Below are 1153433 nucleotides of genomic sequence, written 5' to 3'. Positions count from 1 at the left end.
ACTCCACAGCACCATAATGGCTACACTGAAAACTGGGAAGTTTGGTATCAAACTTCTCAGCACAATAAATGCACACTGATGCCAGTGTACATTTTATTGTAAAATACACCCCAGAGGGCACCTTAGAGGTGCCCCCTGAAACCTTAACCAACTACCTGTGTAGGCTGACTGGTTTTAGCAGCCTGCCACACTCGAGACATGTTGCTGGCCACATGGGGAGAGTGCCTTTGTCACTCTGTGGCTAGTAACAAAGCCTGCACTGGGTGGAGATGCTTATCACCTCCCCCTTGCAGGAGCTGTAACACCTGGCGGTGAGCCTCAAAGGCTCACCCCCTTTGTTACAGCACCACAGGGCATTCCAGCTAGTGGAGTTGCCCGCCCCCTCCGGCCACGGCCCCACTTTTGGCGGCAAGGCCGGAGGAGATAATGAGAAAAACAAGGAGGAGTCACTGGCCAGTCAGGACAGCCCCTAAGGCAACCTGAGCTGAAGTGACTCTGACTTTTAGGAATCCTCCATCTTGCAGATGGAGGATCCCCCCAATAGGGATAGGAATGTGATCCCCTCCCCTTGGGAGGAGGCACAAAGAGGGTGTAGCCACCCTCAGGGCTAGTAGCCATTGGCTACTGCCCTCCCTGACCTAAACACACCCCTAAGTTCTGTATTCAGGGACTCCCCTGAACCTAGGAACTCAGATTCCTGCAACCTAAGAAGAAGAGGACTGCTGAGCTGAAAAACTCTGCAGAGAAGACAGAGACACCAACTGCCTTGGCCCCAGCCCTACCGGCCTGTCTCCCCCCTTCGGAAGAAAACTGCTCCAGCGACGCTTTCCCCAGGACCAGCGACCTCTGAATCCTCAGAGGACTGTCCTCCTCTAAAAGGACCAAGAAACTCCTGAGAACAGTGGCCCTGTTCACCCAAGACTGCAACTTTGTTTCCAAAGAAGCAACTTAAAGACAACTGCATTTCCCGCCAGAAGCGTGAGACTTGCAACTCTGCACCCGACGCCCCCGGCTCGACTTGTGGAGAAACAACACCCCAGGGAGGACTCCCCGGCGACTCCGAGACTGTGAGTAACCAAAGTTGCCCCCCCTCAGCCCCCACAGCGACGCCTGCAGAGGGAATCCCGAGGCTCCCCCTGACCGAGACTGCCTGACTCTCAGATCCCGACGCCTGGAAAAGACCCTGCGCCCGCAGCCCCCAGGACCTAAAGGATCGGAACTCCAGTGCAGGAGTGACCCCCAGGAGGCCCTCTCCCTTGCCCAGGTGGTGGCTACCCCGAGGAGCCCCCCTCTTGCCTGCCTGCATCGCTGAAGAGACCCCTTGGTCTCCCATTGATTCCAATTGAAAACCCGACGTGTGTTTGCACACTGCACCCGGCCGCCCCCGTGTTGCTGAGGGTGTACTTTTTGTGCTAACTTGTGTCCCCCCCGGTGCCCTACAAAACCCCCCTGGTCTGCCCTCCGAAGACACGGGTACTTACCTGCTGGCAGACTGGAACCGGGGCACCCCCTTCTCCATTGAAGCCTATGTGTTTTGGGCACCACTTTGAACTCTGCACCTGACCGGCCCTGAGCTGCTGGTGTGGTAACTTTGGGGTTGCTCTGAACCCCCAACGGTGGGCTACCTTGGACCCAAACTTGAACCCCGTAGGTGGTTTACTTACCTGCAAGAACTAACAATTACTTACCTCCCCTAGGAACTGTGAAAATTGCACTGTCTAGTTTTAAAATAGCTATATGTGTTTTATTTGAAAAGTATATATGCTATTGTGATTATTCAAAGTTCCTAAAGTACTTACCTGCAATACCTTTCATGCAAAGTATTACATGTAGAATTTGAACCTGTGGTTCTTAAAATAAACTAAGAAAATATATTTTTCTATGCAAAAACCTATTGGCCTGGAATTGTCTCTGAGTATGTGTTCCTCATTTATTGCCTGTGTGTATGTACAACAAATGCTTAACACTACTCCTTTGATAAACCTACTTCTCGACCACACTACCACAAAATAGAGCATTAGAATTATCTCTTTTTGCCACTATCTTACCTCTAAGGGGAACCCTTGGACTCTGTGCATACTATTCCTTACTTTGAAATAGTGCATACAGAGCCAACTTCCTACTGAGGATCTCACTGCAAATGTCATATTTTGTCTTAATCAAGTGTCTCAAATTAAACATCCTTCTTCCCTATGCAAAAACATTCCACTACTAACATGATTTTGAGTGTGATGACGTCCATTCAGTTATTATTTCTAATTGGTTTGTTTTCCTGAGCCACATGTTTTGGTCAGACTGTGTCCTGTATTTTATGAAGGATTAACCATTATTAGCTGTCATGTATGCTGGGTCAGTCCTTGCTGTAGTGTATGGTGTGCTGGCAGTGCCTTCTTTGGTGTATTGCTTCCATAGGCGCGGAAAGTAGGGGCCCCGGTGGTGTTGAAACATCCTCAAAATAACTATGCCAGAGTCTAGAAGGTGAATGAATGCCTTTAGATTTTGCTTCTATCTTTGCTGTGTTTCAAAGACAGGTGTTAAATGTCAGGCAATATCTTCTGGCACATAGCTGTTTATTCTTTTAACAGGGAGACTTACTTCCTTTGGCTGCAAAGTGAGATGATTTTGTAAAATAATGTATGTGTCAAACTTGCAGGGTTACAGGGAGTGTGATCGGAAAGGCTGTACAACGTCAGTGTTTTCTAGCAGACAATAACATTTAAATTCCTGTAAATGAACTGTACAAATGTTTTCAGCATATATCAGCAGTTCAGAAACACAAATGAAGCACATTTCTTTTGCAGTTCTGAAACGTGATGGAAATAAAGATTTTAACAGGTCTAAAACAAATCAGGACATTTATTTCAGGAAAGGCAATATTCATACATTATTCTTTGTGTGCTGTTTAGCAATATAATTATATGTCTGTCAAAATGTAGTGGCTATTTCATTGTGCTGTCTATAAATTGATACTCTGCTTCCATACCATGTTTTAGTAATATATCTGTGACAGTGTTCTCCAAAAAGCACCACCAGCCACATACTCCACCCTTCCCACTCTCTGCTGAATAGCCGTCACTCATTTCTGACACTTGTTCTTTCTTCGATTTTTCTCAATCCTTAAGACTTCAAACATTGATGGCAGCAACTTACTCAAAACTGTTCCAGCACCACTGCTTGCTTCAGTACCGGACTATGAGTGCATGGTGTATGCAAAACAGAAGTGCATAGAGGGGGTTCTGTGGATCTCTTAGTACTAGAATACCATGGCGTACTGCAAGTCGTGACAGGCGTGATGTAAAAAAAGCTAATTTGATGTTCCGAAGCTTAGAGTCCAGCTTGAAGGGTACCAGTAAGAGCTCTATGGATGTCTCTCCAGTGGCATAATGGTGAACGCTGGGGGTGAAGTCATACGTGGTCTGTTAGGGTTTCATTACTTGTGTAGGATTTTTGTAAAGCCCTACTAACCAGTCTCCGTAGGCTACAGAGGTGGGGTAGTGATGAACAAAAGGCTCTTTACCAGAGATGGATGGATGGATGGATGTTTCAGTTCTGGCACAACAGTCCAAAATGCAGACCAGGTCGCAAGACCTTGATCTAGCTAAGAGCAAACACAAGGAGGCGAACAAAGAATATTGAGTGGATTAAATAAAAGAAGGTGTCACATCTTCACCATAGTTTTATATATGCTACAGTGTGCCTTCAAAGGTTACTTGCACCATTTATACGTCATCAAGTCTTGTATATGGACATTGCTTTCCGCAATGCAAGAACATCAACAAGGTGCAGATACATGGCAAAAATATATTGTCACTGTGTATATGTGACACCGTAAAGCTACGCTACATCACCCTGTCACAAAGCTCACATACACATGCCCCTTTGTTGGTATACCCAACACTTTGCCTGTGGTTGGTTCACCCCGAAGAATACAGCTTCTTATGTGGCTGCCTCTTTATTATGATGGCCAGCTCCTCCCAATGTAACACTTTTCACTTTTCCATACGATACATGTGACAGTAAGATGTTCTGAGTCTGTCTTCGCAGAGAAGTATTCGGTTTGCTAGTAATCATGGGTATCCATTTTGAACTGTTTTTCTGTGAACAATGCACTATAAATAGTAGATTTGAAAATAAAGTAACACTTATATAGAACTCACAAAACTCCACACATATTTGTTCAAGGAAGACATGCAGCCTTTCAAGATTCGACATTAGGGTAAAATTGGTGGTACTCTCGTGGTCTCCGCATGTTAACGTGAACAAAATATGCAAATAAAGCACCATAATAACATATTATAACTTGAAGGACAGTGCCTTTCTTATGACATACACATGCGCAGACACAGCTGCTGATCTCATGAATAAAAGCTAGACCTCCACCTGCTCTTCCTTTTAAAATGAAATGACGAAAATTCTCACGGTCATTAGGGTGGATTTTTCTTGATCTGACTCTAGGTGGCAGCGTTGCCTTAGAATTTTCAAAAAATGTTTATTTTTGGCTTACGAGCTAAACATGTTTTCATGTTTGAAATGCGTAAGTAACAAGCGATGGCAAAGCCACTTGGTATGTTTTTAAAGTGCAAACGCATGTAAACATAGACATTCGCAAATTCTGTTAACATTCTGTATGTACGAGTGTTATCACATTAAGGCCTGCCCTAGAAACGTTGACATTGCTGGCATGTGTGACACACTGATTTACAAAAATACGTTTTTCACACTAGCCAGTTTATGATGAGTCTTGACTGACAGAGAGAATAGGTACGTCAATGAGGAGACACTTATCGCACACTATTGTGTTGATGTAGAACCAACATTGGCTTTTCTGAACTACAACTTGTCTTATTTCACATCCTTTACCGAGTGCAGATGACGTTGTCCCATTCATGCATAGAGATTGAAATGTAACTAGTAGTCACTGATGTTCAGTAGCTACTGCTATTGATAGAGTTGTGAGTGCATTTCAATTTGGAACTTCATTGTCTACATGTTGCAGTGTATTGGGGCAGTTATGTGGCAGGAGACAAGAGCCCAGATATACAGAAATGTGACAATTTACAGTGCAGCACTGTACTGCGTCACAGTGAAAGGACCGTGTAGGAAATATCTGACACCATACAGCATAGTCCTGACTTTTCAAGCAGCACTGGCACACTGTGGGCTGTGTAGCACCTAGACACGCACAATTGCAACATGGGGACTGAGTGGCTGCAATTCTTGTTAGATTTACTTTATACATGAGGGGCCACCTTCATGCACCATATGAACCCTTGCAGGCCTGATTGTCTATGTCTGTGTGCCACAGACTGCATCGCACACAGGTGACTTGAGTGTCTTGGATGGATCAAGTAATTTACCCGTGGGACACATGACCTGGGGAGGGCAATTGATTGTATAGATTTCACAGTTTACCTAGTGTGGGATACACGACATGGCTCTTGAACCATGAGAGTTACATGAGGACACACAGACAACAGTCATGGAAGTCCTTCCTTGTACACATTGATGCATCACAGCATTTTTACTAGTTTTGAATTGCTCAGGTTCTTCCCACTGTTAATAGGCACACAGAGGGGGGCATATTTACCAGGAATTGGCTCAGGGCAGTGGCGCAAATCTTTCTGCTGTGCTGCCCTACGCCAATTAGAAAGGGTAGAAATGCACAGTATTTAAAATATGCAGGGCATTTCTGTCCTTTCTCCCTGCCCTGGGCTGCAAAGTGCTGCCTAGCGCCAATGCAGGCACCCTTAGACCATGGTGCAAGGGTGTCTGCATTGTTGGCAGGAATGTTTTTGTGCAAGAACGGACAACTTGCTGCACAAAATAAATCCAGGGAGGCTTTTTCCTCTACCTGTGCTGCAGAATGCAGCAAACATAGAAAGAGGCAACAGTGAGGAGAAATTATGATAATGATGAGATGATGATAATGGGGAGGCTTACAGTTTTGCCCCATTCCTGGGTTTACAGATTTTTTGAACATCTGTATATTTGTCAAAACTCGTGTGTTGTGTGTGGAAACACCCACCGCAACTCCCATGGTACACCTCCCTGACGGATTGTAAGGCAAAGCAGCAACTTGAGCAGCGTTGCCTTACACCATATCTATGAGGCCATGAAAACACACAAAAAGTGGCTTTGCGTTGCCTTGTAGATATGGGTCTGCACTAAGCTCTGCTGGTGCGTCACAGAAAGTAAGGCACAGGTGGCACATGGGGCTTCTAATTATGCCTCAAAGTGACTTAGCAAGTCTTAGCATGTGTGACTTGAGGGTTTCCATTGCACATATTCCACTATGTATGCTTTCAGTGTGAGCCCTTGCCCAACATATGCACTGTCTCAGGTAGGAAACACAGAGATGGCTATTTTGTCATACAGTATTTACTGTTCTTGTCTTGTACTTCAGATGTACTTACCAACCAGTAGACCATCCCCATATCTCACATTCTGGAAGCATTGATGATGGAGTGTCTGAAGAGTGCCTTAAGATGTAGACATCATGAGCACTCCCAGGGTACTGTGCCAGCACATTGATGAACATCCCCAGATGGTCCACTATACCCTGTATATTTATTGAGTAGGTGTGCTTCCTATTGCAGTACAGGTGTGATGTTGCAGCAGGAGGCACCAGATGCACATGTGTGCAATGCATTGCCCCCAAGACATGTGGGAAGGCAGCTATGTCATAGAAGCCTTGCATGTTCAGTTGTTGCTTCTGTGTCTTGGGAAACATGGTGTACAGCTGATGATGGAATCCAGCACGGAGGGTAGGAATGAGGAAAATGATGACTGTGAGATTCCTGCCACTCTGGATGTGGTGGTCTGGAATGACCCAGATGCCTGCTTTAGGAAGGCTGCCATCAGCTTGACCTGCAGAGGGATGTTGGCTCACCTCTGTGATGCTGTCTGCAGCCTTGGTGCAATCAGGTTCAGGAGCTGGATGATCGACTGCCTCCTGAGCCTGTAGTCAGTGATGACGACCTCCTCCTCCTCCCTGAGGACAATGAGGGTAGGTCAGTGAGGGTAGTCCTTTGGTGGTATACCTGCTCCCTTCTCCTGCGCTGCTTATGTGGTGGTGATGGAGGCGGTCTTCTCGCAACTCCTAACTACAGTACCTCCATGGTGTAGTTGAGCTTGCCAAAGTGTTTTGAGTATGTTCTATTTATAAATCTGTTTATATATCAGTGCCAATGCCTCATTTCTTACACTTGCGTTGCTGATGCACAGGAATTTTAACACATTTCAGACTCTGCGCACTGCTTGCCAATGATACATCGCTTCTCAATATACTAAAAAATAACAATGTGTCTGGTCTGCGTTGCTTTTTACGAAGGAATGCCTACCTTGCAAATACTTTACGTTGTGTAATGCAGCCGGTACAGGTGTAGGGAAATCCTGATGCAGGCCACCCAAAAGTGACACATTGGCCCTAATGGGCCGCTTTGCTAATATGGAGCACAGGATGTGCTGCTGCTAAAAAACATGGGTCTAAAACACCCACCAACCCTATTCTAACTTGGCATTGTGAGACATTTAACAATTCCAATTCCACAGAGGACTGAGACCCACTCTGCAACACCACAGCCAAGCCACCTATCTCTTCCCTGCTGAATGAGAAAGGTGAACTCCAAAAGCCACAGAATCCTTGTGCTAAGCAGTGGTCTCCACCAAAGGGTGGAGGTGCTCCCACATGAAATGATGTAGCAGTGATGAGTGATGCAACAAGCAACAGTCTCCACTCAGTGATGCTACAGCATCCTATGCTCCATCTACAGAGCTCCTGCCACTGAAGGAAGCTCTCTGTGTGAGGTGGGTCCCACTAACCTAGACTGCCAGACTGATGACACGTTTGCTGGCCTATGTCGGTGGTGCTGCACCCATACCTGTGATGGTGCAGTCTGAGCTGGATGGGGTTCTTCTTGCTGATGCCTTCTCCTCCACTCCTCCTGCTGTTCTGGGGTTCAATAACTGTAAATCTGGTTTCCTTTACCAATGCAAGTACAGCTCAAATGGTGATCAGCAGCAGAGAGTTTCTCAGTTCATGCTTCTCTGTCACAGATCACCATGCTCTCTGCTACAGTCAGCTTCCATATGTTGGGACATTTGTTGTTTCTGACCTCACCTTCTGTGCTACTCACAAAAGCTCCCAGGTTCCAAGGGAAGCAGTGTGCCATGTGCATGATGGGGTTTGGAGATGTACTCCTTTGGTTCATAATTTTCACATGCAAGCACATCATAAACAAGTGAAATGACATCCCTCACAATGACTGACACTTAAAAACGGAATTGCTGACTTGTGGGCTGACCCAAAATGTGATGGGCACTCCCGGTAAAACAATGGCTAAAGGGGGTTGAGCCATTGCCGCACTCAATATATGCTTTTCTGGTGGACAGATAAAATATGTGAATGTCAAATGGCACTTCCTATAAACAAATGACCCAAGACAACTGGCTCAAGGTAACTCTCTCTGTATTTTTGTTTATAGCATTCGTTCTGACAAAACACCTAAAGTAGTTTTTTTGTGCCAAACCTAAAAAAGGCCTTTATATTTGTTGCTCAATAGGATTTGCAAGGAATGGCATGCCACAATGAGAATTAAGTAATCAACAGTTCGTAGGAGGGGATCAGGTGCTACGTATACAAATTTTTAAAAAAAGCATTTGCAAAGCAAAGGGTCTCGCATTTCTCCGAGTTAGAGCTATTAGCAGTTGTAAACTCCCAACCTGACTTTTCTTGCCTCATTAAATGGAAAAAACAAGCGCGATCGCGTGGTAAAAAATGGAAATGGAAACGGTCTTGCGTTTGCTTGAGCTCGAGCAATTAGCATTGTAAACTCCTAACCGGACCTTTCTTGCCACATAAATTGAAAATGAAAATAAAACAGTTTCACATAACTAACTGGACTTTTCTTGCCATATAAGCTGAAAAATAAAAGTTTCACATAAGCCAGCTGGTGGCCGCCATCAGTGCAAAGCAGACACACAAACGGAAATAACAGTTCACTTTTAGTGAAACCTATCGGCAAAAGGGCAATTATTTAAGTAACCGGCAAAAGTGCAATTAACTATGTAACAGGGTCGATGTCATGCAAAGCGCTCGACTTCTGCCAAGTGAGATCGCCCTGCGAAAAAAGAGAAAAAGTAGTCCACAAACCGGAAGGAAAACACTGAGCCTCGTATGTTTTCAGTACTTGGTCGCTGGGCTCGAGGAGGGCTAACCACCGGAAAAGGCATGGCGTATGCATGCCTTCCACTAATGAAAGCAAACAGATTTTAAAAGGCAAGCCTACGAACCAATGACAGACACTGACATGACTCCGAGCCCTTTTCTAACTACTACAGCATCTCGCAAGCGATACACAGGCGCTAAGGCATGCTATCGCAGGCTCGACCCTAAAAATAGTAGCCAGGTCTGCAGTTCTTTACCCTTGGATTTCAAGAAGGAAACATCATATATTCTGCCATGGAAAGCCTTAACTCCCCCACTGTTAGAGTTTCAACCAGGTCTCTACTTATTCTAGCCAGTTATGAATGAGTGAATCAGTGATCCCTAAATCAGCTATTAATTTGTCTTTAAATACCCACGAAGTGCACCCAGTTTGGAGAGCTAGAGGAAGCCAGGCATATGACTAAAGAATTATTTGCCCAGGGTCATCCACTTTTCTGAACTGTGAATCTGGTACCGAAATCCCAGTGCTGTCTTCCAAAGGGCTGCAAGCAGCCACTAGGTACATCTATAGGTGTAAGTTGATTTTGAAGCCTGCATTAAGCTATCTGCAGTACGAAGCAACATTTCTACTTCATAACAATAATCAAGCATGCACGTCTTCATAAACTGAGCAACAACTCCTGTTTTCAGGGATGTAAAGGTACCAATCCCCTTTAATACTGCCTCTACAAATAATTTGGCATGGATTATTTTAGTGGAAATCTCTTGCTCCATTTCACTAATCATTATATCTCTACCGTTCTCTCGTCCTTGCTTCTTTACCTACTCATCCATTTGCCTACTTCCATAATCGTTATACAATCCTCTAACCTTGCTCTACCTCAACTATCACTCAAGTCTCTCTCCTTACTTCTCCTCACTTTGTCTATCTCACCGCTTTCTCTATACTTCTCTCTACATTAACCTACACAGCCCTGTATCTACTTCACCTCTCTAAGCTCTACTGCCTCCACCTCACCTCAGTCTAACTCGCCTCTCTTTCAAAGCATCTCTCCATGCCTCACTTCTCTACCTATTTCTCCTGAACTTGTCTTTCACTCTCTGACACTATATTACGTCTATTTCATCTCTCCCTCGCTGTGCTCTCTCTAGACCTCACTGCTGTTTCCATCTCACCCCGTACCTCTCTCTGCTTCTCCCCTTCCCCTCTTTATATACCCTACAGTACCTTATCATTCTCTACATCACCTCTCTCCCCATCATCTCTCTCCACATCATCGCTCTGCCTCATTTCACTTAATCTCATCTCTTTCTTTCTAATCACTCAGTTCACCTTACCACTCATTCACTACATCACCTCTCCACCCTCTTCTCTCTTTCTCACTCTTTCGCCTCTACCTCGCCTCGTTCATTAGCTTATTCCTTTCTTGCTGTCATTCTCTCTACCTCTTTTTCTCCTGTCACATTCTCTGCCTCTTTTTCTCTATCATATCTCTTTTTCTCTATTTCCCTCCTGCTGTATTTTAACTAACCCTTTCTACCTCACCTCTCCCTCATATCTCTCTACCGTGCCGGTCTCTATAAAGCACTCTCTCTCTTCCACTGTAGCACCCTCCTTCTTTCTCAAATAAACATCTTTCTCTCAAGGCGGAGGAAGGGGAAAAGGGGAAAACTATTGGATTTGGCCTGAAGAATGGCGGACATCCTCTGAGGAGTGCTTTGATTTTCACTGTTGCAGTGAAGACGCTAGTTCTGAAGGGAAAGTTCTTGATGATCATGAATGACTTGCAAGTAAAGCTACAATTGTGTTGTGTGTAAATGTCATTTTTTATTATAACGCACTAGTCCTCTAGCCATCTACCACGCCACCCTTCCCCTATTTTACTAAAGTGGGAGAAATAGACTGTCTGAATACTGAATTTCACATAAATTATTTTACGAGACAAAATATCTAGATCCATCTGCAAAAAGAAATGGCTTTAATAATACTTGTTCATGATTTCTTTAGTACTATTTACGTGGTAAGCCCCCATTTCTGAATGTTTAAGGTATAATTCAATATTGTGCAGCATCCTTTGTGGTGTCTGTTTAAAGTTGTACTGAACAGGAGGTCCCAAAAGAAGTCTTGCCCCTGGCCACCAAAATCCTTAAGGTAGCACTCCCACTCTCTCTCCCTCACAACTCAAACCTCACCTTCTCCCTCTTTACCACTGCATTCGCCTCACATGTCTTAACCACACCTCCGTTTCTCTAAACTTCACTTTTATTTCTTTCAATCCTACTGCACTACTTTTCCATACCCCTCACTAGGCTCTTTACCTGACCTGTCTTTCTATACCTCCTCTAATTTAGCCTCACTCTCTATACATCACTGCGGTCTCTCTACCTTGCATCTCTTTATACGTCTCTCTCTATGTTACCTCACTATGTTTTTTTATCTCTAGCACTCAATCCCTCTTCTTCTCTCCAACTCGCCTCTCTTTCTACCGGAGCTCCTGGTCTACCTCACCCTTTGCTGTATACCATCCTTCTCCTTCTTTGCAAGTTTCCTTCTAAATGTAGCTAGCTCTCTCTATCGCTAAACTTCACTCAAAAACTTTATTTATCGAGCTAGCACTCTTTTTCTACCTACCTCTTAATTTCTTCTTTCAACTTCTCTAGCTTTCATTCTGGTTAGCTCATGTTTCTCTCGTTACCAAATCAGCGGCGGCTTGTACCCTTTGAAAGTGGTGGGGCAAGTGAAGTGCCCAACCACTTCCCAAAAAAAAAACACACAAAAAAAACACCCACTCCCTCGAAAACCCAAAAGTAAAACACCACTCCTTCCAAAAGCCTGAACCATAACACCAAATACAACATAAAGACAACCACTACACTTACATGTATCCCACATACATGCACTACACGCATGCATTAAACTTTTCAAATAAATAAAATAAACTTTTCTTACCCACAGGCTGTCTGTCCTCCTCCGTGTTCTTCTTCTCTCTGATAGAGGAAGAGCTCCCCTAACCAATCCAGACGCTGCGCTCATGCTGTTAACTAGCATGAGAGCTGTGCCTCAATTGGATGGAGCAGCCTGGCTGGATGCTCCTACAGGCCCTAGAGGCCTGTGTTTGGTCTCCATCCAGCTGTCTTAAGACAGCTGTGTGGAGAGCTTCAAAGTGCGCTTATCACTTTGGCAGGTGCAAAACAGCCAGCCAAAGTGACAGGTGCACTTTGGAGTGTCCAGTAAAGGCACTGCCCTATCCCTTTGCTGCCGGCAGAGAGACAGGCAAAAAATAAAATAGCAATAAAACCTTTTCATTGCCACTTTATTTTTTACTGCGCTGCTCGCAGCGGGCAGAGGGTGACGCTCCCCCACCCTCGAGAAGAAACCACCTCTGTACCAAATACCTCTATCTGGCCTATCACATGTCCTCATCTCTATCTCTATCTCCTATTTCTCTATATTCCACCTCTTACTACACCATTCATGTTATCCCTTAGTCCTTCAAATGCGAGGTCACTGCTGAGCCAGACAAGTGGACACATAGAAAGAGGAGAGAAGGGACTAAGCGGTGGGAGGAGCATTAAAGAGAAAATTATCCGATTTCATGGAATGGAATTATGAAAATACTCCACATATTGTTTTGATTTTCTCTCTCTACAAGTGGGAATGCCATATGGGATGGGGAGTTTATTTGTGAATAACAAAGTCTAGCAATTAAAACTACAATTCAAGCGCTATGTGCAGGGGGGTCTCACTGCAAATGTCATATTTTGTCTTAATAGTGTCTGAAATTAAACATCCTTCTTCCCTATGAAAAAACTTTCCACTATTAACATGATTTTGAGTGTGAGGACGTCCATTCAGTTATTATTTCTATTTTTTTGTTGTTTTCCTGAGCCACATGTTTTGGTCAGACTGTGTCCTGTATTTTATGAAGGATTAACCATTATTAGCTGTCATGTATGCTGGGTCAGTCCTTGCTGTAGTGTATGGTGTGTTGGCAGTGCCTTCTTTGGTGTATTGCTTCCATAGGCGCGGAAAGTAGGGGCCCCGGTGGTGTTGAAACATCCCCAAAATAACTATGCCAGAGTCCAGAAGGTGAATGAATGCCTTTAGATTTTGCTTCTATCTTTGCTGTGTTTCAAAGACAGGTGTTAAATGTCAGGCAATATCTTCTGGCACATAGCTGTTTATCCGTTTAACATGGAGACCGGCTTACTTCCTTTGGCTGCAAAGTGAGATGATTCTGTGAAATAAAGTATTTGTCAAACTTGCTGGGTTACAGGGAGTGTGATCGGAAAGGCTGTACAACGTCAGTTTTTTCTAGCAGACAATAACATTTACTTTCCTGTAAATGAACTGTACAAATGTTTTCAGCATATATCAGCAGTTCAGAAACACAAATGAAGCACATTTCTTTTGCAATTCTGAAACGTGATGGGAACAAAGATTTTAACAGGTCTAAAACAAATCAAGACATTTATTTCGGGAAAGGCAATATTCATACATTGTTCTTTGTGTGCTGTTTAGCAATATAATTATATGCCTGTCACAATGTAGTGGCTATTTCATTGTGCTGTCTATAAATTGATACTCTGCTTCCATACCATGTTTTAGTAATATATCTGTGACAGTGTTCTCCAAAAAGCACCACCAGCCTCACACTACGCCCTTCCCACTCTCTGCTGAATAGCCGTCACTCATTTCTGACACTTGTTCTTTCTTCGATTTTTCTCAATCCTTAAGACTTCAAACATTGATGGCAGCAACTTACTCAAAACTGTTCCAGCACCACTGCTTGCTTCAGTACCGGACTATGAGTGCATGGTGTATGCAAAACAGAAGTGCATAGAGGGGGTTCTGTGGATCTCTTAGTACTAGAATACCATGGCGTACTGCAAGTCGTGACAGGCGTGATGTAAAAAAAGCTAATTTGATGTTCCGAAGCTTAGAGTCCAGCTTGAAGGGTACCAGTAAGAGCTCTATGGATGTCTCTCCAGTGGCATAATGGTGAACGCTGGGGGTGAAGTCATACGTGGTCTGTTAGGGTTTCATTACTTGTGTAGGATTTTTGTAAAGCTCTACTAACCAGTCTCCCTAGGCTACAGAGGTGGGGTAGTGATGAACAAAAGGCTCTTTACCAGAGATGGATGGATGGATGTTTCAGTTCTGGCACAACAGTCCAAAATGCAGACCAGGTCGCAAGACCTTGATCTAGCTAAGAGCAAACACAAGGAGGCGAACAAAGAATATTGAGTGGATTAAATAAAAGAAGGTGTCGCATCTTCACCATAGTTTTATATATGCTATAGTGTGACTTCAAAGGTTACTTGCACCATTTATACGTCATCAAGTCTTGTATATGGACATTGCTTCCCGCACTGCAAGAACATCAACAAGGTGCAGATACATGGCAAAAATATATTGTCACTATGTATATGTGACACCGTAAAGCTACGCTACATCACCCTGTCACAAAGCTCACATACACATGCCCCTTTGTTGGTATACCCAACACTTTGCCTGTGGTTGGTTCACCCCGAAGAATACAGCTTCTTATGTGGCTGCCTCTTTATTATAATGGCCAGCTGCTCCCAATGTAACACTTTTCAGGGACGTGACCATACGATACATGTGACAGTAAGATGTTCTGAGTCTGTCTTCGCAGAGAAGTATTCGGTTCGCTACTAATCATGGGTATCCATTTTGGACTGTTTTTCGGTGAACAATGCACTGTAAATAGTAGATTTGAAAATAAGTTAACACATATAGAACTCACAAAAATCACACTTTTATTGGTTCAATGAACACATGCAGCCTTTCAAAATTCGACTTTCTTAAGGTACAAATGGCGGTATTGTGGTCTACGCATCTTAACTTGATAAAAGTATGCAAATAAAGCACTAAAATAAACATATTATAACATTATGAAATAACTTGAAGGACAGTGCCTTTGTTATGACCTACACATACGCTGACATAGCTGCAGATCACATGAATAAAAGCTACACCCCCGCCTGCTCTGTTTATAAAACGAAATGACGAAAATCCTCACGGTCATTATGGTGAGTTTTTCTTCATCTGACTGTAGGTGGCAGCGTTGCCTTAGAATTAACACAAAAAAAAATCTTTATTTTTGGTTTACGAGCTAAATATGTTTTTATGTTTGAATTGCTTAAGTAACAAGCTCTGGCAAAGTCACTCCGCATGGTTGTAAAGTGCCAACGCATGTAAACATAGACATTCGCAAGACTGTCTCCTCCGTAAGAGCTTAACAGCACATCTCTAAATATGTATTCCTTCCATTTAATATGTGTTCAAATGGAGGCCCTTGGCAGATTCCATCTTGTATAAACAACATTTACCAATTAAATATAAAAACAGTAAAGAAGATTAAAACATACGAAGAAGGTGTTCCAGATGCATTGAGCTGTTTAATAACACAATAGCAAGTGGTGTAATCTCAAAGATAATGGAGAAGATAAGATACCAATCAGAATGGCACAACTTGATAGCAAAGCAAAAACACAAGATCCAGAGAATTAGAAAAAGGAAAAAGTAGTGCAAAAATTATAATGTGCAAACAGCACCAAAAGTATACCCTTGATTCTGAGGGTTTACTGTTATATGCTAAAAATTGCAAACCTTTTTCGTTTTGTTTGGCACACTAACTGGTTTGCAACCTTATCTCCATTTTGCATTGTGATTGTTGTACTAATCAGCTGTATCGCAACATTCACAGAGGTTGCAAAAAAGTGTGGCTCATTAAATGTATGAGGCAAGAGCCCTTTTGCAATGAAACTGTGGATACTTTCAAAAATAAAAGTTGGCACTCAGGTAACTGCACTCGGTGGAGCATGCAGCTCTCTCTTTGACACAAAGTGATGATGTCCCTCATAGGCAACTTCCACTTTATAAATCTGTTACCACCACTTTTGAGCTCTTGGGGCCTAATTTAGGGTTTGATGGACAGTACCCATCAGCTAGGATAGCGGAAAACATGACCTCTTGAAGTAAGGCTCACACGATATTTGGGTTAATTTCTTGATTTATTTGAACACGAAGATCAGATGATAAGTCTTCTCACAAAGGGGTACAGAGCAGTATCTGTTATTGTGGAACACGGAACACCATGACATCACTGAAATGATGTCAAGATATTCCGTGCCTCTGATAGACAGACATTCACAACACAATGCGATCACCACACCTCTGCTATCCCGAAATTTTACCACCTGCCAAATTTAGAGATGACTGCAGGCTCAGTGGCCATCTCTATACACTGAAAGAAACCGCTGCCACAGAGGTTCCTCTCAATGTACCAGAAGTTAAATGGACGATCACAGTCAGTTTTGATGGCCATTCATCTAACTTTTTAAAAGTTTTTGTTTTTTTGAAACAACCAACCAAAACCGGACTTTCTTTCCAAAAAAAAAAAAAGGAATAATCCCCCCCACACCCGGGGAGTTTTTTTTTTACAGGGTGTTGGGGGTCATTCATTTTTTTTCTGTCCCTCACTGCCAGTTTTTCCCTGGCAGTGACACAGAAGAAAAAAAAGACTTTACGCCATCCAACCTAAATAGGGCAAGCGGTGTAAAGTTTCCTTCAACTGAGTCAACGGGGGCTCTGACAACAGAAAACTTAAGGTCCACCCACCTCGTGTGTCTGCATAGATGAATCATTTGTGGCCGCATACTCATCGCAGTTTATACTTTGGATAGCAACTCGCAAAAGGCGGCGGTACACCCATTTCATACAGCCTTTTCTTTTGGTATGGACTGCAAAAGAAATCTTGTGTGTCAGAAATGTTTTTCCATCTTATATTGTGGCTTTAGTATATTGCAACATTCTGTTTTGCGGTCTCAAAAAGTGTGTGGTTTCTCAAATTGAAGGCTTTGAGATCAAAATCAGTTACATATATCTGCCTCCCATTTCTTAATCATTTTTTGCAAAAGAGTGAGATTGTATTACTTCAGGGATGCTCAAATTATGGGTCAGGTGCAAATGAGACCCACCAGACCTTTACATATGGCCCCTAGGGGAAAGCAATATTGAGCTGCTGTTTATTTGACCAATAACTGGCATTCAAAAAGATGTTAAACAAATGGACAAGCATTTACTTACTCCTTATCAGAAGTAAAGGAAAATAATCACAGAAGGTTCCAAAACCACTTAACTTTAGGAACACCTTCATACCTCCATGTTTCAAAATATTGTTCAACAAACAAGTTAAATTTATAATGTCTCTTCATTTTTTTTTTTTTTAAGAAGCAGTTCTCAAACGTGGAAATGTTTTACCTCAGTACATCAGATTATATCCCTGTTCTAAGTGGCATATATTAGAAGTGATAGCTTTCAAACACGAAATTAGACATTTTCATGCCACCGTCCATCTCTGACTACAACGCCACAGGTGAAAAAGAAACAAGGCAGTTTCATGTGAACCCACTGTGTGGCCTACGTTATAATAGACAACATTATAGTCTATTAAATTAAAGAGAAGAAATTGTTGGGCAGAGCTCATCATGAAGTCGTGTATTTAAAGATGAAATAAAACAACGGCCCCTACAATCACACAATTTGGTCATGCGGGGAAATCAGGATTGATCCAAGGTTTTCTGGTTTTACATTATGCAATTCAGTCACTTTGTTGGTATCTCTAGCCCAGTCTCGTTTTAGATGAAAAGTTCATGCTTTGTCTTTAATTTGTGGCAGAGGTTTCAGCATTGGTGGTAGACAGGAGGCAATTGAGGGGTCAGCTTTTTTGAGGCTCGAAGATCCAGGAGAACCTCGGGCTGAGACAGAACCAGGCACCTGGGTCTGACCTTGGCTTGAGCTTTCACAAAATGGCAATTAAGGGAACAGAAGCACAGTGCAGTACTCTTTGTTTCAAGGGTCATGCATTTTCACTACATCATATTTTAGTGCGTAGGGTATGAGACTGGGTGTTCTCTTAAGAACAAAATGTTTGTTGGGTTAACGGCCTGTTTTCTTATCACATACTTCCACAGTTTCGTTTGACAAAAGGTCTTCCTATCCCTATTAAAAAGAAGCATAGAAATGTGTTATATAAAGCATAAAGTGATGCCCAGGAGCACAACATTTATAAAAAGGGGGAGGCCAGGATTTCTATAAACCATGCCTTTTGGCTCCATAGTTTCCATGTTGCTCATTACACAACTGGAGATTGAGTGGTTCCAATGGTACAATTCAGGAACTACTCCTGCCAAGGAAATGCCACTGTGTTTTGGAATCTGCCCAAACCTTTAATACAGAGTTCACAAATAGCATTTTTGGAAAGTGGTAAAGCCAGGGCTAAACATCAAGTCTACCAATGCCATGGCTAAAACGGTCCCTTTGCACCACATCTAGCAGTGGAGGCTGGCTGTTTTAAATTGCAAACCTTGTTGGGGATCTTTGTCAAGGATTTATATAGCACTCCCTACCTCAACTGAGCCTGTTTCTTAGCATGCCTACCTTTCTTTGCCCCAATACCCACAAAAGGAGTATCATCCGCCCCATGGTCTTTTGGAGCAATGGATGTAGAAGCGTAAGACCAGTTTTTGGAGTCTCTCCTTTTTCATGGCTAAGGCTAAGTAAAGAACGAAGGGAGGGTGATGGATTGTCCAATGTGAAAAGGAGTCAAGAGTATTGGCAAAAAGACTGCCCTAGTCCTCAGCACTAACATGCCTAGGAAAAAGGTAGTGTGTTGCATCTCCCAAAAGAGAATCTGGAGCTTATTCATGAGACAAGCTGAAGTCACCACAATGAGGAAGACAGTTTAAAATGTCAGAATAAACAACAAGCAGCCGTGCATTCACTTGAAGGTGTGTACATGAGCAACATCAGGACCAAATCAAGATCCCACTGTGGCATCACAGGTGATTTAAGCAAGGATGGTTGGCCCGGAAAATGCAGAAAGACCAATAGAATTAACTGCCAGACCTTGCTGGGTGGAAGACAAAAAAAGCAATAGAACACCTGAGAGTTTGGCTTATATGAGGTTTGTTTACAGACTCCACACCTGGCTACAAATGTGTTCTATCACCTGATGTAACCAGACTTTGTAGAGGTTCACTTGGCAGCAGAGAGAACATCCACAACCTCAGGTGGTAGATCAAACACAGTCAACTGTTGCTACTCAATCTCAATTCATGGTGCTGAATAGGGAAACAACATCTCCCTTTCAGCCACCAGTGTTTACCTCTTGTTGCATTGAAATGATTGCAAATTACTAAGGGTTTCTGGCAGTAGTAGCATTTCGGAATGACTGTGAAATTGTCACAAGTTATGGTTTGATCAACTCTGTTGACACATGTTTTGTCTTAGATCTAGTCAACAGGAGTCTTATGCCAGATCCTGGACCTTCTGTAGCCATCACTGCCATAGGCTCTTCATACATGTTCCCAAATACTAATCTTTCAATTATTTGCTCTTTAATGGATTAGAACAGGATTCTCCCATAAGTCGCTCTTGTGCTACCCCTAGCTCTCCAACTACCGATAAGTAGCTTTCCTTTGTGCAGCCCACACTACTAAAGTAGAAGGTATTGATTAGTTGAATTAATAAATGTGAACCAAACTTCAAGACGACAGTCTGTGTTTTTTCTGAAACTTATTAGCTGCTGTTTGGAGAAAAATGACTGCATTTTAAAAATATATTTAAAGCTGATATTCCAGTGATATATCATGAGGCACTGGGAAGACCTATTCCCAATATCATTAAATTTGTTCTTGGGACATTGCAACTATGGCATTTAGTTATTAATTATCAAGGTGCATTCCACATTAACAAAGTCTTCTAAACATTAATGCTTTTTAACCATGCCTGATTAACTGAGGTGATCACTCTAATATTGCAAATAGTAATCTTGTCTGATGTTGTCACTATTCCAACATTCATAATATGACTAAATCAGGATGATTTTCATTTATCATAAGTAGCTCTCATTGGAGTAAAGGCTGGAGACCCCTAGGCTAGGGAATTAGAGTAGCTCTTTCACGTCAGCAAGTGCCTACACTACTACTTTGGAAGTGAAATATGGCCCTTGATCTGAGAGCACTCCTGTTATTGCTAATAAACACAACAGGTCTTTTGTGACTGTTCAAGCCACTGCCTGGCAGTGAAGCCATGACATATGAAGTTCATAGTTATTTACTGGCGGGAGTCAACCAAGGTAATTGTCTTCAATTATTTTAAAGGGTTTATTTGCTTTTGTGAGAGGCTTTTGTCGCGGCCATGCAAACACTTAAGGTTTTGTTTCTTAAGTATCTTACACTGCAATGCCTATAACCAGGCTGCTTTCTGCATTAGTGGCTACAAATTACACACATGTAATTTGTTCCGAAAGACAGACTCGTGTATGCTGAAACTGTTCCTTCAAAAGCTGCCCTAATTAAATCAAGTTGAGCGGATTCATTTGGAATAACATGACTACCTACTCCAGGGACTGTAACCTTTTTTGAGCCAGCTTGTCCCAGGAAGTTAACATAATTCGCAAGAAAGCTTGGGGCTGCTCTGTTTTATTTTGTGTTTATGTATATTTGATGTTATTTCTGAGTTGATTTTAGACTGTAACCAAATTATTGCTGCTATTTGTGTATCTGGACTGCAAATTCATAGCCTCGTCAGTAGCAGAATTGTCCTTTGTGTGGAATGCCTCAAGTTAGTGTGTCATCATTGAGTCTGCCTAGAAGTTAACTGTAAATTGAGACCAATCACCCATCAGAAATAACTTCTGGGAGTCCTTGAAGTCTAAAGATACTGTCCAAAACATCTGAGCAAGTTAATTTGCCATGGAAAGCTGTTTGGACTCCATGGAATATCATAATTTTGAAAAGTAAACTATGAAAAACCATACATGGTAGCGGATTCTTGGGAAGGTGGTAAGTATACAATGAATTATAATGGAGAAACAAATCAAGGCTGTGATGGCGTACTGAGGTGCTGGAATAATCCTGCCAGTTTCTTGCAAAAAGGCCTGGCCTTTGAACAAATGTTATACTGTACTAAAGTATCTAATGAGTCCCTCCTTCTTGGCCACAAAATTGTCTACTGGTTAACTCAAGGATTTGTCATTGACCAGGATGCCTCCCGTGGGTAAATCATGACACCATTTTAGTAACTGTTTTTAGAAGTTTTTAGTAAAAAAAAAACACAAAGCTTCTCTGTACAACAGGTCTCTCTTACGTGTTGAATGGACCCTTAAATAAATCCATGATTTGTAAAGAATGACAAGGTGCTGAAATGTGGGCACAGTAAGGTTAAGTTATTTGGCCAGCATCACAAGCTGTTGAGCTGATGGCGAGACTCGAACCTGGCTCCCCCATCTACTAAGTCTGCAGCTCAGGCTGTTATGCCACACCCTCTTGATTCAACCAGTTAGGGGTCATCCAAGGATGCTGAAGTGTAAGCGCTTTTGACAAAATAGTTTTTTCTGTCCTAGAGTGTTGGCCACATTGCAAGGGAGTGGTGTCCCTGTCTTCTTCTCTTGGTTGTCGGTCAGTGTTTCTGTTTACAAACACTATTATCAAGACAAAAAGTAATTTCAAACTGAAAGTAGGAGAATAAGAGCAGCCCCTTGGCATGAAGAGCATTGGCGCACTTCAGGTTTGAGAGACAGTGGAGGTTCTTGTGGTTTATCCATACCTTAACTTTGTGATAATTTCATTCTAAGTGATCCCTCCAATGTGCAAAGGCTTCTTTTAAGCTAAGACCTCCTTGTCATTAGTTCTTTTCTGGACTAGAGCAGGACCATGAGTAATAAACCACAGGATATAAGACCTCCCTGTTGGGATTTCTTTGTGATAATACTGCCTCTATGGCAAAGGAAGAGGCATCCGTTTCTACAGTAAAAGGAATATTCATAACCAGGTATTGAAGGATGGGTGCTGTTGTGAGGTTTTCTTTGGCTAAACAAAGAGGCTTTCTTGTTCATCTCCCTGGTGACTTACTGTTTCCTTCTGTGGGAAATTGGGTTACTGGTTATGGGGGAGGGGTCTGTGAGCTCTTCTCAGGCAATAAACTAAATTCTTGTCAGGGTAAACCATAAAAAGTCACTAAATTGACCTGTGCTTAAACCTCTGGTAGCTTGGCGCAAAAGCAGTCAGGCGTAAGGTAGAGGCAATGTGTATTTATACAGTACTTAAACAGCAATAAAGTGAAAACACAACACAAAAAAACAACACAAAATTAGAAAAATAGAGTACATTTTAATTAACTATTCAACACCAACACAACAAAAATCCAATCAGTAGAACCAGGGTTATGAATTGTTAAAGTTTCATCCAAAAAATAATGCTTAAAAGAACAAAGTGCCAACCATGGACATCTAGTCGTGCAATACCGGGACAAAGCCGAAAGTTAATGCCGACCGCAATCAAGTGTGGGTCAGATAGACGAACTGGATTAGGCCTGGTCGCCACTTACCATCGGACTTAGAAGAATTTTTGAAAAAAGTATTTGAGAAGAGAAACTTTAGCATGGTAAGGCAGGAGAATAGTTTGGAAGTAGAAAATCCCCACTGGAACAAAGCTGCAGGCTGTAGCCGACGAGGGCTTCACAAGACCAGATACCACTTCTGCAAGGAGCTGCTGAACAGGATTTGCTGCTGTGGTGAACAACATAGGAGTTTCCACAAAGCCAGGCCAGCCAGCGATGCACCTTGGGCAGATCAGCGAGCGGGTAGGTCCCGATCTCTTCACTGTTCTCAAGACACTTTTGGCTGAAAATGTTCTAAGTCCCACGTTTTTGATATGGGCACCTTTAGCACCGCTTCCAATAGCCCAGGGCTGGAGGGACAGCACTTGAAGGGTCAGGACTGACTCAGGCTGGGTACAGATGTGGGTTAAAGATGGTTGGATCCTTTTCGGTTCCTGAAGCTCACATCACGGAGTCACTCAGTTAGTTCTAAAATCAAGCAGACAAGTAGGTCTCTGTAATGTCTGAGCACAACCATTATACCTTCTGGCTGTGCAATCTTGTGGAAAGGAGACGAAAATCCCAGAAGCCGATTCTCTATGCTATCCAGATCTCTGCAAACACGGGAGAATCAGAAGCTCGCCCTCAAGGTGATGACAGCATCCAGGGGAAAGGGGAAGTAGAGAAAAAAAAATACAAAAATTACATCCAGGGCTTCTCCCGGGTAAATGCATTAATCCAGGTCACTAGTGATGACTTCAAGATTTGGTCATCAGCTGACTATAAAACAACTATAATAGGTTTTACTGCCTGATCTGTTTAATCCCTGAAATACTCTGTATAATAATTGTGTGTACACCTTACATAATACCTACACTTTCCTGAGGGTCTGAAAAGGTTGGATAAAAAAAAAAAAAAGAAAAACAATAATATTGTGTGATCCTAAGAAAGAACAATAAAGTTACATTAGCTTAAAGGCTGCATACAGTTTTCCTAGAAACATCCTACCTTGAGTTATTGTGACCCAAGCACGCCAAGGGGAATGTAGTCAGTGGTGAAAATACTTCTTCATAGGAGACTCCTTACATTACCCTTAAAGGAGTACGCATTTTCTCGATGTGTCTAAATTAACACAATTACCAATTGTGACATTCACTGTAATCAAGTCTCTTAAACTTGAAAATTACATATGTCCCATTTTGTCATTTTGCAGTCCCTTGCTTCCTTAAAGTACGACATCCAACTGTGAACGGATTATTTAAAGCCTCCGAGACCTTGAGGAATAGTGGGGAGTTAATATCCAGAGTTATTTAAATACATGCATCTTACCAACTTGAAAGAAAGTCAACTGTTGGTAAATGGTTTACTTTTGTATCTCAACAGGTGTGTGAAGAACAAACAACTGCAACAATACTATCGCTTTCTAAATTTTCATGACAGGCTGGGCTATTTCCTGAAAGGGGCTTTTTGCCAAATCCATATCTAAATGCAGCCAGGCAGACTGTCAAGCTTCTACCAAAGGCATGGATTTGTAAAGCCCCCTCTATCCTCCAGATGTGTCTGATGGCCAGTGATGAAAGAATATGAGGAAAGCAGAGAGAGACATCAGCGCCCGTGCTTGTCACAGGTCAAAGTTGCTCGTTTGTTCATAAATCTGTATTCAGCTATTAAAACATAATCATAAAAGTATAAAACAACCATCAATAAATGTTTTTAAAAACCGCAAATATGTATTTCATAATGGCGTGACATTCAAGTACAAGATCAATAAGAATATTAAAAATCTTTAGCTACATAAATGATATATAACGGCATAACATCACAGTGAAAATTTATTAAAGAACCTTTACAATCTTTAACTTCATGGATACATTATAAGTTAAAAACAGCTTATGCCAAAAGATTTACTGCATTACTCCAAGAGCATGACTTTTTTTTTAAACTAGAAGTATTACTTAAAACCATAGCATCTGCGCACAAAATCATTAACGCTAAAAAAAATACACTTTTAGTTATGAGCATATTGTTCTGGAAAATTAACTGTATTCCGCCAGAATAAGACACATTTCAAGAATGCCCCAACAGCAAAAGAAACTACTGGTTCAGATACATACGAAGATAAAAAAAGCGCGCCGCAAGATCTAAGAATGAGCACCAAGAGTCTGCGGCAAAAAGGTGTATTAACATATACAGAACAAGGTAACGTGCTCTAGCTTTTGGAGGGAAAAACGTCACAGGGGCAGGCTGCGTAGAAGTTATATCGAAGTGGTCATCAGCCAAAAAATGAGGTGGTTTCTCATTGACCCTAAATGGAATTTCATTAATAGTGCTCTCTCCCTTGGATTCCTCATGGGTGAGAGATAAGGCTCAGGTCTGTCACTTGTTTTGACAGCCAGGTAAGCCGTCAGTGTGAATTTACCCAGGGCCTCCCTCTCTCTGGCATCTGCGGCACAGTAACATACAGCTCCCTAATCTTGGCCTGCTCTGCCTTGCTCAGGAATTGGGGAGAAGTATACAGCTCAGGTCTATCCAGTGAGTCAGCAATTCGCCTTATACGAGTTAAACCATGGGATCTTATGGCCATATTCACAATGTAAACAATCCAAGATCACATCACTGTTAAGGGAAGTATGCTCATTAATCCATACCATCATTCATAGGAGCGTAGGTGCATAGAGACAATAGGGGTGCCAGAGGGGAATTTTAGCTCTCTTCTGCAGAAACGATTCCCCTCCCGCTGCAGACTAGCACAATCTCGATACCCATATGCCAGTCCTATATGTAGGGACCGGAAGGCACTTCATTTTATTTACTTTTAACAGGGGCAGGATAGGTTTACTATCAAATATGAAGGCTAAATAGAGTGCCCCTTTCTTAGCTATTGTGTACTTCCCAAAGATGAGATTAAGGCTTAAACATTGTTCCAAGGTCCCCATGCCTTCTCCTAAGCCATATTGCACCGGACAGAAGAAACTATTCTCCTACACCTAAGCCTCAATCCAGTTTAAAATAACCTGCCCCACACTCTTAACTGTGGATCCAACAGTGATCAGGGCCGATAGCTCAATATGGCCTAAAAAAAAAAAAAACACAATCGATGGGCACTCCGCCCGGGGCCTTATTAGTTGGCCTGGCCATGATTGCACTAATAACTTCTGGGTTCTCAAAAGAGCTTTTAAAGGAAAACTGAGGGAGCTCCTCCATAGGCATCGCCACAGGAGTGGGTGCTGATGAACAAATCTGTTTAAAGTGAGCCACCCATTTTTAGGTCGAGCGTTAGCGTTAGACGTGTTGTATACTTTTAGTGTACTTATACTGTGGTACAAAGCTATTTGATTTGTTAGTTGCAGTGTCCTTCAAAAGTCCTTGCTTGCTAGAGGTCAGATCGGTCTCTTTGTCTTGCCTTTTTTCTCTTTGGGAGCAGCACAAACTACTGTCTAATTATGCTATGTCCTGTTTATCTCTTCTGAATGGGACTTTTTCTTCCAGTATTGGCCTGTTTGTCTTACACTGTGGGTGTATAATCAGCCCCTTCTCCCCACCAGCTCCCTCTGTAAACATAAACCAACAGCAGTGGGGGGCTTTTCCAGGGCCAGCTCGCTCTCGCTCTCTTCCTCTTGTTATTTTCAGTCTGTGTGGCAAGAAAAGTCCCGTCAGTAATTTACAACTCTAAGAGCTCTAACTCAAGCAAACAAGAGACCATTGCATTTCAAATGGTTGTTTTCTCTTCTTTACAGAAACATCCACAGCATTCTCTCATCTAAACATTATATGGAGACATTGCTAAGTTGATTTGACTCTTTTTGCATCTTTAATTACTGCCAAGTCTCTCCTTTGCCTTTCCTGTTTGGTGCTTGCATCATGCGCGTCTCCAGCTCACTCGGGCAACCCGCGTCAGCTTCTATTTACATTCTTTGAAAGAATAAATTGGAACTAAATAGCGAGCGAGAAATTATGCACCTTGGGAAACAAGAAAACATACCGTATGCGGCGTGTTTTTACGAGGCCAACGGTGCATTATGCACGATCACGGGGACAGGAGGTTTGGGTGGGGGAAAGGTCTTTGCTCTGTAGCTGCTCGGTTGTGTTCCAGGACCCAGGGCCCAGCCAATGCCCGAGTGTGTGAGCCATCTCTAGGCCCGAGGTGGCAGCTGTGACTAGCTGGGTGTTACACTACTGCAGGCTGGGGCTTAGCTTTTCTTGTCTCACTGCCAAAGTACACAACCCTGGCTGCCCGAAGCACAAGGGAGTGGCGCATTATTATACCTCAGTCTATTTATCGTGTTGATAACTACTCGACAGCGTGCTCAGGTGGAGGCAGCAGGGGAGGAGGTCAGATGATGTCTATATTAACGCAGACAGACAAAGCCTGGCAGAAGTGGCGGGGTTATTTGTTTCTGTCCAGCTGCACCGGAGTATCCGGCTCTATCTTGCAGATACACGGATGTAAGATACAAGGAGGCAGTAGTGTAATGTAGCTCAAAGGGTTTGTCCTTGCTGCAGCAATCTAAAAACTTTCTGAACAGTTTCGAATCTCAAAGGAACATCCTCCAGAGTTCTTAAAATGACCACTCTCGTGTCTTAGATATTCAGCCAATTGTGTTTTCTTTTTTTTCATCTTGCAATGCGAGAAATACAGTGCTTCCAGTTTTTATGGGCGAGGCAAAGCGCTACGTCCCATGCTGTAATCTCTCTTTGGGCTTCAAACCACACCCATGTCACATCAGTCACATTCATTGGTTCGTGGTCTTGCCTTTTAAAATCCGCTTGTTCTTCCATGCAGTTACTGATATATGGAATTAATTCACATGGCTTCATTGAAAGTTGCGTGACTAACATGGATGCACATTTCTATACTCATACATACATGTTCTCACCTATTCATAGAGAAGTTTATGTGAGTACCCATATACCAAAAAGAACAGATGATGGACAGAATGTGGAACAATTCAAACATTCACCCCAGTCACAGATCTGAGTTTAATCCATCGTTTTTTTTAGGGTCGAGTTCAAAGCGCTCCGTCCCTAATGTAATCTCTCTGTGGGCTTTTAACCGCACTCATGTCACGCCCATTACTTTCATTGGTTCGTGGGCTTGTCTTAAAATTCCCTTAATCTCATTAGTGAAAGGAATGCATATGTTATGCCTTTTCCGGTGTTTAGCCCGCCTCATGCACTCCAGCTAACTACTGAAATCATACGAGGCTTCGTGTTTCCGACATGTCTTCTGGACTACTTTTTCTGTTCATTTCCTATGCAGTGCAATCTTGCTGGGCAGTAGTCAAGCGCTTTGCATAACATCGACCCTGTTACATGGATAATTACACTTTTGCCAATACATTTCACTGAGAGCGAACTTCTTTTTCCTTGTGTGTGTCTCTTCACGCTGGTGCTCATGGCGGCCGTGACTCTGTGAATCACCTCGCTTTTAACTTTTCAGTTTCAATTTATGTGGCAAAAAAAATCTGGTCAGGAGTTTACAAAGCTAATAGCTCCAACTCAAGCAAATGCGAGACCCATTGCATTGCAAATGCTTGTTCTGGGTTGATATTGGACCTAAGGCCGTCAGGCAAATGAAGGAAGGCCTGTTTGCCATTAATGATCTCCCAAAACGCCCTTGTTTCCTAAACTCTGCATGAAGAGACTGGAGGCTCCCATATTTCCTCCTTTAGCTCAAATTTCCCTTCTTTTATATCTTTTTATAATCTATCCTTGCAACCTTAATTTCTTGCTAATCTCAGGGCCTAGCATACAAAATTTGACAAAGCCTACGATTGGTGACTCTACATTCTTTGTTAAACCGACCCAATTTGCATGGCATTCTCGTTCCTGGAAGATTTACCATGATTACTCTGGCTGAGTTAGTAAGGTTCGAGAACGCCTCTAAGATGTCAGAGGTTGGGGAATCTCTGGCTAAAAGATAACTGACTAATATGGGCAGATTTTGTGCTATTAACAAGCATGTCAGGGTGGGGATATCAATTGCCCTCCACTTTAGCCTTAAACTCTTGTTCTTCTGAGAAAGGCCAGTAATCCCTGGTCTGGAAATGGCAAATAAGTAGGATACAGTAGGATTATGATGACTGTTACTGTTCTGTAATCGCCTCCCTCCCAAGATACCAGATTCCTAGATATAAAACCTAGTTAACTGTGGTGCCTCGGCCTCCTCCAACAAAGGTATATGGCTGGTTGAGGGGGTCTCACACAATCTCTATCACACTGGAAGACCCGCATTACACAGGGCCTTATACAACTTCAAACCCCTCAGGTCGGTTGATGACGTATGTGTGGGCAGTTCATGTAGCAAGAAAGGATCACTCACTGTGGTGGTACTATCAAATTTGGCATTAAAATCCCTGTGCAGAACAACAAATTAAAATCATCATGAAGGATAGAAGATCTAGCATTTATAATTGACATCACCTGAAACACGCCTGTGTCTGTCAGACCACTTCATACACTGAATTGTAGAAATTGATTAAGAAAGTACAACCCACACAGCCTTGATCCCAGTGTGCCTTGAAACTAATGGGACTATTTTAAGGGGCTCCAAGGTCCATACTAATATAGCCAAACCTCCTCATTGTCTCTGCAATTAAGAGGCCATGGCAGCTATGGTAAAGCTCTCAAATCCTTCCCATATAATCTCCTCAAGAGCCCAGGTTTCTTGGAACAGAACAATATCTGTAAAAAAAAAAAAAAAGTCAAACCACTTGGGATCCTACTGCTTATCCCTAACTCCAGTCACATTCCAATTGACCATCTTAACAAGTACTTGCACCACACTGAATTAGGCAGCCAGCCAACCCTGGATTGCTTAAGTTAATTACAATACAATCCCCCTGTAAAGTTTGGGCTAAGGGCCAATCCACCTCACCCTCCTCTCAAACAAGATGTTGTTATACTACTTCATGTTAAAATCAAAATAAGTCAGCCAATGGCTTACTTTGTTTTTAAGATGAAGAGTGGATTCCTCCCTGTGGGGGTTTAAGTATGGAATACAGGCCAGGGTGGCAACATAGGGGAAACAATCTGCAGGGAGGTTCAAGCAAGACTGATTTGTGAAAGGCTGGGCCTGATGGTCAATGTCCTGGGCCTGTAAACCATTGGTAACCATATACCCCTCCATCCCTTCATACCCCCATCCCCCCTCCCCCTAAGCGGGGCACTGACACCCTCCAAGGCTACATGTGTTTGCAAAAAGGTGGGCAGCATATTGGTGGCAATCGTATCTCAAAAGGATGGATGTGGGCCTGGGGTAGGTACAGAGTTTGGGGCCATCAACCTTTCTATACTGGGAAAGGGTGGTTGGGCAGGAGCTGGAGGAGCTGTTAAAGTTGCATGGGGTTTAGATAGAAGAAAAACAGAATCTTTCAGGCTGCATAGACTATCCACCAACAGAGTAACACATGCAATCCCAATAGATTTGAATTTCTCAATCCCAGTCAGTATTAAGGACTTCACTAGAAGCACCAATTACTGGTGATGAAGATAAGCTGGGCTGTAAAGGGGTGGGCACACAGTTCCTGTTGGTCTTCCTTTGAGCTCTGTATACCCTGGATGCACTTCTCTGGATACCCTGGATAAGTTTGCGCATCCTTTTGGTCGAGAGCCCACAGGCACTTGCATTAATGAGACAAGTTATTAAGGGGGCAGGATAAACTGGGCCAGAAGGAGAATTGGCCTCTATTAGTAAACACAAAAAAGTAAAAGACCTAGAAAACAGTTTAAAAATAGTTTAGGACTCACCAAGCGCTGGGGTTGTATTCAGGGACCAAGAGGGGTGGTCTAGCCCAGCCTCTTCTAGTCGTTGATAGGCATAGACGGTCCTGCTCTTGACCTGATATTCAACCTGGTGCGTCAAGGGTGTATCCCGCATTCACAATGCACTTTAAAAACTCTCGCCAGCCTCCTGTGCCTGTGGTGGATTTTGGGGCCAGTGGCCCTCCCTGCCAGCTCCTGGCAGACAGCAGACTGCAGCAAGACAAGCTTGCAGGGAGCACAATGCGCTTTAAAGCGCTTGCTGCCTTCCTGGCCCAGTCCCGTGTCCGTGGTGGATTCTGGGGCAGTGGTCCCCATGTTAGCTCCTAGCACACAACATGAAGACAAGCCAGTGGGAGGCACAATGTGCCTTAAAGGGCTTCCTGAGATCCTGGCCCGTCTGCTCGGTCTGTGGTGGATTCTGGGGCTGTGTTGCCCCGTCAGATCCTGGCATATAACAGCAAGACAAGCCTGCGGGGGGGGGGACAATGCACTCACCTGTCTCTTGGCCCCGCTCCCCCTCTAAAGCACTCACCTGTCTCTTGGCCCTGCTCCCAGGGCCTATGGTGGATTCTGGTGTTCCCCATGTCAGCTCCCAGCACACAGCAGAAAGACAAACCCAGAGGAAGTGCAATGCAATAAAAGCGCTTGGTGGCCTTCTGGCCCTGCCTCCTGGGCCTGTAGTGGATTCTGGGGGCTGTGGTCCCCTGTCAGCTCTCTGCAGCAAGACAAGCCCACGCCCTCTGGAAGCACATTGTGCTTTGAAGCACTTGTCAACCTCCTGGGTCTGTGTTGGATTTGTGGGCTCTGGTCCCCTCGTCAGCTCCCATCACACAGCAGACTGCAGCAAGACAAGCCTGCAGGAAGCACAATATGCTTTGAAGTGCATGGCGGCCTCCTGGCCCCACCTCCACTACCACTCCTCTACCACTGTGTCTGTGGTAGATTTTGGGGGCTCTGGTCCCCCTGTCAGCACCCAGCACACAGCAGATTCAGCAAGACAATCTGAGTTGCTCAAACTGTCTGGATTCTGGGTCAGCTCTCTAATATGGCAAGCCTCTGTTGCGTGTATAGGATACCAGTAGGTAGACACAGCATTCGCTCTAGCAACATGAAGATGATTTATTTGAGTGTAAGAAAAGAAAAAAAGTTGAAAAAGAGGCATTTAATATTACAGCATGTACACCAGATTCCCAAGTAAAAAAACATACTGAATCTTGAAAAACTATATACACACACACACTAACCAAAAGAAAAAGCAGTGCACGTAATAAGACTCAGTACCAACTAAAAAAGTCATATTAAAGTATCAGAAACTGTTACAAATTTGAAAACTAAAATGTGTAACTAGAAGGGCCCTAGAAAAAAGAAACTTAAAGACCAACTTCAAAAAGTAAAATAGTACTACCCAGTAGATGTCTGTCTGTGACATGTAGTGCTGGAGATTCACATTCTTTGCATAAGTCCGCCATCTAGTAATGGGCTTGGAGTGTTGCATGTTGTTTTTTTTCTAAGAATCTTTTCGAGACATGAGATCGAGTGACTCCTCCTCTCGGTGATAGTGAGCATGGACATTGAGTCCTTTGTTAGATTGTTTTGCCAAAGGCGGATATATATATATATATATTCACCACTTTGTTCCTCCAGAAAAAGAAACGCCTCAGTCACGCAATGTCGCCTTCAAAAATAATTTATTTAGGCAAGAGAAACACCCGTCCAGCGCGTTTCGGGAGTCCAAGCTCCCTTGTTCAATGGCAGTGAACGCATCAGGCGGGTGTTTATCTTGCCTAAATCATTTTTGAAGGAGACATCGCGTGACTGAGGCGTTTCTTTTTCTGGAGGAGCAAAGTGGTGAATAATACGGGGGTTCACGACCCCGCTTCAGTCTGCAGTGCCCAAAAAAAAAAAGAGATGGCCATGCAATGTATATACATATTTACAATACTACAACAACTACAGGCTTCCGGGGAGGAGGGAAGGCGCATGTCAATCTACAGCACTACATGACACGAACAGATGTCTACTGGGTAAGTAACATTTTCCATTCAATGGCATGCGTGGCTGTAGACACACACACTTTGCATAGACAAATAAGCTGTGGCTAGCCTGTAAGACTTAGAGTAGCTTGGAAAAGTATCCTGAGGACTGCTTGACCAACATTTGCCTGTTGGCGAGCTAAAACATCTATACAATAGTGTTTAGTAAATGTGTGTGGTGTAAACCAGGTAGCAGCCTTGCAAATTTCTGCTACTGAAATGTTTCTCCAAAAGGCCATAGAAGCACCTTTTGTCTGGTAGAGTATGCTTTAGGAGTTGTTGGTAATTGTCTTTTAGCTTTGAGACAACAAGTTTGAATACACTTGACTGTCCATCTAGCTAATCCATTCTTTGAAATGGGATTACCTCTGTGAGACTCTACAAAACGTTGTTTTGATTTTCTAAAATGTTTTCTCCTGTTAACCCCTACTGTGCCGCGGACAAGGTGATCTCGTCCTGCTATGGGCCCCAGGGCCCTCTTTTTTTTAATATGTACACATAAGGGCCGCTCCCCAGGGGGGCAAATAATTTTATGGCTGTTTCTGCCTCCCCTCGGGGCAGATCGGCCCAAAATTATTAGGCCGATCTGCCCCAAGGGGGTGCAGAAATCCACTAGACACCAGGAAAAATGTTCTTTATTTATTTTTTTATGTTTGGGGAGCGACCCCTTGGTCAAGGGTCACTCCAGGGGGGGCAAATTATTAGTAGGCCAAAGGCAAAAACCACTAGACACCAGGGAATATATATTTTTGTGGGCTATTTGAAGTAAGGGGAGCAGCCTCTTGGGCAAGGGCTGTTCCTCAGGGAGGGGGGGAAATTATTACTAGGCCATTTCTGCCCCGCTTAGGGCAGATCAGCCTAATACTATTAGGCCGATCTGCCCCCAGGGGGGGGGGGGGGGCAGAAATCCACTAGACACCAGGGATAAAAAAATGTATTGTTATTTTTTTATGTTTGGGGAGCGACCCCTTGGGCAAGATTCGCTCCGGGGGGGGGGGGGGGAATCATTATTAGGCCATTTCTGCACCCCCTGGGTACAGATCGGCCTTGCGATCTGCCCACGGGGGGGGCAGAAAACCACTAGGCACCAGGGATAAAAAAAATTTTTTTACTTTTCTTTTTTTATGTTTGGGGAGCGACCCCTTAGGCAAAGGTCGCTCCTGGGGGTGCAAATTATTATTAGGCCATTTCTGCCCCCCCCCCCCGGGGCAGAAACCACAAGACACCAGGGAATTGTTTTTTTTTTTATGCTAACACATAAGGGGAGCGGCCCCTTTGGCAAGGGCCACTCCCCGGGGGGGGGGCAAAATATTTTTAGGTCTTTTCTGCCCCCCCCAGAGGCAGATAGGCCTAATATAATTAGGCAGATCTGCCCCCGGGGGAAAGAAACCTCTAGACACCAGGGATATATATTTTTTTGTATTTACTTTATGTTGTTATGTAAGGGGAGCGATCCCTCCCCTGGGGGGCAAACTGTATTTAGGCCATTTCTGCCCCCCTTTTTATCGGGAGATTTGGGGGAACGCTGGGTGGAAGAAAATTTGTGGCTCCTCTCAGATTCCAGAACTTTCTGTCACCGAAATGGGAGGAAAAGTGTTTTTTTTTTAGCCACATTTTCAGGTTTGCAAACGATTCTGGGTAACAGAACCTGGTGAGGCCCGACAAGTCACCCCGTCTTTGATTCCCCTAGGTCTCTAGTTTTCAAAAATGCACAGGTTTGGTAGGTTTCCCTAGGTGGTGGCTGAGCTAGAGGCCAAAATCCACAGGAAAGCATTTTGCAAAAAACACCTCTGTTTTCTTTGAGAAAATGTGATGTGTCCACTTTGTGTTTTGGGGCATTTCCCTTTGCGGACACTAGGCCTATCCACACAAGTGAGGTACCATTTTTATCCGGAGACTTGGGGGAACATAGAATAGCAAAACAAGTATTATTGCCCCTTGTCTTTCTCTACATTTTCTCCTTCCAAATATAAGACAGTGTAAAAAAGATGTCTACTTGAGAAAAGCCCTGTAATTCACATGATAGTATGGGCACCCCGGAATTCAGAGATGTGCAAATAACCACAGCTCCTCAACACCTTATCTTGTGCCCATTTTGGAAATACAAAGGTTTTCTTGATACCTATTTTTGACTCTTTATATTTCAGCAAATGAATTGCTGTATACCCGGTATAGAATGAAAACCCACTGCAAGTTGCAGCTCATTTATTGGCTCTGGGTACCTACGGTTCTTGATGAACCTACAAGCCGTATATATCCCCGCAACCAGAAGAGTCCAGCGGACGGAACAGTTTATTGCTTTCAAAAATCTGACATTGCAGAAAAAAGTTACAGAGTAAAACGTAGAGACAAATGGCTGTTTTTTCACCTCAATTTCAATATTTTTTTTATTTCAGTTGTTATTTTCTACGGGAAACCCTTGTAGGATCTACACAAATTACCCATTGCTGAATTCAGAATGTTGTCTACTTTTCAGAAATGTTTAGGTTTCTGGGATCCAGCATTGGTTTCACACCTATTTTTGTCACTGACTGGAAGGAGGCTGAAAGCACACAAAAAATCATAAAAATTGGGTATGTCCCAGTAAAATGCCAAAATTGTGTTGAAAAATTGGGTTTTCTGATTCAAGTCTGCCTGTTCCTGAAAGTTGGGAAGCTGGTGATTTTAGCACTGCAAACCCTTTGTTTATGCCATTTTCAGGGAAAAAACCACAAGCCTTCCTCTGCAGCCCTTTTTTCCTGTTTAAAAAAAAAAAAGAGGAATTTTCACTGTATTTTGGCTAATTTCTTGGCCTCCTTCAGGGGAATCCACAGAGTCTGGGTACCTCTAGAATCCAAGGGATGTTGGAAAAAAAGGTCACATATTTGGCGTGGGTAGCTTATGTGGACAAAACGTTATGAGGGCCTAAGCGAGAACTATTCCAAATAGACAAAAAAAGGCCTGGCACAGGAGGGGGAAAAGGCCTGGCAGCGAAGGGGTTAATGTAATACCTAAGAGCTTGTTTAACAAATAGTATGTGCAGAGCTCATTCAGCAACAGAGTCTGGCTGTGGGAAAAAAAACAGGTAGCTCAACGGACTGATTAATGTGAAATAGGGAAACTACTTTAGGGTTTGACCTAAGAACTATTCAATCTTTATGTACTTGAAAAAAATGTTTCTCTAAAGTGAACGCTTGTGTTTCACTTACACATCTTAATGAAGTTATGGTTACTAAAAAGGCAACTTTCCATGAAAGAAATTGTAAAGAACAGGAATGCATGGGTTCAAATGGTGGACCCATCAGTCTAGTATGGACAATGTTAAGGTTCCATACTGGAGCTGGGGGAACCCTGGGTGGAATAACTCTTAAGTCCTTCCATAAATGCCTTAATAACAGGAATTCTTAACAAAGAAATATGTTGTCTGTTTTGGAGGTAAGCAGCTATAGCTGCTAAATGAAGTCTAATAGACGATTATGCTAAATTTGCCTTTTGTAAATGTAGCAAATAAACAATGTCTTGTACTGACGCTTTGAGAGGATCAATGTGTTTAGGTTGACAGTAATATATAAACGTTTCTATTTTGCAGCATAACACTGTTTCGTTTAGGTTTACGTGCCTCTTTAGGAATGTTCATACATTCAGAGGGAAGTTGTAAATATCCAAACTCAATGATGTCAGGAGCCATATTGCAAGATTGAGTGTTTTGGGGTCTGGATGTCTGATTTTAGCTCTCTTTTGAGTCAAAAGGTCTGGTCTGTTGGGAGGTTTCTGATGGGGAACCACAGACAGATTCAATAGTGTTGTGTACCAAGGTTAATGTGCCAATGAGGGAGATACAAGTATCATGGTGAGTGATGTTTGTTTCAATCTGTGAACCAGAAATGCAATGGGTTGGAGAAGCGGAAAAGCGTAAGCAAATATCCCAGGCCAATTCATCCATAGAGCATTGTCCTTGGACTGAAGGTGTGGGTATCTGGGGGAGAAGTTTTGGCATTTTGAGTTTTCTATGGTGGCAAAGCAATCTATTGGGGTTCCCTACAGGCGAAAGTATTGGAGAAGTATTTGTGGGTGAATTTCCCATTTGTGGACTTGTTGCTGCATCCTGCTTTAATCTATCCACAAACTGATTGTCCATTCCTGTAATATATTCTGCCAGTAACTGAATGTGATTGTGAATCACCCACTTCCAAACTGTCTGAGCTACAAGGGACAACTGAGAGGAGTGTGCCCCCCCCCGTTTCTGCAGATAAAACATAGTTGTCATGTTGCCTATACGGACTAGAACCGATTTGTGTGAGATTTGTGTCAGGAATGCTTTGAAGGCTAGCAAGATTGCTAGCAACTCTAAATAGTTGATGTGATAAGTCTGTTGAATGGGATCCCATTCCCTTGTATTGTATGGTTGTTTAGGTGAGCTCCCCAACCCATCTGTGATGCATCTGTTGTGAGTGCGATCTGAGCACAGGGTCTTGAAAGGACCGGCCTTTTTAAAGGTTGGTGGGATTCCACCAATGTGGCGAGTCCGGAGGTCCAACAACACTTGATCCTAAAGATGACTCTGTAACTGAGACACTGACAAGACAGGCACTTCTGTAGTGGGGCACGTGTAGTCTTGCATTAGGAACAATGGCAATGCATGAAGCCATCATTTCCAATAGCTGCATCACTAGTTTCACTGTGTAAGCATGATTCTTCTGTTATTGAGCCAGGAGATTTTGAAAAGTCTGAATTCTTGTGGGTTTGGATATGCCAATCCTGAGTGAGTATTGAGAATTTCTCCCAGATAAGGCTGTATTTGTGAGGGAGGAAGGTGGGATTTGAGGTAGTTTATTGTAAATCTTAAAGTGTGTAGAAGATTTACTGTTTACTGAGTCCGCTGCTGGCATTTCTGGACGGTATTGGCTTTTAAGAGCCAGTCTTCCAGGTATGGGAAAATGTGAATGTGTTGCCTTCTGAGAAATGCAGCTACTAAAGCCAAGCATATACCCGGAATACCCGGGGCGCGGTTGTTACCCCGAATGGTAGAACTTTGAATTGAAAATGTTTTCCCGAAATGACAAATTGTAGATACTTGCAGTGTGCTGGATGTATGGGAAAGTGGAAATGAGCATCTTTGAGATCTAATGCCGTCATGAAATCTCCTTGCTGTAATAGGGGAATAACATCTTGCAGAGAGACCATATGGAAATGCTCTGAAAGTATGTATAGGTTGAGAGGCCTGAGATCGAGAACTGGTCTTAAGGAACCATCTTCCTTTAGTATAAGGAAGTATAGTGAATATACTACTAACCCTTGTTGAGATAGGGGTACTGGTTCTATAGCCCCTTTCAGAAGGGACTGTACCTCTTCTTTTAAGAGAATGAGATGGTAGTGTGAGAGCTTGTGAAAACGAGGAGGCATATTTGGTGGAGTGGAAATTAGTTCTAGACATTAACCATGTTGGATAATTGATAGAACCCATTGGTCTGTGGTGATATTGGACCATTGGTGATACAAAATGTTCAATCTTTCTTCCACTGGAGTTGTATGTGCTGTGGGAATCTGTAAAAAGTCACTGATTTGTATTACAGGGAGAGCCTCTAGAGGTGGACACTATACATCTCCTTCTGTTATTTGAGCCTCTATAAGATCCTCTGAAGGAACCCCTGTTAGAAAATGTGTTTTCTTTATTTTTTGAGATGGAGGGCTCGGTGGATGATGTTTTGAAACCACCCCTAAATTGTGGCCTACGAGAATTACTCATGGTTGGTATAGTTAATAAAGCCCCATGACTCTAGTTGTTTGAGTCTTTCTGTCATTTTTCAATAGTGGTATCTACCTCTGGGCCAAATAAATGCTCTTTGCTAAAATGCATGTTTGGCATTGCCTGTTGTATCGCTGGTCTGAATCCTGAACACCTCAACCAGGCATGTCTCTATAGGAGAACACTAGTATTCACACCAAGTGCTGCTGTGTCAGCTGCATCAGTGGCACATCAGATAGATAGATAGATAGATAGATAGATAGATAGATAGATAGATAGATAGATAGATAGATAGATAGATAGATAGATAGATAGATAGATAGATATAGTTATCAGGGAGGCTGACAAAGGGGGCAATGTTGTCATCATGAACAGGAGTGACTACATTACAGAAATAGACAGACAACTCAATGACACCCAGGCTTACTCCATACTGCCGTATAACCCTCTTTCTAACATTACCAACATGATTAGAAAGAAATTGACTTTTTGGAAAAATCACTGTCTCCTGACTGATTTAGAACATAGATTTTTGTATACTGAGGCGCCCCGGGCCCCCTGCATATACATTCTACCCAAAGTCCATAAGCCAGGGGGTTTCCCCCCTGGCAGACCCATCATCTCAGGGATTGGTTCACCCACGGAACACATCTCTGAGTACATTGACTCCTTTCTCCAACCCTTGGTACACAACCTGCCGTCATACATACAGGACACCCGCGATTTGCTTTGCCAATTGGAAGACATCGAGTGGTCAGAAGAACATATGTTTGTCTGCCTTGACGTTAGCTCTCTCTACATGTCCATTCCCCTGGAAAGGGGACTTGAAATGCTCCAACTTACGCTCAGTGCCCGAGATGCTACATTATATGATCATACACGCATGCGTCTTGACCTCACACGGTTAGTACTAGAGAACAATGTATTCTTACACAACGGCAGATGGTTTCGACAGTGTCAGGGTGTAGCCATGGGAGCTAAGTTCTCCCCTTCATATGCCAATCTTTACATGGGTCAATTTGAGAAAATACACCTATGGTCCAACTGTCCAACACACCTCACCGAACACATCATGTATTGGGGTAGATACATTGATAATATTCTTGCTATCTGGACTGGTAACATCTCAGACCTCGGTATACTTATTGAACATCTCAACACGAACGATTTCAACTTAGTTTTCACCCACAAAGCAAACACTACCAACATTGAGTTTCTGGATCTACTCTTATACATCACCGACAACAAGATCATGTCGAGACTCTACAGGAAACGCACTGCCTGCAATTCTGTTCTACATGCACATAGCGCCCACCCCCTTTCACAGATCAGAGCCATCCCATACGGGGAAATGGTTAGAATTCGACGTAACTGTACTGACACTGATGTTTTTAAACAGGAGCTTAAGAACCTGACTTACCGCTTCCAAACTAGAGGGTATACCAACAAACTCATCTCGGGAGCCAGCAAACGCATATTGAACATGAACCAACATGAGTTACTGATCAAAAGACGCAAAGAACCAGTGGCTAAGGGCCATTCCAATAGCAGACCGGTCTCCTTCATCACCCAATACAGCCCTGCGAGTAAGGCCGTGCTCCGCATTCTCAAAAAACACTGGCATTTGTTGATGTTGGACACATGCCTTAAGGACTCAGTTGGCAGGTCACCTACCATAGTACACAGCAGAGGTCGGACCCTTAGGAATATTCTGTGCCCTAGCTTTCTCTGTTCCTCCCCCCAGACATCCTCTTTTGGGTGGATTCCTGAGAAACCAAATGGTTTTTACAAATGTGGCTGTTGCATATCCTGCCAATTAGCCCTTAACAAAACCATTTCCTTTTCCTACAGCACCGCGACCACGCACCACATTAAGACTTTCATGAATTGCAACACAAAGTTCACTGTCTACTGTCTGATATGTGTATGTGGTCTGATCTACGTTGGTAGTTCTATACGCCCCCTAAAGGAACGCATTCAGGAACATGTCAGAGCCATCAGAAATGTTAACACTAACTATCCTCTGGCTGTTCATTTCAACACCCTACACGGGGAACAAGATCTCCTGAACATCAGGTTCCATGGCATTACTCAGGTCCCCAACTCACCGAGATGGGGGGACAGAACCAGAGACCTACGCAGATGCGAGTCCAAATGGATCATTAAACTTCGCGCAGTTGATCTAGGACTGAACACGGATCGTGAACTACATTTTTTTCTCACATGAATGGTCTTTTCCTTTGTTTATAACTATATACCCGTTTCAATTTGTTCCTGACTCTCACAGTGTTATGTTCTACTATATATCCCACTATGTACTTATGTCTATACAAAACTTTCTAACTATTGCACCTAATTATTGTACTTCATGGTCGCTGCTCTTACACGTTTCATTTACCGTCACGTTTGTACATTACACCTATACACATCATTGTGATTGTTGTACCTTATCCCTGCACTACATGGCATCGGTTCTTATATGTTTTTTCGATCATCCAGGGATTTATTATTACTTTCTCCTTACTTTATTGGACACCATTGTGATTGTGATTGACATCATTGTGATTGTTGTACCTATATATCCCACTATGTACTTATGTCTATACAAAACTTTCTAACTATTGCACCTAATTATTGTACTTCATGGTCGCTGCTCTTACACGTTTCATTTACAATCGCAATTGTACATTACACCTATACACATCATTGTTATTGTTGTACCTTATCCCTGCACTACATGGCATCGGTTCTTATGTTTTTTCGATCATCCAGGGATTTATTATTACTTTCTCCTTACTTTATTGGACACCATTGTGATTGTGATTGACATCATTGTGATTGTTGTACCTTATTCCTGCACTACATGGCATCGGTTCTTATATGTTTTATCGATCATCCAGGGATTTATTATTACTTTCTCCTTACTTTATTGGACACCTCTACATTGTCACTCTTCCCTATCTTCAATCAGCTTTGATACAGGTCACATACATACTCTCCAGTGTCTAACAACTTTGATTGGTCTTACTATATGTGTTCATGTTACTTTCTCTCCTCATCTCCATCTTGCCCTTCCTTCACATCCCTTTCTACCTTCTAGGGCTTTTACTTCTTCTTCCTTACCTTCGTTTTAGGCTCCCATCCGATATCCATAAATATTATAGGCGTTACTGCATCCCCAAATACATGTCTTTAATTTTTGTTCTTATTATCTTCTCTATTACATTGCAATTTCTCGTATTCACACCCAAGATGGCCGCTGCATTTGCCATTTCAGCCGAGTCCCTCTTATAGTTCTGCTGCACTGCTACTTCCTACTTAATTAGCAAGCGTTTTATCTCGCGGATCATTACATGACCTCGCGTTCACTCTGAGCTCACCGCCATTCTGCTTCCCGGTAAGTAACTAACTCGGGTCTTTTTCAACTGACCCGGCAGCTTTAACTTCGCCGTTTCTTTTCTTTGCACGACTTCTCTAATGTCCACACATTGAGCCTCGCGCTGACATACACCGCATAAGCGCGTACCTCTCTTTATCACTTCGTTCCAATTCCTGCCATTTCCGTTTTTGGATCCTCTGACCACGTCCCTGCGGTTTATTATTTAACTACGATGTAATTTGGCTAAACGCTCTCCAACTTCCAACAGCCACACGGGCTGTTTCTAGTTTTCATACACGGTTCATTCTCGAGCAACGTACCTAACCAAACATTATCATATGCTTCACTTCTGCTTTTAATAACGGGTGTGTACGTCACTATAAGCACACTAGCTCATTGCTTGATTTTCAATACCCGACCGCACGGGCACTTTACTGTTGTCATATGTCCACGATGGTTCCCTCATGTCTACAGTCCTCTTGAACCGCACCCATGATAGCTTTTCGCTTTCATCTCATCTTCCGTTTTTTACCATCTCCATGTTTTAATATTCCGGTGCCGACTACTCTGCCTGCTTTAATTTTTAATACCCGACCGCACGGGCACCTTACTCTTGTTATATGTCCACGATTGGTACCCTTATGTCTACAGTCCTCTTGAACCGCACCCATGATAGCTTTTCGCTTTCATCTCATCTTCCGTTTTTTACCATCTCCATTGTTTAATATTCCGGTGCCGACTACTCTGCCTGCTTTTATACTCACTTTTTACATTTTTTCACCCTGTTAGGACCCCCTCAATGCCTTGTCCAAATAAGACTCACCATTAGTCCTGTCTCTTATTTCTTAACCCCTGACTGGCTCACATTTTATCTCAATCACGTTTTTTTCTCACTCCCCGCATCCAGGCTAAAACCCGTTCTTATTTCATTTATTCGTGGCATTATCATAGGTTATGGTGACAGGCTTATCAGGGCCTCCTCTATCTGCAGTATCATACAAGCTCCCCACCTGCGCAGCCATACTAATTACAGCTTTATGACTATACTAAGGTATGTGTTTACTGACCCATTTCTTCTTTCTCATGCACTTTACTTTTTACCTTCATACTACCTTCTCTCTATTTTTCTACGCTTACTTTCTAATTGTCCTCCTACACATTATTACCTATCCCCTCCCCCAATTCTATGCTCTTTTCTTTATTTGTCTCATGTTACTCACTTTTTCTACAGCCCACTCAATCAATCATTGAGCAACTTCTCTACCAAGTACTATCATCACCCATATTGGCTAACTGCCCCAGGTATGAGTGACGCATGTCTGCCCTCCGGGGCCCCCCACCCGCGCTATTTCTCCGCTTTCTCATTTTTACGCTTAACGTATCTCCCCTCTCTTTTTGTTGTTTTTCACTCACCTCCTCTTCCTGATATCTCTTAGTCCTGCACTACTTTACCACTTGCATACCAATTGTTAGATAACACTGTTTCTCTCTACATAGTTCTTTAGATTTAAGCTTTCCAATACTGTTTTTTGTCGACGTTATTCACATAACCACGGTGATTGACTGTGTATTTCCATGCCTTTTAAGCTTTGGTCCCAAACACCACTCACCTCTGTAGCCATGCTCACTAATTGCTCTCTTTCACTAGATTTTACCACTGGTCTCCGGTTTGTGGGTTCCACAACGTACACACAAAACACACATATATATCCAATGTTTGCTGTCCTTACTGTATTACAGCCTTGATGAAGTCACCTGTGTGACGAAACACGTGTTGGCTGTATCTCCATGATGACTCAATGATTTCTAACACTTACAAATAAAGATACCATCTGCAAACAGGATTTGAGACTCGCTTCAACTTCATACTTCTCCCAACTCATTACGACACCAGGATTACCTATTCTCGTTTTACTGTTGGACATTACTCTCTGTGTGCTGTGGCCATCTTGTCGCACATCTGATAGAGTTATTTGAGATGACCTGTCCTTCCGCGACTATCCCCTGTCCTCTATTTTGGTGTTCTTGCAGAAGATACTGAGGTAACACTTCCATTTCGATTTGCAACTCTTTTGCCTGCTATGTCGTTTTTACTCTCCTTACCGGAGGAGTAGCATCCCCTGTAGACCGGCTATTAGCACGCTTTCGTGACGCACTTATCGCTATAGAATCTGGTGGTAATTGGGTTTTTATAAACATTGGATCCACGGGTGCAGCTTTATATATGTTTTATCTACCCTTGGTGTAATGATTCTTTCCCTAGCATGTTCTTTGAATATGTCAGTGGCATGTCTGAGCATATCTGGCAGCATGGGTAGAAACGGATACTCTTTAGGAGTGTTAGAGTATTGAAGACGAAATCTTCTTCTATTGGGTCAGTATGCATCTGCACATTATGGTATGCTGCTGCCCTTGCAATAACATGATTATATGCAGTCATTGCCTCAGGGGGGGAAGGCCTTGCTGGGTAAAAGTCAGGGTCATTAGGGAGAATAGGTTCTGGATTACATAGATCCCATGGGTCTACATCTTGTGGAACATCACCCAAGTAATCTCTATGAGGTGATGATGATGACCCATGTAGAGAGAAGAAAATTGGTTACTTACCTGTAACTTTAGTTCTCCAGTATTGGATCTTTCATAGATTCACATGCTTGAATCATTCCCTGTCGTAGAGAGGGGGGTCCCCGGTACCTTTAATTAAGTAGTACTACCATAGGTTTAAATCTAAAGGCCCTTAGGCCTCTCAGTCTAGCACTCTATCAGAGTCATTTTAAGAAAAAGGACCAAACATAAGAACCCACCAATCAGGTGACCCCACCCTCTAGAACCTTCCTGAGAGAAGCTCCAGTTCCTCAGATTTTCTAAGCACAACTGCAAAGAGGATATAATAGAGATAAGAGAGGTGAAGGTGAGCTTCTCCAGGGAGGCGGACAGGTTGCATGTGAATCTATGAAAGATTCCAATACTGGAGAATTAAAGTTACAGGTAACTAATTTTCGTACTCCAGTATTGGAACTTTCATAGATTCACATGCATGAATCAGAGTAGTAGGCATTATTGATGCACAGTGTATAACACATATCTGTGTTCAATACATATATTCATGGCATGTCTAAATAAACATATACATAACTTAAAATTCTAAAGATTAAAGATTACAGTTTTATGAGAATTTAACATGCATTTCGACTCCCCCCTTTTTTTTATAGGCAATGTGCATACCTGAATTTAGGATGTTGGGATGAGAGATGTAGCTCACCTTTACTGAAAAAGATTTCTGAGGACTGCCTGGCCCACCGCTACTTCTCCTTGAGATAATGCATCCAAGCAGTAATGTCTGGTAAAAGTATGGCAGCTTTTCCAAGTTGCTGCCCTACAAATGTCTTTGAGTGGTACACCTGAAAACTGTGCTGCTGATGAGGATACTGCACGCACTGAATGTGCAGGAACAGAGGTTTGTAGTGGCTTGCCCGCTGCTTGATATAAAAAAAAAAATTTAAAAAAAAGATTGCTGAAGAAATCCATCTTGCGATGCTCTGTTTGGAGAGAGGTTGATCCCGCCTGGGTGTGCTGAAAGCCACAAATAGTTGGCTGGTTTTGGGAAATGCTTTGGTCCTGTCCAGAGAGAATTTAATGCATCTTTTAATGTCTAAAGAGTGTAGAGCCTTCTCCGCTGCAGCTGTAGGATTTGGAAAGAATGCCTTAAAAACTAAGGGCTCATTTAAATGAAAGTCTGAGGGGACTTTTGGTATGCAATGTAGGTTTGTGCGCAAGATTATTCTATCTTGTTTAATCTGTAAAAATGGGTTTTGTATAGAAAGTGCTTTTATCTCACTAACTCACCTACCCGATGTTAGAGCAATAAGGAGAGCTACTTTCCAGGAAAGGAACTTCGTAGAAGCTCTATGGATTGGTTCAATTGATTGCTTCATGAGTTGTGCAAGAACAATGTTTAGATTCCAGGAGGAAGGAGGAGGTCTGAAGGGAGGAAAAACTCTGAAAAGCCCTTTTAGAAATTGTTTGTTCAATCTGGAGGTGAAGAATCTGACCGTCTATAAGACCGCCAGGTGAACCTTTATGGAGGAATGCGCAAGACCGCAGTGGGCCAAATGTAGAAAATAAGGCAATATTTGTTCCAGTGATGAGGAAATAGGATCAATCTGTTGTTGGCACCACAAACAAAATCACTTCCATTTACATGAATAAGTCTTGTTGGTGCTAATTGCTCTGGCTTTTGACTGTATAGCTCTGCACTCCTGCGGCATGTTTAGGAGTGCGAACTCAAGGTGCTCAGGAGCCATTGTGACAACTGCACTGATTGAGGATTCAGATGCATGACTTGTAGGTTGCTCATTGTTAGCAGATGTGGAGATAGTCTCAGTGGGATGCGAGACTTCACTGATAAGAGAAGAAGCTCAGCGAACCAATGCTGGTGAGACCAGTATGGTGCTACGAGTATCAGCGTGCATAGTTCCCTCTTCATTTTGGTTAGGACTCTCGGGATCAAGGTAACGGGTGGAAAAGTGTAGGCAAAGATTCCTGACCATACTATGGATCCCATCTGGTGATACCAGCTTGAGTAGTATTAGCATTTGATGTTTGACCGGCTGGCAAAGAGGTGGAGTTTGGGTGATCCCCACTGGGAAAATAAGTGGTTGACAGTGGACAGTTCCCATTCATGACAGACTGATTTTAGTCTGCTGAGCGAGTCTGCTAACTTGTTCTGGACACCTGGAAGGTAAATTGCTGTTAGGAGTATTCCATGCTGTACAGCCCAGTTCCATATCTCCGGAGCTTCCTTGGAGAGAGGAAGGGACTTTGTGCCTCCCTGTTTGTTGATGTAATGCATCTTAGTGGTATTGTATGCCCAGCTATCTTTGGGAGGAAAGCCTGCAAGGCTGGGCGTTTAGCTATAGAAGATTGCTGTGCATTGTTTTAAATGATGGTGGCAATTTGCCACTTATCTGCAGGTCCTGCAAAACCACTCCCCAACCCTCCAGAGAGGCATCTGTGGTAATTATCCATGGGGCTGGGCGATGAAGAAAAGATAAACCGATGGAAAGATGATGTTTCTGAGACCACCATAACAGAGCCTTGGTGATGGCTGGAGTGATTTTGGTGTGATCTTCGAAGCTTCCTGAGACCTGGAGCCATCACAGAATGAGCTGTTCTTGGAGGGGATTCATGTTGAGTCTGCAGAAAGGAACTAGAGGTATACAAGAACACATCATGCCCAATAACGATTTGTAAAGGCATACTGAAATGGATTGTTTTATTTGCACTGACTTTGCCAGAGATAGCAGTTTTTGTTAGTTTTCCACAGTGGGGCAGGCCATGCTGGATTGAGTATCCGGGTTCGCCCCTAGAAAAGTTATTGTGCATGATGGATGTTGCTTGGATTTTCTCCCAGTTTATAGTTAGACCTAAGCTGTTGCATAAGGCAATGCACTTTCTTGTTGACCTGTGTGCTGCTGAGAAGGTGTCTGCTTTTATCTCCTGAGAAAGGCTGAAACAGGAGCTAGGCACTTCGTGAATAGCCTGAGAGCTGATTTTAGACAGAATGGAAGGACCCAAAATTGAAAGTGGTTTCCAGCTACCATGAATCTTAGGTACGGACTGTGGGCTGGATAAATTGGGATGTGGAAATATGCATCCTTCAGTTCTAGGGTAGATATAAAGTCTCCCTGGTTCAACTGAAGAAGGAAGTCCTGCAGAGTTATCATGCAGAACAATTGTTTTTTCAATAGGTGTTTAATTCTCTGAGACCGAGGATCGGTCTCCAGTCTTTCTATTTTTTGCAAATGATGAAGAATCTAGAGTAAAATCCTTTCCCTTGCTGTGACAGTGGCACCTTTTCTATAACGCTCTTGAGGAGCATTTTGTTGGTCTCTCTCTTGAGTTGTTGTAGATACTTTGGGGAAGTTTTGCAAGGAGGATTGAGAGGAGGTATTTGGACAAACTCCAGTGTGTGTCCACACTTTACCAGTTGTAAGACCCACTGTACCGAAGTTATGGTTTGCCATTGCTGGAGAAATTGTGAGATGTTTCTGCCCAGATTTAGGGGTAGGTGTTTGGGGTAGCTGGAGCCCTGGATACATCATGCTCTGCGAGCAGAGTCTTTAGTTGGCTGGGGTGAACGTCCCCGGTAGACCTACTGTAAGCCACTTGCGGACGTTGTCTTTGGGAGTATTGCTGTCAAAGTTGTTGGGAGGTGGATGCGAACGACATATCTAAACTGCTGTTATGCCTCCCCTAAATTAAGGTATTCCACATCCTCTCGTGGCTCGAAAGGAAAACTTACGAAATTGGAATGTTCCCAAAGATTTTGCTGTCTCAATGTCAGATTTTATCGACTGAAATGCCACGTTAGTATGTTTGCCAAAAAGCGCTTGACCATCAAATGGAAGATCTAGTATTTTATTCTGTATTTCCAGACGAAATGATGTGGCCTTCAGCCAACCTTGCCTTCTGAGGATAGCAGCCCCTGCAAGCTGACAAAACGCAGTAGTGGCTATGTCCACCGCACAATCTATTATCTCTGCCAATGTGTGTTCTTCCTCAGGTAATGTCTTTTTAGCCTCTGCCTTAATGTCCTCCGGCAATTGATCAAGATATGGGGCGATGTCAGCCCATAATTGTCTGTCATATTTGGCTAACACAACCAGGGAGTTAGCCGCTCTTATAGTTAGATTAGACATTGAGGACAACTGTTCCCAATATTGTCCAATCATCTACCCCCTTTGTCCGGAGGTGCGGAAATTGGCATAGAAGGATTTTAGAAACTTCTCTGGCCTGCTTCTGTTACCACCGAATCTGGGTGAGGGTGACCAGTGAAGCATTCTAGGGCATCTTCAGGTGCTTTATACTTTTTGTCCAGGCGTGAAAGCACTGCTGTGACTGTCGCTGGGTTTTGCATGACCTTCAAACCTTCCTCACATATGTAACTGACTAGTGGCCTGGAGAGTACTGACTTTTGGAATGGCTCCTTAAAGTCAAACAGAAAACAATCAGTTTGCTTGAATGGCATTGGAAGTGGAAAACGCTTAGCAGCCTTTTCCACAAGATTGTGGAAGCCTCCGATGTCCCCTGGAAGTGAATCTACCTTTGAAGGTGAATGAGAAGGTGTAGCTGGAATAATATACTCATCCCACTCAGACTGGTTGTCGAGGAGCTCACCTTCCTCTTGTTCTCCTTCCGTATATCTCAGTCTCATGTGGGAGGGTCATATTCGGTGTGGCCACATTCGTCAGCAGTAGAGTGGTCGGTCTCTGACACGGGATGGCTACATGAGAAACTAGAGTTGATGGTGGCGGAGGTTCCACCTCTTCTGTAGCAGGAAAGCACCTACTATGTTCGGTAACATCGCTCTCAGGTCAGATATTAAAATGTTTGGCACATACAAACCCTCTTGATATGCTTGATCACCTGCGTAGTATTGTGGGTTATAAGCTTCGCCGTTCTCATCATCGTCGTCCTGCTACTTTACATTCAACTGTGAGGGACTATGCGCTGACCCTCATCATCTGATTTCTCATCACCCCCCAGGAGATGGACTGGTATTAAAGGGGTTATCTTACTAGAATTATGCTACGATGTAATTTTAGTTTTTTCTGACTTTTGCGCACTTTTTCCCCTCATTGACGGTGTCGTAGACGTCTATGTTGATGGCGTGACAGGAGCAGTCGTCGATGCTACCTTCATTGCTGCGGATTTTGAAGATATCTTAACCGTCTACGGTTTTGTGGTGGAAGCTACCGTTGACTGGATCGTCGATGAAGATGATAATGAGGAAACCATGGATACCATCGTAGACGATGACGACGTGTAGGTCTTTTCCAACGATGTTGTCGACGTCCTCGACAACTGTTGGTGAGTCGTCAACGACGTTGTCGTCAGAGGGGCCATCTACTGTATTAATACAGAAACCATCATCGGCGGTGGTACAGGCCGCTGCAGTCATCGACGAGGATGTCATCGACTGTGGGGTTTTGGCAAGTGATCTGTAAACAGTAGGAGCAGAGAAAGGTCTTTTAAACAGTTCAGCTGGCTTAGAAGGACACATAGAAGATTCATTTTTAGCCCTTTCAGCACTGCTGAAATGTCCTCTATCCCCTTTTGTGGAGAATTTGTGAGATGATGAAGAGCTGCGGGCTTTGTAAAACCCTGAGGCAGTCCTTTTATAGGCCTTTCTTGGCTGTTCCGAGGAAGACCTTGAGGGAGGAGATCGTGCTCTTTTAAATGATCTCCTGGAAGATGTGGAGGAATCATTGCTCTCAGAATCAGAGACTGCGTTATCTCTAGATTTAAGTTTTTGCAGCCATATCAATAAACTGCCCTCTCTATCCTTCAGGGTTTTAGAGGAGAAGGTGCAACATACCTTGCAGTCTTTGGCAGAGTGGTCTGGGTAAAAGCAGTATAAGCAGTTCTGGTGAGGGTCTTCAGAGTGTAATCTCTTTTTCCACACGTCTTGCAGGATCTGAACAAATACCTTCTTTTTCTTGTCAGACATAGTGTAGGCCTTACCAGCAATCAGTCAGAATTAGTGGTGAAGAGTATAACCTTCTGGTTATTCCAAAATTTGAGAAGAGCAGAGCTCTGAAAAGACTCCCTAGAAAACATGTGGTAGAAAATCTGAAGAGAAGCCTAAGGGCCTTTAGGTTTAAACCTATGGTAGTACTACTTAAAGGTACTGGGGACTCCCCTCTCAATGACGGTAAATGATTCAAGCATGTGAATCTGTTAAAGTTCCAATACTAGAGTAAGTGTGGTTGTGTAAAAGATGTAGGTGATTATGGTGGTGAGAGGGAAGTACAGGAAAGTGAGGTGGAGAATGTGGGGGTTGGTCTGAAGCCGTGTCTTTTCCTTTGGAGACTTTGTTAGAAGGAGGCACAGGGCCTGATTACAACCTTTGCGGATGGGACACCCGCCACAAGCGTGACAAACATCCTGTCAGCCTTATTACAAGTTCCATTATATTCTATGGAACTTGTAAAACAGCGGGCGGGATATCTGTCATGTTTGTGATGGCGTATCCCATCCAGCAAGGTCCTAATCAGGCCTAATCAGGCCCACAGTGTCTAATGTTTCTTGGAAAGTAAGTCTCCTTTTAATCGGAACAGAAGAAGCAATTATTTTTACTGTTCCCTTCTGTAAATTAATTTTGCGCTGTCTAGCGTCAATGACTTCCAAAATATGCTCCACAGAAGTCTCTCCAGTAGAAAATGTAGAGACTTTGCCAAGCATAATTTTCAATTCTGAAATTTTCGGTACTGAAGTCTTTTTTCGAGCCGAAAGAGTTGATGCAGACGGCTGTTTTTTCGACGCTGAAGTGGTCAATTCGAAAGCTCCACTCGATCCCGATGTAGATTGGGATGGCATGGTGTGAGAAACTGGGGCTGATTGCAGAGGCCCCCTAACTTTTTGCCCCCATTTTCCACTTTATGCTGGTGTTTTCCTGACTCTGATGGTGCCCTGGGTACTGCTAACCAGTCCCAGGGCCTGTGCTCTGTGTAAAATGGATATGCAAATTAGGCTAATTATAATTGGCTAAGTTAACCTACCTATAAGTCCCTAGTATATGGTAGGGCATGTAGGTTTAGGGACCACGGCATAGGTGGTGCACACCTAGGTGCATTGCTGAGGTGCCCAGTGTCATTTTAAAAGCAAGCCTGCCTTGCTGGCTGCTTTTAAATTAAAGTTATATGCAAATTCGACTTTGGAATTAAAGGTACTTCCAAAGTCTTAAACTACCTTATTTTTACATATAAGTCACCCCTAAGGTGTGCCCTATGTGCCCCTAGGGCTGGGTGCCATGTAACTATAAGCAGGGACTTTATAAAAATAGATTTATAAGCCCTGGTGAGGTAAAAACAGCCAAATTCGTTTTTCCCTCATTGAAGTAAATGGCCTTCATAGGCTAGAATGGGCAGACTTTATTTTAAATTTTAAAGTCTCCTTAAATGTTACATACCAAGAATTTGGTATCAAATTGATTGTTATAATAAATCCCACAACTTCCAGTTGTTGGATTTAATATAACTAGTGCAGGTAAAAAGTTTAGACTTTACCTAAAAAGTTGCCAATTTCAGCTCTGCATTGTTTTTGCTCCTGTGCTCTGATTGGCCAGCCTGCAGCAGCTTCTGCCAGGCTACTTTAATGAGGTGTGAAGTGGCCTGACTTCACACAAAGGAATGTGCTTGGGGGAGAGAATCTCCCCTCAGCAGATGGGGAAGCAGGAAGGGGGAGGGCTGCCAAACTGGTCTTCAAAGGCAGAGAAGGACATCTGGAGCACCCAGCAACACCCCCACATCCTGCAACCCCAGACAGCTAGGTGCCCCCTTGATTAGATTAGGAGAGGGCAGGAGAGGGGTGTGTTTATGATTTTTAGTCACACCAGTGGGTGGGCTCAGCCAGATCTCTCCTCCAAAAATCAGATTCATCCATTTTGGATTTTTAGAGACTATTGCCTTCTGGGATGGATTTTTGCCACACTTCCCAGGAAGTGGTCATCACAGGGGGACGACCCTGTCCCTGATTGGAGGACCAGGGCCCCCCTGCTTTTCACCCAGGAGCAAGGATAAAACTGGCAGACCTGCACCCACGCCTCAGATCCCCTCCAGAATTCAACCAGAAAGGAACTAAAGAAGAAGAAGGACTGCCCTGCTGGACCCCTGGCCTGCACCTGGACCCTGCACTCAGAAGGACTGCACCAGCTGCACACTTGGGCTTCACCACAAGAAGGACTTTGCCTGGCTTCAACTGGTTCAAGGAGGGACTCCCTGTTTGCTACAGGTGAAAAATTGCTAACCAGAGTCCCCTGCACCAACTCCTGAAAAAGTGACCAGCTGACCACTGCCCAGTGGCCAAAAAGGAGTTTGCGCCAGGTGTACTCTGGGAGTTGAAGTCCGCACTTCCCAAGGACCATCACAGAACTTCTGGACCCTTGGGGTGAGCTGTGGACCCCAAAAGAACCTTAAAAGAACATCTGGGTGAAGCCCCAGAAGTTTGGAAAAGATTGGAGAAATTTTAGAAAAAAGCTCCATAAAGTGACCGACTCGACGCGGAAATTCTAGCCGGCTTGCCTCAACCGCGACCCGGCCTGACTTCGTGGTTCGTCCCGGTCAAGAAAAACATCCGTAAAAGAGACTAAGTCCGAACGTAAAAAGTTGACCGGGACCTTCCAGCCATCGTATCCGAGAAGGGCTCCACGGACGTCGGATCAAGATCCAGGTTTACCCCGGTCGAAGGATTTTCATCTCGAAAAACCGACTAAGTCCGAAGGTAGAAATCACCACCGAGGAAACCGACTTCGCGTATCCGGACAAGGGCTCCAGGAGGTCGGATCCAACTGGCAGGTTCGTCCCGGTGAAGAAAAACTTCAAAATAAAGACTAAGTCAGAAGGTAACTTTTTAACCGAGGCTTCCCGCGACCTGTATCCGAGCAGGGCTCCATCGCGGTCGGCCTGAAAGTTTGACTTTGTCCCGGTCCTGGTGCAACCAGATGACCCGATTGGCGCTTTTTGTTTCTAAGCGCTAGAAAATAATAATACTTTAAAAATTCATATCTCCGGTTCCCCTGAACCGATTTTAATCGTTTTTGTGTCATTTTAAAGATAAAAATATAAGCCATTTTTATAAATTGGTTTTGGATTTTTAAACTGTTTCCTGTGTTTTATTTAATTACTGTTTTGTGATATTTGAATGCTTTACACTTTGTCTCCTAAGTTAAGCCTTGACGCTCGATGCTAAGCTACCAAGGGTAGAGCTGGGATTAATTTACTGAGACCTAACTGTACTTTTGTGGAGGTTTGTGGCTTGTTGCTAGGTGTAGGTACCTACCTGCCCTATCAATAACCCATTTTCCAACACATGGAATCTTTGGTCATTGCTGAAGGCTTATGGGTCTTTATGAATTTCGGTGCAAAACCGGCAGGTGGGGCATACACATGTATTTTTCGGATCCTACCATGGCCCAAAGGTAGTGGAGGACCAATGACCAATTTGGAAGTCTCTTTAAGGGCCTTTGAGTGGTGAGATGGGCCTGGTGTACTCACGTACTGCGCTGATGGAATCAACTGGCTTTCGTTATCAGAATCTTGGACCAACTCTGAGTTTCAGATTGAAAGGAGTGCCTGACTTTTTCTTGTGCGTGTTCTTCTCCGAATATGGCAGGAGTGTTGTCCGTTGTTTTTGATGCTATTTCTAACGGACATGCTCTTTGATCCCGGAGGGTCTTTTTGGATTGAAAAGCCCTACTGGCATAGCAGGTCTCTTCCTTATGTTCCGGAGACGAGCACAAATTACACATCAAGTGTTGATCGGTGTATGACCTGGTGTGTAGGACAGAATCTAAACTGAGTATGTTCCATTAGCCTAGCACTTTGACAACAGTTGTTGAAGTAGGCCCAAGAAGAGCATGGACGCCCCAAAGGGCGTTAAATCGACCCCAAAGGTGAAAATCGGATCAATTAATTATAGTGTGGAATACGTGATCAAAAACTATACGATCGTTGATAGAATGATCGAAAGTAAAGTTGAAAGAGACAGAACCGAGATCCACAGGCGCAAGAGGAAACACACCCAAACCTGACAGCAGAGAAAAAAAAAATCTAACAAAGGACTCGATGCCCATGCGCACTATCACTGAGAGGAGGAGTCACTCAATCTTCTGACTCGCAAAGATTCTTCGAGGAAAAACAACTCGCACCACTCCGACACTAGATGGCAGACTTATGCAGGGCATGCATATCTACAGCCACACATGCCATTAAACACATATTTTCTTATTGGCAAAAGAAAAATGGGACAAGCAATATCCATGTATGACAGGTAAAAATAAAGCCAATTAGTAACAAAAGAACCCTAACTTTAACAAGTTACTTTTCAAAAAACCACATTTCCACACACCCAATTCAAAATTCAATCATATACATAAGGGCTATGTTAGAAGGTAAACAGTGTGAACCAAAATGAAAATCCAAAATTGTTTTGACAAAAAAATAAATCAGATTTCAATACATCTGTACATGTAAAAAAAGGTACAAAACATCTGCTCACCATCTTACTTGTACAAAAACAGATTAGAAAATGACGAGTAGCAAACCAGCCATTAAAAAAAACAGAACACTATTGAAACATGAAACCAATACAGAATTTTTAAAGTATATAAACTCTTAAATTTCATACTTTGAAACGTAACAAACTAAACTAGCAAATATCATATCAAACAAAATAAAACAGGAAAGAAATACAGAATACTACTACTTATTTTATAAACACATAGAAATAGTTAGGAAAGCAACAGTGATGTCATCAGTGATGCCTCTGTGGATGTTGTATGTGATATCTTCAGTGATGTTATCAGTAACGTAATGTGTGATCTGTAGCGCATGGCAGGCACAAGTAATTATATGCAATGGGAACAATAAATGGTGAATTTCAGGGCTTTTGAACCTGAACCATTACTGCTCTTTTAACTATGTTTTTTTTAAATTAATTTCCAGGGTTCTTTTCGGTTATAACATTACTGAAACTCCATAACTACTTTTCTATCTAGGTCTAAAATGGATGATATGAGAAAAAGCACACTCAACCATCTGATTCCATTATTTTTAATAGTGAATAGTTCATGAACTGGGTTTGGACACCATCTGCAAACTATTGATACAATGGCTCTAAAGCTTTAACCCATCTTAAGTCCACCTGACACATGTCTGTAAAGCTGAAAACGTCTTAATAGCTTTACACCAAACTAAGCAAAGGTCATTTCTTGATTGAATTGATACTTTCAAATCAAGTTTGGTGTACTTGCATTTAGCTGTTGTTTCTTATAAAAGACGCAAAGACTCCTACAGGGAACAGAAGGCAAGGAAGGGGAAGAGAAGTTAAGGCAACAGGAAAGGATAAAGGAAAGGGACAATGACAGAATTGAGTGTTCCAAGGCATCAGAACGACTACAGGATAATGCACAGCATGTGTATCAGCAGCTACACATGCCATCGAACATATATATATATATATATATATATATATATATATATATATATATATAATTATATATAACTATGGCATGTCTACCACATAGGAAGGGACGAGTGCACTTGTTAGTAGGAGAAATATGTCTGAACATGCATACGTAAATGGAGGCTGCAGCAAATGTAGAAGAACCTTATACACAAATCCATCAATGTTTCTTTGAAAGTAAATTGTATCAAACAAGAAATATTGAAACAAAGGTGTTCAATTATGCTTCATATTAGACTTAAATGTCAACAGCCCCTCTCATCATCAGATTGGCAGCAACCCACAGGTAAATGAAACAGCATTGGAAATTAAATAAAATATGCAATTATGGAAGAGTAATAACCAACTATTCTACTAGTGATAGCTTGGGGCAGAGATAAAGCATGTAAAGTGGTTCTATGCTAATTTACAAGGAGTAGGTCAGAGTTTAATTATGTTTTGTTTTTTGCTACTCAGACATAAGACTTGGCCAAACTTGTGCCCCAAAACCTAATCACCAGGAATTAATTTCAACTCCTTTCACTCCTTTCAACTCCTTTTACACTTAAAAAAAAAAAAAACTCTGAAAGCTATCAGTTACACAAAAACGATGATCAGCGGAGTATAAGCCACCCACTCGTGTAGAATATAATATATGTGTGCGCAAAGTTTACATGCACACCAAGAGCACACCAGATTCTGGGGTGCAAACTAATGAATTTCAACTTTAGCTTGTAGTTCTATGTAAACAGAATGAAATGTTGCACATCAGATAAGTCAAAACTGCATGGCATTTGCAATAAGTAGGAATTTATTTAAATAAATGCAAAACATTCACTGATCTCATTGTTGTTCCGAAGATTGTAAAAGGAGTATGTGCCAGGTTAGGAACACAGTAAATGACAATTTTTAATAATGTTGGTATACCACACATGTGGTTTCTTCATAAACAGTGTTGCTATTGCATGTATGCGGGTAATTCACCCAACTTCAAGACATCTGTGATTCCATCTGCACAGTGGTCCAAGTAATGATGCCAGCAGGACACAGAGCAAACACATATACTTCTGATGGCATGACCAGGTTTTTTTTGCCAAACTGCACATAGGGAAACTTTCTGTTTCCTTCACGATATTTTCTGGCTATCTCGTGCAAACATCATTAGTACACTGTGAAAAACAGAGAAGATGGGTGTTAACTTTAAATGTGTTTCGCTATTTAACATCGAGGCTTCAGATTAAATTGTGCAACGATACAAGGAGCAAGCAAAACATAGCTGGGCATTCAGTTTGGTCAGATATCAATACAGCGCTGAGTTTGCATTCAAGGTATTCTTACTATCGGGATTCATATTTTTATACACTAATCCAGATTGTGAGGGAGGGTACATGTTCCTAGTGTTACGTCTGCTAACGCAATATCTGGATGTGAAATAATCTCAGCTGACTTAAATATCAATAAAATTGCAACAGTATGTCCCTTTTAACACGGTTGAGCAACGTGTCTGCCACCATGCAGACGTGCAAAATGGGTGTTAAGGTGTGATAATGTGAGGGCTTTGTTGTACCTTAACCAGGTGTAAATATCTTGTTAGATGCGTTAGTGCACGAAGATAGGAATAAAAATATGTCTTCAGTGAGAAAAGAGCCACAAAAGGAGGATGTTTGACATTTTCCTTCAGCCAATCAAAATCCAGCTCTTGAAGTCACCAATTACGGAATAGGTGGTGCAAACTCTGCAATGGTATGGTGTTTATCTGAAAGCCATCGCTACTGATCTTCTTGAGTAAACACATTAAGGACATCACAGCCGCAATTCTAATCATACCTCAGGTCTTTGACTTTCCAGCACCCCTTCTGCTTTGATCCCAAGTGTTTGGATAATAGTTTCCAGGGGAACATGATCTCCAGGAGAATCCTGTATGAAATGGAGCAGTACCTTTTCTCCACCTACAGAACGAGAATGGATACAGTTAGGTACAGTTATTAGGTACAAATAACTTTTGCACCAGGAGCAAGATACACTAATCCCCATCTGAAAAACAAATTATTCTCTTTTTTTCTATACTTGTGTTTTGACCTCAAAAGAAGATCCATCTGCCTGCGGATTTGAACGATACACATGAATTTCTGAAAATAGACAACCACAGCTACATCAGTAAATTGCCCTTCAAAAAAAGAGGGTGTTTGCAAGCCTGTTTAAGGATACAATGTAGGTTCATGTTGTAAAAACGCTGTTTAAGTGTTGTGGTGTATTCTTTCCAAAATCACAAAGTAATAGGAGATTTTCTCAACCACACTAATAAACTCTCAACAGGTCTTAATTTGTTCAATGGAGTAGAAAGCAAAGCCAGCAACCTTACATTCCTGCAAAGCAAAACGCAATCTACAAAAAACAGCAAGCGGCCTATCGAAGGTCAATGAACCAGTCAAAAACTGGGAATTGCTGGAAGGAGTGTTTCACAGGAAGAGAGCTACTGGTAGCAGTCAGTCAAACAGCAACACTCCATTTTATATCCACAACACAAGACTTACATTGAACATCATCTCTCACACTAACGTAGATAAATTAAAAGGTTTTTATTGGTTAATTAAGGTATGTATACTAAAATTGAAAAGCATGTATTCAAGATGAAAATGTAATGTGTCTATTTTCTGAACTTTCCCAGGCGCTGATGTTTGGAGTAAAATGGTGAAAACTGCTAATATATTCAAAGGTGATATATTAGTGATAAATCATCTGGCGCTGGGGAGACTTATTTCTCATATTACCTTGGTGCTGGGGAGATTGGAGCTGTAGATCTTAGGTATTACCCATGTAGAGGCATTTTAAGTAGATAAAAAACCTTTCAGACTTTTCTGCTAGCAAGCTTGAGCTTGCCTGATGCACTGAGCTAATCACGGCTGACAATCTTGCATAAGGTGGAAACAAATTTAATCACGTCCGGTCTGTTCCCTATTCCACATGGAGTATTAATAGGTTGGGATGGTTTTTGCTGAACATAAGTAGCTTTTACTACAGGAGAGTTTGGAGACCCCTGGTTCGTCACATTCCATATCTCACTTTTGTATTTGCAAGTCATGTGAAATTGAGTTTTTCTTTTCTTCTTACAGTGCTACATCAGAATGCGAGGGAAAAATGTAGCAATAAGCAGCATTTCAAACTGAGCTGAATGTATGAGGTAGACATGAATTGTACTAACAATCATGGAATGTGTGACTGCCAAATAAATGTGAAAATAAATCGATATTCTATCCAAAAACTGATTACCAGACATCTGGAAGCAGAAAGAGGTAGGAAAAATATAACATACCATTGTGAACAAATCGACATTTAAAATATTTTTAAATGGTATTATGATTTCTTTTGATAAAATATGTGTTTCTTTATGAATTAAACATTGCGTGAGATCAAAAACAGTTGTGTATGAGACTGCCTTAGTTTCTGAGGCCGAGCAGCTGGACATCATGAAGGCGAGAACTTTATAGCACTGGTTCCCAGCTACTCACGAGGGTGTGGGGCTGTGGAATGGGAATAAAGAAGTGTTCTGTTTAACCCACAGAGTCTTTTTCGGAGGTGGCATCCCAAAATCCACTGGAAGCGTATTCTCTTTAGGCGGTGCACCCAAAGAGTGGAGGACTGCACCATGCACTGCCACACAAGTAGTGTATGCTATACTTGGTCCACAAGTCCCAAAACAAGCTAAAACAAATAATCAATCCTTACTTGCGGCGAAACACATGGCAAAGTGTGAAAGTGTGTTTAGGGAAGCGGTGTCCAGCACTGCTAAACAAGGACAAGATCCAAGCTTGATGGGTATCCTGAACAGCTGCCTTTGTTCTGACCCTAATGGACCAATGTGGACACCCAAAATATAGATTACACTGAAGTTATGATTAGGCAGACAAATGAGCATCACTGAAGGACGGCGATGTGCAGTTTCCTTTTGTATTTGGCAAACTAATGAGGAAAGAAATGTCTGTTATGTATATACTATAGGTGAAGCAAGCCGTGTAGGAAGCTGGCTCTGTATATACTATATCAAAATGAGATTTAGTGAGCACAGAGTCCAGGGGTTCCCCAGGGGCTTAACAGAGGCTAAAGTAGATAATACTAATGCGCTCTTTTGTGGTAGACTGGTCGAGCATTTAGGCTTATCAGAGAGTAATGCAAAGCATTAGTTGTCCACACACAGACAATTGGCGAAGCACACAATCAATGACTTAACTCCAGACCAATGGTTTTTATACAAAAAAATATTTTTTTCTTAATTTATTTTTAAAACCTCAAGATTCAAGTTGCAGGTAGGTATTTCAATAGATTTGTATTTTACACATGTATCAACAGTACTTTGTTTGAAATCGATAAGTTATACCATTTTCTAAATATTGGCAATAATCGGTTTTAAAACTTGACTGCAATTTTCAGAAACAGTTCCTGGGGGGAAGAAAAGTTAGATCAGATTACAGGTGAGTACAACACTTGCAGGTCCAGTCTCCGGGGGTTACGAAGTCCACGGGTTGGGGTTCAAGTTAAACCCACCACCAGCAACACGGGCCGGCCTGGTGCAGAGGTCAAAGTGTAGGTAAAATTAACATGGGCTCCTATGGAGATGGGGGCACTCCGTTTACAGTTCTGCAGGCAGGTAAGTACCCGCGTCTTAGGAAGGCAGACCTGGGGGGTTCAGAGGAGCTCTGGCGGGCCACAAGTAGGCACTTAATATACACCCTCAGCAGCGCTGGGGCTGCTGGGTGAAGGGTGCAAACAAGGTGTTGGGTGTCCAATGATTCTCTATGAGGGGACCGGGGGGTCACTCAGAGGCTTCAGGTGAGGTCCAGGAGGTCATCTCGGGCAAATCACAGGCTGGACAGGAAGGATGGTCACCTGTTTAACGTTGCTGCCCCAGGGGTCAGTTTGTCCAAGACCTGGGGGCTGCGGGTGCAAAGGGTCTTCAGGTGTTGGAAATCTTCGTCCGGAGCTTTCACGGTCAGGGTGTCCTCGGGATTCCCTCTGCAAGCATTGTCGTGGAGGGGTGGAGAGGTCAACCCAGGGTGAGCCCTTGCTCAGAATCGCCTGGGGATTCTCTCTAGCTAGTTGGACCACCTGGACACTGGCCGTGGGTGTTAGGTGCAGAGTGGTTAGGACTCACGCATTTGGAGTAAGGTTGGAGTCTTTAGTTGTTGTTTCTTCATAAACAGGGCCGCTGTCCACTGGCGTTCTTGGTCCTTTTGGGTGCAGGGAAATCCTCTGGAGCTTGGCAGAGGTTGCTGCTCCCGCTGGATGTGTCGCTGTTCTTTTGCAGGTTCTTTGAAGCAGGAGACAGGCCTGTAGGGCTGGGGCCAAAGCAGTTGTTGTCTTCCTTCTTCTCTGCTGGGGTTTCAGGTTAGCAGTCCTCCTTTCTTGTCAGGTCGCGAAGAAGCTGGTGAGCTGGGTTCAGGGAAGCCCTTAAACACAAGATTTAGGGGCGATATAGGGGTCAGAGGGCAGTAGCCAACGGCTACTGTCCATGAGGTTGGCTATACCCTTCCTGTGTTCACTCCCTTTGGGAAGGGGGGCACATTCGTAACCCTATTGGTCCCTGTCCTCCAAACAAAGATGGAGGATTCTGCAGGGAGGGGGTCACTTCAGCTCTGGACACCTTAGGGGTGGTCCCGGCTAAAGTGGTCACTCCTCCTTGTTTTCCCTAATTTTCCCAACGGACTTGCCGCCAAAAGGGTGGGGGGAGGGGGCAACTCCACTAGTTGGGGTGCCCTGGGGGCACTGTAACAAGAGGCTTGAGCCTGTGAGGCTCACCGCCAGGTGTTACAGTTCCTGCAGGGGGAGGTTTGAAGCACCTCCACCCATGACAGGTTGTGTGTCTGACCATCGACAGCACAAAGGCTCTTACCCCATGTGGTCTGAAACTTGTCTGAAAGTGGCAGGCTGGCACAGATCGGTCAGTCCTGCACTAGCAGTTTGGCTAACATACAAAGGGCATCTCTAAGATGCCCTCTGGGTGCATTTTTCAATAAATCCCACACTGGCATCAGTTTGGGTTTATTATGGTGAGAAGCTTGATATCGAACTTCCCAGTATTCAGTGAAGCCATTATGGAGCTGTGGAGTTCGTAAATACACAGTCCCAGACCATATACTCAATATGGCTACACTGTACTTACAATGTCTAAGAATGGACTTACACACTGTAGGGAATATTGCTCATGCAGCTATGCCCTCACCTGTGGTATAGTGCACCCTGCCTTAGAGCTGTAAGGCCTGCTAGCGGGGTGTCTTACCTATGCCACAGGCAGTGCTTTGTGGGCATGTCGAATTTGCCTTTTTTCTCCTCACCGGCACACACAAGCTGCAATTGCAGTGTACATGTGCTAGGTGAAGGGTCCCCTAGGGTGGCATAATACATGCTGCAGCCCTTGGGGACCTTCCTTGGCCACAGTGCCCTTGGCACCATGGGTACCTTTTACAAGGGACTCAACTGTGTGCCAGGGGTAGGCCAGTTGTGGAAACAAAGGTACAGATTTTGTGAAAGAACACTGGTGCTGGGGCCTGGTTAACAGGGTCCTAGCACACCTTCAGTCAAGTCAGCATCAATATCAGGCGAAACTGCAACAAGGGCCAGTTTTCTACAAGCAAAGACCCCTTTTCTTCCATTTCCTGTTCAACATTAGATATGTGTTTCTGGAGCAAGGGTCCTGATTGCATTCAAGGACCCAAGTATCAAACATTATCAGGCACTAGAGGGGGAAACTAAAAAAAAGGACCATCAGCTCATCAAACCTACCTTCCAACTGGCTTTTATGCATAAGGCTTTGGCTCTATCCCTTCCAACTGTATTACATGGTGCTTTAACTGGCACCATATTTGCACCATAAGTGAGACACAGGCTTTGGTACCTGAAAAAAAGTACGCATTCAGAGAAGGACTACTTTTTCTCTTTAGTGTGTCTGCTGTTTATTTATTTTCTCTGTCATAGGCATTTCTTTTATTTGTTTTTTTCAGTTCTGAAGCACAGCCCTCACTCAATAAATAAATTCATCAACTTCTTTCAAATAAACTCTCAAATTATATTTTGTGACTATTTGTTCTTAATGTTAGCATTCATTGGATTTCATTTTGGTAAAATAGTTGCTCCAAATATTGTACCTTATGACTGCTGTGAGAGCTGATTCATGAGAGAATGACTGCTAGCCCTACAGCTGAATATACCATCTTAACCATAAGCCTTGGTCGACAGCTTCAAGGGTTTTACCTAGTCTTTGTGAATAAGAGCATTGAATCAAAAATACACTAAGGGCCTCATTACGACACTGGAGGTCTAATGATCAGCCACGTTGGCTGCAACCTCCCCTTCGGAAATTCGGCGTACGGGCTTTTCCGTCCGCCGAAGTCCAATTCAAACTTTAATATGGAATTGTTACCTTTCATATTTCTTTTACTGATAAAGTTGCTCTAAACATTAAGGGCCTCATTATGAGTTTGGCAACGGCGGAGGTCGCCTGCCAAACTCTTCCTGCCATCAGGCCTCCTGTGCAGCCTGGACCCCGCCGGCCCTATTAGGAGTTCACCACAGGGCCTTAACATTGCAGCCGGCTCCTGGAGCCGGCTGCAATGTGGCGGTGCGAGTAGCAGCACCCGTCGAGCATTCCACTGCCCATGTTGCGGGAAGTGGAATGCGCGACGGGGCTGTGCATGTGCCCCCCCACTCGAGTCCTGCATTCCGCCAGCCTTTCCATGGTGGATGGGGACTCATCCCCAGAGCAGCGCTGCCCTGGCGGATTACAACCGCCGCATCCGCCAGGCTGCAGGCAGCCTGACAGTGTCAACAGTTGGACCTTGGTGACTCCGCTACGGTCAAAATGTTGCAGTCGGACCACCACTTTGGCAGTGACCCTGGTGGCCCTAAATACTGTATTATTGATTTCCATGGTTTCACAGTCTGTGCAAAACTAAAGAAACCTGAGATTCCGAAGTGTTGGAAGAGTGTATCTGAACTGAAGCTTCACTCCACATGTGATCTATGTGCTTATTTAAGCAAAAAGACGGAATCACAAGTGTTCAGAATAATGATTCGTTTTTTTACCTGTAGATGCAGTTTTGCGGCTTGCAGTATTTTCTGAATTTACATGATGTGCATTATTCCGCCATCTAGTGGTTGGGACCTGAATTTTCCAAATTCTTACGTCTTCTTTATTCCTTTCATTATTTTTGCTTGTTGTTGTTGTTGGGGGTTGATTGATCTTCCCACTTGGTTCTTCCTGTGATGCTGTATCTCCTCCGGAAGCTCCCACCTTTTGTCCCAATCTTCAGATTCTTTTTTTTCTTCTTTATCTTCTTAGTGGAGGTGGGTGGACCACTTGTGAATCCAGAAAATCTTCAAGCTGCAAAACTACACCTGTAGGTAAGAAATACTGCGTTTTGCAGCATGAATCTTTTATGGATTCACATGCTGTGCATAGATTATGTAGCAGTATGTTCGATTTGTAGTGGTTAGGCTGAAGATGGCCTTATATTTGTAAAAATATGTTTAATACCTTTTGACCCACCTGAGCTTCATTACTCATTTGAACGTCTATGCAGTAGTGTTTTGTGATAGTGCATGTGGATGATTATGTGGCTGCCATACAAATATCCTGTAATGGTGTTTTTGCTAGAAAGGCAATGGTTACTCCTTTCTTCCTCACTTGTATGCCCTGAGGTTTGAGCTCAATTTTGCCCCAGTATTTGTGTGACCTATTTGAATAGTTTCAGAGATCCATCTGGCCATACTCCCTCTAGGTACTGGTTTTCCCCATGTTGTTTTCTGCAAAGGAGATAAAAAACTGATATGTCTTCTTGCATGGTTCTGTTCTTTCTATGTAGTACAGTATTGTGCACCTAGCTTACGGTGCATGTCAGGCTCTCTCGGCATGATCTTTCCGGTTTTGGAAAAAACTTAGCATTTGAATAGTTTAGTTCATATGAAATTGTGAAACTATTTTGGTAAAAACTGTGGATCCGTTCTTATGACAAATCTGTCCTTGTGAATTTGCATGTATGGTTCCTGGATTGTGAGAGCTTGTATATCACTCACTCTCTGGAGTGAGGTCATGGCTACCAGAAATGCTGTCTTTAGTGCGAGCATGGTTTGTGAGACTTTGTGATGGTACCTTCTTTGGTGGTGCAATTCTTTAGGCTCCCTTTAGGAATCATTTTATTAATGGTGCTGTTAAAAAACGTCTCTCTAGGCGGCCGCTTGTGTAAGCAACTACTGCTGTTAAATGTATCTTTAAAGATGCATATGTTAATTTGCAGTCTTTCAAATGTGTTAAGTATTTTAGCACTGTTGATCATCTTGCATTTTTTCTTAATAACACTCTTTTAAGGCACCATAAGGAGTAGCTTTTCCATTTAGAGAAGTAGCCCTTTCTTTTTGTTAGCTTTCTTGCGTATCTATGTACTACCATAACCTTTTCTTGTAGTTTTATGTGTCTAAATTCCATGTCCTCAGGAGCCAGGCTGGTAAGCTCAGAGCTTCTGATTCCCTGTGACAAACTTTCCCTTGCTCTATAGATAACTGGGTGTTGGCAGTTTTTAAGTGTTCCCTTCTGCCATCTGCATTAGCTCTGAAAAGCAGGTATGTCTTGTCACCTGGGGGGGCAATTAGGATTGGCGTCATTTTGCTTCTTTTGTATTTGTTGATAACCCTGTGTAAAAGTGGTATTGAGGCAAAAGTGTAAACATCAGTTTATCGACAGGGCATTCCCCAGGGACAGGTGGGGAGGTTGTTTGAAGGCAAAGCTTTTGCATTTTGCTTTCTCTAGTGTTGCAAACAGATCTATTGTTAGAGTTATCCACTTCCAAGTACTTTCTGATTTAGTTCCCATTCGTGTGAGCAAAACACCTGTCTGCTGAGCTTGTCCGCCGGAAGGTGGATCGCTGTTAATGTGATCTTCCTTTGTATAGCACAATTCCAGAGTTTGTGGGCTAGCTTTGACAACTGAAGGGATTGTGTCCCCCCCGTTTGTTGGTGTAAAACATTCTTGTAGTGTTGAATCAATACGGTTTTCCCTAATAACTGCTTCTAAAAGGTTTTTAAGGTTAGGTACACAGTTTTTAGTTTTAGGATGTTGATGTGTTGTATCGCATCCATTTCTTTCCAAACTCCTCTGACTTTCAGTGGGTTCATATGTGCTCCCCACCCCATATGTCAGGCATTTGTTGTAATTGTTACTGATGGAGTTGGTTACTGAAATTTCAAGACTTGAGTTATATTTGAGCTGTTCCACTGTTCTATTTCCTCCTGTAGTTTTTGTGTGACAACCACTTGATTTGCCCAACTTGCTGTTGCTTGTGACCACTGGTTTTGTACCCATTGGTTTTGTACCCATCCCAACTCCCTGTTGCTTTTGACCATTAGTTTTGTACCCATTCCTGAACAGGTCTCACATGCAGGTTTGCATAAGGGGTACGAGGAATGCATGATGCCAGTCTTCCTGCAAATCTCCCCACCATCCTCACTGTCAGAACTTGGCCCCTCTGGTAAAGTTGAGTCTCCACAATCAATGATTGTGAGGTCTTCTCACTGGGAAACACCTTTCCCTGAATCAAGTTTATTCTTGCTCCAATAAATATATTTTCCTGCTCTGGTTGTGGGGGATGATTTCTCTATGTTTATTGAGAATCATAGTGAGAATAAGGTTTCTATTACCTTCTGTAATGTCTTTGCGTTATTTGTAAGAATCTGCTCTTACTAGCCAGTCGTCTAGTTAAACATGTATCCCTTGCCTCCTGAGATGTGCTGCTGCTAGATAGTTCAAGAACACTCTTGGGGCTGATGGTATCCCAAATGCCAGTACTGAGAACTGGTAATGAATCTTGTTTAATAAAAGCACAGGAAACCTTTGTGTTGCACACTCATTGGAATGTGCAAGTAGGCATTCTTTAAGTCCATTGTTACCATGTAATCTCCTATTTGTAATTGAAGGATTAACTTAGCAATGTTGTCATTTTGAATTTTCGAGTCTTTATGAACTAGTTTATGAACCTGAGGTCTAAAGTTAGTCCTAGAAAGTTGTCTACTTTGGGAATTAGGTAATGAGTGGAGTAGTTTTCTTTGTTCACCTCTTGTTTTGGAACCCTCTTTATTGCTTTTTTTCACCCAGAAACTCTTCCATCTCCTTGAGGGGACATGTTTTTTCTTTGAAACCTTTTCCACAAAAAGGCTGTGTTGTTGAGATTGCCAACCTTGTTGGGTCGAAGCTGTTTGGCTGGTTCCCTGAAAGCCTTGATATGAAGATCTCATCTGGAAACGTCTCCCTGTGGGCCTGCATAGTGGTGCAGTTTCCCTGTGAACTCCTCCCCGAAACTGTAATGCTCCCATCAATTTCTCAGTTTCATTGTCCTTCTTTAACTGGTTAAGTTTGTTGTAAACCGTACCTCCAAACAACTGTTCACCGTTGAATGGGGTGCTGAAGATGCTGGCCTGTACCCCAAGATTCTTAACCATGAGTGCCTTCTAAGTGTTATTACCATGTTGGCTAGATGTTCCCCACATCGAAAGCAGACTTTAAACATGTATAGGTGATGTTTTGCCATGATCTACTAAATGTGGCGCCCTTTACAGTAATCTTCTGGGAGATGCTTCATTAGCTCCCTGATTTCTTGCCAATACTGATGTGCATGGCGATTCTGTAAAGTATTCGAATTTGCGATACACTTGAATTTCCTCCAAATTATCTAAAATCCTTTTGCTTTCTTTTTCGTGGGGGTGGCCCTACCTCTGATGGAACATTGGCCCTTTTCCTTGCAGTTGACACAATGAGGGACTCTGGAGGAACTGTTCCTTTGATATCAGCTGGATCCTTTGATGAATGTTTGTACTTTTTATCGGCCCTTTGAGTCACAGTTCGACAAGTGGCAGGCTCCTTAAAGGCTTCTCTTCCCTGGTCCAAGACATTAGGGAGCATGACTAGAAACTGGATCCTGGCTTGCGTCAGCATTAGGGTTTCCAGAAGAAAATATGATTGAGGTTTTCTCCTTCAAGTTGTACCCAATGCTTTTCTGCTGTGTGCTGAATAGTCTGGTTATACATGCTTATATCATCTGGGTGCGAGGGGTAACTGTCCACCCCTTCTTCTGGGAAGACTGTATCCAGATTCTGTCACTGCTCCACATACTCAGCTTCTGATCCCTGATATGTTTGTCAGCTGTTCATCTTCTTTCTCATAGAAAAGGTCTTCTGCCTCCTCTTGGGGCTCTGAAGTAAGGGGAGGTTTAATTTCCTCAACCCCTTTCTCCCTGTGCGCTTTAGGAGTCAGAGTCTTCTGGGGCATGTGGAAACCTTTTAGGCATTCACCAAATCTCTTTTTTCCTGGATGAGAGCGGCCATTTCCGACTAAAGGCACCTTCTCCTCCGCTCCATCCCCACCACCTTTTCTCCAGAGTCAAGACTTGGCACCCTCCTCTTCAGCTTCATAGAGCCCTTCAAAGACGTCTTGGTCGTCGAGCTTCATTGTTCTGCTCAGAGCCTCTCTGTTTTACACTGAAGTGTCTTTTCCTCAACTGTCTTTTAAAGTCTTGGATTTGTCAATTCCTCCTGCGGACTCTCCTTCGAGGGATCTGAGGGGCTCTTTTTGTCAGGGTGTTGCTCTGGTTGGCAAGCTGGTCAATGCTTAGACTCCCTTCTACGTCCTTGAGTCCGATTTACATGATTCAGGCTGTTCTGTTTTCTTTGATTTCTTGGTTGCCTGACTTTTGAAGTCGACGATCTTAAGTTCTATGTTCAAAGTCTCTCCCTGTGCTTCCTCAGCAACATTGTCCCACTCTTCACTGGAGAGGCCAAGGTCCCTCAGGGATGGTGTTGTCTGCTGGCCCTGCATGATGTAATGGGCCTGCCTCTCTCTCTCTTTTTTTCTTTTTCTCTCTCTCTCTCTCTCTCTCTCTCTCACACACACCCTTAGCGTCTTCCACAAAAAGATTGAGCAGGCGTTGCAGTTCTCACTTTTGGTGGCCGACAGGAAGACAGAGGTTCCAGACCAGGGTGCTTGTACTTCTGTGAGAACTTATGGTGGCAGTTCTCGCAAAACTGGAAGGGTGTCTTCTCCATTTAGGCTCTTCAGGGAGCCCCCTGAAGGCCATTCTCAATAGACTTTAACAAATCTTCTCTGTTCTCTGAATGATTTACCGGTACCTCTTCGTCGGAGATGGTAACGGCTCCGGTGAACTTTGGCGATTCCTTAGAATTTCTTTCCAAAAACATCTTCCGTGTGTTGGAACTCCTTCAGCAGGCTTCCAGACCCAACAGCGGTGAAAAAAGAATCGTAAGATGGCGACAAAATGAGGGTGCTTCTGGAGGAGGAGATACAGGGGGTTATTACAACTTTGGAGGAGGTGTTAATCCATCCCAAAAGTGACGGTAAAGTGACGGATATACCACCAGCCGTATTACGAGTCCATTGTATCCTATGGAACTCGTAATACGGCTGGTGGTATATCCGTCACTTGTCACTTTTGGGACGGATTAACACCTCCTCCAAAGTTGTAATAACCCCCACAGTGTCACAGGAAGCACCAAATGGGCAGATGTGTTGACGCCCATAGCAACTGAACAGCCACCAAATGACAAGTAATTTTGCTCAACATAAAATCCTGATAGAGCAATCAGACATTCAGCACACCAGCAGCCACACCACCATGAGACTGGAGATGAAGATGTGCAAAAAAGATAAAGGGAACCAGCTACCAATCCAATCGCACGTTGGCCATGTCTTTGCCAGGGACCCTGTACAGCCCTCTATTGCCTTTCATCTGGGTTGATGCTGTAAAATTATAACATATATACATAGTAATACAAATAGGCCATTCTTGAACTAATAACTCAGATGCTTGAAAGCGAATGCTTCTCTTACATTAAGAGAAGTCGATTTTAATAAATAAATACAGGAACTTAATAAGCTATAGAAGCAATATCCGTCAGATAATCAAAAAGATCGGGAAGCGCCTCTGCTTTTGGTTCTAATAGCTGTGAAAATAAAAGCTTTTCTAATCTTAGTAACTATAAAAAAAAATAACAGGTGTCTAGGTTTGAGGAGCCTATTGAGCCTTGGGATCTAGCCAAAATACCCGCTTAAATAAGTCCCATACTTCTGAATTGGGAATAAAAACAGGTATTCATTTTGGGAACCAATTCAGTGTATGTTGCCCCACATATTTAACAAAGCAGTATTAAGTAATCCAGTTCTACCGATTTCATCAATTACTTTCAGATGAATACATTGGTTTAAAAAAAAAAAAATTACCTTTACTGACTATTAACATCCCACCGCTCTGCAGGAGGTCCCCCAGAAAGTTGCCCTGGATACCATCTGCATTTGCCTGTATGCACAAAAAAATTGCAAAATTATTCAACTCGAGTATGCTGTCAGAGTATGATATATAGCTACAGGTTAGGCAGGTGAAATGTACAGTATCATACCCTAGTACTAAGGAACACATTCATAGCGTGGCTAGAGTTAGAAGTTTGCTTTTTCAAAATAATTTCAATTATAGTTTTAGAAAGACTCGGGAAGGCAAATAAAAACATTTTGCAGCTGTCAGTGCCTCAACAAGTATTCGCAAAGCGAATACATCAGACTGTAACGTGCTAACTTGTTCAAACAGAACCATGCTTAAATCCACAAACTATTTGTGCTGTGTCTCTGTGCAAGCCCCCTCTTTTTGGACTACCTATTTCCGTGCCCTATTTTACATTCTGCAAGCATACTATGCTGCTTGGTACCTGTACCACAAGATCAGGAAATTAAAAAAAAAAAAACTAAAAATCAAAACGGGACTTTCATATTAGGTGTAAAATGTGTGCATCAGTTTGACATTACATTCGACTGGGACCACATTGCTCAGTAAAATCACCCCCAGCGTGACATCAAAAGAATGGACAACCTTAAGGAGAAAAAAATGAAACTTACATGGAAAATTCCATTTAGGCACTAAATATCATTTGGATCATTATCAGCAGTAAAGAGTAAAAACCTTCTTGAAGCACAAATAACATTTAGGAGCAAAAACATATTTAGGTTAAAAAAAAAATCACACAGGTACAATCGAGAGTAGCTGCAAAACAATCGCCTCTACTGCAACATCAGGAACGCAAACACGCTTCTAGGTGCACGAACACAGGTGCAACATTAGAGAAGACTACAAGAGTGTGATACATTTAGGTTCAAAATCATTTAACGCGAGAAAATGCTGCAGTAATGGCACAGTGGTATCACATTTAATGATGTAAATCATCCTTTACGTGGAAGGGGTATGGAAACGGTTTTAGGTGCACAAATCACATTTAGGAACAAAATCGATTTTGGTGCATACCCATATTTAGAAGCAAGACTAATTCGAAAAGCTTTTAACCCTATTTCAGAAATGGTCTCCGTTATCTCTCTCCTGGTGGGGCCTCTTTGACATCATCAAAGTGCTTCCAGGTACATATGAAAGAAACTCTGTATCAGATGCAGAATTTCATGCATATTTCTGGGATGGTCATGTGACAATCCCAGCAGGCTCCTATTCCTCGGGTACCGAGTTTTCCATAGTACAGACCTCCACACAGGGAGAAAAGGATCCCTGGTGCAAACACACTTTTTGGGGTTTTTCTTTCCCTTCATGAGAAAAATATTTTCGTAGTTGGTAAGATTCCTTTTCCTGCACACTCTCACCAAATATAGGGATGATACATTCCTTTTATAATCCTGAAATTGGGAATACGCCAGCTCTGGGCAGGAGTAAACTGCTGACATTTTTCAGGTTGGAAACAAGAAGTTCCATTTCCTATGGTAATTTGCTTGTCGACAGCAAACAAAGGGCCAGAACTCAAGTGTTCAGGTTGGAAACAGGGACATTTAAAATCAACTTGATGTCTGGTAAAAGGGAAAATAAGATGTGCAACTAAACAAGCAATTTTAGTGACAAAAGTAATTTCGAATAAGACAGCTGCAGACTAATTTAGGACAGATGGGGCCAGTTATTGTGAAATGGGCGGGAGTTAACTACAAAGCAAAAAAATGAAGGAAGAGAGTAGGGCCACAGGCAGAAAGAAAGACAGATCTCTGAATGCAAGGATAGCAGAAGGACAGGAGCATGACGGGAAAGCATAGATGTGAGGGGAGCTTGAAAAGACACTAATGGATATGGAGATTGACAAAGGTGGGCAAAGGCAGTAACTGAGTCAGTCAGGAAACCACAACCCTCAGCTCTGTCTCACTGTGTTGTACCCTCAACACACAAGCAAGCAAACCAATGCAAGGGCAACTTCGTAAACCACCAAGTGGTCTGCAACATAGCAAATAACTAATCTGCTCTGCTCAACTAGGACTGGCTATGTTGCTGTTCACATTAGTCAAAGAGTGCTGTGGCAAAAGTTCTTTACCTGGCTTGGAAAAGGTGTCATCTTGTCCCTAAACGTTTTTGCTAGATAACACCAAATTTTTCCACCAGTGAATTCCACAATCATGCAGTCCGCTCGTGGCGCACACTGTTAATACATTTCTGTCAGTAGGTGGTAGCCAAAATGAATCTCTTTTCTAAACCGAGGTGACCACTGCCCCCTCAACCCAAGCTACGAAGTGAGTTGGGATAGTGGCAGCAACTCTGTATTCCAAGGACAAGAGACTTTTTACTTCCATCCCAGTGGAGAAATTGCCTATTGAGTTGTATTTTAGTGTTTGCGCTGTTCAGATATCAGGAAACCTTTACCCTCCTTATACGTGGGAAATGTATGAAGGTTGTGTATGTGATCTATGAATGACCTGGTTAATATTAGGGTCCGTATGGCTCAGTGTACATGCCGTACAAGATGGTGGCTTTGAGGTGTGGAGACTGGCTATGTCCATGTACAGCACATCAGCTTCCACGTGCTTCTTTACAGGGCCTCGTTCTCCAAAACATCTTCTGTTTGATGCAAGGCGGGAGAGCTTAGCTTTTTTCTCGAGTGTAGGCTTCTCCATACCTGAGCAAAACCTGCCAACATCCTGCATGATGTGTGTTTGCCAATTTCAAAGAGAACTGCAACAGGGGCAGATTGAACTGGAGTATAATCCGCAAATCTCCTAACACAAATTCACAATGGTCTGGCCTGTGTGCAAAGCTGAATTTATTACTAATGATTTTATTGGTTATGGGTTAAGAATTTGCATAGAAAAAGCTAACAAAGAAAATAAAGTGAGTTTTCGAAAATGTGCCTACTTGAGTGACCGTCAAAAATAAGTAATGCTTTTGTTAAATGCATATTACTATTAGTTGAACTGCACACGTAAAGAAAATTGTAGTGATATGTCATAATAATGATTATATGCTATGCATTTGCCTTAATTCATAGCACTTAGGTTAATGAGGTTTGGGCCTGGTCTGAACAGCCTCATATTAAGTTGCACGGATTAATAAAATAGTGGGAAATGTACGGTTGAGATTAAATGCCGCTATTGTTCACTGTGTTGACCAAATGTTTAGCAGATGTCTTTAACTTTCTCATGAGAACTGCCTTCTAGAATGCCTTGTATTAAATATTGCAACTTTATAGAGTTTAATGCGCGAGACAGTGATTTTCCCAGGAACCAACAATGGATGCATTGACTGGAGTACGAATCGCAACAAGAAGGTTACCCGACGAGTCTGGCGATGGAAGCAGGAGAAGAGGAGCCAATCATCAACATGTGAAAGACAGTTTAGTTATACCTAGATTTGGGTTTCTATTTCTATTGGATTAACTGTAAACGTACGATTTTCTGTCCAATGACAGAGTGGGAAGTTCTTTAGGAAATTCTAACGTAGCCCGACTGCACAGAGGAGAGGGATGCTTCTTTCTATTTTGATTTTCCCCATAGTGGTTTTGTTTGAGGAGCTGAATAAGTTCCTGATAACTTCATTTGTAACTTTGACTTTATTGCTTAAGTTGCGAATGTTGAATTTTGATCCCTTCCTAAATGGTTCAGATAGTTTATAGAGTCACCATCTCCGAACCATTCCCTTTCACTGCCCGTTGCTGAAGCCGCCCGAACAGATGTCCAACTGATGAAGAGAATCGCAGCTCGCTGATCCCTATTGAGGAGAGGTATAACAAAATGTTACTGTCCTTGTTGTAGGTTTTGGTCTTTGTTTCTAGGTTCCAACTGCTATTTTGATAGAGCCATAGTTAGATGTTTTTTTCCAAATTAACTTGAACTAAAATTGTTTTGCATGAAGCCCAAACATGCTATTCTAATCGGAATGTTAGTTAGGGAGTTCTGGAAAGGTTACCAATTTGCAAGTAACAAAGAACTGATGTTGTTCACCTGTTGAATTTAGATGTATGCTATTTCTATTGTGCAGTTATTCTTGCTATTAATTTGTACTGTGACTTTTGAATGCTTAATTGTTAATGCTTTAGTTAAAATGAGATTCTTTAGAATATTTGGTCAACCGGTGTTATTCATGTATGTTTATCATTTGGTGTTGAGACTAATTTACGTGACTTTAGCATTGTTAATATAGGGAAATAAACTTAAAAACGTTTCCATAAAGGTGTGGTTATTCATGGCTAAATGGGTCATGGTCCGTGAAGATTATTGACCCCAGATGAAATGGTTGTTTATTGGTTATGTCCGAAGGCTTGACGTTGAAAGGCGTAGCTTCTAGTGGAATCACTAGAAGCGTAGTAAAAAGGTCAGTTGAACCTATGACGTGTCCCTTATAAATTAAAACACCAAATAAGGTCAGACGCGGTCACAGTTCTTGGTAGCAGAGGATGGTTTGTCTCTTTGTGAGGCCACTAGCGATGGTTGGTTAGTCCCACTAGCGTTGGATAGTTCGTTTCCTTAAGAGGCCACCATAACGACCTTTTTCTCTTCAGCTCATGGTAACAAAATCGAATGGTGCGTCTCCTTAAGAGACCACTATGATGTCCCACAGATAAAGGCTATAATTTTGCAGACTTGTAATAAAAGTGTAAGATTATGACTCCCTAAGAACCTACCATGACTTTTCCAAAACCTTGGAGCATGCCAAAGTTTGTTTGAAGATGGTCTCGGGGTTTCTATGACAGTGTGAATGGAATACGTTTTGCACTTGCACAGCTTAAGCAAATCAAAGGTGAATTGTGATATTTGAGAGTGTTTAGGGAGTTTGCGGACTCCAGATGAAGTTGTCTAGAGAGTTTGCATACTCCAACGTGTGAGAGTAGGGAAGTCGTCGAACTTCACATGTGTGTGGCACTTTGTGCTAAAAAATTGCCCACATGGTTGTTGGTATACGGACCCTGCGTGGTCTAAGACTCCGCAGTATTAAATATGTATGAGGCACTTGGCTTACAAAATAATTTGTCTGTTTAATAGGTCGATTGGGCGAGGCTGAAAAACTCAAGAGTGCGTGTTGAAGGAGTGATAGTTTTTTTACTGAGATTTGGTGAGTCCTACGTGCACCTAGAGGATCCAATGATAAATTGAGTGTACAATTTGCTGGTCGAATTTTGCTTGCGAGTCAGGTAAACTGAGATAGAAGGAGTATCTGTCAGAGCGATTGTGTTACCTACCTGTAGCAAACAGACAAGTTGTGTGTTGATTTTATTTAGTGCTCGCCATATTCGCAATTGGTTTTGCGCTGATCTGAGTTTAGGAGGGCAAGCCGAAAGGCTTTGTCAGCCGCTGTACGTGTGAGTGTGACGTCATTTAAGCCCCGCTGCGATAGGTCAGTTAGTGTGAAAAGCCGCAAACTGATTGGTGGACAACTGTGAAGCGTAATTGGTTGAGAAGGTAGGCAAAAAGGTTTTTAGGATTGAAATTCTCTTCCTGATTCGATTAAAAGTAGCGTAAATTACAGAAATTATGTTTTTCAAAGCTTTAAAGAGTGCTCTAAGGGGAGATGCGTGCATTCAAAGTAGAATAGGAGAAATTACACCACCAGAAGGTACACCCCTGCTTATATTGTATTTGAGGAACAAGGTGCTGAAACAGTGGTGCAAGGAAACAGAGAGAGATGTGAGCTTAGCATTCCCTGCCCATGGAACATTTAAATGTGAGCATTTTAAAGTACTGTATGATCTGAAACATCCTCTGAGACCTTTTGAAGCATTAGCTATTTGGGAACTAGTGGCCAGACAGCAACAACAGCTCAAATTTGAGAGAGAAGAATGAGAAAAGCTGAGAAAACTATAACAGAGGCTAAATAGGATAGTGAGCAAACATTCTGGAGAACTGAGACTTTACAAGGAATTAAGTTGTTTCCAGCAATTACACAAGAGAACGGGAACAAGGCTAAAAAGAGTAATAAGAACAGGGATTCCTATCCTTCGGATGACAGAGAGCAAAAATCCACCTAGTCTAGGAAGTCTTTAACGTCTGATGAAGATTCAGATAATGATGAGTTTATTTTGCAGTTGCTGAGAAATCGTCCTGCACCTTAGGCAGCAAATGAGAGGTTCAAGCACTAGTGTAGACTCTACAGCTCTGGTACCAATTGAATCTACACAGAGCCAGGTACAAGTTAACCATGGTGTTCCAGCTACTTATGCGATTCAATGGCCTATGCTGCAGATTGAGATACCCAGAATTTATCCAAATGTACCTATTATAGATAATGCAACAAACTTAGTAGTGCTGATAGAACAAGCTGCCCACATGAGGGGTTTATCGAAAGCCGACTTTGATACAGATGTCTACCCAAAATTTGATGTCCCTAATGCCGACACAGACGTTGCCGAGATACACCCCCATAACAGGATCACAGTCAGAAATGTCTGGCTTGACAAGTCAGAATATAGGAATAATGTACCTCAGAGATCCAAATTCCCGCTCAAGTCCAGATGCAGTTTCAGTACCAGTTAACTTAGGTCCTGTCATACCATGGTTTGCCCAGGAAAATAATAAAAGGAGTGAACAGAAAATCCTTAATCCAAGAGGGGAAAGGGAGCAATTCACAGAGAACGCAAGAATGATGACTACCATGAGACCGACATTTGATGGTACAGGTCCATTAATTGATTTGAGTTACCCTAGAACCCCACCGAATAATTTGTTAAGACAGGAATTAGGCTCTAACCCAGTTGCAACAACACCAGAGACCACAAGTTTAATATTACAACAAGTGCCCGGTGCAAGCAATAACAGCATTTCATTACAAAGGTTGACAGCTCAGCAGTTAACCGAATGGTTGGAGAAGTTCAGTAGCACCCAAGGAGATTCCAGCAGAGGAAGTGCATTGAATTTGACCAGGCTTAGACTAGAGGTAGAATAATAATTGCAGGAACGATGGGGTTGGACAGAATTGACTTGTTCCGTAAAAACGAGCTACGTTATTTGTGCAAACTGATTACCAACAAAGCAGGAATGGTACATCAGAAATTAGCAGACCTAGCAGAAAAATATGACGTTGAAATTGAGAAAAACAAACATTTAAAGAGGCGTTCCAGATTAGAGTTTGACTCAAAGGACTTTGTACTATTTCCCTAATTTGAATTTTCATTCCCGGTACTCAAATGTTCTCAGAGCATTCAAACATGGGAAGCATTAGATAAGTGGGAAGGCAGATGGGTTAAGAAAAGACCAGAAGAAAAGGGATTCTGCAAATCTTACTGTGAATGTGCAGCAGGTTGAGGATCCAGTGAAATATTACCAATGAAAGAGATTCCGGGAGGGAATCTTGTCCATGTCCCTTGGAGCAGAAGTGACATTTTGTACTTTACAAATGATTATCCCAAGTTGAGAGAAAAGCCAGTGGAGTTGTACCAGCAAACAGATAGGTTTGTGAAGCTCACAAAATACCTGTGGAAGGATTTGAACACCCTGTTAGAAATCGTGGTTCCAGCAGACTTATGGGTTGAGTGCAAAAGAAGCATAGATTGGCCAACAAGAGAACCTCAGAGAGATCCAGCAACAGGTGCACAGTCTCCTTATGCAAGGAAATATTACTATAAGGTATTCGAATTTCTGAAAATGAGAAATTTTGCCCAAGAAAATTGACTTGCAGAGAATAGACAGGACAGCTCCGTAAGGGAAGGAGTCAATACATGCATACTATGAGAGATTGTTGCAGGCATTTAAACATTACAGTGGCACAGAAACGAATGAGCCGAAAGACATGATTTATTTTGTGTTCAGATTTGTTGAAGAAGTGAAACCCGAAATTAGCCAGATGACAAAGTCATTTGATTTGTTGGCAAGCAAAACTGATTGATGAAGTATTGCAGTATGCAAAGTACTGTAGTGATGAGATCGAGTTGAAACAGAGAAACTTGAAAGAAAAGGCGATGGTGATGCAGATTAAAGCAGCTCTAAGAGGAATGCAGGGAAGTTTTCCACAGCAACAGGAGGGAAACAGGTTGTTTCAGAATCAAGCAAGAGGTAGAGGTCGTGGTGGAACTGGAAATGTGAACCATGGTCTGGATTTGAATACTGTAGTTGTTCAGAATAATGAGCGGGGAATGAAAAGAATGTTACCACATCATGCTTGCGGAGGCCTCGGACATTGGAAACGGAAGTGTCCAATGCTAGTGCAGGAAGGTGTTCAACAGACAAACTAAATCAATTATTTTCCCAATATGAGAGAACTGAGAATGAGAGGTCAAAACCCAAATTACCAAAGTAATATGAATCAGGTACAAGGTTTTCAGCCTATGCAACAGATGCAAATGCCACGTTTGCAGATGCCCCAGTTGCAGAAAATTCAACCTCAAGTTCAAATGGTAACTAGGCAGCAAATTCAAATACCTCAAGCCCCAAATGAGCAGCAACAGGTGATGCTTCCTCAGCAGGTCACTGGTCAAAGGATTAACCAAAGTAATAACCCAATACACCAATACCCATGACATAGTGAGGATGAAGCAAATGATGATTAGGTGAGTAAGAGTTCAGATGAGGAGGAATATGTGTTAGCAGCTTCATTAGAAGTAGATCAGAAAGGTCCACACGTGCAGAATTTGTAAACCAATGTGTTTTAAAAGAAGTGTTGAGAAGCCCATGTAATTCACCAATAATGGGATTGCGAAAGCCATGTGGGAAATTTCAGATTGTTCAGGATTTTAGGAAAGTAAATGATATGATTAAGTGTTGTCCCGTGGTGCCAAATCCAGCAGTGATATTGTTTCAGGTCCCATACGATGCTGAATGATTCACCGTAGTGGACCTGTCACAAGCATTCTTTTCTATACCTCTTCATAGGGATAGCCAATTTCTTTTCTGTTTTACATTTTTGGATTGAGTCCACTGTTGGTGCAGAATTCCCCAAGGGTTCTCAGAATCACTGTCCATTTTCAATCAGATCCTGAAAAAGAACCTGGAGTCATTGGAAATGCCTTTCCAATCAACATTATTCCAGTACATTGAAGATTTGCTAGTTGCTTCAAAGACAAGAGAAGCATGCAAGTATGATACTATTGCTTTGTTCAATCATTTGGGTAAAAATGGACATCAAGGCCCTCATTATGAGATTGGCGGTAAATGCTGCTTACCGCCGTGGTGGCGGATATCCTTTCTCCATATTATCACACACACACACACACACACACACACACCAAGCCGACAGAATAATGCCACATACACAAATCCGCCAGCCCAAAGGTCAGTGCTGAAGGGCGGTATCAACACCCATACCGTTAAGCCAACGAAACAACGCCCACCACATTATGACCCATGAATCACCACGGCAGCCATTCAGTGGCGGTAAACCATTGGCGGTACACACCGACGCGCTAAGAACGGACACCCAAATACAAAACAACACTACATTGGCCAAAATCGAAATCACACACCACACCCATCCACAGCACCATAAAACACACACCCACATTACCCAAAACCCTTTATAAACATCAATTATTGCCACCAGACTGAAACAAAGACCACTGAGACAACTACACACACACACACACACACCAAACACCCACACATCTGTCAAGCACCCCACATCCCACACCCCACTACATTACTCAACATCCTCCCACCAACACACACCACACAACATCCATGTCCCCACTAAGGCACATCCGTTTCACTGATGAGGCGTTGCAGGTCATTGTGGAGGAAATAGTCAGGGTAGAGCCACAGCTGTTTGGAGCACAGGTACAGCAAATATCCATTGCCAGGAAGATGGAGCTATGGCGGAGAATTGTGGACAGGGTGAATGCTGTGGGACAGCATCCAAGAACAAGGGACGACATCAGGAAGAGGTGGAATGACCTACGGGGGAAGGCATGTTCCATGGCAGCAAGGAACCAGCTCGCCATCTAGGGGACTGGCGTTGGACCCCCAACAGCATGTGTGGAGCAAGTCTTGGCAATACTGCATCCTGAGGGACTCACTGGAGTTGCCGGAGGACTGGACACTGGTGAGTCAAGATTTACTACTTATCACCCCCCATACCTTCATGCCATCACAATCCCTCAGCCTCACTCCCATCACTCCACTACATCCCACACACTGCACTTACACATATGATTAACCCCAATGCCTAGCCCTGTATGCTATACCAATGCATGGACAGCCCTCCCAGCCCAGCATGGACACCCATCACAAAAGCATGCACAGCATGGAGAACTAACAAGCACACAATACATCACCATACACAAACAAAGGCAGCAGGGCAACAGCAACAAAAGAGGGGACGCCAGGGATGTATAATTTGTCACAGACATGAGACATAAGACATCACTTACATCCCCACAGGTGCACCAGCCAATCACAGCTGACAGGAGGTGCCACGTCTAACCAACAGAAGATGCCGCCAGTGATGACAGTAACTCTGGATTTCAGGATCTGGATGAACTACCTGGCCCATTAGGGTCCACTGGTCAGTCGGAAACCCCAGCCCACTCACTGTCCACCACAGAGCCTCCCCTATCAGTATCCAACACCACAGCACTCAGCCAACGTCCCCACACCCCTGTCCCCAGGACACATCAATTAACAGTGTGGCCACCTGTACAGGGACCTGTTGGAAATGGCCCTTTTTGCAGGGTTATCCCCAAACATTTTGCCTTCTTCCTCCTATTTTTTCAGGTCTGTTTTTGCTGGTTTAGTGTCTCTGCACACTTTACCAGTGCTAATCAGTGCTAAAGTGCAAGTGCTCCCGGAAGAAATTGTAGTGTTGATTGGATTATCCATGATTGGCATATTTAATTTACTGGTAAGTCCCTAGTAAAAGTGCACTAGAGGTACCCAGGGCCTGTAAATCAAATGCTACTAGTGGGCCTGCAGCACTGGTTCAGCCACACACATTAATGGCTCTGTAACCATGGTTCAGACCTGCCACTGCAGTGTGCGTGTACAGTTTTAAACTGCCAATTCGACTTGGCAAGTGTACCCGATTGCCAGGCCTAAAACTTCCCTTTTTATTCATGTAAGGCACCCCTAATATAGTCCATACGTAGCCCCATGGGCAGGGTGCAGTGTATGTTTAAGGTAGGACATGTACTGGTGTGTTTTACATGTCCTAACAGTGAAATACTGCCAAATTCGTTTTTCACTGTTGTAATACCTATCTCTCTCATAGGTTAACATGGGGGCTGCCTTTAAATAACTTTAAAACGCAGATTCCCTTTGGGAGCAGTTAGAAATATGGAGATAAGGGTCTCTGAACTCACAATTTAAAAATACATCTTTTAGTGAAGTTCTTTTTTAGATAGTTAGTTTTAAAATAAAAATACCACTTTTATAAAGTATGCATTTTCTTGCTTAATCCATTCTGTGATTCTGCCTGTTTGCGGATTCCCTGTCTGGGTCAGTTTGTCAGTTGGGCTGTTCACACCTCTCCTCTAGACAGTGACAAAAAGGGGGCAGGGGTGTAGCCTGCATATCCTGATGAGCCATCTGTGCTGAAAGGGAGGGAAGGAGTGGTCACTCACACTTGAAAGGAATGTGGCTGCCCTCACACAATGCAGTGTCCGACCCCCTGTTGTGTGTCTGGGGCCTGGCCTGGACAAAGAAGGATCTTGAAAACATTTGAGACTTAGCTTTGAAGTTTGCCAACTGCAAAGGTAGAAACAGGTATAAGAAGAAGACCCAAAATCCCAGATTTTTAGAATCTTTCTGGAATCAAGAGGAACCTCTGCCAAGGAGAAGAGCTGGAGGAGGAGTACTGACCCTTTGCTGTGCTGCTTTGCTGGACTGGCCGACAGGTGCTGCTTCTGCCTGAAAGGAGTGCAAAGGAGGAACGTTGCTGTGTTTCCTGTTTGAGAAAGTTCTCCAAGGGCTTGGAGTAGAGCTTGCCTCCTGTTGGAAGTCTTAGGGACACCAAAGACTTCAGTTTTCTCGACTTGCAGCACTGGGAACTGTGTGTTTTGTGCTGTTCAAGAAGAGAAACCACTGCAATGCCACCAACGACACCGCTGGCCTGCACCGTGACCTGCCGACGCTGCACGGAGTCACATTGCCCTGCTTCGTACTGCAACCCTGGTCTCACCGATGCCATCATCGGATGACTTCAACGAGCCGCTGCTCGCACCGCGACCTGTGGGCCCTGCACTCCGGCATCGCCTGCTCACACCGCAGCCTGGGCATCCCAGACGAGGCTGCTCCTGCTCACACCGGCGCCGCTGCCTATACTGTGGCCTGAGGACACCGCTCGTGAGGAGCGCTAAGCACCATCCTGTACCGCTGACTTGGGCCTACCGACGACAGTGCTTCCACAACGAAAACGCCGCTGCCTGCACCGTGACCTGTGGACACCACACATTGCACCGCCCGCTTCACACCACAGCCTTAGTCTCACCGATGCCGCTGGACGGAGTCATTGAGCCGCTGCCTGCACCATGACCTGTGGGCATCACACGTCACATCGTCCCACTTCGCACCGCAGTCCCAATGCCATCACCGCCAGCACAACTGACTTCATCAGCCCAGAGTTCGATCCGTAAGGCATGTGACTTCCAGGGCCCGACTACTCATGCACCGATTCCGCAACCGACAACACGACATCAGCGACACTGGTCTCCAGAGCTCACTGTGAGGATCATGATGCCCTGCAATTCCAAAGGTACTGTTTTGCAGGTCTTGCAGGGATTAGCTGGCCCGCAACACCGCGGCTTGCCTGAACTGTTGATTTTGTTGATCACGACACCGTGATAGCCCTAGGTGGAGCTATTGACTTCAAGGAACTGTATTATTCAGTAAATCTTGCAAAACTCACATCTTTAACACTGTATGTTTGATTTATATAGATTTGGTCTCGTTTTACACAGATAAATATTGGCTATTTTCCTAAAACTGGTGTGGTGTCCTTTTGTAGTGTTTTCACTTATTACTGTGTGTTATGTGCAAATGCTTTACACATGCTCTGGGATAAGCCTGACTGCTCGTGCCAAGCTAACAAAGGGGTGAGCAGGGGTTATCTGAGCGGGTATCTCCCTTATCTTGACTAGAGTGAGGGTCCCTACTTGGACAGGGTTCAAACCGACTGCCAACTAGAGACCCCATTTCGAACAGGACCCCAGTCCACACTTCACCCACAAGACAATCAGGGTCCTGGGGTCAGTGGCAGAGGGCACACCGTTCAGGGGACAGAGGCACAGTGCTATAGGGACACTGGGAGGACAGCTGTGCACCAGTGGGAGGACAGGCCTAGGGAACCGACTCTCCAGGAGGCACTCACTAATGTCCTGGGGGCTTACCAACAATCCCGGGACAGGACGGGCCAGATCTTTACCAACATGCAGGAGAACAAGCAGCTGCAGGAGGAACACCATCAGGAGATCAGGGAGGATTTGCAGGCCCTCAACACCACCATGATCTCCACAGCAGGGGTGCTGGCTGACATGGCCAACATCATGAGGTAATGGACAGCACACCAGCGGGCCCCTGCCACTAGCCAGCCTCCTGACAAGCCTTCCACTTCCACTGCAGGTGGTGGGCAGGAGGCTATACCACAGGACCCACAGACCACCAGCACCCCTCCCCTTGCAGAAGGTGAACCACCCTGCAAACGTTCCCTGCGACCCAGACAGAAGCCAGAGACACTTTCCAAGACCAAGACCACCGCCAGGAAATAAGACCCTCCTGAATGTCCCCCTTGTGTCCCACCCTGTCACCTTGTCCACTTTGAACTACCTTTGCTCCCCTTCCTATGGCCGTTGGACACTGGACCTGTGCTACAAACAGAATGGAACCATACCCTGGACTTTCCTCTACAATCGCCCCCATTCCATTGCACTTATCTGTCAATTATTTGCACTACAGTAAACAACCTTGAACACAACTTGACTGATAGTGTTTAATGTGATGAAAATGTGCATTTATGGAAACAGTCACATCACGTGCAAATGAGCTGAAAACTGTGATAGCATACAATTAATGACCAGTTGCTGTCTGTATTCATCACATCGGTACAATAATATCAGCCAACATCTGCAAAATGAGAAGCCATTGGTGACAGTATGTAGATATGCAAAGGAAGTGAATGCCATCCTGCTACAGCCACACAGATAAAACAATAGTCAGAGGAATGATCAGTTCCACTGTTGCACCTGTGTGTCATTGGAAGTATTGACGTATAACTGATGTCCTGTTGTCCTCATCCTCTGCCTCCTCATCCTCACTGTCCTCAGGGTCCTCTGCTGCCACAGGGGCATTTCCAATCTCCTCCTCCTGCAGATAAGGCACATGTCGTCTGAGGGCCAGGTTGTGCAACATGCAGCATGCCACTACTATCTGGCAGACCTTCTCGGGTGAGTAGCACAGGGATCCACCTGTCAGATGCAGGCATCTGAACCTGGCCTTCAGGAGGCCAAAGGTCCTTTCAATAATTCTCCTGGTTCGCCCATGTGCATCATTGTAACAATTCTCATCCCCTGTCCTGGCATTCCTCAAAGGGGGCAGGAGCCACAATAGGTTTAGGTAGCCTGAGTCACCTGCAAGTACTGAGGGACAAACATTAGCCTTACACAATGGTATGGGGTTAACACCAGAAGGCATACACTGAAATACATTGGGTGGGGACTCAGGCTTGCCTATTAGACATACTCTGTGGCTCTGTAGTAGTGCCATCAGCTGTGGGATGCTGCTATTCCTCAAAACAAAGGCGTCATGAACTGACCCAGAATACTTGGCAGTGACGTGGGAGATGTACTGGTCTGCCAGGCACACCATTTTCAGATTGAGTGAGTGGAAAATCTTCAGATTCCTGAACACCTGTTCTTTTGGGGGGGTGGGGGAGACGCAATGTGTGTTCTGTCAATCGCCCCAACAATATTTGGTAAATGTCCCATTGCACAGAATCCTGCCTTCACAGTGGCCAAATCTTCCAATTGAGGGAAAGCATTGTAGCTGTACAAGTGTTTGACCAAGGCAGACAGAACCCTTGCCAGCACGATTGAGAACACTGGCTGCGACATTCCTGCTGCCAGGCCCACTGTCACTTAGAAAGAACCAGTTGCCAGGAAATGGAGCACTGATTGGACTTGCACAAGAGGGGGGATCCCAGTGGGATGACTGATAGCTAATATCAGATCAGGCTCCAATTGGGCACACAGCTCTGTGATTGTGGCCCTGTCCAGCCTATAGGTGAGTATTATGTGCCTGTCCTCTAGTGTAGCCAAGTCCACAAAAGGTCTGTACACAGGGGCTTGTCTTCTCCTCCTCCTATTCATCCGCAGTGACAGGTATCTAATGGACGCAAGAGTGAGAAGTCTGTCACAATTTGAACAATGGACCCACCACCTCACTGTACATAGAGCAATAATGAGATGGGATAGTGTGAATGCCAGTGTACATGCAATCATCAGCAATGACGGAGTTATGGATATGGACCGCCTGTCCTGTATCTAGGGACAGGTGGAAGTGAGGTAACTCTGCCGACGTTGGGCATCGTGGCGGAAGGCGGTCTTGCACCACCGTGCAATTCCTCATTGGCTAATATGGGGCTCTATGGAATACAGTGGCCAGTGGGGATCAGCGGGGCAGTGTACATTTTCTATCTAAATCATCACTTTATTCCCAACTTTCCACAGGACAACACCTACACTGTGTGTGCTGTTGTGACCTGTGTCTGGAACCAACCATGGCCTGTGTGACCAGGGAAAGGGCCCCTGCCTTCACTTAGGAGGAGTTGGAGCGTTTGGTGGAAGCGGCCCTACCCAAGTAAGGACCACTGTATGGGCCTCCAGAACAACAGGTGAGTACACCTTGGGCACGATACATGTGCCAAGGTTGCATGGAGATGTGTGTGCAAGCATTGTGTCATTTGGGGGGTGGGGGGGCAGTATGTCTGTTGGGAGAGCACGGGCACAGGGTAATGTGTGTGCCAATGGAGATGGAAATGGGATTTATGGGCCATATGTGTGACAGGCTGGATTGTATGTGTAATGGTGTCCTTCAATCTGTATTACCTCTGCAGGTCAGCGCACATCAGAAGAAGGGATTGTGGCATGCCATCGCTAAGGACATGCAGACCCTGGGGGTCTACAGCAGACGGAGCACCCACTGTCGGAAAAAGTGGGAGGACCTGAGACGCTGGGCACGGAAGACTGAGGAGGCCCACCTGAGGATGGCCTCCCAACGAGGAAGGGTTGCCCGTCGGAACCTGACCCCCCTGCTGGCCCGCATGCCGGCAATGGCCTACCCAGATTGGATGGGCGCTTGAGGGCATCACAGCAGCCTCAAGGTAGTGAGTACAGTGGGCTTAACTACAATCATTGGTAGGTGGCATGGGATCCGGGTGGTGGTTGTGAGTCAGTGGGTGCCCCTTAATGCCAAGTCACACATTGCAGCGTGACCTAGCTCTAGGATAATGGGTGTATAGCAAATTCAGGAAACCTAGCTAGGTTATATTCCATGTCAGGCAGGGCTTAGCGGGTCCCGGATGGGCTGCAGTTGGCGGTGTTTGGCCGTCATCTTGCTGTTGCACCTAGCCAATTTATTGCCAGTGTAGTGCATAGTGCTCAATCCTGAACCCTGTGTGTGTGATGGTAATGTGTATGCCAACTGTGGTGTTGGTGCGGTAATTGACCCAGTGTTCCCTTTCTCTCTCTCCCCCTCTTTTTTATCTGTCATCCTGCCCATGTGTGCATTAGCATCATCTGGCAGAGGAGCAGGGGCACCAGCGACTGAGGGAGCTGCATCCCACAGGACCCAGGAGGCAGAGTCCACAGATGCCGAGGAGCACCTTGGCGGAGACAGGAGTTTACAACACTGACTCTGATTCCTTCTCCGATGGGAGCTCCCTGGTGGTGGCGGACACCTCTGGGACCACCCCAGTTCCAGGTACAGCTGCCACCCCACGTACCAGCACTGCCATTCCAGTAGCCCCTCACAGAGTTCACTGTGCCCGCTCACCCAGGAGGGTGGGCATCTCCTTTGCCCCAGGCACCTCAGGCCCTGCCCTAGGGAGCCCTGCTGCCCTGAGTGAGGAGGCTATTGACCTCCTGAGAACCATCTCTGAAGGACAGTCAACCATAGTGGATGCCATCGCAGATGCAGCAATGCAATACATTCCTGGAGGGCATCCACGGTGCATTGGCGGCCCAACAGAGATTGTTCCAGGCACTGGTTTCCTCTCTGATGGCAGCCATTGTTCCGGTTCCTACCGTCCCCCATCCAACTACCACTTCCCAGTCCCAGTCTCCTAAACCCCATCCCATCCCATGCACACATACAGTGCTAAGTGGGTGTAACTCACTGTCGTCGGCAGCGTTGGCGTTCCAGGTGGAGCATGGCATAGAAAAACATCGGGAAGACCTGCAGTTCTGGTTCCATGGCGGCGTTGATCTTCTCTGTCTCTAATGGTGAGTCTTTGGTCTTCTGTGTTTCCGCTGGGCTTTTGATGGCGTTGGTACCGCCCCAGGAAATCATGGCAGTGTGCTGTGTCATAATATGTGGGCAGTACCTTGTCTTCTGCTTGGCTGTTGATGGCTACCGCTGTGATCAGTGGTGTTAACACCCTGGCGGTTGGTGAGGTACATTGGCTGTCTATGGGAGTTATCACCCCTATGGTCATAATTTGGTGGTAATTACCACCAGCCTGTTTACTGTATTACCGCCACTTTATCACTCACCGCCAATGTCATAATGACCACCAAATTGTCCTGAGCAAAATTACAGTACTTTCAGAAAGCAGTGAAGTATATGGATCACCTAACAGACAGGAACTAGGAAAATTTAAAGAGAAAGGGTCACAGCTATATTGCAGATGAATCCCCCAGCACCACAGAGAGATGTCAGGATGTTTCTGGGAATGGTGAGTTATTGTCCTCAGTGGATTCCAAACTTTTCAGTTATTTCAAAGCCATTGCAGGAGTTGACTCACAAAGAAGTTGCTGATCCTTTAGTGTTGAGCCAAGCCTGAAGGAAAGCCTTTACGGAGTGGAGAGAAAGCCTGTGCAAAGCCCCAGCTTTGGGAATGCCTGATTACACAAAACCCTTCATGTTGTTTTGTCATGAGCGTGATGCATGTTCTTTGTCTGTTTTGACTCAAGTCCATGGTGGTGTAAACCGCCCAGTAGCATTTTTTCCAGCTACTCTGGACCCAGTTGCAGCAGCTTTACCTGGCCGTTTATGTACAGTTGCTGCAGTTGGACAGAGCCTCACTCAGAGGGAGAGCATTGTGATGGGACATCCTTTAACTGTTATGGTCCCTCACTCCACTGAGGTTTTACTTACCAGAACCAAGACCCACCACTTGACTAACGCTAGACTGACACGATATGAGACCATTATTTCAGGGTCGCCAAATGTATCGCTGAAAAGGTGTACAGTGCTTAACCTAGCAATTTTACTTCCAAAAGAGAATATTGAGCTTGACAAATTGAAAGATGTTGAACATGACTATCTGGAGGTTACTGATTTGTGCACAAAACAGAGATTGGATATTCGGGATACTCAACTGGAAGAAAATTACCACATTGTTTTTGTTGATGGTTCCTGTTTAAGAGCTAACATAGGAACTTTGAGAGCAGGATATGCTGTATGCACAATTTCTGGTATACTCAAGGCGTCCTGGCTCGAGGAGTGTATTCAGCACAAGTGGCTGAATCTGTAGCCTTCACGAAAGCACGCCATGTCTCTGCTCAGCTTAAAGTCACTTTTTATACAGACAGCCAGTATGGATTTGGAATGCTCCACAAGTTTGGCCAGCTATGGTCACAGAGAGGTTTCCTGACCTCTTTGGGTTCACCAGTTAGAAATGGTGACACAATTCATAATTTGTTACAAGCTTTACAAATACCCAAAAGAATTTCTGTGGTGGAATGCAGTGCACACCTGAAATCACAAGATTTTGTGTCAATGGATATGTGGATCAAGTTGCAAGGTTTTGCGCATTGAACTGTATATCGTTCAAAGCTCAATAGGAATTGTAACCTGAGGAAGATAATTATGCCGTTTATACTCTAAATGTGATTGACACTTGGGAAGAATTGAAAGCGATCCAAGATAAGGTTGACAAGGATGAAAAGAAAATTTGGTTGAAATTGAAATGTGCTCAGCTTGAGGGCGATGATTGGGTGTTGGAGAGGGACAAGTGGTTTGACCAAACAATTTATTGACTCAAATGGCTAGATAATATCATGGTCAGGTACATGTTGGAAGGGATGCCATGATTTGCACATTTAAGCAGTTTTGGTTTAATCCAAAGTTTAGACAGGGTGCCGAAGAAATTTACCATTGTTGTATCATCTGTCAGCAAATGAACGTGGGAAAAGGGACTGTGGTAAACATGAGCCACATTGGAAGAGTGGGAGGTCCATTTAGCAGCATGCAGATGGATTTCATTGAGATGCCTGTGTGTGTAGGATTGAGATATGTGTTGGTGATTGTATCTTTAGCCACAGGATTAAAGCTTATCCCACACGAAAAAATGACAGCCTTACAGTAGCAAAGTTACTACTTGGGGAACTGATAACTTGTTTTGGTTTTCCGGTCTCTTTAGAATCAGATAGAGGAAGTCACTTCAACAATGAAGTAATTAAATTACTATGTTCAGCTTTAAACATTGAGCAGAAGTCGCATAGTAGCTATTTGGCCTGAAGCCTCAAGACTTATTGAGCAAATGAATGGGTCCTTGAAATCAAGAATTGCAAAGATGTGTGCGTCCACGAACCTGAAATGGCCAGACTGTCAGGAATAAGGCTGTGCGTGGTCCAGGTCCCGCCCGAAACTCGGCTGCGCGTATTTGCGGAACTTCATGCGCACCACTTGTCATCCCTTCCTGTTCTAAAAGTGGTCATCACCATCGCCTGCCCTGCGGTAAAGCTCATGTGGTTGCAGGTTCAGGACATCAGTGGACAAGATGCACTTATCAGTGCTATTTTATGAAGGGACTACAGTGCTCAGGTTTTTAGAGGCAACGGTCATCTTGGGGTGTGGCAGGCCTATAAAGCCCAGCCACACCCAAGCACCTTGCTCACTACTTTGAAGACTTTGATGCAGTCAGACCTCGTGGAGGTTCCTCTGAAGAAGAGCAGATTTCCTGCATGGCAGATTGACAGCAAGTCGGAGTATCCTTGTTTCCATAGTGAATTCAGATACGAGTAGGTCATACTCGTAGCGGTAAGGTCTTGATGAGCCCAATCTTGAAGGAAGTGGTTACTTCCAAAAGTACAGCGCTCCTTAGCACAACGAGCAAAGCGCTTCAGGATCACAGGAGTAAAGGGCCCCTTAGCACAACGAGCAAACCGCTTCAGGCCACACGTGTAAAGCGCCCTTGGCACGATAATCAAAGCGTTTCAGTCCACATGAGTAAAGCGATATGGGCACGAGTATCAAAACGCTTCAGGCCACATGAGTAAAGCGCCCCTTGGCATAACGAGCGTAGCGCTTCAGACAAAGCAAGTAAAAGCGCTCTCTGGTATAATGAAAAAGGCGCTTCATGTATGATGATCAAAGCGCTTCATGAATAACAAGTAAGGCGCTTATGCCCAATAAACCAAAACGCTTCAAGTTCAATGAGTAAACTTTCAGGCCTAGGTAGTAAATGTGAAAACGTTTCAGAGATAAGCAAATTATAGTTTCATTGTTTTTGGGGAAAACATAATATGTGAGATACATATTTAAGTCTTTGAGAATGTCTAGGCTTAGATCAAAAGTTTATCTTATGAATGCATAAATGTTACATGATTGATATTTAGAGTCTGACCAAAGTCCAAAGCTCTTGCCACCTCTAGGTTTAGAGGTTGCAGTTTGTTCTTGTTCCATGATTCAAAGAAGGGGCTACGCCCAATTCACAAAGGGTCTCAATCTGATATCAAGGGGACGCCTTTATTCAAGAGTCTATTGATGAGTTCTGCTCTTATGAATGAATGTATGCATATTTGTTCTAACCGTTTCTTTTCAGATCTCTCTTCCTGCAGTTCCCTACCCTAATTCCCTTCCCCCACTTGGCTTCATCATAACTCTGTGCTATAATAGCCTCCTGAGTTGGTGACGCCAGGGGGTGGGCCTTTTTTTCAGCAGCGTGCAGATCCCGAGGAAAGGGCACTGTGACACAGACACACTGCTGTTGGTTCTGATGAGTATGAAAACACACCTGACAGGAAAACTGGATTGTCGACGCACAAAATCCTCATAGGTAGAGCAATGAGTTCCTGCAAATGTGCTAGTGAACATACCAGATGATATGGTGCTAGATTACTGCAAAGGTTTGGCTGATGTGGTTCGCGCTCTCTCTCATATCAGGTGGAAGCCACCACACTGCAACCATCTCAAGATCAAAACCACAACCTGAGAGTGGGAGATTGGCTTGTGATCAGAAAACACGTGAAAAAGACTTGCTTGGAGCACAGGTGGAAAGGGCCATACCAAGTGGTATTGGTAATTACTACAGCTGTGAAGTGCACTGGAGTTTCAAACTGGATTCATATCAGCCATGCTCAGAAAGTACCCTGTCCTTTGGATAATGAAGAAGAGTTGTTGAGAGTACCAACAACTTCTAGACAAACTCCAGAAACAGAGAGGGAAACGTGACAAACAGAGACTGAATCTGAGCAGATTGAAAACAGAGTAAACACTCCTGTGAAAGACGAAGTGGAAGATCTACAGGAGAGTGACAGAAAACCAACCTCAACTGAGACAGCAGGAGAGTCTAGTCAGAGGATGGCTCTCCCAGAAGCAGTCGGTCTTCGAATACAAACAGAGCAAACGACAGACCCCGAGGTGGAAGGAGTTGAGGCGGATCAAAGCCAAAACCTTCTGACTCCTCCTGAACTAGTTGCAGGTACATCAAGAGAAACTCCTTCAGAACTAAGAGAAGTTACAAGTCCAGCATTAAAAAGAGCATTCACAAAATGTCCACTGAAAGGAGATAAGTGGCCGAAATCACAAGCCAAGAGGAAAGAGGCAATTACGGTGACAAAAATTGAAGAAGAAATTAGACACAACAAGAAGAGAAGACTTGAGTGATGGAGAGTTAAATAGAGATCGAAGATTGAAAAGAAAGAATCACAAGTAGAAGGTACTCGGGTCCTGAATGGGCATATGCAACAAGTGAATGGCAGAGTGAATTTTTGTCATGATTGAGAAATTTCAGGTCAATACTTTGGCATGTGAAGAGATCAATGAACTGATCTTTGCGAAACTAAGAAACTATTGAAAGTAACCGGAAGAGACTTTAAATCACCTGATTTGACAAGCTGCTAAACTGATTTTGACCAATTGCAGATTTTTGACAAGTTACCTAATTTTGACAAGGCCCTGGAAGAAAGACTGAAAGCGGTAAATAAGGGCTAAAGATGATTGAAGATTTTGGTTTTGTTTTGCTGCAGTTATATTTTTTTCTCTTCTACTTTCTGATTCGTTACAGATCCTGAGTAACCACAACCAACAGGTTAGGTAGAATAGGTGCTGTAATTACATAGGTATTAGTTTAGTGATTAAGTGCATGATACTGTGTTTGGTGCTGATTGTATTTCTTGTCAAAATTGTATCGAACCATAATTCTGCTTTAGAGACAACTACTACATTCACAGAAGTAGACAAGTTCAGAATAGATGAGAAGTATTTGCACGTAGACAGCTCTAATGTTTTCTGTTGCATATTGCGCGAGTATGTTGAGACGATGAATGCGAGAGATTAGGTCTGTACGCAGATGCCTGTGTCAGTGGAGGAAGGAGTTACTTACCATAGTTTGCTCCTTACTTATGGAATAAGTTGTAGTCATTTACTAACAAGATTCTATAACCAGGAGTACATTCAGTACTTCTATTCAAATCACGGCAAAGTGTTTTCGTTTGTCCCTATAATTAATATCCGAGTAGAGTAACTAACTAAGGAAAATACAATAGAATTAGTAAGAGGATTCTTTGAACCTACATTAACCTTTGGCACAGCGTACGCCCACAGAAACTATCTCACATGATTGCTTACCCCTAAAGAAAAGAGTTTCTTAAATCAGACTGACAACAGGAGAAAGGCAATAAAGGAGAAGTTAGAGAAGGGCTAAGAAAAAACTACATTTAGAAATGATCACGCATTTAGTGATAAAGACACAAGTGAAATTAGCTTTAGATGCACAGCACACAGGGAAGCTTTGTATATATAGGCCTAAATCTAGAGCTGACACATTATTTGTAAGAACTAGTGAATGTAGACGTGTTTTTGTTTCAGAGTAAATGGACAAGACACAGCAGTTCCGGGAGTTTATTACATTGTGGACCAAATGCGTATTACCGTCTTCTAAAAGGATGGGATGGCACGTGTTACTTGGGGATAGTTTTCTCAAGGATTTATCAACTTGAGAACCTGAATAAAGTACCTACAATAACTGAATTACATAATGATGGACAAAAGCGAGAATCTTACTCTGGCATAGTTGGAGACATATTTGGAGCAATAACCCCTTCACTGGGAGTTATTCTGAATTCTTTGAAAACCAGAAAGTTGTCTACTATGGTGGTTAACATGCTGATATTTTTTTCAGGAGCCATGATCCTAATACAGACAGAAAAGGCTGCAGTAAGATCTATGAATCTTCAGAACCACCTTTCATTAGACATCCTTTTAGCAAACAAGGGCAGAGTTTGTAAAATGTTAAACTTGCAACACTGATGCTCATATATACCTAACAATAGTAAAGAAATTAGAAGCCTTATTAACAATTTGACTAATGATACCGCTGATTTGAAAGAGCTAAAGGAACCAGGAGTTTTGGGAAAATGCTGGCAGTGGTTTTGCTTCTGTGGGAAATTGGCTGTGCAACCTAGGGAAAGGGATCATTTTGAAAATATTACAAGTAATATTGATCACTTGTGTAATTGAGAATTTATAAATTGTATCATGTGATAAAAAGGAAGAAATTGAAAAATGATCAGAAGAGGGAATTGATTAAAATGAAAAAATACTTTAGAGAAAATTCGAAAAGGGAAAGCCGAAATATAAGTTACAAAGAAAGCAAATTTTAGGTGAACAAAAATTAGTATGGAATGATGTAAGGTGTGATGACATACTAAGTCATCAGAAGGGGAGATTGTGAAAGGTGAATTTATTAATAATGATTTTATTTGTTATGGGTTAAGAATTTGCATTAAAAAAAGCTAACAAAGAAAAAGATGTGCGTTTTGAAAAACATGCCCACTTGAGTGACCGCCATAAAATACGTAATGCTTTTGTTAATGCATATTATTATTAGTTAAAGTACACGCATAAAGAAAATTGTAGTAATATGTCATAATAATGATTATATGCTATGTATTTGCTTAACTTTATAGGCCTTAAATTAGTGAGGTTTGGGCCTAATCTGCACAGCCTCATATTATGTTGCATTGATTAATAAAATAGTGGGAAATGCACGGATGAGATTAAATGCCTCTATTGTTCAAACTGTGTTGACCAAACGTTTAGTAGAAGTCTTTAACTTTCTCAGGAAAACTGCCTGCTAGAATGTATTGTATTAAATATTGCAACTTTGTAGAGTTTAATGAGTGTGACAGCGATGTTCTCAGGCACCAACAATGGATGCACTGACTGGAGTACGAATCGCAACAAGATTACCTGACGAGTCTGACGATGGGAGCAGGAGAAGAGGAGCCAATCATCGACATGTGAAAGATAGTTTAGTTATATCTAGACTTGGGTTTTTATTTCTATTGGTTTAACTGTAAACGTCTGATTTTCTGACCAATAACAGAGTGGGAAGTTCTTTAGGAAATTCTAACTTAGCCCGACTGCACAGAGAAGAGGGATGCTTCTTTATATTTTGATTTTCCCCGTAGTGGTTCCGTTTGAGGAGCTGAATAAGTTCCTGATAACTTCATTTGTAACTAACTTTATTGCTTAAGTTGCTAATGCTGAATGTTGATCCCTTATGGATTGCTTCCTAAATAGTTGAGATAATTTAGAGTCCCAGTCCCTGAACCGTTCACTGTCCGTTGCTGAAGCTGACCGAACTGATGTGCAACTGACAAGAAGAATCGCAGCTTGCTGATCCCTATTGAGGAGAGGTATAACAAAATGTTATTGTCCTTGATGCTGGTTTTGTTCTTTGTTTCTAGGTACCAGATGCTATTTTGATAGAGCCATAGCTAGATATTTTTCCAAATTAACTTTAACTAAAATGGTTTTGCATGAAGCCCAAACATGCTATTCTAGTCAGGGAGTCCAGGAAATGTAAACAATTTGCAAGTAACAAAGAATTGATGTTGTTCACCTATTGAATTTAGATGTATGCTATTTCTATTGTGCAGTTATTCTTACTATTAATTTGTACTGTTACTCTTGAATGCGCAATTGTTAATGCTTTGGTTAAACTAAGATTCTTTAGAAGATTTGGTCAACCAGTCTTATTCATGTATGTTTATCATTTGGTGTTGAGACTAATTTACATGACTTTAGCATTGTTAATATAGGGAAATAAACTTTCTAACTTTTCCATAAATGTGTGGTTATTCATGGACAAATGGGTCATGGTGTGTGAAGATTATTGACTCCAGATGAAATGGTTGTTTATTGGTTATGTTGGAACGATTGACGTTGAAAGGCGGAGCTTCTAGTGGAATCATTCCAAGCGTAGTCAAAAGGTCAGATGCACTCACACCTCTGACTCTTGGCTTCAAAGTCCGCAAAGACAGTAAAACAAATCCCAGCCCCACTGTAGAGTGCCCATGTGGAGCTTCTTATTATCAGAAGGACCATAATACAGATCACCTTCACATCAGTTGCACTGGTGATAGGAGGCCATCTTAGTCCAGAATCATTCAATCATCTGTCAAGGCCATATGTTCCTTCTGATATAGGTGGTTAAGTGCTAGACCTAAGTCCTTATTCCCAATGGAAACTATTACAGTAATTCACTGCAGTAGGTTACCCTGGGCCTGTTGGCAGCTCTGCCAAAGGAAAACCTTGAGTGTGATTGGTAGAGCACCAAGCTGGACGCCTCTAGATACCACTAGGACACCATAGTGGAAACAGGTTCACTACTACAGCTTTTCTTCAGAAAGATCAAAAACAGTTGGTTCCCAAAATGGCTTGAAGGAATCCATGTCCTGACCGGACACTGGTGACCAGTCCCCATGATCACCACTGAATTCATCACCAGATCTTTGAAGAAATAACTAACTTCCTTGGGGTGAGATCCCGATTGTTCAGGTGGCAGGTATTTAGGTAATGGATTTTTTTTCCTGATACACATTTTATTTTTATTGTGTACCTGGAAACTCGACAGCTGCAGCTGAAGTAGTGAAGTGTTGTACCTAAGGTTGAACCAGTGACAGATTTGGAGCAGGAGTCCCCACATCTGTCCTATGCCCAAACCTGAATGTCTTATGCAAAGAGGGTCTTGTAAATGACTAGAGTTCCAGCAACATTTTAAAAGCCCGGACTCAACGTGAACAGTGGGTCAAAACTATAGAAAATCTAGCACTTGGCACACAGGAGGCAATAGAAGAAGAAGGAAAAAGAAAGAGGAAGAAGGAGTGCTATGAGGAAGAGGAGGAAGGATAAGGAGGAATAGAAAGAAGATGAAGAGGAGGAAAAGGAGGAGGAATAGGCAAAGGAGTGTAAATATTGTAGGGGTATGCTGTCTGAGGCCCGATATTGGAAGATGTGTGTGACTTAATTTTAGACTAATGTCCTTTCCAATTAGTTTCTAACATATAAGTTATGACTGAGGTTGAAGGTTAAATATAAAAAATACATAAAAATGAATGCAAAAGGAAAACTACTGCTATCAACTTTTTGAGAAAAAGGTTGGCCTTGTGAAACTGCAGTCTCAAAACTGAGAATGAAAAATACACTGATGTTTACCCTTCTCCAAAGGTTTCTTGGGGACCATATACACCAAAAGCCGACGGGAAGCGTCAGGCTTGCTTGACACTTATGAAAGCACAGGGGTGTTTCAGAAAGCGCTTCAGACCTATGGCTTTTTAGCCACATTCTATTAAAAGTGCACCTTATCATTTATCACACTTTTTTTTTTTTTAATGATTTGGAGGAACCTTCCCGAACTCTTAGCTCTTCAGGGTGAGTTTTATACCCCAGCTCTTCCAAAGTTCAGCATTTTGCACTGCAGCCACGCTCTCCTTTGTTAACAATGGAATCAAATACACACAGTATTTTCTAATGAAATATGACCAATCAAGTTCCAAAGGTTTGAAGTTGTGTCCTTCACATACCTTGGTAACTACTTCACGAACTTTCTTCCCCAAAGCGGCAGGAACAACATTCAGGGCATTGTATCTAAAACAGAAGAAACATTAACTTAGGGCACATTCTGATAATGGAGTAGTCATCATGCAAGATTCAGTGTTGTTGCCCAATGACAGGCCATTTACAGTCTTAATCTTCTCCATACATGTAATTACGTCATACTGAAAATTTGTAAAAGCATGAGAATTTATTCTGTCACGGATTGGTGCGTATTAAAACAGTCAATTTACCTTATGATAACCCTGCAGAAACTAAGATTGCCCACTGGGCACACGCACCAACTGCAGAGAAGATTATGGTACCTGCAGGTCACAGTCTCCAGTCATGCATGGTTGATACAAGCCTTCCGCTGAGAGATGAATAAACATTTTCAAATACAAATGGAGTCGCCTTTCAAAATCTATAGCTTTAGACTTCGATCACACATGAGCCATACAATCCTGAAAACTGCACTAGCCCAGAGAATCAGAATTCAGAGTGGTAGGCATCACACTCTATGTGATATGCCCCATTCGCACAGTGGCTGTATTTACGAGGTTTGGTAAATACCCCCGGCCCTACATCCTATGTGTGAATGTACAGATTGTGTTTAAAAAAAAATAAAAAAAATAAAAAAGTCATTAGGTTAAACAGCCCTACAAATTACAGCTGTAGCTTTGGCTCGGCTCAATGGGCCTCATTCCATCAGCCGTAGAAAAGGATGAAAATCTGAGCGGGCTACCAGAATATGTGAACATGCAGTCTTCGAGTTGCTCTCAAGATTCCACTTTGCGCTTATTTGCCCACTGGCTTACTTGTAACCGATGTATGTGTTGGCTAGGTGTATCAACTGGTAAAATAGTTCAGGGGATTAAAACATCCCCTGCAAAGATCTGCGTCTTTCCAGAATGACTCACTATCGAAAGGAGAGAAATGCTACCAGTGGGTGAGTAGGTCCTGAAAAGATTCTACGTATGATCTTTTGTGAAACACAGATCTCGGCAAGATAAACCACAGGACTATTTTACTAGGATGGAAATTTGTAACATGCATAGTATGCCCAGATTACAGAGATATCTGTGTCAGCACCCACCCTGAACCATCTGACGATGAGGGAAATTGTAACGAGCAGGTTACACACAGGCAGACAGGCGTGCAGAAACAGACACAAACTCACCCACGTACAACATACAAATTATTAACCCAACACTGACACCTGAACTAAGCAAGTTCCATACAAATAATGCAGTAGTGATCATAAGAGCACTATATATTAACCGAACTGGAAAGTGTGTGTTAGACATTGATATTTGCTGCGGTTTGCTTAATCTGACATTTTAATGGGATTAAAACTTGGAAGAATCTCAGTGCATGGTGGAAGTTCAGTGGATATCTCAGTGGTGGTAAAGTGTCGAGTGGTGCAGTTCAGAGTAGAGGTGCAGAGCGACCACCGTGTATGCATGCCAGAACTGGGATGCAAGTCAACAGGCAGGTAATTATGGAAGTGCTCTATGCAAGCCTTGTTTAAGTCTATAAGGTGAGATACAGGATTCCTGTTCAATATACAGGTGCATCAGGAGAATGATGTATGCCAAATCAAAGGGGTAATACAGGAGCTTTGTGGGGGTCTTTACACCGAGATGTCCTTCTACTGGGATTCCTGTGTGTAGAGAGGTGATACAGAAGATCTGTCAATATCTCTGTACCGATCATATCAATATTTGTATTTTCACCTTATAGCTGCATTTTTTTACTTTTAGGATGGATTGGTCATCGGATAACAGCAAGCAAGTGAAGTTTATTATCCACTGTGACACAGCACGACGGGCATATGAACGGCATTGACTCCATGGGACCTACAAGGACTCATGCAAGCACAGATATGATGTACAGATCTGGCTGCTTCTGCTGGTCAGCCCTCAAGATTCTCTCTGCTTAACAGTTTGCAGCAAGTCCATATTTATTTACCTGTTTAATGTTCACAAATGCCAGGGGCCCAGCTTCTAGGCGCAGCACATAAATCAGTTTCTTATGGTAGCAAGCTGAAACACTGATAATAGTAAATACGCCCCTGTGTCAGTCTATTTAATGACTGCAGCTACCAACAGCAATCGGCTCTTCAGGCATCTCAGTCAGGCGTTGAAACCGGCCCGGATAAACACCATGGTCCACTAGCTTTAGAAGTCCTGTATACTTCTGGCTCAGAGTGCAGATTTCACCATTGATACACGTACTGCTGGTCTTTTATAGTGTAAAGCTTTAGTATGTGAAGGGTAGATTTTTATCAAAATCGTGCACTTCAATAGTGCTGTAAATTATGAACTCAGAAGTACTAATTTCTTGAATCTCTGAAGAATGAAAAGCTGAGCTAGGTACAATATTTGAATAGGTCACCTTTAGTTGCCCTCAGATTTCCACAATAAGGAATATTTGTCCACTGGCCTTTCTGTTACTGCTGCATCTATTGACCAGATGTATTAACAGGTAAGGTATCTCAGTGGGATAAGGGTCTCTCTATAAAAAAATAAAAAAAAATGTGAGGAGGTAGGGGGGCATGCTTCTACATCAATAGAGTTGGACTGTACGGAGCATGATTTGGGGTTCCTAAATGTTCAAACATTTTGATATCCAACTTCCAAGTCACATTGGTTTCTTTTTAAATGCTATAGCCTTGTTTTTGTGTGCAACATTTAAAGTGCCCGAAAATTAAATAGCATTTCTGTCCAGCAGCGATGTTTCTGTGCCTTGCAACACCTTCGTTGGATGCTTATAGTGTAATGTAACCTCTTTGAATTGCATTTATAAACTAGAATCAGTGACGGTGATTGTATACAGATTGGTAGGTATATGTAATTTGCACCGTAAAGCCCAACTTTGATATTGTATTTCTAAATCATGTTAAGAAGTTATAAAATGTTGTTGTTCCATAAAAATACAAGAAGTTAGTTGAGCTGCTTAGGCAATGCTTGCTTAGGTCAATCGATTTTAACGTACAGATGAACTCTCTAGACACACAAATTGCAGTTTACACCTTTGGTTTTAGCCAAGAAAGGGTTAATCACATTCATTAAGAATGTCTGGACCCTATCATTCTTGCAGGGAGAAACCCCATCCTTACTGACTCCAACCCCAGTATGTGGACCCATCCTCTGGCCGGCCGCACTGCAGAGAATTCCTGCCATGGACGCAAAGAAGCATAGGATGTAAAGAGTGGTGGCCGAAAATATGACCTTCCTCCCCCATGGTTTAAACTACATCAGAAACGAGATTTGAGAGGTACGGAAGCAACGTTTATTGGTCAGAGTACATTTAGTTTGGGGCAGTTTAGAGTGTGTCTTTCATGCTTGGGGTCATATTGGGGATACATGTGTTCATTTTCTATGTAGTGAATTGTTGGGTGCCACTGAGTTTAATTACAACCTGGGACCTTAACTTACGTCCAGAGGAGCAGATGCACAGATTCCACCAAAGTTGCATCAATCTGCTCCCTGCATTAGTTCCTCGATTAATGGGATCTTTCTTCTGCTTTTCCCTGCTTGCCAGCAGTGTGACACTGGCATGGCTGTAGGTTATGGAAGGGCTTGATAGATTTGAGATGGACCAGGACTCTGAAACTGCAGTTAAACTCTCGTGAGGCTTCAGTTTAATGTTGTGCTTTTATCGCAGCGCCCTAGTTGTGAACAGACTCCAACACCACACTAACGAGTCACAGTTTATATAGCAATGCAATGGATTTCATCCCAGCTGCACAGTTGTGCCCATGTGTATATAAAGAATTTGGTGAGGTCATTTAGAAAAAATCTTGGTATGCTGCTGCCCTCTAATGGATGCTTTTGATAAAACGCTACTTTTAATTCTGAATGATTGCATTCTGGCCATTCGGAACCGATAAATTATGTGTTTTTCATCCTAGAGACTCTTCGTTGTTATTTTTGACACTTTTGTCTTAACCTTACAGGTATTTTATAGTCATCACCTTTGAGCTACACTCTTCCCTTTTCTCTGAATCCTTTGTGCCTGCATGTTATAAAGTGTGTTTGTAAACCAGACTGATTTATTACATTCTTTTGACTGTACTGTTTTTGATGCAACATAATCGAACCGATCCATTCTTGTGTTCTCCCCTCAAAAAAACTGTTAAAACTAAACCCTGGACCTCCGCCCACTTACTGAAGAGCTGGTTAAATGTATTTCCAACAGATCTTTGGTTTGCCTCAGGAGTTTCCCTGACTAGAGTGATGTGAGAGTTTGTCTTAGCGTTTTTGGTCGACTCTATGAGAAATCAGTCTGTCGGGTGGATGTCTAAGAATATGGTGGTGCCAGCAACATCATACATCTGCTGATGGATGTTAATGATTGAGGAGGTATTCAGATTAATCATGAGAAAGAGCTCAAACAGTCTGCCAGGTATGTTGAAATGTGGAGGTGCGTCTGTAATGAATAACACCAGAAAAATGCCTCCTCCCGTGCATGTGTGCATGACCCAGTCATATCCTATGGGGCATTTAAGGGTTATAATCAGTGCTTTATTTGTAACAGAATAAGTGCCGGGGCCGAACGCTTGCCCAGAAGCCCATGGCTGGAGCCATCAAACGTCTGGATGTCGTATACCAAGGCTGCATTGATTCCACCTCATGCCTCTTTCATCTACCACCAGACACTTCCCCCCCCCCGCCCCTTTATCCCATTCCTTCAGGGTTTTATTTTCATCCCATCTTTTCTTTGTCACTATTTTTCCATATTTCCCTTCCTAATTCCTTCCCTCTTTTGTAATTTCTCTCTCTTGCTAGGGGTCAAAGTCTGATGAAGGGGGGAAAAAAAAAAAAAGTTCCAGTCCCCACAAATTGTCGCCAGTGGGTGCCACCAGCAACTACCTGCTTAAGTGAAGTACTGGTTATGACCACTTTTATTAAGGGAAACAAATAAGCCCCGTAAAATAGAAAGAATGTTCACCATTGCCAAATAATAAAAGATGTCAAATGGATGTTATGTTCACGTATACTCTTCTCATACGGTTCATCAACTTTTCATGGCCTGTATAGAGCCTGATATACATTCACAGAGATTTATACACCTGTTAGAAATGGGGTCTTTGGTTGACAGTCAGGTTACCCCCTGTTCAAGCAAGGACCCTCACTCTAGTCAAGGTAAAAGAGAGTCACCCTCAGCTAACCCCTGCTTACCCCCTTGGTAGCTTGGCAGAGCAGTAGGCTTAACTTCAGAGTGGTATGTGTAAAGTATTTGTACCAACACACACAGTAACTTAATGAAAACACTACAAAATGACAACAACAGCTTAGAAAAATAGGAAATATTTACCTAAACAAAACAAGACTAAAACGACAAACATCCGACATACACAAGTCAAGTTATGAATTTTTAAAGATTAAACTAAAAAATAGCACTTAGAAACACAAAATGCTTCGATGAGGTGTTAACACAGCGTCGTGAAGGAGTCGTTCCAAACAATCCGACACCAGCGGCGCCGGACACAGAGTCGCATAGACCCCCAGATACAGTACCTTTGGTGAAGAGTTAAAACAACCCGAAGCGCGAAGTCAGGGATTGCAGCGTCTGTGCAAAACGTTGAATCCACGCACTTCGAGCGGAGTCAGTCATGGTGTGGTGCCGCGACTTCCACGGAGTCGCGGACTTCGGCGGAGCTGCAGCGATGTCGGGCCTGCGAAGGCCGTCGCGTTCCAGCGAAGATCACAGAGTCGGTTGCAGGCGGCATCACCGGATTCAGCAGCGGCATCGGTCCAAAGTCATCCGAAGTCGATTTCCTTGAATTTCCACCAGCTTTACTTTCAAGGGCCCAGGGACTGGATAGGGCACTACTTGTCAGGGCAGGGGTCTCTCCAGAGACTCCAGGTGCTGGCAGAGAGTAGTCTTTGCTCTTCTCTGAGACTTCAAACAGGAGGGCAAGCTCTAAATCAAGCCCTTGGAGATTTCTTCTCAAGATGGAAGGCACACAAAGTCCAGTCTTTGCCCTCTTACTCTGGCAGAAGCAGCAACTGCAGGATAGCTCCACAAAGCACAGTCATGGGCAGGGCAGCTCTTCATCCTCAGCTCTTCTCCAGGCAGAGGTTCCTCTTGTTTCCAGAATTGTTCTAAAGTCTCTGGTTTTGGGTGCCCTTCTTATACCCAATTTCTCCTTTGAAGTAGGCCTACTTCAAAGTAATGTCTCTTTTGAATGTGAAATCCTGCCTTGCCTAGGCCAGGCCCCAGACACTCACCAGGGGGTCGGAGACTGCATTGTGTGAGGACAGGCACAGCCCTTTCAGTTGTAAGTGACCACTCCTCCCCTCCCTCCTAGCACAGATGGCTCATCAGGAAATGCAGACTACACCCCAGCTCCCTTTGTGTCACTGTCTAGTGTGAGGTGCAACCAGCCCAACTGTCAAACTGACCCAGATAGAGAATCCACAAACAGGCAGAGTCACAGAAATGGTATAAGCAAGAAAATGCTCACTTTCTAAAAGTGGCATTTTCAAACACACAATCTTAAAATCAACTTTACTAAAAGATGTATTTTTAAATTGTGAGCTCAGAGACCCCAAACTCCACATGTCCATCCGCTCACAAAGGGAATCTACACTTTAATCAGATTTAAAGGTAGCCCCCATATTAACCTATGAGAGGGACAGGCCTTGCAACAGTGAAAAACGAATTTAGCAATATTTCACTATCAGGACATATAAAACACATCACTATATGTCCTAACTTAACCATATACTGCACCCTGCCCTTGGGTCTCCCTAGGGCCTACCTTAGGGGTGTCTGACATGTAAGAAAGGGTAAGGTTTGTAAGTGGGTACACTTGCCAAATTGAATTTACAGTTAAAAGCTGCACACACAGACACCGCAGTGGCAGGTCTGAGACATGATTACAGAGCTACTTATGTGGGTGGCACAACCAGTGCTGCAGGCCCACTAGTAGCATTTGATTTACAGGCCCTGGCCACCTCTAGTGCACTGTACTAGGGACTTACTAGTAAATCAAATATGACAATCATGGATAAACCAATCAACAATACAATTTACACAGAGAGCATATGCACTTTAGTACTGGTTAGCAGTGGTAAAGTGCTCAGAGTTCAAAAGCCAACAGCAACCGGTCAGGAAACAATAGAAGGCAGGAGGCAAAAAGATTGGGGATGACCCTGCATAAGCAAAAAAGTCCAACACCATTAAAAAAAAAAAAAAAAAAAACTATATTTTGGAGGCTACATGCAATTGGGACATTTAGGGGCATTTATCATAAAGGTGGGTCTTGATTTTTAACCCTCGTCAAAGGTTCTGTTGATCCTGTACATTCATTATGTGCCATGCCAATACCAAAACTCTTGCCCCGAGGTTACACAGACGCTGAATCACACAAACTTCCTGGCATTACAATCACATAGTTCAAAGAGCACAACTGTAACACTGTATTTATCAGAACTCAAAATAGGAGGCCCTTTTGTGCCCTATCGATAAAACTAATAATGGTTTTGGGCCTAGTTCACTAACTATTTTCCTATTTATGTAAGTTTCAGGTGCAAATGATAATTTTTTAATCACGATTCTGTGAATACAATTATCTAATCAAAAGCTGAATTTAGGATGGTAGAAAACACACTAACATGGTCAATTTTCGACCACTGTAAACACAGAGATGTGGCAGCTAGTTGATTGTTACAAGGTAAGAGATTTGTTCTAAAGCAGCCGCAAGTATTTAAGTCAGGGAGTATTACAAACATTTTTAAGTAGTTTCTCACTCCAGAAACACACAGATACTGTTGTGAAAATCCATAGAAGGTGCCTTTTCTAAATAGGAAATATGTTACATCTTTTACTCATGAGAAATTTCCCACGTAGCACAAAAATGCACACAAACAAAATCTGGCTGGAAGTGGTTAACTTTTGTTGATTTTGAGGCACAGTTTGGATTCTTCAATAACAACAACAACCTACTCCCCCTACCCCCCCCCCCGATTTTTTTTTTTATTGCAAGCATAATGGAGGGCAGCACAGGTTTTTAAAAAAAATTCAATCTGGTCTTCGTGATCTTGGTAATTAAGTTATAAGAAAGATTGCCACAACTCAGCAACTTTGCAATCCCGGTTTTAAAGGATCTAAGCCATGTTACCTAACACGCCTCAGAACTTAAACCAGCACAATCGAGTGAAAGTGTGAATAAGGGGAGATAGAGATATAATATTTAGCATGCGAAAAATGTTATTCCAAAACAACAGTTAAGCATCCCGAGGCTCTGGAACAGAAGCAAATAAAATGATTTTCACATTGGCAGAGATCTGTTATCCGCCCACATCCTGTGACAACGTATCACACACTTCAAGCACAAGACTGCACGCTCCATGTTCTGCCGCTGCATCAAAGGCATTTTGTTGTTGCCTTCTGCGTAAGAATTTCATAATCAGTAACACTTTGACCCATTCCACCCCATTCTGCTCCAGAAATGTTGACGCCCTGTGATTGGCACATTCAACTTCCTGATGCAATGTTTTGCAACTTTGCTAGTTACATATTGCACATCATTGGCTTTTATGCTACATTCTAAACATTTATTGCCGCCCTAAAGCCTGTCAATGCTGCAGCTTTTCAAAGGAACCGATTGTCATACTCTATAAACTGCTGACCTTTTGAAGCCCAGGTCTTTGTAGCACTGCTTTTTCTCATCAATGTAGATATCTGAAATAAAACAGAATAAGGCAAGGTCAATGCCAAAGTCATTCCCCGGTGTTTCATGTCTGTAACATGCGGCTGTCAGACTTTGGATACTTTTATAATGTAATTCAACTAGGGTGTATGTTTGGAAAGGTCGCTTTACAACAGTGTTTCGATTATCCACTACATGAACATTATCAATCATACAGCGGAGCGGAGTTAGGAGTTTACCTGTGTCCACCACCTCTAACAAAAAAATAATAATAATAAATAAATTAAAAAAAATAAAGAAGACTGCAACATTTTTCTGAAGACATTTCCCTCTAATACACAACAATTTTATTGAAAATTAAGGTTTCCATACTTTGCTAAATGTATAAAGGGTTAAATTGCTCGTTAGCCCCTTCAAGCATTGTATGCGCTGTTTGGTTATCTGAAGTCATCATAACGTGGGATTAAAAGCGAAGAGATGTTATCAATTAATCTCTGTGCATCACTGCACTTTCCTAGTACAGGTGCAATTATCAGACCGCAGAAGGGCTGGGAGAAGACTCTAACGTTGGAACCTTTCTCGTCAGCGACAGACATTATGCAGCTGCACAGGGAAACCGAGGGCTGGAGCAGAGTACTCCAGAATACTGTGATCATAACAGGTCCTGCTGTGGGGTGTAAAGAACCACCATCTACCAAGTGGTGATCAAGCACATCTTTACCGATTATGGTGGCAAGATCATCGTTTTGCAAGATGGTCACCCCAGTAGCAAAGACTGAAGTCCTGCTACGGTCTACAACACAAAGCAGGACACAGAGCAAAAACATGCAAGGGGGGTTGGTTTTAGGGAGCAGTATTAGTCACATACCACACACATCAGCTCAAACATCCCCTGGGTGGAAAGCGGATGCAATGCTGATCATGCTTCACAAATCACAACCAAACAACCTGGGGTGGTCTGCAGTTGCTGAAATGCCTGCAACATGAGCAGGGCAGAGGGTTCGTGCAAAGGGCAAACAAAGGTCAAATGAAGGCCTTACCAGATTGCATAACAGCCATTTGATTATTTAAACTCTTGGTAGAATAAAAACCATTTTCGGAATAATGAGTGTGTATTTAGAGACGGCTAAAGAGAGCAGCACGTCACACAACAATCGCATGTAAACGTACAGAATGGAAATATGAAACTCAATAAATCACAATACAAAACATGGTAAAAATTATCTCGTTACACATTATAATGTTCACGGACTGCAAGAGCTTTGCTCATGGTTATGTGCAGACTACAAAAGTCCCTTGCTGCCCTTAATCAGTGGTTTCACCACAGAATTGCGCTAAGAAATCAGATCATTGGAATGTTGGGATCTCTAGTGACAACAATGGAGTGCTCCAGACTTCTAATGGCCAGAAGAAGCCCGGAGCTGCAACACTCCAATGTTGGTCACAGCTGTTGCTGTGAACTAAGGCCTCATGTAGCCCAAAATGATTTTAATCCCCGCTGAGGCCCTTGTTTTAACTATTAGAACATTCTGCCCTCTAGTGGCACAATGTTATAATAGCCATATAGCCCCCCCATAGCTGGGCTATACCGGCATTAAAGTCCCGCTCCCTTGTTAAAGGCCCTTAGCTAACACTGGAGTGGGTCTTTAATGGCAGGTGCAGCCAGCTTTAGTAGGCTATAATAGCTGAATGGCTTCAGCAAGAAAGACCCATTTATTTGCTTTAGTTAGCCTAAAAACTGAGATTAATAGAATAATCAAAATGTAAACATGCCATCCAATGCAGAGGAAAAAAATGTTTCTCTTTACTCAAACCTACATCCTTAACAATCAACACAATTTGAATTCAAGAAGGTTGCTTGTGTGATGATGTCTGCTTGTGCTTTGTGACAATATTTAATGTTTGCCCCCTGAGGTCAATCGATTGGACAGTGGTGGAGTCCTCCAGAGGGTGAGGCGCACTATTTATTGTGATTTTGTTAACATGCTTAAATGGCCTGTTTGCGCATGAGTAAAATACTAATAAATGGTGAAAGGACGATCCCCTTTTCAAAGGAACATTGAAGCAGCTGCAGAGGTATCTATGTATTCCGGTTTCATTACCTCCTTTGAAATAATTTCCATCTAGGAATTCTTTCAACCCAACCTCTTCTGGCCCAATGCCGATCAGGAGGACATTGTGACTGTCAAAGCTTTCCTTCAGCTTACTGATCTCGCTTGCTGTCCAGCGACAAATCTGACAGCCAAACCTCCGCAAAAAAAACAGCACACTCGGTTGGTTCTGCCACAGGGTCTTCAACTCCACTGTCTGGAACATGAATAGAGGAAAGGTGTACCCATCAGTTTAGAGCTAGTACGACAACTACTTGTATATCACAGAGCACTACACGCTTCACCTTCTCCAGCAGCTCTATTACAACACATGCAACAGCAATCAGCTACAGCTTGATAAACTACACTGTACTAGTATTCATACAGCCCTTTTCATACCCCTTAAGTGGTTAATATGCAGTTAATAACAGGCAGCTCACAGCAGTTTGGCAACTCTTCCATAAAAACATCCCCTTAGCTCAAAGATGCATTACAGAGCAAAGGACCAAACTGATACATCAAAATATTTATCACTGGTGTCAAATTGGAAAAATATACATGCATTTGGTACAGGCATATAACAGAGGACTCTACTGTAAGCCAAATCTGAGCTTGAACAGTCACACTAAACACACCCATTCTCACAATGAGTATGTCTGGTCTGACCTTTGGCTTACTGAACTGCCCCACTCTGAACAAGCCGCTGATAGGAGGAGGTTTTTGAACAAGGTGATAAGCATTGATTTGCTAATGTACACAAATGACAAGTGCATGCCCAGAACACAGACTATTACCAACGAGGCTAACTTCACTATGTCATCCAGTTTTTGTCCTGGCTCAAACATTATACGGTAGAACATATGTGAACAGGCATTGTGGCAGTTATATTTTTTTGTTGGAGGTGGCGCCACTGCGTTTATTGCGCTTTTTCGGAATCACATACAGCATGGGTAGTTTAACAGGATGTACAAACAGCCTGCCAGAGGTAAGAGGGATTTACAGACGCAGGCAGTCCTGTTGAAAATAGTATGGTAACTATTTTATGTAGGAGCATTTTCAGCAATGCTTTGGGTACTGGACACAGAAGCAGGATTGGAAACAAGTATTGACAAAGCCAATAGGTCTCGCCTCTGGGGCTTTTGTCAATGCAGCACAGCATGACAAAAAGTATTTTTTTAAAAACAAAAAAAACATCTGTGGTGGTATCTTTCAGGCATGCGCATCCCTACAAAATTATACGAGCACCATTTTTGTTTTTTTTAAATTTACCAATCCGAGATGGATTGGTAAATAAAAACAATTTAAAACGAAGTAGCACAAAAACAGTTCTTATAGATGAAGGGGCTGACAGCAATTTGTGACTTATCTTCACTCTGCCCCCCCACCACCAAAAATAAATACATTGGGCATGGGTGCAATGGAGGCGCAGGTGGGGGAAAGAAACAGATAGTAGGTGGGAAACACATGCATGAGAATGTAACAGCACACCGGAAGGCAGAGAGTTTGACGAGGGAAACACATTAGATATATCTTATAACACAAGGCAGACAAGGAAAGTGCATGGGGTTGGTATTCGGCAAAGTGGGGGAAAAACAAGCAGAGGAAAGCTGGAAACACGTGCACTCTCATGCAGTGCTTAAGCAAAAAGTAGTTCCGTGAAAGTAAGCAGATGAAAGATGAAAAAGAGGCTATTCTCCATAGGAGGGAAGACCACAAACGATGGGCAAGCTTGGATAAGGAACGTTGTTGAATAAGAGACAAGCAAATCAGACTGACAGTAAAGCCAAATAATGGTAAGTAATGTGTGGGCTGTAGGCTCCTGTAAGTTATTGGTAAGCCCACAACAGGTCTTTCACAAACAGACAGCTTGCAAGTCTGGGAGGCTTGGCATAAAGAAGTGGAATTCAAAGAGTGCTAATTGTAGAACAGTAGTGGTGATGAAAAAGGTGGTTGGTGTGGAAACATCGCCAATGTGTGGTCCAGAGGAGCATTACATATTATTTTACATTTTTTTGCAAGCATATGCAATAGAAATGAAAAGTTAAAAAAAAAGAAAACCACACACTACAAATATTGCCATCTAAAAGGTCGCAGGTGAAGGTCAGCTAAGAAAAATATGTGAATAGAGCACTCCTTTTCAGGCGGCTGTGTATATGTGATTCGAAAACATGGTATTGCTCACAGTACAAGAAAGCCAATTGATGAAGTGGACTGAACTACTGACTTATACTGTATGCTGCAGTGGGGAGAGGCAAAATGTAAATTACACTCAAATGGACACATTTTTAAAGAGGGCTTCCGAAAAAAGAAATCTATTTCTGTATCTATGTTTGTATTTTTAATACGAATTTTTCTAAAGAGGAGGCTGGCAAGACAGCTAAAGGCATCTCTGGGCCAAAAATGAAAAGAGCTTTATGGAGTAGACATGTTGGGTAGTTGATGGGACAAGAAGATAAGAGAAGGGAGTGTTCTAAAAGGTCGTAGGTCAATGGGAAAAAAATGAGGATATAATGAGATTATCGAGGAAAATTAGTGTGAAGGCAGACTAAGAAGTTTAATGGGGAAAAATACAAGAACCAGAGATAACAGTGTGCCAGAGAAGGGAAATTAAGGGTGATGCCAGGACATGCTTTAGCTGACTCCCAGGGACATAGGAGCCATCTTGGGATGACTGGAACTGATTTGATGAAACATAGGTAACAAGACAGGGTGTTTGGGCGCATGGACCACGCCATTGTCACCTGGCAACAGCGATTGCACCTGCTGGGGCCAGGGGAGCCTAGACTGTGCCCCATAATTTAACTTACTACAGTCACCGTGCCAGTGGCTCTAACACTTGAGAGGAGGCCCCTCTCTAGGTCACTGTGGGTCTCTCCTAGAGGGGGGGGGGGCGCCCTGGCTGATGAGGTGCTCAGAGTGTTGGAGTGTCCAAGTGCCCCACACCCTAACAAAGGGCAGAAAGGGGTATTGCAAAAGCTGAGCAACTAAGGATCTGCTTAGTGCTTCAATACTGTGACTGCACTATATGAGGCTCAGCACACTACAGTGGCCATATGCAGGGTAGGGCGAATGACCCTCCCCCCTGGTGTCTTTTGCCCCCATCTGGGGATTCTCCACTTTCACCAGCTAGTTTTCAATAACATTGGGGGGGGCTCCTATTGTGCATGACGCCTCAGTGCCCCCACCATTAAGGACCTACATTGAGCATCAGGCCTGCCCTGAATAGCAGCCTATGGAGAGACCGAAAGACACTACTGGAGGTGCCGAGGACACACCATGACGAACACGCAGCCTAGGGAGTGGTGGGAGATCTCAGTCTCCTATTCCCCACTCCTGGAGACGGTCGTCATTCTCCCTGTCACAGCACCATCAGCCTCCTCGGAAGCCAGAGAGGAGCTTGGACAGCTCGTGCTCGCCATGCCTGGAATGTGTTGGGAGGGAGTGGTGGGTCCTGCCATTGTGATGAACTGGGACTGATGGGGAATTTCTCTCTTAACTCTCAACTGCAGCGGGCGACGGCCACCTTACCTTGGACATTATTTGGCACACCTCCTAACCTCTAACCGACCAGGCGCATAGCCTCACCATGGCTGGAACACACGCCAGAGAGAAACAAGTGTGGTGGACCCCGCACCGCTGTGACTACTTATACCACCCTCATGGAAGGCCCTAGGATGAGGGCCAGAGAAGAGGCGGCTTCACTATTCTCAGGCACCCATCACACAGCGGTGAATCTCCTCTCCCCCTTCCTCAGGAGTCTACTACCCAATCATTACCATCTGAACACTAGCCAGCACTTCCCCACCAGTAATGGGATGGAAAGGAGCAGGGAGAGATCAATTGCGGGGATGCCCAGAGCTCAAGCCCACTGAACAAGTAACAACGATGGAAGACACCCCGTATCCTTGACAGATGCTAAATTAGACAAAGTCCTAACGGCCATAGCTGGCACCCAACAAGATTTGCGCAACAGTCTTGACACAGTGGAAGTCAGGCTGCTACGTAACAACCACAGAAATCTCACTGCCCGTTTCACGCAAAGAGAATGCATGCTGGATGAAATCCTGCCCACAGTGTCTGACTTGGAAGATCAGGTGCGGTCTCTTATGGCCAAGGTCCATGAACTAGAGAGCAGAGTGGAGGATTCTGAGGGGTGATCCCACCACAACAACCTGTGAATTGTTGGATTTCCCGAAGGAGCAGAAAGTTCAGACCCAGTGTCCTTTTTTGAACAATGGTTGGCGCAAGTAGTGGCACCTGTGAAACTATCAGCTCATTACCTTGTGGAGCAAGCCTACCAACTGCCGGTGCGGCAATTACTTGTTTGGGCAGTCAACGTTTTTACAGCTTCCCTGGGAAGGGATATGGGGTTTCTGTTTTGTAAATTTGAAAGATCATACAGGATGACATGATCCAGGTCTGAGCTTACCCTGTCCCCTACACTAATACCTCAGAGTGAGAAACCCACCAAACTCCCCGCACACCTCATAATTTTGAAATGTAGGGCGTCATGGCTAGACTTCGAATAATAACAGAAAATGTTGCCGGCATGGGGGAAACGTGCAAGCGACATGCTATACAATTATACATTAGACTGTGTGATGCCTAGATAGCATTCCTCCAATAAACGAACAGGAGAGGAGGACACCGTTTGCAGAAGCGCAGGTGCGGTCAGTGCTATTGCACTATATATTCAGGCTTCACCTGTTGAGCACATATGGGATTGACCTGCTGTCTCCTTTCGTTGCTTAGCCACAGAAATTGATCCTGAAGGATGTTCCGTCCTAGTTTAGGGACAATTAGATGGTTAACCCCCCACCTCCTTCTGGGCAGCATCTATGCACCAAATGTAGCACAACAAGCCTTTCTGCCAGCTTTTCAGTCACCCTTACCAGATGGCACATAAGCCTTGGATTACAGGGGGGTACGTCAGTTGTGTCTTAAACCCACACTTAGATTGTTCATTTCATCCTCTTCCAGCCTCTCCCGTAGTTGCAGCTGGCCTTACCTAATGGCTCACACTGGTTCCTGCTGGACAGCTCGTGCACCCTCAACCCTGTCGTAAGAGAATATTCTTACTGTTCACCCCCATATGATCTACACATGTGTGTAGTCATTGGACCGTCCACTCACAAGTCTTCAATATGGAATACTTAGGAAAGACATTCTCAGATCACAACCTGCTTAAACTACACCTAGAATGGGGCACACCCCATCCTCCTATCACCACATGGTGAATACAGCCAATCATGTTGGAGGACAGAGTATCTCACGGCAAGACCTGTGAGGCATTATCCCACTACGTAACAGAGAACTGGGGCACACCTATCACCAGACCAGTGGAATGTGAAGCACTAAAGGCAGTGCTTCGTGGACAGTGCATCAATGCGGTTGTGGGTGCAAGGGCCGAACTCCATAAAGACTTAGGGGGTCATTCCGACCCTGGCGGCCAGCGGTTTACTGGCGGTGTCCCGCCAGCAAGTATGACCGTGGCGCAAAAGCCACGGCCATACCGCCGGCCCCTCCATTTTCCCGCCAGGTTTCCGCCTGGCGGGCATAATCCCCAGGGCAGCGGTGCAAGCACTGCTGCCCTGGGGATTAGGAGTCCCCGACCGCCAGCCTGTCCGTGGCGGTAGACACCGCCATGGAAAGGCTGGCAGTAAGGGGACGCACGGGGCCCCTGGGGGCCCCTGCACTTGGCATGGGAAGTGCAGGGGCCCCCAGGCGTAGCCCCGTCGCGCATTTCACTGCCCGAATTTCAGGCAGTGAAATGTGCGACGGGTGCTACTGCACCCGCTGCACATCAACATTGCCGCCGGCTCTATTACGAGCCGGCGGCAATGTTGATGTGCCATTTCCGCTGGGCCAGCGGACGGTAACGCTGTTACCGTCCGCTGGCCCAGCGGAAATGTCGGAATAGGGAGGCATGAATACCGCCGGCAATGGCGGTATTCTGTCTCCCCCAGCCTCGGCGGTCTGGAAGAAAGACCGCCGAGGTCGGAATGACCACCTTAGTCTGGATAGAGAAATCACTAGATATCCTAGAAGTGGAAGTGTGCAGAGACCCTGTCACCCAACAATCTTTAGTGACAGCCAAAGAGTGTCATGCCCAATTGATTAAGCAACTAAGATGCCTGGACTCTAGGCCCCATCAGCCAAAAATGCACACAGAGGGAGACAAGTCCGGACGCCATTTGGCATAGTTGCTGCGTATTACGACATAGATTGTTCCAATCACCATGATTTGGTAGTCACCGTCTTCCCTGGTAACTAGTTAAGCAGACACACATGCAGTACTTATTCCCCATTACCAGAATTTTTATGATCCTACCTGTAAGTCGCGAGGCCCACATCCAAGACTTCTTTGACAAAATCACTCTGCAGACTAGCAACCTTATAGCCGAGGAGGATCTCAACACACATATTATAGAGCAAAAGATTAGAGGGGCCGTCCAATATTTTGGCACATGTAAGACGCCTGGACGGCCTTCCAGTTGAGTTTTTAACACCTAGGAGTATCTCCTGGTTCCTAAGATTCTTGAACTATATCAGAGTGCCTTAACAGAAGGTCGACTTCTCCCTACCCTTAATGAATCCTTTATCATTTCCCCTCTTACAGCCTAACAAGGGCCCCATAGAGGTTATGTCACCCACTGTCCATACTGGTGTCTGACTATAAATACTTAGTGAGATCATCGCAAGGCACCTACTCAAATGCCTTCCCCTCTATGGTCCACCGGGACCAAAATGGCTTTATCCCATGTAGATCCACAACTCTTAATATACGCAGACTCCATAGATTAATGGAACTAGCACTGGTCTAGTGGCCATATGTGGCTTGTTTAGTATTAGACCTGGAAAAGGCGTTCAATACTGTAGACTTGGAGTTCATATTTGTGACATCATCATCTATGGGCATCACATGTAGGCTCCAGCGCCTCATTAGACTCTTCTACACAGACACCACGGCCCGTGTGAAGATTGCACAGTGCATCCAAGACCTTATAACCGTAAATAGAGGAACATGTCAGGGATGTCCTTTATCGCCGCTCCTCTTTGCTCTGACGATGGGACCCCTAGCGCAGTGGCTCAGACAACAAGGACAGGCATTGGGCATACCAGTCGTTGATTACATTCATATCCTTTCCCCTCTATGCAGATGATGTACTCATCTATAACTGAGACCTACGAAATGGGATAACTGAAGTCAGAGACTTCCTGATAACGTTTCGGGCTGCATAGGGTTTGGGGGTGAAATAGGCTAAGCCACATCTGTTCCAACGTCGCTCAGATTACTTACCACAGCACTTGATGGTGGACATGTATCTTCTCCACTGGGAACTGCACACATTCAGATACTGAGGCATACAGATTTATCACACAACACAAGACCGAATAGATGGCAATCTTAGTAGGGACAATGCCTCCTTCAGCCCTCAAATGGCGTTCTGGAGCACACTGCCACTCACTGTTCAAGGTAGAGTGCCTCTATCTAATTTGATGATGCTCCTGCACCTGCTATATTTTTCCACTGCACATAACTCGCAGTACACGCCAAGCCCTGCATGGTATGTGAGGGTGCTTCCCCTGGAATAAGAGTAGGCACTGTGTCGCATTACACAAGTTGCAGCTTCCAGTGGGAAAAGGAGGCCTTGGAGCCCCCAACTTTAAACACTATCACTTAGAGAAGCAATTACAATGGCCTTCTTGCTGTTTAGCGAGACGAACTGGGATTGCCTACGGCTACCGTGTACAGCGCATGGTGCGTGAGGTTTTCCTAAGACAAGGAAGAGTCCCCCTTGAGTCCAACAACCTCCTGCAAGTAGCGCACAACAGTTTTTGCAGGACTCTGCGCTCAATGCTGGCCCTACCACAATACACACCAGAGATCTGCATTAGTTCCATACAACCCTTCTGGGACCGGTTAGAAGGGAGAGACTAGCAACATGGGAAGCTACAGTGTTGGACAACCTAGGCACCCTGTTCCAAAACGGCGTACTAATTCCATTTGCACAGTTGCAGACAGATAGCAAGTTGCCCGCTGGTCATTTCCTGTCACATAGCAGGTTAGTAGTCGAAATGCAACGACTGACAGTCAACACCAAGTTGAAGTCACATTCCTTGAGTACACACACTCCACAAATAAGGTGGCGCCCGCCACCTGATCACCTGTCTCACCCAGTCTTAGGCATACACACCACAAGATCCCTTGCTGTCAAGTAGATGGAAATGGGAACATCACATAGGCCGAGAATTGACGGAAAAATATAGGATAGGACTTAGGCATATCTACGCAATCTCTCTTGTAATGCCAACCTCCAATACATCCAACACAATATCCTACAAAGGGCCTATCTCGGCCCGGCATCTTTGCACAGGGCCTTTGGATCTGCCTAAAGCTGCCCCAGACATCATGCGCCAGAAGCAGACATAGCCCACATGTTCTGGAGCTGTCCAGTGGCAGCATCATTGTGGCAGGAAGTCATGGAAGCATTGCCTGAAACCACAGTACGCACAGATATATGTCCCATAGAGGGCAGAGTCCTAGGCTTGTTCCGGCGTAAAAGGCTGGGAGCAGTACAAACTGTTTTATCGATATGGAGCTGCTCATAGTCCGAAGGTCCATTGCTATGTACTGGAAGGCCAACACTACCAGGATTAAAACACTGGTGCGCAGCGAAATTTAAGTGGGGTAGGGCTGAATCTGTGGCCCTTTGTAAGGAGGAGACCCGAGGCCTGCGCAGGGTACCTATAGCAGCAGAATGGGACACTCCGCTATACGAGCTGCAAGAATTCAAAGAGGACTTTCCTGATTATGGGAACCCACTGACAGGGAACCAGCCAGTAGAGTACTAAGAAAATCTGCAGATTCCACTAGCCCACCTTCCCCTTAAGGGCAGCTCTCACTTGCTGTGGATACTATATATGGGTAGTTTTAGATGGCACTGCACCCCTGGTCTTAACTAGGTTTACAGAAAGGGAGGTTTACTCTAAGGACTGACAAACGAATATACTGCTTATTAATTACTTATGTCTGAACATGTGTCTGTTTTGACCTAAATGTTCTCATCGTTTATTTAATTGTTTATAACCTGGGATCAAGTAAACCTGTCGGAGTAAGCATGTTGTCATACAGCGGCAGGGCCCATAGCGAGAACACATACCATGTTTTTGTAACCTAGATATGCATGCTTATGACTTGCCGTTAAAAAAATAAATAAAAAAAAGTATAGAAGCAGGTTTGACAACAAAGCAATTAGCACAGCGTGTCAGACTGATATACAGGCGTGAGTGTAACTTTGACAGAAGTTCTTAGCAAAAATATCCCTATAAATTCCATGTACTGTCTATTCTCAATGATATTGATTATTCTATGCATTCCTTTACTCTTATTCTGGTTGTTCACCACAAAAATCTTTCCAGAGATCTGAGCAACTCTGTTCTCTTAATCCTGACCTGAGTTTATCAAATAAATATCCACGGTGGAAATTAAATGACTATCTGCAGTCCTTGTTATACCTCACCTGGGTGCTACTTATGAATAGATCAACCTAGGCACTGTTCTAGGTTATTTGTAAATTACAAAACGGAAGAACTCTATTATTATCACTTCTACTACTACTAGAGCAACCTTAAACTCTGCCAACTACCGTGTGTACAGGTGGATGGGGCAAGTAAGTAAATGGGGCAAAACAGAGCAAGGAGGAGCCTCCGAGCACCACAGGTAATTGAGAGGAGGTAATAAATGGAAAAAAAGTTGAAAACAAGCCATGAGAGATGAGGAGGAGTGGGGAAGCAACAAATGAGCTGGGGGTAGGGGAAACATGGAGCGTGCTGGGGCTTCCTGATGTAAAAGAGAAACAGCACCTGGAGAAGAGAGCGGGAAAATGAATGCACTCCCATGGAGTAATGAAAAGAGAAAAAAACAATAATTCCATGAATGTAAGTTGTAAAAGGATAAGAGTGATCCAATCAAAAGAATGGAGTTGGAAAGGAAATATCCTCTACATGGTAATGGATATGCACCCCCGTCCTGAGTGCCCAACTGTCTAGATGGTGATTTTGTTGTCATAGGCAAACATGGATCATGCGTGTGCGCCATGACATAGGCCTGTCTTACGGGCACTCAAAGCGCTCCCCTCATGGTGATGGGAGGCAGCTGCCTTCACCAGGAGTCAAGCAGCACAAGCGCGGAGGTGGCAGCATACTGTGTAGTGATCAGTAGGAGCAAACAGGTTCCTTTAAACCTGTGTTACTGGACTGAGAACTAAAGACTCACTCTCTTTTCAAAGGTTCTGCTGCTGGGTGCTTAACTCACCCTTGGCCTACATCAGATTGGTGTAAATTGCTACGCAGCTCAGCTCAGAAGGGGTGTAGCTCCACTGCATGTATGTGTGCCTGGGGAGGGTGCCATTCAAGGATAATGCAGTTGTGAGAAGTTTGGGTGTATGGTATATACATTATAGAGGCTTATGTGCCAATAGGTGGTACAGTACCTGAAGGATGTGCATGCCAGATAAGTGCATGTGCTGGGTGTGTATGTACCTTTTAGTGGTACAGGAAGGATACAGAGTGTGCATGTTAGATGCACATGCTAAATGTATGTGTATCTGTGAGTGGTACAGTACATAAAGGATAAAGTGCTGGGAAGTGGATGCATGCTGGATGTATGCATACCTGTGGATGGTACAATACATAGAGGGCTCTGGGTCTATTTTGGAAGACCCAGGCATGAATGGTGAAACATGGAGTGGAGGAAGAGGGATGCCCCAGACAGATGTATTGATTGCTGGATTCCTGTAAGCTGGTTGGGACATACTCTGGGGAGAGGAGGACCAGGCCTCCTCTATACTCTCAAAGGGTGCTCTTTGATTAAGTCAAAGGTCACAAGGAAGGATCCTGCCACATCTCAGGAAAGAGATGGGGCTAAAACGAGAATAATAAAGAGAAGTGCTAGGAGCCCTCGGCTAATTGACCTTTTGATGCACATATCACTTTGGCGGACATCCAGGTGTGAACTCTAGTCACCCCCCCACCCCATGGCCTGTATTGTGGGACTATCAGCTTCGGAGACGTCCCCCTGCTCTGACAGGCTGCTTTTAAAGTGAAAGATGGGACAGAGAAGTAGATGAGCAAAATGAGCAGAATCCCAACATAAAATTTCAAAGACTCAGACCACTAAATCACATTTGGTGTCTGGAAATGGATTATAAGAAGAGGGTGTTGAGACTTCAAAAACTGTTACCTGCCAAGCAGCCAGACAGGCTGTTTGAGGAGCAGAAGCTCTGCAAGACTTCTGCCTGTGACCAGGACTGTGGGCCAAATCCTGCTAGACTCACTACTGGGTGAGGGGACATCGCAGAGGGAATCCAAGACTACCTGTCCTGGAGCGCTGAGCATCAGCGCTAGCCTGGTTGCCAAGACCAGTGTGGCCTGTGAGGAAGACAATATTGGTAGGGAGAAAGGTCCAGGTGTTGAGTAGACTACCTGCTCAAGGTGTGAGGAAACAGCTGCAGCACTGATCGGGCCGTTGCCCCTGTACTGGACTTAGCGACCCCGTATGCGAGAAGAGGGCTGCAGTGAAGACAACCGAGCAAAAGACTGGTGTGTAATAAGGGCTGAAGCCTTGCACAGTAACGGTGTGGTGACCCCGTATGCCAGGAGGGGCCGCCGTGGTAAAGACTGCCGTGCTCTAAGGACCAAAGCCTGCATGGTAATTTTGCGGCAACCCCAAATGCCAGGAGCGGACGCAGTGGTAAAGACAGCCATGTTGTGAAAGCCAAAGCCTTTTTGGCAGCTGTGCAGCAACCCTGTATACCAAGCGAGAGGCTGACGGAAATACTTGTGCAGTGTTGATTGGGCCAGAGCCCACAGACTGCAAGTGCTGGTGAACTATAGGTCACTGGGAGCAACAAGGACTGCGACTGGTGCAACCCTGTTGAGCAAGTGAGGACACCATGGAAGCATTGTCACTCAAGTTTAGGATTGAGAATCGGGCACTAAGAATCATCGATCGCCACCTCCCGCCACCCCACTAAAAGGGAGTGTGGAGAGACTGCAGGAGGAGTGCAGGAAACCTCCAATCGCTGCTGGAGCACTATTGCAAGGGATAGAGAGCCTGCACCTGCCAAGTGCAACTGCTGAATCTGACTGCATTCGATTCACCTGATTGGGATCGAAGCCTTTGCAAGCTCCCACAGACAGGCTGCACTCCAGGGCTCAGAATGCTTCACTTCTACCGGAGCAGAGAAGACGTGTTTCATGTCATTCAGCCGGGGGGGGAACTCCCTGCTGAGAGTGATGCGCTGTTAGGACACTTTAATTGAACTTTAGAGTCAGATTGGACTCTTGAGACACGGACTACTAGTAGGGCATCCCCTAGATGCTGTCAACAGAAAATGGGGAATAACCACTATCGTTAACACAAGGAGGGTGTGAGACAGGGAACTGGCACTGAAACACTATTGCCCAGACTTCAAGGGGAATTGTGTAATTGGTTAACATAATCATAGTATGTGGAAAAATAAATCGGATTCCACCAGATTGGTTACATTCAATATAATAAAAAAACAATGTTTAATTGTAATAATTACAATATAAGCGTTAAAATAATGATAAAACTGCACTGTATTCCTCATATATTGATACAGATTATATGCATAATTTTCACTGTTCACTTATTTCATGTGCCTTTATTAAGTCAGATATTATGGGCCTCAATACGAGTTTGGTGGTCTGACAGTAAGACAGCTGTGGTGGCAGCCGCCAAAAGACCGCCAAGTTGACAGTCATACGATCGCCGTATTAGGAGTCATACTATGAACCCCGCCAAAAACCAGCCAAATTTCAGAAACCACGAGGACCCAGGAGGACTGAAAAGAGGCGGTTCCACCACCAGCCCGGTAAATATCTTCCCATCATATTACAATCTACAAATCACGACAATGGTTCTTCCATGGCGGAAAACCATTGGTGGGGCGAACCGCAGCGGTTTCAACTCACTTCAGTTAGAACACAACACCACATTGGATAGTTTGCATACCCCACAGCTGACACATCCACGCACCCGGTACACTGCACTATAAAACACACTACTACACAAACCACAATCCTTTGCATCCAGAACGTCATTCACATACACCAAGAAGTCAAAAAAGATAGATTTTGCTCTTTTACACCATAGGCACACATACACATTTCACTCAGCACAACATTCACAATACACACATCACTAGGACCCACAATCTGCTACAACCGTCACCTACTCACATCACAGCATCTACACATCACCATTTACAAATACTGCACCCTTTCACTTACAACACCCCACACACCGTCTCCACAACCACTACATGTCCCTACAAAAACAACCACATTTCACTGATGACGAGTTGAGGGTCATTGTGGATGAAATTGTAAGGGTAGAGCCACACCTGTTTGGAGCACATGTCCAACAAACATCTATTGCCAGGAAAATGAAGTTGTGGCAAAAAATAGTCGCCGAGTCAATTCTTTAGGCAGTCATCCATGCACAAAGGAGGACATCAAAAAGAGGTTGAACGACTTAATGGGGAAGGTGTGTTCCATGGCATCCAGGCAACAGCTAGCCGTACTGAAGACTGGCGGTGGACTCCCGCGTCATCCCCCTACTTTCACATCATGGGAGGACAAGGTCTTGAACATCTTGCATCCTGAGAGGCCTGACAGGAATACTTGGGGGAGTGGAGTCTGGTAAGTATTTCCAACATTCATGTCATACAATTCTCCTGTCGTGCATGCTCCCTCACCACCTAAACCCACCCCAATTAACATTCACCCACTACACCTCTGTCCAAATTATCTAATGCCTATCTCTGGCATGCCACATCTACACTGAACTCATCTGGCCTCAACGCCCTTGGAAATGGCATGTGAACTACTGGCTAATCATATCACTCCAACTCCCAGAATGCACTATCCATCACTGTGGAAACCTGGAATGAACACAAAATATCACATCATGCATGTTTAACTAATTTACTATCTACACCATCTTGATTGTTCTTGTGTGGAACAGTGCATGGCAATGACAGCAACGCTATGGCTCATTCACACATGCATCCCAGGCAAAACACAACTATAGCTGTGTGCCCAGTAATAATGGCCACAGATTAAAGATACCAACGTAGAAATATACTCACCTGGGTTGGAAAGCCAGATGGCTGAGTCGATGCACATGTAGTACATCTAGATACAGGTCAATGTCCCTTGCTTACTCACATACTGTGTTCCTACAGGGACACCATTGTGCATTATACAGCTCTTATTTGTGCCATCTAGCATGCATGGCTGTTCACTAGGTAACAGAGGTAACAGTCATACCTATAATCAGACAACATAAGATGTCATCAGCAGTACAATCAGTACCAACCTAGTCTACTCTTTACATGGGGTATGGAAATCAAGTCAAAGAGTTGTATGTACAACTAAGGTAAGCTGTGCAGCAGCTGTCAATGTCATTGCAGGGAAATCATGTTAAGGCACTGTCTGCATCTCACACAAATGCAACAATATACCCATTTTAACCTGAACTCTGCGTCTCCCGCCCTCCACATGTAACCTTGCCATTGCCACCATGGAGAGGATACCATAGACTGTCACTTTCCTCTGGATGACGGCCCCAGTGAGGACAACACCCTTGGATGTCTGTACACTGACAAACAACCTGGCCCATCTGGTCAGTCAATGACTCTCAGCCTCACCCTGCCCACATAACTTCTCCCAGACCTGGTGCATCAACATCACAAGCAACCATTCGCCCTCAAACCTGTGTCCCAAAGACAGTATCATCTATTGTGTGCCCCAGAGTAAAGGGACCTGAGTCTAACCTTGACACCCCTGACAATGATGGACCTACAACCACTGGGAGTGGGCACACTGTGCCAAGGGCACAGGTACGTGGCGTAGGGTGTGTGGGAGGGATGCTGTGGGCCAGAAGATGGGGACATAAAAGGGACACAACTGACCAGGAAACCCTCTCCCAAGTCTTGGGAACCTAACAAAGTTCCCAAGGCATGATGGGCCAAGTCATCACCATGTTGGGGGAAATCCAAACACTGCAGAGGGACCACCACCAAGAAGTCATGGTGCAGTGTCAGGCACAAAATGCCCACCTGGCCTGCAGGGCTGCTAAGGAACATAAATACCACCCGAGTGGGTTTTGCACCCAACATCTGGCCCCTTCCACTAGCAATGAAACATCTGCCTCTTCCACATCTTCGGCGGCTGTTAGTGGAATGGAGGCTCTGCGAGGGGAAGGGCATGCCTCAAACACCCCTCCCTCTGTAGCTGAAGACCGCCCACTCCCTATACCCCCCCCGCAAACATGGACGTCCAGCCAGACATCAACCAGAAGCAGATACCAAGAACAAACCCACTGCCAGGAAGTGAACCACTCCCGATTTGTTCCCCTTGTGCGCCACAGGGACACCCTGTTGACCAACACTACATGGGTGCCATCTGTGGCTCCAACCACATATAGAATGTTTCCCATTCCATAAAAGTCTGCATTCATATAAGCCAAATCCCCTCTTTGGGGAAACCGGATGTAGCTGTTGAGATGTTTCAACAAGGCACACACTACATCCTTCAAAACCAGACTGAACATGGGCGGAGACCTCCCTGCAGTTTTAGCCACTGTATTCTGAAAGAAGATAGTGGCAAGCAAGTGTATCACTGACAAGACTTGAATGATGAGAGGTATGCTATAGGGATTGTGAACGGCAGGCATCAGATCTGGCTCCAACTGTTTACAAAGATCCAGGATAGTATGAGGATTCAAACAATATGTCTGAATATAATGGCTTTCCTCCATGGTGTGCAGTTCTACTAGTGGACGGTACACTGGTTGTCGTCTTCCTCTCCTCATGGCAAGGTATCTATGTGAAAACATGTAAACATAGTATGTGACATGCAGCATGCACACATCAAGTACAGTTAATTAAATTACTCACACAACAGCTGTCGAGGATGGCTACTACCTCTGACATATACAGTAGAGCACATAGCTATGCATCCGATGAGACCCTCCTTGGTGCAGAGTCTCCAAAACATCAAGGCAGTACTTACAGATGTACAGCACAATATGGGGTATAGTTAATTACACATGCATAAAATGTGCTCAAAACGGCAGCTGTCTGACATACTGTACTGGACATGTGGAAGTGACCTAAGTCCACCGGCAGAAGTAGTCATGGCGGTAGACGGTCACAGCCACGGTGTTAATTGCCTTTGGAACACATTTCTGCCTTTGGTGGACTTGGGCCAATGGCGATGTCCGCCGGCAGTGACAGTCATCTATGTGGCGGGCGTGACCACCATCTTCTGCAGTATTGCTCACGTGACTCCTGACACTGCTGCCAGCTAGACCTCCATGACCTGAGCTGCTGTGTACTGCCTCTGGGAGCTACCATGCCATGTCCTGCAGTTGATAGGGCCCCTGCTTTAACCCCTGATGAGCTGGAGAAGCTAGCAGATGAGGTCCTACCCCTGTATGAACAGCTATATGGTGCACCAGAAGAGCAGGTGAGTCCAATGTCATACCAATGTGTGATAGGTGTGGTGATTCAAGGTGTACTGTTAATCCAAACTAGTGAAGGTGTTGATCCATGCAGATGGTATTTTGTGAAGGAGTGTGAGCTGAGAGGATGGGAATGTGTGCCTACTTGCTGTTACCGATATGTTCTGTCCACTACTATTGGTATGGTGCATCTGGACATGACTTTCTCCTTTTGTCTGCATCATCCATGCAGGTCAACGCCCATCAGAAGAAGGGAATCTGGCGTGCCACCGCCAAGCAAGTGCAGACACTGGGGGTCCACAGCCGGCAGAGCACCCACTGTAGAGAGCAGAGGGAGGACCCGAGACGCTGTGCCTGGAAGACCGCAGAGGCACAGCTGGTGATGTCCTCCTAACGAGGAATGGCTGCCTTTCGGACCTTGATACACCCCCCCCCCCCCAGGGCTTCATTTTGGCAGTGGCCTACCCTGAGATGGATGGGCGTTTGAAGGCAGCACAGCAGTCACAAGTGGATAAGTAATTACATAACTCATGTACTTTCCTCTGATACTTTAGTGTATGCTGACTAAGTAATGCAGCTGTGACGATGTAGGTGCTACAGGTATGTTGACAACTGGGAATACATAGTAGTCCAGTTGCCAATGTACAGACACAGATGTGGCCATTGTATTGTGCATGGAGACATGTTGATCACCTGTGTCTAGCAAGTTGTATGACTGCATGTGGAGATGCACATGACTGAGTCTTATGTGCAACTCTACTTCGCCATATATATTTCTTACCTGCAGGGTCATCCTTCCCATCTAATGTCTCCAAGTCCATTCATCCAAATGGTGAGTTATATACCTCCAGGGTGTCCAACCACTCCTATTTGACTGGATCTGCTCTATGTGCAACATTGGGTTTAACAGATGAGTTACTGGGACAAGTAATACTGTGTCCTGAAATAGTTGGACACTTCATGTGAGGCTGTCATCCAAATTAGGCTTCTGTTATGCCCAACTTAGTACTGTCCCTTTGATGTTTGAGGGGGTGTCCCCATGGTCATGTTATATTCATACCTTGGGAAATTTGAATGTTCGATAAGTGTGGACATCCTACAATGTGGAACTCACGTTGTATATAGGACCTTCACATTTCATGATATTACATTGACATGTATACAAATAACTTGTATCCCATTGTGTTGGTTGTAGAGAAGGCAAGTGGCTAGGCTGATTAACCCTTACTGACCATGCCAGACAGGCCAATGCCATACCTATATGAGTGTTACATATGCTATTTGCTGCTTACACCATGTGTCAATTGATACTTCGTGGTTGATTATATATTGTTGCCCTGTTTTTCCCCAGACTCACCTTAGCTGATATGAGGCAGTTTGGACAATAATGGTTATGGGTCAGCTCATTTCTGCCTGACTTAATGGCGTAGCAGATATTCTATATCACATACACAAGTTGGTGTTGTAGGATATGTTGTCAGTTAAGTAGCTTTCCTCCAGGTGTTTGTGACATTCATGGGTACATTGGTAATCAGTGGTGTAAGTGATAAGTCTGGACTTAGGTAGTGTGAATCACGTCAGGACAGTTCATAGTGATGTAGGTGTTCTTATGTTGTCATGTGCAGGCTTCTATTCTGCATGTCTGGTGGAATGGTATGACCCCCTTCAAGCACTTTGTATGGTGTCTATAGTTTTGATGGTGTAACTATGCTCCCTGTGGATGTCTGTAGAGGCATCTTCTGTGCTAGGTTGCCCCAAATGCATTATTTAGAGTAGTTTCCTGTGTGACAATGTATCTGATTAGTGGGTTCTGAAAGTCCTAATGAATCTTTTACTAGTATTTAGATGGGTGTTTCCCAGACATGTAACCTATATTTGTGATGCCCACTGTATGGGAATGCCATATGTAGTCTATAGATCAGATAATTTTGCTGTTGTGTAAGTTATGTATAGAAGGATCAGTTAGGCATGTGATTGGAAGGCAAGATGCTGTGTTGTTTGTGAACTGAGATGACTTACCTTTCATGGAACATGACTTGGTGATGGACTGGGTAGATGTGGAGTCAGAGTAGGCATGATACTGTGTTCTCAATCACCTGTATTTCCTTAGACTAATGTGATGTTGGACAGTGATGAGCTGTAGGAGGATACATGTTTAGGTTAAGCCAATCCATCATGTGCATGATGCTTTAGAATAACAGGTGGTTTGATAGGATGGTCAAGTAGTGGTCAGATGGTTGGCTTATGTTGTGGGGGAGACTGTTGGCAAATTAGAAAATTGGAAGTATCTTCTTGTGACAAGATGTAGGCTCTGAGTTTTTTTTTTTTTTAACTGGGACTGTCCTAGCAAGAGATGTATAGCTACTGTTTGTGCATGTTGTAATGTTTGCGTGTGTAAAGAATGTGATGACCCTCTCTCTCCGTTTGTGTGCATCAGCAGGCAAAGGAGATGGGGCACAGGAGAGTGGGAAAACCCAGAGTGCTGAGACCACCGACAGCAAGGGACCCAGAGGCACGGAGGGCTAGGGGGGTGCCACGTGGGAGACAGGATCCAGTTCATCTTCCTTGGAATCCTCCTCCAGTTGACACTCCCTGGCGGTGGCGGACTCATCTGAGACCACCCCAGCACCATCTTTGTCTGCCACCCTCCTTTCCAACATTGCCCGCCCTGTAGCTTCCCACCCAGTTGGCAGGTCCCGCTCACTGTCTCCTTTGCCACAGGCACCTCTGTCAGTCCTGCTGCCTTCAGTGAGGAGGCTATTGACCTCCTGAGGTCCATCTCTGTGGGTCAGTCGACCATCGTGAATGCCATCCATGGACTTGCAACTCAAGTACAACAGAGAAATGCGTTCCTGGAGGGCATTCACAGTGCACTAGCTGGCCTCCAGAGATCCTTTCAGGCTCTGGCCTCCACACTGACAGCAGCCAGTCACCCTCTGTCTTCCGTCCCCCCTCCACCTTCCTCTACCCAATCCCAAACCCCTCTTCCCTGACCCAGCCAAAGCACACAGACAGACAAGCATACATCCACCTCAACATCCAAGGGTAGCTCAGACAAACACAAGCACCACAAGACACACCACAGGCATGCATACAAGCAACACCCACTAGCAGACACAGCAACAGACACAACTTGCCCTGACACCCCCACCACCACAAACAGTACACCAGGCATACCTGCAGACACCACACCAACATTCACAGATCCAACCACAACACCTACCATACCCAAAGACAGCACGATAGCAGACCCTCACACATCCACCCCAGTCACCACATCTGCAGACACCACAACCACGGACATGCCTACATGTAACACATTCACCATACCTGCAATCACCACCCCAACAGACACTCACCCACCCACCACGGCAACTCCCAGCACCTCCATCCCCCACCTCCTCCCAAGACACAAACGCTCACACACACCCACCCAACAGCCACCCAATCTCCACAAGCATACCTCACATAAACATGCAACCAAGACATCAACACCAACACCTCAGACAACTACTCCCTCTCCCTCCACACCCAAACCCTTTCGCCATGACTGTTCCTGTGTGTCTAAAAAAGCTTTCCTTTTGGAGTTTGCCCTTTTCCCTACTCCTCTCCCACCCCTTGATACCCCCAGGATGTTCTGTGTCTCTCCCAAAGTCGTCCCTTTCATCTCCAAGGTCTCCCCTGCAAGTACGCATGCCCCTCCCCTGCCACGAAGTCTACCCACCCCAAGAGTACCCAACCCTCCCTTAAGTCTAGACCTAAACCACCCCCTCCCAAGCCCAAACCCAAAGATCCCCCTCCCAATCCAAAGCCCAAACCCCCTGCCCCCCCCCCAATCCCAGAGGTGCCTGCCCCCTTGATGCCCCTACCGTTGGAGGTTACATGGCAGTCAGGAGTCAATTGGGGGCACCCCCATGTGCATTGTGTGCATGTTGCACACTGTATTTTTAGACTGGCCTTAAACTTTGGATTTTTTTAGATTACTCACTTAATACAAATGTTGGGCCAACCAATTGTTGTTGGTTTCGAAGTCACAACTTTGTCCTGCATATCTTTTCTTGGGGCAGATTCGTTCCTGGCTGACATGGTTTCTGTGTGAGAGTATTTGTGTGTCAATGGTGGTTGGCCTACTGGGTTTTTCTGGGCAGCATGTGAGGTGGTGTGCAGTGAATTTCTTCCCCAGTGATGGGTGTGTGTATGTTGGGGACATGTAGTTCTGATGGTTTTGAGTGGTGTTTGTGTTGATATGTGTTTGTTGCAGTGTTGTGTGCCTTTGTGTGCGTGGACTGTGTGCCTGAGCATTTGGTAAATGGTATGTGAGATACGTTGTGACGTGTGTTTGCAGGTTTATTGAATGCTGCGTTGTATGGTTGTATGATTGTGTATGTTTGTTCCCTGTTGGTGGTACTCTGTGTTGTATGTGTGATTTGTCAATGGGTAGTGTCTATTGTGAGTGCTTGCCAATGGTTTGCTGGTTAAGTGGTTGTAGTGTCATTTGGTTGTTTTGTGTGTTACGTGTGACTGTGCCAGTGCTGTGTTTGTGGGGTAGGTGTGTTTTTGATGTGTGTGTAAGATGGCCGTAGTGTGTGTAATGTGTATGTGCGGGTGTGTATGTGGCCCTCTGTGGGTGTGCTTGTCAGTGTGAGCTTACGTGTGTGTCGCCCTCGCCACCTGTTCCTGATTGGTGTGTTGTGTGTTCGTAGGTACTTTGATATTTTACAACAGTGACAGGTAAGTGTGTGTAATCACGGTTGCTGTCGTCGCAGATTCCGAAGTCGTTGGGCAAGCAGGAGCAGCAGGAAGACATGTAGTTCAGATTCCATGGTGGCTCTGGATGAGTATGGCTTCCTGAAGGTGAGCGTCTACTTTTATACAGTTGGTTTCCCCTAGGGTTTACATGGTGGTGCACCCGCAACGGAAACCTTGGCGGTGTAAAGTATCATAATCTGTCTGGCAGAGACACGGTCTCCTCAGTCCTGCAGGTGGCTACCGTCATCCTTGGAGGCCTGACTGCAGTGGCAGTGCTGGCGGTGGTTTGGCTGTACTTGTTGTGAATACCGCCATGCTCATAATTTGGCGGTCTTTTCGGCCAGCCTGTTGGCAGTATGACCGTCAAACTCCTAATGACCCCGTATGTCTTGAGATGCCTTTTTTGTTTTTGCTGTGGAGAGGCTAATAAGCTTATGTGGCCCGACAAATGGGTTTGTCCAGCTTTGAATCAGACTAACAGCTCTCATAACAATATCTTTGTCTTTGCGAATTAAGTAGGTATGAGAAACATCCGATCTGTTGTTACATACCATTTCCTCTATCTGACTCACAAAGGTGCTTCTGTGTTCAGCCATCACATAACATCTTTTCACAGCACCCACCTTGAGGTTGAACCTTGTCGTACCAACCGGAGTATGTATGTCTTTGTTGACTGTTACCTCTATCACTCGATCAACCATAATTCATCCAAACGGATTTACATCTAATAGTTGAACTGAAAAGCATTGATGAAGTTGTGGTGTAACTCTGGATGTTTCACTAACAGTAATATATTTTCAGCATAGTATACAGGAAGATATCTAGCGTAGTTCATCTGGTAATACGCAAAACACCATGGGATCATAGAGCGTATGGCAGTAATATGTAAAAGACAATTTCCTTCTCTAGCAGCACGCAGCAGAGCCAGCAAGACATGTTCAACAATATCCACATACAACATCCAAAATGTAGAGAGATCTCCATTGTCATGACGAAGATGTTTGAGGAATACATCCCAAAGCTGTATTACTCCGGCAAAGGTACAATTCTGCAAAAGTCTGTCTAATCTCTGTTGGCACAGGTCTTTTGCAAAGTCATTAACATCCTCAGTGAAGGAGTAGACTACCTGAATGTTCTCTTTGTAATCCTTTTCCACCCAGGGGATAAATTCCAACCAAGCCAAACTCAATATAGCTTCATACACGCACTTATGTACTCAAACTGCACGACTATACATACCACCTTCTAGTACTGATGATATTGATTCTTCTGCTATCATGTCTGCTTCAATGCAAATGTTGCAAAGGCCAGCGTCTTGAAAGCATTTTCCACGAATGGACATGACATTGCAAATGGTGTAAAAGGTGCCCATTCACATTTATTCTGTTGTACGTTCCTTTATGCTTCCACATGATTTCAGTTGCTTTTCTTAGAGATGGTGATCCATGACCACTACAATTTTCGTCAAGTGCAGTGATTCCCTTATCAGCTTGGACAGTGTTAAAATTTCAGAAACATTTGTCAACTCAGTTATAGGAGCATTAATGGTGAGCAAGTACCCAATGGAACCCTGAAATACACAAACTAGGGCTTTAGTACGGATGTTAAATCCTGTCCAACTTGATATTATCTGCGTGAGGCTCACGTCTTGTCTTATAAAACCCCAGATTATGTTCTTATTTTGTAGAACCTTCTATTAGGCAACACATTCTGACAGGACTTCGGTACTTCTCATCAATGGCTGAGGCCCAACTCGTTCATCAGAAACATATATGAACAATTCTTCAGTATTTGTGGTGGTCAATGTTCTTTGCTTTTGTTTCTCAATGCTTGGGAGAGGAGCTTTAAAAGATTGTGTTCCAAACAACTTGAGCTTCACAGCTGTACCGTTGACTCGATGAGTTGTCCCCTTACCAGTAAGAGTCTCTTCCAGCCTATCAATGTTATCCCATGCTAAGTTAGTCAAGACATGAGGCTGAATGTCGGCTGGAAGAACAATTTGCTCATTTAAAGGTAGTAGCAAGTTTCAGAAGACACAAGGTGTTATCATTTTCTTCCACTTGTGAGTATGAAATCCCCTGACCGCGTCTGTTTAGAGTGCAAATGATTTCGACATTGCCTGTCAGCATTTTTATGGCATATGGGAGCAACAATTGCTTGGGGGTTACTGCTGGCCATTTGTGACTGCATATATAATGTCCTGAATCAATGCTTGCATAAGTAGGGTGATCCTTTTGGACAGCTTTGTTTTCTGGATCTCCAGTCAAAAGTCCCAATAGGAACCGCTTAAGGCAATCAAGCACTGTAAAAGAATCTTTATCACTTCTGACGGGTGGTATGGCCATGGTGTTGATGTCAAGTTTGTTTTAATCACTGTTCTTACCTGCAATGTCTGATTAATGATCCTGTTCATATCTGTTGACTAAACTGTTAAAAATTATAATTCACTTTTTAAACTCTGGTTTTCTCTAACAACGTCCTGTAGCATGACACTATCAGGTTGAGCCAATAATTTTCCTTGGTTTCTGGAAACATGTGGAGGCTGTCACCGAACTCGGAATGCAATTTTCTTCTAATATGCTTCTTGGTTGATTCGTCTATTCCCTGTATTCCTCAGCATGTCATGAGAATTTCAAGCCTTTCAGTGAGTCGTCACACGTATTACATCTTTGTTAGGAATAATCACAGTTCTAATGTTTGAACTAGTTCATCATATGCTTCACCTCCCATTTTTGTAGTGATCACTGGTTTGAATGCTTGAAGCAGGATCTTCCTCCTTTTCTTTAGCCCTTGTATAGTTCCTATAACAAGATGCATAATGGGCTTCTGCAGCCACTATGCCCCTACTAAGATCTTTGAATCACAAGTAATGGTTGCACACTCTCGAGGCCTGTTGTCAACAATAAGCTCTGTGGCTTTAATGTCGCACGTGTTGATGTTCCCTTGTAGCATTTTATCTTTCCACAAATTATACATTCTTCTGCATACACGTTTGACTTTAATGATGTTCTTCTGTTTAAACGTCTACTCACGCACTCTTTCATTCCAGCGTCATCACGGACACTCGCTTCAGCTTTTTGCTTAATAGTCTGTAAATCTCTCTTCATAGTGAACAGGCTCCTGCACTTCCTGTGGAAAATACTTGGGGAACCATGTTTCTTCCCACATTTCTCGCAATGTCTAACAGTGGAATGTGATTCCTTAGTTGAGCTGCCTCTAACAAAGTTTTCCGTGATGAATACTTCTGCAGGCTTGTCAGCATAATTCCATGTTGGACATTTGACCATAAATGAATTATACACTGGGGATCAGAGGGACAGGGTGTGCTTGTTTCAGTCTTCTCAGGATGCTGCACAGTCATTCCCCATTAACTCTGGAAAAATAAATTAATTAAAATATGTATACATTCTACTTGGTGCCCTTAACATAATCCTACTTACTACTATAATTATTAAATTATATAATCACATTTACTGTAATTGTAACTTTTAATAATGAAATTCACAGTAATAAAAATTATGAAAACATTTCCATTCACATCAAGGTATCTTGGGAGTAGAGTGGTAACTCACAAAAAGGCAAAGAGTTATGACTTGCCATCACTTACTTTCCATCTCTAGGCGTCCATATTTTGCCAATAAGTCATATTAGAACCCATACCCCCCAAGTGGTACTGATAACATGGTTGGGTCAATGCCTGTATGACACTTTTCCCTTTTGCTCCACAGCACGTTTAAATAAATGTGCTCTGTGTAAACAGGGAACATTTGCCCTATTACAGTGAATACCCTGCCCCCTTGGCATCCGCAAATCCGTCCTGTGCTGAGGCAGTACACTGAAGTGAAAAATAGAGTGGCTGCTTCAAAGCTACTCTGTTCCACAGTGCAGGTGGCACCTGCCTGCAAGGGGAGGTCTGTGGTGTGCATGGGACCCCCCCCTTTGCTCCCTCCAGAGGGCTGTCATTAGGGGGTGCACCAACAGCACAATACCTCTTTGTGGCATACTGTAGGGCTGGTCAACAAGCACCTAAACATGCCAGTTTGCAAAACCCAATAACTACACATACCAACATACTCTTTAGTGTTGTTGAAGCTTTAATCTGAAAACTTACCTGGCTCACTTGTGTTCTCCTGCGCATTACTTGGCACCGTTCCTCGGGAGGCAGTCTCTACGAGTGCTCTCCCAAGGGGGCTCATTTTTCCTCACTCTGCTCTCTGGTCTGCGCAGCTTGGCCGATTGTGGTGAGAGAGCAATTATTTTCTGCCCCACTTCCTGATTGACGTGTGAACCGCCATTTTGGGCAGTTAGCACCCCAGTTGTTTTTCTTTCATTGGGAAGCACTTATTTAGGCTGATGCGAATGCACTACTGGCAAAAGCAAGTCTGTCTGCAACCACAGCGCCATGCGCCGGAACCCCTGGCTGTTTGCACCAGAAGCCACCCATGGTTAACTTACTCATGTGCACAATTCTCAAGCCTAAGAAATCATGGTAAGATGTTAAGCCGCTCTCCTGTTTACATCAATGGGCTCTGTCAGAAAAGGGGACTGGCCTGCACATCATGCGGGCTAGCAACCACACCTGCTCTCCACTCATCTGGCGCACCTAACAAACCTCATATTAAACTTGAGTGGGGTCTGAAGGAGGAGAGTAGCTCCAAAGAAGAGAGGTTTATGGGCTCCTGATTAACACAAGGTCATTAAAAACAGAATAGCATTTCCTGAATTTGTAGTGGCACACAACCCTGTGCCCTAGTTACAGAGACAAAGGCTTGTGACTCTTCTGGTCTGACTTTGTGGATGCTATTACCCTGGAGTATACGATACTCAGACATGACAGATAAAATAGACTAGGGGAGATCTTGCAATTACCGATAAAGGAACCACTGCTTTATGGAACCTCTTCAGAGTACGATTCCTGTAAAGCTTTACCTTTCACATTGACAATCCAGCACACAAAATCCCTCCCTGGCATCCTATTATACAGACCGTCAGGTCCTATATTGGTCTTCATGTTAGAAGTTGCCCAATTGATTGAACCATATTTAGAGAAAGCTAATTTCACGCTCTTAGAGGAGTTTAATTTTCATAGAGAGAATTACACATCCAAAGAGTCTGTGTCATTTATTGACAGAATATCTTGTTTCGGTCTCTCCCAACTGGCCGATGCTCCTGCACATAGCACATGGCATATACTGAATGGAATACTTTCCAATGGCTAACAGCTGCAATTTCGTGAAATGCTACCTCTTAGTTTGTCAGACCACTATGCAGTTGCTTTCACACTCTCCTAGAAGCCTAGGTATGAGGACTCGAGCAAGGCCAAAAACAGAGTGGTCAAGGGAGATTGGAAGGGTCTATCTGAAGACTTTACCCACTGCCCTCAGAATTAGCAATAGGACTGACCCTGAGGATGTTGGCCTGGCTGCAGTGGAGTTCTCATCCTGGCTCAGCTCTGCCTTGGACTTGGTTGACCCTTTTAAGGCAATTCAGAGAGCTGCCAACAGCCCCATGGTCCCCCTGACCGGCTCAGACAAGTATGTTGACAGCAAGACTGAGTCTGGAGAAAGAATTATGATTCCCACAAAGAAAATGCATATAGAGCCTTAATTAAGGACTATAAACTGGCAATCAGAGAGGAGAAAATAAGTTTTTGGACTGACAAATTAGCACCACCAACTCCACCAGAGAATTATTCAAAGATCACCTAAAGATCCTATTACTGTCGATGGGTCCCAGGAGTTCTGCAATAAATTAGCGTACCACTTTCAATTGAAGATAGCCACCATTTATTAAGAATTTAATTATTTTGAACATAACACGCAGAATTCTGAAAACTCTGATTCACAGGCGAACTTAAACCTTAGAGAAGGTAGAGGTGGAACTGTAGAGAATGAAGTGAGCCTTTCTTCCTTCACACAAATATTGGAAGATCAAACAAACAGAGCTCCACATTCTCAACGTTGTCAGGGTCCCCTTTTGATCCTCGCCCACTTACAGTTATTCAGCTAGTAGCCAGCACAATCGCTGCCCCTTTGACTTCAATCATGAACGGGGCCATTGCCACAGGATGCTACCCATGCTTGTGGAAAGAAGCAGCAGTTAGACCCTTGTTACTAAAAATAAAAAAATAATGGATTTTTTAAAAAAGAATTTGGATTCAAAAACTATCATCTTAGCCTTACATCTTTGCTCCCGACTCCTGTGAAAAATCTAGAAAAACACTTGAATGTCCAGATCATGTCCTTTATTGAGGAACAGGAACTATTGGACACTTCTCAATTTGGATTCAGGAACTGCCATGGCACAGAAACCACTTTGGTTTCAGCAGTGAATAGCATTAGGAAGTTAGTTGGTTCGGGTCAGGCTGCAGCACTAATCTATTGGATCTGTCTGCAGCCTTTGATACCATCTAACGACCCTTTACACACGTAGGTATCAAAGACTCAGCCTTGAAACTTTTTTAATCTTTCCTAACTGAGGTCTCTCAAATCATAACCTATAATCAATTTAAATCGAGCTATTTAGCTCTGCCATGTGGGGTGCCTCAGGGATCCTCCATAAGCCCAACATGTTTTAATTTATATGGATCCCTGCAGGCCAAACTGATTTGGTCTTTCGGCTTTAGGTTCTCTCATTTGCAGATGACACACAGATAATTGTCACAGATGACACACATTCTATATCTGTCAACTTTAACAAATGCTTGTAGGTGGTAGCCAATTGGATGAGGGCAAATTCTCTGAAATTAAATGCAGACAAATTGGGAGTCATCATTTTTGGAGGCCAACTGGCTATCTGGAATAATAACTGGTGGCCAGATATGCTGGGAACCCTACCTGTAACAACAATTCGTCAAGAATTGTGTGTATTCTTGTGGACTAAAACCTTGTGTTTTATTTGCACACACATTGAACCATAACTACATTCTTTAACAGCATTAGGATGCTCCGCAAATGCTTCCCCTACATCCTGGTACCAGTGCGCAAATCATCTGTTTTCCCTCCGTCTTTCTCATGACTTGAATATTGTAATGCACTTTACTTAATAGATAAGATAACTTTGACCAAGCTGCAAACTGTACTGAATGCAGCAGTGAGACTGATACTAGGTATCCCCAAATTTCAGTCAGTCCCAACGGAACTGATTGAGCTTCACTGGATCCCAGTAAGGAAAAGCATCATGTTAAAGGCCCTGAGCATTGAACACAAGGACTTACATAACTCAAGGCCTAAAGCTGTTACAGCAACGTTTCACTGGTATGTGACAATCAGATCTCTTTGCTTAGCTGCTCATAACCTGGTGAAGGTCCCCAAATTTTGGAAAACGAGATGGGGAGGTAGATCTTTGTTGGTGGCCACTGCTCAGCTATGGAATACCCTCCTGTGTCACCTTACGAGCCTGAAAAGTCACATGGCCTTTACGAAAGCCCTTAAAACCTGCTCCTTCTCTCTATAAGCATCATGGCCAAACTGGGGCACTGGGGTGATAGTCTGTCCCTGTCATCCTGTCTAGCACTGGCCTTAGTGCCTTGACGCCTTCGGGTCCTCAAGTGCTTTTATAAATTTTATTTCAAGTATTCATGTTAACATTGCTTCTAAAAGACAACATGGATACCTTGTGTTTTGAATAGATGAGCATGTCATTATATATATATATATATATATATATATTTTAACTTTCTATAATTCATAATTAATCACAACACGTCTCTGGGCCATCAACCCTGCCCCTACCTATTATTACACAACTGTAAAAAAAGAAAAAAGGGGGATTTTGCCTAACCATTTGTTAGATGATTGTTAGAAACAGGGTCTCCAGTTGGCAGTCGCTTTGCACCCTGTCCAAGTAGGGACCCTCACTCTAGTCAGGATAAGGCAGATACCCACTCAGATAACCCCTGCTCACCCCCTTGGTAGCTTGGCACAAGCAGTCAGGCTTATCTCAGAAGCAATGTGTAAAGCATTTGCACATAAACAGTAACACAGTGAAAACACTACTAAAGGACACCACACCAGTTTTAGAAAAAAAAAACAATGTTTATCTATTTAAAACAAGACCAAATATGATAAAAATCCAACATACAGTAACAAAAATATGAATTCTGCAAGATTTACTAAAAAATACAGTTCCTTGAAGTCAATAGCTCCACCTGGGGTTATCAAGGCGTCGTGATCAACAAAACCAACAGTTCAGGCCAGTCGCGGCGTTGCGGGCCAGCTACAGTGTCGGGAAGACCCGCAAACAGTACCTTGGAATTGTAGGGTGTTGTGATCCTCGCGGTGAGCTCCGGAGAGCGGCTTCGCTGAAGTCGCGGTGTCGGTTCCAGAGTCGGTGCAGGAGTCGTCGGGCTCTTGAAGTCACACGCATTGCAGATCGAACTCCAGAGCGCTGGCGTCAGGGCTGCAGTGCGAAGTGGGACGATGCGATATGTGGTGCCCACAGGTCACGGTGCAGGCAGAGGCTCAGTGGCAGCGGCGGTGAGAAGCGGGGCAACATGCGGTGTCCACAGGACACAGTGCAGACAGCGGCGTTGTTGTTGCGGAAGAGCTGTCGTCGATAGGCCCAAGCCAGCAGTGCGGGACGGGACGGTGCTTCATGACCCTCACAAGCGGTGTCCACAGGCCACGGTGCAGGCAGGGATGCCCGGTGACGATACTGGAATTGATGGTGCTGGCGTCGGTAGACCGGGGCTGTGGTGCAGGACGGTGCTCCGTTCTCCTCATGAGCGGTGTCCCCAAGAAACGGTGCAGATGCCGGTGTCAGCAGGAGTGACATCATCAGGGATGCCCTGGCTGCGGTGTGAGCAGGCGATGCTGGAGTGCGGGTACTACAGGTCGCGCTGCAAGCAGTGGCTCAGTGAAGTCGTCCGATGATGGCTTCGGTGAGACCAGGGTTGCGGTGCAAAGCAGGGTAGTGGTCCTCCATGCGGCGTCGGCGGGTCACGGTGCAGGTCAGCAGCATCGTTGGCAGCATTGCAGTGGTTTCTCCTCTTGAACAGCACAAAACACACATTTCCCAGTGCTGCAGGTCGAGGATACTGAAGTCTTTGGTGTCCCTGAGACTTCCGTCAGGAGGCAAGCTCTACTCCAAGCCCTTGGAGAACTTTCTCAAGCAGGACACACAGAAAAGTTCACCCTTTGCACTCTTTTCAGGCAGAAGCAGCAACTGCAAGCCAGTCCAGCAAAGCTATGCAGCAAAGGAACAGTACTCCTCCTCCAGCTCTTCTCCTGGGCAGAGGCTCCTCTTGATTCCAGAAAGAATCTAAAAAGTCTGGGGTTTTGGGACTTCTTATACCACTTTCTGCCTTTGAAGTTGGCAAACTTCAAAGCAAAGTCTCAAATGTTTGCAAGATCCCTCCTTGTCCAGGCCAGGCCCCAGACACACCACCAGGGGTTGGAGACTGTACTGTGTGAGGGCAGGCACAGTACTTTCAGATGTGAAGGACCACTCCTCCCTCCCCTCTAGCTCAGATGGCTCATCAGGATATGCAGGCTAAACGCCCACCCCCTTGTGTCACTGTCTAGAGGGGCGCAAAACAGCTCAACTGTCAAACTGACCCAGACAGACAATCCACAAACAGGCTGAGTCACAGAATGATTTAAGCAAGAAAATGTCTACTTTCTAGAAGTATCATTTTCAAACAGACAATTTAAAAAACAACTTCACTAAAAGATGTATTTTTAAATTGCGATCTTAGAGACCCTGAACTCCACATTTTTATCTGCTCTCAAAGGGAATCTGCGCTTTAAGGATATTTAAAGGCATCCCCCATGTTAAACTATGAGCCTTGCACAGTATAAACCGATTTGGCAGTATTTCAGTGTTAGGACATCTAAAACATACTAGTATATGTCCTACCTTAAACATACACTGCACCCTGCCCATGGGGCTACCGATGGCCTACCCTATGGGTGCCTGACATGTAGTAAAAGGGAAGGTTTTAGACCTGGCGAGTGGGTACACTTGCCAAGTCGAATTGGCAGTTTAAAACTGCACACACAGACACTGCAGTGGCAGGTCTGAGCCATGTTTACAGGGCTACTAATGTGGGTGGTACAACCAGTAATGCAGGCCCACTAGTAGCATTTGATTTACAGGTCTTGGGCACCTCTATTGCACTTTACTAGAGACTTACCAGTAAATCAAATATGCCAATCATTGGTAAACCAATCAACAGTACAATTTAAACAGAAAGCATATACACTTTAGCACTATTTTAGCAGTGGTAAAGTGCCCAGAGTCCTAAAGCCAAAAAAAAATTGGTCAGAAAAGCTAGGAGGAAGGAGGCAACAAGACTGGGGATGACCCTGCAAAAAAGGCCAGGTGCAACAATGATGAGGAATGACCTATCAACAACATTTTACCAAGCTTCTAAAATAATTGTCCAAGAATCATGTACTCTAAACTGAAGCTTCAATCTCTAGTTAATAGTAAATGAAAGTGGAAACACAGGGCTAGATGTATGAGCATTTTTGAGGCTGCAAAAAGGTACGATTCGCAAAATCAGGTCTTTGCGTCTGCAAACAATTTTTTGGGGGTGTACAAAGCCCAAATTGCCATTTGGTAACTTGTTACCTTATAGCAATTTGGGTTTGAGGTAATTTGATGGGGCATGTCAAGGATGTTCCTTTCCAATACCAAATCTGAATGGTATGTACGAATGTTTTCTGACTGAAATAGATGCAACACATTCACAATTTACCACCAACTGAAAGTTGGTGGTCACCCATTCGCAAATGGGAAGGGGTCCCCAAGGGACCTTATCCCCTTTGTGAATGGTTAGGAAGATATTTTTAAGAGCAGGCAGTGGTCCCACGGACTACTGCCTACTCTTAAAAATGAAACTTCAAAGTTTCATTTTCTTCTTTTTAAACGCATCTCATTTACAGCCACAAGTACATTTTGAGAGCCACGCCTTTTCCTAGCACTGGTGCCATTAGTTTTTACAGCATTTCCAGGTAGTAGGGCTTTGTAATTGCTATAGATATTTCCAAAAGGTGCACCGGAATGGTTTTGCAAATGCCTTAATGCTGACGCACCATGTAATATTACAGGTCTGGAGTCACTGGTAGAGCCTAATGGTAGTTCGAGTCATTGGATCTTTCATATAATCCAAGTGAAAACAGAGGGGCAAAAGCAAGAGGGTAGACATCCGAGGACAGACACAGTGGTGGAAGTCAGACCAGTATAAAGGTGCACTGTGAACGTTCTGTAGGCATCTCAGTAGTAGGATGGTGGTAGATAGACAGGCAAAAAAGCGTAACATTATGAAAAAGCTGTTGGTGCCCTAATGGCTGAGATACAACTGCACACTACGTAGCTACAAAGAGATACCTCATGAGGGTTTCATACATGCCAATAGACCCGATTCAGGTGGGAGACTCCAGATTTTTTAAGCCAAAAACGGCTTTATTTTGGAGGTCTCCTGCCTGAAATTGCCTCTGCGTCAATAGAAGTCAACGTGGGAGCTACATTCTCTCGATTATTTGCTTTAAATCTCCTACTTTCCTCTTCTAAAATGTTGGCATGTATCGAGTTTGGTGGCTGTTTTAGTACTTGGAGCCACTGTATGTCAGAACTCAGGATAGAGGTAATTGAGGGAGCTATGTATTACATTTCAGAACTGACGTAAGTGTCAAAGGCAGACCAGGCTAGAGATGAGAATAATGATCAGTGGATGGCTCAACAACTGGACTGTGGCCCGTGAAAGGTCACTACAGGGGATTGTGAGAGGGCTTTGGATGTCAACTGTGACACGCGAATACTGAATTTCAGATGGTGGTACACTGCGAGAGCTCTGTGAATCTCACTACTGAGACAGTGGTGCGCACAATGAACTCTTTATGACTTCTGAGTGAGATATAGCCATAATGGAGAAGCATGGTGGCACATATGACGGTAGAAAGTTAAACACAATAATATTAATAAACGTTATATAGAAAACAAACCGTAAGAAAAAACTCGTTTTCTTCATACACTACTTGAAAACATTTATTGACGCAGTATAGTATAATACACTGCAACATGTATTGATTTGCCAGTTTTCCTACCTTGGTTCATTTTGAACTCCACGTTTGTGCATACAAAGGGTTCCCGCTGAAGCTCACCGAAGAGTTGGTGGACTATCAAAACATTGCATTGCATTGCAAATTATTACTTTCACGGAATTTGTTCAGAACCATGCATATACCTGAGAAGAAGAGTCCGCCCTTCGCGACCTACTCCAGCATTTGAACTCTGTGTTATTCATTTTGCCCTAGAAGTCAATGGTTTTCTGGCGGTAGCCATTTTAGGTGTAGGTAAATTCCTCCCGACCAGTACACGGTAAAAAGCGTCAAGCAAACAAGCCACGCATTTGAGGGGAAACTGTTGTGCGCGCACTAGCTTCGAAAACTGAAACGGCGGTCGCGTATTGTTGTGCCTGCTGCTGTGCGCTCTAAATAACCGGGATAGACTCACCTCTGTGGTCACCGCGTTTTTCACTAGGTTTGCCCCCACTCGTGCCAGGTCCACTGAACTCATTTTTCAGTTCTCTGCTGTCTGGTTAGCCCTTCTTTTTCCTTTAAGCGTAATATTCAGCAACCCCCTGAATGCGGGAGGTATAGCGCAAGCGCCGCCTTCCTCATAACTATGTATATTTTTGTGACCAATTGGGCTGCAGTGCTGGTGTGCTTGGGTATTTTATGCTGAATGGTTCCGCAATGGGCGTTGACTTGTTGTGTAAGTGAAAACACGGTGTTACATAAAGCTCCAGGAAGTGGCAGAGTGACATGTGAGGGTCGCTTCGGAGCAGATCACACTCCTTAGTCGTTAATACTAAACACTGTGTCCTATTCTGAGTTTCCAACTTTAAAACGAAAACACATCAGTATTCAACACACCGAATTCTACATTTTGTACTTTTTATGGATATATTTCCCATGATACACTTCAGCGGGTTTGACCTGCTGGAAATTATCAAGGTAAAACATTAAAACATCAAGGGTGTGATTATTACCACACAACTCATAATTCTGAACTCTCTTTAAGCTCTTGCTTGCACATGCATCATAATTTTGCCCTTAAATTGTAATGAGAGTCTTTTGGGGAGGAATTTGAACAACTACTGTAAAACTGACCAAATCCATTAGACGACTGACGCTAAGGCGGGCTGGCCCTAAATATGTAAATGCAGCCCTTTCCCTTTGGCAATAAACTATTTGCATTAATCAGTCTGTCCCTGGAGATGAGAATAAGGTGATGTACAAAGCACAGAATAAAGACAACACATTCACGAACCCCAGGTTAACTTGCGACATCTTTAACCACTCAGGACATTGGCTATTTGAGGTATAGATAACTGGGATATTGTTAAAGAACTTGTAGGGCTATTGTCATCTATCATTCGCACCTCTTCTGCCTTGCTTTTGGGTTTGGTGAGTTCTTCCTCACCATGGGTTAGGTCAGACTCCAAGGAGGGATGCCCCCAATAAGTTTGCTCCAGGAGCGCAGGAGATCTTTGCTGCAGCCAGATATCATTATCTGTATCCTTTTGGGAGACCAGGATAGTGAGTTTAGTTGGACAGACACCAGCAGCCACGCCCTAGTCACAAAAGAGCAAGCAATAAGGTGGAAGAGCACATAATGAGACGTATAGAGGCATGGTATGGTGACTGTCCTGCTACTGCTGGAACCACCAGTTTAGCTGAAGAACGATGCCATATATGTACTAAAGATTCTTTCTCACCTACAACTTCCTAATTCTAGTAGTCAAAAGGAAGTTTGGGGAGTCTCCTCCTTACTCTTCCATGCCGCCAAAGACCAGACTGCTTTTTTCCACAGTACACTGTACGGACAGCATGAATAAACAAACAATTGCCACAGAGGTGTAATGAAAGGCATTGACACCATTTTGATGCCCAGAAGTACAGATTTCACAACGTTCAGCCAGTTACCCGAATGTTGGCCTAGAGCATCATAATGCAACAGTGTTGCAGCACTTCTCCAGGTTCTGGCCGTGAAGCGGAGAGGAGGGGGTGTTTATCAGCACCCTGTTGACTTTGCAGGCCAGAGGAATTATGGGTTTTGCTGATATGGTTTGGTCAGGGTGAGGGCTACCTAGTTTTGTGCCTCCTCCCAACTCTCCCTCCCTAGCACTAACCCATCTGGGCTGGTGTAGGAAGCTATATATCAAATATAAAAATTAAATCAATCGTGAAAAGAGTCTAAGGGTTCCCTTACTAGTGAACCGGGGCTTGCTCCGGCAGTCCCAAGGTGCTCTATTTGGGGTTATGTGGTCGAGCAGCCTTAGGCTTATCAGAGAGGCGTGTTAGACATCTGCAAATACACACACAGTCAATAAATGAGACACTCAACTCAAAAAAGAGATCCACACCAATTTACAAAAATAACAAGTTTCTTTATATATGTTTTTTTGCACCAGAATGAATACAATCAGATAAGTACATTTTGCAAGAAAAATCTGTACAGATTTGTAAAGTCGACAGTACGATTTCTGAAAAGCTCCAATGTTATCCTATGGAGAGAAAAACAAGTACTACATTTAAATATTGTAGAGCGACTTACAAGACCAATCTCCTGGACTTATGGTAATTATTGGGCAAGGGTCAAGACCACACTAGAAGGTCACACTGAGTGACACTGGGGTGGCTGGGTACAGAAGTGTTGTAGGGCATTGGGTGCCCAATATTAGTCAATGGGGATCGGTCCGGTTGAAAAGAGGCTGAAGGTCTGGACAGGGGATCCAATCGGGAAGAACCAAAGCTGGGTTCCAGTCTTGAGATGCTCGGGGGGGGCACCTCAGATCCTCTTCTCCATGGGCGACAGGTCCAGAGGTGCTTAGAGGTGTTGGGTTTTCTCCACGGGAGCACTGGGGGTTGAGTGGCCTGTGGGCAGAGGCTGCAGGTGGTGTTAATGAGTCCACAGTGGGCAAGTCCAAGGTGGGCTTTGTCTCTGGAGGGCTGGGGGGACCACATTGGCACTGATGGTCTGCTTCAAATCGGGCTAGGCGGCACAGGTGCAGTGGCGTTTTCCGGTGTCAGGCTTTCCTAGGTCCAAAGTCCTTGTCGTTGTCCTGGGGTGTCTGTGGGATGCAGGGAAGCAGCTCTGCTGCTCCAAGGGAGTTCCTGGATCTTTGCTGAAGGCAGGCAGGCCTCCCAGGCTTTTGGATGCATAGCAGCTTGCAGAGCGAGTCGACTTTAGAGAAGATTGGCAGGATCAGCAGAGGCGGGGCCAAGTCAGGTGCTTCTTCCTCTGGCTTTGCTTTTATGGCTCTTGGGTGTCCTTCTCCTTCATAGGTCAGTAGGAATCTGATTTCCTGGTGCAAGGGGCTCCCCTAAATATTTAATTTAGAGGTGTTTCGGGGAGTGTAGGGTAGTAGCCAATGGGCTACTAACCCCTGGGGTCACTACACGCCCTATATGACCACTTCCTGTGGAAAGTGGGCATAAGCCTGTCCCAGAGTTCCTAATTTTGCCAACACCAAGATGGCAGATATCTAAATGTTGTAACCACATCAGGCAGATCATCCTAGGGGTGGGACTGACCTGAGGGCTGGGCACACCTCTCTGAATACTGAATTTCCCACCTGTCCTGGTGCCAAATGGGCCCTGGGACTAGGAGAGTCAGCACCTCTCCTTTGAGTGAATCTAGATCTGGATTCCAAGGGCAGCGGGCTTCTTTGAAGCCCCCTACCTTGGAATGCAGATTTACAGGTCATCCTGTGGAGTGGGGTGTGTGATCACCTCTTCCAGAGCAGGCTTCATGACCGCCCAAGAACAAAGGCTCTCACCCTTGGGGGACAGACTCATGTCTGGTGGTAGCAGGCTGGCTAAAACTGGTAACTCCGCACACAGGTAGATAGTAAGTTTTCAGGGGGCAACTCTAATGTGCCTTCTGGGTGCATGTATTAATAAATCCATCACTGGCATCAGTGAGGGTTTATTAATAAAAGATGTTTGATACCATCCCTATTTTCAGTGAAGCCATCATGTAGCTAGGGAACTTGTATTGACCAGTGTCCAGCACATGTACTTGAAATGGCTTTCCTGTTCACTCACTATATCTAAGAATCGACAAAGACACAGCAGGGAAATTTCTGCTCATGCAGATACATCCTCACATGCAATGTGATGCACCCAGCCTTAGGGCTGTAGGGCCCGCTGTAGGGGTGGCTTCCATATAAAGCATGCAGTGTTTAGGGGACATGGCACATAGCTGTGTGCCATGTTGTGTTTTCACTTTTAGATGCACTAAGACATGCAGCCTGCAAAGGCAACCTGCATGTGCTAGGTGAGGAGGCCCTGAGGGTGGCACAATGCATGCTGCAGCCTTTGGAGGGACCCTCTTTGGTACCCATGTTTTAGGTACCCAGGGGGACCAAATGTATTACCAAATTGCAAGGTTTTAAGGCAAGAGATCTGGCACTTGGGACCTGGTTAGCAGGAACCCAGTGTAGTTTTGGTCAAAATTGCATCAAATACCAGGAAAAAAGTGGGGTGACCATGTCAAAAATGGGCATTTTTCTACAGCTGGTGTTTGTTTTACTGCGCCTCACTGTCCAATCCTTGGTCCTATTTACTGTGCATGGGTACACTCTCTGACATCAGATACATTTGGAGGCTACAGCTATAAAAGTTTCAGACATAGAAAGGTTCAAGGGACAAAATGTGCTCTTTCTTTCAAGCTTCTAGGCCAGGCTGCAAAGGAGGCATCAGGTTTTTGCTAAGACTCTCAAAGAAAGATAATGGACTTCCTCAGGACTGGGTCAAGTGTAACACCTGTTTGCCGACGCCTAAAATAGTTTTGACCTACACCTAATCGACCTTTGATTCTTACAACCTCGAACCCTCCTGATGTTAACAGTTTTTTTCTATCTTTATACTTTTCTGTTGCTGCAGGTTTTGTTCCTTGCTTAGCCACAATTATGTTGCTCGTAACTACTATTGTGGAATGCCTTCTTATAGCGTCAGATGTCACTAGTTTAATTGGCATATGCTGTTGTGCTCCTCATTTTTTCATTCTGGTCGACCCAGTATGTTTTCCTGTTCAAAGGACCAATGTGATGAGTCCTCAGACAGGTACCCTATGTGATTTTTACGTTACTGCCAGAGGAAAATCTGAGGAATGCTTGGAAACAGTAAAGAGGAGTGTGGGGGTGTGTGCGTACCCCAGCTTGAAGTAATCCCTGAATGTATGTAGCCCAAGGTCTCTAGGGTATTTCACAGGGTTAGTGATAGTCAAGGCCTCGGTAAACACAGAGCATAGGAGGTACAGTGGGGATGTGCACTCATTTGATGCACCTCCAGGCAACTGTAGTATGACAGAAGGGGCCACAGATGTTTGTACAGCTCTTTTATAATACCAGTAGCACAGGCACACATATCACCATAAAAAGGCATTCCCTCTTTTGCATGTGGGTGTGGCCCCAGGCAAATGAGACAAACACTGGCTCCCTGTGCCCACGCCATATTATTGAAGTGTGCAAAGAGGCAATCAGGTGGGACACTGACTGCACCACACAAAGGTGGTACAGAGTCAGTGTGCACAGAGGGCAGCCCTCTTAAGGGGGTTAAGGCAGTGCTCTGGACCCCTTAGATATTCCCCTGCAGAAGAGTGCATTCATTCACTGCACCCAGCTGCAGGGGTATTTTTGCCCCCACTTTTAAATTGCAGCAGAAGATGCCTGTACAGTGAAAGACAGAGGAAATGCTTTGGGCAGACCCTCTGTCTTTCACTAGTGCGCTGCCCCCAGGGCTAGTGCAAGTTCATGGCTGCCCTGAGAGCGGGACTTTGAACGTAATAGGGTGCAGTGTCCCTTTTTGCACCCGAAACACCTACAAATACGTGCACCGGGCACAAAAAAGGGACCTTGCATCCATTACATAATATGGGCCTTACTATCTTCGCTATTTTTTAATTCCCCCTACACTGTTCTCTCTATCGCACCATGCCCCTAATCAGCCACCGTAAGCTGGAATTTTGAGTCTGGTTTTGAATCACATTTACTTCAATGAGGCAGTACGCTTTTTTTGTGTGTACCTTCGCTAGCTTAAGCCAGTTCTAGCTGATTGCCCTTTGGCCTGGAAGAAGGGACACCACAACAAAGAACATACACCAAGTGCAAGGCTATTGCAAATCTCCTTTACAAGAAAATAGGAATGACTACACACCCTCTGTATTCTATGTCCAGATCTGCCAAGCAAGCAGAAGCACAGCAAAAGCATCTAACTGTTTGGAGGTTGACTGGGCCTCATAAATAACTTCTTGAAAATTATAGGATAATTGCCATCACCAAATAAACCTCAGTGACTGCTTCTTTTGGGAAGGTGGTTTCTGTCGAGATGAACGACACAGAGGTACTGTTTGGTACTCCAAATATTTTGGGACAAATTTGAATCCCAGTGTCTAACTGGCTTGGATCCAACTGCCACTATTTCTGAATAAAATAGGTCCAATGAGCCAAGTCAGGAATCCTTCTCTTGCGAAAGGGGTTCTGTTCACCAGTCTGGAGAAGACAAGCAGCTAGAAATGTGTCTGTCTTCCTTGAAGGAGAAATTAACATAATGAAAGACAATGGAAAATGACCCACTGTTGCTAAGACTTGAAAAAAGAGCATTGTAGATGGGCACACAAAGAATATGTCTTATTTAGCACAGTGCTAAAAACCCAACTGTTACACGTGATCTCGAAAGGACTTTTGTCCGGAAGGAGTTGCCCTAGATCAGAGACCTGTTCCTGTAGCCAAGCCCGACCAAAAGATCCTGCCCAGCGAAAAGCAGAGCTCTCCACCACCTCTCACTGCCTATGTGAGAGAAGATGAACACCAGTGTTTTATCGGGTCAAGAGCGGACCAAGAAAAGAGTTAAAGTTCCTAGAAGGTTGACATCTGCCCAGCACACAGCCTGCGCCCAAGATTCGCATGCTACTCCCTGTGACCGGTCCTTTTCCCTTTGTTGTTAATTCACAAATCATGACCTCCATCTCTAGTGACTGGTGGCGATGAACTAGAAAGTGACAAATACGCCACTGCATTGCTCGCACATATCCCACTAAGGTGATGCTGATCGGCCTATGTACCTGAACCATCCGTCCTGACGTTCCACCTGTCAGCACACCACGCTGTAGCCAGACTCACCTTCTGTTGGATCCTGGCACAGTGATCACCCAGTAACATTACACAAAATGCGTCGCAATGCAAAACACATTCATGCGTGTGTGATAGAAGTAAATCTCTTAAATTGTGATGTACCTTCAGCCATAATGCACAGGCCAGAACTGTGCTAAGACTGCATCACGAGTAATTCTGTCGCTACCATCCCAATTCATGCTAACCTTGTTTTCTGGCTCCGGCCTTGTATGTATAATGTAATATTAAGAGTGACAGTTATGTTAATATTCAGCTTTACAAAACTATAAAGTATTGGTTGGCAGTTGCATTTGTATAACACTTCATACATCTGACAAGGCAGCACAGCTGCATCTGCTGACAGGTAGCGAGGAGGTCCTCTGGAGTGCTTTTGATGTCAGTGTGTGTCTTTTTCGTGGCCAGTATGGTTAATGTTTCGAGGTTGAGCAGGACGACCAGAGCTGTTCCCTTATAATAGTTTGACACTGGGCGCTGACATTAATTAAGGCAAAAAAGAAGTGAAAGGTAGGATGCTTTTACAGTGGATAGATGTGTGTGTAAGTACAGTGTTAGTAATTTGGTGTAATGCATGTTTGGCAGAGAGTGCTAGTCCATGTCACAGCAAGCATGGGATACCTATAATCTTTGAAGAGGTCAGTTACATATTTTAAACAATATTGAATTTGAGCATAGAAAAGTGCACAGAAGTGAAGGGGTTTAGCCCTGGGAGGTGATATTTACCATTAACTGTAGAATATGGTCGTAGGACACACACGATATGTGATTGGCCAAACCCGTGAGAATGGACATTATACCACCAGCCATCGTATGTGTTCTAAGACTTCGCCCAAGAGCAGCAGGAAAAATTGCAAATGGATGGGCATTGTATAGCCAGCCACAATATATGCTCTGATTAGTCAATCATGGAGCGACAGAAGACTAATTATACAGTAAATCAAAGTCCACCCAGTATGTAGGGAGTAACTTAACATAATGGTCATTATAATCCAGAAAAAACGGGTGCAATATATGCTGCGACGCTTCCAGCCAGAAACAGCAGGAATCAACCCACAGGGATGTGTTAAACAACTAGCAATGGATGCCTCAGGAGTGTACCAAAGAGCAGCAGGCTGGAGGTCATAGAAATGGTAATTATTTACACAGCTGTAACAAATAAGGTAAGGAGTCCTCCCAGGGGTGACAAGGAGGTACCCAAAGGAATGTGTATTATACAACCAGGTGTGAACTATATTGTGAGGAGTCAAAAGAGTAATGTGGAGGCATTATACAACAACTCCATAGGAATGGGCATCATCCAACAAGCCATATTGTATGCTACTGAAGGGCATTTTACAACTAACAATTATATGTGCTCAGAGGAATAGGCAGTGCAGCGCAAGGGAGAACCTATACTTTCTGCTAGGATTCCTCTTCCAAATTATATGATGCACAAGACAGGTTCACATTAAGCACAGTAACGTGCTGCCAAGACAGCAGTATATTGTGTCTTGGTCTAGTGCTAGAAAAGTATTAGATTGCAGTTTTCAATTTTCTTATATGGTGCCAATAAAGACTATAATACTCTTGAAAATTTACTCTCCCCTCAAGCAATAATGATTCACTCTGTGCCTGCATTCCAGCCAGAACTGTTGACGACTTTTGAAAGTATTGATATCGTCGAACCTGGCAATCCCATACCAGCCCTCTCTCTGCACCAGGCGAAGCTTTTTTCCTGAGGTCTTCCGAGGGTTCTCATTTCATAATTTTATGGACCAGCGTCATGATTTGTTTTCAGTTTTGAATCCAGCCTAAAACGTTAACACCCTAGACTAGTGGCAAACCATCTTTCGGGCCTTTAAAGTAAATGCTTACATGCACTAAAATATGTGTAAAATTGAAACTCTGGCTCTTAGATTAACCAAAGGCGATGCTTGAAGCGTTTCCTTAACAGACTGTGCAGAGGTTTTGTGACATCGTGCTCTGCCACGTCAGGTATAGTGTGGATTTTAGATGCCTCCTGGGAACACTACTTGTTGAAAACCAGAGTGCACTTTACACATGTTGTATTTTAATAGTTTCTGATCTATTTGTTTTGTTCTATTAGTTTGAGATGTAGATTTTCGTATTAAACATGGCCAGGGATGTCTGGTTCTATGGGCAGCTTGAAATGTATGCATGTGATCTTTTCTGGGAGAGCTGGCTAGAGATGAATTCTTCCAATGTCACTGTGATCAGGACTGTGGCATTTGTCTTTTCACTGTCACCTGTCCACACCTCCATTTTTAAAGTCCAAGGATTGAGTATGAAGTCTCTAATGAATCCAGGCCTCACAGGGGGATCTGGAGTGAATTTTCATTTGGGATATTCAAAAGCAACCATCTTCTTGAGGCATGTCCATATCTAGTTTCGATCCTCCTCTTACCATTCAGCATTGTCTGCACTTGCAATTGTTTTCAAATGTATCTGGAAGGACGTCATGAAGGAGGGTGCATCAACATACTGCTTTTTTTCTAGGCTTGTCAAATAAAATGCAGACGTTGTCAATGCTTGGCTTTGCATCCTCTGGAATATTTCCACTTACATTGTACATTCTCATTGTAATGAGACCTGCCTCCTTCTGCTGCTTTAGCAATTCCACACAGGAAACCCACGACAAGCCACTCACATCCACTCTCTCATGCATACTGGTTAACGATAAGCTGATATGGATCTTTGCACATGTCTCTGCTTATGGAGGGTTATGGTGCCAAGCCACTAAAGGTTAGGAAACTGGGGGAAAAATAGCAGCCTGACCATACCTGCCATAGAGCCCAGACAATATACGCAACATATACGCAACATGCATCCTATAGACTTTACATAATGATTCTGGTACTGCTCAGCAGTAGGTTACTGACCATGGCATAAGGATGTATGGTAATCAGAGGTGTACTCAGCTATTGTTAAATGTCCACCATTATAGTGCTCCTTTCGCCTAGGTAGTCAACGTCTGAATGTGGGTGCCCCATGCAGAGGAGATCACTATCTTATACAGCAAGAATTACACTGACGATGATGCCAGTGAATTGAATAACCAGAGAAAACCACCCTTTCTGCTGTTATTTTGAGCAGTCTTACTGGTGTGCATGGCGGATACATCCGCACACCACACATTATTGCCCAGTGATTATGTTCCCCATCCAACAGAAAGTGTCAAGCAGGTTGTAAAATACAACGGGTTTTTTACTGCCTTCAAGAGACTTCATTATATCCAAATGCTGCCTAGCTGTAAAATGTATCACCCACTTTAATGCTGGTAAGTATTTTACTCGCGCAGGATCCAGGAGTTGATGAAGGCATGGAGATGTGTTCAGTATAGAGTATGCTGTCGAAAGGGCCCACCAGCAGACTCGATTTTCTGAGTGAGCTCATCCTTTGTCTAACATGTGCAAAGATTATCAACACTTACTCCTTGTATAGCTTGCTCTCTGTGGCTGCCCATAGTTTATGGGTAACTTCCAGTTGTTCATCTAGTTGTGCCAGAAATGCAAATTACAAGTGCAGAAAAAATTATATGAATGCAGTGGAGAGCAGAGTAGTCCAACAAGAGTGTCTCCTGCTGCATTCAAAGTTGTAGACTAGAGGAATCTCTACCACCTTTATCGATATAACAAGGTTCCAAGTATGGAAAATATAAGATCACTAATGTTACTTTATATTTCAGTGCTCTTCGCAAGAATGGCAAACACACTAAGGAAACTACTCACGGTAACAGAACTTTATTGAAATACAAGGTAAAAACAAATGAGAAATATAATTTTGTACAGCTAAGGATAAAGAAGGCCACAAAATATCAGTGTCAGTAATAAACTGGAATATGTTAAAGCCTTCTCATATTTGAGCATCCTAACAAATTAAAGCTTCTCATGCATAAAAGGGGCATAGACAACACTTTACCTTAGCACTGAACAGTCTAAAGAATGAAGAAACTTGCCTGAATCATGGTACCCAACCCAGCCCTTCAGTTCGAGAAGGTCATAAATGCGAAAATGGGTACAGCAACCACATGCATTGTAGAAGTATGGCTCTTAGAAACAACAAAATTACAGATGAAAAAACGTTTAAGAGAGAAACTTTGTTGGAATCACGAGGAATGTTTAATGCTGCAATGAAGACTGGCAATGTCTTCACACCCAGACCAAAGGAAGTCACTGTGGCCTATGTAATAAGACCGCCCACCTCGTCCACCAACAGGTGGATAAAACTTGGGAGGGAGTCCTTCAGCTAAGGTTAAAATCAACAACATTCAAATTGGAGCAGCGTAAAAGGAACATTATAACAGACAAAGCCAATAGATCAATAGCCAATAGCTAATAGGTCTGGCCTTTGAGACCAATTAGCTTTGCCGAGTGCTTGTAGCCACACTGCACAGAACCTCCGATGCTGTGTAGCATGGCTGAAGAGTGAAAAAAACATTTTGACACGGGTGTCTGATAGTATCATATGCATACGCAACCACCTTTTATTTTCAATTACTGATCTGAGTTGGATCAGTAAATAGCAAGAAAATGAAACGTGCAAAATAATCTCTTTTTTGTAATGCGGGTGGGGATGAGAGGAAGCCAAGAGGTGTGGAAGCAACACAGAGTAGGGTAGGGAGCACCCAAAAGCAACACAGGGGAGGACGGGGATGCAGAAGCAACACAGGGAGGGGACAAAAAGAACACAAGGGTACTTGGTGGGGGAAGCAATGAGGAGAAGCAAACAATTGGTGGAATCACGGAGAGTTGAGAAAAACAGATGTGCGCCAGCGCAACACTGAGTGCTGGGGGAGAGAATTCCAAGGAGACTGCTCATACCCACACACACTCACATGGTGTGCTCAACACAAAAGAAACAAGCATTTACAATGCAACGGGTCTCGCGTTTGCTCATGTTAGAGCTGATCGCGTTACAAACTCCTAACCCGACTTTTCATCTATTGGGCAAAAGTGCATTTATGTACATAACCCGAAAACGTTTAATTAACTATGTAAAGCGCTCGACTTCTGCCAAGCGAGATCACGCTCGTAAATTAAAGAAAAAGAAGTCCACGAGCCCGATGGAAAACAGCGAGCCTCGCATGTTTTCTGTACTTGGTCGCTGCGCTCGAGGAGTGCTAGCCACCAGAAAAAGAATGAATTATGCCTGCCTTGACTAATGAAACCAAGCAGATTTTATTAGGCAAGCCCACGAACCAATAAAAAACACTGACGTGAAGTTGATAGGGCTCCGAGCCCTTTTCTAAATACAAAAGAGTCTCGCTGCAATATGCATGCGCGAGCGCATGCAACGCAGGCTCGACCCTAAAAAAATGTTCTTGAAAAGTAAGCAGTGGAAGCCGCAAAGGCAACCGAAGAGAAGAAGGAATAAACCACAGCAGAGACAAATACAAGATTGTCAAGCTGGGACACAAATAAGAAGCAGACACATGAGAGTAACCAGGACAGCCAACCAATGGTAAGCAATTGAGGGCCTTCAAGCCATGTATAGTCTTGATGAGCCATGTGTCTCACAACAGACAGTGCATGTGCTGTCTAGAAGGCTTCCACCTAAGAAATCCTGCAAAAATCATAGTTTTTAGAGTCAAGCCTGTAAGCACACAAATTGTCATCATTCTGTAAACACAATGCATGCTCATCTTACATACCACCAAGAAGGGCTGGAAATGGACAGGGAGATTTAGCGAGCACAATGAAATAATGTCAGTACTGAAGCGCCATTTGTATAACACTTCCTTGCTCGTTGAGAGGCCTACAGTGCAGTCTTTTCATGTAATGACTGACTTGTTATGGAAATAAAACAAACGGAGGCAAAGAACTGCAAGAGTTGAAAAAGTATTAAAACAAATGGGAAAGGCAAAGGGAGTCTTTGTGACACCCTTATGCTAAGTTTATTGCGGTATAATAAAATAAGCATTGGCATAGCAAGTATGTTTCACGTTTTTGGACCTTATAAGTGTTTAGACATGCAGCACATTACTCGCTACAAATCAATGAATTTGCAGCATATTCTGCATAGTAACAACTCAATAGGTCGGTAATCAATGCACTAACCTAAGATGGCTGATTTGTTCGGCCATTATCTCCCTTTGTTATCTGTATGATCACTGCCCGTACACAACAATATTGACACAGAAGACACACGTTAGACTGACCCCTCTACCCCATACTGTATGCTGTAGTGGGCAGAAGACAGGACAGCTCGTGATACCAACAGGTCTTAGAACATTCTGAACAAAAGCTGTACTCAGGGTGAGTTGTACACATGTCGACTGAAGGTTGGGATACTATAATACAGACTGGATGGCACACTTTTGTTGATATAGTGAGTGTGGCGCTGTGCTCTAGTTTACCAGAAATCGTAATTTGTGCCCACCTGGAGAAGTCAAAACAGAAGTAAAGTAGGCCTGTAGGGAGCACCCAGCCAGTGCATATTTGTCTAGTGAAGCTGAAAGTGATTCATATGGGTAGTCTAGAGAAGGACTGTCTTTCCCTTGCAGAGACTACAGACTTGTTTGTTACGCGCAGTATTGTATGGTTGAGCGTGACTCAAAACATTCTGAGTCTTGAAAGTAAAGCGACCATAGTTTGAGCAACAATGCTCAGCACATCTGCAATGAAGGAACAGGGCCTGAAGTAATCCACGCAGCGCAGCTAGCTGAGCAAGGAAACGAGTGCATAAGCTTCCTATTCACAGCTATTTTCTCTTTCCGCAACTTGTGAAAGGAATTGGCTGTTGGAGTCTCAACCTTTACAGAACGGTGCCCCTGGGAATCTGTTTCTTTTCAGGAGTATACTGCTCTTGAGCCTCTCGTTTATTTACGGCTGCTTAAAGTGCCATGTGTGCTCCCTGCACATAGATGCCCCAGCTGGCTAAGCTTGCCGATAGTCTGGTATTTTCTGTGTGCATGTGTGCCCAATATCCAGATTACGACTTTGAATTAATGTAGGTCACACGCTTGCTTGATATTGTGAACAGACGATGACAGAGTTGCAAAGTAACATGGAAAGTCCAACGGACTGCAAGTATAGAGTGAAAGTAATTGGACTGACTACTTGTGTATTGCAGCGCTGTCTCTCAAAATCTCTTTTCAAGCCTGGTGCTAAAATGTATGTTTTGTTAATTGGCTAAGGATTTTGTGTCCTTGAGAGCCAAAATCATTTTGGCTGAATGAATATATATATATGAATATGAATATATATATATATATATATATATATATATATATATATATAAAATACCACAACGTAATAGTGAGTGCAACAATTTCATGAAGCTTTGGGTATTGTAGAGAGCCGCACTAGCCTGCCAGCACTCATCCGCATCACCCTGGGTCAGTACCGCACTGATGCAGGCTGCATGCCAGCTCCCTTCGGTGCCAAGGCTGATCTTTAGAGTTGGGAAAAAAGCACTGGGGTAACTCGCCTGATCCCATTAGGAGTTGGATCCTGAGGATCAAAGGTAGCGGACGGGTTTGTTATTTTTTGGTTTTCTTGACGTCACCACTTCCGTCTCTCCTAGGAAGTCGAGGCTGGTTCACAAGCAGCTTCTGTGGCTTTTCAGGCAATAGGGAAAAGGTGATTTTAAGATCTCACAAGCAGGATTAGCGATGGCTTGTACAAGGAGAAGCAGCAGGACGGGGGAGGCGCCATCCCAGGTGAGAGGTTTGCCAGCCTCCGGGCAACTCCAGGAAGCTTATAGCTGAAAATAAAGATACATTTGTAATAGTGCCTGATTGCAAATAACAAAAATATGGGCACCAAAGCTCACCAAGCACCCACAGTGCAACACGAGCAGGACAAAAATAATAAAATAATCCCCCAAACCAACAGATCAACAAGCAAGGCATTAAGATACAGTACTTGGCCAGTGCTCCGTGGAAGGAAGCAAAAGACAAAAAAAAGGAGGGAGTAATAGGAAGGAAGCAAGGATTTTCAAAGGACACTATCACAGACAAATGAAAAGCAATGGGCGAACGAGAAGCCCAAAAAACAGTTGCTAAGAAACTGAGCAAGCACTGTCTAGGCTTGACTTTAAAAAAGGAAATCAGAATACTCTGCACAGATGGGAATAGATGTTTGCTTGAAACATGGGGCCATTTTATATTTTACCACAAGTGCTGGGATATACTTAAAAGAGTAAACCATTGCATTTACTTAAATTCTCTGTTGTAGCAAAACACACACAACCCCCTCTATCTGACCCCAGGCAAGAAGTTGAAGGCAGGGGCTTGGAACAGGAAAGGTGCCTCAAATGCTGTTCTGCACACACAGCTAACAAGAATACTGGAAAGGCACGTATGGCAGCTAAAGTGTAGGAAGCTGGTCCCGTGTGTGGTGGACACCTATGGTGTTACACCTTATACTGGTTCCAGGCAAACCTCAATTATATAGTGTTACAGTGTCAAGACAGCCAGGGCTTTCTAGGGTAGCTGTGGTGAGCAGCCAAGACTTATCTACAAGGTATGTGAAGCGCTCACAATACCACAGTAGCTCATCACAAATGTAAGGAACCACACAGTGTTGCAAACATAAAGGTACTTTATTATAGGCTCGCCACACTAGACTACCATTGGTATATCTCCCATTGGAGGTATGAACACACAATATATACACACAGGTAAGTACTCAGGAAAAGCATATATTACCAAGAGGCGTATGGGGGGGCAAACTATCTACTAAAACAATGATATGCAAACAGGTGTCCCCCACCAAAATGTATGGAGTAGTTAGACAGGCGCTGGGGAACAATGGAATCCCCAAAAGGTAAATACCTAGAAGATCCCCAGCGGCCGGATACAGAGAGGTAAGTTACCCAGTTTTCCATTGGCTAACAGGGGGATGTTGCAGTTGGAGAATGCAGAAGCAGGTCCAGACCAGTGGAACCCATGGGTGGATTCCAGGTAAAGAGGACATGCAAAAGAAGGAGACAGAGTCCAGTCCACGCAGGAGAGTCCAAGTGGGGCAGTCACCAATAGCCCCCCTTCTGTAGCTGAAGACCCGGATCGACGGTGATGAATGAAGTCCAGCTGCGGGGACAGGAGTTGCACAGGAGTACCTAAAGTCACATACAAGCTGTCTCTCGATGGTCGCTGGATTGCAGATGGGTCAGTGGTCAGAATGGCCACCAACAAGCACAAGCAAATGCAAGAGGAGCTGTTGGACGTTTTGCAGAGCTGTGGAGGACCAGCAAGGTCCTGGGGACTCGACCCTTGTAGAGGAAGTCCGGGCTGACCCTCAGAAGGCAGGAGAGCCAGCAGAAGCAGTTGGAGTCCCCACAACCAACCCATTGGCAGCAGGCACAGTAAGTTGCAGTGAGGCCCAGTCAGCACACTTGAAGAGGACTCCCACATCGCTGGAGCAGCAGAGAGTAGACTGTCCTTGTACAGATAGAGTGCTGGGGGCCGGGGCTACTTGGAGCCTGAAGATCCAAGGAGCAGGAGTCAAAAAGCCATGGTTGATGCAACAGTCATGGTGTACAGGGATTCTGGCCTACACAGTCAGATGCTCCCAGAGGCCTCTGCCCATCTAGGTTCCAAGAGGGCAGAACCAAGGGGCCACCTGTAGGAGCTCTGGGCACCATCCTAGGGGTGAAGCTGGACAGGGGAGTTGACACTCACCTTTCCTTTGTGCATTCACGCCAGAGCAGAGACCAATGGTCCTTGGACTGGTGCAAACCGGATTATGAAACAAGGGCATCAAATGTGCCCTTCAAAGCAGCCCAGTGGTGTGGGGAGGCTACCCCTCCCCAGCCCAGTAACACCTATTTCCAAAGGAGAGGAGGTTGCACCCCTCTCCTACAGGAAATCCTTTGTTCTGATGTCCCCTGCTCAAGCTGGTCAAGTAATAGGAGGGCAGAATTGTGTCTGGGGGGGGCTGCAGCAGCGCGGGCTGCCCGCAGACCCTGGAAAACTGGTAGGAACAGAACTGGGGTATCCTCTAAGGAACCCCCCAGGGTGCATGGAATCATGCCACCGATACTGGAATCAGTTTGGGGTAGGATTCCAACATGTTTGATACCAAACATGCCCAGGTTCAGAGTTACCGCTGTGTAGCTGGACCATAGGTAGTGACCAGTGGCCAGTACATAGCTAAAATGGCTTCCCCACACTTACAAAGTCTAGGGAATTGGAACTGAAGTTCATAGGGGCACTTTTGTTCATGAAGGGGTGCCTACGCACACAGGGACCTGCACCCTGCCCTTTGGGCTGAAAGGGCCTACCATAGGGGTGACTTATAGTGACCTGGTGTAGTGACCAGCAGTGAAAGGGTGCATGCTCCATTTCACAAAGGCTGAAAATGGCAGGCCTTCAGACACAGTTTGCATGGGCTCCCAAGGGTGGCATAATACACCCTAGCCCTGGGTAACTAAGTACAATCTACCAGGGACTTAACGGGGTACACTGGTATGCCAATTGTGGGGTGTAAAAAGTACCAAGACAACCAAATTTAGAGGACACAGCACAATCACTGGGGTCCTGATTAACAGGATCCTAATGAAAACAGTCCAAGCACACTGTCATCAGGAAAAAGTGGGGGGTAACAATGCCAGAAGGAGGGGACTTTCCTACACAACCCCTCCCAAATGAAGGACAATAAGACTAACCTTTCCCAGTCGAGTCTTTATTGTCTAAGTGGAAATATCTGGAGAGTCTATCTGCATTGGGGTGGTTGCTCCCAGGTCTATCTTCCACTGAATAGTCCATTCCCTGTAAGGAGCTGTCCCACCTTAATGGTTTTGGATTTTCACCTTTCATTTGCTTAGGCCAGTGGTTCCCAAACATTTCAGCCTGCGGCTCCCTTGACTTATTGGCCATTGGCCGTGGCTCCCAGTTATGTCACTTTTTTTTTTTAACGGGTGAGGGAATGTAAGCCAGGCACCTGGAGCACTTCCATTTTTCTCCCTGAAAAAAATTGGGATGAAGCCGGTAAAGGGCTTCTGCAACAGGTGTGTCTTCCATAACTCCCCCACATGGCATTCCCACATGGGTTACTCGGGGCCAGAAACGCACATTACAAAAATCTAACAAGTTTGATTTATTTGAACTGTGATTCTTTATTTTTCATACTACCGTACAGCTTCATTCTAAACGTAACGTCTTTAGAATGGAACCGTATGGTAGTATGAAAGAGAAAGAATCGCAATGCAAATAAATCAAACTTTTTAGGTTTTCGCAGTGTTAGGATGTAAATGGAAAAACCCATAATGTTTGGTTTGTTTCCACTGCAAGTCTTTCTCTTTCATACTACAGTGCAGCTATGTTAGCTGTACAGTAGTATGAAAGAGAAATACTCACAGTGGAAGCAGTGCATAATTTGAGACCATGGTTTCCAGTGGAGGGCACCAGCACTTATTTTTGAGGGCCAACACTTAGTTTTCTGCATCAGGCATTTACTGCGATCAAAAGACACATATGGGAAAGAAGACGGAAGAGGATGGAGGGAAGAGCTCCACATTGGGAGAAATCTGAAAGCTGCAATAGTGTCCTGAAGGGGCAGCGAGAGGCTGTAAATGGATTGAAGAGGCCCAAGATGGTTTAGGATAACGCTCCTTCAGTATTCTGTGCTTGTACATTTAATTGCAGCACCCGCATATTTCAGAGGAGAACTTTCAGCACTGGCCTATTTTTATTTACAAATTAGGCACTGACTTCATGGGTTTTACAATTTACAACATAAAATTGCACAAACCTAACAAGTTTGATTGATTTTCACTGTAATTCCTTCTTTTTTCATTCTAAGTAACGTATGGCTATGTTCTAAACATAACATGGCTTTAGAATGGAGCCGTGCAGTAGTATGAAAGAGAAAGAATCTCAGTGAAAATAAACCAAACTTGTTAGAGTTTTGTAATGTTACGATGTAAATTGTAAAACCCATCAAGTTTGATTTGTTTACATTGCGAGTCTTGCTTTCACACAGTAAAAGCATTTCCAATGTTCCCATTGTGTGCACGGCACCCCTGGCGAGTTCTGATGGCGCACCGGTGTGCCGCGGCACACACTTTGGGAAACAATGGCGTAGGCCATAGGAGGGGATTGTGATCTGTCTGGACAAGGCACTGAGATCCAAACAGGTATGGCGTCAGCTTCTTCAAGTCCCAGACCCAGTGCTTAATTAATTTGTGCTTGTTGTTTCCAGTGCAGAGCACCGGCACTTATTTTTGAGGGCCGGTGCTTATTTTTCTGCCTCAAGCATTTACTGCGAGGAAGAGACACAACGGAGGGAGAGAAAAACGAAAAAGCATCACAATGGGAGAAAGTAGAAAGCTGCAAGCGTGAGCTGAAGGGGCAGGGAGTGGCTGTTAATGGACCAAAGAGGCCCAAGATGGCTTCAGGATTACTCTGCCTCAGGATCCAGTGTTCCCATATTTAATTGCAGCAGCCGTGTGTTTAAGAGGAGGGCTTTGGACACCAGCACTTTTTTATTTACAAATTAGGCACTGCCCAGACCACAGCAAAGGCCACCCTCTCAATGGCTGACAAACACTTTTCTCTGGGGGTCAACCTTCTACTCATAAAAGCAATAGTTGATCCTGGCCCTCTTCATTAGGGTGGGAAAGTACTATCCCTATTCCTACCAATTGTCTGGACAATGAATTGTTTTGAGTAGTCAAGGCTTCTGAGAATGGGAGCAGAGCACATGGCCTGCTGTAGGCCTTCAAAGGCTTTTTGGCAGTTAGCTGTCCATAAGACCTTTTTCAGTATCCTTTAGGATATGAGGTAATTCAAGGGGGCTACTATAGAGCCATATCCTTTTATGAACCTCCTTTAATAGCCAATCAGGCCTAGGAAGGCTCCGACTTGGGTTTGAGTGGCAGGGGCAACCCAATACATTATAGTTTGGATTTTGCCCTGTGGTGGCTGACTTTGGCATCCACCTACCAGGTGGCCCAAATAAACCACTTTTCCCTGCCCTATCTGACATTTGGACGCCTTGATAGTGAGGCCTGCCTTTTCTAAGGCTAAGGCCCCTAGTAGACTTCAAAGGTGGACCAGATAATCCTCCCAGGTGGAGCAAAAGACAGCTATAGCATCTAGATATGCTGCACTGAAGCTTTTTCCAGGCCCTGGGAAACTTTGTTCCCCAACTTTTTAAATGTTGCAGATGCATTTTTCAACCCAAAGGGCATCACTGTGAAGTGATAATGCCCACTAGGTGTAGAGAATGCTGTTTTGGGTTCTGCAGCATCAGAAAACTTGATCTGGCAATATCCTGCAGTCAAGTCAAATGTGCTGAGATACTTGGCTGCAGCCAGAGTATCCATCAGTTCATCAGCCCTATGGATAGGTTGGGCATCATTCCTAGTGACTGCACTGAGGCCGCTGTAATCAACACAAAACCTCATTTCTATTTTTCTATTTTTGAAGTGAGGCTTGGGTACTAAGACTACAGGGCTAGCCCAGGAGCTGTCTGAAGGCACAATGACTCCTAACTCTAGCATCTTTTGCACTTCTGCTTTGATGCATTCCTTGACACGGTGGTGCTGCCTATAAATTTAACCTTTTACAGGCAGTTTGTCACCTGTGTCAATATCATGTTCACGCCAGGTGGTATGACTAGGGGTCAAAGAATATAGTTCTGAGAACTGACTGAGGAGATTTTTACAGTTAGCTTGTTGCTGATCAGAGACAACATCAGCAAGCACTGCTCCCTCCACTGAACCATCAACTGGGTTGTGAGAGAAGAGGTCATGAGAGAGTCACTCTTCTTCCTGACCTTCATCAGGGGCCATGAGCAAAGTCATGTCAGCCCTATCATAATAAGACTTTAGGCGGTTCACATGAAGCACCCTGTGGGGGCTTCTTGGAGTGTCTATGTCAACCAAATAGGTGACCTCACCTTTCTTCTCCACAATAGTGTGTGGGCCACTCTACTTGTCTTGGAGTACCCTGGGAGCCACAGGCTCTAAGACCCACATTTTCTGTCCTGGCTGATAAACAGTCAGTACAGCCTTTTGGTAATGCCACTGCTCTTGCAGTTCTTGGCTGATATCAAGGCTTTTGGTCGCACACATCATGTACTCTGCCATTCTAGATCTTAGACAGAGCACGGGGCTTGAGAGGTTCCTCCCACCCTCTCTTGCAAGAGCAAGTGGACCCCTAACTGGATGTCCAAGCAGAAGCTCAAATGGACTGTAGCCCACTGCCTTCTGAGGAACTTCTCTGTAGGCAAAGCAATAGGTCATCCCATCTCCTTCTTAGTTTTTCAAAGAGTCCCATGATCATGCCTTTTTAAGGTTTTGTTGAACCTTTCAACCAAACCATTTCCTTGTGGATGGTAAGGAGTGGTGAATTTATATGTTACACCACAGTCCTTCCATATTGCTTTCAGGTACGCAGATATGAAGTTTGCATCTCTGTCTGACACACCCTTCTTAGGAAAATCCACCCTGGAGAAGATTCCCAGGAAAGCCTTGGCCACTGCAGGGGCTGTAATGGTCCTAAGAGGAATTGCCCCTGGGTACCTGGTGGCATGGTCCACCACCACCAGTATAAATATGTTGCTAGATGCAGTTGGAGGGTCTAGGGGACCAACACTTTCTATCCCCACCCTCTCAAAGGGTATCCAAACCACTGGGAGTGGAATTAAAGGAGCCTTTGGGGTGCCACCTGTCTTACCACTGGCTTGACAGGTGACACAGGAGCAGCAAAACTTCTTTGTGTCTTCAGACATTTGGGGCCAATGGAAATGTGGGACAAATCTGTCCCAAGTCTTGCTTTGCCCCAAATGGCCTGCAAGGAGAATATAATGTGCAAGTCTCAATAGGAACTCCCTAAACTTCTGAGGGATGACCAACCTCCTGGTGGCACCAGGCGTGGTGTCCCTTGTTTCAGAGTAAATTAGGATATTGACACATTAGACTTTATGGGTCCTACTGATTTCCCCTGCCTCCAGCGCAGCAGCTCTCTGTCTCAGGCTCTCAAAAGAAGGACAGGACTTCTGTTCTAGGCTAGGTTCCTCCCTGGTGGGTCCTTCTGCACCGAAGAGCCCAGCTGTATCAGCTTTCAGCTCCTCTGGTGTAGGTTCCACACAAGAGGCAGATTCCTCTCCCCGAAGAGTGGGATCCTCACCTGAATTCTGGACGGGGGCAATTTCTTACCCTGCCTGCCTCTCTTTTTGGGAATCTCCTGGGCCATTTTCCAGGTTCCAGGGTTCCTTGCTCTCCCTGTTTTGTGGCCTGTGCTTTAGTCAGTGCAAAAAAGTGGCCAGGAATACCCAATATTGCTGCATGGGGTTCCAACTCCACTTCAGCTCAGTAAACACTCCACAGGCAGGCCAGAGGATACCACAACCTTCTTAGGGCCAGTCCCCCCACCCCAGCTAAGGTCAACAACAGCCATGGAGTGGCACTTAGTGTTCTTGTGAGTGTCAGTGACTTGGTACATGTGTCCAAGTAGGTGTTGTTCAGGGGACACTAGTTTTTCAGTCCCTCACCATTGTGGCACTGGCACCTGTATCCCTGTAGGCCTCAGCCTCAACACCATAAATAAGGGGATGCTGCCTGTACTTACCCATATTAAGGTGACAAGCAGCTAGGGTGGCAAGGCCAGAACCACCCTCAAACACCAAAAACTGTCTCAGTGGCCTCCCTGACTAACCCAAAGCCCACTGCAGTTCCCAGGTGGACCCAGCTACACCCTTGTACTGACTACTACTACCAGTGATATTGCTAGGTGCACATGGGGTAGAAGTGGTAGTAGCAGGCTTAGTGTTCTTTTTAGGACAGGTGCTGTAATCTGCTCGTTGGCCTTTTTATCTACACAACTAGCACCAAGGTTTCTTATTGTGGGATGAGGAAGAAGAGTACTTAGACCCAACCCCAGAAGAGTTTTGTGGGCCTGGTGAAGATGCCTTCTTTTTATCTTTGGATTTGTCAACACCTTTCTCCTGATTCTTGGAAGAATCTTTCTTCTTCTAGTCACCCCCAGTGTGTGTTTTCTTATCCACTCTGGTGCAAACCCATTTGTCTGCAATCTTTCCCAATTCTTGGGGATAGGTCAGATCTGAGTCCACCAGAATGCAGTTTGTCAGAATAGCAGTTGTTAAGAATGTGCTCCATCATGATATAGAAGAATATACAAGCCCTGATAGTCAATGCAAATTACTTCCATGTAACCAGCCTTCCAGAGCCTTGACAGAGCTGTCAACAAAAACTACCCAGACTTGGGAGGGCTCCATCTGTATCTCCCTAAACGTGATTCTATATTACTCTGTGGTCAACCGTAATCCATCAATGAGAGCTTCCTTAAGCACGTGATAACTGTCTGCATGTTCCTCTCTAACAGTTAGGAGTTTGCCCCTCCCCTTGTCAGCAAAGGAAAGCGACAAGACGGCTGCCCACTGCCTTTGAGGGACCTTCTGAACTCTACAGGCCCTCTTCAAGCAGAGGTAGGCAGAGAGAAGCTGACATGCGACAGAGCAACACCGAATGCTGCAGAAGAGAAGTACACGAAAGAGATAGCTCAAAACGCACTCTACGTTCTTGAGGAACCCCAATATGTCCCGCCACAGACTGCCTTGGCACTGTCTTGTAGGTGTCAACCTAAAAATAGGCAAATACTCACAACAATGAGATAGGTTCTACCACTATATAACCAAGCAACCATCACATACAAGGGCATATTTAAATCAGGGGACTGGCCACAACATTAATGAGGAACTCTACTGTCAGCAATGAAATGATGCAGTACCAAACATGTTACTCTAAGGGATGTCTGAAAAGATTATGGCTAAATATGTTGGATGCATGCAGATTGACCAAACAGAGATCTGTGACCCATTTGTTACTGAAATTCTCAAAAATCCGAATCCATAGAACTTTAGTTTATTTCAAGTATGCTTATTTTGTCCATAAAAATACAAAACTGAAAACTGTAGAAAAAATGTTTAATACAAAATTAAGAATGGCAACTGTATATCCAGTACAATTTTATAAAAGTGAAACACATATATATTCCTATGCCCAGTTTTTTATAAAAAAGGGGGGAATCCTGATACCATTTATAGTGTCAATTTTAGAAACAATTAATAGAAGAGAGAGGAGAAACATATTCAGACCTTTCCCAGTTTTACACAGAACAATGCCCTGCCCTGAACACTGCCTGGCAAACAGCAACATGGTGAACAAGAATTCATGCAAGACTTCTCATCTGTAAATGGTACACACTTGAGTAAGTTCTACTTTTCTGAGAAACTCGGTGCACAAATGAGAGATTTCCCACAGATCTGCATGGCATAGAGCCCCCTTTATCCTTGACAACTTAAGAATTACTCCCTCCTGCCATTGCTCTCTGATTTTTTGTCAACTTATTTTTTGACCTATAGTTATTTGTTCAAATTCAGTTTGTAAACTCATTTTGTTTTTCAATTACCAGGTTTCCCGGGCTTGCACAATGTATAAGGTGATAATTTCACTTGGGCTGAGATTAATTTACCAATCCAGATGTTCCTAACGTGGTGAAAGAACATCTTTATCACCTGTAAATTAGTTATCTGTACAGAGAGCATGTTTGCACTTCATTGAGATTTAAAGCAATATGTGTCACTAAGACTACCTTCCTTTTTAAAAAGCAGATCATTCCCAGTAAACTTAAAGAATACCATGATCAACCTAGTTCGGCATGCTAAATCAAACTCATTAACCAAATAGAAAACTTCAACCATGGCAAAACTGCAATCTATGATGGATGCAAGGTTTTTCTGTAGCTGAGCAAACTCACCCAGTTGGTCACCTAAATTGGTAGTAATAAGTATACAATAGCCATTGTAAATTTAGAGGATACAAACCTTTATCTGTCAAGACTCTACTGCAAGGTCTAAGAAGGTTCCATGTGGTATTGTCCACGGGTCATTTACTCCTATCATGCTTAGAAATTATCACACAGAAATCCCAACTAATTAATACTAGACAATTTATCTAGTTAGAGACAAAGGACTCACGCTTAGAAATTAAACAAACTGTCACAAGATCTACGGGTTGAGTACCTTAATAAAGTACTAGACTCACTAGGTCTCCATTTTACTTTTTCTCTGAAAGTTGAGCAAGCTATGAATTTTAGGTAGAGGTTTTTCCATCAAAAGAACAGCATTAAGTCAGGGTGGTGAGAGCCTAATACACTAAATCAGATCCTACGAAATTCAGAATTTCTGCCTGTGGTCACAGGTTCCAATTCTCATGGTTTCAACACCCCTTCCATCTTTCAAGGTAGATAAATGAGTACCCTTGAGCTGTGTAACAAATATTTGTTAACTGTCAATTGTGCAGAGTACAAATGCGATCTACAAATACTCCTGTTAGATTTTTTTTCATTCTGTAATGCAGCAGTGCTGAGGTTAATCCAATCTGTAATTTCAAGATGCATGAAAAGTTGTAGAGATACACATGCAGATAGGCTTGCAGTCGGATGTTCATCAAGCTTTATTTATTCTGGTAAGTGCAACTTCCCAGTAAAGCAGCATCCATCTGTCATCACCAATTCCCAACTCCAACTGCCACCCAGTCCCTCACCAGAGAATTCTAATATAATCCAGATTCCCTTTGTTACCTGTCCAGGATTCTGTTGTTATGGTAGCATAACATACAACACATTCTCTCCTTTATACATCAACACAAAAGAAAAGTAAATAAACAAAACGTAAGATGAAAAACCTAAATTAAACTTAAATTCACAACATTAACAACTACAAATATTTCCAACAAATTTTTGCCTGTACAAAATGTTGTACAACACTTGTTCTATAAATTACTCTGAACATAATCGTTTAGCAATTTTGGTGGTTTCCTAGATCTCTTATTTTCACTAGACATCTTTTCTCCAGAATTCATAACATCAGCATTTATCACACCCTCCTTAACTACTTCACTTTCAGGGCTTAGATTGTTATTTATAATTTCCTCAACATTGTCCCCTGAAACTACTTCAACATCTCCACCATTATTCTCTGACAAGGAACATGGGGACACTACACTAGGAGTAGGAATACTAACATCCAGTCTATTTTGTTATGTATTTATTACACTATTGCCATTTCCTAAATTAACATCATCATCAATAGGATATTGATAATTAATATGCAATTCACTATGCATATCTTTCCACATCTCAGAGGGACCAGGTGCAATTCTGTTGAGATTCCACTTATTACCATTTCTCAACCCAACAGAGCTTTTTAAAACTTCGATCACTTCTTCAGGTTCATAAAATTTACTTTCACCTTTGGTCACATAACCAGGTTTTCTGACTTGAACCTAGTCACCAGCTTTTAGATTTATATATTTGGTACTATTTTTGAGTGACAATAAAATTAGCTCTTTTCTTGACTACAATTAATCCTTTCTCTTGCACTATCTATTGACCAATCTTCAGCTCCAGTGTGAAAAAGCCAACCTGGATTGTATCTAGTCATAGCGTTTCCTCCTCTCATCTTTATAAAAGGAGATACACCTGTAATCTCATTACAGGTAACCCTATATGACCACACAGATTTGCCTAGTTGTGTAATCCAATCTTTGTTACTTGCAATTGCCAACTGAATAACTCCTTTGATTACACGGTTGAATCTTTCCACCATTCCGTTCCTACTAGGATTGTATAATAAAGTTGTTTTATGTTGTATACCTACCCTATCAAAGTATAGTTTTGCTTTGTTGGACACAAATTGCACTCCATTATCACTCAATATAGTGGTAGAGATACCTTCTGGAATAAATGTCTGGTCTAGAAATTCTAATAGAGTTAGTATCAGCTTGATCTACAACCTTAATAACAGGCCATCTAGAAAATGGGTCAATGAAAACGAATATTTATTTTTGAGGTAAACCTACGGGACCGATAATATCAATAGCTATAGATTCCCATGGATTCTGAGGTCTGGATCCAATGTACATTGTAGGTCTGAGAGTTTGAAGTGATCTGTCAGCTTGTACACATTCAGTACATGATCTAACAAATCTTTCCACCTGAAGGTCAATACCAGGTCACCAAAATATTATTTTACTGCAGACTTAGTTCTAGTGATTACGAAAGGTCCTTCATGTGCCAGAGTGATGACCATAGTACACAAACCAATAGGAAAAATTACTTTTTCACCTATCAGAAGCATACCGTTGTCTACAGTAAGCTCCGACTGGATTTCCCAGTATGGTTTAATGATTTGTTCCAACTAATTTTTATTTGGCCAACGACCTAACACATAGTTCGAAACTTTTTGCAATGTCAAGTCTTTTTTGTATACAAGATTGCACTCATCCATTTTTACCAAAGGTGTACCAATAACATGTACTAGAGTTACCTGAAACTCATTCCATAATTCATCCTCAGACTCTTCAATGTCTGTGGGCATCCTTGAGAGGAAGTCAGCTATAACATTTTCCTTCCCAGGCACATATGTTATTTTGTAATCAAAATCTTGCATTTGCATAGATAATCTTGCAATTCTTGCAGAAACCTTGATAGTACCTTCTGTTGTCAAGATTTTTACAAGTGTTTTTTGATCACATGGTAATAAACAAGGATTACTCCATACAAAAGCCCTAAAGTGCCTTAACGCCCAAGCACACGCTAACGTCTCCCGTGCAATAGTAGGATATTTGTCTTCTGAAGGAGAAAGGGATCTAGATGCATAAGCAATTAAATACTCTTTCCCAATTTTTGTCAACCTGATAAGTACAACACCTAAGCCCTTACTGCTAGCATCAGTAGTAATAATGCTCTCAGCAGAAGGATTGAAACTTGTTAAAGAAAAGATATCTGCAAAAGCTCTTTTAATATAGCAGAAACCCCTCTCACATTGTAGTGACCATTCAAATTTGTTTTTATTTTTTTAACAATTGGTGAATATGAAATGTTTTTTTTCTGAGAATTTAGGAATAAATTTAGCACAATATTTTGCCATACCCATGAAAGAACGAACATAGTCTTAATTAGTAGGAGTAGAAGCATCAACCACACCTCTAATCAATGAGGGTTTCAGCTTAATTAAATTCTCATTAATTACATGTCCCAGGTAATTTACTTCTTTTTCAGCAAACATGCACTTTGAGAATTCTACAGTCAGGCCTCTAGATTCTAAAATTTGTAGCACCTTCCAAAATGTATCATCATGGTCTGTCTTGGTCTTACCAAATACTAAAATGTCGTCTTGAAAAAACTTTAAGCCACTAAGTTTCAAAAACAATTCAAACATCAACTGTTGGAAAACACCTACTGCTGACGCTAATCCACACGCTATTTGTTTGAACTGGAAACAACCATCAGGAGTAACAAACGCTGTGTATTCTTAGATTCACTTGGCAAAGGAATCTGATGGTAAGCAGAAGAAAGATCAATGGTGGAAAACCATTTGGTACTGTCAGGGGATGCAGCCATTTCATTGATTTTAGAAAGCAGAAACTGATCCACCATAATGTTATTATTAAGATGACGCAAATCCACACATAATCTGATCCTGCCATTTTTCCTCATGGTTACTACTAATGGAGATACCTAATCGAAAGCTTCCACTGGTTCAATAACACCAGAAGTAACCAGTTTATTCAATTCTTTTGAATCTTCGTCACAAACCATAAATGGTCCATTCTTGACTTTATGAATTTTAGGAGAAGTATTTTCTTTCAATAAAATTCTATGTTCTAATCCTCTGAGTTTCCCTAGTTTTTCACTAAACATTTGAGGGAATTTAGTTAAAACTTTGTTGCCAAGGATAGTCTCATCATCAATAACCAGCAGTTGCTCCTATTAGGATCAAGCACCATGTGTAGCTTCACTTCATCAAACCATCCAAGTACGGGGGGACCTATTTATGTTACACATAGTTTTGAGCTCACTGATCTGTGTTTAAATCTAAAGTTCAACCATCTAAATCCTACCATATCTATTCGTTCACCACTATATCCTTCTGGATTGATATCAGTGGGAATTAAATGTTCACCAGTCTTATGTACAAATTCAGTTTTCTATATCTCTTCATTAATAATAGTGTAAGGTGAACCGGAATTGGCAAAAATAGTTAAAGCTACACCACCAACAGTCATACGACACTCCGGTTTCAGTTTAGAACATTCACCTCTTACATTCAAGACCAAATTGTTGCACAAACTAGTCACTTTCTCAACATCTTCACTATCACTAATAGTAGATTTATTATTATCATCAGCATCACAAACATATTTGATAGTTATTTTTCTTGCACACTTTTGCATAGTGACCTATAATGTCGCAGTTGCTGCATTTTTGTTTAGCCGCGGGACAGTTTTCGCTAGAGGCTGTATGTTTCTTGTTATCACACTTAAGTTGCTGTCTCATTTTTTCCTTATCTTTTTTGTTGAATATGTCATAAGATAGTTTATTTCTCAGCTTGCAAATGGTATCTACATCTTTAGATTCTTTTTTTTTTTTAATGCCACAGCACACCTGCTAGAAATCTCAGCTTTGCGCACTATAGCTAAGACATCTTTGAGAGTAGAATCACCATTAACCTATAACCGTTCTTGGATTGCAGGCTTACAAGTGTGCATAACCATTTGGTCTATTATAAGCTCATCCTGTAAAACACCGAACATGCAGTCCATTGCCAATTTCTTTAAATCAGCAACGTAATCATCCATAGATTCATCTTTTTCCTGTTTACGTTGGAAAAATGTGAATCTAGTTATACCCATACAAACTTTAGGTTCAAAATATATACCTAGATCATGAATTGCAGCATCAAAAACATTGACATCACCCATAACTGTAACTTTAGTAATGTGAGAATACGTTTTCAATCCTTGTGGACCAAGCAAGTGCAATAAAATTATTTTCATTTGTTCTGGAGACATTTTCCTAAGTTCATCCACAGCTTAAATATTGTTAAGAAAATATTCTTTCCATTCCTCCCATCTTAACGTTGTTGAAGTGCCAGAAGGCCAAAAAACCTGAGTAGAGCTGGGGCTAAAATGTTTAGTAATCATATTCTTATCCTACATATATAAATAATGGTGGAATTGTTCAGTGTCCAGTCTTCACCAGTAATGGAGTAGTCCATTGTCTTTACTTCACCACTAGTTTGGACCAAAATTGAAAAGTGGCAATATGCATGAATCATTTTGTGTAAAGTACTTTATGTGTGCTGAAACTGCAGAATTTAACTTCAGAATGTATGAAAATTGAATAAATGTTCACACACTTCACAATATACGAAATAGACGTATAGAAAATTCTTGACTTAAGTAAATAAGTAAACTCCCACTAATGATGAGAAGGAGCAATATTCTATTTGTAGCCGGTTAATTTAATTTAAAACCTCATAGCGCGATTCCAGTCCAAATCGTAAGTATTTTGTTGTTTCCCTCCGATTTCCTTTACGGTAGTGTAATCCAAGATGTCTGCGTGTAAGGTCACGCAACATGCCTAGCGCGACCTTACGTGAAGCCAGAAGCAAACCAGACGAAGAAGGCGAGTGAGGCATACGTGGTAGCCACACACAGTACTTGTGGTTAGCACGCACTGGTGACCTTCAATACTTTAAGAATCGCGTGCACAACCGCCGGTGATCAACGGCAGATGATGCATTTAAAAGATACATTATAGCGAGTAAAACAGGAAAGTACACTACTTAGATTTCCAGTAGAAAAAATTATTACCCTACGTACGCTATATGTGCTGCTTCTCAGTTGTGCAGATTTTTCTTCAAAATCTTCCAAATTCCTGAATACGATCCGCTCGTCGCCACTCTGCAAAGATACACACGTAGATAGGCTTGTAGTCGAATGTTCTTCATCAAGCTTTATTTTTTCTGGTCAGTACAATTTCCCAGTAAAGAAGCACCCGTCTGTCACCACCAATTCCCAACTCCAACTGCCACCCAGTCCCTTACCAGAGAATTCTAATCTAACCTAGATTCCCTTTGTTACCTGTCCCTGATTCTGTTGTTATGGTAACATAACATAAAACAAAAGTGAATAGGCCTGCCAATGCAAGGCTAATATATGACTGATTCTGCCCCGCTTAAACTATTGCAACCATCCATGTCAGAATACAGGGAAGACATTCTTTCCAGTTCCCCCCCTTTCACAACTTTCAAATATTTATAGTTTTCCAGTATTCACTGTGGCAAACATGATAAAGCCATTAGTTGCATGGGTTATTGTTTCATACCTGACTATTACAGGGTTGAGTACAGGCACAAACTCAAATCAGTAAAGGAGCATAAAATATCACAAATTATTTTTACCAATAAAATATAGGGTATTTTGTGCATTTTGGGTGCAACATATGTAAACCTCAAAAGAAGGTGTACTAAACCAGATGGTCATTGTGACAAGACCAAAGTCCTTTTGTCCCACAGGGCAATCAACTCAAATAGAAGAGATGAACTGACCCAGCCAAGGATACTAAAGAGTATCCCAAACTCTGAAGGGAGGATATGGGGAGAGGAGCCCAATTTGGCAGAGGTAAACTCAGAGGGGCACAAAACAATAAAGGTGAGAGTGCAGAGGGAGCATTAATGGCTTATGTGGGTGCTGGAACCATTGTGGGTGTGGGCCATGACTGGGATTAGATGATTTAGTTAGTTTTACTTTATATCACCTAACACATTACAGATTACTCCTGTGTGGTCCTAGTGTGTCTGGTAGGTATGTCAAGGGACCAAAGGCAAGTCCTAACAAAACATCAAAACCTCTATGGGCCAGAGTTACATTTCAACACAGTACACACATAATAGTCCTCAACCATTTTCCTTCATTGGGGCAGACCCTCCACAAATCATCTTGCTGCTTCTACCCAAGCAATCTCCAACACCCTGTCACTCACAATCATTTTCAGATGAGTGAGGGGCTGGACTGCTCCTATGTTACCACATTGACATGTGCTTGCATTTCCAGCCATCCTCTCAAGTTTGTGAATTATAAGATTTGGCTGCCTTGGTGAAGAGCCCACAATACCAATGCTACACCAGTGTCATCAACACTCATGCTGATTCTGGTTAGAATCGGACTACCCACAGTGTCTGTCCTTTCTGATTTCAATGATGTCATGCAAAATACATCAGCTTCATCCTCAACTTCAACAATGTTGCTGCCAGATTCCAATGGAGCCGGTTTACAAATTGTTTGTACTTTGCCCTCAAGAACGCCAGTGACATAATTTTCATCTATAATTTTGACATCCTCATTTTTAAGAGGCTTGTGGGAACGTCAACATCAGTATCATCTGGAGGAAATTAATGAATCTAGACCGATTTCTAAAAATGTTTGTTTTTTTAACAATACTCATAACAAAGAATTTGTAATAATTCTTAACCCCTACGGTGCCCTGGACGAGGTGATCTCGTCCAGGGCACCGGTTCCCGGGTGCCTTGGACGAGATCACCTCGTCCTGCACCCAGGAGCTGGGGGGAGCGCTAGCGCTCCCCCCATGTGCTAGCCACCCCCCCCAAGGCAGGGATGGAAGGGGAAGCCCTTCCCCTTCCAACCCCGACCCCCCCACCCCCCTGTGATGTCAGCGCTCATCACGCGCTGACAATCACAAAGGGCCTCCTCCCATCGCGCTGGAAGCTCAGCTCAGCTTCCAGCGCGATCTAAAGAGAAATGCAAAGCATTTCTCTTTCAATCACGTGGGGGAGGCACAGAGAGGCTTCAAAGGGAAGGAAAGGAATTCCTTTCCCTTTGAAGTCTCTCTGAGTGTTTCAAAAGCCGGATTGCTTGCAATCCGGCTTTTGAAATGCCCACTAGACACCAGGGATTTTCTTTTTTTTAATGAAACTGACATAAGGGAGCGACCCCTTGGGCAAGGGTCGCTCCCAAGGGGAACATTTTTTTGGAAGGCCTTTTCTGCCCCACCCTGGGGGCAGATCGGCCTAATATTAGGCCGATCTGCCCCCATGGGGGGCAGAAACCTCTAGGCACCAGGGATCATTTTTATTTTTGTTTTGTTTTTTTGGGAGGTGGGGAGCGACCCCTTAGGCAAGGGTCGATCCCCTAGGGGGCAAATTATATTTAGGCCATTTCTGCCACCCTTGTGGGCAGAGTGGCCTATTTTTATGAGGCCAATCTACCCCAAGGGGGACAGAAACCACTAGACACCAGGGAGTTTTTGTTTTTTTACGTGAATTTCACGCAAGGGGAGCGACCCCTTAGGCAAGGGTCGCTCCCCTGGGGGGAAAATTTATTTTAGGCCATTTCTGCCCCCCTGGGGGGCAGATCAGCCTATTTTGATTAGGCCGATCTGCCCCCAAGGGGGGCAGAAACCACTAGGCACCGGGGATTTTTTGTTTTTTTTTGTTTTACAGATGGGGAGCGACCCCTTGGACAAGGGTCGCTCCCCTGGAGGGGAAAATTTTATTTAGGTCATTTCTGCCCCCTTTGGGGGCAGATCAGCCGATTTTTGCTACGCCAATCTGCCCCCAAGGGGGGCAGAAACCACTAGGCACCGGGGATTTTTTTTTTTTTGCGCCAATGTCACGCAGGGGGAGCTACCCCGTAGGCAAGGGTCGCTCCCGGGGGTGGGGGGGGGGGCACATTTATTTTAGGCCATTTCTGCCCCCAAGGGGGGCAGAAACCTCTAGACGCCAGGGCAAATTTGTTTTGTGTTTTTTTAGAGATGGGGAGCGACCCATTAGGCAAGGGTCGCTCCCCTGGGGGGCAATTTGTATTTAGACCATTTAGATTGGCCAATTTTAGGTCAATCTGCCCCCAAGGGGGCAGAAACCACTAGGCACTGGGGATTATTTTTTTGGCGCCAATGTCACGCAGGGGGAGCAACCCCATAGGCAAGGGCAGCTCCCGGGGGCGGTTTGGGGGGGCAAATTTAATTTAGGCCATTTCTGCTCTGCCTGGGGGCAGATCGGCCTATTGTTATTAGGCCGATCTGCCTTTGGTGGGGGGGGGGGGAACCTCTAGGCGCCAGGGCAAATCTTTTTTTTTAGAGATGGGGAGCGACCCATTAGGCAAGGGTCGCTCCCCTGGGGGCAAATTGTATTTAGACCATTTCTGCCCCCTTGGGGGCAGATTGGCCGATTTTCGTTCAATCTGCCTGTTATGTTGTCATGGTGCTGGTCGGGTTCAGTATGGAATGTGTGCGGTGGAGCGGTGGTTGAATTGGGTGCAGTTCGATGTGACTGGCATCAAGGAAGGAGACGGTCTTGTTCAACTTGAATAAATCTTATGGATTACCTCAAACGGTGTGTCAGTCTCGTTACCACACTTTTTGGCGACGAAGGTGGGATGTGATCCAGTCACATCCGTGACGTGCTGACACCAGAACAAGACGCGCTCCGAGTCGCGGTCAGCTGACGGTGTGAATCGGAGCTTGATGAGCGCCGAACTTGATGAGAGAACTTTGTTGAAGCCGTGGTTGATGAGGCCGATGATCTGTGCCATGATTGAACTTGTGAGGAGACCTTTCGAGATTCGGGTGAGGTCTCTGGGTTCTTATTTTTCTTTTGGAGAGAGCGGTTTGTGGTTGAGAGCGCAGTCAATGTTTTTTTTTAACTTCTGACGACAGTCACGCAGCAACGCTCATCCACAACACCCTGTGTACAGTAACCTCGTGTGAATTCTTCCTTGGAAAAGCTTCTGTATTGTTTTTTTTTTCTGCCATGAGAACCTCTTGTTAGAGGAAAGTACTTTAACAGCTATACTTCAGTGGAAACTGAAAGTGGACTATAAAACAACTACTGTTACTGTACTGCAGCTGTATTTGCAACTTCACTACAGTTATTTGTAATATGTCTATGGCTTCCCCTATCAATTTACCACCTGCTCTATTAGATATGCATGGACAACTAACCATTCAATGGGAGGAGTGGATAGATTTATTTGACAATTATTTATTGGCGTTGGATGGACAAAACTTTTCACCTTTGAGAAAAAAAGCTTTATTATTAAGTACTATTGGCAAGGAAGCTCATCACATATTTAAGTACTTACCTGAAATTTGCGATGATGATGGTCAACCTTTACAGAATGTTTTTGAGGAAGCGAAATTACGCTTGGTGAAGAGATTTTCTGAAGAAGAGAACATCGTCATGTCACGATACAAATTTTACACCAGACCACAAAGAGAAGGAGAGTCACTAGATTATTTTATTTCACGCATACGAGAACTTTCAGTGAAGTGCAAGTTTGGTGCAATGACGGATGAACTGATTCGAGACCATCTTATAGTTCATTGTCGGAGCAAAGAAACTCAGGAGCGGTTATGGGCGGCGAAAAACTCATCTCTTAAGGACGCAATTAGCATAGCCAAAATTGTTGAAGAATCGGAACAATGCATGAAGGAAATTAGTAAAAAGGAAATTTCCTTGGGGGAGGGGGGATGTAGCACTTGTTTCAAAGAAAAATTTGGCTTCTAAGAATGGCAGCTTAGTTAGTAAACAATCTGTGTACGAGGGTAAACTAGGCAAATCAAAAGGATGCTCTAGGTGTGGGAGTTCTTCTCACAACAATGATGCCAAGTTGGGTTATGCACTAAACAAAGAGTGCAGAAAGTGTGGTCGCAAAGGGCATTTTGCACGCATGTGCAAAGATATGTATAGAATGCGTGTGGCTATGATTGAATCAGTCGCAGAGGAGAATGGATTGGAGGATCGGGTACTCCTTGTGAACTCTGACGGAACGAATGTACAATGAGAAGTGAGACCGAGGGGTATCTTTTCTATTTTAGGCAGAAGTGTAGAGTTGATGGTAGATTCAGGCTCATTGTATACTATTGTACCAAAGTCAATGTGGGTTGAAAATTGGTCTGAGTTGCCGTTGTTACCCAAAGATATCAACCCTAGAGGGTATCAGGGAGCAAAGATCAACGTTTTAGGATATTTTGTCTCACCCATTCTCTTTAAGTCAAGAAGCATTGAAGGGAAAGTATATGTAGCTGATAGCGGTCCTCCCATATTGGGTTGCGCTCATCAATATGACTTACATATTGTCATTGATCCTCATTCTGTGGAGAAGGTGTTGATGGTGAGTGATGCCAGTCTAGATAAAATTTTAAGTGATGCAAAAAACGTTTTTAGTGAAAGGTTGGGCGAGTTGAAAGGTTATGTACACAAAATAATTTTGCAAAAAGGAGCCGTACCTGTGAAGCACAACGTTAGAAGGGTGCCTGTAGTAGTTAGGAGTTAAGTGAAGAAAATGCTAGATGACATGATAAAAGAGGGTATCATCGAACCGTTAGAGGTGTCTTCCTGGATTTCTCCAGTTGTTATAACCAAGAAGTGCGATGGAAAACTTAGTTTCTGTGTGGATTTGAGAAGTGTGAACCAATTTGTGGTGACTGATGTGTTTCCTTTACCTAATATAAATGAACTTCTGTTATTGCTTAAGGGAGGTAAATTCTTCTCTAAATTAGATCTCAAGAGTGCATACCATCAGATTAGGTTGCATGAAGACTCCAGGCAGTTTACAGCATTCATAACTATGGAAGGCACTTTCCAATTCACTAGAATGCCTTTTGGACTGTCTTCAGCTGCCAGTGTTTTCCAATGAGCAATGTCACATATCTTTAGAGGGGTACGAAACTTAGGGGGTTATTCTAACTTTGGAGGAGGTGTTAATCCGTCCCAAAAGTGACGGAAAAGTGACGGATTTACCACCAGCCGTATTACGAGTCCATTATATCCTATGGAACTCGTAATACGGCTGGTGGTATATCCGTCACTTTACCGTCACTTTTGGGACGGATTAACACTCTTCCAAAGTTAGAATAACCCCCTTAGTGTTTTTTCAGGATGACATCCTGAGTTTTGGTCAAACAGAAACTGAACACAATTTGGTCCTCAAGGATGTGTTGTGCATACTCAGAAAAGCAGGGTTAACACTGAGGAAAGATAAATGTACATTTTTGGCTGAGGAAATTGAATATTTGGGCCACACAATTTCTGGCGAAGGGGTTAAACCAAAAGAAGAGTTGTTAAAGGCTATTAAGTCTGTACCTGTTCCACGTGACAAAGAACAATTGCGTTCTTTTATGGGACTTATTGAATACTACAGCAAATTTGTCGAACATTTTGCAATGAAGACAGAGTGCCTGCGGAAACTGTTACGTAAAGGAGTTCGTTTTAATTGGGAACTTGAGCAACAGGAAGCGTTTGATACGGTGAAACAAGAGATTTGTAATGCAGGGATATTGACACCGTTTGACACACTTCACAAGACAATTTTAACTGTAGATGCCAGTGCTTGTGGTGTAGGAGCAATGTTGTTGCAAGTGGTGCGGAAGAAGGAAGTGACTGTATCTTTTGCTTCTCGCTCCCTAACAGAGAGTGAATGTAACTTTTCGGTGATTGAGCGTGAGGCGCTAGCTGCTACTTGGTCTGTAGAGCATTTTAGAACCTTTTTATGGGGCATAATATTCACATTGAGATCTGATCACAAACCTCTACTAAAAATCTTCAAAAGGGCTCTGCCAGGTTAGCTAGACTAGCCTCCAAGTTGCAGGAGTATAAATTTGTGATTGAACACATTCCAGGTTGTAGAAATTCCCAAGTGGACTGTTTATCTAGATTACCGTTGGAATGTGAAACTGTCAACGACAAACATATGGTTTGTGGAGATGAGGAAGGTGCAGTAGCTTGGTTGTCTGATGTGGTAGTCTGTGGGGCTGGTACCTTTGGGGTTGGGAGCGCTGTATGGAGAAGGATACTATATTGAGTGAAGTTGTACGTATGGTTTTAAAGGGGAAAAAGAGAGAGTGCAGTCAGTATAGCAGTGTGACCCTATGTGAAATTAATCGACGAATTGACATTAACCAATGGAAAGCTTTTAATGAGGAATGACAAATTTGTACCTCCAGAAGGTATCAGAAGGAAGATTTTCGCATTAGCTCATGAGGGTCATCTGGGGCAGACTTTGACAAAAAAAAGAGTTAGAGAGAATTTTTGGTGGCCTGGTATGGATGATTTGATTTCTCAATGGGTGGAGGATTGTGAAGTATGCAAAGAAAGCAAAAAGAGATTAAAAACTGGAGCCACGAGTGTGTGTGGACACATAGAAGATCCAGGTTCAACATGGAGTACTGTTTGCTTAGATTTCATTGGCCCTATTCAGGGTATAAGGAACAATTTTCAAAATGCTTTAGTGATGGTTGATGTTCATTCAAGATGGATCATAGTCAAATTCCTGCGTGATATCACAACGAGAAGTACCACTGATACCTTAAACAGTGTTTTTCTTGAAGAGGGTCTTCCACGTATTTTGATAACTGACAGTGGGACCCAACTTACATCAAGAGAGATGAGGGAGTTTCTAGGACAGTCAGGGAATTATTCATCACCGCACTGATTTATACAATTCTCGTGCCAATGGTATGGTTGAGAGAATAAATCGTTTGGTGAAAGGTATCATTCTTATGGCCATTCAAAGTGAGAAAGAGGTAACGAAAATGGTGGAGGATATGGTGTGGGCTCATTGCACCACCATTAACAAAGCAACAGGTTGTTCTCCGTTTGAAATGATGAGAGGCAGGAAACCAGGTTCGAAATTAACTCCTGCTTGGATGTTGTATAATAACCCCAAGACTGTTGAAACTAGGAATGAAATGGAGAAAAAAAGTGATATAGTCGAAGGGGATTGGGTTAAAATCAAACAAGGGAAGTTATCTGGTGGTCTTTCGAAATTTATAGGTCCATTTAAAGTCAGTCAAGCATGTAAAGATTATGTGGTGGTAGAGAATGGGGACAAATGGAATAGACGGAGAGTAGCATTACATCAAAAAGGGTGTGATAGAGATGTAAAACTGATGCGTGATGTGTCGAGTGGCAACAATTTTATGATGATGAGTGATGAAGAATTGGGCTGTACGTCCAAGAGTAGAGTTCCTGATGACCATTCTGGAAGCAATCTTTCTCAAAGATGTGATAGTAATCCTGGTGATTGCACTCCAGAGTTGAACATGTACTATCGAAGTCAAAGGGCTCGTAAACCACCTCGTTACTTGGAAGACTATGTTCAACTCAAATGAACCCATTGTTATACTACTCATGTTAATGTTGTGTACACTTTTCTGTGCATTGGTTTTGTTTTAGCAAATTTGTTTCAGTTTTGTTAGTTTTTTAGAAAGGAGGGAGATGTGTTATGTTGTCATGGTGCTGGTCGGGTTCGGGATGGAATGTGTGCGGGTGGAGCAGTGGTTGAATCAGGGGCAGTTGGATGTGACTGGCAACAAGGAAGGAGACGGTCTTGTTCAACTTGAATAAATCTTATGGATTACCTCAAACGGTGTGTCAGTCTCGTTACCACACTGCCCCCTTGGGGGCAGAAACCACTAGGCACCGGGGATTTTTTTTTTGCGCCAATGTCACTCAAGGGGAGCGACTCCGTAGGCAAGGGTCGCTCCTGGGGAGGGGTTGGAGGGCAAATTTACTTTAGGCCATTTCTGCCCCCCCTGGGGCCGGCTGAGCAAGAGGCCAAAATCCACAGGTAGGCACTTTGCAAAAAACACCCCTGTTTACTGTGAAAAAATGTGATGTGTCCATGTTGTGTTTTGGGCCATTTCCTTTCGTGGGCGCTAGGCCTACCAACACAAGTGAGGTACCATTTTTATAGGAAGACTTGGGGGAACGCTGGGTGGAAGGAAATTTCTGGCTCCTCTCACATTCCACAACTTTCTGTCACCGAAATGAGTGGAAAACATGTTTTTTTAGCCAAATTTTGAGGTTTGCAAAGGATTCTGGGTAACAGAACCTGGTCAGAGCCCCACAAGTCACCCCATCTTGGATTCCCCTAGGTCTCTAGTTTTAAAAGATGCACAGGTTTGGTAGGTTTCCCTAGGTGCCGGCTGAGCTAGAGGCCAAAATAGACAGGTAGGCACTTTGCAAAAACACCTCTGTTTTCTTTAAAAAAATATGATGTGTCCACGTTGTGTTTTGGGGCATTTCCTGTCACGGGTGCTAGGCCTACCCACACAAGTGAGGTATCATTTTTATCGGGAGACTTGGGGGAACACTGGGTGGAAGGAAATTTGTGGCTCCTCTCAGATTCCAGAACTTTCTGTCACCGAAATGTGAAGAAAATGTGTTTTTTTAGCCAACGTTTGAGGTTTGCAAAGGATTCTGGGTAACAGAACCTGGTCAGAGCCCCACAAGTCACCCCATCTTGGATTCCCCTAGGTCTCTAGTTTTAAAAAATGCACAGGTTTGGTAGGTTTCCCTAGGTGCCGGCTGGGCTAGAGGCCAAAATCTACAGGTAGGCACTTTGCAAAAAACACCTCTGTTTTCTTTCAAAAAATGTGATGTGTCCGCGTTGTGTTTTAGGGCATTTCCTGTCACGGGCGCTAGGCCTACCCACACAAGTGAGGTAAAATTTTTATCGGGAGACTTGGGGGAACGCTGGGTGGAAGGAAATTTGTGGCTCCTCTCAGATTCCAGAACTTTCTGTCACCGAAATGGAAGGAAAACTTGTTTTTTTGTCCAAATTTTGAGGTTTGCAAAGGATTCTGGGTAACAAAACCTGGTAAGAGCCCCACAAGTCACCCCATCTTGGATTGCCCTAGGTCTCTAGTTTTCAACAATGCACAGGTTTGGTAGGTTTCCATAGGTGCCAGGTGAGCTAGAGGCCAAAATCTAGAGGTAGGCACTTTGCAAAAAACACCTCTGTTTTCTTTAAAAAAAATTGATGTGTCCAGGTTGTGTTTTGGGGCATTTCCTGTCGCGGACGCTAGGCCTACCCACACAAGTGAGGTATCATTTTTATCGGGACACTTGGGGGAACATAGAATAGCAAAACAAGTGTTATTGCCCCTTGTCTTTCCCTACATCTTTTCCTTCCAAATATAAGAGAGTGTGTAAAAAAGACGTCTATTTGAGACATGCCCTGTAATTCACATGCTAGTATGGTCACTCCGGAATTCAGAGATGTGCAAATAACCACTGCTCCTCAACACCTTATCTTGTGCCCATTTTGGAAATACAAAGGTTTTCTTGATAGCTATTTTTAACTGTTTATATTTCAGCAAATGAATTGCTGTATACCGGGTATAGAATGAAAACGCACTGCAGGGTGCAGCTCATTTATTGGCTCTGGGTACCTAGGTTTCTTGATGAACCTACAAGCCCTATATATCCCCGCAACCAGAAGAGTTCAGCAGACGTAACGGTATATTGCTTTCAAAATTCTGACATTGTAGGAAAAAGTTACAGAGTAAAACGTAGAGAAAAAATGTTGTTTTTTTACCTCAATTTCAATATTTTTCTTTTTCAGTTGTTATTTTCTGTAGGAAACCCTTGTAGGATCTACACAAATGACCCCTTGCTGAATTCAGAATTTAGTCTACTTTTCAGAAATGTTTAGGTTTCTGGGATCCAGCATTGGTTTCATGCCCATTTCTGTCACTGACTGGAAGGAGGCTGAAAGCACAAAAAATCGTAAAAATGGGGTATGTCCCAGTAAAATGCCAAATTTGTGTTGAAAAATTGGGTTTTCTGATTCAAGTCTGCCTGTTCCTGAAAGCTGGGAAGCTGGTGATTTTAGCACCGCAAACCCTTTGTTGATGCCATTTTCAGGATAAAAAACAGAAGCCTTCTTCTGTAGCCACTTTTCCCATTTTTTAAAAAAAAACTAAATTTTCACTGTATTTTGGCTAATTTCTTGGCCTCCTTCAGGGGAACCCACAAAGTCTGGGTACCTCTAGAATCCCTAGGATGTTGGAAAAAAAGGACGCAAATTTGGCTTGGCTAGCTTATGTGGACAAAAAGTTATGATGGGCCTGAGCGCGAACTGCCCCAAATAGCCAAAAAAAGGCCTGGCACAGGAGGGGGAAAAGGCCTGGCAGCGAAGGGGTTAAAACTGAATGCATCCGAAAGGAACAAACTGAGTCTTTTGATTATTTTTACATTGATTTTTTATGTTTTAATATTCATTATGTATCTAGTCGCAATAGTTAAAAAATATATTTAACAGCCTTGTTTCTTTCATTTATCTTTGTGAATCCATACATATACAGATGTATAGATTCATAGCGTATACCTTATTACCATTTCAGGCATGTTATAATGATCATGCACTTTCATTTCCAGGTATCCCTCTCAAGTTAAATATTATGTTTGTTTAGATAATTATAAATGAACATTTATGGATGTTGTTATTCATTACAATTTGATAATTAAGTCTGCCTGAATAAATACATCTTTTTCCTTATGGACTGTATTTAAAAAAAAAAAATATTAAGATTTCATAAAAGCTGATAACTTCTCAATAAGTATTTTTAAACAACAGGCAATATTTCACAGGAAGTATGTGAAACGGTGCTAGGGTCTTTCTGGCAATTGCTTATTCTGAATATGTTCAACAATGTTCTGACACAATACATAAACTAGGAACCAAATTTAATAAGATAGAGAGGAACGTTGTACCGGAGACTCAAAACAACAGGGCCATACAGAATGTATTTACCTTTCTTCACTGAAGGCTATAGGGAGGTGTAACTAGTCTTCACCTGGCAGGCTTATCTGCCTGCCTGCTGAAGCAGACAAAAATATCAGTCTCTTTTACTTTGCATAACACTGATCCTATTTTGCAGAAGAGGTATAAAGAGGTGAACCACCTCTGATACTCAAAGTAGGCCACTTTCCTGTGCAAAGTTTAGCCTAGTTAGCTTAAAGTAAAAAGGGATGGGAGTATCAATATAAATAAGCATTATGATGACATCACAATTTTACAATATTTTTTATTGTTCACTCTCCTGATAAGAATCAATGCTAACCTTCTGCTTGTTTTATAATAAGTACTATTCACATTGTATGCACTAGGATAGCAGTTTTATTTTAATAAATTAAATCTTGAAAATATATTCTGTTTCCTAGTGTTCATGGGTGTGCCTTTCCATGATAAAAGTGAGTTTGGGTTCCACTAACTATGCCTGTGATAACTCACAAGATTGATTGTTACATAGAACAAATCTCAATCTAGTAATGCTCATTGGGGTGTAGGCAGTTGTAGCCCATCTGCCTTTCTGTCTCAGGCTAGTACATTGGCAAAGTCACTGACGCCAGGGGGTCTAGAAACCATACTACTGGCCTGTGTACTGGGAAAAAATCCAGAAAATGTATCAACTTTACTACAGCCACAAAATAAACTATTAGGGTGAGCACTAGAAGCTCCAACTCCAAGAGCTATACTTCAACTATGATTTGGGTGACAACTTTCCAAAAGGGGGTTAGAGTTTATAACAAATGCCGTGAGATGACATGGTTATACTTTATCCCTGAATGGCCACAATGGGACAAAAAGAGTGAAAGTGTATTTTGAGGGTGTGAAAGGTAAAACTCCCTACACATATAGGGCCAGATGTAGGAAGAAAACATTTTGCGAGGTGCAAATTGCGAGTACTAGCGACTCGCAATTTGCACCTCGCAAAATGTTATGCAGAAAGGTGTCTCAGACACCTTCTGCGACTCGCTATGGGGTCGCAAAGACCCACCTCATGAATATTCATGAGGTGGGTCGCAGTTTGCGACCCCATAGCGAGTCTAGGCACTCACGGGGATGGTGGCCTGCTGGAGACAGCAGACCACCATGTCCGTGATTGCTTTTCAATAAAGCAGTTTTTTTTTCTCTCTGCAGTCCGTTTTCCTTAAAGGAAAACGAGCTGCGAAACGAAAAATTACCGAAACCTTTTAGTTTCGTTTTTTGTTCAGAAATTTTTTTTTTTTTTTGCATTCACAGAGGGGAAGGGGTCCCACGGGGACCCCTTCCCGTTTGCAAATGAGTTACCATCCACTTCAAGTGGATGGTAACTGCGAATTGATTTGCGACCGCTTTCGCGGTCACAAATCAACTCTACATCGCGATGCGGTCGCAAATAGGAAGGGAACACCACTTCCTCTTTGCGAGTCGGAATCACATTTTGTGAGTCTGTATCGACTCGCAAAATGTGATTCTGCATCGCGTAAGGGCTTTTGCGCCTCGCAAACGGCGTTTTTCGCCGTTTGCGAGGCGCAAAAGCCTTCCTACATCTAGCCCATAATCACAACTAGGGAGGTGGCGAGGGAGGCAGCCAGGACCTGCTTCCATGCTACTCAACATCATCTATGCGAGGTGGGTGATAGGGCTGGGAAACTTCTCGCTTGGTTGGACAGGAGGAAGGCAAGGTACTGATGGGTTCCAGAAATCTTAAATGTGATGGGAAGCACCTGCAGGATAGATTGGGTGGCCTTGGTGTTTGCAGACTACTATACCCGCATTTATGCCTTGGCTAACAGGGCACACATGAGAGCTCCTAGCAGATAGCCAAATGCCACGCCTGTCGCAGTCAGACAGGGAATTGATGGGACGCAATCTGACAGAGGAGGAGGTGGCGGAAGCCATCGGCGTACTCAAATCAGGTAAAGCTGTCGGTCCCAATGAACTCCCCATAGAACTGTACAAACTTGCAGCCCCTGAACTGGCACCCTGCCTCCTGTGCATGTTCCTGGAAAGCCAAGAGGCTGGTGTGCTGCCAAGAGATCAAAGAGTGGCCACTACAGCGGTGATCCACAGGAACGGCAAGCCACCAGAGGAGTGTGCCTCATACAGCCCCATTTTGTTACTGAACGCAGAAGTTAAAATAATAGCAAAACTTTGGGCTTCATGCTTGATTCAAGTGATTATACCACCGGTTCATCTAGATCAATCCAGCTTCATGCCAGGCCGGAGCACATCGCTTAAACTACATCGTTTGCATGGTGTGGCGGGATGAGCAGACTGTATCCGGAAAGATGCAATCATACTGTACCTGGATGCGTGTATGGCTTTCAACACAGTAGAGTGACCCTTTATTTACGTAGTGTTGGAAAAACTTGGATTTGGTCCTCGTTTCCTGTCCTGAATCCGACTCTGATCCGCTTGCCCAAGTGGCATTGAATTGGGGCACGTCTGCCCTCTTTTCACTGCGACAGGGCACAAGACAGGACTATCATCTTCCCCTCATAATCTTTGCCCTGGTGCTGGAGCCATTGGCGGCCTGGGTGAGAAATAATGTTCTGATTAGAGGAGTGAGAAGGACAGCAGAATGGGAAGATACAATCTGCCTCTACGGGAACTATATTCTGCTGTATGTTGCTGACCTCACCGATTCCCGTGAAAGAATCATGTACATGTTCACAATATACCGAAGGTACTCAGGCTATACTATCAATTAGCATAAATAACTAGTATATGTACTCAACAGTGGGACTCCAGTGATTTCGACTGATTGCAAGGCCCAAATCAGATACTTGGGAACTTTTATCACGTGTGATCCGTGGGTTTTTATACACCCATATTCTAAAACCACCATTGGACAGGCTGAGCGTGGATGTCTGACACTGGAGGGCCCTGCCTCTGTCTCTTTTGGGGATGTCAGCCATCTTCAAGATGATCGCCCGCCCTGATTCTTGTATGTGCTCTATAACACACCATATACTGTTCCTGCGACCTACTTCCAGACCGTAGATAGTGAAGAAAGCAGCCTTCTCTGGGACAAGGATCCCCACGTGCTGCTCTGCAAAAACTGACTCAGCATTAGCTTAAGGGTTGTATAGCCCTTTCTCACATAAAAAAGTACTATTGGTTGGCACAACTAACTGTAGTTTAACCACTGGGTCCGGAACCAGCATACAGTATGGACAGGAACAATATGAGATCTGGTGGCTATCTTAGAGCCATTTATGGAGGTCCTGGGTTGCGCTTACACTTAGTCCTACTGGTTATATAGTGGCTCTCTGGCATACTGCACTTCACGACAAGGAGGAGAGGGTAGATCACACAGGCCACCCCCCTGTGGGATACAGCACGGTTAGGCACCCTGGCTACACACACAAGGCTTGATAAAGGGTACTTGATAGGTCTGTCAAGGGTGGGTGATTTGTGGAGCTGGGGGGACATTCTTCCTTTCACAGAGCTACAAGAGGAGTACCAGTTGCACCCCACTGAGACCTTCAGATATTTAATGATTAGAAACTCCCTTCAGAAGGCAATTCTAAGGGGGGACGGATCTCCCAGTCCTCTCCACTTGAGGATCGGCTATTAGATGAGTACATGCAGAGAAAGGCAATCTTGTTCGCCTACCACAAATGAATTAATAATTCCCCTAATCCCCTATCCAGGCTGTTGAAGCATTAGAAGTTGAGATTTTTAGTAAGGGAAGTGGCCGGAAGCCCTGGCCTCCCCCTAGGGAGCTGGCCATATGCTCCAGATTTTGATTGGTGCAACTGAAAATACTTCATCGCAACTACTATGCATGTACTACCCTGGTTAAAATGGGAAAATTGGATCAGGCTTTGTGTCCTCAGGGGTGTGGACAGGAAGGCTTGTTCTCTCATGCTGTGGAATTGCTCTGCGCTTCAACATTATTGGGGGAGGGTACTGACATGACTCAATTAAGTCCTGGGAAGTGATCTGGCATTGCCGGCTAAATGGTGGCTTCTCACTGCGTGGGCGGAAACATATCATAGTCATATGGACAGACTGATTCACCTAGGGATTGATGGTGGTCAAGCGGAATATAGCTTGCATGTGGAGATCCGAACTGAGCCCGAGTTTGGGGGAATGTAAAAAACAGACACGGACTGGTGCATGCTGGTTGAAAGGGTGGTATATGCAGGAAGGGGGTGCCCAAATCAATGGACTAAAATAGGGGGTAATGGAATGTGTATAGGGGAAACTTCTGTGAACCTCTGGACAGCACTGCTGACGATGGCTTGTAATAGAGCAGTTGATTCAACCACCAAACTGGGGAATGCTGATACAAAGATCCAATGTCGTAATGTAGCTGTCCTCAGGGTATTTGCCAATTGCTGCTGCTGTTTTTCCTTTATTGATTTGCAATGTCTAATGTCACCGCAGTTAATTTTGTTTAACTGTCAATAAAAAGAATTAAAATATATATAATGGGTCACTTCTAGCTTTCTGCAGCTCTGTTAATCGTTTGTGTCTGGTGCCCTTCGTCGATCCACACCCCTTCTCTGGCCTTACACTTTCTGGCTGTCCGTTTCGCCAGTAAGACTCCTCCTGGTTCCGGCCGATTACACCACAGATAACATTTTTAGTGTCAATATTCTAAAGCAGGAAACATTTATCGGCACATAATCTTTAACATTTTTGAAAATAAAAAGTAAAAGCTGAAATTCATCACCGATCCAGTGCATGTTTTTGCTCTCTCATGCATGCTTGAGCTTTCAGCTTAGTAACGGCCTCTTCATGCCAACATTCAATAAACGGACCTAAGCAATAGTAGTGTCTGTGTGCCCTGGAGTGTTTTACAGTAAAAAACAGAATCAACAGAAGAAATTACATACTGTACAAGGTAGGAATAAACTAGTCGGAGTATGAGAAACAGAATGACTGCTGCAGAGACGTTTGTGTATGTGTGGAGTGACTATTAGAGAGAACGAATGAGAAGTAGTGTGAAAGCAGGCATGCATATGTGTCAAAGAGAGCGGGTATGAGACATACAGAGACACAGTAAGTGACCCGAAGTAATCCTCTTTCCCAGTAATTCGTGGCAGGTAATAAGTGGCAAAGTAAATAATAAGCAGGAATCCCGTGGCCCAGAGATTGGTTGCAGACTTAGGGGGTCATTCTGACCCCGGCGGTCACGGACCGCCGGGGCCAGGGTCGGAGGGAGCACCGCCAACAGGCTGGCGGTGCTCCTCAGGACATTCTGACCGCGGCGGTTCAGCCGCGGTCAGAACAGGGAAACCAGCGGTTTCCCGCCGGTTTTCCGCTGTCCTGCAGAATCCTCCATGCGCCGTCATGGGGATTCTGACACCCCATACCGCCATCCTGTTCCTGGCGGTTCTCCCGCCAGGAACAGGATGGCGGTATGGGGTGTCGTGGGGCCCCTGGGGGCCCCTGCAGTGCCCATGCCAATGGCATGGGCACTGCAGGGGCCCCCGTAAGAGGGCCCCACTTTGTATTTCAGTGTCTGCTGAGCAGACACTGAAATACGCAACGGGTGCCACTGCACCCGTCGCACATCCTCCACTCCGCCGGCTCCATTCGGAGCCGGCATCCTCATGGAGGGTTGTTTCCCACTGGGCTGGCGGGCGGCCTTTTGGCGGTCGCCCGCCAGCCCAGTGGGAAACCCAGAATCACCGCGGCGGTCTCCTGACCGCGGAGCGGTGTTCTGGAGGGGGGAACTCTGGCGGGCGGCCTCCGCCGCCCGCCAGAGTTAGAATCACCCCCTTAATCCTATCCACTAACTGATGTGGAAAAGTCCTGCAATATGGCAACTGGCAACCTTTATATTGTCCAGTTATGGACAAAAAGGAATGATGTGCCTTTTTGACTCGTAGGCAGGCATCGCATGACCCAGTATGCATACATACAGTATGTGACCAGTAACTGATGGCAGCATTATCTGCAATAGTACTTAATATTCAGCCATTTAATGGCATATCAACAGGTAGCGCAGACCTTCCATGTCACCTATTATACGGTTAAGTAACTGACGAACAGTGCATTTAAAACCTATGGACAGGTATTCAAGTGGAAAAGCTCAGAAACTGTTTTGCTTGGCATTTAGGTAAAGAGAAAGCCCACATACATCTTTATTTAGATATTCTCATATACACAGTAAACATTTGTTTCATAATGCTTTCACAAGCAAATGATGTGACTGTGTTGTTTTCCCACGCATTTCTCTGATGTGCATACAGGACACAGAGTAAATATAATTGTGTTATTTCATGCCATTCTGTGCCAATAAATGCTGTGGCATTTCAGATTAACAAGTTCTTTTCCAGTTGCTTAAATATGTGTGTTTGAGTGGTGTGCAGTTCTTTATATGTGAGAAAAGTAGAATGCTGAATGCTGCCGACTGGTGCATCACATTGTGGTGCATAGGAGTCATTTTCTGAGTGCTGTGCTTACTATTAACCCATTCTCTGCCAGGCCTTTTCCCCCTCAGGTGGCAGGCGTTTTTTTGGCTATTTGGGGCAGTTCGCAATTGGGCCCTCATAACTTTTTGTCCACATAAGCTACACATGCAAAATTTGCATCCTTTTCCCCAACATCCTAGGGATTTTAGAGGTACCCAGAGTTTGTGGGTTCCCCTGAAGGACACCAAGAAATTAGTCAAAATACAGCAAAAATTTTGTTTAAAAAATAAAAAAGGGAAAAAAGGGCTTCAGAAGAAGGCTTGTCGTTTTCAACAAAGGGTTTGTGGTGCTAAAATCATCATCTTCCCAGCTTTCAGGAACAGGCAGACTTGAAACACAATTTTGGCATTTGACTTGGACATACCCCATTTTTACTATTTTTTGTGCTTTTAGCCTCCTTCCAGTTAGTGACAGAAATGGGTGTGAAACCAATGCTGGATCCCGGACATCTAAACATTTCTAAAAAGTAGACAAAAATGTGAATTCAGCAAGGGGTCATTTGTGTAGATCCTACAAGGTTTCCTACAGAAAATAACAGCTGAAATAAAAAAATATTGAAATTTAAGTGAAAAAAACTAGCCATATTTCTCCATGTTTTACTCTTTTTGCTGCAATATCAGATTTTCAAAAGTAATATACTGTTACATCTGCTGGACTCTTCTGGTTGCAGGGATAATGAGGACTTGTAGGTTCATAAATAACTCTAGATACCCAGACCCAATAAAGGAGCTGCACCTTGCAATGGGTTTTATACAGGGTATACAGCAATTCATTAGGTGAAATATAAATAGGTATCAAGGAAACTTTGTATTGCCAAAATGGGCACAAGAAGGTGTTGAGAAGCAGTGGTTATTTGCAAATCTCTGAATTCCAGGGCCCCCATACTAGCATGTGAATTACAGGGCATTTCTCAAATAGACATCTTTTTTTATACACTGTCTTACATTTGGAAGGAAAAAATGTAGAGAAAGACAAGGGTCAATAACACTTGTTCTTCTATTCTGTGTTCCCCCAAGTTTCCCGATAAAAATGTAGGCCCAGTGCCCACAACAGGAAACGCACATCACATTTTTACACTGAAATCTGACATGTTTTTTTGGAAAGCGCCTAGCTGTGGATTTTGGCATTTAGCTCAGCCGGAACCTAGGGAAACCTAGCAAGACTTGTGGGGCTCTCACCAGGTTCTGTTACCCAGAATCCTTTGCAAACCTCAAAATCTGGCAAAAAAAAACACTTTTTCCTCACATTTCAGCGATGGAAAGTTCTGGAATCTGAGAGGAGCCACAAATTTCCTTCCACCAAGCATTCCCCCAAGTCTCCCAATAAAAATTTGTACCTCACATGTGTGGGTAGGCTTAGTGCCCATGACAAGAAATGACCCCAAAACACAACATGGACACATCACATTTTCCCAAAGAAACCAGACCTGTTTTTTGCAAAGTGCCTAGCTGTGGATTTTGGCATCTAGCTCAGCCGCTACCTAGTGCATTTTTGTAAACTAGACACCTAGGGGAATCCAAGATGGGGTGACTTGTGGAGCTCTCACCAGGTTCTGTTACCCAGAATCCTTTACAAACCTCAAAATTTGGCAAAAAACAAAAAAAAACACTTTTTCCTCACATTTAGGTGAAGGAAAGTTCTGGAATATGAGAGGAACCATAAATTTCCTTCCACCCAGCATTCCCCTAAGTCGCCCAATAAAAATGGTACTTCACTTGTGTGGGTAGGCTTAGTGCCTGCAACAGGAAATGCCCAAAACACAACGTGGCACATCAAATTTTCCCAAAGAAAACAGACCTGTTTTTTTGCAAAGTGCCTAGCTGTGGATTTTGGCATCTAGCTCAGCCTGCACCTAGGAAAACCTACCAAACCTGTGCATTTGTTAAAAACTAGACACCTACAGGATTCCAAGATGAGCTCTCACCAGGTTCTGTTAACCAGAATCCTTTGCAGACTTCAAAATTTGGCAAACAACACCTTTTCTTTACATTTCAGTGACAGAAAGTTCTGGAATCTAAGAGGAGCCACAAATTTCCTCCCACCCAGCATTCCCCCAGGTATCCTGATAAAAATGGTACCTCACTTGCGAGGGTAGGACTAGTGCCAGCAACAGGAAATGCCCCAAAACACTACGTGAACACATCAAAATCAAAAAGTACCTGTTTTTGCGAGGGGGGGCACTTGCGTTTTTGGCCCTGGGCTCAGGAGCCTTCTAGGGAAACCTACTAAACCCAAACATTTCTGAAAAGCAGACACCCAAGGGAGTCCAGTGAGGTGTGACTTGCATTGATCCCCCAGTGTTTTCTAACCCCGAATCCTCAGCAAACCTCAAATTTAGCTAAAAAAAAAAAAAAATCACATTTTTCCCACATTTCTGTGTGGGATCACCGCACCAGCACAAATTTCCTACAACTCAATGTTTCCCTCAGTATCCTGGTAAAAATTATACCTTACTTGTGTGGGTGGGCCAAGTGCCTGTGACAGGGAAGAGCCAAAAACATGTCGAAAATGAGGGGGAACCAAAGCGGCTCCAAAAGGGCAGTTTGAAAAAAACAAAACATTTTTAGGCTGACAAGTGGGGCAGAATTTTTATCTGTATAGATGCAACAATGCTGGGTGGCAAGAATCTGGTGGATTCCTGCAGATTCCGGAAGGTTCCATCACAAAAATGTGGGAAAAATGTGTGATGTAAAGCAAAGTTGAAGGTTTGCAGGGCATTGTGGGTAAGAAAATGGTGCGGGGTGCATGTGAAGCACACCACCCTTGACTCACCCAGATGTTTAGTTTTCAGATGTGTCTAGATCTCGAAGATTTGTCTAGATGGCAGAGTCCCAAAGTATAAAAAGTGCAGACCGCTCCATTCCAATCGAGACAATTCTGAGAGTTAGACAATCTCTCATGGTCCAAATGTAAAACCAAAACCCAAAATAATCAAATGTCCTCTTGCTTCCCATTGGATAAGACGTTACATTGTGCGGGGGAGAGCTGAAAGATTGCTACCCCCTTCAGTTGGGATGGGGGCATAACCATGCCCATACTGGTTGGTAGCCACCACCCCACTATTTTTTATTCATTTTTTAATTCCCTGGCATCTAGTAGGCTTTCTGCCCCTCTGGGGAGTAGATCGGGGGTAATTAACCCATCTGCCAACCGGTGGGCAGAACAACGTTGTCCCCAATTATTTGGGGTGGGGGTATGAAAACAATACTTCCCTGGTCTCTGGTGTGCTTTCTGCACCCCTTGGGGGCAGATGGGCCTTACAAAAATAGGCCGATTGGGGGCAGAAATGGCCTAAAATAAATTTGTCCCCCCAGGGAGCGACCCTTGCGTGAAATTGTGCAAAAAAAAAAGTCCCTGGTGTCTAGTGGTTTCTGCCCCCCCTGGGGTGCGACCCTTGCCAAAGGGGTCGCTCCCCTTATGCCAATTTAAAAAAAAATCCCTGGTGTCTAGTGGCTTCTGCCCCCCCTTAAACGTTCTATTGCTGCACATGAGGAAGAATAATTACTGGGATCACTGATCGTGATCCCCAAGTGAGTTTCTCAAGAAGAAAAGGTGACGATCCAGTCATTTTGGGCCCTTCGCGACTGCAAACTGACCTCTATCTGGCATAAATGACCTCTTGTGACGATCGCCAACATAAAGCTCCAGTGGGACCTGCTCTTTTCGCTGACAGTGACCCTCCACAATGACTGGCAAGCGGACCTTCACGCTACAGAAAGGACTGTCTGCGGCACTCAATTCGCTCCTCACACTGACAACCTCCTTGCAACGCCCTCTGACCTGAAAGGTACTCTTCACGCCGTACTTGAGAAGGTAACTTTTCAGCAGGACTAACCTGGTCCCTGTATTCAAGCCGCACTCAACTACAGTCAGCTTGAACTTGTGACTTTCCCTCAGTCCAGTACAACCAGATAACCATGAGCGGCGTCTAGTGCTTATTGGCGCTTTTTTCATGAGAAAATGTAAAAGCTTGTATCGTCAGTTCTACCTATTGGATTTTGATTGTTTTGGTGTAATTTTATGTACTTTGTTTTTTTAAATTGGCTTGTGATTGTTTTGTGTTTTCACTTTATTACTGCAATTGTGCAGCAGAAATACTTACACATTGCCTCTTTAAGCCCGATCACTTTATACCAAGCTATCAAAGGGGCAAGCATAGGTTAATGTAGGATTTTTTGTGGGTCACCCTGGCAATGACTGTGGTGGATGCCTGAGTGGCGCTTTCATCCCTGTCAACTTTCAACCCAATTTCTTACAGGGGTGTTCCATGCGCTCCCCAAAATATTCCTTAGGACACCCTGCTGCACCATCTTTTCAGTCACTGGGATAATCCTTTCCTCAGCTTCACAATATAGTCTATACCGTGGTAAGCATGGGTATACTGTTTCCAGTTTTAATGTAACATGCTCTGGCTTAGCACTTTTAATAAGCCCAAAGTCTTTACCCGTCCAATACTAAACCTCCCTTTTCAGTCTGCCTTAATTCTGGAGGTTTGTCTTCGGTTGTGAAAACTGGAAAAGCCTTGACCCTCGCTAACTTTGATTTAAATCTAAATTCAGCATCTGGGTCATTTTCCTGAACTGTACAATCAGTGTACAATAAATTACACAATTCAATTTCCAAGGTAAATCTCAACCTAGCAGGTTCACAGGTCTTGTTTCAATCATCAGAAGTTCACTGGAAACGAAGTTGAAATTAGATGAACTATTTTTTTTTTTTTTGCAATGCCTATAGCTTGGATTTCTCTTCCATAGAGGGGTACCTCAGGAACTTCCACTGGTCTAATTGTGATTGGGTGGCACCAGTATCAACTAGGAAGGGCACTGGATGGCCATTAACTGTGCCTTCCATGCGTGGTCCCCTGTGGGCTAACTCAAGAACATCACATAGTATTCAGTCCTCTGACCCCTTCAGGCCACATCACTGTATCTGACTAGGTTCCTGTGGTAACCCTAGGGAAGCTGCAATTTTTGGAAATAATTACTAATCCCTGATGGTCTCAGAAGCTGTTGTGTCAAATTCGCTTGCACCTATACATTCTATAGAAATTGTACTGCAATGTTCTGTTAATATGGCAGTTAAAATGGTACTAAAGCTGCCTTGTCTTTTGCACGTCTGTTGGGTTGAGATCTGTGACACCTCCATTTCTGTGACGCTGTCATTACCCAACACTGTGATATTTGAGTCATTACAGGTACCATTCTGAGTCTTACTGACAGGCTGCTGCAACTGCATAGTCGACCTATATTATTTTTTCCTACCAGTGGCACACTCCAGGCCTCATTGTCCCATTGTTACCATCATTGAAGTCTGCACTTTTACCTTGATCCCTGCCTATACCCTTGAAGGGCCAGGAGCTTCAATGCCCTCCTTGCTGAAAACTCAGTTTGTGCCACGAGCAACTTTTCCTTCATCAATTTCTTTAATAACTCAAAATGTTCACTTCAATATTTTGCCTAAGCCAAAAATCTCAACAATGGACTTTGCTTGCTTACACATCACACTCCGTTTAAGTTGTGTGCTCATCTCTGCTTTCTTTGATTCACTTTTTCACTGGATTGTGTGATCTACATATTTAATGCTTCAAACTGCGCAGACCTTGGTTGAGGTTTCATATCAAACAAGTAATGTCTCAGAAAAGCTATATTTTCTAATCAAATTTACTTTTTTCAGGAAACTGTAACCTTTTATCACTCTCGGTGGCCTTGTTTCATTGTTTCAACCACAAACATGAATGCATTCCAACATTAATAGGCATTTCATAGACTAGGCTTCCCAGCAGTGGAGATTGTTGGGCGGCAACTTCTCAAACGTATCAGACTTCAAATCCATTGTTAAAATCACACATTCAAAACAAAATTCAAACAAATACAAAACAATGCAATGCAAATACAATACATACCAAGTACAATTAACTCTGTGATCACCAGGAAACTTGAAGGAAAATCAACTTATCACAAGTACATTACTGCTTAGAAGTGCTACAAAATCACACCAAGAGCTGTGCCTCGAACAGTGACACCCTACTCCGGATAGAAAACAGATTTATCTTTGAAAAAATCAACTACTACAACAATCACACTTCACATTAGTGCAATCTCACACCTTGATCGTTAAGGAATCCATAACATCTAAAAAATCTGGCATGCCACACCTTAATCCTTCGGAGACAACATACCTGACTTTGCAAGTTCACAAAAAAACAAAAATCACACAGGAAGCGTCAATACATAAACAATGACTTCAATTATACCAACATCAATAAGACAAAATTATCACTGTGCTAGACTAACACGTCTATCTCCAACAACAAAAGCACCTCATACTCACTCACCTGTCCAAAACTGGATCGAACCTCCAAACACTGCTTCACGGGACAGTCCATATGGCCTGCAGAATTCTCAAATTTGAGGTCCAAATTATTCTATTAACCACCACATTCTCTACCATAAACTGGCAATGCTTCTATTCTACCAAGAAGGGTAAACTAAGAGAATCAGTGGGAGGCAAACTAGGCTCAGAGACTCTGCTGTGAGGAATTCTACCAAAGGTACTCAAGCTGGGCCTGATTTAGATCTTAGCGGTAACGGTCCAGCAGTTGACTTTTCAACTGAAAATTTTTCTTCCACCGTGGCGGTCCGCCCGCCGTATTTTGATGTTGGCGGTCCCAAGTCTGCACTTGAACCGCGGTCTCTACCAAGAACTACCGCCCGCGTCAACGGTTGGAGAGGGAAAAGTGGATGGCAGCACTATCCCAGACACATCTTCTACCATGCAGATTTGGATGTGACTTACCGCCACGCCAAAAATGGCAGTATGACCTCTTGGGGGGTTAGAAGGGGGGGGGGGGAGAGAGGGGAAGGCTTGAAGTAAAACTCACCTTTTTTCCACCTTCCCCCATCTTTGACCTGACAAGACTAGAATCCACCTGCCATCACTGCCACCATCGACCCACAAAGAAAACACAACCCCCAGTTGCTGGACTCGAAGCTAAAGACGCCACATTGTCAGGGTACATTGGGGGACACTGCACGGGAGGTCAGGACAACTGCAGGCATTTACATGTCACAGTAATTTATTTTAATTACCATGACATGTATGTGTAGGGTACACAATGGTGTCACACATGGCTGGGGACAACACGCATATTGCACACATACCCAACTGTCATTGTGGTGTCATCATTCATTGTAAACTGAAGATGGAGCATACAAACTACAGTCAAGATAACCATAAAAAGTTATGAAAATGACCGAAAAAGATTAGAATCCGCAACAACCTCAGATGACCAGGAAGGGTAGGGGCATGTGAATCTACAGAACTACATGCCACAAACAGATGTTCACAGGGCAACATTTTCTGTGTGTGGCATGTGTAGCTGTAGATGTGTAGACTGCTGTACATCAACTATAAAGAAGTCCTCGTAAAAGCAGTGGCTTATCCAGAGGATTTTGCAGAGAACTGGGAAAGTGTATGTAGGACAGCCTAGCCAACTCTAGTTCAATGTCTGTCCAGAAACTCCACACAGTAATGTTTAGTAAAGGTACGTGGGGTGGACCAGATACAGATGTCAGCTAATGCTATGTTTCCCAAGAAAGCCATGGAAGCTGCTCGCTTACAGGTGGAATGAGGTCTAGGAGGGGTAGGAAGGGTTCTTTTAGCTATAGCATAACACATCTGTACACATTTGACAAACCAATGTGCCAGACCTGCTATGGAAAGAGCACATCCGTTCTGAGGTTTGGAGTATGACACAGACAATTGTTGTGTCTTACGAAATGGTTTTGTTCAATCAATGTGGTACGTGAGTGCTATTCTGACATCAAAAGTATGAAGACCACATTCTGCTACAGATGCTGGCTGAAGAAAGAAGACTCGTAGTTCAATCATTTAGGATGGAAACAGAGGAGCATCTTAGGAAGAAACTTGGGATTGGATCTAAAAACCACTTTATCTTGGTGCACCTGGAAAAAGGGCTCTTCTAGGATAAGAGCTTGTGTCTCATCGATTCTTCTTAAAGAAGTCATTGCCACAAGGAGGCCATCTTCCAAGACAGGTATTGCAATGGGCAAGAGTGAAGGGGTTCAAAGGGAGGACTGATGAGCCTAGTGAGAACAATGTTTAAGTTTCAAACTGGAGCAGTAGGTGTCCTGGATGGAATAACTCTCAAGGCCTTCCATGAATGATTTATTAACAGGCATTCTAAACTAGGAAACATGTTGTCTGTTTTGTATGTAGGCTGCCACAGCAACCAAGTGTACCCAGATCAAGGTACAGGTCTGATTTCTGCTAGTGCAAAAGGTAACAAAAAATATCCAGTACCCATTCTGTGGGGTGATTAGTGTGTTTTGGGAGACAGTAGTGTATAAAATGTTTCCATTTGGCTGCGTCTCAGGACATTGTGGTAGGTCTGCATGCTTCTTTAAGAATAGACATACAAGCTTCTGGTAGGTTGAGGTAGCCATATTCTAAGCCCTCAGGAGCCAAATTGCAAGACTGACTACTTGAGGTTTGGGATGCCTGATAGTGCCTTGGTTTTGTGGGAGAAGGTCCGGCCTGTTAGGGAGCCTCTTATGTGGGATTAGGGAGAGTTCTAGGAGACTGAAGTACCATGGCTGTCGGGCTTAGGTTGGCGTCACTAGACTGAGCCTGAGGGACATCTGTCTGAGTCTCCTTACTACGAACAGTGGGAGTGGGAGGTGCCAAAAAATGTTGGCAAATATCCCTGACCAATTTATCCATATTGCATTGCCCATGGACTGTTGGTTTGATAGCCTGGCGGTGAAGCTCAGGAATTTTACATTTTCTGTGGTGGGGAACAGATCTGTTTGTGGGAACTCCCACCTCTGAACACAGGAGTACGACCTGAGGATGAAGTTCCCATTTGTGTACTTATTGATGCTTTCTACTGAGCAGATCCACTTTATCGTTGCCCACCCCCAGAATAAGCTGTATGAGTAGGTTTATCTTGTGATGAATTGCCCACCGTCAGATGATCTGGGCTACACTGGACAGTGTGCCCCCTGCTTCTTCAGAAAGAACATGGCAGTTGTGCTGTCTGTGCATACTAAAAAGGTCTTGTCCTGAATGATGGGGTAAAAAGTGTGGAAAGCAGGCTGGATTACCAGCTGCTCCCGGTGATCGATGGAAGACATTGCTGGGCAGGTTGACCACCTGACCCTGAATAGTAAGATGTTTGACATGAGCTCCCCAACCGGTGAGTGAGGCGTCCGTTGTGATGGTCTTGTGCGAAGTGGGTTAAGGAAGGGCTGCCCCCTGCAACAAATTGTTTCACCACTGCAGAGAGCGATGTGTGCGGCCCCAAACCAACACTAGATCTTCTAGATGACTGTCTGCTTGAGACTGTAATATCAATATAAGTGCACTGTTCCACAAGAGAGAGAGACAAGAGAACTAATTGAGTTTATAAGTGGCGAGTCTATACTGAGTGTTTTAGGAGGGCCCTCAAGCACCCACTTGGGGGACAGGTATCATCATCGGGCTTACTCCTCGCCAGACTGGTGCTGCAATGCCTGGCGGGCCACCCAGCATTCTGGGTGGCACTCAACCATTGTTAAATTGCTAACAACAAGGGTCTGGGAAAGAGACTGAGTAAGAAACGGAGAGTATAGAGAAAGAGACAAAACTCTTAAAATTAGCTCTGAACCTTAGCCATTATTTTAATGTGATAGAAATTAGATCCAGGCCAAGATTAAAAACGAGAATATAAGAGCGTTACTGGAAATAATGTACCGTTACACTCTATACTTAGGGAAGGTAGTTCACCTAATCCTACATGGTCAACATGTTTCGCGTCTATGGTTGGTCACTAAGTGATCCGGTGACGCTTCTTCAGGACCCACGAAAAAAACTTTGTTATTAAACTACTTCTCCTATATGTCAACAATCAATCAAGTGCACGCAAAGTCACTTACAGGGTAGAAGACAAAATATGTCTAAGTCAGTTGGTCAGTACAGTCGCCCTGCATAGAATCAAAAAGACACAAAACAGTTAGTGCCAGTGGTCAACACAGAAAAACAATGGAAAACAATTATAGTGACAACCACCCTTGGTCAGTGTATAATGAATAGAGATGAAAAGGTTTTTCGATGCTTACCATCCCATATTAGAGATTGGGCTCCCTAGGTCTGCGCTAGCATCAACCAAGGAGATCGAACTAGATAAAAATAATAATGATATGTAATAATATAGCACCGCAAAATAGTACATGGTGACGTGACATCGGAAAAGTCTGAGTATTTCCATCTGGATTGTATCACTGAATTCAATATTAGACACACTTGTGCACAAAGATGTATATATATATATATATATATATATATATATACATATATATATATATATATATATATAGTGTTTGTTAAAAAACAGTTATATGGAAAGGAGTGTGTTATAATGAACTCAATGGCAATGTCTCTGACATTAAAAAGTGTTACTGCCATTTGACTCCACAGTCAACTCGGAAGTAGATTACCTTGTAAGTATTTATAGGTCATATTGCAAAAAAACACACAACAAACACAGACCTATTTCATCTTGGCCCGTAATGACCTGTTATGAAAATAATGTGTGCTAATGTGCACTAGAGGAACTGGTACGTATTGCACATATCCATTCATTATTCTAAGTGGAAAACATGGTATACAACAAGGTATATTGCCGGATCTTAATGTGTCATGGCGGTCACCCGGTTAAAGTAGAGACACCATGGAAGCAATGAAACAAATAACTGGAAAGTTAAAGAGTCTCAACAAACGGGGACGCAGCAAACACCCTCCGTGACCCCTCGCTTACTTTGTTTGTTCCTCGGTGTATCAGGAAAACCTGCCCCGTGCCACGCGCCTGTAGACGACGTGCCGGTGCGGCGGGAGGTTATTTAAACAGGCGCTGTATAGCGCGTACATACCGGAACAAACCAGCTGGTTGTTCCGGGTACTGGAAATAGAGAGAGGACTAAAATCTCAGCAGCCATCTTGAGTTATCAAGGAACATCGAATAGTTGTCAGGTGGTACTGTTCCTGTCCAGGCAAAGAAAGGGGGGGTCGCTATGGAGGCCATCTTATGTTAGAAAATAGTGACATAAACCATTTAATGGTGCTAAAATAGCAAAATAACCGGAGGCACCCTTTCTTTTTATTAAAAAAACGATTCAACAAAAAAAAAGTGTTTCCTTATCATAATGAAAAGAAATGAATCATCAATGCTGGAGAAAATATTTCCTGATCTGTTAGAATCTCCTAACTGATTGTTTAAAGATGCATAACAATTCAGTTTAGAAAAAGGGGCAAGTAACTGGTCAATGTCAGTCTGTCAAAGTTGTACATAATGTAACTGGGATATAATAACCCTTACTCTTTCAATAATTTAAGATGTTAAAAGATTCCAAGGTATGTCATCATTCAGTCCTTCTTTGTGGGTTTTCAATCGAAAAACCCATCTCTATTCGGTCTTAAATAAATAGTTTGGGTTGTTACTGTCATATCTGGGTACTTGTAGTACTATCCACCACATATCGTCAGGGCCGTGTTTTGCATCTAAAAAATGTGAGTTGAGCTTCGTGGTGATGCGGGAGCATCTAATATTGCTCCGATGTTCGTTAATACGTAATTTTACTGGACGGGTAGTCATTCCGATGTATTTTAAGTTGCAAGGACAGGAAATTAGGTAGATACACTGACGTGTATTACAATTAGTATGCTTGTTCAAGTGCCAAGTCCCGAAATGGTTAAGGTCGATGCTGTCTATGCGTTTGGTGAGGGGACAGACACTACAAGAGCCACATGGGTAATGACCCGTAACTGGAGGTAAATTCCACAAAGTAGTTTGTTTCTGTGTATCGTTGGGCATACGAGGGCGAGTGTGGACAAGTAGGTCTCGTATATTAGTTGATCTTTTAAAAGCAAAAAGAGGTTTAGGAATTACCGTTCCACCACTCTGCAGTATGTTCCATCGTTTATTGATTAATTTTTTGATGGTATTAGACAATGGAGTAAAAGTAGAGACACATGTCAGACGTGTTTCTGGTTCTTTAGGTGTTGAAGTTAACAGAGCATCCCTATGATAGTTGCGAGCTCTCTTATAAGCTGGGTTAATGATCTTGTTCGGATAATGTCGGTCCTGTAATTTTTGTTCCAAATCACAGGATTGGATATCAAAGGTTTGGGTAGTGCTACAATTCCGTCGTAACCTCAAGAATTGCCCAAATGACAGATTGTCCCGCAATGCTTTTGGATGATGACTATCATACACAAGTAAACTGTTGCGATCAGTACTCTTATGGAAGGTAGTGGTGGTAAGTATGCCATTATCAATTTTGATCACGAGGTCCAAGAATGATACTTGTGTGAGGGACGAGTGGGCAGTGAATCTCAGGAAAGGGTCCAGAGAATTGATCCAAATAGTAAATTCGTCAATTTCATCATAAGGACCATTCCAGATAATGAGAATGTTGTCGATGTACCTCTTCCATAAAGAAATCTTATTATGGAATGGATTGGATGTTTGTAATATAAAGAGTTTCTCAAAGTTATACATATACAAACATGCCAGACTAGGGGCAAACGTGCTTCCCATTGAGGTCCCTTGAATCTGGTGAAATAGGGAATCTTCAAATTGGAAGAAATTATTTTTCATTGCTAAAGTAGCACATTGCATAATAAAGTGGACTGGGGTAGAGGATGCCCATGCACTGGCAAGTAGGGCGGATTCGACTACTTGTAAGGTAGAGTCCTGTGGAATGTTCGTATATAAAGCTTCCACATCAAGTGTGATGAGGGCTATTGCTTTATTAGATAAGTTGATGTTCTCAATCAGGTTAAGAACATGTGTAGTATCCTTCAAGAAAGTGCTTGATTCTTTTACCAGTGGTTGAAGGAAGAAGTCACAAAATACGGAGAGGGGCTCTAAAACAGACCCAATGCCTGATTCAATGGGTCGCCCAGGAGGTGGGAGAGTCCCTTTGTGTATCTTCGGCAGACAATAAAAGTATGGAGTCCTAGGGTGTGTAGTGTCTAGGAACTCAGCCTCCTTGGGGGAGATCCATGTGTTATTCCTAGCCTCTTCTATCATACTTCTGATTGTTTTCTGTAGATCTGTAGTGGGGTCATGAGTAAAAGGGGCATAGTGAATTCTGTCGCTTAAAAGTCGTAGGCACTCCTGTCTATAATCTGCGGTGTTCATAATCACAATCGCTCCTCCCTTGTCAGCTGGTTTGATAATAATTGATTGATCAGAGGCTAGATCTTTCAGAGCCTTATCTCTATGGAAGGTAAATTCATGAATGGTCTGCTGGGGCAGATGGTGTCCAAATCTGCCATGACAGCTTTTTCGAAAGTCAACACCTCAACAGGGAGGGAATGTGTGGGGGGAATGAAAGTCGATGGTTTTCTAAGGCCCGTATCATTGTTTCCAGAAAAAAACGGCCTATCTAAGAAGAAAAAATGAAGGCATATTTTCCTGAAAAATTGTGCAAGTTCGCAGTTAAGGCGAAAGGGGTCTTCAGATGGAGTAGGGACAAAACCCAAGCCCTTGTACAGGGCTGAAGATTCATGAATAGAAAGGTTTCTATTGGAAAGATTAACCACTAAGCTCTCGGTGGAGGAGGGGTTTTGCCCTGACTTTGGGTAACCATTTGAGGTTCCTCTCTGTTCCAATGGACCCGTCTGCCTCTGCCTCTCCTTCTTCCTCTTCCTCTGCCCTGGCCGCGGCCTAAAAAAGGTACATAGGGCAGCATGGGGCGAGGTTGGAAGAAGGGATAAGGTGGTTGCCAATAAAGAGGTTGGTTAGGGGGGTATGGTGGTTGGTTATACATGGGTGGGTGGTGGTATGTGGGTGGTTGCATCCCGTCGTCAGTGCTCCATCCATCGGATGAAGAACTGTTGCTATAATTGCGAGTTTTCCTATTTGAAGTTATAGAGTCATCAGATGAACGAGAATGCGTATCTGTATCGTAGTCCTCCTTAATATAAGGGTAGACTTTCTCACGATCGAATCTCCTGATGTCTTTTTGTAATTTTATTATCTTCTGCTGAGTTAGAAACTCCCTCGTCTCATTCAGTTCTGTATTAATCTCTAGAAGGCCACTTTTAAAAGAAGACAGCGTTATCGTTGTTTTTATGGTGCTTTCAATGCAGGTGATCTGTATCATAATCGATTCGGCCAGCCGCTTTGAAGCATTGACGATTAATACTAGCCAGTCTCTGGTGCATTTCCAAGCGATCTGTGCCCAGTCTTTTCTGAACGCCAGATCGTGTAAAAAAATCCTGGGTATATTGGCGACCAAGAGACCGCTAGGAGCAATGTTTGCTCTCAGATATTCTGTCATTATCGTGCCGTGCATGACAGTTTTAATTAAGTTGCGTTTGAGAGAGGAGAGTTTATCCCAGTCTGCTTGAGACCTCTATGCTGTTCAGCACTCCTGTAACTGGTGCATGTGGAGCCTGGAATGAGGGACTTTAGCTATACAACATGCCATTACGTCTAGCAGATGCATTACAGTTTTGACTGTTATCTGCCGATCAGGCTGAAAAAGAGATGGCAAGTTTTGGAAAGCTTGCACTATGGCTGGGGTAAGCTTTTTCCACCCACACATCCAGGATGGCTCCAAGAAAGGGCTGTACCTGAAGGGGCTTACGGTGAGATTTGGACTGATTGGTGGTGAAACTCAGACTATGCAGGGTGTGAATTGCGGTCTGGGTGTGTTCTAGACAGAGCTGCTGTCTGGCACTCTTGATCAGCCAGTCCTCCAGGTGAGGGAATATGGTGGATGTTGGTGAGCGACCACCATAGCCAGACATTTGGTGAAAACTCTTGGTGCAGTGGTAACCCTGAAGGGAAGTACCTTGAATTGACAATTGTGTCCACTTACCACAAACCTCAGACATCTCCGATGTGCTGGGTGGATGGGTATGAGAAAGCAGGCATGGTTCAGATCCAGGGCAGTCATAAAGTCGCCATTCTGCAAGAGTAGTATAACGTCCTGTAGAGTCACCATATGAAAGTGCTCCAACAGAATGTATTTGTTGAGAGAACTGAAATTGAGGATGGGTCTGAGGGAGCCGTCCTGCTTCGAGATAAGTAAGTAGAGTGAGTATATGTTGAGGCAGACCAGGGTCTATATCACTTTTGTCCAGCTCCCCATGAATAAGGCCAAATGTTTTTCAAACAATCTGTGTTGACGAGGGGGAATGTTTGGTGGTGTTTGCATGAGTTATAGACAATATCCCTCCAGCATAGTACTTACAACCAAATGGTCTGAGGTAATTATTGCCCCAGCAGGGCAGAATCCCAAGTAATCATTGCCTAACAGGTGCTGTGTGATCAGGGGGAAGTTGTAGGGCAACACTGTTTTGGGAGGAGGGTCCCCTTAGGGCAGCACACTTACCTCAACCTCTTTCCGTAATTGCCTCTATAGTAACCTCGCGAGGGGGACTGCTGTATTGCCTTTCTGAAGGTAGAAGAGCTATATGAAGTGGGGGTCTTGGATGTCACACAAAACTGTGTGCGCCCAAAGGAACCCCTGGGAGTCTATGTTTGTAGGCATCCATGGCCTTAGCACTCTATGTCCTTTATGATTTTCCCAAGCACCTCATCTACCTGAGGGCCAAAGAGATGCTGACCATCAAAAGGGACATTGAGTAGGTGCTGTTGCACTTCCGACTTAAAGCCTGAAACACACATCCAGGAATGATGGTGCAGCAGATACTAGTATTAAACGCGCAGGCAGCTATATTTGCGGCATCGAGAGAACAGCGGATGTTAGTGTTAGAGATTATCTTCCCTTCGGCCACTGACTGTTGCCCCTTCTTACAGTACTGCTCTGGGAGGTGCTGTATGAGGTCCACCATTTAGTCCCAGTGTGCACAGACGTACTGGGACAGCAACCCAAATTAATTCAGAATTCGCTAATGGGACACAGACTGCGCTGCCACTCTCTTACGTCTGCATTAATTTTCTTGCTCTACCGGTCAAGAAGGGGTGCATCATCTGTACCCTGAGTCTGAGGCTCTTTCTGGATCTATGAACGACCAAAGGGTCAGAGGTTAATTGGCCACAGATGTATCAAGGGTAATTAGGGGAGGCTATATACTTCCTTTCCACCCTAGAAGTGATTACTCTCGCCTTGAAGGGGTCCTTACACATCTTGGTGGCAGGCATGAGGAAACCCTTAACCATGGGGCAGTATTGAAAGGAGCGTTGGGTAGAGGCAAGAGTTTCCACAAGGAAATCATCCTCTTCTTGCTGCACATGTAGTTCTACACTGTGGAAAGTGGCGGCTTTGTGTAACACCTCATGGTACAAAGTGACATCATCAAGAGGTAACGGCTTAGTAGGGTACTGATCTAAGTCCAGGTCCGCAGGGGGTTCAGTATCAGTCATCCGATTGGTCCAGACCCTATGAGTCATGACGGTGGTCATAAGGGAGACTAGGACTGTCCCTACTCCCTGAATGTGAAGGACCTCTAGGTGAATGCTGGGGCAAACCTAGCTGCAAGACAGAAGACACAGGTGGAGGAGGCGGACGACCAGGAGGCAGGTGAGAGATTATCCTGTCAAGTCTGTTTTGCTTTTTGGAGGCTGGAAGTTGAGGCGGGCTGATGACCTCCTCAAAAGTCAGCTTCCTCTTGTGAGTTGCAGTGTCCTTTATTATGGGTGGAGGCTTTGCCAGAATCAGACTTTTGCCTGGCTTGGTATAAATGTGCTGTTGTCGAGAGTCCGGGTGCTCCTGCAGAAGTTCACCAATCAGAGGGTGCTGAGCTCAGTTTCGGCTGCTGAGCTCAGTTTCGGCTCCCACTGCTTTGAGTCGGATGGTCTCGATGCAGAACTCTACTTCAGCTCTGAATGTTTTGAGGCAGGTTGTCTCGGTTCCAAAGGTTTCGGCTCCAGCCCTGACAAGTTCAAGGGTGGCTGGGGATGTGCCTTTCAGGTCCAGAGCCGAAGCTGCGGTAGAGGCTTGGAGTGGGGCTTTGGCACCCAATGTGGCTTGAGCATTGAGTCAGTCTCAGAATCTCCATGTCAACAATGGCCGGATGGCAGTGGTGCACTGGAGGCCTCATAAGTAACATGGGAGCTAGAACATTGCGCCTCTGTGTGGTGAGTTATGGGAACATCCATACTCACTGCAATCTTCTGAAAATGCTGGGCTGGCGGAGGCTCTTTGGACTCGTCATCTGCCTCAGAACTGACGCTTCCAGCTTAGCAAGCCGCCTCCATTTCAATGCCCAAAGCATCAATCTCTTCGACATCCATCTTCCCTTGTGTCTCTTCCACCTCCTGTCTATGTGACATGGCAGCCGAGGCAATACGACAGGCATGTCAGGTCTAATCAGTTTTTTTGTTGCGAAAAGCAAGGCAGGTCAAACAGGAATTGTCGGCAGATGATCAGAGGTTGCAGACTTCAGGGAGGTCGAATCTTGGCTACTAGGCCAGATGCCTAGACAGAATCAGAACTGAGCCCTATCCATCACAGGACCATTATGTAACAGAGCAGTTAGGAGTCAAGGGTTGTTAGATCGACACATAGTCGAAATATGGGATGGTGTAAAACCAACAAAAATACAGGGCTGTTTGTAGGTACCAACGAGAGGACAGATCCGAGACCTGGTTAGAACACCACGAGGTTATCTAACCAGAGCTGCAAACAACACAACTTAACTAAACAGCAGAGATAAAAGAGTTTACCAGTGGAACAGATGCCCATGTGGAATATCACTAATAGGTGGAGCCACTGGACCCTGTAACTTAGAAAGACTTTCTTCGTAGAAAAACAAGTTGCACATGTTGAAGCACAACACTAGATGATGGATATATGCACAGCATGTGTCTCTATAGCTACAAGTCATGAGCATATAAATATCATTAAATTAGTGCTAAGACTAGGAAAAATAGCACCACTCCTCAATAAAAATGAAATGCTTATGGCACATAAACTGCCTAAAGAAGCATTCTGGAAGCCAAATTAACACAGTAGTGCTCAGTAAGCCAATACCAAAGTGTGCTTGTGAGTGTACCATTAATGTGTGCTTTGCCAAAAAATGTTAGTCTTCTTACAGGGTCTTGAATATGAATAATTTACGAATACAGAACTAAAAATAATTGTGACACATTTAGGGCACAACATTTTGTCAGTATCAGGAACCTACATCAATAACATTGCTTTCGGCACAGACTCTAGTAGCTTTTTAAAATAAACTACACATTAATTTTCTGCTGGCGATCCCATGTGGGTGCTACCAGGATCATTTTGAGAGAAGTTTGTCTGAGTTTGCGCACTAGGAATGGAATGAGTGGGAGAGGCCAAAAAGCGTAAGCAAATGTCCCTGACCAGTTGATCCGTAGGGCACTCCCCTTGGACTGGGGGCGTGGGAACCTGGATGCGAAGTTTTGGCATTTTCAGTTTTCTGCTGTGGCGAATAGGTCTATGTGAGGTGTTCCTCACTTTTGAAAGTACTTTTGAAGGACTACTCGGTAGAGTTCCCATTCGTGGACTAGTTGCTGAGTCCGGCTTAGCCAGTCTGCAAAATCGTTGTCTGTCCCTGGGAGATATTATGCCAGTAGATGAATGTGTGATGATGAGCCCACCTCCAGATAGTTTGTGCTAGCTGTGCACAACTAGAAAGGGCATGTCCCTCTCCTGTTTTTGTAGATAATACATTGCAGTCATGTTATCTGTGCAAATCAAAACAGATTTGTGCATTAAGTGAGGCAGAAAAGCTATGAGGGCTAGAAAGACTGCTTGAAGTTCCAAAACACTGATGTGTATGTCTGGTGGCTAAAGCCCCATGATCCCTGCACTGCGAGGTTGTTGAGATGAGCACCCCATCCAGCTTTCGGACACATCCGAGGTTAGCACTACTTGGGGAACAGGGTGTTGAAAAGGCTATAATTTGAGTAGATTGGTGTAATTCCACCACAGGAGAGCGATTTAAGCAGTGCGATCTACCAACACTAGATCCTGATCTTGCGACCATTGCCAAGATAGACATTGTTATAGGGGCCGCACATGAAGTCTGGCATGAGGGACGATGGCAATGCAGGATGCCATCATGCCTAGGAGTCACATCAGTGTTTTGACTGTGTACATTTGATTGACCTGTATGTGAGAAACTGTTTCCCGAAATTTGTGGACTCGTGCTGGATTGGGGTAAGCAAGCCTCAATTGTGTGCTGAGATGTGCTGCGACTACTACTAGACATTTGATGAATATCCTGGGAGCAGTTGTGACTCCGAAAGGTAGAACTTTGAACTGATAATGTTGTCCTGCCACTACAAATCTTATGTATTTGTGGTGTGCAGGATGAACTGGAATGTAAAAGAGGGCATCCTTTAGATTAAAGAGGTCATGAAGTGACATTTTTGTAGTAATGGAATTACATCTTGAATGGTAACCATGTGAAAATGTTCAGACAGAATGTATTGATTTAGTGGTCTGAGATCGAAAAAAGGCCTGTTTATTTGGAGAATGAGAAAGTAGAGAGAGCACACTTTTGTTCCTTTATATTGTATGGGAACAGTTTCTATTGACTCTTAGCAGTAGATGTTCTACCTCTGCTTTTAAAAGAGAGAGATGTTCTGTTGACAATTTTTGTCTGCAAAGTGGAATGTTTGGGGGTGTTGATGTAAGTTCTAGACAACCATGTTGGATAATGGATAGGACCCATTGGTCTGATGTTATCTCTGTCCATTTTTGGTGGTAAAATTGAAGACGCTCACTACTGGTGTGCAAAGTGGATGGGGAATGTGGAGGTAGTCAATGTTTGGCTGCAGAGGGTGTTGGTGGTTTTTCCTCTGCCCTTAGAGCTGTTTCCTCTATATGTTCCTCTGAAAAACTCTCTGGAGTAGGAGGAAGAAGCTTGATGCTGCTGCGGGCTGTATGATAAGTGGATGTGGTCCCTCTATAGCCACCCCTATACATTGAGGGGCGAAAAAAAGCCTGTTTGGCTGATTTTGTAAATCACCCATGGCTTTAGCTTTGTCGGTGTCTTTTTTCAGTTTCTCAAGGATGGAGTCAACGTTGGACCCAAATAGGTGCTCTGCATCAAAAGGCATATTGGGGACAGCTTGTTGGACTTCTGGGTTGAAACCAGAACATCTTAACCAGGCATGTCTTCTAAGGAGGATTTTGGTATTGACCCCTTGTGTGGCTGTGTCTGCTGCATCAAGTGCACATTTAATTGAATTATTGGCAATTGTCTGATCTTAAGCGACAATTTGTTGTGCATGTTTATGGTGTTCTTCTGGGAGGTGTTGAAAAATATCTTTCATTCTGTCCCAGTGTTCCCTATCATATCCTGCAAGCAGCGCCTGGGAATTAGCAATGCGGCAATGATTGGCCGCTTGTGCAGCAACTCTTTTCCTGCTGCATCAATTTTTTTTACTTTCCTTCTCTGGAGGAGGAAAATCTCCAGTAGCCTGGCTATTTACTCTTTTCCTGGCTGTGGTGGTGACAATAGAGTAAGGAGGAACTTGTGACCAGATATATAGTGGGTCAGATGGAGCAAACTTATTTTTTTATTTACCCGTGGTGTAATTATATGGGAATGCATAGGTTCTTTAAAAATGTGTTCTACGTGACGAAAAATTCCTGGTAACATAGGGAGTAATTGTATGTCCCTGTGTGTTGTGGTGAGGGTATGAAATAGAAAATCTTCTTCTATTGGATCCTTGTGTAACTGCATATTGTGATAGACAGCAAGCAGCTCTAGCTATTACTTGTTGTTACCCAGTGGTGTCCTCTGGAGAGGAGGTGTGGGCAGGATATAGATCTGGGTCTGTATCTATAATAGGATCCGTATCATAAGTATCCCAGGGGTCAAGGTCTTCTGGAACCTCCTCTATATCTTACCTACCATATACAGGTGAACTCTGTGGTGTTTAATGTTTCTCAATTGGAGAATGAGGTGAAGGAGAAAGAGGAGGTGGCGATGAGGGAGATGTAGGCAGAGCTGGGAGAGGTGCCTCTGCTGCAGATGTAGAATCTTTCTCCTTATGTTGCTTTTTAGGAGGAGAAGGTGAGGTGTCAGGATCCTCTTGAAAAGAAAGCTTCTTCTTTACAGGGATGGTGGGAGAAGCCACAATTCTGCCTGTGTCCTTTTCAATGGGAATTCTGCACTGCTTAGCATCCATAGTTTCTAAAATAGGCTCAAATGGAAACAATGGAACTGAAAAATATTCAGACTCAGTTGTTTTCAAAACAGAAATTTTACGCAATTTCGATACCATAGGGCCAGATGGTGTGCTCCTGCTCGGTGCCGAAATTTTCAGTGCTGAAGTTGTAGGCATCAAAGTAGCCAGTCCCAATCTTTTCAGATCCAAAGTTTTGGGTGCTTTTGTTCAGACCGAAGCAATAGAGGTTGATTGTGAAGGCAGAACTACAGTCTTTCTGGATTTCAGAGCCAAACCAGAGGGCAGGGCAGCCGAAGCTATTTTCTGTGAGCTATGATGGCCCAAGGGCAGTGGTGGTCCGGGGATCTATTTATGAGTTTCTTTACTGGTTTTATGGCAGGAGGAGGGGCAGTCTTTTCACTCACGACTTGCGCCAAAGTCAGATTAAAGGTCTGAGTCGAAGTCTTGGACAGAAAATATCCCTTCTTTCTCAAGCTCCCCTTGTGCGTGTTTATTCCCGAAAATATCTGGGGTGTTGTCTTACGTTGAGTGTGCCATTTCCAGCCTGCGGGCTCTTCAGTCCTGAAGTGTTTTCTTGGATCGAAACGATCGACACACGTCGCAGGTGGCTTCGTTGCAGCCTAGGGAAAGGCAAAGGTTACAAAGATGACGGTGATCAGTGTGTGAAAATTTGGCGTGGCACCGAGGACAGATCTAAACGTCGTCCGTTCCATTAGGGTTTCATATCTTTCCAACCACGTGGAGATAGGCCAGGGGCTAGGGGAGGCCTGCCCCAAAGGTATACAGTTTTCACCCGACTCGATTGAGATTATGATGTAGAACACGCAATACATTACAATACCGTTGATGGAAAGTAACGATGGAAAGAGACTTTCGAACCAGTTCGAGTGAAAACGGAGCGAGCAGAAACACGTCCAAACCAAACAGCAGAGAAAAAACAATGTAACAAAGAACTCAATGCCCATGTGCAGTCTCTCCAAGAAGGAGGAGCCACTCGATCCCGTGACTCAAAAACTCTTCTTGAAGAAACAAGCTGCAACACTCCAAGATGACAGGATAATGCACTGCATGTGTATCTACAGTCACACATGCCATCAAACACACACACACACATATATATATATATATATATATATATATATATATATATATATATATATATATGGAAAATGTCACTTACCCAGTGTACATCTGTTAGTGACATGAGACGCTGCAGATTCACATGCTGTGCATTATCCTGCCATCTAGTGTTGGGCTGTTACAAGTTGTTTTTCTTCGAAGAAGTCTTTTCGAGTCACGAGACTGAGGAACTCCTCCCCTTTCGGCTCCATTGCGCATGGGCGTCGACTCCATCTTAGATTGTTTTTCCTGCAGAGGGTGAGGTAGGAGTTGTGTATATAGTAAACGTGCCCATGCAATGGAGTAAGTATGTATGTACATAATGTGTCTAAAAGTGATATATATTTACAAATGTACAAGTTTTATCAACATATAATATATAATTTTCATCAATTTATAACGGCTACAGGCTCCCGGGGAGGCGGGAGGGCGCATATGAATCTGCAGCGTCTCATGCCACGAACAGATGTACACTGGGTAAGTGAAATTTTCCGATGGCATGTGTAGCTGCGATACACATGCTGTGCATAGACTAGTAAGCAGTTATCTCCCCAAAAGCGGTTGTTTAGCCTGTAGGAGTTGAAGTTGTTTGAAATAATGTTCGTAATACTGCCTGTCCTACTGTGGCTTGTTGTGTTGTTAACACATCCACACAGTAATGTTTTGTGAATGTATGAGGTGTAGACCATGTGGCTGCCTTACAGATTTCTGTCATAGGTATATTTCCTAGAAAGGCCATTGTGGCGCCTTTCTTTCTAGTGGAGTGTGCCTTTGGCGTAATAGGCAGGTCTCTCTTTGCTTTAACATAGCAAGTTTGAATACATTTCACTATCCATCTGGCAATGCCTTGTTTGGATATTGGTTTTCCTGCATGAGGTTTTTGGAAGGCTACAAACAATTGTTTTGTCTTGCGAAATTGTTGTGTCCTATCAATGTAATACATTAGTGCCCTTTTGATGTCTAATGTATGTAATGCTCTTTCGGCTACCGAGTCTGGTTGTGGAAAAAAGACTGGGAGTTCCACTGTTTGGTTTAGGTGGAACGGTGATATAACTTTTGGTAAAAATTTGGGATTTGTTCGTAGAACCACTTTATGTTTGTGTATTTGTATAAAGGGATCTTGTATAGTAAGTGCTTGTATTTCACTTACTCTTCTAAGAGATGTGATAGCTATTAGGAAGGCTACTTTCCAGGTTAAGTATTGCATCTCACAAGAGTGCATGGGTTCAAATGGTGGACCCATGAGTCGTGTTAATACAATATTGAGGTTCCATGAGGGAACTGGTGGTGTTCTCGGGTATGATTCTCTTTAGACCCTCCATAAATGCTTTGATGACTGGGATTCTAAAGAGTGATGTTGAATGTGTAATCTGCAGATAGGCAGATATTGCTGTGAGATGTATTTTAATGGAGGAAAAAGCTAGCTTCGATTTTTGTAAGTGTAATAAGTAGCTTACAATGTTATTTGCGGACGCATGTAGTGGTTTAATTTGATTATTATGGCAGTAATAAACAAATCTTTTCCATTTATTTGCGTAACAATGTCTTGTAGTAGGTTTCCTAGCTTGTTTAATGGCCTCCATACATTCTTGTGTAAGGTCTAAATGTCCAAATTCTAAGACTTCAGGAGCCAGATTGCTAGATTGAGCGATGCTGGATTCGGGTGTCTGATCTGTTGTTTGTGTTAAGTTAACAGATCTGGTCTGTTTGGTAGTTTGATAAGAGGTACTACTGACAGATCTAGTAGTGTTGTGTACCATTGTTGGCGAGCCCAAGCTGGTGCTACTAGTATTAGTTTGAGTTTGTTTTGACTCAATTTGTTTACTAGATACGGAAGGAGTGGAAGAGGGGGAAAAGCGTAAGCAAATATCCCTGACCAACTCATCCATAACGCATTGCCCTTGGAGTGAGGGTGTGGATACCTGGACACAAAGTTTTGGCATTTTGCGTTTTCTTTTGTTGCGAATAGGTCTATTTGTGGTGTTCCCCAGCTTCGAAAGTAAGTTTGTAGTATCTGGGGATGAATTTCCCATTTGTGGGTTTGTTGATGATCTCGAATGAGATTGTCGGCTAACTGGTTTTGAATTCCTGGGATGTACTGTGCTATTAGGCGAATGTGATTGTGAAACGCCCAATGCCAAATCTTTTGTGCAAAGAGACACAGCTGTGATGAGTGTGTCCCTCCCTGTTTGTTTAGGTAATACATTGTTGTCATGTTGTCTGTTTTGACAAGAATGTGTTTTTTGGGCTATTAACGGTTGAAATGCTTTCAATGCTAGAAAAATTCCTTTTAGTTCTAGTTGATTTATATGAAGTTGGCTTTGTTGAGCGTCCCATTGTCCCCGTATGCTGTGCTGGTTGAGGTGTGCCCCCCACCCTACCATCGAAGCATCTGTTGTGATCACGGATTGAGGCACAGGGTCTTGGAATGGCCGCCCTTGGTTTAAATTTATAGGATTCCACCATTGAAGCGAGGAGTGTGTTTTGCGGTCTATCAACACTAGATCTTGAAGTTGACCCTGTGCTTGTGTCCATTGTGTTGCTAGGCACTGTTGTAAGGGCCGCATGTGTAGTCTTGCGTTTGGGACAATGGCTATGCATGAAAACATCATGCCTAGAAGTTTCATCACAAACTTCACTTGCTAGTGTTGGTTTGGGTGCATGTTTTGTATTACATTTTGGAATACTTGTACCCTTTGTGGACTTGGAGTGGCAATCCCTTTCTGTGTGTTGATTGTTGCTCCTAAGTATTGTTGCATTTGACACGGTTGTAGATGTGATTTTTGGTAATTTATAGAGAACTCTAGCTTGTGAAGGGTTTCTATGACGTATTTTGTGTGTAGAAGACACTGTTGTTGACTGCTGGTTTTTATTAGCCAATCGTCTAAGTAAGGGAATACATGCATGTGCTGCCTCCTGATATGAGCAGCTACTACCGCAAGGCATTTTGTGAATAGTCTTGGTGCTGTTGTTATCTCGAACAGTAACACTTTGAATTGTTAATGCACGCCTTGGATTACAAACCTTAAGTATTTCCTGTGGGAAGGATGTATGGGTATGTGGAAGTAAGCATCCTTGAGATCTAATGTTGACATGTAGTCCTGTTTGAGCAAGGGACTCACGTCTTGAAGTGTCACCATGTGAAAGTGATCTGATTTGATGTAAAGATTTAGGCCCTGATTCTAAGCTTGGCGGGCGGCAGTAGCCGCCCGCCAAGCGGGAACCGCCAGAAGACTGTACCGCGGTCAAAAGACCGCGGCGGTCATTCTGGGTTTCCCACTGGGCTGGCGGGCGACCGCCGAAAGTCCGCCCGCCAGCCCAGCGGGAAACACCCTTCCCACGAGGAAGCCGGCTCAGAATGGAGCCGGCGGAGTGGGAAGGTGCGACGGGTGCAGTTGCACCCGTCGCGAATTTCAGTGTCTGCAAAGCAGACACTGAAATTCTTTGTGGGGCCCTCTTACGGGGGCCCCTGCAGTGCCCATGCCATTGGCATGGGCACTGCAGGGGCCCCCAGGGGCCCCACGACACCCCATACCGCCATCCTGTTCCTGGCGGGCGAACCGCCAGGAACAGGATGGCGGTATGGGGTGTCAGAATCCCAATGGCGGCGCAGCAAGCTGTGCCGCCATGGCGGATTCCCATGGGCAGCGGAAAGTCGGCGGTACACCGCCGGCTTTCCGCTTCTGGCCGCGGCTGTACCGCCGCGGTCAGAATGCCCTGGGGAGCACCGCCAGCCTGTTGGCGGTGCTACCGCCAACCTCCGCCCTGGCGGTATTTACCACCAGGGTCAGAATGACCCCCTTAGTGTTCTGAGGTCTAAAATGGGTTTCAGTGTTTTGTCCTTTTTTTGGAATTAGGAAATACAGGGAGTAAACACCTGTTCCTTTTTGATGGTTGGGTACTAGTTCTATTGCTTCTTTTTGTAACAATGCTTGGACTTCTATTTGTAACAGATCCAAGTATTGTTTGGACATGTTGTGTGCTCTTGGAGGCACATTTGGTGGTAATTGTCGGAATTCTATGCAATAACCATGTTGGATAATGGCTAGGACCCACGAGTCCGTAGTTATGTCTTGCCAATTTTTGTAATAATCTGTGAGTCTCCCCCCCACAGGTGTTGTGTGTTGGGGGGTTTGTGACGTTGGAGTCACTGTTTAGTTTGTGGGGTTTTTGAACTTTGGAATTTCCCTCTTAGTTTAGGGAACTGTCCACCCCTATATTGTCCCCGAAAACCTCCTCTTTGGTATTGGCTCTGGTATGTGGGTCTGGCCTGTGTATGTGGAAGGTTCTGTGGCTTGGGCCCGAAACCCCCCTCTAAAGTGTGGCTTCCTAAAAGTGCCTCTGCTCTGTGGGGAGTAGAGTGCGCCCATGGCTTTGGCCGTGTCAGTGTCTTTCTTTAGTTTGTCTATAGCTGTATCCACCTCCGGCCCAAACAATTGTTGTCCGTTAAAAGGCATATTCAGCACAGCCTGCTGGATCTCTGGCTTAAATCCGGAGGTGCGTAGCCATGCGTGTCTCCGAATGGTGACTGCCGTGTTTACTGTTCTGGCAGCTGTGTCTGCTGAGTCCTTAGCCGATCTTATTTGGTTGTTGGAGATACTTTGGCCCTCCTCTACAACCTGTTGGGCACGCTTCTGAAACTCTTTGGGACGGTGTCCAATGAAATGTTGCATTTCGTCCCAATGTGCTGTGTCGTATCTTGCCAATAGAGCTTGCGAATTGGCAATTCGCCATTGATTGGCTGCCTGTGCTGCCACCCTTTTACATGCTGCATCGAATTTCTGACTTTCTTTGTCGGGTGGTGGTGCGTCCCCAGAAGTTTGTGAGTTTGCCCTTTTCCGGGCTGCTCCTACTACTACTGAATCAGGAGTTAGTTGTTGCGTAATGTAAACAGGGTCCGTAGGGGGAGGTTTATATTTCTTCTCCACCCTAGGTGTGATGGCTCTGCTCTTCACCGGGTCTTGAAACACCTGTTTGGCGTGTTTTAACATGCCTGGTAACATTGGCAAGCTTTGGTATGGCTATGTGTTGATGACAGGGTATTGAATAAAAAATAATCTTCTATAGGTTCCGAATGTAATGCTGCGTTATGGAAAGTAGCTGCCCTGGAATCCACCTGCATATAAGCAGTACTGTCCTCTGGTGGTGATGGCCTTGCCGGGTAACAGTCCGGACTATTATCAGAGACTGGTGCATCGTACAGATCCCATGCATCTGGATCATCTTGGCTCATCCCTGTGTGCGTTGGTGACTGCATCATTGGGGGGGTTGCTACTGGGGACAGATGTGGTGAGGGCGGTGGCGATGGCTGTGGAGAAAAATGTGGTGGTGTTTTTTATTTAGCCACCTTTGCTTTTGGCTGCATTTCCGTTTCATGGAATGCGAGCTTCCGCTTCATTTTAATTGGGGGAAGAGTTCTTATTTTCCCTGTGTCTTTTTGTATATGGAGCCTCCTCTGTGTATGGTCTGGCTCTCCCATCTCCAGTTCTTGTCCAAACTTGTGGCCTTGTAGTTGTGAGGAAAGGCCCTGTTCGTCAGTATAGGAGCTTTGTTTCAGCTCCGAGACTTGATGTTTCGGCACCGAAACCTTCTCAGCAGTCTTTTTAGGCTCCGAAGAAACCTTTTTTGATTTCGGGGTGCCGATGTCTCGTTGCAGAGTTTGGTCGGGGCCGGTATCTCGGTGCAGAGTATATTCTGAGCCGGTATCTCGACCGGAGTCGGATGTCTTCGGCTGCTGTGTGCCCTTTTTCGGTGCCGATGCTTGGTCACCGTTCTTTCGGGTAAAGCCATGGCCTGTCGGCGGTGGCGTCCTTCATGATTTTCGAGTGAGTTTTGGCCGGGGCTGGTTTACTCACAGTTTGTTGCCTCGTCGGCTGCTCACTCTCGGGCTCGTACATGTCCGAATCTGGGATGGAGAATGTCTCCTCCTCTTCGACGTCGGGGTGTCCAGCCGGTGTCGACGCCATTTGAAGCCTTCGAGCTCTCCGGTCGCGCAGCGTCTTCTTGGACCGAAATGCCCGACAGGCCTCGCACGTATCCTCTTTGTGTTCGGGGGACAAACACAGATTACAGACCAAATGTTGGTCTGTATAAGGATACTTAGCGTGGCATTTGGGGCATAAGCGGAATGGGGTCCGTTCCATGAGCCTTGAAGATGCACGCGGTCGGGCCGACCAGGCCCTGTCGAGGAGTGGAAGCCCCGAAGGGCTGCCGGAGCTCTTCTTTTCTTTGGTGTCGATGTGCTATGTCTAACCCGATACCGATCGCAAACAATACCGACAAATTTTCTGTTTGTTAACTAACTTTTCCAAACCGGAGCGAAGAGGAACACGCCCGAACCCGATGGCGGAAAAAAAAAAAATCTAAGATGGAGTCGACGCCCATGCGCAATGGAGCCGAAAGGGGAGGAGTCCCTCGGTCTCGTGACTCAAAAAGACTTCTTCGAAGAAAAACAACTTGTAACACTACGAGCCCAACACTAGATGGCAGGATAATGCACAGCATGTGTATCTGCAGCTACAAATGCCATTGAACATATATTTTCCATGAATTTACTTCAGGCTGGAAAGATGTACCATAAAATATAACAATATGAGAATACTAGCACTTCTGCCAAAACATGGTGCAGACTTTGTTCGTTTAATGTTACATCTATTAGCCATGGAAAGTGGCAAAAGACCGGCAAGTCAGGTAGTTTGATCTAATGAATCATATTTTTCTGTTTTACAGAGAAAGAAACGTGTCCATGTGTATTTCGTGTGCACATTTAACACTTACACTTAGCAACTACAAAAAATGATGTTATATACATTTCTAATTTCTTAATTAGCTTTCTCGACAGCACTTGCAGCACATATTTCGGTCTGGATTTTTATTTCAGTTCTTAACTATCCCTTGCTGTGCTGTTGTTATGTCCTCACATAGATGTAGCCAGGGGTGTTGTATAAAGGAACGTGACTTAGGAGTGAGCTCATGGAGATGAAAGACACGAGAGGAGAAGACAGCAGTTGCAGTGGCAGCAACCCAGTTATAGCCGTTTCCCTTTTACTGAAAATTCTGGTCTGAATACAGTAATAGAACCTCCACACTTACCTGCATTGTATCCTGCTTTTATCATCTGTATCATGAAGTATATTCATCTTCACATAAGTTACTTTCTCTCTTCCATGTGGGGCACGCTCTATTTCTATTGTACCCGTTGAACATATCCTTTGCTGCCATTGACAGTCAGGGATGAATACCAGTTGGTGGCCCAGAATAGAGAGGCTGTTACTAAGGCGCTGCTGCCCTTTATACAGTAATCTTTCAACATTTTATTATTTTTTATTGCTACTATGAGATAGTAATAGAGGTGGTCTGGCATATAATATTCTTCTGCATGTCTTTAATAGAATCTTAGATTTTTGCAGTGGTAAAGCTTGGAAAATCCCCATTTGAACTTGTAATCAAGGCATATAGGCACTTAAGTTTAAGTTATCGGCAATTATGGGCTTGGGAATAAGGCCCTCACACTACGGCAGGAGCCAAAGTTTTGCCTTTTGCTACTAACAACTACCCCGCTGCCTTATCCTGCCATTCTTATAAAGTACGCTAAACCCGATGAGAGAGTGGAGTAATGCGATGTAACCTATTTCAGTGGCTAGAAAGAACTGGTATTGGAAGAATATATAGGTAATCCTTATCTACCATTTTTCTTGAAGAAAATGGTAACACTATGGCATTAGGCCTAACATACTATGCGAAAGACTGTTTCTACCATGATGCCATACTAATGACAGACTGTGGTCTAACTAGTGTTAATTAAAATATTTTAAATGTTCTGCTATTTAGTAAAAACTGCAGATTAAGTTAAAGCCGCTCTTTCACCTTTCACCAACCTGTTGTATCTTTTATTAAGTGTGTCTCACATTCCACGCAAGAGAAGAGCTCATTAGTGTCTAGCTGAAGTTTCTATTTTGTCAAGTATAATATTTTCCGTTTATTTCACTGAGGAAAAAAGTATTTAAGTAATGCTGAAATGTTTAGATTTTAGCATTTTGTGCCCCCAACAGATCAGGAGGTAGAACAGTGGTCTGTTTAATTTGTTAACTGCAGTTAGAATATTTTTGACGCTTGTCTGTCATTTTGTTTCAAACATGAGTTAGACGTCTATGACCTTTCCAAAGTGTCCGATTTTTCTGTCACCCACTATATCAATGATAGCTTGTAAAACTATTGCAAATTTTAAAAAAATGATAATTGTTAAAGTAGCCAAGGCATCATCAATAAATAGTATAACGGAGCACAATCAGTTTGCTGAACATCTAAAACAAAACTACTTTAGAGAGAGTAGTAGAAGAGGAAATAACGTTAAAAGAATCCACCACCCTGAAAATGTTTTAACATTTCTATGCTAATACATGCTTTCTTTACTTTCTAGATACAAGAGAAGTGAAAGTAACCTTCATGGGAAAAAGGATTTAACTACATTTTACAATAGGTGAGAAAGAAAGTGACTATAAACATGATGCGTTTCCATTTCTAAATTTCTTTCACTGTTATTTATTGATATTCCTTTTCTACCAAGTTATTTGTAATGGTGTATTTAGAGGTGCAAACATTTTTCGATCCGAGCGTTGTCCCGAACATAATTTAACTGACAGGAACATTGTTTCACTCTAAACATTACAATTAACGTTCTGCTTATTCCGTGCTTGCAAGTCAAATAAAATGAAACTATGCAAAAAAAAAAAATTGGGACTTGAGAAGGTATCTCTACAATTTAGCATTTTTGGTGGGTAAGCTGGAGTGTCTCAGGAATCATGCACAGGCGTCCAAGGTGGATTTAGTAGGTTACAACAATGTGAATACAATATTTGCCTTGCGTTTGTCTATGTTCCAGGAAGCTACTTCAGGTTTCACTGGTGGGTCTCAGGATGTATTTATCCAAAATCATGTGGTCGAATCCACAATTTAGGATTTTTCTCATGATGATGTTTGTCTTTTAGACCTTATCTTGTGGATTGTACCTAGGGATTGTAACGTGTACATGGCTATAGATGACCGATATGATTATGTTCTTAAGGTAAAGGCATTTAATGTGTACAAGTCGGAGGACGTAACTAGTTTTGACACACATTAATGTGTTCCTTATGTCCTTTATTGTAAATGTAATGTTCAAACTAGCATTCACAAAGCCAATAGACCTCACTGATAAGACCTATTGGCTTTGGCAATGTTTTTAGCCATGCTGTACAGCATGAGCACAGCTACAAAATGACACAGATTTTTCCTTTTAAATTTATCAATTTGAAATGGATTTATGAATGAAATAAATGTGAAAGAGATATTTTGAAAACCTTATGCAACAGCATGTTTTGGTTAAAAAATGTAAATTGATGAGTGGGTTGAGAGTGGTGGGTTGGGGTGAACAGCAGGTGGAGAGAAGCAACATTACAGAGTGAATATAGGGCAGAAAAAGAAACACCGGGTGAAAGAGACCAATGGGGGGGGGGGCGGAGAGTACATTGTTGAGAGAGAGTACACCACAAGTTCAGTAGGGGCGCACACGAGCTAGTGAGAGCAACATAGTTGGGGGGAATCACATGAGGGAGACAACCGAAAAGCATGTGCACTCACAAGGAGTGTTTAAACAAAAAGAAAAAGAGTCGATGCCCATGCACAATATCACTGAGATCAGGAGTCACTCGATCCTGTGACTCAGAATACTTCTTCAAAGAAAAACAACTGGCACCACTCCGGACCCAACATTAGATAACAGGCAGATGTATGCAGAGCATGTGTATTTACAGCCGCAAATGTCATCAAACAAAAGTGTTCACTAAAAGCAAGCAGTGGAAGCACAGAAACTGGAAAATCACTGAGATGGTAAAGAGGTTATGCTCAAGGGGGAGGGCTACACACCAGATGGACAGACTTAACAAGGAGAGCCGTTAAACACAAAGCAAGCCAATAAGAGGGACAATAAAATAAGCTGATGGTAAATAATGAGCAGGGCTTTAAGCAGAAGCAAATGCTTTCGAAGCCAACAATGAGTCTTTGTAACTAGACAGCAGCACTGTATAGTCGGCTCGACCTAAAAAGGAATGCAGGTATGTGGAATTCCTATCTGCCGATGTCCGGGACATAATGTTTGGGATCAAGAGCAACAAGTTTTTATGTTAATTTTTTCCTTGGGACAAGTAGGCCCAACCCCCCGACAGCCCTTTGGCTGCTAGTTAGAGAAGGGAACTGTCTGCAGTTGACATAATATGTGTGTCCATTTGTTAATGCTGTTCAAACTTGTATTTATGGTTCAGTGATGAAAAGCATTCATTATTAGGGTGAGCGCTGTAAATAAATGTTTTAAGGTCACACTGCACTACTGACAATGGGTCCAGAAAAAGAAGAAAAAAAAAAACTGTATACACGGTTGAAAAGTTTAACAACATGAGGCTAAGTATAATGCTCCCAGAATGCTCTCTGATTAGATGCAAATATTTGCTGAAGCTTGTAAGCAAGAGTGATGATTCTTTGCTTTTAAAATAAAATGTTCAGAACAAAAAGTAGGAAAAAAAATTGTTTCGCTACTATGCAATTTTAGGTGCTAATTCTTTGAAACGCCATTTAGTAAAATGCGTTGATGCATGCTAGTATTTCCCCAAAATATTCCTAATTGAAAATTAGTGTAACCAATTTCAACAAGATACTGGGGAGCATGAAAATAAAGAAGCACTGGCAAAGCCAACCGAGCCGACATTTTTTGTGAGTCTTTTGGTTTTGTCAATGCATGTCTTGTTTTGACATGGCTTTTTTAACACTTTATTGTTGTGGGAGCTGCCAGGCCCTCACCATTGTAAAAACACTGTCAAAAAGAAAAAAAGTTTTTGGTCTTAAAAAGCGCACATTGCCACCAGTAGCGTAACAAAGGCCCCACAGCTGCCCTCCAAGGGGCCCCTCAGCACAGCACCTGCCCTGAGTGACTGTTAAGGTAGGGGGGGAGTGGCCTCCGTGTTCTTTGCAGAAGAGCCCCCTCCAATTTTATTATGGCACTGATTGCCACAGTAGTTCCTGGCACTGAACAAAACTACTTGTGTGCCAATATGCCCCTTGTGGAAGAGCAGAATGCGATCCCTCACAGTAAAGCCAGCCGATAGAGAGAGAAATAGAAGTTCAATAAAAACAAAATGTCACAAGAACTTACAGAAGTAGATCAGGAAATCATAATCCTAGAAAATATTTGTGAACTGTATTTTAGCACGAGCAAATATGCATGTTTAGATTTGCTCATGTGAAAATCTACTGAGCGTTTACAAGTTCACTTTCCCTCCAACCAGTTTTACTTCTGCCATTGTCAGGAGTACATTTTCAACCTTTCTCATAATGGGAAACGCAATATTAGAGAAGAGCTAGTGAAAATCATTAAAACATGCAAGTTAGTAGGTTTGTAGACTCAAAGGCATTCCAGCCCTTGAACTTTTGCTTACTGCTTCCTCCAGTCTCAGTATGTAGATGTGCAGAAAGGTGCGCAAAATAAGGAAATTGATATAGTAGGGATTGAAATAGCAAGTATGCATAATCAGAGAGGCTATTATCAGAGGTCTTACATAATATAATGAGATTGCTGCCATAATGTGTTGCCGAACTACATGGCACCAAAGGGACAAGTAGATTTTTTTTATAGGACAAGTAGATTTAAAAAGCAACCTGTCCCGTGGACAAGTAGATATTTTATTAAATCCCACACCCCTGGAATGTATTTAACTGTAACGGTTGGACACAATTCATCAAAGTTACTGTGAAACTATATAGTTAGTCAGTGAGTCAAAATTCCTTTATTCAGCAGAATGGCATTAAAGTACAAAATCATTACACATAGAATTAAAAAACAGAAATATAAAACAATAATGATAGACCTTTATTCACATAACTGATATACATAGCTGAATATAATAGCTAAAATCTTATCTTATCCATAATTGTACCTAAAAGAAACCAGAAATATATATAAGAAGGACCACAGATGTACTACAGATAAAATTGCAGAAAATAGTGTAAAATAAGCAGGGTAAAAACAAGGTTAAAATCTGGTGCTGTTCCAGCTTGAATTAACGACCGCTTCCACCAGTTCGTATAGTCTACTAATAGCAATAGCGGATCTGATAAAATTTAAGACATAATAACAGGTGTGTATAGATGCCAGTTTTTGCACATAAAACAGAGTGTCCTTGTGAGAGTAAACTCGTAATTTACGTAAAAGAGGTAATATAAAAATACGTCTAGGAGCAGAGTAAAGTGAGCAAAATAGAAAAAAGTGAGACGTATTTTGCTTAGAAACAGCATCACAACGACAATTCGGGAGAACTTTTTGCCAGATGCATTGCTTTGGAGAGGCTACTCTGAAATGTATAAAATTTAGTCTAAATAAAACAAGGAGCGAGTAAAATGAGGAGCACGAAAAACAAGTTAAATAAGATTCTATTAAGCTCGTGCTTGAGATCTGGATATAGGGATCAAAGGTTTTTAAAGTCAAAGCCCCATGGAATCTAAGGTTCTCGATGTACTCAAAATATTGTTTTTTAACCAATACCTTTGGATTAGTGGACAGACACTCTGGGTGAGTAAACATATCTTCTAACCTAAGTTCGGAAAAGAGGTTTGCAAAAATGTGAGCCACAGAATTCTATTAGAATTGGCCAGTTGTATACAATTGGTCATGCAGTCTTGAGTCAATCTGGCCACCGGATTTGATCAGATTTTCAATCAGAGCAAGAGTGGGGAAACAGCAATTAGATCCTCAATATGCCGTAGTCCCAGTTCATCATGACAGATAAAGTTTGCTACATTCTTGGGTACCATCAATAATCTGTGCACAAATTTGTTCTCAACATGTTGGAGCGAGTTTGCTTTGGTCTGACCCCACAAACTCGCCCCATAGGTGGCTGCTGGTACACATTTGGAATTATAGAGCATAACAATCTGATGAACTGGTCTGTGGCCTAATTTACAGGCGAAACGAAATATTGTTTCCAGGTTTCTCACCATTTGTTGGGTCTTAATAGTAAGATGGGAATTCCATGACATAGAAGAGCTTACATGCAGACCTAAATAACAAAAATATTTGACTTTATTTATAATGTTCCCTCCCATATTGAAACGTTTAGACCTTGTATTTCGGGGCCTCAAGTCAAAGCATACGACTTCGTAAAATTTACTCTCAAATCCAAATCTTGCATAAAAATTAAAAAAAGGTCCAACAAACTTTGCAGACCATTCGCTATACGGGTAATTAAAACCACAACTACTTAATAATTTGGCAGTTTAAAGTTTAAGGAAGGTAGCAGAGATCAAACAGGCACCTTGATGATCTCTACCAATGACTATTTTTCCAACAAGCTCACCCTCTCTGGAGGCTCTCAGCATAGATGATCCTCAGTCTTTTCACCCTATCCCTTACTCCTCCAATCTTAGCTTCTGACATGCCCTGTAGTATTTCATTCCACCATGTTCAAATAGTGCTTAGTTATTCAAGTGGAGAGACAGTGGCACGGGGTGCTGATCTATTTCTGCTGTACAGGGATTCCAGATTCACTTTCTTCAATTGAGAGCTCATCTTCAGACCACTTAGGTATTTAGGAATGACTTCATGCACTGCTATTGAATCTCCACCTGGTAACAGAAAACAAAACATGAACATATTTCAAAACATATGAAACTAAGAACACTTCACCTCCTCAGTGATGTTAAAACAAGGTGACCACCAATGAATAAACTAGGCCTACATTTCATGGCATAAGGTTAAGTTAGACTTTTTTTTGCAGAAGTGTTAATTACAAGCTGCAACTTGCTTCAGGGTATGCATCAACGAGTTGGCAATAAGTGACCGAACATTATGTTGTTAAAACAGAGTGCAATGTTATAAACTGGCAGAAGGATGGTATGAACGGGACACATCAGGGTTTGAAAATAAGGCAAGGCTGCATGATTGTTTATTTCTTGGTACAGTGTAAAACAAAAAGCATGTAGGTTGTATGTTACTAGAGATGGTGGGTATAAAGGAATCATGTAAGCATTAGAGTAAAAAAGTGGAATTCAGTGGAATAGGGCAGAGTAAAGAAGGGGCAAAGAGAGAACAAGAGATAAAGAAATGTAATGCTTCAATATTAATGTAGCAAAAGCGCCAAAGGTTTCATGAGAAGGTGGGTTGGTATTCTTTTATCTGGTATCTACGATGGAACATAATGAACCACAAATCTTCAGCCATGGACATATAGCTTAACAAATCTTGGTACAGCAAACAACATGGCTTAAGTGGATCAAATAGCATGGCTGTGCCCTCCTCCCCTTCACTTCCCTCCAAGTGTAATGCAGAGGGCTTAGGAGTAAGCAGGAATCCTTAGCATTTATGTGAGTTGGCCTCAACCTTGTTTCATTTTGAAACGTGGAGTGGGAGCATGAGCAGGGTCGCCCCCACAAAGAAAACTATGAAGGAAGGACAGTGAGAAAAAAAAACATATTTTATTAAATGTATTTTTACATTTGTTACCTGAATATAAGGAACTTTATTCAACAAGACATAAAAATAATGGGGGCTTAAATCAACAATGGTGCAAAACAATGGTGCAGACATCGCAGTGAGCAAGGATGCCAGGCAAATTATAGCTGTAAATTAAAACTGTTTTTGAGATGTCGATATTTGACACCAGGGTATGCAAAGAATTAGCAATTTGCTTCCTTAAATTGGTTACACAGTTGCTGATGGTGCTTTTCTTTATCTTAGAATGGTGGCCCTGTAAAAGAGACACTGACATTTTAAGTCCTGAAAATGGCTGTGTCCAGTTCCTGAACTTGGGGCCAACATTAGTTACAATAAGTGTAAATAATATTTAATAAAGTGTGAATGTATTTTTACACACTGACCCTCGCAGCCTTCATTACATACACTACAGGTGCTTAGGCACGGTAACCGCTAATGTCTCTCAAAAAGAGTTTCTAAATGTTCTCCACGTGAAATAAAGGGTTTCTTATTATCTGGACCAGTTCTAAACTTGTATGTCTACCTTGCAGTCATTCTAAGCATCGTCATCATGAGTTGCTTCTCAGTCTTGGTATGTGGGTGATAGCTGAAAGGGAGTCTCCTCATCAGATACTAAGTGTACGATGGTGGTGAGAAGGTTAATGGCGTCTTCGTTTTCTTGGGAACTGAGAAATCTCCAACATCTCCTGAAAGGTTCTCTTCAAATGTGAACCTATGCTATCTGGGAAGGGCTGCTGTCTCCTGCGATGGTAATGATAAGCATATCTGAGCCCGATGGGGAAGATAAAAAAATCTGAGGTTAACTGTGTCCTGGTTCAGTATGCGTTTCAGGGGAGTTAACGGGAGTCATCTTGAAACTGAAACTTCTCTTTAAAAAAAAATAATAACTTGTAAACATCAAAGCCTATCACTAGATGATGAGGTGATGGCAGAGGTGTTCCGAGTATGTGATCTACAGAGACACATAATGTAAATCTAAATTTATAAACAGCGGGATATGAGGAGAAGAGAAGCTTTTGGTTCAAACAACTAGGGGATTACTTAACAAAGAATTGCGCCGCCCTTGCGCCCTGCAATGGGGCACAAGAGCAAAGCAACTCTTAAATTAGATTTATCAAGCCATGCAAGCCCACCTTGCAAGGCCTTGCCTTGCTTGAAATATCCAGAGTAACACAACACAGCGCAAATCACTGTGTTGCGTTAATCTGCCCTGTGAAAGCGTTCCATGGGTGGAGCATGGGTATTCCCACGCATACATCCAAGGATTTTGGAGCATTCCCAGTGTAGGAGGCTGGCTCTCTACATAGTGTACAAAAAGGATGTGCACTGTGCCGAGAGTCCAAGCAAACCCTTCTAGGTTTACAGAGGTAAAAACTAGGCTATCTTAATGCTCTAATTTTTATGGTAGCTTGGTCGAGAAGTTAGGCCAATCCTGGAGAAGTCAAAGCATTTGTTGTACTCACAGTATTAATAAAAGTGGACACACGCAAAGGAATAACTCAAGCCCAATTTACAAAAATACTTCAGATTTCTATAACATTTTTAAGACCAAAATTATCAATATCCAGTAAATTGGCCCTCCTATTTGGGTGTAAGTAGATTCAGGATAAATGCATTGCTTTCAAGGGATTTGGTTTATTTCGTAGAGACTATGGTGGTCATTCCAACCTCGGCGGTAAAAGTCGCTTACCGCCGTTCAGAAGACCGCCATAACACCGCTGCGGCCGCGGTAAACCGCCACGGTCATTCTGACCCACAACAGGCAAACCGCCAAAATACAGACATCCACAAAAGTCCGCCACACCAAAGGGCAGCGAGAAACTGGCGATGACCAAACCTCCACTGCCACGGCAACAGAAATACGCCCACACTATCATGACACACGAATCCACGCGTCAACCGTGGTATTCCATTGGTGGTACACACCGCCGCGCTCGAAATACACACACTCTTACAAAACACTACCACATTGGACAATTCAAAATACACACACCTGATACACATACACACACCACTCCCACACACCCAATACAATATAAAATACACACCCACATCACCCACAAACCTCCACTCCTAGAGATTCATGAACACGCACCGAGAAAAGACATCCGAGCACCCAGACGCCCAATTCACTGTCACCCAGCAATATTTGCACGCACTTCACACAACACAACAATACACATCACCACACTTAGCACCACACAATCCACCCTACACAACACCCACACCACCCCATGGCCCCGCAAAGACACCCCAGGTTCTCAGATGATGAACTCAGGGTCATGGTGGAGGAAATTGTACGAGTAGAGCCACAGCTGTTCGGGACACAGGTGCAGCACACCACCATTGCCAGGAAGATGGAGCTATGGAGCAGAATAGTGGACAGGGTCACCCAAGAAATAGGGACGACATCAGGAAGAGGTGGAACGACCTACGGGGGAAGGTGCGTTCCATGGTATCCAGGCACAACATCGCGGTGCAGCGGACTGGCGGCGGACCCCCATCTCCTCCCCCAGAATTTACAACATGGGAGGAGCAGGTCTTGAACATCCTGCATCCTGAGGGCCTCGCAGGAGTAGCTGGAGGAATGGACTCTGGTAAGTCTCATCTTCACTACTTCATCCCCCCCACCTGCATGCCAACTCATACCCCCACCCTCACCCCCACCCCCATCACACCTACTCCTTGCAAATGTCTCACCATCACAACCCACCCATCCCAACACCTAGCCCTGCATGCGTCCACAAAGCATGGACACCCATCACCAAAGCATGCCCACTGCACATACACATACAACCCCCCCCCCCCCCCAAAACCACCGTCACAACAGCCCCCACAAAGGAATGCCAGCACTGGGGTAAACGGGTACCCACCCATTGCACGCAATGGCACACACAGATGCAATAACCATACTTTTATACCCCTGCAGGACCCGAACGGCAGGTCACCGCGCAGGAGGGTCCACAAATGTCCACTCCACCCCCAGAAGAGGCCCACAGTGAGGACAGCAGCTCTCTCTCCCTGGATCTAGATGACCAGCCCGGTCCATCGGGGACCTCGGGACAGTCGGTTCCCCTCAGACAGCCACAGGCCACAGCAGACCTTCTCCCCTCTGGGAACACCAGCACAGCACCCACCCAGCGGGCCCATACCTCTGTCCCCAGGACACGTCAATCAGCGGTGTGTCCACCACTACAGGGAACCCAGGCTAACCCAACACCCCAACAACAGGGACCTGGGAGCAGTGGTAGTGGGCACACGGTCCAGGGGACAGAAGCCCATGGAAACAGGGGAACTGGGAGGGCTGCTGTGCGACAGGAGGGGGGGGGGGGAAGACAGGCCCAGGGAACCCACTCTCCACGAGGCCCTCTCCTCCATCATGGGAGCATACCACCACTCCCAGGAGACGATGGCGACGGTCCTGGCCAGGTTTCAGGAGATCCAGCTTCTGCAGGAGCAACAGTATATGGGGTTCAGGGAGGAACTAAGAAACATCAGTTCCGCCATGGGTACCATCGTAGTGGCCCTGAATGAGGTAGTCACCACATTGCGGGACACTGTGGCAGCTCAAAGGGCCCCTGACACTAGCATGGACCAAGAACTGCCTACCACCTCCGCCGGCGCTAGTGGACAGGAGGCCCTGACACAAGACCAACAGGCCACCAGAACCCCACCCCCTGCAGAAGGAGAACCAACCCGCAAGCGGGCCCTGAGATCCAGGAAGAAGACAGAGTAAGATGTCAAGACCCCCGCCAGCAAAGGATACCGCCCTGATTGTCATCCCACTGTCCCACATTGTCACCCTGTCCAACCTTAAACTGCCCCTGCTCCACTTCCAACAGGCATTTGGACAATGCACCTGTGATACTGATAGTCTGGACTCTGCCATGGACAATCCTCCACCATTACCCCTCACCGATATGCAACCACCCATCCAATTTAGAGCACTTGAATAAAAACACTCATTGCACAAAACAATCTGGAGTCTGGCTGTGATTTAGAACAAATGTATTAGACATGACCGTGCAAAAATGTTCATTCACATTGTGATGCCAACAAACCGCTGTCACACAGCTGTAGTCCATGGGGAAACAAAGCAGATGTCACGCAGTGGGGCCCACATCTCTGAAAACGGAAGGGAAAGTCACAACACAGTTACCATACACTGGGGGAAAAAGTCAGACAGTAGAGAGGTAGAAGTCTTTAAGTAAATGTAATATGCCGGTGTGTACTCTTACCTGTGTGTCATTGAAAATACTGCTGTATTACTGTGTTCCTGTTTTCTATGTCGTCCTCTTTGGCTTCCTCCTCTTCACTCTCCACAGGCTCCACAGCTGCTACACCACCACCATCTGGACCATCCTCCTGCAGAAAAGGCACCTGGCGTCGCAAAGCCAGGTTGTGAAGCATACAGCAGGCCACGATGATCTGGCACACCTTCTTTGGTGAGTACATTAGGGATCCACCTGTCATATGGAGGCACCTGAACCTGGCCTTCAGGAGGCCAAAGGTTCGCTCGATCACCCTCCTAGTCCGCCCATGGGCCTCATTGTAGCGTTCCTCTGCCCTTGTCCTGGGATTCCTCACTGGGGTCAGTAGCCATGACAGGTTGGGGTAACCAGAGTCCCCTAATAGCCACACCCGGTGCCTCTGGAGTTGACCCATCACATACAGGATGCTGCTATTCCGCAGGATGTAGGCGTCATGCACTGAGCCAGGGAACTTGGCATTAACATGGGAGATGTACTTGTCAGCCAAACACACCATCTGTACATTCATGGAATGATAACTCTTCCGGTTCCTGTACACCTGTTCACTCCTGCTGGGGGGGACCAAAGCAACATGTGTCCCATCAATGGCACCAATGATGTTGGGAATATGTCCAAGGGCAAAGAAGTCTCCTTTCACTGTAACCAAATCCCCCACCTCAGGGAAAATGATGTCGCTCCGCATGTGTTTGAGCAGGGCAGACAACACTCTGGACAACACCTTGGAAAACATGGGCTGGGACATCCCTGATGATATGTCCACTGTTGTTTGAAATGACCCACTTGCTAAGAAATGGAGTACTGACATCACCTGCACTAGAGGGGGGATCTCTGTGGGTTGGCGGATGGGTGACATCAGGTCTGGCTCCAGCTGGGCACATAGTTCCTGTATAGTGGCTCGGTCAAGCCTGTATGTCAGTATGACATGTCGTTCCTCCATTGTCGATAGGTCCACGAGCGGTCTGTACACGGGAAGATTCCTCCATCTCCTTGCATGTCCCAGCGGACGGTGCCTATGAAGGACAACAGCGAGCACAGAGTCAATCAACCCACAGGTACGTAACCACAGCTTGCACATAACACGATTCCCAATGCATTGAAAGGTTTGTATGAGTGTTGATGCAAGGCCTAGGTATGTGTGACGCAGTAGAAATTAAGCCACGTGGGCCCTTGAAATGGCGGCTGCCTGACCTGTGAAGTGCGACAGTGGGATGTGAGGTCAATGCGCTGGCGTGGCACACCGTGGCGGTAGGCGGTCGAAGACCGCGGCGCAAAGCCGCATTGGTTAACATTGAACCCTATGGGTTTCAGGAGCCAATGACGATGTGCGCCGGCAGTCGCGGTACGCACTGCCGCGGTACGCACCGCCGCGGGCGTGACTGCCATTTTCTATCTGCTTAATCACTCGATACCTGATCTTCCACAGGAGAGGACCTACACTGCAAGTGCTGCTGTGACCTCGGTCTGGAAGAGACAATGGCTCATGCGACTGGGGAAAGGGCCCCTGCCTTCCCTGCAGAGGAGTTGGAGAAACTTGTGGATGGGGTCCTCCCCCAGTATGCGCTACTCTACGGTCCTCCAGACCAACAGGTAAGTACACAGGGACCATGCTTAGTGGGCAATGCCTGGGTTGAGTGGGGTGGATGAAAGATGGTGGGGAGGGGAGCGATTGAGGCATGCATCAAACGACAGATGAGAGCATGTGCCACATGGCAAGGGTGGGGGTGGGGGGCCACTCACATCGAGCATGCAGAAGGTGATGACAATTTTTCTCTCCCTGTACATGTCACATAGGTCAGCGCCCACCAAAAAGTCGCTATTTGGCGTGCCATCGCCAAGGACGTCCAGACCCTGGGGGTCCACAACAGACGGGGCACCCACTGCCGGAAGAGATGGGAGGACATCCGACGCTGGAGCAGGAAGACGGCGGAGGCTCAGCTGGGGATGGCCTCCCAACGTAGGAGGGGTGCCAGTCGTACTTTGACCCCCCTGATGTCCCGGATCCTGGCAGTGGCCTACCCCGATTTGGATGGGTGCGTGAGGACATCACAGCAGACACAAGGGGGTGAGTACAAATACATTCTGCTGACTTTGCGCGCAGTGGAGGTGTCTGGGTGGGGGAGGAGGGCTGTGGGTATCCCTAGGCCAGGGCGATTTCTGAAGGCTAGGCCCCTCCGTATGGCATGGCCCTGTGCCCTCGCACCCCACCTCTGTAGGGTGCCAAGTACAGGTATCCATGGCCCTGTGTCATCTATGTGTGCAGTTGTCGTCCATAGGCTTGTAGGCCATGTCCCACGAATTGCGTAGTGGACCACAAGTGCGCGGCCTAGTGCAGGGGGCTTCGGTGTCTGTCCTCTCCGCCAACGGTGTCGCCAATGCATGCACTCAACATGTCTTTATTTCCCCCCCCCCCCCCCCTTTTTTGTGGTCTTCCTGTTCATGTGTGCATTAGCATCATCAGGCGGAGGAGAAGTGGCATCGGAGCACGAGGGAGCTGCATCCCACATGGCCCTGGAGGGCCATGCAACGGAGTCCGAATACACCAGTGGGACCGAGGGCGAGGGGAGCTCCACAGCGGGGACTCGTGCTGCTGTCAGTGACAGCGGCTTGTCCTCTGAAGGGAGCTCCCTTGTGGTGGCGGCAACATCCATGCCCCCCGCAACAACAGGTACAGCCGCCACCCAGCGCACCAGCACCGCCCTCCCAGCAGCCCCTCAGCGTTTGCCCCGTGCCCGCTCACCCAGGAAGGTGGGCATCTCCTTCGCCCCAGGCACCTCAGGCCCTGCCCCTGTCACCCCTGCTGCCCTCAGTGAGGAGGTCATTGACCTCCTGAGGACCATCATTGTGGGGCAGTCTACCCTTTTGAATGACATCCAGGGTGTAGAAAGGGAGGTGCACCAGAGTAATGCATACCTGGAGGGCATTCATTCTGGTCAGGCTGCCCATCAGCGATCGTTCAACGCTCTGGCCTCAGCACTGACGGCAGACATTGTCCATGTCTCTAGCCTCCCCCCTCCAACTTCCTCCACCCAGACCCAATCCCCTGTACCTCTGCCTATCCCAGACACACCATCAGACCAGCCTGCACACACCTCAACACCCAAGGGAAGCTCATCCAGACATAAGCACCACACATCACACAAGCATTCACACAAGCAACATCCACATGCAGGCATACCAACACCCACTGCCTCCACTGTGTCCCCCTCCTCCTCGTCTCCCTCCTCCCTCCCTGTCACGTCTCCACTCACACTTGCATGCACAACATCTTCAGCCACTACGTCCATCACCAGCACACCCACCAGAACACTCCGTACACGTGCAGTCACCACCCCCACTACCATTTACACGTCCCCTGTGTCCTCTCCCAGTGTGTCTGTCACTCCCTCTTCCAAGATACATAAACGCAGGCAGCCACCCACCCAACAGCCATCCACCTCACGACAGCCTCCAGCCCAAGCACCTGCACCCAAAGACACCAGACTTCACACTCCTACAACCACATCCTCTTCCTCCACTCCCATACCCACTACACCTACCCGTCCCTCTCTTTCGAAATTGCTTTTCCTTTCCAAACTTGACCTCTTTCCTACAACTCCCCCACCCCATCCATCTCATAAGACTCCAATCAGCACCTCAGCCACCACAAAACCGGGACCTGTAAAGACTGTTTGCCATGGACTGTGGAGTCCCCCACCCTCAAGGGCATCCAGTTCAGCTAGGAGCCAAGGCACGGCCAGCCCACCCCCGGAAATGCATCCGAAGATTGCCAGTGCCCGGCGCGTGAGACCAAAGACACCAGGGACCAAAATCCCTACATTGCTCCGGCAGGAAGTCGGGTGCCACCTGGCACACCGCCAAAGGTGGGAAAGGGCCACAGGCGTACAGGGAAGGGTGGGAAGGGCAGCACGCCCGACAAGTCCGGCAGCAGGCCAGCTGGCCAGGAGGGCCCCACCAGCCCCATCCCAGGTGTGCAGGAGGACACCCACAGGCCCGGTACTGCAGCCCAGGAGGGCCCACAAGCCACGTCCCAGGTGGGCAGGAGGACACCCACAGGCCGGGTACTGCAGCCCAGGAGGGCCCCGCAAGCCACCAGACAGATGGGCAGGAAGGCCCCGCCAGCCACATGTCAGGTGGCGAGTGACATTCATGCCATGGCCGGATCCGCTGACCTGGACACTCATCTCAAGCACCGCTGACCTGGACACTCATCTCAAGCACCGCTGATCAGGGCCCTTCATCTCAAGCACCGCTGAACAGGGCCCTTCATCTCAAGCACCGCTGAACAGGGCACCGCCGTCTCAAGCACCGCTGAACTGGGCACCGCTGAACTGGGCACCGCTGAACTGGGCACCGCCGTCTCAAGCACCGCTGAACAGGGCACTGCCGTCTCAAGCACCGCTGAACAGGGCCCTTCATCTCAAGCACTGCTGAACAGGGCACCGCCGTCTCAAGCACCGCTGAACAGGGCACCGCCGTCTCAAGCACTGCTGAACAGGGCACCGCCGTCTCAAGCACCGCTGAACTGGGCACTGCCGTCTCAAGCACCGCTGAACAGGGCACCGCCGTCTCAAGCACCGCTGAACAGGGCCCTTCATCTCAAGCACCGCTGAACAGGGCACCGCCGTCTCAAGCACCGCTGAACTGGGCACCGCCGTCTCAAGCACCGCTGAACAGGGCACCGCCGTCTCAAGCACCGCTGAACAGGGCACCGCCGTCTCAAGCACTGCTGAACAGGGCACCGCCGTCTCAAGCACCGCTGAACAGGGCACCGCCGTCTCAAGCACCGCTGAACTGGTCACCGCCGTCTCAAGCACCGCTGAACAGGGCACCGCCGAACTGGGCACTGCCGTCTCAAGCACCGCTGAACAGGGCACCGCCGTCTCAAGCACCGCTGACCTGGGCACCGCCGTCTCAAGCACCGCTGAACAGGGCACCGCCGTCTGAAGCACCGCTGAACAGCGCACCGCCGTCTCAAGCACCGCTGAACAGGGCCCTTCATCTCAAGCACCGCTGAACAGGGCCCTTCATCTCAAGCACTGCTGAACTGGGCACCGCCGTCTCAAGCACCGCTGAACTGGGCACCGCCGTCTCAAGCACCGCTGAACAGGGCACCGCCGTCTCAAGCACCACTGAACTGGGCACCGCCGTCTCAAGCACCGCTGAACAGGGCACCGCCGTCTGAAGCACCGCTGAACAGGGCCCTTCATCTCAAGCACCGCTGAACTGGGCACCGCCGTCTCAAGCACCGCTGAACTGGGCACCGCCGTCTCAAGCACCGCTGAACAGGGCACCGCCGTCTCAAGCACTGCTGAACAGGGCACCGCCGTCTCAAGCACCGCTGAACAGGGCACCGCCGTCTCAAGCACCGCTGAACTGGTCACCGCCGTCTCAAGCACCGCTGAACAGGGCACCGCCGAACTGGGCACTGCCGTCTCAAGCACCGCTGAACAGGGCACCGCCGTCTCAAGCACCGCTGACCTGGGCACCGCCGTCTCAAGCACCGCTGAACAGGGCACCGCCGTCTCAAGCACCGCTGAACAGCGCACCGCCGTCTCAAGCACCGCTGAACAGGGCCCTTCATCTCAAGCACCGCTGAACAGGGCCCTTCATCTCAAGCACTGCTGAACTGGGCACCGCCGTCTCAAGCACCGCTGAACTGGGCACCGCCGTCTCAAGCACCGCTGAACAGGGCACCGCCGTCTCAAGCACCGCTGAACTGGGCACCGCCGTCTCAAGCACCGCTGAACAGGGCACCGCCGTCTGAAGCACCGCTGAACAGGGCCCTTCATCTCAAGCACCGCTGAACTGGGCACCGCCGTCTCAAGCACCGCTGAACTGGGCACCGCCGTCTCAAGCACCGCTGAACTGGGCACCGCCGTCTCAAGCACCGCTGAACAGGGCACCGCCGTCTCAAGCACCGCTGAACAGGGCACCGCCGTCTCAAGCACCGCTGAACAGGGCACCGCCGTCTCAAGCACCGCTGAACAGGGCACCGCCGTCTCAAGCACCGCTAAACAGGGCACCGCCGTCTCAAGCACCGCTGAACAGGGCCCTTCATCTCAAGCACCGCTGAACTGGGCACCGCCGTCTCAAGCACCGCTGAACTGGGCACCGCCGTCTCAAGCACCGCTGAACTGGGCACCGCCGTCTCAAGCACCGCTGAACTGGGCACCGCCGTCTCAAGCACCGCTCCGCTGGGCACCGCCGTCTCAAGAACAGCTGAACAGGGCCCTTCATCTCAAGCACCGCTGAACAGGGCACCGCCGTCTCAAGCACCGCTGAACTGGGCACCGCCGTCTCAAGCACCGCTGAACTGGGCACCGCCGTCTCAAGCACCGCTCCGCTGGGCACCGCCGTCTCAAGAACCGCTGAACTGGGCCCTTCATCTCAAGCACTGCTCCGCTAGGCCCTTCATCTCAAGCACTGCTCCGCTGGGCCCTTCATCTCAAGCACCGCTCCGCTGGGCCCTTCATCTCAAGCACTGCTCCGCTGGGCACCGCCGTCTCAAGCACCGCTCCGCTGGACCCTTCATTTCAAGCACCGATCCGCTGGGCACCGCCGTCTCAAGCACCGCTCCGCTGGGCACCGCCGTCTCAAGCACTGCTCCGCTGGGCCCTGCCGTCTCAAGCACCGCTCCGCTGGGCCCTTCATCTCAAGCAGCGCTCCGCTGGGCACCGCCGTCTCAAGCAAGGCTGAACTGGGCCCTTCATCTCAAGCACTGCTCCGCTGGGCCCTTCATCTCAAGCACTGCTCCGCTGGTCCCTTCATCTCAAGCACTGCTCCGCTGGGCCCTTCATCTCAAGCACTGCTCCGCTGGGCCCTTCATCTCAAGCACCGCTCCGCTGGGCACCGCCGTCTCAAGCACCGCTGAACTGGGCCCTTCATCTCAAGAAACGCTGGCCCATTGGCGGAAGGGGCAGGCCCGCATCTGTGTCGGGCAGGGCTGCACGAAGCACTCTGGGCACTAGTCCCCCTCCAGTACCAGTGGAGACTGTCATCCACTTGAGAGACTGTGGCTTTGCACTCCCCAGGATGGCACAGTGGGCAACCCACCCACTGTATAGACTTGAGAGACTGTGGCTTTGCACTCCCCGGGGTTGAACAGTGGGCAACCCACCCACTGTAGAGACTTGAGAGACTGTGGCTTTGCACTCCCCAGGATTGCACAGTGGGCAACCCACCCACTGTCTGGACTTGTGAGACTGTGGCTTTGCACTCCCCAGGATGGCACAGTGGGCAAACCACCCACTGTAGAGACTTGAGAGACTGTGGCTTTGCACTCCCCAGGATGGCACAGTGGGCAAACCACCCACTGTAGAGACTTGAGAGACTGTGGCTTTGCACTCCCCAGGATGGCACAGTGGCCATGGAGGCCCCTCGTGGATCTGGCGTCATGGACTCATCTGGCTGTGGTGCCCCCCCTTCCCTTCCCCCTGAGGTGCCTGTAGTTTTCCTATCTGATGCCCCTGCAGTGTTCTCTCCGTTGGAGGCAGGTATCCTGTGTGGGCTTTGCCCATGTGTTTTTTGCCCAGTGGCCCACGAACAATGGCTGATACACATATCGGACTGGACAATTTATGTATATAAAGTTATAGATGTGTGATATATTTTATACTCAGTCTTACAATATAATTCTAAATTTATAATCATTTCCTTTTGTCTTTGCATTCTTCCGGGGGTTTGGGGGGGTAACTGTGATGTGTTGCTATGCATTGATGTGTGTGTTGTAGTGGGTGAGGGTGGGTGTGTCGCATATGTGTGTCCCCGTAATTTTTTACCTCCCCTGTGTCGTAGGTGCAGTACTCACCGTTGTCTTCTGCGCCGGCGTTCGTGCTCCTGGTAGAGGAGCAGGAAGACGATGGCTGGTAGGATGTGGAGTTCGGGTTCCATGCTGTCCAGATTCCTTGTGGGGTGTATGGAGGTGAGCGTTTTCTGTTTGAAATGGCTGTTTCCGCCGTGTTTTTATCGGCGGGGCTACCGCCCCGGAAAAGGTGGCGGATTGGTGGGTTGTGATAGGGTGGGCGGTACATTGTCTCCCGCCTGTCTGTTGGCGGTGACCGCCGCACTGTTTGTTTGTCCCGCCGTGGCGGGCGGTGTGTTAAAGTGGCGGTCTCTGTTGGCGGTTTCCGCCAGGGTCGGAATTGCATTTTTTTTTTACCACCAGCCTGTTGGCGGTTTTGCCGCCGCTTTAACACCGACCGCCAGGGTTGGAATGACCCCCTATATGCTTTGGCTCCCTGTTGAGATTCCCTGAGATTTATTCCATGGGGGTCTTTTTCGGTTGCCGTCCTTTAGTTTTGAGCTCTAGATTCCATTCCTCATTGGCAGGCACTATTTTGAAATGAAGCATCTACATGTGTAGTTGACTTGGGATAAAAATGCACTACAGTCACGAACTTAACCAGGTTTGCTGAACTCTTTCCCACTTTGGTGGTTTCTGTACATTTCGGTGTATACTATCAGGAAAGGATTTGGTCTCACCCTTCTTTCCTCTTTTCCATCCGTTTCTGGTGAAGAATGTGTGTAGGCTGGTTATGGCCCTCTTAATGAGATCATAGAGTACTTAAATTTATTATAATTTGTAGGCAGGCTCAGTAAGATGTTATTTCATGTGTTTGCAGGTACCTTAATTGAATTGTGGGGTCAATTATGAGGCATTCCAGAGGAAGGCGATTTAGCCAAAACGAGCGTAGAGGCAATTATCTGTCTAGCCACAAAAGTATACAAGAAATGGAAGCGCAATAATGTATTAAGTCACAACGTTGTATAATCTGAAGTGATAATCACTTGTTTTGACAACTATTGCCCTAAAAATAAGGTGAAGAATGACAAAATGAAGGACTTTATATACAAATAATTATTTGACTGAGGACCTAATGTGATGAAAAAATGTAAATGAACACAACCTAATTTGTGTAAAGATGGATGTTCAGATGTTCCAAAAAAGGTTTTTATTTAGTTTTTTGTTTTTTAATAATAATAGAGATGTGTGTACAATTATGGAATGGTGTGAATGAGTGTGTGAGTTCTGTTTATGGGGTGAATTAGATGATTTTTTCAAACTGTGGTATATGGTATGCATTTTCAGGATAGCTGCAAATTGTATGACTATATATGTATTTGACATTCCAAGGAGATGGTTTTCCCTTGAATTGTGGTAAGATGTAAAAAAGTTATGAGATTATACACTGATGAGATAAAATGCTAAAAGATGGTACTTAATCTCTCTGAGTCATAATTCATTTACAGTTTGTTTATTGAAGCTGAGGATGTATGACATACAAATTGGGAAGGTTACAGGAAGGGGCGTTCTTTGTTTTTGCATACTGTGGTGTTCCCTGCCCCATTAACCTAATTTTAACAGGGAGTTAATCTTTCTACTTCTGCCAGCCCAGGAAAAGAGAGGAATGTGCAGCAAAATGTTAAGTACGGCACAATCCTGCCCTTTCCCTATCACACAGCGTGGCAAGGTGACTAAGTTAAAATGTGAAATCTAAAATGGAGGTACTAAGAGGAACCTATCAAGATTCACCACAACTCTACTCTGCACCACTCTACTCTCTCCACTCTATTCTAGACTACTACACTCCACATAACTGCACTCTACATCATTACACTCAATGCCACTGCACTCTACTAAAAAAAAAAACACAAATGATGGACGGAATGCAGAACCAAACGTTCACCCCCCAGTCACAGATCTGGGTTTAATCCATCAATTCTTTTGCTCCCCATGCCACCCCAGTTTGGACCCAGTCATATGCAAATCAGTCTTGACCCTGCTCCCTATGGGATCAGTCCTGCCCGAACTACCAGGCCAAGTAATCCCTGGACCGGAAACAAGTATCCTGGGACTGGTTTTACCCTTAATCTTACCCTTAATCAGCCAGGCTAGCTTGAATCCAATGGCATAGTGAGCCTGGGACCCTTGTCTGGGCACACCCGGAGCACATACAGCTACAAAAGCAAACAAACACAAATGATGGACGGAATGCAGAACCAATCAAACATTCACCCCCCGTCATAGCTCTTGGTTTAATCCATCAATTCTGTTGCCCACCATGCCACCTCAGTTTGGAACCAGCCATATGCAAATCACTCTTGACCCTGCTCCCCATGTGAACAGTCCAGCTCGAACTGCCAGGCCAAGTCCTCCCTGGACCGGAAACAAGCAACCTGGGACCGGTTTCAGGGTATCACCCTTCATCAGCCAGGTTAGCTCGAATCTGTCCATCACTTGTTCTTTTTTGCATTTGTCGCCCTGAGAGGGAAGGGTATGCTCAGATGTGGGTTCTGTGCTCCCCATGCCACTGGAATCAAGCTAGCCTGGCTGAGAAGGGGTGATACCCCAAAACCGGTCCCAGGATGCTTGTTTTCAGTCCAGGGAAGACCTGGCCTGGCAGTTCGGGCTGGACCGTTCCTATGGGGAACAGGGTCAAGAGGGATTTGCATACGGCTGGGTCCAAACTGGAATGGCATGGGTTGCAAAAAAAAAGATGGATTTAGGCCAAGATCTCTGTACTGGGGGTGAATGTGTGACATTGTTCAGCATTCCTTTCATCACTTGTTCTTACTGCACTCTAGTCTCCACCACTGCTCTATACGCCACTCTACCCTATGCCACTGCGCTCTATACCAAAGCACTCTACACCACTCTACTCAGCAACAGAGCACTCTCTGCCACTATTAACCACTCCACTCTGTCACTCTACTCTACACCACTGCACTCTATGCCATTATACTCTAAGCCACACTATGCCACTCTACTCTGCATCACTGCACTCAACTAAGCACCACTCTAATCTATGCAACTGCATTCTACAACACTACATTGAGGCCACTGCATTCTACTTTACTGCAAATAAAGAATGAATACCAAGCAGTTGACTAATGGTCACCACCAAACAGATGTACAGTGACTTAGCTAGCCAGAGAAGAAAATAAGTTAATTACCTGGAACTATTTCTTTAGGAGCACTCACAGCTGACACTACAATCTGCCTCACTACTGCTTTCTATTCAAGCATGTGAATCTATGATGGTTCCAGTACTGGAGTGAGAAAATAAGTTACTTACCTGTAACTATAGTTCTCCAGTATTGGAATCTTCATAGAATCACATGCTTGGATCATTACCCATCGTCGAGCTGGGAGTCTCCCGGTACCTTTACAAAGTAGTGTTAAGTTACAGCTAAACCTAAAGGCCCTACGCCCTTCAGTTTTGTGTTCTATCAAAGTCATTTTGGAGAGAGTCCACCAATCTAGTGACACCACCTTCTAGAACCCTCCTCAAAGAATCTCCAGTCCCTCAGATTTTTACACGAGTGCTTACCAATTCTAATTAACTGAGAGAGAAAAAAGGAGCTTCTCTGGGGTGGTGGGTGGGTCGCATGTGAATCTATGAAAGATTCCAATACTGGAGAACTATAGTTACAGGTAAGTAACTTATTTTCTCACTCCAGTACTGGAACCATCATAGATTCACATGCTTGAATAGAAAGCAGTAGTGAGGCAGATTGTAGTGTCAGCTGTGAGTGCTCCTAAAGAATATGAACTAGATAGTTTAAGTAAATATATAAGTATACATACGCTAATTCAAAACACAGCTGTTCAGCACTGCTACTAGAAATCATACAGACTATAAACATTTGACTTTACAATGTGCAGAACTAACCTTAGGATGGTGGGAAGTTATTGATAGCTCACCTTTACTGGAAAAGATGTTTTAGGACCACCTAGCCCACCGCTACTTCTCCTTGAGTAGTTGAGTCGCGACAGTAATGTTGCATGAATGTGTGGCAGTTATTCCAGGTAGCTGCAATGCATATGTCGTGGAGCGGTACTCCCGCAAACTGTGCAGCGGATGTTGATATCATTGTGGTAAACTGGACAGAGGTTTGTAATGATTTGCCTGCTGCTTGATGGCAAAAGCCATTGTGTTATGCTTTACTTGGAAAGGGGTTGGCCTTTTCTTGGTGCACCGTAAGCCACGAACAAGTGGTTAGTTTTTCAGAGGGATTTGGTTCTATCAAGGTAGAACTTGATGCACCTTTTCACATCCAGAGAATGAAGCCCCCTCTCCAATGGAGTTGAAGGGCTTGGGAAGATTGACTTCAGGATTAGTGGTTCACTGATAAGGAAGTCCAAAGGAACCTTAGGTATAAATCATGGTTTGGTCGTAGGATTTTTCTGTCTTCTCTAATTTGTAAGAAGGGTTCCTGAATTGTCCGGGCTTGAACCTCACCGACTCAACTAGCTGATGTGTTCCACTAGGAGAGCTACTTTCCATGAAAGACTCTTTAAAGTGGCCCTGTGAATCGGCTCAAATGGTTGTTTCATGAGCTGTACAAGGACTGTGTTGAGATGCCATGAAGGAAGGGGAGGTCTGAATGGTGTAAAGACTCTAAATAGTCCCTTCAGAAATTGTTTGATGAGTCTTGAGGACAACAAGGAAGGTATCCAGATGAACCCTGATGGAGGCATGAGCTAGACCTGAGCGTGCTAGATGTAATCGTAGGGTAATATCAGTTCGGGGGAGGAAGGTATGGGATGTATCTGTTGTTGCTGACACCATAAACAGAACCTCTTCCACTTACAGGACTAAGGGGGTCATTCAGACCTTGGCGGACGGCGGAGGCTGTCCGCCAAGGTACCGCCGACAAATGACCGCACCGCGGTCAAAAGACCGCGGCGGCCATTCAAACATTTCCGCTGGGCCGGCGGGCGCTCTCCAAAAGAGCGCCCGCCGGCCCAGCGGAAATGCCCCTGCAACGAGGACGCCGGCTCAGAATTGAGCCGGCGTAGCTGCAGGGGTGCGACGGGTGCAGTTGCACCCGTCGCGTATTTCAGTGTCTGCAAAGCAGACACTGAAATACTTTGTGGGGCCCTCTTACGGGGGCCCCTGCAGCAGGGGCCCCGCGGCACCCCCTACCGCCATCCTGTTCATGGCGGGTTTCCCATGGGGGTAGGGGGTGTCTGAATCCCCATGGCGGCGGAGCGCGCTCCACCGCCATGGAGGATTCAATGGGGCAGCGGTAAACCGGCGGGAGACCGCCGGTTTACCCTTTCTGACCGCGGCTGAACCGCCGCGGTCAGAATGCCCTTGGGAGCACCGCCAGCCTGTTGGCGGTGCTCCCGTGGTCGGTGACCCTGGCGGTCACCGGCCGCCAGGGTCAGAATGACTCCCTAAGTTTTATTAGTGTTGGAAGCTCTGGCCCTGGAGAGAGTTTACATTCTGGAGCGATGTTTGGATGTGCAAGCTCTTTGTGCTCATGAGCCATGCTGATAAGTGCAGGGATTCCGGTTTCAAAATTTGACCCTTGTTCATGGTCAGGAGATAAGGATAGATCTTCAAGGGGATGTGAGGTTTCACTGATAAAAGGAGAAGCTCTGTATACCAGTGTTGGTGAGGCCACGTTGGAGCTATTAAGATCTGTGTGCAGGGTTAGATTTTCATCTTGGTGAGAACCATTGGTAACAGGGGAATGGGTAGAAAGGCATAAGCATAGATTCCGCACCCTGGCATTGAAAATGCATTTCCCCATGACCTCTGATGGTGAAGCCAGCTTGCGTAGAATCGGCAATTGGTGTTTGAAGGGCTGGCAAAGAGGTCGAGATTGGGTTTCTTCCACTGAGTGAATATGTGGTCTACTATCTGCTGATCCAGCTCCCACTCATGACAGACTGATTTTAATCTGCTTAGAGCGCCCGCTATCTCGTTTTGCTTCCCTGGGATGTGTTCTGCTTGAAGATGCACCCCATGCACTAAGGCTCATTTCCTGATCTCTTGTGCTTCTCGGCAGAAGGGACCTTGTACCCCCTGCTTGTTGAGGTAAGGCACTGTGGAGATACTGTCTGTTCTAATCAAGACCTCTGAGTTGGCAATTCTGGGAAGGAAAGCTTGAAAGGCTATATGAACTGCTTTTAGCTCTAGGAAGTTGATATGTAAACTCCGAAGAGGTGTTTGCTACTTGCCGCTGAACTGTAGGTCTTGTAGGAATTCTCCCCATCCTCCTAGTGAGGCATCAGAGATGGTTGAGGTAGGAAGGAGAGGCCGATTGATAGATTTTCCTTCTCAGTCCATCAAGTCAGAACTCTGACCATGGGTGGAGTAAAATAAAGCTATCTTGCCCCCTATTCTGAAAAGTGAAGGGAAGGGGTAACCAGAGTCTTGGGGAGATCACTGTCGACGAGCCGATTCTTTTCCTTGACGAGCCTGTCATCCCCTAGGGCCAGGTCTGAAGTATTCCACTTGTGAAGGTTGTCTGACTGTACTAGGGACAAAATTGTTGTGAGGTGGATGTGTACGAAGGGTATCTGTACTGTTGATAGCCTCCCCCATATGAAGGCATCACACGTTCTCTGGTACCATGAAAGGAAGACTTTCTGAATTGTAGGGTACCCAGTGATTTGGCTGTCTCTGTATCGGTTTTAACTGCCTGAAGGACTTCATCCACATGTTTCCCAAACAAAGCTTGTCCATCAAAGGGCAGATCTAAGATCTTATTCTGCACCTCCAGGCGAAAGGACGTCCCTTTAACCAGGTCTGCATCCTAAGCACTGTGGCCACAGCATGCTGTCGAAATATGGTGGTAGCAATACCCATTGTGCAGTCGATCATTTCTGCCGATGTCCTTTCTCCTACTTGCAAGACCTTTCTTGCTTCCTGTTTGGTTTCCTCTGGTAGCTGATCAATGTATGGGGCAATGTCAGTGTAGGAAGCTGGCCTGGTGTGTGGTAAGCACCTATGGTGTTATCACCTTATACCAGGTCCAGGTACCCCTATTGGTGAAGTGTAGGCAGTGTCTAGGAAGCCAGAGCTCTCTAGAGGTAGCTGTGGATGAGCAGCCAATATTTATCTAGGAGACATGCAACGCTTATGCAATACCCCTACAGTCACACAGCACTTACACACATGGAAAAAAACACAATGTTACAAAAATAAAGGTACTTTATTATGGTAACACAAATACTAATATACTGCATAGGCAATACTCCACTAGGAGGTGAGTAAACACACTATTATACCACATTAGAAGTCAGTGATTAGCATAGAAATCAATAGCAAACAGTAAAACTATACAAAATTGTGAGGGGGGGCAAACCATATACTAAGTAAGGGTAATGTGAAAGGCAGTTCCACAACCAAGGAGGAGCTGGAGGAACTAGGAACCCCAAAGGGTAAGTACTAGGGTGCCCCCCAGCACCCAGGAGAGAAGAGGTAAGTACCAGGTTTTTCCCCAAACCCACAGGTAACCTTTGGAAAAGGACTGCGCAAGACCCAAGAAAGACTGGATGCAACAAAAGGTGGATCCTGACAGAGGAGGACCTGCAAAGGAAGGGGAACAAGCCCAGTTCGAGTTGGAGTGTCCAGTTGGGGCAAGCGCCACTACCCACCCTTCCGTAGATGCAGGACCAGGTCTACGGTGAAGACAAGGAGTCAGCTGTGCAGCACAGGAGCAGGATAAGAGTTCCAGAAGTGATGCAGATAATGTCCCACGTCGGAAGAAGAGTTGCAGTCAGTCAGTGGTGTAGAAAAACCACCAACAAGTCTTGGCAAAGGTAAGAGTTGCAGATGAAGAGTTGCAGAGCTGCCAGGGACCAAGAAGGTCCAGGGGGACTCAACAAAAGGAGGCGAGTCCCAGGTGACCCTCAGCAGTGAGGAGAGTTGGAAGACGAGGATGCAGTCCCCACAGGCAACTCACAGGCAACAGACATAGGACTCGCAGTGAGGTCCACTCAGCACACATGGAGAGGAGTCCCACCTTGCTGGAGCAGCAGGCAGCAGACTGTGCTTTGCAAGGAAGAGTACTGAAGGCCGGGGCTACACGAAGCCTGAAGATCACTTGGAGGAAGAGCCAACAAGCCTTGGTAGCTGCAAGAGTTGCGGTGCACAGTGGTACTGTCCTGCAAGGAGAGGCAAGGGCTTACCGTCTCTCAAGTTGGACAGCTGGTAGAGAGGACCAAGGGGACTACTCCAGACCTCCACCTCTGATGCAGAATCCACGCAGTTCTGAAGGAGAGAGGATCCACGTGACCGGTCGCCGCTGCAGTTGGTGCCTGCGGATGCAGGAGAGTGTCTCCTTCACTCCAAGGGAGATTACTTCTTGCTTCTTATGCAGTCTAAAGACTCGTCGCCCTCTGTGGATGCACAGCCAGGGAAATGTTGCAATGTCTGGAAGGAGCCGGGGAAACAATGTTGCAAAGCAGAGTCATCGTTAGCGTTGCAGATTTTCGGTTCCTGGAGGGTCCAGTTGCAGTCCCGGTCGCCAGAATATGAAGTAAACGGTGCAGAGGAGTCCTGTTGGAATCTTGAACATCGAATCTGAGGATCTCAAGGACCCACCCAAAAGGGAGACCCTAAATAGCCCAGGAAGGGGGTTTGGTCACCTAGCAGGGTGACCGCCTATCAGGAGGGGGCTGTGACGTCACCTGACTGACCTGGCCCCTCAGATGCTCCCAGGGGCCTCTGAACATCTTGGTTTCAAGAAGGCAGAATCCAGCGGCCACCTGGAGGAGCTCTAGGCACCACCCTTGGGGTGGTGATGGACAGGGGAGGGGTTCAACCCCCTTTCCTTTGTCCAGTTTTGCACCCTCACACACACACACACACACAGCTCTCCTAGTTTTGCGCCCTCTGGGCTAGGAGGGCCTACCATAGGGGTGATTTACAGTGATTTAGTGGAGTGACCTGGTGTGAAAGAGTGCATGCACCTTTTCACGCAGGCTGCAATGGCAGGCCTGCAGACACATTTTGCATTGGCTCCCATGGGTGGCACAATACATGCTGCAGCCCCTGGGGATCCCCTGGTGCCCCAATGCCCTGGGTACCTAAGTATCATATACGAGGGACTTATCAGGGGGCACCAGTATGCCAACTGTGGGGTGTGTGAAGTCCTAGGCAACGAAATTTAGAGGGAGAGAGCACAATCACTGGGGTCCTGGTTAGCAGGATCCTAGTGAAAACAGTCAAAGCATACTGACAGCAGGCAAAAAGCGTGGGTAACCATGCCAAAAAGAGGGTATTATCCTACACCTAGTACCGCTAGAGAGTTAGCCGCCCTGACAGTTAGACTTGACATTGATGAAAAGTGCTTGTCAAAATTGTCTAACCCTCTCCCCTCCGTATCTGGATGCGGTGAAATTAGGGTGGAGGTGTTTTTGGACCTTTTTTGGGCAGCTTGAGCGATAACTGAATCTGGGTGTGGATGGCCAGTTAGGAAGGCTGGAGCATCTTCCGGGGCTTTAAATTTCTTATCAAGGCACGTAAGCACAGTGGTGACTATCACTGAATTTTGCATGACTTTCAAACCTTCGGCCCGAATATGATTAACCATAGGTATGGAGCGCACACTCTTTTGAAATGGTTCTTTAAAGTCATTTAAAAAACAATCTCCTTGTTTGGATGGCATCGGAAGTGCAATTCTTTTGGCAGCTCTTGCTAGTAAATTATGAAAGCCCCCGATATCCTCAGGAGGCGAATCCACTTTAATAGGCAAGGGAGATGATGGAGAGTGAATTACGTAGTCTTATTCCGTATGATCATCCTGTAGTTCACCTTCCTCATGCTCCTCATCTAAGGTGTCTGTGCCAAGGAGCAAAGCTGTTGCTGGTGTATGAACTGTCGTTAGAGGTAAGGATGTAGGCCTATGGAGCACGGTGGTTGGTTGAGGTGCTGGGGTTCAAAGAGGTTTGGTTGGCTGAGGTGCCGCTTCTTTGGTGGGTGGGAATCTCTTTCTGTAATTTCCTAGCATAACCTGTAGTACCTTTCGTCAACCATGATGGATAGCTCTTTACTGTCGACGGCTTAGTGGCCGATGCCAATGTCGTCGGAAATGAGGTAGACTTGGACTGCAAGCAAATAGTTACCGTCCGCTTCGTCAACGATGGAGTTGCGTAGGTCTTGGTTGACAACAATGCTCTCATCAACAGTGGAGTACTCGTGGCGCTGTCATTGACGGTGGTAAAGTCGTTGTCGGGCTCGTCAATAGGGAAGTTGACGTCGCCGGTGGAGTTATCGTAGACAGCTTGTCAACAGGTGGAGCTGAGGAAGGTTTCTTGAAGGTATGTGTTACCTTGACATGTAGTGTAGGAGGCTCACAGGTTGATTTTTTTTAGCGCTTTCAGAAGATGTAGGACGTTCCTTTCTCTCTTTAGATGAGTGAGAGGTGTATCTCTGAGGAGATGTATCAGGGCTGCGGCCGTGGTAAGACCCAGAGGTGGTCTTTTTGTAGGCTTTTTTAGGCTGTTCTGAGGAAGATCTAGTACTTGGTGATCTGTCCCTCTTTTGAGATCTCCTGAAAGATGAGGAGGATTCCTCACTATCAGAGTCCGAAACTGGGTGTTTTCTGGATTTAAGTTTTTGCAACCAAATAAGCAGCCTTCCATCCCTGTCTTTTAAGGTTTTTGTGGAAAATTTACGACATACCTTGCAGTCCTTTGCTAAATGATCCGGGAGAGGCAGTAAATACAATTGTGGTGTGGGTCCATAGAGTGTAATCTCTTTTTACCACAAATTTCACCGGGTCTGAAGAGACTCTTCTTTTCCTTGTCAGACATGATGTCAGCTGTCTGTTAAGGTGCTGTTGTAAATCCTAAAGGTATAACCTTTAGAATAATTGAAAAATGTGAATAATGTCTTCTCAAATTTCAAAAATAGAGAAAAGCTGAGCAGAGCTCAGAGGAGACTCCCTAGCAGTAGAAAATCTGAGGGACTGGCGCTTTTCTCAGGAGGGTTCTAGAGGGTGGTGTCACCTGAATGGCAGACTCTCAACTTTAGTCTTTTTTTCAAAATGACTCTGATAGAACACTAAACTGATGGGCCTAGGGGCTTTAGGTTTAGATCTATCTTAACACTACTTTGTAGTGGGGACTCCCATCTCAATGACGCAGAACGATTCAAGGATGTGAATCTATGAAAGTTCCAATATTGGAGTAAGCGCAAATACACTCTACTGTCATGACATCATACCCCTGGCAATAACTTTGTGGGGAACAATAAAATTACAGCAATCAGAATTTGAAAAGGCCTTGCCACACAAGCAGGCATCAAAGTGTGAAGAAGTGCCAATGGAAGTGTGGGCAATGTGAAGTTTGCGGACAACAAACTGGAAGTGATGGTGGATGAAACAGTAAAGGTGAAACCATGAATTTTCAGATCTGAAGGCCCCTGAACTGTCACTAGTAAATCACATGACATATAGAATATCATCAATGGCGCCCCCGAAGCCAGGATCACCTGTGATGGCCTATGATGTGTCATACTGAATACACTAAGTTTGATGGGGCCACTAAATCGTGCATGAAGCTCGAGTGGGGGGAATACCAAAGCCTCACTTTGTCTTCTCCAAGCAAAAGGTTCTGATTATAATACCAATGAAAACAATGACAGGAGTAGAAAGAGTGGTAGAAACAGGGAAGGAAATGGGCACAGCCATGAAACTGTAGCCATCTCCAGAACATGTTGCTTCGCCATAAACTTGTGTTGCATGCAAACAAATACAGAAGGAATGCAATTGATCAGAGATCTATAAGCTGCCACAGCTATATAGATGGTGTATAGAGAAAGCAAGCAACCAAATGTCCACCATCTGTGCTTGTGACCTTCCAGACATCAGCAAATCTAACAGTAGGCAATGTAATCCCACGTAAGACTCGTAATTGGCAAATCCCAAAACTTTAACAGCAGCAAAGCCCTATGCATATATATCAAAATCACTGGCTGCTGGTCTTGATTCCACATTATCTCTCGTTCTTTCACCACCCTACACTTTGCCTCTGTCTCACTCTTGCAAATTCTTTTCTACCCTGCTTTCTCCTGTTGTCCCAACTTTCCTATTTTCAACTATCTCCTTCTCTCTTCCTCTTCTGCCTTTCTCTCGCTTGATCTGGGGGAACGTCTGATGATGAATAATAAAACAAATATAGTTTTCAATTAAGAGATGAAAATATAATGTAAAGAATTCTATTAAAACAACAAATGGCCTTTTAGCATAGCATAATTATATTTATCTGCTTATTTTTCCAAACATGGGTTTAACAAGCATCCCAAAATTAGATGGGACAGCAAGCTTATCTAGCGGTTTTGAGGTGTAGGAAATAAAGAAGTAATAGTTTCTCATCTGTAACTCCTGTTCTCTTTTAGGGGAATTTTCATGATAAGTCATAAGCACTGAATAGTCCCGCCCCGTGCTGGGACCCAGGCACAGTTCTTTAATATATCTTCTTAAGTGGAGATTTGTGCCTATCTCCATAAAGGCCTGCAAAAACACTTAAGAAAAGATAATGCAGCCTATATATCTATGCTACAATGGCCCAATTCTTAATCATGAAATCAAAAAACGGCCAATACATTACAAATTAGTATAATTTAAGATGTTTTGAAACAGCATAATTCTCCTTCACAACCCCCTTTTTAAGACAGAGGTGAAGGAGAGCAGGGCAAAGTAGCCTCATAGAATGCCATTATATGTCTAAAATAGAGGCTGTGCCTTTAATAACCTAGGGACCACCCATCATGCCCAGCTGGTGGCAGTTGCTTCAGTTCTTTTTGAAGGCCATATGGGACATATAAAGATTGCAAGGATACCTCTGTCCATTCAACCCTCCGTTGCTTATGACTTCTCATGGAATTTCTCAGACAAGAGAACAGGAGATACAGGTAAGAAACTATTTCTGCTCTCGTAGGGGATTTCCATGTAAGGTCATAAGCACTGAATAGAGCAGCAAGTCCATCCCCATATATTGCAGTGGAGGAGACAAAGGATGACTTACAGTTTAAACAGATTTCTGAGGAAAGGCTGCCCTACTTGAGCATCTGCTCTAGCATCAGAGTCTAGGCAGTAGTGTTTGGTGAAAGTATGTACTGATTTCCAGGTAGCTGCTTTGCAAATTTCTGAATCGGGATATTGCATAGTAGAACAGCAGTAGATGCTTTTCCCCCTAGTAGGGTGTGCCTTAGGTTTAGCTGCTAGTGATTTATGAGCTTTTTGGTAGTACAACAAAATACATGAAACTATCTATCTGGAAATGGATTGTTTGGAGGCAGCTAATCCCTTGCGGACTGGACCATAGTTAATAAACAATTGGTCTATCTGGTGGACATCCCTTGTCTTATTAGGATAAAACTTCAGAACCCTCCTAACATCCAGTGAATGGAGAGTTCTTTCTGCTGGAGTAGAGGGATTCTGAAAGAATGTAGCCAATGAGATAGTGTGATTGAAATGGAAGTCTGACACTACTTTAGGAAGGAATTTCGGATCAGTTCTCATAATCACTTTGCTAAAAATGAAAGGCAGTGTATGGTTCATGAGAACATAGTGCTCGTACCTCGCTCACCCGGCAAGATGATGTTATCGCTGCCAGGAAATCTGTTTTCCATGTAAGGTGTTCTAGGGAAGCTTTGTGGGTGGGTTCCAAGGGATCCCGCATAAGGTGAGAAAGCACTATATAGGGAGGCAAGGGACGCTTGAAGGTAGGGAAAACCTTCTTCAAACCCTCTAAGAAATCCTTTTATGACAGGGATTTAGAAAAAAGAGGTTTGTGACGGACATTTCCTGTAGGCAGTAAGAGCTGCCAGATAAACTTTTATGGAAGCGAATTGTACGCCAGATTTAGTCAAGTGAAGAAGGTATGGTAGGAATCACATCCTCCTGGAAAGTAGTCTGGTCCACATTGTTAGAGGAACACTAGATGCAAAATCTCTTTCATTTGAAGGTGTAAGCAGAGCTAGTGGAAGGCTACTTAGCCTCCTCGAGGATCTCCATGCAGTCCTGTGGCAAGTTCAAGTGTCCATACTGCACTAGCTCAGGAACCATGCCGCCAAATTCAAGGAGGAAAGATTGGCGTGTACCATCTGTCCTCCAAATTTCGTTAGTAGGTCTGGCCTGCATGCAGCTTGAGATGTGGATGCTGTGACCGGTGAAGAAGGCCAATTAGGTTCATCTTGGCTTTGGAGTGGAACAGCTTGATCAGGACTGCTGGGATCAGAGGATCGGTATTAATAAATTTGCCTGACCAGTCGATCCACAATGCATTCCCCAGTGTCTCTGGTTGGGAGTACCTGGAGGCGAAGTTCCAGCATTTTCTGTTTCCACTGTGGCAAAGAGGTTGATAGAAGGGGTGTCCCACAAGCGGGAGATTCTTTGAACAACTTCTTCGTGCAAAACCCACTCGAAAGGTTTTTGTTGAGAGCTCTGCTGAGAGTGCCTGCTTAAACATTCTGTACGCCTGAGATGCGAGCTGACGTTACCATCAGGTTCATGGCCAAAAGCCATTTCCAAATTATCCGGGCCCCTAGTGACAAGGCTCTGGACCTGCTACCCCCTTGCTCGTTCAGGTAGTACATGGTGGTTGTATTGTCCGTCTAGTAGGGTGTCGGTGGTGAATGATGGGTTTAAGGCCTTGAGCGCCAAATGAATTGCGAGATGAATTGCGCTAAGTTTGAGGAAACTGATATGGTATGTCATCTCTTTCTGAGACCATGAGCCTTGTATTTGTAGATGATTCATGTGGGCTCCCCATCCGAGCAATGATGCCTCCGTCATAATGGTTTGAGAATGGACCTGTTGGTGAAATGACATCCATTGGAGGAGGTTGCTTGAAGAACACCACCACTTGAGAGACAGCATCAAATATTAGGATAGTGTGATTTTGTCTTCCCAGTTGCCTGTCAGCTGGTCCCACTGGTCCCCTAGGCACTCCTGGAGAGGCTGCATGTGGAGGTGAATATTGGGAGTGAGAAAGATACAAGGGGCCATTGATCCGAGAGATGAAACTGCTCTTGGATGAGACACCCTCCTGGGAGTCTGAGGTTTCTGAAGGATCGATAAGCGTTGTTCCTGCGAAGGTCACACCACTGCGTGAATGGTGTCAATGGAGGCCCCTAAGTAATGCATCTGTACTGGTGCTGACGTGGACTTGAAGGTGACGTGAAGACCCAACCGATGATGAAGCTTGCAAGTCCAATTGAAATGCAGTTGGGCTTCATGAGAAGTGGAGGTCCTTATGAGCCAGTCGCCTGGATAGGGGTAGACGAAGATTCATTGTTTTCTTAGATGGGCTGCCACCACAGCCATGCACCTGGAGAATGTTTTGGGTGATGACTCGAGACCAAATGGTAGTACTCTGTACTGGTAATTATCGTGCCCCACAAGAAATCTGAGAAACTTCCAATGCTTCCTGGTGATGGGAATGTGGAAGTAGGCACCGTGAAGGTCAATGGAGCAAAGCCAATCTCCGTGATGAAGTTCGGCTATATCTAATGTAAAACTAGCATCCTGAACTTCTCTTTCCGAATACACTTGTTGGTGACTTTGTGATTGAAAATGGGTCTGAATTTGTGTTTGTCTTTCTTTGGTACTAGGAAATACCTGTAGTAAGTGCCTGTGCCCCTCCGATTGTGGGGAACGCTTCCACCACCTTCTTTTCTAATAAAATGTTGACTTCTGTCCTGAAATATTCGAGATGGGAAGTGGACGGCTTTGGTGGAATGGGCAGTGGTGGGGTGGTAAACCTGAGAGAGTATCCATTCTTCACAATATTCCAAACCCAAGCGTCTGTTGTGATGCATTGCCACTCTTCAGGATAACTCTTCCTGGATAACGTGGATAACAGAAGAGGGGGAAGGGAGGACTCACGGTTTTGTGGCTGATGTTTGTTTACCACCCTGGGTTGGTTGTTGGGCAGTGACCTCTTGTCTGCTTGCGCTGTGGGTGGTAGGATCTCTGGTGCTGTTGCGGAGATGTACTTGGAAGCCAACAAGGGGTTTGAACTCTGTGAGTAAAACCGACGTTGGCAGGGTCGGAACGATCTGCGCTGTTCCCTGGGTTTCTCTAGACCCACAGCTTTTAATGTGTCCATTTCAGTTTTCATTCTTGCCACCTTATCATCAGCATGGTTGCCAAATAGTGTGGATCCTCAGAATGGCAAAATTTGGATACAGTGTTGCGCTTCCAGTTTTGGAGATGCTAGATGGAGCCAAGCATGCCTCGGCAAGGTGACTCAGTGAAAGTAGCAATGTGCGGCAAGGAGGGAAGAATCCGCAGCTCCACTTATAATCTGATTAGATACAATTGCCCCCTCATGGACGATCTCCAAGAAGTCTTCCTTTTTGTCATTAGGCAGGTGGTCAGCAAACTGTTGGATTGAATTCCAAAGGGCTCAGTCCTACCTGCCTAAGAGGGCCGTAGCACTGGCTGCCTTCATTGAAGTGGCCGCTGTATTACTGAGTCCAATTTTTTACTCTCCTTATCTGGAGGAGAAGAGGATGATGGAGAGGTGGAATGGACTTTTTTGGAAGTCAAAATAACGACAGAGGCATGTGGAGGATCATTGCAAAAATAATGGGTCTTGATCCGGAGGCCGTTTTTTTTTTTTTTTTAAGCCTGGATGGAGCAGGCTTAGCCATTACTGGAGTTAGGAACAAATCCATGGCCGGTTCGAGGATAATGGAGACTGGTGGGAGCAAAGTGTTGGGAAGCTGTACGCTGATGCAGCGTCTCAAAGGTTACCGATGTGGATGGTGTGGGTACCGACATTAGTAAACTGTTTTGCAGCCCCATGGACTAGCACCTCTTGGAAGGAAAGTAATGTCCTCAACCGGAAAGACACGATGCGGTGGTTAGTCTGAAAAGTTGGTGAATCATCTCTTGTAGAGGAAGAGGAATGATCTTTATGCCGTCGATAGGAGCCTGACCTTGTCCTATGGGAAGAACTGTGATGATGATGAGCGCCCCAGTGTGTGAAGTCCATGACGAGAATGGTGGCGTGATCAGGAGCAAGTTCAAGGCCTGGGAGCTGGAGTGCTCGATGTTGACCATGCATGCCGTCTCGACGGCGAGGCAGTGGATGAGGCATGTCTCGACGTGGTATGCTGGTGAAGCACCAATGGCATATAATCCATCGATGTCGACTGAAGTCGCGTTGACGGTGAGTGCCATCGTTTCCTGGACAGTGAACCAGCCCTTGACGGCAAACAAGTTAACGCCGTAACTTGTCTCGACCTCGATCCTCTCTGGCCTCAAAGTCGATATCTTCTCTGGCTTGGAACATGTTTCTCAGACCTTCTACGTCCACTGGAAGCTGAAGTAAGGGCCCGGGTGAAAGAATGACCTTCCCCTCGCTCTGAAGTCCCACTGGTAGGCTGTGTTTGCTGGCGACATCTCTCTTCTCTTCCTTGAAGGCAAATCTTTCTGTTGCACAGCGTGCGCCTGAAAAACTTCCTGCAGATGCCACAGGTGTCAGGAAGATGAGAGGAAGGTAGGCAGATGATACAGACCTCATGAGGGTCTGTTTTGCCTTTTTTCCTGCCACAGCGAGGACACTTATCAAACAATGAAGGAATTTTATTTGACAAAAAAAAAAGCCTCAGTTTTCTGCCAAAAAATAACAGGAAAAGTAAAAAGATTTCAGTAAAGGTATTGTCACCTATTTCTGACAAAACCTCTTTGAGGAAAAAAAACTACAAAAGGTCAAGTTCAAAGCTTAAGTGTCGCGTCAGCAGCAGCTGGAAAAAAAAGAACTGAAGCAACTGCCACCATCTGGGCATGATTGGATACTGGTGGTCCCTAAGTTCTTAAAGGCACACACAGCCTCTATATTGAACATATAATGGCATCCTATAAAGCTACACTGCTCTGATTTCCTGCATCTCTATCATAGTGCGTGAAGGAGATCTTTACTCTTTCAAAACATCTTAAATAATACACATTTTTAATGTATTGGCCATTTTTTGATTTCGTGATAAAGAATTGGGCCATTGTAACCTAGCTATATAGGCTGCATTATCTGTCTTTTTCTTAAGTGTCTTTACAGTCCTTCATGAAGAAAGGCGAAAATCTCCACTTAAGATATATTAAAGAACTGCTCCAGGGTCCCCATACATGGGTGGGACTATTCAGTGCTTATGGCTATATATAGAAATCCCCTACGAGAGAACCACTTATAACACAATGGACTATTTTTTTCTGAAAACATGTTGTCACACAATCTTTCCATTTGTGTGATGTTGTTGAGTAGTGATATGGGGTAAAAGCAGATAACAATAATATTTTAGCATCTGTGGCATGTAGCACATAGCAGGCATCAACAATCATGCAGGATGGACTACTGAGTGAATGTACCAACACAATCCACTCCTAAGGTTAGACTTTATTAGCTGGCATCACTTCATGTTGAAACCAAGTTTGGTTGTAATACCTGATCACCACTGTAAGAAGCTGTGCTTTGAGGCAGCATTAAAGCTGGGGTGTTGCAGGTAGTGGCCGGGTCCTGGGTTTCTTGAACAGGGAGAGGTTTCTGTTGAAAGGGTGGTTCGTTTGCTGTTGTTGTTTTATCATCCTTGTAAAGTAAAATCAAAAGGATACATTAGTTTTACAGACAGACTTTTAAAGGACTCTAACTAAATCCGATCAAACCTGAAGCGGTTTTTTCCAATCTATTCAGAGCAAAGCAAGAGGAGGGATAGTATGTACAGGGGCAATAAACACAAGTTTTTAACCATCTTATTAAAGCAGAGTTATGGATAATCTGTAGGTGCAGAGTACCTCTGCATGTGCATACACCACACTGGGCAATTCCGATGTCTACGCTCCTACGCATTTTCGCTGAGGCTAAAGCTTGCTGTCTCCTGAGACATAAGCAGGCCTAGCATCTTCCCATTTTGTATAGTGGCTGAAGCACTCCACCCTCGGACCAATAAAAAGCAGTAAAGTTCTCATGTTTGGTTTAAACAGTGCAAAGACACCAGCAGAGGGTAATGTTTTATAAGTGATTGGTGGAGGGTGTTTGTGTGAGAGCCTGTTTTAGTGAAAGACACAATGAAGCTCTTGGTATACAGTGATTCTTCTTGGCCTTATCGTAGCACACCTGGCAAAACTGCGTTTCCAACATACTGCAACTTTTCTTTGCATGACGCCGACTACTGCCTCTCATAAGCAGATGCCGGAATGATATATGGATTCTTGACATTTCCTAACCCACCTAAGGAATTATGAGATAGCCATTGAAGCAAATGTGGCCCTTGCATATTGTGGGCACACCTCATTATAATCTTTTAATAATATGGGTCTCTGGGCATTCCGGTCACATTATGGGCATTATCAGGACATCCAGTCATAGTGGTGCCTCTATACAGCATAGTGGATGCCATTTCTGGCATATTTTTTGCATTCTTAGCATTATGGTCAATCTCCCTGGCATCATGTTGGTATCAACGTTAGCATTATTTGAACAGTGTGTTAATCCTTGACATGAGATGACTTTTCCAGGCAGAAAGAAATTACTATGGCCCTGTAAAAAAACTCAGTGAATTGAACTTTCTTGGCAATGTGCAGATGCATAGACGATTTGGAGTTAAGTTGTATCAAGAAATCCTCAGATGTACCCTGCACCTGGAAATAACCAACCTCTCTTCCATCCCTGCTTCAATTACAGTTCTTTGTACAGCTGCAGCTCAGGTGGCAGTATGAGCCTTGGAAATACAGATTATTTCTACAAGTAACACTTTATTCAACTTCACCTCCTCCAAATAAAATTATAAGCCTCTACCTGAGGTGGTAGAAGCTTATAATTTTACACCACCACTTCTTTTCTGTTCCATTTCCAAGACAACATTGGATTGGCACCTTCACTAAGTTGGGATTCTCAAAGAAGAAGATAGCGTGGCACACACTCTATACATGGTCTCTAACCGGGTGGTGTGCCTACATCCTATTATGATCAAATCATTGTTGATAAAAAAATACACCAGTTTCCTCCGGTCGATATTTGGGTCACTCAGATTATGTGCCTCAGCAACCTCTCCTGTGCAGACAGGGCAGCTGCTCTTCTCCTCCAGCTGTCTACAATCCTCCTCCCAGACGCTCTGATGCCGTTAGCACCAGAGATCAGACCTTATTCCTTGTTCACATATACTGCCCTGGTCTACATATACACTGTCTAATAATGGTGACAAAAAATGAATGGTGACAGAAACAGGAAGATTATTTTGAAAACCTAGAAGTGTATCAGAAAATTGGATATTCATAAATGGCCCCAATAGGTGGTAAGGCTAACATAAATAGGGAAGTGTTGGCTCAAACAAATGAAAAGGGATGGATCATTTGGAACTAATTGAATTTATGAAGATGTTCTAGATTTACATGATTGGTAACTTACTCTCTCCACTATAGCAACGGTGTATTTATGTGGTGAAAGTTTAAATAGGTTTGTATATTTTTGCTTTGTATATTTAAGTTATTTCCTTTACTTCCAGTAGCTCATCAGTATTATTCTCATCAATTTATTGCTTACGCTTGTTACCTCAACTGTAAAATAGTAAATAGTTCTGTTTAACAAATATATGTTTAAATAGATATTTGTATGAGGAAAAATGGGTGCAGAGTCAAGAATTCTCGATACTAATGGCAAGTAATAAGATGTAGTCCGAATCTATAAATACGTGAGCTGTGTAAAGAGAGTGGTAAAAATGTCTCAGTAGGTCAGTGCGATAACAAATGACACACTAATCAAATGGAATCCAGTAGTATCATTCTAGTTGTGGATAGAAAGTTTTCCTTTCCCAATATTTACTGGGTTGTGAGACACTGATTATAATGACTATCATCAGTTAATACTGTTTAAAGGTTTCATAGGTCAGCATATGAGCACCTAGGCCAAAAATATGAGACCTAATTGATTCAATCTTTTGTAAATCATATGAAGACATTGCTGCTACACTGCACACTGGCTTCAGCAACTAACAATTAAAATGGTATTTTGCAGAGCTCAGCTACTGGTGGCGAGGGAAGACGAGGGAGAGAGATTCGATGTTCTGGTCTCAGCCTGGACAGATGTTTCTCAAGCTTGAATCTGCAGTGGGAACAGCACACTGTTTTGCTAATATTATCTGTTGTGCCAGGAGAGAGTTGTTACACAATTAATGAATACACAATTGTTTACCCTACCTGACAACCAACTGTTAAGTAAATGTCGATTGTGACGGAGGGCATATCTATCTGTGCTTAAAGTTTGTGTTAGACGTCGCTGTAGCTTTTGTGCACAAGATGTCATTCAGCTGAATAAACTTTGTTCTCTAACAACAATCCTGCTACTGAATTTTATTTAAGAACTTAGCGTTGACAAGCATATCAAAGTAGTCCTACGAAAAGTAATCATAAAGCGGGTTACATGGAAATTCCAAGAGGTCGTGGCTTCAAAGGTCTTAATTGTCTAAATGAGGTTTACTATAAGAAAAAAGAAGTGCCATAACCAATGGGCCTGGCTTTAACGAGCTAAGCACACAACAGGCATGCACATGTGCTATGTGCATACCTTACTATATCGTAGCTAGGCTCCAACCTTCCTCTCAGTCCCTGTCGATCTTTAGTGATGGCTTTCCGCGTGTTTTTTTAATTCTTCCGTCCTGAGGATTGCCCATGCAGTTTTACACACTTTTTTCACTCCGGCCCAAATGAAATAGGTTTAGAAGTTTTACAAACATGCACCTACTGAATATCAGTGTACATAGTGTCCAATGTGAATACTGATATTTTTGTACTCTTGCAAAGACAATAATTCCCTCTAAGGAACGGAAGCGAAAAAAACGGTTAGAACTGTGGGATGACCTCAGTTTCTACAATGATAGCACTAAAGAGTAACATTTTGATGATCAACCTTATTTGATTTACCAGTGGGAAGGAAAGAATGGGGTTCCAGAAACTGGCTTCATCACAAAGAACGGTTGTCCACTTCAACTGTGTTATACCCTGCCAAAGAGGCAACCTGCTGATTACCTTAGAGCTCACTCCAACAGAGCGAGAGCACCACCACCATTCCAGCTCATAAATTTTGGGTTTGGTATATGCAAAGCAGTCATATGTCATCTCTCCATTCATTCTCCAGGCACTACTGCTTCATGTGCAAGTCTAGAGGAAGGTTCTTTTTGACCATTTGCGCCTGCAGGACTTCCTCATAAAGTTCAGTCCTCAGACCCACCTATTTGACAGGGGCACTGCTCTGGTGCTGATTCATAAGTGGAGGAACCTATGGTTAGAAGCTTCCATCAGAGGAACAGGGTGCTACCCACTGATAACACTTTCTGGTGGATACTCCAAACCCACATTTTTAACCACCTGCACATCTCCCCATTCCGTGGAGTGAACGCTTGGGAGTAAAAAGCTAAGTGTTTGCACACTGCCAGGTGTGCGCATAATAGGAGACAACTGATGGTAGTGGGAGGGAGCACAAGAAGGCAGATGGAGCCACCTGTCGGCACACTGGAGTTATTTCCGGAGTTTCCCAGGTCCAGTCAGGCAACTCGGGAGATTTACAAGATGATAAATGTGCAGTTAGACGTATCCACCAGAAAATAAAGTTTAGAATTTGTGGGGATATTAGAGAGTTGATGTGATAGACAGGGAGATTCAGAGGCACACCTGGTTAAGCTTAGTTGCCAGTGGCGCACAACGTATTTAAAGCCCTGCCCATTACATTTGTAGATGATTGGTTTAGCTAAGTAATGAGGACTGGGCTAGCTACGCTGTTTGACTTTGGGAGTCTGTGGACATTAGAAAGGCTTGGCCTGCAAACTCTGCTCAAAATCAATACCTTCCTGGAAAGGGACAGTTTGCGTAAGGTTTGCTCATTCAAAACAACAATATCAAATGTTCTATTTCACAGTAAACCAAATTATTACAAGCAAAATATTTCTGAGCACACATTAAAAAACTAGGGCCATATGTACGAACACATTTTAACATTGACACAGAATGGGAAAAACCCTTTGCTACATCTGCCCCCTAGCCCCTCTGTAGGAGAATAAGAAAAATAATATTGAAAATCATATATATGAATGGCCATAGAAACATAGGAAAAACGTACAAGGAAAAAGGTGATCACAATACAGAAATTAATATTATTGACATAAATACATATGTTTATATACAAAAGACTAATGAGTACCGTCTTTATAGAGGATGCTGGATATAACGATTCTCATAATAATTCACAGCTTTACCTAAGAAAAGATACAAATATCTCTAGTCTGAGTGCAAGGGAGTAGCCAGAAATAATATAATACCCACACTTTAACCCACATCCCAAATGCCGTCCTCTCCGAGTGTAACGGTGTAATTAATTGCTTGTAGTAACTCATTTACTATGAATTATAAAATTATACATTCGTTTTGAATGAGTCCTCAGTGAACTATTGTTCTTTATACTCACCTTGGTAAATATGTAGCCACCATTATTTCAGTGAACTGTTACTTTCCCAGTCTAGGTTACTGTGCCATGATCAGCATGCAGCCTAAAGAACTTTTTGCGTCACCTGTATAGTCTATGCGCAGTTATATGGCACCTGTGCACCGAAAATGCTCTCTCATTTTAAATACCTTTTTATCGATTTCAAGAATATACTACGTGTGTAGCCTAATTTTACATACCTCTGTGAAATGCAGTTTCTATCTGGGTGCTGCCCAAGGGGTTTCTAAGCAGCTGTTCCCACACCAAGATGGAATACGGTATTAAGAAGGAGTAATAACCATAACTAAATAGGAGTGACAGAGAACCACTGAATCAGCGTCAGCGCGCCCTTCTGAACAATCAGACACAAATCTCTGATGTCATGGCATCTAGTCAGGCGGATGGTGGCAAAGACAAGATTGCGGAAAACACAGAGGTGGTCATGGGAGATTTTTACCCATGCAGACCCAAGTGAATTTGTGTGCCAAACAGGCAAAAGGAAGAGTGTTGTAGGAAACAGGAAGCTGAAAAAGAACCTTGTCATGAGTCCCCCTTGAACGCCGCAGGCTATAGGCTGCTGTCTCTGTCTGCTACCTAAGGCATGGGGAGCGCATGTGCATCAGAGTCTCAAAGGGAAGATGCATGAGGATGCAAATGCCAACAGAGCAAGAAGAATGGAGTCTACTCCTGGGTCGCAGTTTATCTTCACTCGGTCACACACATTTGCGAGCTGTGGTGCTGAGTTTACTTCACGTGGGGGTGAAAGTGGGACCTCTGAGCACATGTACTGCAGCACCAATGGTCGAAGCCCACAGGCAGTATCCAGACAACATGGTACTTATGGTGAAATGTCCCCTTTGTGTCCCTTCCTCGCCCTTAGGATCTTCTGATACACTCATTCTCACCCATCTATCTACAAAGCATCTGCTGACTAATGATTTCTCACACGTCAAGTGAAAGTTCAGCAGTCAGGAACTTGTGGTTTGGTTCTTGGTTAGGTGTCACTGGATATTTTTAACTTCTCTTTCACTGCTTTCCCACATGCAAGCACCTACTGTCCCTTGCACCTGCGCAGTTACATTACAAATTAGTTACTAGTGCAGGTATCACAAACTGCATTTCATACTTAGGGTCTCATTATTAACTGCCCAGAGCAGTATCCCTGGCAGGGACACCTCTATAGGCTACTTCAAGTGCCTAGGTATTTACTGGACACAGTGCCTCCAAGTGTGGAAATACGGGACCCGGTTTCATGGGGAACTACCCAAGCTTCTCTACTTCTTTTTTGAATAATTTATGCATCATTCTACTCTTGACTGGACATTATTTAAAATTCCTGCATAGTGGAATCTGTCTGTATCCGCTAGACAACTAGACAACATGATAAATCAGAACCTAAAATATTTTCAGGTGCGGAAAGGAGGTGGGATTGGTTTACTTTGTGAGTGATACCGAAGTGGAAATCGACAGTAACATGGAGGGAACAAATCACAGCATAATCTTCATGGAATCTTTCCTTTCAGCCTGGCAGTGCAAATTCGATGGCGAGTGCAAGCTAATCCGAGAGGCATTTTGATATATTCGGTAGTGTACATACATAGCATGAGGACTATGGTCCACTGCCTGCTGAAGTTGTGAAGTAAGCTGGTTTTACTGTGACTGGAGTGGAGCACTCATCATTTCGTTCACAGTGGTAAAGATTAAACGGTCTGGCATCAAAGAGAAGTACCAGAAGATGTATGGATAGCAGGAAGTGATGCCGCTACCACAAGCTGTTTGTTCGGGCATTATCTAGAAGAAGCGAGGGATATAAAGGAAAGCAAGTATGGATGTAACTGAACTGAGATTGGACAATCTCCTCAGTTTACTCAGTTACACGACAGGGATACAATTATAACCTGCTATTATTTTCAAGAGGATATAGCAGTTATCACAGTTTATAGGAAATAATTCCTAGAACTTGAGCAGTCCAGGAAATGTGGTCAAAGAATTTTGGTGGCGTGGTCACGAGGAAGGATAAAGGGAAGAACAGAAAAAAAGTGTTGGCTAACAATACGGCAAGACCTAAAACAACCGGACGAGACACAAGTCCATCTGAGCAACGGGCACCGATGTTTAATTTAGTGTTTACAGTCATGTTTCTTTGAGCGTTTCAGATATTAGAGGTAGCAGGTGAAAGGAATTTTTACCTTTATCAGGGGATATGAGAATGACAGGGACACACCATTCGACAGAGGTGAGGAAAAGTAAAAGAGACCTTAAAAGCATGCCCGCTGATAATGTAACATGCTCACTGAGTGCACTAGTGAGGTATGTGGCGGAAAGGAAAGAAGGCGAGAGAAATTCTTTTCCGGCATGAAGGGATTGACACGGTGCAGATCGATGGAGTATTCAGGAAATGTATGCACGCCAATGTAAAAGACTGTAAATATACAGGACCCATTCATTTAAACTCTGGGCAGCAATAGAAGGCCACAGGGTGGGGAGGAACGGGTTATGAATTAAGGAGAAGGCAGTCTGAACTATATGCAAGTTAAAGGTCACTAAATGGATGGGATACCTTATAGCAATGAAACTATTGATTCCGTTTTGCGTTATAATAGTCAGCAAATAAACAGAAAAACATTAAAGGCATGGATGTATGGCTACCGCGTAGTGAAGTGATCCCGAGTGCATGCAAGTAAAAACAAATATAGACGCTAGCCAGGATTATTCTGACAAATACTTGTAAATAAGTACGAGTCAGGGCAGGTGGACATAAATGGGCCAAGTGTAACTCATGATACTGGAATTAGGCAGAGAAGGATCAAAGCCAGTACTTAGACTGAAACATGTATTGTAAAATGTACTAGTACATGTAACAAATAAAGAGGCAGTTAGTGGAAGTGTAGAACACTTGGTGGGGAATGAGAAATGGAGGTAGCGTTTGTTGATGCTCCAATTACGAAAAGCTACTGGAAATCCTGCAGCCGTCAGTCAAGCCGATCTCTAACAACACTTGGTCAAACTTAGTAATGCGCCTTCCTGGTTTTTCAGCCAACTCCTAACACTGTCGTTCCTAAATCCAGTGGGCGTTCCTTCTCCTATCATGGACAAGAGATAATGATGGTAGAAAACGATTCCAGGAGCCTTACAGGTGACAGAACAGTCATTACAAATTACAGTTCACTAGATTTGCATGAGATGTCAGATCTCAATACAACATAGGGATTTTAAAACAATGTTCTGCTAACAAAAAAAAACTCCACAGGAAAAACATTTTTTATACTAGCAGCCACCACTATGCACCAATACCCAGTTAACAATTTAGTATATGTCGGAAGATCAGATGTGAGCAAATTATTCAAACAGAAAACATGTTCAACTGGTCAACCGAAAATCAGGTCTGTCTTTGACAAATGCTATCCTCAAGTCAACTTTAGTTACCAAGGTGGGAAATGTGAGTATTGAGGACAATAAACTCGCAATTTGATTAGCAGACAGTTTAGCATGCTACCAGAGGACTGGGAGGAATGGTGGTGGAGGATGGGAGTTGAGTGGTATGAAGAGAGATGAAACATGGCCAAGAAGAAAATTGAGAACGTGCCTCTGATAAGAGGAGAGATAACATGGTGCCTGAAGGATAAGCTAGCACCGTAAAGTGAGAGTGTGGTAGAAGAAACAACATACAAATAGGAGGAAACACCACATGTAGAAGGGTAAATAACAATGCTGCAGAAGAAGAAATTACATAAAAAAGAAGATTAATCCTTGGGGTATGAGAAGGAGCGATCACATGGTGAAATGTCCAGAGATCTCACTGGGTTGCAGGACACATCACAGTGTAGGAGAAGGAGGAAAGATCAGAGGGGAACAGGAGAGACCATCCCACAGAGAAACAAGCATTGGCAAATGTTTTTAGCCATGTTGTTCACCAATGTAGATGCTGTTCAGCATGGCTAAAAGTTAGTGGCATAGAGGAGAATGGTGTGGAGTGTTGTAGAGTTGAATGGCAAAGAGTGGAGTACAGTGTTGTAGAATGGAATGGCATAGTGTGTCATGTATTGGAGTGGCATAGTGTGGAGCCACGTAGAGTGGCATACACTTAAGAGGCACAGAGTAGAGTGGACTGGGGTAGAGTGCAATGGCATAGTGTTGCAGAGTAAAGTGGAATATAGTGCAGGAGCATTGAATTCAGTGTCATACAATGCAGCATCACAGAATGCAGTGGCGTAGATGAAAGAGGTGCATAGTAGAGTGCAGTGGTGCAGCACAAAGTAGTGAAGAGTGGGTGGTGAAGAGTGGGGTGGCGTAGATTTGCAAAGAGTAGAGTGGCGTATAGCAGAGTGGCGCCGAGCGGCATGGAGTGATGCAGAGTGCAGTGGTGCAGAGTAGAGAGTCACGTGACATACAGTGCAGTGGCAAGAGTGGTGTAGGGTACAGTGCCTAAGTGCAGAGGCGTAGAGTGGAGCAGTGCAGAGTACAGTGGTGTAGAGTTCAGTGGTGGGGAGGGCAGTGTTGCAGAGTAGAGTGTCAGAGTGCAGTGGAGTAGAGTGGCGCAGAGAGCAGTGTTGCAGAGTAGAGTGTTGTGGGGTAGAGTGCAGTGACAGAGTACAGTTGTGTAGAGTACATTGGCGTAAAGTACAGTGGTGTAGAGTGCAGTGGCATAAAGTTGAGTGGCACAGAGTGGCATCCAGTGGTGCAGCGTGGAGTGGTAAAGAGTGGGTGGTGCAGATTTGCACAGAGTAGAGTGGCATAGAGTAGAGTGGCGCAGAGCAGAGTGGCATAGAGTGGTGCAGAGTGGAGTGGTGTGTAGTAGAGTGAAGCGGAGTGCAGTGGTGCAGAGAAGGGTCGAGTGAGATACAGTGCAGTGGCATAGAGTGGCGCAGAGTACAGTATAGTGCCTAACAGTGCAGAGGAGTAGAGTGGCCGCTCTCTTTGCGCCCGGAGGCGAATATTACCGGTCTTTTGTCCCACTGCCACTTGTGAGGGGGCCGGGGGCTGCAGACTACACCTCCCTGACTCCTTTGCGGCAGGAAGCCGCCCTTGCCGCTCTCTTCGCACCTGGAAGTGCTTATTACCGGACTTTTGCTCTGCTGCGCGGGATGCTTTGTGAGGGGGCCGGGGGCTTCAGACTACACCTCCCTGACTCCTTTGCCGCAGGAAGCCGCCCTTGCCGCTCTCTTCGTGCCAGGAGGTGCTTATTACCAGATTTTTGCCCCGTTGCGTGGGCGCGCCCAGGCCAAGAGCGGGCCTGCTGCGCCCGCCAGAGCCCGGAGGAGACTGGGCTGGGCCACCCCTCTAACATTTAATAGTATCAAAGAGAGAAAAGCGTTGTCTAAACTGCCACTCTATTGACCAACATTAATGTTCTACCACCCAATGTAATAAGTTTGTACTGTATTGATTTTTTTGGTTCTACTGATCAGCGTGTAAACAGGGGGCTGGTGTGGAATAAGTGTGTCAAAGGAACATAAACTAGGTATTTCAGTGTAGGACTGAAATCCAGAGAAGGGCAAGAGGAAGTAATCAAATGCAAAAAAACACACACCCTCATAAAGATCATACATCAATATTGAAGTATGTCTCAGGTGCAATGGGGACTATTGATAAGCAGCTCACAAATGTAGAAGAAAGGCTACTATCACGAGGGAGCCCTATAGAGGCTTCATCCTTGCATAATAATCCCTCTAGCTTAGACCCTGATTCCATACGCCAGCCTAAGATAATAGAGAGTAGGAATCAGGAAGAAATCCTAAACGGCTACATTCAATATGCAAATGAGCCCATACTAGAGGTGGATGATTTCCCCCCTCCACCTAAACGTATACGGAAGCCTTGAGTACCCCAAAGGGGAAGTGCTTCAAGCCCTTTGATAGCCGAACCTCGTAAAAAGGGTGACATAAGCATTCAACCTATTGGAGAGTCGCAAACTAAAACCGTTACAAAGAAACTCCCCAGAAGATAACTGAAACTACAGCAAAAACATATGAAAATATTCTAGACACAATTAAAGCCCTAGAACTCACAGTCAAAACATAATTTGCTATCTTTCTAAATCATCTAATTTAAGTGGAGAGCAATGTGGCGTCTATCCTTGACTTAATGAAGACACGATTGGTTGATCCAATCTCTATAACCCTTCAACCTAAGGGTACAACCCATTCAAATTTACACCTAGTAACGGAACTACAACCACCGCCAATTACATCTTTACCCAAGCAGCCTCCCACAGAGTCCTGCACACATGCAGGTCGCACCTGTAGTGTACACCAAACTATGACGGTGCATACAGGCACAAGTGGCTCTGAGATCTATAACACGTCCCACTCCCCCCTTGGACATTCCACTTCTCCCGAGTGATATTTTACAACTGCCCCCGCAGTGACCCCCTATGTAGTGGTCCTTGCAAATGTTCCTACTATACCCGGCGAGAACCTGGAAACATGGATGGCGTTAAGAAACAAATCCTTAAATTGGATAGGATCTCGAATGGAACCTGGCATGATTGGCACCCTATATGAAGATATAAAGATGGTTAGGAGAGTCAAATGGGTAGGTAGGAGCCAGAAATCATTAATGGGAGATTGTGTGGTACTTTCACTTAAATCTCCAAAATTGGTAGAAAGAATCTTATGGGGATTAGGTTCTCAACAAACATCGAACCATGGTATTTCATTACTTCCATTTGGCTATTTCTATCAAGGTAATAAGGGCCAGGACCAACCTAAAAAGGGACCCTTTCTTTATGGGAGAGAATTGAGTGCAACAATATTGTTCCCATTAGTAACAGATTCCAAGCCCTTCCGCCTCTGGAAGAACTGGACTGACTGTTGGATGATCTGTCCGGTGGTAGCGGGGGGGCCATCTCTGTGGAACCTCAACCTGATCCACCAAACAACAATAATGATTAGGGTGGCAGTAATAGGGAAGTAATTGCGGGAATCATTAATGAACAGTACAATACCAGATCTGGAGTGCGTGATAGAGGCGATCTTGTTGACCCGATCACGCACTCATCCTCCCCTCTTAATGAGGTAGATCTTGCTGCCCCTGATCGATGCGATCCAGGGGCTGCATAACCAGCCCTCAATCTTTTGTTTTGGAATGTGGCAAGCCTTCGCAGCAAGATCGAAAATACTGAATGGTTAGGTTTTATTGGACCATTTTCCTGTCTGTGTCTCCAAGAAACCTGGTGTGCGGATCCCATACATATAAATGGATATAGGACATTCCATACTCCTGCGATCCCTTCCATGCATGGCAGGTCGAAAGGGGGGCTTTGCACTTATATTTCAGATAAGCTACTTGAGTAGCCTAACTTCAAATGCTTTTTATCAGGTGATTATGTGCAAACTATAACATTTATTACAGTTATACATTTTTACAATAACGCCCCTTTGGGTAAAATCCCAAATATAATTAGACAATTGCAGGATGATTTGGGACTAGTGTGTAACTCCACCAGGAGAGAGACCTAGATTTTATGGGGAGGTGTTTTTAACACACATTTATGCACACAATCGGCTTAGAAAGCTTGTGGCCTATATGTAGGGAGTAACGAGGCCCAAGTTCATTTTACCCACAACCATTATGGTAGCATACTGAATGACACCATGTTCAAGTTTGACTTATCATTTTCAAACAAAACTTGTGGTAGTAATTTGCATTTTAAACCTACTTTTAATGGCAGATGCGCAAATCCAACAATTGACATTTAACATCTAATAATTTCTCTCACAGCGTATCCAATCATTAGATCTATGATATTAAACTTAGTGATCACTATCCTCAAAGTATACATCTTGCTTTGCCTTGAGATAAAAAGCAGCACAGGGGAACCATGGATAATCTTAGTATTATAAAATTGGGCTCCAGAAATGGGTACTCTCTACACTGGTCCCAGATTGAACCAAAAGGCTTTATGAAGCAGCTGCTTAGTGACCACGTTAAAGACTTTGAGATTTGCCTTGATGATAATAAATACCCACAAGAATGTATCAGAGCTTTTACAGCAATCACATGTGGTATTAATAAGTCACTTGGTGCTAATGTGAAAACATCAGACTCCAGAAAAAAAGGATGGTTTGGCTCTGAATTTACATAGGCTCATAAAATCTCAAGAAGGCCCTACGCAATTAAAAAAGAAGTAAAAATGAGATTTCCATACTTAGACAGGAGTATAAGAAGGCCGTAAAAAAAATAGGAAAAAACTTATAAAAGAAGAGGCTTGGAACACCCTGTACGAAGCAGGCCTTCAAAATAATGTTGTTATATTCTGGAAGATAGTAAATTCCCAGCTGCTGGGAGAAAAAGAATCTCCCATCATGGAAATAGCTATTATGGAAGAGGAATGGATTGCCCATTTCTCCGAAAAATACTACTAAAAAAAAGTGACTCTGGATGCAGATGTCTATAAAGGCGAGTTGTTGACTATTACCCCACCGTTCAGTATAAATGAGGTACTCAAAGCCATTAACTCAAGCAAGAGTGGGAAAGCACCGGGCCCAGACAGAGTCCCAGTGGACATATACCAGTCCAATATTGTTCTTTGGGGCACTTTATTGATACAGGTTCTTAGAGCATGTTGTTCCACAGGTTTTATCTCAACCTGGGCAGAGTCCATTATAGAACCAATATTTAAAAAAGGCGACTGTCAAAACCCTACTTGTTATAGACCAATCTTGCGCCTCGACACTCTTGCAAAGATAGCTGGTGGTTTCATTTTGAATAGATTACAAAAGTGGGCTGAAACGAATAATATCCTATCGGACTTGCAATATGGCTTTTGCTCAGGGATAGGAACGGTGGAACAGGCTCTAAATCTAGATATTTTGATTGGTAAATACACTAAGGCAAAGAAAGGAAACCTCTATATGGCTTTTGTAGATTTACAGTAAACTATGCAACTGGGGGTAGATGAAACAATAGTCCACTTTATAAGGGAGTCATACTCCGGAAGTAGAGCAAAGGTACAGTTTGGAGCGCATGGGGATTGCACAAGCTCATTTCACATAAATCAAGGAGTACGACAAGGCTGCGTATTAGCGCCTTTCCTTTTTTCATTATATATAAATAAACTTGAGTCAGTGTTAGTCAATGAATGTAAGGATTTACCTCAAATTGGTCACCGACCAATACCAGCTCTTGTGGATGCTGATGATGCCGTTCTGATGGCGCGAACCCCACTAGCTTTGCAGCTTCTTTTGGCAACTTTTGCCAATTACATGGAAGAACTAGGCCTTAAAGTTAATTGCTCTAAATCATGTGATGAAATGTGGCATTAAGACTATTGAAAATTGCCACATCACAATGAAGGGTGAGAAAGTAGATACTACATCAACATTCTCGTACCTAGGAATCCTGTTTGACAATAAAGGTACCTGGTCCCAATGTATCAGTTCTAGGAAATTACAATTTATTAAAACCAATATGGCCATAAAAAAAAATTCTAAACGAGTAGGGAGGACCACTCCAAAAGACATGCTGACAATTTATAGTGCTAAATGTGTCTCTGTCGCAATGTATGGGGCTGGCTAATGGGGACATATAAAGTGCAATGCATTGCAGATAGCGGAAAATGTTTTTATAAATCACTTTTAATTGTCCCTAAATCCACTTCATCATCTGTGTCTCATTCAGAACTGGGGGTTACGCATATTGCTGACTTAATAAGGATACAACCAGTATTGTTATGGCACAAAGTCTGGTCTTCAGAATATGTGAGTCTGAACAAGACGATTATAAAAGATTGTCAAACCTTAAATCATTCATTGCAAATTCCTTGGCTGGAGTACATTAAGAACTTTTTTACAGACTTGGGCCATCCGGACCATTATGTTACACCAGACATAATGGGAACACTGAACAGGAAAGAACTTAAAATGGTATGCCTTACCCATTTGGTTGATTTAAGGTGGGCAATAGAAGCACAAAAATCAAGTGTTATGAGGAATCAACTGATGCAGATGACGGATGGCATGGAACTATATTTACAGCACGTTTTGAATACTAGGCATCGTTTTGTTCTCACTCGCTTAAGACTAGAGACATTCCATTGATTAGATAGTTTTCCTTTAATGAATGATTGGAGTGCTGTACTGGAGAACTGTCCCTGCGATTCAGTCTTGACACAAAGTACAATACAAACAGTCTTATCTGATTCAGTCTTGACACAAAGTACAATACAAACAGTCTTATCTGTTCAGACTTGCATATTCTGAAGACCAGACTTTGTGCCATAACAATACTGGTTGTATCCTTATTAAGTCAGTCTTATTTTGTAAATTGTATACTAGCCAGAGAAAAACATTTTTAATACCATTTTTAAAATCTTTACAAATACGTTAGTGTCGTCCGGCCTTTTTGTACCTACAAACCCTTTCATCACTCAAAATTTGTAATGGTATTGCAGTTTATTTATGCGCAATATTGAAGGCCAGAAAGGGCTTTTAGACATTTTTTTAATGTGTTGCCATGTTTTTTATTACCATTAATTGATGTATACTACTTTTAGATTTTAACAAATTAGCTATGTTAATTTCTTTTTATTTGTTTAAATGTGCTTTTATGGTTGCTGATAACAACCGAATAAAGTATTTTCTACAACACCACACTTCAAAAATAACAAAAAAATGTGCTTCATATGTGTTCATAATTCTGATGTATGCTGCAATACTTACATAGTTCACTTAAATGCTGTAATGTGCTAGAAAAAAAGACTTTCCTATCCCCAGTATCCAGCAAAATTGTCACATAAATCCTATCGCTTTGAAGTCAGAGAAAGAAAAGTAAACAAGTCCCTTGGAAGATAGCGCCTGAAAATTGACCCGGTCAATAAAAACAAGATTTAAAGGCCTGTTAACAGAAAGCAAGTTCATGGAAGAATACAGAAAATACTGTTTAGGCAACGGGAGGGACACAGTGAACCTGGTGACCCTGAAACAAATAAAGGCAGCAAATTGAAAGCCAGAAAGTGTGAATTACAAACCACAAGCCAATGGTAATCAACGAGCGGAACGCATTCATAGGACAACTCTCTGAAAGTTCCCAAGATGTCTTTAGCAAACTAGATAGCTGCTCTGACTGGTAGACTGTGACCTAAAAAGGGCAGGGTGGCAGAAGGATAAATTATGTGCCAACAAGAGATGAATTCCTAGGCTGGAAGGAGGAAAGCTCACTGGTTGGCTGAAGAATCAACTGTAGGGTAGAAGGCGAAGAGATCTCATCGGGGAAAAAGTGATCTCAATGAAACAGAAGAAGCAGAGAGCATATGGTGACTGGAGAAAGGATTACACAGTGGCAGGAGGAGAGATTAGAGGATGGCATGAGTAGTGCACACAGTAACAGAGGAACAGATTGCAGGATGCAGAGCGTAGTGGAGGAAATTACCCATTGGAAAGAGGATCTACACTGTAGGAGTGTGCTGCTAAAACACTGGGGCTCACTGTGTGGAAGAGAGGATATTTTAAACCCCTTTGAGTATGAATTTGGCAACAAAAAGAACTCATGTCCCACCCTCCTAAAGACCCTGGTCACAGAATGTCCTCTTCACAGGCTCAAGCATTGCAGAACTCTAGAAAAAGGGATTAATGGTGACTTCCAGTAAACAATATATTTAGAAATTAAAAGTTGTTTATCTGGATATGCAGCTAAAGGGGTGAGATAGTGGGTATAAAGATGAGGAGGAGGAAAGTGCTAATTCCTCAACCCTATGTGCCAAAGCATTGAATTGTGAATATGAACACCGAAGGTCACAATGTTAGCTTCACTGACACAACAAATGGTAACTTGTGACAGCACAGCAATGTTAAATGGCACATGATGGATAAATGGTGAATTCTGAAAACAGATAGCCTTCGCAACAAGTGAAATACACATTTCTTTCACTTTCTTCCCCTTTTAGAAAGCAGAGGTAAGTGGATCACTGACATAATATCGGAAACACAGATATCATGTTGGCAGAATATTGTGTCAAAAATATCAGCTTCCAAAATATCGAGAATATAAGTGCAAATAGGCAAGTATAGATTTACTATTCTTAACTCCACATCTATGTACCTTGAATATATATATATATATATATATATATATATATATATATATATATATATATATATATATATATATATATATATATAGTAAAACTTTGCTTACCTGTAAAAACTTTCCTTCGTGACATTTTTGCCCTTGATATTCTTGACACAATGGTGGTCATTATGACCTTGGCGGTCCTGCCCCACCACACCTGCGGTCAGACCGCTGACAGCGTGGCGGTGCTGGACCGTCAAATTATGACCGAGCTAGTGAACTGGCATCGCAGCCAGTTCACCACCTGTACTTCCAGGCCGAAGGTTGACCCCCTTCGACCCGGTGGTCTATTTAATACTGCCCGCTGTATTTTGAGTATTCTTACTGCCAGGGATTCCGAGGCGACAGCCCCGCCACGTAATCCTTGGCAGTAAGGATACTGGCAACAGGAATAATCATTCCTATTGCCACAACAGGACTCCCCAGCCCCCCCCATGTAGAAGCCACCCACCCCGACCCCATCAGAAGCCCCCAACCAGCGACACACCCCTCCCCCATCCACGCACGCACCATACTTACATACATACACGCACACATACACGCACACATCCACGCTCACTCATTCACACACACATGCACACACTTCTACGACCCCTACCACTCCCCTGCATACAGGCATTCACACAGCACACAGACACTTACAGACACTTGCACACACGCAAACAAACACACACAACAGCCCCCACCCCCTCCATTCACGCACCCCCCCATTCATGCACACACACTCAACAGCCCCCCCCTGATATATCCCCCCGCCCCATCAGAAGATCACCTTACCTGGTGGTCGTCCGAGAGGGAACGGGGTCCATAGAGCTTGCCTTGCCGCCAGCGCCCCGCCAACACAACACCGCCACGCTGTTTACAATGTTGTAATATGGAGGGCGGTGTTGTGGTGACGTGGCAGTGGCGGCGGAGCAAGCTCCACTAGACCGTCAACTGCCAGTATGACTGCTGGTGGCTTCCCCACTAAACAGTGGCGGAGAGAAGCCAGCAGCCATAATATGGCAGTTTGAAGACCGCCAACACGGACGGTCACATGGGGGCGGTGACTTCGGCGGTCTAAGGAATAGACCGCCAAATTCATAAAGAGGGCCAATATTTCATCCATACAATATGTTTTCTTCAATATTTTGTCTGCACACCAAGTAAACTCACTGAAAGATGTGTCACATTGCATTCGGAAATTTTTACAGCTGTACAATGAACTTGACAAAAAAAATAAAACACATTCAAAATAATCTTAAATTTGCAGCACTTGGTTAGTGTTGTTGAAACCAGAGGTAAGAGGAGCACATAAGTTTCTCAGACAGGTTGATCTTCACAGCAAATACAGTTAAGAGTTTATTCCATCTGTCGCGCAGCTGCGAGTGGCACAAGCCGAACATTCGGCTCGGGCCGCAGCACGCGGTCCTCAGACGCGCCGCGCACCCAGTCTGCTGTGTGCTTTAAGAGGCACCAAATTGGGCATGGGGCCTCGTTCTTTTGCTGTGCACCGCGTTTTTAGGCATGTCTGACCCCCACTCACCTGATCTTTTCCTCTCTTTTCTTTTCTTCTTTTCTTTGGCCATCTGGTTATGCCTTCCTTTATGTTTTTTCCCCCTTCCCATGTTACCTTTCTCTTCCCAGCATTCCTGGTTGCCTATTCCCTATGGTTCCTAGTCCATTCTGTTCTATGTACTTTTCCCTATCTAAGATGGTGTCCTTTTACTTCCTGTAGGTCGTTTCCTGTTTGTTGGTATTTAAGGGCTGTGGTTCTTTCTCTCCTTGCGCTGCAACACTTTCTGTTTGGATGGTGTCTTCGCTCCTGCTTCCTTGTATTCCTGTGCTGGTTCTCGTCAGTTCAGAATACGTTTTCCTGTATTTGCTCTTGCTGATATCTCTACTTTTTTGTTCCTGTTTTAGGAACATATCTTTGTGGAGTTTTTTTTCCCCTTTTCAGGTTTTTTTTACCGCTGGCGCTACTTCTGAGGGACACTGCCTGCTCTTGGCGTACCCATTGCCTGCAGCACTGTGGCTACCAGAAAGAGTTGCCCCTACTTGGGCCAAGGCCAAACATTCAAAAACAGGATCCACGCCACTCGCTCTGCGGCCTCCAGGGTAAAGCAGCACGTAAGTCGTGACACCATCTGAACGGTAATGATTTCCAAAGCAAGTGGCCAACTGCTGCTAGGGAGTAAACTTTAAAAATGTTTGCATATAACTATCATGCACATATATTTCGCTCTTTTAACGTGTGGCATCTGGGCTTTATGACTATCCTGCAAATGTGGATGCAAAATGTGCAAACACTAATAACTATTTGTGCTGGCTGTGAAAAACGGCAGGTGTTGAAATTGCTCCAGATTTAGCTTTTGACACCTCGGAATGGGGGGTTATGTGCAAATTAAAGAGCAAATGCCAAAGGAAAAAAAACGCGAACTCACTTTTTTATTTCCCTCCTTTCTGCGCTCTGTAGGAAAAGAGGGACAATATTTAGACAATGCAATACTAAGTGCACATTTCATTGACTCACAAACAAGCAATTATACTATAATATTACAATATTACAAAACAGCTATCCAAAAAAGTACACTACCAGCACAAAGGCCGATAGTCTTTTAAAGTGGCGCCTAAGACACCGCAGGTGCTGGATCTTGTATAGTCTACTGCTACCTTATATGGCAACTTAGGGACTGCCCATTGTTTACCATCGCTTGGTCTCATTCTTACCCTCATTTGCTTGCTTCTTAATCATCAGCTTCTGTAGGCTTTCTTCCTCTTCATGTGTTTGCCCCTCCCCTGGAGACAGGATGCATTACTAAAGTCCTTCCACTGCTCGATTATTCAGGTGATAGTTTTTTGTTGTTTTTTTGTTTAAGCACTGTACAAGAGTGCTTGTGTTCAGCTAATCTCCTCATGTAGTTCTCCCCTTCAGTGTTCCTCTCCCAGTTCCATCTTTGTCCATGTGCTTGTCTCAACACTCCATCCAACCCAATTTTGTCCATGTGTTTGCACCAGCCTCTCCTGAACACCCTTGTTTGTCTGCTTGCCCCCAGCTCCTCCTGACAAAGCTCCGCTTGCTTGCCACAGCCCCTCCCAAACACCCTCTGTTGCCTCTGTAGTTGCCCAAGCCCCTCCCACCCACTCTCTGTTGTCTATGTGGTGGAACCAGCCCCTCCCACCCACAGTCTGTTGCCTGTTTGTCTGCCCCAATCCTTAAACCCACCCTCCATTTTCTTTGTGGTGATCTCTGCCCCTCCCAACAACTTTCTGTTTCCCTTGTGCTTGCCTCAGCCTGACCTGCTCATCCTCTGTTTTTCATGATACCCATCATTCTCTCTTGCTTGTCTTTCTGCCCCCCCCCCTTTTGTGTTGCCTCAGGGAAGCACACAGCTAAAATAAAGTAAAAAAAGAAAAAAATCCCTCTGATGCGGACAGCGCTATGCGCTTTACACAAATTTAATAAACATATAAGCACTGGCCACGTCACAGCAATTTTTGTAATTACTTTTAGCAATGCTGCACATCATCCTTGCTGTTTTACAGCAGGGCTACAAAACATGTCAAAGCCAAAGCGAGACCTATTGGCTTTCCCAATGCCTATTTATCAAACCCAGCTATGTCAATGGTCAAACGTTTGAATAGATCATTAAAAAGTATATTGTGGTTCAACATGGAACAAGATGTGAATTAGCATAGTCTGCAGAACAACTCCTCCTCCCAAAACTCCCTGAAAATATAATTCTAATAAGTACTTTATCTACTTCAGCCACAAAACATGTGGCTCTAGGTACCCTTTGTAGTCTCCCACAGACAACACTTACAATTTCGCAAAAGACTTAGATGGAAGTCCAAATGTTGCCAAATGCAGCTAAAATGAAAACCTCGTCTCTCTTTGTATAATAGGTTAAGATCCAATATACTATACAAAATACTACAGCAGTTTGAGGAACATTTCTCATCCGTAATGCTACTCTACAAATAAGCAGAGTGATCCATACTTAATTTTCACTTCTATACCCTCTGAGAGTAGAGAAAGTACTTTTTTACATTCTCTTCAGATAAGAAACCTGTTTGTTAAGTTGTATAAATTAGGGCACTCTTGGAAACCATTGTCCACAATGAAAAATGTTCTAGCTATCACGTTTAGAATTTTCAATTCTATTAAGTACACGGAGGTGAGGATTATGCTTCTCTTTCTATGCTTTTAATAAAACAGCAGCCAATAAAAAAGCACTTCAACAAAAAACTACAAATCCCATAAACCCACCATAGCGCCATAACGACCATAAAGCCCAACCCTATAAAACCTTCCTGACATGAAGACTCTTCCTCTTTCTTTGCACAAAGTCAGATACACAGCAATAATGCCGAAAAAGTCACAAAAGAACCTGGAGTCCAGAAAGGAAGAACAACCAACTTCCGAACCAGAAGGACGAAATCCCATCAACAACTTGGGAGGAGAAGAAGATCTTCCATGGGGTCCGAACAATGGACTTTGACTCATTTACCCTCTTGACCTAGGAAAAAGAAAATATATAACGAGCCATAAACATTGCCTCATATATGTCATCGTAAAAATAATATTCAACACACAATTTGTTTTTTTCATGTGCAAAATAATAACAGGGTGGGAAATTTCAATAAACCATTTGTTTCATATCATAACAAAATTATGAAAACAAAGTATAACATATCAGAAACATCATAACCATGGGCGGGATAATTCTCGCCTCCGTGTCCTTAATAGAATTCAAAATTCTAAACGCGATAGCTAGAAAATGTTTCATTCTATGTCAGGACCGGAGGCTCAGATTATGCTAGTTCAAAGTCCTGTCAATACCACAGAAGACACATCCAAAATAGGCTTATAGTAAAACCTTTTGAACGTGCAATCAGATGACCAATCTGCTGCGTTCAAAATATCTTCCAAACGAGAACCAAGGGCAAAGGATTTGGATGCCTTAGCACCTCTAACGGAGGGAGCTCCAAACCTGGAAGTGTCTATGCCCGCTTCAGACAAAATCCATCTCACCCATCAAGTCAGAGTAGCCGAAGAAACCGGTCTAAATGGCTTTTGGAGAGACATAAGCAGTTGACCCAACATGTCAGTTCGAAATGCTAATGTACTTACCTCATAATCCTTTAGGCGTTGAACAACACAAAGTTTGTGATTATCCGGAAAAGCTGGATAGGACTCCAACCTGGTATTACACTTAGTCCTTCCACTTACGACAAAAGAAACACCTTCAGGAGAGAACCGTCTCCCTGATAGATGCAAAGCTTTAACGTCGGAAACACATTTACAAGAAATGAGACAAAGATGGATAGTAAGTTTAGCAGAGAGTTGCTTTCTGGAGAGGTATTTATTAGAAGGCCAAGAGTCTAGAAACCGAAGAATAATGTTAACATCCCAGAGCTCTGAATACTTGGGGAGAGGGGGATTCAACATCCTAATGATTTGAATACGTTTACAAACCACGGGTAACTGGCCCACAGGTCTACCCTCAATAAAGACATGACCGGCAGAAATGGCTGAACGAAAATTGTTAATGGAATTATATGTCATCCCGGAAGCGGCTAAAGAAGCCAGAAAATTCAGGATCAAAGTACAATCCACATTAAAGGGATCTGAACCCCGTGAAGAACACTTGCACACCATCGCCTCCAAGCGGAGGTACAACGTTTGTGAGTGTTGGGGGCCCAGGATTGATTGATGAATTCCTGAGCTTCGTTCGAAAGGCCTGGGAGGTTCCAGTTTTGCCTGAAAGACGCCAGGCTAAAAAAGACAACTGACCTGACAGGATCAAGGGGTGAGGAGACCCCAACGGATCTAGAAGGAGGTTCCATTTATTTGCGTAGCAATGTCTTGTGGTAGGTTTCCTAGCCTGTTTGATGACCTCCATACATTCTTGTGTAAGGTCTAGATGTCCAAATTCTAAGACTTCAGGAGCCAGATCGCAAGATTGAGCGATGCTGGATTCGGGTGTCTGATCTGTTGTCTGTGTTGAGTTAACAGATCTGGTCTGTTTGGTAGCTTGATATGAGGCACCACTGACAGATCTAGTAGTGTTGTATACCATGGTTGGCGTGCCCAAGTTGGTGCTACTAGTATTAGTTTGAGTTTGTTTTGACTCAATTTGTTTACTAGATACGGAAGAAGTGGGAGAGGGGGAAAAGCGTAAGCAAATATCCCTGACCAACTCATCCATAACGCATTGCCCTTGGAGTGAGGGTGTGGGTACCTGGATGCGAAGTTTTGGCATTTTGCGTTTTCTTTTGTTGCGAATAGGTCTATTTGCGGTGTTCCCCAGTTTTGGAAGTAGGTCTGTAGTATCTGGGGATGAATTTCCCATTTGTGGATCTGTTGGTGATCTCAACTGAGATTGTCGGCTAACTGGTTCTGAATTCCTAGTATGTATTGTGCTATTAGGCGAATGTGATTGTGAATCGCCCAATGCCAAATCTTTTGTGCTAAGAGACACAACTGTGATGAGTGTGTCCCTCCCTGTTTGTTTAGGTAATACATCGTTGGCATATTGTCTGTTTTGACAAGAATGTGTTTGAGGGCTATTAGTGGTTGAAATGCTTTTAATGCTAGAAACACTGCTAGTAGTTCTAGGTGATTTATATGAAGTTGTTTTTGCTGAGTGTCCCATTGTCCCTTGATGCTGTATTGGTTGAGGTGTGCTCCCCACCCTACCATGGAAGCATCTGTTGTGATCACGTATTGAGGCACTGGGTCTTGGAAGGGCCGCCCTTGGTTTAAATTTATATGATTTCACCATTGAAGCGAGGTGTTTGTTTGGCGGTCTATCAACACTAGATCCTGAAGTTGACCCTGTGCTTGTGTCCATTGTGTCGCTAGGCACTGTTGTAAGGGCTGCATGTGTAATCTTGCGTTTGGGACAATGGCTATGCATGAAGACATCATGCCTAGAAGTTTCATCACTAATTTTACTTGATATTGTTGGCTTGGGTGCATGCTTTGTATAACGTTTTGAAATGCTTGTACCCTTTGTGGACTTGGAGTGGCAATCCCTTTTTTGTGTTGATTGTCGCTCCTAAGTATTGTTGTATTTGACACAGTTGTAAGTGTGATTTTAGGTAGTTTATTGAGAACCCTAGTTTGTGAAGGGTTTCTATGACGTATTTTGTGTGTTGAAGACACTGTTTTTGAGTGTTGGTTTTTATTAACCAATCGTCTAGATACGGGAATTCGTGTATGTGCTGTTTTCTGATATGTGCTGCTACTACTGCAAGGCATTTTGTAAATACCCTTGGTGCTGTTGTTATCCCGAATGGTAACACTTTGAGTTGGTAATGTACTCCTTGGATTACAAACCTTAAGTATTTCGTGTGTGAAGGATGTATGGGTATATGGAAGTACGCATCCTTGAGATCTAATGTTGACATGTAGTCTTGTTGTTTGAGCGGATTACGTCTTGAAGTGTCACCATGTGAAAGTGATCTGATTTGATGTAAAGATTTAGTGTTCTGAGATCTAAGATGGGTCTCAGAGTTTTGTCCTTTTTGGGTATTAGAAAATACAGGGAATAAACACCTGTTCCTTTCTATTGTGTCTTTTTGTAACAACGCTTGGACTTCTAGTTGTAATAGATCCAAGTGCTGTTTGGACATGTTGTGTGTTCTTGGAGGCACATTTGGTGGTGATTGTAGGAATTCTATGCAATAACCATGTTGGATAATGGCTAGGACCCACAAGTCTGTTGTTATTTCCTACCAATTTTGGTAATAATCTGTGAGTCTCCCCCCCCACTGGTGTTATGTGTTGGGGATTTGTGACACTGAAGTCACTGTTTAGTTTGAGGGGTCTTTGGTGCTTTGGAACTTTCCTCTAGTTTTAGGGAACTGTCCACCTCTGTATTGTCCTCGAAACCCTCCTCTTTGATACTGGCCCTGGTATGTGGGTCTGGTTTGTGAGGTTGAGGGTTCTGTGCTTTGGGCCCGAAACCCCCTCTAAATTGTGTCTTCCTAAATGTGCCTCTGCTCTGTGGGGAGTACAGCGCGCCCATGGCCTTGGCCGTATCAGTGTCCTTCTTCAGCTTCTCTATAGCTGTGTCCACCTCCGGCCCAAACAGCTGCTGTCCATTAAAAGGCATATTAAGCATAGCCTGTTGGATCTCTGGCTTAAACCCCGAGGTGCATAACCATGCGTGTCTCCGAATAGTGACCGCTGTATTCACAGTTCTTGAGGGTGTGTCCGCTGCGTCCATTGCCGATCGTATCTGGTTGTTCGAGATACTTTGGCCCTCTTCCACCACTTGTTGTGCACGCTTTTGGAACTCCTTGGGCAGATGTTCTATAAAGTGTTGCATTTCATCCCAATGAGCTCTGTCATATCTTGACAATAAAGCCTGGGAATTGGCAATGCGCCATTGATTGGCCGCTTGTGCTGCAACTCTTTTCCCCGTTGCATCAAACTTTCGACTTTCTTTGTCGGGTGGTGGTGCATCTCCAGAGGTGTGTGAATTAGCCCTTTTACGTGCTGCGCCTACTACTACTGAGTCAGGTGTCAGTTGTTGCGTGATGTACACAGGGTCTATAGGGGAGGCTTGTACTTTTTCTCCACCCTAGGTGTGATGGCTCTGCCTTTGACGGGCTCTTGAAATACTTGTTTCGCGTGTTTCAACATCCCTGGTAACATTGGAAGACTTTGGTACTGACTGTGTGTCGACAACAAAGTATTCAATAAAAAGTCATCCTCAATGGGTTCAGCGTGCAGTGCCACATTGTGAAAAGCCGCTGCTCTGGACACCACTTGCGTGTAGGCAGTACTGTCTTCAGGTGGTGATGGCCTTGCTGGGTAGCAGTCTGGACTATTGTCTGATACTGGCGCATCATATAGATCCCATGCATCTGGGTCATCCTGGCTCATCCCTGTGTGCGTTGGAGATTGCATCATGGGGGGGTTGCAATTGGTGACAGTTGCGGTGAGTGGTGTGGTGATGGTTGTGGCAAAGAGCAAGGTGGAGTTACTGCTTTTGCCACTTTTGCTTTTGGTTGTTTTTCTGTGTCTTGGAAAGCAAGTTTCCTTTTCATCCTTATAGGAGGGAGAGTTCTTATTTACCCTGTTTCCTTTTGAATATGGAGCCTTCTTTGTGTATAATCTGGCTCCCCCGCTTCTAGCTCTTGTCCAAATTTATGGCCTTGTAGTTGTGCTGAAAGGCCTTGTTCTTCGGAGTAGGAGCTTGTTTTCGGCTCCGAAGCTGGGTGTTTCGGTACCAAAACTTTTTCTACAGTCTTTTTCGGCTCCAAAGCCACTTTTTTCGGTTTCGGGGTGCCGATCTCTCGGTGCCGACTTAGCTCGGAGCCGGTATCTCGATGTCGAGTTTGGTCGGAGCCAGGTTCTCGGTGTCGAGTATACTCTGTGCCGGGATCTCGACCGGAGTCGGATGACTTCGACACGTGTGTGCCTTTTTTCGGTGCCGATGTATGGTCACCGATTTTACGGGTTAAGCCATGGCCTGCCGGCGGTGGCGTCCCCTGGGCCTTCATGATTTTGGCGTGAGTTTTGGCCGGGGCTGGTTTACTCACGGTTTTCGGCGTCTGCTCCGTTTCGGGCTCGTCCGAGTCAGCAATGGAGAAAGTCTCCTCTTCTTCGACGTCATGGTGTCCTGACGGCGCCAATGCCATTTGAAGCCTTCGTGCTCTCCGGTCCCGTAGCGTTTTCTTCGACCGAAATGCCCGAAAGGCCTCGCAAGTATCCTCTTTGTGTTCGGGGGACAAACACAAATTACAGACCAGATAATGATCTGTGTAAGGATACTTGTTGTGGCATTTGGGGCAGAAGCGGAATGGGGTCCGTTCCATGAGCCTTGAAGACGCACGCGGTCGGGCCGACAAGGCCCCGCCGGGGGATAGAAGCCCCAAAGGGCTACCGGAGCTCTTCTTTAATTCGGTGTCGATCTGCGTTAACTAATCCGATACCGAACGCAAACAATACCGTAAAATTTTCTGAGATTTAACTAACTTTCCGAACCGAAACATGGAGCGAAGAGGAACACGTCCGAACCCGATGGCGGAAAGAAAACAATCTAAGATGGAGTCGACGCCCATGCGCAATGGAGCCGAAATGGGAGGAGTCCCTCGATCTTGTGACTCGAAAAGACTTCTTCGAAGAAAAACAACTTGTAACACTCCGAGCCCAAAACTAGATGGCGGGATATGCACAGCATGTGTATCTGCAGCTACACATGCCATCGAACATATATATATATATGAAAGAATGTAGGATAAGGAAAATGTCACTTACCCAGTGTACATCTGTTCGTGGCATGTTCCGCTGCAGATTCACATGCTGTGCACTGTTCCTGCCATCTAGTGTTAGGCTCGGAGTGTTACAAGTTGTTTTTCTTCAAAGAAGTCTTTTCGAGTCACGGGACCGAGTGACTCCTCCCTTTCGGCTCCATTGCGCATGGGCATCGACTCCATCTTAGATTGTTTTCCCGCATAGGGTGAGGTAGGAGTGGTAGAATGAGAATAGTAAAGATGTCCATGCAATGGAATAGATATGTATGTACATAGTTTGTGCTAAAGGAATCTTTATTTACATATATACAATTTCTAATTGCAACTTAAACGGCTACAGGCTCCCGGGGAGGTGGGAGGGTGCATGTGAATCTGCAGCGGAACATGCCACAAACAGATGTACACTGGGTAAGTGACATTTTCCGTTCGATGGCATGTGTAGCTGCAGATACACATGCTGTGCATAGACTACAAAGCAGTAATCCTACCAAAAGCGGTGGCCAGCCTGTAGGAGTTGAAGTTGTTTGAAATAATGTTCTTAGTACAGCCTGTACTACTGTGGCTTGTTGTGTTGCTAACACATCTACACAGTAGTGTTTGGTAAACGTATGAGGTGTAGACCAGGTGGCTGCCTTACAAATCTCTGTCATTGGTATGTTACCTAGAAAGGCCATTGTTGCTCCTTTCTTCCTAGTGGAGTGTGCCTTTGGTGTAATGAGTAGCTCTCTTTTAGCTTTTAGGTAACAAGTTTGTATGCATTTGACTATCCATCTGGCTATGCCCGTGTTTGGATATAGGGTTACCAGCATGGGGTTTTTGGAAAGCGACGAACAATTGCTCAGTTTTCCGAAATGGTTTTGTTCTGTCTATATAGTACATTAGTGCTCTTTTTATGTCTAATGTGTGCAGTGCTCTTTCTGCTACTGAGTCTGGCTGTGGGAAGAAGACTGGGAGCTCCACAGTTTGGTTTAAATGAAGCGGTGAGATGACTTTTGGCAGACATTTTGGATATGTGCGGAAAACTATTTTATGTTTGTGTACTTGTATAAAGGGTTCTTCGATAGTGAACGCTTGTATTTCACTAACTCTTCGTAGTGAAGTGATGGCTACTAGAAATGCTACCTTCCACGTTAAGAATTGGATTTGACAAGAATGCATGGGTTCAAAAGGTGGACCCATGAGTCGTGTAAGTACAATATTAAGGTTCCACAAGGGTACTGGGGGGGGGGGGGGGTTCTTGGCAGTATGATCCTTTTTAGTCCTCCCATAAAAGATTTAATAACTGGTATTCTAAATAGTGATTTGTGTGTTTAATCTGCAAGTAAGCAGAGATTGCAGTGAGATGAATTTCGATGGAAGAAAAAGCGAGATTTGCTTTTTGTAGGTGTAGTAAATAACCCACAATGTCTTGTATGGAGGCATCTAATGGTGTGATTTTGTTTGCATGGCAGCAGAAAACAAACCTTTTCAATTTATTAGCATAGCAATGCCTGGTGGTAGGTTTTCTTGCCTGTTTAATGACTTCCATACACTCATTTGGAAGATTTAGACAGCCAAACTCTAAGACTTCAGGAGCCAGATTGCTAGGTTGAGCGTTGCTTGATTGGGGTGCCTGATCTGTTGTTTGTGTTGTGTTAACAGATCTGGTCTGTTTGGGAGTTTGATGTGAGGTACTACAGAGAGGTCCAACAGTGTGATGTACCACGGTTGGCATGCCCACGTTGGTGCTATGAGTATTAGTTTGAGTTTGTTTTGACTCAGTTTGTTGACTAGAAAAGGAATGAGTGGGATAGGGGGAAAAGCATAAGCAAATATCCCTGACTAATTGATCCATAGAGCATTGCCCTTGGACTGAGGGTGTGAGTACCTGGACATGAAGTTTTGGCATTTTGCGTTTTGTTTTGTGGCGAACAGATCTATGTCTGGTGTCCCCCACTAGTGAAAGTATTCTTGTAGTATCTGGGGATGTATTTCCCACTCGTGAGTTTGCTGGTGATCTCGACTGAGATTGTCCGCTAATTGATTGTGAATGCCTGGAATATATTGCGCTATTAGGCGAATGTTGTTGTGAATTGCCCAATGCCAAATCTTTTGTGCTAGGAGGCATAGTTGTGATGAGTGTGTTCCTCCTTGTTTGTTTAGGTAGTAAATTGTTGTTATATTGTCTGTTTTGACGAGAATGTTTTTGTGAGCTAGAAGAGGTTGAAATGCTTTTAGTGCTAGGAAGACTGCCAGCAGCTCTAAATGATTTATGTGTAGTTGTTTCTGTTGACTGTCCCATTGTCCTTGTATATTGTGATTGTTGAGGTGTGCTCCTCACCCAATCATTGATGCATGTGTTGTGAGAATGGCGTGATGCACAGGGTCTTGAAAAGGCCGCCATCTGTTTAAATTCACAGGGTTCCACCATTGAAGCGAATAGTGTGTTTGGGGGTCTATCAACACTAGATCTAGGAGTTGACCCTGTGCTTGCGTCCATTGTTTTGCAAGGCACTGCTGTAAGGGCCACATGTGTAGCCGCGCGGGACAATTGCGATGCATGATGCCATCATGCCTAGGAGTTTCATGACAAATCTGACTGTGTAGTGCTGATTTGGTTGTATCTTTGGAACCATGGTTTGGAATGACTGTACCCTTTGTGGGCTTGGAGTGGCAATGTTGAGTGTTGCTCCCAAGTATTGTTGTAGTTGGGATGGTTGCAAGTGTGATTTTTGGTTATTTATAGAGAACCCTAGTGTGTGTAGGGTATATATTACGTATTGTGTGTGATTTTGACACTGCTGTTGAGTGTTGGCTTTTATTAGCCAATCGTCGAGATATGGGAATACGTGCATGTGTTGTCTCCTTATGTGGGTCGCTACTACTGCGAGGCATTTTGTAAATACTCTGGGGGCTGTTGTTATCCCGAAGGGTAATACTTTGAATTGGTAATGTTTTCCCTGTATGACAAACCTGAGGTATTTTCTGTGAGATGGATGGATGGGTATTTGAAAATACGCATCTTTTCAATCCAGTGTTCACATGTATTCTCCCTGTTTTAGTAAGGGGACTACATCTTGTAGTGTGACCATGTGAAAGTGTTCTTATTTGATGAATAGGTTGAGAGTCCTGAGATCTAAAATTGGTCTTAGTGTTTTGTCCTTTTTGGGAATAAGGAAATATAGGGAATAAGCCTCTGTTCCTTTTTGTTGGTGAGGTACTAGTTCTATGGCTTGGTTTGTTAATAGTGCCTGCACCTCTGTTTGTAACATTTCTAAATGTTGCGCTGTTAGTTTTTGCGATCTTGGGGGAATATCTGGAGGAAAATGTGTGAATTCTATACAGTAACCATGTTGGATAATTGATAGGACCCATGTGTCCGTGGTTATGTCTGATCAATGTTTGTGGTAAAATCTCAGTCTTTCTCCCACAGGTGATGTGTGTTGGGGGAGGTTGACGGGCAAGTCAATGCTTGTTATTAGTGGCCTGCTTAGTGGGCTGAAAGTTTCTCCTTGACCTTGGGAATCGTCCCCTGAAGGACCCGCGAAACCCCCCTCTCTGATATTGGGCTTGGTAGGTGGGTTTTGTCTGACAGGTGGATGCTTCTGAAGGCTGTTGTCTGAAACCCCCCCTATATTGCGGTTTCCTGAATGTCCCTCTATATTGGGACGAGTAGAGTACGCCCATGGCTTTGGCCGTATCAGTGTCCTTCATTTTCTCGATGGCTGTGTCCAATTGTGGTCCAAACAGTTGTTGTTGATTGAATGGCATGTTAAGTACTGCCTGTTGTATTTAAATCAAAAAGGTGGTGCACCGCATAGAAAGCAGATATTTGGATATAGTAAACACACAGTCCAAAAGTCCAGTGATGAAGATGAGGCAAAGCTTCCTTTTATTATAGATCAATTCCAATACTTGATATCCATATAGCAGTCTTATTGCATCATAATGTACAGAAGATCGACAGCCAACGCGTTTCGCCCATCAATATAGGGCTTCTTCATGGCTGTAACGTTAACATAAAATACAAATATATAGGTATATAGAATAAGATGAAAAATGCCAAAAGAGAACTTCTTAGCATAAGTGCGACGTTGATGAATATATACTGCATAATTACATGACCAAAGCTTGTTGCAAAACATACAAACATAAATGAAAGACCATAATTATACCCAGATAGTATCAAGACCAAATAGGAGGTAAGTGAGTAAAAACACACCGGCAAGGGTGCACACTGGGTAAGGGACATTTTCCATATATATGTTCGATGGCATGTGTAGCTGCAGATACACATGCTGTGCACTGTTCCTGCCATCTAGTTTTGGGCTCAGAGTGTTACAAGTTGTTTTTCTTAGAAGAAGTCTTTTCGAGTCACGGGACCGAGTGACTCCTCCCTTTCGACTCCATTGCGCATGGGCATTGACTCCATCTTAGATTGTTTTCTTTCCGTCATCAGGTTCAGACGTGTTCCTCTTCGCTCTGTTATTCGAATCGGGAAAAGGCTAAAACTCACCGAAAAGCCTCGGTATTGTTTGCGATCGGGAAACATCTTGCATCTACATCGACGAGACACAGCTTCAGTGGTCCTTCGGGGCTTCCGCGCCCAGACGGGGCCTGGTCGGCCCGACCACAGACGACGTCGAAGCCTAATGGACCGGACCCCTTTCCGTTTCTGGTGGGAGGGCGCATGTGAATCTGCAGCGTCTCATGCCACGAACAGATGTACACTGGGTAAGTGACATTTTCCGTTTGGTGGCATGTGTAGCTGCAGATACACATGCTGTGTATAGACTAATAAGCAGTAATCTCCCGAAGAAACGGTGGCTTAGCCTGTAGGAGTTGAAGTTGTTTGAAATAATGTTCGTAATACAGCCTGTCCTACTGTGGCTTGTTGTGTTGTTAACACATCTACACAGTAATGTTTTGTGAATGTATGAGGCGTAGACCATGTGGCTGCCTTACAAATTTCTGTCATAGGTATATTTCCTAGAAAAGCCATTGTGGCGCCTTTTTTCCTAGTGGAATGTGTTCTTGGTGTAATAGGTAGATCTCTTTTTGCTTTAATATCGCAAGTTTGAATACATTTCACTATCCATCTGGCAAGGCCTTGCTTGGATATAGGATTTCCTGCATGAGGTTTTTGGAAGGCTACAAACAATTGTTTTGTTTTGCAAAACTGATTTGTTCTGTCAATGTAATACATTAGAGCTCTTTTTTTATGTCTAATGTATGTAAGGCTCTTTCGGCTACTGAGTCTGGTTGTGGAAAGAAGACTGGGAGTTCCACTGTTTGGTTTAGGTGGAATGGTGATATAACCTTTGGTAAGAATTTGGGATTTGTACGGAGAACCACTTTATGTTTATGTATTTGTATAAAGGGTTCTTGTATAGTGAATGCTTGTATCTCACTTACTCTTCTAAGAGATGTGATAGCTATTAGGAAGGCTACCTTCCAAGTTAAGTATTGCATTTCACAAGAGTGCATGGGTTCAAATGGTGGTCCCATGAGTCGTGTTAATACAATATTAAGGTTCCACGAAGGTACTGGTGGTGTTCTCGGGGGTATGATTCTCTTTAATCCCTCCATAAATGCTTCGATAACTGGGATTCTAAAAAGCGATGTTGAATGTGTAATCTGCAGATAGGCAGATATTGCTGTGAGATGTATTTTATTAGAAGAGAATGCTAGTTTAGACTTTTGTAAGTGTAATAAGTAACTTACAATGTTCTTTGCGGAAGCATGTATTTGATTATTGTGGCAGTAGTTTGCATAACAATGTCTTGTAGTAGGTTTCCTAGCTTGTTTAATGACCTCCATACATTCTTGTTTAAGGTCTAAGTGTCCAAATTCTAAGACTTCAGGAGCCAGATTGCTAGATTGAGCGATGCTGGATTCGGGTGTCTGATCTGTTTGGGTTGAGTTAACAGATCTGGCCTGTTTGGTAATTTGACGTGAGGTACTAGTGATAGGTCCAGCAGTGTTGTGTACCACGGTTGGCGAGCCCAAGTTGGTGCTATGAGTATTAGTTTGAGTCTGTTTTGACTCAGTTTGTTTACCAGATAAGGAATGAGTGGGAGAGGGGGAAAAGCGTAAGCAAATATCCCTGACCAACTGATCCAAAACGCATTGCCCTTGGACTGAGGGTGTGGGAACCTGGACGCGAAGTTTTGGCATTTTGCGTTTTCTTTTGTTGCGAATAGGTCTATTTTTGGTGTTCCCCAGCATAGAAAGTTATATTGTAGGATCTGGGGATGAATTTCCCATTCGTGTGTTTGTTGGTGATCTCGACTGAGATTGTCGGCTAACTGGTTTTGAATGCCTGGGATGTATTGTGCTATTAGGCGAATGTGATTGTGAATTGCCCAATGCCAAATTTTCTGTGCTAAGAGACACAGTTGTGACGAGTGTGTCCCTCCTTGTTTGTTGAGGTAATACATTGTCGTCATGTTGTCGGTTTTGACAAGAATGTGTTTGTGGGCTATCAGTGGTTTAAATGCTTTCAATGCTAGAAACACTGCCAACAGTTCTAAATGATTTTTGTGCAATTGTTTTTGTTGATTTTCCCATTGTCCCTGTATACTGTGCTGGTTGAGGTGTGCTCCCCACCCCATCATGGAAGCATCTGATGTGATCACGTATTGAGGCACTGGCTCTTGGAATGGCCGCCCTTGGTTGAAATTTATAGGGTTCCACCATTGAAGCGAGAAGTGTGTCTGGCGGTCTACGAACACTAGATCTTGGAGTTGACCCTGTGCTTGTGTCCATTGTTTTGCTAGGCACTGTTGTAAGGGCCGCGTGTGTAATCTTGCGTTTGGGACAATGGCTATGCATGAAGGCATCATGCCTAGGAGTTTCATTACAAACCTCACTTGGTGGTTTTGGTTTGGCTGCATGTTTAATGCTATATTTTGGAACGCTTGTACCCTTTGCGGACTTGGAGTGGCAATCACTTTTTGTGTGTTGAGTGTTGCTCCCAAGTATTGTTGTATCTGGGATGGTTGTAGATGTGATTTTTGGTAATTTATAGAAAACCCTAGTTTGTGTAGAGTTTCTATAACGTATTGCGTGTGTAGAAGACACTGTTGCTGAGTGCTGGTTTTTATTAACCAATCGTCTAAGTATGGGAATACGTGCATGTGCTGTCTCCTTATATGAGCGGCTACTACTGCAAGGCATTTTGTGAATACTCTTGGGGCTGTTGTTATCCCGAACGGTAACACCTTGAATTGATAATGCACGCCGTGGATTACAAACCTTAAGTATATCCTGTGCGAAGGATGTATGGGTATGTGGAAATATGCATCCTTGAGATCTAACGTTGACATGTAGTCCTGTTTTTTGAGCAAGGAAATCACGTCTTGAAGTGTTACCATGTGGAAGTGCTCTGATTTGATGTAGAGATTCAGCATTCTGAGGTCTAATATGGGTCTCAATGTTTTGTCTTTCTTTGGAATTAGGAAATATAGTGAGTAAACACCTGTTCCTTTTTGATGGTTGGGTACTAATTCTATTGCTTGTTTTTGTAACAATGCTGGACTTCTAGTTGTAACAGGTCTAAGTGTTGTTTGGACATATTGTGTGCTCTTGGGGGCACATCTGGTGGGAAATTTATGAGGTGGGTCTGGTTTGTGAGGTGGAAGGCTCTGGTGTTTGTGTATGAAACCCCCCTCTAAATTGTGGCTTTCTAAATGTGCCTCTGCTTTGTGGGGAGTAGAGCGCGCCCATGGCTTTGTCTGTGTCTGTGTCCTTCTTTAATTTCTCAATTGCCGTGTCCACCTCCGGCCCAAACAATTGTTCCTGGTTAAAAGGCATGTTTAACACAGCTTGCTGGATTTCCAGTTTAAATCCTGAGCTCTGTAACCATGCATGCCTGCGAATGGTTACCGCAGTATTGACTGTCCGTGCTGCTGTGTCTGCCGAGTCCAATGCGGACCTTATCTGGTTGTTGGAAATTGCTTGTCCTTCTTCAACAACCTGTTGGGCACGTTTCTGGTGTTCCTTGGGCAAGTGCTGTATAATGTGTTGCATCTCGTCCCAGTGTGCCCTGTCGTAGCGAGCAAGTAGAGCTTGCGAGTTGGCGATACACCATTGATTGGCTGCCTGTGCTGCCACTCGTTTGCCCGCAGCATCGAACTCCCTACTCTCTTTGTCAGGCGGAGGTGCGTCTCCTGATGATTGAGAGTTTGCCCTCTTCCTTGCTGCTCCCACAACCACCGAATCTGCTGTCAGTTGCTGTGTTATAAACACAGGGTCCGTAGGGGGAGGTTTGTATTTTTTCTCCACCCTAGGCATGATAGCCCTTCCTTTCACTGGTTCTTGGAAGACCTGCTTTGCGTGCTTGAGCATGCCTGGGAGCATTGGCAAACTTTGGTAGGAACTGTGGGTGGATGCCAAGGTGTTAAATAGTAAATCGTCCTCTATTGGCTATGAATGCATTGCTACATTGTGGAATGTAGCTGCCCTTGATAGTACCTGTGTGTATGCAGTACTGTCCTCTGGAGGTGACGGCTTTACTGGGTAACAATCTGGACTGTTGTCAGAGACCGGTGCATCATATAAGTCCCATGCATTCGGGTCATCCCCGTATGTGTAGGTGACTGCATTGGGGGTGTTGTTACCGGGGACAGCTGTGGTGAATGTAGTGGAGAAGGCTGTGGCAAAAACCTTGGTGGTGGTGTTTTGTCTTTTGCCACTTTAGCCCTTGGGTGCATTTTTGACTCCTGAAATGCCAGCTTTCTTTTGAGTTTAAGTGGAGGAAGAGTTTGAATTTTTCCAGTCTCTTTCTGGATATGCAGCCTCCTTTGGGTATGGTCTGGTTCCCCCATACTTATTTCCTGCTCAAATCTATGTTCATGCATTTGGCTGGAAAGTCCTTGCTCTTCCGTGTAAGAGCCTAATTTCGGCTCTGAGGCTGCTTTTTTCGGTACTGAAGGTTTCGAAAGAGTGTTTTTCGGTTCAGAGGTAACTCTTTTCACCTTCAGTGTATCGAACTCTCGGTGCCGAGATCGTTCGAAGCCTGAATCTCGACCGGAGTCGGATGTCTTCAGCAGCTGTGGGGCCTTTTTTCGGTGCCGATGGTTGGTCACCGTGTTTTCGATGGGTTAAGCCATGGCCTGCTGGCGGTGGCATCCCCTTGGCCTTTACGATCTTGGAGTGAGTCTTGGACGGGACTGTTTTACTCACAGTTTTCTGCGTTGTCGTCGGTAGCTCACTTTCGGAATCTTCTGAGTCCGTTCCTTGTATGGAGATTTTTTCCTCCTCTTCGACGTCGATCTGTTCTCTTGGTGTCGACGCCATTTGTAGTCTTCTGGCTCTTCGATCGCGTAGGGTCTTTTTTCGATCGAAATGCCCAACAGGCCTCGCAAGTATCCTCCCTGTGTTCCGGTGATAGACACAGATTACAGACCAAGTGTTGGTCCGTATAAGGATACTTCGCGTGGCACTCCGGACAGAAGCGGAAGGGGGTCCGGTCCATTAGTTTCGAAGATGGATGCGGTCGGGCCGACCAGGCCCCGCTAAAGAGTGGAAGCCCCGAAGGGCCGCCGGAGCGATTCTACTATCGGTGTCAATATACTAATACTAATCCGGTACCGAGCGCGAACAATACAGTTGAATTTTCGATAATTAGCTAACTTTCCTGATTCGAAATACGGAGCGAAGAGGAACACGTCCGAACCTGATGGCAGAAAGAAAACAATCTAAGATGGAGTCGACACCCATGCGCAATGGAGCCGAAAGGGAGGAGAACCTCGGTCTCGTGACCCAAAAAGACTTCTTCAAAGAAAAACAACCTGTAACACTCCGAGCCCAACACTAGATGGCAGGATAATGCACAGCATGTGTATCTGCAGCTACACATGCCATCGAACATATATATAGATATAAAATGCCGAACACCACTAAGATCAAAGAGGGTCCAAGGGGGAGTTGTAAAATATAACCCCAAATGCAGCAGAAATGGGAGGAGAGAGTGGAGGGAACACTCAACAGCTCTAGGCAAAGCCTCTAAGAATTTTACAACCCTGGGAGAACCTCAGACCAGCAGGGCGTTCAAGGGGAGCACAAGGAACAAGGCCCGTAATCAATGGAAGGCCCACGGTGTTCAGACCTCCAGAACACACAAGGGTATAGGGGTGCTGAAGGCCAATGAAGAGAGCGAGCCGGGAAATCCCTTAGAAGAGGGAAAGACACGTCGTCCGGCTCGCACGCACCGAGGCACGGACCCAGAGATAAATATAGGACTGTGCGGCAAGGCCGCGCAGTCCAGGCTCCCCAGCAAGAACCGCTCCAGTCAAAGCGGTGGCAAGCCGCCGGTGAATATGAAACCAGAAATAACCTCAAATATACAAACAAATAAATGTTAGAAAATCGTAATTGACAATACGTGTGAGACGCGCATATAAAAGAACAAAATCAACAATTTTAACAACGCAGATAATCGTGCTAAGAAGTATACACTTAACTGGCTGCAGAGCAGCAAAGAAAGAGGAAGAGTCTTCCTGTCAGGAAGGTTTTATAGGGTTGGACTCTATGGTCGTTATGGTGCTATGGTGGGTTCATGGGATTTGTAGTTTTTTGTTGTAGTGCTTTTTTATTGGCTGCTGTTTTATTAAAAGCATAAAAAGAGAAGCATAATCTGAGCCTCCGGTCCTGACATAGAATCACCAATTTTAATGATACACTTTTCAGCTCTGCATAACTGCTCCTTTCTTTCTTCATAGCTTTTACTTAGGCGCATATTGAGCCATTATAAGCAGTGCCAGAACTCACTTCACAATGGTTTGCCTCGTTTTTAAAAGTAGAGCTCAATGTTTATAATTACCTGTGGGTCCCTTCAAGGATATGGACTCTGTTCGCTATTAATCGTTATATCAGACAACTAGTTTTCCTGTTACACTCTGCATCCAAATGTTAACAGATAAACAACTATAAAAATTCACAGCCCTGATGCTCTAATTCCTGTACACCTTAAACCATATTTGCAAACCAGCATACACCAAAAATGTGTACCCAAAGAATACAATCATGTTGGACAAAGGAAGTACACACAACAAAGGGGACAAAAACGACTCTTGGGGGGACAACACATAATATGAACACAAGCTGATGTAAAAACAATCTTATTACTATGCAATACATATGAAAACAAGACAACACAATACACAGTAGCGAAATAATAAGGTGCAATTTAGGAATAACGGAAACGTATGCAAGAAATACCTATGGATTACAAAGTAACTTAAAAATAATTGATTATGAACTACAAAATAAAATAAATTAGCAATTAAAAGAGCGTTGTGCAACTATTAAATATGTTCAACAAATAGAAATTGCTGCTAAATTAAAACATTAGTCATGGGTATAATTATGAATGGCTATCCACTTACAGTGGCGCTCCCACTCCTCCCGACGCTAAATTAAATCGTCTTTCATATGTTGAGTTGAGAAATAAATGGCTCTGGAAACTGCCTGGTGCGATGCACGTTAATAAAAAAATTTGAGTCGGCCCAGTAAGCGGCTGATTGGTGACATTATGAAGTGCACAATATTAGACCTCTCTCATGTTTCTTAGTCTATTTGAGTTACTATAAGAGCATGTTTTTTCAGTGTTACCTTAACAATTACATGCAGACTTACTGCTTCAACAAGAGAGTGATTTATTTTGCTTCCAGGAAGCCATCTTCATCACCTCCCAGTGAAGGACGGAAGACAGAAGGGTTTCTTGCCTTTACCCCCACGTATGGAAATTTAGTTCAAACTGATACCACTGAGTGTACCTCTACCTGCCTCCTTTTTTGCGCTCCGTGCTTTAGCATATGTTAGTAAATACAGGGAGTGCAGAATTATTAGGCAAATGAGTATTTTGACCACATCATCCTCTTTATGCATGTTGTCTTCCTCCAAGCTGTATAGGCTCGAAAGCCTACTACCAATTAAGCATATTAGGTGATGTGCATCTCTGTAATGAGAAGGGGTGTGGTCTAATGACATCAACACCCTATATCAGGTGTGCATAATTATTAGGCAACTTCCTTTCCTTTGGCAAAATGGGTCAAAAGAAGGACTTGACAGGCTCAGAAAAGTCAAAAATAGTGAGATATCTTGCAGAGGGATGCAGCACTCTTAAAATTGCAAAGCTTATGAAGCGTGATCATCGAACAATCAAGCTTTACATTCAAAATAGTCAACAGGGTCGCAAGAAGCGTGTGGAAAAACCAAGGCGCAAAATAACTGCCCATGAACAGAGAAAAGGCAAGCGTGCAGCTGCCACGATGCCACTTGCCACCAGTTTGGCCATATTTCAGAGCTGCAACATCACTGGAGTGCCCAAAAGCACAAGGTGTGCAATACTCAGAGACATGGCCAAGGTAAGAAAGGCTGAAAGACGACCACCACTGAACAAGACACACAAGCTGAAACGTCAAGACTGGGCCAAGAAATATCTCAAGACTGATTTTTCTAAGGTTTTATGGACTGATGAAATGAGAGTGAGTCTTGATGGGCCAGATGGATGGGCCCGTGGCTGGATTGGTAAAGGGCAGAGAGCTCCAGTCCGACTCAGACGCCAGCAAGGTGGAGGTGGAGTACTGGTTTGGGCTGGTATCATCAAAGATGAGCTTGTGGGGCCTTTTCGGGTTGAGGATGGAGTCAAGCTCAACTCCCAGTCCTACTGCCAGTTCCTGGAAGACACCTTCTTCAAGCAGTGGTACAGGAAGAAGTCTGCATCCTTCAAGAAAAACATGATTTTCATGCAGGACAATGCTCCATCACACGCGTCCAAGTACTCCACAGCATGGCTGGCAAGAAAGGGTATAAAAGAACGAAATCTAATGACATGGCCTCCTTGTTCACCTGATCTGAACCCCATTGAGAACCTGTGGTCCATCATCAAATGTGAGATTTACAAGGAGGGAAAACAGTACACCTCTCTGAACAGTGTCTGGGAGGCTGTGGTTGCTGCTGCACGCAATGTTGATGGTGAACAGATCAAAACACTGACAGAATCCATGGATGGCAGGCTTTTGAGTGTCCTTGCAAAGAAAGGTGGCTATATTGGTCACTGATTTGTTTTTGTTTTGTTTTTGAATGTCAGAAATGTATATTTGTGAATGTTGAGATGTTATATTGGTTTCACTGGTAATAATAAATAATTGAAATGGGTATATATATTTTTTTGTTAAGTTGCCTAATAATTATGCACAGTAATAGTCACCTGCACACACAGATATCCCCCTAACATAGCTAAAACTAAAAACAAACTAAAAACTACTTCCAAATATATTCAGCTTTGATATTAATGAGTTTTTTGGGTTCATTGAGAACATGGTTGTTGTTCAATAATAAAATTAATCCTCAAAAATACAACTTGCCTAATAATTCTGCACTCCCTGTAGTTATAAAGATCACAGTAACTACTTCTGTTAAATATATAACAAGACAACAATAGGTTAACTCTTTGCTAAACCGCGTTTTCGTTTCACTACCTAATTAGAGGTACAATCAGATTTTTAAATATGTACATATGCAAAGGTTTAAGTCTTACTGTGTGTTGAATTTGATTTGCTACATTTTATACGTAGTGCACAGGAAATATAATATCATTTGTTGAACAAGTACAATGTGCTACGGAGAACTGATGTTCACATATGCTTGGAAATAAGACCACTGATTAAATTGCCATCAGTGAAGTACGTACAAATATTGTTACTCACCCCAAATAATAGTGATAAACACTACAGCAATTACAAATGCGACAACAAAAGGCGCTACAATGACTGGTCTTATACGAATAGGTTGACCGCACTCTGCGTCTTTCAAATGTGTGCCCGGTTCTTTTTCTGTCCGACCCAGATCACGACAACTGCAAACACAACCAAACATAATTACCACATTAATCATAATCATTTGCAAGAGATTTGGCAAGCTATTTTTTGTTAAGCTGACTCACAATATCAATAAGATTAAACAACTTAGCGGCAATAACAGTGTCCTCAATTGTAGTAAAATAAAGCAGATTTCTGGCCTGGTGCACATTGCATTTCATTTCAGGAGGCAATATTCGCTTGACTGAACAGCAAGCTTTTTGTCTGTTATCTGAGATGAGGTGAGTTAACGTCGTCTACAATAAAATACGTTACACAGGAGTCTCCAGCAGTTACAGTTGCAAACCCCGAGCTCTTCCTAGTGCACTATTCGCTTGGATGCGCGCTCCCATCAACTGTACAACTTTTTCATTGTGTAGGTTGATTCTGCCAAGTAAGCTGCCATCGCTCAGGGAACATCCGAGTGTCTTCTCTTCACAGGACGGGGGAAATGGTTGTTCTTTTGGCATCCACTCCTAGCCAGAGAGGCCCAGGCATCCCTCGGGCTCCTCACACTCAAGGCTCTGTCGCTGCCCTGACTTCAGACAGTTTCCTACATGAACGTCTCCCTGCCAGGGAACAGTTTACAGGACCCCTAAACCTTCGGAATCCCTGAAAGTGCAGATTAGTGCCCTGTGGTTCACTGCTCATGGGAGCTACAAGAGGCTCTGGTGGCACCTGATTCTTAGTGTTTGGGGAGCCTTGGTGTACCCCAGGGTGATACCTAAAGCCCCGTCCATCTAAATTGAAGTCTAGATGCCCTTTGTAAGTGTAAGCCTTCACTAGCAGTGTCTATAAGTTATGCTAGTCGTGCTCCCAAACCTCAGTGGTGTACCTTATAGAACACACAGGCCCAGCATCTGTTTAGCAAACTAGCTGACTAGTTCCAGAGAGGTTTGTGGTACACCTTGAGCCTCATGTGCTTTGAGTTGCTACTCATGTGTGCCTGCTGGCACCACTGAAGTCATCATACCCCACCGTCACACAATGTGGGAGAACATCCTTCAGGGCACTGTCCCTTTGCCTTGAACGTACCAATGACAAGGTTGATGTGTAGGAAACAAGACAAAATGCTTTAGTTCATTCTAGAATGTATCTATACAATAATAAGGGGCATATTACCCTATTTGATGACTAGCAACACTTTCATTCAACTGACTTTGGTACCCGTCTTTTTTCTTATGTAAGTTTTGTAGAGCGTGGAAGGAGTTCCACAACAACCAAGGACAAAAGGGGGTCCTACAAAGATCTCAACCCTTTTCCCTCCATTCACAGCTGATTATATTGGTTTTCTTTCTGCCCTGCAGAGTATTATTTTTATTGAGGTGGGGCATGATCATTCATTTTGAGTGGCAGTGTCTATATTCGTAAGAATTTTCAAATATGAGTCTTTAATTAACCATTTCATACCATAGTGGTAGTGAGGGCACTTTTCTTTGCTTGCTGTCTTGCAGGCACTCCCTAAGCTTCAAAAACCACAGAGCTTTAAGCATGTTAGTACTGTTTCTGAACATTATATATTGCTAAGCTAATGGCCTTAGTTTCAGTACTGTATTGTGTGATTGATGGTGCCTTTTCATTATTAAACGCTTTGCACAAATATTTACATTAATCTGAACCATGCACATTTATATGGGTGTGGTATTCATGTTAAAGTTGACCGAGTTGATGTAGGCCTCATTTAAAATTGCTCGTGTTACTTGCAGAGGTCTCCTGCAGCATCATACCCTAACTGCTTTGACTGCACCAAACAACTTGGTTTGAGTAGGTCTATCTCTTAAACGTCGGCTCATTGTACGTTTAGTTTATGTTGAGTGTTGAAATTTATATTGTGCAGCATTGTGTTTTGGGTATTTTCCATTTTAAATGAATTATTTAGAATATTTATTCTCTTTGTATGACTACATTTATAATTTACTGTTGTTTGGCTTATTGTGTTGTATTGTTTCCAGATACACTCACAGTCTGTCTCTTAAATTAAGCTGTGGGCTGCTTGTCCAGCCTGCCTAGGGCCCTTAAATGATCTACACTTTACTTTGAGGACTGAGTACCTTGAGTACTTATTACTAGTGAATCCTCAACGTTCACACATTTACAGAGCTCAATGGTCACTCTAATTACCCACTCTGGTAGCCTGACCCAATACTGGTGGCTAATGGTGCAAGCTGAGTTGAAGTCTCTGAAAACTCTCTTCGGATAACAAAGTTCAGTAAAACGGACCAGGTAAAATAAATAGAGACAGTATATGTGAGAAGTATGAATGAGGATGCAGCAAAAGAACAGTTCCATATGTGGCAGCTAAGGTTCACCAGGAACAAAGCTTCTCTATTAGATATTTTTTTAAGTGCCAGGCTGCACATAAAGGAAGTTCCCTTAACAGGACTGAAGTGTTGGTCTTTCTATTGTGGTTACTCAGGCCATACACCCAGGTTTGTTAGATCCTACAGCCCTGTAACTCCTTTAAGCCCAGTACATACTAGAATCACTGATTAGATCAAGCACCAGATAAATAAATTGGAGATTGTCATCTAGTGGTTTGAGAAACATAGAACCTCTTAGCCCAGAATTCAGGACAGAATGAATTGGGAAATGCCAACAACTCAGACACAACGTGCAGGCATTGTGAGGCCTCACGGGGTACTAACTCAACTTTGTGGAGAACTACAGTTCTATAGTTGCTCCCCATGCCATGCGGACATGTAAGAAGCAGCTAAAAAAACTAAACTGGACGGGGAATTGTCAGCAGGCATTTAACCAACGTAAAATGCTCTGTGTGAGGGGTCAGTGTTGAAGGCCCCAAAATTCAGTGTCATTTATCATATGACTAATGCTTTCGGTACAAGATTGGTGCAGTCCTTTCCCAATACAGTAAGAAGGGATATCAACACCCAGTGGCTTTCATTAGTCATCGCTTACTCCCCAGGCAGCTGAAATAGAATGGCATTAAAAGGGAAAGCTTTACAATCATCTGGGCATTGAAAAGGTGCAGTCCCTACGTGTTCAGCAGACTCTTCGGATTTAAGATTTTTCGAAAACCTACCAAATAGCTGATGGTAGTGCCATTAGATATTCTCAAGCCACTCTGGTGGACCTCTTCCCTGAATGAATTGGATTTCACCAATGAGAAAATAATTAATATACTTTCAATTAAGTTAACCTGATTAAATGAATAGATCTCCCAGAGAGGTTAGTACTGTTCTGCGTCATTTAATCTGGAAGTAGTGTCAGAAAGAACTAACCTTTGTTCTCTGGATCCAACAGGAGTGATGCACACTTCCACTTCATCACATCCATTAATAACTACACAAAGTATATATTGTTGGATAAATAGCAGAAGTAAGGAAAGGGGAACGGGTAAGAGAGAAAACAGAAACACTGGTGATCACCACTCTGCCTGGATGTCTAAGTGCAAGCAGGAGTTCTTTAATATTCTTCCTTGAAATTTTGCATCTAACACCAACAGTGAAACGATATACATTAGCGATCTCAGGGTAACTAACTCTATCCTTGGCATGAAACTACATTTCTTGAAACTGAAATTTAAGAGATTACTGAAATGCTCAACAACTTCCTTCTCTATTGGCGAGATAACTAGCTTTAAGTTTAGAAGTATAAGCCTACTGATACTAGTTCGCTTAATCTCTGACTTGTCTGTGTGCAACTGAAAAACGATGAAGAATCATTAACATTCTGTATTCCTACTCTTACTCACACCATTCTGCCTTAAATGGCCATTACATGTACAGGGAGTGCAGAATTATTAGGCAAATGAGTATTTTGACCACATCATCCTCTTTATGCATGTTGTCTTACTCCAAGCTGTATAGGCTTGAAAGCCTACTACCAATTAAGCATATTAGGTGATGTGCATCTCTGTAATGAGAAGGGTTGTGGTCTAATGACATCAACACCCTATATCAGGTGTGCATAATTATTAGGCAACTTCCTTTCCTTTGGCAAAATGGGTCAAAAGAATGACTTGACAGGCTCAGAAAAGTCAAAAATAGTGAGATATCTTGCAGAGGGATGCAGCACTCTTAAAATTGCAAAGCTTCTGAAGCGTGATCATCGAACAATCAAGCGTTGCATTCAAAATAGTCAACAGGGTCGCAAGAAGCGTGTGGAAAAACCAAGGCGGAAAATAACTGCCCATGAACTGAGAAAAGTCAAGCGTGCAGCTGCCACGATGCCACTTGCCACCAGTTTGGCCATATTTCAGAGCTGCAACATCACTGGAGTGCCCAAAAGCACAAGGTGTGCAATACTCAGAGACATGGCCAAGGTAAGAAAGGCTGAAAGACGACCACCACTGAACAAGACACACAAGCTGAAACGTCAAGACTGGGCCAAGAAATATCTCAAGACTGATTTTTCTAAGGTTTTATGGACTGATGAAATGAGAGTGAGTCTTGATGGGCCAGATGGATGGGCCCGTGGCTGGATTGGTAAAGGGCAGAGAGCTCCAGTCCGACTCAGACGCCAGCAAGGTGGAGGTGGAGTACTAGTTTGGGCTGGTATCATCAAAGATGACCTTGTGGGGCCTTTTCGGGTTGAGGATGGAGTCAAGCTCAACTCCCAGTCCTACTGCCAGTTCCTGGAAGACACCTTCTTCAAGCAGTGGTACAGGAAGAAGTCTGCATCCTTCAAGAAAAACATGATTTTCATGCAGGACAATGCTCCATCACACGCGTCCAAGTACTCCACAGCGTGGCTGGCAAGAAAGGGTATAAAAGAAGGAAATCAAATGACATGGCCTCCTTGTTCACCTGATCTGAACCCCATTGAGAACCTGTGGTCCATCATCAAATGTGAGATTTACAAGGAGGGAAAACAGTACACCTCTCTGAACAGTGTCTGGGAGGCTGTGGTTGCTGCTGCACGCAATGTTGATGGTGAACAGATCAAAACACTGACAGAATCCATGGATGGCAGGCTTTTGAGTGTCCTTGCAAAGAAAGGTGGCTATATTGGTCACTGATTTGTTTTTGTTTTGTTTTTGAATGTCAGAAATGTATATTTGTGAATGTTGAGATGTTATATTGGTTTCACTGGTAATAATAAATAATTGAAATGGGTATATATTTGTTTTTTGTTAAGTTGCCTAATAATTATGCACAGTAATAGTCACCTGCACACACAGATATCCCCCTAACATAGCTAAAACTAAAAACAAACTAAAAACTACTTCCAAAAATATTCAGCTTTGATATTAATGAGTTTTTTGGGTTCATTGAGAACATGGTTGTTGTTCAATAATAAAATTAATCCTCAAAAATACAACTTGCCTAATAATTCTGCACTCCCTGTATAAATATCAATGATACTTCATACAGATTATTTCTCCTCTTTCAGAAAATAATTTAGTTAAAAATAAACATATTTGATTCCCGAAATCTTTAAGAGCTAAAGTCTACATTTCGTAATATTTCAGCTTGTTTTTCAACTCACTTTCTATCCAGATTACTTCTCGGAAACAGAATTGTTCTCCAGCAACCTTTCAAGGACATAGTTGTCCTTCCAACACAAATCTTGAATCTGAAAAGCAAGGGGTCTGGTTGCAAAGAGATTGTAGCACGAATTCTTAGCATAACTATTGTAAAACACGAGTACATGTATAAGCCATTGTACTAAATAGTCACCAAGATCTCTAAACTTCGTGAGAGTTAATAGATTCAGAATATGAAAGTGCCGTCCCTTAGTTGGGCAAAGTGTCTTCTCCGCAGGTACAAAGCCTTTCAACAGGCTAATCCAAAACTTTGTAAATACTGCCAGCCTTACTACGTTCTCAACAAACGCATTGTGGGCGACTTTCAAGTCTGATGCCTTCACCCATGGTAAACCCTGTCTCCACCTCTGCTTCCAGACTAGAACCGCCACCCTTAAATCCGTCATCTCACTGGCAGAGCTCCTACTCCTTACATAAAATTCACACACCAAAATGGGGCCTGAAAACTGAATGTGGGTTCCCAAGTTCATTCACGAGGGCCAAACCCATCCAATCTTGCAAATAATGCATTTGTTTTCTGACAATTCTTGCATCTACAATTGTATGCACCGTATTCACTTTCAGCATTCACCCGAATCTGCACAGGATTTGAAACAAAATGTGTTTTTGCAGAACATGGTTTTAATGAAAGATACATGAAATATCAGATGAATAGTCAGACGAGAGAATTTCAACTTTACAGCAAATGGATTCAAAATTTCTTCAACAGGAAATGGATCCACAAATTTGGGATTGAATGCACTGCTTGCTTGCCTCATTCGGTGCGACACACAGATTAGCAGATGGGAATGAGACACCCACCACAAAAATCGTATCTCGTTATACGCTGATGCTGTCCTCCTGTATATTTCAAATTCTCAGACCAGCGGCCCTCTTAGTCTTCAAACTCTACAATTATTTGCCGAGGCCTCTGGTGTGCATATTAATTTCATTAAATCATTCCTACAGCCGTTATTGTCCTGCTGTTTTGTGGAGTGGCAGACCACTATCCCCATCAGCCGATTAATTTTTCGATATCTAGGCTTTCAAGTGGCGCTGCACCTTGAACTGACCTGGTCACTTATTACTCCCCTGACTCACCGAGTCAAAACAGACCTTAAAGATGGCAGTCTTTCCCATTGAATGTCCTGGGCAGGATAGCCCTTTATAAAATGATGATATTGTCTAAGTTCTTATATCTTTCAAAATATCCCCCTTGATGCTACTCCGCCACCTGTTTCGTGAACTAGACTTCATGGCTGCTGCCTTTCTGTGGCACAACTCTAGGGTGCACTTGGCCTATGCTAAGTGTGAACGTGCCCCATATGATGGTGGCCTTGGCATGACAAGCCTACATTCTACTTTCTGGCGACTCAGATTCTAGTAATAAATCACTGGCTTAATGGGGGTTGGTCTGACACGGCCTATAGAGTTGAAATCCCTATGATGGTGTTCCCTCGAATAATGGATATGCTGTATGGTAGCACAGTCTTGACTACTGTGCTGGAGGTGAACAGGATGGTTATTCTGGCTTGGAGGGCAGCACTGCGTCACACAGGATGGTGCACAACGCTCACCCAGCAAATACCATTGTGGCAGGGCAGATTGCTGGGGGAGGTGGCAGAGTTGGAGAGCTCTGGTCGATGGGACACTTTCAGCATTAAACAGCTGGTCAACGTCTGGTGTGCTACGCAAATGCACTCCCTTCCAAGATCTTCAGGACATATACACACTGTCAACAACCCAGTACCACAAATACTTACAGCTGCACCATGTTCTGAATCACATGTCACAGGGCACGTCCCTCCAGGAGTTCAGCCCTCTCGAGATAAAGGCAATGCCATGTGCTCTTCGGAAAGGGGAGTTTCTCAGATCTACTGCATGCTTATCATTAATCCCCCTGACACAATGCATTGCCTTAGACTTAAATGGGAGGACTGGCTGGAGAGACGCAGAGATGACACCCAGAACTATTACAATATCATCCAAACTTTGATTAATACAAATCTATAACTTCCACTTGTCACGTAGACTCTCATTATCCTAATGAGACTACTGGATTTTGAGCAGCAGTTTCATTTAAAAATATCATTTGAACAGGTACCAGGCATGCTCTAAATAAAGCTTCCTTCCCCCTTATTTGCCAATGTCTAGTTTCCCGCACACTTTTTAAGTCAATCAACTTCAGCCAATATTCATAGCCTTCTATAGTCAACTGGGAAACAAAGGAATCCGAATATATAAACTTCGTATTTGTCAATAATATGCATATGTTTTCCATAGGTGGCAATTTAAAATAATACGACTCAGCATTTTTAACATTGTGCCCACAAAAATATGTAAACTTTTCAGAATACGTTTTGGAACTCCCTTGTGGTGGAGTCGGACAATGTTCCCATGGTGTATAATTAAAAACAGTTTTTGGACTGCTTGCTCTGTGTGTATGAAATGGTGCCCATAATAATTATAGCAAAACATATCACCATAATTTTCTTTAGATTGATAAACATCTTCGTTTTCAAATACAGCAATAATACTGCAATTCAGTCATCATAGAATCAACTGTTTTCACATCCCAATCACCAGAAACAGTTCCAGGTATTATTATATAATTCATTGAAAGTTTGAACACATATAGTATTTGAATGACCACCGTCGGGCCGCATATATCGAATGTTACTTTATTCCAAACAATCCCATCAGGAATTGGTATAGTAGAAATATTCACAAAGGATAAGTCTCTGCAGACCTTATGTGAAGAAAAATGTGGTTTTAGGACCTCATCCACCAGCTCAACTGTTGATGTTTCAGGAAGAAAATGACCATGTATTAACAAAAAAGAAAGTGATAACAAACCCAATACAAAGCAGGAAAGCTAGTATAGTCAAGAAAAGCCACAGGTAGTTCCATGGAAGAATAAAGTAAGCTACTTTAAGCCAGTTCATTAGCTTACGTGTTCGACAGTTCAGGTGTTGAAGAGGTGAATGAGTCTCAGACGTCATCATTGATGTCGGCAAAATATCCAGAAGCAGTTCGTGCAAAACTGGAGCTGTGATAGTTGGAGTTTCTCGCGGTGGCACAGAGTAAATAGCACCATCCGTCTGTGTTGAAGCTGTATCAAATCGATCAACTATTTCTGTATTATTTGTCGTTAGTGGAACCAATGCAAGATCATTTTCCACCCTCCCCAAGCTCGGAGAGGTGTCACTGTTGCTGCTGACAACTTGTAAAGGAACTTCTTGACTAGCAGTGAGAGTGATTCAGGAACTACTGGTTGTTCCTCTTGGTCTGTTGTGCAGGACTGGCCTCATGGTGTAGTTTGACATTGCCGATGTAGACAGTGATTTTCTTTGGCACCTGCCAACAGCGGTAGAATGACAGTTCTAGTACCGTGTATTCCCAAGACTGGGACTGGTGCACGATAAGAAGGACCAAATTCCTTTTTCACAGCAACCTTTTCACGTACTAGATCCCCAAATTTAGGAATTCAGCCTGTAGGCGTTACAGGTACATCCTTAATTCCTATGGAGGCAGCACTGGCAGAAGAGTTGTCATCACGGAACTGTTGCAATTCCTGTAAGACAGTGACACGTTCATTTATGTCAAAAGGTGTTTCTGTCACCTCCACGCCAGGACCATCAAAATCTGGAACATACATTTAAGTTCCAAACAGGCATTCATATGAAGTACGACCCCGAGGGACCTTCTAGGCAGATTGTTAAGTGCTCTCTGGATTCCATACAGGTGATTAAGCCAACTACGACCCGTACCTAAGACTCTGGCTGTTAAAGATTGCTTTAAATCACGGTTTAATCGCTCCATGACACTATTTCCCTCTGGATGAAATGGAGACGAGTACTGGAGTTGGACCCTCAACGAAGCCATGGCATCCCTGAATGCCCTTGAGGCAAAAGTAGGGCCCTGGTCCGAGTGGAAAGTCGCAACCGCATATGTACCGATAAAGACTCGCAAATCTTTAATAACAGTTCGAGCGTCAACCAAGCATTGTGGCCACACCCTTTGAAATCTGGAGCAAGAGTCAGCTGTGGCTAGGATATACTTGTATGCATTATCTGGTGTTAGGGGACCACAATGGTCCAAGTACACACATTGTAAAGGTTTATTTGAAATCAGGAGGGGTGTCTGCGGCGGGCGCTTTGCAGTGGAAACTTTAATTTGTTGGCAGATGTCACAACAAAGGACATACAGTTTGGCCTCCTTGTAGAAGCCTGGCCACCAATAGCGGGCTTGTAATATTGATATTGTGCCACCACACCAGCATGAGCAGATGCTACCCCTTCATGCGCTGCCTTAATCAATTCTGGTCTTACATCTTTGTTGGGAATATCTTGCACCCCTACACCTGGTATCTTAACTTCAGCGTTCTATATTCGGTAGGAATATTTGTCAGGAAATGCTTATGGATAGGTCGTACCATCAGCCATAGCTTTTACGGCAGCCCATATGTCTGTGTCCGGTTTCATACTTAAATGAGTTACTGCAGCAACAGGAGCCGTAGCTACTTAATCAATCAATCAAACATTTGTAAAGCGCACTACTCACCCGCTAGGGTCTCAGGGCGCTGCTGACTTTGCGGCTTCATCAGCCAGTGTATTCCCAGCAATGTGTATTCCAACACGCTGGTGTCCAAGTGTATCTACAACATGGACATTTGGTAGCATTTCTTTCAGATCCCCTACTTTCCCCCACAGAAGTCTGTGTTTAATGGTGTTGCCGTTAGATTCTCTGAACCCATTCTGGCACCAATAATGCAGGTATTCATTGAAGGACTGGACACAATAGTACGAAATACAAACAATCAGTGTGTGCTGTGCAGGATCCATATGTTCCAGTGCCATCACCAGAGCTTTCAGCTCTGCTAGTTGTGCTGTGCAATCCCCTAGGGTTTGCATAAACGTATGGAGAGGTAAGAATTTATTATCCTCCATATAGCCGCTTACGACTGCGCAAGCAGCAGAGTATTGATGCTTTGTGCCAATTTGTGCAGAGCCATCGGTGTACGTGACTCTATGATATTGTTCAATGGGCAATGTATTTGCTGGAACTGGGCACTCTAGTTAGTACTGCAAAAATTCTTGAGTTTGTAATTTTGGGTAAAAAATGTAGTCTATATCAGTGGCTGTCAAAGACATGGCCCATTGTATCCAACGTGGATGTAATGCTTTAGCGTTAGGAACGCTGGCTTTTGTAACAGCCTCTAGGGCTGGGATTGGAGAAACGACAATAATGTGTTTGCCCTGCGCTAGAGGTCATTCTTTAATGACAGCCATCTGAACAGCTGTGAGAATTTTCTTAGTGGGAGCAAAGCGTTGTTCTGCTACTGAGTGCAAGTGTGATTTGTAAGCAATCAGAACGGTCTAACCCTCATTAAAGGTTACATAGGTGAAACCAATGGCCCCAGCAATTACTCTGATGACCAAATGTGTTTTGTTGTCCCTCGTGTGTAGGTGCTGTGCTGCAAGCATATCTGTCTGCAGTTCTCTAAGTATGCATGTGTGTTTGACTGTCCAAAATTTACTTGAAAAGTCTGGACGTATTAAGTCATATAAAGGTTTTATGTGTGATGCATAATCAGGAATGTAAGTACTGCCAAAATTTAGGAAAGCCAATAGAGATTGGAGTGTTTTAATCGTATTTTGAGGTTGCAGTTGTGCGCATTTTTCTAAGAATTGTGGCGCAAGGCTCCTTCCTTCACTTGATAGCTCATATCCCAGAAACAGGAGGCAGAGGAAGGCTATTTTAGTTTTTTTAAAGTTGAATTTGTAGCCAAATTCAGCAAATCCCACAACAATGAGGGCTACCCGTCTTAAATGTTGTAGTATTTCATCATCCGTAAAATAGATATAATCTACATAGGAAAATGCTTCAGGGTCAATGTTGTGCAAAATTTGTCACCTGAGCTGCGAACAGTCCCGGACTGTTCTTGTACCCCTGAGGTAAACTACAGAATTTTTTCTGGGAGCCTACTGGCTGAAACTTGTTAAGTCTCTATTCTCAGGCGCTATATTCTGGCAGAAAAAACCATTGGAAATATCCAATGTTGTTTTATATTTTTTGCGCACTATGTTGTTCATTAGTGCCGTGCTATGTGAATTTTGTATAGCATATGTGCATGTATGAATGTAAGTGTCTGTAATCTAAGACTATTCTGTATGAATGGTCCAGTTTAGCTACTGGGAATAAAGGATTATTCATAGGGAGACGCAGGTTTCAATTACGGTCTGGTACTCTAGTTGTGTGAGGATTTCTCTCATGGGTGCTTTTGCATCATGTTTTATTGGATAATGAGGTTGGGGTTGAGGTTGAGTTTTAAGAGGAATTACGTGGTAGGGGGATTCTTTGTCCCATCCTACATGGTCGCGCTATAATGCGGGTGCCTGCGCCAATGCCCAATTAATGGCGTAGCATTCAGCGAGTTCCTCCGGAACAAGGGGCGAGAAAGAATGTTTAATAACATCGTTCCCATATGGGCAGGTACGGACAAATTCAGGTGGCCAATCTTGTTTGCTTTTATTGTGCGTTCAATGTCTCCGAACTGCACCGTGTTTTTGTACACCCTATCGGGCATGGAGACACGCATGTCCGCAGTTTCCACTTGTAGAAAGTCATCAGTTGCTTTCACCTCCAGATGCTCTAGAAGACTCTGGTGAACTATTGTGACCTCTGCCGCGCTGTCTAGCAGTGCTAGTGCCCACTTCCTGTTCTTCAAGAGGACCTTCTTCTTGAGTGGCATGTCGTACTGCGACTGCTGACACCTTTTTCTTTTTAAATTGGGGTTTTTGTTGGGGAGGTTTCTCTTCCTTTTTAACAGAAACCTCTGATGAGCGTTGTGATTCCTGTCTCGGTTTCACGTTCTTTGCGCTGATCACCCACCTCTCTCACTGAGCTTTTCCGATGAGTCCTGGAAGAAACGAGATTGGCATGTATCAGTATATTGATATCTATCAGGCGTTTTTATATTATCTCTATTTCTGAGATTATATCTATTCTGTGGGGTCTCATACGTGGAGATTCTCCCCTTTCTTTTTTAGGAGTTTGTTGTTTTTTATCCCAGCCTTTCTTGTTACCCTCAGGAGCTTGCTTAGAAAAATCTTTATTAGATTTGTCCTGAAATTGTGGTGTAGTTGGTCTGGCCCCTAGACTATCTCAACCAATACTGGAATAGGCCTCTGCGATAATCTTTTGCAGCTTGCGTTCTTGATCCTGTTGAGGAACATCCCGAAGCCGCATGTGCACTGCAAGTGCGACCGCTTCCCCTTTAAGGTTACTTAAAATAATTGAGGATACCGTGGCAAAGTTGTCCATTAATTGCATCCCCAAGTCCAGGGCCGGGGCAGCCCCGTATTCATCTTGAATTTGTTTCAACACTTCCGGCAAATTGGCAAGTGTCGGTATACCGTGTGCGGTAGTATAGAGCGCAGCAAACACCGTGCCCCATGTATTACAATTATCAACTGTAGGGACCATCCCAAATGGCAAGAACATCGTTAAAATTCTATATTTATCCTGAGGTCCCACATTGGGAAATACTGCTTCCAGCACTTTTATTTTTTGAGCTAGCCAAAACCGAATTTCTTCTCGTTTGGTGGGTACTTTACCCATGATCGAATGTACAGTTGCAGGGTTAATGCCTGGCGTTACTGCATGTGGTTGTTCTGGAGCAGCACGTGCTGGATTTGTATTCAATGTTTGCATTACAAACTGTACTAATCGTCTGTATGTCGCTGACAATTCAGTATATAAGTGGCGAACCTCAGCTACTGCTAAAGTTGCTACTGTAGGGTGAGGTGTATAAGTGGCCAATAAAGGCCTGGTAGGACCATCATTACTTAGAGGACCTAACCTAACTGGTAATATTGTGTGGGGTAGGGCGCCATCAAGCCAATTATTATGTTCTTGATAAGATAAAGGTATTTCTAAATATGCATATGCCCTGTATTGTCCAGGTACGTTTGCAAGTGTATAGTGATGAAATGTATTTGTGTTCCCATCAACTGCTGGAAATGTGACCCAAGAATAAAAAAGTTCTGTTCTATAAGCTGCATGGGCGTCCACCACAAATGTGACTGGACCCCCCCTGGGCCGTTTGCTAATAAATGTGCAGTCAGAGGTTGCCTCATATTGACTGCTATTGCTACCTGTTGCGGATTCGCCCATAATAGATAGTAAATAAGTTCAGAGAAGGCACGCCACATAGGGAATTTCCTTTTAGAGTTCAAGCTTGGAAAACCTCCAGCATCAGATAGGATTCCCTACTTAGCTGAGGAGGAAATCCTCAACACCACGGACGTCTCCTTATAAAGAGTAAGGAGGTGTCTTTGTATACCATGAGACGGAGATACTCAGGAGGACCTGAAAATTAGTACCTGACCAAACGTTGGCAACACCATGTCACATAGGCTCTCATTATTCTAATGAGACTACTGGATATTGAGCGGCAGGATCACCCGCCTGTGGGAGACTAAGTCTGACCCACTGCAGGTGACACCTGTCACTCCAATCTGGGTTTTGCTCCGGCTAACTAGCAGTGCCTCATCTCGACCCAAGGCCAGGGATGACTGGGCAGCCGAGCGCATGACATAATTGGTTTCTCAGGGAAGCCGTGGTCACTCAGGTCTCATCCGTTTCTCTCAGTTACATTAGTCTTATATATACAATGACAAAAAGAGGCAGTATATGTTTCAATAATGATTTTAATGAAGCGACTGCATCTTAGATAGCAAAGCGTGAGCTGCAATAACCAGTACGACACAGCATGACAGTATTAAAATTGTGACAAGGAGAGTGAAGCATAAGAATAACGCTACCATACTGTCAATACAGTCAATAGACTAATTCCTACCTAGGCTATAATAGAGCACAGCGTGTTAAGCTCTAATTCTGCCCTTCAGGTTCCCCTGGGAAGACATCATCCCCCATACCTAAGCAAAGGCCTGCAGTCTGCATTAGCATCTGTAGCGAAGCATTCAGGAATCAGCATACAGTTGTGGTTCTCTGGCTGGAATCTCCCTCTAACGTGTAAGGGACAGGGAAGTGTTTTTATAATAAAACAGCTGGTGTTCTGAGAAAAATGTCCCTATGTAAGGATGTGTGCTTTCTACGAATGTCGGAGACTAAACCTATCCATGTTCATCAGCAACCCATCTTGCTGCAGCCTTGGAGGAAGCACAGAGTGAGCAAGAATGTCTTGTTTGAGAACAGAGTGCTGGCCTAGGCAAAAACAGTTAGATAGATAGAAAATAAAACAAGACAGTAAAAGTGGCTATTGTAACAATAATAAAATGAGCCGAATAAACATATCTAGGTGCACAGCGGCAGGCCTAGTATGCTAAAATAACCTGTATGGAGCTGTAACTAAAATGGCTATACAACACTCTGTGCTTGTCTTAACCTGAACCATATATTCAAGGCAGGTCTCCTTACCCGTCCTAAATGCCTTTGATGCTCTCATGAACCTGCACACTTTTTCCACATGGTCTGGTCCTGCTCTGTCATACAGCAGTATTGGGAAACTGTAATTGCATAACTTTGGATGGTCTTGGGCTGGGAGGTGGACCTGTCCCCCTTCTTACTTCTGCTGGGGGTACTCAAGGATGAGGGTAGTATGTGGGTGGATCGGATTCTGTTGGGGCGGCAGTTGTGGTGAAGAAAAAATAGATCACATCCCACTGGAAAAGTTCTGAGTCCCCTATGAAAGCTTGGTGGTGTATTGGGGTGGACTTGTGTGCCCTGCAAGAGAAGCCAGTGTATGAGGCTTGGGGATGTCTGGCTAAACATGGTAGAATATGGAACAAATGGTGGGAGACGCTGATGTGACCCAGTGTTATTATATTTATTATAGCGCTGTAGGGTTGGAGGTCAGGACCCACCCTTGGTGCATTACTAAATATCGCATTGTCTGTATGCCAGAGTGCTACTGACTGTGACATAAATGTGACTGAGTTAGGAAGTTGGTTCTCTACAGTTTCAAGAACGTATCACTTTTAAGTATCAAATGCACTTTGTTTAGAATTTATAGGTGAAACAGTTTACATGTAAGTAATTGTGATAGGGTTTAGCCAAGGAGGACACAGTGCTCTAGGTTTCTAATATAGAGACAGTCCAGTCAGGGAGGTGATACAAAGCCAATAATCTATTTATGCTGTTATTTTAGAACATAAATGTCTAGGATCCGTCCCATTTATAGTCCTTTCCTTGTTTTCGTGCTTTCCCAATTTATGTGTCTTTTCTTCTCCAGGGTCTTCTGGTGCTCTCAGCAACCACTGACACACAGGCTCCGGGAGTAAGAAGAAAAAAGGATGTACTCCGGTAAGTGTCCCTTCTTTATATAATTCGTGTTATGCATGCAAAGAGGGAGTTTTTTTGTTTTTTTGTTGAGTGGTTCTTTATGTGCCACCAGAATTACTATATTGTTACCCTGTTTGTGTTCTATTTCTTAAGCCATGCCATGCCACCTTCACCCCAAAGGAGCCCCCAAGTGAATAAGGAGGTATCCCCGTGGGTTAGTATGCATTAGGTTACAATGAACCTCCTTACCTAATCAGGTGTGCCCTTGAAACTCAACACCTTCCCTCCTCCAATCCCCACCCTCCTTAACACCGGAGCTATTAGACCGCACAAGCGCTCCCGTGCCTGAAAAAGCCACGTCCATCCTGGGACGCGGCGGGCCCCTTCATGCCTCCCACATTTCTCTGCCTCGGTTTGCTTCTCTCCTTCCGCTTTGCTGTTTCTTGCGCTCGTCTCTTTCCATCGCACCTGCTTCTGGAGTCTTTCCCTCATCGCCTCCGTCATGCTGGTATCTTTCTTTGCCGTCCTGTCTTCCTCCCGATCTGTTTGTGTCGACATCCTCTCCGCCCTCTTCTTCCTCGTCAGTCAGCTACTTTCCTCCTTCAACGTTGGCACGCTCCTTGATGTGTACCGATGTGATTCCCTCGTTCGTCCCCCTGGGGGACTGGAGGGATGGCTCGGGGATCTTCTGCCTGTTTCTGTCCTGCACCTGAGGTGGCTCCCTGTCACAGTAATACTTTCCAGTTTTAAAAGTGGACAGTTGGTGCAATTTCTCATAGAAAGCAATGCAGTCCTAGAGGGAGGAAAAGTAACAACAGTTTGCAGGTAAGTACTCAACTTACAATCCCAGTCTCCGGGGGTTAAGGTGTCCACAGGGTAAAGTTTAGGAAGACACTACGGGTGCACCACCAGCAACACGGGCCGGTGTTGGGCCTGCAATCCCGGATATGCCCCAGTAAAAAACTTCTGAGTTGATCATTTGCCTTTGCAGGGACCAATGCTTGTGTACAGAGACCAATGCTTGTTGAAACTAATGCTTGTTGGAGACCAATGCTTGTTTGGGAACCCGTGTTGCACAAGCCTCCAGCATCCCTATGACTCAGACTGGGTGTGGCTCCCTATGACTCTGACTGGGTGTGGCTCCCTGTGACTCTGACTGGGTGTGGCTCCCTATGACTCTGACTGGGTGTGGCTCCCTATGACTCTGACTGGGTGTGGCTGGATGCAGCATGTATTTAAACCACTCCTGCCTGAGTGAATTGTTTGCTATAAAGGTCACTGGCTGCCGAAAAGGAATCTCTGCTCCTCAGCTTTTGATCTTCACGTTCTGTTCAGCATCTTGGAGGCCACTTTTGGAATAAGACGAGGCGCTGCATGCGATTTAAGAACATTTATTGCTAAAAGTTAATACTTGCTGACTTGGAACTTGATAAGCGAATATTCCAGAGTGGAAAGCGCCTAAAAGGGCACATCTTTGAGTTTTAAGGTCATTGCGATGTTCGCCGCTTGTCATGCTATAACACTTATTGTAGTTGCTTGCATTATACCACAGAAAGGAGTTTCTATTGAACATTTATTATGAAAACGATATACTGTGAATAGTTTATTATTGCTGAGTTTAATGTGGCATTACTAGTGTTAGCGATACAATGTACTTTAAATACAGTTCTCAATGAGTTCAAAGTGGCATTCCCATTAATTCAAATAGTTGCTGGTGACGTGGAACATTGTCTTTGGCGCTTAAACAAAGTTGAAGCTTATCTTTGCCATGCTCAAAATGACGCTGTGATGTAACAGTGATAAGCCGGTAATTCATGAAGTTGAGCGCTTTTGATTAATTTTATGTTTTCATAGTAATGCAACGTGTACCGTAATCCTTGATATTAACCCTATGTTTTCAGTGTGATTTAAACACTGAGTTGCGTTCTTCCCAATACTAGCACAGTACGATGATTAACCCATAAACATCTGGAGAATCTAACTCCCTGAGAGTTAGTTCTTATTATTGTTGCCTATGTAAATGTCTATGAGTCGGGTGAGTCAGAATCTTGGGAAATCTCAAGGTGAAACATGCAAAATATCTACTGAATGTCAAGGAACGAGGTAGGCTTAATTGAGGTGATGATGAACTAATCTGGTATCACAGTGGGAGTAGTTATAGACAATATAGGAGGTTCAAAGCTCTTATTTAATTACAGGTAATCCACATTGGTTCCGAAAACTCCTAGAGAGAGGGAGAGCCATCAAAAGTAGGAAAAGGGACCGCAACAGGTACATCTAGCTTGCACATCATAGTTTAACAGTAGAGTATACAAGGGTTATGAGATATTAGTTATTTGACTGATGTGTAATTTATCATAGGATAGACCAACTCTTCAGGAACCATCACTAGGCTTCCGGATCCAGCCCTGCAACTCCAGTGTCTCTCTTTTTCTTATCCATCCGCGTTTCCCCCAGGGCGTTGCAGTGGCGATCATGTGTATTTAAGTGGTAGGCGCGCAACGTTTAAGTGGTATTTGGAACAAGCAGCTTGGTCAACATTGTGTCTCTGTGGGAGAAACCGGTTAGTGCTTGACAGTCGGCTGGCTGCAGAGGACAACGTTGGTGTTGGGCGCCCAATGGAATCCTATGGAGACAGTGGGTACTTAGAAGAAAACAGCATGCAGGTAAGTACCCGTGACTTGAGAGCACAGATGTGGGAGGTTTAGATCAGCACTGGGCAGGGTAGGGGGGACACCCACAGGTCAGCTTCAAACACACACCTTCAGTGGCACAGGAGCGGCTGGGTGCAAACACAACATCGGGCACCCAATGCTTTTCAATGAGGGAAACCCTGGAGGGTCACAAAGATGCTGCAGACTTGGTCCAGGGAGTCGACTGAAGAAAGCCAACTGCTGGACAGTTAAGTAGAGAAGCCACTGGACGTTGCTGGACCATTGGTTGGGTTCCCCAAGGACAGGGGGCTGCGTGTTTAGCGGTACCTTTAGGCATTGGAAAATCTTCACCGGATCCAGTCACGGTCAGGGGGGGTCCCTTCTGGATTCAGGCTGCAGGCATGTTGTGTTGGTCAGGAGGGATCAACTCAGGATGGACTCGGGGTTGGAATTGCACCTGGGTACTCTCTCTGGTCTGATGGACCACTTGGACTTGGGCCATCGGCGTCGGGTGCAGAGTGGGCAGGACTTGCGGATGCGGAGTGGTCCTTCCTGGAAGTTTTTGTGCACAGGGCCACTGTCCTCAGGAGATCTTGGTCCTTGGGTAGGCAGGCAGTCCTCTGGGGATTTGTAGAGGTCACTGGTCCTGCAGGATGAGTCATCTTCCTGTAGCAGGGGTCTTGAAGCTGCAGACAGGCCGGTAGTGCTTGGGCCAAGTCAGTTGCTGTCTGGAGTCTTCTTCTGCTGGTGCAGCTCTTCAGTCCTTCTTTTCAGGTCACCAGGAATCTGAATCACAAGGTTCAGGGGTGCCCATTAATAGTAGATTTAGGGGCGTTACAGGGGTAATAGCTATTGTCCCCGTGGTGCCCTTGGGTAGGGCGTAGATTCCTAACCCTATTAGCTAACATCCTCCAAAACCAGATGGAGGATTCTGCCTGGAGGGGTTCAACTCAGCTCTAGGCACCCTAGGGGGGGTCCTAGCTGGGGTGGGCACACCTTCTGGTGTTTACTAATTTTGCCACCAGACCTGCCACTAAAAGTGAGGCTTGGTCTGGAGGGCTGGCCTCTCCACTAGCTGGAGTGTCCTGGAGCAGTGTACCACGAGGCAGAAACCTTTGAGGCGCACCGCCAAGTGTTGCAGCTCCTGCAGGAGGAGGGGAGTACACATCCACCCAGAGCAGGCTTTGTCCCTGACCCCAGATAGCACAAAGACACTGACCCCATGGAATCAAAAACTTGTCTGTTAGTGGCAGGTTGGTGCAGACCGGTCAGCCTTACACTAGAGGGTTGGGGGAAATACAAGGGGCATCTCAAAGATGCCCTCTGTGGGCATTTTCAGTACATCCAACAATAGCATCAGTGCGGGTTTATTGTGCTGAGAAGTTTGATACCAAAATTCCCAGTCACCAGTGAAGCCATCATGGAGCTGTTGTTCGTAATGACAAACTCTCAGCCCATGTCCTCAATATGGCCAAACAGCACTTACAATGTCTAAGAGTGGACTTTGACACTGTAGGGGCATATTGGTCATGCAGCTATGCCCTCACCTGTGGTGTAGTGCACCCTGCCTTAGTGCTGTAAGGCCTGCTTGAGGGGTGACTTACCTATGCCACAGGCAGTGGTTTGTGGGCATGGCACCCTGAGAGGAATGCCATGTCAACTTTACCTTTTTTCCAGACCAACACACACACTTTGCAATAGCAGTGTGCATGTGTTTGGTGAGGGATCCCTTAGGGTGGCACAATACTTGCTGCAGCCTTTAGGGACACTCCCAGGTCACAGGGCCCTTGGTACCACTGGTACCTTTTACAAGGGACTTAGCTGTTTGCCAGGGGTGTGCCAACTGTGCAAGCAATGGTACAGTTTAGGGAAAGAGCACAGGTGTTGTGGCCTGGTTAGCAGGATCCCAGCATACATTCAGTCAAGTCAGCATCAAATATCAGGCAAAAAGTGGGGGGTAATCATGCTAAAAGGCGCACTTTCCTACAACTCTGACATATTGTATTGTCATAAAATCAATAAACTTGTAAAAAAAAAAAAATCTTACAGGATTTCAATCTATGTCCCATGTTACTCCAGCAAATTCCAACTCTAATCTACGGATGACGTCTATGTCTATTTTATTGACTGCCGGCAGCCCTACAGCGCAAGGCTCTTTTATGAGAACTGTAAGGATTTGAGTGTACTATGTCATATGGCTGTGAGGCCTTACCATGCAGTACACTATCTAATACCGTGTTGGTCCAGTAATGAAAATGTCACTTACCCAGTGTACATCTGTTCGTGGCATCAGTCGCTGAAGATTCACATGTTGTGCATAGCCCGCCATCGGGTGTTGGGTCGGAGTGTTACAAGTTGTTTTTCTTCGAAGTAGTCTTTCGAGTCACGGGACCGAGGGACTCCTCCTCTTTGTCTCCATTGCGCATGAGCGTCGACTCCATCTTCGATTATTTTCCCCGCAGAGGGTGAGGTAGGAGTTGTTTGTTAGTAATAGTGCCCATTCAATGGAGTGAATAAGTATGTACCTATTTAAGATCTAATATATTTACAAATGTACAAAGTTGAAGCTAACTTCCAAACGGCTACAGGCTCCCGGTGGGTGGGCACATGTGAATCTTCAGCGACTGATGCCACGAACAGATGTACACTGGGTAAGTGACATTTTCAGTTCGATGGCATCTGTCGCTGTAGATACACATGTTGTGCATAGACTAGTAAGCAGTTATCTCCCCAAAAGCGGTGGCTCAGCCTGTAGGAGTGGAAGTAGTCTGAAATAAGGTTCTTAGTACGGCTTGACCTACTGTGGCTTGTTGTGCTGATAGCACGTCTACACAGTAGTGCTTGGTAAATGTGTGAGGCGTAGACCATGTGGCTGCCTTACATATTTCGTGCATTGGAATATTCCCTAGGAAGGCCATGGTAGCGCCTTTCTTTCTGGTTGAGTGTGCCCTTGGTGTAATGGGCAGTTGTCTTTTTGCTTTAAGGTAGCAGATTTGGATGCACTTAACTATCCATCTGGCTATACCCTGTTTCGATATTGGGTTTCCTGCGTGAGATTTTTGAAATGCAATAAACAGTTGTTTAGTTTTTCTGATGTTTTTAGTTCTGTCGATGTAGTACATTAGTGCTCTTTTGACGTCTAATGTATGTAGTGCCCTTTCAGCTATGGAATCTGGCTGTGGGAAGAACACTGGCAGCTCTACCGTTTGATTTAGGTGGAACGGTGAAATAACCTTTGGCAAAAATTTAGGATTGGTCCTTAGGACTACTTTATTTTTGTGTAGTTGGATAAAGGGTTCTTGTATTGTAAACGCCTGAATTTCACTTACTCTTCTTAGAGATGTGATGGCGATGAGAAATGCAACTTTCCAGGTTAGGATTGTATTTCGCAAGAGTGCATAGGTTCAAAGGGTGGACCCATGAGTCTTGTTAAGACGATGTTGAGGTTCCATGAAGGAACGGGTGGTGTCCTTGGTGGTATAATTCTTTTGAGGCCTTCCATAAACGCTTTAATGACAGGTATCCTAAATAGTGAGGTTGAATGGGTAATCTGCAGGTATGCAGATATTGCTGCTAGGTGTATTTTAATGGAAGAGAAGGCCAGGTTCGATTTTTGTAAGTGTAGTAAGTAACCCACTACATCCTTTGGAGATGCGTGTAATGGTTGAATTTGATTATGATGGCAGTAGCAAACAAACCTTTTCCATTTGCTTGCATAGCAGTGTCTAGTGGATGGTCTTCTAGCTTGCTTTATGACTTCCATACATTCTTGTGTGAGGTTTAAGTGTCCGAATTCTAGGATTTCAGGAGCCAGATTGCTAGATTCAGCGATGCTGGGTTTGGATGCCTGATCTGTTGTTTGTGTTGTGTTAACAGATCTGGCCTGTTGGGCAACTTGACGTGGGGTACCACTGATAGGTCTAGCAGTGTTGTGTACCATGGTTGCCTTGCCCATGTTGGTGCTATCAGTATGAGTTTGAGTTTGTTTTGACTCAATTTGTTTACTAGATATGGAAGGAGAGGGAGAGGGGGAAAAGCGTACGCAAATATCCCTGACCAGTTCATCCATAGGGCATTGCCTTGAGACTGCCTGTGTGGGTATCTGGATGCGAAGTTTTGGCATTTTGCGTTCTCCTTTGTTGCAAATAAGTCTATTTGAGGTGTTCCCCAACGTTTGAAGTAAGTGTTTAGAATTTGGGGGTGAATTTCCCACTCGTGGACCTGTTGGTGATCTCGAGAGAGATTGTCTGCAAGTTGATTCTGGATCCCTGGAATAAACTGTGCTATTAGGCGAATGTGGTTGTGAATTGCCCATTGCCATATTTTTTGTGCCAGAAGGCACAGCTGTGTCGAGCGTGTGTCCCCCTGCTTGTTTAGATAATACATTGTTGTCATGTTGTCCGTTTTGACAAGAATGTATTTGTGAGTTATGATTGGTTGAAATGCTTTTAACGCTTGGAAAACTGCTAGTAGTTCGAGGTGATTTATATGCAGCTTTCTTTGATGTACGTCCCATTGTTCTTGTATGCTGTGTTGATTGAGGTGTGCTCCCCACCCTGTCATGGAAGCATCTGTTGTTATCACGTATTGTGGCACTGGGTCTTGGAAAGGCCGCCCTTTGTTTAAATTTATATTGTTCCACCGTAGAAGCGAGAGGTATGTTAGGCGGTCTATCAACACCAGATCTAGAAGCTGACCCTGTGCTTGTGACCATTGTGATGCTAGGCACTGTTGTAAGGGCCGCATGTGCAACCTTGCGTTTGGGACAATGGCTATGCATGAGGACATCATGCCTAGGAGTTGTAATATCATCTTCGCCTGTATTCTTTGTGTTGGATACATGCGTTGTATAATCTTTTGGAAATTTTGAACCCTTTGTGGACTTGGAGTGGCTATTCCCCTTGTTGTATCTATTGTCGCTCCTAGGTATTGTTGTACCTTGCACGGCAGAATGTGTGATTTCGCATAGTTGATGGTGAAACCGAGTTTGTAGAGGGTTTGTATGACCTGATCTGTGTGGTGTGAGCACCTTGTCAGTGAGTCGGTCTTGATTAGCCAGTCGTCTAGATACGGGAATACGTGTATTTGCTGCCTTCTGATGTGTGCAGCCACTACTGCTAGGCACTTTGTGAAGACTCTTGGTGCAGTTGTTAAACCGAACGGCAATACTTTGAATTGGTAATGTATTCCTTTGAATACGAACCTTAGGTATTTCCTGTGCGACGGATGTATTGGTATGTGGAAATACGCGTCTTTGAGATCTAAGGTTGTCATGTAATCTTGTTGCTTTAGCAATGGTAACACTTCCTGTAGCGTGACCATGTGAAAGTGTTCTGATTTGATGTATGTGTTTAGTGTTCTGAGGTCTAGGATTGGTCTCAGTGTTTTGTCCTTCTTTGGTATTAGAAAGTACAGTGAGTAAACCCCTGTATTTGTTTGTGTATCTGGTACCAGTTCTATTGCGTTCTTTTGCAGTAATGCTTGAACTTCTATTTCTAGGAGGTCCGAATGTTGTTTTGATATATTTTGTGTTTTTGGTGGTATGTTTGGAGGGATTTGTAGAAATTCTATGCAATAACCATGTTGGATAATTGCTAAGACCCAAGTGTCTGTTGTTATTTTCTCCCACTCTTGGTAATACTGACTTATTCTTGCCCCCACTGGTGTTGTGTGGAGGGGATGAGTGACGTGTGAGTCACTGTTTGTTTGTAGGTGTTTTGGGGCCTTGAAATTTTCCCCTGCTTCTAGGGAATTGTCCCCCTCTGTATTGGCCCCGAAAGCCTCCCCTTTGGTACTGTCCCTGGTAGGTGGACGGTGTTGACTGTGAGGTACTGGGTTGTGTGGATTGACCCCGAAACCCCCCTCTAAAGGTTGTCTTGCGAAAGGTGTTGAAAGTGCCTCTGCTCTGCGGGGAGTAGAGCGCGCCCATGGCTTTTGCAGTGTCAGTGTCCTTTTTTAGCTTCTCAATTGCCGTGTCCACTTCAGGTCCGAACAATTGTTGCTCATTGAATGGCATATTGAGCACTGCCTGCTGTATCTCTGGTTTAAAACCAGATGTTCGTAGCCACGCGTGCCTTCGGATGGTTACTGCCGTGTTAACTGTTCTTGCTGCTGTGTCCGCTGCGTCCATAGAGGAGCGTATCTGGTTATTGGAGATGTTTTGGCCCTCCTCAACCACTTGTTTCGCCCTCTTTTGTAATTCTGTGGGTAGATGCTCAATGAGGTGTTGCATCTCATCCCAGTGGGCTCTGTCATATCGCGCTAGGAGCGCCTGAGAGTTTGCGATGCGCCACTGGTTTGCAGCCTGTACGGAGACCCTTTTACCGGCTGCATCGAACTTTCGGCTCTCCTTATCTGGGGGTGGTGCATCGCCCGATGTGTGGGAGTTTGCTCTCTTGCGAGCCGCCCCTACCACAACCGAATCTGGTGGCAGTTGTGAGGTGATGAAAGCTGGGTCTGTGGGAGGTGCTTTATATTTTTTTTCCACCCTCTGTGTTATTGCCCTACTTTTGACAGGCTCTTTGAATATGTCCTTTGCGTGCCTTAGCATTCCTGGGAGCATAGGCAGGCTTTGGTAGGTGCTATGTGTGGAAGAGAGGGTGTTGAAGAGGAAGTCATCTTCGACAGGCTCCGAGTGTAGAGACACGTTGTGGAACTCTGCTGCTCTAGCCACCACTTGTAAATATGCTGTGCTGTCTTCTGGTGGTGAGGGCTTTGTAGGATACGCCTCAGGACTGTTGTCCGACACTGGGGCGTCGTATAAGTCCCAAGCATCTTGGTCCTGGTCACCTTGGCTTAAGGTGGTGTGTGCTGGTGAATGTGACGGAGTCTGTGGCGGTGAAATGTGAGCCACAGGTGGAGGAGAGGGTGGCGGAGTTACCTTCTTCACCAGTTTTGTTTGTGGTGTTTGTTCTTCATGGAATTCCAGTCTCCTCTTCCTCCTAATAGGGGGAAGGGTGCTTATTTTCCCTGTTCCACTCTGTATAAAAATCCTTTTTTGAGTGTGGTCCACCTCGGTGGATTGTAATTCCTCCTCGAATCTATGCTTTCGCATTTGAGAGGACAGTGATTGTTCCTCTGAATAGGAACCGGTAGTTGGCTCGGTTGCGGGTCGTTTTGGCACCGAAACCATGTCCACGCTCTTTTTCGGCTCCGAGGCGACTTTCCTCTTTTTCGGAGTCGAACCCTCTCGGCGTCGATCCTCCTCGGTGCCGCTGTCTCTGCGTCGAGCAGCTTCGGCTCCGCTATCTCGGCGTCGATCTTTGCCGGCAGCACTATCTCGGTCCCGAGATGGCTGGGTGCCTGTGTCTCGACCCGAGTCGGACGATCTCGGCACTATTTCGGCCTTCTTCGGTGCCGACGGTCGGTCACCGAGTTTATGGGTTGAGCCATGGCCTGATGGCAGTGGCATCCCCTGGGCCTTGTCAGTTTTCTTATGTGCTATCTTCGACGTCTTACTCACTGTTTCATGGTCGTCGAATTCGTCCGAGTCCGATTCATGGATCGAGAAGGCTTCTACTTCTTCTTGTTCCTCGAAATCTCGGTGTCCTGTCGGCGTGGACGCCATTTGCAGTCTTCTAGCTCGGCGGTCACGGAGCGTTTTTCGGGACCGGAACGCACGACAGGCCTCACAGGTTTCTTCCCTGTGCTCGGGCGACAGGCACAGGTTACAGACCGAATGTTGGTCTGTATATGGGTATTTGTTGTGGCATTTAGGACAGAAACGGAACGGGGTCCGTTCCATCAGTGTCGATGTCACACGCGGTCGGGCCGACCAGGCCCCGACGGGGGATCGAAAACTACCCCGAAGGGCAACGGAGATGTTATCGTATCGATGCGATGTCGATGCTATCTAACCCGATCCCGAACGCAACAATACCGACGTAATTTTCCGATTTTGAGCTAACTTTCCGTTCCGAAACCCGGAGCGAAAGGAACACGTCCGAACCCGATGGCGGAAAGAAAACAATCGAAGATGGAGTCGACGCCCATGCGCAATGGAGACAAAGAGGAGGAGTCCCTCGGTCCCGTGACTCGAAAGACTTCTTCGAAGAAAAACAACTTGTAACACTCCGACCCAACACCAGATGGCGGGCTATGCACAACATGTGTATCTACAGCGACAGATGCCATCGAACGGTATGTTTATTAACACCTAAACCTCAACCCTGGGTAGCTGTGGCTGTGAGCAGTAAGGCTTAGCAATGGAATAATGTGTAAAGCATTTAAAAGCCCCAAACAAGGAAATAAAGGAACGAAACACGAAAAAATAAAAAGACACAAATTTATAAAAATAGATTATATTTTTATTACATTTTAGAGATGATGATTAATAAAATCTACTGAAGGGTTCCAGAGATACAGATTTTAGAAAAAATTACCACTTTTAAATGCAACCGCGAACAAGCATTGGTCAACAAAAACTTTGGAAAGTTTTGAAAAGTTTGACAGTTAGTTTGACTACTCTGGCCTGAGTTGGGTGACCAATTCATAAAAGACAGAAGTATAGGGGCCCAGAGTGGACACTTAGGACAGTTACCTTGCCACCTGAGCGCTTTTGAAGCATGATCCAAACTTTACGGGACAACCGCCATAGACGACAATGGAGTGAACCTGATGCTGAGGGATGGAGGCAAAACATGTTAAAAAAATACTCCGGTTGTGGTGCGGTCGAAGCAGGTGTCTTTGTGGGGCCTCCTCGATCCACAGATAAAGTGGGGTGAACTTGGCCACAGAGATTGGGATCCCTCAAAGGCCTCTAAGCTGCAGAAGCAAGCCAGCAGATGCTGGGCTTGAGGTCAGTCTGCAACGTGGTTGGGGCGAAATCCTTAGCTGGGGGCTAGTGTTCCTTGGGTGCGACAAACCTGACTTGGATAGTACTCCCGGGTCAGGCTGACTTGGGTGCAACTTTTGGCTATCCCGGATTTGTCATCACGGGCGCCGGTGACTGGTAGCTTGAAACCTCTGCGGGGGCTACCAACTTGGTGATTTGGGCTACTTCAGCGCTTGTTTCACTGGAGCTAGTTCGGAGATCAGCCAACTGTTCCTTGGAGTCACTGCTGTTGTTGGATGTCAGAAATCAACCTGCTTTGGCAGTGTAAAGGAGGCCCCAACTAGGTGCTGTAGCGATGCCTCCTCTTGACAAAAGTGTGACTTCAGAGGAGGCGTTCCCCCACACTGATCCACAAAGCCTGTAGTTTAGTATAGCTCAGGTTGACATCCAATGAGACGGTTGACTAGTAGGAAAAAGTTATCCTTTTTCGCATGGTACAAATGCATAGCATAGCTAGGGAGTCCGAATAACCTGACAAAAACTTTTGACTATTCTTGGCATTTCTACAGGTCGAAACATGTTGGTAACTGCAGGATTATAAATGGTCTGATGAATTATTGTATCTCATCTATGGGCCATTCTGTCTGCTTTTAATCGATACGAGGGGTACTCAATAAATAGGGCAATTCTGTGGGTATACCCCTAGGGATTTTTCATTTTAAATTCTTATAACATGATCTGGACTATTGTATTTGTCCTTTAAGAAGATGGGCAAGAACTCCCGGATCCACAGACAACGGATAAGTCCGCTGGGCGAGAAGTCATCGATGATGAAATATGCTACAATACATTGTGGGTCAGATGACTGCTCATATATCTTTTTATGGCCATTGTGCCATTGTTTCCCTTCATTGGAAAGACAGAGAGAACTGTGGGTTTGTGAACTCAAGTATCTGTGGTGTGGAGAATCAACTTTTCCCTGAGCCAGGATCTGTGGGCACAGTCCAAACTTTGCTAGCCCCATGTGCAGCAGGTGCAGTAGTTCCGAGCGTGCAGACTCTCTATGTGCATGTGCAAGGGCAGCTGGTCAGTCGCTCTTTGGTCTTCTCTCCGATGCCAGGGTGATATAAGGGTCAGAGTGCGAGGGGTGCCATAAATATCCCAGGAAAGTACTTTGAGGGGACCACGTGGTCACTAGCCAAGGGGCTACTGGGTCGCCTCCCACCTAGTGACAAAGTTCCTGTGATGTATGGCACCTTGCTATCCTAGAGTGCCATAATCTTGCCCCTTTTAAGATAGCACAACCCTTCCTCGTAGTTAGGAGTTTGGGGTAGCCCACCTTAGAGTTGTGGCTATCAGAGGGCTACATGCCCATGGTAGAACTGGTCTGGGGGTAAATTTTCCCTCCTTGATCCTGTCCCCACTTCGACTGCAGGAACAAAAGGCATCCTGCTCAGGGGTGTTGACACTACTTCCCTCACAAAGGTGGCCTTTGAAGCTTACCTTTTGGGCTAGCACCTTGAGTGGCCATTATGGCAGAGAAGATGACACCACTCCCCCGACAACTGCCTTTGTTCCTGTGCTGTGGAATCATCACACGTCTCCACTGTCTCTGTGCTTTGGCCTTTGTGGGGCCACTGGCCTAGCTGGAGCACAGAGTGGTAACTTTCTAAAAGTTGCTTGCTTATCAGAACGGGTTTAATGCCATGGTTAATTTGATACCTTATATGACCCAATTTGGTAGTCCCATTCAGAAGTTAGCCATGTTGGGATGCCAGCCAGTAACCCTTCATTAGCCAATGGCACTACTAACTTTATTCAGAGCAAAACGACAATTTGGAAGTGTTGCTGTTAAGACATATCAAAAGGAAAATGTTACTTACCCAGTAGACATCTAATGCTAGTAGTGCTCTAGATTCACATGCTTTGCATTAGTCCGCCATTTAGTGTTGCAAGTTGTTTTTGTTTGAAGAATCTTTTCGAGTCACAAGATCGAGTGACTCTTCCTCTCTGTGATAATGCGGATGGGCATCGAGTCCTTAGTTGGATTTTTTTCCCCACTGGCGGGTGAGGTAAGGATTTTACATAGAGAGTAAGAAAAAGAGATGTTCATGCAGTGTCTACACATATATACAATATTTATATAAGAATGCCACTACAACAACCACAGGCTTCCGGGGAGGAAGGAGGGTGCATGTAAATCGACAGCACTACATGAAATGAACAGATGTTTACTGGGTAAGTAACATTTTCCGTTCGATGGAATGTGTGGCTGTAGATACACATGCTTTGCAAAGATTGTAATATAACAAGAAATTTTGAGGCCCCAAGGGGGAAGTATAACCCTTACCCTCCACAGTAAGAATTATTTCTTTTATCAACAAAGTTGATCTAAAACATGTTCCTTTTATTTAGATAATATTTCACACAATACAATCATTAGTCAGTCTATTCAGGTGCTCCTATAGTGACGGCGCAGTGAACGTGAATAATGTGCCAAGTGCTATATACAATATGTACAAACAATGTGGTTAAAAAGTAAGGCGAACTTCAAAACGGACTGCTTCAATCCAGGTGTCCAGGAGCCACCTATTTCATCATACATTAACCCACAGTAAGTTGTGTTGACGTTTCAACCCCAGAAACAGAACCAATCATAAAGGGATCATCATCAGGACAGAAATCATATTTTCAGGTAGCACCCTAAAAATACAAGATGTTTCAACTTAAATATAGCTTTCTTTTCATTGCGTCCTACTTGCCGTGAGTATGTAGCCCCAAAACCAAATGCGTGTCCACTTATATTGCAAAATATCAATATCCAATTCACCTGGATGCTGATGTTCCGCTTCACATCCCAAATCAATTATCATTCTTTTACAGAGTAAATCATGCAAAACATTTCATCCTCAGGGACAGACGCCTCGAGTTGTAGGTTTACGTGCCTCTCTAAGAGTTTCCATACATTCTGAGAGGAGATTCAAATAATCAAACTCTATGACTTCAGGAGCCATATCACAAGATTAAATGTTTTGGGGTCTGGATGTCTGATTTGACCTTGCCTTTGCGTGAGAAGGTCCGGTCTGTTGGGGAGTTTCTCCTGAGGAACTACAGACAGATGTGGGAGCTAAAAGGATCAAGGTGAGAGGTGGAAAAGCATAAGCAAATATCCCTGACCAATTCATCCATAGAGCATTGCCTTTGGACTGAGGGTGTGGGTATCTGGATGTGAAGTTTTGGCATTTTGAATTTTCTACGGTGGCGAAGAGGTCTATTTGTGGTGTTCCCTACCACTGAAAGTATGGGTGAAGTACTTACGGATGACGTTCCCATTGGTGTACTTGCTGCTGCATTCTGCTGAGGTGGTCTGCAAACTGGTTGTCCATTCCTGGAAGATATTCTGCCAGTAAATGAATTTGGTGATGAATTACCCATTTCCAATATGTCTGAGCAAGAAGGGACAATTGGGAAGAGAATGTGTCGCCCTATTTCTATTGATAATACATGGCTGTCATGTTGTCTGTACAGACTAGAACCACTTAGTGGTAGAAAGGCTTTGAGTGCTAGAAATACTGGCTATAACTCCAAGTAGTTGACACAAGATGTTTATTGAATGAGATCCCATATACCTTGTATTGTGAGGTTGTTGAAGTGAGCTTCCCAACCGGTTTGTGATGCATCGTTAGTCAGAGTGACTTGATGCACAGGGTCTTGAAAAGGCCGCCCCTTGGAAAGGTTGATGGGATTCCACCATTGCAGAGAGTGGTGAGTCTGGTGGTCCAACAACACTAGATCTTCGAGATGGCCTTGTGACTGGGACCACTGACGAGATAAGACAATGCTGTAACGGACGCATGTGTAGTCGGGCAAGGGGAACGATGGCAATGCAGAACGCCATCATCTCTAGTAACTGCATTACTGTTCTCACTGTGTAAGTGTGGTTTTGTTGTAGTTGAGAAAGAAGAATTTGGAAAGCTTGAATTTGAGCTGGGATTGGATATGCCAACGTTGATTAAGCATTGATAAGTGCCCTCAGATAGGGTTGTATTTGTAAAAGTTGGAGGAGGGATTTGAGAAAGCTGAGTGTGAATCCCAAGGTGTGGACAAGGCCTACTGTGTGCTAAGTGTGACGCTGACATTGTTGGAAGGTACTGGCTTTGGTGACCCATTCGTCCAAGTAGGGCAAGACATGAATGTGTTGTCTCGCGAGGAATGCCGCAACTACCGCTAGACATTTTGTGAATACCCTGGGAGCAGTGGTTACCCCGAATGGTAAAACCTTGAATTAATAATGTTTTCCTGCAATGACAAATCTGAGGTATTTGCAGTGTGCTGGATGAATGGGAATGTGAAAGTATGTGCCCTTCAGATCTAAAGCTGTCATGAAGTCACCTTGCTGTAATAGGGGAATGACATCTTGGAGAGTAACCATATGTAAATGCTCTGAGAGAATGTATAGATTGAGTGGTCTGAGTGACTGAGTGTCTCATGTAACACCCAGTTACATGAGACAAGTATCTTTTGCTAGCGAACATCATGCCTCGGGAGGGGACAAAATGGCGCGTGAATCCCAAGCAGCCACAACCCCTGCTTATTAACCCTGTGCTCTTGGAACGTAAACGGACTAAGCAGCAAGGTGGAAGAGGAAGATTTCATCAACCATCTGTCAAAATACAACACTGTGCTGTTGCAGGAAACATGGTTGGAGCAGCCGACTTCAATCACAGGCTTTAAGGAATAACACCTGGCTGCCAAGAAACTAACAAAGGCAGGCAGAGCAGCAGGTGGAATGTCAACATATGTTGGATCACATGTATTATGGCAACATGCTCCGGTGACTTGGCCCTTTCACGGGCTCAATGTGTTAAATTTACAGCCTTTACTACCTCACATTTAGACCATGAGCCCCGCCTCTTACTGTGCAATGTCTATATACAGTTGAACAAAAAAGGCAAAGCGGGGAAACTTGAAGTCTTATATTAACTAGTTAAATCATTACAACACGTTTCCCCACGCAAGGTTGGTCCTACTGGGGGACTTCAACATGAACCTATTAGAAAGCAACATCAATTATAATCAATCTTCACTGTTGAGTGCAGACAACAAAATTCCCCCAGTAATAACATAATTCCACAGAAACGACAGGCTTGGGAAAGAATATGTCATGGCTTTGGAACTCAGGGGTCTGTACACACTTAATGGCTGTCTCCCTCAAGACCAACCAGCAGCCTTTACCAGAGTTATGAACAAGTCCTCTTCCACCCTGGATTATACTTTTGTTGATTTGGAGTTACATCCAAAGATCACTCACTACAGTATCCTCGTCAGAGTAGAGAGTGACCACTTTGGCCAACACATCAAACTGCTGTTAAATCCTCCCAAAGCGTCTCATGCAAACGATTTGTTGATCACCCCAATTGCCTATAACCTAAGGCGTTTGACATGGAAAGGAGTAGAAAGCAAGTCCTTCATTTGTTTTATGCTCAACTTTGTACAACAGTATCACCCCTTATATGATTCCCATTTGATACACTTCTCGGAGACCTTAACTACGAAACTCCAGAGTCGCTTTGCAGCAACCAGGGCAAAAAAACGTAAAACCACTAAGGGAGGGGCACATGGTTTACCAATGCCCTTCGGCTGGAAAAAAAGAAAACTAAACAAGGCCGTCAGAAAGTTCCGTTAGCATGTTCCAACTGCCGGCTACGATTTCAGACAACAAATCATTGCCCTAAGACAACAATATAAGAACAACATTTGGTCTGCTAAGCGGTCTTACCAGACCCAAGTTTGGTTGAAGCTTTTCCGCATACTCAAAACGAAAAATTGCCACAGCTTTTTGGCTGAAATTAACTTCCTTGCAAACGGGAGAATCAGCCATCATAATGCAGGATTTATGGAAGCAGAACGGTCAACTTTCATTATGGCAGCATTCTCAGGGGCCAGGAATTAAGAAACACGCCGCCGCCCCGCCCAGAGTGGAAGGCACTTATTCAACTTGCCAATTTCAATCCCCTTCGGAAACACATTGGCTGCCTAAAGCACAACTGCAGTTAACGCTTAAGAAGTTGTGATCTGACGGGGCTACCGGTCCAAGCGATCTCCCTAACCGTTTACTCAAGAAAGCCCAACCCTTCTGGGCATCGATCCTTACTCCACTGTTCAATCAGGCTTTTACTGCCAATGTTATACCACCATCATGAAGAGGCAGCATTTTGCATCTCATACATCCACACATAAAGCTGGTTCGAGATCAGACCCAACAAACTATCGTTTAATTGCCCTGATAGACGTGGAAGCCAAGATCTTTGCCTCTAATCTACTATTGGTCTTGAAAGCGTGAACTTCTGCCTCCACCATCATCCCAAAAACACAGATGGGTTTTAGGGCAGGAATGAATACCTCGATCAATCTTTTAGCGTTCTCACTTCTTGCTGAAAAAGCCAGGACGAAACATGTCACTTAAAAGCCGCCTTTGATAAGGTGCAGCGCCAGAAACTATGGTAAAAATCTGACATCTACACACAGATACTTGGGTTCAGGTTAAAATTGGAAATGGTGACAGAATCACCCAGAAGATCCCTACGTACAATGGACTAAAACAGGGGTGTGTGCTCGCTCTGGCCCTATTTAACATGTATATGGCAGATTTCGACTCCAGATTGGCAGAAGTGGCAAGCGACCCCCCCAAAACTAGCAAACGAACATGTGCATGTTCTACAATACGCAGATGACATTGTGCTCTTCAGTCAGACACAGTTCCGTCTCCAGTGTTTAGTTACCAAACTGGGGGAATACCTGACTACGTGGGGTCTTGAGCTAAATCGTAACAAGGCCAAAGGTATCTGCTTTTCGGCCACACACAACACCAGTCTCATCAAGTACAAATGGGTGGCTGCTGGCAAACACATAGCGCTGGTCAAATATTATAAATATCTTGGCGTAACGCTGGACGCATCTTTAACTTACAACGAACATTTATTGCAAATACGAGGGGTGGCTCACAAACAACGTTTTGCTTTCTCACAGTTACAAAAAAAGCTGGGCAGTACATCGCAGAGTTATCTTTTGCAGGATATCAGAGCAAAATGTCTTCCATTCCTAACCTACGGATTGGAGCTACTTAAAGGGTGTGACACCCCTCTTTTTAACTGCCTACGGTCAGTCTTTTTCAAACACATTTTCCATCTACCAAAGCATTCACCTCAAGCTCAGATGAGGTTGGAATTTGGATTGTTCCATCAAGTTCCGATCCATTGGGGGTAATAATAAAAATGTGCTGAAAATTAAGAGCTGCTCCAGCTGACACGTTGGCCGCCCTATGTTGGAAGGGAATGGAGTTGCAACCTGATGATAGCTCATGCTGGTCATCTGTACTCAGGCAAGCCTTGACTAACTTAAACTTACAGGATGCATGGGACACCAACACCGCCTTCCCTCTGTTAAAAAAAATTCTTAACAAGGCTTCCAAACTTCATTCTTCGACAATTGACAAAGCAGACGTGGCGAGTCAACATCACGGATGCTCAGTCTTGGACGCTTATACTGCCTGGCATCTCCAGCTCTATCTCATGATCCATCTAGCCAGCTCAATCCAATATTCTCTTCTTCAAATCCATATGGATGTTTTCCCATCTAAGGACTTGGTTCCATCGTAGAAGCAAACTTGGCCAGACCTTTCTGGCCATCTTTGCAGCTTGTCGACTGAAAGTATTTTACATTTCTTGTGTGTTTGTCTGGCGGCTTGTCAATGAGTAAGAAATTGTTACATCCCCCACTGAAAGCCCTATGAATTAGAACTTGTCACACAGCTGTGATGGCGCTTTTAGATGGGCACAACATTCAGCTAGCGGCTTGCATGTTAAAAAATTGCTCTCCCAATTGGTTGAGACTTAGGAGGGTTTTCTGGACTTGTTTTGAACAATCATGATTGATTTCTGTTTCCTTTGGCAACTTAGAGAACAGCTAGCTCTGGCCCCTTTACTTCTTTAGGCTTACACCACTAACCAATTGGGTCTTTGTGTCTAAATCTAGAGCTGAATTTCTTGTTATCAAGGTATATTTTAAAATCCAAACAACCTAATCAGTTAATTTTTTTCTATACGTTACAGTGGTTATATTGTGTAGCATGGTGATATTTTAATGTTTTTTTGTAGTGTATACGTAACATGAAATGGTTTTAACTACCTATTCATTAGTAAATTCATTTGTTATTCATATGAGTGGTCTGAGATCTAGAATCAGTCTTAGTGACCCATCGGGCGTGTGAAAGTTTGTGATTGCGTAGGGGAATATTTGGTGGAGCGGAGCTGAGTTCTAGACAGTAACCATGTTGGATAATTGATAGAACCCACTGATCTTTGGTGATATTGTACTATTGTTGATAAAATGCATTATTCTTCCCCCTACTAGGGAAGTGTGGGCCAGTGGAAGGTGGAAGTAGTCCCTGGCGTGTATTAAAGGCAGATGTCTTTCGTCTGCCTTTATTGTTCGCACCTCTGTATGAACCTCTAAAGGAACCTCTATGATGGAAATGGGTGCCTTGCTTAGTTTGTGAGGTAGAGGCTCATTAGATGAGGGCTTAAAGCCTTCCCTGAATTGTGGTTGACAAAAATTACCCCTTTGTGGTGTAGTGAGTAGGGCACCTATAGTCTTTGGTGTTTCTGAATCCTTATTGAGCTTTTCTATAGTGGTGTCCACCTCCTGCCCAAACAAATGTTCTTTGACATAATACATTAAGAACTGCCTGTTGTATTTCAGGCTTGAACCCTGAACATCTGAGTCAAACATGCCTTCTGATAATAATGCTGGTATTAATACCACATGCAACCATTTCAGCTGCATCAGTGGCACACCTAATAGCATTATTTGAAATAGTTTGGCCCTCAGAAACTATTTCTTGTCCCCTCTTGCGATGTTCCTCTGGGAGATACTGGAGAAGGTCTTCCATCTCATCCCAGTAGGCCCTATCGTAGAGTGCTAGAAGTGCTGTGAACTGGTGGGACGCCAATGATTGGCTGCTTGTGCAGCTACTCGTTTTGCTGCCAGATCAAGGCTTTTGCTCTCTTTGTCAGGGGGAGGTGCATCTCCTGTTGATTGACTGTTTGCATATGCTGACAACGATACAATCAGGGGGATATTTGTGACCAAATATATATAGGGTCAATAGGAGCATTGGCAGAAACTGACTTTCTTTATGGGTGGTAGTCAGTGTATCAAAGAGAAAAATCTTCCTCAATTGAGTCATAATGCATTTGTACATTATGATATGCAGCTGCCCGTGCTATGACCTGCTGATATGATGTTGCATCTTCAGGAGGTAAAGAGCGTGCAGGGCATAAATCAGGGTCATTTGGAAGTATGGGATCTGGATCATATAAATCCCATGGGTCTATGTCGTGTGGAATGTCCCCCAAATCATCCCCCTGAGGTAATGATGAACCCTATGGAGAAAACTGTGGCTCAATAATAGGTGAAGGAGATTGTGGAGGTGGTGAAGGAGTTAGAGGAAGCACAGGACAGTATGGTGGAGAAGGCTGTAAGAAATGTTCCTTTTAAATGGGACAGGAGAAGAAGCAATAATTAGTCCTGTTCCTTTTTGAATATGGATCTGGCGCTGATGAGCGTCCATTATTTCGAGGACTGGCTTCACTGGTAAAGCTGCTTCTGATGAAAGACTCGAGTCTCTGGAAGGCAGTATTTTAGGTTCCGAAGCTTTGGGAGCGGATGTAGATGGCTTCTTGCTCAGAGCCGAAGCACTCGGGTTGAACGTTCAACTCGATCCCGGGGCTGAATGTGAAGGTGTTGAGCCAGAGATCGATGCCAAAGACATTTTAGTCTTTACTATTTTCGGTGCCGAGCCCAAAGATGGGGCATTCAAATGTAATTTTCGGATCCGACCATGGCCCGAAAGGCAGTGGTGGACTGACAAACTGTTTGTGGGGCTTCTTTAAAGTCTTTGCATGGGAGGTCGGGCTGATGTACTCACAGGGTGCGCTGAGGTAAGAGGCTGACTTTTGATGTTCGATTGAACATCCCACTCGGAATCTACTATGGAGAAGCCTCTTCGTGTTCGATCTCCTCCTGTGCATGGTCTTCCCCGAAGATATCAAGAGTGTCATCCGGTGTCTTCAACGACATCTTTAATCAATGGGATCATCAGTCGCAGAGTTTTGTTTTGGAGGTGTTGCAGGTTTCTTCTTTATGGTACGGGGACAAACACATGTTACACACCAGGTGTTGATCGGTGTTTGAGAATTTCGAATGGCATCGAGGGCAGAACCAAACTGGAGTGCGTTCCATCAATCCTGCATTTCTTGACACCACGTAGAGTAGTAGGCCCAAGGCGGGCACTGATTCCCCGAAGGGTTTCTAAACGAACCTCGATGTAGAAATTCAGGTTGAGTGCATTAGATAGTGAAAACACGATTGAAATACAATACCGTCGCTGAAAGAAAGATGGAAAAGAAGAGTTCAGAATAGGCCGAGCTGAGGAATACCAGAGTGAGAGGAATACACGTCCAACCCCGACAGCGGAGAGAAAACAATCTAAGGACTCAAAAAGATTCTTTGAACAAAAACAACTTGCAACACTCCGAGCTCAACACTAGATGGCGGACTTATAGAAAGCATGTGTATCTACAGCCACACATGCTATCGAACATATATGTTTTACTTAATAAAATACACCTCCCTGCCATACGGCTCTAAAAGCCTTCCCTAGGGGAGACTTACATATAGTCTTAAGGAATAGAGTGGCTTTGCCATTCGAGTGAATGGCAAAGTCAAACTGGCAGTGAAAACACTGTCCTTCCAGTCTGCAGTGGCGGACTGGGGGCCATTTTTTACTCTGTTACATAAAGGGTGGCACAAACACTGCTGCAGCCCTTGTGGACACTCGGCCTTGCATGCCGTGGGAACACTGGGTACCATATACTAGGGACATATAAGTGAGTCCTTCCCAATTGGGTGTATCCAATTCGACATGCAATTTGTATAGGGTCAGAACACTGGCACTGAGATCTGGTTAGCAGGTCTCAGTGAACTCAGTCGAAAAACCAGCAGCATCAGTCCACAAATGTCGCATGAACATGCAAAAAGAAGCATTTCCTTATAAGAACTATTTTTTAGGGACCTTTTTAGATGTTCTAAAATATTTACATGAGTCTCCCCTTTCTATTCATGTTTCCTTGATGTCATGGTGAAGACCCCCCAAATCAATTCTAGGGAGTTTGAAACATCAACTTTTTAAGCAGACCTACATTGTTTGTTATTCACCTGAAATCTACTATACATTCAGACAGTTTTGAAAATAGCAACATAAATATCTCTACATAACCCCCTTTTTTTTGTTTCTTCATGCTATCTAGTGCACTGTTACTCACTTTGTCACTATTACTGTGCTGTTCATAGGAGCACCTATATTATTCAAAATGTGTTCTCTAATGGTTAGTTTTTGTTCAGGACAGTAAAATCTGTCAAGATAATGTGTGTGTGCGTGTTGTTTGTTAGGCAGGGAAACTCCAGCTTGGTGTATCGTTCAATGGGACTACAGTACTCTCCGTTTTTGCCAGCTATCCAGGTTACCAAGAATAAAAGTTTGCCTCATAATTCAGTGCTATTGTCTTTCCACAAATAATGTTTTCAATGTTAAAGATGCTTGAGTCTTAAATGACCTAGAGTTATACTTCTATAGTCTTTAAAAAAAAATGACAAGAATTTAGACAATATAAACACTACTTCTGTGTATGCTTTCTCTCTACCGTGATATGGCATCTTATATTGGCTAGTTGAATTGGTTCTAGAACGTATGCTACATTTTGTTTTACTCAGACTTAATCTATTTACTAGTACTTTTTTGTTTTCTGAAAACCGTTCATTTAGAAGATGGTTTAACTGCACTACTAAATCTACAAGCCTTGCACAGTTAGTAGGTGAATTAATGTCTTGTGCCAGATTATCCAGATCTTGATGCCTGAGCATCCAGGTCTGGATGATGTGCAAGCAGTTTTTGAGGTATTGGATGTGTGAAAGAGAGGGAACTTTCAAGTTGAGTTGCGTTTCATCTGCATATTGATGAATCTTGGTTATCTTTCAGTAGAGCACCAAGCAGCTCCATGTGTCGGTTGAAGATGACAGGAGATAGTATGGAGTCCTGGGCGACTCCACAGTTGACAGGGATCTTTTGTGACCTGGACATGCCAACATTAACAAACTGCTGTCAGTTGGAATGGTAGGAAAAGAACCAATGAAAGGCACTGCTGGTGAATCCCATTTGAAACTCCAAGGTGCATATGAGGTCAGTCGAGAATGTCAAAGGCAGTTGAGAGGTCCATCAATATCAGGAGGCAGGGGGTCATATTTCTCTGTGGTTAAGAGGGCATCATCTATGATATGTAAGGTAGCGGTTTCCATCCAGCAGAGAGATCTGAAGCCAGACTGGTAGTTACGTAGGAGATGGTTAGCACTGGTGTGGTTCTGAATTTAGACGGCTTTTTTGGCGATCTTAACGATAAATGGTAGATGACTGATGGGCCAGTAGATGGGAGATCATCAGGGTCTAATGTAGGCTGTTTTGGATGTGGCATGTCTCGAGAGATTCTGGGAAGGTGCCTTGAATGAGGGGGGCATTGACAATAGTAAGCATGAGTAAGAGTGCACCTCCAGAGAGAGCTTAGATCAAGGGTGACAAAGAAATCATTTTTAGAAGTGGCTTTGAGGGAATTGAATAAGTCAGCAAGATCTGGGAAAGATAGGGCTTTGAAGGCTAACCACTCTGTAATTCTACAGGAAGGGGTGGGCGTAAGAATTGAAGTAGGCTTGGTTTCAATGTGCTGTTGGATAATCTGTATTTTTTCCACACATGACTATGATGGCATTGCACTTTTCTAAGGAGTGAGGAATAAGCGGGTCTGGGAGGGGGTTGATGTAGTGCTTGATTGTCTTGCATTCTACTTCTGTTAGTGGCTTCACTGATGCATGCTAATCAGAGCTGCTGTGTAAAATAACTCATCTAAAATGAAGATTCACATTTCTTCATAGCGCAAAAATTGTGTATGTGCCTATTACTTATAATGGACATATAAGATGAGCCATTTGATTTCACACAAGTGTCAAACATCTAACAATGCTTCTTTCCTAAAGTTTTTGACCATTTGTCGAGCTTCTCTTTGGAAATCTCATGGCCAAAACATTTTGAAATGTATGCTTTAATAGACACATTTGCCTTAAATGTTTAGAAGAATTTGTGACGGAGTAACTCGTCCACCAACATCTAATTAAGGCCCTAAGTGCTCATGCATGTTTCACACACCGCAATAAGCCCTGGATGATAAGCTAGCAGTTTCAAAATCCGCACCTTTTACGAGATCTACTAAATTATACATCCAATGATGAAAAGTGCTGCAGGCTTAAACACGGGAGCAGCAATGCTGCCCGTCAGATGTGTGTGAATTTGATGTGATGTATTGCAATTTGCACCACTGCCGTAGTACTAATATTCAAACACTTACATGTGTGACGTTCTGACTTATTCAAGCTCAGGTTTTTCATTTGTTGCACTTTCCTGATTGAGATGACAAAAAGGAGCAACTTGCTTTCTAAAGCCCTAATCACAGATCTCAAACTCAGATTAACCTTTGTGACAGTTAAAGAGCGAGAGAAACACTTATGCATTTATCTCCAAATCGTTTTAATTGATGCTTGATTTTTGCACATCTCTTTGTTTAAAAAACACTTACTATATTTTTTAGAATGTGCGATCTCCGAGATGCATTTGTTGTATTCACAAGAAATGTGTTTATTTTACAAATGTTTGAGGCAAATCTGTTTTTGCAGCTAATCTGAAGTTGGGCTAACACATTTTGAATAACTTGGACTTTTAGGTAATATTGCTCTCTCTCAAACTCTCCCTCTCTCTTTCTCTCTAAAATAAGAAATGGGTGCTAACCTAGAACCAGATTGCTATTACTGTGTGCACAGCTATTCCAAGCACAGGGACATAGACCACTGAACTCAGGAGGACTGTTTTGGCAGTAGCCCTCTGATTATTATATTTTCTTTTACTTTGGCTATCTTACATATTTGATTACAAGTACCCCAGCTGTTGTCCCAAAATACGCTACGAACCAGACCATTCTACGTCTCGAGCTCTGCACTCTGAAGAAGCAAAGGTTATTAGCCAAATATTTTTGGTCCCTTTTAATATAAAAAAATATACCCGTTTAATCTCATGAAATGTCATTTTTGTTTTGGTACTTTAATTAAAAGTTGTTTAGGTGAGTACTATGCTCCCATTAGCATCCTCAAAAAAATATCGTGCTGTGTTTGAGCACCGTGTAACTAGTGCTAGGACTACAGCAGCTACCCATAGTTGAGTGTTCTAAATGCAGTGCAACATCACTAAAGGATTAGGGAAAAAGCAATATTTAAACAACTAATTCTGAGCATCTGTTTCACTTTTTAAGCATGGCCAATAACAGCATGAGTCTGTTTACGACAGGAGGCATCTCTTCATCAAGTTACCTGTAACACAGAGCACACATACCTCATCCATTCGACGCAAGAATTTGCCATGCTCCGATTAGAGAAAGTTCCAATGGGACATCTTTCACATACTGTGTTAGTTCTTTCTGTACCTGTGGAAAAAGAGGCGTATTTGAAGTAAGTCTGGATACTTTGATTCATTGAGCACATTGATGTACACAACTCGTAACAAAACAGAAAAAGGAAACTGACGTCAGCAAGCCGGCGAGGACCTCTTATTGCCACAGTGACGTCAGACGGAGTCGCGTGTGGAGCCGCGCAATTGTGACGTCCTCGTCTACGTGGAGAGCTTGGAAGAAAATTTTCCGTTGAATGCTGGCCCACTGGGAGAATTCATAAGGTGAGGAATCCACCAGAAACAAGTATATATGTGCACATGGTGTTCTACTTGTATTTAATTTTGTGTTAATTGTGTCACAAATCTTGTCATCAGTTAATAATGTTGCACTACTATTAACTATCATGTGGGCTTATATCACGGTACGAATATCGCTTTTTTATTTTTCATATCATTGTAACTAATAAGATAACAATGTTTTTGCTATGTATGTTTTTTTGAAATAATTTACTGTTTTTTTTTTTTAACGTGTGTATGCATGTTATTTTGTTAGTTAACTTGGGAGAGGGGTGTAGGATTTGTACTGGGAAAGGGTGTTTTTGTCAATTTCTAAATTTTTGAATGTTCTGCTTTAAAAATGCTTAAAATATTTTTGTGACTTTTTTAGATGTATATATTTGTAATATATTTTTTTAAAAACTTTAAAATATCTGAATTTAAACATTTTATTTTTTTGTAATTGTAGTTTAATGGATTATTCTATATTTAAATTGAATATTATGCATTTTAATTATAATTTTAGATTTGTTTTTTTAAATGTAGTTTAATTATATTGATTTTCAACCGGGATTGTTATGTGGTATGTTTTTAAAAATATTCACATTTAATTACTTTAAATAAGTGTAGTTACATTTAAATGTAAAGAACTTGTTGTTTGTAGGTAATTTTGGAATGTGATTGGTAAGGAAAATGTTACTTACCTTGTAACCATTGGTTTGTGGCATGTAGTGCTGTAGATTCACATGCTCAGCCTACTCTTGCCATCTAGTGTTCTTTCCTCAAAGACGTCTTACAGTCGTGTGAAATACTGTGGCTCACACCCTAGTGGACAATGTACATGGGCACCAATTCCATGTTAGACTGTTTTTTTTGCACAGCTGGTAAGAGTATGTATTGAGTGTGACTGTGTATTGTGCAGTGCCAACCAGTTAACAAGATAAGAGATCTGCACCAAAGACAATCTTCCATGGAGGATGGTTGGCATATCTACAGCACTACATGCTACAAACAAATGCTTACAGGGTAAGCAACATTTTCTGCTTGTAGCATGTATGGCTGTAGATGCACATGCTCTGCATAGACTGTAAAACAGTACCCTTCATAAGCAGTGGTTAGGATGTGGGTGATGCAGACATCTGAAACAGCGTTCTTAAGACAGTCTAGCCAACCAAAGTCCGCTGGCAGGCTAAGATGTCCACACATTAGTGTTTGATAAAAGTGTGAGGGGTTGACCAGGTGGCCACCTTGCATATTTCAGCTAGCGGGATGTTATGTTTGCCCCCTACTTATGGGCCAAGTATTCCCTAAGGGGAACGGGTAGGGCTCTTTTACCTTTGTGACAGCTAATTTGGATGCACTTGACTATCCGTCTAGCTATGCCAGCTTTAGAGATGGGACAGACCTGTGAAAGCCCTTGTGAGGTTTTGCAAAGGCCACAAAGAGCTGGTCAGACTTGTGGAAGATCTTGGTTCTGTCAATATAGTATTTGAGATCACATTCAACGTCTAATGTATGGAAGGTACTCTCTGCTACAGTCTGGCTGAATGAAGACTGGCAATTTTATGGACCAGTTGAGGTGGAAAGGGGATTCTACCTTGGGGAGGAATTTTAGATTAGTTCTTACAACACACCTGTCTCTGTGAACCTAAATCTTGCAGGGTAAGCACCTGCAGTTCACTGATGCATCTGAGAGAAGTTATGGCTATGAGGAAAGCCACTTTCCAAGAAAGAAACTGTAAAGGGCAAGAGTGCAAGGGATCAAACGGAGGACCCATGTGCCTAGGGAGGACTACATTAAGGTTTCATATGGGGTAAGGGTGTGATTTGGGAGGTATGAAGCTATTGACACATCTTGAATATCTTGAGGAGTATAATCCTAGACAAGGAAGAATGTTCACTATTTTGCATGCAGGCCGCAATAGCTTCTATATGTATCTGTAACGAAGTGTAGCAGAGGTCTTGACTTTTGAAGGTGCAAGAGATAACAAATGATATCCAGGACACTACTTTTAAAGGGTAATGGGTCTTGGGAATGCTATAGAGGACAAACCTTTTCCACTTCATGGCATAATTGACCCGGTTGGTAGGTCTGTGGAATTCATATAGGGTAGTCATGCCCTTCTGCAGGAGATAAAGCTAGTAAAACTGTCAGACTTAAGGTGCCAGATTGTCAGGTTGAGCTATCTGAGGTCTGGGCACCTGATCTGGCCCTGGTTCTGTGTGTGAAGGTTTGGCCTGGTTAGCAGCTTAATGGGGGGGGGGGGGGGGGTCATAGATTCATAGATATATAGAGAAGCATCAATTACAAGGAGTCCACGAGGATGAGTGTGAGGGATGTTTGCTGCATTTTCCCTATTATGTATGGAAGGAGTGGAAGAGTAGGAAATCCATGGGCAAAGATCCCTTACCAGTTCATCCATAGTGCACTGCCCATGTACTGTGGTAGTGGGTAACTGGAGGTGAAGCTTTGGCATTTAAGTTTTCCAGGCAGGTGAACATGTCTATATGTGGGATGTTTCAGTGTTGGAAGTAACTGAGTAGGACTTGTGGATATTGTTCTCACTCGCGGACTTGCTGATGCAACGTGCTGAGCAGGTCTGCAAAGTCATTGGCCACTCCCAGAAGCTACTTCGCCAGGAGGCGTCTGTGGTAGCGGATGGCACAGTGCCAGATATTATGTGTTAGTGCACACAGCAGGGTAGAGATTGTGCCGCCTTGTTTCTAGAGATAATACCTGGCGGCCATGTTGTCAGTCCTGATGTGAACAACCTTGCCTCAAAAGGACTGAAAGAAGGTTTTAAGTGCTAGGTGTATGGCCAGCACCTCGAGGTAGTTCATGTGGCCACCATGTTATTTAGGGAGCCATGCTCACAGTATAGTCATATGATCAAGATGGGCATCAGTGGTAATGGACACCCGAGGAACTGGGTCTGAGAAAGGCCTGCTCTGCAAAAGATTATTGATGTTCCACCACTGCAGAGAGGGATGAGTGCTGGCCTTTACCACCACAAGATCTTCTCAGTGACCCTTCGCTTGAGACCACTGCACAGAGGAGCCCGGCATGGGGTACTATGGCGATGCACAAAGCCATCATTTGCGAGAGGAGCATAGAACAGTTCTAACTGTAAGTTGGCGATTTGGCTCACAAAGAGGCTGCAGCTGCTGAAATGCTGAAACAATCTGTTGGTTATAGAAAGCTTTGCCTGTGGCTGCGGTTAGGATGGACCCAAGGAAGGACAGAACCTCTAGGGGTTGAAGGTGGGACTTGGTGGCATTTATTGCAAATCCTAGGCAGTAGAGCAGGCAGACTGCAGCTTGAATGTGGGATAAGCATTGCTGTCTGCCTAAAATGTGCTGCCTAAAATGTAATTCCCCCCCTTAAATGAGCAGCTACCACTGCTAGGCACTTTGTAAACATACCGGAATAGGTAGTTTTGCCACTTACCACAAAGCAACAGTGGCACTGGTGGGCAGGGTAGCTTGGTATATGAAATAATGCATCCTTGAGGTCTAACTCCATCATGTAGTCGTTGTGTAGGAGCAGAAGAATGACCTCCAGGGTTGGAAGTGAATATGTTCTGACAAGATGTATTTGTTGAGGAGCCTGAGGTCCAGGATTGGCCTAAGTGAGCCGTACTTAGGAACGAGGAAGTAAAGAAAGTAGACACCTTTGCCTCAGTGTTGAAGGGCCACTCTCTCTATAATCCCTTTGTGAAGGAAAGGTTGCACCTCTTCCTCTCTGAAGCACTGATGTTCTCTGCTGGGAATGTGCACGGTGTTAAATGTTGGGAGGGGTCACGAAGAGTTCTAGGCAGCAGAGGAGGCAAACCACTACAAAAACCCACTGACGTGATCACCTGCCAATGGAAGAAGAAATCTTTTACTCTCCCTATAGCAGGTGATGTGTGGTTGGGGTGGAGGTGGGGCTAGTCAGTGTTTTGAGGCAGAGGACGCTTTACCTGAGCCGTATCTCTCTTTATCCTGGAAAATTATCCCTGTAGCTACCTCTGGTGCAACCCCTACCTACGTGCTGCAAAATAAAGGATTTCCATTGTCTCTGAAAAGAATGTGGCTGAACGGGGAAGTGGCTGTGGCTCCTCCCCTATGCTGCTGTCTGTGAAAGGAGCCTCTAACATAAAGGTTTGCAGGCACTCATAGATTTTGCATTCCAGTTTTCCTTCTTTAATTTTTCCAGCATTTCCTCAACCTGTAGGCCAAGGAGGTGTTACCCATCGAGCAGGTGGTTGCGGAGATGCTGCTGGATCTCGTTTAAAACCTGAAATGCTGAGCCAGGTGTAGCAATTAAGGAGGGTGCTAGTGTTGATGTCTCAAGAGGCTGTCTCCACGGCATCAAGGGCACAATGAATGGTCTTACCCTTGGACACTATTTACTCCCCCTCTTCCTGAACTCTTCAGGAGGGTAGTACAAGTTCCTGCTTGTCCTCGCACCAGGACCTGTCATAGCAGGAGAGGGGCCTGGCAGAGTTAACTATGTGTTAGAGGGTAACTGCTCCTACGGCCACCCTCTTGCCCACCACATCTATCTTTCTGCACTCCCTACCAGGTGGGAGGGTATCACCTGTAGGCTGAGAAGAGGGACTTTCACAGTGGTATGGACCACCAGGGAATTGGAAGGACCATGGCTCTTGATGTAGACAGGGTTGCAGGGTAAGGGTTTGTATTTCTTCTCCTACTTGGGTGTTACTTCCCTCGCTATTACAGGCTCTTTAAAGAGTGTTTCTACAAGGAAGTCCTCTTTCTCTGGAAGGACATACATGTCTACCTTGTGAAAGGCCACAGCCCAATGGATGAGCTCATCATAGGTCATGATATCGTCAATGGGGAAATGTCCTGAGTGCTTGAAATCTGGGTACCTGATTCAACTGCAGAGCCAATCCTGGGTCAACGGGTGGGTCACAGAGAGCAGTAGGATCAAAGGAGCTGCCTGGATCTCAAAAGATATGTGTGGGTTATGTGCTAATGCAGAGGTGGTGTACTTGAATGTGGTAGTGGGGATGGAGAGGTGGGAGAAGAGGTGGGAGAGGTGTTGGTGGAACATAGTGTGAGGGCTAGTGCCCCATCTCTATATCTCTTCGGTACTGCTTCCAAGAGGGGGCTATAGAAGCAGGATCCTCCTCTAAGTCAAGCCCCCTATTGCGAGGCAGAATATCTGTTGGCTTCAGCGAAGGTTATTTCGCCAAGATTTTCCCAGTGATTGGATGAATGAAGTGGTGCTCCTGCCTGGTGTGGACCTCTTCTTAGAGCCTCTGCAGGATGTGCTGCTCCAAATCCTTTGAGCTGACTGTCAACAGTGCTTATAGGGTCAAAAGGGTATTCAGCATCAATGACATTGATGAGGGCTTCTGTGCCAACGTAAATGGTGCCTTCGGCACCAAAAGTGTGTGGTTGAGGCTGTTCGGCACCTTTTGACCTTGTAGGTCTTAACAACTAAGAAGAGTCGATGTCTTTGGCCAGGCCTTTCTTTGGATCCAAAGCCTTCTCTCTGTGCCGAGCGAGCCTGGAGGCAGCAGTCTTTTATGCAAGAGGTCGGCAACCAACTCCAGTGGAAGCGGAGATCTAGCTTATCAATGGGCCTCTTGTGGGACTTTGAAAGAGTGTCAGAGCTGAGTGTACTTACGTACCTGGGTGTGGTCTTGGTTCAAGGGGTGCTGGTCTTGGGTATTGGCACACAATCCTCTTCCTCATGTCTGGCGGTGCTAGTAGACGTGGACTCTGGACTGGACGTGGCCTGACCTGAGACAATGACAGAGGGCTGGTAGTCCTCTCCTTCGTTAGTACCGGAGGAATCCTGCTGGCAGATGATATTTGGTTCTTGGCGGACAATTGCTGGTGCATTTTGATGTGCACTCAACACCTTTCCCTTTTGTACCTTAAAGTCCTCTTTGAATGGAAGGCGAGGCAGGACTCATAGGTGTTGTCATGGTCTGAAGAAAGAAACAAGTTACAGATGTCGTGATAGTTCAACCACAGGTACCTCACGTGCCAGTAGGGCAGCTTTGGAAGGGTGTCCTTACCATCATGCTTTTATGCTGCACATTCTCCACCGTTGAAGCTCCATCAGTCTTCGAAGGGTGTCAAAGAGAGAGATAGAAGTTGTCAAACGTGGGCTGGTTCTTCCTATTGCTCATGTCGTATTCTAACTATATGGGCCCAGAAAACATGCAATATATGCCAAATCTTGGTGCAACTGGTACACATCTGAACCTGATGGTGGAAAAATACATTCTATCTTGTCGGCACCCATGCACATTGTCCACTAAGGGAGAAGTCACAGTACATCCCATCACTCAAAAGACTTCCTAGAAGAAAAACAGCCTCTAAACATCTAACCTTCCCACCAAAGTCCAACACTTTCTCCAATGTGGCTAGGATTCTTGTGAAAATAATTAATCCACTCTGCCACCCAAAGTCTACAATTTACACTACTGAGGCTAAGTTTGGAGAAGATACTGTAAATACACCCCCCCAAAAGTTCATCATGTCCCCCAGTGTGGTTATGTTTGGAGTGGAAATGGTAAATCTATACCCTCTCACCCGACCCTCAAAGTCAAACACAAAGGGGCCAAGGTTGGAGTGGGAAAAGTAAATTGAATCCCACCCACACAAAAAGTCAAACATTTACTTTAATCTGTCTAAATTTTGAGTGGCAATAATTAACATCCCCCCATCCAAAAGCCAAAGTCCACCATGTTCCACAGTGTGAGTAAGCACCCGCCTTCGTGGCGGCCTCCCTGCTGTACATATCCTAGTAGGAAACAGGCCGAAGCATTGTGTCCGGCTCGTAATCAAGCCGGCAGCAATGCTGTCACTTGCAGGGTGCACCAGCAAGAGCAGTGCAGAGGCCCATGTACTCCCCTGCACCTGTTCTCTGCCAGCCTTTTCATGGCGGTAAAAGGGCCATGAAAAGGCTGGCAGAGAACGAGGCTGTAATCCGCTGCATGCAGCGCTGTCCTGGTGGATTATGATCTCTGCCCGCTGCCAACCCATCAGGATCACTGATCCCAGTGGAGATGTCGGAACCCTGGAGGTCGGACTGCCAGGGTCCTAATGTGGTGGTGGACCGCCACAGCAGCGGGGGTCCTGCCCTACACCTCGAGGTTGATGGACTTAAGGCGGCCAGCCTCATAATGAAGTCCTAAGTTTGGAGTGGGTATAGTAAATTCAACACACTACACCCCAAACCACAACATTTTAGCGACTGTAGCTAAGTTTAGAGTGGGAATAGTAAATGTACCCCCACCCAACAGTGCAAAACAATACCCAGTATAGCTAAGTTTGGGGAGGTGGCTTAGTTTTGCTAGTCTCACTCCAAAGTCCAACAATTTCCCCAGTGTGGCTGGGTTTGGATTGGGAATAGTAGGTCCCACTCCATGAAGTCCTATACTTTTTTCCTGATGTGGCTAAATTTGGAGTGGGAATATTAATTTGAAGTCCTTGAAGCCCTCAGCTTCCCCAATGTGGCTTAGTTTGAAGTGGGACTAGTAAATTGGCCTCCCCTTCCCAAAGTGTAAAGCTTTCCCCAATGTGGCCAAGTTTGGAGTGGGAATATTAAATCCAGCATCCCTAAAGTCAAACACTTTGCCAACTGCAGTTACGTCTGGAGTGAGAATTTTAAATTCCACCTCCACAGAGTCCAACAATATCACCGATGTGGTTACATTTGAAGCTTGAATAGTAAATCCAACCTCCCACACCCACCCCAAAGCCCAACCCTTTTCCCAATGTAGTTAAATGTGGAGTTGTAATAATAAATCCAACACCACTTCACCCTCACAATCCAACACTTTCCCCAAGTGGCTAAGTTTGTAGTGGGAAGAGTGAATCCCACCCTCTAAAGAGTAACCCCTTTCTAATGGCTAGATTTGGAGTGGAAATAGTAAAAATAATTTTCCAACATTATCGTGTATTTGTTGAGTTTGTTAGTTTTAAATTGTAAGTATGGATACTTTACTAAGCAATAAAAGGACGCTTGCATAATATTTTTAACAGATTTCACGTTTTCACATTTATTTTGTCATTTTAAAGTATGTCTATTGCAACAAAGTTTACTGAAAAAATCATCAGTCTTATTTTTGAACAACAATTGTTCAGTTCTTATAATTTTACGAGTATTGTATTTTTCCAATTTAACACATTTCTGAATTGTTCATTTTATATTTTCAATGTTGTATATATAGATATATATGGAAAATGTTACTTACCCAGTAGACAACTGTTCGTGGCATGTAATGCTGGAGATTCACATGCTTTGCATAAGTTCGCTATCTAGTGTTGGGCTCGGAGTGTTACAAGTTGTTTTTCTTCGGAGAAGGTTTTCGAGTCACAGGATCGAGTCACTCCTCCTCTCGGTGACACTGTGCATGGGCATCGGGTCCTTAGTTAGATTACTTCACCATCCTGCAGGAAAACAGAATGTAGAAGTGTATATGTACATATATATAGTAAAGAAATGAGATGTCCATGCAATGTATATACATATTTATAATATATAGTACTACAATGGCCACAGGCTTCATTGGAGGAAGGAGGGCGCATGTGAATCTACAGCATTAAATGCCACGAACAGTAGTCTACTTGGTAAGTAATATTTTCCGTTCTATGGCATGTGTAGCTGTAGATACACATGCTTTGCATAGACTGTAAAACAGTTCCCTCCCAAAATAAGTGGTGGCTACCCTGTAGGAGTTGGAGTAGTTTGAAATAGTGTTTTAAGCACTGCCTGTCCAACATTTGCTTGTTATCGAGATAACACATCCACACAGTAGTGTTTAGTAAATGTGTGTGGTGTAGACTATGTGGCTGCTTTACATATATCTGCTATTGGTATATTTCCTAAAAATGCCATTGATGTTTCTCTCTTCCTCGTGGAATATGCTTTAGGAGTTACTAGTAACTGTATTTTAGCTTTCAGATAGCAAGTTTGAATACACTTTACTATCCATCTGGCTAATCCATGTTTTGAAATAGGATTACCTTTGTGAGGTTGTTGAAAAATCAAAAAGAGTTGCTCAGATTTCCTGAAATGTTTTGTTTTATCTCTATAGTAATGAGAACTCTTAACATCAAGGATGTGAAGACCTCTTTCAGCAACTGAACTTGGAAAGAAGACTGGCAATTCCACTGACTGATATGAAACAGCGAAACCACTTTTGGTAGGAATTTTGGATTTGTCCTAAGAACTATTTTGTTTTTGTAAATTTGAAAGAAAGGTTCTTCTAAAGTAAATGCTTGACTTTCACTAACTCTTCTTAAAGAAGTGATTGCTATTAAGAAGGCTACCTTCCATGATAAAAACTGAAGAGGGCAGGAATGCATGGGTTCAAATGGTGGGCCCATAAGTCTTGTGACTACAATGTTAAGATTCCAGACAGGAGCTGGTGGAGCTCTAAGTGGAATAATCCTTTAAGACCTTCCATAAAAGCCTTTATAACAGGAATCCTAAACAGGGTAGGAAGTATGTTGTCTGTTTTGGAGGTAAGCAGCTTTTGCTGTTAAATGGATTCTAATAGAGGAGTACGCAATATCTGCTTTTTGTAAGTGTAGCAAATAGCAAATAATATCCTGTACTGAAGCTTTAAGTGGGTTCATGTTTTTGGGCTGACAATAGCAGACAAAACGCTTCCATTTAGCTGCAGAACACTGTCTAGTTGTAGGTTTGCCTGCTTCCTTTAGAATATCCATACGTTCAGATAGAAGCTGTAAGTAGCCACATTCTATGATTCAGGAGCCAAATCGCAGGTTGAGTGTACTGGGATTGGGATGCTGGGTTTGACCTTTGTTTGAGTCAACAGATCTGGTCTGTTTGGTAGTGTGTGAGGTGGTACTACAGACAGCTCCAACAGTGTTGTGTACCAATGGAGCTATGAGTATCGTGGTGAGTGAGGTGTGGCTGATCTTCATGATGAGAAATGGAATTAGTGGGAGAGGTGGAAAAGCATAAGCAAATATTACTGACCAATTGATCCACAGAGCATTGCCCTTGAACTGAGGGTGTGGGTACCTGGGTGCGAAGTTTTGGCATTTTGCATTTTCTCTTGTGGTGAAAAGGTCTATGCCTGGGGTTCCCCACATTTGGAAATGTTGTTGAATCACCTGTGTGTGAATCTCCTATTTGTGTACTTGTTGATGCATCCTGCTTAAGAGGTCCACTAGTTTATTGTGTTTTCCTGGAATATACTCTGCCTGTAATTGAATCTGATTGTGAATTGCCCATTTCCAAATTGTCTATGCTAAAAGGGACAACTGAGGTGAGTGTGTTCCCCATCACTGTTTTTGCAGATGATACATTGAGGTCATATTGTCCGTCCTTATTAACACTGTCTTTTGTGTGATTTGTGTCTAAACAGCCTTGAGTGCTAGGAACACTGCTAGTAATTCCAAGTGGTTTATGTGATAGGTTTGTTTGACTGACTCCCATTCCCCTTGTATACTGAGGTTGTTGAGATGAGCACCCCAACCTATCATTGATGCGTCTGTTGTGATTATGGTCTGGGGCACAGGGTCCTGAAAGGGCCTCCCCTTTAATAGGTTGGTGTGATTCCACCATTGCAGAGAGTGATAAGTCTGCTTGTCCAAAAACACTAGATCCTGAAGGTGACCCTGTGCCTGAGACCATTCTTGAGAAAGACAGACACTGTTGTAGTGGTCTCCTGTGCAGCCTTGCATTGAGTATTATTGCTATGCATGAAGCCATCATTCCCAATAGTTTCATCACCAACTTTATTGTATAAGTGTGGTTGTATTGTAGTTGAGATATGAAATTGTGAAATGCTTGAATCCTCACTGGGTTTGGGGATGCTAATCCTGATTAAGTGTTCAGAATTGCTCCGAGATACGGAAGTACCTGTGCTGGCTGCAGGTGAGATTTTTGATAATTGATTGTGAATCCTAGAGTGTGTAGGATGTCTACTGTATATGTTGTTAACAGATTTGAAATGTACTGTCTTTTATGAGCCAGTCGTCCAGATATGGGAAGACATGTATGTGTTGTCTTCTGAGGAATGCTGCAACTACAGCTAGGCATTTGGTGAATAACCTTGGTGCTGTTGTTACCCCGAATGGTTGAACTGGTAGTGCTTTCCTGCTATAACGAATCTTTGATATTTTCAATGTGCTGGATGTATGGGAATGTGGAAATAAGCATCTTTTAGATCTAATGCTGTCATGTAATCCTGTTTCTGTAGTAGGGGAAGGATGTCTTGTAGATTGACCATATGAAAGTGTTCTGAAAGAATGTACTGATTGAGGGGTCTGAGATCTAAGATCGGTCTGAGAGTACCATCTTTCTTTGGTATGAGGAAGTATAGTGAATATACTCCGGACCCCTGTTGGGATATAGGTACCATCTCTAAGACACCTTAGAGTAGTAGTGATTGTACCTCCTGTTTTCATAAATTGAGATGTTCCGGAGTAAGTTTGTGTGAATGAGGGGGAATGTTTGGTGGAGTAGAGATGAATTCTAGACAATAGACTTGCTGAATCATTGATAGAACCCATTGATCTGTAGTAATGTGCCATTGTGGGTAAACATTTTCCAGTCTTTCTCCCATAGGAGATGTATGCTCTGTGGGGATGTGTAGGAAGTCACTGTTTTGTTCAGGTGGAGAAACCTCCTGGAGCGGTTGATTTACCTCTTCCTCTATAATTGTTCCTCTGTAAGAGCCTCTAAAGGAACCTCTGTTGTAGAAGTGTGGCCCTTGTTTTTGTTGAGATGTGTATGGTTCTGTGGTTGATGATTTGAAAGTACCTCTAAACTGTGGCCTACGAAAAGTTCAGCGAGTAGGTGTAGCGTATAACGCACCCATAGCTTTAGCTGTCTTGGAGTCCTTTTTGAGCTTCTCTGTTGTGGTATCAACCTCTGGCCCAAATAAATGTTATTTATTAAAGGGCATATTAAATACTGCTTGTTGTATTTCTAGCTTAAAAGCTGAAGCCATGCATGTCTTCTAATGATGATGCTGGTGTTGACACCCCTTGCTGCTGTATCTGCTGCATCTATAGCAGATCGTATTTGGTTATTGGAAATAGCTTGCCCTTCCGTTACTATTTGTTGTGCCCTTTTTTGATTCTCTGGTGGAAGATACTGCAACAAGTCTTCCATTTGATCCCAATGAGCTCTATCATACCTTGCTAGGAGTGCTTGAGAGTTTGCAATCCTCCAATGGTTAGCAGCTTGAGTTGCCACCGCAGAAGTCTTTTATAAAGTCTTCGGGTGATGGGACGGGGCTGATGTACTCACGTACTGCGCCGGTCAGAGGGATTGGCTGTTGACATTGGAATCTCGATCCGAATCGGAGTCTGCGATGGAGACGGTTACACTCTGTGCTAATTCTTCTTGTGCATGTTCCTCCCCGAAGATGTTTGGCGTGTGCTCTAAAGACTTGGACAACATCTCCATTCAACACGCTCTTTGATCCCTAAGAGCCTTTTTGGATCGAAACGACCGGCAAGTGTCACAGTTTTCTTCTCTGTAATCCAGAGAGAGACAGAGATTGCACATCAAGTGTTGATCGGTGTATGGAAATTTGGCGTGACACAGAGGGCAAAAGCGAAATGGAGTCCATTCCATCAGCCTAACATTGTTTGACTACAACGTGTCAAAGTAGGCCCAAAAAGGGCGAGGTCGCCCTTAAGGGCGTGTAATCGACCCCGATGATTCCAATCGGATTGATTATAAGGTTGGAAAAAGCGAGAAAGAAGAGAGAAGTTCAGATAGTACCGAATAGAGATCTACCGGAGCGAGAGGAAACACATACAAACCAGACGGCGGAATTAAAACAATTTAACAAAGGACTCGATGCCCATGTGCAGTTATCACCGAGTGGAGTCACCACTCGATCCCGTGACTCAAAAACATTCTTCGAAGAAAAACAACTTGTAACACTTTGATCCCAATACTAGATGGCAGACTTATGCAAAGCATGTGAATCTACAGCTACAAATGCCATCAAACATATATATATATATACAGGGAGTGCAGAATTATTAGGCAAGTTGTATTTTTGAGGATTAATTTTATTATTGAACAACAACCATGTTCTCAATGAACCCAAAAAACTCATTAATATCAAAGCTGAATATTTTTGGACGTAGTTTTTAGTTTGTTTTTAGTTTTAGCTATGTTAGGGGGATATCTGTGTGTGCAGGTGACTATTACTGTGCATAATTATTAGGCAACTTAACCAAAAAAAAATATATACCAATTTCAATTATTTATAATTACCAGTGAAACCAATATAACATCTCAACATTCACAAATATACATTTCTGACATTCAAAAACAAAACAAAAAAAATCAGTGACCAATATAGCCACCTTTCTTTGCAAGGACACTCAAAAGCCTGCCATCCATGGATTCTGTCAGTGTTTTGATCTGTTCACCATCAACATTGCGTGCAGCAGCAACCACAGCCTCCCAGACACTGTTCAGAGAGGTGTACTGTTTTCCCTCCTTGTAAATCTCACATTTGATGATGGACCACAGGTTCTCAATGGGGTTCAGATCAGGTGAACAAGGAGGCCATGTCATTAGATTTCCTTCTTTTATACCCTTTCTTGCCAGCCACGCTGTGGAGTACTTGGACGCGTGTGATGGAGCATTGTCCTGCATGAAAATCATGTTTTTCTTGAAGGATGCAGACTTCTTCCTGTACCACTGCTTGAAGAAGGTGTCTTCCAGGAACTGGCAGTAGGACTGGGAGTTGAGCTTGACTCCATCCTCAACCCGAAAAGGCCCCACAAGCTCATCTTTGATGATACCAGCCCAAACCAGTACTCCACCTCCACCTTGCTGGCGTCTGAGTCGGACTGGAGCTCTCTGCCCTTTACCAATCCAGCCACGGGCCCATCCATCTGGCCCATCAAGACTCACTCTCATTTCATCAGTCCATAAAACCTTAGAAAAATCGGTCTTGAGATATTTATTGGCCCAGTCTTGACGTTTCAGCTTGTGTGTCTTGTTCAGTGGTGGTCGTCTTTCAGCCTTTCTTACCTTGGCCATGTCTCTGAGTATTGCACACCTTGTGCTTTTGGGCACTCCAGTGATGTTGCAGCTCTGAAATATGGCCAAACTGGTGGCAAGTGGCATCGTGGCAGCTGCACGCTTGACTTTTCTCAGTTCATGGGCAGTTATTTTGCGCCTTGGTTTTTCCACACGCTTCTTGCGACCCTGTTGACTATTTTGAATGAAACGCTTGATTGTTCGATGATCACGCTTCAGAAGCTTTGCAATTTTAAGAGTGCTGCATCCCTCTGCAAGATATCTCACTATTTTTGACTTTTCTGAGCCTGTCAAGTCCTTCTTTTGAACCATTTTGCCAAAGGAAAGGAAGTTGCCTAATAATTATGCACACCTGATATAGGGTGTTGATGTCATTAGACCACACCCCTTCTCATTACAGAGATGCACATCACCTAATATGCTTAATTGGTAGTAGGCTTTCGAGCCTATACAGCTTGGAGTAAATCAACATGCATAAAGAGGATGATGTGGTCAAAATACTCATTTGCCTAATAATTCTGCACTCCCTGTATATGGAAAATGTCACTTACTCAGTGTACATCTGTTTGTGGCATGTTCCGCTGCAGATTTACATGCTATGCACAGGTCCTGCCATCTAGTGTTGGGCTCGGAGTGTTACAAGTTGTTTTTCTTCTAAGAAGTCTTTGCGAGTCACGGGACTGAGTGACTCCTCCTTTTCGGCTCCATTGCGCATGGGCATCGACTCCATCTTAGATTGTTTTCCCGCAGAGGGTAAGGTAGGAGTGACAGAGTATAAAGAAAGAGATGTCCATGCAATGGAATAAAGATGTATATACATATGTACAAATTTTAAATGTAACTTAAACGGCTATAGGCTCCCGGGGAGGAGGGAGGGCGCATGTGACTCTGCAGCGGAACATGCCACGAACAGATGTGCACTGGGTAAGTGACATTTTCCGTTCAATGGAATGTGTATCTGTAGATACACATGCTATGCATAGACTACAAAGCAGTTCTCCTCCCCTAAGCGACGGTCAGGCTGTAGGAGTTGAAGTTGTTTGAAATAGTGTTCTTAGTACAGCCTGTCCTACTGTGGCCTGTTGTGTTGCTAACACATCTACACAGTAATGCTTGGTAAATATATGAGGTGTTGACCAAGTGGCTGCTTTGCAGATTTCTGTCATTGGTATATTTCCTAGAAATGCCATTGTTGCTCTTTCTTTCCTAGTGGAATGCGCTTTTGGTGTAATTACCAGCTGTCTTTTAGCCTTTAGGTAGCAAGTTTGGATACATTTCACTATCCACCTGGCTATGCCTTGTTTTGATATAGGATTTCCAGTATGGGGTTTTTGGAATGCGACAAACAACTGTTTAGTTTTCCTACATGATTTTGTTCTGGCAATGTAATACATTAAAGCTCTCTTAATATATAATATATGTAGTGCTCTTTCTGCCACTGAGTGTGGTTGTGGGAAGAAGACTGGAAGTTCCACTGTTTGATTTAAATGAAACGGTGATATGACTTTTGATAGAAATTTAGGGTTTGTGCGAAGTACAACCTTATGTTTGTGTACTTGTATAAAGAGTTGTTCAATAGTGAATGCTTGTATTTCACTAACTCTCCGTAATGAAGTGAGTGCCACTAGAAATGCTACTTTCCAAGTTAGGAATTGAATCTGACATGAGTGCATGGGTTCAAAGGGAACCCATGAGTCGTGTGAGTACAATGTTAAGATTCCATGAGGGTACTGGTGGCGTTCTTGGAGGTATGATTCGTTGTAGACCGTCCATGAAAGCTTTGATGACTGGCACCCTAAATAGAGATTTGGTTTGTTTATTTTGCAAATAAGCAGCAATTGCTGTGAGGTGTATCTTGATGGATGAAGAAGCTAAATTTCTTTTTGTAGGTGGAGTAAATAATTTACAATGTCTTGTTTGGTTGTGTCTAACGGTGTTATGTGTTTTGCTTGACAGTAGAAAACAAATCTTTTCCATTTGTTAGCATAACACTGCCTGGTGGTAGGGTTTCTTGCCTGTTTAACCACTTCCATACATTCTGGTGGAAGATTTAGATATCCAAACTCTAAGATTTCAGGAGCCAGATTGACAGATTGAGCATCGCTGGATTGGGGTGTCTGATCTGTTGTTTGTTTTGTGTCAACAGGTCTGGTCTGTTTGGGAGTTTGATGTGTGGTACTACTGACAGGTCTAGCAATGTGATGTTCCATGGTTGACATGCCCATGTTGGTGCTATAAGTATGAGTTTGTTTCGACACAGTTTGTTGACCAAAAATGGAATGAGTGGGAGAGGGGGGAAAAGCGTAAGCAAATATCCCTGACCAGTTGATCCCTAGAGCATTGCCCTTGGATAGAGGGTGTGGGTACCTGGATGCAAAGTTTTGGCATTTTGCATTGTGGTTGGTGGTGAACTAATCTATGTATGGTGTCCCCCACTGACAAAAGTACTTTTGAAGTACTAGAGGGGTGAATTTCCCACTCGTGGGTTTGTTGGTGATCTCGACTGAGGTCGTCTGCCAATTGATTGTGATTTCCTGGAATGTATTGTGCTACCAGGTGTATGTTGTTGTGAATTGCCCAATGCCAAATTTTTTGTGCTAGAAGGCAAAGTTGTGATGAGTGGGTTCCTCCCTGTTTGTTTAGGTAGTACATTGTTGTCATATTGTCTGTTCTGACAAGAATGTGTGAGCAAGAAGAGGCTGAAAGGCTGTTAGTGCTAGGGACACTGCTAGCAGTTCTAAGTGATTTATGTGAAATTGTTTCTGTTTGTTGTCCAGTTGTCCCATTGTCCCTGAATATTGTGATTGTTGAGGTGTGCCCCCCATCCAATCATTGATGCATCAGTTGTGAGAATGGCGCGAGGCACAGGGTCTTGAAAAGGCCGCCCTTTGTTTAAATTTGTGGGATTCCACCACTGAAGCGAAATGTGTGTTTGGCGGTTTATCAACACTAGATCTTGGAGATGACCATGTGCCCCATCATCCCCAACAGTTTCATGACAAAGCGGACAGTGTAGTGTTGGTTTGGCTGAATTTTTGGCAATATGGTGTGGAACGATTGCACTCTTTGTGGGCTTGGGCTTGCAAGCGCTTTTTGGGTGTTTAATGTAGCCCCTAAGTACTGCTGAATTTGTGATGGTTGCAGGTGTCACTTTTGGTAATTTATTGAGAACCCTAGTGTGTGTGTAGGGTGTTTATTACATAACATGTGTGATGTTGGCACTGTTTTTGTGTGTTGGCTTTTATTAGCCAATCGTCGAGATATGGGAATACATGCATTTGTTGTCTCCTTATGTATGCTGCGACTAAGGAAAGGCATTTTGTAAAGACTCTGGGAGCTGTTGTTATCCCGAAGGGTAAATCTTTGAACTGGTAATGTTTTCCTTGTATAAAAAATCTGAGATATTTTCTGTGAGCTGGATAGATGGGAATGTGAAAATACGCATCTTTTAGATCCAGTGTTGCCATAAACTCTTCCTGTTGTAGCAGTGGGACTATATCTTGTAGCGTTACCATGTGAAAGTGTTCTGATCGGATGTAGAGGCTGAGAGTCCTGAGATCTAATATTTGTCTTAATGTTTTGTCCTTTTTGGGAATAAGGAAGTACAGGGAGTAAACCCCTGTTCCTTTTTGATGATGCGGCACAAGTTCTATGGCTTGTTTGATTAATAGTGCCTGTACTTCAGTCTGCAACATTGCAAGATGTTGCGATGAAAGTTTGTGAGCTTTTGGGGGAATGTCTGGAGGAATTTGTGTGAACTCTATGCAGTAACCATGTTGGATAATGGATAGTACCCATGTGTCTGTTGTGATGTTTAACCATTGGTCGTGGAACTTTTGTAGTCTTCCTCCCACAGGGAAAGTGTGGTGACGGAAGGTGGTGGTCAAGTCACTGTTTGTTATTAGTGGCTTGTTTTGAGGATTGGTATTTTCCTCTAGATTTTGGGGAATTGTCCTCTGTAGGATCCCCGAAATCCCCCTCTCTGATATTGTGTCTGGTAGGAGGGCTTGGCTTGTGAGGTGGATGGCTCGGAAGGTTGTGGCCTGAAGCCTCCCCTACATTGAGGCTTTTGAAATGAGCCTCTGTATTGGGATGAATAAAGCGCTCCCATCGCTTTGGCAGTGTCGGCGTCTTTTTCATCTTGTCTATGGCTGTGTCAACCTGTGTGCCAAATAATTGTTGCTGATTAAAAGGCTTGTTGTATTTCAGGTTCAAAACCTGATGACCTGAGCCATGCATGTCGCCTAATGGTAACATCCGTATTTATAGTCCTTGCGGCTGTATCTGCGGAGTCTAGCGCCAGTCTTATTTGATTATTCGTAATGACCTGTCCCTCTTCTACTTTTCCCTGCAGCATTGAATTTCTTGCTTTCTTTATCTGGAGGGAGTGCATCTCCAGAGGACTGTGAGTTAGGCCTTTTCCTTGCTGCGCTGACAACTACTGAATCTGGGGGCAGCTGTTGTGTGATAAAAATGGGGTCCGAGGGTGGTGGCTTGTACTTTTTCTCTACCCTTGGGGTTATAGCCCTTCCTTTAACTGGCTCTTGGAATATTTGCTGCGCATGTTTGAGCATACCGGGGAGCATGGGTAGGCTTTGGTATGTGGCATGAGTTGAGGACAATGTATTGAACAAGAAGTCGTCCTCTAGAGATTCTGTGTGCATGGTCACATTGTGAAAAGCCGCTGCCCTAGCTAGAACCTGTGTACATGAGGTGCTATCCTCAGGTGGCGATGGCTTAGATGGGTAGCACTCTGAACTATTTTCTGAGATTGGGTCATCATAGAGATCCCATGGATCTATGTCATGTTGTGACTGCATAGTGTGTGATGGAGACTGTGCAGTAGGTGTAGCAGGTGGGGAGACAGTTAGTTGAGGAGACTGAGGAGGAGACTGGTGAGGAGAAAACTGGGGAGGCGGAGATTTCCCTCTTGGCACTTTAGCCATTGGCTGATCAGTGTCCAAACATCCATGGAAGGCCAGTTTTCTTTTTATTCTCAGAGGAGGTGCTATGAGGATCTTGCCAGTATCCTTGTGGATTTGTATCCTGGCCTGTTTTTCATCGAAATCCTCCATTTGTTCCAATTCCTCATCAAATCTATGGCTTTCTTTTAGTTGTTTCGAACGTCCATGCTCCTCTGTGTAGCTATGTTTTTTCGGCTCTGAAGCCGTTTTTTTCGGCACCGATGGGCCTGGAGTAGTTGTTGGCCTCGGTTCCGAAAACGACTTTCTGGGTTTCACCTTGATGGGTCGGTGTCGTATGATTTCGGAGCCTGTGCCTCGGCTCAAGTCCGAAGGCTTTGTTACTAGCGTGGCCTTTTTCTGTGCCGAAGATCACTTATTTACTTGGTCACCGCTCACTTTTTTTACAGGTAGAGCCATTGCCTTCCGGCAGTGGCATCCCCGAGGCCTTGTGTTTGGGCTTGGCTTAGGTCCGGACAAGCGTACTCACGTGCTGGCCCGCTGTTAGTGGTCGGTTGATGTCGGACTCTTGTTCGGAATCGGATCCCCGAACGGAGACAGCGGTGTGAATAATCTCCTCCTCTTCTGCGTCAAGGTGTTGGGTGCTTCTGGACGCCATCTCTAACCTTCGCGCTCTTCGGTCTCTTAAAGTCTTTTTCAAACGGAAGGATTTACAGGCTTCGTAGGTATCCTCTCGATGATCCGGAGATAGACACAGGTTACAAACTAGATGTTGATCTGTGTAGGGATACTTGGTGTGGCACCGAGGGCAGAATCTAAACGGGGTCCGGTCCATGAGGCTTCGACAATACTTTTGGTCGGGCCGACCAGGCCCAAGTTGGGCGCGGGTGCCCCGAAGGGCAATCAAAGATGTGTATATGCCGGAGGTGTCGATGCTGGATGAGATGCGATCGAAAACAATACCGACGAATTTAGAGTGTAAGATTTTCCGACTCGAAAAGCAGAGTGAAGAGGAACATGTCCGAACCCGATTGCGGAAAGAAAACAATCTAAGATGGAGTCAATGCCCATGCGCAATGGAGCCGAAAAGGAGGAGTCACTCGGTCCCGTGAATCGAAAAGACTTCTTCGAAGAAAAACAACTTGTAACACTCCAAGCCCAACACTAGATGGCAGGACCTGTGCATAGCATGTGTATCTGCAGCTACACATGCCATCGAACATATATATGTATATATATATATAAATATATGGAAAATTTCACTTACCCAGTGTACATCTGTTTGTGGCATGAGACGCTGCAGATTCACATGCTGTGCATTATCCTGCCATCTAGTGTTGGGCTCGGAGTGTTACAAGTTGTTTTTCTTCGAAGAAGTCTTTTCGAGTCACGAGACCGAGGGACTCCTCCCTTTCGGCTCCATTGCGCATGGGCGGCGGCTCCATCTTAGATTGTTTTCCCTGCAGAGGGTGAGGTAGGAGTTGTGAATATACTAAATGTGCCCATGCAATGGAGTAGGTATGTATGTACATAATGTGTATTAAAATAATATTTATTTACAAATTTACAATTTTCATCCAACTCACAACAGCTACAGGCTCCCGGGGAGCTGGGAGGGCGCATGTGAATCTGCAGCGTCTCATGCCACGAACAGATGTACACTGGGTAAGTGACATTTTTCGTTTGGTGGCATGTGTAGCTGCAGATACAGATGCTGTGTATAGACTAATAAGCAGTAATCTCCCGAAAAAGCGGTGGCTTAGCCTGTAGGAGTTGAAGTTGTCTGAAATAATGTTCTTAATACAGCCTGTCCTACTGTGGCTTGTTGTGTTGTAAACACATCTACACAGTAATGCTTCGTGAATGTATGAGGCGTAGACCAGGTGGCTGCCTTACAAATTTCTGTCATAGGTATATTCCCCAGAAAAGCCATTGTGACGCCTTTTTTCCTAGTGGAATGCGCTCTTGGTGTAATAGGTAGATCTCTTTTTGCTTTAATATAGCAAGTTTGAATACACTTAACTATCTATCTGGCAATGCCTTGTTTGGATATAGGATTACCTGCATGAGGTTTTTGGAAGGCTACGAACAATTGTTTTGTTTTACGAAATTGTTTTGTTCTGTCAATGTAATACATTAGTGCTCTTTTTATGTCTAATGTATGTAAGGCTCTTTCGGCTACTGAGTCTGGTTGTGGAAAGAAGACTGGGAGTTCCACTGTTTGGTTTAGGTGGAATGGTGATATAACTTTTGGTAAAAATGTGGGATTTGTGCGTAGAACCACTTTATGTTTGTGTATTTGTATAAAGGGTTCTTGTATAGTAAATGCTTGTATTTCACATACTCTTCTAAGAGATGTGATAGCTATTAGGAAGGCTACTTTCCAGGTTAAGTATTGCATCTCACAAGAGTGCATGGGTTCAAATGATGGACCCATGAGTCGTGTTAATACAATATTGAGGTTCCATGAGGGAACTGGTGGTGTTCTCGGGATATGATTCTCTTTAGACTCTCCATAAATGCTTTGATGACTGGGATTCTAAAGAGTGATGTTGAATGTGTAATCTGCAGATAGGCAGATGTTGCTGTGAGATGTATTTTAATGGAGGAAAAAGCTAGCTTTGATTTTTGTAAGTGTAATAAGTAGCTTACAATGTTTTTTTGCAAACGCATGTAGTGGTTGAATTTCATTATTATGGCAGTAATAAACAAATCTTTTCCATTTATTTGCGTAACAATGTCTTGTAGTAGGTTTCCAAGCTTGTTTAATGACCTCCATACATTCTTGTGTAAGGTCTAGATGTCCAAATTCTAAGACTTCAGGAGCCAGATTGCTAGACTGAGCGATGCTGGATTCGGGTGTCTGATCTGTTTGGGTTGAGTTAACAGATCTGGTCTGTTTGGTAGTTTGATATGAGGTACTACTGACAGATCTAGTAGTGTTGTGTACCATGGTTGGCGAGCCCAAGTTGGTGCGATTAGTATTAGTTTCAGTTTGTTTTGACTCAATTTGTTTACTAGATACGGAAGGAGTGGGAGAGGGGGAAAAGCGTAATCAAATATCCCTGACCAACTCATCCATAACGCATTGCCCTTTGAGTGAGGGTGTGGATACCTGGACGGAAAGATTTGGCATTTTGTGTTTTCTTTTGTTGCGAATAGGTCTATTTGTGGTGTTCCCCAGCTTCGAAAGAAAGTTTGTAGTATCTGGGGATGAATTTCCCATTCGTGGGTTTGTTGACGATTTCGACTGAGATTGTCGGCTAACTGGTTTTGAATTCCTGGGATGTACTGTGCTATTAGGCGAATGTGATTGTGAATCGCCCAATGCCAAATCTTTTGTGCTAAGAGACACAGCTGTGATGAGTGTGTCCCTGCCTGTTTGTTTAGGTAATACATTGTCGTCATGTTGTCTGTTTTGACAAGAATGTGTTTGTGGGCTATTAACGGTTGAAATGCATTCAATGCTAGAAACACTGCTAGCAGTTCTAGATGATTTATATGAAGTTGGCTTTGTTGAGCGTCCCATTGTCCCTGTATGCTGTGCTGGTTGAGGTGTGCTCCCCACCCTACCATCGAAGCATCTGTTGTAAACACGGATTGAGGCATAGGGTCTTGGAATGTCCGCCCTTGGTTTAAATTTATAGGATTCCACCATTGAAGCGAGGAGTGTGTTTGGCGGTATATCAACACTAGATCTTGAAGTTGACCCTGTGCCTGTGTCCATTGTGTTGCTAGGCACTGTTGTAAGGGCCGCATGTGTAGTCTTGCGTTTGGGACAATGGCTATGCATGAAGACATCATACCTAGAAGTTTCATCACAAACCTCACTTGATAGTGTTGAATTTGGGTGCATGTTTAGTATTACATTTTGGAATGCTTGTACCCTTTGCGGACTTGGAGTGGCAATCCCTTTCTGTGTGTTGATTGTTGCTCCTAAGTATTGTTGTATTTGACACGGTTGTAGATGTGATTTTTGGTAATTTATAGAGAACCCTAGCTTGTGAAGGGTTTCTAGGACGTATTTTGTGTGTAGAAGACACTGTTGTTGAGTGCTGGTTTTTATCAGCCAATCGTCTAAGTAAGGGAATACGTGCATGTGCTGCCTCCTGATATGAGCAGCTACTACCGCAAGGCATTTTGTGAATACTCTTGGTGCTGTTGTTATCCCGAACGGTAACACTTTGAATTGGTAATGCACGCCTTGGATTACAAACCTTAAGTAGTTCCTGTGGGAAGGATGTATGGGTATGTGGAAGTAAGCATCCTTGAGATCTAATGTTGACATGTAGTCTTGTTGTTTGAGCAAGGGAATCACGTTTTGAAGTGTCACCATGTGAAAGTGATCTGATTTGATGTAAAGATTTAGGGGGTCATTCTGACCCTGGCGGTAAAAACCGCCAGGGCCAACGACCGCGGGAGCACCGCCAACAGGCTGGCGGTGCTCCCATGGGCATTCTGACCGCGGCGGTACAGCCGCGGTCAGAAACGGAAAACCGGCGGTGTACCGCCGGTTTTCCGCTGTCCTGGGGAATCCTCCATGGCGGCGCAGCTTGCTGCGTCGCCATGGGGATTCCGACCCCCATTACCGCCATCCTGTTCCTGGCGGTTGTCACCGCCAGCAACAGGATGGCGGTAAGGGGTGTTGTGGGGCCCCTGGGGGCCCCTGCAGTGCGCATGCCACTGGCATGGGCACTGCAGGGGCCCCCTAACAGGGCCCCACTAAGATTTTCAGTGTCTGCCATGCAGACACTGAAAATCGCGACGGGTGCAACTGCACCCGTCGCACCCTTCCCACTCCGCCGGCTCCATTCGGAGCCGGCTTCCTGTGGGAAGGGGTTTCCCGCTGGGCGGGCGGGCGGCCTTCTGGCGGTTGCCCGCCCAGCGGGAAACTCAGAATAACCGCGGCGGTCTTTTGACCGTGCAGCGGTATTCTGGAGGTTCTAGCCAGGCCGGCAGCTTCCGCCGCCGGCCGGGGTCAGAATGACCCCCTTAGTGTTCTGAGGTCTAATATGGGTCTCAGTGTTTTGTCCTTTTTTGAAATTAGGAAATACAGGGAGTAAACACCTGTTCCTTTTTGATGGTTGGGTACTAGTTCTATTGCTTCTTTTTGTAACAATGCTTGGACTTCTATTTGTAACAGATCCAAGTGTTGTTTGGACATGTTGTGTGCTCTTGGAGGCACATTTGGTGGTAATTGTTGGAATTCTATGCAATAACTATGTTGGATAATGGCTAGGACCCACGAGTCCGTAGTTATGTCTTGCCAATTTTGGTAATAATCTGTGAGTCTCCCCCCTACAGGTGTTGTGTATTGGGGGTTTGTGACGTTGGTGTCACTGTTTAGTTTGTGGGGTTTTTGAGCTTTGTAATTTCCCTCTTGGTTTAGGGAAATGTCCACCCTTATATTGTCCCCGAAAACCTCCTCTTTGGTATTGGCTCTGGTATGTGGGTCTGGCCTGTGAAGTGGAAGGTTCTGTGGCTTGGGCCCGAAACCCCCTTCTAAAGTGTGGCTTCCTAAAAGTGCCTCTGCTCTGTGGGGAGTAGAGCACGCCCACGGCTTTGGCCGTGTCAGTGTCTTTCTTTAGTTTGTCTATAGCTGTATCCACCTCCGGCCCAAACAATTGTTGTCTGCTGAAAGGCATATTCAGCACAGCCTGCTGGATCTCTGGCTTAAATCCGGAGGTGCGTAGCCATGCGTGTCTCCGAATGGTGACCGCTGTGTTTACTGTTCTGGCGGCTGTGTCTGCTGAGTCCATAGCTGATCTTATTTGGTTGTTGGAGATACTTTGGCCCTCCTCTACAACCTGTTGGGCACGCTTCTAAAACTCTTTGGGAAGGTGTTCAATAAAATGTTGCATTTCGTCCCAATGTGCCCTGTTGTATCTTGCCAGTAGAGCTTGCGAATTGGCAATTCGCCATTGATTGGCTGCCTGTGCTGCCACCCTTTTGCCTGCTGCATCGAATTTCCGACTTTCTTTGTCGGGTGGTGGTGCGTCCCCAGAAGTTTGTGAGTTTGCCCTTTTCCGGGCTGCTCCTACTACTACTGAATCAGGAGTTAGTTGTTGCGTAATGTAAACAGGGTCCGTAGGGGGAGGTTTATATTTCTTCTCCACCCTAGGTGTGATGCTCTGCTCTTCACCGGGTCTTGAAACACCTGTTTGGCGTGTTTTAACATGCCTGGTAACATTGGCAAGCTTTGGTACTGGCTATGTGTTGATGACAGGGTATTGAATAAAAAATCATCTTCTATAGGTTCCGAATGTAATGCTACGTTATGGAAAGTAGCTGCCCTAGAAACCACCTGCATATAAGCAGTACTGTCCTCTGGTGGTGATGGCCTTGCCGGGTAACAGTCCGGACTATTATCAGAGACTGGTGCATCGTACAGATCCCATGCATCTGGGTCATCTTGGCTCATCCCTGTGTGCGTTGGTGACTGCATCATTGGGGTTGTTGCTATTGGGGACAGATGTGGTGAGGGCGGTGGCAATGGCTGTGGCGAAAAATGTGGTGGTGTTTTTTCTTTAGCCACCTTTGCTTTTGGCTGCATTTCCGTTTCATGGAATGTGAGCTTCCGCTTCATTTTAATTGGGGGAAGAGTTCTTATTTTCCCCGTGTCTTTTTGTATATGGAGCCTCCTTTGTGTATGGTCTATAGTTGTGAGGAAAGGCCCTGTTCCTCCGTATAGGAGCTTTGTTTCGGCTCTGAGGCTGGGTGTTTTGGCACCGAAACCTTCTCAGCAGTCTTTTTAGGCTCCGAAGAAACCTTTTTTGATCTCGCGGTGCCGATCTCTCGGTGCCGAGTTTGGTCAGAGCCGGTATCTCAGTGCCGAGTGTATTCTGAGCCGGTATCTTGACCGGAGTTCGATGTCTTCAGCTGCTGTGTGCCCTTTTTCGGTGCCAATGCTTGGTCACCGTGCTTTCAGGTAAAGCCATGGCCTGTCGGCGGTGGCTTCCCCTGGGCCTTCATGATTTTCGAGTGAGTTTTGGCAGGGGCTGGTTTACTCACGGTTTGTTGCCTCGTCGCTCACTCTCGGGCTCGTCCGAGTCCGAATCTGGGATGGAGAATGTCTCCTCCTATTCGACATCTGGGTGTCCGGCCGGTGTCGACGCCATTTGAAGCCTTCGAGATCTCCGGTCTCGCAGCGTCTTCTTGGACCGAAAGGCCCGACAGGCCTCGCACATATCCTCATTGTGTTCGGGGGACAAACACAGATTACAGACCAAATGTTGGTCTGTATAAGGATACTTAGCATGGCATTTGGGGCAGAAGCGGAATGGGGTCCGTTCCATGAGCCTTGAAGATGCACGCGGTCGGGCCGACCAGGCCCCGTCGAGGAGTGGAAGCCCCGAAGGGCTGCCGGAGCTCTTCTTTTCTTCGGTGTCGATGTGCTATGTCTAACCCGATACCGATCGCAAACAATACCGTCGAATTTTCCGTTTGTTAACTAACTTTTCCGATCCGAAACACGGAGTGAAGAGGAACACGTCCAAACCCGATGGCGGAAAAAAAACAATCTAAGATGGAGTCGACGCCCATGCGCAATGGAGCCGAAAGGGGAGGAGTCCCTCGGTCTCGTGACTCGAAAAGACTTCTTCGACGAAAAACAACTTGTAACACTCCGAGCCCAACACTAGATGGCAGGATAATGCACAGCATGTGTATCTGCAGCTACACATGCCATCGAACATATATATATATATATATACACACACATATATACACACACACATATATGTATACAAATAAATAATACTACAAATGAATTATCTGTCATTCAGTTTTTAGTATTGTAAGACACTTTTAAAACATTTACATACATTTACATCTGTTAAGCATTTTGTAGGCTTTCAGCAAAATATATTGCATCTACTTATTGCATTGTTTTCAATGGTCTGAATGTCTTTTCTTCTATTTATTTATTCCACCATTGCTTTAATTTGCAGTTTGTTTTCGTCATTTTTGGGCACCAGCGATTCTGCAAGTCAGCAGTTCCTCGTTGCTGTTCCACAATAGAGGCAAGTCTAATTGTAATAGATATTCTAATGTTAGTACGTGGGGAGAAGGTGGCAAACTGTTAGTAAGAATAGTATCTGTATGGTAATGTGATTTTAGGTTATAGTTAGGAGAGGGCCTTTTCGTAGTTTTTCGAGTTGGGTGCAGTAGACATGATTTCCTTTTTATTGTAGATGCATTTTTATTTTAAAGGACATGTATTGTACATGTAATTGCCTTTAGGAATTTTGACTTGTGTTTTCTTATTTATGTGAGGCATGTTTGTTTCGAGGGTTGGGTTTTTGTTTTTTTCTTTACAGGTGTTTTTATCAAAATCAAACTTCACATTTTTTAAGGCGTACGTGTTTCATGTTAGCTTTTTTCTTTTCCATTTTTACAAGGAAAAATAATTGGACTTTTTCCCCAAATATTTATTAGATTCTTCTTTGTTTTTTGTGGTTTTCCCAGAACATTTATGTTTTTAATCTTTTTCCGGTTTTTAAAGACTGCATGGGATTTAATATTTTTGCTGAAATGGATGGATTTAATTTTTTATCTTTTTTTGGGGGCACTATTTTGTGAAAATGTGTGATGGATAACGTATGTCTTATGTTGTATAGAGTACTCCAGCTATACAATCATTAATAAGTGCATTTTTATATTATTGATTGTTGTGTGGTATAGGTAATTTGCATCATGTTTGTATATATTTTGCTATATTGTGTAATTATGTGCAGTTAAATTTTGTTATACTATGAAGTGGTTTGATACTTCTGTGCTGTTCATAATTGGAGGTATACTGTCCCCTGCACCACAGTAGTTTGTACAACATGGCGGCCAGCTAGAGAGCCGGTTACATGACTGCTCGGGTATGGGAGGCCTAAAGGAAGATACAGAAGTCTGACTCACAGGTCAGAGTGGCAGACTAACCTGGCATGAAACAGGTCCTGGTTTCAATCGTTATACAGTGAATGAAGGGACAAGTCCTCCTGCTCCCCCTGCGGGCAAACACTTTGCGCTTGCCGGTAACAGAGGATTCTGATGCTGAGCGCTGGCTGCGGGCTGCACTGGAAGTAAGGAAGGGATGTAGAGCAGTAGCACAAATCCCCCTTTGGCGGAATAGTTGTAGTGGTAGCATAGGTACACTGTCTGCACAGTGCACCCTCGCTAGGAGGCAAGATGAGGGCCCTGGAGACCACGCGGCAGCAAGTAAGGTTAATGGATCAAACCTCTCCAGTGTCTCCAAGGCAGCAGAGACTCAAAGAAGAGAAGGTAGGCTCTGGGCAGAGCAATCTGAAGGGGGTGAAGAGCAGACAAAAATAAACAGGTACTTCCTAAGGAGTACAGCTAAAGATCAGGACAAGGCCCTACAGTGTACAAGCAAAGAGGCTAATGAGTCCATTAAAATTAGGGTAAGCAGTGGAGGGGACAAGGGGGCGAGCGTGGCTATCCTGTGTGGTATCCTCCCGCCTTTGAAAAATGTAGACACCTCAAGTGTAAACCCAATCCCCGCTTACTCTAGGCATTCAGAGAAGCAAAGGGGTAGGTGTGCCTTGCAAAAGCATCAGCCAATAAAAAGTAACTCCATACCTGAGGACCTTTTTAAGATCCTGCCCAAAGCCACCACTCCGGGGGAGCTGGAGGGATCCATAGTTACTGGGGAGAAGCAGGAGCTCACTGAACTTAAAAATAAGACATCAAGGCTCTCTTCACAGTATCTTGTGGGCGGGAGTGAAAGTCAACACTCTGCGTCAAAAGTTGTGATGATGTTAATAGGTATCAGGTACTGGCTAATATGGAAGTGAACCGGGGGGAAAGATACCCAGAGGAACATACATAAGAAGCTGGAGAGTTGGGTCAAAGAAGGAGACTGCTCAATACTAATGGAAGGGATAGGGCAGGCCACCCTTAATTTCTTTTAAGATTGAACTGCTCAACAGTTGTCCTGGAAGTCAGTTTGAATGTAGTACATTTTAATTCCTTTTAAGGCTTTTCTCAAAGTCTGCACCTCTCTGTGCAAACTCCCTGTGACAGTATGTTTTCAAGGGCACCTGTTTCATGCTAAGGTTAATGTTCCACTGGCCATCAGCCTTGCAGCCCGAGCCAACCTGATTGGGGGATGTGAAATGCCTTGTTCTCCCGCCTTTATTACCTAGAAGTGGGCAACGTAAAATATCATATGCTTCAGTCCCTCATCTGCTTCTGAACTGACAGGTCAGAGTCCAGGAACAAGTACATTGTGGCATTTTCAAGTGTATTTGGGCCCTGCCTCCATGCAGCCTGCAATAAGACATCTTGATCTTAAAAGCTGATCAGGCTGGCTGCAATAGCTTCTGAGCCACCACCGGTATTACTGAGGGAATAGGTACTCTGTCTTCCCTTTCTCTCAAAAAGAGCTGTGACGGGCCCTTGGGCATGAGAGGTGTTTTGATCCATTAATTTACAAACAGGCCAGTACTTTGTGCCTGTACTCTTTCTGGAATCCCCAATATACGAATATTGCTTCCTCTCATAGGTGAAACATACTTGTGCACAAGACTGCACCTGCCACTGCCATTCACAAATCCTAATTTACAGAATCAGGAGATTTGACAGGCAATCTGCAGAATACAGGTTAGAGCAGCAACCAGAGACACTCACTTTGAGGCAGATCCATTTCCATCTCAAAAATAGTGCCCTCATACAGATGACTGGCATACAAGTGTGATGTTATATGAAGTGTCATTATGTTGGATTGCCTCCAAAATTACTAAGTGCAGGTTTCAGCTCATTATTACAGCCCTCCGACAGTTACTCATTCTAGAGGAGTAACTCCGCGAGGACAGAATGTTGGGGTGAACAAAGACACACAGGCATTTTGGAAATAAAGGATTTAGCATTACCTGCAGTCTTCCTGGCGAAGAGGATAACATTTGGAAAAGTTACTAATGTGCTAATTGCTTGGGTGCTAATCACATGACCGCCATATCAGAAGCGTTCTCTGCCAGTCACTGTTGAAGTGGAGCTCATGCCAAAGCACACAGGACAGGGGAAACCTCTTGTGCTGGCAATCATTTCAGGGCCGGCTGTTGGGCAAACATTTGTTTTACACTACACACCAGTAAAAACATATGAATTATAAACATGGTGGGGTGGCCCGCCCAGGTATCAGCCTGAGCGACCCCCACCCCCCTTCCAAAGGATTGGACTGGAAGGGTTTTAAACCAAATCTGCCCCTTGGGCGTACAAAGCACACTAGGAGGTAGATTGGGAGTTTGCCCCGATTTATGTTTGTTCCCCAATATGCTCCCAGGAGGGTAGAAAGCCTGCTATGCGTTGGGCCAAAAAAGGGTTGAGGCAGCCCACCCAGGCATCTGGTCATGATTCTGAACCCCAAAGGGGCAATACAATTTTTCAGTCCTGTCCCAAACCACATCCCTAAAGCCACAACAGTCTTTCTGCCACCCTGGGGACTAAGCATCCCCATGGCAAGCAAGAGGAAATTTTGATTCTTATTGATATAGATTTTACATGTGGGCAAGCTGAGTGGAGGTAAATTCCAATTTACTCTCACTTGCTATATTGAATAGCTGCATTATTCAGGCACAGGGTCAAAAGGCAACAAGGAAAATCCCTAAAGTCAGACATTATTGAAAACTAGACACCCAGCGGAGTCCAGAGTGGTGATTCTTGCATGGTGGTTTTCTTAACCATGCAAATTCTCAAACTTCCCTCAATGAAATGTGATTTAAATGTGTGATTTTAAAAAAAGTTTGCGCTTTGCAAGGCACCCTGGATAAGAACACATCATGGAATCTACACAAAACACATTGCCCATGACTACCCAGGGTGTCTTGTTTTAAAAAAAAGTCTGTATTTTGTAGGTTTCCACATGTGGGGGCCGTGCCGAGCCCAAATATTGCAGCTAATGCCATCGCTAAATATGGTCATTTTCTGACAGGAAATGTTGATGTCTCCACGTTTCATTTTAGGGGCCTGTGTGGTGCGAGCACTACATCTATCCACACAAATAAAGGTAGCGGTTTATCTGGAGAAATATGGGAATTCTGGATGGTAAGAACTTTTGTGGATCAATGCATATTCCACGACCTTCCATGAAAGAAATATGAGGAACATGCACAATAGTAAGCACAATTTGAGATCTACAGGGCACTGTGGGTAGGAAACCATTGTGGGATCCATGCAAGACACACCACCCAATGGGTAGCATCTTTATTGTGAGAAGTTTGGGAATACAGAATTGTATAACCTTTGTTATTAGTGGTCCTGGCATAACGGTGAAAACCCATGAAATACTGTAGACATTCCTGGCATTAGGGTGGTCATTTGGCCATAGCAGGCAAGTGAGGGTAATATGAGTATCCAAAGTTCAATTTGCCCCAGTGAAGCATATTACCACTTGTTAAAAATATCAAGCTATTGTATGTGAAGAAAATATTTCATTGCAAAACAGATATCAATATGATACTTGAATGATACTTCATGCTCAGTTGGGGAGGCTTACTTTTTAAATTATTACCATGCTACCAGAACCTGTATTACCAATATAGTCCATTTACAATATTTAAAAAAAGCATAAGCCTGTAAAAGCAACAAACATGCTAAAATTACAGTCCTTACATTCTTTCACATTTAACTTTCTTACAGTTTCTTAACTGCTAATTTAGGCAGATTTTGCACCACACCTCAACAAGTATGTTATTGCCATATAATTAAAAAGTGACTTCATATTTACAATGCATTAAAACATTTTCACAAATACATTCTTCTCCCTAATTAACTCCGGACAACAGCACAAACTATGTTGTGGTGACGCAGTTTTATGATGGGAGAGCCTACATTCACCCAGATGACTTTTGCCATCTAAATTCATAAATAGAGAGTTCCTTGACCAGGGAGGACTGAGGCAGAAAGTTGGACTCTTTTATAAAGACTCTGGACTGCCCGCACAAAAAAGCAATTATAAGGGATTGTCCCAGTTTCTGAGAGAGGAAAGGGGTGTGGGGAAAATCTGCATCTGATAATTAGCTTATCACAAGACAGCCCAAGCCCACTAGAACAAAGAAGGAGAGGCAGACCTCTGGAGCTACAGTATGGGTTTACTTTTGGAATTTTAGTGGGAAGGAATCAGGCAGCTGAGTCAGCTAGGAGTCCTCAGAGGTGCTGTTTACAGAGACAACTTGAATTTGTCATCTTGGGTTTTACCAAATGCTGTGCTGGAAGCGTTGGATAGGGGTGGAGGGATGATGTGGCTTCCTAGGATTGGTAAGTGGTGACTGTGTTGCATAGGATCTCATTATTCTAATGAGACTACTGTATTTGAGCGGAAGAATTGCCTGCGGTGTGGGAGACTGAGTCTAACCCACTACAGGTGACACCTGTCGGCCTAATACAGGTTTTTCTCTGGCTAACTAGCAGTGCCTCATCTCTACCCAAGAGCAGGGATGACTGGGCAGCTGAGCACATGACACAATTGACTCCTCAGGGAAATCGTGGTCACTCAGATCGCATCCGTTTCTCTCAGTTACATTAGCCTCACATATACAAGGACAAGCAGAGGCAGTATATGTTTCAATAAGGTTTTAATGAAGCAACTGCATCTTAGACAATAAAGCATGTATTGCAATAAACAGGACGATAAAGCTTGACAGGATTAAAATTGTGACAAGGAGAGTAAGGTATAGAAATAACGCTACCACATTGTCACTAGAGTCAATAGACTAATTCCTACCTGGGCTATATTAGAGCACAGCATGTTAAGCTCTAGTTCTGCCCTTCAGGTTCCCCTGGGAAGACATCATCCCCCATACCAGAGCAAAGGCCTGAAGTCTGCATAAGCAGCTGTAGTAAAGCAATCAGCATACAGTTGTGGTTATCTGGCTGGAATCTCCCTCTAACGTGTATGGGACAGGGAAGTGTTTTTATAATAAAACAGCTGATGTTCTGAGAAAATGTCCCTACCTAAGGATGTGTATGCTTCTGTGAATACCAGACACAAAGCGTTACGATGTTTACGGGCAACCTATTTTACTGCAGCCTTGAGAGAAGCACAGAGTGAAAGAAATGTCTTGTTTAACAACACAGGGCTGGCCTGGGCAAAGAACAGCTAGATAGAGAGAAATAAAATAAGACCACAAACGTGGCTGTTGTTAAAATAATAAACAAAGCTACATAAAATATATCTAGGTTAAAGTGCACAGTGGCAGGCCTAGTGTGCTAAAATAACGTGCATGGAGCTATAACTAAAATGGCTACACAACACCTGGAATCTAGAACTTTCATAATCCTACTTAAAAACTTCTGCCCAAGGGTGAGACAGTTGAAAAGACAGTAGAACTGGAATGCGATGATGGCAAAAGGATACCCAGCTGGGAGGAGAAGCTAACTGATGCCCTGTATGGACTGATGAAGGATATGGACTCCAGCTGCTCCAAGGACTAGGATGGTTCTCTCCAGGGTGAGTGGTGTTGGCTGCCTTATATCCCAAAGGGGCTCTGGGGTGTCCTTTATGATGCCAGGAGGCCATGGGGACTTGGGAGAATGGAAAAGAGGGTGTTGGGTTGGCTGGTTGCTGAGGGGATAAAAAAAAAGATGCTCCACAAGCAGGAGAGGAGCACCAGAAGGCAGACAGAAGAAAGCCTGGTGAAAGAAGCCATTAAAAACCAACTCCAAACCAAAAGTGATGTATGGAGGCCAGGAGCCCGAGTAAAGGGTTCCTGGTAGCTACAGTTTTCCACAAGGAGCAGAATGAGCCCAAGATGGAGAAAATCGGCCAAACTGGATAAGAGTTATGCCACTTCAAAAGTTTGCCTGCTTCAAGGAACCTGAAAACAGAATGTATGATGTTTCGGCGCTATGTCGTTAAAAACCTACTGAGTGGGCGAGAGCCTGGGGCTCAGCACATCTTTATAATAATTAACCCTTCCAGGGAGGGGATGCATGATTAGCCCTCCCTGTTCCAATTTCTGCATGTGGGAGGTCTCCATCTCCACAAGGGCCCATTCAAATATTTGTCTGCTCAAGGCAGGGATGGGTCTCCTGAGCATGTTGCCGTCCCATTCCCCAAGTCCTGGGGGGCAGAAATATCCAGCACCTCAATACTCCTGCTGCCACAGGAACAATGGACAGAGCTGCTCCACGGAGGAACCAAAACACAAAATGTCGACTCCTGAGTGCTGATCGCTTGGAGAAGACGGTGGGCCATGTGGGCCTAGTGGCTCACCGTGGAACCCAATGATTTAGGCAGCAGTGGGTTCCCTGGGTGGGACTGCACACACATTAAATAAAAGAAAGGCGAAAGAAAAGCATGGGTAATGCCGCAGAGCACAGCGGAGCAAGCTGCTCATCTATTATGCATTTTTTGCCAGACTAGGAGAGCCCCACAATGCCTTGAGTAAGCTGGATACAGCCTAATCCCTTTCTTGTAGTGCCCTAATTAGTGCAAGGACATCACCAACGGTTCAGGAGGACTGCTTGTGGAGCTTCAAGAGCACAGCAGGCCCACTTAATGTATTTAAAGAAACTAACCTTAAGCCTCATGAGTCCCAGTGCACATGACCCAGGATAGGTTTATCACTATTTCAAGTACTTCCAGACGTGGAGCTTTTGTCCGGGCTCTGGAGTTCAGAAACCCATTGTGGATGATTATATGGCTTTTGAATTAAAATGCTTTCTTGACAGTATTACCGATAACCACTTTAATGCAAATGCTCATGGTTAATGCATTAAAATATTTTTATTGTCCCCATGAGTTTTAATGGTGATATAATGGTGAATAATAACATGTAGCTATTTAATTAACGTGGTGATACCCTGTCAAAGCGAGTAGTTATGCTTTATGTATACTAACACACCCGTGTAGTGTGATGTTGCACCTGGTATAGGTGGGGGTGTATTGTGATTGTGTGCTTCAGGACTGACCAGGAGAAATGTGATCTGAGGGGTCACCAAAGGTATTTCCATCTACCAGATGTACTTATTTGTATTTTAATGCATAGTATTTAGTAGTGTTTGTAATAAAAGTACATTTCATTTTTAAAAGTAAAGGCACTGGAGAATAATTTATTCAGTGTTGTTGCATGCAAGCGAATTGAAATTAAGAGCCAATACCACCTCTCCTGAGCAGGACTTGTACTGCTCTGTTTCGCTAAACTGAGACTATCAAGTTCTACAATGGGATACTTGTTCTTCATAAACAATTATGGCCATATTGTTCACCATCTATTTCTTCTGGTAAACTATTATTACATGTCAGGTCGGAATTACGACTTAACTAGTAAATCGACCATTAATTGTGGCTAATATGTAGGAGTAAGAGCATCAGAAATATTCATTAGCACTTTATTTTTACTACCCCAGGAAACATTTTTCTTGGCAGAGACATTTTTAACCAGGACACTCATAAAATATGGTGATATGTGTATTTTTCATACTTTATTTGCACATTCATGCCAGCTTTTAGGTGCAATAGGTTTAGGTAAATAAACCAGAGTGAAAAACTATGCACACTCATTGTGACTAGCCACTAAATAAGGACCTTGTGGGCTAAATTCTCCTCCACTCTCCGTCGCAGGTGATGCAAAGCTTCCTGTTCCTACCTTTAAATTGAGTATTGCAACTAATCGCCCAGACTAGTAATGCACTCTATATTAAGGGTGCATATACTCAGATCTTATCTGTAATCTCAGATGCAAAAAGGTTATACTTGATGACAAACTGCTTTTTCACATGGGCTATACTAAAAGGATGGCGGGTTTAAAAAATAATCACAAAACAATCAGACAATAGGTCTCACCTATACAAGAGCAATTGGCTTTGGCAACATGTTTTGCCATGTTGTACAGCAGTGTCGCTGCTGTTCAGCATGGTTAACATAAGTAGAGTTCAGTGTCAGAGAGTGTCGTAGAGTGGAGTAGGGTGGAATAGGGCAGAGTGGATTGAGGTAGTGGGGTGGATTGGAGTAAGGTGGGGTGGATTGGGTTGAGTGGGGTGGAGTGCAGTGGATTGAGTGGAGTGGGGGAGAATGATGTGGGGTGGAATGGAGTAGGGTGGACTGAAATGGGATGAGGTGGACTGGAGTGGGGTGATTTAGATTGGATTGGGGTAGATGGTTGGGACTGGAGCGATATGGGTGGGGTGGATTGGATTGGGGTGGATTGGAGTGGAGTGTGGTGGATTAGAATGGAGTGGGGTGGGGTGGATTGGATTCACTGGATTGGAGTGGGGTGGGTTGGATTGGAGTGGGGTGGATTGGACTGGAGTGGGGTGGATAGGATTGGAGTGGGGTGGGCTTTATGGATTATAGTGTGGTGGATTGGACTGGGATACAGCAGGTGGATTGGAATAATGTTTGTTGGATTAGAGTGAGAGGGGTATATTGGAATGGGGTAAGGTGGGGTGGATTAAAATGGGGTGGGGTAGATTGGACTGGGGTGGGGTGTGTGGGATTTGAGTGAGGTGGAATGCGGTGGGGTGGATTGGAGTGTGGCAGATTGAACAGACTGGACTAGAGTGGGGTAGACTTAACTGGCATGGGGTGCAGTGGACTGGATTGGGGTGGTTTGGAGTGGGGTGGATTGAATTGGAGTGGGGTGAAATGAATTGGATTGGGGTGGATTGGAGTGGGGTAGGCTGGCTGGATTGGAGTGCAGAGGACTGAACTGGGATAGAGTGGAGTGGGGTGAATTGGATTGAAATGGGGATGGTGGGTGGGTTTTGGAGGGGGTGGGTAGGACTGGGGTGAGTAAGATTGGAGTGGGGTGGATTGTGGCGAGGTGGGATATATTAGCATTATTGGGTGGACTGGAGTGGGGTGGATTGGATAGGGGTGTATCTGATTGGATTGGAGTGAGGTATATATAATTGACTGGGGTGGAATGGAATGAGTGGAGTGGATTCGAATGAGCGTGGTGGATCAGGTTCAGGTGGATTGGAGTGTGGTGGGGTAGGGTGGATTGGGGTGGATTAGATTGGGATGGGGTGGGATGGGTTGGGGTGGAGGCGTGAGGTGGATAGGGTGGAGTGGACTGTGGCTGATTAGATTGGAGTGGGTTGGATTGAGTGGAGAAGAATAGACTGGACTGAAGTAAGGTAGATTAAGGTAGTTTGGAGTGGGAGGGATTGGACTGAGTAGGGTGGATTCATGTGGATTGAACTGGCATGGGATGGGCTGGTGTGGGTGGAGTGGAAAGGAGTGAGGTGGATTGGAGTAGGGTGGGATGGAGTGGGATGGAATGGAGAGGGGCGGGATGGACTGGAGTGGGGTGGGATGGATTAGAGTAGAGTAGGGTGGGTTTGATTGGGGGTGGGTTGGATTGGAGTAGGGTGGGTTGCATTAGAGTAGAGTGGGATGGATGGGAGTGGGGTGGAACGGACGGGAGTGGGGTGGACTGGATTGGACTGTAGTGGGATGGATTGGATTGTGGTGAGATGTACTGGATTGGAGTGGGGAAGACTGGACTGTGCTGGATTGGGGTAGACTGGATTGGAGTGGGGTGGACTGGATTGGTGTGGGATGGATTAAAGTGGGGTGAGAGAGACTGTACTGGAGTGGGGCAGATTGTTTTGGATTAGAATAGGTTGTTTGGGATTGGAGTGTGACAGGGTGGAGTGGGGCAAGCTGTTTCGGATTGAAGTGGGGCAACGTATTTTGGATGGAAGTGGGGCAGAGTATTTTGGATTGAAGTGGGGCAGGTTGTTTTGGACTGGAGTGGGGCAGGTTGTTTCGGACTGGAGTGGGGCAGATTGGAGTGGAGAGGATTGTATTAGGGTGGGCGGGAGTGGGGTGGATTGGAGTGGGGTGGACTGGGATGGAGTGGGGTGGACTGGGATGGAGTTGGGTGGAATGGATTGGGATTAGGTGGATTGGATTGGACTGGAGTGGGGCATATAGTTTTGGATTAGAGTAGCGCAGACTGGAGTGGGGAAGATTGCTTTGGATTAAAGTAGGGTAGATTGGAGTGAGGTGGACTGGAGTGTAGCAGACTGTTTGGGATTGGAGTGGGGCAGATTGTTTTGGATTGCAGTGGGGCAGATTGAAGTGGGGTGGATGAGAGTCGGCCATATTGTATCGGATTGGAGTGGGGAGACTGTTTTGGGGTGGTGTCGATTGTTTTAGATTAGAGTAAGTCGAATTGAAGTGGAGCAGATTGGATGGATGGATTGGGTTGTACTGCATGATTACATGTTAATCATTTAATAAATTACACATAAAAAAATAATGTTTCACTGCAATATTTCGAACAAGATAACTGCCATCTTTTGAGAAGAGCACCCACGAGCAAAAACAAAAGAAAACCTGAGTTTCTTACTATTTGCACTAAGCAAGAGACACCGAGTTTCACAAGCTTGTTTGATTTTTGGAAACAGTATAGCCCTCATCTGAGTCAACAGACTTTAGATTTGTGTGCAGTGCAAGAGGGAAACACTGATTTACATGTAAACCAGGAACAATTTGCCACCTTGAGTATGTGGCACAGACAGGGGAGGACAAGAGTGCCCCTGGAACTTTGGATTAGAAAACTATCTGACTTTGTGGAGCGCTGTACTCCTTTTGAAAAACAGCTTTTGACTTGTTATTGGGCTCTAGTAAATACTGAGCAAATGACATTAAATGATGATGTAATTCTGAAACCTGAAATATCAAGAGTCACCAGTGAAATTGAGTGCACCATTTGAATTCTTGACCCCTGAGGATAAAGAGCGTGCTTGTTTGACTAATGATTCATTGAAATGCATGAGTACTAAAAGACAATGGAAAGCAGTGTCATACAATTCAGTTACTGAAAAGTTGTTGTCTACCACAAGAGAAGGAAAAAGTAACCAATATGAAGATTGTACAATATGTGTCAGACTTTAAAGCAAGAGCTGCTTGAGACGTGTCATTTTTACACTGATTCTTGGTTCACTGCCAATGGATTAGCCGTTTGGTTTTCCACATGGCTTGTACATAACTGGTTCAATTCCCTTGCAGTTGTTAAAGAGAAAGATTCAGAGACAGAAGTATCCACCCAGAATTCTAACTTAGTGGGGATGGCTAAGTGGGTGCACCAGAAATGTGGACATCTGGGAGAAAAAGACACTTACAGGTGGGCAGAGATTAGAGAGATGCACATTCCCCTAGATTTGATAAAAACTGTGATTTTGCAATGTCCTATTTGTCAGCACACACAACAGCAATCTGTCCCACAAACAGTCAAAGATCAGTTGGGGAGAGGAAAGGTATCAGGACGGATATGGCAAATTGATCAGGTTTTAGGGGGAGTGATTGCTACAGATTACCAAGGAGAAATCAAAGTTATGCTGATAACTAGAAAATAATCTGATTTATTCATACAGATTGGAGACAGATTTGCCCAACTTGTCATAAGTGCATTGAATGGAGGTTTGGTAAAGAAGGAGTCTGCCCCAGCCCCTCTGACAGTGCAAGGAAAGGGAAGCTGTGGTGCAGCAGATAAATACCTCAGTGCAAAGGTGTAGGTTGAATCCCCAAATGACCCTCCAGAACCTGCAGAAATTATAACAAAGGGCCCCAATAACGTCCTGCTGATTATAAAACAAGGAAAGGAAGAAGAAGGGCACATTTCAGATGAAAAATGTTATTTGCAAGAAAAATCATACTTTTTTCTTTTGCAGATCCTACCACGACTCGCCACTGACCATGGGTGTGCTGTGTGGTCTCCCTTCGGTTGTGTGCGTGTGGGATCGGGGGAGGGACCGCCCCCAACCTGAACCTGACTGATTAAAGTACAAACCCCATGGATCCATTTTGCGCAATTGGCGCCTTCAGTTCAAGTTCTACATGGGATCAATATAAAGTTTGTCAACTTGTTTGATTGCATTCTTCCACTGTAACTAAGCAACCTTGCCAGTTAACTGTCTGTGTTTTTTCGTGTGGAACCCTGACTTTCACTTACATTCCAGCAAACCTTTCAGGTGGACCGTGTACCTTTACATGAGTAGAACTCATGCTACAACAACTTGCTATTTTAGAGACACTGTTCAATCAGTTATTATCCCAATCAGAGTATATAAGTTTCAGTCTTTTCATTGTAGATGTGTCTGATTTGAAAGGTTATGAGATCAATATGTTAATCCACTTCTATTGCTTTACAGTGATTGCTTTTATCATTTAAATCTGATTTGCTTATAATGTTTTTTTGTTGTTGTTGTTTTTTTGTTTTTGTTTGAAATAAGAGGTATGTAAACAAAAGTCTTTAGTCATAGGGTGGAGATGTTATGCCATTAATTGTGTTTGACCAATGACTTTGTGTTTCACCACTGCGCATATTAGTTGCTCAATGTTTACCAGTAGCACATTACATGTTGTATTCAGTTTAGCTGCCTATTGGCTTTAGTGTGGCATTAGACGTTACATTCTGTCTTCAGTTTAGCTGCCTATTGGCTTTAACGTGGAGTTAGACATTGCAGATGAGCTGTGTTTTTCCAAGCTGTGTTTTTTCACATGGTAGACCAAGCTGTGTTTTTCGTATTGAATTCACACCAAACCCTAGCTGATAAGAGAGCATAGATTTTGTGTTTACCTCTTAATCCAGCCTGGGAACGAGTGAAGTTTGGAGACTTGGACACTCTCCAAACTTGTTCGGTTCCCACACTGAGCCAGCATTTTTGCTTTTAACGGTGGCCCTGGGCAGCAGCAAGGGGATATTCTCCAGGACTTCAGTCAGGAGCGGACGTCAGCTGCCTGACCTCCCGTTTGGGTGGAAAATCTCCTTCTCCCAGTTGAACAGGAGTCATCAACTCGCAGTCATGAGAAGGATGACGAGCAGTGATAGGCCCTACGGTGGTGCAATTCAGAATTTTATTCTTTGATTTGAAGTTATGCTATAATATGATCACATGTATTTGCTGTGTACATTACAATTGAGAAGTACTTTGATATATTTTGCTTTCATTGCTGTGACTACTTTTAAACGTGTGCTTTCAACCTACTAATCTCGTCTTTCAGGAACCTTGTGGTGAAGTAATAATACTAATAAATGTCTTCTTTAAACTAAGAAGTGCATTCCAGAGAAGTTTTGTCAGCTCGATCATAAGATAAGAGAAAGAAAGCAAAACAGGCCCTGTTTAAGATGAATCAATCAGTGCTTGGTCACTGAGCCACAGAGAGAAACAGAAATTATGTCAGGTCTGAAGAGGACGAATTACAAGGCTGAAAAGAAGAGTGCTACGCAAGCCAATAAATGGTGCACGACAGGTGGGCTCCAATTCCTTTACTCTACGCAACTGATTCTTTCAAGTGAGACACATGCGCTAGTGCATGCACTCGCAGGCTCGACCCTAAAAAGAATAGCACATAATACCAAAAGTACGTGTTAAGGACTGATAAATGTCAATTATTATTTACATCATGGAAAGCATTCTGAAAATGTGTCTCACTTTCTTCACACACCCATTATGCATGCAATTTATATAAAAACCCAGATTAATGTAATCAAACTTGACTTGCATTTGCGCTGATTCACTGACCTACATATTTAGACCTGTCCAAAAGTTACTTCATTTGAGTGTGTCACTAAAACGATTGAGTTACTAGCCGTAGTGTTTAGATATTTAGGGCTGGAATCCAAGTAAATACAGCAGTGCGATTTTTAAAAAAGTTTATGTGTGCTTGGAGCACTATAATTAAGGCATCTTAAGGAAATTATATGTCAGGGAGAAGGTTTGTGATTTTTCGTTATCAGGAGATGTTTCTGTGCACTCTCACTGAGATGTACGTTAACAAATAGAACAAACCCCTACGTGATTTTTTTCCCCCCAGTCAGGACCGAAGATCTATCTCCCACTTACTTTCAGCACAATATACATGTTTTAAAAAATGTTTTGTGGCCTCAAGGTGCTGATAGCACTCCCAGGATGCATTCTATCTAGTCTGAGTGGCCCCTTCAATTAATACGGGCTTTGGAGCACTTGGTAGGGGTGACGCCTTGAGTGTGATGGGCTCAATGGCCACATCACTTCTTTCATGCTGTAACAGAGGGGTGAAGTCTTACTTCTTCCTACCCTGAAACCGGTCCTAGGATGCTTGTTTCCGGTCCAGGAAGGACCCAGCTTGGCAGTTCGGGCTGGATTGTTCTCTTGAGGAACAGGGTCAAGACTGATTTGCATATGGCTGAGTCCAAACTGGGGTGGCATGGTGAACAAAAAACAATGGATTAAACCCAGATCTTTGTGACTGGGGGTCAATGTTTGCATTGTTAAGCATCCCGTCCATCATCTGGTCTTTTTGCATTTGTCGCCCCAAGTGGGAAGCGTATGCCCAGACGTGGGTCCCGTGCTCACTGCGCCACTGGATTCAAGCTAGCCTAGCTGATGAAGTGTGATACCCTGAAACCGGTACTAGGATGCTTGTTTCCGGTCCAGGGAGGATCTGGCTTGGCAGTTCGGGCTGGACTGTTCCCATGAGGCACAGGGTCAAGACTGATTTGCATATGGCTGGGTCTAAACTGGGCTGGTGTGGTGAGCAAAAAAATGATGGATTAAACCCAGATCTTTGTGACTGGGGGGTGAATGTTTGCATTGTTCAGCATTCCTTCCATCATCTGTTCTTTCTGCATTACTTCTTCCTACGGCTTAAGTGTAGTAATGTACATTCCATTGAAAACTTTGGAGTGTGCGTAGTAGCAAAAGAAGTGTAATTTGTAGATGCTACAGAATCGTTGGGTTTGAGTGATCTCACAGAAGGCTGCTTTGAGATGTGAGAGAGGGTGGGAAGTTTTCTAGAGTTGTGTCTGCTGCTGGATAAGTTCTGATATAGCCCTAGAGCCCACCTCAGCGGGCTATACCAGCCATGCAAGGCCCGCTCCAGTGTTAAACAAGGGAGCTGGAATGTAATTGCCAGTATAGCCCAGCTACGAAGGGCTATAAGGCTATCAGAACATTCGGCCACCTGAGGGCAGAATGCTCTAATAAATAAAACAAAGGCCTTTGGACTAAGCGAACTGGAGAAGGCACCTCTCAAGGGGTGCAATTGCTACGCTACAGCCTGCTGAAGTGAGGCGTCCACTGCTTCACAAAATCCAATGTTGATAGGGTAGACGGAGATGGATTCCTTTTCAATATATTCTCCCACCATTGCAAAGTCTTTTGATGTCTGGTCTCTCTAAAGCGCACCTTGTACGGCTGACACCGTAATATTGGACAGAACCAATGTTTAAGAGCACCTTTCAGGGCTGTTAATGTGGTACTGGCAGAGCCAGTGGATATGGGCCTGTTAAAAAAACGTGCAGCTGGAGAGTCCCCTGGGGCCAATCACCCTATAAAAATAAGACAGGATCACAAAAGAATGCCTGGAACTAGCCCCAAAGCGGCCAACTATTGCACGTGTGCGCAAGGAATAGCACTGCAGAGATACAGACCTGTTTTTCCGACAGGCGTCAGACTGCTTTTTAAGAGGTTACAGATTCTGCGGGGGGTGCCAGCTTCCAAGCGTCCTGGGAATGATGTAACTCGAGGCAGGGAGATGCTCTGCAAGGCAGGTGGAGGAAGAACGTAATTCTATGGCAGGACCAGAGGCTTCAGATTATGCTTTCTCTTTCTTTTACTGACAACACAGCAGCCAATGAAAACAGTAAAACTTTAAACTACATATCCCATGAACACTAAGCCATGCAATCATGGCTCCTCTTTGTCAATACAGTCTTAACACTAGAGTCCATCCTCTTTCTTTGTTGCTGCAGCAGCCAGATAAGTGTTTTTCATACATGTCCTGATTGTTTCCATTTTATAGTATAATTTGCTTAGTTCCAGCGTGCGTGCTCTTTTCACTGTTATCGCGCTGTTGCGTTCTTTATCTTTCGGAGGGACCCCTGATCCCTTGCCAGTGTGGAGAGAGGCAGATGGAGGTTTTCTCCGTGTGTTATTTTTTTTGAGGACACAGTCCTCTTTCTATTTCGCCAGACCCGCATGCACGTTGACCCGAATCGGAAGATTTTTGTTTTCCGATCGGATCAACACGTGTATTCCGACTCAGAGCACTCAGCCTCTTCATATCGCCCGATGGGGCTCTAATAAACGTCAATAGGGCTTGGCCCAGGGAGAAAGTACTCCTTTGTTGTGAATATTAGCAGGTGGCTCCCTCCACAGTATACTGACGGCTAAGCAGCTATACTGCTGCTCTTTTCTTGCTACTCAACTTCACCTGCTCCAGGGTTCTCCCCCCTTGAACTTCTCTATACCTTCCAGCAATATTACCATTGCGTAATACGTCGATGAGGATATCATGAGCTGCAGTAAGTGTCAGTTGAGCACCAATTGGAGGAAAGATTGGTGGAGGCACTTGGACACCATGTGCAAGACTCTGTGAATTGGGCTCTAATCAGGGGCTTAAAGCCATTTACTCAACTCTTGACCAACTTTGGCAGGAGAGAGCTCTTAGGCAAAGGCAGTCAGCAAGCTTTCTCACAAATTTAAGAGCCTTTGGGGGTTTCTGGCCTCCCTTTACAGCGCTCTGGGGGATCTTCCTCAGATTAAATATCGTCTGATGGCAGCTTCAGTGCTGCGTGATCACGAGTATGGAACAAGAATCAGCAAGTACTTGCTCCAAGCCCTCTGAATCTCAAGTTGATTTGCAAGATCAATCTTCTTCTTCTAAATCCGAGTTGGATGACTAACATGCAGACTCTGCCCCACTCAAAAAGAGATGCAAATCTCGTCATGTCACCCCTGACGTAACAGCCCGAGTGGTTGGAATCTCCTCGTCTCCCCTGAGGATATCATTCAGCCACGACCCACGGAGTGGCTCCCTAGTGCTGAAGTGGCCCATTATGTGCAGGATAGGTTGTGCAAAAGTTTTGAAAAAGAAGTGCTCAACACTCTCCGGTCGGAATGCCCCCGACCTTCATTGGTCGGCAGAGTAGCGGATAACCCAGAGTTGGATGCCAGCATGGCGACGTTCCTGAAAAAATTCACCAAAGACCCCAAAAAGGGATTTGACCGTGCTTGGCGCGGTTGTCAAGATAAGTTATTAGATTTGTCAGGGCCTTTGGCAAAAATCTTGGATTTGGCTATCCAATCCAGAGAAACAAATACCCCGCTGGATCCTGAAGTTGTGCTGGAATGGGCGCATCGAGCTATCTGTCTTCTGGGCAACGAGAACTGCGCCATGTCAACCGAACGAAGGCGCTCTTTCCTGATTCGCTTGGACCCCAAACTGGCAGACTTGGCAAGTAACGAAGTGGGATCGTCAGCTAATGGCATGCTTTTTGCCGACAAATTCATCAAGGATTTGGGCAAATATGTTGCAACGTTCACAGCACTGGACAAAGCTCAATTTAATTTTAAAAAGGTTTTTAATAACGCTCTTTTTGCCCGGTCCAGTCCCTTTAGGGGCCGAGCTCCAGCCCGTAGAGTCCAGGCTTCAAGAATTTCCACCCAAAGGGGCAGGGGAGGTGTATACAACTCTGCGACCTTCTACCCCAGTGGTTATCGAGGACATGGCCGTTCCTCCAGAGGGTACCGTGGAGGAGGTTCCTCTCAAAACACCAATCCCTCAGTTAAGGATCATTCCCTTCTCAAAGTAGTTTTGGAGGCAGAATTCAGCAGTTCCTCCTTGCTTGGCAGAATATCACACGGATCCGTGGGTGTTATAAACTGTCCAAGGGTTCCAATTACAGTTCAACGCTTCTCCAATTCAGAAGGTTCCCCCTCCTCTTCATTTTTGCCTCGAAGATCGCGCATTTATCGAGGAAGAGATTTTTTGCGCTCATTCAGAAAGGGGCGTTGGTAGAGACTGTGCCCCATTCTCATGGGTTTGTAAGCACGATTTTCTTGGTACAAAAGAAAGGAGGTGGTTCTCGTCTGGTGTTGTACCTCAAACACTACAATTCATGGGTTGTATACAGCCATTTAAAAATGGAAGGCATACACCTTCTCCGAGATATTGTAAGAAACAACGATTGGATGGTATGCTTGGATCTCACAGATGCGTACCTTTCAGTGCCGATTTTCACTCCCCACAGACATTTCTTCAATTCCAATGGAGGTCCCCTTTGATTTGAGCTAACCGCTCTTTCCTTCGGGCTGTCCTCAGCTCCTTGGTGTTTCACCAAGCTTCTTCGCCCGGTGGTACAATTTCTGAGGGAACGAGGAGTGAGGCTCATCATATACCTCAATGACATCCTAATTATGGCTCAGGACAAGGATACGACCCTTTGTCATCTCAACTGGGCAGTCCAATTGCTACAAGATCTCGGGTTCATCACCAATTCCGAGAAATACAACATGGTGCCAGCACAGACTTCGAGTTCTTAGGTTTTCAGATAGACTCATTAAAAGCCCTGTTACTTTTCCCTCTAAACAGGCTTCGATCAAGAAGGAGTTGAGGAGAGCCCTTGCCTCTCCTACTAGATCATTAAGGACATTGGCACGACTTGTCGGCCTTCTTGCATCTTCAATTCAAGCAATTTTTCCGGGGCCGCTGCATTACAGGGCCCTTCAAAGACTAAAAATTTTACATCTTCAGAAAGATCTACAGTATTCAGAGTTGGTTCCGCTCACAGAGGAAGCAAAGACTGAGATATCTTGGTGGCTCTCCCACCTGAATGCCTGGAATGGCAGAGAGATTTTTACCTCCAGCCCAGATGTAATAATAGAGTCAGATACCAGCCGGTGGGGCTCGTTGCGGCTCAGTGGAGACAGGGGGTCGTTGGTCCCCAGGGGAGTCGAACTACCACATAAATTGTCTGGAACTCGTAGTGGGGCATTTGTAATCAGATCGCTTTCCCCTCGCAAAGTCCAATGTTGCATCCTCCCCCAGATGGACAATGTGTCTGCGGTCAGATATATCAATAGCCTAGGAGGGACCAGATCTCTGCTTTTAGCAGAGATCGCGAAGGACTTTTGGCATTATTGTCTGCAACAGCAAATATCGGTGATAGAGGAATTCATTCCGGGTCGTTCCAATACGACAGCGGATTGGAACTCGCGCTTCCTGCGGGGTGGCAGCGATTGGAAGCTCAAACCACAGATTTTCCATGCTCTTCAACTGCATTGGGGGACTTGTTGAATAGACTTGTTTGCTTCCCGGTTGAACAACCAGGTTCCATGTTATTTCAGCTAGAGGCCGGATCCTCAGTCGACGGGGACGGATGCATTCCTTCAGTCTCGGCTAGGGGATCTGCTATATGCGTTCCCCCCCTTCGCCATGATTCCGTGTGTGCTGGCCCAAGTACTTCGACATCAAGCGGAAGTTATCTTGGTGACTCCGTATTGGAGAGCACAGTCTTGGTTCCCATCTGCAATGGCCCTCTCGTGCGACTTTCCAGTGATGCTGCCAGTGTGCGAGGATCTTCTCAAGAATCCGTTGGGCAACTCGCATCCTCGGATTCTACAGGGACTATTGTCCCTGATGGCTTGGAGACTTTTAGTAGGCGATGGTGAGTGCCTGGAGTTTCGGAATCTACGCTGTTTTTCTTATCCCAGACTTGGGCCCCCTCCACTCATAAAAGATACGAGTAAGCCCGGAGGAAGTGGTTATGTTGGTGCGGTGAAAGGAGTCTGGATCCCGTGGATTATGTCAAAGCCAATTTTCTGTCTGATTTAGCTTCACAAGGTTTGGCTTACAGGACAATTAATAATTACCATTCAGCTCTTTTTCGGCTGGTCATCCCCATATTCAGGGTAGACCGGTGGGGGAACATCCTTTAATTTGTAAGATTCTTAGGGGCATTTGTGTGGTAAAACCCCCTAAACCGAATTATTCATCTTTATGGGATGTAAATAATTGTTCTTCGATTTCTTAGAGGTTGGCCTTCTAATGAGGACCTGTAAACAATTGCCAGAGAAACTTACGATGTTACTATGCTTACTCTGCTGTAGAAGAGTTTCAGATGTCAAAGCTTTGGATTTATCAGGTAGAGTATTTACTCCGGAAGGAGTATCTTTTTCCATTACCAGACGTACTAAGACTTATTCAAGGTGTATTTGATATCCGTCTTTTCCACATAATAAAAAGCTATGTGTTGTTCACTGTATAAAGGCTTATGAGGATTGTACTCGTGAATTCAGACACAATGTTTCTGATCAATTATTAATTTCTTTGCAGAAGCCTTTTCAACCAGTCACTGCAGCAACTTTGGCTCATTGGGTCAAATGGTTATTGGCAGAAGCAGGTATAGATGTAAACATCTTTGGAGCTCATACTGTCAGAGGAGCTATGGCTTCTAAAGCGTTTTCAACAGGAGCTACATTGGAGGATATTATGGCAGCAGCAAACTGGTCAAGTGATTCTACCTTCAAAGTATTTTATCACAAACCTATTGTCGATGTTGTATCTGAAGTAGTGAATAGACTTTAAACTAGCATAATCCGAAGCCTCCGGTCCTGCCATAGAATTAAACAATTTTTCGCTACTGTATCAAGAATTTTAGATCCTATTAAGGACACGGAGGCAAGGATTATCCCACCCTTTATAAGTTTGTGCTATGCATGCTTTGTATGATATAACTGTTGTTTATCAGATAAATCTTAATAGTTGATTAAAGTACCCAACCCTATACATATATGTGTAGATATTAGTTTTTGCTTGTCTCCTTCTGCAGGAACGAATAATAATGCTTCCTGAATTTCTCCGGTTGAGATGTTCGATCAAAATTGAAGTTTATCTGTTCTACGGCTGAGGTCGCCAAACTAAATGGTTTTCGAATGGATGGCACGTTCCAGGAGTATGATGGACGGACCAGTGTTCTGCAAGTTCTATATTGATTCTTAATTGTGTTGTTTATGGCAAAGAAAAAGGATGGACTCTAGTGTTAAGACTATTTAGATCGACAGAGAAGGGCCATGATTGGATGGATTAGTGTTCATGGGATATGTAGTTTAAAGTTTTTACTGTTTTCATTGGCTGCTGTGTTGTCAGTAAAAGAAATAGAAAGCATAATCCTCGCCTCCGCGCCCTTAATAGATTCTAAAATTCTTGACGACATAGCTAGAAACTTTAATCTTCAGAGTTCAAACCCGCTGCCCCGGGAGCACCGAGACGTGAACAATGCATCTATGTGGAACCACTGCCTATGGTGGGCCCGACCCGCTACTGCCTTCTGCAGTCCCCAGGGAATTTGTCTGCGGCAACAGAAGCACTGATATGCAATCCCACGGCGCCACATCAGATAATTAAAGCAATATACAAGGTTGGACAATAATGCCATCAAAGCTTGTCGCAAACACCATAAAAGTGCTCAAAGAAAGGCAATAAAAAAAGGACACTCATCTGATCTGTGCCAGAGCACGAAAGAAAGATGAAGTGCCTAGAGCCGACGTTCCTTGTAAGGAAAAGAGAGACTGTTTATTGGACAAGTTTTGTTTATTTCCTTCCCCAGGGGTGATGGGAAAAGTAGATTGTTGATGTTCTTTGAAGTGCTGGTGGATGAAAATAAAGAAATGTAGAGCACAATACTTGCCCTCTGTGTCCTTAATGCAATTAAAACTGTCCCTTATGAATGCTAGGAAATTTTTCTTCCTCCACCTCAATAATGATTCCACTTCTACAACTGTTCCAGAAGTATGTCTTTAACTTAAATTACGTTAATCACTTGTCTCCAACAGAAACAGAAGTCTGCTAGAGGTTTATTTGTATTCAATTCTGCAGTAGGTTGCCCTTTCTGCCTCCCTCGCAAATTATCCTAAACAGAGTTTTCTGTGGATGTCCGCGTCAGCGCTGATGCCAAAAATGGTCGAGGACTCAGGCACACACTCATGTACTATGGGAATGATTTACTGAAAATCACACTGCATATCATGCATGCACCATAACCCTGAATAGAAACATCTAACACATCTGTTTTAATAAAATACCATTTGTACACATACTCTAATGTTTTACTAGGCTGTTTTTCTTACCGGGAACCTTTACTTTCTCGCCAGCGACACAAACTGTGTGCCTCTCACACAAATCACACTCTTCGGTGGCTGGATTAAGGCAGTAGTATCCTCCCATACAAGAGCACACCGTATTTCTAGTGTAGGTACAGCTACTCTTCACAAGTAACCCACTTCCTGAAAGAGAGAAGTAATGTAACACTGCGTTAGAAAGGAACAATTTACTAGGTGCATTTGATCATACACAAACAGCCTCCCCTCGCTCTGTCCCCTGTGGAAATCCCATATCCCTCAAGCTTCTGAATCGCTAAGAAGGGTAAGTTGAGAGGTACAGCTATACCATTCGAAGGACATCTTGCTTCATAAGATAAGTTAGCAAATTCAACAGGTAGGGTAATTCATTTTCCAAACACTATTATGGACATCTGTGTCAACTCACTTATTATGTGACTTTTTATATGTGGTGGTGGGAAAAATGAAGGCAGATGAGCCACTATCATGGTGCAGCAGCTCCAGTAACATGAGCCCCAAGAGGTCCTTGCTATGTTATTTTTTGTAAATCATTGAATCATTCTGTGATAGCTGGAAAGTGGTTTTAACTTGTTATGGAAATACATAAAAATACACTAGTTTATCGTTTTATCTCGGTGCCTTTAACTGTGTTGTTAGATTGCTCGGTATAATTATACACTATTCCAATGGTGTTCAATGGAGAACTAGATGAGTGGATCTAAGACAAGTTTTCAGAAAATCCTTAGCAATTAAATTTTAATTTAACACATTTAAACTCAACTTGTAAACATTACTTTTATCCTGAAAATCTGTCACAGAACCGGCCCACACTGACCTATGCTAGACATGCCTGCACTAAGCCGAGTCAGAGATCACAATTCCAACCTGGTCAGCCAATCATTTGTTGTGGTATACAGCTGCCTATTGGGTCAAAGTTTTAGCAACATTCAGCACAAATGAGCCTTGGCAGGAAAATATGCCCCAGAAATGCACTTTTAGTATTAGCAAGGGCAAGTAGAAAACAATAAAATCATCTCGGAGATCCACGGCAAGACAAAATAATGACACCCTCTCTCCGCTTGTATAGAAATAAACACAGAAAAGAAGAAAGTGGAACCTAGTTTGGTTGCTCATTGGTGACCCACCAGTTTTTGGGTAATTTCATTGCTGGTCTAAAGCCTTCTTGGTGGTGATGCAAATGGTTTGTTCATCAGGCCAGTCTTCAACTATTGCCGGTCCGCAACTACCTGCAGGTGCAGATACTTGATGGAGTTTCCCCTGCATTCCATCATCATGCTTCCTAGAATGTTACTGAGAGTTCTGTTTGGGGTGTTCTATCTTCTGTCAGTTAGACTCAGGCTGAAGAGGGGAGCACCATGTTGCTAGTTATTGCAATAAACTCTCCTGTAGTGGAAAACCGGCTGCTGTCATTACTACAGTCTGCATTGGAGTACAAAGTCCAGGACACCTTATACAGGACGAATGGTCAGAGGGCTCATAATGGACAGCCTATTTATGATATATTATTTTTTATTAGGAATGTATACACCCAATGATTTCTTGGCGCTTTTTGACAGTTCAGCAATGTCAGAGGATTTTTTTAAAAGCCTGGGGACTAAGGTAAGCAGGTCTCGAAAAATCATAAAAATGTTACTAAACCTGCAGGTAGAGTAACTTGAATAATCTACTAGATCTAACTGTAATGTACTTGACCAGTAAACGGGCCTCTAATTGTGTGATCCTGGGCAAATAATTTAGTTTACAGTCATCTTTTTCTTCTTTCTCATATATGAGTGCAAATTCAAATATTTGAGCTTATCATGTACAAACAAACTTCAGTTGTGTGATTAAATAGACTAAATGCTTTCTCCATGTATAATAAGAAGTTATCCCATATAAAGGGGGTACATGATCCATGACTTGCCCCTTAGTTTACTAACAGCATTGCCATCAGGGCAGGAGTGTTTCTCTGTTTCTGTTTATATACACACTTTTAATGAATATATGACTAGGAATGATGTCCAAAAACCTTCTCACTAACTTGCAGCTTTACTGATAAAAGTACATAGTGTATTAACAATAATCTGTGATAACTGGGTTTCAGAAAACATATATAGTCTTTTTACATCACCAAGTAAAGTGTTCTGATTTGTTTTCATCCTATTAAAATATTTTTTCATCACAGAGAAGTACAAAAAATAGACTGTCGCAACTAATGAAATATATTTTGAAATGTTTGTACAGTTGACTTTGTTATTAAAATGTTTTGTGTTAGGAAACGCCTGGCACTCTACAGCATTTAATTTCACACACTTTGTACAGCAGATTAGAGATTTCACCGTACAAAATCCTTGAACTCTGCAGTCAGAAGGAAAATTAATTGTAAGAAGACAACTTGTTTGACCTCTGTCTCTGAACACGCAGCAAATGTGACCAGATAAGATCAAGAATTAAAGGTATCTTTATTTCTCCTTCACTTTCTGACTAAACAGAACACCTGTTCTTTGTCAACTCCAGAAGGGGAGCAGGTCCTAAAAATAGCTCGACCTGATAAAATATGACTAGCTGTAGCCAGTATGTGACATCATGTGGTCAAACCGCCTTGAAAAATCAAACAGATTTAATAGTAAATCTCTGTTGGGGAAAAGGCATTTCTGATGACAGAAGCAACATACAAACGAGGCCTAGTTCTACTGCAAACATGAAAACGCTAACTTAACGTGCAAGGCGTAGGACCTAGCAAAGAAATGGTTTGACTCTTGACAGTAGCATCCTATTAGACATCATGCCTGCTGAGACTGTTTTAATTTTTCTGTCATTCTGATGCAAACGATTTACATGCTGATTGTACATAATAAATACACCATTATTATACACTGCCCTGAGTGAGTCTGGAGAGGGGAGCCCCGCCATGTTCTTTGCATAGGGACCCCCTCCAGTTTCGTTACGCCACTGATTGCCACATTAGTTCCTTGCACTGAAAAAAACTACTTTGTGTGCCAATATGCTTCTTGCAGAACAGCAAAATGCAATCATTCACAGTAAAACCAGCCAATAGATACAGAGAGAAATAGAATTTTAATAAAAACTAAATGTCTTGGTTAACACCAGACCTAATTAGGTACCCAATTCTTTAAAAAGTCACAAAAGGGCACCCATGCTGTTTTGCTTTACTGCTGACAGTCAAAATACACACAACAAAAAGAGTCAAAAAAAATCCCTGGAATGCGCTTCTTAGTCTAAAAAAGACATTTATTAAATCACTTTGCAAGGCTCGTGAAGGAAGGTCAATACAACCGAAAGTGCACCTTTAAAATGTGCAACAATAAAGTGAGAACATGTACAAAGAATCTTCAAACTATAAATAGCAAATATATACATGCAGAGATACAAATACCTATATTAACATATATATTCATACACAATGCAAAGCAAATAAGTAGTAAAAATTCATCACCATGGGGCCTATCTGGTGCTTCATACTTCCCATGCCAGCAAGTCATTGACCCCGGTTCGACTGCAACGAGAAAGAGAAATCTACCCTCACAGGAAATATATCAGGAATTCGACGTCTCTATCCTGACTGAGGTCTCTGAATCTTCCACTGTCGACCAGGGTCTCCTTTAAAGCTTAAACAAGCCAGGAAGGAGATTTCTAGAAAACTCCTCCCCCGCTCCGCGAATAGTGTTAAAAAATGCTGGCTACTTTAGGTCTGTTTTGAAAGAAACATATTGGAACTGGCCAGTTTCCCAAGGTGTCTCTCACAAAACTAAACCGTTCCCTGCTGTACCATAAACATCATTCTAGTACATCCTTATCTTGCTGACTGACTCCTCCACGTTATGCCCTAGCCCTTTGGTGAGAAAGAACACGCAGACACGCAGAATAGAAAACATGTTGCATAACATGTTTGGTACGGAAAAATACTTGCACCTTTAACGTGGCGGTGAAGCTAAGGCTAAGCTGAATACAAAATGGAGTCTGTAACTTGTGACCGCTAATGTGACGGTGGACAGCTAAGCCAAGTGCAAAGTGGTGCGACACAGAGTCAGAGGTCAAAACACAAAAATCACTGCACTCTGCCCTTTGACCAGTGACTCATATACCCTATAGGTTTAAAATCAACTTTTTTCGGTCTAAACATTGCAAGCAAATTAGGAATACATTGTACACAGCAACAAATTGATATAAGAGCTAATACCACAAAAATTCCACCTAAAACTTTGCGTAATTGTCCAAAATCTGGTAACCACTGAAACAACCAGTCCCACCATACCTGATCCATATCTTGTTTTACCCCTTTCACTAATGTGCGTAGTGTATCAATGTGGGCCTGGATAGATTTAGAGTGGTCTGAAAGATTAAAACAACAAATGCCTTTAAGTTCAGTACAACCACGATTGTGTTTTAGCAACAGATAGTCTATGGCAGCCCTGTTTTGTAATGCAGCTTTTCTAGTACCACGCACATCTAATAAGAATTCAGATAAAGCAATAGAAGTATGGTTAATGTTTTTAACCATTAGACATGCTAACTTATTGATCATTCTGGTATTATATACAGCTAAGCCAGGCACGCCTACAATAGAAAGACTTAAGCTTAGATACTCTGATTGGGATAATAATTGAATATTGTGATTCACATGCTATATGTCTTTGAATTAGTGGCTTGCATGAATTCACAAGAACTTACAGAAGTATACCAGGTAATCGTACTCCTCGAAAAAGTTTGCATGTGTATATTTGTTCGTGCAAAAATCTATTGAGCTTTTACAAGTTCACGTTGACACCAACCACATTTTTCCGGATCCTGGAAGAACGTGTCAGGAGTACATTTCCAACCTTTCTCAGTTTATAGAAAAATTTAGAGAAGAGCTAGTGAATTAAAACATACAAGTTAGAAGGTTTGCAGACTCAAAGGCATTCCATCACTGGAAAGGTAGCAAAATAAGGAAATTGCTATAGTAGGGTTTGAAAGTGCAAGTATTCAATCTCTACTATAGAATTAGCCTTAAAATGACCAGAGAGGGTATTATCAGAGCTCTTACATAATGAGAGTGCTGCCATAATTTGTTGCCGCACTACATGGCATCAAAGGGACAAGTAGATTTGTTTTACAAGACAAATAGATTTAAGAAGCAACCTGTCCCATGGACAAGTAGATATTTTATTAAATTCCACACCAGAAATAAACATGATGTGCACTTCTGTCACAGTGTCCTTTCCTCTGGATCTGCACGTTGCTGAACAGAAGGCCCACCTCCCAGCGTCACCAACTCAGAAAGCTATTATAGCACAGAGTTAAGATGAAGCCAGGCAGGGGGAAGGGAATTAGAGTAGGGAACTGCCGGGAGCCAGATCTGAAAAGAAACGGTTAGATCAAATATGCATATACTCATTCATAACAGTATAGCTCATCAATAGACTCTTGAATAAAGGCGTCTCCGTGATATCAGATTGAGACCCCTTTTGTGAAAATGAGGGCGAAGCCCCTTCTTTGAATCAAACTACAACCTCTGAACTAAGAGATGGCAAGAGCTTTGGACTTTGGTCATACTCTGAATATCAATCCTGTAACAACTATGCATTCATAACATAAATGTTTGATGTCAGCCTAGAAATTTTCAAAGACTTAAATATGTATCTTACAATTCATGCTTTCCAAAAAACAATGAAAACTATAATTTGCTTATTATGCTTATAGATTGCTATATCTCCGAAATGCTTTCACATTTACTATCTAGGCCTGAAAGTTTTACTCATTGAACTTGAAGCGCTTTGGTCGTTGGGCAGAAGCACCTTGTTTTGTTGTTCATGAAGCGCTTTTATTATTATAGATGAAGCGCTTTGTTCATTATTCCAGAAAGCGCTTTTACTTGTCTTGTCTGAAGCGCTACGCTCGTTATGCCAAAAGCGTTTTACTCATGTGCACCGAAGCGCTTTGATTGCCGTGCCAAGGGCGCTTTACTCAAGTTCACTGAAGCGATTTGATTGCCGTGCCAAGGGCGCTTTACTCATGTGGACTGAAGCGCTTTGATTGCCGTGCCAAGGGCGCTTTACTCATGTGGACTGAAGCACTTTGATTGCCGTGCCTGAAATGCTTTGCTCATTGTGCTAAGGGGTGCTTTACTCCTGTGATCCAAAATGCTTTGATCGTCGCGCCGAGGCTGCTTTACCTTTAAAACTGAAAACGCTTTGCTCGTTGTGCTAAGGGGTGCTTTACCTTTGGAAGTAACAACTCCCTTCAAGATTGGGCTCATCAAGAACTTACAGCTACAAGTACGACCTACTTGTATCCGAATTCACCATGAAAGCAAGGATGCTCCGATTTGCTGTCAATCTGCCATGCAGGAAATCCGCTCTTCTTCAGAGGAACCCCCACGAGGTCTGACTGCATCGAAGTCCTCAAAATAGTGAGCAATGTGCATGGGTGTGGCTGGGCTTTATAGGCCTGCCACACCCCAAGATTGTCGCTGCCTCTAAAAATCTGGGAATTGTAGTCCCTTCATAGAATAGCACTGATAAGTGCATCTTCTCCACCAACGTCCTGACCCTGCTGCTACATGAGCTTTACCACAGGGCAGACGACGCTGATGACCAATTTTAGAACAGGAAGGGATGACAAGTGGTGCGAATGAAGCGCCGCAAATACGCGCAGCAGCGTTTCGTTCGGGACCTGTACCGCGCACAGGCTTATTTCTGACAACATTTCTGCAGCAGTTCATGAATGATTGCCAATGCAGCCCGGTATGGTGTAGTTAAGCTAACTGAAGCATGTCTATCTAAATATTTTTTTTTTTTGTTAAAGAGAAAATTAAAACTCATTCCCCTCTGATTTGTATCCCAACAGTGATCGCCCTACTCTACTGCAACATTTCTTTCATCATTCTTGGTTTTGTCAATTTCTTCTCCTGCAAGGCCTTCATGTCATCATAAATGTTGGCTTTCAACTCATTAAGAGCCATTTCTTCTTAAATCATCCACCTTGTTGGCTTTCTTTTACTTGTGTCTACAATTACAGCTTAAATTCCTAATTCAAATTGCTTCTAAAATCTTGAATATACATACAACAATCATTATAATTTGTATTGTTACTACTGATACAATGATCAGTTTCATTAATATAATTTTTACCAAACTTACTAAACAATGAGCTTATCTTCTCCCAAATTCTAATTTTTCTGACTGGATGAGTCGCACTCACAATATTAGTTATCTTATCTATTCTTTAATACTATCATGCTTATCTGAGAAGGAAGTGCAGCACTGATTCCCTACCACACAACGGACGTCTTCTTTCACCAAAAGCATATCTAGAACAAAGCGATTTTGAATTCCTATACTTCTTATCTCAAACATCTCTTGAGTAATCTTACTTAAATAACCTGTTGTGATACTCGCCAAATGCTCCACTGAAGTACACGATTTTCTAATCCTAAAGCCCTTTAAAGCTATTCCTATAGAAAGAATCAAAACACCAAACACATCTAGCACTTAATGACATGCCCTTTTACTATTCATTCTTCCATGACACACTTCCTCACACTATTCAAGTGGTAGTCTCTAGCAACACAAAAGCTAAATAACAAGAATCTGTCCAACCTTGTGAAAGTGTGAAATAATTAGTCTTATTGAAAAAGTAATAAATGCTTTAAAATTGTGAATACTTTCTAACATATAAAACCTCTCTCTTACATTATTATAAGTGCATGCAGTATTCCCTACTACATTCAGATTATAAACATTCACTACGTTGCATTTGCAACACACATTCTGTTATTGCTCATTCCAAGTTGTAAGACTAGGGTGCATTTGTGATTTTTTATTCTCACTCTTCTATTGACCCAAGTTCATTGCTTGTGAACCTTTTGGCACCTTTTCTTACAATATTTTCTTGTTGTAATCTCTGATAAAATTATACTCAACTTCAATCAATCTGCATATGCTCTGCATGCTAGTACTACCAATGTTAGTTCTGTGCAGCTTAAAACGGATCTAAAAAAAACAGCTGTCTCAAGACCTCTAAGGTTTGAAAAATGTGGAGGGAACAAATGATGTTCAACATGACTCTTCTAAATAGTTTTGGTGCATCATCATAGAGTAATACACTGAACAACAAATAAGATAAGGTCAAATGAACACAAGTCACACCCTATGAAAGAATTGGGCAAATGAGTACAAACAATCACAAATGTAAGAATTTTAACCCAGCTCCTCATTAGATTAATTATTATGATCAAATCTGTGATATTTCGTATCCTTCTGATTGTAGGACATTGAGTTATTATTTTGGATTGATAGATATTCAGCAGAAGAATGTATATGCATCAACACCAGTAAATGTGGCCACAATAAGAATTTTAAAACAATATTTGGAAAAGCAAGATTTATTTAAGAAAAGAACAGCACAAGTACAAACAGTAAGTAAAACGTAATCAGAAGTAATCCAAACAATCAAAAGTAGGTTAAAGGTAAATCAAAACGTAACAAAAGATAAACTTCTAAGAAAATCCCAGTTTTTCAAAATTTGGAGCAACAGTTTAATTCTTCATTTTGAAGCTTTTCAGCATTGATCATTTCATATTTCATTTTTCATTTCTTTGAGGGTCCTCCAGGGAAATCAAAGTCTCTTTCTTCCGGAACAAATTGTGGGAGATATGCACATTCAGGGGCTATGTATTTCTTGTTTAGCACCCTTACTCGTGTTGATGGTTCTGATGCAACATCTATAATTGACTTCTAGGATGATGATTCACTAATGTTTAGCTCACTCTCTTTGTTATAATTTTCTTTCACTACTTCAGTTGATTTTTCACTATTTTTCTTCAATCTGCATTTGCTTTGTAACACTCTGCTTCTTTCACTCACAGGTAATTCAGCTTGATTTAAGATTCCATATTCTGTTGCAATTCTTGATCCGCCTGAGGTTTGTAGGACGCTGCCCTGGTGTGTGGTGGACACCTATGGTACTTACACCTTATACCAGGTCCAGGTTTCCCCTCTTAGTGAAGTGTAGAAGCCAGGCTCTCTATAGGTAGCTGTGGATGAGCAGCCAAGGTTTATCTAGGAGGCAAAGCTCATGCAATACCACTGTAGTCACACAGCACTTGCACACATGAAATAATAAACTTAGTTGTACAAAAATAAAGTTACTTTATTTTTGGAACAAATCGCAGAAAATACTAGACAGGTGACTCACCCTTAGGAGGTAAGTAATACACTAAATGTATACACTAGCAATCAGAAACAGGCATAGAAAAGGTTAGAAAACAGTGCAAATTATAATAACAAATAGTGATCCTAGGGGGAACACAAACCATATAGTAAATAAATGGAATGTGAACAAAGTACCCCCACCTAGGTAAGATGTGTAGAGGGGAGCTGGGAGTACTAGAAAACCACAAAGGTAAGTGTTTTTTCCCCAAACCACCCAAAAGGAGGAAAAGGAGAAAAAGAAGACACCCAGAGCAGACTGCAAGAAAACCAGCAGTGGATTCCTGAGGAAAGTAGACCTGTGGAGAGCGGGGACCAAGTCCAAGAGTCACAGTCGAGTCCAGTAGAAGTAGGAGATACTACCCACCCAGCTGTGGATGCAGGAGTTGGTCGACAGTACTGGAAAACAGATCAGCACTGCAGCCCAGAAGCAGGAGAAGAGTACCTGATGGATTCAGTAGATGCCCCACACTGGAAGGAAGATTGCAGATGGGCGTCGGTGCAGGATTTCCACCAACAAGCCTTGGCAAAGGCAACTCGCGGTTATTGGAAAAGGGGTGCTGTTGGGGACCAGCAATACCCAGGAGGACTCAACCCAGGAGGGGGAGTCACAGGGGACCCTCAGCGTTGCAGAGAGTCCACAGGAGCGGAGGCAGCACCCACAGGAGTCCCACAGGACGCAGCACTACAAAAGATGATCCCATGCTGCAGGAGAACCACGCAGGAGGCTGTGCTTTGCAGGATGGAGGGAATCCTTCACTCCAAGGGAGATTCCTCCTTCTTCTTGTGCAGGCGGAAGAGCTGCAGTCTTCAGAGGATGCACGGCGAGGGTACTGTTGCGAAGCTGGCAGGAGCCCTGAAAACAATACTGCTGAAGAGTCCTTTTTTCTTGGAAGCAGCTTGTCAGGTCCTGGAGGTTCCAGTTGCGGTCCCAGGGGCCATAAGCCGAAGCAGAGGTTGCAGAGGAGTCCTGCTGGAATCTTGCAAGCTGAATCGGAGGACCCACCCAAGAGACAGACCCTATATAGACCTGAAATGGGGATTGGTCACCTAACAAGGTAAGAACCTATCAGGAGGGGGCTCGGATGTCACCTGATTAACCTGGCCACTCAGATGCTCCCAGAATTCCCTGCCAACCTTGGAATCAAAATGGCAGAACCCAGGGACCCCCCCAGGGTAGCTCTAGGCACCCACCACCCCGGGGTGGTGATGGACAGGGGAATGGTCACTCCACTTTCCATTGTCCAGTTTCGTGCCAGAGCAGAGACTTGGGGTCGCTGAACCGGTGTGGGCTGGCTTATGCACAAAGGGCACCAAATGTGCTCTTCAAAGCAAACCAGTGGCTTGGGGAGGCTACTTCCAAAGGGAGAGGGTGTTACCTCCCTCTCCCAAAGGAAATCCTTTGTTCTGCCTTCTTGGGCTTCAGCAGATCAAGCAGCAGGAGGGCTGAAATCTGTCTGAGGGGTGGCAGCCGCTGGGCTACCTGTAAAACCCTGTAAGACTGGTGGTAGCAATGGATGGGGTCCTCTTAGGAGCCGCCAGAGTGCATGGAATCATACTTCAAATATTTGCAACAGTATTGGGGTATGATTCCGACATGTTTGATACCAAACATGCCTAGTTTCGGAGCTACCATTATGACGCTGGACAAAGGTAATGACCTGTGTCCAGTACATGGCATCCTCGCACTCCCAAAGTCCAGGAAAATGGATCTGGAGTTTGTGGGGGAACCTCTCACACAGATTCCTGCACCCTGTCCTCTGGGCTGAGAGAGCCTACCACAGGGGTGACTTATAGTGACCTGGTGTAGTAACCTGTAGTGAAAATCGGTGCATGCACCTGTTTCACGCAGGCTGCTATGGCAGGCCTGCAGAACCCTTTGCAGGGGCTCCCTATGGGTGGCAGAATAACTGCTGCAGCCCAGAGGGATCCCCTGGAACCCCAATGCCATGGGTACCATATACTAGGGACTTACATGGGGGGGACCAGTATGCCAATTGTGGGAAGAAAAAGGCACAATTTAGAGGCAAGGGCAAAACTACTGGGGTCCTGGTTAGCAGGAGCCCAGTAGACACAGTCAAACATACTGACGACAAGGAGAGAATGGAGGTAACCATGCCAAGAAAGAGTGTATTTTCCTACAAGATTTATCTGCTTTTTGATTTGCAGAATTCGCAAGTGGTGTTCTTTGATTTGTTTGTTTGCTTTTTAGAGTTATTTTTTCTTCTTCTTCTTCTTCTTGAACTCTGTCTTCCTCATCTGAGTCCATGGAGCAAGCTTGACCTTGCCTTTGTGAGTCTATGCTTAGGACTACCATTTCTTTATCTGCAGCACAAGCTCTTTTTGTGTGAGACAGGTGGATCGAATATGGCAAATCTCCGAACTCCACAGCTGTGTTTCTCGCCAGTATCACTTAGTGTCATCCATTCCAGAGTGGTACAAGGCAGCACTCTTCGCACATGCTTCTTCACCAAAACCCAGTAACCAGGATCCAGGTCATAGTAGGCTTTAGTGCTTGGAGAAGGAACAGCAAGCTTCGCCAGGTGAGGGATATAGCGCACCATATCAGTCAAGGCTTTGCAGTAATCCAAGACCAAATCATCAGAAATATTTAAAATAACACATGATGGAACACCAGGAATTCTCGTGGCTCTTCTCATGATTATTTTGTGTGAACTTCCTACTTGGTGTGCTTCTTATGCTGGGTAGTACCAAAGGAAGAACATTTGGCCATTTATAAGATGTTGAATAATAAATCTTGGCTTGTTTTTTTCTTCATAATGCCATTAAGCTTCTGAACCACTCCTGAAGATGCTGGGTGATAGCTAAAGTGAAACTTTTGTTCAATATTTTAAGCAGTGCACAAAATAGCCATGATTTAATTCTTAAAATGTGTGCCCTATCTGTACCCAGTGCTTTTGGCAATCCAAACCTCGGGATCAACTCCATCAATAGCAATTTGCCAATTAGCAATTCATCATATATTTTTGTTGGATCGGCCTCAATTCATTTTGAGAAAAAAAAAAAAGTCACTTGGATATACCTCAGACTACTACAGAGTAGCATCTGTACATAATCTATCTGTATTGAAAAGACCTGCTGTTTTCTATACTTGGCTCATCTTCACACTGGTTAGTTACCTATATTATTCTGTTGATACACTATACATCTTTGACACAAATTATATACACTATTTAGAAAGGATTGAAACAATGCCCTTTAAAGATGTTCACCAGCCTATCATGTCCCACTTTTGTAATGTCGATGTATCATCAATGTCATGTGCAGTAGCAATGAATATGGCTAGACAAATCTCCCATTAGTAGATCTCCTGATTTAATATTTACCTTGCTTGCATCTTGCCTTTTCCCACTTTTGTTTATCCTCATGTGACGTTACATTCTACATTTTTCTTAACTCATTTATTTGAAATGACTCCGAGATAAATCTATTTACATTTTTGTTTCTGAATCCCCAAGTGTTTGTTCTAGCAATATTGCTAACCTGTGTTCACAATACATGGCAACCTGATCTGAAAAACTTTTTTCCTAATAAAATCATGTCTTCTCCAATTCCGTGTGCAGCACTTTTAACAACTGCTATTTTCTTGGGAAATTTTAATGCATGCAACAAATCAAGAATGCTGGGCCCACTGCGAACTGGGAGGTCAAGCAACCCCGCTGTGACCACAACTTTCCAAAATCAAGCACCACTCCAAAACAGTACTATATGGTAATATAGAGTCCTTAGCAAAATTGAAACTTTCTTTTACAAAAGCTAGGAATTTTGTCATTCTATGTCAGGTCTGGAGGCAAGGAGTATGCTTATTTAAAGCTTACTTACCACCAAATTCCAGTAATATCCAAAGCCCGGACGCCTGAGACCCATTTGCATGAAACAATGCAGAGCAGCATTGCTACCTACGCTGAGAGTTCCTTCCTTGAAAGTATTTTTTTGGTTGCCAGGACAGGAAAAGATTATGCACCTTATTAATGTCCCGAAGAGTTGAGTATCTTGGTTCCGGGGGCAGTGACAATCTTACGCCTCATAAAAGGCGGCACACAAATGGGTGTTCCACCACCAGGGACCCATCCACGGGCACATGTCCTGCTGGTAAGGCTGAATGGAAGGAGTTGATAGAGCGGTACGGCATCCCCTGTTCTGCTAGGCTAGCCAGAAAATTCAGAACATGAACTTTGCACCAACAAGATCTCAACCCCGTTGCACACACAACAACACCATCTCGTCCAAGTCGACTTGTATCGTTTGATGGTGCCCGCTGACCAGGCCTTAGACAGGAGATCCTCAGCCTGTGTCGAATGCCCCTGGCATGACCATCTACCCCTGTAATCCGCCACGCCATCAGGCAGAGGGAACCCTCAAGCACCATCTCCGGCGGAATCTGGTCCAGATTGAGAAGGAGAGTTGGAAATATGGGGAAAGGGATAGGAAAATCCCAAGAAAGTTCCAGAAAAACTGGAAACCGAACTTGAGATCTCCAGATCGGGGTGACCAACACTACTTCCGCTGAACTGGGCAGGCACCAGAGTAATTGTGAACGGGGAAAAAGCATACCCCGTCTCTTGATCCAAAATCCTGCAGGAGTGCATCTGTGGCTGCCGCCAGAGGAATAAGCCTCCAACTGAAGAATTTGGGAAGCTGGTTATCCAATCTAGAGGCTTAAAGGTCCACCGAAAATGGACCCTATTTGTTCTGCAGGCTGGCAAAGATTTCCAGGTTGAGCTTCCAAAGGCTGGAGTCCCAGAAGTGGTGGGATTGCCAATCCACTATCCAGTTCTCCTGACAAGGAAGGTATTCTGCTGTGACTGATATCTGAGGTGCCAGACAGAATCACCAAAAATTGGTTGCTAGGTCCGAGAGGACCTTGGAACCTGTGCCCCTAGGTGATTTATATACCTGACCGATTGAATGATGATGAGTGTAAGGGTGTTGTGAGCGTCAAGATGTGCGTGTCTGTGGGTGCATGCGTGTATGGGGAGGGTAAGTACAGGGATCGGGGTGGGGAGTGAGTACATGTATGTGGGGCTGGGGGGGGTCACTACTGGGAGCGGGGGGTAAAGGGGTTACTGGGGGGTTCGGGAGGTGGGGATGGGGGTTGGAGGGATCTTGGGTAGATGGGAGGGCGGTGGGGGAGTCATCTTCTGGCGACAGGAATGCAAATTACTGTCTCCAGTAGCCTTTCCGCCTGGGATTTCGTGGCGGTGCAACTTATTTGTCTGCGAGCAGTGATGAAAGAGGCACTAAGGACTGAGACGAAAGACTATGGACAGGATGCAGCCTCAGGATTGGCCAGTTGTCCACTGATGGGACTGCATTGTTCGTTGTTAATTTTTACAATTTCTGGTATTTCGTGGGAAATGTGGTTTGTTGGAGATACATTAAATGACTGCTGTAATAAAGTGAAGAAAGCGTAAAGCATAATCCTCGCCTCCGGTTCTGACATAGATTTAAGAACAGACTGACATAAGGTCTGTCTTCTAAAGAAAAGCTCAAGGAACTCTCAGGACAGAGTAGTAAATCTCAAAACAAAGGCCTTGGAGCAAAACATCTGTTAACAATAGGTCTTGCTCATCTCCAAACAGCACGTTTTCTAATGTTTCAGAAACAGAAGGCAGATGTATTAATGGCATAATATTACGTGGAAGGGTTGGAACACAAATGTTTCAGGTATCACAACCAATCAATTAGTTTGTGCAACACCACTAGAAACTCCTACTTCCTGATTAAGGATGCTTCTAAAGTACAGAAATAGAATGATTTGTTGAACTACTAGCAGAGCTTGACTAAGTAGCCTTAACATGGTTACAAGTAACACAGAGCAGAACAGATTAGACATTGACACAAAGAAAATTGTGGAGGCTGTATTTTCCTTGATCTTCTGAAAGAGAGGAAGACACATGCAGATGGAAGTTCTTACACCTAAAATAATAAGGTACTTTTCTGCAGCATTTCATGAACCACCGTCAATGCAGCCTGGTGCAGTCAAGTTATGCTAACTAAGCACACTGAAATTAATCAATATTTTATATCAAATGAAATCTCCCTAACATAAAATGGATATTGCATGATTTCTGTTGGCTTATGATATTATCGACCTTACTAGACTTTAGACGAGCTGCAGACTTAGCATAGGGAGAGCATATGAGGTTCCAAATGCCATAAACAGATTGGTACAATGGTGTAGACAGAGACCACTGCCACTTTGATCCTCTTGGTGTCTAATGACAATGCGAGAAAGGCACAAAGTTCTCCAGCACCCTATTCCTTGCCTTCCTTCTTCCCCTCCTCCAAGTTTACAATCTTACTAGTGTCACCAGTCAAGTATATCTTGTATACCCCCAGCCTCCTGGTCAGGAGTATTGTGGGGGCTGCAATTAGTATTGCAGTCTGTGACCCAGTGATGGTGATAAATACCAGAGCTATGGCCAAAGGCAAGGGTCCAGTGCTGGAAAATTATCACCTGTGATCCTCGCACGCATACTAGAGGAAGCGAAAGTCAAAAGTTAGAAACAAGCTGCTGGAAATAAGCAGAATAAAATAAGGCACCACATTTCTGCAGTGATCTTTGCATCAGCTTACACATCAAAGTCTTTCAGACCTTACCCCTCAGATCAATCAATCAATTATAGCATTTGTAAAGCGTAGCACTATCACCCTTAAGGTTATCTCGGCGCTGAGGGTGCCATGCCTCAGTCGAAAAGTCAAGTCTTGAGTCTCCTTCTGAAGTCTGCCAGGGAGGGAGCTGTTCGGAGATGGAGGAGCAGGCTGTTCCAGGACTTGGCTGCTGTTTAGGAGAAGAAGCGGCATCCGCTGAGGCTCTGATGGGTGCAGGTGGGTGAGCGAGGTTTAACAAGTCGGAGCACTGTTGTTTTGCTGGGACGTAGAACCTCAGTCGATATAGGCGGCCCTAAGTTGATGAGGGCCTTGTATGCGAGTGTGAGGATTCTGAATTGGCATCTCTTCTCAACGGGCAGCCAGTGGAGGTTCCGGAGGTGTGGGGTGATGACTGAGCGTTTGCTGAGGTTGCAGATGAGTCTGGCTGCCGTGTTCTTTAGAGTCTGGACTCCTTTAATTAGCTGGGTGGTCTCTCCAGCGTAGAGAGCGTTGCCATAGTCGAGGCGGCTGGTGACCATAGCATGAATGACTGTCTTTCTGGTGCTGATAGGGGTCCATTTGAAGATTCGGCAGAGCATACAGAGGATGTAGAAGCAGGAGGAGGCGACTGAGTTTACTGGTCGATTCATGGATGGTTGGCAGTTGAGGATGATGCTGAGGTTTTGTGCATGGTCTGATGGAAAGAGCGTTGGTATGAGTTCTGCTTGCCACCAGCTGTGATCCATTACAGAGGTGATCTTCCCGAATATCAGGACTTCTGTTTTGCTGGTGTTTAGTTTGAGGCTGCTGTTTTTTCATTCATGTTGCTACGTTGGACATAGTGCTACGAAAATTGGCTTTGGCGCTGAGGGGGGCTTTGGTGAGGGAGGGGATTAGTTGAGAGTTGTTGGCATAGGAGACTATATTGAGTCTGTAGGATCTGATGATATCTGCAAGGGGGTCATGTAGATGTTGAACAGGGTTGGGCTGTGTAAGGATCCGTGAGGTATGCAGCAGGTGATGTTCTTGGGTGGAGAAGTGAAAAGAGGAAAGCGGATGCTCTACCCACAACATGAGAGGAAAGAGGTGACGCACTTAAGGGTGTTTTGTTGAATGCCTACGTTGGGGAGTCGATTGAGCAGAGTGTGGTTGGAGACCATTTCAAACACGGCAGAGAGATCCAGAAGAATCAGAGCTACTGACTCTCCTCATTCGAGGAGGGTCTGATGTCATCAGTAGTGGCAATCATTGCAGTCTCCGTGGTTGTGAGGTGTCGAGAAGGTGGTTTTGTTCGAGGTAGTCGGTGAGCTGTTGGTTGATGGCTTTCTCAAGCACTTTGGCCTGGAAGCAGAATAGGAAGATCAGTCTGTAGATTTTGAAGTCGCTGGGATCGACAGAGGGTTTATTTAGGAAGTGTCTGACCTTTCCGTGCTTCCATTCATCAGTTCCATGCTAATAGTGTTGGCTCCAAGGTTGAAAAGCCGGTGTGGCAGGAGTCAGTGGGTGCCCTGAAGTGGATGGATGACAGGATGGCTGCGGTGGTCTGTGAGGTAATCTAAGACCAGGAGGTTATCGTGCAGCTAGTGTTCGCTGCTTGAGAGATGTTGTCTAGGCTGGAGGTGGAAGGTTGGGGGTCGAAACTGTTGTACATGGTGGTAATCTTGCTGTGGAAGTAGTCGGAGAGGATGTCACATAGTTCCTGGGATGGGTAGATGGAGGTCTCTGTTATGATTGTGAAGAGTTATTTTGTGTGGCTGGCTGTGGTGTCGATGCAGGCAGTGATTGCAGTTCTTTTTGCTGCCTTGATGTGGTGGTGGTAGTAGTTGAGGGCTGTAGGAAAGTACCATCTTGCCTGGCATGTTACCCCCATTTTTCACTGTATATATGTTGTTTTAGTTGTATGTGTCACTGGGACCCTGGTAACCCAGGGCCCCAGTGCTCATAAGTGTGCCTGAATGTGTTACCTGTGTAGTGACTAACTGTCTCACTGAGGCTCTGCTAATCAGAACCTCAGTGGTTATGCTCTCTCATTTCTTTCCAAATTGTCACTAACAGGCTAGTGACCATTTTTACCAATTTACATTGGCTTACTGGAACACCCTTATAATTCCCTAGTATATGGTACTGAGGTACCCAGGGTATTGGGGTTCCAGGAGATCCCTATGGGCTGCAGCATTTCTTTTGCCACCCATAGGAAGCTCTGACAATTCTTACACAGGCCTGCCACTGCAGCCTGAGTGAAATAACGTCCACGTTATTTCACAGCCATTTTACACTGCACTTAAGTAACTTATAAGTCACCTATATGTCTAACCTTTACCTGGTAAAGGTTAGGTGCAAAGTTACTTAGTGTGAGGGCACCCTGGCACTAGCCAAGGTGCCCCCACATTGTTCAGAGCCAATTCCCTGAACTTTGTGAGTGCGGGGACACCATTACACGCGTGCACTACCTATAGGTCACTACCTATATGTAGCTTCACAATGGTAACTCCGAATATGGCCATGTAACATGTCTATGATCATGGAATTGCCCCCTCTATGCCATCCTGGCATAGTTGGCACAATCCCATGATCCCAGTGGTCTGTAGCACAGACCCTGGTGCTGCCAAACTGCCCTTCCTGGGGTTTCAATGCAGCTGCTGCTGCTGCCAACCCCTCAGACAGGCATCTGCCCTCCTGGGGTCCAGCCAGGCCTGGCCCAGGATGGCAGAACAAAGAACTTCCTCTGAGAGAGGGTGTGACACCCTCTCCCTTTGGAAAATGGTGTGAAGGCAGGGGAGGAGTAGCCTCCCCCAGCCTCTGGAAATGCTTTCTTGGGCACAGATGTGCCCAATTCTGCATAAGCCAGTCTAAACCGGTTCAGGGGACCCCTTAGCCCTGCTCTGGCACGAAACTGGACAAAGGAAAGGGGAGTGACCACTCCCCTGACCTGCACCTCCCCTGGGAGGTGTCCAGAGCTCCTCCAGTGTGCTCCAGACCTCTGCCATCTTGGAAACAGAGGTGCTGCTGGCACACTGGACTGCTCTGAGTGGCCAGTGCCACCAGGTGACGTCAGAGAGTCCTTGTGATAGGCTCCTTCAGGTGTTGCTAGCCTATCCTCTCTCCTAGGTAGCCAAACCCTCTTTTCTGGCTATTTAGGGTCTCTGGGGAAACTTTAGATAGCGAATGCATGAGCTCAGCCGAGTTCCTCTGCATCTCTCTCTTCACCTTCTGATAAGGAATCGACTGCTGACCGCGCTGGAAGCCTGCAAACCTGCAACATAGTAGCAAAGACGACTACTGCAACTCTGTAACGCTGATCCTGCCGCCTTCTCGACTGTTTTCCTGCCTGTGCATGCTGTGGGGGTAGCCTGCCTCCTCTCTGCACCAGAAGCTCCGAAGAAATCTCCCGTGGGTCGACGGAATCTTCCCCCTGCAACCGCAGGCACCAAAAAGCTGCATTACCGGTCCCTTGGGTCTCCTCTCAGCACGACGAGCGAGGTCCCTCGAATCCAGCGACTCTGTCCAAGTGACCCCCACAGTCCAGTGACTCTTCAGTCCAAGTTTGGTGGAGGTAAGTCCTTGCCTCACCTCGCTGGGCTGCATTGCTGGGAACCGCGACTTTGCAGCTACTCCGGCCCCTGTGCACTTCCGGCGGAAATCCTTTGTGCACAGCCAAGCCTGGGTCCACGGCACTCTAACCTGCATTGCACGACTTTCTAAGTTGGTCTCCGGCGACGTGGGACTCCTTTGTGCAACTTCGGCGAACACCGTTTCACGCATCCTCGTAGTGCCTGTTTCTGGCACTTCTCCGGGTGCTACCTGCTTCAGTGAGGGCTCTTTGTCTTGCTCGACGTCCCCTCTCTCTTCAGGTCCAATTTGCGACCTCCTGGTCCCTCCTGGGCCCCAGCAGCGTCCAAAAACGCCAAACGCACGATTTGCGACTAGCAAGGCTTGTTGGCGTCCTTCCGGCGGGAAAACACTTCTGCACGACTCTCCAAGGCGAGAGGGATCCGTCCACCAAAGGGGAAGTCTCTAGCCCTTTTCGTTCCTGCAGAAACCTCAGCTTCTTCTGTCCAGTAGAAGCTTCTTTGCACCCGCAGCTGGCATTTCCTGGGCATCTGCCCATCTCCGACTTGCTTGTGACTTTCGGACTTGGTCCCCTTGTTCCACAGGTACCCTAGATTGGAAATCCACAGTTGTTGCATTGCTGGTTTGTGTCTTTCCTGCATTATTCCTCTAACACGACTACTTTGTCCTTAGGGGAACTTTAGTGCACTTTGCACTCACTTTTCAGGGTCTTGGGGAGGGTTATTTTTCTAACTCTCACTATTTTCTAATAGTCCCAGCGACCCTCTACAAGGTCACATAGGTTTGGGGTCCATTCGTGGTTCGTGTTCCACTTTTGGAGTATATGGTTTGTGTTGCCCCTATCCCTATGTTTCCCCATTGCATCCTATTGTAACTATACATTGTTTGCACTGTTTTCTAAGACTATACTGCATATTTTTGCTATTGTGTATATATATCTTGTGTATATTTCCTATCCTCTCACCGAGGGTACACTCTAAGATACTTTGGCATATTGTCATAAAAATAAAGTACCTTTATTTTTAGTATAACTGTGTATTGTGTTTTCTTATGATATTGTGCATATGACACTAAGTGGTACTGTAGTAGCTTCACACGTCTCCTAGTTCAGCCTAAGCTGCTCTGCTAAGCTACCATTATCTATCAGCCTAAGCTGCTAGACACCCTATACACTAATAAGGGATAACTGGGCCTGGTGCAAGGTGCAAGTACCCCTTGGTACTCACTACAAGCCAGTCCAGCCTCCTACAAGGGCTGCCTTGTAGACCTCTCTGTCGGAGGGGTCCTTGGTCACGTGCCATTGTTTCTCGAGACAGTGGAGGTCGCATTTGGAGTTTCTGAGCTATGGGGTGTACCAGCTCACTGGTTCGGAGTTGTTGTTGGTTTTAGCTGGGTAACTCTGTTGGAGGATTTGGTGATCCAAGTGGTGAAGTTTGGGACTGCCTGGTTGATGCAGAGGTCTGTCGTGGGCTCAGGTTGTGCAGTGCCTAGGGCTTGTGTCAACAGGGTCTCGGTTACCTTGCCCCAGCTTTGGTGGAGGATCCTAAGGTGCTTGGAGGTAGTGTGCTGGAAATTGGAGATAGTAAAGTGGACAATGACGTGGTCGGTCCAGGTGAGTCCAGTTAAGTGGGTGAAACGGATTCTGTTGCGAGAGGTGAAGATGCCGTTGTTTGTGTCCAGCTTTGTGCGTGGGTTTGGTGACCAGTTTGGTGAGGTCGATGTTGCTGAGGTTTTCTATGAGGGATGTGGAATTGGTGTCATTGGGGTCGTTAAGGTGGAAATTGAGATCGCTGAGTAGGACGTAGTGGAAGGAGTCGATGGCAAGGAGGTTGGCGATGGTATTGCAGAAGCCTGACCATGGTCCCGGGGTCTGTATGCGAGGGTGCCTTGCATCATGGCATTGGCATCAGTCTGGAGTTGGAAGGTGAGGTGCTCCATCGATGTTGCTGAGGTTCTCTATGACGGATGTGGAGTTGGTGTCATTGGGGTCGTGAAGGTGGAAATTGAGATCGCTGAGTAGGACGTAGTGGAAGGAGTCGATGGCATCGCAGAAGCCTGGCTGTGGTCCCGGGGTCTGTATGCGAGGGTGCCTCGCATCATGGCATTGGCATCAGTCTGGAGTTGGAAGTTGAGGTGCTCCATGAGAGGCATTGGGTCGTCGTTGGTGATGGTGCATTGGATGGTTTCCTAGAAGATGTTGGCGATGCCCCCACCATGTTTGTTGTGCGGTCTCACTGTATTATCTTGTAGCCATCAGGGGAGACCGTGGCGATGTCAAGGTTTGAGGAGGGTGTTAGACATATTTCGATGATGAAGGCGATGCCCAGGTCATGGGTGGTGATGGTGTCCCAGATTTCCGTGGCGTGTTTGCATAAGGAGCAGGCGTTTAGTAGAATGCACTGGAGTGGTGCTTGGTTGTTTGCAGTCTTCTGTGTGGGCGCAGTATGGGCGTTAGTGTGCGCTGATGGGCCCGCGTTGAGGAGAAACGGCAGTTTAGACAGGTGAAAGGTTCTTTGGTTGAGCGTCGGGAGGCAGTGAAGCAGCTGTTGATGGGGTGTCTGACGTTTAGGGCCTGAAACTACTTGGTGGTGTAGCCGTGGTGGGTGGGAGGACCAGGGGTCCTGGTGCTGGGCGGGGCCATGTGCGGACGGGTGCAGGCGAGCTTGCCTTTGGCGCACCTCCAGCGCATGCGCCTCACACGGTCCCAGTGCAGCCTTCATTATATGTCCTGGGAGGTGTGAGGGGCTGGTGTGGGAGGTGGGAAGGTGGGAGGGCAGGAGCAGCAGTTGCGCGAAGGAGGCATCAGCAGGGGCGTCCACAGTTGCAATCAGACTCAGGAATGCGGTCGGAGCTGTTGCAATCAGGCTTAAGAATGCGGGCGGAGCTGTCGCAATTAAGTTCAGGAATGTGGATTGAGCTGTCAGCAGCAGGTAGGAGGGCTGTGGAGCTGATGGAGAGCTGTGACTGGCCCAATGAGTCAGGCACTTCTTACCGAGACCACACTGCATCCTCCATTATATGTCTTGGGGGGTGAGAGGGGCCGGGGTGGGAGTGGAGAAGGCAGGAGTGGAAGTGGTGAAAAGGAGGTTTTGGCAGGGTTGTCATCAGACACAATCAGGCTCAGGAATGCGGGTGGAGCAGTCGTAATGAGACTCAGGAATGCAGGCATAGCTGTTGCAATCAAGCTTGGGAATGCATGCAGACCTGTCACAATCAGGCTCAGTAGTGCAGGCGGATCTGTCAGCGGCAAGAAGGAGAGCCGTGGAGCGGCTGAGGAGCTGTTACTGGCCCAATGGGTGTCATGAACAATTTCCCCCCTTACTGCAAAGTTCACAAGGTACAATTTTAGTTCAGACATTTCTATCAGAATGGAAATTGGAAGTGTTTGATGTAATTTGGAAGCATACCAAAACGTATCTGACCTTATGTAACTACCAGCCCTGCTTTCAGGTTTTTGTCGGTGCACCAACTCACATGAAACCAGAATTCAGTTTTCTCCTGGAAAGGCAATGTTTGCCATCTCCTATACTGTAATCCACCCTATATCTTTTCTCATACTGTCTTTCTTCCATCCTCTACTCCCACAAGGACTGCTGTGTAACAGGGCAATCCAACATCAAAGGCTGTTTTTCAAACTTTATGCTCAATTCGCAAATACTCTGTGTATATAATTCCACTGTATGGCAAGAAAATATATAAAATCTAATCAAAAGAATCCTACCCTAACAAATAGGTTTTACAAATACAGAAGTTAAGTGATTGATATTCCACAACTATCAACTTACTATTGGGGCAAGTTTTTAGGTGATTCTGGGCCGGCCCGCTAAAAATAGGTGAGCGTCACAAATGTGTGTGTTTGTATTCACATACCCCTTTCCAGGTAGCTTCCACCCTCAAAAGCGAGTACATTTATTTTATTACGAACGGAGACAGTGTATTACCAAGCTGGATATGGTGATTAACACCAAAGTTTATAACTGGGGTTATAAGAATGGGTTTCTCTGTTTTGAAACAGAATTTTCCTTGCATTAAGATTAAAAAGTTCAATGGGAAACCCCACATTTGTTTGACATTTCCACAGGATACAATTTCCGCCTGGCAAGCACAACACATGTGGAAATGTTATGCAGATGATCACTCCTTGAAATCTACAACTGGTCTAAATATTAGTAGTACTCCTGAGATGAGAATTTCATAAAGGTTTGTACAAAACCAAGGAGAAATCCATCACTACCACAATTCTGATTCTTTCTCCAAGCACTTTGTGACTTATGCTGTATTATTCTGAACAAACTGAAACGCAAACATTCCTTACCAGAATCACAGCTTTTACATTTAAAACACTCTGTAAGGCCAGAAGGATGATCCATATATGTTCCTGCAATGCACGGAATGCAGGATGTAGCTCCAGATGTAGTAGTAGTGCAGGGTCTTTGTACTCTGTTGCCTAAAACAAACACAAGGATATTTGTTCCTTAAAACAAACATACTATTTAATTTATATTATGCAAACCATCTTGAATAAATAAAAAATCTACATCTTTCACTTATGTACTGGCTTTAAACTAAATGTGTCATGCGAAAAGTAGTTATACAGTAGTAATTCCAATTCACAAACCCATGAGTGAAAATCCCCACCTCTCATATTTTCTATGCGGAGATCCTCACACCTGTAATTTTACTACTTAGTAATAAATGTGGGACGGACAAGGGGGAGCATCTGGAAAATATAGAATACTTCCTACCAAATTGGAGGAGTTTAGGAAGGAGTAAGGCAGGGTTTACGAAGGGTTAAGGGGTTTAGGGAAGGGCAGACACCCACCCACAAAATAGTAAGCCAATTATTATTCACAAGCACGACTTCTAAAGATACTACAGCCAAAAACAATGCAAAACGGTATTTAATGTACTTCAGTTCAGACCTGGATTGATTACAGCACCACACATGAACAACAACTAGTACTAAAATACCCTCTCATACAAAATAATGGATGCAGAGACTTACAATAGAACCCTACATGAAACATTGTTAAAATGAAATAATTTAGTTCATTTGTAAAAAAAATATATACTTATATTTAATTAATGTCATAACATGATATATAAATAAAAATATATATTTTATAATAACATATTTATTAACCATTTTAGCTTTTAAAAATAAAAGTAACTAATTTCTGAAAATAATTGCATTAATTGAAATTCATTTTCTGCATATTTTGGAATTGTAAATACATAAATAGAAGCATTTTATTTTATGGGAGATGTTTGGAACTAAAAACGTAATTAATATTTTTAGTTTACTATTTATTAATATTTTTATTAATTTATTACTTAACTTAATTCAAAATGAAGTTAATAGGGTTGTAGAAGTTTTCACTGTGATAATCCTGGTTAGGCCATTTTCAGAGGGACTCTGTTGTTTTGTCAACTGTAATTTTGTACATATTTGTAATTTTTTATCGGTATGCATTATAGTTGTTAGCATATACGTGCTTCAGTAGGCCTGCGTTGGTTATGATGTTAAGTCAACGGTGAATGCTACAGACGTTACTGGTGCACTGGGGAAAAGTTACCGTAGATTTCTTAGGCTTGATCCGTTTATTATGAAAGGTTATGGTACATCCAGTAGGCCAGACTTACATATTGTAAAAAAATATTTGTTAAAGGCAATGGGCTGGCATGTTAGATTGTTATTACACTGTGGTCAAATCATGTAGGCAGATATTTTGTTAAATGGAGTATCACACATTATCATAGCAGGCAAGGGTTTTGTTACTGGTGACCTACTCAAACCAACCGCAGGGCTAGATCTGCAATCCTTATTAGACTCGGACGAGCTATTTTATATAGCGTTGAGAAGTGTAATTTTGTACATATTTTATTAATGAAAACCTGATGGTTGACTTGTGGGAAAGCATATGCTTAATGCAGTGGGCCGAGTTCGTTATAAAGACAAGCCAATGATACTGGTGAATCCGCTCATCCAGCCTCAAGGTTGCAGAGCCCCTTCCGAAAGCTACTATATAAGATATCTTAAGTACAGATCAGAGGCTTGATTTTTTTTCAGTATGTAAAAAAATATAAATGTTTATTTATGCCATATAAAAGAGAACCTAAAAGACCGGATCAAAGGTATAACGCAAACTAAAAGACCAATTCCTGTTTCGGAACAATTGCAGTCAGCATGTCGTTTCATCAGGGCAAGAGGTGTCTGGTAGATAAGGATCCAAGTTCATTTGCTGTAAAACCCTAGGAATAAACGTGCAGTTGAGCCACACAGCCCTGCTCATCAAAACTCCCAGGGACATCTCTGAGGTTGCTTTGCCACCATTTTCCGAGGAGGCACCAAGCTGGAGAAATCCATCCTTAACTTGAATTGCGCACTTCTTCAATTAGGCTCTCCAGTATCCTTCACTGTTGCAGTTGGTATACACAATTTGACAGTATGTAAAAATGACTCTACAATATTCTGTTGCAGAAGGAGAGAAAAATTAACGAGAAACGTCTGCATAATGCCCATTGTACAAAAGCTAGCCTTTTGAATAGGGGATACCTGGGAAATGTCCCTCTCTATGGGGGTCATTCTGACCCCGGCGGGCACAGCCTGCCGGGTGGACACCGCCCAAACACCGCACCGCGGTCAAATGACCGCGGCGGTGATCACAACTTTCCCGCTGGGCCGGCGGGCGATCTCAAGCAGATCGCCCGCCGGCCCAGCGGGAATGCCCCAGCAAAGATGAAGCCGGCTCTGAATGGAGCCGGCAGATTTGCTGGGGTGCGACGGGTGCAGTGGCACCCGTCGTGATTTTCAGTGTCTGCCAAGCAGACACTGAAAATCTTTATGGGGCCCTGTTAGGGGCCCCACGACACCCATTCCCGCCAGCCTCTTCCTGGTGGTGTAAACCACCAGGAACAGGCTGGCGGGAAGGGGGTCGGAATCCCCATGGCGGCGCTGCTTGCAGCGCCGCCATGGAGGATTCCTTTGGCCAGGGGAAAACCGCCGGTTTCCCTTTTCTGACCGTGGCTTTACCGCCGCGGTCAGAATTGGCCAGGAAGCACCGCCAGCCTGTTGGCGGTGCTTCCTCCGTCCCCGGCCCTGGCGGTCCATGACCGCCAGGGTCGGAATGACCCCCTATGTCCCAAGACATATGTAAGACCTAAGAATGTTCCAGTGTAAATGAAGAAACACAGATTTTCTCCACTAAATAACTACAGAATTTAGATTGTGTCTTATCGTTAAAAAACAAGAATAAGGACAGAGTGTCACTTATCGCATATTCCAAGCAGTGGTGAAATGTAAACTGATGGGGCCTCCCTGCAGAATACAGTTAGGGGACTCTCTGATTTCCATATCTTTCAAATATTTATAGGCCCTGCGATGAATGGGGCCCCTAAAAGGTTGGGCATTCCTGTTCATAGAGGCCAGCATTACACCCCTACCTTCAAGAAGAACCAGATGCGTCTGAAGAAAGACTAACCTGGCTGAGTTCTTCTCCAGAGGACATAAGGTAGAGTATAATGACAGCCAATCTAGAAGCTCAAGCAGGACCAAAAAATGTTTTCTTAAGATCTCTATCTATCCATCCATCCATCCATCCAGATAGATAGATAGACAGACAGATAGATAGATAGATTGATCTTAGGAAAAGCATTTTAAAATAAAGACAGACAGACAGACAGACAGACAGACAGACAGACAGACAGACAGATAGATAGATAGATAGATAGATAGATAGATAGATAGAAGAAAAAGCATGTCTTGTTGTTAACTTTGGCGCCATTTGACGAAGCTTCACAAAACTTTCCAAAAAAGTAATTCTCATCCACATTAGCTACTCAATGGACATTTTCCGGGAGATCTATCAAGCGGGGGTCGAGAAAAAGGGGGCTCCCAAATCACTTTTTCCACATTCATTTTTCTATAGGAAAACTGACCAGCGATACATCAAAAACTGCGAACCAAACTTACACCTAATCTGGCAGAAAGCAAGGGCTTAGTCCAGAAACCATGCTTTTTGTGATTTGGTGCTAATTCGTCCAGAAGTTTGAGAAATTAAGGCTCAAAAACCTTGCACTTTTCATGCTGTGGAGGATCCGCGGAGCTGACAGATCTTAAGATTAGATGTGATTGGCTGCTACTATTTCAATAAAGGTATGGCAGCAGTCCCTTTAGGACTCCAGGACTCAGTTTCCTGTCCTAAAGAACAAGTTACTTACCTTCGGTAATGCTTTTTCTGGTGGATACACTAGCTACCTGTGGATTCCTCACCTTATGAATTTGTCCTTGCGTCAGCATCCGACGGAAAGTTTTCTTCCTAGCTGTCCACATCGATGAGGACATCATAATGGCACGGCTCCACGTGACTCCGTCTGAGGTCAACGTGCCAATAAGAGGTCCTCGTCGGCATACTGACGTAAGTTTCACCTCATTTTTTACGTGCCTTTGAGGCGAGCAGGTGAGAACCAACTCTTCAAAAACCGTAAAGAAAGATACATATACACACACAATAACATTTTCCATTGAACCCATATATTTACATAGATACATAAAAATACATATATTTATATATATATATATATATATATATATATATATATATATGTATGTATATACACAAACATATCTCCAGATAAGCAAAAATCAACCACTGCAAGATAACTGAAATCAGGCAGGCAACAGGGAGGCGGGAGGGACTGTGAGGAATCCACAGGTAGCTAGTGTATCCACCAGAAAAAGCGTTAAGGAAAGGTAAGTAACTTGTTCTTCTGATGGATACAACTACCTCTGGATTCCTCACCTTATGAATAGAGTCCCAAAGCAGTACCGCACTCGGTGGTGGGTGCCCGCCTGATTACACTAAGAAATCTTGCAATACCGAACGAGCAAAATGACCATCCCTCCTCACTTCAGAGTCCAAACAATAATGTTATACGAAGGTATGGAGGGACACCCAACTTGCCGCTTTGCACTACTAATGGAACTCCTCTCGCTAGGGCCGAGGAAGCAGACTTAGCCCTAGTAGAATGGGCCCTGATACCTTCAGGAGGGACTTTCTTCGCCAGAGAGTAACAAATTTTTATACACAAGATGACCCACCTGGTGAGTGTTCGTTTCTGGACCGCTCTGCCCTTTCGCTGTCCAACATACCCTATGAACAGCTGATCATCCAAGCGAAAGTCTTTAGTCCTCTCCAGGTAGAAACTCAGCACCCTCTTAGGGTCCAGCCTATGGAGCCTCTCTTCATCTTTAGAAGGGTGGGGAGGAGGGTAGAACGAGGGAAAGGTAATAGACTGCCCTATATGAAAAGGAGTGACAACTTTTGTCAGAAAAGCCGCCCTGGTTTTCAGCACCACTTTATCAGGGAAGAACATGGTAAAAGGAGGTTTAACAGAAAGGGCTTGAAGCTCCCCAACCCTCCTAGCAGAAGTGATCGCAATTAAGAAAACAGTCTTTAAGACCAAGTATCTCAACGGACATGAATGCATGGGCTCGAAAGGTGAATCCATCAAAAACGTTAATACCAGATTCAAGTCCCACTGAGGCATGTGAAAGGGCATGGGAGGAAACTTATTCACTAAACCTTTAATAAACCTATTTACAATTGGAGATCTAAACAAAGAAGGTTGGTCCGGAAGGCAAAGAAAAGCCGACAGAGCCGCCAAATAACCTTTAACCGTAGCTACCGTGCAGCCTTACTTTGCTAAACTAAGAGCAAACAAAAGAATATCAGAAAGGTGGGCCTTCAAGGTATCTTTTTGATTCTCCCCACACCAAACCACAAATTTCGCCCACCTGCCGGCATAAATGGATTTAGTGGAGTGTCGCCTGGACGATAGAATAACATCCACTACATCCGGTGGGAGAGAAAACTAACTGAGGTTGCCCCGTTCAATCTCCAGGCATGAAGGTGCAGGCTCTGGAGGTGGGGGTGTAGAACCTGCCCCTGCGACTGTGAGAGGAGGTCAGCCCTGAGCGGGAGACGGAGCGGAGGGCACTGAGAGAGTTGAAGCAGGTCTGTATACCATACCCTTCTCGGCCAGTCCGGTGCCACCAAGAGGACTTGGGCCCGGTCTTGACGAACCTTCCTCAGAACCCGAGGAATCAAGGGTATGGGGGGAAACGCGTAAAGCAACTGGCCGCTCCAGGACATCTGAAACGCATCCCCCAATGCTCCTTGCAACGGATACTGGAGGCTGCAGAACAACGGGCAATGCGCGTTCTCTCGAGTGGCGAATAAATCCACCAGAGGAGTACCCCACATCCTGAAGATGTGGAGGACCAGCTCTGGATGGAGACGCCACTCGTGATCTATCGAGAAGTGACGACTGAGACCGTCCGCACGTACATTCAGAAAACCGGCCAAATAATTCGGTATTAAGCAAATCTGGTGGTCCTGCGCCCAGGGCCAGAGTCGCAGGGCTTCTCTGCAGAGAAGGTAAGACCCTACTCCTCCCTACTTGTTTATATACCACATCGCGGTAGTGTTGTCTGTTAAGATCTGAAATGACCGACCGCAAAGGGAAGGGAGGAAGGCTTTGAGCGCCAAATGTACCGCCCGCAATTCCAACAGATTAATATGCAACATCTGTTCCGCTGGAGACCAATGACCCTTGATCTCCAGGTCCCCCAGATGAGCTCCCCACCCTAGAGTTGAAGCATCCGATATCACTGTGGCCACCAGAGGTGGCAGTGAAAACGGTTTTCCTTGGGAAAGGTTGCCGTCCACTGCCCACCAATGAAGATCCGCTACAGCGTCCTTGGAGATCTTTATTGAACCCCTGAGATCTCTTTTGTGCTGAAACCACTGCCTGTGGAGGCACCACTGAAGAGCCAGCGAGCGTGAGTGACCAACAGAATGCAAGAAGCAAACAGACCTAGCAGGCGTAGGACCTTGAGGACTGGAACTGCCGCTCCAACTTGAAACAATGGAATCAGCGCCTGAATGTCCCGAATCCATTGAGGCGGGGGGTAGGCCCGAAACACTGTTGTGTCCAGCACTGCCCCTATGAACAGGAGGCGTTGAGAGGGCTCCACGGGAGATTTGGGCACATTTACAGAAAAACCCAGATCGAACAACAATTGGGTTGTCATTCGCATATGAGACAACTCAAGCTCTGGAGACTTGGCTTTGATGAACCAATCGTCCAGGTAGAGAAAAACCGCTACTTCCCTCCTTCTGAGATGTGCTGCAACAACCACCATCACCTTCGTAAAAACCCGAGGTGCTGAAGTAAGTCCAAACAGAAGGACCGCAAACTGGTTTTGTTGGGTTCCGACCACAAACCGGAGATACTTCCTGTGCGACTTGATTATCGGAACATGAAAGTACGCATCCTGCAAGTCGACAGACACCATCCAGTCTCCTTTGTTCAACGCAAATAGTACCTGCGCTAGGGTCAGCGTTTTGAATTTTCCTGCTTGAGGAACAAATTCAAAATCCTCAAGTCTAGGATCGGCCTTAAACGACCGTCCACTTTGGGAATCAGGAAATATCTTGAATAACACCCCTGACCCCTTTCCTGCTACGGCACCAACTCTATAGCGCCCTTTGCCAACATGGTTACAACCTCCTGTTGCAACAACAGAAGATGGTCTTCTGAACAAAAGGAGGGATGGGGGGGGGGGGGAGAAGGTGTAGGAAAGTACCATCTTGCCTGGCATGTTACCCCCATATTTCACTGTATATATGTTGTTTTAGTTGTATGTGTCACTGGGACCCTGCCAGCCAAGGTCCCAGTGCTCATAAGTGTGCCCTGTATGTGTTACCTGTGTGATGACTAACTGTCTCACTGAGGCTCTGCTAACCAGAACCTCAGTGGTTATGCTCTCTCATTTCTTTCCAAATTGTCACTAACAGGCTAGTGACCAATTTCACCAATTTACATTGGCATACTGGAACACCCTTATAATTCCCTAGTATATGGTACTGAGGTACCCAGGGTATAGGGGTTCCAGGAGATCCCTATGGGCTGCAGCATTTCTTTTGCCACCCATAGGGAGCTCTGACAATTCTTACACAGGCCTGCCACTGCAGCCTGAGTGAAATAACGTCCACGTTATTTCACAACCATTTACCACTGCACTTAAGTTACTTATAAGTCACCTATATGTCTAACCTTTACCTGGTAAAGGTTGGGTGCTAAGTTACTTAGTGTGTGGGCACCCTGGCACTAGCCAAGGTGCCCCCACATTGTTCAGGGCAAATTCCCCAGACTTTGTGAGTGCGGGGACACCATTACACGCGTGCACTATACATATGTCACGACATACGTATAGCGTCACAATGGTAACTCCGAACATGGCCATGTAACATGTCTAAGATCATGGAATTGTCGCCCCAATGCCATTCTGGCATTGGGGAGACAATTCCATGATCCCCCGAGTCTCTAGCACAGACCCGGGTACTGCCAAACTACCTTTCCCGGGGTTTCACTGCAGCTGCTGCTGCTGCTGCCAACCCCTCAGACAGGTTTCTGCCCTCCTGGGGTCCAGCCAGGCTTGGCCCAGGAAGGCAGAACAAAGGACTTCCTCAGAGAGAGGGTGTTACACCCTCTCCCTTTGGAAAAAGGTGTCAGGGCTGGGGAGGAGTAGCCTCCCCCAGCCTCTGGAAATGCTTTGATGGGCACAGATGGTGCCCATCTCTTCATAAGCCAGTCTACACCGGTTCAGGGATCCCCCAGCCCTGCTCTGGTGTGAAACTGGACAAAGGAAAGGGGAGTGACCACTACCCTGACCTGCACCTCCCCTGGGAGGTGCCCAGAGCTCCTCCAGTGTGCTCCAGACCTCTGCCATCTTGGAAACAGAGGTGCTGCTGGCACACTGGACTGCTCTGAGGGGCCAGGGCCAGCAGGTGACGTCAGAGACTCCTTCTGATAGGCTCTTACCTGTGTTGCTAGCCTATCCTCCTTCCTTAGTAGCCAAACCTCCTCTTCTGGCTATTTAGGGTCTATGCTTTGGGGAATTCTTTAGATAACGAATGCAAGAGCTCATCAGAGTTCCTCTGCATCTCTCTCTTCACCTTCTGCCAAGGAATCGACCGCTGACTGCTCTGGAGCCTGCAAAACTGCAACAAAGTAGCAAAGACGACTACTGTGAGCTTGTATCGGTGATCCGGCCGCCTTCTCGACTGTTTTCCTGGTGGTGCTTGCCGTGGGGGTAGTCTGCCTCCTCTCTGCACTAGAAGCTCCGAAGAAATCTCCCGTGGGTCGACGGAATCTTCCCCCTGCAACCGCAGGCACCAAAAGACTGCATCACCGGTCCTCTGGGTCCCCTATCAGCACGACGAGCGTGGTCCCTGGAACTCCGCAACTCTGTCCAAGTGACTCCCACAGTCCAGTGACTCTTAAGTCCAAGTTTGGTGGAGGTAAGTCCTTGCCTCCCCACGCTAGACTGCATTGCTCCGGCTCCTGTGCACTCTTCCAGGATTTCCTTTGTGCACAGCCAAGCCTGGGTCCCTGACATTCTAACCTGCAGTGCACGACCTCCTGAGTTGTCCTCCGGCGTTGTGGGAACTTCTTTTGTGACTTCGGGTGAGCTCCGGTTCACTCTTCTTCGTAGTGCCTCTTCCGGCACTTCTGCGGGTGCTGCTTGCTTCTGAGTGGGCTCCTTGTCTTGCTGGACGCCCCCTCTGTCTCCTCACGCAACTGGCGACATCCTGGTCCCTCCTGGGCCACAGCAGCATCCAAAAACCCTAACCGCGACCCTTGCAGCTAGCAAGGCTTGTTTGCGGCTTTTCTGCACGGAAACACCTCTGCAAGCTTTTTCACGACTTGGGACATCCATCCTCCAAAGGGGAAGTTCCTAGTCCTCTTCGTTCTTGCAGAATCCACAGCTTCTACCATCCGGTGGCAGCTTCTTTGCACCCACAGCTGGCATTTCCTGGGCATCTGCCCACTCCCGACTTGATCGTGACTCTTGGACTTGGTCCCCTTGTTCCACAGGTACTCTCGTCCGGAAATCCATCGTTGTTGCATTGCTGGTGTTGGTCTTCCTTGCAGAATTCCCGTATCACGACTTCTGTGCTCTCTTGGGAACTTTTCAGGGTCTTGGGGTGGGCTATTTTTCTAACCCTCACTGTTTTCTTACAGTCCCAGCGACCCTTTACAAGTTCACATAGGTTTGGGGTCCATTCGTAGTTCACATTCCACTTCTAGAGTATATGGTTTGTGTTGCCCCTATACCTATGTGCTCTCATTGCAATCTATTGTGACTGTACATCGCTTGCATTGCTTTCTATTGCTATTACTGCATATTTATGGTATTGTGTACATATATCTTGTGTATATTTGCTATCCTCATACTGGGGGTACTCACTGAGATACTTCTGGCATATTGTCATAAAAATAAAGTACCTTTATTTTTAGTATATCTGTGTATTGTATTTTCTTATGATATTGTGCATATGACACCAGTGGTATAGTAGGAGCTTTACACGTCTCCTAGTTCAGCCTAAGCTGCTCTGCTAAGCTACCCTTTTCTATCAGCCTAAGCTGCTAGACACCTCTTCTACACTAATAAGGGATAACTGGACCTGGTGCACAGTGTAAGTACCCCTTGGTACCAATACAAACCAGGCCAGCCTCCTACAGAAGGGAGGAGGGAAATCCTGAAAGGGGACAGCATAACCTTTTTCCACAATTCTTAGCACCCATCAGTCTGTTGTAATCGACTTCCATTTCTGTAGAAAAAGACTCAATCTTCCCCCTACAGGACTGCGACCTCCGAAAGGCAGAGCCACGAGCGAACCCCCGAAACCTGCAAAAAGGTCTATAAGATGTTGTAGCAGAGGTCTGTAAGCCTAAGGACTTAGCTGTTGCCCGACAGTCCTTAAACCGTTCAAGGGCAGAGTCCGCCTTGTCCCCAAACAGCTTTTCCCCATCAAATGGTAGATCCATTAAGGTGGATTGAACATCCGAAGAAAAACCAGAGGACCTTAACCAGGCATGCCTCCCAGTAGCCACAGATGTTCCCATGGCCCTGGCTATCGAATCCGAAGTGTCCAGGCCAGATTGTATAATTTGTTGAGCAGCCGCCAGCGCATCTATAAAAAGGGATCCAAACGACTTATGCATCTCCTGTGGCAGATCCTTTGCCATTTCCTTAGCCGAGTCCATAAGGGCGTGGACGTATCTGCCCAGCACACAGGTAGAATTAGTAGCCTTAAGCGCCATACTGCATGATGAAAAGATCTTCTTTGAAGACTGCTCCATCCTCTTGGACACCCTATCAGTTGGGACTCCAGGGAATGATCCAGGAGCAGACTTCGCGGAACATGACGCCTGGACTACTAAGCTTTCCGGAGTTGGATGTTGTGTTAGAAAAAACGGATCTCCTGGTGCGCCCCTATGTCTCCTCGCCACTGCCCTGTTCACTGCAGGAGTTGTTACTGGCTTCTTCCATAAGTCCAATATAGGTTCAGTTAAAGCCTCATTGAAAGGCAGCAAAGGTCAGCACTGGACGAAGAGGGATGCAGTACCTCTGTGAGGAGGTTAGTTTTCACCTCCGCCACAGACAAAGGCAAGTCCAGGAACTCTGCTGCCTTCCTTACCACTGTATGGAATGAAGCAGCCTCTTCTGTAAATTCCCCCGGAGACGCAATGTCCCACTCCGGGGAAGTATCCAGACCACTTGCAGTGGCTAGACCCTGGAACTCATCCGAAGGCTCAATCTCTCCGTCCTCCACCTGTCTATATTCCTCCTCCTCCAAAAGTTTTAATGCCTTCCTACGAGATCGAAGATGTGTCTCTAGGGCCGGCGTCGATAAAGAGTCCATTGACGCCGACGACTTCGAATCTCGAAAAGGCCCAGGAAGAGATGGATGACTCCTAGTGTCACCTGGCGCCGGCGCCAGCGAAGACCTCCGCAGAGTCGGTTGGCAGGAAGGCGATGGAGCCGGTCTGGAAGGAGACATCATCGGCGTCAGATGGCGCGGTGATTGAGTCGGCTGACGTGATGGTGGATCCACTGTGACAAGTGGTGAACTCCTGCTAGGGGATACCCTCGGCGCCGAACCGCCAGTCTCCGTAGGGCAAAAGGGCAAGAATGGAGCCGCCTTGTACGGCGCCGGAGAGCCCAAATCAAATGGCAATGGCCCAGTGGGACCCGCCGGTGCACCAGCAGGGGCCATGGATTGAAACACGGCATACATTGCATTCAAGAATGCAGCCGGATCCGTCCCTGGAGCCGGGAAAGCCGGGTATTGTTGAGCAGAGGTCTGCTGCACATCAGGCTCCGATGAACGACCTCAAAGACAGATGGCGCTGGTGACAACTCCGGACTCCTGGGCTGAGGCGTCACAGTAGGGCTCATCTCCCATGTCTTCTGGCGTCGAGAAGACCGAGACCTCTACCTCAACCTCGATCGGCTCCGCTCCGACCGGCGCCGAGAGTCATGACGGCGCTGAGAGTCATGATGACGCTGCTTCTTATGCTTCTTGGGTGAAGCATGGGAGGAATCCTTTTTATGGCCCTTCTTCGCTTTTGCTAGGAAAAGCTTTGCCTCACGCTCTTTCAGAGCTTTTGGGTTCATGCTCTGGCACGAAGAGCATCCTTCCACATCACGCTCTGAACTAAGGCACCAAATACAATCCGAATGGGGGGTCGGTCACTGACATCCGACCCCCGCATTCTCTACACGGCTTGAAACCGGACTTTTTTGGAGGCGACATTGTAACCATCAAAAAGCACTACAGTTATCAACGAGCCAGGAAGAAAAACCATTGGCGTCGAAGGCACGGAAAAAAGGAAAACTGACGTCAGTACGCCGACGAGGACCTCTTATTGGCACGTTGACGTCAGACGGAGTCACGTGGAGCCGTGCCATTTTGACGTCCTCGACGTGGACAGCTAGGAAGAAGACTTTCCGTCAGATGCTGAGGCAAGGACGAATTCATAAGGTGAGGAATCCACAGGTAGTTGTATCCATCAGAAAAAATGTTTAAAAAACTGTATAGGGAGAGTAGGGATACCCTGCCCCTTACACCTGGTGGGAGGGGGGGGTCCCAGAAAGACCACCGGTGCTAAAAAAATAAAAAAAATGTTTTCACATTTTACAGCAAATTTGTTGTGGATTCGTGAATTCTCTGTAGTTTTTTTTTTTTAAAGCACAGACTCCCCCCGGAGTGTGCTAAGGTTCGGGGAAGAGGTGCAATCAATTGCATAGGGGAGGGACCATGCAGCCCCTCCCTCCCCAAGCCTCCTTGAGGCCACATGGACCCCATCCCCCTGACTGTATTATACTATATACCAGGGGACCCATGCCCTGGGAAAAGCTCACTGACTGTGTGTCTAGAACCCAATCCGCCAAGACACTATGGTTCTCCTGCCCCCTAGAGCACCACGAGGGAAACCTAATATGATATTACTCGACATGAGCAAAAAGCTGGTCCGGAAGGTGGGAGCACATATGTTTCTTCCTGCCCATGCTCTCATGGACAGGGTAACTTAGAACTGCTCCCGCCCAGCAGGGTTGAAAGAAAAGCTACTTCTGCCAGGTTAGAACAATGCCAGCTCCTCAACACGGGACATGCTGTGGAGGGACAAGAGTGAGCACAGTGGTACCTCAGAATTCAATATTTTTAAAAAAGTTGCAGTCTCCCGAGTAACCCTGTGAATGGGGCTTCTTGCAGGAAGCTGGCTGGGCACCTGCTTCCCCCAGCCTCCCTCTTAAGTGTTGGAAGGATCCTCAAGAGGGCACCTGATGACCCCCAATGAAACTTAAACATGTAGGTGTCCCAGCTGGTCATCAGGACACCTCAAAAATAAATTTAAACAATACATGAATAATAAATGAGCAGCAGAAGCCACTCTATTATTCACTTTCTAAGTAAGAAGCACCACATACTGCCCTGGTAGAGCTTCCCATTTACATTGTTTTAGATCCTGGTGGTGACCTTGGGAACCACCAAGCATTTTCTTAAAGTTTTGGGGAACTGCAAGGAGTGCTGCAACCCTCCAGCAAAATTAAAACAAAAACAGTAAGTTTCCTTGGTCATAAAATCCATGACTGCAGGATAGATCACCATATTTTTAAAGCACTCCCAGCTGGAGCTCTATGCTCTTCAGTTGGTGTGTAGAGTCCCCTGGTGGCTGTTTTTATGGCTGCATTTTAAAGGCTGAAAAAATGGTGAAAGAAAGATTCAAAGATATGTTGATAGTTTTTAATAAAACTTTATTAATTTTTTTAACAATCACTTTTTATTTTTTGGTGTTCTGACCCTTTGACAAAGTCAGTAGATCTACATTGTTTAAAATGACACCCTTTATACTGTAACGTAACAGTTATCCCTGTGTGCCTGAGGGAGTTTGGGAATGAGGCCCTGCTTCCAACCTTATGCTGTGCACGGCAGAAGGCCAGCCCCATGCCTTTGACCCTGTTTGGCACAGGTTTAAGGTTGCATATGGTAATAAAATATTACTTTATTAAAAAAACAAAAAACAAATAAAATAAAACTGAAATCCACTGAAAAAGTGACGTTATAGTTAGGTATGGTAAAAATATCTAATTGTGCACTAAAGAAACATATAAACTTGCTGAAATAAAACAAAGGTTAATGGCATGTTATAATTCTGTCAGTAAAAACATACTATTTTAAACAAACAACACCACTGATATTAACTGTTATTCGTTATCTCAAGTAACTATAATTCCCGCCCACGTCATGCATTGCTCATGACCTCACACATTACATCACTCATGACATGTTCTATGACATCACTGATAAAAATTAATGCAACATCTGAAATGACATCATTGAAGACAGCACTGTGCATGGTGGTAGGCACGTTGTAGCTACTGTAGGGAACGAGTTAAAGTTATGTGAGATAACTATAGGTGATGAATTCCAGTTGTTTTATTAATTAAAAACAGTAGGTTGTTACTCACATTTTTACCCAACTAGAAGGTCCCTTTAACCTCTATTTTTTCAGGGAATATATATATATATATATATATATATATATATATATATATATATATATATATATAGTTAAAAATATGGTGTGGCCTATCATTGTAGAGTATGGTATGATACGTTATGGTATGGCCTGTCAAATAGTATGGTCTGGTATGGTGCAGTATGGTATGGCCTATCATTTTATAGTGTGGTTTGGCCTGCCACTGTGTAGTGTGGCCTGTCGTTGTTTAGTATGGGATGGTATGGCCGGATACTGTATGGTACAGTGTGATATAGTGTTCTCTCACTGTATAGCATGGTATGGTCTGGTATGATATGGTAAGTCATTGTTTGGTATGGTACGGCCTGTCAATGTATGGTACAGTACGGCCTGCCAATGTACTTTATGGTATGGAATGGGCTGTCATTCTATAGTCAGGTACGTTATGGTATTCCTTGTTATTGTAGGGTATGGTATGGCCTGTCAGTGTATAGTATGTTATCGCCTGTCGTCGTATAGTGTGGTATATGCTCTCGTTGTATGGTATGGCCAGTCATTGCACAGTATGGTATGGCTTGTCTTTTTATAGTATGGCTCTGATTGTGATAGTATGGTATGCTACCACCTGTCACTGGATAGGATGGCATGGTATGGCCTGTCATTGTATGGTATGGTAAAGTATGATCTATTATAGTGTAGTATTGTATGTTATTCCCTGTCATTGTATGGTATGGCATGGCCTGTCATTGTATAATATGGCATAGTATGGTCATTGTATAAAATGGTATGGTATGGCTGGTCATTGTATAGTATAGTATGGATGGTATGGTTTGGCCGTCATTGCTATGTTATATGTATTTTATACTATGCTATCACCTGTGAGAGTATCCTGGCACTTCGCAGGATGTGTGAGTCTAGCCCAGGGGAGGTGGGGACTTACTTGAAGAGCCAAGTCTTAAGCTTCTTGTTGAAGTCAAGAACAGAGGAATAAGTTCTGATGTGAAGTGTGAGGTTGTTCCAAGCTTTGGCAGCGATATATGAGAACAATCGACCTTGGGAACTGCGTTTGTGAATGCGTGGAACATGTGCTGGAAAGAATCTGGCAGATCAGAGGTGCCTGGAGAGTTCATGGAAGTTCGTGAATGTTCAGGTAGGTTAGGCCTTTGTAGCTTTGTAGCTTGACCTTATGGTACTTGTGAATGAAGAGCCAGTGGAGCTCCCAAAGGTGTGATGCAGTCTGGCAGCTGTGATCTGGATGCTCTCCAGTTCTCTCTGTGAGTTGCTTAGTGATTCCTGCTCAGAAGGAGTTCCCAAAGTCCAGTCTGCTGGTGATGAGGGTTTGGGTGGCGGTATATCTGGTGTTGTCTGGTAAATTAAGTTATGTGTATTTGTAAATCGCATTATCACCCGCTATGCAGTTCTAGTGCTGAGCAGGTGCGTGTTCCTAGCCCTGCCTATGGTAGGTTGGTTAATTGCTTGTAGTGGAAGAAGGGAGGAGGGGACTGTGGTGTGTATTGGGAGAATGTCCCATGGCTTAGAAGCAATGTAAGAGTCCTCCTGTCCTCCTGATCTGATTCTGATTATGCATGGAATATGTGTGAGTAGGAGTCCTATGGAGTGGGGTGTCTGGTTGGTTGGAAGGAAGGAGATTCAATTATTCAGGAAGGTGAAGGCTAAGGTCTGTAGTGCCTTGAATGTGTATGAGGAGTTTGAAATTGTAGCATTTGTGTATCAGGAGCCAGTGGAGCTTCCTTAGGTGTAGTGTGACAAGACTGCGTGGGAGGTTCAGGATGAGTCTGGCTGCCAGACTTCTGGATTGTTTGTAGTCTTCTAATGGGTTGCTTGGTGATTTCGTGTAGTCAAAATTGCTGGCGACTAGGGCTTGTATTACAATCCCATAATACCCTATGATGATCGATACATGGCGGACGGGATATCCATCACGTTTGTGACAGGGTAACCCGTCTGACAAATTCCAAATCAGGCCCTAAAATTGATGTGGTATCCCTAGAAACGAATCTGCTTCGCGCAGATCATCAGAAGCAGACGGAGCAGGTGGATGACGCAGAGCCCTCATAATGTCCATGCAGCCCTCGCTGCTTGATCTTCAAACTCAACTGAAAGACACAAGAGCAGAGGTAGCCTCCCTCAACAGACTAGCCGAGAGCTGCACGAGATGTAACAACGTCTGCTTTCTGGACTTCCCGAATTCTTTGAAGGTCCAAGCATTGACCTTTTCCTTGAGACTTGTTTGATGTCCATTGAACTGGAGGGCAAGATTCTGAAATTCTTCTCTGTCTGTGCAAGGAGCACATCGAATATCGGAATGAACTCCACCTCCAGGACCTCACCAAAGACCTTTTATTGCCCATCACTCTTTAACTTTAGAGACTGAGAGCCAATATCAAAGCTGTTCAGGACAAAAGGCCCTTGGCGCTTTGAGGATAGCACAGTCACTGCTTACCTGGACTTCACAGTGGAGGTCCAGCAGCACTGCAATTGCTGTGCTGCTGTCAAAAAGCGGAAACTGAAACTGAAGTATACCCTGTTGCATCCTGCGAAACTCAAAGTGCTGGACAGCAAAACCTCACACTTTTTCTCGTCCTCTGAAGACGTATGGATGTGGCTCCATGTTAATAGTATGGTGACCGCTCCTGGCGATGAACCAACAGCAGGAGAATTGCTAACACCCCAATCCTGACGCAGGAGACTGAGGAGGGTTGGCGATCACCCCACTCGGGAGTAGGTGGCCATAGAGCAGGCACAGGAGGTGTTAGAAGCACTACACCATGGTCAGAACCCCTATGATGAAATGCGATCGGACTGAGCCTCAGAAGATGCCTCAGACACTGGAGAACCCAGGGCTTCAACTGCAGGGGCGATTCAGGGCGCAGAACTGACTCTGAGATTGGAGGATTACCTTTTGTGACACTGACAGCGTCTATTGCAGGGAGCACTTGGTTTGGCCTGTCTATGCACTGCAGACTCCGATCTTCTGTATTTGCAGCTGGACGGGGCCAGATGCCCTGATATTCGTAGCCGGTTTCCCGATGGAGAACTCTGACACTTGGGGCAACATGCCTCACTTGGTATACGAACAAGACATGGTTTATTTCACATTTATGTCTTGTGGTTGTAGTGTTTGGATGTGTAATTTTGGTCAGGGACATGGGGTCCTTCTTACCTGGGACAGGATAAGGTTGATATGTTTTGTTTGTTTTAGGTCAGTATGTTGAGTCTCAAGCATTTACTATTGAGCTATAACCCAGATGGGCGCAGGACATCTCATCACGGTTGGGGTGCGCAAAAGAATCCACACATTGCACCGACATGGGGATGGTGTGCTGAACTACAGCGCACCGTCACTATAATTTTACATCATGGGCACGCTGATACACAACTCTGTCCTGCAATATAACTTGGTGACATGGAACGTACGCGGCATAGTAACCCTCACTAAATGAAAGAGTACATGCATACCTCAATCACCGCCACACTCAAACTTCACGCAAATTGGAGGGGACAGGTGTATGGCACAATGGCATTTGCAAATGCATGGGGGGTGTTTTTTGGATAGAGCCCGAGGGTCCCCTTTGTAGCAGAAACATATAGGGTTGATGAGGGGGGTCAATATGTGATTAATGAGGTCCATATACACGGGACGCCACTAACACTATTAGCCATTTAAGCCCCCAACAGTAATCAGATGGCATTCTTCGATATACTTAAACCAACATTATTCAGGGACTCTCATACCCAGAGTATTTAGGGCTGCAACTTTAAGTGTGTGCCGGTTGTAGATCTGGACCCGTTTATCCCCCCCTTAATGGTGCACCTTGCATATTCAATGACACCATTTTCGGGACAGATGGCTTACACAAGTGTATGACACATGGCGGCTGGGCCACCCCCATGACACAGAATTTTAATTATTTTCCCCGGTTCATGGGGTATATACAAGACTAGATCTTTTTCTATGCAACAAACCACTGGGCATGCAGATTGCCAAAACGAAATATCTGGTGTGTAACCTGTCCAATTACTGCTCATAGCTATTGACCCTCCATTGGGGAAGTGGTCGCCCTAATATACTGACCTGGAAGCTTGAGACTGAAGCACTGAGGGACTCCCCCTTTCAGGAACACACTTTTGACATTTACTGCTCAATACTTTGACATCAACAAGGACAACACCTCCTCCACAGCATTAGAGTGGGATGCCCACAGAGTGGTCATAGGAAGGCCACAACATGAGGGGTCCACTGGGTCCTGAACGTTGACCTGCTGATCCTCAAGTGGGAGATGCGACACCTGGAAAGTGAGGTAGCAAGGCAATCCGCTGATGACGAATGGCTTCAACACCTGCAGATGAAGCATGGGGAGACTGAGATGCGACTGGGGAGGCATGACTATAAGTGATGACTTGCTTTCCTCCATGCGGAGGGGGACCAATCAGATAGACTGCTAGCTTGGTTGGTGAAAGTGGACAAGCAACAGCCACCAATAGATGTCATTAGATCAAGTGATGGCACAATTTCTGTTGTCTCTACTCAATTTATGGCAAAGTGCTGGCCAATACGCTCGTTCCCGCAGTCAACACCCTTGTACACAGCGACCAGTCCCGGTTTATAAGTGAACATTGCACCTTCCTAAATATTCATCTGTTACTATGCTTGGTGAAAGCTACCGCAGCAGAGGCTCGAAACAGATTGTGGAATTGTTAGATATTGATAAAGCATTTGATACCTTGGGCTGGGGGTACCTGCTGGCCAGACTGGAAAGCATGGATGTGGGTCCGAGATATCTTGGGTGGATTGCATCCTATACAGGAACTAGACAGCTTGAGTCCGGATGGGCCAGCTGATTTCTGCCAGTTTTGCTATTCAAAGGAATCCAGGAATTGCATGGTATGTTGACGGAACTGATATGGGGCTTGGGAAGGCAACGGGTGGCGCTCTCCATACTACAACTATCACTGACTGAGGGCGGCCTAGGTGACCCCAACTCAAACTATATTATGCAGCTACACAGTTGCAGTGGCAGATGAAATGGCTTGGCATGACCGTTTGCCCTGAAATAGCAGCCATTTGCAAGACCCTTGGATGGACCAAAATATACACATGCCTGTCGGACTCAAGAACCCACTTGCGACAGGAGGCATACCAAATGAAGGTGGCCAGACTTAGCTGGCAAAGATTTGTGCACAACTGGGAGGCCCATTCCCCATACTCCCCTCTAATACCAGTGTGACAACTCCCAGAGCTTCGTGAAGTGGCCTGGGAAGTTTGATATGACAGGCTGGAGGGAGGCGGGAATCAAACATCTAGGGAACTTTTATCATGACGGAGCCCTTATGTCCTTAAAGACCATTATTGATACATATGGAGTGACGGCGGAACAGTTCTTGAGCAATACAACTTGTGATCCTGACCACTTGGGGATCTGACACAGCAGAATTGCCTCAATCTCCGTTAGTGCATACACTTCTTTCATGCCAAGGTGCACAGCATGCTATAATAGTGCTATATACTGCACTGAACTCTACCCTAGTGTGAGAGACTGCAGGGGCTAGAACCAGATGAGCCACAGACCTCCCACAGCGGCTGACGGGCAAACACTCTACCCAAGCGCTCCAAAATGTTAAAAAAAGTGCCCTGAAATCTATGTTTCCACTTTACTCAGTTTAATTATCTCCACCAAACATAGTTAACGCCATGCCAAATTCACCCAATTGTCCCCATGGCATTCCCTGATTGTCCTGGATGGGGCACACACGATGCCATCTTCAACTATATGATCTGGGAATGCATGGTGATTCAAAGGGCCTGGAAATAGGTTACTGGAGTCACCGCAGTAATTACAGATCAAACATTGCTGGCCTCACCCAAATCCTGTTTACTTGGATTCCGACCCAAATCAAAAGGGGATAAGTACTTACATAGACTTAGTGACATTCCCTTTAACCTTTTTAAACAGTAGTGTGGAAGGCACCCACAGTCCCAGATGTTAAATGCTGGCTCGTTACGTTATTAAAACGGGCACAAGCCGAATCTGATGGCCTTGCACTTGTACATTCGAAGGGTGGGGAAGTCAACACACAGAGAGTGTTGGGAGATCTACATTAGTAATCTGGAAAAGAAAAACGATAACCACCTGTACTGAAATTTAGACTTAAAATGCTCTTTCCTAGGGCATCCTAGATCAGCAACAGTGAGGCAGAGGAAGGAGGCCAGACAGTGCACTTTGGGCCACAGCTTGGCATATTCATTTCTTCGTGTGGGGTACGCTTCAATCCAGTGACTAAAGATGCATACAATCACCAACACATATCTCAAACCTCCATACACAGGCATCTCAATCAAATCCATTTGCATTCTGCTGAATGGACCTCCTGCTCTTCCAATGTGGCTTAAGTTAACCACTGTCCCTTTCCCCGCATTTAACTGCTGGCAAATGACACAACAATGGCAAACTACTTCAGCAACTTGTCTAAACTTGGGGTTGAACCAATCAATTTTGAACAGACGAACCATGGCATCCCTCCCAATGATCCAGTGGACATGCCACTTTCTTCGTGTGACTTGCGTGAATCCAGTTTGGGATCCCAGCACACTTCACAGCTGTAGTAGTCGCTAGGACCACTTGATACGGTCTCTTCCAACGAGGCTCCAAACAGGTCTTTCTCACATGCTTTCGGACGACAACCCAGTCTCCAGCTCTCAGGTTCTGCCCTGGGTCATAGATCAGTGGCAGTGTGGTGGCCCCCACCTGCTGAGAAAAAGAGCGGACTACATCAGCCAGACCCTTGCAGTAATCCAACACCATATCATCTGTAATGTTGACAAGTGCATCTGCTGGCACCACTGGTAATCTCATTGCTCTGCCCACGAGGATCTCACGAGGCAACAGTCCTGTCAGGTGTGTTTCTCATTGACATCAACACTAAAGGCAATGCATCGGGCCATTTCAAATTCATAGATGCATGCATTTTTGCAATTCTTGAGTTCAAGGTACCTAGTCCTGATGCTTCAGGGCAGTAACTACAATGGAACTTCTGCTCAATGTTCAATGCTGCACACAATAAGTTAATCACTTTGTTATTGAAGTGACTTCCCCTATCTGATTCTAAAGAGATCAGAAACGCGGTCTCAGTTCCCTAAGCAGCAGTTTCGCTACTGTAAGGCTATAATTTCTTCGTGTGGTGTACGCTTCAATCCAGTGACTAAAGATGCATACAACCACCAACACATATCTCAAACCTCACACACAGGCATCTCAATAAAATCCATTTGCATTCTGCTGAATGGACCTCCAGCTCTTCCAATGTGGCTTAAGTTAACCACTGTCCCTTTCCCCGCATTTAACTGCTGGCAAATGACACAACAATGGCAAACTGCTTCAGCAACTTGTCTAAACTTGGGGCTGAAGCAATCAATTTTGAACAGACGAACCATGGCATCCCATCCCTCCCAATATGTGTCCGACCATGATAGTACCTTGCCATTTGAGAAAACAGGCTATTTGGCAAAACCAATTGACCCCCCTCAGAAACCCACAATTCATCTTGTCTTTGAACAAATTTCAATTTACTCCATGAACGTTTTTCCTCTTTTTCCACATTATTCTGCAAATATTTTAATTCTTCCAAGGTGTCAATTACTTTCAATGCATAACTCGTGCATGTGGCGTCTTTTTCAGGCAACAGTTCCCACTTGTCCTTGAACGGTATACAGTTCAATGCGCAAAATCTTGTGACTTGATACGCATATCCATTTCCCAATGATACATAGTCCTGCAACTTTAGATGTGCACTCCATTTCACCACAGCAATCTTTTCAGGCAATTGAATTGCATGTAACAGCTCTTTTATTCTCTCACCATTTCTCACTGGTGAACCAGAAGCGGTCAGGAAACCTCTCTCCGACCACAATTGACCAAAATCATGAACTATTCTGAATCCATATTGGCTATCTATATAGATAGTAACTCTCAAATAAGCAGAAATATGTCACGCTCTAGTAAGAGCGACCAATTATGCTACCTGGGCAGAATACACTCCTCGAAGCCAGGAAGCTTCCAAGGTACCTGTGATCGTGCTCACAGCATATCCTGCTCTCAGTGTCCCTGTATTGTCTATCAGACAAGAACCATCAGCAAAAATAATTTGGTCATTTTCTTCCAATCGGGTATCTCTAATGTCAGGTCTCGGTTTTGTGCACAACTCAGTTACTTCGAGACAATCATTTTCAACATCTTCCTCTTTTTCAATGTCAACATTTTCACTTGGGCGTAAGGTTGCCGGGTTCAGCACTGTACATCTTTTGAGTGTCAGGTTTGGTGACCCCAAAATACTCGTTTCGTACCTATTCAATCTAGCACCAGTCAAGTATCGTGTTTTCGTCCTTGTCAGTAAAATCTCAATCGAGTGTGGGACCATTACAGTCAGGGGATATCAAATCACCACACCTTCACACTGTGAAAGACTTTGACCAACTGCAGCAACTGCAAGCAAACAACCTGGTAAGGCTGCTGCAAATGGGTCCAAAGTAGCTGAAAAATATGCAACAGGACGATGAGTGCCTCCATGGACCTGTGTCAAGACAGACAATGAACATGCTCATGAAAAAACAGGCTTTGTGTAGTCAGGCATAACCAACGCTGGAACTCTGCACAAACTCTCTCTCAACTCAGTGAACGCTCTCATTTCATCCTGGTCTAGCACTTAGGGATCAGTGACTTTCTTATGAGTCAGTTTCTGCAATGGTCTTGAAATGACTGAAAAATTTGGGATCCACTGGCCACAATAACCCACCATTCCCAGGAACATCCTGACATCTCTATGTGTGGTTGGGGGACTTATCTGCAGTATTGTTGTAATCCTTTCCCTGGATATATTTCTCAACCCTTTCTCAATTTGGTGACCCAAATACTTCACTACTTTCTGACAGTACTGCAATTTCAGTGGAGACACTTTATGGCCATTTTTTCCCAAATGGTTCAACAGGGCAATCGTATCATACTTGCACTCGTCCCTTGTCTTGGAAGCAATCAAAAAGTCATCAATGTACTGCACCAAATTCGATTGGAAAGGCAATTCCAACGACTCCAAATTATTTTTCAAAATCAGGTTGAATAGGGAAGGTGACTCCGTAGACCCCTGAAGAAGTGTACACCAGCAATAGACTCGATCCAGGAATTTTAAACAAAAGAGAAATTGGCTATCCTCATGAAGAGGCACAGAAAAGAGCGCTTGTGACAAATCAATGACCATAAACCACTCTGCATCACATGGAATCTGGAATGGTATCACATGTGGATTGAGAACTATGGGACAACATCTGACCATAATCTCATTTATTTTTCGTAAATCCTGAACAATCCAAACCTTCCCACAGGGCTTCTTCAAACCCATTATCGGTGAATTATATGGACTGCTCAACACTTCTTTCAGAACTCATTGCTTCACAAAATCCTCAATTTTCTGAGCCACTTTCATCAGGACATCTTGTATCATGTTGTACTGTGGAGGTTGAGGGAAAACTGCATTCGGCTTCAAGGCAACCTTGACTGGCTCCACTCCTTTATTCAGACCCACTTCCTTTCCTGTCAAATCCCACACATTCTCTTGTACTGCTCCCTGCAAATCGGAATGGAGCTCTTTCACTGTGAACATCGGGAAAAACTCAGCTTGGACTTCCTCATCATCAATATTTGTCTGAATCTCAATTGCATAATTTGAGCAAGTTATCAAACATTTTGTTTTACACAGCAAGTCTCTTCCCAGTAGGGATACCAGACTTGAATCGCAGACTACACATTTATAAAGTCCCTGAAAATTTACAATCTCAACTTGCACTGGATCTGTGATTGGGTTTGTCAGATATTGGTTTGCTACCCCCACAACCTGAACTGTTTTACCTGAAAAGGGCAAATTCAGGACTTCTGCACTTCTCACTGTAGAGTGTGTAGCTCCTGTGTCAACCAAGAATGAAACTCTGTGACCCATAACCTTTCCCCTCACATAGGGTCCTCTCTGATCTACTTCTAAAGAAGTTGCAAGCACACATGGCTCCTCATCTGAACTGTCACTCGTCCATTCACCATTTATTTCATTATCACTATGTAACGGGAATTGGTGCACTGTGTTACTACTTCTGCCTTGTCTCTGACCTGTGAACTGTTGAGAAAGCATCATCTGTTGCTGCTCCATCGGGGCTTGAGGTATCTGCATTTGCTGTCTAGGTACCATGGGAAGCTGCTGCTGCATCGGCTGCAACTGTGACATTTGTACACTGGGCATTTGCACCTGCTGTATGGGCTGAAAATTCTGCATTTGATTTACATTATTCTGAAAATCTGGATTAGGACCCCTTACTCTCGGTCCTCTCACATTCTGAAATGAATTGATGCCATTACTCTGCTGAACAACACCTTCCTGCACCATCATTGTACACTCCTGCTTCCAATGTCCCACAGCTCTGCAAATGTGACACGGCAATAGCTTCTTCATTCCTTGCACATCATTCTGAACCACTACAGTATTCAAATCCTCAACGACCTCTACCTGTCATCTGGGGCTGAAACATGACATTTTCCTGTTGCTGTGGCATTTCCTGCACAAAATTTCCTTGCACTCCTGACTGAGCTGCTTTAATCTGCATCACCATCGCTTTCTCTTTTAACTTTTTCTGCTTCAACTCAATCTCATCACTACAGTATTTTGCATACTGCAACACCTCATCAATCAGCTTTACTTGCCAGCAAATCAAATAACTCTTAATCATCTGACCAATTTCAGGCTTCAATCCTTCCACAAATCTGAAACAAAATGTAGCATGTCTTTCAGCTCAATTGTTTCTCTAGCACTATATTGCTTGAATGCCAGCAACAATCTTTCATATAACGCATGTATCAACTCCTTTGCCTCCTGCACTGTCCTGTCGATCCTCTGCTAATCAATATTTTTGGGTGAAATCCTCGATTTCAGAAACTCAATCACCTTATAGTAATATTTCATTACCTCAGGAGTCGGTGCGCCTGTATTCTTATCTCTCTCCGGTTCACTTGTTGGCCATTCTACAGTCCTCTTATACTCGACCTATAAGTCAGCTGGAACCACTAGCTCCAGTAATGTGTTCTAGTCCTCCCACAAACCTGTCTGTCTGCTCATACCACTCTACTGGCTTCTCTCTCAATTTTGGATAATCATTCGTAAATGATAGAATGTCACCTCTGCTCGAAAGGACATGAACAAAATTTCTCCCTGGAATTTCCCTCATCGGTAAAATCTTTACTGGATCCTTGTCCTGCTGTACATTCTCAGTAAATTCCAGAGAATCTCTTTTCTTCTTGTCTCTTTTCTTTACCCATCTGCCTTCCCATTTATCTAATGCTCCCCAGACCTGAGCATTCTGCAATAATTCTTTTAGGTATGCCTTCACTCCGGCCAACTTCAGATGTTCAAAATCTTTTGCTTCAAAATCTAATCTGTAACTCCGCTTCAAATGCTTTGCTTTCTCAAACTCTAAGCCATGTTTCTCTGCCAAATCTGCCAACCTATGATGTACCTTGCTAACCTCTCTCGTAATCCTCGGGCACAAGTATCTCAATTCTGCCTCTGTGTAGGATTCTAATCTATTCACCCCATCGGAAGTTCACCCGCTCCCATGCTTAATCAGGCACAATTCAAATTCTCCTCTCCTTTAGAGGCATTTTGTGGGGTATTCAGCTTGTCTAACCATTCAGTCAACTGCTGAGCTGTCAGTCCCTGTAACAAAATGTTACTCGCTTGGACCGGGGGCACCTGCTGTGCCACTGCATTCAGAGTCTGCGGTGTCAATAATTTCAGGCTCTGCACCGCATTTGGTCCAGTCACGGCATATGAAAGTTCAACAAGTGGACTAAGATCTAACAATGATCTCGATCCATCAAAAGTTTGACCCACATAAGAGACTACCTGAACTTGTTCATTATGTCCCCCCTTCATTAGACTCTGGGCCATTGCTCCCTGTTCACTCAACGTCGGTTTCTTCTGTGCAAATAATGGTACCGCTGGACCAAAAGTAATCGGCAGCGATATTGCATCTGGGGCTTCTCTGGCACCTACACTCTGTGGGAGAGTAACTCCCATACTCTGATTCATCACTGGAGTAAAGTCTGACTGTGTCCCTGTCATTGGCGTAAATATCGGCATTACCTGTGGCTGCACTTGGGGCAACAAAATCAGAGTCGGCTCAGTCTGGACCAGTATTGGTCTCGGAGCCACCTACTCCGTTAGCACCACTAAGTTCGAAGTCATCTCTAAAATGGGCACATCAGGATAAATTCTCTGTATCTGTGGTGGCTGCATCTATGTCTGCACTACAGGAGTAGCTGGCACATAAGAACTACTTTGCACTGCATTCCATGTCAAGTTAGCATTAACCTGCACCGGACTCACTGTCCCCGTTACCTGTGTCAGGGCTCATGGATCAGCACTAGTACTCGGCCCACTCTCGTGTACTGTATATGGTGGTGGTCGGTCTCTCAATATATGTGTAACGAAATCTTCATTATCTGATTCCTCCTCCACGGTTGAAGACTTTCTAGCTCCCTTACTTTCGGACGGACTTCTATTTGTCTTCCTAGTCGCTTTCTTTCACTCCTTCTCATCCTCCTGTGTAATAACTGGAAACAACTTAACTCCCTGCAAGGTCTCTGATCTCAATTAACTTTTGCTTCCAATCCCATTTAGCTTCCGCTAAAGTCTTTTCTACCCTTCTCATCCTTCTCTCGAATTTCAACTGCTGTTGCTGCCTAGTTACCAGCTCCCAAACTGCTAATGCCTCAAACTGTGCTGGTCTCGGAAGGGGCTTTGATTCATATAGCGCCATCTGCAATTGCTCCAAAATCCTCAAATTGAACGTCCCATTTTCAGGAAACGGAAAAGTTCCCATTTTTCTCTGTCAACTTGCACCATTGCTTTAACCATTACAATGTAAACCATGTATTCTCTGGCGGTGTAGGCTCCCCTACACTCGCTTTAATGTAAGTATCTCCCCTTAGGTCACTTCTCAACACTTTGAAAAACTTCATCTTTTCTACTGTTGTTTATTCAAAATCGAATCAGGAAATTACTTTTAATCCAAGATTCCTTTTACCCACGTTCTCAACCAATTGCCACTCACGGACTGCTGCCAATCCGTGTGCGACCCTTCTCACTAACCAACCTATCCCAGCGCGGCTCCAATGACGTCACACTCACACGTACTGTGGCTAAGTCTTGCGGAACGTCCTCCTAAACTTCGATCAACACAATACTAATGCAAAATGTTGCGAGCACTAATCAAAAACCAAGAAAAAATCTGGTTTACTACAGGAAAGGTAACACAATCGCTTCAGAAAACTTATGGATTTTCACTGATGGCTCTTTTCGCGCAAGCAGCTATTTCTCTTTCTCAGTCACCCAGATTCGCAAGCAAAATTCGCCCTGCAAATTTTACTCTCAACTGATCAAGGGCGCTGTCCTGGTCATGTAGGACACGCCAAATCTCAGTCGAACTTTCCTCTCGCCCACTTTAACTCACACACTGACTTGTTGACCACGCCCGATCAACCTACTAAACCAGACAAATGACAACATATAACCAAGTGTCTCGTACACTTTTCAATATACTCCGGAGTCTTAGACCACGTAGGGTCCGTACATCAACAACCATGTGAACAATTTTGGAGCACAAATCACCACACACTAGAAGTTTGACGACTTCCTTACTCTCACACTGCGGAGTACGCACACTAAAACTTAATTTGAAGTACGCAAACTCCCTAAAATTCTCACAAACTTCACAATTCACCTGTGATTTGCATAAGCTGTGCAAGCGCAACCTATTTCACTCACACTATCAGTAGAACGCCCAGAACATCCTCAACACCACTAGCAGGATCCAGGATCTGGTAAAGTAATTTCTGGGCTTAAGGGAACATCATTTTCTCTCCAATTATCATTATTAAAAACAAAATCCAAATCTTGATAATACCGCATTTTCGAAAGGACCAACTTCAAACTGCTATCATTACTGGAGGCACCTGGCCATCATTCTCCTACCACAACCGTTAACACCTGTCACTCTGTACCGGACATCTGTGGCAAGCTCTTAAAGAGACAAAATATCAGTCTGCTACCATAACTGTTAGCGTGTCAGACCTTAATAAGTAAACTTACAAGGGGACGCGAATAGGTCGATGAACCTTTTGACTCGTATTAAGAAGTTCTTACCATAGCCCCCGTACATAAATCAATACACAATAATCGATAATCATTAGCAATCAATATAATCAATAGAGTCAGTAAACGTCACGCACCGTGACCTTTCAGCCATGAATAACCACACCTTTTATAAAGTTTATTAACTCTATTTCCCTTATATTAAAAATGCTAAGGTCATGTAGATTAATCTCAAAATCGAATGAAACACATATAAGAACAATACTGGTTGTCCGAAGCGGCGGAAGAAACTCAATCTAATCAAATCTTGAACCACAACACATTCTAGAGCTACAGTGCAAATCCACAGCAGTCAGCTGCGACAAAGTTATAGCATACATAGACATTCAGCAAGGTAATTCATCAATCATTAGTCCCTGTATTTTGTCAGTCATTTGTGAGGGCCCTTAACTAACGTCAAATCAGCATCAGCATGTTGGGCTTCATGCAAAACAATTTAGAAACACGAATTTGGAAAAACAACTAACTATGGTTCTGTCAACACAGCGCAGTTGGCACCTACAAAGAAAAGGCATAAAAAGCATAACAGTCACGTTTCATTACATCTACCTATCCTCGGTATGGGTCAGCAAAGCAGAATCAGTCTTCGTCATCAGTCGATCAGCAAAGCATCAGGCTCTCAGCCCAATGACAGAATGAATCTCGAATCTCTCCTAAGATCTCTTCTTCTCTCAATATCTGAATAAGTCTCTCACAATCTGCATCTCTTCTCTAGTCTGGGAAATTCTCCTCTGTCGCGTTGTTATATCAAAGTCACCTAAACTATTCCCTAATTCCCTATTGGTCAGTTGATCATACTTTTATACTTTATCCAAGAATATTTCTACACCAAATCTATGAATTCTAATATTTCTATATTCACATGCAGTTGACTGGTTCACTTTACGATGTCCTCATCACCCAGCTCATCAGGTAACAATATTGTTGCATCTTCAGCTCCAGTCAGTATCTTCATTGTTCTCGTCCTGGGAAAGTACATCTCACACACATTACACAAAAGTTGTTACACTAGCGGGAACATCATCTCCTGGCAGTTGGTTCTCACGAAAAAAACTTCTGTTAAGCACTTTTAACAAGACAATAGACATTTCACAGTTTAATTCACTCGGTCAGCATTTCTATTAACCGCTAAGAAATACAGCTTCTGCATGAGGCCTGGCAAGACTAGGCCAAGACACTCGCTAAGTTAAGGCCTACAATTGATAAAGCTAGAGCATACTTCATAACCCTTAATATGACATATTACTACATTAATCTAGTGCATATTCAATATTTCATAAGTATTAATCATCAATTAGTACATTTTGTGAACACTGGTGCCCATTCTTCGAGGTCACATTTTCAAATGCATGCATTATTTTTCTACGTTATTCATTTTCTACACAACTCATTATTTAAAGTACGTAAACACTCAATAATAAATTTCTAATTAAAAAACCTGCGCTAGCACGCATGAGATGTTCCTTTCCCCCGAGATCCAGGGGAAGACAGGGATGCTTTTGGGGTCGTCACAGGGGGAGACCTGGGACTGCAAACCACACGCAAGATGCCTGTAGACACTAGTCTATCAGTACCTCTTCTGTATCCTAGAGACACATTCCCGGGGCTGTGGGCTATGAACCCATACATATTATCACCTGCTGTGCTGACATGTCTATGAATGCAGCATTAATGTATGATACCTGTGAATGCATCATATTTAGGTCCCTAGCGGACAGCCTAATTACTAATCCCTTGAGAGCAACGGGATGCTTCCAACCTTTGATGACTCCACTGTTTTTGCTTATGCTTACGTTTATGCTCATGCTGTACGTTTACCATGCACATTTATGCTTGAAACTGGTATCTGGATTGTGGACCTATACCATTTGCATTGTTACTTATAAAAAAAAACAATTTAAAAAAAACCTGTGGAAAAGTAAAACAGAGCAAACATGAACACAGGAATCAAGCGGTAACATAACAGCAGGGAGCAAAACCAAGTTCTTCAAGTAGAAAGGAAAATAGGGTAAGACAGATAGCAGAAGCATTGGAGGGACACTCAAAAAACAGAAAGCCGTACTTGGCCAATGCACCCAGAGACAGGGGAAATACACAGATTAAACCAAACTGAAGCCCTGAAGCGCTATCCAAACGTCAACTAAGAACAACAATGAAGCTAATGAATGCTGAGCAATGGGCGGGGATTAGGCCCTAATATGGAAACATGGAACAGCACATGTACTATCTCAGATTGCACCTTAAAATTTAAGGATTTGGAACGGTATGAATGCAAAGTGGTTTTGGTCTAAGCAAAGCTACGCCGTGAATAGGCCTCAGTAACAATTGTGACCCGGTTTTGTGCTGGGCAAAAATTATTTCTGTACCCAAGTCTTCACAACATATTTTCCAATAAGTATTGAGGAAGAGTGACTGTATTTGAAGTACTTTGTCCATGTCTGTTTTTCAAAGGTTTTTCTTTGGTTAAATGTATAAAATGACTTACATCGATACCTCGAATTTTAAGTATCTTGCAGATTTTCTGGTGATAAGCTTACATTTTATATAGGAATTCTTTTAAGTAAGTGAGACAATTCTTTATAGTTGCTGTTATTCGTGGTCACATGGCATACGAAAATCACAGTCTGAAATATTTTCATCGAGAGCTTTTTATGAAATGTAATTTTTTTCAATCCACGTTTCAAAACCTCAATCTTAAAATCAAACCGTGCTACAAAAATGGATAAAATAAAAGAAACATGCCTTGTTGTAAGCTTTTAAAGTGGCATTCTTCTATTTGTGCCTGCCGCTGGTACATATGAAATGTTATATGAATTCAGAAATTAGTTGCAACTCCACCAGCTTTCTCAACTAAAAATTCATAGATTTGTGTGGAGGACTTCAACTGTATTACTGATGGTAAGCTTGATCGACATCCACCTTGGCAGCATACTAAACCAATGATGACATTCAAGCTGCTCGAGGTCATGCCGCAAATAGGGCTATGTGATGTCGGAGGGAATTACACCTGACGAAGCGGAAGCACACTTGTCGCTCCCTGACCCAAAGTACCTTCAGCAGGCTTGATCATCTTTTACTGTCAACAAACTTGGCTCCCAAAGTACAGGAGTTATCCCATCTGTTATCCTACCTTTCTGACCATGCTTGTTTGAATGGTGAGGTGGTCCCTGGTCGCCATACATGTGGAGGTTCCCCTTGGAGATACTGCAGGACCCTGTGGGCAGAAAAACCCTAGTGACGGAGTAGGAGTCGATGAAGGCAGTTCTGAGGGGACGATGTGTGGGTCTCTCCTGTGTGGTGTGCAGAGCGTTACAGTCGGAGCTCATTCATAAAGAGGGTGTGCTGGGTGAGATTCAGAGGCTCCACCCTGACCACTTAGAGGGTCGCCTGGGGGAGAAGATGTTACAGCGTCAGGTGGCGTCAGTGAGGGTCTGGCTGGAGCACTACACTCTGAAGTCCTATTCTCAGTTGCTATTCAGAGAGGGGGGACAGCTCTGGGCGGCTCTTGGCCTGGATCCTCTGTCAGGAGACACCACAACCTCCTATTTTTCATCTTAGGACACCACAGGGACCGGCTGCCTACACTCAACACGAAACAGTAGAGTCCCTTAAAGAACATATGGAACAGGTATATTCCTGTCCACACCGCCCAGATCCGGAGCACATTGGCAGCTTCCTGGGAGGTATCCCACTCCCGCAGGTGGGAGCGGTGGCGATGCAGATCTCACACCGGAGGTGGTTCCGGACTGCGCTTTCATGCCTTCTGGGGGAGAAGCAACATTGGGGGTGGAGGTGCGGAAGGCTCTACTGCCAAGTTTTATCAGGCATTCACCTTAGAGGTTACACAAAGGCTGTTTTGAGGTGTACCTAGAGGACCAGGATCGAGGTGTTTTGCCCCCATCCATGTGAGAGGGCTTTATTACTAGGGTCTTAAAGACAGGCCCAGCGGCCTCTGATCCATCCACCTATCGCCCGCTCACAATAATCAACACAGACACAAAGGTTCTCTGTAAAGTCCTTGCTCTTCAGTTGGGGTTTTGATTTCCCAGATGGTCCACCCGGACCAGTGCAAGTTTATACTGGGATGTAACATTACTATGAATCTGAAAGGAGTGATGCATGTCATACATTAAGTTGAGGATAGGTGAGAAGAAATGGCGGTGGTCCCTTTTGATATAGCCAAGGCCTTTGATCCTTTGGGTTGCCATTATCCGATGTTTGAATTGGAAGCAATGGGATTCAGCCTGCAGTTTCTGTTGTGGGTGCATCTGATGTATACTGCACCAACGACTAGGGTGAAGGTTGGATGTCTGTGTTTGGAATCTTGGGTGGTGGGCAGGAGCACGCAAGAGGGCTGCCCACGCTCACCCCTATTTTTTGTTTTAGTCCTGGAACCACTGGCCATATAAATTCTGCAGGAAATGTCAGGTTGATCTGGCGTCCCTCTATGCTGACAACAATCTCTTCTGTCTTACTGCTCCACGAGAGTCCTTACCTTTGCTTCTACCATCATCTGCTTCTCTGCCATCACTTCCATTGAGATGGAAAGCTGAACAGTTTCAGTATCTGGAAAACATGGAGGAGTGCAAGGAACAATAAAGGAAGCACTGTAACACTAACAGAATGATGGAAGGTCTGAGCGCCTTGGTCCAATTTTGGAACACCCTTCCACTGTCTCTAATGGGACGAGTGGCCGTGGCAAGGATGGTGTTTATGCCACGATGCCTATACACATTGCAGCACTTGCCCGATACGCTTCCTCGGTCGATCTTTAGGAGATGGAACTCTCTTCTCACAATGCTTATATGGGTGAGAGGCAGAAGTAGAGAAGGCCGTGACTTCCAGTACTTGCCCACACTGGAGGGTGGGCTTGCGGCCCGAACTTGGAGTTATACTATTTGGCCTCCCAGTTGCAGCATGCAGCCCACAGGCTGTCGGGAGCAGAGAACTGGGGGAAAGCAAAGTTTGCGGACGAGACACGTGGCACCACACTGCGACAGCTGCTGCACTCTGGCGGACGGGATTGGACCCAAGTCTTGTACCTCATAAAATACTCAGCACCCTTATGGAAGCCAGCCGTGAAGATGCTGCTTCCTTCACTATAGAGTTTACTTTCATGGATCTACCAGCATTCTGTAATCTTGCAGGGTCAGTAGCTGTCACAGCATGGAGGGGACCCAGATGTGAGACACTCGGCGACCTGAATCCTAGTGAGGACTTTATCACTTTCGAAGCATCCCAAGAGACCTTTTATATAGGGATTGGGAAGTTCTTAACTCACAACATTATAGTTGATAGTCTGGGAAATAGGGCCCACATAACAGACTGTCCCACCCTGCTCACTCCTATTCTGGGGATTGTTGAATTGGGGGGAGCCAGACAACTTGTTTAACATCTGTACAAAGCCATGCTTGATGATAAACCCAGGACCCCCTTTCCAGTCAGGGTTGCATGGGCGGAGGAACTAGGGAAGCCTCTTGAGGATGCACAGTGGAGTAGGTCCTGCTCTATGGTCCAGACGGTGTCCTGTAATGCACAATTTAAGTTGTTCTTTTTAAATTACCTGCATCGTACATATATTACTCCTGCATTGCTGCATAGGATAGACCCCACTAAAACTGTGGGATGCCATCGCTGCCAGGAGCAAGTGGCCTCCTTTTTGCACCTTGCTTGGTACTGCCCACAGGTCAATGCTTTCTGTGACACTGTGGTGTGGCTTGTGGCAGCAGTGTTCGGTACAATGATAAAGTGGGACCTGGTTGTCTGCCTGTTGGAAGATGTTAAGAAGCGTAGAGGAAGGAAAATGGAATTTTAATTCCTGCAATTGCTCCTACTGTTGGCGAAAAGGAGGGTCACAATTACCTGGATGGGGCAAATGAGTCCTAGTGTGGATGGTTGGGGGCGGGACGTTGGTGATTGGGCAGTGGCTAAAGAAGTACTCCTTCAAAAATGCAGACTCTACAATAGGATGGCAGATGATCTCCAGGTATGGGGGGGCGCTACTGACCAAGTTGGAAGGAGGGTCACCAGATGAATCCTCTGAGGATGAGGAGTAGGTTAACCGTGTAATGTGGTAACTGGAGGGGAGAGTCCTGGGATATGTTTACATGTGATTCCTAATACAATGGAGTCTGATCTGTGATAACGCACTACTGCATGTTAATTGTTTGGGGATGGCGGTAATGTTTAGGTCTGTTTCTTTGTATTGCTATGTTAGCTGTGAACAATAAACAATGTCTTTTAAAAAACATCATAGGTTTTATCTTATATATGAGAATCCCCTTGAATTTCTGCAACAATGTTCCAAATCTTTGAAAACCAATGGCACAAATGTAGGGTTGTGTGATTTATTTTCTCACATCCGAAAAGTTCACAACTTTGCAAAAGCAAAGATTATAGATTGCGTAAAATTTGTAAGATTTAGCTGGTGAATTCTACCCCTTAGACATTTTGGATTAGGCTAATTCACCCATAAAAACATTTTGCAATGTTTATTACCTACAAAACATATTTTTGCACCAGCATTGTTTTTTTTTAAATAAAGATAATGTCACTGAGTAGTTGGAAAAGAAAATGCCCAACATAGCACACCCAGGCAAAAGTAGGGGAACTGGTGTGGGCACCAGGAAAAGTGCAGCATGCCCATGGGCCAAGTGTGGATGGAGAAATTCCAATGATGAGATTGGTTGTTTTCGATCAAGTTGTCATCACTGAAGATCCTATGTGGTCAGATCATCTTGTGGTTTTTGAGAGAGACTACTCTTACATAGCAGCTCACAAATCTCATCAGAGACTGTAAATAATCCTCTTAACTATTAAGGTCTTGAACGAATCTACTACCATAGTAGGAAGGCTTAACAGTCATGATAGCAATTTTGTAAACTTTTAGTTAAAGCTTGTTTGACTCTGTCCTGTAGGGCAAGTAGTTCAAGCACCACTGTCATTCCACTGCTGTAGTCTCTTTTGATTCTATAAGAGGCTTTGAGGGACTAATCAGGAATACGCAGGCAGGTTTTGATTTTACTATTCATTCATTTAACATTCTTATACAGCACTCCTGGGTCAAAGCGTAATAGGTTACTTGCTATGTAAGTCATCACACAATACAATATATACGATACAAATGTTCACATTACATTACATCATACAAACCCTAGATAAATAACGAAACACTTAATCAGAATATAATACAGTGTCTCCGAGATCCGCAAGACAACACATAACATTGGCAGAGTTGAAATTTGGTACGTCAATTTAAAGTTTGGTTGACATCAACTTAGGTGTTGGTGCAAGAGAAGAGGAGTGGGTAAAATGCACAGCAATCACTTCTGTTCTGCAAAGTGTAATCACGTGGTAAGCCTAAATATAGAGTGTATTTTTTGTTTTGTTTTTTAAATAGAGATGTTTCAAAATCTGTACACTGCTATCCGACACAGGCCTCTTGTTATCTGCAAACTTCGTAAAGTTGTGCTGCCTCTTAGGAGCGATCCTGTGAGAGATTATCAGACCAGAATACAAACCCTAGAAGTCTAAGGGCCTCATTTAAGGTATGGAGGAAATGGGACATCTGACAAGTCTTGTCTAGCAAAACTTGTGGTTCTCCACTCCATTTAGAGACAGAGGAAACACCATGTTTCCAATAGACATGGGGCCGCCACTCAATGCACATCAGTCCACCCTATTTAGGGCAAATGTTCTGACATATATTTTTCCTGTTCAGAAACTTAGTGAAAGCCTCGTTTCCCTAAACGCAAAACCAACAAAATGTGTTGAAGAGGTTTCTAGATTCAACAAATGTGTTTTGTGTGTGAGAAGAAATAGCCCAGTGGACAAACTAATGTGGATCAGATATACTTTCCATATATGGTCCTATTTAGATCAAGGCACTGATGGTACTACTTTCTAAATATAGTTCTATTGAGATTTGGCAACTGGCACTACTCTCCTAGACATTTAGGATAGTTATTGTGGTAGCTCCACCAAGTGAGGGCCAGATTTTACCAAGAGTAATGGCATTGCTGCTGTTGCTGCTGTTAGTAGAGAAACCTTTCATTACTACCTATACCACTGCAAGGCTCCACTTGCAAAGAAGGTATCTGCATATGAATGCAAAGTGACGTCATGATACGCTCATGCAAATACCGGATTGCTGGTGCTAAACTGTCAGGAGCAGTGTTCAGATGGGTTTCAATATCACTAGGACGATAGTGCTGGGCGGATCAAAACAGTGATCTAAATAGAACCCATAACATTTATATCAGACTTTAGAAAACAATAATTCAACTTCTGTGCAGGAATTTTGCAGCGACACAGATGCCATTGATGCCACAGATGCTTCTAATTCTCACTTGCCACCCTTATTTCACCCATCATCTGTTCACAGTACACTTGTCTCTGAACAAACAAACCACTATACGCATGCACAGATTAGAAAAATTCCACGTACCACTGTCACACATTGGACAGCAATCTCCATCAATGAAGTACTCTCCTGATTCACACAACGGATCTTGTGATTGAGCAACACCTTTCAAGAAGATGACCTTAAAAACAAAATAATTGGGGTTCGTTGTTAAGAAAATATCCTCATTTAAATATATTTTTCTGTTATGCATTGTTACTAACTCCATCATCGTTGAAAAAATCTTTTCAACTTTGGATATTAAATTCATACAGAACATACGTTTTCAAACAGTTGTGTTCAATAGAGTTAAAGGACGTTGAAACAAAACATAAGCTTAAAGTATTCCATATTTGAGTGTGCTGCATATACTTCTAGTTAATACATTATGTACGTAGAACAACTAACCGCAAGCAATACTTTTCAGAACACATTGCAAGGCTCATTCTTACTCTATTAAGCAAACTTGTGCATACTATTTAAAATTACCGTTAATGGTAAAGAAAATCCACCAGTAACAATAAAGTATGTTTTTAATTTGTAGCACATTAAATTATTGACTTCGCTGGGGCTTACTAAACATTGATGCTTCAATAATAACGGAATGGTACTTCCAAGATCCCACAACCTTATTGTTAACCCTTCCAACGATTGTTAGAACTCAATCAAGAGCACAATGTATCGTAGACAAAAAAACATGAAAACCCACATTGTCAGCAAAGTTCAAAACAACATTTTAAAAGATAACAACACGGTGGACAGCACGATTATGGTGTATGTTCTGTGTGTTGCTAACCATAACTGGGAATTTTCAGTTGTTTGGGGTTTTTGAGCAAGAACCATAACTCAGCGTTTTCAGCTAATTCCATTCTTAATGGCATATACTTTCCAACCCCACCATGTACACAGCCTTTGAGGGCTGGCTGCAAGGCCGTGCACCCAGCAGCTGCATGATGGCCAAAGGGGCTTGGCCTTTAAAAGGTTGTCAATCCCTGCTGTACACAAAGGAGGTTACATTTCCGATTAAAGTTGGATAGAGCCTTTGGCTATGCCCTGCACCAGTCCACCATGGGCAGCTGACTCTTGGTGTTTGCCCATGTGGCCAGCCATCCCCTGCTTTGGCTGTGAGCAACAGCTTTTTCACCCCTCTCCCTCACCCCCCTCCTTATTTTATTAGGAACCTAATTTTCCATATTTTCCCATTTATTTTTTGGAGCGAAAAATAATTTGGCTTTATTTTTCTTTTTTTCATTCATTTAAAAGAAAAACATATTTCTGTACATTTTCCTGTTATTTTCGAACGGGAAAATTATGTTTTTTTTTGTGTTTTTCCATATATATATATATATATATATATATATATATATATATATATATATATATATATTTTTTTCCCCCATATTTTTCCACTTATAAATGTTCTGTGATCATTCTAGATTTTAATGAAAAATGCTGCCTTTTTGCAACTCTCAAAATGTCAGCTGCGAAATACCGATTTTCATTAAAATTGGGATTTTATCATTGCAAAACCTTTCTGGTGATTTTTCAAGCTGATGGATGCCTGGGGTCGTGCACATCTCGTGGTGCTGACGCATGGCTGTGGATTTTTTCCACAGCATTAAGTTCCCATTCTTTTTTTTAAATTAAGAACTTCAAGCAGTCTGAAAAAATATAAATCCACTTCATGGGCCAGCCACATTTTCTGAAATGCGATTTTAAGCACCAGAATTATTCAGAAGTCTTAACCCATTAGGACCCACTTGGAAAATGTTTAAAAATACATAAATCTCTAAAACTAAACAGATTTACACCAAACAAAAAAATGGCACACTTTGTTTTGAGTTCTAATTTCACCCTATGTTTGGTGTAAATCTATTCAGAGGTTGAGCAGAAATGGGAAAAATGCTACTTTTTTCCCCCACTGGATGGATCTTCATGAAAATTGGCATGCCAGACTTTAGCTTACTAAATTACGTGACTGCCAAGTATCAGTGTCACTCAATTATATTTTAAATTATGTCACTTGAGATGTCATTTATCATGTGAAGTGACGCAATATGTTAGGTCACAAGCAAGTTATGGTTAGTTTACCAAATCATAAGGGGTGAATTACTGTGTTTTTTATGTTTCTTTTTGCAACCATAAATGCATTTTTCTCCGTATTTTTTCAGAGAATTTAAAAGGTCTTCTTAAACACGTATTGAAAATTAAAGGCTGTAGGGTGTCAAGTTGTTCCTGACACACATTTAAATAACTAAGTCAGCTGTACAAACATTTCAAAATATATTTCAGTAGTTGTGAAAGGCCATTTTTGTACTTCTGTGTGATGGAAAAAATATTTCAATAGGATGAAAACAAATCATAACACTTTACTTAGTGATGTGCTAATGATAAATATGTTTTCTGAAATCCAATTTTCAAAGATTATTGTTAAAGTACTATAAAGCTTTATCAGTAAAGCTGCAAGTTACTAGGAAAGTTTTGCAACATTTCTTGGAAGCTTAATGTCTGTAAATGACAGTGCTCTACACATCATGCTTTAGTAATTCATTTATTATAAGTGAGCATTTAAACAAACTGAGAAACACTCCTGCCCTGATGGCAATGCTATTAGTAAACTAAGAGGCAAGTCATGGATCATGTATACCCTAGATGTGGGCTAGATTCTTATTATACATGCATCAAACGTTTAGTCTATTTAATTTAAAAAAAAGAGGGCTTTTTGAACAGCAGATATGCTGAACTCACATATTTGAAGGTGCACTTGTATGTGAGGATGAAGAAAAAGGTGACTGTAAAATAAAATATTTGTGTAGGATCACACAATTTGAGACCTGTTTACAGGTCAAGTACATTACAGCTAGGTCAAGTAGATTATTCAAGTTACTCCACCTACAGGTCTAGTAACATCTTGATGATTTTTCAAGGCCTGCCCTGCTTTTGGTCTTTAGGCAATTCAGCTTTGAGTGTTTTTTTTATTCTTGAATTCATGAAGAGTGGCAAAATCGAATTTACAATTGTATGCAGATTACCGATTCAGATTTCTCCAAAACCTAATCTTTTCATGCACAACCAGAGACCCTTTTATAACTGTAACTTCTCAACAGCTACTGAATAGATTTACAGAAAGCCAACACCCTTCCCTCACTAAAGTTCTATTTTCATGCTACATTTGGTGTACTTCTATTGTGATGAAGAGCAAATAATCCTATGAGAATTAAAAAGGCAAACCACACTTTTGGATCTCCCCTTTTTCGTGTCCCTCGAATAACAAAACTGCGAGAGACTTGCCAAGAAGAACCCAAAGTGGATGCACTGTTTTTGGAAAGTTTTGTGCAGATTCGTCTCTCAGTCCCAAAGTTCTTACAAAAAGGAAAAATGTATTTTCAATGGAAGTTAGAAGTCTGAGGGACTATTTTTTCACATGTGTCTCCAGTCACGACATAGGGCCTTATTGCCATGATTAGAAACCACTTTGTCATGGGGTTATTTTAGTGCTTTGCATGGGCACATGTATTTTAACTCTGGGCCTGAGGCCTGTGCTATTTCACCAAGTTGCATTTCATTTTATTATTTTAGCAAAAGCTTCATTTTAACGGTGCTGTTTTATTATTTTTATCAGTTGCCCTTTCACTCAGAATGTGTTATTAGATCTTTTGCACAACATTTCATCTTACGCTCAGTCCAAGGCTGTACATGATAATTTACCCAGTATTGCCGGTCCAATAAGGACAATGTCTACCCTACACAGAAAAGACATTTTATCATGTCAAGGCATTTCTTTTTTCAATTTCATATTTTTTTAATTGAAGTTTTAGGTTTACAGAACCGACAGTCGGCATGTAATACAAATATGAAAACATAGATCATATATGGTTACAGGAGCAGTAAAAATATGAAATCGTTACTCAACAAGATAAAGGAATTTTTATTGCTCCACCGAATGGTGGGAACTCAATAAACAGAAGAAGAAAGAGTGAAAGGATAGAAAGTGAAATAAGTAGGAAAGAAGAATTTGGGGGTAAGGGAAGAAAAGGGGCTTGGTGATCTATCTGTATCTCTGTAGTAATCTGTAGGCAAGTCTAAACTGTGCCAGGGAAATTTCATTAGAACAGCAATTTTATTGTAGCATCCATGTTATGAGGTGAGCCTGGGAGGGGGAGAGGTGCTGTCTAAGATGGGTTAACCAGTTCGATGTATTTATCAATTTTTATTCCAAAGGGCCTTGTCACAGAGATCCAGGGGTACTGGGTTGAGAGAATGGAATGTGCACCCCTAATATATCTAAACCACTCCCACCAGGTGTTGTTAGAAGCATTTCCCAGTGACTTCTAGGTGGATAGGATGGTTTTATGGGCAAGTGTAAATAGTATATCGGCTAACAGAAGGTCTTCTCGTCTCACTCGTCTGTATACAGGATGAAAGGTGCTGCATACAGAAAAAGAGAAAGACCTGGGAAGCTTAGTTTGTAGAATATCTTCAGTAGTGTCATGAACTTTGGTCCAAAAATTGCGTAGTAGGGGGCATTTTAATAACATGACGCGAGTCTTAATGAGGTGCGTTGTAGCTCCAACAGTTGTCATTGTCTGAGATGCCTAGCGTTGCAAGTCGGTGTGGGGTAAAGTGTGTTCTGTGCAGGATGTGTAGTTTGGTTTGTGCAAGGTTTGGAGTTATCTTTTTGAAGAACAGGGAGGATCATAACCTCTGCCAGTTAATATTTGAGGGTTTAGGTAGCCCATCTTGAGTCAATGTGAGGGTGATTCTGGCACAGCTAGGGCATAATGGCAGTCATCAGCGGGAGTTGGTGAAATGGGTGCAGGAAAAAGAGAGTGAGGAAAGAAGAGAGAAATAATAACATAACTAAAGTAAATAGTGGGAGCCCACCCGCTCCCCAAACCCACCCCACCCCATCCACCTGTTAACACGTCCCTTTATGATAATTTATTACACATCAGGACTCGTTTTAGGCCAATGAATCTTTTGACCCAGTTGAGAGACACCTTAGGACGAGATAGCTAATCAATATGTCAAACAATACGTCAATAATGTCACCAATATTTATCACAACAATACATTTCACTTTAGTCAAATTCATTAATCAATTCAAGACTCTACCATGACCTTGCCGTCATGAATAACCACACCAGTTTAGTAGAATTTTATGAGTTTTATTCCCTATTGGTTACAATTCTAGAAGCAGATGTGTTAATCTCAAAACCAAGAAACATAATAGCATAGTCACGATATGGCAACTTTGATAAGATTTCAGTAAGGTGAGAATCACAAACATCAACACATAACACAGCGTAAACATAGATCAATTTAGCAGAGTGTCAATAACACGTCAGTTCAACAAAGCATAGATTTGGTCGTTTGTCTATTTGCGTCAGTTTAGTGAACACCTGTCCTAACCGCTAATTAGCACTGGCATGTTGGGCTTCATGCAAAACAATTTAGAACACCAATTTGGAAAACATCTATCTATGGTCTCTGTCAAAAGGTAAGCAGTTGGTACCTAGAAAGAAAAAACATACAGACAAATCACAAACGCATTGTCATAATTACCCTCCAAGGTTTAGGCCAGCGCACAGGTTCAGTCTTCGTCTTCAGGACATCAGTCAAACCGCCATCAGTCAGAACTCAGCTCCGGGGCAAAATGGGGGCACTTCCCTCATAAGGAGGTAAAGTGTAAAATGGGCTATCTAAGGAAAGGATGGTTTAAGTAAAACCAAGTAAGTCACCAAACAGAGTGACAAAGTTTTTGGATAAAATCAATAGCATTCCCTACCTTATTCTAAATGGCTCCCCGTGTCATGGGTTTTTATCCCTTTTTCGTTGTACATTTCTATTGGACCTTAGTTATACCCCACTATCCTTATCCAATTGGAAAATCTATTATGTCATTAATCTTTCACCCCATATTATTTTACAGACATTTCATTGGTCCACATGATTGACGTCTTCAGAGGTAGCACGTGCGGTATGATTTCATCCTTCTGTAATTCTTTGCACATCTTTTGGGCAGTAGTTCCATTGTCTTCACCGGTTTGAATGACCTTGTACATTACATTAATCTACACTGTTGCATTTTGTCTAATATTTCTACAAGCAATGTGCATTTTCATGAGAACGGATCTACTATGGTTACATTCAGCTTCTAGTTTGAAGAAAACAAGGGGTCATGTCCTTTTGCGAGTCAGCACACTGGAAGATAGGAAAAATGAACGAGTTACTTACCTTCGGTAACGACTTTTCTGGTGGATACATTAGCTACCTGTGGATTCCTCACCTCATGAATACTCCCATGGAGCCAGCATTCGACGGAAATCTTCTTACTAGTCTCTGCACGTCGACGAGGACGTCACTGTCGCCCACGCGACGCCGTCTGACGTCATACAGGCAATAAGAGGTCCTCGACGACGTGCGGACGTCAGTACCAATCATTTTTTACGTGCATGAGAACAACCAGGCAATGCAATGAAAGAGCAAGGCAACATCCATTATATTGTAAAAATACACCACATTGTATGAATAACTGTAAATCTTTTTATGTACATATATATATATATAAAACTCTCTCTTTTAAAATATATACACACACCAAGTATATACATAAAGATATATACATATATACATATATATATATAAATATATTATATATACATCTATTGCACCCTCAAAGACCAAGAGGAGCGCACTCAAGGATTACTTGGTAAGACCAGAAAGGCAACGGGGAGGCGGGTGGGACCGTGAGGAATCCACAGGTAGCTAATGTATCCACCAGAAAAGTCGTTACCGAAGGTAAGTAACTCGTTCTTCTGACGGATACAACTACCTGTGGATTCCTCACCTCATGAATAGAGTCCCAAAGCAGTACCACGCCCGGCGGTGGGTGCCTAAATGGTCAAACCAAGAAATCCTGCAGCACTGACCGTGCAAAATGGCCGTCCCTTCTAACCTCAGAATCCAAACAGTAATGTTTTGCAAAAGTGTGAAGGGACGACCAAGTTGCGGCCTTGCAGATGTCGACCACAGGAACACCTCTGGCCAAGGCCGAAGTGGCCGACTTAGCTCTGGTGGAATGAGCTCTAATGCCCTCAGGAGGATCCTTCTTTGCCAAAGAGTAACAGATTTTAATGCAAAGAACAACCCACCTGGATAGTGTTCTCTTGTGGACTGCCTTTCCTCTCCTCTTGCCCACGTATCCAATAAACAGCTGATCCTCCAGCCTGAAATCCTTTGTTCTATCGATAAAGAAGCTCAACGCTCTCTTTGGGTCCAGACGGTGCTGTCTTTCTTCCTCTTTGGAAGGATGAGGCGGAGGATAGAACGTGGACAAAGTAATTGCCTGAGCCAAATGGAAGGGTGAAACAACCTTCGGGAGGAAAGCAGCCTTGGTCCTCAACACCACCTTATCCCCATAAAAAGTTGTATAAGGGGGTTTTACTGATAAGGCCTGCAACTCACTCACTCTCCTTGCTGATGTTATAGCTATCAGGAAGACTGTTTTTAAAACCAAATACCTCAAGGGGCAAGAATGCATAGGTTCAAAAGGGGACCCCATAAGGAAAGTCAGGACTAAGGACAAATCCCATTGCGGCATAACGAATGGCTTTGGAGGATATTGATTTAGAAGACCTTTCAAGAATCTGATAACAATAGGGGATTTAAATAAAGATGGTTGGTCTGGAAGACATAAGAAGGCTGACAAGGCCGATAAATAACCTTTAATGGTAGCCACTGCACAACCTTTCTGCGCCAGAGATAGAGCAAAAGACAAAACGTCCGATAGATGAGCATGCAAAGGATCAATCTGCCTCTCTCCACACCACGCAACAAATTTAGACCACCTATTAGCGTAGATAGATTTAGTGGAGTGTCGCCTGGCCGCTAATATAACATCCACTACCTCAGGCGGGAGAGAGAAGGAACTCAGGTTGCCCCGTTCAATCTCCAGGCATGTAGGTGCAGACTCTGGAGGTTGGGGTGTAGAACCTGCCCCTGCGACTGCGAGAGGAGGTCTGCCCTGAAAGGGAGACGGAGCGGCGGGCACATTGAGAGTTGGAGAAGGTCGGAGTACCACACCCTCCTTGGCCAATCCGGAGCTATTAAGATTACTAGAGCCCGGTCTTGGCGAATCTTCCTCAATACTCGAGGAATCAAGGGTATGGGAGGAAACGCGTAAAGCAACTGGCCGCACCAGGTCATTTGAAACGCGTCCCCCAACGCTTCCTGCATCGGATACTGAAGGCTGCAGAACAACGGACAATACGCGTTCTCTCGAGTGGCGAACAGATCTACCCGAGGAAACCCCCACCTCTGGAAGATTAAACGGACTTGATCTGGATGGAGACGCCACTCGTGGTCTGCCGAGAAGTGGCGACTGAGACTGTCCGCACGCACGTTCAAAACTCCGGCCAGATGGTTTGCTATCAAGCAAATCCGATGGTCCTTTGCCCAGGACCATAGTCGAAGAGCTTCTCTGCAGAGAAGGTACGACCCCACTCCTCCCTGCTTGTTTATGTACCACATCGTGGTAGTATTGTCCGTTAGGACCTGTACCGACTGACCACGAAGGGAAGGGAGGAAGGCCTTGAGAGCCAGACGTACAGCCCGTAATTCTAACAGATTGATGTGAAAAATCTGTTCCTCTGGAGACCAAAGACCTTTGATCTCCAGATCCCCCAGATGAGCTCCCCACCCTAGAGTGGAAGCATCCGTTATGACTGTGGCCACTGGTGGCGACTGCTGGAACGGCTTTCCTTGCGAAAGATTGTTGCTTACAATCCACCACTTCAAATCCACAGCAGCATCTCTGGAGATCTTGACAGTACCCTCTAGATCCCCTCTGTGTTGAGACCACTGCCTTCGGAGGCACCACTGAAGAGCCCTCATGTGCCAGCGAGCATGCGTGACCAACAGAATGCAGGAGGCAAAAAGACCGAGCAGACGAAGGACCTTGAGGACTGGAACTACCGCTCCATTTCGAAACATTGGAACCAAATCCTGAATATCTTGAATCCGCTGAGGCGGAGGAAAGGCCCGACCCAATGTTGTATCCAGTACTGCCCCTATGAACAGGAGGCGCTGAGAGGGCTCTAGGTGAGATTTGGGCTCGTTCACCGAAAAACCCAGGTCGAACAACAACTGGGTTGTTGACTGCAGATGACGCAACACAAGCTCCGGGGACTTGGCTTTGATCAACCAGTCGTCCAAGTAAGGGAATACTGCTATCCCCTTCCTTCTGAGCTCTGCCGCAACCACCGACATCACCTTCGTGAAGACTCGAGGTGCTGAAGTAAGACCAAACGGAAGGACCGCAAACTGATAGTGTTGCGATCCCACCACAAACCGGAGATACTTCCTGTGTGACTTGAGTATCGGGATATGAAAGTAAGCATCCTGCAAGTCGACAGACACCATCCAGTCTTCCATGTTCAACGCCAAAAGCACCTGTGCTAGGGTCAGCATCTTGAACTTTTCCTGCTTGAGGAACCAATTCAAGATCAAACGACCATCCTTCTTGGGAATCAGGAAATACCTTGAGTAAACTCCTTGACCCCTTTCCTGCTCCGGGACCAACTCCACCGCGCCCTTTAAAAGGAGGACTTCTACCTCCTGTTCTAGCAACAGGAGGTGTTCTTGTGAACAATACGAAGGGCGGGGCGGGATGAGGGGCGGAAACTCCCGAAAAGGAAGGGTGTAGCCTTTTCCCACAACACTGAGAACCCAATTGTCCGACGTAACAGTCTCCCATTTGGTGAGAAAATGCTGTAATCTTCCCCCTACAGGAGAGGCGTGAGTTGGAAATGGTGGAAGCCTAAGGCTGCTTCCCCTGCTGCACCCCGCCAGAGGATGAGGAAGAGGCAGAGTGCTGCTGAGAGGCTCCTCTGGTGCGGACCCTACCTCTCCCCCTAAAAGATCTATAGGGATGGGAAGAGGCAGGTTGCTGATATCTTCCCCGAAAGGAAGAGGAGGAAGAGCCACGCCCAAATCCACGAAACCTCCTGAAAAATCTGGAAGAGGCCGTGGAAGAAGGAGCTTGGAGCCCTAACGACTTAGCTGTGGCCCTGCTTTCCTTAAAACGTTCCAAGGCCGAATCAGCCTTAGCCCCAAACAGTTTGTCCCCATCAAACGGGAGATCCAACAATGTGGACTGTACATCAGCCGAAAAGCCCGAGTTACGGAGCCAGGCCTGTCTCCTTGCCACCACAGTTGTGCCCATTGCTCTGGCTACCGAGTCGGTGGTATCCAGTCCCGTCTGGATAATTTGGGTCGCAGCAGCCTGGGCATTTGAGACAAGATCCAAAAGACCCTGGGGAAGCTCTGTAAACGAAGAGGAGATGTCATCCATCAGAGCATGAATATACCTCCCCAGGATACAGGTTGCATTGGTGGCTTTTAACGCCAGACTGCAGGACGAAAAAATCTTCTTCGACTGCGCCTCTAGCTTCTTTGAATCTCTGTCCCCAGGCACCGTCGGAAAAGAACCAGGCGCTGACTTGGACGAACAGGAGGCCTGCACCACCAAGCTCTCCGGCGTAGGGTGCCTGGACAGAAAACCAGGGTCAGTTGGAGCCGCCCGATACCTCCTGGCCGCGGCTCTGTGAACTGCTGGGGAAGATGCCGGCCTCTTCCACACCTCTAAAACCGGATCCAGCAGAGCGTCATTAAAAGGTAACAGAGGCTCCGCCGCGGCTGAGGCCGGATGTAACACCTCTGTCAAAAGGTTTTGTTTCGCCTCCACCACCGGCAAAGGCAGGTCCAAAAAACTAGCTGCCTTCCGTACCACTGCATGAAAGGAAGCAGCCTCCTCAGTATATTCCCCTGGGGACGAAAGGTCCCACTCAGGGGAAGTGTCCAGCCCACTGGCCGACTCCAGTCCACGCAGCCCATCACCCGAGTCCTCTAGCTCTCCTTCCTCTAGGGCTCGTTGGTACTCCTGCTCTTCTAGTACCCGGAGAGCACGTCTCCTTGAATGCAGTCGTTGCTCAATCCGCGGAGTCGACAATGCCTCCGCCGAAGTCGGAGATCGGCGCCGATCTTCCGAAGCCACCGACGCCGCATCCGGCGCCACAGGTAACTTCGGCGCCGACTGAAGAGCAGTTGAAACGGATGGACCCACCGGAGTCACAGGCCGAAATCTCGACGTCGACGGGATGGAAATCCCTGGGGCCAATCCTTCCGAAGCCACCGGAGCGGCCACCGGCGCCGACACTGGCGCCGAGCCCACGTTCCCAAACGGGAGAAAGGGCATAAAGGGTGCCGGCCGAAGAGGCGCAGGATCACCCAAAGAAAAGGCCAAAGGCCCAGCCGGAGCACCCCCTGGAGCCATCTGTTGGAAGATGGCATACATCGCATTCAAGAATGCGGAACTATCGGCTCCAGGGGTGGGAAAAGCCGGATACTGGGGTGCCTGTCTCGGAGGCGACCCCGACGCCGGCCTCGGCGTCTGCGCCGGAGAAAACACTTGAGGCTCCAATACCTCAATCACCGACGCCTGTCCAGGTGAAGTTGGAGACGCCGGAGAAGGCAACGGCGTCGAAGGATGCGGCGTAACCGTGGGGCTGACCTCCCATGTTCTTCGGCGCCGATCCGGAGACCTGGAACGAGCCTCCCTTGAATGACGCCGAGATTCTCTACGGCGCCGGGAGTCTCGATGACGCCGATGTCTTGGAGAAGACTTCTTGTGATGCTTCTCCTTTGACTTGGCCATAAACAGCTTCGCCTCACGTTCTTTAAGAGCCTTTGGATTCATGTGCTGACATGAATCACAAGTCGAGACGTCGTGGTCGGAGCTCAAACACCAAAGGCAATCGGAATGAGGATCCGTCACCGACATCTTGCCTCCACACTCACGACAAGGCTTAAATCCAGACTTTCTCTGCGACATTATTTCCACAGCGAAAGACTACGCAGCAAGATATACACTGTAACCGCAAGAGTAACAGTTGCTCCCTTGAAGATAACCGTTTCGAATGCACGGAAAAAAGGGAACTGACGTCCGCACGTCGTCGAGGACCTCTTATTGCCTGTATGACGTCAGACGGCGTCGCGTGGGCGACAGTGACGTCCTCGTCGACGTGCAGAGACTAGTAAGAAGATTTCCGTTGAATGCTGGCGCCATGGGAGTATTCATGAGGTGAGGAATCCACAGGTAGTTGTATCCATCAGAAAAGTTTAATATGAGAGCCAAGCAGCTAAGCTTCGGCTCATGCTAACTTAAGGCCTACAAGGATTTCAGCCTGAATACAATAACGCAATCATTAATAATTAGTACAAAACCACACTTTAATATCATATTTTATCAATATTAGTCTTTTCTATTAGTTCCCGTCTACAATGGCGGCCACTCCCCGTGGTCATATTTCAGGTACACGTTTAAACAAAATACATCAATACAATTACTTAAGCGGTTTTATCACGCACTAATTCATAAGCATTTCATGTTAATATAGATTATATAAACTACACTCTCTCACCACCTTACCCTCCCCATCCCTTCCTCCCTCCCACATCCGTGTTGAAAAGTACATGGGACTGGGAGAAGGAGACTACATGTTCCCATCACGCTACAGTGTGGACTTAGAAGTGACAATGAGCTGGAGAAGTAGCTGAAGTAAAATACTGTGGGTGCTGCTGAAGGTTGGGTACTAGAATGACCTCAATTTACAGAACAGTTTACAGAAAAACTGTTTGCGAAACCATTTTTACAGAATTTTAAACTCTTCTTATAGTGACGCCAACAGTCTCATTATGATAACATTGGTGGCAGAATCTGTCAACTAAGGAGAGGTGGCATGTGAAATGGTAGAGCGAGCCTAACAAAGAGATTTTCTTGCAACAAATTTTTAAGTCAACAATTAGCAAACATCCTTGTGCACCATCATAGGCTATTGTCTCTTGCAGCACTCCAAATTCACTAGTGGTGAAGATTACTCAAATATTCTGCCCGGGTGTCTTAAAAACAACTGTCTAGGTTTGAATAGTAACAGGATAGAATAGGATTAAGTGGGCCTCAGAGAGTATTTACTATAGGCATAAAGCAGCGAGGTGTTTATGAATACAAGGAATACACTTAGGTAAGTTAACTGATTTTGAAGCGTGTTTGTCATATTCACAATTCTTTAACTCAGTGAGTATCAAACAGTGGCTTAATACATCCATAGTCATAATGACTCACAGCAATTAGGGTCTGTGAGTATTAAGATGTTCATAACATATTACCTCCTATCACATTTCAACCTGCCATATCAGTCCACAGAAGATTCTCGCCCAATCGTGCAGTTTACATTTTGAGCACAAATGTTTCAGGGAGTATCTAATAAGGTCTGAAACGGAGAGGTAAATAGAGAGGATAAAACATTATCAGGGACCTGCTTTGGGTGAATGGGCAGTGTCAATTTCAACTTGTTCGATGTTGTTCAGGAAGTTCGTCAGATTTTCATGATCGTTGAACAGATGTGATGAACCTTTGTAGATGATCTGAAATCTTGCAGTGCCTAAGAATGAAAATGGGATATTTATGTTCCGTAGTCTGGGTCCGAGGGAGAGGAAGCCTTTCCTGGTTTGAACCGTTGATTTTGAATAGTCTGGGGAGATGATGATTCAGTGGCCTTTCTGTGAAATTTGGTTGTGTATGTGGATTAAATCTAGAATTAATTCAACATGTTGGTATCTGAGGAGTTTAAATATTATCATCGGTCTCGATGGCCCAGATGCTTTTGCCTGTTTGGATTGTTGGGTTGGGATGCAGTTCTTTCAAGTTCAAATCTTTTGTTGAAAGAAATATTGGTGTTTCCGTTGGATCCAGTCTTCCAAGAAAGAGGTGCAGGAGCCAAGGTGTTTTTCACAATTCTCAGGGAAGCCAACAAATCTGTTTTCCCATCCTATTTCTGTCTTCCAGTTCGGCGATGGAGCATTGCATCAGGATTGAGGATTTTTGTAGGGAGCTGAGGTATTTTTTGTAGAAAGTGATTTGTCCTCCAGGTCGCTAATGCGTTGTTCAGCTGCTGATAATTTAACCAGTAATTTGTCTGATGTCAGATCTCATTCCAGCCTCTTCTTGTAGCATTATATCCATGCTTACTTTTGTTGTTTGCGCAAGCTGTAGGATGTCTGAGAGTTTATCGAAGGAATCCATAGTATTTTTGAAGTCAGCTTTGTTTTTGACCGGGGATTCTGGATTTGGTGGTTCATGTTTCGTCCTTTTTGTTGTGGATTTCGAGTCCATTTCGGCCATCTTGCTGTTCAGTTAGAGCGCAGAAGAGCTATGAACGGCATGTAAAGAACCAAGGTCGGTACAGGTTGGAGAAACTAAAGTGGGGTATAGGATGTCTGAACATGGTAGTTGTTAGTAGCTTAAGGTTTGAGGTTTAGTCGCAGCTTGTGATCGGTTATAGTAAATCATTCTTGCCTGGAGACTGGAGGATGTCAAGTTGATGGGTAGCAGCTGTGGAGCAAGGAAAAAGCAGAGTCTCACTATTTATGAGGGGGGGGGGGGGGTCAAAGAGTATCAGGATATGCAGAAACAAAGCTTTCCAGTACCTGCAGTTTAATGCAGTTTCTCAACACTGGTTCTCTGCAGTTCTCAATTTGTATATGTATATTAGTGTGAACCAGAACTTATTTTGTCACACATGCACAAATAGGTCATTTTAGATGTTTTAAACATTTGGCTCCTCTCCTTCCAGACAGGGGTTTCATTTATTGGGGTGTACGCTATAGTACTTGGCTGTCTCAGTCTTGTGGGATTTGGGATGTGTTTATTTTTGCTGGTCTGTATTTGAATTGCTTGAGGCACTTGTGGTTAGTACACGGCTAATACAGAGCCATGGAGTCTCAGCCATTATGGAACCCGATTGCCGAGCAGCACCCACGTGCTTCAGAGTTGAGCGGCAAGCCGTCTCGGGTGGTTAAGAGCACAGTAAGCGGCGTGAGTGTCAGACCCAATTTAGTTAGACAGTATGGTACCTTCGCTCCTGTAGTTCAAACAAACTCACTTATAGTTTGTGTATATCTCGTTTATGAGCGGCCTGCGCAGAGGGACATATGGGTTCGGCAGGTTGTGCAAGGCGCGCACATGCATGTTGCGGGTTTACGAAAAATATAAATCCACTTCATGGGCCAGCCACATTTTCTGAAATGCGATTTTAAGCACCAGAATTATTCAGAAGTCTTAACCCATTAGGGCCCACTTGGAAAATGTTTAAAAATACATAAATCTCTAAAACCAAACAGATTTACACCAAACAAAAGATGGCACACTTTGTTTTGAGTTCTAATTTCATCCCATGTTTGGTGTAAATCTATTCAGAGGTTAAGCTGAAATGGGAAAAATGCTACTTTTTCCCACCATTGGATGGATGTTCATGAAAATTGGCATGCCAGGCTTTAGCTTACTACAATTATGTGACTGCCAAGTATCAGTGTCACTCAATTATATTTTCAATGATGTAATTTGAGATGCCATTTATCATGTGAAGTGACGCAATATGTTAGGTCACAAGCAAGTAATGTTTAGTTTACCAAATCATAAGGGGTGAATTACTGTGTTTATGTTTCTTTTTGCAACCATAAATGCATTTTTCTCCGTATTTTTTCAGTGAATTTAAAAGCTCTTCTTAAACACGTATTGAAAATTAAAGGCTGTATGGTGTCAAGTTGTTCCTGACACACAACATTTAAATAACAAAGTCAACTGTACAAACATTTCAAACACTCACTTCATTACTTTGCTCCAATTAGGTGTGTTTTTACCCACTAGTGATCCTGATTAAGATAGTGCCTTCTTGGGTACGGGCTTAGCCTCGCATCGCAGACGGGAGCGGCCATGATGGCAGACTGTGTGCTGGGGAATCTAGGTACGGTGCGTGGCTCCACAGGAGAACATAGGGCAATTTCAAAGGGCCACAGTTTATTTTCTATGTAGTGCAAGGGCCCATCTTCATGTTTTGGATTCAGTAGCAATCCCAGCTCTGTATGTTGGCGGGTTTGTGGCATTAGGGTGACGGAGCTCCAGGCTTATGTGGCCCTTTTCCTCTGCGTCAGACCACGCCCCTTCACGTCAAGGCAGTTCTTAGAACAATACATTTTATTTTAAAACTACAGACTGCCCCTAACCAGATTAGAGGGGAACATTCCAGCTGGCCGGCCTACCAGCCATTCTATGCTGTACCATATCATTGCATTGCTGCTAGACTTGGCCATGTCATTCCAAACACCTGGGAGGACTGCCAGCAGACCAACAGTCAACCCCCTGCTCATTGTCTAGATGCAGGGTGGGTCTTCCTTGCGAGACTAAGTACGGGCAGATTAGGGCTAACATTGCTATTGCTCTGATGTATATTTTTAGTAGTGCAGGTAGGGATTTTAGATTCACTAGTGTAACAAAATGTTGGGAAATTTTATCAGTTTCTAATTTTTCATCACAATGATATCTTTTGTCTTAATATTTGCAATTCATGCCTTATTACATAGAATACAGTTGCTTCAATAAAATATATTGCACCAATCCTGCTTCTCTTTGTGTTCTGCATCTATGAGACTTATGTAACTGAGAGAAAGGGGTAAGATCTGTTCAACCACGACTTCCCTGAGAAGTCAGAGTGTCATGCGTCAGGTTGCCACGAGTCACCTTTACTTCTGGGTTTTTGTGAGATGCTGCTAGCTAGTCGAAAGGGTTAGGTTGACAGCTGCCAGACAGTGTGGGATAAGACTCAGTTCCCAACACGCAGTGGTGCTGCTGCCCAAATCCAGCCGTTTCATCCCTATGACGACAGTCCTACGACAACTTGATGTCACAAGTAAATTGTGACTGTTGAAAGTTCTCTTTTAATGTTGAGGTGACAGTTGCTTACAAGATCTGTCTACCATTGCCTTTGGGCATGTTTCTCTCTGGCCTACTTCACAGAGCTTGTTCTTATTCATAAAGATCAGTATTTAAATGGCTAAAACAAATCAACTGGTAAAAACAATTTAACAATATGCTCATCTGTTTATTTTGGATTTCTTCGTCAGTCTGTGCTGCAGAAACGCAGTGCATACTAACATATATCACTTTGAGGTCAACACAGGGTTTTGGGTGAGGTTAGTTTTTTTGGTGGAGCCTACTAAACAATGGAAACTGGTTGGTTGCATAAGACTTTTTGTGGGATTATCAAGAATTTACAGGATGTTACAGCCAGATTACTCCTTACCATTGGTTGCCTTTATAGTCCCTATCATTTGCTTTCTTCGCTTTCTATGGTTTTCACGGTCTCGGCTTATCATTCTGGTGTTTGTCTATCTCTTTGAGAATAGCCTCTTTACCACCTCTCTGATTGTCTGCCGTCTAGCCTTCAACCGCTCACTTTCAGGGAAACTATTTTTTTCTTTTTGATTGACCACTCCATGAAAGACTGCGAAAGTGCATATTTCTCCTCTCTACCTAATCCTCCCTCAAATGCACACTCACCTATTCCATGTGCTGGGACAGAAAAGTAGTCTGCACGGTTATGGACAGGTAGCCTTGCCCTATGTGCCCAAATGTACTGTTTTCTGGATCCCTAATGCTGATTTTTATTGTCATAGGCAAACACAGATTAAGCCATGACACAGGCCTGTCAACGAACTGCAATCTTGTTGGATCGGGAATGGCACTCAAAGCGCTACGTTCATACTGATGGAAGGCTACTGCCTTCACTAAGAGTTAACCAGCACAAGCACAATGGTGGCAGCATAATGTACAGTAATCAGTAGGAGTGAACTGGTCCTTTTCAACCTGTTTCACTGGAGTGAGGCCTACAGACTCACTCACCTTTTTAAAGATCCACTGCTCTGTGCTTAACTCACCCTTGGTCTACATCAGTTAGATATGAAGTGCTGCGCAGCACAGGGGTGGTGACTGCACTCGATGTATATGTGCCAGGGAAGAGTACAGTACAGGGATAGAGCAGTACTGTACAGTGTATGCATGGAGAGAGAGAGAGAGAGAGAGAGAGAGAGAGAGAGAGAGAGAGAGAGAGAGAGAGAGAGAGAGAGAGAGAGAGAGAGAGAGAGAGAGAGAGAGAGAGAGAGAGAGAGAGAGAGAGAGAGAGAGAGGGAGAGGGAGAGGGAGAGGGAGAGGGAGAGGGAGAGGGAGAGGAGAGGAGAGAGAGAGAGAGAGAGAGAGAGAGAGAGAGCGCGCGCGCCTGGTCACATCTCATGAAGGAGATGAAGCTAATAAGGGAATTATTAAGAGTAGGGCTGGGAGACAGTGACTAACCATTTGAGGCACATATCACTGTAGCTGGCATCCAGGTGTGCACTCTAGTCACTCCTATGGCCTGTGCTGTGGGACTAGCAGCTTCAGAGCCTCTCCTGGTGTCACAGACTGCCTTTCAGGAGGGAGAGGAAAACGGTACTATGTTTGCAGGTAACTTAGCACCCCTGTATACAGGAGGGACTACCGGTACCTAATGAATTGTGAAGTTCGGGGCGCCACCTGGAGAACTGAAATTAGCGACTCATGGGTTGAAACAACCATCAAAATCTGCCCCAGACCTGTCCCGTGGATTGAGGATGCCAAGAGTGCATCACCTCATCGCTGGGACCAGATTGGGAGAACCAGGATCAACCCCACTGCCCTATTGGGCAGCGCTGAACTAAATGTGCTGATGGAAGCAATCGCTGTTAGAGCCGGCTGCACATGCACAGGGTGCTGCCACGCATACTAAGTGCAGTCTGAGTTGATGGAGCAGGACTGGAGCATTACGAGTGCCTGAGGTCTGGGTACCTGCTGAGACACTGAGGGGGTTATTACAACTTTGGAGGAGGCGTTAATCCGTCCCAAAAGTGACGGTAAAGTGACGGATATACCACCAGCCGTATTACGAGTTCCATAGGATATAATGGACTCGTAATACGGCTGGTGGTATATCCGTCACTTTACTGTCACTTTTGGGACGGATTAACACCTCCTCCAAAGTTGTAATAACCCCCACAATGTTTTGTTGCTCCTGAAGCTGGCAAGACTTGTTATGGGACTACCGGGACCAAGGGAACTCACTACTATAGGTCCTGTGGCACCAAAGACACTTTCAACTACTTTCTAAGAGTTGGAGAGGCCTCTTGCGTAAGGCATTACTAGTGAGCATTCTAGGGATGCAGACATCAGTGACTATGGAATAACTTCAACCATATTACGAGGAGTGGGTGGAGCAGGGGTTTGCCGTTGAAACACTAGAGCCCTGACCTAAGAGAGTTTGGGTTATTGCATATGAGTGTCTTAATACTCTTTAGAATGCAGACTTAGAAATAAAATCTGTATTTTTAATATAAAAATAAGTATTTGACTGGCCACTGAATTATTGATTTTACTGTGTGCTCTATGAGTTATGAGTTGTGTTCACTATTCTGTATCTACACTTCCCCTCCGAGAGAGCCTTGGACTACTCGACCATAGCCATCACTGAGAGTCAGGTGCAGATGGCATACTTGGTCCAGTTGCTCAGGATCCATAGTAGGTCAGGCCCAGGGACATCAGGAGTAATCAGCCTCACCCACCCCTGAATGCCCCGTGGCACTCTGAAGAGGGTTTTGACACCATTTTTCTCTCTTGCATAATTCTTCCTCTGCCCCCTCGCACTCAGTGCTGTTCTCACCCTCCTGTGGTTATCCCTCACTACCTGTGTTGTTGTCACTTTTGTGTACTTCTTCCCCGCTACCAGGGCTGCTATCACTTGTGTGCTTTTCAACCACACTTTCTGTGCATCAAGTTTTTCTCTCCTCGTCTTGTTATTCTCTCCATGTGTGCTACTCCTCACCCCCACCAGATATTGCTCTCTCCGTTGTTCTGTTTTTCCAGTCCTTTTCTCCCACCAGATTTCCCATTTGTTCCCCCATGACTTTTGCTGTCCTTTATTATTTATTTACTGAGCCAAGTGGCATCCGCCATCTTGAATCAGTAAATAAAAAATTGAAGCAAACGGAACCCTTGTGTGTTTAAATGTATGCATGCAAATACTTCCTCGCTCATGCACGCGCCTTCACAACCTTTTTTAGGTCTCAGCCAGATACTGCTTGCGTTGTCTCATCGAGACATGTTGTGATTACTTTGTGGGCTTACAGTCCGCCCACTGCTTTTCATTTGTTTCTTGGAATGTCCCTTAAAAAGCCTTGCTTCCAAGTGGTTAATCTTTCTTATTTGTCCCTCCTTTTTGTGGGTTGTTCCCTCCCATAGAGCAGGGCCCCATTACTTGAAGCCTTACACTTGTCTCATTTTAGCAACTGCTTTAGGAACTTAATTTATCTTTGTCTTGGAGCACTTCACACAAGCGCTGTGATCTCACTGCTCTTAGCTTTTCTGTAAACAGGGCTGTAATTGCTGTTCTTATCTCGTCGCATTTGCTGTTCATTCAAAGATCGAGATCAAATGTCAGACACTGTATCCCCAAGGGTGCTAATATTTCTCTGACTTCAAAGTGGGAGATCCCGCCACTGCGCCCCCTCACTCACTGATGCTTGCCCCCTCCTTGCTTGTCATTTATAGACTAGCTTGAACTAGGCCACAACGGCAATCCTCATCAGAAACTGTCCCTGCCTCTGCCAGCCTCTAAAAACCAGATGGAGGAGAGACTGAGCCTCTGAAGCATTGCAATAACCTCATCCCTCTCTTCTTCTTGCTCCAGCCTCGTAATCCCGGCGAGTAAATCTCTGAGTAAAGTTTAGGGTCATTTGAAGTCATAAATCGTGCTACCAGCGAGGGCGAGCCCGTGGGCTTTTTTTTGTAGTGGCTTCTGAAATTTTCAACAATTTTAGCAGTTTGCTTTAGGATGTCTCATCACAAGCAAGATAAACCAGGATCACTGAATGGTAAGATGAACTAAGAAAGTTTTCAATGCGTAACTGTATGCCCCCTTCCTTTTTGCCTCCCCCCATCAGTTTGTCTTTGTGCTTTTATTCAGACCACAGTCACAAAACAGCATACAGGATAAGGGGGTGTGGGAGGGCAATGTTCTCAGCTTCAGTTAGACACATTCCTTTGTTCCACGGTGGAGGTTTCTCCACTCCTCATGTATGTCATTTAGCTCCTAGAGGCTGGGTTGAATGAAGCGTGTGGTTTGTTGCTCCTTGCTTGAACGGGAGTGCTGCTTTCTAGGCTGCAACAATGTGCTCAGTTTTTCTTTTGCCATACTTACACCTCTGAACTTGTATTGCTTTTTTGGTTAGTATCGACAATAAAGCCTGTACGGTGACTTTGGGGCTTTCTTGATGCTAGTAAACACATCCAGGTTGTCAGAGGTTTGCTAGCGATTAACATCTGAGACATACACAAACGTGCGCACAGCCAGACACACAAAACATCCCACCTCTCCCACAGACACTTAAATGGTGGGCTTTGTACTTCTGTCAACTTTCAGAAGGTAGCATCCGGAGATACATTTTGTCATGCCAATCTCAGCACCATATTGATCTGCTGACAGTACTTGTGGATGGTTTCAGAGCGATTTTTTAAACTGTTAAAATAAATAGGGAAACTCAAATCACCACACTCTCAAACAGTGCAACTGAAATCACTTAATCTCCCAGGAGCAGCCTCATTTGCTGTTGGTTACCTGTCCACCTCACGCCCAACGCTAGTTGCCCCTGCTGAACTCCGCTGCACAGATTCCCTCCTCCACCTATTCTCTTTTTCACATTTTTTGTGCAGTTGTATGAGCACCAACACCACCCGAAGGTATTGGAGCGCTTTACATAAGCACTAAATACTTTTTTTATGCAGTTTTATATAGCACTGTTAGACCTGTCAGCTCTTGGCATGGTTTCCTCTGCCTTTTTTCTTCTGTTTTTGATCCTGTGCTGAATTTTGTTTTTGCTGGATTTAGGACTCTGAGCACTTTACCACTGCTGACCAGGGCTAAAGTGCAAGGGCTCCCTGCCTACATGGTATTGGTGACTGGTTTATCCATATCTGATTTACTAGTAAGTCCCTAGTATAGTGCACCCTGTGTGCCCAAGGCCTGTAAATCAAATGCTGCTGGTGGGCCAGCAGCACTGATTGTGCCACCCACAGGAGTAGCCTGGTACATATGTCTCAGACCTGCCACTGAAGCGTCTGTGAAAGCAGTTTTATACTGCCATTACGACCCGGCAACTACATCCACTTGCCAGGCACAAATCCTCCCTTTTAGTATATGTAAGTCCCCCCTATAGTAGGCCCAAGGAAATCACAGTGGCCAGGTGCAGTGTATTTAAAAGGTAGGACATGTACTCGTGTATTTTACATGTCCTGATAGTGAAATGTTTTTTCACCATTGCAAGGACTATCTCTCCAATAGAGTAACATGGGGACGGCCTTGAAATATCTTTTAAGTGTAATTTCCACTGGGAGCAGACAGAGATATGGAGATTGGGGCCTATGAACTCACAATTTATTAATGCATCTTTTAGCAAAGGTGTTTTTTAGATTGTAAGTTTGAAAATGCCACTTTTAGAAAGTGGTTATTTTCTTGCTTAACCATTCTGTGCCTCTGCCTGTCTCTTGAATACACTCTACTACTCCAACTACTACTGTGGACAGTCACACAAAGGGAGGTGAGGTGTGCCCTGCACATTCTGATGGGTCTTCTTGGTCAAGAGTGGTGGGAGGAGCTGACACTTGCACCTGAATGGGGCTCTGCCTGTCCTTACACAAAGCAGTCTCCAACCCCCCCGGAGTGTGTCTGGGCCAGGGCAGGAAAAGCAGGGTCTTGTGCACTACAAAGACTTTTCTTTCAAGTTTGCCTAATTCAAAGACAGAAATGGGTATAGTACTGGGCCTCTGACCCCACAAAGTTAGAACACTTCTGGACTGAGGACATTTTGCCAGTACGAAAAGCCCGATGCTGTAGGAGGGACAGCCACTCTGCCTGTTTCTTTGTTGTGTTGGCCTGTTGCTTGCTTCTTATGTCCTGGGAGTGAAAGGACTGGACTTTGCTTTCTACATCTGGCTTTCCAAGGTTCTCCAAGGGCTTGAACTGACCTTGCCTCCTGTTAAGAAATCTCAGGGGCATCAAACACTTTATCTGCCAGTGCCTGGGCTCTTCTGTTGAGAGTCCTGACTTGCCAAGTGGTCAAGAAGATGGCCCTCCCTAGGTAGCCGTTTTGGATGCTTTGTAACAAGCTATGCTTCTGGCGTGATCAAACTCCTTTAAATATCCTGCCCATCCAGAAATTGTGACTTCTGAAGAGTTGCTGTTGCCCACGTTGCTGTACCTGGCTGCCTCCTAGTCCTGATACTGAGCCACCGACTGCTGCATTGGATAGCTAGCGGGTGGAAGGCGGGGCAGTGACGAGCCGGGCCTGGTGAGGGATCTCGGGAGCTGGAGCGGGTCACCTAAAGAGGACTCTCGAGGAGGGGTGTGCTTACCGCAGACGGCGGAGCACCCGACGCATCGGAGGTGCCTGGCCCTGACGCTTCTGCCTGCTCTCTGAGGTGCAAGCTGAGCTCACTGGGTGGCCCCTCTATAATGTCCGAGCAGAACCGGGGATCAAAGAAGTCTGCTGGAAGCCCAGACTGCCTATTCTATACCCAGTGAGTCATGGACTGTGCAGCTTGCCTCCCATGCCCCCGCTTTGCCGCTAGGCACCTGCTTCACCCACTAATACAGCAGCTCACATGGTGACAGCCCTGCGGCCTATGTCCCGACTGAGTAACAGTGGCATCTTGCCCACCCATTTTTCGAATCAGCTTGCGGATGTGTTGCTGCAGGACAGAAGGTGCCCTCCTCGGTCTAGTGGGCTGATGGGGGGCTGACGGGGGGGGCCGGCAGATGCGCTGCATCACAAACTCTGCACCCGACTGCCTCCCTATGGGCAATAGAGCCGGTGGATGGGGGGCTAGAATACCCTTATTTGAAGGGCGGTGCACTTCCTAGGTGCTGTATTTGAAGCACAAACTTGATTGTTTCAGTTGCACCTTATGAACTTATCGGTGGTCACATATGCTGCTGAACTCCCTCGGCCCCTGAACTATGGTATCACAACTTTAGGGACTCACTGACACCACACATCGGAGAAAAAACAGACATTGTCTCTAGGTTGCATATTGACACTAATAGTATGCCCCCACCAGATGTGGCGGCACGCCTTCCTGGGGACCAATGCAGCATTGTGGCACCTCGGATATCAGAGCTGGGACTCTGAGACCCTGAGACTCTCAGAGATTTCTCCTGCCAAATGGATCATGGTGTTGCTCACCACCATCCCTTCAGTGTCCATTTAATTAGTCACACATCTTCACAACAACCCGCACCTCGTTAGAGGCTGCCCCAGGCTGGAATTTGCAAGGTGCAGTTGGTGAGGGCCTCACTAACCTCACGTTTGGTTCTACCAGAGTAACCACAAGCAGAGCATGACTCGCTCGCGGCACCACAGTGATCCCTAGAACCTCAGCTACCTCCTGAGCACACAAGCGCCCCCTGATTATTCCTGCCGTCACGGTGAAATCAAAATCTGCGAAAACGGCGTGGATGGACATGACCGCCTTTCTTTCATCCCCCCTCCCACCCAGGAAGGGCACCCCCTGATTATTCCTGCCGTCACGGTGAAATCAAAATCTGCGAAAACGGCGTGGATGGACATGACCGCCTTTCTTTCATCCCCCCTCCCACCCAGGAAGGGCACCTTCGGGGTCCTACGGCAATTGAAAACCACTCTCAAAACGCATTCCACGCAATTTGAAATGATGCTGCAGGCAATACTGGAGACCAAGACCTTGCTGGATTCAAGAATCTATACTAAGTCCACGGAAGTCAATCTATCACAAACAGATCACTGCAAACTAGAGGATCGGGTTGATGATGCAGAATCATCACTGACCGGGTTGATGATGCAGAATCATCACAGACCTCCCTTCGCCCCACAGTACCAGACCTTCAAGCCCAAGTGAAATTGCTCGGGGTGCGAGATGGTCGCTCTACACCGCCGCGTTGAACACACTGAGGGCAGTTCCTGGCGCAACAACATCCAATTGCTGGTATTTCCTGAGAAAGCTGAAGGCCCTAATGTAGAGAACTGGCTAATCGAGACAGTGTTAGCTGTGAAGGTCCCAAAATACTGCTCAATATAAAGGGCACATTGGATACCAGGCAGACACCCAGCCCCCTGGGGCACCGCCAAAGCAATGGTTTTTTTAACTTTCGAGATTGCGATTTGGTGCTCCAAACTTTTCAAGCACACAGCCCCATGAAATATGAGAATGCTCTGATCAAGGCCTATCCAGACTTCACGACTGAAGTACAACAACTCTGCAACTCCTACTATAAAGCCAAGTAGTAACTCAGAGAGCTTGATATCAAATATGCTCTCCTATTCCTGGCAAAGCTGAGAGTCATATCCGACGGGACCACTCGTGTACTCCTCGAAAGATGATGTTTGGACCTGGCTACATGCCAAGGGATTGGCGCTGTGGACGATTAAAGCTGCACCCATAGAAGATTGGTTGATTCCACGTAGGCACTGCAGGAAACGTAAACCTGGTGACAAGCACCAACCTACTCGAGATCAAGCAGCCAATGTACAAGCCAGGACGTTACAAGAAGCTTCGCAGCTCAGTGGCAATCCTTTTGCCCCCCTCTCAAAGGACATCCAGTCAAACTCCAACTCAGAGACAGAGGAATCCGATCGATCAGTGGCAGTGTCCCCCGTGGGCCCATAATGACTCCTAGGTCAGCCGACGGCTTTTGACGTTGCTGGCCCTTAGCCGCATTACTGGACAACAATTGTAGGCACCTTAGGCACAGAGGCAGTAGATCAAGTAACTCAATCTCTACTTTAACCACTGAATGGGACGACATTTGTGATGGGCCATGGACACGAACCTACAGGCTTTCTAATTTCCATGCCCCCCCCAAGGCTTTCAAAGTGAACTTATTTTATTGTTTAAATCTTGCTGTTATATTATCGGGTTGGATGGCAATGAACAGGTTTGTCAACTGACCTGGGAGGGAATGCATGCTCTCTTTCAATTTTTGTGGTTATTGTTATATCACATTACTGTTGCTGCATGCACTTATACATGCAAAGGGTGCACCCGCATTGCAGTCTTATTCTAATCCTTGATATAAGGGATAGGCATCATGTCGCCACAATCTATTGTCAAGGAATGGGATCATACCCCTCACTTCTCTGCAATCCCTTTAATCAATGGCTCATATGCCAGATAACAGACTACCACACTATAATCATATCACATGGAACGTGCGGGGTATAGTTGCGACTGTTAAGCGCTATTGGGTGTATGCATATCTCAAGCGCCACCATACACACATTGCTATGATACAAAAATCCTACCTTACGGAGGCTGAATTACGCAAATTGCACACAAAATGGGGATGATAGGTCTACGGTATTGCATCAACGGCATATGCCGACGGGGTACTTGTATGGATTGCCCCAGGGTTGCCTTATGCAGTGGCCAGGAACCTTATAGACCCAGAAGGGTGCTATCTAAATGTAGAGGGGCACTTGGATGGGTCCTCCCTTACACCTGTGGGCCTCTTTGCTCCAAATTCCAATCAGTCTGTGTTCCTTGATACCCTCTCTCCAGCATTATTCACTAAACCTCAAACCCCGCAGCATTTGGGGAGAGATTTCAAATGCATAGTGGACATCGACTTGGACCGCTCCATACCTCCGTTACACTATGCCCCCTGTTTCAAGACATCTCAACACCTTAAAGCATAGTTGGAGCACCAGTATCTCCATGACATATGGCATACACTTCATCCAACTGACCGGGAATTTTCATTTTTCGCACCTGTCCATAACTTACATACACAATTAGATTTAATACTCGCCACGGGCACAATACTCACACTCATCATCCACACCACATATCTAGCTCGCACCCTCTCAGACCACAGCCCCTTGCAGGTAGTGCTGCAATGGCGAAGACTCATTACGACCATTCCCACGTGGCAACTACAGCCCGAAGCTTTGCATGATCCCCCTTTTAAGGCTGACCTGTCTAAATGCATAACCCATTAATTCACACAAAATAAGGGCTCTACTCCAACTAGAGCGACGGAATGGGATGCTCATAAAATGGTTATACGAGGGCAATGTATGACCGCCTAATGGGGTGTCTGCCGTACTCTTACCGCAGAAGTGGAGCCTCTTGAGCGCAACCTGCGCACCTTAGAGCAGGAAGTGTTTGGTTGCCCGGAGAGAGCTACAAATTTCAGGTACAAGCGTAAACAATATAGAAAAGCGGAGGCACGCCTTGGTTGCCGTGATTATTGGCAACATATATCTAGGTTGCACGCAGAAGACGACAGGGCGGGCAGGCTACCAGCTTTGCTGGCTAAAGAAGATAATCAACATACATTGATAGGGGACATAAAATATAGAGACAGCAGAGTACTGACTACACAGAGGGAGATCAATAAAAAATTCTGTGATTATTACCATACGTTCTATGTGGCGCGACCAACCCCTTAATTTGACGGTACACCTGAGTTTCTCCTCTGCCTGGCACTCGTCCGCTTCATTCCCCTTCAACAAGCTGACCTCGATGCCCCAATATAATTAGAAGAGGTCAAACTAGCACTGTCACAGATTGCCCGAAACAAAGCTCCTGGCTCTGATGGATTACCAGCCAAGTACTATGCGGCTTTCTCAACATCTACCGGAGGTGTTCCAAGAGGCTCATTCAGCCAACCGTTTACCAGCTTCGAAGCGAGAAGCGATAATAGTAATATTACACAAGCAGGGTCGCGATCCACTAGATGTTCGCTCATATTGAACCTCGGCTGCAGAATATTGGAGAAAGTCCTCGTCAAAAGACTGCTTCCCCTCATCACCACTCATATACACCTGGATCAGTCGGGCTTTATACCCGAACAACATACATTCCTGAATATCAGGCTCTTTCTACGACTGGTCCAAGAGAAAACAACTGCCACATATGGCAGAGGAGTGGTGTCTCTAGATATTGGAAAGGCGTTTGACATCCTTGCCTGGAACTACTTAATAAGCATGCTGGAATATATGGGGTTTGGTCCCAAATTCGTAAGATGGACATGCACCTTATATGCCAACCCCTCAGCCTGAGTTAAAACTGGACACATGTTCTCAGATAGTTTCCCTATTCAACAAAGCACTCACCAGGGGGAGCCCACTGTCCCTTCTTCTATTTGCACTTGCAATGGAGTCCCTGGCTTCCCACCTCTGCCTCCGAGTGGGGGAATGGGGGATCCGAGACCTGACAACTTATCATATATGCCCTCATTATGACTTTGGCAGTCTTTTTGCAAGACTGCCAAAGCCAGGGTGACAGAAGACGCCCACCATATTATGATTACTGCTGGATGTCTGCCACATTTTAGGCGGAAATCCAGCAGTAGTCGTGCTGGCGGGCGGAGGCGCTGGGGTGGTAACACCACCGGCCCCGCCCCACCAAAAGGAATCCGCCAGCCGTATTACAACCTGTAATACGGCCTGGCGGGGTCCTGATGGCAGTGCGCTGCCGGAGGTGGAAGCTCCTGATCCCGTTCCTTGCCGGACGACCTCCTCCCCAGACCAGGGAAGTCAGGCGTCCGACAGAGGAGGCAGGTGGGAGGTGTTGTGTGTGCATGTGTGAGTGGGTGTTGTCTGCATGTGTGCATGTATGTGTGTATGTGTGGTTGAATGCGTGTATGAATGTAGAAGTGAGTGTGTGTATGAATGTAAGTGTGAATGAATGTTGGAGTGAGTGCGAGTATGGGTGTTGTGGTGAATGTGAGTATGAGTGTTGAGGTGAATGCGTGTATGGATGCATGTGAGTGAATGCATGTATGTCAGTGTTGGTGAATGAGTGTATGCGGGGTGCGTGTGGGTGTGTGTGCATGTATGCGGGGAAGGGTGAGGTGGGTGGGAGGAGGGGGGCCCTGTACCTGGAGCAGGGGTGAGGGGTTGGGGAGGGTATTGTGCTTGTGGGGGGTAGGGGAGGGGGGAGTTGGGGGAGTCGCCTGCCGGTGACAGGGAAGAAATTCCCTGTCATTGGTAGCCTTTCCGCCAGGGTTTTTGTGGCGGTGCTACCGCAACAGAAACCCTGGTGGAAAGGAGGCTCCTAATACCGCCGGCGGTCTTCTGTGAACCTCCAGGTCTGAGATGCTCATCTCCAGCCCAGCAGGTCCGACCGCCCTGGCGGTATGAGTGGAGATGTGGCGGGCTGGCAGAGGCCAACCCGTCACACTCATGTTGTGGCGGACTTCATCGCCAGCCTGTTGGTGGTGATACCGCCACTGTGGCCCTGGCGGTCAGTAGACTGCCAGGGTCATAATAAGGGCCATAGTTTCATTATATGCTGACAACGCATCAGTGTTTCTGCACGAGGTAGAGTCAAAATTACTGGAATTGATTACATTATTGGACGATGTTGGCCTGCTAATCGGCCTCAGGATTAATTGGGGTAAATCTTGTCTGTTTCTACTGACACCCACACCTAAACATAATAGGAGGACAGACCCCAATCTCAAACTTTGGTGGTGTTACGACACATTTAAATACCTTGGGGTACATTTATATCACACGGAGAATGCCCTCCGGGAGGGCAACTTGGACCGAGCTGTGTGCGCTCTTCGGGACTCTCTGCCCTTCTGGCGCTCACTGCTGCTATCACCACTGGGCGGTGTTGCGATATCCAAAACGCTGGTCCTGCCAAGGCTATTCTACCTCTTTGCTGCCCTCCCAGTAGTACCTTCTAAATCTTTCTTTCGAGACCTCGATTGGTTGCTATTGGAATTGGTGTGGGGCGTGGGTAGACGCAGGATTGCCCTATCGATCATACGGTGCAACTTGATGAAGGACTGGGTGCACACACTTCGAATTATATTATGCTGCAGTACAGCTGCTATGGCCTATGAGTTGGCTTTCACAGACTGCCACCGCGGAACAATTAGCAGCTCGGACTGCGGTGGGTGACTAACATTCTCCTGGCTGGCAGATGCAAGATCCACCATCAACACGAGCCTCTCCAGATGCGAACAGCCCGACAGTGCCACATTCGATACCTATATAGAAAGGGCCAGCCCACTTCATACTACCCTCTTATACCAACAGATCAAATACCGGACATGCGCCACCTATTATCACAGCATGATTTCACACTCTGGTGGGAAGTTTCTTCCAAGAGGGCTCATTACTATCAAGACATTAGGATTGAACACAGTGTTAGACCAGGATTGTTCCTCTCATTATGCCATTAAATGCCACCTAGAAGTAACATGGGGGCAGAGGAGAAGGAACCTGCATTAACGGCCGCTTTACTCACAGTCCTTACATGGGGACCGCATGCTGGGCAGTATCCATGTTTTACTCCTCTCTATTAGCTGCACCGCTAACTACCCCAACCCAGGTGGAACAATGTATAGGATCCTCCTTTAATGGCTAAAGCTTGGATGCTTGCGCTCCATCAGGTTTAAGGAGTTTTCTGTAATCCCAATTCAAATACACACAATTTAATTTCATCCACCAAACATACCTATCCCCACATTGAATTGGCCGCATGTTTCCGGACACACACAACACATCCCCGCAATGCACGCTACCCAATGCCGGGTTCTACCATATGGTGTGGGAGTGCCCCCATCACAAAGGATCTGGGATGAGGTCACAGCACTCCCATCCGAACTGGCGAACCACACCTTATTTCCCACTCCTAAATCTTGTTTGCTGGGGATCAGACCCAAGGCCAAAGGCTCCAAACACTTACACAGATTTGTTGATCTTGGAGCGCTTTACATAAGCACCAGTTACCTTTTTTTCTGCAGTTTTATATAGTGCCAACAACACCCAATGGTACTGGAGTGCTTTACATTAGTACCAGGTACTTTACACAAGGTCATATTCATTTTTGTAGGCACGGTGAGATTAAGTTATTTGCCCAAAATCAAGGATGCAAAGCACCAACAAACTGCAGTGCCAAGGCAAGTAGGTCTAAAAGACGAGACCTATTGGCTTTGCCAATGCTTGTCTTTTTTAATGATGCTGCACAGCGTCGGCAAGAAGTCTGATGCTGGAGAGCAGCACCAAAACATATTGATAAAGCCAATATGTCTCTTGGGCAAGACCTACTGGCTTTGCCAAATGCCAATGCTTGTTTTGAATATACCCACACCTTGAGAGCCGGTAAATCGGTGCTTATTTTCGATATTGCAAAGGGTAGCCAGGTTTTGAAAAAATAAAGCGTTCTATCGCCAAGCCAGGCACTTGTGCTGACGAAGAAAATGTCATAAAAGAAAAGCAAATGCTGAAAATTCAGCATCTCTGAGCTGAGCTCTCTTGATTCCCGCAGACTCTTTTACTTTTACTTTCAAGTTAAGTCCTGCACTGAAGTGAGCCCTGCTGCCTGGAAAGTCCCATGCCTGCTGCTTTAAATGTGCTTGTGAATCTCCATTATGTACACAATCCCTTAAATGGAGTAGACAATGATGCTTCATAACATTTCATTTTTTTTCATGACATTTCATTTGTTTAGCCGAGGAATATTTCAGCTAGGTTATGATGATAGGATTGTTGGAGCTTTACTTTTTTTGCTGAACGTCAAAATTGCATTGCTTTGGGTTTAGTCTCTTCGGATTCAAAACGTATGCATTCCTTTCAGTGGAGACACTCTAAAGTTATTCATTGTCCACATAACTGCTAATGGGGAAAATTTTTATTTGTCAAGATACTGGTTGCAATGTGATACAACTCCAGTTTGTTTTTAACTGAAAATCACTCTTTGTATGCTATATATTCTAGGATTTATAAACAATATTCCAAATGTTAAAAGTGAAACCAAAAAGGCACCAATTAAATGTGTTGTGACTAAAAATAGAGCTGCCCGAAGGGGGTTATATAAAACCTTTGGCTACTGTGTCTTGATTGCATAAAGCACTGATTATACAAGCTTAGACTTGCAGTAAGCGAAATGCAGAGAAGAAAAGAAAAATTACTAAGGGTCTGATTTAGAGTTTAGCGACCGGTTACTCCATCACAAACGTGACAGATATCTCATCCAGCGTATTACGATCTCCACAGGCTATAATGAGATCGAAAACAAGCGAACGGGATATCTGTCACGTTTGTGATAGAGAAACCCCCGGCGCCAAACTCTAAATCAGTCCCTAAATACAGAGCAACGGCTGGAATACAAGAGTGGGATTTCTGAAGAACACATTCGGTGCCTGTGCAAAAATAAAGAGCAATTTCAGTGCCAGTATATAGTGGTGCAGGTATGACAGTTTTAAGTCTCCTTTCCCTGTTGTGCATACTCTTTAAATCGCCAACAAATGTGCAGCAGGCTGCTTGGATTTTCAAATAGTGAAGACTCTGTGCCCATTAAATCCTTGGCATCTGTGAAAAGATGGTCATATTCGGGGTGGTTATGTGGTGTACGTGTCATTTACAGCATGTCATGAGTGTGACATCCAGTGACTCATGTTTTCAGGCTGAAGCACTAAGTACGTTGAGACTTGTCTACTTCCACCTATGACAATAAAAGTGAAAGTACATGTCCTGGCCATATGCTTACTTTTGTTAGCTGAAAAAACAGTACTGAAAAAGAAGTTACTTACCTTCGGTAACAAACTATTTGGTAGAGACATATTCTAATTGCATATTCCTTACCTTAGATTTTCCCCCAGTTGTCAGACTGGAACCAGGATTTTTCTTCGAGCACTACACTTGTGCACCGCCAGGTGGCGTAGGTCAACTCCGCATCCACCGCTGGTGTCGTGGTCGCTGTGATGACGGTGCAGATGTATATAAGCACCACCCCGTCGGTGCACTGACGTCAGTTTCTTTTCACCACTTTCCACGCCAGAAGCGCAGAGCCATGAAGAACACTCAGACTGATGCACCAGAACTAGGGCCCTGAAAGGAAGTTCCTGTCCCTAGAAAATAGTTCACAGAGCCGGGAAGATGGGTAGGTCAGTAAGGAATCTGCAACAAGAATATGTCTCTATCAGATAATTACTTACCGAAGGTAAGTAACTTGTTCACCTGATAGAGACTTCCAGTTGCAGATTGAAGCAATACTATCCCCGGAGGCGAGTCTGCGTACCAAAATCATATTAGGAACTCCTGCAGATCCGAATGGCAAAAATAGCCATTCCGGAGGACCCAACTGTCCAGGCAGTAGTGTGTGGTGAACGTGTGCAGGGACGGCCACGTTGCTGCCTGACAGATGCCCAGCACAGGCACTCTGTGTGCTAATGCAGTGGTTGCAGCTGTGCTGTTGCTCTAGTTGAGTGAGCATGCAAACCCTCAGTGGGTTGCTTTTTAGCCAAAGCGTAGCACATTTTGATGTAGAGAACAACCCATCTAGCGATGGGTCTCTTTTGCACTGCCCATCCTTTCTTCGTACCCATATAACTCACAAAGAGTTGAAAGTCCACCTGGAAGTCTTTGGTATAATTGAGGTAGAACCCAAAAGTTCGTTTTGGATCCAGGCGGTGGAGTCTCTCCTCTTCACAAGAAGGATGTGGGGGTGCATACAAAGTAGGCAAGGTGATGGATTGGCCTACAAGAAAGGGGGTGACCACCTTAGGTAGGAAAGAGGTCCTAGTACGAAGCACCACTCTGTCAGGGTAGACAGAGATGAATGATGGCTTTGAAGAAAGAGCTTGTAGCTCACTCACTCTTCGTGCAGGGGTGATGGCCACAAGGAAGGCTGTTTTTAAGGTGAGGCGCCGAAGAGGACAATCACAAAAAGGCTCAAAAGGAGCACACTTGAGGAAAGTAAGTACCAGGTTCAAATCCCACTGGGTCTTTATGAACAGGGTAGGTGGAAATATGTGGGTAAGACCTTTGAGGACTCTCGCAACAATTGGAGATTTAAACAAGGAGGGTTGATCAGAAGTCTGAGGAAGGCAGAGATGACAGACAGAACACTATTAAGGGTGCCCAAAGCATAGCCCTGCTGGACAAGAGACAGAATCAAAAAAAGAAACCTCAGACAGAGGTGCAGAAGGGGGAATCAACAGGTTTGTTGGCACACCAACCCACACATTTATGCCGACAGGTGTATACTGTTTTGGTGGAGGGACTTATGGCTGCCAAGGTAACATCACAGACTTCGGGTGGAAGGTCAAAAGCTGTCAACTGCCGATGTTCAATCTCCACGCAAGAAGGCGGAGACTGAACATGTGCAGGTGGAGAACCCTTCCCTGCTGCTGCAACAGAATGTCCTCCCGAAGAGGCAGTCTGAGTGGAGGATCGATGGCCAAGCTCAGAAGCTTGGGATATCATAATCTGTGCCCTGTCTGGAGCCACAAGAATTATTTGGGCCTGGTCGTTCTCGATCTTCTTGAGAACTCTGGGCAGAAATGGTATTGGTGGAAAGGCGTACAGAAGGCCTGAGTGCCACTCGAGACTAAAAGTGTCGCCGAATGAGTTGCGCCTTGGAAACTCCAACGGGCAAAACAGCGGACATTGCATGTTCTCTGCAGAGGTGAACAGATCTATCCAAGGCTCCCCCCACTGCTGAAAGGGACCTTGGACCACCTCCAGGTGGAGACGCCATTTGTAATTGACCATGCATTGATGGCTGAGTTTGTCTGCTCTGGCGTTTAGAGAGTCTGCCAGATTTTGAACCATCAGGGATATGCCCTGACATTCCAGCCATGTCCAGAGATGTAGGGCCTCTTGGCAAAGGGTCCACAACCCCACCCCGCTGATCTCCGCCACTCCCATGTGGCCATCCCATCCCAGGAGTGACGTATCTGTCACCACTGTCTGATATGGTTGGGGGAAGGGAGAGGGATCTGCCTCTGACCCAATTTGGGTTCATTAGCCACCAGTACAGATCTTGCCCATTTCCCTCTGAGACCTGGATCAAGTCGGAGAGATTAACCTGATGCTGCACCCAGTGGAACTTCAGATCCCACTGCAAAGCCTGCATATGCCACCTCGCATGTGTGACCAGCAGGATGCAGGAGGCCATGAGGCCCAGAAGCCTCAGAGTCATTCTCACCGAATCACAGAATAGAGGCTGAAACATCTGTATCATAGCCTGAATATCCTGGACTCGCCACTCGGGAGGATAGGCCCAAAAGTGCACTGTGTCCAGAACAGCTCCGATGAAAGGGCACGTCTGAGTCAGAGGCAGGTACGACATCAGCAGGTTTATAGTGAACCCCAGCAAATACTGGAGGTTCGCTGTAGTCTGGAGGTGGGAGACGACAGCCTAGCCCAGTCTGCTTTCAACAGCCAATCGTTGAGGTAGGGGAAGACTGAAACCCTTGGCCTGTGCAGATGAACTGCGACCAACGCCATCACTTTCCTGAACACCCGAGGGGCACTGGTAAGGCAGAAGGGGAGCACAATTAAATGAAAGTGCTTGTGACCTACTGCAAACCGCAAGTAACGTCTGTAGGCAGGCAGGACCGGAATATGAAAATAGGCATCCTGAACGTCCAATGCTACCATCCAGACACCAGGGCAGAAAGGACCTGAGCCACAGTGAGCAGAGAGATTGAGGGACCGGAGGTCTAGGGTAAGACGAAGGCCCTTGCCCTTTTTTGGGTACCAGAAAGTAGCAGGAATAACAACCACAAGCTACTTCTGGCACAGGGACCCTCTCTATGGCTCCCTTTTGCCAAGAGAGCTGTAACCTCTTTGCGGAGAAGTGCCAAGTGATCCTCCGTCATTCGATCGTAGGATAGTGGCACGGCAGTAGCGGTAGTTTCTAAGGGGAGTAAGCCCCTTCACAGTGGGGCAGGTAATGGCGAAGAGAATGTGCCAGAAGAGGAAGAAGCCTGAATGATGAAACTCCAGGCGTAGGATGTTGGGTCATGAATTAAGGGTCATTAGGCACAGGACCATGGCGGCGGGCGAATGTCCAGTTGACAGAAGCCCCGGTGCTGGGTTTAGACCACGTTCCCAGCAGGACATCAGTGAGGGATTCATTAAAGGGCAGTAGGGGTTCAGATGTGGAAGCCCCGGGCTGAAGCACCTCAGTCAGGAGGTTAGTCCTGATTGCCACAGAAGGCAGCTCGAGACCCAGGACCTCAGCCACTCTTCACACCATCATCAAGTACAAAGCCCCCTCCTCCGTAGCCACAGTAGGGGGAGAAAGCATGCCGGAGTCAGTGGAGGTGTCCAGTCCACTGACATCACCCAATTCCTGAGCCCAGTTCATTTAAGGGTGTTCAAGCTGGTATTGTAGAGGGTCCATCGACCCCTCCATACTCTCACCATACCCATACCTATAGGCATAAGGGTCAGGGTCCAACCTGGGGAAGGAGGCCCCCGTCGAAGTTGGAATCAACATCGGGCATGGACTTCTGTACTGCGCTGGGGAAGGTCGGAATGGCATGACCTGCTGGGATCTAGTAACGGATCCTGGGGTGCCCTCCGGAGCCAAGGCTGAAGCCACCAGCACAGAACCAGAGGGGGCCCCTGCCGACCCTGTGGGGCCAGACGGCGTCACAGAGAGTCGGTCTGCTCAAATATGGGGCGCATGGCCTCATAAAACTCCCTGAATTAGTCATTGGGGCTGGGTAAAAAATGGGAATGTACCAATGGGATGTACTTTTGTAACAATCATGTCTTCCAGTGCAGAGACTTCTTTTTCATTTCAGTTTCAAGACATGTTATTGAACTTGTAACAAGTGATGAACCGAAATTTCATCAAATGCACGTTTCTGGCCTGTGCATTTATTCTGTGATTGGATAATGAAAAGTCTGATCATCAAGATCAATCAAGAATACATTCAGTGATAATTTAGTGACTATTTAGCTTAGAAATTATTGCAGGAATGTCATAAATCTTCTGACTGATTCCCACCATAATTCTATTATTTTATCTATGTTAATCAATTGCTTTTAGCTTCTTTCTTTTAGTTTTAGGATCTTAAACACTTACAGGACATGTTCCATTTTAGCTATAGTCTCCATTTTAGTTAGCCCGTCCAGCTTGTTCACCTTCAGAAACAGAGTCCATCCTAGGTAATGGAGGTCACCATCTTAGATTATAGAAGCTGCCAACTTGGACAATGGAGTAAATGAACAAGAAGTGGTCCTGTCATATAAAAATCATTGTGAATTACCAGAATCAGTAATTGCACAAATGTAATGTATGTAGTAAATTTGTATAAAAAGAGTGCTATAAACAAATGAATTACATGTGACAGAGAGATTATGGAGAGGAGAGTGGCCCTTATGGTTTTACTTCCTTTCCCCACCACATATATATGTGGAAAGGTTTTCTCAGATCTTATGTACCTACAAAATAAAAAAAGAAATCACTTGGGAAATGTAGAATCTGACCTGAAGACTCAGCTTTCCTAAATAAAACCAAACTTTGAAAAGTTAGTCGCCGAGATGCAGAGACAATCTTCCCATTAATTGTTTTTGATTTTTGCATATTTTGTCTCTATAAAATAATTATATCTTTAGTAATTTTAGTATTTGTTTGGTGTGTACTTGTTTGTATATTTTTTGTGCATTACTGTTTTAATGTTTGAAATTTAAATTGTGCAAATTGCTTGGGGGTCCACCACTTCTGGTAATGATTCAGTGGGGGGCCTTGGGACTCAGAGGTTGGGAGCCATTGGTAATGGTGATTAGTTTTCCATTATGGAATATCTGATTTACTAGCATGTCCCTAGTATAGTGCACCCAGTGTCCCCAGGGCCTGGAAATCAAATGTTACTGGTTGGCCTGCAGCACTGATTGTGCCACGCACATGAGTAGCCCTGTACACATGCCTCAGACCTGCCACTGCAGTGTTTGTGTGGGCAGTTTTAAACTGTTGTTTCGACTTGGCAAGAGCACCCATGTGCCAGACCCAAACCTTCCCTTTTACTACATGTAAGTCACCCCTAAGGTAGGCCCAAAGCAGCCCCATGGGCAGGGTGCAGTGTATTTAAAAAGTAGGACATGAACTGGTGTGTTTTACATGTCATGATAGTGTAACACTGCTAAATGCGTTTTTCACTATTGCAAGTTCTATCTCTCCCACAGGGTAACATGGGGACTGCCTTGAAATATCTTTTAAGTGTAATTTCCTATTGGGAGCAGATAGAGATAATGATTTTGGGGCCTCCTAACTCACAATCTATAACAACATCCTTTGGTGAAGTTGGTTTTTAAATTGTAAGTTTGAAAATGCCACTTTTTGAAAGTGGGCATTTTCTTGCTTAACCATTCTGTGCATTTGCCTCTGGAATACACGTCTGGGTCAGGATAACAGTTGGGCTATTTCCGATTTCACTCTACACACTCACACAAATGGAGCTGAGGTGTGCCCTGCATATCCTGATGGGCCTTCCTGAGCTAGAGTGGTGGGATGAGATGACACTTGCACCTGAATAGGGCTGCATCTGTCTTTACACAAAGCAGTCTACCGCTCCCTGGAGTATGTCTGGGGCCATGGCAGGAAAGGCAGGGTCATGGGCACTAAAAAGACCTTTCTTTTTCGGGGGGTATGCATGTGTATGTGTGCGCACACACCTTACACACTGCTTGTGCCAAGCTACCAAGGGGGTGAGCAGGGGTTATCTTAGCTGTGTGAATCCCTTACCAAGGCTAGAGTGAAGGTCCCTAGTTGGACGGGGCGCACAACACTGCCAACTAGCAAACCCATTTCTACCAGGAGTGAATTATGCAATCTATTTCTGTGCTTACTTAATCTCTGGCAGAATTTATTTTATGCTTTAGGTGGAAGTCATCTTGTGTCTATTAAAGTATGGTGGATACAACTTTGCTTTATTGTGGTTTATACATTTCACAAAGCAGAAATACAGAAAGATGTGGACCTGCAGTAACTGTTCCATGTGGTGTGAGCATTAGTAAAAGTTTGGGCTCTGCTGCTCATATTCATAGTCCATCAGGTGATGAAGCAAGTACTGATTTGTTAATCATGCACTGTGGGTACCTGTGCCTAACTTCAGTTCACTTTGGCCCAGGAGAGGTATAGTTGGAAAATGTTTGATCAACTAAGCATGAATTGAATTGCAAGTGTTTGGTGCTGTCTGTATGCCATAGGTGCACATCAATGTTTTGCCTCAAAGTTAATAATGTCCCCTACGAAAGGAGTAATCGCCCTCCAAAATATGGGGAAATACACCATGTTCTGCAGTTTAATTATCAATATGCTGAGCATCATATTTCAAAAGCTGGCTTTCCTTTAAGAGTGAAATATTTTTACTACAGTTTTCATGGTGCAAGCTACTTACCTACAACCACAGGTCGGTGAGTAATCAATCATTAATGCAATAGAAATCAATTCACCAGGCTTTCCAAACATATAACATCCTAGCTAACTGAGTTACCTCCTCAACCAATATGTTTGCTTTGGTCAACCTTCCTCATCCTCATCCCAGCTTTTCACCACTGACTGCATTCCTTTGTCTGCTCTAGTACATGCCCTATTCAGCCCAAGTGAGAAATGCCTGATGGGATAAGCCCGAGTACCTGAAGTGCATGGGTAAGTTAATTCAAGCCTGAAGTTAGGGAAGCTGTGCTATGGTTGATTTCTCTATACTTAGCAGGTCCCAACCTCTCAGGTTCCCCTTCCCTAATATCTGGTACGCACATTTTTTCTGAGAAGGGGGTGATCACCTGTCTAGCCCCAAACAGTACTTATATGTTGGTTCTGACATCCTTGGCATGGTTTACTACACCTTTTTGCCTTCCATCCTCCTGTTGTTGCTGACCGAACTGGCACCTTTAATTCACTTTTAAGTCCTTAGTAAAGTGGTACTACATGTTCCCAGGGCCTGTAAATGAAATACTACCAGTGGGCTTGTAGTATGGATTGTGCCACCCACTTAAGTAGCCCTTTAAACATGTCTCAAGTCTGCCGCAAGCAATGCCCTGGACAGCCCAGAGGGCAGGGTGCAATGTATTTAAAAGGTTTCACATGTACTTTTAAGTTTTACATGTCCTAGATATGAAAAACTCCAAAAATGTCTATCACTACTGCGAAGCCTACTTCTCCCATGGGATAATATTGGGTTACCTCATTACATTTAATAAGTGATAACTTTCAATGAAATAGAGTTTGGTCTCTAAAGAATTGTAATTTAAAAACTTCTTTAATGATAAAGTTGAAAATTGGTATTTTCTTGTCCCAATGATTTGGTGCCTGTAGCCTGTATCCAGGGTCACATGACTAGGTGTAGCTGACAGTTGTTCTTTGTGTATTACTCCCAGACAGTGAGACAAAGGGGAAATGGGTGTTGTCAGAATGGGCCACCTCTGTCAGGATGAAGGGGTGGAGATGTCACCTACCACACTTGCACATCACAAATATTCTGCCTCAGCACACTCACAAAAGGTTTAACACTAGTCTTTTGTCTTTTGTGCTCCAAGACATGCTGGGGCCTGGGCAGGGATGTAGAGCATTCCAGGCACCTGTGTAGGAGCAAGACTCTAGAAGCTTCTCCCACTTCAAAGTGGGCACGAGGATAAGTAGAGGACCCTCAGACCCAAATCTTAAGTACACTTCTGAACCTGCAGAAGACTAAGAAAAAGGACTGCTGTGATGCCGAAAGAAGGACAGCACTGCTGCCCTGCAACCCTGCTATCCTGCTGCCTGAGTGAGAACGACTGGATCTGTATCCTGAACCCAGGACCCCCAGAGTGACTCTAAGGGCTGGTTGGCTGGCCTGTTGTTCGGAGCCTCAGGGACAGGAAGGCTCTAACCATCTTCATGGCTGCACCTGGACTCTGCCTGCTGTGAGTCCTAACCCCCCCCCCCCCAAGTCATGCCCCTCTAGTCATGGACCCTTAGAAGTGGTGCTAAGGGTGCTTATCCAGCTCAGCCGTGGTCTCTACCAGAACAGACACAATCTGACGCAACTCTTTGCATCGCCTCATTGGAACCAATGCTGCCATGACTCAAGCCTGCATAGCAGCCTTAGCAGCTCATCAGAACTGCGTGGCACAATGCATCCTAGATGCGGACCATGCACCTCCTCTTCAGAACCGATGCAGCACGACGCAGCCTTGATGCAAGCCCTCATTGCAGCCCTCACAGCTGATCAGAATCGCCACTGTGAGTCACATCCTAAAAACTGAACTTGCATCACTCCTTGAAACCACCACTGTGCAGCTCAATGCTCCACAACAAAGAATTAAGATATATTTCCCAATGGGAGTAACTTGGTACCTATATCTGGCCACACTCATCATGGTCGCCCTCAACTTGTGACTTTATCCTGGTCCGGCGAGACTAGATAAGCGCAGTTGGCGCTGTGTGCTGTTAAGCACTATTTTTTACCTAAACCTTTGAAATGCATATCTTGTTTTTTTTAGGGGGATTTTGGTACAAGAATTGAGGTTGCTGCTTGAGTAGGGTTTCACTATCCCCCTCCCTCACAGGGAACCCAATTTCTCAAAGTATGTCATCTGCTGAGAGTGCAGTGAATGTTTGTGTATTAGGTTGCCCAATCAATATGTATACCAGGCAGCTGGGAAAGCTCGCTTGAAACATGCTTTTGCTCACGTTTAGCATGTTCCACCACATCATCATGAGTCTAGGACAGCTCCACATTATGGGGGAAATATACTAAAATGTGCCACAATGCAGCACATCACTCAAAGTCGCTGCACTGCACTGTGTTAAAGTGAGGATAAAATATGGTTCTGTTTTTCTCTCCTCCTGCACTGGTTCACTTTAGGCTACCATGCACAAAGATCAAGGTGCATTACAGTGCAAGATTGTGTGTGGTCTGTCAAGCATAGGTTTTTTTACTAGAAGGTGACCCTTCCAGTAAAACAAATAAAAAAAATATGGTTTAATCCTTTTCACATTTTCTATGTGTGTGTTCTAGCAGGATGATTCTCAACAAACCAGGTCAGGTCTTGCAGAAGACCTCAACCAGTTTGTTGAGAATCAAAGTAAGGACGACAATTTCCTAAAGGCACACATTTCACCACACACTGGAATATATGGTAGGCAGGTGCTCTCCTGAAGCTGCCATCTTCTCAAAAAGAAAAAAGCCAGATATTGAATAAATCTTCAAGGATTGAAGAAATCCTAGAATCAGGAGTCCACCAGTGAAATTGTTCTCAAGTAAACAATGAGGGTCAGCAAGTGAAGGGAATGAAGGGCAATGGCTTTGTTGTGACACCCTCCAACCAGACTGAAGCTTTTGTATAGCAAAATAACAGACAAAAGGAAATTACATTGCATGACAGGAAATATAATGAATAGGGAAAATCAGGAAGGAACCAAGGAAGAAACAGCCATGAAGGAAAAGGAAAAAAGAGAGCACAAACTTGAACTGGACCAGCTGTGGAGTAGGTCTAAAAGGCAGCTGCAAACCCTTAGACAGGTGATTGCCATTTTCGAGCTGAAAGAGCAAGGCGCAGTAGCCAGGAGCCCAGGAGCATGATAGAAGTCATCTCCGGGTGAATGAGACTCTCAGCTCCTAGCTACAGCTTTGTGGGGGGTTTTAAGTCCTGTGAACTGGAGGACCATGCAAGGTACAGTGGGTCTCAAGTGCCCAGGTGGCTGAGATGCCACAATTGCAACAGTGTGCTGCACAATGCAACGCACATGCAAAGCTTGTGAATTGTGGAGAAATTAAAACCTGAAGGTGGCATAACAGGGGGGCGTGGCCAAGGACCCGGAGATGGCGCACGCCTGAACTCTTAGCTCCGGAGGGGCCGGCGAGTAGAAAGTCAAAATCGTGCCTTCCCCGGGCCGAATGAGGTCCAGGCTGCGGGGCGAGACCAGAGGAGGGGGCCGAGCGTGTGTGGGCCTCTGCGGCGACCCCGGGGGTGCCGAATCTGCCCGTCGGGGACTTCGGAGTCCGCGGGTCTGAGCAAGCGGCAGAGGCCGCGGCCTTGCGTGGTGCCGCAAGCCGAGGTGGTGAGTGCGCGGACGGCACAGAACAGCGGGAGGCGCCGAGCAGGCTCTCCGGCGGCGGCGGAGGTGCTGGCGGGGGCCAGAGGGCCCAGGTGAGATCGCGCACAGCTGAGGCGCACGGAGACTGTGCCACTGGATGTGGGCGGCCCCGGAATAACACAGGGGGCAGGAACGGGATCGGGGTCGCGGGCACGGGCGGGGCCGCAGGTTGAGGCGGCCCGGAGGCCTTGCGTGGACCAGAGGAGAGGGCCGAGCGTGTGTGGGCCCCTGCGGCGACCCCGGGGGTGCCGAATCAGCCCGTCGGGGACTTTGGCATCCGCGGGTCTGGGCACGCGGCAGAGGCCGCGGCCTTGCGTGGTGCCGCGAATCGAGGTGGTGAGTGCGCGGACGGCACAGAACAGCGGGAGGCACCAAGCGGGCTCTCCGGCGGCGGCGGAGGTGCTGGCGGGGGCCTAGGGGGCCCAGGTGAGATCGCGCACTGCTGAGGCGCACGGAGACTGAGACACTGGATACGGGCGACCCCAGAAGAACACAGGGGGCAGGCCCGGGATCTGGGCCGCGGCCACGGGCAGGGCTGCAGGTTGAGGCGACCCGGAGGCTGAAGAAAGCGGAGGATGCCGGCGGAGACTACCAGCTGGGGTGGAGATGCCGTTTGGGTTCTGGTGGCCCAGCGGAAGACGCACTCTGACGGGTGGTGAAGTGGTGCTACTCTGGGCCACGGGCGAGGCCCCTAGGAAGGATTGGGAAAGAAGCGAGGCCAAGAGCGAGAGAGTGGCAGTGTGGAACGATTTCGAGGTAGCGACGTGACCCGGGGTCAAACTGCGGGGTCGCTTGACTTGAGGTGGGCCTTTGGGCCCTGGCACACACCGAAGAAGCGGAGAGAACGAGTGATAACGGGACCTGGTGGACCCCTGCAGACACCGGTGAGCTAGATGCAGGGTGGCTGGTTCGACCGAGCCGGGGGTCGGATCGGGGTGGCCCCGGACGGAGGCGGCCCGTGACCCATGGGTGTTGAATGAGTACCCGGGGCTGAGGAACCCAGAAGATAGGATCAAGCAAGCGAGAAAAAAGGGCCGACTGATGAAGATGGCGGATCGCGGATCGCGCCCCCAGGGGCGAGCGAGGGGTGGATTGCCTATAAGGTAGAACCGTGGACTCCCCCGGGCGCATTGGAGTACTGGAGATCCATAAAGGAGTAGGACTGAGCACAGAAGTGTCCCTGGTGCAACAAGGGAGACAAGCGGGAGAAAATTTAGTGCCACGATGAAGAGTGACAGTTGAGAGTCCACGACGGGCTAAAGGACCCGGAGCTGAAACGGATAGCGCTTAAACGTAGAGCGCCTGGGGAGAGGCATTCCGGAGCGGAACAACTGAAACAGCTGGGGCAGCTGTCAGGGGCCCGGGGCGAGGTCCGCTGTTGATCAGATGCCCCCCAAGAGCCGCCACAAGAACAGAACCATGGACACTGCAGCTCAGTCCGGGAGCGGTGACTCGGACCCACAGGGCCACATGCAGATCAAAGTCCAGGATACTTTAGATAAAATACTCGGGGCGATCGAAGACACCAAAACAACGTTGCAACGGGAGATCAGTCAAGTAGCTGTGGAGGTGAGCCTACTGAGAGCGGACCACCATAAACTGGCAGACAGAGTCAAAGAGACAGAAACTGTACTGGCCGAGATAGCACCAAAGCAGAAAGACCCGAGGGCTGAAGTGACCTCCCTGGCTGACAGAGTGGCGCGCCTCGAAAAAAGAGCTGAAGATGCGGAGGGGAGGAACAGAAGGAACAATGTGCGCGTGGTGGGCCTCCCGGAGGGGGCTGAGGGGGAGAACATTGTTGAATTTCTGGAGAAATGGTTCAGTACGGCAGTGGCGCCGGGGCGCTTGACCCCATTCTACACGCTGGAACGAGCACATTGGGTGCCGGCGAGACCCCTTGCTCCGGGGAGACCCCCCCGGGCCGTGATAGCTAAACTCTTACACTACAGAGACAGGGACTCCCTCCTGCAAAGGGCCAGGGAGTCGGGCCCATTTAAAGTCGCAAATGGGGAGGTGACACTGTTCCCGGACTTTACCCTGGAGGTGCAAAAAAAGCGGTCTTCGTTTCTGGCAGTTAAGAGAGCCCTAAGAGAGGAGGGAATCCAGTATTCGCTACTCTACCCAGCCAGATTGAGAGTGATACTGGAAGGGAAGACAACATTCCTCCAATCCCCTGAGGAGGCATGGGAATGGCTTGAGACACGTGGCCCCCAGGCGGGGGGTCCCACTGGAGAGGGCCCGACCGGTGGCAATGCTCGCCGAGCCCTGAAGGGAAGGAAGACCAGAGACCGCAGACGACTGGCGCCCACACAAACACAGAAAGAGAAAGGCAGGAAGGAAGCACTGGAAGCGGCGGCACGCATGGGTGGGGAGGCATCCCCCCAGGAAGGTTCAGGGAATGAAACGGACGACACGTTGGTGTCCTCTGCGGAAGACCTGGAGCATTCGGTCCGAGCCCCAAAGGTGACCCCACAAACAGCTGACGAACTTGGCTAGCCTGGGCCTGCGGAAGGCGCCGGGGACTGGGCATGTCAAGTGTAATGGCGGCCCCTCCGGGCTTGGCCACCCCCCGGACCAGAACCTCGCCTATTCAAAATGGCGAGTACTGCTGATCAAAGGTTGAACAAGTTGCACGGTTGCATAGTTTACTGGGCAGCCTACAGGTTAGGAGGTGCCCTGGGGATGGGGAGTTGGGATACACAGTTACAAGTTAATATGGCAATGTGGGTGGCGGAATTTGATTGCGGCAAAGACATGATGATGTGGGAAAATATCCTCGCGACTGGGGAGAAGGGGGGGTATTGTCACCAGAATGAAATCATGAAATGGCGGACTATAATTTATTGACCTGGAATGTTAGGGGGATGGGCACTCCAGCTAAAAGGCACAAAATACTCTCTTATTTACAGAGAGGGGGGGTACAGGTGGCATTACTACAGGAAACACACCTGGCGTCTGGAGAGGGAGAGAAGCTAAGGCGCAGGTGGAGGGGGCAGGTGTTTGCAACAGAATACTCAGCTTATGCAAGAGGCGCTTTAGTATGGATCAGAGCAGGGGTCCCTTTCATAATGACCTCTTCCAATATAGACCGGGAGGGAAGATTCGTGATATTGGAAGGGAGGCTACAAGGTATCCCGATAGTCTTAAGCTGCATATATGCCCCCAACCAAGACCAGGTCCCCTTTATGATGAGCCTATCGAGACACCTCACACGCCAAAGCGCTGGGGAGCTATTAGTAGGGGGGGACTTCAATGCAGTACTAGACACAAATCTGGACAGGTCCACCCCGCCTCTGCAAGGGGCAGCGACAATCAAAACAGCCAGAAGGCTGAGTGAGTGGCTGGACACGTGGGGGTTGTCGGACGTCTGGCGAATGCACCACCCAACGTCTAGTGAATATTCATACTACTCGGGTCTCCACCGAGTGCATACCAGAATTGACAGAGTAGTCTGCACAGCAGGCCTGATAAGTAATATGACACGCTCAGAATACTTAGCACGCACTTTGTCTGATCATAATCCCTTGTTAATAACAATGAGGATGTCGGAGGATAGACCCCTTATACCATCATGGAGGCTTTCTCCCTCGGCACTTGAGGACCAGGCATACAGAGAGGCCCTACGCGGCCACTTGGCAGAATATATTGAGACGAATAAGGGGTCTACTCCCTCTAGGGCCTTAGAATGGGAGGCGCTTAAGGTAGTGACGAGGGGCTTCTGCCTGGGGCAGTCGGTGGGGGTGAGGCGTACACTTGAAAAAGAATTGAATGACCTGGAGAAGGATATGCACGAGAGGGAGTTGGGACAAGGGAAGACAGCGCAGGAGAATGAAGAATATAACCGAGCTTGTAGGGAACACTCCCGCATTGAAGAGCAACTCTGGTGCCACGATAGGCAAAAATATTTAGCATCCCTACATGCGGAAGAGGGTAGATCGGGGAGACTACTGGCGTGGCTGGCCCGTCCGGGAGGGCAGGGTGAGCCCATCACATGTGTAATAGACGGGGAGGGGTCTCGCAGACTCAGGCCAGGCCCCATAAACGATGCGTTCAGAGAGTATTACTCGCAGTTGTACGGGAAACCCAGCGAACTGCAGATGGAATCTTTCGATAGATACTTACAGCAAATCCCACTACCAACACTGAGCGCAGATGAGAGAGACAGCCTGGGGGGACCAGTAACGATAGAGGAAGTAAATGAAGCGATAGAACAGTTAGCACCCGGAAAGACCCCAGGGACAGACGGTCTCCCCATGGATTTCTATAAAAAATACAAATTGCTGCTAGCCCCCCAATTGACAGGGTTGTACGCGGAGGCGCTGCAATATGGAGAACTACCACACACAATGCGGGAGGCTTTAGTGGTACCGCTCCCCAAGACAAAAGACAGGGAAGCTCCGGTGACGGACTTTAGGCCTTTATCAATGTTAAACAGCGACTTCAAAATACTTAGTAAGATAATGGCTGCCCGGTTGCTCCCTCTCATGACAAAGTTAGTGCACGCTGACCAGAATGGTTTTGTCCCCGGCCGTAGTACCTCCCTGAACCTGAGAAGGGTGTTTACGATCTTGCACATGCCCAGGAATCAGAGACCGCCAGAGGGAGCCTTACTCGCGGTGGATTTCGAGAAGGCCTTCGATTCCATCAGATGGGACTATTTAAGGACTGTGATGCTTAAAATGGGGCTGGGGGAGAATTGGGTAAAATGGGTGGACTTGCTGTACTCATCCCCGTTAGCAAGAGTTAAAACCGGAAGGATGATCTCCAGTGCATACCCAGTATACAGGGGAACTAGGCAGGGCTGCCCCTTGTCCCAGCTACTGTTTGCCCTGGCAATCGAACCCCTGGCATCGCAGCTGCGATGTGAAGGCGTGGGCAAGGGAATTATTTGGGGTCCGTCCGAACATATAGTCTCCCTGTATGCAGATGATATACTTATTTACATGAAGGACGCGTCAAGAGGACTCACGTGGGCATTGGGAATACTGGAAGACTTCGGGGGCCTATCGGGACTCCGACTTAATCGGAGGAAAACATATGTATTCCCCGTGATGTCAGACAGTGCACGCCCAGATGCGTGCCCAGCTGACGTAAATTGGGCCCCGCGGACATTTAAATACTTGGGCATACAAATATTTCACGAATTAAACGATCTTAGGGACGGTAACCTCGGCAGGACGCTTAGATCATTGCGCTCCTCGTGGGGTTTTGGAGATCATTAAAACTAACAATCATTGCCAGAGTGGCGCTCTCAAAAATGGTCATGCTACCACGCCTCCTCTACTATTTTGCTAACTTACCACTACAGATCCCCGCTGCATGGTTCCGAGAGTTGAACGCCTTGCTCAGAGAACTAATATGGGATGAGGGCCGCAGAAGAACTGCGCTCTCGACCATCTGTAGGCCGACGCGGTTGGGAGGCCTGGGCGCCCCAGATTTCGTAGGTTATTACCTGGCATCTCAGTTACAATGGGTGGCCGGCTGGCTAGCGGGTAGGGGGCAGCTGGACCTGGCCACCGCAAACGGTGAAATTGACGTAGCTCAGATTACAGCAAATATGGCGGGCAGGAAGATGGCCCCCATTAGAGGCAACATAATGTACAATGTGGCGATGAGATGCTGGAAACAATGTGAGAGGAGGACTGGAGTGGGGCCACCGTACTCTCCCGCTCTGCCGCTGGCGGCCGTCGCTCTGGACGTGAGAGCGGAGGGGCCAGGGGGACTGGGTTTGGGGCCTTGGACGAGAGCAGGGATAGAGACAGTGGGGGAGCTATTCAGGGAGGGGGTGCTGAGGAGCTTTGCTGATGTAGTAGAGGGGGGGTCCCAATAGGACAGTTTTTACTCTTTGGAAGGCTGGTGCATACCCTGAAGGAGCATTGGACCACGGTCAACGCAGATCCCGCTCCCCACGGGGTGTTGCACCTCCTGCTGACAGAGGGAGAGGAAACTCACCTAATAGCAAAAATATACAGGGCCCAGATAGAGGTAGCAGTGGATCCCCTGCGATCCCTAAGAGAAAAATGGGTGAAGACAATTGGGCGGGACCTGACCGAGTCAGAGTGGACTAGAGCACTTGCTTACCCTGGGGTGATCTCACGCAACACTAGGCTGAGATACATACAATACAACTATCTACACAGAACATACCTTACTCCTCAACGGCTGCACCGCATATACGGGGGGGAGCCCAGGACTTGCCCCAGATGTGGAGACGGGGAACCCGACTTTGATCATATGATGTGGGGATGCACGATGCTCCAGAGGGGATGGAAGGCGATGACGACTAATCTCATGGAGCTGTTCGGGACGGAACTCCGGCCAACCCCCGACATTTGTCTATTGGGCCTCAGAGCTAGTGCCAAATGGAGCAGGGTAGAGAGTCGTTTCCTTGACCTGTCCCTGGCCCTCTACAAAAGGCTGATTACGAAGGGCTGGAAGTCGAATGCACCCCCCTCATTGACAGAATGGAGAGGCGATGTCACAAGATGGTCCAGAGCTGAACTGCAGGTCCTTAAGGCCGAGGAGGCCAGGGGAGTCCGCCAGACACCCATCGCCCCGGAGTGGGAAAACCTAGTGATAAGATGGGACGGCCTAACGAAGGGACCAATGGTACCTGAGGGGATGGGATGAACCAATTGAGAGGGTCACCTGATGTGCTTGTAAGCGAAAGTTCCAGAAAACAGGATGGGAGGAACATCAGGAGCCCCGCTGGCCCGGGCGCAGTGGGAGTGAGTACAGAGGACAGGACGCAATAACTAAAAGAAAGAAGGAGGGTGGGGAATAGTAGATAGGCCGCTCCTACATAGTATGAAACTCTATGTCAACCCCCTCCCCTCTTTGAAGTTAAGCAGTCACACCCACATGAGCCATTAAGCCTATATACAGTTTGTAGTGGAGTTAAGTCTGTTATCAGGTCACCAATATTAAAAGTAACGAGGGGCACTGTAAGTACTGTCTCCATAAAGTCGGATTGATTAAGTGATGTGAGCAATATTACACAAGTATTATTAAACTACTGAATTGAGCAAGTAATTGTGAAACACAATGCAAACAAAGCAAAACAGTGGTGCGGACAACTTAAGAGATGTGTATAATAATGACAAAACGTTACTGTAAAATGACCTACAAATGTAAAACAGCAAACAGTTAAATAAAAATATATTTGAAAAACAAATGAAAAAAAAAAAAAAAAAAAAAAGGTGGCATAACATTTTGGTGCACCTCCCTATCTACAATGGTTAGTAAATGGGGATTTGCATCAAATTCCATGGGTGGTTGTATAGCAATGCCCAGGAACCACCCAAAGAATGCCCCCTTAAAGCAAAGTATTACAAAGTAGCACCTAATGCTACTTTGACCAACTTTCCAATGCAAATGAATGCTTTGCACTCAGTTTGCACTGCAAAAATAACACATATCAAGTGAAAGGTGTTAGTGCATCTGAGTCCAAGTGTAGTTGTGTTCCCTTTACTTCAAATTCTCTCCAGCATGTGTCAAGGCGTCTCAGGTTTCATATGTAGCCAGAATATGATAGCATTACTGAGATGGTTTAGTAATATTCACTCTTTCCTTAATGCTTCCTGATGACTTGTGTGACCTAATGAAGATATTACCCCACTCATTACCCGTGGGCTGATTACTTAAATCTTGTTGGTGAAGCTTTGAAACAATATTTTTATCACTGTGCTTGGTGATGAACCATCTTTCAAAGAGCATGCCTAAAATGGTGGTATCTAAACCGTTCAATTTCCAGAAGATGAAATTCCCTCTTCAGCGTACTGAATGATTTGATCACATCCTCAACAAATAATTAATCTTTCCATGTGATAACCCAACTTTACATTCTACAAGCAAGTCTTCCTTCATTTTTGGGGCAAAATTTAGGTTCCCTACTATCAGGGTCAGCTGGCAATGGAAAGTAATTAATACTCCTTTATGCAGTTGATGGTCCCATGCCATCGGATTGACCCCTGCCTCTGGATAAGGACAAAGTCCCAAGCTGTGGTGCTTTTTGGCATTTTTAGATCAGAGTGCCTGCTATGGACTGGTCAACAAAAACCCTTGCTTCTTGGACTTCCTTCAACTTTACTAAACTATGAACTGAATTTGAATACTTTCTAGTATCTCATAACTATCAGTGGACCGATTATCTTCTTTTAGTGCAAGCCCGTCCTATTCAGTGCTCCCTCTCAGTCCATATCATACTGATAACTTTCTGGATAACACCACACCAGTGGGGTGGCCAATTAGGGGGATTAGTCTAGAACATACTGTATCATTGGGAGGGTCATCAAATTGTCCACGGCAATAAGGCTGAACCATGTCATATCTTCTTTAAGCCACATGTGTGGTTCTATTACCACTGCATTCAGCAGTGATGTATAGTTGGACTGAGCCAATTAAGACAGTGTGGCTATCATACATATCCCCAGGCAGATGAGCCAGTTGCCTGTCAGTGAAATTAGCATAATGCTTTCAACTGACCAACATGATTGAACAGGTTGTTCAATAATCGGACAGTTTATTCCACAAAATAGGCTGAGGAACTCTGAACCCTTATCACTGAATCCTTGTTTCAGAAAAGTGTGTTTTTTGTTAGGTCAGAAGACTCAAATCTGGAGTTAGTGGAGTTTGTGTTGTATCCATATGCAGGAATCTTAAGTTTCCCAGATCAATGCCTGAGTCGCTCACTAAGTAAAAAAAACAATTCTTAGCATTCTGGGACTTGAGTCCCAATATCTTGAAGTATAATGAAAATGTCACTTACCCAGTGTACATCTGTTCGTGGCATCAGTCGCAGTAGATTCGCATGTTCTGCAATAGCTCGCCATCTGGTGTTGGGCCGGAGTGTTACAAGTTGTTTTTCTTCGAAGAAGTCTTTCGAGTCACGGGACCGAGTGACTCCTCCTTTTGTCTCCATTGCGCATGGGCGTCGACTCCATCCTCGATTGTTTTTCCCCGCAGAGGGTGAGGTAGGAGTTGAATTGTAGTAATAGTGCCCATGCAATGGAGTGACTAAGTATGCACTTATTTAAGGTTGAGATGATACATATATAAATAATTGAAGGTAACTTCCAAACTGCTACAGGCTCCCGGGGAGGCGGGTGGGCACATGCGAATCTACTGCGACTGATGCCACGAACAGATGTACACTGGGTAAGTGACATTTTCAGTTCGATGGCATCTGTCGCTGTAGATACGCATGTTCTGCAATAGACTAGTAAGCAGTTATTTCCCCAAAAGCGGTGGATCAGCCTGTAGGAGTGGAAGTAGTCTGAAATAATGTCCTTAATACAGCTTGACCTACTGTGGCTTGTTGTGCGGATAACACGTCTACACAGTAGTGCTTGGTGAATGTGTGAGGCGTAGACCATGTGGCTGCCTTACATATTTCTTGCATTGGGATGTTTCCTAGAAAGGCCATGGTAGCACCTTTCTTTCTGGTTGAGTGTGCCCTTGGTGTAATGGGCAGCTGTCGTTTAGCTTTAAGGTAGCAGATTTGGATGCATTTAACTATCCATCTGGCTATACCTTGTTTTGAAATTGGGTTTCCTGCATGAGGTTTTTGAAATGCAATAAAGAGTTGTTTAGTCTTTCTGATGTTCTTTGTTCTGTCAATGTAATACATTAATGCTCTTTTGACATCTAATGTATGTAGTGCCCTTTCAGCTACGGTATCTGGCTGTGGAAAGAACACCGGAAGTTCCACTGTTTGATTTAGATGGAACGGTGAAATAACCTTTGGCAAAAATTTAGGATTGGTCCTTAGGACGACTTTATTTTTGTGTAGTTGTATAAAAGGTTCCTGTATAGTAAACGCCTGAATCTCGCTTACTCTTCTCAGGGAAGTAATGGCGATGAGAAATGCCACCTTCCAGGTTAGGAACTGTATGTCGCAGGAGTGCATGGGTTCAAAAGGTGGACCCATAAGTCTAGTTAGGACAACATTTAGGTTCCATGAAGGAACAGGTAGTGTTCTTGGTGGTATAATTCTCCTAAGGCCCTCCATGAATGCTTTAATGACTGGTATTTTATATAGGGAAGTTGAATAGGTAGTCTGCAGGTATGCAGATATTGCTGCAAGGTGAATCTTAATGGAAGAGAAAGCTAGGTTAGATTTTTGTAAGTGAAGCAAGTAACCCACTACATGTTCTGGAGTTGTGTGTAATGGTTGTATTTGATTAATATGGCAGTAGCAAACAAACCTCTTCCATTTACTTGCATAGCAGTGCCTGGTGGATGGCCTTCTTGCTTGTTTTATGACTTCCATACATTCTTGGGTAAGTTGTAAGTGCCCGAATTCTAGGATTTCAGGAGCCAGATTGCTAGATTCAGCGATGCTGGATCTGGGTGTCTGATCTTTTGGTTGTGCTGTGTCAACAGATCTGGCCTGTTGGGCAATTTGACGCAGGGTACCACTGATAGGTCTAGCAGCGTTGTGTACCAGGGTTGCCTTGCCCAAGTTGGTGCTATCAATATGAGTTTGAGTTTGCTTTGACTGAGTTTGTTTACCAGGTAAGGAAGGAGAGGGAGAGGAGGAAAAGCGTAAGCAAATATCCCTGACCAGTTCATCCATAGGGCATTGCCTTGGGATTGTTTGTGTGGGTATCTGGATGCGAAGTTTTGGCATTTTGCGTTCTCCCTTGTCGCAAACAAGTGTATCTGAGGTGTTCCCCAGAGTTTGAAATAAGTGTTCAGTATTTGGGGGTGAATTTCCCATTCGTGGACCTGTTGGTGATCTCGAGAGAGATTGTCTGCGAGTTGATTTTGTATCCCTGGTATAAACTGTGCAATTAGGCGAATTTGGTTGTGAATTGCCCAATGCCAAATTTTTTGTGCTAACATGCTTAACTGCGTGGAGTGCGTCCCTCCCTGCTTGTTTAGATAATACATTGTTGTCATGTTGTCTGTTTTGACGAGAATGTATTTGTGAACTATTATTGGTTGGAAAGCTTTTAGTGCTTGAAAAACTGCAAGAAGTTCTAGGTGATTGATATGCAGTTTTGTTTGATGTACGTTCCATTGTCCTTGTATGCTGTGTTGATCGAGGTGTGCTCCCCACCCTGTCATGGAAGCATCTGTTGTTATTACGTATTGTGGCACTGGGTCTTGAAAAGGCCGCCCCTTGTTTAAATTTATGTTGTTCCACCACAGAAGCGAGAGGTAAGTTTGGCGGTCTATTAACACCAGATCTAGAAGGTGACCCTGTGCTTGAGACCACTGTGATGCTAGGCATTGTTGTAAGGGCCTCATGTGCAGTCTTGCGTTTGGGACAATGGCTATGCATGATGACATCATGCCTAGGAGTTGTAATACCATCTTTGCTTGTATGTTTTGTGTTGGATACATGCGTTGTATGATGGTGTTGAAATTTTGAATTCTTTGTGGACTTGGAGTGGCTACTCCTTTTGATGTGTCTATTATGGCTCCCAGGTATTGTTGTACCTTGCGTGGCCGAATCTTGGATTTTGTGAAATTGACGGTGAACCCTAGTTTGAAGAGGGTTTGTATGATATGATTTGTGTGATTTGAGCACTCTATTAACGAATGGGCCTTGATTAGCCAGTCGTCTAGATATGGGAACACATGTATTTGCTGCCTTCTGATGTGTGCAGCGACTACCGCTAGACATTTGGTAAAGACTCTTGGTGCGGTTGTTAATCCGAAAGGCAGTACCTTGAATTGGTAATGTATTCCTTTGAATACAAACCTTAGGTATTTCCTGTGCGATGGGTGAATTGGTATATGGAAATAAGCATCCTTGAGGTCTAAAGTTGCCATGTAGTCGTGCAGCTTTAGCAATGGCAATACTTCTTGTAGTGTGACCATGTGGAAGTGGTCTGATTTGATGAAAGTGTTGACTACTCTGAGGTCTAGGATTGGTCTCAGTGTTTTGTCCTTCTTTGGTATCAGAAAGTACAGTGAGTAAACTCCTGTATTTATTTGTGTGTTTGGCACTAATTCGATTGCATTCTTTTGCAATAGTGCCTGCACTTCTATCTCTAGGAGATTGGAATGGTGTGTTGTTAAATTTTGTGCTTTTGGTGGTATGTTTGGAGGGAACTGTAGAAATTCTATGCAGTAACCATGTTGGATAACTGCTAGAACCCAAGTGTCTGTAGTGATTTTCTCCCATGCTCTGTAATAATGACCTATTCGTCCCCCCACTGGTGTTGTGTGGAGGGGGTGAGTGACATGTGAGTCACTGTTTAGTAGTAGGGGTTTTGGGGCTTTGGAATCTTCCTCTATTTCTAGGGAATTGCCCTCCTCTATATTGTCCCCGAAAACCTCCTCTATACTGTCCTTGGTAACTGGACGGTGTGGCTTGTGAGGTGCTGGCTTGTGTGCTTTGACCCCGAAACCCCCCTCGAAAGGGCGTTTTACGGAATGAGCTGTAATTCCCTCTGCTCTGCGGGGAGTAGAGTGCGCCCATGGCTTTGGCAGTGTCCGTATCTTTTTTGAGTTTCTCAATCGCTGTGTCCACTTCTGGACCGAACAGTTCTTTTTCATTAAAAGGCATATTGAGAACTGCTTGTTGAATCTCTGGTTTAAATCCAGACGTTCGGAGCCATGCATGCCTTCTGATAGTTACAGATGTATTAATTGTCCGTGCAGCTGTATCTGCAGCGTCCATGGAGGAGCGGATCTGGTTGTTGGAGATGGCCTGTCCCTCCTCAACCACTTGTTTTGCCCTATTTTGGAAGTCTTTGGGCAGATGTTCAATGAGATGTTGCATCTCGTCCCAGTGGGCTCTGTCATAGCGCGCAAGTAGTGCCTGGGAGTTCGCGATGCGCCACTGGTTTGCAGCTTGTGCTGCGACTCTTTTACCAGCTGCATCAAACTTGCGGCTTTCTTTATCTGGGGGTGGTGCATCTCCAGATGTGTGAGAGTTGGCCCTTTTCCTAGCTGCTCCTACAACAACAGAGTCTGGTGGCAGCTGTGTTGTGATGAAAGCCGGGTCTGTAGGAGGCGGCTTATACTTTTTTTCCACCCTTGGTGTGATTGCCCTACTTTTGACCGGGTCCTTAAATATGTCTTTTGCGTGCCGGAGCATACCAGGGAGCATAGGCAGGCTTTGGTAGGAGCTGTGGGTGGAGGAGAGTGTGTTGAACAGGAAATCATCCTCGACCTGTTCTGAGTGGAGGCTTACGTTGTGAAATTGTGCTGCTCTAGCCACCACCTGAGAGTACGCGGTGCTGTCTTCTGGTGGAGATGGTTTTGTAGGGTATGCCTCTGGGCTGTTATCTGACACTGGGGCGTCGTATAGGTCCCATGCGTCCTGGTCTTGGTCACCCTGGCTCATGGTGGTGTGAGCTGGGGAGTGTGATGGCGTTTGTGCTGGTGAAACGTTAATCACGGGCGGAGGAGAGGGTGGTGGTGTAACTCTTTTCACCACTTTTGGTTGTGGTGCTTGTTCCGTCTGGAACTCCAACCTTCTCTTTCTCCTAATGGGGGGAAGGGTGCTTATTTTTCCTGTCCCCTGCTGAATGAAGATACGCTTTTGCGTATGGTCCGCATCAGTTGCTTGTAGCTCTTCCTCAAACCTATGCTTCTGCATTTGGGAGGTTAGCGAGTGCTCTTCTGTATAAGAGCCTGAAGCTGGGTCGCTTGCAGTTTGTTTCGGCGTCGAAACTGTGTCTGCGTGTTTTTTCGGCTCCGAGGTGACTTTTTTCCTTTTCGGGGCCGAAACCTCTCGGCGTCGATCTGTTTCGGTGCCGCTGTCTCGGCGTCGAGCCGTGTCCACACCGGCATCTCGGTGTCGAGGCTTGTCTCCAGCACTTTCTCGGTCCCGAGAAGGCTGCGTGCCGGTGTCTCGACCGGAGTCGGACGATCTCGGCACTGTTTGGGCCTTTTTCGGTGCCGACGGTCGGTCACCGATTTTATGGGTTGAGCCATGGCCTGGTGGCAGTGGCGTCCCCTGGGCCTTGTAAATGTTTCTTTGTGTGGTTTTCGACGTCTTACTCACGGTTTGTGTATCGTCGAATCCTTCGGAGTCTGAGTCTTGGATCGAGAAGGTACCTTCCTCTTCCTGTTCCTCGAACTCCCGTCGGGCTGTCGGTGCGGACGCCATTTGAAGTCTTCTGGCTCGACGGTCTCGGAGTGTTTTTCGGGACCGGAACGCACGACAGGCCTCGCAGGTGTCTTCGCTGTGCTCAGGTGACAGGCACAGGTTGCAGACCAAGTGTTGGTCTGTGTAGGGGTATTTATTGTGGCATTTGGGGCAGAAACGGAACGGGGTCCGTTCCATCGGCGTTCTTCAGCACGCGGTCGGGCCGACCAGGCCCCGACGGAGGATCGAAAAATTACCCCGAAGGGCACCGGAGCTCTTCGATCTTCGATGCGGTGTTGAATGTAAGTATGCCGATCCCGAACGCAACAATACCGACGAAAATCTTCCGAAATTAACTATTTTTTCTGTTCCGAAACTCGGAGCGACAGGAACACGTCCGAACCCGATGGCGGAAAAAAAACAATCGAGGATGGAGTCGACGCCCATGCGCAATGGAGACAAAAGGAGGAGTCACTCGGTCCCGTGACTCGAAAGACTTCTTCGAAGAAAAACAACTTGTAACACTCCGGCCCAACACCAGATGGCGAGCTATTGCAGAACATGCGTATCTACAGCGACAGATGCCATCGAACACATGTTTACAAGTCTTAAATTGCAAAGGAAAAAGCCTGAACTGGCTGAGGTACACTTGCAGGAAACTGGGAAACTAGAGAGCTCTGACCCATGCCGCCCACATAGGGTTGTACAGAGCAATGTGGTGCCTTCTGTGGAGCCAGCAAAGATGCTTAAAGCTAGCCTTATATGGGCATGGTACGTATGCAGATTCCTTAAGGTGCTAGCTTTTGAACCATGTCTTGTATCATATTTTGTAGGTGTGCTGTGTACACGTCTTTGAGGTAGCTTGATCAGAATTTGTGATGGCCACCAAAAGACATTTAAGTGGTGGAAATTATGATATTTTTAAAATTGCTGGGCGAGTGACCTGTTCCTTTCTGAAAGACAATAGAGCTCTGGGAATCAAATCTTCCCACTGTGCATTTGATCATGGAAACAGATTTAGTAGGTGCACTGTTTTATGATATCGAAGACGTCTGCAAGACAGTGGACCCAAAGCTGCTCAACCTGCTGATTTTAAGTAGGCCTCAGTGAAATTTAAATCACTGTGATGTAATCCACGCAAATTTGGGAATTTCAGATTTAGCTTGTTTTGTGAAATTCCCTAAATTACGCCTTTGCATCACCTTGTGTACTTATGCATCATTCACGGTATACATTTGATTAGAATGTGCCCTTTGTGATAAAAGTTTATTGTGAATGCATAGGAACAACAGAATGTAAGTGGCTGTTGTTCACATTGCTCGGGTTCTTTTGCACTGTTTACCACGAAATGAAAAAATGTACAAGTACGCATTTGGAGCTACAATACAGTATAAAAGTATGGATTTTGATTTTGCATAATTACTTTCAATTACGAAAAAAATGCTGTAACTTCATGTAATTGCACAAAAGCTTCAGAGTTGGTGGTGCCTGGTGCCACAATCTTTTTTGGCGCTCCCCCATATACCTCCATCTCCACAGATTCCCTCACTACTCACTACCACCTTTCAGTTGTTTCACTCGTCTGTCCACAGCCCCTTTCCCACATGCATTACTTTAGCGCTACGCATACCAATTCTAGGATGTCAGAACACACTTATACAGAGGATATGAATCTTTCATGTGTAAATCATTCTATAGAAAATCTTACATTAAACAATGAGTACCGTTCTGTGGTCTAAATGGTACACAGTCTTTGCTGCAGGCATATTAACACTCTGCACTAGGTTATGATAAGTTAAAACTGACACCAGAGAAAACTTCATCTCTGTCCAGCAGAAACATCATGAACCTGGGTTATCTTGACATTTTTGTTCTGCCTGAAAACTGGTGGATACACAACGAAACAGAAGATGCTTTTAAAACCAAAAGTTATTTCTGAACACAGCGCCTCTCATGAGGTCAGCACCTGAAGCAGCTGCACCTGTCGCATCACCCTATAGCCAGCCCTAGACATTAATCGCAGTTCACTGCAGACAATAGTTCATGCAGTTCAGGAGTCTCCTTACTGTCAAAGGCGAAGTTGTTCCCTTTAGCCTGAGGCGTGGGAGGAGGGAGGATACTGGTTCAGTCTTCTAGTTTAGCAGCCTGAGCAAGGTAACGATTGAGCTACGTAAAACAGTATGTAGATGTATCTGTATTTTATTTGGGTGATAGGTTAATTAAGTTATGATGAGGGCTGATTGTTCATGCTTTTAAATTCATGTCAGCACTTTTTTTCAATATTGCTTACCCAATTGCTAAAAGTAGTTAGCTGTACATCATGGACAAACCTAAACTAACATTTTACTTTGTAAACAATTGGCCCATTTTAATCTTCATGAATTCAGAATTTCTCATTTATACTCATATATTGAATTGTGCTCTATTACCAGTTTAGAATGAAACCGGCTATTCCTCCTGAATTGGTCATTAATCTGCAAATTCCACACACAGTTTTGGCACTACCAGGGCATTCCGAGGACAGATGTCATCAAACCAAACCTGGTGAAATTTAAGCCCGTAGATAACCTTGTAATCGGGAAATTCACCAATGAAGTCTGCAGTGAAGCAGATTTGCTTGGTAATATTCTATCTCACAGGGACAGTCATATAAGGAGTTATATTAATAAAGTCTATCTCAGCAGATCTCTCCATTTCTCACTTTACCTATGCGCTGGACCATCAACTTTACACAAAACGTCTCCAAATGGACAATGCAGTGCGGTAATCAGATGAGTGGACTAGTAACATAAGAAAAATAGTAAAGGGACTTGCAGAGTTGTTTGGAGCTACCAGTTTACTGTAAACCATACAGTGTGTGCCTGTCTCTCACACTCTTTCACCCATCGGACTACTAAGTGCTGCATCCCCTTCAGTGGTCATCATGCACAACATGGAAACACTTTCCAGGAGAGATTTAAACAGAGACACCAAACTTCCAAACACACACCTTCGACAGTGTAGCATGCTACCTATGTACTCAACATAGGGGAAGTAAGAGCTATATAATACATGTGAGAGAGCATAGCTTATATAATCTATATTAACATGAAATGTTTATGAATCAATGTGTGATAATGCTGCATAGAAACTATAATGATAGTCATTTTGCTTAGACTTGCACTTGAATTGTGACCACGGGGACTGGCCACCAATGTATACGTAGACTAATAATAATGACCAAATGTTTACATTATGTTTAAATAAGTTTATACTAATGATTGCGTTATTGAATCTGTGCTAAAATCCTCATAGGCCTTAAGTTAGCATGAGCTGAAGCTTAGCTGCTTGGCTCTCATATTAAATGCATTTTTCTATTTTTCAGTATGCTGACCCTGCGTGTTCTTTTTCTTCAAATTAGAAGACAAATGTAACCAGGTTAGATCCGTTCACACAGCCTTTGCAGAATAAATGTTAAAAGTAAATTGAAACAGTGTAGATTAATGTAATGTACAAGGTCATTCAAACTGGTGAAGACAATGGAACTGCTGACCAAAAGATGTGCAAAGAATTACAGAAGGATGAAATCATACCGGACGTGCCACCTCTGAAGACGTCAATTATGAAGACTAATCAAAGACTTGTAAAATAATATGGGGTAAAGAGTTAGGTTACCTAATGTATTTTCTGATAGGTTAAAGATAATGGGGATTACAGATGACCAATAGAATTTTGGGGGAATGTACTATGGAAAAGGGATAAAAACCCATGTTACGGGGAGTCATTTAGGTGGGTTAGGGAATGCTATTGATTTTATCCAGAAACTCTGTCACTCTGATTGGTGACTTGTTACTTTGCTAAAACCATCCTTGCCCTTAGATTGTTCATTTTTACACTTTACCTCTTTATGAGGGAAGTGCCCTTTTTGCCCCAGAGCTGAATCCTGACTGATGACGATTTGACTGATGTCCTGAGGACGAAGACTGAACCTGTGCGCTGACCTAAACTTTGGAGGGTAATTATGACAATGCAATTGTGATTTGTCTGTTTGCTTTTCCTTTCTAGGTACCAACTGCTTATTTGACAGAGACCTTAGTTAGATGTTTTCCAAATGAGTGTTCTAAATTGTTTTGCATGAAGCCCAACATGCGAATGCTAATCAGTGGTTAGGACAGGTGTTCACCAAAACTGACGCAAATAGACAAACGACCGAGACTATGCTTTGTTGAACTGACACGTTATTGACACTCTGCTAAATTTGATCTATGTTCACGCCGTGTTATGTTCTGATGTTTGTGATTCTCGCTTTAATTAAATCTTATCAAAGTTACCATACTGTGACTATGCTACTATGTTTCTTGGTATTGAGATTAACGTATCTGCTTATAGACTGTAATTAATAGGGAATAAAACTCATAAAATTATACTAATCAAGGTGTGGTTATTCATGGTTGAAAGGTCATGGTAGCGTCTTTGAATTGATTAATGACTTTGACTAAAGTGAAATGCATTATCGTGATAAATATTGATGACATTATTGATGTATTGATTGACATATTGATTAGCTATCTCGTCCTAAGGTGTCACTCAACTGGGTCAAAAGATTAATTGGCCTAAAACGAGTCCTGATGTGTAATAAATTATCATAAAGGGACGCGTTATCACATGCAATGCTGCAATGTGACACAGTCAAGTTGCCGATTATAAATAAAAGATGTCCGAACTCGACTGTTATAAGTTATAACCTAGTTCTGATGTCTGGTCAGGGAGCGTCATTGAAGCAGCTGCTTTGAAGCAACAGAAATGGAACATTGCTTTTCTTTTTATCTGCTCTATCTTAAAAGCTTACAATGACAGGCAGAGAGAATACCTTCATTTTTTTCACTCCTTAAATAGAGAACAGCTAGAATCTTTCTGAAAGTTACTACACATTCCAAGATGCTGCAGCTTTTTTTCTAATATCTGTTTACAACAAATATTTAACAGGTTTTTAATGTATTTCATTTTGCACTAGAGATTGTATTTGTATTCTTCATGGCTGCAAACATACTTGCTCTTGGGTATGAAAGAGCTATGCACCAAGGTTTTAAGCGGTTTGTGGGGAAGGTGATGATGTGACCATGTATTATATGGAATAAAGCACCCCCTGGCTTACATGATAAGGATATTGCAAGTCACTTATTCATTCCATAACCTAATAAAGGAATGTATGGTTATGGAACTCCTCATTGACTGTCAATACCCTTATAAAATACAACAGGGGCTACTTTATTTATTTATTATATAAATACAATCATGACCAGTATGCTTCTATTTCAGTTGTTTAAAAGTCTATTTATTGATATCAGCTTTGGAAAAGTGTGGTCCCATACAAATCTCTGCAGTTTGGTTTAACCTTTAAAGCATATTAAAATATATTTACTTTTGTTTTTAAGTTGACACATCTAAACACTTTATAGAGCACAGAGTGTGCTTTGTAATTGTTAATTGGAATTTGAATTACTAATTGAAACGTGTGAAGTTTCTTTGGAAATCATTATTCAGGTTGTAAGACGCGTTTATAGCTAAATCAAAAGTACATTTTGTGCTCAAAGTTCATGCAGACTCAGAGTTTTTTTTCCAACACAATTTTTGCATGGGGAAAACGTAACGGTCTTCTCACTCATTAGTGATTCTGCGTTCCCCTCCATGGTACTAGGAATAGGGAGGTAATGCTGCACTAGTTAAAAATCAAAAGCCCCTGCTATCGGAATTTCCTCAAGGGATAATATCTCTTGGAATTACCATGGCCCCTGCAGAATAATGCTCTAAGAGAGGTAAGGAAACAATTATTGACAAGGCCAAAAAGTCAGGTCTACTTTTTTTGTTAGTGATTTTTTTTTTAATTGATTGGCAATTTTGAGAGTGCAAGTGTTTTGATGCATACGGAGTAAATGCGTGATTAAGTCAATAGGTAACAAGATGGATGAGTGAGTGAATATAAGGATGAATAAATGAACAGATGAGTGATAAGACTGACAAAAGACTGAGTGATTATATACATGAGTGAATGTGCGAGTGCAAGGATGAAAGGTTGGGTACATGCATGGATTGATGGCTGAGTAAATGGATGAGAGAGTAGATGAATCAGTAAGTGAGCAAGTAATGCATTTATGTACGCATATGCAATTGAGTCGATGTTTTTGAGGTTTCCTCTTCCTATAAGAACCCATATTCTTAAAACCGATGATATTTAGGAGAGCCTGTGCAGTGTCCACCCATTAGCAAGGCATCGTTTTTACAGTATAGTAAGGCTGCTCGCAGCCCACTTTTTGTTAAGGAGTTAAGGATGGCAGTATGTTTCATAGGGATGGGGGAGAGCTTTTTCAATAGGGGTCCTGGTTCACAAGTATGTTCCAATTAGCATTTTCTCGTGATCTCTGGTCATAGGGGCCTTGATGTGGAGGAAGCAGTTTTTTCACTATTTCTGCCCTAAAGCAGTTGGTCTGAACGAAGGGCTAGTCTTGAGGGGAGTCAGATCTCACCATCTGAGACCTCGCGCCTGCTAATTTGGTATGGATCCAGTACCAGTTCAGTCTCGTTTGCATCCTCCCTCTTCTCCCAATGTCCATTTCCCCAGAATTCAATGATTTCTTCAGCCCTGAAGTAGTTTAGCCATGGAATAAAACCATGAAGCAACTGTCTTCTTCTTGGCACTGGGGATTGTGTGATGCTCAGGGCTTCCCTCCTCACCAGCATGCGCTTGCCCTTTGGCTTCTGCTGCTCCCCAGTTCTGCACACTCTGGGACCAACAAGAAAACTATGGCTTCATAGAAGCACTGGTATGAATACGCGTGCAAGTGTAGGAACAGGGGGTGGGTGTCACAGATGCACACAATCAGAAAGAGAGGCCTAAAACAGCATTCTGTTCATGTCCATTTGTGTCTAACTGTAAGGCAGACTGTGCCCTATTGTCTACAGGAAACAAAGAAAAAATAAGCACAGACCAAGTAAATCGTTTTCTGCAGGACAGGATTTTTATATTGCTTCAATTGCGGGGTGCAAAAGGTAGGGGGAAAATATGTAAACTTTTGACATAGGTATGTATATTGAAATTTGACCTACAATTTGATCAAACCCCTACAAGCTCTGTAAAGAGAGTCAAAATGAGCTTTAATAACCGCAGAAACACCCTAAGTGCTTGTATATCATACTCATAGTAAAGAACGAGGAGATAGAGTGAGACACTCACAGTTCTCCTTTCTTTGTGGAAATGATTTTTAAAATATAAAAGCAACATTAACTTTAAAAGTGGCAAGAATTTTGTGGCATCTATTCTATCAACTTCTTTCATAGAGACAAGTCCACCTAGAAATTCAAAGTGCAAAGCCCTGTATCATTAAAACTAGACTCATTTGCCCCTGGGTATATTTCTCACTGACTTGTAATTCTATCCCTGGACCTGTACTCTTAATGACACCATGTGTGTTACCTTGCAGGGCTCTTAATCCTTCGCATTGACATCGTGAGCTTCTCGATCAAGTTCTAGAGCCATACTAGTGATATTCTCTGTGATTTGGACAGAATTATTTATCTTCACAGACACCCGTGGACAATTCGGGCAGGACTGGCATCCTTCTAGATAAAACCTAGAGTGAGACTGGTCAGTTCTTTGTACATTCACTAGCACTCATCTGCTGAAGTGCGAGACTTCTCGGAGGCATTCTTCATCCCAATGAATCTGGAGATGGCTTAAGTTGGCTCACTGTGACATGAAGGAACTGGCCATGCCTGGATTGTGGTTGTCCACCAACCTGACACATCTAACCACAAAGGGCTGTCTTCCACCAGTGGTCCGCAATATTAGCAAGTATCATTGTACACCATCCCTTACAGTATCATCCGTTTAGGAACTTCAGTAACATCACAATTCACGCCCGCACAAAGGCTTTTTACATGAAAAGCTTGCTGACATATGTGTTATCTGTAGGCCATGAGATCAAATCCTGGCATAGATTGCTCAGCCTTCCCTTTTTCTCACTTTAGGTTAACTACCATTACATTGTGTACCAGTAACATCGATTATTAAAACACCCAGGAGCGTGGTAGGTACCCTCGGCCTAAAAGAAGTCCCTATCATTCACATAGGTACCACGATAATGAAACAAACCATCACAGGAGATGTTTTAACCTTCCTGGAAACAATCATATACAGGCAGGAATGCAAGTAATTTACATACACCTCCCTATTGCCACTACTGCTAAACACATGGCAAAGTATATTTACCCCCTCTTAGCCCCAAGCACTCTGGTATAATGCTCCTGTTATAAGATAATTTCGACACAGCCATAAAGACCAGGTGCGTGAACACCCTGGTCCAAATGTGCTGAGTGCTCTTGCTCCCAACTTACGTAGGCAAGTTTTCCTCAGGAAACTTTCAAAGGTATGACTTGCCAAAATGAACTTGGGGAAAAATGTGAGGGTGCAGTGTTATGCACAAAACTCGATGTTCTGGTATATGCAGTAACAGGAGTTATTGTGCATTTTGGGATTACATGGGCAGCTTTTAATGATAGGCTAAGGACCTGATTTAGGTGTTGGCGGACTGTCAACAAAATAGACAACCGTGTGAGACTTCGAGAAAAGAATTACACTTAGGAAATTAACAGTTTTATAAATATAAATCACAGTGACATATAACAACATTGATTCAAATGTAACAAAAAAGTGCCCTGGCCAATACTGTTTGTAAACACTGTAGGATTGTTGTTTGCACCTGTTTCCAGTGTGGTGCATAGGGGATTAACCCCTTAGCTGCTGGGCCTTTCCCCCCCCCAGTGCTGAGCCCTTTTTTGGCTATTTGGGGTAGTTCGCGCTTAGGGCTTCATAACTTTTTGTCCACATAAGCTAACCACGCCAAATTTGCGTCCTTTTTTTCCAACATCCTAGGGATTCTAATGGTACCCAGAGTTGGTGGTTTCCCCTGGAGGAGACCAAGAAAATAGCCAAAATACAGTGAAAATTTTGTTTTTTCCAAAAAAATGGGAAAAAAGGGCTGCCGAAGAAGGCTTGTGGTTTTTTCCCTGAAAATGCCATCAACCAAGGGTTTCTGGTGCTGAAATCACTATCTTCCCACCTTTCAGGAACGGGCAGACTTGAATCAGAAAACCGAATTTTTCAACACAAATTTGGCATTTTACTGGGACATACCCCATTTCTACTATATTTGGTGCTTTCAGCCTCCTTCCAGTTAGTGACAGGAATGGGTGTGAAACCAATGCTGGATCCCGGAATGCTAAACATTTCTGAAAACTAGACAAAATTCTGAATTCAGCAAGGGGTCATTTGTGTAGATCCTACAAGGTTTTCCTACAGAAAATAACAGCTGAAATAAAAAAATATTGAAATTGAGCTGAAAACAACAGCCATTTTTCTTTATGTTTTACTCTGTAACTTTTTCCTGCGATGTCAGATTTCTGAAAGCAATATACCGTTTTGTCTGCTGGACTCTTCTGGTTGCGGGGATATAAAGGGCTTGTAGGTTCATCAAGAACCCTAGGTACCCAGAGCCAATAAATAAGCTGCACCCTGCAGTTGGTTTTCATTCTATACTGGGTATACAGCAATTCATTTGCTGAAATATGAAGAGTGAAAAAGAGGTATCAAGAAAACCTTTGCATTTCCAAAATGGGATCAAGATAAGGTTTTGAGGAGCAGTGGTTATTTGCACATCGCTGAATTCCGAGGTGCCCATACTAGCATGTGAATTGCAGGGCATTTCTCAAATAGACGTCTTTTTTACACACTCTCTTATATTTGGAAGGAAAAAATGTAGAGAAAGATAAGGGGCAATAACACTTGTTTTGCTATTCTGTGTTCCCCCAAGTCTCCCGATAAAAATGATACCTCACTTGTGTGGGTAGGCCTAGTGCCCGCGACAGGAAATGCCCCAAAACACAACATGGACACATCCTATTTTTTTTATAGAAAACACAGCTGTTTTTTCCAAAGTGCCTACCTGTAGATTTTGGCCTCTAGCTCAGCCGGCACATAGGGAAACCTACCAAACCTGTGCATTTCTGAAAACTAGAGACCTAGGGGAATCCAAGGAGGGGTGACTTGCGGGGCTCGGACCAGGTTCTGTTACCCAGAATCCTTTGCAAACCTCAAAAAGTGGCTAAAAAAACAAGTTTTCCTCACATTTCGGTGACAGAAAGTTCTGGAATCTGAGAGGAGCCACAAATTTCCTTCCACCCGGCGTTCCCCCAAGTCTCCCGATAAAAATGATACCTCACTTGTGTGGGTAGGCCTAGCGCCCGCGACAGGAAACGCCCCAAAGCGCAACGTGGACACATCAAAATTTTTGGAAGAAAACAGAGGTGTTTTTTGAGAAGTGCCTACCTGTAGATTTTGGCCTCTAGCTCAGCCGGCACCTAGGGAAACCTACCAAACCTGTGCATTTCTGAAAACTAGAGACCTAGGGCAATCCAAGGAGGGGTGACTCGCGGGGCTCGGACCAGGTTCTGTTACCCAGAATCCTTTGCAAACCTCAAAAAGTGGCTAAAAAAACAAGTTTTCCTCAGATTTCGGTGACAGAAAGTTCTGGAATCTGAGAGGAGCCACAAATTTCCTTCCACCCGGCGTTCCCCCAAGTCTCCCGATAAAAATGATACCTCACTTGTGTGGGTAGGCCTAGCGCCCGCGACAGGAAACGCCCCAAAGCGCAACGTGGACACATCAAAATTTTTGGAAGAAAACAGAGGTGTTTTTTGAGAAGTGCCTACCTGTAGATTTTGGCCTCTAGCTCAGCCGGCACCTAGGGAAACCTACCAAACCTGTGCATTTCTGAAAACTAGAGACCTAGGGCAATCCAAGGAGGGGTGACTCGCGGGGCTCGGACCAGGTTCTGTTACCCAGAATCTTTTGCAAACCTCAAAAAGTGGCTAAAAAAACAAGTTTTCCTCAGATTTCGGTGACAGAAAGTTCTGGAATCTGAGAGGAGCCACAAATTTCCTCCCACCCGGCGTTCCCCCAAGTCTCCCGATAAAAATGATACCTCACTTGTGTGGGTAGGCCTAGCGCCCGCGACAGGAAACGCCCCAAAGCGCAACGTGGACACATCAAAATTTTTTGAAGAAAACAGAGGTGTTTTTTGAGAAGTGCCTACCTGTAGATTTTGGCCTCTAGCTCAGCCGGCACCTAGGGAAACCTACCAAACCTGTGCATTTCTGAAAACTAGAGACCTAGGGCAATCCAAGGAGGGGTGACTCGCGGGGCTCGGACCAGGTTCTGTTACCCAGAATCCTTTGCAAACCTCAAAAAGTGGCTAAAAAAACAAGTTTTCCTCAGATTTCGGTGACAGAAAGTTCTGGAATCTGAGAGGAGCCACAAATTTCCTTCCACCCGGCGTTCCCCCAAGTCTCCCGATAAAAATGATACCTCACTTGTGTGGGTAGGCCTAGCGCCCGCGACAGGAAACGCCCCAAAGCGCAACGTGGACACATCAAAATTTTTGGAAGAAAACAGAGGTGTTTTTTGAGAAGTGCCTACCTGTAGATTTTGGCCTCTAGCTCAGCCGGCACCTAGGGAAACCTACCAAACCTGTGCATTTCTGAAAACTAGAGACCTAGGGCAATACAAGGAGGGGTGACTTGCGGGGCTCGGACCAGGTTCTGTTACCCAGAATCCTTTGCAAACCTCAAAAAGTGGCTAAAAAAACAAGTTTTCCTCACATTTCGGTGACAGAAAGTTCTGGAATCTGAGAGGAGCCACAAATTTCCTTCCACCCGGCGTTCCCCTAAGTCTCCCGATAAAAATGATACCTCACTTGTGAGGGTAGGCCTAGCGCCCGCGACAGGAAATGCCCCAAAACAGAACGTGGACACATCACATTTTTTCATAGAAAACAGTGCCTACCTGTGGATTTTGGCCTCTAGCTCAGCCGGCACCTGGGGAAACCTAGCAAACCAGCACATTTTTGTAAACTAGAAACCCAGGGGAATCCAAGATGAGGTGACTTGTGGGGCTCGGACCAGGTTCTGTTACCCAGAATCCTTTGCAAACCTCAAAATGTGGCTAAAATACCACGTTTTCCACACATTTCGGTGACAGAAAGTTCTGGAATCTGAGGGGAGCCACAAATTTCCTTCCACCCAGCGTTCCCCCAAGTCTCCCGATAAATATGATACCTCACTTGTGTGGTTAGGCCTGGTGCCTGCGACAGGAATAGATCACACAACGGTCAATGTTGGTCCTTACGTGAGGCAGCTGTTGACCCTGGGGTGATCCATTCCTGACACAGGCACTAGGTGTAGGCACTCAAGTGGGGTAGTGTTTTTATCAGGACAGGTGAGGAGTCACTGGGTGGTAGGAATGTTGTGGATCCCAGCATATTCCTGTAGTTTGTGTGACAGAAATGCGAGAAAAATAGAGTTTTTTCTCAACATTTCAGCTTTGCAGGGTATTCTGGGTAAGAAAACTTTGGGGAATCCACACAAGTCACACCTCTGTGGACTCCCCCGAATGTCTAGTTTCCAGAAATGTTTGGGTTTAGTGTGTTTCTCTATATGGCCGCCGAATCCAGGACCAAAAACACAGGTGCCTGCCTTACAAAACCAGTTTGTTTTGCCATAGACAATTTTGATGTCTCCACAATATGATTTGGGTGGTGGAATTTGGGGCTGAACTAAATTGGTGAGCTCCCAAGAGAGCACTCTGTCTCTGCTTGCCGCCGCATTCACCTGCTCTCTGGGTTGGCCTAACCCACTATTACCCAGTTGCACGAACAGCTTGCGAAGGGACAGCAGGACTGTCCTCATCACCTCCCTCATAATGTACTGGAAGAGGAGTTTTCGAATGGGACTCCTCTGACTGAAAAATCACTCCCAGAGTCTGCGCCATTGTCCTATCCCTCAGATGCTGCCTCAGTATCTGATGTCTCAGTCTCTGATCCTATGTCAGAGCAGTCCTCTATAACCCGAGTGCAGGCAGCAGTCATCCATCAAGATGCCATCTCTGCTTGGCTAAACTGTTGCTCTAAAACACTAGCCTACGTAGACAGTCACAAAATCGATGGTGTGTGTGAGATACGTGCAACAGTAGAGGCCACCTTACCTGCGCTTCTTCCCTCAATCAGCACGTACTTTCAAGACACTCAAAAAACACCTTGTCACATACCATTCGTCACAGTCTTTAGCACCTCCTGCGCCCAGTCCAACAATCATTATTGGTGCTCCCACTCCCTCCTCCTCGGATTCCCTCATTACCACCCAGCAAAAGTGCCCTTCATCTCTCCATAGACTTTACTAATGTACTCAGCTATTTACATAAAATACAGATGTGCTCTTTGCAGTAGGCATATAAACCTTCTGCGCTTCTTTATGGCACTAAAACTGCCACTAGACAAGTCGGACCCTTTTCCCCCCAGGGAAACCACACACATATTGACAAAAGTGATGTATATATGACAGCCAACCACCTGAAACTCAACTCAAGCAAAACCGAAATAATCCTCTTTGGCCCTCACCAAAAAAACCTGGGACCCCCCATGGTGGCCCACCACGCTAGGCCCTGCACCCACCCCCGCCAACTACGCACGCAACCTCAGCATCATCCTAGACTCCTCCCTCTCTATGACCCAACAAATCAACGCTCTTACCTCCTCATGCTTCAACAAACTCCGTATACTGAAAAACATTAAAATGGATCCCCACAGAGACCAGAAAAACTGTCACTCACGCACTCATCAGCAGCAGGCTTGATTACAGAAACGCCCTCTACGCCGGCACCACTCTAAAACTCAAGTGCAAACTACACGCATCCAGAACTCAGCAGCACGACTCATCCTCGACCTCCACCGACACGAACACATCTCTCCACACCTCAAATCCCTCCACTGGCTCCCCATTGACAAAAGGATCACCTTCAAGATCCTCATCCTCACACACAAATCACTCCACAACACAGGCCCTGCCTACCTCAACGAGAGTCACCTTCCACACCCCCACACGAAACGTCCGTTCAGCTGACCTCTCTCTCGCCTCTGACCCCCGCATCAAACACACCACCACCGGGGCAGATCCTTCTCCTACATTGCACCCAAAACATGGAACGCACTCACAACCCACATTCGCAAGACCCAAAACCTACTTCTTTTCAGGAAGGGCCTCAAAACCTGGCTTTTTGAACAGTGAACCTCCTAGCCCCTTTCCCTCCCCCCCGTCCCCCCCCCAGCGCCTTGAGACCCTCACAGGTGAGTAGCGCGCTTTATAAATCTCTTTGATACAGATCTACCTATATATATATATATATAAATATATATCTACATAGATATATCTATAGATATATCCATGTACCTAGATATATCTATCTACATAGATATATATATATATATAGATATATACATATATATTTTTTTTGTTGTTGTATGGTTTCCTTGGGGGCCAAAATGGCCCCCAAGGGGGCCAGAAACAGTTTCAGAAGGCCTCGTAAGAAAGGGGAGAGTCTCCCCTTTCTTACGAGGCCTTTTCAAAATGTTTCCTGACCCCCCCGATCGCAGCTGTGCTGCGATCGGGGGAGCCAGGAAACCTGAAAGTGTTTCCTGGCCCCCGATCGCAGCACAGCTGCGACCGGGGGCCAGGAAACACTTTCAGGAAGGCCTCGTAAGAAAGGGGAGTGTCTCCCCTTTCTTACGAGGCCTTCCTGAAAGTGTTTCCTGGCCCCCGATCGCAGCTGTGCTGCGATCGGGGGCCAGGAAACACTTTCAGGAAGGCCTCGTAAGAAAGGGGAGACTCTCCCCTTTCTTACGAGGCCTTCCCGAACGTGAAAAAGGCCGTTTTCCCCATGAAAGCAGGAAGCGGCCGCAAGGCTGCTTCCTGCTTTCATGGGGAAAACACCTTTGCAACGTCAGCGCGCCTCGCGGCGCGCTGATGTCACAAAGGGGCGGGTGGGGGGCGGGGGGAGACACGGTAGCTTCCGTGTCTCCCGGGGGGGGAAAAAAAATAAAAAAAAAATCCTCGGGTGCGACGCACCCGAGGATTTATTAATGCCCTTCCTGGTGTCGGCCACTGGTCGTGACCCGCACCAGGGAGGGTGTGTGGGCGTCGGCCAGTGGCCGACGCCCGCATTTAAGAGGTTAACGTGAAAAACTATTGAGACCGGTTTTGCTGCACAGAGTCTCTGCTACTGCTCTGTTTTTTTCCATCTACATTTCCCTACATACAGTACCTGGAGGAAAATGCATATGAAAACTCAATGGGACTTAGCGAAATTTAGACTTTACCCATAATTTTAAACTGGGACACAAATACTGTGTGACTGATAGTTTTCCATTGCAGCACCAGTGATATTGCATTTTTATTTATTTTTCTTATTTTGTGTTCGTTGTGAAAATATAGCGCCAAATATTATCAATATTGTAGATTAAAAACAGTTCAAGTTTGCTGTCTGTGTCCAAGTGGATATTAGTTTTTTCGCCTTTAGGGCCAATGAGGATTACTTTCCCAGACATCCTAAACATTGTAGGACAAAGCACGTAAACGCACAAACTGCTGCTAAAAAAAACAGCTACTTTTACCAAAATATCATGTAACGTAAAGTGTAGTAGATAAATCTACAGTTTAATTCCCATCAACTATAAGCAAAAAAAGTCATATTGTGCCCTAAGTATTTAGACATTTGATACAGTGAACCTTTTAACCATTAGCAAGAAAATAAAAGCAATTAAATTGATTGTGTATTATGTTGTTCGACGTAAATGTTCTTAAAAAATAGCATGCCACTTCGTTTACTTTTTGTTTAACAGTTTGTTTCCACAAAAAAATGTATTAAGGCAAAAAAATAAATATAAACACACTTGACGAAAAACACCAGTCACCCCCACACCGCCAACAAGGTAGTTCTTTTTTTTTTTTTTTTTTTAAATGTGAAAATTGGCACAGATACTTCTGAAGTCATTTACTATCATTTGGAAGATATTACCTTGTAGGGACTTGGGTTCAGGTCCCCACAAGGCAATCAAGTACACATGTGCGAGTGTGCGCACACACACACACACACACACACACACACACCTCTTCATTTTTTTTTTTTTTTACTACAAAAGGACTCCACACCAGTTTAGAAAATTAGCCAATATGTATCTGAATAAAACAAGACCACAACTACAAAAATACAACATACACAAGTCAAATATATCTTTTTGGAAGTTTAAGCAAGGCTTTATTGATAGGAGTCAATGGATGTATCACTTTAGCCCCAAGTACCAGGGATGCGTCAAAAACAAAGCCGATGTGGGCCAAAGTGGAGGTGAGGCACCAAAAAAGCAAAGCGATGAGTCAGTTCCTTACTGCGTAGGGGATTTAATGCATAGATCTTTCCTCGCAGGTGAGACGATGCACCGGTTCCTTATTGGGGGGGGGGGAGGTGATGCATCAATTATTCTCTCACAGGAAAGACAATGCATCGATTTCCAGATCGGCAGCCTAAGGTCCCTTACTGCTGTGTGGAGTAGATGAAAAATTGGCACCCAAATGCGATGCATGGAAAATCCAGACACGCTGTGTTGATGGGAGCGCAGTGAAACAGACACTGTGTCGATTCTGCAGCCGCGAGAAAGGTGATGCGTCAATTCTCCAGTCATGGGGCAGGCGATGCATCGATTCTTCAGCCACAAGACAGCTGCTGCATTGATTCTTCTGGCGCGCCGCATTGAGGTATGGATCACCAGCTTGCACTTGCAAGGGACTGAAGCTGGCACCATTTGGCAAGTTAGGACTCTCAGCAAAAGAGCCCAGGCACAAGTAAATGCACAAACAGTCCAACTGTCATCCTGACCCAGATGTACATTGAGCAGACAGGCAGATGCACAGAATGGTTAAGAAATAAAATGGTCATTTTCTAAAAGTGCCATTTTCAAACTCAGAGTTCAACAACCAAGTTCACCAAAAGATGTTTTTTAAATTGTGAGTTCAGAGACCCCAAACTCCACATCTCTATTTGCTCCCAATGGGAAACTATACTTAAAAGATATTTCAAGGTAATTTCCATGTTACCCTATGGGAGAGATAGACCTTCCAAAAAAAGAAAACAAATTTAGGATTATTTCACTATCAGGACACTTAAAACACACCAGTATATGTCCTATCTTTTAAATACACTGTTGGGGGAGCGGGCCAAGTTGGAGAAGGAGTAAGCCGCACGTTTGGGTCTCTCTCTCGACACTGAATATGAAGTTCCAATCCCCCCTCACCCAGATGACATCTGAGGGTCAGGGGACAGCATCATCCTGGACCCCTCCCTCTCCATGACACAGCAAATCAATGCTCTAACCTCCTCCTGCTTCCACATACTCCGCACTAAAAAAAAAAAAAATCCTTCAAATGGATTCCCCCAGAGACCAGGAAGACAGTCACCCATGCACTCATCAGCAGCAGACTAGACTAAGGTAATGCCCTCTACGCCGGCACCACACTCAAACTCAAAAGCAAACTCCAGAGAATCCAGAACACAGCCGCACGCCTCGTCCTTGGCCTCCCCCGCCACGAATCTCACCACACCTCAAATCCCTTCACTTGCTCCCCATAAACAAGAGAATCACATTCAAGATCCTCATCCACGCCCACAAATCCCTCCACAACACCGGCCCAACCTACCTCAACGACAGAGTGAACTTCCACACTCCCACCCGCAACCTCCGATCAGCCGACCTCGCCCTAGCCACAGTCCCCTGCATTCAACGCACCACCACAGGAGGCAGGTCCTTCTTCTACCTCGCCCCCAAAACCTGGAACTCCCTCCCCACCATCCTCCGTAAAACCAAAGACCTCCTGCTCTTCAGAAAGAACCTCAAGACATGGTTGTTCAAACAGTGACCCTCCTGGCCTCCCCTTTCCCCCCCACCCCCCAAGCGCCTTGAGACCCTCACGGGTGAGTAGCGCGCTCTATAAATTTTTTGATTGATTGATGGGTTGGTGCAGCCAGGTGTTTCCTTGAGTCTTGCACTGTCGTCCGGATCCAAAGGGCCTAGTAAAACCGGGAACGAACTGCACCCGGAGCAACGCGAATCACAATATGGCAGCCGACCTGTAGTGCCGGGTGGAGTGAGGAGGCAGGCCCTCACCCCGACCCAGCCGCTACTGAAGAACCCAGCTGACAATGTTGGCTTACCCACAGACACTGCAATAGACGGAGGGGGCCACGGACCAACACCACGCCCCCGCCGATGATTCCCTTCCTGCCAGCTGATTGCGGACACTCGGCCTGATTCGGAAGGGAACGCCCCACCCGGCCCCTGGCAACCGTCCCGGGCTTAACGAGATGCTGGCACCTGGAGCACAGAGGGCAAGGAGGAGGCCCCTGGAAGACTCGAGGAAGGGAGAGCAAGAAAAGAGGATGATGCAACCCTGAAGGACCCAGCTGCGGGCAGCTCTCAGCACCCGGATGGCAGTGAAAATGGCTAGGAAGTAAGTGAAGCCCATTTGGTCCCCTATGCTGCATCTGCGACTGCTTTACCTCATCCACTGGACCACACTGCAGCGACAGCCCGGACGTAATGCCAGCTTTGCCCAGCGATAGTGCACAGTTGTCGCAAACGCTTCCATAATCGGTGGGCGAGGAACATCCAAGGTCGCTGGTCACCGGGGGGGTTTGGAGAGACCGTCAACTCCCCTGAGAGATTCACAGCTGCCGATCTGCATTTTGCTGTACGCCTGTGAGGGGCTATGTTGATCAGACCCTCCTGAACGGACAGAGACAGGCCTCCAGGCATCGCACAAAACACCCAGATCCTGGAGAACATAGCAAGCGACTCGGAGGAGCAGATGGGGAGCTGCCCTGAGAGGAAGAGAGGCGGTGGGGTAGCTATCAGCGCACTCACAGAGAGGCCTCAGGATGAGTCGCGGTCTCTGCATAGCAGCGACAGATGGGCCTGGAGGCTCTGAAATAACTGGCAGTCCTTAACACAAAACTCCCCCTCCATAGCGGACCCACAGGCCAAGCGGCTCTGGCATCCTGAAGACCCGGACACTACCTGATGTGCCCGGTAAGACCCGGGGAGCATGACTACATAGGAACCTTGGGACCAAGAATGCTATAAGACCCAACAGCGAAGCAACACTCTGCCAGTATAAAATGACTCCGTTCATTACAACCGTGCCTCACAGCTTCTCACCCTCTGGGCAGTGGATCGGAATACTGGGTCCTGGAGGAACAGACCAGTGAACACAAGCACCTCCCCCGCTAATGGGGCAACAAACCACTGCTACCAGTCTTTGGTGGGTCGCCTGTCCCGCACAGGGAGTGAGCAACTGAGCCAGTCTTATCGCCAGGGGATGCTAGAAGTGACTGCCCTCCTGAAGTAGCCACCTGGACCCACGCTGGGAGACACCCTGAAAGACCGCGGATGACCTGAGGACTCCTGGCCTCCCGAATTGGCAATGGGAACCTCATCTATGCCATTCTTCCCTTAGCTGTAAATAGCGGCCCTTACAACAGAAGCACTGCTGTATACGCGGCTAGGGCTACTGAGCCTGGAACAGGGGCAACCTTGGCAGGAAAGGAGGAGAAAAAAGACCCACTGGGGGACAAGGGGAACCCTATCCCAAATGCCCAAACCTGTATCCTGTTACGGAGAGCGAAGACGCTGAGGGCCCGGTGACCCGCTCCTTCATTGAGTCGCTTTTCAAGTCCCTTAGGGACGACCTTTCGGCCATTGAGAAGGAGCTCTCCCAGGACCTGAAGGCGATCCGCACGGATGTGACAGAGCTGGGTAACAGAGTGGCAGTACTGGACGACAGGGAGATGGCTAGAGGTGAAGAGATAGAAAAACTCCAGCAAGAGATCCTTTGTCATAAAGAACAGCATATTGACCTCCAGGAGCAGGCCGAAGACCTCGAAAACAGGTCCAGGTGTAAAACATCAGAATCTGGGATGCCCCACATGGAGCAGAGGAGGGGGCGTGGAGTCCTACGTACAGGCCCTTTTTGCTCAGATACGGGACACCCCAGACGCGAAGCTGATCCAGATCGACAGGGTTCACAGATTTGGCCTCCCGCGAGCTGTACCATCACGATCTACTGATATTTTGGCATGTGTCCACGATTTCTCCCTCAAAGAACTGATACATGTAAAACAAAAGACCAGCACTCACTGAAATGTAGGGGCCTCACTATCATATTATACCAGGATCTCTCCGCTCTAATGCTGTGGAAACGCAAGGACTTCTGCCCAGTGACCACCTTTCTGTGAGACCGCGCCATCTCCTTTTCGTGGGGCCATGCATTTAGACTCCTATTCCAATGGGAGGAGTCACTCGATCAGATTCCATCCTTGAACGTGGCCTGCAAGTTGCTGGGAATTGACCCCGCCACGGTGGAAGAAGCATCCAGCACCGCTGGAAATCCAAAAGGTAGGCGGAGATCCGGCAAACGAAGGTCCCCACCTTCTGCCAACAATAAATGTCAGGATCCTGACACCATGGCCCAGGAACGCAGAGCAGATTTAGAGTGATTGCAACAGGACTCTGACAACTGAAAGACAACAAGAAGCCTTGCCACGACTTGAGGTAGCGGGTGGGAGGTAATGAAAGGGAGGGGAGACCAAATACCAGCAACCACTACAGAGAGAGACCAACATTGACAATGGTTCAGACCCAGAGATCCACCACTCGGAAGTCGAACGCACCACATGGGGTGCCGGTCCTCCCAGGGACAGTTACCCGTTTGGGTGTTGTTTTGTTTGTGAAGTTTTTATTTTGTTAGCCATCTGAATGGGTCCCCAACACATAGATTTAGCACCACTGAGTGGCATGTATGGACTAACTAATATACACCTTGGAGCATGAACTACTGAGATCCTGACACTGTTAAATCTAGGGGAGCACAAGGCCTAACCATCTTAATCATGGACTAGTCCAATGGTTACTTAACATACAGTATACTCTCAATGAATGTTACAGGGCTAGACCCTGTTAAAGGATGGGCTGTACTTTCATATCTGGGGAAATCAGGAGCCGGCATCTGCCTCCTGCACGAGACACATCAGTTGGCCAGTGATTGGCACCGCCTTCGGTCCAAGGCATTCCACAACTCTTCTCCTTTGAGGCAACGAACGCAGCGGGGGTGACTATTCTAGTTGCTCGCATATTTCAAGGGGTCATAGAGGACAGATTGGTCAAGATAAGAGGGCCCCTTCTGACCCAAAGCATACACACACAGGGCTATTTGTTTGCACTGGGCTCTATCTACTCTCCCAATGAAGGTCAAGAAGCCTCCCCCCACCACTCAACGAGGGTGATTCAATCTAGTCTTTGACAACACCTTGGACTGGTCCACCATGACCAATCGGAGCTTAGAGGAGAATTTATTGCCATTTCCACAGCGGATAACAAGGTGCAAAAAGGCTCAGGCACGAGAACTGGAACACATTCACTCCTGCACCAGTGCCCTTAAGAGTATGACGTCACTAGAGCCTGTTAGGAAACAACTAGCAGACTGCTTCCGCGAGTTCTACTCTCAACTTTATACAGCCCAGACCCTTACACTAGAGTTCTGAACAATACCTGGGGGCAGACACAACTAGCCTTACACCGGACCAGGCCAGCGAGCTTGACACTCCAATTCACATAGAAGAGGTCAGAGCAGCGATACCCAGACAAAAAATTCACAAATCACCGGCCCAGATGGCTTCCTAACTCCATTTTACAATGCCTTCTGCACGACTCTAGCTCCTATCCTCACCAGGCATGTTAACTCTTATACTAGTCCAGGCTCTATCTCTCAGCCAATGCTGGAAGCATCGATTAGTGTTATCCCAAACCTGGGAAAGATCCAAAACAATGAGGGTCATAGACCTATCTCTCTCTTGAACAACAATCTTAAACTCTTCACAAGTATGTTGGTGGCCCGCCTGAACAGTTCCTTTGCAATCAGGCATCATTTCCGTTAGGCAATGCTGTGATAACACTAAAGAGGCTGCTACATATCCTGGATAAAGCGTCCCGGTCTTTGAGACCGGTTCCTCTCTTCTCAGTAGATGCACAGGCCATACCTGGAGCTCACCCTGGCACACTTTTGCTTCACAGAGCGCTTTCGTAATTTGATATTGAGCAATTACAGCTTCCCTAGAGCAACTGTACATGTGAATGGTATAACATTGGCTCCTTTCACCATCAGTAGAGGGACGAGGCAGGGCTGCCAACCTTCACCGTTACTCTTCGTTCTCTACATGGAACCATTCACACAGAGAGTGAGAGACAGCCCAGATCTCATGGGTATCTGCTTCGGCGGAGAGGAACATACTATCTGTCTATATGCAGACAACGTGATTTTCGCTTTCAATAACCCCTTAGTGGCACTACCCGCTTTCCTAGAGGAGATCAAACGATTCGGAAAGGCCTCATGCTTTTTAGTGAATGTAAACAAATACCAAGCCCTCAACCTCACTGTCCCATTAGCCTATGTAGCACTCTTGGCCCAACGCTTCCCCATACAATGGCATAAAGATTCCATCTCATATCTAGGTATGCAGTTATCCACCTCTGCGAAGGCACTGCAGCCCTTAACTACAAAACGCTGCTCAAACTACTACAGTGTTTTGTCAGAAACGGGTGTAATTACACCCACATCGAACAAAACAATTTAGCTTAGTTAGGGAGCGGCTGCTAGGACGAGGTAATACACAAGGATAGGGTAAAATTGGCAGAGGAACTTTTTGGTAATTTGGCATGTGGCAGTACAATATCAGATTCAACAACAAACATTAATCACTCACGTAAGGAAGGTTTAAGAAGTAAATGTATTAGATTGGAAAGACTAAAAAATAATGAACTCTCTAAATGGAGGGATGGAGCGACACTTAAACAATATGTGAAACCTAATCGTATTCCACGGGGTCTAAGATCACAAATTTTTCCAACCTATGATGATCTTGACACAGATCTATTGACTCTTTGGGATAAGGAATTAACTTCCAGTTCATTGAAACTCATGGACATTCTTATTACTAATGCTGAAAGAAAGGTCTCCAGATTACAATCAGAAATTGCTACACTAGAGGCAGAAATCAAAGAGCGTAATCTTCCTGAGGCTACTGAGAAGAATTGCAAAATTCTGGATGAGATCCTTTCTCAATTCCAAGCAGAAATCACACAGCGGAAGGCAAGAAAGTTGAAAAGAGATGAAAGAGATTATGAATCAGGGAGGGTGTTTACTTTAGCGAGAAAGTATGATCATGGGTTGTTTGAGGAGAGGTGGGTCTGGGGCCCTGATGCCGCCAAATGGCACACCAACATATTATATTGGGGTCGTTATATTGACGATTGCCTCATGATTTGGACGGGCAGTGTGGAACAACTAATGGAGTTTGGTAAATTTCTTAACTTGAATGACATGAATGTAAAATTTACCTATCAATTTAGTAAAAATTGTATCGATTTTTTGATGTACAATTGTTCATAGAAAATAACAGGATCCAAAGTAGGCTGTACAGAAAAAACACAGCATGTAATTCAATCTTACATGCGGAAAGTGCCCACCCACAACATCAAATTTCGGCAATACCTTATGGCGAAATGATCCGGGCTTGACGCAATTGCAGTAAAGATGATGAGTTTGACACTTGTATTGAGGAAATGTGGCAGCGGTTTGAACAAAGAGGATATCAAAAGCAGGTTATTGATAAGGCACAGTGCAGAGTGAAAGTTATTCATAGAGAGGTTACACTCAAGCCTAAGGAAAATGCTAATCGAAAGAGCAAGAAAATGTAAGATTAATAACAGACTATACAGTGAACTCAAGACTGTTACGTACATTTGTTCACAAACATTGGCACATTTTACTAAGGGATGACGCCCTGAGGGGCATTATTGGCAATAAACCTGAAATCGCGTACCAGAGAGGCAAATCTCTCAGAAGTTTTCGGAGTCCTAGTTATCCGATAAAGCATACTCAGGAGGATTGGCTTTCGGCCCATGCAGTGGGTTTTCATAGATGTTGACACTGTAGTCTATGTAAATGGGCTTGTCATAAAAAAACTGAATTTACAGATCATTCCAGTAAGACCTTTAAGATTAGATCAAACATCAATTGTGGTACCTTGTTTGTGGTTTACATCATTTCATGTAAATGTAATCGTTACTATGTGGGTAGTACAATCCGTCCACTAAGAACAAGGATTGGAGAACATGCGAGAGCTCTTGCATATGAGGACCATAGATACCCACTTGTAGCACACATAGGTGGTCATTCCAACCCTGGCGGTCGGTGTTAAAGCGGCGGCTAAACCGCCAACAGGCTGGCGGTAAAAAAAATGGAATTCCGACCCTGGTGGAAACCGCCAACAGAGACCGCCACATCAACACACCGCCCGCCATGGCGGTACAAACAAACAGCGCGGCGGTCCCCGCCAACAGACAGGCGGGAGTCAATGTACCGCCCACCCTATCACAACCTACCAATCCGCCACCTTTTCCGGGGCGGTAGCCCCGCCGATAAAAACACGGCGGAAACAGCCATTTCGAACGGAAAACGCTCACCTCCATACACCCCACGAGTAATCCGGACAGCATGGAACCCGAACTCCACATCCTCCCAGCGATAGTCTTCCTGCTCCTCTACGAGGAGCACGAACGCCGGCGCAGAAGACAACGGTGAGTACTGCACCTACGACACAGGGGAGGGGGGAGGCAAAAAATTACGGGGACACACATACGCGACACACCCACCCCCACCCTCACCCACTACAACACACACATCAATGCATAGCAACACATCAGAGTGACACCCCCTAAACCCCCCGGAAGAAAGCAAATACAAAAGGAAATGATTCTAAACATTGGAATATATTGTATTACTGGCTTAAAAATATATATACACATCAAAAACTCTTATATACATAAATGTACAAGTCCGAGCATTGTAGCAGGCATTGTCCGTGGACCACTGGGCCCAAATCACATGGGCAAAGCCCACACAGGATACCTGACTCCAACGGAGAGAACACTGCAGGGGCATCAGATAGCAAAACTACAGGCACCTCAGGGGGAAGGGAAGGGGGGGCACCTCAGCCACATGAGTGCACAACGCCAGATCCATGAGGGGCCTCCATGCCCACTGTTCAATCCTGGGGAGTGCAAAGCCACAGTCTCACAAGTCCAGACAGTGGGTGGGCTGCCCACTGTGCCATCCTGGGGAGTGCAAAGCCACAGTCTCTCAAGTCTCTAAAGTGGGTGGGTTGCCCACTGTGCCATCCTGGGGAGTGCAAAGCCACAGTCTCTCAAGTCTCTACAGTGGGTGGTTTGCCCACTGTTCAATCCTGGGGAGTGCAAAGCCACAGTTTCTCAAGTCTCTACAGTGGGTGGTTTGCCCACTGTTCAATCCTGGGGAGTGCAAAGCCACAGTCTCTCAAGTCTCTACAGTGGGTGGTTTGCCCACTGTTCAATCCTGGGGAGTGCAAAGCCACAGTCTCTCAAGTCTCTACAGTGGGTGGTTTGCCCACTGTACCATCCTGGGGAGTGCAAAGCCACAGTCTCACAAGTGGATAACAGTCTCCACTGGTTCTGGAGGGGGCCTGGTGCCCAGAGTGCTTCGTGCAGCCCTGCCCGACACAGATGCGGGCCAGCCCCTGCCGCTTATGGGCCAGCGGTGCTTGAGACGGCGGTGCCCAGTGCAGCGGTACTTGAGATGAAGGGCCCAGTTCAGCGGTGCTTGAGAGAGCGGTGCCCAGTTCAGCGGTGCTTGAGACGGCGGTGCCCAGTGCAGCGGTACTTGAGATGAAGGGCCCAGTTCAGCGGTGCTTGAGACGGCGATGCCCAGTTCAGTGGTGCATGAGACGGCGGTGCCCAGTGCAGCTGTACTTGAGATGAAGGGCCCAGTTCAGCGGTGCTTGAGACGGCGGTGCCCAGTGCAGCGGTACTTGAGATGAAGGGCCCAGTTCAGCAGTACTTGAGATGAAGGGCCCAGTTCAGCAGATCCGGCCATGGCGTGGAGGTCATTTGCCACCTGTCCTGTGGCTGGCGGGGCCCTCCTGCCCATCTATCCTGTGGCGGGCGGTGCCCTCCTGGGCTGCAGTGCCGGGCCTGTTGGTGGCCTCCTGCCCACCTGGGATGGGGCTGGCGGGGCCGTCCTGGCCAGCTGGGCTGATGGCGGTGTTGTCAGGCGTGCTGCCCTTCCCAGCCTTCCCTGATCGCCTGTGGCCCTTCCCCCCCTTGGGCGGTGGGCCAGCTGGCTCCACACTTCCTGCCGGACCCATGGTAGGGGTTTTAGTCCCTGGTGTTTTCACCCTCTCGCGCCGGCCACTGCCTATCTTCGGATGTTTCTCCGGGGGTGGGCTGCCCGTGCCTTGGCTCCGTACCGAACTGGCTGCCCTGGAGGGTGGGGGACTCCACAGTCCATGGCAGACTGTCATGACAGGGCCCGGTTTTGTCATGGCTGAGGTGCTGACTGTAGTTCTATGACATGGACGAGGTGGGGGAGTTGGTGGAAAGAGGTTAAGTTTGGACAGGAAAAGCTTTTTAGGAGCAGTGGGACGGGTAGGTGTAGTGGGTATGGGAGTGGAGGAAGAGGTTGTGGTTGTAGGAGTTTTAAGTCTGATGTCTTTGGTTGCAGGTGCTTGGGCTGGAGGCTGTCGTGAGGTGGATGGCTGTTGGGTGGGTGGCTGCCTGCGTTTGTGTATCTTGGAAGAGGGGGTCACAGACACACTGGGAGAGGACAGAGGGGACGTGTAAATGGTAGTGGGGGTGTTGACTGCACGTGTGCGGGGGGTTCTGGTGTGTGTGCTGGTGATGGACGTAGTGGCTGAAGATGTTGTGCATGCAGGTGTGAGTGGAGACGTGACAGGGAGGAAGGAGGGAGACGAGGAGGAGGGGGACACAGTGGAGGCAGTGGGTGTTGGTATGTCTGAATGTGGATGTTGCTTGTGTGAATGCCTGTGTGATGTGTGGTGCTTATGTCTGGCTGAGCTTCCTTTGGGTGTTGAGGTGTGTGCAGGCTGGTCTGATGGTGTGTCTGGGATAGGCAGAGGTACAGGTGATAGGGTATGGGTGGAGGAAGTTGGAGGGGGGAGGCTAGACACAGGGACAATGGCTGCCATCAGTGCTGAGACCAGCCAGAGTGCTGAACGATCGCTGAAGGGCAGCCTGACCAGAATGAATGCCCTCCAGGTATGCATTACTCTGGTGCACCTCTCTTTCGACACCCTGGATGGCATTCAAAATGGTAGACTGCCCAACAGTGAGCGTCCTCAGGAGGTCAATGACCTCCTCACTGAGGGCAGCAAGGGTGACTGGGGCAGGGCCGGAGGTCCCTTGGGCGTAGGAGATGCCCACCTTCCTGGGTGAGCGGGCATGGGGCAAACGCTGAGGGGCTGCTGGGAGGGCGGTGCTGGTGCGGCGGCTGTACCTGTTGTTGGGGGGGCACAGATGTTGCCACCACCACAAGGGAGCTCCCTTCAGAGGACGAGTCTGTGTCACTTATGTCTGCCCGAGTCCCCGCTGTGGAGCTCCCCTCGCCCTCTGTCCCACTGGTGAATTCGGAGTCCGTTGCATGGCCCTCCATGGCCATGTGGGATGCTGCTCCCTCGTGCTCCGATGCCACTTCTCCTCCGCCTGATGATGCTAATGCACACATGAACAGGAAGACCACAAAAAAAGGGGGGGGGGCAAGAAAATAAAGACATGTTGAGTGCATGCATTGGCGACACGGTTGGCGGACAGGACCGACACAGAAGCCCCCTGTACTACGCCGCGCACTTGGGGTCGACTACTCAATCCGTGGGACATGGCCTACAAGCCTATGGACGACATCTGCACGCATAGATGACACAGGGCCATGAATAGCTGTACTTGCCACCCTACTGAGGTGGGGGGCGGCGGCACAGGGCCATGCCTTACGGAGGGGCCTAGCCTACAGAAATCGCCCTGGCCTAGGGATACCCACAGCCCTCCTCCCCCACCCAGACCTCCACTGCGCGCAAAGTCACCAGGATGAGAGTGTACTCACCCCCTTGTGTCTGCTGTGATGTCCTCACGCGCCCATCCAAATCGGGGTAGGCCACCGCCAGGATCTGGGACATCAGGGGGGTCAAAGTCCGACTGGCACCCCTCCCACGTTGGGAGGCCATCCCCAGCTGAGCCTCCGCCGTCTTCCTGCTCCAGCGTCGGATGTCCTCCCATCTCTTCCGGCAGTGGGTGCCCCGTCTCTGGTGGACCCCCAGGGTCCGGACGTCCTTGGCGATGGCACCTCAAATATCAATCTTCTGGTGGGCGCTGACCTATGTGAAATGTACAGGGGGAGAAAAATAGTCATCACCTTCTGCATGCTCAATGTGAGTGGCCCCCCATCCCTACCCTTGCCATGTGGCACATGCTCTCAGCGTCGTTTGATGCATGCCTCAATCGCTCCCCTCCCCATATCTTTCATCCTCCGCACTCAACACAGGCATTGCCCACAAAGCATGGTCCCAGTGTACTTACCTGTTGGTCTGGAGGACCGTAGAGTAGCGCGTACTGGGGGAGGACCCCATCCACAAGTTTCTCCAATTCCTGAGCAGTGAAGGCAGGGGCCCTTTCCCCAGTCGCATGAGTCATTGTCTCTTCCAGACCGAGGTCACAGCAGCACTTGCAGTGTAGGTCCTCTCCTGTCGTAGATCAGGTATCGAGTGATTAAGCTGATAGAAAATGGCGGTCACGCACATCATCATTGGCTCCTGAGACCCATAGGGTTCAATGTTAACCAATGCTGCTTAGCGCCGCAGTCTTCGACCGCCTACCGCCACGGTGTGCCACGCCAGCGCATTTACCTCACATCCCATTGTCGCACTTCACAGGTCAGGCAGCCGCCATTTCAGGGGCCCACATTGCTTCCTTTCTACTGCGTCACACATACCTAGGCCTTGCATCAACACTCATACAAGCCATTCAATGCATTGGGAATCATGTTATGTGCAAGCTGCGGTTACGTACCTGTGGGTTGATTGACACTGTGCTCGCTGTTGTCCTTCATAGGCACCGTCCACTGGGACATGAGTGGAGATGGAGTACTCTTCCCGTGTACAGACCGCTGGTGGACCTGTCGACAATGGAGGAAAGACATGTCATACTGACATACAGGCTTGACCGAGCCAGTATTCATGAACTGTGTGCCCAGCTGGAGCCAGACCTGATGTCACCAATCTGCCAACCCACAGGGATCCCCCCTCTAGTCCAGGTGCTGTCAGTGCTCCATTTCTTAGCAAGTGGGTCATTTCAAACAACAGTGGCCATATCATCAGGGATGTCCCAGCCTATGTTTTCCAAGGTGTTGTCCAGAGTGTTGTCTGCCCTTCTGAAACACATGCGGAGCTACATCGTTTTCCCTGAGGTGGGGGATTTGCCTACAGTGAAGGGTGATTTCTATGCCCTTGGACATATCCCCAACATCATAGGTGCCATTGATGGGCCACATGTGGCTTTGGTACCCCCCAGCAGGAGTGAACAGGTGTACAGAAACAGGAAGAGTTATCATTCGATGAATGTACAGATGGTGTGTTTGGCAGACCACTACATCTCCCATGTTAATGCCAAGTTCCCTGGGTCAGTGCATGACGCGTACATCATGCGGAATAGCAGCATCCCTTACGTGATGGGTCAACTCCAGAGGCACCGTGTGTGGCTAATTGGTGACTCTGGTTACCCCAACCTGTCATGGCTACTGACCCCAGTGAGGAATCCCAGGACAAGGGCAGAGGAACGGTACAATGAGGCCCATGGGCGAACTAGGAGGGTGATCGAGCGGACCTTCGGCCTCCTGAAGGCCAGGTTTAGGTGCCTCCATATGACAGGTGGATCACTATACTACCGTATTTTCCGGCGTATAAGATGACTGGCCGTATAAGACGACCCCCTACTTTTCCTGTTAAAATATAGGGTTTGGGCTATACTCGCCGTATAAGACTACCCCTCTTCCAACGCACACCAAATAAAAAAAAAAAAACATCAGATTTGATTTTAACATGGTAATTTTAATTCAAATGCTTATGACATGCAGGTACTTAGTAGGAAAACTGTCACTTATAAACATAAGGCTGTTTGTCATCAAACATGTAAACATAAAATAGTGCAAGTGGAATAGCCTGGGGCAAGCGCAGGAACACGTGCCTGTCCAGACAACTGTCAGCGAGGATTGCGGCACACGGTAAGAACAGCTCAACTCACGCGTGACCGATCAGCTCCGTGTCCACAAGTAACTGAATCTTGTGGGATGCGGAACCCATCATACGTTTGGAATCAATTTCCAAATGTAGTGCACGGTGGCTCAGCTACAGGGCGCCTGTCCCTGAAGTTTCAGCACGCCCTATACCTGCGTATAAGACGACCCCCGACTTTTGAGGAGATTTTCAAGGGTTAAAAAGTTGTCTTATACGCCGGAAAATACGGTACTCACCAGAGAAGGTGTGCCAGATCATCGTGGCCTGCTGTATGCTTCACAACCTGGCTTTGCGACGCCAGGTGCCTTTTCTGCAGGAGGATGGTCCAGATGGTGGTGTTGTAGCAGCTGTGGAGCCTGTGGAGCCTGTGGAGAGAGAAGACGAGGAAGCCGAAGAGGACGACATAGACAACAGGAACACAGTAATACAGCAGTATTTTCAATGAAACACAGGTAAGAATCCAAACCGGCATATTACATATACTTAAACACTACTACCTCTCTACTGTCTGTCCTTTTCCCCCAGTGTATGGTAACTGAGTTGTGACTTTCCCTTCCAATTTCAGGGATGTGGGCCCCACTGCGTGACATCTGCTTTGTTTCCCCATGGACTACAGCTGTGTGACAGTGGTATGTTGGCATCACAATGTAAATAAGCATTTTGGCACGGTAATGTCTAATACATTTGTACAAACTCACAGCCAGACTCCTGATTGTTTTGTGCAATAACTGTGTTTATTACAGTGCTCTATATTGGTGGGTGGTTGCAAATCGGTGAGGGGTGATGGTGGAGGATTGTCCATGGCAGAGTCCAGACTATTAGTATCACAGGTGCATTGTCCATATGCCTGTGGAAAGTGGAGCAGGGGCAGTTTGAGGATGGACAGTGTGACAATGTGGGACAGTGGGATGACAATCAGGGAGGTATCCTTTCCTGGCGGGGGTCTTGGCATCTTACTCTGTCTTCTTCCTGGATCTCAGGGCCCGTTTGCGGGGTGGTTCTCCTTCTGCAGGGGGTGGGGTGGTGGTGGTGGCCTGTTGGTCCTGTGGCGGGGCCTCCTGTCCACTAGCGCCGGCAGAGGTGGTAGGCAGTTCTTGGTCCATGCTCGTGTCAGGGGCCCTTTGTTGTGCCACAGTGTCCCGCAATGTGGTGACTACCTGACTCAGAGCCCCTACAACGGTGCCCAGGGCGGAACTGATGTTTCGTAGTTCCTCCCTGAACCCCAAATACTGTTCCTCCTCTAGGAGCTGGATCTCCTGAAACCTGGCCAGGACCGTCGCCATCGTCTCCTGGGAATGATGGTAGGCTCCCATGATGGAGGAGAGGGCCTCGTGGAGAGTGGGTTCCCTGGGCCTGTCCCCCCCCGTCGCACAGCAGCCCTCCCAGTTCCACTGTTTCCCTGGGCCTCTGTCCCCTGGACCGTGTGCCCACTACCACTGCCCCCAGGTCCCTGTTGTTGTTGGGCTGGTGGGTTAACCTGGGTGCCCTGTAGTGGTGAACACACCGCTGATTGACGTGTCCTGGGGACAGAGATATGGGCCCGCTGGGTGGGTGCTGTGCTGGTGTTCCCAGAGGGGGGAAGGTCTGCTGTGGCCTGTGGCTGTCTGAGGGGAACCGACTGTCCCGAGGTCCCCGATGGGCCAGGCTGGTCATCTAGATCCAGGTCGACAGAGCTGCTGTCATCACTGTGGGCCTCTTCTGGGGGTGGAGTGGACATTTGTGGACCCTCCTGCGCGGTGACGTGGCGTTCGGGTCCTGCAGGGGTATAAAGGGATGGTTATTGCATCTGTGTGTGCCATAGCGTGCAATGGGTGGGTGCCCGTGTACCCCAGTGCTGGCATTCCTGTGTGGGGGCTTTTGTGACGGTGGTTTGTGGGGGATGGGTATGTGCAGTGGGCCTGCTTTGGTGATGGGTGTCCATGCTTTGTGGTCGCATGCAGGGCTTGGTGTTGGGATGGGTGGGTTGTGATGGTGAGACATATGCAAGGAGTAGGTGTGATGGGGGTGAGGGTGAGGGTGGGGGTATGAGTTGGCATGCTGGTGGGGTGGGGGAGATGAAGTAGTGAAGATGAGACTTACCAGAGTCCATTCCTCCAGATACTCCTGCGAGGCCCTCCGAATGCAGGATCGCCAAGACCTGCTCCTCCCATGTTGTAAATTCTGGGGGAGGAGGTGGGGGTCCGCTGCCAGTCCGCTGCACCGCGATATTGTGCCTGGATACCATTGAACGCACCTTCCCCCGTAGGTCGTTCCACCGCTTCCTGATGTCGTCCCGATTTCTTGGGTGCTGTCCCACAGCGTTGACCCTATCAACTATTCTGCTCCATAGCTCCATCTTCCTGGCAATGGTGGTGTGCTGCACCTGTGTCCCGAAGAGCTGTGGCTCTACACGTACAATTTCCTCCACCATGACCCTGAGTTCATCCTCCGAAAACCTGGGGTGTCTTTGCGGTGCCATGGGGTGGTGTAGGTGATGTGTGGGGTGGATTGTGTGGTGCTAAGTGTGGTGATGTGTATTGGTGTGTGGTGTGAAGTGCGTGGTAATATTGGTGGGTGATGGTAATATGCGCGTCTGGGTGCTCGGTTCTCTATTTCTCTGTGCGTGGTCTCGATTCTCTAGGAGTGGGGGTTTGTGGGTGATGTGGGTGTGTGTTTTATATTGTGTTGGGTGTGTGGGAGTGGTGTTTGTATGTGTATCAGGTGTGTGTATTTTGAATTGTCCAATGTGGCGGTGTTTTGGAGCAGTGTGTGTATTTTGAGCGCGGCGGTGTGTACCGCCAATGGAATACCGCGGTTGAAAGACCGCCGCGTGGATTCGTGGGTTGTGATAGTGTGGGCGTATTTCTGTTGGCGTGACGGTGTTGGTTTGGTTATCGCCAGTTTCTCGCTGGCCTTTGGTGTGGCGGACTTTTGTTGGTGTCTGTATTTTGGCGGTTGTGTGTTGTGGGTCAGAATGACCGTGGCGGTTTACCGCGGCCGCGTGTTGGCGGTCTTCTGCACGGCGGTAAGCGCCTTTTACCGCCAAGGTTGGAATGACCCCCATAATGTTATGTGAATTACAAGGGCCTCGCAAAACTTTTGAATTTTTTGGCATTGAACACATAGGAATAGACCTTAGGGGGGGCAATAGGGAGTTGGCCCTAAGAAGAAAAGAGGCATTATGGATATTACGCCTCAGAGCGGTAGAAGCAGGCCTTAACACAGACAGGGAGTTAGCATACTTTCTAGGGGACTAATGATAATGTAGTATATTACAATGGAATTCTTATGACTAAGAATGTTTTGCCATTTCGAAAACTGACAAGTGTTGTACGAATAGTCTAGGCATTAGTTTTATGATATTGTATATTATAGTACTGACTTTTTAACACATATTGGATACGTGAACCCTATCAATTATAATGTATACAGCGATCCTTGGTATAAAGGTACTGTGCGACCATGATACCGTGTTTGATAATCCTGATGTTATGGATATTTTATGTCTACTAAGGATTATTATTAGGTCAATGTATATATTCGAAATCTTCTGTAACTTTATAATATGACAAATATTTTTTATCTTTTTGCTTTCTAAGTTCACGTTTTCACTACTAATTCTCCTATGGGGACTATCTTCATCTCTCTTTACTTTTCTTTGGCTAGTATATCTTGGAGATAGTGGGATATGGTGTGTTCTCATTTCGTATAAATTCCCCCCAAAGATGGCCGCTTTGAATTAGCCTTATTCGTTGTTGATGTTATTTTGTTTTGGTACAGATTCCATTGTGTGTCATTATTTGGTCCGCACCCACTTAGCAGCAGTTTTTCTTTTAAAATGTCCGTCTCTAAGTAGTCCTATCTTTGTGTTAATGGTAATGGGACATTTGTATTTGGTGTAGATGGATACTTTAGTCTTCTGTTCATAGCGATGTTGCGAGCTCTGATTGATTCAGCTTTCACCATAAGTGACTAGTATGTGGGTCCTTAGACATCGGCACTACTTATGTCCTTTTGCTTGTACCCCCTATAGATGGGCGCTTCAAATCAGCCCAAATCATTGCTAGTGTTATTTTGTATGGTTATAGATTTCATCGTCTGTCAAAGGTTTGGTTTGTACTCACATAGAAGCATTTTTTCCTCTCAAAATGGGCGCCTACAAGTAGTCCTATCTTTGTGTTAATGATAATGGGACATTTGGCACAGACGGGTACTTTAGTCCTCCCTTCGCAGTGATGTTGTGAGTTTTGACTGTGGCGGGAAAACAGTCCGACGCGTACTTGCGACAGAGACGCTGCATTAACATTTGGATTTTATATTCGTCAATCTCTTACGATCGGGTAAGTGCTTTGGTTGTAAGTGTTATTGGTAGACGGCAGACGGATTGTTTTTGTGATTATGGATCTATTTATGCGGATTGGTAGCACATATTATTGGTTATATGCACACTAGTTTTACTGCTAATGCTCTAGAGCGCAATATACACATGTACACTGAGATTGGTTTCTTTACTTGTTAATCAAGTTTGACTATTCAAACAATATACTAAGGACCAAGTTATCTTAGGTTGGATGGCATAGCCACTGAGCGTCTATTGTTTGATTTATTTGACAGATGATTACTGACTATCTGATATGAATACTCAGGAAGTAGAATAAATGTGGGTGTAGCTGCAATGACTTGCGCTCCCTGTACTCGGATTTCTATCTATCTAACGATATACATAGTATTCAGGTAATTTATGGTACTGGCTGATCTTACATTTTAGTAAATACGTGGATCACACTGCATGAGACTTTACACTCTGATATGGGCGGGGCATTTTGGGATTTTATATTCTCAGGAATTAAGCACTTTGATCTAAACTATATTCCTATTTTTGCACATGTGTGCTTTAACAACATGAGCTCATATTACCTCTATATGAAAATTGGATTGTCATAAGAACGTAACTAGAACTTTCCATGACGCCTGCTTTTTCTTTTAACTCACAACTCTCCATCTCACCCACTGGTGAATTGGTGGTGGTCTTATATTCTAATATGAAATGTGATGATTGTATTTATACTCATCCAATGTTTATACCTGTGATGAAATTTGCAGCACTGATGAAGTGAACGGGATAATCCCCGGACGAAACACGTGTTGGCTGCGGTTACGGGATCAAATCGAACAACACATTTGTCAAATGCCGTGGAAGGATGGACTGTTCGGTTTGGGATATTGATATGTGATCACAGACTTGATTGGTACTTCATATGACAATTTTTTGTCAAATTGAATGGACATTGATATCACGTCAAAGGATATTGAAATTGATAATGACAGTATATCGGTATTTGTTATTTTTCTTATTACTTTTCAGAAATACATGGGATATTGCTTAATGACTTTAGTTATTGACAATGATTTTGTCAGATTTCTTTGTACTACTTTGTTTACTTGTATAAACTTATCGAGTGCCTCTTGTGTATTGTTCAAACTACTACAGTCCTGAACACATGGATAGCCTATCACCTCTCTTGACTGGGTAGGATCGCCGCAATGAAGATGGTGATTCTCCCGAGAGTCCTATTCCAGACCCTCCCAGTCGCCACTCTTACTTGGGCAATCGCATCCCTCCGGAATAATATTCTTGGCTTTATTTGGGCAGGTCAATGCTCTCGCATGAGGAGGGAGAGGAGCTTTCTTCCACCATATGAAGGAGGTTTTGGCATCATACCTCCAGAGATACTGCCAGGCTGCCCATCTCTGTTACTTAATGGAATGGTCACAGTCAGAGAAACACTGGCTCTTTATGGACTGGGCTACCGCTGGTACCCAGCTATGGAAATCCCGTTCCTCAAGTGCCAACAACAAGCATGGGGACTCTATTCCTCTCCAATTACACAAGCAACAGAGTTTGGAACGTACTCGTCATAAGCAGAGGCCCCCTACTGGGGAACACCGATTTCATCCCTGGCCTTAATGAGACCGCATCGTACCGCTGGTTTCAAACCGAATGTCGCTCCATAGGCCACCTTTTTCATGCAGAAGACCAGATGACATTCAAACAATTAAAACACCACTTTGGGCTGCCAGAAGTGGACGGGCTACAATACTTGCAAGTCTGGCAATGGATTTCCAACAGCTCAGTTAAACAAGGGGTGGGCTCCACACAGATTAAATTTGAAAAATGGCTTATTCTAAAGAAAGATGATCACAAGCTGTTATCCAAATTATACACCTTACTCTTTCCACCGCTCCCACAAGATAAATCCCCCAGCCAGAAACGCTGGAATAGGAGTTAGGTAGATCACTTTCGCTGCAAGAATGGGAGGACATATACCATCGCACTAGACATGTAGCAACCAGCTCCATAAGCATAGAAACTGCCATACAAAAGTGACATATTGGTATCTCACACTGCCCAGACTGCATAAAGGCAATCCGACATGCAATCCCAAATGCTGGCAACACTGTGGACAGAAAGAGACCTTACTACATATTCTTTGGGACTGCCCTGAGATAGCTCTTTTCTGGGAAGCCGTCCTGAAGGCCATAGACACCTTTCTTGACACAACCCTCCCTAAATTTCCAACTTACAACTTGGTGGGCTTACCCAATCCCCCCACATACCTGCTTAAACCATGGAGAGGCCGTAAGATAGGTATTGCTCCAGGTGCAGCACACCAGACGATTCTCACACTATGGGGAGCTAATAAACTCCCTACACACCGGATGCGGTTACACTGTTTGTGGCACGTCCTTGGAATGGAAAAGCTTACCCTGACCCTAACTACATGATCTGAATCAGACAGGGAGACATTGGCCCCATTTATCGCTCAGTTGACTAAAGAGTTCTGCTAAGTGTCCTGCCCAAATTATCTGAGAGTGCTCCGCCTTACGAAACCGCTCCCATGATCAAGTCAGGGGTAGTAATGCCACACATCAATGCCTCGCCACCAGTGGAACCTGCACGTACAAAGCATGGATTGGGTACCTCTGGACGGGTTGGGATAGGTTGGGGAGAGTTTTTAGGGAATTATGTTTAAAGAAAGTTTATATGACTGGTCCTCGTGACTCACTTGCCCCCACCGGCCAGAGGATGTAGGCGGGCGTATGTGTAAAACCTTAATAAACAGAGTTGAACTATAAATACACTGCACCCTGCCCATGGGGCTTCCTTCGGCCTACTTTAGGGAGTGACTTACATGTAGTAATAGGGAAGGTTAGGGCTTGGCAAGTGGATCCACTTGTCAGGTCGAAATGGCAGTTTAAAACTGCACACAAACACACTGCAGTGGCAGATCTGAGAAACGTGTACAGGGCTACTCATGTGGGTGGTTCAATCAGTGCTGCACGCCCTCTAGTAGCATTTGATTTACAGGCCCGGGGCACACATAGTGCACTTTACTAGGGACTTACTCCTAAATCAAATATGCCAATCATGGATAAACCAATCACCAATACAATTTACACAGGGAGCACTTGCACTTTAGCACTAGTCAGCAGTGGTATAGTGCCCAAAGTCCTAAAGCTAGCAAAAATAAAATTCAGCAAAGGATAAAAAACAGGAGATCAGAAGCAAAAAGACAGGGGAAATCATGCCAAGAGCTGACAGGTCTAACAACTCACTCAAAGAACATACCCAGGGAACATCCACTATCCAACCAGGTAAAATGCCTTTCTGGCGCAGAGTAATGCAATACTGTGGCTTGCGCAGCCTTGCGTTACTCCAGATTTACCACACCATTCAGGGCCACACAAGATTAGTGATGCAAGGGCAACACAATCCTTTGATAAATATGGGCCTAAGTCTCCTAAATCATTTAAAAATTATAAAATAAAACGAGCACTGGAAAACCAAAAGGTTACGGATATGAAGTATAAGCATATTGAAATAAGACCATTCAAAAACACCTTTACCACAGTCCTGTTTTTGTCTCTATATCCAACACCAACCCACCGCAGCCCAAGGCGCTGCTCTGCCACAGCCCTCCATGCCATAAATGCCAATGCCAGCGCTGCACCCTAGACTCACCTGCCAGCGCTGAAGGTGCACTCTCCTGCGCCACTTCCATGTTTCACCCAGCCCACTCTCCCAGACCGCCTTCACATTCACCACACACTACCATGCCTTTTAATACACTGCCACATACTACTCATCCCATTCTGACCTGCGTCCTACTCAACACCTGCTTACTCATCAAACCCAGCACTGAAGTCTGGGACTTTCTGCACAATCTCTCCCCGGAACTTCTCTTACTGTTCAAGACCTGGCTCAATCTATTTTCTGCTTCAAAAATTGCGGTAACTAGTGCTCCAGTCTACAAGATTGCAACACAGGGCAGAACAAGCAAACCCAGAGAAGTAATCACCTTCATTTACACAGAAAATATAATCTGCGTTATCTTATCAGCCAACTCCAGTGACCACTTCAACACCAACACTATAAACCTCCTAGAAGACATGAGTATAATGGAACTCAACTAATGAGTAAGAAAACCCACCAAGACAGCCAAACACCTCCTCGACCCTGTCCTCTCGAACTTCACAGATATCACAGTAGACAAACCACCCATCCTCGCATGGACTGACCATGCACTTGTCCACTTCAGTTGACACCTGAGGCTCACTAAAACCTCCTGAGGCAAATGGTACAAGGTGCCAGAATAAGTCTGGACGTCAGAATTCCTATTTCAATGCCTTCACCACTATAACAAACTTACCTGCTCCATCTCAGACTGTAGCCACTGCATCACCTCCTGCGCAAAAAACCTGCCACCACCCAAATCTGTCCCTACAGCCCAGACCAAGCCACAGACAAGTTCATACAAGGATGACATCCAATTCTCCAAACGCTACTGCAAATAGTTGGAATGTTGATGGAGACTTGGGGTCATTAAGTTCCCAGAAATCACAGAATAAATTGAAAAAAGCCCCAACAATGCCAAAAAAATAATCTTCATCCTTGTGAAGGAATTTATGTCCCATGCCACCAGCTTCATGACCATCACTCCATCACAGGAACTCTGCACCCAGATCTCACACAATTTCAGCACCAAAATCACCACTATGTTCCTTCAACTTTGCATCCCAACCAAACCTCTAAGTACTTGCTGTCCTCTATTCCGAGGAGGACACACAAGAAACCACCCAGATGTACCATCACCCCTCAGTAAATCACCACCATTTGTGCCTCCATCCACTTGCGAGCTCCCTTGGAGCCATGCCTGCACTTCATATTCAACAAAGAATTTGACCCCACACTATCTGCATTGGCCTCACACTGCTCCTCAATACTCTCTCACCTAACCAGACCCATGGAAACATGCCACTATTCTGCCTGTCATGAAAAAAACCCAAGCGGACTCTAGAACACTAGCAATCTACAGACATCTCCTCCTCTCATAGCCAACAAAAAAATCATGAATAAGCAACTAGATGACAACTACCTACCAAACCCCATTCAATCAGGATTCAGAGTGAACTACAGCACCAACAAAGCCCTCATTAAGCCACTGATGACATTTGTCTAATCATGGACAAAGGAGACACAGCAATACTCATGCTACTCGACTTCTTAGTCACTTTTGACACCGTGTCCCACCCCATTCTCATCCAAAACCTCTACAGCACTGGAGTGCGCAATCCCTTCCTCTGCTAGATCAGCTTCTTTCTCTAGGGATGAACCTAACCTGTGAGCCTGGCTCTGTACTTGTCCTCTACCTCCAACCTGATCTTTGGAGTCCTTCAAAGCTCTTGCTCATCCAGTCCCACTCTCTTCAAGATCTACATGGGGTCTCTTGGAGCATTGTCCAATCCCACAGACTCAACAAAATATCCTATGCAGACCGCACCCAGCTTATTGTCTCCCTCTACGAACTACACTTCCAACCCCCAACTGAAGTTCATCAACTGCATGCCAGAGGCTGCAAACTGGATGAAGAGCAACTGCCTGAAACTCAACTTCGACAAGACATTGGCATTCGCTTGGGAAAGCACTCCAACTCATTGTCGTTTTCCCCACCATGTCACCACCAGTTTGGACCCAACCATGTGCAAATCATTGTGGGAAAGAAATAATGGATTGGAACACTACCCCAAGCGATAACCAGTGGTTAGACTTATTGCAGGCATTACTCCCATCACCTTTTGTGCTTAATGTACCGCCCTAATTGACTAGGGTATGGCCAGACCTGACCTGGCAGCTTAGGCTGGATTGCTCCTATAAAAGCAGGGACAAGACTGATTTGCAAATGGCTGAATTCAAACTGTTGTGGCATGGTGGTCAAAGGAAAGATGTGTTGGGATGCTACCCAGAGCAATTGCCAGTAGTGATTCCTCCCATCATCTTTTGTGTGTTTGAAGTTCTGCCCTAAGTGGCAAGGGTCTAACTAGACATGGTTCATGTACTCTCTGTGCCACTGAAACTAAGCTACACCTGACAGAAGTGTCCCTATCAGGGTGTCTTGTACTCCAGTTCAAGAATGACCATGACTGGCAGTTCAGGCTATACTGTTTCAATTGGAGCAGGGTTGGTAGTAATGTGCACATGACTGGGTCCAAACTCATGTGACACGGTTGGCAAAAGAACAATCAAGGGGGTGGGCAGAATTTTTAATTCTACAGGCAGAATTTAATAATTCTGCATTTCTCTTGTAATGCAGAATTACTAATAAATTCCATCAATCTGCCGGTGGAATTAATCAACACTGTATTGGTTTTTAAACAGGGCTGGAAGTGGGAGTAGAAAAGCCACTGAAGATTAAACTTTAATCTGCAGTGATTTTACAACATAGAGGGACAGCTCCGTTTTCCAGCCCTGTTTAAACAGCACTGACTGCTCTGCTCTACATACCCCTCGGCACCCTTACATATTCAGAGCATAAAAGGCTGAGAAAATAGAGCCTAATGGCCAATCTGACCCCACCCTGCCATGAAATTCCAGGGAATTTCGCAGAATTTTAATGCAATTCAGTGGAATTCCATGGAATCAAATTCTGCCATTTTTACCTCCCAGCCCTCCCCCTCCACCACCCCATTATTCACACACTTTCTCTGTAGGGCTTGCAATACCACTCTAATCACACACTATCTATGTGGAGGCTTGCGCATGCCGATATGAATACATTTTCTCAGGACATGAATATCATTATCTTCACACACTATCAGTGTGTAGCTTTAAACACCGCGTTTACATGCTATTTTACTGGGGACAGGAACACAAGTTTTTTCGCACACTATCTCTAGGGTGTCTTAAAAATCACAATACCCCCACATCGTCTCTGGATGCTTAAAAATCACTATAATTGGACAGTCATTTTATGGGGACTTGAACATCACTATATTCACACACTATCTCTGTGGGGACTTGAATATAATTGTCTTCACACACATTCTTTATTAGGGCTTGTAAATTCCTATAACTAAATGCAAACTACTGGACCAGATTTACTAAGCCTTGCAATGCAAAGACAGCGCAAAGGTTGCAGTAATATTCACAAGTCTACACAAGGGGCAATTTGCACCGCTTTTCATGGCTTTGCAAAGCAGTGTAACAGCACAGCGTTTTGGCCTGTGTTACATTACTTTTTGTGCTGGGAGATTTTAAATGAGTGCAGCATGAGGTGTCATGTGCATTCACCCATGGAGTTGACACAATGTACAAGTTACTTACCTTCTGTAACGATATATCTGGTAGAGAGACCTATTCTAGTTGCAGATTCCTTACCTTATACTTACCACAGGAGTCAGACAGGATTTGGAGATTTTGCTTCAAGCAGTACCCCTGCACGCCATTAGGTGGCGTTGGTCGACTCAGTGGGCGTCATTGGCATTGTGTTGCCGTGAAGATGTCGCGGTCGTATATAGGCGCCACCCTGGCATCAGTTTCTTTTCATGACTTTCCAAGCAAGTAGCAAGGAGCCATAAAGAACACTGAGAATAGTGTGCCAATACAAGGGCCCTTAAAGGGATGTTCCTATCCCTAGAAATCAGTTATCAGTGTGGCGAGGATGGGCGGCTCAGTAAGGCATCTGCAACTAGAATATGTCTCTACCAGATATATCGTAACTGAAGATCTGTAACTTGTACATCTGATAGAGACTTCTAGTTGCAGATTCCTTGCCTTAGAATAGATACCCGAGCAACACCATCACCGGCGGTGGGCTTCGAACTAAGATCACACCAAAAAGTCCTGCAGGACTGAACGGCCAAAGTGGCCGTCTCTGTAGACCTGACTGTCCAGGCAGTAATGCTTGGTGAATCTATGCAAAGACGCCCACGTTGCCGCCGGGCAGGTATCCAGAATTGGAACTCTGGGCCACATGTACAAAGATCCAGATCGGATGTACAACAGTGTACTTCACACTGTTTGCGATTCCCAATGGCGTCACAAATGACCTACCTCATGAATATTCATGAGGTAGGTCGCAATTTGCGACCCCATTGGGAATGGCCGCCCTCAAAGGGATGGTGGCCTGCTGGAGACAGCAGACCACCATGTCTGTGACTGCTTTTAAATCAAGCAGTTTTTTTTTTAAATGCAGCCCGTTTTCCTTAAAGGAAAACAAGATGCATTTCAAAAACAAAAAGGAAAAGTTTTCTTTTCAATTTTTCAGAGCAGGCAGTGGACCGTGGGACCACTGCCTGCTCTGAAAAAATATTTTCGCTGCCATTCACAAAGGGGAAGGGTCCCATGGGGACCCCTACCCGTTTGCGAATGGGTTAGCACCAGTTTATTTTGTGACCGCATTCACGGTCACAAAGCAATGCTACATCGTGCTGCGACTCACAATTAGGAATGGAACGCCCCTTCCTAAATACGACTTGCAAACCTATTTTGCGATTCAGTAAATAGATTACCGAATTGCAAAACAGGCTCTGTACATGCCAAAATGTTTTTTTCCTGTCGCAACTGGTCCAATTCTGCGAATCGAGCCGTTTGCGACAGGAAAAATGGTACGTACATGTGCCCCTCTGTGTGCTAACGCTGTGGTAGCAGCAGTTGCTCTGGTTGAATGAGTGCACAAACCCTCAGGGAGTTGCTTTTTCACCGAAGTACAGCACATCTTGATGCAGAGGGCTACCAATCGCGAGATGGTCCTCTTCTGCACCGCCCTTCCTTTCTTCGCACCCACAAAGAGTTGATCGTCCACCCAGAAATCTTTTGCAGTACCATTTAGGTAGAAGGCCAACGGGCTTTCTGGATCTAGGCGGTGCAGTCTCTCCGAGAGGGATGTGGGGGTGCGTAAAAAGTAGGCAAGGTCATTGACTGGCCTACGTGAAAAGGTGTCACCACTTTGGGGAGGAAGGAAGCCCTGGTACGAAGCACCACCTTGTCAGGATTTACTGCTAGGAATGGTGGCTTCGAAGAGAGAGCCTGGAGCGCACTCACTCTGCGAGCAGAGGTGATACCAATCAAGAAGGCAGTTTTAAGGGTCGAGCAGAGGTGATGGCAATCAAGAAGGCAATTTTAGGGGTCAAACAGAGGTGATGGCAATCAAGAAGGAAGTTTTAAGGGTCAAGAGCCATACAGGACAGTTGTGGAGCGGCTCGAAAGGAGCACACGAGGTATGTGAGGACCAAGTTCAAATCCCACTGAGGCATTATGAACAGGATAGGAGGAAACATATGTGTAGTGCCTTTGAGAAACCTCCCAACAATGGGAGATTTGAACAGAGAAGATTGGTCAGGTAGACTTAAAAAGGCAGAGATGGCAGGCAAATATCCCTTGAGGGTGCCCAGAGCAGAGCCCTGCTGGGCAAGAGACAGAATAAAGAGGAGAACCTCTGAGAGAGATGCAGAGAGGGGATCAACAAACGTGTTGATACACCACACCACAAATTTCTTCCAATGACAGCTGTATACAGTTTTGGTGGAGGGACGCCTGGCTGCCAAGATGACATTACAGACTTCGAGCGGAAGGTCAAAAGCCGTTGTAGGAAAGTACCATCTTGCCTGGCATGTTACCCCCATTTGTACTGTATGTATGCTTGTGTTTGCCTATGTGTCACTGGAATCCTGCTAGCCAGGACCCCAGTGCTCATAAAGTATGCCCTGTATGTGTTCCCTGTGTGGTGCCTAACTGTATCACTGAGGCTCTGCTAACCAGAACCTCAGCGTTTATGCTCTCTCTGCTTTTAAAATTGTCACTGCAGCCTAGTGACTAATTTTACCAATTCTGATTGGCACACTGGAACACCCTTATAATTCCCTAGTATATGGTACCTAGGTATCCAGGGTATTGGGGTTCCAAGGATCCCTATGGGCTGCAGCATTTCTTTCGCCAACCATAGGGAGCTCAGACAATTCTTACACAGGCCTGCCACTGCAGCCTGAGTGAAATAACGTCCATGTTATTTCACAGCCATTTTAAACTGCACTTAAGTAACTTATAAGTCACCTATATGTCTAACCCTCACTTAGTGAAGGTTAGGTGCAAAGTTACTTAGTGTGTGGGCACCCTGGCACTAGCCAAGGTGCCCCCACGTTGATCAGGGCAAATTTCCCGGACTTTGCGAGTGCGGAAACACCATAACACGCGTGCACTACATATAGGTCAATACCTATATGTAGCGTCACAATGGTAACTCCAAACATGACCATGTAACATGTCTAGGATCATGGAATTGTCACCCCAATACCATTCTGGTATTGGGGGTGACAATTCCATGCATCCCGGGACTCCACCATAGAGCCCAGATACTGCCAAACTAAATTTCTGGGGTCTCCTCTGCAGCTACCGCTGCTGCCAACCCCTCAGACAGGTTTCTGACCCCCCTGGGGCCTGGGCAGCCTGGTCCCAGGAAGGCAGAACAAAGGATTTCCTCTGAGAGAGGGTGTTACACCCTCTCCAGTTGGAAATAGGTGTGAAGGGCCAGGGAGGAGTAGCCTCTCCTGCCCTCTGGAAATGCTTTGAAGGGCACAGATGGTGCCCTCCTTGCATAAGCCAGTCTACACCGTTTCAGGGATCCCCCCAGCCCTGCTCTGGAGCAAAACTGGACAAAGGAAAGGGGAGTGACCACTCCCCTGACCAGCACCTCCCAGGGGAGGTGCCCAGAGCTCCTCCAGTGTGTCCCAGACCTCTGCAATCTTGGATGCAGAGGTGTGAGGGCACAATGGACAGCTCTGAGTGGCCAGTGCCAGCGGGTGACGTCAGAGACCCCTCCTGATGGGTGCTTACCTTTCTCTGTAGCCAATCCTCCTGTGAGGGCTATTTAGGGTCTCTCCTGTGGGTATCTCCGGAGATAACGAATGCAAGAGCTCACCAGAGTTCCTGTGCACTTCCCTCTTCGACTTTTGCCAAGGATCGACCACTGACTGCTCCAGGGTGCCTGCATAACCGCAACAAAGTAGCAAGAAGAGTACCAGCAACATTGTAGCGGCTCATCCTGCCGGCTTTCTCGACTGTTTCCTGGTGGTGCATGCTCTGAGGGCTGCCTGCCTTCGCCCTGGAAGCCAAGAAGAAATCTCCAGTGGGTCGATGGAATCTTCCCCCTGCTAACGCAGGCACCAAACTTCTGCATCACCCGTCCTCTGGGTCCCCTCTCATCCCGACGAGCATGGTCCCTGGAACACAGAAGCTGGGTCCAAGTGTCTTCGACAATCCAGTGGCCCTTTTGTCCAAATTTGATGGAGGTAAGTCCTTGCCTCCCCACGCCAGACAGTAATCCCGTGTACTGCGTGAACTGCAACTGCTAGGGCTTCTGTGCACTTTTGCAAGACTTCCTTTGTGCACAGCCTAGCCCAGGTCCCCAGTACTCCGTCCTGCATTGCCCAACTCGCTGAGTTGGCCTCCGACGTCGTGGGACCCTCTTTTGTTGCTCTGAGTCAACCGTCATCCTCAGATCTTCTAAGTGCCTGTTCAGGTGCTTCTGCGGGTGCTGCCTGCTTCTACGTGGGCTCTCCGTGTTGCTGAGCACCCCCTCTGTCTCCTCCTCCAAGGGGCAACCTCCTGGTCCTTCCTGGGCCCTAGCAGTACCCAAAATCTTCAACTGCGACTCTTGCAGCTAGCAAGGCTTGTTTGTGGTCTTTCTGCGTGGAAACAACTCTGCATCCTCCAGCACGCCGTGGGACATCTTCTGACCAAAGGAGAAGTTCCTGGCACCTTCCGTTGTTGCAGAATCCTCGGCTTCTTCCACCCGGAAGCAGCCTTTTTGCACCTTCATCTGGGGTTTAGTGGGCTTCTGCTCCCCTTCCTTTACACGTCCTCAGGTCCAGGAATCCGTTTTCAGTGCTTTGCAGTCAGTTGTTGTCTTTGCAGAATCCCTATCTCGACTTTACTGTCTTTCTGGGGCAGCAGGGTAACTTTACTCCTACTTTTCAGGGTCTTGGGGTGGGGTATCTTGGACACCCTTAGTGTTTTCTTACACTCCCAGCGACCCTCTACACACTACACTAGGCATGGGGTCCATTTGTGGTTCGCATTCCACTCTTGGGAGTATATGGTTTGTGTTGCCCCTAGGCCTATTTCTCCCTATTGCATTCTATTGTGTTCTACAGTGTTTGCACTACTTTTCTGTTACTTACCTGATTTTGGTTTGTGTGTATATATTTGGTGTATATTACTTACCTCCGAAGGGAGTATATCCTCTGAGATACTTTTGCCATATTGTCACTAAAATAAAGTACCTTTATTTTTAGTAACCCTGAGTATTGTGTTTTCTTATGATATAGTGCTAAGTAATATAAGTGGTATAGTAGGAGCTTTGCATGTCTCCTAGTTCCGCCTAAGCTGCTCTGCTATAGCTACCTGTATCAGCCTAAGCTGCTAGAACATCTCTAATCTACTAATAAGGGATAACTGGACCTGGCACAAGGTGTAAGTTCCACAAGGTACCCACTATAAGCCAGGCCAGCCTCCTACAGCCGTCAACTGCCGCCACTCAATCTCAGCGCAAGGAAGTGGAGACTAGACAGGTTCGGGTGAATGACCGTCCCCTGCTGCTGCGGCAGAAGATCCTCCCGAAGGGGCAGTCAGATCGGAGGACAGATGGCCATGCTCAATAGCTCAGGATACCAAACTCTTCGTGGCCAGTCCGGAGCCACCAGGATTACTTGGACCTTGAACTCTGGGCAGAAGTGGTACTGGCAGGAAGGCGTACAGGAGGCCTGAGCTCCACTCGTGACAAAAAGCGGTGCCGAGCAAATGCCATCTTGGAAACTCCAGCAAGCAAAACAGCTGCCATTGCGAGTTCTCTGCGGAGGCGGACAGATCTAACCAAGGATCTCTCCACTGCTGAAAGAGACCATGCGCCACCTCGGGATGGAGGCGCCATTTGTGATCAACGGCTGAGTTAATCTGCTCTGACGTTCACAGAGCGCGCCAGATGTTGAACCACCAGTAAAATGCCCTGGCGTTCCAGCCATGTCCAGAGGCGAAGAGCCTTCTGACAAAGGGTCCACGACCCCACTCCGCCCTGTTTGTGGCAATACCACACGGCGGTGGTGTTGTCGGTAAACATCTGCACCACTTTCCCTTTGAGTGAGGGACGGAATGCTTTCAATGCAAGTCGGAGCTCCAAAAGGTTGATGTGGAGCCCAGACTCAGCTAGAGACCAGAGGCCTCTGATCTCCGCCTCTTCCCTGTGGCCGCCCGACGCATCTGTCACGACTGTGAGATCTGGATGGGGAAGGGAGAGGGATCAGCTGTTGAACCAATCTGGATTTGACAACCACCACTGCAGGTCTTTCGCAGTTCCCTCCGAGATCTGAATCATGTCTGAGAGGTTCCCCTGATGCTGTGCCCACTGGAACTTCAGGTCCCACTGCAGAGCCCTCATATGCCACCTGGCATGTTGGACGAGCAGGATGCAGGAGGCCATGAGGCCTAGCAGCCTCAGAGTCATTCTCACCGAAATCCAGGATATTGGCTGAACCATCTGTATCATAGCCCAAATATCCTGGACTCGCTTTTCGGGAGAATAAGCCAGAAACTGCACTGTGTACAGAACAGCTCAGATGAAACAGAGCATCTCAAAGGGATTCAGGTGTGACTTCGGGATATTTATAAGGAGACAACTTTCTGGGGCTTGTCCGCCTTCAACAGCCAGGTCGTCTAGGTAGGGGACGACTGGAACTCCAAACCTGCGCAGATGAGCTGCAACCACTGCCATCAATTTTGTGAACACCCGAGGGGCGCTGGTAAGGCCTAAGGGAAGCACGGTGAACTGAAAGTGCTCGTGACCTCTACCACGAATCGCAAGTAACGTCTGTGGGCCGGCAGGATGGGAATGTGAAAATAGGCATCCTGCCAGTCCAACGCAACCATCCAGTCTCTAGGGTCCAAGGCAGAAAGGACCTGAGCTAGGGTTAGCATTTTAAACTTCTCCTTCTTGAGGAAGAGATTGAGGTACTGGAGATCTAGGACAGGGCGAAGGCCTTTGTCCTTTTTGGGCACCAGAAGTAGTGGGAATAACAACCACAACCTACTTCTGAGCCAAGGACCCTCTCTATGACTCCCTTGACCAAGAGAGCCTTGACTTCCTTGCGGAGAAGTGCCGTATGATTCTCCAATAGATGACCATATATGGTGGCATGGCTGGAGGAGAAGTCTCGAAGAGGAAGGTGTAGCGCCTTTGGACAATTTGTAACACCCATTTGTCCATGGTAATGGATTCCAAGTGGGGCAGGTGATGGTGAATCCTGCCACCAACTGGTTCCGGATGTTCCAACGGACTAGGAAGGTTTGGAGGCAGAGGAGGGGGCAGGGGTGGACTGGGCAGCCCGCTGGCTCCCTGATCCACAAGCTTGTGAGATCCTATGTCCGTGCAGGGGTCGGTGGCTACGTGGAAAGGAAAGCGGTTGGGTGCCCCTTCCATATGAAAGGAGCAAAAGGCGGACTGTGGCAGGCGAGGAACAGCTTCAAGCCAAAGGGACCGAGCCATAGCCCAGGAATCCTTAAAGTGCTTGAGCGCTGAGTCCGCCTTGTCTCCGAAGAGACGGGTGCCATCAAAGGGAAATGTCCATCAAGGCTTGCTGGACATCCCCTGAAAAGCCAGATGTCCGCAACCAGGCGTGGCGCCTGAAGGCCACCGTTGATATAACCGATCTGCCCAGCGAGTCGGTCGTACCCAGTCCACAACGAATCATGAACTTTGCTGTATCTCTCCCATCCGTAACAGCTTGGGACAGAACGTTCTGGGCCTCCTCCAGAACTCGAGGCAGCACTTGCACGACCGTATCCCAGAGAGTATGGGAATAGCGGCCCAAAAGGCATGCAGAGTTCACGGACCGCAGCGCTAGACTGGCAGAAGAAAACATCATCTTCCCCAAGTTGGCCAGTCTTTTTGATTCCCTGTCCGGGGAGCAGTAGGGAATGCGCCAGAAGATGACGAAGCCTGGATGACAAGGCTCTCAGGCGTAGGGTGCTGGGTCAGGAATTTGGGTCGGTAGGCGCACGCCAAGGGCGGCGGGCAACCGTCCTATTCACAGGAGCTCCGGTCCTGGGTCTGGACCATGTACCCTGAAGGAAGTCCGTAAGGGCTTCATTGAAGAGAAGGAGTGGTTCCGAGTTGGAGGCCCCAGGCTTAAGCACTTCGGTCAGGAGGTTAGTCCTGACCTCCTCAGAAGGAAGCTCGAGGTCTAAAACCTCAGCAGCCCTTCTTACCACCATAGAGTATGAAGCTCCTTCCTCCATATCCTCGGTAGGGGAGAAAGTATGCCAGCGTCAGGGGAGGTGTCCAACCCGCTGGAGTCACCCAGATCCTGAATCCAGTATATGTCAGAGTCAAGCTGTTGTTCTAAAGGGTCCAGCAACCTCTCTACACTCATAGCAACAGGGGTCAGGATCAGCCCTGAGCCCAGGAGAGTCCATGGAAAATGGAAGCGGCGTTGCATGACGCCGCTCCCGGTCGTCGGGTATTAGTATAGGATTAACGTCGATTGTGAGCACAACCGCTGTGGGGAGCGTCGATGTCTGACCCGATGCCAGGGAAGGTCGCGTTGGCACGACCGGCTTCGGGGTGGATCTGGAAACCGATCCGGCGGTGCCCTCCAGAGTCGGGCCGAAGACACTGACTTGGAACCCGAGGGGGTCCTAACCGACTCCCCTGAGCCTGCAGGCACAGAAGGTGGGTCGGTCTGCCCAAAATGAGGTGCATGGCCTCAAAAAATTCCTTGAGTTGGGCAGGGGTGGCACCGGCTCCTGGAAAGTCAGAGAGGCACGGAGAGGAATCAGACGGAGGCTCCAAAGACAGAGGCCCGTAGTGTCAATGCTCTTCCTGCATCATGGCATACGAGCGACGGGGCGAAGTTGAAGAATGTTTGGCCTTCTTTGACTTCTTCTTCTTGTGACCCGAATGTCCAGATGACTTGGACAATGAAGGGTAGTGATGACTCCACAACCGGTCTCCTGACCTTCCTCTCGATCGAGACCGGGAGCGATGCAGAGTTGAGTGATGGGCCGCCATTAGCTTTAGGGACCACTTCCTCAAAGCTTTCGGGTTCATGGCCCGAGACTCAGAGCTTGATTTCTGGTCATGGTCGCGCTCCAGACACCAGAGGCAGACTAGGTGCAGATCCAACACCAAAATCATTCGGTGACAGGAGTCACAGGGCTTGAATCTGGTATTTCGGGACATCCTTCGACGCATCCAAAACTCGTCAAAAACAAATCGACAAAAGGGTCCAGTTAGTAAAAAAATGACTGGGGTATCTCTTCTTCGGATCTGTGCGTAGGCTGATGCGGAAAGAAAAGAACTGATGTTAGCACGCTGGGGTGGTGCCTATATACGACTGCAACATCAGCACGATGCCAAGAACGTCCGCAGAGTCGACCGACGCCACCTAACGGTACACAGGTGTACTGCTTGAAGAAAAATCTTCAGATCTAGTCTGAAGCCTGGGGAAATTTCTGAGGTAAGGAATTTGCGGTTAGAAGTATCTATCAGATTTTAGAATTACAAAGGTTTGGAAACCTGGATGTGAGTCCAATAGGTACATCTCCCGGATAATGGTGAAATGAGGAGACCAGTCTTACCTTCTTGTTATTGTCTCTTTGGGTTTTTTCGTCCTGGAAGATATCATTTACTGCAAATAACAACCCTGCCCATAATGCAGGCACCCTTGTACTATGGTGTAAGGGTGCCTTTGTTGGTGCCAAGCATCACAGACTGCACCAGAAGAATGAGAGTGCAGAAATGCTCCATATCTTTGTAATTGGGGAACATTTTATGCTATCTCCCTTTCATGCAAGAGAGTACTGTAAGTTCCATTGCTGTACGAGCTTGTGTAAAATAATAGTAACTATTCCTCTATGCTTGAACATGAATATCATAACCTTCAAACGCTATGTGTGTGTGGATTGAACATTGTTTTTACACACTATTTCAGAGGGCGCATGAACACAGTTGCCTTCACACTCTATCTCTCTGTGGACTTAAAAATCACAAAAACCACGACAGCCTTAGGGTGGTTACCCCCAACTTTTTGCCTGCCTCCCTCCACTTTTTTTGACACTGTTTTTGCTGGTTTTAATGCTAACCAGTGCTATAGTGCATATGTTCTCTTCCTTAAAACATGGTAACATTGGCTCATATCCAACTGGCATATTTGATCTACTTGTAAGTACTTAGGAAAGTGCACTACATGTGCCAGGGCCTTTAGATTGAATGCTACTAGTGGGCCTGCAGCACTGGTTGTCCCACTCACATAAGTAGTCCCTTAACCATGTCTCAGGCCTGCCATTGCAAGGCCTAAGTGTGCAGTTTCACTGACACTTCGACTTGGCATTTAAAGGTCCTTGCCAAGCCTTAAACAACCCTTTTTCTACATATACGTCACCCCTAAGTAACCCATAGGGCAGGGTGCTGTATAGGAAAAAGGTAGGACATATACCTGTGTGATTATATGTCCTGGTAGTGGAAATCTCCTAAATGTGTTTCCCAATGCTGTGAGGCCTGCTCCTTTCATAGGCTTACATTAGGTCACCCTCATATACTGTTTATGTGGCAGATTCTGATCAGAAAGGGGTAAACAGGTCATATTTAGTATGGCCAGAATGGTAATACAAAGCCCTGCTGACTGGTGAGGTTGGATTTTATATTACTATTTTAGAAATGCCACTTTTAGAAAGAGAGCATTTGTCTGCACTTAAAATCCATCTGTGCCTTACAGCCTGTCTCCAATCCACGTCTGGGCTCGGCTGGTTGATAGCTCCCTTGGGCATTTTATCCAGACAACCACAACCACAGGATGCTCTATCAAACTTCAACACATCTGCATACTGAATGAGTCTTCCTGGGCTGGAAGGGTGGAGGGGCTTGGCACTTACATTTCAAAGGCTACTGGCCAGCCCTCACACAAAGGACTGCCAGACCCCCTACTGGGACCCCGGCAGACAGACCTCTAGTGAAAGGGGACCTTGTGCACTTCAAAACCACTGTTTGAAGTCTCCCCTCTTCAAAGGCACTTTTGGGTATATAAACTGGGTCGCTGACCCTACCAACTCAGACTCTTCCTGGGACAGACACACTGAACCAGATCCTGCAACCTGCCAAGAGGAGCTGCCTGGCTGCCCAAAGGACTCACCTGGACTGCTTTGCTGTGAAGGACTGCTGCCTTGTTGTTGCCCTGCTGCCTTGCTTGCCTCTGGCTCTGCTGAGAAGTGCTCTCCAAGGGCTTGGATTGAGCTTGGATCCCGTTCCTGAAGTCTCAGATTCAAAAAGACTTCATCTCTTCAAAGGGAACTCCTTGTGTGACGAAAATCAACACACAGCTTCCCGGAATCGACGCACAGCCTGCCTAGCAGTGAAAGAATCATTGCATTGCCTACCCGGAACAACACTTCCCGGCTCCTGGAGTGGAGATTGATGCAGCGCCAGCGTTGCGACCGGAACTTTGGCGCACAACCCAACGGATCGACGCAACGCCGAACCGGAATGACACAGCCCGACTTCCTGCGTGAGGGATCGACACAGCACCTGACATGCGACAGAAACTCTAATGAATCACCCACCGGATCAACGCAGCACCTGTGACGTCGTCCTACACACCCAGGATTTCCACGCATCGTCCCTGGGCGTCAAAAGACCCCGCATCGCAGTGAGGATCCAACACTGTGCGCCAGAAATCGCTGCAAAGCCTTTGCAGTGTGGGAAAAATCGACGCATCATCTGTGCGTGTCCGGAAATCCGACGTACACCTTCCTTTTTCCACGCATCTCCTCCTCTGCGTTCTTCGTGCGTATAATTTTAACGCATACCAGGTACTTTGTGCACACAAGAGACATTTGTTGCTTTTTAAAGACTTAAGAATCTTCTTATCATTGCAAAAGTGATATTTCAACTTGTGCTTATCAAAGCTTGATCGTTTTAACCTTAATTTACTCAGGTAAATGTCTTATATTTTTCTAAACCTGTGTGGTGTATTTTTGTGGTGTTTTCACTGTGTTATTGCATGATTTATTGCACAAAGACTTTACACATTGCCTTCCAAGTTAAGCCTGACTGCTCAGTGCCAAGCTACCAGGGGGTGGGCACAGGATAATTTGGACTGTGTGAGACTTACCCTGACTAGAATTGTGGTCCCTACATGGACAAGGGTGTATACCTCTGCCAACCAGAGACCCCACTTCTAACATTGGTGATCAGCGGTGAGGATAGGACTTGTATGTGTGCAGTAACATACAATAGCTATGTGTACACTACCTACCCACAGTTAAAGGTCAACTTGATTTTTTCTCTTTTTGCTGCAATTCTTTTTCCTGCTTGATATTTTAACCTCATCCTCAGACAACATGTCTCTGCCTGGGTCTCAAGGAGGAGCTGGAGAGTTTGACCTAGCCAAGCTGGAGACATACGCTGTCAGCCAGCTGAAAGGATTCTGCAAGGGGATAGGAGTAGCTTCCGGGGGTGCCTCCAGTAAGGAGGAGTACCAAAAGGCGCTGAGGGCCTAGGCAGAATTCTGTTCACAAAAGAATGCTGAGGTGGAGGAGTCAGAGGACGGCAACTCAGAGGATTTGCCACCAGCAGTGGGGGATGTTATCCCTGGAATTGTGCCCCCTCTAAACCAGGGAGCAGTGTCTCTAGCCATGGCCTGACTGCAGAGGAAAAGAGGGAGGAGAGAGAATTTCAACTGCAAATGGCAAGGTTAAACATGGAGGCAGAGGAGAGGAAGGCTGAGAGGGAGGCCAAACAGGCTGCAGCTGAGAGAGAAGCCAAGCAAGCTGAGGCTGAAAGGGCCTTGGCTGAAAAGAAACTTCTTCTGGTTCACAAACTAAGTCTCAAAAGTTCGACCTCAAGTCTAGGCAGTCTGAGTCCAGCAGGGATGGTGGCAGCATACATGCAGGACCTGCTGGAGAAAGGAAGGTTTGTATGCACAAAGAACTAGTGACCGGTTATGTGGTGGGAGATGACATTGATAAATGGTTTGCTGCATATGAAGTTGCACTAAGGACCCATGGCGTTTCTGAGGATCAATGGGGCGCGGGTTTGTGGAAACATGTTCCAGCTATTGGGAGGGACACACTCCTCATATTAGACGCAGAGGATCAGAACACATGCCCACTCATGAAAGGCATTTTGATTGCAAAGTTTGGACTGACCTCTGAGAAGTACCATCAGAGGTTCAGGGACCAAACTCTCTACACAAACTTGGGTAGACTTTTTTTTATTTTTCCAGTAAGGCACTGAATGGATGGGTGCAGGGCAGTAAAGTAGATGACTATGTGGGGTTGTATAATTTGATCCCGAGAGAGCATATGCTCAGTGTTTGCTTTACAGAGTTGTGCCAGCACGTGATTGGCAGTAGGCTGAGTGATCCTAGTAAGCTTGCTGAGGAGGCGGACCTCTGGGCTAGCACCAGAGTGTCCAAAAAGGTATCTGGGGGGAGGGGGAACACCCACAAAGGTTGTCAGGGTTCCCATCAGAAGAAAGAGGGGGAGAAAAACTTAAAAATAAGGTGTTTTCAAAAGGCCTCCAAAACAATTCCCGGGGGGTGGTGGTAACTAGTCCCAACCTGATTCTGAAAAGAAACCGGGGTTCTTTGATAAAAAGAAAGGGAAGTTTGTACCCAAATGCTTAGAGTGCACCAAGTATAGTCACTACAAGGGCGACTCCAAGTGTCCAATGCGGGCATCTCCTTTACAGTGAGCCTAAGGTGCCAGAAGCTGGGGCAGCACATGTGCTGGTGGTCCCCCAGTGCTACCGGGCTTTCCTACTGGGGTTGGCTCACAACATCCCCCTGGAAGGACATTTGGGGCAAGACAAGATGTTCGCCAGGCTTGTCACCCACTTTTATTGGCCCCGAATGCAGGGGGCCTCAGATGCTTTCTGTAGTTCATACCCGACCTGCCAGGCTAGTAGGAAGACAGGGAAAAGGCTCAAGGCCCCCCTGGTCCCACTCCCCGTCGTTGGCACCCCCTTTGAAAGGGTGGGCATCTACATCATTGGTCCCTAGGACCCCAAAACTGCCCTAGGCAACAGGTTTATCCTGGTTTTGGTGGACAATGCCACCCGCTATCCAGAGGCGATCCTTCTAAGGACAGTGACTGCACCGGTGGTGACCAGAGCTTTGATGGGGATATTTACCCGTGTGGGATTCCCAAAGGAGATTGTGTCAGACAGAGGCACAAACTTCAGGTCTGCGTACATGAAGTCCATGTGGTATGCGTGTGGGGTGACCTACGGTTCACCAACCCCTACCATCCTCAATCCAATGGGCTTGTGGAAAGGTTCAACAAGACCCTAAAAGGCAAGATCACAGGCCTGCCAGAGGCCATGAGGAGTAAGTGGGACATTCTCTTGCCATGCCTCTCTTTGCTTACAGCGAGGTGCCCCAGAAAAGGGTGGGGTTCAGCCCCTTTGAACTTCTCTATGGGTACCGTGTCAGGGGACCCCTAAGCACAGCGAAAGAGGGGAGGAAGAAAGCTCCCAGGTCAACCCCCCCCCCAGGATGTGGTCAGTTACACGCTTGCCCTCCACAACCAGATGCAACGCTCTGGAAACAGGCCAAGAGCAACCTTGAGGCCAATCAAGAAGTGATGAAGCAATGGTATGACCAGAAGGCCACCCTGGTAGAATTCTCACCTGGAGACAAAGTATGGGTAATGGAGCCCAAAGAGCCTAGAGCTCTCCAGAACCGCTGGACTGCCCCATTCGAGATCAAGGAGCGGAAGGGGCTAGCCACTTACTTAGTGGACCTCAAGACCCCTGGAAACCCCCTAAGGGTGCTCCATCAGAACAGACTGTAGCCTCAATTTGAGAGGTCTGAAGTCGCATGCTTCTGGTGACAGATGAGGGTGTGGAAGAGAAGAGTGAGCCTCTCTCCAGACCTCTCTGCCAAGGAAGGTGTTTGGTCAGTGGAGAGTGTCAATCTCTCCGACTCCCAGACCCTAAATTAGAGAGGTGACTGCTATAAATTATTGGAACAGTTCTATTCCCTGTTTTCCCTCACCCCTGGAGTCACACACTTGTGTGTCAATGATATTGACACAGGAATCAGTCCCCCTGTAAAGAATAAAATTTACAGAGTGTCAGATAAGGTGAGGTCCAGCATCAAGGAGGAAGTTGCCAAGATGCTGGCTCTTGGAGTGATTGAGAAGTCCAGCAGTCCCTGGTCCGGCCCAGTGGTGTTGGTTCCCAGGGCTGCCGCGCCTGGTGCCAAGCCAGAACTTAGGTTCTGCGTTGACTACTGGGGTCTCAACTCTGTCACAAAGACAGATGCTCACCCCGAGCTGATGAGCTCGTAGACAGGCTAGGCGCTGCCAAGTTTCTCAGTATCTTTGATCTCACGTCAAAGTACTGGCAGATCACCTTGCCTGAGGGGGCAAAAGAGAGAGCCACTTTTTCTACTCCTGGGGGTCATTACCAGTTCAAAACAAAGCCTTTGGACTGAAAAAGCCCCCGCTACCTTCCAACGGTTGGTTAACGGGGTCCTAGCTGACAAGCATGCATTCTGCGCAGCCTATCTAGACGACATCACCGTCTATAGTTCCAGATGGGAGGAACACCTGCTCCACCTCAAGGAGGAGCTTCAAGCCCTGCAACAGGCAGGCCTGGCCATAAAGTCCAGTAAGAGCCAGATTGGGCAGGGTTCCGAGGTATACTTGGGACAGCTAGTAGGTGGTGGGAAGGTGAAGCCCATCCAGGCCAAGATTGAAACAATCAAGGCCTGGCAACCACCTAGAACCCAGACAGAGGTGAGAGCCTTCTTAGGTCTCATCGGATAATACCACACATTTGTTGAGGGCTATGGCACCATAGTGGCCCCCTTAACAGAACTCATATCCAAAAAGCAACCTAGGTTGGTGAATCGGACAGAGGCTGGTCAGAAAGCCTTTGACTCCCTAAAGGAAGCCCTGTGCACGGCCCCTGCGCTCAAGGCCCCTGACTACTTCAAAGAATTCATTGTGCAGATAGATGCTTCAGAGCATGGCATAGGGGCGGTCAGGGCACAGCTGAATGAGGAGGGCCTACACCAACTGGTAGTCGTTATTAGCAGAAGACTATTATCACAGAAACAGAGGTGAAGTGCTATTGAAAGAGAAGCATTTGCTGTGGGCTGGGCACTGAAGAAGTTGAGACCATACCTGTTTGGGACTCACTTCTGGGTTCAGACAGAACAAATGCCCCTCAGATGGCTCATGCAGATGAGGGGTGAAAATCCTAAACTCTTGAGGTGGTCCATTTCCCTACAGGGGATGGACTTTACGGTGGAGCATCGCCTGGGGACTGACCTCACCAATGCTCATGGTCTCTCCAGATTCTTCCCCCTTAGCGATGACAGGTTGGGTAGCTCGTCCCACTTTCAGCTTGGGGGGGGGGGGGGAGACATGTTAGACCTGACAGCCTTAAGGTGGTCACCCCCGACTGCCTCCCTCCACTTTTTTTGACACAGTTTGTGCTGGTTTTAGGACTCTGCACACTTTACCACTGCTAACCAGTGCTAAAGTGCATTTGCTCTCTCCCTTAAAACATGGTAACATTGGTTCATACCAAATTGGCATATCTGATCTACTTGTAAGTCCCTAGTAAAGTGCACTACATGTGCCCAGGGCCTTTAGATTGAATGCTACTAGTGGGCCTGCAGCGCTGGTTGTGCCACCCACATAAGTAGCCCCTTAACCATGTCTCAGGCCTGCCATTGCAAGGCCTGTGTGTACAGTTTCACTACCACTTCGACTTAACATTTAAAGGTCCTTGCCAAGCCTGAAAGAACGAGTTACTTACCTTCGGTAACGACTTTTCTGGTGGATACATTAGCTACCTGTGTATTCCTCACCTAATGAATACTCCCATGGCGCCAGCATTCGACGGAAATCTTCTTACTAGTCTCTGCACGTCGACGAGGACGTCACTCTAGCCCACGCAACGCCGTCTGACGTCATACAGGCAATAAGAGGTCCTCGACGACGTGGGGACGTCAGTACCAATCATTTTTTACGTGCATGAGAACAACCAGGCAATGCAATGAAAGAGCAAGGCAACATCCCATTACATTGTAAAAATACACAACATTGCATGAATAACTGTAAATCTTTTATATATATATATATATAACTCTCTCTTTTTTAAAATATATATACACACATCAAGTATATACACAAAGATATATACATATATATAAATACAATATATACAACATCTATTGCACCCTCAAAGACCAAGAGGAGCGTACTCAAGGATTACTTGGTAAGACCATAAAGGCAACGGGGAGGCGGGTGGGACCGTGAGGAATCCACAGGTAGCTAATGTATCCACCAGAAAAGTTGTTACCGAAGGTAAGTAACTCGTTCTTCTGATGGATACAACTACCTGTGGATTCCTCACCTAATGAATAGAGTCCCAAAGCAGTACCACGCCCGGCGGTGGGTGCCTAAATGGTCAAACCAAGAAATCCTGCAGCACTGACCGTGCAAAATGGCCGTCCCTTCAAACCTCAGAATCCAAACAGTAATGTTTTGCAAAAGTGTGAAGGGACGACCAAGTTGCGGCCTTGCAGATGTCGACCACAGGAACACCTCTGGCCAAGGCCGAAGTGGCCGACTTAGCTCTGGTGGAATGAGCTCTAATGCCCTCAGGAGGATCCTTCTTTGCCAAAGAGTAACAGATTTTAATGCAAAGAACAACCCACCTGGATAGTGTTCTCTTGTGGACTGCCTTTCCTCTCCTCTTGCCCACGTATCCAATAAACAGCTGATCCTCCAGCCTGAAATCCTTTGTTCTATCAATAAAGAAGCTCAACGCCCTCTTTGGGTCCAGACGGTGCAGTCTTTCTTCCTCTTTGGAAGGATGAGGCGGAGGATAGAACGTGGACAAAGTAATTGCCTGAGCCAAATGGAAAGGTGAAACAACCTTCGGGAGGAAAGCAGCCTTGGTCCTCAACACCACCTTATCCCCATAAAAAGTTGTATAAGGGGGCTTTACTGATAAGGCCTGCAACTCACTCACTCTCCTTGCTGATGTTATAGCTATCAGGAAGACTGTTTTTAAAACCAAATACCTTAAGGGGCAAGAATGCATAGGTTCAAAAGGGGACCCCATAAGAAAAGTCAGGACCAAGGACAAATCCCATTGCGGCATAACGAATGGCTTTGGAGGATATTTATTTAGAAGACCTTTCAAGAATCTGATAACAATAGGGGATTTAAATAAAGATGGTTGGTCTGGAAGACATATGAAGGCTGACAAGGCCGATAAATAACCCTTAATGGTAGCCACTGCACAACCTTTCTGCGCTAGAGACAGAGCAAAAGACAAAACGTCCGATAGATGAGCATGCAAAGGATCAATCTGCCTCTCTCCACACCACGCAACAAATTTAGACCATCTATTAGCGTAGATAGATTAAGTGGAGTGTCGCCCGGCCGCTAATATAACATCCACTACCTCAGGCGGGAGAGAGAAGGAACTCAGGTTGCCCCGTTCAATCTCCAGGCATGTAGGTGCAGACTCTGGAGGTTGGGGTGTAGAACCTGCCCCTGCGACTGCGAGAGGAGGTCTGCCCTGAAAGGGAGACGGAGCGGAGGGCACATTGAGAGTTGGAGAAGGTCGGAGTACCATACCCTCCTTGGCCAATCCGGAGCTATTAGGATGACTAGAGCCCGGTCCTGGCGAATCTTCCTCAATACTCGAGGAATCAAGGGTATGGGAGGAAACGCGTAAAGCAACTGGCCGCACCAGGTTATTTGAAACGCGTCCCCCAACGCTCCCTGCATCGGATACTGGAGGCTGCAGAATACCGGACAATGCGCGTTCTCTCGAGTGGCAAACAGATCTACCCGAGGAAACCCCCACCTCTGGAAGATTAAACGGACTTGATCTGGATGGAGACGCCACTCGTGGTCTGCCGAGAATTGGCGACTGAGACTGTCCGCACGCACGTTCAAGACTCCGGCCAGATGGTTTGCTATCAAGCAAATCTGATGGTCCTTTGCCCAGGACCATAGTCGAAGAGCTTCTCTGCAGAGAAGGTACGACCCCACTCCTCCCTGCTTGTTTATGTACCACATCGTGGTAGTATTGTCCGTTAGGACCTGTACCGACTGACCACGAAGGGAAGGGAGGAAGGCCTTGAGAGCCAGACGTACAGCCCGTAACTCTAACAGATTGATGTGAAACACCTGTTCCTCTGGAGACCAAAGACCTTTGATCTCCAGATCCCCCAGATGAGCTCCCCACCCTAGAGTGGAAGCATCCTTTATGACTGTGGCCACTGGTGGCGACTGCTGGAACGGCTTTCCTTGTGAAAGATTGTTGCTTGCAATCCACCACTTCAAATCCACAGCAGCATCTCTGGAGATCTTGACAGTACCCTCTAGATCCCCTTTGTGTTGAGACCACTGCCTTCGGAGGCACCACTGAAGAGCCCTCATGTGCCAGCGAGCATGCGTGACCAACAGAATGCAGGAGGCAAACAGACCGAGCAGACGAAGGACCTTGAGGACTGGAACAACCGCTCCATTTCGAAACATTGGAACCAAATCCTGAATATCTTGAATCCGCTGAGGCAGAGGAAAGGCCCGACCCAATGTTGTATCCAGTACTGCCCCTATGAACAGGAGGCGCTGAGAGGGCTCTAGGTGAGATTTGGGCTCGTTCACCGAAAAACCCAGGTCGAACAACAACTGGGTTGTTGACTGCAGATGATGCGACACAAGCTCCGGGGACTTGGCTTTGATCAACCAGTCGCCCAAGTAAGGGAATACTGATATTCCCTTCCTTCTGAGTTCTGCCGCAACCACCAACATCACCTTCGTGAAGACTCGAGGTGCTGAAGTAAGACCAAACGGAAGGACCGCAAACTGATAGTGCTGCGATCCCACCACAAACCGGAGATACTTCCTGTGTGACTTGAGTATCGGGATATGAAAGTAAGCATCCTGCAAGTCGACAGACACCATCCAGTCTTCCTTGTTCAACGCCAAAAGCACCTGTGCTAGGGTCAGCATCTTGAACTTTTCCTGCTTGAGGAACCAATTCAAGATCCTCAGGTCCAGGATTGGTCTCAAACGACCATCCTTCTTGGGAATCAGGAAATACCTTGAGTAACATCCTCGACCCCTTTCCTGCTCTGGGACCAACTCCACCGCGCCCTTTGAAAAGAGGGCTTGTACCTCCTGTTCTAGCAACAGGAGGTGTTCTTCTGAACAATAAGAAGGGCGGGGCGGAATGAGGGGCGGGAACTCCCGAAAGGGAAGGGTGTAGCCTTTTCCCACAATACTGAGAACCCAAGTGTCCGTTGTAACAGTCTTCCATTTGGTGAGAAAATGCTGTAATCTTCCCCCTACAGGAGAGGACTGAGTGGGAAATGGTGGAAGCCTAAGGCTGCTTCCCCTGCTGCACCCCGCCAGAGGATGAGGAAGAGGCAGAGTGCTGCTGAGAGGCTCCTCTGGTGCGGACCCTACCTCTCCCCCTAAAAGATCTATAGGGATGGGAAGAGGCAGGTTGCTGATATCTTCCCCGAAAGGAAGAGGAGAAAGAGCCACGCCCAAATCCACGAAACCTCCTGAAAAATCTGGAAGAGGCCGTGGAAGAAGGAGCTTGGAGCCCTAACGACTTAGCCGTGGCCCTGCTCTCCTTAAAATGTTCCAAGGCCGAATCAGCCTTGGCTCCAAATAGTTTGTCCCCATCAAACGGGAGATCCAACAATGTGGACTGTACATCCGCAGAAAAGCCAGAGTTACGGAGCCAGGCCTGTCTCCTTGCCACCACAGTTGTGCCCATTGCTCTGGCTACCGAGTCGGTCGTATCCAGTCCCGTCTGGATAATCTGGGTCGCAGCAGCCTGGGCATTTGAAACAACATCCAAAAGACCCTGGGGAAGCTCTGTAAATGATGAGGAAATGCCATCCATCAGAGCATGAATATACCTCCCCAGGATACAGGTTGCATTGGTGGCTTTCAACGCCAGACTGCAGGACGAAAAAATCTTCTTGGACTGCGCCTCTAGTTTCTTTGAATCTCTGTCCCCAGGCACCGTCGGGAAAGAACCAGGCGCTGACTTGGATGAACAGGAGGCCTGCACCACCAAGCTCTCCGGCGTAGGGTGCCTAGACAGAAAACCAGGGTCAGTCGGAGCCGCCCGATACCTCCTGGCCACGGCTCTGTGAACTGCTGGGGAAGATGCCAGCCTCTAACACCGGATCCAGCAGAGCGTCATTAAATGGCAAAAGAGGCTCCGCCGCAGCTGAGGCCGGATGTAGCACCTCTGTTAGAAGGTTTTGTTTAGCCTCCACCACCGGCAAAGGCAGGTCCAAAAAACTAGCTGCCTTCCGTACCACTGCATGAAAGGAAGCAGCCTCCTCAGTGTATTCTCCCGGGGACGAAAGATCCCACTCAGGGGAAGTGTCCAGCCCACTGGCCGACTCCAGACCACGCAGCCCATCACCCGAGTCCTCTAGCTCTCCTTCCTCCAGGGCTCGTTGGTACTCCTGCTCCTCTAATACACGGAGAGCACGTCTCCTCGAATGAAGCCGTTGTTCAATACGCGGAGTCGACAATGCCTCCGCCGAAGTCGAAGATCGGCGCCGATCTTCAGAAGCCACCGACGCCGCGTCCGGCGCCACAGGTAACTTCGGCACCGACGAAAGAGCAGTCGAAGCAGATGGACCCACCGGAGTCACAGGCCGAAATCCCGACGTCGACGGGATGGAAATCCCCGGGGCCAATCCCTCTGAAGCCACCGGAGCGGCCACCGGCGCCGACACTGGCGCCGAGCCCACGTTCCCAAAAGGGAGAAAGGGCATAAAGGGTGCCGGCCGAAGAGGCGCAGGATCACCCAATGAAAAGGCCAAAGGCCCAGCCGGAGCACCCCCTGGAGCCATCTGTTGGAAGATGGCATACATCGCATTCAAGAATGCGGAACTATCTGCTCCAGGGGTGGGAAAAGCCGGATACTGGGGTGCCTGTCTCAGAGGCGACCCCGACGCCGGCCTCGACGTCTGCAACGCCGGAGAAAACACCTGAGGCTCCAATACCTCAATCACTGACGCCTGTCCAGGTGAAGTTGGAGACGCCGGAGAGGGCAACGGCGTCGAAGGATGCGGCGTAACCGTGGGACTGATCTCCCATGTCCTTCGGCGCCGATCCGAAGACCTGGAACGAGTCTCCTTCGAATGACGCCGAGATTCTCTACGGCGCCGGCAGTCTCGATGACGCCGATGTCTTGGAGAAGAAGACTTCTTGTGATGCTTCTCCTTCGATTTCGCCATAAACAGCTTCGCCTCACGTTCCTTGAGGGCCTTTGGATTCATGTGCTGACATGAATCACAAGTCGAGACGTCGTGGTCGGAGCTCAAACACCAAAGGCAATCGGAATGAGGATCCGTCACCGACATCTTGCCTCCACACTCACGACAAGGCTTGAATCCAGACTTTCTCTGTGACATTATTACCACAGCGAAAGACTACGCAGCAAAAATACACTGTAACCACAAAAGTAACAGTTGCTCCCTCGAAGATAACCGTTTCGAATGCACGGAAAAAAGGGAACTGACGTCGGCACGTCGTCGAGGACCTCTTATTGCCTGTATGACGTCAGACGGCGTCGCGTGGGCTAGAGTGACGTCCTCGTCGACGTGCAGAGACTAGTAAGAAGATTTCCGTTGAATGCTGGCGCCATGGGAGTATTCATTAGGTGAGGAATCCATAGGTAGTTGTATCCATCAGAACTACCCTTTTTCTACATATAAGTCACCCCCCTAAGGTAGACCCTTGGTAATCCATAGTGCAGGGTGCTGTGAAGGAAAAAGGCAGGACATATACCTGTGTGTTTATATGTCCTGGTAGTGGAAAACTCCTAAATTTGTTTCCCACTGCTGTGAGGCCTGCTCCTTTCATAGGCTAACATTAGGGCTATCCTCATATAATGTTTACGTGGTAGATTCTGATCAGAAAGGGGTAAACAGGTCATATTTAGTATGGCCAGAATGGTAATAGAAAACCCTGCTGACTGGTGAGGTTGGATTTTATATTATTATTTTAGAAATGCCACTTTTAGAAAGTGAGCATTTCTCTGCACTTAAAATCCTTCTGTGCCTTACAGCCTGTCTCCAATCCACATCAGCTCCCTTGTGCAATTCACTCAGACAACCACAAACACAGGATGCTCAGTCACACTTGCACACATCTGTATACTGAATGGGTCTTCCTGGGCTGGAAGTGTGGTGGGGCTGGACACTTACATTTCAAAGGCCAGTGGCCTGCCCTCACACAAAGGACTGCCAAACCCCTACCGGGACCCTGGCAGGCAGACCTGTACTAAAAAGGGACCTTGTGCACTTCAAAACCACTCTTTGAAGTCTCCCCCACTTCAAAGGCACTTTTGGGTATATAAACTGGGTCCCTGACCCTACCAACTTAGACACTTCCTGGGACAGACACTCTGAACCAGATCCTGCAACTTGCCAAGAGGAGCTGCCTGGCTGCCCAAAGGACTCACCTGGACTGCTTTGCTGTGAAGGACTGCTGCCTTGCTGGCCTCTGGCTCTGCTGAGAAGTGCTCTCCAAGGGCTGGGATTGAGCTTGCCTTCTGTTCCTGAAGTCCCAGGGCCGAAAAGACTTCGGGGGTTATTCTAACTTTGGAGGAGTGTTAATCCGTCCCAAAAGTGACGGTAAAGTGACGGATATACCACCAGCCGTATTACGAGTTCCATAGGATATAATGGACTCGTAATACGGCTGGTGGTAAATCCGTCACTTTTCCGTCACTTTTGGGACGGATTAACACCTCCTCCAAAGTTAGAATAACCCCCTTCATCTCTTCAAAAGGAACTCATTGTGCGGCGAAAATAGACGCACAGCCTGCCAGAATCGACGCACAGCCTGCCTAGCGGTGAAAGAATCACCGCATCGCTGACCCGGAACGACGCAGCCTGACTCCCCGAGTGGAGATTGACACGTTGCGACTGGATCTTCGACGCACAGCCCACCGGGTCGATGCAACGCAAGAACGACGCAGCCTGACTTCCTGCGTGAGGAATCGACGCAGTGCCTGCCATGTGACAGAAACTCTGACGCGTCGCCCACCGGATCAACGCAGCACTTGTGACTTCGTTCCGCACGTCCAGGATTTCCACACATCATCCCTAGGGGTCAAAAGACCCAGCATCGCAGTGAGGATCTAAGACTGCATGCGGGAAATCAAAGCAAAGCCCTTGCAGCGTGGGAAGAATCGGCGTATCATCTGTGCGTGTCCGGAAATCCAAAGCACACCTTCCTAATATCTGATATTTTTCTAAACCTATGTGGTGCATTTTTGTTGTGTTTTCCCTGTGTTATTGCATTATTTATTGCTCAAATACTTTTTACATTGCCTTCTAAGTTAAGCGGGACTGCTCAGTGCCAAGCTACCAAAGGGTGGGCACAGGATAATTTGAATTGTGCGTGATTTACCATGACTAGAATTGTGATCCCTACTTGGACAAGGGTGTGTACCTCTGCCAACTAGAGACTCCATTTCTAACAACCACACATATCTCTGTGGGGATTCGAACATCACTATAATTACGCAATATCTCTGTGGGGACTTAAACATCACTATAACCATATACTATCTCTGTGGGGACTCGAACATCACTATAAACGCACACTATCTCTGTGGGGACAATAATATATATATAACCACACACTATCTCTGCAGGGACTTGAACCTCACTATATTCACACACTATTTTTGTGGGGACTTCAACATCTCAATAGTCACACATTATCTCTGTGGTGACTTAGACATCACTATAATCAAACACTACCTTTGTAGAACTCCTACATCACTATAATTGCAGACTATCTCCATGGGGACTTGAAAATCCCTATAACTGCACACTATCTCTGTAGGGACATTAACATCAATATAATCACCCACTATCTTTGTTGGAACTTGAACCTCACTATATTCACAGATGATCTCTGTGGGGACTTCAAAATCTCGATAGTCACACACTAGCTCTGCGGGCATTTGAGCCTCGCTATATTCACATATTAGCTCTGTGGGAACTTCAACATCATTATAATCACACATTATCGCTTTGGGGACTTGATCATTATAATCACACATTTTCGCTGTGGGGACATGAACATCACTAAAATTGTGCACTGTCTTGGACGGAACTTGAACATGATTGTCTTCAAACATCACCTCTGTTGGAACTTGAACATTACTTTAAATTACACACAAACTATCGGCCTAGATTTACTCAGCCTTTGTGTTACCCTTGTCTCTGCAAGGAATTGAACATCAAATAACCATATACTGCCTTTGAGGGGGGACTCGAACACCACTATAATTACACACTATTAAGATGCGAATAATAACATTCCTATATTCACACACAAACTCAGCTTGGACTTGAACATCATCATCTTTACTCACTGTCTGTGGGGAGACAAACTTTTTCTTTACACAGTATTTCAGTTGGGAGTAGAACAAGATTATCTTTACACACTATCTGCAAAGGGACTTGAACATAGCTATAATAAACTAATATCTTTGTGGGGGCTTGACCAAATTTACCTTCACGCTTCGAAAGGGCTATAAAAGTCCTATAATCACTCACTGTCTATGTGGAGGCTTGAACATACCTATTTTCACATACTGTCTGTGTTTGGACTTGAACACTATTATATTCACACACTTTCTATGTAGGGACTTGAGCACTGTTTTTACACACTATTTCAGTGGAGATTTGTACACAATCCTCCTCACAAACTTTTTCTATGGGGACATGAACATCGTTATACTCACAGAATATCTTTGTGAGGATTTAGATATGATTACCTACATGCACCATGGGCCAGATGTATGACCATTTTGTTTTGCGACGTGCAATTTGCAATTTTTTGCGAATCTCAAATCGTGAGTCACAAAACAAAATATATAGCAGTGTCAAGCACACTGCTTGCGATTCGCAAATGAGTCACAAGGAACCTACATCATCAATATTCATGCGGCAAATTGCAACCCATTTGTGAATGGCAACAAGCACAGGGATGGTGGCTTGCTGAGGTCAGCAGACCAGCATGTCTGTGATTGTTTTGTTAATAAAGCAATTTTGTTTAATGCAGCCAGTTTTCCTTAAAGGAAAATGGTCTGCTTTAAAAAACAAAATGGATAATTACCTTTTTATTGTTTTGGGTCCGAGGGACCACTGTCTGCTCTGAAAAAATGTTGGCACCCACATTCACAAAAAGGGAAGGGGTCCCTTGGGGACTCCTTCTCTTTTGCGAATGGGTTACTACCAATTTGAAATTGGTGATAACTGCAATTGCTTTGCAACTGTATTCACAGTCACAATACAATCATACATAGGCCTGCAAGTCACAATTAGGAAGGAACACCCTTGGAACACTCCTTCCTCATTGTGCATCGCAATCCCTATTTTCCGAGTTGGTAACTGGATACCGACTTACAAAATAAGGATAGTACATCCTACAAGGCCATTTTGTTGTCCCAAAAGGAAATTTTTGCATTATGCGACTGCAGAATTGAGTCATACATCTGGCCCCATATCTGTGAGGACTTGAACATCTATACCTCTGTGGGTGAATATATCAGGGCTGTAGACATCACCTCTATAGGAAGTGTAGTGCAACCTCACCTCAGTGGGGATCATCACACAACATCCCTATGCAGTGATCACAATCACCTCTGTAGGCATCATCACTCACGGTCTCTATTGAGGCATTAACAGTACATGCCATTCCTAGGAATATGTGATCTAATAACTAATTTGACAAAAATGTAAGTAACTAAACAAACTCTGGGTTCCACTTGATCACACTGCTTGATTCCATCTGTTAATTTCACTTTGTTGGTATCTCCTACTATTCTGAGCACTAAGAAATGGGTGAAATACAGTTTAAAGTGCCTTTCTGTGAGTATGATGTATGATGTTTTCTGACACATTATTAGCATTATCATCTTCTGTGTTGCTCTAGGATATGTGTAGCACTTTATATATGAGTGGATAACAATACTTCTTTATATTACTGATAAAATGAACAGATAGCCATGTGCCTTTGACTGTATCCAATTAATAATGACAACTATGGAGTAGGTCCACACAAGGATGGTAGTACATGTTCAAGTCCCCAGAAGGATACTTCTGTGCACGAGGTTAAAACGCAATCTATGTGCAAATTTGAGGCATGATCCGGTATCATGATTTTTTTCTTAATATTGTTCTTTTATTAGTACATTTTTAAAAATATTGGGAAAGGATAGTCCGCACAAGCCAGGTATCCACAAATATTTTTACACATTGCCTGATATAAGCCTTAGTGCTTGAGCCACGTTATCAAGGGGGTGAGCAGGGGCTATCCTAGATGTGTGACTCCCTGTAAGGTTATCTGTATTTTACCCCCAGCTCCATCTTGACCACTGACTCCATTTTGTGCTTAACTTAGCTTCAAACACCGTCATACTGGTGGTGCAGGTATTTTTTCCATGCACAACTTATGCAACATGTTTTTCGCTCCTCTCGCTCTCTTTCTCACCAAGGCAGGGACGTTATGTTTACAAAAGGTACCTTTTGGCCTAAGTGGTGATTTATCTATTTTCGGGCGGCGAGGGTGGATACTGCTCTCTGCCTATTGAAAAATGCATTAGAAATGCAAGCAGTTAGAACACGAGATCCAACAATTAGAAAGGCAGTTAGTTGAAACATAAAAATACTGTAAATATGCTGTCTTCTCAGAATAGGCTGATGCAAGATAAGGCCGATACCTAGCAGTCCATGGCAGAGAAAGCCACTGTTAAAGTTGCCCAGGACAAATTTCATAAACGCAGAGGTCAAATAAATCAGAAAAAAGTTCATTTAGCAATTGCCAATGCAGGATTAGACTGGAATCCAGATTTATGGGTCACTAATGTATGGGAAAGCACAGATTTTTCTAATTCCAGTGACAAAGAAGTTAAAAAACGTTAAGGCCAGTGTGAGCCAAAAGAGCAGAACGTAGTTTGTGCACAGCCAATATTTCAACGAAAAATACAGGGCACTCCACAGAATCTGTCAGGAATTGAAATGCATTCTCTAGAAGCTTACACCCAGCAAGAAGTTAATGATGATATAGATAGATTCAAACAGAGATCTGGGGAAACATTACACACCTGAATGGTGCAATTATTTGACACAGGAGCCTCTGGAGTAATGTTAGATATAGGAGACGCTCCTTAGTTTTGTACTCTTAGCACTGTCCCCATAATACAGGAACAGTTTAGAAGTTATCAGGGTCAACAACAGGTCACCCTGCTGAAGTTAGCAGCTGAGGGGTGTAACCATAAGTATCCTACAGAATCAGATTGGCCACCAAATGACAAACCTTGGTACACCTTAAGAGATGCAATGCAGAGAATTAAAGAGAAGGGAATGAAAACGGCTATTTTCTTGAGAAATTCTCACCGTCTGTTAGACGGACCGTTCACTGTATCCATACGAAATAAAATAATTTGCCTCGCTCCTCCAGCCTATAAGCAAGTAATAATGACTCTCCTAATTAATCAGACAGGTCAGTCATTGAAAGAGGTGCTGGAGGCAGTTTGCAAGCTTGGAGAGCTTAGCGATTGGAATAACAAGAGAGAGCCTCAAGAGATCTGAGGGTCACACAGATAACAACAGAATATCTAGGACAGATATGTTTATGTCATTACTGACAGATGGTGTCAGCAAGAAGCAGATTGATGGGACTGATACCAAATGCCTGTGGGAGATGTACCGTAAAAGAGTCCTTGACCGAAAACAAGGTAGCAGGTGGGTTCACAAGCAAGATTATAAACATGTAACGCAGAGTCAGCCACAAAAGCAAGAGGATGGAAAGGAAAGGGAGAAAAATGTCTCTTCACAAGGGAAAGAGGAGGAAGGTTGGGATAGCGAGGGGTCAACTGTTGAAAGCAGGGAGGGAGTAGAACCTGCTTGCGAATAAGAAAGCATATATTCAGACCTACTTGGGCAAAAGTTGACAAATTTAAATCAGATTAGGAAACAGGCCAGGCTCTGGTACAGGGATGGGCTCATAAAGATAACAGACCACATGTTGATTTAAAAAAACATTGGTAACACAAAAAGGTGTAAAGAGTCTAAGCATTAGTTGACACCAGAGCGGATGCCTCTTTAATTTATGGCAATCCCAAACAATTTAGCGGTCGGCACTATACCATCACAGGGTTAGGTGGAAAACAAACTCCTGCTGTGCAGACTACAGTTCACATGAAAATAGGAAGAACACAGAAAAGAGAAAATACTGTTTTGATTGTGCCCCTCCTAGAATATATACTGGGAATTGACATTTTAAAACAAATGACTTTGTATTTGGATGATGGTTGTTATCAATTTGGATCAAAGAGATACATTTCAGTGGCAGCTATGAGGGTGGGTCATCTGAAGATACCCCCCCCCAGTGAAGGTGCCCCCAGCAACTAAGGTAATACACCTAAAGGAATACCACATTCCAGGAAAGCATGATGAAATAAGTAAAACCATACACGAATTGATTGAGGATGGTGTGATAGCTCCAACCACCTCTGAATGGAACAATCCCCTTTGGCCTGTTTGTCAACCTGATTAATGCTATATAAAATGATAGTCGATTACCGCAAGCTGAATAAACATACACCCCCTTTGACAGCTGTGGTCCCAGACACCATTACTTTGATTGAAAGAATACAGAAGCATGCAGGGACCTGGTATGCAACCACTGGTATTGCCAATACTTTCTTTTCTATACCCATTGGCCCCTGAGTTTCAAGATCAATTTGCTTTCCCACATTCTGGCAGACAATTCTGACTGTTAAGACTCCCCCAACGCTATGTACATAGTCCCACCATCTGTCACCGGCTGGTGGCAGAACACATAGATGAAGTATCTGTCATTACAGGGGTGCAATTAACCATTATATTGCTGATGTGATGATTCAAGGAGATACACAAGAACCGGTGCAGACTCAGTTGGAGCGGGTTGTGTAACTCTTGCAGAGTAAAGTGTGGATGATTAACCTAGACAAGACACAGGAACCCTCTCAATATGTGAAATTTCTAGAGATTCAGTGGAATCAGGGACATAGAGAGGTGTTGCCGCAGGTAAAACTAAAGATTTTAGAGGTTGCCATTCCCGCTCTAAGCAGAAGACACAGCGAATCATTGGATTGTTTGGTTTTAGGAGACAGCACATTCCTTATTTGAGTCAGATTCTAGCCCCTTTGGCTGAAGCGACATGAAAGAAGCATGAGTTTGAATGGGGTGAACAGCAGCAGTGTGCGTTTGATCTGGCAAACGAGGCGATTCAACGAGCATTAGATTTATGGCCAGTACAGGATGGAGACATTGAGCTGCATGTAACCGTTCAGGGACAGTATGCAAATTGGAGCATGTGGCAAAAACAGGGAAGCTGGGGAGCGATACACTCCCTTTGAGAAACACTTACTTGCGTGCTACTGGGCTCTAGTGGATACTGAGCAAATGACCGTAGGTCATAACGTGATTTTGAGACCTGAAATTCCAATAATGCAGTGGGTGATGAGTTCACCTAAAACACACTGTATAGGACATGTACAAGAAGCTAGTATCATACGTTGGAAATGGTACATACAGGACAGGGCTCAAGTGGGACCAGCAGACACAGCAGCTCTGCCTCAGCAGGTGTCACAAGCACCCGTGCAAGATGAGGAGAGGGTGCAGGAGGTACCACAGATAAAAAAATCACCTGTGAGATGGGGTGAGCCATTTGAATCCTTGTCCCCTGAGGATAGGAAGCATGTATGGTTTACCGATGGTTCAGCCAAATATGTGGGGGCCAAAAGACATTAGAAAGCAGTTTCATATAACCCAGTCAGCCGTACCCCCACCCCCAAAAAAATGGGGACAAAGTTGTTCTGCCCACCGTTGGGAAGATGGGGCAATTACCCTTGATCCACTTCCCAGGGGGGCAAAAAGCCGACTAGATGCTAGGGAATTCAACAAAAAAAAAATAGTGGGGTGGTGGCTACCAACCAGTATGGGCTTGATTATGCCCCCACCCCAACTGAAGGGGGTAACAGTCTTTCACCTCCCCCCCACGCACTAAAATATTTCATCCCAATGGCAAGCAAGAGGACATTTGATTATTTGGGGTTTTGGTTTTACATTTGGGCCATGAGAGCTTGGCTAACTCTCAAAGTCATCCCACAGGGAGTAGTGAGGGCTGAATTTTTTTTTTTTTTTTTTTAGCAGCTAAATTTGAGGTTTGCTGAGGACTGAAGGTAAGAAAACACTGGGGGATCCATGCAAGTCACACCTCCCGAGAATCCCTCTAGTGTCTGATGCTGCCTACCCACACAAGTGAGGTACCATTTTTATCGGGATACATGGGTGAATGCTGGGTAGAAGGAAGTCTGTGGCTCCCCTCAGAGTCCAGAACTTTGCAGCCCCAAAATGTGAGGAAAAGGTGTTTTGTGTGTGGTTTTTTTTGTTTGCCAAATTTTGAGGTTTGCTAAGGATTCTGGGTAACAGACCCTGGTGCTTGCTACACGTTACCCCATCCTGGGTTCTTCTAGGTGTCTAGATTTCAGAAATGCCCTGGTTTGCTAGGTTTTCCTAGGTGCCGGATGAGCTAGAGGCAAAAATCTACAGCTAGGTTCTTTGCAAAAAACAGGTCAGTTTTCTTTGGAAAAGTGTGATGTGTCCATGTTGTGTTTTGGAGAATTTCCTAATGCGGGCATTAGGCCTACCCACAAAAGTGAGGTACCATTTTTAGCGGGAGGCTTGGGGGAATGCTGGGTAGAAGGAAGATTGTGGCTCCTCTCAGATTCCAGAACTTTCTAACAGCGAAATGTGAGGAAAATGTGTTTCTTTTGCCAAATGTTGAGGTTTGCAATGGATTTTGGGTAACAGAACCTGGTGAGACCCCACAAGTCACCCTATCCTGAGCTCCCCTAGGTGTCTAGTTTAATTGATAGGTTTCCCTAGGTGCGGTTGAGCTAAAGGCCTAAATCCACAGATAGGCACTTTCCCAAAAAAACATAAGATTTCAATGTAAAAATGTGATGTGTCCATGTTGCGTTTCGTGTCATGGGCACTAGGCCTATCCACACAAGTGAGGTACCATTTTTATCGGGAGACTTGGGGGTCATACAAACATACACATACACATTGCTCCTTGTCTTTCTCTATATTTTTTCCTTCCAAACGTAAGACAGTGTGTAAAAAAGACGTCTATTTGAGAAATGCCCTGTAATTCACATGCTAGTATGGGCACCCCGGAATTCAGAGATGTGTAAATACCCACTGCTTCTCAACACCTTATCTTGTGCCCATTTCGGAAATACAGAGGTTTCCTTGATACCTATTTTTCACTCTTTATATTTCATCAAATAAATTGCTTTATACCCAATATACAATGAAAACCCATTGCAAGGTGCAGCTCCTTTATAGGCTCTGGGTACCTAGAGTTGGTGATAAACCAACAAGCCCTATATATCCCTGTAACCAGAAGAGTCCACCTGACTTAGCAGTATATTGCTCAAAAAAATCTGCCAAAGCTGGAAAAAGTATTGCCTGTTTTACTGTGGACTCTGTGTTTCAGGCAGCTTGGCCTTTTTAAAGTGGTGTTTTTTTTGTTAATTTCGTTTTTGCCGTGACTGTGTGAATTACCTTGCTAGTTTGTGGCACATGACTTCATAACCCCCCCCCCCCTTTTTCTAAGTAAAAAGGTACATACATCTTGAGAGTGTGTTTTTAGGAGACTGTTTTAATCTGTTTCTGTGATTTAAATTGTGTTTAGAAACTGTCTGCTTCCCTGTTTTTTGCCTTAAAAGAGCCACTTTTCAGAGTGCGCGACCAGCAGTATTCCAGTGTTTGTTTTTAAAACAATCTCTCCCTTACCTGGAAAGTAGACTACTGCTAGCTTGGAAGTGTGGATTCACCCTGTCTGTAGCCAAGGAGATTCTGAATAGAGAAGCAGCTGCCTCCTCCCTGGCCACAGGGACTGGGCTTAGCTGATTGGCTCTCTGAGTCCCTGGCAACCTGAAAACACCTGCTCTGGCCCCTTAAGTTTGTGGAGGGAAGCCCAAGACAGCCACCTTCATTTTGTGAGCCTCAGCAAATTCCCTGTGTCCTAATACAGCCTAGTGTTCAAGGATTGCTAAAAGAACTAGGTAAGGAGCCTCCAGACTTTTCTGGGTACATAGTATTATTTGTTCAAAAGTGTTTATTTCAGCTACCTGTGCCTGTTTTACTGTGGACTCTGTGTTTCAGGCAGCTTGGCCTTTTAAAAGTGGTGTTTTATTTTTGCTGTGACTGTGTGAATTACCTTGCTAGTTTGTGGCACATGACTTCATAACACCCCCGCCCCCTTTTTCTAAGTAAAAAGGCTACATACATCTTGCAGAGTGTGTTTTTAGGAGACTGTTTTAATCCGTTTCTGTGATATAAATTGGGTTTAGAAACTGTCTGCTCCCCTATTTTTTGCCTTAAAAGAGACACTTTTCTGAGTGCGCGACCAGCAGTATTCCAGTGTTTGTTTTTTAAACAATCTCTCCCTTACCTGGAAAGTAGACTCTGCTAGCTTGGAAGTGTGAATTCAGCCTGTCTGTATCCAAGGAGATTCTGAATAGAGCAGCAGCTGCCTCCGCCCTGGCCACAGGGTCTGGACTTCAGTTAACTTGCTCTTTATATAAGTTCCTATTGGTTGTTGCATATGTTGTTGTGATAGGTTGTTGGGAGCTGGTCTTTCCATTGGTTGCTGGCTCCAGGGCTGTGGTTGTGATTGGTGGATAGGGCTGAGAATCTGATTGGCTGTTGGTTCTAGGGCTGTGATCGGTGGATAGGGCTGAGATTCTGATTGGCTGTTGGTTCTAGGGCTGTAATTGGTGGATAGGGCTGAGATTCTGACTGTCTGTTGGTTCTAGAGCTGTGATTGGTGGATAGGGCTGGGAATCTGATTGGTTGCTCGTTCTACGCCTGGGGCTGTGATTGGTGGTCAGGATTAGGTGTATGATTGGTGATTAGGGCTGGGTCTCCCATTAGTTGTTTGAATCAAGGTTAGAAATTGGATTGGTTAGGGTTAGGACCAGGTTCCTATTGGCTAGTAGGGCTATTTAAGCCTAGGACTCAGGGTGTCTCAGCCCGGGCGGAGAGGACAAGGGCAGTTGCCTGTTTGGGCCTGTTCGGGACAGGTAGGGACTAGGGCCAGAAATGCTGCCAATTCACTATGGACCAGGATTGATTTCGGCACCTACACATCCATCAAGATGCAAACACATTATCTGCAAAGACATCCAACTCATGCATCACAAACTGACCGCAGACAGATTGCAATGTCCCATCACCCTACACAATACCCATTATACAACACATATACACATATCCTCCACAACTACAACAGTCAAACACCTGCATTCTCACAACAAACACTACTCTGTCCACTTCCACTAACACAACCTGCCATCACCCACACAACACAAAACCACACTGTACATTTCTCTCAGTCTCAGCCTTCCAGATACACACTCCCATTCATACTAACCAACAACACTATCCTCTGTTTGCTCCACACAGACCACCTTTCATCATAACAATGCCCACACCTAGCCTTCCAACACACCATCTACAAACACCCTTCACTAATTACACACAACCATACAATCCCCACACTTCACTCCACCACACATATTACCTCTTCCAGTCATCAGAACTAACACTAACTCCCCTGACACACACCCATTGCCTCTTACACACCTCGCACATTCATCTCCAAAACACATCAACACCCCATCAAACACTCTAATTCTACTCACCAGCACTATCTCACATACAAATCCCTCACCAAAAACAACAACATCAATATCCCTTCTCACTATTCCACAAAAACAATACAGACCACACACATCAGCACATCAAATCAACACAAACTTTCATTACACTTATCGTCACACACACTCCCACCCTCAGGACCACACAAAGAATACAAGTCCCGTCCTATCTTTACCCCTACTTTCTCACTCTTCACAAATACCTACCACAAGCACCCCAACCCAGCAACTTTCATTCACTCACCTCTCCTCCATTGCACAATTTAGAGTCTTACATCATGATCCACATGCTCCTCCACCACCCCTAACCCATACTCCATCCACACTAAACAGACGCAAACAAAATAAACAACATGCCACTCTGAACAACATAGCATCCCCTTGTCTATTACATAATAAGACTACCCTACAAAAAACAGTACACTCTTCATGTCTCTGTCTGCCACCAAGTCCACCACCCACACACATAGACCCAACAAAATGCCTCCTTAACCTGCTGGAAGAGGAACACTATATTGAAAAGCAAGACTATGGTGAGCCTCACACAGTTATCACAACTAACAACACTCCTGCTTCAAGCTTACATTATACTACTTACCCTTCTCCTAAACAAAACAATACTATCACTAACACACCTTTTCTAAACTGCCAGCTCATAAGTGCTCGATCACTCTCAAAAAACAAGCACCACATCTACGACCTGCTCACAGACACACAACCTGACATACTATTCATAACAGAATTCTGGTTGGGAGATAACATGGCCCCAGTGTTGTACGAAGCCCTTCCCCCAGGCTATCAAACCAGCACACAAAACCGTATAGGCAAGAGAGGAGGTGGACTAGCTATTATATTCAAACAGGCAATAAACCTCAGAAAAACAGACAACATTTCCATGCAAGTTTGTGAAGCCCTCCTCCCCAGATGCCACCCTACTCCAACTTCCTCCTGTAACTTTCTCCTCCTTTACAGACCTCCACCTAACAACTCCACATTCCCAGATGCTTTTCTAGATACAGTCTCAAACCTTATTACACTATACTCTAACCTATGCATTCTTGGGGATCTAAACATCCAAAAGCTATCACCACTGGCCTAGTAGCATTGAACCTACATCAGATTGTACACAATCCCACACACATCGCTGGACACACCCTAGATGTCATTTTTGCTAAGCCTGAACTAGTTACCGTTCTTAGCATCATGCCAATCCCTTGGTCAGACCACCATTTGATAACTTTCCGACACAAAACTCCACAAATCAACACACCCCACAACTACTTACATACATGCACCTATCGACCATGGAGCAAACTCAATTTTGATGACTTAGAAACACAACTAACAGCCAACACAAAACTAGATAGAATTAATCCTGTGCCAAAACTTTATGAGTGGCTACACGGAAGCTTTTGATATCCTAATACCACTCAGAAAAACTAAACACAACAAAAGAAAACCAACACCTTGGAGAAACACAGAACTTAAAAAGATAAAGCAACAAATCAGAAAGTTGCAGCGGACCGGGCTCAAAACAAACAACAGTCAAGACAAACTGCAGCTACACAAACTTAACAGAATATACAAATCATCAATCAAAAAAGCTTTAAAAAAAGGTACTACTCAGACAGAATTCAAAATGCTAAATCAACAACCAATGAATTTTATAAAATTCTAAATGAATTTCAAAAACCTACATGCATGGAAGGAAGTCATCCCACTACTCAAGATTTTGCAAACAAATTGGCAACTCACTACACAACCAAGGCAGACACATTGGACTTCTATTTAAAACAGAAGAAAACCATCAGCACCAACCCCTTTCCTAAAATACCCTCTAATAATAAACCAACCCAGCCTCTACACTCCTTCCATCAAATATCCCAAGGTGAATTTATGGATTTGGTCAAAGCAAGCAGACCTTCCAGTTGCCCTTCTGACCCTTGCCCACCACAAATCTTCAAGAACATTCTTCTATCTACTTCTGCTGCCACACATGTAAGAAGAATCATCAACAACTCTTTAACTACAGGAACTTTTCCTGTAGACCTGAAAAAGGCATACATACTACCGTTATTAAAGAAAACAAACCTAGACCCGTAAGACCCCAACAACTACAGACTGATCACAAATGGACCTTTCCTGGACAAATTCATAGAAAGAGCAGCATTCGCCCAGATGTCACAATTCATTGAAGACAATTCTATACTTTCAGACTTCCAAACTGGATTCGGCCCAGGAAGAGGCACTGAATCAGCACGTATAGCAATCTGGGATGATCTTAAAAACGCAGTCGACAGGAATGGAGTTGCTGCACTACTTCTCTTGGACCTCTCAGCTGCCTTTGATACGGTTGACCATGACACTCTAATTCAAAGATTCCACGAAGACGGAATACAAGGGACTGCTCTCGACTTGATTACTTCTTATCTTAAAAAAAGATCTAATATCATCTACTCGCCCCCCTTCTCATCCAAACCCTACCTCACAAAAGCAGGGGTCCCCCAAGGATCAGTCATCTCACCTTTGCTTTTCAACAACTACATGATATCATTACCAGAACTGATGAATGATTTCCATCTCACATGCTACAACTATGCAGATGACACACAAATACTACTTAAATTAGAATGCCCCAAACACATTGAAAACTCAGAAATCTTCAGTTGCCTCAGAGCCATTGATCAGTGGATGACCTGGAGCCATCTCAAACTAAATACCTCCAAAACAGAAATACTCATATGTGGTGACCGGAAAAGGTATGACATTCTGTGCGTCTGGCCTGACGATCTCGGACCACCTCCTCAATTATCCAAGGAAGTTAAAAACCTTGGAATCACCATGGATTCCAAGTTAACTATGAATGCCCAAGTGGACAAATTGGCACGAACAAGCTTCATCACCTTGAAGACTCTACGACGCATCTTCCCCCACCTTGGATTTTGCTTGTACTATCCAAACTGGATTATGCCAATGGCCTCTACCATGGATCATCTCTATCTATTATGAAGAAACTACTAAGTATTCAGAACTCCGCAGCCAGGCTACAATTACATGTAAAGCTGCAAGCCCTCATCTCCCCTGCCTTGAGAGCACTACACTGGTTACCCGTTGCCAGAAGATGCACTTTCAAGCTGCTTTGTATCACCCACAAAGCTATACATGGAACAGGACCGCTTTTTATCAGAAACAAAATAACCAAATACATCCAAGAAAGAAACCTCCACTCAAGATTGGCACCCCGCCTTAGAACACCACCATACAAGAAAAAGACTATAGGTGGTACATCCTTCTCCGTTCAAGCAGCCAAACTATGGAATTCATTACCCCCAACTATAAGAGCCACAGATAACTTTCTTGTCAGAAAACTACTCAAGAGTTGGCTCTTTCCTTCATAACCACCATATTCAAACAACTATGGATTGCATATGCCTATGTTGATAAATATTTTTTCTGATTATATGTGTATTTCTAGTTATGTATAGATATTTAGAAAATATGTATCGCTACTATGTCATAACAATAAAATACACACACACACTCTATAAACCTGTTTGACTAAGTATATTTACCCATGGTTCTAATTATATATTGTATGTACATATATATGTGCATATGTGTGTGTATTCATGTATGTATGTGTGTGTGTATGTATGTATATATATATATATATATATGTATGTATGTATGTGTGTATGTTGTTCTGTGGTTGGCATGTTCATGGGTCATTGCATGGCTCCTGGGTGGGTTGATATCTATGAATCCCTGCTCTCATCTTATCACACTTATCTACACATCATCATATATAATGTCTCTATCAATCTATCCTCCATTCCCACTCTGACTCATCCCAAATCCATTCTACTACTTTCATCTCCTAAATAACTCTGCCTAAGCTCTTCCCTCCGCTTCCACATTTAACTCACCAAAACTCACTCTACTACCATGACCTCCCAAATAACTCTACTAAATTCTCCCTCATTTATCTCACCCTGCTACAATGATCTCCCTAACCCTTCCACAGACTCTTCCCCCAACCATCCCCCTTTACTCATCCCAAGCCTTTGGGATGAGTAAATGTGGGATATACTCCCAATTAACACTTCTGGATTTCTTTCCCCCTCCATTACTCCAGTCAATCTAACTAACAAACTCTCATATCCGTGGCTCAAATGAACTCATAATAATACTAAAACTGTACTCATATTTCCCGATACTAATCCATCACTAATTCTTTTTGGGTTCCGGAGTAGCGTGCTACTCACCGAAAAGCACTTCGACACCTCATCAGGGGTAGTAAGCGCTATATAAATACTATTACAATACATTACAATACAATAACTGGCAAATACATTCAACGGAGGTGTGGGGCTAAGAACTGTGGAAGGACATTTGGGAAATGCTAGAGCAAAGTACCATTACTGTGCATCATGTAGATGCCCACTATCCCACCGATTCACTAGAGCGCGGGTTCAATTCCCTTGCATATGACAAAGCCAAAATTTCAGTGGCAGAGGAGGCGACATCGAATTCTGACTTGGTGGGGATGGCTAAATGGGCGCACCAAAAACGTGGACACTTCGGAGAGAAAGTCACTTACAGGTGGGCAGAGATTAGACTTGGTAAAAACTGTGATCATGCAATGTCCTATTTGCCAACACACACAACAGAGATCTGTCCCACAAACTGTCAAAGGTCAGTTTGGGAGAGGGAAGTTACCGGGGCAGATATGGCAAATTGATTACATTGGGCCACTACCGACTAGTCGTGGGTGTCAATGCGCTTGCACAGAAGTGGACACCTATTATGGTTACCTGATTGCTGTCCCTTGTAAACGTGCCACTCAGTACAATACCATCAAAACTCCAGGCCCGTTAATGTTATATTATGAAGTACCACTCCAGGTCTAGAGTGACAATGAATCATACTTTAAAGGAAAATTGGTACAAGATTACTGTTTACACCACAAAATTGAGTGGATATATCACATTCCTTATTATCCACAAGCTGCAGGACTGACTGAGAGAATGAAGGGCTTGCTGAAAGCCCAATTACGGAAACTATCAGATGGAACCTTGAAAAATTAGAGAGAAAGCACCTATATGAAGCTCTCCAAATCTTCAATAACAGACCACTAACAAATGCTGAGACTCCCTTGATGAGGATGTTGATCCCCGCATTGCAGGTACAATCCCATGTGGCCACCAACACCATCACGTATTTGGAAATAAAACCAGGAGCCTTAGCTCCTTATCAAGCCACAACAGAATCTGCAGGTCTTGACCTACATGCTTTAAAAGCTTACACACTGAAATCATGAGACATGGCACTCTGTGAAACAGGTGTTGGAACACAGATTCCCCGGAGCATTTCGGATTGGTTGCTCACAGTTCTGGGTTGGCACTCAAAGGTATTCAGGTCTTAGGGGGTGTGATTGATGCAGACTACCAAAGAGAAATTAAGATTATACTCTTGAATAGTGGAGACACTGATTTGTTGCTACAAGCATGGGACAGAATTGCTCAGATGTTACTCATCCCAGTGTATGGAAGAATAATGAGAAATGGAACTGCCTTAGCCCTTCTTCTGGTACGTGGGGAGAGAGGTTTTGGTTCAACTGACAAAAACCCTGGTGCTAAGGGGTGGGTAAAGTCCCCAAATTGTCCTCCTTAACCAGCAGAAATCATTGCCAAAGGGAAGGACAATGTCCTCCTGGTTATGAAGCCCGGTAGAGAGGGGTGGGAGTGTGTACCAGCTGACAAATGTTATTTGCGAGCATGTTCATACTTGTCTCTTTTACAGATCATACTACGAGATGCCTGTGCGCCGACTGTGCTGTGTGGTCTCCGTTTGGGTGTGTGCGTGTGAGGTTAAGAGGGACCAAAAAAACAACAACTCCAAAATGAGTGATCAACCACGTCGAGCAACACCTTTACTGCACTTGACTGTAAATATCTGGACCCACCTGGCACACGTCGTACTCAACAGATCAGACTTCTGCATGGGAGTCATGCAAAGTACAGTGGATGGTCCTATCTACATGTTTGATTGCAATACTCAGACCTGCATGCGTCTTATTGGACATATTCAATGATACTAACCAGGATGGAGATGTTCAAGAACATGATGTGGTATCTGTAAGGAAATGCCTCCTTGGCATGGTTGCCCCCTGACTTTTTGCCTTTGCTGATGCTATGTTTACAATTGAAAGTGTGCTGAGGCCTGCTAACCAGGCCCCAGCACCAGTGTTCTTTCCCTAACCTGTACTTTTGTATCCACAATTGGCAGACCCTGGCATCCAGATAAGTCCCTTGTAACTGGTACTTCTAGTACCAAGGGCCCTGATGCCAAGGAAGGTCTCTAAGGGCTGCAGCATGTCTTATGCCACCCTGGAGACCTCTCACTCAGCACAGACACACTGCTTACCAGCTTGTGTGTGCTAGTGAGGACAAAACGAGTAAGTCGACATGGCACTCCCCTCAGGGTGCCATGCCAGCCTCTCACTGCCTATGCAGTATAGGTAAGACACCCCTCTAGCAGGCCTTACAGCCCTAAGGCAGGGTGCACTATACCATAGGTGAGGGTACCAGTGCATGAGCATGGTACCCCTACAGTGTCTAAATAAAACCTTAGACATTGTAAGTGCAGGGTAGCCATAAGAGTATATGGTCTGGGAGTCTGTCAAACACGAACTCCCCAGCACCATAATGGCTACACTGAAAGCTGGGAAGTTTGGTATCAAACTTCTCAGCACAATAAATGCACACTGATGCCAGTGTACATTTTATTGTAAAATACACCACAGAGGGCACCTTAGAGGTGCCCCCTGAAACTTAACCGACTATCTGTGTAGGCTGACTAGTTTTAGCAGCCTGCCACAAACCGAGACATGTTGCTGGCCCCATGGGGAGAGTGCCTTTGTCACTCTGAGGCCAGTAACAAAGCCTGCACTGGGTGGAGATGCTAACACCTCCCCCAGGCAGGAATTGTCACACCTGGCGGTGAGCCTCAAAGGCTCACCTCCTTTGTGCCAACCCAGCAGGACACTCCAGCTAGTGGAGTTGCCCGCCCCCTCCGGCCAGGCCCCACTTTTTGGCGGCAAGGCCGGAGAAGATAATGAGAAAAACAAGGAGGAGTCACTGACCAGTCAGGACAGCCCCTAAGGTGTCCTGAGCTGAGGTGACTCTAACTTTTAGAAATCCTCCATCTTGCAGATGGAGGATTCCCCCAATAGGGTTAGGAATGTGACCCCCTCCCCTTGGGAGGAGGCACAAAGAGGGTGTACCCACCCTCAGGGCTAGTAGCCATTGGCTACTAACCCCCCAGACCTAAACACGCCCTTAAATTTAGTATTTAAGGGCTACCCTGAACCCTAGAAAATTAGATTCCTGCAACTACAAGAAGAAGGACTGCCCAGCTGAAAACCCCTGCAGCGGAAGACCAGAAGACGACAACTGCCTTGGCTCCAGAAACTCACCGGCCTGTCTCCTGCCTTCCAAAGATCCTGCTCCAGCGACGCCTTCCAAAGGGACCAGCGACCTCGACATCCTCTGAGGACTGCCCCTGCTTCGAAAAGACAAGAAACTCCCGAGGACAGCGGACCTGCTCCAAGAAAAGCTGCAACTTTGTTTCCAGCAGCTTTAAAGAACCCTGCAAGCTCCCCGCAAGAAGCGTGAGACTTGCCACACTGCACCCGGCGACCCCGACTCGGCTGGTGGCGATCCAACACCTCAGGAGGGACCCCAGGACTACTCTGATACTGTGAGTACCAAAACCTGTCCCCCCTGAGCCCCCACAGCGCCGCCTGCAGAGGGAATCCCGAGGCTTCCCCTGACCGCGACTCTTTGAACCTAAAGTCCCGACGCCTGGGAGAGACCCTGCACCCGCAGCCCCCAGGACCTGAAGGACCGGACTTTCACTGGAGGAGTGACCCCCAGGAGTCCCTCTCCCTCGCCCAAGTGGAGGTTTCCCCGAGGAATCCCCCCCTTGCCTGCCTGCAGCGCTGAAGAGATCCCGAGATCTCTCATAGACTAACATTGAAAACCCGACGCTTGTTTCTACACTGCACCCGGCCGCCCCCGCGCTGCTGAGGGTGAAATTTCTGTGTGGACTTGTGTCCCCCCCGGTGCCCTACAAAACCCCCCTGGTCTGCCCTCCGAAGACGCGGGTACTTACCTGCAAGCAGACCGGAACCGGGGCACCCCCTTCTCTCCATTCTAGCCTATGTGTTTTGGGCACCACTTTGAACTCTGCACCTGACCGGCCCTGAGCTGCTGGTGTGGTGACTTTGGGGTTGCTCTGAACCCCCAACGGTGGGCTACCTTGGACCAAGAACTGAACCCTGTAAGTGTCCTACTTACCTGGTAAAACTAACAAAAACTTACCTCCCCCAGGAACTGTGAAAATTGCACTAAGTGTCCACTTTTAAAACAGCTATTTGTCAATAACTTGAAAAGTATACATGCAATTTCGATGATTTGAAGTTCCTAAAGTACTTACCTGCAATACCTTTCGAATGAGATATTACATGTAGAATTTGAACCTGTGGTTCTTAAAATAAACTAAGAAAAGATATTTTTCTATATAAAAACCTATTGGCTGGATTTGTCTCTGAGTGTGTGTACCTCATTTATTGTCTTGTGTATGTACAACAAATGCTTAACACTACTCCTTGGATAAGCCTACTGCTCGACCACACTACCACAAAATAGAGCATTAGTATTATCTATTTTTACCACTATTTTACCTCTAAGGGGAACCCTTGGACTCTGTGCATGCTATTCCTTACTTTGAAATAGCACATACAGAGCCAACTTCCTACAGTATCCCATTCCAGGCCCTACGAATATTGTAGGGATTGTCAAGTAGCAACAAACGAGAAGTGGGAAAATCTCACCCAGATAATTGTGTACAATATCACCACCGGCGACGTCTGTTACAGCATGTCTTGCAATCCTTATAATGTTGGAAAATGCACTCAACTGCGCCTATAGGCAAAAACACAGTCTCCTCAAGAGATACTGTGCGAAAACCAAACTCTGTGTTCTTATCGAACTGATAAACATTGAAATCACATGACCAATAACATAGCTTGCCTTCACGTTGTGACTGCCGCTAGTCACATCAAGCATGTTAAATTACCGATGGGCTGGCTATTCTCAAGTGGAAATATCACTTTTACTCACATTCCTGCTCATATAACTGGTGGATCCTGTACCTTTACACGATTAGGACTCATGATGTTTCCATTTTATTCTGTACATATTTGTTATTAAGGGAAGCTATTCATATAATGAAGACTGTGATTATCATGTGCAATTATCATCTACACCAGAATATACAAGCTTGAGTATCTCTATTGTAGGTGTGTCCGGATTCGCAGTTTATACTACTGGAATGATCAATAAGTTGCCATGCTTAATAGTTCAAAATATTAATTATGCTTCTATTGCTTTATCCTAATTTTTACTAGATATATGTGGTACTAGAAAAGCTGCATTGCAAAATAGAGTCGCTATTGGCTATTTATTGTTAAAGCACGATCACGGTTGCTCTGAACTTGAAGGCATGTGTTGTTTTAATTTGTCAGATCATTCTAAATCTATTAAATTCCCATATTAACACTTTACATGAATTGGTGAAAGGAGTAAAACAAGATGTGGATAAAGGGTGGTGGGATTGGTTGCCTGATTCTGGATAATTACACAGTGTTTTGGGTGGCATAATCGTGGTAATCTCTATAGTAATCGCATTGTGTTGCTGTGTACAATGTATACCTAATTTGCTGCAATGTTTAGACCAAAACAAGTTAATTTCACACCCACAGGTTATGAGAGTCACTGGTCAAAGGGTGGTGTGTAATGCTATCTGTATTTTACCCCCAGCTCCATCTTGCCCACTGACTTCATTTTGTGCTTAACTTAGCTTCAAACATCATCATACTGGTGGTGCAGGTATTTTTCCGCGCACAGCTTATGAAACATGTTTTTCGCTCCTCTCGCTCTCTTTCTCACCAAGACAGGGACATAACATGGAGGAGTGAGGAAGAGATAAGGATGTACCAGAGAATGTTTATGGTATGGCAGGGAAGAGTTCCGTCTTGGGAGCGCACCTTGGGATGTGGCCAATCTCTAAGCATGCTCTTTCAACACAGACTGGTTCAGCCAGCGTTTGAACAACAACTTACAGTATGGGAGGGGGTAGTTTCTAGAATTCTCCTCTCCAGCTTGTTTAAGTTATTTAAGAGGGAAGCTTGACGACTGGGGTCAGAACTCATTCCGGGAAAGGAACGCCTTTGCCCGGATTCCCATTGAGGGTAGTTCTCTCTTTTCACAGTTATCTGAGTTCTCGACTGGAAGTTGGCAAAGAGATTGTGTCACTGTCACGCCCCATGGTGATGCATTTTTAATTATTATTTTTAGCTTTGCATTTTGCATGAATATATAATCACTATATGTAGATATATTATCCATGATTGAAGTAGTGTATTTTCATTGTGTGTTTTAATGATCATTATTATTTTACTGCTGTGATTATTTTCAGAAGTGTACTTGTGTCGCTGCATTTGACATAGACGCTTTCCCTGTACAAACCTTGAGCAGTGCCTTAATAAATGTATTACTCAGACCAAGAGTGCTGCATTGTTGGCATTCCTTTCATTTTGTCTTTTCTCAGTCTGAAGTATAGCAAAACACTCCCTTACCCTGACTAGACTGAGGGTCCCTAATTGGACAGTGTGCAAAACACTTCCAACTAGAGACCCCAGTTCTAACACCCAGGAACTTCTCAGTCTCAGTCTGCGGAGTCTACAACCCCTCATACACAAGAGATTTACAGCATGAAGATTTGCTTATAACTGACTTATTATTCACACTTGTCCACAAAACGGTTCTCTCCTCTAGGAAAACACCTCCAATAATACCTGGTGGGAGTCGTTGGGATACATTAGGGGCACCCACTACTTCCTCTCCAACCAATACCCTTGAAAATCGGCTAATAATGCTTTATGGAACAGCCTTGACAGATACCTAGAGGTAATTAACACCCCTATGAGATGTGGTTACTACTTCTACCCCATTTGGCAGATTTACAATACTCTAATTTGGATCTCAGCTGTATCAGTGTGTCTTTCTACGACACCTAAAATGATGACTATTCCTTTCTCCAGATAACGCTGGGTAATCACCATTCTGCCTAGCCCTTTCCTTCTCTCTTTCTTGCTCCCCTACCTTCTTTTTTGCTTTTTTATCTTCTTTTCCAGTTTACAGTTGGGACAATGCAATACGCTTCCCCAATTATGCTACTCAATACTGTATTGCAACATCTGTATACCTTAGGAATGTTACTAACTACTAATACACTACATTCGAAATGTAGCTAGCTTGTGTTGTTTTGCCAACCCTATGTTTTGTACACCTAAAAAAAGTTAATAAAAACTTTTGAAATAAAAAAGAAAGAACACTAGGAAGTTCATTCAAGCAACAGTATAAATCCTTTACATCAGCTTACCTTTGTTTCTGAAGAGCTTTGTGGGGAGAGAAGTTGCATAGGGGAATATGATGTGAGGGGGTGAATACAGGAGTGAGATAACAGAAACAGCATCAGAACAGCATTCATTTTATAGAGTATTGCACTGTTTGTAAAATGTGGCATAACTAAATTACCTTAATAAACACACATATATATTGTATTAAACTTGTTTCAACTGTAATCATGTTAGTTCAGCATTCGTGTTTTGAATCCATCATTAAATTAATTATTCAGCACTACTGTGTTTGCACAAAAATATAACGCAGAAAAAAACACTACCACACTACCCTCCTGGCTAATCTCCTTTTTATTGAGTCTTTGGGACCTTCTTGCGCCACACATTTAATATGCCGTTGCAGGCATGCCTTCACATTGTTTCCCACTTTTGGACCAGATACCCTATTTACCGACTTAAACCCTGAATCAGTGTTTTGTGGGCAGGTATTCCATGACAAAGGTAAGGGATATCCTATCTGCTTTGTTACAAGTGTCAAAGGATAGGATGCACTTGTAATAAAGCCGACGGGATGTTTGTGATGGATCAACTTCTCCACCAAACTCTAGCTCAGGCCCTTATATATCAATCCCTATTTATTATATATCATGGTTCTATCTAAATGTTTATAGATTTACTGACTTGATGAACCCGGTATTAAGTTCCGCTGCCGGTCTAAAACTGACTAATTTTACAGCTTGGACTGTCTGGAATTATCATCATGTTTAGATCCCGGGTGAGGCACCCGTAAATTATTGGGCCACTCTGAGCTACAGTGGCCAGAACCCCGTGATAGGAGGAGGGACAGGGGGGGTGCCTGCTAGCGGTTAAGAGCACCACAAGGAGTCCATAATGTGGGACGCCCCAGCACTTTGTTGGGTCACCAGTACTGCAGTGGCCAGAATAACGTCTGCCTGGAGGAAGGCTGGAGGGTCGCCTGCTAGCACCTAAGAGCACATTGAGGGCCTCGCAGTGCCCTACACACCAGCACTTTGTTGGGTCAGGCTAGACTACAGTGGTCAGAATCCCTAGTCCCAGGAGGAGTGGCAAGGGGTCACCTGCTAGTGCATAAGAGCGCCACAAGGATCTGCAGGAGGCTGGGCCAGGTCCCTTAGTTACTCATAAGCAAGTTAAAAAACAGAGGAACAATAGCGAAAAGGCAATTAAAATCTACCATCACCGGAAAGAAAGGTACCCAGCCCAATACTTTAGCAAACTTTCTTTCCATCATGCGCAATTGGTGTTCTTGATAAGGAGATTAATATTGAACCAAGAATCGAAGCATCCCATCAGTGCATTAATATGCAGGGAAAGACTTGGGAAGATCATTACAGCACACACTCTTTTGATGTAGTGGTCACTAAAAAACGAGGGGAAGGACGGCGAAGTAAGTCTGATAGCTGTGAAAGAGGCAATTCCTGTGTTGTAAATGACCCAATCCTGTATATATTTTTGGTGTCTGGATTAAATAATCTCCCATGCAGTCCTTGGTAGTGTAAAGTCTGTAGAGAGCACTTGAGTTATCGCACCCTGTTATACAAAAGCGAACAGCAATTTTGGGGAGATACAGTTGGGCCCACTATCAGATTATACAAGTTCTTGGCAAGTTTTATTGTTTAGAATGTGGCAGGCCTGAGCAATAAACTGGATAATGTTGAATGGCAACATTTTATAAAGCAACTTTCGATAATTTGTCTCCAGGAGCCATGACAGGTGGGCCCCCTGCATTCCAATGGCTGTTTGACATACCATCAACCTGCAGTTCTTACTAACTCGGGGAGGTCTAGGTGTGAAATGGCGATTTATATCAATACCATATTAAAAGCTCGTGTTTATAAATGATAGACTGGTGAGTCTTATCAGATTATTGGAACTGAAGTCTGAATAGTATGTGATATTTTTTATAATAATCTTTTTTATTGTGGTAACAAGTGGTGTAATCGAAAGGCTGTAAAGAGATTTAGGTGTACTTAGTAGGGCAGATCATGACTTGTAAACAGGCTGGGGTGGGATTTTACCTCCCATTTATACCTTCACCCCCCTGGGAGGTACGTAGTTCTTGTGACACTAAGGGCAATGATCAAACACTTAACACACGAGGGATATGGAAGCACGATTAATCATAACTTAGTTAAACATAGCTTCTCTCTGCGATTGAAGGGAGCACACCAGCAGCCCTTTTCTCACAAACATTTACAACCAGAGGGGAAGGAAGTGTCAGATTTCATTTTAGTATCAAAAACACGAGCCATTAAAACTAGAATTTTAAAACCCTCAAAGTTTTAAGATCGATAGTCAACTATGGGACGTCTACCTTAAATCATATAAAAAGTGAGAGACATCTAAGTCTCGGGTAACAACAATAAATCTATGGATAGCATCTGCCTGGGTGAAAATGCCAAGGACACAAAAATCAAAGGGAAGTGGTAGGGCAAGAAAAAAAAAATCAGAAGGTTGATTTGTCAACAAATGCACTAAGGCATACAGGACATTAAAGGTTGCTTTACGCAGAGGATCGATCCCCTACTGAGATCTTACAATGCAGAAGACAACAGAAATGCTCTCACAAACAGGAAAAGAATTATAAAACAAGAGGCCTTGGCCACTTTTGAGGCTGCTAGTAAAATAAAGAGATAATCGGGCCTTTTGGAACGTAATTAATCGACACTTTTGAGATATGTGTGCCCCGTCCTTAGAGTTGGCAATACCAGCGCATTCATGGAAACGTTTCTTCAATACTATATATGTGGAAGAGGATGGGAGGCCTTATTCTGTAGACAATGCTTGTGCCACCTTGAGTACTTATATTTAGAACGGTGGGTCTTTTGAGCCCACCTTAGAAGAACAGTCAATGCTATAAATAAATGTGCCAACTAAAGGTCGAAGTTCAGATATGTGCTTAAGGCCAACATAGATTTCTGGGCCCCCTACTGACTAATGAACTCAAGGCAACATGTAGACCAGGGAAGTTGAATACATGGTCCCATGTCATTAATCGTCCCCATCTTCAAGAAGGGGCATCATAATGAACTGCAATGCTATTGTCCGATCTCCCTATTGGATGCTCTAGTCAATGTGTTGGGGAGAGTCATCCTGGTCAGGCTGGTGGTGTGGTTGGGACAGCACGGTACCTTTATGGATTTCAGAAGGGGCTATGTCTAAATCTGTCCCTACTAACCCCAAAATACACAGTTGCTAAAAGGGGTACCATGTTCCTAGGCTTTATGAACCTCTCAAATGCGTTAAACTGCGTTACCTATAGCAATCCTGGGTACATGATGGAGTACATGGGGGTGGATGTGAAAATAATTAACATCATTAGAGACACCTATATGGGCATCAATACCAGAGTTCGATCTCGAATAGAGGGAGAGTGCACAGAGGACTTCTCTATAGTAGGGCAGTGAGGCAGGGCGAGTCCTTGCACCATTCCTCTTCTATTTACAAAGTGATGGTGTTAGTGAAAGGAGGCAAGAACATGCTTCAGGTTGGCCCTGACCGAATTCCGGTGCTGCTCTACGAGGATGACGTGGTCTTTATGGCCCCCACATCTAATGCGCTCCAGCTCCTAATGGACAAATTTGCAGCTTATTTGGGAGATTTGGACTGGAAATGGTTAATCTTAATATCATTTCTAATGTGTTGGGGCTCCCTTCCCACTAATAAAAGGTTTACGTATCCAAGGTATGGCTTTGAAACAAACACACTTTAATTATCCATGTGTCATTTTAAAGTCCACTGAGACATGGAAGCAACAGGTAGCAATGAGAAGTGACCAATTTGCAGAGACAACTAATGAACTATTTTCTTTCTCATCCAAACTGCGCTTAAATCCTTTGAAAGAATTGTGCGTGATATACCGGGCTAAGTGTATATCTGCAGTGTTGCATGGGTCCAGATGTTCCAGTCTATGGGAAATATGCAAATGTGAAGATTTTAATTATGCAAGAGGATGTATGTCTAAAGCAGTTATTGCCAGTGATCACAAGTTGTGTGTCTGCCTTATTCCTCACTGAATTTGGGCTGCCACATTAGACAATCTTATTAGAGCAAAAACCTTACTCCTATGGCGCGGCATGTGGACAAAAAAAAAAAGAGGGTGTAGTAGCAGAGTGCCTATTACTTGAGCAGCCATTAGAAATACTCTGGATAAAAAAGACAAAGATTTTATGTTGCAAGATAATCAGACCAAACTTTTTTTTAATGATCCAGAATCCCTGTCAGATGTCTGCAAGGCAGAGCTCAAACATACATATGATCAGTTCTTTTCGCAGGATAGATTATAAAACATTAATCATAAAACAGGCTTTAAAGCATATAGGGGGTCATTACGACCTTGGCGGGCGGCTACCGCCGCACTCCCGCGGCCCCCATAATGACATTCCCGCTGGGCCGGCGGGCACAAACCAAGTTTGCGCCCGCCGGCCCAGCGGGGATGAGGCCACAACATAGGAGCCGGCGGTGTTGCGGCCATGCGACGGGTGCACTTGCACCCGTCGCGCTTTTCACTGGCTGCATAGCAGACAGTGAAAAGCTGTCCGGGGCCCTGTTAGGGGGCCCCTGCACTGCCCATGCCAGTGGGCCCCAGGGGCCCCAGGACACCCCTTACCGCCAGCCTTTTACTGGCGGTGCAAACCGCCAGAAACAGGCTGGTGGTAGGGGTGTCATAATCCCCAGGGCAGCGCTGCTTGCAGCGCTGCCCTGGCGGATTATCACCGCCGGGGCTAAAACGGCGGGAAACCGCCGGCCCCGGCGGTGCGACCGCGGCGCTACCACCGCGGTCGTAATGAGGGCCTCCGTACCGCCAGCCTGTTGGTGGTACGGACGCTATATTACCCCTGGCGGTCCATAGTGATATGACACCTGAGAGGGTGCTCCAATCCGATGTATCATCAATTTTGAGAACCCAGTGTAGATATTTTAACCCCTTTTCTGTTAGGCCTCCCCACCCCAATGCTAAACCTTTTTTTGGCCATAAGGGGTAGTTTGCTCTTAGGCCCCCGTTACCTTTTGTCCACATGGGCTATCCATGCCAAATTTGTGTCTTTTTTTCCCCTGAACATCCTGGGGATTCTAAAAGTTCCCAGTGATTGTAGATTCCCCTGGAGGGGACGGAGTAAATGGGCAAAAAATAGCTAAATTTTAAGATTTGGGGGAAAAATGTGCTGCAGAAGAAAGCATCTGTTATTCCTCCCTGCAAATGGCATCAACAAGGGGTCTGTGGTGCTAAAATCACCATCTTCCCTGCTTTCAGGAACATGTAGACTTGAATCAGAAAACCACAATTTTCCACACAGTTTTGACATTTTAGTGGGACATAGCCATTTTTTCCTGTTTTTTGTGCTTTCAGCCTCCTTCCAGATAGTGATGGAAATGGGTGTGAAACCACTGGTGGATCCTGGAAATCTATACATTTCTAAAAAAGTAGACAAAAATCTGAATATTGCACGGGGCCATTTGTGTAGATCCTTCGAGGTTTTCCTAAATAAAGTAACAGTTAAAATAAAAAAAATAGTGAAACTGAGTTGAAAAAAACAGCTATTTGTGGCTACGTTTTAATCTGTAACTCTTAACTATGGCAGATTTTTAACAGCAACACACCATTACATCTGCTGGACCCTTGTGTTTGCGGGGATATAAAGGCTTGTAGGTTTACAGAGAAACCCAGGTACCCAGAGCCAATAACTGAGTTGAACCTTGCAATGGTTTTTCATTGTGTACTGTGTGTACAGAAATTCATTTGGAAAAATATAAATAGTGAAAAATAGGTATGAAGGAAACCTATGTATTACCGAAATGGGCACAAGACATGGAGTTTAGAACAGTGTTTTTTTGCACATCTCTGAAATTGTAATTAGCATGTTAATTAGAGGGCATTTCCCAGAATGACTTCTTTCTTACACACTGTCTTATATTTGGAAGGTGCAAATGCAGGGAAAGACAATTGGTAATAACACTTTTTCTACTATTCTGTGGTCCACTAAGGCGCAAATTCAGAGAAAAACAATTGATAATAACACTTGTTCTGCTCTTCTGTGTTCCCCTAAGTATCCCGATAAATATGGTACCTCACTTGTGTGGGTAGGCCTAGTGCCCGTAACATGAAACAACCCAAAATGCAACATGGACACATCATATTTTTCCGCTCAAAACAGACCCTTTTTTGCAGAATGCCTAGCTGTGGTTTTTATGCTGTAGCTCTGCCAGCACCTAATGCAAGTTAGCAAATCTGTACATTTTTGAAAAACTAGACACCCAGAGGAATCCAGGATGGGGTGACTTGTGTGGCTCTCACCAGTTTCTAGTACCCAGAACCCCAGCAAACAACTTTGTCTTAAAAAAAAAAATAAAAAAAAAAAACGCACATTTATCTCACATTTCTGTGATGAAACGTTCTGGAATCTTAGGGGAGCCACAAACTTCCTTCCACCCAGCGTTCCTCCAAGTCTCCCAATAAAAATGGTACCTCTCTTGTGTGGGTAGGCCAAGTACCGCAACAGGAAATGGCCCAAAACGCAATATGGACAAATCACGTTTTTCCATCCAAAACGGACACTTTTTTTTTGCTGTGGATGTTGGGCCCTAGCTCAGCCGGCACCTAGGAAAACCTACCTAATCTGTACATTTTACAAAACTAGACACCCAGGGGAATCCAGAATGGGGTAACTTGTGTGGCTCTCTCCAGGCTCTGTTACCCAGAATCCCTTGCAAACTTAACATTTTGTCTAAAAAACTAATTTTTCTCACATTTCTGTGATGGAAAGTTGTGGAATCTAAGGGTAGTCACAAATTTACCACCACCCAGTACTTTCCCAAGTCTCCCACTAAAAATGCTTCCTCACTTGTGTGGGTGGGCAAAGTGTCCACAACAGGGAAGGGCCCAAAACATATTGTGGAAACATCAAAATTATCGGTCACAAAAATGTTCAGCATATGTACATTCTTATCAAATTTTCGCAAGTGTGTTATATAGGAGCCTTTCACTGCCGATTTGGGAGAGGCATCCTCTTCTGATGAATGCCCCAGACCGGTAAAGTCTAGATGTGCGGGCGGAAACATGTTGGCTAGTAGGATTAGAGGGACATTATGAGTCATTATACTCAATAGGGTCCCAACTTTATTTTTATTTTACCAACAGATACCATTATTAAAAGGTGTGAGCTACACTGGTGTTCTGCTAGGTAATTGTATTCATATAACTGGATCCCTATATTATCCAGAGAAATATAATTTTGGCACTCCCTTAGGGTTCATTTAACCATGAGGTTGAGTCCGACCAGGTGGTACTATCCTACCTGGGTGGGGATAGATGGCCAAATGATGAAGCATGACACTATGGGGGTCATTCCGACCCTGGCGGTAAAAACCGCCGGGGTCGGCGGTAGCACCGCCAACAGGCTGGCGGTGCTCCGCCGGGCATTCTGACCGCGGCGGTACAGCCGCGGCCAGAAGCGGAAAGCCGGCGGTGTACCGCCGACTTTCCGCTGCCCATGGGAATCCGCCATGGGGATTCCGACCCCCTCACCGCCATCCTGTTCCTGGCGGTTCCGCCCGCCAGGAACAGGATGGCGGTGAGGGGTGTCGTGGGGCCCCTGGGGGCTCCTGCAGTGCCCATGCCAATGGCATGGGCACTGCAGGGGCCCCCGTAAGAGGCACTGAAATACGCGACGGGTGCCACTGCACCCGTCGCACATCCTCCACTCCATTCGGAGCCGGCATCCTCATGGAGGGGTGTTTCCCACTGGGCTGGCGGGCGGCCTTTTCAGAATGACCCCCTATGTGTGTGTGTGTAAGACCACCTATTCTGTAAGGAGGAACCCCTCAAAGAGGTCCCCAACACACAGTTATCCCAATCATACTTTATTTTTGACCAGATCACAGAAAAGAGTGATCTCATCACAAGTTGAACATGACCTGCGTGTCTGTTCACTAGATCCCCTCCATACCTTTTCGTGTATATGGCTCTTGATTCTGGGAGGTAGTATGGTAGTTATAACCTTCCTCGTCTCTCTCTATGTGTAATACACAGGTGGGAGACGAGAGCCTGGGACAAGCCCACCTTCAACAGTCAGTCATCGAGGTGGGGAAGACTAAAACCCCTGACCTGCGCAGATGAGCTGCGACCACCGCCATCATCTTTGTGAAAACCAGAGGTGTGCTGGTAAGGCCAAAGGCGAGCCCGGTGAACTGAAAGTGCTCGTGCCTCAACATGGACCGCAAGTAACATCTGTGGGCAGGCAGGGCGGGAATATGGAAATAAGCATCCTGCAAGCCTAATGCTACCATTCAGTCTCCTGGATCCAGGGAAGATAGAACCTGAGTCAGAGCAAGCATTTTGAACTTCTCCTTCCTGAGGAAGAGACTGAGGTACCGAAGGATAGGGTCGAGGCTCTTGTCCTTTTTGGGCACCAGAAAGTAGCAGAAATAGCAACGACCTACTTCTGGCACAAGAACCCTCTCTATGGCTCACTTGGCCAAGAGAACTGTAACTTCCTCTTGGAGAAGTGACAAGTGACCCTCTGTCATCCTATAGTAGGATGGTGGCATGGATGCAGGGGTAGTATCAAAGGGGAGGGAGTAGCCCTTTAGGACTATATGCAAAACCCACCTGTCTGACGTGATGGACTGCCAGAGGAGCAGGTGATGGCGGATCCTGGTTCCAAGCAGTCTCTGGTGGGGAAGAGTCAGACTAGGAAGGTTTGGAGGCAGCTGCAGGTGGTGCGGGTGGGGGGGTACTCCATGCAGGGGCGGTGCACTGGCCAGAATGCTTGCTCCCTGATCCACGAGGTCGGTGGTTCCTATGTCCCCACACAGTCTGGTCAGCATGCGCAGCGGCTGGACAGGAACTAACGTGGTTGGTTACCCCGTCCATAGCTACAAAAGGGACAGAAAGCTGACTGAGGGGAATAAGATGCTGCCACATGGCCCAAAGAACTTGCCGTAGCACGAGAATCCTTGAAGCACTCAAGCACAGAGTCTGCTTTTTCTCCGACAAGCCAGGTGTCATCAAAGGGCACGTCCATAATATTGGCTTGAACATCTCCTGAAAAGCCAGATGTCCCCAACCAGGTGAGGCGTCTAGGGGCCACTGTCGATGAAACAGCTCTGCCCAGTGAGTTGGTTGTGTCCAGTCCACATCAGATCGTGAACTTTGCTGCATCTCTCCCATCAGCAATTGCTAGGGGAAGTACAACCTGGGCCTCCTCCAGGACCTGTGGCAGCACTTGCGCAACTGTATCTCATAGCGTGTGGAAGTAATAACCCAAAAGGTATGCAGTGTTCACAGACTTCAATGCCAGGCTGGAGGAAGAAAACATCATCTTCCCAAGTGCATCCAGCATCTTGGATTCCCTATCTAGGGGTGTGGAGGGGAACAAGCAATTGGGGTGTGGAGGGGAACAAGCAATTGGAGGGGGAGGCTTTGCAGACGAAAACTTGGGTTGCCCGGGGGAGGGCGATGGTGGCAGGCAATTGTCTTGTTCATAGGAGCTCCTGTGCTGGGCTCGAACCGGGTACCCAGGAGGACATCTGCAAGAGCTTCACTGAAGGGGAACAGGGTCCGGAGGATGAAGCACCAGGTTGAAGCACCTCTGTCTGGACTTTAGTTCTGACTGCCACCGAAGGCAACTCAAAGTCCAGGACCTCAGCAGCTCTTCACACCACCACAGAATAGGAAGCTCCCTCCTCCATAGCCATGGTAGGGGGAGAAAGCATGCTAGTATCTGGGTTGCTATCCAGTCCACTGGCTTCACCACAGTCCATACGCTAGTCCATAGGATCTTGCAGCTCGTATTCCAAAGGGTCCAGCGACCCCTCCTGTTCCTTGCCGTAACCTGGCCCATAGGAAAAAGGATCAGGATCCGACATGAGAGGCACGGCACCTGTCACCACCAGAATAGGCATCGTACAATGCCCATCCAACTCCGTGTCGGCAATGAGGATAAGGATGGCACCGCCTGGGGGTGTGGGTGGCACTAGGAAATTCATCATTAGGGAAGGTCAAGGTGGTATGACTGACACATCCCAGATCCGAGCATAGATCCATTGGTGCCTCTCAGAACTAATGCCAAAGCCGCCGGTGGGAACCCAAAATGGCCCCTTTTCACTCTGCAGGGCCTGAAGACGCGACAATGGTGCTGAACAGCCCAAAAATGAGGCACATGGCCTCATAGAACTCTTAGTTGGGCAGGGGTCACTCCGGCTACCAGAAACTCGGAGAGACACAGAGTTGGCCCAGACCCGGGCTCCGCAGAGGGAGGCCTAGAACTACGACGCTCCAGCTCCCTTGTCTCCTCAGCCGAAGGTCAAGGTGAAGTTGAAGAATGTTTTGCTTTCTTCACCTTCTTCTTGTGCCTCGACTTACCCTATCGTCACAAGGATATCAAGTGGGACAACGATGATGGAAGACTTTGCGACCACTCCCGGGACCTTCCTCTCAACTGGGACCTTGACTTGCGCGGAGTCAAACGTCGGGCTGCCATCAGCCTCAGGGACCACTGCCTCAAAGCCTTTGGATGCATGGCTTGACACTAGGAGCACAACTTCAGGTCATGGCCCACTCCAAACACCAAAGGCACGTGAGGTGCAGATTTGTCACAAGCATTGCACAATGACAGGATCCACAGGGCTTGAACCCAGTCTTGCTAGATGACATCCCTCAAAGTAGGCACTCGAAAAACCTTTGACAAGGAGTCAAAAAAAGGCCAGTCAAAAAATTACTATGTGGTACCTCCCTTCTGATCAGCACTGGCTAACAAGGATAGAAAAGAACGGACATCAGCGTGCTGGGGTGGTGTCTATATGGGACCCGCAACATCATATTGGGAGTAGACGACGCCAATGAGACGCAAAGCCTATCAACACCACCTAACGCACAGAGGGTTACTGCTCGAGAAAAATCTCTGGACCCAGACTGACGCCTGGGGAAAATTCTAAGGTAAGAAATCTGCAACTAGATGTCTCTGTCAGATACTTGATAACACACGTCTCACATAACTACAATGCACTTCCTATAATTTCCAAATAATAAGTGTAGCTTTAAGTTTGATCCTACAACTTTATAACCAAATCTTATAGACATCAAATCAATAATTACATATTGCATTCAGTTTAGAGATCTATCGGAAAATAACAGTATACTATGTATAAGTAAGGCATGATATCCTTATGTCTTTTTGCAAATAACCTTCAGCTTTAGGGCCTTGGGGGAAATCAAGATATTTTCATCATATTTTTCTCAGCCTACCTTCAGCTAATCAGGATACGGCTAGAAAAATATTTTAGCTAATCAGAAATATAATACTGAAGCTGAAGTCACCAGAGGTGTTAGGAAAGCGAGACCGGTCCGCAGACAACGGACATATGGGACCCATGGAGGGCGACAGCAGACTATCTTGCACTGGTTCAATTCCAGGCCAAAATGCTCAGACTGTTGGGCCCCTCAGGATGCTCTCTTATTGAGAAACAGAGGCAGGAAAGCACCATGAAGCGACCCGAGCCCCTGTGCAGCTAAAACACTGTCCCGTGAGCAAAAGTCGGATAACACCTGGGGCAGGTACGCGACTATGCGAGACAAGTGCATACTTGCATCAAGGGTATGTGCTCTGGCCTGGCGCTGAGAGCGAGTGTATCTTCAACAGTATTCTCCCAAGGAGGAGGGTGGTTGATGGGTTCTCATGCAGCTGGAGGCTGGGCCCGGGGCCTGTGCTCCCACGTGATCATGCCGCTGCATGAGGGGATTCCCTCGCCCTGCTCGGCAAACAAACGAGACAAAGAGCGACACGTAGCACAAAGGGGATGGTCCCAAGAAGCGGGAGCAGCGTGCAGTGCTTGGGTGACTCCGGAGAGTACCTGCCTGTTGTCATGGGGGTCAGTGAGGGCCGGTACTGTTGTCCATGACCGGCTGCAACGAAACTAAAATAACTGTAGGTCTGGAGTACGTCTGATCAGAGCGCCTCCCCCTGGGGATGCCGGGCAGTGAGGGGGGAGTCCCATCCGGCCCCCTGTTGTCAAGTGGAGATGGAAGGGAACAAAAGCACTTGGCCCATCCACAGGTTGGGGAACATGTTGGCGCAGGCCATGAGAGAGACTACGGTGCCCGTCCGCTGAGGGACCTACTCTCAAAACAACACATATTAAGTGAATATTAAGTGCAAGTCACTGCCACTGATTAAGGAGGTGGCTGTGCAGCAGGCCCCAGCGGCCTGCCCCTCCATTCTGTAGGAGGACGGCTGCCATTGAGCCCTGGTGAGTGCCTCGCCCTTTGGAAGTATGGGGCGATCCCCTGGAGTGATTGTTGGTGAAGCTGGTTCCGGGTCCCTGGCCTGCTCTGGGGCTGCCATCAACATGGTGAAAGATAGGGCGTCCAAGCCCCCACAATCATACAAAATCGTAAACTATACTTACACCATGCATCCCGAGAGCCCAGTCAGAGTTGAAACAGTGGGAGGCCCTGATGAAGGGACTGGAGAGGTGGCGATTTTGGCTCTGTCGCTTGCAGGTCTCCTGTTGGTAATACAGAGCTAATGCGACAAGATGGCCAATAAAATCGACACCGTCGCAACTGACGTCAACTTAATTCGGACAGACCTACAGAAGGTGGTGGAAGGTGTGACCTCCACGGAACAGGTGGAAACCCTACAAGAGGAAGTCCATACCCTACACAACACAATTTCTAACCTCCAGAAGCTGACGGTTTGACTGGAGGAACAAACAAAGGACTGTAGAGGGTGTTCCCGGAGAAACTTCCTATGATGTGTGGAATTTCTGGAGAAGGCGGAGGGGAAATCAACAGAACTGTTCTTGGAGGAATGGATTGCTACGGTTCATCTCCATAAGGGACTATCCACGTTTTTTACGATTGAAAGAGGCCATAGAGCGCTTGCCCCCCTGCCACAACCTGGAGCCAAACCAAGAACTATATCCGCCCACCTGTTCAACTTTTGGGATTGGGAGGCCATTCTTCAACGTGTTTGGATACAGGGCCCGCAACTGTTTAAGGGGAAACCCATCTAAATATTCCCCGACTACACAAAAAATTTCAGGAACAACAGAAGATTTATATCCATCAAGTAACGCATAACAGACAAACGTGAAATACAGACTGTTCTATTTAGGTTTGGGACAGTCCAAAAACTTGTTAGACAGTCTGATGAGGAACACTAGCCAAGACACAGGAAGGGAGAGCTAGACCCTGCCGAAGTCACAGAGACAGTCTGATGAGGAACACTAGCCAAGCCACAGGAAAGGAGAGCTAGACCCTGCCGAAGTCACAGAGACAATCTGCCCATCTTCAGAGACTGAAGGGACAATCGAAAAGTGGAGAAAAATGTGGTATTTCTGGATGGAACTCTTCAAGCTACTGATGTAGTGCTGGACTTGAGAGATTCGTTCTAGAAACATCAAAGTGATTCTGGGACTGCCAGTGATAGCCCAGGCCTGGAGTGATCCCTACGTTCTTTCTGTCTGACTGTGAGTATTCATATACCCAATGGGGAGGACACCCAGCGGAGACTACTACGCCTTCCTGGTTGGCCTGGAGATGTTGCCGGCGCTGTCCGAACTATAGACTGGTCAGTACTGAGTGCTCTGGCCTAACTTGCTGATGGGTGTTTGGGAGGTGGGGAGAATTCGTTTGGCATGCTGAGACATATCATAATTGACTCTACTCTATTGAAAACAGGCCAGCGGGAGAGAAACTGAAGATGGGCAAGTAGATACGGAGAGGCTGCTTGAGAGCTTTGTCCGCGCATCATCTGAGGCCTGACATCTAGCAAAACACAAACGTTTCTATTAAAACTGAAATGTTTTCATTCTTATATAAGGTTCTGGGTATGGGGCAATGAAAGCTAGCTCCAGGCTGGCCAGTTGTTAGACGGGAGGTTTTGGTCAAGCTGCCCATCGGGAGGAGGGAGTTGGGTAGATTTTCTGTTTTTCAAGGTCCGAAAGCTTGGGGAATTACATGCTGCTCTTGTACACTGTGGTCCTGGCTGTTACTCCCAGGTTGCCTTGAAGTGGGTTGTGCTGATGGGGAGGCCTGTCAGCTGGAATGGTGGATGATAATATGGAGACCCTTGTCTATATGCCACAGGCCATTAATTGGGTATTCCAGTCCCATCTGACTAGGACCTATGCTAAGCAGGGGACGGGTCTCCATAGGACGTGCAGAGGAATACCACTTCCGTGCCTTGACTGAGATGACTGCGATGTACTAGAAAAACCTATCACTCGGGAGGGCATTCTCTCTGCTATTCGAGGTCTAAAGACTGCAAAAATTCCAGGAAGTGATGGTCTATCTGCGACGTTTTACCACAGGTATGCGGACACAGTAACTGATAGACTATTGGATGTCTATGAAGAGGCTCTCCAAAAAAGTAGTCTACCATTCACAAAGCACGTACAAAAAGCCAGGCAAGGATCTGATAACAGTGGCCTCCATGTATAGACCAATTTATCTCATTAAAGCGGATGTTAAGCTTCTTAGCAGTATACTAGAGGCATGCCTTCTCTTCTGTCTTGAAGCCTTAATACACACCAAACAGTCGGGATTTATCCTGAAACAAAGTACGCAACATAATCTGAGAAGGCTTTCCCACATATATCATGCCTCACCATTTGCATGACAATGCCCGTGCCTTGGTACGATTAGATATCCAACAAGGGTTCAACTCCTTAGATTGCAATTATCTCTGGCAAGTACCGAAGAAAGTGGGTTTGAGTTCAGCTACTTTACACTGACCCCCGTGCTAGGGTGTGATCAGGATATGAGGTTTCAGAACTCTTCTGTTTACATAGAGGGACCAGGCAGGGGTGCCCCCTGCCGCCACTCCTGTTTGCGCTTGCGATGGAGCCGATGGTGGGGAGACTGCGCAGGACGATGGGCCCCTGCGGGATCACAGTAGGGAAGACTACACATGTGGTTTCCCTCTACGCTGACAATGCCCTAGTGTATCTGAGTGTTATGCTATTAATTGTGTTTGACCAATGACTTTGTGTTTCTCCACTGCGCATATTAGTTGTTTCAATGTTCATCAGGAGCACATTACATTCTGTATTCAGTTTAGCTGCCTACTGGCTTTAACATGGCATTAAACATTACATTCTGTATTCAGTTTACCTGCCTATTGGCTTTAACATGGCATTAGACATTACATTCTCTATTCAGTTTAACTGCCTATTGGCTTTAACATGGCATTAGACATTACATTTGGTATTCAGTTTAGCTGCCTAATGGCTCTAACGTGGAGTTAGACATTGTAGTTGAGACACTGCAGATGAGCTGTGTTTTTCCAAGCTATGTTTTCCCACATGGTAGACCAAGCTGTGTTTTTCAAATTGAATTCACACGAACCCTAACGTGATAAGAGAGCGTATATTTGGTGTTTTCCTTTCTGCTCAGCCTTGGGAAGAGGAGGGGCCTAGGAGATCTGGCCAATCTCCAATGGCTTGTTTTATTTTCCCGAGTCTGAGAGGAAGGGGCAGGTTTTTGTAACGGTGGCCCTGTGGCAACTGCAGGGAGAGATCTTTCAGGACTTCAGTCAGGAGCAGACGTCAGCTGCCTGATTCCCGTTTGGGTGGAAAGTCTCTTTCTCGCAGTTGAACCGGAGTCATCAACTTGAAGATAGGAGAAGGATGACAAGCAGTGATAGGCCCTACGGTGATGCAATTTTGACTTTTATGCTTTGCTTTGAAGTTATGCTATAATATAATCACATGTATTTGCTGTGTACATTGCAATTGAGAAGTACTTTGATACATTTTGCTTTCATTGCTGCGACTACTTTTAAACGTGTGCTTCCAACCTACTAATCTCGTCTTTCAGGAACCTCGTGGTGAAGTAATAATAATAATAAATGTCTTCTTTAAACTAAGAAGTGCATTCCAGAGAAGTTTTGTCAGCTCAGTCATAAGATAAGAGAAGGAAAGCAAAACATTTTGGCGTTAATCGACACAGTCTGGGAGTCGAATTGGGGCTTGGAAGTGCACTATTTAGAAGTGTAATTGTTTTTATTGTTTAGAGAACTAAAGAAGCACGGCAGACCATTTTGAAAATGCATGTGAAGTTAAACTGCCTTATGGTGCTCTGAGAAACATGTTTTCTTGTTTATCAGGACTTTGTGAGTCGTGGGATGAGTGCTTTGATAAAGCAAAAGTGTTTTCATATTTAGAAAATGTGCCTTTTGAAAGAAATTATGTTCCTTTTGTTCTTGACAGAAGAGTTTGGATACGTTTGTCTGCTTACAGAAAAATGCAGGAGAGATGTAGGCAGTTAGAACATGAAAATAAGAATTTACGTGATCAAATTAGCCAGAACAAATTATTGCAAGATAATGCTGAAATCTATAAAGCTGTTTTAGAAGAATCTGGCTTTTCCCATTCCAGTAATGAGAAGGTTAAAAAAGGTGGGGGCCAGTGTGAGCAGAGCGTAGCGCAGAGCAGCCCACAGTTTTTGGCAGTTGAAGTGCATTCCTTGACAGATTACACTGAGAACAAAGTTAAGAATGTTATTTTCAGACCGCTTTTGCAAAGTACGATGTTTAAGATGAATTCAGACAAGGCAGCAGTACTGTCGCAAAATGTGCAGTTTCTGGGAATTCAGTGGAATCCAGAAAATAGACAGATGTTGCCACAGGTAAAACAAAAGATTTTAGAGTTTCTTACTATTTGCACTAAGCAAGAAACACCGAGTTTCATGAGCTTGTTTGATTTTTGGAAACAGTATAGCCCTCATCTGAGTGAAATCTTAACACTTTGGTACAAAGTAACTAGGAAAAAACACGAGCAGCTGCGCGCTTTTGATTTGGCAAATAAAATAATTCAGACTTTAGATTTGTGCGCAGTGCAAGAGGGAAATACTGATTTACATTTAAATCAGGGATTATATACCAACTTAAATATGTGGCACAAACAGGAGAGGGCAAGAGTGCCCCTGGAACTTTGGATTAAGCTTTTGACTTGTTATTGGGCTCTAGTGAATACTGAGCAAATTACATTAAATGATAATGTAATTCTGAAACCTGAAATATCAAGCATGCAGTGGGTGATGAGTTCACCTAAATCTCACAGTATAGGACAGGCACAGGAGGCTAGTATCATACACTGGATCTGGTACATGCAAAACAGGGCTCGAGTCACTGCAGCCCTACATGGACATGTGTCACAAGCCCCTTTTCAGGATAAGGAGAGGGTGCAGGGAGTACCACAGGTAAAAGAGTCACCAGTGAAATTGAGTGCACCATTTGAATTCGTGTCCCCTGAGGATAAGGAGCGTGCTTGTTTGACTAATGATTCATTGAGATGCATGAGTACTAACAGACAATGGAAAGCAGTGTCATACAATTCAGTTATTGAAATGTTGTTGTCTACCACAGGAAAAGGAAAAAGTAACCAATATGCAGAGTTGTACAATGTGTGTCAGACTTTAAAGCAAGACCTGCTTGAGACATGTCATTTTTACACTGATTCTTGGTTCACTGCCAATGGATTAGCCGTTTGGTTTTCCACATAACTGGTTAAATTCCCTTGCAGATGTTAAAGAGAAAAATTCAGAGACAGAAGTGTCCACCCAGAATTCTGACTTAGTGGGGATGGCTAAGTGGATGCACCAGAAATATGGACATCTGGGAGAAAAAGCCACTTACAGGTGGGCAGAGATTAGAGAGATGCACATTCGCCTAGATTTGATAAAAACTGTGATTTTGCAATGTCCTATTTGTCAGCACACACAACAGAGATCTGTCCCACTAACAGTCAAAGACCAGTTGGAGAGAGGAAAGTTACCAGGACAGATATGGCAAATTGATCAGGTTTTAGGGGGAGTGATTGCTGCAGATTACCAAGTCGAAATCAAAGTTATTCTGATAACTAGAAGAGAATCTGATTCATTCATACAGATTGGAGACAGAATTGCCCAACCTGTCAAAAGTGCAGTGAAGTGAGGTTTGGTAAAGAAGGAGTCTGCCCCAGCCCTTCTGACAGTGCAAGGAAAGGGAAGCTGTGGTGCAGCAGATAAAAACCTCTGTGCTAAGGTGTGGGTTGAATCCCCAAATGACCCTCCAGAACCTGCAGAAATTATAACAAAGGACCCCAATAACATCCAGTTGATTATAAAATAAGGAAAGGAAGAGGAAGGGCACATTCCAGATGACAAATGTTATTTGCAAGAAAATGTATACTTTTTTCTTTTGCAGATCCTACCACGACTCACCACTGACCATGAGTGTGCTGTGTGGTCACCCTTTGGGTATGTGCGTGTGGGGTCGGGGGAGGGACCGCCCCCTCAACCTGAACCTGATTGATTAAAGTGCAAACCCCATGGATCCATTTTGCGCAACTGGCGCCTTCAGTTCAAGTTCTACATGGGATCAATATAAAGTTTGTCAACTTGTTTGATTACATTCTTCTACTGGAACTAAGCAACCTTACCAGTTAACTGTCTGTGTTTTTTCGTGTGGAACCCTGACTTTCACTTACATTCCAGCAAACCTTTCAAGTGGTCCGTGTACCTTTACATGAGTAGAACTCATGCTACATCAACTTGCTGTTTTAGAGACTGTTCAATCACTTATTATCCCAATCAGAGTATATAAGCTTCAGTCTTTTCAGTGTAGGTGTATCTGATGTGAAAGGTTATGAGATCAATATGTTAATCCACTTCCATTGCTTTACAGTGATTACTTTCTTCATTCAAATCTGATTTGCTTATAACGTTTTTTTTTGTGTTGTTTTTGTTGTTGTTTGAAATAAGAGGTATGTAAACAAAATTAATTGGTCATAGGGTGGAGATGTTATGCTATTAATTGTGTTTGACCAATGACTTTGTGTTTCACCACTGCGCATATTAGTTGCTCAATGTTCACCAGTAGCACATTACATGTTGTATTCAGTTTAGCTGCCTATTTGCTCTAACTTGGAGTTAGACATTGCAGTTGAGATATTGCAGATGAGCTGTGTTTTTCCAAGCTATGTTTTTCCACATGGTAGACCAAGCTGTGTTTTTCAAATTGAATTCACACAAACCCTAACGTGATAAGAGAGCGTATATTTGGTGTTATCCTTTCTGCTCAGCCTTGGGAAGAGGAGGGGCCTAGGAGATCTGGCCAATCTCCAATGGCTTGTTTTATTTTATTTATTTTATTTTCTGAGTCTGAGAGGAAGGGGCAGGTTTTTGTAACGGTGGCCCTGTGACAACTGCAGGGAGAGATCTTTCAGGACTTCAGTCAGGAGCGGACGTCAGCTGCCTGATTCCCGTTTGGGTGGAAAGTCTCTTTCTCGCAGTTGAACCGGAGTCATCAACTTGAAGATAGGAGAAGGGTGACAAGCAGTGATAGGCCCTACGGTGATGCAATTTTGACTTTTATGCTTTGCTTTGAAGTTATGCTATAATATAATCACATGTATTACATTGCAATTGAGAAGTACTTTGATATATTTTGCTTTCATTGCTGCGACTACTTTTAAACATGAGCTTCCAACCTACTAATCTCGTCTTTCAGGAACCTCGTGGTGAAGTAATAATAATAATAAATGTCTTCTTTAAACTAAGAAGTGCATTCCAGGGAAGTTTTGTCAGCTCGGTCATAAGATAAGAGAAGGAAAGCAAAACACTGAGATAGCCAATATACTCTGTGCTGATGCTTCTGAATGTGATGCAAGAGTTGGGGGAAATATCTGGTCTCTGTGTTAACCCAACAAAGTCCAAACATTTTATTTGTGGGGCAGTGGGGATAAGATGTTTAGTGGCTGGAGTGCTGACTGAGAAGCTGCTGCATGTGGGACTCCCCTGGGAGGCAGACGGTGTCCACTACTAGGGGATCAGACTTCAGACTGACACACAATGAACAGATGTTCTTGGATTTAGAGAGTGGTGGATGGGCTATGCGCACCAGTGAGGTTCTGGAGGGATCGTCCTCTGTCTCTAATGGGCAGAATAGCCTTAGTAAAGAAGATCATGTTTCTGAGATGCCTCTACGAGCTCCAGGGCACCTTATACTACTTTAAATCTATTGACAGTCTCATAGTTGACCTGCTTTGAGCAAACAAGTGGAAACGAGTCAGGTTGTCTACCCTGAAACTAACTTTTAGTCGGGGGGTCTGGAGGTCCCAAACAGAGCTATATCACATGGCAGCACATTTACAGTATGCGGTTCAATGGCTTGACCCTGAAGACAACTGGCAAAACCACTGCTGCAGGGCTCTCACTCCAAGAGATCACTACCTGTCTTGCTGATGAGTGTGTCACAGGTTCCCTGGATACACTCTATATCATACACCAAGTGTCCAAGTTATGGATGTTGGCAATTAAGAGTGATTCAGGATTCATCATATGCTCCGGATATGCCACAAAGGGTTATACAACTGTTTCTTAAAATAGCCAAGTCCATGTTGGTGCAAAGGTGGAAGGATGGGGCTGCAACACATTAGGCGACCTGTATCTTGGTGGGCAGTTTGTCACACAGCAAGATGCCACTTCTGCAATCATCAAGCAGAACTTCCTCTCTTCTTTGCTCAGCGTCAGCTATTCCCTGTAGCTTCGACGAACTACCCCTTCCAGTTGGCGGTCGGTGGCTGCAGGCTGGTGTTGTTTTGCTGGCCGTGAGCTTCAAAGGTACTATTGTTTTTTTTTTACTTTTGTTCCCCACTCCTTAGGTAACGGAGTGCTTTACATGACCACCACTTGCATTCAGACTTATAGGGAGAGATTACGTGTTTGCCCAGAAACACATGTTGCGTCGATGCAGAGACTCGAACCAGGTTCCCTTAGCTTCAAAGTCGGCTCCTCTCATCGTTACGCCACATCGTGTACTTGAGGCCAGACTATTTCCCATTGAAAACATAAACAACTAGCCCGGGCACTCAAAAAGTATACACCTCCACTTCCAGCCCCAAACGAAAGCCATATTGCTTAGGCACAGAATTCACACATACTGATAAACCACTAATCTAGTTTGCGAGCCCTGAAAGCAGTCTCTACAACAACTTGTTTAAATGATTTAGCAAATGAATTAGCTGCTTAACCTGTTCTGTGCCGCGGACGTAATTGCTCACGTCCCACGGCACAGTGCTCGTGTGCCCAGGACGTAACCATTACGTCCTGGGCACAGAGCTCAGAGAGAGCTCTAGCGCTCCCTCTGTGTGCTTCCCTCCAACCCCCCAAAGGGAGGGATGCAAGACGAAGCCCTTCCCATTCCAACCCAGACAGCCCCCCCGACCCCGCTGACCTCACAAAGGCCTCCTCTCATCGCGCTGGAAGAGAAATGCAAAGCATTTCTCTTCCGATCACGTGGAGGAGGCCTGAGAGGCTTCAAAGGGAAGGAAAGGAATTTCCTTCCCTTTGAAGTCTCTCTGAGCATTTTAGCAGCCGGATTGCGAAGCACCAGAGATTAATTTTTTTCTAAGAAATTGGCATAAGGGGAGCGACCCCTTGAGCAAGGGTCGTTCCCTAGGGGGACATTTTTTTTAATGCAACCTCTAGGTGCCAGGGATCTTTTTTTTTTTTTTGTTTGGCTTTTTTCTTTTTTTTTTTACGAGTTGGGGAGCGACCCCTTAGGCAAGGGTCGCTCCCCTAGGGGGCAAATTATATTTAGGCCATTTCTACCCCCCTTGGGGGCAGATTGGCCTATTTTTATGTGGCCAATCTGCCCCCAAGGGGGACAGAAACCACTAGACACCAGGGAGTTTTTTTTTTTACATGAATTTCACGCAAGGGGAGTGACCCCTTAGGCAAGGGTCGCTCCGCTGGGGAGCAAATTTATTTTAGGCCATTTCTGCCCCCCCTGGGGGGCAGATCAGCCTATTTTAATTAGGCCGATCTGCCACTAGGCACCAGGAATTCTGTTGTTTTTTTTACAGATGGGGAGCGACCCCTTAGGCAAGGGTCGCTCCCCTGGAGGTGCAAATTGTATTTAGGCCATTTCTGCCCCCTTTGGGGGCAGATCGGCCGATTTTTGCTACGCCAATCTACCCCCAAGGGGGGCAGAAACCACTAGACACCAGGGATCTTTATTTTTTTGTTTCAATTTCACCCAAGGGGAGCGACCCCTTAGGCAAGGGTCGCTCCCCTGGGGGGGTGGGGTTAAATTTATTTTAGGCCATTTCTCCTCCCCTTGGGGGCAGATCGGCCTATTTCTATTAGGCCGATCTGCCCCCGGGGGGGCAGAAACCACTTAGGCACCAGGGATTGGTGTGTGTATGTGTGATTCCAGAACTTTCTGTCGCCGAAATGTGAGGAAAAAGTGCTTTTTTGGCCAAATTGTGAGGTTTGGAAAGGATTCTGGGTAACAGAACCTGGTGAGAGGTCCACAAGTCACCCCATCTTTGATTCCCTTAGGTGTCTAGTTGTAAAAAAATGCACAGGTTTGGTAGGTTTTTCTAGGTGCCGGCTGAGCTAGAGGCCAAAATCCACAGCTAGGCACTTTGCAGAAAACGGCTCTGTTTTCTTTGGGAAAATGTGATGTGTCCACGTTGTGTTTTGGGGCATATCCTGTCGTGGGCCCTAGGCCTACCCACACAAGTGAGGTACCATTTTTATCGGGAGACTTGGGGGAACGCTGGGTGGAAGGAAATTTGAGACTCCTCTCAGATTCCAGAACTTTCTGTCACCGAAATGTGAGGAAAAAGTGTTTTTTTGGCCAAATTTTGAGGTTTGCAAAGGATTCTGGGTAACAGAACCTGGTCAGAGCCCCATCTTGGATTCCCCTAGGTGTCTATTTTTGTAAAAATGCACATGTTTGGTAGGTTTCCCCAGGTGCCGGCTGAGCTAGAGGCCAAAATCCACAGCTAGGCACTTTGTAAAAAACAGCTCTGTTTTCTTTCTGAAAATGTGATGTGTCCATTTTGTGTTTCCTGTCGGGGGTGCTAGGCCTACCCACGCAAGTGAGGTACCATTTTTATCGGGAGACTTGGGGGAACACAGAATAGCAAAACAAGTGTTATTGTCCCTTGTCTTTCTCTACATTTTTTCCTTCCAAATGTAAGACATTGTGTAAAAAAGACATCTATTTGAGAAATGCCCTGTAATTCACATGCTAGTATGGGGACCCCAGAATTCAGAGATGTGCAAATAACCACTGCTTCTCAACACCTTATCTTGTGGCCATTTTGGAAATACAAAGGTTTTCTTGATACCTATTTTTCACTTTTTATATTTCAGCAAATGAGTTGCTGCATACCCGGTATAGAATGAAAACCCATTGCAAGGTGCAGCTCATTTATTGGCTCTGGGTACCTAGGGTTCTTGATGAACCTACAAGCCCTATATATCCCCGCAACCAGAAGAGTCCACCAGACGTAACAGTATATTGCTTTCAAAAATCTGACATCGCAGGAAAAAGTTACAGAGTAAAACGTGGAGAAAAATGGCTGTTTTTTTACTTCAATTTCAACATTTTTTTATTTCAGCCGTTATTTTCTGTAGGAAACCCTTGTAGGATCTACACAAATTACCCCTTGCTGAACTCAGAATTTTGTCTACTTTTCAGAAATGTTTAGCTTTCTGGGATCCAGCATTGGTTTCACACCCTTTTCGGTCACTAACTGGAAGGAGGCTGAAAGCACAAAAAATAGTAAAAATGGGGTATGTCCCAGTAAAATGCCAAAATTGTGTTTAAAAATGGGGTTTTGTGATTCAAGTCTGCCTGTTCCTGAAAGCTGGGAAGCTGGTGATTTTAGCACCGCAAACCCTTTGTTGATGCCATTTTCAGTAGAAAAACCACAAGCCTTCTTCTGCAGCCCCTTTTCCAATTTTTTTTAAAAGAACTAAATTTTAGCTGTATTTTGGCTAATTTCTTGGTCTCCTTTAGGGGAACCCACAAAGTCTGGGTACCTCCAGAATCCCTAGGATGTTGAAAAACAAGGACGCAAATTTGGGGTGGGTAGCTTATGTGGAGAAAAGGTTATGAGGGCCTAAGCGCGAACGGCCCCAAATAGCCAAAAAAAGGCTCAGCACAGGATGGAGAAAAGGTCTGGCAGCGAAGGGGTTAATTGCTTAAGCCACAGCTTTGTTTTCTTTGTTTCCTTAGAAACATTCAACCTGTACTCTGAATTGCAGGTGTTCCTAGTCCAAGTCTTGGTCCAAATACCCTGCCTTTTCCTCCAAGTACTATTCCCTGCCACTGTTCTATAATATTTATCCTTCTCTGAAAATCTGGCATTGGAACTAACAGTCCGTACTGATTCTCCGGAATGTGTGTGTTGCTTGCTCATTGTGTCCATTCTGGATGCATCCGGCTTTCTGTAGTATTGAGCTTTATGTTTCAACTCTACTTTCACAAGAAGCCCTGCTGGTCCACCCCTACCTGGGAGCTGTATCTCAGCTTGCCTCTAGCTTGAGTAGCAGCAGAGGCAAATTCAACATGACAACCTGCATCATAAGTAAATGCATGCATTCTAGCAATGGACCTTTTGAAATACCTACGCTGCCATAATGTAGTCTATAGAGGGGCTTTAATGTGGCTACGTCCTCAGCCCAAGGTCGTCCATATGCTTTTATAGGAAAAGAAAGATACATTATGCTGCTTTTCATCTCACAAAAAAACAAGCATTGGCAAAGCCAATGGGTTTCGCCTATGCAAAATTTATTAGCTTTGGCAATATTTTTTTTTTTACATGTTGCATGACGGTGTAGCCGCTGCACAACTTGGCTTAAAGTTAAAAAAAAAACTAAAAAAACTGGCACAGCCAGCTTTGACCACGTCATAGTATTTTTATGTACTTTAAGCCATGTTCCTCAGCAGCTCAACTGTGATGCAACATGTAAAAACATTGACAAAACACATTAACAAACCTAATAAATTTTGCATAGACGAAACCTATTGGCTTTGCCAATGCTTGTTACTTTATTTAATTTTAGACATAGCCATCCCAAAAAGTTATCTCGTTCTTCAGCTGCACAACCCATTTGCCTTTCATTCGTGGGGCATGAAGTTCACTATTGGCATTGTAAGGGTGGATGGAAGCATGAATGTTTCTAAAATCATGTTTGTAAACTATTACAAAAAAAAAAACTTGCACATATTTAGTCTGATGTATTAGTACTGCTAAAATGAAACAGTTCTGCATGTAAATGAAATACATTTTTGCAAAGACCTTTTCATATTTAACATCTTTTTTGCAAAATTCCTCTTCTTTGATTAAATTTGTGAAACTGCCTTTTTAAGAACAAAGTACAAAACCACCTTTCAATGTCGACTTTAGCATAACATATGGTGGTTTTGGACAATTTACAACTTATGGTCCATTCACTGTCAACTATGGTGCAACATGTAAAAAACTCTGACAAAACACATTAGCAAACCTAATAAAGCATAGGCGAAACCTATTGGCTTTGCCAACGCTTGTTACTTTATTTTATTTTAGACATAGCCATCTCAAAGAGGTGTCCCGTTCTTCAGCTTCACAACACATTTGCCCTTTATTCGTGGGCCATGGAGTTCACTATTGGCATTGTCAGGGTGGGTGGAAGCATGAATGTTTCTAAAATCATGTTTGTAAACTATTCCAAAAAAAAAAAAAAAAAACTCTTGCACCGATTTAGTCTGATGTATTAGTACTACTAAGATGAAACAGTTCTGCGTGAAAATGAAATACATTATTGCATTTTTTAAGAGACTTTTTCCTATGTAACATCTTTTTTGCAGAATTCCTCTTCTTTGATGAGTAAATTAAATTTGTGAAACTGCCTTTTTAAGAACAAAGTACAAAACCACCTTTCAGTCTCGGCTTTAGCCTAACATAAGGTGATTGGTGATCTTGGACAATTTATAGTCCAGTCACTGTCAAGCACAGGATAAGATCTTTTCACAGGAAAGAGCCAGCCACATTGCAACACCATTTCATAACACTTTCTTTTCACTTTAGTATGAAAAGCAGTGGTTCCAAAACTTTTGACTTCTGTGGACCCCCAATTTATCATTACTGGAACCCAGGGACCCCCACTGAATCATTATTGGAATCCGAACACCCCCCACCCAGTCATTAATGAAAGCTGGGGAGCTAATCTGTTAATATTTTTTAATCTTCTAAGCAGTTGCGGAACCCCATTAGAAGGCTTCACGGACCCCCAGGGGTACCCGGACCACCCTGTGGGAACCACTGATGTAAAGCATATGCTTTAATTATGAAATCTGTGGCAACTCGTTTTGGAGAGTTGAATAAGTTTAAAGGCACTTTTTATTAAAGCTTTTGTGTTTATGTTTAGCTACACAATAATTATGTATTACGTCTGCAACTGTGCCTTTTTCGGAATACTTATATTATTATAAACGATTTCCTCATTTGTCCTTGCAGGCACTACGGTCATGATTTGAATGGTGCAGTAGGTGCAGTGTCACAGGGTCCAAAATCTTTAGGAAACCCAAGGAACATGGATAATTTACAACCAAACAAGCATTCAAGTGCAGTTACCTTGAGGCACTAGGGTCAGCAGTAGTACAGTGGCCAAAATGTCTAGGAAACCCATTGAACAATGATTATTGCTATATTTTACTACTAAGCAAGCAGTCACAAGTGCAGTTAAGTTGCATGCACTAGGGGTCATGATTTGAATGGTGTAGCAGGTGCAGCGGCACAGGGACCAGTATCTCTTGAAAACGCACTAGACACCAATTATTGCTATATTTTACTAATAAACAAGCAGTCAGAAGTGCAATTACCTGGCAGGCACTAGGCTCATGATTTGAATGCTGAAGCAGGTGCAACAGCACAGGGGCCAAAAGCTCTAGGAAACCAACTGAACACAGATTACTGCTCTATTTCACTACTATCTCCGTTCAGAACTAGCTATGGCCGATATCTCCACATTCCCTAGCAACAGTCTACCATCCTAGTGCTCCCTATGGCACAGTGTCAGCGCTGGCTCCTCCACTGCCACTGTGGCGCTTCCTGATCTTTCCTCTCCCCCTCACAGGCTTCCTCCCTCGCAGGCTTCCTCTTCTCCTCCATTAGGAAACTGGCACACCTTAAAAGTGTACAGATCATCTTTTTTTCACAACACAGGAAGGTTTTATAAAATGCACTTAAAAGTTCTAAAAAATATCTCAGAGCTTTCTCAGAGTATTAGTTATATTGCACAAAGACACTATTTTTATGGCACACTGGAGATTACATGATTTAGCCAGGATCAAAGGATGTTGAGCCAATGCCAAGACTCGAACCAGGTTCCCCAGGTGGCAGCTCTTTCCCTTACTTCACATCTTTATTATAGTCATCTGCAACATGTACAAAAAAACATTGGCAAAGACAATGGATTTCACATATGCAAGACTTCATGGCTTTACCAATGCTTGTTCTTTATTATTACATATAATATAACTAGAAATACATGCCTTTATGATGTGCGCTATATGAAAACTTCTCAAACATTTGACGTTACTAAAATGTTGTCCATTGTAGAATAGCAACCCAGGCCATCCAAAGGGTGCACATAACTGACTTGCCTCTTAGTGCACTACCGCATTGTCAGAATGGGTGAAAGCATGAACGTTTCAAAATTCATGTTTGAAAACTATTCCTTAAAAAAATATTTGCACTGATTTAGTCTGATGTACTGCTACTACTACTAAGAGGAAACAGTTCTGCATGTGAGTAAAATAATTTTTTGCAATTTTTGAAGAGACTTTTTCATATTTGACACGTTTTTTGCAGAATGTCTTTAAAAATTAAGGAGAACCAAAAGTTAACTGTGACAACATCTTTGTTACTTGCTTTCTTTTAAGCTGATTAACTTGTCAATAAATGCTTGCCAGTTTTGAATAGGGGGCTACGTGCAAAGGTCAGGAGTGCACTTGCGGCCCCCAGACTATAGTTCTACAGGGACATTATAGTATAGATTGCACAGTAGTGGTGACTTCAGTGCAGCATTGCTGCAAGTTAAAGAAAATGCGATAACGCAGTTAACACTGGTTGTGTCATAAAGCTTTTTATCTTTACTTTCAACCATTTGCAACATGGCTAAAAAACGTTGGCAAACCAATAGATATTGCATTGGCAAGACCTTTTGTCTGCAGTTGTGCTTCAATAATTCGCTCTCCTGTCTTTTGCAGTTCAAACTTTCACTGCCGAGCCATCATCGCAAGTGAATCGGACATGGACAATAAAGAACATAAAGGTAAGGTTTTACTGGATTAATGATCTTATTGATCAGGTACATTCCTATAAATTTTGTTTGCAATTTCCCAATATCATTCAAACAAAAGTTATTTGAGGCAAACAAAATGCTTTCCCCTAGTTTGTAGGCTATAAAGGCCCTCCATACGCTACCAGCACATCACTCAAATGGCTTCCTCATTTATTTATTTTTTTTAACTGTTTTTATTAGGGTTTTCGATTAAGAAAAAAGACAGTACTACGGTAGCAATGCAACAATAGGAAAAAAGAACAAGCATTTGTATTACAATAGGTCTCACATTTGTTTAAGTTAGAGCTATTGGCTTTGTAAATGCACAACTGGACTTTTCTTGCCACATAAATTGGTCAACCCTGCCGCATTAATCCAGTGGCAAAGCATATAACTAAAGCACTTCCAATTACTGCAGAGTCTTGCCCTGATGACCTTGAACATTTCTTAGATTGTTTTTAGTACCGTTTTCTTGTAATTTATTTTTAATGTGTGTGATGTGTGAGAGACTGTTACTGATTTTTACTTATGAAACGGTTGCAGCGCTCCAATACCTCTGATCGAGCTTGCGCTTCAAACTGCTATGGCTGCCATGGAGTGTGAAGGGGAGAGACCAAAGCTAAATTGAAATGACTCCCATTTGGTAACAGTGTGAACAATGTGACATAACTGGCAGTCATGCAAAGTGCTCCAATACCGCTGATCGAGTTTGCGCTGTATGAAACTTCAAAGCGCCATGGAGCCCGAAGGGGAGAGACAAAAGAAACAATGTGACGTAACTAGTAACCATGCAAAGCACTCTAATACCACTGATCGAATATGCGCTGTATGAAACTTCAAAGCGCCATGGCCGCCACAGAGCACAAAGGGGAGAGACAAAAGTAGAAATTAGTTCACCCACACTAAAGTATATCGGCAATCGTGCAATAATCCATGTAACAGGGTCAGTCTGCAAGGTGTAACAAAACAGACTCAAGGCGGGACAACTGTAAAGCACTTACTAATGACATCAAGGGATTTTTGTAAGGCAAGCCCAGGAACAAATTAAAGTGATGGGCGTGGTTAAAGCCCACAGAATAGATTACAACATGTAGAAAAGCAGCGCCTGTGCGCTGCTATGCTCAACCTTAAAAGGAGGACTCCGAAGCCTGTACACCTAAAACACAAAAACAAGGTCCCTAAACCCATGCACACTCATAAAACACAGAAACCTGCCCCTCCGAAGCGTGTACACACCTCAAAGACAGAAAGGAATCTTGGAACATGGAAACAGGGTGCCTGGAGCCACATCCCAAACCCCTAAAACAGAGAAAGCAAAAAGGTCTCTGACACCTACTCACATCAATAAACATAGTCACTAGAATAATGTGATGCTACAGCTGCACTGTTGTAAGGTAAAACCTCTGCCCTCTAACGTGTAAAAATGTCAAAATAATGAGGTGTGTCAAAATCTGCCTCATTATTTACTTTTTCTTGACTCATAATTTGGACCTCCCCTGCCTCATACCTCCAGTCGCCATGCCTTTAATATGAAAGATTTGAGGCCTCTGTAGCTTGCCCACAGTAAAACATAAGAAAGAAGGAATCCGGTAAGCACCTAAAATGCAGAAACCAGGCCTTCAAGTGAAGTTATACAAACACACTGCCTCGAAAGCCTGCATATACCTAGTCCACCAAATCTCTGAAAACAATTGAAAGACATACATACAGTCTCTGGATTCTGGAAGCACCTGAAACAGGGAAAAAAAGACTCTGAGGCCTGTGCCTTTCTACTGATTATTATTGTCCTACCGAAGGAGTGAAACGCTCACTTTCAACCGCAATCCCAATTCTAGTTTGTTCAATAGATTTGTTTTTTCATGGATGACAAATCACAAAAGTAACACTGGCAGTTTCAGGGATATTTCTCTCAACAGTATCGACGAATCTGCGAATTCTGCTTTCTTTAGCTCTCCCTCATCAAGAGAACATTAAAAACCAATTACAGGAAGTACATTATTGATTTCCAAGTGCTCAATAAAAAGAAATATTTTCTCTCTGGGTCCCCAAACAAAGTCCGATATTGGACTCCGAATTGGACTAAATTGTACCTGCTGCGAATGCGAACATGCATTGTCACTGCATATAGTGTTCCTTCTATATATTTTCATTTCTGCAAACTTTTTAAGATTGGTATTTAGCAATGAACATCTCTGGAGAAGCGATTCAGAACCTACAACGATGCATCTGGTCTAATTAAAAAAACACTCCCTTAAGATGCCCCGGATAAGCGACTCATCAGCCAATTAAACTGAACTTATTAAGTTATCAGGGCACCTGTTTTTTCATTCAATATTTAAGAGGTTCGGGTCCACTTCTCGGTTCATCAATGGCAAAATTGCCCAACTTGTCATAGGTCCAGTGTATGGAGGATCGGTGAGGAAGGTGACTGCCCCAGCCCTTCTGACAGTGCAAGGAAAGGGAGGTTTTGGTTCATGATAAAATCCCTGATGATAAGGTGTGGGTGGAATCCCCAAATGACCCTCCAGAACCTGCAGAAATTATAGCCAAGGGCCCTAATAATGTTCTGCTGTTCATAAAACAAGGAAAGAAAAAGGGGAGCACATTTCAGCTGACAAATGTTATTTGCAAGAAAGATCATACTTGTTTCTTTTACAGATCATACTACAACTTGCCTCTGACCATGAGTGTGGTCTCCCTTTGGGTGTGTGCGTGTGCGGTTGGGTGAGACAGCACCCCCAACCTGAACCTGATTGATCAATTACGTTGCGCAACACCCCTGCTGCTTTTGAAGGGCAATACCTATGGTTCCATTTGGTACCTATTGTGCTCCACAGATCAAAGCTCTGCATGGGAATAATGCAGAGTACCATGGATGCTCTATCAACCTGTTTGATTGCAATTCTAATGGGACAAACAACATGGCTTATTATCACCTGATGACTGCTGCCAGTCAAATTAAGCATGTTTAAGTTGCCAGTAGGCTGACTATTCTCTTATTGGAACCTCACTTTTACTTACATTCCAGCAAACATTACAGGTGGACCGTGTACCATTACATGATTAGGACTCATGATGTTTCCATCCAACTCGTTATCCTAGAGACTTTATTCAATCAGTTATTATCCCAATCAGAATACATAAGCTTCAGTCTTTTTATTATAGGTGTGCCTGGTTTAACTGTTTATAATATCAATAAGTTAACCCCACTTCCATTGCTTTATAGTGATTGATCGTGTCATTTCATTATGTTGCTGTTTACAATGCATACCTAATTTGCTTGTAATGTTTTTTGTTTTTTTTTAAAGAAAAAAGGTGAAATTGATTTTAGGACTATAGGGTACGAGTCATTGGTCAAAAGTGTGGAATGTAATGAAATGGGAGTTTTAACCACTGACTCCACACGTTGCACTTAGCCTAGCAGTACACGGTCACATTAGTGACCACCAGATTCATTTTGCATATTGACTTTATTTTAGCCTTAGCCACTGCCACGTTAAAAGCTGCAAGTAGTTTTCCACATTGTACAATGTGCACATGTTTTTATTTTTTGTGTTCTTTCCCACCAAGGGCTTAGGCTGATAAGAATGAACAAAAATGTCAGGGAACCGTCTTGTTTTGAATTGGCACCTTGGGATTGAGACCGAGTCCTGACATGTTATTTTCAAAGCTGGCCTAAAGCAATCAGCATTTTTGAATAAATAAACTTCTGCAGTGAGAGGGAGATTCTAAAATTTTCCTCTCTTGTTTGTTCAAAGTATGGGAGGCCAAGACTAGATGGACCGGGGACAGAGAGTGTTTGCAGATCTCAGGCATATCCAGGACGCTGGAGTGTGTCATCCTTGCCGTAAGAATAACTGATCTCCCTCTCTCCTCGATCGATTCTGGGATCTGGCGAACTGATGCTGAATTGGAGGGAGATGAAGCAGTGATGCCCCTGCCTCATGGTGATGCATATTCTTTAATTCATTATTTGCATTGGATTTAATATAGATACATATATTTGCTGTGTATATTGCAGTGAAGAATCATTTGTATATGTTTTCATTTCATTGCTGTGACCATTTTTAAACGTGTGCTTTCGGCATGCTAATCTCCTTCTAGGAACCTTGCGTAGTGAAATAATAAATGTCTTCTTTGAACTAAAAAGCGCATTCCAGAGATTTTTGTCAGTGCATGCGTGTTTCAGCTCGGTCATTAGTCAAGCAAAACAATCATACAGTCCATTACAATGACAGAGTCAAAACAAACATGCTATAGTTCTTTAATGTCTCCTCACAAATGAAGTCATTAGCCACAAACCAGACAAATTACTAAACAGAATATTTAGCAACAGCCTCACACCTCCTAGATTAAGATAGCAGCTGTTGTTCGAAGAACTGTCATGGATAGCTTTCATTTTACAACATACTCTCTACGCGTAACTTTGACATTCACAAGCTTATTATAATACTGAAAGATGGGGCTTGCTTTAAAATATTGGAAACTGAACCAAAAACAAGGGAAAGCCCAATCTGCTATGTCAGGAGCCTGGGGCAATAGATTATAACAAAAAACTTGGTTCACTGTAGTCTCATTTCTGGAATCAATTTTCTAATTACTGTTGTGGATGCCAAAGCTAATCATAGGCAGATAGGTAATCACCTAGAAAATATATATATATATATATATATATATATATATATATATATATATATATATATATATATATATATATATATGGGTTTCAAACAAAGCCAGCAACTCACGTGAAACCTTGAAGCATTTTTATTTTTCTGGCCTTTAATAGTAAAGTCATCTCTGGACACGTGTTTCCAGGTAGATCCCATCATCAGCAGAGAAAATATGAAAAGTATTTCACCCTCGTGGGTGCAGCCAGTGCTGGATGTAATCCAGACATCTCTTTTTAAAGCACCAAGTGCGAGGCTCTTCAGCTAGCTTAATTAATTGCAGGCACCTGATGAATCCATTTAAATACCAGTCCTGCCCCTGTGGGCCTCTGAAATGGCAAGTGCACACTGGTTATAGTAGTCCTGCAAAATCGTATTCCCCAAGTGGGTTGCTAGAGCCAAACACGAAAAAATGAAAAACAAAGTGCATAACCTATGTAGGCAAGTTCACAGTAAAATTGTTGGATTTGCTAAAAATATCCCAAACATGTTGTTCAAATGTGACCATCAATCTAGTCACAACGACCTGCTCCGATGTGCAGTGGGCACTTTCCCGGCTGGACAAGCCGGTTATAAACAGCAAAACCCCAATTTACCCCACTGCAAACTACTCCAGTCCAATCTACCACATTCCACTCTACCATAATCCACCTCACTTTCACCTCAATCTACCCACTCCACTCCAATATACCATAATCTACCCTATTCCAATCTCCCATACTCCACTCCAAACTGCCTCAATCTACCCTACTCCAGTCTGCACCAATCTACGCACTCCACTCCAATCCACACCAATCTACCTCACTCCACTCCATCTTCCCCGCTCTATACTACTCCATTTCAATAGATCACAATCCACTCTACTCCACTCCAATCTACCCCAGTCCACTCCACTAATATCTACCCCACTCCAATCTATCATATTCCACTGAAGTCTACCACCACCTCAATATATCCCACTTCAATCTACCCCAATCTAACCCACCCCAGTCTACCCCACTCCACCCAATCTGCCCCACTCCAATCCTATCCACTTCAGTCTTGCCTACTCCATTCCAAGCTACTCTACACCACCCCAATCTACCCGCTGCACCCAATGTGCCCTATTCTATTACAATCTACCCCACTCAACTCCAATCTACCCCACTCTACTTCACTTCACTGCTCTCTACCCCTCTCCGATCTACTCCACTCCCATCTACCCCACACCACCGTACCCCAATCCACGTCATCCACAATAATCTACCCCACTCTGATGTACCCCACTCCATCCAACTCCAATCTACCCCACTATACCCAAATCTAGCCCACTTCACTATACCAAAATCTATGCAAATCTACCCCACTCCACCTCAAACCAATCTATCTCACTCCACCCAATCCAGTCACGCTTCTCCAATCTATACCACTCCAGTCCACCTCACCCTAGTACTCTCTACCCCAATCTACCCCACTCCACCCAACTCTACTCCACTAACTTTTAGCCATGCTGAAAAGCAGCCACAAGGGTGTACAAAATGGCTAAAACACCTTGGCAAAGCCAACATCTCTCATCTGTGACCTTGTATGTGTTTTCATGTGATTTATTTTTTACACAATAACTGCAGAATGCTTCAATTAGTGTTAACAAGTACACCTGCAGTGTACAGCTTGGTCCAATGTATCTCATTATGATGTAACTAAGTTTGAAGGTTGTTTAGAGTAGTCAATCAATCAATACTTTATTCGGCTATAACAAGCCATAAAAGTTAAACAGTAAACAGTAAAATCTGCCAAATAAATAAATGATGTTGCATTAAGTAAAGATAAATATAGCAAGTTTTTAAGATATTTAAAATAAAATTCAGTGCTGCCTCGATCACAGTTACGTTGCCCTGACCCAGTAAATAATCAAATGCAGCAATGTGGATCTAAGACCAGCTTCCCTCAAGTGAGGACGCAAAACACATATGAGTAAAATGTGCAAAACAAAGTTATACGCAGGGTGAATTGAACTGATGGGGCTTGACAATGGCAAGATAACAAATCTGAGCACCACGTTCCCCCACTAGGAAAAGCCACTAAAAAATGTATTGTTAAGACAAAATCTTGTTAAAAGAAACTTGCGCCCTTCGCTCTCGACTGCTTGTAGGTTAAAAAGCCGGCCGTGCTGTCCCAGTTCTGATTTAAATCTCCCACTCCCTTACTGCCAGCACAGCTATGAATACTGTGCTTCGATTCTAACAAATGCACTTTCAATTTGCTAGCAGAGACATTCTGAAGACTATCCAGACCATAATCAAATTCAGTAATACCCAGTCTCCCAAAGCATTTCTGAATGTAGGCCAGCCATGGGAGTCCTGGGGCCAGGGTGAGCCTACTCAAGAGTGTAGGAGGCTGGACTGGCTTGTAGTGAGTACCAAGGGGTACTTGCACCTTGCACCAGGCCCAGTTATCCCTTATTAGTGTATAGGGTGTCTAGCAGCTTAGGCTGATAGATAATGGTAGCTTAGCAGAGCAGCTTAGGCTGAACTAGGAGACGTTTGAAGCTACTACAGTACCACTTAGTGTCATATGCACAATATCATAAGAAAACACAATACACAGTTATACTAAAAATAAAGGTACTTTATTTTTATGACAATATGCCAAAGTATCTTAGAGTGTACCCTCAGTGAGAGGATAGGAAATATACACAAGATATATGTACACAATACCAAAAATATGCAGTATAGTCTTAGAAAACAGTGCAAACAATGTATAGTTACAATAGGATGCAATGGGGACACATAGGGATAGGGGCAACACAAACCATATACTCCAAAAGTGGAATGCGAACCACGAATGGACCCCAAACCTATGTGACCTTGTAGAGGGTCGCTGGGACTATTAGAAAATAGTGAGGGTTAGAAAAATAGCCCACCCCAAGACCCTGAAAAGTGAGTGCAAAGTGCACTAAAGTTCCCCCCAAGGACAAAGAAGTCGTGATAGAGGAATAATGCAGAAAAGACACAAACCAACAATGCAACAACGATGGATTTCCAATCTAGGGTACCTGTGGAACAAGGGGACCAAGTCCAAAAGTCACAAGTAAGTCGGAGATGGGCATATGCCCAGGAAATGCCAGCTGTGGGTGCAAAGAAGCTTCTACTGGACAGAAGAAGCAGAGGTTTCTGCAGGAACGAAAAGGGCTAGAGACTTCCCCTTTGGTGGACGGATCCCTCTCGCCGTGGAGAGTCGTGCAGAAGTGTTTTCCCGCCGAAAGAACGCCAACAAGCCTTGCTAGCTGCAAATCGTGCGGTTAGCGTTTTTGGACGCTGCTGTGGCCCAGGAGGGACCAGGAGGTCGCAAATTGGACCAGGAGGAAGAGGGGACGTCGAGCAAGACAAGGAGCCCTCTTGGCAGCAGGTGGCACCCGGAGAAGTGCCAGAAACAGGCACTACGAGGATGCGTGAAACTGTGCTCACCCGAAGTTACACAAAGGAGTCCCACGTCGCCGGAGACCAACTTAGAAAGTCGTGCAATGCAGGTTAGAGTGCCGTGGACCCAGGCTTGGCTGTGCACAAAGGATTTCCGCCGGAAGTGCACAGGGGCCGGAGTAGCTGCAAAAGTCGCGGTTCCCAGCAATGCAGTCTAGCGAGGTGAGGCAAGGACTTACCTCCACCAAACTTGGACTGAAGAGTCACTGGACTGTGGGGGTCACTTGGACAGAGTTGCTGGATTCGAGGGACCTCGCTCGTCGTGCTGAGAGGAGACCCAAGGGACCGGTAATGCAGCTTTTTGGTGCCTGCGGTTGCAGGGGGAAGATTCCGTCGACCCACGGGAGATTTCTTCGGAGCTTCTAGTGCAGAGAGGAGGCAGACTACCCCCACAGCATGCACCACCAGGAAAACAGTCGAGAAGGCGGCAGGATCAGCGTTACAGAGTTGCAGTAGTCGTCTTTGCTACTATATTGCAGTTTTGCAGGCTTCCAGCGCGGTCAGCAGTCGATTCCTTGGCAGAAGGTGAAGAGAGAGATGCAGAGGAACTCGGCTGAGCTCTTGCATTCGTTATCTAAAGTTTCACCAGAGACAGAGACCCTAAATAGCCAGAAAAGAGGGTTTGGCTACCTAGGAGAGAGGATAGGCTAGCAACACCTGAAGGAGCCTATCACAAGGAGTCTCTGACGTCACCTGGTGGCACTGGCCACTCAGAGCAGTCCAGTGTGCCAGCAGCACCTCTGTTTCCAAGATGGCAGAGGTCTGGAGCACACTGGAGGAGCTCTGGACACCTCCCAGGGGAGGTGCAGGTCAGGGGAGTGGTCACTCCCCTTTCCTTTGTCCAGTTTCGCGCCAGAGCAGGGCTAAGGGGTCCCCTGAACCGGTATAGACTGGCTTATGCAGAATTGGGCACATTTGTGCCCAAGAAAGCATTTCCAGAGGCTGGGGGAGGCTACTCCTCCCCTGCCTTCACACCATTTTCCAAAGGGAGAGGGTGTAACACCCTCTCTCAGAGGAAGTCCTTTGTTCTGCCATCCTGGGCCAGGCCTGGCTGGACCCCAGGAGGGCAGATGCCTGTCTGAGGGGTTGGCAGCAGCAGCAGCTGCAGTGAAACCCCAGGAAGGGCAGTTTGGCAGTACCAGGGTCTGTGCTACAGACCACTGGGATCATGGGATTGTGCCAACTATGCCAGGATGGTATAGAGGGGGCAATTCCATGATCATAGACATGTTACATGGCCATATTCGGAGTTACCATTGTGAAGCTACATATAGGTAGTGACCTATATGTAGTGCACGCGTGTAATGGTGTCCCCGCACTCACAAAGTCCGGGGAATTGGCCCTGAACAATGTGGGGGCACCTTGGCTAGTGCCAGAGTGCCCTCACACTAAGTAACTTTGCACCTAACCTTTACCAGGTAAAGGTTAGATATATAGGTGACTTATAAGTTACTTAAGTGCAGTGTAAAATGGCTGTGAAATAACGTGGATGTTATTTCACTCAGGCTGCAGTGGCAGGCCTGTGTAAGAATTGTCAGAGCTCCCTATGGGTGGCAAAAGAAATGCTGCAGCCCATAGGGATCTCCTGGAACCCCAATACCCTGGGTACCTCAGTACCATATACTAGGGAATTATAAGGGTGTTCCAGTAAGCCAATGTAAATTGGTAAAATTAGTCACTAGCCTGTTAGTGACAATTTGGAAAGAAATGAGATAGCATAACCACTGAGGTTCTGATTAGCAGAGCCTCAGTGAGACAGTTAGTCACTACACAGGTAACACATTCAGGCACACTTATGAGCACTGGGGCCCTGGTGAACAGGGTCCCAGTGACACATACAACTAAAACAACATATATACAGTGAAAAATGGGGGTAACATGCCAGGCAAGATGGTACTTTCCTACAAAGAGAGCCTCTGGATTCTTCTGACTCGTGCTCATAGCAAGAGAGGTTGCATTTGGATAAATTCATCTAATCGTGACAGTCTCACCTCCTGGTGGCAGAAAGAAGCAGCTGCAGACTGTAGAAAATCATTCTGCAGGATCTGTAAATCACTAGCTGTATGAACCAACAAGACAGCATCACCCGCATAGAGTAAAATTGGTATTTCCCAGTCGCCGAGTTTGGGAATGTCTGTTCGAGCACCGATCAAATCCTTCAGACCGTTGAGATAAACCAGAAAAAGAAATGGGGCCAGAACACAGCCCTGTCTCACACCAGTGACTTTTGGAAAGTCTTCAGTGAGATCTCCTTGCCTAGTATACCGTACTCTGGCCAAGGTGTGTGCATGTAATCTTTGGAGTAAAGTGATAATAGCACTGTCTAACCCCATCTGTTACATTATCCCCCATAGTTTTGCAAGGTCAACTAAGTCAAACGTGCAAGTTAGGTGTCTAAACACTAAATACAGGCTACCTTTCCTAGCCTTAGCATACTTCTGAATTAAGGACAGATTTATAGCCTGTTCAACTGTGCCGAGACCTGGACAGAAAAAAACTATACATCAGATAATCCATGGCTCTCTGCTGCCCAACTTTCCAGTTTCGCCAGAAGTACTCTTCCCAAGATCATGACCGTGCTATCTAGAAGCAAAATTGATCAATAGCATTTAGGTTGCCTTTTATCCCCCTTTTTGAAAATTAGCACTATTGTGGCCTCCTCCCATATTTGTACTAAGGGCGCACAGATAGCGCTTCTCTGCACTATAAGGAACACAGGTCCCCAAAATTCTAAGTTTGATTTATAAACATCGACCGGGATTTGATCCGGACCTGGGGCCTTCCCGGCAGAGCAACGTCAATCGCTGTTATAACGTCAGCTAGACTGATTGAGGAACTTAGGTTCGTAATAGCTAAGAAGTCCAATGCAGATACAACTTTGTAATTACGGTCATCGGATTGTGCTTTTGGCCCCAATATTGTTGAAAAAATGGCTGACCCAGTCCTCCTTGGAAACCAGACACTCAACCTTAGGGGTTAAGTCATCTGAAAAGCCGTGGGAGTTCACTATTTGCCAGAACGCCCCTGAGTCTTTACTCTCACTTGGAAGCCTTAGTTCCTCCTAAGCCTTTTCTCTTATCTCTACTTTCCTTCTCAGGATCATTTCCCTATACATTTTCCAGGCCTTCATAATATCCGCCTTGTCTCAATGGCATTTCTTTAACGCTTTGTGGGGTTTGGTACAAGCACTATCGAACCACCTCGGGATGGTCCTCTCATTTCTAGGTGTTATAGTTAAATTGGCTCCCACATACTCTTTTAAAGAGGTAAAAGACATGATTACATTGCTGGGGCTGGCTTCCTATTGGAGGATACGACTGATCTCACACTGTTTTGGTACGAATAAGCAAACTGTAAAAAGCTTTTTTATCTATTATCCCCTAACAGATACTTAATCCCTTATTCTTGTTGAACACAGTGGGGAGTTGTTTAATTTCCCTAGTGGCCTTAAATGGAAACAAATTGTGGCACACCAAAATTAGAGGGTTGTGGTCACTTGTGCAGGATGCAAATGTGTTATATACTAGCAAAGCCTGTACAAATTCCCTTAAAATCAAAACATGATCAATAAAAGAACCTACCCATGAACCAGTGAATGAGGGGATCAAAGGTCCCTCCCCATTCCCCTGGTGTTGAACAAAGACCAGATCACAAGCATAGAGTAGTCGACTTAATGCCTCACCATAGGGAGTATGTTTAAAATCTGTCAGCGGATTGTCAAATTCATCATAGATACCACAAATAGTGTTATGACAGTTCTCGCACAGTTCAATGTTAAAATCCCCCACCCACATAATCAAAGCCTCCCTCCTTGTATCAGTCACGATCTTACAAAGGGCGTCCTCCAGCCCATCTACAATTTTTGTCACTTCCGAGTCGAAGATATTACAATAATAATTGACCACCAAAAGGTGAAAAGACTTTTTGAATGAGAAAGTTACAAGATCTCGTAATATGGAGAGATTAACAATTTGGTAACTTTGCACTCAGCCAGGCCAACAGCAATAGATGTCACCAGGTCCCCTCTAGCATGACCTGAAGTAGATGGAATTGCTGCCACATGGTAGGCAATAAATCCATCCAGAAATGGGGGCTCAGACAACCAAGTCTGCTGGCAGCAAATGAATTGATAATGGTTCACTAAACCTACCCAACCAGGGTTCTCTAACTTAGTGCGCAGACCTGCTACATTCCACAAGAATGAGTTCAAAAACTCTTCCGCCCAGTGAATCTCCTATTGAAGGTGACTAGATGGCACTTTGCATAAATGGGGCCTTCTGACCATCAACAGCACCTTGTTGGTCTACTGCATAAGGTAGTCAGTCTAGCTCCTCCAGAGGTGCCAAGGGTGAGAACCTATTAGAGGGAGGGAATGCCTGCTCTGGAGTGGCGCTGTGTGCCAATATGGTCTCATTTGGTTTCCATGGGCCTAGAAGTTGACACTACTGCCCAAGTGGGAGTAGAACCCGCAATCAGGCAGCCCTCAACGTTGGCACTGGCATTTGTGCTAACACTGGGGGTACCACTTGCTACATCCAAAAAAGTACACCCATACATCAGTCGAGACAAGGCACCTTGGGAATCAGATGGGGTCTCGCTTACTGAGTTCTGTTTTAGATGGGGGCGATTAAGATTGACATTTACAGTAGTTTAGCATGAATCGTCCGTATTCCAGCCACCCCCCCCTCCCCCAGCCCCTCTTACAATCAAACAAAATCTTGAGCACTAATTCAATTGTAGTTAAACACTTTACTAGAGGCTTTAATGTCAAATACAGAGCAGAGTTCACCACATCTTTTATCATGTCCCTCATACTGTCTTGCAAAGGGTCCAACCATTGGTCATCTCCCCTGGGTAGGATTTTCTGCCTTGGAATTTGTGTCACGTTAACCTTTGAGCGCTTGGAGTCTTGACCGGCTCTTGCCTCTTTCTCTTATCTCCCACAGGTTTTGCTCCGCTCCCAGAGTGGACTATCAGAATCTCTGGGTTCAGGGGAATGGAAGACTAGGGGACTTGTGGGGAGATAGGATTCTTTCCATTATTGTGCGGATGGCTTTGCGCTCCTTGAGGAGAGGCTGGAGGCAAATAGACAGATGGAACATATGTGCCCTTATATGGGCTGACTGGTGTGTCATCTGTAAGTCTCGGGGGGGAGACCGTGACGGGAGCTGGATTGAGAGGCGACGTTCAGCCAACTCAATGTCTTTATCTATTATGCCCACCACACATCTTAAAGAATTGTCCATACTTGTTCTCTGGGGGGCTAGTGAAATGCCAGGGGCTATCTTGCGCTTCCTTATTTGCAATTTAGGCATATTGGCAGAGTCTAATTAAAATGAATAAAATATAGAGCATGGATGTAGCGCCATAAAAATAGCAGCAGAAAAGAGCAAGTTACTTACCTTAGGTAACGCTTTTTCAGGTGGATACATTAGCTACCTGTGGATTCCTCACCTGATGAATTCTCCCCATGCGTAGCATTCGACGGAAACTTCTCTCTAGCTCTGCACGTCGGCGAGGACGTCACAATTGCCCGACTCCACGTAGCTCCGCCTGACGTCATCGTGGCAATAGGAGGCCCTCGCCGGCATGCTGATGTCAGTTTACGCCATTTTTGACGTGCCTTTGAGACATATAGAAAACATCGACAACCTAAACATTCCATGATCATAAACAATAAACCTTTATATAAAACTTTTACAGAGCTCCGTAAAAAGAGCATACCATTATGATTAGTTTGAAAACTTGCAAATAACCAGAATTGCAACCATGAATATATATACATATATAGAAATATAGAAATTAAGACACTGAAGTGCACACCCAAGGTGATCCCGGTATGACCAGACTGACAACGGGGAGGCAGGAGGGACCGTGAGGAATCCACAGGTAGCTAATGTATCCATCAGAAAAAGCGTTACCGAAGGTAAGTAACTTGCTCTTCTGATGGATACAACTACCTGTGGATTCCTCACCTAATAAATAGAGTCCCAAAGCAGTACCACCTCGGAGGAGGGTGTCCGTCTGGTCACACCAGGAACTCCTGCAGCACAGACCGCGCAAAATGGCCATCCCTCTGCACCTCCGAATCCAGACAATAATGCTTTACAAAGCTGTGGAGGGAAGACCAAGTCGCGGCCTTACAGATTTCCGCCACCGGAACACCTCTGGCCAGAACCGATGAGGTCGACTTTGCTCTGGTGGAATGGGCTCTGATCCCCTCAGGAGGATCCTTCTTCGCCAATGAGTAACATATTTTAATACAAAGAACGACCCACCTGGAGAGCATTCGCTTGTGGGCGGCCTTCCCCTTCCTCTTCCCCACGTATCCGATAAAGAGTTGTTCATCCAACCAGAACTCTCTCGTCCTGTCAATATAAAAGCTGAGAGCCCTCCTGGGGTCCAGACGATGGAGTCTTTCCTCCTCCTTAGATGGGTGCAGAGGAGGGTAGAACGAGAGTAATGGATTGTCCCAAGTGAAACAGAGACACTACCTTGGGGAGGAAAGCCGCCCTGGTCCTCAAAACCACCTTGTCCTTATGAAAAGTCGTAAATAGCAGGTGAACAGAAAGGGCCTGTAGTTCACTAACACGTCTAGCCGACGTAATGGCTGTCAGAAACAAAGTCTTGAAAAACAAATACCTCAACGGACAAGAATGAAGAGGTTCAAAGGGAGAGCCCATCAAAAAAGTTAACACCAGATTCAAGTCCCACTGCGGCATGATAAAAGGAGTGGGAGGAAACCTATTAGTAAGCCCCTTCAAAAATCGTAAAACCAAAGGAGATTTGAACAAATAGGGTTGCCTTTAACAGTGGCCACAGCACAACCACGCTGTGCAAACAACAAAGCAAATAACAATATATCTGAAAGATGGGCACTTAAGGGATTCATTTGCTGCTCTCCACACCAACGAACAAATTTAGCCCACCTACTAGCACAGATCGATTTGGTGGAGTGTCGCCTGGCCGATAAAAAAACATCCACCACCTCTGGTGGGAGAGAAAAAGCACTCAGGTTGCCCCGCTCAATCTCCAGGCATGAAGGTGCAGGCTCTGGAGGTGGGGGTGTAGAACTTGCCCCTGCGACTGCGAGAGGAGGTCTGCCCTAAGAGGGAGACAGAGCGGAGGGCACAGTGAGAGTTGGAGTAGGTCTGCATACCACACCCTTCGTGGCCAATCCGGAGCTATTAGAATGACTTGGGCCCGGTCTTGGCGAATCTTCCTCAAAACCCGAGGAATCAAGGGTATGGGGGGGAAACGCGTAAAGCAACTGGTCGCACCAGGACATCTGAAACGCGTCCCCCAACGCTCCTTGCATCGGATACTGAAGGCTGCAGAACGACGGACAGTGCGCGTTCTCCCGAGTGGCAAACAGGTCTATTCGGGGAAAACCCCACATCTGAAAGATGTAAAGAATCAGATCAGGATGCAGACGCCACTCGTGGTCGTCTGAGAAGAAGCGACTGAGACGGTCCGCCCGCACGTTTTGAACCCTGGCCAGATGGTTTGCTACTACGCAAAGCCGATGGTCCCGAGCCCAGGACCAGAGCCGCAGAGCCTCTCTGCAAAGAAAGTACGACCCTACACCCCCCTGCTTGTTGATATGCCACATCGCGGTCGTGTTGTCCGTTAGGATCTGAACCAACTGACCGCAAAGGTAAGGGAGGAAGGCCTTGAGGGCCAAACAAATCGCCCGCAGTTCCAGCAGATTGATATGAAACATCTGCTCTACTGGAGACCAACGACCCTTGATCTCCAGAACCCCCAGATGAGCTCCCCACCCTATGGTGGAGGCATCCGTTATCACCGTGGTCACCGGAGTTGGCAGCAAAAACGGCTTTCCTTGAGAAAGGTTGCCGTCCGCAGCCCACCATCGGAGATCCGCTGCAGTGTCTCTGGAAATCTTTATCGACTCCCCGAGATCTCCTCTGTGTTGAAACCACTGCCTTCGGAGGCACCACTGAAAAGGCCCCATATGCCAGCGAGCATGAGTGACCAACAGAATGCAAGAAGCGAACAGGCCGAGCAGACGAAGGACCTTGAGGACTGGAATTACCGCTCCTTCTTGAAACATCGGAATCAACGCCTGAATGTCCTGTATCCGCTGTGGCGGATGAAAGGCCCGATTCAATGTTGTGCCCAGTACTGCCCCTATAAACAGGAGGCGTTGAGAGGTCTCTAGGTGAGACTTGGGCACATTTTTTGAAAAACCCAGACTGAACAACAACTGGGTTGTTAGCTGCAGATGACGCAACACAAGCCCCAGAGACTCGGCTTTGATCAACCAATCGTCCAGGTAAGGGAATACTGCTACCCCTTTTCTCCTGAGGTGTGCTGCAACAACCGCCATCACCTTTGTGAAGACCCGAGGTGCGGAAGTAAGACCAAAAGGAAGGACCGCAAACTGGTAGTGCTGCGATCCTACCACAAACCGGAGATACTTCCTGTGCGACTTGAGAATGGGAATGTGAAAATAAGCATCCTGCAAGTCAACCGACACCATCCAATCCTCCTCGTTCAACACCAAAAGCACCTGTGCTAGAGTCAGCATTTTTAATTTCTCCTGTTTGAGAAACCAATTCAAAACCCTCAGGTCCAAGATAGGTCTCAGACGACCATCCTCTTTGGGAATCAGAAAGTACCTGGAATAGCACCCCTGACCCCTCTCCTGCTCGGGAACCAACTCTACTGTGCCCTTCAACAATAGGGAGAGAACCTCCTGTTCTAGCAACAGGAGATGATCTTCTGAACAAAAGGACGGGGAGGGAAGGAAGGAGGAATCTCCCAAAAGGGAAGAGCATAACCTTTTCTCACCACACTGATGACCCAGGAATCTGATGTTATGGACTCCCACATGGGAAGAAAAAGAGAAAGCCTCCCCCTACCGGAGAGACATGGGAGACGATGGCAAGAGGACTAGGGCTGCTTTCCTTGTGGCAACCCTCCAGAGGAAGAGGAAAAGGAAGGGTGCTGCTGCTGGGTGGCCCCTCTAGTGCGGACCCTACCCTGTCCCCTAAGCGATCGATAAGGGAGGCTCGAAGACTGCTGCCCCGGCTGCTGTGACCTCCCACGAAAGGAAGCTCCTCTTCCAAAAACTTGCAGCCGCCTGAATGATCGAAACGGGACAGAAGCAGCCTGCAGACCCAGTGACCTAGCAGTGGCCCTACATTCCTTAAAGTGCTCTAGCGCAGAGTCTGCTTTAGATGCAAACAGTTTTGCCCCGTCAAAAGGCAAATCCAACAACGTGGCCTGGGCGTCCGAAGAAAAAACAGAAGTGCGCAACCACGCATGCCGCCTGGTGGCAACTGAAGTCCCCATGGCTTTTGCAACAGAGTCCGTGGTATCCTGCCCTGACTGAATGATTTGCTTAGCCGCCGCCTGAGCGTGCGAGAGTAAGCTATGCAAGTCCTGGGGCATGTCCGGAAGAACAGTCTTTGCCGCATCCATTATAGCATGTATGTACCTGCCAAAAATACAAGTAGCATTGGCAGATTTTAGCGCCATGCTACACGACGAAAACACTTTCTTGGGCGATTGTTCCATGTGCTTTGATTCCCGGTCAGATGGAACTCCCAGAAAGGAACCAGGGGCAGACCTCGAACAACAGGATGCCTGCACTACCACACTCTCTGGCGAAGGATGTTTCGACAAAAACTCCAGGACCTATAACGCCTGCCCACTGACCTACGGACAGCTGAAGAGGTGACAGGCTTCTTCCACACCTCTTCGATTGGTTCCATAAGAGCCTCATTTAATGGCAAAAGAAGATCCACCATGGCTGTAGCACTTCCATCAACAGGTTGGTTTAAACCTGAGCTGCAGATAAGGGAAGTTCCAAAAAAGTCACAGCCTTTCTAATTACTGAGTGGAAGGTGGCTGCCTCCTCCGTATATTCTCCTGAGGAGGCCAGATCCCATTCTGGGGAAGTATCAATCCCACTTGCGGTATCCAGCCCTGGGAACTCACTCTGGGGCTCAGTGATCTCCCCCTCTTCAAGGAATTGCTGCCGGTATTCCCTTTCCTCCAGCAACCTGAGGGCCTTCCGCCTGGATCTCAACTTGGCCTCCAGCCCCGGCGTGGACATGGAGTGCAACGACGTCGGTGAATGGCGCCGGGAAGGCGTCATGACAGGATCTCCGGATCCACCCGACGCCGCAGATGGATCCACCGGCGCCATGGATAAAGCCCCTGCATCCGACGACGCCATCCGGCCTCTAGGTTCCATCTCCTCCGACAACGCGTCGAAGGTCTCTCCCTCAACGTCGACGGCTGCACCGCCGGCAGAGGCGCCTGGCTAGAATCTCCAGCCGGGCAGAACAGCATAAACGGCGTCGGCCTGTATGGAGCCGGAACGCCGAGATTGAACACCAGGGGACCGGTGGGGCCAGCTGGCGCACCACCTCCCGGAGCCATATTTTGGAATATGGCAAACATGGCATTGAGAAATGCCGCTGGATCCGTCCCGGGAGCCGGGAACAAAGGATAGCCTTGCGGAGCCAGAGCCAGCGTCGGGATGGACTCTTGCGCGCCAGGATGCACCGAAGAAGCAAGATGGCTTTGAGGCTCCACAACCTCGAAGACTGACGGTGCCGGGAACGTCTGCGGAGTGACTGGCTGTGGGGACACCGTTGGACTCACTTCCCAAGACTTACGGTACCGAGTCGACGGAGACCTCGACTCCGACCGACTCCTGGACCGACGCCGAGAGTCACGGTGAGGCCTTTTCTTCTGAGTCGACTTCCCTGAAGACGATCCATGGTGCTGCTTCCTCTCCTTCTTCGACTTAGCTAAAAATAGCTTAGCCTCACGCTCCTTCAACGCCTTCGGATTCATCTTCTGACAGGAGCTGCATTCCTGGATGTCGTGATCCGAACTGAGGCACCAAAGGCAGTCGCTGTGAGGATCAGTCGCCGACATCCGACCTCTACACTCCCTGCAGGGCTTAAAACCAGATTTCTTTGGAGCCGACATCAAGAAAAACACAAAGTATCCCATCTGAAGAGCTAACGATACAGGTAGCCAGAAAAGTAACTTATCGAAGGCACAGAAAAAAGGGAACCGACGTCAGCACGCCGGCGAGGGCCTCTTTTTGCCACGATGACGTCAGGCGGAGCCATGTGGAGTCGGGCAATTGGGACGTCCTCGCCGACGTGCAGAGCTAGAGAGAAGTTTCCGTCGAATGCTACGCATGGGGAGAATTCATTAGGTGATGAATCCACAGGTAGTTGTATCCCTCAGAAATAAAGTTTGTACTTTTACAATGCCTCGTGACACAATCGAGGAGGGGTAGCCCAGCCTCCTCCGGCCGCAGACAGGCCCGGTCTTTGCCTGCGGACAGGAAGCACCTCTCAAATAGTGCCTCCAGGTGCTCTGGTTACACGGCGGCCTCCCTCTGCCACACACAGAGATGGGGGTTGTAGTCCCTCTCCACCCCTAGCAGCACCGGCGCATTCTGAGCTGTGGGCAGGAAGCATCCCTGAAATAGCTGCTCTGTCACGGATTCGAGTGGGTCTGATCAGGACTCTGGTTGGGACACCCCTTGAGGTCACCGAATATCCTAAAGAGGTAGTGTACTAGGGCAGATGATCAGCTAAAGGCATACACGGGAAAGGACAGCTATGGACAGGTACAGGAAACAGTAAAGTAAAAGCAGAGCAACCCTTGTGTGAACAAACAGGAAACGGATTACTAATGGACAAACACACTGGGGTTGTACACAGAGTAGGACGTAGAACCTCCCACAGTGACAGGGAATGTCAACGCCTCTGTGCAGTTTGCTCTTACAGATAGTCACCCTGCCAGCCCCATAGAAAGGAGGCAGCAGAAGTGATTCTGTCTCTGGACCCTAGAGCACAAACAAGGATAGTACTTACATACACCAGACACGCTCTTTTGGGTCCAGCTGGAAACACAGTGGTGATTCCTGGAAAAACAGCAATAGCACACTGTCACTGTTAGGCACGAAAGACAACATATAACACTAGACAAGGATGGGGGTTGGAATTGCCTCCTGGAAACCAGGAGGCAACACCAGTACAAAGGAGAACACTTATACACTGGTGAAGACTGATAGAACACTTACCAGACACAAATAACCAAGAAGAAACGGAAACAGAAGGGAACAAACTAAGAGGCAAAGGCAAGAACTGGGAACAGGCTCAGGCTGAAGCAAAGGCAGGACTAGGACTGGAAAACAGGGCGCAAACTTCTGGCTGGAACAAACAGAGACAGGACTGGGAAACAGAGAGCAGGCTCTGGCTGGAACAAGCAAGTTCAGGGCTGGAATACAGGGAGTAGGAATAAGCAGAAAACAGGACTGGGAAACAGAGAGCAGGTTCAGGCTGTAACAAGGCAGGGGCAGGACAGAGAAACAGGGAGCAGGCTCTGGAACAAACAAACAGGTACAAGGCTAAGAGGTAAGGAGTAGACTCTGGCTGCAACAATCAGGAACAGGGCAGAGAAACAGGAAACATGTTCAAGCTGGAACAGATCAGGAACAAAACTGGAACACCATCCGATAAGAGGTCTGTAACACAAAGGAATCGAACTCCAATGCACAACGGGGATCTTGAGGAAAGGGCTGCTTATAAGCAGTTCCGAGCTGGGCTGCACAGGAGAGGTCTCAGGTGTGTGTAGTTTTAGACACTTGCAAGTCCTGGAGGAGAGGATCCGGTGAAAAGGAGCAACTGGACTTCTCCCAGAGAAAACAATGGGAAACAGAATCCAGGCTTTCCTGACTACCAGGCTGTGCATTATGGGATTTGCAGACCCAGGAAGCAAATGTAGTACTACACAAGTATACCATGGCGAAAAGAGAAACAAACAGGAATCAGCAAGGGACTCTAGATAAGTGTTCAAGGTGATTCCCAGGCTACCAAGAGTCCCCTTGCAGCGCCCCCTAGAAATGGGACAACAGAGTCGTAACATGCTCAGGGCGCCGATACAGTGGGTTCCCTCTACCGTACAAAGAGATGGGGATTAGAGTTCCTCTCCACCCCTAGCAGCAACAGTGTGTCCCGCTATTTGTCTTAATTTTGCTTGGTTCGCTACATGGGAGCCATGAGTATGTGTATCTAATGTTAGAACCTTGTTATTTAAGCTAATGTTGAGTAGACAAGAGTTCAGATGACTTCTGATCTTTTTAGACGCCTTTTTTTTCTGGCTTACTAGCACAACTTTTCCCCAACTTGGCAAAGCAGGGTGCTCTCTTTATGGGAGAACTGATTTTGCTTAACTTTCTTTTCAAGACAACTTTATAACAGTTTGTCTTTGCTTTATGACTTTGGATTATTTTTAATTATACATTGGTTATTACATTTGTGTATAGATTATTAATTAATAACTAGTTTGATGATTTGAAATTTGTACCTTTGCTAATAAGCCTTTATGGCTTTAACCCTACCAACTCTATGTCATCTCTGTGGACCCTAATGTGCTTCATGTTAATAAAAATGTATTGAGTTTTGATGTTTAGCCTCAGCTGGAACTAAAGATTCATCAGTGAGAGCTTGTTAGGCCCTGAATTTGCACAAGAACTTGCATGAAGCAAAGTGTTCCAAGGCCAGATAGCTGAAAGACATGTAAATGTGTGCAACTGGTTAATCGCTAACCCTAAAGGTTGCCTGACATGTTGTGTTACTTTAATTGCTGGGCTTACTTGAAGCTTCATGGTGACAAAGATTTATTCAGGCATCGAAAAATCAGAAAAATGTTACCAGACCTCCAGGGCTAGTGACATGAATAATCTACTCGCTCTAACTCTAATAGGCTTGAACCTTAAACTCTGCTCAGATTTTGTGATCCTAAGCAAATATTTTATTTCACCAAGTCACCTTTTTCTTTATTATCACATAGACAAACACCTTCAAATATGTGCGTCCAGTATGCTGTAAAATAAAAAACAAATAATAAAAATAAGAACTTGCTTGATCAATAAACTTTTGAACCAAGTATAATTAAAATCTAGCCCACATACAGCAAACACATGAACACAACTTGCCTCCTAATTCACTATTGGCACTGTCTTCAGGGTGAGGCAGAAATGTTTCTCAGTTAATTTTTAAAATCTCTCACTGGCAATAAATATATTAGTAAAGGTTCATGTGGTAGCACTTATTTACAGATATCTTTCATTGAAATGGCCGCAAACGTTCCCACTCACATGCAGTTTTACTGATAAAACTGTATTGCATTCAAACGTTAATGTGTGGAAATCAGGTTTCAGCAAATAATTAAGATTTGCACATCACCAAGTACTGCATTTGTTTTGATCCTATTAAAATCTTTATTTCCATCTCAATTCTGAATTACAAAAAAGTGCTTTCCTAAATTGATGAAATATATTTCGAATAACTTGTAGATAACTTACAAGCTATTTAATATGTTGTGTGCCCAGAACAATTGTCTGATAGTTCTCTTTAGAACATCCTCTAACTTTGCAGTCAGACAAAGAAACTGCTGTGACTTGCCTTACTTTTCCCCCCACATTATACTGTCCTGAGACTGGAGACACTTACTTGTTATTACCTTATTGCTTATGTTTTACATAAAGCAGTTACCTTCCTTCCTGGACTTCCTTAATTCATATTTGGCAATGAGGATGGTCAGAGCAATAACAGTCTATGAGGTGAGGTGAGCATACTATGCTGCACTACTATCACAGCAGTTAAGCGTTATGACTAACACAAATTGAAGTTTGCCCCTGTGATATTGACAAAAGTCGGAGCACTGCTGGTGTCCTTGAGGTTAGTGGATAGCTGCAGGAGAGTGTTGTATCACCACTGTGATTCACAAAGACGCAGTGCTGTTCTGCATGCTGTGTGATGCCTGCTTTTTCATCAGCGGTGTGACTGAGAGCCGCAGGAGAGCTGCACAGTGTTGCTTAGAAGTAAAGTACACTAGTGGAAACCACACTATTCAGGGTATCCACAGAGACTTACCCCTGAGCTTCTGTCCATCGAGCAGTGTCTGGGGAAGGCATACACGTCATGCCACGCCTCAAAAGACCCTACGTCAGAGCCCCACAAGTCACCCCATCTTGGATTCCCCTAGATGTCTAGTTTTAAAAAAATGCGCAGGTTTCGTAGCTTTCCCTAGGTGCCGGCTGAGCTAGAGGCCAAAATCCACAGCTAGCCACTTAGCAAAAAACACGTCAGATTTCAATGTAAAAATGTGATGTGTCCATGTTGTGTTTCCTGTTGCGAGCATTAGGCCTACCCACGCAAGTGAGGTACCATTTTTATCGGGAGACTTGGAGGAACACAGAATAGCAAAACAAGTGTTATTGCCCCTTGTCTTTCTCTACATTTTTTCCTTCCAAATGTAAGACAGTGTGTAAAAAAGACATCTATTTGAGACATGCTCTGTAATTCACATGCTAGTATGGGCACACCGGAATTCAGAGATGTGCAAATAACCACTGCTTCTCAACACCTTATCTTGTGGCCAATTCAGAAATACAAAGGTTTTCCTGATACCTATGTTTCACTCTTTATATTTCAGCAAATTAATTGCTGTATACCCGATATAGAATGAAAACCCACTGCAAGGTGCAGCTGATTTATTGGCTCTGGGTACCTAGGGTTCTTTTTTTTTTTTTTTACATTTCTTTTTTTTTTTTAAGGACACGCAGCGGGTTACATGTTAGCAATAATAAAGAGAGAACGAAAAAAACAAAAAAAAAGAAGCATAAATACATCAATATTGTCGTACAGGTGAAGCAAACATTCTAAACAAGAGTCAATGATAATAGTTTCTACTCTTAGGGATCTCATAAATTTACTTATTTAGTCGGCACATTCTCGGGGCCCAAGAGCCATACGGAGAGAGGTGCCCAAGCTCTAGTAAATCTTTTACAGGCCGCTGCTCCTTTTAGTTCATACAGGCTATTCTCCAGGTGATACATAGATAAGAGTTGTGAAAACCATTGATTGAACCGTGGGGGATCAACATCACGCCACAGAGATGCTATGCAGTTACGAAATACTGACATTGCTATGAACAGAAAGTATCTATCTCGACTATTGCAGACTGAATGATCAACTCCCAGTAAAACCAATTGAGGTGTCAGATAGATAGTCTGTTTCAAGATTTTCTTCAATATATCGGATATCCCAGTAATCAAACTTCCCAGTTTTACACATTGAAAGAACATATGACAGAGATCTGCTTTCGGGCAACCGCATCGTGGACACATAATTCCCGCCGTTTTGCCCCAGCTCGCAATCTTAGCAGGTGTATAATATAAATTGTACAATACCATAAAATGTTGAGCTTGCGGGCCAGCAGACACTAAAACAGTCCGTGCCATTTCCATAGACTCACAAACCTCTGTCTCTTTAGCTCCAACCCGTGCTTCCCATTTTTTAACCATTGACGCCAGGTCATCTTGTATAGCGTTTAAAAGCAGTGGATACAGGTTTTTAATACCGCAGCTAGTGGGATGTCGTGAGACTTCCATTAGCTTGATCTTATCCGTGTGCCAACCTTGGGTCATACTAGTTAGTAAGAAGGCTCTAATCCGTAAAAATTTAAAAAAGTCTATTTTTTCCAGCGCAAATTCCGCACTCAGTTCCTCAAATGATTTGAGGTGGCTGCCAGAGTGAAACAAGTCCCCGACTTTGTGAATACCCCGATTACTCCACCTCAAGCAATAGTGGTCTTTAAATATTGCTGGAAGCGTGGGGGTAATCCACAAGGGAGTGTAGTGGCAGATTCGTCCTATACCTATCTTACGCTTAACCTGGGTCCATGCCTTAAATGCAGCATAAATTACCTTAAATGTAACCTTTTTATAGTAGCTGGGTTCCAGAATCCGCAGGAAGACTGCGTCTGCTTCTTTGCCCAGAATCAGGGTATATATCGAAGGGAGAGCATCTTGCCCGGGTCTATCCGTAACATAAAGTATCTGTGCATACAGAAGCACTGCTGCCAGATAAAAAAGTTTAAAATTGGGAAGTGCCCACCCCCCTTGCTCTCTTGGGAGAGTCATATAATGGAAAGCCCGGCGTAGCTTTGTATAGGACCAAATGAAGCTATTAACCAATCCCTCTATTAATTTGAACCAATCTTGCCCAATCTCTAGGGGGATTGTTCTAAAGAGGTAGAGTACTTTGGGTAGAAACACCATTTTTATCACATTACAGCGTCCCATGAGTGACAAGTGTAGATTGTTAATGCGAGCGAGATCTTTCCTAGTCTTTGTTAAAATTGGGCCCATGTTAATTTTCACCACTTCGTCAAGTTTAACACCTAAATATTGTACCTGTGTCAGCACCCGCTCGTCCTTAAAATCTACTGATTCATTCACCAATATTTGGCATTTACTCTTGTTCAGCAAATAACCAGATCTTTTCCCAAACTGCAGGGCTTCCTGCTCTATTTCCAATATAGCAGTCCTGGGGTCCGTGGTCACCACCGCGATATCGTCTGCATATGCCAAAATCTTAGTACACCCTCCTTTCAATGAGACTGGCATGATCCGACCATTCCGGATCATTTTCCTGATCAAGGGATCAATATATAGCGCAAAAAGCAGTGGTGAACACGGGCACCCTTGTCGCGTACCTCTCTGAATATTGATTGAGGACAACTTTAGCCCGGCAACTTGTATCGTAGCCGTTGGGTTTTGGTAGAGCTGTTGAATTGCTTTGACAAACCCGGGACCGATGTTGTTTTTACGCAGGACAGACCATAAAAAGGGCCAATGGACCCGATCGAAGGCTTTTTCCGCGTCTAACAAGATTACTGCCATGGGAAGCCTGGCTGTTGCACTAACATCAAGTAACGTAATAACTTGTCATATATGATCTGCCGTGCTTTTCCCCGGGATGAAGCCATGCTGCCATGGAGATACTAAGCCTGAGATTACCAAGCTCAAGCGGCTAGCAAGTATTTTAGCGTAGATTTTGGCATCGCTGTTAATTAAAGAGATTGGGCGATATGAACCAGGCAGAGTGGGTTCCTTGTCCTTTTTTTAAAAAACTACTATCTTAGCCTCCCCCCAGGAGGCCGGTTGAGGAGCCCCTGCTTGTACTTCAATAAATAAGTTAAGTAGCTGTTTACATATCTCCACAAAAAAAACTTTATAGAATTCTAGTGGAATTAGATCCCCCCCTGCCGCCTTCCCGCTTGCCAAGGCACGAGTTGCTACATCCAATTCTTCCAATGTCATAGGTGCTTCTAAAGCTGCCTTATCTTCCTCTCTTAACTGACCTGATATATCATTGCCCGCGGCATCGATCCCTTCCTCTTCTTGGGGCTGTTCTTCCTGGGTATATAATTTTTGATAGAATTGTCTAAAAACTTCCATAATCTCAGGCCCGTTGTGTACCATCCGCCCTTCTTCATTCACTAAGCTTTTAATACTCCCAAATACCTGCTTTTGTCTTATTCTTAAGGCCAGCTGTTGACCCACTTTCCCGCTATACTCATAGCATTTCTGACGATATACTAAAAATTTTGCAGCAACCTTGTCCATGAAAATCTTGGCGGCTTCTGCCTTGATGATATTCACATCACACAGAATGTCTGAAATATCTACTCCACTGCGGATCACTTCCCCTAGTCGCTGCTCAGCTTTAACCAGCTTTGTCTGAACTAATTTTAGCTGATCCGTGCGTATTTTCTCCTTTCTTAACCCATAACTCAGGGTTTCTCCTCTGACAGCAGCTTTAAAAGTATCCCAAACTATCTGACAAGAAGCAGAGCCCTGATTTATCTTAAAAAATTCAGGGATCCATTCCTTCATTTTATGGATATACACTGGATCAGCTAATAGTGTCCTATCAAATGTCCAAGATCTAGGCTGCGGGCCCTTTCTCCCGGTCTCCAAAGCCAAAACCAATGGGTTGTGGTCTGATATGATTCTAGGAAGTCTATTGACCCCTATTTGGTTTTGTAGAGAGGCTGTCACAAAAAAGTAGTCTAACCTGACTAATTTCTTATGCGGAGCAGAGAAAAAGGTGGAACCTGAATCCTGCGGGCAACACAACTGCCAGACGTCGATCAAGCCATGATTAATGGCCAATGACTGAAGTGCCCTAAAAACTTTGTTTTTTCTACCCAGGTAGAGTGTTTGTTCCTGAATGGGTTCTTTACTATCTAAATGTATATTGAAATCTCCACACATTATGATAGGTGTTGCCCAATTCGTAAGTTCTAAATTAAGCCAATCCAGTATCTCTGGATCATCTGTGTTAGATCCATAAATAAAACATAGAGTGAACCTTAGTCCCTTAACCGAGCATTCCAACAGAGCAAGCCTGCCAAGATTATCAGCAAATTGTTTATGTATAACCAGAGTACTGATCCGAGTTAGTATCGCTACCCCTCTAGTGGTTGTGTGTTGTCGTGTAAAAACCGCTAGCTTCCACCCATAAAACTCCATTAGCTGCTTTTGTGTACCTGGAATATGTGTTTCCTGCATACAAATAATATCGACATTCCATGACTTAAAAACCTCTCCTACAAACTGCCGCTTCTTGTTATTATTGAGCCCACAAACGTTCAATGTGGCGATACGTATTTCACTTTGCTGTCCCATTTTTATGGATACTGATCCTTCTAGTTCCCCTGTATGCCTCGTTCGACTTTGCTGCTTTCACACCCTGACACCTTTTCCACTGATAAGAGCCATCCCCGCTCCCCCTGCTGCGTGTCTGTAGGAAGTTGGCTCTGTATGTGCTATTTCAAAGTAAGGAATAGCATGCACAGAGTCCAAGGGTTCCCCTTAGAGGTAAAATAGTGGTAAAAAATAGATAATACTAATGCTCTATTTTGTGGTAGTGTGGTCGAGCAATAGGCTTATCCAAGGAGTAGTGTTAAGCATTTGTTGTACATACACATAGACAATAAATGAGGTACACACACTCAGAGACAAATCCAGCCAATAGGTTTTTGGATAGAAAAATATCTTTTCTTAGTTTATTTTAAGAACCACAGGTTCAAATTCTACATGTAATATCTTATTCGAAAGGTATTGCAGGTAAGTACTTTAGGAACTTCAAATCATCAAAATTGCATGTATACTTTTCAAGTTATTCACAAATAGCTGTTTTAAAAGTGGACACTTAGTGCAATTTTCACAGTTCCTAGGGGAGGTAAGTATTTGTTAGGTTAACCAGGTAAGTAAGACACTTACAGGGCTTAGTTCTTGGTCCAAGGTAGCCCACCGTGGGGGGTTCAGAGCAACCCCAAAGTCACCACACCAGCAGCTCAGGGCCGGTCAGGTGCAGAGTTCAAAGTGGTGCCCAAAACACATAGGCTAGAATGGAGAGAAGGGGGTGCCCCGGTTCCGGTCTGCTTGCAGGTAAGTACCCGCGTCTTCGGAGGGCAGACCAGGGGGGTTTTGTAGGGCCCCGGGGGGGACACAGGTCCACACAGAAATTTCACCCTCAGCGGCGCGGGGGCGGCCGGGTGCAGTGTAGAAACAAGCGTCGGGTTCGCAATGTTAGTCTATGAGAGATCTCGGGATCTCTTCAGCGCTGCAGGCAGGCAAGGGGGGGATTCCTCGGGGAAACCTCCACTTGGGCAAGGGAGAGGGACTCCTGGGGGTCACTTCTCCAGTGAAAGTCCGGTCCTTCAGGTCCTGGGGGCTGCGGGTGCAGGGTCTCTCCCAGGCGTCGGGACTTTAGGTTCAAAGAGTCGCGGTCAGGGGAAGCCTCGGGATTCCCTCTGCAGGCGGCGCTGTGGGGGCTCAGGGGGGACAGGTTTTGGTACTCACAGTATCAGAGTAGTCCTGGGGTCCCTCCTGAGGTGTCGGATCTCCACCAGCCGAGTCGGGGTCGCCGGGTGCAGTGTTGCAAGTCTCACGCTTCTTGCGGGGAGCTTGCAGGGTTCTTTAAAGCTGCTGGAAACAAAGTTGCAGCTTTTCTTGGAGCAGGTCCGCTGTCCTCGGGAGTTTCTTGTCTTTTCGAAGCAGGGGCAGTCCTCAGAGGATGTCGAGGTCGCTGGTCCCTTTGGAAGGCGTCGCTGGAGCAGGATCTTTGGAAGGCAGGAGACAGGCCGGTGAGTTTCTGGAGCCAAGGCAGTTGTCGTCTTCTGGTCTTCCGCTGCAGGGGTTTTCAGCTAGGCAGTCCTTCTTCTTGTAGTTGCAGGAATCTAATTTTCTAGGGTTCAGGGTAGCCCTTAAATACTAAATTTAAGGGCGTGTTTAGGTCTGGGGGGTTAGTAGCCAATGGCTACTAGCCCTGAGGGTGGGTACACCCTCTTTGTGCCTCCTCCCAAGGGGTGGGGGTCACAATCCTAACCCTATTGGGGGAATCCTCCATCTGCAAGATGGAGGATTTCTAAAAGTTAGAGTCACTTCAGCTCAGGACACCTTAGGGGCTGTCCTGACTGGCCAGTGACTCCTCCTTGTTTTTCTCATTATTTTCTCCGGCCTTGCCGCCAAAAGTGGGGCCTGGCCAGAGGGGGCGGGCAACTCCACTAGCTGGAGTGTCCTGCTGGGTTGGCACAAAGGAGGTGAGCCTTTGAGGCTCACCGCCAGGTGTGACAATTCCTGCCTGGGAGAGGTGTTAGTATCTCCACCCAGTGCAGGCTTTGTTACTGGCCTCAGAGTGACAAAGGCACTCTCCCCATGGGGCCAGCAACATGTCTCGGTTTGTGGCAGGCTGCTAAAACTAGTCAGCCTACACAGATAGTCGGTTAAGTTTCAGGGGGCACCTCTAAGGTGCCCTCTGTGGTGTATTTTACAATAAAATGTACACTGGCATCAGTGTGCATTTATTGTGCTGAGAAGTTTGATACCAAACTTCCCAGTTTTCAGTGTAGCCATTATGGTGCTGTGGAGTTCGTGTTTGACAGACTCCCAGACCATATACTCTTATGGCTACCCTGCACTTACAATGTCTAAGGTTTTGTTTAGACACTGTAGGGGTACCATGCTCATGCACTGGTACCCTCACCTATGGTATAGTGCACCCTGCCTTAGGGCTGTAAGGCCTGCTAGAGGGGTGTCTTACCTATACTGCATAGGCAGTGAGAGGCTGGCATGGCACCCTGAGGGGAGTGCCATGTCGACTTACTCGTTTTGTCCTCACTAGCACACACAAGCTGGCAAGCAGTGTGTCTGTGCTGAGTGAGAGGTCTCCAGGGTGGCATAAGACATGCTGCAGCCCTTAGAGACCTTCCTTGGCATCAGGGCCCTTGGTACTAGAAGTACCAGTTACAAGGGACTTATCTGAATGCCAGGGTGTGCCAATTGTGGATACAATGGTACATTTTAGGTGAAGGAACACTGGTGCTGGGGCCTGGTTAGCAGGGTCCCAGCACTCTTCTCAGTCAAGTCAGCATCAGTATCAGGCAAAAAGTGGGGGGGTAACTGCAACAGGGAGCCATTTCTTTACACAAGCCCCCCCCAGCCCACAGGCCAGGAGACTCAGCCCAAGCTGGGAGAGTCTTCCTAGTCTGTCAGGCGAGGAAGAGTAGGAGAAATAGGCTGGTTAGTTGCAGGGCCTACTCTGCCTTACATCCTTCTGTTCAGGTCATTCCCTTTGGGGAACTGACCCACTTCCACAGTGATAGGACCTAGTCTGAATTGCCTCTTGTCTGCCTCTTCAATGTCTCCACCCATTCTTTTTATTTTGGGTTTAGAGGTATCCACCTCTGCTAATCTTATCTTAGCCAGGGTCATCCCTAGCTTACCCAAAGAGGTTACCCAGAGCTGGAGTAACCCCACCATGACCAACAGGGTCAGGGGGCCTAACTTGCTATTTGGCATGGGGTCTGACCACCATGCCAAGGATAGTGCAGCCATAAAGGCTAACACCCAGCAGAGGCCACTGACAGCTGTCAGTGCCCAGAACCACACCTTTAGCTCTTCACCTATAAGGGAAGGGGCTAAGTTACAGGCTTCTTTGGGTTCAGGGTGCCTGTCTGCTGTATTAGAGTGGGGGGTTACCACATTTTGTAGTAAACACCCTTCTTCCACTCTTTCTTCTGTTAGCTGAGGAGCCACCCACTCAGGTTTAACAGTTGCCTGACTAGCCAGGACTTCTGGTGGGTCAGGTTGGACTTTATCAGGGCCATTTTTGGAGTTCTCCCCTACTGGAGCAGAATCTCCCTGGCTTGCTGTAACCTTGGCTAAAGGTTGTCCACCCTTCCTACTCTGTTTTCTTTTCTTCTTCTTCTGGGGCCTGCTTGCATTTACTGCAGAGGCAGGACTTCCAGAATCCTTGGGAGAGGACTGGCACTGGACCAGTTCCTCTCTTGGGCTCTGACTAACCTTGGGTAGTCATTTCCAAGGAGACAATCAAGGGGGAGGTCTGTACTGACTACTACCCTTCTCCAGCTAAGAGTGCCACCCACTTCTATGGGCACTAAAGCCACAGGCCTCTTAGTGACCCTGTCTAGGCTAACTCTTACCCTGGCAGTCTCACCTGGGATGTACTGGTTTGAGAGCACCAGCCTGTCATGCACAATAGTGTGACTGGCACAAGTGTCTCTCAGGGCAGTGGTTGGGATTCCATTCACCAGTAGGTGGTGGAAGTGTCTACTTCCCTCTGGAATCTCCAACTCACCTGTTGGGCCCTGTTTCCAGTTGAAGGCTAGGAAGACCTCCTCATCTGAGGAGTCATCTCCCATGGCTACACTGGTTACCCCTGGAATTTTATTCTGGGGTTTGTTTTTGGGACAAGAAGTGTCCTTGGTGTGGTGCCCAGACTGTTTACAGTTGTGGCACCAGGCCTTAGTGGCATCCCAGTTCTTACCCTGGTACCCACCTTTGTTTTGGGTTGTGTCTTGGGGCCCACCCACCTGTTCTGGTTTTTGGGGGCCTACAGAGGACTCTTTTTCTTTGTTTCTAGGGTCACCCACTTTCTCCTGGGGAGTTTTTGTAACCCCTTTCTTTTGGTCACCCCCAGTGGAAGTTTTGGTTACCCTAGTCTTGACCCAGTGGTCTGCCTTCTTTCCCAATTCTTGGGGAGAAATTGGACCTAGGTCTACCAGATACTGATGCAACTTTTCATTGAAGCAGTTACTTAAAATGTGTTCTTTCATAAACAAATTATAAAGCCCAACATAGTCACACACTTCATTTCCAGTTAACCAACCATCCAGTGTTTTTACTGAGTAGTCTACAAAATCAACCCAGGTCTGGCTCGAGGATTTTTGAGCCCCCCTGAATCTAATTCTATACTCCTCAGTGGAGAATCCAAAGCCCTCAATCAGGGTACCCTTCATGAGGTCATAAGATTCTGCATCTTTTCCAGAGAGTGTGAGGAGTCTATCCCTACACTTTCCAGTGAACATTTCCCAAAGGAGAGCACCCCAGTGAGATCTGTTCACTTTTCTGGTTACACAAGCCCTCTCAAAAGCTGTGAACCATTTGGTGATGTCATCACCATCTTCATATTTTGTTACAATCCCTTTGGGGATTTTTAGGATGTCAGGAGAATCTCTGACCCTATTTAAGTTGCTGCCACCATTGATGGGACCTAGGCCCATCTCTTTTCTTTCCCTCTCTATGGCTAGGATCTGTTTTTCCAAAGCCAATCTTTTGGCCATCCTGGCTAACTGGATGTCCTCTTCACTGGGGCTATCCTCAGTGATTTCAGAGGTGTTGGTCTCTCCTGTGAGGGAACCAGCATCTCTGACTATTATTTTAGGAGTCAGGGTTTGAGGGACCCTGTCCTCCCTAGATAGGACTGGTAGGGGGGAATTTTCCTCCAAGTCACTATCCTCTTCCTCTGAGTTGCCACCCTCAGAGGGGTTGGCCTTTTCAAACTCTGCCAAAAGCTCCTGGAGCTGTATTTTGGTAGGTTTGGGGCCCATTGTTATTTTCTTTATTTTACAGAGTGACCTTAGCTCCCTCATCTTAAGATGGAGGTAAGGTGTGGTGTCGAGTTCCACCACAGTCACATCTGTGCTAGACATTTTGCTTCTAAAAGTTGGAATACTTTTTAAGAATCTACAACTGGTTCTAGAATCTAATTCAAACTTTTACAAACTTTTAAACTCTAAAAGAAATGCTAAACAGGATCTAACACAAGGCCCTAGCAGGTCTTTTAAGAATTTAGAAAACTTTTCAAATTGCAAAAATCAATTTCTAATGACAATTTTGGAATTTGTCGTGTGATCAGGTATTGGCTGAGTAGTCCAGCAAATGCAAAGTCTTGTACCCCACCGCTGATCCACCAATGTAGGAAGTTGGCTCTGTATGTGCTATTTCAAAGTAAGGAATAGCATGCACAGAGTCCAAGGGTTCCCCTTAGAGGTAAAATAGTGGTAAAAAATAGATAATACTAATGCTCTATTTTGTGGTAGTGTGGTCGAGCAATAGGCTTATCCAAGGAGTAGTGTTAAGCATTTGTTGTACATACACATAGACAATAAATGAGGTACACACACTCAGAGACAAATCCAGCCAATAGGTTTTTGGATAGAAAAATATCTTTTCTTAGTTTATTTTAAGAACCACAGGTTCAAATTCTACATGTAATATCTTATTCGAAAGGTATTGCAGGTAAGTACTTTAGGAACTTCAAATCATCAAAATTGCATGTATACTTTTCAAGTTATTCACAAATAGCTGTTTTAAAAGTGGACACAGTGCAATTTTCACAGTTCCTAGGGGAGGTAAGTATTTGTTAGGTTAACCAGGTAAGTAAGACACTTACAGGGCTTAGTTCTTGGTCCAAGGTAGCCCACCGTGGGGGGTTCAGAGCAACCCCAAAGTCACCACACCAGCAGCTCAGGGCCGGTCAGGTGCAGAGTTCAAAGTGGTGCCCAAAACACATAGGCTAGAATGGAGAGAAGGGGGTGCCCCGGTTCCGGTCTGCTTGCAGGTAAGTACCCGCGTCTTCGGAGGGCAGACCAGGGGGGTTTTGTAGGGCCCCGGGGGGGACACAGGTCCACACAGAAATTTCACCCTCAGCGGCGCGGGGGCGGCCGGGTGCAGTGTAGAAACAAGCGTCGGGTTCGCAATGTTAGTCTATGAGAGATCTCGGGATCTCTTCAGCGCTGCAGGCAGGCAAGGGGGGGATTCCTCGGGGAAACCTCCACTTGGGCAAGGGAGAGGGACTCCTGGGGGTCACTTCTCCAGTGAAAGTCCGGTCCTTCAGGTCCTGGGGGCTGCGGGTGCAGGGTCTCTCCCAGGCGTCGGGACTTTAGGTTCAAAGAGTCGCGGTCAGGGGAAGCCTCGGGATTCCCTCTGCAGGCGGCGCTGTGGGGGCTCAGGGGGGACAGGTTTTGGTACTCACAGTATCAGAGTAGTCCTGGGGTCCCTCCTGAGGTGTCGGATCTCCACCAGCCGAGTCGGGGTCGCCGGGTGCAGTGTTGCAAGTCTCACGCTTCTTGCGGGGAGCTTGCAGGGTTCTTTAAAGCTGCTGGAAACAAAGTTGCAGCTTTTCTTGGAGCAGGTCCGCTGTCCTCGGGAGTTTCTTGTCTTTTCGAAGCAGGGGCAGTCCTCAGAGGATGTCGAGGTCGCTGGTCCCTTTGGAAGGCATCGCTGGAGCAGGATCTTTGGAAGGCAGGAGACAGGCCGGTGAGTTTCTGGAGCCAAGGCAGTTGTCGTCTTCTGGTCTTCCGCTGCAGGGGTTTTCAGCTAGGCAGTCCTTCTTCTTGTAGTTGCAGGAATCTAATTTTCTAGGGTTCAGGGTAGCCCTTAAATACTAAATTTAAGGGCGTGTTTAGGTCTGGGGGGTTAGTAGCCAATGGCTACTAGCCCTGAGGGTGGGTACACCCTCTTTGTGCCTCCTCCCAAGGGGTGGGGGTCACAATCCTAACCCTATTGGGGGAATCCTCCATCTGCAAGATGGAGGATTTCTAAAAGTTAGAGTCACTTCAGCTCAGGACACCTTAGGGGCTGTCCTGACTGGCCAGTGACTCCTCCTTGTTTTTCTCATTATTTTCTCCGGCCTTGCCGCCAAAAGTGGGGCCTGGCCGGAGGGGGCGGGCAACTCCACTAGCTGGAGTGTCCTGCTGGGTTGGCACAAAGGAGGTGAGCCTTTGAGGCTCACCGCCAGGTGTGACAATTCCTGCCTGGGAGAGGTGTTAGTATCTCCACCCAGTGCAGGCTTTGTTACTGGCCTCAGAGTGACAAAGGCACTCTCCCCATGGGGCCAGCAACATGTCTCGGTTTGTGGCAGGCTGCTAAAACTAGTCAGCCTACACAGATAGTCGGTTAAGTTTCAGGGGGCACCTCTAAGGTGCCCTCTGTGGTGTATTTTACAATAAAATGTACACTGGCATCAGTGTGCATTTATTGTGCTGAGAAGTTTGATACCAAACTTCCCAGTTTTCAGTGTAGCCATTATGGTGCTGTGGAGTTCGTGTTTGACAGACTCCCAGACCATATACTCTTATGGCTACCCTGCACTTACAATGTCTAAGGTTTTGTTTAGACACTGTAGGGGTACCATGCTCATGCACTGGTACCCTCACCTATGGTATAGTGCACCCTGCCTTAGGGCTGTAAGGCCTGCTAGAGGGGTGTCTTACCTATACTGCATAGGCAGTGAGAGGCTGGCATGGCACCCTGAGGGGAGTGCCATGTCGACTTACTCGTTTTGTCCTCACTAGCACACACAAGCTGGCAAGCAGTGTGTCTGTGCTGAGTGAGAGGTCTCCAGGGTGGCATAAGACATGCTGCAGCCCTTAGAGACCTTCCTTGGCATCAGGGCCCTTGGTACTAGAAGTACCAGTTACAAGGGACTTATCTGAATGCCAGGGTGTGCCAATTGTGGATACAATGGTACATTTTAGGTGAAGGAACACTGGTGCTGGGGCCTGGTTAGCAGGGTCCCAGCACTCTTCTCAGTCAAGTCAGCATCAGTATCAGGCAAAAAGTGGGGGGGTAACTGCAACAGGGAGCCATTTCTTTACAGTGTCCCATTATCCTTTTTATCCCTGTGACCCCCCCCACCCTCTTCTAACCCACCCCCCAACCCTTACCCCTACAAATGGAATCGCCAGGCTTCTGAGCCTGTAAGATGGTATTTGCCAGTCCTGTTAGCCCACCCATACGTAAAACACCTTCACACACTTATGGCTTGCTAATCCATACACGCGGCCCCTCATCTTCACCCTCCCGATCAAAACCCTTAACCGATAAATGTTCAAGAAAAGCACCCCAATCAGTATCACATACATTTACATATAAACAACTATTCACGGCAGTCCCTCCCCCCCTTCTCCCGTATCCCCTGCACTTGACCGGTTTTCAGCTGCTGTACATATTCCCCCGCCTTAATTTCTGAAAGAAAAAATCTTGTAGTTGTTTTGTAGACAACTTTTAGACGTGCAGGGCTTAACAAGTGGGCTTCCGCCCCCAACTCTTGAAATTGAGCAATCATCTGCCTAAGTCGCCACCGTCTTTCTACAGTGGCATGTGCGAAGTCTGGCCTACTAAAGAATGATACACCTTCCACCGTCACCTTTGAGTTGGGGCGAGCTTTTTCAAACACAGCCTGTCTCAGTAAAAAATTACCAAAATACACTATAATGGCCCGTGGGTAACTCTGGTCTCTATTAGTAGCAGTCAAAGCTTGTTTTTTCTTCATTAACGGAAAACGGTGTGCTCTCTGAATCTCCTTTTCCCAATCCCACCCATTCAAGTCTGGGAATGCTTTCTTAAAAAGTGAAGCTATATAAGCCCTAGTATCCTGCCCCTCGAGGTCCTCTGCTATACCCAAGATCCTCAAGTTATTCCGCCGCTGACGATTTTCAGCATCTTCCAGTTTCCATTGAATATCCGAGATCTGCTGGCCTTGTGTCGTCGTCTGTGCTGTTGCTGCTTTAACTTCGATTTCCAGCTCCTCCGTTCGAGTCTCCATGGTGGCGATGCGTACACCAATATCCTGGCAGGATTTGACCACTTTTTTAATAGATAGTTGTAGCTGTCTGCTTGCTGCTTTCATTTTCCTGCTCTCCCTCTGAGTCTGTTCATGATTCTGAACCATTGTCCTCTAAATAAGATCCAAAGAAGGAGGTTCTGCAAGGTCGCCCGTGGGGGGGGGGCACCAGAGTACTACAGGCCGAATCCCTTTTTGAAAAGGCCTGTTGGGTGGCCGTATAATCCCACTGCATTTCACCATCCTCCTCTTGAGGCTTGATCGGGTCTCCCCTAAGCTTGGCCCCTGAACTGTTCCTGGCTTCAGTTTGCTCAACTGATTTTCTTCTGCATGTTAAGTAGTTCGATACCCAGATACTTGCAGCAGAGCTACTCTCGATATCTGAATCTGTTAAAGGAATTTCTTCGTCCAAATCTGAGTCTTTAGACTGATCGGAGAGAGAAAAAAAACTCTCTGCTGTATCAAATGGTCCCTGATCGGTGTTTGTTGGTTTCGCCTCTTTTCCCCTCTGGGCGGGAGCTGGGGGGTAGTCTCATATATCGTTGAGGACTTGGCCATATCGTCAATTTGTTGCAAATTTAACTTGCAGCCTGATGGACTAGATTGTACTACACATTTCTCTAGAATGGATTCCTGAGACCTCTGATTTGACTCCTTAAGTTCCTGCTCAGATAGCTTTGCACACCCCATTGGGGGGAGGGCCACCCCCTCCCCGCTATTTCCTGGACTTGTACTGGCGGTCTCTTGACAGGGTGGCTCCCTCCCCCCTGCATCGAACATAGGAGTGAATGCTTCAGGAGATGTAAATGCAACAGGTACATGCTCATCGTTGACTCCTAACACGTTTGATTGCGTATCACAAGCTGCCTTTTCCGTGGACCTTTGCTTAGACCGCATCACGCTAGAAAACATTGTTGGAACAGAGTACCTTGCGTCTTTTTCCATGTCGGTTGTTTTGTGCGGGCCCCCTTTCACATGAAGATTGCTGTGCTCCTTTGATCCGGGGACCGGTAGCTTTTTATCCTTTCTGGTTCCTCCTGGGTCTTGGTTCTGCCGTGCCCGTAAGGAGCGAGGGGTCCTGATTATCTTCGGCGCCATCCGAGCGTCCCACACGCCCCAAACACCAATTAATATTACCAGGAAGCGGCGGGAATCGTGCTTAGCCGAGAGGGACAAGAGCGCGGGTCTGGAGCGAGCGCCACGCTCGCCTATTCTTGCGGGGCCCACCGGTGCCTGCCGTTGCAGCCCCGATCCTGGCAGGGACTACCAGAAAGCCGAAAAGCGCCCGCAGCGGTCCGTGCTGCCGGCGCACAGCGTCCGCGGCATCCACGGCCGCAGGTGAGCGAGAGCCGCGTGTAGTCTGGGGATGGGCTAGAGCGGTAGTGGCGATCAGCCGGGAAATCTGGCCGCCATCTTGGATTGGGTACCTAGGGTTCTTGATGAACCTACAAGCCCTATATATCCCCGCAACCAGAAGAGTCCACCAGACGCAACGGTATATTGCTTACAAAAATCTGACATCGCAGGAAAATGTAACAGCGTAAAACGTGGAGAAAAATTGCTGTTTTTTTCACTTAAATTTCAATATTTCTTTATTTCATCTGTTATTTTCTGTAGGAAACCCTTGTAGGATCTACACAAATTACCCCTTGCTGAATTCAGACTTTTGTCTACTTTTCAGAAATGTTTAGCTTTCTGGGATCCAGCATTGGTTTCACAGCCATTTCTGTCACTAACTGGAAGGAGGCTGAAAGCACAAAAAATAGTAAAAATGGGGGTATGTCCCAGTAAAATGTCAAAATAGTGTTGAAAAATTGGGTTTTCTGATTCACGTATGCCTGTTCCTGAAAGCTGGGAAGATGGTGATTTTAGCATCACAAACCCTTTGTTGATGCCATTTTCAGGGGAAAAACCACAAGCCTTCTTCTGCAGCCATTTTTTCCCTTTAAAAAAATATATATATATTTGCTATATTTTGGCTAATTCCTTGGTCTCCTTCAGGGGAACCCACAAAGTCTGGGTACCTCTAGATTCCCTAGAATGTTGGAAAAAAGGGATGCAAATTTGGCATGGATAGCTAATGTGGACAAAACGTTATGAGGGCCTAAGCGCAAACTGCCCCAAACAGCCAAAAAAAGGCTTGGCACCTGAGGGGGAAAAGGCCTGGCAGCGAAGGGGTTAAGTAGAAAGGTTCCTCTTCTGCGAGAGGCTGTCGCACTGTTTTGCTGTGTGATTAACAGCTGCGGGTGTTATCATACTGTTTCGCTAGCTTTGCGGCCAAACCTACTTTCATCCTAAGCAAGAACCGCATCAGAGGTGTGGTGACCCTCCCAAACATGTTCCTGAACGCTATTCCACATGTGGGAGGTGTCACTACATAGTTGTCACCGTCTCAGAGTGAGTACTGAGTCCACTTTACTCAGGAGTATGCTGTTTTGCTGCTCAGAAGTTTCCTTCTTCCGACTAATGTTTTCTATCATCTGTGAGAGTTTGCAGCAGTTCTTTCCGTGGAGTACAATCTCATCTGAGCATGGGAACAAAATACTTATGAAACATATTCAGTAATTCTAAGCTAATTTGAACTCTTCAGTATTTATCATTATCTATTATCAATATATTGTTTTGTATATCTGGTTCTATAACTAGTGTTCAGTAACATTACAGTATTCTTAAAATACCATATTCGTTTATATTGCGCATTACATTACACCATTACATTTTTCTACCATTGTGCTAACTAGTATAGTCATAATTTACTATTTTAATATTAATCTTGCTGGATTGTTTCGCAGAGGTGTCACTATCATTCTATTAAGGCTGCAGCTAGCATGAACAAGCCTCCACCCTTCCTAAACAAAGTAGGAGAACCAGACGTGCCTTAGGAGGGATCGATAAACATTTTTGAATCCTACCTAATTGCCTTAGGCAAGAAAAAGTTTAATCCTGTAAGAAAACAGCATGTATTATTACATTACATAGGTATACATACTAGGAAAATATATGAAGATCTCCCAGAGCAGACCAAAGTGGGGGGGAGGTGAAGGAGCACAACAGGATGTATAGGAGGTTACTATGAAAAGACTAGACTATTTTAAGGGGAAAGTTAATGTAGTCTTAGAGAGACACAGGTTTTTCAGCAGGGTACAAGGAAAAGAAAAGAAAGTTGCCTATTATATTGCTGTACTGAGAGGGTTGTCCGTTACCTGGTCAGCTTACAGATTCACTTATAAGGGATCAATTGGTAAAATGCACTAATTACTCTGAAGTTCAAGAAAAATGATTGCCATTGAATCCGAACCTTCAAGAGGCTATTCATATTGCCAGGGCGATAAAACATATTGCAAGAAGTATAAAAGAAATAAAGGTTCTAATGAAAGAAGAATTGAGTAAAGATTCCAAAGATGTTAACAACATAGATGAAGTAGAAGAAATATGCAAGGTAAAAAAATTACAATTACAAAAATGTGGTAAAGAATTTCAACAAAAGTGACAAGTTGAAATGTTTCAGATGTGGCAACACCAGCCATTTGACTAATAGTCCTAAATGTTCAGCAACAACTGTACTGTACAGAACATGCAACAAGAGAGGACATTTTGCCAAGGTGCATATGGACAGTGAAACAAAAGAAGTTGAATTAATAAAGCCTTTAGATGATGATGGTATGGAGGATAGGCTTTTCAAAGTGAACTCCACTGAAAACATGTGTAAGGAAATGCCTCCTTGGCATGGTTGCCCCCTGACTTTTTGCCTTTGCTGATGCTATGTTTACAATTGAAAGTGTGCTGAGGCCTGCTAACCAGGCCCCAGCACCAGTGTTCGTTCCCTAACCTGTACTTTTGTATCCACAATTGGCAGACCCTGGCATCCAGATAAGTCCCTTGTAACTGGTACTTCTAGTACCAAGGGCCCTGATGCCAAGGAAGGTCTCTAAGGGATGCAGCATGTCTTATGCCACCCTGGAGACCTCTCACTCAGCACAGACACACTGCTTGCCAGCTTGTGTGTGCTAGTGAGGACCAAACGAGTAAGTCGACATGGCACTCCCCTCAGGGTGCCATGCCAGCCTCTCACTGCCTATGCAGTATAGGTAAGACACCCCTCTAGCAGGCCTTACAGCCCTAAGGCAGGGTGCACTATACCATAGGTGAGGGTACCAGTGCATGAGCATGGTACCCCTACAGTGTCTAAACAAAACCTTAGACATTGTAAGTGCAGGGTAGCCATAAGAGTATATGGTCTGGGAGTCTGTCAAACACGAACTCCACAGCACCATAATGGCTGCACTGAAAACTGGGAAGTTTGGTATCAAACTTCTCAGCACAATAAATGCACACTGATGCCAGTGTACATTTTATTGTAAAATACACCACAGAGGGCACCTTAGAGGTGCCCCCTGAAACTTAACCGACTGTCTGTGTAGGCTGACTAGTTCCAGCAGCCTGCCACACCAGAGACATGTTGCTGGCCCCATGGGGAGAGTGCCTTTGTCACTCTGAGGCCAGTAACAAAGCCTGCACTGGGTGGAGATGCTAACACCTCCCCCAGGCAGGAGCTGTGACACCTGGCGGTGAGCCTCAAAGGCTCACCCCTTTGTCACAGCCCAGCAGGGCACTCCAGCTTAGTGGAGTTGCCCGCCCCCTCCGGCCACGGCCCCCACTTTTGGCGGCAAGGCTGGAGGGAACAAAGAAAGCAACAAGGAGGAGTCACTGGCCAGTCAGGACAGCCCCTAAGGTGTCCTGAGCTGAGGTGACTCTGACTTTTAGAAATCCTCCATCTTGCAGATGGAGGATTCCCCCAATAGGGTTAGGATTGTGACCCCCTCCCCTTGGGAGGAGGCACAAAGAGGGTGTACCCACCCTCAGGGCTAGTAGCCATTGGCTACTAACCCCCCAGACCTAAACACGCCCTTAAATTTAGTATTTAAGGGCTACCCTGAACCCTAGAAGATTAGATTCCTGCAACAACAAGAAGAAGGACTGCCCAGCTGAAAACCCCTGCAGAGGAAGACCAGAAGACAACAACTGCCTTGGCTCCAGAAACTCACCGGCCTGTCTCCTGCCTTCCAAAGAACTCTGCTCCAGCGACGCCTTCCAAAGGGACCAGCGACCTCCGAATCCTCTGAGGACTGCCCTGCTTCGACGACGACAAGAAACTCCCGAGGACAGCGGACCTGCTCCAAAAAGACTGCAACTTTGTTTCAAGAAGCAGCTTTAAAGAACCCTGCAACTCCCCGCAAGAAGCGTGAGACTTGCAACACTGCACCCGGCGACCCCGACTCGGCTGGTGGAGAACCAACACCTCAGGGAGGACCCCCGGACTACTCTACGACTGTGAGTACCAAAACCTGTCCCCCCTGAGCCCCCACAGCGCCGCCTGCAGAGGGAATCCCGAGGCTTCCCCTGACCGCGACTCTCTGAAACCTAAGTCCCGACGCCTGGAAAAGACCCTGCACCCGCAGCCCCCAGGACCTGAAGGACCGGACTTTCACTGCAGAAGTGACCCCCAGGAGTCCCTCTCCCTTGCCCAAGTGGAGGTTTCCCCGAGGAAGCCCCCCCTTGCCTGCCTGCAGCGCTGAAGAGATCCCTTGATCTCTCATAGACTAACATTGAAAACCCGACGCTTGTTTCTGCACTGCACCCGGCCGCCCCCGCGCCGCTGAGGGTGAAATTTCTGTGTGGGCTTGTGTCCCCCCCGGTGCACTACAAAACCCCCCTGGTCTGCCCTCCGAAGACGCGGGTACTTACCTGCAAGCAGACCGGAACCGGGGCACCCCCTTCTCTCCATTCTAGCCTATGCGTTTTGGGCACCACTTTGAACTCTGCACCTGACCGGCCCTGAGCTGCTGGTGTGGTGACTTTGGGGTTGCTCTGAACCCCCAACGGTGGGCTACCTTGGACCAAGAACTGAACCCTGTAAGTGTCTTACTTACCTGGTAAAATTAACAAAAACTTACCTCCCCCAGGAACTGTGAAAATTGCACTAAGTGTCCACTTTTAAAGTAGCTATTTGTCAATAACTTGAAAAGTATACATGCAATTGAAATGATTCAAAGTTCCTAATGTACTTACCTGCAATACCTTTCAAACAAGATATTACATGTTAAATTTGAACCTGTGGTTCTTAAAATAAACTAAGAAAATATATTTTTCTATACAAAACCTATTGGCTGGATTTGTCTCTGAGTGTGTGTACCTCATTTATTGTCTATGTGTATGTACAACAAATGCTTAACACTACTCCTTGGATAAGCCTACTGCTCGACCACACTACCACAAAATAGAGCATTAGTATTATCTCTTTTTACCACTATTTTACCTCTAAGGGGAACCCTTGGACTCTGTGCATGCTATTCCTTACTTTGAAATAGCACATACAGAGCCAACGTCCTACATTGGTGGATCAGCGGTGGGGTACAAGACTTTGCATTTGCTGGACTACTCAGCCAATACCTGATCACACGACAAATTCCAAAATTGTCATTAGAAATTGATTTTTGCAATTTGAAAAGTTTTCTAAATTCTTAAAAGACCTGCTAGGGCCTTGTGTTAGATCCTGTTTAGCATTTCTTTTAGAGTTTAAAAGTTTGTAAAAGTTTGAATTAGATTCTAGAACCAGTTTTAGTTTCTTAAAAAGTATTCCAACTTTTAGAAGCATAATGTCTAGCACAGATGTGAATGTGGTGGAACTCGACACCACACCTTACCTCCATCTACAGATGAGAGAGCTAAGGTCACTCTGTAAACTAAAGAAAATAGCAATGGGCCCCAAACCTACCAAAGTACAGCTCCAGGAGCTTTTGGCAGAGTTTGAAAAGGCCAACCCCTCTGAGGATGGCAACTCAGAGGATGAAGATAGTGACTTGGAGGGAAATTCCCCCCCTCCAGTCCTACTTAGGGAGAGCAGGGCTTCTCAAGCCCTGACTCCACAAATAATAGTCAGAGATGCTGGTTCCCTCACAGGAGGGACCAACAACTCTGAAATCACTGAGGATAACTCCAGTGAAGAGGACATCCAGTTAGCCAGGATGGCCAAAAGATTGGCTTTGGAAAGACAGATCCTAGCCATAGAGAGGGAAAGACAAGAGATGGGCCTAGGACCCATCAATGGTGGCAGCAACATAAATAGGGTCAGAGATTCTCCTGACATGTTGAAAATCCCCAAAGGGATTGTAACTAAATATGAAGATGGTGATGACATCACCAAATGGTTCACAGCTTTTGAGAGGGCTTGTGTAACCAGAAAAGTGAACAGATCTCACTGGGGTGCTCTCCTTTGGGAAATGTTCACAGGAAAGTGTAGGGATAGACTCCTCACACTCTCTGGACAAGATGCAGAATCTTATGACCTCATGAAGGGTACCCTGATTGAGGGCTTTGGATTCTCCACTGAGGAGTACAGGATTAGGTTCAGGGGGGCTCAAAAATCCTCGAGCCAGACCTGGGTTGACTTTGTTGACTACTCAGTGAAAACACTAGATGGTTGGATTCAAGGCAGTGGTGTAAGTAATTATGATGGGCTGTACAATTTATTTGTGAAAGAACACCTGTTAAGTAATTGTTTCAATGATAAACTGCATCAGCATCTGGTAGACCTAGGACCAATTTCTCCCCAAGAATTGGGAAAGAAGGCGGACCATTGGGTCAAGACAAGGGTGTCCAAGACTTCAACAGGGGGTGACCAAAAGAAAGGGGTCACGAAGACTCCCCAGCAGAAGGGTGATGAGACAACCAAAACTAAAAATAGTAAAGAGTCTTCCACAGGCCCCCAAAAACCTGCACAGGAGGGTGGGCCCAGAGCCTCTTCACAAAACAATGGGTACAAGGGTAAAAACTTTGATCCCAAAAAGGCCTGGTGTCATAGCTGTAAACAGCATGGACACCAAACTGGAGACAAGGCCTGTCCCAAGAAAGGTTCCACTCCAAACTCCCATCCAGGTAACACTGGTATGGCTAGTCTCCAAGTGGGATCAACAGTGTGCCCAGAGCAAATCAGGGTCCACACTGAAGCTACTCTAGTTTCTGAGGGTGGGGTGGATTTAGCCACACTAGCTGTCTGGCCGCCTAACATGCAAAAATACAGACAGCAACTCTTAATTAATGGGACTAGAATAGAGGGCCTGAGGGATACAGGTGCCAGTGTCACCATGGTGACAGAGAAACTGGTTTCCCCTGGCCAATACCTGACTGGAAAAACTTACACAGTCACCAACGCTGACAATCAGAGAAAAGTACATCCCATGGCAATGGTTACTTTAGAATGGGGAGGGGTCAATGGCCTGAAGCAGGTAGTGGTCTCCTCAAATATCCCAGTGGACTGTCTGCTTGGAAATGACCTGGAGTCCTCAGCATGGGCTGAGGTAGAGCTAAAAACCCATGCAGCAATGCTGGGTATCCCTGAACTGGTGTGTGTGAAAACAAGAGCACAATGCAAGGCACAGGGTGAAAAAGTAGAGCTGGAGTCTGGAAAAATGGCCCAGCCTACCAAGAGAACAGGAAAGTCAGTTGGGAAACCAACTGCAACACAGCAAAAGAAAGGGAACCTCTCTTCTCAGGAAGAAGTTCTGCCCTCTGAGGGAACTGAGCCTTTGGAGCTTGAACCTTATCAGGTTGAGCTCTTAGGCCCAGGGGGACCCTCAAGGGAGGAGCTGTGTAAGGGACAAGAAACCTGTCCCTCTCTTGAAGGCCTTAGGCAGCAAGCTGCTGAAGAGTCCAAAGGCAAGAAAAATGGAACACATAGGGTCTATTGGGAAGATGGGCTCCTGTACACTGAGGCCAGAGACCCCAAACCTGGTGCCACTAGGAGAGTGGTAGTGCCTCAGCTGTTCAGAGAGTTCATCCTAACATTGGCCCATGACATTCCCCTTGCTGGACATTTGGGACAAACCAAGACGTGGGAGAGGTTAGTCAACCACTTCTACTGGCCCAATATGTCCAACATGGTTAAGGAGTTTTGCCTCTCCTGCCCCACCTGTCAAGCCAGTGGTAAGACAGGTGGGCATCCAAAGGCCCCCCTCATTCCACTTCCTGTGGTGGGGGTGCCCTTTGAAAGAGTGGGTGTGGACATAGTTGGTCCACTGGAACCTCCCACAGCCTCAGGAAATATGTATATCCTGGTAGTAGTGGATCATGCTACCAGGTATCCTGAAGCTATTCCCCTTAGGTCGACTACTGCCCCTGCAGTAGCCAAGGCCCTCATTGGTATCTTTACCAGAGTGGGTTTCCCTAAGGAGGTGGTGTCTGACAGAGGTACCAACTTCATGTCAGCATACCTAAAGCACATGTGGAATGAGTGTGGAGTGACTTATAAATTCACTACACCTTACCATCCACAAACTAATGGCTTAGTTGAGAGATTCAACAAGACATTAAAGGGCATGATCATGGGGCTCCCAGAAAAACTCAAAAGGAGATGGGATGTCCTCCTGCCATGTCTGCTTTTCGCTTACAGGGAGGTACCACAGAAGGGAGTAGGGTTCTCACCCTTTGAACTTCTGTTTGGTCATCCTGTAAGGGGACCACTTGCCCTTGTTAAAGAAGGCTGGGAGAGACCTCTCCATGAGCCTAAACAGGACATAGTGGACTATGTACTTGGCCTTCGCTCTAGAATGGCAGAGTACATGGAAAAGGCAACCAAAAACCTTGAGGCCAGCCAACAACTCCAGAAGTTTTGGTATGACCAAAAGGCTGCACTGGTTGAGTTCCAACCAGGGCAGAAAGTCTGGGTTCTGGAGCCTGTGGCTCCCAGGGCACTCCAGGACAAATGGAGTGGCCCTTACCCAGTGCTAGAGAGGAAGAGTCAGGTCACCTACCTGGTGGACCTGGGCACAAGCAGGAGCCCCAAGAGGGTGATCCATGTGAACCGCCTTAAGCTCTTCCATGACAGGGCTGATGTGAATCTGTTAATGGTAACAGATGAGGATCAGGAGGCAGAGAGTGAACCTCTCCCTGATCTTCTGTCATCAGACCCAAAAGATGGCACAGTAGATGGAGTGATCTACTCAGACACCCTCTCTGGCCAACAGCAGGCTGATTGTAGGAGAGTCCTACAACAGTTTCCTGAGCTTTTCTCCCTAACCCCTGGTCAGACACACCTGTGTACCCATGATGTGGACACAGGAGACAGCATGCCTGTCAAGAACAAAATCTTCAGACAGTCTGACCATGTTAAGGAAAGCATCAAGATGGAAGTCCACAAGATGCTGGAATTGGGAGTGATTGAGCGCTCTGACAGCCCCTGGGCTAGCCCAGTGGTCTTAGTCCCCAAACCTCACACCAAAGATGGAAAGAAAGAGATGAGGTTTTGTGTGGACTACAGAGGGCTCAACTCTGTCACCAAGACAGATGCCCATCCAATTCCAAGAGCTGATGAGCTCATTGATAAGTTAGGTGCTGCCAAATTTCTAAGTACCTTTGACTTGACAGCAGGGTACTGGCAAATAAAAATGGCGCCTGGAGCAAAAGAAAAGACAGCATTCTCCACACCTGATGGGCATTATCAGTTTACTGTTATGCCCTTTGGTTTAAAGAATGCCCCTGCCACCTTCCAAAGGTTGGTGAATCAAGTCCTTGCTGGCTTGGAGTCCTTTAGCACAGCTTATCTTGATGATATTGCTGTCTTTAGCTCCACCTGGCAGGATCACCTGGTCCACCTGAAGAAGGTTTTGAAGGCTCTGCAATCTGCAGGCCTCTCTATCAAGGCATCCAAATGCCAGATAGGGCAGGGAACTGTGGTTTACTTGGGCCACCTTGTAGGTGGAGGCCAAGTTCAGCCACTCCAACCCAAGATCCAGACCATTCTGGACTGGGTAGCTCCAAAAACCCAGACTCAAGTCAGGGCATTCCTTGGCTTGACTGGGTACTACAGGAGGTTTGTGAAGGGATATGGATCCATTGTGACAGCCCTCACTGAGCTCACCTCCAAGAAAATGCCCAAGAAAGTGAACTGGACTGTGGACTGCCAACAGGCCTTTGACACCCTGAAACAAGCAATGTGCTCAGCACCAGTTCTCAAAGCTCCAGATTATTCTAAGCAGTTCATTGTGCAGACTGATGCCTCTGAACATGGGATAGGGGCAGTTTTGTCCCAAACAAATGATGATGGCCTTGACCAGCCTGTTGCTTTCATTAGCAGGAGGTTACTCCCCAGGGAGCAGCGTTGGAGTGCCATTGAGAGGGAGGCCTTTGCTGTGGTTTGGTCCCTGAAGAAGCTGAGACCATACCTCTTTGGGACTCACTTCCTAGTTCAAACTGACCACAGACCTCTCAAATGGCTGATGCAAATGAAAGGTGAAAATCCTAAACTGTTGAGGTGGTCCATCTCCCTACAGGGAATGGACTTTATAGTGGAACACAGACCTGGGACTGCCCATGCCAATGCAGATGGCCTTTCCAGGTTCTTCCACTTAGAAAATGAAGACTCTCTTGGGAAAGGTTAGTCTCATCCTCTTTCGTTTGGGGGGGGGTTGTGTAAGGAAATGCCTCCTTGGCATGGTTGCCCCCTGACTTTTTGCCTTTGCTGATGCTATGTTTACAATTGAAAGTGTGCTGAGGCCTGCTAACCAGGCCCCAGCACCAGTGTTCGTTCCCTAACCTGTACTTTTGTATCCACAATTGGCAGACCCTGGCATCCAGATAAGTCCCTTGTAACTGGTACTTCTAGTACCAAGGGCCCTGATGCCAAGGAAGGTCTCTAAGGGATGCAGCATGTCTTATGCCACCCTGGAGACCTCTCACTCAGCACAGACACACTGCTTGCCAGCTTGTGTGTGCTAGTGAGGACCAAACGAGTAAGTCGACATGGCACTCCCCTCAGGGTGCCATGCCAGCCTCTCACTGCCTATGCAGTATAGGTAAGACACCCCTCTAGCAGGCCTTACAGCCCTAAGGCAGGGTGCACTATACCATAGGTGAGGGTACCAGTGCATGAGCATGGTACCCCTACAGTGTCTAAACAAAACCTTAGACATTGTAAGTGCAGGGTAGCCATAAGAGTATATGGTCTGGGAGTCTGTCAAACACGAACTCCACAGCACCATAATGGCTGCACTGAAAACTGGGAAGTTTGGTATCAAACTTCTCAGCACAATAAATGCACACTGATGCCAGTGTACATTTTATTGTAAAATACACCACAGAGGGCACCTTAGAGGTGCCCCCTGAAACTTAACCGACTGTCTGTGTAGGCTGACTAGTTCCAGCAGCCTGCCACACCAGAGACATGTTGCTGGCCCCATGGGGAGAGTGCCTTTGTCACTCTGAGGCCAGTAACAAAGCCTGCACTGGGTGGAGATGCTAACACCTCCCCCAGGCAGGAGCTGTGACACCTGGCGGTGAGCCTCAAAGGCTCACCCCTTTGTCACAGCCCAGCAGGGCACTCCAGCTTAGTGGAGTTGCCCGCCCCCTCCGGCCACGGCCCCCACTTTTGGCGGCAAGGCTGGAGGGAACAAAGAAAGCAACAAGGAGGAGTCACTGGCCAGTCAGGACAGCCCCTAAGGTGTCCTGAGCTGAGGTGACTCTGACTTTTAGAAATCCTCCATCTTGCAGATGGAGGATTCCCCCAATAGGGTTAGGATTGTGACCCCCTCCCCTTGGGAGGAGGCACAAAGAGGGTGTACCCACCCTCAGGGCTAGTAGCCATTGGCTACTAACCCCCCAGACCTAAACACGCCCTTAAATTTAGTATTTAAGGGCTACCCTGAACCCTAGAAGATTAGATTCCTGCAACAACAAGAAGAAGGACTGCCCAGCTGAAAACCCCTGCAGAGGAAGACCAGAAGACAACAACTGCCTTGGCTCCAGAAACTCACCGGCCTGTCTCCTGCCTTCCAAAGAACTCTGCTCCAGCGACGCCTTCCAAAGGGACCAGCGACCTCCGAATCCTCTGAGGACTGCCCTGCTTCGACGACGACAAGAAACTCCCGAGGACAGCGGACCTGCTCCAAAAAGACTGCAACTTTGTTTCAAGAAGCAGCTTTAAAGAACCCTGCAACTCCCCGCAAGAAGCGTGAGACTTGCAACACTGCACCCGGCGACCCCGACTCGGCTGGTGGAGAACCAACACCTCAGGGAGGACCCCCGGACTACTCTACGACTGTGAGTACCAAAACCTGTCCCCCCTGAGCCCCCACAGCGCCGCCTGCAGAGGGAATCCCGAGGCTTCCCCTGACCGCGACTCTCTGAAACCTAAGTCCCGACGCCTGGAAAAGACCCTGCACCCGCAGCCCCCAGGACCTGAAGGACCGGACTTTCACTGCAGAAGTGACCCCCAGGAGTCCCTCTCCCTTGCCCAAGTGGAGGTTTCCCCGAGGAAGCCCCCCCTTGCCTGCCTGCAGCGCTGAAGAGATCCCTTGATCTCTCATAGACTAACATTGAAAACCCGACGCTTGTTTCTGCACTGCACCCGGCCGCCCCCGCGCCGCTGAGGGTGAAATTTCTGTGTGGGCTTGTGTCCCCCCCGGTGCACTACAAAACCCCCCTGGTCTGCCCTCCGAAGACGCGGGTACTTACCTGCAAGCAGACCGGAACCGGGGCACCCCCTTCTCTCCATTCTAGCCTATGCGTTTTGGGCACCACTTTGAACTCTGCACCTGACCGGCCCTGAGCTGCTGGTGTGGTGACTTTGGGGTTGCTCTGAACCCCCAACGGTGGGCTACCTTGGACCAAGAACTGAACCCTGTAAGTGTCTTACTTACCTGGTAAAATTAACAAAAACTTACCTCCCCCAGGAACTGTGAAAATTGCACTAAGTGTCCACTTTTAAAGTAGCTATTTGTCAATAACTTGAAAAGTATACATGCAATTGAAATGATTCAAAGTTCCTAATGTACTTACCTGCAATACCTTTCAAACAAGATATTACATGTTAAATTTGAACCTGTGGTTCTTAAAATAAACTAAGAAAATATATTTTTCTATACAAAACCTATTGGCTGGATTTGTCTCTGAGTGTGTGTACCTCATTTATTGTCTATGTGTATGTACAACAAATGCTTAACACTACTCCTTGGATAAGCCTACTGCTCGACCACACTACCACAAAATAGAGCATTAGTATTATCTCTTTTTACCACTATTTTACCTCTAAGGGGAACCCTTGGACTCTGTGCATGCTATTCCTTACTTTGAAATAGCACATACAGAGCCAACGTCCTACATTAACATGGAAAAGTGTTTATTACCCTACCCGTGACATTACCTTTGATGATATAACCTTCAATGTCTTAGCTGACGCGTGTTCTCCCTACACTCATATTGAGTAACATATTTAAAGAAAAATTCATGGGGAAAAGCTACAACATAGAACCAACTGACATCAAGCCTGGAGATTATAACAAAGATTCCATTCTATTAATAGGGTTGACAATAATGTGTATATGATTCAAAGAGAGGAGCACAGAGGGAAAAGTGTATTTAACAGAAAGAGGGTCTAACTTATTAGGGTGGAAATACCAGAAAGAACTAGGGATTAAGTCGTACCCTAACAAAGAAGAGAAGGTACTCATGGTTGATACATCAGTGGTAGGCACAGAAATATGGGAAGAGTTCCTAGAAGTTTTAATGATGAACTAGGTCTTTTGAAAAACTTCATTCATAAGATCAAATTAAAGAGTAACTGAGTTCCTGTAGTACACAATTTGAGGCCTGGCCTACTATTAATGGAAGTGATGGAAGAGCCTAAAAAATTTATTTTAAAAAGAGCTAGACAGTTTAGAGTCCCAAGGAGTTATTGAAAGAATAGAAAGTTCAGAATGGCTGCCCCTATAGACCTTGCTTTCAGGAATGATTGCAAAAGACATTGGGCTAGGTGTGGACTTCGTAGCCTTAATGCAAATATTTGGGTGGACAGGCACACACTTCCTAGACTAAACAAAATGCTGAGTTTGATTCACAATGCCAAATATCTTGGTGTGCTCGATCTGTCTGCTGCATAACATCAAATAGCTGTACACTACGATTCCTGTCCTCTAACTTCATTCACTACTCCTTTTGGGGCATACCAATAATGCATGATGCCTTTTGGGCTAACATCTGCAGCAGTCGATTTTCACAGATTAATGCGGTACATTTAAAAGACTGATAAGGTATCTCATGTTTCCAAAATGCTATTTTAATATACGGAGTATCAGACCTGGCATTTTTAGGGTGGTCTTACCCCAGACCTTTTACCTTTCACCACCTGTTTTTAGCTGTATTTTTTGTTGGCCTTAGGACTCTGAGCACTTTATCTATGCTAACCAGTGCTGAAGTGCATGTGCTTCTCCCTTAAACATGGTAACATTTGGTGTATCCACAACTGGCATATTTAATTTACTTGTACACCCCTTGTAAAGTGGTATACCATATCCCCAGGGCCTGTCTTTAAATGCTACTAGAGGGCCTGTGGCACTGATTGTGCACCCACTTAAGTAGCCCTGCAAACATGTCTCAGGCCTAGCACTGCAGAGCCTGTGTGTGCAGTTTCACAGTTGCAACTTGTCATTTGAAAACCTCTTGCCAAGCCTTAAACTCCCCTTTTCATGCATACAAGTCAGCCCCATGGTAGGCCCTAGGTAGCCCATAGGGCAGACTGCCATGTAAATAAAAGGCAGGACATGTACTTTTAAGTTTTACATGTCCTGATAATTAAAACACCTCAAAGTCATTTTTCATTACTGTGAGGCCTGCTTCTTTCATAGACCAGCATTGGAAATTCCTTAATATACTTTTAAGCTGTAATACCTCCTCAGAAAGGAGGAGTTGCATTATGTTTCATAAAACTGGAATGGTAATGATAAATCCTCTTAACTGAGAAAGTCAGATTTATTACTATTTTAGAAATGCCACTTTTAGAAAGTGGCCATTTCACTGCTCTTACTGCCCTGTGTGTCTGACACTCATGTCTCCAATACACATCTGGTCTGAGCTGGGTGACAGCTACATTCGTGCATTCCCTTCAGACAACCACAACACGGACACTCACTGCATTTCCATTCACTTGCAGACTTATTTCAACTCTCCTGATGCTGCTGGACTCGGACATCTGTGAGTCATACCATTGCCTGAGGTTATCCCTTCAGTTCTAGTTCTCAGAAGTGGGTTTTGCAGCAACAATCTCCAAAAAGTGACACATCTCCCCCAGTGCAGAAGAATTGATGCATTGCATCTCTGCCAGCAACGCAGCAGCTGCCTAACAACAGCGGACTTACTGGCTAGGTGGCCGGATGATGACGCTCTACGTGTCCCGCCGCCACATCACATTTACTTTCCCCACACCTGCCAACGAAGCTGTGCCCCAAATGCAACAGGAAAACCGAAGCACCATGCCCTCGTCTACCACGCTTTGCTCCTCCAAATGTACTGTTTCAGTGGACCCTGCCTGGGTTCTGTAGCCTGTTTACCCTCTGTTGCGGTCGGCCTGGATTTTTACTTTGCACCAGTCCCTTGCGATCTCAAGCAACCTTTTGACCGCTAGTGACTTCTAAGCACTGTTTTCTCAATACTTTACACATTGCCTCTTACGTTATGTCTGACTGCTCTGTGCCACACTACCAGGTGGTGAGCACAGGTTAATTTAGGGAGTGTATCTGACTTACCCTGACTAGGATTGTGGTCCTTCCTTGGATAGGGAGCATACCTCTGTCAACTAAAGACCCAATTTCTAACACAGAGCATCTAAAAAAAGAACAAAATGAGAAACTGAAATTAGCTCTCCATAAACTTACATTGAGTGGCTTGACTATAAGGAGTGAAAATGCAAAACCGGTGTTACTGCAGTTGACTACTTAAGTCACACATTTTCCAGTGAAGGCATCAAACCTAAGATCCACCTTATTGATTAGGTAAGAAGTGCCCCTTGTCCATCTAACAAAGAATACCTTAAATCATTCTTATGTCCTGCTGAATATATGCCATAATTTGACAGGATTTTTTCCAGACAGTGTACCCTTTGGGTCTTCTTTTAAAGAAGGGTGCCGTGTTTCAGTGGGATGATGTGCACTGTGAAGATTTTGCGAAAGCTAAAGAGGCCATTGTGAAAGCATCCAATGTTGGAAAATGTTATGTTAACTACCAAACTATTCTGACCACTGATGCTGGCAACAAGGGCTTTGGAGCTACTCTATCTCAGGTAACCAATGGATCCGAAAACATAATTGCATTAACTTCCAGGAAACTGAAGGGGGCAGAACTAAGGGCCAGATGTATGAAATTTTTTTGCACTCGCAAACGGTGCGAATCACAAAAAACGGCCGTTTGCGAGTGCAAGAAGGTGGTCTGCGATGCATGAAAGGCATTCGCAGACCAAAAATAAGAAATCGCAAAAATTTTGATTTTTTGCGTTGTGGCCTGGTTTTGCAATTCGGTATTTCCAGTAGGAAATTGCGCGGCGCAAATTGCGAGTCGCAAAATCCAAGTTGCAAAGAGATGCTTAAAAAAAATCACAAATTGCGATTTTTCGCAGAATGGCATTTTGCACATGCAAAATACCACTAAGTGAAACCAGGTGGTAACCAGGTGCAAGCTATATAAAGAGGCCCAGCATGCCTCAGACTCTTTTCAACAATGGCTGCACTCTACGTCATGGCGAGGAGGATGAGGATCTTGGCAGGTTTGAGGAGAGGGAGGAGGAGACAGGAGCGCATTTTCAGAGTGTGCATCACACTATTTAACCTGACAGAGGAGGAAATATATGAGAGGTATAGGTTGAACTCAGCCACGATACGGGACCTGATAGCTGAGCTACAACCCATACTGCAGCGCAGAACACTAAGGACTCACAGCATACCCACCCATGTGCAGGTATTATGCTCCCTCAACCTACTCGCCTCAGGGAGCTATCAAGGGGTCATAGCAGCTGCTGGAGGGGTCTCACTGAGTACCCTCACCAGATTTTTCAATGCATTTATCAACGCCATGCTGAGCAAACTACACCAGTACATCAGATTCCCCCACACCCCACAGGAAATACAGCAGACAAAAATTGAATTTACCAGATAGCAGTTCCCCCACGTCCTAGGTGCCATAGATGGGACACATGTGGCAATATGTCCACCATCCGCCACAGAGTATGTGTACCGCAACCGGAAATACCAACATTCAATGAATATACAGGTGATAATCAATGCCTCCTACATCATTACTGATCTCGTGGCCAGGTACCCAGGGAGCACACATGATTCATACATCTTTCGCTACAGTGGGATTCACACAAGACTGCTAGCTGGGGAGTTTGATGAAGGATATCTACTAGGTAATGTCCCTCTATACAATGGCGCATAGATGGCATGCTGTCAGATGGCCCACTTATCATATCCTCTGTCCCTTCCAGGAGACAGTACCTACGCAGTGCGCACCTACATGATGACGCCCTACCTCAATCCTGCAACACCTGCTGAACGGAGATACAATGCAGCACACAGGGCAACCCGCAATGTGGTGGAGCGCACATTTGGACTGCTGAAGAGTCGCTTCCGGTGCCTTCACAAAAGTGGAGGGGCACTACAGTACAGTCCAGAGACGACATGTAGAATAGTGGCTACTTGTGCTATCTTGCACAATATAGCTACCACCAGGGGCATACCTGTAGAAATATGTGAATCTGAATCTGATGAGGATGATGATCCCATACCACCCCTACATCCAGCAGACAAGACCAGTGCAGCAGAGGAAAGGCAAAGGCGTGCCGACATCACACACAAACATTTCAGACGTGAGTTTAAAAGACACAAATCATCTGGCAACTGTACCTATAGTGAAATAAATTTATTACCTTAAGTCAGGTAATGTACGTGTGAGGAATAGCAAAAAAAAGGTTACGTGAGAAACTAGAAACAATGAAGGACCTGAGTAATGCACTGTTGCTTCATAGTGAAAACATAAGTCCACTGGCAGCTACAGTCATTTTTTGCAGCCACGCACACCACTCGGGTGCCCAGTTACCTCACTGGCACCTCTATTGTCCGCCTCAGTGGCAGTGCTGTGCCTGGCTCTGCGCCGTCTGGTGTCAAATGCTGGTACGGCTACACTGCTGAGGCTGGAACTGTCCTCAGTGTCCCCCAGTGCAATCTCACTCTGTGTGGCTGACCTCTCTCCCATTATGTGGTCGATCTCATTGGTGATCTGTACCAGTCCGTTCACAACATCCCTGCTGCTGTGTGCTGCCTCTACTTGTGCAGCCACTGCACGACGGGCAATCAGTGCAGTTGCATTTGCCACCCTGTTAGAAGAACGACAGAAGCTGCCAAATATGTTCCTAAATCTGCGCTCCTGTCTGCGCTCGCTCACCCTTTCATGGCGCAGCTCCTGGCAGAGTTCACGGACAGCACTTGTGAGGTCTCTGGTGTCCTGTGATGCCTGCACCTGTCCCTCATACAGCTGTTCTATGTTGGCATTGAGATACTCAAGCTGGCGATGCAGGCCCACCATGTTGCTGTTATGTTGGCACAAATTATTTTATAAACCCAGGATCCTCCTGTTTTGAAGGCGCTGCTGCTGCAACATAGCAGCTTCCAGCCCACCAAATAAGGAGGGACCCTCACCTGCCTCATGCTGCTGTGCCCCGGAATGTGTCGCCATCCTGCGTGGAGCTGTGGTCTGCTGACACCTTACGACCTGCATCTGGCTGCGCCTGCCAGCTGGTGATGGGGAAACTGGCCCTTCCTGCTGCTCATCTGAGTCTTGGGTGAGCTCTGGCAGTGGCAGTGCCCTGGGACTGCGTCGGACAGGCGCAATGGTGAGAGATCCACTGGTGTTGGAATCAGAGGCCAGATGGGTGTCTGTCTCGCCTACGCGTGCTGATGCTGTGGCTGCTGGGCCTGGCCCACCTGCAACGACAATATGCAGCATGTCAGTTATGTTTGTTACATTTACGATCACACATTGGTAATAAAGGTACAGGTACTTCTCTACACTGTGTTGTGTGTGTTGTGTTCCTCTGGGTGTCACTCTACTTAAATACATTGTATGTGCTACTTTCAGCTCTGGGTTGTGGACTGCCACGCCCATAATGCACTGTTGTGCTGCTTCTAAGATGTGGACTGGACTACATCTCACAATGTTTAACATTACTTGCTAATTCCTAAGGGGCTTGTGTGCATACACATAAGGGTTATAAATCAATATTGCACTTACCTTGGCTGGTACTTGGTGTGCCGGAGGTGTCGATCTCTGTGACCCCTGTCACAGCTTCAGGGAGGAGTGTGGACTCGTCTAGGTCCTCTAATTGGGTAGATGGTGCCTCTGTGGGTGGACCGCCTCCTGTGCCCCCTGGCCTCCTGCAGTCTCCTTGCCACCCTCTCCTTCGCACGGGACCGCAGGTCATACCACCTCTTCTTAATTTCTTCTACGGAGCGCTGTGCCACTCCAATTGCGCAGGTTTTTGATTGGATATCCGCCCACAGTCTCCTTTTCTCACTCTCAGGCACCTAGAGTGAGCTTTTTCCAAAAAGGCAGTCATGGCTACTGACCACCTCCTCTGTCAGCACCTCAAGCTCCTGCTCGCTGAATTTTAGCTTGCGCTTTCTTTTTCCCTTCTCCTGTGCTTGGGCTGGGGTGTCCATCCTTGCTCAGGTGTGCTGCCTCCTTCTGAGTGCTGCTCTGTGTGGCTGGGCTGTTCTCTCTCAGGATACTGGTTTGGGTGTGGCACCTGAAACTGCCTGGGATGACTCATTTCTTGCTTGTGATGTCATCAGGCTCCTCCAGGTGTGCTTTCTCGAAATTTCTTGCAATTTGCGATTTTTTACCAAATCGCAAAAAAAAAAAAAAAAAAAAAAAAAAAAAAAACGCAATTTGCGAAAATGCAAATTGCGATTCGGTAAATGGGCCTCGCAAACCACAAATAGCGATTTTTAAGAAATCTCTAATTCCGAATCACAATTTTGTTACATGGCCAATTGCGACTCGGAAATAGCGTTTTCTTAAAAATCCCTATTTGCGATTCGCAAGGCCATTTTTTCATTCATATGGCCCTAAATTACTCCACTGTAGAAAAGGAAGGGCCGACTTGTTTCTGGGGTATAATTCACTTTAAATTTTACCTGTGGGGTTTGCCATTTCTGCTGAGGACAGATGATAAACCATTACTCTCAGTTTTAGCCGCTAAAAAAGTATGGAAAACACCACTCCTCACATTTCCAAATGGATTCTTGGATTACAAAAAAAATAATTTCAAAACTGTGTATGTACCAGGTGAGAAATACCTAGCAGCGGACTGCTTCTCTATATTGCTTGTAACAGAACACTTACCTGCTCCTATAACTCTTGATGAATCTGTGCTATCCATTGCAGTACCTGCTGTTTTTAACAAGCATTTGCAATGCAATAGGTCTCATAATTGTGAGAGACAGAACTATTGATGTTGTAAATGACAATGTCTTTTACCTATGTGTTTTGGTTTGGAGTGTAGTGGATGTATGCAAGGTACCACAGCAACGCTCCCAGGCCTGTGGCTGCAGGAGAAAGGACACAACAAAGCTGCTATCTTGGGAGTGTTTTTGCCTCATTCCTACAGACTGGCTGTGATACCCTAGAGATGCAACCCTTTCTACTGTTTACCTAAACTTTCACATCTCCAAACAAGCCACAAAGAGGTACTTTTGTGGCATTTAAAAAGAATGGCACCTGCTTTTCAGCACTATGAAATGGCAGAATCTGTATTACCAGGTACTATATTAAATAAAGAGTTATTCCTAGTCTGCACCAACACGCACCAGGCAAAGAGCCCTAGGGGAGAGGGTGCGGCATAGGAGCCACAGCTACTGACCTTGGAGGTGGGGAAAACTATTCGAGGCTCTGCGCTGGCTCAACATCCTGTAATTCTGAGCAAATCACTGAATCTCCCCTTGTTACCAAAAATGAATGTATTCTTATGTGACATAATTGGTGCTTATGTAAAGTGCTGTAATACCTTTGAATCTAATTCGAGCTAACTGAACTCTATTTGAAGAGGTCAAATTTACATCCAAAGGCTAGATATTTTTTGCTATCAAGCTTGAGGCCGTGAAGTGCTTGGGTCTGGAGTCACGACTCCTTTTCCAACATTTTGGAGACAACATCTTTTGCCATCTTCTTGCCTAGAACTAACAATTGCAGGCCTCGAAAAATCATAAAAAGGTTACAAGACCTGCAGGTCGAGTAGCTTGAAAAATCTACTCGACCAGAACTGTAATGTACTTGACCCAGAAACGGGTCTCAAATTGTGTGATCCTAGGCAAATATTGTATTTTACAGTCACATTTTTCTTCATTCTCATATGCAAGTGTACCTTCAAGTATGCGAGTTCAGCATTTCTGCCGTAAAAAAAAATCCTTTTTTGTTTGATTAAATACACTAAACGTTTGCTCCATGTATAATAAATCTAGCCCACATATGGGGTACACATGATCCATGCATGACTTCCCTTTTAGTTTACTAATAGCTTTGCCATCAGGGCAGGAGTATTTCTCAGTTTATGTTTAAACACTCACTTTTACTATATTACTAACGGATGATGTGGTAGCGCACTGTCATTGACAGACAGTAAATTTCCAAGAAACGTCCAAAACCTTACCACTAACTTGCAGCTTTGCTGATAAAACTATATAATGTATTAAAAATAATCTGTGACAATTGAGTTTCAGAAAACATTTATCATTTGCACATCACCAAGTAAAGTGTTCTGACTTTTTTTCATCCTATTAAAATATTTTTTTCATCACACAGAAGTACAAAAAATGGTCTTTTACAGCTACTGAAATATATGTGAAATATTCGTAAAGTTGACTTAGTTATATAAATGTTGTGTGTTAGGAAAAACCTGATACCAAAAGCCTTTCATTTCACATAGGTCAGACAGTTCACCTTACAAAATCCTGAAATTCTGCAGTCACATGCAAAAGTATTTGCATTACAAGAAGACAAACTGACTTTTGACCTCTGTCTCTGAACACAGAGCAAATGTGACAAGAATAAAATGTAAAGGCATCTTGATTGCTAATTCAGTTTCTGACTAAACAGAACACCAGTGCTTTGTCCACTGCCAGAAGGGTCAAGTGGAATCTAAAAATAACTCGACCTCATAAAATAAATAGCGAGTAGATTTTTCAAGCCCTGCTATGTGCTTGGTTGGTGATCCTCCTGCGGTTATCAAGTGCACGTGCTATTGCCTAGCATTAAGTTCTACTCAAGTCAGTTGGTTAATGCACACACTGCAGAGGTCTTGACAGAATGAGAATGACACAGATTACAATCCTGACATAGCTTTTTCACCTCTTCATCTATGCAAGGTGAATGCAAATTAATTATAGCAATTTTGTTAAGAATTGCACCTGCTTTGAATCACTATAAAATGGCTAAACCGTTATTACCAAACACTATATAAGAAAAAAAAAAAGTTATTCCAAGACTGCCCCAACACGTACCAGACAAAGAACCCTAGGGGAGAGGTTGTGGCGCAAAGTCCAGAGCTGCCAATTTTGGAGCTGGGGAACACAATTTGAGTCACAGTGCCAGCTCAACATCCTGCGATTCTGGACAAATCACCTACTCACCCCCTTGCTACCAAAAATGAATGTGTTCTTATGTAATGTAACCGGTGCTCATGTAAAACGCTGTAATACCTTTGGATTGAGTTTGCGCTATATAAAAATGCAAAAAAGAATTAAGCGCTCCAATACTTATAAAATAAATATAATTAAAAAACCACCAACGGACATCGCAAAGAAACAGCAAGATGCCCGAAACCAAGGAAGATGAAGAAACAACATATCGCTATGAGCGAAGCACAAGGTAAAAGAAACAATTGGTGCGCCACACTATTGTACCTTCCCGATCGTGCAATAATCCATGTATCAGGATCAGTCTCCAAAGCAGAAACAAAACAGCCTCAAAGCAGGACAAATGTAAAGCATTTACCAACAACCTCAAGGGAATTTTGAAAGCAGGCCCAGGAATGAATTAAAGTGATGGGTGTGAGATAGGCGTGGTAAAAGCCCACAGATTAGATTACAACATATGGAGACCTAAAAGGGGAATGGGAAGAATGTAACAACAAAGACACCAGTTTGTTAGCTGTAAAGTATAAAACTGTACACCGATGGCCAGAAAAATGCAAATCCTTACATGACAACTTATAGCCCTAATGTAGTGTACGAAATTAATTGTCCATTCAGGGAGAGTGCATGTTAAAAAAAATGACAGAATCACACCACCAAAAATATAAGGGTCATTATTGACAATAGGCATATTGGAAGAAAGTTTACAAAAAATAAAATTAGGGCGGGATACTGTTTCCCTAAAATGGACAAAACGGTGGAGAACAAAATGAAAGACAGCATAACTCCCCTATCTCCTGTGAGCACAGGTATTCTGTCGTAAATAATTGTCTTTATGTAAACATACTTATCTACTAATATGTGAAATAATTCATCTATAAATGAATGTTAAACACGAAAATTGGGCTCTACTTAGTGGCCGCCATCAAGTGAAAGGCCTACACATTTAGTTAACACTGTAATGGAAAAATATTCGGTCTCTTTAAGAATGTGTTCTCTGCTAAAATAAATGCTGAAATAATACGAGTATTTTTTATTGTTCTCTGCTGGGCCTGAATTTGAGCCAGGCCACTGTGCAATGTTATCTGTATAAAATGTTTCTAGTGTACTCCGTTCTTATGATTTCATGTCCGTTGCCTAACAGACTCCATTCATTGTAATCGCATATTTGTCTGTAGTTATGTTTCTAACTCATGTGTTTCTCTCAAAGTAAATGGTGCAACGAGAAATGTTTCCATATTTTTTAATCACTGTCCTGCAACAGCGTATTCGGAAGGAGCCAAACAAAGGGCCTACAGATGCAACTGGAGAAGGAAGTGTACAAGATACATTAAGTATAAACCTGAGCTACACAAGGAGAGTAGCAGCAAATGAAAATTGTTGGAGCTAACATTTTATATAAGTTTGATATCTGTTAACTTTCTCATTGGATATATTCTTCTCACCTTATGTTTAAGCCAATCACAAGAGTTTAGCAAGTTTAATTTAATGTTCAGTTACCATTAGTGTGGGGGCATTTGCATTCTCTTACTTTCCTGAGTTCCAGAGACTTCACTTTGTGCACTTGGTGTGATCTGTCACTTTGACATTTCAAGCTTTGCCAGTTAGTCTACTGACATACTGGTGGTTTATTTTCAGAGTTTATTATGTCTGTTCAATAGTGAACTAATACTTTGATGGTTTAGTAAACTTATAGTCCAAACTCTAAACCATTCCCCTATCTGTTCCTGTCCTGATGCTGACGCTGTTGTCCTCCTGATGAAGTAGACGTTAATGATTACCTTAGAGATTGGGTAAATATATGAGCTGTGTATTGTTATTTGTCTTTTGTTTTCCAGGTACCAACTGCTACTGTTTTAATACTGCTGCTGTTTTGATAGCACCATAGCTAGATATTTTCTAAATTCATGTTACTAAATCTTTTACATGAAGCCCAACATGTTAATGCTAATTACTCTGTTGAGACAAAAAAATATATAGCCAATATTTCTGCTTTAACACTCCGCTCACTATTCCATCCAAACCATGGGATAAATTTGGGATTGACATTATAGGTCCCATTTATTTTTTCTGGAATTACTCACAAATTCATATTTGTACTAGTTGGTCATCATTCACACTGGGTCACTACTAAATTCACCAATAAAACCAACACTGAACCCTTAATAGAATTTCTAACAGACACATTTGCGCAAGAAGGTATTGCCAACGCCATAGTCACTGATAACGAAGTAAAATTCCAATCACTGAATTCGGAGAAATGTGTTTCGGTTACAACATGTCTCTCAGGTTCTTATGGATGGTTTGCCAGCAATGAGGACTCATTGAATGGACTCTTTGATCATGTTGTTTACTCTTTCAGCCAACGCACTGGCCTTAGGGCAGCAAAGAAGTGCTTTTATATGGGTGATGTATAGTCTAGTAAGGAATGTAGGCAAAGCTTCAGACACAAATTTCTCCTTTCACTGCCTTAAAAGACAGAAAAACCAGGATCCAAACTCGCTCCTAACTGGCTAAATGGTGGATGTCCAATGTGGGTTAATAGAGAAAATATGGCTCAATTGGTTCTTGTCCACTAAAAGCAATACAAAACCTGGTATGACAAACAAGCATGTGCAATGCAATGGGTCTCGCATTTGCTCTAGTTAGAGCTATTAGAGTTGTAAACGCCTAAGCGGACTTTTCTTGCTACATAAATTGAAAATGAAAAGTAAAACGGTTTCACATAAGTGAGCCGATTCAAAGTGCCACGCCATAAGCGTGAAGGAGACACACAAAAGGAAAAAGAAGTTCGCTCACAAACATATCGGCAAAAGTGCAATTAGTGGTGTAACAGGGTCGATGTCCAAGGCAGTAACCAAACCCCGCAAGGAGGGACAAATGTAAAGCATTTACCGAGGATAACAAAGGATTTTTGAGGGGCAAGCCCATGAACGAGCGATAGTGATGGGTGTGATTAAAAGCCCAAATAGATTAGAGCTTGTCCGCTGCTATGCTCAACCTAAAAATGGGAAGTTAATGAACAAAAATGAAAACTAGGCCAATGGGTTGTGGTGAAGGTTCCATCAAGAAATAACAATTCATTCACAAAATTATTGCAACCATCTAGAATTTGTAAGGTTAAACAAAGCACTGTGGTATTGGAGAACGGTAAGTTGTGCAGCAGGGACAGAACAACTCCTTGTCCTGAAGTCTCCTTTAAAAGATCTACCAGACAACAAAGTCAAGACCTAAGTAACCATGACATGACAAAACTCGAAGTAACAGAGCCACAAAACCCCCAAATTGGTTTAAAGACTTCAAATTAATTTATTCTGTTATGTTCCAGTTGTGCGTACTATATTTCTATCATACCATGTATGTTATCTTTGGGTTCTAGTTAACATTGTTAACTTCCCCATCTCCATGTATAATTTTCTTCCTCCTGGAGAAGGAAGCTGTGCTGTGACTTATTTTAGTTCCCTCCGCCCCTGCATTATTTTGCCTATTCAGTACAATCCACTGAAACTCGAAGAGACTATCCAGCATGGTGAGACTGCAGGCACTTATTACCTTATTGATTATGTTTTAAATAAAGCAGTTACCTTCCTTTGAGGACTTCGTTACTTCAGAAACACTAGTCTCCAGGATAAAATAAGCAGCAATTTGTTAGAAAACATAAGCTGGCATACCTCTGTCTTTAAATAAACGCACAGCAAAGGTGACAAGTTAAAAACAAAAATTAATGAAAATTAAACTTTCATTGCCAGCTCTCTTACCAAACCAGGTCAGGAATCCCTAAAAAGAGCTCATAGTGGGGAATAGATTTTCTCAAGGCCTGATTTTTTTGTAATGTAAAAGTTACCAACTGAGCTCTGGGTTGTGTTTTTCTGTAAGGAAATTTATTAAAAAAGGTTTACAGTAAGTGCAATATCCCCGGGTATTACTAAAAAAATATAGATATTTTGAAAACATTGGTTTAACAAACACGAAACATTTCTCCATTACTAGCGGCAGCCTATCTTATACTGCGTGTGAGAGTGCTGCAAAATAATGTGTTGCTGCATGTTCACATTGCTTTTAGCGCAGGCTGGGACTTAGTAGCACTACAATTACACGTCACTATTCCACAGTGCATCGATCATCTCTGGCCTCGCCTCCTGCTTCCACGCACTAAGGAACACCCACGTACTTGATAGGGCGCGGCCGTAATACGTTTCACTTTCGTTTGCCCCCGACTGTTTACGCGTTGAAAGATCGAAATAAACAACTCACCACGAGACTCGCGATGTAAAGCAGGCGCATTCTTCATGGTAATGATGCGTAGGCACAGAATAGCAGCTCGTATGGAAACCGTTCGCTGTATGGCATTAACATTAATCGGTCTCCGATGATTTACTTTCGTTTAAAGGCAAGTATAGTTACTTCAAAACCGGAAAACGTGTGTTTCCTCGGCTTCTCCATTTCGACTTGTTGGAACCGAGAAATGCCCGAATATCAACAAAGAAGTACTCAGCCTGTCGTTGATAAACACGAAACAGTTCTAGCTCAAAAGTACCAGAAAGGAAGTGGAGTGTTCTGTCTTTTTCCGATTCCAGTCCGAATCGGGTCTACTTGATGATATGCGCATGCGCAGAACTTTGCGCATGCGCAATAATGATTTTGTCAATTTCTTTGACTTTAACTGCTCCCCCTCACAGCGCACTTGTAAAGCGCATGCGCGTTTCGCATTTTTCTGCTATTCTAACGGTCGGCTCAATGCGCTGGGATTGTTGCGATCTCAGCGGCGCTACCAGTCAGTACTCGGGCCTATTATTACGACTTTCCTTTTTAACGGTGAGTTTCTCTTTCACCTCTGTCCTCCTGCTTGTTGCATTTTCACATTTTTCGCGTATTTTAACGGTCGTCTTTGCCAGCTCCCTTCGCGTATTTTAAGGGTTGTCTTTGCCAGCTCCCCTCACTGCTCACGGTGGTCTCGTTTCGGTCGCAGCGGCGCTACCTCCACCTTCTTTAAGGTCAGAACTCGTGCTTATTATTTATTCTCTCTCTATATATATATAATTAATACTTTATTTTTTAACGGTGTTTCTTTTGTGTCTCTGCTCTCCTGCATATTAACGTTCCTGTATTTCGTCTCTGTACCCCGTTGCGCTTTTAGAAGCAGCTAGGGCAGTGGTCTCCAAACTTTTTAATGCCCCCACACCCCCTTTGAAAAATAAAAATCATTGGGCCCTCCCTCTGAATTTTCACAATTATTTTAGAAAATGTGGCAATGTTTAAATATGCCTAGCCATATTTAAACATTGAAGTTAAGTATTGTTACCTTTTTAAAAGTGCAATAACATGTTTCTGCTTAAAACAAAACACTGTTATATGTGTAATGCTTCTTTTGGGCAGAGCCTGGTGAGCCCCCTCCCCGGGACTACTTCATGCCCCTTCCCAGTTTGAAGACCACGGAGCTAGGGACTTTTCACGCATTTTCAGAGAAGTAAATAAATGGCAACGCGATTATGATGATAAAATGCGTGCCTTTGCTTAGGTGGCGCGCAGGCATACAGCTATGAATGAATGAATGTTATTGCTACCCGTGTGATCATTATACAGGGCAGGCCATTATCTTTACAAGTGTGTACTTTCAGGCCTGCCCTGCCTAACGATCATGGGGACAGCAAGACGCTCGCTTATTATTGCTATGTGTGACATTTGTATAATTTAATTCTATGGGTGACTTTTTAATGGCTACACTTTATCTGTATTAAAATCCAGCTATCTGAAATGTTGGCATCTATGTAGCATGCACCATGGGGCAAGAGCCTGACGCACGTTGGTTGTCCACGCCACAGCCTATTTTCTCCTCACTCAGCAGTAACTGAGGGTCATGTTGTCTGGATCCTTAGGCAGGGCAGGTCTGAAAGTATGCAGTTGTAAAATATTCAGTGTATTTATGAGTGCCTTTTTTTTTTGGGAGAAAATATTGAACAATGAAACCCATGAAAAATATAGATTTAAAAATTTTATGGCATGCAAGTATGAATGTGATATTTGCCTGTGGATTTTTGTCAATGTACGAGTTTACTGTTCATTTAAATACAGGTGGTGTTTGAGGTGTTACACTCCCCTAATAAATGTAACAGTTTTGTTTAGGTGATTTCACCAGCACTTTTGTCACACAGACAACAATGCACACACATTATCCCTTCTTGTTTTGCAAGTAGTCGAAACCTTTTATTTTTACAAAATATTGTTTTCTCTCCCACCAATGTGTATTCCTCTCCCCTTCCACTGCCACATACGCCACTCTCATGCACCCTGCTTCTTCTATAATATATTTAAATATTATGGGCCTCGTTCCAGCCTCGCTGTGGTGGTCCTTCCGCACTGGAGCCACCACATTAAGTTGTGGGGCTTGGTAGACGCCTTATATGCCAGCCTGATTGTCAGAGAAGTGCAAAGGTGATTACTCCATTCTGCACGTCTGCCAGAGTTGAGATGCCTATGGTCCCAACAACAAAACCCCTTCAGAGATACCAACTTTGGGAGCCTATAGCCCTCCCATAAGTGTTCTCTCGATCCATTGAGAACACTTAGCCATTTAAAAAAAAAATTATCTTCCTCCAAGTCCTATCCACCAATTCCTTGCCTGGACAGCCTGTCAATTCCAGTTTACACCTGTACAGCCAAAGTAGGATAGCTTTATTTAGCCATATATTGGTGGTCAGCCCAAAATGGTGGCCTTTCCACTGGGTCATATGCACATTGAATAACTACACAAACCTGTCTAGCCTCATAATACTTGTGAATGTTTTGCAGCTCTATCCGCCTTTATATTTAGACTCCCGGAGAAAACACAGACCTACCATGGCTTCCAACCCATGCATAACAGGGTGCACACCTGCGCTTCAACCCATATAAGGAATGTGTCTGTTATATATAGGGTGTGTTTGGAAGAATGTAGAGAAAGCACAAGGCTCTAATAATCTACTCTACCACTCGCTATGGTGCGTTTTATCTGATGCGTTTGATCTATGTTTTGATTCCACTTGTCCATTCTAGCGAGTGGACAAATAAGAGGTGTTCTGTCCAATCAGAAACTGAATTAGCAATTAGGATGCCTTCAAATCTTATTATTGTCACATTTTCTCTGTGTTCAGAGACAGAGTTCAAAAGTCAGTTTGTCTTCTTGGAGTGCAAATAATTTTCCTTGTGACTGCAGAGTTCCTGGATTTTGTAAGGTAAACTGTCTGACCAAAGTGAAATGAGAGGCTTTTGTTATCTGGTTTTTCTTAACACATTTATTTAACTAAGTCAACTTCGCAAACATTTCAAAATATATTTCGGTAGCTGTGAAAGGCCCTTTTTTGTACTTCTGTGTGAATTAAAAATATATATATTTTATTAGTATTAAAAACAAGTCATAACACTGTACGTGGTAATGTGCAAATGAAAAATGTTTTCTGAAATCCAATTTTCACAGAATTTTGTTCATACACTACATAGTATTATCATTAAAGTTGTAGGTTAATGAGCAGCTTTTGGGACATTTCTGGGAAATGTACTGTCTGTAAATGACAGTGTGCTACCACATCATGCCCTGGTAATATATTTATTTACAGTGAAGGTTTACACATAAACTGAGAAACACTCCTGCCCTGATGGCCAAGCTATTATTAAACTGAGGCAAGTCATGCATGGATCATGTGTTCCTATATGTGGGTTATATTTATTATACATGGAGCAAACATTTAGTGCATTGAATCAAACAAAAGAGGATTTTTTTTTTTTACAGCAGAACTGCTGAACTCGCATATTTGAAGGTGCACTCATATCTGAGAATGAACAAAAAGGCGATTGTAAAATTCAATATTTGCCTAGAAACCCACAATCTGAGATCCATTTGCAGTTCAAGTATATTCCAGTTTGGTCGAGTAGATTATTCAAGCTACTTGACTTGCGTCTAGTAACATTTTTATGTTTTTTCGATGCCTGGAGCAGGTTAGTGCTCGCATTTTAAAATATGCCACACTTACCTGCGGAGAAATTGACATTGACTGCCATTGCCTTACATTCTTGTCAAAGTGGGCTAGCAGAGGGACCAAATTATCTCCCCCCGATATTTAAATTTAGTCATCTCCGCTGTAAGGGCTAAAGCCAATTGTTGATCAAGTACCTTGTCCATTGTGAACAATAAACATTTGTCCCAAATATCATTAAATCCAGAGACCTTTACAAAGACCTGAAAGATCTCCTGCAACCTCTTTAGTGTTCCAGTCACTTGCGTCTAGTAATAGAAAAATAAAACATAAGCAGCATTCTGGGGAAATTACCCCCCACCCCGTGCATCTTGTTCACCTTCAAATCTGCACACCCACCCGTATCCATTTGATAACACCCTCTACCACCAGCCCAAATATCATCGGCATGAAAGGGCAGCCCTGTACTGCTGGAATTCACAGGAGGCGTGCCCGGTAATTCTTATTCTTGCACAGGGTCTGTTGTACAACAACCTACCATCTCCGGTACTTTGGGACAAAACTACTTCTCTCCAGGGTTCCCAAATGAAATAGCCACTCTTCAGAGAATGTATATGACCGTGTATTGTCTTACATCGGCCCCATTAATGTTTGTTTTATGGAAAGAAGAGTGATCTTCATGTGCATTACGGACATTTGTGGTATGTAGGTGAACCACACTACATAAGTGTGAGGTACTGGTTAGTTGAGGTACATCATCATACTTAGTATAACTCACATATAGTAGGGCTCCCCTGATAATATAGTTGATGTACAGTTAGCAGCTGAACTTAATAATGCATATATGTATTGTTTATGTGTGTATGGGCAGTCAATCTCTTCTTTCAGTTAATTGGTTAGTCCAGTCTACTGGTATTTTTGTACGAGCATCTATCCTATCTGCTCATTTTTTTTTTTTTTTTCTGCGGGACATATTGTTACAGTGGTTCAAAAATGAGAATCAAATACAATATCTGTATGTATTTTGTGTTTGCTTATTGTCAAATATCCTTCTCTTAAGGTTCACCCCCAAATTTTGGCCTTCCTTCTTTCTCAGACTTTTTCTTGTTGTCGGGCCTCTGAGCACTTTACCACTGCTAAAGTGTATGTGCTCTTGCATTAAAATATGGTTATGTATGCTTACCCACAGTTGGCATATTTAATGTACTTATGAGTCCCTAAAAAATTGTACTTACCTATGCCCTGGATTTGTAAATTAAAGGCTACTAGTGTGCCCACAGTAATGATTGTGCATCCCAATTAAGTAGTACGTCAACATGACTTGCTTGTCATTCCAGATCCTGTGTGTGCAGTTCTAAACTTCCATTTTGATCTGTCAAGTTAAGTCTTTCCAGGTTCAAGCCTTTATTTTTAAAACACATGTAACCCCTTTAGTGGGCCTGGGACAGATCAAAGGGCAGGGGCAAGTTGGACGTGTATTTGTAATTTTAACCTGCTGTGGTAATATAAAAACTATTACACTTGTCTTTCACCACCGCAAGGCCTAACTTGCACTTAAGCTAACATCCGGGTTACCGTGAAGCAGCCTGTCTAATTTCCAATTGAAAAAACAAAATTTGGACTTTGGTGTCTATGGACTCGCAATTCAAAATCACAACTTATGGTCAAGTCTAACGTTCATTTGTGTGGCTGAAAATGTCATATTAAGAAATTTGCTGTTTATTTTCTTAAATATTTACTGCCTACTGGCTGCCCCTGACTACATGTTTGGGTGGATGACGCATCACCTCTTGTGCATTCCCTCCAGACAGGCACACACCAAGGGAGCTCAGGTGTGACTGATGGACCATAAATATCCTGATGGCCCACCCTTGGCAGGATGAAATGGTGCAGCTGGCACATCTAAATGGGCTGGCTATTCTTCCCACACACATGGAAACATAATCCCCCTTAGCAAGTCTGCAACTAGTCACTGCACTTCCTGTCCTATTTGCACTTTCTTCAAAGGCCTCTTTTTTAAGTCTTCCCCCATTTCAGAGGCACCACTGGGCATAATAATTGGACCTTTTTTTCCCTTTCACTTGCTGCTTTTCTGTCCTTTTCTCTTTTTCTCCCTCTTGTGTTTACCCCGCACTGCTGGTGTCCCAGCATCCCCACCTGCCCCATGCAAAGCGCTTCTCCCACCTCTTTATTGCTGGACCACCGCCTCCATACCTCTCTTCCTTAACGACGGCCGCCACGCTAGTGCGCCACAGGGAAGCCTGTTTGTGCATGGACGCCACCCAGCACCAGGGACCCTGGTTCTCACCCCTTCTGCTGGTTTAACGCAAGCACTCTACGTGCCCTCAACCCCATAAGATCATCAGCATGCCTCCAAGCTGACCACATGTACAAACATGGATCATTTTCTTGCTGCGCCTGCTCCAGCATACTCCCAAGTACCACCCCATGATTCCTCACTGCTCCTTAACACATGCTCCCTCGTCAAGCATGCACTATAAGTCTGAGACCTCGACTCAACAGCTCTGGACGTCACCATCTCGTTATGAGTTGGATCACCCCTGCAGCTACCACGGACATTGCCACGGCCATTACGCACAACTACAAAATCATACACAAGGACATAGCCAACCTTCCTGGAGGTGTCATTGCCATAATCTACTAGAACAACCTCCGCCTTTCATCTAGTCGCATTCTGTCAACTCATGAGCATCTACATTTCCACATCCTGACCAACCGAAACACCTTCCTACGTGGCACCCTCATCTACAGGCCCACCTGCACCTCAACCCCAGTCTTTACAAGACATTGTCAACCTCATTGCCCCTCCAAGCACTCACTTCCTCCTGTTACATCCCACTCTGTGATCTCGATTTACAGCTTGATACCCTCAATGACCCCCAATACATCAAACATCCTGTACGACCCCACAATTCTCGGCGTCAAACAACTAGTCATCGTCCCTACCCACAAACCCCTTCACATCCTCTATGCCATTCTCTCAGCAGGGGACAACCTCACCTTCATCCACACCTCCAAACACTGTTGGCTTGACCAAGTGCATCTACTTAACCTACTCAAACACTGCACGCCACCACATTCCCTAACCCCCTGGCAAACATTGGGGTATAGTCACGGAAGCACAGATCACCAAACGCTGTCAATCACTCCAATGAATCCGCAGGCAAACTAAAGCGCTGACTCTGAATGTGCAGCCAATGTAACCCCCCTAAGGAAATTGGCATGGAATCCACATAGCAAAACTTCCAAGTGGTTTACACAAGACCTACATCAATCCAAGCGCGCCTGCAGACGATTGTAACGCAAATGGAGCCTCCGCAAATCCACCAAACTGCACCGCCTGCAAAAATACTGACACAACGTACCACCAGAACATACACCCAAAAAGCTGCATTTCAAACATGCCTCAACACCAGCACTCGCAATATCAAAGAACTCTTCATCCTTGTCAAAGAGTTCACGAACCGCAGGGCAGAAACCTCATCCATCCCTCCCTCCCAAGACCTCCGCAACGATCTTCCCCACCTTCTTTCACTGTAAGATCTGGGACATCTACAAAGGCTTCAGCATACAGAGCCCGCCTTCACCACTCAGCACCATGGACCTTGCTCCCCCACCAGATACAAACTGCTGAACCACCATTACTGTAGAGGACACCCAAAGAATAATGAACTCCATCCACTTGGGAGCACCCTCAGATCCATGCCCTCATCACATCCTCAAGCTTGTCATTCCCATCATTTCACCAGAGCTTTGCTGAACCATCAACCTATCGTTTAAGACTGCCACAATCCCCCCAGACTGTAAACACGCAGAAATCCGCCCGCTACTCAAGAAACCCAAAGCCGACCCTAGGGAGCTGAAGAATTACTGACCCATGTCTCTGCTCACTTTCCCAGCCAAGGTAACGGAAAAAGCCATCAACTATGAACTCGTAGAGTTCCTCGAGAGACACCGTATCCTAGAACTTTCCCATTTCCGATCTGGAAGCAATCACAGCACCGAAACTGCACTTTTGTCCACCACCAACAACATACGCATCATACTGCACAGCGTAGGCACTGCCGCACTCAACCTTCTAGACCTCTCTACTGCATTCTAGACAGTCTCCCACTTCAGCCTCTGTGACAGGCTGCTCGACGCTGGCATCTGAGACAAAGCCCTGAGCTGGATCTGGTCCTTCCTCACCAGAAGAACACAGAGGGTCAGACTACCACCATTCACATCAGAACTTAGACACTTGCTGCAGAGTAGCCCAAGGATCCACACAGCTTTTTAACCTCTACATGGCTCGCTCGCTAAAATCATCAAACACAAGGTAAAGATAGTCTCCTACGACAATGACACCCAACTGATCCTCTCCATGTCGGACGACTCTGCTCAAGCCAAGATGCATTTTCCCAATGGGAGGAGAGCAGTCTGCCCTTGGATGGACGTCAGCTGCCTCAAGCTCAACTCAGACAAGAAATGCTTGTGATTGCCTACACCCCATTCTGCCTGGAACGACTCCTGGTGGCCCCCCCACTCATGTTAATGCCTCCGCCCACATTAACCAATTGCGTAACCTGGCCTTTACCCTTGGCTTCTCTATCAATAACACAACAAATTAACACTGTCTCCTCAAAAAGCTTACACACCCTCTGTAGTAAAATGCCTCCTTTTTGCAGTCCACAACCCCCACCTACCCCAAACACTTTTTTTCCTGCTATTGATGCTGACTCTACTGAGTACTGAAGTGTGTTGAGATCCTGCTAACCAGGCCCCACCACCAGTGTTCTTTCAGTTAAAATGTACCATTATTTCCCCAAATTGGGACACCCCTCGCACACAGATAAGTCCCTGGTACCGACCTCCAGGACCAAGAGCCCCCTTCAGTGACACCATTTCCGACCTCACAAGCACTTTCGCCCTCGCCTCAACGGACTACATCCTCCTGGGAGATCTCAGCTTCCACCTGGAGAACAACGACGACGCCAACACCGCATCACTGACCACCAACCTCGGACTCAGACAACTGGTCAACACACCCACCCACATCGCCGGTCACACCCTAGACCCACTCTTCACTGCAAGCAACCACATCTCATTCAGCCACACCTCCGAACTCCACTGGACCGACCACCACTGCGTCCACTTCACATTCAAGAAAAACACCGAACACCACCGCACCCCACTACCGGCACACCGCCGCTGGGGAAAAGTCACCGAAGACCAACTAACCAGCACCCTCGCCAAGAACCCACCGTCCGACCCCACCGACCCGGACTCCGCCGCCATCAACCTCCAACAGTGGATCCTCAACTGCGCCAACACCCTTGCACCACTCAAGAGGCCCACCGTCAACCAAGAAAAGAAAAAGCAGCCTGGTTCACAGATGAACTGATCACCTCCAAACGCACCTGCCAGAAACTCAAGAAAAAATGGCTTCTCGGGCGCACACCCGACAGCCTCGCAACCCACAAGGAAGCCACCCGCAAGCACCACCAACTTATCCGACTCGCCAAACGCTCCCACTTCACAGTACGCCGAAACAACAACGCACACAACAGCAAGGAACTCTTCTGCATCGTGAAGGAGCTCTCCAAACCAAACGCCAACGTCAACGATGTCCCACCATCCCAGAAACTCTGCGACGCACTCTCCACCTTTTTCTACCAGAAAATCGCCGCCATCCACGACAGCCTCAACACCACACCTCCGCCAGACCCCACCCCCAACAACTCCTCCCACGCCGACCGCCTCACCACCTGGACCCACGTAGATGACGCCGAAACCCGAAAGACCATGAACTCCATCCACTCAGGATCCCCCTCAGACCCCTGCCCACACCACGTCTACAACAAAGCCGACTCCACCATCGCCCCCCAACTTCGTAAGATCATCAACCTATCCTTCGACACCGCAACCTTTCCGGACAGCTGGAAGCACGCCGATATCCAAGCCCTCCTCAAGAAACCCAAGGCAGACCTCAAAAACTTCCGCCCGATCTCCCTTCTCCCCTTCCCAGCAAAGGTCATCGAGAAGATCGTCAACGCACAGCTCACCCACTACCTCGAAGACAACTCCACCCTAGACCCCTCTAAATCCGGATTCAGACGCAATCACGGCATCGAGACTGCACTCCTTGCCGCCACAGACGACATCAGACAGCAAATGGACAATGGCGAAACTTCAGCCCTCATCCTCCTAGACCTATCCGCCGCCTTCGATACGGTCTGCCACCGCACCCTACTAACTCGTCTCCACAAAGCCGGAATTCAAGACAAAGCCCTCAACTGGATCTCCTCTTTTCTCTCCGGCAGAACCCAGAGAGTCCGACTCTCACCCTTCCGCTCCGAAGCCACCAACCTCATCTGCGGCGTCCCCCAAGGCTCCTCGCTAAGCCCAACGCTGTTCAACGTATACATGGCACCCCTCGCACAGCTGGCCCGTCAGCATAACCTCAGCATCCTCTCCTACGCCGACGACACCCAGCTCATCCTTTCCCGTACTAAAGATCCACACACCGCCAAAGCCAACCTCCACGAGGGACTGAAATCCATTGCCCAATGGATGAGAAACAGCTGCCTGAAATTAAACTCCGATAAGACGGAAGTCCTCATCCTCGGACGCTCCCCCTCGGCCTGGGACGACTCCTGGTGGCCCACCGTACTGGGTCCCCCACCTACTCCTGCCAACCACGCACGCAACCTCGGCTTCATCCTCTACTCCACTCTCACCATGTCCAAACAGGTCAACGCAGTCTCCTCCTCCTGCTTCAACATCCTCCGCATGCTCTGCAGAATCTACAAGTGGATCCCGACGGAAACCAGAAAAACAGTGACTCAGGCCCTTGTCAGTAGCAGACTTGACTACGGCAACACACTCTACACATGCATCCCAGCAAAAGACATCAAACGACTCCAACGCATCCAGAACGCATCCGCCCGCTTGATCCTCGACATACCCTGCCGATGCCACATCTCCCACAACCTGAAGGACCTCCTCTGGCTCCCCGTGGACAAGAGGATCACCTTTAAACTCCTCACCCACGCGCACAAAAAGCACTACACGACGCCGGACCCGCCTACCTGAACAACAGACTCAACTTCTACGTCCCCTCCCGCCAACTCCGCTCTGCCAACCTCTCCCTCGCCATCGCTCCCCGAATTCAACGCAAGACCTCTGGTGGCAGATCCTTCTCCTACCTCGCCGCCAAGACCTGGAACTCACTGCCGACCTCCCTGCGCCAGACCCAGGACCTCCTCACCTTCAGGAAACTCCTCAAGACATGGCTCTTCGACCGATAGCAGATTGCCCCCCGTCAGCGCCTTGAAACCCTAACGGGTACATAGCGCGCTTTATAAATTTAATGATTGATTGATTGGCAAAAGGTACCTGTGGTACCAAGGGCCCTGTGACCAGGGAAGGTCCCTAAGGGCTGCAGCATGTGTTGTGCCAACCTAAGGGATCCCTCACCTAACACAGGCACACTGCCATTGCAGTTGGTGTGTGTTGGTAGGGATAAAAAGGCAAAGTTGACATGGCATCCCCTTCAGGATGGCATGCACACCAAATACTGCCTTGGCATACGTAAGTCACCCCTCTAGCAGGCCTTAAAGCACCCTGCCTTAGGGCTTTATTCCACAGGTGAGGGCATAGCTGCATGAGCAATATGCCCCTACAGTGTCAAAGTCCATTCTTAGACATTGTAAATATAGTGTGGCCATATTAAGAACATGGTCTGTGGGTTTGTCAAAACGAACTCCACAGCTCCATAAGTACTACACTGAGCACTGTGAAGTTTGATATCAAACTTCTCCAAATAAGAAACCCACACTGATGCCAGTGCTGGAGTTATTACAAAATGCACTCAGGGCATCTTAGAAATGCCCCCTGTATTTTACCCAATCCTTCAATGCAAGACTGACTGGTCTGTGCCAGCCTGCCACAGAGGGACTAGTTTCTGACCTCCTGGCGTGAGAGCCTTTGTGCTCTCTGAGGCCAGAAACCAAGCCTGCACTGGGTGGAGGTGCTTCACACCTCCCCCTGCAGGAACAGTAACACCTAGCAGTGAGCCACAAAGGCTCAAGCTTTGTGTTACACTGCCACAGGGCACTCTGGCTAGTGGAGATGCCCGCCCCCCTGGACACAGCCCCAACTTTGGGCGGAAAGTCCGGCGGAGATAATGAGAAAAACAAGGATGTGTCACCCCCTCAGCCAGTTCCACCCCTAAGTTGACCAGAGCTGTAGTGTCCCCCTCCTTGGAAAATCTTCCATCTTGTTTTGGAGGATTTACCCAATAAGGATAGGGATGTGCCCCCCTCCCCAAAGAGAGGCACAAGGAGGGTGTAGCCATCCTCAAGATCAGTAGCCTACTACTGCCCTTCAGCCCTAACACCCTCCTTTTCCTGAAAACCTAAAGGACTGCTGACCTCAAAACACCCGTGGAGAAGATGGAGACAACAACTGACTTGGCCCCAGCCCTACCTGCCTGTCTCCAGACTCAAAGAACCTGCAACAGCGACGCAACCTGCGGGTCCAGCGACCTCTGCCGACTCGGGGTACTGCCCTTCAACCCAAAGGACCAAAAAACTCTAGTGGATATGGGCTCTGTCAAACAACAAGGAAGAAACCATCTTTAAAGGGACACCCACCTCACTCCTGAAGCGTGAGTCCCCACCACTCTGCACCAACGCCCCCAGCTTGTGTCCAGAGAAACCAACACTGCAGCGTGGACCCCCAGGTGACTCCAACGACGTGGCCACCCGGAGACAATCTCCCTGCATCCCCACGGTGAAGCCTGCAGAGAGAATCCAGAGGCTCCCCCTCACCGCAACTTCCTGCTAACAGAGATCCCAACGCCTGGAAGAAGCACTGCCCCTGCAGCCCCCAGGCCCAAGAGGAACCAACTACCGGTCCAGAAGTGACCAGCAGGCGTCCCTCATCCTAGCCCAGTCCGTGGCTGGCCCAAGAAGAACCCCATGCCCTGCCTGCATCACCAGAGTGACCCCTGGGTCCCTCCATTGATTTCTATTCAAAACCTGACACCTACTTTGCACACTGCACCTGGCTGGTCCTGTGCGCCTGTTTGGGACACCCCCCAACTCAGTGCTGTACAAAACTCCCCGGGTCTGCTCCCTGTTAGCAGAGTGGAACCGGAGCACCCCTTTTCTCCATAAGCGCCTATGCTACTTTGACCTCTGCACTTGACCGCCCCTGTGTTGCTGGTGCTGGGTGTTTGTGGTTGACTTGAACCCCCAACAGTCGGCTGTCTATGCCCTGGAGACTGAACTTGTAAGTGCTTTACTTACCTGCTAAATTAACTTCTACTTACCTCCTACAGGAACTGTTGAATTTTGCAGTGTCCTCTTTTAAAATAGGTTATTTGCATATTTGCCAGAACTGTGTACCTTACTGTTTTCATTCCAAGTTCTATATTTGCTTATGCCAAGTACCTTACAATTTATGTACTTACTTGAATTCAGAATCTTGTGGTTCTAAAGTAAATTAAGAGAAGAATATTTTTCTATATAAAAAACCTATTGGTCTGGGGTTAAGTCATTGAGTGTGTGTTCATTTGACCCTGTCACCAGGCAGGTCGCTCCCCCCATCTGCCATGCAGCCCCCTGTGGGTTGAACCTCCGTTGCCACTTTTGCCGCCTGACTACTCGCTCCCTTTTTTCTATTCCCCTGAGCTTGTGCTTCTGTGCCACTTGTTTTTTCCATTCTGTGCCCCTGTGTTTTGCTTTCTGTACCCCTGTGCTCTGTTGTCCCTCTCCCGCCGTCTTTTCCCGCCGTCTTTTCCCGCTGTCTTTTCCCCCGGGTTTTCCCCTGGGTTTTTCCCTTGCTGCTGAGCCCCTGCTGCCCCGCCCCCTTCACTCCCATTGGCCACCCCGCTCCCACCTCCCAGCTGCTCCTCCCTCTGCCCTCATATGGAGGCCGCGAAGCGGTGGTAGAGAGCGACCTTTGACCTTGTCACCAGGCAGGTCGCTCCCCCCATCTGCCACGCAGCCCCCTGTGGGTTGAACCTCCGTTGCCACTTTTGCCGCCTGACTACTCGCTCCCTTTTTTCTATTCCCCTGAGCTTGTGCTTCTGTGCCACTTGTTTTTTCCATTCTGTGCCCCTGTGTTTTGCTTTCTGTACCCCTGTGCTCTGTTGTCCCTTTCCCGCCGTTTTTTCCCCGGGTTTTCCCCTGGGTTTTTCCCTTGCTGCTGAGCCCCTGCTGCCCCGCCCCCTTCACTCCCATTGGCCGCCCCGCTCCCACCTCCCAGCTGCTCCTCCCTCTGCCCTCATATGGAGGCCGCGAAGCGGTGGTAGAGAGCGACCTTTGACCTTGTCACCAGGCAGGTCGCTCCCCCCATCTGCCACGCAGCCCCCTGTGGGTTGAACCTCCGTTGCCACTTTTGCCGCCTGACTACTCGCTCCCTTTTTTCTATTCCCCTGAGCTTGTGCTTCTATGCCACTTGTTTTTTCCATTCTGTGCCCCTGTGTTTTGCTTTCTGTACCCCTGTGCTCTGTTGTCCCTCTCCCGCCGTCTTTTCCCGCCGTCTTTTCCTGCCGTTTTTCCCCGGGTTTTTCCCCAGGGTTTTTCCCCGGGCTTTTACCTTGCTGCTGAGCCCCTGCTGCCCGCCCCGTTCACTCCCATTGGCCGCCCCGCTCCCACCTCCTCCTCCCTCCCTCTGCCCTCATATGGAGGCCGCGAAGCGGGCACGCCGCTGGCGCGCCTAAGGCAAGCCCGTCTGCGCCTGGACCGCACCCAGCACCAGAACCCCTGGAACTCGCACCCCCCGAAACGCCAGACTGCACTACGACGCAAGCACCCTTCACGCACTAAACAGCAGACGAGACCACCCCTGCTACCGGGCCACCCTGAAACGCACCCAGGGGCCTTTCACCTGCCGGAACTGCAGATTCACCAGCATCCAACCCTCCACACCACCAGCCAGAGAACCCAACCACCTCCGCTGCATGCTCCGCTCGCAAGCACACCATCGAACTTTGGGACCTCCTAGACTCCACTACCCCTGACTGAGACCTGGCTGAACGCCACCTCAGCACCAGACATTGCCATAGCCATCCCACAGGGCTACAAGATCTCCCGCAGAGACCGCACCAATGGAGTGGGAGGAGGAATCGCCATCATCCACAAAGACTCCATCAAAATCTCAACGAACACCGATGACACCCTCACCACCGCCGAGCATATGCACTTCCAGATCCACACCGACCCCAACACCACCCTCAGAGGAACTCATCTACAGACCTCCCGGACCCCGCCCACAGTTCAGTGACACCATCGCTGACTTCATCAGCACCCACGCCCTCGCTTCCACGGACTACATCCTCCTCGGGGACCTGAACTTCTACCTCGAGAACAACAACAACGCCAACTCCACTGCCCTGATCGACAACCTCGCCAACCTCGGACTCAAACAGCTAGTAACGACACCCACTCACGCCGCTGGACACACGCTTGACCCCATCTTCTCCGCAAGCCCCCACGTCTCCTTCAACCACACCACCGAACCACACTGGACCGACCACAGAAGCGTCCACTTCACCTTCAGAAAATCCACCGCACCCAACAGCTACCAAGCCGCTGCTGGGGCAAGGTCACCGGGGACCAACTGACTACCGCCCTCGCCCTGAGACCACCCACCGACCCAGACACTGCCGCGACCAACCTCACACAGTGGATCAACGACTGCGCCAACACCCTCGCCCCTCTCAAGACCTTTACAACCAACCACACCAACAAGAAAGCCGCCTGGTTCACCGAGGACCTCCGGATCTCCAAGCACACCTGTCGGAAGCTGGAGAAGAAATGGCTCCACGACCGAACACCAGACAACCACACAGCCCTCAAGAGCGCCACCCGCAGACATCACCAACTCATCAGGACCGCCAAGAAGACCGCCTTCAAGGACCGCCTAGACAACAACGCACACAACACCAAAGAGCTCTTCAGCATCGTGAAAGAACTCTCCAACCCCAGCTCCATCACCAACGACATCCCGCCATCTCAAGACCTGTGCGACTCCCTGGCCACCTTCTTCCACCGCAAGATCACCGACATCCACAACAGCTTCAACCCCGACCCCCCCCGCACCCACCACCGAGTCCACCACCCCTGCGACTACCACTCGCACCAGTCGCCTGACCGTCTGGTCCAGCGTCGGCGATGAAGACACCATCAAAACCATGAACTCCATCCACTCAGGATCCCCATCGGACCCCTGCCCTCACCACATCTTCAACAAAGCCAGCGCAGCCATCGCGCCCCACCTCCGGAAAACAATCAACTGTTCCTTCGAGACAGCAACCTTCCCAGAAAGCTGGAAGCACGCCGAGATCAACGCCCTTCTGAAGAAGCCCAAGGCGGACCCCAAGGACCGCAAGAACTTCCGTCCCATCTCCCTGCTCCCTTTCCCGGCAAAAGTGACCGAGAAGATTGTCAACAAACCGCTGACCCGCTACCTCGAAGTCAACAACATCCTGGACCCGTCCCAATCTGGTTTTCGCAGTAACCACAGCACCGAGACCGCCCTCATCGCCGCCACTGACGACATCCAGACCCTGATGGACAAAGGAGAAACAGCCGCCCTCATCCTCCTGGACTTATCAGCAGCCTTTGACACGGTCTGCCACCGCACCCTATCAGCACGCCTCCATGACGCCGGTATCCAAGAGAAGGCCCTGGCCTGGACCACATCCTTCCTCTCCGGCAGAACCCAGAGCGTCCGCCTCCCACCCTTCCGCTCCAAAACCACTGAGATCATCTGCGGCGTCCCACAGGGATCCTTCCCTCAGCCCGACGCTGTTCAATATCTACATGGCCCCCCTCGCCCACGTCGCACGACAACACAACCTCAACATCATCTCCTACGCCGACGACACCCAGCTGATCATATCCCTCACCGAAGATCCCCACACCGCCAAAGCTAACCTCCACCGAGGAATGAAGGCCATAGCCGACTGGATGAAGGACAGCAGACTGAAGCTGAACTCAGACAAGACGGAGGTCCTCATTCTCGGACCCACCCCATCAGCCTGGGACGACTCTTGGTGGCCCACGTCACTAGGCACAGCCCTGGAACCCACGGACCATGCACGCAACCTGGGGGTCATCCTCGACTCCACTCTCTCCATGACCAGGCAAGTCAACGCCGTCTCCGCGTCCTGCTTCAACACCCTCCGTATGCTCCGCAGGATCTTCAAATGGATCCCCCTCGACACGAGAAAAAACATTACCCAGGCCCTCATCACCAACAGACTCGACTACGGGAACGCCCTCTACTCAGGAACTACAAACAAGCTCCTGAGACGACTCCAACGCATCCAGAACGCCTCGGCCCAACTCATCCTCGATGTCCCCCGCCGCAGCCACATCACACTCCACCTGAGAGGCCTGCACTGGCTCCCCGTCAACAAAAGGATCACCTTCAAGCTCCTGATCCACGCACACAAAGCACTGCACAACACCGGACCCACCTACCTCAACAACCGACTCAGCTTCCACACCCCCACCGAAGCCTCCGCTCAGCCAACCTCGCCGTCGCCACAGTCCCCCGCATCCGAAAAACCACTGCCGGCGGCAGATCCTTCTCCTACCTCGCCGCCAAGACCTGGAACACTCTCCCCACCATCCTACGACAGACCCAGGACCTGCTGGCCTTCAGAAGACTCCTCAAGACCTGGCTCTTCGACCAGTAGCACCCCCCCTCCCCAGCGCCTTGAGACCCTTGCAGGTATGTAGCGCGCTTTACAAATGCAGTGATTGATTGATTGATATTTACTGCCCGTGTGTGTACAACAAATGTTCCATTTAATACTTGTCTTTTAATTAAACATCACACGCAAGATAGAACAAAGTGTGTCAAAATAATAGTCTTTCTTAGAACTGTAGTCTACAACTGTTTGTGTGGGCTCTTTGTCTCTTACCCACTATTATTCCTCAGTCTAGTGTGGTGACATACAGCCTGCTAGTCAATATGAGTCTTTAAAGTCACAACATAATCTGGCTGAGGTCTATGCGTTTTATAAAGTTTCAGTTTTAGACACCCACAGGCTCTGCACAAGAAAGTTCAAGCTTGTACACACCATGGAAGATCCACAGGCAGCTATCAAAATGTTCTGCACTTGTGTGACTAACGCCTCAACATTTGGTGCTGGCAAGGAAGAGCAGGCTATGTGGGATCGGCTCTGGATGTGGATCTTCGCAGACTTGACGGTAAAGTGCCTTTGGCTTGGTATTTTTTTTTTTTCAGTGCCAAGGTTTGTGCTGACTAACAGAAATGGGAGGGAGTCATTGGGAGGGATGGAGATGGCAAAAGCAACAGCAGTGGTCATCTACGTTTAGAAACCTGCGAAGCTCATGACCTGTTGCTATGTTCATTCAGTGTCTGATGGAGAGCTAATCTTCCTTGCTCCAGCGGGTGTTTCCATCTCTCTTCTGCACAAGCGCAGAGTAGGTTGTCCTACCTCCAGAGATAGGTTGTGGTTCCTTTTCTTTTTCATTTCTTTGTGCACAAAAAAAACTAAAAGGTCCTTCTTTTTTTTTTGGTGGTCAGTCAACAGCTACCTCCACAAAGACAATTTCTAAATGCACACCCTGGCTGAGGTGTTGTCAGTGCTCAAACAGGATACTTTATAGTAGTGCTGGACCTTCACAATGCTTATTCACACACCCGCATCCTGAATTTTTCACACATGTTAACTGTGTTTCAAAGTGAGCAAGTAGCTTTTTAAGTTTACTGTGATCCTCTTTCGTGTCTTCACAAAACTGATGATGGTGGTGTCAGCTCATTGGCGTGGGACTATAGTCATCTTTGAGCACAAACAAAGGTTATCTTTCAGTGTTTCCAGCCTGTTTGCGGGTGCCTGACCGATCTTCCATGTTAGTCACCAGCTGTCGATAGTATTTCAAGCAGCTTGTTTCACTAGCAGCCTAAAAATGTTTTTTTAGAGCACACTGAAATCTTACATTTGTTTTTTGAGATTTTCTCGTGAACGCCATTTGAGCATAATCACTATGGCCCTCATTACAACATTGGCGGTAACACCAAAGGTCAGTGATAAACTTGCGATAACACACAGCCGCGCTCAAAATACACTCTCTTACAAAACACAAGCACATTGGACAATTCCAAATACATGCACCTTATACACATACACACACCACTCCCACATCACCCACAAACCCTTACTACCTAAAATATTGACGAAGGCCAGAGAGACAGCACAGCAAAGATGACACCATACAGAGGCACAAAACACCATCACACACACATCCACGCACAAAACACCACACACCCCTAAACATCACCTCAGACATCACCCACACCACCCCATGTTCACCGCAGGTTTTCTGAGGAGGAGCTCAGGGTCATGGTGGATGAAATCATCCGGGTAGAGCCACAGCTATTCGAATCACAAGTGCAGCACACCACCATAGCTAGGAAGATGGAGCTATGTCGCAGAATCGTGGACAGGGTCAGCGCAGTGGGACAGCACCCAAGAACACGGGATAACATCAGTAAGAGGTGGAACGGCCCATGGGGGAAGGTGTGTTCCGTGGTCTCAAGACACCACATCGCGGTTCAGAGGACTGGCGGCGGACCCCCACCTCCTCCCCCACAACTAACATGGGAGGAGCAGGTCTTGGCTATACTGCATCCTGAGGGCCTCACAGGAGTAGCTGGAGGAATTGGTAAGTCAAAGCTTTCACTACTTCATCCCCCACCCTACTTGCATGCAATCACATACCCTCACCCTCCCCCCCCCATCACTCCAACTCCTCACAGATGTCCCACTATCACAAACCACACATCCCAACACCAGGCCCTTCATTCAACAACAAAGCATGGGTACCCATCATAAATGCATGTCCACTGCACATACCCACACAGACCCCTAAACATCAAGCGCACAAGCTCCTACACAGGAATGCAACCACTGGGGTACAGGGTCACCCACCCATTGCACACCATGGAACACACAGATAAACTAGGCCTTTAAACCCCCTGCAGGACCCCTAACCAACGTCACCGGACAGGATGTTCCAGACATGTCCACTCCACCCACAGAAGAGGCCCACATTGATGACAGCAGCTCTGTCCAACTGGATCTAGATGACCAGCCCGGCCCATCTGGCACCTCAGGACAGTCGGTTCCCCTCACACTGGCAGAAGCCACAACAGAGCCTCCCCCCTCTGGAAACACCAGCACCCACCGGGCCCATACCTCTGTCCCCATGACACGTCAAGCAGCAGTGTGTCCACCACTTCAGGGAACTCAGGCTAACCCACCACCCCAAGAACAGCAGGGACTTGGGGGCATTGGCAGTGGGCACACGGTTCAGGGGACAGAGGCCCAGGAACACAGGGGAACTGGGAGGGCTGCTGGGCAACAGGGGGAGGACAGGCCTAGGGAACCCACTCTCCATGAGGCCCTCCAACGTCATGGGAACCTACCGCTATTCCCAGGAGACGATGGCAACAGTACTGTCCAAGTTTCAGGAGATCCAGCGGCTGCAGGAGGAACAGTATTTGGGGTTCAGGGAGGAACTCGGATCCATCAATACCACCCTGGGCACCATTGTAGGGGGTGCTGAAGGAACTCGTGAACACCAGGAGGGACACTGTGGCACAACAAGGGGCCCCTGACACTAGCCTGGACGATGAACTGCCCACCGCCGGCGCTAGTAGACAGGAGGCACCACCACAGGACCTCGACACCAGCACCCCACCCCCTGCAGATGGAGAACCACCCTGCAAGCGGTCCCTGAGATCTAGGACAAAGACAGAGCACGATGCCAAGACCCCCGTCAAGAAATAAGACCACCCTGATTGTCATCCTTCTGTCCCACTTTGTCACCCTGTTCAACCACCAACTGCCCCAGCTCCACTTCCTATGTCCCTTTGGACAATGCACCTGTGAAACAAATAGACTGGACTCTGCCATGGACATTCCTCCACCAACACCCCTGACCATTTTACAACCCCCTCCACTATTTAGCACTTAAATAAACACACTTAAATCACAAAACAATCTGGAGTCAGTCTGTGCTTTCACAAATGTGTATTTGCAATAACTGAGGAAAATAGCAATATCCATTGTATTGTCAGCATACCTATGTCCCACAGCTCTAGTCCATGAGGAAACATAGCAGAGGTCACACAGTGGGACCCACATCTGTGAAATCGAAAGGGAAAATGACAAATCAGGGTCCATACACTGGGTGAAAGTGACAGACAGATGAGAGGTAGAACAAGTGTATCAGATGTAGCAGGCAGTGATGTCGTCTTACCTGTGTCTCACTGGAAGTATTGATGAATCACCTTGTTTCTGTTGTCGTTTTCCTGTTCTGCTTCCTCGTCTTCACTATCCACAGGCTCCACAGCTGCCACAAGACCTCCTTCAGGACCATCCTCCTGCAGAAAAGGCAGCTGTCGTCGCAAAGCCAAGTTGTGCAGCATACAGCAGGCCACGATGATCTGGCACACCTTCTTTGGTGCGTAGAATAGGGAAACACCTGTCATGTAGACACCTAAACCTGGCCTTCAGGAGGCCGAAGGTCTTTCTCTATAACCCTCCTAGTTCGCCCATGTGCCTCATTGTAGCGTTCCTCTGCCCTTGTCCTGGGATTCCTCACTGGGGTCAGTAGCCATGACAGGTTGGGGTAGCCATAGTCATCTGCAAATGTTGTTACAACTGTTAGACACACACTTACCCTTAGGGGCAACCCCATTCCCAGACACCTAGTCACACTATACAGGGTCCATGTCCTCACCTAATAGCCACACACAGTGTCTCTGGAGTTGCCCCATCACATAAGGGATGCTGCTATTCCTCAGAATGTAAGAGTCATGCACTGATCCAGGAAACTTGGCATTCACATGGGAGATGTACTGGTCGGCCAAACACACCATCTGCACATTCATTGAATGGTAGCTCTTCCGGTTACTGTACACCTGTTCACTCCTGCGGGGGGGGGGCCAAGGCCACATGTGTCCCATCAATGGCACCTATGATGTTGGGGATATGTCCCAGGGCATAGAAGTCACCTTTCACTGTAGGCAAATCCTCCATCTGAGGGAGCACGATGTAGCTGTGTATGTGTTTCAGCAGGGCAGATAACACTCTGGACAACACGTTGGAGAACATAGGCTGGGACATCCCAGAGGCTATGGCCACTGTCGTCTGAAAAGACCCACTTGCCAGGAAATGGAGTACTGACAGCACCTGCACTATAGGGGGGGATACCTGTGGGATGGCGGATAGCTGACATCAGGTCTGGCTCCAACTGGGCACACAGTTCATGGATTGTGGCACGGTCCAGTCTGTAGGTGACAATTACATGTCGCTCTTCCATTGTCAACAGGTCCACCAGCGGTCTGTACACCGGAGGATGCCGCCATCTCCTCACCTGCCCCAGCGGACGTACTCTGTGGAGGAGAACAGCGAGCAGAGGGTCAGCCAACACTGATGTACGAAAACACAACTTTATTGCACATATTTTTCAATCCGATATGTGCCTGTCTTAGTGTGTATGCAAGGCCTAGGTATGTGTGACGCATTTAAACATAATGCCATGTGGCCCCCTGAAATGGCGGCTGCCTGACCTGTAAGGTGGGACAATGGGATATGAGGTAACTGCGCTGGCGTTGTACACCGTCGCAGTAGGCGGTCGAAGACCGCCGCGCAATCCTGCATTGGGCCCTATGGGTCCCAGGAGCCAATGACGATGTACGCTGGCGATGACGGTACGCACCGCAGCGGACATGACCGCCGTTTTCTATCTGTTCACTCACTTGATACCTGATGTTCAACAGGAGATGACCTACACTGCAAGTGCTGCTGTGACCTCAGTCTGGAAGAGACAATAGCTCATGTGTCTGGGAAAAGGGCCCCTGCCTTCACCACGGAGGAGTTTGAGAAACTAGTGGATGGGGTCCTCCCCCCCCGTACACGCTGCTCTACGTTCCTCCAGACAAACAGGTAAGTACACTGTGAGCATGCTGTATGGGCAATGCCTGTGTGGATAGAAGATGGAAGGGGAGAATTAGGCGTGGATGAAACGACGGTGAGTGTATGTGTGTCATGGCAAGTGTAGGAATGCGGGCCAATGACTGTGACGGTGCGGACGGTTATATCTTCTCCTTATTCCTGTAGGTCAGCGCCCACCAGAAGAAGGATATTTGGCGTGTCATCGCCAAGGAAGTCAGGACCCTGGGTGTCCACCACAGACGTAGCACCCACTGCCGGAAAAGATGGGAGGACATTCGCCGCTTGAGCAAGAAGACAGCGGAGGCCCAGCTGGGGATGGCCTCCCAACGTGGGGAGGGGTGCCCGTCGCACCATGACACCCCTGATGTTCCAGATCCTGGTGGTGGCGTACCCGGAGTTGGATGGGCGCTTGAGAGCATCACAGCAGCCACAAGGGGGTGAGTACGCTCTCATTCAGCTGATTCAGCGCACATTGGAGGTGTCTGGTTGGGGGAGGTGGGCTGTGGGTACCCCTTGGCCAGGACGAGTTTTGTAGGTATGTTCCCTCCGTAAGGCAGGCTATGTGGCACCCCACCAGTGTTAAGAGCCATCTACACCTAGTCAGGCTCCTGTGACTCGTGTGTAGCAGTCGGGCATAGGCTTTGTACCCCATGTCCCTGTGATTAATTAGGGAACTCTAAGTGCATGGCGTAGTGCAGAGGGCTGCTGTGTCTGTAGCGTCCGCCAACTGTAGCGGTATTGCATGCACTGAACATGTCTTTCTTCTGTCTTCCCCACCTTTTTGTGGTCTACCTGTTCTTGTGTGCATTAGCATCATCAGGCAGAGGAGCAGTGGCACCGGAGCAGGAGGGAGCTGCATCCCACATGGCCCTGGAGGGCGAAACGGCGGGCGAGGGGAGGTCCACAGCGGGGACAGGAGCGGAGACCAGCGACACGGACTCCTCCTCTGATGGGAGCTCCTTTGCGGTGGCGGGCCCCTCTGTGCCCCCTGCATCTACAGGTACAGAAGCCACCCCCCCCCCCCCCGCAGCACCGCCCTCACAGCAGCACCTCAGCCCCTGCCCCTGTGAGCCCTGCTGCCCTCAGTGAGGAGGCCATTGACCTCCTCAGATCCCTCACTGTTGGGCAGTCTACCATTCTGAATGCTATCCAGGGTGTAGAGAGGCAGTTGCAACAGACAAATGCATACCTGGAGGGCATTCATTCTGGTCAGGCAGCCCAACAGCAAGCTTTTCATACGCTGGCCTCAGCACTGATGGCAGCCATTGTCCCGGTGTCCAGCCTCCCCCCTCCAACTTCCTCCACCCAGACCTAATCCCCTGTACCTCAGCCTATCCCAAGCACACTATCAGACCAGCATGCACACACCTCAACACACAAGGGTAGCTCTGGCAAACATAAGCACCACACATCCCACAGGCACTCACACAAGCATCATACCCATGCAGACATAACCAACATCCACTGCCTCCACTGTGTCCCCCTCCTCCTCGTCTCCCTCATCCCTCCCTGTCACGTCTCCTTTCACACCTGCATGCACTACATCTTCAGCCACTACGTCCATCACCACACACCGCTCATGTGCACTCACCACACCACTACCAGTCACACATCCCCAGTTTCCTCTCCCAGTGTGTCTGTGATCCCTCCTCCCAAAGTACACAAACGCAGGCACCCACCCACCCAACACCCATCCACCTCAACAGCCTCCAGCCCATGCACCTTCACCCAAATTCAGCAGATGTACACCTCCTACAACCACTACCTCTTCCTCCACTCCCAAACCCCCTCCGTCTACCCTTCCCAGTGTGTCTAAAACTTTTCCTGTCAAACCTTGACCTCTTCCCCCACCCCTTCCGTCCCCTGTGGCACGGCTTTCCAGGTCACAACCCAGCACCTCAGCCACCACATCAACGGGAACAGTGGTGCCAGCAGTAACCGGCTTCTGGAGTGCGCCAAGCAGCAGGGCAGCCAGTGTGCCAAGGAGCCAGACCACAGACAGTCCCCCACCTCAGAAACATAAGAAGTTGTCCACAGCCCGGAGGGAGAAGGGCAAAATACCTGCCACCAAGGGCTCTCCCAGGACTACAGTTGGGAGTGTGAAGACAGCTGCGCCACCATCCAAGGTGGGGAAGGGGCACAGAAAGAAAGGGAAGTCGCCGCCAACCTGCACGGCGGACAAGACCGCTTCCCAGGACACCGCCGCCACCAGCACTGCTTCCCAGGACACCACCAGCACCGCTTCCCAGGACACCGGCGCTACCATCACCGCGTCCCAGGACACCACCGCCACCAGCACGCTCACTGAGCCACCCACCAGCACTGCAGGCCAATGAGCGCCGCAAGCACCGCCGCTACTGAGGCTGCCACAATCACTGCCAGTGGACACGCCACATATGCCAGTGCCACCACCGCAGATATGGCTGCCACCCTCCGTGGTCAGTCGTACGGAGCTGGTGGTCAGTTTCAGGGGCCTGGACAGCTTCCATGGCCCACCGTGAGTGGAGATTCACATCCACTACCTCTGTCCTTGGCAGGATGAAGCACTCTGGGCACCAAGCCCCCTCCTGAACCAGTGGAGATTCACATCCACTACCTCAGTCCTTGGCAGGATGAAGCACGCTGGGCACAAACCCCCCTCCAGAACCAGTGGAGACTGTTATTCACTTGTGAGACTGTGGCTTTGCACTCCCCAGGATGCAGCAGTGGGCAAACCACCCACTGAAAAGACTTGAGACTGTGGCGTTGCACTCCCCAGGATACATCAATGGGCATGGAGGCCCCTCATGGATCTGGCGTTGTGCACTCATCCGGCTGAGGTGCCCCCCCTTCCCTTCCCCCTGAGGTGCCTGTTGTATTTCGATCTGATGCCCCTGCAGTGTTCGCTCCGTTTTTATTGGATATCTTGTGTGGGCCTCGCCCATGCATTTTGGGCCCAGTGGTCCACGGACTATGTATGTGCAGCACATGGACTTTAATTCTTGGTGTATATATTTGTTAATAGTGTGTGTATATATATATATATATATTTATGAGTACTGGATTTTTATTGATCAGAATCGTTACAGTCATTTCCATTGTCCTTGCCTTCTTCCGGGGGCCTTGGGGGGTGTAACTGTAATGTATCAACATGTATTTGTGTGTGTGTGTGTGTGCTGTAGTGGGTGAGGGTGGGGGTGTTGCGTGTGTGTGTCACTCTTTTCCCTCCCCCCTCCCCTGTGTCGTAGGTGCAATACTCACTGTGGTCTTTGCCGCTGGCGTTCGTGCTCCTGGTAGAGGAGCAGGAAGACAATGGCTGGTAGAATATGGAGTTCCGGCTCCATGGCATCCTGGTTCCTCGTATGGTGTGTAGAGGTGAGCATTTTTCCTTCCAAGTTCTTTTTCCGCCGTGTTTTTGTTCGCGTTGAATCCGCCCCTGAAAAGGTGGCGGATTAGCCTCTCATGATACTGTGGGCGATACATTGTCTTCCGCCTGTCTGTTGGTGGTGACCACCATGCTGTTTGTTTGTACCACTGTGGCAGTCAGAGTGTTAAAGTGGCTGTCTATGTTGGCGGTTTCCACCACGGTTGTGATTACATTTTTTTTACCGCCGGCCTGTTGGCTGTTTTACCGCCGCTTTAACACCGACCGCCAGGGTTGTAATGAGGACCTATAGGTTTGTTGACTATACAATATTCTTTTTTTCCCGTAATTACTTCTTACATAAGGGTTAACGAGCATCTAACCCTCTCTGTAGCCACACATTTAACTACCATCTATTGAGGCAAGCTGGTTCTCTTTTTCCAAAAGTGTTCACTCTTTCACGTTGGTCTAAATATTGTCCTGACGACTTTTTCTCTACCTCCTCATTCTTACATATATTTGACCCACAGCGGTCATTCATTGTACTAAAGAACGCTAAATGGATGATCAGCTTTTTATTTGCTTAATTGCTGTGAAAATTAGGCAAGCTGATGAGAGAAGAGGACCATCTCCAACTATCTTTTTCTTCCTATTAAAAGGTGCAATGCCTTGGCGAAGAAGCAGACTTCTGATGGCTTATGTGCTCCTCCCACCAGAGCGGAGGCAGCTACTGTGGAGAGATATTCTTATGGTATCCATTCTCAAAAAACGAATGTGTGGGTGCAAATTGTCAATCCGAGGAACACATTATTTACCTTTGTTAATGTATATTCATCCATGTGATTTTATTTTTTTACTATTACGATGTTTAGATTTTCTTCAGTTTATATTTATTTTGTTATTGTAAAGAACAATGGATGCTACAAAGTACAACCAGATTCTGAATTTTATATACGCAGTAATGTGTACCCTGATGATTTCAGTAAAATAATGAAGCATGGATTACGGAGACTTTCCAAAAAAATCACCATTGATGGTAAGTTATTTTTCAAATTACTTTGGAATTAGAAAATTGTTATACATTCATACAATTTACTGTACTTGTTTGAATGAAGCTTCATGAATTGGTGATCCTTTCAATTATATTGATCTACCTACTTATGTGTTAACAAATATTGTTTAGTCTGATTCATTTCATTTATATTTTATTTTTTTAAATGATTGTTAGCGTGTGTATATATATATATTACGTGCTTTTAATGTATCTCTCGTGCAACATCTGCAGTAAATAGAAATCGTCCTTTAAACGTTCTCATGTTTTTTTGGCAAATTAGGTGAAAAGGTGTTCTTTGTAGGAAAGGGGAAGAAGGCACAAGTTATCGTTGGTGAAGAATTGGCAAAACACATTTTTAATAAGGTACATTCTTCACTAATTGGAGATCACTCTGGAACTAACAAAACTAAAAAGAGTATTGGCAGCCATTTCTAGTGGCCAAACATGACTGATATTGAACAGTGGGTGAGTTATGTGTTGCTAATCTTTCAAAATAACTTCTAGGTAAAACATTTATTTTCTTTTATGTTTTTATTGAGACATACTTGTAAAGCTATTATTCGGCAAGTTTTTCATTCCTAATAAAGGTATTTTTGCACACATCAGTCATTTGAGCAATCAGACGCTTTTAAAGGGTGGCTTATCACCCATGGAGGCTCAAATAGCTGTTGCGGACGTGCTGCACACTCTGCGATCCATGTCTTTAGATCCTTTGTGAGCTGGTTCAGTGAGTCTGCATGTCTGAGTTTGAGTGGAAGCGTGTTTGACTGGGCTACAAGGTAAGAAAACCATCTGCCTTCAGATGTGCTCTTCCTGATTCTGTGGATGGCAGCAAGGGTGGGTTTGGAGGATAAGATCTGCCTGGTGTTCTTTCCCTAACCGGTACCCACAATTGGCACGGCACACAGATATGTCCATTGTAAATGGTACACCTGGTACCAAGGGCCTGTTGCCAAGGAAGGTCTCTAAGGGCTGCAGCATGCCGTATGACACCCTGGAGACCCCTCACTCAGCACAGACACACTGCTTGCCAGCTTGTGTGTGCTGGTTGTGAGAAAATGACTAAGTCGACATGGCACTCCCCTCAGGGTGACATGCCAACCTCACACTGCCTATGGCATAGATAAGTCACCCCTCTAGCAGGCCTTACAGCCCTAAGGCAGGGTGTACTATGCCCCAGGTGAGGGAATAGCTGCATGAGCACTATGCCCCTACGGTGTCTTAGCAAAACCTTGGACATTGTAATTGCAGGTTAGCCATAAGGGTATAAGGTCTGGGGGTTTAACAAGCACGAACTCCACAGTTCCATAATGGCTAAACTGAAATATGAGAAGTTTGGTATCCAACTTCTCAGCACAATAAATGCACACTGATGCCAGTGTGGTATTTGTTTTAAAATACACCCAGAGGGCATCTTAGAGAGGGACCCGGAATACCAGTCCGACTCCTAGTGCTAGGCTGACCAGTTTCTGCCAGTCTGACACAACCAGACTAGTTTCTGGCAACATGGGGAGAGTACATTTGTCAATCTGTGGCCAGGAACAAAGACTGTACTGGGTGGATATGCTTCTCACCTCCCCCTGCAGGAACTGTAACACCTGGCGGGAGCCTCAAAGGCTCATGCCTTTTTGTTACAACACCCCAGGGCATCCCAGCTAGTGGAGATGGACTCTCCCCCGCCCCCACTTTAGGCGGCAAGGCTGGAGGAGATGATGAGGGAAACAAGGAGGAGCCACCCACCAATCAGGACAGCCCCTAAGGTGACTTAACTTTTATAATTCCTCCATCTTGAGATTGGAAGATGCCCCCAAAAGCAATATGGATGTGCCCCCATCACCTAAGGGTGGAGGCACCAAGAGGGTGTAGCCATTGGCTACTGCCCCAAGACCTAAACACCCCCCTAAATTGAGTATTTAGGGGCGACCCTGAACCCAGGAAATCAGATTCCTGCAACCTGCACAAATAAGTTCTGCTGACCTGAAAGCCCCGCAGAGATGACGGAAACACCAACTGACTTGGCTCCAGCCCTACCGGCCTGTCCCCAGACTCAAACTGCACAGCGACGCATCTGTCGGGGAACAGCCACTCTTGAAAGAACTCTCCCTTCCCGCCAGAAGCGTGAGACTTCTCACTCTGCATCCAATGCCCCCACCTCGAGCTCCAGAAAACAAATACCGCAGAGGGGACTCCCAGGCGACTGCGATAACGTGAGTAACCTGAGTTGAATCTTGTGGTTCTAAAATAAATTAAAATATATTTCTGATGGATACAACTACCTGTGGATTCCTCACCTTATGAATTGTATCCTTGCGCCAGCATCCGACGGAAAGTCTTCTTCCTAGCTGTCTACGTCGACGAGGACGTCATAATGGCATGGCTCCACGTGACTCCGTCTGACGTCAACGTGCCAATCATAGGTCCTTGTCGGCGTACTGACATCAGTTTTCCTTTTTTCCGTGCCTTCGCCAATGGTTTTTCTTCCTGGCTCGTTGTTAACTGTAACGATTTTCGGTGGTTACAGTGTCGCCTCCGAAGAAGTCCGGTTTCAAGCTGTGTAGAGAATGCGGGGGGTCGGATGTCAGTGACCGACCCCCACTCGGACTGTATTTGGTGCCTTAGTTCAGAGCATGATGTGGAAGGTTGCTCTTCGTGTCAGAGCATGAATCCAAAAGCTCTGAAGGAGCTCTGAACCGTTTGGAGCGGAGCCGATCGAGGTTGAGGTCTCGATCTTCACGATGCCAGAAGACATGGGAGATGAGTCCTACTGTCACGCCTCAGCAGGAGAGTCCGGAGTTGTCACTGGTCCCTTCAGTTTTTGAGGTCGCTCAAAGTAGCCCTCACTTTTCGCCGGTGCCGAGGGATCCTGATGTTCTGCAGGCAAACTATTGGACTTGGGTTAAGTCTTTTGAGTGTGTGTGTTCCTCATTTATTGCCTGTGTGTGTACAAAAAATGTTTAACACTACCCTCTGACAAGCCTACTGCTCAACTACACCACCAAAAAATAGAGCATTCAAATTATCTAATTTTCCCACTATCAACCTCTAAGGGCAACCCTTAGACTCTGTGCACACTATCTCTCACTTTGAGATAGTATATTCAGAGCCAACTTCCTACATACATCAAAATAGAACCTCATATATTGTAAATGTGAGGGTGTCGCACATTATTTCCATGAATAGTAGTGAGCTGCTCCCGTGTTACAATAATGGAAAGACCTCCCTATCCCTGAAAATGATATGTTAAAACTTTTAGAATGTAGACCAGTATGCCAGTGACCTGGCCAAAGAGCAAAAGGCAGAATGGGAAGGGGAACAGGGTCATAGAGAAGCAATCACCAGGAGAAAGTAGAGAAGAAAATGAACCTGCAAGGATAAAATAAGGATAAAGGAAGAGTAGGACGGTAGAAGAAAATGGGATAAGGTGAAACCAAGTAAGTCTTGTTTGCCTTGGAACTGAGCAGCCCTATATTTAACATGGGCGGTCATAATACATTCAATGGCAAGATTTTTTTGGCACCACGTGCCATACTCACAAATTCATCTCAACTCCCAGCCCGTCCTCCTTGTGTAACATTGCAACCAATTAACGAACGTCACAAAAAAGTCATACTCACACTTGTACTTAGCTGTCCGTCCCTTGCCCCCTCCCAACTGGTTGCCAAGTTTTGATGCAGCTTTAACTGAAGTTCACTGGCTTCCTGGTAAGCTGGTCCCCAGTGCCAGTCTTTCCCCAAAACAAGACACCTGATCCCTTGATCCCAAGTGATAAGGCTCTGTAGCACCCTTCTAAGTCCCATAGTAAGTGTTACCTAGAGTGCCTCGGTACTGCAGAGGGTCGCTAAGAGCTGTAGCAGAACTTGTTCTTCTCTAAGGGACCCAGCACTGACCTCATGCAGACTGCTTGACAAGGTGCCCCCTAAAAGTGAAAACGCAACATAAATTATGGACTGTGTGCCATGTCCCCAAAACATTGCATGTAATATTTCTAAGTCACCCCTATAGCAGGCCTTATAGCCCTAAGGCATGGTGCATATTATTATATGCGTGGTCATATCTGCAAGAGAAGATATGCCCCTGCTAGGTCTGTCGTTTCTTAGATATATTAGGTGAACAGGGAATCCATTTTAGTTGGCCACTGATTAATACGAGTTGCCTAGCTCCATGATGTCTTTAATGAAAATAGGGATGTTGAACCTCTCAGGTTTTATAAGCCCTGGCGATGGATTTATTAATGCACGCATCCAGAGTGTACCTTACAGTTTCCTCCTGAAAACATAACAACTGCTTCTGAGCTAACTGACCAGTTCTAGCCAGTTTGCCACCAACAGACTAGAGTGAGATCCAGGGGTGAGATCCTTTGCTCTTTGGAGGTCAGACACAAAGCTTCTCAGGGTGAGGTGTTGGACACCCCTTCCCATAGCATGATCTGCATTCCGAGACAGATCTAGTCTCTGAAAGGGAGATGCCCACCCCCAGACCCCATCTGGCACCTGGATATTCAGGAACATTAGCTATGTAGGAGGCATTTTGCATTTCAAGGCTGGACACACCCCTAGGGTGACCAGCCCGAAATGGACACAGCCTAGGAAATTCTACTTGTGTCTGGTGGAATTTAGGACCTCTGGACATGGTGTTGCCCACTCCCCACAGAAAGTGGTCATCTACAGGGTGTTGTGACTCCAGGGTATGTAGCTGTAGCAAAGTACCCTTATTGTGGCATGGTTACCCCCCACTTTTTGCTTGTCAGTATGCTAACCAGGACCCCAGTTACTGTGCACTCCCCCTGTACATTTGTTTGCTATGACTTCATACCTCCCACATTTGCATACTGGTGCCCCCATGTAAGTCCCTAGTATATGGTGCCCAGGGCGGGGAGACACCAGGGGTTCCCCATGGGCTGCAGCATGTTATGCCACCCATGGGGACCTATGTAAAATGTGTTTGCAGGGCTGGCATTGCAGCCTGCATGTAAAGGTGCATGCACCCTTTCACTGAAGATCACTGCACCAGGTCCCTGTAAGTCACTCCTAAGGCAGGGCCTCCTAGCCCAGAGGGCCTGCTGCAAGTACCGATGTCGGAGGGCACCCCTGCATGAGCAGAGATTCCCCCACAGACTCGTCTCCATTTTCCTGGACTTCATTAATGCGGGGATGCCATTTCACGCTTGTACTGGACATAGGTCACTACCTTTGCCAGCTACATAAGGGTAACTCTGAACATGGGCATGTTTGTTATCAAACATTTCCGACTTGTAGTCCAGGAAGGCAGAACAAAAGAATTTCCTTTAGGTGACGGAGTCAACACCCTTTGCCTTTGGGTAGAAAAAAGGTGTTAAATGACTTGAGGGGTAGCCTCGCCAAGCCACTTGTATGCTTTGATGGCCACCATTGGTGCCATCCTCTCATAAAACCAATCTGCACCAGTTGAGGGACCCCTAATCCCTGCTCTGTCCTGGAACTGAACAATGGAAATGGGAATGACCACTCCCCTGTCTATCACCACCCCAGATGGCCATTTGATTCTGCCATCTTGACCTTAGGGTGGGCAGAGGCCTCTGGGGGCATCTTAGTGGCCATGTGGTTAGGTGACCAGTTCCCCTTCCAGGGCTATTTAGGGTCTTCCTCATGGGTGGGTTCCCAGATTCGACATGCAAGACTCCAGCAGGAATCATCTGCATCGTTTACTGAAACTTCTGGCCTCTCGAACCGCAGCTGGACTCCACAGGGACCTACAGTCCGCATCTACAGCTACGCCTCTGCTCTCCAACATTGTTTCTCTGGCTTCTTCTAGCAACTGCAACATTTCCCCGGCTGTGCATCATATGAGGGTGGCGAGTCTTCAGTCTGCCCTAAGAAGCAAACTTCCCGTGGAATTAAAGAGTCGCTCCTGTGCATCTGCAGGCATTCTGCTGCAATGATGACCGGCTGCATGGATCTCCTCTTCTATGGATTTTGTGGATCCTGCATCACAGTTGGTGGTCCTTTGTGTCCTCCCTACCAGCTGTCCAACTTGGGTGAAGGTAGGACCTTCCCTTCTCCATGCATAGTGTCTCTTGCAACTAACAAGGCTTGATGGCACCGCCTCCAGGGGAACTTCAGTCTTTGTGTTGCTCCTGTCCACATCACTCTTCCCTGTGACGCTCAGCCCTTCGCATGGTTATTCAGCGACGTGGGACTCCTTTTTAAGTGTCCTGCATGGGCCTCACCGTGACTCCTGTGCTCCTTGCCTGCGAGTCATCTGTGTGGGCTGCATCTTCTTCTTTGGACACTCCGCACTGCCGAGGGTCGCTACGGACATCCCCTGTGGGTTTAGTTCCCTCTCCCCCTCACTTGGCCTTCCTGGACCCCAACAGCTCCACTGCTAGCAACTGCGATATTTTCCTTTTTCAGGTCTTGTATGTGTTTTTTTCACTCCACATACTGACTGCAATCCTTCATCCAGCGTGGGACGTCGACCGCATCAGCCAGGAACTCTTCACCTGCCCCAGTGTTGACCGTCTTCTTTCCACCGTCGACCAACTCCTGCATCCACCTAACACCAACACCACCCCACCCCCACTCCCCCTGGTCTAGAGTTTTGTCTGCTGTTTTTCAGTGTTCTCAATTGCTTTTTAAGCCTATTCCTGATTGTTACTGTACATGTGTAGTATGTTTACTTACCTACAATTAGAGTATTGCCTAACTAGTGTTTGTATTACTCTAATAAAGAGCCTCTATTTTCGTAGCACTGAGTGCCTTCTTTCATTTCTGTAAGTGCTGTATGACTACAGTGGTATTGCATGAGAGCTTTGCGTGTCTCCTAAATAAGCCTTGGCTACTTATCCACAGCTACCTTTAGAGAGCCTGGCTTCCTTGACACTGACTCCACTTCACTCATAAGGGATACATGGACCTTGTATAAGGTGATCATACCATAGGTAGTTAGCACACACCAGGCCAGATTCCTACAGTACTCCAGTGATTGCTACCCTTCACTCTCAATACCGGTTCCCCTAAATTGACTATTTAGGGGAACCACTGATACAAGATTGTAGGAAGATGGCTCTGGATATGCTATATCAAATCGAGATATAGTCTGTACAGGGATTCACCAGAGTTTAGAGGCAACAAATATGATACTAATGCTGTTTTGTTGTACTGTTGTCGAGCAGTTAGGCTTATCAGAGGGTAGTGCAAAGCATTTTTTGTACACACAGGTAATAAATGAAGCATGCTCTCAAAGCCCTAATTTCAGGGCAATTCTTTTTAGATACCAAAACTTGTTTTTGTCCATTTATTTCTAGAACCACAAGATTCAATTTGCAAGGAAAGCACATTTACAAGTAAGTATCCAAAATATGTATCAATACCGATTTGTTTTAATTTGGCAATATAAATGGCTTATTTGAATATAGCAAATATGTTTTAAAAGTTGACACACTGCAATTTTCAGGAACAGTTCCGTAGGGAATAAAAGAAAGTACAGTTATGGCGGTAAGTACCAGACCTACAGTTCCATTCTCTGGGGGTTATAATACCATGGGTCTGAGTTTGAGTTAGTGCCAAGCACCCTCCACCAGCCACACGGGGCTGGCTTTATGCAGAGGTCAACGTTGCTGCCGGGTTTTACAGTGGGAACCTATGGCGACCGGGGGCACTCCGAATCAGGCCTGCTTCTAGGTAAGAAGCCTGATCATTTGAGGCTCACCTCCAGGTGTTAACAGTTCCTGCAGGGGGAGGTGAGAAGCACTTCCACCCAGTACAGGCTTTGTTCCTGGCCAGCAACATGTCTGGTCTGTCGCAGGCTGGCAAAACCTAGTCCGCCTACACTAGAATTCTGGTTGGCATTCAGGGGGCATCTCTAAGATGCCCTCTGGGTGTATGTTACAATAAATTGCACACTGGCATCAGTGTGCATTTATTGTGCTGATAAGTTTTATACCAAACTTCCCAGATTTCAGTGTTACCATTATGGAACTGTGGAGTTCATGTTTGACCAACTCCCAGACCATATACTCTTATGGCTAGCCTGCACTTACAATGTCTAAGGTTTTGCTTGGCCACTGTATGGGCATAGTACTTATGCCCTCACCTGTGGTAGAGTGCACCCTGCCTTAGGGCTGTAAGGCCTGATAGAGGGGTGACTTACCTACGCCACAGGCAGTGGGAGGTAGGCATGGCACTCTGAGGGGAGTCCTATGTCGACTTAGTCATTTTCTCCCCACCAGCACACAAGCTGTGAAGCAATGGGCATTAGGGGCAATAGGATTAGGGATGTGCCCTCCTCCCCACAGGGAAGAGGCACAAAGAGGGTGCAGCCACCCTCCAGGACAGTAGCCATCGGCTACTGCCCTCCCAGACCTAAACGCACCCCTAAATTTAGTATTTAGGGGCACTCCAGAACCTAGGAAACTAGATTCCTGCAACCTGAAGAAACGAGGAGGACTGCTGACCTACAAGCCTGCAGAGAAGACTGGCGACCACACCTGCTTTATCCCCAGCCCTACCGGCCTGTCTCCAACTTTGAAAACCTACGACCAGCGGCGCATCCATCAGGGACCAGCGACCTCTGAAGCCTCAAAGGACTGCCCTGGATTAAAGGACCAAGAAACTCCCTTGAACAACGGCCCTGTTCAAAACCAGCTACTTCTTTGCAACAAAGAAGCAACTTTCAAAGACTTCACGTTTCCCGCCGGAAGTGTGAGACTTCACACTCTGCACCCGACGCCCCCGGCTCAAGATCCAGAGAACACAAACTACAGGGAGGACTACCCGGTGTCTGCGAGCCAGTGAGTGACAAGAGACGACCCCTCCCTGAGCCCCCACAGCGATGCCCGCAGAGAATCCAGAAGCGCCCCCTGACCGCGACCTCCAACAAGGGTCCGGCGCCTGGAACCAACACTGCACCCTCAGCACCCAGGACCTGAAGGAACCAAACTTCAGCGCAGGAGTGACCCCCAGGTGACCCTCTCCCTTGTCCAGGTGGTGGCTGTCCCAAGAACCACCCCCTGTGCCTGCCTGCACCACTAGAGTGACCCCCAGGTCCCTCCATTGAAACCAGACGCCTGCTTTGCACACTGCACCCGGCTGGCCCTGTGCTGCCGAGGGTGTATTTTGTATGCCTACTTGTGCGCCCAATCCTCCCTCCCTTTCCCCCCCTCCATTCCCCCCCAGTCTGCCCCTAAGGACGCAGGTACTAAATTGCTGGCAGACTGGAACCGGAGCACCCCTGTTCTCCATAGGCACCTATGTGTTTTGGGCACCACTTTGACATCTGCACCTGACTGGCCCTGAGTTGCTGGTGTGGTAATTTTGGGGTTGCCTTGAACCCCCCCAACGGTGGGCTGCCTATGCCCCAGAACTGAGACTTGAAAGTGTTTTACTTTCCTCCTAATCTAACCTTTACTTACCTCCCCCAGGAACTGTTGATTTTTGCACTGTCCATTTTGAAAATAGTTTATTGCCATTTTTGCAAACACTGTATATGATAGTGCTTTTATTCAAAGTTCCTAAAGTATCTAAGTGAAGTACCTTACATTTAAAGTGTTAACTGTAAATCTTGAACCTGTGGTTCTTAAAATAAACTATGAAAATATTTTTCAATATAAAAACCTATTGGACTGGAGTAAGTCTTTGTTCCTCATTTATTGCCTGTGTGTGTACAACAAATGCTTAAGAGTACTCTCTGATAAGCCTACTGCTCGACCACACTCCCACAAATAGTGCATTAGTATTATCTGATTTTGCCACCTTCTTACCTGTAAGGGGAAACCTTGGGACTTGTGAAGACTATTTCATACTTTGAAATAGTATACACAGAGCCAACTTCCTACACATGGCCCCAGAGGTTCACACTCCTACTAAAGTCTTCTGCCCACCTCAAGGACCGTGTGAATCCTAAGGACTTGCGGTTCTTACTCCCTATCAGTTGGTGGATACTGCTCAGAACTCCGAGGCTACAGCTCACTGTTAGGTGCCTTTGGATTCCAGCTCATCTTCTGATCACCTGATTTCATTGGACGGACTGGATAAGAACCAGTTTTTTCATCCATACAATGTGATTCATAAAACTTCTTGGTACTAGAAATTGTTTATCCTCCAAATCCAGAGGGTAAAGTACATTGCGTATTTTGTTCCTCATCAGACAACCACATGAAGTCTTGTGTTTTTCCTTCACTTTCTTTTGCCTGTTATTGAAAGTCTTACTGTTACAGAAGCGGCAGCCTCCACTTCATATGTTCTGGAGAAAGTAGCAAGGGTGAAAAGGACACTTTGTGATTTCATACCTGAAACGCCCAAAAAAGGCTCAACCATGTTGTCCTTCTAAAGTCTGACCTAAGCAGGGGAAAAGGCTGTAGAGTGTTGTTTGCTGCCCCCAGTTCCCATCTCAACCAGACCTGTATTTTCCTACTTGTATCTTGTTGTATCATACAAAAGTTAAGTACTTCGAAATTGACTGAGGTTTACCTTCCATTAGAGAAACCTTTCAAAAGTCTGTGTATGGATACCTACCTTCCATAAGCCACTACTTTGCCATGCAATCATCCACAACATTTTAGTTCCACTACTTGAGGAAATCGGCGTAGTGACGTCTGTTCTTTTCTGTGCCACACGCTGATGTGGAGAAGAGATACCCTGTTAATTTTTTAAGTGTATTGGACCCTTTTGTCTGTTTTTTGTGTTGACCCTTGGCGCCTCATGATGTCCCCGAAGAACGGGTTCAAGCCTTGCGAGGCCTGTCACCATACGATGTCTGGGACTGATCGGCATCCGGTCCGTTTGTGTTTGTGTTTGTAGTGCAACCCGAAGTTGTGCTTTGAGTGCCAGGCCATGCACCCGAAGGCTTTGAGGGAGCGGTCCCTAAAGCTCATGAAGGCCCGACGCTCGACTCTGCATCGTTCATGGTGTCACTCATGAGGAGTGTCTTGAGACTGTTCGCGGAGTCACCACCACTCATCATCATACTATTCGTGTCATTCAGGTCAGAGAAAGAAGTCGTCAAAGAAGGCCAGGCGTTTTCCAACTTCACCGCATCGCTCAGCCGATGCGACGTGGGAGGAGTGTCCTTGCTGTGCTCCGCACCTCCCCAGTTTTCCGTGAGCCAGGGCGACCCTTGCCAAACTCAATGTGTTTTGAGGCCATGCGCCTCATATTTGGTCATTCTGACCCTTCTGTGGCACCTTCGAGGCCTAGGGGTTCATATGAGGGCCCTTTTGGTTCCACGCCAGCGTCTTTGGCCTCTGCCCCCAGTGGTCCCTCCGGATCCTTGCTGACCCTGGTCGTGCCATCGCGACCTTCCCCGACACCAGCTAGGTCATCAGTGCTTCTGACATTGGTGGTGCACACGATCGACGTTGACCCAATTCTTACCCACGATGACCCGGAGAAAGAACGGCGCCTGCCGACGCTGCTTCTGACTTCGATGTGGTTCTCACCCCAGATTGGGTTTGGACCCTTATTACTATGGGTACAAATACAAGGAAGGATAGGAGGGGACGCTGGACCCTTTAGAATACCAGCTAGATAATCCTGATTTGGACTGGGCACAGGAATAGGGTGAAGCTAATGGTCTGGATACTTCTCCAGATGCTGGCATGCATTCTCCTCCTACCGTGGCTACGGCGGAGGGAACCTCTTATTCTGTTGTGGTCAGTAGGGTGGCTGAGGTCATTGACATGGAGCTGTCCACTGTAGCGGTCAGGACGAATCTCCTGACGGAGGTGCTTCAAGCTGGGGCTTCTACCGCCGAGCCTCCCCTTCAATGAAGCCCTTATTGATGTCCTTCCGGGTACTTGGTCCAGACCCAGAACATGGGCTCCTGTAAACAGTAGAATTGCTCGCCCCCATCAGCCTGCTCCAAACGACCCTAAATTCCTGGCCCAACACCCCTCACCTGAGAGCCTTTTCATCCAGGCATCATTGTCATCTGGTGCATTACTTTCCACTCCCCCGGATAGAGAATCAAAGACTAACTTGGTAAGAAGATGAGGTTTTCTTCCTCCAGTCTGGCGTTGCGGTCGGTGAGCACTGCATGCCTTTTGTGCTGCTTTAACCACTGCTTGTGGGATACGGTCGTGCAAGTTCTGCCGCAGATCCTGGAGAAGACCCGGGCTAACATCTCCCAAGCCTTTGCTGATGGGAGAGATGCAGCTAAGTTCACCATTCCCTGTGAAATGGACACAACCAATTCTACAGGTAAATGGGATGCGTTGACGGTGGCCTTGAGGAGCCATGCCTGGTTGAGGGCATCTGTTTTTCCAGGAAATGTCCAACAGACCCTCATGGACATGCCCTTTGATGGCACCTGTCTCTTTGGGGACAAGGCGGACTCAGCACATGAGAGGTTTGAGTGCCGGGCTATGGCTCGATCCCTTGGCCTCTCTGTTTCACCTCACCACCAACAGTCCATATTTTGCCCCTTTCGTGGCAACGGAACGTGCTTCCTGTTGGGTCCCTTTTACAGCCACCGGGGATGCAGAATCCTGCAGGCCCATGGGACAGGAAAACACAGGTTTTCCCACTCCACCCTGGTGCAGCCTCCAAACCTTCCTAGTACTGACTAGGAAGGTTCGGACCCTCCTATATACCAGTTGGTGGCAGGATTCGCATTCACCTGCCCCACTAGGAGACCATCACGACAGACAGGTGGGTTTTGCATATCATACAAAGGGGGTAATCCCCACCGGCCATGCCTCCATCTTACGGCCCCTTACCAGATGATCATCTGGCAATTCTCTGCTAGAAAGTCACGGCTCTCTTCGCCAAAGGTGCCATAGAGAGTGTCCCTGTGCCAGAAGTAGGTTATAGTTGTTATTCCTGCTACTTTCTGGTGCCCAAAAAAGGCAAAGACTTATGTCCTATCCTAGACCTTCGGGCCCTCATTCTGTTCTGCAAGAAGAAGTTCAAAATGATCACTCTGGCTCAAGTCTTGTCTGCCTTAGACCCAGGAGACTGGATGGTAGCGTTATACTTGCAGGGTGCTTGTTTCCATATTCCCATCCTGCCTGCCCACGGGTACTGTCTACGATTCCTAGTAGATCACGAGCACTTTCAATTTACTGTGATCCCTTTGGGCCTTACCAGCACCCCTCGGGTGTTCACGAAAGTGATGGCGGTGGTTGCAGCTCATCTGTGCAGGTTAGGGGTTTCGGTCTTCCCCTATCTCGATGACTGGCTGTTGAAGGCAGACACGCCCCAGAAAGTTGTCTCCCACCTTCAGACTAAGGCGAACCTCCTGCATACATTAAGGTTCACTATAAACATGCCAAAGTCTCACTTGACTTCCTATCAGATGCTCCGTTTAATCGGGGCTGTTCTGGACACAGTGCAGTTTCTGACCTATCCTCCCAAAAAGCGAATCAAGAATATTCATGCTATGATTCTGATGTTTCAGCCTCTATCCTGGCTTTTGGTGAAAACAACTCAGAGGCTGCAGGGCCTCATGGCGTCCTGCATCCTGCTAGTGACACATGCCAGATGGCATATGCGGGCTTTTCAATGGGACTTAAGTTCCAGTGGGCACAGCATCAGTGTAATCTCTCCGACATGGTCTAGATCTCGGAGGGGACTGTGAAAGATCTGCTGTGGTGGCTTTGGAATCTGGATCTCTTGCTTCCCCCAACCAGATATCTCAGTAGTGACAGATGCCTCACTACTGGGATTGGGCGGCCACATAGGAGAGGCGTAGATCATAGGCCTCTGGTCTCATGCGGATTCTGGGCCCAACATCAACCTTCTGGAGCTCCAGGGAATCACGCTTGCATTGAAATACTTCCCTCTCTCAAAGGGAAAGTAGTGCAAGTGTTCACAGACGGCACTACTGGCATGTGGTACTGCAACAAACAGGGTGGAGTAGGGTCCTGGACATTTTATAAAGAGGCTCTGTGATTCTGGACATGGCTGGCACATCAGGGCATATCGCTGGTGGTTCAACATCTGGTGTGATCCCCAAGCGTCAGAGCAGACAAATGCAGTCATTGAGTCAGTCGATCTAGAATGGCGTCTACATCTAGAAAAGGTGCAAGGTCTCTTTCACAAATGGGGAGAGCTTTGGTTATCTGTTCGGCTCTGTAGAGAGCACTCAATGTCAGCTGTTTTGCATGTTGAAGTTTTCATGACTGCACTCGCTCTGCAACGCTTTTAGTCTTGAGTGGATCTCGGGCTTCCTTTACGCCTTCCTGCCGATACCACTTCTGGTCCAAGTAATCTTTGTGGCTCGACTGGGCACGGAGAGTACGGTATCCAGAGCTATTGAGCATGGCCACCGATCTTCCAGTCAGACTGCAAATTAGGGAGGCACTTCTGGTGCAGCAGCAGGGGATGGTTCTCCATCTGAAGCTGTCCAATCTTCGCTTTCCATGTGGCGATAGAGCGGCGGCAGTTGACGGCTTTTGACCTTCCACACAATGTCTGTGAGTTTATCTTGGCAACCAGGAGTCCCTCCACCAAAATGGTATACGCTTGTCGGCATCAATTTGTGTCATGGTGTAGAAACAAGTCTCTTGATTTCCTCCACCGACCCTTTTCTGTTACCTGTATCATTAGCTCTTCGGAAGGTATGTATTTCCAGGATGTCGGCTCCGAAAAAGTCGGGGTTGAAGCCTTGCAGGGAATGTGGAGGTTGCATGTCTGTGACTGATCCGCACAACGATTGTCTTTGGTGCTTCAGTTCCGATCACGACTTCCAAGAAGGCGGATCCTGCCAAAAGATGAATACGAAGGCATTGAAGGAACGCGAGGCAAAGCTTTTCTTGGCAAGGTCCAAGAAGGAGAGGAAGCAGCACCATCGGTCCTCTTCTGGAAAGTCATCCCATAAGAAGTGACGTCATCGTGACTCCCGACGTCAGTCCAGAAGTCGGTCGAGGTCTCCATCGTCCCGGCACCAAAGGTCTTGGGAAGTGAGTCCGACTGTGTCCCCCTCAACCTGCGACGCCGCAAACGTCCCCGGCCCCGTCAGTCTTTGAAGTTGTGGATCCTCAGTCATCTGGCTTCGCCGGTGCATCCTGAACCTGAAGAGTCCAGCCCGGCACCGGCTCCACAGGCTTATCCTTCGTTCCCGGCTCCGGGTACGGATCCTGCGGCATTCCTTAATGCCATGTTCCAGATTTTTCAAAATATGGCTCCGGGAGGTCGTGCGACGGCTGGCCCTACTGGTCCCCTGGCTTTCAATCTCGTTCCAGCTCCATATAAACCGACGCCGTTTATACCATTTTGTTTGGCTGGAGATTCAAGTCAGGCCCCTCTGCCGACAGTGCAGCACTCGACGTCGAGGGAGAGACCTTTGATGCTGGTGTTGGAGGTGATGGGGTCGGATGTCGGCATCGGATGCGGGTGCCTTCTCCATGGCGCTTATGGATCCATCTGCGGCGTCAGTGGATCCGGAGAACCTGTCATGACGCCTTCCCGGCGCCATTCACCGACGTTGCTCTGGTCCATGACTTAGACTTTTAGAGGAGAGGGAATATCAACAGCAATTCCTCGAAGAAGGGGAGATCACTGACCCCCAGGGTGATTTCCCTGGGTTGGACACAGCAAGTGGTCTTGAAACCTCTCAAATATGATCTGCCATCCCCTGATGAATATACAGAGGAGGCAGCCTCGTACCAATCTTATTAGGAAGGCCGCAGCATTTCTGGATCTTCCTTTACCGACGGCGCAGGTGAAGACCAACCTTTCGACTGAGGATTTGCATTCTGCTACAGCCGTGGTGGATCCTCTTTTACCATTTAATGAAGCCCTGATGGATCCGATCGAAGAGGTTTGGAAGAAGCCTGTTTTTTTCTTTGGCTGATAGTAGGTCGGTGGCCAGGCATTATAGATCTGCGCCTGGGGACCCGGAGTTTTTATCCAAACACCCTTCACCAGAGAGCTTGGTGGTCAAGCATCCTGCTCTTTGAGGTCGGCCCCTGGTTCGTTTCCGGGAGTACCCTCGGACCGGGAATCCAAATGGATGTACCAATCGGCCAGGAAGGTGTGTTCTTTTTGCAGCATGGCTCTAAAATTGCCAATGCAACATGTATTCTGGGCAGGTATATCCATGCCATAATGGATGCGACGAAGACTGTACTTCCGGACATGTGCCAGGATTTGTGTAGTCTTCTTTCGGACGCTCGGGTGGCGGCTACACAGGTTATTCAGACAGGGCTGGATACCATGGACTCTATTGCAAGAGCCATGGGGACTTCCGTTGCCTCCAGACGGCATGCGTGGTTACGCACTTCCGGATTTTCGACAGACGTCCAGTCTATGTTGCTGGATCTGCCCTTTGATGGGGCAAAACTGTTTGGTTCAAAAGCGGACTCTTCGCTAGAGCGCTTTAAAGAATGTAGGGCCACAGCTAGATCTTTGGGTCTGCAGGCTGCTGCTACCCCATTTCGATCTCTTAGACGGCTGCATGTTTTTGGATGAGGTTCTTCCTTTCGTGGGAGATCGCAGCAGTCCTCCAGCCTCCCTTATCGCTCATACAGGGGGCGGGGTAGAGTCGGCACAAGAGGTGCCACCCAGCAGCAGCACCCTTCCTCTTCCGCTGGAGGGTTACCTCAAGGAAAGAAGCCCTAGTTCTCTCACCATTGTTTCTTATACCTCTCCGGTAGGGGGAGGCTTTCACTCTTTCTTCCCATATGGGAGTCTATAACAACAGACTTCATCAGTTTGGTGAGGAGAGGTTACGCCCTTCCCTTTCGGGAGATCCCACCTCACTTCCCTCCCCCTCTTTCCTTTTTGTTCAGAAGATCATCTCTTGCTGTTACAACAGGAGCTTCTCTCCCTATTATTGAAAGGTGCAGTGGGGTTGGTTCCAGAGTAAGAAAGGGGTCAGGGGTGTTATTCCAGGTACTTCCTGATCCCCAAGAAGGATCGTCATCTGAGGCCTATTTTGGACCTGAGGATTTTGAATTGGTTCCTCAAACAGGAGAAATTAAAAATGCTGACTCTATCACAGGTGCTTTTGGTGTTGGACAAGGAGGATTGGATGGTGTCGGTCGGCTTGCAGGATGCTTATTTTCACATTCCCATTCTCAAGTCGCACAGGAAGTATCTCCGGTTTGTGGTAGGATCGCAGCACTACCAGTTTGCGGTCCTTCCTTTTGGTCTTACTTCCGCACCACGGGTCTTCACGAAGGTGATTGCAGTTGTTGCAGCACACCTCAGGAGAAAGGGAGTAGCAGTATTCCCTTACCTGGACGATTGGTTTATCAAAGCTCGGTCTCCGGGGCTTGTGCTGCGTCATCTGCAGCTGACAACCCAGTTGTTGTTCAGTCTGTGTTTTACAATAAATGTGCCCAAGTCTCACCTAGAGCCCTCTCAACGTCTCCTGTTCATAGGGGCAGTACTGGACACAACATTGAATCGAGCCTTTCCTCCGCCACAGCGGATACAGGACATTCAGGCGCTGGTTCCAATGTTTCAAGAAGGAGCAGTAGTTCCGGTCCTCAAGGTCCTTTGTTTGCTCGGTCTGTTCGCTTCTTGCATTCTGTTGGTCACGCATGCACACTGGCATATGAGGGCTCTTCAGTGGTGCTTCCGCAAGCAGTGGCTTCAGCACAGAGGAGATCTCGGGGAATCGATGAGGGTCTCCAGAGACACTGCAGCGGATCTCCGATGGTGGGCTGTGGAAGGCAACCTTTCTCAAGAGAAGCCGTTCTCGCAGCCAACTCTGGTGGCCACAGTGATAACGGATGCCTCCACCGTAGGGTGGGGAGCTCATCTGGAGGATCTGGAGATCAAGGATCGTTGGTCTCCAGTAGAGCAGAGGTTTCATATTAATCTGCTGGAACTACGGGCGATTCGTTTGGCCCTCAAGGCCTTCCTCCCTTCCCTTTGCGGTCAGTCAGTTCAGATTCTGATGGACAACACAACTGCGATTTGGTATATCAACAAACAGGGGGGTGTAGGGTCGTACCTTCTTTGCAGAGAGGCTCTGCGACTCTGGTCCCGGGTGCGGGACCATCGGCTTTGTGTAGTGGCAAACCATTTGGCCGGGGTCCTAAACGTACATGCGGACAAGCTCAGTCGCTTCTTCTCGGACAACCACGAGTGGTGTCTGCATCCGGATCTAGTTCTTTACATCTTTCGGATGTTTTTTTTTCCCTGAATAGACCTCTTTGCCACTCGAGAATGCGCATTGTCAGTCGTTATGCAGCCTCCAGTATCCGATGCAAGGAGCGTTGGGGGGCGCGTTTCAGATGTCCTGGTGCGACCAGTTGCTTTACGCGTTTCCTCCCATACCCTTGATTCCTCGGGCCCGGTCTTGCCGAATCTTCCCCAAAACCCAAGTCATTCTGAAAGCTCTGGATTGGCCATGAAGGGTGTGGTATGCAGACCTTCTCCGACTCACTGTACCCTCCGCTCCGTCTCCCTCTCAGGGCAGACCTCCTTTCGCAGGGGCAGGTTCGACACACCACCTCCAAAGCCTGCAGCTTCATGCCTGGCGATCGAACGGGGCAACCGGAGTTCCTTTTCTCTCCCACCGAAGGTGGTGGACGTTCTTTTATCAGCCAGACGACACTCCACCAAGTTGGTCTATGCAAGTAGGTGGGCTAATTTTGTTCGTTGGTGTGGGGAGAAGAAAATGTATCCCTTAAGTGCCCATCTTTCTGATGTTTTGTTGTTCGCGTTGTCATTGGCTCAGCGTGGTTGTGCTTTGCCCACGGTTAAGGGCTATCTTTCGGCCCTTTCGACTTTTTTTATATCTTCCAGATCAGCCCTCCCTATTCAGATCTCCTTTTGTTGTTCGATTTTTGAGGGGGCTTACTAATAAATTTCCTCCCAGGCCTTCTATTATGCTGCAGTGGGACTTGAATTTGGTGTTGACTTCCTTGCTGCCCATTAGGATATTTGTTTTTCAAAACGGTGGCCATCACTTCGGCTAGACGTGTTAGCAAACTGCAGGCTCTTTCTGCTCACCCGCCTTTCACCACTTTTTATAAGGATTAGGTGGTTTTGAGGACCAGGGTGGCTTTCCTCCCCAAGGTGGTGTCTCCATTTCACTTGGGACAATCAATAACTCTCTTGACGTTCTACCCTCCTCCTCATCCATCTAAGGAGGAGGAAAGACTCCATCGTCTGGACCCTAAGAGGGCTCTCAGTTTTTATGTCGACAGGACGAGAGAGTTCCGGTTGGATGAACAACTCTTTATTGGATACGTGAGGAAGGGGAAGGCCGTCCACAAGAGAGCGATCTCCAGGTGAGCCGTTCTTTGTATTAAAATATGTTACTCATTGGCAAAGAAGGATCCTCCTGAGGGGATCAGGGCTCATTCCACCAGGGCCAAGTCAACCTCATCGGCTTTGGCCAGAGGTGTTCTGATGGTGGACATCTGCAAGGCTGTGACTTGGTCTTCCCTCTACACCTTTGTGAAGCATTATTGTTTGGATGCAGAGGTGCGAATGGATGGCAATTTTGCGCGGTCGGTGCTGCAGGATTTCCTGGTTTGACCAGACAGACACCCTCCGAGGTGGTACTGCTTTGGGACTCTATTCATTAGGTGAGGAATCCACAGGTAGTTGTATCCATCAGAAGAGCAAGTTACTTACCTTCGGTAACGCTTTTTCTGGTGGATATATTAGCTACCTGTGGATTCCTCACGGTCCCTCCCGCCTCCCAGTTGTCTGTCTGGTCATACCAGGATCGGCATGGGTGTGAAGAGACGAAGAAAGGGAAGGCGGTGCAGAAGTGTAACATCTCACGATGGGTGCTTCTTTGCATCAAAAAGTGCTACGCTTTGGCTAAGAAGTTAAAAAAAAAAAAAAAAAAAACGTATTTATTTTTATTTATATTTTTGCCAACTTCATAGGGATTCGAGAGGTACCCATAGTTTGTGGGTTCCCCTGGAGGAGAACAAGAATTTATCCCAGACGAATCGGAGAGGCATCGGTCGACTGCACCATCGGCTTCAGTGGGGCCTATTCACCCAAGGTCTGATTGGACCCTTTTTCCTATGGGGAGGAATTGGATGGATCCCTGGACCATTATGAATACCAGGATGACCATGCTGTGGACTGGGAACAGGATTTGGGTGAAGCCAGTGGTCTGGATACTTCTCCTGACGCTGGCATGCTGTCTCCTCCTAGTGTGGCTACGGCGGAGGAAGCAACTTACAGTATGGTGGTCAGTAGGGCAGCTGAGGTCCTCAGCCTTGAGCTACCTACTGTGGAAGTCAGGTCTAATCTCCTGACTGAGGTGCTTCAGCCTGGGGCTTCTACTTCAGAACCCCTTCTCTCATTCAATGAGGCCCTCACCGATGTCCTTTTGGGTACATGGTCCAAACCCAACACAGGGGCTCCTGTGAACAGGACTATTGCTATCCGCCATTGGCCTGCACCGACCGACCCAAAATTCCTGTCCCAACACCCCACTCCTGAGAGTCGTGTTATCCAGGCTTCCACTTCTTCAGGCGCATTCCCTTCCGTACCCCAGGATAGTGAATCCAAAAGGCTGGAACAATTTGCCAAGAAGTTGTTTTCTTCCTGCAGCCTCGCACTGCGGTCTGTGAACACTGCATGTTTTTTGTGACGTTATACCCACTCCCTGTGGGTTACAGTTGCGCAAGTCCTGCCGCAGATACCGGAGGAGGCCCGTGCTATCGTCTCCCAAGCAGTGAAAGATGGGAGAGATGCAGAAAAGTTCACTATCCGTTGTGGGCGGGATACGAGAGACTTTCTGGGCAGATCGGTTGCAACAACAGTGGTCTTACGGCGCCATGCCTGGTTATGCACTTGTGGCTTCTCGGGGGATGTCAAACAGTCACTCATGGACATGCCCTTTGATGGCACCCATCTCTTTGGAGACAAAGCGGACTCTGCCTTGGAGAGATTCAATGATTCCCAGTCTACGGCTCGGACCCTTGGTCTTTCCTCCGCCACTCGCCCACCGCATTCAGCTTTTCATCCATTTCGTGGAACACGGAAGGGGCACCCTGTCATGTCCTCAACCCAGCCATCGTGCCACGCACGCTGGGCAGCCTATGCATGGCCGAGGTCGCGGAATTCCACGTGGCTGTGAGACAGGGAACCATAGGTCTGTCCATTCCACCTCTGCCCCCCCCCCGCTGCAGTCTCCAAACCCTCCTAGTCCCGTCACTCCTACCCAGTTAGGGGCAGGATCCGCCATCACCTGCCCCTCTGGGAACTTATCACCACTGATGGGTGGGTTTTGCAGATCATTCGGAAGGGCTACTCCTCCCCACCCTCCTTTGGAATCTGCAGCACCAAACATGCCACCATCCTCCCATCATCTTCCGGAGGATCATTTTGTGCTTCTCCACCAGGAAGTCATGGCTCTCTTGGCCAAGGGAGCTATAGAAAGAGTCCCTGTGCCAGAAGTGGGTCGTGGTTGTTATTCCTGCTACTTTCTTATACCAACGAAGGACAAGGGCTTACACCCAATCCTAGACTTTCGGGTCCTGAACTACTTCCTCAAGAAGGAGAAATTAAAAATGGTCACCCTGGCTCAGGTTCTTTCTGCCTTAGACCCATGAGACTGGATGGTAGCGTTGGACTTGCAGGACGCTTATTTTCACATCCCCATCCTGCCTGCCCACAGACGTTACCTACGATTCATGGTAGGTCACGAGCACTTTCAGTTTACCATGCTCCTTTTCGGCCTTACCACCGCCCCTCTGGTGTTCACAAAAATGATGGCGGTGGTTGCAACTTATCTGTGCAGGTTAGGGGTCTCAGTTTTCCTCTACCTCAATGACTGGCTGTTGAAGGCGCCTTCTCCCCAGACAGTCGTCTCTCACCTTCAGACTATGGCGAACCTCCTGCACAAGCTGGGGTTCACTATAAACGTGCCGAAGTCACACCTGACTCCCTCTCAGACGCTCACTTTCATTGGAGCTGTTCTGGATACAGTGCGATTTCTCGCTTATTCTCCAGACAAGCGAGTCCAAGACCTTCAGGCTATGATTCAGATCTTTCTTTCAGCCTCGGTCTTGGGTTTCGGTGAGTGTGAGCCTCCTGGGCCTCATGGCCTCCTGTCTCCTGCTAGTACACATGCCAGATGGCATATGCGCTCTCTGCAGTGGGACCTAAAGTTCCAGTGGGCGCAGCATCAGGGAAATCGCTCAGACATGGTCCATATCTCGGAGGGGACTGCGAAAGACCTGCAGTGGTGGCTTTAGAATCCAAATTGTCAACAGCAGATCCCTCTCCCTTCCCCAACCAGATCTCTCTATAGTGACAGATGCGTCACTTGTGGGTTGGTGTGGCCACATGGGAGAAGCAGAGATCAGAGGCCTCTGGTTTCCGGCGGAGTCGGGCTCCACATAAAAATGCTGGAGCTCCGGGCAATCAGGCTTGGGTCAAAAACATTCCTTCCCTCTCTAAGGGAAAGTGGTGCAGGTGTTCACAGACCACACTACCGCCATGTGGTACTCCAACAGACAACTCGGGGTAGGGTCCTGGACCCTTTGTCAGGAAGCACTACGCCTCTGAACATGGCTGGAATATCAGGGCATTACGCTGATGGTTGAACATCTGGCAGGCTCTCAACGCCAGAGCAGACAAACTCAGCCGCAGACGCACAGTCGATCACGAATGGCGTCTCTATCTGGAGGTGACGCAAGGTCTCAAGTGGGGAGAGCCTTGGTTAGATCTGTTTGCCTCCGCAGAGAACACGCAATGTCAGCTGTTTTGCAAGTTGGAATTTTCGAAGACGGCACTCGCTCGGAGACGCTTTTCATCTCGAGTGGAGCTCCAGCCTCCTGTACGCCTTCCCGTCTAGCCCTCTTCTACCCAGAGTTCTCAAGAAAATCAAGTACGACCGGGCCCAAGTTATCTTGGTGGCTCCGGACTGGGCTTGAAGAGTGTGGTATCCAGAGCTATTGAGCATGTCCATCCATCCTCCACTCAGACTGCCTCTTTGGGCGGATCTTCTGTCACAGCAGCAGGAGACGGTTCTCCACCGGCACCTGTCCAACCTCCACCTTCATGCGTGGAGATTGAGCTGCAACAGTTGAATGCATTTGCCCTTCCACCCAAAGTCTGCAATGTTTCTTGGCAGCCAGGCATCCATCGACTAAAACTGTATATGCCTGTTGTTGGAATAAATCTTGTGGCATGGTGTACCAACAAATCTGTTGATCACATTTGTGCCCCTCTGTCAGAGGTTCTTCTGTTCATTATTTAGCCCAGCAGGGCTCTGCTTTGGGCACCCTTAAAGGTTACCTGATCAGCCCTCACTCTTTAAATCTCCTATTGTCAGTAGGTTCTTAAAAGGGCTCACCCACTTAATTATCTCCCACTCCATTTATTATGCCTCAGTGGGATCTTAATCTTGTACTTACTTATTTAATGTGTACCCCCTTTGAGCCAATGCATAATTGTCCCTTGCGGATCCTCGCATTCAAACTGTCTTTCTTTGTCGCTATCACCTCTGCTTGCAGAGTAAGTGAGCTCCAGGTGCTTTCTTCAATGCCTCCAAACTTGTCTGTACACCCTGACAAAGTGGTGTTACGCATTAGAGCTTCATTCCTTCCTAAGGTATTTACACCATTTTATGTAGGCCAGTCCATCACTTTGCCTACCTTCTACACACTCCCACACCCTTCCCATGAGAAGGGGAGAGACTCCACTGTCTGGACCCAAAAAGAGTGTTGGTGTTCTACCTCCATTGTACTAAAGATTTCCAGGTGGACAATCAACTCTTTGGCTATGTGGGTGCTAAGAAAGGGAAGGCGGTGCAAAAGCATATCATCTCTCGATGGGTGCTTCTTTGCATCAAAATGTGCTACACTTTGGCTAAAAAGCAACCTCCTGAAGGCTTGCGTGCTCATTCCAACAGAGAAATTGCGGCTTCCACTGCGTTAGCACGCGGAGTTCCTGTCCTGGATATCTGTTGGGCAGCTACATGGGCATCCCTGCACACGTTTGATAAGCATTACTGCCTGGATAGTCAGGTCCGTTGAGGCGGCTACTTTGGTCGTTCAGTCCTGCAAGACTTTCTAGTATGATCTTTGTTCGCAGCCCACCACATAGGATGGCATTGCTTGGGTATCAATTCTAAGGTGAGGAATCTGCAACTAGAAGTCTCTATCAGATGTACAGGTTAGTTGCCTTCGGTATTTGAAATATCTGGTGGGAGACACATTCTAGTTGCAGCTTCCTTACCGCCCGCCCATCCTCTCCGCTTTGCGAAATTATTTCTGGGGACAGGTGTTCCACCCTTTCAGGTCCTTAGCTCTGTCACACCAATCTCCGTGTTCTTAGCGGCTCTGCGCTCTGGCGTGGAAAGTCGTTAAAAGAAACAGACATCACTGCGGGAGGGCGGCGTCAGTGTACTACTCCAGACGTCATCAAGGCATCAGTCGATGCCTGCGGAGTCGAACAACGCCACCTACAGACGCCCAAGGGTATTGCTCAAAGAAAAATCTCCAGATACAGTCTAACGCCTGGGGGGAAATTCGAAGGTAAGGAATCTGCAACTAGAATATGTCTCTACCAGATATTTCATTACCGAAGGTAAGTAATTTGTACTTTAGGCCATTTGTGAGCTTGCATAAGGGGTCGCACCCCTTATCAGTATAAAGGTTTAAACATTTTTTTAAACAAACCCTGGTTTCTAGTGGCTTCTGCACCCCACCCCCTGCCAAAAGGGGCAGATCGGCCTAATTAATAAAGGCCAATCTGCCCCCTGGGGGGGGGGGGCAGAAATGATATTTTAAAAAAATTGCTTGAGGGGGGAACAACCCTTGCCGAAGGGGTCACTCCTGTTCTCAATATAAATAAAAGCATCCCTGGTGCCTAATGGCTTCTGCCCTCCCTGGGGGCAGATCAGCCTATTTCTGATGGATACAACTACCTGTGGATTCCTCACCTAATGAATACTCCCATTGCGCCAGCGTTCGACGTAAATCTTCCTAGCTTCTGCACGTCGACGAGGACGTCACAGTTGCCCACGCGGCGCTGTCTGACGTCATACAGGCAATAAGAGGTCCTCGCCGACGTCAGTTCACTTTTTTCCGTGCCATTCGAAAAGGTTATCTTAGAGGGAGCTACTGTTGCTGTTCGACAGTGAGTGTGTTTTTTGGATCTATTTTTTTCTTTGAGATTACAATGTCGCAAAGAAAGTCAGGATTCAAGCCCTGCCGTGAGTGTGGGGGGCAAAATGTCGGTAACTAACTAAGACTGTTTGTGGTGTCTTAGTTCCGATCATGATGTTGACAAGTGCGATTCGTGTCAACATATGAATCCTAAGGCCCTGAAAGAGCGCGAGGCTAAGCTTTTTCTGGCGAAGTCGAAAAGGAAGGAAAAGAGATGTCATCGAAAATCCTCGTCACCGAAATCTTATCGGCGTCATCGGGACTCCCGGCGTCATCGAGAATCACGGCGCCGGTCGAGTAAAGAGAGGTTGAGGTCACTATCAACTCGACGTCTGAAGACTTGGGAGGTCAGTCCCACTGTCACTCCCCATCCGTCGACGCCGTTTCCTTCTCCAGCCTCACCGACTTCGCCCGGGTCATCGGGCCAACCACCTTCAGTGTTTGAGGTTCCACAGCCTCAAATATTTTATCCGTCGTTGCAGACGTCGAGGTCGGTGTCGCCTTCGAACCAGGCACCCCAGTACCCGGCTTTCCTGGCCCCTGGAGCTGATAGTACCGCATTTTTAAATGCGATGTTTTCCATCTTCCAGCAGATGGCTCCAGGTGGTGGACCGGCTGGTCCTTCGGGCCCTTTGGCCTTCAACATGGGTGCTCCGGCTCCGCTTCGACCGGCACCCTTTATGCCCTTTCTCCCCCTGGGGAACGTGAGCTCGGCGCCGCTATCGGCTCCGGTGGCTCCTGAGACTTCGGCTCCGGTGGCTTCGATGTTTCAACCAGTGGCGCCGTCTAGACCTCCTGCAACTCCGAAGCAGTCTTCTCTCCATGCGACTCCTCGATCGGCGTCGTTCTTCAACATCAGCTGACGCCATGTCAACGCCGAGGATAGAGGAGAGGCTGCACTCGAGGAGACTTGCTCTCCACCTCCTTGAAGAGCAGGAGTACCAGAGACAAAACATGGAGGAAGGAGAGATTGAGGACTCTCGTGAGGGTCTCCATGGGCTGGACACTGCTAGTGGCCTAGATACTTCCCCCGAGTGGGACTTGTCATCTCCTGGGGAGTATACAGAAGAGGCGGCCACTTTTTATTCTGTTATCAGGAAGGCAGCTAGCTTCTTGGATCTTCCTTTGCCGGTAACTGAAGCCAAGCAGAATTTGTTGACAGAGGTGTTGCCCCCGGCCTCTACATTGGCAGAACCACTTTTGCCGTTCAATGAGGCTTTGCTGGACCCTGTTTTGGAAGTCTGGAAGAAGCCGGGGTCTTCTTCAGCTGTCAATAGATCTGTGGCTGGGAGGTATCGGGCTGCACCGGCTGACCCTGTTTTTCTTACCAGACATCCAACACCTGAAAACTTGGTGGTCCAGGCTTCCTGCTCGGCAAGGTCTGCTCCTGGCTCTTTTCCATCTGTGCCCTCGGATAGAGACTCCAAGAAGATGGACATGGCACCCAAAAAGGTGTTCTCTTCATGTAGCACGGCATTGAAGTCCACCAATGCTACATGTATTTTAGGAAGATACCTTTATGCCCTGATGGACGAGATTGCATCAACGCATACGGAGGTCCCTCAGGGGCTGTTCAATCTAGTATTGGACGCTCAGGCAGCTGCAACTCTGGTTATCCAATCTGGGTTGGATACAACTGACTCCATTGCTAGGGCAATGGGCACTGCTGTAGTTACGAGGAGGCAGGCTTGGCTTCGTAACTCATGATTTTCCTCTGATGTGCAGTCGACCCTACTGGACCTTCCTTTTGTTGGGAACAAGCTCTTTGGTGCCAAGGCGGATTCGGCCTTAGAGAGGTTCAAGGAGAGCAGGGCCACGGCCAAGTCGCTGGGCTTGCAAGCCACTTCTTCTGCCTCCTCCAGATTTTTTAGGAGGATTTGATTGTGGCTCCTCCTTTCGAGGGAAATTCCAGAAGCCTACCTCTGCTCTCTCCTATAGATCTTTTAGAGGGAGGGGTAGGGTCCGTACCAGGGGAGCCTCTCAGCAGCACTCTGCCTTTTCCTCTTCCTCTGGAGGGGTGCAGCAGGGGAAGCAGCCTTAGGCTTCCAACAATTACCACTCACTCCACTCCTGTAGGGGGGAGGTTACTGAATTTTCTCCACAAGTGGGAGGTCATAACTTCAGACTCCTGGGTTACCAGCATTGTGAGAAAAGGCTACACCCTTCCCTTCTGATGGATACAACTACCTGTGGATTCCTCACCTGATGAATACTCCCATGGCGCCAGCATTTGACGGAAATCTTCTTACTAGTCTCTGCACGTCGACGAGGACGTCACTCTAGCCCACGCGACGCCGTCTGACGTCATACAGGCAATAAGAAGTCCTCGCCGACGTGCCGATGACAGTTCCCTTTTTTCCGTGCATTCGAAACGGTTATCTTCGAGGGAGTTACTGTTACCTTCGTGGTTACAGTGTATTGTCTGCTGCGTAGTCTTCTCTGCGGTAACAATGTCTCAGAGGAAGTCGGGTTTCAAGCCCTGTCGAGAGTGTGGGGGCAAGATGTCAGTTACAGATCCTCACTCCGACTGTCTATGGTGTTTGAGCTCCGACCACGACGTCTCGACTTGCGATTCATGTCAACACATGAATCCGAAGGCCCTCAAAGAGCGCGAGGCCAAGTTATTCATGGCAAAGTCAAAGAAGAAGGAGAAACATCATAAGAAGTCTTCTTCGCCAAGGTCTCACCGGCGTCATCGAGACTCCCGGCGCCGTAGAGACTCACGACGTCACTCCAGCAAGGAGTCTCATTCGAGGTCACCTTCGGCTCGGCGTCGGAGGACTTGGGAGGTCAGCCCCACGGTCACGCCGCATCCATCGACGCCGTTGCCCTCTCCGGCGTCACCGACTTCACCTGGTCAGGCGTCAGTGATTGAGGTGGTGCAGCCTCTTGTGTTTTCTCCGGCGTCGCAGACGTCGAGGCCGGCGTCGGGGTCGCCTTCGATCCAGGCACCCCAGTATCCGGCTTTTCCCACTCCTGGAGCCGATAGTACCGCGTTTCTTAATGCGATGTATACCATCTTTCAGCAGATGGCTCCAGGAGCTGCTCCGGCTGGTCCTTCGGGGCCCTTGGCCTTTTCGTTGGGTGATCCTGCGCCTCTTCGGCCGGCACCCTTTATGCCCTTTCTCCCTTTTGGGAATGTGGGCTCGGCGCCGGTGCCGGCGTCGGTGGCCGCTCCGGTGGCTTCGGATGTTTCGGCCCCGGAGGTTGCCCCTCCGTCGAAGTCAGGATTTTGCCCTGTGACTCCGGTTGGTCCATCGGCTCCAAGACCTCGTCCTCCGGCTCCTGCCTCGGCGCCGAAGCTGCCTGTGGCGCCGGACGCGGCGTCAGATGCTTCTGGAGATCGGCGCCGTTCTTCGACGTCGGCGGAGGCCATGTCGACTCCGCGTATCGAGGAGAGACTTCATTCGAGGAGGCGTGCTCTCCGTCTTTTAGAAGAGCAAGAGTACCAGCGAGTCCTAGAGGAGGGAGAGATTGAGGACTCTGGAGACGGACTGCATGGTCTGGATACAGCCAGTGGGCTGGACACTTCCCCTGAGTGGGACCTTTCATCTCCAGGGGAATATACGGAGGAGGCTGCTTCCTTTCATGCTGTGGTGAGGAAGGCAGCGAGCTTTTTGGACCTGCCTTTGCCGGTGGCAGAGGCAAAGCAGAATTTGCTGACAGAGGTATTGCATCCGGCCTCTGCTGCAGCTGAGCCTCTCTTGCCATTTAATGAGGCTTTGCTGGATCCGGTGTTGGAGGTGTGGAAGAAGCCGGTGTCTTCCTCGGCCGTTCATAGGGCTGTGGCCAGGAGGTATCGAGCTGCACCATCTGACCCTGGCTTTCTCTCTAGACACCCTACGCCGGAGAGCTTGGTGGTGCAAGCCTCCTGTTCCTCAAAGTCAGCGCCTGGTTCCTTCCCGACGGTGCCTGGAGACAGAGACTCCAAGAAACTGGATGCGCAGTCCAAGAAAATATTTTCGTCATGCAGTTTGGCGTTGAAGGCCACCAACGCCACGTGCATTCTGGGGAGGTACATCCATGCGCTGATGGATGATATTTCGTCTTCATTCACGGAGCTTCCCCAGGGTCTTTTGGATGTGGTCTCGGACGCCCAGGCTGCCGCGACCCAGATTATCCAGTCTGGGCTGGACACGACCGACTCGGTGGCCAGGGCGATGGGCACGGCTGTGGTGGCAAGAAGACAGGCCTGGCTCCGAAACTCAGGGTTCTCTGCGGATGTGCAGTCGACCCTGCTGGACCTCCCGTTTGATGGGGACAGACTGTTTGGAGCCAAGGCAGATTCGGCTTGGAACGATTTAAGGAGAGCAGAGCCACAGCCAAATCGTTAGGACTGCAAGCTCCTTCTTCCTCTGCCTCTTCTAGAATTTTCAGGAGGTTTCGGGGATTTGGGCGTGGCTCTTATTCCTCTTCCTTTCGGGGGAGGTTCCAGCAACCCGCCTCTTCCCTCCCCTATAGGTCATTTAGAGGGAGGGGGAGGGGTGGGGTCCGTACCAGAGGAGCCTCTCAACAGCACTCTGCCTCTTCCTCGTCCTCTGGAGGGGTGCAGCAGGGGAAGCAGCCTTAGGCTTCCACCGTTTCCCACTCACTCCTCTCCTGTAGGGGGAAGATTACAGCGTTTTCTCCACAAGTGGAGGTCTATCACAACGGACACTTGGGTTCTCGGCATTGTGGGAAAAGGCTACGCCCTTCCCTTTCGGGAGTTCCCGCCCCTCATCCCGCCCCGCCCATCTTATTGTTCAGAAGAACACCTCCTGTTGCTAGAACAGGAGGTTCAAGTCCTCCTTTCAAAGGGCGCGGTAGAGTTGGTCCCAGAGCAGGAAAAGGGTCGAGGTTGTTACTCAAGATACTTCCTGATTCCCAAAAAGGATGGTCAGTTGAGACCAATCCTGGATCTGAGGATCTTGAATTGGTTCCTCAAACAGGAAAAGTTCAAGATGCTGACCCTAGCACAGGTGCTTTTGGCGTTGAACAAGGAAGATTGGATGGTGTCTGTCGACTTGCAGGATGCTTACTTTCATATCCCGATACTCAAGTCGCACAGGAAGTATCTCCGGTTTGTGGTAGGGTCGCAGCACTATCAGTTTGCGGTCCTCCCGTTTGGTCTTACTTCAGCACCTCGAGTCTTCACAAAGGTGATGTCAGTGGTTGCGGCGGAGCTCAGAAGGAAGGGGATAGCAGTATTCCCTTACTTGGACGACTGGTTGATCAAAGCCAAGTCCCCGGAGCTTGTGTCGCATCATCTGCAGTCAACAACCCAGTTGTTGTTCGACCTGGGCTTTTCGGTGAACGTGCCCAAATCTCACCTGGAGCCCTCTCAGCGCCTCCTGTTCATAGGGGCAGTACTGGATACAACATTGAGTCGAGCCTTTCCTCCGCCTCAGCGGATTCAAGATATTCAGGAATTGGTTCCAATGTTTCGAAATGGAGCGGTAGTTCCAGTCCTCAAGGTCCTTCGTCTGCTCGGTCTGTTCGCCTCCTGCATTCTGTTGGTCACGCATGCTCGCTGGCACATGAGGGCTCTTCAGTGGTGCCTCCGAAGGCAGTGGTCTCAACACAAGGGAGATTTAGAAGGTACTGTCAAGATCTCCAGAGATGCTGCTGTGGAATTGAAGTGGTGGATTGCGGGCAACAATCTTTCACAGGGGAAGCCGTTCGCGCAGTCGCCACCAGTGGCCACGGTAATAACGGATGCCTCCACCCTAGGATGGGGAGCTCATCTGGGGGATCTGGAGATCAAAGGGCTTTGGTCTCCAGAGGAACAGGTGTTTCATATCAATCTGTTGGAGTTACGGGCTGTACGTTTGGCTCTCAAGGCCTTCCTCCCATCCCTTCGTGGTCAGTCGGTACAGGTCCTGACGGACAATACTACCACGATGTGGTACATAAACAAACAGGGAGGAGTAGGGTCGTACCTTCTCTGCAGAGAAGCTCTTCGGCTATGGTCCTGGGCAAAGGACCATCAGATTTGCTTGGTGGCAAATCATCTGGCCGGGGTCTTGAATGTACGTGCGGACAGTCTCAGTCGCCAATTCTCGGCAGACCACGAGTGGCGTCTCCATCCAGATCAAGTCTGTTTAATCTTCCAGATGTGGGGGTTTCCTCGGATAGATCTGTTTGCCACTCGGGAGAACGCGCATTGCCCGTTATTCTGCAGCCTCCAGTATCCGATGCAGGGAGCGTTGGGGGACGCGTTTCAGATAACCTGGTGCGACCAGTTGCTTTACGCGTTTCCCCCCATACCCTTGATTCCTCGAGTGTTGAGGAAAATTCGCCAAGACCGGGCCCAAGTCATCTTAATAGCTCCGGATTGGCCAAGGAGGGTATGGTACTCCGACCTTCTCCAACTCTCACTGTGCCCTCCGCTCCGTCTCCCTCTCAGGGCAGACCTCCTCTCGCAGTCGCAGGGGCAGGTTTTACACCCCAACCTCCAGAGTCTGCACCTACATGCTTGGAGATTGAACGGGGCAACCTGAGTTCCTTCTCTCTCCCGCCTGATGTAGTGGATGTTATCTTAGCGGCCAGGCGACACTCCACTAAATCTATCTACGCTAATAGGTGGTCTAAATTTGTTATGTGGTGTGGAGAGAGACAGATTGATCCCTTACATGCTCATCTGTCACATGTTTTGTCTTTTGCACTGTCTCTAGCGCAGAAAGGTTGTGCAGTAGCTACCATTAAGGGTTATTTGTCGGCCTTGTCAGCCTTCATTTGTCTTCCAGACCAACCATCGTTATTTAAATCCCCTATTGTTCTCAGATTCTTGAAAGGTCTTCTGAATCAATATCCTCCAAAACCATTCGTTATGCCTCAATGGGATTTGTCCTTGGTCCTGACTTTCCTTATGGGGTCCCCTTTTGAGCCTATGCATTCTTGCCCCTTAAGGTATTTGGTTATTAAAACAGTATTCCTGGTAGCTATAACATCTGCAAGGAGAGTGAGTGAGTTGCAGGCCTTATCGGTTAAACCCCCTTATATAACGTTTTATGGGGATAAGGTGGTGTTGAGGACCAAGGCTGCTTTCCTTCCGAAGGTTGTTTCACCCTTCCATTTGGCTCAGACAATCACTTTGTCCACGTTTTATCCTCCGCCTCATCCTTCAAAGGAGGAAGAAAGACTACATCGCCTGGACCCAAAAAGGGCGTTGAGCTTCTATATCGACAGAATGAAGGATATCAGGCTGGAGGATCAGCTGTTTGTCGGATACGTGGGCAAGAGGAGAGGAAAGGCAGTCCACAAGAGAACACTCTCCAGGTGGGTTGTTCTTTGCATTAAAATCTGTTACTCTTTGGCAAAGAAGGATCCGCCTGAGGGCATTAGAGCTCACTCCACCAGAGCTAAGTCGGCCTCTTCGGCCTTGGCCAGGGGTGTTCCTGTGGTTGACATCTGCAAGGCCGCAACTTGGTCGTCCCTTCACACTTTTGTGAAACATTACTGTTTGGACTCTGAGGTCAGAAGGGACGGTCATTTTGCACGGTCAGTGCTGCAGGATTTCTTGGTTTGACCATTTAGGCACCCACCGCCGGGCGTGGTACTGCTTTGGGACTCTATTCATCAGGTGAGGAATCCACAGGTAGTTGTATCCATCAGAAGAACGAGTTACTTACCTTCGGTAACGACTTTTCTGGTGGATACATTAGCTACCTGTGGATTCCTCACGGTCCCACCCGCCTCCCCGTTGCCTTTTTGGTCTCTCCAAGCAATCCTTGAGTGTGCTCCTTTTGGTCTTCAAAGTTGCAATACATTTTGCATGTATGATATTTGTATATATGTGTATATGTATATATAAATCTATATATATATTGGGTATATACATGATTCGTATGTATAAATATATTTATTTGTTTAAAAAAAAAAAAAAAAAAAAAAAAAAGGTTATATTAAATCTACAGCTATTTTATTGCAATGTTGTGTGATTTACAATATTAAGAGATGTTGCTTTGCTCTTTCATTGCATTGGGTTATTATTATTATTCTCATGCACGTAAAAAATGTTGGTACTGTCATCGGCACGTCGGCGAGGACTTCTTATTGCCTGTATGACGTCAGACGGCGTCGCGTGGGCTAGAGTGACGTCCTCGTCGACGTGCAGAGACTAGTAAGAAGATTTCCGTCAAATGCTGGCGCCATGGGAGTATTCATCAGGTGAGGAATCCACAGGTAGCTAATGTATCCACCAGAAAAGTCGTTACCGAAGGTAAGTAACTCGTTCTTTTGGGACTTTCCGCCCCCCATCCCGCCCCGCCCATCTTCTTGTTCAGAAGAACACCTCCTGTTGTTGGAACAGGAGGTTCAAGTCCTCCTTTCAAAGGGCTCGGTGGAGTTGGTTCCAGAGCAATAAAGGGGTCAAGGTTGTTATTCAAGGTACTTCCTGATTCCCAAGAAGGATGGTCGTTTGAGACCAATCCTGGACCTAAGTATCTTGAATTGGTTCCTCAAACAGGAAAAGTTCAAGATGCTGACCCTAGCTCAGGTGCTTTTGGCACTGAACAATGGAGATTGGATGGTGTCTGTCGACTTGCAGGATGCTTACTTTCATATCCTGATACTGAGGTCGCACAGAAAGTATCTCCGTTTTGTGGTGGGGTCGCAGCACTATCAGTTTGCGGTCCTCCCGTTTGGTCTTACTTCAGCACCTCGAGTCTTCACGAAGGTGATGTCGGTGGTTGCGGCAGAGCTCAGAAGGAATGGGATAGCAGTATTTCCTTATCTAGACGACTGGTTGATCAAAGCCAGGTCTCCGGAGCTCGTGTTGCATCACCTGCAGTCGACAACCCAGTTGTTGTTCGACCTGGGCTTTTGGGTGAACATGCCCAAATCTCACCTAGAGCCCTCTCAGTGCCTCCTGTTCATAGGGGCAGTACTGGATACAACATTGAACCGAGCCTTTCCTCCGCCTCAGCGGATTCAGGACATTCAGGCGTTGGTTCCAATGTTTCAAAGTGGAGCAGTCATTCCAGTCCTCAAGGTCCTACGTCTGCTCGGTCTGTTTGCTTCTTGCATACTGTTGGTCATGCATGCTCGCTGGCACATGAGGGCTCTTCAGTGGTACCTCCGAAGGCAGTGATCTCCACACAAAGGGGATCTCGAAGGCTCGGTGAGAATCTCCAGAGATGCTGCCATGGATTTGAAATGGTGGATTGCGGATGGCAATCTTTCCAGAGGAAGGCCGTTCTCGCAAGCTACGCCTGTGGCCACCATAATAACGGATGCTTCCACTCTAGGGTGGGGAGCTCATCTGTGGGACCTGGAGATCAAGGGACTTTGGTCTCCAGTAGAACAGGTGTTTCATATCAATCTGTTGGAGTTACGGGCTGTACGTCTGGCTCTCAAGGCCTTCCTCCCGTCCCTTCTTGGTCAGTCGGTTCAGGTCCTGACGGACAACACTACTGCGATGTGGTATATAAACAAACAGGGAGGGGTAGGGTCGTACCTTCTCTGCAGAGAAGCTCTACGGCTATGGTCCTGGGCAAAGGACCATAAGATTTGCTTGGTAGCAAATTATCTGGCCGGAGTCTTGAACGTACGTGCGGACAATCTGTCGCCATTTCTCGGCCGATCACGAGTGGCGTCTCCATCCAGATCAAGTCCGGTTAATCTTCCAGATGTGGGGGTTTCCTCGGATAGATCTGTTTGCCATCCGGGAGAATTCGCACTGCCCGTTATTCTGCAGCCTCCAGTATCCGGTACAAGGAGCTTTGGGGGATGCGTTTCAGATGACCTGGTGCGACCAGTTGCTTTACGCGTTTCCCCCCATACCCTTGATTCCTTGTGTGTTGAGTAAAATTCGCCAAGACCGGGCTCAAGTCATCTTAATTGCTCCGGATTGGCCAAGGAGGGTGTGGTACTCGGACCTTCTCCAACTCTCACTGTGCCCTCCGCTCCGTCTCCCTCTCAGGGCAGACCTCCTCTCGCAGTCGCAGGGGCAGGTTTTACACCCCCACCTCCAGAGCCTGCACCTTCATGCCTGGAGATTGAACGGGGCAACCTGAGTTCTTTCTCTCTCCTGCCTGATGTAGTGGATGTTATCTTATCGGCCAGGCGACACTCCACTAAATCTATCTACGCTAATAGGTGGTCTAAATTTGTGGTTTGGTGTGGAGAGAGGCAGATTGATCCCTTACGTGCTCATTTGTCAGATGTTTTATCTTTTGCTTTGTCTTTAGCACAGAGGGGTTGTGCAGTGGCTACTGTTCAGGGTTACTTGTCTGCCTTGTCAGCCTTTCTCTGTCTTCCAGACCAGCCTTCTTTATTTAAATCACCAATAGTACTTAGATTCTTGAAGGGCCTTATGAATAAAATCCCTCCAACTCCTTTCGTTATGGCTCAATGGGATTTGACTGTGGTTCTAACTTTCCCTATGGGGGGCCCCTTTTGAGCCTATGCATTCTTGCCCCATAAGATTATTGGTTCTTAAAACGGTTTTCCTGGTTGCAATTACCTCTGCAAGGAGAGTGAGTGAGTTGCAGGCTCTATCGGTAAAACCCCCTTATACATCTTTTTATGGGGATAAGGTGGTGCTGAGGACGAAGGCTGCTTTCCTTCCGAAGGTTGTTTCACCCTTTCATTTGGCCCAGACAATTACTCTATCCACGTTTTATCCTCCGCCTCATCCGTCAAAGGAAGAAGAGAGACTACACCGCTTGGACCCAAAGAGGGCGCTAAGCTTTTATATAGACAGGACAAAGGATTTCAGGCTGGAGGATCAGCTTTTCATCGGATACGTGGGAAAGAGGAGAGGAAAGGCAGTCCACAAGAGAACACTCTCCAGGTGGGTTGCTCTTTGCATTAAAATGTGTTGCTCTTTAGCAAAGAAGGATCCTCCTGATGGTATAAGAGCTCATTCCACCAGAGCTAAGTCGGCCTCTTCGACCTTGGCTAGGGGTGTTCCTGTGGTCGACATCTGCAAGGCCGCAACTTGGTCATCCCTTCATACTTTTGCGAAGCATTACTGCTTGGACTCTGAGGTCAGAAGGGATGGCCATTTTGCACGGTCAGTGCTGCAGGATTTCTTGGTTTGACCATTCAGGCACCCACCACCGAGTGCAGTACTGCTTTGGGACTCTATTCATTAGTTGAGGAATCCACAGGTAGTTGTATCCATCAGAAGAATTAGTTACTTACCTTCGGTAGCGACTTTTCTGGTGGATACATTAGCTACCTGTGGATTCCTCGCGGTCCCACCCGCCTCCCCCGTTGCCTGTTTGGTCTAACCAAGTAATTCTTGAGTGTGCTCCTCTTGTTTTTGAGGATTTGTATATATTATGTATATATGTTTATATCTATATATATAGTTAATATATATAAAGGGTAGGTTGAATTCTCAGAATGATGTGTTTGTTTGGAATATCATTAAATATTACTATTGTTCTTTCATCTCAATGGCCTATTATTCTCAGGCACGTAAAAAATGTTGGTACTGACGTCGGCACGTCGGGGAGGACCTCTTATTGCCTGTATGACGTCAGACGGCATCGCGTGGGCAACTGCTCGTCGACGTGCAGAAGCTAGGAAGAAGATTTCCGTTGAATGCTGGCGCAATGGGAGTATTCATTAGGTGAGGAATCCACAGGATGCTAATGTATCCACCAGAAAAGTCGCTACCGAAGGTAAGTAACTCGTTCTTTAATAGCATTATGTCCATGGCAGTGAAGGGCTTAAGGACATGAAGACAACACCCGCTTTAGCAAGAGGTTTCTGTTGACCCGGTGACAAAGTTGATGCAGGATACATTTGGGACTTTCCTATGGTAGTAGTATGACTGTTTTGCCATTATCATGCTTTTGAATACTGTATTTGAGATTTAAGGTGACATTGCTATTTGCGTGCCCTCCACTTGAACGTCATATTGGTTCTGCATGGAATAGTTACAAGGTGTATTTTCTCTTCTAGGGAATGACGGCTCCAAACGGGAATGAACAAGAAGGAACTGACCATTTTTATCTCACGAAGAAAGAGGGGACATAAACATGGACTATGTTATGAATTTAGAGTTTGATAGGTTATGTGGAATACCCCTTCCCTAAGATTTCTGTGAAATAAAGGTTTTTTTTTCTAATTGTAAAGGCTGCTGATTAATAAAATGGACAAAGGAAATGCATAATCCATGGCTCCGGTCTTGAGATTGAATCATAGTTCATAATTTCAATAATTATCAAAAGTAAATGTGCTTTGCTAATGTGTCCCTCATTAGTGCTGACCTACCATTAGTATTTTTTAGTGAAAGCTAACTACCCAACTGCATCTCCAATAACTTTTTTTTTAACCAGTTTTAAATTGCATTTTCAATATCACAATCTTGAATAAATTACATCTATGAAAGTTACATTATCATTAGTAAAATCCGCAATCCAGCTACATCGTCATTAATAAAATAGTTTCACATCAGTATCAGCAGGAGTCCTTGGTTCAGTCCTTAAACAGCAACATTGGAAAAAACAAGTCATGTGTTGATGTTAACTCACATTCTGCCATTACCATAAGTGCTATTCAATCTTCCTATCTCAAGCAGGTACTGCAAACATTGAAAATCAACAGTGACATCCATGAAGCTATAATGGCCACTAGGAAGCTATTCGGGGACATCAAAGGGTGTAACAGAAGGGTGTTGTCACTCACCCACGGACAGGCTGGAAGGGGTTATGATGGAGGTGTGGGAATGTGGATAAAAGGGGATGGGGGAGGAGGGGGTTATGTCCCCGCCAGGGTAGGTTTAAGTACGGGCCACCAACTCTTGAATGTGTGCAAGTCAAGTAATAGTGCTTCCCATTCCACATTTCTGGGGTATTTGCGTAGTCCTCATATTTCTTGCCTCCTGAGCTCCTCTCCCTGTCCCCACTTCAGTATTGCCGCACACCAGTGGGCTATATCTAACAATACCTGGGCTTTCCAGTGCATGGCAATTAGTCTGCATGCTATCAGCAATGCTTGGTTTATAAACCGGTTCGCAGCTTTATCTGTTTTTGAGCACCTGAACAATCCCAACAATCCCAACAGTGCAACTTCCATTGTGAACACATCCAGTCACCTCTCAGCAAGTTGGACACTGACACCCATAAGGTTACAGACTGAGCAACTCCAGAATACGTGCATCGTGTCAGCACCTGCATGTTGGCATCTCGGGCAAACAGAGGCGGACCCAAACATTTAGGACAGAGTTGCAGGAGTGAGGTAAGCTATATGAAATATATTATGCAGGATCTACTGAACTTGGTATTCTGCATCATCCTGGGGTATGTAAGTACTGTTTCCAGTATTTCCTTGTCGACTCGCCACCTAAGCCCCACTCCCTAAGGACTACATTTAACAGGTTGTGTGCGGTGTATGCTAGTGCACAAACAAACCAGGTGAGAAGTCTACAGCCTCAACCCATTATATACAGTGTGTGTATGAGAGGGTGTTTATGGGGTTGCCATGGAGCCAAAGATGGCAGCCGTGGAGTAAATTTGCTCCAGGACCTGAATGCCGCAATCAACATTAATCCTGTCATTACACACACACACACACAGAGACAGACACAGTGCTGCATCAGACTGTCGACTGGCCAGAACCAACCTTGCATACCATACCGGGCATGCCCGGCACAGGGGGAGGGGGAGGGTGTAGGGAGCTGGCTACTACAAAGACCACAGCTGACACTAGCAGACTTTTACCCCACGGAACATGATTTTAGTCATCCTGCATACAGTGATCCAGCAACGTATTGGCGCGGTAGACTGGGAACACACCATGGGTAAACCGAAATCACCAAAACCTCACCCCGTCCACCCTATCCCACGCTCCATCATGGGGAGGAGCCTTGACACGGGCAAAGACCTCCAGCTCTCCACAGGACTTGGGTGAAAAACAGGCCACCATCCTACTTACCAATAAATCCTCTTGCTCATCAGTAGAAGCGCACATAAAGGAGATGTGTGGAATTTGGTCTCCTTCAGAAGGACCTGCGAAAATTGACTTCCCGGTTCCCCAACACAGAACGTAATATCACAGAGATGGTACCACAGCTGAAGACCCAAAAACAGACCACCCAAGACCTTCTGGACAAAGTGCACTTGTTAGGTACATGCTAGGCTAACGCCAAGTGAAGCATGCCAATGAAACTCATGACCAGGTTGTGACCCTGCCATTAGCAGACTACCTGTAAAAACCAAAGATCACGGGCCAGCCCATCCACTTCTTTCTTCAACACTGTAGGTGGCTTTTTAATCAGTCTGCTCCACACTATTAACGAGGGCTTCCTGAGGCACCGTACTGCAGTATCTCTCGGATTGCCAGCCTAACTCTAGCAAATACACAGCTCGAATCCACTCATAAGGGGACAAACCTTGATAACTGCTGGTGTGGTGGTCCCCTACAAGAACAGAAATGACCCTGCCTACAGGCTGGATATTACAATTGCAATCTGCCATTCTTCAGTATGTATCACTCTGACCTACACAGCTAACTGGCCACCCCTATAATATCCGTCGCCTATTCAGTGTAATAGACCAGGCATCCACACTATATACTAGATCAGCCTAATCGTCTGTATTGATTGACTCTTATGGAGCACCTGTTTGCGACCCTATCATCCTTCGTTCTAGGTCCATGCATCCTAGCTTACATCAAACTACTAAACCTAAACCTCTCTTCAAGGGTCCAAGAGGGCTGCCTAATATTGCCCCCCTTTCCTGTTGGTCGTGGTTAAACAGGGTTGTCCCATCTCCCCAATCCTGTTCTCCATATCCATGTAGCCAATGGCGCACTGCCTCAGTTGGAAGAGCCCCGTTTGTGGGGGGAGGGGGGGTGAATACAGCTGCACGGAGGAACTTAGTGTTCCTTTACGCAAATTATGTTCTACTTTACATCTGAGATATGAAAATCGACACCACCTGTTCGACATCTGCCTTTCAGGACTTCGAAGCGGTGACTGGGCTCCAAGTTAACTAGGGAAAATTCTATACTTGTTCCGAGGTGAAAACCCACACCGCCAACATTGCCCCTACAGTCTTAGCTTGGAAGTCCACAGCCTTCCGTTACCTGGGGTGCCACTTCACCACTTGCAGGAAGACAAATTTGAGGGCAACTCTGTCAGCAGCTCCCCAGAGCCCTCACCGGCAAGATTGCATTCTCAAAGATGTTAATCCTTCCCCAATTGCAGTATTTTGTCAACGTACCAGCCTTTCCACCATACCACTTCTGTGATCTAGATCATTTGATGAGGATACAATTTGGAATGATTGGTTGATAGTGGTTCAGGGAGGTTTGAGGGGACCCATGTTTCGAGTCTTACTACCTGGTGGCACAGCTTGATTGGGTGGCTCGATGGCTGGTGGGCAAAAACACATTTAAGATCACCACTGATGATGCCCTGCTCCTTTCCTGGATGGTTGTCGTGGAAATGTCTAACCAGAAACTTTCGCCTAACAAACAAACCAGATTGTTCCATATGCCCCTAACATTGCAATACAGGGCCTCACCAGCGTGTAGGGCTCATTGACAAGAGAGCAGCTACCAGACTGGCAGGCACACTCATTTGACACAGTGGAAGACCTCTTCCGGGACGGCCAGCTTTTGACCAGGACTATGCCATCTCCCAGGACAATTCATCACATACTGATGCCTGCTACCTCAATGGACTCCCTATGGTAAATCCTTACAGAAAAAACTAGACACAAAGTTGTTTGTATAATATATCAAATGGTACACGGTGACATCTTATCATTTGGCTTTGTAAAGCCATTGGAACACTTCGACATACCCCTGATGCAACTTAGGCAGTTCTGTACGGAGAACCACAGGAGGCATTTTCATGATCATCAATATGCCAGGGCCCAGGAATCACATAAGATGGTAAGACATAAAGCATGCTACAAGAATAACCAATAAGTGCTTCTACATAAGGGCTACCTCAACCCCTCCCCCCCCCTTAACAGAATATTCCTAGTGGCACACCTCACCTGCCTGAGATGCTCTTTCCCAGTGGTACACCTTCAACACATGCTCTAGTCCTGCTCCACATTGGCACACTTTTGGGACAAGCTGCATAGCACTTTGGCCACAGTCCCATAACTTAATGCCACCGCACTAGGATTATTCCCCATTGATGGAACCAACACAAAGTACAAGCCAAATTTGGTAAGCTGGCCCTCTTATTGGCCAAATGCCTCCTCTCTTTGTATTGAAAGGCCCCGCAACCGCGTCGCAGGCCCATGGCAATTGGCAGTGTCCTGCTAGGATGAGGCAGATAGGCTTGCACTACACTGGTTGTAGGCCGGCTGTATCAGACCGTGCCCCATCGCAGCAGCATGGGATGTGATGTTGCTACAATATAAGGCCCTTACAGCAGGTGCTTCACCTTGAAAAACCCATAACTCACTAAACCACAGCCTTACCCAATGACAAAGTGGAACCTTACCCATGCCAACGGAAGGCCCCATATTGATGAAGGCATCACGATTTCATCAGTTTACCCACACAACACCTCTCAATTCCCCAGTCAGATGAGAACTTCTCTTGCAATGCCCCTATGCAGGTGTACACATCACAAAGGAGAACCGCCACCTTTCTCCTCAATCCACCCATCCCCTCCTGTTAAAGCAACCTCTCATGTAACTACCCTTTATGTGCTGACTGTCACCAGCAACATCATACAATTAAGAGGCCTGAAGGACAACCGACACATGGCCAAAGTTTGCCTTTCTGCTCCCAATTAGAGAGTTCAGCTCTTTTCAAAATAATTATTTGTTTATTTCCCAACACAGCACTTATTACATACAGCGTAACTCTGAGTGCTCCTGAATTCCTTGACCAGCAGCCTTCCACCATAGTTAGCCGCCCTCAAATTGCAAATAGTACCAGGCAATTTCCACTGCCCCAACCAGACAGCCCTCACAATGCAGTGCACATGATACCCCAAGCTGGAGTACGGCCACCCTCGAGTGACGTTCCCATGCACACGAGATTGCAAGGTACCTACATAGCTGATAGCTATGTTTTGCATGATGTAATTCACTGCCAAATTTCCTTTTCCACTGTATAAACTATGTGTAATGTGTTGTTTGTCGCTGTACTGGCATATTGTCTGTGATGGCCCAGAGTATTTCTACGGTGGCCCAGCAAGCGCCCGTATGCCAAGAAATGACCTGCTGGAAGGGCATGTTCCTCCTGTAAGCATTTATAAGAAAATAATGTACCCCCCTGATACAAAGCAACTAGTGTACTTATGCCTGCCTCTACCCAGGCCCTCGTGCCCACGCTACCAAACATTTTGCTGAATGAGGTTATGTAGCTCAGTGGTATCTCAAGCAAAGAATCTGCGTGATGTATCGCAAGCTCTGATTAAAACTCTCATGTGATCAGCAATAATCCATTAGCATCATGTGAAAGCCTGTCCTGGGGAAGGAAGATCCGCTAGACCACAAAGTGTGCTCGGGCTGCTGTGGGAGATTCAAGTTCTTCTGTGTGATGACCTGACAAACAACTTGCCGACCAATGCACCTGGGCCGCCAACTAGTAATGTTCAAAATCTGGAGCCCCAAATACCCCTTAGTCTAGGGACAACTGTAGTTTACGGAGTGCAATGTGGCAACTCCCCTTGTTTTGAATGAAACTCCTTATGGCCAAGTGTAATGGATGGGATGTGCCTCTGGGTGACAGACCAGGAGGTTATAGGAAAAGTAAAGTAGCAGAGGGAGCATTACCATCTTAGATAGGGACACTCTACCTTGCAAAGTGCTCCAAAAAGGCATGTGGGGATGTGGGTTGCTATGCTTCTTATAAGGTTGTCATCTATTAGATACTTTGTCTCGTGATAGATGTTTATGCCAAGGTATCAAAACGTGCGGGGCTCCTAACACAAAGGATTGGAATCCACAATGAAATGCTGCTGGGGACAGTTCAGGTGCAGCATAAACAGGCATGATTTGGCACAGGTCACCCCCAGGCCAGAAGTAACATGAAACTCCAGGGGTATGTCTTGGATATCAGCTATGCCCTACTGTATGTTTCGGATGTAGAATAATGCATCATCTGCATATAACAAGACTACATGGATCTCCCCAGACAATGGGATACTCCAGGAACGCCCCTGCTGTTGGAGCCTCGGGGATAAGGGCTCCATTGCGAGGCCAAAGAGCAGAGGGGACAGCGGACAGACTTGCCACATTCCTCTGCTCACTCAGACACAGGGGAAGATACACTGGCCAATATTCACCCGCACTGTGCGTTCAATGTATATGAGTAAAATTAACGCATCTAGTCATCCCTTGATGCCAAAAATAGTCATGGTCAAAAACGGGCAATTTCAATCCACTATATCAAATGCTTCATGCAAGTCCAGCACCAAGCATGCAGCAAATGGCAACTGGAACAGAGGAAGCTTCATTACCCTGTGCAGAAGGTGTATATTTAAAGTGGTGGTGGACCTACCTGTGTGCACCAGACGTGGCATGTGTTCACACAGCCTGCCCGTTATAACCTTGTTCAGGATTTTATAATCAGACCTCAACATAGAATGCGGGTATTAAGAGGCAAGCTCCATGGGGTCTTTCACAGGCTTGGAAAAGGATACTAAGATTTGCGGAGGGTGGGCAGAAGTCAACCGTCCGTTTGGAACTCTTGTTAAGGTTTGAGGAGTTTCAGGGCTAAAAGGTGCTTGTAGGCTTTGTAGAATTAGATTTGGAATTCATACCCAGTGTTTTATGAGTTGCTGTGCCCCGCCTGACACCGTCTTTCTCTCATGAAAGGGGTGCGTTAAGATCTTCCCTATCTAGTGGACGACGGACTACTAAGTTGACAGACGCAAGTAAGTGACATATTGCAACCTGACTGTCCATAATAGAGGGTCATATGCGGTCTGATAATGCATAGTAAATGCCTTGTGAATCTGACTGATTTGTGACAATTGCTGGTGAATCCCTGATTATCGTGATCTGTGTGGGCAGGTTCATGCTGCGCAGGAGCCAGGACAATAAACATCTGCATACTGCTTCGCATGGTACGCACGGATGTCGAGGTGTTGTAGTTGCTCACTCATTTGAGCATGTCTATGCAGGGCCTTAATCATTGCACCCAGCATTGTACAGTCAGCTTGGGCCGTAGTTTGCAGTGCACCCAGGGATGTCTAAATACAGGACATGTCACTGTGTGGGCCTGCCTTCACCCCTACAACCGCATGGATGCAGTGACCTCTGTGGATAACTTTCATCGCTTCCCAGTCAATTACCTTGGACACAGATGTTCCCCAGTTGTCGAGTAGGCTATGGGAGAGTGTCTCTGCTGTTGTGTCACAGAATACCTTATCTACAAGCATGGTGGGCTGTAAATGCCTAGTGGGAACCTGTGACTATGACACACCCCACTAAAACTGTACCTGGAGGGGATTAAGGTTGGAATAGGTCTTCCCCCAGATATTCTGCCCTTGATGCCAATAGCCTAGTAGCTGTGACACAGAGTATCCAATCGAATCAGATACGCAAAGCATGTGGTGGGGGGGCGCGGGAGAATTAAAGGAACATTCCCTAGAGTGAGTTCAGCAATCTCCTTCAGTCCAACAAAGTCCAGTGTTGAAGCCTACACCGGGGAGTATGGGAGTTGTAGGTGGGATCAATCACGCTGTGGGTCAACTAAACACCTAGAGTCAATGATACAGGGGATGCGGGCCCATTTAGTGAATATGGAGAACAAACGTGAAAAGTAGGCCTGCTATGTTGAATGGAGGGCCCTAAAAACAAGACCGTCCTCCCATCTAGTTGCCCCTCGACCAGCATGGGACCGCCCTTCAGGTCAATTTTGATTACTGTGAGCCTGAAGAGAACACCTGGTCTAAGCAAGATTATGGCTCTGCAAGTAAAGCCAGACTATGTGGTACAAAACATTTCCTTAAAGCATTTTTTTAAACGGGAACCCTCCCCTCCCATGATATGAGTCTCTTATAGCAGTGCAATTTGAACACCCCATCACCTAAGATACTGCTGAACCGCATGTCTGTTACGTGTGGAGCCCATACCATGGACATTCTACCAGATTATGCTAAGTTTAGACATGTCCGTATCCTAAGTGGGGAGAGTGTGGGCTCTGTAGCGGATCATAAGCCACATCATCACAGTTATACAAAACTGTAAAAAAAACAATTTCTACCGTGGACAGCCCTCAAACATTATGATCACCTAAACAGTAAAAAAAAAAAAAAAAAAAGGCCCATGGCTGAAAAGGTCCTGCATGTTACCAGCATGCATCATGTTTGCTAGGCAAGGGGGGTAGCCAGGCTGTCTTCAGTTTCCACAGTGTGTAAGCAGTCTGCAGTTCTACTCTCTCTGGGTCAGTTGGGACGACCTGTTACTACAATCTGATGAATACAGATTACTTCACCTGAGGTTCTTGTTGTGATATAAGCTCCTCTGCTGTTTCCCTTGTCAGCTCCTGCAGGGTTGCTGAGACCATGCTTTGACATCGGCTATGCCATCGTCTGAACAGTAAACAAGGGGTGAATGCAGTCTGCCCACAATGTAACCTCCAACCTCAAGTCTGGGTTTGTCCCTCCTTTGCCTGTTCTGGGGTAGATGCCCCTTTGAATCCAGCACCACCATGTTTGCGTGCCCAGTGCTTCTGGCGATGCGATGTTTGTGCCTCATGTTGTCGGCATGGCAGTGAAGGGAAAGCGGATGTCTCAACCCAGTCCCAGGCATCCATGGGCTTGGTAAAGCATTAACTTTTAATTCAAACCATGTCCTTCAGTTTAACTTGAAAAAAAGGAGGGAATAGTGGAGGTCAGCCTGTCTCAATCTGCACGTCACCCCCAAAAAGGGAGCCCTGCGGCACTGCACTGATATAATCCGGGAAGAGGAATACTGGCATTTTTGTAACGGAATGGCTTTGCTGTTCTAGCTGAGAGCCTGTGCACACCACTTGACCAGCAGCAATGTCAGCCCCTGCTGCACTCTACACCCAGTAATATATGTTGTAAGACCCGAATTACCCCACGTAGCAGAGGGGGACAGGCAGTCCCAGTGCTGCACTGGCAAATACTCAAGTGTGGTCACTATAGGCCCTGGGGAAAAAATGGGTGGTAGCCCACACCCACTTTCAGTCTGCACTCCTTCGTGAAGCCCGCAGTGGGGTTGTTGGTCGAAGTTCAGGCCCACTGGGTCGCCGGGATTCTCAGTAACTGGTATCAACCAAAGTCTGTTCACTGATGTGTGGTGCAAGCTCCTATGCTACGGCAGTTCAATGTAAGATGCTATCTAAGGTCGCCTATGCCCTGAACTCCCCCGGTATCAGGCCTTTCTGTGGCCAAGAGTTTTGTGGTGGCGGGTGGGTCGCAAAAGGGAAGCGGCCTGCTTGGTCAGTTAGCATGACACCAGCACACTCTGATCCCCAAACATTCCAATTCCTGCTTGGGGGTCAACAGCGGATTTGTCAATAATCTCCCACAACTAGTCTGCTTTACCAGCAGAAAAAAGATGTGGAGGGGTATATGGTGGAGAGGTAAGCCAGTGTATAATACCATTGAAAAATGATCATATAAGCTATTTTACAGTGGGATAAGCTTTCTTAAGTTTTAGGTATGTCTCGCCAAAGGGGTTCCAATTGCTTAGACAAAATGCCATCTGCAGTGGTAGTCTGCCTGAAAGTTTGAAATGTGTGGGTTTGAAGAGATGTAGAGTGTTGAATGGTCCGGTATGTATTGGAGATTAGTCCTTTAGACCCGTCATATGCGCTCACTAATTTTTCAAGTCAGTATAGGATATGGTAGCCCCAGAATAATTGGAGGGGTGCAATGCCCAATGATGCAGCTGGCAGTACTGTAGCCTTGTTGTTTCAGGGAGAGAGTAATAAGCCTTACACTGTTCAAATGACTTAATGGAGGCTCCCGCAAAGAGGTCTGTTAATTTCCTAAACTCCTCTGCCTCCAAGCTAGTAAATAATGGAGGCAGTAGCACAAGAGTGAAATCCGGGTTGCGTGCAATTGGAGTGTTGGAGGAGGGGAAGGTAGTAAGCCCTCACCTGATTCCCAATCTGTCTCATATGTCAAGTGCCGTCCTAATGGGGGATAGCTATGTAGGTGCTGAACAATGAAACATGCTTGGGTAGCCAGCCTAGAACCAAGAGGGGCTAGCAGTCCACTGACAGATCCATGTGGAACCAGTGTTGCGGCCAACTGGCCTGCGTCCAAGGTGGCAGTGTGGGAGTTAGGTTAATACCCCAATATCTTATTGTGTTAAGAGCCCATTGGATCTACTAGGGCTTGCATATCAGGGAGGTCCTTGGGTATAGTTAAATTGAGCAGTATTCCATGTAGGGGTGTGTGCATGGATCCAGCCCCCCTCCATATACGCAAGACTCCATGTTCTCATAATTTACTCAATGATGGGTTGGCCACTAATTAAACCGGGCCCTTAGTTGAGTGAAACAAGTCCAGTGCAGAGTTTCTTAGCAACATAAAAAACTCCAGTTGTCTGCACATAGGATTCATTCTGCAATCTCATTTTGCACTTATCAGATACAATCTGTGACAGATGACTAGCCCTATAATAAAAACACATTTTAGGAGACGCAGGCCTTCAGCCTCTGTGTGAGCCTACAGTTTAGTCCTCCGGGTCCTAGGTTTAGTTGACCCCCAATACGAATTGTTTTATCATTCTTTCAACACTCGTCAATAAAGATTTAGCAATTGTAAGCCACAGCATACCATAGACATAACTGAACCTTGATGAAAAGGTAATTATTATAATCCTTCCATGAGTTATTCTTTCCGGGGGGAGGGGGGCGGTCTTGATTTCTCTTTGCCATGTTCTAGCAACAGGGCATCAAAAACTCAACCTAGACCTTTTCTGCCAGAGCGTCCATGTAATGTTAGGTAATAGGACGTTTGAGTATTGCAGATTTAGAATTTCAGAGGGCTCACACAATAAGGCTCTGTAATGTACCCTGGCAGTCAGACTCACCGAAGAACAAAATAGCCATCTGACATGACATCATCATGTCGGAAATATTTTACAGATTGCCCGAAAAAGTGAGGCCTATTAATATAGGATGGACATAATATGTATATCTCCACGGACTTTCAAATTGGTTAACTTCTACTGTAACCTGGCAATATCTGTACCCCAATCAGGCGGTTGACCATAGACATGATATATTTCATCTATACTTTTATTAGTGTTATCTACATGTTGATGAATAAAAATCAGTTCTAATATGAAATATTTTACATTGGGTGCCATGTCTAGTAGAGTAGTGTTAAAGGTTGAGATCTTCATATATAATTAACTTCCTTAAGAATCGTGGCAAGTGTGTCTGTTTCTGCCCTTGAAAAGACTAGACCACCTTCAGCCATATTTCCAACACCTGTATTGACGTATAAAAGTTTACGGTTAGCCTCTAATCTGATATGTATATTTTGCTCCACAACAAGTTAAACTCTGATTTAACTTAAAAAGAGAACAAATAAAAACATTTAAAATGATATGACGCATAACACACAGTCACAGCATCAGTTGCTGCGAATACAGTTATCAATGATATTGGAGGATTACCCACAGTCCAACCGTCATGATCTCTGGAGGTGGGGGCATGAGGGGTGGTTAAAAACCCATTGCACTCAAAGATGTATCTAAAAATATGAAAGTAAAATATGTTTGGAGACCGGCCGCCTCAGACCAGAATTCCAGCCCCTTGGACTCTAATGGTCCTTCTCACTCACCCGTGGGAAAGACTGGAAGATCTGCCCTCATTATACCTCCAGGGAACACAAAGATTACGGAACGCCAAAGGTGTTGCAAAACAAGCATTTGCAAAATCAATAGATCTCACATATGCAGGGGTGGAACCTCCGTTAGGTCGGAGGAGCATCGTCCCCGCCAGCAGCGGCAGCTGGCAAACCTCTACAATACAGCAATAATGAACTATGTTTATTATTGTTGTATTGTAGAAGGGGTGGGGCCACGGGCCCTGACGAGCACAGAGGGGGAATACTCAGTACTCCCCCTCAGTACGCATGTATGTTAGCCGGCCGTCTCAGGCTGGGCAAACATACATGCGCACTAAGCTCTGTCCAATCCAGCAATGCAGTGCTGGGTTGGAGAGAACAGGCAGACTCTCACAGTCTGCCTAGGAGCACCCTGGCTTGGCACTCCCCCAAATCTGAACACTTGTGTCATGATGGTAACATTTAGATTGGCCGCAGGGCAGGCTGGGAGCCTGTGCCTGTTGCCAAGGAAAGAGGTGATGCTTGGTGGTGGTGATGGCGGCAGCGCATTCAGGTAAGTTTTTTTTCTTCAATTATTAATTTTTCTTCACCCCTGCACCAGCCGCCCCCACCACGCACTGCTCCTGCACATATGTAAACTATATTGATTTAGAAGGAGTGGAGTGGCATTGTGTTGCATGGCACTGTGTGGAGTGGAGTATAGAGGAGTGAAATGTTATTAAGTGGACTTATGTTATGTTGCAATAAGTATAGTGCACTGACTGAAGTGGAGTGCCTTGGCTTGGGGGAAGTGTCATTTTGTGGCCTGGAGTGGAGTGTATTGTCATTTAGTGGACTGGCATGGTTTGAAGTAGCATTGTGCAACATGTAAAAGAGTAGCATTGTGTGGATTAGAGTAGTGTGGTACATTGTGGGATGGAGTGGCACTGTGTGGCTTGGAGTGTACTGGAGTGGCATTAAGTAGTGTGGAGTTGCACTTAGAGGAGTGAAGTACGGTGCCATTGTGTAGAACAGGGGGCCTTCAAACTGGGAGGTGGGTTCCCCTGGGGGGGCCTCAAATGATCCCAGGGAGGTGAGGCACCAGGCTATGGCCAAGAGAAGCATTATGGTGAGAACCGTGCTGTGTCTTAAGCTGAAGAAAATGAGCAGTACATGCCTGACCAGAATAGTATGGTTGGCATCATGTATTTGATTGCATTTTTTATAACAGTAACACAAGTTATCTGCAATATTTAAAAAAGTTTAAACATTGCACATTTAATAGAATAATTGTGAAAAAGTTGGTGTGGGTGTGTGTGTCTGTGTGGGTGTATGTGTCTGTGTGGGCTTGGGGTTAAAAAGTTTGAAGATCAGTGGTGTAGGGTGGAGTGGCTTAGTGCTGGTGGAGTGGAGTTGGTATTGTGTGGTGTGGTATTAAGAGCGGTGTAATTGTGTGGTGTAGGGTGGCATTGTGTGGCTTGGAGTATAGTGGCATGGAGTGTAGTCATTATGTGGTGTGAGGTGTGAAGTGGTGAGGCACTGAGTATAGTGAAGGGGCACTGTGTGGCTTGCAGTTGCATTGAGTGGAGTGGAGCCATACTGGAACCCACAGATATACATGGACTTATGAGAAAAAGAGGAATAGCAATATTCCGGCCATAGACACAGAGGAGTACACCAAGTACAAAAGAGGACTACATGTTGGAATTTGAATAAGACACTATTAAGTCAATGCAGTAGCAGTAGGACAACAATAAAAGGGCAAAATAAAATGCAAAGAGTACAAAAGAAACACACAGACCCACCAGCCAAGACATAACCGACAACAAGCATCGAGTAACAGTGCCTAGGGGCCGAGCTGAGCAATGAAAAGAGCAACTGCAGACCAAAAACGGTGCTAGGAGATGGTGGGGCAGAGAAGGAGCCCTGCTAAACAACAAATAACAAGGCATCAACTGGACTAGCAAGAACAGCTAAGGTCACACAACCAAGGGCAAAAAGAGGCCTACCTCTCTATGTCAAGAAAGTTACATAAACACAAACCAGGCTTGGCTACTATTGAGTCTCCAACAAGGTAAGTGCAAGAAATGCATCCCTGCAAGAGTGAGCTACACACTAATGAAATATACTATCATGAGGTGTGAATAAACTGTCATACAGCATGAGCATTGATACATTAAGACAACAGCTCAGCTATATAAGTAAAGATAGATGCAAATGAAGCACCTTGCAGCTGATGCACGTCTCAAAGGAATAAGTCTGTGTTGATTGCGGTAGATAGGATTGAGGTATATCCGGGTAGGCTGCAGTAGAGTGGACTGAGATACACTGGAATGGGGTAAATTGGGGAATAGTGGATTGGGGTATACTGGAGTAGATTGGAGTGGAGTAGTTTGAAGTGGGTTAGATTATAGTGGAATAGTGTAGGTTGGAGTGGATAAGAATAGGGTATAGTGGAGTAGATTGAGGTGAAGTAGATTGTAGTGGAGTATACTGCACTAGACTGTAATGCCGTAGATTGGGGTGGAGTGGGTTAGATTGCAGTGGTGTGTGGTACATTTTTAGTGGGATTGATTGGAGTGAAGTGGGGTAGATTGGGGTTAAATACAGAGTGGTAAAGGGGATTAGAGTGGAGTGGGCTAAACTGTAGTGGAGTACAGTGGGGTGGATTGGACTGAAGTAGAGTGGGGGTAGGTTAACATGGAGTGTGATACACTGGAGCAGAGTAGATTGGGTAATTTAGAGTATGGTAGATTGAAATGGAAGGTTTGAGTGGAGTGGCATAGATTGTAGTGCAGTGGAGTGGGGTAGATTGGGTTGTATTGAATTGGAGTGGAGTGGGGTAGAATGGAGTATAGCGGTGTGGAGTGGAGTGGCGAGCCGTGTCATAGAAAGTCTTACAGTGGAGTGTCTTGGAGTGGAGTAGCACGGTATGAAGTGAGGCTTGCATGGAGTAGAAGGGCATAGAGTGGAGCAGAGTGTTGCAGAGTGAAGTGATGTAGAGTGTTGTAGGGAGGAGTAGTGTAAAGTGGAGTGGTGTGGTGTTGCCCTACGTAGGAAGCTTATGCCCAGATGTTTATCCTGTGGTCACTGTGCCACTGAATTCAAGCTAGCCTGGCCCATAGGTGGTGATACCCTAAAAACGGTCCCAGAATGCTTGTTTATGGTCCAGGGAGGATCTGGCCTGGCATTTCAGGCTGGACTGTTCCTTGAGCAGTAGGGTAAAAACTGCTTTGCATATGGCAGGTTCCAAACTGGGGTGATATGGTGGCATGGTGGGCAAAAGAAATGTTGTAATGGGATGCTGCCCGAGCAATTTCCATGGGCCGGGATTAATTCAAGCATTCCATCCATCACCTTGTCGTTTTTGCGTCCGGTCCAACAGCAAGCAATGAATAGGCTACAAACCCCAAAAGGTATGCTGTATATATTGCAGAGGCAGTAAATGCACTGTGGGTAGTGCAGACCTAAGAATGGAGAGGAGGTGACCCCTAAGACATCAGACGTACGTACACTCCTAAATCCCATACATTCTTCCAGGCACCAGTGGAATTCAGCTTCCCAGAGTCCCAATAAAAACATAAAAAGAAAATGTAACGGGATATGTATAGTCTCACAGACTAGCTTTGGTCCAGGGGTCCCCCTGGGACCCCACCAGGGCTTAAAGGTATTTTGTTTTTAAATATCTGCAAAATCTGCGGCTGGATCTGTAGATTTTGCAGAGGTTTAAAAAAATGGTCTCCCAAGTTTCACAGTTATTTTTCCCCAGGGTTGGCCAGGTCCTCAGGGCATTATGGCTTAAAAATAGGATGGGGGCACACAGGATCCCCCCTACTAGTGCTTTTAGAAGCCCAAGAGACCACCACCTCCCCAGGGCTAAGCTTAGTAACTATGCAAGGGCTGCGCCTAGCCCCCACACCCTGGAGACCACCACTTCCGCAGGGCTAAAAGTAAAATAATATGATAGAGGTTAAATATAACTTGTGCACTCGCCGTGCGCTGATAATTAACCCATATATTACAGCACTCATTACATCTGTTATAACAAAATTGATGTGTGGCCATAACATTTGTAGGAAAATGTTCGATGACATAACTGCATGGCGGGGCGGAGGTTCTAGTTACTGTAGCACGGCTGGGTGCGTTGCGCTGACTGTGGACTGTACGGCCTAATGTGGGAACAAAACCTCGTTGGAGCAAGCTGTACAGTTAACCAGTGTGCCAATACCGCGCAAGCCGGGCACCTCTTTATTTTATAACCTCCGCCCCGGACAACGTATGGTGTCACAGAGCAGGCAACAATGTAGGGGAGAGCCCGGGTGATTGTCTACTTCCCCCACATGTTTTAGTGAACTACTACAAAAACATTCACCCTCGAACAAGGCATATGAATAACAATAACAACCAGAGATACAAAAGAAAAGAGAGAGAAAGGAAAAGAAGATAACAGCAGGAGTTATTGGCTGTACATGCACACCAGTCACTTTTCTTTTAAACACATGAAGTCTCTTAAGACTTTGGCTGGGTTCAGGGTTGGGCAGCAGGTCGTACCTTTCACTTCTCCCGCTCTGCTTCAGCCCTCGTGCGGGTCCCCGATATGGGGAACAGGACCCTTCGAGATCTCTGCTGGGACCTCCGTCACTTCCTGGTCAGCATTCATCTGGAGAACTTGGCTGTGAAACGTAGCCTCCTTCAAGCTCTTCGCCACTCTCCTCCAGCGGGTCAGCTCCTGAATCGCCATCCCGAGGCTCCACCCTCAAGAACCAAGACACATTCCGGGTCACCTGACGCCCCACTTTTGTGGCAGCAGCGATGGTCCCAGCGTTCTTCTCGACTATCTAGATGTCAGGTTCAAAAGGGGTACGGAACTTCCAACCTGGGTGGCGATCCTTCAGAATGACGGATTCCCCCACTTTTAGGTCAGAATGTTTCGCCCTTCTCCTCTTGCTGGCCTAGACATTGGTCTGTTTTCGCTTCTCCTGCGTCTTGAGTATATCCAATTCAGTAGGTTTCCACTGCTCATCAGCGTATCTGCAGTCCTGTGGTGGCGAAAGAAACATCAACGCTGCCGGGGCACACCCCGTCGTGCTATGGGGTGTCTGCCGGTATGCCCTCAGGAACGCATGCAGGCATATCTTGGCGTTCTCTTGTTGACTTACTCCAGTTCGTAAAGCAGGGTTCAAAGTCCACATGAAGTGCTCAACATCCCCGTTTGCCTGGGGATATTGAGGGGTAATTCACCAGTGTGATATGGCGAACAAAACCTGAAACTCCTGGCCGTGAAATGGAGGACCATTGTCCATTGTTATGTCCTCCAGCAGACCCAGGAGAGCGAAAACCTTCTCCAAGACAGGATGGACATGCTCAAATGCCGTGGACGTCACCAGTTCCACCATCGGGAACCGGGCGCACAAGTCAATCATGACAGCCGTCAGCCATCCATCAGGAAAACTACCAAAATCCAGGCTTACCCGGGGCCATGGTCGAGTGCTGGGAGGTTTGGTCATCACTGGAGCAAGGACGGGATCTTGAGCGGTGATCGCACAGGGATCACCTGTTGGTATCAGGTCATCTACCATGGCGTTCATCCTGGGGAACCACACCTTCTCACGCAAACAGTCTTTGCTGTCCCCTGATGACCCTGGTAAGCTAATTCTACAACTCTAAGGTGTAGACTGCGGGGTATTACTAAGCGCTGGCCCTGGAGAGGAAGACCTTCTGGACTCACAGAGAGCTCCAGCCCTCACATTCAAAATCCACTGCATCGTCTTGCGCTCCTCAGAGTCAAAATCGTACTTCTTGTCAAGGAAACATTTCCATGACCGATTGGCTCAGCCGATGACTGCATCTCGGATTGAGGCATCAATGATCTCCGTCACCATCAGCGCTGTGGGACATGCTAGGTTCACAATCATGTTTACGAAACTCTCTGTCCGTCCATCCTCCTCCTCTTCTTCTACCTGTGAGCGTGGCCGCAACGGATGGCGTGATAAGTAATCTGCAGGATTGTTGACTACAGGCCAGTAGACAATGTAAAACCGGTAGGGCTGGAGGAGCACCGCCCACCTTTCAATTCTTGGCGGGGCAATTCGGGCCGTGCCCGCAAAGAGGGATACCAGTGGTTTGTGGTTGGTAACCATCATAAATTTGTGCCCTCAAAAATACAAGTTGAAATGCTGACAGGCCCGTCGTATGGCCAGCGCTTCCAGCTCAATTTGCGCATACCGGGCATCCGTTGCCGAGAGGGCCATGTTGGCATAGGCCACTGGCGTCCACTGCTGTTGGCTCTGTCCTGCAGCAATACGGCTCCGAGCCCAATGGGGCTGTAGTCCACCATGACTTCCGTTTTCTTGTGCGGGTGGAAGTATGCCATGACCACAGAGTCCAACAGTGAACTTTTGACTGCTTGGAACGCCTTGTCCACTTCTATGCCCCACTCCCACGGGGTGTTGGCCTTCGTGAGCTGTCGAAGAGGTTCGGAAAGTGTGGCCAGATTGGGGATGAACCTCCCATAGTACGTTGCCATACCGAGGAAGCTCCTGACTTCAGTGGCGTTGCGAGGTAAGGCTGCTCCTTGGATGGCCTCTACTTTCTTGGGGTCAACCTTCAGAAGTTCCCTTGCAAAGATGTAACCAAAAAAATTCAATGGAGTTGTGGTACAAGGCGCATTTCTTCCGGTGCAACGTTAGTCCTGCTTCTGCTAACCTCTGGAGAGTGGCTCTCAGCTGTTTTTGATGTTCCTCTAACGTGTTGGAGAAAATTAAGATGTCGATTAATGACACCGGTCAAACCGGACAGTGTCTCCTGTATGGCATTGTGGAAGATATGCACGGCCGAAGAGCCCCCAAAGCTAAGGCACTTGTAACGTCGCAGCACCACCTGGTTTGAGAATGTGGTGACGTTACGGCTTTCTGGGGTTAGCTCCCGCTGATGGTATCCCGAGTATAGGTCCAACTTAGAGAACCACTGGGCTCTGTTAAGATCCACAACAATATCATCCATGGTGGGTGTGATGTGGCGTTCTCAATTTATGGCAATGTTGGGAAGGCGCATGCCCACACACAGGCGAATGGTGTCAGGCTGCTTAGGCTTTGGGGCGATGACGAGTGGCGACACCCAGGGCGTCGGGCCGGTCACCTTCTCTATGACCCCCACTCCTCAATTGTCTGTAGTTCACTGTCCACCTGGGCTCGTAAGTGGAAAGTCACCCGCCGGTGCTTTAGGGCAATGGGTCGTACTGCAGGATCAACATGTAACTGGAACTACTTTCCTTTCAGTTTTCCTAGCCCCTGAAACAACTCCGGGAAATGGGCCAGCACCGCCTCAGCCAGGGAGTCGTGGACTTGCCAGGCGAAAAACACTAGCTCCAGGTCTTCCACCGTGTGGCATCGGAGAAGGGTTCCTTTCTTGCCTTCCAACACATGGCATTTGGCATGTGTCGAACGGCGCTCACTACCAACAGTAACCTCTATCGCCCCTCGCCGGGGTTAAGGGTCCACGCCCCTATGGGCATATATCTTGGTCCAGCATGGTGTGAGCTCTGGTGGGGGAGATATCTTGCTGTATTGTTCCACATCCATAACGTTTACTGACGCCCCAGTGTCTATGAGCACTGTCGTGCCATTTACCGTTATGGTACACATGGGTGGTGGTCTCCACCTCTGGTCCAACCTGTCAGCAAACGAAACAACAAATATCTCCTTATCTTCATCATCCTCGTAGGGTTTGTTGCCTGGGTATGCGTCAACCGCCACCATCCCAGTGCCATCGTCTGGTGTAACTTGCTTTATTGCCGCCTTCCGGGCCAACATGGTCACGGATCTGGGCCACCTCCCTCGGAAAACTTTGGCAAAATCGTTGGGCTTATCACATTTGGAGAAGTTCTTTCCCTTGGCAGGGCATATTCCTGGTATCCTGTGCTCTAGACCACAGCTACCGTACCTCTTTTTCTCCAGTCTCGGTGGTCGAGCCACATGCGGCTGATTGTAGCATCCTTGGACGGCGTCAACCCGTTCTTCCTTTACTGGGCCCAATTTGGCCTGGCCTGGTGCCGGAGCAGATCGCGCTAGGGCAGCATCCATGTCCTCTGCGACTATTGGACAGATTGTGTGACCTTGCAAGGATAAGTATTTCATCCAGCGATATGCCTGTATAACATCACGTTTGGGGAGGCACCGACAGACGTACAAACTCAAACATACAGGCAGCAGCGGTATTCCTGAGCACCCTCTGACATCAGGGGGAGCGAAGACAGACGGGGATGCGCAGACAGACGGGGATGCGCAGACAGACGGGAATGCGCAGACAGCTATAACACCGGAAGAGAAATGCTTTTGCATTTCTCTTCCGACCGGGAGGTGGGGCGGGAGGGACAAGAAAGGAAAGGAAAGACCTTACCTTTCTTGTCTCTCACAGCATTTCTGCTGTTTGATCGCAATGCGATTGGGCAGCCGAAATAACCACTAGACACCAGGGAATTTTTATTTTAGGTACTGTCAATAAGGGGAGCAGCCCCTTGGGAAAGGATCGCTCCCTAGGGGTCCATATTATTTTTAGGCCATTTCTGCCGCCCCTGGTGGCAGACAGATCTAATATAATTAGGCCGATCTGCCCCCGGGGGCAGAAAGCCCCTAGACACCAGGGATAATTTTTTTTTTTTTTTTTTTTTTTTATGTGTGGGGAGCAACCCCTTAGGCAAGGGTCACTCCCCGGGAGCCAAATTATTTTTAGGCCAATTCTGCCCCACCTGGGGGCAGAAACCACTAGACACCAGGGAATTTTATTTTTTTAGCATGCTGACACATAAGGGGAGCGGCCCCTTGGGCAAGGGTCGCTCCCTAGGGGCCCGTAATATTTTTAGGCCATTTCTGCCCAGTCCCACCAACCCATGGGGGCAGATGGGCCTAATATGAGCCCCTAGACACCAGGGATATATATATATTTTTTTTTTTATATGTGGGGAGTGACTCCTTAGGCAAGGGTCACCCCCTGGGGGGGGGGAAATTATTTTTAGGCCATTACTGCCCACAGGGAGGCAGAAACCACTAGACACCAGGGAATTTTTATTGTTTTTATAGTTACTCAGAAGGGGAGTGGCCCCTTGTGCAAGAGCCGCTCCCAAGGAGGGGCAAAACATTTGTAGGCCATTTCTGCCCCCACGGTGGCAGATCGGCCTAATATAATTAGGACGATCTGCCCCCAGGGTGGGCAGAAAACCCCTAGAGACCAGGGATAACTTATTTTTTTGTTTCTTTTTTATTTTTTATATGTGGGGAGCCACCCCTTAGTCAAGGGTCACTCCCGGTGGGGCCTAATTACTTTTAGGCCATTCCTGCCCCCCCCCCAATTATTTTGGGTCTTGGTTTTACGTTTGGGCCATGAGAGCTTGGTAACTCTCAAAAGTGTGCCACTTGGAATGTTGAGGGCTGCGCTTTTTGGACTTTGGGACGCTGCCATTTAGAAACATCCACAACACCTAGACACATCTGAAAACTTAACATCTAGTTGATTCCAGGATAGTGTGCTTCACATACACCCCACACCATTTTCTTTCCCACAATGCCTTGCAAACCTCCAACTTTGCTGGGAATCACACATTTCTACTACATTTTTGTGATGGAACCTTCCGGAATCTGCAGGAATACACAAACCTCCTACCTCTCAACATTGTCTCATCTATACCGATAAAAATTATGCTGCATTTGTCAGACAACATTTTTTTTATTTCAATCTGCCTTTTTGGACCCGCTTTGTTTCCCCCTCGATTTCCACATGTTTTTGGCTCTTCCCTATCACAGGCACTTGGCCCACCTACACAAGTGAGGTATCATTTTTAACGAGAGACTGAGGGGAACATTGGGTGGTAGGAAATTTGTCCCGGTGGGGTGATCCCAAACAGAAATGTTGGAAAATTTAGATTTTTTAGCTAAATGTGAGGTTTGCTGAGGATTCTGGATAAGAAAACATTGGAGGATCCACGCAAGTCAAACCACCCTGCACTCCCTCTAGTGTCTATTTTTCAGAAATGTCTGGGTTTGGTAGGTTTTCCTAGATGGCTGCTGAATCCAGGAACAAAAACGCAGGTGCCCCCCTCCCCACCAAAACAGGTAGTTTTGTATTTAATAATTTTGATGTGTCCAGATAGTGTTTTGGGGCTTTTTCTGTCGCAAGACCTAGGAGTACCCACACAAGTGAGGTACCATTTTTATCGGGAGACTTGGGGGAAATGCACAGGTTTGGTAGGTTTCCCTAGGTGCCGGCTGAGCTTGAAGACAAAATCCACAGCTAGGCACTTTGCTAAAAACAGCTCTGTTTGCTTTAGGAAAATGTGAAGTGTCCACGTTGTGTTTTGGGGCATTTCCTGTTGCAGGTGCTAGGCCTACTCACACAAGTGAAGTACCATTTTTATCAGGACACTTGGGGGAACGCTGGGTGCAAGGAAATTTGTGTCTCCTCTCAGATTACAGAACTTTCTGTCACTGAAATGAGAGGAAAATGTTTTTTTTGGGACAAATTGTGAGGTTTGCAAAGGATTCTGGGTAAAGGAACTTGGTGAGTGCCCCACAAGCCAACCCATTCTGTAATCCCATAGGTGTCTAGTTTTAAGAAATGTCCTGGTTTGCTAGGTTTTCTTAGGTGCTGAATGAGCTAGGGGCCCAAATCCACAAGTAGGCACTTTGCAAAAAACACGTCAAATTTCAATGTAAAAATGTGATGTGTCCATGTTACGTTTCCTGTCGCAGGCACTTGGCCTACCCACGCAAGTGAGGTACCATTTTTATCAGGAGACTTGTGGGAAAACAGAATAGAAGAACAAGTGTTATTGGCCTTTGTCTTATTCAACATTTTTTCTTTCCCAATGTAAGACAGTGTGTAAAAAAGACATCTATTTGAGAAATGACCTGTAATTCACATGCTAGTATGGGACCCCGGAATTCAGAGATGTGCAAATAACCACTGCTTCTCAACACCTTATCTTGTGGCCATTTTGGAAATACAAAGGTTTTCTTGAATCCTATCTTTCAATCTTTATATTTCAGCAAATGAATTGATGTACGACCGGAATAGAATGAAAACCCATTGCAAGGTGCAGCTCATTTATTGGCTCTGGGTACCTAGGGTTATTGATGAACCGACAAGCCCAATATATCCCCGCAACCAGAAGAGTCCAGCAGACGTAACAGTATATTGCTTTAAAAAATCTAACTTCGCAGAAAAAAGTTACAGAGTAAAACGTGGAGAAAAACAGTTGGTTTTTTTTTACGTCAATTTTATTATTTTTTATTTATGTTGTTATTTCAGTAGGAAAACACTGTAGGATATACACAAATGACCCCTTGGTGAATTATAAATTTTGTCTACATTAAAATGGGGTATGTCCCAGTAAAATGCCAAAATTGGGTTGAAAAACTGCGTTTTCTGATTCAAGTCTGCCCGTTCCTCAAAGCTGTGAAGATGGTTATTTTAGCACCGCGAACCCTTTGTTGATGCCATTTTCAAGGAAAAAACACGAGCCCTCATCTTCAGCCCTTTTTTCACTTGTTTGAAAAAACGAAATTTTTGCTGCATTTTGGCAAATTTCTTTGTCTCCTTCAGGGGAACCCAAAAAGTCTGGGTACCTGTAGAATCCCTGGGATGTGGGGAAAAAAGGACAAAAATTTGGCTTGCGTAGCTTATATAGACAAAAAGTTATGAGGGCCTAAAAGCGAAGATCCCCAAATAAACAAAAAAATCCCTGGCACCCGAGAAGGAAAAGTCCTGGCAGCGAAGGGGTTAAACATTGGCAGCGACGGGGTTAAACACCTCGTTTGAATCTGTGTTGCTGCGAAGGGGTTAAACATTGGCAGCGACAGGGTTAAACACCTCGTTTGAATCTGTGTTGCTGTGAGCGCTCGCGCATGCGCAACATCGCGCTGGGGGAGCGGAGACGGACACACGAGCTGAAACATTCAGGAAGGAGCTGACTGAACAAGCACCCTCTGACGTAGGGGGTGCAGATTCGGACGGGGGAGCGTCAAGCGTCAGAACATGGAGCCTTCTATAGCCCAAAGCTGTTGAACAACCAGCCCAAAGTAAGCCCAAATGAACCGTCCCAACCCAAAAAGTAGCCCAAACTTTTAACACTGAACTAAAGCAATCGTAGGCTGAAGCAAACATTTTAAAACATAAATCAAAGTTCTATTGTAAGCAAATATGTGAAACTCACAGTGCCTAGATTATTCATTGCATTACACACTAAAAATGGAAATAAACATGAAAAAATAGTCACTCACTTTTTATGATGAGCAGCAAATTGGAACAAGTTGTAAATCTGGACTTGGTGAGAGACGTAAATCTTATGATTATGTACACAGCAGTCCTTCTTTCACTACCTTTTGACATTGAAGCCTGTAGCAGCTACTTTATTTTCTTTCTTTAGTTTGGAGACAGAAAGATGAACATCACTTTGATCAAGTTCACAGCAGTCCTTTTGACACCAGTTTTGTCATTGGAGCCCTTTGTAGCAGGCAGATCATTTTCGTTTGGTTGCAGACAGAAAGCAAGAGCAGTAGCCACTTCCTAGGCAGCAATAAACTTGTTTCACAGTGTGAGGCATGCACCGGTAAGTAAACATGGCTGGTAAAGTGAAACTGCAAATGGTTCATTTAATCACATACAGTTTGATCCTTTCTAGGATTCACAGCTTTTGGCTGAACATCGCTTTCATCAACTTCACAGCAGTCATTTTGACACCAGTTTTGGCATTGGAGCCCTTTGTAGCAGGCAGATCATTTTCTTTCGCTTGCAGACATTAAGCAAGGGCAGTAGCCACCTCCTAGGCAGCAATAAACTTGTTTCAGAGTGTGAGGCATGCACCGGTAAGTAAACATGGCTGGTAAAGTGAAGCTGCAAATGGTTCATTCAATCACATACAGTTTGATCCTTTCTAGGATTCACAGCTTTTGGCTGAACATCGCTTTCATCAACTTCACAGCAGTCCTTTTGACACCAGTTTTGGCATTGGAACCCTTTGTACCAGGCAGATCATTTTCCTTCGGTTGCAGACAGAAAGCAAGGGCAGTAGCCACTTCCTAGGCAGCAATAAACTTGTTTCAGAGTGTGAGGCATGCACCGGTAAGTAAACATGGCTGGTAAAGTGAAGCTGCAAATGGTTCATTCAATCACATACAGTTTGATCCTTTCTAGGATTCACAGCTTTTGGCTGAAAATCGCTTTCATCAACTTCACAGCAGTCCTTTTGACACCACTTTTGGCATTGGAGCCCTTTGTAGCAGGCAGATCATTTTCGTTTGGTTGCAGACAGAAAGCAAGAGCAGTAGCCACTTCCTAGGCAGCAATAAATTTGTTTCACAGTGTGAGGCATGCACCGGTAAGTAAACATGGCTGATAAAGTGAAACTGCGAATGGTTCATTCAATCACATACAGTTTAATCCTTTCAGGGATTCACAGCTTTTGGCTGAACATCGCTTTCATCAACTTCACAGCAGTCCTTTTGACACCAGTTTTGGCATTGGAGCCCTTTGTAGCAGGCATATCACTTTCCTTGGCTTGCAGACAGAAAGCAAAGGCAGTCGCCACTTCCTAGGCAGCAATAAACTTGTTTCAGAGTGTGAGGCATGCACCGGTAAGTAAACATGGCTGGTAAAGTGAAATTGCAAATGGTTCATTCAATCACATACAGTTTGATCCTTTCTAGGATTCACAGCTTTTGGCTGAACATCGCTTTCATCAACTTCACAGCAGTCCTTTTGACACCAGTTTTGGCATTGGAGCCCTTTGTAGCGGGTAGATCATTTTCATTTGGTTGCGGACAGAAAGAAAGGGCAGTAGCCACTTCCTAGGCCGCAAGAGCCTTGTTGCAGAGTGTGAGGCATGCACCGGTAAGTAAACATGGCTGGTAAAGTGAAACTGCAAATGGTTCATTCAATCACATACAGTTTGATCCTTTCTAGGATTCACAGCTTTTAGCTGAACATCGCTTTCATCAACTTCACAGCAGTCCTTTTGACACCAGTTTTGGCATTGGAGCCCTTTATAGCAGGCAGATCATTTTCGTTTGGTTGCAGACAGAAAGCAAGAGCAGTAGCCACTTCCTAGGCAGCAATAAACTTGTTTCACAGTGTGAGGCATGCACCGGTAAGTAAACATGGCTGGTAAAGTGAAACTGCGAATGGTTCATTTAATCACATACAGTTTGATCCTTTCTAGGATTCACAGCTTTTGGCTGAACATCGCTTTCATCAACTTCACAGCAGTCCTTTTGACACCAGTTTTGTCATTGGAGCCCTTTGTAGCAGGCAGATCATTTTCTTTCGCTTGCAGACATTAAGCAAGGGCAGTAGCCACTTCCTAGGCAGCAATAAACTTGTTTCAGAGTGTGAGGCATGCACCGGTAAGTAAACATGGCTGGTAAAGTGAAACTGCGAATGGTTCATTCAATCACATACAGTTTAATTGTTTCAGGGATTCACAGCTTTTGGCTGAACATCGCTTTCATCAGCTTCACAGCAGTCCTTTTGACACCAGTTTTGGCATTGGAGCCCTTTGTAGCAGTCATATCACTTTCCTTGGCTTCCAGACAGAAAGCAAAGGCAGTCGCCACTTCCTAGGCAGCAATAAACTTGTTTCAGAGTGTGTGGCATGCACCAGTAAGTAAACATGGCTGGTAAAGTGAAACTGCAAATGGTTCATTCAATCACATACAGTTTGATCCTTTCTAGGATTCACGGCTTTTAGCTGAACATCGCTTTCATCAACTTCACGGCAGTCCTTTTGACACCAGTTTTGGCATTGGAGCCCTTTGTAGCAGGCAGATCATTTTCCTTTGGTTGCAGACAGAAAGCAAGGACAGTAGCCACTTCCTAGGCAGCAATAAACTTGTTTCAGAGTGTGAGGCATGCACCAGTAAGTAAACATGGATGGTAAAGTGAAACTGCGAATGGTTCATTCAATCACATACAGTTTGATCCTTTCTAGGATTCACAGTTTTTTTGCTGAACATCGCTTTCATCAACTTCACAGCGGTCCTTTTGACTCCAGTTTTGGCATTGGAGCCCTTTGTAGCAGGCAGATCATTTTTCTTTGGATGCAGACAGAAAGCAAGGGCAGTAGCCACTTCCTAGGCCGCAAGATACTTGTTGCAGAGTGTGATGCATGCATCTGTAAATAAACATGGCTGGTAAATTGAAACTGCAAATGGTTCATTCAATCACATACAGTTTGATCCTTCTAGGATTCACAGCTTTTGGCTGAACATCGCTTTCATCAAATTCACAGCAGTCCTCTTGACACCAGTTTTGGCATTGGAGCCCTTTGTAGAAGGCAGGTCATTTTCCTTCACTTGCAGACATTAAGCAAGGGCAGTAGCCACTTCCTAGGCAGCAATAAACTTGTTTCACAGTGTTAGGCATGCACCGGTAAGTAAACATTGCTGGTAAAGTGAAATTGCAAATGGTTCATTAAATCACAAACATTTTCATCCTTTCTAGGATTCACAGCTTTTGGCTGAACATCGCTTTCATCAACTTCACAGCAGTCCTTTTGACACCTGTTTTGGCATTGGAGCCCTTTGTAGCAGGCAGATCATTTTCCTTCGCTTGCAGACATTAAGCAAGGGCAGTAGCCACTTCCTAGGGAGCAATAAACTTGTTTCAGAGTGTGAGGCATGCACCGGTAAGTAAACATGGCTGGTAAAATGAAACAGCGAATGGTTCATTCCATCACATACGTTTGATCCTTTCTAGGATTCACAGCTTTTGGCTGAACATCGCTTTCATCAACTTCACAGCAGTCCTTTTGACACCAGTTTTGGCATTGGAGCCCTTTGTAGCAAGCTGATCATTTTCCTTTGGTTGCAGACAGAAAGCAAGGGCAGTAGCCACTTCCTAGGCCGCAAGATGCTTGTTGCAGAGTGTGATGCATGCACCTGTAAGTAAACATGGCTGGTAAATTGAAACTGCAAATGGTTCATTCAATCACAAACATTTTCATCCTTTCTAGGATTCACAGCTTTTGGCTGAACATCGCTTTCATCAACTTCACAGCAGTCCTTTTGACACCTATTTTGGCATTGGAGCCCTTTGTAGCAGGCAGATCATTTTCCTTCGCTTGCAGACATTAAGCAAGGGCAGTAGCCACTTCCTAGGGAGCAATAAACTTGTTTCAGAGTGTGAGGCATTCACCGGTAAGTAAACATGGCTGGTAAAATGAAACTGTGAATGGTTCATTGCATCACATACGGTTTGATCCTTTCTAGGATTCACAGCTTTTGGCTGAACATCGCTTTCATCAACTTCACAGCAGTCCTTTTGACACCAGTTTTGGCATTGGAGCTCTTTGTAGCAAGCAGATCATTTTCCTTTGGTTGCAGACAGATAGAAAGGGCAGTAGCCACTTCCTAGGCCGCAAGATGCTTGTTGCAGAGTGTGATGCATGCATCTGTAAGTAAACATGGCTGGTAAATTGAAACTGCAAATGGTTCATTCAATCACATACAGTTTGATCCTTCTAGGATTCACAGCTTTTGGCTGAACATCGCTTTCATCAAATTCACAGCAGTCCTCTTGACACCAGTTTTGGCATTGGAGCCCTTTGTAGAAGGCAGGTCATTTTCCTTCACTTGCAGACATTAAGCAAGGGCAGTAGCCACTTCCTAGGCAGCAATAAACTTGTTTCACAGTGTTAGGCATGCACCGGTAAGTAAACATTGCTGGTAAAGTGAAATTGCAAATGGTTCATTAAATCACAAACATTTTCATCCTTTCTAGGATTCACAGCTTTTGGCTGAACATCGCTTTCATCAACTTCACAGCAGTCCTTTTGACACCTGTTTTGGCATTGGAGCCCTTTGTAGGAGGCAGATCATTTTCCTTCGCTTGCAGACATTAAGCAAGGGCAGTAGCCACTTCCTAGGGAGCAATAAACTTGTTTCAGAGTGTGAGGCATGCACCGGTAAGTAAACATGGCTGGTAAAATGAAACAGCGAATGGTTCATTCCATCACATACGGTTTGATCCTTTCTAGGATTCACAGCTTTTGGCTGAACATCGCTTTCATCAACTTCACAGCAGTCCTTTTGACACCAGTTTTGGCATTGGAGCCCTTTGTAGCAAGCTGATCATTTTCCTTTGGTTGCAGACAGAAAGCAAGGGCAGTAGCCACTTCCTAGGCCGCAAGATGCTTGTTGCAGAGTGTGATGCATGCACCTGTAAGTAAACATGGCTGGTAAATTGAAACTGCAAATGGTTCATTCAATCACATACAGTTTGATCCTTCTAGGATTCACAGCTTTTGGCTGAACATCGCTTTCATCAACTTCACAGCAGTCCTTTTGACACCTGTTTTGGCATTGGAGCCCTTTGTAGCAGGCAGATCATTTTCCTTCGCTTGCAGACATTAAGCAAGGGCAGTAGCCACTTCCTAGGGAGCAATAAACTTGTTTCAGAGTGTGAGGCATGCACCGGTAAGTAAACATGGCTGGTAAAATGAAACTGTGAATGGTTCATTCCATCACATACGGTTTGATCCTTTCTAGGATTCACAGCTTTTGGCTGAACATCGCTTTCATCAACTTCACAGCAGTCCTTTTGACACCAGTTTTGGCATTGGAGCTCTTTGTAGCAAGCAGATCATTTTCCTTTGGTTGCAGACAGATAGAAAGGGCAGTAGCCACTTCCTAGGCCGGAAGATGCTTGTTGCAGAGTGTGATGCATGCATCTGTAAATAAACATGGCTGGTAAATTGAAACTGCAAATGGTTCATTCAATCACATACAGTTTGATCCTTCTAGGATTCACAGCTTTTGGCTGAACATCGCTTTCATCAAATTCACAGCAGTCCTCTTGACACCAGTTTTGGCATTGGAGCCCTTTGTAGAAGGCAGGTCATTTTCCTTCACTTGCAGACATTAAGCAAGGGCAGTAGCCACTTCCTAGGCAGCAATAAACTTGTTTCACAGTGTTAGGCATGCACCGGTAAGTAAACATTGCTGGTAAAGTGAAATTGCAAATGGTTCATTAAATCACAAACATTTTCATCCTTTCTAGGATTCACAGCTTTTGGCTGAACATCGCTTTCATCAACTTCACAGCAGTCCTTTTGACACCTGTTTTGGCATTGGAGCCCTTTGTAGCAGGCAGATAATTTTCCTTCGCTTGCAGACATTAAGCAAGGGCAGTAGCCACTTCCTAGGGAGCAATAAACTTGTTTCAGAGTGTGAGGCATGCACCGGTAAGTAAACATGGCTGGTAAAATGAAACAGCGAATGGTTTATTCCATCACATACGTTTGATCCTTTCTAGGATTCACAGCTTTTGGCTGAACATCGCTTTCATCAACTTCACAGCAGTCCTTTTGACACCAGTTTTGGCATTGGAGCCCTTTGTAGCAAGCTGATCATTTTCCTTTGGTTGCAGACAGAAAGCAAGGGCAGTAGCCACTTCCTAGGCCGCAAGATGCTTGTTGCAGAGTGTGATGCATGCACCTGTAAGTAAACATGGCTGGTAAATTGAAACTGCAAATGGTTCATTCAATCACATACAGTTTGATCCTTCTAGGATTCACAGCTTTTGGCTGAACATCGCTTTCATCAACTTCACAGCAGTCCTTTTGACACCAGTTTTGGCATTGGAGACCTTTGTAGAAGGCAGGTCATTTTCCTTCGCTTGCAGGCATTAAGCAAGGGCAGTAGCCACTTCCTAGGCAGCAATAAACTTGTTTCACAGTCTTAGGCATGCACCGGTAAGTAAACATGGCTGGTAAAGTGAACCTGCGAATGGTTCATTCAATCACATACAGTTTGATCCTTTCTAGGATTCACAGCTTTTGGCTGAACATCGCTTTCATCAACTTCACAGCAGTCCTTTTGACACCAGTTTTGGCATTGGAGCCCTTTGTAGGAGGCAGATGACTTTCCTTTGCTTGCAGACATTAAGCAAGGGCAGTAGCCACTTCCTAGGCAGAAATAAACTTGTTTCAGAGTGTGAGGCATGCACCAGAAAGTAAACATGGCTGGTAAAGTGAAATTGCAAATGGTTCATTCAATCACATACAGTTTGATCCTTTCTAGGATTCACAGCTTTTGGCTGAACATCGCTTTCATCAACTTCACAGCAGTCCTTTTGACACCAGTTTTGGCATTAGAGCCCTTTGTAGTAGGCAGATCATTTTCCTTCACTTGCAGACAGAAAGCAAGGGCAGTAATAACTTCCTAGGCAGCAATAAACTTGTTTCAGTGTGCGAGGCATGCACAGGTAAGTAAACATGACTGGTAAAGTGAAACTGCGAATGGTTCATTCAATCACATACGGTTTGATCCTTTCTAGGATTCACAGCTTTTGGCTGAACATCGCTTTCATCAAGTTCAGAGCAGTCCTTTTGGCACCAGTTTTGGCATTGGAGCCCTATGTAGCAGGCAGATCATTTTCCTTTGGTTGCAGACAGAAAGCAAGGGCAGTAGCCACTTCCTAGGCAGCAATAAACTTGTTTCACAGTGTTAGGCATACACTGGTAAGTAAACATGGCTGGTAAAGTGAACCTGCGAATGGTTCATTCAATCACATACAGATTGATCCTTTCTAGGATTCATTGCTTTTGGCTGAACATTGCTTTCATCAACTTCACAGCAGTCCTTTTGACACCAGTTTTGGCACTGGAGCCCTTTCTAGCAGGCAGATCATTTTCCTTTGGTTGCAGACAGAAAGTAAGGGCAGTAGCCACTTCCTAGGCAGCACTAAACTTGTTTCACAGTGTGAGGAATGCACCGGTAAGTAAACAAGGCTGGTAAAGTGAAACTGCGAATGGTTCATTCAGTCACATACAGATTGATCCTTTCTAGGATTCACAGCTTTTGGCTGAACATCGCTTTCATCAACCTTACATCAGTCCTTTTGACACCAGTTTTGGCATTGGAGCCCTTTGTAGCAGGCAGCTCATTATCCTTTGGTTGCAGACAGAAAGCAAGGGCAGTAGCCACTTCCTAGGTAGCAATAAACTTGTTTCAGAGTGTGAGGCATGCACCGGTAAGGAAACATGGCTGGTAAAGTGAAGCTGCAAATGGTTCATTCAATCACATACAGTTTGATCCTTTCTAGGATTCACAGCTTTTGGCTGAACATCGCTTTCATCAACTTCACAGCAGTTCTTTTGACACCACTTTTGGCATTTGAGCCCTTTGCAGCAGGCAGATCATTTTCCTTTGGCTGCAGACAGAAAGCAAGGGCAGTAGCCACTTCCTAGGCAGCAATAAACTTGTTTCACAGTGTGAGGCATGCACCGGTAAGTAAACATGGCTGATAAAGTGAAACTGCGAATGGTTCATTCAATCACATACAGTTTAATCCTTTCAGGGATTCACAGCTTTTGGCTGAACATCGCTTTCATCAACTTCACAGCAGTCCTTTTGACACCAGTTTTGGCATTGGAGCCCTTTGTAGCAGGCATATCACTTTCCTTGGCTTGCAGACAGAAAGGAAAGGCAGTAGCCACTTCCTAGGAAGCAATAAACTTGTTTCAGAGTGTGAGGCATGCACCAGAAAGTAAACATGGCTGGTAAAGTGAAATTGCAAATGGTTCATTCAATCACATACAGTTTGATCCTTTCTAGGATTCACAGCTTTTGGCTGAACATCGCTTTCATCAACTTCACAGCAGTCCTTTTGACACCAGTTTTGGCATTAGAGCCCTTTGTAGCAGGCAGATCATTTTCCTTCACTTGCAGACAGAAAGCAAGGGCAGTAATAACTTCCTAGGCAGCAATAAACTTGTTTCAGTGTGCGAGGCATGCACAGGTAAGTAAACATGACTGGTAAAGTGAAACTGCGAATGGTTCATTCAATCACATACGGTTTGATCCTTTCTAGGATTCACAGTTTTTGGCTGAACATCGCTTTCATCAAGTTCAGAGCAGTCCTTTTGGCACCAGTTTTGGCATTGGAGCCCTATGTAGCAGGCAGATCATTTTCCTTTGGTTGCAGACAGAAAGCAAGGGCAGTAGCCACTTCCTAGGCAGCAATAAACTTGTTTCACAGTGTTAGGCATACACCGGTAAGTAAACATGGCTGGTAAAGTGAACCTGCGAATGGTTCATTCAATCACATACAGATTGATCCTTTCTAGGATTCATTGCTTTTGGCTGAACATTGCTTTCATCAACTTCACAGCAGTCCTTTTGACACCAGTTTTGGCACTGGAGCCCTTTCTGGCAGGCAGATCATTTTCCTTTGGTTGCAGACAGAAAGCAAGGGCAGTAGCCACTTCCTAGGCAGCACTAAACTTGTTTCACAGTGTGAGGAATGCACCGGTAAGTAAACATGGCTGGTAAAGTGAAACTGCGAATGGTTCATTCAATCACATACAGATTGATCCTTTCTAGGATTCACAGCTTTTGGCTGAACATCGCTTTCATCAACCTTACATCAGTCCTTTTGACACCAGTTTTGGCATTGGAGCCCTTTGTAGCAGGCAGCTCATTTTCCTTTGGTTGCAGACAGAAAGCAAGGGCAGTAGCCACTTCCTAGGTAGCAATAAACTTGTTTCAGAGTGTGAGGCATGCACCGGTAAGTAAACATGGCTGGTAAAGTGAAGCTGCAAGTGGTTCATTCAATCACATACAGTTTGATCCTTTCTAGGATTCACAGCTTTTGGCTGAACATCGCTTTCATCAACTTCACAGCAGTTCTTTTGACACCACTTTTGGCATTGGAGCCCTTTGCAGCAGGCAAATCATTTTCCTTTGGCTGCAGACAGAAAGCAAGGGCAGTAGCCACTTCCTAGGCAGCAATAAACTTGTTTCACAGTGTGAGGCATGCACCGGTAAGTAAACATGGCTGATAAAGTGAAACTGCAAATGGTTCATTCAATCACTTACAGTTTAATCCTTTCAGGGATTCACAGCTTTTGGCTGAACATCGCTTTCATCAACTTCACAGCAGTGCTTTTGACACCAGTTTTGGCATTGGAGCCCTTTGTAGCAGGCAGATCACTTTCCTTGGCTTGCAGACAGAAAGCAAAGGCAGTAGCCACTTCCTAGGCAGCAATAAACTTGTTTCAGAGTGTGAGGCATGCACCGGTAAGTAAACATGGCTGGTAAAGTGAAATTGCAAATGGTTCACTCAATCACATACAGTTTGATCCTTTCTAGGATTCACAGTTTTTGGCTGAACATCGCTTTCATCAACTTCACAGCAGTCCTTTTGACACCAGTTTTAGCATTGGAGCCCTTTGTAGCGGGCAGATCATTTTCATTTGGTTGCAGACAGAAAGCAAGGGCAGTAGCCACTTCCTAGGCTGCAAGAGGCTTGTTGCAGAGTGTGAGGCATGCACCGGTAAGTAAACATGGCTGGTAAAGTGAAACTGCAAATGGTTCATTCAATCACATACAGTTTGATCCTTTCTAGGATTCACAGCTTTTAGCTGAACATCGCTTTCATCAACTTCACAGCAGTCCTTTTGACACCAGTTTTGGCATTGGAGCCCTTTATAGCAGGCAGATCATTTTCGTTTGGTTGCAGGCAGAAAGCAAGAGCAGTAGCCACTTCCTAGGCAGCAATAAACTTGTTTCACAGTGTGAGGCATGCACCGGTAAGTAAACATGGCTGATAAAGTGAAACTGCGAATGGTTCATTCAATCACATACAGTTTAATCCTTTCAGGGATTCACAGCTTTTGGCTGAACATCGCTTTCATCAACTTCACAGCAGTCCTTTTGACACCAGTTTTGGCATTGGAGCCCTTTGTAGCAGGCATATCACTTTCCTTGGCTTGCAGACAGAAAGCAAAGGCAGTCGCCACTTCCTAGGCAGCAATAAACTTGTTTCAGAGTGTGAGGCATGCACCGGTAAGTAAACATGGCTGGTAAAGTGAAATTGCAAATGGTTCATTCAATCACATACAGTTTGATCCTTTCTAGGATTCACAGCTTTTGGCTGAACATCGCTTTCATCAACTTCACAGCAGTCCTTTTGACACCAGTTTTGGCATTGGAGCCCTTTGTAACGGGCAGATCATTTTCATTTGGTTGCAGACAGAAAGCAAGGGCAGTAGCCACTTCCTAGGCCGCAAGAGCCTTGTTGCAGAGTGTGAGGCATGCACCGGTAAGTAAACATGGCTGGTAAAGTGAAACTTCAAATGGTTCATTCAATCACAAACAGTTTGATCCTTTCTAGGATTTACAGCTTTTAGCTGAACATCGCTTTCATCAACTTCACAGCAGTCCTTTTGACACCAGTTTTAGCAATGGAGCCCTTTATAGCAGGCAGATCATTTTCGTTTGGTTGCAGACAGAAAGCAAGAGCAGTAGCCACTTCCTAGGCAGCAATAAACTTGTTTCACAGTGTGAGGCATGCACCGGTAAGTAAACATGGCTGGTAAAGTGAAACTGCGAATGGTTCATTTAATCACATACAGTTTGATCCTTTCTAGGATTCACAGCTTTTGGCTGAACATCGCTTTCATCAACTTCACAGCAGTCCTTTTGACACCAGTTTTGGCATTGGAGCCCTTTGTAGCAGGCAGATCATTTTCTTTCACTTGCAGACATTAAGCAAGGGCAGTAGCCACTTCCTAGGCAGCAATAAACTTGTTTCAGAGTGTGAGACATGCACCGGTAAGTAAACATGGCTGGTAAAGTGAAACTGCGAATGGTTCATTCAATCACATACAGTTTAATCGTTTCAGGGATTCACAGCTTTTGGCTGAACATCGCTTTCATCAACTTCACAGCAGTCCTTTTGACACCAGTTTTAGCATTGGAGCCCTTTGTAGCGGGCAGATCATTTTCATTTGGTTGCAGACAGAAAGCAAGGGCAGTAGCCACTTCCTAGGCTGCAAGAGGCTTGTTGCAGAGTGTGAGGCATGCACCGGTAAGTAAACATGGCTGGTAAAGTGAAACTGCAAATGGTTCATTCAATCACATACAGTTTGATCCTTTCTAGGATTCACAGCTTTTAGCTGAACATCGCTTTCATCAACTTCACAGCAGTCCTTTTGACACCAGTTTTGGCATTGGAGCCCTTTATAGCAGGCAGATCATTTTCGTTTGGTTGCAGACAGAAAGCAAGAGCAGTAATAACTTCCTAAGCAGCAATCAACTTGTTTCAGTGTGCAAGGCATGCACAGGTAAGTAAACATGACTGGCAAAAGTGAAACTGCGAATGGTTCATTCAATCACATACGGTTTGATCCTTTCTAGGATTCACAGCTTTTGGCTGAACATCGCTTTCATCAACTTCACAGCAGTCCTTTTGACACCAGTTTTGGCATTGGAGCCCTTTGTAGCGGGCAGATCATTTTCATTTGGTTGCAGACAGAAAGCAAGGGCAGTAGCCACTTCCTAGGCCGCAAGAGGCTTGTTGCAGAGTGTGAGGCATGCACCGGTAAGTAAACATGGCTGGTAAAGTGAAACTGCAAATGGTTCATTCAATCAAATACAGTTTGATCCTTTCTAGGATTCACAGCTTTTGGCTGAACATCGCTTTCATCAACTTCACAGCAGTCCTTTTGCCACCAGTTTTGGCATTGGAGCCCTTTGTAGCAGGCAGATCATTTCCCTTCTGTTGAAGACAGAAAGCAAGGGCAGTAGCCACTTCCTAGGCAGCAATAAAGTTGTTTCACAGTATGAGGCATGCACTGGTAAGTAAACATGGCTGGTAATGTGAAACTGCGAACGGTTCATTCAATCATATATGGTTTGATCCTCTCTAGGATTCACAGCTTTTGGCTCAACATTGCTTTCATCAACTTCACAGCACTCCTTTTGACACCAGTTTTGGCATTAGAGCCCTTTGTAGCAGGCAGATCATTTTCCTTCACTTGCAGACAGAAAGCAAGGGCAGTAATAACTTCCTAAGCAGCAATAAACTTGTTTCAGTGTGCAAGGCATGCACAGGTAAGTAAACATGACTGGCAAAAGTGAAACTGCGAATGGTTCATTCAATCACATACGGTTTGATTCTTTCTAGGATTCACAGCTTTTGGCTGAACATCGCTTTCATCAACTTCACAGCAGTCCTTTTGACACCATTTTTGGCATTGGAGCCCTTTCTAGCAGGCAGATCATTTTCCTTTGGTTGCAGACAGAAAGCAAGGGCAGTAGCCACTTCCGAAGCAGCACTAAACTTGTTTCACAGTGTGAGGAATGCACCGGTAAGTAAACATGGCTGGTAAAGTGAAACTGCGAATGGTTCATTCAACACATACAGTTTCATCCTTTCTAGGATTCACAGCTTTTGGCTGAACATCGCTTTCATCAACTTTACATCAGTCCTTTTGACACCAGTTTTGGCATTGGAGCCCTTTGTAGCAGGCAGCTCATTTTCCTTTGGTTGCAGACAGAAAGCAAGGGCAGTAGCCACTTCCTAGGCAGCAATAAACTTGTTTTAGTGTGCGAGGCATGCACAGGTAAGTAAACATGGCTGGTAAAGTGAAACTGCGAATTGTTCATTCAATCACATACAGTTTGATCCTTTCTAGGATTCACAGCTTTTTGTTGAACATCGCTTTCATCAACTTCACAGCAGTTCTTTTGCCACCAGTTTTGGCTTTGGAGCCCTTTGTACCAGGCAGATCATTTTCCTTTGGTTGCAGACAGAAAGCAAGGGCAGTAGCCACTTCCTAGGCCGCAAGATGCTTGTTGCAGAGTGTGAGGCATGCACGGTAAGTAAACATGGCTGGTAAAGTGAAACTGCGAATGGTTCATTCAATCACACACAGTTTGATCCTTTCTAGGATTCACAGCTTTTGGCTGAACATCGCTTTTCTCAACTTCACAGCAGTCCTTTTAGCACTAGTTTTAGGCATTGGAGCCCTTTGTAGCAGGCAGATCATTTTCCTTTGGTTGCGAACAGAAAGCAAGGGCAGTAGCCACTTCCTAGGCAGCAATAAACTTGTTTCACAGTGTTAGGCATGCACCGGTAAGTAAACATGGCTGGTAAAGTGAAACTGCGAATGGTTCATTCAATCACATACAGTTTGATCCTTTCTAGGATTCATAGCTTTTGGATGAACAACGCTTTCATCAACTTCATAGCAGTCCTTTTGACACCAGTTTTGGCATTGGAGCCCTTTGTAGCAGCCAGATCATTTTCCTTTGGTTGCAGAGAGAAAGCAAGGGCAGTAGCCACTTCCTAGGCCGCAAGATGCTTGTTGCAGAGTGTGAGGCATTCACCGGTAAGTAAACATGGCTGGTAAAGGGAAACTGCGAATGGTTCATTCAATCACATACAGTTTGATCCTTTCTAGGATTCACAGCTTTTGGCTGAACATCGCTTTCATCAACTTCACAGCAGTCCTTTTGACACCAGTTTTGGCATTGGAACCCTTTGTACCAGGCAGATCATTTTCCTTTGGTTGCAGACAGAAAGCAAGGGCAGTAGCCACTTCCTAGGCAGCAATAAACTTGTTTCACAGTGTTAGGCATGCACCGGTAAGTAAACATGGCTGGTAAAGTGAACCTGCGAATGGTTCATTCAATCACATACAGTTTCATCCTTTCTAGGATTCACAGCTTTTGGCTGAACATCGCTTTCATCAACTTCACAGCAGTCCTTTTGACACCAGTTTTGGCATTGGAGCCCTTTGTAGCAGGCAGATCATTTTCCTTTGGTTGCAGACAGAAAGCAAGGGCAGTAGCCACTTCCTAGGCAGCACTAAACTTGTTACACAGTGTGAGGAATGCACCGGTAAGTAAACATGGCTGGTAAAGTGAAACTGCGAATGATTCATTCAACACATACAGTTTCATCCTTTCTAGGATTCACAGCTTTTGGCTGAACATCGCTTTCATCAACTTTACATCAGTCCTTTTGACACCAGTTTTGGCATTGGAGCCCTTTGTAGCAGGCAGCTCATTTTCCTTTGGTTGCAGACAGAAAGCAAGGGCAGTAGCCACTTCCTAGGCAGCAATAAACTTGTTTTAGTGTGCGAGGCATGCACAGGTAAGTAAACATGGCTGGTAAAGTGAAACTGCGAATTGTTCATTCAATCACATACAGTTTGATCCTTTCTAGGATTCACAGCTTTTTGTTGAACATCGCTTTCATCAACTTCACAGCAGTCCTTTTGACACCAGTTTTGGCATTGGAAACCTTTGTACCAGGCAGATCATTTTCCTTTGGTTGCAGACAGAAAGCAAGGGCAGTAGCCACTTCCTAGGTAGCAATAAACTTGTTTCAGAGTGTGAGGCATGCACCGGTAAGTAAACATGGCTGGTAAAGTGAAACTGCAAATGGTTCATTCAATCACATACAGTTTGATCCTTTCTAGGATTCACAGCTTTTGGCTGAACATCGCTTTCATCCACTTCACAGCAGTCTTTTTGACACCAGATTTGGCATTGGAGCCCTTCGTAGCAGGCAGATCATTTTCCTTCACTTGCAGATAGAAAGCAAGGGCAGTAATCACTTCCTAGGCAGTAATAAACTTGTTTCACAGTGTTAGGCATGCACCGGTAAGTAAACATGGCTGGTAAAGTGAACCTGCGAATGGTTCATTCAATCACATACACATTGATCCTTTCTAGAATTCATTGCTTTTGGCTGAACATTGCTTTCATCAACTTCACAGCAGTCCTTTTGACACCAGTTTTGGCATTGGAGCCCTTTCTAGCAGGCAGATCATTTTCCTTCGGTTGCAGACAGAAAGCAAGGGCAGTAGCCACTTCCTAGGCAGCAATAAACTTGTTTCACAGTGTGAGGCTTGCACCGGTAAGGCAACATGGCTGGTAAAGTGAAACTGCGAATGGTTCATTCAATCACATATAGTTTGATCCTTTCTAGGAATCACAGCTTTTGGCTGAACATCGCTTTCATCAACTTCACAGCAGTCCTTTTGACACCAGTTTTGGCATTGGAGCCCTTTGTAGGAGGCAGATCACTTTCCTTTGCTTGCAGACAGAGAGCAAAGGCAGTAGACACTTCCTAGGCAGCAATAAACTTGTTTCAGAGTGTGAGGCATGCACTGGTAAGTAAACATGGCTGGTAAAGTGAAACTGCGAATGGTTCATTCAATCACATACAGTTTGATCCTTTCTAGGATTCACAGCTTTTGGCTAAACATCGCTTTCATCAACTTCACAGCAGTCCTTTTGACACCAGTTTTGGCATTGGAGCCCTTCGTAGCAGGCAGATCATTTTACTTGACTTGCAGATAGAAAGCAAGGGCAGTAATCACTTCCTAGGTAGCAATAAACTTGTTTCAGTGTGCGAGGCATGCACAGGTAAGTAAACATGACTGGTAAAGTGAAACTGCGAATGGTTCGTTCAATCACATATTGTTTGATCCTTTCTAGGATTCATAGCTTTTGGCTGAAAATCGCTTTCATCGACTTCACAGCAGTCCTTTTGACACCAGTTTTGGCATTGGAGCCCTTTGTATCAGGCAGATCATTTTCCTTTGGTTGCAGACAGAAAGCAAGGGCAGTAGCCACTTCCTAGGCTTCAAGATGCTTGTTGCAGAGTGTGAGGCATGCACCGGTAAGTAAACATGGCTGGTAAAGTGAAACTGCGAATGGTTCATTCAATCACATACAGTTTGATCCTTTCTAGGATTCACAGCTTTTGGCTGAACATCGCCTTCATCAACTTCACAGCAGTTCTTTTGCCACCAGTTTTGGCTTTGGAGCCCTTTGTAGCAGGCAGATCATTTCCCTTCTGTTGAAGACAGAAAGCAAGGGCAGTAGCCACTTCCTAGGCAGCAATAAACTTGTTTCACAGTGTGAGGCATGCACTGGTAAGTAAAAATGGCTGGTAAAGTGAAACTGCGAACGGTTCATTCAATCATATATGGTTTGATCCTTTCAGGGATTCACAGCTTTTGGCTGAACATTGCTTTCATCAACTTCACAGCAGTCCTGTTGACACCAGTTTTGGCATTGGAGCCCTTTGTAGCAGGCAGATCATTTTCCTTTGGTTGCAGACAGAAAGCAATGGCAGTAGCCACTTCCTAGGCCGCAAGATGCTTGTTGCAGAGTGTGAGGCATGCACCGGTAAGTAAACATGGCTGGTAAAGTGAAACTGCAAATGGTTCATTCAATCACACACAGTTTGATCCTTTCTAGGATTCACAGCTTTTGGCTGAACATCTCTTTTCTCAACTTCACAGCAGTCCTTTTAGCACCAGTTTTGGCATTTGAGCCCTTTGTAGCAGGCAGATCATTTTCCTTTGGTTACAGACAGAAAGCAAGGGCAGTAGCCACTTCCTAGGCAGAAATAAACTTGTTTCACAGTGTTAGGCATGCACCGGTAAGTAAACATGGCTGGTAAAGTGAAACTGCGAATGGTTCATTCAATCACATACAGTTTGATCCTTTCTAGGATTCATAGCTTTTGGCTGAACAACGCTTTCATCAACTTCATAGCAGTCCTTTTGACACCAGTTTTGGCATTTGAGCCCTTTGTAGCAGCCAGATCATTTTCCTTTGGTTGCAGAGAGAAAGCAAGGGCAGTAGCCACTTCCTAGGCCGCAAGATGCTTGTTGCAGAGTGTGAGGCATTGACCGGTAAGTAACCATGGCTGGTAAAGTGAAACTGCGAATGGTTCATTCAATCACTTACAGTTTGATCCTTTCTAGGATTCACAGCTTTTGGCTGAACATCGCTTTCATCATCTTCACAGCAGTCCTTTTGACACCAGTTTTGGCATTGGAACCCTTTGTACCAGGCACATCATTTTCCTTTGGTTGCAGACAGAAAGCAAGGGCAGTAGCCACTTCCTAGGTAGCAATAAACTTGTTTGAGAGTGTGAGGCATGCACCGGTAAGTAAACATGGCTGGTAAAGTGAAACTGCAAATGGTTCATTCAATAACATACAGTTTGATCCTTTCTAGGATTCACAGCTTTTGGCTGAACATCTCTTTCATCCACTTCACAGCAGTCTTTTTGACCCCAGTTTTGGCATTGGAGCCCTTCGTAGCAGGCAGATCATTTTCCTTCACTTGCAGATAGAAAGAAAGGGCAGTAATCACTTCCTAGGCAGCAATAAACTTGTTTCACTGTGCGAGGCATGCACAGGTAAGTAAACATGACTGGTAAAGTGAAACTGCGAATGGTTCATTCAATCACATACGGTTTGATCCTTTCTAGGATTCACAGCTTTTGGCTGAACATCGCTTTAATCAAGTTCAGAGCACTCCTTTTGGCACCAGTTTTGGCATTTTAGCCCTTTGTATCAGGCAGATCATTTTCCTTTGTTTGCAGACAGAAAGCAAGGGCAGTAGCCACTTCCTAGGCAGCAATAAACTTGTTTCACAGTGTTAGGCATGCACCGGTAAGTAAACATGGCTGGTAAAGTGAAACTGCGAATGGTTCATTCAATCACATACAGTTTGATCCTTTCTAGGATTCACAGCTTTTTGCTGAACATCGCTTTCATCAACTTCACAGCAGTCCTTTTGACACCAGTTTTCGAATTGGAAACCTTTGTACCAGGCAGATCATTTTCCTTTGGTTGCAGACTGAAAGCAAGGGCAGTCGCCACTTCCTAGGTAGCAATAAACTTGTTTCAGAGTGTGAGGCATGCACCGGTAAGTAAACAGGGCTGGTAAAGTGAAACTGCAAATGGTTCATTCAATCACATACAGTTTGATCCTTTCTAGGATTCACAGCTTTTGGCTGAACATCGCTTTCATCAAGTTCAGAGCAGTCCTTTTGACACCAGTTTTCGAATTGGAACCCTTTGTACCAGGCAGATCATTTTCCTTTGGTTGCAGACAGAAAGCAAGGGCAGTCGCCACTTCCTAGGTAGCAATAACCTTGTTTCAGAGTGTGAGGCATGCACCGATAAGTAAACAGGGCTGGTAAAGTGAAACTGCAAATGGTTCATTCAATCACATACAGTTTGATCCTTTCTAGGATTCACAGCTTTTGGCTGAACATCGCTTTCATCAACTTTACAGCAGTTCTTTTGCAACCAGTTTTGGCTTTGGAGCCCTTTGTAGCAGGCAGATCATTTCCCTTCTGTTGAAGAAAGAAAGCAAGGGCAGTAGCCACTTCCTAGGCCGCAAGATGCTTGTTGCAGAGTGTGAGGCATGCACCGGTAAGTAAACATGGCTGGTAAAGTGAAACTGCGAATGGTTCATTCAATCACACACAGTTTGATCCTTTCTAGGATTCACAGCTTTTGGCTGAACATCGCTTTTCTCAACTTCACAGCAGTCCTTTTAGCACCAGTTTTAGGCATTGGAGCCCTTTGTAGCAGGCAGATCATTTTCCTTTGGTTGCAGACAGAAAGCAAGGGCAGTAGCCACTTCCTAGGCAGCAATAAACTTGTTTCACAGTGTTAGGCATGCACCTGTAAGTAAACATGGCTGGTAAAGTGAAACTGCGAATGGTTCATTCAATCACATACAGTTTGATCCTTTCTAGGATTCATAGCTTTTGGCTGAACAACGCTTTCATCAACTTCATAGCAGTCCTTTTGACACCAGTTTTGGCATTGGAGCCCTTTGTAGCAGCCAGATCATTTTCCTTTGGTTGCAGAGAGAAAGCAAGGGCAGTAGCCACTTCCTAGGCCGCAATAAACTTGTTTCACAGTGTTAGGCATGCACCGGTAAGTAAACATGGCTGGTAAAGTGAACCTGCGAATGGTTCATTCAATCACATACAGATTGATCCTTTCTAGGATTCATTGCTTTTGGCTGAACATTGCTTTCATCAACTTCACAGCAGTCCTTTTGACACCAGTTTTGGCACTGGAGCCCTTTGTAGCAGGCAGATCATTTTCCTTTGGTTGCAGACAGAAAGCAAGGGCAGTAGCCACTTCCTAGGCAGCACTAAACTTGTTTCACAGTGTGAGGAATGCACCGGTAAGTAAACTTGGCTGGTAAAGTGAAACTGCGAATGATTCATTCAACACATACAGTTTCATCCTTTCTAGGATTCACAGCCTTTGGCTGAACATCGCTTTCATCAACTTTACATCAGTCCTTTTGACACCAGTTTTGGCATTGGAGCCCTTTGTATCAGGCAGCTCATTTTCCTTTGGTTGCAGACAGAAAGCAAGGGCAGTAGCCACTTCCTAGGCAGCAATAAACTTGTTTTAGTGTGCGAGGCATGCACAGGTAAGTAAACATGGCTGGTAAAGTGAAACTGCGAATTGTTCATTCAATCACATACAGTTTGATCCTTTCTAGGATTCACAGCTTTTTGTTGAACATCGCTTTCATCAACTTCACAGCAGTCCTTTTGACACCAGTTTTGGCATTGGAACCCTTTGTACCAGGCAGATCATTTTCCTTTGGTTGCAGACAGAAAGCAAGGGCAGTAGCCACTTCCTAGGTAGCAATAAACTTGTTTCAGAGTGTCAGGCATGCACAGGTAAGTAAACATGACTGGTAAAGTGAAACTGCGAATGGTTCATTCAATCAGATACGGTTTGATCCTTTCTAGGATTCACAGCTTTTGGCTGAACATCGCTTTCATCAAGTTCAGAGCAGTCCTTTTGGCACCAGTTTTGGCATTGGAGCCCTATGTAGCAGGCAGATAATTTTCCTTTGGTTGCAGACAGAAAGCAAGGGCAGTAGCCACTTCCTAGGCAGCAATACACTTGTTTCACAGTGTTAGGCATGCACAGGTAAGTAAACATGGCTGGTAAAGTGAACCTGCGAATGGTTCATTCAATCACATGCAGATTGATCCTTTCTAAGATTCACAGCTTTTGGCTGAACATTGCTTTCATCAACTTCACAGCAGTCCTTTTGACACCATTTTTGGCATTGGAGCCCTTTCTAGCAGGCAGATCATTTTCCTTTGGTTGCAGACAGAAAGCAAGGGCAGTAGCCACTTCCTAGGCAGCACTAAACTTGTTTCACAGTGTGAGGAATGCACCGGTAAGTAAACATGGCTGGTAAAGTGAAACTGCGAATGGTTCATTCAACACATACAGTTTCATCCTTTCTAGGATTCACAGCTTTTGGCTGAACATCGCTTTCATCAACTTTACATCAGTCCTTTTGACACCAGTTTTGGCATTGGAGCCCTTTGTAGCAGGCAGCTCATTTTCCTTTGGTTGCAGACAGAAAGCAAGGGCAGTAGTCACTTCCTAGGCAGCAATAAACTTGTTTTAGTGTGCGAGGCATGCACAGGTAAGTAAACATGGCTGGTAAAGTGAAACTGCGAATTGTTCATTCAATCACATACAGTTTGATCCTTTCTAGGATTCACAGCTTTTTGTTGAACATCGCTTTCATCAACTTCACAGCAGTTCTTTTGCCACCAGTTTTGGCTTTGGAGCCCTTTGTACCAGGCAGATCATTTTCCTTTGGTTGCAGACAGAAAGCAAGGGCAGTAGCCACTTCCTAGGCCGCAAGATGCTTGTTGCAGAGTGTGAGGCATGCACCGGTAAGTAAACATGGCTGGTAAAGTGAAACTGCGAATGGTTCATTCAATCACACACAGTTTGATCCTTTCTAGGATTCACAGCTTTTGGCTGAACATCGCTTTTCTCAACTTCACAGCAGTCCTTTTAGCACTAGTTTTAGGCATTGGAGCACTTTGTAGCAGGCAGATAATTTTCCTTTGGTTGCAGACAGAAAGCAAGGGCAGTAGCCACTTCCTAGGCAGCAATAAACTTGTTTCACAGTGTTAGGCATGCACCGGTAAGTAAACATGGCTGGTAAAGTGAAACTGCGAATGGTTCATTCAATCACATACAGTTTGATCCTTTCTAGGATTCATAGCTTTTGGCTGAACAACGCTTTCATCAACTTCATAGCAGTCCTTTTGACACCAGTTTTGGCATTGGAACCCTTTGTACCAGGCAGATCATTTTCCTTTGGTTGCAGACAGAAAGCAAGGGCAGTAGCCACTTCCTAGGCAGCAATAAACTTGTTTCACAGTGTTAGGCATGCACCGGTAAGTAAACATGGCTGGTAAAGTGAAACTGCGAATGGTTCATTCAATCACATACAGTTTGATCCTTTCTAGGATTCACAGCTTTTGGCTGAACATCGCTTTCATCAAGTTCAGAGCAGTCCATTTGACACCAGTTTTCGAATTGGAACCCTTTGTACCAGGCAGATCATTTTCCTTTGGTTGCAGACAGAAAGCAAGGGCAGTCGCCACTTCCTAGGTAGCAATAACCTTGTTTCAGAGTGTGAGGCATGCACCGGTAAGTAAACAGGGCTGGTAAAGTGAAACTGCAAATGGTTCATTCAATCACATACAGTTTGATCCTTTCTAGGATTCACAGCTTTTGGCTGAACATCGCTTTCATCAACTTCACAGCAGTTCTTTTGCAACCAGTTTTGGCTTTGGAGCCCTTTGTAGCAGGCAGATCATTTCCCTTCTGTTGAAGAAAGAAAGCAAGGGCAGTAGCCACTTCCTAGGCCGCAAGATGCTTGTTGCAGAGTGTGAGGCATGCACCGGTAAGTAAACATGGCTGGTAAAGTGAAACTGCGAATGGTTCATTCAATCACACACAGTTTGATCCTTTCTAGGATTCACAGCTTTTGGCTGAACATCGCTTTTCTCAACTTCACAGCAGTCCTTTTAGCACCAGTTTTAGGCATTGGAGCCCTTTGTAGCAGGCAGATCATTTTCCTTTGGTTGCAGACAGAAAGCAAGGGCAGTAGCCACTTCCTAGGCAGCAATAAACTTGTTTCACAGTGTTAGGCATGCACCTGTAAGTAAACATGGCTGGTAAAGTGAAACTGCGAATGGTTCATTCAATCACATACAGTTTGATCCTTTCTAGGATTCATAGCTTTTGGCTGAACAACGCTTTCATCAACTTCATAGCAGTCCTTTTGACACCAGTTTTGGCATTGGAGCCCTTTGTAGCAGCCAGATCATTTTCCTTTGGTTGCAGAGAGAAAGCAAGGGCAGTAGCCACTTCCTAGGCCGCAATAAACTTGTTTCACAGTGTTAGGCATGCACCGGTAAGTAAACATGGCTGGTAAAGTGAACCTGCGAATGGTTCATTCAATCACATACAGATTGATCCTTTCTAGGATTCATTGCTTTTGGCTGAACATTGCTTTCATCAACTTCACAGCAGTCCTTTTGACACCAGTTTTGGCACTGGAGCCCTTTGTAGCAGGCAGATCATTTTCCTTTGGTTGCAGACAGAAAGCAAGGGCAGTAGCCACTTCCTAGGCAGCACTAAACTTGTTTCACAGTGTGAGGAATGCACCGGTAAGTAAACATGGCTGGTAAAGTGAAACTGCGAATGGTTCATTCAACACATACAGTTTCATCCTTTCTAGGATTCACAGCTTTTGGCTGAACATCGCTTTCATCAACTTTACATCAGTCCTTTTGACACCAGTTTTGGCATTGGAGCCCTTTGTAGCAGGCAGCTCATTTTCCTTTGGTTGCAGACAGAAAGCAAGGGCAGTAGTCACTTCCTAGGCAGCAATAAACTTGTTTTAGTGTGCGAGGCATGCACAGGTAAGTAAACATGGCTGGTAAAGTGAAACTGCGAATTGTTCATTCAATCACATACAGTTTGATCCTTTCTAGGATTCACAGCTTTTTGTTGAACATCGCTTTCATCAACTTCACAGCAGTTCTTTTGCCACCAGTTTTGGCATTGGAGCCCTTTGTAGCAGGCAGCTCATTTTCCTTTGGTTGCAGACAGAAAGCAAGGGCATTAGTCACTTCCTAGGCAGCAATAAACTTGTTTTAGTGTGCGAGGCATGCACAGGTAAGTAAACATGGCTGGTAAAGTGAAACTGCGAATTGTTCATTCAATCACATACAGTTTGATCCTTTCTAGGATTCACAGCTTTTTGTTGAACATCGCTTTCATCAACTTCACAGCAGTTCTTTTGCCACCAGTTTTGGCTTTGGAGCCCTTTGTACCAGGCAGATCATTTTCCTTTGGTTGCAGACAGAAAGCAAGGGCAGTAGCCACTTCCTAGGCCGCAAGATGCTTGTTGCAGAGTGTGAGGCATGCACCGGTAAGTAAACATGGCTGGTAAAGTGAAACTGCGAATGGTTCATTCAATCACACACAGTTTGATCCTTTCTAGGATTCACAGCTTTTGGCTGAACATCGCTTTTCTCAACTTCACAGCAGTCCTTTTAGCACTAGTTTTAGGCATTGGAGCCCTTTGTAGCAGGCAGATAATTTTCCTTTGGTTGCAGACAGAAAGCAAGGGCAGTAGCCACTTCCTAGGCAGCAATAAACTTGTTTCACAGTGTTAGGCATGCACCGGTAAGTAAACATGGCTGGTAAAGTGAAACTGCGAATGGTTCATTCAATCACATACAGTTTGATCCTTTCTAGGATTCATAGCTTTTGGCTGAACAACGCTTTCATCAACTTCATAGCAGTCCTTTTGACACCAGTTTTGGCATTGGAACCCTTTGTACCAGGCAGATCATTTTCCTTTGGTTGCAGACAGAAAGCAAGGGCAGTAGCCACTTCCTAGGCAGCAATAAACTTGTTTCACAGTGTTAGGCATGCACCGGTAAGTAAACATGGCTGGTAAAGTGAAACTGCGAATGGTTCATTCAATCACATACAGTTTGATCCTTTCTAGGATTCACAGCTTTTGGCTGAACATCGCTTTCATCAAGTTCAGAGCAGTCCATTTGACACCAGTTTTCGAATTGGAACCCTTTGTACCAGGCAGATCATTTTCCTTTGGTTGCAGACAGAAAGCAAGGGCAGTCGCCACTTCCTAGGTAGCAATAACCTTGTTTCAGAGTGTGAGGCATGCACCGGTAAGTAAACAGGGCTGGTAAAGTGAAACTGCAAATGGTTCATTCAATCACATACAGTTTGATCCTTTCTAGGATTCACAGCTTTTGGCTGAACATCGCTTTCATCAACTTCACAGCAGTTCTTTTGCAACCAGTTTTGGCTTTGGAGCCCTTTGTAGCAGGCAGATCATTTCCCTTCTGTTGAAGAAAGAAAGCAAGGGCAGTAGCCACTTCCTAGGCCGCAAGATGCTTGTTGCAGAGTGTGAGGCATGCACCGGTAAGTAAACATGGCTGGTAAAGTGAAACTGCGAATGGTTCATTCAATCACACACAGTTTGATCCTTTCTAGGATTCACAGCTTTTGGCTGAACATCGCTTTTCTCAACTTCACAGCAGTCCTTTTAGCACCAGTTTTAGGCATTGGAGCCCTTTGTAGCAGGCAGATCATTTTCCTTTGGTTGCAGACAGAAAGCAAGGGCAGTAGCCACTTCCTAGGCAGCAATAAACTTGTTTCACAGTGTTAGGCATGCACCTGTAAGTAAACATGGCTGGTAAAGTGAAACTGCGAATGGTTCATTCAATCACATACAGTTTGATCCTTTCTAGGATTCATAGCTTTTGGCTGAACAACGCTTTCATCAACTTCATAGCAGTCCTTTTGACACCAGTTTTGGCATTGGAGCCCTTTGTAGCAGCCAGATCATTTTCCTTTGGTTGCAGAGAGAAAGCAAGGGCAGTAGCCACTTCCTAGGCCGCAATAAACTTGTTTCACAGTGTTAGGCATGCACCGGTAAATAAACATGGCTGGTAAAGTGAACCTGCGAATGGTTCATTCAATCACATACAGATTGATCCTTTCTAGGATTCATTGCTTTTGGCTGAACATTGCTTTCATCAACTTCACAGCAGTCCTTTTGACACCAGTTTTGGCACTGGAGCCCTTTGTAGCAGGCAGATCATTTTCCTTTGGTTGCAGACAGAAAGCAAGGGCAGTAGCCACTTCCTAGGCAGCACTAAACTTGTTTCACAGTGTGAGGAATGCACCGGTAAGTAAACTTGGCTGGTAAAGTGAAACTGCGAATGGTTCATTCAACACATACAGTTTCATCCTTTCTAGGATTCACAGCTTTTGGCTGAACATCGCTTTCATCAACTTTACATCAGTCCTTTTGACACCAGTTTTGGCATTGGAGCCCTTTGTAGCAGGCAGCTCATTTTCCTTTGGTTGCAGACAGAAAGCAAGGGCAGTAGTCACTTCCTAGGCAGCAATAAACTTGTTTTAGTGTGCGAGGCATGCACAGGTAAGTAAACATGGCTGGTAAAGTGAAACTGCGAATTGTTCATGCAATCACATACAGTTTGATCCTTTCTAGGATTCACAGCTTTTTGTTGAACATCGCTTTCATCAACTTCACAGCAGTTCTTTTGCCACCAGTTTTGGCTTTGGAGCCCTTTGTACCAGGCAGATCATTTTCCTTTGGTTGCAGACAGAAAGCAAGGGCAGTAGCCCCTTCCTAGGCCGCAAGATGCTTGTTGCAGAGTGTGAGGCATGCACCGGTAAGTAAACATGGCTGGTAAAGTGAAACTGCGAATGGTTCATTCAATCACACACAGTTTGATCCTTTCTAGGATTCACAGCTTTTGGCTGAACATCGCTTTTCTCAACTTCACAGCAGTCCTTTTAGCACTAGTTTTAGGCATTGGAGCCCTTTGTAGCAGGCAGATCATTTTCCTTTGGTTGCAGACAGAAAGCAAGGGCAGTAGCCACTTCCTAGGCAGCAATAAACTTGTTTCACTGTGTTAGGCATGCACCGGTAAGTAAACATGGCTGGTAAAGGGAAACTGCGAATGGTTCATTCAATCACATACAGTTTGATCCTTTCTAGGATTCACAGCTTTTGGCTGAACATCGCTTTCATCAACTTCACAGCAGTCCTTTTGACACCAGTTTTGGCATTGGAACCCTTTGTACCAGGCAGATCATTTTCCTTTGGTTGCAGACAGAAAGCAAGGGCAGTAGCCACTTCCTAGGCAGCAATAAACTTGTTTCACAGTGTTAGGCATGCACCGGTAAGTAAACATGGCTGGTAAAGTGAAACTGCGAATGGTTCATTCAATCACATACAGTTTGATCCTTTCTAGGATTCACAGCTTTTGGCTGAACATCGCTTTCATCAAGTTCAGAGCAGTCCATTTGACACCAGTTTTCGAATTGGAACCCTTTGTACCAGGCAGATCATTTTCCTTTGGTTGCAGACAGAAAGCAAGGGCAGTCGCCACTTCCTAGGTAGCAATAACCTTGTTTCAGAGTGTGAGGCATGCACCGGTAAGTAAACAGGGCTGGTAAAGTGAAACTGCAAATGGTTCATTCAATCACATACAGTTTGATCCTTTCTAGGATTCACAGCTTTTGGCTGAACATCGCTTTCATCAACTTCACAGCAGTTCTTTTGCAACCAGTTTTGGCTTTGGAGCCCTTTTTAGCAGGCAGATCATTTCCCTTCTGTTGAAGAAAGAAAGCAAGGGCAGTAGCCACTTCCTAGGCCGCAAGATGCTTGTTGCAGAGTGTGAGGCATGCACCGGTAAGTAAACATGGCTGGTAAAGTGAAACTGCGAATGGTTCATTCAATCACACACAGTTTGATCCTTTCTAGGATTCACAGCTTTTGGCTGAACATCGCTTTTCTCAACTTCACAGCAGTCCTTTTAGCACCAGTTTTAGGCATTGGAGCCCTTTGTAGCAGGCAGATCATTTTCCTTTGGTTGCAGACAGAAAGCAAGGGCAGTAGCCACTTCCTAGGCAGCAATAAACTTGTTTCACAGTGTTAGGCATGCACCTGTAAGTAAACATGGCTGGTAAAGTGAAACTGCGAATGGTTCATTCAATCACATACAGTTTGATCCTTTCTAGGATTCATAGCTTTTGGCTGAACAACGCTTTCATCAACTTCATAGCAGTCCTTTTGACACCAGTTTTGGCATTGGAGCCCTTTGTAGCAGCCAGATCATTTTCCTTTGGTTGCAGAGAGAAAGCAAGGGCAGTAGCCACTTCCTAGGCCGCAATAAACTTGTTTCACAGTGTTAGGCATGCACCGGTAAGTAAACATGGCTGGTAAAGTGAACCTGCGAATGGTTCATTCAATCACATACAGATTGATCCTTTCTAGGATTCATTGCTTTTGGCTGAACATTGCTTTCATCAACTTCACAGCAGTCCTTTTGACACCAGTTTTGGCACTGGAGCCCTTTGTAGCAGGCAGATCATTTTCCTTTGGTTGCAGACAGAAAGCAAGGGCAGTAGCCACTTCCTAGGCAGCACTAAACTTGTTTCACAGTGTGAGGAATGCACCGGTAAGTAAACTTGGCTGGTAAAGTGAAACTGCGAATGATTCATTCAACACATACAGTTTCATCCTTTCTAGGATTCACAGCCTTTGGCTGAACATCGCTTTCATCAACTTTACATCAGTCCTTTTGACACCAGTTTTGGCATTGGAGCCCTTTGTAGCAGGCAGCTCATTTTCCTTTGGTTGCAGACAGAAAGCAAGGGCAGTAGCCACTTCCTAGGCAGCAATAAACTTGTTTTAGTGTGCGAGGCATGCACAGGTAAGTAAACATGGCTGGTAAAGTGAAACTGCGAATTGTTCATTCAATCACATACAGTTTGATCCTTTCTAGGATTCACAGCTTTGTGTTGAACATCGCTTTCATCAACTTCACAGCAGTCCTTTTGACACCAGTTTTGGCATTGGAACCCTTTGTACCAGGCAGATCATTTTCCTTTGGTTGCAGACAGAAAGCAAGGGCAGTAGCCACTTCCTAGGTAGCAATAAACTTGTTTCAGAGTGTGAGGCATGCACAGGTAAGTAAACATGACTGGTAAAGTGAAACTGCGAATGGTTCATTCAATCACATACGGTTTGATCCTTTCTAGGATTCACAGCTTTTGGCTGAACATCGCTTTCATCAAGTTCAGAGCAGTCCTTTTGGCACCAGTTTTGGCATTGGAGCCCTATGCAGCAGTCAGATAATTTTCCTTTGGTTGCAGACAGAAAGCAAGGGCAGTAGCCACTTCCTAGGCAGCAATACACTTGTTTCACAGTGTTAGGCATGCACAGGTAAGTAAACATGGCTGGTAAAGTGAACCTGCGAATGGTTCATTCAATCACATGCAGATTGATCCTTTCTAAGATTCACAGCTTTTGGCTGAACATTGCTTTCATCAACTTCACAGCAGTCCTTTTGACACCATTTTTGGCATTGGAGCCCTTTCTAGCAGGCAGATCATTTTCCTTTGGTTGCAGACAGAAAGCAAGGGCAGTAGCCACTTCCTAGGCAGCACTAAACTTGTTTCACAGTGTGAGGAATGCACCGGTAAGTAAACATGGCTGGTAAAGTGAAACTGCGAATGGTTCATTCAACACATACAGTTTCATCCTTTCTAGGATTCACAGCTTTTGGCTGAACATCGCTTTCATCAACTTCACAGCAGTCCTTTTGACACCAGTTTTGGCATTGGAAACCTTTGTACCAGGCAGATCATTTTCCTTTGGTTGCAGACAGAAAGCAAGGGCAGTAGCCACTTCCTAGGCTGCAATAAACTTGTTTCAGAGTGTGAGGCATGCACCGGTAAGTAAACATGGCTGGTAAAGTGAAACTGCAAATGGTTCATTCAATCACATACAGTTTGATCCTTTCTAGGATTCACAGCTTTTGGCTGAACATCGCTTTCATCCACTTCACAGCAGTCTTTTTGACACCAGATTTGGCATTGGAGCCCTTCGTAGCAGGCAGATCATTTTCCTTCACTTGCAGATAGAAAGCAAGGGCAGTAATCACTTCCTAGGCAGCAATAAACTTGTTTCACAGTTTTAGGCATGCACCGGTAAGTAAACATGGCTGGTAAAGTGAACCTGCGAATGGTTCATTCAATCACATACAGATCGATCCTTTCTAGAATTCATTGCTTTTGGCTGAACATTGCTTTCATCAACTTCACAGCAGTCCTTTTGACACCAGTTTTGGCATTGGAGCCCTTTCTAGCAGGCAGATCATTTTCCTTCGGTTGCAGACTGAAAGCAAGGGCAGTAGCCACTTCCTAGGCAGCAATAAACTTGTTTCACAGTGTGAGGCTTGCACCGGTAAGGCAACATGGCTGGTAAAGTGAAACTGCGAATGGTTCATTCAATCACATATAGTTTGATCCTTTCTAGGATTCACAGCTTTTGGCTGAACATCGCTTTCATCAACTTCACAGCAGTCCTTTTGACACCAGTTTTGGCATTGGAGCCCTTTGTAGGAGGGAGATCACTTTCCTTTGCTTGCAGACAGAGAGCAAAGGCAGTAGACACTTCCTAGGCAGCAATAAACTTGTTTCAGAGTGTGAGGCATGCACTGGTAAGTAAACATGGCTGGTAAAGTGAAACTGCGAATGGTTCATTCAATCACATACAGTTTGATCCTTTCTAGGATTCACAGCTTTTGGCTAAACACCGCTTTCATCAACTTCACAGCAGTCCTTTTGACACCAGTTTTGGCATTGGAGCCCTTCGTAGCAGGCAGATCATTTTACTTGACTTGCAGATAGAAAGCAAGGGCAGTAATCACTTCCTAGGTAGCAATAAACTTGTTTCACAGTGTGAGGCATGCACTGGTAAGTAAAAATGGCTGGTAAAGTGAAACTGCGAACGGTTCATTCAATCATATATGGTTTGATCCTTTCAGGGATTCACAGCTTTTGGCTGAACATTGCTTTCATCAACTTCACAGCAGTCCTGTTGACACCAGTTTTGGCATTGGAGCCCTTTGTAGCAGGCAGATCATTTTCCTTTGGTTGCAGACAGAAAGCAATGGCAGTAGCCACTTCCTAGGCCGCAAGATGCTTGTTGCAGAGTGTGAGGCATGCACCGGTAAGTAAACATGGCTGGTAAAGTGAAACTGCAAATGGTTCATTCAATCACACACAGTTTGATCCTTTCTAGGATTCACAGCTTTTGGCTGAACATCGCTTTTCTCAACTTCACAGCAGTCCTTTTAGCACCAGTTTTGGCATTGGAGCCCTTTGTAGCAGGCAGATCATTTTCCTTTGGTTACAGACAGAAAGCAAGGGCAGTAGCCACTTCCTAGGCAGAAATAAACTTGTTTCACAGTGTTAGGCATGCACCGGTAAGTAAACATGGCTGGTAAAGTGAAACTGCGAATGGTTCATTCAATCACATACAGTTTGATCCTTTCTAGGATTCACAGCTTTTGGCTGAACATCGCTTTCATCAAGTTCAGAGCAGTCCATTTGACACCAGTTTTCGAATTGGAACCCTTTGTACCAGGCAGATCATTTTCCTTTGGTTGCAGACAGAAAGCAAGGGCAGTCGCCACTTCCTAGGTAGCAATAACCTTGTTTCAGAGTGTGAGGCATGCACCGGTAAGTAAACAGGGCTGGTAAAGTGAAACTGCAAATGGTTCATTCAATCACATACAGTTTGATCCTTTCTAGGATTCACAGCTTTTGGCTGAACATCGCTTTCATCAACTTCACAGCAGTTCTTTTGCAACCAGTTTTGGCTTTGGAGCCCTTTGTAGCAGGCAGATCATTTCCCTTCTGTTGAAGAAAGAAAGCAAGGGCAGTAGCCACTTCCTAGGCCGCAAGATGCTTGTTGCAGAGTGTGAGGCATGCACCGGTAAGTAAACATGGCTGGTAAAGTGAAACTGCGAATGGTTCATTCAATCACACACAGTTTGATCCTTTCTAGGATTCACAGCTTTTGGCTGAACATCTCTTTTCTCAACTTCATAGCAGTCCTTTTGACACCAGTTTTGGCATTGGAGCCCTTTGTAGCAGCCAGATCATTTTCCTTTGGTTGCAGAGAGAAAGCAAGGGCAGTAGCCACTTCCTAGGCCGCAATAAACTTGTTTCACAGTGTTAGGCATGCACCGGTAAGTAAACATGGCTGGTAAAGTGAACCTGCGAATGGTTCATTCAATCACATACAGATTGATCCTTTCTAGGATTCATTGCTTTTGGCTGAACATTGCTTTCATCAACTTCACAGCAGTCCTTTTGACACCAGTTTTGGCACTGGAGCCCTTTGTAGCAGGCAGATCATTTTCCTTTGGTTGCAGACAGAAAGCAAGGGCAGTAGCCACTTCCTAGGCAGCACTAAACTTGTTTCACAGTGTGAGGAATGCACCGGTAAGTAAACTTGGCTGGTAAAGTGAAACTGCGAATGATTCATTCAACACATACAGTTTCATCCTTTCTAGGATTCACAGCCTTTGGCTGAACATCGCTTTCATCAACTTTACATCAGTCCTTTTGACACCAGTTTTGGCATTGGAGCCCTTTGTAGCAGGCAGCTCATTTTCCTTTGGTTGCAGACAGAAAGCAAGGGCAGTAGCCACTTCCTAGGCAGCAATAAACTTGTTTTAGTGTGCGAGGCATGCACAGGTAAGTAAACATGGCTGGTAAAGTGAAACTGCGAATTGTTCATTCAATCACATACAGTTTGATCCTTTCTAGGATTCACAGCTTTGTGTTGAACATCGCTTTCATCAACTTCACAGCAGTCCTTTTGACACCAGTTTTGGCATTGGAACCCTTTGTACCAGGCAGATCATTTTCCTTTGGTTGCAGACAGAAAGCAAGGGCAGTAGCCACTTCCTAGGTAGCAATAAACTTGTTTCAGAGTGTGAGGCATGCACAGGTAAGTAAACATGACTGGTAAAGTGAAACTGCGAATGGTTCATTCAATCACATACGGTTTGATCCTTTCTAGGATTCACAGCTTTTGGCTGAACATCGCTTTCATCAAGTTCAGAGCAGTCCTTTTGGCACCAGTTTTGGCATTGGAGCCCTATGTAGCAGGCAGATAATTTTCCTTTGGTTGCAGACAGAAAGCAAGGGCAGTAGCCACTTCCTAGGCAGCAATACACTTGTTTCACAGTGTTAGGCATGCACAGGTAAGTAAACATGGCTGGTAAAGTGAACCTGCGAATGGTTCATTCAATCACATGCAGATTGATCCTTTCTAAGATTCACAGCTTTTGGCTGAACATTGCTTTCATCAACTTCACAGCAGTCCTTTTGACACCATTTTTGGCATTGGAGCCCTTTCTAGCAGGCAGATCATTTTCCTTTGGTTGCAGACAGAAAGCAAGGGCAGTAGCCACTTCCTAGGCAGCACTAAACTTGTTTCACAGTGTGAGGAATGCACCGGTAAGTAAACATGGCTGGTAAAGTGAAACTGCGAATGGTTCATTCAACACATACAGTTTCATCCTTTCTAGGATTCACAGCTTTTGGCTGAACATCGCTTTCATCAACTTCACAGCAGTCCTTTTGACACCAGTTTTGGCATTGGAAACCTTTGTACCAGGCAGATCATTTTCCTTTGGTTGCAGACAGAAAGCAAGGGCAGTAGCCACTTCCTAGGCTGCAATAAACTTGTTTCAGAGTGTGAGGCATGCACCGGTAAGTAAACATGGCTGGTAAAGTGAAACTGCAAATGGTTCATTCAATCACATACAGTTTGATCCTTTCTAGGATTCACAGCTTTTGGCTGAACATCGCTTTCATCCACTTCACAGCAGTCTTTTTGACACCAGATTTGGCATTGGAGCCCTTCGTAGCAGGCAGATCATTTTCCTTCACTTGCAGATAGAAAGCAAGGGCAGTAATCACTTCCTAGGCAGCAATAAACTTGTTTCACAGTGTTAGGCATGCACCGGTAAGTAAACATGGCTGGTAAAGTGAACCTGCGAATGGTTCATTCAATCACATACAGATTGATCCTTTCTAGAATTCATTGCTTTTGGCTGAACATTGCTTTCATCAACTTCACAGCAGTCCTTTTGACACCAGTTTTGGCATTGGAGCCCTTTCTAGCAGGCAGATCATTTTCCTTCGGTTGCAGACTGAAAGCAAGGGCAGTAGCCACTTCCTAGGGAGCAATAAACTTGTTTCACAGTGTGAGGCTTGGACCGGTAAGGCAACATGGCTGGTAAAGTGAAACTGCGAATGGTTCATTCAATCACATATAGTTTGATCCTTTCTAGGATTCACAGCTTTTGGCTGAACATCGCTTTCATCAACTTCACAGCAGTCCTTTTGACACCAGTTTTGGCATTGGAGCCCTTTGTAGGAGGGAGATCACTTTCCTTTGCTTGCAGACAGAGAGCAAAGGCAGTAGACACTTCCTAGGCAGCAATAAACTTGTTTCAGAGTGTGAGGCATGCACTGGTAAGTAAACATGGCTGGTAAAGTGAAACTGCGAATGGTTCATTCAATCACATACAGTTTGATCCTTTCTAGGATTCACAGCTTTTGGCTAAACATCGCTTTCATCTACTTCACAGCAGTCCTTTTGACACCAGTTTTGGCATTGGAGCCCTTCGTAGCAGGCAGATCATTTTACTTGACTTGCAGATAGAAAGCAAGGGCAGTAATCACTTCCTAGGTAGCAATAAACTTGTTTCAGTGTGCGAGGCATGCAGAGGTAAGTAAACATGGCTGGTAAAGTGAAACTGCGAATGGTTCGTTCAATCACATATTGTTTGATCCTTTCTAGGATTCATAGCTTTTGGCTGAAAATCGCTTTCATCGACTTCACAGCAGTCCTTTTGACACCAGTTTTGGCATTGGAGCCCTTTGTATCAGGCAGATCATTTTCCTTTGGTTGCAGACAGAAAGCAAGGGCAGTAGCCACTTCCTAGGCTTCAAGATGCTTGTTGCAGAGTGTGAGGCATGCACCGGTAAGTAAACATGGATGGTAAAGTGAAACTGCGAATGGTTCATTCAATCACATACAGTTTGATCCTTTCTAGGATTCACAGCTTTTGGCTGAACATCGCTTTCATCAACTTCACAGCAGTTCTTTTGCCACCAGTTTTGGCTTTGGAGCCCTTTGTAGCAGGCAGATCATTTCCCTTCTGTTGAAGACAGAAAGCAAGGGCAGTAGCCACTTCCTAGGCAGCAATAAACTTGTTTCACAGTGTGAGGCATGCACTGGTAAGTAAAAATGGCTGGTAAAGTGAAACTGCGAACGGTTCATTCAATCATATATGGTTTGATCCTTTCAGGGATTCACAGCTTTTGGCTGAACATTGCTTTCATCAACTTCACAGCAGTCCTGTTGACACCAGTTTTGGCATTGGAGCCCTTTGTAGCAGGCAGATCATTTTCCTTTGGTTGCAGACAGAAAGCAATGGCAGTAGCCACTTCCTAGGCCGCAAGATGCTTGTTGCAGAGTGTGAGGCATGCACCGGTAAGTAAACATGGCTGGTAAAGTGAAACTGCAAATGGTTCATTCAATCACACACAGTTTGATCCTTTCTAGGATTCACAGCTTTTGGCTGAACATCGCTTTTCTCAACTTCACAGCAGTCCTTTTAGCACCAGTTTTGGCATTGGAGCCCTTTGTAGCAGGCAGATCATTTTCCTTTGGTTACAGACAGAAAGCAAGGGCAGTAGCCACTTCCTAGGCAGAAATAAACTTGTTTCACAGTGTTAGGCATGCACCGGTAAGTAAACATGGCTGGTAAAGTGAAACTGCGAATGGTTCATTCAATCACATACAGTTTGATCCTTTCTAGGATTCATAGCTTTTGGCTGAACAACGCTTTCATCAACTTCATAGCAGTCCTTTTGACACCAGTTTTGGCATTTGAGCCCTTTGTAGCAGCCAGATCATTTTCCTTTGGTTGCAGAGAGAAAGCAAGGGCAGTAGCCACTTCCTAGGCCGCAAGATGCTTGTTGCAGAGTGTGAGGCATTGACCGGTAAGTAACCATGGCTGGTAAAGTGAAACTGCGAATGGTTCATTCAATCACTAACAGTTTGATCCTTTCTAGGATTCACAGCTTTTGGCTGAACATCGCTTTCATCATCTTCACAGCAGTCCTTTTGACACCAGTTTTGGCATTGGAACCCTTTGTACCAGGCACATCATTTTCCTTTGGTTGCAGACAGAAAGCAAGGGCAGTAGCCACTTCCAAGGTAGCAATAAACTTGTTTGAGAGTGTGAGGCATGCACCGGTAAGTAAACATGGCTGGTAAAGTGAAACTGCAAATGGTTCATTCAATAACATACAGTTTGATCCTTTCTAGGATTCACAGCTTTTGGCTGAACATCACTTTCATCCACTTCACAGCAGTCCTTTTGACCCCAGTTTTGGCATTGGAGCCCTTCGTAGCAGGCAGATCATTTTCCTTCACTTGCAGATAGAAAGAAAGGGCAGTAATCACTTCCTAGGCAGCAATAAACTTGTTTCACTGTGCGAGGCATGCACAGGTAAGTAAACATGACTGGTAAAGTGAAACTGCGAATGGTTCATTCAATCACATACGGTTTGATCCTTTCTAGGATTCACAGCTTTTGGCTGAACATCGCTTTAATCAAGTTCAGAGCACTCCTTTTGGCACCAGTTTTGGCATTTTAGCCCTTTGTATCAGGCAGATCATTTTCCTTTGTTTGCAGACAGAAAGCAAGGGCAGTAGCCACTTCCTAGGCAGCAATAAACTTGTTTCACAGTGTGAGGCATGCACCGGTAAGTAAACAGGGCTGGTAAAGTGAAACTGCAAATGGTTCATTCAATCACATACAGTTTGATCCATTCTAGGATTCACAGCTTTTGGCTGAACATCGCTTTCATCAAGTTCAGAGCAGTCCTTTTGACACCAGTTTTCGAATTGGAACCCTTTGTACCAGGCAGATCATTTTCCTTTGGTTGCAGACAGAAAGCAAGGGCAGTCGCCACTTCCTAGGTAGCAATAACCTTGTTTCAGAGTGTGAGGCATGCACCGGTAAGTAAACAGGGCTGGTAAAGTGAAACTGCAAATGGTTCATTCAATCACATACAGTTTGATCCTTTCTAGGATTCACAGCTTTTGGCTGAACATCGCTTTCATCAACTTCACAGCAGTTCTTTTGCAACCAGTTTTGGCTTTGGAGCCCTTTGTAGCAGGCAGATCATTTCCCTTCTGTTGAAGAAAGAAAGCAAGGGCAGTAGCCACTTCCTAGGCCGCAAGATGCTTGTTGCAGAGTGTGAGGCATGCACCGGTAAGTAAACATGGCTGGTAAAGTGAAACTGCGAATGGTTCATTCAATCACACACAGTTTGATCCTTTCTAGGATTCACAGCTTTTGGCTGAACATCGCTTTTCTCAACTTCACAGCAGTCCTTTTAGCACCAGTTTTAGGCATTGGAGCCCTTTGAAGCAGGCAGATCATTTTCCTTCGGTTGCAGACAGAAAGCAAGGGCAGTAGCCACTTCCTAGGCAGCAATAAACTTGTTTCACAGTGTTAGGCATGCACCTGTAAGTAAACATGGCTGGTAAAGTGAAACTGCGAATGGTTCATTCAATCACATACAGTTTGATCCTTTCTAGGATTCATAGCTTTTGGCTGAACAACGCTTTCATCAACTTCATAGCAGTCCTTTTGACACCAGTTTTGGCATTGGAGCCCTTTGTAGCAGCCAGATCATTTTCCTTTGGTTGCAGAGAGAAAGCAAGGGCAGTAGCCACTTCCTAGGCCGCAATAAACTTGTTTCACAGTGTTAGGCATGCACTGGTAAGTAAACATGGCTGGTAAAGTGAACCTGCGAATGGTTCATTCAATCACATACAGATTGATCCTTTCTAGGATTCATTGCTTTTGGCTGAACATTGCTTTCATCAACTTCACAGCAGTCCTTTTGACACCAGTTTTGGCACTGGAGCCCTTTGTAGCAGGCAGATCATTTTCCTTTGGTTGCAGACAGAAAGCAAGGGCAGTAGCCACTTCCTAGGCAGCACTAAACTTGTTTCACAGTGTGAGGAATGCACCGGTAAGTAAACTTGGCTGGTAAAGTGAAACTGCGAATGATTCATTCAACACATACAGTTTCATCCTTTCTAGGATTCACAGCCTTTGGCTGAACATCGCTTTCATCAACTTTACATCAGTCCTTTTGACACCAGTTTTGGCATTGGAGCCCTTTGTAGCAGGCAGCTCATTTTCCTTTGGTTGCAGACAGAAAGCAAGGGCAGTAGCCACTTCCTAGGCAGCAATAAACTTGTTTTAGTGTGCGAGGCATGCACAGGTAAGTAAACATGGCTGGTAAAGTGAAACTGCGAATTGTTCATTCAATCACATACAGTTTGATCCTTTCTAGGATTCACAGCTTTTTGTTGAACATCGCTTTCATCAACTTCACAGCAGTCCTTTTGACACCAGTTTTGGCATTGGAATCCTTTGTACCAGGCAGATCATTTTCCTTTGGTTGCAGACAGAAAGCAAGGGCAGTAGCCACTTCCTAGGTAGCAATAAACTTGTTTCAGAGTGTGAGGCATGCACAGGTAAGTAAACATGACTGGTAAAGTGAAACTGCGAATGGTTCATTCAATCACATACGGTTTGATCCTTTCTAGGATTCACAGCTTTTGGCTGAACATCGCTTTCATCAAGTTGAGAGCAGTCCTTTTGGCACCAGTTTTGGCATTGGAGCCCTATGTAGCAGGCAGATAATTTTCCTTTGGTTGCAGACAGAAAGCAAGGGCAGTAGCCACTTCCTAGGCAGCAATACACTTGTTTCACAGTGTTAGGCATGCACAGGTAAGTAAACATGGCTGGTAAAGTGAACCTGCGAATGGTTCATTCAATCACATGCAGATTGATCCTTTCTAAGATTCACAGCTTTTGGCTGAACATTGCTTTCATCAACTTCACAGCAGTCCTTTTGACACCATTTTTGGCATTGGAGCCCTTTCTAGCAGGCAGATCATTTTCCTTTGGTTGCAGACAGAAAGCAAGGGCAGTAGCCACTTCCTAGGCAGCACTAAACTTGTTTCACAGTGTGAGGAATGCACCGGTAAGTAAACATGGCTGGTAAAGTGAAACTGCGAATGGTTCATTCAACACATACAGTTTCATCCTTTCTAGGATTCACAGCTTTTGGCTGAACATCGCTTTCATCAACTTTACATCAGTCCTTTTGACACCAGTTTTGGCATTGGAGCCCTTTGTAGCAGGCAGCTCATTTTCCTTTGGTTGCAGACAGAAAGCAAGGGCAGTAGCCACTTCCTAGGCAGCAATAAACTTGTTTTAGTGTGCGAGGCATGCACAGGTAAGTAAACATGGCTGGTAAAGTGAAACTGCGAATTGTTCATTCAATCACATACAGTTTGATCCTTTCTAGGATTCACAGCTTTTTGTTGAACATCGCTTTCATCAACTTCACAGCAGTTCTTTTGCCACCAGTTTTGGCTTTGGAGCCCTTTGTACCAGGCAGATCATTTTCCTTTGGTTGCAGACAGAAAGCAAGGGCAGTAGCCACTTCCTAGGCCGCAAGATGCTTGTTGCAGAGTGTGAGGCATGCACCGGTAAGTAAACATGGCTGGTAAAGTGAAACTGCGAATGGTTCATTCAATCACACACAGTTTGATCCTTTCTAGGATTCACAGCTTTTGGCTGAACATCGCTTTTCTCAACTTCACAGCAGTCCTTTTAGCACTAGTTTTAGGCATTGGAGCCCTTTGTAGCAGGCAGATCATTTTCCTTTGGTTGCAGACAGAAAGCAAGGGCAGTAGCCACTTCCTAGGCAGCAATAAACTTGTTTCACAGTGTTAGGCATGCACCGGTAAGTAAACATGGCTGGTAAAGTGAAACTGCGAATGGTTCATTCAATCACATACAGTTTGATCCTTTCTAGGATTCATAGCTTTTGGCTGAACAACGCTTTCATCAACTTCATAGCAGTCCTTTTGACACCAGTTTTGGCATTGGAGCCCTTTGTAGCAGCCAGATCATTTTCCTTTGGTTGCAGAGAGAAAGCAAGGGCAGTAGCCACTTCCTAGGCCGCAAGATGCTTGTTGCAGAGTGTGAGGCATTCACCGGTAAGTAAACATGGCTGGTAAAGGGAAACTGCGAATGGTTCATTCAATCACATACAGTTTGATCCTTTCTAGGATTCACAGCTTTTGGCTGAACATCGCTTTCATCAACTTCACAGCAGTCCTTTTGACACCAGTTTTGGCATTGGAACCCTTTGTACCAGGCAGATCATTTTCCTTTGGTTGCAGACAGAAAGCAAGGGCAGTAGCCACTTCCTAGGCAGCAATAAACTTGTTTCACAGTGTTAGGCATGCACCGGTAAGTAAACATGGCTGGTAAAGTGAAACTGCGAATGGTTCATTAAATCACATACAGTTTGATCCTTTCTAGGATTCACAGCTTTTGGCTGAACATCGCTTTCATCAAGTTCAGAGCAGTCCTTTTGACACCAGTTTTCGAATTGGAACCCTTTGTACCAGGCAGATCATTTTCCTTTGGTTGCAGACAGAAAGCAAGGGCAGTCGCCACTTCCTAGGTAGCAATAACCTTGTTTCAGAGTGTGAGGCATGCACCGGTAAGTAAACAGGGCTGGTAAAGTGAAACTGCAAATGGTTCATTCAATCACATACAGTTTGATCCTTTCTAGGATTCACAGCTTTTGGCTGAACATCGCTTTCATCAACTTCACAGCAGTTCTTTTGCAACCAGTTTTGGCTTTGGAGCCCTTTGTAGCAGGCAGATCATTTCCCTTCTGTTGAAGAAAGAAAGCAAGGGCAGTAGCCACTTCCTAGGACGCAAGATGCTTGTTGCAGAGTGTGAGGCATGCACCGGTAAGTAAACATGGCTGGTAAAGTGAAACTGCGAATGGTTCATTCAATCACACACAGTTTGATCCTTTCTAGGATTCACAGCTTTTGGCTGAACATCGCTTTTCTCAACTTCACAGCAGTCCTTTTAGCACCAGTTTTAGGCATTGGAGCCCTTTGTAGCAGGCAGATCATTTTCCTTTGGTTGCAGACAGAAAGCAAGGGCAGTAGCCACTTCCTAGGCAGCAATAAACTTGTTTCACAGTGTTAGGCATGCACCTGTAAGTAAACATGGCTGGTGAAGTGAAACTGCGAATGGTTCATTCAATCACATACAGTTTGATCCTTTCTAGGATTCATAGCTTTTGGCTGAACAACGCTTTCATCAACTTCATAGCAGTCCTTTTGACACCAGTTTTGGCATTGGAGCCCTTTGTAGCAGCCAGATCATTTTCCTTTGGTTGCAGAGAGAAAGCAAGGGCAGTAGCCACTTCCTAGGCCGCAATAAACTTGGTTCACAGTGTTAGGCATGCACCGGTAAGTAAACATGGCTGGTAAAGTGAACCTGCGAATGGTTCATTCAATCACATACAGATTGATCCTTTCTAGGATTCATTGCTTTTGGCTGAACATTGCTTTCATCAACTTCACAGCAGTCCTTTTGACACCAGTTTTGGCACTGGAGCCCTTTGTAGCAGGCAGATCATTTTCCTTTGGTTGCAGACAGAAAGCAAGGGCAGTAGCCACTTCCTAGGCAGCACTAAACTTGTTTCACAGTGTGAGGAATGCACCGGTAAGTAAACTTGGCTGGTAAAGTGAAACTGCGAATGATTCATTCAACACATACAGTTTCATCCTTTCTAGGATTCACAGCCTTTGGCTGAACATCGCTTTCATCAACTTTACATCAGTCCTTTTGACACCAGTTTTGGCATTGGAGCCCTTTGTAGCAGGCAGCTCATTTTCCTTTGGTTGCAGACAGAAAGCAAGGGCAGTAGCCACTTCCTAGGCAGCAATAAACTTGTTTTAGTGTGCGAGGCATGCACAGGTAAGTAAACATGGCTGGTAAAGTGAAACTGCGAATTGTTCATTCAATCACATACAGTTTGATCCTTTCTAGGATTCACAGCTTTTTGTTGAACATCGCTTTCATCAACTTCACAGCAGTCCTTTTGACACCAGTTTTGGCATTGGAACCCTTTGTACCAGGCAGATCATTTTCCTTTGGTTGCAGACAGAAAGCAAGGGCAGTAGCCACTTCCTAGGTAGCAATAAACTTGTTTCAGAGTGTGAGGCATGCACAGGTAAGTAAACATGACTGGTAAAGTGAAACTGCGAATGGTTCATTCAATCACACACGGTTTGATCCTTTCTAGGATTCACAGCTTTTGGCTGAACATCGCTTTCATCAAGTTCAGAGCAGTCCTTTTGCCAGCAGTTTTGGCATTGGAGCCCTATGTAGCAGGCAGATAATTTTCCTTTGGTTGCAGACAGAAAGCAAGGGCAGTAGCCACTTCCTAGGCAGCAATACACTTGTTTCACAGTGTTAGGCATGCACAGGTAAGTAAACATGGCTGGTAAAGTGAACCTGCGAATGGTTCATTCAATCACATGCAGATTGATCCTTTCTAAGATTCACAGCTTTTGGCTGAACATTGCTTTCATCAACTTCACAGCAGTCCTTTTGACACCAGTTTTGGCATTGGAGCCCTTTCTAGCAGGCAGATCATTTTCCTTTGGTTGCAGACAGAAAGCAAGGGCAGTAGCCACTTCCTAGGCAGCACTAAACTTGTTTCACAGTGTGAGGAATGCACCGGTAAGTAAACATGGCTGGTAAAGTGAAACTGCGAATGGTTCATTCAACACATACAGTTTCATCCTTTCTAGGATTCACAGCTTTTGGCTGAACATCGCTTTCATCAACTTTACATCAGTCCTTTTGACACCAGTTTTGGCATTGGAGCCCTTTGTAGCAGGCAGCTCATTTTCCTTTGGTTGCAGACAGAAAGCAAGGGCAGTAGCCACTTCCTAGGCAGCAACAAACTTGTTTTAGTGTGCGAGGCATGCACAGGTAAGTAAACATGGCTGGTAAAGTGAAACTGCGAATTGTTCATTCAATCACATACAGTTTGATCCTTTCTAGGATTCACAGCTTTTTGTTGAACATCGCTTTCATCAACTTCACAGCAGTTCTTTTGCCACCAGTTTTGGCTTTGGAGCCCTTTGTAGCAGGCAGATCATTTTCCTTTGGTTGCAGACAGAAAGCAAGGGCAGTAGCCACTTCCTAGGCCGCAAGATGCTTGTTGCAGAGTGTGAGGCATGCACCGGTAAGTAAACATGGCTGGTAAAGTGAAACTGCGAATGGTTCATTCAATCACACACAGTTTGATCCTTTCTAGGATTCACAGCTTTTGGCTGAACATCGCTTTTCTCAACTTCACAGCAGTCCTTTTAGCACTAGTTTTAGGCATTGGAGCCCTTTGTAGCAGGCAGATCATTTTCCTTTGGTTGCAGACAGAAAGCAAGGGCAGTAGCCACTTCCTAGGCAGCAATAAACTTGTTTCACAGTGTTAGGCATGCACCGGTAAGTAAACATGGCTGGTAAAGTGAAACTGCGAATGGTTCATTCAATCACATACAGTTTGATCCTTTCTAGGATTCATAGCTTTTGGCTGAACAACGCTTTCATCAACTTCATAGCAGTCCTTTTGACACCAGTTTTGGCAATGGAGCCCTTTGTAGCAGCCAGATCATTTTCCTTTGGTTGCAGAGAGAAAGCAAGGGCAGTAGCCACTTCCTAGGCCGTAAGATGCTTGTTGCAGAGTGTGAGGCATTCACCGGTAAGTAAACATGGCTGGTAAAGGGAAACTGCGAATGGTTCATTCAATCACATACAGTTTGATCCTTTCTAGGATTCACAGCTTTTGGCTGAACATCGCTTTCATCAACTTCACAGCAGTCCTTTTGACACCAGTTTTGGCATTGGAACCCTTTGTACCAGGCAGATCATTTTCCTTTGGTTGCAGACAGAAAGCAAGGGCAGATGCCACTTCCTAGGCAGCAATAAACTTGTTTCACAGTGTTAGGCATGCACCGGTAAGTAAACATGGCTGGTAAAGTGAACCTGCGAATGGTTCATTCAATCACATACAGATTGATCCTTTCTAGGATTCATTGCTTTTGGCTGAACATTGCTTTCATCAACTTCACAGCAGTCCTTTTGACACCATTTTTGGCATTGGAGCCCTTTGTAGCAGGCAGATCATTTTCCTTTGGTTGCAGACAGAAAGCAAGGGCAGTAGCCACTTCCTAGGCAGCACTAAACTTGTTTCACAGTGTGAGGAATGCACCGGTAAGTAAACTTGGCTGGTAAAGTGAAACTGCGAATGATTCATTCAACACATACAGTTTCATCCTTTCTAGGATTCACAGCCTTTGGCTGAACATCGCTTTCATCAACTTTACATCAGTCCTTTTGACACCAGTTTTGGCATTGGAGCCCTTTGTAGCAGGCAGCTCATTTTCCTTTGGTTGCAGACAGAAAGCAAGGGCAGTAGCCACTTCCTAGGCAGCAATAAACTTGTTTTAGTGTGCGAGGCATGTACAGGTAAGTAAACATGGCTGGTAAAGTGAAACTGCGAATTGTTCATTCAATCACATACAGTTTGATCCTTTCTAGGATTCACAGCTTTTTGTTGAACATCGCTTTCATCAACTTCACAGCAGTCCTTTTGACACCAGTTTTGGCATTGGAACCCTTTTTACCAGGCAGATCATTTTCCTTTGGTTGCAGACAGAAAGCAAGGGCAGTAGCCACTTCCTAGGTAGCAATAAACTTGTTTCAGAGTGTGAGGCATGCACAGGTAAGTAAACATGACTGGTAAAGTGAAACTGCGAATGGTTAATTCAATCACATACGGTTTGATCCTTTCTAGGATTCACAGCTTTTGGCTGAACATCGCTTTCATCAAGTTCAGAGCTGTCCTTTTGGCACCAGTTTTGGCATTGGAGCCCTATGTAGCAGGCAGATAATTTTCCTTTGGTTGCAGACAGAAAGCAAGGGCAGTAGCCACTTCCTAGGCAGCAATACACTTGTTTCACAGTGTTAGGCATGCACAGGTAAGTAAACATGGCTGGTAAAGTGAACCTGCGAATGGTTCATTCAATCACATGCAGATTGATCCTTTCTAATATTCACAGCTTTTGGCTGAACATTGCTTTCATCAACTTCACAGCAGTCCTTTTGACACCATTTTTGGCATTGGAGCCCTTTCTAGCAGGCAGATCATTTTCCTTTGGTTGCAGACAGAAAGCAAGGGCAGTAGCCACTTCCTAGGCAGCACTAAACTTGTTTCACAGTGTGAGGAATGCACCGGTAAGTAAACATGGCTGGTAAAGTGAAACTGCGAATGGTTCATTCAACACATACAGTTTCATCCTTTCTAGGATTCACAGCTTTTGGCTGAACATCGCTTTCATCAACTTTACATCAGTCCTTTTGACACCAGTTTTGGCATTGGAGCCCTTTGTAGCAGGCAGCTCATTTTCCTTTGGTTGCAGACAGAAAGCAAGGGCAGTAGCCACTTCCTAGGCAGCAATAAACTTGTTTTAGTGTGCGAGGCATGCACAGGTAAGTAAACATGGCTGGTAAAGTGAAACTGCGAATTGTTCATTCAATCACATACAGTTTGATCCTTTCTAGGATTCACAGCTTTTTGTTGAACATCGCTTTCATCAACTTCACAGCAGTTCTTTTGCCACCAGTTTTGGCTTTGGAGCCCTTTGTAGCAGGCAGATCATTTTCCTTTGGTTGCCGACAGAAAGCAAGGGCAGTAGCCACTTCCTAGGCCGCAAGATGCTTGTTGCAGAGTGTGAGGCATGCACCGGTAAGTAAACATGGCTGGTAAAGTGAAACTGCGAATGGTTCATTCAATCACACACAGTTTGATCCTTTCTAGGATTCACAGCTTTTGGCTGAACATCGCTTTTCTCAACTTCACAGCAGTCCTTTTAGCACTAGTTTTAGGCATTGCAGCCCTTTGTAGCAGGCAGATAATTTTCCTTTGGTTGCAGACAGAAAGCAAGGGCAGTAGCCACTTCCTAGGCAGCAATAAACTTGTTTCACAGTGTTAGGCATGCACCGGTAAGTAAACATGGCTGGTAAAGTGAAACTGCGAATGGTTCATTCAATCACATACAGTTTGATCCTTTTTAGGATTCATAGCTTTTGGCTGAACAACGCTTTCATCAACTTCATAGCAGTCCTTTTGACACCAGTTTTGGCATTGGAGCCCTTTGTAGCAGCCAGATCATTTTCCTTTGGTTGCAGAGAGAAAGCAAGGGCAGTAGCCACTTCCTAGGCCGCAAGATGCTTGTTGCAGAGTGTGAGGCATTCACCGGTAAGTAAACATGGCTGGTAAAGGGAAACTGCGAATGGTTCATTCAATCACATACAGTTTGATCCTTTCTAGGATTCACAGCTTTTGGCTGAACATCGCTTTCATCAACTTCACAGCAGTCCTTTTGACACCAGTTTTGGCATTGGAACCCTTTGTAGCAGGCAGCTCATTTTCCTTTGGTTGCAGACAGAAAGCAAGGGCAGTAGCCACTTCCTAGGCAGCACTAAACTTGTTTCACAGTGTGAGGAATGCACCGGTAAGTAAACTTGGCTGGTAAAGTGAAACTGCGAATGATTCATTCAACACATACAGTTTCATCCTTTCTAGGATTCACAGCCTTTGGCTGAACATCGCTTTCATCAACTTTACATCAGTCCTTTTGACACCAGTTTTGGCATTGGAGCCCTTTGTAGCAGGCAGCTCATTTTCCTTTGGTTGCAGACAGAAAGCAAGGGCAGTAGCCACTTCCTAGGCAGCAATAAACTTGTTTTAGTGTGCGAGGCATGTACAGGTAAGTAAACATGGCTGGTAAAGTGAAACTGCGAATTGTTCATTCAATCACATACAGTTTGATCCTTTCTAGGATTCACAGCTTTTTGTTGAACATCGCTTTCATCAACTTCACAGCAGTCCTTTTGACACCAGTTTTGGCATTGGAACCCTTTGTACCAGGCAGATCATTTTCCTTTGGTTGCAGACAGAAAGCAAGGGCAGTAGCCACTTCCTAGGTAGCAATAAACTTGTTTCAGAGTGTGAGGCATGCACAGGTAAGTAAACATGACTGGTAAAGTGAAACTGCGAATGGTTCATTCAATCACATACGGTTTGATCCTTTCTAGGATTCACAGCTTTTGGCTGAACATCGCTTTCATCAAGTTTAGAGCAGTCCTTTTGGCACCAGTTTTGGCATTGGAGCCCTATGTAGCAGGCAGATAATTTTCCTTTGGTTGCAGACAGAAAGCAAGGGCAGTAGCCACTTCCTAGGCAGCAATACACTTGTTTCACAGTGTTAGGCATGCACAGGTAAGTAAACATGGCTGGTAAAGTGAACCTGCGAATGGTTCATTCAATCACATGCAGATTGATCCTTTCTAATATTCACAGCTTTTGGCTGAACATTGCTTTCATCAACTTCACAGCAGTCCTTTTGACACCATTTTTGGCATTGGAGCCCTTTCTAGCAGGCAGATCATTTTCCTTTGGTTGCAGACAGAAAGCAAGGGCAGTAGCCACTTCCTAGGCAGCACTAAACTTGTTTCACAGTGTGAGGAATGCACCGGTAAGTAAACATGGCTGGTAAAGTGAAACTGCGAATGGTTCATTCAACACATACAGTTTCATCCTTTCTAGGATTCACAGCTTTTGGCTGAACATCGCTTTCATCAACTTTACATCAGTCCTTTTGACACCAGTTTTGGCATTGGAGCCCTTTGTAGCAGGCAGCTCATTTTCCTTTGGTTGCAGACAGAAAGCAAGGGCAGTAGCCACTTCCTAGGCAGCAATAAACTTGTTTTAGTGTGCGAGGCATGCACAGGTAAGTAAACATGGCTGGTAAAGTGAAACTGCGAATTGTTCATTCAATCACATACAGTTTGATCCTTTCTAGGATTCACAGCTTTTTGTTGAACATCGCTTTCATCAACTTCACAGCAGTTCTTTTGCCACCAGTTTTGGCTTTGGAGCCCTTTGTAGCAGGCAGATCATTTTCCTTTGGTTGCAGACAGAAAGCAAGGGCAGTAGCCACTTCCTAGGCCGCAAGATGCTTGTTGCAGAGTGTGAGGCATGCACCGGTAAGTAAACATGGCTGGTAAAGTGAAACTGCGAATGGTTCATTCAATCACACACAGTTTGATCCTTTCTAGGATTCACAGCTTTTGGCTGAACATCGCTTTTCTCAACTTCACAGCAGTCCTTTTAGCACTAGTTTTAGGCATTGGAGCCCTTTGTAGCAGGCAGATCATTTTCCTTTGGTTGCAGACAGAAAGCAAGGGCAGTAGCCACTTCCTAGGCAGCAATAAACTTGTTTCACAGTGTTAGGCATGCACCGGTAAGTAAACATGGCTGGTAAAGTGAAACTGCGAATGGTTCATTCAATCACATACAGTTTGATCCTTTCTAGGATTCATAGCTTTTGGCTGAACAACGCTTTCATCAACTTCATAGCAGTCCTTTTGACACCAGTTTTGGCATTGGAGCCCTTTGTAGCAGCCAGATCATTTTCCTTTGGTTGCAGAGAGAAAGCAAGGGCAGTAGCCACTTCCTAGGCCGCAAGATGCTTGTTGTAGAGTGTGAGGCATTCACCGGTAAGTAAACATGGCTGGTAAAGGGAAACTGCGAATGGTTCATTCAATCACATACAGTTTGATCCTTTCTAGGATTCACAGCTTTTGGCTGAACATCGCTTTCATCAACTTCACAGCAGTCCTTTTGACACCAGTTTTGGCATTGGAACCCTTTGTACCAGGCAGATCATTTTCCTTTGGTTGCAGACAGAAAGCAAGGGCAGTAGCCACTTCCTAGGCAGCAATAAACTTGTTTCACAGTGTTAGGCATGCACCGGTAAGGAAACATGGCTGGTAAAGTGAACCTGCGAATGGTTCATTCAATCACATACAGATTGATCCTTTCTAGGATTCATTGCTTTTGGCTGAACATTGCTTTCATCAACTTCACAGCAGTCCTTTTGACACCAGTTTTGGCATTGGAGCCCTTTGTAGCAGGCAGATCATTTTCCTTTGGTTGCAGACAGAAAGCAAGGGCAGTAGCCACTTCCTAGGCAGCACTAAACTTGTTTCACAGTGTGAGGAATGCACCGGTAAGTAAACTTGGCTGGTAAAGTGAAACTGCGAATGATTCTTTCAACACATACAGTTTCATCCTTTCTAGGATTCACAGCTTTTGGCTGAACATCGCTTTCATCAACTTTACATCAGTCCTTTTGACACCAGTTTTGGCATTGGAGCCCTTTGTAGCAGGCAGCTCATTTTCCTTTGGTTGCAGACAGAAAGCAAGGGCAGTAGCCACTTCCTAGGCAGCAATAAACTTGTTTTAGTGTGCGAGGCATGCACAGGTAAGTAAACATGGCTGGTAAAGTGAAACTGCGAATTGTTCATTCAATCACATACAGTTTGATCCTTTCTAGGATTCACAGCTTTTGGCTAAACATCGCTTTCATCAACTTCACAGCAGTCCTTTTGACACCAGTTTTGGCATTGGAGCCCTTCGTAGCAGGCAGATCATTTTACTTGACTTGCAGATAGAAAGCAAGGGCAGTAATCACTTCCTAGGCAGCAATAAACTTGTTTCACAGTGTTAGGCATGCACCGGTAAGTAAACATGGCTGGTAAAGTGAACCTGCGAATGGTTCATTCAATCACATACAGATTGATCCTTTCTAGAATTCATTGCTTTTGGCTGAACATTGCTTTCATCAACTTCACAGCAGTCCTTTTGACACCAGTTTTGGCATTGGAGCCCTTTCTAGCAGGCAGATCATTTTCCTTCGGTTGCAGACTGAAAGCAAGGGCAGTAGCCACTTCCTAGGCAGCAATAAACTTGTTTCACAGTGTGAGGCTTGCACCGGTAAGGCAACATGGCTGGTAAAGTGAAACTGCGAATGGTTCATTCAATCACATATAGTTTGATCCTTTCTAGGATTCACAGCTTTTGGCTGAACATCGCTTTCATCAACTTCACAGCAGTCCTTTTGACACCAGTTTTGGCATTGGAGCCCTTTGTAGGAGGCAGATCACTTTCCTTTGCTTGCAGACAGAGAGCAAAGGCAGTAGACACTTCCTAGGCAGCAATAAACTTGTTTCAGAGTGTGAGGCATGCACTGGTAAGTAAACATGGCTGGTAAAGTGAAACTGCGAATGGTTCATTCAATCACATACAGTTTGATCCTTTCTAGGATTCACAGCTTTTGGCTAAACATCGCTTTCATCAACTTCACAGCAGTCCTTTTGACACCAGTTTTGTCATTGGAGCCCTTCGTAGCAGGCAGATCATTTTACTTGACTTGCAGATAGAAAGCAAGGGCAGTAATCACTTCCTAGGAAGCAATAAACTTGTTTCAGTGTGCGAGGCATGCACAGGCAAGTAAACATGAGTGGTAAAGTGAAACTGCGAATGGTTCGTTCAATCACATATTGTTTGATCCTTTCTAGGATTCATAGCTTTTGGCTGAAAATCGCTTTCATCAACTTCACAGCAGTCCTTTTGACACCAGTTTTGGCATTGGAGCCCTTTGTATCAGGCAGATCATTTTCCTTTGGTTGCAGACAGAAAGCAAGGGCAGTAGCCACTTCCTAGGCTTCAAGATGCTTGTTGCAGAGTGTGAGGCATGCACCGGTAAGTAAACATGGCTGGTAAAGTGAAACTGCGAATGGTTCATTCAATCACATACAGTTTGATCCTTTCTAGGATTCACAGCTTTTGGCTGAACATCGCTTTCATCAACTTCACAGCAGTTCTTTTGCCACCAGTTTTGGCAGTGGAGCCCTTTGTAGCAGGCAGACCATTTTCCTTTGGTTACAGACAGAAAGCAAGGGCAGTAGCCACTTCCTAGGCAGAAATAAACTTGTTTCACAGTGTTAGGCATGCACCGGTATGTAAACATGGCTGGTAAAGTGAAACTGCGAATGGTTCATTCAATCACATACAGTTTGATCCTTTCTAGGATTCATAGCTTTTGGCTGAACAACGCTTTCATCAACTTCATAGCAGTCCTTTTGACACCAGTTTTGGCATTTGAGCCCTTTGTAGCAGCCAGATCATTTTCCTTTGGTTGCAGAGAGAAAGCAAGGGCAGTAGCCACTTCCTAGGCCGCAAGATGCTTGTTGCAGAGTGTGAGGCATTGACCGGTAAGTAACCATGGCTGGTAAAGTGAAACTGCGAATGGTTAATTCAATCACATACAGTTTGATCCTTGCTAGGATTCACAGGTTTTGGCTGAACATCGCTTTCATCATCGTCACAGCAGTCCTGTTGACACCAGTTTTGGCATTGGAGCCCTTTGTAGCAGGCAGATCATTTTCCTTTGGTTGCAGACAGAAAGCAATGGCAGTAGCCACTTCCTAGGCCGCAAGATGCTTGTTGCAGAGTGTGAGGCATGCACCGGTAAGTAAACATGGCTGGTAAAGTGAAACTGCAAATGGTTCATTCAATCACACACAGTTTGATCCTTTCTAGGATTCACAGCTTTTGGCTGAACATCGCTTTTCTCAACTTCACAGCAGTCCTTTTAGCACCAGTTTTGGCATTGGAGCCCTTTGTAGCAGGCAGATCATTTTCCTTTGGTTACAGACAGAAAGCAAGGGCAGTAGCCACTTCCTAGGCAGAAATAAACTTGTTTCACAGTGTTAGGCATGCACCGGTAAGTAAACATGGCTGGTAAAGTGAAACTGCGAATGGTTCATTCAATCACATACAGTTTGATCCTTTCTAGGATTCATAGCTTTTGGCTGAACAACGCTTTCATCAACTTCATAGCAGTCCTTTTGACACCAGTTTTGGCATTTGAGCCCTTTGTAGCAGCCAGATCATTTTCCTTTGGTTGCAGAGAGAAAGCAAGGGCAGTAGCCACTTCCTAGGCCGCAAGATGCTTGTTGCAGAGTGTGAGGCATTGACCGGTAAGTAACCATGGCTGGTAAAGTGAAACTGCGAATGGTTAATTCAATCACATACAGTTTGATCCTTTCTAGGATTCACAGGTTTTGGCTGAACATCGCTTTCATCATCTTCACAGCAGTCCTTTTGACACCAGTTTTGGCATTGGAACCCTTTGTACCAGGCACATCATTTTCCTTTGGTTGCAGACAGAAAGCAAGGGCAGTAGCCACTTCCTAGGTAGCAATAAACTTGTTTGAGAGTGTGAGGCATGCACCGGTAAGTAAACATGGCTGGTAAAGTGAAACTGCAAATGGTTCATTCAATAACATACAGTTTGATCCTTTCTAGGATTCACAGCTTTTGGCTGAACATCACTTTCATCCACTTCACAGCAGTCTTTTTGACCCCAGTTTTGGCATTGGAGCCCTTCGTAGCAGGCAGATCATTTTCCTTCACTTGCAGATAGAAAGAAAGGGCAGTAATCACTTCCTAGGCAGCAATAAACTTGTTTCACTGTGCGAGGCATGCACAGGTAAGTAAACATGACTGGTAAAGTGAAACTGCGAATGGTTCATTCAATCACATACGGTTTGATCCTTTCTAGGATTCACAGCTTTTGGCTGAACATCGCTTTAATCAAGTTCAGAGCACTCCTTTTGGCACCAGTTTTGGCATTTTAGCCCTTTGTATCAGGCAGATCATTTTCCTTTGTTTGCAGACAGAAATCAAGGGCAGTAGCCACTTCCTAGGCAGCAATAAACTTGTTTCACAGTGTTAGGCATGCACCGGTAAGTAAACATGGCTGGTAAAGTGAAACTGCGAATGGTTCATTCAATCACATACAGTTTGATCCTTTCTAGGATTCACAGCTTTTTGCTGAACATCGCTTTCATCAACTTCACAGCAGTCCTTTTGACACCAGTTTTCGAATTGGAACCCTTTGTACCAGGCAGATCATTTTCCTTTGGTTGCAGACAGAAAGCAAGGGCAGTCGCCACTTCCTAGGTAGCAATAAACTTGTTTCAGAGTGTGAGGCATGCACCGGTAAGTAAACAGGGCTGGTAAAGTGAAACTGCAAATGGTTCATTCAATCACATACAGTTTGATCCTTTCTAGGATTCACAGCTTTTGGCTGAACATCGCTTTCATCAAGTTCAGAGCAGTCCTTTTGACACCAGTTTTCGAATTGGAACCCTTTGTACCAGGCAGATCATTTTCCTTTGGTTGCAGACAGAAAGCAAGGGCAGTCGCCACTTCCTAGATAGCAATAACCTTGTTTCAGAGTGTGAGGCATGCACCGGTAAGTAAACAGGGCTGGGTAAAGAGAAACTGCAAATGGTTCATTCAATCACATACAGTTTGATCCTTTCTAGGATTCACAGCTTTTGGCTGAACATCGCTTTCATCAACTTCACAGCAGTTCTTTTGCCACCAGTTTTGGCTTTGGAGCCCTTTGTAGCAGGCAGATCATTTCCCTTCTGTTGAAGAAAGAAAGCAAGGGCAGTAGCCACTTCCTAGGCCGCAAGATGCTTGTTGCAGAGTGTGAGGCATGCACCGGTAAGTAAACATGGCTGGTAAAGTGAAACTGCGAATGGTTCATTCCATCACACACAGTTTGATCCTTTCTAGGATTCACAGCTTTTGGCTGAACATCGCTTTTCTCAACTTCACAGCAGTCCTTTTAGCACCAGTTTTAGGCATTGGAGCCCTATGTAGCAGGCAGATCATTTTCCTTTGGTTGCAGACAGAAAGCAAGGGCAGTAGCCACTTCCTAGGCAGCAATAAACTTGTTTCACAGTGTTAGGCATGCAGCGGTAAGTAAACATGGCTGGTAAAGTGAAACTGCGAATGGTTCATTCAATCACATACAGTTTGATCCTTTCTAGGATTCATAGCTTTTGGCTGAACAACGCTTTCATCAACTTCATAGCATTCCTTTTGACACCAGTTTTGGCATTGGAGCCCTTTGTAGCAGCCAGATCATTTTCCTTTGGTTGCAGAGAGAAAGCAAGGGCAGTAGCCACTTCCTAGGCCGCAAGATGCTTGTTGCAGAGTGTGAGGCATTCACCGGTAAGTAAACATGGCTGGTAAAGGGAAACTGCGAATGGTTCATTCAATCACATACAGTTTGATCCTTTCTAGGATTCACAGCTTTTGGCTGAACATCGCTTTCATCAACTTCACAGCAGTCCTTTTGACACCAGTTTTGGCATTGGAACCCTTTGTACCAGGCAGATCATTTTCCTTTGGTTGCAGACAGAAAGCAAGGGCAGTAGCCACTTCCTAGGCAGCAATAAACTTGTTTCACAGTGTTAGGCATGCACCGGTAAGTAAACATGGCTGGTAAAGTGAACCTGCAAATGGTTCATTCAATCACATACAGATTGATCCTTTCTAGGATTCATTGCTTTTGGCTGAACATTGCTTTCATCAACTTCACAGCAGTCCTTTTGACACCACTTTTGGCACTGGAGCCCTTTGTAGCAGGCAGATCGTTTTCCTTTGGTTGCAGACAGAAAGCAAGGGCAGTAGCCACTTCCTAGGCAGCACTAAACTTGTTTCACAGTGTGAGGAATGCACCGGTAAGTAAACTTGGCTTGTAAAGTGAAACTGCGAATGATTCATTCAACACATACAGTTTCACCCTTTCTAGGATTCACAGCCTTTGGCTGAACATCGCTTTCATCAACTTTACATCAGTCCTTTTGACACCAGTTTTGGCATTGGAACCCTTTGTACCAGGCAGATCATTTTCCTTTGCTGCAGACAGAAAGCAAGGGCAGTAGCCACTTCCTAGGTAGCAATAAACTTGTTTCAGAGTGTGAGGCATGCACCGGTAAGTAAACATGGCTGGTAAAGTGAAACTGCAAATGGTTCATTCAATCACATACAGTTTGATCCTTTCTAGGATTCACAGCTTTTGGCTGAACATCGCTTTCATCCACTTCACAGCAGTCCTTTTGACACCAGTTTTGGCATTGGAGCCCTTTCTAGCAGGCAGGTCATTTTCCTTCGGTTGCAGACAGAAAGCAAGGGCAGTAGCCACTTCCTAGGCAGCAATAAACTTGTTTCACAGTGTGAGGCTTGCACCGGTAAGTAAACATGGCTGGTAAAGTGAAACTGCGAATGGTTCATTCAATCACATATAGTTTGATCCTTTCTAGGATTCACAGCTTTTGGCTGAACATCGCTTTCATCAACTTCACAGCAGTCCTTTTGACACCAGTTTTGGCATTGGAGCCCTTTGTAGGAGGCAGATCACTTTCCTTTGCTTGCAGTCAGAGAGCAAAGGCAGTAGACACTTCCTAGGCAGCAATAAACTTGTTTCAGAGTGTGAGGCATGCACTGGTAAGTAAACATGACTGGTAAAGTGAAACTGCGAATGGTTCATTCAATCACATACAGTTTGATCCTTTCTAGGATTCACAGCTTTTGGCTAAACATCGCTTTCATCAACTTCACAGCAGTCCTTTTGACACCAGTTTTGGCATTGGAGCCCTTCGTAGCAGGCAGATCATTTTACTTGACTTGCAGATAGAAAGCAAGGGCAGTAATCACTTCCTAGGTAGCAATAAACTTGTTTCAGTGTGCGAGGCATGCACAGGTAAGTAAACATGACTGGTAAAGTGAAACTGCGAATGGTTCGTTCAATCACATATTGTTTGATCCTTTCTAGGATTCATAGCTTTTGGCTGAAAATCGCTTTCATCTACTTCACAGCAGTCCTTTTGACACCAGTTTTGGCATTGGAGCCCTTTGTATCAGGCAGATCATTTTGCTTTGGTTGCAGAAAGAAAGCAAGGGCAGTAGCCACTTCCTAGGCTTCAAGATGCTTGTTGCAGAGGGTGAGGCATGCACCGGTAAGTAAACATGGCTGGTAAAGTGAAACTGCGAATGGTTCATTCAATCACATACAGTTTGATCCTTTCTATGATTCACAGCTTTTGGCTGAACATCGCTTTCATCAACTTCGCATCAGTTCTTTTGCCACCAGTTTTGGCTTTGGAGCCCTTTGTAGCAGGCAGATCATTTCCCTTCTGTTGAAGACAGAAAGCAAGGGCAGTAGCCACTTCCTAGGCAGCAATAAACTTGTTTCACAGTGTGAGGCATGCAGTGGTAAGTAAACATGGCTGGTAAAGTGAAACTGCGAACGGTTCATTCAATCATATATGGTTTGATCCTTTCAGGGATTCACAGCTTTTGGCTGAATATTGCTTTCATCAACTTCACAGCAGTCCTGTTGACACTAGTTTTGGCATTGGAGCCCTTTGTAGCAGGCAGATCATTTTCCTTTGGTTGCAGACAGAAAGCAATGGCAGTAGCCACTTCCTAGGCCGCAAGATGCTTGTTGCAGAGTGTGAGGCATGCACCGGTAAGTAAACATGGCTGGTAAAGTGAAACTGCAAATGGTTCATTCAATCACACACAGTTTGATCCTTTCTAGGATTCACAGCTTTTGGCTGAACATCGGTTTTCTCAACTTCACAGCAGTCCTTTTAGCACCAGTTTTGGCATTGGAGCCCTTTGTAGCAGGCAGATCATTTTCCTTTGGTTGCAGACAGAAAGCAAGGGCAGTAGCCACTTCCTAGGCAGCACTAAACTTGTTTCACAGTGTGAGGAATGCACCGGTAAGTAAACTTGGCTGGTAAAGTGAAACTGCGAATGATTCTTTCAACACATACAGTTTCATCCTTTCTAGGATTCACAGCTTTTGGCTGAATATTGCTTTCATCAACTTCACAGCAGTCCTGTTGACACCAGTTTTGGCATTGGAGCCCTTTGTAGCAGGCAGATCATTTTCCTTTGGTTGCAGACAGAAAGCAATGGCAGTAGCCACTTCCTAGGCCGCAAGATGCTTGTTGCAGAGTGTGAGGCATGCACCGGTAAGTAAACATGGCTGGTAAAGTGAAACTGCAAATGGTTCATTCAATCACACACAGTTTGATCCTTTCTAGGATTCACAGCTTTTGGCTGAACATCGGTTTTCTCAACTTCACAGCAGTCCTTTTAGCACCAGTTTTGGCATTGGAGCCCTTTGTAGCAGGCAGATCATTTTCCTTTGGTTGCAGACAGAAAGCAAGGGCAGTAGCCACTTCCTAGGCAGAAATAAACTTGTTTCACAGTGTTAGGCATGCACCGGTAAGTAAACATGGCTGGTAAAGTGAAACTGCGAATGGTTCATTCAATCACATACAGTTTGATCCTTTCTAGGATTCATAGCTTTTGGCTGAACAACGCTTTCATCAACTTCATAGCAGTCCTTTTGACACCAGTTTTGGCATTTGAGCCCTTTGTAGCAGCCAGATCATTTTCCTTTGGTTGCAGAGAGAAAGCAAGGGCAGTAGCCACTTCCTAGGCCGCAAGATGCTTGTTGCAGAGTGTGAGGCATTCACCGGTAAGTAAACATGGCTGGTAAAGGGAAACTGCGAATGGTTCATTCAATCACATACAGTTTGATCCTTTCTAGGATTCACAGCTTTTGGCTGAACATCGCTTTCATCAACTTCACAGCAGTCCTTTTGACACCAGTTTTGGCATTGGAACCCTTTGTACCAGGCAGATCATTTTCCTTTGGTTGCAGACAGAAAGCAAGGGCAGTAGCCACTTCCTAGGCAGCACTAAACTTGTTTCACAGTGTGAGGAATGCACCGGTAAGTAAACTTGCCTGGTAAAGTGAAACTGAGAATGGTTCATTCAATCACATACAGTTTGATCCTTTCTAGGATTCACAGGTTTTGGCTGAACATCGCTTTCATCATCTTCACAGCAGTCCTTTTGACACCAGTTTTGGCATTGGAACCCTTTGTACCAGGCACATCATTTTCCTTTGGTTGCAGACAGAAAGCAAGGGCAGTAGCCACTTCCTAGGTAGCAATAAACTTGTTTGAGAGTGTAAGGCATGCACCGGTAAGTAAACATGGCTGGTAAAGTGAAACTGCAAATGGTTCATTCAATAACATACAGTTTGATCCTTTCTAGGATTCACAGCTTTTGGCTGAACATCACTTTCATCCACTTCACAGCAGTCCTTTTGACCCCAGTTTTGGCATTGGAGCCCTTCGTAGCAGGCAGATCATTTTCCTTCACTTGCAGATAGAAAGAAAGGGCAGTAATCACTTCCTAGGCAGCAATAAACTTGTTTCACTGTGCGAGGCATGCACAGGTAAGTAAACATGACTGGTAAAGTGAAACTGCGAATGGTTCATTCAATCACATACGGTTTGATCCTTTCTAGGATTCACAGCTTTTGGCTGAACATCGCTTTAATCAAGTTCAGAGCACTCCTTTTGGCACCAGTTTTGGCATTTTAGCCCTTTGTATCAGGCAGATCATTTTCCTTTGTTTGCAGACAGAAAGCAAGGGCTTCCTAGGCAGCAATAAACTTGTTTCACAGTGTTAGGCATGCAGCGGTAAGTAAACATGGCTGGTAAAGTGAAACTGCGAATGGTTCATTCAATCACATACAGTTTGATCCTTTCTAGGATTCACAGCTTTTTGCTGAACATCGCTTTCATCAACTTCACAGCAGTCCTTTTGACACCAGTTTTCGAATTGGAACCCTTTGTACCAGGCAGATCATTTTCCTTTGGTTGCAGACAGAAAGCAAGGGCAGTCGCCACTTCCTAGGTAGCAATAAACTTGTTTCAGAGTGTGAGGCATGCACCGGTAAGTAAACAGGGCTGGTAAAGTGAAACTGCAAATGGTTCATTCAATCACATACAGTTTGATCCTTTCTAGGATTCACAGCTTTTGGCTGAACATCGCTTTCATCAAGTTCAGAGCCGTCCTTTTGACACCAGTTTTCGAATTGGAACCCTTTGTACCAGGCAGATCATTTTCCTTTGGTTGCAGACAGAAAGCAAGGGCAGTCGCCACTTCCTAGGTAGCAATAACCTTGTTTCAGAGTGTGAGGCATGCACCGGTAAGTAAACAGGGCTGGTAAAGTGAAACTGCAAATGGTTCATTCAATCACATACAGTTTGATCCTTTCTAGGATTCACAGCTTTTGGCTGAACATCGCTTTCATCAACTTCACAGCAGTTCTTTTGCCACCAGTTTTGGCTTTGGAGCCCTTTGTAGCAGGCAGATCATTTCCCTTCTGTTGAAGAAAGAAAGCAAGGGCAGTAGCCACTTCCTAGGCCGCAAGATGCTTGTTGCAGAGTGTGAGGCATGCACCGGTAAGTAAACATGGCTGGTAAAGTGAAACTGCGAATGGTTCATTCAATCACACACAGTTTGATCCTTTCTAGGATTCACAGCTTTTGGCTGAACATCGCTTTTCTCAACTTCACAGCAGTCCTTTTAGCACCAGTTTTAGGCATTGGAGCCCTTTGTAGCAGGCAGATCATTTTCCTTTGGTTGCAGACAGAAAGCAAGGGCAGTAGCCACTTCCTAGGCAGCAATAATCTTGTTTCACAGTGTTAGGCATGCACCGGTAAGTAAACATGGCTGGTAAAGTGAAACTGCGAATGGTTCATTCAATCACATACAGTTTGATCCTTTCTAGGATTCATAGCTTTTGGCTGAACAACGCTTTCATCAACTTCATAGCAGTCCTTTTGACACCAGTTTTGGCATTTGAGCCCTTTGTAGCAGCCAGATCATTTTCCTTTGGTTGCAGAGAGAAAGCAAGGGCAGTAGCCACTTCCTAGGCCGCAAGATGCTTGTTGCAGAGTGTGAGGCATTCACCGGTAAGTAAACATGGCTGGTAAAGGGAAACTGCGAATGGTTCATTCAATCACATACAGTTTGATCCTTTCTAGGATTCACAGCTTTTGGCTGAACATCGCTTTCATCAACTTCGCAGCAGTGCTTTTGACACCAGTTTTGGCATTGGAACCCTTTGTACCAGGCAGATCATTTTCCTTTGGTTGCAGACAGAAAGCAAGGGCAGTAGCCACTTCCTAGGCAGCAATAAACTTGTTTCACTGTGTTAGGCATGCACCTGTAAGTAAACATGGCTGGTAAAGTGAACCTGCGAATGGTTCATTCAATCACATACAGATTGATCCTTTCTAGGATTCATTGCTTTTGGCTGAACATTGCTTTCATCAACTTCACAGCAGTCCTTTTGACACCAGTTTTGGCATTGGAGCCCTTTGTAGCAGGCAGATCATTTTCCTTTGGTTGCAGACAGAAAGCAAGGGCAGTAGCCACTTCCTAGGCAGCACTAAACTTGTTTCACAGTGTGAGGAATGCACCGGTAAGTAAACTTGGCTGGTAAAGTGAAACTGCGAATGATTCTTTCAACACATACAGTTTCATCCTTTCTAGGATTCACAGCTTTTGGCTGAATATTGCTTTCATCAACTTCACAGCAGTCCTGTTGACACCAGTTTTGGCATTGGAGCCCTTTGTAGCAGGCAGATCATTTTCCTTTGGTTGCAGACAGAAAGCAATGGCAGTAGCCACTTCCTAGGCCGCAAGATGCTTGTTGCAGAGTGTGAGGCATGCACCGGTAAGTAAACATGGCTGGTAAAGTGAAACTGCAAATGGTTCATTCAATCACACACAGTTTGATCCTTTCTAGGATTCACAGCTTTTGGCTGAACATCGGTTTTCTCAACTTCACAGCAGTCCTTTTAGCACCAGTTTTGGCATTGGAGCCCTTTGTAGCAGGCAGATCATTTTCCTTTGGTTGCAGACAGAAAGCAAGGGCAGTAGCCACTTCCTAGGCAGAAATAAACTTGTTTCACAGTGTGAGGAATGCACCGGTAAGTAAACTTGGCTGGTAAAGTGAAACTGCGAATGATTCTTTCAACACATACAGTTTCATCCTTTCTAGGATTCACAGCTTTTGGCTGAATATTGCTTTCATCAACTTCACAGCAGTCCTTTTGACACCAGTTTTGGCATTGGAGCCCTTTGTAGCAGGCAGATCATTTTCCTTTGGTTGCAGACAGAAAGCAAGGGCAGTAGCCACTTCCTAGGCAGCACTAAACTTGTTTCACAGTGTGAGGAATGCACCGGTAAGTAAACTTGGCTGGTAAAGTGAAACTGCGAATGATTCTTTCAACACATACAGTTTCATCCTTTCTAGGATTCACAGCTTTTGGCTGAATATTGCTTTCATCAACTTCACAGCAGTCCTGTTGACACCAGTTTTGGCATTGGAGCCCTTTGTAGCAGGCAGATCATTTTCCTTTGGTTGCAGACAGAAAGCAATGGCAGTAGCCACTTCCTAGGCCGCAAGATGCTTGTTGCAGAGTGTGAGGCATGCACCGGTAAGTAAACATGGCTGGTAAAGTGAAACTGCAAATGGTTCATTCAATCACATACAGTTTGATCCTTTCTAGGATTCATAGCTTTTGGCTGAACAACGCTTTCATCAACTTCATAGCAGTCCTTTTGACACCAGTTTTGGCATTGCAGCCCTTTGTAGCAGCCAGATCATTTTCCTTTGGTTGCAGAGAGAAAGCAAGGGCAGTAGCCACTTCCTAGGCCGCAAGATGCTTGTTGCAGAGTGTGAGGCATTCACCGGTAAGTAAACATGGCTGGTAAAGGGAAACTGCGAATGGTTCATTCAATCACATACAGTTTGATCCTTTCTAGGATTCACAGCTTTTGGCTGAACATCGCTTTCATCAACTTCACAGCAGTCCTTTTGACACCAGTTTTGGCATTGGAACCCTTTGTACCAGGCAGATCATTTTCCTTTGGTTGCAGACAGAAAGCAAGGGCAGTAGCCACTTCCTAGGTAGCAATAAACTTGTTTGAGAGTGTGAGGCATGCACCGGTAAGTAAACATGGCTGGTAAAATGAAACTGCAAATGGTTCATTCAATAACATACAGTTTGATCCTTTCTAGGATTCACAGCTTTTGGCTGAACATCACTTTCATCCACTTCACAGCAGTCCTTTTGACCCCAGTTTTGGCATTGGAGCCCTTCGTAGCAGGCAGATCATTTTCCTTCACTTGCAGATAGAAAGAAAGGGCAGTAATCACTTCCTAGGCAGCAATAAACTTGTTTCACTGTGCGAGGCATGCACAGGTAAGTAAACATGACTGGTAAAGTGAAACTGCGAATGGTTCATTCAATCACATACGGTTTGATCCTTTCTAGGATTCACAGCTTTTGGCTGAACATCGCTTTAATCAAGTTCAGAGCACTCCTTTTGGCACCAGTTTTGGCATTTTAGCCCTTTGTATCAGGCAGATCATTTTCCTTTGTTTGCAGACAGAAAGCAAGGGCAGTAGCCACTTCCTAGGCAGCAATAAACTTGTTTCACAGTGTTAGGCATGCACCGGTAAGTAAACATGGCTGGTAAAGTGAAACTGCGAATGGTTCATTCAATCACATAGAGTTTGATCCTTTCTAGGATTCACAGCTTTTTGCTGAACATCGCTTTCATCAACTTCACAGCAGTCCTTTTGACACCAGTTTTCGAATTGGAACCCTTTGTACCAGGCAGGTCATTTTCCTTTGGTTGCAGACAGAAAGCAAGGGCAGTCGCCACTTCCTAGGTAGCAATAAACTTGTTTCAGAGTGTGAGGCATGCACCGGTAAGTAAACAGGGCTGGTAAAGTGAAACTGCAAATGGTTCATTCAATCACATACAGGTTGATCCTTTCTAGAATTCACAGCTTTTGGCTGAACATCGCTTTCATCAAGTTCAGAGCCGTCCTTTTGACACCAGTTTTCGAATTGGAACCCTTTGTACCAGGCAGATCATTTTCCTTTGGTTGCAGACAGAAAGCAAGGGCAGTCGCCACTTCCTAGGTAGCAATAACCTTGTTTCAGAGTGTGAGGCATGCACCGGTAAGTAAACAGGGCTGGTAAAGTGAAACTGCAAATGGTTCATTCAATCACATACAGTTTGATCCTTTCTAGGATTCACAGCTTTTGGCTGAACATCGCTTTAATCAACTTCACAGCAGTTCTTTTTCCACCAGTTTTGTCTTTGGAGCCCTTTGTAGCAGGCAGATCATTTCCCTTCTGTTGAAGAAAGAAAGCAAGGGCAGTAGCCACTTCCTAGGCCGCAAGATGCTTGTTGCAGAGTGTGAGGCATGCACCGGTAAGTAAACATGGCTGGTAAAGTGAAACTGCGAATGGTTCATTCAATCACACACAGTTTGATCCTTTCTAGGATTCACAGCTTTTGGCTGAACATCGCTTTTCTCAACTTCACAGCAGTCCTTTTAGCACCAGTTTTAGGCATTGGAGCCCTTTGTAGCAGGCAGATCATTTTCCTTTGGTTGCAGACAGAAAGCAAGGGCAGTAGCCACTTCCTAGGCAGCAATAATCTTGTTTCACAGTGTTAGGCATGCACCGGTAAGTAAACATGGCTGGTAAAGTGAAACTGCGAATGGTTCATTCAATCACATACAGTTTGATCCTTTCTAGGATTCATAGCTTTTGGCTGAACAACGCTTTCATCAACTTCATAGCAGTCCTTTTGACACCAGTTTTGGCATTTGAGCCCTTTGTAGCAGCCAGATCATTTTCCTTTGGTTGCAGAGAGAAAGCAAGGGCAGTAGCCACTTCCTAGGCCGCCAGATGCTTGTTGCAGAGTGTGAGGCATTCACCGGTAAGTAAACATGGCTGGTAAAGGGAAACTGCGAATGGTTCATTCAATCACATACAGTTTGATCCTTTCTAGGATTCACAGCTTTTGGCTGAACATCGCTTTCATCACCTTCACAGCAGTCCTTTTGACACCAGTTTTGGCATTGGAACCCTTTGTACCAGGCAGATCATTTTCCTTTGGTTGCAGACAGAAAGCAAGGGCAGTAGCCACTTCCTAGGCAGCAATAAACTTGTTTCACAGTGTTAGGCATGCACCGGTAAGTAAACATTGCTGGTAAAGTGAACCTGCGAATGGTTCATTCAATCACATACAGATTGATCCTTTCTAGGATTCATTGCTTTTGGCTGAACATTGCTTTCATCAACTTCACATCAGTCCTTTTGACACCAGTTTTGGCATTGGAGCCCTTTGTATCAGGCAGCTCATTTTCCTTTGGTTGCAGACAGAAAGCAAGGGCAGTAGCCACTTCCTAGGCAGCACTAAACTTGTTTCACAGTGTGAGGAATGCACCGGCAAGTAAACTTGGCTGGTAAAGTGAAACTGCGAATGATTCTTTCAACACATACAGTTTCATCCTTTCTAGGATTCACAGCTTTTGGCTGAACATCGCTTTCATCAACTTTACATCAGTCCTTTTGACACCAGTTTTGGCATTGGAGCCCTTTGTAGCAGGCAGCTCATTTTCCTTTGGTTGCAGACCGAAAGCAAGGGCAGTAGCCACTTCCTAGGCAGCAATAAACTTGTTTTAGTGTGCGAGGCATGCACAGGTAAGTAAACATGGCTGGTAAAGTGAAACTGCGAATTGTTCATTCAATCACATACAGTTTGATCCTTTCTAGGATTCACAGCTTTTTGTTGAACATCGCTTTCATCAACTTCACAGCAGTCCTTTTGACACCAGTTTTGGCATTGGAACCCTTTGTACCAGGCAGATCATTTTCCTTTGGTTGCAGACAGAAAGCAAGGGCAGTAGCAACTTCCTAGGTAGCAATAAACTTGTTTCAGAGTGTGAGGCATGCATCGGTAAGTAAACATGGCTGGTAAAGTGAAACTGCAAATGGTTCATTCAATCACATACAGTTTGATCCTTTCTAGGATTCACAGCTTTTGGCTGAACATCGCTTTCATCCACTTCACAGCAGTCTTTTTGACACCAGTTTTGGCATTGGAGCCCTTCGTAGCAGGCAGATCATTTTCCTTCACTTGCAGATAGAAAGCAAGGGCAGTAATCACTTCCTAGGCAGCAATAAACTTGTTTCACAGTGTTAGGCATGCACCGGTAAGTAAACATGGCTGGTAAAGTGAACCTGCGAATGGTTCATTCAATCACATACAGATTGATCCTTTCTAGAATTCATTGCTTTTGGCTGAACATTGCTTTCATCAACTTCACAGCAGTCCTTTTGACACCAGTTTTGGCATTGGAGCCCTTTCTAGCAGGCAGATCATTTTCCTTCGGTTGCAGACAGAAAGCAAGGGCAGTAGCCACTTCCTAGGCAGCAATAAACTTGTTTCACAGTGTGAGGCTTGCACCGGTAAGGCAACATGGCTGGTAAAGTGAAACTGCGAATGGTTCATTCAATCACATATAGTTTGATCCTTTCTAGGATTCACAGCTTTTGGCTGAACATCGCTTTCATCAACTTCACAGCAGTCCTTTTGACACCAGTTTTGGCATTGGAGCCCTTTGTAGGAGGCAGATCACTTTCCTTTGCTTGCAGACAGAGAGCAAAGGCAGTAGACACTTCCTAGGCAGCAATAAACTTGTTTCAGAGTGTGAGGCATGCACTGGTAAGTAAACATGGCTGGTAAAGTGAAACTGCAAATGGTTCATTCAATCACATACAGTTTGATCCTTTCTAGGATTCACAGCTTTTGGCTAAACATCGCTTTCATCAACTTCACAGCAGTCCTTTTGACACCAGTTTTGGCATTGGAGCCCTTCGTAGCAGGCAGATCATTTTACTTGACTTGCAGATAGAAAGCAAGGGCAGTAATCACTTCCTAGGTAGCAATAAACTTGTTTCAGTGTGCGAGGCATGCACAGGTTAGTAAACATGACTGGTAAAGTGAAACTGCGAATGGTTCGTTCAATCACATATTGTTTGATCCTTTCTAGGATTCATAGCTTTTGGCTGAAAATCGCTTTCATCAACTTCACAGCAGTGTTTTTGACACCAGTTTTGGCATGTGAGCCCTTTGTATCAGGCAGATCATTTTCCTTTGGTTGCAGACAGAAAGCAAGGGCAGTAGCCACTTCCTAGGCTTCAAGATGCTTGTTGCAGAGTGTAAGGCATGCACCGGTAAGTAAACATGGCTGGTAAAGTGAAACTGCGAATGGTTCATTCAATCACATACAGTTTGATCCTTTCTAGGATTCACAGCTTTTGGCTGAACATCGCTTTCATCAACTTCACAGCAGTTCTTTTGCCACCAGTTTTGGCTTTGGAGCCCTTTGTAGCAGGCAGATCATTTCCCTTCTGTTGAAGACAGAAAGCAAGGGCAGTAGCCACTTCCTAGGCAGCAATAAACTTGTTTCACAGTGTGAGGCATGCACTGGTAAGTAAAAATGGCTGGTAAAGTGAAACTGCGAACGGTTCATTCAATCATATATGGTTTGATCCTTTCAGGGATTCACAGCTTTTGGCTGAACATTGCTTTCATCAACTTCACAGCAGTCCTGTTGACACCAGTTTTGGCATTGGAGCCCTTTCTAGCAGGCAGATCATTTTCCTTTGGTTGCAGACAGAAAGCAATGGCAGTAGCCACTTCCTAGGCCGCAAGATGCTTGTTGCAGAGTGTGAGGCATGCACCGGTAAGTAAACATGGCTGGTAAAGTGAAACTGCAAATGGTTCGTTCAATCACACACAGTTTGATCCTTTCTAGGATTCACAGCTTTCGGCTGAACATCGCTTTTCTCAACTTCACAGCAGTCCTTTTAGCACCAGTTTTGGCATTGGAGCCCTTTGTAGCAGGCAGATCATTTTCCTTTGGTTACAGACAGAAAGCAAGGGCAGTAGCCACTTCCTAGGCAGAAATAAACTTGTTTCACAGTGTTAGGCATGCACCGGTAAGTAAACATGGCTGGTAAAGTGAAACTGCGAATGGTTCATTCAATCACATACAGTTTGATCCTTTCTAGGATTCATAGCTTTTGGCTGAACAACGCTTTCATCAACTTCATAGCAGTCCTTTTGACACCAGTTTTGGCATTTGAGCCGTTTGTAGCAGCCAGATCATTTTCCTTTGGTTGCAGAGAGAAAGCAAGGGCAGTAGCCACTTCCTAGGCCGCAAGATGCTTGTTGCAGAGTGTGAGGCATTGACCGGTAAGTAACCATGGCTGGTAAAGTGAAACTGCGAATGGTTCATTCAATCACATACAGTTTGATCCTTTCTAGGATTCACAGCTTTTGGCTGAACATCGCTTTCATCATCTTCACAGCAGTCCTTTTGACACCAGTTTTGGCATTGGAACCCTTTGTACCAGGCACATCATTTTCCTTTGGTTGCAGACAGAAAGCAAGGGCAGTAGCCACTTCCTAGGTAGCAATAAACTTGTTTGAGAGTGTGAGGCATGCACCGGTAAGTAAACATGGCTGGTAAAGTGAATCTGCAAATGGTTCATTCAATAACATACAGTTTGATCCTTTCTAGGATTCACAGCTTTTGGCTGAACATCACTTTCATCCACTTCACAGCAGTCCTTTTGACCCCAGTTTTGGCATTGGAGCCCTTCGTAGCAGGCAGATCATTTTCCTTCACTTGCAGATAGAAAGAAAGGGCAGTAATCACTTCCTAGACAGCAATAAACTTGTTTCACTGTGCGAGGCATGCACAGGTAAGTAAACATGACTGGTAAAGTGAAACTGCGAATGGTTCATTCAATCACATACGGTTTGATCCTTTCTAGGATTCACAGCATTTGGCTGAACATCGCTTTAATCATGTTCAGAGCACTCCTTTTGGCACCAGTTTTGGCATTTTAGCCCTTTGTATCAGGCAGATCATTTTCCTTTGTTTGCAGACAGAAAGCAAGGGCAGTAGCCACTTCCTAGGCAGCAATAAACTTGTTTCACAGTGTTAGGCATGCACCGGTAAGTAAACATGGCTGGTAAAGTGAAACTGCGAATGGTTCATTCAATCACATACAGTTTGATCCTTTCTAGGATTCACAGCTTTTTGCTGAACATCGCTTTCATCAACTTCACAGCAGTCCTTTTGACACCAGTTTTCGAATTGGAACCCTTTGTACCTGGCAGATCATTTTCCTTTGGTTGCAGACAGAAAGCAAGGGCAGTCGCCACTTCCTAGGTAGCAATAAACTTGTTTCAGAGTGTGAGGCATGCACCGGTAAGTAAACAGGGCTGGTAAAGTGAAACTGCAAATGGTTCATTCAATCACATACAGTTTGATCCTTTCTAGGATTCACAGCTTTTGGCTGAACATCGCTTTCATCAAGTTCAGAGCAGTCCTTTTGAAACCAGTTTTCGAATTGGAACCCTTTGTACCAGGCAGATCATTTTCCTTTGGTTGCAGACAGAAAGCAAGGGCAGTCGCCACTTCCTAGGTAGCAATAACCTTGTTTCAGAGTGTGAGGCATGCACCGGTAAGTAAACAGGGCTGGTAAAGTGAAACTGCAAATGGTTCATTCAATCACATACAGTTTGATCCTTTCTAGGATTCACAGCTTTTGGCTGAACATCGCTTTCATCAACTTCACAGCAGTTCTTTTGCCACCAGTTTTGGCTTTGGAGCCCTTTGTAGCAGGCAGATCATTTCCCTTCTGTTGAAGAAAGAAAGCAAGGGCAGTAGCCACTTCCTAGGCCGCAAGATGCTTGTTGCAGAGTGTGAGGCATGCACCGGTAAGTAAACATGGCTGGTAAAGTGAAACTGCGAATGGTTCATTCAATCACACACAGTTTGATCCTTTCTAGGATTCACAGCTTTTGGCTGAACATCGCTTTTCTCAACTTCACAGCAGTCCTTTTAGCACCAGTTTTAGGCATTGGAGCCCTTTGTAGCAGGCAGATCATTTTCCTTTGGTTGCAGACAGAAAGCAAGAGCAGTAGCCACTTCCTAGGCAGCAATAAACTTGTTTCACAGTGTTAGGCATGCACCGGTAAGTAAACATGGCTGGTAAAGTGAAACTGCGAATGGTTCATTCAATCACATACAGTTTGATCCTTTCTAGGATTCATAGCTTTTGGCTGAACAACGCTTTCATCAACTTCATAGCAGTCCTTTTGACACCAGTTTTGGCATTGGAGCCCTTTGTAGCAGCCAGATCATTTTCCTTTGGTTGCAGAGAGAAAGCAAGGGCAGTAGCCACTTCCTAGGCAGCAAGATGCTTGTTGCAGAGTGTGAGGCATTCACCGGTAAGTAAACATGGCTGGTAAAGGGAAACTGCGAATGGTTCATTCAATCACATACAGTTTGATCCTTTCTAGGATTCACAGCTTTTGGCTGAACATCGCTTTCATCAACTTCACAGCAGTCCTTTTGACACCAGTTTTGGCATTGGAACCCTTTGTACCAGGCAGATCATTTTCCTTTGGTTGCAGACAGAAAGCAAGGGCAGTAGCCACTTCCTAGGCAGCAATAAACTTGTTTCACAGTGTTAGGCATGCACCGGTAAGTAAACATGGCTGGTAAAGTGAACCTGCGAATGGTTCATTCAATCACATACAGATTGATCCTTTCTAGGATTCATTGCTTTTGGCTGAACATTGCTTTCATCAACTTCACAGCAGTCCTTTTGACACCAGTTTTGGCACTGGAGCCCTTTGTAGCAGGCAGATCATTTTCCTTTGGTTGCAGACAGAAAGCAAGGGCAGTAGCCACTTCCTAGGCAGCACTAAACTTGTTTCACAGTGTGAGGAATGCACCGGTAAGTAAACTTGGCTGGTAAAGTGAAACTGCGAATGATTCATTCAACACATACAGTTTCATCCTTTCTAGGATTCACAGCCTTTGGCTGAACATCGCTTTCATCAACTTTACATCAGTCCTTTTGACACCAGTTTTGGCATTGGAGCCCTTTGTAGCAGGCAGCTCATTTTCCTTTGGTTGCAGACAGAAAGCAAGGGCAGTAGCCACTTCCTAGGCAGCAATAAACTTGTTTTAGTGTGCGAGGCATGCACAGGTAAGTAAACATGGCTGGTAAAGTGAAACTGCGAATTGTTCATTCAATCACATACAGTTTGATCCTTTCTAGGATTCACAGCTTTTTGTTGAACATCGCTTTCATCAACTTCACAGCAGTCCTTTTGACACCAGTTTTGGCATTGGAACCCTTTGTACCAGGCAGATCATTTTCCTTTGCTGCAGACAGAAAGCAAGGGCAGTAGCCACTTCCTAGGTAGCAATAAACTTGTTTCAGAGTGTGAGGCATGCACCGGTAAGTAAACATGGCTGGTAAAGTGAAACTGCAAATGGTTCATTCAATCACATACAGTTTGATCCTTTCTAGGATTCACAGCTTTTGGCTGAACATCGCTTTCATCCACTTCACAGCAGTCCTTTTGACACCAGTTTTGGCATTGGAGCCCTTTGTAGCAGCCAGATCATTTTCCTTTGGTTGCAGAGAGAAAGCAAGGGCAGTAGCCACTTCCTAGGCCGCAAGATGCTTGTTGCAGAGTGTGAGGCATTGACCGGTAAGTAACCATGGCTGGTAAAGTGAAACTGCGAATGGTTCATTCAATCACATACAGTTTGATCCTTTCTAGGATTCACAGCTTTTGGCTGAACATCGCTTTCATCATCTTCACAGCAGTCCTTTTGACACCAGTTTTGGCATTGGAACCCTTTGTACCAGGCACATCATTTTCCTTTGGTTGCAGACAGAAAGCAAGGGCAGTAGCCACTTCCTAGGTAGCAATAAACTTGTTTGAGAGTGTGAGGCATGCACCGGTAAGTAAACATGGCTGGTAAAGTGAATCTGCAAAAGGTTCATTCAATAACATACAGTTTGATCCTTTCTAGGATTCACAGCTTTTGGCTGAACATCACTTTCATCCACTTCACAGCAGTCCTTTTGACCCCAGTTTTGGCATTGGAGCCCTTCGTAGCAGGCAGATCATTTTTCTTCACTTGCAGATAGAAAGAAAGGGCAGTAATCACTTCCTAGGCAGCAATAAACTTGTTTCACTGTGCGAGGCATGCACAGGTAAGTAAACATGACTGGTAAAGTGAAACTGCGAATGGTTCATTCAATCACATACGGTTTGATCCTTTCTAGGATTCACAGCATTTGGCTGAACAACGCTTTCATCAACTTCATAGCAGTCCTTTTGACACCAGTTTTGGCATTTGAGCCGTTTGTAGCAGCCAGATCATTTTCCTTTGGTTGCAGAGAGAAAGCAAGGGCAGTAGCCACTTCCTAGGCCGCAAGATGCTTGTTGCAGAGTGTGAGGCATTGACCGGTAAGTAACCATGGCTGGTAAAGTGAAACTGCGAATGGTTCATTCAATCACATACAGTTTGATCCTTTCTAGGATTCACAGCTTTTGGCTGAACATCGCTTTCATCATCTTTACAGCAGTCCTTTTGACACCAGTTTTGGCATTGGAACCCTTTGTACCAGGCACATCATTTTCCTTTGGTTGCAGACAGAAAGCAAGGGCAGTAGCCACTTCCTAGGTAGCAATAAACTTGTTTGAGAGTGTGAGGCATGCACCGGTAAGTAAACATGGCTGGTAAAGTGAATCTGCAAATGGTTCATTCAATAACATACAGTTTGATCCTTTCTAGGATTCACAGCTTTTGGCTGAACATCACTTTCATCCACTTCACAGCAGTCCTTTTGACCCCAGTTTTGGCATTGGAGCCCTTCGTAGCAGGCAGATCATTTTCCTTCACTTGCAGATAGAAAGAAAGGGCAGTAATCACTTCCTAGGCAGCAATAAACTTGTTTCACTGTGCGAGGCATGCACAGGTAAGTAAACATGACTGGTAAAGTGAAACTGCGAATGGTTCATTCAATCACATACGGTTTGATCCTTTCTAGGATTCACAGCATTTGGCTGAACATCGCTTTAATCAAGTTCAGAGCACTCCTTTTGGCACCAGTTTTGGCATTTTAGCCCTTTGTATCAGGCAGATCATTTTCCTTTGTTTGCAGACAGAAAGCAAGGGCAGTAGCCACTTCCTAGGCAGCAATAAACTTGTTTCACAGTGTTAGGCATGCACCGGTAAGTAAACATGGCTGGTAAAGTGAAACTGCGAATGGTTCATTCAATCACATACAGTTTGATCCTTTCTAGGATTCACAGCTTTTTGCTGAACATCGCTTTCATCAACTTCACAGCAGTCCTTTTGACACCAGTTTTCGAATTGGAACCCTTTGTACCTGGCAGATCATTTTCCTTTGGTTGCAGACAGAAAGCAAGGGCAGTCGCCACTTCCTAGGTAGCAATAAACTTGTTTCAGAGTGTGAGGCATGCACCGGTAAGTAAACAGGGCTGGTAAAGTGAAACTGCAAATGGTTCATTCAATCACATACAGTTTGATCCTTTCTAGGATTCACAGCTTTTGGCTGAACATCGCTTTCATCAAGTTCAGAGCAGTCCTTTTGATACCAGTTTTCGAATTGGAACCCTTTGTACCAGGCAGATCATTTTCCTTTGGTTGCAGACAGAAAGCAAGGGGAATCGCCACTTCCTAGGTAGCAATAACCTTGTTTCAGAGTGTGAGGCATGCACCGGTAAGTAAACAGGGCTGGTAAAGTGAAACTGCAAATGGTTCATTCAATCACATACAGTTTGATCCTTTCTAGGATTCACAGCTTTTGGCTGAACATCGCTTTCATCAACTTCACAGCAGTTCTTTTGCCACCAGTTTTGGCTTTGGAGCCCTTTGTAGCAGGCAGATCATTTCCCTTCTGTTGAAGAAAGAAAGCAAGGGCAGTAGCCACTTCCTAGGCCGCAAGATGCTTGTTGCAGAGTGTGAGGCATGCACCGGTAAGTAAACATGGCTGGTAAAGTGAAACTGCGAATGGTTCATTCAATCACACACAGTTTGATCCTTTCTAGGATTCACAGCTTTTGGCTGAACATCGCTTTTCTCAACTTCACAGCAGTCCTTTTAGCACCAGTTTTAGGCATTGGAGCCCTTTGTAGCAGGCAGATCATTTTCCTTTGGTTGCAGACAGAAAGCAAGGGCAGTAGCCACTTCCTAGGCAGCAATAAACTTGTTTCACAGTGTTAGGCATGCACCGGTAAGTAAACATGGCTGGTAAAGTGAAACTGCGAATGGTTCATTCAATCACATACAGTTTGATCCTTTCTAGGATTCATAGCTTTTGGCTGAACAACGCTTTCATCAACTTCATAGCAGTCCTTTTGACACCAGTTTTGGCATTGGAGCCCTTTGTAGCAGCCAGATCATTTTCCTTTGGTTGCAGAGAGAAAGCAAGGGCAGTAGCCACTTCCTAGGCCGCAAGATGCTTGTTGCAGAGTGTGAGGCATTCACCGGTAAGTAAACATGGCTGGTAAAGGGAAACTGCGAATGGTTCATTCAATCACATACAGTTTGATCCTTTCTAGGATTCACAGCTTTTGGCTGAACATCGCTTTCATCAACTTCACAGCAGTCCTTTTGACACCAGTTTTGGCATTGGAACCCTTTGTACCAGGCAGATCATTTTCCTTTGGTTGCAGACAGAAAGCAAGGGCAGTAGCCACTTCCTAGGCAGCAATAAACTTGTTTCACAGTGTTAGGCATGCACCGGTAAGTAAACATGGCTGGTAAAGTGAACCTGCGAATGGTTCATTCAATCACATACAGATTGATCCTTTCTAGGATTCATTGCTTTTGGCTGAACATTGCTTTCATCAACTTCACAGCAGTCCTTTTGACACCAGTTTTGGCACTGGAGCCCTTTGTAGCAGGCAGATCATTTTCCTTTGGTTGCAGACAGAAAGCAAGGGCAGTAGCCACTTCCTAGGCAGCACTAAACTTGTTTCACAGTGTGAGGAATGCACCGGTAAGTAAACTTGGCTGGTAAAGTGAAACTGCGAATGATTCATTCAACACATACAGTTTCATCCTTTCTAGGATTCACAGCCTTTGGCTGAACATCGCTTTCATCAACTTTACATCAGTCCTTTTGACACCAGTTTTGGCATTGGAGCCCTTTGTAGCAGGCAGCTCATTTTCCTTTGGTTGCAGACAGAAAGCAAGGGCAGTAGCCACTTCCTAGGCAGCAATAAACTTGTTTTAGTGTGCGAGGCATGCACAGGTAAGTAAACATGGCTGGTAAAGTGAAACTGCGAATTGTTCATTCAATCACATACAGTTTGATCCTTTCTAGGATTCACAGCTTTTTGTTGAACATCGCTTTCATCAACTTCACAGCAGTCCTTTTGACACCAGTTTTGGCATTGGAACCCTTTGTACCAGGCAGATCATTTTCCTTTGCTGCAGACAGAAAGCAAGGGCAGTAGCCACTTCCTAGGTAGCAATAAACTTGTTTCAGAGTGTGAGGCATGCACCGGTAAGTAAACATGGCTGGTAAAGTGAAACTGCAAATGGTTCATTCAATCACATACAGTTTGATCCTTTCTAGGATTCACAGCTTTTGGCTGAACATCGCTTTCATCCACTTCACAGCAGTCCTTTTGACACCAGTTTTGGCATTGGAGCCCTTCGTAGCAGGCAGATCATTTTCCTTCACTTGCAGATAGAAATCAAGGGCAGTAATCACTTCCTAGCCAGCAATAAACTTGTTTCACAGTGTTAGGCATGCACCGGTAAGTAAACATGGCTGGTAAAGTGAACCTGCGAATGGTTCATTCAATCACATACAGATTGATCCTTTCTAGAATTCATTGCTTTTGGCTGAACATTGCTTTCATCAACTTCACAGCAGTCCTTTTGACACCAGTTTTGGCATTGGAGCCCTTTGTAGCAGCCAGATCATTTTCCTTTGGTTGCAGAGAGAAAGCAAGGGCAGTAGCCACTTCCTAGGCCGCAAGATGCTTGTTGCAGAGTGTGAGGCATTGACCGGTAAGTAACCATGGCTGGTAAAGTGAAACTGCGAATGGTTCATTCAATCACATACAGTTTGATCCTTTCTAGGATTCACAGCTTTTGGCTGAACATCGCTTTCATCATCTTCACAGCAGTCCTTTTGACACCAGTTTTGGCATTGGAACCCTTTGTACCAGGCACATCATTTTCCTTTGGTTGCAGACAGAAAGCAAGGGCAGTAGCCACTTCCTAGGTAGCAATAAACTTGTTTGAGAGTGTGAGGCATGCACCGGTAAGTAAACATGGCTGGTAAAGTGAATCTGCAAATGGTTCATTCAATAACATACAGTTGGATCCTTTCTAGGATTCACAGCTTTTGGCTGAACATCACTTTCATCCACTTCACAGCAGTCCTTTTGACCCCAGTTTTGGCATTGGAGCCCTTCGTAGCAGGCAGATCATTTTTCTTCACTTGCAGATAGAAAGAAAGGGCAGTAATCACTTCCTAGGCAGCAATAAACTTGTTTCACTGTGCGAGGCATGCACAGGTAAGTAAACATGACTGGTAAAGTGAAACTGCGAATGGTTCATTCAATCACATACGGTTTGATCCTTTCTAGGATTCACAGCATTTGGCTGAACATCGCTTTAATCAAGTTCAGAGCACTCCTTTTGGCACCAGTTTTGGCATTTTAGCCCTTTGTATCAGGCAGATCATTTTCCTTTGTTTGCAGACAGAAAGCAAGGGCAGTAGCCACTTCCTAGGCAGCAATAAACTTGTTTCACAGTGTTAGGCATGCACCGGTAAGTAAACATGGCTGGTAAAGTGAAACTGCGAATGGTTCATTCAATCACATACAGTTTGATCCTTTCTAGGATTCACAGCTTTTTGCTGAACATCGCTTTCATCAACTTCACAGCAGTCCTTTTGACACCAGTTTTCGAATTGGAACCCTTTGTACCAGGCAGATCATTTTCCTTTGGTTGCAGACAGAAAGCAAGGGCAGTCGCCACTTCCTAGGTAGCAATAAACTTGTTTCAGAGTGTGAGGCATGCACCGGCAAGTAAACAGGGCTGGTAAAGTGAAACTGCAAATGGTTCATTCAATCACATACAGTTTGATCCTTTCTAGGATTCACAGCTTTTGGCTGAACATCGCTTTCATCAAGTTCAGAGCAGTCCTTTTGAAACCAGTTTTCGAATTGGAACCCTTTGTACCAGGCAGATCATTTTCCTTTGGTTGCAGACAGAAAGCAAGGGCAGTCGCCACTTCCTAGGTAGCAATAACCTTGTTTCAGAGTGTGAGGCATGCACCGGTAAGTAAACAGGGCTGGTAAAGTGAAACTGCAAATGGTTCATTCAATCACATACAGTTTGATCCTTTCTAGGATTCACAGCTTTTGGCTGAACATCGCTTTCATCAACTTCACAGCAGTTCTTTTGCCACCAGTTTTGGCTTTGGAGCCCTTTGTAGCAGGCAGATCATTTCCCTTCTGTTGAAGAAAGAAAGCAAGGGCAGTAGCCACTTCCTAGGCCGCAAGATGCTTGTTGCAGAGTGTGAGGCATGCACCGGTAAGTAAACATGGCTGGTAAAGTGAAACTGCGAATGGTTCATTCAATCACACACAGTTTGATCCTTTCTAGGATTCACAGCTTTTGGCTGAACATCGCTTTTCTCAACTTCACAGCAGTCCTTTTAGCACCAGTTTTAGGCATTGGAGCCCTTTGTAGCAGGCAGATCATTTTCCTTTGGTTGCAGACAGAAAGCAAGGGCAGTAGCCACTTCCTAGGCAGCAATAAACTTGTTTCACAGTGTTAGGCATGCACCGGTAAGTAAACATGGCTGGTAAAGTGAAACTGCGAATGGTTCATTCAATCACATACAGTTTGATCCTTTCTAGGATTCATAGCTTTTGGCTGAACAACGCTTTCATCAACTTCATAGCAGTCCTTTTGACACCAGTTTTGGCATTGGAGCCCTTTGTAGCAGCCAGATCATTTTCCTTTGGTTGCAGAGAGAAAGCAAGGGCAGTAGCCACTTCCTAGGCCGCAAGATGCTTGTTGCAGAGTGTGAGGCATTCACCGGTAAGTAAACATGGCTGGTAAAGGGAAACTGCGAATGGTTCATTCAATCACATACAGTTTGATCCTTTCTAGGATTCACAGCTTTTGGCTGAACATCGCTTTCATCAACTTCACAGCAGTCCTTTTGACACCAGTTTTGGCATTGGAACCCTTTGTACCAGGCAGATCATTTTCCTTTGGTTGCAGACAGAAAGCAAGGGCAGTAGCCACTTCCTAGGCAGCAATAAACTTGTTTCACAGTGTTAGGCATGCACCGGTAAGTAAACATGGCTGGTAAAGTGAACCTGCGAATGGTTCATTCAATCACATACAGATTGATCCTTTCTAGGATTCATTGCTTTTGGCTGAACATTGCTTTCATCAACTTCACAGCAGTCCTTTTGACACCAGTTTTGGCACTGGAGCCCTTTGTAGCAGGCAGATCATTTTCCTTTGGTTGCAGACAGAAAGCAAGGGCAGTAGCCACTTCCTAGGCAGCACTAAACTTGTTTCACAGTGTGAGGAATGCACCGGTAAGTAAACTTGGCTGGTAAAGTGAAACTGCGAATGATTCATTCAACACATACAGTTTCATCCTTTCTAGGATTCACAGCCTTTGGCTGAACATCGCTTTCATCAACTTTACATCAGTCCTTTTGACACCAGTTTTGGCATTGGAGCCCTTTGTAGCAGGCAGCTCATTTTCCTTTGGTTGCAGACAGAAAGCAAGGGCAGTAGCCACTTCCTAGGCAGCAATAAACTTGTTTTAGTGTGCGAGGCATGCACAGGTAAGTAAACATGGCTGGTAAAGTGAAACTGCGAATTGTTCATTCAATCACATACAGTTTGATCCTTTCTAGGATTCACAGCTTTTTGTTGAACATCGCTTTCATCAACTTCACAGCAGTCCTTTTGACTCCAGATTTGGCATTGGAACCCTTTGTACCAGGCAGATCATTTTCCTTTGCTGCAGACAGAAAGCAAGGGCAGTAGCCACTTCCTAGGTAGCAATAAACTTGTTTCAGAGTGTGAGGCATGCACCGGTAAGTAAACATGGCTGGTAAAGTGAAACTGCAAATGGTTCATTCAATCACATACAGTTTGATCCTTTCTAGGATTCACAGCTTTTGGCTGAACATCGCTTTCATCCACTTCACAGCAGTCCTTTTGACACCAGTTTTGGCATTGGAGCCCTTCGTAGCAGGCAGATCATTTTCCTTCACTTGCAGATAGAAATCAAGGGCAGTAATCACTTCCTAGCCAGCAATAAACTTGTTTCACAGTGTTAGGCATGCACCGGTAAGTAAACATGGCTGGTAAAGTGAACCTGCGAATGGTTCATTCAATCACATACAGATTGATCCTTTCTAGAATTCATTGCTTTTGGCTGAACATTGCTTTCATCAACTTCACAGCAGTCCTTTTGACACCAGTTTTGGCATTGGAGCCCTTTGTAGCAGCCAGATCATTTTCCTTTGGTTGCAGAGAGAAAGCAAGGGCAGTAGCCACTTCCTAGGCCGCAAGATGCTTGTTGCAGAGTGTGAGGCATTGACCGGTAAGTAACCATGGCTGGTAAAGTGAAACTGCGAATGGTTCATTCAATCACATACAGTTTGATCCTTTCTAGGATTCACAGCTTTTGGCTGAACATCGCTTTCATCATCTTCACAGCAGTCCTTTTGACACCAGTTTTGGCATTGGAACCCTTTGTACCAGGCACATCATTTTCCTTTGGTTGCAGACAGAAAGCAAGGGCAGTAGCCACTTCCTAGGTAGCAATAAACTTGTTTGAGAGTGTGAGGCATGCACCGGTAAGTAAACATGGCTGGTAAAGTGAATCTGCAAATGGTTCATTCAATAACATACAGTTTGATCCTTTCTAGGATTCACAGCTTTTGGCTGAACATCACTTTCATCCACTTCACAGCAGTCCTTTTGACACCAGTTTTGGCATTGGAACCCTTTGTACCAGGCAGATCATTTTCCTTTGGTTGCAGACAGAAAGCAAGGGCAGTAGCCACTTCCTAGGCAGCAATAAACTTGTTTCACAGTGTTAGGCATGCACCGGTAAGTAAACATGGCTGGTAAAGTGAACCTGCGAATGGTTCATTCAATCACATACAGATTGATCCTTTCTAGGATTCATTGCTTTTGGCTGAACATTGCTTTCATCAACTTCACAGCAGTCCTTTTGACACCAGTTTTGGCACTGGAGCCCTTTGTAGCAGGCAGATCATTTTCCTTTGGTTGCAGACAGAAAGCAAGGGCAGTAGCCACTTCCTAGGCAGCACGAAACTTGTTTCACAGTGTGAGGAATGCACCGGTAAGTAAACTTGGCTGGTAAAGTGAAACTGCGAATGATTCATTCAACACATACAGTTTCATCCTTTCTAGGATTCACAGCCTTTGGCTGAACATCGCTTTCATCAACTTTACATCAGTCCTTTTGACACCAGTTTTGGCATTGGAGCCCTTTGTAGCAGGCAGCTCATTTTCCTTTGGTTGCAGACAGAAAGCAAGGGCAGTAGCCACTTCCTAGGCAGCAATAAACTTGTTTTAGTGTGCGAGGCATGCACAGGTAAGTAAACATGGCTGGTAAAGTGAAACTGCGAATTGTTCATTCAATCACATACAGTTTGATCCTTTCTAGGATTCACAGCTTTTTGTTGAACATCGCTTTCATCAACTTCACAGCAGTCCTTTTGACACCAGTTTTGGCATTGGAACCCTTTGTACCAGGCAGATCATTTTCCTTTGCTGCAGACAGAAAGCAAGGGCAGTAGCCACTTCCTAGGTAGCAATAAACTTGTTTCAGAGTGTGAGGCATGCACCGGTAAGTAAACATGGCTGGTAAAGTGAAACTGCAAATGGTTCATTCAATCACATACAGTTTGATCCTTTCTAGGATTCACAGCTTTTGGCTGAACATCGCTTTCATCCACTTCACAGCAGTCCTTTTGACACCAGTTTTGGCATTGGAGCCCTTCGTAGCAGGCAGATCATTTTCCTTCACTTGCAGATAGAAATCAAGGGCAGTAATCACTTCCTAGCCAGCAATAAACTTGTTTCACAGTGTTAGGCATGCACCGGTAAGTAAACATGGCTGGTAAAGTGAACCTGCGAATGGTTCATTCAATCACATACAGATTGATCCTTTCTAGAATTCATTGCTTTTGGCTGAACATTGCTTTCATCAACTTCACAGCAGTCCTTTTGACACCAGTTTTGGCATTGGAGCCCTTTGTAGCAGCCAGATCATTTTCCTTTGGTTGCAGAGAGAAAGCAAGGGCAGTAGCCACTTCCTAGGCCGCAAGATGCTTGTTGCAGAGTGTGAGGCATTGACCGGTAAGTAACCATGGCTGGTAAAGTGAAACTGCGAATGGTTCATTCAATCACATACAGTTTGATCCTTTCTAGGATTCACAGCTTTTGGCTGAACATCGCTTTCATCATCTTCACAGCAGTCCTTTTGACACCAGTTTTGGCATTGGAACCCTTTGTACCAGGCACATCATTTTCCTTTGGTTGCAGACAGAAAGCAAGGGCAGTAGCCACTTCCTAGGTAGCAATAAACTTGTTTGAGAGTGTGAGGCATGCACCGGTAAGTAAACATGGCTGGTAAAGTGAATCTGCAAAAGGTTCATTCAATAACATACAGTTTGATCCTTTCTAGGATTCACAGCTTTTGGCTGAACATCACTTTCATCCACTTCACAGCAGTCCTTTTGACCCCAGTTTTGGCATTGGAGCCCTTCGTAGCAGGCAGATCATTTTTCTTCACTTGCAGATAGAAAGAAAGGGCAGTAATCACTTCCTAGGCAGCAATAAACTTGTTTCACTGTGCGAGGCATGCACAGGTAAGTAAACATGACTGGTAAAGTGAAACTGCGAATGGTTCATTCAATCACATACGGTTTGATCCTTTCTAGGATTCACAGCATTTGGCTGAACAACGCTTTCATCAACTTCATAGCAGTCCTTTTGACACCAGTTTTGGCATTTGAGCCGTTTGTAGCAGCCAGATCATTTTCCTTTGGTTGCAGAGAGAAAGCAAGGGCAGTAGCCACTTCCTAGGCCGCAAGATGCTTGTTGCAGAGTGTGAGGCATTGACCGGTAAGTAACCATGGCTGGTAAAGTGAAACTGCGAATGGTTCATTCAATCACATACAGTTTGATCCTTTCTAGGATTCACAGCTTTTGGCTGAACATCGCTTTCATCATCTTTACAGCAGTCCTTTTGACACCAGTTTTGGCATTGGAACCCTTTGTACCAGGCACATCATTTTCCTTTGGTTGCAGACAGAAAGCAAGGGCAGTAGCCACTTCCTAGGTAGCAATAAACTTGTTTGAGAGTGTGAGGCATGCACCGGTAAGTAAACATGGCTGGTAAAGTGAATCTGCAAATGGTTCATTCAATAACATACAGTTTGATCCTTTCTAGGATTCACAGCTTTTGGCTGAACATCACTTTCATCCACTTCACAGCAGTCCTTTTGACCCCAGTTTTGGCATTGGAGCCCTTCGTAGCAGGCAGATCATTTTCCTTCACTTGCAGATAGAAAGAAAGGGCAGTAATCACTTCCTAGGCAGCAATAAACTTGTTTCACTGTGCGAGGCATGCACAGGTAAGTAAACATGACTGGTAAAGTGAAACTGCGAATGGTTCATTCAATCACATACGGTTTGATCCTTTCTAGGATTCACAGCATTTGGCTGAACATCGCTTTAATCAAGTTCAGAGCACTCCTTTTGGCACCAGTTTTGGCATTTTAGCCCTTTGTATCAGGCAGATCATTTTCCTTTGTTTGCAGACAGAAAGCAAGGGCAGTAGCCACTTCCTAGGCAGCAATAAACTTGTTTCACAGTGTTAGGCATGCACCGGTAAGTAAACATGGCTGGTAAAGTGAAACTGCGAATGGTTCATTCAATCACATACAGTTTGATCCTTTCTAGGATTCACAGCTTTTTGCTGAACATCGCTTTCATCAACTTCACAGCAGTCCTTTTGACACCAGTTTTCGAATTGGAACCCTTTGTACCTGGCAGATCATTTTCCTTTGGTTGCAGACAGAAAGCAAGGGCAGTCGCCACTTCCTAGGTAGCAATAAACTTGTTTCAGAGTGTGAGGCATGCACCGGTAAGTAAACAGGGCTGGTAAAGTGAAACTGCAAATGGTTCATTCAATCACATACAGTTTGATCCTTTCTAGGATTCACAGCTTTTGGCTGAACATCGCTTTCATCAAGTTCAGAGCAGTCCTTTTGATACCAGTTTTCGAATTGGAACCCTTTGTACCAGGCAGATCATTTTCCTTTGGTTGCAGACAGAAAGCAAGGGCAGTCGCCACTTCCTAGGTAGCAATAACCTTGTTTCAGAGTGTGAGGCATGCACCGGTAAGTAAACAGGGCTGGTAAAGTGAAACTGCAAATGGTTCATTCAATCACATACAGTTTGATCCTTTCTAGGATTCACAGCTTTTGGCTGAACATCGCTTTCATCAACTTCACAGCAGTTCTTTTGCCACCAGTTTTGGCTTTGGAGCCCTTTGTAGCAGGCAGATCATTTCCCTTCTGTTGAAGAAAGAAAGCAAGGGCAGTAGCCACTTCCTAGGCCGCAAGATGCTTGTTGCAGAGTGTGAGGCATGCACCGGTAAGTAAACATGGCTGGTAAAGTGAAACTGCGAATGGTTCATTCAATCACACACAGTTTGATCCTTTCTAGGATTCACAGCTTTTGGCTGAACATCGCTTTTCTCAACTTCACAGCAGTCCTTTTAGCACCAGTTTTAGGCATTGGAGCCCTTTGTAGCAGGCAGATCATTTTCCTTTGGTTGCAGACAGAAAGCAAGGGCAGTAGCCACTTCCTAGGCAGCAATAAACTTGTTTCACAGTGTTAGGCATGCACCGGTAAGTAAACATGGCTGGTAAAGTGAAACTGCGAATGGTTCATTCAATCACATACAGTTTGATCCTTTCTAGGATTCATAGCTTTTGGCTGAACAACGCTTTCATCAACTTCATAGCAGTCCTTTTGACACCAGTTTTGGCATTGGAGCCCTTTGTAGCAGCCAGATCATTTTCCTTTGGTTGCAGAGAGAAAGCAAGGGCAGTAGCCACTTCCTAGGCCGCAAGATGCTTGTTGCAGAGTGTGAGGCATTCACCGGTAAGTAAACATGGCTGGTAAAGGGAAACTGCGAATGGTTCATTCAATCACATACAGTTTGATCCTTTCTAGGATTCACAGCTTTTGGCTGAACATCGCTTTCATCAACTTCACAGCAGTCCTTTTGACACCAGTTTTGGCATTGGAACCCTTTGTACCAGGCAGATCATTTTCCTTTGGTTGCAGACAGAAAGCAAGGGCAGTAGCCACTTCCTAGGCAGCAATAAACTTGTTTCACAGTGTTAGGCATGCACCGGTAAGTAAACATGGCTGGTAAAGTGAACCTGCGAATGGTTCATTCAATCACATACAGATTGATCCTTTCTAGGATTCATTGCTTTTGGCTGAACATTGCTTTCATCAACTTCACAGCAGTCCTTTTGACACCAGTTTTGGCACTGGAGCCCTTTGTAGCAGGCAGATCATTTTCCTTTGGTTGCAGACAGAAAGCAAGGGCAGTAGCCACTTCCTAGGCAGCACTAAACTTGTTTCACAGTGTGAGGAATGCACCGGTAAGTAAACTTGGCTGGTAAAGTGAAACTGCGAATGATTCATTCAACACATACAGTTTCATCCTTTCTAGGATTCACAGCCTTTGGCTGAACATCGCTTTCATCAACTTTACATCAGTCCTTTTGACACCAGTTTTGGCATTGGAGCCCTTTGTAGCAGGCAGCTCATTTTCCTTTGGTTGCAGACAGAAAGCAAGGGCAGTAGCCACTTCCTAGGCAGCAATAAACTTGTTTTAGTGTGCGAGGCATGCACAGGTAAGTAAACATGGCTGGTAAAGTGAAACTGCGAATTGTTCATTCAATCACATACAGTTTGATCCTTTCTAGGATTCACAGCTTTTTGTTGAACATCGCTTTCATCAACTTCACAGCAGTCCTTTTGACACCAGTTTTGGCATTGGAACCCTTTGTACCAGGCAGATCATTTTCCTTTGCTGCAGACAGAAAGCAAGGGCAGTAGCCACTTCCTAGGTAGCAATAAACTTGTTTCAGAGTGTGAGGCATGCACCGGTAAGTAAACATGGCTGGTAAAGTGAAACTGCAAATGGTTCATTCAATCACATACAGTTTGATCCTTTCTAGGATTCACAGCTTTTGGCTGAACATCGCTTTCATCCACTTCACAGCAGTCCTTTTGACACCAGTTTTGGCATTGGAGCCCTTCGTAGCAGGCAGATCATTTTCCTTCACTTGCAGATAGAAATCAAGGGCAGTAATCACTTCCTAGCCAGCAATAAACTTGTTTCACAGTGTTAGGCATGCACCGGTAAGTAAACATGGCTGGTAAAGTGAACCTGCGAATGGTTCATTCAATCACATACAGATTGATCCTTTCTAGAATTCATTGCTTTTGGCTGAACATTGCTTTCATCAACTTCACAGCAGTCCTTTTGACACCAGTTTTGGCATTGGAGCCCTTTGTAGCAGCCAGATCATTTTCCTTTGGTTGCAGAGAGAAAGCAAGGGCAGTAGCCACTTCCTAGGCCGCAAGATGCTTGTTGCAGAGTGTGAGGCATTGACCGGTAAGTAACCATGGCTGGTAAAGTGAAACTGCGAATGGTTCATTCAATCACATACAGTTTGATCCTTTCTAGGATTCACAGCTTTTGGCTGAACATCGCTTTCATCATCTTCACAGCAGTCCTTTTGACACCAGTTTTGGCATTGGAACCCTTTGTACCAGGCACATCATTTTCCTTTGGTTGCAGACAGAAAGCAAGGGCAGTAGCCACTTCCTAGGTAGCAATAAACTTGTTTGAGAGTGTGAGGCATGCACCGGTAAGTAAACATGGCTGGTAAAGTGAATCTGCAAATGGTTCATTCAATAACATACAGTTGGATCCTTTCTAGGATTCACAGCTTTTGGCTGAACATCACTTTCATCCACTTCACAGCAGTCCTTTTGACCCCAGTTTTGGCATTGGAGCCCTTCGTAGCAGGCAGATCATTTTTCTTCACTTGCAGATAGAAAGAAAGGGCAGTAATCACTTCCTAGGCAGCAATAAACTTGTTTCACTGTGCGAGGCATGCACAGGTAAGTAAACATGACTGGTAAAGTGAAACTGCGAATGGTTCATTCAATCACATACGGTTTGATCCTTTCTAGGATTCACAGCATTTGGCTGAACATCGCTTTAATCAAGTTCAGAGCACTCCTTTTGGCACCAGTTTTGGCATTTTAGCCCTTTGTATCAGGCAGATCATTTTCCTTTGTTTGCAGACAGAAAGCAAGGGCAGTAGCCACTTCCTAGGCAGCAATAAACTTGTTTCACAGTGTTAGGCATGCACCGGTAAGTAAACATGGCTGGTAAAGTGAAACTGCGAATGGTTCATTCAATCACATACAGTTTGATCCTTTCTAGGATTCACAGCTTTTTGCTGAACATCGCTTTCATCAACTTCACAGCAGTCCTTTTGACACCAGTTTTCGAATTGGAACCCTTTGTACCAGGCAGATCATTTTCCTTTGGTTGCAGACAGAAAGCAAGGGCAGTCGCCACTTCCTAGGTAGCAATAAACTTGTTTCAGAGTGTGAGGCATGCACCGGCAAGTAAACAGGGCTGGTAAAGTGAAACTGCAAATGGTTCATTCAATCACATACAGTTTGATCCTTTCTAGGATTCACAGCTTTTGGCTGAACATCGCTTTCATCAAGTTCAGAGCAGTCCTTTTGAAACCAGTTTTCGAATTGGAACCCTTTGTACCAGGCAGATCATTTTCCTTTGGTTGCAGACAGAAAGCAAGGGCAGTCGCCACTTCCTAGGTAGCAATAACCTTGTTTCAGAGTGTGAGGCATGCACCGGTAAGTAAACAGGGCTGGTAAAGTGAAACTGCAAATGGTTCATTCAATCACATACAGTTTGATCCTTTCTAGGATTCACAGCTTTTGGCTGAACATCGCTTTCATCAACTTCACAGCAGTTCTTTTGCCACCAGTTTTGGCTTTGGAGCCCTTTGTAGCAGGCAGATCATTTCCCTTCTGTTGAAGAAAGAAAGCAAGGGCAGTAGCCACTTCCTAGGCCGCAAGATGCTTGTTGCAGAGTGTGAGGCATGCACCGGTAAGTAAACATGGCTGGTAAAGTGAAACTGCGAATGGTTCATTCAATCACACACAGTTTGATCCTTTCTAGGATTCACAGCTTTTGGCTGAACATCGCTTTTCTCAACTTCACAGCAGTCCTTTTAGCACCAGTTTTAGGCATTGGAGCCCTTTGTAGCAGGCAGATCATTTTCCTTTGGTTGCAGACAGAAAGCAAGGGCAGTAGCCACTTCCTAGGCAGCAATAAACTTGTTTCACAGTGTTAGGCATGCACCGGTAAGTAAACATGGCTGGTAAAGTGAAACTGCGAATGGTTCATTCAATCACATACAGTTTGATCCTTTCTAGGATTCATAGCTTTTGGCTGAACAACGCTTTCATCAACTTCATAGCAGTCCTTTTGACACCAGTTTTGGCATTGGAGCCCTTTGTAGCAGCCAGATCATTTTCCTTTGGTTGCAGAGAGAAAGCAAGGGCAGTAGCCACTTCCTAGGCCGCAAGATGCTTGTTGCAGAGTGTGAGGCATTCACCGGTAAGTAAACATGGCTGGTAAAGGGAAACTGCGAATGGTTCATTCAATCACATACAGTTTGATCCTTTCTAGGATTCACAGCTTTTGGCTGAACATCGCTTTCATCAACTTCACAGCAGTCCTTTTGACACCAGTTTTGGCATTGGAACCCTTTGTACCAGGCAGATCATTTTCCTTTGGTTGCAGACAGAAAGCAAGGGCAGTAGCCACTTCCTAGGCAGCAATAAACTTGTTTCACAGTGTTAGGCATGCACCGGTAAGTAAACATGGCTGGTAAAGTGAACCTGCGAATGGTTCATTCAATCACATACAGATTGATCCTTTCTAGGATTCATTGCTTTTGGCTGAACATTGCTTTCATCAACTTCACAGCAGTCCTTTTGACACCAGTTTTGGCACTGGAGCCCTTTGTAGCAGGCAGATCATTTTCCTTTGGTTGCAGACAGAAAGCAAGGGCAGTAGCCACTTCCTAGGCAGCACTAAACTTGTTTCACAGTGTGAGGAATGCACCGGTAAGTAAACTTGGCTGGTAAAGTGAAACTGCGAATGATTCATTCAACACATACAGTTTCATCCTTTCTAGGATTCACAGCCTTTGGCTGAACATCGCTTTCATCAACTTTACATCAGTCCTTTTGACACCAGTTTTGGCATTGGAGCCCTTTGTAGCAGGCAGCTCATTTTCCTTTGGTTGCAGACAGAAAGCAAGGGCAGTAGCCACTTCCTAGGCAGCAATAAACTTGTTTTAGTGTGCGAGGCATGCACAGGTAAGTAAACATGGCTGGTAAAGTGAAACTGCGAATTGTTCATTCAATCACATACAGTTTGATCCTTTCTAGGATTCACAGCTTTTTGTTGAACATCGCTTTCATCAACTTCACAGCAGTCCTTTTGACTCCAGTTTTGGCATTGGAACCCTTTGTACCAGGCAGATCATTTTCCTTTGCTGCAGACAGAAAGCAAGGGCAGTAGCCACTTCCTAGGTAGCAATAAACTTGTTTCAGAGTGTGAGGCATGCACCGGTAAGTAAACATGGCTGGTAAAGTGAAACTGCAAATGGTTCATTCAATCACATACAGTTTGATCCTTTCTAGGATTCACAGCTTTTGGCTGAACATCGCTTTCATCCACTTCACAGCAGTCCTTTTGACACCAGTTTTGGCATTGGAGCCCTTCGTAGCAGGCAGATCATTTTCCTTCACTTGCAGATAGAAATCAAGGGCAGTAATCACTTCCTAGCCAGCAATAAACTTGTTTCACAGTGTTAGGCATGCACCGGTAAGTAAACATGGCTGGTAAAGTGAACCTGCGAATGGTTCATTCAATCACATACAGATTGATCCTTTCTAGAATTCATTGCTTTTGGCTGAACATTGCTTTCATCAACTTCACAGCAGTCCTTTTGACACCAGTTTTGGCATTGGAGCCCTTTGTAGCAGCCAGATCATTTTCCTTTGGTTGCAGAGAGAAAGCAAGGGCAGTAGCCACTTCCTAGGCCGCAAGATGCTTGTTGCAGAGTGTGAGGCATTGACCGGTAAGTAACCATGGCTGGTAAAGTGAAACTGCGAATGGTTCATTCAATCACATACAGTTTGATCCTTTCTAGGATTCACAGCTTTTGGCTGAACATCGCTTTCATCATCTTCACAGCAGTCCTTTTGACACCAGTTTTGGCATTGGAACCCTTTGTACCAGGCACATCATTTTCCTTTGGTTGCAGACAGAAAGCAAGGGCAGTAGCCACTTCCTAGGTAGCAATAAACTTGTTTGAGAGTGTGAGGCATGCACCGGTAAGTAAACATGGCTGGTAAAGTGAATCTGCAAATGGTTCATTCAATAACATACAGTTTGATCCTTTCTAGGATTCACAGCTTTTGGCTGAACATCACTTTCATCCACTTCACAGCAGTCCTTTTGACCCCAGTTTTGGCATTGGAGCCCTTCGTAGCAGGCAGATCATTTTTCTTCACTTGCAGATAGAAAGAAAGGGCAGTAATCACTTCCTAGGCAGCAATAAACTTGTTTCACTGTGCGAGGCATGCACAGGTAAGTAAACATGACTGGTAAAGTGAAACTGCGAATGGTTCATTCAATCACATACGGTTTGATCCTTTCTAGGATTCACAGCATTTGGCTGAACATCGCTTTAATCAAGTTCAGAGCACTCCTTTTGGCACCAGTTTTGGCATTTTAGCCCTTTGTATCAGGCAGATCATTTTCCTTTGTTTGCAGACAGAAAGCAAGGGCAGTAGCCACTTCCTAGGCAGCAATAAACTTGTTTCACAGTGTTAGGCATGCACCGGTAAGTAAACATGGCTGGTAAAGTGAAACTGCGAATGGTTCATTCAATCACATACAGTTTGATCCTTTCTAGGATTCACAGCTTTTTGCTGAACATCGCTTTCATCAACTTCACAGCAGTGCTTTTGACACCAGTTTTCGAATTGGAACCCTTTGTACCAGGCAGATCATTTTCCTTTGGTTGCAGACAGAAATCAAGGGCAGTCGCCACTTCCTAGGTAGCAATAAACTTGTTTCAGAGTGTGAGGCATGCACCGGTAAGTAAACAGGGCTGGTAAAGTGAAACTGCAAATGGTTCATTCAATCACATACAGTTTGATCCTTTCTAGGATTCACAGCTTTTGGCTGAACATCGCTTTCATCAAGTTCAGAGCAGTCCTTTTGAAACCAGTTTTCGAATTGGAACCCTTTGTACCAGGCAGATCATTTTCCTTTGGTTGCAGACAGAAAGCAAGGGCAGTCGCCACTTCCTAGGTAGCAATAACCTTGTTTCAGAGTGTGAGGCATGCACCGGTAAGTAAACAGGGCTGGTAAAGTGAAACTGCAAATGGTTCATTCAATCACATACAGTTTGATCCTTTCTAGGATTCACAGCTTTTGGCTGAACATCGCTTTCATCAACTTCACAACAGTTCTTTTGCCACCAGTTTTGGCTTTGGAGCCCTTTGTAGCAGGCAGATCATTTCCCTTCTGTTGAAGAAAGAAAGCAAGGGCAGTAGCCACTTCCTAGGCCGCAAGATGCTTGTTGCAGAGTGTGAGGCATGCACCGGTAAGTAAACATGGCTGGTAAAGTGAAACTGCGAATGGTTCATTCAATCACACACAGTTTGATCCTTTCTAGGATTCACAGCTTTTGGCTGAACATCGCTTTTCTCAACTTCACAGCAGTCCTTTTAGCACCAGTTTTAGGCATTGGAGCCCTTTGTAGCAGGCAGATCATTTTACTTTGGTTGCAGACAGAAAGCAAGGGCAGTAGCCACTTCCTAGGCAGCACTAAACTTGTTTCACAGTGTGAGGAATGCACTGGTAAGTAAACTTGGCTGGTAAAGTGAAACTGCGAATGATTCATTCAACACATACAGTTTCATCCTTTCTAGGATTCACAGCCTTTGGCTGAACATTGCTTTCATCAACTTCACAGCAGTCCTTTTGACACCAGTTTTGGCATTGGAGCCCTTTGTAGCAGCCAGATCATTTTCCTTTGGTTGCAGAGAGAAAGCAAGGGCAGTAGCCACTTCCTAGGCCGCAAGATGCTTGTTGCAGAGTGTGAGGCATTGACCGGTAAGTAACCATGGCTGGTAAAGTGAAACTGCGAATGGTTCATTCAATCACATACAGTTTGATCCTTTCTAGGATTCACAGCTTTTGGCTGAACATCGCTTTCATCATCTTCACAGCAGTCCTTTTGACACCAGTTTTGGCATTGGAACCCTTTGTACCAGGCACATCATTTTCCTTTGGTTGCAGACAGAAAGCAAGGGCAGTAGCCACTTCCTAGGTAGCAATAAACTTGTTTGAGAGTGTGAGGCATGCACCGGTAAGTAAACATGGCTGGTAAAGTGAATCTGCAAATGGTTCATTCAATAACATACAGTTTGATCCTTTCTAGGATTCACAGCTTTTGGCTGAACATCACTTTCATCCACTTCACAGCAGTCCTTTTGACCCCAGTTTTGGCATTGGAGCCCTTCGTAGCAGGCAGATCATTTTTCTTCACTTGCAGATAGAAAGAAAGGGCAGTAATCACTTCCTAGGCAGCAATAAACTTGTTTCACTGTGCGAGGCATGCACAGGTAAGTAAACATGACTGGTAAAGTGAAACTGCGAATGGTTCATTCAATCACATACGGTTTGATCCTTTCTAGGATTCACAGCATTTGGCTGAACATCGCTTTAATCAAGTTCAGAGCACTCCTTTTGGCACCAGTTTTGGCATTTTAGCCCTTTGTATCAGGCAGATCATTTTCCTTTGTTTGCAGACAGAAAGCAAGGGCAGTAGCCACTTCCTAGGCAGCAATAAACTTGTTTCACAGTGTTAGGCATGCACCGGTAAGTAAACATGGCTGGTAAAGTGAAACTGCGAATGGTTCATTCAATCACATACAGTTTGATCCTTTCTAGGATTCACAGCTTTTGGCTGAACATCGCTTTCATCAACTTCACAGCAGTCCTTTTGACACCAGTTTTGGCATTGGAACCCTTTGTACCAGGCAGATCATTTTCCTTTGGTTGCAGACAGAAAGCAAGGGCAGTAGCCACTTCCTAGGCAGCAATAAACTTGTTTCACTGTGTTAGGCATGCACCTGTAAGTAAACATGGCTGTAAAGTGAACCTGCGAATGGTTCATTCAATCACATACAGATTGATCCTTTCTAGGATTCATTGCTTTTGGCTGAACATTGCTTTCATCAACTTCACAGCAGTCCTTTTGACACCAGTTTTGGCATTGGAGCCCTTTGTAGCAGGCAGATCATTTTCCTTTGGTTGCAGACAGAAAGCAAGGGCAGTAGCCACTTCCTAGGCAGCACTAAACTTGTTTCACAGTGTGAGGAATGCACCGGTAAGTAAACTTGGCTGGTAAAGTGAAACTGCGAATGATTCTTTCAACACATACAGTTTCATCCTTTCTAGGATTCACAGCTTTTGGCTGAATATTGCTTTCATCAACTTCACAGCAGTCCTGTTGACACCAGTTTTGGCATTGGAGCCCTTTGTAGCAGGCAGATCATTTTCCTTTGGTTGCAGACAGAAAGCAATGGCAGTAGCCACTTCCTAGGCCGCAAGATGCTTGTTGCAGAGTGTGAGGCATGCACCGGTAAGTAAACATGGCTGGTAAAGGGAAACTGCAAATGGTTCATTCAATCACACACAGTTTGATCCTTTCTAGGATTCACAGCTTTTGGCTGAACATCGGTTTTCTCAACTTCACAGCAGTCCTTTTAGCACCAGTTTTGGCATTGGAGCCCTTTGTAGCAGGCAGATCATTTTCCTTTGGTTGCAGACAGAAAGCAAGGGCAGTAGCCACTTCCTAGGCAGAAATAAACTTGTTTCACAGTGTTAGGCATGCACCGGTAAGTAAACATGGCTGGTAAAGTGAAACTGCGAATGGTTCATTCAATCACATACAGTTTGATCCTTTCTAGGATTCATAGCTTTTGGCTGAACAACGCTTTCATCAACTTCATAGCAGTCCTTTTGACACCAGTTTTGGCATTTGAGCCCTTTGTAGCAGCCAGATCATTTTCCTTTGGTTGCAGAGAGAAAGCAAGGGCAGTAGCCACTTCCTAGGCCGCAAGATGCTTGTTGCAGAGTGTGAGGCATTCACCGGTAAGTAAACATGGCTGGTAAAGGGAAACTGCGAATGGTTCATTCAATCACATACAGTTTGATCCTTTCTAGGATTCACAGCTTTTGTCTGAACATCGCTTTCATCAACTTCACAGCAGTCCTTTTGACACCAGTTTTGGCATTGGAACCCTTTGTACGAGGCAGATCATTTTCCTTTGGTTGCAGACAGAAAGCAAGGGCAGTAGCCACTTCCTAGGTAGCAATAAACTTGTTTGAGAGTGTGAGGCATGCACCGGTAAGTAAACATGGCTGGTAAAATGAAACTGCAAATGGTTCATTCAATAACATACAGTTTGATCCTTTCTAGGATTCACAGCTTTTGGCTGAACATCACTTTCATCCACTTCACAGCAGTCCTTTTGACCCCAGTTTTGGCATTGGAGCCCTTCGTAGCAGGCAGATCATTTTCCTTCACTTGCAGATAGAAAGAAAGGGCAGTAATCACTTCCTAGGCAGCAATAAACTTGTTTCACTGTGCGAGGCATGCACAGGTAAGTAAACATGACTGGTAAAGTGAAACTGCGAATGGTTCATTCAATCACATACGGTTTGATCCTTTCTAGGATTCACAGCTTTTGGCTGAACATCGCTTTAATCAAGTTCAGAGCACTCCTTTTGGCACCAGTTTTGGCATTTTAGCCCTTTGTATCAGGCAGATCATTTTCCTTTGTTTGCAGACAGAAAGCAAGGGCAGTAGCCACTTCCTAGGCAGCAATAAACTTGTTTCACAGTGTTAGGCATGCACCGGTAAGTAAACATGGCTGGTAAAGTGAAACTGCGAATGGTTCATTCAATCACATACAGTTTGATCCTTTCTAGGATTCACAGCTTTTTGCTGAACATCGCTTTCATCAACTTCACAGCAGTCCTTTTGACACCAGTTTTCGAATTGGAACCCTTTGTACCAGGCAGATCATTTTCCTTTGGTTGCAGACAGAAAGCAAGGGCAGTCGCCACTTCCTAGGTAGCAATAAACTTGTTTCAGAGTGTGAGGCATGCACCGGTAAGTAAACAGGGCTGGTAAAGTGAAACTGCAAATGGTTCATTCAATCACATACAATTTTATCCTTTCTAGAATTCACAGCTTTTGGCTGAACATCGCTTTCATCAAGTTCAGAGCCGTCCTTTTGACACCAGTTTTCGAATTGGAACCCTTTGTACCAGGCAGATCATTTTCCTTTGGTTGCAGACAGAAAGCAAGGGCAGTCGCCACTTCCTAGGTAGCAATAACCTTGTTTCAGAGTGTGAGGCATGCACCGGTAAGTAAACAGGGCTGGTAAAGTGAAACTGCAAATGGTTCATTCAATCACATACAGTTTGATCCTTTCTAGGATTCACAGCTTTTGGCTGAACATCGCTTTCATCAACTTCACAGCAGTTCTTTTGCCACCAGTTTTGGCTTTGGAGCCCTTTGTAGCAGGCAGATCATTTCCCTTCTGTTGAAGAAAGAAAGCAAGGGCAGTAGCCACTTCCTAGGCCGCAAGATGCTTGTTGCAGAGTGTGAGGCATGCACCGGTAAGTAAACATGGCTGGTAAAGTGAAACTGCGAATGGTTCATTCAATCACACACAGTTTGATCCTTTCTAGGATTCACAGCTTTTGGCTGAACATCGCTTTTCTCAACTTCACAGCAGTCCTTTTAGCACCAGTTTTAGGCATTGGAGCCCTTTGTAGCAGGCAGATAATTTTCCTTTGGTTGCAGAGAGAAAGCAAGGGCAGTAGCCACTTCCTAGGCCGCAAGATGCTTGTTGCAGAGTGTGAGGCATTCACCGGTAAGTAAACATGGCTGGTAAAGGGAAACTGCGAATGGTTCATTCAATCACATACAGTTTGATCCTTTCTAGGATTCATAGCTTTTGGCTGAACAACGCTTTCATCAACTTCATAGCAGTCCTTTTGACACCAGTTTTGGCATTGGAGCCCTTTGTAGCAGCCAGATCATTTTCCTTTGGTTGCAGAGAGAAAGCAAGGGCAGTAGCCACTTCCTAGGCCGCAAGATGCTTGTTGCAGAGTGTGAGGCATTCACCGGTAAGTAAACATGGCTGGTAAAGGGAAACTGCGAATGGTTCATTCAATCACATACAGTTTGATCCTTTCTAGGATTCACAGCTTTTGGCTGAACATCGCTTTCATCAACTTCACAGCAGTCCTTTTGACACCAGTTTTGGCATTGGAACCCTTTGTACCAGGCAGATCATTTTCCTTTGGTTGCAGACAGAAAGCAAGGGCAGTAGCCACTTCCTAGGCAGCAATAAACTTGTTTCACAGTGTTAGGCATGCACCGGTAAGTAAACATGGCTGGTAAAGTGAACCTGCGAATGGTTCATTCAATCACATACAGATTGATCCTTTCTAGGATTCATTGCTTTTGGCTGAACATTGCTTTCATCAACTTCACAGCAGTCCTTTTGACACCAGTTTTGGCACTGGAGCCCTTTGTAGCAGGCAGATCATTTTCCTTTGGTTGCAGACAGAAAGCAAGGGCAGTAGCCACTTCCTAGGCAGCACTAAACTTGTTTCACAGTGTGAGGAATGCACCGGTAAGTAAACTTGGCTGGTAAAGTGAAACTGCGAATGATTCATTCAACACATACAGTTTCATCCTTTCTAGGATTCACAGCCTTTGGCTGAACATCGCTTTCATCAACTTTACATCAGTCCTTTTGACACCAGTTTTGGCATTGGAGCCCTTTGTAGCAGGCAGCTCATTTTCCTTTGGTTGCAGACAGAAAGCAAGGGCAGTAGCCACTTCCTAGGCAGCAATAAACTTGTTTTAGTGTGCGAGGCATGCACAGGTAAGTAAACATGGCTGGTAAAGTGAAACTGCGAATTGTTCATTCAATCACATACAGTTTGATCCTTTCTAGGATTCACAGCTTTTTGTTGAACATCGCTTTCATCAACTTCACAGCAGTCCTTTTGACACCAGTTTTGGCATTGGAACCCTTTGTACCAGGCAGATCATTTTCCTTTGCTGCAGACAGAAAGCAAGGGCAGTAGCCACTTCCTAGGTAGCAATAAACTTGTTTCAGAGTGTGAGGCATGCACCGGTAAGTAAACATGGCTGGTAAAGTGAAACTGCAAATGGTTCATTCAATCACATACAGTTTGATCCTTTCTAGGATTCACAGCTTTTGGCTGAACATCGCTTTCATCCACTTCACAGCAGTCCTTTTGACACCAGTTTTGGCATTGGAGCCCTTCGTAGCAGGCAGATCATTTTCCTTCACTTGCAGATAGAAATCAAGGGCAGTAATCACTTCCTAGCCAGCAATAAACTTGTTTCACAGTGTTAGGCATGCACCGGTAAGTAAACATGGCTGGTAAAGTGAACCTGCGAATGGTTCATTCAATCACATACAGATTGATCCTTTCTAGAATTCATTGCTTTTGGCTGAACATTGCTTTCATCAACTTCACAGCAGTCCTTTTGACACCAGTTTTGGCATTGGAGCCCTTTGTAGCAGCCAGATCATTTTCCTTTGGTTGCAGAGAGAAAGCAAGGGCAGTAGCCACTTCCTAGGCCGCAAGATGCTTGTTGCAGAGTGTGAGGCATTGACCGGTAAGTAACCATGGCTGGTAAAGTGAAACTGCGAATGGTTCATTCAATCACATACAGTTTGATCCTTTCTAGGATTCACAGCTTTTGGCTGAACATCGCTTTCATCATCTTCACAGCAGTCCTTTTGACACCAGTTTTGGCATTGGAACCCTTTGTACCAGGCACATCATTTTCCTTTGGTTGCAGACAGAAAGCAAGGGCAGTAGCCACTTCCTAGGTAGCAATAAACTTGTTTGAGAGTGTGAGGCATGCACCGGTAAGTAAACATGGCTGGTAAAGTGAATCTGCAAATGGTTCATTCAATAACATACAGTTTGATCCTTTCTAGGATTCACAGCTTTTGGCTGAACATCACTTTCATCCACTTCACAGCAGTCCTTTTGACCCCAGTTTTGGCATTGGAGCCCTTCGTAGCAGGCAGATCATTTTTCTTCACTTGCAGATAGAAAGAAAGGGCAGTAATCACTTCCTAGGCAGCAATAAACTTGTTTCACTGTGCGAGGCATGCACAGGTAAGTAAACATGACTGGTAAAGTGAAACTGCGAATGGTTCATTCAATCACATACGGTTTGATCCTTTCTAGGATTCACAGCATTTGGCTGAACATCGCTTTAATCAAGTTCAGAGCACTCCTTTTGGCACCAGTTTTGGCATTTTAGCCCTTTGTATCAGGCAGATCATTTTCCTTTGTTTGCAGACAGAAAGCAACGGCAGTAGCCACTTCCTAGGCAGCAATAAACTTGTTTCACAGTGTTAGGCATGCACCGGTAAGTAAACATGGCTGGTAAAGTGAAACTGCGAATGGTTCATTCAATCACATACAGTTTGATCCTTTCTAGGATTCACAGCTTTTTGCTGAACATCGCTTTCATCAACTTCACAGCAGTCCTTTTGACACCAGTTTTCGAATTGGAACCCTTTGTACCAGGCAGATCATTTTCCTTTGGTTGCAGACAGAAAGCAAGGGCAGTCGCCACTTCCTAGGTAGCAATAAACTGGTTTCAGAGTGTGAGGCATGCACCGGCAAGTAAACAGGGCTGGTAAAGTGAAACTGCAAATGGTTCATTCAATCACATACAGTTTGATCCTTTCTAGGATTCACAGCTTTTGGCTGAACATCGCTTTCATCAAGTTCAGAGCAGTCCTTTTGAAACCAGTTTTCGAATTGGAACCCTTTGTACCAGGCAGATCATTTTCCTTTGGTTGCAGACAGAAAGCAAGGGCAGTCGCCACTTCCTAGGTAGCAATAACCTTGTTTCAGAGTGTGAGGCATGCACCGGTAAGTAAACAGGGCTGGTAAAGTGAAACTGCAAATGGTTCATTCAATCACATACAGTTTGATCCTTTCTAGGATTCACAGCTTTTGGCTGAACATCGCTTTCATCAACTTCACAGCAGTTCTTTTGCCACCAGTTTTGGCTTTGGAGCCCTTTGTAGCAGGCAGATCATTTCCCTTCTGTTGAAGAAAGAAAGCAAGGGCAGTAGCCACTTCCTAGGCCGCAAGATGCTTGTTGCAGAGTGTGAGGCATGCACCGGTAAGTAAACATGGCTGGTAAAGTGAAACTGCGAATGGTTCATTCAATCACACACAGTTTGATCCTTTCTAGGATTCACAGCTTTTGGCTGAACATCGCTTTTCTCAACTTCACAGCAGTCCTTTTAGCACCAGTTTTAGGCATTGGAGCCCTTTGTAGCAGGCAGATCATTTTCCTTTGGTTGCAGACAGAAAGCAAGGGCAGTAGCCACTTCCTAGGCAGCAATAAACTTGTTTCACAGTGTTAGGCATGCACCGGTAAGTAAACATGGCTGGTAAAGTGAAACTGCGAATGGTTCATTCAATCACATACAGTTTGATCCTTTCTAGGATTCATAGCTTTTGGCTGAACAACGCTTTCATCAACTTCATAGCAGTCCTTTTGACACCAGTTTTGGCATTGGAGCCCTTTGTAGCAGCCAGATCATTTTCCTTTGGTTGCAGAGAGAAAGCAAGGGCAGTAGCCACTTCCTAGGCCGCAAGATGCTTGTTGCAGAGTGTGAGGCATTCACCGGTAAGTAAACATGGCTGGTAAAGGGAAACTGCGAATGGTTCATTCAATCACATACAGTTTGATCCTTTCTAGGATTCACAGCTTTTGGCTGAACATCGCTTTCATCAACTTCACAGCAGTCCTTTTGACACCAGTTTTGGCATTGGAACCCTTTGTACCAGGCAGATCATTTTCCTTTGGTTGCAGACAGAAAGCAAGGGCAGTAGCCACTTCCTAGGCAGCAATAAACTTGTTTCACTGTGTTAGGCATGCACCTGTAAGTAAACATGGCTGTAAAGTGAACCTGCGAATGGTTCATTCAATCACATACAGATTGATCCTTTCTAGGATTCATTGCTTTTGGCTGAACATTGCTTTCATCAACTTCACAGCAGTCCTTTTGACACCAGTTTTGGCATTGGAGCCCTTTGTAGCAGGCAGATCATTTTCCTTTGGTTGCAGACAGAAAGCAAGGGCAGTAGCCACTTCCTAGGCAGCACTAAACTTGTTTCACAGTGTGAGGAATGCACCGGTAAGTAAACTTGGCTGGTAAAGTGAAACTGCGAATGATTCTTTCAACACATACAGTTTCATCCTTTCTAGGATTCACAGCTTTTGGCTGAATATTGCTTTCATCAACTTCACAGCAGTCCTGTTGACACCAGTTTTGGCATTGGAGCCCTTTGTAGCAGGCAGATCATTTTCCTTTGGTTGCAGACAGAAAGCAATGGCAGTAGCCACTTCCTAGGCCGCAAGATGCTTGTTGCAGAGTGTGAGGCATGCACCGGTAAGTAAACATGGCTGGTAAAGTGAAACTGCAAATGGTTCATTCAATCACACACAGTTTGATCCTTTCTAGGATTCACAGCTTTTGGCTGAACATCGGTTTTCTCAACTTCACAGCAGTCCTTTTAGCACCAGTTTTGGCATTGGAGCCCTTTGTAGCAGGCAGATCATTTTCCTTTGGTTGCAGACAGAAAGCAAGGGCAGTAGCCACTTCCTAGGCAGAAATAAACTTGTTTCACAGTGTTAGGCATGCACCGGTAAGTAAACATGGCTGGTAAAGTGAAACTGCGAATGGTTCATTCAATCACATACAGTTTGATCCTTTCTAGGATTCATAGCTTTTGGCTGAACAACGCTTTCATCAACTTCATAGCAGTCCTTTTGACACCAGTTTTGGCATTTGAGCCCTTTGTAGCAGCCAGATCATTTTCCTTTGGTTGCAGAGAGAAAGCAAGGGCAGTAGCCACTTCCTAGGCCGCAAGATGCTTGTTGCAGAGTGTGAGGCATTCACCGGTAAGTAAACATGGCTGGTAAAGGGAAACTGCGAATGGTTCATTCAATCACATACAGTTTGATCCTTTCTAGGATTCACAGCTTTTGTCTGAACATCGCTTTCATCAACTTCACAGCAGTCCTTTTGACACCAGTTTTGGCATTGGAACCCTTTGTACGAGGCAGATCATTTTCCTTTGGTTGCAGACAGAAAGCAAGGGCAGTAGCCACTTCCTAGGTAGCAATAAACTTGTTTGAGAGTGTGAGGCATGCACCGGTAAGTAAACATGGCTGGTAAAATGAAACTGCAAATGGTTCATTCAATAACATACAGTTTGATCCTTTCTAGGATTCACAGCTTTTGGCTGAACATCACTTTCATCCACTTCACAGCAGTCCTTTTGACCCCAGTTTTGGCATTGGAGCCCTTCGTAGCAGGCAGATCATTTTCCTTCACTTGCAGATAGAAAGAAAGGGCAGTAATCACTTCCTAGGCAGCAATAAACTTGTTTCACTGTGCGAGGCATGCACAGGTAAGTAAACATGACTGGTAAAGTGAAACTGCGAATGGTTCATTCAATCACATACGGTTTGATCCTTTCTAGGATTCACAGCTTTTGGCTGAACATCGCTTTAATCAAGTTCAGAGCACTCCTTTTGGCACCAGTTTTGGCATTTTAGCCCTTTGTATCAGGCAGATCATTTTCCTTTGTTTGCAGACAGAAAGCAAGGGCAGTAGCCACTTCCTAGGCAGCAATAAACTTGTTTCACAGTGTTAGGCATGCACCGGTAAGTAAACATGGCTGGTAAAGTGAAACTGCGAATGGTTCATTCAATCACATACAGTTTGATCCTTTCTAGGATTCACAGCTTTTTGCTGAACATCGCTTTCATCAACTTCACAGCAGTCCTTTTGACACCAGTTTTCGAATTGGAACCCTTTGTACCAGGCAGATCATTTTCCTTTGGTTGCAGACAGAAAGCAAGGGCAGTCGCCACTTCCTAGGTAGCAATAAACTTGTTTCAGAGTGTGAGGCATGCACCGGTAAGTAAACAGGGCTGGTAAAGTGAAACTGCAAATGGTTCATTCAATCACATACAATTTTATCCTTTCTAGAATTCACAGCTTTTGGCTGAACATCGCTTTCATCAAGTTCAGAGCCGTCCTTTTGACACCAGTTTTCGAATTGGAACCCTTTGTACCAGGCAGATCATTTTCCTTTGGTTGCAGACAGAAAGCAAGGGCAGTCGCCACTTCCTAGGTAGCAATAACCTTGTTTCAGAGTGTGAGGCATGCACCGGTAAGTAAACAGGGCTGGTAAAGTGAAACTGCAAATGGTTCATTCAATCACATACAGTTTGATCCTTTCTAGGATTCACAGCTTTTGGCTGAACATCGCTTTCATCAACTTCACAGCAGTTCTTTTGCCACCAGTTTTGGCTTTGGAGCCCTTTGTAGCAGGCAGATCATTTCCCTTCTGTTGAAGAAAGAAAGCAAGGGCAGTAGCCACTTCCTAGGCCGCAAGATGCTTGTTGCAGAGTGTGAGGCATGCACCGGTAAGTAAACATGGCTGGTAAAGTGAAACTGCGAATGGTTCATTCAATCACACACAGTTTGATCCTTTCTAGGATTCACAGCTTTTGGCTGAACATCGCTTTTCTCAACTTCACAGCAGTCCTTTTAGCACCAGTTTTAGGCATTGGAGCCCTTTGTAGCAGGCAGATCATTTTCCTTTGGTTGCAGACAGAAAGCAAGGGCAGTAGCCACTTCCTAGGCAGCAATAAACTTGTTTCACAGTGTTAGGCATGCACCGGTAAGTAAACATGGCTGGTAAAGTGAAACTGCGAATGGTTCATTCAATCACATACAGTTTGATCCTTTCTAGGATTCATAGCTTTTGGCTGAACAACGCTTTCATCAACTTCATAGCAGTCCTTTTGACACCAGTTTTGGCATTGGAGCCCTTTGTAGCAGCCAGATCATTTTCCTTTGGTTGCAGAGAGAAAGCAAGGGCAGTAGCCACTTCCTAGGCCGCAAGATGCTTGTTGCAGAGTGTGAGGCATTCACCGGTAAGTAAACATGGCTGGTAAAGGGAAACTGCGAATGGTTCATTCAATCACATACAGTTTGATCCTTTCTAGGATTCACAGCTTTTGGCTGAACATCGCTTTCATCAACTTCACAGCAGTCCTTTTGACACCAGTTTTGGCATTGGAACCCTTTGTACCAGGCAGATCATTTTCCTTTGGTTGCAGACAGAAAGCAAGGGCAGTAGCCACTTCCTAGGCAGCAATAAACTTGTTTCACAGTGTTAGGCATGCACCGGTAAGTAAACATGGCTGGTAAAGTGAACCTGCGAATGGTTCATTCAATCACATACAGATTGATCCTTTCTAGGATTCATTGCTTTTGGCTGAACATTGCTTTCATCAACTTCACAGCAGTCCTTTTGACACCAGTTTTGGCACTGGAGCCCTTTGTAGCAGGCAGATCATTTTCCTTTGGTTGCAGACAGAAAGCAAGGGCAGTAGCCACTTCCTAGGCAGCACTAAACTTGTTTCACAGTGTGAGGAATGCACCGGTAAGTAAACTTGGCTGGTAAAGTGAAACTGCGAATGATTCATTCAACACATACAGTTTCATCCTTTCTAGGATTCACAGCCTTTGGCTGAACATCGCTTTCATCAACTTTACATCAGTCCTTTTGACACCAGTTTTGGCATTGGAGCCCTTTGTAGCAGGCAGCTCATTTTCCTTTGGTTGCAGACAGAAAGCAAGGGCAGTAGCCACTTCCTAGGCAGCAATAAACTTGTTTTAGTGTGCGAGGCATGCACAGGTAAGGAAACATGGCTGGTAAAGTGAAACTGCGAATTGTTCATTCAATCACATACAGTTTGATCCTTTCTAGGATTCACAGCTTTTTGTTGAACATCGCTTTCATCAACTTCACAGCAGTCCTTTTGACACCAGTTTTGGCATTGGAACCCTTTGTACCAGGCAGATCATTTTCCTTTGCTGCAGACAGAAAGCAAGGGCAGTAGCCACTTCCTAGGTAGCAATAAACTTGTTTCAGAGTGTGAGGCATGCACCGGTAAGTAAACATGGCTGGTAAAGTGAAACTGCAAATGGTTCATTCAATCACATACAGTTTGATCCTTTCTAGGATTCACAGCTTTTGGCTGAACATCGCTTTCATCCACTTCACAGCAGTCCTTTTGACACCAGTTTTGGCATTGTAGCCCTTCGTAGCAGGCAGATCATTTTCCTTCACTTGCAGATAGAAATCAAGGGCAGTAATCACTTCCTAGCCAGCAATAAACTTGTTTCACAGTGTTAGGCATGCACCGGTAAGTAAACATGGCTGGTAAAGTGAACCTGCGAATGGTTCATTCAATCACATACAGATTGATCCTTTCTAGAATTCATTGCTTTTGGCTGAACATTGCTTTCATCAACTTCACAGCAGTCCTTTTGACACCAGTTTTGGCATTGGAGCCCTTTGTAGCAGCCAGATCATTTTCCTTTGGTTGCAGAGAGAAAGCAAGGGCAGTAGCCACTTCCTAGGCCGCAAGATGCTTGTTGCAGAGTGTGAGGCATTGACCGGTAAGTAACCATGGCTGGTAAAGTGAAACTGCGAATGGTTCATTCAATCACATACAGTTTGATCCTTTCTAGGATTCACAGCTTTTGGCTGAACATCGCTTTCATCATCTTCACAGCAGTCCTTTTGACACCAGTTTTGGCATTGGAACCCTTTGTACCAGGCACATCATTTTCCTTTGGTTGCAGACAGAAAGCAAGGGCAGTAGCCACTTCCTAGGTAGCAATAAACTTGTTTGAGAGTGTGAGGCATGCACCGGTAAGTAAACATGGCTGGTAAAGTGAATCTGCAAATGGTTCATTCAATAACATACAGTTTGATCCTTTCTAGGATTCACAGCTTTTGGCTGAACATCACTTTCATCCACTTCACAGCAGTCCTTTTGACCCCAGTTTTGGCATTGGAGCCCTTCGTAGCAGGCAGATCATTTTTCTTCACTTGCAGATAGAAAGAAAGGGCAGTAATCACTTCCTAGGCAGCAATAAACTTGTTTCACTGTGCGAGGCATGCACAGGTAAGTAAACATGACTGGTAAAGTGAAACTGCGAATGGTTCATTCAATCACATACGGTTTGATCCTTTCTAGGATTCACAGCATTTGGCTGAACATCGCTTTAATCAAGTTCAGAGCACTCCTTTTGGCACCAGTTTTGGCATTTTAGCCCTTTGTATCAGGCAGATCATTTTCCTTTGTTTGCAGACAGAAAGCAAGGGCAGTAGCCACTTCCTAGGCAGCAATAAACTTGTTTCACAGTGTTAGGCATGCACCGGTAAGTAAACATGGCTGGTAAAGTGAAACTGCGAATGGTTCATTCAATCACATACAGTTTGATCCTTTCTAGGATTCACAGCTTTTTGCTGAACATCGCTTTCATCAACTTCACAGCAGTCCTTTTGACACCAGTTTTCGAATTGGAACCCTTTGTACCAGGCAGATCATTTTCCTTTGGTTGCAGACAGAAATCAAGGGCAGTCGCCACTTCCTAGGTAGCAATAAACTTGTTTCAGAGTGTGAGGCATGCACCGGTAAGTAAACAGGGCTGGTAAAGTGAAACTGCAAATGGTTCATTCAATCACATACAGTTTGATCCTTTCTAGGATTCACAGCTTTTGGCTGAACATCGCTTTCATCAAGTTCAGAGCAGTCCTTTTGAAACCAGTTTTCGAATTGGAACCCTTTGTACCAGGCAGATCATTTTCCTTTGGTTGCAGACAGAAAGCAAGGGCAGTCGCCACTTCCTAGGTAGCAATAACCTTGTTTCAGAGTGTGAGGCATGCACCGGTAAGTAAACAGGGCTGGTAAAGTGAAACTGCAAATGGTTCATTCAATCACATACAGTTTGATCCTTTCTAGGATTCACAGCTTTTGGCTGAACATCGCTTTCATCAACTTCACAGCAGTTCTTTTGCCACCAGTTTTGGCTTTGGAGCCCTTTGTAGCAGGCAGATCATTTCCCTTCTGTTGAAGAAAGAAAGCAAGGGCAGTAGCCACTTCCTAGGCCGCAAGATGCTTGTTGCAGAGTGTGAGGCATGCACCGGTAAGTAAACATGGCTGGTAAAGTGAAACTGCGAATGGTTCATTCAATCACACACAGTTTGATCCTTTCTAGGATTCACAGCTTTTGGCTGAACATCGCTTTTCTCAACTTCACAGCAGTCCTTTTAGCACCAGTTTTAGGCATTGGAGCCCTTTGTAGCAGGCAGATCATTTTCCTTTGGTTGCAGACAGAAAGCAAGGGCAGTAGCCACTTCCTAGGCAGCACTAAACTTGTTTCACAGTGTGAGGAATGCACTGGTAAGTAAACTTGGCTGGTAAAGTGAAACTGCGAATGATTCATTCAACACATACAGTTTCATCCTTTCTAGGATTCACAGCCTTTGGCTGAACATTGCTTTCATCAACTTCACAGCAGTCCTTTTGACACCAGTTTTGGCATTGGAGCCCTTTGTAGCAGCCAGATCATTTTCCTTTGGTTGCAGAGAGAAAGCAAGGGCAGTAGCCACTTCCTAGGCCGCAAGATGCTTGTTGCAGAGTGTGAGGCATTGACCGGTAAGTAACCATGGCTGGTAAAGTGAAACTGCGAATGGTTCATTCAATCACATACAGTTTGATCCTTTCTAGGATTCACAGCTTTTGGCTGAACATCGCTTTCATCATCTTCACAGCAGTCCTTTTGACACCAGTTTTGGCATTGGAACCCTTTGTACCAGGCACATCATTTTCCTTTGGTTGCAGACAGAAAGCAAGGGCAGTAGCCACTTCCTAGGTAGCAATAAACTTGTTTGAGAGTGTGAGGCATGCACCGGTAAGTAAACATGGCTGGTAAAGTGAATCTGCAAATGGTTCATTCAATAACATACAGTTTGATCCTTTCTAGGATTCACAGCTTTTGGCTGAACATCACTTTCATCCACTTCACAGCAGTCCTTTTGACCCCAGTTTTGGCATTGGAGCCCTTCGTAGCAGGCAGATCATTTTTCTTCACTTGCAGATAGAAAGAAAGGGCAGTAATCACTTCCTAGGCAGCAATAAACTTGTTTCACTGTGCGAGGCATGCACAGGTAAGTAAACATGACTGGTAAAGTGAAACTGCGAATGGTTCATTCAATCACATACGGTTTGATCCTTTCTAGGATTCACAGCATTTGGCTGAACATCGCTTTAATCAAGTTCAGAGCACTCCTTTTGGCACCAGTTTTGGCATTTTAGCCCTTTGTATCAGGCAGATCATTTTCCTTTGTTTGCAGACAGAAAGCAAGGGCAGTAGCCACTTCCTAGGCAGCAATAAACTTGTTTCACAGTGTAAGGCATGCACCGGTAAGTAAACATGGCTGGTAAAGTGAAACTGCGAATGGTTCATTCAATCACATACAGTTTGATCCTTTCTAGGATTCACAGCTTTTGGCTGAACATCGCTTTCATCAACTTCACAGCAGTCCTTTTGACACCAGTTTTGGCATTGGAACCCTTTGTACCAGGCAGATCATTTTCCTTTGGTTGCAGACAGAAAGCAAGGGCAGTAGCCACTTCATAGGCAGCAATAAACTTGTTTCACTGTGTTAGGCATGCACCTGTAAGTAAACATGGCTGTAAAGTGAACCTGCGAATGGTTCATTCAATCACATACAGATTGATCCTTTCTAGGATTCATTGCTTTTGGCTGAACATTGCTTTCATCAACTTCACAGCAGTCCTTTTGACACCAGTTTTGGCATTGGAGCCCTTTGTAGCAGGCAGATTATTTTCCTTTGGTTGCAGACAGAAAGCAAGGGCAGTAGCCACTTCCTAGGCAGCACTAAACTTGTTTCACAGTGTGAGGAATGCACCGGTAAGTAAACTTGGCTGGTAAAGTGAAACTGCGAATGATTCTTTCAACACATACAGTTTCATCCTTTCTAGGATTCACAGCTTTTGGCTGAATATTGCTTTCATCAACTTCACAGCAGTCCTGTTGACACCAGTTTTGGCATTGGAGCCCTTTGTAGCAGGCAGATCATTTTCCTTTGGTTGCAGACAGAAAGCAATGGCAGTAGCCACTTCCTAGGCCGCAAGATGCTTGTTGCAGAGTGTGAGGCATGCACCGGTAAGTAAACATGGCTGGTAAAGTGAAACTGCAAATGGTTCATTCAATCACACACAGTTTGATCCTTTCTAGGATTCACAGCTTTTGGCTGAACATCGGTTTTCTCAACTTCACAGCAGTCCTTTTAGCACCAGTTTTGGCATTGGAGCCCTTTGTAGCAGGCAGATCATTTTCCTTTGGTTGCAGACAGAAAGCAAGGGCAGTAGCCACTTCCTAGGCAGAAATAAACTTGTTTCACAGTGTTAGGCATGCACCGGTAAGTAAACATGGCTGGTAAAGTGAAACTGCGAATGGTTCATTCAATCACATACAGTTTGATCCTTTCTAGGATTCATAGCTTTTGGCTGAACAACGCTTTCATCAACTTCATAGCAGTCCTTTTGACACCAGTTTTGGCATTTGAGCCCTTTGTAGCAGCCAGATCATTTTCCTTTGGTTGCAGAGAGAAAGCAAGGGCAGTAGCCACTTCCTAGGCCGCAAGATGCTTGTTGCAGAGTGTGAGGCATTCACCGGTAAGTAAACATGGCTGGTAAAGGGAAACTGCGAATGGTTCATTCAATCACATACAGTTTGATCCTTTCTAGGATTCACAGCTTTTGTCTGAACATCGCTTTCATCAACTTCACAGCAGTCCTTTTGACACCAGTTTTGGCATTGGAACCCTTTGTACGAGGCAGATCATTTTCCTTTGGTTGCAGACAGAAAGCAAGGGCAGTAGCCACTTCCTAGGTAGCAATAAACTTGTTTGAGAGTGTGAGGCATGCACCGGTAAGTAAACATGGCTGGTAAAATGAAACTGCAAATGGTTCATTCAATAACATACAGTTTGATCCTTTCTAGGAATCACAGCTTTTGGCTGAACATCACTTTCATCCACTTCACAGCAGTCCTTTTGACCCCAGTTTTGGCATTGGAGCCCTTCGTAGCAGGCAGATCATTTTCCTTCACTTGCAGATAGAAAGAAAGGGCAGTAATCACTTCCTAGGCAGCAATAAACTTGTTTCACTGTGCGAGGCATGCACAGGTAAGTAAACATGACTGGTAAAGTGAAACTGCGAATGGTTCATTCAATCACATACAGTTTGATCCTTTCTAGGATTCACAGCTTTTTGCTGAACATCGCTTTCATCAACTTCACAGCAGTCCTTTTGACACCAGTTTTCGAATTGGAACCCTTTGTACCAGGCAGATCATTTTCCTTTGGTTGCAGACAGAAAGCAAGGGCAGTCGCCACTTCCTAGGTAGCAATAAACTTGTTTCAGAGTGTGAGGCATGCACCGGTAAGTAAACAGGGCTGGTAAAGTGAAACTGCAAATGGTTCATTCAATCACATACAGTTTGATCCTTTCTAGAATTCACAGCTTTTGGCTGAACATCGCTTTCATCAAGTTCAGAGCCGTCCTTTTGACACCAGTTTTCGAATTGGAACCCTTTGTACCAGGCAGATCATTTTCCTTTGGTTGCAGACAGAAAGCAAGGGCAGTCGCCACTTCCTAGGTAGCAATAACCTTGTTTCAGAGTGTGAGGCATGCACCGGTAAGTAAACAGGGCTGGTAAAGTGAAACTGCAAATGGTTCATTCAATCACATACAGTTTGATCCTTTCTAGGATTCACAGCTTTTGGCTGAACATCGCTTTCATCAACTTCACAGCAGTTCTTTTTCCACCAGTTTTGGCTTTGGAGCCCTTTGTAGCAGGCAGATCATTTCCCTTCTGTTGAAGAAAGAAAGCAAGGGCAGTAGCCACTTCCTAGGCCGCAAGATGCTTGTTGCAGAGTGTGAGGCATGCACCGGTAAGTAAACATGGCTGGTAAAGTGAAACTGCGAATGGTTCATTCAATCACACACAGTTTGATCCTTTCTAGGATTCACAGCTTTTGGCTGAACATCGCTTTTCTCAACTTCACAGCAGTCCTTTTAGCACCAGTTTTAGGCATTGGAGCCCTTTGTAGCAGGCAGATCATTTTCCTTTGGTTGCAGACAGAAAGCAAGGGCAGTAGCCACTTCCTAGGCAGCAATAATCTTGTTTCACAGTGTTAGGCATGCACCGGTAAGTAAACATGGCTGGTAAAGTGAAACTGCGAATGGTTCATTCAATCACATACAGTTTGATCCTTTCTAGGATTCATAGCTTTTGGCTGAACAACGCTTTCATCAACTTCATAGCAGTCCTTTTGACACCAGTTTTGGCATTTGAGCCCTTTGTAGCAGCCAGATCATTTTCCTTTGGTTGCAGAGAGAAAGCAAGGGCAGTAGCCACTTCCTAGGCCGCCAGATGCTTGTTGCAGAGTGTGAGGCATTCACCGGTAAGTAAACATGGCTGGTAAAGGGAAACTGCGAATGGTTCATTCAATCACATACAGTTTGATCCTTTCTAGGATTCACAGCTTTTGTCTGAACATCGCTTTCATCAACTTCACAGCAGTCCTTTTGACACCAGTTTTGGCATTGGAACCCTTTGTACCAGGCAGATCATTTTCCTTTGGTTGCAGACAGAAAGCAAGGGCAGTAGCCACTTCCTAGGCAGCAATAAACTTGTTTCACAGTGTTAGGCATGCACCGGTAAGTAAACATTGCTGGTAAAGTGAACCTGCGAATGGTTCATTCAATCACATACAGATTGATCCTTTCTAGGATTCATTGCTTTTGGCTGAACATTGCTTTCATCAACTTCACAGCAGTCCTTTTGACACCAGTTTTGGCATTGGAGCCCTTTGTAGCAGGCAGATCATTTTCCTTTGGTTGCAGACAGAAAGCAAGGGCAGTAGCCACTTCCTAGGCAGCACTAAACTTGTTTCACAGTGTGAGGAATGCACCGGCAAGTAAACTTGGCTGGTAAAGTGAAACTGCGAATGATTCTTTCAACACATACAGTTTCATCCTTTCTAGGATTCACAGCTTTTGGCTGAACATCGCTTTCATCAACTTTACATCAGTCCTTTTGACACCAGTTTTGGCATTGGAGCCCTTTGTAGCAGGCAGCTCATTTTCCTTTGGTTGCAGACCGAAAGCAAGGGCAGTAGCCACTTCCTAGGCAGCAATAAACTTGTTTTAGTGTGCGAGGCATGCACAGGTAAGTAAACATGGCTGGTAAAGTGAAACTGCGAATTGTTCATTCAATCACATACAGTTTGATCCTTTCTAGGATTCACAGCTTTTTGTTGAACATCGCTTTCATCAACTTCACAGCAGTCCTTTTGACACCAGTTTTGGCATTGGAACCCTTTGTACCAGGCAGATCATTTTCCTTTGGTTGCAGACAGAAAGCAAGGGCAGTAGCAACTTCCTAGGTAGCAATAAACTTGTTTCAGAGTGTGAGGCATGCACCAGTAAGTAAACATGGCTGGTAAAGTGAAACTGCAAATGGTTCATTCAATCACATACAGTTTGATCCTTTCTAGGATTCACAGCTTTTGGCTGAACATCGCTTTCATCCACTTCACAGCAGTCTTTTTGACACCAGTTTTGGCATTGGAGCCCTTCGTAGCAGGCAGATCATTTTCCTTCACTTGCAGATAGAAAGCAAGGGCAGTAATCACTTCCTAGGCAGCAATAAACTTGTTTCACAGTGTTAGGCATGCACCGGTAAGTAAACATGGCTGGTAAAGTGAACCTGCGAATGGTTCATTCAATCACATACAGATTGATCCTTTCTAGAATTCATTGCTTTTGGCTGAACATTGCTTTCATCAACTTCACAGCAGTCCTTTTGACACCAGTTTTGGCATTGGAGCCCTTTCTAGCAGGCAGATCATTTTCCTTCGGTTGCAGACAGAAAGCAAGGGCAGTAGCCACTTCCTAGGCAGCAATAAACTTGTTTCACAGTGTGAGGCTTGCACCGGTAAGGCAACATGGCTGGTAAAGTGAAACTGCGAATGGTTCATTCAATCACATATAGTTTGATCCTTTCTAGGATTCACAGCTTTTGGCTGAACATCGCTTTCATCAACTTCACAGCAGTCCTTTTGACACCAGTTTTGGCATTGGAGCCCTTTGTAGGAGGCAGATCACTTTCCTTTGGTTGCAGACAGAGAGCAAAGGCAGTAGACACTTCCTAGGCAGCAATAAACTTGTTTCAGAGTGTGAGGCATGCACTGGTAAGTAAACATGGCTGGTAAAGTGAAACTGCAAATGGTTCATTCAATCACATACAGTTTGATCCTTTCTAGGATTCACAGCTTTTGGCTAAACATCGCTTTCATCAACTTCACAGCAGTCCTTTTGACACCAGTTTTGGCATTGGAGCCCTTCGTAGCAGGCAGATCATTTTACTTGACTTGCAGATAGAAAGCAAGGGCAGTAATCACTTCCTAGGTAGCAATAAACTTGTTTCAGTGTGCGAGGCATGCACAGGTTAGTAAACATGACTGGTAAAGTGAAACTGCGAATGGTTCGTTCAATCACATATTGTTTGATCCTTTCTAGGATTCATAGCTTTTGGCTGAAAATCGCTTTCATCAACTTCACAGCAGTCCTTTTGACACCAGTTTTGGCATGTGAGCCCTTTGTATCAGGCAGATCATTTTCCTTTGGTTGCAGACAGAAAGCAAGGGCAGTAGCCACTTCCTAGGCTTCAAGATGCTTGTTGCAGAGTGTAAGGCATGCACCGGTAAGTAAACATGGCTGGTAAAGTGAAACTGCGAATGGTTCATTCAATCACATACAGTTTGATCCTTTCTAGGATTCACAGCTTTTGGCTGAACATCGCTTTCATCAACTTCACAGCAGTTCTTTTGCCACCAGTTTTGGCTTTGGAGCCCTTTGTAGCAGGCAGATCATTTCCCTTCTGTTGAAGACAGAAAGCAAGGGCAGTAGCCACTTCCTAGGCAGCAATAAACTTGTTTCACAGTGTGAGGCATGCACTGGTAAGTAAAAATGGCTGGTAAAGTGAAACTGCGAACGGTTCATTCAATCATATATGGTTTGATCCTTTCAGGGATTCACAGCTTTTGGCTGAACATTGCTTTCATCAACTTCACAGCAGTCCTGTTGACACCATTTTTGGCATTGGAGCCCTTTCTAGCAGGCAGATCATTTTCCTTTGGTTGCAGACAGAAAGCAATGGCAGTAGCCACTTCCTAGGCCGCAAGATGCTTGTTGCAGAGTGTGAGGCATGCACCGGTAAGTAAACATGGCTGGTAAAGTGAAACTGCAAATGGTTCATTCAATCACACACAGTTTGATCCTTTCTAGGATTCACAGCTTTTGGCTGAACATCGCTTTTCTCAACTTCACAGCAGTCCTTTTAGCACCAGTTTTGGCATTGGAGCCCTTTGTAGCAGGCAGATCATTTTCCTTTGGTTACAGACAGAAAGCAAGGGCAGTAGCCACTTCCTAGGCAGAAATAAACTTGTTTCACAGTGTTAGGCATGCACCGGTAAATAAACATGGCTGGTAAAGTGAAACTGCGAATGGTTCATTCAATCACATACAGTTTGATCCTTTCTAGGATTCATAGCTTTTGGCTGAACAACGCTTTCATCAACTTCATAGCAGTCCTTTTGACACCAGTTTTGGCATTGGAGCCCTTTCTAGCAGGCAGATCATTTTCCTTTGGTTGCAGACAGAAAGCAATGGCAGTAGCCACTTCCTAGGCCGCAAGATGCTTGTTGCAGAGTGTGAGGCATGCACCGGTAAGTAAACATGGCTGGTAAAGTGAAACTGCAAATGGTTCATTCAATCACACACAGTTTGATCCTTTCTAGGATTCACAGCTTTTGGCTGAACATCGCTTTTCTCAACTTCACAGCAGTCCTTCTAGCACCAGTTTTGGCATTGGAGCCCTTTGTAGCAGGCAGATCATTTTCCTTTGGTTACAGACAGAAAGCAAGGGCAGTAGCCACTTCCTAGGCAGAAATAAACTTGTTTCACAGTGTTAGGCATGCACCGGTAAGTAAACATGGCTGGTAAAGTGAAACTGCGAATGGTTCATTCAATCACATACAGTTTGATCCTTTCTAGGATTCATAGCTTTTGGCTGAACAACGCTTTCATCAACTTCATAGCAGTCCTTTTGACACCAGTTTTGGCATTTGAGCCCTTTGTAGCAGCCAGATCATTTTCCTTTGGTTGCAGAGAGAAAGCAAGGGCCGTAGCCACTTCCTAGGCCGCAAGATGCTTGTTGCAGAGTGTGAGGCATTGACCGGTAAGTAACCATGGCTGGTAAAGTGAAACTGCGAATGGTTCATTCAATCACATACAGTTTGATCCTTTCTAGGATTCACAGCTTTTGGCTGAACATCGCTTTCATCATCTTCACAGCAGTCCTTTTGACACCAGTTTTGGCATTGGAACCCTTTGTACCAGGCACATCATTTTCCTTTGGTTGCAGACAGAAAGCAAGGGCAGTAGCCACTTCCTAGGTAGCAATAAACTTGTTTGAGAGTGTGAGGCATGCACCGGTAAGTAAACATGGCTGGTAAAGTGAATCTGCAAATGGTTCATTCAATAACATACAGTTTGATCCTTTCTAGGATTCACAGCTTTTGGCTGAACATCACTTTCATCCACTTCACAGCAGTCCTTTTGACCCCAGTTTTGGCATTGGAGCCCTTCGTAGCAGGCAGATCATTTTCCTTCACTTGCAGATAGAAAGAAAGGGCAGTAATCACTTCCTAGGCAGCAATAAACTTGTTTCACTGTGCGAGGCATGCACAGGTAAGTAAACATGACTGGTAAAGTGAAACTGCGAATGGTTCATTCAATCACATACGGTTTGATCCTTTCTAGGATTCACAGCATTTGGCTGAACATCGCTTTAATCAAGTTCAGAGCACTCCTTTTGGCACCAGTTTTGGCATTTTAGCCCTTTGTATCAGGCAGATCATTTTCCTTTGTTTGCAGACAGAAAGCAAGGGCAGTAGCCACTTCCTAGGCAGCAATAAACTTGTTTCACAGTGTTAGGCATGCACCGGTAAGTAAACATGGCTGGTAAAGTGAAACTGCGAATGGTTCATTCAATCACATACAGTTTGATCCTTTCTAGGATTCACAGCTTTTTGCTGAACATCGCTTTCATCAACTTCACAGCAGTCCTTTTGACACCAGTTTTCGAATTGGAACCCTTTGTACCAGGCAGATCATTTCCTTTGGTTGCAGACAGAAAGCAAGGGCAGTCGCCACTTCCTAGGTAGCAATAAACTTGTTTCAGAGTGTGAGGCATGCACCGGTAAGTAAACAGGGCTGGTAAAGTGAAACTGCAAATGGTTCATTCAATCACATACAGTTTGATCCTTTCTAGGATTCACAGCTTTTGGCTGAACATCGCTTTCATCAAGTTCAGAGCAGTCCTTTTGAAACCAGTTTTCGAATTGGAACCCTTTGTACCAGGCAGATCATTTTCCTTTGGTTGCAGACAGAAAGCAAGGGCAGTCGCCACTTCCTAGGTAGCAATAACCTTGTTTCAGAGTTTGAGGCATGCACCGGTAAGTAAACAGGGCTGGTAAAGTGAAACTGCAAATGGTTCATTCAATCACATACAGTTTGATCCTTTCTAGGATTCACAGCTTTTGGCTGAACATCGCTTTCATCAACTTCACAGCAGTTCTTTTGCCACCAGTTTTGGCTTTGGAGCCCTTTGTAGCAGGCAGATCATTTCCCTTCTGTTGAAGAAAGAAAGCAAGGGCAGTAGCCACTTCCTAGGCCGCAAGATGCTTGTTGCAGAGTGTGAGGCATGCACCGGTAAGTAAACATGGCTGGTAAAGTGAAACTGCGAATGGTTCATTCAATCACACACAGTTTGATCCTTTCTAGGATTCACAGCTTTTGGCTGAACATCGCTTTTCTCAAATTCACAGCAGTCCTTTTAGCACCAGTTTTAGGCATTGGAGCCCTTTGTAGCAGGCAGATAATTTTCCTTTGGTTGCAGAGAGAAAGCAAGGGCAGTAGCCACTTCCTAGGCCGCAAGATGCTTGTTGCAGAGTGTGAGGCATTCACCGGTAAGTAAACATGGCTGGTAAAGGGAAACTGCGAATGGTTCATTCAATCACATACAGTTTGATCCTTTCTAGGATTCATAGCTTTTGGCTGAACAACGCTTTCATCAACTTCATAGCAGTCCTTTTGACACCAGTTTTGGCATTGGAGCCCTTTGTAGCAGCCAGATCATTTTCCTTTGGTTGCAGAGAGAAAGCAAGGGCAGTAGCCACTTCCTAGGCCGCAAGATGCTTGTTGCAGAGTGTGAGGCATTCACCGGTAAGTAAACATGGCTGGTAAAGGGAAACTGCGAATGGTTCATTCAATCACATACAGTTTGATCCTTTCTAGGATTCACAGCTTTTGGCTGAACATCGCTTTCATCAACTTCACAGCAGTCCTTTTGACACCAGTTTTGGCATTGGAACCCTTTGTACCAGGCAGATCATTTTCCTTTGGTTGCAGACAGAAAGCAAGGGCAGTAGCCACTTCCTAGGCAGCAATAAACTTGTTTCACAGTGTTAGGCATGCACCGGTAAGTAAACATGGCTGGTAAAGTGAACCTGCGAATGGTTCATTCAATCACATACAGATTGATCCTTTCTAGGATTCATTGCTTTTGGCTGAACATTGCTTTCATCAACTTCACAGCAGTCCTTTTGACACCAGTTTTGGCACTGGAGCCCTTTGTAGCAGGCAGATCATTTTCCTTTGGTTGCAGACAGAAAGCAAGGGCAGTAGCCACTTCCTAGGCAGCACTAAACTTGTTTCACAGTGTGAGGAATGCACCGGTAAGTAAACTTGGCTGGTAAAGTGAAACTGCGAATGATTCATTCAACACATACAGTTTCATCCTTTCTAGGATTCACAGCCTTTGGCTGAACATCGCTTTCATCAACTTTACATCAGTCCTTTTGACACCAGTTTTCGCATTGGAGCCCTTTGTAGCAGGCAGCTCATTTTCCTTTGGTTGCAGACAGAAAGCAAGGGCAGTAGCCACTTCCTAGGCAGCAATAAACTTGTTTTAGTGTGCGAGGCATGCACAGGTAAGTAAACATGGCTGGTAAAGTGAAACTGCGAATTGTTCATTCAATCACATACAGTTTGATCCTTTCTAGGATTCACAGCTTTTTGTTGAACATCGCTTTCATCAACTTCACAGCAGTCCTTTTGACACCAGTTTTGGCATTGGAACCCTTTGTACCAGGCAGATCATTTTCCTTTGCTGCAGACAGAAAGCAAGGGCAGTAGCCACTTCCTAGGTAGCAATAAACTTGTTTCAGAGTGTGAGGCATGCACCGGTAAGTAAACATGGCTGGTAAAGTGAAACTGCAAATGGTTCATTCAATCACATACAGTTTGATCCTTTCTAGGATTCACAGCTTTTGGCTGAACATCGCTTTCATCCACTTCACAGCAGTCCTTTTGACACCAGTTTTGGCATTGGAGCCCTTCGTAGCAGGCAGATCATTTTCCTTCACTTGCAGATAGAAATCAAGGGCAGTAATCACTTCCTAGCCAGCAATAAACTTGTTTCACAGTGTTAGGCATGCACCGGTAAGTAAACATGGCTGGTAAAGTGAACCTGCGAATGGTTCATTCAATCACATACAGATTGATCCTTTCTAGAATTCATTGCTTTTGGCTGAACATTGCTTTCATCAACTTCACAGCAGTCCCTTTGACACCAGTTTTGGCATTGGAGCCCTTTGTAGCAGCCAGATCATTTTCCTTTGGTTGCAGAGAGAAAGCAAGGGCAGTAGCCACTTCCTAGGCCGCAAGATGCTTGTTGCAGAGTGTGAGGCATTGACCGGTAAGTAACCATGGCTGGTAAAGTGAAACTGCGAATGGTTCATTCAATCACATACAGTTTGATCCTTTCTAGGATTCACAGCTTTTGGCTGAACATCGCTTTCATCATCTTCACAGCAGTCCTTTTGACACCAGTTTTGGCATTGGAACCCTTTGTACCAGGCACATCATTTTCCTTTGGTTGCAGACAGAAAGCAAGGGCAGTAGCCACTTCCTAGGTAGCAATAAACTTGTTTGAGAGTGTGAGGCATGCACCGGTAAGTAAACATGGCTGGTAAAGTGAATCTGCAAATGGTTCATTCAATAACATACAGTTTGATCCTTTCTAGGATTCACAGCTTTTGGCTGAACATCACTTTCATCCACTTCACAGCAGTCCTTTTGACCCCAGTTTTGGCATTGGAGCCCTTCGTAGCAGGCAGATCATTTTTCTTCACTTGCAGATAGAAAGAAAGGGCAGTAATCACTTCCTAGGCAGCAATAAACTTGTTTCACTGTGCGAGGCATGCACAGGTAAGTAAACATGACTGGTAAAGTGAAACTGCGAATGGTTCATTCAATCACATACGGTTTGATCCTTTCTAGGATTCACAGCATTTGGCTGAACATCGCTTTAATCAAGTTCAGAGCACTCCTTTTGGCACCAGTTTTGGCATTTTAGCCCTTTGTATCAGGCAGATCATTTTCCTTTGTTTGCAGACAGAAAGCAAGGGCAGTAGCCACTTCCTAGGCAGCAATAAACTTGTTTCACAGTGTTAGGCATGCACCGGTAAGTAAACATGGCTGGTAAAGTGAAACTGCGAATGGTTCATTCAATCACATACAGTTTGATCCTTTCTAGGATTCACAGCTTTTTGCTGAACATCGCTTTCATCAACTTCACAGCAGTCCTTTTGACACCAGTTTTCGAATTGGAACCCTTTGTACCAGGCAGATCATTTTCCTTTGGTTGCAGACAGAAATCAAGGGCAGTCGCCACTTCCTAGGTAGCAATAAACTTGTTTCAGAGTGTGAGGCATGCACCGGTAAGTAAACAGGGCTGGTAAAGTGAAACTGCAAATGGTTCATTCAATCACATACAGTTTGATCCTTTCTAGGATTCACAGCTTTTGGCTGAACATCGATTTCATCAAGTTCAGAGCAGTCCTTTTGAAACCAGTTTTCGAATTGGAACCCTTTGTACCAGGCAGATCATTTTCCTTTGGTTGCAGACAGAAAGCAAGGGCAGTCGCCACTTCCTAGGTAGCAATAACCTTGTTTCAGAGTCTGAGGCATGCACCGGTAAGTAAACAGGGCTGGTAAAGTGAAACTGCAAATGGTTCATTCAATCACATACAGTTTGATCCTTTCTAGGATTCACAGCTTTTGGCTGAACATCGCTTTCATCAACTTCACAGCAGTTCTTTTGCCACCAGTTTTGGCTTTGGAGCCCTTTGTAGCAGGCAGATCATTTCCCTTCTGTTGAAGAAAGAAAGCAAGGGCAGTAGCCACTTCCTAGGCCGCAAGATGCTTGTTGCAGAGTGTGAGGCATGCACCGGTAAGTAAACATGGCTGGTAAAGTGAAACTGCGAATGGTTCATTCAATCACACACAGTTTGATCCTTTCTAGGATTCACAGCTTTTGGCTGAACATCGCTTTTCTCAACTTCACAGCAGTCCTTTTAGCACCAGTTTTAGGCATTGGAGCCCTTTGTAGCAGGCAGATCATGTTCCTTTGGTTGCAGACAGAAAGCAAGGGCAGTAGCCACTTCCTAGGCAGCAATAAACTTGTTTCACAGTGTTAGGCATGCACTGGTAAGTAAACATGGCTGGTAAAGTGAAACTGCGAATGGTTCATTCAATCACATACAGTTTGATCCTTTCTAGGATTCATAGCTTTTGGCTGAACAACGCTTTCATCAACTTCATAGCAGTCCTTTTGACACCAGTTTTGGCATTGGAGCCCTTTGTAGCAGCCAGATCATTTTCCTTTGGTTGCAGAGAGAAAGCAAGGGCAGTAGCCACTTCCTAGGCCGCAAGATGATTGTTGCAGAGTGTGAGGCATTCACCGGTAAGTAAACATGGCTGGTAAAGGGAAACTGCGAATGGTTCATTCAATCACATACAGTTTGATCCTTTCTAGGATTCACAGCTTTTTTCCTGAACATCGCTTTCATGAACTTCACAGCAGTCCTTTTGACACCAGTTTTGGCATTGGAACCCTTTGTACCAGGCAGATCATTTTCCTTTGGTTGCAGACAGAAAGCAAGGGCAGTAGCCACTTCCTAGGCAGCAATAAACTTGTTTCACAGTGTTAGGCATGCACCGGTAAGTAAACATGGCTGGTAAAGTGAACCTGCGAATGGTTCATTCAATCACAGACAGATTGATCCTTTCTAGGATTCATTGCTTTTGGCTGAACATTGCTTTCATCAACTTCACAGCAGTCCTTTTGACACCAGTTTTGGCACTGGAGCCCTTTGTAGCAGGCAGATCATTTTCCTTTGGTTGCAGACAGAAAGCAAGGGCAGTAGCCACTTCCTAGGCAGCACTAAACTTGTTTCACAGTGTGAGGAATGCACCGGTAAGTAAACTTGGCTGGTAAAGTGAAACTGCGAATGATTCATTCAACACATACAGTTTCATCCTTTCTAGGATTCACAGCCTTTGGCTGAACATTGCTTTCATCAACTTCACAGCAGACCTTTTGACACCAGTTTTGGCATTGGAGCCCTTTGTAGCAGCCAGATCATTTTCCTTTGGTTGCAGAGAGAAAGCAAGGGCAGTAGCCACTTCCTAGGCCGCAAGATGCTTGTTGCAGAGTGTGAGGCATTGACCGGTAAGTAACCATGGCTGGTAAAGTGAAACTGCGAATGGTTCATTCAATCACATACAGTTTGATCCTTTCTAGGATTCACAGCTTTTGGCTGAACATCGCTTTCATCATCTTCACAGCAGTCCTTTTGACACCAGTTTTGGCATTGGAACCCTTTGTACCAGGCACATCATTTTCCTTTGGTTGCAGACAGAAAGCAAGGGCAGTAGCCACTTCCTAGGTAGCAATAAACTTGTTTGAGAGTGTGAGGCATGCACCGGTAAGTAAACATGGCTGGTAAAGTGAATCTGCAAATGGTTCATTCAATAACATATAGTTTGATCCTTTCTAGGATTCACAGCTTTTGGCTGAACATCACTTTCATCCACTTCACAGCAGTCCTTTTGACCCCAGTTTTGGCATTGGAGCCCTTCGTAGCAGGCAGATCATTTTTCTTCACTTGCAGATAGAAAGAAAGGGCAGTAATCACTTCCTAGGCAGCAATAAACTTGTTTCACTGTGCGAGGCATGCACAGGTAAGTAAACATGACTGGTAAAGTGAAACTGCGAATGGTTCATTCAATCACATACGGTTTGATCCTTTCTAGGATTCACAGCATTTGGCTGAACATCGCTTTAATCAAGTTCAGAGCACTCCTTTTGGCACCAGTTTCGGCATTTTAGCCCTTTGTATCAGGCAGATCATTTTCCTTTGTTTGCAGACAGAAAGCAAGGGCAGTAGCCACTTCCTAGGCAGCAATAAACTTGTTTCACAGTGTTAGGCATGCACCGGTAAGTAAACATGGCTGGTAAAGTGAAACTGCGAATGGTTCATTCAATCACATACAGTTTGATCCTTTCTAGGATTCACAGCTTTTTGCTGAACATCGCTTTCATCAACTTCACAGCAGTCCTTTTGACACCAGTTTTCGAATTGGAACCCTTTGTACCAGGCAGATCATTTTCCTTTGGTTGCAGACAGAAAGCAAGGGCAGTCGCCACTTCCTAGGTAGCAATAAACTTGTTTCAGAGTGTGAGGCATGCACCGGTAAGTAAACAGGGCTGGTAAAGTGAAACTGCAAATGGTTCATTCAATCACATACAGTTTGATCCTTTCTAGGATTCACAGCTTTTGGCTGAACATCGCTTTCATCAAGTTCAGAGCAGTCCTTTTGAAACCAGTTTTCGAATTGGAACCCTTTGTACCAGGCAGATCATTTTCCTTTGGTTGCAGACAGAAAGCAAGGGCAGTCGCCACTTCCTAGGTAGCAATAACCTTGTTTCAGAGTGTGAGGCATGCACCGGTAAGTAAACAGGGCTGGTAAAGTGAAACTGCAAATGGTTCATTCAATCACATACAGTTTGATCCTTTCTAGGATTCACAGCTTTTGGCTGAACATCGCTTTCATCAACTTCACAGCAGTTCTTTTGCCACCAGTTTTGGCTTTGGAGCCCTTTGTAGCAGGCAGATCATTTCCCTTCTGTTGAAGAAAGAAAGCAAGGGCAGTAGCCACTTCCTAGGCCGCAAGATGCTTGTTGCAGAGTGTGAGGCATGCACCGGTAAGTAAACATGGCTGGTAAAGTGAAACTGCGAATGGTTCATTCAATCACACACAGTTTGATCCTTTCTAGGATTCACAGCTTTTGGCTGAACATCGCTTTTCTCAAATTCACAGCAGTCCTTTTAGCACCAGTTTTAGGCATTGGAGCCCTTTGTAGCAGGCAGATCATTTTCCTTTGGTTGCAGACAGAAAGCAAGGGCAGTAGCCACTTCCTAGGCAGCAATAAACTTGTTTCACAGTGTTAGGCATGCACCGGTAAGTAAACATGGCTGGTAAAGTGAAACTGCGAATGGTTCATTCAATCACATACAGTTTGATCCTTTCTAGGATTCATAGCTTTTGGCTGAACAACGCTTTCATCAACTTCATAGCAGTCCTTTTGACACCAGTTTTGGCATTGGAGCCCTTTGTAGCAGCCAGATCATTTTCCTTTGGTTGCAGAGAGAAAGCAAGGGCAGTAGCCACTTCCTAGGCCGCAAGATGCTTGTTGCAGAGTGTGAGGCATTCACCGGTAAGTAAACATGGCTGGTAAAGGGAAACTGCGAATGGTTCATTCAATCACATACAGTTTGATCCTTTCTAGGATTCACAGCTTTTGGCTGAACATCGCTTTCATCAACTTCACAGCAGTCCTTTTGACACCAGTTTTGGCATTGGAACCCTTTGTACCAGGCAGATCATTTTCCTTTGGTTGCAGACAGAAAGCAAGGGCAGTAGCCACTTCCTAGGCAGCAATAAACTTGTTTCACAGTGTTAGGCATGCACCGGTAAGTAAACATGGCTGGTAAAGTGAACCTGCGAATGGTTCATTCAATCACAGACAGATTGATCCTTTCTAGGATTCATTGCTTTTGGCTGAACATTGCTTTCATCAACTTCACAGCAGTCCTTTTGACACCAGTTTTGGCACTGGAGCCCTTTGTAGCAGGCAGATCATTTTCCTTTGGTTGCAGACAGAAAGCAAGGGCAGTAGCCACTTCCTAGGCAGCACTAAACTTGTTTCACAGTGTGAGGAATGCACCGGTAAGTAAACTTGGCTGGTAAAGTGAAAGTGCGAATGATTCATTCAACACATACAGTTTCATCCTTTCTAGGATTCACAGCCTTTGGCTGAACATCGCTTTCATCAACTTTACATCAGTCCTTTTGACACCAGTTTTGGCATTGGAGCCCTTTGTAGCAGGCAGCTCATTTTCCTTTGGTTGCAGACAGAAAGCAAGGGCAGTAGCCACTTCCTAGGCAGCAATAAACTTGTTTTAGTGTGCGAGGCATGCACAGGTAAGTAAACATGGCTGGTAAAGTGAAACTGCGAATTGTTCATTCAATCACATACAGTTTGATCCTTTCTAGGATTCACAGCTTTTTGTTGAACATCGCTTTCATCAACTTCACAGCAGTCCTTTTGACACCAGTTTTGGCATTGGAACCCTTTGTACCAGGCAGATCATTTTCCTTTGCTGCAGACAGAAAGCAAGGGCAGTAGCCACTTCCTAGGTAGCAATAAACTTGTTTCAGAGTGTGAGGCATGCACCGGTAAGTAAACATGGCTGGTAAAGTGAAACTGCAAATGGTTCATTCAATCACATACAGTTTGATCCTTTCTAGGATTCACAGCTTTTGGCTGAACATCGCTTTCATCCACTTCACAGCAGTCCTTTTGACACCAGTTTTGGCATTGGAGCCCTTCGTAGCAGGCAGATCATTTTCCTTCACTTGCAGATAGAAATCAAGGGCAGTAATCACTTCCTAGCCAGCAATAAACTTGTTTCACAGAGTTAGGCATGCACCGGTAAGTAAACATGGCTGGTAAAGTGAACCTGCGAATGGTTCATTCAATCACATACAGATTGATCCTTTCTAGAATTCATTGCTTTTGGCTGAACATTGCTTTCATCAACTTCACAGCAGTCCTTTTGACACCAGTTTTGGCATTGGAGCCCTTTCTAGCAGGCAGGTCATTTTCCTTCGGTTGCAGACAGAAAGCAAGGGCAGTAGCCACTTCCTAGGCAGCAATAAACTTGTTTCACAGTGTGAGGCTTGCACCGGTAAGTAAACATGGCTGGTAAAGTGAAACTGCAAATGGTTCATTCAATCACATATAGTTTGATCCTTTCTAGGATTCACAGCTTTTGGCTGAACATCGCTTTCATCAACTTCACAGCAGTCCTTTTGACACCAGTTTTGGCATTGGAGCCCTTTGTAGGAGGCAGATCACTTTCCTTTGCTTGCAGACAGAGAGCAAAGGCAGTAGACACTTCCTAGGCAGCAATAAACTTGTTTCAGAGTGTGAGGCATGCACTGGTAAGTAAACATGACTGGTAAAGTGAAACTGCGAATGGTTCATTCAATCACATACAGTTTGATCCTTTCTAGGATTCACAGCTTTTGGCTAAACATCGCTTTCATCAACTTCACAGCAGTCCTTTTGACACCAGTTTTGGCATTGGAGCCCTTCGTAGCAGGCAGATCATTTTACTTGACTTGCAGATAGAAAGCAAGGGCAGTAATCACTTCCTAGGTAGCAATAAACTTGTTTCAGTGTGCGAGGCATGCACAGGTAAGTAAACATGACTGGTAAAGTGAAACTGCGAATGGTTCGTTCAATCACTTATTGTTTGATCCTTTCTAGGATTCATAGCTTTTTTATCTGAAAATCGCTTTCATCCACTTCACAGCAGTCCTTTTGACACCAGTTTTGGCATTGGAGCCCTTTGTATCAGGCAGATCATTTTGCTTTGGTTGCAGAAAGAAAGTAAGGGCAGTAGCCACTTCCTAGGCTTCAAGATGCTTGTTGCAGAGGGTGAGGCATGCACCGGTAAGTAAACATGGCTGGTAAAGTGAAACTGCGAATGGTTCATTCAATCACATACAGTTTGATCCTTTCTAGGATTCACAGCTTTTGGCTGAACATCGCTTTCATCAACTTCACAGCAGTTCTTTTGCCACCAGTTTTGGCTTTGGAGCCCTTTGTAGCAGGCAGATCATTTCCCTTCTGTTGAAGACAGAAAGCAAGGGCAGTAGCCACTTCCTAGGCAGCAATAAACTTGTTTCACAGTGTGAGGCATGCAATGGTAAGTAAACATGGCTGGTAAAGTGAAACTGCGAACTGTTCATTCAATCATATATGGTTTGATCCTTTCAGGGATTCACAGCTTTTGGCTGAATATTGCTTTCATCAACTTCACAGCAGTCCTGTTGACACCAGTTTTGGCATTGGAGCCCTTTGTAGCAGGCAGATCATTTTCCATTGGTTGCAGACAGAAAGCAATGGCAGTAGCCACTTCCTAGGCCGCAAGATGCTTGTTGCAGAGTGTGAGGCATGCACCGGTAAGTAAACATGGCTGGTAAAGTGAAACTGCAAAAGGTTCATTCAATCACACACAGTTTGATCCTTTCTAGGATTCACAGCTTTTGGCTGAACATCGGTTTTCTCAACTTCACAGCAGTCCTTTTAGCACCAGTTTTGGCATTGGAGCCCTTTGTAGCAGGCAGATCATTTTCCTTTGGTTGCAGACAGAAAGCAAGGGCAGTAGCCACTTCCTAGGCAGAAATAAACTTGTTTCACAGTGTTAGGCATGCACCGGTAAGTAAACATGGCTGGTAAAGTGAAACTGCGAATGGTTCATTCAATCACATACAGTTTGATCCTTTCTAGGATTCATAGCTTTTGGCTGAACAACGCTTTCATCAACTTCATAGCAGTCCTTTTGACACCAGTTTTGGCATTTGAGCCCTTTGTAGCAGCCAGATCATTTTCCTTTGGTTGCAGAGAGAAAGCAAGGGCAGTAGCCACTTCCTAGGCCGCAAGATGCTTGTTGCAGAGTGTGAGTCATTGACCGGTAAGTAACCATGGCTGGTAAAGTGAAACTGCGAATGGTTCATTCAATCACATACAGTTTGATCCTTTCTAAGATTCACAGCTTTTGGCTGAACATCGCTTTCATCAACTTCACAGCAGTCCTTTTGGCACCAGTTTTGGCATTTTAGCCCTTTGTATCAGGCAGATCGTTTTCCTTTGTTTGCAGACAGAAAGCAAGGGCAGTAGCCACTTCCTAGGCAGCAATAAACTTGTTTCACAGTGTTAAGCATGCACCGGTAAGTAAACATGGCTGGTAAAGTGAAACTGCGAATGGTTCATTCAATCACACACAGTTTGGACCTTTCTAGGATTCACAGCTTTTTGCTGAACATCGCTTTCATCAACTTCACAGCAGTGCTTTTGACACCAGTTTTCGAATTGGAACCCTTTGTACCAGGCAGATCATTTTCCTTTGGTTGCAGACAGAAAGCAAGGGCAGTCGCCACTTCCTAGGTAGCAATAAACTTGTTTCAGAGTGTGAGGCATGCACCGGTAAGTAAACAGGGCTGGTAAAGTGAAACTGCAAATGGTTCATTCAATCACATACATTTTGATCCTTTCTAGGATTCACAGCTTTTGGCTGAACATCGCTTTCATCAAGTTCAGAGCAGTCCTTTTGACACCAGTTTTCGAATTGGAACCCTTTGTACCAGGCAGATCATTTTCCTTTGGTTGCAGACAGAAAGCAAGGGCAGTCGCCACTTCCTAGGTAGCAATAACCTTGTTTCAGAGTGTGAGGCATGCACCGGTAAGTAAACAGGGCTGGTAAAGTGAAACTGCAAATGGTTCATTCAATCACATACAGTTTGATCCTTTCTAGGATTCACAGCTTTTGGCTGAACATCGCTTTCATCAACTTCACAGCAGTTCTTTTGCCACCAGTTTTGGCTTTGGAGCCCTTTGTCGCAGGCAGATCATTTCCCTTCTGTTGAAGACAGAAAGCAAGGGCAGTAGCTACTTCCTAGGCCGCAAGATGCTTGTTGCAGAGTGTGAGGCATGCACCGGTAAGTAAACATGGCTGGTAAAGTGAAACTGCAAATGGTTCATTCAATCACACACAGTTTGATCCTTTCTAGGATTCACAGCTTTTGGCTGAACATCGCGTTTCTCAACTTCACAGTAGTCCTTTTAGCACCAGTTTTGCCATTGGAGCCCTTTGTAGCAGGCAGATCATTTTCCTTTGGTTGCAGACAGAAAGCAAGGGCAGTAGCCACTTCCTAGGCAGCAATAAACTTGTTTCACAGTGTTAGGCATGCACCGGTAAGTAAACATGGCTGGTAAAGTGAAACTGCGAATGGTTCATTCAATCACATACAGTTTGATCCTTTCTAGGATTCATAGCTTTTGGCTGAACAACGCTTTCATCAACTTGATAGCAGTCCTTTTGACACCAGTTTTGGCAATGGAGCCCTTTGTAGCAGCCAGATCATTTTCCTTTGGTTGCAGAGAGAAAGCAAGGGCAGTAGCCACTTCCTAGGCCGCAAGATGCTTGTTGCAGAGTGTGAGGCATTCACCGGTAATTAAACATGGCTGGTAAAGTGAAACTGCGAATGGTTCATTCAATCAAATACAGTTTGATCCTTTCTAGGATTCACAGCTTTTGGCTGAACATCGCTTTCATCAACTTCACAGCAGTCCTTTTGACACCAGTTTTGGCATTGGAACCCTTTGTACCAGGCAGATCATTTTCCTTTGGTTGCAGACAGAAAGCAAGGGCAGTAGCCACTTCCTAGGTAGCAATAAACTTGTTTCAGAGTGTGAGGCATGCACCGGTAAGTAAACATGGCTGGTAAAGTGAAACTGCGAATGGTTCATTCTATCACATACAGTTTGATCCTTTCTAGGATTCACAGCTTTTTGCTGAACATCGCTTTCATCAACTTCACAGCAGTCCTTTTGACACCAGTTTTCGAATTGGAACCCTTTGTACCAGGCAGATCATTTTCCTTTGGTTGCAGACAGAAAGCACGGGCAGTCGCCACTTCCTAGGTAGCAATAAACATGTTTCAGAGTGTGAGGCATGCACCGGTAAGTAAACAGGGCTGGTAAAGTGAAACTGCAAATTGTTCATTCAATCACATACAGTTTGATCCTTTCTAGGATTCACAGCTTTTGGCTGAACATCGCTTTCATCAACTTCACAGCAGTCCTTTTGCCACCAGTTTTGGCTTTGGAGCCCTTTGTAGCAGGCAGATCATTTCCCTTCTGTTGAAGACAGAAAGCAAGGGCAGTAGCCACTTCCTAGGCAGCAATAAACTTGTTTCACAGTGTGAGGCATGCACTGGTAAGTAAACATGGCTGGTAAAGTGAAACTGCGAACGGTTCATTCAATCATATATGGTTTGATCCTTTCTAGGATTCACAGCTTTTGGCTGAACATTGCTTTCATCAACTTCACAGCAGTCCTTTTGACACCAGTTTTGGCATTGGAGCCCTTTGTACCAGGCAGATTATTTTCCTTTGGTTGCAGACAGAAAGCAAGGGCAATCGCCACTTCCTAGGTAGCAATAAACTTGTTTCAGAGTGTGAGGCATGCACCGGTAAGTAAACATGGCTGGTAAAGTGAACCTGCGAATGGTTCATTCAATCACATACAGATTGATCCTTTCTAGAATTCATTGCTTTTGGCTGAACATTGCTTTCATCAACTTCACAGCAGTCCTTTTGACACCAGTTTTGGCATTGGAGCCCTTTCTAGCAGGCAGGTCATTTTCCTTCGGTTGCAGACAGAAAGCAAGGGCAGTAGCCACTTCCTAGGCAGCAATAAACTTGTTTCACAGTGTGAGGCTTGCACCGGTAAGTAAACATGGCTGGTAAAGTGAAACTGCAAATGGTTCATTCAATCACATATAGTTTGATCCTTTCTAGGATTCACAGCTTTTGGCTGAACATCGCTTTCATCAACTTCACAGCAGTCCTTTTGACACCAGTTTTGGCATTGGAGCCCTTTGTAGGAGGCAGATCACTTTCCTTTGCTTGCAGACAGAGAGCAAAGGCAGTAGACACTTCCTAGGCAGCAATAAACTTGTTTCAGAGTGTGAGGCATGCACTGGTAAGTAAACATGACTGGTAAAGTGAAACTGCGAATGGTTCATTCAATCACATACAGTTTGATCCTTTCTAGGATTCACAGCTTTTGGCTAAACATCGCTTTCATCAACTTCACAGCAGTCCTTTTGACACCAGTTTTGGCATTGGAGCCCTTCGTAGCAGGCAGATCATTTTACTTGACTTGCAGATAGAAAGCAAGGGCAGTAATCACTTCCTAGGTAGCAATAAACTTGTTTCAGTGTGCGAGGCATGCACAGGTAAGTAAACATGACTGGTAAAGTGAAACTGCGAATGGTTCGTTCAATCACTTATTGTTTGATCCTTTCTAGGATTCATAGCTTTTTTATCTGAAAATCGCTTTCATCCACTTCACAGCAGTCCTTTTGACACCAGTTTTGGCATTGGAGCCCTTTGTATCAGGCAGATCATTTTGCTTTGGTTGCAGAAAGAAAGCAAGGGCAGTAGCCACTTCCTAGGCTTCAAGATGCTTGTTGCAGAGGGTGAGGCATGCACCGGTAAGTAAACATGGCTGGTAAAGTGAAACTGCGAATGGTTCATTCAATCACATACAGTTTGATCCTTTCTAGGATTCACAGCTTTTGGCTGAACATCGCTTTCATCAACTTCACAGCAGTTCTTTTGCCACCAGTTTCGGCTTTGGAGCCCTTTGTAGCAGGCAGATCATTTCCCTTCTGTTGAAGACAGAAAGCAAGGGCAGTAGCCACTTCCTAGGCAGCAATAAACTTGTTTCACAGTGTGAGGCATGCAATGGTAAGTAAACATGGCTGGTAAAGTGAAACTGCGAACTGTTCATTCAATCATATATGGTTTGATCCTTTCAGGGATTCACAGCTTTTGGCTGAATATTGCTTTCATCAACTTCACAGCAGTCCTGTTGACACCAGTTTTGGCATTGGAGCCCTTTGTAGCAGGCAGATCATTTTCCTTTGGTTGCAGACAGAAAGCAATGGCAGTAGCCACTTCCTAGGCCGCAAGATGCTTGTTGCAGAGTGTGAGGCATGCACCGGTAAGTAAACATGGCTGGTAAAGTGAAACTGCAAAAGGTTCATTCAATCACACACAGTTTGATCCTTTCTAGGATTCACAGCTTTTGGCTGAACATCGGTTTTCTCAACTTCACAGCAGTCCTTTTAGCACCAGTTTTGGCATTGGAGCCCTTTGTAGCAGGCAGATCATTTTCCTTTGGTTGCAGACAGAAAGCAAGGGCAGTAGCCACTTCCTAGGCAGAAATAAACTTGTTTCACAGTGTTAGGCATGCACCGGTAAGTAATCATGGCTGGTAAAGTGAAACTGCGAATGGTTCATTCAATCACATACAGTTTGATCCTTTCTAGGATTCATAGCTTTTGGCTGAACAACGCTTTCATCAACTTCATAGCAGTCCTTTTGACACCAGTTTTGGCATTTGAGCCCTTTGTAGCAGCCAGATCATTTTCCTTTGGTTGCAGAGAGAAAGCAAGGGCAGTAGCCACTTCCTAGGCCGCAAGATGCTTGTTGCAGAGTGTGAGTCATTGACCGGTAAGTAACCATGGCTGGTAAAGTGAAACTGCGAATGGTTCATTCAATCACATACAGTTTGATCCTTTCTAAGATTCACAGCTTTTGGCTGAACATCGCTTTCATCAACTTCACAGCAGTCCTTTTGGCACCAGTTTTGGCATTTTAGCCCTTTGTATCAGGCAGATCGTTTTCCTTTGTTTGCAGACAGAAAGCAAGGGCAGTAGCCACTTCCTAGGCAGCAATAAACTTGTTTCACAGTGTTAAGCATGCACCGGTAAGTAAACATGGCTGGTAAAGTGAAACTGCGAATGGTTCATTCAATCACACACAGTTTGGACCTTTCTAGGATTCACAGCTTTTTGCTGAACATCGCTTTCATCAACTTCACAGCAGTGCTTTTGACACCAGTTTTCGAATTGGAACCCTTTGTACCAGGCAGATCATTTTCCTTTGGTTGCAGACAGAAAGCAAGGGCAGTCGCCACTTCCTAGGTAGCAATAAACTTGTTTCAGAGTGTGAGGCATGCACCGGTAAGTAAACAGGGCTGGTAAAGTGAAACTGCAAATGGTTCATTCAATCACATACATTTTGATCCTTTCTAGGATTCACAGCTTTTGGCTGAACATCGCTTTCATCAAGTTCAGAGCAGTCCTTTTGACACCAGTTTTCGAATTGGAACCCTTTGTACCAGGCAGATCATTTTCCTTTGGTTGCAGACAGAAAGCAAGGGCAGTCGCCACTTCCTAGGTAGCAATAACCTTGTTTCAGAGTGTGAGGCATGCACCGGTAAGTAAACAGGGCTGGTAAAGTGAAACTGCAAATGGTTCATTCAATCACATACAGTTTGATCCTTTCTAGGATTCACAGCTTTTGGCTGAACATCGCTTTCATCAACTTCACAGCAGTTCTTTTGCCACCAGTTTTGGCTTTGGAGCCCTTTGTCGCAGGCAGATCATTTCCCTTCTGTTGAAGACAGAAAGCAAGGGCAGTAGCTACTTCCTAGGCCGCAAGATGCTTGTTGCAGAGTGTGAGGCATGCACCGGTAAGTAAACATGGCTGGTAAAGTGAAACTGCAAATGGTTCATTCAATCACACACAGTTTGATCCTTTCTAGGATTCACAGCTTTTGGCTGAACATCGCGTTTCTCAACTTCACAGTAGTCCTTTTAGCACCAGTTTTGCCATTGGAGCCCTTTGTAGCAGGCAGATCATTTTCCTTTGGTTGCAGACAGAAAGCAAGGGCAGTAGCCACTTCCTAGGCAGCAATAAACTTGTTTCACAGTGTTAGGCATGCACCGGTAAGTAAACATGGCTGGTAAAGTGAAACTGCGAATGGTTCATTCAATCACATACAGTTTGATCCTTTCTAGGATTCATAGCTTTTGGCTGAACAACGCTTTCATCAACTTGATAGCAGTCCTTTTGACACCAGTTTTGGCAATGGAGCCCTTTGTAGCAGCCAGATCATTTTCCTTTGGTTGCAGAGAGAAAGCAAGGGCAGTAGCCACTTCCTAGGCCGCAAGATGCTTGTTGCAGAGTGTGAGGCATTCACCGGTAATTAAACATGGCTGGTAAAGTGAAACTGCGAATGGTTCATTCAATCACATACAGTTTGATCCTTTCTAGGATTCACAGCTTTTGGCTGAACATCGCTTTCATCAACTTCACAGCAGTCCTTTTGACACCAGTTTTGGCATTGGAACCCTTTGTACCAGGCAGATCATTTTCCTTTGGTTGCAGACAGAAAGCAAGGGCAGTAGCCACTTCCTAGGTAGCAATAAACTTGTTTCAGAGTGTGAGGCATGCACCGGTAAGTAAACATGGCTGGTAAAGTGAAACTGCGAATGGTTCATTCTATCACATACAGTTTGATCCTTTCTAGGATTCACAGCTTTTTGCTGAACATCGCTTTCATCAACTTCACAGCAGTCCTTTTGACACCAGTTTTCGAATTGGAACCCTTTGTACCAGGCAGATCATTTTCCTTTGGTTGCAGACAGAAAGCACGGGCAGTCGCCACTTCCTAGGTAGCAATAAACATGTTTCAGAGTGTGAGGCATGCACCGGTAAGTAAACAGGGCTGGTAAAGTGAAACTGCAAATTGTTCATTCAATCACATACAGTTTGATCCTTTCTAGGATTCACAGCTTTTGGCTGAACATCGCTTTCATCAACTTCACAGCAGTTCTTTTGCCACCAGTTTTGGCTTTGGAGCCCTTTGTAGCAGGCAGATCATTTCCCTTCTGTTGAAGACAGAAAGCAAGGGCAGTAGCCACTTCCTAGGCAGCAATAAACTTGTTTCACAGTGTGAGGCATGCACTGGTAAGTAAACATGGCTGGTAAAGTGAAACTGCGAACGGTTCATTCAATCATATATGGTTTGATCCTTTCTAGGATTCACAGCTTTTGGCTGAACATTGCTTTCATCAACTTCACAGCAGTCCTTTTGACACCAGTTTTGGCATTGGAGCCCTTTGTACCAGGCAGATTATTTTCCTTTGGTTGCAGACAGAAAGCAAGGGCAATCGCCACTTCCTAGGTAGCAATAAACTTGTTTCAGAGTGTGAGGCATGCACCGGTAAGTAAACATGGCTGGTAAAGTGAAACTGCAAATGGTTCATTCAATCACATACAGTTTGATCCTTTCTAGGATTCACAGCTTTTGGCTGAACATCGCTTTCATCCACTTCACAGCAGTACTTTTGGCACCAGTTTTGGCATTGGAGCCCTTTGTATCAGGCAGATCATTTTCCTTTGGTTGCAGACAGAAAGCAAGGGCAGTCGCCACTTCCTAGGTAGCAATAACCTTGTTTCAGAGTGTGAGGCATGCACCGGTAAGTAAACAGGGCTGGTAAAGTGAAACTGCAAATGGTTCATTCAATCACATACAGTTTGATCCTTTCTAGGATTCACAGCTTTTGGCTGAACATCGCTCTCATCAACTTCACAGCAGTTCTTTTGCCACCAGTTTTGGCTTTGGAGCCCTTTGTCGCAGGCAGATCATTTCCCTTCTGTTGAAGACAGAAAGCAAGGGCAGTAGCTACTTCCTAGGCCGCAAGATGCTTGTTGCAGAGTGTGAGGCATGCACCGGTAAGTAAACATGGCTGGTAAAGTGAAACTGCAAATGGTTCATTCAATCACACACAGTTTGATCCTTTCTAGGATTCACAGCTTTTGGCTGAACATCGCGTTTCTCAACTTCACAGTAGTCCTTTTAGCACCAGTTTTGCCATTGGAGCCCTTTGTAGCAGGCAGATCATTTTCCTTTGGTTGCAGACAGAAAGCAAGGGCAGTAGCCACTTCCTAGGCAGCAATAAACTTGTTTCACAGTGTTAGGCATGCACCGGTAAGTAAACATGGCTGGTAAAGTGAAACTGCGAATGGTTCATTCAATCACATACAGTTTGATCCTTTCTAGGATTCATAGCTTTTGGCTGAACAACGCTTTCATCAACTTGATAGCAGTCCTTTTGACACCAGTTTTGGCAATGGAGCCCTTTGTAGCAGCCAGATCATTTTCCTTTGGTTGCAGAGAGAAAGCAAGGGCAGTAGCCACTTCCTAGGCCGCAAGATGCTTGTTGCAGAGTGTGAGGCATTCACCGGTAATTAAACATGGCTGGTAAAGTGAAACTGCGAATGGTTCATTCAATCACATACAGTTTGATCCTTTCTAGGATTCACAGCTTTTGGCTGAACATCGCTTTCATCAACTTCACAGCAGTCCTTTTGACACCAGTTTTGGCATTGGAACCCTTTGTACCAGGCAGATCATTTTCCTTTGGTTGCAGACAGAAAGCAAGGGCAGTAGCCACTTCCTAGGTAGCAATAAACTTGTTTCAGAGTGTGAGGCATGCACCGGTAAGTAAACATGGCTGGTAAAGTGAAACTGCGAATGGTTCATTCTATCACATACAGTTTGATCCTTTCTAGGATTCACAGCTTTTTGCTGAACATCGCTTTCATCAACTTCACAGCAGTCCTTTTGACACCAGTTTTCGAATTGGAACCCTTTGTACCAGGCAGATCATTTTCCTTTGGTTGCAGACAGAAAGCACGGGCAGTCGCCACTTCCTAGGTAGCAATAAACATGTTTCAGAGTGTGAGGCATGCACCGGTAAGTAAACAGGGCTGGTAAAGTGAAACTGCAAATTGTTCATTCAATCACATACAGTTTGATCCTTTCTAGGATTCACAGCTTTTGGCTGAACATCGCTTTCATCAACTTCACAGCAGTTCTTTTGCCACCAGTTTTGGCTTTGGAGCCCTTTGTAGCAGGCAGATCATTTCCCTTCTGTTGAAGACAGAAAGCAAGGGCAGTAGCCACTTCCTAGGCAGCAATAAACTTGTTTCACAGTGTGAGGCATGCACTGGTAAGTAAACATGGCTGGTAAAGTGAAACTGCGAACGGTTCATTCAATCATATATGGTTTGATCCTTTCTAGGATTCACAGCTTTTGGCTGAACATTGCTTTCATCAACTTCACAGCAGTCCTTTTGACACCAGTTTTGGCATTGGAGCCCTTTGTACCAGGCAGATTATTTTCCTTTGGTTGCAGACAGAAAGCAAGGGCAATCGCCACTTCCTAGGTAGCAATAAACTTGTTTCAGAGTGTGAGGCATGCACCGGTAAGTAAACATGGCTGGTAAAGTGAAACTGCAAATGGTTCATTCAATCACATACAGTTTGATCCTTTCTAGGATTCACAGCTTTTGGCTGAACATCGCTTTCATCCACTTCACAGCAGTACTTTTGGCACCAGTTTTGGCATTGGAGCCCTTTGTATCAGGCAGATCATTTTCCTTTGGTTGCAGACAGAAAGCAAGGGCAGTATCCACTTCCTAGGTAGCAATAAACTTGTTTCACAGTGTTAGGCATGCACAAGTAAGTAAACAAGGCTGGTAAAGTGAACCTGCGAATGGTTCATTCAATCACATACAGATTGATCCTTTCTAGGATTCATTGCTTTTGGCTGAACATTGCTTTCATCAACTTCACAGCAGTCCTTTTGACACTAGTTTTGGCATTGGAGCCCTTTGTAGCAGGCAGATCATTTTCCTTTGGTTGCAGACAGAAAGCAAGGGCATTTGCCACTTCCTAGGTAGCAATAAACTTGTTTCAGAGTGTGAGGCATGCACCGGTAAGTAAACATGGCTGGTAAAGTGAAACTGCAAATGGTTCATTCAATCACATACAGTTTGATCCTTTCTAGGATTCACAGCTTTTGGCTGAACATCGCTTTCATCCACTTCACAGCAGTACTTTTGGCACCAGTTTTGGCATTGGAGCCCTTTGTATCAGGCAGATCATTTTCCTTTGGTTGCAGACAGAAAGCAAGGGCAGTAGCCACTTCCTAGCTAGCAATAAACTTGTTTCACAGTGTTAGGCATGCACAAGTAAGTAAACATGGCTGGTAAAGTGAACCTGCGAATGGTTCATTCAATCACATACAGATTGATCCTTTCTAGGATTCATTGCTTTTGGCTGAACATTGCTTTCATCAACTTCACAGCAGTCCTTTTGACACTAGTTTTGGCATTGGAGCCCTTTGTAGCAGGCAGATCATTTTCCTTTGGTTGCAGACAGAAAGCAAGGGCAGTAGCCACTTCCTAGGCAGCAATACACTTGTTTCAGACAGTGAGGCATGCACCAGTAAGTAAACATGGCTGGTAAATTGAAACTGCAAATGGTTCCTTCAATCACATACAGTTTGAACCTTTCTAGGATTCACAGCTTTTTTGCTGAACATCGCTTTCATCAACTTCACAGCAGTCCTTTTGACACCAGTTTTGGCATTGGAGCCCTTTGTAGCAGGCAGATCATTTTCTTTCGCTTGCAGACAGAAAGCAAGGGCAGTTGCCACTTCCTAGGCAGCAAGATGCTTGTTGCAGCGTGTGAGGCATGCACCGGTAAGTAAACATGGCTGGTAAAGTGAAACTGCGAATGGTTAATTCAATCACATACAGTTTGATCCTTTCTAGGATTCACAGCTTTTGGCTGAACATCGCTTTCATCAACTTCACAGCATTCCTTTTGGCACCAGTTTGGGCATTGGAGCCCTTTGTAGCAGGCAGCTCATTTTCCTTTGGTTGCAGACAGAAAGCAAGGGCAGTAGCCACTTCCTAGGGAGCAATAAACTTGTTTTAGTGTGCGAGGCATGCACAGGTAAGTAAACATGGCTGGTAAAGTGAAACTGCGAATGGTTCATTCAATCACATACAGTTTGATCCTTTCTAGGATTCACTGATTTTTTTGTACAACGTTTTAATAAACTTCACAGCAGTCCTTTTGACACCAGTTTTGGCATTGGAACCCTTTGTACCAGGCAGATCATTTTCCTTTGGTTGCAGACAGAAAGCAAGGGCAGTAGCCACTTCCTAGTTAGCAATAAACTTGTTTCACAGTGTTAGGTATGCACCGGTAAGTAAACATGGCTGGTAAAGTGAAACTGCAAATGTTTCATTCAATCACATACAGTTTGATCCTTTCTAGGATTCACAGCTTTAGGCTGAACATCGCTTTCATCCACTTCACAGCAGTACTTTTGGCACCAGTTTTGGCATTGCAGCCCTTTGTAGCAGGCAGATCATTTTCCTTTGGTTGCAGACAGAAAGCAAGGGCAGTAGCCACTTCCTAGGCAGCAATAAACTTGTTTCACAGTGTTAGGCATGCACCTGTAAGTAAACATGGCTGGTAAAGTGAACCTGCAAATGGTTCATTCAATCACATACAGTTTGATCCTTTCTAGGATTCACAGCTTTTTGTTGAACATCGCTTTCATCAACCTCACAGCAATCCTTTTGACACCAGTTTTGGCATTGGAGCCCTTTGTAGAAGGCAGATCATTTTCCTTCGCTTGCAGACATTAAGCAAGGGCAGCAGCCACTACCTAGGCAGCAATAAACTTGTTTCAGAGTGTGAGGCATGCACCGGTAAGTAAATATGGCTGGTAAAGTGAACCTACGAATGGTTCATTCAATCACATACAGATTGATCCTTTCTAGGATTCATTGCTTTTGGCTGAACATTGCTTTCATCAACTTCACAGCAGTCCTTTTGACACCAGTTTTGGCTTTGGAGCCCTTTCTAGCAGGCAGATCATTTCCTTTGGTTGCAGAAAGAAAGCAAGGGCAGTAGCCACTTCCTAGGCTTCAAGATGCTTGTTGCAGAGTGAGGCATGCACCGGTAAGTAAAAATGGCTGGTAAAGTGAAACTGCGAATGGTTCATTCAATCACACACAGTTTGATCCTTTCTAGGATTCACAGCTTTTGGCTGAACATCGCTTTTCTCAACTTCACAGCAGTCCTTTTGGCACCAGTTTTGGCATTGGAGCCCTTTGTAGCAGGCAGATCATTTTCCTTTGGTTGCAGACAGAAAGCAAGGGCAGTAGCCACTTCCTAGGCAGCAATAAACTTGTTTCACAGTGTTAGGCATGCACCGGAAAGAAAACATGGCTGGTAAACTGAAACTGCGAATGGTTCATTCAATCACATACAGTTTGATCCTTTCTAGGATTCACAGCTTTTGGCTGAACATCGCTTTCATCAACTTCACAGCAGTCCTTTTGACACCAGTTTGGCATTGGAACCCTTTGTACCAGGCAGATCATTTTCCTTTGGTTGCAGACAGAAAGCAAGGGCAGTAGCCACTTCCTAGGCCGCAAGATGCTTGTTGCAGAGTGTGAGGCATGCACCGGTAAGTAAACATGGCTGGTAAAGTGAAATTGCGAATGGTTCATTCAATCACATACAGTTTGATCCTTTCTAGGATTCACAGCTTTTGGCTGAACATTGCTTTTTTCAACTTCACAGCAGTCCTTTTGGCACCAGTTTTGGTATTGGAGCCGTTTGTAGCAGGCAGATCATTTTCCTTTTGTTGCAGACAGAAAGCAAGGGCAGTAGCCACTTCATAGGCCGCAAGAGGCTTGTTGCAGAGTGTGAGGCATGCACCGGTAAGTAAACATGGCTGGTAAATTGAAACTGCGAATGGTTCATTCAATCACATACAGTTTGATCCTTTCTAGGATTCACAGCTTTTGGCTGAACATCGCTTTCATCAACTTCACAGCAGTCCTTTTGACACCAGTTTTGGCATTGGAGCCCTTTGTAGCAGGCAGATCATTTTCCTTTGGTTGCAGACAGAAAGCAAGGGCAGGAGCCACTTCCTAGGCAGCAATAAACTTGTTTCAGACTGTGAGGCATGCACAGGTAAGTAAACATGGCTGGTAAAGTGAAACTGCGAATGGTTCATTCAATCACATACGGTTTGATCCATTCTAGGATTCACAGCTTTTGGCTAAACATCGCTTTCATCAACTTCACAGCAGTCCTTTTGACACCAGTTGTGGCATTGGAGCCCTTTGTAGCAGGCAGATCATTTTCCTTTGGTTGCAGAAAGAAAGCAAGGGCAGTAGCCACTTCCTAGGCCGCAAGATGCTTGTTGCAGAGTGTGAGGCATGCACCGGTAAGTAAACATGGCTGGTAAAGTGAAACTGCGAATGGTTCATTCAATCACATACAGTTTGATCCTTTCTAGGATTCACAGCTTTTGGCTGAACATCGCTTTCATCAACTTCATAGCATTCCTGTTGGCACCAGTTTGGGCATTGGAGCCCTTTGTATCAGGCAGATCATTTTCCTTTGGCTGCAGAAAGAAAGCAAGGGCAGTAGCCACTTCCTAGGCTTCAAGATGCTTGTTGCAGAGTGTGAGGCATGCACCGGTAAGTAAACATGGCTGGTAAAGTGAAACTGCGAATGGTTCATTCAATCAAGTACAGTTTGATCCTTTCTAGGATTCACAGCTTTTGGCTGAACATCGCGTTCATCAACTTCACAGCAGTCCTTTTGCCACCAGTTTTGGCATTGGAGCCCTTTGTAGCAGGCAGATCATTTCCCTTCTGTTGAAGACAGAAAGCAAGGGCAGTAGCCACTTCCTAGGCAGCAATAAAGTTGTTTCACAGTATGAGGCATGCACTGGTAAGTAAACATGGCTGGTAATGTGAAACTGCGAACGGTTCATTCAATCATATATGGTTTGATCCTCTCTAGGATTCACAGCTTTTGGCTCAACATTGCTTTCATCAACTTCACAGCACTCCTTTTGACACCAGTTTTGGCATTGGAGCCCTTTGTAGCAGGCAGATCATTTTCCTTTGGTTGCAGATAGAAAGCAAGGGCAGTAGCCACTTCCTAGGCCGCAAGATGCTTGTTGCAGAGTGTGAGGCATGCACCGGTAAGTAAACATGGCTGGTAAAGTGAAACTGCAAATGGTTCATTCAATCACACACAGTTTGATCCTTACAAGGATTCACAGCTTTTGGCTGAACATCGCTTGTCTCAACTTCACAGCAGTCCTTTTAGCACCAGTTTTGGCATTGGAGCCCTTTGTAGCAGGCAGATCATTTTCCTTTGGTTGCAGACAGAAAGCAAAGGAAGTAGCCACTTCCTAGGCAGCAATAAACTTGTTTCACAGTGTTAGACATGCACCGGTAAGTAAACATGGCTGGTAAAGTGAAACTGCGAATGGTTCATTCAATCACATACAGTTTGATCCTTTCTAGGATTCATAGCTTTTTGCTGAACAACGCTTTCATCAACTTCATACCAGTCGTTTTGACACCAGTTTTGGCATTGGAGCCCTTTCTAGCAGCCAGATCATTTTCCTTTGGTTGCAGAGAGAAAGCAAGGGCAGTAGCCACTTCCTAGGCCGCAAGATGCTTGTTGCAGAGTGTGAGGCATGCACCGGTAAGTAAACATGGCTGGTAAAGTGAAACTGCAAATGGTTCATTCAATCACATACAGTTTGATCCTTTCTAGGATTCACAGCTTTTAGCTGAACATCGCTTTCATCAACTTCACAGCTGTCCTTTTGACACCCGTTTTGGCATTGGAGCCCTTTATAGCAGGCAGATCATTTTCGTTTGGTTGCAGACAGAAAGCAAGAGCAGTAGCCACTTCCTAGGCAGCAATAAACTTGTTTCACAGTGTGAGGCATGCACCGGTAAGTAAACATGGCTGGTAAAGTGAAACTGCGAATGGTTCATTTAATCACATACAGTTTGATCCTTTCTAGGATTCACAGCTTTTGGCTGAACATCGCTTTCATCAACTTCACAGCAGTCCTTTTGACACCAGTTTTGGCATTGGAGCCCTTTGTAGCAGGCAGATCATTTTCTTTCGCTTGCAGACATTAAGCAAGGGCAGTAGCCACTTCCTAGGCAGCAATAAACTTGTTTCAGAGTGTGAGGCATGCACCGGTAAGTAAACATGGCTGGTAAAGTGAAACTGCGAATGGTTCATTCAATCACATACAGATTGATCCTTTCTAGGATTCATTGCTTTTGGCTGAACATTGCTTTCATCAACTTCACAGCAGTCCTTTTGACAACAGTTTTGGCTTTGGAGCCCTTTCTAGCAGGCAGATCATTTCCTTTGGTTGCAGACAGAAAGCAAGGGCAGTAGCCACTTCCTAGGTAGCAATAAACTTGTTTCAGAGTGTGAGGCATGCACCGGTAAGTAAACATGGCTGGTAAAGTGAAGCTGCAAATGGTTCATTCAATCACATACAGTTTGATCCTTTCTAGGATTCACAGCTTTTGGCTGAACATCGCTTTCATCAACTTCACAGCAGTTCTTTTGACACCACTTTTGGCATTGGAGCCCTTTGCAGCAGGCAGATCATTTTCCTTTGGCTGCAGACAGAAAGAATCGGCAGTAGCCACTTCCTAGGCAGCAATAAACTTGTTTCACAGTGTGAGGCATGCACCGGTAAGTAAACATGGCTGATAAAGTGAAACTGCGAATGGTTCATTCAATCACATACAGTTTAATCGTTTCAGGGATTCACAGCTTTTGGCTGAACATCGCTTTCATCAACTTCACAGCAGTCCTTTTGACACCAGTTTTGGCATTGGAGCCCTTTGTAGCAGGCATATCACTTTCCTTGGCTTGCAGACAGAAAGCAAAGGCAGTCGCCACTTCCTAGGCAGCAATAAACTTGTTTCAGAGTGTGTGGCATGCACCGGTAAGTAAACATGGCTGGTAAAGTGAAATTGCAAATGGTTCATTCAATCAAATACAGTTTGATCATTTCTAGGATTCTCAGCTTTTGGCTGAACATCGCTTTCATCAACTTCACAGCAGTCCTTTTGACACCAGTTTTGGCATTAGAGCCCTTTGTAGCAGGCAGATCATTTTCCTTCACTTGCAGACAGAAAGCAAGGGCAGTAATAACTTCCTAAGCAGCAATAAACTTGTTTCAGTGTGCAAGGCATGCACAGGTAAGTAAACATGACTGGCAAAAGTGAAACTGCGAATGGTTCATTCAATCACATACGGTTTGATCCTTTCTAGGATTCACAGCTTTTGGCTGAACATCGCTTTCATCAACTTCACAGCAGTCCTTTTGACACCAGTTTTGGCATTGGAGCCCTTTGTAGCGGGCAGATCATTTTCATTTGGTTGCAGACAGAAAGCATGGGCAGTAGCCACTTCCTAGGCCGCAAGAGGCTTGTTGCAGAGTGTGAGGCATGCACCGGTAAGTAAACATGGCTGGTATAGTGAAACTGCAAATGGTTCATTCAATCACATACAGTTTGATCCTTTCTAGGATTCACAGCTTTTAGCTGAACATCGCTTTCATCAACTTCACAGCAGTCCTTTTGACACCAGTTTTGGCATTGGAGTCCTTTGTAGCAGGCAGATCATTTTCCTTTGGTTGCAGACAGAAAGCAAGGACAGTAGCCACTTCCTAGGCAGCAATAAACTTGTTTCAGAGTGTGAGGCATGCACCAGTAAGTAAACATGGCTGGTAAAGTGAAACTGCGAATGGTTCATTCAATCACATACAGTTTGATCCTTTCTAGGATTCACAGTTTTTTTGCTGCACATCGCTTTCATCAACTTCACTGCAGTCCTTTTGACACCAGTTTTGGCACTGGAGCCCTTTGTAGCAGGCAGATCATTTTCTTTCACTTGCAGACAGAAAGCAAGGGCAGTTGCCACTTCCTAGGCAGCAATAAACTTGTTTCAGTGTGCGAGGCATGCACAGGTAAGTAAACATGGCTGGTAAAGTGAAACTGCGAATGGTTCATTCAATCACATACGGTTTGATTCTTTCAAGGATTCACAGCTTTTGGCTGAACATCGCTTTCATCTACTTCACAGCGGTCCTTTTGACACCAGTTTTGGCATTGGAGCCCTTTGTAGCAGGCAGATCATTTTCCTTTGGATGCAGACAGAAAGCAAGGGCAGTAGCCACTTCCTAGGCCGCAAGATACTTGTTGCAGAGTGTGAGGCATGCACCGGTAAGTAAACATGGCTGGTAAAGTGAAACTGCAAATGGTTCATTCAATCACAAACATTTTCATCCTTTCTAGGATTCACAGCTTTTGGCTGAACATCGCTTTCATCAACTTCACAGCAGTCCTTTTGACACCTGTTTTGGCATTGGAGCCCTTTGTAGCAGGCAGACCATTTTCCTTTGGTTGCAGACAGAAAGAAAGGGCAGTAGCCACTTCCTAGGCCGCAAGATGCTTGTTGCAGAGTGTGATGCAAGCATCTGTAAGTAAACATGGCTGGTAAATTGAAACTGCAAATGGTTCAATCAATCACATACAGTTTGATCCTTCTAGGATTCACAGCTTTTGGGTGAACATCGCTTTCATCAACTTCACAGCAGTCCTTTTGACACCAGTTTTGGCATTGGAGCCCTTTGTAGAAGGCAGGTCATTTTCCTTCGCTTGCAGACATTAAGCAAGGGCAGTAGCCACTTCCTAGGCAGCAATAAACTTGTTTCACAGTGTTAGGCATGCACCGGTAAGTAAACATTGCTGGTAAAGTGAAATTGCAAATGGTTCATTCAATCACAAACAGTTTCATCCTTTCTAGGATTCACAGCTTTTGGCTGAACATCGCTTTCATCAACTTCACAGCAGTCCTTTTGACACCTGTTTTGGCATTGGAGCCCTTTGAAGCAGGCAGATCATTTTCCTTCGCTTGCAGACATTAAACAAGGGCAGTAGCCACTTCCTAGGGAGCAATAAACTTGTTTCAGAGTGTGAGGCATGCACCGGTAAGTAAACATGGCTGGTAAAATGAAACAGCGAATGGTTCATTCCATCACATACGGTTTGATCCTTTCTAGGATTCACAGCTTTTGGCTGAACATCGCTTTCATCAACTTCACAGCAGTCCTTTTGACACCAGTTTTGGCATTGGAGCCCTTAGTAGCAAGCTGATCATTTTCCTTTGGTTGCAGACAGAAAGCAAGGGCAGTAGCCACTTCCTAGGCCGCAAGATGCTTGTTGCAGAGTGTGATGCATGCACCTGTAAGTAAACATGGCTGGTAAATTGAAACTGCAAATGGTTCATTCAATCACATACAGTTTGATCCTTCTAGGATTCACAGCTTTTGGCTGAACATCGCTTTCATCAACTTCACAGCAGTCCTTTTGACACCAGTTTTGGCATTGGAGCCCTTTGTAGAAGGCAGGACATTTTCCTTTGCTTGCAGACATTAAGCAAGGGCAGTAGCCACTTCCTAGGCAGCAATAAACTTGTTTCACAGTGTTAGGCATGCACCGGTAAGTAAACATGGCTGGTAAAGTGAACCTGCGAATGGTTCATTCAATCACATACAGATTGATCCTTTCTAGGATTCACAGCTTTTAGCTGAACATCACTTTCATCAACTTCACAGCAGTCCTTTTGACACCAGTTTTGGCATTGGAGCCCTTTGTAGGAGGCAGATGACTTTCCTTTGCTTGCAGACATTAAGCAAGGGCAGTAGCCACTTCCTAGGCAGAAATAAACTTGTTTCAGAGTGTGAGGCATGCACCAGTAAGTAAACATGGCTGGTAAAGTGAAATTGCAAATGGTTCATTCAATCACATACAGTTTGATCCTTTCTAGGATTCACAGCTTTTGGCTGAACATCGCTTTCATCAACTTCACAGCAGTCCTTTTGACACCAGTTTTGGCATTAGAGCCCTTTGTAGCAGGCAGATCACTTTCCTTCACTTGCAGACAGAAAGCAAGGGCAGTAATAACTTCCTAGGCAGCAATAAACTTGTTTCAGTGTGTGAGGCATGCACCGGTAAGTAAACATGGCTGGTAAAATGAAACAGCGAATGGTTCATTCAATCACATACAGATTGATCCTTTCTAGGATTCACAGCTTTTGGCTGAACATCGCTTTCATCAACTTTACATCAGTCCTTTTGACACCAGTTTTGGCATTGGAGCCCTTTGTAGCAGGCAGCTCATTTTCCTTTGGTTGCAGACAGAAAGCAAGGGCAGTAGCCACTTCCTAGGTAGCAATAAACTTGTTTCAGAGTGTGAGGCATGTACCGGTAAGTAAAAATGTCTGGTAAAGGGAAACTGCGAATGGTTCATTCAATCACATACAGTTTGATCCTTTCCAGGATTCACAGCTTTTGGCTGAACATCGCTTTCATCAACTTCACAGCAGTCCTTTTGACACCAGTTTTGGCATTGGAGCCCTTTGTAGCAGGCAGATCATTTTTCTTTGGCTGCAGACAGAAAGCAAGGGCAGTAACCACTTCCTAGGCAGCAATAAACTTGTTTCACATTGTGAGGCATGCACCGGTAAGTAAACATGGCTGATAAAGTGAAACTGCGAATGGTTCATACAATCACATACAGTTTAATCCTTTCAGGGATTCACAGCTTTTGGCTGAACATCGCTTTCATCAACTTCACAGCAGTCCTTTTGACACCAGTTTTGGCATTGGAGCCCTTTGTAGCAGGCATATCACTTTCCTTGGCTTGCAGACAGAAAGCAAAGGCAGTCGCCACTTCCTAGGCAGCAATAAACTTGTTTCAGAGTGTGAGGCATGCACCGGTAAGTAAACATGGCTGGTAAAGTGAAATTGCAAATGGTTCACTCAATCACATACAGTTTGATCCTTTCTAGGATTCACAGCTTTTGGCTGAACATCGCTTTCATCAACTTCACAGCAGTCCTTTTGACACCAGTTTTGGCATTGGAGCCCTTTGTAGCGGGCAGATCATTTTAATTTGGTTGCAGACAGAAAGCAAGGGCAGTAGCCACTTCCTAGGCCGCAAGAGGCTTGTTGCAGAGTGTGAGGCATGCACCGGTAAGTAAACATGGCTGGTAAAGTGAAACTGCAAATGGTTCATTCAATCACATACAGTTTGATCCTTTCTAGGATTCACAGCTTTTAGCTGAACATCGCTTTCATCAACTTCACAGCAGTCCTTTTGACACCAGTTTTGGCATTGGAGCCCTTTATAGCAGGCAGACCATTTTCGTTTGGTTGCAGACAGAAAGCAAGAGCAGTAGCCACTTCCTAGGCAGCAATAAACTTGTTTCACAGTGTGAGGCATGCACCGGTAAGTAAACATGGCTGGTAAAGTGAAACAGCGAATGGTTCATTCAATCACATACAGTTTGATCCTTTCCAGGATTCACAGCTTTTGGCTGAACATCGCTTTCATCAACTTCACAGCAGTCCTTTTGACACCAGTTTTGGCATTGGAGCCCTTTGTAGCAGGCAGATCATTTTCCTTTGGTTGCAGACAGAAAGAAAGGGCAGTAGCCACTTCCTAGGCCGCAAGATGCTTGTTGCAGAGTGTGATGCATGCATCTGTAAGTAAACATGGCTGGTAAATTGAAACTGCAAATGGTTCATTCAATCACATACAGTTTGATCCTTCTAGGATTCACAGCTTTTGGCTGAACATCGCTTTCATCAACTTCACAGCAGTCCTTTTGACACCAGTTTTGGCATTGGAGCCCTTTGTAGAAGGCAGGTCATTTTCCTTCGCTTGCAGACATTAAGCAAGGGCAGTAGCCACTTCCTAGGCAGCAATAAACTTGTTTCACAGTGTTAGGCATGCACCGGTAAGTAAACATTGCTGGTAAAGTGAAATTGCAAATGGTTCATTCAATCACAAACAGTTTCATCCTTTCTAGGATTCACAGCTTTTGGCTGAACATCGCTTTCATCAACTTCACAGCAGTCCTTTTGACACCTGTTTTGGCATTGGAGCCCTTTGTAGCAGGCAGATCATTTTCCTTCGCTTGCAGACATTAAGCAAGGGCAGTAGCCACTTCCTAGGGAGCAATAAACTTGTTTCAGAGTGTGAGGCATGCACCGGTAAGTAAACATGGCTGGTAAAATGAAACAGCGAATGGTTCATTCCATCACATACGGTTTGATCCTTTCTAGGATTCCCAGCTTTTGGCTGAACATCGCTTTCATCAACTTCACAGCAGTCCTTTTGACACCAGTTTTGGCATTGGAGCCCTTTGTAGCAAGCTGATCATTTTCCTTTGGTTGGAGAAAGAGAGCAAGGGCAGTAGCCACTTCCTAGGCTTCAGGATGCTTGTTGCAGAGTGTGAGGCATGCACCGGTAAGTAAACATGGCTGGTAAAGTGAAACTGCGAATGGTTCATTCAATCACATACAGTTTGATCCTTTCTAGGATTCACAGCTTTTGGCTGAACATCGCTTTCATCAACTTCACAGCAGTTCTTTTGCCACCAGTTTTGGCTTTGGAGCCCTTTGTAGCAGGCAGATCATTTCCCTTCTGTTGAAGACAGAAAGCAAGGGCAGTAGCCACTTCCTAGGCAGCAATAAACTTGTTTCACAGTGTGAGGCATGCACTGGTAAGTAAAAATGGCTGGTAAAGTGAAACTGCAAACGGTTCATTCAATCATATATGGTTTGATCCTTTCAGGGATTCACAGCTTTTGGCTGAACATTGCTTTCATCAACTTCACAGCAGTCCTGTTGACACCAGTTTTGGCACTGGAGCCCTTTGTAGCAGGCAGATCATTTTCTTTCACTTGCAGACAGAAAGCAAGGGCAGTTGCCACTTCCTAGGCAGCAATAAACTTGTTTCAGTGTGCGAGGCATGCACAGGTAAGTAAACATGGCTGGTAAAGTGAAACTGCGAATGGTTCATTCAATCACATACGGTTTGATTCTTTCAAGGATTCACAGCTTTTGGCTGAACATCGCTTTCATCAACTTCACAGCGGTCCTTTTGACACCAGTTTTGGCATTGGAGCCCTTTGTAGCAGACAGTTCATTTTCCTTTGGATGCAGACAGAAAGCAAGGGCAGTAGCCACTTCCTAGGCCGCAAGATACTTGTTGCAGAGTGTGAGGCATGCACCGGTAAGTAAACATGGCTGGTAAAGTGAAACTGCAAATGGTTCATTCAATCACAAACATTTTCATCCTTTCTAGGATTCACAGCTTTTGGCTGAACATCGCTTTCATCAACTTCACAGCAGTCCTTTTGACACCTGTTTTGGCATTGGAGCCCTTTGTAGCAGGCAGATCATTTTCCTTTGGTTGCAGACAGAAAGAAAGGGCAGTAGCCACTTCCTAGGCCGCAAGATGCTTGTTGCAGAGTGTGATGCATGCATCTGTAAGTAAACATGGCTGGTAAATTGAAACTGCAAATGGTTCATTCAATCACATACAGTTTGATCCTTCTAGGATTCACAGCTTTTGGCTGAACATCGCTTTCATCAACTTCACAGCAGTCCTTTTGACACCAGTTTTTGCATTGGAGCCCTTTGTAGAAGGCAGGTCATTTTCCTTCGCTTGCAGACATTAAGCAAGGGCAGTAGCCACTTCCTAGGCAGCAATAAACTTGTTTCACAGTGTTAGGCATGCACCGGTAAGTAAACATTGCTGGTAAAGTGAAATTGCAAATGGTTCATTCAATCACAAACAGTTTCATCCTTTCTAGGATTCACAGCTTTTGGCTGAACATCGCTTTCATCAACTTCACAGCAGTCCTTTTGACACCTGCTTTGGCATTGGAGCCCTTTGTAGCAGGCAGATCATTTTCCTTCGCTTGCAGACATTAAGCAAGGGCAGTAGCCACTTCCTAGGGAGCAATAAACTTGTTTCAGAGTGTGAGGCATGCACCGGTAAGTAAACATGGCTGGTAAAATGAAACAGCGAATGGTTCATTCCATCACATACGGTTTGATCCTTTCTAGGATTCCCAGCTTTTGGCTGAACATCGCTTTCATCAACTTCACAGCAGTCCTTTTGACACCAGTTTTGGCATTGGAGCCCTTTGTAGCAAGCTGATCATTTTCCTTTGGTTGCAGAAAGAGAGCAAGGGCAGTAGCCACTTCCTAGGCTTCAGGATGCTTGTTGCAGAGTGTGAGGCATGCACCGGTAAGTAAACATGGCTGGTAAAGTGAAACTGCGAATGGTTCATTCAATCACATACAGTTTGATCCTTTCTAGGATTCACAGCTTTTGGCTGAACATCGCTTTCATCAACTTCACAGCAGTTCTTTTGCCACCAGTTTTGGCTTTGGAGCCCTTTGTAGCAGGCAGATCATTTCCCTTCTGTTGAAGACAGAAAGCAAGGGCAGTAGCCACTTCCTAGGCAGCAATAAACTTGTTTCACAGTGTGAGGCATGCACTGGTAAGTAAAAATGGCTGGTAAAGTGAAACTGCGAACGGTTCATTCAATCATATATGGTTTGATCCTTTCAGGGATTCACAGCTTTTGGCTGAACATTGCTTTCATCAACTTCACAGCAGTCCTGTTGACACCAGTTTTGGCACTGGAGCCCTTTGTAGCAGGCAGATCATTTTCTTTCACTTGCAGACAGAAAGCAAGGGCAGTTGCCACTTCCTAGGCAGCAATAAACTTGTTTCAGTGTGCGAGGCATGCACAGGTAAGTAAACATGGCTGGTAAAGTGAAACTGCGAATGGTTCATTCAATCACATACGGTTTGATTCTTTCAAGGATTCACAGCTTTTGGCTGAACATCGCTTTCATCAACTTCACAGCGGTCCTTTTGACACCAGTTTTGGCATTGGAGCCCTTTGTAGCAGGCAGTTCATTTTCCTTTGGATGCAGACAGAAAGCAAGGGCAGTAGCCACTTCCTAGGCCGCAAGATACTTGTTGCAGAGTGTGAGGCATGCACCGGTAAGTAAACATGGCTGGTAAAGTGAAACTGCAAATGGTTCATTCAATCACAAACATTTTCATCCTTTCTAGGATTCACAGCTTTTGGCTGAACATCGCTTTCATCAACTTCACAGCAGTCCTTTTGACACCTGTTTTGGCATTGGAGCCCTTTGTAGCAGGCAGATCATTTTCCTTTGGTTGCAGACAGAAAGAAAGGGCAGTAGCCACTTCCTAGGCCGCAAGATGCTTGTTGCAGAGTGTGATGCATGCATCTGTAAGTAAACATGGCTGGTAAATTGAAACTGCAAATGGTTCATTCAATCACATACAGTTTGATCCTTCTAGGATTCACAGCTTTTGGCTGAACATCGCTTTCATCAACTTCACAGCAGTCCTTTTGACACCAGTTTTGGCATTGGAGCCCTTTGTAGAAGGCAGGTCATTTTCCTTCGCTTGCAGACATTAAGCAAGGGCAGTAGCCACTTCCTAGGCAGCAATAAACTTGTTTCACAGTGTTAGGCATGCACCGGTAAGTAAACATTGCTGGTAAAGTGAAATTGCAAATGGTTCATTCAATCACAAACAGTTTCATCCTTTCTAGGATTCACAGCTTTTGGCTGAACATCGCTTTCATCAACTTCACAGCAGTCCTTTTGACACCTGTTTTGGCATTGGAGCCCTTTGTAGCAGGCAGATCATTTTCCTTTGCTTGCAGACATTATGCAAGGGCAGTAGCCACTTCCTAGGGAGCAATAAACTTGTTTCAGAGTGTGAGGCATGCACCGGTAAGTAAACATGGCTGGTAAAATGAAACAGCGAATGGTTCATTCCATCACATACGGTTTGATCCTTTCTAGGATTCCCAGCTTTTGGCTGAACATCGCTTTCATCAACTTCACAGCAGTCCTTTTGACACCAGTTTTGGCATTGGAGCCCTTTGTAGCAAGCTGATCATTTTCCTTTGGTTGCAGACGGAAAGCAAGGGCAGTAGCCACTTCCTAGGCCGCAAGATGCTTGTTGCAGAGTGTGATGCATGCACCTGTAAGTAAACATGGCTGGTAAATTGAAACTGCAAATGGTTCATTCAATCACATACAGTTTGATCCTTCTAGGATTCACAGCTTTTGGCTGAACTTCGCTTTCATCAACTTCACAGCAGTCCTTTTGACACCAGTTTTGGCAATGGAGCCCTTTGTAGAAGGCAGTTCATTTTCCTTCGCTTGCAGACATTAAGCAAGGGCAGTAGCCACTTCCTAGGCAGCAATAAACTTGTTTCACAGTGTTAGGCATGCACCGGTAAGTAAACATGGCTGGTAAAGTGAACCTGCGAATGGTTCATTCAATCACATACAGATTGATCCTTTCTAGGATTCACAGCTTTTAGCTGAACATCACTTTCATCAACTTCACAGCAGTCCTTTTGACACCAGTTTTGGCATTGGAGCCCTTTGTAGGAGGCAGATGACTTTCCTTTGCTTGCAGACATTAAGCAAGGGCAGTAATCACTTCCTAGGTAGCAATAAACTTGTTTCAGTGTGCGAGGCATGCACAGGTAAGTAAACATGACTGGTAAAGTGAAACTGCGAATGGTTCGTTCAATCACATATTGTTTGATCCTTTCTAGGATTCATAGCTTTTGGCTGAAAATCGCTTTCATCAACTTCACAGCAGTCCTTTTGACACCAGTTTTGGCATTGGAGCCCTTTGTATCAGGCAGATCATTTTCCTTTGGTTGCAGACAGAAAGCAAGGGCAGTAGCCACTTCCTAGGCCGCAAGATACTTGTTGCAGAGTGTGAGGCATGCACCGGTAAGTAAACATGGCTGGTAAAGTGAAACTGTAAATGGTTCATTCAATCACAAAAATTTTCATCCTTTCTAGGATTCACAGCTTTTGGCTGAGCATCGCTTTCATCAACTTCACAGCAGTCCTTTTGACACCTGTTTTGGCATTGGAGCCCTTTGTAGCAGGCAGATCATTTTCCTTCGCTTGCAGACATTAAGCAAGGGCAGTAGCCACCTCCTAGGGAGCAATAAACTTGTTTCACAGTGTGAGGCTTGCACCGGTAAGTAAACATGGCTGGTAAAGTGAAACTGCGAATGGTTCATTCAATCACATATAGTTTGATCCTTTCTAGGATTCACAGCTTTTGGCTAAAGATCGCTTTCATCAACTTCACAGCAGTCCTTTTGACACCAGTTTTGGCATTGGAGCCCTTTGTAGAAGGCAGGACATTTTCCTTTGCTTGCAGACATTAAGCAAGGGCAGTAGCCACTTCCTAGGCAGCAATAAACTTGTTTCGCAGTGTTAGGCATGCACCGGTAAGTAAACATGGCTGGTAAAGTGAACCTGCGAATGGTTCATTCAATCACATACAGATTGATCCTTTCTAGGATTCACAGCTTTTAGCTGAACATCACTTTCATCAACTTCACAGCAGTCCTTTTGACACCAGTTTTGGCATTGGAGCCCTTTGTAGGAGGCAGATGACTTTCCTTTGCTTGCAGACATTAAGCAAGGGCAGTAGCCACTTCCTAGGCAGAAATAAACTTGTTTCAGAGTGTGAGGCATGCACCAGTAAGTAAACATGGCTGGTAAAGTGAAATTGCAAATGGTTCATTCAATCACATACAGTTTGATCCTTTCTAGGATTCACAGCTTTTGGCTGAACATCGCTTTCATCAACTTCACAGCAGTCCTTTTGACACCAGTTTTGGCATTAGAGCCCTTTGTAGCAGGCAGATCATTTTCCTTCACTTGCAGACAGAAAGCAAGGGCAGTAATAACTTCCTAGGCAGCAATAAACTTGTTTCAGTGTGTGAGGCATGCACCGGTAAGTAAACATGGCTAGTAAAATGAAACAGCAAATGGTTCATTCAATCACATGCAGTTTGATCCTTCTAGGATTCACAGCTTTTGGCTGAACTTCGCTTTCATCAACTTCACAGCAGTCCTTTTGACACCAGTTTTGGCATTGGAGCCCTTTGTAGAAGGCAGTTCATTTTCCTTCACTTGCAGACATTAAGCAAGGGCAGTAGCCACTTCCTAGGCAGCAATAAACTTGTTTCACAGTGTTAGGCATGCACCGGTAAGTAAACATGGCTGGTAAAGTGAACCTGCGAATGGTTCATTCAATCACATACAGATTGATCCTTTCTAGGATTCACAGCTTTTGGCTGAACATCGCTTTCATCAACTTCACAGCAGTCCTTTTGACACCTGTTTTGGCATTGGAGCCCTTTGTAGCAGGCAGATCATTTTCCTTCTCTTGCAGACATTAAGCAAGGGCAGTAGCCACTTCCTAGGGAGCAATAAACTTGTTTCAGAGTGTGAGGCATGCACCGGTAAGTAAACATGGCTGGTAAAATGAAACAGCGAATGGTTCATTCCATCACATACGGTTTGATCCTTTCTAGGATTCCCAGCTTTTGGCTGAACATCGCTTTCATCAACTTCACAGCAGTCCTTTTGACACCAGTTTTGGCATTGGAGCCCTTTGTAGCAAGCTGATCATTTTCCTTTGGTTGCAGATGGAAAGCAAGGGCAGTAGCCACTTCCTAGGCCGCAAGATGCTTGTTGCAGAGTGTGATGCATGCACCTGTAAGTAAACATGGCTGGTAAATTGAAACTGCAAATGGTTCATTCAATCACAAAAATTTTCATCCTTTCTAGGATTCACAGCTTTTGGCTGAACATCGCTTTCATCAACTTCCCAGCAGTCCTTTTGACACCTGTTTTGGCATTGGAGCCCTTTGTAGGAGGCAGATGACTTTCCTTTGCTTGCAGACATTAAGCAAGGGCAGTAATCACTTCCAAGGTAGCAATAAACTTGTTTCAGTGTGCGAGGCATGCACAGGTAAGTAAACATGAATGGTAAAGTGAAACTGGGAATGGTTCGTTCAATCACATATTGTTTGATCCTTTCTAGGATTCATAGCTTTTGGGTGAAAATCGCTTTCATCAACTTCACAGCAGTCCTTTTGACACCAGTTTTGGCATTGGAGCCCTTTGTATCAGGCAGATCATTTTCCTTTGGTTGCAGACAGAAAGCAAGGGCAGTAGCCACTTCCTAGGCCGCAAGATACTTGTTGCAGAGTGTGAGGCATGCACCGGTAAGTAAACATGGCTGGTAAAGTGAAACTGTAAATGGTTCATTCAATCACAAAAATTTTCATCCTTTCTAGGATTCACAGCTTTTGGGTGAACATCGCTTTCATCAACTTGCCAGCAGTCCTTTTGACACCTGTTTTGGCATTGGAGCCCTTTGTAGCAGGCAGATCATTTTCCTTCGCTTGCAGACATTAAGCAAGGGCAGTAGCCACCTCCTAGGGAGCAATAAACTTGTTTCACAGTGTGAGGCTTGCACCGGTAAGTAAACATGGCTGGTAAAGTGAAACTGCGAATGGTTCATTCAATCACATATAGTTTGATCCTTTCTAGGATTCACAGCTTTTGGCTAAAGATCGCTTTCATCAACTTCACAGCAGTCCTTTTGACACCAGTTTTGGCATTGGAGCCCTTCGTAGCAGGCAGATCATTTTCCTTGACTTGCAGATAGAAAGCAAGGGCAGTAATCACTTCCTAGGTAGCAATAAACTTGTTTCAGTGTGCGAGGCATGCACAGGTAAGTAAACATGACTGGTAAAGTGAAACTGCGAATGGTTCATTCAATCACATACAGTTTGATCCTTTCTAGGATTCACAGCTTTTGGCTGAACATCGCTTTCATCAACTTCACAGCAGTTCTTTTGCCACCAGTTTTGGCTTTGGAGCCCTTTGTAGCAGGCAGATCATTTCCCTTTGGTTGCAGAAGGAGAGCAAGGGCAGTAGCCACTTCCTAGGCTTCAGGATGCTTGTTGCAGAGTGTGAGGCATGCACCGGTAAGTAAACATGGCTGGTAAAGTGAAACTGCGAATGGTTCATTCAATCACATACAGTTTGATCCTTTCTAGGATTCACAGCTTTTGGCTGAACATCGCTTTCATCAACTTCACAGCAGTTCTTTTGCCACCAGTTTTGGCTTTGGAGCCCTTTGTAGCAGGCAGATCATTTCCCTTCTGTTGAAGACAGAAAGCAAGGGCAGTAGCCACTTCCTAGGCAGCAATAAACTTGTTTCACAGTGTGAGGCATGCACTGGTAAGTAAAAATGGCTGGTAAAGTGAAACTGCGAACGGTTCATTCAATCATATATGGTTTGATCCTTTCAGGGATTCACAGCTTTTGGCTGAACATCGCTTTCATCAACTTCACAGCAGTCCTGTTGACACCAGTTTTGGCACTGGAGCCCTTTGTAGCAGGCAGATCATTTTCTTTCACTTGCAGACAGAAAGCAAGGGCAGTTGCCACTTCCTAGGCAGCAATAAACTTGTTTCAGTGTGCGAGGCATGCACAGGTAAGTAAACATGGCTGGTAAAGTGAAACTGCGAATGGTTCATTCAATCACATACGGTTTGATTCTTTCAAGGATTCACAGCTTTTGGCTGAACATCGCTTTCATCAACTTCACAGCGGTCCTTTTGACACCAGTTTTGGCATTGGAGCCCTTTGTAGCAGGCAGTTCATTTTCCTTTGGATGCAGACAGAAAGCAAGGGCAGTAGCCACTTTCTACGCCGCAAGATACTTGTTGCAGAGTGTGAGGCATGCACCGGTAAGTAAACATGACTGGTAAAGTGAAACTGCAAATGGTTCATTCAATCACAAACATTTTCATAATTCTAGGATTCACAGCTTTTGGCTGAACATCGCTTTCATCAACTTCACAGCAGTCCTTTTGACACCTGTTTTGGCATTGGAGCCCTTTGTAGCAGGCAGATCATTTTCCTTTGGTTGCAGACAGAAAGAAAGGGCAGTAGCCACTTCCTAGGCCGCAAGATGCTTGTTGCAGAGTGTGATGCATGCATCTGTAAGTAAACATGGCTGGTAAATTGAAACTGCAAATGGTTCATTCAATCACATACAGTTTGATCCTTCTAGGATTCACAGCTTTTGGCTGAACATCGCTTTCATCAACTTCACAGCAGTCCTTTTGACACCAGTTTTGGCATTGGAGCCCTTTGTAGAAGGCAGGTCAATTTCCTTCGCTTGCAGACATTAAGCAAGGGCAGTAGCCACTTCCTAGGCAGCAATAAACTTGTTTCACAGTGTTAGGCATGCACCGGTAAGTAAACATTGCTGGTAAAGTGAAATTGCAAATGGTTAATTCAATCACAAACAGTTTCATCCTTTCTAGGATTCACAGCTTTTGGCTGAACATCGCTTTCATCAACTTCACAGCAGTCCTTTTGACACCTGTTTTGGCATTGGAGCCCTTTGTAGCAGGCAGATCATTTTCCTTCGCTTGCAGACATTAAGCAAGGGCAGTAGCCACTTCCTAGGGAGCAATAAACTTGTTTCAGAGTGTGAGGCATGCACCGGTAAGTAAACATGGCTAGTAAAATGAAACAGCGAATGGTTCATTCCATCACATACGGTTTGATCCTTTCTAGGATTCCCAGCTTTTGGCTGAACATCGCTTTCATCAACTTCACAGCAGTCCTTTTGACACCAGTTTTGGCATTGGAGCCCTTTGTAGCAAGCTGATCATTTTCCTTTGGTTGCAGACGGAAAGCAAGGGCAGTAGCCACTTCCTAGGCCGCAAGATGCTTGTTGCAGAGTGTGATGCATGCACGTGTAAGTAAACATGGCTGGTAAATTGAAACTGCAAATGGTTCATTCAATCACATACAGTTTGATCCTTCTAGGATTCACAGCTTTTGGCTGAACTTCGCTTTCAACAACTTCACAGCAGTCCTTTTGACACCAGTTTTGGCATTGGAGCCCTTTGTAGAAGGCAGGTCATTTTCCTTCGCTTGCAGACATTAAGCAAGGGCAGTAGCCACTTCCTAGGCAGCAATAAACTTGTTTCACAGTGTTAGGCATGCACCGGTAAGTAAACATGGCTGGTAAAGTGAACCTGCGAATGGTTCATTCAATCACATACATATTGATCCTTTCTAGGATTCACAGCTTTTAGCTGAACATCACTTTCATCAACTTCACAGCAGTCCTTTTGACACCAGTTTTGGCATTGGAGCCCTTTGTAGGAGGCAGATGACTTTCCTTTGCTTGCGTTCATTAAGCAAGGGCAGTAGCCACTTCCTAGGCAGAAATAAACTTGTTTCAGAGTGTGAGGCATGCACCAGTAAGTAAACATGGCTGGTAAAGTAAAATTGCAAATGGTTCATTCAATCACATACAGTTTGATCCTTTCTAGGATTCACAGCTTTTTGCTGAACATCGCTTTCATCAACTTCACAGCAGTCCTTTTGACACCAGTTTTGGCATTAGAGCCCTTTGTAGCAGGCAGATCATTTTCCTTCACTTGCAGACAGAAAGCAAGGGCAGTAATAACTTCCTAGGCAGCAATAAACTTGTTTTAGTGTGCGAGGCATGCACATGTAAGTAAACATAACTGGTAAAGTGAAACTGCGAATGGTTCATTCAATCACATACGGTTTGATCCTTTCTAGGATTCACAGCTTTTGGCTGAACATCGCTTTCATCAAGTTCAGAGCAGTCCGTTTGGCACCAGTTTTGGTATTGGAGCCCTATGTAGCAGGCAGATCATTTTCCTTTGGTTGCAGGCAGAAAGCAAGGGCAGTAGCCACTTCCTAGGCAGCAATAAACTTGTTTCACAGTGTGAGGCATGCACCGGAAAGTAAACATGGCTGGTAAAGTGAAGCTGCAAATGGTTAATTCAATCACATACAGTTTGATCCTTTCTAGGATTCACAGCTTTTGGCTGAACATCGCTTTCATCAACTTCACAGCAGTCCTTTTGACGCCACTTTTGGCATTGGAGCCCTTTGTAGCAGGCAGATCATTTTCCTTTGGCTGCAGACAGAAAGCAAGGGCAGTAACCACTTCCTAGGCAGCAATAAACTTGTTTCACAGTGTGAGGCATGCACCGGTAAGTAAACATGGCTGGTAAAGTGAACCTACGAATCGTTCATTCAATCACATACAGATTGATCCTTTGTAGGATTCATTGCTTTTGGCTGAACATTGCTTTCATCAACTTCACAGCAGTCCTTTTGACACCAGTTTTGGCACTGGAGCCCTTTCTAGCAGGCAGATCATTTTCCTTTGGTTGCAGACAGAAAGCAAGGGCAGTATCCACTTCCTAGGCAGCACTAAACTTGTTTCACAGTGTGAGGAATGCACCGGTAAGTAAACATGGCTGGTAAAGTGAAACTGCGAATGGTTCATTCAATCACATACAGATTGATCCTTTCTAGGATTCACAGCTTTTGGCTGAACATCGCTTTCATCAACTTTACATCAGTCCTTTTGACACCAGTTTTGGCATTGGAGCCGTTTGTAGCAGGCAGCTCATTTTCCTTTGGTTGCAGACAGAAAGCAAGGGCAGTAGCCACTTCCTAGGCAGCAATAAACTTGTTTCAGAGTGTGAGGCATGTACCGGTAAGTAAAAATGTCTGGTAAAGGGAAACTGCGAATGGTTCATTCAATCACATACAGTTTGATCCTTTCCAGGATTCACAGCTTTTGGCTGAACATCGCTTTCATCAACTTCACAGCAGTCCTTTTGACACCAGTTTTGGCATTGGAGCCCTTTGTAGCAGGCAGATCATTTTCCTTTGGCTGCAGACAGAAAGCAAGGGCAGTAACCACTTCCTAGGCAGCAATAAACTTGTTTCACAGTGTGAGGCCTGCACCGGTAAGTAAACATGGCTGATAAAGTGAAACTGCGAATGGTTCATTCAATCACATACAGTTTAATCCTTTCAGGGATTCACAGCTTTTGGCTGAACATCGCTTTCATGAACTTCACAGCAGTCCTTTTGACACCAGTTTTGGCATTGGAGCCCTTTGTAGCAGGCATATCACTTTTCTTGGCTTGCAGACAGAAAGCAAAGGCAGTCGCCACTTCCTAGGCAGCAATAAACTTGTTTCAGAGTGTGAGGCATGCACCGGTAAGTAAACATGGCTGGTAAAGTGAAATTGCAAATGGTTCACTCAATCACATACAGTTTGATCCTTTCTAGGATTCACAGCTTTTGGCTGAACATCGCTTTCATCAACTTCACAGCAGTCCTTTTGACACCAGTTTTGGCTTTGGAGCCCTTTGTAGCAGGCAGATCATTTTCTTTCGCTTGCAGACATTAAGCAAGGGCAGTAGCCACTTCCTAGGCAGCAATAAACTTGTTTCAGAGTGTGAGGCATGCACCGGTAAGTAAACATGGCTGGTAAAGTGAAACTGCGAATGGTTCATTCAATCACATACAGTTTAATCGTTTCAGGGATTCACAGCTTTTGGCTGAACATCGCTTTCATCAACTTCACAGCAGTCCTTTTGACACCAGTTTTGGCATTGGAGCCCTTTGTAGCAGGCATATCACTTTCCTTGGCTTGCAGATAGAAAGCAAAGGCAGTCGCCACTTCCTAGGCAGCAATAAACTTGTTTCAGAGTGTGTGGCATGCACCGGTAAGTAAACATGGCTGGTAAAGTGAAATTGCAAATGGTTCATTCAATCACATACAGTTTGATCCTTTCTAGGATTCACAGCTTTTGGCTGAACATCGCTTTCATCAACTTCACAGCAGTCCTTTTGACACCAGTTTTGGCATTAGAGCCCTTTGTAGCAGGCAGATCATTTTCCTTCACTTGCAGACAGAAAGCAAGGGCAGTAATAACTTCCTAAGCAGCAATAAACTTGTTTCAGTGTGCAAGGCATGCACAGGTAAGTAAACATGACTGGCAAAAGTGAAACTGCGAATGGTTCATTCAATCACATACGGTTTGATCCTTTCTAGGATTCACAGCTTTTGGCTGAACATCGCTTTCATCAACTTCACAGCAGTCCTCTTGACACCAGTTTTGGCATTGGAGCCCTTTGTAGCGGGCAGATCATTTTCATTTGGTTGCAGACAGAAAGCATGGGCAGTAGCCACTTCCTAGGCCGCAAGAGGCTTGTTGCAGAGTGTGAGGCATGCACCGGTAAGTAAACATGGCTGGTAAAGTGAAACTGCAAATGGTTCATTCAATCACATACAGTTTGATCCTTTCTAGGATTCACAGCTTTTAGCTGAACATCGCTTTCATCAACTTCACAGCAGTCCTTTTGACACCAGTTTTGGCATTGGAGTCCTTTGTAGCAGGCAGATCATTTTCCTTTGGTTGCAGACAGAAAGCAAGGACAGTAGCCACTTCCTAGGCAGCAATAAACTTGTTTCAGAGTGTGAGGCATGCACCAGTAAGTAAACATGGCTGGTAAAGTGAAACTGCAAATGGTTCAATCAATCACATACAGTTTGATCCTTTCTAGGATTCACAGTTTTTTTGCTGAACATCGCTTTCATCAACTTCACTGCAGTCCTTTTGACACCAGTTTTGGCACTGGAGCCCTTTGTAGCAGGCAGGTCATTTTCTTTCACTTGCAGACAGAAAGCAAGGGCAATTGCCACTTCCTAGGCAGCAATAAACTTGTTTCAGTGTGCGAGGCATGCACAGGTAAGTAAACATGGCTGGTAAAGTGAAACTGCGAATGGTTCATTCAATCACATACGGTTTGATTCTTTCAAGGATTCACAGCTTTTGGCTGAACATCGCTTTCATCAACTTCACAGCGGTCCTTTTGACACCAGTTTTGGCATTGGAGCCCTTTGTAGCAGGCAGATCATTTTCCTTTGGATGCAGACAGAAAGCAAGGGCAGTAGCCACTGCCTAGGCCGCAAGATACTTGTTGCAGAGTGTGAGGCATGCACCGGTAAGTAAACATGGCTGGTAAAGTGAAACTGTAAATGGTTCATTCAATCACAAACATTTTCATCCTTTCTAGGATTCACAGCTTTTGGCTGAACATCGCTTTCATCAACTTCACAGCAGTCCTTTTGACACCTGTTTTGGCATTGGAGCCCTTTGTAGCAGGCAGATCATTTTCCTTCGCTTGCAGACATTAAGCAAGGGCAGTAGCCACTTCCTAGGGAGCAATAAACTTGTTTCACAGTGTGAGGCTTGCACCGGTAAGTAAACATGGCTGGTAAAGTGAAACTGCGAATGGTTCATTCAATCACATATAGTTTGATCCTTTCTAGGATTCACAGCTTTTGGCTAAAGATCGCTTTCATCAACTTCACAGCAGTCCTTTCGACACCAGTTTTGGCATTGGAGCCCTTCGTAGCAGGCAGATCATTTTCCTTGACTTGCAGATAGAAAGCAAGGGCAGTAATCACTTCCTAGGTAGCAATAAACTTGTTTCAGTGTGCGAGGCATGCACAGGTAAGTAAACATGACTGGTAAAGTGAACCTGCGAATGGTTCGTTCAATCACATATTGTTTGATCCTTTCTAGGATTCACAGCTTTTGGCTGAAAATCGCTTTCATCAACTTCACAGCAGTCCTTTTGACACCAGTTTTGGCATTGGAGCCCTTTGTATCAGGCAGATCATTTTCCTTTGGTTGCAGAAAGAAAGCAAGGGCAGTAGCCACTTCCTAGGCTTCAAGATGCTTGTTGCAGAGTGTGAGGCATGCACCGGTAAGTAAACATGGCTGGTAAAGTGAAACTGCGAATGGTTCATTCAATCACATACAGTTTGATCCTTTCTAGGATTCACAGCTTTTGGCTGAACATCGCTTTCATCAACTTCACAGCATTCCTTTTGGCACCAGTTTGGGCATTGGAGCCATTTGTAGCAGGCAGCTCATTTTCCTTTGGTTGCAGACAGAAAGCAAGGGCAGTAGCCACTTCCTAGGGAGCAATAAACTTGTTTTAGTGTGCGAGGCATGCACAGGTAAGTAAACATGGCTGGTAAAGTGAAACTGCGAATGGTTCATTCAATCACATACAGTTTGATCCTTTCTAGGATTCACAGCTTTTTGTTGAACATCGCTTTCATCAACTTCACAGCAGTCCTTTTGACACCAGTTTTGGCATTGGAACCCTTTGTACCAGGCAGATTATTTTCCTTTGGTTGCAGACAGAAAGCAAGGGCAGTAGCCACTTCCTAGGTAGCAATAAACTTGTTTCACAGTGTGAGGCATGCACCGGTAAATAAACATGGCTGGTAAAGTGAAACTGCGAATGGTTCAATTCAATCATATACAGTTTGATCCTTTCTAGGATTCACAGCTTTTGGCTGAACATCGCTTTCATCAACTTCACAGCAGTCCTTTTGGCACCAGTTTTGGCTTGGAGCCCTATGTAGCAGGCAGATCATTTTCCTTTGGTTGCAGACAGAAAGCAAGGGCAGTAGCCACTTCCTAGGTAGCAATAAACTTGTTTCACAGTGTTAGGCATGCAACGGTAAGTAAACATGGCTGGTAAAGTGAACCTGCGAATGGTTCATTCAAACACATACAGATTGATCCTTTCTAGGATTCATTGCTTTTGGCTGAACATTGCTTTCATCAACTTCACAGCAGTCCTTTTGACACCAGTTTTGGCACTGGAGCCCTTTCTAGCAGGCAGATCCTTTTCCTTCTGTTGCAGACAGAAAGCAGGGGTAGTAGCCACTTCCTAAGCAGCAATAAACTTGTTTCACAGTGTTAGGCATGCACCGGTAAGTAAACATGTCTGGTAAAGTGAAAATGCGAATGGTTCATTCAATCACATACAGTTTGATCCTTTCTAGGATTCACAGCTTTTTGCTGAACATCGCTTTCATCAACTTCACAGCAGTCCTTTTGACAGTTTTGGAATTGGAACCCTTTGTACCAGGCAGATCGTTTTCTTTTGGTTGCAGACAGAAAGCATCGGCAGTAGCCACTTCCTAGGCCGCAAGATGCTTGTTGCAGAGTTTGAGGCATTCACCGGTAAGTAAACATGGCTGGTAAAGTGAAACTGCGAATGGTTCATTCAATCACATACAGTTTGATCCTTTCTAGGATTCACAGCTTTTGGCTGAACATCGCTTTCATCAACTTCACAGCAGTCCTTTTGACACCAGTTTTGGCATTGGAACCCTTTGTAGCAGGCAGATCATTTTCCTTTGGTTGCAGAGAGAAAGCAAGGGCAGTAGCCACTTCCTAGGCCGCAAGATGCTTGTTGCAGAGTGTGAGGCATTCACCGGTAAGTAAACATGCTTGGTAAAGTGAAACTGCGAATGGTTCATTCAATCACATACAGTTTGATCCTTTCTAGGATTCACAGCTTTTGGCTGAACATCGCTTTCATCAAATTCACACCAGTCCTTTTGACACTAGTTTTGGCATTGGAACCCTTTCTACCAGGCAGATAATTTTCCTTTGGTTGCAGACAGAAAGCAAGGGCAGTAGGCACTTCCTAGGCAGCAATAAACTTGTTTCACAGTGTTAGGCATGCACCGGTAAGTAAACATGGCTGGTAAAGTGAACCTGCGAATGGTTCATTCAATCACATACAGTTTGATCCTTTCTAGGATTCACAGCTTTTGGCTGAACATCGCTTTCATCAACTTCACAGCAGTCCTTTTGACCCCAGTTTTGGCATTGGAGCCCTTCGTAGCAGGCAGATCATTTTCCTTCACTTGCAGATAGAAAGCAAGGGCAGTAATCACTTCCTAGGCAGCAATAAACTTGTTTCACTGTGCGAGGCATGCACAGGTAAGTAAACATGACTGGTAAAGTGAAACTGCGAATGGTTCATTCAATCAAATACGGTTTGATCCTTTCTAGGATTCACAGCTTTTGGCTGAACATCGCTTTAATCAAGTTCAGAGCTCTCCTTTTGGCACCAGTTTTGGCATTTTAGCCCTTTGTATCAGGCAGATAATTTTCCTTCGTTTGCAGACAGAAAGCAAGGGCAGTAGCCACTTCCTAGGCAGCAATAAACTTGTTTCACAGTGTTAGGCATGCACCGGTAAGTAAACATGGCTGGTAAAGTGAAACTGCGAATGGTTCATTCAATCACATACAGTTTGATCCTTTCTAGGATTCACAGCTTTTTGCTGAACATTGCTTTCATCAACTTCACAGCACTGCTTTTGACACCAGTTTTGGCATTGGAGCCCTTTGTAGCAGCCAGATCATTTTCCTTTGGTTGCAGACAGAAAGCAAGGGCAGTAGCCACTTCCTAGGCCGCAAGATGCTTGTTGCAGAGTGTGAGGCATGCACCGGTAAGTAAACATGGCTGGTAAAGTGAAACTGCAAATGGTTCATTCAATCACACACAGTTTGATCCTTTCTAGGATTCACAGCTTTTGGCTGAACATCGCTTTTCTCAACTTCACAGTAGTCCTTTTAGCACCAGTTTTGGCATTGGAGCCCTTTGTAGCAGGCAGATCATTTTCCTTTGGTTGCAGACAGAAAGCAAGGGCAGTAGCCACTTCCTAGGCAGCAATAAACTTGTTTCACAGTGTTAGGCATGCACCGGTAAGTAAACATGGCTGGTAAAGTGAAACTGCGAATGGTTCATTCAATCACATACAGTTTGATCCTTTCTAGGATTCATAGCTTTTGGCTGAACAACGCTTTCATCAACTTCATAGCAGTCCTTTTGACACCAGTTTTGGCATTGGAGCCCTTTGTAGCAGCCAGATCATTTTCCTTTGGTTGCAGACAGAAAGCAAGGGCAGTAGCCACTTCCTAGGCAGCAATAAACTTGTTTCACAGTGTTAGGCATGCACCGGTAAGTAAACATGGCTGGTAAAGTGAAACTGCGAATGGTTCATTTAATCACATACAGTTTGATCCTTTCTAGGATTCACAGCTTTTGGCTGAACATCGCTTTCATCAACTTCACAGCAGTCCTTTTGACACCAGTTTTGGCATTGGAACCCTTTGTACCAAGCAGATCATTTTCCTTTGGTTGCAGACAGAAAGCAAGGGCAGTAGCCACTTCCTAGGTAGCAATAAACTTGTTTCAGAGTGTGAGGCATGCACCGGTAAGTAAACATGGCTGGTAAAGTGAAACTGCGAATGGTTCATTCTATCACATACAGTTTGATCCTTTCTAGTATTCACAGCTTTTTGCTGAACATCGCTTTCATCAACTTCACAGCAGTCCTTTTGACACCAGTTTTCGAATTGGAACCCTTTGTACCAGGCAGATCATTTTCCTTTGGTTGCAGACAGAAAGCAAGGGCAGTCGCCACTTCCTAGGTAGCAATAAACATGTTTCAGAGTGTGAGGCATGCACCGGTAAGTAAACAGGGCTGGTAAAGTGAAACTGCAAATGGTTCATTCAATCACATACAGTTTGATCCTTTCTAGGATTCACAGCTTTTGGCTGAACATCGCTTTCATCAACTTCACAGCAGTTCTTTTGCCACCAGTTTTGGCTTTGGAGCCCTTTGTAGCAGGCAGATCATTTCCCTTCTGTTGAAGACAGAAAGCAAGGGCAGTAGCCACTTCCTAGGCAGCAATAAACTTGTTTCACAGTGTGAGGCATGCACTGGTAAGTAAACATGGCTGGTAAAGTGAAACTGCGAACGGTTCATTCAATCATATATGGTTTGATCCTTTCTAGGATTCACAGCTTTTGGCTGAACATTGCTTTCATCAACTTCACAGCAGTCCTTTTGACACCAGTTTTGGCATTGGAGCCCTTTGTAGCAGGCAGATCATTTTCCTTTGGTTGCAGACAGAAAGCAAGGGCAGTAGCCACTTCCTAGGCCGCAAGATGCTTGTTGCAGAGTGTGAGGCATGCACCGGTAAGTAAACATGGCTGGTAAAGTGAAACTGCAAATGGTTCATTCAATCACACACAGTTTGATCCTTTCTAGGATTCACAGCTTTTGGCTGAACATCGCTTTCATCCACTTCACAGCAGTACTTTTGGCACCAGTTTTGGCATTGGAGCCCTTTGTATCAGGCAGATCATTTTCCTTTGGTTGCAGACAGAAAGCAAGGGCAGTAGCCACTTCCTAGGTAGCAATAAACTTGTTTCACAGTGTTAGGCATGCACAAGTAAGTAAACAAGGCTGGTAAAGTGAACCTGCGAATGGTTCATTCAATCACATACAGATTGATCCTTTCTAGGATTCATTGGTTTTGGCTGAACATTGCTTTCATCAACTTCACAGCAGTCCTTTTGACACTAGTTTTGGCATTGGAGCCCTTTGTAGCAGGGAGATCATTTTCCTTTGGTTGCAGACAGAAAGCAAGGGCAGTCGCCACTTCCTAGGTAGCAATAAACTTGTTTCAGAGTGTGAGGCATGCACCGGTAAGTAAACATGGCTGGTAAAGTGAAACTGCAAATGGTTCATTCAATCACATACAGTTTGATCCTTTCTAGGATTCACAGCTTTTGGCTGAACATCGCGTTCATCCACTTCACAGCAGTACTTTTGGCACCAGTTTTGGCATTGGAGCCCTTTGTATCAGGCAGATCATTTTCCTTTGGTTGCAGACAGAAAGCAAGGGCAGTAGCCACTTCCTAGGTAGCAATAAACTTGTTTCACAGTGTTAGGCATGCACAAGTAAGTAAACATGGCTGGTAAAGTGAACCTGCGAATGGTTCATTCAATCACATACAGATTGATCCTTTCTAGGATTCATTGCTTTTGGCTGAACATCGCTTTCATCAACTTCACAGCAGTCCTTTTGACACTAGTTTTGGCATTGGAGCCCTTTGTAGCAGGCAGATCATTTTCCTTTGGTTGCAGACAGAAAGCAAGGGCAGTAGCCACTTCCTAGGCAGCAATAAACTTGTTTCATACTGTGAGGCATGCACCAGTAAGTAAACATGGCTGGTAAATTGAAACTGCGAATGGTTCATTCAATCACATACAGTTTGAACCTTTCTAGGATTCACAGCTTTTTTGCTGAACATCGCTTTCATCAACTTCACAGCAGTCCTTTTGACACCAGCTTTGGCACTGGAGCCCTTTGTAGCAGGCAGATCATTTTCTGACGCTTGCAGACAGAAAGCAAGGGCAGTTGCCACTTCCTAGGCAGCAATAAACTTGTTTCAGTGTGCGAGGCATTCACAGATAAGTAAACATGGCTGGTAAAGTGAAACTGCGAATGGTTCATTCAATCACATACGGTTTGATCCTTTCTAGGATTCACAGCTTTTGGCTGAACATCGCTTTCATCAACTTCACAGCAGTCCTTTTGACACCAGTTTTGGCATTGGAGCCCTTTGTAGCAGGCAGATCATTTTCCTTTGGTTGCAGACAGAAAGCAAGGGCAGTAGCCACTTCCTAGGCCGCAAGATGCTTGTTGCAGAGTGTGAGGCATGCACCGGTAAGTAAACATGGCTGGTAAAGTGAAACTGCGAATGGTTCATTCAATCACATACAGTTTGATCCTTTCTAGGATTCACAGCTTTTGGCTGAACATCGCTTTCATCAACTTCACAGTATTCCTTTTGGCACCAGTTTGGGCATTGGAGCCATTTGTAGCAGGCAGCTCATTTTCCTTTGGTTGCAGACAGAAAGCAAGGGCAGTAGCCACTTCCTAGGGAGCAATAAACTTGTTTTAGTGTGCGAGGCATGCACAGGTAAGTAAACATGGCTGGTAAAGTTTAACTGCGAATGGTTCATTCAATCACATACAGTTTGATCCTTTCTAGGATTCACAGCTTTTTGTTGAACATCGCTTTCATCAACTTCACAGCAGTCCTTTTGACACCAGTTTTGGCATTGGAACCCTTTGTACCAGGCAGATTATTTTCCTTTGGTTGCAGACAGAAAGCAAGGGCAGTAGCCACTTCCTAGGTAGCAATAAACTTGTTTCAGAGTGTGAGGCATGCACCGGTAAATAAACATGGCTGGTAAAGTGAAACTGCGAATGGTTCAATTCAATCATATACAGTTTGATCCTTTCTAGGATTCACAGCTTTTGGCTGAACATCGCTTTCATCAACTTCACAGCAGTCCTTTTGGCACCAGTTTTGGCTTGGAGCCCTATGTAGCAGGCAGATCATTTTCCTTTGGTTGCAGACAGAAAGCAAGGGCAGTAGCCACTTCCTAGGTAGCAATAAACTTGTTTCACAGTGTTAGGCATGCAACGGTAAGTAAACATGGCTGGTAAAGTGAACCTGCGAATGGTTCATTCAAACACATACAGATTGATCCTTTCTAGGATTCATTGCTTTTGGCTGAACATTGCTTTCATCAACTTCACAGCAGTCCTTTTGACACCAGTTTTGGCACTGGAGCCCTTTCTAGCAGGCAGATCATTTTCCTTCTGTTGCAGACAGAAAGCAGGGGTAGTAGCCACTTCCTAAGCAGCAATAAACTTGTTTCACAGTGTTAGGCATGCACCGGTAAGTAAACATGTCTGGTAAAGTGAAAATGCGAATGGTTCATTCAATCACATACAGTTTGATCCTTTCTAGGATTCACAGCTTTTTGCTGAACATCGCTTTCATCAACTTCACAGCAGTCCTTTTGACAGTTTTGGAATTGGAACCCTTTGTACCAGGCAGATCGTTTTCTTTTGGTTGCAGACAGAAAGCATCGGCAGTAGCCACTTCCTAGGCCGCAAGATGCTTGTTGCAGAGTGTGAGGCATTCACCGGTAAGTAAACATGGCTGGTAAAGTGAAACTGCGAATGGTTCATTCAATCACATACAGTTTGATCCTTTCTAGGATTCACAGCTTTTGGCTGAACATCGCTTTCATCAACTTCACAGCAGTCCTTTTGACACCAGTTTTGGCATTGGAACCCTTTGTAGCAGGCAGATCATTTTCCTTTGGTTGCAGAGAGAAAGCAAGGGCAGTAGCCACTTCCTAGGCCGCAAGATGCTTGTTGCAGAGTGTGAGGCATTCACCGGTAAGTAACCATGCTTGGTAATGTGAAACTGCGAATGGTTCATTCAATCACATACAGTTTGATCCTTTCTAGGATTCACAGCTTTTGGCTGAACATCGCTTTCATCAAATTCACACCAGTCCTTTTGACACTAGTTTTGGCATTGGAACCCTTTCTACCAGGCAGATCATTTTCCTTTGGTTGCAGACAGAAAGCAAGGGCAGTAGGCACTTCCTAGGCAGCAATAAACTTGTTTCACAGTGTTAGGCATGCACCGGTAAGTAAACATGGCTGGTAAAGTGAACCTGCGAATGGTTCATTCAATCACATACAGTTTGATCCTTTCTAGGATTCACAGCTTTTGGCTGAACATCGCTTTCATCAACTTCACAGCAGTCCTTTTGACCCCAGTTTTGGCATTGGAGCCCTTCGTAGCAGGCAGATCATTTTCCTTCACTTGCAGATAGAAAGCAAGGGCAGTAATCACTTCCTAGGCAGCAATAAACTTGTTTCACTGTGCGAGGCATGCACAGGTAAGTAAACATGACTGGTAAAGTGAAACTGCGAATGGTTCATTCAATCAAATACGGTTTGATCCTTTCTAGGATTCACAGCTTTTGGCTGAACATCGCTTTAATCAAGTTCAGAGCTCTCCTTTTGGCACCAGTTTTGGCATTTTAGCCCTTTGTATCAGGCAGATAATTTTCCTTCGTTTGCAGACAGAAAGTAAGGGCAGTAGCCACTTCCTAGGCAGCAATAAACTTGTTTCACAGTGTTAGGCATGCACCGGTAAGTAAACATGGCTGGTAAAGTGAAACTGCGAATGGTTCATTCAATCACATACAGTTTGATCCTTTCTAGGATTCACAGCTTTTTGCTGAACATTGCTTTCATCAACTTCACAGCACTCCTTTTGACACCAGTTTTGGCATTGGAGCCCTTTGTAGCAGCCAGATCATTTTCCTTTGGTTGCAGACAGAAAGCAAGGGCAGTAGCCACTTCCTAGGCCGCAAGATGCTTGTTGCAGAGTGTGAGGCATGCACCTGTAAGTAAACATGGCTGGTAAAGTGAAACTGCAAATGGTTCATTCAATCACACACAGTTTGATCCTTTCTAGGATTCACAGCTTTTGGCTGAACATCGCTTTTCTCAACTTCACAGTAGTCCTTTTAGCACCAGTTTTGGCATTGGAGCCCTTTGTAGCAGGCAGATCATTTTCCTTTGGTTGCAGACAGAAAGCAAGGGCAGTAGCCACTTCCTAGGCAGCAATAAACTTGTTTCACAGTGTTAGGCATGCACCGGTAAGTAAACATGGCTGGTAAAGTGAAACTGCGAATGGTTCATTCAATCACATACAGTTTGATCCTTTCTAGGATTCACAGCTTTTGGCTGAACATCGCTTTCATCAACTTCACAGCAGTCCTTTTGACCCCAGTTTTGGCATTGGAGCCCTTCGTAGCAGGCAGATCATTTTCCTTCACTTGCAGATAGAAAGCAAGGGCAGTAATCACTTCCTAGGCAGCAATAAACTTGTTTCACTGTGCGAGGCATGCACAGGTAAGTAAACATGACTGGTAAAGTGAAACTGCGAATGGTTCATTCAATCAAATACGGTTTGATCCTTTCTAGGATTCACAGCTTTTGGCTGAACATCGCTTTAATCAAGTTCAGAGCTCTCCTTTTGGCACCAGTTTTGGCATTTTAGCCCTTTGTATCAGGCAGATAATTTTCCTTCGTTTGCAGACAGAAAGTAAGGGCAGTAGCCACTTCCTAGGCAGCAATAAACTTGTTTCACAGTGTTAGGCATGCACCGGTAAGTAAACATGGCTGGTAAAGTGAAACTGCGAATGGTTCATTCAATCACATACAGTTTGATCCTTTCTAGGATTCACAGCTTTTTGCTGAACATTGCTTTCATCAACTTCACAGCACTCCTTTTGACACCAGTTTTGGCATTGGAGCCCTTTGTAGCAGCCAGATCATTTTCCTTTGGTTGCAGACAGAAAGCAAGGGCAGTAGCCACTTCCTAGGCCGCAAGATGCTTGTTGCAGAGTGTGAGGCATGCACCTGTAAGTAAACATGGCTGGTAAAGTGAAACTGCAAATGGTTCATTCAATCACACACAGTTTGATCCTTTCTAGGATTCACAGCTTTTGGCTGAACATCGCTTTTCTCAACTTCACAGTAGTCCTTTTAGCACCAGTTTTGGCATTGGAGCCCTTTGTAGCAGGCAGATCATTTTCCTTTGGTTGCAGACAGAAAGCAAGGGCAGTAGCCACTTCCTAGGCAGCAATAAACTTGTTTCACAGTGTTAGGCATGCACCGGTAAGTAAACATGGCTGGTAAAGTGAAACTGCGAATGGTTCATTCAATCACATACAGTTTGATCCTTTCTAGGATTCATAGCTTTTGGCTGAACAACGCTTTCATCAACTTCATAGCAGTCCTTTTGACACCAGTTTTGGCATTGGAGCCCTTTGTAGCAGCCAGATCATTTTCCTTTGGTTGCAGAGAGAAAGCAAGGGCAGTAGCCACTTCCTAGGCCGCAAGATGCTTGTTGCAGAGTGTGAGGCATTCACCGGTAATTAAACATGGCTGGTAAAGTGAAACTGCGAATGGTTCATTTAATCACATACAGTTTGATCCTTTCTAGGATTCACAGCTTTTGGCTGAACATCGCTTTCATCAACTTCACAGGAGTCCTTTTGACACCAGTTTTGGCATTGGAACCCTTTGTACCAGGCAGATCATTTTCCTTTGGTTGCAGACAGAAAGCAAGGGCAGTAGCCACTTCCTAGGTAGCAATAAACTTGTTTCAGAGTGTGAGGCATGCACCGGTAAGTAAACATGGCTGGTAAAGTGAAACTGCGAATGGTTCATTCTATCACATACAGTTTGATCCTTTCTAGTATTCACAGCTTTTTGCTGAACATCGCTTTCATCAACTTCACAGCAGTCCTTTTGACACCAGTTTTCGAATTGGAACCCTTTGTACCAGGCAGATCATTTTCCTTTGGTTGCAGACAGAAAGCAAGGGCAGTCGCCACTTCCTAGGTAGCAATAAACATGTTTCAGAGTGTGAGGCATGCACCGGTAAGTAAACAGGGCTGGTAAAGTGAAACTGCAAATGGTTCATTCAATCACATACAGTTTGATCCTTTCTAGGATTCACAGCTTTTGGCTGAACATCGCTTTCATCAACTTCACAGCAGTTCTTTTGCCACCAGTTTTGGCTTTGGAGCCCTTTGTAGCAGGCAGATCATTTCCCTTCTGTTGAAGACAGAAAGCAAGGGCAGTAGCCACTTCCTAGGCAGCAATAAACTTGTTTCACAGTGTGAGGCATGCACTGGTAAGTAAACATGGCTGGTAAAGTGAAACTGCGAACGGTTCATTCAATCATATATGGTTTGATCCTTTCTAGGATTCACAGCTTTTGGCTGAACATTGCTTTCATCAACTTCACAGCAGTCCTTTTGACACCAGTTTTGGCATTGGAGCCCTTTGTAGCAGGCAGATCATTTTACTTTGGTTGCAGACAGAAAGCAAGGGCAGTAGCCACTTCCTAGGCCGCAAGATGCTTGTTGCAGAGTGTGAGGCATGCACCGGTAAGTAAACATGACTGGTAAAGTGAAACTGCAAATGGTTCATTCAATCACACACAGTTTGATCCTTTCTAGGATTCACAGCTTTTGGCTGAACATCGCTTTCATCCACTTCACAGCAGTACTTTTGGCACCAGTTTTGGCATTGGAGCCCTTTGTATCAGGCAGATCATTTTCCTTTGGTTGCAGACAGAAAGCAAGGGCAGTAGCCACTTCCTAGGTAGCAATAAACTTGTTTCACAGTGTTAGGCATGCACAAGTAAGTAAACAAGGCTGGTAAAGTGAACCTGCGAATGGTTCATTCAATCACATACAGATTGATCCTTTCTAGGATTCATTTGTTTTGGCTGAACATTGCTTTCATCAACTTCACAGCAGTCCTTTTGACACTAGTTTTGGCATTGGAGCCCTTTGTAGCAGGGAGATCATTTTCCTTTGGTTGCAGACAGAAAGCACGGGCAGTCGCCACTTCCTAGGTAGCAATAAACTTGTTTCAGAGTGTGAGGCATGCACCGGTAAGTAAACATGGCTGGTAAAGTGAAACTGCAAATGGTTCATTCAATCACATACAGTTTGATCCTTTCTAGGATTCACAGCTTTTGGCTGAACATCGCGTTCATCCACTTCACAGCAGTACTTTTGGCACCAGTTTTGGCATTGGAGCCCTTTGTATCAGGCAGATCATTTTCCTTTGGTTGCAGACAGAAAGCAAGGGCAGTAGCCACTTCCTAGGTAGCAATAAACTTGTTTCACAGTGTTAGGCATGCACAAGTAAGTAAACATGGCTGGTAAAGTGAACCTGCGAATGGTTCATTCAATCACATACAGATTGATCCTTTCTAGGATTCATTGCTTTTGGCTGAACATCGCTTTCATCAACTTCACAGCAGTCCTTTTGACACTAGTTTTGGCATTGGAGCCCTTTGTAGCAGGCAGATCATTTTCCTTTGGTTGCAGACAGAAAGCAAGGGCAGTACCCACTTCCTAGGCAGCAATAAACTTGTTTCAGACTGTGAGGCATGCACCAGTAAGTAAACATGGCTGGTAAATTGAAACTGCGAATGGTTCATTCAATCACATACAGTTTGAACCTTTCTAGGATTCACAGCTTTTTTGCTGAACATTGCTTTCATCAACTTCACAGCAGTCCTTTTGACACCAGCTTTGGCACTGGAGCCCTTTGTAGCAGGCAGATCATTTTCTGTCGCTTGCAGACAGAAAGCAAGGGCAGTTGCCACTTCCTAGGCAGCAATAAACTTGTTTCAGTGTGCGAGGCATTCACAGATAAGTAAACATGGCTGGTAAAGTGAAACTGCGAATGGTTCATTCAATCACATACGGTTTGATCCTTTCTAGGATTCACAGCTTTTGGCTGAACATCGCTTTCATCAACTTCACAGCAGTCCTTTTGACACCAGTTTTGGCATTGGAGCCCTTTGTAGCAGGCAGATAATTTTCCTTTGGTTGCAGACAGAAAGCAAGGGCAGTAGCCACTTCCTAGGCCGCAAGATGCTTGTTTCACAGTGTTAGGCATGCACCGGTAAGTAAACATGGCTGGTAAAGTGAAACTGCGAATGGTTCATTCAATCACATACAGTTTGATCCTTTCTAGGATTCACAGCTTTTTGCTGAACATTGCTTTCATCAACTTCACAGCACTCCTTTTGACACCAGTTTTGGCATTGGAGCCCTTTGTAGCAGCCAGATCATTTTCCTTTGGTTGCAGACAGAAAGCAAGGGCAGTAGCCACTTCCTAGGCCGCAAGATGCTTGTTGCAGAGTGTGAGGCATGCACCTGTAAGTAAACATGGCTGGTAAAGTGAAACTGCAAATGGTTCATTCAATCACACACAGTTTGATCCTTTCTAGGATTCACAGCTTTTGGCTGAACATCGCTTTTCTCAACTTCACAGTAGTCCTTTTAGCACCAGTTTTGGCATTGGAGCCCTTTGTAGCAGGCAGATCATTTTCCTTTGGTTGCAGACAGAAAGCAAGGGCAGTAGCCACTTCCTAGGCAGCAATAAACTTGTTTCACAGTGTTAGGCATGCACCGGTAAGTAAACATGGCTGGTAAAGTGAAACTGCGAATGGTTCATTCAATCACATACAGTTTGATCCTTTCTAGGATTCACAGCTTTTGGCTGAACATCGCTTTCATCAACTTCACAGCAGTCCTTTTGACCCCAGTTTTGGCATTGGAGCCCTTCGTAGCAGGCAGATCATTTTCCTTCACTTGCAGATAGAAAGCAAGGGCAGTAATCACTTCCTAGGCAGCAATAAACTTGTTTCACTGTGCGAGGCATGCACAGGTAAGTAAACATGACTGGTAAAGTGAAACTGCGAATGGTTCATTCAATCAAATACGGTTTGATCCTTTCTAGGATTCACAGCTTTTGGCTGAACATCGCTTTAATCAAGTTCAGAGCTCTCCTTTTGGCACCAGTTTTGGCATTTTAGCCCTTTGTATCAGGCAGATAATTTTCCTTCGTTTGCAGACAGAAAGTAAGGGCAGTAGCCACTTCCTAGGCAGCAATAAACTTGTTTCACAGTGTTAGGCATGCACCGGTAAGTAAACATGGCTGGTAAAGTGAAACTGCGAATGGTTCATTCAATCACATACAGTTTGATCCTTTCTAGGATTCACAGCTTTTTGCTGAACATTGCTTTCATCAACTTCACAGCACTCCTTTTGACACCAGTTTTGGCATTGGAGCCCTTTGTAGCAGCCAGATCATTTTCCTTTGGTTGCAGACAGAAAGCAAGGGCAGTAGCCACTTCCTAGGCCGCAAGATGCTTGTTGCAGAGTGTGAGGCATGCACCTGTAAGTAAACATGGCTGGTAAAGTGAAACTGCAAATGGTTCATTCAATCACACACAGTTTGATCCTTTCTAGGATTCACAGCTTTTGGCTGAACATCGCTTTTCTCAACTTCACAGTAGTCCTTTTAGCACCAGTTTTGGCATTGGAGCCCTTTGTAGCAGGCAGATCATTTTCCTTTGGTTGCAGACAGAAAGCAAGGGCAGTAGCCACTTCCTAGGCAGCAATAAACTTGTTTCACAGTGTTAGGCATGCACCGGTAAGTAAACATGGCTGGTAAAGTGAAACTGCGAATGGTTCATTCAATCACATACAGTTTGATCCTTTCTAGGATTCATAGCTTTTGGCTGAACAACGCTTTCATCAACTTCATAGCAGTCCTTTTGACACCAGTTTTGGCATTGGAGCCCTTTGTAGCAGCCAGATCATTTTCCTTTGGTTGCAGAGAGAAAGCAAGGGCAGTAGCCACTTCCTAGGCCGCAAGATGCTTGTTGCAGAGTGTGAGGCATTCACCGGTAATTAAACATGGCTGGTAAAGTGAAACTGCGAATGGTTCATTTAATCACATACAGTTTGATCCTTTCTAGGATTCACAGCTTTTGGCTGAACATCGCTTTCATCAACTTCACAGCAGTCCTTTTGACACCAGTTTTGGCATTGGAACCCTTTGTACCAGGCAGATCATTTTCCTTTGGTTGCAGACAGAAAGCAAGGGCAGTAGCCACTTCCTAGGTAGCAATAAACTTGTTTCAGAGTGTGAGGCATGCACCGGTAAGTAAACATGGCTGGTAAAGTGAAACTGCGAATGGTTCATTCTATCACATACAGTTTGATCCTTTCTAGTATTCACAGCTTTTTGCTGAACATCGCTTTCATCAACTTCACAGCAGTCCTTTTGACACCAGTTTTCGAATTGGAACCCTTTGTACCAGGCAGATCATTTTCCTTTGGTTGCAGACAGAAAGCAAGGGCAGTCGCCACTTCCTAGGTAGCAATAAACATGTTTCAGAGTGTGAGGCATGCACCGGTAAGTAAACAGGGCTGGTAAAGTGAAACTGCAAATGGTTCATTCAATCACATACAGTTTGATCCTTTCTAGGATTCACAGCTTTTGGCTGAACATCGCTTTCATCAACTTCACAGCAGTTCTTTTGCCACCAGTTTTGGCTTTGGAGCCCTTTGTAGCAGGCAGATCATTTCCCTTCTGTTGAAGACAGAAAGCAAGGGCAGTAGCCACTTCCTAGGCAGCAATAAACTTGTTTCACAGTGTGAGGCATGCACTGGTAAGTAAACATGGCTGGTAAAGTGAAACTGCGAACGGTTCATTCAATCATATATGGTTTGATCCTTTCTAGGATTCACAGCTTTTGGCTGAACATTGCTTTCATCAACTTCACAGCAGTCCTTTTGACACCAGTTTTGGCATTGGAGCCCTTTGTAGCAGGCAGATCATTTTACTTTGGTTGCAGACAGAAAGCAAGGGCAGTAGCCACTTCCTAGGCCGCAAGATGCTTGTTGCAGAGTGTGAGGCATGCACCGGTAAGTAAACATGACTGGTAAAGTGAAACTGCAAATGGTTCATTCAATCACACACAGTTTGATCCTTTCTAGGATTCACAGCTTTTGGCTGAACATCGCTTTCATCCACTTCACAGCAGTACTTTTGGCACCAGTTTTGGCATTGGAGCCCTTTGTATCAGGCAGATCATTTTCCTTTGGTTGCAGACAGAAAGCAAGGGCAGTAGCCACTTCCTAGGTAGCAATAAACTTGTTTCACAGTGTTAGGCATGCACAAGTAAGTAAACAAGGCTGGTAAAGTGAACCTGCGAATGGTTCATTCAATCACATACAGATTGATCCTTTCTAGGATTCATTTGTTTTGGCTGAACATTGCTTTCATCAACTTCACAGCAGTCCTTTTGACACTAGTTTTGGCATTGGAGCCCTTTGTAGCAGGGAGATCATTTTCCTTTGGTTGCAGACAGAAAGCACGGGCAGTCGCCACTTCCTAGGTAGCAATAAACTTGTTTCAGAGTGTGAGGCATGCACCGGTAAGTAAACATGGCTGGTAAAGTGAAACTGCAAATGGTTCATTCAATCACATACAGTTTGATCCTTTCTAGGATTCACAGCTTTTGGCTGAACATCGCGTTCATCCACTTCACAGCAGTACTTTTGGCACCAGTTTTGGCATTGGAGCCCTTTGTATCAGGCAGATCATTTTCCTTTGGTTGCAGACAGAAAGCAAGGGCAGTAGCCACTTCCTAGGTAGCAATAAACTTGTTTCACAGTGTTAGGCATGCACAAGTAAGTAAACATGGCTGGTAAAGTGAACCTGCGAATGGTTCATTCAATCACATACAGATTGATCCTTTCTAGGATTCATTGCTTTTGGCTGAACATCGCTTTCATCAACTTCACAGCAGTCCTTTTGACACTAGTTTTGGCATTGGAGCCCTTTGTAGCAGGCAGATCATTTTCCTTTGGTTGCAGACAGAAAGCAAGGGCAGTACCCACTTCCTAGGCAGCAATAAACTTGTTTCAGACTGTGAGGCATGCACCAGTAAGTAAACATGGCTGGTAAATTGAAACTGCGAATGGTTCATTCAATCACATACAGTTTGAACCTTTCTAGGATTCACAGCTTTTTTGCTGAACATTGCTTTCATCAACTTCACAGCAGTCCTTTTGACACCAGCTTTGGCACTGGAGCCCTTTGTAGCAGGCAGATCATTTTCTGTCGCTTGCAGACAGAAAGCAAGGGCAGTTGCCACTTCCTAGGCAGCAATAAACTTGTTTCAGTGTGCGAGGCATTCACAGATAAGTAAACATGGCTGGTAAAGTGAAACTGCGAATGGTTCATTCAATCACATACGGTTTGATCCTTTCTAGGATTCACAGCTTTTGGCTGAACATCGCTTTCATCAACTTCACAGCAGTCCTTTTGACACCAGTTTTGGCATTGGAGCCCTTTGTAGCAGGCAGATAATTTTCCTTTGGTTGCAGACAGAAAGCAAGGGCAGTAGCCACTTCCTAGGCCGCAAGATGCTTGTTGCAGAGTGTGAGGCATGCACCGGTAAGTAAACATGGCTGGTAAAGTGAAACTGCGAATGGTTCATTCAATCACATACAGTTTGATCCTTTCTAGGATTCACAGCTTTTGGCTGAACATCGCTTTCATCAACTTCACAGTATTCCTTTTGGCACCAGTTTGGGCATTGGAGCCATTTGTAGCAGGCAGCTCATTTTCCTTTGGTTGCAGACAGAAAGCAAGGGCAGTAGCCACTTCCTAGGGAGCAATAAACTTGTTTTAGTGTGCGAGGCATGCACAGGTAAGTAAACATGGCTGGTAAAGTGAAACTGCGAATGGTTCATTCAATCACATACAGTTTGATCCTTTCTAGGATTCACAGCTTTTTGTTGAACATCGCTTTCATCAACTTCACAGCAGTCCTTTTGACACCAGTTTTGGCATTGGAACCCTTTGTACCAGGCAGATCATTTTCCTTTGCTTGCAGACAGAAAGCAAGGGCAGTAGCCACTTCCTAGGTAGCAAGAAACTTGTTTCAGAGTGTGAGGCATGCACCTGTAAGTAAACATGGCTGGTAAAGTGAAACTGCGAATGGTTCATTCAATCACATACCGTTTGATCCTTTCTAGGATTCACAGCTTTTGGCTGAACATCGCTTTCATCATCCTCACAGCAATCCTTTTGACACCAGATTTGGCATTGGTGCCCTTTGTAGAAGGCAGATCATTTTCCTTCGCTTGCAGACATTAAGCAAGGGCAGCAGCCACTTCGTAGGCAGCAATAAAGTTGTTTCAGAGTGTGAGGCATGCACCGATAAGTAAACATGGCTGGTAAAGTGAACCTGCGAATGGGTCATTCAATCACATACAGATTGATCCTTTCTAGGATTCATTGCTTTTGGCTGAACATTGCTTTCATCAACTTCACAGCAGTCCTTTTGACAACAGTTTTGGCATTGGAGCCCTTTCTAGGAGGCAGATCATTTTCCTTCGGTTGCAGACAGAAAGCAAGGGCAGTAGCCACTTCCTAGGCAGCAATAAACTTGTTTCAGAGTGTGAGGCATGCACCGGTAAGTAAACATGGCTGTAAAGTGAAACTGCGAATGGTTCATTCAATCACATACAGTTTGATCCTTTCTAGGATTCACAGCTTTTGGCTGAACATCGCTTTCATCAACTTCACAGCAGTCCTTTTGACACCAGTTTTGGCATTGGAGCCCTTTGTAGAAGGCAGATCATTTCCCTTCTGTTGAAGACAGAAAGCAAGGGCAGTAGCCACTTCATAGGTCGCAAGAGGCTTGTTGCAGAGTGTGAGGCATGCAAAGGTAAGTAAACATGGCTGGTAAAGTGAAACTGCAAATGGTTCATTCAATCACATACAGTTTGATCCTTTCTAGGATTCACAGCTCTTGGCTGAACATTGCTTTCATCAACTTCGCAGCAGTCCTTTTGCCACCAGTTTTGGCATTGGAGCCCTTTGTAGCAGGCAGATCATTTCCCTTCTGTTGAAGACAGAAAGCAAGGGCAGTAGCCACTTCCTAGGCAGCAATAAACTTGTTTCACAGTGTGAGGCATGCACCGGTAACTAAACAGGGCTGGTAAAGTGAAACTGCGAACTGTTAATTCAATCATATATGGTTTGATCCTTTCTAGGATTCACAGCTTTTGGCTGAACATCGCTTTCATCAACTTCACTTCAGTCCTTTTGACACCAGTTTTGGCATTGGAGCCCTTTGTAGCAGGCAGATCATTTTCCTTTGGTTGCAGACAGAAAGCAAGGGCAGTAGCTACTTCCTAGGCCGCAAGATGCTTGTTACAGAGTGTGAGGCATGCACCGGTAAGTAAACATGGCTGGTAAAGTGAAACTGCAAATGGTTCATTCAATCACACACAGTTTGATCCTTTCTAGGATTCACAGCTTTTGGCTGAACATCGTTTTTCTCAACTTCACAGCAGTCTTTTTGGCACCAGTTTTGGCATTGGAGCCCTTTGTAGCAGGCAGATCATTTTCCTTTGGTTGCAGACAGAAAGCAAGGGCAGTAGCCATTTCCTAGGCAGCAATAAACTTGTTTCACAGTGTTAGGCATGCACCGGTAAATAAACATGGCTGGTAAAGTGAAACTGCAAATGGTTCATTCAATCACATACAGTTTGATCCTTTCTAGGATTCATAGCTTTTGGCTGAACAACGTTTTCATCAACTTCAAAGCAGTCCTTTTGACACCAGTTTTGGCATTGGAGCCCTTTGTAGCAGGCAGATCATTTTCCTTTGGTTGCAGACAGAAAGCAAGGGCAGTAGCCACTTCCTAGGCAGCAATAAACTTGTTTCAGACTGTGAGGCATGCACCAGTAAGTAAACATGGCTGGTAAATTGAAACTGCGAATGGTTCATTCAATCACATACAGTTTGATCCTTTCTAGGTTTCACAGCTCTTGGCTGAACATCGCTTTCATCAACTTCACAGCAGTCCTTTTGACACCAGTTTTGGCATTGGAGCCCTTTGTAGCAGGCAGATCATTTTCCTTCGGTTGCAGACAGAAAGCAAGGGCAGTAGCCACTTCCTAGGCAGCAATAAACTTGTTTCAGTCTGTGAGGCATGCACAGGTAAGTAAACATGGCTGGTAAAGTGAAACTGCAAATGGTTCATTCAATCACATACGGTTTGATCCTTTCTAGGATTCACAGCTTTTGGCTGAACATCGCTTTCATCAACTTCACAGCAGTCCTTTTGACACCAGTTGAGGCATTGGAGCCCTTTGTAGCAGGCAGATCATTTTCCTTTGGTTGCAGAAAGAAAGCAAGGGCAGTAGCCACTTCCTAGGCCGCAAGATGCTTGTTGCAGAGTGTGAGGCATGCACCGGTAAGTAAACATGGTTGGTAAAGTGAAAGTGCGAATGGTTCATTCAATCACATACAGTTTGATCCTTTCTAGGATTCACAGCTTTTGGCTGAACATCGCTTTCATCAACTTCACAGCATTCCTTTTGGCACCAGTTTGGGCATTGGAGCTCTTTGTATCAGGCAGATCATTTTCCTTTGGCTGCAGAAAGATAGCAAGGGCAGTAGCCACTTCCTAGGCTTCAAGATGCTTGTTGCAGAGTGTGAGGCATGCACCGGTAAGTAAACATGGCTGGTAATGTGAAACTGCGAACGGTTCATTCAATCATATATGGTTTGATCCTCTCTAGGATTCACAGCTTTTGGCTCAACATTGCTTTCATCAACTTCACAGCACTCCTTTTGACACAAGTTTTGGCATTGGAGCCCTTTGTAGCAGCCAGATCATTTTCCTTTAGTTGCAGAGAGAAAGCAAGGGCAGTAGCCACTTCCTAGGCCGCAAGATGCTTGTTGCAGAGTGTGAGGCATTCACCGGTAAGTAAACATGGCTGGTAAAGTGAAACTGCGAATGGTTCATTCAATCACATACAGTTTGATCCTTTCTAGGATTCACAGCTTTTGGCTGAACATCGCTTTCATCAACTTCACAGCAGTACTTTTGACACCAGTTTTGGCATTGGAACCCTTTGTACCAGGCAGATCATTTTCCTTTGGTTGGAGAGAGAAAGCAAGGGCAGTAGCAACTTCCTAGGCCGCAATATGCTTGTTGCAGAGTGTGAGGCATGCACCGGTAAGTAAACATGGCTGGTAAAGTGAAACTGCAAATGGTTCATTCAATCACATACAGTTTGATCCTTTCTAGGATTCATAGCTTTTGGCTGAACATCGCTTTCATCAACTTCACAGCAGTCCTTTTGACACCAGTTTTGGCATTGGAGCCCTTTGTAGCAGGCAGATCATTTTTCTTTGGTTGCAGACAGAAAGCAAGGGCAGTAATCACTTCCTAGGCAGCAATAAATTTGTTTCACAGTGTTAGGCATGCACCGGTAAGTAAACATGGCTGGTAAAGTGAACCTGCGAATGGTTCATTCAATCACATACAGATTGATCCTTTCTAGGATTCATTGCTTTTGGCTGAACATTGCTTTCATCAACTTTACAGCCGTCGTTTTGACACCAGTTTTGGCATTGGAACCCTTTGTAGCAGGCAGATCATTTTCCTTTGGTTGCAGACAGAAAGCAAGGGCAGTAGCCACTTCCTAGGCAGCAATAAACTTGTTTCACAGTGTGAGGCATGCACCTGTAAGTAAACATGGCTGGTAAAGTGAAACTGCGAATGGTTCATTCAATCACATACAGTCTGATCCTTTCTAGGATTCACAGCTTTTGGCTGAACATCGCTTTCATCAACCTCACAGCAGTCCTTTTGACACCAGTTTTGGCATTGGAGCCCTTTGTAGAAGGCAGATCATTTTCCTTCGCTTGCAGACATTAAGCAAGGGCAGCAGCCACTACCTAGGCAGCAATAAACTTGTTTCAGAGTGTGAGGCATGCACCGGTAAGTAAATATGGCTGGTAAAGTGAACCTGCGAATGGTTCATTCAATCACATACAGATTGATCCTTTCTAGGATTCATTGCTTTTGGCTGAACATTGCTTTCATCAACTTCACAGCAGTCCTTTTGACAACAGTTTTGACATTGGAGACCTTTCTAGCAGGCAGATAATTTTCCTTTGGTTGCAGAAAGAAAGCAAGGGCAGTAGCCACTTCCTAGGCTGCAAGATGCTTGTTGGAGAGTGTGAGGCATGCACCGGTAAGTAAACATGGCTGGTAAAGTGAAACTGCGAATGGTTCATTCAATCACACACAGTTTGATCCTTTCTAGGATTCACAGCTTTAGGCTGAACATCGCTTTTCTCAACTTCACAGCAGTCCTTTTGGCACCAGTTTTGGCATTGGAGCCCTTTGTAGCAGGCAGATCATTTTCCTTTGGTTGCAGACAGAAAGCAAGGGCAGTAGCCACTTCCTAGGCCGCAATAAACTTGTTTCACAGTGTTAGGCATGCACCGGTAAGTAAACATGGCTGGTAAAGTGAAACTGCGAATGGTTCATTCAATCACATACAGTTTGATCCTTTCTAGGATTCACAGCTTTTGGCTGAACATTGCTTTCATCAACTTCACAGCAGTCCTTTTGACACCAGTTTTGGCATTGGAGCCCTTTCTAGCAGGCAGATCATTTTCCTTTGGTTGCAGACAGAAAGCAAGGGCAGTAGCCACTTCCTAGGCAGCAATAAACTTGTTTTAGTGTGCGAGGCATGGACAGGTAAGTAAACATGGCTGGTAAAGTGAAACTGCGAATGGTTCATTCAATCACATACAGTTTGATCCTTTCCAGGATTCACAGCTCTTGGCTGAACATCGCTTTCATCAACTTCATAGCAGTCCTTTTGACACCAGTTTTGGCATTGGAGCCCTTTGTAGGAGGCAGATCATTTTCCTTTGATTGCGGACAGAAAGCAAGGGCAGTAGCCACTTCCTAGGGAGCAATAAACTTGTTTTAGTGTGCGAGGCATGGACAGGTAAGTAAACATGGCTGGTAAAGTGAAACTGCGAATGGTTCATTCAATCACATACAGTTTGATCCTTTCTAGGATTCACAGCTTTTTGTTGAACATCGCTTTCATCAGCTTCACAGCAGTCCTTTTGACACCAGTTTTGGCATTGGAGCCCTTTGTAGCAGGCAGATCATTTTCCTTTGGTTGCAGACAGAAAGCAAGGGCAGTAGCCACTTCCTAGGCAGCAATAAACTTGTTTCACAGTGTTAGGCATGCACCGGTAAGTAAACATGGCTGGTAAAGTGAACCTGCGAATGGTTCATTCAATCATATACAGTTTGATCCTTTCTAGGATTCATAGCTTTTGGCTGAACAACGTTTTCATCAACTTCATAGCAGTCCTTTTGACACCAGTTTTGGCATTGGAGCCCTTTGTAGCTGCCAGATCATTTTCCTTTGGTTGCAGAGAGAAAGCATGGGCAGTAGCCACTTCCTAGGCCGCATAATGCTTGTTGCAGAGTGTGAGGCATTCACCGGTAAGTAAACATGGCTGGTAAAGTGAAACTGCGAATGGTTCATTCAATCACACACAGTTTGATCCTTTCTAGGATTCACAGCTTTTGGCTGAACATCGCTTTTCTCAACTTCACAGCAGTCCTTTTGGCACCAGTTTTGGCATTGGAACCCTTTGTACCAGGCAGATCATTTTCCTTTGGTTGCAGACAGAAAGCAAGGGCAGTAGCCATTTCCTAGGCAGCAATAAACTTGTTTCAGAGTGTAAAGCATGCACCGGTAAATAAACATGGCTGGTAAAGTGAAACTGCAAATGGTTCATTCAATCATATACAGTTTGATCCTTTCTAGGATTCACAGCTTTTGGCTGAAGGTCGCTTTCATCAACTTCACAGCAGTCCTTTTGCCACCAGTTTTGGCATTTGAGCCCTTTGTAGCAGGCAGATCATTTCCCTTCTGTTGAAGACAGAAAGCAAGGGCAGTAGCCACTTCATAGGTCGCAAGAGGCTTGTTGCAGAGTGTGAGGCATGCACCGGTAAGTAAACATGGCTGGTAAAGTGAAACTGCAAATGGTTCATTCAATCACATACAGTTTGATCCTTTCTAGGATTCACAGCTCTTGGCTGAACATCTCTTTCATCAACTTCACAGCAGTCCTTTTGACACCAGTTTTGGCATTTGAGCCCTTTGTAGCAGGCAGATCATTTTCCTGTGGTTGCGGACAGAAAGCAAGGGCAGTAGCCACTTCCTAGGGAGCAATAAACTTGTTTTAGTGTGCGAGGCATGGACAGGTAAGTAAACATGGCTGGTAAAGTGAAACTGCGAATGGTTCATTCAATCACATACAGTTTGATCCTTTCTAGGATTCACAGCTTTTTGTTGAACATCGCTTTCATCAGCTTCACAGCAGTCCTTTTGACACCAGTTTTGGCATTGGAACCCTTTGTAGCAGGCAGATCATTTTCCTTTGGTTGCAGACAGAAAGCAAGGGCAGTAGCCACTTCCTAGGCAGCAATAAACTTGTTTCACAGTGTTAGGCATGCACCGGTAAGTAAAGATGGCTGGTAAAGAGAACCTGCGAATGGTTCATTCAATGACATACAGATTGATCCTTTCTAGGATTCATTGCTTTTGGCTGAACATTGCTTTCATCAACTTCACAGCAGTCCTTTTGACACCAGTTTTGGCATTGGAGCCCTTTCTAGCAGGCAGAACATTTTCCTTTGGTTGCAGACAGAAAGCAAGGGCAGTAGCCACTTCCTAGGCAGCAATAAACTTGTTTCACAGTGTGAGGCATGCACCTGTAAGTAAACATGGCTGGTAAAGTGAAACTGCGAATGGTTCATTCAATCACATACAGTTTGATCCTTTCTAGGATTCACAGCTTTCGGCTGAACATCGCTTTCATCAACTTCACAGCAGTCCTTTTGACAACAGTTTTGGCATTGGAGCCCTTTCTAGCAGGCCGATCATTTTCCCTCGGTTGCAGAAAGAAAGCAAGGGCAGTAGCCACTTCCTAGGCTTCAAGATGCTTGTTGCAGAGTGTGAGGCATGCACCGGTAAGTAAACATGGCTAGTAAAGTGAAACTGCGAATGGTTCATTCAATCACATACAGTTTGATCCTTTCTAGGATTCACAGCTTTTGGCTGAACATCGCTTTCATGAACTTCGCAGCAGTCCTTTTGCCACCAGTTTTGGCATTGGAGCCCTTCGTAGCAGGCAGATCATTTCCCTTCTGTTGAAGACAGAAAGCAAGGGCAGTAGCCACTTCCTAGGCAGCAATAAACTTGTTTCACAGTGTGAGGCATGCACCGGTAACTAAACAGGGCTGGTAAAGTGAAACTGCGAACTGTTAATTCAATCATATATGGTTTGATCCTTTCTAGGATTCACAGCTTTTGGCTGAAAATCGCTTTCATCAACTTCACAGCAGTCCTTTTGACACCAGTTTTGGCATTGGAGCCCTTTGTAGCAGGCAGATCATTTTCCTTTGGTTGCAGACAGAAAGCAAGGGCAGTAGCTACTTCCTAGGCCGCAAGATGCTTGTTACAGAGTGTGAGGCATGCACCGGTAAGTAAACATGGCTTGGTAAAGTGAAACTGCAAATGGTTCATTCAATCACACACAGTTTGATCCTTTCTAGGATTCACAGCTTTTGGCTGAACATCGTTTTTCTCAACTTCACAGCAGTCTTTTTGGCACCAGTTTTGGCATTGGAGCCCTTTGTAGCAGGCAGATCATTTTCCTTTGGTTGCAGACAGAAAGCAAGGGCAGTAGCCATTTCCTAGGCAGCAATAAACTTGTTTCACAGTGTTAGGCATGCACCGGTAAGTAAACATGGCTGGTAAAGTGAAACTGCGAATGGTTCATTCAATCACATACAGTTTGATCCTTTCTAGGATTCATAGCTTTTGGCTGAACAACGTTTTCATCAACTTCAAAGCAGTCCTTTTGACACCAGTTTTGGCATTGGAGCCCTTTGTAGCAGGCAGATCATTTTCCTTTGGTTGCAGACAGAAAGCAAGGGCAGTAGCCACTTCCTAGGCAGCAATAAACTTGTTTCACAGTGTGAGGCATGCACCTGTAAGTAAACATGGCTGGTAAAGTGAAACTGCGAATGGTTCATTCAATCACATACAGTCTGATCCTTTCTAGGATTCACAGCTTTTGGCTGAACATCGCTTTCATCAACTTCACAGCAGTCCTTTTGACACCAGTTTTGGCATTGGAGCCCTTTGTAGAAGGCAGATCATTTTCCTTCGCTTGCAGACATTAAGCAAGGGCAGCAGCCACTACCTAGGCAGCAATAAACTTGTTTCAGAGTGTGAGGCATGCACCGGTAAGTAAATATGGCTGGTAAAGTGAACCTGCGAATGGTTCATTCAATCACATACAGATTGATCCTTTCTAGGATTCATTGCTTTTGGCTGAACATTGCTTTCATCAACTTCACAGCAGTCCTTTTGACAACAGTTTTGACATTGGAGCCCTTTCTAGCAGGCAGATAATTTTCCTTTGGTTGTAGAAAGAAAGCAAAGGCAGTAGCCACTTCCTAGGCCGCAAGATGCTTGTTGCAGAGTGTGAGGCATGCACCGGTAAGTAAACATGGCTGGTAAAGTGAAACTGCGAATGGTTCATTCAATCACACACAGTTTGATCCTTTCTAGGATTCACAGCTTTAGGCTGAACATCGCTTTTCTCAACTTCACAGCAGTCCTTTTGGCACCAGTTTTGGCATTGGAGCCCTTTGTAGCAGGCAAATCATTTTCCTTTGGTTGCAGACAGAAAGCAAGGGCAGTAGCCACTTCCTAGGCCGCAATAAACTTGTTTCACAGTGTTAGGCATGCACCGGTAAGTACACATGGCTGGTAAATTGAAACTGCGAATGGTTCATTCAATCACATACAGTTTGATCCTTTCTAGGATTCACAGCTTTTGGCTGAACATCGCTTTCATCAACTTCACAGCAGTCCTTTTGACACCAGTTTGGCATTGGAACCCTTTGTACCAGGCAGATCATTTTCCTTTGGTTGCAGACAGAAAGCAAGGGCAGTAGCCACTTCCTAGGCCGCAAGATGCTTGTTGCAGAGTGTGAGGCATGCACCGGTAAGTAAACATGGCTGGTAAAGTGAAATTGCGAATGGTTCATTCAATCACATACAGTTTGATCCTTTCTAGGATTCACAGCTTTTGGCTGAACATTGCTTTTTTCAACTTCACGGCAGTCCTTTTGGCACCAGTTTTGGCATTGGAGCCGTTTGAAGCAGGCAGATCATTTTCCTTTTGTTGCAGACAGAAAGCAAGGGCAGTAGCCACTTCATAGGCCGCAAGAGGCTTGTTGCAGAGTGTGAGGCATGCACCGGTAAGTAAACATGGCTGGTAAAGTGAAACTGCAAATGGTTCATTCAATCACATACAGTTTGATCCTTTCTAGGATTCACAGCTCTTGGCTGAACATCGCTTTCATCAACTTCACAGCAGTCCTTTTGACACCAATTTTGGCATTGGAGCCCTTTGTAGCAGGCAGATCATTTTCCTTTGGTTGCAGACAGAAAGCAAGGGCAGTAGCCACTTCCTAGGCAGCAATAAACTTGTTTCAGACTGTGAGGCATGCACCAGTAAGTAAACATGGCTGGTAAATTGAAACTGCGAATGGTTCATTCAATCACATACAGTTTGATCCTTTCTAGGATTCACAGCTCTTGGCTGAACATCGCTTTCATCAACTTCACAGCAGTCCTTTTGACACCAGTTTTGGCATTGGAGCCCTTTGTAGCAGGCAGATCATTTTCCTTTGTTTGCAGACAGAAAGCAAGGGCAGTAGCCACTTCCTAGGCAGCAATAAACTTGTTTCAGACTGTGAGGCATGCACAGGTAAGTAAACATGGCTGGTAAAGTGAAACTGCGAATGGTTCATTCAATCACATACGGTTTGATCCTTTCTAGGATTCACAGCTTTTGGCTGAACATCGCTTTCATAAACTTCACAGCAGTCCTTTTGACACCAGTTGTGGCATTGGAGCCCTTTCTAGCAGGCAGATCATTTTTCTTTGTTTGCAGAAAGAAAGCAAGGGCAGTAGCCACTTCCTAGGCCGCAAGATGCTTGTTGCAGAGTGTGAGGCATGCACCGGTAAGTAAACATGGCTGGTAAAGTGAAACTGCGAATGGTTCATTCAATCACATACAGTTTGATCCTTTCTAGGATTCACAGCTTTTGGCTGAACATCGCTTTCATCAACTTCACAGCATTCCTTTTGGCACCAGTTTGGGCATTGGAGCCCTTTGTATCAGGCAGATCATTTTCCTTTGGCTGCAGAAAGAAAGCAAGGGCAGTAGCCACTTCCTAGGCTTCAAGATGCTTGTTGCAGAGTGTGAGGCATGCACCGGTATGTAAACATGGCTGGTAAAGTGAAACTGCGAATGGTTCATTCAATCAAATACAGTTTGATCCTTTCTAGGATTCACAGCTTTAGGCTGAACATCGCTTTCATCAACTTCACTGCATTCCTTTTGGCACCAGTTTGGGCATTGGAGCTCTTTGTATCAGGCAGATCATTTTCCTTTGGCTGCAGAAAGATAGCAAGGGCAGTAGCCACTTCCTAGGCAGCAATAAAGTTGTTTCACAGTATGAGGCATGCACTGGTAAGTAAACATGGCTGGTAATGTGAAACTGCGAACGGTTCATTCAATCATATTTGGTTTGATCCTCTCTAGGATTCACAGCTTTTGGCTCAACATTGCTTTCATCAACTTCACAGCACTCCTTTTGACACCAGTTTTGGCATTGGAGCCCTTTGTAGCAGGCAGATAATTTTCCTTTGGTTGCAGATAGAAAGCAAGGGCAGTAGCCACTTTCTAGGCCGCAAGATGCTTGTTGCAGAGTGTGAGGCATGCACCGGTAAGTAAACATGGCTGGTAAAGTGAAACTGCAAATGGTTCATTCAATCACATACAGTTTGATCCTTTCTAGGATTCACAGCTCTTGGCTGAACATCGCTTTCATCAACTTCACAGCAGTCCTTTTGACACCAATTTTGGCATTGGAGCCCTTTGTAGCAGGCAGATCATTTTCCTTTGGTTGCAGACAGAAAGCAAGGGCAGTAGCCACTTCCTAGGCAGCAATAAACTTGTTTCAGACTGTGAGGCATGCACTAGTAAGTAAACATGGCTGGTAAATTGAAACTGCGAATGGTTCATTCAATCACATACAGTTTGATCCTTTCTAGGATTCAAAGCTCTTGGCTGAACATCGCTTTCATCAACTTCACAGCAGTCCTTTTGACACCAGTTTTGGCATTGGAGCCCTTTGTAGCAGGCAGATCATTTTCCTTCGGTTGCAGACAGAAAGCAAGGGCAGTAGCCACTTCCTAGGCAGCAATAAACTTGTTTCAGACTGTGAGGCATGCACAGGTAAGTAAACATGGCTGGTAAAGTGAAACTGCGAATGGTTCATTCAATCACATACGGTTTGATCCTTTCTAGGATTCACAGCTTTTGGCTGAACATCGCTTTCATCAACTTCACAGCAGTCCTTTTGACACCAGTTGAGGCATTGGAGCCCTTTGTAGCAGGCAGATCATTTTCCTTTGGTTGCAGAAAGAAAGCAAGGGCAGTAGCCACTTCCTAGGCCGCAAGATGCTTGTTGCAGAGTGTGAGGCATGCACCGGTAAGTAAACATGGTTGGTAAAGTGAAACTGCGAATGGTTCATTCAATCACATACAGTTTGATCCTTTCTAGGATTCACAGCTTTTGGCTGAACATCGCTTTCATCAACTTCACAGCATTCCTTTTGGCACCAGTTTGGGCATTGGCGCTCTTTGTATCAGGCAGATCATTTTCCTTTGGCTGCAGAAAGATAGGAAGGGCAGTAGCCACTTCCTAGGCTTCAAGATGCTTGTTGCAGAGTGTGAGGCATGCACCGGTAAGTAAACATGGCTGGTAATGTGAAACTGCGAACGGTTCATTCAATCATATATGGTTTGATCCTCTCTAGGATTCACAGCTTTTGGCTCAACATTGCTTTCATCAACTTCACAGCACTCCTTTTGACACCAGTTTTGGCATTGGAGCCCTTTGTAGCAGCCAGATCATTTTCCTTTGGTTGCAGAGAGAAAGCAAGGGCAGTAGCCACTTCCTAGGCCGCAAGATGCTTGTTGCAGAGTGTGAGGCATTCACCGGTAAGTAAACATGGCTGGTAAAGTGAAACTGCGAATGGTTCATTTAATCACATACAGTTTGATCCTTTCTAGGATTCACAGCTTTTGGCTGAACATCGCTTTCATCAACTTCACAGCAGTACTTTTGACACCAGTTTTGGCATTGGAACCCTTTGTACCAGGCAGATCATTTTCCTTTGGTTGCAGAGAGAAAGCAAGGGCAGTAGCAACTTCCTAGGCCGCAATATGCTTGTGCAGAGTGTGAGGCATTCACCGGTAAGTAAACATGGCTGGTAAAGTGAAACTGCAAATGGTTCATTCAATCACATACAGTTTGATCCTTTCTAGGATTCATAGCTTTTGGCTGAACATCGCTTTCATCAACTTCACAGCAGTCCTTTTGACACCAGTTTTGGCATTGGAGCCCTTTGTAGCAGGCAGATCATTTTTCTTTGGTTGCAGACAGAAAGCAAGGGCAGTAATCACTTCCTAGGCAGCAATAAATTTGTTTCACAGTGTTAGGCATGCACCGGTAAGTAAACATGGCTGGTAAAGTGAACCTGCGAATGGTTCATTCAATCACATACAGATTGATCCTTTCTAGGATTCATTGCTTTTGGCTGAACATTGCTTTCATCAACTTTACAGCAGTCCTTTTGACACCAGTTTTGGCATTGGAACCCTTTGTAGCAGGCAGATCATTTTCCTTTGGTTGCAGACAGAAAGCAAGGGCAGTAGCCACTTCATAGGCAGCAATAAACTTGTTTCACAGTGTGAGGCATGCACCTGTAAGTAAACATGGCTGGTAAAGTGAAACTGCGAATGGTTCATTCAATCACATACAGTCTGATCCTTTCTAGGATTCACAGCTTTTGGCTGAACATCGCTTTCATCAACCTCACAGCAGTCCTTTTGACACCAGTTTTGGCATTGGAGCCCTTTGTAGAAGTCAGATCATTTTCCTTCGCTTGCAGACATTAAGCAAGGGCAGCAGCCACTACCTAGGCAGCAATAAACTTGTTTCAGAGTGTGAGGCATGCACCGGTAAGTAAATATGGCTGGTAAAGTGAACCTGCGAATGGTTCATTCAATCACATACAGATTGATCCTTTCTAGGATTCATTGCTTTTGGCTGAACATTGCTTTCATCAACTTCACAGCAGTCCTTTTGACAACAGTTTTGACATTGGAGCCCTTTCTAGCAGGCAGATAATTTTCCTTTGGTTGCAGAAAGAAAGCAAGGGCAGTAGCCACTTCCTAGGCCGCAAGATGCTTGTTGCAGAGTGTGAGGCATGCACCGGTAAGTAAACATGGCTGGAAAAGTGAAACTGCGAATGGTTCATTCAATCACATACAGTTTGATCCTTTCTAGGATTCACAGCTTTTGGCTGAACATCGCTTTCATCAACTTCACAGCATTCCTTTTGACACCAGTTTTGGCATTGGCGCTCTTTGTATCAGGCAGATCATTTTCCTTTGGCTGCAGAAAGATAGGAAGGGCAGTAGCCACTTCCTAGGCTTCAAGATGCTTGTTGCAGAGTGTGAGGCATGCACCGGTAAGTAAACATGGCTGGTAATGTGAAACTGCGAACGGTTCATTCAATCATATATGGTTTGATCCTCTCTAGGATTCACAGCTTTTGGCTCAACATTGCTTTCATCAACTTCACAGCACTCCTTTTGACACCAGTTTTGGCATTGGAGCCCTTTGTAGCAGCCAGATCATTTTCCTTTGGTTGCAGAGAGAAAGCAAGGGCAGTAGCCACTTCCTAGGCCGCAAGATGCTTGTTGCAGAGTGTGAGGCATTCACCGGTAAGTAAACATGGCTGGTAAAGTGAAACTGCGAATGGTTCATTTAATCACATACAGTTTGATCCTTTCTAGGATTCACAGCTTTTGGCTGAACATCGCTTTCATCAACTTCACAGCAGTACTTTTGACACCAGTTTTGGCATTGGAACCCTTTGTACCAGGCAGATCATTTTCCTTTGGTTGCAGAGAGAAAGCAAGGGCAGTAGCAACTTCCTAGGCCGCAATATGCTTGTTGCAGAGTGTGAGGCATTCACCGGTAAGTAAACATGGCTGGTAAAGTGAAACTGCAAATGGTTCATTCAATCACATACAGTTTGATCCTTTCTAGGATTCATAGCTTTTGGCTGAACATCGCTTTCATCAACTTCACAGCAGTCCTTTTGACACCAGTTTTGGCATTGGAGCCCTTTGTAGCAGGCAGATCATTTTTCTTTGGTTGCAGACAGAAAGCAAGGGCAGTAATCACTTCCTAGGCAGCAATAAATTTGTTTCACAGTGTTAGGCATGCACCGGTAAGTAAAGATGGCTGGTAAAGAGAACCTGCGAATGGTTCATTCAATGACATACAGATTGATCCTTTCTAGGATTCATTGCTTTTGGCTGAACATTGCTTTCATCAACTTCACAGCAGTCCTTTTGACACCAGTTTTGGCATTGGAGCCCTTTCTAGCAGGCAGAACATTTTCCTTTGGTTGCAGACAGAAAGCAAGGGCAGTAGCCACTTCCTAGGCAGCAATAAACTTGTTTCACAGTGTGAGGCATGCACCTGTAAGTAAACATGGCTGGTAAAGTGAAACTGCGAATGGTTCATTCAATCACATACAGTTTGATCCTTTCTAGGATTCACAGCTTTCGGCTGAACATCGCTTTCATCAACTTCACAGCAGTCCTTTTGACAACAGTTTTGGCATTGGAGCCCTTTCTAGCAGGCCGATCATTTTCCCTCGGTTGCAGAAAGAAAGCAAGGGCAGTAGCCACTTCCTAGGCTTCAAGATGCTTGTTGCAGAGTGTGAGGCATGCACCGGTAAGTAAACATGGCTAGTAAAGTGAAACTGCGAATGGTTCATTCAATCACATACAGTTTGATCCTTTCTAGGATTCACAGCTTTTGGCTGAACATCGCTTTCATGAACTTCGCAGCAGTCCTTTTGCCACCAGTTTTGGCATTGGAGCCCTTCGTAGCAGGCAGATCATTTCCCTTCTGTTGAAGACAGAAAGCAAGGGCAGTAGCCACTTCCTAGGCAGCAATAAACTTGTTTCACAGTGTGAGGCATGCACCGGTAACTAAACAGGGCTGGTAAAGTGAAACTGCGAACTGTTAATTCAATCATATATGGTTTGATCCTTTCTAGGATTCACAGCTTTTGGCTGAAAATCGCTTTCATCAACTTCACAGCAGTCCTTTTGACACCAGTTTTGGCATTGGAGCCCTTTGTAGCAGGCAGATCATTTTCCTTTGGTTGCAGACAGAAAGCAAGGGCAGTAGCTACTTCCTAGGCCGCAAGATGCTTGTTACAGAGTGTGAGGCATGCACCGGTAAGTAAACATGGCTTGGTAAAGTGAAACTGCAAATGGTTCATTCAATCACACACAGTTTGATCCTTTCTAGGATTCACAGCTTTTGGCTGAACATCGTTTTTCTCAACTTCACAGCAGTCTTTTTGGCACCAGTTTTGGCATTGGAGCCCTTTGTAGCAGGCAGATCATTTTCCTTTGGTTGCAGACAGAAAGCAAGGGCAGTAGCCATTTCCTAGGCAGCAATAAACTTGTTTCACAGTGTTAGGCATGCACCGGTAAGTAAACATGGCTGGTAAAGTGAAACTGCGAATGGTTCATTCAATCACATACAGTTTGATCCTTTCTAGGATTCATAGCTTTTGGCTGAACAACGTTTTCATCAACTTCAAAGCAGTCCTTTTGACACCAGTTTTGGCATTGGAGCCCTTTGTAGCAGGCAGATCATTTTCCTTTGGTTGCAGACAGAAAGCAAGGGCAGTAGCCACTTCCTAGGCAGCAATAAACTTGTTTCACAGTGTGAGGCATGCACCTGTAAGTAAACATGGCTGGTAAAGTGAAACTGCGAATGGTTCATTCAATCACATACAGTCTGATCCTTTCTAGGATTCACAGCTTTTGGCTGAACATCGCTTTCATCAACTTCACAGCAGTCCTTTTGACACCAGTTTTGGCATTGGAGCCCTTTGTAGAAGGCAGATCATTTTCCTTCGCTTGCAGACATTAAGCAAGGGCAGCAGCCACTACCTAGGCAGCAATAAACTTGTTTCAGAGTGTGAGGCATGCACCGGTAAGTAAATATGGCTGGTAAAGTGAACCTGCGAATGGTTCATTCAATCACATACAGATTGATCCTTTCTAGGATTCATTGCTTTTGGCTGAACATTGCTTTCATCAACTTCACAGCAGTCCTTTTGACAACAGTTTTGACATTGGAGCCCTTTCTAGCAGGCAGATAATTTTCCTTTGGTTGTAGAAAGAAAGCAAAGGCAGTAGCCACTTCCTAGGCCGCAAGATGCTTGTTGCAGAGTGTGAGGCATGCACCGGTAAGTAAACATGGCTGGTAAAGTGAAACTGCGAATGGTTCATTCAATCACACACAGTTTGATCCTTTCTAGGATTCACAGCTTTAGGCTGAACATCGCTTTTCTCAACTTCACAGCAGTCCTTTTGGCACCAGTTTTGGCATTGGAGCCCTTTGTAGCAGGCAAATCATTTTCCTTTGGTTGCAGACAGAAAGCAAGGGCAGTAGCCACTTCCTAGGCCGCAATAAACTTGTTTCACAGTGTTAGGCATGCACCGGTAAGTACACATGGCTGGTAAATTGAAACTGCGAATGGTTCATTCAATCACATACAGTTTGATCCTTTCTAGGATTCACAGCTTTTGGCTGAACATCGCTTTCATCAACTTCACAGCAGTCCTTTTGACACCAGTTTGGCATTGGAACCCTTTGTACCAGGCAGATCATTTTCCTTTGGTTGCAGACAGAAAGCAAGGGCAGTAGCCACTTCCTAGGCCGCAAGATGCTTGTTGCAGAGTGTGAGGCATGCACCGGTAAGTAAACATGGCTGGTAAAGTGAAATTGCGAATGGTTCATTCAATCACATACAGTTTGATCCTTTCTAGGATTCACAGCTTTTGGCTGAACATTGCTTTTTTCAACTTCACGGCAGTCCTTTTGGCACCAGTTTTGGCATTGGAGCCGTTTGAAGCAGGCAGATCATTTTCCTTTTGTTGCAGACAGAAAGCAAGGGCAGTAGCCACTTCATAGGCCGCAAGAGGCTTGTTGCAGAGTGTGAGGCATGCACCGGTAAGTAAACATGGCTGGTAAAGTGAAACTGCAAATGGTTCATTCAATCACATACAGTTTGATCCTTTCTAGGATTCACAGCTCTTGGCTGAACATCGCTTTCATCAACTTCACAGCAGTCCTTTTGACACCAATTTTGGCATTGGAGCCCTTTGTAGCAGGCAGATCATTTTCCTTTGGTTGCAGACAGAAAGCAAGGGCAGTAGCCACTTCCTAGGCAGCAATAAACTTGTTTCAGACTGTGAGGCATGCACCAGTAAGTAAACATGGCTGGTAAATTGAAACTGCGAATGGTTCATTCAATCACATACAGTTTGATCCTTTCTAGGATTCACAGCTCTTGGCTGAACATCGCTTTCATCAACTTCACAGCAGTCCTTTTGACACCAGTTTTGGCATTGGAGCCCTTTGTAGCAGGCAGATCATTTTCCTTTGTTTGCAGACAGAAAGCAAGGGCAGTAGCCACTTCCTAGGCAGCAATAAACTTGTTTCAGACTGTGAGGCATGCACAGGTAAGTAAACATGGCTGGTAAAGTGAAACTGCGAATGGTTCATTCAATCACATACGGTTTGATCCTTTCTAGGATTCACAGCTTTTGGCTGAACATCGCTTTCATAAACTTCACAGCAGTCCTTTTGACACCAGTTGTGGCATTGGAGCCCTTTCTAGCAGGCAGATCATTTTTCTTTGTTTGCAGAAAGAAAGCAAGGGCAGTAGCCACTTCCTAGGCCGCAAGATGCTTGTTGCAGAGTGTGAGGCATGCACCGGTAAGTAAACATGGCTGGTAAAGTGAAACTGCGAATGGTTCATTCAATCACATACAGTTTGATCCTTTCTAGGATTCACAGCTTTTGGCTGAACATCGCTTTCATCAACTTCACAGCATTCCTTTTGGCACCAGTTTGGGCATTGGAGCCCTTTGTATCAGGCAGATCATTTTCCTTTGGCTGCAGAAAGAAAGCAAGGGCAGTAGCCACTTCCTAGGCTTCAAGATGCTTGTTGCAGAGTGTGAGGCATGCACCGGTATGTAAACATGGCTGGTAAAGTGAAACTGCGAATGGTTCATTCAATCAAATACAGTTTGATCCTTTCTAGGATTCACAGCTTTAGGCTGAACATCGCTTTCATCAACTTCACTGCATTCCTTTTGGCACCAGTTTGGGCATTGGAGCTCTTTGTATCAGGCAGATCATTTTCCTTTGGCTGCAGAAAGATAGCAAGGGCAGTAGCCACTTCCTAGGCAGCAATAAAGTTGTTTCACAGTATGAGGCATGCACTGGTAAGTAAACATGGCTGGTAATGTGAAACTGCGAACGGTTCATTCAATCATATTTGGTTTGATCCTCTCTAGGATTCACAGCTTTTGGCTCAACATTGCTTTCATCAACTTCACAGCACTCCTTTTGACACCAGTTTTGGCATTGGAGCCCTTTGTAGCAGGCAGATAATTTTCCTTTGGTTGCAGATAGAAAGCAAGGGCAGTAGCCACTTTCTAGGCCGCAAGATGCTTGTTGCAGAGTGTGAGGCATGCACCGGTAAGTAAACATGGCTGGTAAAGTGAAACTGCAAATGGTTCATTCAATCACATACAGTTTGATCCTTTCTAGGATTCACAGCTCTTGGCTGAACATCGCTTTCATCAACTTCACAGCAGTCCTTTTGACACCAATTTTGGCATTGGAGCCCTTTGTAGCAGGCAGATCATTTTCCTTTGGTTGCAGACAGAAAGCAAGGGCAGTAGCCACTTCCTAGGCAGCAATAAACTTGTTTCAGACTGTGAGGCATGCACTAGTAAGTAAACATGGCTGGTAAATTGAAACTGCGAATGGTTCATTCAATCACATACAGTTTGATCCTTTCTAGGATTCAAAGCTCTTGGCTGAACATCGCTTTCATCAACTTCACAGCAGTCCTTTTGACACCAGTTTTGGCATTGGAGCCCTTTGTAGCAGGCAGATCATTTTCCTTCGGTTGCAGACAGAAAGCAAGGGCAGTAGCCACTTCCTAGGCAGCAATAAACTTGTTTCAGACTGTGAGGCATGCACAGGTAAGTAAACATGGCTGGTAAAGTGAAACTGCGAATGGTTCATTCAATCACATACGGTTTGATCCTTTCTAGGATTCACAGCTTTTGGCTGAACATCGCTTTCATCAACTTCACAGCAGTCCTTTTGACACCAGTTGAGGCATTGGAGCCCTTTGTAGCAGGCAGATCATTTTCCTTTGGTTGCAGAAAGAAGGCAAGGGCAGTAGCCACTTCCTAGGCCGCAAGATGCTTGTTGCAGAGTGTGAGGCATGCACCGGTAAGTAAACATGGTTGGTAAAGTGAAACTGCGAATGGTTCATTCAATCACATACAGTTTGATCCTTTCTAGGATTCACAGCTTTTGGCTGAACATCGCTTTCATCAACTTCACAGCATTCCTTTTGGCACCAGTTTGGGCATTGGCGCTCTTTGTATCAGGCAGATCATTTTCCTTTGGCTGCAGAAAGATAGGAAGGGCAGTAGCCACTTCCTAGGCTTCAAGATGCTTGTTGCAGAGTGTGAGGCATGCACCGGTAAGTAAACATGGCTGGTAATGTGAAACTGCGAACGGTTCATTCAATCATATATGGTTTGATCCTCTCTAGGATTCACAGCTTTTGGCTCAACATTGCTTTCATCAACTTCACAGCACTCCTTTTGACACCAGTTTTGGCATTGGAGCCCTTTGTAGCAGCCAGATCATTTTCCTTTGGTTGCAGAGAGAAAGCAAGGGCAGTAGCCACTTCCTAGGCCGCAAGATGCTTGTTGCAGAGTGTGAGGCATTCACCGGTAAGTAAACATGGCTGGTAAAGTGAAACTGCGAATGGTTCATTTAATCACATACAGTTTGATCCTTTCTAGGATTCACAGCTTTTGGCTGAACATCGCTTTCATCAACTTCACAGCAGTACTTTTGACACCAGTTTTGGCATTGGAACCCTTTGTACCAGGCAGATCATTTTCCTTTGGTTGCAGAGAGAAAGCAAGGGCAGTAGCAACTTCCTAGGCCGCAATATGCTTGTTGCAGAGTGTGAGGCATTCACCGGTAAGTAAACATGGCTGGTAAAGTGAAACTGCAAATGGTTCATTCAATCACATACAGTTTGATCCTTTCTAGGATTCATAGCTTTTGGCTGAACATCGCTTTCATCAACTTCACAGCAGTCCTTTTGACACCAGTTTTGGCATTGGAGCCCTTTGTAGCAGGCAGATCATTTTTCTTTGGTTGCAGACAGAAAGCAAGGGCAGTAATCACTTCCTAGGCAGCAATAAATTTGTTTCACAGTGTTAGGCATGCACCGGTAAGTAAACATGGCTGGTAAAGTGAACCTGCGAATGGTTCATTCAATCACATACAGATTGATCCTTTCTAGGATTCATTGCTTTTGGCTGAACATTGCTTTCATCAACTTTACAGCAGTCCTTTTGACACCAGTTTTGGCATTGGAACCCTTTGTAGCAGGCAGATCATTTTCCTTTGGTTGCAGACAGAAAGCAAGGGCAGTAGCCACTTCATAGGCAGCAATAAACTTGTTTCACAGTGTGAGGCATGCACCTGTAAGTAAACATGGCTGGTAAAGTGAAACTGCGAATGGTTCATTCAATCACATACAGTCTGATCCTTTCTAGGATTCACAGCTTTTGGCTGAACATCGCTTTCATCAACCTCACAGCAGTCCTTTTGACACCAGTTTTGGCATTGGAGCCCTTTGTAGAAGTCAGATCATTTTCCTTCGCTTGCAGACATTAAGCAAGGGCAGCAGCCACTACCTAGGCAGCAATAAACTTGTTTCAGAGTGTGAGGCATGCACCGGTAAGTAAATATGGCTGGTAAAGTGAACCTGCGAATGGTTCATTCAATCACATACAGATTGATCCTTTCTAGGATTCATTGCTTTTGGCTGAACATTGCTTTCATCAACTTCACAGCAGTCCTTTTGACAACAGTTTTGACATTGGAGCCCTTTCTAGCAGGCAGATAATTTTCCTTTGGTTGCAGAAAGAAAGCAAGGGCAGTAGCCACTTCCTAGGCCGCAAGATGCTTGTTGCAGAGTGTGAGGCATGCACCGGTAAGTAAACATGGCTGGAAAAGTGAAACTGCGAATGGTTCATTCAATCACATACAGTTTGATCCTTTCTAGGATTCACAGCTTTTGGCTGAACATCGCTTTCATCAACTTCACAGCATTCCTTTTGACACCAGTTTTGGCATTGGCGCTCTTTGTATCAGGCAGATCATTTTCCTTTGGCTGCAGAAAGATAGGAAGGGCAGTAGCCACTTCCTAGGCTTCAAGATGCTTGTTGCAGAGTGTGAGGCATGCACCGGTAAGTAAACATGGCTGGTAATGTGAAACTGCGAACGGTTCATTCAATCATATATGGTTTGATCCTCTCTAGGATTCACAGCTTTTGGCTCAACATTGCTTTCATCAACTTCACAGCACTCCTTTTGACACCAGTTTTGGCATTGGAGCCCTTTGTAGCAGCCAGATCATTTTCCTTTGGTTGCAGAGAGAAAGCAAGGGCAGTAGCCACTTCCTAGGCCGCAAGATGCTTGTTGCAGAGTGTGAGGCATTCACCGGTAAGTAAACATGGCTGGTAAAGTGAAACTGCGAATGGTTCATTTAATCACATACAGTTTGATCCTTTCTAGGATTCACAGCTTTTGGCTGAACATCGCTTTCATCAACTTCACAGCAGTACTTTTGACACCAGTTTTGGCATTGGAACCCTTTGTACCAGGCAGATCATTTTCCTTTGGTTGCAGAGAGAAAGCAAGGGCAGTAGCAACTTCCTAGGCCGCAATATGCTTGTTGCAGAGTGTGAGGCATTCACCGGTAAGTAAACATGGCTGGTAAAGTGAAACTGCAAATGGTTCATTCAATCACATACAGTTTGATCCTTTCTAGGATTCATAGCTTTTGGCTGAACATCGCTTTCATCAACTTCACAGCAGTCCTTTTGACACCAGTTTTGGCATTGGAGCCCTTTGTAGCAGGCAGATCATTTTTCTTTGGTTGCAGACAGAAAGCAAGGGCAGTAATCACTTCCTAGGCAGCAATAAATTTGTTTCACAGTGTTAGGCATGCACCGGTAAGTAAACATGGCTGGTAAAGTGAACCTGCGAATGGTTCATTCAATCACATACAGATTGATCCTTTCTAGGATTCATTGCTTTTGGCTGAACATTGCTTTCATCAACTTTACAGCAGTCCTTTTGACACCAGTTTTGGCATTGGAACCCTTTGTAGCAGGCAGATCATTTTCCTTTGGTTGCAGACAGAAAGCAAGGGCAGTAGCCACTTCCTAGGCAGCAATAAACTTGTTTCACAGTGTGAGGCATGCACCTGTAAGTAAACATGGCTGGTAAAGTGAAACTGCGAATGGTTCATTCAATCACATACAGTCTGATCCTTTCTAGGATTCACAGCTTTTGGCTGAACATCGCTTTCATCAACCTCACAGCAGTCCTTTTGACACCAGTTTTGGCATTGGAGCCCTTTGTAGAAGTCAGATCATTTTCCTTCGCTTGCAGACATTAAGCAAGGGCAGCAGCCACTACCTAGGCAGCAATAAACTTGTTTCAGAGTGTGAGGCATGCACCGGTAAGTAAATATGGCTGGTAAAGTGAACCTGCGAATGGTTCATTCAATCACATACAGATTGATCCTTTCTAGGATTCATTGCTTTTGGCTGAACATTGCTTTCATCAACTTCACAGCAGTCCTTTTGACAACAGTTTTGACATTGGAGCCCTTTCTAGCAGGCAGATAATTTTCCTTTGGTTGCAGAAAGAAAGCAAGGGCAGTAGCCACTTCCTAGGCCGCAAGATGCTTGTTGCAGAGTGTGAGGCATGCACCGGTAAGTAAACATGGCTGGTAAAGTGAAACTGCGAATGGTTCATTCAATCACATACAGTTTGATCCTTTCTAGGATTCACAGCTTTTGGCTGAACATCGCTTTCATCAACTTCACAGCAGTACTTTTGACACCAGTTTTGGCATTGGAACCCTTTGTACCAGGCAGATTATTTTCCTTTGGTTGCAGAGAGAAAGCAAGGGCAGTAGCAACTTCCTAGGCCGCAATATGCTTGTTGCAGAGTGTGAGGCATGCACCGGTAAGTAAACATGGCTGGTAAAGTGAAACTGCAAATGGTTCATTCAATCACATACAGTTTGATCCTTTCTAGGATTCATAGCTTTTGGCTGAACATCGCTTTCATCAACTTCAGAGCAGTCCTTTTGACACCAGTTTTGGCATTGGAGCCCTTTGTAGCAGGCAGATCATTTTTCTTTGGTTGCAGACAGAAAGCAGGGGCAGTAATCACTTCCTAGGCAGCAATAAATTTGTTTCACAGTGTTAGGCATGCACCGGTAAGTAAACATGGCTGGTAAAGTGAACCTGCGAATGGTTCATTAAATCATACAGATTGATCCTTTCTAGGATTCATTGCTTTTGGCTGAACATTGCTTTCATCAACTTTACAGCAGTCCTTTTGACACCAGTTTTGGCATTGGAACCCTTTGTAGCAGGCAGATCATTTTCCTTTGGTTGCAGACAGAAAGCAAGGGCAGTAGCCACTTCCTAGGCAGCAATAAACTTGTTTCACAGTGTGAGGCATGCACCTGTAAGTAAACATGGCTGCTAAAGTGAAACTGCGAATGGTTCATTCAATCACATACAGTCTGATCCTTTCTAGGATTCACAGCTTTTGGCTGAACATCGCTTTCATCAACCTCACAGCAGTCCTTTTGACACCAGTTTTGGCATTGGAGCCCTTTGTAGATGGCAGATCATTTTCCTTCGCTTGCAGACATAAAGCAAGGGCAGCAGCCACTACCTAGGCAGCAATAAACTTGTTTCAGAGTGTGAGGCATGCACCGGTAAGTAAATATGGCTGGTAAAGTGAATCTGCGAATGGTTCATTCAATCACATACAGATTGATCCTTTCTAGGATTCATTGCTTTTGGCTGAACATTGCTTTCATCAACTTCACAGCAGTCCTTTTGACAACAGTTTTGACATTGGAGCCCTTTCTAGCAGGCAGATAATTTTCCTTTGGTTGCAGAAAGAAAGCAAGGGCAGTAGCCACTTCCTAGGCCGCAAGATGCTTGTTGCAGAGTGTGAGACATGCACCGGTAAGTAAACATGGCTGCTAAAGTGAAACTGCGAATGGTTCATTCAATCACATACAGTTTGATCCTTTCTAGGATTCACAGCTTTTGGCTGAACATCGCTTTCATCAACTTCACAGCAGTACTTTTGACACCAGTTTTGGCATTGGAACCCTTTGTACCAGGCAGATCATTTTCCTTTGGTTGCAGAGAGAAAGCAAGGGCAGTAGCAACTTCCTAGGCCGCAATATGCTTGTTGCAGAGTGTGAGGCATGCACCGGTAAGTAAACATGGCTGGTAAAGTGAAACTGCAAATGGTTCATTCAATCACATACAGTTTGATCCTTTCTAGGATTCATAGCTTTTGGCTGAACATCGCTTTCATCAACTTCACAGCAGTCCTTTTGACACCAGTTTTGGCATTGGAGCCCTTTGTAGCAGGCAGATCATTTTTCTTTGGTTGCAGACAGAAAGCAAGGGCAGTAATCACTTCCTTGGCAGCAATAAATTTGTTTCACAGTGTTAGGCATGCACCGGTAAGTAAACATGGCTGGTAAAGTGAACCTGCGAATGGTTCATTCAATCACATACAGATGGATCCTTTCTAGGATTCATTGCTTTTGGCTGAACATTGCTTTCATCAACTTTACAGCAGTCCTTTTGACACCAGTTTTGGCATTGGAACCCTTTGTAGCAGGCAGATCATTTTCCTTTGGTTGCAGACAGAAAGCAAGGGCAGTAGCCACTTCCTAGGCAGCAATAAACTTGTTTCACAGTGTGAGGCATGCACCTGTAAGTAAACATGGCTGGTAAAGTGAAACTGCGAATGGTTCATTCAATCACATACAGTCTGATCCTTTCTAGGATTCACAGCTTTTGGCTGAACATCGCTTTCATCAACCTCACAGCAGTCCTTTTGACACCAGTTTTGGCATTGGAGCCCTTTGTAGAAGGCAAATCATTTTCCTTCGCTTGCAGACATTAAGCAAGGGCAGCAGCCACTTCCTAGGCAGCAATAAACTTGTTTCAGAGTGTGAGGCATGCACCGGTAAGTAAATATGGCTGGTAAAGTCAACCTGCGAATGGTTCATTCAATCACATACAGATTGATCCTTTCTAGGATTCATTGCTTTTGGCTGAACATTGCTTTCATCAACTTCACAGCAGTCCTTTTGACAACAGTTTTGACATTGGAGCCCTTTCTAGCAGGCAGATAATTTTCCTTTGGTTGCAGAAAGAAAGCAAAGGCAGTAGCCACTTCCTAGGCCGCAAGATGCTTGTTGCAGAGTGTGAGGCATGCACCGGTAAGTAAACATGGCTGGTAAAGTGAAACTGCGAATGGATCATTCAATCACACACAGTTTGGTCCTTTCTAGGATTCACAGCTTTAGGCTGAACATCGCTTTTCTCAACTTCACAGCAGTCCTTTTGGCACCAGTTTTGGCATTGGAGCCCTTTGTAGCAGGCAGATCATTTTCCTTTGGTTGCAGACAGAAAGCAAGGGCAGTAGCACTTCCTAGGCCGCAATAAACTTGTTTCACAGTGTTAGGCATGCACCGGTAAGTAAATATGGCTGGTAAAGTCAACCTGCGAATGGTTCATTCAATCACATACAGATTGATCCTTTCTAGGATTCATTGCTTTTGGCTGAACATTGCTTTCACCAACTTCACAGCAGTCCTTTTGACAACAGTTTTGACATTGGAGCCCTTTCTAGCAGGCAGATAATTTTCCTTTGGTTGCAGAAAGAAAGCAAAGGCAGTAGCCACTTCCTAGGCCGCAAGATGCTTGTTGCAGAGTGTGAGGCATGCACCGGTAAGTAAACATGGCTGGTAAAGTGAAACTGCAAATGGTTCATTCAATCACATACAGTTTGATCCTTTCTAGGATTCACAGCTCTTGGCTGAACATCGCTTTCATCAACTTCACAGCAGTCCTTTTGACACCAGTTGAGGCATTGGAGCCCTTTGTAGCAGGCAGATCATTTTCCTTTGGTTGCAGACAGAAAGCAAGGGCAGTAGCACTTCCTAGGCCGCAATAAACTTGTTTCACAGTGTTAGGCATGCACCGGTAAGTAAACATGGCTGGTAAATTGAAACTGCGAATGGTTCATTCAATCACATACAGTTTGATCCTTTCTAGGATTCACAGCTTTTGGCTGAACATCGCTTTCATCAACTTCACAGCAGTCCTTTTGACACCAGTTTGGCATTGGAACCCTTTGTACCAGGCAGATCATTTTCCTTTGGTTGCAGACAGAAAGCAAGGGCAGTAGCCACTTCCTAGGCCGCAAGATGCTTGTTGCAGAGTGTGAGGCATGCACCGGTAAGTAAACATGGCTGGTAAAGTGAAATTGCGAATGGTTCATTCAATCACATACAGTTTGATCCTTTCTAGGATTCACAGCTTTTGGCTGAACATTGCTTTTTTCAACTTCACGGCAGTCCTTTTGGCACCAGTTTTGGTATTGGAGCCGTTTGAAGCAGGCAGATCATTTTCCTTTTGTTGCAGACAGAAAGCAAGGGCAGTAGCCACTTCATAGGCCGCAAGAGGCTTGTTGCAGAGTGTGAGGCATGCACCGGTAAGTAAACATGGCTGGTAAAGTGAAACTGCAAATGGTTCATTCAATCACATACAGTTTGATCCTTTCTAGGATTCACAGCTCTTGGCTGAACATCGCTTTCATCAACTTCACAGCAGTCCTTTTGACACCAATTTTGGCATTGGAGCCCTTTGTAGCAGGCAGATCATTTTCCTTTGGTTGCAGACAGAAAGCAAGGGCAGTAGCCACTTCCTAGGCAGCAATAAACTTGTTTCAGACTGTGAGGCATGCACCAGTAAGTAAACATGGCTGGTAAATTGAAACTGCGAATGGTTCATTCAATCACATACAGTTTGATCCTTTCTAGGATTCACAGCTCTTGGCTGAACATCGCTTTCATCAACTTCACAGCAGTCCTTTTGACACCAGTTTTGGCATTGGAGCCCTTTGTAGCAGGCAGATCATTTTCCTTTGTTTGCAGACAGAAAGCAAGGGCAGTAGCCACTTCCTAGGCAGCAATAAACTTGTTTCAGACTGTGAGGCATGCACAGGTAAGTAAACATGGCTGGTAAAGTGAAACTGCGAATGGTTCATTCAATCACATACGGTTTGATCCTTTCTAGGATTCACAGCTTTTGGCTGAACATCGCTTTCATAAACTTCACAGCAGTCCTTTTGACACCAGTTGTGGCATTGGAGCCCTTTCTAGCAGGCAGATCATTTTTCTTTGTTTGCAGAAAGAAAGCAAGGGCAGTAGCCACTTCCTAGGCCGCAAGATGCTTGTTGCAGAGTGTGAGGCATGCACCGGTAAGTAAACATGGCTGGTAAAGTGAAACTGCGAATGGTTCATTCAATCACATACAGTTTGATCCTTTCTACGATTCACAGCTTTTTGCTGAACATCGCTTTCATCAACTTCACAGCATTCCTTTTGGCACCAGTTTGGGCATTGGAGCCCTTTGTATCAGGCAGATCATTTTCCTTTGGCTGCAGAAAGAAAGCAAGGGCAGTAGCCACTTCCTAGGCTTCAAGATGCTTGTTGCAGAGTGTGAGGCATGCACCGGTATGTAAACATGGCTGGTAAAGTGAAACTGCGAATGGTTCATTCAATCAAATACAGTTTGATCCTTTCTAGGATTCACAGCTTTTGGCTGAACATCGCTTTCATCAACTTCACTGCATTCCTTTTGGCACCATTTTGGGCATTGGAGCTCTTTGTATCAGGCAGATCATTTTCCTTTGGCTGCAGAAAGATAGCAAGAGCAGTAGCCACTTCCTAGGCAGCAATAAAGTTGTTTCACAGTATGAGGCATGCACTGGTAAGTAAACATGGCTGGTAATGTGAAACTGCGAACGGTTCATTCAATCATATTTGGTTTGATCCTCTCTAGGATTCACAGCTTTTGGCTCAACATTGCTTTCATCAACTTCACAGCACTCCTTTTGACACCAGTTTTGGCATTGGAGCCCTTTGTAGCAGGCAGATAATTTTCCTTTGGTTGCAGATAGAAAGCAAGGGCAGTAGCCACTTCCTAGGCCGCAAGATGCTTGTTGCAGAGTGTGAGGCATGCACCGGTAAGTAAACATGGCTGGTAAAGTGAAACTGCAAATGGTTCATTCAATCACACACAGTTTGATCCTTACTAGGATTCACAGCTTTTGGCTGAACATCGCTTGTCTCAACTTCACAGCAGTCCTTTTAGCACCAGTTTTGGCATTGGAGCCCTTTGTAGCAGGCAGATAATTTTCCTTTGGTTGCAGATAGAAAGCAAGGGCAGTAGCCACTTCCTAGGCCGCAAGATGCTTGTTGCAGAGTGTGAGGCATGCACCGGTAAGTAAACATGGCTGGTAAAGTGAAACTGCGAATGGTTCATTCAATCACATACAGTTTGATCCTTTCTAGGATTCATAGCTTTTGGCTGAACATCGCTTTCATCAACTTCACAGCAGTCCTTTTGACACCAGTTTTGGCATTGGAACCCTTTGTACCAGGCAGATCATTTTCCTTTGGTTGCAGACAGAAAGCAAGGGCAGTAGCCACTTCCTTGGCAGCAATAAACTTGTTTCAGAGTGTGAGGCATGCACAGGTAAGTAAACATGACTGGTAAAGTGAAAATGCGAATGGTTCATTCAATCACATACAGTTTGATCCTTTCTAGGATTCACAGCTTTTGGCTGAACATAGCTTTCATCAACTTCACAGCAGTCCTTTTGGCACCAGTTTTGGCATTGGAGCCCTTTGTAGCAGGCAGATCAATTTCCTTTGGTTGCAGACAGAAAGCAAGGGCAGTAGCCACTTCCTAGGCAGCAATAAACTTGTTTCAGAGTGTGAGGCATGCACAGGTAAGTAAACATGGCTGGTAAAGTGAAACTGCGAATGGTCATTCAATCACATACAGTTTGATCCTTTCTAGGATTCACAGCTTTTGGCTGAACATAGCTTTCATCAACTTCACAGCAGTCCTTTTGACACCAGTTTTGGCATTGGAGCCCTTTGTAGCAGGCAGATCATTTTCCTTTGGTTGCAGATATAAAGCAAGGGCAGTAGCCACTTCCTAGGCAGCAATAAACTTGTTTCAGAGTGTGAGGCATGCACCAGTAAGTAAACATGGCTGGTTAAGTGAAACTGCGAATGGTTCATTCAATCACTAACAGTTTGATCCTTTCTAGGATTCACAGCTTTTGGCTGAACATCGCTTTCATCAACCACACAGCAGTCCTTTTGACACCAGTTTTAGCACTGGAGCCCTTTGTAGCAAGCAGATCAATTTCCTTTGGTTGCAGACAGAAAGCAAGGGCAGTAGCCACTTCCTAGGCAGCAATAAACTTGTTTCAGAGTGTGAGGCATGCACCAGTAAGTAAACATGGCTGGTTAGGTGAAACTGCGAATGGTTCATTCAATCACATACAGTTTGATCCTTTCTAGGATTCACAGCTTTTGGCAGAACATCTCTTTCATCAACTTCACAGCAGTCCTTTTGACACCAATTTTGCAATTGGAGCCCTTTGTAGCAGGCAGATCAATTTCCTTTGCTTGCAGACAGAAAGCAAGGGCAGTAGCCGCTACCTAGGCAGCATTAAACTTGTTTCAGAGTGTGAGGCATGCACCAGTAAGTAACCATGGCTGGTAAAGTGAAACTTCGAATGGTTCATTCAATCACATACAGTTTGATCCTTTCTAAGATTCACAGCTTTTGGCTGAACATCGCTTTCATCAACTTCACAGCCGTCCTTTTGACACCAGTTTTGGCATTGGAGCCCTTTTTAGCAGGCAGATCATTTTCATTTGGTTGCAGACAGAAAGCAAGGGCAGTAGCCACTTCCTAGGCAGCAATAAACTTGTTTCGGAGTGTGAGGCATTCACCAGTAAGTAAACATGGCTGGTAAAGTGAAACTGCGAATGGTTCATTAAATCACATACAGTTTGATCCTTTCTAGGATTCACAGCTTTTGGCCGAACATCACTTTCATCAACTTCACAGCAGTCCTTTTGACACCAGTTTTGGCATTGGAGCCCTTTGTAGCAGGCAGATCAATTTCCTTGGCTTGCAGACAGAAAGCAAGGGCAGTATCCGCTTCCTTGGCAGCAATAAACTTGTTTCAGAGTGTTAGGCATGCACCGGTAAGTAAACATGGCTGGTAAAGTGAAACTGCGAATGGTTCATTCAATCAGATACAGTTTGATCCTTTCTAGGATTCACAGCTTTTGGCTGAACATCGCTTTCATCAACTTCACAGCATTCCTTTTGGCACCAGTTTGGGCATTGGAGCCCTTTGTATCAGGCAGATCATTTTCCTTTGGCTGCAGAAAGAAAGCAAGGGCAGTAGCCACTTCCTAGGCTTCAAGATGCTTGTTGCAGAGTGTGAGGCATGCACCGGTAAGTAAACATGGCTGGTAAAGTGAAACTGCGAATGGTTCATTCAATCAAATACATTTTGATCCTTTCTAGGATTCACAGCTTTTGGCTGAACATCGCTTTCATCAACTTCACAGCAGTCCTTTTGCCACCAGTTTTGGCATTGGAGCCCTTTGTAGCTGGCAGATCATTTCCCTTCTGTTGAAGACAGAAAGCAAGGGCAGTAGCCACTTCCTAGGCAGCAATAAAGTTGTTTCACAGTATGAGGCATGCACTGGTAAGTAAACATGGCTGGTAATGTGAAACTGCGAACGGTTCATTCAATCATATATGGTTTGATCCTCTCTAGGATTCACAGCTTTTGGCTCAACATTGCTTTCATCAACTTCACAGCACTCCTTTTGACACCAGTTTTGGCATTGGAGCCCTTTGTAGCAGGCAGATAATTTTCCTTTGGTTGCAGATAGAAAGCAAGGGCAGTAGCCACTTTCTAGGCCGCAAGATGCTTGTTGCAGAGTGTGAGGCATGCACCGGTAAGTAAACATGGCTGGTAAAGTGAAACTGCAAATGGTTCATTCAATCACATACAGTTTGATCCTTTCTAGGATTCACAGCTCTTGGCTGAACATCGCTTTCATCAACTTCACAGCAGTCCTTTTGACACCAATTTTGGCATTGGAGCCCTTTGTAGCAGGCAGATCATTTTCCTTTGGTTGCAGACAGAAAGCAAGGGCAGTAGCCACTTCCTAGGCACCAATAAACTTGTTTCAGACTGTGAGGCATGCACCAGTAAGTAAACATGGCTGGTAAATTGAAACTGCGAATGGTTCATTCAATCACATACAGTTTGATCCTTTCTAGGATTCAAAGCTCTTGGCTGAACATCGCTTTCATCAACTTCACAGCAGTCCTTTTGACACCAGTTTTGGCATTGGAGCCCTTTGTAGCAGGCAGATCATTTTCCTTCGGTTGCAGACAGAAAGCAAGGGCAGTAGCCACTTCCTAGGCAGCAATAAACTTGTTTCAGACTGTGAGGCATGCACAGGTAAGTAAACATGGCTGGTAAAGTGAAACTGCGAATGGTTCATTCAATCACATACGGTTTGATCCTTTCTAGGATTCACAGCTTTTGGCTGAACATCGCTTTCATCAACTTCACAGCAGTCCTTTTGACACCAGTTGAGGCATTGGAGCCCTTTGTAGCAGGCAGATCATTTTCCTTTGGTTGCAGAAAGAAAGCAAGGGCAGTAGCCACTTCCTAGGCCGCAAGATGCTTGTTGCAGAGTGTGAGGCATGCACCGGTAAGTAAACATGGTTGGTAAAGTGAAACTGCGAATGGTTCATTCAATCACATACAGTTTGATCCTTTCTAGGATTCACAGCTTTTGGCTGAACATCGCTTTCATCAACTTCACAGCATTCCTTTTGGCACCAGTTTGGGCATTGGAGCTCTTTGTATCAGGCAGATCATTTTCCTTTGGCTGCAGAAAGATAGGAAGGGCAGTAGCCACTTCCTAGGCTTCAAGATGCTTGTTGCAGAGTGTGAGGCATGCACCGGTAAGTAAACATGGCTGGTAATGTGAAACTTCGAACGGTTCATTCAATCATATATGGTTTGATCCTCTCTAGGATTCACAGCTTTTGGCTCAACATTGCTTTCATCAACTTCACAGCACTCCTTTTGACACCAGTTTTGGCATTGGAGCCCTTTGTAGCAGCCAGATCATTTTCCTTTGGTTGCAGAGAGAAAGCAAGGGCAGTAGCCACTTCCTAGGCCGCAAGATGCTTGTTGCAGAGTGTGAGGCATTCACCGGTAAGTAAACATGGCTGGTAAAGTGAAACTGCGAATGGTTCATTTAATCACATACAGTTTGATCCTTTCTAGGATTCACAGCTTTTGGCTGAACATCGCTTTCATCAACTTCACAGCAGTACTTTTGACACCAGTTTTGGCATTGGAACCCTTTGTACCAGGCAGATCATTTTCCTTTGGTTGCAGAGAGAAAGCAAGGGCAGTAGCAACTTCCTAGGCCGCAATATGCTTGTTGCAGAGTGTGAGGCATGCACCGGTAAGTAAACATGGCTGGTAAAGTGAAACTGCAAATGGTTCATTCAATCACATACAGTTTGATCCTTTCTAGGATTCACAGCTTTTGGCTGAACATCGCTTTCATCAACTTCACAGCAGTACTTTTGACACCAGTTTTGGCATTGGAACCCTTTGTACCAGGCAGATCATTTTCCTTTGGTTGCAGAGAGAAAGCAAGGGCAGTAGCAACTTCCTAGGCCGCAATATGCTTGTTGCAGAGTGTGAGGCATGCACCGGTAAGTAAACATGGCTGGTAAAGTGAAACTGCAAATGGTTCATTCAATCACATACAGTTTGATCCTTTCTAGGATTCATAGCTTTTGGCTGAACATCGCTTTCATCAACTTCACAGCAGTACTTTTGACACCAGTTTTGGCATTGGAACCCTTTGTACCAGGCAGATCATTTTCCTTTGGTTGCAGAGAGAAAGCAAGGGCAGTAGCAACTTCCTAGGCCGCAATATGCTTGTTGCAGAGTGTGAGGCATGCACCGGTAAGTAAACATGGCTGGTAAAGTGAAACTGCAAATGGTTCATTCAATCACATACAGTTTGATCCTCTCTAGGATTCACAGCTTTTGGCTCAACATTGCTTTCATCAACTTCACAGCACTCCTTTTGACACCAGTTTTGGCATTGGAGCCCTTTGTAGCAGCCAGATCATTTTCCTTTGGTTGCAGAGAGAAAGCAAGGGCAGTAGCCACTTCCTAGGCCGCAAGATGCTTGTTGCAGAGTGTGAGGCATTCACCGGTAAGTAAACATGGCTGGTAAAGTGAAACTGCGAATGGTTCATTTAATCACATACAGTTTGATCCTTTCTAGGATTCACAGCTTTTGGCTGAACATCGCTTTCATCAACTTCACAGCAGTACTTTTGACACCAGTTTTGGCATTGGAACCCTTTGTACCAGGCAGATCATTTTCCTTTGGTTGCAGAGAGAAAGCAAGGGCAGTAGCAACTTCCTAGGCCGCAATATGCTTGTTGCAGAGTGTGAGGCATGCACCGGTAAGTAAACATGGCTGGTAAAGTGAAACTGCAAATGGTTCATTCAATCACATACAGTTTGATCCTTTCTAGGATTCATAGCTTTTGGCTGAACATCGCTTTCATCAACTTCACAGCAGTCCTTTTGACACCAGTTTTGGCATTGGAGCCCTTTGTAGCAGGCAGATCATTTTTCTTTGGTTGCAGACAGAAAGCAAGGGCAGTAATCACTTCCTAGGCAGCAATAAATTTGTTTCACAGTGTTAGGCATGCACCGGTAAGTAAACATGGCTGGTAAAGTGAACCTGCGAATGGTTCATTCAATCACATACAGATTGATCCTTTCTAGGATTCATTGCTTTTGGCTGAACATTGCTTTCATCAACTTTACAGCAGTCCTTTTGACACCAGTTTTGGCATTGGAACCCTTTGTAGCAGGCAGATCATTTTCCTTTGGTTGCAGACAGAAAGCAAGGGCAGTAGCCACTTCCTAGGCAGCAATAAACTTGTTTCACAGTGTGAGGCATGCACCTGTAAGTAAACATGGCTGGTAAAGTGAAACTGCGAATGGTTCATTCAATCACATACAGTTTGATCCTTTCTAGGATTCACAGCTTTTGGCTGAACATCGCTTTCATCAACCTCACAGCAGTCCTTTTGACACCAGTTTTGGCATTGGAGCCCTTTGTAGATGGCAGATCATTTTCCTTCGCTTGCAGACATTAAGCAAGGGCAGCAGCCACTACCTAGGCAGCAATAAACTTGTTTCAGAGTGTGAGGCATGCACCGGTAAGTAAACATGGCTGGTAAAGTGAAACTGCGAATGGTTCATTCAATCACATACGGTTTGATCCATTCTAGGATTCACAGCTTTTGGCTGAACATCGCTTTCATAAACTTCACAGCCATCCTTTTGACACCAGTTTTGGCATTGGAGCCCTTTCTAGCAGGCAGATAATTTTCCTTTGGTTGCAGAAAGAAAGCAAGGGCAGTAGCCACTTCCTAGGCCGCAAGATGCTTGTTGCAGAGTGTGAGGCATGCACCGGTAAGTAAACATGGCTGGTAAAGTGAAACTGCAAATGGTTCATTCAATCACATACAGTTTGATCCTTTCTAGGATTCATAGCTTTTGGCTGAACATCGCTTTCATCAACTTCACAGCAGTCCTTTTGACACTAGTTTTGGCATTGGAACCCTTTGTACCAGGCAGATAATTTTCCTTTGGTTGCAGAGAGAAAGCAAGGGCAGTAGCAACTTCCTAGGCCGCAATATGCTTGTTGCAGAGTGTGAGGCATGCACCGGTAAGTAAACATGGCTGGTAAAGTGAAACTGCAAATGGTTCATTCAATCACATACAGTTTGATCCTTTCTAGGATTCATAGCTTTTGGCTGAACATCGCTTTCATCAACTTCACAGCAGTCCTTTTGACACTAGTTTTGGCATTGGAACCCTTTGTACCAGGCAGATCATTTTCCTTTGGTTGCAGACAGAAAGCAGGGGCAGTAATCACTTCCTAGGCAGCAATAAATTTGTTTCACAGTGTTAGGCATGCACCGGTAAGTAAACATGGCTGGTAAAGTGAACCTGCGAATGGTTCATTCAATCACATACAGATTGATCCTTTCTAGGATTCATTGCTTTTGGCTGAACATTGCTTTCATCAACTTTACAGCAGTCCTTTTGACACCAGTTTTGGCATTGGAACCCTTTGTAGCAGGCAGATCATTTTCCTTTGGTTGCAGACAGAAAGCAAGGGCAGTAGCCACTTCCTAGGCAGCAATAAACTTGTTTCACAGTGTGAGGCATGCACCTGTAAGTAAACATGGCTGGTAAAGTGAAACTGCGAATGGTTCATTCAATCACATACAGTCTGATCCTTTCTAGGATTCACAGCTTTTGGCTGAACATCGCTTTCATCAACCTCACAGCAGTCCTTTTGACACCAGTTTTGGCATTGGAGCCCTTTGTAGATGGCAGATCATTTTCCTTCGCTTGCAGACATTAAGCAAGGGCATCAGCCACTACCTAGGCAGCAATAAACTTGTTTCAGAGTGTGAGGCATGCACCGGTAAGTAAACATGGCTGGTAAAGTGAAACTGCGAATGGTTCATTCAATCACATACGGTTTGATCCATTCTAGGATTCACAGCTTTTGGCTGAACATCGCTTTCATAAACTTCACAGCCATCCTTTTGACACCAGTTTTGGCATTGGAGCCCTTTCTAGCAGGCAGATAATTTTCCTTTGGTTGCAGAAAGAAAGCAAGGGCAGTAGCCACTTCCTAGGCCGCAAGATGCTTGTTGCAGAGTGTGAGGCATGCACCGGTAAGTAAACATGGCTGGTAAAGTGAAACTGCGAATGGTTCATTCAATCACATACAGTTTGATCCTTTCTAGGATTCACAGCTTTTGGCTGAACATCGCTTTCATCAACTTCACAGCAGTACTTTTGACACCAGTTTTGGCATTGGAACCCTTTGTACCAGGCAGATCATTTTCCTTTGGTTGCAGAGAGAAAGCAAGGGCAGTAGCAACTTCCTAGGCCGCAATATGCTTGTTGCAGAGTGTGAGGCATGCACCGGTAAGTAAACATGGCTGGTAAAGTGAAACTGCAAACGGTTCATTCAATCACATACAGTTTGATCCTTTCTAGGATTCATAGCTTTTGGCTGAACATCGCTTTCATCAACTTCACAGCAGTCCTTTTGACACTAGTTTTGGCATTGGAACCCTTTGTACCAGGCAGATCATTTTCCTTTGGTTGCAGACAGAAAGCAGGGGCAGTAATCACTTCCTAGGCAGCAATAAATTTGTTTCACAGTGTTAGGCATGCACCGGTAAGTAAACATGGCTGGTAAAGTGAACCTGCAAATGGTTCATTCAATCACATACAGATTGATCCTTTCTAGGATTCATTGCTTTTGGCTGAACATTGCTTTCATCAACTTTACAGCAGTCCTTTTGACACCAGTTTTGGCATTGGAACCCTTTGTATCAGGCAGATCATTTTCCTTTGGTTGCAGACAGAAAGCAAGGGCAGTAGCCACTTCCTAGGCAGCAATAAACTTGTTTCACAGTGTGAGGCATGCACCTGTAAGTAAACATGGCTGGTAAAGTGAAACTGCGAATGGTTCATTCAATCACATACAGTCTGATCCTTTCTAGGATTCACAGCTTTTGGCTGAACATCGCTTTCATCAACCTCACAGCAGTCCTTTTGACACCAGTTTTGGCATTGGAGCCCTTTGTAGATGGCAGATCATTTTCCTTCGCTTGCAGACATTAAGCAAGGGCAGCAGCCACTACCTAGGCAGCAATAAACTTGTTTCAGAGTGTGAGGCATGCACCGGTAAGTAAACATGGCTGGTAAAGTGAAACTGCGAATGGTTCATTCAATCACATACGGTTTGATCCATTCTAGGATTCACAGCTTTTGGCTGAACATCGCTTTCATAAACTTCACAGCAGTCCTTTTGACACCAGTTGTGGCATTGGAGCCCTTTCTAGCAGGCAGATCATTTTTCTTTGGTTGCAGAAAGAAAGCAAGGGCAGTAGCCACTTCCTAGGCCGCAAGATGCTTGTTGCAGAGTGTGAGGCATGCACCGGTAAGTAAACATGGCTGGTAAAGTGAAACTGCGAATGGTTCATTCAATCACATACAGTTTGATCCTTTCTAGGATTCACAGCTTTTGGCTGAACATCGCTTTCATCAACTTCACAGCATTCCTTTTGGCACCAGTTTGGGCATTGGAGCCCTTTGTATCAGGCAGATCATTTTCCTTTGGCTGCAGAAAGAAAGCAAGGGCAGTAGCCACTTCCTAGGCTTCAAGATGCTTGTTGTAGAGTGTGAGGCATGCACTGGTATGTAAACATGGCTGGTAAAGTGAAACTGCGAATGGTTCATTAAATCACATACAGTTTGATCCTTTCTAGGATTCACAGCTTTTGGCTGAACATCGCTTTCATCAACTTCACAGCAGTCCTTTTTACACCAGTTTTGGCATTGGAGCCCTTTGTAGCAGGCAGATCAATTTCCTTGGCTTGCAGACAGAAAGCAAGGGCAGTATCCGCTTCCTTGGCAGCAATAAACTTGTTTCAGAGTGTTAGGCATGCACCGGTAAGTAAACATGGCTGGTAAAGTGAAACTGCGAATGGTTCATTCAATCAGATACAGTTTGATCCTTTCTAGGATTCACAGCTTTTGGCTGAACATCGCTTTCATCAACTTCACAGCAGTCCTTTTGCCACCAGTTTTGGCATTGGAGCCCTTTGTAGCAGGCAGATCATTTCCCTTCTGTTGAAGACAGAAAGCAAGGGCAGTAGCCACTTCCTAGGCAGCAATAAAGTTGTTTCACAGTATGAGGCATGCACTGGTAAGTAAACATGGCTGGTAATGTGAAACTGCGAACGGTTCATTCAATCATATATGGTTTGATCCTCTCTAGGATTCACAGCTTTTGGCTCAACATTGCTTTCATCAACTTCACAGCACTCCTTTTGACACCAGTTTTGGCATTGGAGCCCTTTGTAGCAGGCAGATAATTTTCCTTTGGTTGCAGATAGAAAGCAAGGGCAGTAGCCACTTTCTAGGCCGCAAGATGCTTGTTGCAGAGTGTGAGGCATGCACCGGTAAGTAAACATGGCTGGTAAAGTGAAACTGCAAATGGTTCATTCAATCACATACAGTTTGATCCTTTCTAGGATTCACAGCTCTTGGCTGAACATCGCTTTCATCAACTTCACAGCAGTCCTTTTGACACCAATTTTGGCATTGGAGCCCTTTGTAGCAGGCAGATCATTTTCCTTTGGTTGCAGACAGAAAGCAAGGGCAGTAGCCACTTCCTAGGCAGCAATAAACTTGTTTCACAGTGTTAGGCATGCACCGGTAAGTAAACATGGCTGGTAAAGTGAACCTGCGAATGGTTCATTCAATCATATACAGTTTGATCCTTTCTAGGATTCATAGCTTTTGGCTGAACAACGTTTTCATCAACTTCATCGCAGTCCTTTTGACACCAGTTTTGGCATTGGAGCCCTTTGTAGCAGCCAGATCATTTTCCTTTGGTTGCAGAGAGAAAGCATGGGCAGTAGCCACTTCCTAGGCCGCATAATGCTTGTTGCAGAGTGTGAGGCATTCACCGGTAAGTAAACATGGCTGGTAAAGTGAAACTGCGAATGGTTCATTCAATCACACACAGTTTGATCCTTTCTAGGATTCACAGCTTTTGGCTGAACATCGCTTTTCTCAACTTCACAGCAGTCCTTTTGGCACCAGTTTTGGCATTGGAACCCTTTGTACCAGGCAGATCATTTTCCTTTGGTTGCAGACAGAAAGCAAGGGCAGTAGCCACTTCCTAGGCTGCAATATGCTTGTTGCAGAGTGTGAGGCATGCACCGGTAAGTAAACATGGCTGGTAAAGTGAAACTGCGAATGGTTCATTCAATCACATACAGTTTGATCCTTTCTAGGATTCACAGCTTTTGGCTGAACATCGCGTTCATCAACTTCACAGCATTCCTTTTGGCACCAGTTTGGGCATTGGAGCCCTTTGTATCAGGCAGATCATTTTCCTTTGGCTGCAGAAAGAAAGCAAGGGCAGTAGCCACTTCCTAGGCTTCAAGATGCTTGTTGCAGAGTGTGAGGCATGCACTGGTATGTAAACATGGCTGGTAAAGTGAAACTGCGAATGGTTCATTCAATCAAATACAGTTTGATCCTTTCTAGGATTCACAGCTTTTGGCTGAACATCGCTTTCATCAACTTCACAGCAGTCCTTTTGCCACCAGTTTTGGCATTGGAGCCCTTTGTAGCAGGCAGATCATTTTCCTTCTGTTGAAGACAGAAAGCAAGGGCAGTAGCCACTTCCTAGGCAGCAATAAAGTTGTTTCACAGTATGAGGCATGCACTGGTAAGTAAACATGGCTGGTAATGTGAAACTGCGAACGGTTCATTCAATCATATTTGGTTTGATCCTCTCTAGGATTCACAGCTTTTGGCTCAACATTGCTTTCTTCAACTTCACAGCACTCCTTTTGACACCAGTTTTGGCATTGGAGCCCTTTGTAGCAGGCAGATAATTTTCCTTTGGTTGCAGATAGAAAGCAAGGGCAGTAGCCACTTCCTAGGCCGCAAGATGCTTGTTGCAGAGTGTGAGGCATGCACCGGTAAGTAAACATGGCTGGTAAAGTGAAACTGCAAATGGTTCATTCAATCACACACAGTTTGATCCTTTCTAGGATTCACAGCTTTTGGCTGAACATCGCTTGTCTCAACTTCACAGCAGTCCTTTTAGCACCAGTTTTGGCATTGGAGCCCTTTGTAGCAGGCAGATCATTTTCCTTTGGTTGCAGACAGAAAGCAAGGGAAGTAGCCACTTCCTAGGCAGCAATAAACTTGTTTCACAGTGTTAGACATGCACCGGTAAGTAAACATGGCTGGTAAAGTGAAACTGCGAATGGTTCATTCAATCACATACAGTTTGATCCTTTCTCGGATTCATAGCTTTTGGCTGAACAACGCTTTCATCAACTTCATACCAGTCCTTTTGACACCAGTTTTGGCATTGGAGCCCTTTCTAGCAGCCAGATCATTTTCCTTTGGTTGCAGAGAGAAAGCAAGGGCAGTAGCCACTTCCTAGGCCGCAAGATGCTTGTTGGAGAGTGTGAGGCATTCACCGGTAAGTAAACATGGCTGGTAAAGTGAAACTGCGAATGGTTCATTCAATCACATACAGTTTGATCCTTTCTAGGATTCACAGCTTTTGGCTGAACATCGCTTTCATCAACTTCACAGCAGTCCTTTTGACACCAGTTTTGGCATTGGAACCCTTTGTACCAGGCAGATCATTTTCCTTTGGTTGCAGAGAGAAAGCAAGGGCAGTAGCAACTTCCTAGGCCACAAGATGCTTGTTGCAGAGTGTGAGGCATTCACCGGCAAGTAAACATGGCTGGTAAAGTGAAACTGCGAATGGTTCATTCAATCACATACAGTTTGATCCTTTCTAGGATTCACAGCTTTTGGCTGAACATCGCTTTCATCAACTTCACAGCAGTCCTTTTGACACTAGTTTTGGCATTGGAACCCTTTGTACCAGGCAGATCATTTTCCTTTGGTTGCAGACAGAAAGCAAGGGCAGTAGCCACTTCCTAGGCAGCAATAAACTTGTTTCACAGTGTGAGGCATGCACTGGTAAGTAAACATGGCTGGTAAAGTGAAACTGCGAATGGTTCATTCAATCACATACAGTTTGATCCTTTCTAGGATTCATAGCTTTTGGCTGAACATCGCTTTTATCAACTTCACAGCAGTCCTTTTGGCACCAGTTTTGGTATTGGAGCCGTTTGTACCAGGCAGATCATTTTCCTTTTGTTGCAGACAGAAAGCAAGGGCAGTAGCCACTTCATAGGCCGCAAGAGGCTTGTTGCAGAGTGTGAGGCATGCACCGGTAAGTAAACATGGCTGGTAAAGTGAAACTGCAAATGGTTCATTCAATCACATACAGTTTGATCCTTTCTAGGATTCACAGCTCTTGGCTGAACAACGCCTTCATCAACTTCACAGCAGTCCTTTTGACACCAGTTTTGGCATTGGAGCCCTTTGTAGCAGGCAGATCATTTTCCTTTGGTTGCAGACAGAACGCAAGGGCAGTAGCCACTTCCTAGGCAGCAATAAACTTGTTTCAGACTGTGAGGCATGCACCAGTAAGTAAACATGGCTGGTAAATTGAAACTGCGAATGGTTCATTCAATCACATGCGGTTTGATCCTTTCTAGGATTCACAGCTTTTGGCTGAACATCGCTTTCATCAACTTTACAGCAGTCCTTTTGACACCAGTTTTGGCATTGGAGCCCTTTGTAGCAGGCAGATCATTTTCCTTTGGTTGCAGACAGAAAGCAAGGGCAGTAGCCACTTCCTAGGGAGCAATAAACTTGTTTTAGTGTGCGAGGCATGCACAGGTAAGTAAACATGGCTGGTAAAGTGAACCTGCGAATGGTTCATTCAATCACATACAGTTTGATCCTTTCTAGGATTCACAGTTTTTGGCTGAACATCGCTTTCATCCACTTCACAGCAGTACTTTTGACACCAGTTTTGGCATTGGAGCCCTTTCTAGCAGGCAGATCATTTTCCTCTGGTTGCAGACAGAAAGCAAGGGCAGTAGCCACTTCCTTGGCAGCAATAAACTTGTTTCAGAGTGTGAGGCATGCACAGGTAAGTAAACATGACTGGTAAAGTGAAACTGCGAATGGTTCATTCAATCACATACAGTTTGATCCTTTCTAGGATTCACAGCTTTTGGCTGAACATCTCTTTCATCAACTTCACAGCAGTCCTTTTGACACCAATTTTGCAATTGGAGCCCTTTGTAGCAGGCAGATCAATTTCCTTTGCTTGCAGACAGAAAGCAAGGGCAGTAGCCGCTTCCTAGGCAGTATTAAACTTGTTTCAGAGTGTGAGGCATGCACCAGTAAGTAAACATGGCTGGTAAAGTGAAACTTCGAATGGTTCATTCAATCACATACAGTTTGATCCTTTCTAAGATTCACAGCTTTTGGCTGAACATCGCTTTCATCAACTTCACAGCCGTCCTTTTGACACCAGTTTTGGCATTGGAGCCCTTTTTAGCAGGCAGATCATTTTCATTTGGTTGCAGACAGAAAGCAAGGGCAGTAGCCACTTCCTAGGCAGCAATAAACTTGTTTCGGAGTGTGAGGCATTCACCAGTAAGTAAACATGGCTGGTAAAGTGAAACTGTGAATGGTTCATTAAATCACATACAGTTTGATCCTTTCTAGGATTCACACCTTTTGGCTGAACATCGCTTTCATCAACTTCACAGCAGTCCTTTTTACACCAGTTTTGGCATTGGAGCCCTTTGTAGCAGGCAGATCAATTTCCTTGGCTTGCAGACAGAAAGCAAGGGCAGTATCCGCTTCCTTGGCAGCAATAAACTTGTTTCAGAGTGTTAGGCATGCACTGGTAAGTAAACATGGCTGGTAAAGTGAAACTGCGAATGGTTCATTCAATCAGATACAGTTTGATCCTTTCTAGGATTCACAGCTTTTGGCTGAACATCGCTTTCATCAGCTTCACAGCAGTCCTTTTGACACCAGTTTTGGCATTGGAACCCTTTGTAGCAGGCAGATCATTTTCCTTTGGTTGCAGACAGAAAGCAAGGGCAGTAGCCACTTCCTAGGCAGCAATAAACTTGTTTCACAGTGTTAGGCATGCACCGGTAAGTAAAGATGGCTGGTAAAGAGAACCTGCGAATGGTTCATTCAATGACATACAGATTGATCCTTTCTAGGATTCATTGCTTTTGGCTGAACATTGCTTTCATCAACTTCACAGCAGTCCTTTTGACACCAGTTTTGGCATTGGAGCCCTTTCTAGCAGGCAGATCATTTTCCTTTGGTTGCAGACAGAAAGCAAGGGCAGTAGCCACTTCCTAGGCAGCAATAAACTTGTTTCACAGTGTGAGGCATGCACCTGTAAGTAAACATGGCTGGTAAAGTGAAACTGCGAATGGTTCATTCAATCACATACAGTTTGATCCTTTCTAGGATTCACAGCTTTTGGCTGAACATCGCTTTCATCAACTTCACAGCAGTCCTTTTGACAACAGTTTTGGCATTGGAGCCCTTTCTAGCAGGCCGATCATTTTCCTTCGGTTGCAGAAAGAAAGCAAGGGCAGTAGCCACTTCCTAGGCTTCAAGATGCTTGTTGCAGAGTGTGAGGCATGCACCGGTAAGTAAACATGGCTGGTAAAGTGAAACTGCGAATGGTTCATTCAATCACATACAGTTTGATCCTTTCTAGGATTCACAGCTTTTGGCTGAACATCGCTTTCATGAACGTCGCAGCAGTCCTTTTGCCACCAGTTTTGGCATTGGAGCCCTTTGTAGCAGGCAGATCATTTCCCTTCTGTTGAAGACAGAAAGCAAGGGCAGTAGCCACTTCCTTGGCAGCAATAAACTTGTTTCACAGTGTGAGGCATGTACCGGTAACTAAACAGGGCTGGTAAAGTGAAACTGCGAACTGTTAATTCAATCATATATGGTTTGATCCTTTCTAGGATTCACAGCTTTTGGCTGAACATCGCTTTCATCAACTTCACAGCCGTCCTTTTGACACCAGTTTTGGCATTGGAGCCCTTTTTAGCAGGTAGATCATTTTCATTTGGTTGCAGACAGAAAGCAAGGGCAGTAGCCACTTCCCAGGCAGCAATAAACTTGTTACAGAGTGTGAGGCATGCACCGGTAAGTAAACATGGCTGGTAAAGTGAAACTGCAAATGGTTCATTCAATCACACACAGTTTGATCCTTTCTAGGATTCACAGCTTTTGGCTGAACATCGTTTTTCTCAACTTCACAGCAGTCTTTTTGGCACCAGTTTTGGCATTGGAGCCCTTTGTAGCAGGCAGATCATTTTCCTTTGGTTGCAGACAGAAAGCAAGGGCAGTAGCCATTTCCTAGGCAGCAATAAACTTGTTTCACAGTGTTAGGCATGCACCGGTAAGTAAACCTGGCTGGTAAAGTGAAACTGCGAATGGTTCATTCAATCACATACAGTTTGATCCTTTCTAGGATTCATAGCTTTTGGCTGAACAACGTTTTCATCAACTTCATAGCAGTCCTTTTGACACCAGTTTTGGCATTGGAGCCCTTTGTAGCAGGCAGATAATTTTCCTTTGGTTGCAGACAGAAAGCAAGGGCAGTAGCCACTTCCTAGGCAGCAATAAACTTGTTTCAGACTGTGAGGCATGCACAGGTAAGTAAACATGGCTGGTAAAGTGAAACTGCGAATGGTTCATTCAATCACATACGGTTTGATCCTTTCTAGGATTCACAGCTTTTGGCTGAACATCGCTTTCATCAACTTCACAGCAGTCCTTTTGACACCAGTTGAGGCATTGGAGCCCTTTGTAGCAGGCAGATCATTTTCCTTTGGTTGCAGAAAGAAAGCAAGGGCAGTAGCCACTTCCTAGGCCGCAAGATGCTTGTTGCAGAGTGTGAGGCATGCACCGGTAAGTAAACATGGCTGGTAAAGTGAAACTGCGAATGGTTCATTCAATCACATACAGTTTGATCCTTTCTAGGATTCACAGCTTTTGGCTGAACATCGCTTTCATCAACTTCACAGCATTCCTTTTGGCACCAGTTTGGGCATTGGAGCTCTTTGTATCAGGCAGATCATTTTCCTTTGGCTGCAGAAAGATAGCAAGGGCAGTAGCCACTTCCTAGGCTTCAAGATGCTTGTTGCAGAGTGTGAGGCATGCACTGGTAAGTAAACATGGCTGGTAATGTGAAACTGCGAACGGTTCATTCAATCATATATGGTTTGATCCTCTCTAGGATTCACAGCTTTTGGCTCAACATTGCTTTCATCAACTTCACAGCACTCCTTTTGACACCAGTTTTGGCATTGGAGCCCTTTGTAGCAGCCAGATCATTTTCCTTTGGTTGCAGAGAGAAAGCAAGGGCAGTAGCCACTTCCTAGGCCGCAAGATGCTTGTTGCAGAGTGTGAGGCATTCACCAGTAAGTAAACATGGCTGGTAAAGTGAAACTGCGAATGGTTCATTCAATCACATACAGTTTGATCCTTTCTAGGATTCACAGCTTTTGGCGGAACATCGCTTTCATCAACTTCACAGCAGTACTTTTGACACCAGTTTTGGCATTGGAACCCTTTGTACCAGGCAGATCATTTTCCTTTGGTTGCAGAGAGAAAGCAAGGGCAGTAGCAACTTCCTAGGCCGCAATATGCTTGTTGCAGAGTGTGAGGCATGCACCGGTAAGTAAACATGACTGGTAAAGTGAAACTGCAAATGGTTCATTCAATCACATACAGTTTGATCCTTTCTAGGATTCATAGCTATTGGCTGAACATCGCTTTCATCAACTTCACAGCAGTCCTTTTGACACCAGTTTTGGCATTGGAGCCCTTTGTAGCAGGCAGATCATTTTTCTTTGGTTGCAGACAGAAAGCAAGGGCAGTAATCACTTCCTAGGCAGCAATACATTTGTTTCACAGTGTTAGGCATGCACCGGTAAGTAAACATGGCTGGTAAAGTGAACCTGCGAATGGTTCATTCAATCACATACAGATTGATCCTTTCTAGGATTCATTGCTTTTGGCTGAACATTGCTTTCATCAACTTTACAGCAGTCCTTTTGACACCAGTTTTGGCATTGGAACCCTTTGTAGCAGGCAGATCATTTTCCTTTGGTTGCAGACAGAAAGCAAGGGCAGTAGCCACTTCCTAGGCAGCAATAAACTTGTTTCACAGTGTGAGGCATGCACCTGTAAGTAAACATGGCTGGTAAAGTGAAACTGCGAATGGTTCATTCAATCACATACAGTCTGATCCTTTCTAGGATTCACAGCTTTTGGCTGAACATCGCTTTCATCAACCTCACAGCAGTCCTTTTGACACCAGTTTTGGCATTGGAGCCCTTTGTAGAAGGCAGATCATTTTCCTTCGCTTGCAGACATTAAGCAAGGGCAGCAGCCACTACCTAGGCAGCAATAAACTTGTTTCAGAGTGTGAGGCATGCACCGGTAAGTAAATATGGCTGGTAAAGTGAACCTGCGAATGGTTCATTCAATCACATACAGATTGATCCTTTCTAGGATTCATTGCTTTTGGCTGAACATTGCTTTCATCAACTTCACAGCAGTCCTTTTGACAACAGTTTTGACATTGGAGCCCTTTCTAGCAGGCAGATAATTTTCCTTTGGTTGCAGAAAGAAAGCAAGGGCAGTAGCCACTTCCTAGGCCGCAAGATGCTTGTTGCAGAGTGTGAGGCATGCACCGGTAAGTAAACATGGCTGGTAAAGTGAAACTGCGAATGGTTTATTCAATCACACACAGTTTGATCCTTTCTAGGATTCACAGCTTTAGGCTGAACATCGCTTTTCTCAACTTCACAGCAGTCCTTTTGGCACCAGTTTTGGCATTGGAGCCCTCTGTAGCAGGCAGATCATTTTCCTTTGGTTGCAGACAGAAAGCAAGGGCAGTAGCCACTTCCTAGGCCGCAATAAACTTGTTTCACAGTGTTAGGCATGCATCGGTAAGTAAACATGGCTGGTAAAGTGAAACTGCGAATGGTTCATTCAATCACATACAGTTTGATCCTTTCTAGGATTCACAGCTTTTGGCTGAACATCGCTTTCATCAACTTCACAGCAGTCCTTTTGACACCAGTTTGGCATTGGAACCCTTTGTACCAGGCAGATCATTTTCCTTTGGTTGCAGACAGAAAGCAAGGGCAGTAGCCACTTCCTAGGCCGCAAGATGCTTGTTGCAGAGTGTGAGGCATGCACCGGTAAGTAAACATGGCTGGTAAAGTGAAATTGCGAATGGTTCATTCAATCACATACAGTTTGATCCTTTCTAGGATTCACAGCTTTTGGCTGAACATTGCTTTTTTCAACTTCACAGCAGTCCTTTTGGCACCAGTTTTGGTATTGGAGCCGTTTGTAGCAGGCAGATCATTTTCCTTTTGTTGCAGACAGAAAGCAAGGGCAGTAGCCACTTCATAGGCCGCAAGAGGCTTGTTGCAGAGTGTGAGGCATGCACCGGTAAGTAAACATGGCTGGTAAAGTGAAACTGCAAATGGTTCATTCAATCACATGCAGTTTGATCCTTTCTAGGATTCACAGCTCTTGGCTGAACATCGCTTTCATCAACTTCACAGCAGTCCTTTTGACACCAATTTTGGCATTGGAGCCCTTTGTAGCAGGCAGATCATTTTCCTTTGGTTGCAGACAGAAAGCAAGGGCAGTAGCCACTTCCTAGGCAGCAATAAACTTGTTTCAGACTGTGAGGCATGCACCAGTAAGTAAACATGGCTGGTAAATTGAAACTGCGAATGGTTCATTCAATCACATACAGTTTGATCCTTTCTAGGATTCACAGCTCTTGGCTGAACATCGCTTTCATCCACTTCACAGCAGTCCTTTTGACACCAGTTTTGGCATTGGAGCCCTTTGTAGCAGGCAGATCATTTTCCTTTGGTTGCAGACAGAAAGCAAGGGCAGTAGCCACTTCCTAGGCAGCAATAAACTTGTTTCAGACTGTGAGGCATGCACAGGTAAGTAAACATGGCTGGTAAAGTGAAACTGCGAATGGTTCATTCAATCACATACAGATTGATCCTTTCTAGGATTCATTGCTTTTGGCTGAACATTGCTTTCATCAACTTCACAGCAGTCCTTTTGACAACAGTTTTGACATTGGAGCCCTTTCTAGCAGGCAGATAATTTTCCTTTGGTTGCAGAAAGAAAGCAAGGGCAGTAGCCACTTCCTAGGCCGCAAGATGCTTGTTGCAGAGTGTGAGGCATGCACCGGTAAGTAAACATGGCTGGTAAAGTGAAACTGCGAATGGTTCATTCAATCACATACAGTTTGATCCTTTCTAGGATTCACAGCTTTTGGCTAACATCGCTTTCATCAACTTCACAGCATTCCTTTTGGCACCAGTTTGGGCATTGGAGCCCTTTGTATCAGGCAGATCATTTTCCTTTGGCTGCAGAAAGAAAGCAAGGGCAGTAGCCACTTCCTAGGCTTCAAGATGCTTGTTGCAGAGTGTGAGGCATGCACCGGTATGTAACATGGCTGGTAAAGTGAAACTGCGAATGGTTCATTCAATCAAATACAGTTTGATCCTTTCTAGGATTCACAGCTTTTGGCTGAACATCGCTTTCATCAACTTCACAGCAGTCCTTTTGACACCAGTTTTGGCATTGGAGCCCTTTGTAGCAGGCAGATCATTTTTCTTTGGTTGCAGACAGAAAGCAAGGGCAGTAATCACTTCCTAGGCAGCAATAAATTGGTTTCACAGTGTTAGGCATGCACCGGTAAGTAAACATGGCTGGTAAAGTGAACCTGCGAATGGTTCATTCAATCACATACAGATTGATCCTTTCTAGGATTCATTGCTTTTGGCAGAACATTGCTTTCATCAACTTTACAGCAGTCCTTTTGACACCAGTTTTGGCATTGGAACCCTTTGTAGCAGGCAGATCATTTTCCTTTGGTTGCAGACAGAAAGCAAGGGCAGTAGCCACTTCCTAGGCAGCAATAAACTTGTTTCACAGTGTGAGGCATGCACCTGTAAGTAAACATGGCTGGTAAAATGAAACTGCGAATGGTTCATTCAATCACATACAGATTGATCCTTTCTAGGATTCACAGCTTTTGGCTGAACATCGCTTTCATCAACTTCACAGCAGTCCTTTTGACACCAGTTTTGGCATTGGAGCCCTTTGTAGAAGGCAGATCATTTTCCTTCGCTTGCAGACATTAAGCAAGGGCAGCAGCCACTACCTAGGCAGCAATAAACTTGTTTCAGAGTGTGAGGCATGCACCGGTATGTAAATATGGCTGGTAAAGTGAACCTGCAAATGGTTCATTCAATCACATACAGATTGATCCTTTCTAGGATTCATTGCTTTTGGCTGAACATTGCTTTCATCAACTTCACAGCATTCCTTTTGGCACCAGTTTGGGCATTGGAGCCCTTTGTATCAGGCAGATCATTTTCCTTTGGCTGCAGAAAGAAAGCAAGGGCAGTAGCCACTTCCTAGGCTTCAAGATGCTTGTTGCAGAGTGTGAGGCATGCACCGGTAAGTAAACATGCCTGGTAAAGTGAAACTGCGAATGGTTCATTCAATCAAATACAGTTTGATCCTTTCTAGGATTCACAGCTTTTGGCTGAACATCGCTTTCATCAACTTCACAGCAGTCCTTTTGCCACCAGTTTTGGCATTGGAGCCCTTTGTAGCAGGCAGATCATTTCCCTTCTGTTGAAGACAGAAAGCAAGGGCAGTAGCCACTTCCTAGGCAGCAATAAAGTTGTTTCACAGTATGAGGCATGCACTGGTAAGTAAACATGGCTGGTAATGTGAAACTGCGAACGGTTCATTCAATCATATATGGTTTGATCCTCTCTAGGATTCACAGCTTTTGGCTCAACATTGCTTTCATCAACTTCACAGCACTCCTTTTGACACCAGTTTTGGCATTGGAGCCCTTTGTAGCAGGCAGATAATTTTCCTTTGGTTGCAGATAGAAAGCAAGGGCAGTAGCCACTTTCTAGGCCGCAAGATGCTTGTTGCAGAGTGTGAGGCATGCACCGGTAAGTAAACATGGCTGGTAAAGTGAAACTGCAAATGGTTCATTCAATCACATACAGTTTGATCCTTTCTAGGATTCACAGCTCTTGGCTGAACATCGCTTTCATCAACTTCACAGCAGTCCTTTTGACACCAATTTTGGCATTGGAGCCCTTTGTAGCTGGCAGATCATTTTCCTTTGGTTGCAGACAGAAAGCAAGGGCAGTAGCCACTTCCTAGGCAGCAATAAACTTGTTTCAGACTGTGAGGCATGCACCAGTAAGTAAACATGGCTGGTAAATTGAAACTGCGAATGGTTCATTCAATCACATACAGTTTGATCCTTTCTAGGATTCACAGCTCTTGGCTGAACATCGCTTTCATCAACTTCACAGCAGTCCTTTTGACACCAGTTTTGGCATTGGAGCCCTTTGTAGCAGGCAGATCATTTTCCTTTGGTTGCAGACAGAAAGCAAGGGCAGTAGCCACTTCCTAGGCAGCAATAAATTTGTTTCAGACTGTGAGGCATGCACAGGTAAGTAAACATGGCTGGTAAAGTGAAACTGCGAATGGTTCATTCAATCACATACGGTTTGATCCATTCTAGGATTCACAGCTTTGGCTGAACATCGCTTTCATAAACTTCACAGCAGTCCTTTTGACACCAGTTGTGGCATTGGAGCCCTTTCTAGCAGGCAGATCATTTTCCTTTGGTTGCAGAAAGAAAGCAAGGGCAGTAGCCACTTCCTAGGCCGCAAGATGCTTGTTGCAGAGTGAGGCATGCACCGGTAAGTAAACATGGCTGGTAAAGTGAAACTGCGAATGGTTCATTCAATCACATACAGTTTGATCCTTTCTAGGATTCACAGCTTTTGGCTGAACATCGCTTTCATCAACTTCACAGCATTCCTATTGGCACCAGTTTGGGCATTGGAGCCCTTTGTATCAGGCAGATCATTTTCCTTTGGCTGCAGAAAGAAGGCAAGGGTAGTAGCCACTTCCTAGGCTTCAAGATGCTTGTTGCAGAGTGTGAGGCATGCACCGGTATGTAAACATGGCTGGTAAAGTGAAACTGCGAATGGTTCATTCAATCAAATACAGTTTGATCCTTTCTAGGATTCACAGCTTTTGGCTGAACATCGCTTTCATCAACTTCACAGCAGTCCTTTTGCCACCAGTTTTGGCATTGGAGCCCTTTGTAGCAGGCAGATCATTTCCCTTCTGTTGAAGACAGAAAGCAAGGGCAGTAGCCACTTCCTAGGCAGCAATAAAGTTGTTTCACAGTATGAGGCATGCACTGGTAAGTAAACATGGCTGGTAATGTGAAACTGCAAACGGTTCATTCAATCATATATGGTTTGATCCTCTCTAGGATTCACAGCTTTTGGCTCAACATTGCTTTCATCAACTTCACAGCACTCCTTTTGACACCAGTTTTGACATTGGAGCCCTTTGTAGCAGGCAGATAATTTTCCTTTGGTTGCAGATAGAAAGCAAGGGCAGTAGCCACTTCCTAGGCCGCAAGATGCTTGTTGCAGAGTGTGAGGCATGCACCGGTAAGTAAACATGGCTGGTAAAGTGAAACTGCAAATGGTTCATTCAATCACACACAGTTTGATCCTTACTAGGATTCACAGCTTTTGGCTGAACATCGCTTGTCTCAACTTCACAGCAGTCCTTTTAGCACCAGTTTTGGCATTGGAGCCCTTTGTAGCAGGCAGATCATTTTCCTTTGGTTGCAGACAGAAAGCAAGGGAAGTAGCCACTTCCTAGGCAGCAATAAACTTGTTTCACAGTGTTAGACATGCACCGGTAAGTAAACATGGCTGGTAAAGTGAAACTGCGAATGGTTCATTCAATCACATACAGTTTGATCCTTTCTAGGATTCATAGCTTTTGGCTGAACAACGCTTTCATCAACTTCATACCAGTCCTTTTGACACCAGTTTTGGGATTGGAGCCCTTTCTAGCAGCCAGATCATTTTCCTTTGGTTGCAGAGAGAAAGCAAGGGCAGTAGCCACTTCCTAGGCCGCAAGATGCTTGTTGGAGAGTGTGAGGCATTCACCGGTAAGTAAACATGGCTGGTAAAGTGAAACTGCGAATGGTTCATTCAATCACATACAGTTTGATCCTTTCTAGGATTCACAGCTTTTGGCTGAACATCGCTTTCATCAACTTCACAGCAGTCCTTTTGACACCAGTTTTGGCATTGGAACCCTTTGTACCAGGCAGATCATTTTCCTTTGGTTGCAGAGAGAAAGCAAGGGCAGTAGCAACTTCCTAGGCCACAAGATGCTTGTTGCAGAGTGTGAGGCATTCACCGGTAAGTAAACATGGCTGGTAAAGTGAAACTGCGAATGGTTCATTCAATCACATACAGTTTGATCCTTTCTAGGATTCTCAGCTTTTGGGTGAACATCGCTTTCATCAACTTTACAGCAGTCCTTTTGACACTAGTTTTGGCATTGGAACCCTTTGTACCAGGCAGATCATTTTCCTTTGGTTGCAGACAGAAAGCAAGGGCAGTAGCCACTTCCTAGGCAGCAATAAACTTGTTTCACAGTGTGAGGCATGCACCGGTAAGTAAACATGGCTGGTAAAGTGAAACTGCGAATGGTTCATTCAATCACATACAGTTTGATCCTTTCTAGGATTCATAGCTTTTGGCTGAACATCGCTTTTATCAACTTCACAGCAGTCCTTTTGGCACCAGTTTTGGTATTGGAGCCGTTTGTACCAGGCAGATCATTTTCCTTTTGTTGCAGACAGAAAGCAAGGGCAGTAGCCACTTCATAGGCCGCAAGAGGCTTGTTGCAGAGTGTGAGGCATGCACCGGTAAGTAAACATGGCTGGTAAAGTGAAACTGCAAATGGTTCATTCAATCACATACAGTTTGATCCTTTCTAGGATTCACAGCTCTTGGCTGAACAACGCTTTCATCAACTTCACAGCAGTCCTTTTGACACCAGTTTTGGCATTGGAGCCCTTTGTAGCAGGCAGATCATTTTCCTTTGGTTGCAGACAGAACGCAAGGGCAGTAGCCACTTCCTAGGCAGCAATAAACTTGTTTCAGACTGTGAGGCATGCACCAGTAAGTAAACATGGCTGGTAAATTGAAACTGCGAATGGTTCATTCAATCACATGCGGTTTGATCCTTTCTAGGATTCACAGCTTTTGGCTGAACATCGCTTTCATCACCTTCACAGCAGTACTTTTGACACCAGTTTTGGCATAGGAGCCCTTTGTAGCAGGCAGATCATTTTCCTTTGGTTGCAGACAGAAAGCAAGGGCAGTAGCCACTTCCTAGGGAGCAATAAACTTGTTTTAGTGTGCGAGGCATGCACAGGTAAGTAAACATGGCTGGTAAAGTGAACCTGCGAATGGTTCATTCAATCACATACAGTTTGATCCTTTCTAGGATTCACAGTTTTTGGCTGAACATCGCTTTCATCCACTTCACAGCAGTACTTTTGACACCAGTTTTGGCATTGGAGCCCTTTCTAGCAGGCAGATCATTTTCCTTTGGTTGCAGACAGAAAGCAAGGGCAGTAGCCACTTCCTTGGCAGCAATAAACTTGTTTCAGAGTGTGAGGCATGCACAGGTAAGTAAACATGACTGGTAAAGTGAAACTGCGAATGGTTCATTCAATCAGATACAGTTTGATCCTTTCTAGGATTCACAGCTTTTGGCTGAACATAGCTTTCATCAACTTCACAGCAGTCCTTTTGGCACCAGTTTTGGCACTGGAGCCCTTTGTAGCAGGCAGATCAATTTCCTTTGGTTGCAGACAGAAAGCAAGGGCAGTAGCCACTTCCTAGGCAGCAATAATCTTGTTTCAGAGTGTGAGGCATGCACAGGTAAGTAAACATGGCTGGTAAAGTGAAACTGCGAATGGTTCATTCAATCACATACAGTTTGATCCTTTCTAGGATTCACAGCTTTTGGCTGAACATAGCTTTCATCAACTTCACAACAGTCCTTTTGACACCAGTTTTGGCATTGGAGCCCTTTGTAGCAGGCAGATCATTTTCCTTTGGTTGTAGATATAAAGCAAGGGCAGTAGCCACTTCCTAGGCAGCAATAAACTTGTTTCAGAGTGTGAGGCATGCACCGGTAAGTAAACATGGCTTGTTAAGTGAAACTGCGAATGGTTCATTCAATCACTAACAGTTTGATCCTTTCTAGGATTCACAGCTTTTGGCTGAACATCGCTTTCATCAACTTCACAGCAGTCCTTTTGACACCAGTTTTGGCATTGGAACCCTTTGTACCAGGCAGATCATTTTCCTTTGGTTGCAGAGAGAAAGCAAGGGCAGTAGCAACTTCCTAGGCCACAAGATGCTTGTTGCAGAGTGTGAGGCATTCACCGGTAAGTAAACATGGCTGGTAAAGTGAAACTGCGAATGGTTCATTCAATCACATACAGTTTGATCCTTTCTAGGATTCACAGCTTTTGGCTGAACATTGCTTTCATCAACTTCACAGCAGTCCTTTTGACACTAGTTTTGGCATTGGAACCCTTTGTACCAGGCAGATCATTTTCCTTTGGTTGCAGACAGAAAGCAAGGGCAGTAGCCACTTCCTAGGCAGCAATAAACTTGTTTCACAGTGTGAGGCATGCACCGGTAAGTAAACATGGCTGGTAAAGTGAAACTGCGAATGGTTCATTCAATCACATACAGTTTGATCCTTTCTAGGATTCATAGCTTTTGGCTGAACATCACTTTTATCAACTTCACAGCAGTCCTTTTGGCACCAGTTTTGGTATTGGAGCCGTTTGTACCAGGCAGATCATTTTCCTTTTGTTGCAGACAGAAAGCAAGGGCAGTAGCCACTTCATAGGCCGCAAGAGGCTTGTTGCAGAGTGTGAGGCATGCACCGGTAAGTAAACATGGCTGGTAAAGTGAAACTGCAAATGGTTCATTCAATCACATACAGTTTGATCCTTTCTAGGATTCACAGCTCTTGGCTGAACAACGCTTTCATCAACTTCACAGCAGTCCTTTTGACACCAGTTTTGGCATTGGAGCCCTTTGTAGCAGGCAGATCATTTTCCTTTGGTTGCAGACAGAACGCAAGGGCAGTAGCCACTTCCTAGGCAGCAATAAACTTGTTTCAGACTGTGAGGCATGCACCAGTAAGTAAACATGGCTGGTAAATTGAAACTGCGAATGGTTCACTCAATCACATGCGGTTTGATCCTTTCTAGGATTCACAGCTTTTGGCTGAACATCGCTTTCATCACCTTCACAGCAGTACTTTTGACACCAGTTTTGGCATTGGAGCCCTTTGTAGCAGGCAGATCATTTTCCTTTGGTTGCAGACAGAAAGCAAGGGCAGTAGCCACTTCCTAGGGAGCAATAAACTTGTTTTAGTGTGCGAGGCATGCACAGGTAAGTAAACATGGCTGGTAAAGTGAACCTGCGAATGGTTCATTCAATCACATACAGTTTGATCCTTTCTAGGATTCACAGTTTTTGGCTGAACATCGCTTTCATCCACTTCACAGCAGTACTTTTGACACCAGTTTTGGCATTGGAGCCCTTTCTAGCAGGCAGATCATTTTCCTTTGGTTGCAGACAGAAAGCAAGGGCAGTAGCCACTTCCTTGGCAGCAATAAACTTGTTTCAGAGTGTGAGGCATGCACAGGTAAGTAAACATGACTGGTAAAGTGAAACTGCAAATGGTTCATTCAATCACATACAGTTTGATCCTTTCTAGGATTCACAGCTTTTGGCTGAACATAGCTTTCATCAACTTCACAGCAGTGCTTTTGGCACCAGTTTTGGCATTGGAGCCCTTTCTAGCAGGCAGATCATTTTCCTTTGGTTGCAGACAGAAAGCAAGGGCAGTAGCCACTTCCTTGGCAGCAATAAACTTGTTTCAGAGTGTGAGGCATGCACAGGTAAGTAAACATGACTGGTAAAGTGAAACTGCAAATGGTTCATTCAATCACATACAGTTTGATCCTTTCTAGGATTCACAGCTTTTGGCTGAACATAGCTTTCATCAACTTCACAACAGTCCTTTTGACACCAGTTTTGGCATTGGAGCCCTTTGTAGCAGGCAGATCATTTTCCTTTGGTTGCAGATATAAAGCAAGGGCAGTAGCCACTTCCTAGGCAGCAATAAACTTGTTTCAGAGTGTGAGGCATGCACAGGTAAGTAAACATGGCTGGTAAAGTGAAACTGCGAATGGTTCATTCAATCACATACAGTTTGATCCTTTCTAGGATTCACAGCTTTTGGCTGAACATCGCTTTCATCAACCACACAGCAGTCCTTTTGACACCAGTTTTGGCACTGGAGCCCTTTGAAGCAGGCAGATCAATTTCCTTTGGTTGCAGACAGAAAGCAAGGGCAGTAGCCACTTCCTAGGCAGCAATAAACTTGTTTTAGAGTGTGAGGCATGCACCAGTAAGTAAACATGGCTGGTTAGGTGAAACTGCGAATGGTTCATTCAATCACATACAGTTTGATCCTTTCTAGGATTCACAGCTTTTGGCAGAACATCTCTTTCATCAACTTCACAGCAGTCCTTTTGACACCAATTTTGCAATTGGAGCCCTTTGTAGCAGGCAGATCAATTTCCTTTGCTTGCAGACAGAAAGCAAGGGCAGTAGCCGCTTCCTAGGCAGCATTAAACTTGATTCAGAGTGTGAGGCATGCACCAGTAAGTAAACATGGCTGGTAAAGTGAAAATTCGAATGGTTCATTCAATCACATACAGTTTGATCCTTTCTAGGATTCACAGCTTTTGGCTCAACATTGCTTTCATCAACTTCACAGCACTCCTTTTGACACCAGTTTTGGCATTGGAGCCCTATGTAGCAGCCAGATCATTTTCCTTTGGTTGCAGAGAGAAAGCAAGGGCAGTAGCCACTTCCTAGGCCGCAAGATGCTTGTTGCAGAGTGTGAGGCATTCACCGGTAAGTAAACATGGCTGGTAAAGTGAAACTGCAAATGGTTCATTCAATCACATACAGTTTGATCCTTTCTAGGATTCACAGCTTTTGGCTGAACATCGCTTTCATCAACTTCACAGCAGTACTTTTGACACCAGTTTTGGCATTGGAACCCTTTGTAGCAGGCAGATCAATTTCCTTTGGTTGCAGACAGAAAGCAAGGGCAGTAGCCACTTCCTAGGCAGCAATAAACTTGTTTCAGAGTGTGAGGCATGCACCAGTAAGTAAACATGGCTGGTTAGGTGAAACTGCGAATGGTTCATTCAATCACATACAGTTTGATCCTTTCTAGGATTCACAGCTTTTGGCAGAACATCTCTTTCATCAACTTCACAGCAGTCCTTTTGACACCAATTTTGCAATTGGAGCCCTTTGTAGCAGGCAGATCAATTTCCTTTGCTTGCAGACAGAAAGCAAGGGCAGAAGCCGCTTCCTAGGCAGCATTAAACTTGTTTCAGAGTGTGAGGCATGCACCAGTAAGTAAACATGGCTGGTAAAGTGAAACTTCGAATGGTTCATTCAATCACATACAGTTTGATCCTTTCTAGGATTCACAGCTTTTGGCTCAACATTGCTTTCATCAACTTCACAGCACTCCTTTTGACACCAGTTTTGGCATTGGAGCCCTTTGTAGCAGCCAGATCATTTTCCTTTGGTTGCAGAGAGAAAGCAAGGGCAGTAGCCACTTCCTAGGCCGCAAGATGCTTGTTGCAGAGTGTGAGGCATTCACCGGTTAGTAAACATGGCTGGTAAAGTGAAACTGCGAATGGTTCATTCAATCACATACAGTTTGATCCTTTCTAGGATTCACAGCTTTTGGCTGAACATCGCTTTCATCAACTTCACAGCAGTACTTTTGACACCAGTTTTGGCATTGGAACCCTTTGTACCAGGCAGATCATTTTCCTTTGGTTGCAGAGAGAAAGCAAGGGCAGTAGCAACTTCCTAGGCCGCAATATGCTTGTTGCAGAGTGTGAGGCATGCACCGGTAAGTAAACATGGCTGGTAAAGTGAAACTGCAAATGGTTCATTCAATCACATACAGTTTGATCCTTTCTAGGATTCACAGCTTTTGGCTGAACATCGCTTTCATCAACTTCACAGCAGTCCTTTTGACACCAGTTTTGGCATTGGAGCCCTTTGTAGCAGGCAGATCAATTTCCTTGGCTTGCAGACAGAAAGCAAGGGCAGTATCCGCTTCCTTGGCAGCAATAAACTTGTTTCAGAGTGTGAGGCATGCACCGGTAAGTAAACATGGCTGGTAAAGTGAAACTTCGAATGGTTCATTCAATCACATACAGTTTGATCCTTTCTAAGATTCACAGCTGTTGGCTGAACATCGCTTTCATCAACTTCACAGCCGTCCTTTTGACACCAGTTTTGGCATTGGAGCCCTTTTTAGCAGGCAGATCATTTTCATTTGGTTGCAGACAGAAAGCAAGGGCAGTAGCCTCTTTCTAGGCAGCAATAAACTTGTTTCGGAGTGTGAGGCATGCACCGGTAAGTAAACATGGCTGGTAAAGTGAAACTGCGAATGGTTCATTCAATCACATACAGTTTGATCCTTTCTAGGATTCACAGGTTTTTCCTGAACATCGCTTTCATCAACTTCACAGCAGTACTTTTGACACCAGTTTTGGCATTGGAACCCTTTGTAGCAGGCAGATCAATTTCCTTTGGTTGCAGACAGAAAGCAAGGGCAGTAGCCACTTCCTAGGCAGCAATAAACTTGTTTCAGAGTGTGAGGCATGCACCAGTAAGTAAACATGGCTGGTTAGGTGAAACTGCGAATGGTTCATTCAATCACATACAGTTTGATCCTTTCTAGGATTCACAGCTTTTGGCAGAACATCTCTTTCATCAACTTCACAGCAGTCCTTTTGACACCAATTTTGCAATTGGAGCCCTTTGTAGCAGGCAGATCAATTTCCTTTGCTTGCAGACAGAAAGCAAGGGCAGTAGCCGCTTCCTAGGCAGCATTAAACTTGATTCAGAGTGTGAGGCATGCACCAGTAAGTAAACATGGCTGGTAAAGTGAAAATTCGAATGGTTCATTCAATCACATACAGTTTGATCCTTTCTAGGATTCACAGCTTTTGGCTCAACATTGCTTTCATCAACTTCACAGCACTCCTTTTGACACCAGTTTTGGCATTGGAGCCCTATGTAGCAGCCAGATCATTTTCCTTTGGTTGCAGAGAGAAAGCAAGGGCAGTAGCCACTTCCTAGGCCGCAAGATGCTTGTTGCAGAGTGTGAGGCATTCACCGGTAAGTAAACATGGCTGGTAAAGTGAAACTGCAAATGGTTCATTCAATCACATACAGTTTGATCCTTTCTAGGATTCACAGCTTTTGGCTGAACATCGCTTTCATCAACTTCACAGCAGTACTTTTGACACCAGTTTTGGCATTGGAACCCTTTGTAGCAGGCAGATCAATTTCCTTTGGTTGCAGACAGAAAGCAAGGGCAGTAGCCACTTCCTAGGCAGCAATAAACTTGTTTCAGAGTGTGAGGCATGCACCAGTAAGTAAACATGGCTGGTTAGGTGAAACTGCGAATGGTTCATTCAATCACATACAGTTTGATCCTTTCTAGGATTCACAGCTTTTGGCAGAACATCTCTTTCATCAACTTCACAGCAGTCCTTTTGACACCAATTTTGCAATTGGAGCCCTTTGTAGCAGGCAGATCAATTTCCTTTGCTTGCAGACAGAAAGCAAGGGCAGTAGCCGCTTCCTAGGCAGCATTAAACTTGTTTCAGAGTGTGAGGCATGCACCAGTAAGTAAACATGGCTGGTAAAGTGAAACTTCGAATGGTTCATTCAATCACATACAGTTTGATCCTTTCTAGGATTCACAGCTTTTGGCTCAACATTGCTTTCATCAACTTCACAGCACTCCTTTTGACACCAGTTTTGGCATTGGAGCCCTTTGTAGCAGCCAGATCATTTTCCTTTGGTTGCAGAGAGAAAGCAAGGGCAGTAGCCACTTCCTAGGCCGCAAGATGCTTGTTGCAGAGTGTGAGGCATTCACCGGTTAGTAAACATGGCTGGTAAAGTGAAACTGCGAATGGTTCATTCAATCACATACAGTTTGATCCTTTCTAGGATTCACAGCTTTTGGCTGAACATCGCTTTCATCAACTTCACAGCAGTACTTTTGACACCAGTTTTGGCATTGGAACCCTTTGTACCAGGCAGATCATTTTCCTTTGGTTGCAGAGAGAAAGCAAGGGCAGTAGCAACTTCCTAGGCCGCAATATGCTTGTTGCAGAGTGTGAGGCATGCACCGGTAAGTAAACATGGCTGGTAAAGTGAAACTGCAAATGGTTCATTCAATCACATACAGTTTGATCCTTTCTAGGATTCACAGCTTTTGGCTGAACATCGCTTTCATCAACTTCACAGCAGTCCTTTTGACACCAGTTTTGGCATTGGAGCCCTTTGTAGCAGGCAGATCAATTTCCTTGGCTTGCAGACAGAAAGCAAGGGCAGTATCCGCTTCCTTGGCAGCAATAAACTTGTTTCAGAGTGTGAGGCATGCACCGGTAAGTAAACATGGCTGGTAAAGTGAAACTTCGAATGGTTCATTCAATCACATACAGTTTGATCCTTTCTAAGATTCACAGCTGTTGGCTGAACATCGCTTTCATCAACTTCACAGCCGTCCTTTTGACACCAGTTTTGGCATTGGAGCCCTTTTTAGCAGGCAGATCATTTTCATTTGGTTGCAGACAGAAAGCAAGGGCAGTAGCCTCTTTCTAGGCAGCAATAAACTTGTTTCGGAGTGTGAGGCATGCACCGGTAAGTAAACATGGCTGGTAAAGTGAAACTGCGAATGGTTCATTCAATCACATACAGTTTGATCCTTTCTAGGATTCACAGGTTTTTCCTGAACATCGCTTTCATCAACTTCACAGCAGTACTTTTGACACCAGTTTTGGCATTGGAACCCTTTGTAGCAGGCAGATCAATTTCCTTTGGTTGCAGACAGAAAGCAAGGGCAGTAGCCACTTCCTAGGCAGCAATAAACTTGTTTCAGAGTGTGAGGCATGCACCAGTAAGTAAACATGGCTGGTTAGGTGAAACTGCGAATGGTTCATTCAATCACATACAGTTTGATCCTTTCTAGGATTCACAGCTTTTGGCAGAACATCTCTTTCATCAACTTCACAGCAGTCCTTTTGACACCAATTTTGCAATTGGAGCCCTTTGTAGCAGGCAGATCAATTTCCTTTGCTTGCAGACAGAAAGCAAGGGCAGTAGCCGCTTCCTAGGCAGCATTAAACTTGTTTTTCCTGAACATCGCTTTCATCAACTTCACAGCAGTACTTTTGACACCAGTTTTGGCATTGGAACCCTTTGTAGCAGGCAGATCAATTTCCTTTGGTTGCAGACAGAAAGCAAGGGCAGTAGCCACTTCCTAGGCAGCAATAAACTTGTTTCAGAGTGTGAGGCATGCACCAGTAAGTAAACATGGCTGGTAAAGTGAAACTTCGAATGGTTCATTCAATCACATACAGTTTGATCCTTTCTAGGATTCACAGCTTTTGGCTCAACATTGCTTTCATCAACTTCACAGCACTCCTTTTGACACCAGTTTTGGCATTGGAGCCCTTTGTAGCAGCCAGATCATTTTCCTTTGGTTGCAGAGAGAAAGCAAGGGCAGTAGCCACTTCCTAGGCCGCAAGATGCTTGTTGCAGAGTGTGAGGCATTCACCGGTAAGTAAACATGGCTGGTAAAGTGAAACTGCGAATGGTTCATTCAATCACATACAGTTTGATCCTTTCTAGGATTCACAGCTTTTGGCTGAACATCGCTTTCATCAACTTCACAGCAGTACTTTTGACACCAGTTTTGGCATTGGAACCCTTTGTACCAGGCAGATCATTTTCCTTTGGTTGCAGAGAGAAAGCAAGGGCAGTAGCAACTTCCTAGGCCGCAATATGCTTGTTGCAGAGTGTGAGGCATGCACCGGTAAGTAAACATGGCTGGTAAAGTGAAACTGCAAATGGTTCATTCAATCACATACAGTTTGATCTTTTCTAGGATTCACAGCTTTTGGCTGAACATCGCTTTCATCAACTTCACAGCAGTCCTTTTGACACCAGTTTTGGCATTGGAGCCCTTTGTAGCAGGCAGATCAATTTCCTTGGCTTGCAGACAGAAAGCAAGGGCAGTATCCGCTTCCTTGGCAGCAATAAACTTGTTTCAGAGTGTGAGGCATGCACCGGTAAGTAAACATGGCTGGTAAAGTGAAACTTCGAATGGTTCATTCAATCACATACAGTTTGATCCTTTCTAAGATTCACAGCTGTTGGCTGAACATCGCTTTCATCAACTTCACAGCCGTCCTTTTGACACCAGTTTTTGCGTTGGAGCCCTTTTTAGCAGGCAGATCAATTTCATTTGGTTGCAGACAGAAAGCAAGGGCAGTAGCCTCTTTCTAGGCAGCAATAAACTTGTTTCGGAGTGTGAGGCATGCACCGGTAAGTAAACATGGCTGGTAAAGTGAAACTGCGAATGGTTCATTCAATCACATACAGTTTGATCCTTTCTAGGATTCACAGGTTTTTCCTGAACATCGCTTTCATCAACTTCACAGCATTCCTTTTGGCACCACGTTTGGCATTGGAGCCCTTTGTAGCAGGTAGATCATTTTCCCGTGGTTGCAGACAGAAAGCAAGGGCAGTAGCCACTTCCTAGGCTGCAAGATGCTTGTTGCAGAGTGGTAGGCATGCACCGGTAAGTAAACATGGCTGGTAAAGTGAAACTGCAAATGGTTTATTCAATCACACACAGTTTGATCCTTACTAGGATTCACAGCTTTCGGCTGAACATCGCTTGTCTCAACTTCACAGCAGTCCTTTTAGCACCAGTATTGGCATTGGAGCCCTTTGTAGCAGGCTGATCATTTTCCTTTGGTTGCAGACAGAAAGCAAGGGAAGTAGCCACTTCCTAGGCAGCAATAAACTTGTTTCACAGTGTTAGACATGCACCGGTAAGTAAACATGGCTGGTAAAGTGAAACTGCGAATGGTTCATTCAATCACATACAGTTTGATGCTTTCTAGGATTCATAGCTTTTGGCTGAACAACGCTTTCATCAACTTCATACCAGTCCTTTTGACACCAGTTTTGGCATTGGAACCCTTTGTACCAGGCAGATCATTTTCCTTTGGTTGCAGAGAGAAAGCAAGGGCAGTAGCAACTTCCTAGGCCGCAAGATGCTTGTTGCAGAGTGTGAGGCATTCACCGGTAAGTAAACATGGCTGGTAAAGTGAAACTGCGAATGGTTCATTCAATCACATACAGTTTGATCCTTTCTAGGATTCACAGCTTTTGGCTCAACATCGCTTTCATCAACTTCACAGCAGTCCTTTTGACACTAGTTTTGGCATTGGAAACCTTTGTACCAGGCAGATCATTTTCATTTGGTTGCAGACAGAAAGCAAGGGCAGTAGCCACTTCCTAGGCAGCAATAAACTTGTTTCACAGTGTGAGGCATGCACCGGTAAGTAAACATGGCTGGTAAAGTGAAACTGCGAATGGTTCATTCAATCACATAGAGTTTGATCCTTTCTAGGATTCACAGCTTTTGGCTGAACATCGCTTTTATCAACTTCACAGCAGTCCTTTTTGCACCAGTTTTGGTATTGGAGCCGTTTGTAGCAGGCAGATCATTTTCCTTTTGTTGCAGACAGAAAGCAAGGGCAGTAGCCACTTCATAGGCAGCAAGAGGCTTGTTGCAGAGTGTGAGGCATGCACCGGTAAGTAAACATGGCTGGTAAAGTGAAACTGCAAATGGTTCATTCAATCACATACAGTTTGATCCTTTCTAGGATTCACAGCTCTTGGCTGAACAACGCTTTCATCAACTTCACAGCAGTCCTTTTGCCACCAGTTTTGGCATTGGAGCCCTTTGTAGCAAGCAGATCATTTTCCTTTGGTTGCAGACAGAAAGCAAGGGCAGTAGCCACTTCCTAGGCAGCAATAAACTTGTTTCAGACTGTGAGGCATGCACCAGTAAGTAAACATGGCTGGTAAAGTGAAACTGCAAATGGTTCATTCAATCACATACAGATTGATCCTTTCTAGGATTCACAGCTTTTGGCTGAACTTAGCTTTCATCAACTTCACAGCAGTCCTTTTGACACCAGTTTTGGCATTGCAGCCCTTTGTAGCAGATAGATAATTTTCCTTTGGTTGCAGACAGAAAGCAAGGGCAGTAGCCACTTCCTAGGCAGCAATAAACTTGTTTCAGAGTGTGAGGCATGCACCAGTAAGTAAACATGGCTGGTTAAGTGAAATTGCGAATGGTTCATTCAATCACTCACAGTTTGATCCTTTCTCGGATTCACAGCTTTTGGCTGAACATCGCTTTCATCAACCTCACAGCAGTCCTTTTGACACCAGTTTTGGCACTGGAGCCCTTTCTAGCAGGCAGATCAATTTCCTTTGGTTGCAGACAGAAAGCAAGGGCAGTAGCCACTTCCTAGGCAGCAATAAACTTGTTTCAGAGTGTGAGGCATGCACCGGTAAGTAAACATGGCTGGGAAAGTGAAACTTCGAATGGTTCATTCAATCACATACAGTTTGATCCTTTCTAAGATTCACAGCTTTTGGCTGAACATCGCTTTCATCAACTTCACAGCCGTCCTTTTGACACCAGTTTTGGCATTGGAGCCCTTTTTAGCAGGCAGATCATTTTCATTTGGTTGCAGACAGAAACAAGGGCAGTAGCCACTTCCTTGGCAGCAATAAACTTGTTTCAGAGTGTGAGGCATGCACAGGTAAGTAAACATGACTGGTAAAGTGAAACTGCGAATGGTTCATTCAATCACATACAGTTTGATCCTTTCTAGGATTCATAGCTTTTGGCTGAACATAGCTTTCATCAACTTCACAGCAGTCCTTTTGGCACCAGTTTTGGCATTGGAGCCCTTTGTAGCAGGCAGATCAATTTCCTTTGGTTGCAGACAGAAAGCAAGGGCAGTAGCCACTTCCTAGGCAGCAATAAACTTGTTTCGGAGTGTGAGGCATGCACCGGTAAGTAAACATGGCTGGTAAAGTGAAACTGTGAATGGTTCATTCAATCACATACATTTTGATCCTTTCTAGGATTCACAGCTTTTGGCTGAATATCGCTTTCATCAACTTCACAGCAGTCCTTTTGACACCAGTCTTGGCAATGCATCCCTTTGTAGCAGGCAGATCATTTTCCTTCGGTTGCAGACAGAAAGCAAGGGCAGGAGCCACTTCCTAGGCAGCAATAAACCTGTTTCACAGTGAGGCATGTGCTGGTAAGTAAACATGGCTGGAAAAGTGAAACTGCGAATGGTTCATTCAATCACATACAGTTTGATCCTTTCTAAGATTCACAGCTTTTGGCTGAACATCGCTTTCATCAACTTCACAGCAGTCCTTTTGACACCAGTTTTGGTATTGGAGCCCTTTGTAGCAGGCAGATCATTTACCTTTGGTTGCAGACAGAAAGCAAGGACAGTAGCCACTTCCTAGGCCGCAAGATGCTTGTTGCAGAGTGTGAGGCATGCACCGGTAAGTAAACATGGCTGGTAAAGTTAAATTGCAAATGGTTCATTCAATCACAGACAGTTTGATCCTTTCTAGGATTCACAGCTTTTTTGCTGAACATCGCTTTCATCAACTTCACTGCAGTCCTTTTGACACCATTTTTTGCACTGGAGACCTTTGTAGCAGGCAGATCATTTTCTTTCGCTTGCAGACAGAAAGCAAGGGCTTTTGCCACTTCCTAGGCAGCAATAAACTTGTTTCAGTGTGAGAGGCATGCACAGGTAAGTAAACATGGCTGGTAAAGTGAACCTGCGAATGGTTTATTCATTCACATATGGTTTGATCCTTTGTAGGATTCACAGCTTTTGGCTGAACATAGCTTTCATCAACTTCACAGCAGTCCTTTTGACACCATTTTCGGCATTGGAGCCCTTTGTAGCAGGCAGATCATTTTCCTTTGGTTGCAGACAGAAAGCAAGGGCAGTAGCCACTTCCTAGGCAGCAATAAACTTGTTTCAGAGTGTGAAGCATGCACCGGTAAATAAACATGGCTGGTAAAGTGAAACTGCAAATGGTTCATTCAATCATATACAGTTTGATCCTTTCTAGGATTCACAGCTTTTGGCTGAACATCGCTTTCATCAACTTCACAGCAGTCCTTTTGCCACCAGTTTTGGCATTTGAGCCCTTTGTAGGAGGCAGATCATTTCCCTTCTGTTGAAGACAGAAAGCAAGGGCAGTAGCCATTTCATAGGCCGCAAGAGGCTTGTTGCAGAGTGTGAGGCATGCACCGGTAAGTAAACATGGCTGGTAAAGTGAAACTGCAAATGGTTCATTCAATCACATACAGTTTGATCCTTTCTAGGATTCACAGCTCTTGGCTGAACATCGCTTTCATCAACTTCACAGCAGTCCTTTTGACACCAGTTTTGGCATTGGAGCCCTTTGTAGCAGGCAGATCATTTTCCTTTGGTTGCAGACAGAAAGCAAGGGCAGTAGCCACTTCCTAGGCAGCAATAAACTTGTTTCAGACTGTGAGGCATGCACCAGTAAGTAAACATGGCTGGTAAATTGAAACTGCGAATGGTTCATTCAATCACATACATTTTGATCCTTTCTAGGATTCACAGCTCTTGGCTGAACATCGCATTCATCAACTTCACAGCAGTCCTTTTGACACCAGTTTTGGCATTGGAGCCCTTTGTAGCAGGCAGATCATTTTCCTTTGGTTGCAGACAGAAAGCAAGGGCAGTAGCCACTTCCTAGGGAGCAATAAACTTGTTTTAGTGTGCGAGGCATGCACAGGTAAGTAAACATGGCTGGTAAAGTGAAACTGCGAATGGTTCATTCAATCACATACAGTTTGATCCTTTCTAGGATTCACAGCTTTTTGTTGAACATCGCTTTCATCAACTTCACAGCAGTCCTTTTGACACCAGTTTTGGCATTGGAACCCTTTGTAGCAGGCAGATCATTTTCCTTTGGTTGCAGACAGAAAGCACGGGCAGTAGCCACTTCCTAGGCAGCAATAAACTTGTTTCACAGTGTTAGGCATGCACCGGTAAGTAAAGATGGCTGGTAAAGAGAACCTGCGAATGGTTCCTTCAATCACATGCAGATTGATCCTTTCTAGGATTCATTGCTTTTGGCTGAACATTGCGTTCATCAACTTCACAGCAGTCCTTTTGACACCAGTTTTGGCATTGGAGCCCTTTGTAGCAGGCAGATCATTTTCCTTTGGTTGCAGACAGAAAGCAAGGGCAGTAGCCACTTCCTAGGCAGCAATAAACTTGTTTCACAGTGTTAGGCATGCACCAGTAAGTAAACATGGCTGGTAAAGTGAACCTGCGAATGGTTCATTCAATCACATACAGATTGATCCTTTCTAGGATTCATTGCTTTTGGCTGAACATTGCTTTCATCAACTTCACAGCAGTCCTTTTGACACCAGTTTTGGCATTGGAGCCCTTTCTAGCAGGCGGATCATTTTCCTTTGGTTGCAGACAGAAAGCAAAGGCAGTAGCCACTTCCTAGGCAGCAATAAACTTGTTTCACAGTGTGAGGCATGCACCTGTAAGTAAACATGGCTGGTAAAGTGAAACTGCGAATGGTTCATTCAATCACATACAGTTTGATCCTTTCTAGGATTCACAGCTTTTGGCTGAACATCGCTTTCATCAACCTCACAGCAATCCTTTTGACACCAGTTTTGGCATTGGAGCCCTTTGTAGAAGGCAGATCATTTTTCTTCGCTTGCAGACATTAAGAAAGGGCAGCAGCCACTTCCTAGGCAGCAATAAACTTGTTACAGAGTGTGAGGCATGCACCGGTAAGTAAACATGGCTAGTAAAGTGAACCTACGAATGGTTCATTCAATCACATACAGATTGATCCTTTCTAGGATTCATTGCTTTTGGCTGAACATTGCTTTCATCAACTTCACAGCAGTCCTTTTGACAACAGTTTTGGCATTGAAGCCCTTTCTAGCAGGAAGATCATTTTCCTTCGGTTGCAGAAAGAAAGCAAGGCAGTAGCCACTTCCAAGGCTTCAAGATGCTTGTTGCAGAGTGTGAGGCATGCACCGGTAAGTAAACATGGCTGGTAAAGTGAAACTGCGAATGGTTCATTCAATCACATACAGTTTGATCCTTTCTAGGATTCACAGCTTTTGGCTGAACATCGCTTTCATCAACTTCACAGCCGTCCTTTTGACACCAGTTTTGGCATTGGAGCCCTTTTTAGCAGGCAGATCATTTTCATTTGGTTGCAGACAGAAAGCAAGGGCAGTAGCCACTTCCTTGGCAGCAATAAACTTGTTTCAGAGTGTGAGGCATGCACAGGTAAGTAAACATGACTGGTAAAGTGAAACTGCGAATGGTTCATTCAATCACATACAGTTTGATCCTTTCTAGGATTCATAGCTTTTGGCTGAACATAGCTTTCATCAACTTCACAGCAGTCCTTTTGGCACCAGTTTTGGCATTGGAGCCCTTTGTAGCAGGCAGATCAATTTCCTTTGGTTGCAGACAGAAAGCAAGGGCAGTAGCCACTTCCTAGGCAGCAATAAACTTGTTTCGGAGTGTGAGGCATGCACCGGTAAGTAAACATGGCTGGTAAAGTGAAACTGCGAATGGTTCATTCAATCACATACATTTTGATGCTTTCTAGGATTCACAGCTTTTGGCTGAACATCGCTTTCATCAACTTCACAGCAGTCCTTTTGACACCAGTCTTGGCAATGCATCCCTTTGTAGCAGGCAGATCATTTTCCTTCGGTTGCAGACAGAAAGCAAGGGCAGGAACCACTTCCTATGCAGCAATAAACATGTTTCACAGTGTGAGGCATGTGCTGGTAAGTAAACATGGCTGGAAAAGTGAAACTGCGAATGGTTCATTCAATCACATACAGTTTGATCCTTTCTAAGATTCACAGCTTTTGGCTGAACATCGCTTTCATCAACTTCACAGCCGTCCTTTTGACACCAGTTTTGGCATTGGAGCCCTTTTTAGCAGAGAGATAATTTTCCTTTGGTTGCAGACAGAAAGCAAGGACAGTAGCCACTTCATAGGCAGCAATAAACTTGTTTCAGAGTGTGAGGCATGCACCAGTAAGTAAACATGGCTGGTTAAGAGAAACTGCGAATGGTTCATTCAATCACTCACAGTTTGATCCTTTCTAGGATTCAGAGCTTTTGGTTGAACATCGCTTTCATCAACCTCACAGCAGTCCTTTTGACACCAGTTTTGGCAGTGGAGTCCTTTGTAGCAGGCAGATCATTTTCCTTCACTTGCAGACAGAAAGCAAGGGCAGTAATCACTTCCTAGGCAGCATTAAACTTGTTTCAGTGTCCGAGGCATGCACAGGTAAGTAAACATGACTGGTAAAGTGAAACTGCGAATGGTTCATTCAATCACATACGGTTTGATCCTTTCTAGGATTCACAACTCTTGGCTGAACATCGCTTTCATCAACTTCACATCAGTCCTTTTGACACCAGTTTTGGTATTGGAGCCCTTTGTAGCAGGCAGATCATTTACCTTTGGTTGCAGACAGAAAGCAAGGACAGTAGCCACTTCCTAGGCCGCAAGATGCTTGTTGCAGAGTGTGAGGCATGCACCGGTAAGTAAACATGGCTGGTAAAGTTAAATTGCAAATGGTTCATTCAATCACAGACAGTTTGATCCTTTCTAGGATTCACAGCTTTTTTGCTGAACATCGCTTTCATCAATTTCACTGCAGTCCTTTTGACACCATTTCTTGCACTGGAGACCTTTGTAGCAGGCAGATCATTTTCTTTCGCTTGCAGACAGAAAGCAAGGGCTTTTGCCACTTCCTAGGCAGCAATAAACTTGTTTCAGTGTGAGAGGCATGCACAGGTAAGTAAACATGGCTGGTAAAGTGAACCTGCGAATGGTTCATTCATTCACATATGGTTTGATCCTTTGTAGGATTCACAGCTTTTGGCTGAACATAGCTTTCATCAACTTCACAGCAGTCCTTTTGACACCATTTTCGGCATTGGAGCCCTTTGTAGCAGGCAGATCATTTTCCTTTGGTTGCAGACAGAAAGCAAGGGCAGTAGCCACTTCCTAGGCAGCAATAAACTTGTTTCAGAGTGTGAAGCATGCACCGGTAAATAAACATGGCTGGTAAAGTGAAACTGCAAATGGTTCATTCAATCATATACAGTTTGATCCTTTCTAGGATTCACAGCTTTTGGCTGAACATCGCTTTCATCAACTTCACAGCAGTCCTTTTGCCACCAGTTTTGGCATTTGAGCCCTTTGTAGGAGGCAGATCATTTCCCTTCTGTTGAAGACAGAAAGCAAGGGCAGTAGCCATTTCATAGGCCGCAAGAGGCTTGTTGCAGAGTGTGAGGCATGCACCGGTAAGTAAACATGGCTGGTAAAGTGAAACTGCAAATGGTTCATTCAATCACATACAGTTTGATCCTTTCTAGGATTCACAGCTCTTGGCTGAACATCGCTTTCATCAACTTCACAGCAGTCCTTTTGACACCAGTTTTGGCATTGGAGCCCTTTGTAGCAGGCAGATCATTTTCCTTTGGTTGCAGACAGAAAGCAAGGGCAGTAGCCACTTCCTAGGCAGCAATAAACTTGTTTCAGACTGTGAGGCATGCACCAGTAAGTAAACATGGCTGGTAAATTGAAACTGCGAATGGTTCATTCAATCACATACAGTTTGATCCTTTCTAGGATTCACAGCTCTTGGCTGAACATCGCATTCATCAACTTCACAGCAGTCCTTTTGACACCAGTTTTGGCATTGGAGCCCTTTGTAGCAGGCAGATCATTTTCCTTTGGTTGCAGACAGAAAGCAAGGGCAGTAGCCACTTCCTAGGGAGCAATAAACTTGTTTTTGTGTGCGAGGCATGCACAGGTAAGTAAACATGGCTGGTAAAGTGAAACTGCGAATGGTTCATTCAATCACATACAGTTTGATCCTTTCTAGGATTCACAGCTTTTGGCTGAACATCGCTTTCATCAACCTCACAGCAATCCTTTTGACACCAGTTTTGGCATTGGAGCCCTTTGTAGAAGGCAGATCATTTTTCTTCGCTTGCAGACATTAAGAAAGGGCAGCAGCCACTTCCTAGGCAGCAATAAACTTGTTTCAGAGTGTGAGGCATGCACCGGTAAGTAAACATGGCTAGTAAAGTGAACCTACGAATGGTTCATTCAATCACATACAGATTGATCCTTTCTAGGATTCATTGCTTTTGGCTGAACATTGCTTTCATCAACTTCACAGCAGTCCTTTTGACAACAGTTTTGGCATTGAAGCCCTTTCTAGCAGGAAGATCATTTTCCTTCGGTTGCAGAAAGAAAGCAAGGGCAGTAGCCACTTCCTAGGCAGCAATAAACTTGTTTCAGAGTGTGAGGCATGCACCGGTAAGTAAACATGGCTAGTAAAGTGAACCTACGAATGGTTCATTCAATCACATACAGATTGATCCTTTCTAGGATTCATTGCTTTTGGCTGAACATTGCTTTCATCAACTTCACAGCAGTCCTTTTGACAACAGTTTTGGCATTGAAGCCCTTTCTAGCAGGAAGATCATTTTCCTTCGGTTGCAGAAAGAAAGCAAGGGCAGTAGCCACTTCCAAGGCTTCAAGATGCTTGTTGCAGAGTGTGAGGCATGCACCGGTAAGTAAACATGGCTGGTAAAGTGAAACTGCGAATGGTTCATTCAATCACATACAGTTTGATCCTTTCTAGGATTCACAGCTTTTGGCTGAACATCGCTTTCATCAACTTCACAGCAGTCCTTTTGCCACCAGTTTTGGCATTGGAGCCCTTTGTAGCAGGCAGATCGTTTCCCTTCTGTTGAAGACAGAAAGCAAGGGCAGTAGCCACTTCCTAGGCAGCAATAAACTTGTTTCACAGTGTGAGGCATTCACCAGTAAGTAAACAGGGCTGGTAAAGTGAAACTGCGAACTGTTCATTCAATCATATTTGGTTTGATCCTTTCTAGGATTCACAGCTTTTGGCTGAACATCGCTTTCATCAACTTCACAGCAGTCCTTTTGACACCAGTTTTGGCATTGGAGCCCTTTGTAGCAGGCAGATCACTTTCCTTTGGTTGCAGACAAAAAGCAAGGGCAGTAGCCACTTCCTAGGCCGCAAGATGCTTGTTACAGAGTGTGAGGCATGCACCGGTAAGTAAACATGGCTGGTAAAGTGAAACTGCAAATGGTTCATTCAATCACACACAGTTTGATCCTTTCTAGGATTCACAGCTTTTGGCTGAACATCGCTTTTCTCAACTTCACAGCAGTCTTTTTGGCACCAGTTTTGGCATTGGAGCCCTTTGTAGCAGGCAGATCATTTTCCTTTGGTTGCAGACAGAAAGCAAGGGCAGTAGCCACTTCCTAGGCAGCAATAAACTTGTTTCACAGTGTTAGGCATGCACAGGTAAGTAAACATGGCTGGTAAAGTGAAACTGCGAATGGTTCATTCAATCACATACAGTTTGATCCTTTCTAGGATTCATAGCTTTTGGCTGAACAACGTTTTCATCAACTTCATAGCAGTCCTTTTGACACCAGTTTTGGCATTGGAGCCCTTTGTAGCAGGCAGATCATTTTCCTTTGGTTTCAGACAGAAAGCAAGGGCAGTAGCCACTTCCTAGGCAGCAAGAAACTTGTTTCAGACTGTGAGGCATGCACCAGTAAGTAAACATGGCTGGTAAATTGAATCTGCGAATGGTTCATTCAATCACATACAGTTTGATCCTTTCTAGGATTCACAGCTCTTGGCTGAACATCGCTTTCATCAACTTCACAGCAGTCCTTTTGACACCAGTTTTGGCATTGGAGCCCTTTGTAGCAGGCAGATCATTTTCCGTTGGTTGCAGACAGAAAGCAAGGGCAGTAGCCACTTCCTAGGCAGCAATAAACTTGTTTCACAGTGTGAGGCATGCACCGGTAAGTAAACATGGCTGGTAAAGTGAAACTGCGAATGGTTCTTTCAATCACATACGGTTTGATCCTTTCTAGGATTCACAGCTTTTGGCTGAACATCGCTTTCATCAACTTCACAGCATTCCTTTTGGCACCAGTTTGGGCATTGGAGCCCTTTGTATCAGGCAGATCATTTTCCTTTGGCTGCAGAAAAAAAGCAAGGGCAGTAGCCACTTCCTAGGCTTCAAGATGCTTGTTGCAGAGTGTGAGGCATGCACAGGTAAGTAAACATGGCTGGTAATGTGAAACTGCGAACGGTTCATTCAATCATATATGGTTTGATCCTCTCTAGGATTCACAGCTTTTGGCTGAACATCGCTTTCGTCAACTTCAAGGCACTCCTTTTGACACCAGTTTTGGCATTGGAGCCCTTTGTAGCAGGCAGATCATTTTCCTTTGGTTGCAGACAGAAAGCAAGGGTAGTAGCCACTTCCTAGTCCGCAAGATGCTTGTTGCAGAGTGTGAGGCATGCACCGGTAAGTAAACATGGCTGGTAAAGTGAAACTGCAAATGGTTCATTCAATCACACACAGTTTGATCCTTACTAGGATTCACAGCTTTTGGCTGAACACCGCTTGTCTCAACTTCACAGCAGTCCTTTTAGCACCAGTTTTGGCATAGGAGCCCTTTGTAGCAGGCAGATCATTTTCCTTTGGTTGCAGACAGAAAGCAAGGGAAGTAGCCACTTCCTAGGCAGCAATAAACTTGTTTCACAGTCTTAGACATGCACCAGTAAGTAAACATGGCTGGTAAAGTGAAACTGCGAATGGTTCATTCAATCACATACAGTTTGATCCTTTCTAGGATTCATAGCTTTTGGCTGAACAATGCTTTCATCAACTTCACAGCAGTCCTTTTGACACCAGTTTTGGCATTGAAACCCTTTGTACCAGGCAGATCATTTTCCTTTGGTTGCAGAGAGAAAGCAAGGGCAGTAGCAACTTCCTAGGCCGCAAGATGCTTGTTGTAGAGTGTGAGGCATTCACCGGTAAGTAAACATGGCTGGTAAAGTGAAACTGCGAATGGTTCATTCAATCACATACAGTTTGATCCTTTCTAGGATTCACAGCTTTTGGCTGTACATCGCTTTCATCAACTTCACAGCAGTCCTTTTGACACTAGTTTTGGCATTGGAACCCTTTGTACCAGGCAGATCATTTTCCTTTGGTTGCAGACAGAAAGCAAGGGCAGTAGCCACTTCCTAGGTAGCAGTAAACTTGTTTCATAGTGTGAGGCATGCACCGGTTAGTAAACATGGCTGGTAAAGTGAAACTGCAAATGGTTCATTCAATCACATACAGTTTGATCCTTTCTAGGATTCATAGCTTTTGGCTGAACATCGCTTTCATCAACTTCACAGCAGTCCTTTTGACACCAGTTTTGGCATTGGAGCCCTTTGTAGCAGGCAGATCATTTTCCTTTGGTTGCAGACAGAAAGCAAGGGCAGTAATCACTTCCTAGGCAGCAATAAACTTGTTTCACAGTGTTAGGCATGCACCAGTAAGTAAACATGGCTGGTAAAGTGAACCTGCGAATGGTTCATTCAATCACATACAGTCTGATCCTTTCTAGGATTCACAGCTTTTGGCTGAACATCGCTTTCATCAACCTCACAGCAATTCTTTTGACACCAGTTTTGGCATTAGAGCCCTTTGTAGAAGGCAGATCATTTTCCTTCGCTTGCAGACATTAAGCAAGGGCAGCAGCCACTTCCTAGGCAGCAATAAACTTGTTTCAGAGTGTGAGGCATGCACCGGTAAGTAAACATGGCTGGTAAAGTGAACCTGCGAATGGTTCATTCAATCACATACAGATTGATCCTTTCTAGGATTCATTGCTTTTGGCTGAACATTGCTTTCATCATCTTCACAGCAGTCCTTTTGACAACAGTTTTGGCATTGGAGCCCTTTCTAGCAGGCAGATCATTTTCCTTTGGTTGCAGAATGAAAGCAAGGGCAGTAGCCACTTCCTAGGCTTCAAGATGCTTGTTGCAGAGTGTGAGGCATGCACCGGTAAGTAAACATGGCTGGTAAAGTGAAACTGCGAATGGTTCATTCAATCACACACAGTTTGATCCTTTCTAGGATTCACAGCTTTTGGCTGAACATCGCTTTTCACAACTTCACAGCGGTCCTTTTGGCACCAGTTTTGGCATTTGAGCCCTTTGTAGCAGGCAGATCATTTTCCTTTGGTTGCAGACAGAAAGCAAGGGCAGTAGCCACTTCCTAGGCAGCAATAAACTTGTTTCACAGTGTTAGGCATCCACCGGTAAGTAAACATGGCTGGTAAAGTGAAACTGCGAATGGTTCATTCAATCACATACAGTTTGATCCTTTCTAGGATTCACAGCTTTTGGCTGAACATCGCTTTCATCAACTTCACAGCAGTCCTTTTGGCACCAGTTTGGCATTGGAACCCTTTGAACCAGGCAGATCATTTTCCTTTGGTTGCAGACAGAAAGCAAGGGCAGTAGCCACTTCCTAGGCCGCAAGATGCTTGTTGCAGAGTGTGAGGCATGCACCGGTAAGTAAACATGGCTGGTAAAGTGAAATTGCGAATGGTTCATTCAATCACATACAGTTTGATCCTTTCTAGGATTCACAGCTCTTGGCTGAACATCGCTTTCATCAACTTCACAGCAGTCCTTTTGACACCAGTTTTGGCATTGGAGCCCTTTGTAGCAGGCAGATCATTTTCCTTTGGTTGCAGACAGAAAGCAAGGGCAGTAGCCACTTCCTAGGCAGCAATAAACTTGTTTCAGACTGTGAGGCATGCACCAGTAAGTAAACATGGCTGGTAAATTGAAACTGCGAATGGTTCATTCAATCACATACAGTTTGATCCTTTCTAGGATTCACAGCTCTTGGCTGAACATTGCTTTCATCAACTTCACAGCAGTCCTTTTGACACCAGTTTTGGCATTGGAGCCCTTTGTAGCAGGCAGATTATTTTCCTTTGGTTGCAGACAGAAAGCAAGGGCAGTAGCCACTTCCTAGGCAGCAATAAACTTGTTTCACAGTGTGAGGCATGCACAGGTAAGTAAACATGGCTGGTAAAGTGAAACTGCGAATGGTTCATTCAATCACATACGGTTTGATCCTTTCTAGGATTCACAGCTTTTGGCTGAACATCGCTTTCATCAACTTCACAGCAGTCCTTTTGACACCAGTTGTGGCATTGGAGCCCTTTGTAGCAGGCAGATCATTTTCCTTTGGTTGCAGAAAGAAAGCAAGGGCAGTAGCCACTTCCTAGTCCGCAAGATGCTTGTTGCAGATTGTGAGGCATGCACCGGTAAGTAAACATGGCTGGTAAAGTGAAACTGCGAATGGTTCATTCAATCACATACAGTTTGATCCTTTCTAGGATTCATAGCTTTTGGCTGAACATCGCTTTCATCAACTTCACAGCATTGCTTTTGGCACCAGTTTGGGCATTGAAGCCCTTTGTATCAGGCAGATCAATTTCCTTTGGCTGCAGAAAGAAAGCAAGGGCAGTAGCCACTTCCTAGGCTTCAAGATGCTTGTTGCAGAGTGTGAGGCATGCACCGGTAAGTAAACATGGCTGGTAAAGTGAAACTGCGAATGGTTCATTCAATCAAATACAGTTTGATCCTTTCTAGGATTCACAGATTTTGGCTGAACATCGCTTTCATCAACTTCACAGCAGTCCTTTTGCCACCAGTTTTGGCACTGGAGCCCTTTGTAGCAGACAGATCATTTCCCTTCTGTTGAAGACAGAAAGCAAGGGCAGTAGCCACTTCCTAGGCAGCAATAAAGTTGTTTCACAGTGTGAGGCATGCACTGGTAAGTAAACATGGCTGGTAATGTGAAACTGCGAACGGTTCATTCAATCATATATGGTTTGATCCTCTCTAGGATTCACAGCTTTTGGCTCAACATTGCTTTCATCAACTTCACAGCACTCCTTTTGACACCAGTTTTGGCATTGGAGCCCTTTGTAGCAGGCAGATCATTTTCCTTTGGTTGCAGACAGAAAGCAAGGGCAGTAGCCACTTCCTAGGCCGCAAGATGCTTGTTGCAGAGTGTGAGGCATGCACCGGTAAGTAAACATGGCTGGTAAAGTGAAACTGCAAATGGTTCATTCAATCACACACAGTTTGATCCTTACTAGGATTCACAGCTTTTGGCTGAACATCGCTTGTCTCAACTTCACAGCAGTCCTTTTAGCACCAGTTTTGGCATTGGAGCCCTTTGTAGGAGGCAGATCATTTTCCTTTGGCTGCAGAGAGAAAGCAAGGGAAGTAGCCACTTCCTAGGCAGCAATAAACTTGTTTCACAGTGTTAGACATGCACCGGTAAGTAAACATGGCTGGTAAAGTGAAACTGCGAATGGTTCATTCAATCACATACAGTTTGATCCTTTCTAGGATTCATAGCTTTTGGCTGAACAACGCTTTCATCAACTTCATACCAGTCCTTTTGACACCAGTTTTGGCATTGGAGCCCTTTCTAGCAGCCAGATCATTTTCCTTTGGTTGCAGAGAGAAAGCAAGGGCAGTAGCCACTTCCTAGGCCGCAAGATGCTTGTTGCAGAGTGTGAGGCATTCACCGGTAAGTAAACATGGCTGGTAAAGTGAAACTGCGAATGGTTCATTCAATCACATACAGTTTGATCCTTTCTAGGATTCACAGCTTTTGGCTGAACATCGCTTTCATCAACTTCACAGCAGTCCTTTTGACACCAGTTTTGGCATTGGAACCCTTTGTACCAGGCAGATCATTTTCCTTTGGTTGCAGAGAGAAAGCAAGGGCAGTAGCAACTTCCTAGGCCGCAAGATGCTTGTTGCAGAGTGTGAGGCATTCACCGGTAAGTAAACATGGCTGGTAAAGTGAAACTGCGAATGGTTAATTCAATCACATACAGTTTGATCCTTTCTAGGATTCACAGCTTTTGCCGGAACATCGCTTTCATCAACTTCACAGCAGTCCTTTTGACACTAGTTTTGGCATTGGAACCCTTTGTACCAGGCAGATCATTTTCCTTTGGTTGCAGAGAGAAAGCAAGGGCAGTAGCCACTTCCTAGGCAGCAATAAACTTGTTTCACAGTGTGAGCCATGCACCGGTAAGTAAACATGGCCGGTAAAGTGAAACTGCGAATGGTTCATTCAATCACATACAGTTTGATCCTTTCTAGGATTGACAGCTTTTGGCTGAACATCGCTTTTATCAACTTCACAGCAGTCCTTTTGGCACCAGTTTTGGTATTGGAGCCGTTTGTACCAGGCAGATCATTTTCCCTTTGTTTGCAGACAGAAAGCAAGGGCAGTAGCCACTTCATAGGCCGCAAGAGGCTTGTTGCAGAGTGTGAGGCATGCACCGGTAAGTAAACATGGCTGGTAAAGTGAAACTGCAAATGGTTCATTCAATCACATACAGTTTGATCCTTTCTAGGATTCACAGCTTTTGGCTGAACATCGCTTTCATCCACTTCACAGCAGTACTTTTGACACCAGTTTTGGCATTGGAGCCCTTTCTAGCAGGCAGATCATTTTCCTTTGGTTGCAGACAGAAAGCAAGGGCAGTAGCCACTTCCTAGGCAGCAATAAACTTGTTTCAGAGTGTGAGGCATGCACAGGTAAGTAAACATGGCTGGTAAAGTGAAACTGCGAATGGTTCATTCAATCACATACAGTTTGATCCTTTCTAGGATTCACAGCTTTTGGCTGAACAAAGCTTTCATCAACTTCACAGCAGTCCTTTTGACATCAGTTTTGGCATTGGAGCTCTTTTTAGCAGGCAGATCATTTTCCTTTGGTTGCAGACATAAAGCAAGGGCAGTAGCCACTTCCTAGGCAGCAATAAACTTGTTTCAGAGTGTGAGGCATGCACCAGTAAGTAAACATGGCTGGTTAAGTGAAACTGCGAATGGTTCATTCAATCACTAACAGTTTGATCCTTTCTAGGATTCACAGCTTTTGGCTGAACATCGCTTTCATCAACCACACAGCAGTCCTTTTGACACCAGTTTTGGCACTGGAGCCCTTTGTAGCAGGCAGATCAATTTCCTTTGGTTGCAGACAGAAAGCAAGGGCAGTAGCCACTTCCTAGGCAGCAATATACTTGTTTCAGAGTGCGAGGCATGCACCAGTAAGTAAACATTGCTGGTTAGGTGAAACTTCGAATGGTTCATTCAATCACATACAGTTTGATCCTTTCTAGGATTCACATCTTTTGGCAGAACATCTCTTTCATCAACTTGACAGCAGTCCTTTTGACACCAGTTTTGGCATTGGACCCGTTTGTAGCAGGCAGATCAATTTCCTTTGCTTGCAGACCGAAAGCAAGGGCAGTAGCCACTTCCTAGGCAGCAATAAACTTGTTTCGGAGTGTGAGGCATGCACCGGTAAGTAAACATGGCTGGTAAAGTGAAACTGCGAATGGTTCATTAAATCACATAAAGTTTGATCCTTTCTAGGATTCACAGCTTTTGGCTGAACATCGCTTTCATCAACTTCACAGCAGTCCTTTTGACACCAGTTTTGGCATTGGAGCCCTTTGTAGGAGGCAGATCAATTTCCTTGGCTTGCAGACAGAAAGCAAGGGCAGTATCCGCTTCCTTGGCAGCAATAAACTTGTTTCAGAGTGTGAGGCATGCACCGGTAAGTAAACATGGCTGGTAAAGTGAAACTTCGAATGGTTCATTCAATCACATACAGTTTGATCCTTTCTAAGATTCACAGCTTTTGGCTGAACATCGCTTTCATCAACTTCACAGCCGTCCTTTTGACACCAGTTTTGGCATTGGAACCCTTTTTAACAGGCAGATCATTTTCATTTGGTTGCAGACAGAAAGCAAGGGCAGTAGCCTCTTCCTAGGCAGCAATAAACTTGTTTCCGAGTGTGAGGCATGCACCGGTAAGTAAACATGGCTGGTAAAGGGAAACTGCGAACGGTTCATTCAATCATATATGGTTTGATCCTCTCTAGGATTCACAGCTTTTGGCTGAATATCGCTTTCACCAACTTCACAGCAGTCCTTTTGAAACCAGTTTTGGCATTGGAGCCCTTTGTAGCAGGCAGATCATTTTCCTTTGGTTGCAGACAGAAAGCAAGGGCAGTAGCCACTTCTTGGCCGCAAGATGCTTGTTGCAGAGTGTGAGGCATGCACCGGTAAGTAAACATGGCTGGTAAAGTGAAACTGCAAATGGTTCATTCAATCACACACAGTTTGATCCTTACTAGGATTCACAGCTTTTGGCTGAACATCGCTTGTCTCAACTTCACAGCAGTCCTTTTAGCACCAGTTTTGGCATTGGAGCCCTTTGTAGCAGGCAGATCATTTTCCTTTGGTTTCAGACAGAAAGCAAGGGAAGTAGCCACTTCCTAGGCAGCAATAAACTTGTTTCACAGTGTTAGACATGCACTGGTAAGTAAACATGGCTGGTAAAGTGAAACTGCGAATGGTTCATTCAATCACATACAGTTTGATGCTTTCTAGGATTCATAGCTTTTGGCTGAACAACGCTTTCATCAACTTCATACCAGTCCTTTTGACACCAGTTTTGGCATTGGAACCCTTTGTACCAGGCAGATCATTTTCCTTTGGTTGCAGAGAGAAAGCAAGGGCAGTAGCAACTTCCTAGGCCGCAAGATGCTTGTTGCAGAGTGTGAGGCATTCACCGGTAAGTAAACATGGCTGGTAAAGTGAAACTGCGAATGGTTCATTCAATCACATACAGTTTGATCCTTTCTAGGATTCACAGCTTTTGGCTGAACATCGCTTTCATCAACTTCACAGCAGTCCTTTTGACACTAGTTTTGGCATTGGAACCCTTTGTACCAGGAAGATCATTTTCCTTTGGTTGCAGACAGAAAGCAAGGGCATTAGCCACTTCCTAGGCAGCAATAAACTTGTTTCACAGTGTGAGGCATGCACCGGTAAGTAAACATGGCTGGTAAAGTGAAACTGCGAATGGTTCATTAATTCACATACAGTTTGATCCTTTCTAGGATTCACAGCTTTTGGCTGAACATCGCTTTTATCAACTTCACAGCAGTCCTTTTGGCACCAGTTTTGGTATTGGAGCCGTTTGTACCAGGCAGATCATTTTCCTTTTGTTGCAGACAGAAAGCAAGGGCAGTAGCCACTTCATAGGCCGCAAGAGGCTTGTTGCAGAGTGTGAGGCATGCACCGGTAAGTAAACATGGCTGGTAAAGTGAAACTGCAAATGGTTCATTCAATCACATACAGTTTGATCCTTTCTAGGATTCACAGCTCTTGGCTGAACAACGCTTTCATCAACTTCACAGCAGTCCTTTTGACACCAGTTTTGGCATTGGAGCCCTTTGTAGCAAGCAGATCATTTTCCTTTGGTTGCAGACAGATAGCAAGGGCAGTAGCCACTTCCTAGGCAGCAATAAACTTGTTTCAGACTGTGAGGCATGCACCAGTAAGTAAACATGGCTGGTAAATTGAAACTGCGAATGGTTCATTCAATCACATGCGGTTTGATCCTTTCTAGGATTCACAGCTTTTGGCTGAACATCGCTTTCATAAACTTCACAGCAGTCCTTTTGACACCAGTTTTGGCATTGGAGCCCTTTTTAGCAGGCAGATCATTTTTATTTGGTTGCAGACAGAAAGCAAGGGCAGTAGCCACTTCCTAGGCAGCAATAAACTTGTTTCAGAGTGTGAGGCATGCACTGGTAAGTAAACATGGCTGGTAAAGTGAAACTGCAAATGGTTCATTCAATCACATACAGATTGATCCTTTCTAGGATTCACAGCTTTTGGCTAAACTTAGCTTTCATCAACTTCACAGCAGTCCTTTTGACACCAGTTTTGGCATTGCAGCCCTGTGTAGCAGATAGATAATTTTCCTTTGGTTGCAGACAGAAAGCAAGGGCAGTAGCCACTTCCTAGGCAGCAATAAACTTGTTTCAGAGTGTGAGGCATGCACCAGTAAGTAAACATGGCTGGTTAAGTGAAACTGCGAATGGTTCATTCAGTCACTCACAGTTTGATCCTTTCTAGGATTCACAGCTTTTGGCTGAACATCGCTTTCATCAACCTCACAGCAGTCCTTTTGACACCAGTTTTGGCACTGGAGCCCTTTCTAGCAGGCAGATCAATTTCCTTTGGTTGCAGACAGAAAGCAAGGGCAGTAGCCACTTCCTAGGCAGCAATAAACTTGTTTCAGAGTGTGAGGCATGCACCGGTAAGTAAACATGGCTGGTTAAGTGAAACTGCGAATGGTTCATTCAATCACATACAGTTTGATCCTTTCTAGGATTCACAGCTTTTGGCTGAACATCGCTTTCATCAACTTCACAGCAGTCCTTTTGACACCAGTTTTGGCATTGGAGCCCTTTGTAGCAGGCAGATCAATTTCCTTTGCTTGCAGACAGAAAGCAAGGGCAGTAGCCGCTTCCTAGGCAGCAATAAACTTGTTTCAGAGTGTGAGGCATGCACCGGTAAGTAAACATGGCTGGGAAAGTGAAACTTCGAATGGTTCATTCAATCACATACAGTTTGATCCTTTCTAAGAATCACAGCTTTTGGCTGAACATCGCTTTCATCAACTTCACAGCCGTCCTTTTGACACCAGTTTTGGCATTGGAGCCCTTTTTAGCACGCAGATCATTTTCATTTGGTTGCAGACAGAAAGCAAGGGCAGTAGCCACTTCCTAGGCAGCAATAAACTTGTTTCGGAGTGTGAGGCATGCACCGGTAAGTAAACATGGCTGGTAAAGTGAAACTGCGAATGGTTCATTCAATCACATACAGTTTGATCCTTTCTAGGATTCACAGCTTTTGGCTGAACCTCGCTTACATCAACTTCACAGCATTCCTTTTGGCACCACGTTTGGCATTGGAGCCCTTTGTAGCAGGTAGATCATTTTCCTGTGGTTGCAGACAGAAAGCAAGGGCAGTAGCCACTTCCTAGGCAGCAATAAACTTGTTTCACAGTGTGAGGCATGCACCAGTAAGTAAACATGGCTGGTAAAGTGAAACTGCGAATGGTTCATTCAATCACATACAGTTTGATCCTTTCTAGGATTCACAGCTTTTGGCTGAACATCGCTTTCATCAACTTCACAGCAGTCCTTTTGACACCAGTTTTGGCATTGGAGCCCTTTGTAGCAGGCAGATCAATTTCCTTCGCTTGCAGACAGAAAGCAAGGGCAGTAGCCGCGTCCTAGGCAGCAATAAACTTGTTTCAGAGTGTGAGGCACGCACCGGTAAGTAAACATGGGTGGTAAAGTGAAACTTCGAATGGTTTATTCAATCACATACAGTTTGATCCTTTCTAAGATTCACAGCTTTTGGCTGAACATCGCTTTCATCAACTTCACAGCAGTCCTTTTGACACCAGTTTTGGCATTGGAGCCCTTTTTAGCAGAGAGATAATTTTCCTTTGGTTGCAGACAGAAAGCAAGGACAGTAGCCACTTCCTTGGCAGCAATAAACTTGTTTGAGAGTGTGAGGCATGCACCAGTAAGTAAACATGGCTGGTTAAGTGAAACTGCGAATGGTTCATTCAATCACTCACAGTTTGATCCTTTCTAGGATTCAGAGCTTTTGGTTGAACATCGCTTTCATCAACCTCACAGCAGTCCTTTCGACACCAGTTTTGGCAGTGGAGTCCTTTTTAGCAGGCAGATCATTTTCCTTCACTTGCAGACAGAAAGCAAGGGCAGTAATCACTTCCTAGGCAGCATTAAACTTGTTTCAGTGTCCGAGGCATGCACAGGTAAGTAAACATGACTGGTAAAGTGAAACTGCGAATGGTTCATTCAATCACATACGGTTTGATCCTTTCTAGGATTCACAGCTTTTGGCTGAACATAGCTTTCATCAACTTCACAGCAGTCCTTTTGACACCATTTTCGGCATTGGAGCCCTTTGTAGCAGGCAGATCATTTTCCTTTGGTTGCAGACAGAAAGCAAGGGCCGTAGCCACTTCCTAGGCAGCAATAAACTTGTTTCACAGTGTGAGGCATGCGCTGGTAAGTAAACATGGCTGCTAAAGTGAAACTGCTAATGGTTCATTCAATCACATACAGTTTGATCCTTTCTAGGATTCACAGCTTTTGGCTGAACATCGCTTTCATCAACTTCACAGCAGTCCTTTTGACACCAGTTTTAGCATTGGAGCCCTTAGTAGCATGCAGATCAATTTATTTCGCTTGCAGACAGAAAGCAAGGGCAATAGCCGCTTCCTAGGCAACAATAAACTTGTTTTAGTGTGCGAGGCATGCACAGGTAAGTAAACATTGCTGGTAAAGTGAAACTGCGAATGGTTCATTCAATCACATACAGTTTGATCCTTTCTAGGATTCACAGCTTTTGCCTGAACATCGCTTTTATCAACTTCACAGCAGTCCTTTTGACACTAGTTTTGGCATTGGAGCCCTTTGTAGCAGGCAGATCATTTTCCTTCGCTTGCAGACAGAAAGCAAGGGCAGTAGCCACTTCCTAGGCAGCAATAAACTTGTTTCAGAGTGTGAGGCATGCACCGGTAAGTAAACATGGCTGGTAAAGTGAAACTTCGAATGGTTCATTCAATCACATACAGTTTGATCCTTTCTAGGATTCACAGCTTTTGGCTGAACATAGCTTTCATCAACTTCACAGCCGTCCTTTTGACACCAGTTTTGGCATTGGAGCCCTTTTAACAGGTAGATCATTTTCATTTGGTTGCAGACAGAAAGCAAGGGCAGTAGCCACTTCCTAGGCAGCAATAAACTTGTTTCGGAGTGTGAGGCATGCACCGGTAAGTAAACAGGGCTGGTAAAGTGAAACTGCAAATGGTTCATTCTATCACATACAGATTGATCCTTTCTAGGATCCACAGCTTTTGGCTGAACAACGCTTTCATCAACTTCACAGCAGTCCTTTTGACACCAGTTTTGGCACTGGAGCCCTTTGTAGCAGGCAGATAATTTTCCTTTGGTTGCAGACAGAAAGCAAGGGCAGTAGCCACTTCCTAGGCAGCAATAAACGTGTTTCAGAGTGTGAGGCATGCACCAGTAAGTAAACATGGCTGGTTAAGTGAAACTACGAATGGTTCATTCAATCACTCACAGTTTGATCCTTTCTAGGATTCACAGCCTTTGGCCGAACATAGCTTTCATCAACTTCACAGCAGTCCTTTTGACACCAGTTTTGGAATTTGAGTCCTGTGTAGGAGGCAGATCATTTTCCTTCACTTGCAGACAGATAGCAAGGGCAGTAATCACTTCCTAGGCAGCATTAAACTTGTTTCAGTGTGCGAGGCATGCACAGGTAAGTAAATATGACTGGTAAAGTGAAACTGTGAATGGTTCATTCAATCACATACGGTTTGATCCTTTCTAGGATTCACAACTCTTGGCTGAACATCGCTTTCATCAACTTCACAGAAGTCCTTTTGACACCAGTTTTTTTATTGGAGCCCTTTGTAGCAGGAAGATCATTTTCCTTTGGTTGCAGACAGAAAGCAAGGGCAGTAGCCATTTCCTAGGCCGCAAGATGCTTGTTGCAGAGTGTGAGGCATGCACCGGTAAGTAAACATGGCTGGTAAAGTGAAACTGCAAATGGTTCATTCGATCACATACAGTTTGATCCTTTCTAGGATTCACAGCTTTTGGCTGAACATCCCTTTCATCAACTTCACAGCAGTCCTTTTGACACCAGTTTTGGCATTGGACCCCTTTGTACCAGGCAGATCATGTTCATTTGGTTGCAGACAGAAAGCAAGGGCAGTAGCCACTTCCTAGGCAGCAATAAACTTGTTTCAGAGTGTGAGGCATGCACCAGTAAGTAAACATGGCTGGTAAAGTGAAACTGCAAATGGTTAATTCAATCACATACAGTTTGATCCTTTCTAGGATTCACAGCTTTTTTGCTGAACATCGCTTTCATCAAGTTCACTGCAGTCCTTTTGACACCATTTTTTGCACTGGAGCCCTTTGTAGCAGGCAGATCATTTTCTTTCGCTTGCAGACAGAAAGCAAGGGCTTTTGCCACTTCCTAGGCAGCAATAAACTTGTTTCAGTGTGAGAGGCATGCACAGGTAAGTAAACATGGCTGGTAAAGTGAAACTGCGAATGGTTCATTCAATCACATACGGTTTGATCCTTTCTAGGATTCACAGCTTTTTGGCTGAACATCGCTTTCATCAACTTCACAGCAGTCCTTTTGACACCAGTTTTGGCATTGGAGCCCTTTGTAGCAGGCAGATCATTTTCATTTGGTTGCAGACAGAAAGGAAGGGCAGTAGCCACTTCCTAGGCAGCAATAAACTTGTTTCAGTTTGAGAGGCATGCACCGGTAAGTAAACATGGCTGGGAAAGTGAAACTGCGAATGGTTCATTCAATCACATACGGTTTGATCCTTTCTAGGATTCACAGCTTTTTGGCTGAACATCGCTTTCATCAACTTCACAGCAGTCCTTTTGACACCAGTTTTGGCATTGGAGCCCCTTGTAGCAGGCAGATCATTTTCCTTTGGTTGCAGACAGAAAGCACGGGCAGTAGCCACTTCCTAGGCAGCAATAAACTTGTTTCACAGTGTGAGGCATGCACCGGTAAGTAAACATGGCTGGTAAAGTGAAACTGCGAATGGTTCATTCAATCATATACAGTTTGATCCTTTCTAGGATTCACAGCTTTTGGCTGAACACGCTTTCATCAACTTCACAGCATTCCTTTTGGCACCAGTTTTGGCATTGGAGCCCTTTGTAGCAGGCAGATCATTTTCCTTTGGTTGCAGACAGAAAGCGAGGGCAGTAGCCACTTCCTAGGCAGCAATAAACTTCTTTCACAGTGTGAGGCAAGCACCGGTAAGTAAACATGGCTGGTAAAGTGAAACTGTGAATGGTTCATTCAATCACATACAGTTTGATCCTTTCTAGGATTCACAGCTTTTGGCTGAAGATCGCTTTCATCAACTTCACAACAGTCCTTTTGACACCAGTTTTGTCATTGCAGCCCTTTGTAGCAGGCAGATCATTTTCCTTTGGTTGCAGACAGAAAGTAAGGGCAGTAGCCACTTCCTATGCAGAAATAAACTTGTTTTAGTGTGCGAGGCATGCACAGGTAAGTAAACATGGCTGGTAAAGTGAAACTGCGAATGGTTGATTCAATCACATACAGTTGATCCTTTCTAGGATTCACAGCTTTTGGCTGAACATCGCTTTCATCAACTTCACAGCAGTCCTTTTGACACCAGTTTTGGCATTGGAGCCCTTTGTAGCAGGCAGATCATTTTCCTTCGCTTGCAGAGAGAAAGCAAGGGCAGTAGCCACTTCCTAGGCAGCAATAAACTTGTTTCAGAGTGTGAGGCATGCGCCGGTAAGTAAACATGACTGGTAAAGTGAAACTGCGAATGGTTCATTCAATCACATAGAGTTTGATCCTTTCTAGGATTCAGAGCTTTAGGCTGAACATCGCTTTCATCAACTTCACAGACATCCTTTTGACACCAGTTTTGGCAATGGAGCCCTTTGTAGCAGGCAGATCATTTTCATTTGGTTGCAGACAGAAAGCAAGGGCAGTAGCCATTTCCTAGGCAGCACTAAACTTGTTTCAGAGTGTGAGGCATGCACCGGTAAGTAAACATGGCTGGTAAAGTGAAACTGCGAATGGTTCATTCAATCACATACAGATTGACCCTTTCTAGGATTCACAGCTTTTGGCTGAACATCGCTTTCATCAACTTTACAGCAGTCGTTTTGACACCAGTTTTGGCACTGGAGCCCTTTGTAGCAGGCAGATCATTTTCCTTTGGTTGCAGACAGAAAGCAAGGGCAGTAGCCACTTCCTAGGCAGCAATAAACTTGTTTCAGAGTGTGAGGCATGCACCAGTAAGTAAACATGGCTGGTAAAGTGAAACTGCGAATAGTTCATTCAGTCACATACAGTTTGATCCTTTCTAGGATTCACAGCTTTTTTGCTGAACATCGCTTTCATCAACTTCACAGCAGTCCTTTTGACACCAGTTTTGGCATCGGAGCCCTTTGTAGCAGACAGATCATTTTCATTTGGTTGCAGACAGAAAGCAAGGGCAGTAGCCACTTCCTAGGCAGCAATAAACTTGTTTAGGAGTGTGAGGCATGCACCGGTAAGTAAAAATGGCTGGTAAAGTGAAACTGCAAATGGTTCATTCAATCACTTACAGATTGATCCTTTCTAGGATTCACAGCTTTTGGCTGAACTTAGCTTTCATCAACTTCACAGCAGTCCTTTTGACACCAGGTTTGGCACTGGAGCCCTTTGTAGCAGGCAGATAATTTTCCTTTGGTTGCAGACAGAAAGCAAGGGCAGTAGCCACTTCCTAGGCAGCAATAAACTTGTTTCAGAGTGTGAGGCATGCACCAGTAAGTAAACATGGCTGGTTAAGTGAAACTGCGAATGGTTCTTTCAATCACTCACAGTTTGATCCTTTCTAGGATTCACAGCCTTTGGCTGAACATCGCTTTCATCAACATCACAGCAGTCCTTTTGACACCAGTTTTGGCATTGGAGCCCTTTGTAGCAGGCAGATCAATTTCCTTTGCTTGCAGACAGAAAGCAAGGGCAGTAGCCGCTTCCTAGGCAGCAATAAACTTGTTTCAGAGTGTGAGGCATGCACCGGTAAGTGAACATGGCTGGGAAAGTGAAACTTCGAATGGTTCATTCAATCACATACAGTTTGATCCTTTCTAAGATTCACAGCTTTTGGCTGAACATCGCTTTCATCAACTTCACAGCCGTCCTTTTGACACCAGTTTTGGCATTGGAGCCCTTTTTAGCAGGCAGATCATTTTAATTTGGTTGCAGACAGAAAGCAAGGGCAGTAGCCACTTCCTAGGCAGCAATAAACTTGTTTCGGAGTTTGAGGCATGCACCGGTAAGTAAACATGGCTGGTAAAGTGAAACTGCGAATGGTTCATTCAATCACATACAGTTTGATCCTTTCTAGGATTCACAGCTTTTGGCTGAACATCGCTTTCATCAACTTCACAGCATTCCTTTTGACACCAGTTTTGGCATTGGAGCCCTTTGTAGCAGGCAGATCAATTTCCTAAGCTTGCAGACAGAAAGCAAGGGCAGTAGCCGCTTCCTAGGCAGCAATAAACTTGTTTCAGAGTGTGAGACACGCACCGGTGATGACGCAGAAAATGAAGGTTTTCATTTATTGACGCTTAAACGTAGTGCTGCAATAATCATGTGTGACTTTAACCGAACTAATAAAGATTGTAGGGGGACAAAATGTGCCCTCAGAGTAGTTTGCCAACATTTATAAGCGTGCTTTATATAACGTGGTGTATTAGAATTGCACTAATCCGACATAATCATAAACGTGTGCTATGATTTGCTTGTTTGAAATGTTTTAGCTTAGCATAACTTTAGTGGAGGCTTTGGCCTAGTTGCCTTGTCTCACGGTTTAGATGCTCGTATTTTTCCAATGTGCTAATGAAACGTGTATTTCTGCTTGAAGCTGTACTTTTCCACTGAGATCGTTCACATGCTTATCTTAAGGTTTCGTGCCAGCCCGGCATTTTTCTCTTTGCTCCAAGGTCAATCTGCAGGTGCGGACAATGGAAGCTCTGAAAGTGAGTTAATTGGTATAAAATGTTGCAACTTGCGTACCCGTCTCCAAAGGATAATGTATGCTTAAGTAAAAGCTTGAGAACTGTTGTTTTTGATTGGACAATTTGAAGCTAACCTATGAACCCTCCAATGGAAGACCCTACTGGATTTGAACTGTTGTCTATTTAAACCAGGTGCACAAGAAGAAAGTAGCCATTACCCGGACATCATTGACATTGCGGCCATTGCAGCTATTACCAGCCCGATACCCGCCATTTTTCAGGACATTGCAGCTATTATGGCCCACCTTGCTGCGACGCCATTTTGAAAGAGACTTTGATGCTTTCTCTAATCGAGAGAAATAGATTTAAATGATTCTTACCCTAGAGACTTTAACTTTGATCCCTTTGCATGAAGTAGTAGTTTTATCTTGCCGCCGTGAGGCAATTGCCCTGTCCAACTGCCCCTTTGCCCCGTCCCATGCTGATCGAGAAACAGTACCTGTGAGACGAAGACTTCCTTGAATGCTGATTGTAATTGGTAAATATGAAAGGAAATTGTAAAATTGCATTGTGTTTCTTTTAGGTAACCAACTGCTGATTTTTGATAAGAGCCCTAGTTAGGAGTTTTCTAAATTAATGTTGCTAAATTGTTTTTGCATGAAGTCCCACATGCCGATGCTAATTTGAGGTAGATGAGGATTCCTTTTGTTGCACAATGCAATTTGAGACCTTGTTATGCTGACTAAATGTATGCAATTAGCTCATTACAGATTATAGTTTTAGTGATTTGCATTGCTATTATCGAATGCCTTGTTATTCAAATGCTGCATAGATTGCATCTTTTCCGCCGTTATGGACAGCTATTAATGTTCATTTACGTTTATCATTTGGTGTTGAGACACATCTATATTGTGCTAGCTTTGTTAATATAGGGAAATAAATTCACTAACTTTGAATAAACTGGTGTGGTTATTCCTGACTGCAAGGTCAGGGTTCGCCGAAATGTATTCTGGATTAATTGTTAAGTGTTATGTTGATCAGGGTATTGCTTATGTTCGTTATTGATTATTGATTTGATTAAATTGACTGATCTTGGGTGAAGAGAGTCCCACTTAGCCAAAAGATTCATCGGCCTAAAGAGCGTCCAAATACAGGTAAATTATTAGCACGGAACGCTCTATCAGTAGATGGTAGCAGAGGACGGCTCCGCCTTTTGGGACCCCGTACTCTTAAAGTACATGGTGTTGAATTAACGGTTGTTACCCTTCCTGTAGTAAACCGACAGATCTGTTTTATTATTAAATTTTTTGATAGCTTGCGATACATGCAAGAAGTTGTTACGAGAGGAGCTGAGTGAAGGAGGACTAGCCGCGAGACTTTGTCAGCCGCAGTGGGTGTGAGTGTGACGTCACTAGGAGCCGTGCTGGGATAGGTTGGTTGCAGAGAAGGGTCGCGCACGGATTGGACGCAGTCCGTGGGACTCGATTGGAAGGGGAAAGGCAAGCGAAGAGTATTCCGGGAATTAAAGTCACCTATTGATTACATATTTTGTGAAATAAAAGACGAGAAAATGAAATTTTTTAAAGCATTAAGGAGTGCGATGAAGGGGGAGTCTTACATTAAAGCGAGCGTAGGAGAGGAGACGCCGCCCGAAGGTACACCAGCTTACATTGTAATGGAGGAAAAGGGGGTAGCTCCGTGCCTATGGCTAAAGCAATGGCACAAGCTGACAGAGAAACATGGGAGCGTAGCGTTCCCGATTCATGGAACATTCAATATAAGGATCCTAGAGAATTTGAGATTCGCGATGTACGACATGAAGGTACCTCCAAGGCCAGCACAGTTTGAGGCTCTAGCGATTTGGGAACTAATGGCTAGACAGCAGCAGCAAAATAAGTTCGAGACTAGGATAAGGAAGGTAGAAAAGACACTAGCGGACGCTAGGTGGGATAATGCACAGAAAGTGTGGAGGTCAGATGTATTGCAGGGGATAAAATTGTTTCTCGCCATTACTAAGGAAGAAGAGGAGACAGGTAAGAAAGCTACCTGTAAGACAAACAGGAGGTGTTCTAAGGAGAGAGAGGACGAGGAAAAGTTGAGAAGAGAAGAGGAGTTAGAGGATGAGGAGTTAATCATGCAATTGCTGAACGACCGTCCACCACCTTATGCAGAGAGTGGACAAGGTCCAAGTACCAGTTCTGCCCCTCCGGCACCGGTACAGAACAGTGAAACTCAGAGTTCAGGAGCATCATCGGGGTCTAAGGACCCGAGTTTATTGTTCACCCCGCAGATTCCGCAGGTTAGGAGAATATATCCAGATGTGCCCATACTGAAACAGGCAGAAAATTATCAGCCGCAGGTCCCAAGGTACTACAGCAGTGACAACAGTGCAGGAATGATTCTAGATCCAACCGTAATGGGAGGACAGAATGGTCACAACCCAACATTGGCACAAGCTGAATCCACCCAGTTTTTGATGCCTCAAAAGCAGATGCAGGGGGGAACAGCACATGCTCAGATGACGGGGAGTCAGATGGGCATGCCGGCAATGATGACCCATAGTGTGGGAATGAACATGTCTCAGAACATGGGAAACGGACAAAACCCAGATGCGATATCGCTACCCATTACTGTAGGTCCACCGGTACCTTTGTACAGTCAGCCTAACTTAGGTATGAGCGGTCAGGGATCAATGCTGCAGAGTGGGACAGAAAAGAGGTGCATAGAAAACACTCCAGGGATAACTCCGATAGCGGCTCAGCCAACTGGATCTGGGTCCTTGATGGAGTTTAGTCCCACATGTGCTCAGTCGACAGTGGTGAGGTCGAGCCCCCCACTGATAATACCTCTAACATCGAACACTGAAAAGTTGACGCAACCATCAATGGCAGTCGATGTGAATGCTACATTGATGGGGTTGAATGCGCAACAGCTGACACAGTGGTTCAACAGTCTGAATTCCACACAAAGCTCAGCCAGTGGGAAGGGAGAAGATTATCTGAATAGGGTCAGGTTGAACATGGAAGCACAAGAATTGGTGGAAGGGACTATGGGTGTGAATAGGTTAGAGTCCTACTCGGAAGAAGAGCTGAGGTATCTATGTCCCAGGATTACGAGAGAAGTGAACAAGGTACATAGAAGCTTGCAAGAAATAGCTGACAAAAACGGGGTTGACATAGACAAGACGAAACACTTGAGCAGGAGCTACAGATTGGATTTCGGGACCACAGATTTTGAACACATGAGGTCAGCAGGCATGAAGGCGCACCTTAGAGAATTGTTGCAGAGTGCACAAGTGTGGAGGTGCTTAGACAAATGGGAAAGCAGATGGGTAAAGAGAAAGGAAAAGAGGAAAGACAGTGTCCCAGAGCCCAACGAGAAAAGACCACAGAGTAGTGATGCAGTAACCATGTTACCAATGAGGGAGACAGCAGGGGGAAAATTAATACATGTACCATGGCATAGAAGCGACATTCAGTCTTTTACGGATGATTTTCCCAAACTGAGAGAGAAACCGATTGAATGGTATCAACAGACTGACAGGTTTGTGAAGCTTGCAAAATGTCTCTGGGAAGACCTGAACACTCTCTTTGAGATTGTGGTTCCGGCAGATTTGTGGGAGGATTGCAAAAGAGCTGTAGGTTGGCCGACAAGTGAACCAGAGAGAGACAGGGATACGGGTGCACCATCACCTATGGTGATGAGCCTGTACTATAAGGTGATTGAGCATTTGAAGACGAAGGTTGCCGCGAAAAATGTGGATTGGCAGAAAATCGATCGAACTGCCCAAGAGGCTAAAGAGTCGATTCATAGTTACTATGAGAGGTTGTTGAAGGCGTTCAAGAACTACAGTGGCACGGAAACAATAGAGGCGAAGGACATGCTTCATTTTGTGTTTAGATTTGTGGAAGGGCTGAGACCAGAGATAAGTCAGATGATAAAGTCGCATTTGATTTGTTGGCAGTCGAAACCTATTGATGAGGTGTTGAATTATGCGAAATACTGTAGCGACGAAATTGAAGTGAAACAGAAAAAGTTGAAAGAGAAAGTGATGATGATGCAACTTAAAGCAGCTCAGACAGGTCTGCAAGGGTTGCAAGGGTTCCAACAGCAGGTACCGCAACCGCAGCCGCAGTTGCAGGGAAATATGACGTTTCAGCCACAAGCGAGAGGCAGAGGCAGAGGAGGTTTTGTGAATAATGGTCCGGATTTGAACACTGTTGTGACTCCGAATGGTGTGCAGGCATTGAAAAAGGTGATGCCGTGTCACGTGTGCGGAATTGTCGGTCATTGGAAACGCGAGTGCCCGATGGTGGTGCAGGAAGGTGCAGGTGTTGGTCAGCAAAACAATGATGTCAATGCATTTCAGACAATGAGGGGACCGAAAATGAGAGGTCCAAACCCAAATTTTCAGGCCATAAATCAGTTGCAGGGATTACAACCTATGCACCCGCAGCAGATGCAGATGCCCCGTATGCAGATGACGCAAATGCAGCCAATGCAACAGCAGTTTCCCATGGTACCTAATCAGCAAATGCAAATACCTTTGGCACCAATGAGTCAGCAGCAAGTGATGGTTCCTCCACAGGTCTCGGGTCAGGTAATGAATACAAATGGCACCGTACAACAGTTCCCATTACACAGTGAGAGTGGAATAAACAATGTATGGGAGAGTGAAAGTTCAGGGGAGGAAGGAGATTGTGTGCTTGCAGCATCCTTGGAAGTTGATCAAAAGGGTCCGTACGTGGAGGGAAGAGTAATGGGTCATCGTGTCTCATTCTTGGTTGACACAGGAGCCACACGTTCAACTGTTAAGAGCATTGAAGTACCAAATTTGCCACTCTCAGGGAGAACAGTTCAAGTGGTGGGAGTAGCAAACAAACACCTGACAAACCCAATTACAGATCCGGTACCAGTCAGCATTGGTAACTATCAAGGGTTACATAAGTTTGTGGTATGTGACTCAAGCCCGATAGCACTGTTAGGGAGAGACCTATTGTGCAAATTGGGTTGTTCGATTATGTGTTCGAACGATGGAATAAAAATTCAGACGAGCAGTGATGGGGAAGAAGAGGACAGTGTAGAGGGGGATGAGATGGAAACTGTTGATGAAGAGTATCCTCTGATTTGTCTCTTCCCGATGATAACTGAAGAAGATATTCCAGCTGAATTACGGGAAACAGTCGGAAAGGAAGTGTGGGATATGACAGGGAAAGAGGTGGGATTGATGAAAGGAGTGGAACCAGTGAAAGTGACTGTAAAGCCCAATGCAACCTTTCCCCAGACCCCACAATACCACATGGCACAAGACACCCTCATGAAAGTTGCCCAACTCATTGACGAATTTGTAAAACAGGGAGTACTGAAAGAAGTGCTAAGCAGTCCATGTAATTCACCAATCATGGGACTAATAAAGCCGAGTGGAAAGGTCCGAATTGTGCAGGACTTGAGGAAAATAAATGACATCATAGTCAAATGTTGCCCTGTCGTACCAAATCCAGCTGTGATAATGTTTCAAGTCCCTTGCGATGCCGAGTGGTTCTCAGTCATCGACTTGTCACAAGCATCCTTTTCGGTGCCTCTTCATGAGGACAGTCAATTTCTCTTTTGTTTCAAATTCTTAGACAGAGTGTACAGTTGGTGTCGAATTCCTCAAGGGTTCTCTGAGTCACCGTCAATATTCAATCAGATTCTAAAGAAAGACTTGGAAGCATTAGAATTGCCATTCGAGTCAACCCTAGTACAATACATCGATGACTTACTGATCGCATCTAAGACAGAAAGTGGCTGCACAGCCGATACCATTGCTCTGTTGAACCATTTGGGAAGGAATGGACACAAGGTGTCTCCTTCCAAATTGCAGTTCTGTCAGAAGAAAGTGAAATACTTGGGTCACCAGATAGAGAAAGGGTCACGGAGAATAATGAAGGAAAGAATAACGAGTGTACTTCAAATGAGTCCACCAAAGACAAGGAGGGAGGTGAGGAAGTTTTTGGGAATGGTGGGCTACTGTCGTCAGTGGATTCCCAACTTCTCAACTCTAGCAAAGCCTTTACTGAAGCTGACCCAGAAGGATGCCTTGGATCAAATTGAGCTGAAAGGAGATGAGATGGATGCTTTTATCGAATTGAAAGAATGCATGTGCAGGGCTCCAGCTTTAGGTATGCCTGATTACACAAAGCCTTTCACATTGTTTTGTCATGAACGTGATGCATGTTCTTTGTCTGTCTTGACTCAAGCCCATGGTGGCATAAACAGACCAGTAGCGTATTTTTCAGCTACTTTGGATCCGGTCGCAGCAGCACTTCCAGGGTGTTTGCGCGCCGTAGCAGCAGTTGGTATCAGCCTCACTCAGAGTGAAGGAATAGTGATGGGACACCCAGTAACAGTCATGGTCCCTCACTCAGTTGAAATACTTTTGACCCGCTCCCGAACGCAACACATGACTGGAGCAAGACTCACAAGGTATGAAACGATAATCCTGGGCTCACCGAATGTGCAGCTGAAAAGGTGCACTACGTTGAATCCAGCAACCTTGCTTCCCGGTGAAAATGCTGAAATTGAGAACGCTGAAGACGTCGAGCATGACTGCCTTCAGGTGACTGAATTTTGCACAAAACCTCGACCTGACATTAAGGATACTAAGCTTGATGAAAATGACCAAATTGTTTTCGTTGATGGTTCATGTCTAAGGGATGGGATGGGAATTTTGAAAGCAGGATATGCTGTATGTACTGTAACAGGTGTTTTGGAAGCGTCCTGGCTTCAAGGAGTCTATTCTGCACAAGTAGCAGAACTTGTAGCCCTTACAAGAGCATGTCAACTGTCTGCATTGATGAAAGTCACCATTTACACCGATAGTCAGTACGGGTTTGGAATTGTGCACGACTTTGGGCAATTATGGTCACAGAGAGGTTTCCTGACTTCTTCAGGATCCCCAGTGAAAAACGGGGAGAGAATAAGGGAATTGTTACACGCCATTCAAATGCCAGCCGAAGTTGCAGTGGTAAAGTGTAGTGCTCATACAAAAGGACAGGACTATGTTTCTCTGGGAAATGCATATGCGGATCAAGTCGCAAGATTTTGTGCCTTGAACTGTATATTACTCAGAGATGAATGGAATTCGATAAGTGAACCAGAACTCGAACCAGCTGAAGCATTTGCCTTGAAGGTCGTAGATACAATAGATGAACTAAAAGCATTACAGAATAACATAAGGGAGGATGAAAGAGATTCCTGGATTAAATCACAATGTATAAAGAGACCAGATGAGTTATGGGTTTCAAATGAGGGAAAATTTGTTTTGCCAAATAGTCTCTTATCACAGCTTGCGTGGTTCTATCATGGGCAGGCTCACCTAGGGAGAGATGCCATGATAAGATTGTTCAAAACTGATTGGTTTAACCCCAGATTTCGTCAAGCTGCAGAAGCAGTTTGCCATCGATGTGTCATTTGTCAGCAGATGAACCCAGGAAAGGGAACAGTTGTGAACGCGAGCCACATTGGCAGGGCCAGTGGCCCGTTTAGTAGAATGCAGATGGACTTCATTGAGATGCCTGTGCATGGAGGTCTGAAGTATGTGTTGGTGATTGTGTGCATTTTTAGTCACTGGATTGAAGCATATCCCACACGTAGAAATGACAGCCTTACAGTTGCAAAACTATTGTTGAGGGAGTTGATACCACGTTTCGGATTCCCGATCTCTTTAGAATCAGATAGGGGAAGTCACTTCAATAACGAGGTGATAAAGTTACTTTGCGCAGCGCTGAACATTGAGCAAAAACTGCATTGTAGCTATCGCCCTGAAGCCTCAGGACTGGTGGAACAAATGAATGGTACATTGAAATCAAGAATGGCGAAAATATGTGCATCGACAAATTTGAAATGGCCTGACGCATTGCCCTTGGTGCTAATGTCAATGAGAAACACCCCTGATAGAAAGACTGGATTGTCTCCGCACGAAATTCTCATGGGCAGGGCTATGAGACTTCCTGCTGTTCCTGCAAACGCGCTTTTGAATATTACAGATGATATGGTGTTAGACTACTGCAAAGGTCTGGCTGACGTGGTTCGCTCTTTCTCTCACCAGGTGGAAGCAACCACCTTACCACCGATCCAAGGTCCAGGACACACACTGAAAGCAGGTGACTGGGTCGTGGTAAAGAAGCACGTGAGAAAGTCGTGTCTGGAACCCCGTTGGAAAGGCCCTTTCCAAGTGATCCTGACGACCACTACCGCTGTGAAGTGTGCGGGAGTTCCCAACTGGATTCACGCCAGTCACACAAAGAAAGTGTTGTGTCCCACAGATGAGGAAGTTGAAGCGCTGAAAATACCAGTGCCTGATAAAACAGTGCTGAGCGCTGAGACAGAGCAAAACCAAACTGAAAGCGAACAGGCAGGAACAGAAGAGAGAGAAATATTCTCTGAGGACGAAATGACCGACTCACTTGGGGAAGACCAAGGAGAAAGTTCAGACAGCGACGAAGCAGCTGAAGGTGACAAAAGGCCTGAAGTAGCTGAGGGTAGCAAAGAGCCTGAAGCAGCTGAAGGTGATAAAGAGCCTGAAGCAGCTGAAAGTGATAAAGAGTCTGAAGAAAGTAACGGTGACGAAGGGCTCGAAAGAGGTGAAAAAGCAGGAGAGCCTGATCAGAGGAGGGCTTTCCCAGAAGCAGACGATACAGAAAAAGAAAACGAGAACGTGATTGATTCCCCAGAAGGAGGGGACAAGGCAGAACAGAACGAAACAGTTCAAGCTTCCACAGAAAAGGTCGCAGGTCCATCACATGGACACGGTGCAAAGAGGAGACTAAGTACATCACCAATAAAACAAAGGACTAAAGAAAATTTGAACGACGGAGAAAGGCCAAAAGTGAAAGAGAAAAGAAAAGAAGTAACTGTCGTGGTACCATCCTCAAGTGAAGGAAAAGACTTGGCCAAAGAGGAAAGTACCAGTGAGGCAGAATCGAAAAGAGAAGCAAAATTGAAAAGGAAAAGGATACCAAACAGGAGGTATTCCGGTCCAGAATGGGCATATGCAGTCAATGACGATTGGACTGACGAATTTGTATCTCTAAGCCTCGAGAACGAAGAAGAAGAGATACCAATAGAAAAGAAAAGTTTTATGGACTCTGTCGATTGAAAGGGTAATAACTGACATTGCTTGCTACAATCTAACGTGATACAAACAACCAGCTGAGACATTGCTAAACCGGATGAGACATTTGCTAACCTGATAAGACTTTTGAAAACCTGATTGACTCTTAAACACGATTTGAGACAACGTTGCCAACTGAAAAAAAAAAAAAAAAAAAAAAAAAGGAGAGAGTGAGTTATTGAACTTTGAAAAAAAAAAAAAAAAAAAAAAATATTGAGTTATTGCCGAATTGAGACTGAGTTATTGCCGAATTGAGACAAATGCTACTAACCGATAAGTGACTGGCCTCTTGAAGAAAACTGTGTGAACATTGCGCTCATTCAGCTTTGTAACTGAATTGCTAAATAGTTTCTTTTACAGGTGCTTCTAGCTCTCTGATTCTATACAGATCATGACGCAAAACAGTAGAAAGAAATATTGTAAATATGTGTGTGTAGGCTTGATAATTGCATGTGTACTAATAATAATGGCAATAGTGCTTGGAATGCATGGAAAGGGTGAGAATGAGAAAATTGATGCTTCTACTTTTGCTCCTGTTACTGTCACTGAACTAACCGCACTGAAAAGACTGGAATTAGATGAGAGACACTTGCATGATAAGAAAGAACTTTCGTATAATGTTTTCTATCGCTTGCTAACAGAATATGTTGAGACTATGGATGCGAAAGATTGTTATGTGTGTACACAGATACCGACATCAGTAAAGGAAGGGGTGACTTATCACCACATGCCTCTTACACACGGGATTACATGTAGTATAGTAATGTCTAGATTTTATGGTCAGACTAACATACAGTATTTTTACTCAAATTATGATGTTACCTTTGCATATGTTCCTATAATAGCGCAGCTAAGCCAGATTGCTAAAGATTGGGATGCTAAAATAATGAGGGAATTTTTCGAGCCAATGCAACCTTTTGAAACGGCTCACGCTCATAGGGAAAACCTTACCTGCTCGCTCTCTGCAGTAGAAATAAGCTTTTTAGATCGCACAGATGATAGAAGGGCACAAATGAATGCGAAATTAGAAAAGGAGCTAAGTAAGAGGACTTCAGTAGATCATTATGATTTTGCCGCAATAAAGACGCAAGGGAGAATAGCTTTAGATGCTTGGCATGTAGGGAAATTTTTTATATATCGAGGTGAATCCTATTATGATAACATTTTCGTAGGAGCGAGTGAGTGTAAACATACGTTTATCTTTAAGGCCAAATGGACATTCATGATGAACGGACTTGACCCTGTCATACCAGGTGTATATTACATTTGTGGGTATAATGCCTATTATCGTCTTCCGAAGGGATGGTGGGGAAGATGTTATTTGGGTATAGTGTTCCCAAAGGTTTATCAACTGGATGACTTATCGATGATTCCAAAGACATCTGGATCCCATTGTATCCAGAAAAGAGAGACCGCAGCTGCTGTGGTAGGAGATATATTTGGAGCCATGATTCCTTCGTTGGGAGTTGTGTTGAATTCCATCAAAATAAGAAAGTTGTCTACTATAGTGGATAACATGTTGACAAAGTTTTCAGGTGCTATAATCCTGATAGATGCTGAACTTGCAGCGGAAAGAGCTATGACTCTTCAAAACAGGCTTGCCTTAGACATTCTTTTAGCAAAGGATGGCGGCGTTTGCAAAATGCTTGGTGCGCGCCACTGTTGCACGTATATTCCCGACAACAGTGTGAAAATTAAAACTATGCTTGCTAATCTAACAAAAGAGAGTGCAGACTTGAAGGAATTGAAAGAACCAGGAGTGTGGGAGAAGGTTGGAAAAGGACTTGCTTCAGTGGGAAATTGGATTGGGGGAATTTGGAATGGAATATTACTAAAAATAATACAGGGAATTCTAATAGTTCTAATTTGCATATTTGGAATTTGGGGAATAAAAAGGGGAATATTAATGATTATGGAAAGAATTAAAAGAAGGAAGGAAGAGAAAATGATGAAAAGAATGGCAGAAGAATACAAAGCAAGAACAAGGGGAATTAAAAGGAAAAGAGAACTGACAGAATTTTAATGGAATAAAATTTGTGGGGATAGTTTGTGTGATGACAAGTAGTCATCAGAGGAGGGATTGATGACGCAGAAAATGAAGGTTTTCATTTATTGACGCTTAAACGTAGTGCTGCAATAATCATGTGTGACTTTAACCGAACTAATAAAGATTGTACGGGGACAAAATGTGCCCTCAGAGTAGTTTGCCAACATTTATAAGCGTGCTTTATATAACGTGGTGTATTAGAATTGCACTAATCCGACATAATCATAAACGTGTGCTATGATTTGCTTGTTTGAAATGTTTTAGCTTAGCATAACTTTAGTGGAGGCTTTGGCCTAGTTGCCTTGTCTCACGGTTTAGATGCTCGTATTTTTCCAATGTGCTAATGAAACGTGTATTTCTGCTTGAAGCTGTACTTTTCCACTGAGATCGTTCACATGCTTATCTTAAGGTTTCGTGCCAGCCCGGCATTTTTCTCTTTGCTCCAAGGTCAATCTGCAGGTGCGGACAATGGAAGCTCTGAAAGTGAGTTAATTGGTATAAAATGTTGCAACTTGCGTACCCGTCTCCAAGGATAATGTATGCTTAAGTAAAAGCTTGAGAACTGTTGTTTTTGATTGGACAATTTGAAGCTAACCTATGAACCCTCCAATGGAAGACCCTACTGGATTTGAACTGTTGTCTATTTAAACCAGGTGCACAAGAAGAAAGTAGCCATTACCCGGACATCATTGACATTGCGGCCATTGCAGCTATTACCAGCCCGATACCCGCCATTTTGCAGGACATTGCAGCTATTATGGCCCACCTTGCTGCGACGCCATTTTGAAAGAGACTTTGATGCTTTCTCTAATCGAGAGAAATAGATTTAAATGATTCTTACCCTAGAGACTTTAACTTTGATCCCTTTGCATGAAGTAGTAGTTTTATCTTGCCGCCGTGAGGCAATTGCCCTGTCCACCTGCCCCTTTGCCCCGTCCCATGCTGATCGAGAAACGGTACCTGTGAGACGAAGACTTCCTTGAATGCTGATTGTAATTGGTAAATATGAAAGGAAATTGTAAAATTGCATTGTGTTTCTTTTAGGTAACCAACTGCTGATTTTTGATAAGAGCCCTAGTTAGGAGTTTTCTAAATTAATGTTGCTAAATTGTTTTTGCATGAAGTCCCACATGCCGATGCTAATTTGAGGTATATGAGGATTCCTTTTGTTGCACGATGCAATTTGAGACCTTGTTATGCTGACTAAATGTATGCAATTAGCTCATTACAGATTATAGTTTTAGTGATTTGCATTGCTATTATCGAATGCCTTGTTATTCAAATGCTGCATAGATTGCATCTTTTCCGCCGTTATGGACAGCTATTAATGTTCATTTACGTTTATCATTTGGTGTTGAGACACATCTATATTGTGCTAGCTTTGTTAATATAGGGAAATAAATTCCCTAACTTTGAATAAACTGGTGTGGTTATTCCTGACTGCAAGGTCAGGGTTCGCCGAAATGTATTCTGGATTAATTGTTAAGTGTTATGTTGATCAGGGTATTGCTTATGTTCGTTATTGATTATTGATTTGATTAAATTGACTGATCTTGGGTGAAGAGAGTCCCACTTAGCCAAAAGATTCATCGGCCTAAAGAGCGTCCAAATACAGGTAAATTATTAGCACGGAACGCTCTATCACCGGTAAGTAAACATGGGTGGTAAAGTGAAACTTCGAATGGTTTATTCAATCACATACAGTTTGATCCTTTCTAAGATTCACAGCTTTTGGCTGAACATCGCTTTCATCAACTTCACAGCCGTCCTTTTGACACCAGTTTTGGCATTGGAGCCCTTTTTAGCAGATAGATAATTTTCCTTTGGTTGCAGACAGAAAGCAAGGACAGTAGCCACTTCCTAGGCAGCAATAAACTTGTTTCAGAGTGTGAGGCATGCACCAGTAAGTAAACATGGCTGGTTAAGTGAAACTGCGAATGGTTCATTCAATCACTCACAGTTTGATCCTTTCTAGGATTCAGAGCTTTTGGTTGAACATCGCTTTTATCAACCTCACATCAGTCCTTTTGACACAAGTTTTGGCAGTGGAGTCCTTTGTAGCAGGCAGATCATTTTCCTTCACTTGCAGACAGAAAGCAAGGGCAGTAATCACTTCCTAGGCAGCATTAAACTTGTTTCAGTGTCCGAGGCATGCACAGGTAAGTAAACATGACTGGTAAAGTGAAACTGCGAATGGTTCATTCAATCACATACGGTTTGATCCTTTCTAGGATTCACAACTCTTGACTGAACATCGCTTTCATCAACTTCACAGCAGTCCTTTTGACACCAGTTTTGGTATTGGAGCCCTTTGTAGCAGGCAGATCATTTTCCTTTGGTTGCAGACAGAAAGCAAGGGCAGTAGCCACTTCCTAGGCCGCAAGATGCTTGTTGCTGAGTGTGAGGCATGCACCGGTAAGTAAACATGGCTGGTAAAGTGAAATTGCAAATGGTTCATTCAATCACATACAGTTTGATCCTTTCTAGGATTCACAGCTTTTTTGCTGAACATCGCTTTCATCAACTTCACTGCAGTCCTTTTGACACCATTGTTTGCACTGGAGCCCTTTGTAGGAGGCAGATCATTTTCTTTCGCTTGCAGACAGAAAGCAAGGGCTTTTGCCACTTCCTAGGCAGCAATAAACTTGTTTCAGTGTGAGAGGCATGCACCGGTAAGTAAACATGGCTGGTAAAGTGAAACTGCGAATGGTTCATTCAATCACAGACAGTTTCATCCTTTCTAGGATTCACAGCTTTTGGCTGAACATCGCTTTCATCAACTTCACAGCAGTCCTTTTGACACCAGTTTTGGCAATGCATCCCTTTGTAGCAGGCAGATCATTTTCCTTCGGTTGCAGACAGAAAGCAATGGCAGTTCCCACTTCCTAGGCAGCAATAAACTTGTTTCACAGTGTGAGGCATGCGCTGGTAAGTAAACATGGCTGCTAAAGTGAAACTGCGAATGGTTCATTCAATCACATACAGTTTGATCCTTTCTAGGATTCACAGCTTTTGGCTGACCATCGCTTTCATCAACTTCACAGCAGTCCTTTTGGCACCAGTTTTAGCATTGGAGCCCTTTGTAGCATGCAGATCAATTTCCTTCGCTTGCAGACAGAAAGCAAGGGCAATAGCCGCTTCCTAGGCAACAATAAACTTGTTTTAGTGTGCGAGGCATGCACAGGTAAGTAAACATGGCTGGTAAAGTGAAACTGCGAATGGTTCATTCAATCACATACAGTTTGATCCTTTCTAGGATTCACAGCTTTTGGCTGAACATAGCTTTCATCAACTTCACAGCCGTCCTTTTGACACCAGTTTTGGTATTGGAGCCCTTTTTAGCAGGTAGATCATTTTCATTTGGTTGCAGACAGAAAGCAAGGGCAGTAGCCACTTCCTAGGCATCAATAAACTTTTTTCGGAGTGTGAGGCATGCACCGGTAAGTAAACATGGCTGGTAAAGTGAAACTGCAAATGGTTCATTCAATCACATACAGATTGATCCTTTTTAGGATCCACAGCTTTTGGCTGAACTTAGCTTTCATCAACTTCACAGCAGTCCTTTTGACACCAGTTTTGGCACTGGAGCCCTTTGTAGCAGGCAGATAATTTTCCTTTGGTTGCAGACAGAAAGCAAGGGCAGTAGCCACTTCCTAGGCTGCAATAAACTTGTTTCAGAGTGTGAGGCATGCACCAGTAAGTAAACATGGATGGTTAAGTGAAACTACGAATGGTTCATTCAATCACTCACAGTTTGATCCTTTCTAGGATTCACAGCCTTTGGCTGAACATAGCTTTCATCAACCTCACAGCAGTCCTTTTGACACCAGTTTTGGAATTTGAGTCCTGTGTAGGAGGCAGATCATTTTCCTTCACTTGCAGACAGATAGCAAGGGAAGTAATCACTTCCTAGGCAGCATTAAACTTGTTTCAGTGTGCGAGGCATGCACAGTTAAGTAAATATGACTGCTAAAGTGAAACTGTGAATGGTTCATTCAATCACATACGGTTTGATCCTTTCTAGGATTCACAACTCTTGGCTGAACATCGCTTTCATCAACTTCACAGCAGTCCTTTTGACACCAGTTTTGGTATTGGAGCCCTTTGTAGCAGGAAGATCATTTTCCTTTGGTTGCAGACAGAAAGCAAGAGCAGTAGCCATTTCCTAGGCCGCAAGATGCTTGTTGCAGAGTGTGAGGCATGCACCGGTAAGTAAACATGGCTGGTGAAGGGAAACTGCAAATGGTTCATTCAATCACATACGGTTTGATCCTTTCTAGGATTCACAACTCTTGGCTGAACATCGCTTTCATCAACCTCACAGCAGTCCTTTTGACACCAGTTTTGGCACTGGAGCCCTTTCTAGCAGGCAGATCAATTTCCTTTGGTTGCAGACAGAAAGCAAGGGCAGTAGCCACTTCCTAGGCAGCAATAAACTTGTTTCAGAGTGTGAGGCATGCACCGGTAAGTAAACATGGCTGGTTAAGTGAAACTGCGAATGGTTCATTCAATCACATACAGGTTGATCCTTTCTAGGATTCACAGCTTTTGGCTGAACATCGCTTTCATCAACTTCACAGCCGTCCTTTTGACACCAGTTTTGGCATTGGAGCCCTTTTTAGCAGGCAGATCATTTTCATTTGGTTGCAGACAGAAAGCAAGGGCAGTAGCCACTTCCTAGGCAGCAATAAACTTGTTTCGGAGTGTGAGGCATGCACCGGTAAGCAAACATGGCTGGTAAAGTGAAACTGCGAATGGTTCATTCAATCACATACAGTTTGATCCTTTCTAGGATTCACAGCTTTTGGCTGAACATCGCTTACATCAACTTCACAGCTTTCCTTTTGGCACCACGTTTGGCATTGGAGCCCTTTGTAGCAGGTAGATCATTTTCCTGTGGTTGCAGACAGAAAGCAAGGGCAGTAGCCACTTCCTAGGCAGCAATAAACTTGTTTCACAGTGTGAGGCATGCACCAGTAAGTAAACATGGCTGGTAAAGTGAAACTGCGAATGGTTCATTCAATCACATACAGTTTGATCCTTTCTAGGATTCACAGCTTTTGGCTGAACATCGCTTTCATCAACTTCCCAGCAGTCCTTTTGACACCAGTTTTGGCATTGGAGCCCTTTGTAGCAGGCAGATCAATTTCCTTCGCTTGCAGACAGAAAGCAAGGGCAGTAGCCGCTTCCTAGGCAGCAATAAACTTGTTTCAGAGTGTGAGGCACGCACCGGTAAGTAAACATGTGTGGTAAAGTGAAACTTCAAATGGTTTATTCTATCACATACAGTTTGATCCTTTCTAAGATTCACAGCTTTTGGCTGAACATCGCTTACATCAACTTCACAGCTTTCCTTTTGGCACCACGTTTGGCATTGGAGCCCTTTTTAGCAGGCAGATCATTTTCCTTTGGTTGCAGACAGAAAGCAAGGGCAGTAGCCACTTCCTAGGCAACAATAAACTTGTTTTAGTGTGCGAGGCATGCACAGGTAAGTAAACATGGCTGGTAAAGTGAAACTGCGAATGGTTCATTCAATCACATACAGTTTGATCCTTTCTAGGATTCACAGCTTTTGGCTGAACATAGCTTTCATCAACTTCACAGCCGTCCTTTTGACACCAGTTTTGGTATTGGAGCCCTTTTTAGCAGGTAGATCATTTTCATTTGGTTGCAGACAGAAAGCAAGGGCAGTAGCCACTTCCTAGGCAGCAATAAACTTTTTTCGGAGTGTGAGGCATGCACCGGTAAGAAAACATGGCTGGTAAAGTGAAACTGCAAATGGTTCATTCAATCACATACAGATTAATCCTTTCTAGGATCCACAGCTTTTGGCTGAACTTAGCTTTCATCAACTTCACAGCAGTACTTTTGACACCAGTTTTGGCACTGGAGCCCTTTGTAGCAGGCAGATAATTTTCCTTTGGTTGCAGACAGAAAGCAAGGGCAGTAGCCACTTCCTAGGCTGCAATAAACTTGTTTCAGAGTGTGAGGCATGCACCAGTAAGTAAACATGGATGGTTAAGTGAAACTACGAATGGTTCATTCAATCACTCACAGTTTGATCCTTTCTAGGATTCACAGCCTTTGGCTGAACATAGCTTTCATCAACCTCACAGCAGTCCTTTTGACACCAGTTTTGGAATTTGAGTCCTGTGTAGGAGGCAGATCATTTTCCTTCACTTGCAGACAGATAGCAAGGGAAGTAATCACTTCCTAGGCAGCATTAAACTTGTTTCAGTGTGCGAGGCATGCACAGTTAAGTAAATATGACTGCTAAAGTGAAACTGTGAATGGTTCATTCAATCACATACGGTTTGATCCTTTCTAGGATTCACAACTCTTGGCTGAACATCGCTTTCATCAACTTCACAGCAGTCCTTTTGACACCAGTTTTGGTATTGGAGCCCTTTGTAGCAGGAAGATCATTTTCCTTTGGTTGCAGACAGAAAGCAAGAGCAGTAGCCATTTCCTAGGCCGCAAGATGCTTGTTGCAGAGTGTGAGGCATGCACCGGTAAGTAAACATGGCTGGTGAAGGGAAACTGCAAATGGTTCATTCAATCACATACGGTTTGATCCTTTCTAGGATTCACAACTCTTGGCTGAACATCGCTTTCATCAACCTCACAGCAGTCCTTTTGACACCAGTTTTGGCACTGGAGCCCTTTCTAGCAGGCAGATCAATTTCCTTTGGTTGCAGACAGAAAGCAAGGGCAGTAGCCACTTCCTAGGCAGCAATAAACTTGTTTCAGAGTGTGAGGCATGCACCGGTAAGTAAACATGGCTGGTTAAGTGAAACTGCGAATGGTTCATTCAATCACATACAGTTTGATCTTTTCTGGGATTCACAGCTTTTGGCTGAACATCGCTTTCATCAACTTCACAGCCGTCCTTTTGACACCAGTTTTGGCATTGGAGCCCTTTTTAGCAGGCAGATCATTTTCATTTGGTTGCAGACAGAAAGCAAGGGCAGTAGCCACTTCCTAGGCAGCAATAAACTTGTTTCGGAGTGTGAGGCATGCACCGGTAAGCAAACATGGCTGGTAAAGTGAAACTGCGAATGGTTCATTCAATCACATACAGTTTGATCCTTTCTAGGATTCACAGCTTTTGGCTGAACATCGCTTACATCAACTTCACAGCTTTCCTTTTGGCACCACGTTTGGCATTGGAGCCCTTTGTAGCAGGTAGATCATTTTCCTGTGGTTGCAGACAGAAAGCAAGGGCAGTAGCCACTTCCTAGGCAGCAATAAACTTGTTTCACAGTGTGAGGCATGCACCAGTAAGTAAACATGGCTGGTAAAGTGAAACTGCGAATGGTTCATTCAATCACATACAGTTTGATCCTTTCTAGGATTCACAGCTTTTGGCTGAACATCGCTTTCATCAACTTCACAGCAGTGCTTTTGACACCAGTTTTGGCATTGGAGCCCTTTGTAGCAGGCAGATCAATTTCCTTCGCTTGCAGACAGAAAGCAAGGGCAGTAGCCGCTTCCTAGGCAGCAATAAACTTGTTTCAGAGTGTGAGGCACGCACCGGTAAGTAAACATGGGTGGTAAAGTGAAACTTCAAATGGTTTATTCAATCACATACAGTTTGATCCTTTCTAAGATTCACAGCTTTTGGCTGAACATCGCTTTCATCAACTTCACAGCCGTCCTTTTGACACCAGGTTTTGCATTGGAGCCCTTTTTAGCAGAGAGATAATTTTCCTTTGGTTGCAGACAGAAAGCAAGGACAGTAGCCACTTCCTTGGCAGCAATAAACTTGTTTCAGAGTGTGAGGCATGCACCAGTAAGTAAACATGGCTGGTTAAGTGAAACTGCGAATGGTTCATTCAATCACTCACAGTTTGATCCTTTCTAGGATTCAGAGCTTTTGGTTGAACATCGCTTTCATCAACCTCACAGCAGTCCTTTTGACACCAGTTTTGGCAGTGGAGTCCTTTGTAGCAGGCAGATCATTTTCCTTCACTTGCAGACATAAAGCAAGGGCAGTAATCACTTCCTAGGCAGCATTAAACTTGTTTCAGTGTCCGAGGCATGCACAGGTAAGTAAACATGACTGGTAAAGTGAAACTGCGAATGGTTCATTCAAACACATACGGTTTGATCCTTTCTAGGATTCACAGCTTTTGGCTGAACATAGCTTTCATCAACTTCATAGCAGTCCTTTTGACACCATTTTCGGCATTGGAGCCCTTTGTAGCAGGCAGATCATTTTCCTTTGGTTGCAGACAGAAAGCAAGGGCAGTAGCCACTTCCTAGGCCGCAAGATGCTTGTTGCAGAGTGTGAGGCATGCACCGGTAAGTAAACATGGCTGTAAATTGAAACTGCGAATGGTTCATTCAATCACATACAGGTTGATCCTTTCTAGGATTCACAGCTTTTGGCTGAACATCGCTTTCATCAACTTCACAGAAGTCCTTTTGACACCAGTTTTGGCATTGGAGCCCTTTGTAGCAGGTAGATCATTTTCCTGTGGTTGCAGACAGAAAGCAAGGGCAGTAGCCACTTCCTAGGCAGCAATAAACTTGTTTCACAGTGTGAGGCATGCACCAGTAGGTAAACATGGCTGGTAAAGTGAAACTGCGAATGGTTCATTCAATCACATACAGTTTGATCCTTTCTAGGATTCACAGCTTTTGGCTGAATATCGCTTTCATCAACTTCACAGCAGTCCTTTTGACACCAGTTTTGGCATTGGAGCCCTTTGTAGCAGGCAGATCAATTTCCTTCGCTTGCAGACAGAAAGCAAGGGCAGTAGCCGCTTCCTAGGCAGCAATAAACTTGTTTCAGAGTGTGAGGCACGCACCGGTAAGTAAACATGGGTGGTAAAGTGAAACTTCAAATGGTTTATTCAATCACATACAGTTTGATCCTTTCTAGGATTCACAGCTTTTGCCTGAACATCGCTTTTATCAACTTCACAGCAGTCCTTTTGACACCTGTTTTGGCATTGGAGCCCTTTGCAGCAGGCAGATCATTTTCCATCGCTTGCAGACAGAAAGCAAGGGCAGTAGCCACTTCCTAGGCAGCAATAAACTTGTTTCAGAGTGTGAGGCATGCACCGGTAAGTAAACATGGCTGGTAAAGTGAAACTTCGAATGGTTCATTCAATCACATACAGTTTGATCCTTTCTAGGATTCACAGCTTTTGGCTGAACATAGCTTTCATCAACTTCACAGCCGTCCTTTTGACACCAGTTTTGGCATTGGAGCCCTTTTTAGCAGGTAGATCATTTTCATTTGGTTGCAGACAGAAAGCAAGGGCAGTAGCCACTTCCTAGGCAGCAATAAACTTGTTTCGGAGTGTGAGGCATGCACCGGTAAGTAAACAGGGCTGGTAAAGTGAAACTGCAAATGGTTCATTCAATCACATACAGTTTGATCCTTTCTAGGATTCACAGCTTTTTTGCTGAACATCGCTTTCATCAACTTCACAGAAGTCCTTTTGACACCAGTTTTGGCACTGGAGCCCTTTGTAGCAGGCAGATCATTTTCTTTCGCTTGCAGACAGAAAGCAAGGGCTTTTTCCACTTCCTAGGCAGCAATTAACTTGTTTCAGTGTGAGAGGCATGCACAGGTAAGTAAACATTGCTGGTAAAGTGAAACTGCGAATGGTTCATTCAATCATATACGGTTTGATCCTTTCTAGGATTCACAGCTTTTTGGCTGAACATCGCTTTCATCAACTTCACAGTAGTCTTTTTGACACCAGTTTTGGCATTGGAGCCCTTTGTAGCAGGCAGATCATTTTCATTTGGTTGCAGACAGAAAGCAAGGGCAGTAGCCACTTCCTAGGCAGCAATAAACTTGTTTCAGTGTGAGAGGCATGCACCGGTAAGTAAACATGGCTGTAAAGTGAAACTGCGAATGGTTCATTCAATCACATACAGGTTGATCCTTTCTAGGATTCACAGCTTTTGGCTGAACATCGCTTTCATCAACTTCACAGAAGTCCTTTTGACACCAGTTTTGGCATTGGAGCCCTTTGTAGCAGGTAGATCATTTTCCTGTGGTTGCAGACAGAAAGCAAGGGCAGTAGCCACTTCCTAGGCAGCAATAAACTTGTTTCACAGTGTGAGGCATGCACCAGTAAGTAAACATGGCTGGTAAAGTGAAACTGTGAATGGTTCATTCAATCACATACAGTTTGATCCTTTCTAGGATTCACAGCTTTTGGCTGAATATCGCTTTCATCAACTTCACAGCAGTCCTTTTGACACCAGTTTTGGCATTGGAGCCCTTTGTAGCAGGCAGATCAATTTCCTTCGCTTGCAGACAGAAAGCAAGGGCAGTAGCCGCTTCCTAGGCAGCAATAAACTTGTTTCAGAGTGTGAGGCACGCACTGGTAAGTAAACACGGGTGGTAAAGTGAAACTTCAAATGGTTTATTCAATCACATACAGTTTGATCCTTTCTAAGATTCACAGCTTTTGGCTGAACATCGCTTTCATCAACTTCACAGCAGTCCTTTTGACACCAGTTTTGGCATTGGAGCCCTTTTTAGCAGAGAGATAATTTTCCTTTGGTTGCAGACAGAAAGCAAGGACAGTAGCCACTTCCTTGGCAGCAATAAACTTGTTTCAGAGTGTGAGGCATGCACCAGTAAGTAAACATGGCTGGTTAAGTGAAACTGCGAATGGTTCATTCAATCACTCACAGTTTGATCCTTTCTAGGATTCAGAGCTTTTGGTTGAACATCGCTTTCATCAACCTCACAGCAGTCCTTTTGACACCAGTTTTGGCAGTGGAGTCCTTTGTAGCAGGCAGATCATTTTCCTTCACTTGCAGACAGAAAGCAAGGGCAGTAATCACTTCCTAGGCAGCATTAAACTTGTTTCAGTGTCCGAGGCATGCACAGGTAAGTAAACATGACTGGTAAAGTGAAACTGCGAATGGTTCATTCAATCACATACGGTTTGATCCTTTCTAGGATTCACAGCTTTTGGCTGAACATAGCTTTCATCAACTTCATAGCAGTCCTTTTGACACCATTTTCGGCATTGGAGCCCTTTGTAGCAGGCAGATCATTTTCCTTTGGTTGCAGACAGAAAGCAAGGGCAGTAGCCACTTCCTAGGCAGCAATAAACTTGTTTCGGAGTGTGAGGCATGCACCGGTAAGCAAACATGGCTGGTAAAGTGAAACTGCGAATGGTTCATTCAATCACATACAGTTTGATCCTTTCTAGGATTCACAGCTTTTGGCTGAACATCGCTTACATCAACTTCACAGCTTTCCTTTTGGCACCACGTTTGGCATTGGAGCCCTTTGTAGCAGGTAGATCATTTTCCTGTGGTTGCAGACAGAAAGCAAGGGCAGTAGCCACTTCCTAGGCAGCAATAAACTTGTTTCACAGTGTGAGGCATGCACCAGTAAGTAAACATGGCTGGTAAAGTGAAACTGCGAATGGTTCATTCAATCACATACAGTTTGATCCTTTCTAGGATTCACAGCTTTTGGCTGAACATCGCTTTCATCAACTTCACAGCAGTGCTTTTGACACCAGTTTTGGCATTGGAGCCCTTTGTAGCAGGCAGATCAATTTCCTTCGCTTGCAGACAGAAAGCAAGGGCAGTAGCCGCTTCCTAGGCAGCAATAAACTTGTTTCAGAGTGTGAGGCACGCACCGGTAAGTAAACATGGGTGGTAAAGTGAAACTTCAAATGGTTTATTCAATCACATACAGTTTGATCCTTTCTAAGATTCACAGCTTTTGGCTGAACATCGCTTTCATCAACTTCACAGCCGTCCTTTTGACACCAGGTTTTGCATTGGAGCCCTTTTTAGCAGAGAGATAATTTTCCTTTGGTTGCAGACAGAAAGCAAGGACAGTAGCCACTTCCTTGGCAGCAATAAACTTGTTTCAGAGTGTGAGGCATGCACCAGTAAGTAAACATGGCTGGTTAAGTGAAACTGCGAATGGTTCATTCAATCACTCACAGTTTGATCCTTTCTAGGATTCAGAGCTTTTGGTTGAACACCGCTTTCATCAACCTCACAGCAGTCCTTTTGACACCAGTTTTGGCAGTGGAGTCCTTTGTAGCAGGCAGATCATTTTCCTTCACTTGCAGACATAAAGCAAGGGCAGTAATCACTTCCTAGGCAGCATTAAACTTGTTTCAGTGTCCGAGGCATGCACAGGTAAGTAAACATGACTGGTAAAGTGAAACTGCGAATGGTTCATTCAATCACATACGGTTTGATCCTTTCTAGGATTCACAGCTTTTGGCTGAACATAGCTTTCATCAACTTCATAGCAGTCCTTTTGACACCATTTTCGGCATTGGAGCCCTTTGTAGCAGGCAGATCATTTTCCTTTGGTTGCAGACAGAAAGCAAGGGCAGTAGCCACTTCCTAGGCCGCAAGATGCTTGTTGCAGAGTGTGAGGCATGCACCGGTAAGTAAACATGGCTGTAAATTGAAACTGCGAATGGTTCATTCAATCACATACAGGTTGATCCTTTCTAGGATTCACAGCTTTTGGCTGAACATCGCTTTCATCAACTTCACAGAAGTCCTTTTGACACCAGTTTTGGCATTGGAGCCCTTTGTAGCAGGTAGATCATTTTCCTGTGGTTGCAGACAGAAAGCAAGGGCAGTAGCCACTTCCTAGGCAGCAATAAACTTGTTTCACAGTGTGAGGCATGCACCAGTAGGTAAACATGGCTGGTAAAGTGAAACTGCGAATGGTTCATTCAATCACATACAGATTGATCCTTTCTAGGATCCACAGCTTTTGGCTGAACTTAGCTTTCATCAACTTCACGGCAGTCCTTTTGACACCAGTTTTGGCAGTGGAGTCCTTTGTAGCAGGCAGATCATTTTCCTTCACTTGCAGACAGAAAGCAAGGGCAGTAATCACTTCCTAGGCAGCATTAAACTTGTTTCAGTGTCCGAGGCATGCACAGGTAAGTAAACATGACTGGTAAAGTGAAACTGCGAATGGTTCATTCAATCACATACGGTTTGATCCTTTCTAGGATTCACAGCTTTTGGCTGAACATAGCTTTCATCAACTTCATAGCAGTCCTTTTGACACCATTTTCGGCATTGGAGCCCTTTGTAGCAGGCAGATCATTTTCCTTTGGTTGCAGACAGAAAGCAAGGGCAGTAGCCACTTCCTAGGCAGCAATAAACTTGTTTCGGAGTGTGAGGCATGCACCAGTAAGCAAACATGGCTGGTAAAGTGAAACTGCGAATGGTTCATTCAATCACATACAGTTTGATCCTTTCTAGGATTCACAGCTTTTGGCTGAACATCGCTTACATCAACTTCACAGCTTTCCTTTTGGCACCACGTTTGGCATTGGAGCCCTTTGTAGCAGGTAGATCATTTTCCTGTGGTTGCAGACAGAAAGCAAGGGCAGTAGCCACTTCCTAGGCAGCAATAAACTTGTTTCACAGTGTGAGGCATGCACCAGTAAGTAAACATGGCTGGTAAAGTGAAACTGCGAATGGTTCATTCAATCACATACAGTTTGATCCTTTCTAGGATTCACAGCTTTTGGCTGAACATCGCTTTCATCAACTTCACAGCAGTGCTTTTGACACCAGTTTTGGCATTGGAGCCCTTTGTAGCAGGCAGATCAATTTCCTTCGCTTGCAGACAGAAAGCAAGGGCAGTAGCCGCTTCCTAGGCAGCAATAAACTTGTTTCAGAGTGTGAGGCACGCACCGGTAAGTAAACATGGGTGGTAAAGTGAAACTTCAAATGGTTTATTCAATCACATACAGTTTGATCCTTTCTAAGATTCACAGCTTTTGGCTGAACATCGCTTTCATCAACTTCACAGCCGTCCTTTTGACACCAGGTTTTGCATTGGAGCCCTTTTTAGCAGAGAGATAATTTTCCTTTGGTTGCAGACAGAAAGCAAGGACAGTAGCCACTTCCTTGGCAGCAATAAACTTGTTTCAGAGTGTGAGGCATGCACCAGTAAGTAAACATGGCTGGTTAAGTGAAACTGCGAATGGTTCATTCAATCACTCACAGTTTGATCCTTTCTAGGATTCAGAGCTTTTGGTTGAACACCGCTTTCATCAACCTCACAGCAGTCCTTTTGACACCAGTTTTGGCAGTGGAGTCCTTTGTAGCAGGCAGATCATTTTCCTTCACTTGCAGACATAAAGCAAGGGCAGTAATCACTTCCTAGGCAGCATTAAACTTGTTTCAGTGTCCGAGGCATGCACAGGTAAGTAAACATGACTGGTAAAGTGAAACTGCGAATGGTTCATTCAATCACATACGGTTTGATCCTTTCTAGGATTCACAGCTTTTGGCTGAACATAGCTTTCATCAACTTCATAGCAGTCCTTTTGACACCATTTTCGGCATTGGAGCCCTTTGTAGCAGGCAGATCATTTTCCTTTGGTTGCAGACAGAAAGCAAGGGCAGTAGCCACTTCCTAGGCCGCAAGATGCTTGTTGCAGAGTGTGAGGCATGCACCGGTAAGTAAACATGGCTGTAAATTGAAACTGCGAATGGTTCATTCAATCACATACAGGTTGATCCTTTCTAGGATTCACAGCTTTTGGCTGAACATCGCTTTCATCAACTTCACAGAAGTCCTTTTGACACCAGTTTTGGCATTGGAGCCCTTTATAGCAGGTAGATCATTTTCCTGTGGTTGCAGACAGAAAGCAAGGGCAGTAGCCACTTCCTAGGCAGCAATAAACTTGTTTCACAGTGTGAGGCATGCACCAGTAGGTAAACATGGCTGGTAAAGTGAAACTGCGAATGGTTCATTCAATCACATACAGATTGATCCTTTCTAGGATCCACAGCTTTTGGCTGAACTTAGCTTTCATCAACTTCACGGCAGTCCTTTTGACACCAGTTTTGGCAGTGGAGTCCTTTGTAGCAGGCAGATCATTTTCCTTCACTTGCAGACAGAAAGCAAGGGCAGTAATCACTTCCTAGGCAGCATTAAACTTGTTTCAGTGTCCGAGGCATGCACAGGTAAGTAAACATGACTGGTAAAGTGAAACTGCGAATGGTTCATTCAATCACATACGGTTTGATCCTTTCTAGGATTCACAGCTTTTGGCTGAACATAGCTTTCATCAACTTCATAGCAGTCCTTTTGACACCATTTTCGGCATTGGAGCCCTTTGTAGCAGGCAGATCATTTTCCTTTGGTTGCAGACAGAAAGCAAGGGCAGTAGCCACTTCCTAGGCAGCAATAAACTTGTTTCGGAGTGTGAGGCATGCACCAGTAAGCAAACATGGCTGGTAAAGTGAAACTGCGAATGGTTCATTCAATCACATACAGTTTGATCCTTTCTAGGATTCACAGCTTTTGGCTGAACATCGCTTACATCAACTTCACAGCTTTCCTTTTGGCACCACGTTTGGCATTGGAGCCCTTTGTAGCAGGTAGATCATTTTCCTGTGGTTGCAGACAGAAAGCAAGGGCAGTAGCCACTTCCTAGGCAGCAATAAACTTGTTTCACAGTGTGAGGCATGCACCAGTAAGTAAACATGGCTGGTAAAGTGAAACTGCGAATGGTTCATTCAATCACATACAGTTTGATCCTTTCTAGGATTCATAGCTTTTGGCTGAACATCGCTTTCATCAACTTCACAGCAGTGCTTTTGACACCAGTTTTGGTATTGGAGCCCTTTGTAGCAGGCAGATCAATTTCCTTCGCTTGCAGACAGAAAGCAAGGGCAGTAGCCGCTTCCTAGGCAGCAATAAACTTGTTTCAGAGTGTGAGGCACGCACCGGTAAGTAAACATGGGTGGTAAAGTGAAACTTCAAATGGTTTATTCAATCACATACAGTTTGATCCTTTCTAAGATTCACAGCTTTTGGCTGAACATCGCTTTCATCAACTTCACAGCCGTCCTTTTGACACCAGGTTTTGCATTGGAGCCCTTTTTAGCAGAGAGATAATTTTCCTTTGGTTGCAGACAGAAAGCAAGGACAGTAGCCACTTCCTTGGCAGCAATAAACTTGTTTCAGAGTGTGAGGCATGCACCAGTAAGTAAACATGGCTGGTTAAGTGAAACTGCGAATGGTTCATTCAATCACTCACAGTTTGATCCTTTCTAGGATTCAGAGCTTTTGGTTGAACATCGCTTTCATCAACCTCACAGCAGTCCTTTTGACACCAGTTTTGGCAGTGGAGTCCTTTGTAGCAGGCAGATCATTTTCCTTCACTTGTAGACATAAAGCAAGGGCAGTAATCACTTCCTAGGCAGCATTAAACTTGTTTCAGTGTCCGAGGAATGCACAGGTAAGTAAACATGACTGGTAAAGTGAAACTGCGAATGGTTCATTCAATCACATACGGTTTGATCCTTTCTAGGATTCACAGCTTTTGGCTGAACATAGCTTTCATCAACTTCATAGCAGTCCTTTTGACACCATTTTCGGCATTGGAGCCCTTTGTAGCAGGCAGATCATTTTCCTTTGGTTGCAGACAGAAAGCAAGGGCAGTAGCCACTTCCTAGGCCGCAAGATGCTTGTTGCAGAGTGTGAGGCATGCACCGGTAAGTAAACATGGCTGTAAATTGAAACTGCGAATGGTTCATTCAATCACATACAGGTTGATCCTTTCTAGGATTCACAGCTTTTGGCTGAACATCGCTTTCATCAACTTCACAGAAGTCCTTTTGACACCAGTTTTGGCATTGGAGCCCTTTGTAGCAGGTAGATCATTTTCCTGTGGTTGCAGACAGAAAGCAAGGGCAGTAGCCACTTCCTAGGCAGCAATAAACTTGTTTCACAGTGTGAGGCATGCACCAGTAGGTAAACATGGCTGGTAAAGTGAAACTGCGAATGGTTCATTCAATCACATACAGATTGATCCTTTCTAGGATCCACAGCTTTTGGCTGAACTTAGCTTTCATCAACTTCACGGCAGTCCTTTTGACACCAGTTTTGGCACTGGAGCCCTTTGTAGCAGGCAGATAATTTTCCTTTGGTTGCAGACAGAAAGTAAGGGCAGTAGCCACTTCCTAGGCAGCAATAAACTTGTTTCAGAGTGTGAGGCATGCACCAGTAAGTAAACATGGCTGGTTAAGTGAAACTACGAATGGTTCATTCAATCACTCACAGTTTGATCCTTTCTAGGATTCACAGCCTTTGGCTGAACATAGCTTTCATCAACCTCACAGCAGTCCTTTTGACACCAGTTTTGGAATTTGAGTCCTGTGTAGGAGGCAGATCATTTTCCTTCACTTGCAGACAGATAGCAAGGGAAGTAATCACTTCCTAGGCAGCATTAAACTTGTTTCAGTGTGCGAGGCATGCACAGGTAAGTAAATATGACTGGTAAAGTGAAACTGTGAATGGTTCATTCAATCACATACGGTTTGATCCTTTCTAGGATTCACAACTCTTGGCTGAACATCGCTTTCATCAACTTCACAGCAGTCCTTTTGACACCAGTTTTGGTATTGGAGCCCTTTGTAGCAGGAAGATCATTTTCCTTTGGTTGCTGACAGAAAGCAAGAGCAGTAGCCATTTCCTAGGCTGCAAGATGCTTGTTGCAGAGTGTGAGTCATGCACCGGTAAGTAAACATGGCTGGTAAAGTGAAACTGCAAATGGTTCATTCAATCACATACGGTTCGATCCTTTCTAGGATTCACAACTCTTGGCTGAACATCGCTTTCATCAACCTCACAGCAGTCCTTTTGACACCAGTTTTGGCACTGGAGCCCTTTCTAGCAGGCAGATCAATTTCCTTTGGTTGCAGACAGAAAGCAAGGGCAGTAGCCACTTCCTAGGCAGCAATAAACTTGTTTCAGAGTGTGAGGCATGCACCGGTAAGTAAACATGGCTGGTTAAGTGAAACTGCGAATGGTTCATTCAATCACATACAGTTTGATCCTTTCTAGGATTCACAGCTTTTGGCTGAACATCGCTTTCATCAACTTCACAGCAGTCCTTTTGACACCAGTTTTGGCATTGGAGCCCTTTGTAGCAGGCAGATCAATTTCCTTTGCTTGCAGACAGAAAGCAAGGGCAGTAGCCGCTTCCTCGGCAGCAATAAACTTGTTTCAGAGTGTGAGGCATGCACCGGTAAGTAAACATGGCTGGGAAAGTGAAACTTCGAATGGTTCATTCAATCACATACAGTTTGATCCTTTCTAAGATTCACAGCTTTTGGCTGAACATCGCTTTCATCAACTTCACAGCCGTCCTTTTGACACCAGTTTTGGCATTGGAGCCCTTTTTAGCAGGCAGATCATTTTCATTTGGTTGCAGACAGAAAGCAAGGGCAGTAGCCACTTCCTAGGCAGCAATAAACTTGTTTCGGAGTGTGAGGCATGCACCGGTAAGCAAACATGGCTGGTAAAGTGAAACTGCGAATGGTTCATTCAATCACATACAGTTTGATCCTTTCTAGGATTCACAGCTTTTGGCTGAACATCGCTTACATCAACTTCACAGCTTTCCTTTTGGCACCACGTTTGGCATTGGAGCCCTTTGTAGCAGGTAGATCATTTTCCTGTGGTTGCAGACAGAAAGCAAGGGCAGTAGCCACTTCCTAGGCAGCAATAAACTTGTTTCACAGTGTGAGGCATGCACCAGTAAGTAAACATGGCTGGTAAAGTGAAACTGCGAATGGTTCATTCAATCACATACAGTTTGATCCTTTCTAGGATTCACAGCTTTTGGCTGAACATCGCTTTCATCAACTTCACAGCAGTGCTTTTGACACCAGTTTTGGCATTGGAGCCCTTTGTAGCAGGCAGATCAATTTCCTTCGCTTGCAGACAGAAAGCAAGGGCAGTAGCCGCTTCCTAGGCAGCAATAAACTTGTTTCAGAGTGTGAGGCACGCACCGGTAAGTAAACATGGGTGGTAAAGTGAAACTTCAAATGGTTTATTCAATCACATACAGTTTGATCCTTTCTAAGATTCACAGCTTTTGGCTGAACATCGCTTTCATCAACTTCACAGCCGTCCTTTTGACACCAGGTTTTGCATTGGAGCTCTTTTTAGCAGAGAGATAATTTTCCTTTGGTTGCAGACAGAAAGCAAGGACAGTAGCCACTTCCTTGGCAGCAATAAACTTGTTTCAGAGTGTGAGGCATGCACCAGTAAGTAAACATGGCTGGTTAAATGAAACTGCGAATGGTTCATTCAATCACTCACAGTTTGATCCTTTCTAGGATTCAGAGCTTTTGGTTGAACATCGCTTTCATCAACCTCACAGCAGTCCTTTTGACACCAGTTTTGGCAGTGGAGTCCTTTGTAGCAGGCAGATCATTTTCCTTCACTTGCAGACATAAAGCAAGGGCAGTAATCACTTCCTAGGCAGCATTAAACTTGTTTCAGTGTCCGAGGCATGCACAGGTAAGTAAACATGACTGGTAAAGTGAAACTGCGAATGGTTCATTCAATCACATACGGTTTGATCCTTTCTAGGATTCACAGCTTTTGGCTGAACATAGCTTTCATCAACTTCATAGCAGTCCTTTTGACACCATTTTCGGCATTGGAGCCCTTTGTAGCAGGCAGATCATTTTCCTTTGGTTGCAGACAGAAAGCAAGGGCAGTAGCCACTTCCTAGGCCGCAAGATGCTTGTTGCAGAGTGTGAGGCATGCACCGGTAAGTAAACATGGCTGTAAATTGAAACTGCGAATGGTTCATTCAATCACATACAGGTTGATCCTTTCTAGGATTCACAGCTTTTGGCTGAACATCGCTTTCATCAACTTCACAGAAGTCCTTTTGACACCAGTTTTGGCATTGGAGCCCTTTGTAGCAGGTAGATCATTTTCCTGTGGTTGCAGACAGAAAGCAAGGGCAGTAGCCACTTCCTAGGCAGCAATAAACTTGTTTCACAGTGTGAGGCATGCACCAGTAGGTAAACATGGCTGGTAAAGTGAAACTGCGAATGGTTCATTCAATCACATACAGTTTGATCCTTTCTAGGATTCACAGCTTTTGGCTGAATATCGCTTTCATCAACTTCACAGCAGTCCTTTTGACACCAGTTTTGGCATTGGAGCCCTTTGTAGCAGGCAGATCAATTTCCTTCGCTTGCAGACAGAAAGCAAGGGCAGTAGCCGCTTCCTAGGCAGCAATAAACTTGTTTCAGAGTGTGAGGCACGCACCGGGAAGTAAACATGGGTGGTAAAGTGAAACTTCAAATGGTTTATTCAATCACATACAGTTTGATCCTTTCTAGGATTCACAGCTTTTGCCTGAACATCGCTTTTATCAACTTCACAGCAGTCCTTTTGACACCAGTTTTGGCATTGGAGCCCTTTGCAGCAGGCAGATCATTTTCCATCGCTTGCAGACAGAAAGCAAGGGCAGTAGCCACTTCCTAGGCAGCAATAAACTTGTTTCAGAGTGTGAGGCATGCACCGGTAAGTAAACATGGCTGGTAAAGTGAAACTTCGAATGGTTCATTCAATCACATACAGTTTGATCCTTTCTAGGATTCACAGCTTTTGGCTGAACATAGCTTTCATCAACTTCACAGCCGTCCTTTTGACACCAGTTTTGGCATTGGAGCCCTTTTTAGCAGGTAGATCATTTTCATTTGGTTGCAGACAGAAAGCAAGGGCAGTAGCCACTTCCTAGGCAGCAATAAACTTGTTTCGGAGTGTGAGGCATGCACCGGTAAGTAAACAGGGCTGGTAAAGTGAAACTGCAAATGGTTCATTCAATCACATACAGTTTGATCCTTTCTAGGATTCACAGCTGTTTTGCTGAACATCGCTTTCATCAAGTTCACTGCAGTCCTTTTGACACCATTTTTTGCACTGGAGCCCTTTGTAGCAGGCAGATCATTTTCTTTCGCTTGCAGACAGAAAGCAAGGGCTTTTGCCACTTCCTAGGCAGCAATTAACTTGTTTCAGTGTGAGAGGCATGCACAGGTAAGTAAACATGGCTGGTAAAGTGAAACTGCGAATGGTTCATTCAATCATATACGGTTTGATCCTTTCTAGGATTCACAGCTTTTTGGCTGAACATCGCTTTCATCAACTTCACAGTAGTCTTTTTGACACCAGTTTTGGCATTGGAGCCCTTTGTAGCAGGCAGATCATTTTCATTTGGTTGCAGACAGAAAGCAAGGGCAGTAGCCACTTCCTAGGCAGCAATAAACTTGTTTCAGTGTGAGAGGCATGCACCGGTAAGTAAACATGGCTGTAAAGTGAAACTGCGAATGGTTCATTCAATCACATACAGGTTGATCCTTTCTAGGATTCACAGCTTTTGGCTGAACATCGCTTTCATCAACTTCACAGAAGTCCTTTTGACACCAGTTTTGGCATTGGAGCCCTTTGTATCAGGTAGATCATTTTCCTGTGGTTGCAGACAGAAAGCAAGGGCAGTAGCCACTTCCTAGGCAGCAATAAACTTGTTTCACAGTGTGAGGCATGCACCAGTAAGAAACATGGCTGGTAAAGTGAAACTGCGAATGGTTCATTCAATCACATACAGTTTGATCCTTTCTAGGATTCACAGCTTTTGGCTGAATATCGCTTTCATCAACTTCACAGCAGTCCTTTTGACACCAGTTTTGCCATTGGAGCCCTTTGTAGCAGGCAGATCAATTTCCTTCGCTTGCAGACAGAAAGCAAGGGCAGTAGCCGCTTCCTAGGCAGCAATAAACTTGTTTCAGAGTGTGAGGCACGCACCGGTAAGTAAACATGGGTGGTAAAGTGAAACTTCAAATGGTTTATTCAATCACATACAGTTTGATCCTTTCTAAGATTCACAGGTTTTGGCTGAACATCGCTTTCATCAACTTCACAGCCGTCCTTTTGACACCAGTTTTGGCATTGGAGCCCTTTTTAGCAGAGAGATAATTTTCCTTTGGTTGCAGACAGAAAGCAAGGACAGTAGCCACTTCCTTGGCAGCAATAAACTTGTTTCAGAGTGTGAGGCATGCACCAGTAAGTAAACATGGCTGGTTAAGTGAAACTGCGAATGGTTCATTCAATCACTCACAGTTTGATCCTTTCTAGGATTCAGAGCTTTTGGTTGAACATCGCTTTCATCAACCTCACAGCAGTCCTTTTGACACCAGTTTTGGCAGTGGAGTCCTTTGTAGCAGGCAGATCATTTTCCTTCACTTGCAGACAGAAAGCAAGGGCAGTAATCACTTCCTAGGCAGCATTAAACTTGTTTCAGTGTCCGAGGCATGCACAGGTAAGTAAACATGACTGGTAAAGTGAAACTGTGAATGGTTCATTCAATCACATACGGTTTGATCCTTTCTAGGATTCACAGCTTTTGGCTGAACATAGCTTTCATCAACTTCATAGCAGTCCTTTTGACACCATTTTCGGCATTGGAGCCCTTTGTAGCAGGCAGATCATTTTCCTTTGGTTGCAGACAGAAAGCAAGGGCAGTAGCCACTTCCTAGGCAGCAATAAACTTGTTTCACAGTGTGAGGCATGCGCTGGTAAGTAAACATGGCTGCTAAAGTGAAACTGCGAATGGTTCATTCAATCACATACAGTTTGATCCTTTCTAGGATTCACAGCTTTTGGCTGAACATCGCTTTCATCAACTTCACAGCAGTCCTTTTGACACCAGTTTTAGCATTGGAGCCCTTTGTAGCATGCAGATCAATTTCCTTCGCTTGCAGACAGAAAGCAAGGGCAATAGCCGCTTCCTAGGCAACAATAAACTTGTTTTAGTGTGCAAGGCATGCACAGGTAAGTAAACATTGCTGGTAAAGTGAAACTGCGAATGGTTCATTCAATCACATACAGTTTGATCCTTTCTAGGATTCACAGCTTTTGCCTGAACATCGCTTTTATCAGCTTCACAGAGTCCTTTTGACACCAGTTTTGGCACTGGAGCCCTTTGCAGCAGGCAGATCATTTTCCTTCACTTGCAGACAGAAAGCAAGGGCAGTAGCCACTTCCTAGGCAGCAATAAACTTGTTTCAGAGTGTGAGGCATGCACCGGTAAGTAAACATGGCTGGTAAAGTGAAACTTCGAATGGTTCATTCAATCACATACAGTTTGATCCTTTCTAGGATTCACAGCTTTTGGCTGAACATAGCTTTCATCAACTTCACAGCCGTCCTTTTGACACCAGTTTTGGCATTGGAGCCCTTTTTAGCAGGTAGATCATTTTCATTTGGTTGCAGACAGAAAGCAAGGGCAGTAGCCACTTCCTAGGCAGCAATAAACTTGTTTCGGAGTGTGAGGCATGCACCGGTAAGTAAACAGGGCTGGTAAAGTGAAACTGCAAATGGTTCATTCAATCACATACAGTTTGATCCTTTCTAGGATTCACAGCTTTTTTGCTGAACATCGCTTTCATCAAGTTCACTGCAGTCCTTTTGACACCATTTTTTGCACTGGAGCCCTTTGTAGCAGGCAGATCATTTTCTTTCGCTTGCAGACAGAAAGCAAGGGCTTTTGCCACTTCCTAGGCAGCAATTAACTTGTTTCAGTGTGAGAGGCATGCACAGGTAAGTAAACATGGCTGGTAAAGTGAAACTGCGAATGGTTCATTCAATCACATACGGTTTGATCCTTTCTAGGATTCACAGCTTTTTGGCTGAACATCGCTTTAATCAACTTCACAGCAGTCTTTTTGACACCAGTTTTGGCATTGGAGCCCTTTGTAGCAGGCAGATCATTTTCATTTGGTTGCAGACAGAAAGCAAGGGCAGTAGCCACTTCCTAGGCAGCAATAAACTTGTTTCAGTGTGAGAGGCATGCACCGGTAAGTAAACATGGCTGGTAAAGTGAAACTGCGAATGGTTCATTCAATCACAAACAGTTTGATCCTTTCTAGGATTCACAGCTTTTGGCTGAACACCGCTTTCATCAACTTCACAGCATTCCTTTTGGCACCAGTTTTGGCATTGGAGCCCATTGTAGCAGGCAGATCATTTTCCTTTGGTTGCAGACAGAAAGCGAGGGCAGTAGCCACTTCCTAGGCAGCAATAAACTTGTTTCACAGTGTGAGGCATGCACCGGTAAGTAAACATGGCTGGTAAAGTGAAACTGTGAATGGTTCATTCAATCACATACAGTTTGATCCTTTCTAGGATTCACAGCTTTTGGCTGAAGATCGCTTTCATCAACTTCACAGCAGTCCTTTTGACACCAGTTTTGTCATTGCAGCCCTTTGTAGCAGGCAGATCATTTTCCTTCGGTTGCAGAAAGAAAGTAAGGGCAGTAGCCACTTCCTATGCAGAAATAAACTTGTTTTAGTGTGCGAGGCATGCACAGGTAAGTAAACATGGCTGGTAAAGTGAAACTGCGAATGGTTCATTCAATCACATACAGTTTGATCCTTTCTAGGATTCACAGCTTTTGGCTGAACATCGCTTTCATCAACTTCACAGCAGTCCTTTTGACACCAGTTTTGGGATTGGAGCCCTTTGTAGCAGGCAGATCATTTTCCTTCGCTTGCAGAGAGAAAGCAAGGGCAGTAGCCACTTCCTAGGCAGCAATAAACTTGTTTCAGAGTGTGAGGCATGCACCTGTAAGTAAACATGGCTGGTAAAGTGAAACTGCGAATAGTTCATTCAGTCACATACAGTTTGATCCTTTCTAGGATTCACAGCTTTTTTGCTGAACATCGCTTTCATCAACTTCACAGCAGTCCTTTTGACACCAGTTTTGGCATCGGAGCCCTTTGCAGCAGACAGATCACTTTCCTTTGCTTGCAGACAGAGAGCAAAGACAGTAGCCCCTTCCTAGGCAGCAATAAACTTGTTTCAGAGTGTGAGGCATGCACCGGTAACTAAACATGGCTGGTAAAGTGAAACTGCGAATGGTTCATTCAATCACATACAGTTTGATCCTTTCTAGGATTCACAGCTTTTGGCTGAACATCACTTTCATCAACTTCACAGCCGTCCTTTTGACACCAGTTTTGGCATTGGAGCCCTTTCTAGCAGGTAGATCATTTTCAATTGGTTGCAGACAGAAAGCAAGGGCAGTAGCCACTTCCTAGGCAGCAATAACCTTGTTTAGGAGTGTGAGGCATGCACCGGTCAGTAAAAATGGCTGGTAAAGTGAAACTGCAAATGGTTCATTCAATCACTTACAGATTGATCCTTTCTAGGATTCACAGCTTTTGGCTGAACTTAGCTTTCATCAACTTCACAGCAGTCCTTTTGACACCAGGTTTGGCACTGGAGCCCTTTGTAGCAGGCAGATAATTTTCCTTTGGTTGCAGACAGAAAGCAAGGGCAGTAGCCACTTCCTAGGCAGCAATAAACTTGTTTCAGAGTGTGAGGCATGCACCGGTAAGTAAACATGGCTGGTTAAGTGAAACTGCGAATGGTTCATTCAATCACTCACAGTTTGATCCTTTCTAGGATTCACAGCCTTTGGCTGAACATCGCTTTCATCAACCTCACAGCAGTCCTTTTGACACCAGGTTTGGCATTGGAGCCCTTTGTAGCAGGCAGATCAATTTCCTTTGCTTGCAGACAGAAAGCAAGGGCAGTAGCCGCTTCCTCGGCAGCAATAAACTTGTTTCAGAGTGTGAGGCATGCACCGGTAAGTGAACATGGCTGGGAAAGTGAAACTTCGAATGGTTCATTCAATCACATACAGTTTGATCCTTTCTAAGATTCACAGCTTTTGGCTGAACATCGCTTTCATCAACTTCATAGCCGTCCTTTTGACACCAGTTTTGGCATTGGAGCCCTTTTTAGCAGGCAGATCATTTTCATTTGGTTGCAGACAGAAAGCAAGGGCAGTAGCCACTTCCTAGGCAGCAATAAACTTGTTTCGGAGTGTGAGGCATGCACCGGTAAGTAAACATGGCTGTAAAGTGAAACTGCGAATGGTTCATTCAATCACATACAGTTTGATCCTTTCTAGGATTCACAGCTTTTGGCTGAACATCGCTTTCATCAACTTCACAGCATTCCTTTTGACACCAGTTTTGGCATTGGAGCCCTTTGTAGCAGGCAGATCAATTTCCTAAGCTTGCAGACAGAAAGCAAGGGCAGTAGCCGCTTCCTAGGCAGCAATAAACTTGTTTCAGAGTGTGAGGCACGCACTGGTAAGTAAACATGGGTGGTAACGTGAAACTTCGAATGGTTTATTCAATCACATACAGTTTGATCCTTTCTAAGATTCACAGCTTTTGGCTGAACATCGCTTTCAACTTCACAGCAGTCCTTTTGACACCAGATTTGGCATTGGAGCCCTTTTTAGCAGGCAGATCATTTTCATTTGGTTGCAGACAGAAAGCAAGGGCAGTAGCCTCTTTCTAGGCAGCAATAAACTTGTTTCGGAGTGTGAGGCATGCACCAGTAAGTAAACATGGCTGGTTAAGTGAAACCGCGAATGGTTCATTCAATCACTCACAGTTTGATCCTTTCTAGGATTCAGAGCTTTTGGTTGAACATCGCTTTCATCAACCTCGCAGCAGTCCTTTTGACACCAGTTTTGGCAGTGGAGTCCTTTGTAGCAGGCAGATCATTTTCCTTCACTTGCAGACAGAAAGCAAGGGCAGTAATCACTTCCTAGGCAGCATTAAACTTGTTTCAGTGTCCGAGGCATGCACAGGTAAGTAAACATGACTGGTAAAGTGAAACTGCGAATGGTTCATTCAATCACATACGGTTTGATCCTTTCTAGGATTCACAACTCTTGGCTGAACATCGCTTTCATCAACTTCACAGCAGTCTTTTTGACACCAGTTTTGGTATTGGAGCCCTTTGTAGCAGGCAGATCATTTTCCTTTGGTTGCAGACAGAAAGCAAGGGCAGTAGCCACTTCCTAGGCCGCAAGTTGCTTGTTGCAGAGTGTGAGGCATGCACCGGTAAGTAAACATGGCTGGTGAAGTGAAATTGCAAATGGTTCATTCAATCACATACAGTTTGATCCTTTCTAGGATTCACAGCTTTTTTGCTGAACATCGCTTTCATCAACTTCACTGCAGTCCTTTTGACACCATTTTTTGCGCTGGAGCCCTTTGTAGCAGGCAGATCATTTTCTTTCGCTTGCAGACAGAAAGCAAGGGCTTTTGTCACTTCCTAGGCAGCAATAAACTTGTTTCAGTGTGAGAGGCATGCACAGGTAAGTAAACATGGCTGGTAAAGTGAAACTGCGAATGGTTCATTGATTCACATATGGTTTGATCCTTTGTAGGATTCACAGCTTTTGGCTGAACATCGCTTTCATCAACTTCACAGCAGTCCTTTTGACACCATTTTCGGCATTGGAGCCCTTTGTAGCAGGCAGATCATTTTCCTTTGGTTGCAGACAGAAAGCAAGGGCAGTAGCCACTTCCTAGGCCGCAAGATGCTTGTTGCAGAGTGTGAGGCATGCACCGGTAAGTAAACATGGCTGGTAAAGTGAAACTGCGAATGGTTCATTCAATCACAGACAGTTTGATACTTTCTAGGATTCACAGCTTTTGGCTGAACATCGCTTTCATCAACTTCACAGCAGTCCTTTTGACACCAGTTTTGGCAATGCATCCCTTTGTAGCAGGCAGATCATTTTCCTTCGGTTGCAGACAGAAAGCAATGGCAGTACCCACTTCCTAGGCAGCAATAAACTTGTTTCACAGTGTGAGGCATGCGCTGGTAAGTAAACATGGCTGCTAAAGTGAAACTGTGAAAGGTTCATTCAATCACATACAGTTTGATCCTTTCTAGGATTCACAGCTTTTGGCTGAACATCGCTTTCATCAACTTCACAGCAGTCCTTTTGACACCAGTTTTAGCATTGGAGCCCTTTGTAGCATGCAGATCAATTTCCTTCGCTTGCAGACAGAAAGCAAGGGCAATAGCCACTTCCTAGGCAACAACAAACTTGTTTTAGTGTGCGAGGCATGCACCAGTAAGTAAACATGGCTGGTTAAGTGAAACTACGAACGGTTCATTCAATCACTCACAGTTTGATCCTTTCTAGGATTCACAGCCTTTGGCTGAACATAGCTTTCATCAACCTCACAGCAGTCCTTTTGACACCAGTTTTGGAATTTGAGTCCTGTGTAGGAGGCAGATCATTTTCCTTCACTTGCAGACAGATAGCAAGGGCAGTAATCACTTCCTAGGCAGCATTAAACTTGTTTCAGTGTGCGAGGCATGCACAGGTAAGTAAATATGACTGGTAAAGTGAAACTGTGAATGGTTCATTCAATCACATACGGTTTGATCCTTTCTAGGATTCATAACTCTTGGCTGAACATCACTTTCATCAACTTCACAGCAGTCCTTTTGACACCAGTTTTGGAATTGGAGCCCTTTGTAGCAGGAAGATCATTTTCCTTTGGTTGCAGACAGAAAGCAAGAGCAGTAGCCATTTCCTAGGCCGCAAGATGCTTGTTGCAGAGTGTGAGGCATGCACCGGTAAGTAAACATGGCTGGTAAAGTGAAACTGCAAATGGTTCATTCAATCACATACAGTTTGATCCTTTCTAGGATTCACAGCTTTTGGCTGAACATCCCTTTCATCAACTTCACAGCAGTCCTTTTGACACCAGTTTTGGCATTGGACCCCTTTGTACCAGGCAGATCATGTTCATTTGGTTGCAGACAGAAAGCAAGGGCAGTAGCCACTTCCTAGGCAGCAATAAACTTGTGTCAGAGTGTGAGGCATGCACCAGGAAGTAAACATGGCTGGTAAAGTGAAACTGCAAATGGTTAATTCAATCACATACAGTTTGATCCTTTCTAGGATTCACAGCTTTTTTGCTGAACATCGCTTTCATCAAGTTCACTGCAGTCCTTTTGACACCATTTTTTGCACTGGAGCCCTTTGTAGCAGGCAGATCATTTTCTTTCGCTTGCAGACAGAAAGCAAGGGCTTTTGCCACTTCCTAGGCAGCAATAAACTTGTTTCAGTGTGAGAGGCATGCACAGGTAAGTAAACATGGCTGGTAAAGTGAAACTGCGAATGGTTCATTCAATCACATACGGTTTGATCCTTTCTAGGATTCACAGCTTTTTGGCTGAACATCGCTTTCATCAACTTCACAGCAGTCCTTTTGACACCAGTTTTGGCATTGGAGCCCTTTGTAGCAGGCAGATCATTTTCATTTGGTTGCAGACAGAAAGCAAGGGCAGTAGCCACTTCCTAGGCTGCAAGATGCTTGTTTCAATGTGAGAGGCATGCACCGGTAAGTAAACATGGCTGGTAAAGTGAAACTGCGAATGGTTCATTCAATCACATACAGTTTGATCCTTTCTAGGATTCACAGATTTTAGCTGAACATCACTTTCATCAACTTCACAGCAGTCCTTTTGGCACCAGTTTTGGCATTGGAGCCCTTTGTAGCAGGCAGATCATTTTCTTTTGGTTGCAGACAGAAAGCAAGGGCAGTAGCCACTTCCTAGGCAGCAATAAACTTGTTTCACAGTGCGAGGCATGCACCGGTAAGTAAACATGGCTGGTAAAGTGAAACTGCGAATGGTTCATTCAATCACATACGGTTTGATCCTTTCTAGGATTCACAGCTTTTGGCTGAACATCGCTTTCATCAACTTCACAGCAGTCCTTTTGACACCAGTTTTGGCATTGGAGCCCTTTGTAGCAGGCAGATCATTTTCCTTTGGTTGCAGACAGAAAGCACGGGCAGTAGCCACTTCCTAGGCAGCAATAAACTTGTTTCACAGTGTGAGGCATGCACCAGTAAGTAAACATGGCTGGTAAAGTGAAACTCCGAATGGTTCATTCAATCACATAGAGTTTGATCCTTTCTAGGATTCACAGCTTTTGGCTGAACATCGCTTTCATCAACTTCACAGCAGTCCTTTTGACACCAGATTTGGCTTTGGAGCCCTTTGTAGCAGGCAGATCATTTTCCTTCGCTTGCAGAGAGAAAGCAAGGGCAGTAGCCACTTCCTAGGCAGCAATAAACTTGTTTCAGAGTGTGAGGCATGCACCGGTAAGTAAACATGGCTGGTAAAGTGAAACTGCGAATGGTTCATTCAATCACATACGGTTTGATCCTTTCTAGGATTCACAGCTTTTTGGCTGAACATCGCTTGCATCAACTTCACAGCAGTCCTTTTGACACCAGTTTTGGCATTGGAGCCCTTTGTAGCAGGCAGATCATTTTCATTTGGTTGCAGACAGAAAGCAAGGGCAGTAGCCACTTCCTAGGCAGCAATAAACTTGTTTCAATGTGAGAGGCATGCACCGGTAAGTAAACATGGCTGGTAAAGTTAAACTGCGAATGGTTCATTCAATCACATACAGTTTGATCCTTTCTAGGATTCACAGCTTTTGGCTGAACATCACTTTCATCAACTTCACAGCCGTCCTTTTAACACCAGTTTTGGCATTGCAGCCCTTTTTAGCAGGTAGATCATTTTCATTTGGTTGCAGACAGAAAGCACGGGCAGTAGCCACTTCCTAGGCAGCAATAAACTTGTTTCGGAGTGTGAATCATGCACCAGTAAGTAAAAATGGCTGGTAAAGTGAAACTGCAAATGGTTCATTCAATCACTTACAGATTGATCCTTTCTAATATTCAGAGCTTTTGGCTGAACTTAGCTTTCATCAACTTCACAGCTGTCCTTTTGACACCAGTTTTGGCACTGGAGGCCTTTGTAGCAGGCAGATAATTTTCCTTTGGTTGCAGACAGAAAGCAAGGACAGTAGCCACTTCCTAGGCAGCAATAAACTTGTTTCAGAGTGTGAGGCATGCACCAGTAAGTAAACATGGCTGGTTAAGTGAAACTGCGAATGGTTCATTCAATCACTCACAGTTTGATCCTTTCTAGGATTCACAGCCTTTGGCTGAACATCGCTTTCATCAACTTCACAGCCATCCTTTTGACACCAGTTTTGGCAATGGAGCCCTTTGTAGCAGGCACATCATTTTCATTTGGTTGCAGACAGAAAGCAAGGGCAGTAGCCACTTCCTAGGCAGCAATAAACTTGTTTCAGAGTGTGAGGCATGCACCGGTAAGTAAACATGGCTGGTAAAGTGAAACTGCGAATGGTTCATTCAATCACATACAGATTGACCCTTTCTAGGATTCACAGCTTTTGGCTAAACATCGCTTTCATCAACTTTACAGCAGTCGTTTTGACACCAGTTTTGGCACTGGAGCCCTTTGTAGCAGGCAGATCATTTTCCTTTGGTTGCAGACAGAAAGCAAGGGCAGTAGCCACTTCCTAGGCAGCAATAAACTTGTTTCACAGTGTGAGGCATGCACCGGTAAGTAAACATGGCTGGTAAAGTGAAACTGCGAATGGTTCATTCAATCACATACAGTTTGATCCTTTCTAGGATTCACAGCCTTTTGGCTGAACATCTCTTTCATCAACTTCACAGCAGTCCTTTTGACACCAGTTTTGGCATTGGAGCCCTTAGTCGCAGCCAGATCATTTTCCTTTGGTTGCAGACAGAAAGCAAGGGCAGTAGCCACTTCCTAGGTAGCAATAAACTGGTTTCACAGTGTGAGGCATGCACCAGTAAGTAAACATGGCTGGTAGAGTGAAACTGCGAATGGTTCATTCAATCACATACGGTTTGATCCTTTCTAGGATTCACAGCTTTTGGCTGAACATCGCTTTCATCAACTTCACAGCAGTCCTTTTGACACCAGTTTTGGCATTGCAGCCCTTCGTAGCAGGCAGATCATTTTCCTTCGCTTGCAGAGAGAAAGCAAGGGCAGTAGCCACTTCCTAGGCAGCAATAAACTTGTTTCAGAGTGTGAGGCATGCACCGGTAAGTAAACATGGCTGGTAAAGTGAAACTGCGAATGGTTCATTCAATCACATACAGTTTGATCCTTTCTAGGATTCACAGCTTTTGGCTGAACATCGCTTTCATAAACTTCACAGCCATCCTTTTGACACCAGTTTTGGCATTGGAGCCCTTTGTAGCAGGCAGATCATTTTCATTTGGTTGCAGACAGAAAGCAAGGGCAGTAGCCACTTCCTAGGCAGCAATAAACTTGTTTCAGAGTGTGAGGCATGCACCGGTAAGTAAACATGGCTGGTAAAGTGAAACTGCAAATGGTTCATTCAATCACATACAGATTGATCCTTTCTAGGATTCACAGCTTTTGGCTGAACATCGCTTTCATCAACTTTACAGCAGTCGTTTTGACACCAGTTTTGGCACTGGAGCCCTTTGTAGCAGGCAGATCATTTTCCTTTGGTTGCAGACAGAAAGCAAGGGCAGTAGCCACTTCCTAAGCAGCAATAAACTTGTTTCAGAGTGTGAGGCATGCACCAGTAAGTAAACATGGCTGGTAAAGTGAAACTGCGAATAGTTCATTCAGTCACATACAGTTTGATCCTTTCTAGGATTCACAGCTTTTGTGCTGAATATCGCTTTCATCAACTTCACAGCAGTCCTTTTTACACCAGTTTTTGCATTGGAGCCCTTTGTAGCAGGCAGATCACTTTCCTTTGCTTGCAGACAGAGAGCAAAGACAGTAGCCCCTTCCTAGGCAGCAATAAACTTGTTTCAGAGTGTGAGGCATGCACCGGTAACTAAACATGGCTGGTAAAGTGAAACTGCGAATGGTTCATTCAATCACATACAGTTTGATCCTTTCTAGGATTCACAGCTTTTGGCTGAACATCTCTTTCATCAACTTCACAGCCGTCCTTTTGACACCAGTTTTGGCATTGCAGCCCTTTTTAGCAGGTAGATCATTTTCATTTGGTTGCAGACAGAAAGCAAGGGCAGTAGCCACTTCCTAGGCAGCAATAAACTTGTTTCGGAGTGTGAGGCATGCACCGGTAAGTAAAAATGGCTGGTAAAGTGAAACTGCAAATGGTTCATACAATCACTTACAGATTGATCCTTTCTAATATTCAGAGCTTTTGGCTGAACTTAGCTTTCATCAATTTCACAGCTGTCCTTTTGACACCAGTTTTGGCACTGGAGCCCTTTGTAGCAGGCAGATAATTTTCCTTTGGTTGCAGACAGAAAGCAAGGACAGTAGCCACTTCCTAGGCAGCAATAAACTTGTTTCAGAGTGTGAGGCATGCACCAGTAAGTAAACATGGCTGGTTAAGTGAAACTGCGAATGGTTCATTCAATCACTCACAGTTTGATCCTTTCTAGGATTCACAGCCTTTGGCTGAACATCGCTTTCATCAACTTCACAGCCATCCTTTTGACACCAGTTTTGGCAATAGAGCCCTTTGTAGCAGGCACATCATTTTCATTTGGTTGCAGACAGAAAGCAAGGGCAGTAGCCACTTCCTAGGCAGCAATAAACTTGTTTCAGAGTGTGAGGCATGCACCGGTAAGTAAACATGGCTGGTAAAGTGAAACTGCGAATGGTTCATTCAATCACATACAGATTGACCCTTTCTAGGATTCACAGCTTTTGGCTAAACATCGCTTTCATCAACTTTACAGCAGTCGTTTTGACACCAGTTTTGGCACTGGAGCCCTTTGTAGCAGGCAGATCATTTTCCTTTGGTTGCAGACAGAAAGCAAGGGCAGTAGCCACTTCCTAGGCAGCAATAAACTTGTTTCAGAGTGTGAGGCATGCACCAGTAAGTAAACATGGCGGGTAAAGTGAAACTGCGAATAGTTCATTCAGTCACATACAGTTTGATCCTTTCTAGGATTCACAGCTTTTTTGCTGAACATCGCTTTCATCAACTTCACAGCAGTCCTTTTGACACCAGTTTTGGCATTGGAGACCTTTGTAGCAGGCAGATCACTTTACTTTGCTTGCAGACAGAGAGCAAAGAAAGTAGCCCCTTCCTAGGCAGCAATAAACTTGTTTCAGAGTGTGAGGCATGCACCGGTAACTAAACATGGCTGGTAAAGGGAGACTGCGAATGGTTCATTCAATCACATACAGTTTGATCCTTTCTAGGATTCACAGCTTTTGGCTGAACATCGCTTTCATCAACTTCACAGCTGTCCTTTTGACACCAGTTTTGGCATTGGAGCCCTTTTTAGCAGGTAGATCATTTTCATTTGGTTGCAGACAGAAAGCAAGGGCAGTAGTCACTTCCTAGGCAGCAATAAACTTGTTTCACAGTGTGAGGCATGCACCGGTAAGTAAACATGGCTGGTAAAGTGAAACTGCGAATGGTTCATTCAATCACATTCAGTTTGATCCTTTCTAGGATTCACAGCTTTTTGGCTGAACATCGCTTTCATCAACTTCACAGCAGTCCTTTTGACACCAGTTTTGGCATTGGAGCCCTTAGTCGCAGCCAGATCATTTTCCTTTGGTTGCAGACAGAAAGCAAGGGCAGTAGCCACTTCCTAGGTAGCAATAAACTGGTTTCACAGTGTGAGGCATGCACCAGTAAGTAAACATGGCTGGTAGAGTGAAACTGCGAATGGTTCATTCAATCACATACGGTTTGATCCTTTCTAGGATTCACAGCTTTTGGCTGAACATCGCTTTCATCAACTTCACAGCAGTCCTTTTGACACCAGTTTTGGCATTGCAGCCCTTCGTAGCAGGCAGATCATTTTCCTTCGCTTGCAGAGAGAAAGCAAGGGCAGTAGCCACTTCCTAGGCAGCAATAAACTTGTTTCAGAGTGTGAGGCATGCACCGGTAAGTAAACATGGCTGGTAAAGTGAAACTGCGAATGGTTCATTCAATCACATACAGTTTGATCCTTTCTAGGATTCACAGCTTTTGGCTGAACATCGCTTTCATAAACTTCACAGCCATCCTTTTGACACCAGTTTTGGCATTGGAGCCCTTTGTAGCAGGCAGATCATTTTCATTTGGTTGCAGACAGAAAGCAAGGGCAGTAGCCACTTCCTAGGCAGCAATAAACTTGTTTCAGAGTGTGAGGCATGCACCGGTAAGTAAACATGGCTGGTAAAGTGAAACTGCAAATGGTTCATTCAATCACATACAGATTGATCCTTTCTAGGATTCACAGCTTTTGGCTGAACATCGCTTTCATCAACTTTACAGCAGTCGTTTTGACACCAGTTTTGGCACTGGAGCCCTTTGTAGCAGGCAGATCATTTTCCTTTGGTTGCAGACAGAAAGCAAGGGCAGTAGCCACTTCCTAAGCAGCAATAAACTTGTTTCAGAGTGTGAGGCATGCACCAGTAAGTAAACATGGCTGGTAAAGTGAAACTGCGAATAGTTCATTCAGTCACATACAGTTTGATCCTTTCTAGGATTCACAGCTTTTGTGCTGAATATCGCTTTCATCAACTTCACAGCAGTCCTTTTTACACCAGTTTTTGCATTGGAGCCCTTTGTAGCAGGCAGATCACTTTCCTTTGCTTGCAGACAGAGAGCAAAGACAGTAGCCCCTTCCTAGGCAGCAATAAACTTGTTTCAGAGTGTGAGGCATGCACCGGTAACTAAACATGGCTGGTAAAGTGAAACTGCGAATGGTTCATTCAATCACATACAGTTTGATCCTTTCTAGGATTCACAGCTTTTGGCTGAACATCGCTTTCATCAACTTCACAGCCGTCCTTTTGACACCAGTTTTGGCATTGCAGCCCTTTTTAGCAGGTAGATCATTTTCATTTGGTTGCAGACAGAAAGCAAGGGCAGTAGCCACTTCCTAGGCAGCAATAAACTTGTTTCGGAGTTTGAGGCATGCACCGGTAAGTAAAAATGGCTGGTAAAGTGAAACTGCAAATGGTTCATACAATCACTTACAGATTGATCCTTTCTAATATTCAGAGCTTTTGGCTGAACTTAGCTTTCATCAATTTCACAGCTGTCCTTTTGACACCAGTTTTGGCACTGGAGCCCTTTGTAGCAGGCAGATAATTTTCCTTTGGTTGCAGACAGAAAGCAAGGACAGTAGCCACTTCCTAGGCAGCAATAAACTTGTTTCAGAGTGTGAGGCATGCACCAGTAAGTAAACATGGCTGGTTAAGTGAAACTGCGAATGGTTCATTCAATCACTCACAGTTTGATCCTTTCTAGGATTCACAGCCTTTGGCTGACCATCGCTTTCATCAACTTCACAGCCATCCTTTTGACACCAGTTTTGGCAATAGAGCCCTTTGTAGCAGGCACATCATTTTCATTTGGTTGCAGACAGAAAGCAAGGGCAGTAGCCACTTCCTAGGCAGCAATAAACTTGTTTCAGAGTGTGAGGCATGCACCGGTAAGTAAACATGGCTGGTAAAGTGAAACTGCGAATGGTTCATTCAATCACATACAGATTGACCCTTTCTAGGATTCACAGCTTTTGGCTAAACATCGCTTTCATCAACTTTACAGCAGTCGTTTTGACACCAGTTTTGGCACTGGAGCCCTTTGTAGCAGGCAGATCATTTTCCTTTGGTTGCAGACAGAAAGCAAGGGCAGTAGCCACTTCCTAGGCAGCAATAAACTTGTTTCAGAGTGTGAGGCATGCACCAGTAAGTAAACATGGCTGGTAAAGTGAAACTGCGAATAGTTCATTCAGTCACATACAGTTTGATCCTTTCTAGGATTCACAGCTTTTTTGCTGAACATCGCTTTCATCAACTTCACAGCAGTCCTTTTGACACCAGTTTTGGCATTGGAGTCCTTTGTAGCAGGCAGATCACTTTCCTTTGCTTGCAGACAGAGAGCAAAGAAAGTAGCCCCTTCCTAGGCAGCAATAAACTTGTTTCAGAGTGTGAGGCATGCACCGGTAACTAAACATGGCTGGTAAAGGGAGACTGCGAATGGTTCATTCAATCACATACAGTTTGATCCTTTCTAGGATTCACAGCTTTTGGCTGAACATCGCTTTCATCAACTTCACAGCTGTCCTTTTGACACCAGTTTTGGCATTGGAGCCCTTTTTAGCAGGTAGATCATTTTCATTTGGTTGCAGACAGAAAGCAAGGGCAGTAGTCACTTCCTAGGCAGCAATAAACTTGTTTAGGAGTGTGAGGCATGCACCGGTAAGTAAAAATTGCTGGTAAAGTGAAACTGCAAATGGTTCATTCAATCACTTACAGATTGATCCTTTCTAGGATTCACAGCTTTTGGCTGAACTTAGCTTTCATAATCTTTACAGCAGTCCTTTTGACACCAGGTTTGGCACTGGAGCCCTTTGTAGCAGGCAGATAATTTTCCTTTGGTTGCAGACAGAAAGCAAGGGCAGTAGCCACTTCCTAGGCAGCAATAAACTTGTTTCAGAGTGTGAGGCATGCACCAGTAAGTAAACATGGCTGGTTAAGTGAAACTGCGAATGGTTCATTCAATCACTCACAGTTTGATCCTTTCTAGGATTCACAGCCTTTGGCTGAACATCGCTTTCATCAACCTCACAGCAGTCCTTTTGACACCAGTTTTGGCATTGGAGTCCTTTGTAGCAGGCAGATAATTTTCCTTCACTTGCAGACAGAAAGCAAGGCCAGTAATCACTTCCTAGGCAGCATTAAACTTGTTTCAGTGTGCGAGGCATGCACAGGTAAGTAAACATGACTGGTAAAGTGAAACTGCGAATGGTTAATTCAATCACATACGGTTTGATCCTTTCTAGGATTCACAACTCTTGGCTGAACATCGCTTTCATCAACTTCACAGCAGTCCTTTTGACACCAGTTTTGGTATTGGAGCCCTTTGTAGCAGGAAGATCATTTTCCATTGGCTGCAGACAGAAAGCAAGGGCAGTAGCCACTTCCTAGGTCGCAAGATGCTTGTTGCAGAGTGTGAGTCATGCACCGGTAAGTAAACATGGCTGGTAAAGTGAAACTGCAAATGGTTCATTCAATCACATACAATTTGATCCTTTCTAGGATTCACAGCTTTTGGCTGAACATCGCTTTCATCAACTTCACAGCAGTCCTTTTGACACCAGTTTTGGCATTGGAGCACTTTGTAGCAGGCAGATCATGTTCCTTTGGTTGCAGACATAAAGCAAGGGCAGTAGCCACTTCCTAGGCAGCAATAAACTTGTTTCAGAGTGTGAGGCATGCACCAGTAAGTAAACAAGGCTGGTAAAGTGAAACTGCAAATGGTTAATTCAATCACATACAGTTTGATCCTTTCTAGGATTCACAGCTTTTTTGCTGAACATCGCTTTCATCAACTTCACTGCAGTCCTTTTGACACAATATTTTGCACTGGAGGCCTTTGTGGCAGGCAGATCATTTTCTTTTGCTTGCAGACAGAAAGCAAGGGCTTTTGCCACTTCCTAGGCAGCAATAAACTTGTTTCACAGTGTGAGGCATGCACCGGTAAGTAAACATGGCTGGTAAAGTGAAACTGCGAATGGTTCATTCAATCACATACAGTTTGATCCTTTCTAGGATTCACAGCTTTTTGGCTGAACATCGCTTTCATCAAGTTCACAGCAGTCCTTTTGACACCAGTTTTGGCATTGGAGCCCTTAGTCGCAGGCAGATAATTTTCCTTTGGTTGCAGACAGAAAGCAAGGGCAGTAGCCACTTCCTAGGTAGCAATAAACTGGTTTCACAGTGTGAGGCATGCACCGGTAAGTAAACATGGCTGGTAGAGTGAAACTGCGAATGGTTCATTCAATCACATACGGTTTGATCCTTTCTAGGATTCACAGCTTTTGGCTGAACATCGCTTTCATCAACTTCACAGTAGTCCTTTTGACACCAGTTTTGGCATTGCAGCCCTTTGTAGCAGGCAGATCATTTTCCTTCGCTTGCAGAGAGAAAGCAAGGGCAGTAGCCACTTCCTAGGCAGCAATAAACTTGTTTCAGAGTGTGAGGCATGCACCGGTAAGTAAACATGGCTGGTAAAGTGAAACTGCGAATGGTTCATTCAATCACATACAGTTTGATCCTTTCTAGGATTCACAGCTTTTGGCTGAACATCGCTTTCATAAACTTCACAGCCATCCTTTTGACACCAGTTTTGGCATTGGAGCCCTTTGTAGCAGGCAGATCATTTTCATTTGGTTGCAGAGAGAAAGCAAGGGCAGTAGCCACTTCCTAGGCAGCAATAGACTTGTTTCAGAGTGTGAGGCATGCACCGGTAAGTAAACATGGCTGGTAAAGTGAAACTGCAAATGGTTCATTCAATCACATACAGATTGATCCTTTCTAGGATTCACAGCTTTTGGCTGAACATCGCTTTCATCAACTTTACAGCAGTCGTTTTGACACCAGTTTTGGCACTGGAGCCCTTTGTAGCAGGCAGATCATTTTCCTTTGGTTGCAGACAGAAAGCAAGGGCAGTAGCCACTTCCTAAGCAGCAATAAACTTGTTTCAGAGTGTGAGGCATGCACCAGTAAGTAAACATGGCTGGTAAAGTGAAACTGCGAATAGTTCATTCAGTCACATACAGTTTGATCCTTTCTAGGATTCACAGCTTTTGTGCTGAATATCGCTTTCATCAACTTCACAGCAGTCCTTTTTACACCAGTTTTTGCATTGGAGCCCTTTGTAGCAGGCAGATCACTTTCCTTTGCTTGCAGACAGAGAGCAAAGACAGTAGCCCCTTCCTAGGCAGCAATAAACTTGTTTCAGAGTGTGAGGCATGCACCGGTAACTAAACATGGCTGGTAAAGTGAAACTGCGAATGGTTCATTCAATCACATACAGTTTGATCCTTTCTAGGATTCACAGCTTTTGGCTGAACATCGCTTTCATCAACTTCACAGCCGTCCTTTTGACACCAGTTTTGGCATTGCAGCCCTTTTTAGCAGGTAGATCATTTTCATTTGGTTGCAGACAGAAAGCAAGGGCAGTAGCCACTTCCTAGGCAGCAATAAACTTGTTTCGGAGTGTGAGGCATGCACCGGTAAGTAAAAATGGCTGGTAAATTAAAACTGCAAATGGTTCATTCAATCACTTACAGATTGATCCTTTCTAGGATTCACAGCTTTTTGCTGAACATCGCTTTCATCAACTTCACATCAGTCCTTTTGACACCAGTTTTGGCACTGGAGCCCTTTGTAGCAGGCAAATAATTTTCCTTTGGTTGCAGACAGAAAGCAAGGGCAGTAGCCACTTCCTAGGCAGCAATAAACTTGTTTCAGATTGTGAGGCATGCACCAGTAAGTAAACATGGCTGGTTAAGTGAAACTGCGAATGGTTCATTCAATCACTCACAGTTTGATCCTTTCTAGGATTCACAGCCTTTGGCTGAACATCGCTTTCATCAACCTCACAGCAGTCCTTTTGACCCCAGCTTTGGAATTGGAGTCCTTTGTAGTAGGCAGATCATTTTCCTTCACTTGCAGACAGAAAGCAAGGCCAGTAATCACTTCCTAGGCAGCATTAAACTTGTTTCAGTGTGCGAGGCATGCACAGGTAAGTAAACATGACTGGTAAAGTGAAACTGCGAATGGTTCATTCAATCACATACGGTTTGATCCTTTCTAGGATTCACAACTCTTGGCTGAACATCGCTTTCATCAACTTTACAGCAGTCCTTTTGACACCAGTTTTGGCATTGCAGCCCTTTGTAGCCGGCAGATCATTTTCCTTCGGTTGCAGACGGAAAGTAAGGGTAGTAGCCACTTCCTAGGCAGCAATAAACTTGTTTTAGTGTGCGAGGCATGCACAGGTAAGTAAACATGGCTGGTAAAGTGAAACTGCGAATGGTTCATTCAATCACATACAGTTTGATCCTTTCTAGGATTCACAGCTTTTGGCTGAACACCGCTTTCATCAACTTCACAGCAGTCCTTTTGACACCAGTTTTGGCATTGGAGCCCTTTGTAGCACGCAGATCATTTTCCTTTGGTTGCAGTCAGAAAGCAAGGGCAGTAGCCACTTCCTAGGCAGCAATAAACTTGTTTCACAGTGTGAGGCATGCACCGGTAAGTAAACATGGCTGGTAAAGTGAAACTGCAAATGGTTCATTCAATCACATACGGTTTGATCCATTCTAGGATTCACAACTCTTGGCTGAACATCGCTTTCATCAACTTCACAGCAGTCCTTTTGACACCAGTTTTGGTATTGGAGCCCTTTGTAGCAGGAAGATCATTTTCCTTTGGTTGCAGACAGAAAGCAAGGGCAGTAGCCACTTCCTAGGTAGCAATAAACTGGTTTCACAGTGTGAGGCATGCACCGGTAAGTAAACATGGCTGGTAGAGTGAAACTGTGAATGGTTCATTCAATCACATACGGTTTGATCCTTTCTAGGATTCACAGCTTTTGGCTGAACATCGCTTTCATCAACTTCACAGTAGTCCTTTTGACACCAGTTTTGGCATTGCAGCCCTTTGTAGCAGGCAGATCATTTTCCTTCGCTTGCAGAGAGAAAGCAAGGGCAGTAGCCACTTCCTAGGCAGCAATAAACTTGTTTCAGAGTGTGAGGCATGCACCGGTAAGTAAACATGGCTGGTAAAGTGAAACTGCGAATGGTTCATTCAATCACATACAGTTTGATCCTTTCTAGGATTCACAGCTTTTGGCTGAACATCGCTTTCATAAACTTCACAGCCATCCTTTTGACACCAGTTTTGGCATTGGAGCCCTTTGTAGCAGGCAGATCATTTTCATTTGGTTGCAGAGAGAAAGCAAGGGCAGTAGCCACTTCCTAGGCAGCAATAGACTTGTTTCAGAGTGTGAGGCATGCACCGGTAAGTAAACATGGCTGGTAAAGTGAAACTGCAAATGGTTCATTCAATCACATACAGATTGATCCTTTCTAGGATTCACAGCTTTTGGCTGAACATCGCTTTCATCAACTTTACAGCAGTCGTTTTGACACCAGTTTTGGCACTGGAGCCCTTTGTAGCAGGCAGATCATTTTCCTTTGGTTGCAGACAGAAAGCAAGGGCAGTAGCCACTTCCTAAGCAGCAATAAACTTGTTTCAGAGTGTGAGGCATGCACCAGTAAGTAAACATGGCTGGTAAAGTGAAACTGCGAATAGTTCATTCAGTCACATACAGTTTGATCCTTTCTAGGATTCACAGCTTTTGTGCTGAATATCGCTTTCATCAACTTCACAGCAGTCCTTTTTACACCAGTTTTTGCATTGGAGCCCTTTGTAGCAAGCAGATCACTTTCCTTTGCTTGCAGACAGAGAGCAAAGACAGTAGCCCCTTCCTAGGCAGCAATAAACTTGTTTCAGAGTGTGAGGCATGCACCGGTAACTAAACATGGCTGGTAAAGTGAAACTGCGAATGGTTCATTCAATCACATACAGTTTGATCCTTTCTAGGATTCACAGCTTTTGGCTGAACATCGCTTTCATCAACTTCACAGCCGTCCTTTTGACACCAGTTTTGGCATTGCAGCCCTTTTTAGCAGGTAGATCATTTTCATTTGGTTGCAGACAGAAAGCAAGGGCAGTAGCCACTTCCTAGGCAGCAATAAACTTGTTTCGGAGTGTGAGGCATGCACCGGTAAGTAAAAATGGCTGGTAAATTAAAACTGCAAATGGTTCATTCAATCACTTACAGATTGATCCTTTCTAGGATTCACAGCTTTTTGCTGAACATCGCTTTCATCAACTTCACATCAGTCCTTTTGACACCAGTTTTGGCACTGGAGCCCTTTGTAGCAGGCAAATAATTTTCCTTTGGTTGCAGACAGAAAGCAAGGGCAGTAGCCACTTCCTAGGCAGCAATAAACTTGTTTCAGATTGTGAGGCATGCACCAGTAAGTAAACATGGCTGGTTAAGTGAAACTGCGAATGGTTCATTCAATCACTCACAGTTTGATCCTTTCTAGGATTCACAGCCTTTGGCTGAACATCGCTTTCATCAACCTCACAGCAGTCCTTTTGACCCCAGCTTTGGAATTGGAGTCCTTTGTAGTAGGCAGATCATTTTCCTTCACTTGCAGACAGAAAGCAAGGCCAGTAATCACTTCCTAGGCAGCATTAAACTTGTTTCAGTGTGCGAGGCATGCACAGGTAAGTAAACATGACTGGTAAAGTGAAACTGCGAATGGTTCATTCAATCACATACGGTTTGATCCTTTCTAGGATTCACAACTCTTGGCTGAACATCGCTTTCATCAACTTTACAGCAGTCCTTTTGACACCAGTTTTGGCATTGCAGCCCTTTGTAGCCGGCAGATCATTTTCCTTCGGTTGCAGACGGAAAGTAAGGGTAGTAGCCACTTCCTAGGCAGCAATAAACTTGTTTTAGTGTGCGAGGCATGCACAGGTAAGTAAACATGGCTGGTAAAGTGAAACTGCGAATGGTTCATTCAATCACATACAGTTTGATCCTTTCTAGGATTCACAGCTTTTGGCTGAACACCGCTTTCATCAACTTCACAGCAGTCCTTTTGACACCAGTTTTGGCATTGGAGCCCTTTGTAGCACGCAGATCATTTTCCTTTGGTTGCAGTCAGAAAGCAAGGGCAGTAGCCACTTCCTAGGCAGCAATAAACTTGTTTCACAGTGTGAGGCATGCACCGGTAAGTAAACATGGCTGGTAAAGTGAAACTGCAAATGGTTCATTCAATCACATACGGTTTGATCCATTCTAGGATTCACAACTCTTGGCTGAACATCGCTTTCATCAACTTCACAGCAGTCCTTTTGACACCAGTTTTGGTATTGGAGCCCTTTGTAGCAGGAAGATCATTTTCCTTTGGTTGCAGACAGAAAGCAAGGGCAGTAGCCACTTCCTAGGCCGCAAGATGCTTGTTGCAGAGTGTGAGGCATGCACCGGTAAGTAAACATGGCTGGTAAAGTGAAACTGCAAATGGTTCTTCAATCACATACAGTTTGATCCTTTGTAGGATTCACAGCTTTTGGCTGAACATCGCTTTCATCAACTTTACAGCAGTCCTTTTGACACCAGTTTTGGCATTGCAGCCCTTTGTAGCAGGCAGATCATTTTCCCTTGGTTGCAGACGGAAAGTAAGGGCAGTAGCCACTTCCTAGGCAGCAATAAACTTGTTTTAGTGTGCGAGGCATGCACAGGTAAGTAAACATGGCTGGTAAAGTGAAACTGCGAATGGTTCATTCAATCACATACAGTTTGATCCTTTCTAGGATTCACAGCTTTTGGCTGAACATCGCTTTCATCAACTTCACAGCAGTCCTTTTGACACCAGTTTTGGCATTGGATCCCTTTGTAGCAGGCAGATCATTTTCCTTCGCTTGCAGAGAGAAAGCAAGGGCAGTAGCCACTTCCTAGGCAGAAATAAACTTGTTTTAGTGTGGGAGGCATGCGCAGGTAAGTAAACATGGCTGGTAAAGTGAAACTGCGAATGGTTCATTCAATCACATACAGGTTGATCCTTTCTAGGATTCACAGCTTTTGGCTGAACATCGCTTTCATCAACTTCACAGCAGTCCTTTTGACACCAGTTTTGGCATTGGAGCCCTTTGTAGCAGGCAGATAATTTTCCTTCGCTTGCAGAGAGAAAGCAAGGGCAGTAGCCATTTCCTAGGCAGCAATAAACTTGTTTCAGAGTGTGAGGCATGCACCGGTAAGTAAACATGGCTGGTAAAGGGAAACTGCGAATGGTTCATTCAATCACCTCCAGTTTGATCCTTTCTAGGATTCACAGCTCTTGGCTGAACATCGCTTTCATCAACTTCACAGCCATCCTTTTGACACCAGTTTTGGCATTGGAGCCCTTTGTAGCAGGAAGATCATTTTCCTTTGGTTGCAGACAGAAAGCAAGGGCAGTAGCCACTTCTTAGGCCGCAAGATGCTTGTTGCAGAGTGTGAGGCATGCACCGGTAAGTAAACATGGCTGGTAAAGTGAAACTGCAAATGGTTCTTCAATCACATACAGTTTGATCCTTTCTAGGATTCACAGCTTTTGGCTGAACTTAGCTTTCATCAACTTCACAGCAGTCCTTTTGACACCAGTTTTGGCACTGGAGCCCTTCGTAGCAGGCAGATAATTTTCCTTTGGTTGCAGACAGAAAGCAAGGGCAGTAGCCACTTCCTAGACAGCAATAAACTTGTTTTAGTGTGCGAGGCATGCACAGGTAAGTAAACATGGCTGGTAAAGTGAAACTGCGAATGGTTCATTCAATCACATACAGTTTGATCCTTTCTAGGATTCACAGCCTTTGGCTGAACATACTGTAGCTTTCATCAACCTCACAGCAGTCCTTTTGACACCAGTTTTGGAATTTGAGTCCTGTGTAGGAGGCAGATCATTTTCCTTCACTTGCAGACAGATAGCAAGGGCAGTAATCACTTCCTAGGCAGCATTAAACTTGTTTCAGTGTGCGAGGCATGCACAGGTAAGTAAATATGACTGGTAAAGTGAAACTGTGAATGGTTCATTCAATCACATACGGTTTGATCCTTTCTAGGATTCACAACTCTTGGCTGAACATCACTTTCATCAACTTCACAGCAGTCCTTTTGACACCAGTTTTGGTATTGGAGCCCTTTGTAGCAGGAAGATCATTTTCCTTTGGTTGCAGACAGAAAGCAAGAGCAGTAGCCATTTCCTAGGCAGCAATAAACTTGTGTCAGAGTGTGAGGCATGCACCAGGAAGTAAACATGGCTGGTAAAGTGAAACTGCAAATGGTTCATTCAATCACATACAGTTTGATCCTTTCTAGGATTCACAGCTTTTGGCTGAACATCCCTTTCATCAACTTCACAGCAGTCCTTTTGACACCAGTTTTGGCATTGGACCCCTTTGTACCAGGCAGATCATGTTCATTTGGTTGCAGACAGAAAGCAAGGGCAGTAGCCACTTCCTAGGCAGCAATAAACTTGTGTCAGAGTGTGAGGCATGCACCAGGAAGTAAACATGGCTGGTAAAGTGAAACTGCAAATGGTTAATTCAATCACATACAGTTTGATCCTTTCTAGGATTCACAGCTTTTTTGCTGAACATCGCTTTCATCAAGTTCACTGCAGTCCTTTTGACACCATTTTTTGCACTGGAGCCCTTTGTAGCAGGCAGATCATTTTCTTTCGCTTGCAGACAGAAAGCAAGGGCTTTTGCCACTTCCTAGGCAGCAATAAACTTGTTTCAGTGTGAGAGGCATGCACAGGTAAGTAAACATGGCTGGTAAAGTGAAACTGCAAATGGTTCATTCAATCACATACGGTTTGATCCTTTCTAGGATTCACAGCTTTTTGGCTGAACATCGCTTTCATCAACTTCACAGCAGTCCTTTTGACACCAGTTTTGGCATTGGAGCCCTTTGTAGCAGGCAGATCATTTTCATTTGGTTGCAGACAGAAAGCAAGGGCAGTAGCCACTTCCTAGGCAGCAATACACTTGTTTCAATGTGAGAGGCATGCACCGGTAAGTAAACATGGCTGGTAAAGTGAAACTGCGAATGGTTCATTCAATCACATACAGTTTGATCCTTTCTAGGATTCACAGATTTTAGCTGAACATCACTTTCATCAACTTCACAGCAGTCCTTTTGGCACCAGTTTTGGCATTGGAGCCCTTTGTAGCAGGCAGATCATTTTCTTTTGGTTGCAGACAGAAAGCAAGGGCAGTAGCCACTTCCTAGGCAGCAATAAACTTGTTTCACAGTGCGAGGCATGCACCGGTAAGTAAACATGGCTGGTAAAGTGAAACTGCGAATGGTTCATTCAATCACATACGGTTTGATCCTTTCTAGGATTCACAGCTTTTGGCTGAACATCGCTTTCATCAACTTCACAGCAGTCCTTTTGACACCAGTTTTGGCATTGGAGCCCTTTGTAGCAGGCAGATCATTTTCCTTTGGTTGCAGACAGAAAGCACGGGCAGTAGCCACTTCCTAGGCAGCAATAAACTTGTTTCACAGTGTGAGGCATGCACCAGTAAGTAAACATGGCTGGTAAAGTGAAACTCCGAATGGTTCATTCAATCACATAGAGTTTGATCCTTTCTAGGATTCACAGCTTTTGGCTGAACATCGCTTTCATCAACTTCACAGCAGTCCTTTTGACACCAGTTTTGGCATTGGAGCCCTTTGTAGCAGGCAGATCATTTTCCTTCGCTTGCAGAGAGAAAGCAAGGGCAGTAGCCACTTCCTAGGCAGCAATAAACGTGTTTCAGAGTGTGAGGCATGCACCGGTAAGTAAACATGGCTGATAAAGTGAAACTGCGAATGGTTCATTCAATCACATACGGTTTGAGCCTTTCTAGGATTCACAGCTTTTTGGCTGAACATCGCTTTCATCAACTTCACAGCAGTCCTTTTGACACCAGTTTTGGCATTGGAGCCCTTTGTAGCAGGCAGATCATTTTCATTTGGTTGCAGACAGAAAGCAAGGGCAGTAGCCACTTCCTAGGCAGCAATAAACTTGTTTCAATGTGAGAGGCATGCACCGGTAAGTAAACATGGCTGGTAAAGTGAAACTGCGAATGGTTCATTCAATCACATACAGTTTGATCCTTTCTAGGATTCACAGCTTTTGGCTGAACATCACTTTCATCAACTTCACAGCCGTCCTTTTAACACCAGTTTTGGCATTGCAGCCCTTTTTAGCAGGTAGATCATTTTCATTTGGTTGCAGACAGAAAGCACGGGCAGTAGCCACTTCCTAGGCAGCAATAAACTTGTTTCGGAGTGTGAGGCATGCACCGGTAAGTAAAAATGGCTGGTAAAGTGAAACTGCAAATGGTTCATTCAATCACTTACAGATTGATCCTTTCTAATATTCAGAGCTTTTGGCTGAACTTAGCTTTCATCAACTTCACAGCTGTCCTTTTGACACCAGTTTTGGCACTGGAGGCCTTTGTAGCAGGCAGATAATTTTCCTTTGGTTGCAGACAGAAAGCAAGGACAGTAGCCACTTCCTAGGCAGCAATAAACTTCTTTCAGAGTGTGAGGCATGCACCAGTAAGTAAACATGGCTGGTTAAGTGAAACTGCGAATGGTTCATTCAATCACTCACAGTTTGATCCTTTCTAGGATTCACAGCCTTTGGCTGAACATCGCTTTCATCAACTTCACAGCCATCCTTTTGACACCAGTTTTGGCAATGGAGCCCTTTGTAGCAGGCACATCATTTTCATTTGGTTGCAGACAGAAAGCAAGGGCAGTAGCCACTTCCTAGGCAGCAATAAACTTGTTTCAGAGTGTGAGGCATGCACCGGTAAGTAAACATGGCTGGTAAAGTGAAACTGCGAATGGTTCATTCAATCACATACAGATTGACCCTTTCTAGGATTCACTGCTTTTGGCTAAACATCGCTTTCATCAACTTTACAGCAGTCGTTTTGACACCAGTTTTGGCACTGGAGCCCTTTGTAGCAGGCAGATCATTTTCCTTTGGTTGCAGACAGAAAGCAAGGGCAGTAGCCACTTCCTAGGCAGCAATAAACTTGTTTCACAGTGTGAGGCATGCACCGGTAAGTAAACATGGCTGGTAAAGTGAAACTGCGAATGGTTCATTCAATCACATACAGTTTGATCCTTTCTAGGATTCACAGCTTTTTGGCTGAACATCGCTTTCATCAACTTCACAGCAGTCCTTTTGACACCAGTTTTGGAATTGGAGCCCTTAGTCGCAGCCAGATCATTTTCCTTTGGTTGCAGACAGAAAGCAAGGGCAGTAGCCACTTCCTAGGTAGCAATAAACTGGTTTCACAGTGTGAGGCATGCACCGGTAAATAAACATGGCTGGTAGAGTGAAACTGCGAATGGTTCATTCAATCACATACGGTTTGATCCTTTCTAGGATTCACAGCTTTTGGCTGAACATCGCTTTCATCAACTTCACAGCAGTCCTTTTGACACCAGTTTTGGCATTGCAGCCCTTCGTAGCAGGCAGATCATTTTCCTTCGCTTGCAGAGAGAAAGCAAGGGCAGTAGCCACTTCCTAGGCAGCAATAAACTTGTTTCAGAGTGTGAGGCATGCACCGGTAAGTAAACATGGCTGGTAAAGTGAAACTGCGAATGGTTCATTCAATCACATACAGTTTGATCCTTTCTAGGATTCACAGCTTTTGGCTGAACATCGCTTTCATAAACTTCACAGCCATCCTTTTGACACCAGTTTTGGCATTGGAGCCCTTTGTAGCAGGCAGATCATTTTCCTTCACTTGCAGACAGAAAGCAAGGCCAGTAATCACTTCCTAGGCAGCATTAAACTTGTTTCAGTGTGCGAGGCATGCACAGGTAAGTAAACATGACTGGTAAAGTGAAACTGCGAATGGTTCATTCAATCACATACGGTTTGATCCTTTCTAGGATTCACAACTCTTGGCTGAACATCGCTTTCATCAACTTTACAGCAGTCGTTTTGACACCAGTTTTGGCATTGCAGCCCTTTGTAGCCGGCAGATCATTTTCCTTCGGTTGCAGACGGAAAGTAAGGGTAGTAGCCACTTCCTAGGCAGCAATAAACTTGTTTTAGTGTGCGAGGCATGCACAGGTAAGTAAACATGGCTGGTAAAGTGAAACTGCAAATGGTTAATTCAATCACATACAGTTTGATCCTTTCTAGGATTCACAGCTTTTTTGCTGAACATCGCTTTCATCAACTTCACTGCAGTCCTTTTGACACAATTTTTTGCACTGGAGGCCTTTGTAGCAGGCAGATCATTTTCTTTTGCTTGCAGACAGAAAGCAAGGGCTTTTGCCACTTCCTAGGCAGCAATAAACTTGTTTCACAGTGTGAGGCATGCACCGGTAAGTAAACATGGCTGGTAAAGTGAAACTGCGAATGGTTCATTCAATCACATACAGTTTGATCCTTTCTAGGATTCACAGCTTTTTGGCTGAACATCGCTTTCATCAACTTCACAGCAGTCCTTTTGACACCAGTTTTGGCATTGGAGCCCTTAGTCGCAGGCAGATAATTTTCCTTTGGTTGCAGACAGAAAGCAATGGCAGTAGCCACTTCCTAGGTAGCAATAAACTGGTTTCACAGTGTGAGGCATGCACCGGTAAGTAAAGTGAAACTGCGAATGGTTCATTCAATCACACACAGTTTGATCCTTTCTAGGATTCACAGCTTTTGGCTGAACATCGCTTTTCTCAACTTCACAGCAGTCCTTTTAGCACCAGTTTTAGGCATTGGAGCACTTTGTAGCAGGCAGATCATTTTCCTTTGGTTGCAGACAGAAAGCAAGGGCAGTAGCCACTTCCTAGGCAGCAATAAACTTGTTTCACAGTGTGAGGCATGCACCGGTAAATAAACATGGCTGGTAGAGTGAAACTGCGAATGGTTCATTCAATCACATACGGTTTGATCCTTTCTAGGATTCACAGCTTTTGGCTGAACATCGCTTTCATCAACTTCACAGTAGTCCTTTTGACACCAGTTTTGGCATTGCAGCCCTTTGTAGCAGGCAGATCATTTTCCTTCGCTTGCAGAGAGAAAGCAAGGGCAGTAGCCACTTCCTAGGCAGCAATAAACTTGTTTCAGAGTGTGAGGCATGCACCGGTAAGTAAACATGGCTGGTAAAGTGAAACTGCGAATGGTTCATTCAATCACATACAGTTTGATCCTTTCTAGGATTCACAGCTTTTGGCTGAACATCGCTTTCATAAACTTCACAGCCATCCTTTTGACACCAGTTTTGGCATTGGAGCCCTTTGTAGCAGGCAGATCATTTTCATTTGGTTGCAGAGAGAAAGCAAGGGCAGCAATAGACTTGTTTCAGAGTGTGAGGCATGCACCGGTAAGTAAACATGGCTGGTAAAGTGAAACTGCAAATGGTTCATTCAATCACATACAGATTGATCCTTTCTAGGATTCACAGCTTTTGGCTGAACACCGCTTTCATCAACTTTACAGCAGTCGTTTTGACACCAGTTTTGGCACTGGAGCCCTTTGTAGCAGGCAGATCATTTTCCTTTGGTTGCAGTCAGAAAGCAAGGGCAGTAGCCACTTCCTAGGCAGCAATAAACTTGTTTCACAGTGTGAGGCATGCACCGGTAAGTAAACATGGCTGGTAAAGTGAAACTGCAAATGGTTCATTCAATCACATACGGTTTGATCCTTTCTAGGATTCACAACTCTTGGCTGAACATCGCTTTCATCAACTTCACAGCAGTCCTTTTGACACCAGTTTTGGTATTGGAGCCCTTTGTAGCAGGAAGATCATTTTCCTTTGGTTGCAGACAGAAAGCAAGGGCAGTAGCCACTTCCTAGGCCGCAAGATGCTTGTTGCAGAGTGTGAGGCATGCACCGGTAAGTAAACATGGCTGGTAAAGTGAAACTGCAAATGGTTCTTCAATCACATACAGTTTGATCCTTTCTAGGATTCACAGCTTTTGGCTGAACATCGCTTTCATCAACTTTACAGCAGTCCTTTTGACACCAGTTTTGGCATTGCAGCCCTTTGTAGCAGGCAGATCATTTTCCCTTGGTTGCAGACGGAAAGTAAGGGCAGTAGCCACTTCCTAGGCAGCAATAAACTTGTTTTAGTGTGCGAGGCATGCACAGGTAAGTAAACATGGCTGGTAAAGTGAAACTGCGAATGGTTCATTCAATCACATACAGTTTGATCCTTTCTAGGATTTACAGCTTTTGGCTGAACATCGCTTTCATCAACTTCACAGCAGTCCTTTTGACACCAGTTTTGGCATTGGATCCCTTTGTAGCAGGCAGATCATTTTCCTTCGCTTGCAGAGAGAAAGCAAGGGCAGTAGCCACTTCCTAGGCAGAAATAAACTTGTTTTAGTGTGAGAGGCATGCGCAGGTAAGTAAACATGGCTGGTAAAGTGAAACTGCGAATGGTTCATTCAATCACATACAGGTTGATCCTTTCTAGGATTCACAGCTTTTGGCTGAACATCGCTTTCATCAACTTCACAGCAGTCCTTTTGACACCAGTTTTGGCATTGGAGCCCTTTGTAGCAGGCAGATAATTTTCCTTCGCTTGCAGAGAGAAAGCAAGGGCAGTAGCCATTTCCTAGGCAGCAATAAACTTGTTTCAGAGTGTGAGGCATGCACCGGTAAGTAAACATGGCTGGTAAAGGGAAACTGCGAATGGTTCATTCAATCACCTCCAGTTTGATCCTTTCTAGGATTCACAGCTCTTGGCTGAACATCGCTTTCATCAACTTCACAGCCATCCTTTTGACACCAGTTTTGGCATTGGAGCCCTTTGTAGCAGGAAGATCATTTTCCTTTGGTTGCAGACAGAAAGCAAGGGCAGTAGCCACTTCCTAGGCCGCAAGATGCTTGTTGCAGAGTGTGAGGCATGCACCGGTAAGTAAACATGGCTGGTAAAGTGAAACTGCAAATGGTTCTTCAATCACATACAGTTTGATCCTTTCTAGGATTCACAGCTTTTGGCTGAACTTAGCTTTCATCAACTTCACAGCAGTCCTTTTGACACCAGTTTTGGCACTGGAGCCCTTCGTAGCAGGCAGATAATTTTCCTTTGGTTGCAGACAGAAAGCAAGGGCAGTAGCCACTTCCTAGGCAGCAATAAACTTGTTTTAGTGTGCGAGGCATGCACAGGTAAGTAAACATGGCTGGTAAAGTGAAACTGCGAATGGTTCATTCAATCACATACAGTTTGATCCTTTCTAGGATTCACAGCCTTTGGCTGAACATAGCTTTCATCAACCTCACAGCAGTCCTTTTGACACCAGTTTTGGAATTTGAGTCCTGTGTAGGAGGCAGATCATTTTCCTTCACTTGCAGACAGATAGCAAGGGCAGTAATCACTTCCTAGGCAGCATTAAACTTGTTTCAGTGTGCGAGGCATGCACAGGTAAGTAAATATGACTGGTAAAGTGAAACTGTGAATGGTTCATTCAATCACATACGGTTTGATCCTTTCTAGGATTCACAACTCTTGGCTGAACATCACTTTCATCAACTTCACAGCAGTCCTTTTGACACCAGTTTTGGTATTGGAGCCCTTTGTAGCAGGAAGATCATTTTCCTTTGGTTGCAGACAGAAAGCAAGAGCAGTAGCCATTTCCTAGGCAGCAATAAACTTGTGTCAGAGTGTGAGGCATGCACCAGGAAGTAAACATGGCTGGTAAAGTGAAACTGCAAATGGTTCATTCAATCACATACAGTTTGATCCTTTCTAGGATTCACAGCTTTTGGCTGAACATCCCTTTCATCAACTTCACAGCAGTCCTTTTGACACCAGTTTTGGCATTGGACCCCTTTGTACCAGGCAGATCATGTTCATTTGGTTGCAGATAGAAAGCAAGGGCAGTAGCCACTTCCTAGGCAGCAATAAACTTGTGTCAGAGTGTGAGGCATGCACCAGGAAGTAAACATGGCTGGTAAAGTGAAACTGCAAATGGTTAATTCAATCACATACAGTTTGATCCTTTCTAGGATTCACAGCTTTTTTGCTGAACATCGCTTTCATCAAGTTCACTGCAGTCCTTTTGACACCATTTTTTGCACTGGAGCCCTTTGTAGCAGGCAGATCATTTTCTTTCGCTTGCAGACAGAAAGCAAGGGCTTTTGCCACTTCCTAGGCAGCAATAAACTTGTTTCAGTGTGAGAGGCATGCACAGGTAAGTAAACATGGCTGGTAAAGTGAAACTGCGAATGGTTGATTCAATCACATACGGTTTGATCCTTTCTAGGATTCACAGCTTTTTGGCTGAACATCGCTTTCATCAACTTCACAGCAGTCCTTTTGACACCAGTTTTGGCATTGGAGCCCTTTGTAGCAGGCAGATCATTTTCATTTGGTTGCAGACAGAAAGCAAGGGCAGTAGCCACTTCCTAGGCAGCAATAAACTTGTTTCAATGTGAGAGGCATGCACCGGTAAGTAAACATGGCTGGTAAAGTGAAACTGCGAATGGTTCATTCAATCACATACAGTTTGATCCTTTGTAGGATTCACAGATTTTAGCTGAACATCACTTTCATCAACTTCACAGCAGTCCTTTTGGCACCAGTTTTGGCATTGGAGCCCTTTGTAGCAGGCAGATCATTTTCTTTTGGTTGCAGACAGAAAGCAAGGGCAGTAGCCACTTCCTAGGCAGCAATAAACTTGTTTCACAGTGCGAGGCATGCACCGGTAAGTAAACATGGCTGGTAAAGTGAAACTGCGAATGGTTCATTCAATCACATACGGTTTGATCCTTTCTAGGATTCACAGCTTTTGGCTGAACATCGCTTTCATCAACTTCACAGCAGTCCTTTTGACACCAGTTTTGGCATTGGAGCCCTTTGTAGCAGGCAGATCATTTTCCTTTGGTTGCAGACAGAAAGCACGGGCAGTAGCCACTTCCTAGGCAGCAATAAACTTGTTTCACAGTGTGAGGCATGCACCAGTAAGTAAACATGGCTGGTAAAGTGAAACTCCGAATGGTTCATTCAATCACATAGAGTTTGATCCTTTCTAGGATTCACAGATTTTGGCTGAACATCGCTTTCATCAACTTCACAGCAGTCCTTTTGACACCAGTTTTGGCATTGGAGCCCATTGTAGCAGGCAGATCATTTTCATTTGGTTGCAGACAGAAAGCACGGGCAGTAGCCACTTCCTAGGCAGCAATAAACTTGTTTCGGAGTGTGAGGCATGCGCCGGTAAGTAAAAATGGCTGGTAAAGTGAAACTGCAAATGGTTCATTCAATCACTTACAGATTGATCCTTTCTAATATTCAGAGCTTTTGGCTGAACTTAGCTTTCATCAACTTCACAGCTGTCCTTTTGACACCAGTTTTGGCACTGGAGGCCTTTGTAGCAGGCAGATAATTTTCCTTTGGTTGCAGACAGAAAGCAAGGACAGTAGCCACTTCCTAGGCAGCAATAAACTTCTTTCAGAGTGTGAGGCATGCACCGGTAAGTAAACATGGCTGGTAAAGTGAAACTGCGAATGGTTCATTCAATCACATACAGATTGACCCTTTCTAGGATTCACAGCTTTTGGCTAAACATCGCTTTCATCAACTTTACAGCAGTCGTTTTGACACCAGTTTTGGCACTGGAGCCCTTTGTAGCAGGCAGATCATTTTCCTTTGGTTGCAGACAGAAAGCAAGGGCAGTAGCCACTTCCTAGGCAGCAATAAACTTGTTTCACAGTGTGAGGCATGCACCGGTAAGTAAACATGGCTGGTAAAGTGAAACTGCGAATGGTTCATTCAATCACATACAGTTTGATCCTTTCTAGGATTCACAGCTTTTTGGCTGAACATCGCTTTCATCAACTTCACAGCAGTCCTTTTGACACCAGTTTTTGCATTGGAGCCCTTAGTCGCAGCCAGATCATTTTCCTTTGGTTGCAGACAGAAAGCAAGGGCAGTAGCCACTTCCTAGGTAGCAATAAACTGGTTTCACAGTGTGAGGCATGCACCGGTAAATAAACATGGCTGGTAGAGTGAAACTGCGAATGGTTCATTCAATCACATACGGTTTGATCCTTTCTAGGATTCACAGCTTTTGGCTGAACATCGCTTTCATCAACTTCACAGAAGTCCTTTTGACACCAGTTTTGGCATTGCAGCCCTTCGTAGCAGGCAGATCATTTTCCTTCGCTTGCAGAGAGAAAGCAAGGGCAGTAGCCACTTCCTAGGCAGCAATAAACTTGTTTCAGAGTGTGAGGCATGCACCGGTAAGTAAACATGGCTGGTAAAGTGAAACTGCGAATGGTTCATTCAATCACATACAGTTTGATCCTTTCTAGGATTCACAGCTTTTGGCTGAACATCGCTTTCATAAACTTCACAGCCATCCTTTTGACACCAGTTTTTTGCATTGGAGCCCTTTGTAGCAGGCAGATCATTTTCATTTGGTTGCAGACAGAAAGCAAGGGCAGTAGCCACTTCCTAGGCAGCAATAAACTTGTTTCAGAGTGTGAGGCATGCACCGGTAAGTAAACATGGCTGGTAAAGTGAAACTGCAAATGGTTCATTCAATCACATCCAGATTGATCCTTTCTAGGATTCACAGCTTTTGGCTGAACATCGCTTTCATCAACTTTACAGCAGTCGTTTTGACACCAGTTTTGGCACTGGAGCCCTTTGTAGCAGGCAGATCATTTTCCTTTGGTTGCAGACAGAAAGCAAGGGCAGTAGCCACTTCCTAAGCAGCAATAAACTTGTTTCAGAGTGTGAGGCATGCACCAGTAAGTAAACATGGCTGGTAAAGTGAAACTGCGAATAGTTCATTCAGTCACATACAGTTTGATCCTTTCTAGGATTCACAGCTTTTGTGCTGAATATCGCTTTCATCAACTTCACAGCAGTCCTTTTTACACCAGTTTTTGCATTGGAGCCCTTTGTAGCAGGCAGATCAATTTCCTAAGCTTGCAGACAGAAAGCAAGGGCAGTAACCGCTTCCTAGGCAGCAATAAACTTGTTTCAGAGTGTGAGGCACGCACTGGTAAGTAAACATGGGTGGTAACGTGAAACTTCGAATGGTTTGTTCAATCACATACAGTTTGATCCTTTCTAAGATTCACAGCTTTTGGCTGAACATCGCTTTCATCAACTTCACAGCCGTCCTTTTGACACCAGTTTTGGCATTGGAGCCCTTTTTAGCAGGCAGATCATTTTCATTTGGTTGCAGACAGAAAGCAAGGGCAGTAGCCTCTTTCTAGGCAGCAATAAACTTGTTTCGGAGGGTGAGGCATGCACCAGTAAGTAAACATGGCTGGTTAAGTGAAACCGCGAATGGTTCATTCAATCACTCACAGTTTGATCCTTTCTAGGATTCAGAGCTTTTGGTTGAACATCGCTTTCATCAACCTCACAGCAGTCCTTTTGACACCAGTTTTGGCAGTGGAGTCCTTTGTAGCAGGCAGATCATTTTCCTTCACTTGCAGACAGAAAGCAAGGGCAGTAATCACTTCCTAGGCAGCATTAAACTTGTTTCAGTGTCCGAGGCATGCACAGGTAAGTAAACATGACTGGTAAAGTGAAACTGCGAATGGTTCATTCAATCACATACGGTTTGATCCTTTCTAGGATTCACAACTCTTGGCTGAACATCGCTTTCATCAACTTCACAGCAGTCTTTTTGACACCAGTTTTGGTATTGGAGCCCTTTGTAGCAGGCAGATCATTTTCCTTTGGTTGCAGACAGAAAGCAAGGGCAGTAGCCACTTCCTAGGCCGCAAGATGCTTGTTGCAGAGTGTGAGGCATGCACCGGTAAGTAAACATGGCTGGTGAAGTGAAATTGCAAATGGTTCATTCAATCACATACAGTTTGATCCTTTCTAGGATTCACAGCTTTTTTGCTGAACATCGCTTTCATCAACTTCACTGCAGTCCTTTGACACCATTTTTTGTGCTGGAGCCCTTTGTAGCAGGCAGATCATTTTCTTTCGCTTGCAGACAGAAAGCAAGGGCTTTTGTCACTTCCTAGGCAGCAATAAACTTGTTTCAGTGTGAGAGGCATGCACAGGTAAGTAAACATGTCTGGTAAAGTGAAACTGCGAATGGTTCATTCATTCACATATGGTTTGATCCTTTGTAGGATTCACAGCTTTTGGCTGAACATCGCTTTCATCAACTTCACAGCAGTCCTTTTGACACCATTTTCGGCATTGGAGCCCTTTGTAGCAGGCAGATCATTTTCCTTTGGTTGCAGACAGAAAGCAAGGGCAGTAGCCACTTCCTAGGCCGCAAGATGCTTGTTGCAGAGTGTGAGGCATGCACCGGTAAGTAAACATGGCTGGTAAAGTGAAACTGCGAATGGTTCATTCAATCACAGACAGTTTGATCCTTTCTAGGATTCACAGCTTTTGGCTGAACATCGCTTTCATCAACTTCACAGCAGTCCTTTTGACACCAGTTTTGGCAATGCATCCCTTTGTAGCAGGCAGATCATTTTCCTTCGGTTGCAGACAGAAAGCAATGGCAGTACCCACTTCCTAGGCAGCAATAAACTTGTTTCACAGTGTGAGGCATGCGCTGGTAAGTAAACATGGCTGCTAAAGTGAAACTGCGAAAGGTTCATTCAATCACATACAGTTTGATCCTTTCTAGGATTCACAGCTTTTGGCTGAACATCGCTTTCATCAACTTCACAGCAGTCCTTTTGACACCAGTTTTAGCATTGGAGCCCTTTGTAGCATGCAGATCAATTTCCTTCGCTTGCAGACAGAAAGCAAGGGCAATAGCCGCTTCCTAGGCAACAACAAACTTGTTTTAGTGTGCGAGGCATGCACAGGTAAGTAAACATGGCTGGTAAAGTGAAACTGCGAATGGTTCATTCAATCACATACAGATTGATCCTTTCTAGGATCCACAGCTTTTGGCTGAACTTAGCTTTCATCAACTTCACAGCAGTCCTTTTAACACCAGTTTTGGCACTGGAGCCCTTCGTAGCAGGCAGATCACTTTCCTTTGCTTGCAGACAGAAAGCAAGGGCAGTAGCCACTTCCTAGGCAGCAATAAACTTGTTTCAGAGTGTGAGGCATGCACCGGTAACTAAACATGGCTGGTAAAGTGAAACTGCGAATGGTTTATTCAATCACATACAGTTTGATCCTTTCTAGGATTCACAGCTTTTGGCTGAACATCGCTTTCATCAACTTCACAGCAGTCCTTTTGACACCAGTTTTAGCATTGGAGCCCTTTGTAGCATGCAGATCAATTTCCTTCGCTTGCAGACAGAAAGCAAGGGCAATAGCCGCTTCCTAGGCAACAATAAACTTGTTTTAGTGTGCAAGGCATGCACAGGTAAGTAAACATTGCTGGTAAAGTGAAACTGCGAATGGTTCATTCAATCACATACAGTTTGATCCTTTCTAGGATTCACAGCTTTTGGCTGAACATCGCTTTCATCAACTTCACAGCAGTCCTTTTGACACCAGTTTAGGCACTGGAGCCCTTTGCAGCAGGCAGATCATTTTCCTTCGCTTGCAGACAGAAAGCAAGGGCAGTAGCCACTTCCTAGGCAGCAATAAACTTGTTTCAGAGTGTTAGGCATGCACCGGTAAGTAAACATGGCTGGTAAAGTGAAACTTCGAATGGTTCATTCAATCACATACAGTTTGATCCTTTCTAGGATTCACAGCTTTTGGCTGAACATAGCTTTCATCAACTTCACAGCCGTCCTTTTGACACCAGTTTTGGCATTGGAGCCCTTTTTAGCAGGTAGATCATTTTCATTTGGTTGCAGACAGAAAGCAAGGGCAGTAGCCACTTCCTAGGCAGCAATAAACTTGTTTTGGAGTGTGAGGCATGCACCGGTAAGTAAACAGGGCTGGTAAAGTGAAACTGCAAATGGTTCATTCAATCACATACAGTTTGATCCTTTCTAGGATTCACAGCTTTTTTGCTGAACATCGCTTTCATCAAGTTCACTGCAGTCCTTTTGACACCATTTTTTGCACTGGAGCCCTTTGTAGCAGGCAGGTCATTTTCTTTCGCTTGCAGACAGAAAGCAAGGGCTTTTGCCACTTCCTAGGCAGCAATTAACTTGTTTCAGTGTGAGAGGCATGCACAGGTAAGTAAACATGGCTGGTAAAGTGAAACTGCGAATGGTTCATTCAATCACATACGGTTTGATCCTTTCTAGGATTCACAGCTTTTTGGCTGAACATCGCTTTCATCAACTTCACAGCAGTCTTTTTGACACCAATTTTGGCATTGGAGCCCTTTGTAGCAGGCAGATCATTTTCATTTGGTTGCAGACAGAAAGCAAGGGCAGTAGCCACTTCCTAGGCAGCAATAAACTTGTTTCAGTGTGAGAGGCATGCACCGGTAAGTAAACATGGCTGTAAAGTGAAACTGCGAATGGTTCATTCAATCAGATACAGTTTGATCCTTTCTAGGATTCACAGCTTTTGGCTGAACATCGCTTTCATCATCTTCACAGCAGTCCTTTTGACACCAGTTTTGGCATTGGAGCCCTTTGTAGCAGGCAGATCATTTTCCTTTGGTTGCAGACAGAAAGCACGGGCAGTAGCCACTTCCTAGGCAGCAATAAACTTGTTTCACAGTGTGAGGCATGCACCGGTAAGTAAACATGGCTGGTAAAGTGAAACTGCGAATGGTTCATTCTACTACAAACAGTTTGATCCTTTCTAGGATTCACAGCTTTTGGCTGAACACCGCTTTCATCAACTTCACAGCATTCCTTTTGGCACCAGTTTTGGCATTGGAGCCCATTGTAACAGGCAGATCATTTTCCTTTGGTTGCAGACAGAAAGCGAGGGCAGTAGCCACTTCCTAGGCAGCAATAAACTTGTTTCACAGTGTGAGGCATGCACCGGTAAGTAAACATGGCTGGTAAAGTGAAACTGTGAATGGTTCATTCAATCACATACAGTTTGATCCTTTCTAGGATTCACAGCTTTTGGCTGAAGATCGCTTTCATCAACTTCACAGCAGTCCTTTTGACACCAGTTTTGTCATTGCAGCCCTTTGTAGCAGGCAGATCATTTTCCTTCGGTTGCAGACAGAAAGTAAGGGCAGTAGCCACTTCCTATGCAGAAATAAACTTGTTTTAGTGTGCGAGGCATGCACAGGTAAGTAAACATGGCTGGTAAAGTGAAACTGCGAATGGTTCATTCAATCACATACAGTTTGATCCTTTCTGGATTCACAGCTTTTGGCTGAACATCGCTTTCATCAACTTCACAGCAGTCCTTTTGACACCAGTTTTGGCATTGGAGCCCTTTGTAGCAGGCAGATCATTTTCCTTCGCTTGCAGAGAGAAAGCAAGGGCAGTAGCCACTTCCTAGGCAGCAATAAACTTGTTTCAGAGTGTGAGGCATGCACCTGTAAGTAAACATGGCTGGTAAAGTGAAACTGCGAATAGTTCATTCAGTCACATACAGTTTGATCCTTTCTAGGATTCACAGCTTTTTTGGTGAACATCGCTTTCATCAACTTCACAGCAGTCCTTTTGACACCAGTTTTGGCATCGGAGCCCTTTGTAGCAGACAGATCACTTTCCTTTGCTTGCAGACAGAGAGCAAAGACAGTAGCCCCTTCCTAGGCAGCAATAAACTTGTTTCAGAGTGTGAGGCATGCACCGGTAACTAAACATGGCTGGTAAAGTGAAACTGCGAATGGTTCATTCAATCACATACAGTTTGATCCTTTCTAGGATTCACAGCTTTTGGCTGAACATCACTTTCATCAACTTCACAGCCGTCCTTTTGACACCAGTTTTGGCATTGGAGCCCTTTCTAGCAGGTAGATCATTTTCATTTGGTTGCAGACAGAAAGCAAGGGCAGTAGCCACTTTCTAGGCAGCAATAAACTTGTTTCAGAGTGTGAGGCATGCACCGGTAAGTAAACATGGCTGGTTAAGTGAAACTGCGAATGGTTCATTCAATCACTCACAGTTTGATCCTTTCTAGGATTCACAGCCTTTGGCTGAACATCGCTTTCATCAACCTCACAGCAGTCCTTTTGACACCAGGTTTGGCATTGGAGCCCTTTGTAGCAGGCAGATCAATTTCCTTTGCTTGCAGACAGAAAGCAAGTGCAGTAGCCGCTTCCTAGGCAGCAATAAACTTGTTTCAGAGTGTGAGGCATGCAGAGGTAAGTGAACATGGCTGGGAAAGTGAAACTTCGAATGGTTCATTCAATCACATACAGTTTGATCCTTTCTAAGATTCACAGCTTTTGGCTGAACATCGCTTTCATCAACTTCATAGCCGTCCTTTTGACACCAGTTTTGGCATTGGAGCCCTTTTTAGCAGGCAGATCATTTTCATTTGGTTGCAGACAGAAAGCAAGGGCAGTAGCCACTTCCTAGGCAGCAATAAACTTGTTTCGGAGTGTGAGGCATGCACCGGTAAGTAAACATGGCTGTAAAGTGAAACTGCGAATGGTTCATTCAATCACATACAGTTTGATCCTTTCTAGGATTCACAGCTTTTGGCTGAACATCGCTTTCATCAACTTCACAGCATTCCTTTTGACACCAGTTTTGGCATTGGAGCCCTTTGTAGCAGGCAGATCAATTTCCTAAGCTTGCAGACAGAAAGCAAGGGCAGTAACCGCTTCCTAGGCAGCAATAAACTTGTTTCAGAGTGTGAGGCACGCACTGGTAAGTAAACATGGGTGGTAACGTGAAACTTCGAATGGTTTGTTCAATCACATACAGTTTGATCCTTTCTAAGATTCACAGCTTTTGGCTGAACATCGCTTTCATCAACTTCACAGCCGTCCTTTTGACACCAGTTTTGGCATTGGAGCCCTTTTTAGCAGGCAGATCATTTTCATTTGGTTGCAGACAGAAAGCAAGGGCAGTAGCCTCTTTCTAGGCAGCAATAAACTTGTTTCGGAGTGTGAGGCATGCACCAGTAAGTAAACATGGCTGGTTAAGTGAAACCGCGAATGGTTCATTCAATCACTCACAGTTTGATCCTTTCTAGGATTCAGAGCTTTTGGTTGAACATCGCTTTCATCAACCTCACAGCAGTCCTTTTGACACCAGTTTTGGCAGTGGAGTCCTTTGTAGCAGGCAGATCATTTTCCTTCACTTGCAGACAGAAAGCAAGGGCAGTAATCACTTCCTAGGCAGCATTAAACTTGTTTCAGTGTCCGAGGCATGCACAGGTAAGTAAACATGACTGGTAAAGTGAAACTGCGAATGGTTCATTCAATCACATACGGTTTGATCCTTTCTAGGATTCACAACTCTTGGCTGAACATCGCTTTCATCAACTTCACAGCAGTCCTTTTGACACCAGTTTTGGTATTGGAGCCCTTTGTAGCAGGCAGATCATTTTCCTTTGGTTGCAGACAGAAAGCAAGGGCAGTAGCCACTTCCTAGGCCGCAAGATGCTTGTTGCAGAGTGTGAGGCATGCACCGGTAAGTAAACATGGCTGGTGAAGTGAAATTGCAAACATTCAATCACATACAGTTTGATCCTTTCTAGGATTCACAGCTTTTTTGCTGAACATCGCTTTCATCAACTTCACTGCAGTCCTTTTGACCCCATTTTTTGCGCTGGAGCCCTTTGTAGCAGGCAGATCATTTTCTTTCGCTTGCAGACAGAAAGCAAGGGCTTTTGTCACTTCCTAGGCAGCAATAAACTTGTTTCAGTGTGAGAGGCATGCACAGGTAAGTAAACATGGCTGGTAAAGTGAAACTGCGAATGGTTCATTCATTCACATATGGTTTGATCCTTTGTAGGATTCACAGCTTTTGGCTGAACATCGCTTTCATCAACTTCACAGCAGTGCTTTTGACACCATTTTCGGCATTGGAGCCCTTTGTAGCAGGCAGATCACTTTCCTTTGCTTGCAGACAGAGAGCAAAGACAGTAGCCCCTTCCTAGGCAGCAATAAACTTGTTTCAGAGTGTGAGGCATGCACCGGTAACTAAACATGGCTGGTAAAGTGAAACTGCGAATGGTTCATTCAATCACATACAGTTTGATCCTTTCTAGGATTCACAGCTTTTGGCTGAACATCGCTTTCATCAACTTCACAGCCGTCCTTTTGACACCAGTTTTGGCATTGCAGCCCTTTTTAGCAGGTAGATCATTTTCATTTGGTTGCAGACAGAAAGCAAGGGCAGTAGCCACTTCCTAGGCAGCAATAAACTTGTTTCAGAGTGTGAGGCATGCACCGGTAAGTAAAAATGGCTGGTAAAGTGAAACTGCAAATGGTTCATACAATCACTTACAGATTGATCCTTTCTAATATTCAGAGCTTTTGGCTGAACTTAGCTTTCATCAACTTCCAGCTGTCCTTTTGACACCAGTTTTGGCACTGGAGCCCTTTGTAGCAGGCAGATAATTTTCCTTTGGTTGCAGACAGAAAGCAAGGACAGTAGCCACTTCCTAGGCAGCAATAAACTTGTTTCAGAGTGTGAGGCATGCACCAGTAAGTAAACATGGCTGGTTAAGTGAAACTGCGAATGGTTCATTCAATCACTCACAGTTTGATCCTTTCTAGGATTCACAGCCTTTGGCTGAACATCGCTTTCATCAACTTCACAGCCATCCTTTTGACACCAGTTTTGGCAATAGAGCCCTTTGTAGCAGGCACATCATTTTCATTTGGTTGCAGACAGAAAGCAAGGGCAGTAGCCACTTCCTAGGTAGCAATAAACTGGTTTCACAGTGTGAGGCATGCACCGGTAAGTAAACATGGCTGGTAGAGTGAAACTGCGAATGGTTCATTCAATCACATACGGTTTGATCCTTTCTAGGATTCACAGCTTTTGGCTGAACATCGCTTTCATCAACTTCACAGTAGTCCTTTTGACACCAGTTTTGGCATTGCAGCCCTTTGTAGCAGGCAGATCATTTTCCTTCGCTTGCAGAGAGAAAGCAAGGGCAGTAGCCACTTCCTAGGCAGCAATAAACTTGTTTCAGAGTGTGAGGCTTGCACCGGTAAGTAAACATGGCTGGTAAAGTGAAACTGCGAATGGTTCATTCAATCACATACAGTTTGATCCTTTCTAGGATTCACAGCTTTTGGCTGAACATCGCTTTCATAAACTTCACAGCCATCCTTTTGACACCAGTTTTGGCATTGGAGCCCTTTGTAGCAGGCAGATCATTTTCATTTGGTTGCAGAGAGAAAGCAAGGGCAGTAGCCACTTCCTAGGCAGCAATAGACTTGTTTCAGAGTGTGAGGCATGCACCGGTAAGTAAACATGGCTGGTAAAGTGAAACTGCAAATGGTTCATTCAATCACATACAGATTGATCCTTTCTAGGATTCACAGCTTTTGGCTGAACATCGCTTTCATCAACTTTCCAGCAGTCGTTTTGACACCAGTTTTGGCACTGGAGCCCTTTGTAGCAGGCAGATCATTTTCCTTTGGTTGCAGACAGAAAGCAAGGGCAGTAGCCACTTCCTAAGCAGCAATAAACTTGTTTCAGAGTGTGAGGCATGCACCAGTAAGTAAACATGGCTGGTAAAGTGAAACTGGGAATAGTTCATTCAGTCACATACAGTTTGATCCTTTCTAGGATTCACAGCTTTTGTGCTGAATATCGCTTTCATCAACTTCACAGCAGTCCTTTTTACACCAGTTTTTGCATTGGAGCCCTTTGTAGCAGGCAGATCACTTTCCTTTGCTTGCAGACAGAGAGCAAAGACAGTAGCCCCTTCCTAGGCAGCAATAAACTTGTTTCAGAGTGTGAGGCATGCACCGGTAACTAAACATGGCTGGTAAAGTGAAACTGCGAATGGTTCATTCAATCACATACAGTTTGATCCTTTCTAGGATTCACAGCTTTTGGCTGAACATCGCTTTCATCAACTTCACAGCCGTCCTTTTGACACCCGTTTTGGCATTGCAGCCCTTTTTAGCAGGTAGATCATTTTCATTTGGTTGCAGACAGAAAGCAAGGGCAGTAGCCACTTCCTAGGCAGCAATAAACTTGTTTCGGAGTGTGAGGCATGCACCGGTAAGTAAAAATGGCTGGTAAATTAAAACTGCAAATGGTTCATTCAATCACTTACAGATTGATCCTTTCTAGGATTCACAGCTTTTTGCTGAACATCGCTTTCATCAACTTCACATCAGTCCTTTTGACACCAGTTTTGGCACTGGAGCCCTTTGTAGCAGGCAGATAATTTTCCTTTGGTTGCAGACAGAAAGCAAGGGCAGTAGCCACTTCCTAGGCAGCAATAAACTTGTTTCAGAGTGTGAGGCATGCACCAGTAAGTAAACATGGCTGGTTAAGTGAAACTGCGAATGGTTCATTCAATCACTCACAGTTTGATCCTTTCTAGGATTCACAGCCTTTGGCTGAACATCGCTTTCATCAACCTCACAGCAGTCCTTTTGACCCCAGCTTTGGAATTGGAGTCCTTTGTAGTAGGCAGATCATTTTCCTTCACTTGCAGACAGAAAGCAAGGCCAGTAATCACTTCCTAGGCAGCATTAAACTTGTTTCAGTGTGCGAGGCATGCACAGGTAAGTAAACATGACTGGTAAAGTGAAACTGCGAATGGTTCATTCAATCACATACGGTTTGATCCTTTCTAGGATTCACAACTCTTGGCTGAACATCGCTTTCATCAACTTTACAGCAGTCCTTTTGACACCAGTTTTGGCATTGCAGCCCTTTGTAGCCGGCAGATCATTTTCCTTCGGTTGCAGACGGAAAGTAAGGGTAGTAGCCACTTCCTAGGCAGCAATAAACTTGTTTTAGAGTGCGAGGCATGCACAGGTAAGTAAACATGGCTCGTAAAGTGAAACTGCGAATGGTTCATTCAATCACATACAGTTTGATCCTTTCTAGGATTCACAGCTTTTGGCTGAACACCGCTTTCATCAACTTCACAGCAGTCCTTTTGACACCAGTTTTGGCATTGGAGCCCCTTGTAGCACGCAGATCATTTTCCTTTGGTTGCAGTCAGAAAGCAAGGGCAGTAGCCACTTCCTAGGCAGCAATAAACTTGTTTCACAGTGTGAGGCATGCACCGGTAAGTAAACATGGCTGGTAAAGTGAAACTGCAAATGGTTCATTCAGTCACATACGGTTTGATCCTTTCTAGGATTCACAACTCTTGGCTGAACATCGCTTTCATCAACTTCACAGCAGTCCTTTTGACACCAGTTTTGGTATTGGAGCCCTTTGTAGCAGGAAGATCATTTTCCTTTGGTTGCAGACAGAAAGCAAGGGCAGTAGCCACTTCCTAGGCCGCAAGATGCTTGTTGCAGAGTGTGAGGCATGCACCGGTAAGTAAACATGGCTGGTAAAGTGAAACTGCAAATGGTTCTTCAATCACATACAGTTTGATCCTTTCTAGGATTCACAGCTTTTGGCTGAACATCGCTTTCATCAACTTTACAGCAGTCCTTTTGACACCAGTTTTGGCATTGCAGCCCTTTGTAGCAGGCAGATCATTTTCCCTTGGTTGCAGACGGAAAGTAAGGGCAGTAGCCACTTCCTAGGCAGCAATAAACTTGTTTTAGTGTGCGAGGCATGCACAGGTAAGTAAACATGGCTGGTAAAGTGAAACTGCGAATGGTTCATTCAATCACATACAGTTTGATCCTTTCTAGGATTCACAGCTTTTGGCTGAACATCGCTTTCATCAACTTCACAGCAGTCCTTTTGACACCAGTTTTGGCATTGGAGCCCTTTGTAGCAGGCAGATCATTTTCCTTCGCTTGCAGAGAGAAAGCAAGGGCAGTAGCCACTTCCTAGGCAGAAATAAACTTGTTTTAGTGTGGGAGGCATGCGCAGGTAAGTAAGCATGGCTGGTAAAGTGAAACTGCGAATGGTTCATTCAATCACATACAGGTTGATCCTTTCTAGGATTCACAGCTTTTGGCTGAACATCGCTTTCATCAACTTCACAGCAGTCCTTTTGACACCAGTTTTGGCATTGGAGCCCTTTGTAGCAGGCAGATAATTTTCCTTCGCTTGCAGAGAGAAAGCAAGGGCAGTAGCCATTTCCTAGGCAGCAATAAACTTGTTTCAGAGTGTGAGGCATGCACCGGTAAGTAAACATGGCTGGTAAAGGGAAACTGCGAATGGTTCATTCAATCACCTCCAGTTTGATCCTTTCTAGGATTCACAGCTCTTGGCTGAACATCGCTTTCATCAACTTCACAGCCATCCTTTTGACACCAGTTTTGGCATTGGAGCCCTTTGTAGCAGGCAGATCATTTTCATTTGGTTGCAGACAGAAAGCAAGGGCAGTAGCCACTTCCTAGGCAGCAATAAACTTGTTTCAGAGTGTGAGGCATGCACCGGTAAGTAAACATGGCTGGTAAAGTGAAACTGCGAATGGTTTATTCAATCACATACAGATTGACCCTTTCTATGATTCACAGCTTTTGCCTGAACATCGCTTTCATAATCTTTACAGCAGTCGTTTTGACACCAGTTTTGGCACTGGAGCCCTATGTAGCAGGCAGATCACTTTCCTTTGCTTGCAGACAGAGAGCAAAGACAGTAGCCCCTTCCTAGGCAGCAATAAACTTGTTTCAGAGTGCGAGGCATGCACCGGTAACTAAACATGGCTGGTAAAGTGAAACTGCGAATGGTTTATTCAATCACATACAGTTTGATCCTTTCTAGGATTCACAGCTTTTGGCTGAACATCGCTTTCATCAACTTCACAGCCGTCCTTTTGACACCAGTTTTGGCATTGGAGCCCTTTTTAGCAGGTAGATCATTTTCATTTGGTTGCAGACAGAAAGCAAGGGCAGTAGCCACTTCCTAGGTAGCAATAAACTTGTTTCAGAGTGTGAGGCATGCACCGGTAAAGTGAAACTGCGAATGGTTCATTCAATCACATACAGATTGACCCTTTCTAGGATTCACAGCTTTTGGCTGAAGATCGCTTTCATAAACTTTACAGCAGTCGTTTTGGCACCAGTTTTGGCATTGGAGCCCTTTTTAGCAGGTAGATCATTTTCATTTGGTTGCAGACAGAAAGCAAGGGCAGTAGCCACTTCCTAGGCAGCAATAAACTTGTTTCGGAGTGTGAGGCATGCACCGGTAAGTAAAAATGGCTGGTAAATTAAAACTGCAAATGGTTCATTCAATCACTTACAGATTGATCCTTTCTAAGATTCAAAGCTTTTGGCTGAACTTAGCTTTCATCAACTTCACAGCAGTCCTTTTGACACCAGTTTTGGCACTGGAGCCCTTTGTAGCAGGCAGATAATTTTCCTTTGGTGGCAGACAGAAAGCAAGGGCAGTAGCCACTTCCTAGGCAGCAATAAACTTGTTTCAGAGTGTGAGGCATGCACCAGTAAGTAAACATGTCTGGTTAAGTGAAACTGCGAATGGTTCATTCAATCACTCACAGTTTGATACTTTCTAGGATTCACAGCCTTTGGCTGAACATCGCTTTCATCAAACTCACAGCAGTCCTTTTGACACCAGTTTTGGCATTGGAGTCCTTTGTAGCAGGCAGATCATTTTCCTTCACTTGCAGACAGAAAGCAAGGCCAGTAATCACTTCCTAGGCAGCATTAAACTTGTTTCAGTGTGCGAGGCATGCACAGGTAAGTAAACATGACTGGTAAAGTGAAACTGCAAATGGTTCATTCAATCACATACGGTTTGATCCTTTCTAGAATTCACAACTCTTGGCTGAACATCGCTTTCATCAACTTCACAGCAGTCCTTTTGACACCAGTTTTGGTATTGGAGCCCTTTGTAGCAGGAAGATCATTTTCCTTTGGTTGCAGACAGAAAGCAAGGGCAGTAGCCACTTCCTAGGCCGGAGGATGCTTGTTGCAGAGTGTGAGGCATGCACCGGTAAGTAAACATGGCTGGTAAGGTGAAACTGCAAATGGTTCATTCAATCACATACAGTTTGATCCTTTCTAGGATTCACAGCTTTTGGCTGAACATCGCTTTCATCAACTTTACAGCAGTCCTTTTGACACCAGTTTTGGCATTGCAGCCCTTTGTTGCAGGCAGATCATTTTCCTTTGGTTGCAGACGGAAAGTAAGGGCAGTAGCCACTTCCTAGGCAGCAATAAACTTGTTTTAGTGTGCGAGGCATGCACAGGTAAGTAAACATGGCTGGTAAAGTGAAACTGCGAATGGTTCATTCAATCACATACTGTTTGATCCTTTCTAGGATTCACAGCTTTTGGCTGAACATCGCTTTCATCAACTTCACAGCAGTCCTTTTGACACCAGTTTTGGCACTGGAGCCCTTTGTAGCAGGCAGATCATTTTCCTTCGCTTGCAGAGAGAAAGCAAGGGCAGTAGCCACTTCCTAGGCAGAAATAAACTTGTTTTAGTGTGGGAGGCATGCGCAGGTAAGTAAACATGGCTGGTAAAGTGAAACTGCGAATGGTTCATTCAATCACATACATGTTGATCCTTTCTAGGATTCACAGCTTTTGGCTGAACATCGCTTTCATCAACTTCACAGCAGTCCTTTTGACACCAGTTTTGGCATTGGAGCCCTTTGTAGCAGGCAGATCATTTTCCTTCGCTTGCAGAGAGAAAGCAAGGGCAGTAGCCATTTCCTAGGCAGCAATAAACTTGTTTCAGAGTGTGAGGCATGCACCGGTAAGTAAACATGGCTGGTAAAGGGAAACTGCGAATGGTTCATTCAATCACCTCCAGTTTGATCCTTTCTAGGATTCACAGCTCTTGGCTGAACATCGCTTTCATCAACTTCACAGCCATCCTTTTGACACCAGTTTTGGCATTGGAGCCCTTTGTAGGAGGCAGATCATTTTCATTTGGTTGCTGACAGAAAGCAAGGGCAGTAGCCACTTCCTAGGCAGCAATAAACTTGTTTCAGAGTGTGAGGCATGCACCGGTAAGTAAACATGGCTGGTAAAGTGAAACTGCGAATGGTTCATTCAATCACATACAGATTGACGCTTTCTATGATTCACAGCTTTTGGCTGAACATCGCTTTCATAATCTTTACAGCAGTCGTTTTGACACCAGTTTTGGCACTGGAGCCCTTTGTAGCAGGCAGATCACTTTCCTTTGCTTGCAGACAGAGATCAAAGACAGTAGCCCCTTCCTAGGCAGCAATAAACTTGTTTCAGAGTGCGAAGCATGCAACCAGTAACTAAACATGGCTGGTAAAGTGAAACTGCGAATGGTTTATTCAATCACATACAGTTTGATCCTTTCTAGGATTCACAGCTTTTGGCTGAACATCGCTTTCATCAACTTCACAGCCGTCCTTTTGACACCAGTTTTGGCATTGGAGCCCTTTTTAGCAGGTAGATCATTTTCATTTGGTTGCAGACAGAAAGCAAGGGCAGTAGCCACTTCCTAGGTAGCAATAAACTTGTTTCAGAGTGTGAGGCATGCACCGGTAAAGTGAAACTGCGAATGGTTCATTCAATCACATACAGATTGACCCTTTCTAGGATTCACAGCTTTTGGCTGAAGATCGCTTTCATAAACTTTACAGCAGTCGTTTTGACACCAGTTTTGGCATTGGAGCCCTTTTTAGCAGGTAGATCATTTTCATTTGGTTGCAGACAGAAAGCAAGGGCAGTAGCCACTTCCTAGGCAGCAATAAACTTGTTTCGGAGTGTGAGGTATGCACCGGTAAGTAAAAATGGCTGGTAAATTAAAACTGCAAATGGTTCATTCAATCACTTACAGATTGATCCTTTCTAGGATTCAAAGCTTTTGGCTGAACTTAGCTTTCATCAACTTCACTGCAGTCCTTTTGACACCAGTTTTGGCACTGGAGCCCTTTGTAGCAGGCAGATAATTTTCCTTTGGTTGCAGACAGAAAGCAAGGGCAGTAGCCACTTCCTAGGCAGCAATAAACTTGTTTCAGAGTGTGAGGCATGCACCAGTAAGTAAACATGGCTGGTTAAGTGAAACTGCGAATGGTTCATTCAATCACTCACAGTTTGATACTTTCTAGGATTCACAGCCTTTGGCTGAACATCGCTTTCATCAAACTCACAGCGGTCCTTTTGACACCAGTTTTGGCATTGGAGTCCTTTGTAGCAGGCAGATCATTTTCCTTCACTTGCAGACAGAAAGCAATGCCAGTAATCACTTCCTAGGCAGCATTAAACTTGTTTCAGTGTGCGAGGCATGCACAGGTAAGTAAACATGACTGGCAAAGTGAAACTGCAAATGGTTCATTCAATCACATACGGTTTGATCCTTTCTAGGATTCACAACTCTTGGCTGAACATCGCTTTCATCAACTTCACAGCAGTCCTTTTGACACCAGTTTTGGTATAGGAGCCCTTTGTAGCAGGAAGATCATTTTCCTTTGGTTGCAGACAGAAAGCAAGGGCAGTAGCCACTTCCTAGGCCGCAAGATGCTTGTTGCAGAGTGTGAGGCATGCACCGGTAAGTAAACATGGCTGGTAAAGTGAAACTGCAAATGGTTCATTCAATCACATACAGTTTGATCCTTTCTAGGATTCACAGCTTTTGGCTGAACATCGCTTTCATCAACTTTACAGCAGTCCTTTTGACACCAGTTTTGGCATTGCAGCCCTTTGTAGCAGGCAGATCATTTTCCTTTGGTTGCAGACGGAAAGTAAGGGCAGTAGCCACTTCCTAGGCAGCAATAAACTTGTTTTAGTGTGCGAGGCATGCACAGGTAAGTAAACATGGCTGGTAAAGTGAAACTGCGAATGGTTAATTCAATCACATACAGTTTGATCCTTTCTAGGATTCACAGCTTTTGGCTGAACATCGCTTTCATCAACTTCACAGCAGTCCTTTTGACACCAGTTTTGGCATTGGAGCCCTTTGTAGCAGGCAGATCATTTTCCTTCGCTTGCAGAGAGAAAGCAAGGGCAGTAGCAACTTCCTAGGCAGAAATAAACTTGTTTTAGTGTGGGAGGCATGCGCAGGTAAGTAAACATGGCTGGTAAAGTGAAACTGCGAATGGTTCATTCAATCACATACAGTTTGATTCTTTCTAGGATTCACAGTTTTTGGCTGAACATCGCTTTCATCAACTTCACAGCAGTCCTTTTGACACCAGGTTTGGCATTGGAGCCCTTTGTAGCAGGCAGATCATTTTCCTTCGCTTGCAGAGAGAAAGCAAAGGCAGTAGCCATTTCCTAGGCAGCAATAAACTTGTTTCAGAGTGCGAGGCATGCACCGGTAACTAAACATGGCTGGTAAAGTGAAACTGCGAATGGTTTATTCAATCACATACAGTTTGATCCTTTCTAGGATTCACAGCTTTTGGCTGAACATCGCTTTCATCAACTTCACAGCCGTCCTTTTGACACCCGTTTTGGCATTGCAGCCCTTTTTAGCAGGTAGATCATTTTCATTTGGTTGCAGACAGAAAGCAAGGGCAGTAGCCACTTCCTAGGCAGCAATAAACTTGTTTCGGAGTGTGAGGCATGCACCGGTAAGTAAAAATGGCTGGTAAATTAAAACTGCAAATGGTTCATTCAATCACTTACAGATTGATCCTTTCTAGGATTCACAGCTTTTTGCTGAACATCGCTTTCATCAACTTCACATCAGTCCTTTTGACACCAGTTTTGGCACTGGAGCCCTTTGTAGCAGGCAGATAATTTTCCTTTGGTTGCAGACAGAAAGCAAGGGCAGTAGCCACTTCCTAGGCAGCAATAAACTTGTTTCAGAGTGTGAGGCATGCACCAGTAAGTAAACATGGCTGGTTAAGTGAAACTGCGAATGGTTCATTCAATCACTCACAGTTTGATCCTTTCTAGGATTCACAGCCTTTGGCTGAACATCGCTTTCATCAACCTCACAGCAGTCCTTTTGACCCCAGCTTTGGAATTGGAGTCCTTTGTAGTAGGCAGATCATTTTCCTTCACTTGCAGACAGAAAGCAAGGCCAGTAATCACTTCCTAGGCAGCATTAAACTTGTTTCAGTGTGCGAGGCATGCACAGGTAAGTAAACATGACTGGTAAAGTGAAACTGCGAATGGTTCATTCAATCACATACGGTTTGATCCTTTCTAGGATTCACAACTCTTGGCTGAACATCGCTTTCATCAACTTTACAGCAGTCCTTTTGACACCAGTTTTGGCATTGCAGCCCTTTGTAGCCGGCAGATCATTTTCCTTCGGTTGCAGACGGAAAGTAAGGGTAGTAGCCACTTCCTAGGCAGCAATAAACTTGTTTTAGAGTGCGAGGCATGCACAGGTAAGTAAACATGGCTCGTAAAGTGAAACTGCGAATGGTTCATTCAATCACATACAGTTTGATCCTTTCTAGGATTCACAGCTTTTGGCTGAACACCGCTTTCATCAACTTCACAGCAGTCCTTTTGACACCAGTTTTGGCATTGGAGCCCCTTGTAGCACGCAGATCATTTTCCTTTGGTTGCAGTCAGAAAGCAAGGGCAGTAGCCACTTCCTAGGCAGCAATAAACTTGTTTCACAGTGTGAGGCATGCACCGGTAAGTAAACATGGCTGGTAAAGTGAAACTGCAAATGGTTCATTCAGTCACATACGGTTTGATCCTTTCTAGGATTCACAACTCTTGGCTGAACATCGCTTTCATCAACTTCACAGCAGTCCTTTTGACACCAGTTTTGGTATTGGAGCCCTTTGTAGCAGGAAGATCATTTTCCTTTGGTTGCAGACAGAAAGCAAGGGCAGTAGCCACTTCCTAGGCCGCAAGATGCTTGTTGCAGAGTGTGAGGCATGCACCGGTAAGTAAACATGGCTGGTAAAGTGAAACTGCAAATGGTTCTTCAATCACATACAGTTTGATCCTTTCTAGGATTCACAGCTTTTGGCTGAACATCGCTTTCATCAACTTTACAGCAGTCCTTTTGACACCAGTTTTGGCATTGCAGCCCTTTGTAGCAGGCAGATCATTTTCCCTTGGTTGCAGACGGAAAGTAAGGGCAGTAGCCACTTCCTAGGCAGCAATAAACTTGTTTTAGTGTGCGAGGCATGCACAGGTAAGTAAACATGGCTGGTAAAGTGAAACTGCGAATGGTTCATTCAATCACATACAGTTTGATCCTTTCTAGGATTCACAGCTTTTGGCTGAACATCGCTTTCATCAACTTCACAGCAGTCCTTTTGACACCAGTTTTGGCATTGGAGCCCTTTGTAACAGGCAGATCATTTTCCTTCGCTTGCAGAGAGAAAGCAAGGGCAGTAGCCACTTCCTAGGCAGAAATAAACTTGTTTTAGTGTGGGAGGCATGCGCAGGTAAGTAAGCATGGCTGGTAAAGTGAAACTGCGAATGGTTCATTCAATCACATACAGGTTGATCCTTTCTAGGATTCACAGCTTTTGGCTGAACATCGCTTTCATCAACTTCACAGCAGTCCTTTTGACACCAGTTTTGGCATTGGAGCCCTTTGTAGCAGGCAGATAATTTTCCTTCGCTTGCAGAGAGAAAGCAAGGGCAGTAGCCATTTCCTAGGCAGCAATAAACTTGTTTCAGAGTGTGAGGCATGCACCGGTAAGTAAACATGGCTGGTAAAGGGAAACTGCGAATGGTTCATTCAATCACCTCCAGTTTGATCCTTTCTAGGATTCACAGCTCTTGGCTGAACATCGCTTTCATCAACTTCACAGCCATCCTTTTGACACCAGTTTTGGCATTGGAGCCCTTTGTAGCAGGCAGATCATTTTCATTTGGTTGCAGACAGAAAGCAAGGGCAGTAGCCACTTCCTAGGCAGCAATAAACTTGTTTCAGAGTGTGAGGCATGCACCGGTAAGTAAACATGGCTGGTAAAGTGAAACTGCGAATGGTTTATTCAATCACATACAGATTGACCCTTTCTATGATTCACAGCTTTTGCCTGAACATCGCTTTCATAATCTTTACAGCAGTCGTTTTGACACCAGTTTTGGCACTGGAGCCCTATGTAGCAGGCAGATCACTTTCCTTTGCTTGCAGACAGAGAGCAAAGACAGTAGCCCCTTCCTAGGCAGCAATAAACTTGTTTCAGAGTGCGAGGCATGCACCGGTAACTAAACATGGCTGGTAAAGTGAAACTGCGAATGGTTTATTCAATCACATACAGTTTGATCCTTTCTAGGATTCACAGCTTTTGGCTGAACATCGCTTTCATCAACTTCACAGCCGTCCTTTTGACACCAGTTTTGGCATTGGAGCCCTTTTTAGCAGGTAGATCATTTTCATTTGGTTGCAGACAGAAAGCAAGGGCAGTAGCCACTTCCTAGGTAGCAATAAACTTGTTTCAGAGTGTGAGGCATGCACCGGTAAAGTGAAACTGCGAATGGTTCATTCAATCACATACAGATTGACCCTTTCTAGGATTCACAGCTTTTGGCTGAAGATCGCTTTCATAAACTTTACAGCAGTCGTTTTGGCACCAGTTTTGGCATTGGAGCCCTTTTTAGCAGGTAGATCATTTTCATTTGGTTGCAGACAGAAAGCAAGGGCAGTAGCCACTTCCTAGGCAGCAATACACTTGTTTCGGAGTGTGAGGCATGCACCGGTAAGTAAAAATGGCTGGTAAATTAAAACTGCAAATGGTTCATTCAATCACTTACAGATTGATCCTTTCTAAGATTCAAAGCTTTTGGCTGAACTTAGCTTTCATCAACTTCACAGCAGTCCTTTTGACACCAGTTTTGGCACTGGAGCCCTTTGTAGCAGGCAGATAATTTTCCTTTGGTTGCAGACAGAAAGCAAGGGCAGTAGCCACTTCCTAGGCAGCAATAAACTTGTTTCAGAGTGTGAGGCATGCACCAGTAAGTAAACATGGCTGGTTAAGTGAAACTGCGAATGGTTCATTCAATCACTCACAGTTTGATACTTTCTAGGATTCACAGCCTTTGGCTGAACATCGCTTTCATCAAACTCACAGCAGTCCTTTTGACACCAGTTTTGGCATTGGAGTCCTTTGTAGCAGGCAGATCATTTTCCTTCACTTGCAGACAGAAAGCAAGGCCAGTAATCACTTCCTAGGCAGCATTAAACTTGTTTCAGTGTGCGAGGCATGCACAGGTAAGTAAACATGACTGGTAAAGTGAAACTGCAAATGGTTCATTCAATCACATACGGTTTGATCCTTTCTAGAATTCACAACTCTTGGCTGAACATCGCTTTCATCAACTTCACAGCAGTCCTTTTGACACCAGTTTTGGTATTGGAGCCCTTTGTAGCAGGAAGATCATTTTCCTTTGGTTGCAGACAGAAAGCAAGGGCAGTAGCCACTTCCTAGGCCGGAGGATGCTTGTTGCAGAGTGTGAGGCATGCACCGGTAAGTAAACATGGCTGGTAAGGTGAAACTGCAAATGGTTCATTCAATCACATACAGTTTGATCCTTTCTAGGATTCACAGCTTTTGGCTGAACATCGCTTTCATCAACTTTACAGCAGTCCTTTTGACACCAGTTTTGGCATTGCAGCCCTTTGTTGCAGGCAGATCATTTTCCTTTGGTTGCAGACGGAAAGTAAGGGCAGTAGCCACTTCCTAGGCAGCAATAAACTTGTTTTAGTGTGCGAGGCATGCACAGGTAAGTAAACATGGCTGGTAAAGTGAAACTGCGAATGGTTCATTCAATCACATACAGTTTGATCCTTTCTAGGATTCACAGCTTTTGGCTGAACATCGCTTTCATCAACTTCACAGCAGTCCTTTTGACACCAGTTTTGGCACTGGAGCCCTTTGTAGCAGGCAGATCATTTTCCTTCGCTTGCAGAGAGAAAGCAAGGGCAGTAGCCACTTCCTAGGCAGAAATAAACTTGTTTTAGTGTGGGAGGCATGCGCAGGTAAGTAAACATGGCTGGTAAAGTGAAACTGCGAATGGTTCATTCAATCACATACATGTTGATCCTTTCTAGGATTCACAGCTTTTGGCTGAACATCGCTTTCATCAACTTCACAGCAGTCCTTTTGACACCATTTTTGGCATTGGAGCCCTTTGTAGCAGGCAGATCATTTTCCTTCGCTTGCAGAGAGAAAGCAAGGGCAGTAGCCATTTCCTAGGCAGCAATAAACTTGTTTCAGAGTGTGAGGCATGCACCGGTAAGTAAACATGGCTGGTAAAGGGAAACTGCGAATGGTTCATTCAATCACCTCCAGTTTGATCCTTTCTAGGATTCACAGCTCTTGGCTGAACATCGCTTTCATCAACTTCACAGCCATCCTTTTGACACCAGTTTTGGCATTGGAGCCCTTTGTAGGAGGCAGATCATTTTCATTTGGTTGCTGACAGAAAGCAAGGGCAGTAGCCACTTCCTAGGCAGCAATAAACTTGTTTCAGAGTGTGAGGCATGCACCGGTAAGTAAACATGGCTGGTAAAGTGAAACTGCGAATGGTTCATTCAATCACATACAGATTGACGCTTTCTATGATTCACAGCTTTTGGCTGAACATCGCTTTCATAATCTTTACAGCAGTCGTTTTGACACCAGTTTTGGCACTGGAGCCCTTTGTAGCAGGCAGATCACTTTCCTTTGCTTGCAGACAGAGATCAAAGACAGTAGCCCCTTCCTAGGCAGCAATAAACTTGTTTCAGAGTGCGAAGCATGCAACCAGTAACTAAACATGGCTGGTAAAGTGAAACTGCGAATGGTTTATTCAATCACATACAGTTTGATCCTTTCTAGGATTCACAGCTTTTGGCTGAACATCGCTTTCATCAACTTCACAGCCGTCCTTTTGACACCAGTTTTGGCATTGGAGCCCTTTTTAGCAGGTAGATCATTTTCATTTGGTTGCAGACAGAAAGCAAGGGCAGTAGCCACTTCCTAGGTAGCAATAAACTTGTTTCAGAGTGTGAGGCATGCACCGGTAAAGTGAAACTGCGAATGGTTCATTCAATCACATACAGATTGACCCTTTCTAGGATTCACAGCTTTTGGCTGAAGATCGCTTTCATAAACTTTACAGCAGTTGTTTTGACACCAGTTTTGGCATTGGAGCCCTTTTTAGCAGGTAGATCATTTTCATTTGGTTGCAGACAGAAAGCAAGGGCAGTAGCCACTTCCTAGGCAGCAATAAACTTGTTTCGGAGTGTGAGGCATGCACCGGTAAGTAAAAATGGCTGGTAAATTAAAACTGCAAATGGTTCATTCAATCACTTACAGATTGATCCTTTCTAGGATTCAAAGCTTTTGGCTGAACTTAGCTTTCATCAACTTCACTGCAGTCCTTTTGACACCAGTTTTGGCACTGGAGCCCTTAGTAGCAGGCAGATAATTTTCCTTTGGTTGCAGACAGAAAGCAAGGGCAGTAGCCACTTCCTAGGCAGCAATAAACTTGTTTCAGAGTGTGAGGCATGCACCAGTAAGTAAACATGGCTGGTTAAGTGAAACTGCGAATGGTTCATTCAATCACTCACAGTTTGATACTTTCTAGGATTCACAGCCTTTGGCTGAACATCGCTTTCATCAAACTCACAGCGGTCCTTTTGACACCAGTTTTGGCATTGGAGTCCTTTGTAGCAGGCAGATCATTTTCCTTCACTTGCAGACAGAAAGCAATGCCAGTAATCACTTCCTAGGCAGCATTAAACTTGTTTCAGTGTGCGAGGCATGCACAGGTAAGTAAACATGACTGGCAAAGTGAAACTGCAAATGGTTCATTCAATCACATACGGTTTGATCCTTTCTAGGATTCACAACTCTTGGCTGAACATCGCTTTCATCAACTTCACAGCAGTCCTTTTGACACCAGTTTTGGTATAGGAGCCCTTTGTAGCAGGAAGATCATTTTCCTTTGGTTGCAGACAGAAAGCAAGGGCAGTAGCCACTTCCTAGGCCGCAAGATGCTTGTTGCAGAGTGTGAGGCATGCACCGGTAAGTAAACATGGCTGGTAAAGTGAAACTGCAAATGGTTCATTCAATCACATACAGTTTGATCCTTTCTAGGATTCACAGCTTTTGGCTGAACATCGCTTTCATCAACTTTACAGCAGTCCTTTTGACACCAGTTTTGGCATTGCAGCCCTTTGTAGCAGGCAGATCATTTTCCTTTGGTTGCAGACGGAAAGTAAGGGCAGTAGCCACTTCCTAGGCAGCAATAAACTTGTTTTAGTGTGCGAGGCATGCACAGGTAAGTAAACATGGCTGGTAAAGTGAAACTGCGAATGGTTAATTCAATCACATACAGTTTGATCCTTTCTAGGATTCACAGCTTTAGGCTGAACATCGCTTTCATCAACTTCACAGCAGTCCTTTTGACACCAGTTTTGGCATTGGAGCCCTTTGTAGCAGGCAGATCATTTTCCTTCGCTTGCAGAGAGAAAGCCAGGGCAGTAGCAACTTCCTAGGCAGAAATAAACTTGTTTTAGTGTGGGAGGCATGCGCAGGTAAGTAAACATGGCTGGTAAAGTGAAACTGCGAATGGTTCATTCAATCACATACAGTTTGATTCTTTCTAGGATTCACAGTTTTTGGCTGAACATCGCTTTCATCAACTTCACAGCAGTCCTTTTGACACCAGGTTTGGCATTGGAGCCCTTTGTAGCAGGCAGATCATTTTCCTTCGCTTGCAGAGAGAAAGCAAAGGCAGTAGCCATTTCCTAGGCAGCAATAAACTTGTTTCAGAGTGTGAGGCATGCACCGGTAAGTAAACATGGCTGGTAAAGGGAAACTGCGAATGGTTCATTCAATCACCTCCAGTTTGATCCTTTCCAGGATTCACAGCTCTTGGCTGAACATCGCTTTCATCAACTTCACAGCCATCCTTTTGACACCAGTTTTGGCACTGGAGCCCTTTGTAGCAGGCAGATCATTTTCATTTGGTTGCAGACAGAAAGCAAGGGCAGTAGCCACTTCCTAGGCAGCAATAAACTTGTTTCAGAGTGTGAGGCATGCACCGGTAAGTAAACATGGCTGATAAAGTGAAACTGCGAATGGTTCATTCAATCACATACAGATTGACCCTTTCTAGGATTCACAGCTTTTGGCTGAACATCGCTTTCATCAACTTCACAGCAGTCCTTTTGACACCAGTTTTGGCATTGGAGCCCTTTGTAGCAGGCAGATCATTTTCCTTCGCTTGCAGAGAGAAAGCAAGGGCAGTAGCCACTTCCTAGGCAGCAATAAACTTGTTTCAGAGTGTGAGGCATGCACCGGTAAGTAAACATGGCTGATAAAGTGAAACTGCGAATGGTTCATTCAATCACATACAGTTTGATTCTTTCTAGGATTCACAGCTTTTGGCTGAACATCGCTTTCATCAACTTCACAGCAGTCCTTTTGACACCAGTTTTGGCATTGGAGCCCTTTGTAGCAGGCAGATAATTTTCCTTCACTTGCAGACAGAAAGCAAGGCCAGTAATCACTTCCTAGGCAGCATTAAACTTGTTTCAGTGTGCGAGGCATGCACAGGTAAGTAAACATGACTGGTAAAGTGAAACTGCAAATGGTTCATTCAATCACATACGGTTTGATCCTTTCTAGGATTCACAACTCTTGGCTGAACATCGCTTTCATCAACTTCACAGCAGTCCTTTTGACACCAGTTTTGGTATTGGAGCCCTTTGTAGCAGGAAGATCATTTTCCTTTGGTTGCAGACAGAAAGCAAGGGCAGCAGCCACTTCCTAGGCCGCAAGATGCTTGTTGCAGAGTGTGAGGCATGCACCGGTAAGTAAACATGGCTGGTAAAGTGAAACTGCAAATGGTTCATTCAATCACATACAGTTTGATCCTTTCTAGGATTCACAGCTTTTGGCTGAACATCGCTTTCATCAACTTTACAGCAGTCCTTTTGACACCAGTTTTGGCATTGCAGCCCTTTGTAGCAGGCAGATCATTTTCCTTTGGTTGCAGACGGAAAGTAAGGGCAGTAGCCACTTCCTAGGCAGCAATAAACTTGTTTTAGTGTGCGAGGCATGCACAGCTAAGTAAACATGGCTGGTAAAGTGAAACTGCGAATGGTTAATTCAATCACATACAGTTTGATCCTTTCTAGGATTCACAGCTTTTGGCTGAACATCGCTTTCATCAACTTCACAGCAGTCCTTTTGACAACAGTTTTGGCATTGGAGCCCTTTGTAGCAGGCAGATCATTTTCCTTCGCATGCAGAGAGAAAGCAAGGGCAGTAGCCATTTCCTAGGCAGCAATAAACTTGTTTCAGAGTGTGAGGCATGCACCGGTAAGTAAACATGGCTGGTAAAGGGAAACTGCGAATGGTTCATTCAATCACCTCCAGTTTGATCCTTTCCAGGATTCACAGCTCTTGGCTGAACATCGCTTTCATCAACTTCACAGCAGTCCTTTTGACACCAGTTTTGGCATTGGAGCCCTTTGTAGCAGGCAGATCATTTTCATTTGGTTGCAGACAGAAAGCAAGGGCAGTAGCCACTTCCTAGGCAGCACTAAACTTGTTTCAGAGTGTGAGGCATGCACCGGTAAGTAAACATGGCTGATAAAGTGAAACTGCGAATGGTTCATTCAATCACATACAGATTGACCCTTTCTAGGATTCACAGCTTTTGGCTGAACATCGCTTTCATAATCTTTACAGCAGTCGCTTTGACACCAGTTTGGGCACTGGAGCCCTTTGTAGCAGGCAGATCACTTTCCTTTGCTTGCAGACAGAGAGCAAAGACAGTAGTCCCTTCCTAGGCAGCAATAAACTTGTTTCAGAGTGCGAGGCATGCACCGGTAACTAAACATGTCTGGTAAAGTGAAACTGCGAATGGTTTATTCAATCACATACAGTTTGATCCTTTCTAGGATTCACAGCTTTTGGCTGAACATCGCTTTCATCAACTTCACAGCCGTCCTTTTGACACCAGTTTTGGCATTGGAGCCCTTTTTAGCAGGTAGATCATTTTCATTTGGTTGCAGACAGAAAGCAAGGGCAGTAGCCACTTCCTAGGTAGCAATAAACTTGTTTCAGAGTGTGAGGCATGCACCGGTAAAGTGAAACTGCGAATGGTTCATTCAATCACATACAGATTGACCCTTTCTAGGATTCACAGCTTTTGGCTGAACATCGCTTTCATAAACTTTACAGCAGTCGTTTTGACACCAGTTTTGGCATTGGAGCCCTTTTTAGCAGGTAGATCATTTTCATTTGGTTGCAGACAGAAAGCAAGGGCATTAGCCACTTCCTAGGCAGCAATACACTTGTTTCAGAGTGTGAGGCATGCACCAGTAAGTAAAAATGGCTGGTAAATTAAAACTGCAAATGGTTCATTCAATCACTTACAGATTGATCCTTTCTAGGATTTACAGCTTTTGGCTGAACTTAGCTTTCATCAACTTCACAGCAGTCCTTTTGACACCAGTTTTGGCACTGGAGCCCTTTGTAGCAGGCAGATAATTTTCCTTTGGTTGTAGACAGAAAGCAAGGGCAGTTGCCACTTCCTAGGCAGCAATAAACTTGTTTCAGAGTGTGAGGCATGCACCAGTAAGTAAACATGGCTGGTTAAGTGAAACTGCGAATGGTTAATTCAATCACTTACAGATTGATCCTTTCCAGGATTCACAGCTTTTGGCTGAACTTAGCTTTCATCAACTTCACAGCAGTCCTTTTGACACCAGTTTTGGCACTGGAGCCCTTTGTAGCAGGCAGATAATTTTCCTTTGGTTGCAGACAGAAAGCAAGGGCAGTAGCCACTTCCTAGGCAGCAATAAACTTGTTTCAGAGTGTTAACCATGCACCAGTAAGTAAACATGGCTGGTTAAGTGAAACTGCGAATGGTTCATTCAATCACTCACAGTTTGATACTTTCTAGGATTCACAGCCTTTGGCTGAACATCGCTTTCATCAAACTCACAGCAGTCCTTTTGACACCAGTTTTGGCATTGGAGTCCTTTGTAGCAGGCAGATAATTTTCCTTCACTTGCAGACAGAAAGCAAGGCCAGTAATCACTTCCTAGGCAGCATTAAACTTGTTTCAGTGTGCGAGGCATGCACAGGTAAGTAAACATGACTGGTAAAGTGAAACTGCAAATGGTTCATTCAATCACATACGGTTTGATCCTTTCTAGGATTCACAACTCTTGGCTGAACATCGCTTTCATCAACTTCACAGCAGTCCTTTTGACACCAGTTTTGGTATTGGAGCCCTTTGTAGCAGGAAGATCATTTTCCTTTGGTTGCAGACAGAAAGCAAGGGCAGCAGCCACTTCCTAGGCCGCAAGATGCTTGTTGCAGAGTGTGAGGCATGCACCGGTAAGTAAACATGGCTGGTAAAGTGAAACTGCAAATGGTTCATTCAATCACATACAGTTTGATCCTTTCTAGGATTCACAGCTTTTGGCTGAACATCGCTTTCATCAACTTTACAGCAGTCCTTTTGACACCAGTTTTGGCATTGCAGCCCTTTGTAGCAGGCAGATCATTTTCCTTTGGTTGCAGACGGAAAGTAAGGGCAGTAGCCACTTCCTAGGCAGCAATAAACTTGTTTTAGTGTGCGAGGCATGCACAGGTAAGTAAACATGGCTGGTAAAGTGAAACTGCGAATGGTTAATTCAATCACATACAGTTTGATCCTTTCTAGGATTCACAGCTTTTGGCTGAACATGGCTTTCATCAACTTCACAGCAGTCCTTTTGACACCAGTTTTGGCATTGGAGCTCTTTGTAGCAGGCAGATCATTTTCCTTCGCTTGCAGAGAGAAAGCAAGGGCAGTAGCCACTTCCTAGGCAGAAATAAACTTGTTTAGTGTGGGAGGCATGCGCAGGTAAGTAAACATGGCTGGTAAAGTGAAACTGCGAATGGTTCATTCAATCACATACAGTTTGATTCTTTCTAGGATTCACAGCTTTTGGCTGAACATCGCTTTCATCAACTTCACAGCAGTCCTTTTGACACCAGTTTTGGCATTGGAGCCCTTTGTAGCAGGCAGATCATTTTCCTTTGCTTGCAGAGAGAAAGCAAGGGCAGTAGCCATTTCCTAGGCAGCAATAAACTTGTTTCAGAGTGTGAGGCATGCACCGGTAAGTAAACATGGCTGGTAAAGGGAAACTGCGAATGGTTCATTCAATCACCTCCAGTTTGATCCTTTCCAGGATTCACAGCTCTTGGCTGAACATCGCTTTCATCAACTTCACAGCCATCCTTTTGACACCAGTTTTGGCATTGGAGCCCTTTGTAGCAGGCAGATCATTTTCATTTGGTTGCAGACAGAAAGCAAGGGCAGTAGCCACTTCCTAGGCAGCACTAAACTTGTTTCAGAGTGTGAGGCATGCACCGGTAAGTAAACATGGCTGATAAAGTGAAACTGCGAATGGTTCATTCAATCACATACAGATTGACCCTTTCTAGGATTCACAGCTTTTGGCTGAACATCGCTTTCATAATCTTTACAGCAGTCGCTTTGACACCAGTTTTGGCACTGGAGCCCTTTGTAGCAGGCAGATCACTTTCCTTTGCTTGCAGACAGAGAGCAAAGACAGTAGCCCCTTCCTAGGCAGCAATAAACTTGTTTCAGAGTGCGAGGCATGCACCGGTAACTAAACATGGCTGGTAAAGTGAAACTGCGAATGGTTTATTCAATCACATACAGTTTGATCCTTTCTAGGATTCACAGCTTTTGGCTGAACATCGCTTTCATCAACTTCACAGCTGTCCTTTTGACACCAGTTTTGGCATTGGAGCCCTTTTTAGCAGGTAGATCATTTTCATTTGGTTGCAGACAGAAAGCAAGGGCAGTAGCCACTTCCTAGGTAGCAATAAACTTGTTTCAGAGTGTGAGGCATGCACCGGTAAAGTGAAACTGCGAATGGTTCATTCAATCACATACAGATTGACCCTTTCTAGGATTCACAGCTTTTGGCTGAACATCGCTTTCATAAACTTTACAGCAGTCGTTTTGACACCAGTTTTGGCATTGGAGCCCTTTTTAGCAGGTAGATCATTTTCATTTGGTTGCAGACAGAAAGCAAGGGCAGTAGCCACTTCCTAGGCAGCAATAAACTTGTTTCAGAGTGAGAGGCATGCACCAGTAAGTAAAAATGGCTGGTAAATTAAAACTGCAAATGGTTCATTCAATCACTTACAGATTGATCCTTTCTAGGATTCACAGCTTTTGGCTGAACTTAGCTTTCATCAACTTCACAGCAGTCCTTTTGACACCAGTTTTGGCACTGGAGCCCTTTGTAGCAGGCAGATAATTTCCCTTTGGTTGCAGACAGAAAGCAGGGGCAGTAGCTACTTCCTAGGCAGCAATAAACTTGTTTCAGAGTGTGAGGCATGTACCAGTAAGTAAACATGGCTGGTTAAGTGAAACTGCGAATGGTTCATTCAATCACTCACAGTTTGATACTTTCTAGGATTCACAGCCTTTGGCTGAACATCGCTTTCATCAAACTCACAGCAGTCCTTTTGACACCAGTTTTGGCATTGGAGTCCTTTGTAGCAGGCAGATAATTTTCCTTCACTTGCAGAGAGAAAGCAAGGCCAGTAATCACTTCCTAGGCAGCATTAAACTTGTTTCAGTGTGCGAGGCATGCACAGGTAAGTAAACATGACTGGTAAAGTGAAACTGCAAATGGTTCATTCAATCACATACGGTTTGATCCTTTCTAGGATTCACAACTCTTGGCTGAACATCGCTTTCATCAACTTCACAGCAGTCCTTTTGACACCAGTTTTGGTATTGGAGCCCTTTGTAGCAGGAAGATCATTTTCCTTTGGTTGCAGACAGAAAGCAAGGGCAGTAGCCACTTTCTAGGCCGCAAGATGCTTGTTGCAGAGTGTGAGGCATGCACCGGTAAGTAAACATGGCTGGTAAAGTGAAACTGCAAATGGTTCATTCAACCACATACAGTTTGATCCTTTCTAGGATTCACAGCTTTTGGCTGAACATCGCTTTCATCAACTTTACAGCAGTCGTTTTGACACCAGTTTTGGCACTGGAGCCCTTTGTAGCAGGCAGATCATTTTCCTTTGGTTGCAGACAGAAAGCAAGGGCAGTAGCCACTTCCTAGGCAGCAATAAACTTGTTTCAGAGTGTGAGGCATGCACCAGTAAGTAAACATGGCTGGTAAAGTGAAACTGCGAATAGTTCATTCAGTCACATACAGTTTGATCCTTTCTAGGATTCACAGCTTTTTTGCTGAACATCGCTTTCATCAACTTCACAGCAGTCCTTTTGACACCAGTTTTGGCACTGGAGCCCTTTGTAGCAGGCTGATAATTTTCCTTTGGTTGCAGACAGAAAGCAAGGGCAGTAGCCACTTCCTAGGCAGCAATAAACTTGTTTCAGAGTGTGAGGCATGCACCAGTAAGTAAACATGGCTGGTTAAGTGAAACTGCGAATGGTTCATTCAATCACTCACAGTTTGATACTTTCTAGGATTCACAGCCTTTGGCTGAACATCGCTTTCTTCAAACTCACAGCAGTCCTTTTGACACCAGTTTTGGCATTGGAGTCCTTTGTAGCAGGCAGATAATTTTCCTTCACTTGCAGACAGAAAGCAAGGCCAGTAATCACTTCCTAGGCAGCATTAAACTTGTTTCAGTGTGCGAGGCATGCACAGGTAAGTAAACATGACTGGTAAAGTGAAACTGCAAATGGTTCATTCAATCACATACGGTTTGATCCTTTCTAGGATTCACAACTCTTGGCTGAACATCGCTTTCATGAACTTCACAGCAGTCCTTTTGACACCAGTTTTGGTATTGGAGCCCTTTGTAGCAGGAAGATCATTTTCCTTTGGTTGCAGACAGAAAGCAAGGGCAGCAGCCACTTCCTAGGCCGCAAGATGCTTGTTGCAGAGTGTGAGGCATGCACCGGTAAGTAAACATGGCTGGTAAAGTGAAACTGCAAATGGTTCATTCAATCACATACAGTTTGATCCTTTCTAGGATTCACAGCTTTTGGCTGAACATCGCTTTCATCAACTTTACAGCAGTCCTTTTGACACCAGTTTTGGCATTGCAGCCCTTTGTAGCAGGCAGATCATTTTCCTTTGGTTGCAGACGGAAAGTAAGGGCAGTAGCCACTTCCTAGGCAGCAATAAACTTGTTTTAGTGTGCGAGGCATGCACAGCTAAGTAAACATGGCTGGTAAAGTGAAACTGCGAATGGTTAATTCAATCACATACAGTTTGATCCTTTCTAGGATTCACAGCTTTTGGCTGAACATCGCTTTCATCAACTTCACAGCAGTCCTTTTGACAACAGTTTTGGCATTGGAGCCCTTTGTAGCAGGCAGATCATTTTCCTTCGCATGCAGAGAGAAAGCAAGGGCAGTAGCCATTTCCTAGGCAGCAATAAACTTGTTTCAGAGTGTGAGGCATGCACCGGTAAGTAAACATGGCTGGTAAAGGGAAACTGCGAATGGTTCATTCAATCACCTCCAGTTTGATCCTTTCCAGGATTCACAGCTCTTGGCTGAACATCGCTTTCATCAACTTCACAGCAGTCCTTTTGACACCAGTTTTGGCATTGGAGCCCTTTGTAGCAGGCAGATCATTTTCATTTGGTTGCAGACAGAAAGCAAGGGCAGTAGCCACTTCCTAGGCAGCACTAAACTTGTTTCAGAGTGTGAGGCATGCACCGGTAAGTAAACATGGCTGATAAAGTGAAACTGCGAATGGTTCATTCAATCACATACAGATTGACCCTTTCTAGGATTCACAGCTTTTGGCTGAACATCGCTTTCATAATCTTTACAGCAGTCGCTTTGACACCAGTTTGGGCACTGGAGCCCTTTGTAGCAGGCAGATCACTTTCCTTTGCTTGCAGACAGAGAGCAAAGACAGTAGCCCCTTCCTAGGCAGCAATAAACTTGTTTCAGAGTGCGAGGCATGCACCGGTAACTAAACATGTCTGGTAAAGTGAAACTGCGAATGGTTTATTCAATCACATACAGTTTGATCCTTTCTAGGATTCACAGCTTTTGGCTGAACATCGCTTTCATCAACTTCACAGCCGTCCTTTTGACACCAGTTTTGGCATTGGAGCCCTTTTTAGCAGGTAGATCATTTTCATTTGGTTGCAGACAGAAAGCAAGGGCAGTAGCCACTTCCTAGGTAGCAATAAACTTGTTTCAGAGTGTGAGGCATGCACCGGTAAAGTGAAACTGCGAATGGTTCATTCAATCACATACAGATTGACCCTTTCTAGGATTCACAGCTTTTGGCTGAACATCGCTTTCATAAACTTTACAGCAGTCGTTTTGACACCAGTTTTGGCATTGGAGCCCTTTTTAGCAGGTAGATCATTTTCATTTGGTTGCAGACAGAAAGCAAGGGCAGTAGCCACTTCCTAGGCAGCAATACACTTGTTTCAGAGTGTGAGGCATGCACCAGTTAGTAAAAATGGCTGGTAAATTAAAACTGCAAATGGTTCATTCAATCACTTACAGATTGATCCTTTCTAGGATTTACAGCTTTTGGCTGAACTTAGCTTTCATCAACTTCACAGCAGTCCTTTTGACACCAGTTTTGGCACTGGAGCCCTTTGTAGCAGGCAGATAATTTTCCTTTGGTTGTAGACAGAAAGCAAGGGCAGTAGCCACTTCCTAGGCAGCAATAAACTTGTTTCAGAGTGTGAGGCATGCACCGGTAAGTAAACATGGCTGGTTAAGTGAAACTGCGAATGGTTAATTCAATCACTTACAGATTGATCCTCTCCAGGATTCACAGCTTTTGGCTGAACTTAGCTTTCATCAACTTCACAGCAGTCCTTTTGACACCAGTTTTGGCACTGGAGCCCTTTGTAGCAGGCAGATAATTTTCCTTTGGTTGCAGACAGAAAGCAAGGGCAGTAGCCACTTCCTAGGCAGCAATAAACTTGTTTCAGAGTGTTAACCATGCACCAGTAAGTAAACATGGCTGGTTAAGTGAAACTGCGAATGGTTCATTCAATCACTCACAGTTTGATACTTTCTAGGATTCACAGCCTTTGGCTGAACATCGCTTTCATCAAACTCACAGCAGTCCTTTTGACACCAGTTTTGGCATTGGAGTCCTTTGTAGCAGGCAGATAATTTTCCTTCACTTGCAGACAGAAAGCAAGGCCAGTAATCACTTCCTAGGCAGCATTAAACTTGTTTCAGTGTGCGAGGCATGCACAGGTAAGTAAACATGACTGGTAAAGTGAAACTGCAAATGGTTCATTCAATCACATACGGTTTGATCCTTTCTAGGATTCACAACTCTTGGCTGAACATCGCTTTCATCAACTTCACAGCAGTCCTTTTGACACCAGTTTTGGTATTGGAGCCCTTTGTAGCAGGAAGATCATTTTCCTTTGGTTGCAGACAGAAAGCAAGGGCAGCAGCCACTTCCTAGGCCGCAAGATGCTTGTTGCAGAGTGTGAGGCATGCACCGGTAAGTAAACATGGCTGGTAAAGTGAAACTGCAAATGGTTCATTCAATCACATACAGTTTGATCCTTTCTAGGATTCACAGCTTTTGGCTGAACATCGCTTTCATCAACTTTACAGCAGTCCTTTTGACACCAGTTTTGGCATTGCAGCCCTTTGTAGCAGGCAGATCATTTTCCTTTGGTTGCAGACGGAAAGTAAGGGCAGTAGCCACTTCCTAGGCAGCAATAAACTTGTTTTAGTGTGCGAGGCATGCACAGGTAAGTAAACATGGCTGGTAAAGTGAAACTGCGAATGGTTAATTCAATCACATACAGTTTGATCCTTTCTAGGATTCACAGCTTTTGGCTGAACATCGCTTTCATCAACTTCACAGCAGTCCTTTTGACACCAGTTTTGGCATTGGAGCTCTTTGTAGCAGGCAGATCATTTTCCTTCGCTTGCAGAGAGAAAGCAAGGGCAGTAGCCACTTCCTAGGCAGAAATAAACTTGTTTAGTGTGGGAGGCATGCGCAGGTAAGTAAACATGGCTGGTAAAGTGAAACTGCGAATGGTTCATTCAATCACATACAGTTTGATTCTTTCTAGGATTCACAGCTTTTGGCTGAACATCGCTTTCATCAACTTCACAGCAGTCCTTTTGACACCAGTTTTGGCATTGGAGCCCTTTGTAGCAGGCAGATCATTTTCCTTTGCTTGCAGAGAGAAAGCAAGGGCAGTAGCCATTTCCTAGGCAGCAATAAACTTGTTTCAGAGTGTGAGGCATGCACCGGTAAGTAAACATGGCTGGTAAAGGGAAACTGCGAATGGTTCATTCAATCACCTCCAGTTTGATCCTTTCCAGGATTCACAGCTCTTGGCTGAACATCGCTTTCATCAACTTCACAGCCATCCTTTTGACACCAGTTTTGGCATTGGAGCCCTTTGTAGCAGGCAGATCATTTTCATTTGGTTGCAGACAGAAAGCAAGGGCAGTAGCCACTTCCTAGGCAGCACTAAACTTGTTTCAGAGTGTGAGGCATGCACCGGTAAGTAAACATGGCTGATAAAGTGAAACTGCGAATGGTTCATTCAATCACATACAGATTGACCCTTTCTAGGATTCACAGCTTTTGGCTGAACATCGCTTTCATAATCTTTACAGCAGTCGCTTTGACACCAGTTTTGGCACTGGAGCCCTTTGTAGCAGGCAGATCACTTTCCTTTGCTTGCAGACAGAGAGCAAAGACAGTAGCCCCTTCCTAGGCAGCAATAAACTTGTTTCAGAGTGCGAGGCATGCACCGGTAACTAAACATGGCTGGTAAAGTGAAACTGCGAATGGTTTATTCAATCACATACAGTTTGATCCTTTCTAGGATTCACAGCTTTTGGCTGAACATCGCTTTCATCAACTTCACAGCTGTCCTTTTGACACCAGTTTTGGCATTGGAGCCCTTTTTAGCAGGTAGATCATTTTCATTTGGTTGCAGACAGAAAGCAAGGGCAGTAGCCACTTCCTAGGTAGCAATAAACTTGTTTCAGAGTGTGAGGCATGCACCGGTAAAGTGAAACTGCGAATGGTTCATTCAATCACATACAGATTGACCCTTTCTAGGATTCACAGCTTTTGGCTGAACATCGCTTTCATAAACTTTACAGCAGTCGTTTTGACACCAGTTTTGGCATTGGAGCCCTTTTTAGCAGGTAGATCATTTTCATTTGGTTGCAGACAGAAAGCAAGGGCAGTAGCCACTTCCTAGGCAGCAATAAACTTGTTTCAGAGTGAGAGGCATGCACCAGTAAGTAAAAATGGCTGGTAAATTAAAACTGCAAATGGTTCATTCAATCACTTACAGATTGATCCTTTCTAGGATTCACAGCTTTTGGCTGAACATCGCTTTCATAAACTTTACAGCAGTCGTTTTGACACCAGTTTTGGCATTGGAGCCCTTTTTAGCAGGTAGATCATTTTCATTTGGTTGCAGACAGAAAGCAAGGGCAGTAGCCACTTCCTAGGTAGCAATAAACTTGTTTCAGAGTGTGAGGCATGCACCGGTAAAGTGAAACTGCGAATGGTTCATTCAATCACATACAGATTGACCCTTTCTAGGATTCACAGCTTTTGGCTGAACATCGCTTTCATAAACTTTACAGCAGTCGTTTTGACACCAGTTTTGGCACTGGAGCCCTTTGTAGCAGGCAGATAATTTCCCTTTGGTTGCAGACAGAAAGCAGGGGCAGTAGCCACTTCCTAGGCAGCAATAAACTTGTTTCAGAGTGTGAGGCATGTACCAGTAAGTAAACATGGCTGGTTAAGTGAAACTGCGAATGGTTCATTCAATCACTCACAGTTTGATACTTTCTAGGATTCACAGCCTTTGGCTGAACATCGCTTTCATCAAACTCACAGCAGTCCTTTTGACACCAGTTTTGGCATTGGAGTCCTTTGTAGCAGGCAGATAATTTTCCTTCACTTGCAGAGAGAAAGCAAGGCCAGTAATCACTTCCTAGGCAGCATTAAACTTGTTTCAGTGTGCGAGGCATGCACAGGTAAGTAAACATGACTGGTAAAGTGAAACTGCAAATGGTTCATTCAATCACATACGGTTTGATCCTTTCTAGGATTCACAACTCTTGGCTGAACATCGCTTTCATCAACTTCACAGCAGTCCTTTTGACACCAGTTTTGGTATTGGAGCCCTTTGTAGCAGGAAGATCATTTTCCTTTGGTTGCAGACAGAAAGCAAGGGCAGTAGCCACTTTCTAGGCCGCAAGATGCTTGTTGCAGAGTGTGAGGCATGCACCGGTAAGTAAACATGGCTGGTAAAGTGAAACTGCAAATGGTTCATTCAACCACATACAGTTTGATCCTTTCTAGGATTCACAGCTTTTGGCTGAACATCGCTTTCATCAACTTTACAGCAGTCGTTTTGACACCAGTTTTGGCACTGGAGCCCTTTGTAGCAGGCAGATCATTTTCCTTTGGTTGCAGACAGAAAGCAAGGGCAGTAGCCACTTCCTAGGCAGCAATAAACTTGTTTCAGAGTGTGAGGCATGCACCAGTAAGTAAACATGGCTGGTAAAGTGAAACTGCGAATAGTTCATTCAGTCACATACAGTTTGATCCTTTCTAGGATTCACAGCTTTTTTGCTGAACATCGCTTTCATCAACTTCACAGCAGTCCTTTTGACACCAGTTTTGGCACTGGAGCCCTTTGTAGCAGGCAGATAATTTTCCTTTGGTTGCAGACAGAAAGCAAGGGCAGTAGCCACTTCCTAGGCAGCAATAAACTTGTTTCAGAGTGTGAGGCATGCACCAGTAAGTAAACATGGCTGGTTAAGTGAAACTGCGAATGGTTCATTCAATCACTCACAGTTTGATACTTTCTAGGATTCACAGCCTTTGGCTGAACATCGCTTTCTTCAAACTCACAGCAGTCCTTTTGACACCAGTTTTGGCATTGGAGTCCTTTGTAGCAGGCAGATAATTTTCCTTCACTTGCAGACAGAAAGCAAGGCCAGTAATCACTTCCTAGGCAGCATTAAACTTGTTTCAGTGTGCGAGGCATGCACAGGTAAGTAAACATGACTGGTAAAGTGAAACTGCAAATGGTTCATTCAATCACATACGGTTTGATCCTTTCTAGGATTCACAACTCTTGGCTGAACATCGCTTTCATCAACTTCACAGCAGTCCTTTTGACACCAGTTTTGGTATTGGAGCCCTTTGTAGCAGGAAGATCATTTTCCTTTGGTTGCAGACAGAAAGCAAGGGCAGCAGCCACTTCCTAGGCCGCAAGATGCTTGTTGCAGAGTGTGAGGCATGCACCGGTAAGTAAACATGGCTGGTAAAGTGAAACTGCAAATGGTTCATTCAATCACATACAGTTTGATCCTTTCTAGGATTCACAGCTTTTGGCTGAACATCGCTTTCATCAACTTTACAGCAGTCCTTTTGACACCAGTTTTGGCATTGCAGCCCTTTGTAGCAGGCAGATCATTTTCCTTTGGTTGCAGACGGAAAGTAAGGGCAGTAGCCACTTCCTAGGCAGCAATAAACTTGTTTTAGTGTGCGAGGCATGCACAGCTAAGTAAACATGGCTGGTAAAGTGAAACTGCGAATGGTTAATTCAATCACATACAGTTTGATCCTTTCTAGGATTCACAGCTTTTGGCTGAACATCGCTTTCATCAACTTCACAGCAGTCCTTTTGACAACAGTTTTGGCATTGGAGCCCTTTGTAGCAGGCAGATCATTTTCCTTCGCATGCAGAGAGAAAGCAAGGGCAGTAGCCATTTCCTAGGCAGCAATAAACTTGTTTCAGAGTGTGAGGCATGCACCGGTAAGTAAACATGGCTGGTAAAGGGAAACTGCGAATGGTTCATTCAATCACCTCCAGTTTGATCCTTTCCAGGATTCACAGCTCTTGGCTGAACATCGCTTTCATCAACTTCACAGCAGTCCTTTTGACACCAGTTTTGGCATTGGAGCCCTTTGTAGCAGGCAGATCATTTTCATTTGGTTGCAGACAGAAAGCAAGGGCAGTAGCCACTTCCTAGGCAGCACTAAACTTGTTTCAGAGTGTGAGGCATGCACCGGTAAGTAAACATGGCTGATAAAGTGAAACTGCGAATGGTTCATTCAATCACATACAGATTGACCCTTTCTAGGATTCACAGCTTTTGGCTGAACATCGCTTTCATAATCTTTACAGCAGTCGCTTTGACACCAGTTTGGGCACTGGAGCCCTTTGTAGCAGGCAGATCACTTTCCTTTGCTTGCAGACAGAGAGCAAAGACAGTAGCCCCTTCCTAGGCAGCAATAAACTTGTTTCAGAGTGCGAGGCATGCACCGGTAACTAAACATGTCTGGTAAAGTGAAACTGCGAATGGTTTATTCAATCACATACAGTTTGATCCTTTCTAGGATTCACAGCTTTTGGCTGAACATCGCTTTCATCAACTTCACAGCCGTCCTTTTGACACCAGTTTTGGCATTGGAGCCCTTTTTAGCAGGTAGATCATTTTCATTTGGTTGCAGACAGAAAGCAAGGGCAGTAGCCACTTCCTAGGCAGCAATAAACTTGTTTCAGAGTGCGAGGCATGCACCGGTAACTAAACATGTCTGGTAAAGTGAAACTGCGAATGGTTTATTCAATCACATACAGTTTGATCCTTTCTAGGATTCACAGCTTTTGGCTGAACATCGCTTTCATCAACTTCACAGCCGTCCTTTTGACACCAGTTTTGGCATTGGAGCCCTTTTTAGCAGGTAGATCATTTTCATTTGGTTGCAGACAGAAAGCAAGGGCAGTAGCCACTTCCTAGGCAGCACTAAACTTGTTTCAGAGTGTGAGGCATGCACCGGTAAGTAAACATGGCTGATAAAGTGAAACTGCGAATGGTTCATTCAATCACATACAGATTGACCCTTTCTAGGATTCACAGCTTTTGGCTGAACATCGCTTTCATAATCTTTACAGCAGTCGCTTTGACACCAGTTTGGGCACTGGAGCCCTTTGTAGCAGGCAGATCACTTTCCTTTGCTTGCAGACAGAGAGCAAAGACAGTAGCCCCTTCCTAGGCAGCAATAAACTTGTTTCAGAGTGCGAGGCATGCACCGGTAACTAAACATGTCTGGTAAAGTGAAACTGCGAATGGTTTATTCAATCACATACAGTTTGATCCTTTCTAGGATTCACAGCTTTTGGCTGAACATCGCTTTCATAAACTTTACAGCAGTCGTTTTGACACCAGTTTTGGCATTGGAGCCCTTTTTAGCAGGTAGATCATTTTCATTTGGTTGCAGACAGAAAGCAAGGGCAGTAGCCACTTCCTAGGCAGCAATACACTTGTTTCAGAGTGTGAGGCATGCACCAGTAAGTAAAAATGGCTGGTAAATTAAAACTGCAAATGGTTCATTCAATCACTTACAGATTGATCCTTTCTAGGATTTACAGCTTTTGGCTGAACTTAGCTTTCATCAACTTCACAGCAGTCCTTTTGACACCAGTTTTGGCACTGGAGCCCTTTGTAGCAGGCAGATAATTTTCCTTTGGTTGTAGACAGAAAGCAAGGGCAGTAGCCACTTCCTAGGCAGCAATAAACTTGTTTCAGAGTGTGAGGCATGCACCAGTAAGTAAACATGGCTGGTTAAGTGAAACTGCGAATGGTTAATTCAATCACTTACAGATTGATCCTTTCCAGGATTCACAGCTTTTGGCTGAACTTAGCTTTCATCAACTTCACAGCAGTCCTTTTGACACCAGTTTTGGCACTGGAGCCCTTTGTAGCAGGCAGATAATTTTCCTTTGGTTGCAGACAGAAAGCAAGGGCAGTAGCCACTTCCTAGGCAGCAATAAACTTGTTTCAGAGTGTTAACCATGCACCAGTAAGTAAACATGGCTGGTTAAGTGAAACTGCGAATGGTTCATTCAATCACTCACAGTTTGATACTTTCTAGGATTCACAGCCTTTGGCTGAACATCGCTTTCATCAAACTCACAGCAGTCCTTTTGACACCAGTTTTGGCATTGGAGTCCTTTGTAGCAGGCAGATAATTTTCCTTCACTTGCAGACAGAAAGCAAGGCCAGTAATCACTTCCTAGGCAGCATTAAACTTGTTTCAGTGTGCGAGGCATGCACAGGTAAGTAAACATGACTGGTAAAGTGAAACTGCAAATGGTTCATTCAATCACATACGGTTTGATCCTTTCTAGGATTCACAACTCTTGGCTGAACATCGCTTTCATCAACTTCACAGCAGTCCTTTTGACACCAGTTTTGGTATTGGAGCCCTTTGTAGCAGGAAGATCATTTTCCTTTGGTTGCAGACAGAAAGCAAGGGCAGCAGCCACTTCCTAGGCCGCAAGATGCTTGTTGCAGAGTGTGAGGCATGCACCGGTAAGTAAACATGGCTGGTAAAGTGAAACTGCAAATGGTTCATTCAATCACATACAGTTTGATCCTTTCTAGGATTCACAGCTTTTGGCTGAACATCGCTTTCATCAACTTTACAGCAGTCCTTTTGACACCAGTTTTGGCATTGCAGCCCTTTGTAGCAGGCAGATCATTTTCCTTTGGTTGCAGACGGAAAGTAAGGGCAGTAGCCACTTCCTAGGCAGCAATAAACTTGTTTTAGTGTGCGAGGCATGCACAGGTAAGTAAACATGGCTGGTAAAGTGAAACTGCGAATGGTTAATTCAATCACATACAGTTTGATCCTTTCTAGGATTCACAGCTTTTGGCTGAACATCGCTTTCATCAACTTCACAGCAGTCCTTTTGACACCAGTTTTGGCATTGGAGCTCTTTGTAGCAGGCAGATCATTTTCCTTCGCTTGCAGAGAGAAAGCAAGGGCAGTAGCCACTTCCTAGGCAGAAATAAACTTGTTTAGTGTGGGAGGCATGCGCAGGTAAGTAAACATGGCTGGTAAAGTGAAACTGCGAATGGTTCATTCAATCACATACAGTTTGATTCTTTCTAGGATTCACAGCTTTTGGCTGAACATCGCTTTCATCAACTTCACAGCAGTCCTTTTGACACCAGTTTTGGCATTGGAGCCCTTTGTAGCAGGCAGATCATTTTCCTTTGCTTGCAGAGAGAAAGCAAGGGCAGTAGCCATTTCCTAGGCAGCAATAAACTTGTTTCAGAGTGTGAGGCATGCACCGGTAAGTAAACATGGCTGGTAAAGGGAAACTGCGAATGGTTCATTCAATCACATACAGTTTGATCCTTTCTAGGATTCACAGCTTTTGGCTGAACATCGCTTTCATCAACTTCACAGCCGTCCTTTTGACAGCAGTTTTGGCATTGGAGCCCTTTTTAGCAGGTAGATCATTTTCATTTGGTTGCAGACAGAAAGCAAGGGCAGTAGCCACTTCCTAGGCAGCAATACACTTGTTTCAGAGTGTGAGGCATGCACCAGTAAGTAAAAATGGCTGGTAAATTAAAACTGCAAATGGTTCATTCAATCACTTACAGATTGATCCTTTCTAGGATTTACAGCTTTTGGCTGAACTTAGCTTTCATCAACTTCACAGCAGTCCTTTTGACACCAGTTTTGGCACTGGAGCCCTTTGTAGCAGGCAGATAATTTTCCTTTGGTTGTAGACAGAAAGCAAGGGCAGTAGCCACTTCCTAGGCAGCAATAAACTTGTTTCAGAGTGTGAGGCATGCACCAGTAAGTAAACATGGCTGGTTAAGTGAAACTGCGAATGGTTAATTCAATCACTTACAGATTGATCCTTTCCAGGATTCACAGCTTTTGGCTGAACTTAGCTTTCATCAACTTCACAGCAGTCCTTTTGACACCAGTATTGGCATTGGAGCCCTTTTTAGCAGGTAGATCATTTTCATTTGGTTGCAGACAGAAAGCAAGGGCAGTAGCCACTTCCTAGGTAGCAATAATCTTGTTTCAGAGTGTGAGGCATGCACCGGTAAAGTGAAACTGCGAATGGTTCATTCAATCACATACAGATTGACCCTTTCTAGGATTCACAGCTTTTGGCTGAACATCGCTTTCATAATCTTTACAGCAGTCGTTTTGACACCAGTTTTGGCACTGGAGCCCTTTGTAGCAGGCAGATCACTTTCCTTTGCTTGCAGACAGAGAGCAAAGACAGTAGCCCCTTCCTAGGCAGCAATAAACTTGTTTCAGAGTGCGAGGCATGCACCGGTAACTAAACATGGCTGGTAAAGTGAAACTGCGAATGGTTTATTCAATCACATACAGTTTGATCCTTTCTAGGATTCACAGCTTTTGGCTGAACATCCCTTTCATCAACTTCACAGCCGTCCTTTTGACACCAGTTTTGGCATTGGAGCCCTTTGTAGCAGGCAGATAATTTTCCTTTGGTTGTAGACAGAAAGCAAGGGCAGTAGCCACTTCCTAGGCAGCAATAAACTTGTTTCAGAGTGTGAGGCATGCACCAGTAAGTAAACATGGCTGGTTAAGTGAAACTGCGAATGGTTCATTCAATCACTTACAGATTGATCCTTTCTAGGATTCACAGCTTTTGGCTGAACTTAGCTTTCATCAACTTCACAGCAGTCCTTTTGACACCAGTTTTGGCACTGGAGCCCTTTGTAGCAGGCAGATAATTTTCCTTTGGTTGCAGACAGAAAGCAAGGGCAGTAGCCACTTCCTAGGCAGCAATAAACTTGTTTCAGAGTGTGAGGCATGCACCAGTAAGTAAACATGGCTGGTTAAGTGAAACTGCGAATGGTTCATTCAATCACTCACAGTTTGATACTTTCTAGGATTCACAGCCTTTGGCTGAACATCGCTTTCATCAAACTCACAGCAGTCCTTTTGACACCAGTTTTGGCATTGGAGTCCTTTGTAGCAGGCAGATCATTTTCCTTCACTTGCAGACAGAAAGCAAGGCCAGTAATCACTTCCTAGGCAGCATTAAACTTGTTTCAGTGTGCGAGGCATGCACAGGTAAGTAAACATGACTGGTAAAGTGAAACTGCAAATGGTTCATTCAATCACATACGGTTTGATCCTTTCTAGGATTCACAACTCTTGGCTGAACATCGCTTTCATCAACTTCACAGCAGTCCTTTTGACACCAGTTTTGGTATTGGAGCCCTTTGTAGCAGGAAGATCATTTTCCTTTGGTTGCAGACAGAAAGCAAGGGCAGTAGCCACTTTCTAGGCCGCAAGATGCTTGTTGCAGAGTGTGAGGCATGCACCGGTAAGTAAACATGGCTGGTAAAGTGAAACTGCAAATGGTTCATTCAACCACATACAGTTTGATCCTTTCTAGGATTCACAGCTTTTGGCTGAACATCGCTTTCATCAACTTTACAGCAGTCGTTTTGACACCAGTTTTGGCACTGGAGCCCTTTGTAGCAGGCAGATCATTTTCCTTTGGTTGCAGACAGAAAGCAAGGGCAGTAGCCACTTCCTAGGCAGCAATAAACTTGTTTCAGAGTGTGAGGCATGCACCAGTAAGTAAACATGGCTGGTAAAGTGAAACTGCGAATAGTTCATTCAGTCACATACAGTTTGATCCTTTCTAGGATTCACAGCTTTTTTGCTGAACATCGCTTTCATCAACTTCACAGCAGTCCTTTTGACACCAGTTTTGGCACTGGAGCCCTTTGTAGCAGGCAGATAATTTTCCTTTGGTTGCAGACAGAAAGCAAGGGCAGTAGCCACTTCCTAGGCAGCAATAAACTTGTTTCAGAGTGTGAGGCATGCACCAGTAAGTAAACATGGCTGGTTAAGTGAAAATGCGAATGGTTCATTCAATCACTCACAGTTTGATACTTTCTAGGATTCACAGCCTTTGGCTGAACATCGCTTTCATCAAACTCACAGCAGTCCTTTTGACACCAGTTTTGGCATTGGAGTCCTTTGTAGCAGGCAGATCATTTTCCTTCACTTGCAGACAGAAAGCAAGGCCAGTAATCACTTCCTAGGCAGCATTAAACTTGTTTCAGTGTGCGAGGCATGCACAGGTAAGTAAACATGACTGGTAAAGTGAAACTGCAAATGGTTCATTCAATCACATACGGTTTGATCCTTTCTAGGATTCACAACTCTTGGCTGAACATCGCTTTCATCAACTTCACAGCAGTCCTTTTGACACCAGTTTTGGTATTGGAGCCCTTTGTAGCAGGAAGATCATTTTCCTTTGGTTGCAGACAGAAAGCAAGGGCAGTAGCCACTTCTTAGGCCGCAAGATGCTTGTTGCAGAGTGTGAGGCATGCACCGGTAAGTAAACATGGCTGGTAAAGTGAAACTGCAAATGGTTCATTCAATCACATACAGTTTGATCCTTTCTAGGATACACAGGTTTTGGCTGAACATCGCTTTCATCAACTTACAGCAGTCCTTTTGACACCAGTTTTGGCATTGCAGCCCTTTGTAGCAGGCAGATCATTTTCCTTTGGTTGCAGACGGAAAGTAAGGGCAGTAGCCACTTCCTAGGCAGCAATAAACTTGTTTTAGTGTGCGAGGCATGCACAGGTAAGTAAACATGGCTGGTAAAGTGAAACTGCGAATGGTTCATTCAATCACATACAGTTTGATCCTTTCTAGGATTCACAGCTTTTGGCTGAACATCGCTTTCATCAACTTCACAGCAGTCCTTTTGACACCAGTTTTGGCATTGGAGCCCTTTGAAGCAGGCAGATCATTTTCCTTCGCTTGCAGAGAGAAAGCAAGGGCAGTAGCCACTTCCTAGGCAGAAATAAACTTGTTTTAGTGTGGGAGGCATGCACAGTTAAGTAAACATGGCTGGTAAAGTGAAACTGCGAATGGTTCATTCAATCACATACAGTTTGATCCTTTCTAGGATTCACAGCTTTTGGCTGAACATCGCTTTCATCAACTTCACAGCAGTCCTTTTGACACCAGTTTTTGCATTGGAGCCCTTTGTAGCAGGCAGATCATTTTCCTTCGCTTGCAGAGAGAAAGCAAGGGCAGTAGCCATTTCCTAGGCAGCAATAAACTTGTTTCAGAGTGTGAGGCATGCACCAGTAAGTAAACATGGCTGGTAAAGGGAAACTGCGAATGGTTCATTCAATCACCTCCAGTTTGATCCTTTCTAGGATTCACAGCTCTTGGCTGAACATCGCTTTCATCAACTTCACAGCCATCCTTTTGACACCAGTTTTGGCATTGGAGCCCTTTGTAGCAGGCAGATCATTTTCATTTGGTTGCAGACAGAAAGCAAGGGCAGTAGCCACTTCCTAGGCAGCAATAAACTTGTTTCAGAGTGTGAGGCATGCACCGGTAAGTAAACATGGCTGATAAAGTGAAACTGCGAA

The 1153433-nt window shown here is 45.0% G+C and overlaps 2 protein-coding genes across 10 annotated transcripts; both read right to left on the bottom strand.

The window, feature by feature from the left end:
• Positions 1-56275: 56275 nt before the first annotated feature.
• Positions 56276-141690, bottom strand: PRXL2B (peroxiredoxin like 2B). Of its 2 annotated transcripts, none has more exons than XM_069239919.1 (7): positions 141531-141690; positions 107777-107981; positions 105655-105706; positions 97000-97063; positions 69755-69830; positions 57310-57431; positions 56276-56651 (listed from the first exon to the last, which is right to left on the bottom strand). In XM_069239919.1, exons 1-7 carry the CDS (start codon positions 141591-141593, stop codon positions 56625-56627), a joined length of 609 nt encoding a protein of 202 aa, XP_069096020.1. In that variant the 5' UTR covers positions 141594-141690; the 3' UTR covers positions 56276-56624. The 2 variants fall into 2 exon arrangements, with proteins under 2 accessions (XP_069096020.1, XP_069096021.1); XM_069239920.1 differs by lacking the exon at positions 141531-141690 and adding an exon at positions 141262-141408 and having other exon boundaries at positions 56486-56651.
• An 82397-nt stretch (positions 141691-224087) lies between these two features.
• On the bottom strand, positions 224088-689170 carry TNFRSF14 (TNF receptor superfamily member 14). Of its 8 annotated transcripts, none has more exons than XM_069239910.1 (11): positions 688818-689168; positions 677631-677709; positions 451359-451455; positions 414066-414197; positions 390363-390518; positions 340233-340323; positions 303916-304002; positions 298318-298466; positions 276796-276821; positions 257279-257419; positions 224088-225945 (listed from the first exon to the last, which is right to left on the bottom strand). In XM_069239910.1, the coding sequence occupies exons 2-11, from the start codon at positions 677667-677669 to the stop codon at positions 225931-225933; spliced, it is 933 nt and encodes a 310-aa protein (XP_069096011.1). In that variant the 5' UTR covers positions 677670-677709; positions 688818-689168; the 3' UTR covers positions 224088-225930. The 8 variants fall into 8 exon arrangements, 7 of the variants coding, with proteins under 7 accessions (XP_069096011.1, XP_069096012.1, XP_069096013.1 ...); XR_011204948.1 differs by lacking the exon at positions 224088-225945 and adding an exon at positions 278743-278871 and having other exon boundaries at positions 257311-257419; positions 688818-689169; XM_069239911.1 differs by lacking the exon at positions 677631-677709 and having other exon boundaries at positions 688818-689167.
• Between the last annotated feature and the right edge of the window lie 464263 nt (positions 689171-1153433).

The sequence above is a fragment of the Pleurodeles waltl genome, chromosome 6, assembly GCF_031143425.1.
Source record: "Pleurodeles waltl isolate 20211129_DDA chromosome 6, aPleWal1.hap1.20221129, whole genome shotgun sequence".
Lineage (NCBI taxonomy): Eukaryota > Metazoa > Chordata > Amphibia > Caudata > Salamandridae > Pleurodeles > Pleurodeles waltl.
This window is presented reverse-complemented; position numbering and strand designations above follow the sequence as displayed.

Excerpts from the sequence above, each read along its gene's own strand:
- PRXL2B (XM_069239919.1), bottom strand. The coding sequence starts at position 141,593 with ATGAGTTCAGTGGACCTGGCACGAGTGGGGGCAAACCTAGTGAAAAAC. Across the intron at positions 57,432-69,754 it reads GATGTTAATAGTCAGTAAAG|GTGGAGAAAAGGTACTGCTC; the intron begins GTAATTTTTTTT and ends CTCGTTCTGTAG. Across the intron at positions 56,652-57,309 it reads TGGAAAGTCAAAGACCTGAG|TGTACTAATGATGTTTGCAC; the intron begins GTATGATTAGAA and ends TGTTTTTCACAG.
- TNFRSF14 (XM_069239910.1), bottom strand. The coding sequence starts at position 677,669 with ATGCTCCCTATCCAAGGAAGGACCACAATCCTAGTCAGG. Across the intron at positions 451,456-677,630 it reads GGACCACAATCCTAGTCAGG|GTCATCTTCTTGAAAGGTGT; the intron begins GTAAGTCAGATA and ends TTTGTTTTTAAG. Across the intron at positions 257,420-276,795 it reads GAAAGGAGGGAAATAAAAAA|GATGATAAAACAACAACAGC; the intron begins GTGAGTTCGCGT and ends TTACTTTACAAG.